Below are 1,085,096 nucleotides of genomic sequence, written 5' to 3'. Positions count from 1 at the left end.
AATAGGGTTTAACACTTAAAGCTCTGGTGACATCAATGAGCTACAGTTGGTTTATTTACAAGCCTGGCACCTTACACCAAGAAGAATGGGGCCGAAACAGTTCTTTTTGTAAGCATGTGCCATAATAGTCACTTAAATATATGATTTATTCAACTGCTAGCACTCGGGGAGCTGGAACCTATTCTGGCACCAACATGTTCAAGGCAGGCACAAACCCTGGACAGAATGACAGCCCATCACAGATGACACTCACTCCTACCTGGATGACAGAGAATCTTGCAGTTTGTGTGAAGATACACACACACAGTGTGAGAACATGCAAACTCAACACAGACAGTGACCTTACTGACCAGAAAATGACATTATAACAGAATCTCTGGGCTTAAAAATACCACCATTCAAATATAGTCCACTCCTGTACATGTATAAAGTTGTACAAGTTGAATGTTTATTCTTACACACTTCTAAACCTTCTGCCGATGAAATAATTTCAAATGCCATCAGGAAGAAAGGTGTCATGACACTGAAATCTGGATACAGAAAGCTTTATGAAATGATGGAAACACCCACCCCAATGGCAGCCACCTTTACTTTCACTGACTCACCAGGATAAAGGTGGTAGTCCTTGTGTAAAACAATAATATTTTAAATAGGTGTTTCTTAGTGTAACAAGACAGGAGACCCACAGAGTGTTTCTCCACCCAAATATTGCCCAGGGCGCCATACACATAAAAATGATTAATTGTTTTAATATTTAGACACACAAGAGTTGGACAATTCAATGAAATACAAAACTCCTTTGCCTCATTTACCTTACCTACATGTTATTAAACCCCTACACAGCCAAGGATGGCTCACTCGCTTGCCAAATCCTCAAGTACCCCCATTGCTTTTTCTCATCTTCCAGGTGTTCTAAAAGGGAGACAAGAATACAGTAAAACAAGGTATAAGGCCTACTAACAGTACCAAAAAAAAAAACAGGCCAGGACTGACACAGACCTGCCCAGATATGACCTTACACTAGGCACCCAGACTACACCTACCCTAACAACAACCTCTAGGCTTCGGCCTACACACGCACAAAGATGAATCATCCTGGAAATATACAAAATGTCCTACATGGGAGAAGGGCTTGTGGAGACAACTCAAAACACACCATTTTTATTAATTTAGAAAAAAAAAGTCAAAATGGTTTGCTTAAAAAGCAACTGAAACCTAACAAATCACAATGCAAACTTAATAGTAATTCCAAGAACAAATGCAAGAAATAAAACGAACAATACACACAATAACCACCCACGACACTCAATGTTAATCTACAGGAAACCGTCTCATCAACTAGAATCTGAAAGTAAGTCGCATCCTGTCATGGCATGGCAAGAAGATATTACCTGCTGTCTGATCAGCTTGCAACGATACGGGTACCATAATTATACATCCTTTTCTCTTCTCGGACACTTTTTGTTTATGTTTTAATTACAATTATAGGCGTATGTGTGGAAGAAATTAAAGTATCTTTTTTTTTTTTTTTACTATTCCAAAGGAGACTGTTTAACATCATACTCTTGGTTTATTGTTATTGTTATTATTACATTAGGGTTTACCATGTTATCCAGGGCCACTCTTTAATACCATTCCCTGGGTTTACTGTCTTAATATTTCAAGACTGTTGAAGATTATATTTTATGCTTATAGTATTTAGACTTTATCGGCAATAGATATCTGTACTTTTTAATCCTCAAATGCCGCTGCTGGGAGGCTTGTCTTGTTTTGGATGTGCTCTGTCTCTAGGTATGTCAGAGGACTGGGACTTTGTGAAATGGGGTCCAGCCTAAAGTGGGGATGCAAAATGGGGGGGGGGGGGGGGGGGGTTGGGGGGATAAGGAAGGGATAGAAAGAGAGCAAGCTATATCTAATCTATCCTTTAAATCCTTATAACTACCAATGTAACAATAGGCTGCATGGCAATAACTCATGGGAAAATTGGAAATTAAAGTTAAAGCTGTCTCATTTCCAGTTAAGACTACAAAATGACATAAAAAATTCAGAATCAATGTCTCCATGATGGGAGAGTTAACTTCGTGAGCTGGAATGTTAAAGGCCTGAATCATGAATTAAAGAAAAAGAAAGTATTCTCTCACCTAACAGGTCTAAACGCTAAAATAGTATTTTTACAGGAGACCCACTTACTAAGCAAAGATCAGTTCCGGCTGCAAAAAGACTGGACTGGCCAAATGTTCCATTCCAGCTTTACAAAGAAAACTAGAGGTGTGGGAATTATCATACATAGAACAGTATCATTTGTGGTATCAGATATACTGTAGTATCTGATCCTGAAGGGAGATATGTGATTGTCATGGGTAATTTATTTAACTGTAAAGTGATTTTGATAAATGTTTATGCACCCAATGTTGATGATAGGGAATTCATGCAATGTATTTGCATCCATTCCCAATGTGAACACTCATAAAATTATAATGGCTGGTGACTTTAATTTTGTTTTAAATCCACTCTTAGATAGGTCTCCTGTCACAGGGGGGGATGACATTTAACACTGCAAAGACAATTATACATTTTTTAACTGACCACAACTTATCAGGCCCCTGGAGGTTTCTAAACCCAAACTCAAGAACATATTCCTTCTACTCACCAGTGCATCATTGCTACTCAAGAATTGATTAGTTCTTTATAGATAATAATTTCTTGCCTGCGATTAAATCTTGCAAGTATGACGCTATTGTTATTTCCGACCATGCTTCTCTGATCTTGGAGCTAAAATCATTATGCCCCACACACTCATCTCGCAGATGGCGTCTTAACCCACTTCTATTAGCAGACGAGAACTGTACAGAATTTATATCAAAACACATCAGTTTCTTCCTAGTGACAAATACATCCTCAGAGGTCACTGCAGGAACACTCTGGGAAACTCTAAAAGCCTTCTTAAGAGGACAGATTATTTCATATCTTTCCCACAGAAATAAATTAGAAACCAAGAAGGTATTAGAGCTAACCAGCAAAATTACTAGAATAGTTCAAGAACATGCCAGGTGTCCAAGTGAGGCTCTTCATAGGAAAAGGCAGGCTCTGCATTCAGAACTCAACCTCTTAACAACCAAAGAAACTGAACAACTCATTTTTAAATCAAGACATCATTACTATGAACACGGAGAGAAAGCTAATAAGCTCTTAGCTCAACAAATCCACAAGCAAGAAGTTCGCAATGCAATCCCAGCAATCACCAACACGAACGGAGATAAAATCATTGACCATAAAAATATAATGCACACATTTAGAAACTACTATAAATCCTTATATTCTTGTGGGTTCGCATCCTGGTTCCTCCCTGTGTGGATAGCGCTTTGAGTACTGAGAAAAGCACTATACAAATGTAATGAATTATTATTATTTTTATTACTGAGTTTTAAGAAGACAACACACAATCTAATGCATTTCTGGATACATTACAGATACCACAAATAGATACTTTTAGTGCAGAGGAACTGGATAAACCTCTGGCGCTATCAGAATTACTAGATGCTATAAAGTCACTTCAAAGTGGGAAAGCAGCAGGCCCTGATGGCTACCCTGTAGAATTTTATAAGAAATTCTCCACTCAGCTAGCTCCCCTCTTATTAGCAATGTTTACAGTAGCTAGAGACAATCAAATTCTACCTCAAACTTTTCGCCAAGCATTAATCACCATCTTTCCTAAACAAAATAAGGACTTATTACAATGTGCATCATACAGACCAATTTCACTTCTGAATAATGATGTTAAGATACTCTCCAAAGTCCTAGCTAGAAGGATGGAGAAAGTGCTTCCTTTGGTAATATCACAAGATCAAACTGGATTTATTAAAGGCCGACACTTAGCTTCCAATCTTCAATGCCTGTTTAATGTAATATATTCACTTGCAAAGTCAAAGGCCCAAACATTTGTGTATGGATCAAACTACTGTATACCAATCCAGAAGTTTCAGTTTATATTAACAACATTTGCTCAGACTACTTTAAACTAGAACGTGGTACCAGACAAGGATGCCTCTTGTCACCACAGCTATTTGCAATCGCCATTGAACCTCTGGCAGTTCACTGTTGAAATGCTTATCAGATAAAGGGGATTATCAGAGAAGGACTGGAACAGAAAATTTCTCTATATGCAGATGATATGGTACTGTATACAGTATATCAGACCCACAAAATTCTGTGCCTGCAGTCTTAACAGCACTTAGAGAATTTCAAAAGAGGTCTGGTCTCAGAATTAATTTAAATAAAAGTGTGCTCTTTCCAGTGAATTTTTAAGCATACAATATTAGATTGGATACCTTCCCTTTTATTATTGCAGATCAGTTTAAATACTTAGGGGTAAATATCACAAGTAAACATAAAGCTCTTTATCAACAAAATTTCACCGTCTGTATGGAAAAAATTAAGGAAGACTTGCATAGATGGTCAACCCTTCATCTCACTCTAGCTGGAAGAATTAACATTGTTAAGATGAATATCCTTCCTAAGCTTCTCTTTTTATTTCAAAACATTCCAATATACATCAATAAATATTTTTTAAGCAATTACAGTCGATTCCGATTAATTGGACCACCGGTTAATCGGACCAGCTGCTTATTCGGACCGAATCCTAAAGAACCGAACCAGATCATATTACATAAGCTTAATATTGTTCGCTTATTTGGACCAAAATTCCGTTTACTCGGACCAAAGAACGTGACAGAGAATAAGAAAAAGAAGCCACAAGTCGCCCGCGGAAAGCAGATGTAAAGCGTGTCAGCGACATCGGGAGGATCCCTGGGCTCCCCAGGAGAATTTATGCTTTTATCAAAGGTCAGGAAGTTGGAAAATTTGTACTAAGTGCAAACCAGTGAGGGTGAACATGCCTACCCTTTCTTTCCTAAAACAGACTGCCCAGTAGCCGGCGACATGAAGTCAAGTGTAAACAAGAGTGTCCGTGCAAGGAATTCCCTCCTGTCAATCAGGATTAAAGTTTACACGAGAAAGTTTTTGCTTCAAGAAAGTCAAACTGGACACTTTTAGTGCCGAAGCTTTGAATGGCGAGCATTTTGTGGCTCTCCTGACCTCTACATCTTGACCCGGAAAACACCAAGATTTCATCAGAACTCTTTTAGTCTGTGAACTGTGCGTGTCTTGTCTCCCCTGCCAAAATGTCACGGCGGGACTTGACGTTAGCTGAAAAAATTGATTTCCTGGATCAGATCAGGCAACAACCACCAAACACTAGTCAGCGTCGGTTGGTTGAAATTACCGGCTTGGCAAAGACTACAATTTCGCACTTGTTAAAACAAGAGAATGAGCTGCGAGAAGAATGGGCACAATGTGAAAGACGACGAGGAACTTCTCAAAAACGGAAGCGTGAAGGCAAGGATCCAGACGTCGATGAGGCCCTTAATGAATGGTTTGCCATTGTTACTGGACGAGGTGTGCGAGTAAGCGGCCCAATGTTAAAGTGCAAAGCAGAAGAACTCGCTAAAAAGCTGGGCCACAATGATTTCAAAGCTACGGATGGTTGGTTGTCTCGATGGAAATCTAGACATGACATAAAATTCAAGAAAGCACATGGCGAGAAAGAAAGTGCTGATGGTGCAGGTGCTGAAAAATGGAAATCAACAAAACTTCCCGAGATTCATGAAAAATTCCAAGCAGATAACATCTACAATGCAGATGAAACCGGGCTGTATTATCGTGCCACACCGGACGGCTCCTTAAGTTACAATCATGTTGCACTCTCTGGCTCCAAAAAAGTGATGGATCGCGTTACTGTCTTGTGCTGCTCAAACATGTCAGGAACGGACAAGAGGAAGCTGTTGGTTATAGGAAAAAGTGCCAAGCCTCGCTGCTTTAAGGGACTTAAAATGGACAGTTTACCAGTTGTGTATCGTGCGAGTAGAAATGCGTGGATGACCTCTGAACTTTTTAAAGAATGGCTGAAGGATTGGGACAGAGAGCTACAATGCCAGTCGAGAAAAGTGTTGCTCCTTCTTGACAATTGTGCAGCACATCCTCGTTTACATTGCTTGAAGAACATCCAACTGGAATTTCTACCTCCCAGGACCACAGCTTTGGTGCAGCCAATGGACATGGGCATCATCAAAAATTTGAAGATCTTTTATCGTGCAAGGTTGGTTAATTATGTCCTTGAAGCAACTGAAGAAAATTTGCTGACCTCATCGTCAACAGCAACAGAAGTCAGTGCGAAGGTCAACGTCTTACAAGCAGTTACATTTGTGGCCGATAGCTGGCGAAAAATCAGCAGTGAGACAATTCAGAACTGTTTTTCTCACAGTGGCTTTAGGCATTTGATCTTGCAGATGGATGTGGACATGCCGATTGAGAGTGAAAAGAATGATGAAAATGTGGAACTTCAACAGGTCGAAAATTACGAAGAATTTTTATCTATCGACAACGAGCTTCACTGCTACGATAAAAATGAAGATTACGATGCTTCAATTGTTGCTCGAATTGTAGCGAAACACATGACAGCATCGGAAGACCAGGAAAGTAATGATGATGACCCTAATGAGTTAGTGCAAGTGACAACACAGGATGCTAGGAAATGCATCGAAATTTTGTGCCGCTATTTCATGCAGGAGGGAAATGAAGGCAGTCCCATTGATACGTTAGATGTTTGTGGTGATTTTGTTCAAGTGCAGTGCGTCAACAGAATGCGTCAGATCACACTAGACAAGTTCTTCAAACATTGACTGGAATTTGGTAATGTAACCTTTTTTATTGTGCGTCGCATGCTGAGTGTCGTGTAGATCGTTTCGAAGAATTTGTAGATTTCTTTTTCAGTAAACAAAGTTGTAAGCAACCGTACGTGTACATGTACGTAGTTCTTGTTTGTACGTTCGCCATACACGTGTGCAGCACAATAAAAGTCATAATGACATTTTAATATGTTACTTATAGCACGTCCCATCTTGGTTGCACATGTATAGGGCATGTTTGTGTAATCAGACCAACCGGTTATTAGGACCAAAACGATCGCGTCCCGATGTGGTCCGATTAACCGGAATCGACTGTACATTCAACCATAATTTCATTTATTTGGAACTTAAAACATCCACGTATTAAAAGAGCGACCCTACAAAGACCTAAGGCAGAAGGTGGCATGGCACTACCTAACTTTCAGTTTTATTACTGGGCAGCAAACATACAAGCTATAAAAACCTGGACACAAATAGATGAACATACACAGGCTTGGTCCGCAATAGAAATAAAATCCTGCAGTACTTCTTTATATTCCCTACTTTATGCCCCAACAAATGCAAGTTATCACCAATATATTAATAACCCAATTGTGCTTCACTCACTCAGAATATAGAACCAATGTAGAAAGCATTTTAAGATGGAGAATCTTTTATCTGTGGCACCTCTGCATGAGAACCACCTTTTTCAACCCTCGCAAACATATGCAGTTTTTAATATCTGGAAAACATTTGGGATTAAATTGCTTAGAGATCTTTATATAGACAACATCTTTGCATTCCATGAACAATTACATTCCAAATTTAACTTTCCAACAACACATTTCTTTCACTATTTTCAAATTAGAAACTTTGTTAAACAGAACCTGCCCAATTTCCCTCACCTCCCACCTCCCTCTATGCTGGAAAAAATATTGCTCAGTTTCGAGGAGTCAGACAGCATTTCTGCAATATATAAAACTAGGGGGCTCCGCCCCCTGCTCGCTTCGCTCGCCAACCCCTGGTGTTGGGAATGACAAAGAGCGTGATGTATGAATGAGATATAGAATAGTGTGAAGGTGTAGATGATGCAAATAGAAAGCAAACAATAAAGTGTGTGGCACAGTGTAAAGGTTTATTTGAAAATTTCTTTGTACACGCCGTTTAAGTGTAAAAGGTAATTCCAGCTCAGAACTTGTAAGGTCATTTAAGATGGTTATTGTTGTGATCAGAGTCAAGTTTGTCAGAGCTTAGAAAGAGTTGTGTCTCTCCAGGAAGTAATGGAATGACTTGGGTATTAATGTTTTCCACATTAATATTTTTTGGACATAATATAGTGCGTTGTGTTAAAAGGGGCATTTGGTCTAATGAGATTGCTGTTCCAAATCTCTCTGTAACTAAGTCGTCGCAGATTAAGGCTTGAGGAATTGTAATAATATGTGGCTGAAGTCCATCTGTATTGGTGAGTGTACCATCTCTCAGTTGTAATAAGCAATTGTTATGATCTGGTTCTGGACATTGCATCTTTTTTACTAACTGTATCTTTTGAAAGCAATGCCAATTGTCTGCGTATTTTAAGGTGCACTGAACAATAGCTGAGTGGATGGCATCTGGAAGAATAGCTAATCACTGTCTAAAATCTCCTCCTCATAAAAGTACCTTTCCTCCAAATGGAATATTATTATTCATAAACGTTTGTAGAAGTTTATGAATGGTGTTGAGTAAGTGACTTCATGCCATTGAACATTCATCAATAAACAACATTTTTTCAAGACGGATGTCACGTGCAGTGCCACCGTTAATGTTCATAGTGGATACCGATTTGTAGGATCTAATGCAGTTGTTAAAGATTTCACTTTCAGGTACATCGTTAGTTAGAAGCTTTTGTAGATATTCAGTATATGAATGTAAAGGAGGCAGTCTAATTTGACCCTTTTGACAACAACGTGTAAATGTATAACTTGTATTGCCAGTTGTTTCTTCAGGGAAGTGAACTGAATGACAATGATTGCAAATGACATTCATTAATCCGAATGAATTTTCCTGGTGTATGTTTTCCTTGTGTAGTTTGAGAGGCGCGTTGTTGCATGTGTAGTATTTGGGACGTGTTGTTTTGGAGCTGTAATCGATTTGCCTGTGCTGTGTGAGAAGCCCGTTGTAGCCTTCGCTGCCATTAACGTATGTCTGAGACGGGAGGTGTTTCGTTTTGAATCCGTGCCTGTTGTGATGCAGCACTTTGATTGATAGTTTGCGTAATGTGGATCTAGGATGTAGATTTGTGCATATTTGCGTTGTTGATTTGTTTCAGGGTGCACTGTTCCAATGCGATGCAGTATTTGTGCACATATGCGAAAGCAGTATGGGCCATTGCCTTTTGGTGGCCTGATATTTACTCCGGTATATGCAAAAGCAAATGAACTATTGTAGGATCTAATGCAGTTCATAAAGTTTTTACTTTTAGGTACATCGTTAGTTAGAAGCTTTAGTTGAGCTTTGCGTTTTTGGAGTCGAGACATTTTTTCTTTTAGAAATATGGATAAGTAATAAGGAGTATTGCACTCACTGTTAATATGGAGCCTTTTCTGCGGTTGAACGGTTAATAGTGCCTTATTGTAATGAGATCCACCTATGCTGCATAGCCGTCTATTTTGTTGTTTCTTTCGTGTTCGTGTGTTTGTTCCTGTTATCATTTCCTTTTCGTTTTGTACCCGTGACCGTGTATTCATGACTTGTTTCTTTCTCAGCATGCGAAATATGGATAAGTAATAAGGAGGATCGCAGTCACCGTTAATATGTTTCCTTTTCTGCAGTTGAACGGTTAATAGTGCTTTATTGTAAGGAGATCCACCAATGCTGACACCTATGCTGTCTAGTGTGAAGGTGTTGATGTTCACTTTAGAATATGTGGCTTTGGGTGTCACTTCTTATGGATGTGTGTGTGTGTGTGTGTGTGGGGGGGGGGGGGTGAGGATTGTTGTTGCGCGAGCGTCTTCTTTCTTTTTGTGTTCCTGTGTCTGGTTGAATCCCCCTCTTTGTGTGTGTCCCGTCCCTTGCTTGTAGGGTCTGTGGGGTGGTTTTGTGTTCTTTTTTTTGTGTTCCATGGGCTTGTTGAATCCCCCTCTTGGTGTGTGTCCCGTCTGGTGCCTGTAGGGGGGGGGGGGGGTGCCTTGCTGTTGTGCGCGAGCCTCTTTTTTTTTTTTTTTTTTTTTTTTTTGGGTCTAGTTTCGTGTGCAATGTGTTTTGTGCTTTACTTGCGTTTGAATACTTTGTTATGTGCCTTTTCCTTTTTTCGGTGCTCTTTGCGCCTCATTTCTCCATTTTTCCTGTGCTCACTCCTTTTTTCTGTGGTCTTGTCCGCCTCTCGCGGCCCCTCATCCGCCTCTCTCGCCCTCTTTTGTCTGCCTTTCTCGGCTCCTCAGCCGACTCTCGCGGACTCTTTTTGCGCCTGCGCAGTACGTCTTTTTGCAGCTACGGCCCATTGCCGGATGTGCCTGCGTCCATCATCCGGTTTAGCATTCTCGGTTAGTAATATGGATTATTTTACAGTCCCTCCCTTTCAAAGATCCAAGAGGACAATGGGAAAAGGATCTGTCACTCAACATATCAGAAAAGGAGTAGAAGGTAGCAATGCAGAGAATTCATTCGAGCTCCATATGCACAAAGCATACAATTATTCAACTCAAAATCATATATCAAGCACATCTGTCTCACTTAAAACTGTCCAAAATGTTTCCAGGGCAAGATCCAACCTGCGAACGCTGCCATCAAGTTCCAGTCTCACTGGGTCACATGTTCTGGACCTGCACCAAATTAACATCATTCTGGACAAAAATTTTTAAGTGCCTTTCAGACAGCCTTGGGGTCACAATCATCCTAAACCGTTAACAGCTGTGTTTGGTTTTCTTCCAGATGGGCTTAAAATGGAGAAGGACAAACAAACTGTGATTGGCTTCACTACACTATTGGCACACAGACGTGTTTTGCTAAACTGGAAGAATCCTAACTCTCCTCTTTTAAGTCAGTGGGTAACTGATGTTTTATACTATTTGAAATTGGAAAAAATCAAATTCTCAGTTAGAGGATCTGTGCAAAACTTTTTCAAAACCGGTCAGGATCTAATCAATAATATTTTAGAATAAGCTTTTAAAGCACCGAGGAAGCAGATTCTCATCCCATTCCTTTTTCTTCTCCATTTATCTTTATCCGCCTATTAATCTCATCAATTTAGTTATTTTTATAAGCTCTAAGTTTTACTCCGTTGGCCATGCTCTCTTTCTCAGAGGTAGGGGTTGATTTGTTTTCAGTCCTATTTTTTGTAAAAATTGACTATTTGTATGGAATGATTACAATAAAATTTAAAAAAAATAAAAAATCTGAAGGTGGAGGGTGGTCCCTTGAATGTGATATCATCGTGGCCTTTGAACACTTAAACGAGAAAACAGGTGTAACACTCTTCTAGGTAGCAATGTCTAGGTGATCATTTTGGAAGAAATGTATGAGTGTAGTGTTTTGTTTCTACAATGCATATCACAGTGGTTTGTTTTGCTGATTTTACAGCCCCAGAATACTGGGTTCATATCCCAGCCTAGCCACTATCTGAGTGAAGTTTTCACATTCTCCATCTTGGCTGTATGTTCTTTATTTTTCTAAGGATAGTTGTTGACGTATTCTGAGTGTGTAAGTGAAGTGTCTTGGGTGCACTTGCACCTCATTAAAGGCTGTTTCACAACTGCATGCTCCATGTATAGGCCATAGTCCCCAGGGTCCTGAATTAGGTTTAGCAGTTTTAAAAATAAAGGATGGATGAATAGGACATGCATGCTGATGTGGTGGTTCACAGACAAGACAATTGGTGTTTCCATGTTTTTCATGGCTCCACTGCAAGGATTTGAAATGGTACACAGGGAGCATGGGAATGGGGAAAACATGGAAATATTTCATAATCTGCACAAATACCTCATCTTGGAATCCATTCTTTCTTCACCTTTACTGCCACAAAAATGATACATGACTTAGACGTGGTGGGTTACATAATGTGTCTGCTTCTGGCCTTACCTCAGCTGACTTAATTAGCACAAAAAATCTGTCAGGTGAGTCAGTCAGTCAGTGAGTTACACTTCTTATTGATGCGCTCTGCTAATCTGGTCCTGTGCTTCTCAAGGCAACACAATCATTACTGCGAAAATCAAAATCTGATTCAGCATGGAGCCTCATGTCCTGCACCTGCTGCTGTACCTACGCCAACGGTACACAGTTTATAGTGACGCGCTCCTATTGTGTCTGTAGGTTGTTCTTCTGGTTCATATCACTGCATACCTTCGAAAGTTAGGTGTCAATAAACCTAGGACTGTGCAGATTCTGTGAGGCTGGTGCTGTAAACTCAGTCCTACACAAAGCTCTGACTGTGTTTACTTTAGAAATCAGCAACAGACTCTTCTGTTTTTCTCAATATTAGTGACATGGTTTAAAAGACAGCCATTCGCCCACCACACACTGGGCTTCGGACAGTAGTCTCAAACTAGGGATTCATTATTGCTCATTTCCACTAATTTTTTTCCCAGGCAGAGCTGCAAGCAAAGGAAACTTAAAAGTGGAAATGAGCTCCCCGCCTGACACCAATTATCCCCGTTGTGCTGCAAGCAGCAGGAAGAAGCTTGTAAACTTCTAGTCCTTTTGCGATTACAGGCAGTTCTAAAATCATTTGCCTGCGATATTCGCTGGTATATATCATAGGCACATGGGCTGTTCACCAAGGACATACAGCTCATAATCAAAAAGATGACTGGATGCCAACAGCCTGTTAAAGCGTCAAACCAACCGGACCCCACACAAATAACTGCATAACTGAAAAATGACCCCAGCTCAAGCAACAGGCTCCACTGACTGTGGAGAAATTCAAATATGTCATCCACTTAAAATTTGGTTAACAACCGGACCCCACACAAATAACTGCATAACTGAAAAATGACCCCAGCTCAAGCAACAGGCTCCACTGACTGTGGAGAAATTCAAATACAGATGCTGGTCATAAAATTAGAATATCATGACAAAGTTGATTTATTTCAGTAATTCCATTCAAAAAGTGAAACTTGTATATTAGATTCATTCATTACACACAGACTGACGTATTTCAAATGTTTATTTCTTTTAATGTTGATGATTATAACTGACAACTAATGAAAGTCCCAAATTCAGTATCTCGGAAAATTAGAATATTGCGAAAAGGTTCAATATTGAAGACACCTGGTGCCACACTCTAATTAGCTAATTAACTCAAAACACCTGCAAAAGCCTTTAAATGGTCTCTCAGTCTAGTTCTGTAAGCTACACAATCATGGGGAAGACTGCTGACTTGACAGTTGTCCAAAAGACGACCATTGACACCTTGCACAAGGAGGGCAAGACACAAAAGGTCATTGCTAAAGAGGCTGGCTGTTCACAGAGCTCTGTGTCCAAGCACATTAATACAGAGGCGAAGGGAAGGACAAGATGTGGTAGAAAAAAAGTGTACAAGCAATAGGGATAACCGCACCCTGGACAGGATTGTGAAACAAAGAGTGGACTGCAGCTGGAGTCAGTGCTTCAAGAACCACCACGCACAGACGTATGCAAGACATGGGTTTCAGCTGTCGCATTCCTTGTGTCAAGCCACTCTTGAACAAGAGACAGCGTCAGAAGCGTCTCGCCTGGGCTAAAGACAAAAAGGACTGGACTGCTGCTGAGTGGTCCAAAGTTATGTTCTCCGATGAAAGTAAATTTTGCATTTCCTTTGGAAATCAAGGTCCCAGAGTCTGGAGGAAGAGAGGAGAGGCACAGAATCCACGTTGCGTGAGGTCCAGTGTAAAGTTTCCACAGTCAGTGATGGTTTGGGGTGCCATGTCATCTGCTGGTGTTGGTCCATTGTGTTTTCTGAGGTCCAAGGTCAACGCAGCCGTCTACCAGGAAGTTTTAGAGCACTTCATGCTTCCTGCTGCTGACGAACTTTATGGAGATGCAGATTTCATTTTCCAACAGGACCTGGCACCTGCACACAGTGCCAAAGCTACCAGTACCTGGTTTAAGGACCATGGTATCCCTGTTCTTGATTGGCCAGCAAACTCGCCTGACCTTAACCCCATAGAAAATCTATGGGGTATTGTGAAGAGGAAGATGCAATACGCCAGACCCAACAATTCAGAAGAGCTGAAGGCCACTATCAGAGCAACATGGGCTCTCATAACACCTGAGCAGTGCCACAGACTGATCGACTCCATGCCACGCCGCATTGCTGCAGTAATCCAGGCCAAAGGAGCCCCAACTAAATATTGACTGCTACACATGCTCATACTTTTCATGTTCATACCTTTCAGTTGGCCAATATTTCTAAAAATCCTTTTTTTGGATTGGTCTTAATTGATATTCTAATTTTCCGAGATACTGAATTTGGGACTTTCATTAGTTGTCAGTTATAATCATCAACATTAAAAGAAATAAACATTTGAAATACATCAGTCTGTGTGTAATGAATGAATCTAATATACAAGTTTCACTTTTTGAATGGAATTACTGAAATAAATCAACTTTGTCATGATATTCTAATTATATGACCAGCACCTGTATGTCATCCACTTAAAATTTGGTTGACACAATGGTCAGAATTGCTGCCTCGCAGCAGCAGTCTTGGGTGCCCAGCCTAGCCCTAGCACCATCTGTGTCGTGTTTGGGTGTTCCCCTCATGTCTTTAGGGGATTTTCCTTGTTCTTCTCCTGTATCCCAAAGACATATAAGTACAGTAAGATCAACAGTTGACGCTAAACAAGTGAGCATGCATTGGTGAGCTCCATGATGGAGTGACACCTCCTCTGGAGCTGGTATCTACCTTGCACTCAAGTGCGGCCAGCAGAGTCTTCAGATCCCACAATCATGATCTGAACCATGTTTGAGAATGAATGAACAGTTTATCTGTGTCTTATAAAAACACAGAATGTGAGGCTCAAATATAGGCAGCGGGTTTAATTCAAAGTAAGTGATACAAAATGTGAAGACAAAACCTAAGAAGTAAAATATGAAATAAAATTAGCCATTGAGTAATCATTCTAAGAAGATTATTCAGCAGTGGCCACCATTGTGGCCTACTGGCTGAGCTGCTGCACTGTCAACAACAGTTTCCACCACAATTCCCACCACTGACTCTCTGTGAAGTCCTGAATGAGTTGCTTGACCAGTTAGGACCGGTTCTAAAAAATAAATGACTGTCTCACAGTGCATGGTGGTGAAGTGGGTAGCGCTGCTCAGTTAAGCCTGGAAGCATTCCTTTCCATCCTATATGAAGAGGTCAGTACCTCCATTTGTGTTCTTTACAGACTGAGAGGGCATCTGTTATATTTTATTGTTGCTGTCCTTTAGGTTTTGATAACTTGGGATATCTGAAATATGTTGCTACTTGAAAAGTAAATGAGCATTTTAGGCTTAAATTTGTTTTACCAAAATGTAATATGAATGTTACATGCATGCTATCAGAACACTGCACAGTATTGTCGCTGTAATAATGACATAAAAAGTAGTCCAATTGTTCCCCGAGAACTTCATTCAGTTCAATTCAGTTTAGTTTTTAATAGTGCCCTTCACTAAGTGCAGGTACAGAATGCTGTGACAAATTCTAAGGTGAAATACAAATTTGAGTGCATAAAGACACAAAACTAGTCAGAAATGGGCTGACATAAATGGAGCCCAACACTCCCTGTCCATGAATTAATTGTTGAGCTATGGAAAAGAAAACAGAAACTACAGTCAGCAGCATCAACATGGAAAATAAACCTCAGGGAGGTCCACAGTCATTTATAACAGACAAAGTCAGACACATAGTCAAAGCCCTGGAGACCTAGCACACGACTTTAAATTACACACTTTTTAAATGACAGATCATTCATCATTTTTTACTTTCTTGCAATCAAAGTATAGGGAAAGTATTACAATCGTCCAGAAATTCGATCTTGAGATTTGATGAATCTCGATGTTTTAAACCTCCATGAGTCCGTAAATACCATCTTTGGAATTATGTCTGTGTGTCTGTCTTTCTGTCTGTGTGTGTGTATGCAAACACGATAACTTGAGTATGCTTTCACTTAGGCCAAGCATACTTGCATGCAAGTATTATGGTACAAAACGTTGATTTCTATTAACTTTTGAGCTATTTCCATTAACCGGAAGTGGTACTTTTTTTATTCATGCTGCTGCAGAGTCTAATTTATTCAACTTTACTTTTATAATAATTGTTTAATATATTATTAATTTGATTTGATTTGTTGTTGATGGTTCTTTAATGTACATAATATAAAAATATTATGTTTACTCCTTAAATATCCATCCCCATATCCGAGTATATGAGAAAGTCTACGAGAGACCACTCCCGATTTTTTAAACTTTGCTAATGTTATTATTTTTCACCTGGTTATTTATCACTATCAAGTTGGCTAGCTTGGGTCTCCTCCATAATTCCTAAAATTAAAATATTCTGAGTGTCTGCGTACTGCACAGGTTGGTACAGCGTTACAGCACCAAGCACTGTTGCCTCATTGATCCAGGGTTTAAGGTCTGAACCTCACACACATTCTTTGTATGGAGTTTGAATGTTCTCCCTGTGACTGTGTCATTTTTTTTTCTCTTAAAGTCCAAAGACAGACATGATAGCTTAACTAAAAAAATCTAAATCATCCCTTTGTGAGTGTGACATGTGTGTGTGTGATTGGCCTCTGAAAGGTCCATGGACCCCAGCAACAGTAAACTGCATGATGCTGGCATCAAGTTCTAAAATGGCACCCCACCCTCTGTCCCACAAACCATTTTCAATAACAAAAGACTCACTTTTGCACGGCTCTGACCACTATTGACTATTAGCGCTTTGACGGCATTTAGTATTATTTTTAAATGTATGGCTCTGGTGACCACACTTTTTCTATAGTAAGGTGAAATTTTTAAAGTCCTAAAATTATGCCAATTCATTTTCTTAATAGAACCAGTCCTGAACCAATTGCCTACATTCTTAAAAATACTGGTTCTTTAATGGCACTTAATGGTTCTTTACTGGGTAGTGTGATTCCTTGCAAAACCATTGCTTGGCAAAGCGCCACTTCATTCTGGGAAGAGTTCTTTGAATATGAAGCTGGTTCTTTGTGCTTTAAAAACGTTCTAATATGTAGAAAAAACTGAAATTGTTTATGTATTGTAGGCTATTAAGAAAACCTGGACTTGGCCTGTGTTACTGAATGCTGGAAGAGTCCCTTTAAAATCATGACCCACTTGCATTTCACAAATCTGTTACCATCAACTCATGGTCATTTACATTATGTTTCCAACCTTCATGTGGAGAGTTCTTTTCAGAACCAAAAATGGTTCCCCTATGGCATCTCTCTGAAGAACAACTCTGGCACCTTAATTTTTAGGAGTGTATTTATTACATGTCGCCCAGATAAGCTTAACAGAAATGCAAGATGAAATGGTAAAACTACAAACGCCGTTTCCTGGAGCCGGGCTCTTCTCGTGCTCCCTCGAGAGGCTTGCTGGACAACGAAGACATTTGACTGTCTGAGGAAAGTCGGTTTGCACTGCGCTCTTCGTTGAAAGAAAACGCACCGCTTACTGGGTAAAGATCGCGCTCCGATTCGTTGTTGTCATGTTGTAAATTCACGCGCGTCTCTGTCACTAATTGCGCAAATGAATGGGCCGTCTTAGATACCGGTGCATGGCAGCTTATTGACCTTTGGAAAATAAAAATGAAAGACTAGTTACCAGTGAGTTTTACACGCGAAACCGTGACTGTACAAGCATATACTCACCGTCGTATATGGCACGTATGCGTTCACAATGCACATAGTGGCGCAGGCGCTTTACTGAGACAACGTCTTGGATATGAATAACGCGCCTGAGGATTGTCTGTGTTCTTCCCGTGAGTTTTCCTCCGGATTGCACGAGTTTCTTTCCACGTCCTCAAGGATGTAACCGGGATAACGTTACCTTGACGTTCGACTTTACAGATTCAGCTAATTTCTTATTTTATATTGGTTTGCTGTGTGTGATAGTGAGTGGGCCCCGCTATTGACCGTAGCTGCCATTCCTTGTTTAGCGCCCAGTACTGCCGGGGATGGGTTGGCGAACTAACGGACCGCTGCAGGCACGCGCGAATAAACACACACACAGTACATCAGTATCATGGGTTAAAAGCACACAATATTCCCTCCTGCATGTATTTCATCCCACCATAGTGACACACTTAGCATCTCCTAATACAAACGATAAAAAATTACCTTAGCACACACTCGCTCCTGCACACCGTTACTTTATACCACCACAGGGGTACACCAACGTATGCAAAAGCACATCCACAATGTCTGCCCCACACACCTTACTTGACTGCACAGTCACCAGCTCACTTCCAGTGAATCATGCGAACCACACGTGTCACATGACATTATACACTTCAATCTATTGCTTAAACCCGCTTGAGCAGGATCGCAGAGACGCTGGGACCTACACCAGCAAGCATCGAGTTCAAGGCAGGAGCAATGCCAGGACAGCCGGTTAACACACACACACACACCAGTGGCCAATTAAGCATCACTACTCAATTTAACCAGTATGTTGTTGGACTGTGGGAGGAAGCCTGAGTACGCAGACCAACGCAAAGCACACACGGAGAGAACATGCACGGAACATCCACTGCGCCACGGTGCCGTCCCGGCGTTACATGCATGACGCACCATTGTTATTGTGATGTATAGAGGCTTTGTGGCTCGAGGCCTCGTTTATCTTGATAGAAATAAAAGAATGTACGCAAACGTGGAAGATTTAACAAACAGGAAACGACAAAAAATAACAATGAAAGTGGCTTAGCGGTTTACTCTTCCTAAAAGAAGGCGAGGTGAAAAGTTCGAGTTCCTTCGGGGGGCGGGGCCTGCGAGCAGTTTTTTGTGACGTGTCAATGTAGCCTCCCTTTAAAGTATGAATTGGGAGCAAAGGAAAAGCGTCTTGGAAAGCATTTTATAGCTGCTGTAGCAAAGTAACAGCGAATTGTGCTGCGAAAGTCTAATAATAATACAAACAATAATAATAGCGACAGAGCCAGCCTCTGAGCGCCGAGGACAGTGACAGTCTGTTAATAGGATAATGTAGTCTCTTACTTATGACAACCGGTGTGTTTTTTCTCGGAACTTTTGTCGGGAACTATTGAAACTACAGTATTCACGAGAGAACATCAGAAACTGAAGTTGACTGATCTTATTTCGCGGAAAATGCGACTGCAAGAAGAGTCAGCTTTAAGCCATGCAGGATCTATTTAGTCTACAAAGCGGTACGTTGTTTTTTGCATATACCCACGTGTAATATTCTTATTAGATGGATAGACATGGGGAAACACAAAAGTTCTCTCCCTTTTGTTGTGTGTATATATATATATATATATATATATATATATATATATATATATATATATATATATATATATATATATATATATATATGAAATATCAAATGTGCGGTTCATCACCGGTGTGTATCCCTTTTACAATTCTGCCAATTGTTTTTCTTTGTGAAGTTAGAATGTGCTTCTGGAGTTTTCGCGAGTTTCACTTCAGGACTTAAAAAAAAAGCATTATCTTGGACTGACCAGGAATGCGTATACCCTGTGAAACGCTGTGAAGTATTTTACTTTCCGTCCAGGTATGGTTCCCGTTTCCCGCCGGTATAAACTCAGTTTTTCCGCGACCCAAACATGAATAACTCGGATTTACAAAATCGAGGTTCACATGAACTTGCGTTTTCTAGTTAACAATCCTTGTGGTTGAAGATGGCTTATGAAAAGACGCATGCATTACATTCTCGAACAATAACCCGTTGATACGTTAAGATTCCACGCACTGTTCCAAAATGGGAGTGGCATGACCGTGAGCTTAATCCGCACACTCTTATGCTTCTGATTTGTATTTGTTTAAGTATGTATGTATGTATGTATTTATGTGTGTATATATGTTTGATCAAGGATCTTCGGACCTCGTTGATTAAGGATTCTCAGACCTCGCTTTCTCTGCCTGTAGTATGGTCTGCTTTCATATGTGACACAACTGATCCACGTTTTCTCCTTCGTGGATGCTGCGCTGCGTTTGTCGCGTCTGAAACTCACTCGGCTGTCACTGAAAGGCACATACAGTGAACGAACGACGGGGGGCAGTCACCGCGGCACTCGTCCCATTGGGACGCACGGTGCATCAGATACAAATATTAGGTTATAGTTCTGCTGCTGTGACTGCTAATAAAACTGTGATGGAATGGCGCCCCATCCATGTGTGGTTGCTGCCCTTTTTCTGATCCCAAAATTGGGCGGCATGGATTCAGAAAATGAATGGATGGACGCATAATGATCCACAGGATGGAGCTGAATCTTTCCAGTTCATCACTGCAGTTTTATATTGTCAGGTTGTTGTTTGTCTTAATTTCCCATTTTTCTTACTATTTACAACCTTGGTTGTAACTGTAACTTTATTTTTAGCGCGCACGTTTGCCATTCTTTATTTTGCATAACAGTCATAAACCAGCTTAGTGTTATTTAGGGTCTCAGGGATTGAAGTCTAGCCAGGTGTGCCCTGAACCGGGCGCTAGTCAAAGGAAGTCTCGTATTTGGACTCTTTATTTCATACTGTAATAATTTTATCCTGTTTTATGTTTTTGATTATGTTTTAATGATCAGTATTATTGAGGTCTTATCCTTTTCCAGATTTTAGGTTTCAAAGAACTCGGTTTAATACTATTTGCAAGTGAATTTAGTGTATTTTTTGCATGATGTGATTTTAACTGCTTTTTATTATCAGTAGTGCTGCAATGTTCTGATTCTCAAAATCAAACAGAAAAAAAACAAGCGTGACATTGTTATAGTAAGTAATTTGGGGATGCTTCATTTTGCAATTGCCATTCAAGAGAAATGTTTTTCTTAAAAGAGTCAGACATATCCTGTAAACTGGTTTAGACTGAAAAGGACCCCCACTATTGGGAAATGCACAGTTGTAGTGAGGCTGCCTCTGAGTGGGGTCATTTGATGGCTTCTAACACATGATTTGTTTTTGAAAACCTCCAAGTTTTAGCCGTAAAATCCAAGTACATTTGTTTAATTAAATATGCATTGTGCTCCTTATTTATTGCAACAGAAACACAACAACTGGCAATCCCCAACACCGTGATCAAGGCAAATCTCATTTGCTTTGCTGCTGCCTTATCACACATGGACAAAGTTACGTTTTTTTCAGACTCTTCTCATATCTGCAGCTGTTCTCTTTCCCCGTTTCCCTTCTACTCAGATATGATTTCACTTTAATGCTGCAGAGCACAGTGATGAGTTTCTGCAGCATCTGTTTCAATACTCCTACAGACTTCTTTAGAATCCCAAGGACAAATCTGCATGAAATATTGCTCTGGTTTTCCCATTAAAGGTACATCAGTTTCTGGTTAAAAGTATATCATAAGAAAGTGAACGATGTGCACTGTAGAATAAAATAGCTAATTTATAACTGGTAGTGCATACAAACACATACAGAGACACTTATTCATCTCCCACATGCCGAACATATTTCCATTAGACTGGTTGGTCACTCTAAATTGTCTTTCACTGGACTGACATCTCATCCATTTGCAGCCACTGGTGCTGGGACACGTTTTGGCTCCACTCGACTCTATAATCATACATTTTTATTCAGAAAATGAACAGTTGGATACCATATAGTGCATGAAATGTTAATGCCATGTACCAACATGACCCTGAATCAGTACATATGGAGAATTTCTCCACCATTTTAAAATTAAGTCTTTTGTTTCCATATAATATTTCTCAAAGCACAATGCTAAACCCTCACATTATTGCCACCAATGCTCCAGTGCTGTTTTGTTCTGAGTGCTTATATTACTAATAAATTGAAAAGCCAATTACACATGCTGCCTCATTAAATCACCTGGCAAGCTTCAGCATTAAGGTGCCACAGATTACAAATCCACAAGGTTCATACATTTAAAAAAGCTTAATGTTTCACTGTGTGTCTATGCAGCCATTATTATAACCTTGAATTGCACAAAACTAGATTGATTTGCCGCTGTCTTTCGCAATCGGCTCTGCTGTGTTTGCTGGAGCTCTGCCGCCCTGACAACAGAGGGTCATATTTTAAAGCTAGAGCCATCTTTATTAGTTACAAGCCCTTGAATTAATTAAAAAAAAAAAAAAACACTAGCTAGAAATCGAAACTCCAATGTAGATTTTTCCACTACAGTGTGAGCCTTTGTGCCTTTTCTCATGGTACAATCATTGGACACAGTCCTTGGGTGGAGAAAGCAAGAAGTTTGTAGTAGGAGATTTTTTCGGTATTAAAAATATAGTTCCCAGAAATGTTCTTCAGAGCAATGTCATTTTTTGTTCCCAAAATGCCCATGCAAATGAAGATTCCAGAAACAACCTTTATTCATTTAGATCTATAACCAGCTCCTTCCAGTAATAAACATGAATACCGTAGATAGATAGATAGATAGATAGATAGATAGATAGATAGATAGATAGATAGATAGATAGATAGATAGATAGATAGATAGATAGATAGATAGATAGATAGATAGATACTTTATTAATCCCAAGGGGAAATTCACATACTCCAGCAGCAGCATACTGATAAGAAACAATATTAAATTAAAGAGTGGTAAAAATGCAGGTAAAACAGACAATAACTTTGTATAATGTTAATGTTTACCCCCTGGGTTGAATTGAAGAGTCGCATAGTGTGGGGGAGGAACGATCTCCTCAGTCTGTCAGTGGAGCGGGACAGTGACAGCAGTCTGTCGCTGAAGTTGCTCCTCTGTCTGGAGATGATACTGTTCAGTGGATGCAGTGGATTCTCCATGATTGACAAGAGCTTGCTGAGCGCCTGTTGCTCTGCCACAGATGTCAAACTGTCCAGCTCCGTGCCTACAATAGAACCTGCCTTCCTCACCAGTTTGTCCAGGCGTGAATGGTTTGAGTATTTGTCACATACCAATAGATTATGATTCTAAAGGGTCTCTTGTTGCATATGTACAATAACACATGCTAAGTCAGGGTTTTCATAATCTTTTGGTGTCCTGCTAGGTAGCCTACCATACATTAAAGATTTCAGGTGTCTTCAGCATATTAGGAAGTTTTTCGAAGCACAAAGAATGAACTTCATAGACAAAGAATTCTTTCCAGAACGAGATGGTTCTTTGTCAAGCAGTGATTCTATAAGGAACCACACAATCCAGTAAGGAACCATATAGTGCCGTTGGAGAACCGTCATTTTATTTAAGAGTGAGAGATGTTAGAAATGAGTTCCTGCAGAGCTTAGTTTAGAGGCCACTGCCACTCTTTAAAATTTATAAAAAAGATTTAAACCAGGATATAAAAATCAGGTAGGCTAAAACTGCAGATTAATCTAAATTAGGTGGTTTAGCAGAAAGAGTCCCTGATCTTAACAGAATCCTGACTTGGGCTGATGTGTGACAAATGACGTTTAATGTAAATGAATGCAAAGTTCTTCATGTTTTAAATGATAATAGTAAAGATGATTACACATGGAGGTTCTAAAGCTTAATGTAATGTAATGGAGTAAAATGCAGAGGACAGGAAGATATGGAAAAAGTTAAGCCTCTGAGGTGACCACTTATAGGAGCAACTGAAAGAAGAAGATGAAGAAGAATAGAATAGAATAGAATAGAATAGAATAGAATAGAATAGAATAGAACAAGGGGAGGCATGGTGGCGCAGTGGTAGCGCTGCTGCCTTTCAGTAAGGAGACCTGAATTTGCCTCCCGGGTCCTCCCTGCGTGGAGTTTGCATGTTCTCCCCGTGTCTGCGTGGGTTTCCTCCCAGTGCTCCAGTTTTCTCCCACAAAAAGACATGCAGGTTAGGTGCATTGGCAATCCTAAATTGTCCCTAGTGTGTGTGTGTGTGTAATAGATGGATGGGATGGATAATATAACAACATGTTCCCGGTGTTTGTCTCTGCCTTCCATGCAAATACATAAGCGTCTCAAGGATGCCATTTGCGGGGCTTGTGTTTGTCTTTTGATGCAAGTCAAGCCAACACAATACATACAGTAATTGCAGCACAGGGGCTTAAGATCAGATTAGATAGAAAATATTCTATCATGACTAGCAATGTGACATTCAAAAGAGGAGTCATGATGGAAAATCCTCTACCTTCATCCACATGCCTCGTCTCGTTCATATTGTAATTAGGCTGACATCGAGCAAGTCAAACCTGGTATGTCCCAGTGTGATGAACCACTCAAGAACTTTATTCTTAAGATTGTTTACCTCACTCAAGAGGACACACCTGGGATATTGTGTGCAGTTTTGGTCTCCTTATAGATTGTTTACCTCACTCAAGAGGACACACCTGGGATATTGTGTGCAGTTTTGGTCTCCTTATTACTAGAAAGACATCACAGAAGTTTAATCTTTGAAGTCTGAAGAGACAGATTAAATGGTGACTTGACTGGAGTGTGCAGGCATGTCTGTGCAATGGTTAGAGACCAGTATTCAGATCTCTGGTCCGGCTACTGCCAACCTTGGATTTTATCCCCATACTTCAGTTTATTTCTGCATTCTAAATATATATGTGCATAGTTAACTGGTGATGTAAAATAGCCTATGTGTGTGTATGTGTATGTGAGACTGTGTCCTATGATGGATTGTGGCCTCATCCACTGTGGAGTGCTATCATACGCCCACTGCTTTGAAGTACACTCGACCTCTTTGCAACCCCATTAAGTTCAGAAAAATGAACGATTGGCATGAATATTAAAATAGTTTTAAAGAATGTTTAAAATGACTGTCAGCTGTTACTTTGAATTAATTTCTTTTGCAAGAACAAATGGGCACAGAAGGGAGTTGGGTTGAGGTAAGTTTCACACAAATCTCTGAAATCTCTTTTTCACACCAACAACTGTAAATACATACTGCAGAACCAGTTACCTTAGTGATGTAATTAAAAGTAGCACCAAGTGTCAATTCAGTAGCCAATTTTGGAAAGAGTGACAGACAAAGAATAAGGCTTGTATTAAGTTCTATAGACTTAAATTTAGCATAAGTTAAGCTGACCAGGATTTAAACTGACAGGGCATTTCACATTGCGGTTAATGTATGAAATTAGATGTATCTGTATATTTAATATACATGTTGTGTAGGGTGGCATGTTGGCACAGTGGTTAGAGATTACTGCTGCTTCCCACACACACCAGTAGCTGGTGTTGGAATCTCGGGCCTGGTCACTGTCTGTGTAGTGTGCACATGTTCCATGTTTCTCCTTAATTCCAAAGGTATGTGTGAGGACGATTGGCCTTGTCGATGTACTCTGCAAGTGAATGGTGGGCTGTGCTAGTTTAGTTTCTGCCTAGCAGTAGATGTTCATGGGCTAGATCAATAACAAACTGTATTTAACACTCACTGTTGATCCTCTATATGAAGTGTACATGTTCTCACCATGTCCACACGAGTTTTCTCCAGGCATTACATTCTCACCACACCAGGGGCAATCGATGGCTATATTTTCCCAGTGTGAGGATATAGGGTTACACATGAATATGTCATATGATGGACTTCACCCTCATCCACACTTTGTAATGTTTTTGGACCTGATGCTGCCTAAACCGTTTTTTCTTCTCGTTAAACACCAAAGCTCTATTCATGGGTTGTAGTTTGATTATTAACTTTCAAAAATACTTACTGTCAGAATTCAAAATGGCAGCCTTTCTGTCAGTCACTACTGAAGGGTAGCAGGCTGGTCTAAGGGGCCACACCTTCGGTATTCTAAACCAATGAAACAGTGTATTCATTTTTGGTTCTAGGGGACTTGCACTTAAGTTTCAGTCTTAAAAAAGTGCAATGAATTTCTGACCTCCTCCAATTGTCCTGTGCTATGAAGAAAGAATTTCCTGCAGACCTCAGAACCCATCGCATGTCCAGAACTTCACTGTAAATAAACCTTTTAATTAACATGTTTGATCTTTTAAAAGTGCTGCGAACCACTGGAGGGACAGAAAATATTTCTTTCCATAATTACACCGCAACATTGACAGGAAATCCTGAACAAATGAAAAGTACAGTAGGAGCTAAAGCAGCATTTGAGGGCTGGAGTTTGCAGCTGGCAAACAAGAATTTGTTTTTGAGGTTTGGCCTTTAACTTTAATATGGCAAAAAATGAATAAATAACTGGAATAGTTTCTGTGCTTCATACGTCTTACATTATCGTGTTAGTAACTCCCAGGATTGCATTTTATTTCTGCATATCTTTTCATAAGGAACAAGCAGGTCCTTTGAGAGTGAGAACAAAGCTCTGTGCTAGCTAGAGAACAGGCTTCTCTATTTCATATGAAATTGTACAAAAGAATCCCAGCAAACGTGAGTTCCAGTCTTCTTCCAGTTCCTTCTCATAGATGTTTCATAGGTGTGGACGTGTGGTTATAGGTACATTTAGAAGTGTTTTTTTATATGCAGTTTTGTCAAAGCTTTAAAATAAATCCTTCAAATTAAGTAAGGTGTATGAACAAATGACTGAAGACTAGGGGCCATCTTAATTATAATTAAAATAAATACAAATTACAAAATATAATGAGTAATACATAAATCTTTAGTTTTAGTTAAGAGTAAAGTTCTAAACTGGGATGAACTTTGAGTAAGAATGAGATGACATTATGTGGTTAAAATAATTATGGATAGACCTATCCTTTTGTATCGTTTATACTGCTAAGAAACTCCACAGTGAGGAAGACATGCTATGTTGTAACTGTCTTATTATTATTGTACCTGCCTCATTATGGGATAGATGCATAGATTGAAAGTATATTGCATAGGTAGACAGGGACAGATGAACTCACTAAACAAATTATAAGGGACACATCTACACCTGCTTATCAGTGCAATCAGCCAATCATGTGGCAGCAGTGCAATGCATTAAATCAGGCAGATGCAGGTCAGAAACTTCACTTAATGTTCTCACCAGACACCAGAATGGAGAAAAACTGATCGCATCCTCGTGGCATGATTGTTGGTGCCAGTTGGTTTGGTTTGACTATTTCTGTAACTGCTGATCTCCTGCCATTTACTCAGACTGTTGCGAAAAAAACATTAAGTGAGTTCTGTGCTTCTGGTTGATAAGAGAGGTCAGAGGAGAATGGCCAGACTGGTTTGAGCTGACACAAAGGCTACGGTAACTCAACCAGTCAGTACAACTGTGATGAGCAGAAAAACACAGTGAATCAAACCTTGAGGCATATGGGCCACAACAGCAGGAAACCATGTTGGGTTCCACTCCTGTCAGCCAAGAACAGAAATCTGAGGCTATAGTGGGAACAGGTTCACCAAAAGTGAGCAGCTGAAGACTGAAAAACCATAGCCTGGTCAGATGAATATTTATTTCTGTTGAGGCACACAGATGGTATGGTTAGAATTTGGCATCAACAGCATGGATCCACATACCCACCAAATCTGCTTTGTGTCAACAGTCCAGGCTGGTGGTAGAGGTGCAATGGTGTGGGGAATGCTTTCTTGCCACACTTTGGGGCCATTAATACCAATTGATCATTGTCTGAATGCTGCAGCCTATTTGAGTACTGTTGCTGACCATGCATAACCCTTCATGGCTACTCTTTACCCATCTTCTTCTGACTACTTTCAGCAGGACAATACATCATGTCACAAAGCAGAGTTATCTCAAAGTGGTTACATGAAGATGACAGTGAGTTCATTGTATTTCAGTGGCCTCTCCAGTCACTGGATCTGAATCCAGTAGAGCACCTTTGGGTTGTGGTAGAACAGGAGATTCACAGCATGAATTTGCAGCTGTCAAATCTGCAGAAACTGTGTGATGCAATCATGCCAACATGGACCAGAATCTCAAAGGAGTGTTGTGAAATCCATGCCATGAAGAGCTGAGGCTGATCTGAGAGCAAAAGAAGACCCAATCCAGTACTGGTATAGTGTTCCTAAGAATTTGCTCAGCGAGTGTATAAAAGAAACTGTATTAGTAGTGAGAGTATTGTCAGGGGTACAGAGTATGTCTGCATATCTTCAAGGGGAGATCCTGTGCTTTCCTTCTCCCATTGTGCTCCTCTGTCTCAAATGGCTTTCCTATTTTGCTCTGAAGGCTTTGCGGTTAGGCCTGGGTTTGCTGGATAAACTAGATGGATAAGAGAACCTATATCTGTTTTATACACATAGTGCACATACATTATTTAAATAATTTTAAAACATTATAGTCCAGGCAACACTAAAAAAAATGTGTCAGAAAAACAATGCAATTTTTTCTGTCTTTGCACTCTGAGCACTGTCCTTTGGCCGCCATTCTTGACAACCTGGGGTCATCTGTACTGCACCGGTAATCCTCCTGACAGTGCAATGGCTAGGATTCAGAGGGAGGCACGACATGTCATCGATTTCTGAGTGTTCAGCGTTCTTCCCGGAACCCGAGTACCTCTTAATTATTCACTAAGCAGAAAGCTGAATGGGTTTAAGGAAACAGAAAGTGCAACAGTAAACCACAAACAAATGACAGAAGTGTAGAACTCTTTGGAAAGTCATGTAAATCTTCTAAGTGCAAGGAAAACTGGTAAACAATAGTAGGTGCAAAACTTGTCAAAAATCATTCTTGGGGTGTGTTACCGTTACAGTTGAGCCTTTGTTGTAACATGGCAGCTACTATGGGCTGAGGAATGTTTTGTAAAATGCTAAACATTCCGTCTCTATGTGTTAGTTGGACTGTTAATATTTTGTTATTTTAATAAAGTATCTGGGTTCTATATGTATGACACTGGAGATTTTAGCTTTGGTTAAAGCTTGCATCTCTTACCATTTGTCAATAAAACAAGAAAAAAAATTGTAAAGTTAAAAAAATGACTCTGTTAGGTTATTAAGTTCATTGTTGCTTTATGCATTAGGCATGAGCTCAAATTATTGATATTCTTCATTGATGGTATTTGCTTCTCAATTCTAAATAGTAAATTGAAAAAAAAAAGTGCTTCTATTCTGCTCAATTCCAGGCAGTTATTTACCTTTTGAAACATGCTGGCTATGCACTTGACATCAGCACACTCTCTTTTAACAATTTTTTTTGTAGGGGTTTATGACGAATTGTCATAGTGATAGTGGGTCGGTAGTGTGTCTCATAACCGAGTCCACCTTCTTAATCGGCTAGCTGGTACAGTTGGCCACTCTTGAAGTGATGTTACCAGCCCAATGCACCACAGTGTAGAAAATCCTAAGAGAAAAGGAAAAAGGATGTTCTAACAGAAAAGAGCCTGCACTGCCCTATCTTGTATAGTTCCGTTGCCTTACAAGACCAATCCGGCCTATCATTGATGTGAGCCTCCAAGAACAGAGCAACGCACCACCTTCACATCCACTCCCTGAATAGTGACCAGGCATGGAGGCTGTTTGGTGCATGTCAATAAGCAGTTCCTTGGTTTTGCTGATGTTAAGATGGAGTTTTTCTCAATCAACAGACAAAATTTCCTTCCTGACTCCATCTCACCCCCCTATACCAATACACCCCAAAAGTTTACAATCATCAGAGAATTTAAAATAAAAAATCAGCTCAGATATTAGCTTTGGTTAAAGCTTGCATCTCTTACCATTTGTCAATAAAACAAGAAAAAAAATTGTAAAGTTAAAAAAATGACTCTCTTAGGTTATTAAGTTCATTGTTGCTTTATGCATTAGGCATGAGCTCAAATTATTGATATTCTTCATTGATGGTATTTGCTTCTCAATTGTAAATAGTAAATTGAAAAAAAAAAGTGCTTCTATTCTGCTCAATTCCAGGCAGTTATTTACCTTTTGAAACATGCTGGCTATGCACTTGACATCAGCACACTCTCTTTTAACAATTTTTTTTGTAGGGGTTTATGATGAATTGTCTGATTAAATATCACCCATCCGTTGTGTCCTTTGAAACATGCCTTTCAGCTCACGGCCAAAACGTTTTTTAAAAACACACTGGACACTTCCATCACTCTTGTTTCTTGCAGTCTGCTGAATTTTCTTTTTCTTCATTGTACAAGCTGGATTTCTGTAATGCTTTCCCCACATACTCTAATTAATCTTAATGCATACTGTATATTAGCTTTGCTTCTTCTTATGAAATGAGGAAATGCCATCACATACTGGTTCCAACTTCTATTGGTTGCATTATTTTCACTACTAGGTGAAAGGAGACCACGGTCCTGCATGCAGTGCGCATGTTCTCCCTGTGTCCGTGTTGGTTTCCTTTGGGGGCTTCGGTATCCTCCCACAGTCTAAAGATATCTAGATTAGGTGGTTGGTGTGTGTCTGTGTGTTTGCCCTGTGATGGACTGGCACCCTGTTCTGGGTTTGTTCCTGCCTTGTGCCCTGTGCTATATGGGATAGGTTTTAGCATCTCCCACAACCCTGTTCAGGACTAAGTGGGATAGAAAATGTCTGACTGACTCTTAGATCAGTTACTTCTTACTAATTTCATGGTTGGGTCTGGTGGGGCTGCACTAGCTATATTCTGTCTCGAGTCTTTTACACATTTCTTAACAATATTAATAAAGGAACATAAACCCAGGAGAAAGAATTGCAAGCCCTCTATACCCAAGAGAACATTTAGTCCTTTTAGGCAACTTCTGTATATCACAGCAATTATGGTCTATTACATTTTTCCGGAATCTTGTGTTCTGTTTTTCCCTCCTTACTGTATTCACAGAGTATCTCAGTATCTTATGCCCTTTCACTGCAGTTTCTGCCTGTTTTGTGTAATGTGAAAAGACTTTGATTGTAAAATATTGAATTTAATGTTCACAGTTGGGCAATCACTTTAAAGGTGCACATTGCAGGTCATTTGTTAGTGGCTAGCAATCAAATTTTATGTCCAAGTAGTTTTACTTTACATACAGTACTCATTAACCATGTGGAGGGTACTACATGTGCTGCTATTCCGTAACATTACAAAAGCAGCTACTCACCTCCTGCAATTACAGCGTGAATTGAGCTTTTGTCCTTCCAGAGCCTGATTCACTTATCAGTGGGTAATCAGATTTATTACACAACAAAAGGCACTGGAGGGTCCAAAACTTCAACTGATTTCTTCTTTCTGCGTAGTCTGCAACTCTGAAATGCTAGCTTTATATTTGTGCTGCCATGCGGTATGATAAAATGCATCTTTTCACAGTGTAGCAGTGAACATTTGTCTCCTTTGCCCCTGATGTTTCATTAAACTTTAAAAATTTAGTTAAGCCTTTTTCTGCTTGAAGGTCTTGTACAGCAGCCCTTGGTAGGTAGCCCCTCATTAGTAGTTAGCGTGTAACTGAAAATCACTGTTCCCTTTGGCAGCTACTTCAGGAATAAAAAGAAAAGAAAAAGTGAAAAGGACTTTCTTTATGAGCTCCTCTGTCAGACCAGATCTAAGTGTACGTACAGTAACAAGTGGATGACGTTTTCTGAGTTTTACTTACATACTGATCTTTTGCAGATCTTGAGTGCTGTGTTCCTTTCTTTGTTTTTTTTACGTTGTTTCCAGTTTAGCCATGCTTGCCCCCTTGTTGACTGGTAGGGGTGGTGGAAGACTTTTCACACTAGGACATTTTCAGTCTTCTCCCAGTGTAGTGACAGTGATAGTGGGTCGGTAGTGTGTCTCATAACCGAGTCCACCTTCTTAATCGGCTAGCTGGTACAGTTGGCCACTCTTGAAGTGATGTTACCAGCCCAATGCACCACAGTGTAGAAAATCCTAAGAGAAAAGGAAAAAGGATGTTCTAAGAGAAAAGAGCCTGCACTGCCCTATCTTGTATAGTTCCGTTGCCTTACAAGACCAATCCGGCCTATCATTGATGTGAGCCTCCAAGAACAGAGCAACGCACCACCTTCACATCCACTCCCTGAATAGTGACCAGGCATGGAGGCTGTTTGGTGCATGTCAATAAGCAGTTCCTTGGTTTTGCTGATGTTAAGATGGAGTCTTTCTCAATCAACAGACAAAATTTCCTTCCTGACTCCATCTCACCCCCCTATACCAATACACCCCAAAAGTTTACAATCATCAGAGAATTGTGACCTGGTATTATATTTATAGCATGAATGATTGAAATTAAACCAGAATGTCCCATGGCATCCTGGGCTTGTTTGAATAAAAACAGCAAAGAAGCAATGTAACATCATGCCTGAGGGAATGTGCAATATATGGGGCTACCAATTATTTGATGTTTTTCCTTGACTTAACTCATAGTTAAGCTCATTCTCTGTAGATATGTTATTTTGAAAAGGCCTTGTTAGCTAATTATTTTTGTGATGCCTGGAAAGTGAAGTATCTGTCACAGTGAATGGCACTATATGTAAACTGTATCTGTATACAAGGCTTTTCCAATTACCCACTCCCTTGGCTCCTCCAAAGCCTTTACCTCACTTGGCCCGCTGTCTTATGCATTGGTGGGAGGTCCTCACAAAGCTCTCACTAGATCAATGGTTCCTAGACTCGGTCCTGTGGACCCCTGGGCCTGCAGGTTTTAGTTCCAACCAGCTTCTGTTTTTAATTGGACTCCTAGCCTAATTAAGTGAGCCATTATTTCACAGCGTTTGGCTTCAGTGAAGAAATTACAAAAATAAGTGTATTAATACATTTTAATAAAAATTAAACAGTTACATGTTGATTATTATTTATTTACTAGGGGGCTTCGTCCCCTGCTCCTCTCCGAAACCCCTCTTAAACGGTGATACAATGGGAAACAAATAATTTTTTTTTAACTCCTCTTTGCTCAAGCAATTGCTGGCACGGTGTTGCTGCCCTCACTCGTGATCTGCATTTCGCTCGCCTACCCCCCCCCCCAGTGGTAGGCGCCGTTGTGAAGAGGGTGGCTGAGCGCACCCCAAGGAGACGCGGCCACTCCTCCGAACCCCCCACTTAAATGGTGATACATTGGGGAACAAGTAACAGGTGTTTTTTTTTCACCTCTTTGTTCGAGAAGCTGTTGACTTGCTGCTACTGCATGCCGTGTGATCAGCATTTTGTGTGGAGCTGCGATCGTTTAAAAGCCTGTACAGCACCTGAATATTCAATCTCTTTTCGCTGTTCCGTTATTTCCCCGAGTAATATTTTCAGATTGTTTGCGCTAATACGATCTTTACTCTCATTTTTTTAGACTTTGAATTTTCATACTTCCATTATCTCTAACCTGCTCTGCATGTGTATCATGGGACTTGCGTCTGAAGGTTGTAAGTATGACATGACTTGTCCGTCTCGTGGGAAGTGAAAGTGTCTCTGTCTCTCTGTCTCTCTTCAAAAGATCACGTCTAGTCTCCGGGAAAAGTTCTTGTCTCGTCGCAAGTTTTTTTTTTTTTTACAATAGAGAGATTACTTTTTATTTATGTTTATCCTTATTCCCATTCAGTCTTTCCATTATTGACTAATCAGAGAGGCAGACGCTGAAGCAGTTGCAGCCTTTCATCATTTCGTGTTGTTTGCCCGGGTGTCTGCTTTCCTTGTTTTTAATTGTCACTATTAGGATACAATGAAGGGGGCAGACTCCACAGAATAGGGGAAAAATAATAGGAAAACATCAAAAAGAGTTCAGGATTTAAAGCTCTTGCAAAAAACAAATATTTCTAAATGTCTTATAATGTAAAAATCACACTGCTGTACTTTTCTGAATGCAGAATAAGAGAAAAGACAAAAAAGACCAGCTAACTAAGTGAGCTCAGTTATTATTAATTATAATCACTTACTGTGAATCTGGTTAGAACAAAAACCTGCAGCCACAGGGGGTCCACAGGACTGCGTTTGGGAACCACTGCACTAAATGATGTTGATACTATTATAAGAACCAGTGAGCTCCAAAATCAAGTTTTACATGGCGTGACTCAGAGTAAGTGTGTGTGTGGTGGTTACCATGACAGTTTGTCCGTGACTTTTTTAACATGTTCTAATGTATTGTACGAGTGGTTGAGAGTGTGTGTCTATAATGTATTTCTACAGAGAGGTAGTATAAAAGTTACCAAGATAGCATCTGCATCAGTCTGTTATTGTTCATGTGCTGAAGAGGATCTCTGTCTGTTTCAGGCATGGGGTTTGGGCAGGTGGTCCTCTCACGCTTGGCACTGGTGATTTATTGTGCATCTGTCTGTTTTTGAACATGTGTGTGTTACTCTGTCACCGGTAAACACAAGCACATGTGCTAGTGTGTCTTTTTAAATGTCTGTTTGGCCAGTGTCACAAGAAGCTGGTGAATTTTGCTGAAATTCTTCCTTGAACAGTAAAACAGAAAATGGTTATTTGCATATTCATTACCTGAAATGAAGTGCTCAGAACATAGTGTTCTCAGAGGAACAGCCAGTAAAGTTGGGAGGAGGTGCGGCCTGGAATGGCACTGAAGAACGAAGCTGTTTGTGAGCTGAGGGTACTGAAGAAAGCCAGAAGTAGCTGTGTGGCTATGGGGGAGAGGTGAAACGTTTCCAAGAGTGTGCATTGAGGCAGAGCCTGTGGCTGAAGATGTGGAGCCTTAAAGAAGATGGCACTGCTCGCATACATACCCACCTAGGACTGACTGTGTGCTCTCCAGGGGCCAAGAGCTCTTGCAGCCTTATGCTTTCACTCCATAGCCTCACATTCTTTTTAAAGAGAGGGTCAAGTGCCTCTGGCATTTGCTGGATTGCCTGTCTTCCTACATTAAAGAATAACACATGCTTTACACCCAGGCTGCAGTGCTCTGAAGTTCCACTGTGTCGCTCAACTGGGGCAGCCAGCACATATAAAGGACATCACTCCATATTTTGTAAAATAGCTTATGAGATGGTCATGCCATTAATGGTATCATGTTGACTGGACAGATATTGAGTGCCACTGCTTTTCCTATTCTGACCCCTACCAATGTTTAACTAAAGAAAAGTGTGGGCAATGTGCTGTTGAAGACACTATAAGACCACATCCAATAGCTGGTATATGTGGCAGAAGTGCATCTGCATCTGAATATGTTCAACCATGAATGTCCAAATCCAAATCTTCTTTATACATTACAGCAGGGGTCCCCAACTCCAGTCCTAGAGGGCCACAGTGGCTGCAGGTTTTCATTCTAAGCCTTTTATTAATTGGTGACCTGTTTTTGCTGCTGATTAACATCTTTTGAATTATTTTTAATTGAGTTGCTCTTGAAGACTCAGGCCCCTTAATTGTTTTTGTTCCTTAATAAGCAGTCAAACAATAATGAGATACAAAATGAGCCAAAATGGGACCAGCAAACTGTGAACATCATACAGTATATGGAAATAAAGAAAGATGAAGGTCTCAGGAATGTTGATCTACTCAGATCCCCAAAACATTTTAAGTTTGCTCTTAGAAAAGAGAAGATCAACAATTTCAGAAATGTCTGCTATTGCACAATGAGACCAGCAACAAGCCATGGAATTAAAGATTTAATTAATGACAAGACTCGGTGCCTCACTAAGCAGCTGGTTGGAGTTTGAGGCCCTGACTTAGTTGGTCTTCTGTTGGCTCACTCATTTCACATTTCATTTCTGTTTGGGTGCCATATGAGGAAATAAATAAAGCAATTTAGAGGAATGATGAAGAAATTCAGGGGAGCAAATTTTAAAAAACAAGTCAATTAAATTGAATGGAAAAAGAGTTAATTAGCAACAAAAACTGGTCACCAATTAAGAAAAGGGTTAGAATCAAAACCTTCAGCCACTGCGGCCATCCAGGACTGGAGTTGCATTAAAGGGTCATCTGGATGACAGAGTCTGTCCTGCAAGCTTTAGATGTCTCTGGATAAGACACACAACCTTTGCCTGGCACATTTTTACACGCACACACACATACTGCACTCACTTGCCCCATGTTGCAGATTAGGTAACATGATATTTTAGATTTTATTTGCCCTTTGAGCAAAACTTACAAGTCTGTAGAAATGTGAGTCCTTATTTAAAATGACCCCAAAGTGTACATAAATGTATAAAGGATAAATGGGGAAAATCCTTTTTTTTTAAATGAACCCCTGTTGACAAAACTAAATAGTTTATTAAATGGTAATGTAAATGGCTAGAAACCATGTTGAGTGACTTTTCTTTGTGTAAAAAAAATTGTACTAATTTAAATGCTGAATATTGTTTAGCACAGAAATGTTAATGTCAAAAACGTTAATTGTAGAGTATGTTCATCCTGTAATGTATGGGTTGAATTTGACTATGTTGGGAATAGGGCTAGAACTTCCAGCTGCTTTCCAATTTAACATTAATAAACAGACTCACGCAATGTGTGTGTGAACGTAATTTATTAACATATAGGTTAGGAAAGAGAGAATGAAAACCCATGGACACTCAGAGTGTGGTGTAATTGCAGAAAGGAGAGACAGGTGGCAGTACTGTGTCACAGAATGTGTGTTTCAGTTGCTGTCAGTTGATGTGCAGATTCCGCCTCCATAGGACATGCTGTTCCCTGCCCTGCTTTAACCCAACTGTGATCTCCCTGTAGAGTAAACTTACTGGAAGAGATGCACTAAATCTAAAACCCTAGCTTTACTGAGACATCATTTGTCTAGTGTCTGCTACCATGCAAAGCATTTTACAAGTAGCATGTGTACACTGGCAGATTAAATGACTTACACAGGGAACACATCGTGTCAGCAGTGGGACTGACATGCTTTTTGTTTTACAGTGAATTCCTGTTGCCACTATGGAACAACTGAGCCGGTATAACCTTTAAGATGATTTGATCACATTCAGTGTGCAGGTAAACAACAGCTCCAGTACAGCCCTTCATCTGCACAGTAATGTCATAAACAATGCATTCATTTAGAGTGGGGATGTGGGCTTAATTTATGATTTATATACTAGTGCAGGGGTCCCCAGCTCCCGTCCTGGAGGGCCCCAGCCTAACCCTTTTCTTAATTAGTGACCTGTTTTTGCTGCTAATTGACTTCTTTGGAATTAATTTAAATTGACTTGTTTTTTTAAGATTTGTTCCCCTGAATTTCTTCATTTCTTTCCTTAAATGGCACTCAAACAGAAATGAAATGTGAAGTGAGTGAGCCAATAGAAGACCAACTAATTCAGGGCCTCAAACTCCAACCAATTTCACTCAAACCAGCTGCTCAATGAGGTGCCAATTCTTATTGTTAATTAAACCCGTTCTTTAATTCCGTGGCTTGTTACAGCTCTCATTGTGCTATAGCAGACATTTCTGAAATTTTAGATTTTCTCTTTTAAGAGCTCTGTTAAAATGTTTTGGGGACCAGAACAGATTGACATTCCTGAGACCTTCATATGTCTTTATTTTCAGATATTGTATGATGGTCAGAGTTCGCTGATCATGTTTTGGTTCATTTTGTATCTCATTATTCTTTGGCTGCTGATTAAGGGAAAAGAAGCAATTCAGGGGTCTCTGTCTTCAGGAGCAAATCAAATAAAATTAACTCAAAAGAATTTAATTAGCAGCAAAAACAGGTCATCAATTAAGAAAAGGATTACAATGAAAAGCTGCAGCCACTGGGGCCCTCCAGGACCGGAGTTGAGGACCTCTGTATGAATGCACCTGAAGTCATTATCTATAATCAATTATCTGTGCATGCATTGAGAGCCTGCTTTATAATGTATGCCTGCCCAGTAGCAGCCAAAGTTTGTAAGCAAAGACCTCGCGGGCTGTGTCAACTCCAGTGTGACCCCTCAATATTACAGAGCAGCTACTAGTGGATCTCAACTCCAAAGACAAGTAGCCGGTTCCATTAGTGGTGGGGAAGAGCCTCACTTCCCTGAGAGGAACTCACTGACGTGTTCTTGGATTCAGTCCATATCTTTCACATTTTTGTGGTATCAACATTACCATCTGTAGATGTGTACTTCTATACCAAAGCCAGATATGGATGCACCTGATTGGCAATAATTTGGCTGCAGATTTTTTGAAGCATTGAGTATTTTCTCAGACTAGGACAAGATTTTTTTCAGTCCTCCCCTTATTGCACTATCTGTGCACTGAATGGAACTTGGTTAGGTCATTGATTTATATCTGCCCTCTTTCACCAGATACGTTGTAGTAGCAGTGTATTATTGTTACATATACAGTGTAACCACCAGGGGGCACCTCCACAGACACAGTATATGCCAATATTTTTCTGGGATAAAATAAAAGGCATTTATTTTTATTTATTTTTGTTTTAAGAATTGGAGTATATTGACTAGTGTATATTGTGTCAGTAAACTGGACCGGCCTGCAAACGATGACAGACCCTCACACAGTTCTAATATTCCTGATATAATCAGGTAGCCTCTCGCCACACTGTTATATCTGTCAGCAATAGCAACTTGCAGTGTACAAGTTAACTCTACTACCAAGCTGTCAGTTGTAAGGCTCGCTGGAACATTTTGTGTCTGTACTGTATTGCCACTGGTTTCTATGTTGTGGCACGTTTGCTGGTATAATTCCTGGTTGTTACAGCAGTCCGAAAGTCATCTGAAGTGCAGGATTATTAGCTGCGGCTAGCCAACTTCAGCTCTTGTGCCTTTTTTCTGAAATGTAAGCATGCTGTAGAAGAAATGTGGTATCCTGGGTCAAGATGATTAATAACCTGCTGAAAGGTCAGTTTAAATACCATACAACCACAGTCCACTGCAGCACCATTTTACTCTGCATGATGTATTTATTTTATGTTACTGTCCAACTGTTATATTGAAATTCACAGACAATATTAGTTAATAAAGCCTTGAATAACTTGACTGTTTAACAGCAGTATACTCAAGTCAATACATACATCGCTGGGCAAAAAAATATGAGTAAGAGTTCTGGTTATGAAGTATGAGTACATAGTATTCCATAGTTAAGTTAAAAATAGAAAATGCAACACTGCATTCAAATTTCTACTTCTGGTGGGCCCATGTATTTCTGTATCCCAGAGGTTTTGAGCCTGTGTCACACTACATGACCTCAGCACACGTCCGTTGTCATCCACTGCGTAGTGTGACACCTCCAGGAACTTGATGATAAGGCTGCAACTCTTGCCGACTATTTTTTGATATTCTTGTAGTGAACTGAAGATCATAAGGGTGAGCTCTTGTGTCTGTAAGAGTTAACCTCCAGTGAGCTCAACTAGAAGTACAATACATACTGTGCCAAGAAACATTGGAGAAGAGAAGCAAAAGTTGTGGACTGTGCAAGCAGACAAAAGGCTTGTTGAAATTTAGAGCTAGAATGGTTGTGTGGTTGATGTTTTGTGTTTGTTGAACAGACTACAGCAAAGGTAGTGACTACCTACACCTGCTCCATGTTGTTTGTTTATTTTTATGCAGAGCTCCTCAACTTATTCTGGTGTGCATCATCTTGAGTGGCTTTCAAACTGAGGCAAGTCTCTGGTACTTTCTTGGTGCAGTCGAAGATCTGGAACAATGATGAACCGTAGTTGGATCTGCCCCATGGGTGAGCACTCACCTGAAATCTGTCAGTCTGGGAATATTCTCACATCATTGCGTTATTTCCTGACAACCTCACATTCACTTTGGAAGCTTTGACAGTAACTACTTAGGTCATACGGCCCCTTACAACCCCCTCATGTACGTACAATGATTTGTCAAAGAACTGTCCAGTTACCGGTGCAGGTACTTTGCTTAGAGTAAGGACCTTGTCAGGCCTGTCCTCTGTCATGTATGCTTTTTGGTTCCACTCTTTCCAGCAATTTATTGTAGGTCAGCATCTGCTTACATTATATCTACATTTCTGTATAAAAAAATACACAGTCATAGGCAAAGTATTCTGAAGCCCATACTTTCGTTTAAAATAAATCAGAACATTATTCTCCTCTTAAGTGAGTTTTAAAATTCCAAAGAAATATCCTACTGGTAGATTTAAGTGCTTTCATTTTCAAAAATACAGAAGCACAAATTCTAAAAACTGAAAGTAGTGGCAACAACAAAGTCGTTGTAGACTACAGTTTATTTACTTTAGAAATGAAAAAAAAAGTTAAATGCATTTTTTCTTTATTGACATCATCAGCTGTGTTTTTTTATGATTTAATGTTCTCTTAAGAAATTCAATAACAGTCATAAAAAGACAGCAGGAGCTCAAACTATTCCATGTTTTGGAAAAAACATCTGACAGTACGAGCACAGTGATGATGGAGTCGTCTGAGACGGTTTGATACTATGTGCTCATCTTGTGATTTCAAACTATGCTTCTAAAAAACGAATCATGCAGTGTATGGAGGATGAAATGTGACATAGAAGTAAGTAAATTAATAAATAAATATATATACATTTATGGCAGAAACAAAGACGTAAATTGTTTCAAAAATAAATACATCCTTACCATTAATAAATCTGTAAAATAAATAAATTAATTAATTCATAAATAAACCTATTTTTTTATTTCCAGATTAAATGATTTCCAGATTGATTGATTGATTTAATGATTGATTTCCAGATTTATTTATTCCTGGATTTCTTCATCTCAATGAGGTGGACAGCCCTAACCTTTTTCTAAATCACTGTTGGTTGAGTCGGGCAAACCAGGCAGATGCAACAGTAACTGATTGGCTAGTTCTTCTCACTTGTCTCTAGTTGCACAATGGTGTCCACAAGGAAACTGCTGGTGAAGGTGTTGGGCACTCTATTGAAGTTTGTCCAGCACTGCTGAATCTACATCTGTATCTAACTCTGCATTTAGCTGTGACAGATTATCCATGAATTCCTCCAAGCAAAATTGAACATAATGCTGTGGCGCTCCATTTTCAACTTCAGTAGCTAAGGACCTCAGGTCAGGAGTGAGAATTTATAAGGCATTGTTTCAGTAATTGTTTTTTTTGTCATTAGCCAACAAAAAAGACAGCTGGAATTTCTTCTCATCTGATCAAGGCCAAGCTAATGGAGCACAGATCAGTACAATCCACCTGGCCAGTAGTGCATTAGAAAAGGATTAGGGGTGCCCACCTCATTAACATAGAGATGAAGAAATCTGTAAATTGTTTATGCCAAAGTTGTAAATATTTATGCATTTGCTTTTAAGTCCTGTTCTGTCCTCCATTACAGTGTTTTGCTCCAGGGTTTTCTTTCTGGAGGCTAATATGCCACCATTAGAGGGCTGTTTCTCGTATTGAGGCAGTAAACAGAAGTGCAACGAAAATGCACCCATTCTTTCAAACGTACATTTTACATGTTTTACACATCTTAAAATCCTAATTTTTTCATTTCGCTTTTGCTGATGCATTTGCAAAAGAAAACAAAAAAGTCACAATGCGTATTGCATCCATGTTTACTTTAATTTAAGGGTCAAATTCTCTTTAACAGTAGCAAGGCTGTCAATAAGCCAAGGTTCAAAAGAAGGCCTTGGACTGAGTTTCTCCAAGCTCATTCATCGTTTGGTTCAAGTAGATGTAAACAAGAGAACAAAACAATTATAAAGATTTGGGGAGTCCATCCCGTACGTTGTCACTACTAGCTCACAACGGCAGAGTAATCACAAAAGACTGAGTCATGTATTGACTGATCTGTTGAGTGGTGGGTTTGTTCTTATACTTTCTTGGCAGTGTAAGGCTTCTAAACTGTTTTGGGACTACCCCCAAAGGGATGACACACCAAAGAGCGTCCTGAAGTGCAATTGCCGCGTCTGTGGAAGACAGCTTATCAGTTGCTAGGGCAACCACAGGCTCCCAACGCTGCAGCGGCTTGCTGCGAAAGCAAATCTGAAAAGATCGCAGTCGCATTATGAGCACCTGTCGTCGACGGGTGATGCAAGGAACATTATAAATGCAGGGAACACCAGGCGACGACCCTGCCTGACTGCTGTGTTTGGGAGAATGGTAGATCCCGTTACAATAAATAATTGTGCTGTTCCTGTTTCAAGCTGAATAAAACTGGTTTTGCAAAAGTACTGAGACTGAGACTCGTGTTTTGAGGTGCAAGACAGGGACTCACACATCACAGCAGGAAGAGGCAGGATAGGATGGGAAGTGAGGTCAGCAGAAAGGCTTGGTCTGAAACCCAAAGTAGGTGGGGTTTTAAATGAACTTCCTTTCTGAAGATCTAGGAAAGAGGGAGAAACGTGCCATTCATCAACCCCAGTCTCTGTTGCTTATCCTCAGCTAAGCCCTTAGACTGCCTGCCATGCGGATGTGTGTGACATAGTAAATGTTTTATGTTCCAATTCTCTACTCCACTGCCACTTTGTTCTCTAGTGTTTGTGTATGAAAGTAATTCAGCTGTGTGAAAATTAAGAAAGCAAACTTTATCTCCACAAATTAGAACTGCATATAGCCTGTGCTGAACATGAAGCAAAAATGGTGAAAGGTGCAAGCAATAAGGAATTTAAAAGCCTACAAATCATTTGAATTATTTTTAAGATTTCAGCTCTTTTAAAGTTGGAAAGTTTTAGAGACAGCAATAGAATCTTTAAGCAAGAGGAAATCAGCACTTTGTGAATGTCACCTGTTAAGTACAAACTTGATTCGGACATTTATCAGTTAACAATATTAAACATTTTATCTGAAAGTTGATTACTCTGTGGTTTACTCAATCAATACTGGATGTGTATTACAGTGTACTCGCATAAGCGTTATATAAGAAATGACTGGTGGTTCAAACACATGTATAGCAGAAGGCTTCTGTAAAAGCTGCCCAAACAACTGCATTGGCATATTAGTACGAGGGATGTTCAAAAAGTTTCCACACTTTTTTTTAACTGTTTATTAAGAATTTCAAAAACAGAAATTTTAAAATGCTGAAAACAGCACAGAGGAGTGAGCATCTGTTCCCAGAGTGCACCAGAGATGCAAAGAGGAGAGGCAACGTCGCGACGACAATAAAGACAAGACTCTCGGGAATTTTGATTCTGTCAAGTACAACATGAGAGCAATGGCACCATTCTGAATGAGTGACAGGACTCCTGACATAAACGCATTCCTCTAAAATCTTCAAATCATAAAAAAAAGAACCTGTAAAGAATTTCAAAAACAAAGTACATCACCTCTCTGAAGGGGAAGGAGCCTGAGCTAGTGCGCAAGGTCGAGAGGTTTCGGCTAGATATAGTCGGACTCACCTCGACGCACAGCTTGGACTCTGGAACCAATCTCCTTGAAAGGGGCTGGACTCTCTACCACTCTGGAATTGCCCCCGGTGAGAGGCGCCGAGCGGGTGTGGGCATACTTATTGCTCCCCAACTTGGAGCCTGTTCATTGGGGTTTACCCCAGTGGACGAGAGGGTAGCCTCCCTCTGCCTTCAGGTGGGGGGATGGGTCCTAACTGTTGTTTGTGCATATACGCCGAACAGCAGTTTGGAGTACCCACCCTTTTTGGAGTCCCTGGAGGGGGTGCTAGAGGGCATACCTTCTGGGGACTCCCTCATTCTGCTGGGAGACTTCAATGCTCACGTGGGCAATGACAGTGAGACCTAGAAGTGTGTGATTGGGAGGAATGGCCCCCCCGATCTGAACCCAAGTGGTGTTTTGTTATTGGACTTCTGTGCTCATCACGGATTGTCCATAACGAACACTATGTTCAAGCATAGGGGTGTTCATATGTGCACTTGGCACCAGGACACCCTAGGCCTCAGTTCGATGATCGACTTTGTGGTCATGTCGTCGGACTTGCGGCCACATGTCTTGGACACTCGGGTGAAGAGAGAGGCGGAGCTGTCAACTGATCACCACCTGGGGAGTGAGTTGGCTTCGATGTTGGGGGAGGATGCCGGTCAGGCCTGGTAGGCCCAAACGTGTTGTGAGGGTCTGCTGGGAACATCTGGCAGAGCCCCCTGTTAGAAATAGCTTCAACTCCCACCTCCGGCAGAACTTCGACTTCGTCCCGAGGGAGGTGGGGGACATTGAGTCCGAATGGGCCATGTTCCATGCCTCTATTGTTGAGGTGGCTGACCAGAGCTGTGGTCGGTGCCTGTCATGGCGGCAATCCCCGAACTTGAACCTGTTGGTGGACACCGGCAGTGAGGGATGCTGTCAAGCTGAAGGAGGAGTCCTACAGAACCCTTTTGTCCTGTGGGACTCTGGAGCCAGCTGAAAGGTACCGGCAGGCCAAGCGGAATACGGCTTTGGTGGTCGCTGAGGCAAAAACTTGGGCGTGGGAGGAGTTTGGGGAGGCCATGGAGAACGACTTTTGGACGGCTTCAAGGAGATTTTGGGGGAAGCAGTGCAGTGTCAACACTGTATATAGTGGGGATGGTGCGCTGCTGACCTCGACTCGGGACATTGTGGGTTGGTGGGGGGAGTACTTCGAAGACCTCCTCAATCCCATTAACATGCCTTCCAATGAGGAAGCAGAGCCTGGGGACTTGGAGGTGGGCTTCCCCCATCTCTAGGACTGAGGTCACCGAGGTGGTCAAAAAACTCCTTGGTGGCAGGACCCCGGGGGGTGGATGAGATACGCCCAGAGTTCCTCAAGGCTCTGGATGTTGTAGGACTGTCTTGGTTGACACACCTCTGCAACATCGCATGGACATCGGGGACAGTGTGTCTGGATTGACAGACCGGGGTGGCGGTCCCCCTCTTTAAGAAGGGAGACCGGAGGGTGTGTTCCAACTACAGAGGGATTACACTCCTCAGCCTCCCTGGAAAAGTCTATTCAGGGGTCCTGGAGAGAAAGGTCCATCAGATAGTCGAACCTCGGATTCCGGAGGAACAGTGTGGTTTTCGTCCTGGTTGCGGAACAGTGGACCAGCTCTACACTCTTAGTAGTATCCTTGAGGGTCCATGGGAGTTTGCCCAACCAGTCTACATGTGTTTTGTGGACTTGGAAAAGGCGTTCGACCGTGTCCCTCAGGAAATCCTGTGAGGGGTGCTCCGGGAATATGGGGACCCCCTGATAAGGGCTGTTCGGTCCCTGTACAACCAGTGTCAGAGCTTGGTCCGCATTGCTGACAGTAAGTCAAACCCGTTTCCAGTGAGAGTTGGATTCTGCCAGGGCTGCCCTTTGTCACCCGATTCTGTTCATAACTTTTATGGACAGAATTTCTAGGCGCAGCCAGGGTGTTGAGGGGGTCCAGTTTGGTGGGCTCAGGATTGGGTGACTGCTTTTTGCAGATGGTGCTGTCCTGTTTGCTTCATCAGGCCGTGATTTTCAGCTCTCTCTGGATCGGTTCGCAGCTGAGTGTGAAGTGGCTGGGATGGGAATCAGCACCTCCAAATCCGAGGCCATGGTCTTCAGCCGGAAAAGGGTGGAGTGCCCTCTCAGGGTTGGGAGTGAGATCCTGTCCCAAGTGGAGGAGTTCAAGTATCTTTGGGTCTTATTCACGAGTGAGGGAAGAATGGAGTGTGAGATCGACAGGCAGATCGGTGCGGCTTCCGCAATAATGCAGGCTCTGCATCGGTCTGTCCTGGTGAGAAAGGAGCTGAGCCATAAGGCAAAGCTCTCAATTTACCAGTCGACCTATGTTCCTACCCTCACCTATGGTCATGAGCTATGGGTAGTGACCGAAAGAACGAGATCGCGAATACAAGTGGCTGAAATGAGTTTCCTCCGCAGGGTGTCTGGGCTTTCCCTTAAAGATAGGGTGAGAAGCTCAGTCATCCGGGAGGGGCTCAGAGTAGAGCCGCTGCTCCTCCGCATCGAGAGGAGTCAGATGAGGTGGCTCGGGCATCTGATCAGGATGCCTCCTGGATGCCTCCCTGGTGAGGTGTTCCGGCACGTCCAACCGGGAGGAGGCCCCGGGGAAGACCCAGGACACGCTGGAGGGACTATGTCTCTCGGCTGGCCTGGGAACGCCATGGGATTCCCCCGGAAGAGCTAGAAGAAGTGGCCGGGGTGAGGAAGTCTGGGCATCTCTGCTGAAGCTGCTGCCCCCGTGACCTGATCTCGGATAAGCGGAAGAGGATGGATGGATGGATGGAAAGTACATCACTTTTCTACATAGTCAATTTTGTTTGTGATGCAATTTTCCCAGCGATGCAATTTTCCCAGCGTCATACCAACTTTTTAATGCCCAATTACTACTCCTCCCACCTTCACCATTTCCAGCGAAAATACAAAAGTGCGGAAACTTTTTGAACATCTCTCATACATTTCTGGGGAAAAATTTTAATTCTTTGCATCACGGCACCCCTTTTTTGAGATGATGTCTGTATTTTTGATGACTGACAAAAACCACAGCGAGGGACATCACTTGTTTTAGAACTTATTAGGGGCTTAGCCTCATAATCTGGTTGGGGATGGGTAGGCAGGGAGCATGGTCCCTTATGGAGTTTTTGCACAGTCATCTCTGCATGTCAGATTGCAGAATGGAAGGAAGAGTAGCTGGGCTCTCGAAGATCAGGGGCTGGAAGCCTAAGTTTGTTGGACGAGGGCATGGGGGGCCTCACAGAGATCAGGGGCTAGATGCTGACAACGTCACTGCTCACAACTGAATTCTGTGTATATACGGTGTGTGACTTCAGCAAACTCCTCTTGGTTGCACATGTCACTGCAGTTAGTTTGGTTTAGGCCCACTATGCTTTCATATACTCTGCAACCGTAATCCTTAATCCTGGACTAAAGACAATCTTCCAGTAGTTCATGTAACTGAAAGAGAGTTATTTGTCACTGAAAGCAAATTTATTTCTTAATAGTGTTCTATTACTGTAAAAAAGAGACACTGAATTCAATCTTTTATATTCTCCTTACACCTGAAGCTTTTTGTCAGTTGTCTTTTGACTTCCTGCTTTAATGTTATCATTTCATTAATCCAATTGTATTAGGTATGAAGCACTTGTTTTGTTATTAAGAATTATAAATGCTTTCCTGCAATTCTGGCCTATACAGCAAGAGTATAAAATGGCACCATGAGAGATGAAAAATAAAGAATTAGCAGCACATGGCTTGTAAGCTACTGAACATGCAGCACAGACTGGTAATGTCCATTAATGCTTTTTACATTAAATCTGCTAAGCACTTCAAACTGTTCATTTCCGCAGGAGCTCATTCTCCAAACCTCACTTTCTACAAAGGGACAATTCAGCGTGTACTTTTAATAACCTGAAGTGCAATGTTAAATTTGCTTATAGGCATGAAGGATGAGAACAGCAGAGCAATGCTAAACATGGTTTGGTAATTTTCTGATCAAGTGCTGCTGGCTGAATATTTTGCATCTTGCTAACCCCTTCAGCACAGATAACAAAGTCGAGTTTAAAAGTAACACTTTTGGGGTCACTCTCTGGACTTTTTCTAGCACTGCTGTGTTCTTTTTGAAGCTTGGAAGCCAAAACTGCACACAGTACTCCAGACGAGGCCCCACCAGTGTGTCTTGAGCAGAACCTCCTTGGACCTGTACTGTACACATCAGGGCGCTATATAACCTCACATTCTCTTAGCCTTCTTAATAGCTTCTCAACACTGTCTAGCAGTTGATAGTGTTAAGTCCAGTATGACTCCTAAACCCTTCTCATAAGGTTTTGATTTTCAAACCTGGCATTGTGTATTCAAACCTAAAATTTTTACTTCCTATGTGTAATACTTTACATTTACTAACATTAAATTTTATCTGCCACAAATCTGCCCAAGCCTGTATGCTGTCCAAGTACTGTTGTAATAATTCAATGGATTTGAGATTATCTGTCTGTCCAACTAGCTTGGTGTCATCTGCAAACTTAACCATCTTGTTATTTATACCAGCAACCCTAGCACTGATGCCTGTGGAACACCACTCTCAACATCAGCCAATTCTGATAGGGACCCTCACATCATAAACCTGTGCTTCTTGTGTTTGAGCCAATTCTGCACCCATCTACACACAACACCCTAAACTCCCACTTCTTTTAGTTTGATGCCCAACCTCTCCTGTGGCACCTTATCAAATGCTTTCTGAAAGTCCAGATAAATAATATCATAAGCTCCACTTTGATCAAATCCTTTTGTTGCTTCCTCAAAGAATTCCAGCATGTTAGTAAAACACGTCGTCCCGCTTCCAAACCCATTGCTCGCTGTTCAGAAAAACTCCTACTCTTGCCATGTGTTCCTCAGTCATTTCCTTAATAATTCCTTCCATTGAATTACCTGTGATGCTAGTTAAGCATACTGGCCTTTTAGTTGCTTGGATCTGCCTTAGTCACCCTTTTTATATATTTATGTATAATATTTGACATTTTCCAGGCCTTTAGAATTTCCCCAGAGTGCAGTGACTTCCTAAAATATGAGTCAAAGGTTTATATATGCTTTCACTAACCTCCTTAAGCGCTCAAAGATAAATATTATCTGGTCCTGGAGATTTGTTTGATTTCAACCTGTTTAATCGGAGCAGCGCTTCTCCCTCTAAAATTTCTAAATCACTCAGTACCTCCTTAATAGTCTCATTTACCACTGAGAGGTTATCCACTTCCTCACATGTGAAGACCTCAGAAAAATGCAAGTTTAGAACATCTGCTTATGTCACTGTCTTTTTTAAAATTCCTTTTTACTATTCCTGGTGCACTTCACCTCCTCCTTGACTGTTCTTTTACTACTAAAATACTGAATGAATCACTTAGGGTCATCTTTTGCCTTATCTGCTATATTCGTCTCTAACCTCCTTTAAGCCTCCCTTATATCCTTCTTAATGGTTGCCCTCATGTTCTCATACACTGTTCAATTCACATTGGAGTTAACAGACTGATATGCCTTTTACAGCTGTTTTTCCTTTCTTTATTAACCTACTGTGGAGATTTAGTGTATGGTAGGCTACCTATCAGGACACTAACAGGTTAAGTTAATCTGGATTTAGCCTGTGTTATTGTATGCAACAAGAGACCTATTAAAATTACAACCCACTGGTATTTCACAAATCTGTTACCATTTGTTCATGGTTATTTACTGTACAGAGCCTGTTGTAGATTATAGATCAAAATAAACAAAGATGTTTTCTGGAACCTTCATGTGGATGGGTCTATTGGGAACAAAAAATGGTTCCCCTCTGGCATCGCTCTGAAGAACCACTCTGGCACCTTTATTTAAAAGAGTGTGTCTTGCTTCTGTTGTGGCCTGTTTGAATAGCATGAAATAGCAAGAAATCCAAACAGTGAATGTCACTTTAAAGCCAGAGCCACTATGCTGTGCTCTGACCACTTTCTCATTTTATGATGCCTAACAAGTAGCAAAAATAATGATACAATTGTACTGTGTATTTAGAATTTGTATTTTTTAATAAAAGCTCTGAATGAAGTAATTGTTAATAAACAGTCATACGAAAAAGTTTGGGAACCCCTCTTAATTCTTTGGATTTTTGTTTATCATTGGCTGAGCTTTTAAAGTAGCAACTTCCTTTTAATTTATGACATGCCTTATGGAAACAGTAGTATTTCAGCAGTGACCTTAAATTTATGGAATTAACAGAAAATATGCAATATGCATCATAACAAAATTAGACAGGTGCATAAATTTGGGCACCCCAACAGAGATATTACATCAATACTTAGTTGAGCCTTCTTTTGCAAATATAACAGCCTCTAGACGCTGTCCTCCTATAGCCTTTGATGAGTGTCTGGATTCTGGATGGAGGTATTTTTGACCATTCTTCTATACAAAATCTCTCCAGTTCAGTTCAATTTGATGACTGCCGAGCATGGACAACCTGCTTCAAATCATCCAATAGATTTTCGATGATATTCAAGTCAGGGGACTATGACAGCCATTCCAGAACATTGTACTTCTCCCTCTGCATGCGCCTTTGTAAATTTTGAAGCTGTGTTTTGGGTCATTCTCTTGTTGGAATATCCAACCCCTGCGTAACTTCATCTTTGTGACTGATGCTTGAACATTATCCTGAAGAATTTGTTGATATTAAGTTGAATTCATCTGACCCTCAACTTTAACAAGGGCCCCAGTCCCTGAACTAGCCATACAGCCCCACAGCATGATGGAACCTCCACCAAATTTGACAGTAGGTAGCAGGTACAGTTAGGTCCATAAATATTTGGACAGAGACAACTTTTTTCTAATTTTGGTTCTGTACATTACCACAATGAATTTTAAATGAAACAACTCAGATGCAGTTGAAGTGCAGGCTTTCAGCTTTATTTCAGTGGGGTGAACAAAACGATTGCATAAAAAGGTGAGGCAACTAAAGCATTTTTTGAACACAATCCCTTCATTTCAGGGGCTCAAAAGTAATTGGACAATTGACTCAAAGGCTATTTCATGGGCAGGTGTGGGCAAGTCCGTCGTTATGTCATTATCAATTAAGCAGATAAAAGGCCTGGAGTTGATTTGAGGTGTGGTGCTTTCATGTGGAAGATTTTGCTGTGAATAGACAACATGCGGTCAAAGGAGCTCTCCATGCAGGTAAAAGAAGCCATCCTTAAGCTGCGAAAACAGAAAAAACCCATCCGAGAAATTGCTACAATATTACGAGTGGAAAAATCTACAGTTTGGTACATCCTGAGATAGAAAGCAAGCACTGGTGAACTCAGCAACGTAAAAAGACCTGGACGTCCACAAAGACAACAGTGGTGGATGATCACAGAATCATTTCCATGGTGAAGAGACTCCCCTTCACAACAGCCAACCAAGTGAACAACACTCTCCAGGAGGTAGACGTATCGATATCCAAGTCTACCATAAAGAGAAGACTGCATGAAAGTAAATACAGAGGGTGCATTGCAAGATGCAAGCAACTCATAAGCCTCAAGAATAGAAAGGCTAGATTGGACTTTGCTAAAGAACATCTAAAAAAGCCAGCACAGTTCTGGAAAAACATTCTTTGGACAGATGAAACCAAGATCAACCTCTACCAGAATGATGGCAAGAAAAATCTATGGAGAAGGCGTGGAACAGCTCATTATCCAAAGCATACCACATCATCTGTGAAACACAGTGGAGGCAGTGTGATGGCTTGGGCATGCATGGCTGCCAGTGGCACTGGGACACTAGTGTTTATTGATGATGTGACACAGGACAGAGGCAGCCGAATGAATTCTGAGATGTTCAGAGACATACTGTCTGCTGCAGTCAAATTGATTGGGCGGCGTTTCATGATACAGATGGACAATGACCAGAAACATATAGCCAAAGCAACCCAGGAGTTTATTAAAGCAAAGAAGTGGAAAATTCTTGAATGGCCAAGTCAGTCACCTGATCTTAATCCAATTGAGCATGCATTTGACTTGTTGAAGACTAAACTTCAGACAGAAAGGCCCACAAACAAACAGCAACTGAAAGCCGCTGCAGTTAAGGCCTGGCAGAGCATTAAAAAGGAGGAAACCCAGCATTTGGTGATGTCCATGAATTCAAGACTTCAGGCTGTCATTGCCAGCAAAGGGTTTTCAACCAAGTATTAGAAATGAACATTTTATTTCCAGTTATTTAATTTGTCCAATTACTTTTGAGCCCCTGAAATGAAGGGATTGTGTTAAAAAATGCTTTAGTTGCCTCACATTTTTATGCAATCATTTTGTTCACCCCACTGAATTAAAGCTGAAACTCTGCACTTCAACTGCATCTGAGTTGTTTCATTTAAAATTCATTGTGGTAATGTACAGAACCAAAATTAGAAAAAAGTTGTCTCTGTCCAAATATTTATGGCCCTAACTGTATTTCTCTTGGAATGCGGTGTTCTTCTTCCACCATGCAAAGCACTTTTTGTTATGACCAAATAACTCAATTTTTGTCTCATCAATCCAAAGTACTTTGTTCCAAAATGAATGTGGCTTGTCTAAATGAGCATTTGCATACAACAAGCGACTCTGTTTGTGGCATGAGTGCAGAAAGGGCTTCTTTCTCATCACCCTGCCATACAGATGTTTTTTGTGCAAATTGCGCTGAATTGTAGAACGATGTACAGATACACCATCTGTAGCAAGATGTTCTTGCAGGTCTTTGGAGGTGATCTGTGGGTTGTCTGTAACCATTCTCACAATCCAGTACATATGCCGCTCTTGTATTTTTCTTGGCCTGCCAGACCAGAGTTTAACAGCAACTGTGCCTGTGGCCTTCCATTTCCTGATTACATTCCTTACACTTGAAACTGACAGTTTAAACCTCTGAGATAGCTTTTTGTAGCCTTCCCCTAAACCATGATACTGAACAATCTTTGTTTTCAGATCTTTTGTGATTTGCTTTGAGGATCCCATGCTGTCACTCTTCAGAGGAGAGTCAAAGGGAAGCACAACTTGCAATTGACCAACTTAAATACCTTTTCTCATGATTGGACACAACTGTCTATGAAGATCAAGGCTTAACGAACTAATCCAACCAATTTGGTGTAATCAGTATTGAACTGTTACATGCATTCAAATCAGCAAAATTACAAGGGGACCCAAATTTTTGCACAGCCAGTTTTTCACATTTGATTTAATTTCCTACAATTAAATACTGCTTCACTAAAAATCTTTGTTCGGAAAACACACCGGTACTCAGATGTTCCTAGGAAATAAAAGACATACCACTGTTATTATTTTTGTTGAAAGCAGAGTAAATTATTATGCAGGCTGAGAGGGGTTCCCAAACTTTTTCATATGACTGTATTAATATAACCATGCTGACTTATTTACTCAGAAAAGAAAAAACAATGTAAAGCTTTCAGTGCTTTCTATGTGTTATGACCGGCAGACTTACACAAACTAAAAGTAGAAATACTGATCTGCACAAACCCAAGTATTGACTTGCCTGGGAATTCAGTAGTGGCAGGCAAAAAAACAAAACTGTCAGAGTTATAAAGGCTCCGAGAGAGTCCATCACAAGCCTACAAATTAGCCGACTGCAAAGGCCTTCTGGGTAAACCTACAAAGGTTTACATCACGGCTATAGAACATTACCTTGCTCCTAAAAAGCAAAGAAAAACAAAGCTGGAAAAGGAAGTATAATCTCATTGGAGAAAAAATATATAAATAGGAGCACCAAAAAGTTCAAGAAATGTACATTTGTGACAGGTTACTCTACAAAAGAGCTTCAAAATTGAACCTGTAGATGGTGTCACAGACGGCCGGGGTCCTTGTCCAGCTGGAACGCCTCTTCACTGAGAGGACCAGGGAAGCAAGTATAGCCAAAGTCAGGAGGAGGAAGACGAAGCTTGCCGAAGGAAGAGTGGAGGAGCATGAAAGAGAAAAGAAGGAAGACTTATTTTATTGTATTGTATTGTGCTGTGCTTGTGCTGGACTCTGTTCAGCTTGTGGGAACGGGGAAGGTGTTGCTCACAAGATGTAAAAGAAAAGAAAAGCCCCGTGTGCTTTGAACATGTGTCCTACATCTGTCTGTGTCAGGGCTGGCCTTTACAATGGTCAAAAAGACAAAACCTGTCAAATCTAAAAAAAAGATAAAACCTGATAATCAAGCCATTGTGCAAAGCTACATTTGTAGTTTTAGTCTGAGTGGTGACTAGGACGCAACGCACAGACTGCAGGCCTCAGTTTGGTGATTTTTGAGATCTTTTAGGTAACACTCTGGGACAGAATGCATTTGTCTTGGGTTCATATAACATACATGTTATTAAAAATAGAACTTTTAATTAGGGAAGTTTCATTTGGAAAACCTTTAGTATAAGAAATATAAGACAAAAAGTCACAAATAATGTCATTATCTGAATTTTCCAATTGTAATGTTTAATACATTTCCTTTCCTCTTTGTTCCCACATATAAAGTCTTATTAGTTTTGCTAATACCTTTTGAATATTTCAAGAAATGATAAAGTACAGTAGGTTTTTCTTAGACACTGTGGTGGACGGCCAGAATGGACCACCCTGTTTCCTCACTTGGCCAGTAAGCCAGAGCAGTGAATATTCAGAGGCATGACATATGCTATCTTAGCCTGGGCTCACCTTGCCAACATGGATGGACTGGCATTCCAGTGGGATTCAAACGAAGATTCTTGCCTGGCTGGGAGGCCAGAATAGTGGATGGACTTGGGGAGGTAGCATACCAAGGCTGCGTGGACCTCCAATCCACAATTTTCAAACTCGTCTTTATCTATTCTTTTTCCAATTGAAAATGTAAGCTGCTGCATTTTAAACAAGCTCGCTGTCCAAACCCATGCGGTGTCCATTGTAAAGGACAAAATAAAAAGGTCTGAATTCATTAACGTAGCTTTTCTTGCCGTTTGTCTAGCTGCACAGGACGACTTCTCCAATTACTTTTTTCAGTTTATTACTCTACTTTCTTTAATGTAAAGACTAATATAGCAACCGCCTCTAGTTCACTGATAAAACAAGACTCCACTCGCTGCTCTTTGTTTACACTGCAGGAAGTTTGCTGCAAAAGGAAACAAAAAAAAATAAAGATGTACGCTGTCTTAACTGACGTTAATACCTTGTGTAAAGGAGCACTAACTAAATTACCGTAAATCCTAGAAAAGCAGTTTTTGTGATCAGCCATTTTACAGATCGAGTCTTGTCTTAGTGAATATCAGTGGCTGATCGATCAGAGCATCCCTAGCAAGCATATTACAGACCTGTCAAAATTAGTTTCAGATATCTTGTATGTCCTCACATATGTGTCTTGGCCATACCTAGCATTTCTTTTTTACTGGGGAGTCCAGCATCTCAGTGCTTTTATTGGGTTTTTTGAAGACAGTAGTGGTACTGGCAAATATTTTTTATGTATTTTGGTGGTGGAGGCACTGGTCTCTAATATACCGTATATACTCGCGTATAAGTCGGGTCTTGAAACCCGAAAAATCGATCATAAAATCAGACCCCGACTTATGCGTCCATTTAGAAATGCAATGCTTACATTTTTTTTTTTTTTACATCTTCTTGCCTCCTCCAGTCTTGCATCAGTTTCTCAGGTGCATCAAAGTTTGTTGCAGCAGCACAGTTGCCAATTTCTTGCACTGCTCCAACGACATTTAATTTAAAACCAGCTTCATATTTTCTTCTGATCGAATGCTCCATCGTAGATAAGGGATGCTCTTACAATAAAGGTGTATGAGGATGTGAGATACAAAAAACACAAATCAGTGCAAACATTGCTTCGGAATAGTTTGGGTATTACCATGTGGTCATGTAGGCACAATACATAGGAAAAAAAAATGCTGTGTGCTCCATGGTTACTCTCTCAGGTGGGCGTTAGCATATCATACTCTCTTGGACCAATAGTGTGAGTTTTCCACATTCGAGTTATACGACGACATTATAAAATACCAGAAATTATACGTTAAAATCAAGTACCGATTCATCCGCGGGAGAATTTATCCGTGAGTATATACGGTAAGCAGCTTTTTGTATTCTTCATCCTCTGAGTACTCTGAGTGTGGATTGGGTTACACACCATTACTGATAAGCTGAAGAATCCAGCAGCTTGAGCACTGGCACTTCTGGTGTCATTTTACTCTCATGAGAGACAAGCCAGTCTGAGCCCGCTGCTCTTTCTAGAGAGTTTGGCAGATTACATCCTGTGATGTTTGGTATTTTACTGTTGTTGTTTTACATATGAAAACAGGTATAAGTTTAAAGAATGTTATACAAGAGTAAACTAAAGTGAACTGAATTCAGTTACTTTTACAGGGGCCATTTGCAGATTTCTGCATTTTCACACACTACACCCATAACGTTTAATAAAGAACCTTATGACTCGGATCCAGTGTTTTTACAGGAAAGTCTGCTGAAAGGCAGTTTAGCACCCTTACTGGTGAGTGTGACTACTCGGGCAGAGGGCTTGGGGTCTGCTGGCTTCTTCATCTTAGCACTTGCTATTGGATAGAGCTTTAATCCTGTGCTGTTGCCAGAGACTCTGAGGGTTTGTGTCTCTTTTTGGCACAAGTATAGGAGTCTGATACCAGACCAGACAGGATGCATTCTGGGGTCATGTTCTTCCAGTCTAATGTTGGTTTCTCTGTGTTTCTTTGAGAATATCTCACCTCTTGTGGTTGACTCTGTATTTTTTAGAGCACCACTCATCTCACTACGAAGCATGTTCCCTGGCTGCCTTGTACAGTACGTGCATGTAGCACTCCTTGACACTTTTGTTATGTTGAGACCCTGAAGTACTCTGGCTAGGTTTGATGGTTCCAGCACTGATGTTAGTGACAGTCTACCTGTACCTTGCTTTTGCCTGTAGGGAACTCTTTATTTTCCTTAACAATTTTTTTCTTCTTAGTGTGACTCTTTAGCACAGCACCTTTTAACCCAGGCAGAAGCAGCAAGCTATACATAGGAACATTTAAAAATAGTAACAAGCTTGTGATGAGAGTAAAAATATCTATTGTCAGGTGGACTAAGGCTGCAGGCCATGTCATAAAAAGGCTCAGCGAAATATATGCGAGTCAAAGTTTAAAAATAGGTAAGTTGTATAATGCAAGTGAGAACCAATGCGTTTTTAAGAATGTCAATGAGACTTGGCACTGGAGCAATTCAAGCCAGCAGTGGGAGGCCTTAAGTGGGTAGGCCAGACGAGTCATCAAAAGCAAGATGTCTCATTTGTTCATTAGTTTGTTCATTTATTTACTTACTTTGGCTGCTTCTCAATGAGCAGTGGCCAGTGAAGTTTCAAAAGCCGTGCACGTGTTACCAGCGTTCAAAGGACACTCCAGTGAAGCAGTGCCCTCCTGTGTACTAGATAGAAGGGGAGCAGCTGTAGAGTGAAAGCCTGGGCCTGTCTGTATGGAGAGGAGGTGAGTACGAAGCCCCCAGTGTCACCTGCAAGCTATGCCTGCTAGGAGTACGCAATGCTACTGTGTGTTGAGTGCAGCAAATACGGCACCTCTGGTGTGCAGAGCGCTTGGCTTCATTTTAATTTATCTGTGTCTGTCCTTGCTGGCCGAATGTGTATGATGGAGTTTTGGAAACGTGGCATGCATCCCATAGTGGATTGAGTTAAGGAAGTATCAGCAAATAGTGTTGCTGCCCACTACAGTAAACAGGCAGGACTTCTAAGGGTCTTCTGTTATAGTTCCAGGAACAGTTGTTTAACGCTCAACTGACGGAGATGAGTAACACCTGACAGAGGGGCTTTCTGCTATCTCTGCATAGTCCAGATCAAGCTTGATAAGCAGCAATACTTGAGAACAAAGACCTTTGACCAGTCTGCTGAAGGTATAATTTACCGAACTTGTATTACTTAGAGGGACTGAGCATCCATGTGCTCTCTGCTTCTCATCTGGCAGGTTCTGCTTCATTCGTCCAGAATACCAACAGCCTCTTTGTTATTCCAAAAACAGTTTTGTGAATTCCAGCCGGAGCTGCACACTACACAGATATCCAGCTTACTGAATGCAAGAGGTACATGAGAAGGAAGAGCAGCCACCCTCACTGTCTGCTGTACGGCAACTTTAATGGTTTCCTTTGCGGTTTATCAGCATCAACAGACTGCTGCAGGGAAGCGAAGTGAGAAAAGTAAGTGGTTGTTTGTGTGGCGGAATGAGGGGCCACTAGGTTACCAGGGCAAAGGCAGTCAAGAGGTCAAGGCAGAGTGTGACAGGATTCTGAGTCAGTGAGAGACAGAAAAAAAAAGAACAAAGATGCTTGGTTTCGGAAGCTAACCTTCATTGTTAGTCATCAAGTGTATATTTACCAGGTAAACAGGTAGAGAGAAAATGTGCAGAACTAAAGAATAAATAGTAAGGAGAAAAATGCGATGAATGGAGAAGAAGAACGAAAGAGCAAAATGGTAGTGAGAAGGGGGAAAAGGAGTACAAAACAAGCTGCAAATGAAAAGCAACAGGAAGAGTAGCAGAGAGACATGTAAAAAGGAAAAAATAAAGATGAAAAAATGCTTTGGTAAAACATGATGAGTAGAGAGAGCAAATTCTAGAAACCAGATGTCAAGAGGAAAGAAGGAATAAAGAGAGAGCGTAGGAAATAAGGTAGTGGGCAGTGCAAAACACTATATGGAGAATCCTAAATAAGGGCAAGCAAGGATAAAGAGGACTGGAGAAGGTGAATCGAGGTGGAGGGTATCTACAAAGAAAGTGTGAGGAGTATCGACAAGACGAAACAAAAGAGGAAAGAGTGAGTATTAAAAGAGAGAAGGTAGTATGAAGGAGTGGAGAGGGAAACATGAGAATGAGAGAGGAAGGTAAAACAACATTTTGAAACGTGCTTATTCCAATCAAGGGTCACAAAGGTCTGGAGCCTATCCTAGCAGCACTGCTGAAAATGCTGGAAACAGGCACCAGTCCTTCACAGGGCAGATTCATGCTTGCTCTGGAGTCAGTTTGTATTTGCCGGTTAATGTAATCAGCTTGAGTTTGATGATATGGAAACCCATGCAGACACAGAGATCATGCAGGAGCAGCAACTAGACATGGCATTCAAAAGCAGAACACTGAATTCATAAATCTGAAATTCATAAATCTAAAATTCATAATTCATAAATCTAAAACTGAGAGAAGAAGGTGAGCTATTGGAAACCGGAATGAAGAAGAAAGACAGTTGAAGAAAGGTGTGCAGGGAGAGCTGGAGGAAATGTGTGGAATGAAATGAGGGATGGCTATATTTTGTTAAAAATATACAGTACTCTGTATATAAAATGCTAAGGGTTGTGGTTGTCTGTCTGTCATGCAACAACTTGTGAACCACTGGGCCTTAAACCTTGATCTCAATCTTTTTTTTTATTGTTAATTTTATTTGAAGAAAATAACATTGCATACAATCAAGTTGAACTTATACAACAAATATCTTCATAGTCAAACTAGAAATGTCAAGAAGCAAGACCCACAAACTGGGGTGTGGGCTGTCTCAGCCACATCATTGTATTCTGCTTTGTGTGTTGTATTCACCCTATTTTTTGACACCCATTGCACACCCAACCTACCTTGGATTGGCCTTCCCAAGATTTCTTCCATTTTTCCTGCAAGATTTTAGGGAGTTTTTCTTGCCTTCTTAAACAGTCAAGTCAATTAAACAAGGGCTGTTAAAGCCCATTGAGGCTAATTTGATGCTAAATTGATGTTGAAGTTAGGCTTTGGGTCCTTCTCATGGCAAGCTGCAGTTCAGCCCTATGTAATGGCTGACAGTGGTGACATCAGCTGACAGTAAAGCAACTTGTAGAAGCAGATAACGTGATAGGATGAAGAAGAATGACCGTCCTGCCTTCAGCAGCAAGCATCCTGCTGGTACTGACAAACTACTAGAGCTGGATCTGCTGAGCATGAGGCAAATTGCAGAAGCCATTTACCTGATAGGAAGAAGAGGGATGACAGTTCCAACATCTTTTTCTTAGATCAAGCTGAATAAGCAAAATGATCACGAAGATGACATGGCTGCTGAGCATGAAGCAAATTGCAGAAGCTGATTACGTGATAGGAAGAAGAATGACAGTTCCAGCATCCTCTGCACGTCAAGCACATGTGCGCATGTCAACCTGCTGGTACTCGCACACTACTGGGGCCGGAACCTCAGTCTTGGGAGGACCAGACTTTGAGGTGCTTTCTACTGCTCGTTATTCTCCTTCCCTAATTCTTGAAAACTGCAAAGTTATCCATGTGCAGCAAAATCTGTAAATGTTGAGTAGAATCGTTTTAAAAGTGGTCAAGATGTGCTTAGAGATGATTTAAACATATACATTGTTAAAAACTGGAAGTTGAAATGTTGACCCAGTCACAACTAATTTCTTATCTAATATATTATTATAATGAAGGGTAGTAGCAGTGAGGGGGGAATAACTGTACATAGGAATGAGGCTTAAGAGAAATGAGAGAAGAAAAGTGGTGAAAGGGTGAGGAGCAGCTGGAGGGCAGACACTGAGAGGTAAGAGGAAAATATCAGGCACAGAGAGGAAAAAAAAACATGAGCATGAGAAGAATTGTGGGAAAAAAAGAATCGTGACAAAGAGTACAAGAGAAGCATAGAAGCAGATTAAAATGAGGAGAGCAGATGGAACACATCTTGAAAGAAAAAGAAATAGTGAAGTATATAACAAAAATATAAAAAGGCAGGAGTGGAGGGGAGGAAGTCCAAAAAGATGAAAGGCTAATTTGTAAGGAAAAATAACCTCAGACCGAGGCTCATAGAAGAAATTAAAAGAAAAAAGGAGATGCAGTTAGGAGTAAATGAGAGAACAGATATGAGGAAAAAGGATTTCAGGTAAGAGGTGGGAAAATCAGGAAATTGAGGTGAGTGCCGCTACCTTTTCTGTGCTGGGCTATTTTAAGCATGTTTAGAGTATATTCAAGTTTATGATGATCCCTAGTATGTGACGGTGCCCAGGGGTGTGTGTTAGTTTACAATGCATGATAGTTTGTTTTACCTCCTGGTTTATTCCTTTTTACTACATTTGGTGCTTAAGCCAGCTTATCACTTCATCACAGAAATGTTGTGGCCTACTACGTTAAGGCTTTGTGATGAGACTGAGTGATTGCCCATCTTCTCTGGTGTTACAGTTAGGTCCATAAATATTTGGACAGAGACAACTTTTTTCTAATTTTGGTTCTGTACATTACCACAATGAATTTTAAATGAAACAACTCAGATGCAGTTGAAGTGCAGGCTTTCAGCTTTATTTCAGTGGGGTGAACAAAACGATTGCATAAAAATGTGAGGCAACTAAAGCATTTCTTTTAACACAATCCCTTCATTTCAGGGGCTCAAAAGTAATTGGACAATTGACTCAAAGGCTATTTCATGGGCAGGTGTGGGCAAGTCCGTCGTTATGTCATCATCAATTAAGCAGATAAAAGGCCTGGAGTTGATTTGAGGTGTGGTGCTTGTATGTGGAAGATTTTGCTGTGAACAGACAACATGCGGTCAAAGGAGCTCTCCATGCAGGTGAAAGAAGCCATCCTTAAGCTGCGAAAACAGAAAAAACCCATCTGAGAAATTGCTACAATATTACGAGTGGCAAAATGTACAGTTTGGTACATCCTGAAAAAGAAAGCAAGCACTGGTGAACTCAGCAATGCAAAAAGACCTGGACGTCCATGGAAGACAACAGTGGTGGATGATCGCAGAATCATTTCCATGGTGAAGAGAAACCCCTTCACAACAGCCAACCAAGTGAACAACACTCTCCAGGGGGGTAGGCATATCGATATCCAAGTCTACCATAAAGAGAAGACTGCATAAAAGTAAATACAGAGGGTGCACTGCAAGGTGCAAGCCACTCATAAGCCTCAAGAATAGAAAGGCTAGATTGGACTTTGCTAAAGAACATCTAAAAAAGCCAGCACAGTTCTGGAAAAACATTCTTTGGACAGATGAAACCAAGATCAACCTCTACCAGAATGATGGCAAGAAAAAAGTATGGAGAAGGCGTGGAACAGCTCATTATGCAAAGCATACCACATCATCTGTAAAACACGGTGGAGGCAGTGTGATGGCTTGGGCGTGCATGGCTGCCAGTGGCACTGGGACACTAGTGTTTATTGATGATGTGACACAGGACAGAAGCAGCTGAATGAATTCTGAGGTGTTCAGAATGCTCAAATCCAGCTAAATGCAGTCAAATTGATTAGGCGGCGTTTCATGATACAGATGGACAATGACCCAAAACATACAGCCAAAGCAACCCAGGAGTTTATTAAAGCAAAGAAGTCGAAAATTCTTGAATGGCCAAGTCAGTCACCTGATTAACCCAATAGAGCATGCATTTCACTTGTTGAAGACTAAACTTCAGACAAAGGCCCACAAACAAACAGCAACTGAAAGCCGCTGCAGTAAAGGCTTGGCAGAGCATTAAAAAGGAGGAAACCCAGCATCTGGTGATGTCCATGAGTTCCAGACTTCAGGCTGTCATTGCCAGCAAAGGGTTTTCAACCAAGTATTAGAAATGAACATTTTATTTCCAGTTATTTAATTTGTCCAATTACATTTGAGCCCCTGAAATGAAGGAATTGTGTTAAAAAAATTCTTTAGTTGCCTCACATTTTTATGCAATCGTTTTGTTCACTCCACTGAATTAAAGCTGAAAGTCTGCAATTCAACTGCATCTGAGTTGTTTCATTTAAAATTCATTGTGGTAATGTACAAAACCAAAATTAGAAAAAAGTTGTCTCTGTCCAAATATTTATGGACCTAACTGTAAGTGAGAGGGTTGATCAGATGCCAGCTAAGCTAATCATTTTTAAACCTGAGTGTTGACGAGCTTTGTCCTTTGCCCAACCCAGCTAGTTTAAGGAAGGCAGACTGCCATGAACCTCAAGCATTTTCATTGTAATTTTAGATTTTAAAATATTATAGCTACAGTATGTTTATATATTTGTTCCTTGAGATGTAAAAAGTTTCTGAAAGCCATTCACCTGAAAATGCTGTAAGCGTCTCATGTCATTAAATGTTTGTGTAGGTATGGCACAGATCGGGTAGCGCCACAAAATAGTTTACTGTAGCAAAGTGGTGTGCGTGTGCAGTGCAAATCGGGCAGAGGACACAGATTGGGTATTCACATAGTTTAGTAACAGACATGAAATTGCTGAGTGTGAGCATCTTTAATATTACAGAGTCCTGCACCAAGCCCCCACTAAGTGCCAAACAGGGGCCCTGAACATGAAGCCAGGTCTGGTTTAATGTCTATGCTGGAGGACTGAAGATGAGAATGAGAAGTGCAGCAGTGTGTGGGGAGAGAAGGGAGAGAGGGGGAAGGAGGGGATAACATAAGACAAAGATCACCAGATATTTGGAGGAAGAGCATAACATAAAGAAACTTGGGGCAGTCGGATTCATGGTGGGAGTAGTCTGAATAAAGTTAAGGGGCAGAGTCTTTCCTGGTTTATTCCTATTTGCTACATTCGATGCCTAAGCCACCTTTCTACATCTTTGTAGGTATGTTGTGTCTACTGTGTTAAGATGTTTGTCTTTGAGATAAGACTGAATGTTTAAATTCGTAATTTGCCTGTCTTCTCAGGTGGTAGGTGAGAGGGTTTATCAGATGCCAGATAAGTTGATTATTTCAAAGCCGAGTCTTGAAAGGCTTTGTCTTATGATTGGTTGCCCAACCCAGCTAACTAACCAACTTTGTGAAAAGGACATCTCTCAGAACTTGAAATCTGTCTGTTTTGGCCATTGGGTTTGTAACTTTTAGCCGGGTACTACTTTTATGAAATGTGTATATTTGATGTTAACAGCACAGCATTGTTAGTTTAGTTTTGACAGATCCTGCTAAACCAAGCACTGTCAAGACTGTGCTACTGTCTGGCTCTTCGTTTGACTGAAAGAGTTACATTATTTTAGCATGCATTTCCAAACTCAGAGGCTCTGAAAATGGAGGTAAAGTCCAATTCAACACTCCTTTTGTCCATTCGCAACACTTCAGTCACTCAGTCATGACTTTTATATTGTACTTTTAAACATCAATACTGTTTTAAATTAAAGATCATGTGAAAAGATGGCATTCATTTGCCCTACTTCTTTTAGTGTTATGTCACACGTTGTAATGATTAAAGAAACACCAACTGGATAGCAGTAAATCAAGGTGCACTCTAGACTTTGAATCAGTACAAGATAAACATTTATGGTGTCTGAGCAGTGCACTATTTAGAACGCTTGGAAGAATATTTCAACTCTCATGTTATCCTGTTCAAATGTCAAATTGAAAGAGCTGGGAAGTAGTACTGCTAGGTGCACTTTCAGTAACTAAGTGAGGAACTAAAAAAAATTTGGATGGAAGCGTCAGTAGGCTTTGCATCGTAGGAACCAAGTTACCTGAATTATTATATAGCATTTCAGTAATTATTTTTCACTGTGAAGCTAATCTTTCTGATCATAAAAATAGGTCAGTACGATAACAATTGACAAGAAGTATTCATAATTAATTGCAGAATTACAGTATTTGAGGGTTCCTCTAGGTGGATATGAGTACTATCTGCCTGGGGACTTCAGCAGTGTATACTCATGCTGTTAGTCAGAAGTGAGTGTGAAGTGTACTGGATGGCCATCTCATCTAGGACCATGTTGATGTACATCTGCTTCTATAGAGACAGCCTTGGCCTACTTCTACCATCATTTGTTTAAAACAAAATTCTAATTCTAACAAGTTCTAACTTAACTTTCATACCATTGTAACTAAAGAAAGTGATATAAAGTGATGCAAAGATATTCTAAAATGGCCTGGACACATTTGTTGGTACCCCTAAGAAAGATCATAAATAACTGGATTTGAGTAATTTTTCAAACTAGCTATTTTCTTTAATTAGTATCATATGTCTTCAATCGTACAGTCAGTCATTCAGCCTATTTAAATGGAGAAAAGTAGGCACTCTGCTCTTTGGTATCATTGTGTGTCCCACAGTGAACATGGACCAGAGGAAGTAAAGGAGAGAGCTGTCAGAGGAGATTAGACTGAAAATTATAAACAAGCATGTTAAAGGCAACGGTTAGAAGACCATCTCCATGCAGCTTGATGTTCCTGTGCCAACAGGTACAAATATTGTTAAGATATTTATGGTCCATGGGACTGTAGCCATTGTCTCTGCAAGAGGCAAAATCAATCTCAGAATGGAAAGAAGGAAAATGAGAATGTCAGACAAAAAGCCAAGGATAACTTCCAAAGAGATACAAGCTGAACTCCAAGGTCAGGGTCCATCAGTGTCTGATCTGATCTGTCGATTTTTGAGTGACAGTGGGCTCAATGGAAGAAGACACAGAGGGACTCCACTGTCAAAAGAAAAAAATAAAAAAGTCAGACTGGAATTTGGTAAAGAGCATATTGACAATCCACAATGCTTATGGGAGAATGACCTTTGGACAGACGAGACCAAACTGGAGTTTTTTTTTTGGCAAGTCACATCAGCTGTATGTCAACAGATAAAAAAAATGAAGTTTTAAATGAAAAGAACGTCTCCTGTGAAACATGGAGGAGGCTCTGTTATGTTTTGATTCTGCTTTGCTGTGTCTGGCACAAGGTGCCTTGAGTCTGTGCAGGAACAATGAAATCTCAAGACTATCGAGACATTCTGCAGCCAAACGTAATGTCCAGTGTCAGAAAGCTTTGTCTCAGTCACAGGTCATGGAACCTCCAACAGGACAGTAACCCATAACACACAGCTGCATTCATCCAAGAGTGGTTAAGAATAAAAACATTGAACTGTCTTCAGGTGACCATCAATTTGAATCTTATCAAACATCTATGAAAAGAACTGAAATGTGCAGTCTGGAGAAGACCCCTTCAAACCTGACACAGCTGGAGAAGTGTGCTGGGGAAGAGTGGGCCTAACTCCCTGTAGAGAGGTGCAGAAATCTCTTTGAAAGCTTTGGGAATTGCTTGTTTGCAGTGATTGCCTGCAAAGGTTGTGAAATAAAAAAATTAAGTTAAGGGTCCTATCATTTTTGTCCATGCCATTTTCATTTATGTTATTATTTGAAATATTCTCTTGAATCGAAATTCTAAAGCAAAGTCTGATTTTTGTTAAATATGGCAAAAACAATGATGGGTGCCGATTTCTTTTGTCAATTTTAAGTTCTTCAGAGACAAATGTTGGGTTCATCTTTTTTTGTGGAAGAGTACCAACAAATTTGTCCACATGCGCAGATAGAAACATACCTGGATACACTCATAGAACTTTATTTTTCCCGGTGGGGGATGGTGGGGGGGGGGGGGGGATGTGGATCGGGTGGGTATTTGATATTTTACTGATAGATAGATAGATAGATAGATAGATAGATAGATAGATAGATAGATAGATAGATAGATAGATAGACATGTACACAGGTACACACACTACACACACTGTGGTCTAAACACACCAGAATGACTAAAAAGGAAAAAATTTAAAAGTAAACTTCTGACTTGACAGTCACAGTGAGGCACTAATACTATATTTTAGAAATACAAATAAATAGCATCTGCATCTTTCAAAAGTAGCAGTTTCATGAAATTGTTTTTTATGCAGTATTGTACTCAGAAGTCAGGCCTTGAAAACCGTATTTTAAAATAGTAAAACGCTAACAAATTTTCAAAGACAGTAAGTCATTTGTCCCAATCTCTGAATGTGCTTACCATTTTTCCACTGGCTTACTTTTTAATTCAAGCCAGTACACCCTCACATGCGGAGCAAATTGAGAGTCATTGACTCAGCTAACATGTGAGGGAAAATCGGGAGTATCCTGGAAAAAGCAATGCAGACAAGGGCAGTAGGTTGAAATTTCATTTGTAAATTTAAATTGTATTGTTGACCATGGAAGCTGGTGACTCAGAAATTAGACAGTACAGATGAACAAGGTTACTGTTTTAGTCCCCATTATTACGACCCTGAAGGACCTTTAGAACTTGTCAAGCATGTGGAAGGACACTTACAGAAAGGTGTTATGTAGAACGGAGCCTGACTGGACACCACCTCATACCTGTTTTCTTATGAAAAGTAGCACAAAATGCTGAAGTTTTGCTGGTGGCCAGGCTGAAACTAGCAGGCACATGGAGTATTTAGATGTGTATGATTTAACAGCTCCCTGTGCAAGAGTAGCCCAGCTTGTTTTTGGTGAAGTCTTCAGCCTCGGCCGTCTTGAGTCACAGTCAAAAATGTCTCCTGCATGTGTAAATTTCATGTGAGTTCAACTGAGTGTCCTTCAGACATTTTGGTTTAATCTCCGAGAACAACATATTGTTTGGTTGACTGAAGTTGCTAAACTGGCTTCGCTTAGATGTTGCATGTGAATGTGATGACCTGACATGTTCTTTTGCTGTTGCTTGTAATGATCATGAGAATGTAATAAATACTAATGTCATTAAGTTCATAATCAAAGGAGGCACCATTTGTAATTGTTCTGTGACCAAAGCCATTTTGAATGCAGCTTGAAAGAGTACAACAACGGTGTGTCATTTAGGAAGACTTTCATTTTCAATCCCTTCCTATCTGGTGTAGTGATACTGTCCTGTCTTCATAACAGATTTTTAATGTTTTCCAGAATCCTGCTGCAATGGTTAAATACCTTTGTATGAGCATATTTAGTTGTACCGTGGAGCTAAAAAGTGTAAAATATGGAAATATTTACTTACATTAAGAAGCCACGATAAGCATTGCAATCCTGAGCAGGCATTGACAAAAAAGTTTTCATGTTTCAACTTCTTTCTCTATTGTGAAATTTCCCTCTGAAAACGGATATAAAAATAGTTAATTCCTAAGACACGTTCAACACATATACAATAATTGTTATTTAAAAGTCATGCGAGCCACGCTGGAATCAGATGTCTACAGAATATAGTCGAGCATCATGGGTTCAAATTTACAGATTTTCAAACCAAATGTGTGAAGTGAGTTTGAAGACGATGACTTTGGCGTACGCACAACTGCCAAAGCTGACACGTCTCCATAATAGGTGTGCAGTGTACCTGAGGTGTTACCACAGAAGGAAAGCGACAAAAGGGAGAAAAAAGTAAAGAAGCCTGAAGACGAATTTGAAAATATCTCAAGGCTACTTCCAGATATGGCTTTTATGTTTTTTAAAGTTTTCAAGTTACAAAGAGACTGAAAGTTTGAGATGAAATCCAAGTGAACGAAGAGAGAGAAACAAAGATGCGAGGTATTGCAGGCTAATAGGGGGAGAGGGAAAATGACTGAAATGACGTTAAAGGAAACCAGGAGTCTAGGAGAAATCAGAGAGGGCAAGTACCTTTGATCACCCTTGGAGAGAATGCTAGATCATCACACATACTGCCATGTCCACTCATAGAAGCTGTCAAACAACAAGTTCTGATAATAGTTTTACCCTTTCACATGTGCATTCATAATTATGTGCTGCTCAGAGAGCGACAACTATAGCCATGTTAATAAAGAGACTTTAAGTGTTTATTTTAGAGGAGCAAATGAGCTTATTAAGTATGTGTCAGTAAAATCATTGGAAAAAAAGTAAAATGTAAATTTACTAAGGAACAGACAGTAGGGGTATTCACAGAATCTGATGATCACAAGTAGGCCATAAAGATATCAGGCCTTCCTTCGTTTGTGAAATCAGTAAAAGTTGGGTTTTCAGAAACTGGAGATCTTGCCAGTTATTCTTAGTATGTTCATGTTTCAACTTTTTTCTCTATTGTGAAATTTCCTTCTGAAAACGGATATAGAAATAGTTACCATATTTTTTGAACCATAAGACGCACCTGACCATTAGATGCACCTAGGTTTAGAGGAGGAAAACAAGAAAAAAAATATTCTGAACCAAATGGTGCACTAATATGTTTAATAAAATATAGCAGAATAATATTTCAACCATGTAAATTCAACAGCGGTATTAAGAAACATCATCACTGTCATTAACAAATAAGGAGAGACTTTAAGGTTCAAGCACTCTTCTAGTTTTATGGAAACCCCAAGAACTCCTCATCGCTAGTGTCAGAATTTATTAAGCTCAGTTGCTCACAATCACTTTGCAGGAGCACGTTCCTATCATCACGCGGCATAACCTGTCCAAAGCCACCAGGGGACAAAGCACGTTTGGACCAATGCTCCCTGAAGTTACATCGCCAGTCTAGTCCCATCTATATTTGTAATGCCACAAAGCCCTTCATCTCGTGTTTTGTTGTGGGTTTCCAGTTTGAAAAACGAGAATGCGGTGCAAGCACAGCCCTCGATTCAAAAAATTGCTCTGCATACCTGTTTGTCTCTTCTGACAGTAGCTGAAAGGCAGCTTCAGGAAAGAACAGCCTGAAGTAGTCCAGCGGCTGGTAATCTGTCGAGTCCAACAGCAAGCCATACTGTCTTGTGAAGTCCGGTAGCCAGTTTGGCTCCCACGGATCAGTGTCTAGGTATTCCTCCCACACGAACCTTGCCATAGGTGCATCGGCTGCACAAATATGCTCAGCTGGGGTGGCATCGGCTGGTGTCCCGATCAGCTGATGCCAGTTCCTCACTCTCTTGTTCAATCTCCTGATCACTCTCAACAAAATCAGATTCTGAAAAATCAGAGTCCGACTCAGCGAGAATGCGCAAAACATTGTCTGCTGAGTATTTTGTTTTCTGCACTCGCTTCGCTCCCTCATGAGATGTAGATGCCATCTTGCCTTTGGTTATATTTGTTTACATTTCTCAACTCACGCACACGCAAGGATTAGATGTCGAGTCAATGAGTCTAACATTCCTCCAAGCACAGAGGGAATGCCTGTAACGTAACAGTGAGTTTTGTCGCCTTCTACCCCTGGATGTCGACTTTTGTCAGGTAATACACATCATGGTCTGTGACGCAATATTCGCTCCATAAGACGCACAGACATTTCCAGCCTTCTTTTGGGGAAATAAAAGTGCGTCTTATGGTGCGAAAAATACGGTAATTCCTAAGACACGTTCAACACATATACAATAATTGTTATATAAAAGTCATGTGAGCCACGCTGGAATCAGATGTCTACAGAATATAGTCGAGCATCATGGGTTCAAATTTGCAGATTTTCAAACCAAATGTGTGAAGTGAGTTTGAAGACGATGACTTTGGCGTACGTGTTGTTAAGGCTATTCCACATCTTGTCCTGCCAGGGATTTAAATGGTTGCCATTTCATGAAGAAAGACTGTAGCGGCACTACTGGTGTACCGTATACAGTAATGCAAGTCATAGCCAGGCAAGAGTGAGGTAACCAATGAATGGGGGCAAATGCTGTAGATCAGTGACACTCAGATGTGGTCTAATGCTATGGCCAGGGAGTCACTTGTAAAGGAGCAACAGGGTAAGAAGACTGAGATCTGTCATGACAGTCTTTTTAATGCTATGGTGAAGAAATCTGTCTTGCTGAAGTCTTCCTAAAGTTATGTCATGGACAGAGATAAAAAATTACGCGGTAATTACTACAACAGAGAGTAGCTGACACAATGCAATATGTTCACAGTTGCTTATATGTTGTTCGAACACACACAGTATAGCACTGTGCCATTAGTCTAGTTGAAGCCAAGGTCAAATGAACATGGGTCCTCCATTGTTGACCAATGTGCCATAGTGAGATTTCTTTCGGTAGAGAAAGTGAAACCTGTTGAAATTCACCGAAGGATGTTGGTTTATGCTGATCAGTAAGCCGTTTGGGTACCCAATGTTTGATACCCCAAATTATCGTGCACTATGGCACGTGCAAATCTATAGCTGATATCCAAATGTGTAGCAACAGTACTCAGTATGAAAGTGAAAAGAACATGACTCAACAAGAAGGTTATGAATGGGTATAAAGGTTTAAAGCATGAAGGACAAGTTTAACCAATGAAGCCCAATCTGCTCGACTATCAACATTCTGCACGTAAGCCCACATTGACATGGCGAATGCCTTCATAAGAGAAGGCCGATGGAATACATTGTCCGCTGTTGCTACACATTAGGATATTAACTGTGAATCTACACACACCATAGTGCATGAAGAATTGGGGTGCCGTAAAGTTTGACACCAGTTGTTGCTATGTGTGCTTTAGAATCTAAAATCTTCTACAATCACCTCCCCAGATCTGCTGCTTCACCAATAACATCTGTTAACCAAGGTCATTGAAATACATGCAAATAGGCAACAGTTGTGCTGTCTGGATATACTGAACACCTGTTTAAAAATAATCCAGCAGGCCAAGTAAACATTTGAATATTTTATGCTTTGCTACTTGTAGTCTGTGTCACGTAAGGTGACTGTAATTTAAGATGGGGATTTTTCGTCTAGTCATTAGAACTGTCAAAACATGCAGCAGCCTGTCTGGTTTACAAACTTACATCATGTTCTTATTAAACTCCTCCTAATCAGTTCTTATTGTCTGTCAGAAATTCAAAACTTACCAGTTCTGGGTACTTCCTGACCAGTAAAGAACCAGATGTGTAGTACTGGGTAGCCTCCAAGGAGGAGCAGCCATCAAGCTATGTCCCAATTCTTAGTTATAACACCACAGATTAGAACTATTGAATCCAATTACAGTTTTCCAAAAGTCAGTAAACCCTCCCATTAAGACTTTGTATATCCACTTACCTAACATAATATGGATCTTCTTGTTCTTTGGCCCTATTGCAGAATCTATGAATCACCATTGTAAATTTAACATGTTTTAACCTTCTCTGTGATGTTGACTTAAGTTGTGGTCAGCCTTATAGAGTACAATTAAAGCAACAGATAGATGGATCTTAACTCTAGTCCCTGGGACCTACTGAGGCTGCTGGCTTTAAGTTATTTTTTTTTTTTTAATCAATTATCGAAACATTGGTTAAGAAACACTAAGCCATGACCTGCTGCAAAAGGAGAAAGGCAGGAGTCAAGCATTCGATGGAATACTTGTTCACTGCTGGAGGCCCATACATACACACACTTGCACGTTATGGGACACATTAGCATTGCCGATTAGCTTAAACTGATAAATATGAGATATAAGAGGTAATCTCTCAGTAAAACTGTTATGGACATGGTGGGAATATGTGTCCTCCATATTGACAGTGACTGAGCTGAGGTTTGAACTTAGGCTTCTGAAACTGTGAGCCAGCAACACCAACCATGGTGATGCCCAAATTACATTAATTTAATGTTAAACTTTAGATATGATAATAACCATGCTTCTGATACAAAATGTGTATTTATTTAGAAATTATTAGAATAACAAATATTATTAATTCATTTTAAATCTGATAGAGAATGCAGGAAACTTGAAAATTTCCAAAACTTCTTTATATTAAAAAGACACAGTTAAATTAAAAAGTAATATCCTCTATTTGAATAAAAAAAAATTTAAATAGAAAAATACACATTCCTAAAAATATATGAAATTTATCTTCTGCTTATAATTTCATTTACATTAAATAAATTTCCAGATCTAACCATGAAATTCTCTGCGGCTTAGCATAATTACACATTTTGATAATATGAACATCTGAAGAGTTCAGTGAAATGGTTTACTTTGTGGAATAAAGATCTATCTATCTATCTATCTATCTATCTATCTATCTATCTATCTATCTATCTATCTGTCTGTCTGTCTGTCTGTCTGTCTGTCTGTCTGTCTGTCTGTCTGTCTGTCTGTCTGTCTGTCTGTCTGTCTGTACGAGTCACCCTCTCATCCTCGGTTTCTTATATAGCCAGCATCAGGCACAAGACAGGAACTAGCGCTAGTCAGAGTACAAGCCAATCACCTGGTCAACTCACTCAAAAGAATTGCCAGGTATCCTAAAACATCCATCTCTGATGATCTAAAATCTAAAAATCTAAATTATATTTTTGTTACTTATACTTTTGTTATTGATTGTTACTCATAGCTTTGAAGCGTCTATGCAGAATCAATATAAATGTTAAAAAATACACTTGAAAGAAGGAAAAAAAAAATTACATTTTATACAGTGGTTATCAAACCTATTTAACCCAGTTGTTGATTGGCACGGGCAGAAACCAGTCCTGAATGGTGTGGCAGACCATATCCATCTACACTGACATTTGGCCAAATTCAAATTACTGGTTAATTTAACAGGCATTGATGCAAATGGACGATACATCAAAAAATTTAATTTTGCTCTGAAGACACACACAGTGTAATCCCAAAAGATATGTCAAAGATAAAGTAGATCATAAAGACTGGAGAACGCTTCCAGCACCACAGTTGCATTACTAGATTGTTTTATACGAGGGGTTGCTTTATTTTATTTTATTTTTTTAACTGTGTCATTTGTATCAAATGTGAGTGTTCACTTATTGAGGGTGATGGTGAAAGGCACCTGACTGAGATCACCCAGAACGACTGCTGCTGCTTCTTGTCCTTATTTCTGTTCTAGCTTTGTTTGTATTTCTATTCTTCAAAATATTCCTTTTATATTTTATGGAGGCTGGTGAGCTGTAATAATTATTATTTGTTTTATTAATTTTGAATAATTTTTTATTGAATAGAATAAGTGCAATACAGAAAGAAACAATGTATGAAATTATGAGGTGATGAGATCAAACACCACCACCCCCAAATGACCTCTATCACCAGTGAACACCCCAAACACCAAACCTGAGAAGAACAAAATAAACAAAAAATGAAAAACTGCCTAAAGTGGAGCTGGTGTGGCTGATTCGAAAGGACAGCAGTCCACAGCCAGTCTGAACAAGAAAGGCAGCAAAGAAGATAAATTCCCATCACCATTAGCCATGAGATATTCTTTCCCCCACAAGCTTGGTGACTAAAAGCCACTTGCTGATGTTAAAGCCAGATGCTCCACTAATCTTCATTGACGAGAGTTCTAGAAGAGTTAGATTATAGAAAGAAGACTAGGGGGCTCCACCCCCTGCTCGCTTCGCTCGCCAACCCCTGGTCTTGGGTAACCCTAAATAGATTTGAAAGAGATTATTGTCTGTCCTGGTAATTGTTACATATGTATCATGTTCACCGTTACGACATCTGTAGGTCCATGTAATATATGTAAATGACAATAGCAGTTTAATTGTTATGTTATGTAAGTATAGAATGGCTTTGAGTTTGCGCAGATCTATGTATGAGATATATTGGAGTGTAAAGGTGTAGATGACGTACAAAGGATATCTTCACACACCACATTTGTAGTAAAGACGGCGTGTTGTCCTTGAATGAGTTTTCCTTGGTATGGAGTTATTAAAATCTTGACGTTAACGTCACATACATGCAGAACTCCTGAGAAGGCTACATACAGTTGTCCATGTCTAAATACAGGCTCAGAGAGGTAAAGGCCGACTCTGTCCATGGTCTGTCCTTGGGATTTGTTGATTAGGTATACGTTGTTTACTGTTAGTAATATGGATAATTGCACTCACTGTTAAAATTACCTATTTCCGTTAGTTGAACTCTTTCGTTTCTGAGCCGTGGCTCCTTCGCTTGCGGTGCATAGGCGCATGCACCATCCGTACTATCTCGTGTTTGACTATGCTGTGTTTTGTGGACGTTTGGGGACTCCGTACCTTCTCTGGTTTGACTGTGGGGTGGGACGCAGAAGCCTCTTCTGTTTGTGTTTTCTGTGAGTACTTATAGTGTTGTATTACTGTAATGTGATTCACATACGTTGTGGATTCCAGATCTTCGTGGCTTCTGTACTATCTCGAGTTTTTGCCTGAAATACATTGATGAATGTATGCAATATGTGCCTGCTTTGCTTGCGGCATTTCAGACGCGCGCTGTAGGCGTCTATGTACATTGTATTTGTTCATGCGGAGCTGTTTGGTTTTGGAACCGTTAGTAATTTAGCTATGGGCGCGTTGTTGCTTCATGTCCTATTCAGAAGCGCGTTGTAGGCGCCTGCACCTTTCGTACTTTCCTGCGCCTTCCGTACTATCTTTGTGGACCTTTGGGGCCTCCGCAGCCTCTTCCGTTTCATTCTGGGGTGCAGCACAGAATCCTCTTTTTGTGTGGCTGTGTCGTTAGTCGTTAGCTATGGGCGCGTTGTTGCTTCATTTCTCATTCACGTTAGTTGAGCTCTTTCGTTTTTGGGCCGTGACTCCTTCATTCGCGGTGGATAAGACTTCACTTGCGGTTTATGAGACGCGCGCTGTAGGCGCCTGCGCAGTATGTCTCATGGTCCCATCGCCGTGTACCTGCGTCCATCTCCGGTTTATTCTCAGTTAGTAATATGGATCTTCATGAATCTATACAGGCAGAACAGGGGGATTTCCATCGAGAGGCCAGTGGAAATATGGTAGTGATGGTACATAGAACAACTTCTGCTGGATTGCCTCTCAGAGAGAGTTTAAATGGTCCAGGAGAAGGAAAATCCAAACTGAGAGCATTAAAGAGTGGGAATTCAAAATGGCAAACCTATAGAGAGCAACACTGGGACAGTTCCAAAATATATGGAGGACCTTTATGGGGACATTTAAGGAGCAGAAGTGGAAAACGGGTCAGTTGATAAACCTTTTAACAAATCAGATAGGTGGGGTATGATACAAGCAATGGACAATATTAAACTGAGTAGGCTGATGATTGGGGATCCTGGAAGACAAATTGATATTCTTTCAAACAGTGTTCCATGACAAGGAAATGGAGTGGTGGCAGATCACATGGCCACATAAAATACCAGGGTAAGGGCTTCTAGGAGGGTTTACACAGTGCAGCAAAATAAAGTGGCAACTGGCCTCATCCAGTATTCCCTGCAATTTCCATTTTGTTTTATTTAACTCAATCCAAAATGCCAAATTGAAGATGTGCATTTTTTAACCAGTAATGCTTTACATGATCGCATGGGCCAAGTCAGACCAAGTTTTAGATCATCTATGCCATCTTCATTTTTGATCAAAGTCAGTAATGCTTTCCACTCATTTTGTCTGCAAGCAATAATCTGTTTTTGCTTATGCCTAACTTTGGTATTTACTGCAGCGCTTAAGTTTATTTTTTGGGGGTTTCACCTGCTTTAATGAAATGATTGAGTGCCTTCAAAGACCTACTGAACTTGCAATATGAAATGCCCTGATGTCTCTAATTAAAATGTCGTGTTCATTTAATGTGAGGTTTATTTCCTGGTATTTACTCACTAATCTAGTTCAGTTAGTCAGCAGCTTTTAACTTTTGAAACCAGTAATCTCAGTGGGGACATTCTGTGCCGGAGTGACAGAGTGACAACATGCCTCTTCATTCACGTCTGTAATTTAAATCTTAGTTTATCTGTTAAGCATCAAGCAGAGTATGCCCAATTTATCTTATCTAGGATATACCAGAGGAAATTAAAATATTTCCCATTATTGCACACCATAGAATTTTGACACCTATTTCTATTTCAAGAGTGAAGTTGGTAAGACGTCTGTTTGAATGACAGTGGACTTTTAATACCTAATGATTTTCATCTGTAGCTAGCAAGCAGGCACTAACCACTTTCTAAAGTTCAAAACAAGTAATTAGAAAGCAAATAGATCACAACATCAGGAAAACATGGGCACCGTAATTCAACCAGATGCACACTGCTGAATGAACACTAAAACATACCAACCAAGAAAGCTGTTAAAGTGTAGTCACTGACTACTTTGATGGAAGGACTTGTTGCAAAGCCATCCTACATTTGCTCCTTGCTGCCTAAAACAATATTGCAGGCTTTATCCCAAATTGTATTTGGAGTAAAATTTCACTGTGTACAAAAGATTTAATGCTTTCAAAGAACCCTAGCTTTCGTTAAAGTTATCACACTGAATGAGATACCCAACAACAGTCAAGTATCATCTTGTGTCTCTTGTATACTTTATATTATTCATATTGATATAAAAATTGGAAAGATTTCAATTCTTGTTAAGAAAATTAAACATCCATCTATCCATACATTTTCCAACCCGCTGAATCCAAACACAGGGTCACAGGGGTCTGCTGGAGCCAATCCCAGCCAACACAGGGCACAAGGCAGGAACCAATCCCAGGCAGGGTGCCAACCCACCGCAGGAAAATTAAACAAGTGATGTATAATATTGCATCATAAGTCACAATTTTCTCATGGCAGCGAGGAACCACAAAAACATACATTTTTAAACTTTGCTTGACAAAGTTTGGTTTGGCGGCCACAGTATTGTCTCATGCATAGTTTAGTGGCTTAAACTGGAGACAGGGAGCATTATGTTTTCATCACTCATCACAGGCTTCGTCAGATGTGAATCCATGTAGCTAGCTGCACAGCACCACTATTGGCATACATCACCACCCCACTTGGAGTTGAACTTGGAACCAACCAATTGCCGAAACATACCTTATGAGCAGTCAAAGTCAAGCCTTCATTGCCAGAACCTTTTTAACGTGAGTGACTATTAAGTAACTGGTGTACTTAGTCACTTGAGCCCTCCCACTTATGGAGCTCCTTAATAATGGCTCTTTATGTAAGATCCTGACACCTATGAGGAAGGTACAATGCCATGATGGTTTTGTAACCCATTAGGAAAAGGAATTGGATTGACTATGTAGTTAATCCTTTTCATTTGTTCCAAGCTTTGCAAATTCGTAGAAGTCTGGTAGTATGCACACCATCAAAGTCAGTCCTGACTTCAGTTTCTTCATTTGCATAAATATTTCCACAGAAATTGTAGATTCAAAAAACCATGCAAGACTGCAGTGTCGACATGTAAGCACTGAAAATACTAGTGTCCTCTTGTGGATTTTGAACTACAATAGAAGGCAGAAATTTGAAAAATACAGATTTCAACACAGGCTGTACAACAGACATCTCTAACCATTTCTGACCAAGGTCTATATGCTAATGATCATTATGCTGTACTTTCATTGGGAAGGACAGTTCTGTAGTTGTTAATGACCTGTAATGTGTCACACTTAGGGACTGTGAGGACCTGAATGTGCTTGGGTGGGTGAGTGTCGTAAATGGTATGTGGAAGTTGAGACCCTCTTTTGGACACCCCAGAAACCAGGCAGAAGGAAACTTCATCACAGAAATCTGTAATACTCTTTGAAGAGGGAGCCCTTTGTACAGCAGCTTGCACCAAAAGACTCTTGTCTCACTTTGTTTCCTTACAATTTATAGAAGTTCCTCTTTACATAGCAAAGCATTGGCATTTAATATGATTGGTTCTGTAATATAGCAGTGTACGTGACTATCAGCACACTCACCATCAGACAACACAGCTTCCAGCATAACTGGGTGTTATTCCTTAACAGTCAGCCTGTTATCTGTCAACAAGCTTTGTGCAACACTGTACTAAAGAGTAGCTGCAGTTATCAGGAAGTTACCAAGCAGCCTAAAAACCTTAATGGTTTATACTCGCAATTCAGACTCTACAGGCGCCAGTGGACAACAAAAGCTGTAGAAGGAAGTAAAGTATTCTTTTGAGAGGTAATACAGACTCTTTCCTTGTTTGATTTTTTCTGTGAAAAGTAATCATCTAACCCCAATTTTTATATAAATAGGGTTTTTTTAACTATATAGTCAACTGACAGAGGGGCAGAACTTGTTAGGCAAAAGTAACAAGTAAGAGAAAAAAAGTAAGACAAAAGAAAACCAATAGTAAAAGAAACTTAACTTTTCATTAACACTAGAATTACCAAAGCCTACCAAAACACTTGTAATCCCGGCCCACCTTAAATCCTTTTACACCTCTCCGGCAGTGTCTTTTGTGTTACAAATGTGTCAATCAACACAAGCAGCCTGCTATACCATCCCCCCCAGCGCCACAGAATGGCCAGAAAGTTCTCTCAGCTAAAAGTCTGTTTACCTGCATGTGAGTTGCCTAGAGTTGTATACGGTAAATAATAGATCGTTATTTGTAATACATGCATTTCATGTGTCTTCCGTGTCTACAACAATCTCTGTGAACATAACGTTAAAACAGAAACGTTTATCATGATTTTGGTAATAATTGGCAAAATGTAGACATGAAGTGCATAATGTGTGAAGCCTGAAGTCCAAATATCAAATAAACACTTTGACAAAAGGTACAAGTATAACAAAACAAGAATATAACTGCAGAAAAAGAACTCACGTTAGGGTGCGACATTGACACGTATTTAATACGACCGCTTTGGTGGTGCAGCGGTAAGAACTGCTGACTCCTAATCATGTTAGGATGTTCATGGTTCGATCCCGGATGCCTCTGTTTTGAGTAACCTTTAACCTTTGATCAACAGACTGGTACAAACAGATACGCATAAGGAATGTATATTTTAGACACTGTTGATGAATGACGATGCAGCTCGGAAATATTTCTGTTAGTAAGATTCATGCATTTGATGTGATCACTTGGGGTTTGAAATGGATTGTGGGAACTGTAGAGTTGTTGCAGCTGTTTCTTGAACATAGAAAGACTGAGTTCATTAAGATGACTTGCCATTGTCTGTGCTACACTTAAGATTTTCTAGCTTCACCTCTCACTGCACATGTAGAATGTTTTCCTACTTGTTTTTACTGTCTTCTAGTCACTAACCACATGTTTTGTTTTTGTTTTGTTTTTTTTTACCTCTAGAAAGAAGTTTACAAGATGGTATAGTGAGTGTATCTCCACAGAGTTCAAGAATGACTTCCTTACCCAAGAAAGAGGCTCAGGTTCGGCAGCTTGAAGTCATGAAGCCCCATTCCCCAGGCATGGACATGCAACTTACTGGTTGTGGGACACTGACTGCTCCCACCATGGAGTCCAAAGCTGTCTGTATTCCTTCACCTTACATGGACAGCACCCATGACTACAATGCACTGGCTTTCTATAGCCCAGCCATGCTTGGGTACAACAGTAACTCAAGCGGTCTCCCCAACAGTCCAGCAGTGCGCCAGACACTTAGCCCTTCAGTATTTTGGACCCAGCCAAATCACATTTCGTCCTTAGCTATTCACTGCCAACAAGCTTTGATGTATCCGGACTCCGAAAGGAGCCACTGGGGCGAGAGCCGGTCACGAGAGCTGATTCTTGCTGTGAACAGGTAGGACATCTGCCAAGAACTGAGAGTCATTCATAATAATATTATATATTTTATTTACAAACTTTGATACACATAGTATTTTTTATAAGTGATCACCTTCACAACCTTAACAAGAATATAATACAAAGCATTATTTAAATCACTCAAAAAATATTCTACCAGAACAAAATAATTGTAAATTGCACTTCTAGAGGTCATAATAGTGACTATGTTCCCTGTTCTCATGATGAACAACGATCAGGTGTGATCAGACACTTGTCTGGGATCTCTGAAATGCAAGCGACCTTCTGCACTTCCATGGGCCCCTTTTGTTGGCAGAGGGATGACTCCAAATTATTTACTTTACCACCTCTCATTTAGAAAGCTGGCATCAGCTTGGTAAGTGAAATGTGATGTCATTTCTCTTCCTTAGTTCTCTCTATAGCAGTCAATATAGGGCATTTTATGACATATTCATATTTTGTTCATACATGTACAAAAATGATAGTGTATTTGTCTAAGATCTTCGCCAAGTGCTTTCCCCCTACATTCCAAAAATGTATTACGGTTGGTTAATTTGACGACTATTTGGCGCAAGTGTGTTTCTGCCTAGCACCTTATGCTGCTGGGTTTTTGACTCTGGTTTTTGAAGACCTTGTGAAAAAAAATAGAAAATAAGATGTTTTTGTTCAGGCTTCTTCTCAAAAGTTTTCTTTATAAACCTCTGTCATTTCAGCAAAGAGAATAAGCAAAGGGAAGAAGATCCAGGTTTGCTGAAGAGCTTCCATGATTCCAAGCAGGACATGCATTACTGTGCAGTCTGCCATGACTTTGCTTCTGGCTATCACTATGGAGTCTGGTCATGTGAAGGTTGTAAGGCCTTCTTCAAACGCAGCATTCAAGGTACATCTTCCTCATTTCTATAGCATTTTTAACATAGGTATAATTATTTGCTTATTTGCAAAAGTTTGGCTCATTACTGTCATAACTTTGAGTTTCTACATTTAAAACACTGGTTGTCTGATGTATTTTGGGTTCAGTTTCTCAATGTGGAACATTATCCATTGAACTAATTTTAGCCTCTGCCAACAAGCATGTAGAAGTGTGTGTTCCTGTCATTTTCAGCCCTGATCTATCACCATCAGTAACACTCAATCTGCAAATAGCTCTGTAATTCATTTCTTCACAAATTAATAATATCTTAAACTTTTGGGGGAATAGTGTCTTTAAATACACTATGGTAATCAGGTGTAAAGTAGGTGATAAGAGTGGTGCTACTCCAAAAAAATTGCTGAACAAAGTGCCATCTGTTAGTAAAAATTTTAACATAAGTGTACCATATGTTAAAAATGGAAAATAAGGTGAAGTTACCATTAGCGCTATGTGTTAACAGATGTACAGAACAGCTTTCTAGTCCAAGGGCGGCCCTGGGTTCACATGTGAAAAAGGCTGACAGAACACAGTCTTTCCATTCTTAAAAAAGATATCATCTTGCAATAACAGCATAGCATTTATTATGTAGATCTACAGTTTCCATCGTGCCATTACTGTGATAGTGTTTGTGTCAGGATACTTAATGTGGACCTTTTTAAAATTCTTTTAAGACTCAGCATTTTAAATTTGTGGGGTAACTGGTAAAGATGATATTTCTAAGTGTGCCTGTGTGCTGGATGAGGAACCTTGTGAGTAGTCTTGACTTACATCAGCTTCTTTCTTAAGTGTTCAGTAGCACCTGAACACAAAATGGATTCTACTGCATTTATGTATGATCCACTTTGCACAGTTAGGTCATAAGTGTAAACTTAGTATACAGTACCACCATTAAGAGAATGAGCCATCACAAAAGGTGTTAGAAAGCTAACAAATACAGTATATGTAATTAATTCAAACACTCCTTCACTTTCTGTACACTTTTTTTGTTGTACATTTAATCTTAAGTGAATGCATTTTCCATTTTTGGCGATCAGTCCATTCTCAATAACCCATAAAGTGAAAACGTGTTTTCAGAAAGGTTTGCCAATTTATTAAAAATCAAACACTTTATTTATAAAAGTATTCAGATCCTTTGCTCTGGCACTCCAGATTGTCAAGTGCATCCTGCTGGCTTTAATTCTCCTTGAGATGTGCCTTGACCTTCATAGGAGTGGCAAATTGAATTTATTGGAATACATCATTTAGAAGGGCATGCACCTGTGTATATAAAGTCCCACAATTCACATTGCTTGTCAGGACAAAAAACCAAGCCATGAGTCCTAGAAGCTTTCTGTAGACCTCTGTGATAAAACTGTAGTAGGACATAGATCAGGGCAAGGGGATAAAACCATCTTGAAAGCGTTGAGTGTTCCCAGGAACACAGTGGCCTCATTAATTCTGAAATGGAAGAAGTTTGCAATCAGTAGGACTCTTCCTAGAGTCTTAGAAATCAAACTGAATAACTGAGCAAGAAGGGTCTTGGTCAGAGAGGTGACCTAGAATGCAATGGTCACTCTAAAAGAGTTGTAGAAGTTCTCTGCTGAGATGAAGAACCCTGACCCTGTCGGAAATACAGCCATCTCAGCAGCACTCCATCAATCAGACAGAAGCCACTCTTGAGTAAAAGGCAAATGACAGTCCACTGGATGTTTGTTAAATGGCATTTAAGGACTTTAATAGCCCAAGGAAAAGGATTCTTTGATCTCTTGATTCAAAAATTTAACTCTTTTGGGACAACTCCATGCTGTATATCTGGTGAAAGCCAGGCACTACTTATTACCTGCCAGGCACTACTTATTACCTGCCATCCATACAGTGAAGCGTGGTGGTGGCTGCATCATGCTATGGGGGTACTTCTCATCAGCAGGGACAGGGAGCCTGGTCGTAATTGAGAGAAAGATGAAAGCAACTCAATACAGAGAGGTCGTTGAAGAAAAACTGCTCAAGAGTGTATGCAACCTCAGACTAGAGCAACAGATCAACTTTCAGCACGACAATGACCTGAAGCATAAAACCATTACAGGGTGAACAAATGAGTAGTCTGGATGCCCAGGAATACCAATTTTTAATTCTTGACAACCAAAAAACAGACTTGCAAATCTCAGTAGACTATCAGATGTTTTTGGATCAATGGTCCATGCAATATTTCTTAATTACAAAACAATTTAATAAAAATAAAACACCAAATTCTTTCTGTATGATCTTACCATTGGTGTCACTTTTCAGGACAGCTGCATTTAGTGTTCCTGATTGCTGTAACCCCCATCTAATGCCTGTGAGGGCAACACAGCAAAAATCAAATCAAATGTGGTGTCATGGCCTAAGATTTTGCTGCACACTGTGCCTGGAATTTTTTCTAACTACATAGTAGTATGGGCACCTTTTTTGGTCTTGTTTGTTTCAGGAGATGGACATCTGAGACGGAATTTCGTTAGCAGCGGTGCTATTTTACTTTTTTTTTTTTTTACCATCATCCTGAAGTATCCTGTATTTACTGAACCTGAGGGGCTTTAATTAAAGTAGATGCAAGTACTGTATATACAAGCATGTTTTAATTACAATTATAATTATATATTTTTTTCTTCCCAATGGGGACTGTTTAACATCATACCCTTGGTTTATTGTATTAGGAGTCTTTCAGGACTGTTTGAAATAATATTCTAGGTTTATAGTATTTATAGAATTGATGGTATTTGGACTGTATTGCCAATAGATAGCTCTACTTTAATCCTTCTGCAGCACTGCTAGGGTGCTTGTTTTGTTTTGGACGTGCTCTGTCTGTAGTGTTAGAGGACTAGGACTTAGTGAGGTGTGTGTGGTCTAGCATCACAACGTGGGGAGGCAAAATATGAGGGGCTGGGGAGAGAGAGAAAAAGAGCAAGATATTTCTAATCTAGTAAGTGCCAACCCAGCAATAGGCTTCATAGCAATAACTCCTGACAAAATTGGAAATTAAGGTTAAAGCTATCTTATGTAATAATGTACTACCTTAATTTAAGACTACAAAATGTCAACAAAAGTTCAGAAGCAATGCCTCTATGACCAAACAGTGAATGTTGTGAGCTGGAATGTCAAAGGTCTCAATCACAAAATAAAGAGAAAGAAAGTATTCTCTCACCTAACAGTTCTAAACACCAAGATAGTATTTTTACAGGAGACTCACTTATTAAGCAAGGATCACTTTTGGTTGCAAAGAGATTGGACTGGCAAATATTCCACTCCAGCTATACAAAGAAAACTAGAGATGTGGGAATCTTAATTCATTATTTCATTTGTAGTATCTGATTCTGAAGGGCGACGTATGGTTGTTATGGGTCATTTATTTCATTGTGAAGTGATTTTTATAAGTATCTACACACCCAATGTAGATGATAGAGACTTCATCCAAAACATATTTCCATCCATTCCTAATGCAAACACTCATAAAATTATAATGGCTGGAGACTTTGTGTTTTTTCTTCTTCGGTACCATTTACAAGTGAAAGGAATTGTAATTACAAGCAGCATTATAATAAAAATAAATAGAAGAGGACATCAAATACCGTGAAATCTTTTTTAGCAAATTAAATAAGGAGGCTATTCCACAAAGTAGCAGTGACTGCAGGGAGGTAACAGCATCACAACAAGTCAGAGAATGTACTGTACTGTATGCAGAGAACATCGAGAACCCACATATAAAAGAGGATCTTTGTTTTCAAGTAAAACTAATTTTAAGATTGAAAAGGTGAGAAAGCACAGTAACTTTAGGCTGTTTACTATACTGATCAGTCTGCAATATCAAACAAATGCTGATGTAGTGCTTTGTCATTTCATGAAATTTACAACTTGGAAATAAAATGCACGATATAATACAATACAACTGAGTACAACTATAGATTATGCTAATTACTAAATACTGAACAGGTACACATATAAATGCAAATTTGTTAAAACACATGAAAAACAATTTAGAAACTGATGAAACATAAACCAACAATATCAGTCCGTTAATTAATTGACGAACAATGCCCAGTTGACAATGGTGGACATTAAAATCATACAAGAGAGAATCAAAAACAAAGTCACATTCCTGGAGACATCAGCAAACTGGTCGCCTGCTCCAGAGTCATCTGTAGTGGAGTCTGTGCTGACTGTCCAATCTGATAAGAAAGTCTTTCCATCTGATGATACTAACACCCCTTTATCGGAGGTGACTTTTCCATATGCAGGAGAGCAGCTAAGCAGTTAAGTTGTGGCACCAAGTGCCGTATATATGGCTAATCAGCAGCTCTAGTCAGGGTATGCTAGAATAAAGTTGTGAGTCTTCAGCCAGGAGTTAAAACCTGAGACTGAAGGGGCATCTCTTACATTAGCAGGCAGATCATTCCATAGCTTCGGGGGTGCTGTATCTAAAAACTGATACAGCAGGAAACTTTTTTTAATTGAAGGGACTTGTGACTGCTGAGAAATTGTCCCGAAATATTCAGCAGCCTTTTGATCACATGTGATGGCTTGAGTGTTCTAACAATGCTCTTGTCACTAATTTTTAAGTGCTCAGCCTTAGGAAATGGACAATAGCATTTTGTAATCAAAGGGCAATGCTCCATTACAAACAGATCTTGCCTTATGCAGTCAGAGAGAGGAGTCTTATGAAAAAAACAGGATGTTCACCATTAACCAATATGTACTCTGGGCTCCTAACAAATATAATGGACTGTACTGTTAACTCAAACACTGCAGAACATGAACATGTTTTTTCAGGCCTAAACCTCATCTCTACTAACATGAGGACCTCCTTAAAGGTCAAAGCATGAAAAATTTAGCGCAACCTTATACATAGATCACTGGCTATAGTCAACTAAAGGTATACGACACTGTAAAGGATACACTGATGATGTTTTTGACAAAGTAATTGGTGGGGTCTAAATCAGGTCTGTAAACAAAATCTGAGGATACAATATTATGCAGTATTTCAGTTAATTTCTGATAAAATAATTTTGTGTACATTGGAAAATGACCACGCAGCTACATGACACAGTCCCTTAAATATCCTCTGTTTACTTGACTATTGTCTATTGTCCACAATGTTGATTGTGTTTATGTTGTGGTATAAGAGTGGTAGGCACTTGTGTACAACAAAACTTTACAAATAAACATTGCTATAAAAACTTGCAGGTCACCCTCCATCTCGTATGTAACGCGGGGCTAGCAGAAAGCATACCAGGACTGCAAGGTTAGCAAAGCTGGTAGCTCAGCAGACTCCCATATGCATTTATAATTTGTCCTCCTCTGCAAAACAACACTGGAGTGGCTTTGGGACACGTCTTTGGGTTGTCCAGCCAAAGCCCAGTACTAAACCATATAGAACATTGAGGAGAGACCTGAAGTTAGCAGTTTACAGACACTTTCCATCCAATCTAATGGAACCTGTGTGGATCTGCCAGGAAGAGTGGAATAAACTGGCCAAATCCAGGTATGCTAAGCTTGTAGGGACTTACCCAGGAAGACTCAAAGCTGGAATTGGTGCCAAAGAGGCTTCTACAAAGTAATTAATTAAGGGAATGAATACTGATGTTAAGGATAGATTTCAGTTGTTGAGTTTTAATAAGTTTGCAAACTTTTCTGAAAATATATTTGTCATTTTGGGTTCTTAAATGTAGATTGATGAGCAACAAATGGCATACTTATCTGTTTAAAATTAAAACTCCATTAAAATAAAGTGTGCAGAAAGTGAAGGGTTCTGAATACTTTCTGAATCCACAATATATATTTGTTTTTAAATATGCAAAATATTGGGATATATTTTATAAATATAGAGTGTATAAACATCCATTCGTTCATTTTTAACCCACTTGAAGTCAAGGGAAAAGGAGTCCAAGTGGTTTTATCACTTTGGAAAAGTGGGCTTAGAAAATGGATGGAGGAGTTGATACTGTATATTGAACTGGATTTGTAGTGGTAAAACTCCTTGTACTCTATAAATAAAATGTATTATTATTATTATTATTATTATTTGCCAGATGTGAAAATGTCAACAGCATATGCATTTAACACATTGAAGCAGAAGGTGATTCTTTAAAACATTTAATACTTTATTTTAATATGAAAGGCTACAATGTAATCGATCGTGCGTACTTTACTGAATTTACTGAATAACATGCAAAGAAGAGAAAAGTAGATCTGTCAGCTTTGTTAGTAATGTAAATAATAAAGAGCGGAAACATTACAAAGTATGGTACAGTATCTGATTTAAATGATATAACACCTGTCCCCTTTAGGCACCACACCACAGCTGACACAATGCCATTTTGAATGAAATTAAGATTCACTTGAGGGGGTTAATTAAACCTCCTGTGCATTTTAAAATAGGAAAAGTAAAGAACAAGTATAGGATGCAAGCTGCCAATTTAAAAAATAATGCACACAGTGGGAAACAGAGTTAGAATGTTTTGTAGTTAATTAAAGCTCTGCACATTCCCTTCATAATATGAAATGTTACAGCATGTTCTCCATTAGGCCCCCATCCCTCTTTTGTGATCCAGCATTATTATGGTGGCATACTCTGTCTGGCTAATACTAAAGGGGGCACATCAGTAGTTAATTTAAATAGCAAGTACTCAGTAAAGAAACCTTTCACCCATTCAGCTACATTATTTATTTTAAGCAGGGTTGCTGAAGCCTTTCACCCATGAATCCAAATTATGAGTGCACTTTTTATTATTCTAGAGTTGTGGATTGCAGGAGCTTTTTCACTGACATCAGGTACAAAGCAGGAACCAAACCTGGACTAAACTCCAGTCCATCACAGCAAACCCTCCTGGCAGACTTAGCCAATTGGCAGCCACCAGTAAACCTAACATCAGGTCCTTCAGATGTGGAGAAAAAAATTTGAATCCCCAGAGCCCATTCAAACTAAGAGCAAGTGACCTGGCTACTGTGTCACTGTGAGGCAACATCCCTACCCACTGTGCCACCCAATATCAGACCTTAGCGATGAAATTTACAGTGCATAGTTACAGTTTCACATATGTTTAAGTATAATAATAATATCACCATAAGAGAATCCTAATGTATAATCAGGCACAAATTTTCCTTAAATCCTGCTTTGTAAATTATAGCAGTCACTAACTGTGCTGAATGGTTTTCAAATTGTTTAGTTTGTGCTTAGTGGTTTGTGTACTTTAAGGATTTCCACTTTATTTTTTACTGTTATTGTTGCGTTGATGTGTGTAATGTGGTGACTGCAGTGTAGTAATAACGGTCATAGCCTTCAGGACTGGTGTGGTCAAATACAGTACCACCTCTTATTTCAGTGGAGAAGCTGCATACAGTATGTGAGCAGTGTAAGCACAGGCAAAAGAAAAGGCTAGGAATGCTAGTGCTGGCTTTATGAAAAGTGTTGTATAGAGAATTAAAAAAAACTAGGGGGCTTCACCCCCTCCCACCAGAGCTACGCGCCAACCAGTTTGTGTCTCTGGCGCTCGCATTGTGAAGAAAGGGGCTGAACACATCCCAAGGAGATGCAGTTGCTCCTCTGAGAACCCCTCTTAAACCGTGATACAATGAGAAACACACAGTTTTTTTTTACCTTCTCTTTGCTCAATCAGCTGCTGGCTTACTGCTACTGCCGTGCTGCGTGATCTGCATTTCGCACGGCGCACTTCTGTCATATCACCTATGTCCATATATTTGATCTCTTTTCGCTTTTACCTTTTCATCAATATCACATTGAATTTTGATTCCGTGTTTGGAATTCCATTGTGACGATGCAACGTTCGCGAGTGAATATTGTTCCTTTCTCTCTACAAGGAATGTGTCTTGACATACCCACGCAGGACTTTTCCAAATCTCTTTGCATAAGCTCTTGTTGTCTCGTGGGACATGAAAGTGTCTCTGAGACAATCGCGCCTCGTCTTCTTCCAAGATTTTTTTTATAATAGAGAGATATGAAAACAGTGTCCAAGCCCTTATTAGTTTCAGGAGAATGTGGTCACCCTGCTTATATAAATAAGGCTGACTGGTTTACAGCTCTGCTTACTGCTCCAGAGGTTTCACAGAAACCGGTCCAAGTTAGGCAACAAATGTATGGCATTCTACCAAAAGGGCTTACAGAACTTGTTTGTGCTGTACCACCACTCCTTCCTTTGTATTGAGGCTTGGATAGTATGTATCATTTTAATACTTACTAAATATTTCTATATACTGTATATAGGCACACACACGCATATTTCTCAAATTGTCATTTTTAGTTAAATACAGTACTTAAAATATTAGCAAATAAAGGGTTCAGTTCCATTCTGTTGAATGCATTTGCAGTGATACTGTTAATCATTTAGGAATTGCTTTATTTAACTATGTGTTTAAACCAATCCATTTCTTTATGTGTATGCAATTTAGTATTAAAAATTGGTAAAGCGTGTTATTGTATTTTAACTGTGAAATTAAACTGAAGTAGCTTGACTGCCAGACGCCAGACTTGATTGCTGATAATGACTAGATAAGTTCCTGATTCCAAAGTCTACTGTGTCTGTGTACTGACGGTGCCAGGGGCTTACATAGCAGGGCTAAAAATCAAAGGTGCTTAACAAGGTCAAGGTGTTGTAATAAATAAATAAAGAAATAACTACTGCTAGGTGCTATACAGTAGAGCGAGACATTCACAAAGTTTGGGAGATTGAAACTGAGCGGATAGTTTACTTTTTAATTTTGAAAATGAAGGGAAGGGTTGAAAATCAGAATAATACGCATCTATAATATAAGCTAAAAGTTTTCTCCTTCAACTTTGTGAATTTTTCTCAATTCCCTATGTAACACGTTGAGCATAAAATCATCAGATAAAAGTAATTAAAAAGCACATCGCTGAGTGTTTTTAGGACAATGCCTTGCACACTTGTGTTCTTTCTGACAAATGTTTAAAATGTAACAGTAATGCATTAACTTGTGGGCTTTATCTTTGTGTTCCTTTACTTCAGTTAAGTTGTTCTTTTCTGTTATTTAACTGACCACTAAAGGCTTGTCCTTCTTGTGGAACAGAAATTCAACTGTTGCTCCTGATGTGCATGTTTATGAGTGTACAATAGAGCTGCAAATGTTTTTGAAGTAGTTTTAATCTGGCATCCCTAACATTCAGTGCTCTTCATATGCTGTGATGATAATGTTGTTTAACGCTCTTGTTTTGAGAGTTGCCTTTGCTATGCAATGGCAGTTGTCCATCTGGATCAAGCCTAGGGCTCCTCAAATTGTGAGGAGTACTGTAGCACTTCCAAAACTGGGACTATTCCAAAAACTAAATGTGAACAGTACATAGCGACAAAAACATAAATACTTGCTGATAGACTGTATATCTTTCAAACTGGCTCCCTCAAAATGTTTTTTTTTTTGTTACTGCTGAAAGTCTTACTTGTGCTTTAATTTTAAATATAAACTTGTGTCCATCTTATGCTGAGCTCTGAACTTTTCACTGAAATATAGTTTAAGAAGAAATGCAAACTCTTGATAAACAGAATATTTTTTAATCTGCATTTTCACTAAAAGAAACCTGTCTAGGCGGCACGGTGGCACAGTGGGTAGTGCTGCTGCCTCGCAGTTGGGACACCTGGGGACCTGGGTTCACTTCCTGGGTCCTCCCTGCGTGGAGTTTGCATGTTCTCCCCGTGTCTGCGTGGGTTTCCTCCGGGCGCTCCGGTTTCCTCCCACAGTCCAAAGACATGCAGGTTAGGTGGATTGGCGATTCTAAATTGGCCCTAGTGTGTGCTTGGTGTGTGGGTGTGTTTGTGTGTGTCCTGTGGTGGGTTGGCACCCTGCCCGGGATTGGTTCCTGCCTTGTGCCCTGTGTTGGCTGGGATTGGCTCCAGCAGACCCCCGTAACCCTGTGTTCGGATTCAGCGGGTTGGATAATGGATGGATGGAAACCTGTCTATTTTAAACATTACATAATGATAAGGCAGCACACACACGCAAATGTCTTTCTAGATGCCAGTCCACCACAAGATTGTCGGCTAGCTGTAGTCTTGGCCATTACTGTGTATGGGTTCTTTCCCAGAAGGGGAGGGGTTTCTTGTGGAAGTGGGCGGGTCTTCATATACCACCAAGCCTTAGGGCCACTCTTCTGTGCATAAAAGTGGAGAGGATGTGAATGACAGTGGCCTCTCACGGCTTGAGTGGTATTGCAATCTTTACACAAATCCTGAGACTATTCCCTTACGCGTGTGTATCAACGTGAATGAAAATGCACATTTTTTTGAATGGATGGGCTACAGAGTCAACACAAAAAACCCACTACCTTCATTTAGTACCCAACCAACTGCAGGTAGGAAATATGCCTGTTTTATTTATGCTTGTTTTAAGTAACATTCTTTTTTTCTTCCAATTTAGGACACAATGACTACATTTGCCCTGCCACCAACCAGTGCACAATAGACAAGAATAGAAGGAAGAGCTGCCAGGCTTGCCGTCTGCGGAAGTGCTATGAAGTTGGAATGATGAAATGTGGTAAAGTGTGCTCTTTACAATTGTACGGGTGCATGTTAAAAACTTGAAGGACCTGGTGAAGGGGTCTCATGTACATCTGTCCCTCCTTTTACTAGCTAGTGGGGTTGTGTTTTCAAACGCTGATTACAGTGCAACACTGCATTTGTCAAATATCCATTCCATCCATATTAATAATTGCTTGTTTGTTCTTTTCCTTTGATCAACTCTCTTATGTCCTTCAGTATTGAGACAGAGTCAGTAATGTAGGATTTACTCGAAGAAACTTGCAAATATTCATTTTTAATTGCTTTTAATGATTTGTTCTTCTCAGTCTTTTTAACAGTTCTATGTTAATTTTATCCAAATAATGATAATGAACAAAATGTGGGGCATTTTAAAGAGTACCTACCACCTACTTGATAGTTATACCCACTTATGTGCTTATGATTAAGCAAGTGCTCAAATAGCTAAAACATTTCAAAATAAACAGAGCGAAATCTTGACAGTTAAGACAATGAATAGTAATACATCAGTGTGCAAAACAAATTCCTAAAAGAAACGCAAAGAGACTGTTGGGAATTTCTGGACTGACATGATAAGAAATATCATGGAAATGGAAATATCATGGAAATTACTTGATTTGCTTCCCTCTGTCCACACCATTTCTCTTTCTCATCCTGTCTCTTTCTCTTTGTCACTACTTTCCAGCTTCCTTCTATTAAGGCCAGGTCCATCCATTTGATTCTTCTAAAAAAAACACCAAGTCAAGTTTTGAAAGTCCCTAAAGTCTTACCATGCTACTTGGTAACTTATTCCAAGTGTCTGTGGTTCTCTGTGTAAAGAAAAATTTACCCTTAACAAGTTTCCAGCTGTGTCCCTGTGTTCTTAATGAACTCACCTTAAAGCTCCGTACTAATTCTTTTTTTTTAATAATTTTATTGATTTTTCCTATTTTATTGAAAATCTATGCATAATCTTCTTTTGCTTAAATTAAAATCTTAAATTAAAATTTAATCTTTCCTCCAAATTCCCTGTAGCCCTGGAATCAGCCTAGTTGCTCTTCTCTGGATCTTTTCTAGTGCTGCAATGTCCTTTTGTAGCCTGGAGACCAAAACTGCACACAGTACTCCAGATGAGGCCTCACCAGTGTGTTATAAAGCTCCAGCATAACCTCCTTGGACTTGTACTCTACACATCAGGGCGCTATATAACCTCACATTCTGTTAGCCTTCTTAATGGCTTCTGAACACTGTCTGACAGTTGGTAATGTACTTTCAAGTTTCAGACTTCCCATTGTGTATTCAAACTTAACATTTTTACTTCCTACATGTAATACTTTACATTTACTGACATTAAATTTCATCTGCCACAAATCTGTCCAAGCCTGTATGCTGTCCAAGTCCTTCTGTAAAGATTCAACAGATTCGAGATTATCTACCAATCCTCCTTGCTTGGCATCATCTGCAAACTTAACCAGCTTGTTACTTTTATTCCTATCCAGATCATTTATGTATATTAAAAGCAGCACAGCAGCCCTACAACTGAATGTATCGCAGTGTTTTTTCTTGGCCCCTAGTGGTGCCCATTTAGCTGCATATGGCTTGACTTGTGTCCTTTCTCTGTGTGATGCTAAACATTTGCCAAGTAACTTTTCCATTTCTGCATATAATTGGGCATGGTAAAATCAAATGACTACAAAGTTTCCCAAAAATGAGGTGTTTATCAAGAAAATTAAAATCTGGGCATAGAGCATAATTCAAAGTACCAAAAGATACCAATTTGTTCATCTCCAAAGTCAATCAGACAAATGCAGTCTCTTCACAGGTCTATCGTTCTCTTTGCCGAGGCTATAGCATCCATTCTCCAGTCTTGCCATAAGTTGTGTGGTTCAGTTGGTTCTTACACAACCTTCATGGTTAAAGCATTACTGTGTGCTGGCTGCCCTAGAATCCTTCTGAGAGCAAATGTGGCTTTCCATGTCTTCCTCACTTTCTGTCTTTGGCATCACCATATACAGAGATCCAAAAAGAATTGAACACTTCCAAAATTGTATTATTCAGTAACTTCATCATATGAACATTTAGTCTAAACCAATTTGTAAAGGAACTCTAACACTTTTTAAACACATGTACCCCACTTATGACACATGGCACAAATTATCCCACAGCATTTCACCATCAGTGGTCAACAACATTGCATTCCCTCATTTATTCAAGCACCAAAATATGTACAAAACTATAGGATAACTACAATTTGATTCAAATTGTATATGTATATATTATATGTAGTTACTGATCAATCAATTTTTGAAAATGTTTCGTTCTTTTTACATATAAAAATGTTTACATTTTTATATAAATAAAATTGGGAATTATTAGTTAGTGGTGAGTAAGCCTTTCATTAAATATAAAGCTTGTTATTCATGTGAAACAGGTGCTTGGCTGCCTTTTGGTTATATCTGCAGAGAAGCTGTCACTTACTGGCGGCTGGTGATACTAAGATCACATAGTTGGACCTGTCATATGAGTGATTTACTTTACTGCCATCTTTGTTTTTGAGATAGTAGGAGAGGGTTTGTTAGTGACTGGATGGTATTGATGCAATTCATGCTGGGTGTAACATTATATTTAGCAGCACTAAGCAGCTGTTTGCAGTAATTAAATTGTGCTGATTAAAGGTCTCCAGAAATGGAGTAGAGTGAATTGATGAAAATAATTTCTCTTTACTCATATTTCTTTGCTGCTTTAAATGCTTGGAGTCCATTTACTCATTTGTTCAAATACTGTACTGTTTATTCTTTTAATAGGTACAAGGAGAGAGCGCTGCAACTATCGCATTCTACGACACAAACGACTTTCACATGGGCAAGTACATCTTGAAAATAAAGCCTGCCGAATCAGAGAGACCTGCCCAACGTTTTTTAAAATGGCACACTTCACCTGTCAAGGCCCAGAGCAGCTTCTGATGTCAATAAAAGATGCAGAGCCTCCCAGTATCCATATAATAGACTACACAACAAAGCCATTCACTGAAGCAACCATGATGATGTCATTAACACACCTTGCAGACAAGGAACTTGTGCACATGATCAACTGGGCCAAAAAGATCCCAGGTAAGTGATTTGTCTATTTTATGGGCTGGCATCACATCGCATCTCATCATTAGTTATCTGTGAGTGTGTGTCTTTGTCTTGGACAAGGCAGATCATGCACAATGGTGAGAGCCTGCTGTTGTGAACATTTTTGTCCATGTCATTAAGGTGGTAATCTCCCAGTAGTTTACGTAGGCCGCTATCATTTTTGCCCGTGTTGTGATGATGTAAGTAAAGGTACATTTGTTAAATTTCCAAGATGCAATGTGTCTCAAGTGAACTGTAAGGCTTGTTAAATAACTTTCTGAACCAACTTTTTCCATTGTTAGGCCCAGACTTGGCAGAATGTAGCACAAGCAAAGAAATAGTCATCCACACAGACAAGGACTGGATGAAAATAAATTAAAACCCAGGTCCTTGAAAACGGCGACGACCCCTTCATGTACTACTTTCAGACCTATCATCAAAAAATGTTTCCTAGCTTCTTGTCCCAGTATCTGGGGATGTCTCCTTTATAGCTGCACACCTTTATGAACCTTCTAGTATTGCTCTCTATTCAAAAACTACGATTGCTCCCTTGGCATTTGTTTTAAAATTTGTTCTGCCCTGCACAGACAGTCACCTAATGTTGTATTCTTGGCTGATTTAACATGTCTTTGTTAAAACTAATATACTTTTCATAAATTCCCTGTTCCTCATATACAGCCATGACTCACTCTGCATGCATGCATCGTCTGCCACAGAGAAGCATTTTAGGCCAATACCCAAAGTCATAAATCATCTACAGTATCATCTTCCAGTAGGGCCCCTATCTCTTTACGTTGGTTGCTCTTATTGTTTCACAAAGGATGAAGTTTTGAGCTGACACTTGTTAAAAGAGGTAAGGACACTGTTGATTTTCTTGGGTACACTCTCTTAAATAACCTAACAAAATTTTTTCTATGGTGACCAGTGTGCAAGTGCTCTATAGAATAAAGTACACATTCTTAAGCAAAATTTTTATAATTGAAGAGCGGAATGTTGAGGTGACAAGTTCAGGGTCACACAATGAGTTGTATGTAACATTTTAGTACAATGTGAATCATCATACCTACAGTGCTACACTGCCTAACTAACTACTGGGGAAACCATCTTAAAATATAACTTTGCATTGGTTAACAATTTGAAGATCAGCCAATAAATGATGGAAAACCAATAATGCCCATACAGCAGTCCCGATGGTACAAAAAGGATGAGTTACAGAAGGACAGAGTCATGTACCACAGGGCACATCCTTTTCTAAGTTGTGTATATTTGAGCTAACTTTGAATGTACAGCCAGATCAGACTAAAAATACCTTCTTTAAATGAAGCAACTTCCACTATGAATGGGCAATATATTGGTTGATTTAGTATACTATATGGAATTCATGATTTTATAAAACCTCCTTTACCAGTATGCCAAAAATTATTGGAAAACATGCAAACACAATTAAACATACAACACAAAATGTCCAAACTTGTATATGCCAAAGGAAATGGGATTTTCCTCTTGGTGTACAAGTATCTTAAATGTAATGTCTTTGTGTATAGCAGTTATAACTCAGCCAGACTTCAACCCCGACTGGGACTCAATTACAGTTTTTATGTTGTGTTCATTTTTAATGTTAATAGTGCTGATTATTTTGTTTCTTTACGTCCTTGTGTATTCTGTTATGTTCCATGTGTGTTGTGGGTGGTTCTCGAAGAAGCGGGGCCAACCATCCATCACTGCAAGGGGCTGCTGAGGGAATCCCACAGACCCTTGCAGTTCTTTCTAATTCATTTGGGCTTTGATGAGCGCTACTTGTGGTTTTTCTTTGCTTTAGTGATTTATTGGATTTTTTTGACTTCATGCTTTGTTTTTGACTTCACTCTCTGGGTTCTGTTTTGGTTTTTTGTTGCCTTTTTCGTGAGATGGTTTCCCTCTCTTGTGGGCATTTTGGAGTATTTTGGGAACTCTGTATTTCACGACAATAGCCTTGTATGTTAGCCGTGGACAATAAGTGAGCCTTCCCCATTAAGTATATTACCCAGAGTGCTTTGATTGATGAGTTTGTGCAGACAGGAATTTAGGAGAGGAAGAAACTCCCATCTTGTTCTGTGTTTGTTTGGCAGTGGCAGTGTGAGCCCACAAACAAAATCTTTTATTGATTTGGAGAAACCTGTACTTTTATCAGTTCATGACAGACAAGCTCCTTTTTTGAATCTTTTTGAGTAGCAGAGCGTTAACAAGTACTTCAAAGGATAAGACGTGCACCAGTGTGCAAAATGAATTAAAAGTACTTTTGTTATTTATTAAAAAAATAGTCTGTAAAGTATATACAAAAACATTATACTGACTACTTTTAAAATGTTCAATTATACCCTGATTTGAATTTTTGAGCATGTCGCCCACTCCTAGATTCCACCAGTGTTTTTTGAATGAATGTGATAGCTGTGGTTTAAGTGATGGTTACTGCCATGTCCTGCGCTGCTTTTCATTGTGAGTTGCCAGTATTCCTGGGCCTCCCTTCCTTTTGTAAGTTTATTGCAGCACACTTAAGGCTTCTATTGTGTATCTTCTAACAACTGTGTTGCATAGCTGAGATGAACTGAAAAAACAACAGGTGAAAAGTATAGCAAAAGTTATCTTATTTTTTAATCTGATTGCTTGATTAGCCTTGAATTTTTTTAGCATTTTATGGTTATCAATAGCATTATCACCTCATACACCTATAGGCCGTATGAATCTAAACAACAATCATTGCCAGAAATTACAAGGTAATAGGCAGTTTTTTTTATTATTAAAAACTAGTTGATAACTTCACTCAGTGTATATATAAAATGCTGGAGCTGAACTAGTAACAATAACACTGTCTCTAAAGTGAGACGTAGAAAAGATCATGAACAAAAAAGTGACTTTTGGCCTAAGCAATACAAGCAAATCAAGAACATGCCAATGACTAGTTAATTATTAAAAGATTGCTGCAATTTACCTGTGTCAGCATCTGCCTTCTGCCTTGTGTTTAAAGGCGTTCGTGTGGGGATGTACTGAGTGCCCTTTACTTTCACTGGTCATGTGAACTATTTGCTGTTTTGAAGCATATTTCAGTATTCTGAATTTATTTATTTCATGCAGTTTTAAGTTTAAGGAAATGTACTGCAGCTGAAGAAAATTATTTGAAAAGTATAGACAGAAATGTTATTTTTTATCTGGAAACACATTACATGATGACCCAAAATTATTCCCTGAAATATGTTTTATTTTAGAAAAATACCACCTTAATCTAGCAGCGATCTTTGCAGCAGGCCATTCCATCCCCTTATTGCCTTTTACAAATGAAAGAGACTTCTTTGCTTCCCTGAGTGCCACTCATTTCCAGACCCCGCCAAGCTATTTCTCAGTGATTCCACATTATGCTCTTGAAAGTTTCAGTCACCTATTGGTGACAGTCTGAGATAAGATACCTCATTTTCGCTTGGCAATCTCCTTAGCATCAGGTTGTTTTGCCAAAAAAAAAAAAAAATCAGAGATGGAAGAAATTGATTCTGCCTCCCTAATCTTTTTTGGTTAGGAGAGCGGTAATTGGGCTCCTGCCTTGTCTATTGTAACTGGCAGATTGGCTATCTTCACTTTGTCCAGTGCAGCATTGTTCGGTTAATTATCATCTTCCTGAGAGTGCCTTTCACTCTGTCAGGTTTGGGAAGAATATTCACCTATTAAGAGATCTAACAAAAAAAAAGCAATGTTGACAGATTTCAGAAAAAAAAGGAAACAAAAAAGTGAAAAATGTGAGTCCTGTGCAATTCCAGATACTGTAAGTGTATTAAACATCCACAAATGTGCAAAATAGTTTTCATAATGGCATAGGAATGACTAAATATAGTGACATTTTAGCACTTACCCAGCACTCAAGAATACTTTCAAAAGCAGTTGCTAGTGAAGTTGTAATCACTGTCAGTCCTCGCTATATTTGATTGATGGAGCACTCAATAAGAAGAAACCACCCAGTGCACCAAAAGGAGTTTTGAATGCAAGAAACGGCAGCCTGAAACTGAGCCTTTCCCCTCACCCCAATGAACTCCACAATGAATGAAGCAGACTAAATTGAATAAAACTCTTTTTGGTTTTAATATGTTGGTTAGTTCTAACACATAAACAATAAGTAACAATAAAAAAAAGTTGGGAGCATCTGCTGATAGTGCGTTACCACACCCACCACAAGACGAACCATCTGGATTGGGTTCCGAGGGCAGCAGGTGACACCTCAGCACCACACTGCAACAGTGTGAGGTTTTTGGTGGTGGCTGGAGTGTCAATCCTGCCAGCAATCCCCAAATTTTCCCTATAAGTTGGAGGACCAGCAGGACAAAGCAATTGCAGGTTAAGGGCCTTGCTCAAGGGCCCAATGGAGTAGTCAGTTCTGGCGTTTATTGGATTCAAACCGGCAACCTTCCCCTTGCTGGCACAGGTTCCTAGCTTCAGAGCCACCACTCCTCCCTAACAATAAAAACACAACACATATTAAGTTGTGAATGTAAGAAATAATCACAGGAAGTGCCTTTGCTTGTAAAAAAAGATTCTAAAGATTTTAATTGCTATATTGGGTAAACCAGCAGCAGACTCATATCCTACACCCACTTCAGAAAAACAATTATGCTGTATACAGTAATGCACAAGTAAAACCAAATAGAAAGTCCAATGTGAGGAAACCCGATCAGAATGTGAAATATGAATAATGAGCACTGGTATATAAACATTTTTAATAAGCAGAAATAGTTCATTTTTAGAACGTCTTGCCCCCCACTTCCAAATTAGTTAAATATGAACGATCTCACCAAGTCTGAGGCATATCCCTCCAAAAATGGCATTGCCAGGTCAGCTCAGTACACAAAGACAGGATGCTAATCTTGTAGAGCAGAACTTTACTTCAGTCTGCCCCAGAAAGGAACCCACCAGCACAGTGTGCACCTGGCACTTCTGTTTCATCCTGTTATCAAAACATCAAATTACATGTGCATGTGAAATGGATTTCTCATTGGCCACAGCCAGACAGTGTCCAGAAGCAATCAAACATGTCAACGGGAGGTTGTATCTTTTATGCTGTGTGGAGTACAAGACTTGTTAAGCAAAGATCGAGTTCCTATGCTAGTTTAAACTTTGTTCATTAAAAGTATTCTGAAATATATTTATTTGAATAAGACAATAGTCAGCTTTTTCAATGGGCTTGGTTTAAATTAAAGCTCATGAATGCCTTTTATTTAAATTTTTATTGAATTTATTTTAAAATCATGGAATGTTCCATACAATCAAGTCAAACTTAACAAAACTCCATTCAATTCAACCTTCACCCATGAGAGAGAGGAAGGCCAACAGCCAAAGTAAAACTTTGAGAGAAGTAAAGAGGGAAAGAAGTCTTTATCCCCAATAGAAATATGTACTCCAAAATGTTATTGATTAGATCCTGCCTTGTTTTAAATAAGTTTTGCACAGATCCTCTAAGTGGGAATTAGATTTTTTCCAATTTCAAATAGTATATAACAATTTCAAGTAGTATATAACATCAGTTCCCCACTGACTTAAAAGAGGTGAGCTAAGATTCTTCCAGCGAGTGCTTTTTACAGATCTTTTTCATTCATCTTCATTACAAGAACTGATAATTCTTTATTTACTTGTGGCTACATGGTAAAGGTGGCCAAATCAGTGCTGAACTGGGTGGTAAAAAATTATTGACTGTCTTTTGCAGATCCTTTAAATGAGTCAAAGGGAATCACTGTGCTCAGCGAAAGAAGCTGTGCTAATCCTAGATTCCAGCTGTGAAGTTCTCAGCTAAAGTGTTACAGAAAGAGGTCTGTTATGGTGGTACTGATCAGCTGAGCCACAGAATAAGAAATTGTGCCGATTGCCTTTGCTAATCATGTCTTCTGATTACTTATGCAGGATTTCTGGAGCTAAGCCTATATGATCAGGTGCGCCTACTAGAATGCAGCTGGCTAGAGGTCCTCATGGTGGGTTTGATATGGAGGTCAATCGATCATCCTGGAAGGCTGAACTTTTCACCAAATTTGATTTTAGACAGGTAATGGAAAATCTCTCTTCTAAAATGTATGGCTTTCAAGGAAAGGGTTTACCTAATGATAACAGTAAACTTTCTTTCCTTAGAGGTGACGAGCCGCACCAGCATGTCCTGCCATCTGTGCCAAGGCGGGTGTAATACTGGATGGGTACATACCTCTTATATTGTAGCTGTTAAGAACAAAGAAAGATGAGAACATGGATAAATGACTTCTGTTTTTACATCAGGAGTGTCCAATTCCGATCCTGGATGCTGCCATGGCTGCAGGTTTTCATTTTAACCATTTTCTTAAATATTGACCAGTTTTTTCTGCTAATTAACTCTTTGCTAACTTGTTTTTTAAGGCTCATGTCCCATTGTTTCTTTTTTTTCCTTAACCAAAACAATAGTGAGATACAAAATGAGTCAATATATAACAAGCTAACAGGTGTGGGCCTCAGTAATGTTGATTTGCTCCGGTCCACAAAATATTTTGATGGTGCTCTTAGAAAAAAGAAAATTAACAGTTTTGGAAATGTCTGCTCTGTCAGAATGAGAGCATTAACAAGCCATGGAATTAAGTAATGGGCTTAATTAGCAACAAGAATTTTCTTGTAATTAAGAAACTGGTTGGATTTTAAGGCCTCAACTTGGCTGGTTATCTGTTGGCTCACCTCACATCTCATTTTTGCTTGGCAACCATTAAGGTAAAAAGAATCAACTCAGAGGACTGAGTCTTAATTAAAATGAAGAGAAAAGAAGTCAATTAACTGCATAAATTGGTCACAAATAAAGAAGGTGGCAGGATGGAAAACTTCTAACCACGGTGGAAAAAGGATTGAATTTACTGTACTTCACTGAATTGTGGTCCACATAAATTCATAAATATTAAAGTACTTAAGTGTAATTTACTCAAGTAAAAATTACGTTCATTTTGATAAGTACTCCTAAATTAAATTGTTATGTTTTGAAATATTGTATAGCATCAAGATGCAAACATGGTGGATTGTACACCAGTCTTTTGCAGGGCACAGTCAAACAGCCAATCAGTAAAGAGTGTGCTGCATGCAGTCCAGTAACAGAAATCTATAAGTAAAGTGCTGTTTAGTTTTCATCTAGTGAGGCTCGAATACAATCACTCTGCCCTAGCCTGTTTAAAATTAAATTAAATAAATACCTATAACTTTTGTTCAGATCTTGTCACTTGATTGCAAGTTATTTGTGTCCTTAATCTTTCCTGTAATAGCTGTCATTAAACAACCAAAGAGCTCTCGTGCACAACATTCCTGGCAGCAACAGGCACTATCTTTGCTAAATAATGTGGAAATAAGCTGCTGTATGTTGGACCTTTTATTGTATTCATGTTTTTTTTTCTTCTATTATGAAAATATGTGCTTAATTTAGTGTATTATTATGGAAATATATCTATTTTTTATTGATTTTTTTTTTCTGATGAAATCAAAAGCTGATTATACTTTTTCATCTGTTTAATTTATAAATACATATTTTTTATAAGTGCACATCAGATATTTAAATATTAAAATATTCTGTGAAAAAGTGCCCAGTTAGCAAGAGGCTAGGTACGAGGGTACAAACAAGTTGGTAAAGGGCAATGGAAAATTCTACATGAATTATCCACTAGGGAGAAAAAGACACATTGGCAGGAACACCACTGTATATGCCATCCCCGAATGGCAAGGGCCACTAGCAGTTAGTAGTCCTCATATACATGATGCCATGTAAGAATGGCAGCTTCATGCTTTGTTCATCCAAATATAAGTGGACAGACAGCATAGCTGCTGTCAAGTATGCCTGACACTTTACTGATTATTGTGGATTTCATTAATGTCTTTTTCCAAAACAACTTACAAAGTTAGGATATTGTATAATCATGTGCATGTGTGTTTGTGTGTATATTTAGTCATGCACATGCGTGTGGGAAACAGCTTTTGGTCTCTGGTATTGGTAATTGCCATTCAAACCAAGGGTTGGCACTTTGGTCAAATGCTGTCTCTCTTCCTCCCTCTGCAGAATAGAATTAAAAATATTTAGATAAAATAGCAGTATACATTCACACACAATAAATCACAAGAAAATAAAACTGAAAATATACTGAGCTTGAGTTAACAAAACAGCAAAATCAGATTTAGCAAAGATACTGTTAAGTATAAGGTATGGAAAATGATTTTAGGATTAATTTTTTAAAATGCAAGAACAGTATTGTTGAAGAATGACTTTAATGTCACCAATGACGGAGCTTCACGAACAGACCTTACGGAGCAAGTTTCAGAGAGCAGAGGAAAGAAAGCTAAATGAGTACTAGCCTAGAATATTCTGTATTATTGAATAGAGAAAATGTCCAAAGCAAGGTGACTGCAGGTATCCGGTAGGCTGATATGAATCAATCAGTGATGAAAATAATGCAAAGCTACCTTTACAGCAGCTGTCATCTTCGATCTGGGACTCATCTGGGATCCCACTCCCAAAGGAAGAGCTAGTGGACTTTAGTTGCAGTGTAATTTACTGAACTTAGACACAGTTTTAGGCATATTTATACAAGGAAATTGAGATAACTGCAATATATTGGGGAACATAAGCAATTATTTCATTAGAGCTCTCAGTTGATGCCTATTTGGTGTCCCAGGCTGGTTTGACAGATGTTGTCCCTCTTTGCCCATAGCAGGTAGTCAGTATTATTAGACTTCGACAAAATGCAGTTCCCCATTGGTGTCCAGGGCGCGTGCCCCTTCAATAGCACTGGCACGTGCCCCTTAGTGAATGGAGCATGCTCGCTTTTACTTTCATAAATGGCACCTGGCAGGTAACTGCACCCACTCAGTATCATTAGAGTTTGACTCTACAGACACCTAGGTGTCCTCCTCACTGTCTGTAGCACACACGCCTTCAGCAACACAAACTGAGCCATTTTGTATGTATATACTGCAGACATTATTATTATATTTCTACGATCCTTTCCCCTTGGTGTCTAGATCGCATGCATGGTAACTTTCATAAATGGCGCCCCTCAGATGATGGCACCCTAAGTGGCCGCCTTTGTCACCTAATGGATTGACATGCTCTGGGGCTCTGGTTAATTGTGAAAAGCACTGGTATATTTTTGCTTGGAGTCTACATTTCTGAATATAGGAAGCTCCGCTATGGAATTGTGTCAGGCTATGCTTTTGTGAGTGGTTATGCTTCATTTTGTGAGCTAGCCCTAAAGTCTCAATTATTACTTACAACCAGATTTAGCAAATGACAATAAAATCTGAAAAGATAAATGAAAATTAAGAACGGACAGCAGAGTAAATTTAGATGTCATCAAATGGATACTGAAAGTGCCTAATAAAATGTAATGTTTCTCATTTTTTATGGACTGTGAAATTGCCAAGCTTAAAACACAAAACATGCATCTCTTCAGCTCCAATCAGCAGGTCTCAATTGAGACCCAATTCGGAGTTGGCAAGAGAAGTGTGTTTTTCAGCCAGAAATCTGCTTCTCAAGTAAAAGACAGTAGGGAAAAGTAGGGAAAGGGAAGTAAGGGTTTAAAGAGGACAGAAAAGCATGGATATGTAATGGAATATTGTAAAGATCTGTTAAATTCTTTTATGGAGATTGTAACACAAGAGTGCACAGTTAGCAAGTTTAACTAAAACCTAGCACAATTTAAAATTTGGCATCTCATCCCAAGGTAAAGCAATGAACCTGCTGTGGACAAGAGGCTGTCCTCAAACCTAAAATATAGTCCAGGAAGCCAAAGTCTAACAATACAGAGATCTTCATCGAAAATAAATACACAGGAGACTTGAACATTCCAAGTAGATAATATTATAAAACAAAGACAAAAAAGACAACAAACCTTAAATACTTATGCCACCAGTAGCACTCATTTTCTGGCCTGACTCGCCTCCTGATTGCAGGCTCACTGAACTTCACCCATGGCGCCCACAGCAAGCAGACAAGTGAACAAGCAGCGTATCCTTACCTTGAGAAAATAGTACCAAGAACCTGTGATAAAATGCACATTGTTATTATTTCAAGTTTACTTTTGTTGTAACAAGCATGATTCAGAAACTTGGAATTTACGTCTTCTTAAATCTAATCCTTTGTTATTTCCATCCATGAGTTTTATCATGAAGTGTAAGAGGAGACTATTAATTTTTTTAAATTTATAATATATGCTTCACTTTAGAAGGCAGTTTTACTGTATGTGGCAAATTAGTACACACCTTGACTGTGAAGAAATAATTTAGATTTGAAAAATACCAAACTTATCCTTTAAGCCCTACATATCTTCTAGACTTAGAGTCACCCTTGGAAAATCTTGGGACCTTGTCCTATTTGTCCCCTGACTCTTCCTACGTGTCCTTACAGTCTTGAGCCCCATGACAAACTGGAATAGGCTGAGCAACACCTGTTGACTTATTAAATATTTCCCACTGCCCTATTTTAGATCTATTCAAAGACACTCTCTATAGCCTGTGTTCTACTTTCCTCATCTTTCTAGCACTCTATTGCCTGAAACGTTAGTCCCTTCCTGGCACATCTATAAACTGGATTTTTTTGAAGTCCAGATAAGTACATCTGATTCAGATTTCACTCAGTAGAAAAGTGGAGTGGAGTAGGATGTATCCTTGCTATCAAACAGTTTTACACAGGTACACAGTCTTTTGTCTTTCATTCTGATATCAGTATTTCCCAAAGCCATGCTGCTCATACATTCTTATGTTTTTTTTTTGTGTGTGTTTATCTAGCAGAGTATAAAATTGTTTTGTAAGCAAATTAAAAGCTTACTTCAAAACTTTAAACATCTCAATTTCATCTAAGACACAGTAAGCAAACTCCATTTTCTGTGTACAGCATTCCAAGAGGAATATGTGATCTTTTAAATTCACAATATGTGATCTTTTAAATTCACATAGTGTTAGCTACATAGCATATTCATCATAAAATACCAGAAATCACCTGACCCTAGCATCCCAACACCAGACACTGTCCTCAATTACATTTTTTTCCATCCTTACCAGTTCTAGCTTTAACAGCTTTAGCTCTATGACTGTATTGATAAGGGCAAGAACAAGTCAGATGTAATTAAGTGTGATTAATAAATATTTTATTTGTAACAGTAATTAGATCTTAATGTGTGATTGTGAGCATGATGTGGACCTTCAACAATTTAGCAAAATGTTACGTGATTGTGAGCATAATGTGGACCTTCAACAATTTAGCAAAATGTTACCAAGGTCAGTAGGTGTGTAAAATATTTGCTAAAGGTGTCTATCCACATCTATGTGTGTATTAAGATTGAACAGTGGCAGAAGAGAAGGAAAATAGAGGAGACTAATACTTATCCAAGTGCACTTGGGCCTTTGACTTTTTTCAGTTTTTGCCTCATATACCCTGTCGAACGCAATTTCTTCGCTCGGTTTTGCAGACTGGCGGCACCCAGCGTCAAAGCAGTGCTACTGTTCCTGTGTGGTTACCCTTTCTTAGATCCACATCCACGATGGCGGCTTTATCAAATACACTGAAATTAACCGCATATCGTTCATAAATTTAATGCATCTGATTGTAATTAACCTGTAACAATATAATGGTCCACAGAATGGTCAAACTATTCTAAATACCATAACTGCTTTAGCATTGTTACTCTCACTGCACCTTCTTCTTCTTCTGTCAGCTGCTCCCGTTAGGGGTTGCCACAGCGGATCATCTTTTTCCATATTACTCGCACTGCACTACTCGGAGTATTTATATCACTGTATCTGAGTGTGAATCACAGATCTACAGTGATTGGAAAGAGAATTATCGGTATACAGCATCAAGCACTCGCTGTCTCAGCCATTCGCTATTTGAACTGCTCTCATCCGACCAACGCTTCACAGCCTTTCCTGTTCGGACCTCGCGGTTCACAAACAGTTTCACCCAAGAACTATACAAGCACTCAATCAGTCCATCAAGTGCTCCTTGTAGAACTGTTTGTACTTGCAAGTTACCGTGAGGTAATTGTATTTATGATACAGTTATAATATTGCACAACATGAGCCACTTTATAAAGCGCGTATTTACATATGATGACAATATCATTTTTAAGATGAAATGCAGCAAAATATGTTGATTATATTATACAGATAAAACTTTAACTACATGGTGCCGCAGCGCTAGCGAGCTTGAGCTTCGTTCACGGTTTGTTCCTGCAGCGCTGTATTCATGCTGTGGCTGGTGCGACACTGGAAGGATAGATGGATAGAATAATTAAACATTACGAAGATATTTCGATGTTCCTTAAAAGTTTTGAAGAATCAGCGTTTTAAGCTTACAGCTGGCTTTACGTCTATTACAGAGCTGATTGTATGGCAATTGGGTATTTGGAGAAAGAAAAGTAAGGACAGGAATTGGGGGTTAGTACGTTTGAAAAAGACAATACTTCTGTAATAAAGCATTTCATTGAAGGTTGCGCATGGCGCAGCAAGCATGTTACTGTAAGACATGAACAGTCACTGTGCCACCGTGTTCCCATGTTTAATAACATACTTTAACTCATATTATCATGAAAATGATATCACGTATACTTCTCAGTATTTTAATTACTCAGAGAGCTGTAGTATTACGAACGTAATGGATTCTGTGTCCTGTCGGAGGAAGAGCACGTAGTGATTCAGGCACATAGAGCACATAGAAGATCAAATACACAACAAAGCATTTACCGTGCTACTTTAGTTACGATGGGATTTGAGAAACTAGTAAATTAAACGATTTTAAGATGAAGTTTATGATGTTCTACTTTAATGACAAAATAAACTACGTGATTAAAGTGGAAATTTCGAGATTAAAGTTCACATTTCATGCTTTTTTCACACTGTGTGCCTTTTTTTTCACTGTACCCTAATAAGCTTTCATATGACACTCAGACGTTGGGCTACGAGTCGCCTTTTCATGCCAACTTTGATATGTGACAGCTTTTTTATTTTGGGCACTGTGCAACTTTGTGAACTTGAGCTTTCGAGTTTCTCCGACATGCTATGTCACTCGATCAACTTCCTTTTGTTGCTTATATAACTGTTTTAACCAACAAATAATACGTTTTTCTTTGCCTCCATTTGGTATTCGCTGAAATTCTTCTGTTTTTCCTTGTACTTTTGCCATTGTCTTTTAACAGAACGCTGGGCTTAAGGGCTATTTCTATTGATTTGAATATTCAAAGAGGCGTAATTCTGGGAGGAGTTGTGGCGGGACAGCAAGCGCATGCACGTGCGTTTATTTCCACGCTGAGCGGGATTTATGTAGCGGAAGAACGCGGAAGTTGGCGAACGCACAGATTCCTGCATCTGGAATTTTCTGTGCGTAAGCACATTTCGGCTTTTGTGCTTACGTCATGTTATAGTGCGAATTTTACGCACAGCATTATGCATGAGGCCCCAGGTCTCTAACTAGCATGGGAAGAAACACAACCTACTCTAAGCTGCATCCACTCTAGACGGATACAATTAAATTCTGACATTATTTCTTAGTTTGATGCAAAGTTCCTCTTCAATACCTCAGAATGCTTGGCAACTGGGAGGCTTTTCTTTTACGTTCTTCATAGTACCTCACTGACTGCCACCGTAAGCAGCTGAAGAATGCAGGTTATTTTGTTTTTGTTTATTGTTTTATTGGGGTTTTTTTGTTTGTAAATTATACATCATGAAATACTGTGCGTTTCTGGGGCAAATGAAAGACATGATGTTGACAAAAGAGTTCTTACTTCAAAAATTACAAATTTACCCTTTAACTATTTGACTATTCATGTCAGACACTTAAACTGTTTTATTTCTGGGGGATAAAGCTAAGATAAACATATTCTATGACAAGAAACATGAAAATATGCCATAAACAGGCAGACATTTAAAATCAAGTCTATCCTAATCAGACTTACTGTAGCTTAAGGAGGCTGTGTTGTCTTAATGCTGTATGTGGTAAGTAAGCATAATTGATTGGACATTACTGCTGCATGATCCACCCAAGCCAGCTGTCCATTCAGCTCTGCCATCACTGCTGATCAACTCTCAGCTTAAATCACCTCCGTGTACATGTAATCAATAGCTTGTAAGGGTCTGTCGTGGCTCATACTCCATCTTTCAGCAAGGTTTTAATAATGAGTCTTTGTAGTTCTTCCAGTCTTATTGTAAACCCACTATATCAGTAGACACTCCCTCTGGCAGTGTTTGTGCTCTGTACTTTCTTAACATTGTAGTGTTTTATTAAATGGCATATCATTCATTCTTTCTGGTGCTTTTCCAGGGATGATGGAAGCTGTGTAGAAGGAATCCTTGAGATATTTGACATGATCCTTGCCGTTACATCACGCTTTCGACAGCTGAAGCTCCAGCGTGAAGAATATCTGTGTTTGAAAGCCATGATCCTGCTCAATTCAAGTAAGCTTAATGAAATATTGACAAAATGTCCTGAATACAATCTTTGTATCCTAGGTGCTTTATAAAGAAAATTAACAAAAGTAGCATGCAGAGTAAACTTAAAGGTTAAAAGCAACAAGGAATCCACACGGTTTATGAAATCAGTAGGATAGCGAAACACCCATCTATTGAAATGTTCTTAATGGTACTGTGGTAAGTCCGTCTCTTTTGATTGCACCACGCATTTACAAACCTAACTTCACCAGAAATGCCTGACATTCCTTTTTCTTTGCGAACCCTTTTTAATCAGACATTCCAACCCTTACATTTCTCTTTCTTTGTGCTTCTTGTTGCTTTTCTTCGTTGGACATTTCAGTCCTTTTGTGGACACCAGATAACATGACACATGGACACACACGGAATGGTTTACTATTTTACACCGGAAAATTGCCTTTGTCCATCAGAAGTTCCCGCCTTGTTGTGGCCACTGGACATGGTTGTCAGGTCTTTATAAAATGTATAGCCCAAAGACAGCTTAAAAATAGTGAATTTGCCCACATAAATAGCCCAATACCTGAAGTAGGGAAAATGACACACCAGAAAGCAGAGGGCTGTGTCAGAGTGAGAGAGTTAGGTACATACCATCATAGCTTTCTTCTCCAAAATATTTCAGAGGTGATAGAATGGGTATAGACGTACTACCATCATACAATGGTGTGGGAGTCCCCCTTAGAGATTTTGCAACAGTAAAGGACATATACAAATGCAAATAGGGAAATGTGTACCAGATGAATGAAAAACATGATAAAAATGCAGTGGACGGGGTGCTGAAAAATAGCCCAAAATTGTTTCTAACAAATAGCACAAAAATCTGCAAACTGCAACGCCCATTTTTTTCCCCCACAGATGAAAATTAAAAATAACCCAACTGGGCAGAAGAACCACAGATCTGGCAACACTGGTGCTGAATATCATTACACCTGAACAAGGGCCTGGACGCCGAATACATAGACGCCTTATCACTTTATATATTGAGAGATTACTAAGCTGCTATTATTTTAACTACAGGAATATTAAAACAGATATAAAGCTAAATTAAAACCTTGATCTCAGTGTGAATTAAATTGTATGATATTCTATCAGGATGATATATAAACAAAATTCATGACTGCAAACACAAAACTATGAGCAGACTATCACAACTGGATAATCACAAAAGCAAATTAAAAATTAATATAATGTGAATCTATTAAGATTCTGTGTTGTTTAATAGTCCAGGCATGTTATACAGTACATGACTGTTATTCAATATGAGGATCTTTACAGCAAAGCATGAAAATTGAAAAAGTAAGGTTTCACTTAAATAATTCATCTAGATGGGTTGGTTTGTTTGGGATTATTGGGGCATGAAGAATGGGCACTTCAGTGGCCTTACTAGTTGTGTCTCAACTTAAAGATAAAACCAGGAGATGAACGTGACAACACAAGTGAGTGAGCAAGGCAGAGTTTTTTAAATGCCTAACACACAATGGAAGTGTTCATTTTTTCTGTGATATGCTTATGGTGGGTTTGCTTGTTTTAAACAAGTCTTAGCTAACCTATAGAATATAACTGGGTATTGATGAAGTTGGGCAGATCAACAGTCACAGAAGACACTGGAAGAGGAAAATGGTTTACTCCCCTTACTCTAAATACTGATGTTTTAATTTGCAATTCCAACTTTGTTTTTACATTGCTAGGTTTTCCATCCATCCATCCATTTTCCAACCCGCTGAATCCAAACACAGGGTCACGGGGGTCTGCTGGAGCCAATCCCAGCCAACACAGGGCACAAGGCAGGAAACAATCCTGGGCAGGGTGCCAACCCACCGCAGGACACACACAAACACACCCACACACCAAGCACACACTAGGGCCAATTTAGAATCGCCAATCCACCTAACCTGCATGTCTTTGGACTGTGGGAGGAAACCGGAGCGCCCGGAGGAAACCCACGCAGACACGGTTGCTAGGTTTTTTTGTTCTTAATTTAGATGACCACCTGATGGTCAGAACTTCAGCTTGTATAGTACAGTACATTGTATTTATACCAATATATTGTAAGAAGAAGAAGAGTGGCATGGTGGCCCAGTGGTAGTGCTGCTGCATTCTCACAGTAAGGAGACCACCGTACGTGTCCGAGGTCCTCTCTGCGTGGGTTTGCTCTTCTTTCTTCCCACTGCCTAAAGACATGCAGGTTGGGTAAATTGGCCTGTGTGTGTATCCTCTTTGATGGATTGGTGCCTTATGCTAGCTGGGATAGGCTCCAGTACCCCCATGACCCTGCTCTGGATTAAGCAGGTTCAAAAATGACATGACATTTTGGAAGAATTAGCAGATATTTATTTTAGTTGCATTTCTTTTCTTTTTTTTTTCTTTTTTTTTTTACTCGTTGGATTTATTATGTCTTAGCTTCTTGAGCTTTGCCCTTAAAACACAAGTCAGAATGGCCAAATTCTTATTCCAACTCCCACAATTCAAAGCTTTCAACCATGTATTATTGATTCACTCTTTTTAGCTTAATGCCCACCCTTTTACTTCTCTCAGAAGACTGGTACCCGAGGTGTGACACTTTGTAAATTCCAGACTTTCTTTAAGTGTGACATTTTTGAAGAATCTGTCATTTATTTATATTTACTCGGTCTTGTATTAAAGCATTGTTTCTCGAGTTTATTTGGCATATATAACACTTTGTATGTCACAGAGATATTTGCACATACAGACCAGTAAGCTTCCTAATTAGCACAAACTGTTTTGCAAACGGGGAATTTAAGTGTTTTGACAATTGAAAAGTGTGTGCATGCAATTGTAAATTTCAGGTTTGAATTATAATCTCTCATCTACACATGCAATTCTTTTTTTTAATTGTAATCAAACATTGCACTTAAAGAACTTAGTTGGCCTTACACTCTTCAGTTAAGCCCTCCTTTATTGAAGTCCACATTTCTACAGACACTAGATTTGACAAAATATCTTCTTATGACCAATAAAAAATGTTTATAAATTTTAAAGATTCCAGTGAAGGCTCTGCCAGAACAGCACAAGTGTGTTTTCTGGTATTAGCTGTTGTGAACAAGCCGCTGTGCAAATACAGAAGGAACGTGGAACTTGAGACAGCATTTGACCATAATATGACAGCCACTGGTCAGAGTTGATCAACATGAAGATATGCTTATTGAAACATGGATGGAAATGAGTGTGTGTCTGCATCTCTCAGTCTAGAGGTTTACAGTGCTGTATCATGTGAGGTGTTAAAGGACAACTGTTAAATCATAAACCATAAAGACGTCTGCTTAGCACATGATAGTTACATCCATTTAGAATTTTGGACTCTTCTTTAGCGGCTGATTTCTAAGTTAAGACAGCAGTTAAGCTAAATTCTGAAGAAGCCAATTTAATCCAAATCACGTTTGTGCCCCAAACACTGTATGCAGTACTAGGGGTCATTCAAAATCACAGGCTTAGTTATTTGGCAGAATGGAGAAATTTTCTCATGTAACTAGCTGTCTTTTTGAAGAAATTAAGCACTTGACTGAGAGCACATTAGCCCTATTAGCACATATTTTGAAAGGAAGGACACATTTAAAAACAAGCAGCGCCTCAGCATGTTTAGGCCTTTGTTGCCGTGGTAACCCGGTGTCTTAAAATTTAAAGGGAACAGTTGGCAAAGCGTTTTAACTCCGTATCATGGACTCACACATATTGTAAACTATGCTCTGTAATGTGATGATTAAGAGCTATCCCACCTCACCACTCATCAAATGCATTTTCTTATGTTATCGAACCATCCATTCATCCATCCATCCATATTTTAGCCTGCTTACCCTGTTCAGAGTCACAGGGAGTTGATGCTTCTCCCACCAGCACTTGTGAGTGCACCAGACCATCACAGAACACAATCACGCATGCACACACATACACAGACTCACTCGTACAGGAGCAATTTAGAGATATTGCTTAACCCAAAACGCACGTCATTGGCATGAGGTTTACGTATGAGAGCAAAACCCACGGATGTATGAAGAAAAGACAGTGCCCAGGCCTACTGTATATGTGAGCGCATGAAACATGGCTGCCTTTATTGTAATTTCAGTTATCAAAAATATTCGTCCTGGATGGACAGGTCTGCAACTGAGCATCCCACTTTGAGGGGTCTATGAATTGTATACTTTTGTGTTTTGTAAAACACCTTTCAAGGGTGTGCTATATGAAAGGTACTACATAACAAGGAATGATTATGAACAACAGGGCTTTGAATGAGTCAGGACAACGAGCAGGGGTCCACGTGGAGTTATGAGGCATCTGAAAGATTTGAGTGGCACTACTGGCTTACCTTTTAAAACTGAACTAGTCATGAAAGATAAGAAAACTATTCCAAACCATGACCTAATTCATTCAGATTCAGCTCATCAGTTCCTATTCGTTTTTATGACATTCCATTCCTTTATATGGTTGCATTCTCCTAACTACACATTTTATCTTAATCAATTATGATTAGTGTGCTTGTAGTTAATTGTAGTGGTAAAAGACTGCGCCATGTTTCAATGATGACTTAAACAGAGACATGGACACTACAGGTTATAAAAAATGAATTACTCACACAAAGGGGGAAACACAGACACATATCACAAATTAAGGCTATTTACACAGAAGTTTAGCAGGTTTCTTGTAGCATATATTAGTAAGAACAATTTCAAAGGCATTGTTGTTTTACAGAAATCCTAAATCCAGTGATCATGATGCTTTATCTTCATAGTTGGCATTAAAAAACACGCATTTGCCATGTTCACGTTTCATGTGACTTTGTGTGATTTATTGCAGTAGGTAGATTAAATACTTAGCCTGTAGACGATTTCAGATGTTTCTTTAGTCAGTCTACTCCATTTACGTTGTCTGCTGGCTTTTTCTGCACAGCATGAAAAGTCTTCTGCTTTGCATTTGTGTACTTCCTATACAGTGGTGCCTTGGTTTGCGAGCATAATTTGTTCCAGAAACGTGCTTGTAATCGAAAGCACTCGTATATCAAAGTGTATTTCCCCATAAGAAATAATGGAAATTCAGATGATTCGTTCTACAAACCAAAAATATTCATAGAAAAATGATTAATACAAAATATAAAGTACAAATACATAAAACAAATTAACCTGCACTTTACCTTTGAAAAGAATCGTGGCTGGTGTGAGGGAGACGAGAGAGGAGAGGAGAGGAGGAGGGTTATTGTATAGGACACTATAACTAATGGAATCTCTGCTATCTGTTGGCTCACTGGAATCTTTTTCGTTTTTGCAACTTTAACAAGGAACCTATCCAATGACAGTTGCTTTTGCCTGAAGAGTCACTACACTTGGACACAAAATTAAAAAATGCTTTACGAACTGTAAGATTTCTAAACTCTTTTGGGATTCCACCCAATGGAACGACACACGGAAGAGCATCCCAAAGCAACTGCATACTCCCAGCGATGTAGCAGTTCGCCGCAAAAGCGAATCTGAAAAGATCGTGGTCGCTCTATAAGCGATTATTACTTGGCCACTAACCTTGCCTGATTGCTGTGTCTGTGTATAGGAGAATGGCAGATCCCGCTACAATAAATAACCGGGCTGTCCCTGTTTCAAGCTCAATAAAAGCTGATTTTGTTGAAGTACTGAGACTCAGCTTTGTTTTGGGGTGCAAGACAGGGACTCACACATCACAGCACACACACATGGTCACAATGCTATAGTAAACAGTATACGCTCGTACGGATGTTGACTATATGAGTGAGGTACGCTAACTGACACAGCATGGGAGATGATTACCCACAATCCCGCAGTGAGAGAGAGAGAGAAGAACCATCGGCTCAGTTGTGATCACATGACGCTCAACAGTCAAAGAATATACAGTGGTGTGAAAAACTATTTGCCCCCTTCCTGATTTCTTATTCTTTTGCATGTTTGTCACACAAAATGTTTCTGATCATCAAACACATTTAACCATTAGTCAAATATAACACAAGTAAACACAAAATGCAGTTTGTAAATGGTGGTTTTTATTATTTAGGGAGAAAAAAAAAATCCAAACCTACATGGCCCTGTGTGAAAAAGTAATTGCCCCCTGAACCTAATAACTGGTTGGGCCACCCTTAGCAGCAATAACTGCAATCAAGTGTTTGCGATAACTTGCAATGAGTCTTTTACAGCGCTCTGGAGGAATTTTGGCCCACTCATCGTTGCAAAATTGTTGTAATTCAGCTTTATTTGAGGGTTTTCTAGCATGAACCGCCTTTTTAAGGTCATGCCATAGCATCTCAATTGGATTCAGGTCAGGACTTTGACTAGGCCACTCCAAAGTCTTCATTTTGTTTTTCTTCAGCCATTCAGAGGTGGATTTGCTGGTGTGTTTTGGGTCATTGTCCTGTTGCAGCACCCAAGATCGCTTCAGCTTGATTTGACGAACAGATGGCCGGACATTCTCCTTCAGGATTTTTTGGTAGACAGTAGAATTCATAGTTCCATCTATCACAGCAAGCCTTCCAGGTCCTGAAGCAGCAAAACAACCCCAGACCATCACACTACCACCACCATATTTTACTGTTGGTATGATGTTCTTTTTCTGAAATGCTGTGTTCCTTTTACGCCAGATGTAACGGGACATTTGCCTTCCAAAAAGTTCAACTTTTGTCTCATCAGTCCACAAGGTATTTTCCCAAAAGTCTTGGCAATCATTGAGATGTTTCTTAGCAAAATTGAGATGAGCCCTAATGTTCTTTTTGCTTAACAGTGGTTTGCGTCTTGGACATCTGCCATGCAGGCCGTTTTTGCCCAGTCTCTTTCTTATGGTGGAGTCGTGAACACTGACCTTAATTGAGGCAAGTGAGGCCTGCAGTTCTTTAGACGTTGTCCTGGGGTCTTTTGTGACCTCTCGGATGAGTCGTCTCTGCGCTCTTGGGGTAATTTTGGTCGGCCGGCCACTCCTGGGAAGGTTCACCACTGTTCCATGTTTTTGCCATTTGTGGATAATGGCTCTCACTGTGGTTCACTGGAGTCCGAAAGCTTTAGAAATGGCTTTATAACCTTTACCAGACTGATAGATCTCAATTACTTCTGTTCTCATTTGTTCCTGAATTTCTTTGGATCTTGGCATGATGTCTAGCTTTTGAGGTGCTTTTGGTCTACTTCTCTGTGTCAGGCAGCTCCTTTTTAAGTGATTTCTTGATTGAAACAGGTGTGGCAGTAATCAGGCCTGGGGGTGGCTACGGAAATTGAACTCAGGTGTGATACACCACAGTTAGGTTATTTTTTAACAAGGGGGCAATTACTTTTTCACACAGGGCCATGTAGGTTTGGATTTTTTTTCTCCCTAAATAATAAAAACCATCATTTAAAAACTGCATTTTGTGTTTACTTGTGTTATATTTGACTAATGGTTAAATGTGTTTGATGATCAGAAACATTTTGTGTGACAAACATGCAAAAGAATAAGAAATCAGGAAGGGGGCAAATAGTTTTTCACACCACTGTACATACTACTCGTATTGCAAGACCTCGCTTGTTTATCAAGTTAACATTTATTGAAAATTTTAGCAAATCTTGCAAAACACTTGCAGACTAAGTTACTCGCAATCCAAGGTTTTACTGTATATTCAGCTATCTATTGTGATAACACTGAAATGAATAACATGATACGCTGAATGTTTCAGATGAGACCACAGCAACTTCTGTTTTTTGTGACTGCTGTTAACCTTACCATCTCCCTCACTGTTTGGGCCACCCAAATGATAAACCAGTAGGATTCCTGAAATCTCCTCTAACTCTTGGGACACTCTCAATCACTATTTTTCTCTGACTATACATCCATCTTTCTCTGTTGTTCTGATCCCTCCCTAATCCTACTTACTTACTGGATCTATGGCAATCCTCTCAAGTCTGGATCTGCACATGAAAACAGCTTCTTTTATTTGTGGACACTGAAATACGGCTGTCAAGTGTAATACTGTCTGAATCCATGCTTGGTCACTGACTTTATGAATTGTACATGTTCTCCCTGTTTTCAGCATGAGTTGTGATCTTATTTTCTTTCCAAATCCAAAAATTATGCAGATAAACTGGCAGTATAAATGATTGTAGGTATGGAAGTGTGATCACAAGGGTGATCTTTCATTGCTTCTGAAACAGCCCAGAGTGTGTGTGATTGTGTGTGTGTGTGTGTGTTTAGGTGGCACTGGTGTAGTAAAACGTTCTTCAAAATCATTGTATTACTTAAGTCTATGTCATACCTTTGCTATCCAATGGTAACTGCACACACTTATTTACATATTTTTATTCCCATTGTCTTTCAAACTCTAAATGAGGCTTAGGCCTTAAAATCTAACCTCAGGATTAACTGAGGCTGAGAAAACAAAATTATTTTTTCCTCAAAATCCAAAAGCAACTGGCTTTGGCCTACATAGACTACGAAAGGGACAAAGCCAAAAAACAAATAAAAATTTTCAAAAAATATCAGAAAGCAAATTGAAACCGAAAAACCTTTGGCCCACAATAACAAAACAAAGATTCTATATGTTTAAAGAATGTATTTAACTAAAGCAAACAGTATCTATAGAAAAAGGAAAATCAAAAGGGAGGTTGTGCATAAAAGGGAAACATCTGAGCTAATCTGTCAGGAAAGTGGCAGATAAACATTTTGGGCACGACTGGAAAATGCATGTAGAAAAGCAAAACATTGTCGAGAACAAAAGGAAACTGAAGATCAACATCTCAGAAAAAGAGTGGAAGGCAGCCATACACAGAATTCACTGTAGCTCTATATGCACAAAGCATACAATTATTCAACTTAAAATCTTCTATCGAGTACATTTGTCTCTTTTAAAATTGTCCAAAATGTTTCCAGGACAAGATCCAACCTGCGAACATTGCGATCGAGCTCGAGCCTCACTGGGCCAAATGTTTTGGGCAAATGCCAAATTAACACCAAAACTCTACAGGCCTATCAGACAGCCTTTGGTGTCACAATCCTTCCTAATCCATTAACAGCTGTGTTTGGTGTACTCCCAGATCAGCATAAGGTGGAGAAGGACAAACAAACTGTATTTGCCTTTACTTCATTATTAGCACGTAGATTTGTCTTGCTCAACTGAAAGAATCCTAAATCACTTCTTTTAAGTCAGTGGGTAACTGATGTTATATACTATTTGCAATTGGAAAAAATCAAATTCTCACTTAGAGGATCTGTTCAAAACTTTCTTAAAACCTAGCAGGATCTAATCAATAACATTTTAGAATAAGCATTCATATTTTATCCTGCATTTTCACCTTTGTGCACAATTAACACGCTGCTTTCCTCACATGCCCTGATTTACCCCACGTGATCTGTCAACCTGCCAGATCGTAGTTTTCCCTTGCCGCAGGTTATACTCATTTATCATTTGCTCCCTCTCTTAGCTACAGTGTGATAGAAATCTGTCATCTTGGGCAGTGTGGACCAGCACTACGAAATGAAAGTACAGGTATATCAATAAATTTAATATGGCACTTTATGGAAACATAATTCATCTTTTGGCTTCAACTAGTGCGTTTTGTGCCGTTCTGAATATATTGTTATAATTGTGCATGAATTTTGACTTTTTTAAGCATAGATTTGAATGTCTTCATTAAAAGCTCACTCATACAGACTTGTGTTTTTTATCCTCTCTATTAATAAGTCAAAATGATGTGACAAACATGTTTTATTTAATGTTAGTAGTATGTTATAGACTTTGCTATATTTTTGCTGAAAGTATTTTTGATAAAATCTCTGCAACTACTTGAACACATTGTACTGGAAAGATTTTCAGATTTCAACGTCTACTCATGCAAAAATATTCAGTCCACTTGAAAGTCATCATAATTTTCTGCATGATAAAATATGTGTACACATATTAATCCATTCAGTATTTTTAATGTGAACTCTTATGCTCTAACAGTACATTTCCAAAGTCAAAATAAACCGTTTTCTGAATATATTTAACTTCTTGGCAGAATTTACAGAGATCTCCAAGTTTGGTGGGATGGCATCTGTGGACAGCAGTTTTCAAATAGTGCCACAGATTCTCAAAATGGGTTAAGATCAGGACTTTGAATTGGCCATTCTAAAACATTCACCTTTCTGTTTCTGAGCCATTCCAATGTCACTTTGGTCTTATGCTTAGTGTCATTGTCATGTTGAAAGATGAATCTTGTCCCGAGCCATAGATTCTTAGCAGAGTGGAACAAGTTCTCCTGGTATATTGTGTGGTATTTGTGTTCATCCATTGCCCCTTCAACTCTGACAAGATTCTCAGTCCCAGCACATGAAAAGCATTCCCCATAGCATGAATCTGCCACCACTATATTTTACCATAGGTATGTTGTTTCTTGAGGCACAAGCAGTGTTAGTTTTATGCCTCACATATCTCTTTGAAGTCTGGCCAAAAAGTTCTATTTTGGTCTCATCTGACCGAGAAAACATCTCCCACTTCTTAACTGCACCTTTCTCATGCTTTGTAGCTTTTATATGGACCATCTTAAGGAATGGCTACTTTCTTGTTACACTCCCATAGAGGCCTGTTTTATGGAGAGCTCTTGAAATTTTGGACCCTTGCACCTTCACTCCAATTTCAGCCAAAGAGCATTGCAGACTTCTGAGAGTCACAGCTGGATTTTTAGTAGCCCGTCTCATCAGTCGATGTCTTACTCTGATATTTAGTTTTGAAGGATGGTCTGCTCTCGTAAGTCTGGGCACTGTGATGAACCTTCCACTTTCTGATGATGGATCCAACAGTGCTTATTGGGACTTTCAAACTTTGATATTTTTTTGTAATCATTTCCTGCTACCTTGTACATTTCAATGATTTTGTTTCTTACGTCAGCAGAATGTTCCTTTGTCTTCATTTTTCCAGTGATTTTCCAACAAAGACCATGGCTTTTGCTAAGGCTGCTTTTTATATCCAGAATGTTAGGTTATATTGTGCCCTGATGTGTGGAGTACAAGTCCAAGGGTGTTCTGCTCAAGCTTTATAACACACTAGTAAGGCCTCATCTGGAGTACTCTGTGCAGTTTTGGTCTCCGTATCATAAAAAAGGACATAGCAGTGCTAGAAAAGGCCCAGAGAAGAGCAACTAGGCTGATTCCAGGGCTACAGGGGATGAATTCTGAAGAGGCAGTGTGGTAGACAGTAAGACTTTAGGGACTTTCAAAACTAGAAATAAGTGTATTGGCTCTGGCAAGCTTTGTTGGGCTGAATGGCCTGTTCTCATTGAGATTGTTCTAATGTTAAAACACTTATACAAACACTAACTTCTGAGTTTTTACTCTTCAGTTAAATATCTATAGAAAATGCTTTATTTGGAAATGCATTGTTACATGATAACAGTTCACATTAAAAATGCTGAATGGATAAATATGTGTCTTTTGTCCTGTAGGAAATTATGATGACTTTCAAGAGATTGAATACTTTTTGCATGCCACTGATGCCACTGTATCTGTATAATGAGTGTACCTGCATGGTCTTACTCTAACTGTATGTCTGAGTGTCTCCCAGTGAAAGATCAGGAACAAACAGCCTTAATTAAATAACTAGTCTGAGTTTAGAAATGCTGCAAGTGTGGTAGATATGCCAGGTAAGGTTGCTCAGCACCTGGGCTATCTGAGCTACCACCAAAGGATAGTGTGTGCCCTGTTGCTGTGAGAGGTGCCCTTAGTAGTCAAAAGGGAGCAGATGGGTGCAGTGGCTTTCTGTAGACAACAAAGGGGCAGTATCCCAGTACACAATGGCAGGAGCCAGTATACAGCTCCTTGCTGCCTTGGAGAAGAGAGAGTATATTTAAATCTGTCCAGAAAATATCAGCCTTTTAAAGGGTACCCTGACCCCATAACTGATTCCATGACCTCACCTGATAAGGACCTCCAGTGTGGGGTTTAAAAGTCACAATAGACAACATGAATTTGGAGTAGGAGCCAGAAAACAAAGTTCTCCAGTGACTGAAAGGCACTAATGAACGAAAGAACTGCATGTGACAGGGAGCACGTGGTCAAAAATTGACAAAGAGAAATTCCAATATCTATTATGGTAGGTTGAAGTGGGTCAGATGGTATTCACTGCGTTATTGTGTTTTTACTGTTTCCATCTGTACACACATCCATAGTTTATTAGTGAAAGGGTATTGGTTTTTGTGGTCTGGCATTGTTTTAGGATATCACAAACATTGATACTGTGGATTCAAAAATATTCAGACTATTTAACTGACTATGCTTGTCACGGGCAACTGTATATGTATTACAGTTTATCAGAGACAACACCACACACCTAATTGACAATATATGATTGTTAGAGCTTTCTACTTTATGCTTCTGACTTTTAAATCATTTATTCTTAAATAAAAAATACAGACAGGAACAAGATTTGCAATATTGTCTGTTATCTAGCATTTAGCTTTTAAAAATTATAGGAGTACTTTTACAAGGCACAGTATTCAGTGCATCCTATCTTGCACCAGGTACCATGACAGATGACGTCCTATTTGCCATTGATGCCGTTTTCTTTTTAAATTCTTTTTACATGCTCTCTAAAATACTTGATAATTATGCATACTATCTAAAAATAGTTTGAAAATACTGGGATAGCCCTGACAACAGATGTCTGTGAATGCGATCAAATGACCCATATTCTAAATGTAAAGTGAAACAACCATAGAATGCTTTGTGAGAAAAATGTCTTCCTTTGCTCACTTCTTCTCATCAGCATGTCATCATAGCCCGAAGAACCATTGACCATTTTCCATTCAATGGTCACAGTGTTTATTTTTTTAATATGTTTTGTGTCCCTTCCCTTAGATATCTTTCCTGACACCTCAGAGAAGTCAGAAGAGAATGAAAGCAGAAGTAAACTCTTTAAACTACTGGATTCTGTGACTGACACACTGATTTGGGTAATTGCCAGAAAAGGTTTGACTTTTCAACAGCAATCAAACCGTCTGGCAAACCTCTTGACGTTGCTCTCCCATATCCGACACGCTAGGTAAGTGGATATAAAATGAACTTTCGGTGTTGTGCGTGTTGTGCAGGATGTACAACCTTGCTGAGTAACAGTTTCTTCTATCTCACAACCTTTGCCACTCGGCTACTCTTCCAACAGAACACACCCCAGCTCAAGAGGACAAAACATTTGAACATTAGGAGAAACTTGCACTTAGGTTGACTTTTAATACTAATTTACTACTGAAAACACAATCTCCTCAACACAGAGAAAGACAGGGCATTACCAGAACAAAAGTATCTGGACCTACAAGGGAACAGGCCTATGAGCAACTTTATCTATTGCCGTGTTCTTGACTCCTTAGAGTTAAGGCTGTGAATTCTTTAGTAAATTTACTTCTGACTTTCTTTTCTTGTTTAACTGTGGGGATAGCCTTTTTTACCCTTTTTGTTTTTATAAAAATTAGTTCAATAAACGATTCAGTTACCCAGCATTAACTCTTCACCGTATTTCTTTGCATTCAGAACATTCCACCAAGTTGTTGGTTATATAAAAACCTCTCACTTGATCTCTATCTTTATCTTGTATTATAGTTTGTCGCTGAACGTTTACATTTGAAATGGCCTGGTCTTAATGCCTAATAGTGATTTTATACTGGGTGCTTCTAAACGTATTGTGGCCGGGTGCAGGAATGACAGGTCTCCAAAGAAAATTTGGGGCACCAAAAGTGTCATCTCATTTAATCAAGAAGAGAAGGAGAAGACAACATCAGTGTTGGTGCCTCCTGTTGTCCCAGCAGGTTATTACATACTTCAGCAGAGTACGTAAGAAGATCCGCTGACACGCATGTGTGACGGTATACACATAGCATAATTGACATACAGTAATATGTGCCTAATCATTTAAAGCATAAACAACTACAACATCCGAATTCATAATTACATGTACAGCACATACATTTTATTTTTCTTGTTCACTTTTTGCCCTCATGTTCTGTTTTTCCAGCTGCTCACATATTCCACTTGTTCAGGTATTGCCTGTGTTCATGAGTCGCATCATTTTATTTCATGTCTCTCTATTATAAAAAAAAATCCTGGGAGAGAAAGACAAGGGAGACGAGACATGATCTTCACGTGAAGATTACGGAAGACACTTAAAAGACCCACGAGACGAAAGAGATTGGCCACGGAGCGTCTCGCGGCGACCTTAAACATGAGACTTTGTGCCAAGAGATTGACCCAGGACCGTCTCGTGGGGACGTAGAACATGAGATTCTTGCAAGACATGCCCTACTTGCAACCAATATCAAATAAGACCACGGGCAGCAAAACATTCAGTCATGTCAAGGCTTTGAGCACACACAGATCCAGGGCTCTCAGCGCATATAAATTATATAAGGACAATACGTTATAGATGAAACGTCGACGACTAAGCAAAGAAGAAAGAGCAGCGTGGAGAAAAGAGACTCAAAAGCGTTGGAGAGAAAAAAAAGCAAAAGAATAATCTAGGTGCAAATTCAGAAAATAAGGAAAGTAATAATCAGCCTGGAACAAGTGGAATTGAAAAAAAAGCACGTCCAATCGGGCTCAGAATTAAAAGACAAAGTAGAACTTCATAAAGACGTTCAAAAACATTGGTGTTATACACATGCAGAGCAGGTTAGAGATTATGAAAGCAGTGGAATTCGAAAGGCTCAAAAAGCGATGGTGCAATACACATGCAGAGAAAGGTAAAGAATATGAAAGCAGTAAAATTCGTCCCAGCCAGGTTGAAGCCTTTTTTTATTTTTGAGTGACTGTTAGGTTCGATTGAGGGAGGGCGCAGTACAGCACGGAAGACTGACAGCGGGGTATTGATTAATGTGGTAAGGTGGGGGTGTCCCAGGACGGGATGAGGAGCTGGAGAGGGTGCTCAAAGGTTGTGTTTGGGGTTATGAAGTCAGTGTTCTTTTTCTTAATTGTTCAAGTAAAACTTTTGTGAGACTTTACTACATCTGTCTGTTTTTTTTTTTTACTTCTTCTCTTTTCGAGCCGGACGTGGAGGTCACTACAGCATCAAAAAAAGATAGTAAAGATCACTTTATCACAAACAAAAGGAAATTATTTTCGAAAAAAGGGAAAATAATCCTCACGGACCAGGTGTAAGTGAAAAAATAGCAGGACAAAGCGAGGTCAAAAATAAAAGACAAAGAGTAGCAAACAAAGTAAAACGTCATAAAGCGGTTAAAAACAAGGGGTCAAACACATGCAGAGCAGGTTAGAGATAATGAAAACAGTGGAATTCAAAAGATTAAAAAAAAACGTAGGCTCAAAACACATGCAGAGCAAGATACAGAATATGAAAGCAGAAAAAAATGACAGTGTCAAAACAAAGAAAGTAAACATCGCATTAGTGCAAACAAAGAGAAATTATTACTCGGAGAAAACCAAAAGGCGAATAGAGATCGAATATATGGACATAGGTGATATGTTTGAAGTATGTAAATATTGTAAAGCTTTGAAGTTTAAGTCAGAAAATTTCAAAAACGTACTTTACCTCACATGCATTTATTGGTTACTTTGCAAAAAAATTTATTAACTGCTGATGATGTAGATCGCTTTGTCTGTGCTGAAATTCCAAACAAAGGAACCCATCCTGAATTATGGTACAAAGTCATTAAACACATGTCTCGCTGACCTCATTTAAAAGATTCAGCATGTTGGGACTCTAAAGATTCCAAATATTGTTTTTAAAGAAGTTCTGAAATAAAAGTGAAACTAATGAAATAGCAACAATTCAAAGAAAAAAAATCTTAAAAGTGTGTATCTGGAAAACCAAACATTGGGGTTGGCAAACGAACCGAGCAGGGGGCAAAGCCCCATAGTGTTTTAATATTCTACTTGTTATCATTTGTCAGTTTGATCATGTATCATTTATTCATTTCCTTCTATTTTTTTTACTTGTGTACCTCAAGTTCTTATATTCTGGTTGCCTTTGTAGTCCCACACTCCCCGTATTGTACTTCACATTTACGACTCGAGGTTGTTCTCATCCCATACCAGATTACTTTATGCACAAGTTTGCTCAGGTTCCTGTTTACGTGTCATTTTTCCTCATGTTGCTTATGATTCTTTTCTTTTTCATTCATATCAGCTATCCTTATGTTCTTGTAATTTTACAGCTGTTATCATATTATAGTTTTTCTCTTATTCTTGTATATTTCAGTTGTTTTTGTAGGCCCATTTTTTGATGTGACAGGTATCCTTATATTCTAGTTGTCTTTGGTTGTATAAATCCCTTCAGTTTACGCTGTCCTTGTTTCCTCCTCAAGTGGCATTTTTTTTAGTTACCCTTATCTTAAATTCCACTTCTCATACTCTAGGAGGCTCTCTGTTGCACATGATCTAATTTTCCACTTGTGCTCATGTACCACTAGTCTGTCTTTGTTTTGTAGTTTCTCTTGTGTAGCAAGCTGCCTTGTGTTCCTTTTGTTGTCACATTACAGTTCTCATCATGCAGCAGTTCTCAGCACGGTACCATTTCCCTTGTTTTCTATATTTTTAATTTTTATAGTCCTAATGTTGCAAATGATCTCATTTTTGATGTCAGTCAGTCATCTTCCAACCCGTTATATCCTAACACAGGGTCACGGGGGACTGCTAGAGCCAATCCCAGCCAGCACAGGGCGCAAGGCAGGAACAAACCCCGGGCAGGGTGCCAGCCCACCGCAGGGCACACACACACACACACCAGGCACACACTAGGGACAATTGAGGATTGCCTGTGCACCTAACCTGCATGTCTTTGGATTGTGGGAGGAAACCGGATGTAATGCTTTATAATTTGTCTTGCATACCTGCTTTTTACATGTCATGGTGGCCACTTTGGCTGTTTCTTTCTGTATTATCGTGAATTTTGTGAGAATTAACAGGTATGTTTATCAGGTTTATCTACTCCTGCCATTGAAGATTAACATGCACATAGATATAAACACATAAACGTAGTGATCCTGGTCAGGCAAAGTCTCGAGTGAAGCAATTGGAGCAGTTGCCAGTCATTCTGAAATATTCCACATGGATTCTCTTCACACACACACACATATATATATCGAGAGATCCTAGACAAACAAAGTCCCAAGTGGAGCCAATTGCAAGCCACTCCAGAATATTCCATTAAGGGATTCTCTTAGGAATTCACAATTCATCGGCACTAACAAACATGCAGGTGTCATCGCAACACAACTGTTTAGGTTATATGCCACTTACCAACCAAAACAATATCTTACTTTTACTGCGGTTGTTCTAATAAATACAGAGTGACCTCAATAGCCTTGATAAACCCTGCTGACAAGAAAGTAGTAACTTCTCACACTGGGTGACCTCTTATTATTTCAATCACTCTAGATAAAATACAAAGTAATAATTATAATTATTATTATTTACATTTATATAGTGCTTTTCTCACTACTGCACATAGTGATTGAAGAGCCACTTCAACCTCCACTAATGTACAGCATCCATGATAGCAGACATTTTGCAACAGTACACTCACCACACATTAGCTGTTAGGTGGTGAAGGGGTGAGAAAAAATATAAAAGCAACATATTTTTTTAATGCACAGCAATACCAAAGTGAAGAAAATAAAATATAAAATGAAATAGACAGAAAAGTCTCGATAAAAACAGTCTTTGAAAAGCTTACTGAAAATCAGAAATGTCAAGGAGTGGATGTTGTCCGGGGCTGCTTTTGATTTAGCGATCAGTGTTATTCATAGGTTACGTTTTCAACATCCAAATGAGATGATCTCATGTCTCCTAATCTCCGATGTTGTTGCCTATGTCTTTGCCCTTCTGTCATCATCTCTTTGATTCCTTGGATGAGCCATCCATCCATCCATTTTCCAACCCGCTGAATCCGAACACAGGGTCACGGGGGTCTGCTGGAGCCAATCCCAGCCAACACAGGGCACAAGGCAGGAAACAATCCTGGGCAGGGTGCCAACCCACCGCAGGACACACACAAACACACCAAGCACACACTAGGGCCAATTTAGAATCGCCAATCCACCTAACCTGCATGTCTTTGGACTGTGGGAGGAAACCGGAGCGCCCGGAGGAAACCCACGCAGACACGGGGAGAACATGCAAACTCCACGCAGGGAGGACCCGGGAATCGAACCCAGGTCCCCAGATCTCCCAACTGCGAGGCAGCAGCGCTACCCACTGCGCCACCGTGCCGCCCCTGGATGAGCCATATTTATGTTAAAATGCACATGTGGGATTCCAGGACTTGTGACATTGCACACACTTGATTGGCTCTCTTGTCCTGATGATGAAAAACTGATGAAAGTGTTTGATCTTTTAAGCAACTCCAGACTTCTTCTTTTCTCAAGCTGTAAACTAATTGTGTAATTTCTAGTCCTATGGCGTCTATCTGTTCCCAGGTTATAACCTAATTAAAACATTGTCTTTGGCATCTGTGCTTATTTCCCATTCCCAGGTCATAAACTAATTGAAAAAGAAACTGACTCAAACAGATGCATAAATTACTTGTGCAATACAAAAGGATTCTTGCAATGCTTGTAATGAAAGTCCTAAAAATTCAGTTCATCCTGGTTTGAACAAAATAGGTAAAACTGAATATAAACAGTCTGCAGTTCAAAAACTTGAATATTTTCCACTCCAGGACACTTTCCTAATTGCCATCTGACCTCATGCTCCAGATTCTCTTGAATTCTTGTTCCTGTGGATGGGCCTGTTGTTTAAATTTGTCAAATGTCCTTAACTACTAAATCTGTATGTTCATAACCCATACAAGAATCTTGCTTATGTATTTTTCTTTAATAAAATCAGTGCAAGTAAAGGCATTAAACTTGATCATGTAGTGTGCAAAATCCAACATTGAATTTAGCAGAAGTTAAAATGGAGACATATTCTTCCCCTTTAGTAACAAAGGCATGGAGCACCTGTACAATATGAAGTGCCGGAATATCGTGCCACTGTATGATTTGCTGCTTGAGATGCTGGACGCACATACACTGAGCTTCCCAAACTCATCGAAAGCTACCCGAAGCCTTCAGGAGGATCCCAAGGAGCCAGTGACCTGTTGTAGCCGGCCAAACATCCTTTACCATGAAGAAGCTCTCTAAAATGGCTTGGTGTTCTAGAAATGGATGTAAGTAACTTCTGGCAGAAACTTGTTTAATTGGTCAAATCCTATCATGTGAAGCATGAAAACTCAGAGGTTTGATTTCAGAACATTTATGTTAGGTAGAATGCCTGGGGGTTACTGGGTGGTCTTTTGGCCTTGGAACCCCTGCAGATTTTGTTTTTTTTTTTTCTCCAGCCTAACTGGAGTTTTTTTTTTGTCTTCCCGGCCATCTAAGCTCACCTTATTTTATTGTTATTTATTCTTTAGTGTATATTGCCTACTCTTAATTTTTTCCTCTTCTTGTAACTTTCTTTTGTCATCTTGTAAAGCACTTTGAGCTACATTGTTGTACGAAAATGTGTTATTAATAAATGTTGTTGTTGGTCAACAGCTAGTAAATTGCAAGTATCTTCTGCTTCTGCTCATCTTTTTCAAATTATCAGATTTCTTTCAGTTTGATAATATGGCAAATTGTGTACTGTATTTAGCAAGGTGGCCAAGTAGGCAAGTGGCTGGGAAAATGGAAAGCAATAAGTACTTTAATAACCAAATAAATAAATACAACTTACTTTGATGGAACAATAGATAAAACAAGATCCCTAACCCACCCCCCATTGACTACACAGTCATACAAGAGTGTAGCAGCTCAAAAGTAAATGGTTAAAAGATAGGGACAACCAAGAACACAAGTTCTTCATCACCTGCCACTAGGCATCTCTTATTACAGCTAGGTCACTTATTAATCCACAATGTCAATAGTTTGAGAAGCTCAGAGTAAAATCGCAAATTCATTCAATTCAGTTCAGGGTCTTTGTGACCACAGGGCATCTCAACAGCATTAGGCAGAAGACAGGTGCCATCCCGAAACTGGGTGTTTGTGGATTGAGAGGCCCACACCTAAACTCATTTACATTTATATGTATTTGTTTGGCAGACGCTTTTATCCAAAGCAACTTACAAAAGAGGTAAACATAATCGAGTAACATTAGGCTAGGGCCTGTTTGTTCAGCAAGTTCATTAGAACAGGTAACAAAAGTTAATTGGAACAGGTAACAAAAGTTAATTGCCACAAGTGAAAAGTTGTTATAACTAATAATTTACAATCATAGATTACAATCGATAACCAACAACATAAAAGATCACGAAGCATAGTTTTTTATTTCTTCTTCAATCCATTAGACAGATATTCATTAGAGAGATGGGTCTTTAGTCGCTGCTTAAATACACTGAGGGTGTCAGCAGTACAGATGGAGGTGGGCAGCTCGTTCCACCAACTAGGAACTACACAGGAAAAGAGTCTGGATTGAGACATATTACCACACAGAGAAAATGCATCACCAGATGCTGTTCACTGCCAGACCGGAGTGGGTGAGAAGGAGCATAACACCTCACCAGTCTCTTCATATACTCATATGCTGACCCATTGACTACTCTGTGGGCAAACATCAGGGATTTGAACTTGAAAGTGTGCTGGTACAGGGAGCCAGTGTAGCGACGCAAAGAGAGGAGTGACATGGGCCCGTCTCGGCTGGTTAAATACAAGTTGGACTGCTGCATTCTGGATCATCTGCAGAGGCTTGATAGCACACTCACAAAGACTGATGTGGCATCCCAAACAGACCGGTCTCTCATGGTGTGGGGTAAAAAAACTAGAGTATACAAAATCCACACAGACATCAACTGGGCAAAGCCTAGAATAGCAAAGAATCATCAACAATAACTACACCACAGTGCTAACAGGTTTTTAAAAAAAATTCCTTGCAATGAAACTGAGAGAAACTCTTAAAGAGAGGCAAGTGCTAACATAGCAGCGAAGGTGCACGTAAAAAAAGGTTCATGGCTGTATAACACTAAAAACAAGAGACATATGTAGTGACAGGAGTATCCATGAAGAGGACCAAGAAAAAAAAGTATTACAAACAAAGAAGTCAGTCCAAAACAAGTTGAAGAATGAGCCAATTGTATTTAAAGAGCAATGGTATACATACTGTAAGATGTACCACAAACTTTGTGTTGTGTAGTAAACCGCACAAAGCTCTGCTGAGGCCAAGTGATTTCCTGTTAAGCAGATGAGTAATGGCACTAGTTGAAGTCTGTCGTGCAGGTGTTACGTTTTCTCCACTTGTCAGTTCATTGATACCTTGTTTTTTTGTCTCCCTCCTCCCTTTAGACGTTTCACCCACGGCCTGGCAAGTAGGCCAAAGAGCCGGTGTACTCTTGCTTGGCCAACATAGCATTCCTTGTTTTGCTGTAATCGACAAGGGTCAAGCTGCTTACTGGGACTGAATGCTACACCTACCACCTCCCAAGCCAGTTATGAACAGTTCTGGTAAAGGAAGTCTTTCCTTGAGGTTTACCAAAGCAGCTACTTCAGCATGGAGAAACCAACAGAAAAATTACCTTAATTGGGAGCTTCAGACAGCTGTGTTGTTAACAGCGACTGCTTTTTTTTTATAATATTAAAACGTATTAAAACCTATTTTTATTTTCTGCAAGTCAATGAACATATAACAAAAAACAAATTTATTGTGATCTGTTCGACTAATTAATGTTTGCCTCTTTGATTATCTGTGTGGTGGGAATGGGAAATAATGGTACCTGACTTGGGGTCATGCTTGTATTCCACAGCAGTGTTTCTCAAAGTCACAGCTGTAAATAAAATAAAAATGATCTCTCTCGGTTAAACTGTATTTAATATAGTGCCTTTTATAATTGTTTTTATATTGAAGTGTCGTCATGCAAGCAGTTTGTCAAAACAACAACACAACAGCTAAAATCTAATAACCGACCTGCCTTTACATTACAGTGCCTTTCATAATTGACAGAGACACTAAATGAATGGCATCTCTCATCAGTGGTTTTGAAGATCAGAGATCGTCTATCTGATCAAGTTATGGTCAACAGGCATTATGGGTAGTAAATTACTGCTACTTACCTCACACTTTTTTGAGATGTTCTGAAATTATAATTAAATGAATTTAAGAAGTCAAATCTCACTGTACTTTAGTATAAGGTTTAGCTTTAAGGGTCTCATACTTAAAAATTTCCCAACATTGAAATTTAAAGTATGATGACCAAGACACAAAGAATAGCATATTTTCTCAGCATATTTATGGCATGTCAGCTGTAGCCTATTCATTCATACTTAACCATCATGATCAATAAGCATTGTGAGCTGCACATTTCTACTGCAGTTGTACCCACAAAAAATAGATATCAGCGCATACTAGAGCACGTTTCATAATGATGACTATTTAAAAGTCAGGAACAGTATTATAATTCAAGAGAAATGAACTGTTGTGCTAAAAGAGTACACCCTGCCTGAGTATCCAATCATACACCCTGCCTGAGTATCCAATCATCCATCCATTATCCAACCCACTATATCTTAACTACAGGGTCACGGGGGTCTACTGGAGCCAAATCCCAGCCAACATGGGGCGCAAGGCAGGAAACAAACCCTGGGCAGGGCGCCAGCTCACCGCAGCTGCCTGAGTATTTCTGTTGTAGTCATGATGTGTTTACTTCTTTCAGATCAACGCTGCACCATCTTTAGTAACCATCAGGGTCAATAAGAGTAGATAGCAGTAAATTACTCCAATGCTTCCCATGTGCTTTTCAAAATGATCTCATTCAAATCTCAACTAAATGCATTGAAAATGTTTGTGTGTGCTACTGAGAAGGTCCGAGTCAACAATGCAAACAAAACAGTAACATGACAGCCAATGCAAACTGAAAAACTTTCCTTTAAATTGATCTCTTCTGTTGTTAGGCAGCTTAACACAGCTTCAGTATTGTTTTAAATGGACTAATTTATACATTTTTAGTGCTGTCTGTTCCTAGCCTATACATTTCCCCTCAATTTATAAGTGATGGCTGCTGAAAGAATTACAATTCTATTCAAAAACTACTCTTTCTCTGTTATGGCACTGGCTCTTGGTTAATAAATTGTTAATCAGCTTCTTTTTTTTACCTCATGCCCTGTCTGATCCACCTTAAAGCATCTGTAATTAAAATTAGAGCAAGTTTACATTTTGACTCAAGTTTTATCAGAAACAGTATAGTAAAATATAGAAAACTATTTTTCTTAGGAATCAAAATAATTTTAACCCCGATTAACATTAAATACAATTCTCTAACATTCTATTACAGCTTGTCATTGGTTTCATGCCCTGTGGGATATCCTGAGGGTTCGCGGGATCCCCTCGAGGTTGCTGGATATCATGGCCGGCCTGTACACTGGTACTGTGAGTGCTGTGCAGAGTGGAGGCAGGACCTCTGCGTTTTTTCCAGTTGATTCTGGGGTTCGTCAGGGGTGTGTTCTTTGCTCCTACTCTGTTCAATGCTTGTATGGACTGGGTGTTGGGCAAGGTCGTGGGGTCCAGCAGCTGTGGGGCATCTGTTGGTGAAGAAAGATTCACGGATCTTGACTTTGCTGACGATGCTGTGATCTTTGCATAGTCAATGGAAGTTCTGATTGGGACTCTTGAGAAACTGAGTGAGGAGTCTGAGTGTCTGGGCTTGCGAGTGTCCTGGATAAAAAACAACAAGATCCAGGCCTTTAATGACCTCTTGGGCACAACCATGAGGAGTTTGTCTGTTTGCGGAGAGAGTGTCGAGAGGTTTACTTACCTTGGCAGTGACGATGAAGAAGTCTTAATAGAGTCCTGGTGCTTCCTGTCTTGCTATATGATTGCGAAACATGGACGCTATCCAGTGACCTGAGATGAAGACTGGACTCCTTTGGTACTGTGTCTCTCCGAAAAATCCCTGGGTAACGCGTGTCTGCCTGGAGGGTTGCCAACCGGGATCCCGAGCTGTTTCGTCGTGTGGTAGGTGCAGCAACACAATGTACCAGTGCATGCTCCCCAATTTGACTTGACTTCATTGGTTTCATGGATTTAAACCATACCATGAAAAACAATACCATGAAATATACGTTACGCTTTATTCTTTTAAGAACCAAAACATTAATCATTCTTTTAGTTGGCGAGCAATAACAAAGTTGAGTTCAAATATAATTAAAATATTTGCACAAGAGGCGCTGAGAACAGTCCGAGTTCAACTTTGGATTATCTCAAGCAAGTTAATGCTATCAACAAACTGAGATTGATGTAAATGCTCCTGTGGTGCGTGGTGCTCACAAGTGGCCCATATCTCATTTTTAACAAAAGTAGAGCTTGCTTTGCTACAGCCTAAAGGATTCACACACATTCTGTTGTTTTCTGAATCTACTTCTTGAGCACAGGGAGCTGGAGCCAATTCCAATGTCAGCAGTTTCAAAACAAGAACCTTTACATGTTCAGGAAGGCATCCAAAGCAGACTACATTTACAGGTACGGATCAGACTGAGGGATTTCTTATTAAGTTCCTCAGACTGGCAATTTCTAAATGATACCATATCACCTGGGGCAAGGCTTCATGTTTCATACCATAGTTAACTTGGAAGTGTCCTCCACTGTGCATGTTACTCCATTCTATTCACAATTTCAAACCAGCCTGTACTTAAATGACAGGTTGGCCATCAAACTAAAAGAAGTGGGACTTCAGGGTGTTGAACGTTAATGGGTTCAAAATTGGCTCAGACACAGCAAGTGGAGGGTTGTAGTGCCAGGAACCCGGTCAGAATTAGCTGATGTTAAGTGTTGTGTCCCATAGACGTCAGTGCTGTTTTAAATATATTTAAATGATTTGGATAGGAATATACTGTAAGTAAGCTGGCTAAGTTTACAGATGATGCCAAAATAGGTAGATTGGCAGATAATCTTGAATCTGTTGAATCTTTACAGAGGGTCTTGGGCAGATTTGTGGCAGATGAAATTCAATGACAGTAAATGTAAAGTATGCAGAGGAAGTAATTTAGGTTTGAATACACAATGGGAGATCTGAAAATTGAAAGTAAACCTTATGAGAAGAATCATTGAATCATAGTGGACTCTAAGCTATCAACTGCCAGACAGTGTTGAGAAGCCATGAAGAAGGCTAACAGAATAGAATGTTAGGTTATATAGCGCCCTGATGTGTGCAGTACAAGTCCAAGGAGGTTCTGCTCAAGCTTTATAACACACTGGTGAGGCCTCATCTTGAGTGCTGTGTGCAGTTCTGGTCTCCAGGCCACAAAAAGGACATAGCAGTACTAGAAAAGGTCCAGAGAAGAGCGACTAGGCTGATTCCAGGGCTACAGGATTTTAAATATGACAAAAGATTTAAAGAGCTGAGCCTTTACAGTTTAAGCAAAAGAAGATTAAGAGTTGACATGAATGATGTGTTTAAAATTATGAAGGGAATTAGTACAGTGGATCGAGACTGTTATTTTAAAATGAGTTCATCAAGAACATGGGAACACAGTTGGAAACTTGTTAAGGGTAAATTTCGCACAAATATTAGGAAGTTTTTCTTTATACAAAGAATGACAGACGCTTGGAATAAGCTGCCAAGTGGTGTGGTTGACAGTAAGACGTTAGGGACTTTCAAAACACGACTTGATGTTTTTTTGGAAAAAATAAGTGGATAGGACTGGCGAGCTTTGTTGGCAGAGCTCTTGAAATACAAACCAAGGATCAAGTTAAGGCAGAAAATAAAGAACTGAATCCTACAAGGAAACCTGAAACAAATCCTTTTGGCTGTCATCTGCTGTAATGATAAGTGTGGAGTGCACAGTACAGTAAGCATATACAGTAAGCTCTGAGATGAACGGGAAAACCTAACATGCAGCAAGGTAGACACTGTGCCCAGGAGTGAATGGGTGCTTATAACAAAACTGCTGGAAGACCCCACATTACTGCCGAGAGCTATAATATGCACTTCTGATTTTTAATGAAGGTGTTTGCTAAATAATTGTAAACATGTCTTCCATTGCTTACTGCCAGTTGAGAGCTTTGCAGGCAAGAAATAATTTCACCCATCAGGCCAAATTCCTTCTGCTTTATGTAGAGAACTCAATTTGATCAAGTCACTGCCAGATTTTTTTGTACAGCAATGATGGTTTACTGTTTTTTGAAGTATTGTGATATTTTGGATCAGGGGGTGTCATGTTCAGATCTTAGAGAACTGCAATGTTTCCATTCTAGTGTCACTTTTGACAAATGTTACAAGAAACTTTAAAACAAGTCATTTTTTGGTCTGCTTGAGTTCATTTTCTTGCCATGGCAACTAATGGATTTGGGAAGCTCTTATTAAAAAAATGTACACAAACTTCTACTATCTCAGCTATCTTCATGTCCATGTTAAATCTGCCTTGCAACATATATGATTTGTTAAAGATGTGGCTTTCAGAAATAAGATAAAAACGAGCCTCCTCAGGTCTGTGGCACTGGTAAAAAAGAGGTGCCCTGAAGACCCTGAGAGAAATGGAGACACAAGGAGAGGACCTTAATTTGACATGGGAAGTTGTGTTCTTAACCAAAGCATTTTTGAAGAAAGTTAATAAAACCAGAATGCCTGCTCTGGCATTTGAAAATGGGGTCTTACAGGGAATCTGAGCTAACATGAAAACATCCATCCATCCATCCATCGTCCAACCCGCTGAATCCGAACACAGGGTCACGGGGGTCTGCTGGAGCCAATCCCAGCCAACACAGGGCACAAGGCAGGGAACCAATCCTGGGCAGGGTGCCAACCCACCGCAGGAAACACACAAACACACCCACACACCAAGCACACACTAGGGCCAATTTAGAATTGCCAATCCACCTAACCGGCATGTCTTTGGACTGTGGGAGGAAACCGGAGCGCCCGGAGGAAACCCACGCAGACACGGGGAGAACATGCAAACTCCACGCAGGGCGGACCCGGGAAGCGAACCCGGGTCCCCAGATCTTCCAACTGCGAGGCAGCAGCGCTACCCACTGCGCCACCGTGCCGCCCTAACATGAAAACAATAACCACCAAACACATCCACTTTTCAAGCCAAGAATTTTCTCAGTATCAATTCCTTGTCTCAAGATTGTACACATTTATTTTTCACAAAAGAATATATATTTTTGTGAGACTGTGACTTTTTAAAAGGAGGCTGGCTGTGCTCTTCTCCTTATTGCTGGTCTCCGTACACGACGGGTTTTCTCACCTGAAAGCTGCAGTTGTCGCATGACAATGGGCGCAGGGCTCACCGGATGTACGGAAACCCCAAAGGTCCATGCTGTGACAACGCGCGTGCCTACAACGCGCTTGCGAAAGGAGTCACGGCACACACCAACTGTGACAATGCGCGCGCCTACAACGCGCTTGCAAAAGGAGTCACGACTCAAACCAAAGGTCCATGCTGTGACAACGCGCGCGCCTACAACGCGCTTGCGAAAGGAGTCGTGGCTCAAACCAAAGAAAACACAGAAACGAGACTACGACCTGTGAACTACACCTGAGGTTAAGCGTGCACGCCAGGTTGTACGGCTACCCGGACGCGACCGCCCACACCACCGCATATACCCTCCATGATATGTCTTCACGCAGCGGCTTCCCACCTAGGCACATATTCAGCTGTGGCGCTCGCCCCACAGTCAGACGCAGCGGCCTCCCAGAGTCAGTAGGTGGCCCCCAAACAACACAACCCGTTCAAGCGGTCAGTGTCAGCGAAGGCAACAGACTCACATCTCCACAAAACGAAACCGCTTTAGTACAGATATGCCTATTGGATTAAATGGCACTTCCCCAGACACACCCGCCCTCCATGATATGTCATCCATCCACATATCGGACGGAACAGAAACTGATTGCCATTCTAGGATTTCCGATTCGCTAGCGAATCGTGGGGTTTACTTGTTACTTCAGAATAATACGTGAGTAAAAACTACATGCAAAAATGGCCTCCAGGGGTGATGATACAGTACCTTATATATATACTGTATATACTAGCTGTACCCTGTGGCTTCGTCCACACAGTAATGAAACAAGACAAACTTTAAAAATCAATAGACTTTGACACTGTATCTGATCGTGTTCAACTCTGATGGGAAAGTGTTCCCCGCGTGGGGAGAAAACCACACGGCCGTGATATCTCTGGCAATCAGCAGCTACCCTCTAACACACATGTAGCTCTGATCTCTCTCTCAAAAACATCAAACGTTACTCCTTAACAATCTGTAGATGATAATGTCTGTTGAACAAACAGGTATTCCTAGCTAAGTGGATGCAAGGTGCACTCTAACACGTGGTGAGACGTAGACTAACTCAAACAGAGGCTGGCGAGTGAATGAGGAAGGCCCCGCCCCCTACACTCGGCCCACAGCCACTCTGTTGGATTTGCATAAATACATTGGTACCGCAAGCAAACTATGGTACTTAATGCAATGAGAGAAGTCACAAAATCAACAGGAAAGTTCAAGGAAATTATACAAAACAAACAGATCTAAATCCGTTAAGTAAATCTATTGTGAAAAGCGGACAGACATACAGACAGAATGTGCTTGGACCACGAAATTTTTAAAACCATTTCTTAGCAAGCACCTATGGGCCAAGGGTAACCTACATTCCAAATTTCAAGTCCCAAGTCCTCATGGTTCAGGAGACTTCATGATGATTCAGTCAGTGGTATTTGGCTTTTATATATAGACTGTCACACACTTACACATGGGATGCAGCTAAGGGCTTGAATGAGGGTAATTCTGAGGCCAGACCGGATGTAGTAGAGTGCACAGACTCTTTTCTCAGTTTTTTCAAATCAAAGAAGCCACAGAAAGGTTTGGGGCAGCCACCCGTATATTATTCCCTGGCTGCACAAATGGTTTAAAGGTTTGTACTGATGTGTACAGATTGGAGTCCAGAATAAAACCGAGGGGATAGGGGGAAAGGTGGTGGCTTTTAAAGACCAATATAGGAAATGATATTACAGGGGCCAGAACCAGAAGGGTCTTCATCCATAGGCTCGGACTCGGAAGTGACGTCAAAGGGGTCAGAACTAGAGTTGACGTCATCAGGGCCAGGTGGAATTTCCCATGAAGGGTCAAAGAAAAAGAGTTTGTGCACTCTACTACATCCCGGTCTGGCTCGGAATTACCCCCATTCAAGCCCTTTAGCTCCCTCCCATGCACACGTGTGTGACTATATATATTACCGTATATGCTCCAATAGAGGCCCCCGGCGTTTATTTGCAAAACTAGCCTCGGCTCCCGGTGCTTAATAGAGACTAGCTGCTATTAGCGACCAGCCATTATTTACAAAAACCTTCAGAATGCAATATTTTTTCACACCTGTCGGTATAGGTAAGTACACAAAAATATCGGCTAATATTACAAACAGCTACTTTATTTGAATTTTCCATGCTGCATAAGACTGTTAAAGATAAATGACAATGTCTTTCTGTATCTTTTGCTGCTATTCGTCGTCCAAATCTGCAATGACGGCTTCGTTGTTGTCCAGTTCACTATCATCTTCCTCTTCTTCCAGGTTTGTCACGACGCTTTGAATTCTTGCCGCTGACAATTTCTCTCTTCCTTCAAAACATGGCTGATTTTCTTTGAGGCAATGAATTAATGAATCCTCACTGCCGTCAGTAGAATTGGTGATGCCACAATTTTTGAAAGATTCCCGAATCATTTCATTTGAAAATGAAGCAGTTTTAGAAACCAGTATATCCGTATTTCTTATATATGCAACGTGCTGACATGCACATGTATTACACACGTCTATAAAGATACAGACGCTTACAATGTACGCTGGTAAGTTAATATCAAAGACCCGGTTACTGTTAGAGACCGGCTACTATTTGGCCGCGTCCCCTCTGAAGCCCGGCGCTTATTAGAGACCGGCGACAATAACAGACTCGGCATTTATTGGAGCATATACGGTATATATATATATATATATATATATATATATATATATATATATATATATATACACACACTAGGGGGTTCGCCCCCTGCTCACTTCGCTTGCCAACTCCCCCGGCCTGTACTACATGCCAGCCACTTTGCGTCTTTACTGCTCACGTTGTGAAGAGGGAGGCTGAACGCACTCCAAGGAGACGCAGTCGCTCCTCCAAAACCCCCTCTTAAACGATGATACAATGGGAAACAAATAATTTTTTTTACTTCCTCTTTGCTCAATCAGCTGCTGGCTTGCTGCTGCTGTCGTGCCGCGTGATTTGCATCTCACACAGCGCTTCGAACATTTAAAAGCCTGTACAGCAGTTGTCCTACTCTTTGCCTTTTATTTACGGTGGTTAAATCTCTTGCCACACAGTCTTGTCTCGCAGGACGTGAGTTCTTGATATTTTTTAGTTTATAATTTAAAAATGGAATAAGAATCTGAAAATCTAACAACATCAGATTAAAGTTCGATAAATTCTGAAAAGAATGATACTAAACATATATATGTAGGTTTTTAAATAAGCCCAATTTAAAGCGTGACAAAAAACGTCACATAAAAACATCACAGAAAATTGTTCTACAAAATCGTTACACTTTTAGGCTTAGGATTTTATATATAGAGAGTAGATAGATTATAAAGTTTTCAGCTTCATTTTCCTTCCTTCATTCACTTAAATAAATTATTTATACTGTACTTCCTCTTCTTTATATTATTTTTCATCCATCCATCCATTTTCCAACCCGCTGAATCCAAACACAGGGTCACAGGGGTCTGCTGGAGCCAATCCCAGCCAACACAGGGCACAAGGCAGGAACCAATCCCAGGCAGGGTGCCAACCCACCGCAGTATATTATTTTTTTTTTTCTGTAAATAGGGAGGCCCCTTACAGACAGTTTTTGCAAGTGCACTATCCCTCTCTTTACTGCTTCATATTCCATTCTTTTAACAGTATTATAAAGAACAGTAAATGTCAACAGACCGCTCCATAACTGTAGCTCCGTTAATCCACATTATCATATGTCGAAAAGAACCAAAGAGCCTAAGTCATGCCAGGTGTGAAAATGCTTTATGTTTGACGTAGTAGAATTTCAGCATGCCATTGCAGGAATTGTATTTATTATTTATAAAAACAAAAAAAGGCCAAATGCATAAACATTGGCTTTTATTATTGTCACTTTTGTTTGAAGCTCATTCAGAAATAGATGTGTGCGCGTTTTGACAGCGCAATGATGTGACCAATTAGAGTTGTAATTTGTAATTATTTAATTGGTAGTATCACAAATTTGTAAAAGGAAATGAAATAATGGAGAGATGAATCACATTTTTAATACACTGCCCCCCCTACACAGTCCTGATTGTAATGAGCACATCTTCAGATGTCCGTCCAAACATCCATTCATTTTCTAAAAAGCATATGCAGCTCAGGGTGATGGGGGAAAACTCGAAACGCCTCCACAATTCCCCCTAGAGGACTGTGGGATTTGGAGGTAAACTGCACATTGGCAGTGCCAATCACAGTAATAGCAAATAAAACCTGAGGCAGGCTTTAAACTTAGAGGCTCCTTGGCTGATCTACACCAGAGATGACTAAATGAGCTGCACATGAGATGCTGCATTTGTTAGTACACCATATAAAATGACATTTCAGTACTTCAAGGTAAAATAAAAATTCAGTGCTTTGACATAAAAGGCACATCTCCCTATAAATATGACGTATACTGAGTAAACAGGAATGCATACGCAGTTAGCAGAATGGGCCAAACAGCACACTTCCTTTACATTTTCTTATTTTGGCTGACGCCTTTATCTAAGGTGACTTTCCAATTGGAGCCCCAGCAGGTCATGTGACTTGCTCATCAATCAATCAGTCTATCAATCAACTTTATTTAAAGTGTAGACTCACCAGGTAGCACGGTCCCAATACACTGCAGAAATTAGAGGAATACTCGATATAGAATAAGCAGATAAAAACAGAAATTAAAATAAAACAGCATCAATGTTGAAGGAATAATAACTAATAAAGTTGAAATAAAATGACATTTAAACATTAAAAGTTATGGTAGGTCAACACAGGAATAATATAATAAGGAATATTTCAAGGATGAAAGACCTGCCAGAATTGTAATGAAGGGAGTAAAGGTGCTTGATTTAAAAGTAAGAATTGAGTGTGCTTCTCTTAAACATAATGGCAGTGCCTTTCCAAAGATGAGGTGCACGGCAGGCAAATGCTCTTTGACCAACTCATTTTCTTAATTGAGAGAATGACCAAAAGACCAGCGTTAAGAGAGCAAAGAGGACGTACCAGTGTATGGTGTAATTAGCTCAGCTAAGTAAAGAGGTGCAACTCAACACAAGGCTTTATAAGTTAAAAGAAAAACTTTAAAATCAATTCTTGCCTGTACTGGTAACCACTGAAAAGAAGCTAGAATGGGTATTATGTACTCAATTTTTTAATTTTTGTCAAGAGTCTAGCTGCAGCATTCTGAACAACCTGAAGACTTCTAGTAGCATAACTAGAAAGACTGGAGAAAAGGGCATTACAATAATCAAGTCTAGAAAAAACAAATGCATGTATTAATGTTTCAGCATCACTCAGAGATAGAATAGATTGGATTCTTGCAATATTGCTAAGATGAAAAAACACTCTCTTGGTAACAGCCTTGATATGAGAACCAAGATTGAGACAATTATCGAAAATTACTCCCAAGGTTTTTACCGGTTGAACTTTCACAGAACAGCTATCAATATTAACACTCAACCATATTGGATGGTCTAACAACCAATAATTCGGCTTTATCAGCATTTAAAAGCAGAAAGTTCATATACTCATCCATTTTTTAATTTCTGACAGACATGGCTCTAAATTTAGCAGTTGTGAACGGTCATTTGGCTTTACAGGTATATAGCTGCATATCGTCAACATAACAGGGAAATTAACACCATATTGATAAATGATGTCACCAAGGGGAAGTATATAAATGGAAAAAAGCATACGACCAAGTATTGATTTCTGGGGTAAACCAAACTTTACTTCAGAAAATTCCGAGATTGTATTGTTGTAACTTACGTGTTGAGTTCTGTTTGATAAATAAGAATGAAACAGTGTCAGTAGCAGGATCTGAACCCACAACCTCAGGGATTGAAATACAAACCCTTAACTGCTACACCACACTGCCACATGTGAATATTCAATCACTACATTTGTGTCATTTGTTTTTTCTGAAGGCAGAAATTTTCATTAAGCATAAACTCTAAAATGTGACAAACTACTTTACCCACATATGTCATATATTTGAATGACCAAGTTTAACTGGCGACAGGTGACCTCAGTCCAGTTAATGTTCTAATTCTGGATTTCTGTCACAGGGCAAGCAATAACAAAGTCTGATCACTCATGTGTTGTTTTAAAGTAGCGTAAAACAAAGGCTGCTTGTACAAGAGTTCTAAAATAATAAAATATTTCAAGATTGATTTCACATAGGAAGCCTAAAATTTTGGACAAGATGTAAAAGAAGCAAGGATATATTTGGACAATTAAAGCGCCAGGAGTTTGTGACATTTGAAATCTTAAAGAATTTGATTCCTCCATTAGATATTACTCTTTATTTTGTTTTTAACCAGCTAATGATGGAAGTATAAATTTTACAATACTAAATAATAGAAACTTAACCTTAATTATCTTGCAGTTCACTAACTCCAACAGGACAGGTAAAATAATGTTTGAATTTTTATTGATTTTAAGCAGTAGTTTTCAAGTTGCTGGAAGGAAAATGTCAGAGAGTAAATTTAAAATGTTTTCAAGGTGAGATAAATCATGTAGTCTAGGATGATGCCCAGTGCTGGTTGAAGCCCATTTGGGGTCTCTGGGTAGATGGTGCCTCTTAGTATCCATAACAAGCAGTCTATACCAGGGGTCCCCAACCACCGGTCCGCGACCCACTACCGGGCCGCAGCCGTCTGACAGCCGGGCTGCGAGAGAACTGCCGGCAACGGAGACTCACTCAGACTTTTCAGAACGCTAGGAGGGCGGGGCTTTGCAGCGGTGCAGAGAGAGGTGAGAGACTATTACAACAAAGTATTGTTATGGTCCCGACAGTTTCCCCATATGACACGAGTCTATAGAAATTGCGTTACTACGAAGTACATTCAACAGATGCTTTCATTACAACGAAGTGACCTTGAAATGCCTGAATGAATCATTCACAGAGCAGTTAGATCTGTGGTCGCAGCTCAGATGTGCACGTTTGCACAACGATCCCCAAACAGAAACATTGTAAAAAAATTCTTTCTTCGAACTTTCCTCGTACTGTTTTTTTTTTTTTGCTGTTTTTATTTTCTGTGGTTTTCAGTGTGGTCTTTTGGCTTTGGGAGCCCTGCAGATTTTGTTTTTTCCTCCAGCTTAACTGGAATTTCTTTTTTTGTTTTTGTCCTTATTATTTTACTCATCTGTTGAGACTTATAGTACAATATTGAATATAACGAAGCCATCCTTCTACTAATTATATATGGATGGTTTATAAGGTCCATGGATGGTTACTTTTTCATTATTATTCTTGCCTAATCTTTTCTTTCAACCCTTGTATAGCATTTTGAGCTACACTCTATGTATGAAAATTATCTGGAGGTATGAAGTTTGAAATACAGTATATGAAGATGATCCAGAAGGCAGCAGCAGCCCATCTTGTATTTAACCAGCTGAGACGGACACATGTCACTCCTCTCTTCAGATCACTCCATTGGCTCCCTGTAGCAATACACATTAACTGATGCTTGCCTACATAGTAGTCAGTGGGTCAGCACTTGAGTATATGGAGACACTGATGAGGTACTCTACTCCTTCTCGCCCACTCAGGTCTACTTCTGGTGATGTCACCACTGCATGGTATCAAGTCACACACCTGACTCTTTTTCTTTATAGTTCCTAGTTGGTGGAATGGGCTCCCCACTCCCATCCACACTGCTGACTCCCTCAACACATTCATAAAGCAATTGAAAACCCATTTGTTCTGTGGATATCTGTAGAACTGATTGAAGAAGAAGAAGAAGAAGAAGAAGAAGAAGAAGAAGAAGAAGAAGAAGAAGAAGAAGAAGAAAACAACTTTGTGATATTTTATTTTGTTGGTTAATTTGTTGTTAGATGAAGCCTAATTGCTTTATCAATTATAAGCTACGATTGTAAACTTATTAGTTGTCACATCTTTTCACTTGTGGCAATCAACTTTTTGTTACCTGTCCTGTTATACTTGCTGAACAAACAGGCCCTAACCTAATGTTACTCAATTATGTTTACCTCTTTTGTTAGCTGCTTTGGATAAAAACATCTGCCAAGCAAATAAATGTACAGTACATCCAGAAAGTATTCTCAGCGCATCACTTTTTCCACATTTTGTTATGTTACAGCCTTATTCCAAAATGGATTAAATTCATTTTTTCCTCAGAATTCTACACACAACACCCCATAATCCATCCATCCATCCATTTTCCAACCCGCTGAATCCGAACACAGGGTCACGGGGGTCCGCTGGAGCCAATCCCAGCCAACACAGGGCACAAGGCAGGAAACAATCCTGGGCAGGGTGCCAACCCACCGCAGGACACACACAAACACACCCATACACCAAGCACACACTAGGGCCAATTTAGAATCGCCAATCCACCTAACCTGCATGTCTTTGGACTGTGGGAGGAAACCGGAGCGCCCGGAGGAAACCCACGCAGACACGGGGAGAACATGCAAACTCCACGCAGGGAGGACCCGGGAAGCGAACCCAGGTCCCCAGATCACCCAACTGCGAGGCAGCAGCGCTACCCACTGCGCCACCGTGCCGCCCCACCCCATAATGACAATGTGAAAAAAGTTTACTTGAGGTTTTTGCAATTTTATTAAAAATAAAAAAACTGAGAAATCCCATGTACATAAGTATTCACAGCCTTTGCTCAATACTTTGTCGATGCACCTTTGGCAGCAATTACAGTCTCAAGTCTTTTTGAATATGATGCCACAAGCTTGGCACACCTATCCTTGGCCAGTTTCACCCATTCCTCTTTGCAGCACCTCTCAAGCTCCATCAGGTTGGATGGGAAGCGTCGGTGCACAGCCATTTTAAGATCTCGCCAGAGATGTTCAATAGGATTCAAGTCTGGGCTCTGGCTGGGCCACTCAAGGACATTCACAGAGTTGTCCTGAAGCCACTCCTTTGATATCTTGGCTGTGTGCTTAGGGTTGTTGTCCTGCTGAAAGATGAACCGTCGCCCCAGTCTGAGGTCAAGAGCGCTCTGGAGCAGGTTTTCATCCAGGATGTCTCAGTACATTGCTGCAGTCATCTTTCCCTTTATCCTGACTAGTCTCCCAGTCCCTGCCGCTGAAAAACATCCCCACAGCATGATGCTGCCACCACCATGCTTCACTGTTGGGATGGTATTGGCCTGGTGATGAGCGGTGCCTGGTTTCCTCCAAATGTGACGCCTGGCATTCACACCAAAGAGTTCAATCTTTGTCTCATCAGACCAGAGAATTTTCTTTCTCATGGTCTGAGAGTCCTTCAGGTGCCTTTTGGCAAACTCCAGGTGGGCTACCATGTGCCTTTTACTATGGAGTGGCTTCTGTCTGGCCACTCTACAATACAGGCCTGATTGGTGGATTGCTGAAGAGATGGTTGTCCTTCTGGAAGGTTCTACTCTCTCCACAGAGGACATCTGGAGCTCTGACAGAGTGACCATTGAGTTCTTGGTCCCCTCCCTGACTAAGGCCCTTCTCCCCTGATCGCTTAGTTTAGATGGCTCTAGGAAGAGTCCTGGTGGTTTCGAACTTCTTCCACTTACGGATGATGGAGGCCACTGTGCTCATTGGGACCTTCAAAGCAGCAGAAATTTTTCTGTAACCTTCCCCAGATTTGTGTCTCGAGACAATCCTGTCTCAGAGGTCTACAGACAATTCTTTTGACTTCATGCTTGGTTTGTGCTCTGACATGAACTGTCAACTGTGGGACCTTATATAGACAGGTGTGTGCCTTTCCAAATCAGGTCCAACCAACTGAATTTACCACAGGTGGACTCCAATTAAGCTGCAGAAACATCTCAAGGATGATCAGGGGAAACCGGATGCACCTGAGCTCAATTTTGAGCTTCACGGCAAAGGCTGTGAATACTTATGTACATGTGCTCTCTCAATTTTTTAATTTTTAATAAATTTTCAAAAATCTCAAGTAAACTTTTTTCACGTTGTCATTATGGGGTGTTGTGTGTAGAATTCTGAGGAAAAAAATGAATTTTATCCATTTTGGAATAAGGCTGTAACATAACAAAATGTGGAAAAAGTGATGTGCTGTGAATACTTTCCGGATGCACTGTAAATGTAAATGTGAAAATGTGCTTTAAACCAGCAAGAAGAGTGATGTTAAACATGTATACATGGTGTTCCCTAAATGGATATTAAGATATCATAGCGCAGCAAACAAGTAACTTCAACAATAAATGCACAAATGACAGCTGAGGTGAAAAACCTTTCAAAAATGTTGTTCTTAATAATACACGCTTTAGTGTTACATTGTGGAAATCAACAAGGCTTCACACAGCTAGTGAGGATTACTTTTGATTTTGTTCAGTATTTCTTCCCTAGTTTATAAAGTTGACTTTACTCTCACTGTAACATTAATAGATCAGTTCATTAAGTGTTAATAATGATTTAAATAACAGCAATGTTAAGAAGCACAAATGTTATTGCCTATAAACTGTCAATCCACAGATTAAGTGTCCATACAAAGAGGAAAAATTAAATGCCCCCCTCCTCTAAACCCCCCCCCCCCCCCCCCGAACTTGCTACCCAAACAATGTGCCATTTTCAAACATCCTACTAAAAGCAACTTGACTCCTCATTCATGACTTGGCCCTGCCTTGCCCCTAATGTGGCTCCTTACGACTCTATAAAAGAAGACAGGTTCAGAAACGTTTGGAGCAGAGGTGTAAACTGGGAATGGTCATTATCGTCACGTGTACAGAGCACAGTGAAATTCTTATTTGCACATGCTAATCGACTCTTTGGCGACATGAACCATAGGAGAACTTGCTCAAAGGTTGATCTTTGATGGCTCACAAGACTTGATAGAGATTCTCATTTATGTTTCATTTAAAAAACAACTGTTTCTCCTAAAATTCCTTATGAGAAGTAGCCTCAGACAAAAACAAGACATGAAATACAACTGAGGCAGAAGGAGTCAAAATTGAGAATTTGGTCGGAAAAGAATGTTATATTTTTATTTATTATACGACTGGTGACTATATCCAAGGTGACTTACAAAAACAGATATCATTTCTTATGTTATGCTAATTGGAGCAGAGGCAGGTAAAGTGACTTTCTCAGAGTCACATGGTGTCAGTAGTGGGATTTGATCCCACAGCCAGTGGGTTTGAAGGCCAAAGTGTTAGCCACTATGCCCCACTGCCTGCCTTCTCTTACCAACTGAGTAGGATCTATTTGGAGCACAGCAATATTGAGGACTACAGCTTTGTAATCAGAGTAAAGTGTGTCATTACCACAAACAGCTGTCCTGTCCATACCTTTCACCGTATCTTATGGGTACACAATGCAGATACTTTCAAACCGCAATAATAAAACGTTAAGACACTACTTGGAAGATCTGAGCCCATCATGTGACTTTGATCTCTGCTGGAACTCAAGAGGAGACCCTTGTGAGAATACCGGGGCATTTTCTCTGAGGAGAAACATCTGAGAAGCAGGAGACAAATAAAACTCCATTGTGTTTCTTTGTGATCTCATTGTTGTCTAGGACAAACTAAAAAGATATTAAGGAGATCTCTTTTGAGATTTTTAATGTTTATGGGTAGTAAGTACAACTTACCTGGAAACTTCTGTCTCCCTCACCTCCAATCGTCAACAAATGTGATTGTCTGTCCATTACCTTTACAATCTGAGGATAGAAAGATATTTATCATCCGGTCCAGGGTTAATTTTAATTTTGGGTCATGGGTTGCCATTGTTGGGTGGTGAGTTACTGTTGTATTTAAACTTAATGGGTCTTGGATGGATCACAAAGTCGGTCGCCATGGGTTGATTAAGCAATTGATATTGCTCTGAGACTCACCCTCAATTAATCCCCCCAACGATTGTTCATGATTCTCTAAGGGGGGCTTTCCCAGGCATTTAAAAGGGAAAGAGTCCCAAAGATGCTAAAAAGAGCAAGATTGGGTCACAACCAAAGACAGATTAAGAAACACTTATCCAATTTTTTAAACCCACTTAAATTTCTCTGACACCACTCCCTCAACAGAACAATATAAATCATTAAAATAATTTAGGAAAAACTCATCTTCTTAAAGAAAACACATAAAGGTTTTCATTTAGTGCCCTTCAGTGGTTTGAGAAGTGATTATGGCGACTTTGAGAGTGGGCTAATTCTTGGGGTGCATTTCACTGGAGCGGCTTCAGTGGTGAAGGATAGCAATTTCCTGCTCCATTTCATTAAATGAGTGTAGAAGACTTACTCATTTGTCTGCTTGTGAAACATTTATTATTTCTCCTTTGACATTTTTATTAATTTTGGCTTTTTCCCGAACCGCATTCCATACTCTCTTTTTCATTTCCATTTGTAATGTTTTAATTTTTTTTTTTTAACTTTAATTTCTTTTCTTATTCATCATTCTTTTCCTGCCATAGGTTTGCAGTTCGCAAATGATGAAAGATGTGCCTTTCGACTCAAAACTCAGTGTGCATGCAGCGGCCACTTCATCAGTACACATTTCTCAGAAACAAATGATCCAGATGTCCTTGTCTCCTTTTCATAGCAGAGATAGAAGCCTGCCAAGTGGTTTTCTTTTTCTTTTTTTTTTCCCTTCATGCTTGTGGTTTTCCTCTTAGTGATTTTAATATGTTACCAAACTGAATGCAGTTTTGCTTAACAAACCTTTTCAAATATTAAGCCCATTATCCCATTTAGTATGAGACATTTTGGACTTTCTGTAATGGTAGACCTTACACTTGCAATATTTTACAATAATACACTAATATATAACAAATGTGCTTACAGAAAGTAGGAGTTTAACAAATGCACAAGACACAGGTTTGTTAACTTGAAACATGAACAGTGGTAGCAATGGAGACTCAATTAGATTTTCAGTTTTTAGCATCATTAGTCCAGTTCATGTTTACTTTGTATAACTTTTCTTATTTTAAGTTGTATTGTAAGAAAAGCACACACAAACATAAAGGGTTGGGGCATCCCTGTTTAATTGTTGGCAAAAAATCCGAAAAGCAAATTGACAGAGAAACGATAATGTCTTTGCAGGCGAGAGTTTAAAGTTTGAGTGTCCGACGAGGGCAGTGGAGCCAGTTATCCAGTTATGGTGAAGCAGGTGAAGCAGAACAGGTGGTCTTGGGTTACCAGAAACTGGAAGACCCACCAGTTGTCATCCCACCATCAATCATTGGATCTATAGATAGAATAAGAGGAGCAGCACTCAGTGATAGTGCCAACTCTCGATTCGGGGTGGAATTACCTTTTGGCAGACTCTGAAGTTGTCTCCCCAAGCGCATGTGTGCGACAGCATACACAACTTACACGGCTGATGTTAACTTATAATGTTCTAAACCTAAGAAAGTACACTGCAAAACATATTATGGTTACTTTGGGGTCAGGCAGTCTTTGTTCTACATAAAATTGTACAAAATAAATTTGACCACAAAGACTTTTACAAAGAAAACAATACTGCCAATAATGTTTAGGTGAACTTGGAGATGTCTCCACCATCTATCTTCTGAAGTCTCTTATTCCGTCACTCCATGAAGGAACCAGAACCTAACTGAATATCAGGCACAAGAGTGGAACTAACCCTGGACTGGACACCATTCCGCCACTCACACCAGGCTACTTTAGGGTTACCAGACAACCTCACTTGAGCATCTTTGGGTATGGGAGAAAACAGGAGTGCCCAGAGAATATCCAAGCAGAAGCCATTTAAAATCCACACAAACAATTAACATTGTGAACAGACAAGCGTTACAAGTAGAACCTGGTTTCCTGCAGCTGTGAGGCTATACTACCATTAACCACTGAGCCACCTTCCTCCCCCATATAATATAATCTTTAATTATAGCACATTTCAATTTACTGAGGAACAGAAGCCTGCTTTGATAGCAAAGAGTGCAGGGCAGGAGGCTCACTTGAAGTTTCTACTTAGACTTTACCAGTGGCTTTGTGTTGCTCCAGATACAACATGCAGAGTAAGTTGGCTTTACATTATATATATATTGTCACAAACTCCACAAAGAGCCATAGCAAGGTTTGGGGCAGCCACCCGTATAATTGGTTTCCTGGCTGCAAATCGACGTTTTAAATGGTTGCACTGCTGTGCACAAAACCAAGTCCAAAACAGAACTGAGGGAATAGGGAAAAGGTGGAGGCTTTTAAATGGGAAGACAGGAAGTGAGGTCAAAGGGGTCAGGCTCAGGAAGGTCTTCAGCCATAGGTTTGAGCCCGGACATGACATCACAGGGGCTGGAGCCGGCAAGGTCTTCTTCCATAGGCTCGGTCCCGGAAGTGACGTCAAGAGGGCCAGGTGGAAATTCCTGTGAATGGTCTGCAGTCAAGAGAGAAAAAGAGTCGGTACAATCTGCCACATGTTGGTATGATTCGGAACTGCCCTTACTCAAGCCCTTTAGCTGCATCCCATACGCACGTGTGTGACAATGTATATATATTGTCGCAGGTGGCCAGTATTATTACCTGGCCGGGACGCCAGAAAGGACCGGAAGGTGGCAAGAATAGCTTCCGGCCATGAGGGCACAACCGCCATGGAACAGGAGAGGACCACGGGAAAGGAGAATGAACTGTCAGACTTGTTGGAACCCGTGGCCACCGCCTGGGGGTGCTTTACACCTCGTGGGACCCGGATGTTGTTACTTCCGCCACACTCTGCAAGATGGCGGAGGAATCTGCCAGGAAAGTCCGGAGTGTTTCCCGGGCAAAGGGCAGCACTTCCGCCACACCAGGAAGTGCTGCCAGATGGACGTCATTAGCCACCTGGAGCACATCCGGGCGGGAATAAAAAGGGCAGCCTCCTTACAGTCATTGAGCCAGAGTCGGGAGTGGGAGAAGGACAAAGCTCCCTGGAGGAGGATAGAGGCGGCAAAGGACTGAGACAGAGTTTAAATAGTGGTGATTATTGCCGAGTGCATTGTGTGTTGTGGTGGAATTGTGTTTATTTAATGGAAAATAAACGTGCGTGTTTTATAAAGATGTGGTCTCCGACTGGTGGTGTCCGGGCAACTATCACAATATATATACATATATTGTGACAATGATAGAGATCGTAGCAACCACTCAACCCAACACAGACAGACACAAAAGGCACTCTGATAAAACTCACGCTTTGTATTTTCTTTCTTCTCTACACACACAGTGCACCAACCTCCACAATAAACTCAGTCCTTTCACTTCTTCTCTCTCTATTGCCACCTCTACTACACTCCTCGCAAGCTCTGTCCTCTTCCACCCGATTCCGTCTTTTGGAATACTGCTCACCGGCCCCTAATATAGGTCACCCAGAAGTGCTCCTGGTGCTCATTGACCCCGGCAGCACTTCTGGGTGTAGTGGAAGAGCTGATCTCTAAGGATCAGTACCTCCTATCTCAGCTGCAGCACTCCCTGGCGACACCTATGGATCCCAACAGGGCAGCACCAAACTCCCACTCCCATGAAGCCCTGCGATATCTGAGGCACCACTGCAACCCAGGGGGGCTGCCATCTAGGATTCCAGGGGAGGTCACATTCTGGTCACGCTAGTCATTGTGAAGCCCAGGAACATACAGCCACCCTAACCTGACACACTTTTATTTTAAGTGGGGAAGTGCTTTCTTCACTCCCCAGAGCACAGCACAGCACAGTACAGTACAGAGCACAATTCACAATCCTTTCTTTCAAATCCACAATCCTTCTGCCTCCACTCCACCCTTTGCAAGCTTTGTCCTTCTTCTTCTGGACTCTGGCTCCTCGAATGGAGTGAGGCAAATCTTTTTGTTCAGCTCGTGAGAGTGCTTCAGGTGGCTCAAGTTACCTGGAATCACTACTAGGTGTGGTGGAAGTCACTATAGGTTTCTGTAGCTCACCCCTGGCAGCCCCCAAAGAACCCAACAGACCTGTGCCAAACTCCCAGCGTGCTCTGCGGGAATCTGTGGTGCCACAGCCGCCCAGGAGGGCTGTCCTCTAGCGCCCCAGGGGAGGTAGTGCCTTGGAGATTCTCTTTCCCCTGGTCCTTCCATCCTGCTGGCGTTCCGTCTGGGTAATGGCCGAGGCCTCCCATTACTATATATATATATATATATATATATATTGTGATAGGTGACCGGCCATTTAGGATTTTTTTCTGACCCGGAAGTGTTCCCAATCACATGGACAGAGATGGTGAAACACTTCCGGGTCAAGGACTATAAAAGACTCAGGGAACACCAGAGCATTGAGCTGAGCTGGGTGGAAGGGAGGCAACGCATCTGGGAGTGTGGAGGAATTGATTAGTGTAGTGATTATTGATTTATTTATGAGTATTGTGGAGTGGAGGGTGCTTGGTACACATTATTATTATAAAATAAAGTCATATTGGACTTTTATCTGGTGTCTGATGTCTGGTCTGAGGGTTCAAGGGGACGACAGTGCCTCTATCTTCACAATATATGTATGTATATAATGGCGTCTGAGGTTCAATTCCCAAGAGGGGGTGCAGTGAGTGTGTACTCCTGATGAGCCCAGAATTAGGGTGAAACACATGTCGCATACTCTTTACATTATTTGACAGTAAAACTATTTTCAACCATTCTATGATCTGCTTCTCGAAACTGAAAGAGGGCACCGTGGCGGATGTTAGCCGACTTGCTGACCAACCACAAGCGTTACCTGGTAGGTAACCACCCATACAATCAGATTGTGATTCAGACTACGAATGCCATGAATAAGTAATAAGGAGAACAAAGAGGAAAAGGTTTGGGTATCCACCACGTATATTGTAACAGACAAATGCACCAAAAACAGAAAGAAATAAATCCGACTACAACTAAAGTGGGGAGGAGAGGTGTTTGGCTTTTATAGGTGGTGTGCAAGAAGAGGAAGGTCTGTGAGGGAGGTGATGGGAGTGAGGTCAGTAGGAGGTTGTGGTCTGGACAGGGATGTGGAAGTTTATCTGGGTTTAGCTGCCTCAGTCTCTCGCAGGGCTTCATGGGAGATGGAGTTCTCCACAGCCCTGTTGGGGTCTTGGGTGGCCGCCAGGGGGCGCGGCATGGGTCCCTGAGCCCAGCTGGACTAATCTTCAGCCCCACCTGGGAGTGCAACCATAAACAGGTGATCAAGTACCTGGAGCACTTCCGGGTGGGCCATAAAAGGAGCCAGCAACCACCTCTCAACAGCCAGAGTCAAGTGGAAAGAGGACAAAGCTTGTGGAGGAGTGGTGGTGGAAGAGAGAAAGAGAAAAGGAGTATTGTGTGTCTTGTGCTTGGGACTGTGTTGTGGCTGGGTGTTCACAGGGAAGATGTGCCCTCCAGCTGAAGAAAATAAAAGTTTGGTATATTTTTTATACGTGCTTCCCGTGTCAAATCTGTGTCGGGTCAGGTGCTATATAGCATCCTCTTACTATATATTTTTCCCTACAAGGTTTTTTTGGGAGTTTTTCCTTGTCTTCTTAGAGAGTCAAGGCTGTGGGGCTGTCAAGAGACAGGGCCTGTTAAAGCCCATTGCGGCACTTCCTGTGTGATTTTGGGCTATACAAAAACAAACTGTATTGTATTGTATTGTATTGTATTGTATATATACTGTATATAAGTTGCACTATTAGCTAAAAAGAAAAAGGGCTTCAAACTATATGTTTCAAGCTACATGCACATTTATGAAGGTAAGATCCAGACTTATTAAAAACTTGTGTCGACTATGAACGTACATGGGACAAATGTGTGATTACATTAGGATTCTTTAAGAAGACAGAATTTCAGTAATGAGTCATTAAACTTTATTCAGGGACAGGTGAATATGTATGTAAACTTACTACTACAACAGCCCTGGACAATATATATCAGCCAGGGATGAGTCACCAAAAGGATGAACTTGGCGCCAGTGCTGCAATACATCATAACATGAGGCTGCTGGACATCTTACCTTGTAAAAAAAGCGAATGTCTCCGTCTGAGCCAGAAAAACCGTCAATGCCAAACTGCTGCTTCATTGTAAGGGTCTTAATATGTTTCCTCAGCTGGAGGATCTCTGCTCTGAGAGAGACATGTTTTCATTAAGTGCTAGGTCGACAATTAGATTCGAAGCATAGTCACGGTCCTTGAGGATTTTATCATCCTCCTCCTCCTCGCCTGGTGTGTTATCATCCATCGGTCGCTTCCTCCTCTCCAAAACCCCCAGCCTTTAAAGTGTAATGGAACAATTGTTCCACTCAAACAACGTAGGAGCCGCTCCCTTCTTCAACAGTCTCCACACTGTCTCAGACCCTGGCTGGTGAAAATCCTCTTTTTTAAAACGCCGGGTACAAACTTGGGCATGGAGATTAACCGTAAAAGTCTCTCTCTGGATAGAGACGATCCATTTAGATCAGGTTTCTGCATCAGTGAGAAATGTATGAAAACTAAGTACCTTGTTGTACTTACTGGAAGCTTGACATAAAGGAACACAACAATGTTCAGCTGTACAGTTATCTGTATGCTGAAACTTAAACTTCTTTTTGTCTGACATTTTCGCCACTAAACAAAAATCACAACTTCAGTATGGACAACGGCAGTGACTGAGCTGGCTGAGATTTCACCAGAAGTGTGTCAGCACTGCCTTGTGCATATCAGAAAATAGATCTCCTTGTTTAATTATCTATCCTTTTTATTTCTTGTCTTATTTTGCATTTAAAAAAGTGCATTAATGTTAGATTTACATTTGTCCATTCATCCATCCATCCAGTTCAGGGTCACAGGGAAGCAAGAATTGGATGCTACGTAGAAACGATATCTGTACAGTGTGCTGTGTTAGATTTATATTTGTATACTTTTCCAAATCTTCAGATGCTCAACACTGTCAATTTTCTTTTTAATTGCTCTCTTAATTATATCCAAACTTGCCAATGACAAGCACAGCAGGCACCATGTCAAGTAACACTGCCTGCTAAAGAGTAGCTATTTTATTGCCTCCCATTTGTGTGCTAATAACCAGAAAATTAAAAAGAACATAATGCTAAAAATAATTTTAAAAATCTTATGCATTTAAATTCCTACTCCACTGAGCATAACGTAGCATAGCCAGTTTGTAATTTCTGAACGTAACTTAAGAACCGCTGCCTTAGAGAACTGGCCCTTTAAGGACCACCCTGGGCCACTAGAGGGAGCTCCAGTGGATTCACTCAGTCATCCTGGAAGTCAGAGCAGGATGGAGTTTCAAAGGCCACCCATTCCTGAGACAGTTAAGGTTTACAATCAGAAGGAGGTTTGGAAACAAAGACCTAAAAGGCAGACCTGTGAGAGAGTTGAGATGAGGTGGAACTCAGGAAGTGGGCAAAGGGGGGCAAACAACCACAAACAACACCCTTAGAACAAAAGCTGTGAAGGAAGAACTTAAAGGAGAACTTTGCTTCCTTTAAAATTTCTTTTGATGAGTTGTGCTCTTTCTTTCTTGCATAATTTATTTAAAAATAAGCACACTTTTTTAAAATACTATTTTGCATTTATTTTGGATGTGGACAGGCACCAGCTGTGTGCACTGGAATTATTCAGCAGTGTATTCTGCACTTTTTTCTCTAAACAGCTAACCGACGTTTAGCACTAAACATTTTGAAGGGGTCACTTGATCTCCCATGCACATACTGCTGCTGCTAATGCCACACACTACGACACCCAAGGGAAGGGAGCGTTGGTACATGCAGGGGCATCTGTGCTCAGTTTAACATGGTGCTTATTAAAGCATAGCAAAGCAACTGTGGTAGGATGGAAGGTAACATGCAGTTTATGGTAATGACTGATTGAAAAGCATACCAGTTCATCAAAAGTTTTTAAAGTTATATAACACAATACCGAGAGGCTAAAGGAGCCACATGATTTAACATCAAATCCCCAAAATGAAATTTTTTTTTTATTTTATTGATATTATTGTCATCATTCCATACAAATAGATCAATTTTTACAAAAAAATAGGATTGAAAACAAATCAACCCCCACACCTGAGAAAGAGAGCATGGCCAATGGAATAAAACTTATAAATAGTAAAAAATAAATAAATTGATGAGTTTAATAGGGAGAGACAGATAAATGGAGAAGAAAAAGAAATGGGAAGAGAATCTGCTTCCTCAGTGCCTTAAGAGCTTATTCTAAAATATTATTGATTAGATCCTGAAAGGTTTTGAAAACGTTCTGCACAGATCCTCTAAGTGAGAATTAGATTTTTTCCAATTTCAAATAATATATAACATCAGTTACCCACTGACTTAAAAGAGGAGAGTTAGGATTCTTCCAGTTTAGCAAAATAAGTCTACGTGTCAGTAGTGTAGTAAAGGCAATCAAAGTTTGTTTGTCCTTCTCCACTTTAAGCCCATCTGGAAGAACACCAAACACAGCTGTTAGGAGGGATTGTGACACCAAGGCTGTCTGAAAGGCATTTAAAACTTTTTGGTCCAGAATGATGTTAATTTGGTGCAGACCCAAAACATGTGACCCAGTGAGGCTGGAACTTGATTGCAGCGTTCACAGGTTGGATCTTGCCCTGGAAACATTTTGGACAATTTCAAGTGAGACAGATGTGTTTGATATATAATTTTGAGTTGAATAATTGTATGCTTTGTGCATATGGAGCTCGAGTGAATTCTCTGCATTGCTACCTTCCACTCCTTTTCTGATATGTTGAGTGACAGATCCTTTTCCCATTGTCCTCTTGGATCTTTGAAAGGGAGGGACTGTAAAATATTTTAATATATTGCAGAAATGCTGTCTGAACCCTCGAGACTTAGCAATATTTTTTCCAGCATAGAGGAAGGTGGGAGATGAGGAAAATCGTGCAGGTTCTGTTTAACAAAGTTTCTAATTTGAAGATAGTGAAAGAAATGTGTTGCTGGAAAATTACATTTGGAATGTAATTGTTCATAAGATGCAAAGATGTTGTCTATATAAAGATCTCTAAACAATTTAATCCCAAATGTTTTCTAGATATTAAAAACTGTATATGTTTGCAAGGGATGAAAAAGGTGGTTCTCATGCAGAGGTGCTACAGATAAAAGATTCTCCATCTTAAAATGCTTTCTACATTGGTTCCATATTCTGAGTGAGTGAAGCACAATTGGGGTATTAGTATATTGGCGATAACTTGCATTTATTGGGGCACAAAGCAGGGAATATAGAGAAGTAATGCAGAATGTTATTTCTATTGCGGATCAAGTAGTGTATGTTCATCTATTTGTGTCAATGTCCAGGTTTTTATAGCTTGTATGTTTGCTGCCCAGTAGTAAAACTGAAAGTTTGGGAATACAGCCACGCCACCTTCTGCCTTAGGTCTTTGTAGGGTTGCTTTTTGGATATATGGATGTTTTAGGTTCCAAATAAATGAGGTTATGGTTGAATCTAATTGCTTAAAGAATAATTAATTGATGTATACTGTGTCACGCACGCGCGCTTAGGGGGCCGCGGAAAGACCCGATGAGCAGCGTACAGCCTGCCAGGGGGTGGAGACGGGGCACTAACCTTTCCTTTTCTTGTTCCCACAGAAAACCAGATGCAACAAGCCCGTAAACGTTCTCAAGATGCCATTAATCCACCTGTAATCACTTCCGTGTTTCCATCCCGTCATTACCCACAACGCTCCTCGGTTCCTCCCAGCATTCCAGTCACCAGTTTCCGGTCCCACCTTATTTAAGTTCCCCTCTGCGAAGGGATGAATGTCTTTTGGTTGGACGCATGTTTTTGACAGTGCATTTACGTTACAGTTTTGACAGTATATGGGGCCGGAAACCCCAAACCTTTATGCGAGTCTTGTACTTCTTTACAACTGGCGTAGTCGGCAGGAGACAGAAGTCTTAAAAATGAATGAAGGACAGGACCTGAATACTGTGCTAACCAACCTGGCGACCCAGCTGCACACCCTGCAGCAGAAACAAGCCGCCACCGAGCAGGAGCTGGCGGAAGCCCAATCTCGGCTCACAGCAGCCGAAGCAGCTAGACCGGAGCCCGCGCGGCCTCCTCCTCCTCCTATTGTGCCTCTGACAGATGCCGATGACATCGAGGCATACCTTTCTACGTTCGAGAGGACTGCCTCTCGCAACCAGTGGCCGCGCGCGGAATGGGCGTCCATACTGGCGCCATATCTGAAGGGGATCACGCAGAAGGCCTATCATGACCTACCTGTTGAGGAAGCCGCCCAGTATGACCTCCTGAAAGCCGAGATACTAAGCCGATACGGCATTACGTCGGACCAGCAGGCGAGTTAGTGGAGGCAGTGGAGGTATGACCCCGATTGCCCCGGCCGTGCCCAGGGCTTTGAGTTCTGGAGCAAAATGGGATGCTGGCTACGGCCAGACGTCAATCAAGCCCGACACATAGTCGAGCAAGTAGCCTGTGAGGGCTTTATTAATGGCATGCCAGAATATCTCGCCCAGCAGGTCCAGCGACACCCGTTTACAGACATGAAAAGTCTCCTGGATGTCTTGGAGCGTCAGCTGGCGGTAAACCGAGGCGGGGCGGCTGAAAGGCCTGCTCGTGGTACCCGACAGGGACGCGTCGCCAACCCTGAGCCCTTCCGATGCAATGCGGAACTTCCAGGTAAGCTCAAAGAGAGAACCCCGGCTTTGCCCCGCTGTTTCAAGTGTGGTGAAGTCGGGCATACCCTGCCTGCCTGTCCTCAAAATGTGGAGCCGATGGATTGCAACTGGGTTAAAGGAGAAAGGTACTGTGCTCTGTCTAATCCCTTGGCTGTTCCTAACACGGGAGTGGTGTTAATTAATGGACACTCGGTGGTGGCACTATTCGATTCCGGGAGTAACATTACTATTGTTGCTCGCCGTTTTGTCTTACCACGACAGTGGATGACCCGGTGGGTGAAAGTTACGTGTGTGCATGGCAAGACTAAGTCATATAGGTCCGCCAACTGCTGTATAACCTGGAAGGGCGAACCAAGACGGCTCCTGGTTGCTGTGCTCCCCGATCCCCCCTTTCCAGTTATATTAGGACAAGACTGGTCTGATAGCAATGCGGTAAGAACGTCGTCACTCCCACCGCCGGATTGGGTCTTATTATGGATGGGCAGGCTGCCGTCCCCGCGGCTCTCACGCCGTGCTCTGCGGCAATCACTGATGACGTAGGTTCCAGGGGGGGAAATATTTTGGTGACGGACCCTGAACCGGAAGTTCAGGCACAGCCGGTCAGCGTCAGTCCCCTGGATCCATTGTGCTGGGTGGATAGTCAGTTTAAATCCACCCCAGCCTCATTCAAACGAGAGCAGTGGAATGATGACTCTCTAAAGTGTGCCCGAAATGATATTGTGTCAGTTAACGGCAACACGCCGCGTGTTCCCATACCTTCGGGGCCCTACTTTGTTTTGGAAAATGATCTGTTGTATCGAGTGACGGATCATGAAGGCGAGGTACGGAAGCTGTTGCTAGTGCCACGAACCTACCGGCGGGAGGTTTGTGAGCTAGCACACGCCCACCTCCTTGGCGGCCATCTCGGCGCCGAGAAAACACTGGAGAGAATTAAGCTCCGGTTTTATTGGCCCGGAATCAATGTGGAGGTTCGCCATTTCTGTCAGTCTTACCCCGAGTGTCAGCTACGGCAGATACCCCGAAGGGACCGTGCTCCACTCATTCCGATTCCCCTTATCGATGTCCCGTTTGAAAGGATCGGAATCGATCTTTTTGGCCCCCTGCTGCCTTCAAGCCGTGGCTTTAAATACATATTAGTCATGGTAGATTACGCAACCCGATACCCGGAGGCAGTTCCATTGCGCTCTGCTACTACGAAAAATGTTGCACGGGAACTAGTTATCCTTTTTTCCCAAGTAGGTATACCCAAAGAAGTCCTTACGGACCAGGGTACAACGTTCACTTCGGATACGTTCAGGGAGGTTGCTAAGTTACTCCGTATTAAGCATCTGAAAACGTCTGTGTATCACCCTCAGACGGATGGGTTAGTGGAACGTTTCAACCAGACCCTGAAACAGATGCTCCGCAAGGTAGTCGACGCGGACGGTAGGAACTGGGATCAACTTTTACCACTGGTTCTGTTTGCTTACCGGGAGGTGCCACAAGCCTCCACAGGGTTTTCCCCTTTTGAATTATTATATGGCCGCCAACCCCGGGGTTTATTGGATTTACTCAAAGAAGGTTGGGAAGGAGAGGCACTTCCCTCCCCCAATATTTTGGAACACGTCGTGCAAATGCGCGAACGTTTAGCGAAAGTTCGGCCACTGTTAAAAGAAAACGTGTCAAAGGCTCAGGCAGCGCAGGCGCGTCTGTATAACCGAAACACCACCCTCCGGGAATTCCAGCCGGGGGATCGTGTAATGGTGCTCGTGCCCACTTCCCACTCTAAATTGTTGGCTCATTGGCTAGGCCCGTACAAGGTGAAAGAGAGAAAAGGGCTCGTCGACTATCTGGTGAAACAACCAAATCGTCGACCGAGCGAGAGGGTATACCATGTCAACTTGTTGAAACCCTGGAGAGACAGGGAGGACAATTCCCCCCCAGGGAACGCCCTCTCCCTTTTCTCGCAAAAGATAGACCTCAACCTCGGACCCAATTTGACTGCCCCCCAAAGACGGGAACTGGAATCAGTCATCCTGTCCATCCCGGAAGTGGTCAGTGAGACGCCAGGACGCACCTTGCTGATTGAGCACGACATCGTGACTGACCCGGGAAAGGTAGTGCGGGAACGCCCCTATAGACTCCCGGAAGCAAAACGAGCTGAGGTGGAGCTGGAAATTAAAAAAATGCTTGCATTGGATGTGATTGAGGAAAGTCACAGCCCTTGGTCCAGTCCCATCGTCCTCGTTTCTAAGCCTGACGGCTCCTGGAGGTTCTGCAACGACTTTAGACGTCTGAATCAGGTCTCCAAGTTTGATGCCTACCCCATGCCTCGGGTAGATGAGCTCATCGAGCGCCTGGGTATGGCTCAATATCTGACTACCCTTGACATGACAAAAGGGTACTGGCAGATTCCCTTAACAGCATCCGCCAAGGAAAAGACAGCCTTCAGTACCCCTAGTGGGCATTGGCAGTATAAGGTTCTCCCATTTGGGCTGCATGGTGCGCCAGCGACCTTCCAACGTCTGGTGGACAGACTGCTAAGAGTCCATCAGCCTTATTGTGCTGCCTACCTGGATGACATTGTAATTTATTCCGGCACCTGGGAGGACCATATCCTGCAGGTTTATGCCGTCCTCTTAACGCTAGCGAAGGCCGGCCTCCATATTAATCCGCGCAAATGTTACTTCGGGTTAACTGAGGCCAAATATTTGGGCTACCTGGTGGGCGGGGGACTGGTAAAACCGCAATGCTCCAAAATTAAGACCATCCTCGAATGGCCCCGTCCGACTATCAAGAAGCAGGTGCAAGCTTTCCTGGGGTTAGCGAGCTACTACCGCCGGTTTGTACCTCGTTTCTCCGAGAGGGCCGCACCCTTGATTAATTTGACAAAGAAGAGGGCCCCTTTGCATGTGGTATGGGACCACCTAGCTGACCAAGCATTTAGTGACCTAAAGTTGGCCCTAACCTCGGCACCAATATTGCGAACTCCTGACTTTTCTCTCCCTTTTGTCCTCCAGGCCGATGCTTCGGACACAGGTCTTGGCGCCGTGCTGAGCCAAAGCATCGACTGTGTCGAGCACCCTATTGTTTACCTGAGCCGGAAACTGCTGGACTGGGAGATGAGATATGCTGCGGTGGAACGGGAAGCCCTGGCGATCAAGTGGGCGGTAACGCACCTGAGGTATTACCTGTTGGGTCGGGAGTTCACCCTTGTGACGGACCATGCCGCCCTCCAGTGGATGGCTGTTCACAGGGAGATGAACCCCCGGGTCACCAGGTGGATTTTGGACCTACAGCCGTACAAGTTTGCCGTCACCTATCGTCGGGGTAACCTGCAGGCCAATGCTGATGCTCTCTCCCGGGTCCACGACCTCTCGGTTCGGGCCGCCCGACCCAGCGGGTCTGGGCTGGAGGGGGGGTCGTGTCACGCACGCGCGCTTAGGGGGCCGCGGAAAGACCCGATGAGCAGCGTACAGCCTGCCAGGGGGTGGAGACGGGGCACTAACCTTTCCTTTTCTTGTTCCCACAGAAAACCAGATGCAACAAGCCCGTAAACGTTCTCAAGATGCCATTAATCCACCCGTAACCACTTCCGTGTTTCCATCCCGTCCTCTGGCCTGATCTGATGACGTCATTACCCACAACGCTCCTCGGTTCCTCCCAGCATTCCAGTCACCAGTTTCCGGTCCCACCTTATTTAAGTTCCCCTCTACGAAGGGATGAATGTCTTTTGGTTGGACGCATGTTTTTGACAGTGCATTTACGTTACAGTTTTGACAGTATACGGGGCCGGAAACCCCAAACCTTTATGCGAGTCTTGTACTTCTTTACAACTGCAATGTTTTGAAATAAAAAGAGAAGCTTTAACAATGTTAATACTTCCAGCTAGAGTGAGATGGAGGGTTGACCATCTATGCAAGTCTTGCTTAATTTTTTCCATACAGACGGCGAAATTTTGTTGATAAAGAGCTTTATGTTTACTTGTGATGTTTGTCCCTAGGTATTTAAACTGATCTGCAATAATAAAAGGGAAGGTGTCCAATCTAATATTGTATGCTTGAGAATTCACTGGAAAGAGCACACTTCTATTCAAATTAATTCTGAGACCAGAGATCTTTTGAAATTCTGTAAGTGCTGTTAAGACTCCAGGCACAGTATTTTGTGGGTCTGATATATACAGTACCATATCATCTGCATATAGAGAAATTTTCTGTTCCAGTCCTTCTCTGATAATCCCCTTTATCTGATAAGCATTTCGACAGTGAACTGCCAGTGGCTCAATGGCGATTGCAAATAGCAGAGGTGACAAGGGGCATCCTTGTCTGGTACCACATTCTAGTTTAAAGTAGTCTGAGCAAATGTTGTTAATACAAACTGAAGCTTCTGGATTGATATACAGTAGTTTGATCCATACACAAATATTTGAGCCAAACCCAAATTTCTCTAATGTAGTGAAAAGGTAGTTCCATTCAATCATATCCAATGCTTTTTTTGCATCCAACGATAACATCATCTCTGGGGTGTTTGACTTTGCAGGTGAATATGTTACATTACTGCGGTGGGTTGGCACCCTGCCCGGGATTGGTTCCTGCCTTGTGCCCTGTGTTGGCTGGGATTGGCTCCAGCAGACCCCCGTGACCCTGTGTTCGGATTCAGCGGGTTGGAAAATGGATGGATGGATATGTTACATTGAACAGGCGTCGGACATTGGAAGCTAAGTGTCAGCCTTTAATAAATCCAGTTTGATCTTGTGATATTACCGAAGGCAGCATTTTCTCCATTCTTCAAGCTAGGACTTTGGAGAGTATCTTAACATCATTATTCAGAAGTGAAATTGGTCTGTAAGATGCACATTGTAATAAGTCCTTGTTTTGTTTGGGAAAGACGGTGATTAATGGTTGGTGAAAAGTTTGAGATAGAATTTGATTGTCTCTAGCTTCTGTAAATGTTGCTAATAAGAGGGGAGCTAGCTGAGTGGAGAATTTCTTATAAAAATCGACAGAGTAGCCATCAGGGCCTGCTGCTTTCCTGCTCTGAAGTGACTTTATAGCATCTAGTAATTCTGACAGCGCCAGAGGTTTATCCAATTCATCTGCAATAAAAATATCTATTTGTGGTATCTGTAATGTATCCAGAAATGCATTAAATTGTGTGTTGTCTTCTTAAAACTTATAGTAGTGCATTATATTTTTATGGTCAATGATTTCATCTCCGTTTGTGTTGGTGATTGCTGGGATTGCATTGCGAACTTCTTGCTTGTGGATTTGTTGAGCTAAGAGCTTATTAGCTTTCTCTCTGTGTTCATAGTAATGATGTCTTGATTTAAAAATGAGTTGTTCAGTTTCGTTGGTTGTTAAGAGTTTGAGTTCTGAATGCAGAGCCTGCCTTTTCCTATGAAGAGCATCACTTGGACACCTGGCATGTTCTTGATCTATTCTAGTAATTTCGCTGGTTAGCTCTGATACCTTCTTGGTTTCTAATTTATTTCTGTGGAAAAGATATGAAATAATCTGTCCTCTTAAGAAGGCCTTTAGAGTTTCCCAGAGTATTCCTGCAGAGACCTCGGAGGATGTATTTGTCACTAGGAAGAAACTGATTTGTTTTGATATATATTCTGTACAGTTCTCATCTGCTAATAGAAGTGGGTTAAGACGCCATCTGCGAGATGAGTATGTGGGGCATAATGATTTTAGCTCCAAGATCAGAGGGGCATGGTCGGTAATAACAATAGCGTTGTACTTGCAAAATTTAATCGGAGGCAAGAAATTATTATCTATAAAGAACTAATCAATTCTTGAGTAGCAATGATGCACTGGTGAGTAGAAGGAATATGTTCTTGAGTTTGAGTTTAGAAACCTCCAGGGGTCTGATAAGTTGTGGTCAGTTAAAAACTGTGTAATTGTCTTTGCAGTGTGAGATGTTATCCCCCCTGTGACAGGAGACCTATCTAAGAGTGGATTTTAAACACAATTAAAGTCCACAGCCATTATAATTTTATGAATGTTCACATTGGGAAAAGAGGCAAATGCGTTTTGTATGAATTCCCTATCATCGACATTGGGTGCATAAACATTTATCAAAATCACTTTACAGTTAAATAAATTGCCCATGACAATCACGTATCTCCCTTCAGGATCAGATACTACATCTAGTGCTACAAATGATACTGTTCTATGTATGAGAATTCCCACACCTCTAGTTTTCTTTGTAAAGCTGGAATGGAACATTTGGCCAGTCCAGTCTTTTCGTAGCCGCAACTGATCTTTGCTTAATAAGTGGGTCTCCTGTAAAAATACTATTTTAGCGTTTAGACCTGTTATGTGAGAGAATTCGTTCTTTCTCTTTAATTTGTGATTCAGGCCTTTAACATTCCAGCTCACAAAGTTAACTGTCCCATCATGGAGCCACTGATTCTAAATTTTTGATGTCATTTTGTAGTCTTAACTGGAAGTGAGACAGCTTTAACCTTAATTTCCAATTTTCCCACAAATTATTGCCATGCAGCCTATTGTTACGTTGGAAGTTATAATTTTAAGAATTTAAAGGATAGATTAGATATAGCTTGCTCTCTTTCTCTCTCTTCCTTATCCCCCCCCCCCCCCCCATTTTGCCTCCCCACTTGAGACTGGACCCCACTTCACAAAGTCCCAGTCCTCTGACATACCTAGAGACAGAGCACATCCAAAACAAAAACAGCCTCCCAGCAGCGGCATTTGAGGATTAAAAAGTACAGATATCTTTTGCCGATAAAGTCTAAATACTATAAGCATAAAATATAATCTTCAACAGTCTTGAAATATTAAGAAAGTAAAAACAAGGGAATGGTGTTAAAGAGTGGCTCTGGATAAGCATAGTAAACCCTAATGGAATAATAACAATTACAATAAACCAAGGGTATGATGTCAAACAGTCTCCTTTGGAATAGTAAAAAAAAAAAAAAAAGAAAAGAACTACTTTAATTTCTTCCACACATAAGCATGTAATTGCAATTAAAACATAAACAAAAAATGGCTGAAAAGAAAAAAGAATGTATAATTATAGTACCCGTATCATTGCAAGCAGATCAGACAGCCATACCATTACAGGATGCGACTCACTATCGTATTTGAAAAAAGCGGTAGCTTTTTAAATTTCTTTTCTGCTTCTTCCGTTCAGGAGAAGATGTGATATCTGTCTTGAATATCCACTTTCAGTTTGGCAGGATACAAGAGGCTGTATCTGATATCAGCTTTTCGCAACCACTGTTTAATTTTGTAAAAAGCTGCACATTTAGCAGCTGTTGAGGGTGAGAAATCAGGGAAAATCCAAAATTTGAAGAATAGGCGTTCTAAGCTTACAGATGGCTTCACGTCTATTACAGAGCTGATTGTGTCGTGATTGGGTATTTGGAGAAAGAAAAAAAAGAACAGGAACTGGAGGTTAGTACATTTGAAAGAGACAGTAATTCTGTAATAAATTATTTCATCGAAGGTCACACATGGCGCAGCAAGCCTTTTGCGTGATACATGAACAAGCACTGTGCCACCGTGTTCCCATGTTTAATAACATGCTTTCATTCCTATCATCATGAAAAAGATATCACGTATACATCTCAGTATTTTAATTATTCAGAGAGCTGTAATATCACGAATGTAATGGATTATGTGTCCTGTCGGAGAAAGAGAAAGAATGGAAGCACGTAGTGATTCACACACATAGAGCACATAGAAGATCAAATACAGAACAAAGCATTTAACGTGCTACTTTAGTTACAACAGGATTTGAGAAACTAGTAAATGAAACGATTTTAAGATGAAGTTTATGATGTTCTACTTTAATGGCAAAATAAACTACGTGATTAAAGTGGAAATTTCGAGATCAAAGTTGACATTTCGTGCTTTTTTTTCCCCACTGTGTGCCTATTTTTTTTGTCTGTACCCTAATAAGCTTTCATATGACACTCAGACGATGGGCTATGACTCGCCTTTTTACGGCGACTTTGATATGTGATTTCTTTTTTATTTCGGGCACTGTGCGACTTTGTGAACTTGAGCTTTCAAGTTTCTCCGACACTCTGTCACTCGATCAACTTCCTTTTATTGATTATACCACTGTTTAAACCAACAAATAGTATGTTTTTCCTTTGCCTCCACTTGGTATTCGCTGAAATTCTTATATTTTCCCCCGTGCTTTTCCCATTGTCTTTTCACAGAAGGCTATTTATATTGATTTGCATATTCAAAGAGGCGTAATTCTGGGAGGAGTTGGGGTGGGACAGAAGGCGCGTGCACGTGCGTTACTTTTCACGCTGATCGTGATTTATGTAGCAGAAGAACGTGGAAGTTTGCGTACGTACAGATTCCTGCATCTGGATTTTTCTGTGCGTACGCACATTCCCGCTTTTGTGCTTACGCCATGTTATAGTGTGAGTTCTACGTACGTCGTTATACATGAGGACCCTGGTAACTAAAAGCCCAACCTCCCACTTGTTATTTGATTAATCCTTGGAATCATACGCAGACCGGCATTCTGAGATCTTAATGTACATTCTGGTTTATAAGTCATGATAAGTTCAGATAAGTAAGCCGGACCTTGGCCATTTAAGGCTATATATTTTAAAAGGAGGATTATGAAATCTGCTCTAAACTTAACTGGGAGCCAGTGTAAGGATTTAAGAACTGAAGTTATGTGTTTGTATTTTCTTGTTGTTGTAATAAATTGTGAGTTTGTGGTTGTGGTTTTCGTCCTGGTCGCAGGACAAGGGACCAGCTCTACACCCTTAGCAGAGTCCTGGAGGGTGCATGGGAGTTCGCCCAACCAGTCTACATGTGTTTTGTGGACTTGGAAAAGGCGTTCGACCGTGTCCCTCGGGGGATCCTGTGGGGGGTGCTCCGGGAGTATGGAGTACCGGACCCCCTGATAAGGGCGGTTCGGTCCCTGTACAACCGGTGTCAGAGCTTGGTCCGCATTGCCGGCAGTAAGTCGAACCCGTTTCCAGTGAGAGTTGGACTCCGCCAGGGCTGCCCTTTGTCACCGATTCTGTTCATAACTTTTATGGACAGAATTTCTAGGCACAGCCAGGGTGTTGAGGGGGTCCGATTTGGTGGACTCAGGATTGGGTCACTGCTTTTTGCAGATGATGTTGTCCTGTTTGCTTCATCAGGCCGTGATCTTCAGCTCTCTCTGGATCGGTTCGCAGCTGAGTGTGAAGCGGCTGGGATGAGAATCAGCACCTCCAAATCCGAGACCATGGTCCTCAGTCGGAGAAGGGTGGAGTGCCCTCTTAGGGTTGGTAGTGAGATCCTGCCTCAAGTGGAGGAGTTCAAGTATCTCGGGGTCTTGTTCACGAGTGAGGGAAGAATGGAGCGTGAGATCGACAGGCGGATCGGTGCGGTGTCCGCAGTGATGCGGGCTCTGCATCGGTCTGTCGTGGTGAAAAAGGAGCTGAGCCATAAGGCAAAGCTCTCAATTTACCGGTCGATCTATGTTCCTACCCTCACCTATGGTCATGAGCTATGGGTAGTGACCAAAAGAACGAGATCGCGAATACAAGCGGCTGAAATGAGTTTCCTCCGCAGGGTGTCTGGGCTCTCCCTTAAAGATAGGGTGAGAAGCTCAGTCATCCGGGAGGGGCTCAGAGTAGAGCCGCTGCTCCTCCGCATCGAGAGGAGTCAGATGAGGTGGCTCGGGCATCTGATCAGGATGCCTCCTGGACGCCTCCCTGGTGAGGTGTTCCGGGCACGTCCAACCGGGAGGAGGCCCCGGGGAAGACCCAGGACACGCTGGAGGGACTATGTCTCCCGGCTGGCCTGGGAACGCCTCGGGATTCTCCCGGAAGAGCTAGAAGAAGTGGCCGGGGAGAGGGAAGTCTGGGCATCTCTGCTCAAGCTGCTGCCCCCGCGACCCGACCTCGGCTAAGCGGAAGAGAATGGATGGATGTAATAAATTGTTCTTGTACTCCAAAAGTGGGCTTGCACATGTAAACGGGGTGTTTTAAGAAACTGTAACCCAGTTCCATACCTTATCTCATTTTGTGTGTGCATGTAAACTCAGTGACTGACATGGAAACGGGACCCACAGGGGCTGCTGTAGAAGAATTTATGTACAAGATATAATACCCTCAGCCTTGAGTCAGAACATCACACATCTGTAAGATTTTTTTTTTGGTTTATTAACAAGTAAAAACGTTTACACTGTACATCCCATAAATAGTGTTTGTAAAATATAATCAAATACTGTACAATCCAATTTGTTCTATATGTACCCATGTATTGCATACATTGCAGTCATATGCGATTTAGAATTAATCTAGAATATTAAAATAATTTAAAGAGAAACATCCCCTCCCTGTGCCGGGCAGTGCACTTTTTACACATATTTTACAATTAAATGGAGGCCAGAAGTCAAATGCAGCACATGGCTTATGTGAGTGCAGTGCCGCTTGGGCTTTACAGACAATGGCGTCTCACACCCAGACCCTCAAAGAGTGCGACAGAAATGACCACTCAGTAGGACTGGGCATGTATGCCCACACACAATTATCTCTTCTTATTATAATATAAAAAGAAGCCAATGATTAGAAAGAATTACAAACCCTGAAAATTATGTATCCCACTTGATCAAGAAGTTTTTAAATATCCTGAGACTAGAGAGTCTTTTTATTCCAAACGGTACAACATTTAACATATTTAAACTCTTTTGTTCTTTAAAAAAGCAATTCTCGACATACGCTTTGTCTGATTTTCTATATTTTCTACTGAAATAATGGTATATGAAAATAAAACTTTTTTTCTTTGATGTAGCTTAAATGAAGAAATCAGCAGCTGCTCCCACTCCTCCCCTACCCTCAGCATGAAAGCTATGAAATACCCTCCTCGCTGCGGATCGCACACACCCGCTCTTAAATCACAATATGTACAATGCTGGGTAGCACCCACAACATGAGGTGCCAGTTCCCAGTTGCCAGTGATGGTCCGTTCATGGCCTTTGTTCTTTATCTAGTTGCACAATCCCTAGTTATAGCGTATCAAGGCGTCTCCACTGGATCTGCTTTCTGTAGCCCATGCCATGTTGTTCACGTGGGTGGGGGTCCATTGGTGTATCGGAGCATGGGGTAGAAAGACCGTGCAAAGTTATTAGACATGGTGCAGCTAAAGTCCTCTTCTGAAAGTGGCACCAGGCAGGTGAGTATCAGCAGCAGCAAAAAGAGGAGCTGAAGAGGGAAGGCGGCACGGAAGACGCGGTAGAAGAAGGAGCGCCTGGGTGGAGAATCGTGCATCTCGGCCCTGCAGAAAAGAAACGGCAAGTAACTGAAGAGTCCGAGGAGTCACCAGTAGAAAAGAGAAACAGAAGGCATCTATGAGCCTGACCTTTAACATTTAGTCATGGTTACAGTTTGTGCCAGCCAACTGGCATCTTAATGAAAGTTAACAAATCTAACACAATTAGAAGAGGTCAACAGAGTGGGGGTTCTTCACTAAAGGCCATGGTATCTCATCAACAGCATCCAAATCAATTAGTTACACTTCTGCAAGTATGAGGCTGGCACACTCAAAATGAAAAGATCTCTTTTATGCTCACACTCTGTATGTAGGGTAGGGCTTTTTCAATCTTTCTCCATGACAACACCATAACTCCTTTTCTATCCCAGAATGCATTTTACACTCCTCTGACAGTCTTTAGGTCTTTGTTAACATCTAAGGATGAGCATTTCAAATGTGCCGTGTGTTTTTGGCAAAGTCATGAAACTTCATCCTGCACATCCGTTCTCAAGCTAAAAATGTAACAATACATTGTGCAAAAAAAAAATTATAATTTTCTATTGTCTACTTTTAATTAATAGACATGTTTGCCTATCTGTTTTTTTAATCTGATTTTTCCATTTGTGTGGGAAGCTAGCAGTTGCACAGATTAATGAACCTGGTCAGTCACTGGCTGCCCTTACTTATACTGGACCAATTAACCTAAAATGATACCCACTGAACACAAGTCGTGTGGCACAGTGGCACTGGGTCAAGCTGTCACCGTCTACCTGTGTGTTCTCAAGTCGTTTGACTTCATATCTAAAGACTATCATTACTAAATCGAGCGAGTAAATTAATGGATGTCTGTTAAACACGGCACAGTCAGTGTTCAAAAATCAACGGCCGTGCCGCAGATTTCACTATTGAAAGGCACAACTTTTGGCAAAATGCAGTCACAGTTATGAAGCCTTTTACTGTTTATAAAACAGAAGCAATGTTGTGTAAAAAATCCAGTGAGTGAAATCGCCATAAAGACACAAAAGTTAAGAAATTCCATTCAATCCCATTCTTTTTTTGACTTTAAGTCACAGCTATTGTTCATTTTCTTTTTTTTTTTTTCCTATTATACCTGATCCCAGTTGCAGTTTTGGCAGGATGGCTTGATTCCACACTGGCCTCCTAAATAGAAAAAGAAAGGAAAAGTTCAAGTCAATATAACTTCAGATATACAGAGCTTCAGCTATGATAAAAAATTGGGTTTTTGGAAAGAAGACTACCGTGTATACAACTTGTCAGTTAACTAATAATGAATTTAAATAATCGATCGATGGCTTCTGCTTTGAGTGCCACATACACTTTTACTGCAAAATGTTAAAGATAAAGAAAGCACCCCCAAGTTCCCCTTACCAAATATTGCTTCCTTTAAAATATAAAGCTTGTTACCCTCACCCTCAGTCCTCTGAACAACAATGTCCTCCCCAATCCGATGCCAGACAGTCTTTGAAACAGTGCCGGTTATGTGCCCTGCACCCAGCTAAATAACTTTATCGATGGACATTTTGTTTCAATTCACTTCACTGATTCGATTCTTTCAACTACCCATTTAGGTGAATCGATTCATTTGATTCATCAATATGTTTGGGGGGCAAGCAGCAAAAAAACAAAATACCAAACACTCGGAGAACATTTAAACTCCACATGGACAATTACTTGGTGCTGGGCTCACACCACCGGGGACACAGGATTTGGCAGGCTACACCGTGTCATTTTTCACACAAATGTCCCACAGTAAAACATAATGTTTAATTTATCAAATTACTGCATGCCACCAAACTGATAACTAAGAATTTGTATTATACTCTTTCTTACAGTAAAGATCCATTTTTGAAACACCAACCTTGGCTTGAGATACACCACCGTAGTCTGCTTCATCAAGACATGCAGAAGAAGAGCATTTATCCTGGAAAAAAATGAATTGATAAAACACATCACGATCATTTTAATAAAATCAGCATCTCATCTACAATGAAGTCTAAACTACTTGGGTTGTGGAAATCATGAAAATATGGAACTTTCATCATGTCTGGTCTTACAGTCCAAAGAAACTGAACCAAACAGGCTAAATAGGACAGGATATATATTTCTGGGCAAAACAGGGCTAAAAGTTATAAAAGGAAATTAAAATATTTACATCAGGTCCAGCTCCCCAGCTATAACGATCGTAATGAAAGACCAAGCCTACACTACAGATCGAAATGGATTCAAACATAGGCCAAGACTTGTAGATCACATTCTATTCTTATTACTGCCAAGACAATAGACCTTTGACAGTAACAAAATCATGGCAGATGCCTACCAGTTTCTCCTGAACAGTCTCGAGATCCTGGGAAACCTCCCGCAGCAGCAGTTTCAGCTTGGTGGCAATGACGTGGACCTTCTCCTTGGCTTCGGTGTAGTCCTCCTCGTTGGCTTTCTCTAGGAGGTGGCTGGAGATGTCCTGTAGAGAGTTCACGTGCAACTGCTTCTCCAGAAGTTCACTTTCCAGTTGCTGCAAGAAAGCAACTGATGAGCCAACAGATTTAAGGGCACCTTACATGGACCGAGAGGGGATGACCGGAAGGGTAGTACATGTCCAGTACTCTCTGGCCTCTGATACACAGGTAATAAGGAAGGCATGCATTTATAACACTACAACATTTGATGAGATATTTAAATGCACCAAAATTCCAAAATATACCTAGATTATTAAAGAAAAAAGTCAAACCTGTTAAAAAATAAAGTAACTGGATTCATTGAGCACTTTAGAAGCAGATTGGAAGGGCAATAAAGTCAGAGGGACCAATCATTTCTTCAATGGCTCCCAGTGTCTTCTTGTGTTTAATACATAATCCCATGGCTGACTTGTACAGCTTTACCTGACCTGCCGTTGGACTACATAAAGAATATCCTGCATTGCCACACTCCGTTCCTCACATACTGTTCATCTTGCAATGCTTCCTGAGTAATGAAGCCTTCAGCTCTACTGCATCCAGACCTTGGGGTGGCTTCTCTAAATTTACTGCGTCTCCCAAGTTTATTAATTCCTTTAATAGAACCACTGGAGTAAGAAGACCCTTAGCACACATAGACATTTTTACTTTCTCTATCAGCTGAATCCCTCCAATCAAGCCCTGATGATGTAACTCTGTATTTGGGTCGTGTTAATTTTTTCTATAATTGTGTCTTTTATTCCTGTTAATAGCTTCCTTGTGCTAATGATAACGTTAATGGACAGCGATTGTTAGGTTCCATTTACATTAATCACTTTGGAACTGCTTTGTGTTACGGTGTGTTTAAACAAACTCGTATCTTTATGCGTACGTGTCAATTAGTAATTTGTAAAATTTGTAATTGCATTTTACCTGTGAACTTGTTAGAGCGCTCTGAGCCTGCAGTCAGCGAAGAGCAACGTACAAAAATAAACTGGCGTTTAATGTTTCGGTTATTCGTCCCTATCTATTGCTATTTATTTGGCTTCTATTCTTTTTGTGCCTTTTTGAGTATAAGTGAAGGACTCTGTGCATGAGAAAGACACTGTATAAATAAACAGTACGAGCTGTATATACCCGGCGTTGCCCGGGGCAGAAGTAACCTAATCGGTCAAACACTTACATATATACCAAAGTAAACCTAATCGGTTAAACAGCTTCATATATACAGAAGCGAACCTAATTGGTCAAACAGTTATGAATGTGCAGAATGATTTTACAAACATTATGCGTGTTAACAATCATTAAAAAGAAAAGATTGAGGAACTGTTCTTCTATATGTGATGAAGCCACTAATAAGACAGATTTTTTTCAGGACCCAGCTGTTTCATAACTAAACTACTGCCACCCCAAAGTAATGCCTAATACTGGTTTTTGGGGTAGCTGTGGAATAAAAAGGGTGTTTTTTAGTCAGTAACAATCTGACAGTACCCTTCAGTACGGGCTGAAGGGTGCCTATGTAAGGTTTTACATCCTTCCCGTATGGAAAAAAAAACATACTAAACTTTTTTTTCATCATTACAGATAATCTCAGTCAAATCGAAGTACGCATTCTCAATTTATTTTTATCTAATTTTTACTTTTTCACAAAGCCATCCCATGCCAATTTGTATGAATAAACTTTTGCTAGAGAGTTACCAAAAGTTTATTCATGCACATATTTTAATACGGATAATCTATCTCTAATCAAGGTTCTCATTTTCATTGTAATTTAAAATAATAATAGATACTCATTTTTTTCTTCTGTTTTAGAAAAACCAATCTATGCCACCTGCGTCTTCGTCAAGTCAGCTTCATCCAGCTTCATCACATATAGAAGAAGACTTCCTGAATCTTTTCTTTTTAATGATTGTTAACACGCATAATCTTTGTAAAATTATTCTGCACATGCATAACTGTTTGACCAATTAGGTTCGCTTCTGTATATATGAAGCTGTTTCATCGATTAGGTTTGCTTTTGTATTTATGTAACTGTTTGACCAATTAGGTTTGCTTATGTATATAGATTAGCTGTTTGTCCGATTAGGTTCGCTTCTGTATATATGAAGCTGTTTAACCAATTAGGTTTATTTTGGTATATATGTAACTGTTTGACCGATTAGGTTACTTCTGCCCCGGGCAACGCCGGGTATATACAGCTCGTATATATATATATATACATATACACACATACATGCAGTTTTAATAACACAGAAATCAATATAAACATTAACATCATTATCATATGAGAATATGAAGTAATATATAAGAAGCACATTTCATATAAATATAAATTATTAAACAGTAAAATCTTCTTCTGTAATTTGCTACCGTGGCAATTTGTGTGTCTGTCCAGGATTTTAAATGACCTGTAGCTCGCAAACCGTTGCACCTATACACTTGAAATGTGGTACACATATAGTACGTCACGTCTACTATCCGCTTTATGGGTGATGATTGTTTTAGTCTTTTTATCTTTATTTTATTTTATTGTACAATAAAGTCCTATCTGCGCACAGCAGGGCAGCCGTGGGCGGATGCGTATGGTGTATTCACTCGATGTTATCGTGCATTGCGCTGTCAGTGGTATTTTGATAAAAGAATTTGAACAACATATAAGAAGCGTATAAATTATTAAACAGTAAAACATTAACATTTAAGAAGTAAAGTTACATTAAGTACTACTGCTGTGCCTTCGGGTATACGTCATTTTTTGTTTGCCCATTACATGCTTAAATGTATACATTTTTTGGTGCACCTACCCGAGAACACGCGACATATAACCGAGCGTGGGAGAAGCATGGATTTTAAACACGCGTTGAGTTGATGTGCTGGTCTCCCTCGTGAAATAACTGGTAATGTTTGACTAAAATCTACAGCGAGTAAAACGACATTAGCTCCTATTTTTTTTTTACGATCTCTGAGATGTTGCTTTTTTCGGTTCAAGGCTTCATAAGCTCTTTTATATTGTATGGTGTACTTATCCCAAACCATCATCTTTGAATGTTGCAAGACTTTCGCCTTGTATGTAGATCGGGGTAATTACATTCATTGCATTCCTAGTCTGAATCACAATGTGATTGTATGGGTGGTTACCTGGCACTGTAGGGTTGCCACCCGTCCTTTAAAATACGGAATCGTGCCGCGTTTGAGAATGAAATTGCGCGTCCCGTTTTGAATCAATACTGGACGGGATTTATCCCGTATTTTTTTTATAATTTTTTTTTTAAAGCAGCGTCTCATGCAAATCATCCCACACGCATTTTATGAAGATGCCTCCTTTCCTACTTTTGATTGGGTAATACTTGATGTCATCGTTAGTTTGATTGGTGTTTTTAACTGTCCAGTGAGTAGGGCGTGTCTTTCAACCGTAAGCAGATTTTTTGCACTGGTATCACTGACCTCGACGACGGCGACGTTATACGTCAAAAATAAATTACGATAAATGACGATTTTAGCGATACTTTATTACGACGGCGGCTACATAGACATGATCAAATAAAAACAAAAAAATCAAATAATCATTCTACATTTTCAAAACGTCGAAAAAACGACGGAATGAAAAAAAGGCCCACCCGACAACCCACCCATTCCATTTTTATATATATAGATTAACATTACGAGTTTAAATATTAGCTTCTGCACTTTATGCTTTTTGAAGAGCCCCACGTAATAGAAACAGCCATTGTTACCTTCAGTGTTGTCTGATGTTTCAGGAGGATGGAGGATTCAATGTTAGGCTCACTGAGGTCCACAGTGAACCTTCTACTCTCAGCATGAGCAAGCCAGAGTAGCAGGTTGTGTGTCGTTTCATGGAAATCCTGAAACATGAAGGACACTGTTAGACGCTACCAACTCTTTAAACCAGTGGTCCCAACAACTTCTGTTATTATTTTTCCACCTTGCCTAGTCTTACCATTATACATATGCACATAACCTTTGGAACAGATGCTCACAATGATTTAATATTAACCAAGGTCTGATTTTCTTGAACTTCTCCACTGACTGCCACTGTGGACTTCTCTTTCTTTGTCTGCAGAGTTTGACTTCCTTATCTCTCTGCATCTCATTGGAAACAATGTCTTGCGCCACAGTGGTATGCATTTTATAAATCATGCATCTGGATATATTAAACATTGTGATGGACAGCTGGGGTCCTTTCCTGGCCAGGAGGCAGTCATAAAGAAAGGACCAGGGGAGCAGATATGCATGGGGTTCTGCCTCCCCCAGTGCACTAGATGGCATCCCCCCTAGGTTGCAGCCACGCCTTAGATTCCATGGGAGTTGGAGTTTGACCCTGTGAGGGCATCCAGGGGGAGCTGCAGGGCCCTACTTTGTTGGGAGAACATTCCAGACCTCGCTAACGAGCCACCTGAAGAACTCACAGGTGCAGCATAAAAGGAACCACCTGCCTTCATTCGTGGAGTCAGGAGGAAGAGGATGAAGCTTGCCGGAGGAGGAGTGGAGGTGGAAGGACTGAGACAAAGAGAAAGAAGGCAAAGAAAGTGCTGTTTTATTGTGCTGTGCTTATTGTTATGATGTGCTTGGTGCAGCTGTGGGGATCGAAAGGAAAGCACTTCCCCATGAAAAAAACATATGCTGGTCTTGAACTTGTGCTTGGTGTCTGTCTGTGTCGGGTTTGGGGAGCAGGTGCACCCCCTGGTGGCCTCAGCATTCTTCCGCTCTCCACCAGCCTCTAAACTCTTTGTTATACTGAATCAGCGATCTTGGGTGTTACGTGTGGATTTAGCTTTGAAGATGGACTTACCTGGCACTGCATGAGCGCCACCTGCAGTCCGTCCTTCCAGTTCTCCAGCTTTTGAGTCACCTGTTTCCAAGTCTGGTTTACAGATTTCAGCTGCTCTTGCACCCTGGCACTGTTGTCCTTGTTCAGGTTAATGGAGATAAGAAATGCCTTATAGTTGTCGTAGGCCTTCTGAATGTCCTGTGTTAGACAGTAGATAGAGTTAATGGTCTCGAGCAGAATGTCGGCACTAGAACCTATCTGACAAATAACGGGGACTTCAGATTTTGATGGCATGCGTCCACTTTTATGTCAGCCTGGGAGTGATCAACTGAAACAGACTATAGCTCTAAGGGAGGAAATTAGAAAAACTAAATTGATGTTGGGAGACAAGCACATTCCACTTAGATAAAGTAAAATGTCATAAATTAGTTAGAAGGTTTTTTGGTTTTAATTTTTGACAGTTCTTTTCAAAGAATAACTAAATTAAAAGTCCTTGTAGCAATAGTATCTTATCATGGCAATTTGACTTTCAAGTTCAGATAATCCTTGGTAAATCAGGATTAAAGTGTCTAGCCAAGTTCTAATAAAGTCGGATGAAAGCATTTTTGAAACAGCGTATGATTTATAACTGCTTATGCACTACAATTCTACTTAATTGAGAGCCGATTCATATTCGGAGACCCCTAGGTTGCTCAGTTCTTGTCGGCCTGGCTTCTCGCTGTATTGAATAAATATCAGTGACCCACCTTGAGTTTTTTGACATTGACCTCAGTGTCTTCAATGCTTCTGAGTGAATCTAGCTTTTGCAGCTGGTCCAGCTCTGGACCGATCTGGGAGAGCCAAGAAGAGATTTCTTCCAGGTCACAATTCACTTGCTGCTCCTGCTGAAGATCTTGCTTCATTCTTAGCTCATTGTTGAGCTGTTGGGCTTGAATCAGTTCCCAGCGTTCTATGACTCCTGTAGTGGGATGAAGTGGAGAGATCAGCAAGGCAGTTAAATGAACAACAGCATCTAGCTATGTGAAGAATACTGGGCTAGATTATTGTTGAAAGGTTTCAATGGTCACGACAAAACATTTTGGCAGTTGTCAGTCAAGACACGACCCATGGGACTCCGTAACAACGCACTTCCTATCCCCATGTACCGTGCTACGACTGGCAGTGTGCCAGCTGTGTATTCTAAAGTTTAACAGCCTTTAAGTTTTTATGCATTAATTATTGCAAATGTTTGATCTTTTTTTCAGAATGCCAAGTCATTGAAATGACTGCACACGTGTGCATGGGAGGCAGCTAAACGGCTTGAAAGAGGGTTAATTCCATGCTGGACCAGGCAGTGGCAGAGTGCACTGACTCTTTCTTTCTTCTGCAGACCAACTACGGGAAATTCTGCCTGGGCCCGATGACGTCACTTCTGGTTCCGGGCCCAATGATGTCACTTCCTCTATCTGGCTTTAAAAGCGCAATTTTGTCTGTTACAAATCAGTTCAGTTGAGGACTCAGCTCTGTAAAGAGATACTGCTGAATTTTTTCTTTGCTTATGGACAGATCTTCTAAGTATACAGGGTGGCTACCCCAAAGATTTTTGTTGTGTCCTTCGCATTATTTCACACTACACAATTACTATAGAAGTACTGATGCACAAAATCTTCTAAACCTTCAAAATACGCTATCAGTCAAATCATATTTCGAGCAGGCATTGGGACCAGGATGAATGAATGCCACCAGCCAAAATATGCCAGTAATGCCAAAGGGTAAGCAGAAGGCAAGCATGGTGGGCTCATTGCTGCTAGGAGAAGCTTTGGGTTTGGCAGTTAATACAGCCTAAGAAGACTAGGATAGCATAGGTGACCTGGGAGGACCAAATGAGCATGTGATGCTGCTCTCAGCACATAGTGACATCGAGACGAGTGGCATACTCAGACATGAGTAAACCTGTGATGGGCTCCTAAATAAATAATCCAAAAGGGATATTCTGTTTACAACAAATAGTCATTTTTTAAGTTGCTTTGTCCTGAACTGGATCACAGGGGTCTGCTGGAGCCTATCCCTAAGGCAGGGAACAAACTCTGGACGGGGTGCCAGTCCATCACAGGGCACACACATACACCACACACTAGGGCCAATTTAGAATCGCCAATTTACCAAACCTGCAAGTCTTTGGATTGTGGGAGGAAACTGGAGCACACTGAGGAAACTCACACAGACATGAGGAGAACATGGAAACTCCACGCAGGGAGGCCCTGGGACATGAACCCTGGTCTCCTTACTGCGAGGCAGCAGTGCTACCACTGTGTCACGCTACAATAAACAGTCCTTAACCAAATTTTATTTAGCAAGTGTTGTAGTGGCTAGTCTTACTACCTCTCAGCTCCAGAATCTATGGTTGACATATTGGCCTAGCTGCTGCCTACATGGAGTTCTGCATGTTCTTCTATTTTTTTTTTTTACCATATACCAAAAACATATGGATTAAATGGATTCTGGGGTCTAATTTTGTTCAGTGTGTGTGAGTGAGCACTGCAGTGGACTCGTGTCCTGTCCAACGGTGGTTCCCATCTTGCACATTATGCTGCCAAGATAAACACCATCATCCAGTAATACTAAACTGGATAAATAGGTTTGGAGTTACATTATGAATGACAATAAATGACAGATGGATGTGCCTAATAATGCATATATTTGTACTCATATAACATTCTCAAATGCAATTATTTCAATACAGGTTCACAGGGCCCAAAGCCAATCATTCCAACAAGTTGGCAAAACATACTTTACCAGGGTGCCAAGTCATACATACTGGGGTCAGTCACAAACTGCCAATCCCTACCTTTTGGGGATGTGGAAGGAAAATCTGATTATTCAGGGGGGAAAACACACACAGACACTTGGAGAAGGTGCAGACTTCACATGGAAGATTTGATGCAGGATTCAAACATAAGATGCTGGATCAGCGAGTGATCCAGTAACCCTAAATACTACACTGCGCTACTCAAAATATACGGAAGTCTAAAAATTGAATTGAAACTCACTCAACATTTTGGCAGATTAACCTTGCGGTAGGAGGCAGGAACCAGAGAGCCATAATGATCTGCAGACAAATGCATTAATCTCAAACCCAGTGAAGAATCCTGCCACAGTAACTGACAAAGTCAGCTTAATGCTGATCTTGGCAATTTAAACAAGGAACCTGTATCTCCAAATGCACAAGAAATCTGATCAGCGCTCACCCAAAATAAAAAGTGTACGCCATTACATATGGTGCACAAATTGGGTCTTCAAGTGAAAGATTAGGTCACAGGTGTCGAACGCCGGTCCTCGAGGGCCGCAGTGGCTGCAGGTTTTCATTCTAACCATCTTCTTCATTAGTGAGCCGTTTTTACTGCTAATTAACTTCTTTTGCTTTAGTTTTAATTAACTTGTCTCAGGCCCCCTAATTGTCTCTTTTTCCTTAATTAGTAGCCAAACAATAATGAGACATCAAACAAGCCACCATATGACTAGCTCACTTGTTCCCATCACATAATATCTGAAAATAAATAAAGGTGAAGGTCTCAGTAAGGTTGATCTCTCCGGTCACCAAAACATTTTGACGGTGTCCTTAGAAAAAACAGAATAATCAACAGATTTGGAAATGTCTGCTGTGGCAGAATGAGAGCAGCAACAAGCCATTGAATTAAATAACAGGCTTAATTAACAGCAAGAATCAGCTTCTCATTAAGAAACTGTTTGGAGTGAAATTGGTTGGAGTTTGAAATCCCAGTTTAGCTGGTCATCTGTTGGCTCGTTTCACGTCTCATTTCTGTTTGGCTGCCATTTAATGAAGAAAAGAATCAATTCAAAGGACTGAATCCTTAAAAACAGGGCAATTAAAAAGAAGGGAAAAGGAGTTAATTAGCAGTGAAAACTGGTCACTGATTAGGAAAAGGGTCAGAATGAAAACCTGTAGCCACTGCGGCCATCCAAGCCTGGAGTTCGACACCCCTGGATTAGGTGAACAATAGACGGTCACTAACATTTAAGTAGTCCTGGGAATCAGTTTGAAATTCTCCACACCTGACAGCACAAGACTAGTGACCAGTTACTAGTTACCTGTTTGTTTGTCAGCAGCTCGGAGTCCAACAAGGCCCTGTTCGTCTGTCTGGGGCTCATCGTTGAGGATTAGCTTAACTCTTTTGACGGTGTCGATGGTGTCACTGCATTCAGACATCAACTTGGCCTGAAAATGCAATAGAAAATTGTATTTTCTCCTTTCCATCAAAGCAGGCTCACCACATTTATACAGCTGCAGGTGCTGCAGCCCTTAAGTAAAATTGCCACAAAAGTAATCGCTAGAAAAACTTCTACACCAGGACATAAAGCTCACAAAGAATCCAAACACACATGTATTGTGGAGTATGTGTGGAGTACAAGTCCAAGGAGGTTCTGCTCGAGCTTTATAATGCACTGGTGAGGCCTCATCTGGAGTACTGTGTGTAGTTTTGGTCTCCAGGCAATGAAAAGGACATAGCAGCACTAGAAAAGGTCCAGAGAAGAGCAGCTAGGCTGATCACAGGGCTACAGGGGATGAATTATAAAGAAAGATTAAAAGAGATGAGCCTTTTCAGTTTAAGCAAAAGAAGATTAAGAGGTGACATGATTGAAGTGTTTAAAATTATGAAGAGAATCCGTACAGTGGATCAAGACTGTCATTTTAAAATGAGTTCATCAAGAACACAGAGACACAGTTGGAAACTTGTTAAGGATAAATTTTGCACAAACATTAAGAAGTTTTTCTTTACACAAAGAATGATAGACACTTGGAATAAGCTACCAAGTAGTGTGGTAGACAGTAAGACATCGGGGACTTTCAAAACTCGACTTGATGTTTTTTTGGAAGAAATAAGTGGATAGGACTGGCGATCTTTGTTGGACTGAATGGCCTGTTCTTGTCTAGATTGTTCTAATGTTTTAATGTATTCATCCATGTTTCAAGTTGATAGTTGTACTACAGGGATGCCGACAGCTCACCAGCAGCCTTCAGCTCTAGATGGAGGAGCCAATCTCCCACAACAGCTTGTCGTCAGATCAGTGAAACCACAAAAACAGCAATAAACAACATGCTGTACGAAAACGTGTCTGCCCTAGAGATCACAATGAATCAGGTCATCAAATCTTTACGTCTCCCTAGCAGAACACCCTCGCAGAGGAATGCCAATGGTGTCCCTACTGGAAGTGAAGCTGGGGGCTATGTTTCTGCAGAGACAGCATCAAGTGACATGTCAAACTTCAAACTATTTTTTGCTTAGCATTTATTTTGTCAATTTGTCGATCATGAAAACTTTTCCTGTACAAAAATGGCTGCCACTCATTCGGAGAGAGGAATAGGAATGACCCTTAGGCATGGGAACTGAGGTGTACATGAAGAGGCCTCCTTCATATGTGCCGTCAAGTTGTTTTGTCAGTTTACAGTTCTACTCTTGATTAATATTTTGAACTGCCAAGAGGGCATCCCCCCCAACTGCCACCAGCAAGACTAGAACAGTGTAATAAAGTGAAGTGATACCCTCACTCCCAATCTTCAAAGGCAGCCATCAAGAGAACCCCAAGAGCATCTTTTCACACAACTGGACCATTCAGCCCACACTTCTAGTTTTAGAGTAACTAATAATTATAGAGTATAAAGCACAGAACATGGCGCCTTGTGAGACAGAGTAGGCTAAAACACAAAGAGCTTTTCACAGACTAATCACTCCACTTGTCACAAGATGGCAGAAGAAACAAGGAGTTATGGGACTCACATAGCCAGGTTTGAATGGTGTGCTTGTGTCCGGAAGGCTGGAGGGGAGGCCTTCAAACTCTTGGTGCAGCGGACGTTTCCGACCATTCTGATGCTGCGGAGAATGCCAACTGGGAGGTTCTGATCCTGAATTTCAATGAAAATTGGAAACACAAAAGCTTATTAACAAATCTGCAGGTGCAGGAAGACAAATTATTAGCTTATAATAATAACAATAGGTGCAGACATATTATTAGGTTAAGCACACTTTTAATACGGTCTAGGCTGTATTCTGAGAGCCACTCCATTTGTGGCTGCATTCTTCCACCATTTCATGGCTTAGTAGCATTCTACAGAGCATTATGTTTTATTAAACTCATGAATTTTCATTTAAAATTAAATGATAGTTCAGAAAGAACCTGTCTCTGGGTTGGTGTCTGTAAATGTACAAGCGTAGTCTGAGTAGCTCAAATTGTTATATCACTGTCTGGCTGAATCTAAAAGCACTGTTGTTATCGATACAAGTCACTTTAAATAAAAGCATCAGCTAAATCAATAAACAGACAATGTGATGTAAATGCATGAAAGAGATGTGTTGTTACAAGGTGAGAGGGACTTACAGTATGAACAGGGCATACAATACATGAGGGAATAGAATTTTACTGCAACCCAACCGCCTGGTGATCAATTCCTTAGCTCAACACCTACTGCGTATTTAAAGTTCATTAATTACAGAGACTTTATGTCCTTGGTTTATCAGTTATTAGCTTTGGTCTGTGTTAAGCCACCTGATTAGTTAGAACTAACCAGGTCCTACCATAATGACCATAGTTCGGCTTTGTGCTAAACCTCTGTGTGTATCTTAATCTTTCTCTCTTTAGTTTATATCAGAAAACTGTTGAATATATCAAAAGACGTTATGTTTAGAGTATATAATGCACTAGTGGGACTGCCTCTGGAGTATTGGGTGCAGTTCTGATCATCACGTTAAAAGAAAGACATAGCAGCACTTGAAGATGTGCAAAGGAGAACAACCAGGTGCATCCCAGGAGTTAAGGACATGTCCTACTGTGACAGACTCCAAGAATTAAACCTGTTTAGTCTCAAGCAGAGGAGACTGTGTGTGGACCTCATCCAGGTTTTCATATCCTCAAAGGCATTGATAAGGTAAATCTGCCAACATTCTTTTAACTTAATGATGAATCACAAACTTGGACAGCAATGGAAATTAAAAGGTGCATGTAGGACTGAAGCCAGGTGGTGCTTCTTTACGCAAAGAATTTTTGAGATCTGGAACAAACAACCGAGACACAGAGTTGAAGATAAAACTTTAACAACCTTTAAGAAGTTTCTGGAGGAGATATTGGGACAGCTTGGCTATCAGCTAAACAAACAACCCTGATGGACTGAATGTTCTCCTCTCATTTGTCAAACATCTTATATTCTCTTCAACATGACTGCAAAAATATGAAACACACATTTGGATTTTATTCTGACAGAATTGCTTCTTTCCCGGAGTAGTCAATGTATATGAATAAAGTGAACAGTTGTGTGTTAGTTTTGAGCAGCCATAATCCAGGAGTTCTGTAGTTTCTCTGGGTTTTCATTCCAGCTAACACCTTAACCACACATCTCCTGCACTTGCTTCAATTAATTCCTTTTTTCCATACTTTTAATGAGTCTATCATATGAAATACAGAAAACAAAGTGGTGTTTTGGTAATGGGTTCACATTTGTTTACTTGATATTTAATATTTTCATATTTTACAATGCTCACAAGATTTCTTTGTAAATTAATTTTATAAAGCTCCTACTCTTGGTATAATTTAAGAGCGCTAACATAATATTCTGAATCTCTCTTAATCCAGGAGGGGATTCACAGGGAACCAGAGCTGATCCCAGCAACTTTGGGTAGGGAACAAAATCAAGTCTAGGAGGGGTGCCAATCCACCGCAGGCTCCACTCACATGAGGCCAATTTAGAATATGTAATTTACCAAATACATACAGTGCATCTTCGGGAATATGACAAGAAAACCAGAATACTGGAGTAAATTCCACACAGGTAAAAAAAACCATGCTGACAACAACGAGGAACAGGAGTCAAAAACTGGGCATGCAGTCTGTGAAGCAGTAGTGCTTACAACCGCCACCACTGGACCACTGGTTTGACTGGCTGCTTACAATGAGCAGGCACAGATCTGAATAGAACTCATTAATATGCTCTTTAACGCCGCAAGTCAAGACAAAAGCACAGGCTGATGAACTAAAAATTGCACTTTACCAATTTGATTTCAAAGGAAATGCAGGAGGGCATGAATGAAAATCCAAAGGAAAACTATTCTGCTTTAGGCAATCTAGCTGAAGGAAAAAAATACACAAAGACACCACAGGTGTCAAAGAGCAAGGCTACCCATTACTTCGGAGGGTAATGAGAATGTACACTAGGGGGGAATGCGCTGCACAGTGAAAAAGCTGCTGCATGATGGGACATGGGCCGATTAAAATGTGTATATGGATATAGCCCAATGAAAATGATGATTGGAAATATATCTACGTACTATATTATTATATTATATTATATTATATTATATTATATTATATTATATTATATTATATTATATTATATTATATTATATACCAGTAACGGCACACTGCAGGATAACGTGCAGTGAATACACTCGACTTCAGCATTCCTAGTTTTCATCCTCTTTCTCTGTACGTTTAGCATTTGTTTGCTCAGAAGTTGATGCTCTTGCTGCTTCCTGAGCTGCTCTTCTTTTCTCCACCCTAGCGGCTCGCTTCTGCTCTTCTTTCGTTGGCATCTTTTCACATTAAAACTGATTAAGTCAGTGTTTGTGTTGTAATTACTTAGTACATTTTCTTTAATTTTTCACTTAAGTTGGCACTTAGGTCCTCAATCTGCCTCAAGAATGATTTAAGATATGAAGAGGTAGGGGTAGTGACGCCGAAGAGGGTAGGGAATGAGAACGGCACTCGTATGCATGCACCGCACAGCCACCCTGCTGCCCACTGCCAATAGTTGATTCTACAATAAAATATAATAAAAATAAAAAGAGGAATAACCTTGGAGGTCAATCATTACCCCGAAATTGTATAGTAGATGTCACGTAGTATATGTGAACCAAATTTCAGGTCACTAGGTCAAACGGTTTGCGAGCTACAAGTGATTTAAAATCCTGGACAGACAAACAGACAGCCACGGTAGCATATTAAATATAAAGATATTATATTATATTATAATTCCCTAGGGAGAGCCGAGGACATAAAAGTGTGGGCTGATCTGCTTGGCCTGCTGCCACAGCAACCTTTACCGGCAAAAGTGAAAAGAGATGTGCTGTAATTTAACAGTGGACACTGACTAATTATAAATGTGAATAGGAAATGCGGGAAAATAAAGAGCCATATTACAAATATAAACTGGAAATAGGTTGTAGAAAATGTACACGTTGGACACCAATGACTGAACATATAGTACACCGTGCAGATGTACTGATAAATAAACAGTACTTGCATGGGGTACCATTTTGTTTAAAAGCATCACAAGCATCAAAAAAAAAATAATCATGTTATAATGGTAGAAATTTATTATTCAATTCATTTGATGTGAAAAGCCAATATGGATATACAGTAACAAATGTGTAAAACACCAATGGCCACAATGTTTAGTATATGAATGGATATGTACCTAAAGTAGGTGTCAAAGGCACACGTTTTAAAGTGAATTTCATACAGCAATTTGTATTAAAAATAAAAATAAACTAAAACAGACAAATAAAAGGGAAAAAAGCAAGTGACACACTTTCATTGGCTAAGCATTCACATGTTCACAAAGATGTACACAAAATAAATGAGAGTCTCCTTCCATCTGCCCATCCTTTTTCTAAGCCCCTTATCCTTTTCTGAGTCGTGGTGACACAGTGTGTATCCTGGCACCATTTGGCACAAGGTGGCAATCACCCCGGATGGTTTAGTCAGTTAAATGTGCCAGGTAACAGTATTATAAATCCTACGTGGACAACCCTCTGCTAATAACTGAGCAAAATATGACATGCAAGTGGCAACCTTCATCCCTAGAAAGCCACAGCAGCTTTTTATTTTAGCACTAATAATAATAATAATAATTATACTGTAAGTCCGACATCCACTTTGACTAGATGTGTAATGTGACATCAGCTTTACAAAGAACCAAAAGTCTTTTCTGGCCACGGATAGAAGGTGAAAGCAAGTCCTAGATGGGATATTACTCCACTCCATTATTTCAGGATAATTAAGGAGCAGTCAAGGATTCATGGAACATGGGATATAAAGCCCACATGTGGAAGCATCAGTGAGTTAAAGACATATTCAGGGAGAGACTACAATGCTGCCATGTAGTTCAGTACACACTGACATGGAAACAGAGGAGAACAATATAAACTATGAAAGGAACCCTTGTTAAAGTGTATCCTAAATGAAATCCAGTAGATAATCAAATTCTATAAGAAGTACAGGAGTAAACTTGGCCTCTTAATATAAGCTTGGCTGTAGCCACTCTGGCCACCAAGAAATCATACAGCTGTATTACCCGGTTTGTGGAATTAAAATAATTTGTTGAATTAAAATAAAACCATTCAATTGTTGAAATGTTTTTTCTCAAAAGTAAAATAAAAATGTTGTGAACGCCAGCTTGAAAGATATAAAAACCCACAGTGAAACTGAAATTGGGGTTGACGTCTTTAGGTGTTATGAAGATAAATCGGGTCATCCCTCCAGACCCACTCTTGTTACTGATGCTACCACCACCTTGATATCACACATGTTTCTAATGCACGGACATTTTGGTTCCATTCCCATACAGCCCCACATCAAGATGCAGGCAACACTTTTAACATCTGCAGACCAGGGGAGAGTGCGTGTTAAAATCTGTTATCTATAAAGGCATTAGTAAGAAAAACAGCCAGTAAAGGTCTTGCATAGAAAGCACACCTTGGCCCCCACATTGCAGCGAGAATATTCATTCCAGGGCATGCATTATAAACTGAAAAATATACACTATGGTGAAACAAAAAAATGCAAGGGATGTGTGAGAGGAGGGGAAACACGGCCATGACTAGGTGACAACATGATGACACATGCAGAGGCAAGTGCCTACCAGAGGTGGCGCTCAGAGTTTGGGCAGTCACTTTAACAAAGGACTCAGGGCTTTCTGTGATTTGTACATCTGAAAGAAAAAAGTTTTAGGTGCTCCTTAAATCAGACACTACACACTTTGAAATTCATGTATCTGGGGAGGAACCCATGTTAGCATACAGGAATGTTGTCAGTTCCTCCATACTTGAAACTGCAAGAAGATAGAGTAACAAGAAATGGAGAGCGGTGACTTTGCTTTAGAAATGTTGTCCTATACCCTCCAATCAATGATGTCATATTTTAACAATAAAATTACCACTTGTGAAAACAAATTAATATTTAAATATAATGCATTAGCACCAACAGGATTCCTGGAAAGAGGCAACGCCTTAACTATTGTTTGCCTTTATGGCAGCTGAATGATACTTTAATTGGAAATCAGACTGACCAAAAACGTTTAAGCAGGGAAAAGGAAGCATCAGTGTGATTCTAATTTGGCATAAAACATGATATAAGTCGAGATGAACAAGATCGATTGAGAGAGGTTCAAGGAACTGGCTATCCGAAATAAAAAAAAAATCAACCAAAAACAATTGAACTACCTGTCCCGACAAATACTACAATGGAACAAACTCACACCTCTCGATCAGGCAAAAGGCCACCAAAAATCAGATGTTGATTGGATGGGACTTCTGTCTGTTAAATCTCACATTTGACAGTCTTAGCCTTATAGGCAGGTTGCGCTAAAAAGCACAAAAACCTTTGAAAAAATTAGAATTTCCAGGCAACCCAGTGATTGGGGCACTTGATAATTTCTTGTCAGTAGACCCAATATCCAAGCAAGCTGAGAAAGGAATGGTGAGCCACCTGGCACACATTCAAATGTCTGGACAAATCCTAACCAGTGAGAAAGCAGATGACGAGGCACCCAATAGACTGAGAAAACCAATCAAGCCAGTTTCTCACCTGACAACGCACTATAGTATGGTGCATCTTCCTCATCTTCATGAGACGAGGACCCGCCCACATCTACAGTGTGGTCCCATTCCAATGGGATGGAATCTATGCTGACAGGTGTCTCTCGGCCTGACCTCTCATGACCCATAGGTGGAGGCATCAGGTGGCACAATGACTGCCTGCCCGGTGACACTTCAGCGTCCATCTTCTCCTGCCATCCCAGAGCGGCCATGTCCCCTGAATCCTCCAGGTCTGTTTCTCTGTCAGATAGCTCTTTGTCCTCCATGACCTGCAAGAACAGAGAGGCGATCAGAAAAAGTTCTTTCCTTTGAAATGTAAAGAAAAATTAAACAATGACTAATCAGTAAATATAGAAATGGAATAAAATAACATGCAAAGCTTAAAGAAGAAAAACACAACAGGATTATTAGTAAGCTGCTGCCTTGGAGACAGTGGTAGAAGGACTGCCAAGGACATGCCAAAGCTCAGTCCAAGGAGAAGGGCATATTAGATCAGATTACAGGTAAACATGAGGACTTACAGAACCCTTGTTGATGAGTCTATGATGGAAACGAGCCACCCTCCCAAACACTTCCTGGCAATAGCTGTGAAGCTCCTCAAGCTCATCTTCAATGAGGACAGCATCCAGGGGCTCGCACTTTTGAATCAAGTTCTCCCCAAAGACAATCAGCTGGTCGATCTTGTTTGTGTTCAGTGTGATCTCCTGCTGGAAACCCTGCAGAGAAGCCTTACACTTAATATTCATCTCAGGAGCCACCATTCTATTCCAATTCAAACCGAGTCACCTTTGCATCACTACTATTTGTCAGGTCTGCAATTCACTTAACCTTGCCCAAACATATACTGTAACACCAGCACCTCATCATATTGTTTCATGGATGCTCAAAGCCTCCCTGTAACGTGCTGAGAGGTTTGATCTTGTATGTTCAAATGTCTTTCCAAAGCAGTGGAATCAAAACACATGCATGCTCACTGTCTTCCAAGGGTAGAAGAAACAATTCCATGAGCACTGCCAAGAAGCTGGTGAGCCAATAAATGGAAAAAGAGGCATCTGGATACACAGTAACACTGTCTGCTGCTTGATTGCACTGTCTCATGGAAAGAACCTCAAAAACAAAGGTGGGATGGTGAATAAGTTAAGACTTGAGTGGATTTCGCTACCTGTGTGACGCATTTACAATAACCACTATATCACCAACTCATTCCATCTGAACTTTGAGATTAAACATAAACATTAAAAAAGACAATTAAAATGATCTTTTCCTTAATGTATAGTGCATAAAGTGTAACAGAAATTGCAGCCTGGTGGAAAAAAAAAACCGTTCACCTATAAACTTCAGGGCTAAGCATCATGAACCTGACAATAATCAAAAAATATAGACGAAGCTGAAACATGCCTTGATCTTGTAAACTGTTATTTATCTGCGCCATGCCCAACAACAACAGTTACAACATTCAGATTCCGCACCATTTGATACCCCAAGATCACCAACCAATATGACCCCAAATACTCACACAGGGGTAATTCTGAGTCAGTACTCAACCTAACCTGCACATCTTTGGGATGTGGTGGTAAATGGAAACATCTAGAAAACAACACACTCGGATATAAGAACAATGGGCAAACATGGCTGAGACAGGTCAATAATTAAAGCCCATGGAGATGATGGGCAGCCCAGTAGTAACACTAATGAAATTAAGATTACTGGTTGCTTTAGGAAAACAGTGTGGATCTCTCTCCTAGACAGCATATGCCAGGTCAGAGAGACGACATTTCCTTCTCTCTTCCAGCACTCGCCTACAACCCTCAACAAGACTTCCATGTGTCTGCAAGCCAATATTCAGTTCAATCCTTCCAGCAGGCCCTACCCAGGTCTTCCTCATTAGTTTGTACTTTGTAAACTTCAAATAGGAGACACACAGGAGACACCCTCACTAAAGTCCAAAAACATCTGTTTGTGGAGAAGTAGCACATCCACTAAGAGGACCTTATCCAGGCTCACAGTAGTAACAGATGACGCCTATTACTATTATAATCTTAAAACAAATAATAATATGGGTAGAAAGAATCTATCACTCTTTTGACTCTACAGATGGATTAAGTGGGCTCTGATGAAGGATGGATGGAGTAGTATGTGTATTAGATGTCTCAGATGTTATCATTACTGATTATTACATGGACTTTTATTGGTTAGCATTACAATTTACAGAATTTCCTATTTTTTTGTGCTATTACTCTTTATAGTTATTATGTAGTACTAATAGGCTATGATGGGTCTCCCATAATATGCTCCATCTGGGCACATAATAAATAAAGAATGAGGCCCTTATTATTATGAGCATTAACAATTATGATGAAAGCCATAATTCCTTGCATGCTTCCATTTTATAAAGTCAATGTTACTTGCAGCAACAATAACATAAAAAACCTTATTATTATTATTATTATTATTATTATTATTAGTAGTAGTAGTAGTAGTAGTATACAAAACAAGCGTTGCATGTGTTGGAATCCGAAGAGCTATTTTATACCCTCATCCATTTTCCCCAGTGTGTACACTCCATTACAGAATTCAGAATTCCTGTAGCATTTGGCAAAGGGCACAAACCCATCCTGTGGGGCATGATCATTGATCACACATGCGCACACACACACACACATATATTCACTTGTAAAAGGTCAATTTGGAGTAACACATACTCTACCAGTCAAAAGTCTGGACTCTACTCTTTTGTCAAGATACCATTAAAAGGATAAAAAAACAGGCAAGACATTACTAGTGTTTCTAATGGCTATTATTGCTCGAAATGTCTGGCTTGTGATTTATTACTCAAATATGACTGCAAAGCCCCGCTTCAACAGCTACTCCTTCAGTGTCTTAACGGCCATTTCCCTTAGCTTATCCTAATTAGCCATGTGTAAATGCTGATTGGTTATTAAAGAAGCCTTGTAATGGCATGAGCACAGCTGAAATCTCTTATTTTGTTCACTTGGGTTGCAAGGTATTGGCATTCCTAAAGTTCAGTTCTTTGTTCAAAAATGGCCAAAATGAAACAGCTCCTTCAAGAAATGTCTCAGTCTATTGCTTTTCTTCTTGAGAATGAAGTTTATTCCATGTGACAGATTATCAAGGCACTGAAGATTTCATACAAAGTTGTCTATTATTGTCTTGAGAGAAGAGGGCGAACTGGAACTGACCAGGATAGAAAAAGAAGGAGAAGGCTCAGACATCACAGTGTGAGGTCTGAGAAACAAAAGCCTTACTGGTCCCCAGCGGGCTTCTTCCTTAAATGTATGTTACATACCAGTGTCATCTCCAACAGTTACACCAGTAATGTCTTCTCTGTACTTTTAAATCAATTTAACGGTATCTTGTTGAAACTTCTATCAAAAACATGAACATCTCCGGGAGATTCCATACTTTTGACAGGTACTATAGACATCATTGGAAGGTTGCAGAAAGCACACAGACATGGAGAGAACATGCAATCCTAACACAGAGAGTGACCGAGTCAAGAAGTGACCCCAAGTCCATTCAGCTCAAAAGCAGCAACTGCTAATTACTGCACTACTTTGATGCCGAGCTATTTTAAAAATAAACGCATCGTGAATTCTGAGAGATTGCTGATTCAGTTAAAGACTAATTAGGAGTAATAATGATATTAAAAATTCAATAATACAGAACAACTATATAGTTGAATATGAAACTGTCAGGGGGAGCAGTTTTTCTTTAATTTTCTACAAATTCTGAAGGTTTCTGTATGTATTCTGTAAATTTCCTAACCGTCTTATCCAGTTTTGCTTTAAGTTTTTTATCCCCCTATAAGGAGGATTGAAAAGTACAACATGTAAACTGATTTGTGCTTTCTGTAAATGAAAATGAATTTCCGAATTTAAATATTCCTCGTTTAGCTGAGAGTGACATGTTGCATTCTGGTTGCATGTACAAGTAAGAATTTCACTGTCCTGTGTACACATGACAATGCTAGTACTACTAACACAACTACTGCAAGCAGATTTCCACATTTGCTTTGTAGTGGGTAGGCTGACAACTAACTGGTGGACATACGTACATTAAGTTGCCGCATCTTATCTTCAATGTCGCTCTCAGAGAAGTGTTCCACATTGGTCAGCTGCAGGTCCATCTCTGTGAGCCACACTAGGATGTTATCTCTTGTGCCTTCAAATTCTTCCCGTTGAGACGTGAAATGCTGCCAAAGAGATGAGAAGGCATAGTCTGAGGGAATGACCTTACAGTACATGTCCTCACTGGGAGACGATCTCTAAGGAGCCGAGAGCTCACCTTCAGCCTTCGCAGGATGGCGGCCACTCTTTTCTGCAAGTTATCCCACCTTTGATTTCCTTCATGCACCATCAGTCTCAGCTTGCTGGCTGAGTCGGTGCGGTTCTCGCGGGCAAGCCTGCGGTACTGCTTATTGACCAATTCCAACTGGGTCAACCTCTCATGAACCTGTCTCTGGAACGCCTGTGTGACAAAGACAACTTTATTCAGACCCAGAGGATGACACACAGAATGACAGGAGCATCTCTGAGAAGAACAGCAGTCTAATTAGAGTGTGGGACTTAGCATAACACAGCGCACAATATCTTAGAAAAGTCTGTAACCTACATCTACAGGCATCTACATCCACTTTCTGCTTTTATTCGCACCATTCTTAGCTATACAGAGAAACACATCTGCTGTGATGGACCCTCATTAGGGAAAGGCTGGGCCTAGCAGCTTAGACTTCAAGTCAATGTTGACAGTTCAAGGAATGCATGGTCATTTAACCAACAAATATCAAATGTTTGAAAACAACTGTACTACAGTCAGGTGCACAAGATCATGGCAACCATAGAAAGATGCTATATGAATTAAAGATTAACTGTTTGAATATCTTACATCTCAATACTGAATCTCAACTAACCAGGAGGTGCAAATTAGAATCCCCACAGTAAATGTTCTTCCCACCTTGAATAAACGAGCCCCTACAGTAAGATTGGGGAGCTTGCAATGGAAAAGACCCACCTCTTCCCAAACCAAAAAAAAGCACACAGACAATGAGGTCTCCTTACTTAAGTCAGGGGCTCCTGATATTTTATATTAATACCATAAACAAGCAGTACCTCAAATTTCTTCAGCTCTTCTTTGGCATTAGTATACAAGACCTCCGATGAATTGGGAGCAGCAGCTGTGCGCTCAGCAGTCTTCAGCCAGTCCTCGAAGCGAGAGTAGTCTTCCAAGAACTTACACCAAAGTCGCCAGGTTTCCTCAATCCTGAAAGACAGCAGGACCACAAAAAAAAATGGGAATTTTGAAAACCACAAAATTATCAGCTGGTACACTGGGACAGTTGCAGGGTCGTCTGATCTAATGTTAAACACTAGTGTGGTAGGTTTACTTACAGATATGGTGAGGTTGCAGGCCGTTGGACTAACATTTATTGAACCCCAGGGACACTTGAAGCTTGTGAGAGTTTGCACATGAACTAAACCATCTTAAATCCAGGTAGGAATGTTCTTATCTATATGTGCCATGGAATAAACACCTAGCACTGTTTGAGATGAGAACTCCAGCAAGGCTCCTTCTGCTGGGGCCAAGACAAAATCTTCTGGACCAAATTGGAGCCCCTGCAGAATCTTGGGATGTAAGAGACACAGCAGGGCCTTGCTCCCTTGGTGCCATCCCAGTTCTACTTGACATCCATCCAAGCAACTTTTTAACTTGCACAACCAGGAGTCAAAATGGTGATTTTCTGAGGGATAATCGTGCTCCTTCCCAAACAACCCGCTGTTATGGTGTGTTGTAGCTCCTATCCTACAGTTTTGTTTTTTGATGCTTTTCACTTTCTCGTATATGAAGTATTGTTATCATCCAAAAATTCGATTTCGAGATTTTGATGAATCTCGACGTTTTAGACCTCCCCGAGTTCAAAAATACTAGTTTTTGGAATTATGTCTGTGTGTCTGTCCGAGTGTGTATGTAAACACGATAACTTGAGTATGCTTTCACTTAGGCCAACCACATTTTACATACAAGTATTAGGTACAAAATGTAGATTTCTATCAACTTTTGGGCTATTTCCGCTAAATGGAAGTGGTACTTTTTTAATCATGCAGCTGCAGAGTTTGATTTATTCAACTTTACTTTTATAATAATTGTTCAATATATTATTAATTTGATTTGATTTGTTGTTGATGGTTCTTTAATGTGTATAATATAAAAATATAATTGTTGTCTTGCGGTTTACTCCATCCCCATATCTGAGTATACGAGAAAGTCTAGGGGAGACTACTGCTGATTTTTTTTTATTTTGTGTTTTGCCTTGCTGCTTGTTTTATTTAGGTTGATTTTGTAAATTGTTTTGAAATTTAAATGATCTTCCTTTGGTTAGTTTAATTTATCCCTTGTCTTGTGCTCATTTTCTTGCTTATTGTATTATTACATTTGATGCTGAATGGCTGAGACCCCTCAACAAGTAATGGGTGCCACCTGCTTTAAAATATCTCTTCTGCACCAGGAGGACTACATAAGTTTCTTTCACTCAATGCATCTTTGAATTTTTAAGATTCATTTATTATTTTTTTCATTTTTCATATTTTGACCTTTACATTTTTCATGTCTTTGTCATTTTAACTCATTTGGTTTCTTTTTGAATTGCTTTACTTGTTTAATAAAAATTATCTAATCGTTATCATTTTTATTATGGCTGACATTTTTCATGATTTATCTTCCCTTATACAATACAATACAACATTTATTTACATAGCACATTTTCATACAAAAGGTAGCTCAAAGTGCTTCATATAATTATCTTCTTATCATAATTTATTTTGGATGATATTCACTACAACAGCATTTTGAATTATGGGTATGTGTTCACACAAAACTTGAATATACAGTCGAGTAAAGATACAGTGAGATTCATTCACCACATACTTGAGCCTTCTCTCCATGGACAAGGCGCAGATGTTCCTCCATCGGCGATCCAGGCTCCTCGTTGTCTGCTGGATGGAGTCGCACTCTGTTTCAGTGGTACAAGCATCGGAGTCGTGCAGGATGACATCACAGAGATTTAGCACCGAGGCTACACCATCACTGTGTTGCTCGATGTCTCGCTGAAGATCCTAGAAGAGAAAACAAACAAACATACAAAAAGGTTTGAATAGGAGATCAATACTGAAAGCAGTAACTTCATTATATCTGACCCAGAAGTATGCTGACCAGAGGAGAGATACCACCAGTGCCTGAATTTGCCCCAACAAAGAGGATGCAAAAATGAGCCAAAGTAGCTAGCACCAGATGGAAGGATGGAAAAACAAAAAACCATAGTAGAGAGATTTCAAAAGCTTAAGTAATATCTCAGATCCCCAGCTTTCAAATAAATAAGTGGATGAAGCCAAATTTACCATGAAAGATTTGCATGACACTTTATAAAAGCCCTTGTCCATTATTCTTTTTGGTTTTTTTTTTAACAACAAAAACATTAGACTATGAAAAACTATGAAATCAGACTACTTCTCTCTTAATAAAATCCAAAGGCATTCTCAGGGTTGTCCAATTTCATCCACCTTACTGTGCCTAAAACTTTACAGTTTACTTGGCCAAGTCTGAAAATATCTCAACGAGAAAGTGCATCACACATGCAGTCACAGGAAGCTGCTGTTTTGACACATTCAAGTGAGCAGATAACAGCAGAGCTGCATGTAATGGGTTTCATTCTCCCCATGTAAAGTGACACCGTCATTGGCTAATAAGTGGGCTGGTCTAACAGAGATCACCTGGCAACAGCAGGCTCCTCTTTGACCGGGTTCGTGGATGGACGAAGGAGGAGCTTGCAGAACCAAATTCATGGGCTTTCTTCTCATAAATGAGAGTGTGACTGAGTAGCACTTGCTTTGGGAGTTTCCTAGCTTGAAGAGTCGCTGAGTGTAAAATTAATATTTCATTATAAAGCTTCTTTCGCAGTGAACACCATCCTAATATGCTTTATGAGCACATAGATGCATATAAATAGGCTACTTATTCAATCCGTGCCTGCAAACAGTGTCAACTAAAATGACAGATCATAAACACAGCACCAAGTTACCAATGCAGTTGCATTACAGAATCAGTGGTGACAACTTAAAATTTGAGTATAAAAATATGGACATGACTGTGTGCAAAGAGCTTAAGAAATCATATGGATGAGGAGACCATTTAGTCCATCAAGTCAGTTTGGTTAGCTAATGGCTAAATAGACCCATTATCTTAAAAGCCATCTGGATCCTGGCTTCACATGCATGACTAGTTTGTTGCAGGGTGCCAGGGCTTTGTAGGTTGTATGTGAATAAGGGCTTCCTTTGCCTACCAACTTTTCATTTTAACCTATGTATCTGATTGAGAATGTAAATCACAAAATGTAACCTTGTGCATGAATCTCTCCTAGATACTTTCAAAGCCCTTGACTAGTTCACCATATTGCCATTTCTCATTCAATATTAAAGAGTTTAAAAGCACTCAGTCTGTCACAACAGGCCATGTCCTTAACTTAGGGGTGTAATTTGTGGGTTTTCTCCAGCCTAATGCAAAAGTTACGATGTCTGTTACTGTATGCATTAGAGTAACCAGGACTTCACTGGAGGCTAGAAGCAATTTCACTAGAACAGTAAAAAAAGAGCTTGGAGTGCAATTTGCTACAACAGTACATGAAATAAAAGCCATTTGTGTTATGCACTAGTAACAAAAGCTGCCAACGCTAGTGAGGTTTTAAGTATCATATATTAAAAAACAAACCGCATTTCATAAGTGTGAACACTGGACTCCCACAAGTAGCCAACTTTGAAACTCAGCAGCATTAATGACAGACCCTGGCAGAGGCTTTGGTTAAATGGCTTGGCTGTCCCTGATCATTCAACACAGTAACAGAAAGTCATGCCTGTGATCATCCCTTTCTGACTATATTAGGTTTCATTCTCACATTTGCTCATCTGAAATTTGAAGGGTTTTGAAACACAAACCTCCAACTGATGAGATGATCAGTGGCTGGATTGTCAAAGGCTAATATAACCATCTTTGATACCCCTGGTAAGGCACGCTTAGCCAGAGTCAGTCATGTGTCTCTGTATTTATCTGCACTGAACCCCATTTGGGATTACAGCAGGACATTAAACAACATGCTACCCTCTGCGGAAGCCATTGGTGAATAAAGAAACATGAACTTTCTCGATTGGGAGATGGGTAACTCTAGACATACCAAGGAGGAAGACTGAATAAAAGGATAGAGCAGGGATAGTAGATTAGAATGGAACAAGGCAACAGGGAATGTCACAGCTTAGGTCAACGAAAACTAAGCAAGAAGAAACTGGGACAAGTCAAGGCGTGGTAGAACAGAAAACATGAGATTACGATAACAGATGGAATGGCGGTATTATGATAGACATGAGCAGTTCAGGAAAGGACATGGACAATCAGCACAGAGAAAAAGGACAAGGAGAGACTAGGACAAAACAAGAGAACATGTTGGGTCAGACTATAACAGGACAAGATCAGATCATAAATGCCAGATTAAGGCAGTTCAAAACAGAAACAGACTAGGCTGGGACAGATCATCTCTGATTTGCACAAAGAAGAACAGAGTTGGACATAAGAGTTGCAGATAAGTGAAAGAGAGAGGAGGACAACACAAAACAGGCAAGAACAATTCAACATGTCAGGTTGGGGAGAATGCACTGGTACAGCACGTTGCCACACCCACCACACAACAAAACAGTTCAGGATCCTGGTTGATCCTCCAGGCAGACATGTGGTCCAGTCCCACCCCGTGGAAATGACCATCTCTGTGCCGCAGCCAGGTTGTCATGTGGGCGCCCCCTTGGCCTGAGGATCCTCTTAGCCGGATCACCTTCAGGGAATTGCACCACATGGCTATAGTGCCATAACTGACGCTCCATCACAATGCAGGTAATGTGCCTCATTTGGGACTCCGTAAGTAACCACTCATTCAACACAAAGTCAAACCAGTGGTACCCAAGGATTCTCCAAAAAGACACAGTACTGAAGGAGTCTCTAAATACTTGGACCTTCATCCTTTTGCAGAGATGTCGAGAGTGCCACACTCCCGTTTCCAGTGACCTCATGACCCCCCATGCTCTCCCAATCCATCTACTGATATCATAGGAAGATTCACCAGAGACAGGAATGTTGCTACTGAGGTAAGTGAACCTCTCAAGTGACACACTGCTGACGGCTATGCCCAAGAGGTCATTAAAAGCCTGGATCTTGGTTTTTATCCAGGACACTCGTAAGCCCAGATACTCAGACTCATCTTGAGAGCCCCGATCAGAGCCTCTATTGACTCTGCAAAGATCACAATATCGTAGGCAAAGTCAAGATCAGTGAATCTTTCTTCGTCAGCAGATGCCCCACAGTTGCTGGACTCCACTACCCTTCCAAACAACAAGCAAGCATGCAAGCATTGAACAGAGTAGGAGCAAAAACACACCCCTAACAAACCCCAGAATCAACTGGGATAAGCACAAAGGTTCTGCCTCCACTCTGCACAGCACTCACAGTACCAGTGTACAGTTTTGGGGGATCCGGTGAAGTGTCAGGATATGCCACAGGACAGCTCGCTCAACTGAGTTGAACTCTTTATGAAAATCAACAAAGGCTGCAAAGAAACTCAGCTGATATTTGTGTTTGCGCTCCTTGAGAACCCTCAGTGCCAGGATGCAGTCGATGGACCCCAGAAAGGACCTTACCCGGCACCGAGAGCTGTGTTAGCAGAGCAGTTCAACATTACAATATACCGATTAGTGCAGCGTGAAGAAATATCAGGGCACATGAGGACATTTTTATGACTGAGCACAGTAGATAAGCTAAAGGCAGGACAGACCACGGCACATAAGCCTACCAGAAGAAAGGATCAGGACATGACACAACACAACAAAGCCAAAGAAAACATGGCTCATCAGGACAAGATTTGAAAGACTAGATCAGGACAGTACAGGAAATGGAAGATTAGTACACAGAGGAGAGCAGAGCAAGACAGTCACAGAAAAACATCACAACAAGGCATGAACAAACAAGCCATGACAAGACAGAACATGCCTGGGCAGCACAGGACGGGGTGGATTAGCACACAGAGGAGAGTGGAGCAGAGCAGAGCAGATCACAACAGATCAAGGCATGAAAGAACAGGCCAAGGCAAGACAGAGCATGCCTAGACAGGACAGGACATGGCAGGTTAGCAGAAATGTGGAGCAGTGACCAGCAGAATACAAGAGAAGACAATGCAACACTAGCCAGTGCATGTTAGTACAAGGAAAGGGAGACTAGGAGATGAACAATTAGAACAACACAGACAAAGTCACCATATATCACGACACTTCTAGACTATAGTTCAACAGTTAATTAAGGGACAGATATTGCTGGGTTCGACTTATGTTAATCAGTTTCAAACTACAGTCATGTGCTGATTTACAGTAGACAGTGGAGGCAAGTCGCACTTATGGCCAAAGGAAGACAATAGGATAGTAATGTTCCAGAAATTACTAAAACAAGATGCAGTCACATATGTTTTCTGACTCTTGGTAGGCATTGTAAGCTTTGTCTTGATTGGCATCGCTTCATGTGGCTAATTCTTATTCATTCGGCCCACACTGACTTCCTTACACCAGTGTTTCTCAAATTTTATGGTCATGCAATCCATTTTTGCCTTTTTAAATTCATTGACGGCTCTCTAGCAGCAATTCTCACGTGCAATGGAAAAACCAAGAACCTGCCATTTTTTTTTCAAAATTGAATTTTTTTTAGTTTTTGGAGTTACTAGGTCTTTCCTGATGTGATAAGGTAGTGGTGATGGCCCAATAGGTCTTTACTGCATGATGGAAGAAGCTAGTATGTACACAGTATTTAACATACTGCAGGACAAAAACCTAGCAACTCCACTGACCAATGAGGAAAGATAGCCTACTAATGAACACATCGGATTATGATCACGAGATTTAAATGCTGTGACTGTGTAAATGGCAGGTGTTGTTGATTCGTGAAAAACACAATATTGTGTACGTGAAGCTCAGGAAAAATGGAATCTAGAGATTGTTAATTATAGGAGAGACATCATTTTCTCAATTTGCCAAAAACTTGAAAGATGTGACATACTAGGTTTTTCCATAGTCAGTGAGAATTGCAAACCATCCCCTTGGTGAAACAAGCTTATTTAGAAAATGTGAAACAAATTTGGCAGTGCTGTCAATCATTTTGGTGACAAACCCATGACACACCAAGAACCAATGACGGCAACTCATCGAGCAACCGCCGGCAATCCTGACTTGTGAGCCAGTTGTTGGGAAACACTGCCTTACACAAACCGGGTGTGTGCGGATGCCAAGACTCGAAGTTTGTGCTACTCTGCACTGCGTACCGGTGACCCACACCAGAGCCTCAGAGCCTCAGTTGCAATGATCTGTACACTGTGGGACTGACATTCGGCCAACTTGACTCAAGGACAAATGGAGCCAAAAGACAATGCATGATTGTACTTTGTTTTCCTGCCTGCCTGTGTCGTTATTTAATTAGTACTAGGAGGCTCTGCCGCCTGCTCGTTTCGCTCGCCAACCACTGTGCGGGCCCTACGTGCTAGTCATTTCCCAGATCGGCTGCTTGTGAAGAATCGTGCTGTGCTTTTGGATAAACACGAATATCAACTCTGTTTTTGATATCTTCGTCTTTCGAAACTATTATCACTGACAGTTTGTCACATGTTGGTTTATTACATATGTGAGCGTGATCTTTCGGATTCATATAGAAATCCAATAAAACTTTGTTGTCCGTGTTTTACAGATACATTTTGTGTAAAATGTGATACTTTTGGACGTGTGATTTTTGTATCCATTATTGGCTGTAGAATTTCTAATATGTCCGATCGTTTAACTCTTTCGATTCTATGTTGCGTATGTGCCCTGCGGTGTGCTGGCTCCCTGTGTGTTTCCTGCCTTGCGCCCTGTGTTGGCTGGGATTGGCTCCAGCAGACCCCTGTGACCCTGTAGTTAGGATATAGCGGGTTGAATAATGGATGGATTCTATGTTGCATTGTTTCTCTGTGATCATAAATATAAATCTGACCGAATTGTGGTTAAATATAGTAGCTCCGTCATATCACCTATGTCCATATATTCAATCTCTTTTCGCTGTTCCGTTATTTCACTGAGTAATAATTTCCGTTTGTTAGTGTCAATGCCATCTTTACTATCAGTTTTTTGAGACTTTCAAATTTGAATCTCTAACCTGTTCTGTTAGGTTTTCAATCTCTTGGCACAAAGTCTCATCTCACGGGACGTGCAATTATCTCTCTGAAAATGTCTTGTCTCGTCCCAAGATTTTTTTATATAAGAGAGAGATTTGTAAAAACTATACTTGCATTTCACCTGAGAGCTTGTCACAGCATGCATTGAACAACGTATACAAAAAATAAAGTGAATTTCAGGATAAGGAATTGTAGATTAGCTCAGTTAAAGATAATGCAGAGCAAATTAGCTCAGAGAAGAGGAAAGCAGCACAGATCAGGGCAAGAGAGACCATGATAAGACATGGAAGAACAGGCCCGGCCAGCCTAGGAGAGTGAAGGGCGGAGAACAGAGTAGCCACAGCAGTACAGACAGGATAAAACTGACTCATGGGGAAAACAAGTAGCACATCATAACGGACAGTATTATAAATGGTAAGCAGCTTATGCCAGGGCAAGGCACATTAAAAACATCAATGTGATAGACAACAAACACAGACAGAACCGACTTGGTCAGGCCAAAGACAGTGTAGGGCATAGGCAGGACAAGAAAAGACATTAGAAAGAGGAGTAGAGCAATACATGATAAGACAAGGCACAGTAATGAAGGACAAATGGAAGAACAGGATAAGGCATGGTAAACGGATTAGAGCAGAGCAGAGAAGATTATGGCTGACAAGTGAGAGAGACATAAGAGTAGGAGCACATAAGGCAGCACAGATCAAGACAGAACACAACTAGTCAAGCAATTTCAGAACAAGGCATGTCCAACCAGGCTTGGTCCTCTCAGGGCAGATCAACTCAGGACTGGGGAAGACAAGATAGGACATGGCAGGTGTCACACATGTGCGATTGGGAGGCAGCTAAAGGGCCTGAACAATAGCAGTACCACACCAGACCAGGGGGTGGTGAGCTGCACTGACTTTCTCTCTCAATTCCCTTCAGACCATCCACGGGAAATCCCACTAAATCCCATGGCCATTGATGACATCTATGTTCCGGCACTGGCGCTAATGATGATGTTGCTTCTGGCATAGACGCGATGATGATGTCATTTCCGGTTCCGGAACTATTAATGAAGTCACCTCCAGTCACGAAGACATCACTTCCGGTTCCGGGGCCAATGATTTCAGTTCCTGTACCAGCCTTTAAAGCTGCCATATTTTCACCATCAAATCAGTTCCGTTTTGGACTCAAACCTGTGAATATTCAGCAAAATTACCCGTTTGCAGCCAGGGCATATTATACAGGTGGCTGCCCCAAACCTTTTTGATGTCTGGTGATTGCTTTTGTGACACAGGTTAAAACAGAAGAGAAAAGACCTACTCAGGGCAGGACAGGAACAATCAGTAAATTAGGAGAGATCTCTGGTTTCCTCCCACAGTCCATAGACATGCAGGTTAGGTGGATTGGTGATTCTAAATTGGCCCTAGTGTGTGCTTGGTGTGTGGGTGTGTTTGTGTGTGTCCTGAGGTGGGTTGGCACCCTGTCCAGAATTGGTTCCTGCCTTGTGCCCTGTGTTGGCTGGGATTGGCTCCAGCAGACCCCCGTGACCCTGTGTTCAGATTCAGCGGGTTGGAAAATGGATGGATGGATGTTAAAGATCAGAGTAGAAATGACCTGAACATGACCACAGATATTAATGAGGAGGAAAATAACAAATGGCAAAGATAAGACAGGTTGAACAAATCAGAATGAAGATGGATGAAATATGTGCCAGGACAAGCAAGACTAAGAAGTCCGATTAGACAGTGCAGGGCAGTACACAACAGTCCCAAGATGGCAGACCAGGACGGTACTGGGCTGGTTAATGAGGACCTTGCTGTGGACTTCAACATGTCTTTACTTCACTATAACACAAAAGATTTGTCTATGATGATTTAGGGACCATCCCCATCTGCACAGACACAAACAGTCCACAAACCTGCTGCTCGGCCAGCTTCCTCTGGATTTCGTCATTGTCACAGATGTTATAGATGACGGGCTTGGAAAGCTCTGACTCTATGCGGGATAGCCAGGTCCGCAGGTTGCTCATGTTTTTATCTAGCTGTTGAACTGTCTGCAGTGTCTCCTTCAGCTTCTTCACCCTGATGGGGAGAGAAAACAGATCAGGTTAGAGTTTGCGGAGGGTGTTTGTCCAGGCTTGAGGTTTAAATTGGTGGATAAGTGCAATGGCTGTTGTTTCTAGTGTAGTCAAGAGAAAGCCAAGTGACAACATTGACTGTGATGTGCAACAAGTCTAAATATTCTGCTGAGAACAAATCATGGCTAAGAACTCCAGCCATGTGATATATCCTGAAGCCTATCCTTACCATTATTAAACACTGCCAAACAATGCCCATATAAAAAGCTCAGCACTATGATATCCATCCTTAGTCTAACGCCATATAAGCAGGCAAGTGGCAAAGGGGTTCTAACCTCTGGATGAAGCACACATTCTCCCCTTAACATGTCCTTGAACTTGCCAAGGCTAACTAGAGAGACTACATGAGCACTGCCTTGTGTCCACTGTCTGGTCCAGTTGTGTGTGGTGTTATTTAGGATCTGAAATACAGAACTGAATAGAAATGCGATGAATAGCCTTTCAAGTCGGCACACCCCCCTACCCCCAAGTAAGACATTATAAACAGAGGCTGAATGCGGATAGTAAGAAAGCCAAAGCATCTCCAACCAGAGTGGCCCCTTCCGCCAACCCTTTTAAGCCTGCGAGCTGCTTTGCTATCAAGGGCAGACAGTCCTCTAGATCAGCGGCGGCATCCTGCGTGTTTCTCGCTTGTGGCCTGATTCACCACAAAAAACAGCCCACCTCGCTCGCTACCCCAGCACAGGCACTAGCCGGCAATCGTCAGCAAAGGGTTACTCTGTTTTGTCCTGATTTGGCCAGGATATTGTAATGTCTTGATCCCGGTAGCCATTGCACGCACACAATGGGAATCTAAGCCTGTGTCTGCAAAGGCTTTTAGCTAAATGAGGATGAAATTCACCTTCATGCATTACTCAAAATGGTGGATGAAAAAAGGAAAGAATAAATATAATAAGACTGAGAAGAAGAGCATCCCTTACATCTTGCCTCTTCACACAGCGTACATTTCTCTCCATCCTCGTCTGGGCACATGCTGACAAGGCGAATCCCTCCTACCCCCCCTCGGATGACCCTTATCTCACGCACTCCCTTTCTGTCTGTCACATGTTAGCTGCTTCATATGCCTTTATTGAGCACAAACTCACACACACACACAAATGGACAACGCAGGCCATACTCACCTAACGCCAAGCCAGATTCACCCATGCCACACGGAAGAGAAATCTCGTCCCTGACACATGGCTCCTCTAGTCAGCAGCAAAATCCCTCCCAGCAGCGAAGCATCCCCCCCCCCCCCCCATCCCCAACCCTCCCCCTTGTCCCACTCGCACGTCTGCCTATCACAATAGAAAGAGGCCTCCTTTACACACATCACAGAAGGAGGAAAAAAAAAAAAAAATGGAGGGAAAACATGAGGGTGCCCAAGTTTGAACTGCACAGCTAATTACCTAGCCGAGTGGGTTGTCATGACAACCCCAAAAACCTGCTAGCGAAAATGAGGACAAATCCTAAATGACGGCTGGCCAATGGGGGCTTCAGAACCACTCCACTTTCAAAATTGATTCTTGTAAGAATTAAAAGCTTTTCTGCCACATATAAGGAGAAGCAGGGGGTTTTGTTTATAGTGCCTTTCAAAAATAGGCTTTTTTTTGTTCATTATTATGAAAATGTAACATGCAACAAAAATGAGTTACAAGAGTGTGGAGTTCGCCCGTTCTCCCGTTGTTTCGTATGCAATTTTTGCTAAAGTGTGAATAAAAGCATTTGTAACCCACCTGAGCTTGAACCTGTTTTGAGTCTTTTGAACCATAGTAGTTATGAAAAACAGGCGAAACTGTCATAATCAGCTATTGAAATATGCATATGTAGTATATGCAGTGGATTCCAAAAGTAACCAGACCCCTTCATTTTCTGCACACTTTATTGTGTTGTAGATTTAATTTTAAAATGAGGGGGGAGTCGGGAAAAGCATCTCAATCTGGACAAAGTGAGGACATGTGTCCAGAAAGGTTTGAAAATTTATTAAAACTCAAAAACTGAAATCTCTCATTTATACGAGTATTCAGACCCTTTGCTTTGGCACTCCAAACCATGAAGGTGCCTCCCGCTTGCTTAAGTTGCATCTAGAAATTGAGTGGAGTCAACCTGTGGTAAACTGAATTGACTGAGCATCGTCTAATGATAATGATAATAATAATAATAATACATTTTATTTATATAGCGCCTTTCCCATGCTCAAGGCACTTACAGAATATAATAAAGAACGGTAGGGTATACAGTATATAGCATTGTACAAACCGGATAAATAAATAAAGAAGATTAAGACAGTGAATTCTGAAAAAAACAGACAACATAATTGATGGCCTAGCACACACATACAGGTTACATGAGCATCTTGACAGAGAAGTAAACTGAGAGAAGGGTAATCAAGTCAAGTAGAGCTAAAAGCCTTCCTGAACAGATGAGTTTTGAGTTGTTTTTTAAAAGAATTCATGGAGTCAGCCGATCTAATTCATTTTGGTAGGTCATTCCAGAGTCTGGGCGCTATACAGCTGAAGGCCCTGTCACCCATGGAGTGTAGATTAGTGTGGGGTACAACAAGATTGCCAGAATCAGAGGACCTTAATGGGCAGGCAGGCACATAGTGATGGAGAAGGTCACTGATGTAGTTTGGCGGAAGGTTATTTAAGGCTTTGTAAGTTATTAGTAGGATTTTATATTTGATTCTGTAAGCCAGTGAAGATGGAGCAGGATCGCTGCTGCTGGTTCGAGTAAGGATTCTTGCAGCTGAGTTTTGAATGAGCTGGAGCTGTGATATAAGATTAGAAGGCACACACCTGTGTACCGAATGTCTCATAATTCATACTGCACGTCAGGACAAAAACCAAACCATGACATCCAAGGAGGTCTCTGCAATCAAATTGTGGTATAGCACAGATCAGGGCAAAGGGATACAATTATTTCTAAAGCTTTTGGTGCTCCCAGGAGCACAGTGGCCTCAGTAATTGTGAAATGGAAGACTTTTGGAACCACCAGAACCAGACTGAACCAGGAAGGAAAGGCCTTGGTCAGGGAGGTGACCAGGAACACAATGGTTACCCTAACAAAGCTTCATAAGTCTACTGCTGAGATGGGGAGGACTTGCTTGTTGGGATGACCAGCTCAGCCATACTCTATCAGTCAGGCACATATGACAGCCCACTTGGAGTTGGCCAAAACAGTATTTAAAGGACTCTGAGAGGAGGAGGAGATTGGATGCATGCACTAATACAACATGTTGCTGAACTCACCACACAATGAACCACTTCAGGATTCCAAACCAGGACCCAAGTGTAGCTGTGCAATGGGTGACAACTCAGCACCACACTAGTTCGAATGGAATGGAACAGTGTAAGGGTTTTTTTTTACAGTGGCCGGAGTGCCAATCCTGCCACCAATCTCTGAGTTCTCCGTGCAAGTTAGAGGACCTACTTGAGGACTCTGAGAACATGAAAGAGAAAGATTCTCTGGTCTGATGGGCCAAAAATTAAACTCTAAACACTATGTCTGGTGAAGACGAGGCACTGCTCATCATGATGAAGCATGGTGATGACAGCATCATGCTATGTGGATGCTGGGCAGGACTGGGCAGAATTAAGGGAGGGATCAATGCAGCAAAATACAGAGAAGCCCTTGAGAAAAATATGGTCCAGAAAGCATCCAACCCCTGACAGGGCATGGTTCACCTTTCAGCACAACAATGATCCAAGTTATACAGCTAAGACAACACTGGAGAGGCTTTGGGACAAGTCTCCAACTGTCCTTGAGAGGCCCAGCCAAAGCCCAGACTTAACCCTCATACGACATCCGTGGAGAGACCTGAAGATGGAAGTTTACTGACGCTTCCCATCCACTCCAATTGAGCTTGAGACGATTTGCCAGGAAGAACAGAATAAACTGCCCAAATTCAGGTGTGCAAAGCTTAGTAGTAAGTAGGGACTTGCCCAGGAAGAGTCAAATGTGTATTTGATGCTAAAGGGTCTTCTGCAAAGTACTGAAGTAAGGGCCCAAACACTTACAAGAATGAGAGATTTCAGTTTTTGAGTTTTAATAAATTTGACAACCTTTCTGAAAACAAATTTTCACTTTGTTACTATGGGTTATTGAATGTAGACTGATGAGCAATCTAGTTCAGATTAGATAAACTTTATTAATCCAAGAGAGAAATTCAGAAAAATTAAACCCACAACAAGGAAAAGTGTGCAGAAAGTGAAGGGAGCTGAATGATTTCTAAACCCACATGAGCATAGGGAGTCTTTTGGGGTAGTCACTTTTAAGGGACACTGGGGGCGTTGGGTGGTGGGGAGAAGGGGGTCAAGTAATTGCACAGTAATTAACACAATCTTTGCTTCCCTTCTCAGCCCTGATGTAATTTCCTGGGCAAATGCAGATCTGCCCTTATGGTCTAAGATATAAAAAGACAGCAACATAGCAAGAAAGAAGGGGGGCATCCTTTGGGCCGATGGTGCGCAGACAGCAGCACAGAAATTCACGAGCAATCCAAGTTTCACTTGCTTTACTAACAAAGCAATTACATAATTCTAGCTCAAACTCCTGCCTCTGTCACATTTTTATTTGGTAATTTTTACAGGATACAACATATTTATGTGAATATTAAAAAATACACAGCACTGCTGCCTTGCATCCCAGGGAACCTTGATTAATAAAATTCAAACCTCTTTTTCTGAATTTTCACCCTGTACTCTGGAATAGTTTACAATGCAAACGCATACATGACAGTTTCACTTAATGAGAGCTCTGTGTGTATGTGCCCTGGTGATGGACTGGCATTTCACTCAGGGTCATTTTTCCATCTAGAGTCCACTCGACTGACAGTCAGAAATGAACCGAAGAGGGTACAATCTATTACGGCTTTTGTCAAAATGGTTCACCAGCACCTCTACGTCCTCAGATACCGAGGACAGCTCACATTTCTTAATTTGTCCTCACAAACATCTGCAGGTATACAGTGGAGTCCATCGTCACTGGCTACATGACATTCTGGTATAGCATCTGCTCGCCTCAAGACCATAAAGGGTGGTGAATATGGCACATAATATTACAGGTACCCAGCTGACTTCTGTTCACTACCTTAGAAAGTCAAACAGGATAATTAAAACGTCAGCCATCCTGCACAGTTGTTTCTTATTTGTCCCTTCTGGCAAATGGTACAGGACCATGGACACTTGCATCAGTAGATTCAGAGGCAGTTGCTTAACAGTCAATTGTAAGAACTAATATTGTAACATAACACACAGGGTATATATATATATATATATATATATATATATATATCTATTATAAAAAGAAATCCTGTCCCCTGTCCTGATAGTCTACGATATGTGATTTTTCTCGGAAGATAATTTAAAGACCCGCGAGACGAAAGAGACCTGCCACGGTGCGTCTCACGGGAACATAGAACGAGAGTCTTGCAAGACACACCCTACTTACAAGCAATATCAAAAAAAACAAAACAAATCAGTAGTGTAAAGGCAGTCATGCAGCACACACAGCTCCAGGGCTCTCAGTGCATATAAAGTGTATAAAGTCAATACGGTAGAAATGAAATGAATAGGGTAGAAATGAAACAACGACGATTAAACGAAGAAGAAAGAAAAGCGCTGAGAAAAGAGACTCAAATGCGTTGGACAGAAAAAAGAGCAAAAAAGAATAATCGAGGTGCAAATTCAGAAAATGAGGAAAGTAAATTATCAGCCTAGAACAAGTGGAATTGAAAAAAAAGCACATCCAATCCAGCTCTTAAATAAATGACAGTGAGTAAAATGACAAAGTAGAACTTCATAAAGACGTTTACAAACGTTGACGCTAAACACATGCAGAGCAGGTTAGAGACTATAAAACCAGTGAAATTAGAAAGGCTCAAAAAAAATATACACATGTGGAGAAAGTTAAAGGATATGAAAGTAGGAAAATTAGAAAATATAAAAAAGTAAAGATGACAGTAGCGCAAACAAACAAACTGCCTCATTTAACTATGCACCAGTCTAACTTTGGTTTTACACAATAATTACTACACTATTGCACCTTAACACTTAATTCTACTTTATTCACATAATTTTACTAATTTATTATGTTTTACTATACTGTTATCTTTCGATCTATGACTTTTTGTTAATCTAACTGATATTCTTCTAACTTTGCACAGTTTTTGATAAGTAGATCAGGATGCATTTCACTGCGTGTTGTCCTTTATAACTATGCATGTGACAAATAAAGAATCTTGAGAATTTCAAAAACAGAGTTTACCACACATGCATTTATTGGTTACTTTGTTCATGTATATATATATTTATCTGTCTGCTTATTTAAAAACCTAAATTTACCCCAGGAGTGAAAAACGTTCTGTCTAGCCCTTGTACAAAAACCTAGACAAAAGCTGGGGTATCACCTTGGTAAACCCATGTACTTTTGGAACTGTAAGAGGAAAATAGCACGACTTTACAGACAGGAGGCCAATGCAGAACTCTACTTACTTTGTTACTTTGTAAAAAAAAATTATTAAATGCTGATGATGTAGATTGTTTTGTCTATGCTGAAATTTCAAACAGAGAAACCTATCCTGACCTCATTAAAAAGATTCAGCATATTGGGACTCGCAAGATTACAAATATTGTTTTTACAGAAGTTCTGAAATAAAAGTGAAACTAATGAAATAGCAACAATACAAAGAAGAAACAATCTTATAAGTGTGCATCCGGAAAACCAAATCCGGGGGTTGGCGAGCGAAGCCCCCTAGTGTATATATATATATATATATATATATATATATATATATATATATATATGTATATATATAAGCACAAAGTCTTTATTTGTGGCAAACTCTTCCCTATCAGTGTTTCCCACCAAAATCACAGCCACAAGTACAATAAAGCACAACAGAATAATAAAAATCACTCTTTTGTCTTCTATCTCTCAGTCACTCACTGCCTCCTCTACTCCTCCTCACAACCTTCGTCCATCTCCACCAGACTCTGGCTCTTCAATGTGAGGCAGGCAGCTCCTTTGATCTAATCCCCCGGGAATGCTTCAGGTGATATGATACTACAGCTCTGAAGCACTTCCGGGTGAAGTTGGAGCCACATGGAATAGGGATTTCCCAAATCCCACAAATTCCCCATGCAGGGATCCAAGCCTGGGCTCGCTACCATCTAGCACTCCAGGGAAGATAATGCCCCACGCACATTCTCTCCCCTGGTCCCCGTCCCACCCATTCCAAGGATGTACAGGGTGGGTAAGGTTCCTCACAACATGCATACACTGGTTACTCTTCTCTGTACAGCTTCTAGTGTTTCCATAACCTTTCTGTGGCATGGTGTCAAGAGATGCACACAGTGTTCCATATGCCATCTCACTGGCACATCTTTTGATTTATATTTAGCAGTTTTTATGATATATTCTAACATTTTTCCATTTCTACTGCTTCTGCACACTGCCCACACAACGAGAATGTTCCAACAATATAAACCTCTAAATGTTCTTCAGAGGTTTCTCTCTGTAGGTAACACTATGTGAAATGACAGAATAAATGAGCCATGGGGGTAAGCAGGACACTTGAGTATCTTACATACCCAACAAAAATGAGATCCATTACCTGTACCATTTCTTGTCGGGGTGCAACTCACTGATGCAAATGTTACTATCAGGTTCAAACTCAAAGCAGATCTCAAATAACATTTCATCACACATCATTTATGGCTAGTGCAAATCACAAGGTATTCATTAATGTGAAAACAGGGAAGCCAGACTTCTCTTCTGACAGGTTTCAGCTTGTAGATCTTTACTACCTACCCCATAAACGTTGCCAAGCAGAAGATAAACACAAAGCAGCCTGTTGGGTGACCACAGGGACAAATGGCAGCTATAGCACTACTCACTGTCTCGCCACTTACAATTAAGTAAACAATACCTGGGGGAACAAAAAAACAACAAACAAAGAAACTCCTACAGCATTTCTAAAAGTTCAACCATTTCTGTTTGTCAGTAACATTGTGTTCATCTACAATGCTGCAGAACTGCATTCCTACAGCAGTCGCCAAGAGCCTGCTGCTGCTCAGATTACAGAGCTTGGAGTATAAGCCATAACATGAGTGGCTGGGAGTCTAGGAAGCGTTCTTCATCTGCCATGTTTTCCAAGATTCAAGGCTGCCACCATGATTGACTACCATCATGGGCGTCTCCAACGCTTTCCTGTTCTGGTTCTCCGATGAGAGTGCTCTCCACATATATGAAACTATAGGCTGATTCACCTCATAAAATAGCATTAAGAAAAAAAAACATCAAAATGCTTGGTGGGTCAAACTGTTTTCCTTCAGGCAACACACAAAAAATAGGAACCCGACTATGCTTCATATACTTCATCACCATCCCAAGTAGTGCTGGTCTGGAACAGGTAACATGATTTCAACACCTTTTAGTCTTTGATCATACATATCACAGATAAAAGCAGTTCATCCCTTAAATGTCGCAGTGATCTCTCTACTGGGGCAACGTCAATCATTATACATGAAATAATGCCCCTTCAGACAGATTATATTTTGGATAAGCTGCTTACCTGCAAGTCTTTCGGTATTCTAACGGGTGGAGCACAGAACCTGTCGCTTCTGACAGGCCTTGGTGAGATATGTACATATAAAATATTGGTAGAACTTGTATGTGTACCACTGGGCCGAACTTCTTCACTTCCCATGATACAACATAAAGCTAGTTGCATGGGTGAAACGATACTAAGAAAAACTACAGGTTAGGAAAAGTTGCTCTACTACGTGTGTATGTGGAGACCCAGCATAACTCTAAATATAAGTAGTGAGTTGCACCCTGCTAATTAACATACTTGGAGAAAAGGAAGTAACTTTATATACGGTAATGCCCTAAAGCAATTACCACATTGATATACAAAACTGAGTGTTATTAAAAACAAAAGTCTGCATGAAGCGTATTTCTTTACAAGGACGCTTTATGTTATTGCATACATTGATTTCCAGTTTTTGGCATAATGACCAGAATCCTTGTAACAGTTAAGTTTCTCAAAGCACCCACATGACCATTGCAAAGGTTCATAGCACAGCTGTAAGTAGCAGTGAAAAACTCAGAATACTGTATGAAATATGGCGTCTTGTACAGTGGTAAATAATAACAAAACAATCTGTCTAATAAAATTAACTTCCACCGTTCATTTTAATTGCTACATCCAAAGCAGACACTGAAGGTAGAATGAGATTGAACCCACATGATCCCAAATTGGATTTGCATTGACAGTTTCAGCAAAACTCAATGCACCAGCTATGCCATCCTGTGCCCATTCCAAAGTAGAATAGCAAGATAAGCAAGATTGATGGGGTGAAGTGGGACGTACAAGGATGGGAGGTGAGATCTGCATGAGTTCACTTGCTGAACTGCCCAGTCTGATAACCGCATCTTCAATTGCAGGAGTGAAACTCACAGATAAACAGAGGGTTGAAGGCTCTTCGAAAACAAGCTTGAGCTTCACTGCTATCAATGTTTTTAAGTGGACTTTGGGGAAAACAAGGGTGCATTATCTGGGGTGCAGAACACAAGACGAAGGGTCATCAAGAATCCTGCAGTAGGGTGGCCCTCAAGCAAGCTCTCAATGTCTAAATCTTCAGATTGCAGCCCCCATCTATATGAGGGTGAGCTGAAAGTCACATATCAAAATAAATGAATAAATCACCCAGCACTACTATCTCACCATCTCTTCCTTTCCTCATAGGTCACCAAACACGGACAATGAGATCTAAGAGCGTAGGTGCTAGAGGGTTACATTTGATTTCCATAATTTGATACAGTTTGTGGCTCATGAAGAAGCTGTCAAGGCTGTTACACTACATTTAACACATGAAGTCTGCTTAGCCATTCTAGGAAGTGTGAGGACATCTGCCAACCACTAAATCCTCAGGGTAGTATTCCATGAAGCACGTTTAAGAACATGAGACTTAGCTCAGTAAACCTAGCTTGAATAAGTCGTGTTTCCAATCAAGGCTTAGTTACTTCAATGAACACAAAATGTTTCTCGTTAACTCAAGAAGGGCTTGGGCAACCCATGATTACATGCACACTTGTGTGTGAGATTTAAGCAGCCCCAACAACAGATCACCGTTACCATCTATCATAGTTTGGAAAGAACAGAGGAGAGTGTAAGATTTGAAAATTGAGTACCGGTGACCTTAAGCGTGAAACTAATGGGATGCATGATGTATTATAGGACAGCTTGGAAAAGTCTATAGAGTTTTAATTGTCATAATATAGAAGACCATGTAACAGAGACAGTGTTGGTCAAGAAATAAAACTTGATCTATAATAACACAAAAATGAAATGTGCCCGCTGCAAAGAATGCAAAAGGGGCTGCATGGCAATCCACAGAAGAGCGAAGTCAGTACATTATGGTTCTGAATTTGTACCTTGCACCACTAAATATTAATGGCATTATTTCATTTCCTTTAAATTGCCTCATTTGATTGTAAATGTACTGGTTAATGAATAACATACTTCAAACACTTCAAAGTACCCAATAGCAATATAGAGCGCATTTGGCAGCAACTGAAAATTACATACAAGAACATAACTTACTTCACAATTATTACAACAGTTAATTTAGCATATGCAAATGTATATTGCATATTTAGCAACCAAAAAGAAAGCCGCAGCTTCTGCCACTGGTGAGATGCTCCAAAGTCACTCCTGCTGTAGGAGGTCAACTTCATCAGAATGTCTGATTGCACAACATGACTGGTCGGTGCCATTTAAAAGGACACACCTGTGCTCTGATGCTATGAATAATTTGTATTTTACATATTCAGTCTCTAAATAGCTTGGCGCTGCCATTTATTTGCATAAGAAACATAAAACAATTTGACAAACAAGAGTTTCCCATAATAGCTAAGCTGTCCCAACACCTCACTCAGATCCTTCTTAAAGGTTGACAAGGTTTCTGTTTCAGCTCCATGTCTCGGTAGTTTGTTCCAGATTCCCACAACTCTTTGCGTAAAGAAGTGCTTCCAGGCTTCAGTCCTAAATGCACTCCCACTTAATTTCCACTCATGTCCTCAAGTACATTTTGCACACGTGTGCAGCCTATTGCACCTTTGACATTAGGGAAGTCTAATTAAGATTATTTAGTGACACTGATGCGATTTTGAAAACATACATTTTACAGAGATTCGCTTACCACACCTCACACTTTATGCATGGAATGCACCCACAAAAATCACCGTCATGAGTGCCAGATCAGGCTTGGCTATTTGTATATTGAGCATTTCTATTTTACTGGCATACCCTTGATTACAAAACATTTAGTATTTTTAATATGTCACTATGAAAAAAATATAGACTATTATAAAAATAACAAAAAGGTAAAGTTAATTTAATTATTGAAGTGTGCAATTAAATCTATTTAATACGTTACTCTTTATTATTTTGCAATGTACATACACATACTGTGATGACCTCCGCCGAGGCCCTTTCTCTCTATTTATTATTTGGCGGGTGCTTCATAACATCTGCGTGGTACGTGCGGTCCGGAGCACACCACAGCTGAAAGTCTTCAAGTGCAAGTTTCTTCTTGTGCATTTTATTACTAGAAATGTATTTGCACTACTTTAGTGTTAGAGATTTACTGACTTAGAAATAGTACAATTATATTCGATGATTTTAACACTACAGAACAACGCCTTTTCAACCTTTTTTTATTACTGTATTCTTTCCTTATGTCTCTATCTTAAAAAAAGAAGAAATGCGGATGACTGTAACAGTAAGTTAAATGTGATATCATCTGTGGTGGGATGGCGCCCTGCCCAGGGTTTGTTTCCTGCCTTGCGCCCTGTGTTGGCTGGGACTGGCTCCAGCAGACCCCCATGACTCTGTAGTTAGGATATAGCGGGTTAGGTAATGGATGGATGGATGTGATCTCATTCATTTTTGCTGTTTTTCAGTAAACAGTGTAACTTTCTTGCTAGTTTTCAATGAGTATCAGATTCACTTAAATGATAGTGTAACTAAGAATGCAGTAACATTAAATAGATTACAAAATCTATCCAGTCACTGACAAAAAAAAAAAATATCAAGAGTAGTCTCCCCTAGACTTTCTCGTATACTCGGATATGGGGATGGATATTTGAGGAGTAAACCGCAAGACAATTATTATATTTTTATATTATGTACATTAAAGAACCATTATTAATATATATATATATATATATATATATATATATATATATATATAATTTTAATATCATCACATTAATAATATATTGAACAATTATTATATAAGTAACGTTGAATGCAGCTGCATGAATAAAAGGTAAAGTACAACTTCCAGTTAGTGAAAATAACCCAGGGAAATAATCTACGTTTTGTACCTAATACTTGTATGCAAAATTTGGTTGACCTAAATGAAAGTGTACTCAAGTTATCATGTTTACACACACAGACACATAGACATAATTAAAAATTGTATTTTCGGACTCAGGGAGGTCTAAAACGTTAAGATTCAGCAAAATCTTGAAATTGAATTTTTGGAGGATTACAATACTTTCCTTATACTTCGTATATGAGAAAGTCAGGGAGGTCTAAAACGTCGAGATTCATCAAAATCTCGACATCGAATTTTTGGACAATTACAATACTTTCCTTATACTTTGTACACAAGAAAGTAAAAAGACAGTAACTAATAACATCATGTCAATGTTATTTATTATCAATGGATAGTTTAGGTTATCAGACTTTACCATTTTGTAATAAACATGTAAGATTAATTGAAATGAGAATTCAGCAGCATTAGATATGTTAAAATAATCCCTAGAAGCTCTCCGTGAGATTTTGTTTCTCGAGTGAGAATTTTCATGAACTCTCAATCCATAACACTCAGCTAAGCTTCATCTTTAGCCTGGTGCGGAGCAGGCTAAGACATGACGTTTAATTGCCTTGGTTTCCAATCGTGGCTTGCCTTAACCTTCTTTACTAGAACTGAAAAACAGCTCAGATAAGCCTGGTGGTCTTGATTTAAGCAAGGCTTACTCACTAAATGTGCTCCATGGAATACCCCCACAGGTTTCAAACCTACAAAAACACACCGTAATGGCTAAGCACGTTATTGAACTGGCAGCTGCACCCTTAAACCATTCCTGAACTTGGTGACACCAGTCAAGGGTTTTTACCTGGCTCATGAATCTCTCTTATCACCCACAGCTGTGGAACATTATACCAGTGTTACTTAAGAAAATTACAACTTGATGTTTGCAGCCACAATGAAGGTCATGAAGCTAATGTTCGCCAACAAAACTCACCCACGCAGTTCCCGCTTTCCAACCCTTATGCTTTTCAGCAGACACACCTGATGCACATCAAGCCCTGAAATGTCAAAACTGCAGCCTTCAAACAAAACCTCTCGAGACACTCCAAGCAGTAAAGTGGGAGGGTCAGCTATGCCCCCTGCTGGCAAAACTGAGCCTTTACAAAATTGGCTCTTTCAGCAGCAGGTCTTTTGGTATACAGTACCATTCACATTGAAGACATCTGCAGAATTATCATGTAAAATACAAGAGGGGCTCCACTGCTGGCAACAAAAAATTTGTACTTCGCTTCGCAGCAGTTAATCACACCAAATGTGAACACCTGTGTGTAAATGTCTCCTTTATTCTTGCACTTTCTGCAATAATGGAGTTAAATTAGATCAAAATTGGGGGTCAGGATGGCATAGCAGAGTGGTTTTCAATTCAGGTCCTGGGGACCCCCTGCAGATGCAGGTTTTTGTTCCACCCAGTTTCACCATCAGTCAGTCATTTTCTCACTAATTAATCTCATTGTTTAATGAATTGTCCTTTTTTATTCTCCTATTCTGCATTTAGAAAAGAACAGTCTCGTGTGATTTAGTAATATTTGTATTTTCCAGTTGTAACTCCATTTTTTAGTAATATTTATATTTTTGCTTTTTTTTTTTGTTGTTATTTTCCAAATAACTCAACTTTATCTCTGTTGTCTGCTCCCTAATAATGATAATGCATGTAGCTGTCACAAGGCAAATGAATCTAAATGATGAAGGGCTACAGCTGCTTCAGTATCGGGCCCACTAGCACGAGAACTAAGAAATAAAGGCTTAAAAAAATAAAATCAGAGCACATAGAAAGCGGAGCAAAAATTATAATGATGTCAATGATGATGAAAACTCTAAACCACTAAATTATCTCCATGTAACATGCATAAATGTTAAAATAAAATTTTAAATTATCTGCTGTGTAGACTTTCATCATTCAGTGTCATTTGCCACCATGTCTGCTTCACTTATTGTCACATAATTAGGATATAATTAAGGGTGAAAGCTCCACAGAAAAAAAGGCAATTTAATAAATAAAAAAAAACCAATAAAATAATAATAATAATAACACAGTATAAAAAGGTATTTTCTATGTGTATTAAAATATAAAACACACAAAAACATGAAGTTATAATGTGAATAAAGAATCAACAGATAACCATAATAAATCATGAAAGGCGCACTGAACAAGACAAATCCTCAGCTCCCATCTAACACTCTCAATGATGGTGAGGCCCATACAGACTCTGGTAGTTTGTTCCATAGATGCAGACCAGCAGAGCACAAGGCTCGTCACCCATTGTAGACAGCTTTGTCTGTGGGACAACCAGAGAATTAGGGCATGCAGACCGGAGAGAGACAGCAGAAGTGCATGAAGATATGTGGGTGCAGCAGCAGTAAGGTCCTTGTATACGATGAGCAGAGTCAAAGCTGGCAGTGCTATGAGGATTATGCTTTTTGATTTATCCAGTGCTTTCAGTACCATCCAGCCATCCTTGTTAAAGAGTAAACTCGGAGATATGCAGGTAGATGAACCTGTGGTGTCCTGGATAATGGACTCCCTGTCCAGCTGACCACAGTTTGTGAGACTCAAGGACTATGTCTCTGATGTCGATGTGAGCAACACTGGAACACCACGAGGAGCAGTCCTGTCTCCTTCTCTCTTTAATCTGTACACCTCCGACTACAATTTTAACACCAGGTCATGCCACCTGCAGAAATTGTCAGATGGTTCTTATGGGGTGTGTTGATAAAGGGAAGAGACTGACTATAGGAGTCAGGTGGAGAACTTTGATTCTTGGTGAAAAGAGAATTGTTTGCATCTTAACATCAGCAAAAACAAGGAACTGCTTATTGACTTTTGCCGCACGAAAGGGTCTCTATGTTCGGTCACTTTTCAAGGAGTGGATATACAGGTGGTCCATTCCTACAAATACTTGGGACCCACATTAATGATGGGTTGGACTGGTCTCAGAACACAAAGGAACTATATAGGAAAGGGCAGAACAGGCTCATTTTCCTTAAGAGACTGCGTTCCTTTAAAGTGCAACGTGACATCCTTCCCATCTTCTACAACTCTGTGATGGTCGGTGCGATTTTTCTATGCTGTGGTGTGCTAGGCAGGTAAGCAGGTAACATCACTTCAAGAGAGGCCCACTGAATTAACAAGCTAATTAAAAGGGCAGGCTCAGTTATAGGACACACCATGGACCCCCTGGAGGTCGTAGCAAAGGAGAGAATTAAAAGAAAACTGAGTGCCATTATGAGCAATGCAGCACATCCTCTCTCTGACACACTAACACTGAGGACTTTCAACCAAAGAAACATTCAGCAGAAGGGTGTAAAGAAACACTACGGGGACTCCTTTATACCAACAGCAATATGTCTGCACAATGCCTCACTGGGACTGGGACTGCAAAGTCAGGCGTTTTCTTTCATTTTAATTTTCTTGCTTTATAGTCATTCTGGAATGTGTTCAGACCAAACTGTATGGGTATAGTTATTTATTTACTTACTTATTGACCTACCTATTTATAAATTGTTTATTTAAAGAGCTTCTGTAAAAAGCCAAATTTCCCCTTGGGGACAAATAAAGTTCTATCTATCAATCTATCTATTTAAAGAAGAAAAAGCACAGATATAAATATATATGGAATACTTTAGTGTATTAGTAATTGTACATGCAGCGCTATTTTAGAATGGCCTTTTGGGGTCTCCAACAAACAGAGTTGCAGTGTTCCATATGGGATGATATGACAGCATGGACCAGCTTCTCAGCATCTTGCATTGATAGTGATGACCTACGCTTGGCTTTGGTGGACTGGCACCCTGCCCGGGGTTTGTTTCCTGCCTTGTGCCCTGTGTTGGCTGGGTTTGGCTCCAGCAGACTCCTGTGACCCTGTAGTTAGGATATAGCGGGTTGGATAATGAATGGATGGACGGATGGACCTACGCTTGGAGGTGATAGAAAGATGTCTTACACACTGAGGCCCTATGGCTATGGGAAGGAAGAGTGGGCACAAAAAATAGGTAAGAACATTAAACAATGGAAAAATATGAATATTTCTTATGAATATCAATCTCACACTACTGCTCTTTTGTAAGAATAGGAAAAAAAAAAAAAAAAAAGACCGGCTAATTAAGGAATAAGATCAATGAAGGTAAAATGACTCACTGATCACAAAACAGGCTCGAGCAGGGGTCCTCCAGAACTGAACTTTGAAACCTGAGCTTTAGCAGGTTTGCACTCTTCATGTGTTCCTCCTTTAGGCCCAATAGCCACCAGGCAATTCTATTATTATTTTTTGTGGCATTTGCTTTTCTCCCCTGTTCTTCTGTTGCCTCCCCGTGATCTTCCCCAACCAGGGTGTTTAAGTGCATTAATACCAACAACAATGCAGTTTGCTAGTATGACACTCACATAATCCATGACTTCTGCACATGCGATGCCACCCGATGACAACATTCACCGTGTAAGGTGCTATATAGCAAAAGTAGCGAGCAGCTTGCCTCATTGTCCTTTCTGAGGTGAGCTTTTCTTCTCCGTTGACAATGTAGGTTAAAATTCTCTGGCGAGGCTGACAGCTCTCAGCGCAGCTTTAATTAAAACATTACCCCTTCTTGCTTCTCCTCGGCCCCCAGAAGTCAAATTTAATTGGCTATGTCCCATAGCTCCCTTTTCAGAAGTTCAACTCACATGCGGAGGCTAAGAAGGACAGACAGCGCGCAAACATCTGCTCATTTGCAGCTACAAGCCGCACGCAGACTGAGGAAACTTTGCATTAGAATGGAGAAGCTTTGACCCGGCAGCTGCGGCGCCCAGGGCCAGACTACTGGTGCTCCAAGACAAAGAAGTGTGCTCAACAACCCGAGACACAGTGAGGCAGGCGTTTCAGAAGCTCCTCTTTCAGCCGCAGACTGCTATGGCACGCTTCACGCAGGGGCACAAAAAAAGAATTACATAAATAAACATAAGAGAAGCACTCTGTGGGTTTCAGAAGAGTGTGCAGTTCTCTGGATCACATTCATCCCAACAAAAAAAAGGTAACAAAAGCTGGAGGGTCCAGGAGGGGCCAGCTGTCAGCAGGTGAAGTCTCCTGAGCACTCTGCATCTTTATAACGCTTGAACACTCGTAGTGCGTATGGCCCATAGAGGCCAAATATAAGAAAATCAAATTAAGTGTTGGGGCTGGCTCAGTCAGCGAGGGGTAGGCAGGTGTGAGGAGTCTGTGTTAAATTGCTTTGGGGGGGTCGCATCATACCGATCGCAGCACTTCTGCAGTTAGCAATGAGGTGATGGTGAGGAGCAAAGTCTCTTTGTTAATGCAGAGCCCCACTGAGGCATAGGGGTGCTGATCAATAAAGAGTGGGAAATGCAAAGATGGCACCTATATACATGCTGCATTTGAGATGACATGACATGACACGCCAGGTGGTTGTGTCTGAATGTTTTCATTAATGTTGGATCTTCTGAGGAATGAAAAGGAACTTGATGCTTTATTGCTTTAAAATACAAATTTGGAAAGAGGTGTGGGTGAGGGAAGGTGCATCATCTACTAAGGAGACTGGAAACCAGCAGGCAGTGAGGTCAGATCCCTGAAGTGTTAAGACTCTAAAACACCATGTCCTACCATTAATTCACTCCGTCACCCCAAGCCAGCCACTTATACTGCCAGTGCCTCAAATATGGAAGCAACGGTACTTTACTATACCTCTGAAGTGACTGGAATGGTATCTTCCATTAAAGGCACTATATACCGTCCAATGAAAATTTGATTTTTTTGCAGACAGTGTGGTTCACATTGTCTCTCAATGCTGGCGTTCCGAAGCCACAAGGTTTAAACAATCGTACCATCAATGAAAGCACACGGAGATGACGTTGCTGCTACAGAACAATCCTCCCTTGCTTGGACATTGGCCCTGTGAAGAACACTCAGAATTGTTTAAACATCCCAACCCACACCCTTTTATTAATATCCTAAATATTTTGCTTGTTTCACATTCCTGCATTGCAGAGTCGTGTTTGGGGCTCCCCCACGACACACTGAGTGTGTGAGCAGGGCCCACACGTGCCAGCACCCATGACCTAATGTGCATTATCTGGTCTGAAAATGCCTCAAGCTTTTAAAGTGCAAAATGTAATGTAAGCTTAGCGTCGGAATACAAATTTCAGAGAGGAAGACGGGTTCCAACACATGAAACTCCACCCTCCGCAACACCCAAACACAGCCTCAGCTTGAACTTGAATTTTTAGTTAGGGGGGCTTGATGATTTCAAGTATGCTTAGTCCTGCCTAAGGGTGAAAGGTCAAGGCACAATTTATTTGAAGTTCACATCCAGATGGTTTTCGTTTCCAAGTCCCTTCCCCCGGCTCACAGTGTGCCAAGGCCGCCCATTCTGGTGACTTTCCAGTCATTCCCGGGCACCCCACCCCCACCCCAACTCCCCTTTCAAAACAAAAAAAAAAGGTCCACTTTTTCTACCTCTTCACAGCAGCTGTGACTGAAGACAACAACAAGAGCCGAGTGCTTGCCTGCGATGTTTGGGGTCAGTATGAGCGCTGGCTGGCTGTCTAAGGGCCAGCATTTCCAGATGGAAAACCTCCAGATGGCTTTAATCCCTCAAACAAACAGCAACGACAAAACTGGAACAACTAGCCTGTGTCTGAGAACAGCCGATGGGCTAAAGATGTAGGGCAAGTTAAAAATGGAAAATAAACACTGCATTTGTGCATAGAAGCAGCACAATATCAGACGACTGAAATGCCAAGTGACGTGTGGGAGAAAGGAAACCAACCCACGTGCCTGCATAAATCCTGTTTCCACGCCCCAAAAACCTGTGATGACCCACTTACCAAAGGATCCAAATAGTGGTCGAAAAACAAGGGTAGCAAAACGACTGTTCCCCTCAGATATCCCAAAACAAAGCACCACAGAAAAAATACATTGCACCGCTCCAATTAATACCCACACTTCCAAAATGGCTACCTCTCTTATTCAACACCTTAACAGTTCTGCTGCACCTTTAATCTCCTGATGATCTCTCCTCCCGGGACTCTGGGTCCCACCGACTACGCCATCGTAACTACACAGCCCTGAACAACTGGAGAGTATCAGTGAAGATGAAGGGATAATAGAAATAACGACTCCTGCTGGCATCATACAGCCAGGCGAATTGGGTTCTTTAACTCTTTGAGGGCTGAATATTTTTTCCAAAAAACTCAGTTTTCTGAAAAGCACACATAGCAATGGTTTCACACATAAGTCAACATAAAACATCTGTTGCTATGTGCTGTGGCTGCTGTTGGCATATGTTCGGCATCTCTGGTGGCAGTGACTGCGTGGGGGCATGTCGATGGTCAGCAGGAATGCACAGTGGGCCAGCTGCCTGGCTGTCTTCACACAGCAGGTGGATGGTGGCGGCAGTCGCAGTGTGACGCAATCTGGTTTGTACCTCTTGACATCATTAAGTGGTGGTCCTACCAGGCAAACGCTTCTGCAGGTGCATCAGCTACACAAAAATGTTCAGCACCACAATCAGCTGAGGACCGATCAGATAATGCTGGTACCTCACTTTCGCTTTTGATATCCATCTCCAGATCACTTGCATCATACTCGGAGTCCAACAAGTCAGAGTCCTACTCAACGAAATTACGTAAAACGTCCATGGAGTATTTTGCTTTGGTCTCTCGCCAGATGTCAGTACCATTTTAGAGGTTGTTTGCTCTTCGCTACTCATGCATGCTTAGGGAATCGAGGTTAAATCAACAAACCTATGTAACTTTCCTTCTAGCAAAGAGTCAAACTAAAACGTAAGGGTGAGTTTTGTTGCAGTTTACAGCTGATTACCGTCCTCTACTCCTGAATTTTGACAAAAGTCGACATCAGCCATGAAAGAGTTAAAGCAGCCCGCCCACTTCATCAATATTCAAAACACGTTATATATGGCCCACAATGACTATTAGTTTTCTCAATGACCTACTTAAATAAGTGTTTCATATATATATTGTATCTGTAAACCATTTAATCATTACATATAATTATGTTTAATCTAATTACATTTAATCTTGCGTCTCCATGTTTGCTCACATTTATAATTCTTATGAAAAGAATATGACATGTAACGCGGCCACAAGGATGTTTAGTGTTTTAGAATGATCCCAAATATGAGGTACTCAAATGAAGGAAATGGCAGCATGACTTCACACACACCACTACTGCCACTCCACTTACTTTTCAAAGCTGTCCAGGTCTCTGCGTGTGCATGAACTGACAACCCATGAACACTCACCCGGAAGAACATTACATAGAGTGCGGCTAAGAGGAATTAGGAATGCAGGTGTTCTGAACCTGACAAACCCAGGAAAGTCTCGTCTGTCTGATGTCCTGTGTTCAAAAAAGGAATGGAAAAAAAGGCTTGGGGTTGCAGCTGAACTTGCCATGTCTGAACAGCCTTCTGGTGGGCACTGGCCCTGTCATATTATTGAAAGAAAGAGGCAAGCCTCGTTATACTTAGGAAACGTGAACCTGTGGTGGAAAGTCATCATGCAGTCATCTAATCTGACATACACTGCAATTTCTAGCCATGTAATCTGACATGCTGTAGATGATGAGAGCAGCTGCAGTCATCAAGCTTGACATCCCGTCTGACAAGAAATCGTGTAATATGACATTGGTTTAGCTAAGCTCATCTGCTGTGGTGGGTTGGCACCCTGCCCGGGGATTTGTTCCTGCCTTGCGCCCTGTGTTGGCTGGGATTGGCTCCAGCAGACCCCCGTGACCCTGTGTTAGGATATAGCGGGTTGGATAATGACTGACTGACTGACTGACTATGTATATATGTTATGTTTATGTATTTAATACCCACAGTTTTGACTTTATATCAGTGGTTCCCAAAGTTGACTGGGCTCCGACCCACCTAACAAAAACTGCCTAATTCGGGACCCATCTCTTAGCCGTCTTAAAAAGGGGGCATAAAATATTGGTAACGCTCAGATTCCCTAGTAGCGAGTCGCGGAACTACTTAATGGTGTCTTATTTGTTCGGGCTGTTTATTTTGTTTAAAGTATTTTTTTCATTTGACATTAATTTGTTATCATCACAGACAACATATATTGTACTTTAGCTCACAAACAGTCACTATGGAAATTTAAGCGTCACCAATATGAATGAAGGACTTTTCAAATAAGAAAAAAAACAACTTTAAGTTACAATTTTTTATTACTTAAATACCTACAAGGACTGTTATTTCAATGAGAAGGGTGTATTTGTTTCCTATTTTTTGTCATTACAGCTTTAGCATCAACTTCAATTTTAGTTACTTTTAATCGCAGTGAGTTTGATAGGTCCAATTTATTTCGGTATTTAGTTTTAATGCTGATCATAGCCGAAAATCCAGCCTCACATAGATATGAGGTACTGAAGGGGAGGAGGACTTTTATAGCTTCATCAAACAGGCAAGGATAGTTCCCAGCAACTGAGAGCCAGAATTTCGTTAACTGCTTGCGATTGAAACTATTTTTCAGTGACGTATCTTCTGATAAATCAATGAGTTCTTCACTTGCTTTTGTTGACATACTACTTGGTAGGCGGTCTTGAAATGGGTTACAAATCCAATTCAACGAGTCGAGCTTTTTCATCTCTTCCCCGAAATAGGCATCAAAGTTATTTTTTAACAATGATAAATGAGTGGAAATTGCAGACAGTATGTTCGTCTTTGGCTGCAGTTGGTTTTCTATAATAAAAGTTTCAAGAGTTTCAAAACAATCATACTTGCCATCCTCAATACAACTTTTCCACAACATAAGCTTTTTCATAAACGCTCGAATTCTATCGTGAACTGCAAAAATGTCTGATTCGTTTGAACCTTGCAAATACAAATTGAGTTCGTTTAATTTCGAAAAAATATCCGCCAAGTATGTGAGCTTGAGAATGAATTCTTTGTCCAGTAGAGATTCAATATATTCAGTTTTTCCTTCCAAGTAAATTGTAACTTCATTGCGTAATTCCACTAATCGTGTCAGTACTTTCCCCCTGGATAACCAACGTACCTCCGTATGCAGAAGAAGAGATGTATGAAGACTACCCATTTCTTCACACAGCTTTTGAAATAAACGTGCTTGTAAGGGTTTCGTTTTAATATAATTTACAATTTTCACAGCTGTATTTAGTACTGTTTTGAAATCAGTAGGTAATGCTTTTGAAACCAGTGCTTCTCTGTGAAGGCTACAGTGTGTCCACAAAGCACAGGGGCTTTGTTTAAGAACTCTTGTAACGACACTGCTATTTTTCCCGCACATAGCCCGCGCACCGTCAGTGCATATACCGAAACAGTTCTTCCACTGTAAACCTTTCTCTTTTATATAGGAATCAATTTCATTGAAAATTTCCTCGGCCGTTCCACGACTAATTGGCTTGCAGAACAAGATATCTTCATGCACGTCGTTTTGCCATATATAACGCACAAAAACAAGTAGTTGAGATAGGCCTTGCACGTCAGTAGACTCATCTAGTTGTAGCGTATAATATTTACTACAAACTACCCTCCGGATTAATTCGTCCTCTGCCCATTCAGCCATTTCGTCGATTCGTCGTGCAACAGTATTATTGGACAGTGGTATGCGCTCGATTTCCTTTACTTCTTTTTCCCCAAACATCGCTCCAACAGCATCTTTAATCGATGGTAACACTAAATCTTCGCCAATGGTATGAGGCTTTCCTGCTCTGGCGATCCTTAAGCTAATGAGGTACGAGGCATATACAGCATTTTCATTAATATTAATGAAATGTGAAACAATATTTTTTGAAGATTTCATATCCAACAATTTTCTTTGAAAAAAATCTACTGGCTTATTCGTAAAATGGGAATGCTTCGTTTCTATATGACGCGTCAACTTACTTGGGCGCATACTTTCGTTCGCTAATATTTCGTAGCAAATCACGCATTGAGGACGCGGATCAATCGTATCATGATTCCAAGTGAATCCTAGCTTTAGATATTCAGGGTCATATTTTCTTACAACTTTCCGTCGTTTCGATTCATGCGAACTCGTTGAGGGAGCTTGGAAGTCAGCCTCAGTGCCACTTTTGTCATTTATAAGAACATCTTCTGTCTTTTCATCACAATCAACCGGCGGCGGCGACGTAGTTTTTGCTATCCGTTTCAACCACTTTTCCATTATTATATTCAAACGTTAATAATTGTTTTTAAAAAGATTATAAGGGCGTACGCTAACGAACACAACACAACGCGATAAAGAATGTCACAAAAACAAAAGACGTCCGGCTGTTAGCCCGATCGGTCGGAATATAGTCTTATGTTTCAGGGCCCACTCAATATTCGCTCGCGACCCACCAGTTTGGGAAATGCTGCTTTATATCATTTATTGATATTAAGAAGAAGATTGTTAAAGTAAACTTAACTTAAGGGCTACCAGAGATGAAGTGAAGATTGCATGTTGTGACTGATTAGCAAAGTCAGGTGCACTACAGTACGTATAGTAACGTAAGCCATGACAGTTGACTTGCTGCATAAAAGAAGGGATACACTTTGAAAGATTCAATAAAACAAAATTCAAAAGTACAAAAAGTACATGGAATGCTGGGTAAATTGTTGGAAATAGGCCAAGACAGTAGCAAAATATGAAAAGGCAGGCAAATGTTTTAAATTCAGAGAGTGATAATCAGTGGTTATAATTTTTTTGTTGGTTTCTTTGCATGAACAGTAATAAGGTATTTCATACATTTATGGGTTTTGGAAACCAAGGACGATGGAAATGACATTTGTTTTTTTTGTTTCAAGGCATTTTGAAAACTTGAAAATGTGTATCGTTATGCCATGACACTATCTTCATTTTGTTATGGGTGCCACTATTTCAGAGCAAATAGGATGGGAGTTTCCTTGACAACAGTACCCAGAATTCCCATGAAATGTGCAACACATCGGACGTCATCAGGGCAATTGTATAAAGATTAAGGATAAACCCCTGTGTTACAAGCAAAAAAAAAACTCTTGATCATCTCCTTCCTGGTTTAGAATTTAGCCCAGCTTATAGGCACTTCAATTTTAGATTAGCAACTTAAACCGCATCATTCAAATAGTATACTGTCTCACTCCAAGTCAGCATACAGAAGGTATATGAAATTCTAAAGACCAAAGGTTGTGATAAAGCACAATGCTCGAGCACAGCCTGGCGGGTGTGCTCTGCTTTGGTTCTCCACCCTCCCATCACATGATTGCCACACAATTAGTGCTGCCCGGCAATACAACTAGAGGGGCGGAGTCAGAACATGTGAAAGGCAGAGGTCCTGTCAATAAGGCCATATTTCTCTAGTCCAATCTGCAGTAATGCCAACGTCTATCGATGGTACAACTGAAGCCATGTTCATGGTTAAAGTTACAGCATTCTGACTAAGATGGAGTGCCAGCAGCAAGGCACAGATTTTATCTGAATTGTAACAACGTACTCAGTGTACTTTTGTGCCATACCCTTTCACTTTTTACGGATTCTGTATCTGATAGTGTTTTTTGCATTTTGTTTTACTCGGTTTAGATTATCTTAAAATTCTTGGTGGTAACTCCACCAGTTTAAATTTTTAATAATGATTTAGTTTGTCAAATGAACCTAAATCAATTTTGCAGTCAATTAGGTTCATTAGTTGTTGCAGCCCTGATCATAAAAAGGCATAATTCAGTACAATAATTGCTGGGTTAGACTCCAGCCCCCTGTGACCCTGCTCAGGATGAAGCGGACTTAGAAAATAATATGGTATGGTATAATAACCACTCCGATTATGGCAATTATTGGGAATTGTATAATGCTCAAATTTAAGGTCAGTCCGAAAGAACAGAATGTTAATTAAAATTCTTTTAAAGCCATCCTGTTATTCTGTAAGCTAACTTACCTTCCTGCAACAAGGGTGACAATTTACGACTTCCCGATTTGTACGTAAAAGTTCAGACTTGACGTTAACATTGTTACAAGGGTAACACAGGGGTGTAGTCTTTAGCACTGCTGACTCACAGCTCCTGGTGAGTGGGTTCAAATCGCAACTTTGGCACTCTGTGTGGAGTTTGCAGGTTCTTTCTGGTCCATTTTGTCCAGGGGTTTTTTCCTGTCTTGTGCCTGATCTAGTCGAGATGTAGCCACTTCTGCCAAAGACTGAATTTTTTCAAAATCATAGAGATCACAAAATGGACAAATGGCCTTGGATGACATGTCAGTCTGACACACCCATATCCACTCAAACAGGACAAACTTAGAGTTTCCAGTTAACCCAATGTGCATACTTGAGATATGAGGAAAAAAAAAACACACACACACAGAGACCGGGAGAACATGCAAACTCTACAAGGGCAGAGACTGGAATGGGACTCAAACCCTGGACTCTGGTGCAGCTGCCTCAAAGCTCCAACGTGAGCAGAGATATGGACAGACAGACCAATGAAATCCTTCAGAGCTGGGAGCTGGAGTGGCCATTGCACACACATAATGTCTGATGTTTAATTAAAGATGACAGGAAGGAATGGTCTGTACAAACCAATATTGGCAATTGCCCATAAATTACCATAAAAGCAGCACCGGGTAGCTCAAATTTGTAATGCTCATTAAAAACACACTTCAAAAGCCATAAAAATACAAACAACAAAGCCTCCGTCCCAAGAATGAAAGGGCCCTTATTTAATGGTCGTCAGTACTGGATAATTTGTGAAATGCAACACAATTACTAATTGGCTTTCACTTCCTTCAATAAATCATTGTGGACGCAGTGGTGAGCTGCCCATTTGACCCTGAGCCCTCCGGAGAGAGCTAAGAAAGACAATTCTCAGTACCCAAGGTGGATAGCAGGACAGTTTCTTGAAGTATGTCTGAATAGTGCTAAGTAAAACAAATTTTAGAGTTTCTTGAAAATTAAACCAGAATACCTAAGACCAAAGGGCTTTTATTCCAGAATCTCTCATGTACAGCAACTACATTTAGAGAAGCCCACCAGATGATGAGCGCAGATGGGAAGGTTGGTCATGGACGGGGCAGTGGTGCCATCTACATTTACTTTGCCACCTTTAGAACAGCAAAGAAGGTTTAGGGCGGAGTGGTGGCTCTGAGGCTACGGATCCGTGCTGGTATCCAGAAGGTTGCCGGTTCAAATCCCCGTCACTGCCAAAAGAGATCCTACTCTGCTGGGCCCTTGAGCAAGACCCTCAACCTGTAATTGCTCCAGGGGCGCTGTACAATGGCTGACCCTGTGCTTTAACCCCAAGGGGTATGTGAAAACTAACAAATTTCTAATACAAGAAATTGTATAAGGCAAAATAAAGAACACAAACAAACAAAAGGTTAACCTGTAAAATAATAATGCTAACTTGTTATTCAGTGTAACTTTGGAATTTCACTTTTTGTTTTATAGCACACCAATATAAATCAGATTGACTGATTTGAAATGCACTTGTTAAATATTGTCTACTGTCTTTTGACATCAGGCTCAAACAAGAAATGTGTCCACCAATCATAAAATTTAACTGTGACTGTCAACCTCACGTACTCCGCTGGGCCAAGCCGTGCTGGTACGCATCACCAGTAAGCTGTAGAGGTGCGCCCGAGTGCATATTTACGCATTGCATAGTAGTTAGTAATTTATTGAAAGCCTCAGCAGTGTTTTCTACGATGCAGTAGAACCCCCATATCCGTGGATTGAGTTTCTGTATTTTCGGTAATTTATGATTTAGCGTGGCATGGAAATATTGCATGGAAAATTCTAGAAATAAGCAATTCTTCAGTTTCAAACTGCACAAAATACTGAGCATATGTTTTCATGACTTTGGATACATGATGTCACATCTATATTGCCACATTCCATATGCAGCACGTTTGGAAAAACCAGTGCATGGCAGAAGTGTGCGGGGAGCGCCTTTGTGTCTGATGTCATTTTGCTGCACTGACACACTCATCTGAGAGAGAGAGAGAGAGAGAGAGAGAGTACAGAAGTATAATGTATTTTATTATTATTTAATCTTGGTAATGTCTCATTGTATGTAATTTATCAATTAAGATTTATCACAGGAATGAATATAAACGAGAAATGACCTATATATAAGGTCCACTACTATCCGTAGTTTCTGACATCTGCGATAGATCTTAGAACATATCATCCTCGGATACGGGGGGACTAGTGTATGCAGTATAGTAACAGAAAACGGGCATGACACTCTCTCTGTGTCAGCATGGCTTTTCTCTGGGTACTCTGGTTTAAATCTAACATCCCTTTTTGTATGAAAATGTGCTATATAAATAAATGTTGTTGTTGTTGTTGTAAATACAAGCAGGACAGGTTTATCACTAGGCCACTTTCTGAAATTACCCAATTTAGCCAGTTACCTCCAGATCTTTTTTCCTCCACTCCCTATATGGTCCAGGACATCATCTTGGGCGAGTCCTATTCTATCCATATGACCTGAAGGTTAGGTGGGTCTGTGATTTTAAACTTGGAGAGTTTGCATGAGTGGACCATGTGAAGAACTGATGTCCCATCCAAGGCTGATTCCTGCCTTGAACCTGTACTGCCAGGATGGGCTAATCAACCCTAATTTGGATTAAGCAGGTCTGAGAATATATGTGCAAGTGCCGCAGGAGATAGACTGGGGTCCCAGAGGGTGATTCCTTGCCTGGACAAGACACCATGATAAAAGTAAATGGCAGGACAGGCTCTCTGACTGGGTAGGACCAAGAATTTTTACCCGGCAGGGAGGCCAGTGTGTTGGGAGAACCAGGAGAGACACCAGAATCTGGGTACTATGTTCCCTGATGCACTCGAGGGTGCAGTGTCCCTTGGATTTGGGTCTTCTTCAGATACCTACAAGGCATCATGGGAGCTGGAGTTTCAGAATGCCAGCCCTGTTGGGTTTAAGGGGTACCACCAAGGGGATACAGTCAATACTTTGTGGGAGTCCCATCTGAGCCAGAAGAGCTTCCCAAGGACCATGTCCTGGCCCTGGAAGTATTGCAAGGTCAAAGACAAAAGGAAGTCCATGTTATCTTGACCAGGCAGAGATGGTGAATGGAGCTTGACGGGAGGACTGTAAAGAAACAGGATTGTTTTCTGGGCTGTTTACTTTGGTTGTCTTTATTATAACTGTGACGATAATGTTTATTAACCAAAGGGACTATATTTGAACTTGTGACTAGTTTGGGTGTGACTACGTCTGGGGCTCTGTGGTGTTTACAATGTATATATGTTTGCAAAATCTCCATGCAAACTAGACTCTTTTCTCCAATCAAAGTAAATAAAAAAAAGGAAAATTAGTTGACCAGATTTATAGGAATGGTATGGTCAGACAACTCGACATGACAATAGGTTTATAGTTTTATAGTGTCATTATTAACATAAAGCCTTATTTTAGTAAAATACTCTACACTACACTAATTGCATTAAAGTAATCCCAACTGTTATTCTGGTCTGGTAAGGTGCAACAGGCGGCAGACACATGAAGAGCCGCTACTAATAAAGTCTCAAAGAGTAAGGCCGAGATAATTAGCATTACTGACGGGATCACAGATGGGACGAGCGAATTCCTTCTCACTAAATCGTGCCCCCCCCCCCCGCCCCCCATGTTTGCACATCTCATTACTCCAGCCCATCCCCTAAATGCATTTTGACAACAAGCAGCACAGCGGCTCCCACCTTCACAGCCCTGACCAGATGGCAGAGCTGAGGCAAGCATCCCCACAAAATCCGCCGCTGATCTCGCCACCCATCTGTCTCTCGGCTCTTGGGATGCTGTGGACGCTGCTTAAACTGCATTTTATCTTTAACAAGTCAAGCTCTACGCTGCTTCCTGTGAAGAGGCCTCTGATTAACCCTGATTACCCCTACGCAAGGAATAAGGGCCCCCTCCATTCATCAACCAACAACAGGCGTCACTCTGCAGGCCTATTTGAAAGGGGCAGGCATCTCCTCTGTCCTGTCCATGGCTCATTTCCAGTTCATTTTACGAGCAGGACGGGTTCATTCCTTCCATTGTCAGCCTGCACACCGTAAATTACTTATCAGAGTCTAACAGTCTTTTTGGAGTCCCATTCCCACACAAGCGAACATCAAAACCATAGATTCGCTATCCCAGAATTCCGCTTTCTTCCAACAAGCCGGGTAAGCCTCTTCAACAGCAGAGACTCCCCAAAAAACTGTCAGGTCTGCAAATTGACCAGTTTGTGCTTCTCACAAGTTCTCTCAGCTTTCTAGGTCAATTCTCGCTGCAGCACTAAGTTTGACACCAATCACCACATGAACATAAAAAAGCAAACAGATATTTCACAAAAAAAGGAGGTTTCTAAGAGGGCTGCATAATGGGAGAAACGACAAAGTGAAACAGACAAGAAGAGTGAAGGCTACAGGCTAGCAGAAAAACAGAAAACTGGAAGAGTTAATGGGAGCCTGACATACTGGGAGAGATGCGGAGAAAGGAAGACAGAGAGAAGACCACAGATTGGGAAAGACAGGAGGATATCTGGGACAGAGGGTGAGAGAGACAGAGAAGAGCGGTCTGTGAGGGCCACACGCTGGCAAAAAGCACCAAAGACTGAAAGGAGAGAAGGGACACTCTGATCAGGTTTTCTTTGAGTTGATGCTGGTCACCAATTTCATGTTATAGCTAAATGAAGACTCACACGCATACTGATACACATCATGGAGCCATTATAATATTGTGCATTGATGTGACAAATATATTACACCTAAAAAGTGACATACAGACTGTGTTTTACTTCCCTTTAAGATGGCCAATGCTGCGTATTTGTACTGAAGAACTGCTTTGGTTTCTCGTCAGTTTATATCGGCTACCTAGTGGGCACTCCTCAGGGAACAGGCCGACAGATCAATGGTATCAGGCCTGCTGCGCTGGAAGTCACTAACCAACCAGTGAGGTGCTACGTCCAGTTTTTGCACAACGTGGTTGTACATACAAAAAAATGAATGAAAAAATAATTTGCAGCAGTGTCCATTTTCTCACTTTACTGCACTCATATTTCAATAAGGGCACCTAGTGAGAATGAAGCTGCCTTTGTTAACTGCAAGCTGTTTCATTATATTAACATATAAGTCACCTATGATGCCAAGATGTGACTGGCAAACATTGCGTCTCAATGGCCTGTGTTAGCCATTGATTTCTTTATTTCGAGTCAAAATAGCTTTCACAGACAATAAGGTGCCATACGTGATGGCTGCCCTATTGATAAAGTAAAGTAAGCTGACCCCTCCGTTTTCATATGGCCTTTACTATTCATCATAACAGCAACCACGTCATTACATCTGCTAGGTAACAGCGGCCACCCACTGAAACACTGGCACTTTGCACCTTTCCCTCACCCCCAGAACGCAGAGGAGAGGCGCTATAATGCAAAGCATGATCTTGCGCTATTAGTTGCAGAGCACAGCCAGATAATCTTAAATGCTGGGGTCTCATTACAGCTGGTGGGAAGCTGCTCTGCCAGCCAATGGAGTTCTGCAGAACATGCATGAGGTTGATTAGCATGCTTCACATATGGATGTTTCAGAGGTGCGTTCACGTACGCACATTTACAAGGTGATTGTGACTTATTAAAGGTAAATTGTGTAGAAATATGAGTTTGCCAGGTTTTATATATAGGATTTTTTTTCCCCCATACACATTTTCCTGCTTTTTTGGTGTGCGCATATTTTTACGCTGGAATCCAAAGTTTAACAAATGAGGCCCCAGGTCTGACAAAGAAGTATCTCTCTGTTGCAGGAGCTCCATTTCCTTCCGCTCCAAATTCAGCTGGTTGGCAAATACATCTGTCTTCCCACTCCATGCTCCTACGATTCCCTTTTTTCAGTTTACTACTCCACTTTCCTTAATGTAAAAAGACAATATTCCGGTCTAATGTCTCCCCTAAAGTCAGCGTGGCTACTCTCGGTTTACAGGAAGTTCTGACAGCAAAACTACACGTGTGTTTCATCAAGCACAGATAATACGCTGCATAAAGGAGCAATACAGCTAAATTACCATAAAGCTTTGAAAAGCAGAAGCTAATAAAAATGTCATTTGTGATCAGCCAATTTACCAATCACAGATTAAATAATTTAGAATAAAAACCGGGAGATTTAGATCAATAGCCATTTGATCAGAGTATCACTATGGGACAGCATTTGGCAAGGAAGGGTGGAAGCGAGAACAGCAACAGACTGGGTGTCCAATATAATGGGAAAGAGAGGCAGAGACTGGGAGAAGAGTGTGAAAGAAGGTGAAACCCAGTTGAGAGGGTAGAAGGCTACCAGGATTGGTAATGCAAAAACACTAGAAGAATATGAAGTGGGGTGACTAGGACAGAGTGAGAAAGACCAGGAGGACATCTGTGGACATGGAGACACCGTGGCATACTGAAAAAGGGGCACAAGACATACGGTGAATGGCAGGAACAGCTGCCAGCTAAAATATGCCAGTGGACACTATGACTGGTAAAGAGGACTGTAAACTCTACATGTAAAAAGTCAAAAAACAGCACCTTACTCCTCACTAGAGCCTCAAAATGAAAGCAAAAACCAGACTGGGAATAAATGACAACTTAACAGAAAGCCCAAGATGCTCTTACCTTGCATCAATGTGGTCAAACAGATGCTGCCAGCGGTCATTGAGATCCTTCAGTTTCTCGTTGATCTCTGCCTCCTTTGTCTTATCGCTGGCCTTGATCAACTGCTCGCCGAGCTGCTTTAGGTGGGTCTTGTTCTCACTGAAAAGATTGATTTCCTCCATGCAGTCCTGCAAATAAAAAGAAAGAGTCCTGAGTGCCTGAGCCTATCTCATGTGCACCTTGATAGACGCATTGCAAGTCGACACCTGCTCATCTCGCTGTCCCCCACACAGGCAGAACTGGGCCTGGGGCACCATAGGCCTAAATCCTCTCCACACTCACAGCCGTCTTCTTGAATACTAAATTGTTTGCTCAATGAGCAATGCTTAAATGTTGGATGATCAAAGTTAATTTATAGTGCAATAAAATGGCAGGAAGAGCAGTGGTAGCTGTGTCAGGGACAACCTGTACTAGATAGCGATTGGAAAGAGAGAAGTACAGTAGGATTAGGAGCAGCAGCAACAACAAGAGGGCTAGGATGCTGCGGATCACATTATACATAACTGAAGTGACCTTTTAATCCATCCATCCATCCATTTCCTAACCCGCTGAATCCGAACACAGGGTCACGGGGGTCTGCTGGAGCCAATCCCAGCCAACACAGGGCACAAGGCAGGAAACAATCCTGGGCAGGGTGCCAACCCACCGCAGGACACACACAAACACACCCACACACCAAGCACACACTAGGGCCAATGTAGAATCGCCAATCTGACCTTTTAATGATTAACTTTATGAAATATTGTGTGCACTGCAACCATGATCATAAAGAAACCAAAACTAGAACAGATAAGGTATAACACAGTTAATGAGCACATGCCAAGGACGGGCAAGTCTCAGAGGCTGCAGATTTCTAAGGCTTACCAAGCCTTGTGCAGTAGTAACTGAAGCCTGGCATTGAGCACTTTTTGTTACACCACTCAATAGACTACCACACAGGTTACAAAGTTGTCAAATTCAAAAAGTGCCAAAATTCCAGAATGAATGAAAAATAAATATATACATATAAACAATAATCACATCTGATGAAACTCAGTGGCAGAAAAGCTACACCCTGGCTTGAATGCTGCCTGGGCAGCACATTCTCCTTGTGCCCATGTGAATTTCCTGTGACATCCTAAACACAAGAATGACAAAGCAGCGCAGTTGGCAAATGTTGGCAATGGTTGTGTGTGTGTGTGTGTGTGTGTGTAGCCATGCCCTGTGATGGACTAGCATTTCATGAGGTTTTGGTAGGTCATCAGGACAGGTTCATAAAGTCGATGGATGAATAGTACGAGTTCACAGTGTCACATACGTGCACTTGGGAGGCAGTCAAATGGGTCAAATCAGGGTGTTGATACGCCAGACGGGGGTTGGCGTGGAGCACTAATGCCTTTCCTTCTTCTCCTGCAGACCATCAGAAATACAAAACAACTAAACATCACACTTCCACTTGTTCCTGACCCCACTTCCGGCCCTTTCTGATGACTCACAAGTCTTCCTGCACTTCGAACCCACCCTTCCTGATCCTTATTATAAAAGCAAACATCCACTCTTCCAAACTGTCCAGTATTGACCTAAGATCAGTCACTTCTCAATATCTATGGGGTGGTTCCCCAAATCTTTATCTTGTGCTGTGATTTATTTTACAACAGTGTTACACATTATACGAAGATTAAGAGTACACACAATACAAAAATACTGGACTGATCAGAAGACACAACCCAACATGGATTTATTAGTAACTCTGTCTGAAATCCTTTCTTGCAGCATAAATCTGTCTAGTGTTGTGGCTGCAGCAGCGAGATACTAGTACTCCTCCATCATGCCTCATAGCACAGCACATACAGCATCCATTCAGCTGAAGTAACCCTTTAAGAAAAGGTTGGAAACCTTGTATATAATTTTACATTTTTCAAAAATGTGTTGTTATTTTAGGCTCTTAAAATAGATGAGTAAGTGCTTTCTAAATGCTTCTAAACATACAGTAAATCTGTTGGAAATGGAAGGAACAGAACACAACCATATAATCAAAAATGGTGGAAAAATGGAAAAACTATTTGCAGACAATTTCCAGAACAGCAGATTTTATACCATCACAGTCATTTTTAATACAAAAGCCGAAAACAGGAAAAAAATCAGCCAAGGTAGTAATTCAACACTAGCTAGAAATTAAAAGTCTGTTTAAACCAAAAAACTGAAGCCACAAGTAAAGAACCAACCACAAAAAGGACGTGTTACTTGGATGGAGAAAAATGTTACTTTTAGATATTTGGCAGTACTGCTACTATCCATCCATCCATCTTCTGCCACTTATTTGGGTCTGGGTCACAGGGGCAGCAGTCTAAGCAAAGATGCCCAAACACCCCTTTTCCTCGCCACTTCCTCCAACTCCTTTTGGGTGGGTGGTCCGATATCGAGGCATTCCCACACCAGCCAAGATGTCATAATCTCTTCAACCTGTCCTTAGTCTGCCCCGTGGTCTCATCCCGGTTGGACATGCCCAAAACACTTCTTCAGGGTAGTGTCCAGTTGGCATCCTAATCAGATGCTCAAACCACCTCAACTGGCACCTTTCAATGTGGAGGTGCAGTCGCCCTATTTTGAGCTCCTCCTGAATGTTTTGGCTCCTCACCCTATCCCTAAGGCTGAGCCCTAACACCCTGCAAAGGAAACTCATTTCTGCCTCTTGTACCTTTGATTTAGTTCTTTAGGTCACTACTCACAGCTCGTGACCCTAGGTGACTGTAGAAATGTAGGCCAATAAATCGAGGGCTTTGCCTGTTGGCTCAGCTCTGTCTTCACCATGACTGATCGATACAACACCTGCATGACTGTCGACGCCACTCTGATCTGCCTGTCGATCTCCTGTTACTTTTTAACCCTACTCATAAACAAGATCCCGAGACACTGTACATAAACTCCTCAGCCTGAAGCACCCCATCCCCAACCCAGAAAGGGCCCTTCACCTTTTTCTGGCTGAGAACCAAGATCTCAGGCTTGGAGGTGTGGATTGTCACCCTAGCAAACCTCCCAGTGTGTGTCTAAAGTCACAGTCCGATGAAGCCAGAAGGAACACATCATCTGTAAAAAGCAGAGATGAGATTCTGAGGCCACTGAACTGGACACCCTCCACTCCACTCCTAACACGGCTACTAATATATTTGAATTTTAAGTGAATTTATGTTGGTTTGTATGATGATGGTCTCCCTGCTACAACTGAGCAGCACTGAGCTTTCATCAGAGATGGAAACACCTAATCAAACTGAAAATAATAGTCTCAAACTTGTGTAATTGTTTTTTGGGCTACAATAGGCCTGAACCTCTCTGGACAGTAGGGGGCACAAGGCAGCGCACAGTTCGACCACTGTTAAGCTGTTCTTGAAGATGTCCTGTTTAAGCGCCCACCAGGCAAGCTGGTGACCCTCAGAAACTTGGGTTGTGACTTTGGGTCTGCCAGGTCTCTTTCCATCAGAGTTTCTTCCAGTTTCCCATTGCCTTTGGATTGTGTAGGACACCACCAGAATCACTGACACTTCGAATGAAAGGCCTACACTTCTAAGTGTAATAATGCTCTGTCTCGTTTTATTTGTTAATTCTTGCTATTATCACTGGAATTTACAACTTTCTACAGTGTAATAATGTCCAAGTAATACTTCAGAGGGTGTAGTAACACAGTCTGTGCCATCTTAGAGACGCAGAGTCTCTCTAAAGTAAAGATGGGCAGAGATGCACCAATCTGCAAAAAACAGTGTGTAGAAACTGTGGAACAATTTCAGAATAATGTTCCTCAACGTAAAATTGTGACTTTTAATATTTCATCATCTACAGTACATACAATCATCAAAAGATTACGAAAATCTGGAGAAATCTCTGTGCACAACGGACAAGGCCGAAAAGTAATATTGGATGCCCATGATCTTCAGGCCCTCAGGACCACTGCTTTAAAAACAGACCTGATTCTGACATGGAAATCACTGCATGGACTCAGGAACACTTCCAGAAATCATTGTCTGTGAACAAAGTTCACCATGCCATCCACAAATGCAGGTTAAAGCTGTATCATGCAAAGAAGAAGCCATATGTGAACATGACCCAGAAACACTCTGGACAAAAGCTCATTTAAAATGGACTGAGGAAGAGTGGAAAACTGTTCTGTGGTCAGATGAATTGAAATTCCTTTTGGAAATCATGGGTGCCGCATCCTCCAGACTAAAGAGGAGAGGGACCATCCAGGTTGTTATTAGCACTCAGTTTAGAAGCCTGCATCTCTGATGGTACAGGGGTACATTAATGCCTATGGAATTGGCAGCTTGCACATCTGGAAAGGCACCATCAATGCTGAAGTTACATAAAGGATTTAGAGCAAAGTATGCTCCCATCCAGGCGACATCATTTTCAGGGAATGTCTTGCATATTTCAGCAACACAATGCTAAACCGCATACTGCATCAATTACAACAACATTGCTTCGTAGTAATAGAGTCTGGGTGCTGAACTGGACTGTCTGCAGTCTAGACCTTTTACCAAATGAAAACATTTGGCACATCATGAAACAAAAAAATACGACAAAGACGACCCAGGACTGTCGAGCAGCTAGAATCTTATATCAGACAAGAATTAGGCAACATTCCTCTCATAAACGTCCAGCAACTGGTCTCCTCAGTTCCTAGACTGCCATTGAAAGAAGAAGGGATGTTACACAGTGGTAAACATGGCCCCATCCCAATTCTTTTGAGATATGTTGCCGCCATCAATTTCAAAATGATCTTATTCTTTTCTTAAAATGGTACATTTTCTCAGTGTAAACATTTGATATTTTTTCTGTGTTCTATTGTGAATAAAACAGGGGTTTATGAAATTTGCAATTCATTGCATTTCATTTTTATTTACATTTTACACAGCAACCCAACGTTTTTGGAACTGGGGTTGTACATACATGCTGTACACATCGGCAAAACTAAACTCTCCGTACTTTAGCGCCAATGTAAGGGATTGTCTAGGGACAGTTTTTGTTTTTTTGTTCTTTATTTCATCTTATACGATTTCTCGTATTAGAAATTTGTTAGTTTTCGCATACCCCTTGGGGTTAGAGCGCAGGGTCAGCCATTGTACAGCGCCCCTGGAGCAATTACAGGTTAAGGGTCTTGCTCAAGGGCCCAGCAGAGTAGGATCTCTTTTGGCAGTGACGGGGATTCGAACCGGCAACCTTCTGGATACCAGCACAGATCCTTAGCCTCAGAGCCACCACTCCACCCCAAAGTTCACCATCTAGTACGTGATTATCAGCTATACGCAATGCATATGAATGTATCCCTCATGCAAGAATAAGTTCTTCTGTATTGTTAATTCTTTCTATGATTCTTTAATAATAATAATTGTCTAAGAAAGACTCTAAACATTCATTCATTTATTTTTAGAATCAACTTATCCCATTAAAGGTTCACAAGAAGGTCTGAGCCAATTCCAGCAGAATTAAACTCAAGGGGAGAAACCAACCCAGGTAGAGACACAGCTCTACCATAGCATATACAATAAACTGATGTTAATTATAGAAAGAAGAAGTCACTCATTCTGTTATATAGCAAACTTTGTGTCTATAGAATGCTGAATTCATAATGCATGCCCTCAGTCAAAAATGCTCTCCAAGGTTATTGCCATCTGTCACCCATCACAGACATTGCCCTAAATTTGGTACGGATGTATACACCAGTCTTTTAATTAGGAAACCAAGGGAATGTAATGGCAATGAACTGCTCTACAGAAAGCACCTCCGGAGAGTTTTGATTAAATCTGCAGCCTACTCAGGTGGACTACCAAGAAGAGTGAAATATATATAAATATATGGGCGGAGTGGTGGCTCTGAGGCTAAGGATCTGCGCTGGTATCCCGAAGGTTGCCGGTTCGAATCCCCGTCACTGCCAAAAGAGATCCTACTCTGCTGGGCCCTTGAGCAAGACCCTTAACCTGTAATTGCTCCAGGGGCGCTGTACAATGGCTGACCCTGCGCTCTGACCCCAAGGGGTATGCGAAAACTAACAAAACACTGTTGTAAGTCGCTCTGGATAAGAGCGTCTGCTAAATGATGTAAATGTAAATGTAAATGTATAAAACAAGTTGAACTCCACAAATAGAAGAGGCAGAAGCAGAGATCTGGGCTGAAGAAAACTCAAAAGGCAAAGGGGAGGCTGTGTGCTCTCAGGCTGGTTCAGACCTGGTTCAGGCCGCGTTCCTAGCAGCGAGATCCTTTTCTCCATTGTGCCCACAGCCACCTCTGTAGCATTTCTAATGCTCATCATTGAGTTTCAAGCCCTGCCATTAATAGCAGTAGCTAAATTGGGTCTCCTCAGAGCTCTACTGGCACATTTCCAGATGTCTTGCAGGCACACACTTCATTGAGTATTTACCGCTAGGAGCCCCCTGGTCCCTGTCCTACAGAAAAGCCGGGGGCCGTGTGGAGGGCAGAATTATGCAGTGATCTGATGCTGCACTCACTGGCTCTTTGTGTCTTCTGGTTGCCTTTCTGTAAATGACAGGCGCACATTTTGCTCACAGTGTACCTCAAGATGGCACAATCCTCTCCAGTGAGATTATCAAATCTTTAAAGCAATTAAACAATTACAACAGCTTCGTATTCTGGCAAGCCTGCACTTTGTCACCCGTGACTAGGGCTGGATGGATTAGCAGCTCCCTGAGCTCACTTTACCTTCTTCAGCTTTTCGACCATCTCCTCAATGCTGAGCTCGGAATTCTGTGAAACTTTGTTCTCCATCTGTGCCATCCAATCACAAAGCTCCTTACTCTTCTCATTGAAAATGATCCAGGCATTCAGTCTGTCTGTAATTTCCTGCTTCCGTAAGGATACCTGAGGGGTGAGGAAGAGCAGAGTCAGCACTTGGCACGGCCTTACACATAGACCAGGTAAGATATTCAAACAGAGGCCACACAAGAAAATGATCATCATTTATAAATTACTAATTTAGCTGTAGCTTTCACCCAACTTCCAAATCTCACACACAGACACACTTAATACAGTTGTATGTCCAATCAGTTTTTGAAGCAACATCATTGTGGCACCACAGACTTTCTGTTAGCGTACCAACGATGCCAGCATGAGAGACATTACACCAGCGAGCTGCCAACATGGGCATAAATTCAGGTCTTTTAATCGTACCGTTATTAAAGGCTAACAGATATAAATATAGGGCACAAAAATGTAATCACCAAAAGCCTGAGACCTGGCACCACATTCACCCAAGTACTGGCAAGGGGCACAAGCAAAGGTTTAAAATCAAAACTATTCAGCCATAAGAGATGATCAGTAGTGCCATCTTCATAACAGTGAATACAAGATGTACATATAACAAGCAGTAATTAGTCTTTGTATTAATTACAGCACAACATCTGCCTAAATTTAATAAACATTATACAGATTATTGAAATGTGTAACTTTAGTTACCAGTCCACAATTTTAACTTTTTTTTTAATTTAATTTGTCATTTAAATGAAAAAAAAATACTTTTAGCAAAAAGAGCATAACAATAGTGCTGAACCCCTTTATGACCAAAATAATTTGGTTACAAAAAATTGCAAAATCGGACTATCGTGAGGTAATTTGTAATGCAGTGTAGTTGGCATATGTGTAGGAATGCCTGTCAATGTTGACCAGTGGGATAAAAAACGCTGCCAGTGAGTACGTCTTTGGCTTCTACCACCGCCACAGCCAAAATAATCAGTGCAAGGTGCTATTCAGAATATACATAGGTGAGGTTTTGGGGTTAAGGGCCAATATCTTCCCCGGGGCACAAGAGGGCAGCCCCTCTGGATTACATCAGGGCCATGGATCGGGAGCTTAGAAGCTCAACCCTATTGGGGTCCTGGATGATCCCGGAGCCTTGGATGGCAGCACTTCCGCCACACCAGGAGCCCACACCAGGCCGCATCTGGAGCACATCCGGGTGCAACATAAAAGGAGTCGCCTCGCTCCATTCAGGGAGCCGGAGTCGGGTGGGAGAGGATGGAGCTTGCGAGTGGAGGAGTGAGGGCGGCAGAGAAGAAGGAAAGAAAAGACTATGAGCAATAGTGCTGGTGGGTTGTGCACTGTGTGTGAGGTGCAAAGGACTGTGTAGTGAGAAAATGAAATAAATTGAGTGTGCTTTTTGGACATCTGGCTGTCTCAGTGTCTGTCTGTGTCCGGGCTTCTTTTACACTGAGACAGCCAGATGTCCAAAAAGCACACTCAATTTGTTTCATTTTCTCAATACATAGTCCTTGTACATATTTGAAGAGACTGATGCCAGCATGTGTAAACTCTAGAAAAAAATAGAAGTTAAACCTAAAAAATGAACAATCAGTCCTTGGTTTGTTTGTCACAATGGGGTTTGTGTATGTGTTCCGTCAGCGTGGACAGGACCTGCTATGAACCGGCATCCAGTCCAAAGCTGAGTCATGAATTGCACTTCAGTCCTTATAGTGCAACAGACAGGCTCAGATTCACTCATGGAAAACGGTTCATATGCTTCCCATCTGAGTTGTTTCATCTTGACAGAGTGATCGGAATTATCTCAGACCTGCAAATCCAGTTCAGGGTCATGTGGGGCCTGCGACTATCCTAACAGGCATGGGAGACTCGTGCACACAGCCACGGGGACAATTTGTAATCATCAGTTCACCCCCAATGGATACAGAAAGTCTTCATATCACTTCACTTTTGCCACATTTTACTATGTTGCAGCCTTGGTGGTACAATTGTTTAAATTCAATCCTTTCCCACATCAAAGGACACTCAATACCCCAGAATAACAAAGCGGAAATGGGATTTTAGAAATGTTCGCAAATGTATTAAAAAATAAAAAAACGGAACCATCACATGGACACAAGTATTCAGACCCTTTGCTATGACACTTAATATATGGGTCATGTACATCCCATTCTATTAATCGTCATTGAAATGTTTGCAGACCACCTGTGGTCAACTCAATTGACTGGATATGATTAAGAGAGACGCACACCTCTCTATAGAAGGTCCCACAGCTGATGTGTATCTGAGAAAAATTCAAGCCATGAGGTCAAAAGAATTCCTGCAGAGTTCAGAAACAGGACTATGACTACACAAAGACCTGGAGAAGATTACAAAAAACAAATTCTGCAGCATTGAAGGTTCCCAAGAGCACAGTGGCCTCTATAATTCTTAAATGGAAGACATTTGGAACAACCATGAGGCTTCCTAGAGTTGACCACCTGGCTAAACTGAGCAATCAGGGAAAACAGAGATGACCAAGAACCCGATGGTCAATCTGGCTGATTTGCTGAGAGCCTCTGTAAAGATGGAGGAAACTTCCAGGAGGATAACCATCACTGCAGCACTCCAACAAACTGGGCTTTATGGCAAAGTGGCTAGATAGAAGACTCTTCTCAGTAAAAGAAACATGGAAGCCCACTTGGAGTTTGCAAAAAGGTACCTAAAGGACTCTTCAACTAGGAGAAACAAGATTCTCTGGTCTGACTAAACCAAGATTAGTGTCATGTCTGGAGGAAACCAGACACAGCTCATCAGTTGTGCAATACCATTCCATCAGTGGGAACATCATGCTATGGGGTTGAGACTGAGAGACTAGACAGGGCTGACAGAAAGCTGAATGGAGCAAAGTACAGAGATATCCTCAGTGAAAACCTTCTCCAGAACGCCACTCTGGACCAAACATTCACCCTCCAACAGGACACTGACCCTAAGCACAAAGCAAAGATACAGGAATGGCTTAGGGACAACTTGGCTGAAGCTGGGCAACTCAAGGACATTCCACAAGACTTTAACCCAACTGAAAACCTCTATAGAAACCTGATAATAGCTGTCCACTGATGGTCTCCATCCAACCAGACCAAGCTTGAGAAGATCTGCAAAGAAGAATGGCAGAAAATAACCAATTCATGCTCTGAGAAGCCTGTTGCATCAGACCCAAGAAGATTCCAGGGCTGTAACTGTTGCCAAAGGGGCTTCAACTAAGGACTGAGCAAAGAATCTCGATATTTGCTTCAATGTGATATTTCTGTATTTTTTTTAAATAAATTTGCAGAAATTTCAAAAGTTCTTTTTGCTTTATCATTCTGAGGTATTCAGTGTTGCTTGATGTTTGGGAAAACAAATTAGATTATTTAGCACATGACTACAGCATAACAAAATGTGAAAAAGTGAAGGGGACTGAACACTTTATGGAATGAAAAGCAGGGGTAATAGGTGGGGGGCACTCACACTAACACATGGGGCAAACAAAATTGCCAAATTCTTGGATTACAGAGACAGCAGAGCAAAACACTGCCTATTTACATTTACCACACTTTTGGTATTTTATACATTTGATAGGATAATTGTAACAATAATCAGGCTTTGTCCAATTGTTTTCAACTATCGACAATCCAACCCCAAGTTCAATTTACACCACAGTTCTTTTAGTAAAACACTGCCTGGAACGCTGATCCCAATTTTCTGTTTTGCAGGATTTATCATTTTTGTGTGTAGAGAAGTTAATTCTTTGTTTAAAACATCAGCTTTGTGGAAGCATTGTACCGATATTGTGCACTTGCAGGCTTCTTGCGCTATATAAACCTCGGCTTGTTATTATTTCAAATCCAGATTTTAAGATAAACCGCTTTTATAAAAACACAGACAATGAAAATCTCCAATCCCAATTTGGCGAATGAGGGAGCGTGTCATATACTGTACAATGGCAACTTAGCGCAGCTATGGCAGACACCGTGGAGCTTTAAACGAGGGGAGTCGCGGGACTTTTAAAATTGTGCACTCTGATGGCGATGACACGCCGTGGGATCAATGATCTTCCTTAAAGTACATACGATTACACATTCATAATACGCCAAATTGATCTTATTTGAACTTTTTGGGGGGAGATAAGCGACCCCTTTGCACGTTTGCCTCATTTTGTAGTGCTGTGGTCGATCTCCTTAGCACAAAAAGATTACAGCGGGCGTTTTTCCCCATGTCTTATTTGCATACTGCCACGCCCCCTTTAAAAGGTTCCTGCACGTTGTTCTTGTTTTTTTTTTGTACTTTCCTTCCGCAGAATAAGTAGCCAGCCAAACAAGTAGCTGCGAGTAAGTGACTATAACTTCGGCCTCGTGTGGATTTACTCTTTCGGAAAGCTAAATCGAATCGATGTACGAATGCACTCTATGCTGGACCATGAGAGAGAGGTGCACTTATGCCTTACGATCGGATAACTATTTAGAAGATGAATAAAAAATGTAAACACCGTATCACGGAAATCCAAATAAATTCAATGGCGGTTTCAGCAGACTTAGTCTGTCGGGATCAGCTCTTATAGTTTTGTGCGGATTTTGTAAAGCTATCACTGCCACGGCAAACCTGGCAGGTCAGCCGGCTGCTTTGCCTACATTCTACCAGGACCATCAGTTTCGAATTCCGACCCCCGCCACTGCGGTACCGAAATCCGCATCCCTCCGCCTTGCGGCGAGGTGCCCAAACACACACCCCGTTCACATTCCCACAAGCCGCAACGACCACTCATCTCACTGCCTCTGCAGCCCGGCTTGCCCGTATTCACAGCCCAAAGAACCGTCCTCGACACCCACAACACCCGCAGCGGCCATACTTCTAGGAGTGATCCTGCCGATCGCACATGAACTGCCTGTGAAGCAGATTTGAGATGCGCAGCCGTCCAAAACCTCACAAGCCTCTCATCAGATCCCAGGACTTACTTTGTAACACAGGTCCTCCCACAGCGCGTGCAGCCCCTCGATCTGCTCGTCCAGTACCAGCGTGTCCTCCGCGATGATGAAGCGGGGCAGCATGCTCTTCATCGCGTCCAGCTCCCAGGCCTCCTGCATGGCAAAAAGAAGCAGCCCCCCCAAAATTAGTTCGTGCTCTATCAAATCCAGGGGATTACACGCGGCCTGTCCCTGGCTTGGGGGAGGAGGGGCCGAGGGAATAATGCGCAGGGCAGAGCCACATGGACTGAGTAAAAACCCCGGGGGGGGGGGGGGGGGGGGGGGGGGGTAACAGAGTGAGTGAGAGAGAGAGAAAAAAAACAACAATTACTTAATCCCCGTCTAACAAACACATCAGCCATCTAGACCGGCACCCTGGCAACTTTACCCCATGCTGCCTCGTTTTGTAATGAGTTACTGCCAGGTTTGCCTTTCACCTTTTGAAGATTTCAATTACAATTTTTACCCCCATAAATATTTCTGTACTCTGGACAGCAGCTCGTCTTATGTGTGTCTGTTTTACCTCAAGGAAATGTTCCATTTTCTGAAGATCTGTCTGGACTTCACGGGACTGACCCATCATTTCCATCTTGGCATTCTGGAGTTGACAACCACTTTCAGTTATTTTATTTTCACATCTCTTCCAGCTCTGCAAATAACAATAAACATTTGAGTTAAAATATGATGGCATCTCACAATGTGCTAACATTACAATGTAAGACATCTAAGAAGCTATAAGTGGTCAATATGTACTTCTATTTAACAAAATATGAGTATGAATTGGCACAAAATCTGTTCTAAAAAAAGGTCACAAATTATATTTATATTAACTCTCACATTTAGATTCAATTGTAGAACTCTAAATTGAGACATGGGGAATGCTGATAAAGAATAAGTTACCCTGAGTTGCTCTTCTGTTTTTAAACAAAATGTTTTGACAAGTCTGACTCCGCATTCTTGTATTTAATTCTTATCTAAAGGGACTTAGAAATCACAAGTACAGAGTGCAACTGTTTATACAATCCTAGAACCTGCAGGATAAACGACTCACCAATGTGTCAGTGGCAAGGTCTCGATTGGCGCCTTGCAGTTTCAATACCATAACTGGAATGTCAGCTACGTGATGTTATGTTACAGCCAGGGGCTCGTCTCTTGGCTGGGGTTCAAATGCCATTTTTGTGTCTATTTTATTCATTTTTGATGTTTCTTGCATCTTTTCTTATGTTCTTTGTTTTGTGGATGGACCCCCGAGAGGCCGGGCCATGTACCCAACACCACAAGGGACTGCCCTCAGCCCAATGCTGGTAGAGACAACCAACAGACCCTTGCAGTTCATTCGTATGTGCTTTGGAGTCGGTGAGTGTTTGTGACTTATTGGATTTTCTGACCTTTCTGCTCTTGACCACTCTTTGAATTTCAGATTGGGACTTTGTTCCAGAGTGCTGCTAGCCTACTGCACTTATAGGGGTGTAGGGGCATAGCCCCAGCTCCCTGATGTCCATTCCACTTGGGAGTTTTCAAGCTGTCGGTAGCGATCATCAAAAAGGTGAATGGGAGAAAGCAGGGTTAGGCCACAGGAGGATCAGGTGGCTACAGGTATGCGTTGGGAGCACTCTCAGAAATCGCGTCATTACTCGAACCCCATCTATTCATCATATCTATCTATCTATCTATCTATCTATCTATCTATCTATCTATCTATCTATCTATCTATCTATCTATCTATCTATCTATCTATCTATTACTCCGGTCTTGCAGCAGCTTCACTTACTCCCGATTAAGTTTCGAATTGATTTTAAAATTCTGCTGTTAACATTTAAGGCCATTCATAACCTCACCCCTCCATATCTGTTCAGCCTTCTTCATGTTGCCATTCCCTCCCGTAACCTTAGATCCTCTTCCTCCATCCATCTGACCGTTCCTCTCGCCCATCTAACCACCATGGGGAGCAGAGCATTCAGCCGTTCTGCTCCCAAGCTCTGGAACTCACTACCTACTGAGCTTAGAAATATCAAATTATTTTCAACCTTCAAATTCAAACTTCAAACCCATCTGTATAAAATGGCTTTTTCTCTATGATTACAGTGGCTTTGTTTGGTTTTAATTTTTAGATTTTCTGTATTTTCTGATGTTTTAAGTTTTGTTTATAATGTGTTTTTTTATTTATTGTTTGTTCGGTGTCCTTGAGTGCTTAGAAAGGCTCCTTGTATAAATAAAATGTATTATTATTATTATTGTAAAGCCTCAGAAAGGCCCCTCCAACGACACCACCGCTTTCTTCACCTTGGATCACCTTTGCCGGCAACTCCTTCATGCCTTTTGTGTTCCACAGAGCTTGTTTTTTTGTTCACAGCATTTGAGCTACCATGAATGGTGTTTTTCTTGTGTATTTTAGCATAAGTGGGACCATTACTTTTCACTGTATTGTAACACAAAATGACAAATAATCGAACCAACATTTCATATTTTGAATGCTTTAGATTGGAGAGCACTTGTTATCATTCTGGTGCAAATTAGGTACTGAAATTATAACAATTAGGAGAATTTCCAACGTATGATTGGTGGATTCAGATATTGTGTATTAAAATAAAAGACACCACCATAATGTGTGACCAGATGACATTACCATACAAAAATGTATTGAAAAAAAGAAAACTAAAACAATGAATTGTTAGTTTATTTTCAGTATACCATAAAGCTGTTGCTTTACTCAGTTCGAAAAGCAAAAACAGGCAGAGCTGGGGGTGCCAGTCTGGAAATTCCTCCCATCCAACACACACATTCCTACCAGTCTTTCCTTTGATTACAAATGAAGTCACTTCCTGTTTGCTTGTGATAAATACCCCAAGCTGGGAGGTTCACAACACACTGAATGAACTCTCTGCACAAGGCGCAGTCCTGTTTGTTTTGTCTACAATGAAGTCATTTGGTTTTCTCAGGCCCCAATGACGCTTGTCACTGTGCAAATTCTGTTCCAGTCCAATGCCCGCCATCAATGCAGTGCAAGGCAACAGGGCAGTAAAGAGCCATAGCTGGCAGTCCAAGAACATGAGGACACCACAAGAGACTAAATGAATAAAGGTTCTTTCTGGAACCTTCATGTCGAAGTGGTGCTGCTCTGAAGAATCACTCTGGCACTTTTATTTTTAAGAGTGTACATAAGTTACTTTTGATTACGTCTTGCCTGAAGAAGGGGCCTGAGTTGCCTCGAAAGCTTGCATATTGTAATCTTTTTAGTTAGCCAATAAAAGGTGTCATTTTGCTTGGCTTTTCTCTAAGCTACGTTTGAAACATTATTCTTTCATATACTGTGGATTCAGATCCCTTCACTTTTTGCATGTTTTGTTATGTTGTGCTAAAATCATTTAAATGCTCATCAGGCCACATGCAATTCCCCAGAAGGACAAAGCAAACACAGGATTTTAGGCATTTTTGCAAATTTATTAAAAATAAAAACATACTGCAATGTCACTCTGACACAAGTGTTCAGACCCTTTATTTACTCAGTGCTTTGTTGAAGCTCCTATGGCAGCGATTACAGCCTGAAGACTTCTTAGGGATGTCATGGCAAGCTTCACACACCTGAATTGGGAGATTTTCTGCCCTTCTTCTCTGCTGATCTCTGCCAGGTTGAATGGAGACGATCAGTGTTGTCAGCTATGTTCAGGTTTCTCCAGAGATCTTCAATTGGCTTCAATTCCGTGCTCTGGATTGGCAACTCAAGGATATTTCCAGAGATGAGCCTAAGTCACTCCTGTGTTGTCTTTGCTTTATGCTTCGGGTCATTGCCCTGTTGGAAGGTAAACCTTTGGCCAAGTCTGAGGTCCCCAGCACTCTAGAGCAGGTTTTCATTCCTGACATCTCTGTACTTTGCCCTGATCGGCTGTCCCTTGACCCCCTGTCTAGTCTGCCAGTCCATGCCACTGAATAACAACCCCTCAGCTTGATGCTGCCACTACCACGCTTTGAGCAGTTTTGCGCAGGTGATGAGTCATGCCTGGTTTCTTCTAGACATGAAGCTAATCTTGGTTCCATCCATCCAGAGAATCTTGTTTATCACTGTCTGAGAGTGCTTTAGGTGTCTTCTTGCAAACTCTGTGTTTCTTTTACTGAGGAGAGGCTTCTGTTTGATCATAAAGCTTAGATCAGTGGAGAGTTCCAGTGATGTTGACTTCCTCCCATACTCATACAACTTCTCTGGAGTTCAGCCAGAGTGACCATCTGGTTCTCGGTCATCTCCCTTACTATTGGCCTCTCCCACAATTGCTCAGTTTGGCTGAATTGTTTCCACTTAACAATTATGGAGGCCACTGTGCTCTTGGGGACCTTGAGGACTTCACAAATTTTTTATAGTCTTCCCTAGATCTGTGCTTTGACACAATCCTTTCACTGAGCTCTGAGGGCAATTCCTTTGACCTAATGCATTTTTGTTTTGCTCTGATACACACGTGAGCTATGGAATCCTCTAGAGACTGGTTTTGTGTGCCTTTCCAAATGCTGTCCAATCAATTGAACTGACTGCAGGTCGACTCCAAAGAGGACAATTCAATGATGAACAGTAGAATGGGATGCACCCGAACCACATTTCAGGTGTCACAGCCTAAACACTTGTGTCAATGTGATGATATTTCAGCTTTTACTTTTTTAACACATTTGGTCAAATTTCTAAAATCCTGCTTTCACTTTCTCCTTCTGAGGTATTGAGTGTTGCTTGATGAGAGAAAAATGAATTTGAATCAGTTTAGCAAAACACTGCATTATAACAAAATGTGAATAAAGTCAAGGGGTCTGAATACTTTCTGAATCCACTGTATTATATATGGTACATACACATACACACACAGTGTTATTTCCACTTATTACAATTATGGCACATTGCTTGCCAATCCTTTTTAAATGTTATTTTCTGTACATCTAATTATCGTTGTCATTATTGTGGGTTATTAGTCTGTCAGAATGTGTTTCTTGGGCTCTGCCAGGGGAAACACTGAAAATGTTCTTTGTTCCCAGAGAATTCTAGCAAAGAGGGACAGACACTGGTGAGTTTATTGTACAGAAACAATACTTTCTTAAAGTTACAGAGCATGACAGTATAGCCTGGCATTTGAGATTATGCGACTGCTGACCTGCTCAGCCTCGAGACTTATGAATTGCAGCCCACCATAACCCTCCAAAGTTCTGCACTTCAACTAACAGAGAAGGAGGGAGTGACCCAGTGCGGTTTTCACAGCAGCGACCGGCATGGATTGTAAGCTGATTGATTATTTAATACAAGCTAAGTGAAAACTTCTCATTTGTACAGTGATTGTTTTTTGTTTCTATTTTGTCAATGTAGGGGATATCAGGTGGTCCTGTAAGAATTTCCCAACAGTCAACCTGGTTCATTTATGGAACTCCCTGCTGGAAAATTTTGATGACACCATGGTGGCAGGGGAAGGTCTCTTATGTCTAAAAGGTAGATATGAGACAAATAATGATGGCAGGAAATGCTGGAAATTTTAGTTTTGTCAGTGAGTAGCAAAGACTTGAAAATTAAGCAATATCAGGTGTGAAGCCAGTGTAGTCAAGCCAGCCATGGTGTAATGTGAATGCAAGCCAGGACTTTGGTGGCCACTTGTTGTTCTGCTCTATTAATACAATTCTCCAAGAAGATACTGAAAAGAAAATAGCAGAAATCCCACCAAGAAGTGACAAAGCACTTTCACGTCACAGAAACAGTAAAAGAGTTAGGATTTAGCAAAGGCTTTATAAGTAACAGAAAGACACTTAGAGAGCAGCCAAGGTACCAACAGAGCTTTCTGAGAATAAAAACTAGACTGGTGACTGAGGACAAGAGAGTACGTCCACTCGAGCCGCCAACCAGCAAGGACTCCCCTGGACAAATGTCACCAAATCAGGCAAATGAGCTGGCCTGTGGTCGAGTACAGACCTCTTTGACATCTACGGCTGTTCATAGAAGACTTGACAAGACTGTGCTATCCTTACTCAGTGAGAAAACGTTTAGTAGTACTGGAACCCAGCATGAAAAAGCACGATATATCCAATCCCCTGACCTTACCAGCAAAACTCATGACACAATAAATAATATGGGGGCTTCTGTGAAATGACAACATAAAAATCAGAGATGGCAGGCTTAAACAATTTCACACAATCATACACAAAGGATGTAATTCAGCGGGCATTTGACAGAATAATAAGCCGACACATAGCAGCATCCAGCTGAGAGGGTGGGAAGCGATGGGTTATCAGAATTTTCAGAGATGAGACTCCAAGCAGCTAAAGCCGTAAGAAACTGCCATCTTTCAGAGTTCAGCCTCAAGCTCAGAAATCGGTGTGGCAAGACCACAGAAGATACAGGTTTCCATTCCAGCCAGCCCCTTTATCCATAACTAAAGTCCTTCCTTAACTGGAGTGACAAGAAAACAGCATTCTGTAAATTCTGATTTAATATTAAGTGTAAAATCATGAATTACACTTTTTACTACTATATGAAGTAGGTTATAAACCACAACAGCAATCATTTCTGTATTTCTGAGAAGTGGACACTGGCAGATTAAAGAGATAAGTGGTGGGCACTGAACCATCATCTGAGTCCATCATCTGAGCCACTAGGCGCACTAGTCATCAGTGCTAATGGCTTTGGTCAGCTAGACTGCAGCACAAGTTAGGTGTGAACACAACTCTTTTGAATCCATGAATGGTACCAGTGAAAAGCAGGTGACCAAGCAATCTGACAGAAGAAGCCATTGAGCAGGAGGTAGAGGTGTATGTGTGATGTCTAAGAAATTGCTTGTGATGAAAAACTCCAGCCATTGCATAATTCTAAGACTGCAGGCCAGAGTATTTCAGCTATAATTAGGCCCCAAGATAGGAAAGGTAAAGGGTCATAATACCTGAATGAGATAAAGCTGGATGTGGACACGTACCAGACACAGCAGAAATCTCTAGGCCTGATTCATTTAGCAAAGCTGATTAGTCGTGAGGGGCCTGAGGTAATCCTGGCAATACCAAGACATCTACCCTGTGTTATGTGTTAGCCAGCATTTTCCATCTGAATTATGTTTGTTTTTGTCATCTATGATAATTTTTAATTATTATGTTTCATGTATTTTTGGTTTTTAAGTAACTTATCTTAATTTTGTTTTATTTAAATATTATTTAGCAGTTATGTTTTGCATATTGGTGTTTTTAAGCTACAGTGCTTGTATTTTGTGGGTGTTACCCAATGGGTGTGGCCTCTGTGACATCACTACTTTTAGGACCGCCTACATATTCAGGTGAAGAAGTTGGTCCCACAAAGGTTCATTGAGAAGCTGTGGACTGTTTTCCATTGTGTAAGTGCGGTTTGAATTTTTTGGGGTTTTGATTATTTTTTACTTTATCTTTGGACTTGTTTTTTTTGTTCTTTATTTCGCCTTATACAATTGCTTGTATTAGGAATTTGTTAGTTTTCGCATACCTCTTGGGGTCAGAGCACAGGGTCAGCCATTGTACAGCGCCCCTGGAGCAATTGAAGGTTAAGGGTCTTGCTCAAGGGCCCAGCAGAGTAGCATCTCTTTTGGCAGTGACGGGGATTCGAACCGGCAACCTTCGGGAAACCAGCACAGATCCTTAGCCTCAGAGCCTCCACTCTGCCCAAATACCCTTGGATTTCCTTTTAAGAAACCCTTTTGGATAATGTTTCCCTTTTCCTGTTTACTTTATTTTTTGTGTTTCGTTGTTATTTAATTAAATTACTTATTTTATAAAGAGTCTCCGTTTACTTTGTCTCTCGACGCCAGAGGTTTGGCAGTTTTCCTCCCTCTTGAGATTTATTTTTGTGAATTTTGAACATTTAAAGCACATTTTTGAACTTTAGAAGCATATGCCCATATTTATGAAGAGTCTTAGAGTACGAAGACAGTCCTAACTTGCTCACACATTTCAGAGTGATGCAAATTTGGTCCTACTCTTAGGTGTAGAAGTAAAAACATTTTATCAGTTTTTTTAAATTTGCAAAACTACTGCAAAGTCCATCAGGATTTAGGGGAGCTTGTGAGCTGTCCTAACTCACTAGGAGCTGCTGGCAGATGAGGCTCAGGCAGAGATCGGCATGCATTGTGGGAAAGGCATAATGTTTTGGAAATGCCGGACAACAATGAACTCATAAAAAAGATATTTATCTGACAGAGATGGAATCATTTTCGCAACAAATCTTGTATATCATGTGGTCACACCATCTACATGAAGAAGCCATGCGCTGTCAGCCGAATTAGGATACATGTAAAATTCAGTTTTGCCATAGCGATGATCTGGGTATGTCACAACAAACCACTTCTGGAATTTTTCACCAAACTTTGAATGCCCTAACAATGCAGATTTTATAGATTTATAAATTTTCCCAACACTCCACATAGGGTGCCTTCTGTCTGGAGTTTGAATGGCTTCCACCTGGATTTTTTTGGACACTCCTGTTTCTCTATATGGTCCAAAGAGATGAAGTGACTCTAAATTGCCTGGGTTTGAGAAAGTGTGCCCCATGTCGACTTCCGATTTCGCGATGGATTCTTTTATCCACTGCTGTTGATTACATTTAAGCTCCTCACAAACCAAACCTGCCCCTCCCCATGTCTGCGTGGGTTTCCACCAGGTGCTCCGGTTTCCTCCCACAGTCCAAAGACATGCAGGTTAGGTGCATTGGCGAGTCTAAGTTGTCCGTAGTGTGTGCTTGGTGTGTGAGTGTGTGTGCCCTGTGGTGAGCTGGCGCGGGGATTTGTTCCTGCCTTGCGCCCTGTGTGGGCTGGGATTGGCTCCAGCAGACCCCTATGACCCTGTGTTAGGATATAGCGGGTTGGATAATGACTGACTGACTGACTGACTGACTGACTGACTGACTGACTGACTGACTGACAAACCTGCCCTGAACTAACGAGTTCATGGATGGATTTGTATAAATAATATAGCAACCAACACAAATAATCATTAATTTTCTCTTCTCATCCTGTAACTTCAACTGTTTATCACAGAAGTACGCGTGATGTCCCCTAGCTGGCCCAGACAGTAAGTGCACATGTCACAGCTTTTATTGGCAGTTTGTACTCAAAAGAGGTAACAAGCTTTTTGCAATAAACAGCCACCAGCTGCCTGCAGGCAGGCCACTACTATAGCTGAACTGCCTTTAAATGAATTACCCTGTAAACAACACATTTCTTTTTCCGTCTGCTCTTGCTGTGACGTCAAAGCAAATTGGCTGCAGGAAGGCACTCATTTGCCTTTGTGCCGTGCTGCTGCGCCTCCTTTAAGCGCCCCTAATCCTCTCTTCACAACGCAGCACAACTGCCTTTCTTCATTTTCTATGACAGAGGCAAGCTTAAGCTGACATGCTTACATTCAGCAGAGCCAAAGAGTACAACCTCACACGTGCAACTCATGGCTTTCCTCTGCTGGCGTGGCTAGAATTTGATTCATTCAGGCCGCCCCTTTTGCAGGGTTTAAAATCCTTTCAGCCAGAGATATTCATTAGTTAGTTTTAAAAGAAGAAGCACAAACTGAAGGCTTCCAAATAGTACGGGGTCCTCTTTGCATAAGATGACCAGGATCAACATTCTGGCTACATGACACTCTGGAATTTCAGTAGATGTTTTATTTAATGCTTTTTATAATGCAATTATAATAATACAAATATAACACCAGGTCAGGTCACTTGAAGAAATTCTCAGATGAGTCTGCACTTATGAGGTATAATGATAAAGGGAATGAACCAGAGTATAGGAGTCAGGTGGAGAACTGTGTTGGTGCAAAGACAATCGTCTGTAACTTAACATCAGCAAAACCAAGAAACTGCTTATTGACTTTCTCCGCACCAAAGAGCCCCTCTGTCCAGTCACTACTCAAGGAGTTGATGTAGAGGTGGTCCACATTAATGAAAGGTTGGACTGGTCTCATAACACAGAGGAGCTATATAAGAAAGGGTAGAGCAGGCCCTTTACTGTGGGAGGTGACATCCTTCACATCTTCTATTACTCTGTGATGATGAGTGTGATTTTCTATGCTGTGATGTGCTGAGCTGGTAACATCACTTCAAGAGAGGCCCACTGAATCAACAAGCTAATTAAAAAGGCAAGCTCAGTTATGGGACAAGCAAAGGAGGGAATGAACACAAAACTGCATGCCATTATGAACAATGCTACACATCCTCTCTCTGACACACTAACACTGAAGACTTTCAGCCAACGAATTATTCAGCTGAAGTGTGTCAAGAAATGCGACTGGAGCTCCTTTATACCAACAGCAATACATCTGCACAATGACTCAATGGGACTGGGTCTGCCAAGTCAGAAGTTTTCTTTCTTTTTAATTTTGCTGCTGTATATTCATTCTGGGGTGGCATGGTGGTGCAGTGGGTAGTGCTGCTGCCTCGCAGTTGGGAGATCTGGGGACCTGGGTTCGATTCCCGGGTCCTCCCTGCGTGGAGTTTGCATGTTCTCCCCGTGTCTGCGTGGGTTTCCTCCGGGCGCTCCGGTTTCCTCCCACAGTCCAAAGACATGCAGGTTAGGTGGATTGGCGATTCTAAATTGGCCCTACTGTGTGCTTGGTGTGTGGGTGTGTTTGTGTGTGTCCTGCGGTGGGTTGGCACCCTGCCCAGGATTGTTTCCTGCCTTGTGCCCTGTGTTGGCTGGGATTGGCTCCAGTAGACCCCCGTGACCCTGTGTTCGGATTCAGCGGGTTGGCAAATGGATGGATGGATGGATATTCATTCTGGTGTGTGTTAAGAAAGAAAGAAAGAAAGAAAGAAAGAAAGAAAGAAAGAAAGAAAGAAAGATATAATTAAAATGTTTTTCACAAAACTGATTAAAATGGGGCTGAGTGGAATTTTGATCATCAGTCACTTCTGAGGAGGACAACCTTAAGGAGGCCAAAGCCTTTCACATGCTCCTTCCACTTTGTGGTTAAAGAAGCCAGCAGTACAGTGCCCCTGTTTCAAAGAGGAGCCCAGTCCTGGTGCTTTGCGTTGGATAGAAAACACCTGACGGCTCAGTGGTTAGCACACCTACTGGACAAAAATCACGTAGTCTTATTGTAGGATCTCAGATTTTTTTACAAGTCTCCCTCTCCAACTATACATCTTCCTAGTATGAATATGCAGATACATCTGTGAGTGTGTCCTGAAATCGACAGACTCATAAATCAGATTTAATAATGACTGACGGAGAACATTGGTGAGATAATACTCTAATAAGAAGACCAATAACACTTCTCATTCTAAAGCTCAATGAACTCAGTCAGACACTTTTGGATAAATATGATATTAATTCAAATCGAGTGCTCATTTGGTAAGTCTACTACAATACGTTTCAACTCGCTACTGTGATGCGTGTTAAGCCACGTCACTCTTTTGAACGCTCATCATGTATGCAGTATTCACTTCTACTGATTATCATTCAGCACAGCATTCTCATGAACACCTTTATTTCTAGCCTACATTATTCCCTTATTTAACTTTAAATGGCCATGACTCTCAGACTGAATATATGTCTTCAGTTACCATCGTCTACAAAAAAGGTCAAATACATTTTATTTTTATTGCTTTTTTTGCACGCTACACATGCAGTAGTCTGCCTGTGCTGTATTTATTCCTACTTAAACTTGAAATGCTGGACTGAACTGTTAACTTCATAATAACATTTTGTTACATCTTTAAACGCATCTTCATTTTGGTATAAATCACTTTCCTCTGCTTCTTTTAATTCCCACCACTTAGGTGTTCTTAGTCTGGAACTGGTGTGAGGAGCATTTGCAGGATAAGATCATACTAAAATGGATCCATTTTAAATTTGGAAGTTATCAATTGTCCCTCCTTTACACTTCCACTAGACAATACATGCTGCTCACAAAAAATGAGTACTATTAGGTGAAAATCACCAATGAACACACACACAATCTCCAAACATGTCCAAGAAGGTCTTCAATAGGTCCTTGAACCCTGGTGTATTACAACTGTCTTTCTCCAAACAGAAGGACATATTTCTAAGGAAAACATTGGTTCTAGATTAAGCCAATACATTTCTTTTTTGATGGTATGACAGTGCAGTGGTTAGCATAACTGCCACACAGCTCCAGAGTAATGGGTTCAAATCTTGGCCTTGTCCATAGAGTATGTCTGCAGAGCTTCTCTGTTATTGCTATACTTGTTTGACAGTTTCTTCTGGTACTCCAGTTTTTCCTCATGCATCCTCTAAACATGAGCATCAGGTTGAGCGAGTTTGGGTACGTGGGTACGTGAGTGCCCAGTGCACAGGCTCCCTGTTAGAATTTGGTGTCTGCCTTGTTTGTGATGCTGTCAGGACAGGCTACAGCACTCTAAACTGGATTTTCAAAATGGAGGGAGTTGTTTTGTTCTTGATCCTCACATACAGTATATTCCTCTCTGGTAGTTTAGAGTTTACTTTTTTGATTCTCAATCACTGTAAGCTGTTAAGTCACTATTAATAAATCCCGAGTGTGAACCCCCTGTTTCTACCTTGGGCAGCCTGCAATTAGGGAGCTGAAATCTCTGCAAGCCACAAATCAGGCAAACCTCACATCGCAGCAGCTCCAGTAGAACTTGTGTAAAAGACAAAAAGACAGAAATACAGTCCTAGATTTGCCATCACAAGACCCATTAGGACACAAGATTAATGAGTTTGAGAGTGAGGATGAGTGACCATGGGAAATGGCAGCATTCCTGAAGGTAGCGTTTCTCAGATGGGACTCTCACATTTGCCTGTTTTCTACTGAATTAGTTAATGGAACCAGAGTTAAAGATGCTGAGATTTGAATTGGATGGGTCGAGGATGGATAGGATTAGGAACGACTACATTGGAGGGTCAGCTCAGGTTGGACAGTTGGGAGACAAAGTCAGAGAGGCGAGATTGCATTGGTTTGGACATGTGCAGAGTAGAGATGCTGGGTATATTGGGAGAAGGATGCTAAGGATAGAGCTGCCAGGCAAGAGAAAAAGAGGAAGGCCTAAGAGAAGGTTTATGGATGTGGTGAGAGAGGACATGCAGGTGATGGGTGTAACAGAACAAGATGCAGAGGACAGATATATGGAAGAAGATGATCCACTGTGGCAACCCCTAACGGGAGCAGCCAAAAGAAGAAGAAGAAGCAGCACTTTTTAGGTAAAGAGGTGAGTGTGACTGTGTGTCGGAGCAGGTCCAGCAGATAAGCTTCTGAAAGACAGGTCCGTGTCACCACTGTAAACTGCACCACCATGTTCATGTGAGGTGTTTGGGCTGACATTATTGTCGAAGAACAAAGCATATGATTAAGCCCGCTTCCCTTACAGACTCCCGTCTGTGCTCACATCTTCTGCCCTTCCTTCAGACACATACCTCAACTGCGGACAGAATACGTCTCTTCTGGTCTGCTGTCAGTGACTCTGTTTGTTCCCAGCTGTCCTGTAGCTCACAGAGCTCCTCTTGTAGCAATCTTTCTGTGGAGATGTCTGCCATGGAAAACAGGTGCCTTCCCGTCTCCATAGCCATTTGGTAATCACTACTCCAGCGGTGAAACAGAACTTGTGTGTGCTGCAGAACAGAAGAGTAACGGTAGACATGAGGCTGACAGGTAAGCAACAGACCTTCTGATGGCCGCCGTCTCTGTGTGTGTGCGTGTGTTTGTGTGTCACACACACACACATACACACACAGACAAACACATACAGTACAAACCACTGTGTGCTTTTATGTATTCATACTGCACATATTTTTATACTGGCGCCCTCTCCTGGACTCGTAACAAAACAACAGAGATAACTTCAGACAACAGAAATTAGATGGGCAACAAATATTAAAGCAGGAAAGTGCTCCTTGTTAATAATCGTCTGCATTCAAAAACACAAAATCAATTACTATATACACATACAAACCACAAATCTTTCTTTCAGCAGTATAAAAAAAAAAATCATCAAAAGACAATATTTGGCACATATCCATATACTAAATTTCAATCAGGCAGTTTCACATGCATTGTACACACATCTGTCCTCATACATTCTAGTCAATAAAAGTCCATTAAAATTATGACAGCAAAATGGCCCATGGGCAGCAAAGGAGAAGGCAAAAAATTCTCCACTTGTGAAAATAAATGCTGACACACACATCACACGCAACAATTTTCAAAGCATACACTTGCACGTACACATACCTGCTCTATATGCACCTGTACTTTACAGAGTCTTTTTATGTAACAATTTGCACTTAACACATATCCCTGTGCTAATGCCTGGCATTGTGCTCACCATCACTATATACATTCTGTCTTCACTTATGCCTGATTTATACACAGTACTTGCTGTCTCAGACTGATGCACTAGAACTATACACACAAATATATACAAATATACCCGCACTACACATCACCTCCATTATAAACATGCCGTAGCAGTTCTCACACAGCCATCATCTGTCCATTTTCTAACACACCTATCCAGTTCAGTGTTGCAGAGATCCACTGTCTCTGACAACTGCATGGGTCACAAAGTGGGATCCAGTCTTAGACGTGACTCTAGTTAATCGCGCCATCACAGGGGACACCGACTCTAGGCCTATGTGGAAGAACCAGCTAACCTGATCTGGAAATCCTGGGAATGAAACAGGAAAATGGAGTACTTATGGAAAATACCACACAAATTCAGGGAGAGTGCGAACTCGGTGAGTGTCTGAACCCAGGAATCGAACCTAGAAGTCTCAAAGTTTGACACACACATTACACACCTGATCTCATACATATCTGCTCAATGTGTGTAGTATACCTGTTTTTCCACAGAAATCAATCATACACACAGTTGCGCTAATGCACACCAAGTATGCATGTACTAGTGAGGAAGGCAGGCTCTATTGTAGGCATGGAGCTGGACAGTTTGACATCTGTGGTAGAGCGACGGGCGCTCAGCAGGCTCCTGTCAATCATAGAGAATCCACTGCATTCACTGAACAGTATCATCTCCAAACAGAGGAGCAGCTTCAGAGACAGACTGCTGTCACTGTCCTGCTCCACTGACAGACTGAGGAGATCGTTCCTCCCCCACACTATGCAGCTCTTCAATTCCACCTGGGGGGGGGGGGGGGTAAACGTTAACATTATACAAGTTATTGTCTGTTATACCTGCATTTTCATCACACTTTAATTTAATATTATTTATTGTATCAGTATGCTGCTGCTGGAGTATGTGAATTTCCCCTTGGGATTAATAAAGTATCTATCTATCTATCTATCTATCTATCTATCTATCTATCTATCTATCTATCTATCTATCTATCTATCTATCTATCTATCTATCTATCTATGTTCACACTGTATACACCTACATTATGCACACACTTGCATTAACAATACTTCTGTTTAAATACACTCCAGCTGTCATGCACATCTGCACTATGCACAAACCAGTTCTCAGTTTTTTTTACCAGCTCACATCTGTACTATAAGCACACAGCGGATTCAGAAAGCAGTCACATGACTTAACGTTGTACTGTGTTGCACAATTAATTTTAAAATGGATTTATTTGCCATTTTTGCTCTCCACTCAATAAACTATAATGACAAAGTGAAAATATTTTTTCAGAAGTGTTTGCAAATTTATTAAAAATCAAAAACTGAAATCTGTCATTCATTTATTTAGACCTTTAATTCAGTACTTTGTACTTACAGTACAGCAATTCCAGCTTTGAATCTTCTAGGTACATGTCTACAAGCTTTGCACACCTGGATTTGGTCAGCTTATCTCATTCTTACTAGCAGATCCTTTCAAGCTCTGTTAGAATGTGTTAAGAAACTTGAGAGTTCCAAAGCACAAAGTCCCAAAATATCCCAAAAATGGCCACTAGTGGGGGATACCGCCAAATCCCGGCTAGTAACAAGGGGCAAAAATGCAGAATCTTTATAAATAAAACCATTTATTTTCACAAAAAAGCTCTGAATAAAAAGGAATCTCCATGGAGCACAAAAAGCAAACAGGAGTTTCCTGAAACACATGACAATCCAAGCAAACAAAGTCCCAATACAGAACCCGGAAAGCAAAGTCAAAAGCGGAGCATGAAGTCAAAAAACCAATACACTACAAAAAGCACCGTAGAAACAAGATGGACTCACTAGCTCCAAAGCACATTCAAAGTGAACCGCAGGCCCTTGTGGTGATGGGTAGCTGACCGCACTTCTAGGGGAACCACCCATAAAATGCATGGCACATAACTCAAGATACATAAACACATCAAAAACTAAACGGTTGACAATATTAACATACACAAAAGACTCAGAAATAAACAAAAAGACATTAAACACAAGTTTGAACCCCAGCCATGGGAGGAACCCTGGCTGAAACATAGCAGATTGAACAGGAAGCGTCTGTAAACTGCTATCTTCAGATATCTCCACAGATGTAAAATAGCATTTAAGAGACTTAAAGATTTAAGAGTCAGAGACTTGCCCTGAAGGTCCTCCAGTATTGTCTTGGTCACATGCTTCGGGTCACTGCCGTGCTTAAAACTGAACTGTCGCTCCAGTTTGAGATAGCATTTACTCTGGAGCAGGTTTTATTCAAGGACCTCTCTGCATTTGGCTGCTTTTTCCCTTCCCTCAATTCTGACCCATCTTCCAGCTGCCAGGAAGCACCTACCTGTACACAGCACGATGCGGCCACCGCCAAGCTTCACCATAGGAATGGTATTAAGCAGGTGACATTTACATTTATTTGCTTGACAAACACTTTTATCCAAAGCGGCTAACAAAAGAGGTAAATATAATCGAGTAACATTAGGCTTGGGCCTGTTTGTTCCGCAAGTGTAATAGGACAGGTAGTGATGAGCAGTTCCCAATCTTTGCTAGGCCCAGTGCTTGCCGTTCTGCCCAAAGAGTTAATTTTTGTCTCATCAGACGAGTGAATCTTCTTCCTCATGCTTTCAGAGTCTTTTAAATGCTGTTTGGCCAACTCCAAGCAGGCTGTCATATGCCTTTTACTCAGAAGTGGCTCCTGCCTAGCAAGTCTACCGTAAACGCCTAACTGATGGAATGCTACTAAAATAGCCATCCATCTGACAAGTTCTCCGATTTCAACAAAGGATTCTGAAAGCTCTGTTAAAGCGACCATTGGCTTCTTGCTCACCTCCCTGACCAAGATCTTTCTTGCCTGGTAACTCAGTCTGGATGGACAGCTAACTCTAGGAAGACATTATACAATTATTTAGGCCATTATGCTCCTTGGAACACCCCCAACTTTTACAAATGGTTTTATCCCCTTGTGCTGATCTATTCTGCAACTCAATTTGATGGCGGAGGTCTACGCAGAGTTCTAGGGACTTCAAGGCTGGGGTTTTGGTCCTGATATGCAGTGTGAATTGTGGGACCTTGGGGGCCTTTCTCAATCATGTCCAATCAATTCACTTTGCCACAGGAAAACTCCGATCAAGTTCTAGAAACATCTCAAGTGAGAATTAAAGCAAGCAGGATGTCTCTGTGCACAATAAGGAGTATCACAGCAAAAGGGTCTGAATACTTAAATAAATAAATGAGAGATTTCAATTTTTGATTTTTAATAAATTCATGAAAACCTGTTTTCTCTTTGGAATTATGGGTTATTGAGTGTGGCAAAAATGGCCAATTTATCTATTTAAAATTAAAACTACAACAGAATAAAGAGTGCAGAAAAGTGAAGGGGGTCTGAATACTTTCTGAATCCCCCATACGTGGACCCTAACACCCTCACATAATACTCATTCCTGTCCTCACACACATGCACCATGTGCAGTATTTGCCTTCTCACTTCCTACACCGCTATGTTGTACGTGTAGCTGTACTCCCACATACCTCACACTCCTGCAGTGCCCACACACACACATTTATACACACCTATTAGACCTCAGACACCCTCACACAATCCTACAAGCTGTCCTAACACCTCCTCCTCCTCCTGCCCTGTACTACCCAAAACTGCATTTTCTGCCATTTCAACCTACTTGCACAATGCCCACTCCTACTGACACACAAGAAGAGAGGATGCACGCTTACCTTTATATCTTCCAAAGCCTGAAGTGCCTCTTTCAGAGCCCAGGCCTCTGTCCCACTAGACGTAGCTGCAATCAGTTCTCTCGTGTCAGTGAGGAAGTTCTTGAGCCGTTTCACCGTGTCCTGGTAGTGGTGCCACTGTCTGACCAAACCATCCACAATGCCCTTCCTTTGGTGAACTCTAAGAATCACCCCACGCCAGCGATCCTTCAGCATGGACAGCTTGAGAAGAAATTCATTGCTATGGCAAGGGAAACACATATTTCTTTTTAGCATCTTGTTTCAGAGGAGGTGGCAGCTCTGAACAGGTCATTTTATTTTAAAAATCTTTTACTCTGCTTAGTGTCTCCAGTAATGTTATAATAGCTTTTTGTGTAAAAATCCCTCTGTATAATAATAAACAGTGGGGAGTTCTCAAATGTCTTCCTTCTGCTTCAGCTAAACAGTTAACTTTCTTTGCTTCCAGGATGAATTTGATATTTCACACAGCTATGAAACAAAGATGTTTTTCCCCAAAAGTAAAGAACTGTTAAGTCTTTCATGCATTATAGGAATTTTAATTTTATTGCACCAGTAAAAAGGATTATGCCTGAACACTTGTATAATCCTGGGGCTGCCCAGCTGATAGTCTGCAGACAGACCGTGATCATATCTGACTTTCTGTCCGCTGGCAGATGGAAGTATGAACCAGGATCATTCATATTCCCGTTTATACAGTTCTCTTCTATTTTATGATGGCTTGGTAGAAATAAACTCAAATTCCTGTTAACTGTCCTCCTCAGAGTGCTGCTCTCTGATGGGGACCCAACTAGTCGTAACTAGTAGTAGACCCCAGCCGTTACTTCTTTTCAGCTTACTGGAATCACGTTCACAGGTTTCATTACACTGTGGACTAGCAAGTCTGCTTCACGAGTGAAGAGGTGTTCTTTCTTCTAACATATTGTGTGAGCTCTGCTAGCACGCAGCTTTCACAGGACTCTAATTTTCTGTGCTGTTGCTAATTGAGACACCTCAGGTTATCACTCTGAGATCAGTCACAGCAGGTCTTTATCACTACAACAAAGCGACAACTAGTATTTCATGAGTAGCAAGGTCCTGTGGGAGTTCTGGTTTCATCTGCTAGGAGACCAGCCTAACCTTTAATTCCTCTTTAAAGTAAAATGTCCCTTCCAGTCAATCTGATATTCAATTCTACATATATGCGACAGACTTCTATTTAAGATTTATTTAAGATTTATCTATTTCTGATGACACTGCTATCGTGGGCTGCATCAGGAATGGGCTGGAGGATGAGTATAGGGACCTAATCAATGACTTTGTTAAATGGTGCGACTCAAACCACCTACAACTGAACACCAGCAAAACCAAGGAGTTGGTGGTGGATTTTAGGAGGCCCAGACCCCTCATAGACCCAGTGATCATCAAAGGTGACTGTGTGCAGATGGTGCAGACCTATAAATATCTGGGAGTGCAGCTGGATGATAAATTAGACTGGAGTGCCAATACTGATGCGCTGTGCAAGAAAGGACAGAGCCAACTATACTCCCTTAGAAGGCTGGCGTCCTTCAACATCTGCAATAAGATGCTGCAGATGTTCTATCAGACAGTTGTGGCGAGCGCCCTCTTCTACGCGGTGGTGTGCTGGGGAGGCAGCATTAAGAGGAAAGACGCCTCATGCCTGGACAAACTGGCGAGGAAGGCAGGCTCTATTGTAGGCATGGAACTGGACAGTTTAACATCTGTGGCAGAGCGAAGGGCGCTCAGCAGGCTCCTACCAATTATGGAGAATCCACTGCATCCATTAAATAGTATCATCTCCAGACAGAAGAGCAACTTCAGCGACAGACTGCTGTCAATGTCCTGCTCCACAGACAGACTGAGGAGATCGTTCCTCCCCTAAACTATGCGACTCTTCAATTCCACCCGGGGGGGTAAACGTTAACATTTAACATTATACAAAGTTATTGTCTGTTTTTCACCTGCATTATTATCATTCTTTAAATTAATATTATTTATTGTATCATTATGCTGCTGCTGGAGAATGTGAATTTCCCATTGGGATTAATAAAGTATCTATCTATCTATCTATCTATCTATCTATCTATCTATCTATCTATCTATCTATCTATCTATCTATCTATCTATCTAAGAGTAATACAATGTTAGGCAAAAATATGATGTAATAGGTAATAGAAATACATTCTGCACGTGTATCTGTCCATACCACATCAAAGCCACTTAATTCAGCTCAAGATCATTAGGAATGAAACCTCAGAATGTCAGTAGCACTGGGTGCAAACCAGGATCCATCCCTGTGCCAGTTCCTACTCATGCACGTCTACTTTCACACCGTGGCCAGTTAGCCAGATATGCACGTATTTGGGATGTGGGAAGAAAATATAAACGATCAATTCATCTCTTAGTAATATGAGCACAGTTAGTCTGTCAGTGTATAAGCCCGTCATTGCCTATCGCTATGGTGGTCTCTTGGGTCATACGTTGTTTGTCTCTGGAATCAACCTTCTGACTTAGCAACACTATGCAGTAGTCACGTGATGAGTGGGTCAGTGGAAATAAAAAGGGAGCGTCGCATCTAGCAGTCAAGGTCAAAAGCCAAAGTCGTCAAGTCCTGCGCCTGCATTAGTTTGAGGTTTACCCTTTATTGATGAAATAATTGATTTACCTCTTGCTTGCTATTTGAATTCTGATTTTGTCTTCTGGTTTTGATTAATTTGTTGGTGTTTGCCAAGGTTTATTTAGACCTCCTCTACGTTACTGCTTATGATTCCAAGGATTAATACAATAACAATGGGAGGTTGAGCTTTTAGTTACAGTGCCCCTAAACTGTGGAATGGTCTGCCTGCTAGTATAAGAGACGCCCCTTCAGTCTCAGCTTTCAAATCCCGGCTGAAGACTCACTACTTCAGTTTAGCATATCCTGGCTAGAGCTGCTGATTAACCGTACAGACTGCATCTCTGTTGTTAGTCATTAGCACTTAAACATAAGTAATATGATAGTTATAATTTGTTACTAACCTTCACCTATTCTGTTTCTTTTCTTGGTACTCAAATGTGGCACTTGGTGCCACTGCCCTACTGCCAAGTTGTTTTGCCTGCCTAAGGAAAAGTCATCTCTGATGGAGGATGGCAGGAATCGTCGGGCAGAGGGGTCCTGTCATTGGATTGGCTGGCCCAGCACTCACTCAGATGGGGAATGGCCAAATGGGGGGGGGGGTGGGGTGTGTGGCAGCTTGATGGCCGAGGTCTCCAGGACTCTGAACAAATCCAAATCCTATTATGTGATACCATCTAGTGTTGGATTCTGCTCTGTACTTGTAAGATTTCTATTGCACTATTGTATTGTTTTGAGGATTACTCGAGTTCTGTTCTGTGTATTGTATTGACCCCCTTCTTTTTGACACTCACTGCATGCCCAACCTACCTAGAAAGGGGTCAATCTTTGTACTGCCTTTTCCAAGGTTTCTTCCAGTTTTTCCCTGCAAGGTTTTTTTTGGGAGTTTTTCCTTGTCTTCTTAGAAAGTCAAGGCTAGGGGGCTGTCAAAAGGCAGGGCCTGTTAAAGTCCATTGCAGCACTTCTTGTGTGATTTTCGGCTATATAAAAATAAATTGTATTGTATTGTATTGCATTGTAATTGTAAAATATGATAACATTTACAAGCAGGGGGTAAGTACAGGGCCATGACAAACAAGGCAATACCACTCCAGAGAGTGGGAGGGCGCTGTCGATAACGCCTTCTCTTCTTTTGCCTCCAAGACAGACCAGACTCCACAATTCTGACGTCACATCCACCACAATCAGACTGGAAGTCCCGCCCCTTTGTCCTCAGACAGGATATAAGGAAAAACCACACCAGAAGTTGAAGTTCAGTTTAGAACTCACCACTAAGTGTGGAAGATTTCTCAACCTGTAGCGACTCAACAAAGATTAATTTGTTTTGTGACAACCTGCATGGTCACCATTGGCTTTGTATCTGCATTCTTTGTTTCTTTTTTTTTCCCTTTTCATTACATGGAGATTACCTTTGTGATATCCCAATCCTTTTCCTATGTTTATACTCTTTCTTATAGGGTTTACCTTGTTTAGCTATGGCTCCATTAGAGATGTTTGCTCATCCCAATCTGAACCCCCTTTGACTACTGCAGTATTATCCAGTTCTCCACAATTCAACCTGTGCACCACAGAAGTAGGGTTTGGAGGATCACCTCCCAGTCTGGTTATCTGGCATGAACCTGACTCAGATCTCTACAGCTGATGTCACATTACACAAATGCTAGTCCTTGGATATGTGAGACTTGCCAGCTGTGGTTGCTGATCTTGCTGCCGGATCATGTCCATATACACTAATGAACATTGCTAGGCATGTCACCTCGGACAGGATATAGGGAAGTTGGAGTTCAGTTTGGAAGTCACCACTGAGTGGGGCAGACTAATGCAACAACTCTACAAAGAATAATTTGTTTGTGTCAACCTGCATGGTCACCATTGGCTTTGTATCTGCATTCCGACAGTCTGAAAAGTCTGACAACTTTCCAGCACAGCCATTCTCACCCCAATAGCGCGTGCTGCCTGATGGAGCCGGTGCTGTACAAAGGGTTAACAGGTATGGTGAGTTCAGCCACAACCTCTGCTCTTTTTTTTTCATTATGTGAAGGTACGTAAAACACAAGACACCAGACAGATGAGTTTCCCTTCTGTTTACCCACATTTCTTAATTCTTGCTGCTGCATTCTGTTCATTCTGTAATTCAGGATAGGCGTTCATTGGTTGTCGGCTGTCATGCACACACAGCCCACCCCTATGACTTAAATCTCTTTAGTGTTGTGAGAGCGAGTTGTGGACTACTTGGAGTGAGTCACTGGGTGTGTCACGGAGGTGGCTGGTATTGCTGCCTCCGACTCATTTCAATTACGTAGACAAAGGCTATGACTGAAAATTGCTGGACAAGTCGTCTAATGTGACATAGCTTTTAGAGGGACTGGGGAAGCTTTACTTAAATAGCGCTAAACTGACTGTAGGGTGAAATGACACCTTTTATTGGCTAACTAAATAGATTACAAATGCAAGCTTTCAAGGCAGCTAAGGCCCCTTCATCAGGCAAGGTGTACGGCCTATCAATCTATGGCTAACACAGTACAACACTCTGCTGCTATAAACTAACTGTGGAAGGCTAACAGGAACATTGCGGAGTCTAAATGTCATTAAATTCAGCCGAAGAATGAAGTACCACTTCTCCCACTTCTGATGGCTGTGAGTTAACCTCCTCCAATTAAACTGCAACCTTTTTTTAAATGGCTCTCCCTGATTACAATGACTATTTACCTGCAATGGAAGAAGGTGATGGAGAGGTGTGCAATAATGAGAGCCAACGTTACCTCTTGCCTCCACGGAAAAACTCTGAGCCAACACAAAGCGGAGCTCATAAGAACACAGGGTTCTCTAAAATGAAAGCATAATTGTGCTGCTGTCTCCCTGATGGCAAGCAGATTCATATTTTTAATACTCTGCACTAATTATAGTACAAATGGAAAGGACAACGTTAAGAGCATAATTACACGTAACATCTGCACAAATAAAAAAAAAAAAAAAAAGCTCAGCGTGATAAACAATTACGAGTCGAACATAGAGATTTTATCATCTTTATGAAGCAATTTGTGTTTATTTTCAGTACAGGACCAATGCTTGGCATTGTCTCAAAGTAAAATAAATCTGGGTAAAAAGCCCAGATCAGATCCTGGCAGGTCAAAAGACAGACAAAGGTAGGAAGAAACATTAGCAATCAAAAGACAATTTACAAAGTAAATCTTAAGGAACGCTGGGACATAAATGTGGCAGAAATAAATGAATTTCTTTCAAACATGAAACTGTTTAAAATAGAAGAGAGTACTGCAATTAAAAAAATAAATAAATAAATAAAACCAAAGACATCATCATAGCACCTGCCACTTGTAAATGTAAAACTGGGTTAAAAAAATGAAAATGAAGGGAAGTGGTCTACTTTGGCATCGTAGAGTCATTTCTCAGAGTTGAATAGAGAAGAAGAAAACATCTTTTGACGCACAAACTTACAGGTATAGGTTTACTGAGGTATGGTTTAAAACGTACAGTAAAATTCTTATTTGCAAGTGCTGAACAACATGCAGCTCTTATAAGGTATGATCAGAAATACTGAGCACTTATTTTGGATCTCCAGTGTGCAGCCTTATAACAAAGGTATTGCACTACAGTCCGACATAGTAACGTATGAATCACCGGCCTGCAGGCAGACGGAATTAGCCATGTGATGAACAGAAATGTCTAATTCATTATATTATACAGGGTGATTCAAAGCGATTCATCCGATTTCAAAGTGCTATATCTTTACAACCGTGAGGCGCCTAGGAACTAATCACATACCAATAGAAAGAGGGGGATCAAAGAGTTTCTCACTGTCACCGGAGGATGGAGAGCCACCTCATTGGCACCAGGAAGTTCAAACATCTCTCAACAACGAGCTCCCTCATCACTGGATTGGCCGTAAAGGAGCCCATGATTTGGCCCTCCGCTTCTGGCCCTAAAGATCACCAGATCTCATGCCGTGTGACTTTTATTTTTTTGTGGGGGTACATTAAGGGTTCTGTTTATGTGCCACCACTCCCAACGACACTGGATGATCTCCAAAATGGCATTGAAAGAGCTGTGAGTACAGTGACACCCGACATGCTCAATCGAGTGTGGGATGAATTTGACTATCGCGTTGATGTTATCCATACAGCTGGAGGAGGTCATATTGAGCACTAAAATTACATAATAAACTTTATGCTCAACTAAATCATTTACAATTTACTGCATTGTACTGTAATGATTTGTAAGTGAAATAAATCATTTTGAAATCCGATGAATCTTTTTGAATCCCCCTGCATTATTGAGTGTCACAGAATTAGCACATGAATCACAAGAAGATCCCTGCAAAGTGCTTTGTTTCAGTTCATAGCAAATGAAGCAAAAAGAGACATTTGTGAGTTTTGCTTCACAAGCTTAATAACTTTTACAAAAAACACTCAAAATATTATCATATCCTAGAACAGAGGTGGGCAATGTCGGTCCTGGAGAGCCGAGGTGGCTACAGGTTTTCATTCCAACCCAACTGTTTAATTAGAAAGCAATCCTCACCCATCTCAGACCTTATTTAATTTTATGACTTGTTAGGTAGCAATGTAAGGTTCTTATATCGTAGATTTTTTCCTCTCCAAGGATATCATCCAAATGATTTGAAGCCTAAAACAGATCATTTTCAGTCTGTCACATTTTCTATTACATGTTTTATTAAATCAAACAGTGCATGATGAGCACACACGGATGTAAATGAAAACAAACTGGATGGAGAACTGCTGGCTGCTTTGTCATTTACATTTTATTGCTAATAAGGTGCCATTAAAACAGTGTAAGATTGAAATAAGCAATCGAGGGTGGGGAACCTTAACAAGTGAGACCACTAAAATGAAGCATCAAAATGTCACTTGAGCAATAAGTGCTTCATCAGCAATAATTGACCTCTCATTGAGAAACAGGGTTGGAACAAAAGCCTGCAGCCACTGCGGCCCTCAACGACTGATGTTGCTTACCCCTGTCCTAGAATAAAGGCACAGCAGTTTGCTTAGATGATGATTCCCTAATGAGACAGAATTTCAACTGACCTGTTGTCCACCTCTCCATGTTCCAGCAGTCGTGAGGCTTCAGTAATAACTGAGTGCAGAATTTGTTGACCTAAAGAGGCCTCTGCTTGAAAACACTAAAAAACAAGGTAAAGAACATTTCACGAAATGAAGCACAAGTATCGTCATCATCAAATATTTACAGTTTACCACAGTCTCACATTATCTTCTTCATAGCTTGAGTTCTAAAGATCCTGCTTTATCGTCTTTGACTGCCTGTCCAGCTTTCAACTATCATCACTCCTTTCTGTTGCATCAGCCTCTGTCCACATGTTCTCATCTCCACAAGTTCATCCACTCTGTTCAAAGTCTCTTAGAGGGGAGGATCATTTTGCTTCCCAGTTGCTTTTGAGGACACACACCTTCATAAAGCTGACTGCCTCTCTGCACTCCTCCAGCATATACCATATATGTACATTGTGGAACACGGCCCGGACACAGACAGGCAGACATCGTATAATCACCCACCACATGTTTATTATACATTACCAATATTTACACAAGTGCACACAACCCCCAAAACTCCCCCAAAGTCCAGGCCTCACAATGCCTTTCTCTTCTCTTCAGAGCCGCCTCCACTCCTCTTCTCCAAGACTTTGTCTACTGCGCTCCCGACTCCAGCCACTGAACGAAGGGAGACGGCCCCTTTTATAATCACCTGGATGTGCTCCAGGTGCCTCCCGATAATCTTCTGCTGGCACTCCCTAGTGTGGCGGAAGTACCGGCTGCGCACCCGGAAGCACTCCGGGTGTCCCTGGTTGTCTTCCCCCCAACACTTCCAGGTGTGGTGGAAGTGCTGAGGACCTGGGCTCTTCCGGCATCGGGGCACACCCTGGCGGTGACCATGGGCCCCTATAGGGTTGAGCTTCCAAGCTCAGTTTCCTTGGTCCCCAAAGCCACCAGGGCAGTCGCCCCCTCATGGTCTGGAGGAGGTGTAATACCTCCTCCAGTCCTTCTGGGCATTCCGGCTGGGTGCCACCCCCAGCTGCTTGCTACAACATGTATATTCAGAATCCATTTGCCTGTCATTTTGTTTCCCAAATACATTTCTCAAATAAAAGAAAAAAATGAATGGAGTAATTTCCCATCCAGTGCAAACATATCGTTGAGCGATGTGATTTGTGGTCTTGTACTACGATGCCCGCTTTGCCAACTATCCGTCAATCATGGTGACTGCAATCCTAAAGATGTGTCAGAGACACATTGGCGATTTTGGGTACATACATTAGTAGAGGATGTGCAGAGTAAGGTGACCACATTTGGTCATATAAGAGTACACAACATTGCATTGTTGGTTTATGAAAGTTCACTCCCTTGCTTGCTCGTTCAACGGGGGAACTCAATGGAGAGAACCGTATTCTCAGCAGACAGCGCAGGACTTTCTTCTTGATTAGCACTTTTGCATGTGTGCTTTTATTACATTGGTGCACTACATTACATTTTTGGATGCTGTCCGATTTGTACCCTGGATGTGTTTAATTTGTGATGGCAAGCAATATTTCTTCTTAGTTCAGGATCGTACAGAGTTTGGGTTTGTATTTATTGAAAAATAAATCTGTCACATGTTACTTTGGAAACTGAGAACTTTTACAATGCATTGAAAGAGATGCATGGGGAGAATTTGACACCAGTTTAAGTATTAAGAGGAGCAAAGCAAACCACACCATGTGTCTATGAAGTTTACAATCAAATGCATAGCTAGGCTAACATTCTGTGGCTCATATTAGGAAGCCCCTTATATGATGAAGTGCACACCAGCGGTTACGAGGGAACGGCAATTAACAGGCTTTATGTTTGGAGAGTTTTCCTCCTGAAAAAATACACAAATCTCCTGGACAGGTGCATTTTCACATGTCGTCTTTAATTTCATTGAAGCATTTTAAACGTAGCCGCATTGCAGAACGTCCCTATTTAAAAAAAAAATGCACTGTTCTCCTCTACAGTGATTTGAATGGAATAAAACGCACTGTGCTTGCCTGCTTAACTAAGTCATTATGGAATATTTGTACCCAACACATCACTATGGAAATGAGATCACATGACCTGTTCACTTTGATTTTGTTCTCTAAAAATAATTCACATATTAGAAGTTCTATTCAATAAACCAGATATTCACCAGAGACTTATAATCTGTTTAACTATTTTGACACTTTTAAATAGTATGAAAACTTACATGTGGTAGAAGGACATACCATCTTATCTGAACGCTGAGTGGTGTAAACTGAAAAGCTTTTTGGACTGTTATATAAACGAATTTACCTCATTTGGTTTGTTAGATTAGACAGTCCTGCCATAGAGCACACGGAAGGCTCCGTCAGGCTGATGTCATAAAGGACATCCATCTTGGATTCAATTACTAATGGTGATTCTTTATTTACAGAGAATTTTATTCCTCAAAGGCCTATAAAATTGAACTGCTTTTATAGGTGGTCTGCAAATTCCCAGAATTATGAGAATAATGCAGAGATACACAGGAGTGTGAGTGTAACCTAACACTTCATATCAACAAATTAATATGATCTGTGCAGTACTTTGGCACGGTGCTTAGTTTTGTTGTCTAATTTTTCCAGAAGGCAGGTTTCAGATTCCATCCTGTTCTTCCCAAGAGCGGGGTTTGGGGGTGGCAAGGGGGGCGACCACCCCAGGCCCCTGCTTTTGAGGTCTGTGTCTCCTGTTCGAGTGGATTTGTCAAGTTATATTCTTCAATTATATTTTGATAAAGTCTGTGTGTTATCTTGCAAAAATGTAGCTGAATACTGTAATGAGAAAATCCAGTGTATGTTAAAATTATTTTTATTAAAGTTTATACAGTCCACGCATACTGGTAACAGTATTTGACGTAACCGGTCCTGCGTGGGGTTGGTCAGCCCTAGGCCCCGCACAACCCTTAAGGCAGCGTTTCTCGACCTTTAAGTATTTGCGACCCGAGTTTTCATAACGGTTTTAATCGTGCCCCCCCCCCACTAACGTTTTTTTGAAAGGGGCCCACTAATACCAATTTGTTCTTTTTTAATTAATGATATATCATAGATGCATATTTTATTATACCTACTTAACTTTTATCAACATTTATCTAACTCTATATTTATTTTTCTAGTATCAGAATGTAGTTTAAGTTAATTTGTTTTGGTTTCAATAGATGTATTTTTCATATTTTCGATTTTTGTTTTCGTTTTTTCACATCTTCACGCCCCCCTTTTTGTTACTTCACGCCCTCTTAGGGGGGCCCGCCCCACAGTTTGAGAACCACTGCCTTAAGGCCACCTCTGGTTTGTCCAGAAGGTAGGGTTTAAAAATCAATCAAATTTTTTAATAAAAATAAAAAAAACTATTATATATTATCCAAAAGAACAAAAAATGGAGTATTTGAGAAATAACAGTAAATAGCAGAATCATGAACTGTGGAGTTTGCATGTTCTCAGCATCACTGCTTGGGTTTTTGTCCAGGAATTCCAGTTTTCTTCCCATATCCCAGAGTCATGAGTGTGTATGTGTGCGTGTGTGTGTGTGTGTGTGTGTGTGTGTGTGTGTGTGTGTATGTGTATGTGTGGGTGTGTGTGTGTGCGCGTGATAAACAGATCTCTCTTTCAGGGCTTCTTCCCTCCTTATATGCAATGGAGCCAGGATAGAGTCCATTCCACTCTAACTCTAAATTAGATCATTTTTGTTTGAAAATGGATGATTTTCTTTATTAATACAGAATGCATAAAGAATTACATTACAGATCTCATGTTGAGAAGCTTATTATAATTAATAAGCTGTTGTTATTTGAAATCAGTGGGCATCTGCAAAAGTGAAGCCAATTCCACTACACCGGCGTTTCTGTCTTTTCCTTTTCCGAATTCATTTTCACCTGCTTTTTCCACCCAGCTGACTCACCGCATGATCAGCTGTCTCTTTCTCCCTCCTTTAAAGTGAGGTGTTGCAATAAAGCCGTTGTTGGCCTCACAAAATCATGGATTTTCACCTGTTTAATTTTCCAAGTTCATTTAAAAAAGTTGTAAAGCTGTTGCGTTCTTTAATTTACTTTCTTCAAAGCTGCTACAACAATGGTGGAGGGGGTTCCCCCCTGACATTAACGCTTATTGTAAGTGGGGTGTTACTTTCAAACCTGCATTGTCTTTGTAAATTGATGGTGCAAAAATGAAGCAGCCCACTGACAGGCAAAATAAAAGATGCTGGAGGGCCAAGGTGGTCTCCGAGTAAGTAGCCTTGTCACAGTGAACACTGCCAGCACCCCTTATGCACTCTGTGTGATCTTTAGTTATTATTATCATTTATTTTGTGTGGTACACTGTATTAATCACCAAGGGGAAATGATCTTTTCGAAAGACATTTGGACGTTAGAGCACAGGGTCAGCCACTGTATAACGTCTCTGGATTCATTTTCAGGTTAAGGGCCCAACAAAGTAGAATCCCCTCTGGCAGTAACAGATTTTAACCAGCAACCTTCCAGATACCCGCACAGATCAATAGCCTCAGAGCCACCATTCTGCCTTAAAAGTCATTTTACTGAAAATTTAAAATGCAGAACAAAATAGTGAATGTATCCCATTTTTAGCTTTCACTGTTACAATTTTCATAGCATTACATTTCTAGTTATCAGCATATTTTAGTTATCAGCACTTCTTCTATTTTGATTGAAAATGAATAAACATCTATCGGTCACCCTCAGTGTTTCCTTTCTATTATGCCAATTGTGCTAGTCTGGTCGATTCCAGACTCTACTCTGACACTAATCTTTGCTAACTAACATCAACCTGAGAGGAAGCAGGCTGGCACTCACCTCATGAATCTTCTGCTGATCCCTTAGACCCTCATAGCTACCGGCCACATCCACTGCTAAACAGTCCTCCGTCATTTTCAAGAACTTCATCCAGTCTTCACATTTCTGCACGAATGTCTGTTTCTGGAGCTCGTTCTCTTGTAACTCACTGAAAAATAAGGAGGCATGATGGGCATTGTTGTCCTCAGTAATAATAATGTGCAATGATTGAGCACTTTAGGATTACTATCAACAGTCTTGGTGATCCCCATATCAAAAAAGTGGCAAGTTTCTCATGATGGCACCTTACCTTAATATAATATTTTATCCACATCTACAGCATCAGCTGTGATAAGCTTTATGAAAGCTGGCATCCTTCAGATACTGGGGATGATGACACAAGGAGAATGATGCTGTTGTGTGAAGGGTGTTAAATAGGGATCTATTGCAGAGGGTGCTATCATAGGAATGGGGGCTACTCATATAGCTCTACAGAAAGCAACAGGAAGACACAGAGTGGGTACTGTGTGGGGAAAATGTCGGGAGAGCATAAGGGGTGCTAATGTGGATGTGGATGCTGTGTGTAGGACACTAGACTCGGTAAGGGTGTGTTATAAGGACATTGTATAGGGCCAAAGGTCAGGAGTGAGGACACTTTGAATGGAGGACTAGGTATGGAAAAAGAGCACTAAAAGGATCTGGCACAGCAGACAAGGACTAGAACAGTGCAAATGAAAATGAACAAAAGGGGGAACTCTCGAAGTATACAGGGTAACGGAAAGCATGGTTAATGTATTGTTGTGGTTTTGTTTCTGCATTTAGTGTGTAATTCTAGTCTATTTTTATGGCATTTAGAATAATTTTACTATTGTAACAATAACATTACTGTAGTATTATTTTGGATGATCGTTTTCCATGGTTGCTACTGTTTTGCTTGTAGTAGCAATGACGTTCATAGCTAATCACGTGTTCAAATGTTGTCACAGCGTTCAACATCATAAAAATATCCCTATTTAAGAGGAAGGCGCAGCAAAGTGCATATCCATGTAGTAGATCAAATACAATTACAGGGAACAGGGAATGTCATGTCAGACCATGGACTAAGCAGTTTTGACCCTAACTTTTAGATTTTGTATTGTGGTTTTTCAGCTCATTTTTCTAGTACTTCTGCCTGTCTAGTGACTATTCTTTGTCTCTAGCTTGTTTAAAAAAGTTGTTCCATTTCTTGTGAGAGTAAAGAACAGAGTAAAGATGGGGAAGCTAGGAGACAATATGTGGCATTGAAATTATAAATAGATGTAACCTTTAGTGATCCTCTGACTCAAAAATGTCCAAAATGCAAAATAAGGCTTAAATCTCTGAAACAGTTCCTCGAGCCTTCCCACCTGCACTCTCCAATGCCAAAATGAGGCCTTGCCTCCAAAATATAACATAATCTCACTTTATAGGAGTTGTGTATCCACATGTCTCATTTTATGTTTATTATGTTCATCTTATGTTTACATTGTTGTTCATTTAGTTTCTTATTGTCAAAGCGTCTTCTGCTATGTTCCTTGTGTTTTGTGGATGGTCCCCAAGAGGAGTGGCCACCTGCTCATCACTGTCAAGGGACTGCCCCTCAGCCCTATAAAGGCTGAGGAAAACCCATAGTCCTTTGCAGTTCATTGAAAGCAATGGCGTTGGTCAGTTTTGTTGGATTTGTAATATGTGTTGAGCTTTTATGATTCCTGGATTTTTGACTCCTTTGAGTCTGTTTTTTCAACCATTCTTTGAATTGTGGCCTGTTTGCCTCTAGATCGCCTTTATAGGCAACTTGTGCTCCTTGGAGCTTAATTTTTGATACAAAGAATATTTTTGTACAAACAAATCTTTGTATTTATAAAGATTCTTCACTGCCTTCTTTGTGAATAGCTGGGGTTTGACAGTCCAACCAGCCTAAAAGGGAGGAAAGATTACCTAATTGAGAAGGCAGATGACTCAAAGGCAAAAGGTTCACAATGCAGAGGTCACACGGTAAGGGAATAAACGGTATCGATAAGGCACTATAAAAAGGAGGGAATAAGCATTATACGGAGTGTACGATACTACCATGGATGAAATGAGCACTGCATAGTGTGAACACTGCATGAGGAGCACCAGAGAGAGAATGGATACCATGTAGGGACACTAAAATAGGGACATGGACATCACATAGGTGCAGTGCCAGTGCCAGGTTATTTTGTACCCTAGGCCAAGCTTATTGGTGTGCCAACCAACTGTTCGGTAGTTAACCCGTGCGACTGGGGTTTCCCACCTTATGATCTGTGCCCCAGATGAATGCCTAATTTATCTTAATAGTGGTGCTGGCCCTGCATAGTACCACTGCATAGTAAGTATCAAGAGGAGGTTGGGGCAACAGAAAAGGTACGGAGACTGCATCAGGGGTATGGACAGCAGCTCATTACCTGCAGCTTTGCACTGCCTGAGAGCAGATCTGTAGCCACTGCCTGTTCAATGTCTGCACGGCCTTGATCTGTGCATCTTTCACAGGAGTCTTGTAAATGAGCTCATTTAGACTCTCCAGTTCAGGGGACAAAGAGTTCAGTCTCCGCAAGTGAGCCTGCCAAGAAAATCCAATTAAAATGTTACTGAAAAAAATAAAAATGAAGAATGAAGAATGATGACTCCCACACTGCTCTTCATCAACTTCCTTTAAGAACTGGCAAACTAAAGCAATGCTTTAAATAAATTTCAATTACATTATCAAAAGAAAGCTGAATATTTACAGCACCACAAAGAAGCCAGAAAAAACAATACTGCTGTTAGCCAGAAAAGTTTCTGAAAGACTAAGCTTTAATGAGAAACTTTTAAAATTACACTTCTTGGGAATTAACATTAGCACAAAATCAAGTGATAGCTAACAGCAGGTAGAGTGCAGTACTGACATTAATATAGTGTCTTGCTGATGACATTACAGGTGACTGTACTACACCCTGAGAAGTCTGTTAATGACTTTGTTAAGCTGATTTTAAGTCTGTTTAGGAATCAAAGAGACATCAAGTTTAGACACTGCTGACCTTGGCTTCATCCAGACTGCATGGTCCTTCGGCACTCTTCATCATGTCTTCGGTGTCTTTCAAGCGATTCTCCAAAGAAGCTAAGAAAGTGCCAAACTGTTCAATCTGGTCAGTCTCTCCCTGTGTTAGAATCCAGTATGGATGTTAGATAATTGGTAATACAATTCACTTTCTTGCATGTTGTAACAGCCTCCTTTTCCTTCCTTTCTTCCATCCTATTTATCTAGTCCAGAGCTTAGTGTGGGCAAACTGTAATATTATGATTTTTATTGATATTGTGCTATTTATTCATTTTATTATTATGTTTTATGTTAAGTATATAGTTAGTGTTTCTTGTTTTTGGCCCTGCCTTTTGTATGTGAAGCTGAAGGAGGCAGTGCCACCTATTTAGGCAGCTGGAACACTGGCATTACTTAAGCCAAAGCTGGAGATGGATGAATACCTTCAGTATTGTGTTTTGTGACTTTTGATTACCATTTTTGATTTTGTTCTTCATGTTTAGATTCTCTGGATTTTCATCCCTGTCTTCGTCATAAGGTACTGTTTATTGGTTTCTGACTTGGATTTTGTTTGCTTTGAGTTTTTGCCTTTTCAGTAAATTCTGTTTTTACCCTTTAAGATGACTTAGCTTTTTGTTATTCCTTTTCTGAAAATACTATAAAGGCACTTTGTTTTGCTGTCCTTGGGATCAGAGCACCCTACTCATCCTTCCTGGACATTTTGAACTTTTGAAAGCCCCATTTTTGTGCCTGTGCAGGCAGGTAAGCTTGCCATTTGAGATTGGGGCTAGGCTGCCAAGGTATGAGCAGGGCTGTCTTAACAGCATTATAGGCCCGTGGGCAAAGCAGTGCAGTGGGATCTCTACCTACACAACCACTCAACAAGTCACAACATACACAGATTAGCATGGGGCCCCTATGCTCGTGGGGCCCCCAGGCAACTGCCCAGCATGCCCATGTGTTAAGACGGCCCTGGGTGTGTGGCCTATTTAGTTTAATCAGATCTGGCTAAATGGGAGTAAAAATACACGGGAGGATGTTTTGTGAATATTTTGCCTGAGTATAAAATTTTCTGCATACTTTCACTTTTACTTCACTACATTTTCAAACACAAATGGTTACTTTTACTCTGAAATATTTCATTACACATGTTTGTTACTGCAATATTAAACAAGAAAACAATTGGGCTATGTAAATGCACACAAAGCTTTACTCAGTCAATTATTTAAAATATAGGCTTTCCCTGCTTTAGGCACACCCTCTTTTTATGAAAATTTGCATAAGAGAAAAATCAAATCTGATGATCTATGCAGCCATTGCAGCCTCCAGAATGGGGAGGGTCTACAGGTGTGGGGCGGGGCTGGACGTTGGTGATGCGTAATCCCAATCTCAGTTAATTCCACATCTGAGGCTGCAACGTTCAAACACAGCTGCCAAACGGGTAGGGGCTGATCTGCAGACTACAATGAACACTTTTGCATCCCTCTGCTGGGGTTCACTCACGTTGTCACATGTGTTGCTTACATGACTTTCTGCATTACCAGGGCGTTATGTCTCCAAAAAAAGATCATGGACTCGATGGAAGTAAAACTGAAAGGAAATTCTGTTAAATGTGAAATTAGAAATGATAAAGTCCAGGTAAAGCACATTATTAAATATTTTATAATGAAGGGCAATGCCTTATTAGGGTTTGTATTGATGACCAATGTTGTTATTATACTAATTCTGCCCATTTTCAAATAGTTTGGTGTTATTTGAATAAAAATGGGGGGTCATTCTTGGGACCAAACTAATGTGTCAAAATGAATTCCATTTAAATTAATTGTACTTGGGTTATGAAAATTCACTTTATGAGGGATTTTCAGAAATAGATTAGCTCCTTCTTAAAGTAGGGGAAGCCTGCAAGCCTCTCTTATTAGTGGCCTCCTCACACAATCATTAAGATGTCTCCTCATGTTGTAGTTACTTGTATTTGGTGATTGTAATACAACTCACACACAAAGAGATGGCAGTCTGAATTATTTTACGTCTGTAAGAATTTTTTGACTATATATAAAACAGTGAGAGAGAGAGAGCTCACATTTACATGCACTTTTAATAGTTAAGTACAGTTAATATCATCAGAGTAAAACTTGTACTTGAGTAGTTTGCTCATGGACAACTTTTACTTTTACTCGAGTCATTTTTCCTCTGCTTTTACAGAGTTATGGCTATCGGGTCCTTCATATAACACTGCTGGTTCACTTTATCCCCCTCCTGTTTAGACCATCTCAGCCATTTCTGTTCGCTCTTTGCTCTGTACTCCTTATGCATTTTTTCACTCTTTGTACTATTATGCTTTCTGCTTACATTTTTCCAATCTTTTACACTAGTTATTCTCACTCTCTTGATTTGCACTACTACATCCTTTAATTCCCTTCCTACTTGCACTATCGTCACTGGTGTGACTTTGCCACCCGTCCCTTTTTCACCATGTCCTTACTTGTCCTTCTACTTTGCTCTTTTATAACCCTTGCCGATTATTTTTCACAAACTTATTTATTTTTTTGGATTCTCACATCACCTTCTGATCTCAATGTCATTGTCATGTTACCTGCAGCTCAGACAGCTTCTTTTGTAGGGACTTGTGCAGCAGCATGACACGCTTAGAGAGATTTTCACTCTCAGATTTAATAAAGGTGTCAGCTTCAGAAGATTCTCTTTGTCTTGTAACATCTTGCGACAGCTTTAGCTTGCCAGCTATATTGTTCTTCGTATCTTCTGTTTGGCTGAGGAGGTCCTAGAATTGAAAAAAGGCTTTAGGGCTGATGGTCTCCATAATGTCAAGGGCAATTTATAGCACTTTTAAAAATATACTCCTTGAAGAGAGTCAAACCCACCCGATGCCCCATTCATGCCATTTGTCAACTGGAATAGGGTGAGTAGGTGAGCTCGTGCAAAACCCTCCGCTGAGGCTCACTGAACTTATGCATGGCCTCACTGCTAATGGAGGTCCATTGTCTGTGAAGCTCCAAAGTCCACCCAGCCATGTCTAGACACATGACCTTATCAAAAGTGGCAGGAAGGACATGTTAGGGAGAAAGCTTGGCGCTTACAACTTCTCTTGCCATATATTTCTAGAGTTATGTGACCATATCTTTATCCAGAGAAGAGAAATACTGCGACCATATAACTACTAAATGGTGATGCCCACCAGGTTTGCTCTAGAAAATTTGCAATGAATTCTTTTTTTTTTGAGTAATTGGTAAAACTCCTGAACTATTTGGCTCCATTTTTAGCACTGGAATGGTTACGGTGATGCGTCTAGTTGGTCAATCCTGGCTCACTTAACTTTCTTATGGGGGTCTTATTACATGTTTAATCATGATCAGTGATAAAATGAGCCTGAGGAGTGTGGTGGCATGGTGGTAACATTAGTGCCTCAGAACTCCTGGGGAATTCTGGCCCAGTCACTGTCTGTACAGAGTCAGCAAGTACTTCCCATGTCTGTGTGGGAATTCAGATCAAAAAATGAAACAGATGAAACACCATAATTACCGTATATACTCAAGTTTAAGTTCTCCCACGGATAAGTCGGGGCTTGATTTTACCATATAATTTGCGGTATTTTATAATGTCGGTTATATAAGTCGAATGCACTATTGGTCCAAGAGATTATGATATGCTAACACCCACCTGAGAGAGTAACCATGGAGCACACTGCCTTTTTTTTTTATGTATTGTGCCTACATGACCACACGGTAATACCCAAACTATTCCAAAGTGATGTTTGCACTGATTTGTGTTTTTTGTAAATCACACCCTCATACACCTTTATTGTAAGAGCATCCCTTATACGATGGAGTATTCGATCAGAAGAAAATATGAAGCTGGTTTTAAATTAAAAGTCATTGAAGTGCAACAAAATTCGATGTGTCTGAGAAACTGGTGTGAGATTGGAGGAAGCAAGAAGATGAATAATAAAAAAATAAGTGTTGCATTGTTGAACGGGTGTATAAGTTGGGGTCTGATTTTATAATCGATTTTTCGTGTTTCAAGACATCAATTTATACACGAGTATATATGGTAAATGGAAAAGATAGATTAGTGTTATAATTGTTAATATAGTTAAAGAAACACTGTCATTCCTCTGAAGTACCTTTCCAATTCACTTCAGTTCTCTGTTGGGTTTTCAATTTTTGTTGTATTATGCAAGGGATATTTAAAGTGAGTATATAACTAGTTTGTGATAATGTTTTGTTTTTACATATGTTTATTGAATTGTGTTTACTACTTTTATTGTAATCCTATGCAAGTGATTTTGAGACGTTATTTGCCTTATATACTGTGACAGGCGGCCGGGTCCCATGCCCGGCCAGGACGCCCCTTCTATATATGTTCCGGGGGAGCAGCTATGGACATCTCACTACCTCCCCCGGGACGCATGGTGGCAGCCTCCCTGGCTGACTATGGTGCCTCAGTTTCCCGCAGGGTTTCCTGGGGGATGGAGTTCTCCACAACCCTGTGGGGAGCTGGGGTGGCCGTCAGGGGGTGCTGCTTGGAGCCAGGAACCCACCTGGACATCTCTGCAGCCCCACCCGGAAGTGCAATTAGCCGCAGGTGATCAAGCACCTGGGGCACTTCTGGGTGGGCTATAAAAAGGGACAGTATCCACCACTCAGGAGCCAGAATTGGGAGGAAGAGGACGAGGTTGCCTGGGAGGAGTGGTGGTGCCAAGGTGGAGAGAAAAGAGTATTGTTTGTGCTGTATAAGTGCTTATGGGACTGTGTTATGGCTGGGGGGATTACGGGGAAGAATTGCCCTCCAGTTGAAGAAAAATAAAAAGACTTTATTTTACACATGCCTCTGCGTAAGTCTGTGCTGGGCCGGGCACTATATAGCGCCTTTTCTACAATACAATACTTTTTTTCTATAAAAATTGCTTTTGCTTTATTAAAAAAAATCATAGAGTGGAATTATATACTTTGACAATTTTTTCTTGTATATTGATTATTTTGTAAATACACAGTATCTTGTTTTGGTTCCTGCTTACTCTATTTTTCGGTTCCTTTCCCAGTAACCAGGTTTGATTACACCTTTCATTTTTCTGGTAATAATTCTGTGTGACGGTTTCTCCAACAAGTCCAATACACACCCCCCCCAACAAACAGCATTCCCCCCCAGCTTTGCAACAAGCTACCAGTTAATGGGGATTAACTGGGGACTTAGAATTAGCCAATGTGAGCAAGTGTGGGTATGTGAGTGAGTATGCCCAGTGATGGACAGGCACCCCACCCAGGACTGGTTCCTTGCCTTCTCAGTGACGCTGTCAGTGAAGGCTCCATCAATCAGGGCTGTCTTAACAGCATCATAGGTGCCCAGGCAAAGTAGTGTAGTGAGGCCACAGTTTTGACAGCAAAACAGAAACATACACAAGCATCAGAAACTATGCTCCTGGCCCCTCCAGGCAGTGCCCATTGGACCTATACATTAAGACGGCCCTGCCATCAACTCTCAACTTCAATAAGACGGTTCAAAAATGGATGATTTTATTTTTCTTTGAATGAAAGGCACTATAAGCTATAATTTTCATTTAATTTAGATCACCTTAACACTTTCCTGGCAATCAACACTGAGCAACAAAACCTCTTTGGAAACACAAGGCAAAGAAAGCATGCATCATTCACCTTTACGGCCTCTACTTTGCCTTGAAGGTCCAACATGGCGCTGTCCTGGCTAGCCTCAAAAGTCAGCACCTTCTGGCACTCGTCCTCAAGCCTGCTGAGTTGGGCCTTGTACTCTGCACACAATTCCTCGCACTTCTGCCTGAGCCGCAGCGACTCCTGAGTTCTGAACATCTGGTCCGCGAGGTTTTCATTGACTGCTGCCCATCTGGCAAAGGAATGAGAGACAAAGGAAGTTGCCAGTGTACCTGCCCAAAGAGCCCATTCATGTCATTTTAATAATAATAAGTTACATTTATTTAGTGCCTTTCACAAACCCAAGCTTGCTTTATATACAGAGTAAAAAAAAAAAATACACAGATGACAAAAGTTCGTAGAAGAGGAAAGTTTTCAGTTGCGATTTAAAAGTGCAGAAACAGGAGCAATCTCGTAGAGACTGAGGAAGAGAGTTCCAGAGTTGAGGGGCTATAGCACTGAAGGACCTGCCTCCCAAGGTGGAGAGTCTGGTGCGTGGGACTGTAAGGAGATTACTGCTGGAGGACCTGAGAGAGTGAAAAGGAGTGTATGGAGCTAGGAGCTGAGTGAGGTAGAGGAGGGCAAGGTTATGTAGGGCTTTGAAGATGAGAAGCAGAATCTTGAATTTAATCCTTGATGGAACCAGTAACCAGTGAAGTTGGGAGAGAACAGTAGCTTCTGTATAGATTTTGCAGGGAGGCAAAATGAAACATTAGGAAACAATGAACTAGAGTTTGAGCATCATTAAAGAACAGAAAAGGACGGAGGTGGGCAATGTTACAGAGATAATAGAATGAAATTTTGGAAAGAGTCCTAATGTGTAGCTCAAAGTTAAGTGACGAATCAAACAAAACACCAAGATTTCTGACAACAGGAGCAGGTTTGACAAGTGTACCATCAACAGAAACAGAGAAAGTTGGGATTTTGGACCTACCAGTAACACTTCAGTTTTATTGCCATTAAGTTTGAGAAAGTTATTTTCCATCCATAGCTTAAGATCAGTGATGCAGTCAGAGAGTGTCCTGGGAGGTAAATCTGTAGTGAATCTGTATAAGTGTATATCGTGTGCATAACAGTGGAAGTTAAGGCCATGTCTGTGAATAATCTGACCCAAAGGAAGGATATAAAGTAGAAAAAGTAATGGCCCAAGGACTGAACCCTGAGGGACACCACGTGACACAGGTAAGGTGGAGGATTTATATCAGTCGAGTGTGACAAACTGTTATCTATTAGAGAGATATGATGTGAACCATTGACGGGCTAAGCCAGAGATGCCTACAGCAGAGAGATGTGACAGGAGGATTTTAGAATGAGAATTCATCAAAATGGCACATGTTTTGGAAATTATCATCTATGGTTGCAGGCTGTGTCTCAGACAGATTGAGAAAAAGGTGAACAAAAGAACCATTTTGACAAGAACGGACTATTCAGCCTAACGTAGTTCATCAAGTTTCTGTTCATCTAACTTTAGCAAAATAACAACCAGTCAAGTTTCAGATTATAAGGAAACCGATTTTAAAGTATTCAGACTTGTCACACCAGTAGTGCTGGAGGGAAATTAGGGAAGAAATATCTCCTTGTCACTAAGAGACTGGAAACAATGTCTCCCATTCATGCTCTTTCAGGATCTTGTACAGTTAGGTCCATAAATATTTGGACAGAGACAACTTTTTTCTAATTTTGGTTCTGTACATTACCACAATGAATTTTAAATGAAACAACTCAGATGCAGTTGAAGTGCAGACTTTCAGCTTTAATTCAGTGGGGTGAACAAAACGATTGCATAAAAATTTGAGGCAACTAAAGCATTTTTTGAACACAATCCCTTCATTTCAGGGGCTCAAAAGTAATTGGACAATTGACTCAAAGGCTATTTCATGGGCAGGTGTGGGCAAGTCCGTCGTTATGTCATTATCAATTAATCAGATAAATGGCCTGGAGTTGATTTGAGGTGTGGTGCTTGCATGTGGAAGATTTTGCTGTGAGCAGACAACATGCGGTCAGAGGAGCTCTCCATGCAGGTGAAAGAAGCCATCCTTAAGCTGCGAAAACAGAAAAAACCCATCCGAGAAATTGCTACAATATTACGAGTGGCAAAATGTACAGTTTGGTACATCCTGAGAAAGAAAGCAAGCACTGGTGAACTCAGCAACGCAAAAAGACCTGGACGTCCACGGAAGACAACAGTGGTGGATGATCGCAGAATCATTTCCATGGTGAAGAGAAACCCCTTCACAACAGCCAATCAAGTGAACAACACTCTCCAGGGGGTAGGCGTATCGATATCCAAGTCTACCATAAAGAGAAGACTGCATGAAAGTAAATACAGAGGGTGCACTGCAAGGTGCAAGCTACTCATAAGCCTCAAGAATAGAAAGGCTAGATTGGACTTTGCTAAAGAACATCTAAAAAAGCCAGCACAGTTCTGGAAAAACATTCTTTGGACAGATGAAACCAAGATCAACCTCTACCAGGACGATGGCAAGAAGAAAGTATGGAGAAGGCGTGGAACAGTTCATTATCCAAAGCATACCACATCATCTGTAAAACACGGTGGAGGCAGTGTGATGGCTTGGGCGTGCATGGCTGCCAGTGGCACTGGGACACTAGTGTTTATTGATGATGTGACACAGGACAGAAGCAGCCAAATGAATTCTGAGGTGTTCAGAGACATACTGTCTGCTCAAATCCAGCTAAATGCAGTCAAATGGATTGGGCGGCGTTTCATGATACAGATGGACAATGACCCAAAACATACAGCCAAAGCAACCCAGGAGTTTATTAAAGCAAAGAAGTGGGAAATTCTTGAATGGCCAAGTCAGTCACCTGATCTTAACCCAATTGAGCAGGCATTTCACTTGTTGAAGACTAAACTTCAGACAGAAAGGCCCACAAACAAACAGCAACTGAAAGCCGCTGCAGTAAAGGCCTGGCAGAGCATTAAAAAGGAGGAAACCCAGCATCTGGTGATGTCCATGAGTTCAAGACTTCAGGCTGTCATTGCAAGCAAAGGGTTTTCAACCAAGTATTAGAAATGAACATTTTATTTCCAGTTATTTCATTTGTCCAATTACTTTTGAGCCCCTGAAATGAAGGGATTGTGTTCAAAAAATGCTTTAGTTGCCTCACATTTTTATGTAATCGTTTTGTTCACCCCACTGAATTAAAGCTGAAAGTCTGCACTTCAACTGCATCTGAGTTGTTTCATTTAAAATTCATTGTGGTAATGTACAGAACCAAAATTAGAAAAAAGTTCTCTTTGTCCAAATATTTATGGACCTAACTGTAATTCAAACATAAAGAGAAACCAGGAGGAAATGATTCCTAGTTATACGCCATTCAAATCTGCCACGTCAGATTTATTAAAATACTGGAAAGAATGTCTCCAAGTAATACCCTGAATGGATTGGTAAGTTCATATACAGTATTCTATTCTATTCACTTTTACTCCAGGCAAATTGGCCCTCGTTGATATGGTGGGAGACCGCAGAAGGTGCATTCACCATTTATACCCCCAGCCAAACTGGACAAGGAAAACTAAAGGGTAAGAAAGTCGCACCCCCACTTCTGTCAAGCTGATCACCTGAGGTACACTGCGAAAATGAAGACAAAACATTTGCTATTCAAACTTCAGCCACAGTGGTGAGATAAACACAGAATAATACAAAATGGGCAGAGGAACCTCTTACTAAGGGGTTGGGCTGATCTACCGAAATGTAACGTGAAAGCATAGAAGAAACATTGGCCACTCATCTTAAATACATTGAGATCATGCTTTATTCAAACTTCCTTTCACGTTTGTCAGTTGATAATAACTGGAATGTCAGAGAAACAAAAAAAGTTCCAAATGTACCACAACTAACTTGGCTAAGTCAGTGGAACAAAGAAGACAACTAAAAGCCATACACCATCAAACCAGTCACCTCACATGTACTGGCAAACTGAAATCAAGTAAGGGATTGACCCTAAGGTGCTCAAGGAGGTCAGTGAGTGCTTAAATAAAACCTTGACACGTATTTTTCAAAAATCACTGAGCACTGGGATCTTTGAAAAACTGGCCAATTCAAGTAACAATGGAGTTTTCCATGCATCGGGGAAAATGGCAATGGAAGGACTTGAGTGCTCCCATTTTACAAGCTAGGATGAATGCTCTGCTTGCTCTGATGGGTCCTCAGTTTACAGTCTAAGCAGATACTCCAAAATGGCCCAATAAAGGAGACTGGCGGCAGACCTATGAGTAACTGCTGTCCCATCTAGAGATGTTTCTTGACAGTGCCCATTAATTCCAGAGTAGTCTCCAGGGCTGGGTGAACCCTGGGAAGTGGAAGGAATTATGAAGAAAAAGATTGAGCAGCACATGTCAATAACGGGGATATCAGTGAGCAGTCAGCAGGGGTTTAGATGGGAGGTCTCGCGTTTCACTAATAGGCTGAAAGTCATGAGTAAGCAACAAAAGCAGATATTAGAGAGACATACTGTATATGAAATTATTTCACTTGATTTTCAGAAAGCGTTTGTAATTGTCCCATATGGGAGGCCACTGATCAAACTAAAACAAGTAGGAGTTCAAGTCACATTGTGCAGAAGAATGCCAAGAGCAACGGGTTATGGAAAGTGGAACTTTAGGTGACAGGTAAAGTGGTGTTCTTCAAGGATCAATGCCAGGACTTTCTAATCTACACTATATATATATAAAATCCTAAGCCTAAAAGTGCATCGTTTTTTATGTGACATTTTTTGTCACGCTTTAAATCGAGCTTATTTTCAAACCTACATATATATGTTTAGTATCATTCTTTCCAGAATTTATTGAACTTTAATGTAGAGAAAAGCCAAGCAAAATGACACCTTTTATTGGCTAACTAGAAAGATTACAATATGCAAGCTTTCGAGGCAACTCAGGCCCCTTCTTCAGGCAAGATCACCTTGCCTGAAGAAGGGGCCTGAGTTGCCATGAAAGCTTGCATATTGTAATCTTTCTAGTTAGCCAATAAAAGGTGTCATTTTGCTTGGCTTTTCTCTACATTCATAATGGCTAACACGGTACAACACCCTAGTACTATCCATCCATCCATCCATCCATTTTCCAACCCGCTGAATCCGAATACAGGGTCACGGGGGTCTGCTGGAGCCAATACCAGCCAACACAGGGCACAAGGCAGGGAACCAATCCCGGGCAGGGTGCCAACCCACCGCAGACCCTAGTACTACTTGAACTTTAATGTAATGTTATTAGATTTTCAGATTCTTATTCCCTTTTTAAATTGTAAACTAAAAAATATCAAGAACTCACGTCTCGAGAGACGGGACTTTGTGCCAAAAGATTTAGCCACGCTCGGGGCCGGAAATAAAACACAAAGAGTAGGACAGCTGCTGTACAGGCTTTTAAATGTTCGAAGCACTGCACAAGATGCAGATCATGTGGCACGGCAGCAGCAGCAGCAAGCCAGCAGCTGATTGAGCAAAGAGGAGGTAAAAAAAACTATTTGCTTCCCATTGTATCACCATTTAAGAGGGGGTTTCAGAGGAGCGACCGCATCTCCTTGGGGTGCGTTCAGCCACCTTCTTCACAACATGAGCAGCAGAGACACGAAGCGGCTGGCGAGCGAAGCGAGTCGGGGGGAACCCCCTAGTATATATAAATTAATTTAATAACATAGACATACAAAACTGGTTAAGCTGATGCTAAACTAGGTGGAATGGCAGATAATCTAAAATCAGATTAATCATTATGGAAGGACCTGGACAAATTTGTCAATAAAAGGAGTTAACAATAAGAAGAATAATAAGAATATACAACAGGGGTGTCTTAAACTTGAAAGTACAACTTATGAGAAGAATCAAGGAATCATCATGGACTCACTGCTATCTACAACTAGATATTGTACCAAAAGCAATGAAGAAGGCTAATAGGATGGGGGGTTATGCTTAACTTATACATCACACTGGTGAGGCCTCATCTGGAGTACTTTGTATAGTTTTGGTCTTTGGGTTACAAAAAAAAAAACATAGCAGCAATAGAGAAAGTTCAGAGAAGAGTGACTAGAGATTGAGAGGTTTGAGCTATTAGGAAAGAGTGAAAGAACTGAACCTTTCAGTATAAGTAAACAGAAATGAACAGGTGACATGACTGAAGTGTTCAAAATTATGAAGGAAATTAGTACAGTGGATCCCAGTTGTCAGTTTAAATGAGCTCTTCACAAGATCATGGAGGCAAAGATGGAAACCCATCAAGGGTAGTTTTCACACAAAAATTGGAAAGTTTTTGTTCAAATATTAAAACCATATTATGGACACATAAAGTACGTTACCAAGTTTTGTGGCAGACTGTAGTATTTTAGGGGCCTTCAAAACTTGACTCAATGTTCTTCTGGAGAAACAGATACAGTATATACAGCATTGACAAGACCTGATGTGAGGAACAGCCTGTTCTCATTAAAATGTTCTAATCATTCACATTCTACCTAAATTGGTGAGCTTAGATTTAATAAGAAACTGCAGAGAACATGTCACCCATTCATACCCCAGACAGTTCATATACGCAAAAAGAGGAAAAAGTGCCTAACCGTATGCTGATTGGATCAGTCACGTGACACACTCTAGAAAACAGAAGATGAAATATTCACCATTCCTAGTCCATGCGCGCTAGTTAGCAAGAAGCTGGACAGGCAATGTCTCCTTGATATGAGACTCATCCTAAGTGAATGTTGACCTCCATATCACGCACAATTTACGAGGATGCTTTCTTCATCACTGTTGTTGATTCACAAAGACACAAATCTATTTTTATATTAATTGTAAAAAGTTTATTGGGAACCCATTCTAGCTTTGGGGGTGGATGTCTACATCTTCTGCAAATTAAATTCAATTCAGTTTATTTTTGTATAGCACTCTTCACTGAGTGCAGGGACAGAGTGCTGTGACAATTTCACAGGTAGGTACAAGTATAAAATTTACAAATTACTGATTACATAATGAGTACTCATAAAGACACAGATGTGTTTTAACAGTGTCATGGGCACCAAACATGGGTTTGATGTCCTGGCCAGGATGGTTCACGATTCCTTACCTGGCCGGGAGGTCAGTATACTGGAGGGACAAGGAGAAGCAACCTGTATCATCTATTTGCCCTGTCAACACAATAGGTGGCAGCCTCCCTAGGCTAAGTTATCTGCAGGGAAGCCTGGGAATTGAAGTTCCATGGGTCAATCCTTCTGGGTGCCACCAAGGAGAACTACAGGAGAATGCTGCCCCTACTTCAAGGGGCTTCTGTCTGATGTGGAAGTGCTTCCGTCAGGCAGTGCTCTGGCACTGGGAACACTTCTGGGTCTAAGATAAAGGAAGATGCCCCACTTGCCTCTCGGAGTCAGAGTTGGGAGGAAGGGGGTAACACTCGATAAGGAGGAGTGGAAGGCATCCAGGTTCTATTATTCTGTGCAGGACTGGCTTAAAGTATCAGTTAAGGTTGTATTATGGAATAAAATAACTTTATTTTAACAAGGAACTGTGTCTGTGGGACTTGTGTCAGGTGTTCAGTGCCCCCTGGTGGTCATAACACGCAGGAAAACAAAGTGTTGGTGTTTTGCACCTGATTAACATAAATCGAGCTCAGCAAAATCTGTCCATTAAATAACTGATGAATTTTTATAAATTTCTGCCCCATTTTATTTCTTTAATAATGAAACTTTAACCTTCATGTCATGTTTTGCATCGAAGGGTGCTTCCTTGTTGCCTGAGATCACTTTGTACGCATCACCTGATAGCATATTGGAAGAAGCACACTTAAGGTTGAGGGCTTTCAGTATAGATTAGTCTCTTAAAAAATAATTACTAATGAAATTATTTTTTTGTTCAGAACTGAAGGATTCAAACTAAGAATTCCAGAAGTATGTTTTTTGCCTTGATTTCCATTAAAGTTTGCTTGATTGAGTCACCCTCTTCTGCTCGTAAGACTACAGTTTCTGTTTAGTGTTTTCGAATGTCTGCCTCCTGAGAGACACGTAACCAGCCATTCGCTCTTTTCTACTTTTTTAACGACACTCATGCTGGTCACACGAGGATGTGATGAGCTTCTAAAGGTTATGCTAAAACCTAGTGGATTAAGACTAAGTTTACAATATTGAAATGACTTTTTTTGTTAAGTCTTTAATTAAGCTCAATATACACTGTTTTACCTCTATTGAGTATTTCTGAATTTTTTATTACTTTTCTTTGATAATCTTTGTCTCTAGTTGAAGAATGTTATTACTTAAATCTATCTTTATTTTTAGCACAAAACAAAAAAAAAGTAAATGTCATCCAAAGAATGATTCAAAAGGTAAAAGAAACACTAAAATCCAGCAAAGCTTCTGAAATGACAGGCCCTCTGAATTGTTCGAGCAGCAATTGCTCTATTTCTGCCTTGACAGTTACACGACTCTCGTTTAAGATGTCAGAAGCAGAGATCGACAACATAATGGAACCCAAAAACTTCAAAACGGGGGAAAAAGTCCAGAAAGTTCTTTTGAGTATTGTAATCAACATGGAAGAAGCAGAAGAAGGGCTTTTTACAGCCCCCTGGGTGTGTATTTGGTGTAATGAACAACATGAAGAGAGTGGCATCCCAACTGGGACTGAACAAGAACCCTAACCCCGCTGGGAGGCCAGTGCAATGGAAGGAATGGGGGAGATGAGTACTGATAAATATTTTCTCCACCAATACACTAGGTGGTAGCCTCCCTGGATTTGGATTTCCACACGGATGCCCTCAGGGCATGCTGGGAATTGTAGTCCCTTGGCACAGCCCTGTTGGGTTCCACAGAGTCTGCCAGGGGGAGCTGATGGGGTTCACAACCCATACTTTTTGGGACTTCCAAATGACCTGGAAGTACTTTCTATGCCCTAACACGGGAAGCACTCCCAGATCCAAGATAAAAGAGACCACTTGACCTCCTCTAGGCGAGTGGTAGAAGGAAAAAGCTCGTCTGGAGGAGTAGAAAAAGAGTGAGGAAAAAAGAAGGAAAATAATTATGTTGGTTAATGAACAGCCTTTGAACAAGGTACTGTACTTGGTGTGAATAAACATTTCACTTATGCTGGAACTGGTGTTAATGACGTTGTGTCTGAGATTCGCGGTGCTGCAACACCCTCTAGTGGTCACAGTGGGTACATAGCCTGCCCACACCCTCATAATTTAGGTGATTGGGGGACAAGTGACACTAATGGAAACAGAATGGCGAGCCAGTTATGCTGCTTTTTAGTCAACAGTCCTGCTCCTGGAGTGTGGGGAACCAAGGAGCAGAGAGTGTAAATACCACAGAATGGCTAAAACTGGGAATGGAACCCTAAAAAGTGGGAGAAAAATGAAGCTTGTAGTGGCAGTGAAGAGCATATGAGCTTTTACCGTCTGCGTGCCACCTGGAGGTTTTCACTGAGAAGGGCAACTGCTGAAGGCCTGCAGTGGATGCTCAAGTGGGTAAACTGCTCGCTCAGATGGCTCCAGGATTCCTCGCTCTTCTCGGCCTTGGCCTGCAGGGCCTGCAAAGAAGAAGGCATTTAGTGTCAGCAAATCATGGACTGCAAGCAAATCCTGTACTGATCAGGTGAACCAGTTGTCTGTTTCCAGTGTGGTTCCTCTTTGATTTTGGTGATTTATCCAGACCTGGTGTTAGAGATCCGCTCAAGTATGACATACAGTATGAGAAAAGTAAAGCACATGGGAGACATTGTCATCATAAAGTACCTGTAAAAAGAATCTTGGAGGTTGGATGTTTTCACATTTTATTGTTATACAACATGGAATCCCTGCAAATTTATTTTGGTTTTAATGGCACTAATCAACAGATTGACTTGTTAATATCAAAATGAAAAGAGATCTCTGCAAACTGGTCCAAATTAATATAAATATAAAACACAAAATAAGAGATCACATAAGTATTCACCCCATCGTGTCAAGTATTCAGTGGCCATGACACCCTTGTGTCTGTGTGCTCAGGTCTCTCTCTATCAGCTTTGTAAATCTGGACCCTGTTCCCCGTTCTTCTTTGCAAAGCTGCTCAAGCTCTGTCATGTTGCATGGGGATTGTGCGTCAACCAGCAGTTATAAAGTCCATCCACAGATCTTCAGTTGGATTGAGATCCAGGACATTAATGTCACTGTTTTGAAGCTATACCTGTGTAGCTTCATCTTTCTGCTTGGGGTTCTCATCTTGCTGGAAGACAAGTCTCCACCCAAGGCACAGGTTTCTTGCAGACCTCATCAGGTTCTCTTCCAGGATTTCCCCATATTTTTCTGCTTTAATTTTCCCCCTCTACCATCACAAGCCTCTCAGAGCCTGCTGCAGAGAAGCATCCTCACAGCCTGATGCTGCCACTGCCATTCTTTATGGTGGGGATGGTGTGTTTTTGATAAACTGTAGTGTAATGCAGCATTCAGTCTGATGGCTAAAAAGTTCAATTTTGGTCTCATCAGACCATCAAACCTTCTTCCATTTGACTTCAGAGTCTCTCATGTGCCTTCTACCAAATTCAATCTGAGTTGTCATGTCTGTTTTTTCTCCTTGCAATCCTCCCATAAAGCTGTGGCTGAAGAAGCACCAAGACAACAGTTGCTGTCTATACAATCTCTTCAGTCTCTTCCACTGTAGCTTGTAGCTCCTATGGAGTTGTCAGAGGACTCCTGGTGACCTCTCTTGCTGGTCTTTTTTTTCCTGGACAGTCACTTGATATTGGTGAATGGCCTGCTCAAGCAGAATCATAGTTGTGCCACACTCTTTCCATTTTTCATGACTGATTTAACTGAACTCCAAGGGATATTCAGTGACTTGGAGGTTTGTTTGTGTCCATCCCCTGACTTGTGCTTTTCACGGAGTTGCTTGGAGTGTTCTTTTGTCTTCATTGCATAGGTTAGGCCACCATACTGACTGATCACAAGTCGGACCTCCCAGATCAGGTGTATTTATACTTCAATCAATGGAAACCCCAGACCGGTGGTCTTCCACTGAACTAATTCTGTGACTTCTAAAGCCAATTCACCACACCACTGATGATTTAGGGGTTTCATGTTTTATATTTGTAGTTAATTCAGATCACTTTGCAGAGATTTGTTTTCACTTTCACATTAGAAAGTATTTTTCTGTTCATTAGTTTGAAAAAAAATCCAAGTGATTCAATGTTGCATAACAATAAAGTGTGAAAACTTCCAAGAGGGTGAACCCTTTTTATAGGCACTGTAAACCCCATGGCATTCAACATCTTAGGTGCCTAAGACTCACACAGCCCTGTTGGCATTTCAGACCCCAGTGAACGTGTAGAAGGAGACTGATTAACAATGTTGAGCTCACTAGGGGTGTCTTATTCAGACAGAAATATAAGGAAATCTGGGGGTCATCCTTGATTAGTACTTTATCTTTTCAGTCCCACATCAATAACATCTCCCGGTCTGCATATTTCCACCTACATAACATTAATCGTATTCGCCCCTCCCTCACTCCCCACACCACTGCTATCCTTGTTCATAGCCTTGTCACTGCCCGCATCTTTACTAGAACCCCCTCAACTCACTATATCACTCCTGTCTTGCAGCAGCTTCACTGGCTTCCAGTTAAGTTCCACATTGACTTCAAAATTCTCCTGTTAACTTTTAAGGCTATCCACAACCTCGCCCCTCCATATCTGTCCGACCTCCTCCATGTTGCCATTCCCTCCTGCACCCTCAGATCCTCTTCCTCCATCCACTTGACTGTCCTCTTTGCCCGTCTTACCACCATGGGGAGCAGAGCAACTGAATGCTTTGTATCTCACTACCATCTGAGCTTAGAAATTTGGATTCATTCTCATTTTTCAAGTCTAAACTTAAAACTCATCTGTTTAAGACTGCTTTTTCTCTTTGATTATAATTTCTCTGTCTGATTTTAATTTTTGTATTTTTAGTTTTGTTTATAATGTGAGTTTTATCTATTGTTTGGTGTCCTTGAGTGTTTATAAAGGCGCCTATGAATAAATAAAAAACATATTATTAACTCTATAATTTAGGACAAATACAACCATTAGAAGGCCAGCATGAGAATCAGACCAGCTGGCCAGCTTGGCATCTATGCCAACATGTAAGGCTAAGTTATGGGGCATTCACAGAGTAAAGGTTAGTGGGGCTACTTTCCATCTGTTGATCCATGGGTAGCCTCTTGGTTGGATTTTCTCTTAAAAGACACTTGTTTGCATTGATGTGAGACCTGATTTACCACCCAGAGGATTTAAAACTTCAGGATCAACTTTAATTTCCAGGCCCTTGCTAGCCATGGAGACACACAGACTTACAGACCCAGTGAGAGTCCAGCTTACCTTTAACTTCTCTGCAGTTTGTTGCAAAGCTGTTCCAGAGACAAGGTCAGATGGAATGTAATCTAGAATGTAGCGCACCCGAATGATGTCCTGCTCGACAGTGTCATACATCTTGTCAAATGCATCCCACATCTTTGCAGCTGACTGCAGTGAAGTCTTAATCTGGAGAATCTGTCAAAAGCATTGAAACATCTGGTCAGAAAGCAACTACTACTCTAGTGGCAGTCATGAGACCCACAAGGGAGTTGAACTTGCTGCTATGTGAATGCTCAGCACAGAGGAGACACAGTGCTACTAAACCTTGGGCAGTCACTCAGCGAATTCTTGAAGAAGGAAACATTGTAACTAGTGAGAGTGGCCATGGGTGTACAATAGTGGGGGAACAGTCTCAGCAATCGGCCATTCTGCTTCTCTAAAGACCATGTCATAGTAGACTCATTTTTCATTGATCATCTGCTAACATTTACATAATCTTAGCCAGTAAGAGACAGTTGTGTCATGCGCCCATAATAGCAAGTTGTCTAATCTAACATACTCATCAAGTCACTCCAACTAGTCTGTGACTCACCCTGAAGAACTCTGTTTGCATGAGAGCTGACAACCAATGAAAACCCATCCAGAAGAACAATGCATATAATGCAATGTCAAGGAAAGGAATGCGGCTGTGTTATAGTTCAGACAAGGCTTCAAATTCCTCTTTTATGTCTGTGTGGTTCATTTTGCATTCTTTTGTTAATGTTATTATTGTTGATCATTTAGTTTCTATGTATCTTTTACTATATGTAATGTGTTTGAGGGGTGGTTTCTCAAAAGACATTGCCACCTGCCCATCACCATCAAGGGACAGCCCTACAATGGCTGAGAAAACCAGCAGTCCCTTGCGGTTCATTGACTGTGCTGGGGCTGATGGATGTCATTGTCAATTCTCTTTGGGCTTGTGTGAATTACTACATTTTTTCACCTCTGTGCTTCATTTTTGACTATTCTTTGGATGCGTGTATTGGAATGTGTTCTCCTCATTCCTCTTCTTTGCCTTTGTGCTCCTCTGATCTTATTTTGTGACACAGAGCATTTTCATAAAAAGGAATCTTCTTATTTATGAAGGTTTGATGTTAGACCTTTTTGTGACCAGTTGAGATTTGATGGTTGCATCCCCTCTGGTGGGCATTTTAAGACATTATTGGGACTAATAGTGTTCAGGAACCCCCGTTTCCTACAAGCTGTTTTGGACCTCATAAAGCAGAAGAGAAGCTTGCTTGTCTGATGTTACATATTTTAAATAACACAACAAAGTGGAAAAAAGAAAACAAAATTCTGAGACTGCTGATGAACTTGTTGTATCTGTTTGCAGTTCTGTTTCCTGACACTAATCATTACTTTTGTGTGTTTTCTGTTTTTTCTAGCACTCTGTGGTGGTGCTATGCGCCACTTCCCCCTGGTCTAAGTATACTTCAGCCACCTGAAATGCTGGGCTTGAAGAGGACTCCACAAGAGTATCCTGTTAATGTTGACATATTCATGGACTATGTAATGCCCAGGGGGGTCTTGGTGGTCTGTTGACCTTTGGAACCGCACAGGTTCATTTTCTCTAACATCCTCAACCCCAACTGGAGGTTTTATTTTCCTGTCCTCCCTGGCAATCTAACCATAGTTTGTAATTCATCTGGATAGTAAGATTCTCCACTCTTATAAAGAACTACTTTACTTCTTTACTTTATTTTTGTGACTACACTTAGCTATTAATATTCTAAAGCACTCTGAGCTACTTCCATGTATGAAAATATAGTATATAAATAAATGTGTTTGTTGTTGCACCTGCAAACCCTTCATACAGCACCAGCTCCATCAGGCAGCACACTATGAGAGTTGTGAAATGGGCTGAGCAGAAAGGCTGGTACTCAGTTGCTAAATTTGACTTGGCCAGCGATTTTCAATCATGTAATCAGACATGGTCAGTGATGAAATCAGCAGCAGCGGTCAGTAAGTGTGGCATACCTAATGACTAGAAGTTGCATAATGTGACATCAGCTTCAGGAACCCTCGAGGTCAGTTCACTTAGCGGTATATATGGGTCACACTAAGACTGACCAGGCCATGCTGCCTGCTGAGTCTCACTGCTGGTCAGCTAACATGTACGCTCATGCTATTGGAACATATTCTGGACATTTTTACCATCTTCTAGGTCTCTTATTATTAGTCTAAAATGCAACTTTTATTTAAATTATCTGATGCTTTTGTGTTATTTTGCTTTGTATTCTTATGTGTTTTGAAGGTAACTTGCTATGAAAGGCACTATGTAAAATAAAGCTTGAATAAATGGTTTTAATTTTTGTAATTGTGCATGCATAGGTCACCTTTGACCCATATGCATTGAAGCCAAATTAATATATGTATATTTATATATTTATAAGACAGTGGCAGTTCTGCTGCCTCGCAGTAAGGAGACCAGTGTTCCCATCCTGGGTCCTATGTGTGTGGAATATGCATGTTCTCCCTGTGTCTGCGTTTGTTCCCTCCAGGTGCTCTGATTTCCTCGTATGGTCCAAAGACATCCAGGTTAGGTTTAGGTTAGGTTAGGTTAGGTTTCTTTATTTAGTCATGTTTACACAGGTTAGGTGAACTGGTGATGCTAAATTGGCCCTAGTGTGTGATTGGTGTGTGTGTGTGTGTTCACCCTGCAATGGACTGATGCCTTGTCCAGGGTTTGCTCCTGTCTTGAACCCTGGGTTAGGCTCCAGTGACCCTGGTCTGGATTACGTGGGTGAGAAAATGACATGACATTTAGAGCACGCTAGTAAAGTCTGACCTCTAGTACAGTATGCAGTTTTGGTCTCCATATTACAAAAAATGACATAGCAGCATTACAGAGAGTCCATAAGACAGCAACTAGGCTGATGTTTGGATTAAGAAGTATTAGCTATGAAGGAGCTGAACCTTTTCAGTTTAACCAAATTGAGATTAAGAGGTGACATGACTGAAGTGTTTAAAATTATGGAGGGAATTAGTACAGTTCTGGCTCTGAGGCTAGGGATCCACGCCAGCAATCAGAAGGTTGCCGGTTCAAATCCTGTAAACGCCAGACGTGACTCCACTCTTTTGAGTCCTTGTGTAAGGCCCTTAACCTACAGGTGCTTCATCCTGAGTATGACGTTAATCTGCTTCCAGCCCTGCAAGCAGGTCCTCCAATTTACAGGGAAAACTTGGGGGCTGGTGGCAGGATTGGCACTCCAGACACCATTAAAAGTCTCACAATGTTGCAGTGTGGTGCTGAGGTGTCACCTGCTGCACTCGGGTCCCAATCTGGGTGGTTCGTCGTGCGGTGGGTGCGGCAATGTACTGTAATCCACGCATGCTCCCAACCTCTCTCCTCTAAGTCCAGTGGATCAAGACTGACTTTAAAATGAGTCCAACAAGAACACGGGGACACAGCTGGAAACTTGTTAAGGGTTAATTTCACACAAACTTCAGGAAGTTTTTCTTTACACAAAGAACCAAAGACACATGGAATAATCTACCAAGTAGTGTGGTAGGCAGTAGGATTTTAGGGACTTTCAAAACTCGACTTGATATTGTTTCAGAAAAATTAAGTGGATAGGACTGGAGGGCGTTGTTGGGCTGAGTGGCCTGTTCTCCTCTAGACTGTTCTAATGTAGCAATTTTAACCATGATAAGAATCAAGAGTACAAGATAAGCAAACTCATCGGTATGATTTATGAAGAATAACAATTATAATAACCTGTTATTGAGGTGAGCAGCTAAATATTAACATTTTCATAGAGTGGCTTTGTACCCAACTATGTCAGAGATTTACTAAAAGTAAAAAAATATGTACAGTACAAGTATGCACAGAAATGTTTATGTTTTTGTTAGAAATGAATACCTTTTTGTCAAGATACCAAGACATTACTAGTGTTGCTAATGGCTCTTACAGCTTGAAATGCCTGATTTTTAATTTATTATTCACAGATGAGTGCCATTTTCAGCAGTTATTCCTTCAGTGTCCTAATGGTCATCTTTCTTAGCTTACACATAATTAGTCATGTATAAATGTAGATTGATTATTAGAGAAACCTTATTTAGCACCACTGAATTCTGTTATTCTATTCACTTGGGTTGCAAGGTACTGGCATTTCTAATGTTTAGTTCTGGGTTCAAAAATGGCCAAAATGAAGCAAGAATTCCACAAGAATCACGTTAGTCTATTGTCTTATGTGCAGAATGAAGATTATTCTATGCGACTGATTGCCAAGACACTGAAGATTTCATCTGAAGGTGTTTATTACTGCCTTGAGAGAAAAAGCCAAACTGAATCTAACTATGACAAAAAAAGATGAGGAAGGCTCAGATGGACAACTGCTTAAGAGGATAAGGACATCAGAGTGTGTGGTCTGAGAAACAATCGCCTTACAGGTCCTCAGTTGGTTTCTTCCTTAAGTTCACACCCAACACAGTGTTACGTGCAACAGAGAAAAGACAACACTAGGATGGAGGCCTAAGAAGGAGATATTTTAAAAAGCCATATGTGAAAAGGGCAAATAAAAAGAAATGGTTAAAATTGGGCAAAAGAACAAAGACACTGGATAGAACGCGTATCGTGGTCAGCCTCCTGGAGTCATCTTTTCTCTGTTGCAGTTACAGTTTGTGGTTCCAGTAGATGGATAGTTAAACAGAAATTTGCCTTACATAGTAATGGGATGCAAGAATTTGCACAAATAACATACCACATAGAAGGTTTTCAAATTGTTAAAGACAAAATATTAGTCATAATCAGGAGGAAGTAAGCTAAAAAATAAGGTACATTTTTTATTTTTTTTTTTGGAAATTCGGGTTTCCATAAAAAAAAAAAACAGAATCAACTTCATACAACATAATTCTGTATTTTTTGTCAATTTCAATGAATAAAAGATTTTGAGTCTTTAGCATCCGATTTCTAGCTGGCTGGTTTCTATGGCGACCTTTGTTACAATGATTATCGGAAGCAGGATCTGAACATTTCAACGCAGCACTAACCTCAGACACTGCAGGACAGAAACGCACCACTGAGGGCTGTTCATGCTGGGCACCCGTACACGCAGTTTCTGAATGTGTTTAGGGTGCTACGGCCTATACCTGCAGTGTGGGGGGTAAAAGCAGGAACCGACCCTGGATGGGATGGCAGTCTACTGTAGAACATACGCAAACCCACACTCACTCATCTCTGGAACCCACTCAGAGAGAAACGGCCAACTCCACAGAGGTAGTGATCAGGCTCACCAGGAGTCAAATGTTGGTCCTGGAGAACTTTAAGTTGTAGTGCTGACCACTGCAGCAGCATATCACCATCACTGACGTCTATAAATCATTTCTGTTTAAGAGGTGAGCAGAAAGTAGCAATAGAAGAAGGGACATTAAGGTGGCATAGGACAGATGACATGGCATTATCTGAAATAATGTACCCTGTAGCTAATATGGCTGAGCGGGGACCATCAGGAAGAGCGATAAAGATAAACCAGACCCAATTAAGAGAGCTGCCAGAGAGGAGTGTAGATCACCAGCTTTATTCGGCCAAATGACTAAAGCAGTTCAAGAAAACATGGAGATTTTGCTTATAATAGACACCACTGAATTTAGATATGTAACAGCAAAGCAAAACAGACTCTCTTTATGTGGTACTTATTGTTTCTCGCTGTGATCATCCTTTCCTAATGTTTTCCAGTTTTTGGATTATCTGGCCATTTTGTTTCAGATCAGGGTGGCACACAGCTTACAATCTGGAGCTCCATTCTTCCTTTCTGTTGCATCTGCTCCCAGGCCCCCATCCATTTTCTGTAGTCGTGCTGACCCCATAGTGTTAGAAGAGGACACAGTCCCACCCTCACAGATGAAAGTTTTAGTAGCAACTGAAATTGTGTGAATTTATGGAGCACCCCATTTGAGAAAGGAAATTACTAGCAGATTTCTAAATAGTTAGAAATTTTTGTGAAGAAAAAAGAAAATTGAATTAAGGCTGACTGGGGGGCACAGATGTAATTTGTAGTAGTTTCACATAACATATGTCTAACATCTGCTTTTCTCAGAATGTGCCAGTGACTATCCTGTGCATCACCCTGACAACTCAAAGAAAATTCTCTCTGTCAGAGTGAGGTGAAATAAAGACATTTCAAACCTGTTTTACCAGAATGGCTGCAGTGCCACCAACCGTCCTGTCAGCTAAGCGTTTGTCACATCCAGCCTAGAAAAGTAACCAACAGTAAATGTAAGATGAAAGACTAATGGGGGGAAAAAAGGAAAATGTCTGTCTGTGTCAGTTTACTTAGATCCAAAGTGGGTAACTCATCCATTTATCTCACTGGTTTTTGACTCGGTTCACCAGTTCAGGAGCAAATCAGACCAGACCTGGACAGGGTTAGGATTAGATTAGACTGGGCCATTTTAAATACCCCAGTTAAAACCAGAAGTGCACACCCAATGCCAATTTGTGTTGTGTTTTTAAATCTTTTATTATTTTGTCAGAGTGTGTGTCACACTCCTGTCCCTCTTTAAATTTTCATAATTTGTGGTACTGTGAACATCCATTTTATTGTAACTCGGAAATTCTAGAAATTTGATTCTGTTCATCTGGACAAAGTTTTTAAGTGGGAGAAATATTTCGAGACTTATCCAAGTCTCTTCCTCAGTCTCAATTGACTGCAGGTTTCCCCAACCTTATAAACAGTACCTTTGCTTAATCACAGAAACTAGCACCATTGACAAAGGGCCAGTTGATCAGTGATTCCTCAACCCTCTATGAATGGTTCACACATCTACTAATCAGTGGACAATTTGCATATCACTGATCAACTGGCCCTTTGTCAATGGTGCTAGTCTCTGTGATTAAGCAAAGGTACTGTTTATAAGGTTGGGGAAACCTGCAGTCAATTGAGACTGAGGAAGAGACTTGGATAAGTCTCGAAATATTTCTCCCACTTAAAAACTTTGTCCAGATGAACAGAATCAAATTTCTAGGATTTCCTTACCTGGATTATTGAGCATGCATCGAGATAACTCGGAAATTCTGTTCAGAAAAGATTTGTTGATATTTTTCTTTAACACAAAAGCCCCCCAACAATCCCACCCCCCCACACCCGTTTGGTACCCAGATGTGAAATGCTGTCTCTCTCCTCACTACTGCATTTGCATGACTTTTTCCCCTAAACTTAACTTAGCCAACTTTATAAAGGTTACTGGATGTTGCTACCAAAATGTGAATTTCCGTCTCTCTCTCTTCTCTAGACATCAATACAAAAAACAAGAAAGAAAAAATATTCCTTATATAATCACACCTACTTTTTCAGTACTTGTACTAAAAAAGAGAATTGACTAAACTGAAAACTATTCATGCGCCAATTATTTCAGTTTGTTTAAAGAAAAAAGAATTTAAAAAGGATATAAACTCACCTGAAATTACATTGCAATGTTTGCACAGAACGTGGAATACAAAGTGCAGTCTCAGAATCAGTTTGACACAGGGAGAGATGAACACATTGAGGATGTAGTGAGCTGCAAGTGAAGTGGCTTGCTTTCGGTGTGTCCATCGACACGGCAGACCGTGCGATTATGTACAGTTGTATTCAGAATAATAGCTAAGTGTATTCAAAAAAGTGATGTGATGGATGGCCAGCCATATATTCCGGCCCACACCTCCAAACCGCCAGGTGGAGCCCTCCCAGCAGTATGGAGTCTCCCCAAATTCCAGCAGGGCCTCATGGACCTTGTAGTTTTTACAAACAGCCCTGCTGGATACCATGGGGAGCACCAGGAGCTGCTGTAGGGAGGCTTGGGGAGTGCTACATGCCCTATAACCCGGAAGTACGTCCTGGTCACATGAACAGAAGGAACGACGTGCTTCTGGGATGAAGAAAAGGACTTTTTATCTGACCCGGAAGTGATAAGGAATCACATGGACTGTAGGGTGGATTCACTTCCGGGTCAGGAGATATAAAAGGACCACTGAAAATCCCAGACACTGAGCTGAGCTGGGAGGAAGGGTGGCTAAGTGTCTGGGAGAGGAGGAGTGAGAATTGTATTATTGTTGATTAATTAGAGTATTGTATATTGTTTATGAGTAGTGTGGAGTGGAGGGTGCTTGGTGCACATTATTATAATAAAAAGAACAAGTCTTGGACTTTTACCTGGTGTTTGGCGTGGTACCTGAGGGTTCAAGAGGACAATAGCACCCTCTACTGTTACAGTGAATAAAGCTCAAAATCCTTATCATAGCTTTTATTTCCATACATGCAAATGCATTGAAAACACTGCACATTCTATTCCAAATCAAAACATAAAAAAAAATTTATCAAATTTGTGCTATTCCTTTACAGAAAGTGAAGAAAAGGGAATATTAGGGTGTTCAAAAAAATTGAAGTGTCTGCATTCTTCTTTACAAACCCAAACATTCACTGTATAAACTGAAAAATGTTTCAAGATTTTGCTTTCCTCTGAATCACTAAACTAATATTTAGTTGTATAACCATTGTTTCTGAGCACTGCTGCACATCTGTGTTGCATGGAGCTGACCAACTTCTGGCACCAGGTATTCCAGCCCAGGACGATTGGACTTCATTCGACAGTTCTTCTGCATTTCTTGGTTTTGCCTCAGAAACAGCATTTTTGATGTCACCCCACAAGTTTTCTATCAGATTACGGTCTGGGGATTGGGCTGGCCACTCCATAACGTTAATCTTGTTGGTCTGGAACCAAGATGTTGTTCATTTACTGGTGAGTTAGGGGTCGTTGTCTTGTTGACACACCCATTTCAAGGGCACTTCCTCTTCGGTATAAGGCAACGTGACCTCTTCAACTGTTTTGAGGTATTCAAACTGATCCATGATCTCTGGTAGGTGATAAATAGACCCGACGCCATAATACGAGAAACATCCCCATATCATGATGCTTGCTTCACTGTCTTCACAGTGCATAGCATAGACATAAAAGAGAACAATCTTGCTTTCATCAGTCCATAAGATGTTGCGCTATTTCTCTTTAGGCCAGTCAAAGTGTTCTTTGGCAAACTGTAACCTCTTCAACATGTGTCTTTTTTTTTAACAATGGGACTTTGCGGGGGCCTCTTGCTGATAGCTTGGCTTCACATAGGTCTCTTCTAATTATAACAGGTACTCACAGGTAACTTTAGACCTTCTTTGATCTTTCTGGAGCTGATCATTGAATGAGTCTGCCATTTTGGCTATTCTTTGATCCATTCAAATGGTATTTTCCCGTTTTCTTTCACATCTTCCAGGTTTTGGTTGCCATTTTAAAGCATTTGCGATCATCTTAGCTGAGCAGCCTACCATTTTCTGCACTTCTTTATACGTTTTCCCCTCTCCACTCAGCTTTTTAATCAAAGTATGCTGTTCTTCTGGAGAATGTCTGGAACCACCCATTTTACTCAGATTTTCAGAGAGAAACGCACTATAACCAGCATGTACAACATTTGCTGCCTTCCTTCCTTAAATAAGGGATTCAATTGACACCTGTTTTTTCACAGAATGAATGACCTCACTAATTGAACTCCACACTGCTATCATTTTGAACAGCCTAATATTCCCTTTTTGCCTTTCTGTAAAGGAATAACACAAATTTGATACATTTTTTTCACGTTTTGATTTGGAATAGAATGTGCAGTGTTCCCATTTGCATGCATGAAAATAAAAGCTATTCTAAGCATTTTGAGCTTTATTCACTTTTTTGAAACACACTGCTATTATTCTGAACACAACTGTATGCATGTGATTCAATACATGTGCCATCATTTCAACATAATGGTACTGAAATCTTATTTTTGTTTTCTAAAAGACGCCTCTCATTCATGGCCGAGTACCATAATAATAATAATAATAATACATTTTATTTATATAGCACCTTTCCCATGCTCAAGGTACTTACCATATTGCATCGGTCCTTTTCTCTTCACAACAAAAGCCTGCTGATTATTCTCGCATGTGCATACATCGCGGGGTCTGCCGTGTCTGTGAAAACTCTGAATACAAGCCGCTTCACCCACAGCTCACTGCATGCTCTCCTTCCCACACATCAAATCGAAGCAGATGGTGCACTTTGAATTCCTAGTCTGCTAAAACATTGCAATGCAATTGCAATCGAGTTTCTATATGTTTTTGAGCAACACACAGGCTGTGGACAGTTTTATAATTAGTTTCTCTGTCAAAGTCTTCTGTCAAACTTCATGAGTGTAGGGACTTAGAAGAGAAGGGGAAGTAGCAGTAGGGACTGAAGTTGCTGATCTCACCATTTTAGCCTTTCAATTTACACGACTAGCAACCCCAGGGTATGTTAAACTGGATGACTGTGTAATGACTTTGCAGCACAGGTTTACATTTCCAAAGTATTCCAAGCTCATCCCTCTTTTCCTGATAGTCAATAATGTGCTGTCTGACAAAGCTGGTGCATATCTCAAGGCTTTACAGGCAAGGCGACTTCAGCCTCAATCTCTGACCCTTTTTTCCCCATTCAATTATGGAACACAAAACACACAACAAGAGAAAGATGAGCTTCTCTTCTGCTTATGAGGTTTAAAACAACCTCATTGCTGCATTGCTGGCACTCAATGTTGTCAGGTCTCATGCACACAGAGCTCATCCCTACGACTAAAGACAAACTAAAACCTGATAATTGGTGCTGTAACTTTTTTCATTTTTGTGTAAAGTATATTGAACTGCAATCGAGGAGTAAACGGTGCTTTATTATTATTATTATTATTATTATTATTATTACTGCTGCTACTAATGCTGTGTGTGTAGTTTGTTTTCTCTTATTTCCGAACATTAACTTTTCATTTCTTTTTTAAAAATGTTATTATTCTCCACATGTTTCAGTTCAGTTTTTTTCAGTGAGAATCATTACACCAGTCCAGCATGTGGTGTTGTCCCATTTGCACTTAAAAAGGCAGCAGTGAACAAAACGAAGCATCTGAACGTTACGTTCACAGTATTGGCCATACTGAAATCAATCAGTGATCAAATGGTGGCACAAGAGTAATAGCTTTGTTACGTCTGAGCTATCTGGACAGTGTGCTGCATAATCCCTAAGCCCCAAATACTCGCACTGATTCCTGACGATTCCTATGACAGATGCAGCGTCCCTCAAGTCCTACCTGGTGGCTCAAAGCACTCAAGATGAGAGCTGTGTCCTCCGCTTGAGCTCTGAAGTCTGCATACATGTGGGCACTGTCCTGATCAGCCTGGCATTTCTGCCGGTCCTCTTCAAATTTTGCAGAGCGGATCTTCAGCTTTTCTTCGATGCCCTGTTATATGAGATATTAGAACGTGTTAGATTTAGAAGTGGCCGATTCCTATGCACTGCTCCCTTTGTTGAATTTATGGCTGCCTTAGCTTATTTGCAATGCGTCATGGCACTCATTACAGGTGCACTATTTGGAGGTGACCAGTGCCAAATCCTGAATAGCACCAAGCACACACATGCATTCTGAAGCAGGACTTTACCTGGCACTCCTTCAATGCATTTGCTACAGCATGCTGACTAGACAGCTTCTCAAGCTGGGCCAGCCTGGTCTTCTGTGACTCACACCAGCTGCTAAGGATCTGGGTCTTCCGTTCATTTTCTGTGCACATCTCCAGCATGTCTTCCAGGCAGCGAATCTGTGGGAAACAGATAGTGCTTTAGAATGGCAGACGTGGAGAAATACAATCATACCACTCCTGCTCTTAGGCCTCCTCATCCCCAAAGTCCAGAATTGATTTCAAAATTTTCATTCATCTAAGTTTGGGTCCCTTTTTCACATATCATCATAAGACAAGGCCAGCTGTCAGATGTAGCAATCTAAAGGCTCCCAGACCTGTGTTCTCCTAGTACAGCACTTCCCGATTCATTTTACCCTCGCACCCCCTGTGACGGACGAAGCCGATTTCGCACCCCCTTGGTTTGAGAAGAAGTATGAAAAAATATGAGGTTAATGCAGAAAAACAGATCACCAATTGAAGCTTTATGAATAATGGATACTTTATTCACAACTAACAAGAGGGTGGAAATAGCAGCCTTCCACACCTCAACCACACAAAATACAAGTATGAAACGATGTTCTTTATAAAGAAATTTATAGAAGGAATAAATAGTTTGAGAATTTTATGTTGTTTAGGGTCTTTGACTTTTCTCCTGCCTCTTCTTTGTAATTATCTCTTCGAAACGTGGTTCTTTATGTGTTAATGAAATGCGTAGGTCATTTTTGGGGTTCAGTGCGTTACGATATTTATTCTATTTGGATATAAGTAGGTTCTATTTAGTCGACAGATATATCTTTGGTAGGAATGTAAGTTGAATTTAGTCTTAAATTTCTATGGTGAAGAAAAATTTATGCAATGACTAAATTTAACTTACATTCCTACCAAAGATATTTCTGTCAACTAACTTGAACAGATACGATAGTTCATAATACCCCCGTAGCACTAAGTGCGTGTAAGAGCGGAAGTCATCCGTTTGAACAAGCAGCATATTGCACTTATACGAAATGGCCTGCCCATTTAATTATTTAGGAATGGATAGATAAATTAAGATTTTGTACAAATAATGTTTTTCATTTTTCTTCCTCGATGGATTCTGGCACCCCCAGCAACAGTTGCTCGTACCAGAACCCCCAATCGGGAAGCGCTGTCCTAGTAACACTGCAATGTCCAGCATACCTTCTTCTCACTCTCCACCTGTATCCTATGAAGGCTCTGCTCCTCACGCTCCAAATGTCTTTACCATCAAGAGGCCTTCAACAATGCACTCACCTGAGTGTTCAAAGTCCCTTGAAGAGTCTGCCACCGCAAGTTTGTGGCTCCCAGAAGTTCCGCAAAGTCTGTTCTCTCATAGCGACGATTGCAGATGTCAGGGCTGCTGATCTGGAGCACCGACTGGTTGACAAAATCTACTGTCAGCTGGAGGCAGTTCATGTCCACCTTGTATTCCTAAAACCAAAAGGAGTGATGTGTTAAGAGTGCTTGGTAGGAAGCTGGTAGCAGCACTCCCAATTCATATTGAATATTTACAGTGCATTAATTGATTGCGGTGATGCTTTTATCCATGATGGGTTACAAACCCACTAATTTACATCTGTTTCCATCTTTCTACAAAGGATGCACTGGCCAGTGAAGTGGTCAGTTCAGGGTCCCACAAGGAGTGCAAGCTTATGCTTTACAGGCTGAACCACACTGCCAGCAATACAATTTGAGGAGGCATCTTGGATTTCTCCCAGGTAAACAACGTGCCCTGCCCAGCCCTGAACTTGTACCACAAGCACACTTATTCCCAGTGAATGGTTTGTAACATTGGCTTAATAAAAGAAGACCATCCAGGTTTTTGGTAGGAGAGCAGCAGACCTGCCTCCATAAGTCCCTAAAATTTATTATGCCATCCATCACCTTGTATTTGTGCAGACGCTCCTTTATAGCAGCAGCTCCAGACAGCGATGTCAATGTCCGCTTATCTTCTGCCAGACACTCACTAATGTGGTCTATCCAGGTGTCCAGCTCACCAATGGCTTGACAGGACGAAATGTTTTCTATTTGCTGCTGCAAAAGGAAACACAACATGGGAGTAATAAAGAGATTTATTTAAGATACCCAACATGTTCATGTGTCATACATACAGATGCATTCATTCAGGTACTCCCATCATTTAGTGTTTTAATGCTGAGCGTTGGTGATCAGAAGATAACATTCAGGTTTTGACATTTGCTATTATTATGGCTGTGAGTTTGATGACCAATTAGGTACCTTCATTGTTGACCACTCACCGCAAGAAACTCACCAATCTTCCATTTGTTTATCATGGCTTATATCAACTAAGCTTCACCAAGTGGTGACCCAGCTCCTTGGATATTCCACAGGTACACCAATTGGCATATACCAGGGATGGCCAACTCCAATCCTAGGGAGCCACAGTGGGTACAGGTATTCATACTAACCATTTTCTTAATTAGTGACTAGTTTTTGCTACTAATTAACTTCACTTAATTTATCATCTATTTAAGACTCAAACATTTTAAATTAGGGCTCAGCAACGTCGGTCCGGGAGGGCCTCAGCGGCTTTAGGTTTTTGATCCTACTCAGTTGCTTCATCAAAAATGATTAATTGATGAAGAACTGCTTATTGCTCAAGTGACATTTTTCTGCTTTATTTTAGTTGTCTCACTTGTTAAGATTTTGAACCCGTAATTGCTTGTTTATGTCTTAAACAGCTGTATTTATTGTTTTAACTGCTCCTTATTAGCAATAAGATGCAATGACAAAGGAACCAGAAGTTCGACATTTAGTTTGTCTCCATTTCTACCTGTGTGTATTCATTGTTCACTATTTGGTTTCATTTAGCACTCAGAAGGAAACTGAAGAGAAAGCAAAGAACTGAAAATTACTCATCTGTTTTAGGCTTCAAATCACATGGATGATACATGTATCATGTATAAAGAAACAAAATGTATAATTTAAGAATGAACTGACGTGGTAGAGTTCAAACACTCATAAGCCATTAAATTAAACAAGTTCTGTTATTGGTGAGGATTGGCTTCTAATGAAGCAACTGGATTAGAACAAAAACCTGCAGGCACCGCGGCTCTCCAGGATCAGAGTTAGCCACCCCTGGCATATGCTGTTCAATAACTTTTTACAAATACACACAAACACTGAATTCCCTTCGACTTTATACTTTACCCAAGTCAGCATACCATCCAGTGCCACCTGACAGCCAGTAGCAGACACCACATGGTGACACTCTTGTTAGTTTTCATTTCTTTACATACCAAGGGTGAACATGTGGAAAGACGTTGACCACCCAGTAAAAGTGGCACTACTAGGATTATGAATATATTACAGAGAGAGTGGCAAATCTGCCTTTCTTAGGTACACAGGCCTGTGCCCTCCTGTGCTCAAAGTATGCTTCATTCTAATGAACAATCACCTTACTTTTGAGTAGGGCAATAGCTCTGGAGCCTATAAAATGCCAATTCAATCATGCCATAGTTTTCCTTTTACTTTATCTTTTCCCAGCTTTGCTGTTTGCAGCTTCAAACCCCAGAACTCCTGTTTCTTGTGCTAACACAGCTCTCCATAACAACTGACGAGAAGACTATTCCTTAGATGAGGGCTCCAACTTTATTCATTATTCCTTTTGTTACAGGCTCCCAACATGCTTCGAAACAGCTGCTAACCAGATCATGAAGCATTTATTGGCAGAGCTCTAGTACCTTAATATCAGTGTAGTTTTAGGGCAGAACTGTGTATATGTAGGACAGAACCTGTTCACATATGGATAGAAAAGAAAACCTCAAACAGTGACTGCTTACTAAACCCTAACCATATCAACCCCTAACTTTAATGTCTGTCCTAAAATTGTACTGACATTTTGTCTCTGTAGTTTTTTTGAGACTCCCACTACTCTTTGTGTAAAGAAATGCTTCCTGGCTTCAGCCCTAAATGCACTTGTCTTTAATATCTATGGTGTCCTTGAATATGTGATTCACCGTTTAGTCGGAAGAATTCTGTTGGATCTACTTTATCAATGTCTTTGAGAATTTTGAAGACCTACATTATATTCCCCCAGGGTTTCCTCTGCTCGAGACAAAGCAGGTTAAATTTTCTAAACCTGTCAGAGTGGGACATGTCCTTAAGGCCTGGAATGTTCCTGGGTGATCTCCTCTTTACAACTTCAAGTGCTGCTAGGTCTTTCTTATAGCGTAGTCACCAGAATTCCACATAGTACTCCAGATGTGGTCTCGCTACTGGCATTACAGTGTATAGTCTGAGAATAATGTTCTAAAACTGAAGATCACAGCACTGCTCACACTAAACTCGACGTAGTCCAACCCGTAACCTTACATTTCATTTTAAAACTGTATTGAGCTCATGGCCTGCGGTGGGTTGGCACCCTGCCCAGGATTGGTTCCTGCCTTGTGCCCTGTGTTGGCTGGGATTGGCTACAGCATACCCCCGTGACCCTGTGTTCGGATTCAGTGGGTTGGAAAATGGATGGATGGATGGATGGATTGAGCTCATGGCGCTGTTCACACTAAACACTAACCACACCAATCCCTGAATTTAGTGTCCGTCCTAAAAGCACAGAAACTGCACTCGTTAAAGTAGTAAATGACTTGCGGGTAAATGCAGACAGAGGCCATTTATCTGTTCTCATCCTCTTAGATCTGAGTGCCGCATTTGACACCATTGATCATAATATTCTTAAGAATCGCCTTAGTCAATGGGTGGGCCTCTCTGGCAGTGTCTTAAATTGGTTTGAATCCTACCTGGCAGGGAGAAAATTCTTTGTTAGTTGTGGTAATTATAACTCAAAGACACATGATATCCTATATGGTGTTCCACAAGGCTCTATCCTGGGTCCACTGCTCTTCTCAATCTACATGCTTCCATTAGGTCAGATTATCTCAGGGCACAACGTGAGCTACCACAGCTATGCTGATGACACACAGCTGTATTTATCAATAGCACCTGATGACCCCAAATCTCTTGATTCGCTAACACAATGTCTAACTTGTATCTCAGAATGGATGAATAGTAACTTTCTCAAATTAAATAAAGAAAAAAACCGAAATCTTAGTGATTGGCAATAATGGATACAATGAGGCTATTAGAAATAAACTGGATGCATTAGGATTAAAAGTCAAATCGGAGGTAAAAAGCTTAGGGGTAACCGTTGATTGTAATCTGAATTTTAAATCGCATATTAATCAGATCACTAGGACAGCATTTTTTCACCTAAGAAACATAGCAAAAGTTAGACCTCTTATATCATCGAAAGATGCAGAGAAATTAGTTCATGCGTTTGTTTTCAGTCGGCTAGATTACTGTAACGCACTCCTCTCAGGTCTACCCAAAAAAGATATCAATCGTTTGCAACTAGTGCAGAATGCAGCTGCTAGAATCCTTACCAGGAAAAGAAAATCCGAACACATTTCTCCAGTTTTGATGTCACTACACTGGTTACCTGTGTCATTCAGAATTGACTTTAAAATTCTGCTTATGGTTTATAACAGGGGTAGGCAACGTCGGTCCTGGAGTGCCACAGTATGTACAGGTTTTTGTTCCAACCCAGTTCCTTAACGAGAACTCAATTATTGCTGATGAAGCACATATTGCTTAAGTGACATTTTAATGCTTCATTTTAGTGGTCTCGCTTGTTAAGGTTCTCCAACCTTAATTGCTTATTTCAATCTTAAACTGCTGCATTCAGTGTTTTAATTGCTCCTTATTAGCAATAAGATGTAAAACAGGGGTAGGCAATGTCGGTCCTGGTGAGCCGCAGTGGCTACAGGTTTTCATTCCAACCCAATTGCTTAATTAGAAACCAATCATTGCCAATCTCAGACCTTATTTAATTTTATGGCTTGTTAGTCTGTGCAATGTAAAGCTTTTATATCGTAGATTTTTTTCCTTTCCAAGGATATCATCCAAATGATTTGAAGCCTAAAACAGATCATTTTCAGTCTGTCACACTTTTCTATTAAGTGTTTTATTAAATCAAACAGTGCATGATGAACACACACAGATGTAATTGGAAAAAAGCTAGCTGGGGAACTGCTGGTTGCTTTGTCTTTTACATCTTATTGCTAATAAGGAGCAATTAAAACACTGAATGCAGCAGTTTAAGATTGAAATAAGCAATTAAGGTTGAAGAACCTTAACAAGCGAGACCACTAAAATGAAGCATTAAAATGTCACTTAAGCAATATGTGCTTCATCAGCAATAATTGAGTTCTCGTTAAGGAACTGGGTTGGAACAAAAACCTGCACATACTGTGGCACTCCAGGACCGACGTTGCCTACCCCTGGTTTATAAAGCTTTAAATAATCTCGCCTCGGCTTATATATCGGAATGTCTGACACCTTATATTCCAAATTGTAACCTCAGATCCTCAACTGAGTGTCTCCTTAGAATTCCAAGAGCAAAACTTAAAAGAAGTGGTGAGGCGGCCTTCTGCTGTTATGCACCTAAAATCTGGAATAGCCTGCCAGTAGGAATTCGCCAGGCTAATACAGTGGAGCACTTTAAAAAACTACTGAAAACACATTATTTTAACATGGCCTTCTCATAACTTCACTGTAATTTAATCCTGATACTCTGTATATCCAATTCATTATAATAACTATTCATTCAAAATCTGTACTAACCCCTACTCTCTCTTCTGTTTCCTTTTCCGGTGTCCTGTTGGTGGTGGCGTGCGCCACCACCATCTACCCAAAGCACCATGATGTTCCAACAATGATGGATGGATTAAAAGCCAGAAGTCTGTACGACCATCAGCATCAAGTGACTCCGTGAAAAACCCGAACTACAAAGAGGACTATTTCATTTATGTTAGGTAGAATGCCCAGAGGGGACTGGGCGGTCTCGTGGCCTGGAACCCCTACAGATTTTATTTTTTTCTCCAGCCTTCTGGAATTTTTTTTTGTTTTTTCTGTCCACCCTGGCCATCAGACCTTACTCCTTTCTATGTTAACTAATGTTGTCTTATTTTAATTTCTTATTTTGTCTTTTATTTTTCTTCTCTTCATTATGTAAAGCACTTTGAGCTACTTTTTGTATGAAAATGTGCTATATAAATAAATGTTGTTGTTGTTGTTGTAAAAGTGTACTGACGCTATGTCTCCATAGTTTGTTCCAGACATCTACAACTCTCTGCGTAAAAAAAGTGCACATTGGCTTCAATTCTAAATGCACTTCCGCTTAATTTCACTGTTAAGCTGAAAGAATTCTGCTGGATTTACGTTATGGATGCCTTTGAGAATTTTAAAGACCCGGATGAGGTCCCCACAAAGCCTCCTCAGCTCAAGACTAAACAGATTTATTAATACGAGTCTGCTGAACATGAACATGTCCTGAAGCCCTGGCATGTGCCTTACTGTCCTCCTCTGCACAGCTTCAAGTGCTGCTATTTCTTTCTTGTAGTGTGGTGAGCAGAACTGCATGCAGTATTACAGACGTGGTCTCCTTAGTGCATTATATAGTCTGAGCATAACATTCTAAAGTCCTCATGGCACCGCTCACACTAAACCCTAACCAATATAACCTGAAATCTCGCCCTCCATCCTAAAAACTATACTGAACTCAAGGTGTTGTTCACACTAAACGCTAACCACACCAACCCCTAACCATACGGACATCAGATGCACTGAGCTCTTGGGTTCACACTCAGCCCTATCCAAACCAACCCCTAACCTTACCTTCTGTCCAAAAACTTTACTGACATTTGGTCCTACCTAAATCTGCACTGGTGTCATGGTGCTGCAGCACTGCAAATATAAGATACTGGCCAACTGCTCTGATGAGATCATGCCGAGGAGTAGATCAGATCTAAAAAAAGAAGTAGATTGAGAGACCTGGTGCAGCTTATCCTGGATTTCAGGAAGATGAGACAGCAGTTCCGCCCAAGCCTGTTCAAACTGGGCCAGCTGGGTCTGGAGGCTGGCCGAGTCGGTGTCTTTTAACTGCAGCAGGAGGCTTCCTGAGCAGATCACGGAAGTTTTCAGGGCTGACTGGGCATCCGTCTCCTTCATAAACTCCTGTTGTAATGGGAGGAAAAATAAAAACAAAAAACAGGTCATATCTGTGAGTGAGAGCAGATGAGCTCACAGTGAATACAAGTTCAAGAAGAAAAAAGGAGTTCAAAAAGACCACCTCAATGGCCTCAGGATGAAACCCACTACACTCTAGCATAGGATTAGGCAACAGAGAAGCAGACAAAGGGGAGTAGAGGAGAACAGGAAGGAAAGAAATGGGCTGTTAGATAGACAGGGGGAGAAAGAGGAGGAGGAGGAGAAGATAAAAGACTGATAAAGAGAGAGAGATGGGCGAGCAGAAAGGGTGCCATATTTTTATCTTCCATCAGCTGTAATTTATGATGCAATTGCTTGGGCAAAATTACAGGCAGTTAGTCACGTCAATGATGCGCATTCTGAATTTGAAAAAAAAGACAACAAGAGGCATGGAGGCAGACAGACACAATTCATATGTTTACAGTCTTTTGTACATTCGGCCCATAAAATGTCAGCGATATAATGTTTCATTTCAGCCCAATAAAAAATAACCCAGTTTTACAAACAGTTTGGAGACAAGCAAACTGAGGGAAAACATTCAAACGTGTGTGACGCAGAGCAGGTAAACGGAAAGTATGAAACTTATGGGATTGGAGGTCATTTCAGTCCACGTCTGACAGATCAACTTTAATTTCACTCTGTCTGTGAACTGAAGCTGTTATTCTTCTTCTCACCATATCCTTCTTAATAGTTTTACTTTCCAGTTTCCTTCATAAACCTTTCATTTTCTTGACTGTACTAGTCAAATGACAGGAAGCAATGACTCAGGGTAAATATTCTCCTCCCAGCCTCTGCTTGCAGCACTTTACGACTTTACTGCAGTTGCCTTGCCTCTCATGTTGCGCTCCCCTAGAGTCTTTCTTTGTGCTCCTGGATTTGGTGACGGCGGTGGGATCCTACGATATACAGTACAAGCAAACATATATATATGTGACTGATAGAAAGTTTCCAATGGCACCAGTCAGGACACACACACTGGGTCTATCAGATCAGATGTCACTATATACTGTAAATTTAATTTGATTTGTGTAATTTGAAGACAAAAACTGACATTCTAATGTACATGAGTGATTGTTTGTTTTACCTTGCACTGATTTTGGTAATGTTTACTATAGACACGCTATACAAAATTGAAATTTTTTTGCACATCACTTCAGTTATGCCTGGACGAAACAGGCATGAAAGATTTAGGGCTTTTTAATAAGACAACAATAAGCAAAAGAAAGGGAGAAATAAATATATATGTAAATAAGAGATGGAGAAGGGAATTAAATGCGGTAATAGTTATTTCTCTTATTCTAAAATAATATTGATCAGATCCTGCCAGGTTTTGAAAAAGGCATGAAAGATTTTGATAAAAGTCTGAATTAGCGTAAGCTGTCCTAACTCAGGGTGTTTTTAAGAAATGTAATGGTTTACTTCATGATTTTAAAAGTTTAAATATTCTCAGTTCATATAGAAGCTTGTCATTTTAACCCTAATGCCTAGATCCCTAGTAAAGGATCAAAAATAACATCATTTTCATAATCACTGACCTTGAAATAGTCTAAAATGATACCCCACATGCTAATGTTTGAAACTTGTCATTTTGAACCTTCTGCGAGTGTCTCTTAGAGGACTAGGACCACCAGTAAAGAATCAAAAATATTATCATATTCATCATCAGGATGGCGCAGTGGTAGCGCTGCTGCCTCGCAGTAAGAAGACCTGGGTTCGCTTCCCGGGTTCTCACTGCGTTGAGTTTGCATGTTCTCCCCGTGTCTGCGTGGGTTTCCTTTGGGTGCTCCGGTTTCCTCCCACAGTCCAAAGACATGCAGGTTAGGTGTATTGGCGATTCTAAATTGTCCCTAGTGTGTGCTTGGTGTATGTGTGCCCTGTGGTGGGCTAGCGCCCTGCCTGGGGTTTGTTTCCTGCCTTGTGCCCTGTGTTGACTGGGATTGGCTCCAGCAGACCCCCGTGGCCCTGTAGTTGGGATATAGCGGATTGGATAATGGATGGATGGATATTCATCATCAGCAAGCCTAAAATAGCATAAAACAACACTCCACATACTTACATTACCAAGCTCCATTTTTTCAACGTTTTGTACAAAAAGAGTCACTTTGACCCCACGTATCAAATTGGGGCTGAACTCCTGGGGCCAAGTGTTGTAGAACGCACAACTTCAAACCCCTCTTGATAATTTTAAAGACACCTATTGGTTTTTTTTTTATCATAATGATATAGTTACAGTTAAAAAATGTTCTAAAATTAGTTTTTTTTTTACTCCAGAGGGCCAACAGTAGGAGTAACCTCAACAATCTCAATGTCTAGCATAACTTGACATCAAGATGAGCTGAATGGTATATCATATGTAGGGGTTTTTCTTGTACTGGTGAGTCAGAAGGAGCTGAACAAAAACAAAATTAAGACATTTCTAATGAACACAAGACATCTAACCATAAACCAGAAATGGTCTGAAAGTCAAAAGGATTAAGATGTGAAACCAGTTCAGTAAATAAGAATCTCAGTCAAAACCCTACAAACAGGAAATGTGGAAACTAAAAAGAGCAAAAACAATAGTGTGACAACCTCTTTATTCACAAAGTTGGATGAAATGGCTGTTGAACTTCCCATAAAGGCTCACATGTGTCACATCACAGTTCATGACCTCTGAAAACACACCCCCAACAACTGACTTGTGTATATCTAGCAACAGAAACACAAAATGGCGGCAACCCACAAACAAAATGGAGCAGTGATATAAATAAATGAAAACACTGAAAAAAATAAGAAGTACAAAATAAGAAGTATTCTTAGAGTATGTATAATAAAATGTACAGTATATTAAACAAAACAAAACAAAAAAAGTAAAATCACCCATGCCATAATGATTCCCAGCAGCTCTGTGTTTGTTTGCTGTTGTTTTTTATGGATAACATGGAAAACTGAGAATGTGAGGAAGGACTCACACTCACTTACTGTACATGCAATATCAATTGCTGGATGTGCACACTTTGTCTACTAGAACATCAGATCCAATCACCAGGCGGCCATCAGTGCTACTGTGTAGACACTGAGGAAAGAGAGGAGGAGCGCGACTCCGCAATAGGAGAAGCAGGCACAGACCATATTGGCCTTCAATTATCATGGGCAATGTAAGATTGCTGATGAAAAAAATGGATGAGCTCTCAATGCTGATCAGGAGCCAAAGGTAATGCAAAATAAGCAGTGTGCTTCACTGAGATGAAACACCAGACTCTGTGGTTGCATTGGATGGATTTAAAACTCATACTGGATCACAGGGAGAAATTTGGACATGCTGGAAACTGTTGTGGAAAAGAGGATGATGGTAAAATTGGATATCGACTTGAAAAATTCCCTCCAGGAGGTGATCTCTTGGAGCAGTTATAGCCACAGGCTCATTCTACCATGGTGTGCTAACAAGGTGGTCTTTTCTGTCCACTGCTATCAGGCAATTCAATCATAAATGAAATTATATAAGCATACTGTGCTGTTGGCCCCTATTTGCGATTTTAGAAGCATGAGCTAATGCAACTGGTTTTGGAAACATGAATTTAGTTTTAACAATTTTGGATAAAGGCAAACAGCTTTAGATAGATAGATAGATAGATAGATAGATAGATAGATAGATAGATAGATAGATAGATAGATAGATAGATAGATAGATAGATAGATAGATAGATAGATAGATAGATAGATAGATAGATAGATAGATAGATAGATAGATAGATAGATAGATAGATAGATAGATAGATAGATAGATAGATAGATAGATTTTATAAGATCAGTAAAAGAGTTGATCATCGTAAAAAGAAGAGATGAGAGGATGAGGAGAGAGAAAGGAAAGGAGAAGAAGGGGGAAGTGAATCTAAGAAAGCTCTGACTTACTAACACTTCAGCCAACACCAGAAATGAGAGGTCTGGAAATGCTAAACATCTGACAGTACCAGGTTGTATGGTGTTCACACTTTATTTTGCTTTTGTTTATGGTACTATCTATTTGGATTATGCTTAATGATTAAAATTTATTAAAGCCTGCTTTCCTTGTGGCATTTTTTCTCTATTTAAACCACCAGGAGCTGAGAACCAAGTTCCTTACTCAGCTAGATCAGTTGGGGTGGGAGAGAAAGCCCACTACAAATATGGAAAACTAAAGTGACAGTCCTACTTGACAGAAGGTAGCCCAGGGTGCAGTGGCATTGAAACCAAGAACCATATACATCTCTAAAGGTTGGTAAGTGTTAAGAACAGGCGAACTAAAGTAGTGACAAATTAAAAAGAACCTGTGCATTTGATAAAGTGGATTTAGGTTTTAAGGACAGCTCTTCCCAAAATCTTTTCCATGATAAAACGCCATGGAACTAACCATAGTATTCAGTTCTTGTTCTTTGCTTAACATTTTTGTTTTTTTAACTTAGTAGTTTCCTAATAAGAAATTCAAAGTCAATTTATAGACATTTATGTACATGGCTTTGAATAAAGACGCTGGTAAATAAATAATGATAATCCAAAAATACAATATAACATTTTGTCTATTTAATTTAATTTGTAAAGCAGGTAAAAGGCTACAGTGCCTCAGCTTATATATAAAGAGAGGACATCTTCTAAGCCCCTAGGAGCAAATAGACATAGTTGGGAAAAAAGATGAATAACTTCATTTTAATGTGTTTGACCAATCACAAGTGGGTTTGTCTCCATACACCGCAGACAGAAAGAGACAGGATGCTCGGCTCCACTTCCTCTTCATTTACATTGGACTCCATATTTTGCGAAGGGATGCTGTATTTTCAAGTGATGCATTCTTTATGGCTGCAAATTTCACCTGCATGTTTTATGAGTCATATATACTGCACTTTACAAACACACTGAAAGCCAAAAATCAAAAATATTGGTAAGTAGCAAAATACCCGCGCTTCGCAGCGGCTAAGTACTGCTTTAAAATTTTTATTAAGAAGAAAAGTAAACCTTTTTAAACTGAGGGAAAATATACCAATAATTATTTGTTAAGGATCTCTTTGTATACCACGTTGTCAGTTCGGCCCTCCGGTTGTAATATGACCAAGCTGTGCGCTGAGCTTACTCTTGAGCATGCATTGTATAGTTGGCCATGTGAAAATCAATCTTGTCTCAAATCAATGCCAACCTTTTGTAGGGTCTGTCCCTGAGACTTATTAATTGTCATTGCGAAGCAGAGCCTTACTGGAAATTGGAGGCATTTGAATTGAAATGGGTTTCATCGATAACTTCGTATCCAGCTTTTGAGAGTTTAAACATTCATAAACATCAAAGTGTCCACTACTCAAATCGTCACCTGTGAATCTAAGATGTTTAAGAGGCATTGGCGGTTGTCCAAAGGTGTAAAATATTTGACCATTTCGGTACACTTGAAAGCGACAACCGAACAATTCAGCTGCAGCCATCAACTCACATGCAGAACCATTAAGCATTTTACTCTTATAGTGCTCCTGTGTAGTATAATTATCTCCTGTACTGTCATCAGTCCACACCTTGAACCTGTCCCAGTTATTCAATACATAAGACACAATGTTCCTCCAGATATCAAGAGTGAGCCTGATATGGCCGTGCAATATGTAACACAGAGAATGAAAAAGGCAGTCGCCATCTCCGGGCATGGAAACCACTCGGTAAGTGACAGTTCTTTGATCGATGGTGATCACCTCGATAGACATGTTAATGGGGGTACGGTTGGAACGATAAAGGAATTGGGTACCTGAACAATGTAAACTAAGTCTAAAATACCTACACAATAACTATAATCGTAATAAACAAACAATAAAACAGCAGAGAAGCCATGGATTAAATAAAAAGACTGCAGTTATCAGCAGGGAGACGTGAATACCCTGGCGAAGCAAGGAAGGGAATGAAGAGACCGGAGCGACGGACGGCCTTATATAGGCAGGCAGCCAACTACGTGGGAGGCGTGGGGATGGGGGACCCAACGCCGCCTCACACGGCGACCGAGCTGCAGGCTATGGACGTATATATGTACGTAAGTAGGATTCAGTTAGCGTTGGGAACCCACAAACCAAATTTCTTGAAGATGGGCCCATAACTAACAAAGACCGTTGGAAAGTTCAATATGGCGGCCAACAGTGGCGTCATACCACCGAAATAAGTACGTACATCGGTTTCGGTTAGCGCACGGAAGCCGCCTACCAAATTTTGTGAAGATGGGGCCATAAATAAGAAAGTTTAACATGGCGGACTGTAATATAAAGGTTTTCTCTGTAACAGGAGAAGGGATGAAATAAAGGAGTAAGAGGGGGTTGGTCGCTTCAGTGCAAAACCAGCTACAAAGATTGGAATGTTTGGGATGATAGCGAAAGAATGTGCAAAAGCCTGTTTCTCATAGAGGGTTTCAGAATGTTTTAGGGAAAGGTTAATTAATGCAAGATGTTTTTCTGTAAGTTGTTTTGATGTCTCTAAGAAGAATTGTTTTAGGCTTAGTAGAGATAACACATAAGATGTCCCGTGGGAAGAAGGTGTGCAGAAACTGATCACTTCTGTATACACTGCTTACACGTAAGCCATTTTGGGCAAGGACACTCAATTAGTATATAAGGGAAGGTTCCGCCCTCAGTTTCTTTGGAAGCTCAAGCGTGGGGAACGTGCACACCGTCCGGTATTGGACCAGGCTCACGAGTTGATCCTCTGACGAGACTGACACGCGGGCTCCCTCAGTCTACTGGTCTAGGATGATGGCTCTGGGTCTTTTGATATTACTGTAAGTATAGTATAATTCATATATCTGTATTACTGTAAGTATAGTATAATTCATATATCTGTATTACTGTAAGTCAATAGTATAATTTATATATATATATATATATATATTACTGTAAGTCAATAGTACAATTCCTATATCTGCATGTATATTGCTATTATATTGTATGTAACTGATATTATATTTGAACAAGTAAACACAATTGAAGTATTGGACCTTTCCTCTCTGATTCCTGCCTGCTTATTTTCTCTTAAAACCTTGGAACCATTTTCCCAAACTAAAACACGGACGTTGTCAACCGTTATGACCGTTACGCGTAGAATTTCGAAATGAAACCTGCTTAACTTTTGTAAGTAAGCTGTAAGGAATGAGCCTGCCAAATTTCAGCCTTCCACCTACACGGGAAGTTGGAGAATTAGTGATGAGTGAGTCAGTAAGGGCTTTGCCTTTTATTAGTATAGATACAATAGCCAAAAACAGTAAAAATGTATGTATGGCATGCAGAATTTTTATCTCCAATTTGTTCTGTTTAAAAGACAGTTAGGGATTTTTTTTTTTGTAAAGGGTCAAGGAAAAGCCATAACCCAGAGATGTGAAAACCAGGAATTAAGGAGATGTGTTCATCTGAACAAGGGTGAAACAGAATGGTAATCGAGAATTCAGAAAAATAAGTCTTAAACCAGAAAAACACTAACAAAACAATCTAAAGTATTTGAACTATCTTTTTTATATGGTCACGTCAATGACATCACAAGTAGAGCAACCTGGAGCTCATCACCATGGTAACCACCTATGCCATTGTCAGAATAAGACGACGCCTGCAAGAAAAACCAAACGTTGTCATGGAATAAGAGTAACAATAAATAACCTTCTTAGAAGACTTCGATCATAAAACAAATGTCCAAAATGAATTCCCTGGAGGTATTGAAACCCCCTCACTGATATATAAATTGGCCCAAACATTTCAAGGAGGCACTAGAAAAATTTAATAGAGAAACCAATCACTACACATTTGAGTAGATGCTTATTTTTAATGTGACTAATCTGGCTAATTTCACAGCCCACCCCTTCTGCAGCCTATCAGAGCCCCCCAGGCCAGCTACAAGTGAAAACACAGGCCTCAGCGGCAGATCGTGACATGCTACTCTACCTTGGCACACTTGTATTTTCATGCTTGCCTAACAAGAGGTATTCAGTTGTTAAGACAGCAAGTCCATTAATAAAAAGATCTCACGAGAAAAGAGCCGCACACTCAGAACAGTTGCAGCTGGTGGGTGTGTGTGAATAATTTCCAGTCTGTAATTACCTTTAATTAGTTTTTGTTTCCTATAGCACCTTTCATGATTAACACCATCACAATGGGCTCACAAGACTAATAAGCATTAGAGGCACACCATTTTCTAAAAAGCATTTGGTATACTTGAGCCTATAAACCAGTGGCACAAGCCTTTACTCCCCATATAGAAAATTTAATTAAGCAGTTCATTTGGCCAGGTAAGCAGCTCAGAAACCAAAAAGCAGCAATAAAAGTGAGCTTTAACACAACTTTAAGCAAAATCAATAAAAACACATTTACAGATGACATTTCAACATGAAAGAAAGTGCATAGTGCCCCCTCTCTCCTGCACCATGACAGTTCAGTTACTGTACGTACAAGAAACTGGGTGAGGTGTTCCCTGGCTGCATGTAGCTCCTGAGGGACACTCAGAGATTGCTGTTTCCAGCTCCGGATTCGCTCCATCGAAGACATCATCCAGTGGTTCAGCAGGACAGAATCTGCACGGAAGCTGCAGGAAAGAGCAAAACCACAACTGTGACCTTAAAAGAAGTGGAGGACTTGAGTGTTGAGGGGTGGCTTCATTTTTATGGTTTATCATCAAGTAATGAGTAATGTATCCTCTTTTTGCCTTGTACTTAGCTGTAAATTGAATATCATGTGGTCTTCAGCTTCATCTTTTCCCACTTCCATGTGGGATGATGTGCCTGATCAACTTTCTCCATACAGCTCAGTCCTGTACCACCTTGCCAGTTAAGCATTTTTCCTTCACATCTTTTTTTACTTTATCCATGCACCTCTGCTTTAGTCTCCCCCACTTTCTCTTTCCCAATACTTCAATTCCCATCACTCTTTTGCCCGCATTTTCATTGCCTCTCCTCATCACTTGTACATATCACTTTCTTAGATATCTCTCACTTTTGTTGTGTCTCTGATTTTCTCATTTTTAATTCTTCTTTGTAGCTCCACACATTCATCTCAATGTTCTCAGTTCTACCACAACCAACTTCATCTCCTGCACTCCTTTTACTGTCTATGTGCCAGCTTTATACATCATTGATGTTCTTAACACCGTCTTAAAAACCTCATCTTTAACTTTCATCTTAATTCTTCAATCACAAAAATACTCCTGATACCTTCTTCCTTATACCTTCTTCCATACTGTACTTTGATGGGTTTTCTCTTCATCTAGTATTCCATCTTGGACTACCACTGATCCTAGATATTTAAATGTACAGTCATATGAAAAAGTTTGGGAACCCCTCTCAGCCTGCATAATAATTTACTTTCAACAAAAAAGATAACAGTGGTATGTCTTTCATTTCCTAGGAAGTACTGGGGTGTTTTTCCAAAAAAAGATTTTTAGTGAAGCAGTATTTAGTTGTATGAAATTAAATCAAATGTGAAAAACTGGCTGTGCAAAAATGTGGGTCCCCTTGTAATTTTCTTATTTGAATGCATGTAACTGCTCAGTACTGATTACCTGCAACACCAAATTGGTTGGATTAGCTCATTAAGCCTTGAACTTCATAGACAGGAGTGTCCAATCATAAGAAAAGGTATTTAAGGAGGTCAATTGCAAGTTGTGCTTCCCTTTGACTCTCCTCTGAAGAGTGACAGCATGGGATCCTCAAAGCAACCCTCAAAAGATCTGAAACAAAGATTGTTCAGACTCATGGTTTAGAGGAAGACTACAAAAAGCTATCTCAGAGGTTTAAACTGTCAGTTTCAACTGTAAGGAATGTAATCAGGAAATGGAAGGCCACAGGCACAGTTGCTGTTAAACCCAGCAGGTCTGACAGGCCAAGAAAAATATAGGAGCGGCATATGCGCAGGATTGTGAGAACGGTTACAGACAACCCACAGATCACCTTCAAAGACCTGCAAGAACATCTTGCTGCAGATGGTGTATCTGTACATCGTTCTACAATTCAGCACAATTTGCACAAAGAACATCTGTATGGTAGGGTGATGAGAAAGAAGCCCTTTCTGCACTCACGCCACAAACAGAGTCGCTTGTTGTATGCAAATGCTCATTTAGACAAGCCAGATTCATTTTGGAACAAAGTGCTATGGACTGATGAGACAAAAATTGAGTCATTTGGTCAGAACAAAAAGCGCTTTGCATGGCGGAAGAAGAACACCGCATTCCAAGAAAAACACCTGCTACCTACTGTCAAATGTGGTGGAGGTTCCATCATGCTGTGGGGCTGTGTGGCTAGTTCAGGGACTGGGACCCTTGTTAAGGTCCAGGGTCGGATGAATTCAACCCAATATCAACAAATTCTTCAGCATAATGTTCAAGCATCAGTCACAAAGTTGAAGCTCCGCAGGGGTTGGATATTCCAACAAGACAATGACCCAAAACACACTTCAAAATCTACAAAGGCATTCATGCAGAGGGAGAAGTACAATGTTCTGGAATGGCCATCACAGTCCCCTGGCATGAATATCATTGAAAATCTATGGGATGATTTGAAGCAGTCTGTCCATGCTCGGCAGCCATCCAATTTAACTTAACTGGAGAGATTTTGAATGGAAGAATGGTCAAAAATACCTCCATCCAGAATCCAGACACTCATCAAAGACTATAGGAGACGTCTAGAGGCTGTTATATTTGCAAAAGGAGGCTCAGCTAAGTGTTGATGTAATATCTCTGTTGAGGTGCCCAAATGTATGCACCTGTCTAATTTTGTTATGATGTATATTGCATATTTTCTGTTAATCCAATAAACTTAATGTCACTGCTAAAATACTACTGTTTCCATAAGGCATGTCATATATTAAAAGGAAGTTGCTACTTTGAAAGATCAGCCAATGAGAAACAAAAATCCAAAGAATTAAGAGGGGTTCCCAAATCTTTTCATATGACTGTATCCACTCTTTTCAGTATCTCTCCCTGCAGGCTAACTTCTGATTCCTGTTCATCATTAAACCTCAAATATTCTGTATCTTTCAAATTTATCTTCAGTTCTCTATCCTCCAAAGCCTTTCTCCATTCTTCCAACTTCTTGTCCACTTCCTCCTCTCTTGTGTTACACAACACGAAATTATCAACAAAAAGCATTCACCAATGGGGATCAGTCATTAATCCCATGAGTTAACACATCAATAATCAGATCAAAGAGGTAAGGACCAGAAGTAGGGTGGTCCCTTACATAGACAGGAGGCCATAAGTGAAGGGTATGGATGGACAGGCATCCCAGCCAGGTTAGTTTAGTTAAATACCTTTCCTGGTCAGGATGATATAACAAAAGAGAACAGGGAAGGACTGCCTTTTGGAGACATGTAGTCCCCCAGTACAGCAGATGGTAGCATCCCTCAGGTAGAGCTCACATTTTTACATTCGCAAGGCACCTTGGGATTTGTAGTCCTGATGGACAGCCCTGTCAGGATACGTGGGTGCTGCCAGAGGGAGCTTTTTAGGAAAGGATTCACAAATGGTAAGGAGCTTCAGGCTAACCTGGAGGTGCTTCCAGGGTGTAATCATGTGGTACCGGAAGTACTGCCAGGTCTGCCATAAAAGAAGCCACTCATCCTCATCCAGGTGAGTTGGAGTTGAAGGACAAGGTTTGTCTGGGGGAGATTAGAGGAGTATTTATATTTGAATTGTACATGTGAGTACTTTTGGAAGAAAGGACCTGAAAAAGGTATTTGTGAATAATAACATTAACTTTATTTTGAACCCTTGGCTGTGTACATGCCCTGTGTCTTGAGTCTGGGGTTCAGTAGCACCCTTTACCCGTCACGACTTGAAGAAGATCCCTAGTGTAGACCTACTCTAACTAGGATCTCGCCTGCTACACTGACGCTGCTGTTACCCGAGTCCTCACTCCTTCATGCATATCCTGGACAGTCCTCACACACTTTTCTGGTATTCCTTTCTCTTTTATGCACCGCCAGTCCTCTTGACATGGCACGCTATCATAAGATTTCCCTAAATTAATAAACACCAAATCCAAATAAACACCATATGCAAACCTTGTTTTCTCTATGCTAAGACTGTATTAGTTGTTCCTCTCACTGGAATAAAACCAAACTGTTCCTCCCCTGTGGTGGTCCCTTTCCAAAGCATGGAAGTTAAATTCCACGCAATGCAGATTTTAAAAACCCCTCACTTTTCTGGGTCATCTACAAGTTTTACTGGATGCTTCAATACTGGCTCTTTTAACTGACTTCTGCTAGGTTGATGTGGAATGATATTGTCAAGCCTTCCATTTATATTATGAAATGTCTATACTGCTTGATATAAAGATGTGGTTTTATCCATTAGCTGCTTAAAGATATCTTAAACATATTGATACAGTTCTCTTACAGTATATTGCTAAACACATGTCTGATTTTGGGGTTGCTCATTTTAGCGATTTGAGTTTCTGTACTGCCTCAGAAGAAAAAGAGACAACTTTTTAGCATAAGACCAGAAAATAAGACATAGTCGAAATACATATAAGGATTGTAACCAGGAAATCAAGCTGCATTTTCAACAGAACAAAAAATCGTTAGCAAAAATCAAAATCAAAAAGGTACCAGCAAAAGTCATTAACAAAAAGGGGATCAGAAGTTTACTAAATAATAATAATAATAATAAATAGGCTTGGAGGATATATCTGCAAACTCAAACAGAAAACGGCACAAAAAGCGACCCTTCATAATCGCCATCGAGGTCATGACCTGCATGACCACACCCATAGCAACTGGCCAGCATCATAACAACATAGTAACAAAATGGCATGAAAACAAACAACAAATATGCATACTATGAAATGAATTTCAAACTGTTAAACAGAAGCCCAAACAATAACATAACTACTGAAAAAATACTCCTGGAGATCTTAAAACTCCTAAATGTGTTTGAGAAATGAAAAATGTTAATTAACAAGATGAAGAAAAATTAAAGAATGAAGCCACCTCACAACCTTGGCTTGCAGTTTAAAAAGACAATGATAGCCCTTAATGTGAAAGCAGACAGGAAACCTTTATGGGTGATTCCACTGAACTGACATTTCCATAAGCTTTCTCCACTAACTCACTTACTGACCCCCTCTCACGCCATCTTTTCTTTCCTCCATAACTCTGGAGATACTTTAAAAATCCCATGTGAAGTGTAGCTATGGATCATTCTGTGTCGGCTCCTAATGAGTCACTTCAGGCGGCAGGGACAATTTATGAGCATTACTTGAGGCAGCATCCATTTTTCCACCCCACGTACCCTGCACCTCTGCCCTCCATTAAAATGCTCACCTCGCCCAGAGCTTCATAAGCATTTCTAAGCGCCGCTGTTCATCGCTCGTCCTGCTTGCCACCACCACCCATCTGTCCTCCAGCTCCTTGATTTGGGCCTCCAGGTCAAAGCAGTCCACAGCAGACAGTAACTTCCTCCCTTTTTCCAGAGTCTGCTGAAATCCACAGGAATTCTCCTCCAGGTCGGTTTCAATTTGCTGCCAGATGAAAAATGATAATTAGATTTGAGATGAACAGCTCAACCATTCCTGCAGGAACAAGGAGAACACCATAGTAACATCGTCTTAATAACTAAACTTTTCAGTTCACCTTGAAAGCCCTGTTGAATGAGCAGTCTAATAAAACTAGAAATAGTTGTGCACTGTCCACAGATAAACATTACCCCGACTGCTCTGTCCTTAATCTCGTAAAAATCATGGGCTTTCATATTGGTTTCTTATAAGGCTATACAGGGACATCCACAAGGCCTCAGTTATCAAGGATCTGGTACCATCCAGATGGGTGACTGGGCAGCATAAAGAATAAGTGACTGGCAACTTGGAAAGGGAGACCACATCTTTGAAGAAATGGGGGTGGGCTATGAATACTCAAACACACCCATACGGTGAGCATTATCCAGAATGGCAGCTACGTAGTTATGACTTCACCTGAGCTTGATGTCATCAATGGCAATAGCCAAACCGGCATGAAGGACGAAGATGATCTGAGCGATGATGAGTGTACATGTTCACTGACCCGTGTGGGGTGAGACTGATGTCCCAAAACCGTTAGTGGCTCAGCCCATCCTGCCACCCTGTCTCAGCTCCAGCTGGTGCAAAATGCTGCTGCACGCCTTTTAACTGGCACGCGAAAAAATGAGCACATTACACCTGTGTTATCCTCACTGCACTGGCTGCCTGTTCAGTTTAGAGTTCATTTTAAGATTCTTTTATTTGTTTTTAAGTCCTTAAATGGGCTTGCTCCACCCTACCTCACTGAGCTGCTGCATATGCACTCTCCTTCCCGCTCACTCAGATCAGTTGGTCAGCTGCTTCTGGATGTGCCTAGGACTCCGCGAAAGCTCAGGGGGGATAGGGCTTTTTCCATTGTGGCTCCAAGGCTCTGGAATTCACTGCCGATCCACATTAGACAGGCCTCCTCACTGCCCATTTTTAAGTCTGCTCTTAAGACTCACCTCTTTGGTTTGGCGTTTGATCCTGTGTGAGCAGTTGATTTTACTCTGTTTTAACTCTGTTTAGTTGTGTTTACTATGTTTTAATTAGTTTCATTTATTGTATTTTATTTTACTTATTTATTATTTTGTTTTTGTTTAAAATTTATTTTAGCCTATGTTCAGCACTTTGGTCAGCGGCTGTTGTACGTATGTAAAGTGCTTTATAAATAAAGTTGACTTGACTTATGACTTGTGCCAATTACATTTTTTGTTATCCCATTTAAAATCACCACTGATACTGATCCCTTTATTTGTGTAATGCATTCACTCGAAGTGACTTACTCACAATACAACTGCAATAATTGGGTTAGCTTCCACTTTGCACCCAGTGCTGCCAGGGAAAGCACTAACCCAAAGTTACCCTAAACTACATAGAGGGACGGGTGGACAATAAAATTCAGTCTACATTTATAAACTGAAGACATAAGCAGGTTAAATGATTTGCTGAGGGCCACAGCGCAACTCAGTATTTGAGGTGGACCACCAGTGTTGTGGTGTTCAGCTCAACACCTCAGTCACATTGCCTGTGATAGTCGAATCTTACTTTAGATGTGTACGGCACTTCTCTGTAGTGCTCAGGAGGCAAGGCGCTTTATATTTATTTAAAATGGGATGGCAACGGACTAAGTGCAGTTTGCCTATGTGTGGTGAAGCAAGTTCAATGAAGGGTGCTTTATTGTTAAATTTATCTAATAGTTTTATTGATTCTAGCCTAACCTGTCTCAAGCCGGAGTGAGGCACACAAGTGAAAGCATGAGCTGGTCTAATGAGATGAGAACCAATAAAGCAGGTCCACATCAATCAACAGGCGCTGGCTGGAGATGACTAAGTAATATAAAAGGGAGAGGGTCAGCACAAGAAATGAGGAGAAATGTGAAGCAATCCAATTAGATATCTGCATGTCCTTAAAGGAAGAAACTAACTATAATAATGGACCACTTTACAGTTACAGTTTACAGCATAGAGCCAAGTGCTTATTTACCATTTTATTAGATTTATTTTTGTTAGACATGACTGCAATGTGAACTCAAGTAAAAACAGAGTTCATTTGAGTGAAGGTGTGAGAGGGCAGCGTGCTGGGAACACTTTGGCACCTGCTTACTTGTTCTGCAAAGAATTCCTGTACAGACAGCTCATAAGAGTTTATCTATGCAGTGGTCACATACATGAGTGTGACACAAGTACTAAATACCTCGAGGATGACCTGTACTTGGAATCTTTTCAGAAGTAGCTGATAATTTAAAATGCCCTAGTTACAGTTAAAAAAAGGACTGAGGTCTTATGTAACTACATGGTTGTAATGCTACTAATAATATGCCAGCAATTAATCACTAACAACAAATTATGGAAACAAAGTCAATACAATAAGCATTTTAACGTCTGTTTTCCCCTCCTTTCAGTCTGTCTGTCTAATACCTTTCTTTATTTTCACTTAACTCAGTATAACTGCTTGGGGTTCAAAACTTTAATTAGATTCTATTTAACGCCGCTGCATGTATCAAAATAACAAAAGCCAAAAGCGCAGCAAGTTTTTAAACTTTAATGGTGTCAGCAGTGGGATGAGATACTGTATTTTGTATAGTCTCTTGGGAATTCCTACATTCTGCCATGATTGTCTACAGCCCCAAACCTGATAAATGGCGAGTCTCTCCTTTAGTTTCTCATCTGATTCTTCCACCAGGCCTACAGATGGGATCCTGACCTCCAGATCTAGCAGATGCTTCAGGATCACTCCATAATTTTTGTCAAAGTGCTTCCAGGCCTGCAGAGGAAAAATACGAAATAGATGTCTGTCAGCCACCTGAACCCATCTCTGTGGCCAGAATGCTTAATTAGGGAACCTTAAGACGTCAGGACAATTTGAACATAAACACAAGAGGAGATGGTGGGATGAGAAATTTTAAAATGATAAAAAGAAATCATGATTAAGAAACTAAAAAGTGCCAAGTAAATTGTATTTTGGCAGCGTATGGATTCTGCATTCAGTACAAGATTTGGGATTTTCTGTTTCAAACAATTAACTGATCGTTATCGTTGTGTGACAAAGCCATTCATATTAGCTGCACACTGTGACTTGACAGCTTATCGCTGACTCACGTAATGTGTGGTCACAAGCTCACCTCCATCTGCCTAGTGTAGATGAACGCCCTGTCCAAATCTCCACCTCACTTTTGCCCCTTTGACTAATGTCTATTGCTTTTATATCACATTTACTCACTGTTAGATCAATTTAATGTCCATTCCCTTTGGCTTCCTTAGACCCTCACATACACTTTGGTCATGGTACATGTATAAACTTCATACTGAAGTATATGTGGGCATCTCTAGCTCATTTGTTTGGAAGGATGAAAGACATTCTGTAAATGTATTTATGACCAGTGAATTCCATTAAGAAATTGTAATTTCAGCTGACACTCAGTTCCACTCTTCTAACAATTGTCAACATTTCAGAGGTGTTTTACTTGTAGTGCGCCTTGCAGTTGGATCCCATGCTGATGTGACTGCTCCAGGAGATTGGCAGCATTCTTTGCCAGATCCGTCCAGGACTCTCCATACTTCATGGCCAAGCGTGGAGGCACTTTGTGCGTGAAGTTTTCCAGGGTAATAAGGCGGTGACTGAGACTACAGAAGAAGCTCTATGGCAGAAAGAGAGACAGAAGGGGTGTCAGATGCAGCAATGGAAAACGGTCATATTTAGGACAGGAGATTCCATTAATTCTCAGACAATTCCAGGGAAGTTGTTTACCAATTCAATGTCTGCTTTTCGCCCCTTCAGATGATTTTTTATGAAAGAACGAAGGGCAAAAAGCTGGTAATAAAACTGAAAGATATGGAGATGGGAGGGGGGATAGAACTGGGGTCCCAGGCTTTCTACTTCAACCAGTTTCCTTAGCAGAAGCCACCCCTAATGAGTGTTTTACGTTTGTCTTGAAAACTTTAAAGGTAATGCATAGAAAGGAATTGTAGAGAAAGGTAAGGACTTTAAGAAGATAAGTAGGTAGGAGAGGAATAACAAAACAAACTCCACCCATTTTCCAAGCTAGTTTAATGCAATTCCATCATAGCCTAGAGTTGTTGGAAATGAACTGGGACTCCACTCCTAGTTTTTGGTTTATTTTATGTCTTTCTCCACACTTTTTGGCTGCCATTTTCCCTTGGCCCCTCCTGTCTTTGGCTGTTGGTAGACAACATCTATTGTGTAGCAATCACACGACTGGGGGCAAACAATGAGCCTTAGAAGTTGAGAGGAGGAGGACTTCTGACATTTTTCTGCTTCCCTATCATAACTGGGTTGCTAAAAGCAAGAGAAGCAAAATGTGACAGTCATGGCAGACAGATCACACTTCCATTTCGATTTTGCTGCCCCAAATAGTAATGGAAAAATCTGTGGGGCTATAAAACAGATTAGAAAAATAAAGAAAAACTATTTCAAACATTGGTTTGAAATGTATATTAGTAAAAGACAATTATAAAATGACACATTGGAAATGTGATGAAAATGATTCCTCTTTAAAGTATTGGGTGTCAGATGTGGCCATTTTTGGCTCATTGTTCTACTCAGTGTTTCCAAGTCTAGGATAACAATTATGTTAACTAAACAGTGATTTTCAGAGTCATCTAAAATAATTGTTTTGATTTTTACAGTTTTCTAGATCAGTAAAATAAATTGGCAGGCTTTGTGCATCCTTATTTCCAACCGTAACAAAATGTGCTTACTGCCAAAAGGTAAGAACTGACAGAAATCCAGACTAATGTAAAATAACTGTTTTTGCACATTCTAATGTCTTAAAATAAAAGTGACACATTTTGGTACCCTTCAAATTTTTCTACTTTAAACTTTTTAAGTTGTCTATTAGAAAAGTTAAAAAGATTTTCTACATGCAAAAGAACCACAGACACATGAAATAAATTACCAAGAAGTGTGGTAGATAGTAGCATTAATCAATGAAATTCGCACAGTAAGTTTGCTGTGTTCATGGTGATCTTGTTTGTCGAATATTTTCCTGGAAATTTGCCGCCTGGCTGGTTTAGATGAATGTTTTTTTAGAAGCATCATATGATACTTTGCGAGGTCAGAGTGACATCACCAAGCTGTAGCAGCCAACATTGAATGGGACAGCCCCCCCCCCCCCCCCCCCCCCCGAGTATATAATGCTGATCCTAGTAGTGGGCTAAAAATGAGTAGAAGTCTTGTGAAAACAACACAAAATGAGCGTAAAGAAGGAAACTGGAAATGTGTTGGTGCGTTCACATCTTAAAGGTAATGTCTTTTTGTATGGGCTTGTATGTTATGGACGCTGAAGTCGAAAACAACGGGAGTCAAAGAGACTGCAGCCAACCAATGCTCAGTCCCACTGACTGGTTAGAACAGACAGCCTGCCTAAAAGAAAGAAATCCTGTCTTTATATTACGCAGCTTATTCATTAACCAAAGGGAGAAAAAAACATGGCAGTTCATTTTGAGGTCATACATAGATTGCTGTAAATTACAGTTGCATCCTAATTTAATATCTCTCTCCTACTTGGACAGAGGCAGTAGTGCTGTAAGATTTATGTTTCTGGACTTCTCTAGCACCTTCAACAACATCCAATCTCTGCTCCTTAGGGTCAAGCTAACAGAGGTGGGAGTAGATTCATACCTCGTGGCATGGATCTTGGACTATCTTAAAGACAGACCTCAGTATGTGCGTCTCAGAAACTGCAGGTCTGACATTGTGGTCAGCAACACAGGAGCGCCGCAGGGGACTGTACTTTCTCCAGTCCTGTTCAGCTTATATACATCGGACTTCAAATACAACTCGGAGTCCTGCCACATGCAAAAGTTCGCTGATGACACTGCTATCGTGGGCTGCATCAGGAGTGGGCAGGAGGAGGAGTACAGTAACCTAATCAAGGACTTTGTTAAATGGTGCGACTCAAACCACCTACAACTGAACACCAGCAAAACCAAGGAGCTGGTGGTGGATGTTAGGAGGCCCAGACCCCTCATGGACCCTGTGATCATCAGAGGTGACTCTGTGCAGATGGTGCAGACCTATAAATACCTGGGATTGCAGCTGGATGATAAATTGGACTGGACTGCCAATACTGATGCTCTGTGTAAGAAAGGACAGAGCCAATTATACTTCCTTAGAAGGCTGGCGTCCTTCAACATCTGCAATAAGATGCTGCAGATGTTCTATCAGACGGTTGTGGCGAGCACCCTCTTCTTCGCCGTGGTGTGCTGGGGAGGCAGCATAAAGAAAAGAGACGCCTCACGCCTGGATAAACTGGTGAGGAAGGCATGCTCTATTGTAGGCATGGAGCTGGACAGTTTGACATCTGTGGCAGAGCGACAGGCGCTCAGCAGGCTCCTGTCAATCATGGAGAATCCACTGCATCCACTAAACAGTGTCATCTCCAGACAGAGGAGTAGCTTCAGCGACAGACTGCTGTCACTGTCCTGCTCCAATGACAGACTGAGGAGATCGTTCCTCCCCCACACTATGCGACTCTTCAGTTCCACCCAGGGGTGTAAACGTTAACATTATACAAAGTTATTGTCTGTCTGTATACCTGCATTGTTATCACTCTTTAATTTAATATTGTTTTTTATCAGTATGCTGCTGCTGGAGTATGTGAATTTCCCCTTGGGATTAATAAAGTATCAATCAATCTATCTATCTATCTATCTATCTATCTATCTATCTATCTATCTATCTATCTATCTATCTATCTATCTATCTATCTATCTATCTATCTATCTATCTATCTATCTATCTATCTATCTATCTATCTATCTATCTATCTATCTATCTAATTTATTGCATGCAAGAGTGTACAGAGTTTATTACCAACTTAAAGAGTCATCAGGGCACTTTATCAGCACACACACACAAGACCAGTTTAAAGCAGTTTCTTATAGTTCAGTACATTAGTTATAAAGAAATTACATTCTTATAGCTTTAATATCTTCATTAGATTTTGTTTGGTTAGATTAATAAATCCTTATTTATTAATCCATAAGGGACATATTTCTTATAGTTTTAAGCAAAAATTCAGAAATTATCACATTGATTTATAATATCACAGGGTGTTCTGTTAGTATCAAGAGGTCAGCATTTTCTCATAACAGAATGCAAGTTACTCTCATAATTCTGTGCCCCAGCTTAATTCTTTTTCTACCTAAATGAAGAACAAATCATATAGAAGTAAAAATCATATCGCTCTCTGCAGCATGATTAATACAAAATACAGTCCTTGGTATTTGTGAGTTGAATACTTATAATCATTACAGTTAATAGTGTTTCTCAATGTTAACTGTATGTACTACATGAGCCTGCCCCTTTAATAGTAAACACATTACCCAGAGTGCTATGTAGTTGATGCCAACATGAAGGACTGAAGAATCCACAAACGTTATTGCTGGACTGCTGTTAGCCATGGCAGTGAGTGAGCAAAAGCATCAGAAAAAAAAAGAAATTAATAAACTGTACTTTCAGTTCAAGAGAGGTGAGTACCTGCTGTCAAGTCTGTGAGGGGCAAGCCTTAGAGAATTCATACTCCTGTCTGTCACTGTCTGCAAGAAATATTGCTGATATTTAGTTCTGTTAGTTTTATCTCATGGTGGCAAGGTGGTAGCAACTGCTGCCTCACAGCTCAAGTCACATTTTTGGCCACAATAATCAGTCCAGTATGGTTGTCAGATGTTTCCCTAGCCCTAAGGAACACTTAAAAGACTATTGCACCATTAGAAATCATTCAAAACTAGTTCAGTTACTCCTTCCCCATTGATTTTAACTCATTTTGGCAAGTTCACTGAGGATCCCGAAAATTTTTTGAACTTGAGGTAAAGCAAATTTATTAGAAAGAAGGACTCTAGGGACCTGTAAAATGCAACTTGATGTTATTTTAATGAAATTAGATAGAAAGGATTGGAGAACTTGTTGAGCTGAATGGCCTGTTTGTTTCAATTTTTTTTTCTAAGGTTCTAATATTTTAATCTTGAAAAGCTCATTTAGAGGAATTGGAAGGCCCAGATTCAAATCAAGGATCCCAGCTGGTGGCAAAAAGCTTTTAACATGAAAGTTTTGGTATAGCCCTTACAGTTCAAATGTGTTCCAAAACGGGGCCGGTGTCTTGTACTAATGAGAGTGTCAGAGGGGGACATTTTTTGTACATTGGGTGGTTCCATTTCTCTCTTAGGCAAAGGAACATGTAAATATTACATTTAAAACACAGCAGATGAAGAGGCAATAGGCACCCACTGTTGGGACTGGGGTGAGAAGTTAAAAGATAAATTTCCTGGGTAATCCCGTTACTGATTATTGTCATGGCTGTCTACAGGATATTGGTATTTGCTGTCTTACAAAAGACATTTAGATGTGCCATTGTTTAAACCGATTGTCCAGGACTGACCATGGCAGGGGCTGAAGGAGATTTAAACTTCTGGGCAGGAGAAGGCAGAGTGAGGGACAGTCCACTGAAAACGCTGCCAAGACACTCGGACGGAGCACAGGGGCTCGTAGGCAGACGAGGGTACGTGGCTGGCACAACGTGAGGCACAAGGACGGCAACACTTACTTCCGGGGAGGAAGAGACAGCTCCACAAGGAGACGCCGGTTGTGGGTCCAGCGAGAGAGGGAAGCCGCATAAAAGGACCAAACAAAGCTGGCGGACGGGAAATGAGGCGTGCCTAGGTCACAGCAACACAAGGAGCCCAGAATGGAAGAGAAAGGAACAACGAAGAGACGCTGACAGGGATTCAACGATTTGACACAACTTCTGTTAGGAAACGAGTGTCTGGTGAACAGACTGCATCCGTGGACAGTTGGACGATTAATTGTTGGGGTAACACAGTGTGCAAACTGGACTCTGCACCACTAAAGGTTGTATCCTCCACTTCATGTTTTTAATGGAGTTTTAGAGTATGGACTGTGTGCTTTCCTTTTTAAAAAAAGGAATTTCTTTCCTGATATTGTTAGATTTTGTTTATGTTCATTTATCTTTTTAATGTACTTTATATTGTCTTGTATAATAGACGTTACTGTTGCTTTTCCTGAAAGTACTGTTGTGTCTTTCATTGTGTGTTTACTCTCCGCCCAATGTAAAGAAACCTGTGTGCTATTATCGGTAAATTTCAAGAGTTCCCAGTCTCTTAATAAAACTGGGTGGCGTAGTCGGATATTTTAATGGCGTCTTAAGCGAGTTTACCTGTAAGTGTAACCAGACACCTGTCACAAGTGCACTACTGACATCTTCCTGAGGTAGGATTGACACCTACTGTTCAGCAAAGATACTGCCTTCTTTTATTGAGAGCCAAGCACAAACAATGGCTGGAAATAAACCAGCAGGGCAACTATGTGAGTGTGGTTACTTGCACGAGGAATCTGCCCTGGCATGGCCATTCTTATAGGGAAATCTGACTGGACTTGTGAAATTTTTTAAGGAATACAACTGCCTGTGTTGCAGCAAATAGCTTAAAGTGGGTAGCAGTGGAATGTATTGGGGATAAAAATGTAGTGTTTTTCAGTTTAATAGATAATATTTAACTTGTTTTATTTTAGGATAATTTAGATAAAATGTAGCCTTTTTGGCATAATGATGAGAGAGATGAAGGATATTGGCATCCCAATGGCCCTTGCTAAGGTATTCAAGCTGACATCTATTAAGTGAAATATCTAATACAAAAAGAATAATATTCTGCACAAGAAAACATTATTAATGGATTATTAAAGAAAAGTAGGAAATCGCTGATAGTAATTGCAACATCTAGTCTACAACCATTTTCGTCAAGGCACCTACACAAAAACAAACAGTTTACACTGAAATACACAAATAAAGTGTCAGGACAGTATGGAAATGAACAAGCCAAGTAGCACCAAGCTGTTTTACAACAGGGTAAGACTGCAGCAAGCATGGCATGTTATTCATAACATAAAGGCCGAACAATTTAGGAAAATTATATTTATAAGAGAATAAGAAGATGGCCATGAGTTTGAAGAGGTCTAGATACACTCTACGTTAAGTGAATGTGATTGCTACGAATCGCACGGATTTCACACATCCAATCTAAATCGGACTCAAGAGCCTCAAGTGAATTGCCCCAACTGCACTGCATTTGATGTGTCCAGTAGCACCCCATTGACATTAAAATGAATAAAAACCAACTACTTAAAAGTCAGATGTAATTGTAATAACATAAAAGTTGCAAAACCTGACTGTTAGAGGAGATGCAAACTAAAATGATAAAATATGCAAAACCTCCAGATAACAACACTCTACACTATACATACAAAGAGTGATAACCACCACATTAAATACTGCTGTCATCTTGTTAATTAAATTGAGAAACTGCAACAAACAATAAAGAAAAACATTAAACATATAAATCACAATGAGAAAATGTACTAAATTTACTTTTTTACCCTCATGTAATTCTGCTTCATGCATTATTCAGGTATTATGAGAATCTTATACAAGAGAAAAAGCTACAAATGCATCCACAAACATGTAAACCACAATAGTTGAAGTACAATTTAATAACGTATGAGTGCTATGTTGGATGGACTGGAAGCCTGACAAGGACAGTGGCAGGTTCCTTGCCACGGCGGGAGGCCATAATGGAAGGAAAAGAATGGTCCAGCGTCCCACCCAGGATGGCTGCCAGTTCCTTGCCAGGACAGGGGGGCCTGCTTGGCAGGACAGAATGTGGCTGCTCCCAGAAGTTACATCTTCCCCCCTGTGCACACAATGGTAGCCTCCCACTGGTGGTACTCCCATATTGATACCCGCAGTGCAGGCTGGGATTTGCAGTCCCATGAAACAAGCCTGTTGGAGATCTTGGGTGCCGCCAGGGGGAGCTGCAAGGAATAGTTATACCCTCTTTGAAGGGCTTCCGCCTGACCCAGAAATGCTTCCAGCGAGCAATGTACTCCCAGGTCTAACATAACAGAAGCAGAGTTTCCTGCATGAGCAGTAAGAGTCGGGAGGAGAGTGGATGAGACTACGTGGGAGGGGTGGAAGTAGACAAAAGAACATATTGTATTATACTGTTGAGAAGAAGGATTTGTGAAGGTATTGTAAAATAAAAATATCTTCTGTTTGAAACCAGGACGGTGTCGTGTAGTGTGTCTTAGCGTTTAAGGACTCAGTGGTGCCCCTGCTGGTCATAAACATCATAGTGCTTGACAGAAATAGCATTAATATAGAAGTCAAAATTGAAAAATCCAGCAAAGCTAGAAACTACTGGAAATACAAAAGAATAGGCAGCAATCAGCAAAAAAAAAGTTACAAACCCAAGCAATATTTAGTGATCGTGAAATTGCCTAACTAATAAATATGACTTGAACTTCATATAGGTAGGCTGAGAAAGATACATTGGTTTGTTGAGCAAAAAAAAAAACAACTTGATCTCTAGTATACTTCTGTAATTTATTATCTTTGTAATAAAACTGTTTTTGTCCACTTGGCCTCCAAGAAAAGATTTGGTTTTGACGTCTGCTCTGCTTCTGTCCTGCAGTGTAAGTTGTGAAACAACAGCCAAAGCTTATTTTCTATTTTTCAACATGGACTGAACTTAACTTTTTTGCTTTTCTTTTTTGCAGATGTGTGCTGATGCTGCCTTTTGCTGACTCCCATTAGGTCAGATACTGTATAAAGTGTCATAAATAATGCAGTCTGTCTTCACCAGAGGTTCTGTTTTAATGCTGTATTCGTTGATAACATTAAACATTAAATATGGGTGGTATACAACAATAATCAGACACTGCAAATGAAGATGATTACAATGAGGAATGATTTCTTCATCTGCACACACACCATACACACACACACATTTTTACTTGCTGTTTTTATCGTGTGACTCTGTTATTTTATTATTTTCTGATATGATATGCATTTTGCTGATGCGCGTACTAAATCTTAACAGGCTAATAAAACTCTTTTCAGGGTTCTGGATGGGCAAAATGAACAAGAGAATAAAAATGTACAGAGAAAGAAGAAAGTACAAAAATGAAAGACAAAAAGAAAAAAAAACAATAAAGAGAAGGTGAAAAGTGAACAAAATATGTAAATGGGTGAGCAACACTAATGAAAGAAGGGAGGAGAAAGTGATAACAGAAAGAAGAGAAGAAAGAAGGAGAGGACCAGAGCCTACCAGGAGACCACTTTAAGCTTCAGCTTGCACACTAGGGGGGGTCACTTCTCACCTTGTGTTTTTTCAAATGGGTTTTCAATGCAGCTTGACTTGGCACTGTTAGCGGTTGACTGGGCACCAGCTTGGCACGACCCACTTCTACTAAGTCAGCCAGACCGTTTAACAGCCTCTCATACTGGTTCTCCACAGCAAGGCTCTCTTTTAGTTCTCCCTTCTTCGCTCTCAAAGTGATACACGTGTTGTCCAATGCATCCTAAAGAGGTAAAGTAGAGAGAAAGGGTCAATAGTCAAAAAAAATGATGGAGGTGTGCTCCACAGCAGTCTGATTAATGCTAGTTCGGCCAGAAGACATGGCAAATTTTTTTGAGCAAGTATCCTGTATGAGAAAGGCTGAAACACAGTTGTGGACAACAAGTGAGGAAATATGAGTTTGCATTAAAATATATTTGACACCATCACTAGTGCAGTAATGGTGGGAGTACAGAGATTCGATAGCAGGAGTAGCAGGCTATAATGGTACCCCCAGCACCACGCTATCTAGGTATAATGATAACCGGAGCTAAAGCAGATGATCAAAGATGTTCTTTTTTTATTGTGAGCACTGCATAAACACTGAGATGGTAAGGCGCATAACAGAACTAACAAAACATGACCAGAGAGCTAGCTAAAGTCATCATCAAAACCATTATCATGGTAAAAAGAAACACAGCAAAAACTAAGTTGGATCATTGAATCTAACTCACACTGATATTTGTCTTTTGCTGTTTTGTCTTCAATTCAGTACTCGATAACAGACTGGTGAAGGGCACCATTTTAAAAAGGCAGAGAGTGGCGACCTCTGTGTCATACGACCAGCAAAAAAGAACAGCAACAGTACACATTATTACTGTGGCAATGCAGTGAATGACACAGATAGCAGTGACCATACCAAATAACATGGTGTTGTCAGAATAATAAAAAACAAAAACAAATGTATAGAAATTCCAACAATGGCACATATCGACTCACAGATGTAGAAAACATGGATTCATAACAATAGTCCGCCATATTGTTGTACCCTGTTTAGACCACACAGCGATGGAGTGCACACCTCACCAACTGGCTCTTCCTCATGAATGGAGTGCCATTTAGTGGGTCATACACTGAAAACAGACAATCTCTGAACCATATGGCGGAGGCCAATGTGAGACTTAAAGAGCATAAGTACATTATCAGGAACCTTGGATGTACTTCCTGCGGAGAGACAACCACCAAGTGGCCCCAGTGACCCATGAAGGATGTTGAACCTCACACTCCTGGTTCTTTACTGCGACAGGAAAGTCTCATAATATTCATCACATTAAGTACAAAGCATTAAAGCCTTACTATTCATGGAGGCCGGAAGAGCCTTCTAATGGTGTATAATTAAAAGTTAAGGTAATTTTAGATTTCTACCACTTCAGTATTCCAGAATAGAAATCTAGTGTTCCCAGCACTGTTGGATTCCAGGTTTGCACCCCTAATTAGTGCTTTAGGGTTTTATCTTTTGGCAGCTGTTTAGCAATTCCCTTGTTGAAATGCAATTTTCAGATTTAGCCCTGTTGACCTCACGCCAAGACTAAATGGTGCAGAGGCACTTCCCTTGGGTGGTTGGTGAGAGAAGTCCGGGAGAAGTTGCCATGAACCAACTTAGTCTAGGAGAAAAGAAAACTGTAATCCCCAATTCATACCAAGTGTGTTAGGCCTACATCAGTGGGGTGATCAGTCTAGGAGAATAGAAAACTCACATTTCAAGCCCAGCATTCATAATCTTGGGCTGGTAGTCCATCTAGGAGAAAGACAACCCTGATTTCAAATCCATGACGGGCAGAAGGTCCCAAGACCAATAACCCAGTTTCCAGTCTCCAACAGTGAAGCAAGCGGAAGAGTAAAATGTTTCTCCCAACAACTTTAAAGGCGGAAGAGAGTACTCCCTATGGATAACTAGCCAGCTAAAATTGAGTCAATAGCTCAATAGATTATTTTTGAGAAGGAGGTGACCCTGACTAAAAATCTCAAAAGCCAAAGATGGCAGACAACAGCCAATGTGGAATGGGCTGAAAATTAGCTGTCTAAACTTCCGGCCACCACAACATTGAATTGGATTAACAAGGCTCACTTATGTTAACTCTTTCAGGGCTGATGTTGACTTTTGTCAAAATTCAGGGGTAGAGGACGGTAATCAGCTGTAATCTGTGACGAATCTCGCCATTTCATTTTAGTTCAACTCTCTTTGCTAGAAGAAAAGTTAGCTTCGTTGATTTGACCTCAGTTCATTCCATGTGCATGAATAGCAAAGAGCAAAGAACCTTTAAAATGGCGTCGACATCTGGCGAGTGACCAAAGTGAACGTGCAAAACAAAATATTCTGTGGACGACGTTTCGCATGTTATTGCTGAATCAGACTCTGACTTGCTGGACTCCAATTTTGATGCAAGTGATCTGGAGATGGAAATCGAGAACGAAAGTGAGGTACCAGCATCAGCTGATCATGATGCTGAACACATATGACTAGCTGATGTCCCACAGCAACGTTTGTCTGGGCGGACCACCACTTACAATGACAAGAGGTACAAATCAGATTGCATCACACTGCAACTGCCACCTCTGCCCACCTGCCATACAAAGACAGCCAGGCAGCCGGCCCGCCACGCATTTCTGCTGGCCATCGAGCCGTCCACCACCCTCCCGCTGTTGCCAGGGATGCAGAACAGGTGACAACAGCAGCCACAGCACACAGCAGTAGACGTTTTATGTTGATTTATGGGTGACACCATTGGTTTGTGTGCTTTAAAGAAAACTTGAGTTTTTTGGAAAAAAATATTTAGCCCTCAAAGAGTTAAGTTATGTTACCTTGCATCACTGGCTGATCACCATAGAATGAGAGTCACTTACTGGCCCAGGCACAAAGCACAGGCATTTTCAGCTTTTCACCAATGAGACACATATAGTGGTATTCATAATTAAGACAGTGGATCTTAAATTCTCAGTGCTAGTCCCACCTTATGAGTGGAGTGTCATCAGGGGCTTGGAGCCAAGTGGAACACAACAAAGTACTGTCACGAACTTACTAAGGACCGCCAAACTAGAGAAGAAAAAATTGAACCCTAGAAAACTTGCATACCCTGTTTAATAAATTTCAAATGATAAATGAACATTTATTAACATCAAATTAGATAACTAGAAACACAATAATAAAAAGGAAATTAAGTAATGTGTTAACAATAAACCCCAAAATATTATTAAAAAAAAATAAGAAATAAAAAAAAAAAAATTGGACGTTAGTGTCAGTAAGCTTTGCACACTGCAAACCAACTATTCTATAATATTTCAGTAATTATTTTCCACTCTGATGCTGATCTTTCTGGTCATTAAATAGGTCATTATGATAGCAATTGACAAGAAGAATTAATAATTAATTGCGGAATTATGGTATTTAAGGGTCCCTCTAGTGTGCCTCTTTCTCTTGCACGATTTGGCTCAAAAACTATTCAGCACATTGTCATCTCATAACAGGCTTAAGTTTTGAGTTTGGTATTTTTCCGTCCAGCATTTTAGCTCTAGATTGTCTTCAAGAAACGGTGACACACAGATAGATACACATCCATCATCGAGATATCAATGTTTTTGGTATCAGGGGACCCTAATACATCGAGATCCGTTGAAAACCAAAGATTGAAATTTTTAACGAATCTAAAGTTTTCTCCACCTACCTAGACGATAGGTTATGGTAAGGGTGGGCGCAAAACAAAAAATGACCAAAGTGGAGCAAAGAAATTCTAAATGAAGAACCTGCAGGAAACATAAGAGAAAGAAAAATCCACAACTTATCAGAAGGTAAAGCAAAAAGTCTAAAAATCCTGACACATGAAAAGAACGACATTATTATTATTCACCGTAACATTATCTTGGATCCCGATGATCATTGCTATTTTGAGTTATTTGTGTTTTCCGTATCAATGGGAACATCCCAGAATTTAGTGGGAGACACGGCAAATTAGTGATGAGTTTAAAGGTCATTCAAATGAATGCTGTGGCATCTGAATTTAGGATCCGAAAACTCTTTCTGTGCTATTTTCCTTGTGTTTTGTATTTATCTTTAATCTCATGGTATTTGACTTTGTGCTTTCGTTTCTTGATTTCAAATTCCTATCTTCTGTTCTGTATTTTGATGACTTGGTTGGCTTGATCTCCCAGTTTTGACCTCTACCTGTTTCTGACTACGTGTTTGTCCCAGTCATTTTCTTTCTTTGTGTCCTCACTGATGGAACAAGAAGACAGCATCTCAGCAAGGGAGTGATACTGCAGTTTATTGTTCATTTGTGTCAATTGACTGTGCTAAATCAGTAGCAACATGTGAGAATACATCAAAAGTAGAGTACTGACTTCCCTTAATAGAAAATGGGGAAAACATTAACAACTAAAGAGGCATAACTGCAAAATTAATGTTCTGACTCGCTAAAATGGAAAACCATAGTCATTGAATGGGATAGGAGTCAAAACTGGGGGTCAACACAATTAAGCGTTAAAAATGTCACAAGATCCAAACTTTGGCATCAAAAAATATCAAGAGCTGCAAAGATTCAAAACTATATATATACACAATACTGTGCAAAAGTTTTAGGCAGGTGTGAAAAAATTCTGTAAACAAAGAATGCTTTCAAAAATGGAAGTGTTAATCATTTATTTTCATCAATCAACAAAATGCAGTGAATGAACAAAAGAGAAATCTAAATCAAATCAATAATTGGTGTGACCACCCTTTGCCTTCAAAACAGCATCAATTCTTCACGGTATACTTGCACACAGTTTTTGAAGGAACTCGGCTGGTTGGTTGTTCCAAACATCTTGGAGAACTAACCACAGATCTTCTGTGGATGTAGGCTTCCTCACATCCTTTTGTCTCTTCATGTAATCCCAGACACACTCGATAATGTTGAGATCAGGGCTCTGTACCATACCATCACTTCCAGGACTTCTTGTTCTTCTTTACGCTGAAGGTAGTTCTTAATGACTTTGGCTGTATGTTTGGGGTCGTTGTCCTGCTGCAGAAAAAATTTGGAGCCAATCATACGCCTCCCTGATAGTATTGCATGATGTATAAGTATCTGCCTGTATTTCTCAGCATTGAGAACACCATGAATCCTGACCAAATCTCCAACTCCATTTGCAGAAATGCAGCTCCAAACGTTCAACGAACCTCCACCATGCTTCACTGTTGCCTGCAGACACTCATTATTGTACTGCTCTCCAGTCCTTTGATGAACAAACTGCCTTCTGCTACAGCCAAATATTTCAAATTTTGACTCATCAATCCAGAGCACCTGCTGCCATTTTTCTGCACCCCAGTTCCTATGTTTTCGTGCATACTTGAGTCGCTTGGCCTTGTTTCCACGTCGGAGGTATGGCTTTTTGGCTTCAACTCTTCCATGAAGACCACTTCTGGCCAGACTTCTCCAGACAGTAGATGGGTGTGCCTGGGTCCCACTGGTTTCTGCCAGTTCTGAGCTGATGGCACTGCTGGACATCTTCCGATTTCGAAGGGTAATAAGCTTGATGTGTCTTTCATCTGCTGCACTAAGTTTCCTTGGCCGACCACTGCGTCTACGATCCTCAACGTTGCCCATTTCTTTGTGCTTCTTCAAATGAGCTTGAACAGCACATCTTGAAACCCCAGTCTGCTTTGAAATCTTTGTCTGGGAGAGACCTTGCTGATGCAGTATAACTACCTTGTGTCTTGTTGCTGTGCTCAATCTTGCCATGACATGAAACTGTCTTCCACAACCTCACCTTGGTAGCAGAGTTTGGCTGTTCCTCACCCAGTTTTAAGCCTCCTACACAGCTGTTTCTGTTTCAGTTAATGACTGTGTTTCAACCTACGTGTGACATTGATGATCATTAGCACCCGTTTGGTAGAATTGGTTGATCATACACCTGACTATAATCTTACAAAACCCCTGACTTTGTGCAAGTGTACCTATAAGTATTGATGCTGGTTTGAAGGCAAAAGGTAGTAACACCAAATATTGATTTGATTTAGATTTTTCTTTTGTTCGCTCACTTTGCATTTTGTAAATTGATAACAATGAACAATCATTATTTATATTTCTGAAAGCATTCTTTGTTTACAGCTTTTTTTCACTCCTGCCTAAAACTTTTGCACAGTACTGCATATATATATGATCACAGTGAAACAAGGATTTATCTATTAAATCCCCAAACCACTAAGGTTGATCTTTAAACAGACACTCTAATGATTTTACTAACGAGTGCACCATGGTGTATTCTGGGAACCGTTGACAGATAAATGACAGCTACAAAGTCTCTAAAATGGCAGTGCATATCAAGGAAACAAAACGGTGTCACAGCAAGATGTAAACAAAATATGTCCTTTTAAAATTTTCCAGATATACCACATCTGACCAAATATTCAAAGTCCTTGCATGTCAAAATCACAGATTTCATATATAGATTGCCAGTGATTTAATAGAAAGACATAAATAATTACTAAAAAACAGAGACAATAACAATTAAAAGGGAAAAAAAGAAGAAAAAGTGAAGAAAAGCAGTGCTCAAGCTAAACCTTGACTTTTTTGGGGGTTCTCAACTCTTTACCGGTAAAGGTGTTTCACTTATATTCCTGTTAGCTCCACTGTGACTTGCCACCATGGCACAAAGCTATGCCTGTTCTTCAGAGTTGTGATATTCCATGGCTTCCACAATTTACAATAAACAAAATGAAGCCAAAACCATGGGTAGAAGACCAATGTACACACACACACACACACAGATTTTAAAGGAGTATGCTCTGCTACCTCCAAAAGTTAAATTTTGGGGATTCAAAAAGTCGAAGAGGAAGATGGCCACCACAGGGTGAACCCATGACTGCTTCATTACCTCCAGTTTGTAGATCTCATGCATGGCAGACACAGGCAGAAGTTGACTCTCTCCATTCTCTAGCAAGGCCATCACTTGACTCTCCTGCTGTGCTAGTGCAGACTGCAAGTGCTCAACCGCCTGAGGAGAAAGGGATACAAGAGAATGAGACCCTAAACGAAATAACTTCACACATAGGGTTGAGGGTTGCCGCTGTCCCCCAACACACACACACCACTTCCAAGGGGGTCATGTTAATTACCTCGAGTTGTTCAACAAGGCCTTGCTCACAGACTTCATTTAGTTTGTGTTGTACAAGCGACTTGCAATCAAACAAGGAAGCATGCACTTGGCTTATCTCACTCTGTGGATGTAAAGCACAAAGCTGAAATTAGATTTCTGACCTTACAGAACGTGCAGCAGGCATTTCAAGTTGAGTATTCTATGTAAACACAAGCAAATACAGAGCCTGAAGATGGCCGGTGCTGGTGCGGACATTGTGTCCAATTATGAGCGGCAGGGTGATTTATAAACACAGAATATACAACATAACAAGATATGCTAGTGTTGAGCACAAAGTGAACGGCACAACCATGTGTTACTGTGGATGAGGAGTGTGTGTATCTGGATAACAAACAATTAGACTTATACAAAGATTGATGTTTATATAATATAAGGAACTAAGTGTAATGCTGAAACTGAATACTGTATACACTCGCGTTTAAGTTCTCCTGCGGATAAGTCGGGGCTTGATTTTACCGTATAATTTCAATGTCGGTCGTATAAGTCAAATGCTGGAAAACTCATGCTATTGGTCCAAGAGATTATGATACGCTAACACCCACCTGAGAAAGTAACCAAGGAGCATACTGTCTTTTATTTCTATGTATTGTGCCTACGTGACCACACGGTAATACCTGAACTATTCTGAAGCGACGTTTGCACTGATTTGTGTTTTTTGTATCTCACACCCTCATACACCTTTATCGTAAGAGCATCCCTTATCTACGATGGAGCGTTCGATCAGAAGAAAATATGAAGCTGGTTTTCAATTAAAAGTCATTGAAGTGGGGAAAGAAATTTGTAACTGTGCTGCTGCAACAAAATTTGATGCGTCTGAGAAACTGATGTGAGATTGGAGGAGGCAAGAAGATGTAAAAAAAAAATGTAAGGGTCGCATTTTTGAACAGTCGTATTATTCGAGGTCTGATTTTATGATTGATTTTCTCGGGTTTCAAGACCCGACTTATACGTGAGTATATACGGTATGTGTTGTGAGAAGCAGCCCGGACACAGACAGACGGACATCGTTATGTCACCCAACACACGTTTATTATACAATATTTACAGTTATTGAAGTTGCAAAAACCCAGTGCCTCAAGCACCAATCCCCCAAAGTCCAGGCCTCTCTCTCCAGTGCCTGCCTTCTTCAGGCCGCCTCCACTTCTCTCCTACGCGACTCTTGTCTACCTCCGCCCGACTCCAGTCACTGCCTGAAGTGAGGCGGCCCCTTTTATGCGCACCCGGATGGGCTCCAGGTGCTTCCAGACACTCTTCTGCCAATACTCCCCTGTGTGGCGGAAGTGCCGGCTGCGCACCCAGAAGGACTCCGGGTGTCCCCGTTCTTCTTCCCCCCAGCACTTCCGGGTGTGGCGGAAGTGCTGAGATCCTGGGCTCTCCAGGCACTGGGGCGCCCCCTGGCGGTGACCACAGGCCCCTACAGGGTGGGGCTTCCAAGCCCTGCACCGGTGGTCCCCAACGCAACCAGGGCGGTCACCCCCTCGTGGTCTGGAGGAGGTGCAAGCCTTCCTCCGGTCCTCTCGGGCATCCCGGCTGGGTACCACCCCCAGCGGCCTGCCACAGTGTCTGTGATCAATGTGAATTAAGGTTATGTCCTCACTGCTACGCTTTCATTTAAAAACTGTTTTTAAACTAAAACAGCCTTTGTCCACACCATCACATCATTTTACAATGGTATCTCCATCCACACTAATGTGACTTAAAATACATTGGGTGTAGACTTTTGTCTTCAATGGGCAAACATGCATTAAAAGGGGCCGCCGCTGTCCACTGGGTGGTCAGAGATGGGAGGAGATAATTGAGACAATGTGGGAGGTGTAGAAAGTGAAACTTATTGCTTGTTGTGTGGTCTAGAAGAAAGGAAACTGAAACCTTTGGAGGTATTCTTGGAAATAAATGCCTTTTAATTTAACCCTGGACTGTGTTGTGAAGTTGTGTCTGGGTATTTGGGGTGCTGCAAAGCCCCCTTCAAGTCATAATGTGTACGTCAGTGCTAGAAACAGAATGCCACATGCATTGCTGTTTTACTGTGAATGTTAAAATAAAATACATCACCATATCAATATAAGATTTATAATAATGTGTCAGTGGGGATGATGAACTTAACATACTGTACATAGTTAGAAAGGAAAAGATGGAGGAATGAAAACACAATGTCTAAAATAAAAAAAAAAACTTCTAATATACCTGAGAGGCAGTGGTGATAGCAGAATAGAACATATACTTAAATATAAGTGTGGATAAAAACCTCAAATATATTTATCTAAATCATTGTACACTAAATGATGAGGTACATAAAAGTCACTGTGTTTAAGCCACACTCATCCATCCAATTTTTGATGTCGATTATCCAGAGCAAGTTCACGAGGGAGCTGAAGCCCATTAAGTACAAGGCAGGAACGATCCCTGGACAGAAAGCCAGAACATCACAGTCATGTGGGTAACTTATTGTGTGACATACTGATAAAATGAAATCTAAAAATGGATTGTAAAATACTGTATATATAATCTTGTGAAAGTATGTGACACAAGAAACATGTGCAATGTGTGACTGTGGACAACAGACTGAAGTGCCCCTTCATGTCAGTTTGTTACGTTTAAAATACTGCAGACACTAATTTGTCAGTTTGGATTACACAATGAGATGCACAGTTGTGTGTCAGCATAGGGAACAGAATTAAATATATTTAAGAAATGCACCCCACTGTGTTAGTGCCCACACCATACACTAAAGCGGCAAGTAAAAGTGTGCAATTGTGTTAAATAAATTGCCAGTGCTGACAACAGAAGACAAAATTCCACTTTGTTAGTGCAGAGTGTAAACTCAAACACTTGCAGCCCAGCTGTGGCCTCCGCACATTCACACACACAAGCAGACACAATTCACCTGGTGTTCTGACATCTGCTGGAGACGTTCCTGCAGCAGCATATTTCTGGAGGACACGGCAGAACGCAGCAGGCTGGTGCACATCTGCAAGGAAGCCACACAGTCCGAGATGAGGGGGCCCAGTTCCTTCATGGGCCCCTCACACTTTACAACAGGATTCCTCAAGTTGCAGAGTTCCTGGTGCATCTCACTTAGATCTGAAGAGAACTTCTACAAAAATTACAAAATTGGATCAGTCAGAGCTTTTGAATGTTCCTCACCCACTGATGCTTTTAGTTAAGGGCCTATGGAATTAGATGAAGAAACCTCAACATTGTCCATCACATCCCCGATTCCTCTACTTTACAAGTCTATGTAAGTTGAGATTTTGAGGTCATGAGATGTTACTCTTACTACAGAGAGTGAATTGGGAGAATCAGTCATCAATCACCTCCCTGTTGTCTTGTTAGGTGCAGCTACATGGAACAAATGCCTTTAAATCAGAAAAGCCCCCTTACACTACAACGTAATCTGCATTCTCCTGGGTCAACCTGGTAGCTTTGCACTCACATTCATTACAATACATTGACATTTGTGACAGTGGTAAGACAACATGCAGGCCAAAAAAATTAAACCCCACCCTGGTTAGCATGTCCAGAACATTATCAGACTTGCACCAGGACAAAATATGGGGTCTGAATGTAAGCTGTCATTTCAGAAAGCAAGTTGACTCAATTCTTTTCTGTTTATGATTCTATTCAGGCTATTAATACCAAGCATACATTTGTCAGAGCCACACATGATTAACTGTACAAAAAAAGAGTAAAATTTTAAGAGGAGGTCAAGTCCTTATGTAAGTTCATGGACTAATGTTATAGTATATTTGATACCCTGTCAATACATGGACATAACAATCTGCAGGGTGTACAGGGAGTTGATTCAGTAGAGCATTTATCCAATCACACAACCCAGATCTACAGTACATTGCTTGGTAAGAAGGCTCATTTGGATCTTCATCATGAACATTTCCATGATGGCTCAGTTGACTTCAGTAATGTTACACTTCAGATCCACTGTTCCCATTGTCAGTATGAGGTGAGGATCTACTTGATCTGGATATCTCTTCACTAGTCTGTTTTATCAGCATTTTGACCGATTGATCAGCCTGCTTTGGGTCACATGTCTTCACTTTCACACTGTATATGCACTGACCCTCCTGTTCTGTTCATCATTTCTCCCTGAAGCCCACACTACCACCATGAAGGGTTAGCTTCAGCTCTCCTGTCTCCCTGCTCCTTTGACATACCTCTAGTTCCCTCAAATGTTGCTCTGCAGCCCCTCTAGACAACTCTGATGTCCACCATAGCATGTCTTCAGGGCGGCCTAGGCTCAGATGGACCCCTCCTAAGACATGATGCAGCTTCTGTTCCAGTCTGGTGATGTCTTCTGTCGGAGGGCTCGCCTAAATCAGGACAATGACAAACAGGAGCCATTAGTAAATACAGCATAGAGCAAAAACTTTAAAACAGGAGTAGTCCAGAAGTTTGACAGATGTAAAAGTACAGAACATGGTGGTCCCAGACAGGCAGGCAGAAGGCAAGAAAAGGCTGGTAAAGGCGTCATTTCAAAGTGAAAACCATAAGACTATAAGAGCTCTAAGGAACCTTCTAGACATGGAGAAGGTAAGAAGATGTCCTGAAAACTAGAAGGTGCATTGTGGGACATTGCACAGCAGGGACACTATGCAATTAAAAACTGGGGAGTATTTTTAGACCCTTTTGTGCTCTGATCTTAGCAGGTCACTTGTATTATGTTATTCAGTAGGTGTGTCCATAGTGGGGCTGACACAAAGTCCACAATGAAACTCGATGCTCTAGCACAGAGGCAGTGCAGCCCGAGTTTTATGACAAGAACAGGAGATAACAGATTTGATAAACCAGAGTATGTGCTGTAACCCATCATGGTGATAGCTGGGGTCAGATGGGACAGATGTGCTCTCACTGGTTTTTGTGTGATTTCTGCTATTCTTTATAGCATTTTGGCAACAATTATAGGCAGCCTCAAAGCTTCAGTGACCAGAGTTCTAATTCTAGTTTGGGCACCGGCTGGGTGAAGTCTCCATGTATCTGTATATTATTCTCCGTGCCTTTCCCACATTCCAAAAGCATGCAGGTTAAGCCGATAGGAGGCTGTACGTTTCCCTTTGATCTAAATTTTAAATCACATATTATTCAAATTACTACGACAGTATTTTTTTCACTTAAGAAATATAGTAAAAGTTAGATCTCTTATAACTTTGCACGATGCTGAGAAATTAGTTCACGCTTTTGTTTTTAGTCGGCTAGATTACTTTAACGCACTCCTCTCAGGACCACCCAAAAGAGACATCAATCGATTGCAACAAGTGCAGAATGCAGCTGCTAGAATCTTAACTCGGAAACGAAAATCCAAGCACATCTCTCCAATTTTGATGTCACTACATTGGTTACCTGTGCCATTTAGAATTGACTTTAAAATACTGCTAATGGTTTACAAAGCCTTAAATAATCTTAACCTTTGATCTTCAAATGAGTGTCTACTTAGAATTCCAAGAGGTAAACTTAAAAGAAGTGGTGAGGCGGCCTTCTGCTGTTACGCACCTAAAGTCTGGAATAGCTAACCGATATAAATTTGCCAGGCTAATATGGTGGAGCTCATTAAAAAACAGCAAAAAACTCATTATTTTAACATGGCTTTCTCATAGCTTCATTTTAGTTTAAACCTGATGTTCTGTATATGCATTTAATTATCATTATCATTCATGGTGGCTCCACAATCCGTACTAACCCCTACTTTCTCTGCTGTTCTATTTCTGGTTTTCTGTGGTGGCCATCTGCAACACCACCACCTAATCAAAGCACCATGATGTCCATACATTGATGGATTGAAGGCCAGAAGTCCACCTGACCATCATCATCAAATTCTTCCATGAGAACCCTGAATACCATGAGGACAGATTAATATAATTTATGTTAGGTAGAATGCCTAGAGGGGTCTGGGTGGTCTCGTGACCTGGAACCCCTGCAGATTTTGTTTTTTTTTTGTCCAGCGGTCTGGAGTTTTATTTGTTTTTTCTGTCCTCCCTGGCCATCGGACCTTACTTATATTCTATGTTAATTAGTATTGCCTAATTTTATTCTTATATTTTGTCTTGTTTTTCTCTTTCTTCATCCTGTAAAGCACTTTGAGCTACATCACTTGTATGAAAATGTGCTATATAAATAAATATTGTTGTTGTTGTTTGTGAATGCCCATGAGGTGTGTGCATGAGTGCGCCCTGCACTATAATGCAGTCCAGCCCAGGCCTTGTTCCTTCCTTGTAGGGAATGCTGCTGGAGTAAGTTCTCTCTGATAAAAATCCTATAGTGAAATTAGAAACTAAAGAAAATAGACCTAGACATAAGGATGGATGGTCTAGGATCATTTTGAGATACCAGAGCGTGTAACTCTCACAAAATATACAAGGCATAAAGACGCAGTCAAACTGTAAGGCAGCTGCTAGTAAAATCCAGGCAAGGAGAAGCACAGAAAAGCTGTTTGAATCATCTCAGATATAAAAGAAACACATGTTACAATGATGCCTGCTTCTGTAAGTGCACAACCTCACCTGCGAGAGGATGGACGCAACATCCTGACCAGCGCCTCTCAGCTCAGAGACGTGTGTCTGTAAATCAAAGCTGCATGGGCCACTGCTGCAGATGGAAAACCGGTCAGAAATGGGGGAGCTGCTAACTGTGATCAGCACCTGGAAAAGAGGAGAAGTATTTGAGAAAGAGAAACAATCAATGTGTACAGTCCATGGTGGTGGGCATTACACTAAACCCAACTCCAGGCCTACCACACCATTACAATCCATAGATCTCTTTTCTGAAGCTGTGCATGCCAACATCAAGAGACTATCATGGTAAGACTGGGCACAAGACCACTGCCAACCACTGATTGGGTGCCAGCCCATTGCAGAGCACGCTGGACCATTTATTAGGTCAGGTGGGCATATCCTTGGGATTTGGGAGGAAAACTGGAGTACCAGAAGGAAAATATGGGGAGAACACCTAAACTTCAAACAGACAGTGATTGGGCCTGGTCAGGCAGTAGTGCCACTGTGCTGTTCTGATTGCAGACAAACCCCATTAAATCCACAAAGATTCAGTATTGAACCACAATAAACTGTGAAAATGTCCAAGGCATACTGAATACATTTAAAGTGACTATACACTAAACACTTCTGACTTGCTGAGGCATATGTGTTAGCCTCACAGATCTAACATCCTGGGATCAGACCCTGTGCCTGGCCAATTGTTTGGTTAATGTTCTTCCCATGTTTGTATGATTTTCCCGAACATCTCCAAACATGTGCAGGTTATGTTAATTCATGACTGATTTTTAATTTGTATTTATTCATCTTGAGCATTTATCCAAAGTAATTTAAAATAAAAAGTGCATGGGACAGTAGTTTTCATATATTAGCAACAGAAGCACAGGCAGCTTGTTTGACTCACTCAGAGTTACATAGTGTGGGGGAATTAAATGAGCCAACTGTGGTCCATCACCTTTATAATTATTATTTTTCTTAAACATTATCATCATCATCATGGTGGTGCACTGATTGTTACTGTTGCCACATAACTCCTGGGTCATGGGATTGAATCAAGCACACAGCCACAGTATAAGTGCTGCTTGAATGTCCTTCCCATGTCTATCTGGATTTCTCTTGGGGTACCCAGGTTGTCCTCCATAGGTAAACTGGTGATTCTAAATTGGTCCGGTGTGAGTGTTTATGGATTTTTGAATGTGAGTATGCACTATGACAGAGGGGCACCACTTCCAATGTGGTTTCCCTTCTTGAATCCAGTGCTGCTGGGATGTTGTCCTATCTCCTATGACCTTAAACTAGATTAGGCAGATTAGAAAATACTAAGACATGACATAGAATAGCATTCTCCAAAACATTTAATCCAGTTAGAGTAATGGGGGCTGGAGCTTATCCTAGCACCCTCAAATATAATGTTGGAATCAGCTTGAGATATGGTGTCAGCCCATCTGAGAGGCCTTGAAAATGTTCCATTATAATAATACTAGACAAAGAGCCCGTTTCAACAACGTAAGATGAAACGGGCACGAGTTTGTGTCAGCAGTGTATGAAGAACAAATGATAAGTAACGAAGAAGTTGTTTTGTAATGATTGTAGTCTGCTTTAGTCATTACTGTACAGGCTTGTACTGTTAGTTGATGAATTTTCCAGGCCTATCCATATTACTAACCGAGAATGGTAAACTGGATGGCATGGACGCAGGTACATCCATATTACTAACCGAGAATGGTAAACCGTATGGCATGGACGCAGGTACACGGCGATGGGACCATGAGACGTACTGCGCAGGCGCGTACAGCGCACGTCTCATACCCGCAAGCGAAGTCGTATCCACTGCGCACGAAGGAGTCACGGCCCAAAAATGAAAGAGCTCAACTGACGTGAATGAGAAATGAAGCAACAACGCGCCCATAACTAACTACTACCGACACGGCCACACAAAAAAGAGGATTCTGCGCTGCAGCCCAGATTCAAACGGAAGAGGCTACGGAGGCCCCACAGGTCCACAAAGATAGTACAGAAGGCGCGGGAAAGTACGAAAGGCAAAGGCGCCTACACAGCATAGTGAAACCCGACATAGTACTGAAGGTGCAAGCGTCACCACCATATTGTGAGTGGCACTACTGCGGAGTGAAGGCGCAGGCGTCACCGCCATATTGTGAGTGGCACTACTGCGGAGTGAAGTTAGGAATGATGTGCTGCTTGGGATTGTACAAACCGCTGAATGCTTTACACCAAATTCAAACACAATACAGCTCAACGATTCAAACACGAGCCCACCTGGATAAGATCAATGTACGCAGGCGCCTACAACGCGCGTCTGAGACTGCGGAAGCAAAGCAGACATGGGTTCAAAATGAACGCGGAAGCAAAGCAGGCACGGGTTCAAAACGAATGAACTCGACTGACGGATATACAAACACGAGCCCGCCTGGATAAAATCAATGAACGCAGACGCCTACAAAGCGCATCTGAAATGCCGCGGGCAAAGCGGGCACGGCTCCAAACGAACAAGCTCGACTAATGTATTTCGGGATACCCAATGTCGGGGGTAGGCGAGCGAAGCGAGCAGGGGGCAGAGCCCCCTTGTAGTATAATATTGAATGATGAATGTTCCAGTACAATATGGAATAGTAATAAGTATAAGCACCACAAACCTGATATAGGTGTATTGAATGAATGTGTAATTGAATCAGAATGCGTAATTAGGCCTCGAGCTGTAGTCGAAATCGCCTTTCAGGCCTCTAGAGCTTTAATCGAAGTTGCCTTTCTCTTTGAATTTTTGCGGCCGTAAATCCACCGCCTGCCACGATGTTAGGGTTGGATGTCGGTCTCGTAAGGTTTTTCGGGCAGCTGCGCAGAAGGCGACTGCGCATTCAGCTTCAGACGGACGTGAGTGAGTGAGGAGGCAGGCGAATTATGTATTAAGATTAATAACAATGCTTGGATAAAGAGGTTCTTAAAAAGGATGGATGTTAATAGCAACAAAAATAAACACAGTAAATGGCGCATGATGGTAACACGACACTTAATAGTGATAGAAGTGGGACAATTCAGAAGGGTGGTGGCTGTCAAGAGATAATCCCATATGGCTAGGGAGAAGGGAATGGAGAAAAGCAGGTGGTATACATAATCCCTATAATACGGTTTCCTGAACAAGGTGCCAAAGTCGTACCATCAAGTACCCACAAGCCTAGGAACTTCATTCTGCCGGCTGACTGCTGCATGAGAAGCAGATTTACGGAAACCTATCCAGTCATTTTCTGCACCCACTTATTTCAGCACACGTTCATGAGGGGCCAAAGTCTATCCCAGCAGCATTAGATACAATGAAGGCTGCACTGGCCTTGCCATCTAGTGTTGCCAGGGTAGCCACTGGATGCTTTGGGCTCCAAAGTGAAAATAGAAAGTTTGTTATATGGATGGACAAAGCAAATTAAGATTGCTGTGACAAGGGTCTGCTTTGGTGAAAATCCCCTTTGGCATAAAGGATAGCCAGCCAATCAAAGGTAAAGGCTACCAGGCCAACCAAGGGACCAGGGCTGATGAAATAATGATGGGGCAGGAGAAGCATTAGGTCAGCGATGTTACACATTTAAGAAATATAAAGCTTCATTATTGTCTTTCAAGATCCCAGAAAATCAGAAAAAATAATTAAATGATTACTTAAAGAAACACTTAAAGTAAAATCTCTGAAAAAGTTTTACTTTTATCAGAGCTAAACTCTGACCTGTGACATCAGATCTGCTTGCAAGGTCTCCTCCAGTGTCTTGAGCTTTGAGGACAGCTTACTCTGCAGAAGCTTCCATTTGGCCGAGGTCTGTTCCTGAGTGGTGAGCGCTGCTTCCTGTTCCACTCTGGGAGATTCTGACAGTTCAGCAAAGATGTGCTCAGCACCTCTAAACGGTAAATAAAAATATTAACATTAATCAAATCATCTGGGAATGTAGCATCTGGGTCTTGTATGTTGAACGTTAATCTGATTGATGACCCCATGAAAGAGGTAGTGAAAGATGGGACAGGACCACATCCCACCTGCCCTAAGTTGTCCACAGATACACACGGTCTAGTACCATTCTCTTTTGTGATGAGCACCCTGTGCAGGTGGGGCTATCTTTCTTAATGAAATATGGTATTGGAGAGTGGGTAATGATTTCAAGCAATCAACAGAGGCCTGAAAGGCCCAGTGAAGTGAAGTCGCTCCATATGGGCGTAGGATAGGGCAGTGTGCACTACGGGCTTCTTTAGAGGTGTTTGGTTATTAGCTTTCCAAACTTAAGCAGACTGACAGCACAATGAAATGACTGATACCTCGATGGAAGTCTTGGCCTAGCTGGGTCCTCCAGTTGAGTGCTTTGCAGGCTCGCCTTCTCCCCTTGTTCAGCCAGGTATTTTGTCAGGCTCTTTTGTTCGGTCAGCTCCATCTCCAGCTCCTGTAAAGCAGACCTTCCTTTAATAGTTGTCATTAGTGCTCAGGCAGTAGCATTCTATCCATTTTGGGTGTCAGTTCTACACAAAAGTATCCCTAAAACACATTCAGTCAGCATTCTTAGCTTCCATCACATAACCCTTCTTAGATAGTAGACTTTTGGATTCATTCAAAATTGGCCAGCTACATGGCCCAGGTTTATAAATACACAGGACAAGCTGGTGGTACTGTCTACCAGAGAGCAGCAGTGTAATTCAAAGACCCCATTCTAGCATTTAATAAACAATCTCAAGTTTTGGTTGAGATTTAAATGCTACCCAGCAGTCTGAGACACCTGGGATCTCTTGCTTAGATTTCGTACTCACATTTTGGTCAGCTCCCCATAAACAACTTACCATACCAGACATATGTTCTCCTCCTTACTTTGGAGTAATTAAGTAACATTTTAATTCCCAGGAGCACACAGATCACCCTTTGGCTAATTTATAATTATGGGTAAGTCATTAATCAAGACCTCCATTGTCATGTCCTCAATCCCAACAGGATCTTCCAATGCATTCACAATGCTGTAACCATGTCACTCTGTACCTTTTGTTGTTGAAGACTATCCTGTCGCCTCAGAGTGGTCTTGGCTGAAGCCAGCATCTCCTGCACACTTGGCTGGCGCTGTAACGTGTCGTCTGATGGGACCCGAGTGCTGGAATGCTTGCAATCCTGTAAACAAGACAATGAATTGGGGACTGATCTGAGGCAGGCTGGGGCTTCATGACTATATGCAGCCAGGAATAAAGGGAATCATAGACCAGGAAGAAACCTCATGGGTCTCCATGTACAAAAGTATGCATCTGCCTTCAGCAAATAAATGTAGAGCAACTCTAAGTAAGGAATTTAAATAAGGAGACTAATAACAAGAAGTCTGAAACATCAGGATTGGACTCAAAAACACTCAAATCTCTTGATAACTGAAATAAAATTCAGACATTAGACTTGCAGAACAGAAACAATTAACAGAGCAAGATTCCGAGAAGGTAAACGTTGGAGTAATGCTGCAGGATAATAAGATCTGATGAGATTAGTCTATAGGGAGCAACTATGCAGGATACTGTAGTTTGATAAGAAAGATTCCTTGGAAAGTAAAGCTGTGAGAAATGGACATGTGACAGGATCAAACTCAAAGTTCTCAAACTCTGAGATCTAACAGAGTTAAACTACAAAAAGGAAGATGCATGTTACTGAGGTCTATAAGGAACACTCATCTACAAGAAATGGAAATATGACAGGATTTGACTTAAGGAATGTAAGGCTGTTGAGATCTGACAGGACCAGTCACCAGACTATGGGAAAGGAATGCTGAATGATGGTGGAGTAAAACAAGATGAAACCAAATGAAGTAAAGCCACAAGAGATGGACACTTGACAGATGGTAAAGCTGCAGGATCCTGAAAACTTTAAAGATTAAACTACAGGAAGATGATGCTTCACAATGCTACGCTCTAACCAGAAGAAGGAAGTGTGGAGGTTACAGAGGTCTATCAATCTGTGGCTCCCGTGAATATTAAAGCTACAACAAATGGAATTGCAACTCTTGGAGGACTCCTTGGGATGCCAAGACCTAAAAAGATCACACAATAGAGAAGATAATGCCAGATGATGCTCAGCTCGATCAAGATTCAACCACAGGAAGCAAATATGCACATGATAGTGGGCTGGCATCAACCCTCTGTAAAAAGGAGGGCTTTTTTATCCTTGGGGTGGTAGCTCAGGTATCACTGCATCTACTAGAAATAATAACAATAGGCCACTGGGATGTGACAGGGACAGATTCCAGGGGGTAAGATTAAAGGATACGCGTATGTGACATTGAGAGGAATTGACTACAGGAAGCAAAGTGAAGGGATACTTGGACAGCAGTGGATCAGACGACTAGAAGGTAATTCTGAGGTGTGACTCCAAAGAATCTACTGGGCTAAAGGCAACAGCAATAATAATACAAATATTTTTAAACTTTTGACAATGTCGCACACAGCACATTATTTCACAGAACTGAATGAGAGTACAAAATCTCCTTCAATTGAAGCAAGGTAAGCTGTTCTCAGGTTGTAAAAATTTCTTCACTAAAGTAACATGGATCTCCCAGGGTCAATGGTAGAAGCCACTACACTGTAGAATACAAAGTTATGACCAAAATAAATAAAGCTGTAATATTTTGAGACGTGATAGATGCATAGCATGAAGCTTAACCTAATAGGATCAGGGCCCTGAAATCTTATATCAGGGGGCTACAGATTATCCTTCTAACATCCTACTTAGACTCAAAGGTGTACCTGGTCTTCAACTCGCTGGTCCTGCAACAGCACCTGGAAACTGAGTAGACTGGACCTGAGCAGCTCCAGCTTGGTAGACAATGCCTCTGCCTCCTCATGGGCGCCATGTGTCTGCTCATCCCGTTGGCTCACATCAGACAGAGACACAACCTTTCGCTCGATCTCCTGGAACATCTTCTGCAAAGACAACAGACAGCAGTCTCACAATAATGCTGCCACGCTTGCTTTCATGCTTGGCCGGTTCACACCTAATTTGACTGAATGGAGTTCTACCAGTGAGTGGTGCACCATGAGTTCATTGCTTTTTAACTCTTTCTGGAAAGTCCAACAAGTGTCTCCAATCATAAATTACATTATGAAAGTAAAAAAAAAAGTTTTGAGATCAATGAAAAATAAAGTTATGGAAAAGCATCAATCAAGGGAAGAGTAGAAGAAAATTCTCAAAGCAAATACAACTGAATTCTAATTATAACAAACGGGGAAAATATCACTACACTGTGAATCTGTGAAGAGCAGAGTCTCCTCCAATCCTAAGTATCCTGGAAATTACAAAGGCCACCAAAAGGGCACTGGAAGCCTAAAAGGAATTGTAGGCTTCCATAGTTGAGAAATGGTGTATACTTCCTGGTAGGGTGGGAAAATGAAACCTTTGGTGTAACAGGGTCATGGGACCCTCTATGGAAGGCATACAGGAGACTATGAAACCAGGCAGAAGAAGATTCAATGTTACTTACTCCATGTAATTTGCAGTGATGGCCAAGAGGAAATTCTAATCATGTTTTAATGCAGAATGAAGATAACAAGGTGTTTTGATGTAATTTGGGTCTACAGTGAACAACACTAGACAACAGCAAATAACAGAAAAACTGCCCATCAAAAATTTAACCTTAGCCTGGTCACATACTTCATATGTTAAGAGATCCAGTCATATGCTCACAATGTCACAAACACATATATCTACCTTAATAAGAGGATAAGCGTCTGTGTGTCTATGTATCTGAGTGACGTTCTGATTGTTTTGTCTCTGTCATTCCAAAAGATGGTGCATCACAAACATTAATACTGCATTTACAAATCTGGTACCAGACGGAATAAACCAGACACATATGTGTTGCATTTGATATTCTGACAGATGACACATCACATACATTTGTAGTAATGCATTTTATTATTGAAATGTTTGTGATGCACCATCTGTTGGAATGACAAATGCAAATGCATTTTTTAGGTTAGATTACTACATGCAATTCAAAATATATTCCAATAGATGGTAAACTGCAAACATTAACTCTGAGGTCTATGTTGAATACTTATATTTCAACCCATCTTAGATAGGTAGCACAGCTAGATTTTACTAAAATATTGTTATAAGCCACTTGCAAAAAATGCTTTCATGAATGTAAATGAAACACGCTCAGTTATGCTCGAGCATTTGAATTGAAGACCCACCTCTCCCTCGTTCATTGGTCCAGCTCAGATGCAGCTTATTCATTGGCTAACACTGCGGGTCATGTGATATCAGCATTGAAAATTGCAATGAGAGATGAGTACAACCAGATTAAAAGTTAAAGAAAAGCATGTGGAGACACTCATACGTGATCTTATCTGAAACGTTTCAGCAAGCAGAAAGTCAAATTGCCCGTGCAGTTTCACAGAATGCCACTAAATAATCCAGAAATATTCAAGTCATGGGTATGAATATAAAAGTAACAACAGGAGGCCGGTCTCCAATTCAACTCTTCACTCACATCTGAGCGGATACCATTTTTGTTCACTAGGGTGTTTTCTGGAGGTAATTTACTTAATAATGTTTTAGTAAAAATACAGGTGTTTAGCAGCATACAGCTGAACAGTTTGACAAGTGGATTATGTGACATGAGTAACGTGAGATTTTCTTTCACTGACTTGTCAATATTGTTTGCTGTTGTCCAGTGTTGAGACATGATCACAGTTAAAGTTTTGGTAGTAAGATATGTACGCTTGCCCTTCTTGATGACAGCCAGTATTATTGGTAATGGACCTAGCCTTTGGCCACAAGGCAGCGTGTTGTGCGAGTTCACTTCTCTTCATATTGTGCTAGAGGCCCTGATGAAACACGTCAGAATGGGTTTACCGTGGGAACTCCTCTATGCAGATGACCTGACGCTAGATGCGAAGAGTGAAGCAAAATTAAAGGAGAAGCTAACCCAGTGGATGCGCTGCCTTGAAGAAAGAGTCCTCAAAAGTAGCAAAGTTAAGACCAAAATAACGTGCAACAAGGTTGCCAAAAGGCAGGGTACTGCAAGTATCCCAGTGGAGTGTGTCGAGGAGGTGTTGGGGTAAACTCTATTTTATGCACTGGTTGTGACTTGCTTATCCATAGGTGATGTGGTGGTGACAGAGGCTCTTTTGGACAGCTGAATGCACCATTTGTATGCAAGAGATGCTGAGGAGAGTTAAGTGACAATACAGCTTTCATTTTTCTTGAGGTCGAAGGTCATATGTTTGAAACATGTGACAGTGTGAATTTCCCTTTGGGATTAATAATGTTTATCTAATCTAATCTAATTTCTGCTGTCTTGGAGATTAGATGAGCGCTGAAGGAGGTTTCTCCAGTGCAGTTGCCGCCAGATTAAGAAGTGGGTGGAATAAGTGTAGGGATCTTTCTGGCAAAGGTGTTTCGTTGCGCATGATGGGTATAGTGTACAAGTGCTGTGTTAGACCTGCTTTAGTGTATGCGAGTGAAACATGGGCTATGAAAGTTGGAGAAATGAGCAGAATTCACTATACTGAGATACGAATGCTGAGATGGATAACTGGAGTGTCTTTACGAGAACGTAGAATTAACAAGGATATTCGCAACATGTTACTGTATGTGTTGAAGATGTTGCAGAAGTTATGCGATTGTGAAGACTCATAGTTTGAGCATGATCAGAGAAGAGAAAATGATGCATGGATTAAAGAAAATTCAAATTTTCAATATAGATGGAAAGCATCCCAAGAACCAAGAAAACATGGGGTGAAGTTGTGCTCGGCGATATGAAGGTGAAAGGTATGAAAATCGAGGATGTTCAAGACAGAGCCAAGTGGAGGCAACTGATCCATAGTTAAGGCCCACCCCAGTTGACCAGGGAAACAGCCTTTAAATGTGATGAAGATGATGATGTCCAGTGTTGAGACACCACAGACTACTGTTATATCATAAAGCTTTTTCTCTCCATTCTGCATGAAAAAATGTGATTCATTTTTTTTGTCAGCCACCCATCACTACAAACTACATGGGGTAAGTAATAAATAAAAAAATGGTTGGAATATTCCTGTCAGCACCTTGGGGTGCAAGGACACCAGGGGCAACTAGAAGGAGCTTCTCTCATCCTGGCTGGGAAACAGGAAAGGCCGGAGCATAGACAGAGAGCAATAGGAAGTGAGATAAAAGAGATGTGTGCAGTACAGGGGTCGGAAAGAGGACCACCCAATCCACTTGGTAGACCGGGACATCCAGCAAGGTGGTTGGGTATGTGTGCCCACCTGTTTGTTTTGCATTTCTATTATTCCTTTTCTTTTTTCATCTCCAAGTATGATAAAGACAACCCTTTTCATTCATTTTTTTGACCTACCTGAACTTGGGTTTAAGGGGTGTTAGGACAGTGCCCCCGATCATTCATCCATTATATGATCTTTTAAGTGTTTACACTAACATGTATGGGTGCATCTTAAGGATTTTGGCCTGCAGGTCACAAAAATCACCTTTAAATTTTCCTATCACATTAAGTTTTATCCCAACCATCTATTTTTATTTTAATGCAATCACCTATTTTTCTCATTTCCATTAGTCAGCCATGCAGGGACCATCTCAGAGCACAGTGAACTGGTGACATCAGCTGAATTCTCTTTGTGGTGGACCCCACCTTTTCTGCACAGCATTACCTGTGCTCGCACCACAAAGCATCTCAATTCAAAGATTTGCACTGGAGTGAACTGCCGGTGGTCAGCCGGGAACCTGCAGCGTCTGGCTCAGAAGCGATCTTGTTGGCAGCAGGAGCTAAAATGGAGAGCCAGCCATACAGAGACGACTTCTGGGCACTGGGAGCTTCCTGGTGACACCAGCTGGTCTCTCTCTGTTTTAGCTCCCACCTTTTTTGTGAAACATCCCCACCACAGTCCCACATTTTTACCAATAAGCAAATAAGGGTATTACCCCTTGTGTTCATCTACTGTGCCTTTCTTTATGCCGCCCAGAGACATGAATGGGAAGCTGGGACAACAGCTAGTGCTGCTGCTCTGGATTCTCAGACCTTGAACTGGAAAGTGTGGTCAAACTGTGCTCTCTATGTAAAACTTGACAATGTACGTCTTATTAAAAACTGCTCTATAAAACAAAGGATGGATGTTTAATCAGGTTTAATTATAAGTGGATGCCATAATGGGTCCTGGGATTGACAAGGAGCAGCCTGGTAACCAAACTGTCCAGGACATCTTCTGGAAACTGCCCTCTGCTTTGTAATGTATTTTCATTCTCCATTTTCTGTATGTCTTTATGTCTCTCTCTTTTAATAATCCATAAAATTATAACATTACTTTTTGCTTAAAGTGAGAATGGTTGGCACGGCTCTCTATATGTAAAGTTCTGGCCCCTTTGCTGACTCAACAGGGTGATGTGAGGACATGTCTGCTTATACCATACCAGTTTGATTTCCTGTAACTAAAACCTGTCTGGCCTGCTGGCTGATCAGATCTCAGTTCACCCGCAGGAATAAAATCAACTAAATCGTTGGCTTCCAATGCACTCCTGCATTCTCCCAGAGGCAATCTTGTCACCCCACCAAGGTAGGCAGGATGACAACCTGGGAGTCAAGAGCTTAGCTTAAAAAGCACAAATCAAAATGATGGCTCCCTAACTAAACGGCAAATAAGTCTCTTCATGTTAAAGAAAGTCACTTGTTATCAGGCCCTCTTTACATGCAAATCTACAGGTTTATATAAAATAAATTCCTAATACAAGAAATAGTATAAGGCGAAATAAAGAACAAACAAAAAAAAAAGTTGGAAGGGGGAGTGGTGGCTCTGAGGCTAAGGATCTGCAGTGGTATCCAGAAGGTTGCCGGTTTGAATCCTCGTCACTGCCAAAAGAGATCCTACTCTGCTGGGCCCTTGAGCAAGACCCTTAACCCTCAATTGCTCCGGGGCACTGTATAATGGCTGACCCTGCGCTCTGACCCCAAGGGGTAAGTGAAAACTAACAAATTCCTAATACAAGAAATTGTATAAGGCGAAATAAAGAACAAAAAAATAAAAATTAAAAGTCATTTCAAACATAATGGTCATGCCAAGCACTCCAGACAGGGTGCGAGATGCACAGTTCCAGATCACCCAACAGACCCCCTGGTCATTTCCCTACAGCCTCACAAGTGACGGCAGATTCTTGTGGTCAGCGCAGGAAGCCCTGGATGTGTCACCCTTCCTGTTAGATTTTAACTGGAGTTGTGTCTCGGACCACAGGACCTCATGACAAAGTGAGTGTGAGGAAGGAGGCATGGCGTCCTCATCAACTAGTGCTGCTGAAGGCTTAATGTTACTCTGCTGCTACAGTTGTTTTTGCTTCTGGCAACAAATTTGCATTACTGAGGATCATTTGCAAAGAAGTCCTGACCTACACCTCAACTTGGCAACTAAAACATCAAAGAGAGGAATTCAGTAGCCCCAGATGTCCTGCACTGTGGTCTGGCCTTTTACTAACAAATCAAGTTCTGGAAGGCCCAAATGTTAAAACCTTGACCGGAGGGAGCTCACCAGGAGCTGGTGACATATTAACTGCCAGCAAACATCTCAATGGGGATCTGCTTAAAAATTAAACAGGAGCCTTTAAATAATGCAGACACCCAGTAAAGGCTGGCCAGCATGGCTATTCCTGCTCAGCAACTGCACTAATTGTAACTTATGTCCTCATACTTGACAATCTGATCAGACATATAGCCGACACACCATTCTGCAAAGAGGTAAACACACACACAAACACACACACACAAGTGTCTAGCTGGGTGGCCAGATGACCTCTGCATTAACTTCAGTCTTCCACTCAGGTCTGTCCTCACCCAGACGGCAGCTTCTGTCTTTCTGTGTCACTGATTACCTTTGTGTTTTTTTGTATCTGTGTAACACGCACTACCCAAGTGATTGTGTTACACTTAAATAAAACTTCTAAACAAAGCAAAGCAAAACCAGTAAAGACAAGGTGGCAAAAAGCCAACGGGCACATCGTGTGGGACGGCAACCTTTATGCATGCAAACCTAGAGACATCTGCAAACATTCACACACACCTAGGACCACACAGAGGAGCACGCAAATGTAAGCACCTAATGCAACACACACATATTTACGCATACACATATACTTGATCACACTTTGTCAGACATTCCTGTTCACAGAACTAAGCACATAAATGCACACTCACACACAAAGCCCTGTACAGGTAGTCATACTCACAAGCTCACTTTCTTCAACACTCCTGTTCACACACACATAAGCCACATACATGCAGTCTCTGTCACACAAATACACACACACTCATGTACTCCCACCACACACACACACACACACACACCATCTCTCTCTCACTTATTGTACCTGCACAAACCTGAACAAAAATACACACACAAAATCACAGACATATTCATGTATACACTCATGAGCTCAATTTCTTAAACCCTCCTGTTCACACACATAAGCACATAAATAATAATAATAATAATAATAATTCAATACATTTATATAACGCTTTTCTCAGTACTCAAAGCGCTATCCACACAGGGACGAACCGTGAAGCGAACTCACAATCTTCCACAGTCTCCTTACTGCAAAGCAGCAGCACTACCACTGCGCCAATGAACACCCTGTCAGACACAATCACTTGCATGAGCCTGATACATAAATGCGCACACACACACACACGCGCGCGCAAACACCTCTGAACACACACATCCATGAGCTCAGTTTCTTTAACACTCCTGTTCACACAGATTAACACAGAAATGCACTCACTCCCTGTCAGACACACTCACGTGCACTAGCCTGGCACATAAATGCACACTCGCACACACACACACTTGCAAACATACTTAATCACACTTTCTTCAGACACACCTGTTTACACACGTATGCACATAAATGAACTCCCTGTCAGACACACTCACTTGCATGAGCCTGGCACATAAATGCACACACGCAAACACACAGACATTCATGCATATACACACACATGAGCACACTTTCTCCAACACATCAGCACATAATTTCACACTCTCTCACTGTGCACACTTTCTCCACGTGTTCACAATGCACTCCCAAAGACACATCCAGTCCCTCTGACCCCTGATCCAGGCCCCCCATTTCTGCAGAGAGTTGGATATTCATAAGCTGATAAGCACGTCTGCCATACGTGTGCTGAGGTCCATCTGTTATTTACTTTCTTTATCGCTGGATAGTAAACTTTCCATTCACTTTATCTTTATTTCCAGCTCCACCCCAGGACTCCACTAACATGAAAAAACCATTTTGGTTCTTTGGTTAAGAAGATGGAACACCATAACCTGAGCCTGGGACACTTGCCACATTCCTATCCTGATATCTTTGTGTAGACATTTCAGTTCAAACCCCTCCCACCCCTTCAAAGTCAGCAGGCACCCACCCGTTTCCGACTCAAGGCCCACGGGGCTTGACCTTTGACCCCTCCCAAAGCTCACCTGACATGTGAGGAGCTGCTGTTCCACGCTCTGCTGCATGGCTGGGTTGTGCATAGTTGCCTGCAGAGTCCGGGCTGCGCTCTCCAGCCAAATTTCGAGCTGTTCTGCCTGCTCCCAGCAGGCATGGAGGATGTGTTGGGGCTTCGGCCCATCTGCTAAAGGTGCTTGGTTTTGGGCCTCTGCCTGCTAGATACAGCAAAGAAAAGTAAACAGACGGGCGGGTCCTATTGCCGCACACTGAAAACTCGGTAATCCACCTCGGTGGAACCACCCCCAAAGCCACTTAAAGTGACAATACCTGTAGCTGAGCACATTCCCCGCCTCTCTGAGCTGAGCGGCTGTCTGCTGGCACTCTTGCCACTGAAACTCAAACTTGCATATCAAGTGCTCTGGAATTGACTGAAATACTTACGAGTTCTTCAGGGCCGAGCTTCACCTGCCTCGGAACAGCCTGTACCTCGAAGACCTCATCAGACTGGGCTTGCCATGGCATAGCTCGCTCCTCAGCCATCTCCTCACCTTCCTGCAGCAAAAAGAAACTGGCAGTGACACGGTGGCAGCGGCTGCACATGACACTTTCTAGTGGCCTCGGCTGTCACAAACAGCCATGTAGGAAAGGGAGATCTGAACAGCAGTGGGCATCCCGCTGAGACCAGTGAGGTGGGCACACTCTCCACGTACAAGAGGCAGAGAGACTGGCTAACTGATCACCATGCCAGAGACCACACAGGGATAGCTCACCATAGAGGGCCTACTGCCTCTACATCCGGGACCCTCAAAGGTAGTCAAGGGAGAATGACCCTGCACACCCTCCACTGAAGGTGTGCACACTCTGGACACACACTGCGTAATCTTCAGTAAGCCATTTGATCAGTGTTATTCCAGCAGTAGAAATCCATAAGCCAAAGCTGGACCAAAGTGCTCTTCAATGGAGAGATGTTTAAAAAAACAGTTTTTACCTTGCTATTTGTAGGAACTTTCCCTGTCATGTGGCAGGGAATTGTGGGAGTTTACTGGCCTCTAGGGAGAGCATTTCTTAGGAGGATTTGGGTATTTGTCCTGCCCTGTGACATACAAGTCCATGTCCAGAGAAGATTCTCCGGGCTTCTCAAAAAAAAGTTATCTGCGGCTGGATGTGTGACCTTAGAACTTTACTGGACAGCACAAGCAAGTTGCCCGCTGTTGACCTTCTAATTGAATGTGCTTTGGTTTATACTGTGCTGGAAATCACTGTGAGATGGTGCCTTTTGTTATTTTAAAATATAACAGTGGTGGAGACTGAGCAAGCAGCTTGATGTATGTCTGGGGACCAATGGCTTAGCCACTAGACCATGACTTGATATTTAAAAACCTGAGATTAACCTGGTCTTCTTTACCTGCTCAACTCCAGAAGTACCACCTTATCAGCTGGCTCCTGGTTCTCTGCCAACAACTCAAAATTCCATTAACTAAAAAGTCACAGGATGGGCCAGAGGCTGCAAGTAACTCCATTAGCTGGCACCTCCTAGGAGAACCACTGGCCCATTCAGGTAACACTGCCAGGTGAACAAGGTGTCAGCACCGGGGCAACATCACCCACCATGTTGAGCCTGTGTACAGGTGCAGGGCAGAGGCACTCTTACCTTGACCCCAAATCCTGCACCTTATATTCAAGTCTTTCATCCCACCAAGATTTCCTTGAATTAATGGGACCCTCACCACCCTGCCTTCAGCCCTGGTATGAGGAGCTAATCGTCGGCCGTCAGCACAGATGCTTCTGAATGACTTCATGATATCTGGAGGGACAGAAGTTTCTGTAAACCTCATTATTTAGCCAATGGAAGAGCAGAGGGGTTTAACTATATCAACAGTTGAGGAATGGGGGTCTCACCTACTGAGTGTCCCATGAACATGGAGTATAGATAACAGTCGACAAGCTTGTGGTAAGTGACACCTCATCCACTTAAAGGTATTCACATGTGAAAATGCGGGTGCCACGAGTGATGCTTAGCTCAGAAAACTAGGAACTGAATATGGGTTACAAGATTGGAATGCAAATACAGGATTTTAAAGTCATATACAACTGTCACTGCTGCATGGGTGCAGGTCAAACTGTTCGACGTGTTTTAAATGTGGATTTATAGGTAGAGTAACCTCTACTGCACCATTATAGTGTAACAACCATCAAAAACAATTCTCCAAAATGTACTTGTTTCCTGTCCAAAATATCACCAACCTATCACCCCGACTTCCCAGTACCCTCCACCAGCCGTACCTCCTGGATGCTGCCAGTCAGAGTTTCAGATGAAGAGGACTTGCTGCTGCCTCCATCGTCGGGCTCATCTTCAGAGTCACCTTTCACTTGGAACTGTTTCAGAGGGGCCGTAACATTTTCTAATTAATGGAACTTAGTGAACATTTCCAAATTTGGACTGCTAAAATGCACCCATTACTAAAGCCAGATGCCCGCTCTTGCAGCATTTACCTCAGACAATATTTAGTGCCATAAACTGCCAGCCTGAAAGCCACCAGATATTTAGTTTAAGCATCGCTTAAACAATAATTTCAGGCCATGGTGCAAGTGTGCAGGGAAGCTTACAAGAAAAGCAGAAAACCAAATGCCCTCTAAACCCAGTGCCCATTTTGAAAATATACCAGACTGAAGCACTAACCTGGTAATATTGACCCTTGCTTAATCCGACTGCTGGTTCTTTGTCTTCTTGTGACCCACCCTCCAGTTGGCCAGGTATGTTGTGAGTTTGTGCCACCAAAGCCACCAGAGACTCCCCTAGGTTTGTGAGGAAGTCATCTTCATTGTTATCGAGGCCTCCCATGGATATCTCAAGACAACCACTACCCTGAAATGAGGCAGAGGCACAATTTATGAAAACGGTCAAACTGCAAACCGGGACCTGAATGAAGCCAACCAGCAAGTGAGTTCAGAATTGAAAGAACAAGTTCCATTAGGATCAGGTTTAACAAATGTCTCTACCACCACTAGTAGGCCAGACCTAGACACTTTCCATAAGGTTATTAAAAAAAACAAGTCACTTATCCTATTTTCAAAAGCTCAGATCCTTCCCTACACATTAAGACAAAAACATCCAAAGCCAAGATCATTTTCTTGTACTGGATTAATTGGGCTCTGGAAACTGATGGATGGAAGAAGCAACCCCTCTTTGAGTAAGTTTTCTGACACCAACCTTCATTCATTTATTCATTCGTTTCCCATATATAATTATGGGGCAGCATCTAGAGAACACAAGGTCAGCCATGAGCCAGTTCACCACAGGACACACTACTGTAAATGACACAACTGCCCTCGGCCATAGCCAACTAATTTACATGCAGAATACTGATTGTTAGAAGGAGAAAGATGATACGGGCATCCTCAGATAGCTTTTTACTTTCTTGTATACACACTATAGAGAAAATTTGACCTCGAGATTTTTATGAATCTTGACGTTTTAGACCTTCCTGAATCTGAAAATACCATTTTTGAAATTATGTCTGTCTGTGTGTCTCTGTTTAAATATGATAACTCGAAAGCACTTTGACCTCGGTCAGTGAGATTTTGTACACCTGCTTTATATCAAAAATAAGGAATCCTGTCAACTTTTGGGCCACTTACGGCAACAGGAAGTGCTACTTTAACTGAATACTTTCGCAAATTTTTAAGTAAGCTATGGTTATAATAATAGATAGATGATTCAAATTTTGATAAAATGATAAAAAGTAAACAGATATGAAATTTGAGAAACATTACTCAACCGGAAGTAGTATTTTATTTAAACAACCATGTACACGATATTAAAATATGTACACAATATTAAAAACTGTATTCAATATAACACATATTCTTTCAACAACTACTATTAATTTTATTTCAATTTATACGTCATCAGTTTATCAATAACATGTAAACATTGAACATGCCATGTAAATATAATGTTGTAATGGGAACAATAAGCTGCTACATCCCCATTGTATACCGGGTAATACATTTAATTTTATGATATTTTTGTTTATTTCTGCCATCATTATCATAATTAAATGTAGCTAAATGCAGTTTTACCTATAGCAATTTATTGCAACAAACATTATATAATACTAACACTTTTCTATGTTTTTAGGTGACTATAACTCATCTAGGCGATGCATATGTAATCATGAAAAAAATCCACCATTGTTTTAGAACTCCCTAAGGGCGAAAATATCATTTTAATATATAGTTTCATTATAAATAGAGATAAATGATTGTGTATCAATATTATCAATTAGTTATGATGAGAAACAAAGAGATATGATATTTGAGAAATATTGCACAACTGGAAGTGGTTCTAATGACCTTTTCCTCTGTTTAAGGTATATGAGAAAATTGAGGGGAGCGCACTCCCGATTTTTTGCTTATATCTTCTGCTGTGCAGTCCTGGTACAAATGTCCATTGCAGGACATCCAGTGAGTATGGGGGGCTTGACTTAAGTAGACAGTAGGCATTTTTAGTAATAATCTGAACTGAACTGTACTGAACTCTAATAAGATGACACCAATCAAGACTTGGAAACCAACAAGAAAAAGGACCAAGGAAACCATCAAAAGTGAACACTGACTACAACTGCAGGTGGCAGTAGTGAGCTGATCTTTCCTTCACCCTACAGCTCTTTCATGGATGCCCACCTCTTGGGTGTGAAGTCCATCACTGGAGTCTCCCGACATGTGTTGGCCTGCCCCATCCTTCTGCTGTTTCTGCTGTAATGCCTGTAACGCAGTCTGAAATAAATAAACCATTAATTAAGATTCCATTTGCGACACATTGCAGAAGTGTGCTGTTGCTCAACTGGAATAACGGACCTGGTGAAACTGCTCCCATTCAAATTTTTCCCCTTTCCCTCCAACCCAAGTCCCTTTTTCCAGACCTCTTATTAGCCCACTACATGTCTGGTGTCCCACCATTTGTATCTTCTGATAATCCCCACTTAAATAACTTCCCACTTTCTCTGTTTTTCCTGTAGCACAGACAACTTGCATCTTTTCAGTCTTTTATTTCTAAGACTACTTTAGGAATTTCTGATGAGAATGCATGACATTTCTTGGTCCTAAAATTCTAACATGCAAATATGATGGCAACATTTCTTTGGTAGTGCAATTTCCTCTTTCTCAAAGACAGGATGCAGGGACGAAATATTAAAATGACGCTACTGCATACATGATGGTCAAGGACAGTGATCACAAACCTCAAGCAGTGCATTCTGCTGAAAAGTGACCTGCTCCAGGTCCTCCAAGGGCTGCAGGAGCTGCTCAGCCTTCTCAACAAGGTGCAGGGAAGAGACCATGTCTTCAAGCAAAGGCAAACTGGGCTGGAAGCTCTGAATGGCCGCTATGGTTCCTCTCATAGACTGGATATTCTCTAGAATGACCTGAAAGAACATTTCACATAAAACAAGGGATATGTTATCCATATTTTAATTGGATCATTGAAAGCAGAAGAGATCCCATCTAACTTCTCAATCTATCTCATGAATCCAGTTGTCTAATGCCTCTTCCATAATACTCACAAACACATTTCTACATGTACCTAAATCTTTGAGTCCCATTCCCGTGCACCATTCCATTTCAAAAAACCATCTCAGCCCCCCAGTCTATGCAATTCTATGCCTTATAAGTGCACCTCACTCCAGATATCAGTTTTCCTCTTCCTCCTGCAATCAAACTGCCTGAGGGCCAGTCAGCCTAGCCCTACACCTTTAATGCATGGGTACATCTAACTCCAGAATCCTGTTTGCCATTCTATTCCTTCAAACTGGTGTGTCCTTCTATCCAATTCCATATTTCTGCAGACACATAACCAATTTAGTTTTACTGTATATAAAAGTATCCCACTTCTGATCTCTGTTTGCTCTACTCTCATCTACCAAACTCTATCCTGGGAGGTCAAACTATAACTAGCATCTAATTTCATGATAACTTTGCCATTCTGACTCCATATCCCGCTATCCACACCATCTTCTAAACCTATGACAGCATACTGCTGCATCGCTTCCAATTCCATATGGATGCATCCCTTGTCTAAGTCCTATTTCCTTACCAACTCTATCCTAGCAAATTAGCTAATTCCTGGATCTTAATTAAGCTCCATCTAATTCTATATATCTTTAACATACTCTATTCTGGCCTGTCCTTGCAGCCAATTCTACATCCATGTAGACCGTTCCAAATCATTGCAGTGAAGCCCAAGACTTTACCAACATCTAAAGTATCCTGACAAGATCCTATATCCAACTCTCCTCTATTCCAGAATATCATTCCATCTATTTCCATAATCCAGAAGTCAAACCCATCGGTATGCTGCCTTGCACTCTTACCCCATTCCTTCTCTGTCTCATTAACAAACTGCCTGAGCATGTCACTCTATTCCACTCTGTAGTCCTACACTCCATTTTCTCCTTTTAAAAATTTGTGTCTTAGCATGTGCCTGCAGGTGCCTTTATCACCTAATTCTGCTTCACCCTTTCATTTGCCAATATCTTTGTAACCCCATCTATCTTCAGGGTAGCTTTAACGCCACTACCCCCGATGCCCACAGTTTCTGTGGTCTGTCCTTATTGTTATTCTTTCAGTTCCATACTTCACACTCAGTTCTTGTAGGACGTTTCCATATTCTACTTCATGTTTACTCCACACCCTGTTTCTCCCTCACCTTTTGAAGACCAGCAGCTCACTTTTTGTGGATTATCTGACTTGATGCAGTAACACCAATTTCCACTTACTGCTGGCAGGGTGTTACTTTTTTCTTTCTTTTGCTTTGCATTATTTCATCAACAAATACTGACACCCATGTGATTAATATCTACTACATATAAATAACTGTAAGATTTGTTTAGAATTAGACATCTAGTGCCCTAAATTCAACCATGATGATGGCAAAGAAGAAAGATGAAGAACTGTTGCACTGCTCCATCAATCCGAGAGACAGATGTTACCTGCCGGTTCCTCAAGTGCTCCTCTGGGAAGGTCTCACGCATGTTGCCTGATGATAAGATAATGCGAATCTTTTCAATGTTGCATTCTATCCGACTCAGTTCAGTCTCAACACTTTGCACTTCCTAAACACAATAGAAAGAAAAATATTGTGTATATTATAAGAGGTTACCTGGATAGCAAGGGTTTGCCAGTGGCGAAAGAAACAGGGGCAGGTGATGGCAGCTGCCAGCCATGAGAGTGACAGAACTGCACCATGACTGGCTGTTGCCAGGGTGTCTCAGTTGCTAAAGTGAAGTCAAGTGTTTGGAGGTGCAGCCCGTGTAGCCCATGGTGAACATGGGATTAGTAGACCCAGCACTTAATTTGTGTCAGAGTGGCCATCCCCAGTACCTCGGTTTTGAGCTCTCTGTGCCCTGGCACCTCCAAACACACTCCAGGGAACCCAATATCTACATAAGATATTTGTTTTAAATTTTTTATAATGTTTAAATAAACAAGCTTTATTACGCAGTTTATTTAAATTTCATAAAGGTTGCTTAATTGACATTATACATATCTGTTTTTTGATTGTGAAAAAGTAAAAAGTGTGGCAAAAACATTGAAAGGCTCAAAAATCGACAAAAAAATACTGTTAAGTCAGGAAAGTGGCTCTGGCACAGTGGGAATATCTGCTGACATAGAACCTGAGAAATTAAAGGAAAAAGAGCAAAGCAGTGTGGATGAAAATGCATGAGACAAGGTTGAGGAGAGTGAAATCTCCAAAAAACACTTGACAGCATACCAATTTAAGATTGCAAGATATTCAAGTGAAACACTATTTAGGCATGTAAATATATAAGTAAATAGCACTGACTTCACATATTTATTTAGCAGATGATGCAATTGCTTTAACAGGGCTGTGCTCCAATGCCCAAATTGTTATCGACACCCCTGCATTCCACCCTCAAGCAGTCACCATGAGCTCCAGCACCTCCTCATTTACAAATGAATCACTGTGTAGGCCTCACCATACACACACAATACCTCTCCCCCATCTCTGACACCCTACAAGAGAAATTCATAAGAAGATGATAAATAGGTATCATGTAGCTAGTCCATGGACCAAGGTGTTGACCCGGGAGCACAGGGTGAGGGAGCTGTAGTTACTGTATGTCAAGGTGAGATGGAGATGGGTGACCTCCACCTCTCACATTAAAGTGGAAAAACTAGGCCTGTAGTCATTTCTGTCACGCAACAGCTAAAAACAAGTTTCTCCATATTTTCATCAGTTTTATAATACATTCTGGCGCCCTACCAACAGTTTGGTTTCCGTGTTGTGTGGCTGGGAGAGACACTGAACTACAGTTAGGTCCATAAATATTTGGACAGAGACAACTTTTTTCTAATTGTGGTTCTGTACATTACCACAATGAATTTTAAATGAAACAACTCAGATGCAGCTGAAGTGTAGACTTTCAGCTTTAATTCAGTGGGGTGAACAAAACGATTGCATAAAAATGTGAGGCAACTAAAGCGTTTTTTGAACACAATCCCTTCATTTCAGGGGCTCAAAAGTAATTGGACAAATTAAATAACTGGAAATAAAATGTTCATTTCTAATACTTGTTTGAAAACCCTTTGCTGGCAATGACAGCCTGAAGTCTTGAACTCATGGACATCACCAGATGCTGGGTTTCCCCCTTTTTAATGCTCTGCCAGGCCTTTACTGCAGTGGCTTTCAGTTGCTGTTTGTTTGTGGGCCTTTCTGTCTGAAGTTTAGTCTTCAACAAGTGAAATGCCTGCTCAGTTGGGTTAAGATCAGGTGACTGACTTGGCCATTCCAGAATTTTCCACTTCTTTGCTTTAATAAACTCCTGGGTTGCTTTGGCTGTATGTTTTAGGTCATTGTCCATCTGTATCATGAATCAATTTGACTGCATTTAGCTGGATTTGAGCAGACAGTATGTCTCTGAACACCTCAGAATTCATTCGGCTGCTTCTGTCCTGTGTCACATCATCAATAAACACTAGTGTCCCAGTGCCACTGGCATCCATGCACGCCCAAGCCATCACACTGCCTCCACCATGTTTTACAGATGATGTGGTATGCTTTGGATAATGAGCTGTTCCACGCCGTCTCCATAGATTTTTTTTGTCATCATTCTGGTAGAGGTTGATCTTGGTTTCATCTGTCCAAAGAATGTTTTTCCAGAACTGTGCTGGCTTTTTTAGATGTTCTTTAGCAAAGTCCAATCTAGCCTTTCTATTTTTGAGGCTTATGAGTGGCTTGCACCTTGCAGTGCACCCTCTGTATTTACTTTCATGCAGTCTTCTCTTTATGGTAGACTTGGATATCGATACGCCTACCCCCTGGAGAGTGTTCACTTGGTTGGCTGTTGTGAAGGGGTTTCTCTTCACCATGGGAATGATTCTATGATCATCCACCACTGTTGTCTTCCGTGGACGTCCAGGTCTTTTTGCGTTGCTGAGTTCACCAGTGCTTGCTTTCTTCCTCAGGATGTACCAAACTGTAGATTTTGCCACTCGTAATATTGAAGCAATTTCTCAGATGGGTTTTTTCTGTTTTCGCAGCTTAAGGATGGCTTCTTTCACCTGCATGGAGAGCTCCTTTGACCGCATGTTGTCTGTTCACAGCAAAATCTTCCACATGCAAGTACCACACCTCAAATCAACTCCAGGCCTTTTATCTGCTTAATTGATAATGACATAATGACGGACTTGCCCACACCTGCCCATGAAATAGCCTTTAAGTCAATTGTCCAATTACTTTTGAGCCCCTGAAATGAAGGGATTGTGTTCAAAAAATGCTTTAGTTGCCTCACATTTTTATGCAATCGTTTTGTTCACCCCACTGAATTAAAGCTGAAAGTCTGCACTTCAACTGCATCTGAGTTTTTTCATTTAAAATTCATTGTGGTAATGTACAGAACCAAAATTAGAAAAAAGTTGTCTCTATCCAAATATTTATGGACCTAACTGTAGATAAGCTGGAAGGGTCAGTGCATAGATGGGTGTAAACACATTTATAGAGAACATGGTAGTACAATTCATGTTTTGTGGCCACCATAACTATACACTATTATAAAAAAAACTGAAGGATTAATGCCACTTCACTCTTGTCAGCTTCAGGTAGTAAGTAATAGAACCATAAACCTCCCAGCTGAGGTAACTGTCAAAAAAAACATCCATCATTTCGGTGAAGATGCTTAATCCACTTAAGAGTTGACCAACAACACTACTCACTGCGGCCAGTTGCTGTAACTGGTTGAGATTGTCCATGAGTGCCTGCTGTTGAGCCGATATGCTCTGTTCAGTTCTCCCCAGCTGCTTCTCAATATCTGTAGTGTCAAAGACCAGTGAAATTTCTCGAAGAAAGGGTGAAAAGCCACGCACTGCCTTCTGTCTCTGAACCGAATCATCCAACTTGACCTGAAGAAGGAAGCACAGCACTGAGACACGAGAGTTGGTGGTGGGCTGTGTGGTTAGCATTAGGAACGCACACCAGAATGGCTTTACACAACTGTCCCACCCACCTGAAACATATGAAGAACTTTATTCAGGGATTTCACAGAGTCAATTGTGATAGCAGCAGACAGCCACCCTAACGTTTCGGCAAGCCATGCATTGTTGCTGTTGATCATTTCAGTGTAATCTTGGAGCAGGACTGTGATCTGTGAGGGTAAAGAAGTAGGCAGGTTAGGTACCAGTCTAGTCAACTAATGGCCCAAATCTTAAATCCACAAGGTGTTTTCACCAAAGAAGACCAGGATTACAGGTAACCTTAATTCCATTAAATCCAGGCAGCTTTTTGGGAGTTTACATCCTGAAGGGTGAAGGAATAGGAAGCAGGCCATATGGACAATATGAGGAGCAATCCTCACACACACACATAGGTCAGGTCAGGTTGGGGAGCTTGCACTGGTACAGCGTGTTGCCACACCCACCAAACAACAATAGAGCTCGGCATCCTGGTTGGCAACCCATTAGGCAGACACACCATCCAGTCCCACCATCTGGAAATTACCCTCTATCTGCTGCAGCCAGGTGTTACTTGGGCCCTCAACAATGAGGATCCTACAAGATGGATCACCCTCGGGGAATTGCGCCACAGGGCCATACTGACCGGGACCGTAACTGACACTCTCACACAATGCAGGTAATGTGTCTCATTCGGGACTCCATGAGCAACCGCTCATTCAACACAAAGTCAAACCAGCGGTACCCAAGGATTCTCCCAAGAAATAAAGTACTGAAGGAGTCCAGTCTTCGTCTCAAGTCACTGGATAGCATCCATGTCTTGCAACCATATAGCAAAACAGGAAGCACTTGCGTCCTTTTTCATAGATATCGGGAGAATCACATACCCCTTTCCAGCAACCTACTGATTTCATAGGAAGAGTCACCAGAGACATGAATGTCTCTGCAAAGGTAAGTAAACCTCTCAACAAGGTTGACACTCTCTCCGCAGACAGACACACTGCTGATGTTTGTGCCCAAGAGGTCATTAAAGGCCAGGATCTTGGTTTTTATGCAGGACACTCACAAGCCCAGATACTCAGACTCCCTGCTCAGCCTCTGAAGAGCCTCCGTTGACTCCGCGAAGATCACTGTATCGTCAGCGTAGTCAAGATCAGTGAATCTTTGTTCGCCCCACAGCTGCTGGACCCCACAACCTTTTCCAACACCCAGTCCATGCAAACATTGAACAGAGTAGGAGCAGAACACAGCCCTGATGAAGCCCAGAATCAACTAGGAAAAACGCAGCGCTTATGCCTCCACTCTGCACAGCACTCACAGTGCCAGTGTACAGGCTGGCAATGATATTCAGCAACTTTGAGGGGATCCTGTGAAGTCTCAGGATGTTCCACAGGGCAGCTCAAGCAACTGGGTTGAATGCTTTATTAAAATCAACCAAGGCTGCAAAGAAATTATGTTGATATTCGCGTTTGTGCTCCATAAGAACCCTCAGTGCCAGGATGCAGTCAATGGTAGACTTCTTAGGTGTAAAACCAGACTGCTCTGGTCACTGGTAGGTGAGCAAGTTATCACAGATCCTATTGAGGATGACTATAGAAAGGACCTTACCCGGCACTGAGACTAGTGTTATCCCCATGTAGTTGCTACAATCCAGGCGATCACCCTTCTCTTTCCAGATAGGGACGACAAGTCCTGTTTTCCAGTCAGTTGGGATGACACCAGTCTTCCACATGGAAGCAAAGATTGCTGGCAATGCCAGGAGGACAGTCTTACCACCAGCCTGGAGAAGTTCACCCTGGATACCACAGATCCCTGCAGCCTTCACTACCCTCAGCTGGTTCACCAATGGTGCAATCTCAATGAGAGTTAGTGGTTCACAACTAATTGGAGGATCAGCCTCAAGAACCTTTGACTTAATACAAGATAGTCCTTTAACTGCGACACTGAGATGGCATCCTTCTTACCTTGGTTAAGACAGATGTTTTTTGCTCAGACTGCTTGGCCAACTCCTGATACAGCTTCAACGGCTCCATTAAACTGTCCATTAATGGCTGTGCCTGGTCTGGACTCTCTTCAGCCAAATCCTGTAGCTCAGCCTCTATAGTAGTCAGCTTGGAGTGCCACATGTCCATGTCATCCCACAAATGCTGGAGGATGAAGGAGATGATCAACACAGATAATTAAAAACTGTTGATCTCAATGGCAGCCAGTCAGGTCACTCTTGAAACACTGGTCTGCATCACTAGGTGGGTAGATAAGAAGCTAGATGAGGAAACTTGGGTGAATGTGCAAGACAGGAACATCACAACAAACAAGGCTAAGTCAAGCCTAAGAGAATCAGTCTGTATGATTACACCCTACCAGAAGTGAGAAGGGCGGCATGGCGCACTTGGTTTAGTGCTGAAGGAGCTTGTTTTTGTGTGATGGCTTGCCCCGTGTCAGGCATGGAGTTGGCACATTGTCTGTATGGCTCCCAGAAACATGTGGATTTATTTAAATGGCTGCCTGGCTGGATGTGGATGTGTTGTGTTGGGGACTGAGATGTTGTCCGGGATTTACATTCTTCATCCTCTCATGATATTCTAATGAAAATGGATTTAGAAAATGGATGAAAAGAATAATGGGTATATGAATGTTCTAACAAAAGCTGATACTAGATATGTTATTAGAGACCATGGGATGAATATTTAAAATACTTTTTCATGGCTTGATGTTACAGGGTAGCGAGCTGAGAGTAGATGTAAAGTATAATCTGCAAATTTGTACCATAACTTTGAAGAGGGTAACAAAATTAGAAATTTAGGTTTGACATACATTAGGTTTGTATCCAGTGACTGTGACAAAGGATCAAGTGCAGTAATTAAAGGTGTATGTTTGTACCCAAGGCCTGGTTTGAGATGATTTTTGCTTGGTTGCTCTGGTTTTGACTCCTGCATTTGTACAGGGTGTGCACAAAGTCCCTATACCCCTATCTTTAGGAGCATTTACAGGAATAACCATGACAATTTGGTTCCTGTGGACATCAGCCCAAGTCTTCCCGGTATTTCAAGTGTGTTTCCGACATCCCGTCTGGTGCTGCCACCTGCTGCCGCTCAAGAAATCACAACAATGTGGTGGTTGTTCCAAGACGAAGCGATTTGTGACACAAGTGTTTTCACGATCGAGGAGCATTTGGTGGCCACTGTGTGGGTTCATGAGCGGCCTGTTACTGGGAAATCAATCAAAAATGTCATGGATTACTTTGTTGTGCATTTTGGGAAGGCATCGCCGACAAAGAGGACGTTGTTGCAGTGGGAGAAGGCGGCTTTTGCAACGGGCAGCGTCCGAGATGCGCCGCGAAGTGGAAGACCATCCACAAGGCATGAAATGTGTGCAGATGTGGCAGAGTCTGTCCAACAATCCCCAATGAAATCTATTCGTAAACGTGCTGCTGAGTTGGGAATAGCGGAATCGACAATTTGAAAACACATCAAACAGGACCTGCAAATGAAATGTTGGCATCCATTGCCCATTAACGAGTTATCAGATGCCGACTTGGACAGACGTCAAGAACCTTGTGATCTGATGCTGCACCAATTTCCAACAAATGCTGAGAAGGAAAAGGTTATGTTCTCTGACGAGTGCCGCAATCAAAACGTGTTTTTCTGGGGAAACGAAAGTTCCAGAAAGTCACCCCGCAATTGTTGCAGAACATGAGCAGGAGAACCTGGCGGTGCATTCAGCTATGCAAAGATCATGGAGGGACCCATACAGATGTTTTGGATTACTAAGAGGTAACCTTTATCTTTCAAAATCCTCCCAAAGATAGGGGTATATGGACTTTGTGCGCACCCTGTATTAAGATACTGTCTTTTAAACAAAATTAATTTTTTGCTCATTTTATTGCTGCCTTGTTTATTCTTTCTACTGTTTTAATTAGAAAAAGGTGAAGATAAGAAACTTGCTTTGTTTTGTGTTGGATTAGACGTTTTACTGTTTCCGTCTTCTCTATTTTTATGGACATTTTTGAGATTTTAATTATTTTAAAGCCTGAAAACCCCATTCTGGACCTGTGCAGGCAGAATCCTGCCTTGTGAGTAGGGGTTAGCCAGCCTAAGATGAGGCCTAATCACTGAGCCCAGACCTGAAATAAGCGTAGTTTAAATTTATACTTATTCGTTTACCAGTCATTGTTACCCTAACTGACTTAAAAAAGAGGTAAACATAACTGAGTAAACATCAGTCTGGGGGACTGTTTAGGAGCAAGTGTTACTGGACAAGGTTACAAAATCGATCATCACAAGTGAACAGCTCAGAACAAAACACAAAAAGTTACAATTCTTAAATTACAAAACCTAACAGATAATATCAGTTAGATATAAATTCTCCAAACAAGAGAGTCTTCAAACACTTCTTAAAACACATGGAAGGAGTCAGCATTTTGAAAGCAAGTGGGCAGCTTGTTCCCCCAGCTTGGTGCTACAGATAAAATGAAGCAAGGTCAATATTTGATACCATGAGAGCTGGTATCAGAAGATTTCGCTAACTAGCTGACCTGAGAGGTCGAGAAGGAGAATAGGGCCTTAAAGTAACTCCATGCAGTACATTTAGTTGCTGTCCCATAGAGTACCCTCTGGGCAACTATGAAGGATTTGAACTTAATACATACCACTACAGAAAGTGATCTGAAAAGAGGAGTGACATGTGCTCGCCTCGGCTTGTTGAACACCAGACATGCCACTGTTTTTTGAATCATCTGTAGTGGTTTGGTAACACATGCTGGTACTCCTTCCATGAAGATTTGCAGTAGTCCAGATGTGACAAGACTAAAGCTTGGCCCAGAGGTTGTGCTGGCCTGTATGGGAGACCTGCTCCCCTTTTTTGTGCTCCATTGTGGCAGATTTCACAACAGTTATACTCCATGAAGGTGACAGGGCAGCAAGTCAAGGAAACATATTTAAGTTTTATAATTACACCAGATTTACCTAACATAACAAGTTGACAAGATGGATGGATGTTACCTACCATTTGGGACAGGAAAGTGAGTCAAGTTCAGAGAGTCTAGATGTACCTGGTGGAATGTGAGCAGGCAGTAAATGAATCTCAGACTTTCAGGCTTTATGTTTAAGATCAACTAAATGTGGCAGGACCACAATAACTATGCTTGTTTGATTAAGTGGGGTTGAGAATACATGGAAAGATGGATCTTTCTGCATAGCAACAGTGCTGGTGTCATGTTTTATACATTCTAAACCCTTAGGAATTTACTTTCACTTGTGATTTTTTGATTTAAACTTTCATTTTGATGTTGTGAAAATTATTTTTCATTTAGTTTAGGCTTTTTTAGCTTTTGCTTTAGGTCACACTTGGCATCTTTTTGTATTCTATTCTACTAGCGATGGTGGATTTTTTTATTCTCTTTTTTGTGACAATGACATATCATTACGGTCACATGTTCATTTCAGATTTTGAACATTATGCTACTGACTGCCTGACTCCATCCTCAGCCTGAACAATAACTGTTCTGTTTTTTTGTGCCCCTTTTGGTTACCTCATTTCCCAGTTCATGATTTTTCAGTTCTCTGGGGTAAGCACTCGCCTTCTCATAACAGCAAAGTGTGTCACATTCAGAGAGGACAGATGTATTTATTAAATTCCATTTAAAACGAGCAGGCAGTGAATTAAGTGCAGGGCTTCAAGCAGTATTATTAAATCTAATTGAATGAAACAGGACAGCAAGTCAACTTGCAATGTTCCACTTATATGTTTTTGCTCCACTGACTGCGGTGTCGTTATGTTTCAATAAGGGTTTATTCCCAGGCTTGGGTGTATTTCCTATTTTATCTTTATTTTGGAATTATTTCTCATGTTCATATGTAATTTCTATTACATGACATCACACCCAAGGGACCATTCTTCATCGTTATATTCAGGTGGATGACACAGCTTCCCTAAGGTTGTCACTGAGTGATATTGGGAGTTTTATGTGCATTTTCTTTGATATTCAGTTTTTGTGAATTTAAAAATTTTGTTTCTGGACTGTTTATTGGGACCAGTTAGATATGTATTGCATATTGTACCAGTTGTTTCGATTATTGCCTTTTGGCTATTTTTTTGTCAATAAAATCTTAATTCATAAAGATACTCTATTTAGGTTGTTTCAACAAGCCAGAGGTATATGGTTACCTTCTACCTTGTAAAGCATTTTGATATATTTTTTGAACATTTGAGCCTGGGAAGGACAAAACCAGCATGTATGTAGTAGTTGGGGGCTAGCAGTCTGTTGTGTAATGGAGTACATACATGGCAAAAAGATGTGCCAGGCCTCCAAAAAACCTGCACGAGGGCCAGAATCTCTACTGCCCTGCCTAGAAAAGGCTCAACCAAACATAGCCAGGACTCAAATGCCACCTGCTGGCTTCAGCAAACATAGGCCCCAGAAAAGGTTTTAAAAGTGCAAAATATAAGGAATGTTCACAATATGAAAAACTATAAAGAAAAACTATGAAACTCTGGCTTATATAAAGACAGGTTTCAGATAAATCGTTATAAATAAAAATTTATTAACAAAACAGAAGATAAAGCAAAAATTCTCAGCAGCACGAAAAAGGCAAAAGTATTTGCCGATAAAAGGCAAACCACAGCACGCAAGCCCCAATACGTGATCTAGCAACAGTAATCCCAAATCAGAAGCAAAAATCCAGAAACCAGAAGAAAAATGACAAGAAATGCAACAATCCCACAAAACTACAACTGAAACTTAATGTTCTGCTGCTGAGCCTCTCTTTCCTGGCTGAATATAAAACTCAGTAGCACTGATGTCAGGGTGGCTCTGCCTCCTAGGGCTTCACACACAAAATACATGGAATGGACATCCATCCATCCATCCATTATCCAACCCGCTGAATCCGAATACAGGGTCACGGGGGTCTGCTGGAGCCAATCCCAGCCAACACAGGGCACAAGGCAGGGAACCAATCCTGGGCAGGGTGCCAACCCACTGCAGGACACACACAAACACACCCACACACCAAGCACACACTAGGGCCAATTTAGAATCGCCAAACCACCTAACCTGCATGTCTTTGGACTGTGGGAGGAAACCGGAGCGCCCGGAGGAAACCCACGCAGACACGGGGAGAACATGCAAACTCCACGCAGGGAGGACCCGGGAAGCGAACCCAGGTCCCCAGGTCTCCCAACTGCGAGGCAGCAGCGCTACCCACTGCGCCACCGTGCCGCCCTGGAATGGACATGTATTAATTAAATGACAAACAAATCCAACTCTGACTGTAAAATAACAATGACCACTTCTGGACAGGCCTGTGAAGGTCTGTGCCTGCTTTGTGGATCTTCTTAGAGGCTTCATACCCCTTTTGCTGTGCTTGTGCCAACGATTGACAATGTAGGGCACCAGATATATCATTAGAGTGTGCAGAATGTGATATCACATGAATTTTTACATTCATTCACTTCATGTGTCTGTGCCTTATTGAATGTTAAAAGCTAGCAAACTGATGACAGATTTTAATGTATTTTTTACACACCAGTAAATATTAGGAGGAAGTAAGTAAAGCTCAGAGTTAGATGAATATTACGCCACAGCATTTGAGCAGATGACAAATGAATTTCACAAATTCAGAGAGCGTGACTTTACTCCACTGAAAATGACAGAGCAGCGGCTCAGCTTTAGAAATTCAGTTTGTGTGTCTGAAATACTGAATATAAGGGCTAAAGAGTGGCACATAAAGGAAATTATTATTAGCCTTTGGAGTGGTACACAGCAGGAAATTGAGAACTGAATGGAGAAGATTTTAATCTCTTAGTTTGTAGTCGAGTAAATGTGTTAAAGTATTGAGTCAAGTTCCGGTTGGAAGAAGCTCTTCAAAGTCGGGCATCCCGGCTGTATGATTATACCTAAACGAATGTGACAGAACAGCAAGCTGATTTTAGTGATATTAGACAAACTAAAAGAAGTGGGAGTTCAGGGTGTTGTGGTGTAACATAAGTTTAATATGTTGCTGTCCTCTGTACAAAAATATTTTATAAACCTACTTTTCTTTCTACTCACATGCACAGTGGACACAGATTTAGCACAGGGGCTCATCATTTAGAGCTGCTAAGCAAACATTAGAAAACAAGACAGGGACAACTGCGAAATGGGCATTGTATACTGACAAAGTCAGCATGAAACTGTATCCCCTGTTCCTTGTTTGGAATGGCATGATTCACCGAAGTGGGGGCCTGTACATGAAGAAAGAGTATAAAGCCTGGCACACCTTTGAAGCAGACTCTATACATCGGGCCCTCACTCCCGAAGGTCTTGTCGTGGCTTCCTTCGCCTGTTGTGCCACGTAAACCATCATTAAAGAAAGCTAAGTTATTACTCCTATGTGATTTCTTACCGCTGTATCACTAAGGGAGGGGTATCGCCTTTTAATATCATATCTATATAGTTTCGGTTATGTAACATGTTACAATTACAAAAGAACTTATTCCAACAAGGGAACTAGTGACCCTGCTGGTTACATGTGGGTAGATGGGTGCAAAATTGGATCAGACACAGGAAGCAGAGGATGATGGTGCGAGGAATCTTATCAGAATTGGCTGATGTTAAGAGTGGTGTTCCACGGGTCAGTGCTGGGGCTGCTGCTGTTTTTAATGTATATATAGTATGTGACTTGGATAGGAATATAAATAACAAGATGGTTACGTTTGCAGAAGATACCAAGACAGGTGGATTAGCAGATAATCTGAAATCCATTAAATCTTTAGAGAGGGACTTGGACAGCATACAGGCTTGGGCAGATTTGTGGCAGATAAAGTTTAATGTCAGTAAATGTAAAGTATTACACATAGGAAATAAAAATGTTAAGGTTTGAAAACACAACGAGAGATCGGAAAATCAAAAGTACACTTTATGAGAAGGATTTAGGAGTCAGAGTGGACTCTACTTCAATGGCCTAACAGTGTTCAGAAGCCATTAAGAAGGCTAACAGAATGTGAGGTTATATAGCGCCCTGATGTGTGGAATACAACTCATAGGAGGTTCTGCTTAACCTGTATAACGCACTGGTGAGGCCTCATCTGGAGTTCTGTGTGCAGTTTTGGTCCCCAGGCTACAAAAAGGACATAGAAGCACTAGAAAAGGTCCAGAGAAGAACGACTAGGCTGATTCCGGGGCAACAGGGGATGAATTATGAAGAAAGATGACAAGAGCTGAGCCTTTTTAGTTTAAACAAAAGACGATTAAGAGGTGACATGACTGAAGTGTTTAAAATTATGAAAGGAATTATTATGGTGGATCGAGACTGTTATTTTAAAATGAGCTCATCAAGAATAAGGGGATACAGCTGGAAACTTGTTTAGGATAAATTTTACACAAACATTTCAATGATTTTCTTCACATAGAGAACCTGAGACACAAGGAATAAGCTGACAAGCAGTGTGATAAACAGTAGGACTTTAGGAACTTTCAGAACTTGACCTGATGTCATTTTAGAAGAAATAAGTGGATAGGACTGCTGAGCTTTGTTGGGGTGAATGGCCTGTTCTCATCAAGATTATTCTAATATTCTAACATTTTAAACAATATAGAAAGTGAGCAAGTGACAAGACAGCACTTCAAGCATCAACATTGAGTTTAAATGTTTATGCCCACTTGATCATGGGGGCCAGCAAGCTGGGATCAGACATAGTAAACCTCTTGGAGTGAGCTGTCACCAAATCAAACTCAGAGTGCTAAAGGAATGCGACAGAATAGGAAATCAATTTGTGATATTTATTTTAGATGTTTTCCATCTCATTGAACATCCTGGCCAGAGGGTGAGTTCACTAATGCCAGACATGTTTTTTATAGGCCACATATGTTTAATACATTTAGACTTGGACTCAAGATCCATTAAAGGACTACACTTTTGTAATAAATGCTTTTGACTGAGACATCATGGATCAACATACCTTCTGTGCATCCTTGGCCTCATCAATGGTTTTGCTCTTCTGCCCCAGTGCCTCCTGTACTCTCTGAAGGCCGCTTGATATTTCGTCAATCTTGCCTTGCAGTACATGAGTGGGGCTGCTTTGCTCTGCTGCTCTGTCCACCTTTAAGAGTTAAAAAGAAAAGTGTAGCAAGCTGGCACTGACAGTGTAAACAGCTGGACCTGAAACAGGCATGTTAACACTAAATAAGACAGAAGATAGGGTTGGCATCGTGCATTGTATGTAACACATTGGTCTCCTTCTTGTTTATTCTAAGTGGAGATATGATAGCTCTGCTTGGCAAACGGCTTCCTTAATTTCACAATTCGCTGCTAGTTTAGCAATCAATTATGCCAGTCATCTTCAAAAACAATGCAGTCCTTTAGAACTGCACAATCAGCTGGATATTACCAAGAGAGTGCCAGCTGCCACTTTCATGTCTTCATCTTTCTATGGCTGTTATAAGAGGGTGCCAGCTACCAACCATATGCCAATAAAGTGAGTTCTGACATCAAATCATTAAATTTCCTCCATTGCAATGCCAGCTGCTATGCACTATTAGGCATGCTTTTATTCAATGCCAACTGCCATTTGCTGGGCATCAAACCAGCGGGTTGTCCCAGAACAGGCTTCATGGCTATCTCTTCCTGTTAAAACTGCTTTAGTACACTGCCATCTGGTATTCACAAATAGGAATGGATCAATGTGGTGCCAGCTGAGATTTATTTAACATTAGATCACTCAGCATTCAATTTGGTACAAGTAAGTACAGACTGGCACAGTTTTGTATCCAAATTATTTGGATCGATTTAGTATTCTTCAAGTTGGAATTCACATTAAGAAACTATGAGTATAGTGCCAGCTATGATTTACCAGATATCATGCCATTAAGCTGACATTCTTCAACAAAACCACTAGATTTAGGTTTGTTATGGCTTTGCAAGCTGGTGTTCCCAATGTATAAAGCATGTAAAAAGTTCTTTATTAATGCCAGTGTATTGCCAAATGTGCAGTACCAACTGTCATTTTCCTGCCACTGAGCTTGTTGAAATCCAGTGCCAGTCTGAAGGTATCCATCCTTCAGGTTTGTCCCCATTTAATGCTAGCTTGTACAGCATGTGCCACACACATTAACCAGTACATGTCACTAAACTAGTAAATATGTTAGATGTCCATTACAGTACTGTACCTATCAGCAGCATCCTATAAGAAAACCGCTTGGCTGGCACTGGTGTAATGCCTCACTTCCCCAATGGAGTCAGCTTACACACTTCAAATAATGAAATCTGAGCAAGTGAAAAGTATTTATATCATGACATTAAAATCTTGTTTTACTTATTGTAAGAATTATTGACTTATCAAAAAATTTGTACTTACAATTATTTAGCTTTCTTTAAGAAATCTTGTCAAGTAAATTTTGCTTACCCCTTTGGCAGATTTGTTTTGCTAAATAACAGCAAAGAAAGTTTTTTGTCTAGTTTTTGCATATGCATTTTATGCAATGCCTTCACCAGTAGGACTACCTTGTGCCAATGGGCATTTGTGAATAATTAAACCCTTAAACTAGCTGAACTGCAGTGCCAGCTAGTGGTCTGCACCCACTAAACCACAAGTTCTGTAAAAGTACAATGCTAGAACTGTATCACCCGGGTAGTGCCAATGAACATTTCTCAGACTATTATGTTACGCGGTGCAGGGACAGTTGGCAACTGCCACTAAAAGTGCAGTAACACCTTGGGCTCACCAGTTTTCAGATAATTAAGATTTGATCATCCTATAGTGCCAAAGGTGATTTGTTAGGTTCAGACTACTAAGCTGTCCCCAGTGCAGTGCCATCTGGAAGTCTGTGCCCACTAAGCCATCAGTATGGTAAAAGTGCACCTCAGCACTAAACCTTTACCTTTGCTCTAGTGGACTGGCAGCTGGCAGACTCACAACAAAGCAGCAGGGTGCAACAGTGCAGTGATAGCTTATGTTCACCGTTAAGGCTGCACTGTTCTGTGCAAGTGCAAATGGACCATTAGGCTATCTACAGGGCAGTGCCCACTGAACCACTAATCCAGGAACAGTGCTAAATTTTGCACTGATGCAATACCAGCCTGATGTCTAAGACCACTGCACATCAGGCAGTGCACATTTGGTATCAAAGCAATATTGTATAATGCCAGCTAGCAAGGTCCTGCCACTCACTGTTAGGCTTGCTTGAATGAAGTGGCACAAAATTGACAGGAAATAAGTAAAGGTTATTAAAAAATAAGTTCAGGCTTAGTTAATGAACATCGTTAGGACAAGGCACCTTGCTGAGTAACAGACACAAAGGATCATGACATTATTTAACTTTACAAAAGATGGCACAGTCAGAGTAAATGGCAGCAAGAAGTTATAGCACCCCAGCAGTCACAGCTTCCTAACGGTCTTTGAATAAAGTAGTCTGAATACACACACACACTCCTAATGCACTCTGTAGCCTGGCCATTGAGAGGTCAAGCTGCCTTAAGAATGGCACCAGTTACCCGCACTTAGTTACCTCTTTTTGTGCTTCCTGCAGGGTCCTACTGACGTCCTGGATCTGTGTCTCTATCTCAACAGGAACAATGGTGTACATGTCCGAGTACTTGATCCGGAGCTGCTCCATGAGCTTCTTAATAAGTGCCTTCTGGTTGTCCACCTCTTCTTGGATCTCCTGAAGCGAGAGTGCAAATCCGATCATCCACTGCTCTCCATTAAGACTGGGATTCCAATGAAAGACAAGCATGTACTTCCTCCCAGCAACATAGAAATTTCAGCTCTCCACCTGTGGGTACCACTTGACCAAACAGTGCGGCCGTTACGTGTGAAGTGCCTGAGCCACAATTTGCTGCTCTGATCTCAAGAGGCTGGGAAGGTAAACTGGCAGAGGGGAATCTGCAACACCACTGTGAAAACAGCTCTTGTTGGCACAGCTTGGGAATGATACCTATTGCTGAGCCTCCCCCGGCGGCACAAAAACAAGAGGCCGGCACCTGGAGTATCCACTTACAGCACATTGTGCACAACAAAGTGGCACAGAGAGATCTGGCTGAGAATGCCTCAGAAAACACACTGGACAAGGCACTCGGGCAACAGGAGACAATGGCCCTGAAAGGAATCTGGGAGGCCAAATTTAAATAAGAGCAGCATTCTGCTCACCCGCCATGTTTCTATAAACGACAGTACTTGGTACACATCCAAAAGAAGAAGAAAAAATAAAACAAAATCAAGGAACCTGCACGTGAAGTACTGTGGTCGGCCCTGCCTATGACGGTATGTGCTGCTACTGGACAAGCGGAGCATTGTCTTCAAGGCAAACGGAGCGACTTCAGCGCTCATTAATTCGGTATTACTCATGGATCAGCTGCTCCTCTCCGCAGAGCAGGACCATGTTACAGCCTAATTGGAATGAGCTAAAGGAGGGTCTGTGTCACAAATTCACATTTGACAAAATATAATAAGAGGCTTAATTTTCCTTCACTATTATTTACTACTTTTTGTAACTTTCTCAGCTGAGCTCTACGCACCTCTTCATATTTCTGTTAATTGTGGCCTTGTTTGCTCCATAAAGTGCCCTGTGATGGCAAAACACTGTTGTTAGGGCTACTTAATCATTCATTCTCTGGTGTCATCTGTTCAAAAACAGGAAGCAATAATCTGTTCTGGGAAACTTGGGCACAAAACAAGACCCAACCCTGGAGAGGACGACGATCCATTCTCAATACACTCACAAACACAGAGCAGACCAATTTAGAATTGACAATTAACCTAATATACTGTGTTCTTCTATGGGATGGGGGAAGAAATGGGGGAAATGAAAGAAAATTCCAAGAGATCCAGGAAGCATAGTCCTCACACACAAGGTGAGGCTGAGAATTGAAACGAGAAACCTGAAGTTCTGAGATGTTAAGACCCTATGCTGAGCTCCACTCTTCCTGTACCTTCTTCACAGTCTGCAGTGAAGTTCAGCTGATATTCAACACGTCACCTGAGTATTTTACAGGATTTAAACTCATATAAATAACATGCTTATGGATTATTATCATTATTATTATTATTATATTATTATTAGGAGGAGTATAGGAACCTAATCAAGGACTTTGTTAAATGGTGCGACTCAAACCACCTACACCTGAACACCAGCAAAACCAAGGAGCTGGTGGTGGATTTTAGGAGACCCAGGCCCCTCCTGGACACCGTGATTATCAGAGGTGACTGTGTGCAGAGGGTGCAAACATATAAATACCTGGGAGTGCAGCTGGATGATAAATTGGACTGGACTGCCAATACTGATGCTCTGTGCAAGAGAGCCGACTATACTTCTTTAGAAGGCTGGCGTCCTTCAACATCTGCAATAAGATGCTGCAGATGTTCTATCAGACAATTGTGGTGAGTGCCCTCTTCTACGCAGTGGTGTGCTGGGGAGGCAGCATAAAGAAGAGGTACGCCTCATGCCTGGACAAACTGGTGAGGAAGGCAGGCTCTATTGTAGGCATGGAGCTGGACAGTTTGACATCCGTGGCAGAGCGACGGGCGCTCAGCAGGCTCCTGTCAATTATGGAGAATCCACTGCATCCACTAAACAGCATCATTTCCAGACAGAGGAGCAGCTTCAGCGACAGACTGCTGTCAATGTCCTGCTCCACTGACAGACTGAGAAGATCGTTCCTCCTCCACACTATGCAACTCTTCAATTCCACCCAGGCGGGGGTGGGGGAATAAACATTAACATTATTCAAAGTTATTGTTAGTTTAACCTGCATTTTTATCACTATTTAAGTTAATATTGTTTTTTATCAGTATGCTGCTGCTGGAGTATGTGAATTTCCCCTTTGGATTAATAAAGTATCTATCTATCTATCTATCTATCTATCTATCTATCTATCTATCTATCTATCTATCTATCTATCTATCTATCTATCTATCTATCTATCTATCTATCTATCTATCTATCTATCTATCTATCTATCTATCTATCTATCTATCTATCTATCTATCTATCTATCTATCTATCTATCTATCTATCTATCTATCTTTGATATATTATGCCATATGTGTTGTTGCATGTAGAGGGCATAGCAGAGCCCCAAACCCCAGACACAACTAAACCAAAGAAAGTTATGGTTTCAAAAGACTTGTTCATTTTTAATAAAATGCCTTAGTACAGGTTATGATTAACCACAAGCACAAATTCTCCTCTCCTTCCTTCCTTCCTTCCAACCTCCACTCCTTGCTGGGTAAGTGTTATTCTTCTACTCTTCCAACTCTAACTCACCTGAGTAATACGGAGTGGCAGCTTTTATACTGGACCCAGGAGTCCTTCATTTAGGAAGCACTTCTGTGTCAGATGGAATTACACTACAACAAGGCAGTCGTCACCTGGTAGTGCCCCCTGACTGCCACTGAGGGACCTAACAAGGCTGCCCTGAAAAACTACAGGTCACTTGCAGCCCTGCGAGTATGCAAAGCAGAGCCACACGAGGGGCACACTGCCACCTATCAGTCAAGAGGAACATCTACCCTTGGAAGGCCAGCTCCCAGCATTTATGTCCTCTAACTGAGGAGCGTTGTAGCTCCTACCCTGAACAGGGCACCTATCCATCCCCGGTGGCTTGCTTTAACATGGCAACTTGACCGGGCAAGGGAGAATAATATAATCTGGATGGGATATCTGCACATCCATCCATTACTTTTTACTTCCATACAAGGCTCCTGGCTGTGAGGAAGAACACTGGACCCCTGTGTCAGGACCTATTTTCTGCTGTCATTCCTCACATTTATGTATTTGATACATTTTCTCACAATCTATTTTATAGATTTTTACTATTAATTTTCCTAAACTACTTTTTCTCAAACATTTTTTTTATTTCTAACTTCCCCAAATTTTTCAGTTTCAGTTCAGCTTTCACTGCTCTATCTTCACTATTTTTAGTTCTTTATTATTTTTTTAACATAAAATTAATCTCCAATCGATTCTCAGGCCAGAGCCACAGAGCCTATCCTGAAAGCACAGAGTGCAAGGCAGGAACAACCCTGGACAGAGCACCAGTCTACCAAAAGGCCCACTCACAGACACCAACACTCATACCAGGCCCCTTTAGAACTGCCAATAAATTACCCTACATGTCTGGAGACATGTCGGAAGAAAACCGAAGTATCTGTAAGAAAATGTTGCTTTCTTGTGTTAATTTTCTTTTAAAATGCATTTTCATTTCATCAGCTCCCCTTGTTATTTTTCTGTTACTATTTATTGTAGTTCTTCTATCACTTCTAGTCAGAACCATGTAATTTTTAATTCAATTGATTCATTTTCTGAGCCTACTTAATCCAGTGCAGTGTCCAGGGGAACCACAACCTCTCCCAGGAACATCAGGCACAAGCCAGGTCCTACCAGGCCTCATTGGTCACATGTTCTTACATGGTGGCCCTGAAACAAGGCAGGTCCTACCAGGCCTCATTGGTCGCATGTTCTTACATGGTGGCCCTGGAAAAAAGGAAGTCCTACCAGGCATCATTGGTCACACATTCTTATATGGTGGACCTGGAATAAGGCAGGTCCTACTGGGCCTCATTGGTCATACGTTTTTATATGGTGGCCCTGGAATAAGGTGGGTCTTACCAGGCCTCATTGGTTGCATGTTCTTACATGGTGGCCCTGGAACAAAGGAAGTCTTACCAGGCTTCATTTGCCACACATTCTTATATGGTGGACCTGGAACAAGGAAGGTCCTACTGGGCCTTATTGGTCATATGTTTTCACATAGTGGCCCTGGAACAAGATGGGTCTTACCAGGCCCCATTAGACACACGTTCTTATGGTGGCCACATGCAGTTAATAACATATGACCAATGATGCCCAGGTGGCCCTGGAACAAAGTGGGTCCTAGCAGGTCCTACTGGGCATCATTGGTCATATGTTATTAACTGTATGTGGTAGCCCTAACACAAGAGCAGTGAAGAGCACTGATGTGCTTGGCACTTGAAGTGGATTGGAGCTGATCGCTCAAATAAAACAACAACCTAATATAATGAACAAGCTAACTGTTAGTATAGTGCTTTTCATGATAATCACTTTCATAAAGCAACTTAGAATAAAATAATCAGTTTGACCACAAAAACTAATTCAAAACAATATTTCTGTGTCAATAGCAATACAGAATTCTCATTTACAGAGAATCCATATTTCACTTTGGAGAGCCAGTAGTAAGGACATGCTCCACACAGCTCACAACCCCCTTTTAGAGTCCCCACAATAGCTTACCCTCAACTGAGTGGCTCTTGGCGTAGGCTTCATCTTCGACAGCAGGGACGAGCGTGTCACAAGCCACTCTCGGACTCCCTCTATCTTGGCTTTCACAGCATCCCGCTCCTGCATGTCTGTCTGCAGCACCTGCTGGGCATTTGCCACTTTCTGCTTCAAGCTTCCAAGGAATTTAGAGAATCAGACAATTAAAATTGTGAACAGAACCATGAAGTTTCAAAAACACAAATATATAGTCCAGCAACTTACACAGTAGTGCGGAGCTGCTACTCTGTGCAAGACCCCTCAGGAACGCAGCATGCTGTCAACTACCAGCACGTCTGCCAAAACTGGCAAAATAATTGGAGTAAAAGACTCACCTCTCTGACTGGGCCATGCAAGAAGGGCAGCCAGAGTTCACAGAAAATACCCAAACAACAGTCTGTTATAGCCCAGGACAAGTGTATAATGGGCACTAAAGTGAGGTTATAAGCGGGCACTGAGAATGACTGGCACTAATCTGAGTTAAGGACAATTCACACTAACAGTTACAAATGAAAACTTTCAATGGCATGAACTTTGTCTTCTAAAAGTAAGCAACATGCTAAAAGCGAAAAAGTGATGGATTGATTTTAAACCTTTAGGTTAGTAGAGCTGACACCAAAATAAAACCCCCAAAGTGTGCATTCACTCTTCCTAGTTCTAAACATTGGTAATATGAGAAAGTCTAAAAAATCAGGCATGAATGGCACTACTCTAAGATCATCAGAATGGACGTGACTTTGTGCAGCTTTAATACCATAAAAGTGGATATAAACTGCAAAAGCTGACATGTCTGACACTCCTTAAATTCACAAGAGTGGATAAAAGTGGCACAAGTTTAAAAGTGAAAGATGGTTAAAGATAAAAACACAACAAGCCATAAACGCTTTCATGGCTGGCTCTTCTTTATATTCTAAATTTAGATATGATGACTTCAAATTGCACTTGTGCGTATGGGCAATCAAAATCCCTAAAGTGTATATTATCGTAAATTGAAGACTAAAAATATTAACCTCCCTGCGTGGAGTTTGCATGTTCTCCCCGTGTCTGCATGGGTTTCCTCCCACAGTCCAAAGACATGCAGGTTAGGTGCATTGGTGATTCTAAATTGTCCCTAGTGTGTGCTTGGTATGTGGGGGTGTGTGTGTGCCCTGTGGTGGGCTGGCACCCTGCCCGGGGTTTGTTTCCTGCCTTGCGCCCTGTGTTGGCTGGGATTGGCTCCAGCAGACCCCCATGACCCTGTAGTTAGGATATAGTGGGTTGGATAATGGATGGATGGATGGATGGATGGATGGATGGATGGATGGATGGATGGATTATTGTAGACAGGAGAAGGAAGAATGTGATCACCCAAACATTTACCACTGGAAAAGTGTTTTATGGATGTTTCTACGTGTGGCTGCTGGAAGCGTGTGTGAAGTAAATACAGGCGCAGGCTGACAGAGTGCAACGGGTACACGCAGACTACAAAATACTTAAAAGTCACCTGATGAAGGAGTTGCATGGCCACATAAATGGAGAATTCATGGAGAAATCAAAGTCTGTTTACCAGGTTTTTCAGAGGCCAATAACCCAAATTCTCTTTTACATGGCATTTTAAAAATCAGATATCTGTGAATACTCAGGTTATTGAAGAGGATTTAAGTGCACTAATTGAAAGCAACAGTACTACATAAGTGGATGGTACGTGTGTGCTGTGAAGATTAAGGGTGAAGACCCTACAAACCTTAAAGTTCACCTAAATAGCCATTACAAATTAGTCCATGATATCTGGGTAGAGAAACAGAAAAGCTAAAAAGTGTGAACAAACTGAGCACACATGGAAGTTCAAGTCCGCACAATGCAAGACAGCAAACCTTAATGCCATGCTTGTAGAGAGCAGCAGGTCAGGAAGTAAACTCAGTAAAACACCAAAAACGTGGAGAGGCCCAAGTAAACCTGCAGATTGAAACTGGAATTTCACATGCAGTTTGCCGCACAAATAAATACACACATCACATATAAATTGGATACAGCAATGCAGCATATTAAACAAACTACCAAACAAGGTTAGACGAATGGAATAAAAAGGGTCCAACGTTTTTGTTTTTGGGAATTCTCTGTGTGCACCATGCTTTGTTACATTTGTGTCAAAATGTCATCTGCATACAGGAGACGATTTAGCAAAGGCCATTGATTGAAATTTGGATGAATGGGACATTCCAGAGGTCAAGGTAATGATAATAGTGACAGAATATGAAGCAAACATGGTACAAGCTGTATACATGTCAGAAAGTACAGAAGTGAGTAGACTATTGTAATTGACAAATGAGATAAATATGTTAAATTGAGATTTAGAAATAGGATTGAGAAATGCAGACATCCAGGAGGAGCTCAGAGTAGAGCCGATGACCCTCCACTTGTAAAGGAGCCAGTTAAGGTGGTTTGGGTATGCTGCCTGGACGTCTCCCTGTAGGTGTTTTATAAGCACGACCAGCTTGGAGGAGACCCCGGGGAAGACCCATGGCTTACTGAGAGGATTATATCTTCTAGATGACCTGGAAACGCCTTGGGATCCCACAGAGTTGGCAAGTGTGGCTGGGGAAAAGGACCTATGGGCCACTCTGCTAAGACTGTTGTCCCTGTGACCTGGCATCAGATAAGTAGTGGAAAATAAATGAATGAATGAATGTTATATTGACTACTTTATAGGTCAATCCTTTATGTCACAAAATATGTGTGCATTTTTAATGTAAAATAAAAATAACCTCTGTGTATAAAAGAGTCGATCCTAATAAATTCCTTTCAAAATTCACATAGATGTTTGGTTAGATCAGGGGTGTTGAACTCCAGGCCTGGAGGGCTGCAGTGGCTGCAGGTTTTCATTCTAACCCTTTTCCTAATCAATGGCCAGTTTTCACTTCTGATTAATTTCTTTTCCCTTTAATTTAATAGCCCAGATTTTAAGGATTCAGTCCTCTGAATTGATTCCTTTCTTCCTTAAATGACAGCCAAACAGAAATGAGACGACAGATGACCAGCTAAACTGGGGCTTCCAATTTCAACCAATTTCACTCCAACCAGTTTCTTAATGAGAAACCAGTTATTCTTGCTGTTAATTAAACTCTTTATTCAATTCCATGGCTTGTTGCTGCTCTCGTTCTGCCACAGCAGACATTTCCAAACCTGTTGATTTTATGTTTTTCCTAAGAACACCATCAAAATGTTTTGGTGACCTGAGAGATCAGCCTTACTGAGACCATCACTTTTCTTTATTTTCAGATATTGTGGGATGGGCACTGGTGAGCTGCTCATATGGTGGCTCGTTTTGTGTCTCGTTATTGTTTGGCTTCTAATTTAGGAAAAAACAACAACAACTAAGGAGCCTGAGTCAAATTAATTAAAACAAAGGCAAAAGAAGTTGATCAGAAGATGATTAGAATGAAAAACTGCAGCCACTGCGGCCCTCCAGGACCAGATTTCGACGCCCATTGGTTAGATAGAAGAAGAATAGAATGTTCATTTTTCATAATCTATATGGGTAACGGAAGGTTTTATTTTTATTCTCTATAAACTGGCATGCTAATAAAATATTTTGCACACTGTTAAAAATTCTGATGTGTAAGGTACCAATGTACAGATTACTGAAATAAGTTAAGGGACTTTATGAAGGAAGAGATAAAAACAGAGTGTTTTGCATGAATTACTTGTTAGCCTGAGATATATCGCAGTTACTGTCATTTTGCAAATAATATAAATCCTGAGATTAAACAGAAAAGGAAGAAATGTACACATACCTGAGCAAATATTTTGTATAAGAAAACTGAAAATTGGAACATGGAGACTAGGTGTTTTTGCTAATTTGACTAAATAGGAATTTACTGGGTCCCCTTAGATTACCTGTGGCCACTCTTCATTTTTAAAGAAGAGTAAATATAGAGGAGAGATTTGTATCGACTGAAGAGGCACAGCCCAATCACACCATAAGAGCTCCACAGATTATAGCAGCTTCAGCAAACGCCACAGATGTTCACAAATACAACTTCTTAGCAAATAAAATAATTAAGCTAAACCAGCCTTGGCCATTTCAAAGTGCTCCAGGTCATTAGACACGGTGTACAGTTTCAGAAACTGAAACACTTTAGCCTGGCTTTAATAAAGACAAACAATGGGCTGAACTAGCAGCAGGAGGAAGAACATAGTCACAGGGAGAACTTCAAACCATGAGACGTCTAAGCTTCAGCATTCCATGAGCACAATGGATGAGAAGATGATACTGTTACACATTGGGTGCTTTGGCCAGCATGGTTCTTGACAGCTGCTAAACATTTAGGTTGTATAGAGTAATTGTCATACTCATTTGCTTTGCTTCTACTTTTGGCATATTAAGTAACATTAAGGTTTATAATGACTGAATAAATTACCTAAACCTGGTTCCCTACTTGTTTTGTTGATCGATAAAAGAGGTGCCTCCTTGAGTAAACAACTCAGAGTAGCAGTTGGACCAAAGTCCCAGGTCAAAGTGCATTGCAACTGTAGGCTGTGACTACAGATAAAATAGAGGGGGCAATACTTCCTAGTATCGATCCCTCTCCCACTTGGACAGAGGCAGTGGTGCTGTAAGAATTATGTTTCTGGACTTCTTTAGCACCTTCAACACCATCCAACCTCTGCTCCTTAGGGACAAGCTGACAGAGATGGGAGTAGATTCATACCTGGTGGCATGGATCGTGGACTATCTTACAAACAGACCTCAGTATGTGCATCTCGGGAACTGCAGTTCTGACATTGTGGTCAGCAACACAGGAGCACCGCAGGGGACTGTACTTTCTCCGGTCCTGTTCAGCCTATATACATCGGACTTCCAATACAACTCGGAGTCCTGCCATGTGCAAAAGTTCACTGACGACACTGCTATCATGGGCTGCATCAGGAGTGGACAGGAGGAGGAGTATAGGAACCTCATCAAGGACTTTGTTGAATGGTGCGACTCAAACTACCTACACCTGAACACCAGCAAAACCAAGGAGCTGGTGGTGGATTTTAGGAGGTCCAGACCCCTCATGGACCCCGTGATCATCAGAGGTGACTGTGTGCAGATGGTGCAGACCTATAAATACCTGGGAGTGCAGCTGGATGATAAATTGGACTGGACTGCCAATACTGATTCTCTGTGTAAGAAAGGACAGAGCCGGCTATACTTCCTTAGAAGACTGGAGTCCTTTAACATCTGCAATAAGATGCTGCAGATGTTCTATCAGACGGTTGTGGCGAACGCCCTCTTCTACGCCGTGGTGTACTGGGGAGGCAGCATTAAGAAGGACGCCTCACGCCTGGACAAACTGTTGAGGAAGGCAGGCTCTATTGTAGGCATGGATCTGGACAGTTTGACATCCGTGGCAGAGCGACGGGCGCTCAGCAGGCTCCTATCAATTATGGAGAATCCACTGCATCCACTAAATAGTGGCATCTCCAGACAGAAGAGCAGCTTCAGCGACAGACTGCTGTCACTGTCCTGCTCCACTGACAGACTGAGTAGATCGTTCCTCCCCCAAACTATGCAACTCTTCAATTCCACCTGGTGAGGTAAACGTTAACATTATTCAAAGTTATTGTCTGTTATACCTGCATTTTTCTTAATCTTTAATTTAATATTGTTTTTGTATCAGTATACTGCTGCTGGAGTATGTGAATTTCCCCTTGGGATTAATAAAGTATCTATCTATCTATCTATCTATCTATCTATCTATCTATCTATCTATCTATCTATCTATCTATCTATCTATCTATCTATCTATCTATCTATCTATCTATCTATCTATCTATCTATCTATCTATCTATCTATCTATCTATCTATCTATCTAGTGAAAGAAGAGTCAGAGTAGCAGTTAACTCTGGGTGAACTCTGACCATAGTCCCAGATGCAGGAGCATTCTGGCTGCAGGCTGTGTCTTCTTTTAAACTGGCAAGTGCAGGGATTGAGCACAGAGGGTGAAGAAGAACAACATAGAACTGTGGGCCTACTTAACTGAGACAAGGAATTTTACAGTTTCCACAACAAAACACACTGACACTATAGATACATGCCTAGCGCAAACAGCCTTACTTGGTATAGCGATCCTGCATTTCTTGCAGCTCCTGGAAGAGGCGACTAGATGGCAACTCTGGGCAGTTCTCAGTGATTCCAACAATCCCCTTCACCTCCCATATAAGTGTAGACAGGGCAGCCTGTTCGCTGCTGACCCGGCTGTTATACTCATTCACGCATGTGAGTAGGTCTAAGAGCTCGGCCGTTGTGGTTTCTCCTGTCGGAGTCCCCGGAAGGTCATGTTGCAATGTGTCCAACAGCACAGAGGCTTTTTCAACCTGCAGAGTGAAAGGTATGCTATTGAACGCCGTCTTGTAGACATGCAGACATATACTGTTCTAACAGTTTGCTTTTTGTTGTATGCTCATGCAAGTCATTTGATCAGAACACACTGCTTGCTTCTGCTGACAGTTACATTCAATGCATTGCCTCACTTCTGTTATGCTACACGGTGAACTCATTTATGCATTTTACAAAGGGACTTCAAAATTACTTTAAAATATTTCTATATTTCTATACTTGGAATCCTTTCAGGTCATGCAACTCATTTAGTGATCATTACGTAAGGCACTATAAAAAATAAAATTGACTGACATTTTGTTACTCTGAAGAATGGCAATGCAAATCAAAATGGAGCACAAGACAAATACTACTACATCTCTGATTAAAAAAACTTCCCCCATAAAAACCCTAATGAGTCCTGACAGCTCCCAGTGAGCTCTTTTGTCGCAGCCTCCTTACTGACCTTCTCGTTCACGGCTTTCCAGGCTTCAGTTTGCTCTTCGCAGAGGGCCAGCTGCTCCCTCACAGTCTGACTCAGTTGGATGTGCAAGCATGAAAGAGTGGCCAACCCCTGTGCACATTCAGAGACACCCCATTCCTGGGCCAACTCTTTCAGGCACACCAGACCATCTCCAGCTTGGTCCACGCTGTCTGCCAAAGACTTTGAAAACAAAAGGAGAATGTGGTGAGAAGGGGAAGCCTATCTGGGACTCATCCGAGGTTTCCAGCTCTCCACCCTCACATTTCCTACTTGAAGGTTTTCATGTTATCCCTCCCTGCTTCTCTTAATAATTTAAATCTGAGTCTCTGGTGTTCAAGTTCAAGTCATTACATTGGCTGCACCATGTAAGGGAAATTTCATTACCTTTAAATCTGATGTCTTGCATGATTATAATTACTGCATAGCTTAATCTGTGATGCCAATGTACTGTGTGGGCATGGACAGCTGACCTTTTTAGTGTCACCTATCGGGTTTCAGTTATATGTATTTTGAGTTTTATTGTTGTTTTTGTTAATTTTGAACAATTAGTTCTTATGTCTTTATTTTATATGTGATGTTATGATTATATTCCATTTCTGTATATATACAGACATTCCATGTTCTTTGTGGGTGGAGTCCCAGGAGGCGGGGCCAACCTGACATCACCACTCCAGGGCCCTCCCTCAGGCTATTTATACTAAGTGCAAAGGCCTGGAGGTTGCAACCACTGGCATAGTTTAAGGAGTTTGTAAGTATTGTGTTTAATATCTTTGATTTGATACTTTAGTGAAATGAAGCCAAACGTTGATAGTTACCCTTGCTAGTTCTTCACTTTTGGGCCTGTTCTAGCCATCACCAGGTTGCATTGGGGCCTGAGTGAAGTTGACGTTGCCTCTACTAGGCAGATCAGGTAGGTTTCTGGCTTGCTTACCATCTTACTTTAAAAGCCTAGCACTTATTTTGCTCTGTAGAAAACTTAATTCATAACATTTAGAAGGATTCAATTTTTTAATACAGGGATTCTCAAACTCAGCCCTGGGGACCTACTGTAGCTGCAGGTTTTTGTTCTAACCAACTTCTGTTTCTAATTGGACTCCTGGGCTAATTAAGTGAACTGTCATTTCCCAGATTCTGTGTTTTATAAAATTACAAAACTAAGTATGGTAAATATATATATATATATATATATATATATATATATATATATATATATATATATATATATATATATATATATATATATATATATATATATATGGTCAACCACAAGCGTTACCTGGTAGGTAACCACCCATACAATCAGATTGTGACACAGACTTCGAATGCCGTGAAATATATATATATATATATATATATATATATATATATATATATATATATATATATATATATATATATATATATATATATATTAAAATGTACTGAGCATTTATATGGGATTACTGTATTTTTTTTTTCTTTTTAACAATATTTTCATCTTGATTTTCATTCTACTTCTCCAGGTGCTCTAATTGTTTAATTAATTCATTATTTACTAATTAGTGGGTCTGTCGCTAAAGTAGTTGCAGCCTTTCGTGATTCAGTGCTGTTTGCCTGTAAATGTTTCCTGCAGTGAGGTGGCACCACCATGATGATTGTTTGGTTCCTCTAGATGTCCTGATGTCCTACTAGGATACCCTTTTTTATCATTAGCATGTGAACTCTAGTGTTGCCATTGTTTCATTCTCTGCATTGTGTACTAACTCTGCCTGTCAAATCGGCTTTTAAAACAAGCAAGTTTGATCATGGGAAGCAGCACACTGACTCCCAGACAAGCTCCGAATTTCAGTACCTTTAATTTATCCAGGCGTTGGAGGCACTCCTGATAGGACTCTGCTTGTACAGGCAAGGCGTCAGCCAGAAGGCTCTGTGCTTCATGAAGCTGGGCAGACAGCTTGTCCTCTCCATGTTTGTACTGCTTGTATTTTTCTGCACACCTTTCCAAAAGCACAAAACAGAATATTAAACTTAAGTCTGTTCTACTTTTTGTCCTTTTTCATCATTTTTATACATTGATACAAAAATACAGCAGACTTTACAACAAAAAAGTGCAGCAGACATAAAGCTATACCAATACACATCGCAATAAATATGAATAAATATGAAACACTCTCAAAAATTCTACCTACGAAAGGTCATGTGATCAGTCTCTTAGCCAATTATCAATACCAGTGGTATTCTAATCAGTAATAAAAGATGGAAGGTGGAAAGGTGGTGTGAGCACTGCACAGATCTGCTTAATTGACCTAGTGATCCTGTCTCTGAAGAACTAATAGCAGCTGCATGATTGGCCACCATTAATCCAAACAAGTCAACGGTCCAGGAGGTCACCAAATGCTTAAACAAACTGAAAAGTGGCAAAGCTCCAGACATTTACAATACCATTACTGATGATAATAAAAGCTGACAGCTGCTCAGCTAACTAAAATTTTTAAAAAAAGGCTAGAAATCGGGAAACATTCTATCAGACATCTACAAGGGACAAGAAAACAGGCAGATGTGCAGGGACTACTGAGTCATCACAATTACCCTGCCCAGGTAAACTGCTGACACGAGTACTACAGCCAGGACATGAGTACAACCATTCATTGACCTCAAGGCAGCACTTCATGCAGTGGACTATGACACTTTACTATGGCTTTTGCTGAAAAGACTTGGGTTTCCAAAGAAAATTATTGATCTAATGAAAGTTTTGTACCCTGGCATAAATCTGTATATTCATAGATGCCCAGATATTGAACTGGTTTGAGGTCAAAAGCTACAATCAAAATGGCTGCACAATTGTCCTAAACCTAATACAATTATGAATTCACTTCTTGAATGCACAGCTTACCCTGGGTGGCCAGGCTTGAAACTAAGAAATTAAATCTTTAAAACCCTAGACTATGGAGGAATTTGTGGTCAATATGGTGGAAGAGCTTCTGTTTTTGCTGGATGTTATGTAGCATAAACCCGATCCATTGAGCTTAGAAATGAACTGTTCAAAGTGAAAATCCAGGCCACAGAAACTAGCATATTCCATATTGTGATCAGAATGTGGAGCAGGTGGACCTGTGTGCCTATCTCGGTTGTGTGATACATAATAATGGCAGTAGCAAGTTGGAACTGGAACTACTTGAAGCTCTATGGAAATGTTAGGTATGGCCCTTTGGTTTTCCAGTGCATCACCGGAGACTAGAACACCATATGGCATGTCAGTAACTGGGGTCTCAGAAGAATCATTCAAATATCATGCGCATGACTCATAATGAATAAAGAAGTATGCAAAGGCAATGGACAACCAGAAGTCAGCACCATCATTAGAAACAGATGGCTGTGAACATTAAGGGACAATCCATTAGCTGATCACATGTATTTAAAGACAGCCACAAGAATAAGAGCATTCACGCAGAAGACCACGACACCAAATGCCACCTCAACATCAATGACTGCCTACGTCAACTTAAATTCAGACTCTTCATCACCTGGAAAAAAGGTCCAGGACAGAAACACTTGGCACAACTGTTATGTTATAGCCGGGGTGTGTTCCATGGCTTATGCTAATTTTCCTCTTTGGTGTCTTCTTTATTTATTTTAAAGTATTAATTTTATGTGTTTATTGCAATCATGTCATTTTTGTTTGTATTGTTCTGTTTATTTATTATTTACTATATATGCATTATGTGTTCTTCATTGTTCCTTTTGTTTTGTGAGTGGAATCCCAGGAGGCAGAGCCACGTTGATATCACAGCTGAAGGTCCACTCTCACCCAATATATGTGGAGCAGGTCTTTCAGTGGTTCACTGTGCTTTATTATGAGTATCTGGAGAAGGGCATTATCTCATCATTATCGTCTTTTTCTGGCTTCTGTGTTGGGTTTACTATTATTGGATTTCAGATAAAGATTTGATTGTTGTGGTTTGCATTTTTCTGGCTTTTGACATTTTTATGTTATTTTTTTCATTAATTTCAAATAAATTTTGCTTCTAATAAGCTTTATTTCTGGACTGGTTCCTCAAGCCACATGCTTTATAGTTGTCCTTTCTCTTAAGAGGTATTTTTGTATATTTTGGGACATTTCAAGTATTTTGAACTTCATATGCCTGTTCTCCATCTTTTGGGCCTGGATAGGCTGAAGCCTGCCATTAAAGTTTGGGATCAGGGTGCCTGTGGTGAGGCCTATCTTAAGCAGGCCTGGTTCCATCCTTTTGCTATCCTGAGTGATCTCAATCCTAATAACAGTTTTGTGATATAAACATATAGGAGGGGCTGCTATAGATGAAATAAGTACCATGTTAAAAAATAATTACAGTGTCAAACATGCAGACATGGGGACTGTTTTACAGGATCTTGTCAAAGGGATGATTGAGGATTTTACACAGTCTGTAACTCCTCTTTTGTTACGGCCTTTAGACTGGAAGGGAACATCTTCAAGGATTTAGGACATCGCTTTCACCCTGCCTCAACAAGATCTACATCAAAATTGATATCATGCTGTCACTTGAAGTCAACTTTCATTGTCGGACCATCTTCCCAGAAGGACGGAACTTCCTTGAAAGACGTTCTTTTTTCAATGCGAAGCTCAGTGCTTGATAACAATATGGTGATTGAACAATATTTCTTTCTTCCTTTTCTAACCTTTTCTTTGATCCCTCTGGGATCCCAAAACTTCATTTATTTTTCATCTATTTTTCAAGTATAAAAATACAAATTTACCAGCATGACGCCAGCAAAGGACAGACCTGTAGTACTTTTACAAGTATGGATGAATAGTATGTGTCCTTTTCTTTTTTTCCATTCACTCTTAACAACCCAGTTCTATAGAAGCAACAGTGCTCACAGACATAAGGAGACACCTCAGAACTGCAGTCATACATCTCTATGCTGGTTCTATTCCAAGTTATACCCATTTAATACCAGATTTTTGACAATGATTCACCAAAACCACTGAGAGTCTCATTTCTTTTACGTATGATTATCAGTGAGACACGTGAAGATCTGCATGGTCAAGATGCTTGAGGTATGTGGAGAAAGAGGAATAATGAAGCATTGGATGCTCAGAGGTGACACAGTATCCACTCAGCAAGTAGCAAACAGACCCAGGTTACCTTTGAAGAAGCTGCCGTTGGATCTCGAGTTGCCCTCCTAACACCACTTTTCTTGTTAACAGGTCACTGAGCACTTTGGCATGCTGCACCTTTAGGTCTGCGTTTGGCAAGGACTGTAGCCAAGAGGAGAAGTTCTGGATGTCAGCAATACGGTGCTCAAACTCATCTTCACTTGCCACAAGATTTTCCTCGATTTGTCGGAGGAGCTGCTCACAGCTGCTGGGATGGACAGGGGAAGACAGCAGTTTGGCTTCAGTCTCATCCAGCAAGACAGATACTTCCTTGACAGCAGCATCATAACGCTTGACCATTTCCTGGGCTTTCATGAGCATTTCCTGAAGGAGAGAAACATAGAAAGAGAAAGGTGAAATGGAAATGCACTGCACGGCTGTGCTTGTGGTGGTCTTTCAAAAGAGGCTATGGAAGAGTCTGGCATTCAGGATTTAACACCAGTCAGGCTTTCAGCCCTGATCAGCAAGTGGACAAATGGTAAAGGGTCAAAGGTGAAATTCAAATAGAAGATCAAGAGGTGTCTATCTTTGGGTCACTACTATACTATTTAGCTGCCTCCTCAAGATGGTACAACAGTTTGGAAGTCTCAACGCTTTATAGGTTTATTAAATGAAATGAATACATCATTTTGCTTATGTGGTTCAAAGCTGTTTGTGCTCCCTATCTCACTTATAATGATTTTGTAAGCTTCTTGACTTTTTGAGAATGTTAACCTTAGGATTACTTTGTAGTTTCCAGGCATTATTTTTTTTTTTGAAGGCCAAAATTCATAACACTCAAGAGCTCTATTAAGGTTCCTATGACATATAAATGATGCTCAAAATTAGCTTTGCACAGCATGAAAAAATACCTTAAATGCACCTCAAAAGTCTTCACGTATGAAAGTCTGTTATATCAACATTCTTCATTCTAATATGGAAGTCAACCGTTTCAGTTTTTGCAAGTCTACCTGACCAAAACACAGTAAGTTATAATAACTGGATATTAATGGCTCAGCCATTCTTGCTTTGGCCTCTCTGTTTGATGACCTGCCTTTGAATCAGAAGTTAACCGTAGCTTCTTGAGTTTTTTTTGTCTAGGTCTGCAACATTGCTTAATTAAGGACCTACCATGCGTAAGAGGCAGTCTTCCCTAATTTCTTCTTCTAGTTCTTCCAGCTCAGAGACATTTTCATCTGGGGACAAGTTAACTTCAGGCCTGTGTTTCTGGATGCTCTGGGCTCTGGCGACGTGCCCCAGACTGTCAAGTTGACTCTGTAGAGCTTCGCACTTGTGAAGTTCCTGTTCAATCACACAGGGGTCCAGTGATACACACAAAGGCTGCTGCATTTCCAATTGCTTTTGCCTCAAGAATTCCTGTGCCGCTTCCTGCACTTTTGGCACCTCGAGTGGGGTAGATAGCTGTTCTTCAAGCTCGGCAGACTCCTCCTGAAGGACTTGTACGCATCTATTACAGTTGTTCATCAAAGTCTCAAGTTTCATTTCAGTGGTCTTCTTTAAGGATATGTCCAGCATTGAAGAGATCATCTTGAAATTCTCATTGGCTTGCTCACAGAGAGCCCTGCAGCGAGTGCTGTCTTGGAGGACACGCTGGAACTCGGTCAGCCTGCTTACTGGATCACAGCCTTCTTCTTTCAGAAGCAACATCTGCTCTTCCACACTACCCTGAAGAACTAATACATTCTGCAGGGAGGCTTCAAAATTTTCATACTTTGTCACCTGCCCAAGTAACTTCTCCAGTTTTGCCTCCAAGTCTTCCAGCTTAGACTGGACTTGGCTGACCTTTTCAGGCTGCTCAAAATGGCTCAATTTTAACTGTTCAAGCTGGGATCTCAGCTCTGATACCTTCAGTGGCCAAGATCGACTGAGTGAGAGAGTCTGTTGAGTAAAGGTTGTTCCCTCTTCTTCTAGAATATGCTGAGTCTTGCTAATGTCATCTTCTAAGCCTTTGAGCTGTGTGCTAATTCTCTGGTGTGCCTGCATTAGCTGCTGAATTTTCTGAAGTCTTCTTTTCTGGCCTTGTGTTACACTTCCAATGCCTTTCTGGAGGCTCTTTAATCTTTCACTGAGGTAGTCATTCTCGGTTACACTCAACTTGCAAGAGATCTCCAGGCTCTCACTTAGAAGAGAAGCCATGACCTTCTGTTTTTCATCTGCCTCTTGCAAGATACAGGTAGCCTCATTGACCTGGCCCACAAAATCATTAGACATGCTTTTGCTACTAAATTCTTCAACAGGTAGACTCTTTTCACCATGCAAACGCAACCATAAGGCAAGAGACTCGATTCTTTCAAAGAGATCCTCCCGGGCCTTTAAGTCAGCCTGCTGCTTCTGCAACTTCTCTGATGTCTTCATTTCAACTGTCTTTATCAAAGTGACAATGGTTTGCAGCAAGGAAAGCAAACTGCTAACTTCTGCCTCTCCCATGGTAGCTGTCATCTCGTTTATCCTTAAGGTCACAGTGTCCATGTCAAGATGCATAGCAACAACCTCTGACAGTGTGGTAGACAGCTGCTTTATGGAGCCACTGAGATCTTCAGGAAACAGAGCAATTTTGCTTTCACATGTGAGGTTGCTGTCCAGTGTCTTCAGCCTTTCAAAGTCTCTCTTCAACTTCTCAACAATTTCAGCAGTGGCAGGGCCTTCTGCTCTGCCAGTGCTCACAGGAACCTTCTCCTGCAGGAGCTCTAACTTTTGCAGTAAATCCATCAAGGAATTCTGCAAGAGCTGACCATCTTCCTCTCTCAGTGCGCTGTTCAGCAGCTCCTCAGAATGCCTCTTCAAGTGATCAAGTCTCTGAATGGTGGCTGAGACATCAGTGTGCAGCGTCGTTCCACTCTCCAACTTATCTGGGGAGCTGCTTGCAAGGCTGCAGGAGTTCTGTAGGCTCTCTTGAAGGCTCTGCAGGTCCTGGAGTTCCTCCAAAACACAACAAAGCTCCTGAGATCCCAGGGATATCTGCTTATTGGTGTCCTCCACAATGGCCTCAAGCTGCTCCCACCTCTGCTCCAGCTCTTCAAACCGAACATGTGCTGTCTGTCTATCAGTCTTGGGAAGCTCCTGCAACATATTTTGTAACTCTCTTAGGAGAAACTTCTCATTTTTGATGGTCCTAAGAAAATCTTGGATGTTTTCTGCGTGACCTTTACTGCTCCTGAAGGAACTCCTGGTGGCATAAAATAAATAAAAGGTCATGAATCAACATACAACTATAAAAATGAACCTTCATTTTTACCCAAGAGATTTTTCAAAGCTGTCAGTCATCACTTGTAAGAGTGATGGGCGCCAAAATCCTGGCAGTATTTCATCCCATCACAATGCTTATGATTGCATGGCACCGATCATCTGGGAAACAAGCCATCATTCCATGATTAATACTCCCATTCAGGGTGATGGGTCTGCCAAGCCTTTGTACTCTTAATCAAGAAGTGGCACAACTGGGGAGAGTCAGGCAGCTAGCTAGAAAAGTCATAGTGTCTGATCCCCTTTGTCAAGTGCAGCAAGACTAATACTGACAATTAAGTGACATAAAGGCTTACGTCTTTAAGGTCTTCCACTCCTCTGACAGCTTGGCCAGGACTCGCTGGACTGGTTTTTCTTTCTCTTCATACTCTTCAGCTATGACTGAGTCACTGGGTGTCTGCATTAGATCACCATCATCCAGTGAAATAATGCAGGGGTCAGTAAAATTCTTTGACTCGAGCAATAGGCTAGTGCCCTGAAAGCAAAATTGAGACAAAGGACTTTAGGAACTGCAATAAAAACCTTCAGCTCCATCAGAGAACTGAAGCCAAGCAAGTTCATTTAGTCTGCCTTCAGATGTACTTACAAGGGGAAGAAAATAAAAACAAGTAAGTAAAAAGGGACAGTATGTGTTTATCACATGACAACAAAAGGCATAATTGCATCTTTGGCATGCAAATCTAAAAGAAAAGCAGACCATTAAGGCAGGCATTGAAAACGCAATGATGTCAGAGGCATATTTTCCAGACAAAAACATTTCCTCCCTTCAAGAACAAAGAACAGATTTTTTTTAGTAACAAAACACTCAGTCAGGTGAGAAAGAAATGGATGTGGTCTCTTTGGACTCTTATTCCTGAAATGTGACTTGAGGGACAAATTAAGAAGTGGTTATCCAGTAGCAACTTGTGGCTTATTGGACTGTACGGCCCTACATTTATTTATTTATTTACTTAGCAGATTTTTTTTTCTAAAGTGACTTACAAAAGAAGTTGACATAATCAAATGAACATTAGTCTGAAGAACTGTTTAGGAATAAGTGTTACAGGACAAGGGTACAAAACTGCTCATCACAAGTGGAGAGCTCAGAATAAAAAACAAGAGAGTTACAATTCCTAAGTTACAAAACCTAACAGCTAATATCAGTTGGACAGAAATTCACCAAATGAGAGTCTTTAAATGCTTCTTAAACACAATGAGGGTGTCAGGTGTTCGAAGTGGGGGTGGGTGGGATAGCTCATTCCATCAACCAGGAGCTACATATGGCATCTGGATTGAGATTTGATACCATGTAGAGGCAACATCACCAGACACCATTCATCAGCAGACCTGAATAGTTGAGAAGTAGTATTGGACCTCCACATACATAGGTGCTGACTCAATGATCTTAATTTGTGCTGCTACAGGAGGCCAATATAGTAATCTGAAAATAGTAGAGACATGTTACCCCCTCAGCTTGTTGAACACCAGTCATGTCACTGCATTTTGAATCATCTGCAGAGGCTTGGTAACACACGCTGGTACCACTGCTATCAGACAGTTCCAGCGGTCCATACGTGACAAGACCAAAGCCTGGATCAGAAGGTGTGCTGCATACTCTGTCATGTACATTCTGATCTTGCAGAAGCTATATAGAGTAAATCTGTAAGATCGAGAGACCATTGCAGTGAAGGAGAGCTGGTCATCGATCACAACCCTAGGGTTGCAACAGACTTGGTGTTTGTTTGTGATAATGAGCCAAGCTAAACCAAGATGGTGTGCTGAATACACAGATGAACTAATATAACAAGAAGGTCCTACTTTTTCAGTTTGAGCTGGAGATGGTGCTCCTTCATCCAGGTTGCAATATCAGTGAGACATGCAGAGATTCTAGCGGATACTGGGTGGTCATTGGCATAACAATGATAAGAGAAAGCATGGGAAAGAATGATAGGGCCGAGTGAGGAGATGTATACAGAGAAGAAGACATGACCAAGCACTGATCCTTGGGGCACCCAGTAGGGTCTGCCAAAGAGGTAAGACTCAAACCACCGGAGCACAGTCTCAGTGATGCCAAGGTTAACAAGGTGGATCTGGTTGTCTCTGTGGAATGGCCCCTCTTAAAGCCTGACTGATTTAGATCAAGCAGTCTATTCTTAACGTTGACTATAGGTTGCTTGCTCAGGTGCCACCATTGTGTGAGATGGCAGCACTCTTGCTTAATGCAGCATTGTAAAGCTCCATAAATTGTATTCTCTACAAAAAGTACAACCAATATCATTCATTACCTGAACAGTGATCTTGTAGTTAGTAGAGATTTGGAAACCTGAATTTGGGGTCAATCAGGGCTTATACTGCAAATAGGAACACTAAAGAGAAATTATCAAACATGCCATATACTTTAAGCCATGCATTGTAACATTGGCCAAAGCTGTGAAGTTGGGACCTCCAAGACTACCAGCTCTTCTTTATCCTGATGGTTCCCTTTAGCTCAGCTATGTAAGGAAGTGCTTTCTGACTCAGAGGCCCCGACTTCATGGCCAGCCTCTCCATGTGAAGACATGAAATAAAGTGGGACAGCGACTGGGCACTAGGGTGAGATTTCTTTCTAGTGATATCTGGTATCCCCTCAAGTCAAGTATTGCACATACAGTATGCAGCCTTGGAGCACATCCACAGTTAACTTCCCCCACTGCTTCCCTTTTTTCAATTTTACACCTTCTAAGGCTGTTAATTACTCTTCTTTTACCCTAATATCATAATAGAGGCTGCTGCCTCTATGACTGTGTAGCAAAGCATGAAGTCAGCTGCATCATCAGGTTTATGGACAATACCACCATGCTTAGCCTCATCAGTGATGATAATGAGGCTGCTTACAGGAAGAAGGTAAAAGACATGACTGTACAGTAACATGAGAACAAACTCTCCCAGAACATTGACACAACAAAGGAGGTCATTGCTAACTTTAGGAAGAGCAAAGGCAGTCATGCTCCACTCCACATTAACGGCTCCCCTGCACATACAGTTAGCAGCCTCGAGTTCCTGGGTGTCCAGATCACTGAATGTGTGTCATGGTCTGTCAACACCACCTGTGTCCTCAAAAAGGCTCAGCAAAAGAGGCTAAAGAGATTTTGGGTGGAAACCATAATCCTGATGAACTTCTACTGCTGCAATATTGAATGTATCTGGAGGGGATACATCATGGTGTAGTTTGGTAACGTGACTGCCCTACCTCTTCTAAAAGCATTATGGCTGACCTTCTACAGCTTCATACCATGTACTCCACCCGATGTCTGATGAGGGCTCAATCCATCATCTCTGATGATAGCCATCCAGCATATCTGCAGTTTTACTTCTGCCTTCTGCTAAAGGCTACTGGATCCTCACAACACATTCCACCTGCTTCAGGGACAGTTTCATCCCCCAGGCCAGAAAGTTGCTGAACTCCTGGTACGTAATCTTACATGCTCTGTGTTGTACCCACCTGCTGATTTATGTGTAATTATGCTGTATGTTACATACAGTATGTACAGTACTGCCTTTTTTCAAAAACTATAAGTCTGCATATTTTTGTTTTCAATCAGGTACATTAGACCATACTTTTATTTATTATACTTATTTATTTATATATAATCTTATTGCCTGTATATATTTCCCTTAACTCCCCATCCCACTACCTCCCTGCAACTGTGGCACAAGAATGTCTCTGTACTTTTTCAGTGTATGTGACAATAAATGTCTAATCTAATTCAATAGTCACTGTGCTTGTCTTTTCTGCACGAGGGTTCATTGGGTGTCCTAAGTCCCAGGCTGCACATGAATAAGTTTTTTATACATTCACACCCCACAGAAACCCTCAGAATGTTTTGCTTCAGGCCCCCAACATCAGAAGACCCAAGGCTCAGTTAAGCCTATGCAGACTTGTTAAAGCCATAAACCATCTCCTTCAGGGCAGCTGCAGTACCATGCATGTCACCCTGTAAAGTGACTGTAGTCTGAGCCCTGTCACCACCTCTTCTCCAATTAAAAATGGGCATCCCTCAGCAGTATAATGGGCTTTGGGAGGCCACCACCAAATACAGTTCACTCATGTGGGTAGTTACTCACCTCGGCCTCCAGCTCCTCTTCGGATTTCCACTCTAGCATCTCCAGTTGGGAGTTTCTGCTGGCCTCAAACAGCTCTTTAGAGTCCTCAGGCTGCTCAACATGTTGGAGGTTCCTCTTTTCAAATGCCGGGTCAGGTTTCGGCACAGGAAGCCATGGAGATGAAGCATTGACAAGTTCCTGTTAAAATAACAGTGGACTTGTTTGTCTCTCACTGGTTTCGGAACTCCCCCTCCCTCCATAAATAGCTGTTTATCTTTTTTTACTACACAATCTCGAAATCTGTCTGAAATGAAAGGCTACTTTAATTTAATTTCTCGTCGTTCACACTGCTTTTTTAGCTCTTCCGGACGCTGATTATGAATCCCTGATTGGTCACTGTGAGAAACATGCATGTTCTCCCCATGTCTGCAATGGCTTTACACAGGGCACTCTGGTTTACCTCCCATTTCCCAACGACACCCACAAGGCACGATGGTGAGGGTTGGTACAGGAGTGACTGAGCCTTGTATCCAATGCTCCTGGGAGAAGTCATTCCATTACTGTGACCCTGAATTGGCAGGATACTCACTGAAGAAATTAAGTATTTCTTTACAAAATTAACATCTGTACACCTGCTTTCTCATGCAATTATCTAATCAGCCATTCATGTGGAAGCAGTGGAACCTTAAAACAATGCAGATACAGGTGAGGAGCTTCAGCTAATGTTGACATCAGATACAGAGTGGGGAAAAATATGAGCACAGTGATTTCACCCATGGCATGATTGTTGGTTCCAAATGGGCTGCTCTGTGTATTTTTATATCTGCTGATCTACTGGGATTTTCACACACAACAGTCTCCAGAGTTTAGTCAAAATGGTGCAAAAAAACAAAAAACGTCCAGTTAGTGACACTTCTGTGGATGGAATCACTTTGTTGATGGCAGTGGTCAGGGGAGAATGGTCTGACTGGTTTAAGCTGACAGAAAGGCTATGATAACTTAGATATTCACTCAGCACAACTTTGGGGAGCATAAAAGTACCCCAAAATGCAGAACATGTGAAACCTTGAGGAGGATGGGCTACAACAGCAGAAGACCACGTCAGGTCCCACTTCTGTCAGCCAAGATCTGAAAGCTGAGGCTGCACTGGACACAAGTTCACCAAAACTGGACAGTTGAAGACTGGAAAAATGTAACCTGGTCTGATTAATCTTGATTTGTGCTGAGGCACACAGATGGCAGGGTCACAATTTGACATGAAAAACATGAATCCATGCACCCAACCTGCCTTGTGTAAACAGACCAGGATGCTAGTGGTGGTGTAATGGTATGGGGAGTGTTTTCTTGTCACACGTTGGGCCCATTAATACTAATCAACAATCACTTGAATGCCACAGCCTATTTGAGTATTGTTGCTGACCATGTACATCCATTCATGGCCACAATTTATTCATCAAATTTACCCCTGGGGACAAATAAAGTTCATTTGTTCATTCATTTGTTCGTTTGTTCGATAGATACACAGACAGATATACAGATCAAACTATCTATCTGTCTTCTAATGACTACTTCCAGCTTGATAATGCGCCATGTCACAAAGCAAAAGCTGTCTCAGACTGGTGTCATGAACATGACAGTGAGTTCAGTGTTCTTCAGTGGTCTTCTCAGTAACCCAATCTAAATCTGATAGGGCACCTTTAGGATGTGACAGAACGGGGTATGACAAATCTGCAAGAATTGTGTGATGCAATCATGTCTACATGGACCAGAATCTCAAAGGAGTGTTTCCAACATCTTGTGGAATCCATGCTATGAAGAACTGGGACAGTTTTGAGAGCAAAAGGAGGTCCTTCCCATTATTAGTATAGTGGTCCTAAGGATTTGCTCAGCAATTGGGATGTGAATTCAGTTTTTTAGGACTGTGAGGCATCATCGCTAATCACTGCAACATATTTCCTGCCATTTTGGGTTATTACTAAGGTGTGAAATATTGAGATCCCTGGAAAGGCTGGGACACCGTGAATTAACATGCCAAGTTTTGTTAAAATCTGTGATGATGAGGTCAAAAAGTGTAATGATTTGACATGGAATTACCCAAATAAAAATAGTTTTTAAAAATATGTTAGTGTGTTTGTGTTAGTGGCCATTATTGAATATGCAAGAAAATACTGTGGCAGTTGGCACAGACTGGAAAGGGCGATGGACTGAGTGGCAGCTGCCCATCTGGCCAGGAAGGGGAGGGCATCCTTTAAGTCAGGAGGGTTCAAGAAAGAGGATGAAGAATTCATAGGAAACAAATCGGTGTCCCATACATCAGTGATGATTAAGAGAGTGACAGCACTTGCTGATGCCATGACACCTACAGGAACAGCATGAGGTGAGTGCCATCTTGTTCCCAATGTTTTGGTCACACAGGGAGATGATAAAGCCGCAAAATGCCAAGGTTAAAACAAGCAAGGATCAGATTACTAGGAGAGAGAACTAAAGCCTAGCAACCAGGACTTGGAAGGGGAAAATGAAAATGAAAGTCAAATTCAGAGAAAGGTCGTAACCAGAACACAAATCCTACCACTAGGGGTATTTGGTTTATGGCTAACTACCACTAAGAAGATCAAAGTTTTTATATCTCTGAGGGATAAGGCAGTATGTGTTTGCCACCATATTTATACTATCACTTCTGGTAACATCATCAGCATGACATTGAACATCTAGCTCATTTATTTCACATAAATAAAGAAATATAAGGTGGTATATGAATTCAACTTTGTGAATTCACTGGAGAACATGAAAGAACCTTAGAAATCAAACCCTTACTTGTAAAAAACCCAAACAGACCAACTTACAGATAAGGAATTGACAAAACACCACATAAACCCCCTACAAAGGACAAGAACTCCAGATATGAACATCTGAATTGTTCGGAAGGCGAGGAGCATGTACTGTACATCACAGATCATTATCCACAAGTGGTCCTCAGGAGCATATAACCCCTCAAATGAACTAGCTTGTCCACTTTGGAACTCCTCCCAAGAAAACAAAATTATTTGTATCTTAAACTCCGGTGCCCTTCCACTACAATTGGCAGGGAGGACACAAGAGGAATGCAGAGACTTCAGCTGAGATACCTGAAATGAGGGGTATACTATGAAATGAGCCGGAAAAGCCAGAGGACATGTAACCGGCCTATAAGACTGATAGGGACAATGTCCTGTGGACTGAGTTTATAGGAGAGCACTCTCAGGCAAGGGTCTCAACTCAGGAACCATGCAAAATAATATAAACAGTTACTTCTATGGTATTTTTAATCAATAGAAAATTAAACTATAGGGTATTATCAATTACTATTAACTAACATTTACACAGTAATATGTAAAATACAGCTCTTTTATGAAAATAATAATGAAAAAGATGGCTTGAAGGCTAAACTTGCCTCACATGCAGCAGCCTGTCTCTGCTTTTTACTTACTTTCTTAAACAATAATACGCTCAAAAGAAATGTCAAGGATGGCGTTTTGTAAAAAAAAAAAAAAAAAACACATGCAGGCTATTATTTCAGAAATGCAGCTGCTTGAGATGTTTGTACATCATGTAACTTTCATTTCAGCGGCCTAGTATCCCATATATGGGTCTTCCTGCCTTCGGCTTGAATTGTGTAATTGACTGATGAATATGTTTTGGTAAAACGATGGGGACCGGGACAGGGTATGAAGTAATGATGGCCAGTTTCGGTCAAGTGATGGGCATTTGATAATAGTGGGAAGAACTAGAAGGAGGAGCGTATTTTGCATAGATGATAAGTAATGTAATATAAATGATGCACTTCCTAGTTTAAGCACTTGCACCACATATGTCAAGTCTCTTTGTTACATTGCCGTGTCTTTCAAAAGAAAGACCTTTTCTCCATGACAGTTCCTAAAAGCTACAGATTAAATGTCAACAAGGAAGTTGTCATTCCCACAATGACGTGCATTTCAATTGAAGATCTGCCTCTCTGTCTCGATCTGCCTGTCTGTCATCCAAATGCAAAAACTGCACATATTTATTTTGCATGATTTGACCATACAAATGGATATCAGACATGTGGATTATGCAACACGAGTTACGAATGGATTTTTTTTCTTTTTACGTGGGTGTTTTCACTTTGTTTGATACTATCCAGTGTTGATCCCCTATAGATGCTGCTGGGATATTTAATATTTCATTTCTCCACAAAAACATGAGATTAAGAATTTTTCTTACCCACCACTACAAGCAACATGGGGTAAGTAAGACATAAAAAATACAATTTTTGGGTGGAGTACTCCTTTAAGTAGACAGAATACCAGGTGAGACAAATTAAACCAAGTAACCAGAGAAGGAAAGGGCAAGATGAACGCAAATTGTCAAATTCAGAAAAAGTTCATAACCAGATCACAGGTGCTAATGCTAATCACTGCTAAGAAGACCAAAGATCAGTATACAATCAGCGCCATATTGATTCTATTATTTAAAACATCACATGATTGAGAAGATCACATCCTTGTCATTGATTCAAAGGCATTGCATAAACAAAAAACAAATAAGACGAGACTTGAAATCAACTTTGTGGATTCATTTTAATCCTTAAATCAAACTTTAGAATTTGAATCCCAAAATTACACAGAAACTGTATTAATAAATGATAATAAAGTATCTATCTATCTATCTATCTATCTATCTATCTATCTATCTATCTATCTATCTATCTATCTATCTATCTATCTATCTATCTATCTATCTATCTATCTATCATTGACTACACTCAGGTGTTCCTTCTGGCCCATAAAAAAGGGAAAGTGAAGTCATAGGCCTGGTTAGGTCCTTAAACCATGAAATTGCTCTGTACTGTTCTTCATTAAGCAAGCCAAACCAACTTCTTCCTGAAAAATGAAGCCTATAGTAGCAACACTGGCTGCAGGGCAGGAACCATCTTTGGACTGAGTGCCATGACTTTAGAAGGCACACTCATGAACACACCTATAATACTCCCTAATATCAGCCCAATTTAAACTCATCGGTTAATGTAACCTACACAAAATAGAAAGAGTGAGGAAAACCTGAGGACCCAGAGAAAACCCACAAACTCCACGCACACCGTGTCTGGGTTAGGATTTGACATCGCCACTCGCTTCCATTCTAGTGTTAGGAACAACGCATGCATTTTAGGTTGGAAACTAGCTGACATTCAGCATTTTAGTTAAACACGCATTCTGTTTTTTGTGGTCCTAGCCTTGCACTCAATGCTGCCAATCCATGACTTATTTCTGAATAATTAAATTTAGAAAATTAATTAGTGAATTTTTGTGTTTTCCATTTATGATCTGACAAAAGTACAGGGAGAGAAACTTCCATATGAAGCTGTATCCATTTCTTCCTTACCTGCTCCTGTGTGTCTGGCAGCTTATCCCTGGATAATGCTTCTGTCAGTGGCTTGGCTGGATGGAATTCACTTACTTCTTCAAGAGGCTAATGGTGGAAAAGAGAAGGAGGATGATGTGAAAACACCTTGGCTACAAATGCACTTGGGCAAGCAAATCTCTGTGGGAAAGCGAACCTCCATGACAGGAATGCTGCAGAGTGCCTGTGTATTCACAGTGGAAAACTGCCCACCCAATCGTCAAGCACAGGACGAAGTAACCTGCACACTGCATAGTGGGACAATCCAGACAGACAGACAGACAGACATGGCTGTCACACAAGCTAGCCTATCATCACATATGTGAAGGAGAACTTATACAAGACACATGCCTTCTCCCATCATGCACCTTCTCAATCAGAATACATCATAATGTCTTGAAGAAGATGCAATCTTTGTAAAAGACAAAACAAATGCCATTTTACCTGTGAGATGTGGTCAGTAGGCTGAGGTGCCACAAAACTGAAGTCCTCTGAGCCAGGCACGGGTGGAGAGAGGCTCATTTCCCAGGTCAATTCACTATTTTGAGGCTCAACAAGATCATCTGTAAATGAACTATAAGGAAAAATTAAGAGATGTTAACCACACCTTGGGAAGGATCTTCAAAAACTGGAGAATGGACAAGCACTGGAGAACTTCAAAAACAGCAGAAGGAAAAGTCCTAATAAAGGATCAAAAGCAGTCAGCTAAAAAGGAAGAGGAGTTTGATTGTTCACTTCCTCGACTTTAAGAATAATTTAGCTTACCAGTTACTGGAGATGTATTCTCATCTACCTGTAGCCTGCTATGATTGTTTGTACTCACAGAACTCAAAAGGCAGGCCTCAATTCTAAAGACTAGGCTTGTATTCCCACACAGTTCACTAAGTAGGACTCACCAGCACTAAGTAAGCCTGACCCCCAAAACTCAAGAAACAGGCTTGTGGCCTGCACAGACAAAAGAGAGGTAAAGCTTATAAATCTCAACATGGAGAGGGAAACCATATAAAACTCCCGGCTCAAAAACAATATAAACATTCACTTAAAAAATAAAAATGGCTAACTGTTAAGAAAATGTTGTTTAAAAGCAAATAGAATCAAGACAAATGTTCAAAAAGAAATACCCAAAGACAAAAGCAAAATTTAAAAAAAAAACAGATGATCCGAAGGAAGGAAATCCAAAGTTGGGAAAGCTAAACAACAAAAGCTTGAAAGTACTGCTTAAGGGTCGTAGTGGACTCCTCATTGTCAACCTGCAGACAGTGTTCAGAAGCCAATAAGAAGGCTAACGTGTTTGGTTATATAGCACCCTGATGTGTGGATAACAAGTCCAAGGAGGTTACGCTCAAGATTTATAACACACTGGTGAGGCCTCATCTGGAGTACTGTGTGCAGTTTTGGTCTCCAGACTACGAAAACGACATAGCAGTCTCAGAAAAAGTCCAGAGAAGAGAGGTCACGCTGATTCGAAGTCTACAGGGGATGAGTTATGAGGAAAGATTAAAAGAGCTGAGCCTTTTCAAGTTTAAGCAAAAGAAGATGAAGAGGAGATATGATTAAAGTGTTTAAAATTATAAAGGGAATTAGTACAGTGGATCGAGACTGTTAATTTAAAATGAGTTCATCAAGAACACAGGGACACAGTTGGAAACTGTTCACACAAACATCAGGAAGTTTTTCCTCACCAAGAGAACTATGGACATATGGAATAAGATACCAAGTAGTATGGCAGACAGTAGGACCGTAACTCGACTTGATGTTATTTTGGAGGAAATAAGCAGATAGCCTGTTCTCATCAACATTTTTTTATGTTCTAATATACTGGGCTGAGGACACTGAGACTTTTATAAAGGCTGAGGATGGACCCCTACATACAAAAAACAGGACTAAGAACCACTTACTGTAAATAAAAAATACAAAAGGACAAAGAGAAAAAAATCACAAGATAGTTGACAAGTTAAACAAAAAATTAGAAAAAACAGTTTCATTACAAAATACATGTAAACAATACACAAACAAGAGCAAAAGGAACAAAAAAAAGTACTTAAAAGACTAAAGCCAGGGATGAAATCATGACAGTCATATTGGTCCAAACCCAAGGAGCCCAAGCTTAGCCAAGAATCAACATGAGAGCCTGGATGGGAGACCAGGCCATGGCAGAGATCCCCTCACACAAAGGCCAATTTGGTGTTCCCAATCAACTTGGCATCTCTTTGGACTTTAGGAGAAAGCTTATCTGAACACAGAAAGAACAAGCAAACACCTTATAAATACGAAACATGACCAAGACTGCACTCTTGGAAACTGCTCTGCATTCTGAGGTGCTAATGCAACAAAGAATTGTGTAAGTTACAGTTTTATGATATTCTAAGTTGCTGCCCAGATTACTGCCTTCTGCTCAGTGCTACTGGGGCAGACACAGTCTGTTTCTCCATGGATTGGGTTGGTTGGATTAAGCAGGTTCAGAAATGGATGGATATTCAGTAATTGAAAAGCCAGAGTTGGGTGAGGCACCGCTGAATATAATGCAGTTCAGAAAGAGAGAGACAGAGATAGACAGAAAGAGCTTACTATTTAAAAGTAAAGAATGGCACTCAGTGAGCCTCATCCACCAACTAGGCAGCACTGATCAAATCCTGTTATCGGCCATAATGAGGAGCTGTCCACAGCAGTCTGACAAGAGCACATGGCTTTACCTATTCACATCACATGACTATCTGAGGAGAGGGAACAAAGAATATAGAGAGGAGGAGAATGTTCATCAGTGGTGCTCCTCTTAGGGGTCTGTGTGACGGCTGTTACACTTCCTCCTTTCGGTTCACAATGTGAACTAATGATGCACAGTAATGAGTAACCTTGTGAAAATGTAGGTGACATAAAATCCAATAGAGTGAGCAAACATGCTACTCAGAAGTGCAATATGGCATAGAGAAAGTGAGCCAGAGAAACATAAGAATTTAAAACTTCAAGTAAAAGTGCAGAAACAACTAAGAGGTTGAAGGAAAATGTAAAGTGTGCCCTACAAAGAACAACAAATGTCTACAAAGGAGCACAGTAGTCGCACTTCCTTAGCTTCCAGTGAGCCGGGTGTATTGCAGCGCAATGATGAAAAATTACCTGTGGTGCCTCTGGGTGTCTTCTTGAATGTCCAAATTCAGCGCAGAAGATTTTTGATGAGTGCCGCTGGCATCCGATGTTGACTGAAGATTTTCCACTTGTACGTTTAGATTTTCCAAAGTTTCTCCTTTGTCCTGAAGTCAAACATAAAAACAAAAAAACAGAAAACAATAAGTTTGCTTTACTGATACGGTATGTGCAAATACACCAGCTTGAATTTGTCCATCTAAGAGTCTGCCATCACTGTTATGGGTCATGACGACTGCAAAGCTAGCCGTTTAGCTGCTCAGACACTATAAACGAAAGGCGCCCACTAACATCAGATAAGCCCTCAATAGTGTCCTTAAAGGGATACTCCACTCAAAAATGGTATTTTTTATATATGTTACTTATCCTATGCAGTTTGCAGTGGCAGTTGAGAAAAAGTTTTCATCTCATATTTTCATGGAAAATGGACCTTACAAAGTTTCTGACACTGCAGAACCCAATGGCAACAAACGCGGAATAAAATCAAATAATGTCACAAATGTCCATGTGAAAATGTCACATTACTCGTGTTGCATATTCCGTATGACAACAAGACTCTTGACCAATGAATGCAGGGGAGAGGCGGGTCTTCAATTCAAAAGTTCAATCCAATGGGAAGGAACTTCCTATTTGCTGACTACTTTCCTTTTCCGAGATTATTCAATTTAACGATATTTTAGCAAAAAAGACACGCATTTTGCATGTTGTTAGCGTACAAGTGGATGACTTGACATGTGGATTTTGCGACACAAGTAACAAGATTTTTGTTATGGTAAGCTGCTTTCTCTGCATTGGTCACCATTATACAATCAGAAATGTTGTTATGTCCATTTACATAAAAACATGAGATTAATTTTTTTCTGCCATCTCTGCAAACTACACGGGTTAAGTAACATATAAAAAAAATCATATCATTTTTGGGAAGAGTATTCCTTTACTGATTGATGGTTTATTCCATTTTACACATACTTGAGCTTAACAACAATATACAGTGGAACCTCGAGATACGATCACCTCTGTATACGAGAAATTCAAAATACGAGGAAAGTATGAGCGAAAAATTCAGATCTAAATACGAGCATTGGCTCACGTAACAAGCCACGAGCCAGGCTGTGGGTATAGCTCGCGGCTTAGCGAGGGGGCGTGGTAGCTGTAGCGAGCCGCAGGGCGATCTGCGGTGTCTGCGTTTCTCACCTAAGTGCACAGGTGGGAAACTGCCCACATCCATGATTTGTCCTGTGGCTGATGGGCTGGGCAGGGTTGCCACCCGTCCTTTAAAATACGGAATCGTCCAGTATTTGAGAATGAAATTGCGCGTCCCATTTTGAATCAATACGTATGCGTCCCTTATTTTTTTGTATTAAAAGTGGTAACCCTAGCAGCTGCCATGTCTTCCCCGCATATATAGAGAAGCGCGAGCCGGTTAAGGGGGAGAAGAAGTAAAAGAAAAGAGAGGAGAGGAGAGGAGAGAGAACGGAGGTTGCAGGAGGAGGCAGGAATCCGCAGCAGTAGGAAGTCGGTGCGAGAGAGCGAGCGAGTACAGGCTCGCGTGTAGCTGAACAGGCGAGCCAAACAGCTGAAGCAGGACGGTGTAGAGAAGGTCAGCTGCATTAAGTGTCTCGCCTGTTGCAGAGCCCGCATGGGAGAAGCAGGTGAGACGCTAACAGAGAAGAAGCACCGGGGATTGTCATCTGTTTTTTGAAGACTGCTTCCTGTTGATGTTTTAACCTCATGTTAAAGGATTGTTATTCTTATGTACTTTAAACCTCCACTTCACAACTGTTTTAAGGATTAAAGATTTATTGAATGCTCTACTGCACTTTGGACACCTGTTTTGATTCTTTTAATAATCAGTTATATTATTTACCAGTGTTATTTATTAAAGGTAGACTACAGTATATATAATTTATCAGTGTTATTTGTTAGGAAAATTGATTTTTATGTTAATATATTTGGGATGCGGAACGGATTAACTGGATTTCCATTATTTTCAATGGGGACGTTTGTTCTAGATACGAGAAATTCGCTATACAAGCTCAGTGCTGAAACGAATTAAACTCGTATCTAGAGGTTCCACTGTATAGATTTAGGTGTTTGGCTGACACTTTTTTAAATCAAAATCATCTTAAAATTCCATAATTTGGGTTCATTTTAAATTAGTTTCATTACATTTAGTTATATTTCAGCTTCAAAATATAGGTTTTTCAGATCATAGAAACCTATCTTTAGCATAAGCTTCCTGACTGAAAATCTTTTTCTAATAGTTATATATTTTTTTCATTATTTTTCCAATGTCCTCTTTGTTTTTTCAAGCGTCTCTATTTTAAATATCTGTTACTACTAGGGGGCTCCACGCCCTGCTCGCTTCGCTCGCCAACCCCTGGTCTTGGGTAACCCGAAATACATCCGATAGAGATTATTGTCTGTCTTGGTAACTGTTACATATGCAATATGTTCAGTGCCACGATATTTGCAGGTCTATGTAAGATATGTAAATGACAATAACAGTGTAATTGTTATGTTATGTAGGTATAAATGTGCAGATCTATGCATGAGATGTATTGGAGTGGTTATTATAATCTTAACGTTAACGTTACATGAATGCCGAACTCTTGAGATGGCAACATAAAGTTGTCCATGTCTAAATACAGGCACAGAGAGGTAAAGGCTGACTCTGTCCGTGGTCTGTCTTTGAGATTTGTTGATTGTCATGGCAAATGCAGCTGTAATGGGAGATTGGCGTCGTTTAAGTGAACAGTATTGTTAGCAACCATTAATAATGTATCACTGTAATGAGCTTAACATATGCTGTGTAGTTTGGACATTTGGGGATTCCGTCCATATAATACGGAGCGTTCGTTTATTCATATTATACCTGTGGTGTCGTGTGTGTGTTTTCTGTGGTTGTCATTGTAGGCGCATGCGCCCTCCGTATTATGTCGGGTTTGATGTTTGTGGACGTTTGAGGCCTCCATACTTTCTCTGGTTTGACTGTGGGGCGGGACGCCGAGGCCTCTTGTGTGTGTTACTTCCGTGAGTACTTATAATATTGTATTACTGTAATGTGATTCACATATGCTGTGGAGTCCAGATCTTTGGGGCGTCTATACTATCCTGGGTTTTTGCTTGCGGTGTTTTAGAAGTGTGTTGTAGGCGCCTGCACCTTCCATACTATGTCGGGTCTGACTATGCTGTGTAGTGTGGACGTGTACGGTTCCGTATTCCTCCATCAGGTCTCGTGTCTGTGTGTTCTGTGGTTGTACTGTTAGTAATGTATCACTGTAATGTGCTTCACATATGCTGTGTACTCTGGACGTTTGGGGATTCTGTCCGTGTAATACGGAGCGCTCGTTTATTAATATTATACCTCCGGTGCCGTGTGTGTGTTTTATGTGGTTGTCGTTGTAGGCGCATGCGCCCTCCGTACTATCTCGGTTTTGACTATGCTGTGTTTTGTGGACGTTTGGGGACTCCGTACTCTCTCCGGTTTGATTGTGGGGCGGGACGCCTAAGCCTCTTGTGTTTGTTTTGTCTGTGAGTACTCATATTATTGTATTACTGTAATGTGATTCACATATGTTGTGGAGTCCATATCTCTGGGGCTTCTGTACCATCTTGGGGTTTTGCCTGCGGTGTGATAGACGCGCGTTGTAGGCGCCCGCCCCTTCCGTACTATGTCGGGTTTGACTATGCTGTGTAGTGTGGACGGTTAGGGTTCCGTATTGTCTGTGGTCATTGCTTTATTCCTTATTTCCGTTAGTTGAGCTCTTTCGGTTTTGGTGGTGTATCAGAATTCGCTTGCGGTGGTTAGCTATGGTTCAGAAGCGCGTTGTAGGCACCTGCGCTTTCCGTACTATCTCGGGTTTGATTATGCTGTGTGTTGTGGACCTTTGTGCACTCCGTAGTATTTCCCGTTTCACTCTGGGGTAGTGCACTGAATCCTCTTTATTGTGTGGCTGTGTCGTTACCTATGGGCGCGTTGCATCATTTCTTATTTAAGTTAGTTCAGCTCCTTCGTTTTTGAGCTGTGACTCCTTCGTTCTCGGTGGATCAGACTTCACTCGCTGTCAGCACCTGCGCACTATGTCTCCTGCGTCCATGGGCATGCCATGTACCTGCGTCCATAACCGGTTTACAGTTCTCGGTTACTAATATGGATGGCATTGCTATGCAAAAACCCTCAGAATTACGCAGTGCTGACGCATCACTGTGATGAGGTAAACGGTCAACCCAGTGCACTTCCGGTCATCCAAGTTTGATTCTCGGTGACGACCTTGTGGCTTGTATTTTTGAGGCCTCTTCTCTCGGTCACCTCAATTATTTCAGAAAACTGCCCTTTCTTTTGGCAGACATACCAACAGATCATGCGGGTGTAATTTAAGAGTACAGTATATGCACCTTGACAGAACATTAGACGACTCTCTTGGAGTGACCAGTGAGTCAGTGTTGAACTCATCCTGTAGCCACGCGATTTACAGTTGAGAGAATAAACTTGCTACGCCTAACTTTTTATTCTCCTAGTAAGATGATAGGATTCCTAGTAAGTTGGCATTCTTTTTAAATTTCAAGAACAAGAGTCACAAAGTCTTCAGGGGCCTCAAATGGTCAGAAAAAATTGACATGCTGCTCCTAACTTTCAATAGAATAATTTAAAGGAGAGAAAAAAGAAAAACTTGCACTCAGAAAAAAGTGTTGTGTCTAATCTCAGTCTCTGCTTTAATACTATTATTCTCTATCCTTGAAGTTGTTGTTCTGCTGGCACCAAACAGTGGTCCGACAATACCAAATGTCTCAGGTCCTACCCCATTCTCACCACAGGAAAGCACTGAAGTTCATAGTCCAGGATGCACCACGGCAGGGTGGCTTGGAACTTCAGTGGCCTTGTTATTAAGCAGGAAGGAAGGCATTGGAATTGGGGAGTCATGGTCTGCCCCAGGAACTAAAGTTCTGAGAAACCAGCAGGGCCCAGGAAAGTTCCAGGGTGGATTGAGGGAGTGCCTCTTCCAGTGACACCCCTCACTGAGGTACATGAAGACAACAGGTCATGAAATATGGTGGTCCACCTGACCTTTAACTAAGGTTAGAACTCTGCTTAAAAATATGCCCCACGTACCCCTGTAATGAATAAAAAAAAATCTTGTCAGACAAAAGCAAGAAGTGTGACTGTGGTAACATGAGGTCCGCGGCCGTTTGGCATTTTAAATAGATAATCACTGCATTCTCGTCTTTGTGAGGGGGGTTGTGGTAGCGTGGTGAGCGGTTCCCGGGCCCTGCACTTAATGCACAGGTAGAATAGTCTGTGGCCCTAATTGACGCTGGGAGCTGCTAATCAACATAACTGTGGCATGTCCCCACTTTAAAAGGGAGGATCAAGAACCAAGAAAAGACGGAAGTTAAAAGAAGAAAGAAAGAAGGATGGAGGCGGAAGGAGCCAGTGCTGGAGTGAGAGAACTGAAGAGAGCAGGCTTGAGGGAGAGAACGCAGGCAGCTGGGAAGTGAGCCCCGAAGAGGAATGTGTGGCCCAATTGGGGTGGGGGTGGTTGGAATGGTTCAGTCTGGCTGAGCTGCAATGAGGAGTGACCGAAGATTAGACGCGCAGAAGATGGGGAAGGAAGCGGGGGTTGAGGAGGCTTGGGAGTAGAGCCCCAATGTGAGCACCCTGACCATTGGGGAACCAAGCTGAGTTCTGGAGAGGAAGCCTTTCCATAGCCATGGGACAGCAGGGACCCGGAACCTGAGGTTCTGTCTGCTGTTAGGACAACACCTCTGCTGCAAGGCCAGCATGGAATAAGCAGAGGAGCTGCCAGAGAGAGAAAGAAAGAACTTGGATTTGTAGTAAAGACAGCTTCCTGCCAGATGAGTTTAACCTCGTTTTTAATGGATTTATTGATTGTGATTTTAACCTCCATTGAAACACCTATTTATGGAGTATTTATTTATTATGGATATGGGAGCAATGCACATTGAACACTTTTGGAATGTTTTTAATAATAGCATTGTACACTTCTGTACCTTCCCTTTCCTTTATGTGGTGTCCTCATTTGTACGGCTCATCCCAGTCACAACTATCAATGGTGTTGGGTTCAGCAGGCTCTCAAATGAGAAGAAGGAGAATGGAGTCGGACCTGCACCGTCACAGTGACACATACAGCTATTCCTTAGATTGATAAATAAGAATGAAGAACCTGCTACTAAAAATTGTCTAAGAACCCCTTGTCGTTGGTTTTTCAGTGCCTTCACAAGTCATCCCCTCCCTGTGTGCACACGACACCATGGACCAAGCCTCACCATATGATCATGATCTCTGGCTTCCTCTCTCATTGAGCTGGACCATTGCTCCTCTTCCTGGTTCATTTGACCAGGGCTTTCAGAAGTGGGCAGCTGGATGCACAAATCATCATAACGCTCCCTCAACTCCATGAGACTGTTTTGGGTGTCTTGGCTCTGAGTGTGCAGACTTTCAGGTTCCTGGGTAAGAGCCACACGGCCGGAGGACGTCAAGTGAAGTGTCAGTGAATCCCCAAGGGCGCTTAGCTCAGTGAGTGTTTCAACTTCATGGGGGGCCGACTCCAGGATACCCTGTGGACACAGCAGGTCTCCGCTTAACAAAACTCAGAGCAGGAGCACAGTTATTATTAGATTACATTTTAATAAAGGCTGAGCATTTGTGTGATTGTGGCTCAACAGCTGTGTGAATACAAAGTTAAGTACAATTATTACAGTGTGTACTGTTAGACAGCTTGTTCACTTAACATTTTAAGTATTAACTATATTACTGGAAGCAATCAATCAACCAGTTTTTGTTTTATACAGCACCCTTCATCATGACACAGAGGTTATTATTAAGCAAACAAGAACAAAATTGAAATGAACATGAAAAACACGAGACTATCAAATACACAGAAGACAAAGGTATGGGAGGTCTCTGAAGGAAATATGAACGACATGAAGCGCAAATGACTTTCCTCTTACGTTATATACAGCAGTCATTATGTTTCTGTTGTTATCCATTCATCTTCTATGGCTGCTTTGTGTTGATATTGTTTATTGTGATTAAGTTTTTTGTTTTATTTGTTTATGTTGCTGTTTTTCAAATATATTTTTTTATATATTTTGTTTTAATTTTGTCTCATTTGGGGCTGTTTGTCTCTTGTTGTATCTATGTAATATTATTATTGACATTTTGTTATACAGAGGAACCTCGGTTCACGAATGTCTTGGAACACGTAGAAATCGGTTTATGACCAAAAAGTTCGCCAAACTTTTGCATCTGTTCAGGACTACACACTCGGTATACGAAAAAGCACAGTTTCCCTTTCGGTTTGTGCGTGCCGATGATTTCCGCACATGTTCAGTCTCTCCCTGTACATTCCCTGTGCAGCAAGCGAGAGACACACACACAGACGCATGGGAGAGAGAGAGACACACACACACGCACACGGCGAGAGAGACACACACACACGCGCACGGCGAGAGAGACACACACACAGACGCACGGCGAGAGTGACACACATGCGCATGGCGAGAGAGACACACACGCGCACGGCGAGAGAGACACACACACAGACGCACGGCGAGAGTGATACACATGCGCATGGCGAGAGAGACACACACGCGCACGGCGAGAGAGACACACAAACACACTGTGAGAGAGACACACACACACACTGTGAGAGAGACACACACACACGCGCGCACGCGCGAGAGAGAGATAGACAGCAAGCGAGAGAGACACACACACTGTGAGAGAGACACACACACACTGTGAGAGAGACACACACACACTGTGAGAGAGACACACACACACACGCGCGAGAGAGAGAGATAGACAGCAAGCGAGAGAGAGAGGGCTGGCCGTATAAGGGCTTGTTATTAAAGAGACAGATTCCAGCATTGTTTTAACCTCGTTGTATTTAATGAAGACTTTTTTCTGTTGGATTTTAACCTCCACTTCACTTCTGTTTACGGCGATCGCTTTGTAGCGTGCATTGTTGCAATGTTACTTTTCTTGGTGGTTTATTAAATTACAGATTTTTCAAATGATCATTTTTTCCCTGTGCTTAAAACTCATTAAAAAAAGTGTTTTTAGCGAGCGGTTCGTAGCGCTATAGCGCAAACTCTTGCAGTGTTAAGTTTTCTCTGTTGTTCAAGGTTTCCTCAGTGTTATTCAATGTTTTTACATTTAGTTCACTATTACGCTGTACATTCTATGGTATAATTAACTAGATTTGTGCTTAAAAATCTTTAAAAAAATATATTTACATACAGTTTGTACGGTCTGGAAAGGATTAATTGTATTTACATACAATCCTATGGGAGAAAATTACTTCGGATCACGACCAAATTGGGTTCCAACTAGAGATTTGAAACGAATTATGGTTGTGAACCGAGGTTCCACTGTATATTGCTTTCTTTGCTCTTAATAGTATATGTAGTCTCTTTGTGGAGCCCAAGGAGGCAGGGCCACCTGATGACTCAGATGCTTTACTAACTGCAGTTTTTCAGCATTATATGTTGCAGTCCTTGATTATATTTTCTTGTTTTTGATTATTGGATTTCCTGGATCTTGACCCTTGTATTTCACTAAGGTGCTGTTTTTTGATTTTGTGATCAAAAGATTTTGTTGTTGGGTGTGGCGCACAATGTCATCTCACTGCCACTATGAAGTGACAATGCACATCACCACATCCAAATCTTTATATTTATAATAAAATGTCATTCCTGGTGCACAGTTAAGTCAGGGAAAGGACTATAGACCAGGCTTACAACTTTGTTTTACTACTTTCATTTTTTTTTTTTTTAATTTTTGGGCTTCTCATTTTGACACTTGTTTTTTTTACTCCTGCCTGGTATTAAATACCAATCATCTGAAACACCTTTTTTCATTTTAATTTTTAAAGAGTTGTGTCAGAGTCAGCACATGTCAAAACCCCAAAAACAAAAAAGAAATTCCAACAAAGTTGTATAATAACCCAGTAAAAAACTTAAAAGGAAACTGAATCATAACATAAAGGAGCAGCCAAGATTTGAACCTAGTTCCCAGTGCTGGAACATAATATGTGTATGTGGATTATTGAGAGAATGATAAAAAAAAAGATAGAAACCTCATCAAAAACAAAGCAACAGGTCAAAACTGTGTGAGATTTAAAACTGGAAATGAAAACCAAGTGGCAAGACAAGAATCAAAAGTCAGTAGCAAAATGACGTTGTAATGATAAGCACAAACGAGCATGACGGCCTGTTTGAAAATGAAACTAACAATCACTAAAGAGACGTGTATCCACTGAGGGATAAGGCATAATGGGGCCATCGCGGGAAAAAAAAAGCAAGACGTGAGCAAAAAACAAACTTTTGTCAAATCAATTCAAAATAAGAAATAAACCACAGAAACAGAATCCTCTGGTTAGAAATGATAAAATACACAAAATATGCATATAGAAACACACAGACAGACAGACAGACAGACAGACAGACAGACAGACAGACAGACAGACAGACAGACAGACAGACAGACAGACAGACAGACAGACAGACAGATAGATAGATAGATAGATAGATAGATAGATAGATAGATAGATAGATAGATAGATAGATAGATAGATAGGAAATACACTATATAACAGATAAATAGCTAAATAGACAGAGAATGCTATGATGAAAAAATAAATCATCAGGCTTGATAACCATGCCAAAATGGGAAGGTTTCTTCTCTAATACTGTCATACACACCTATTGATTATTCTGGGTTTTGGGAAGTTTTAGGTGTGGTGGTGGTTGTTGCAGATACAAGCTGGGATCAAGGCTCATTATAATATGTCCAAATATATAGATAGCATAGGTACCCAGGCTACCTACAGACATGGCTGTCACACAAGATTGCCTATCATCACATACGTGAAGGAGAACTTATACAAAACACATGCGTTCTCCAATCATGTACCTTCTCAATTAGAATGCATCACAATGTCTTGAAGAAGATGTAATCTTTGTAAAAAACAAAACAAATGCCATTTTACCTGTGAGATGTGGTCAGTAGGCTGAGGTGCCACAAAACTAAAGTCCTCTGAGCCAGGTACTGGTGGAGAGAGGCTCATTTCCCAGGTCAATTCACTATTTAGAGGCTCAACAAGATCATCTGCAAATGAACTATAAGGAAAAATTAAGATATGTTAACCACACCTTGGGAAGGATATTCAAAAACTGGAGAATGGACAAGCACTGGAGAACTTCAAAAACAGCAGAAGGAAAAGTCCTAATAAAGGATCAAAAGTAATCAGCTAAAAAGGAAGAGGAGTTTGATTGTTCACTTCCTCGACTTTAAGAATAACTTAGCTTACCAGTTACTGGAGATGTATTCTCATCTACCTGTAGCCTGCTATGATTGTTTGTACTCACAAAACTTAAAAGGCAGGCCTCAATTCTAAAGACTAAGCTTGTATTCCCACACAGTTCACTAAGTAGGCCTCACCAGCACTAAGTAAGCCTGACCCTCAAAACTCAAGAAACAGGCTTGTGGCCTGCACAGACAAAAGAGAGGTAAAGCTTATAAATCTCAGCATGGAGAGGGAAACCATATTAAACTCCCGGCTCAAAAACAATAAAAACATTCACTTAAAAAATAAAAATGGATAACTATTAAGAAAATGTTGTTTAAAAGTAAATAGAATCAAGACAGATATTCAAAAAGAAATACCCAAAGACAAAAGCAAAATTTCAAAAAAACAGATGATCAAAAGGAAGGAAATCCAAAGTTGGGAAAGCTAAACAACAAAAGCTTGAAAGTACTGCTTAAGGGTCGTAGTGGACTCCTCATTGTCAACCTGCAGACAGTGTTCAGAAGCCAATAAGAAGGCTAACGTGTTTGGTTATATAGCACCCTGATGTGTGGATAACAAGTCCAAGGAGGTTATGCTCAAGATTTATAACACACTGGTGAGGCCTCATCTGGAGTACTGTGTGCAGTTTTGGTCTCCAGACTACAAAAACGACATAGCAGCTTCAGAAAAAGTCCAGAGAAGAGAGACCACGCTGATTCGAAGTCTACAGGGGATGAGTTATGAGGAAAGACTAAAAGAGCTGAGCCTTTTCAGGTTTAAGAAAAAGAAGATAAAGAGGAGATATGATTAAAGTGTTTAAAATTATGAAGGGAATTAGTACAGTGGATCGAGACTGTTAATTTAAATTGAGTTCATCAAGAACACAGGGACACAGTTGGAAACTGTTCACACAAACATCAGGAAGTTTTTCTTCAGCAACAGAACTATGGACACATGGAATAAGATACCAAGTAGTATGGCAGATAGTAGGACCGTAACTCGACTTGATGTTATTTTGGAGGAATTAAGCAGACAGCCTGTTCTCATCAAAATTTTTTTATGTTCTAATATACTGGGCTGAGGACACTGAGACTTTTATAAAGGCTGAGGATGGACCCCTACATACAAAAAACAGGACTAAGAACCACTTACTGTAAATAAAAAATACAAAAGGACAAAGAGAAAAAAATCACAAGATAGTTGACAAGTTAAACAAAAAATGAGAAAAAACAGTTTCATTACAAAATACGTGTAAACAATACACAAACAAGAGCAAAAGGTACAAAAAAAAGTATTTAAAAGACTAAAGCTGGGGATGAAATCATGACAGTCATATTGGTCCAAACCCAAGGAGCCCAAACTTAGCCAAGAATCAACATGAGAGCCTGGATGGGAGACCAGGCCATGGCAGAGATCCCCTCACACAAAGGCCAGTTTGGTGTTCCCAATCAACTTGGCATCTCTTTGGACTTTAGGAGAAAGCTTATGTGAACACAGAAAGAACAAGCAAACACCTTATAAATACGAAACATGACCAAGACTGCCCTCTTGGAAACTGCTCTGCAGTTCTGAGGTGCTAATGCAACAAAGAATTGTGTAAATTACAGTTTTATGATATTCTAAGTTCTGCTGCCCAGATTACTGCCTTCTGCTCAGTGCTACTGGGGCAGGCTCAGTCTGTTTCTCCATGGATTGGGTTGGTTCGATTAAGCAGGTTCAGAAATGGATGGATACTCAGTAATTGAAAAGCCAGAGTTGGGTGAGGCACTACTGAATATAATGCACTTCAGAAAGAGGGAGACAGAGATAGAAAGAGCTTACTATTTAAAAGTAAAGAATGGCGCTCAGTGAGCCTCATCCACCAACTAGGCAGCACTGATCAAATCCTGTTATCGGCCATAATGAGGAGCTGTCCACAGCAGTCTGACAAGAGCACATGGCTTTACCTATTCACATCACATGACTATCTGAGGAGAGGGAACAAAGAATATAGAGAGGAGGAGAATGTTCATCAGCGGTGCTCCTCTTAGGGGTCTGTGTGACGGCTGTTACACTTCCTCCTTTCGGTTCACATTTTGAACTAATGATGCACAGTAATGAGTAACCTTGTGAAAATGTAGGTGACATAAAATCCAATAGAGTGAGCAAACATGCTACTCAGAAGTGCAATTTGGCATAGAGAAAGTGAGCCAGAGAAACATAAGAATTTGAAACTTCAAGTAAAAGTGCAGAAACAACTAAGAGGTTGAAGGAAAATGTAAAGTGTGCCCTACAAAGAACAACAAATGTCTACAAAGGAGCACAGTAGTCGCACTTCCTTAGCTTCCAGTGAGCCGGGCGTATTGCAGCGCAATGATGAAAAATTACCTGTGGTGCCTTTGGGGGTCTCCTTGAATGTCCAAATTCAACGCAGAACATTTTTGATGAGTGCCGCTGGCATCCGATGTTGACTGAAGATTTTCCACTTGTACGTTTAGATTTTCCAAAGTTCTTCCTTTGTCCTGAAGTCAAATATAAAAACAAAAAAACAGAAAACAAGAAATTCGCTTTACTGATACGGTATGTGCAAATACATCAGCTTGAATTTGTCCTTCTAGGAGTCTGCCATCACTGTTATGGGCCATGACGACTGCAAAGCTAGCCGTTTAGCTGCTCAGACACTATAAACGAAAGGTGTCCACTAACATCAGATAAGTCCTCAATAGTGTCCTTAAAGGGATACTCCACTCAAAAATGGTATTTTTTATATATGTTACTTATCCTATGCAGTTTGCAGTGGCAGTTGAGAAAAAGTTTTCATCTCATATTTTCATGGAAAATGGACCTAACAAAGTTTCTGACACTACAGAACCCAATGACAACAAACGCGGAACAAAATCAAATAATGTCACAAATGTCCATGTGAAAATGTCACATTACTCGTGTTGCATATTCCGTATGACAACAAGACTCTTGACCAATGAATGGAGGGGAGAGGCGGTTCTTCAATTCAAAAGTTCAATCCAATGTGAAGGGACTTCCTATTTGCTGACTACTTTCCTTTTCCGAGATTATTCAATTTAACGATATTTTAGCAAAAAAGACACGCATTTTGCACGTTGTTAGCATACAAGTGGATGAGTTGACATATGGATTTTGCAACACAAGTAACAAGATTTTTGTTATGGTAAGCTGTTTTCTCTGCGTTGGTCACCATTATACGATCAGAAATGTTGTTATGTCCATTTACATAAAAACATGAGACTAATTTTTTTCTGCCATCTCTGCAAACTACATGGGTTAAGTAACATATAAAAAAAATCATATCATTTTTGGGAAGAGTATTCCTTTACTGATTGATGGTTTATTCCATTTTACACATACTTGAGCTTAACAACAATATATAGATTTAGGTGTTTGGCTGACACTTTTTTTAATCAAAATCATCTTAAAATTCCATAATTTGGGTTCATTTTAAATTAGTTTCATTACATTTAGTTATATTTCAGCTTCAAAATATAGGTTTTTCAGATCATATAAACCTATCTTTAGCATAAGCTTCCTGACTGAAAATCTTTTTCTAATAGTTATATATTTTTTTCATTCTTTTTCCAATGTCTCTTTGTTTTTTCAAGCGTCTCTATTTCAAGTATCTGTTACTACTAGGGGGCTCCGCCCCCTGCTCGCTTCGCTCGCCAACCCCTGGTCTTGGGTAACCCGAAATACATCCGATAGAGATTATTGTCTGTCTTGGTAATTGTTACATATGCATTATGTTCAGTGCCACGATATTTGTAGGTCTATGTAAGATATGTAAATGACAATAGCAGTGTAATTGTTATGTTATATAGGTATAGATGTGCAGATCTATGCATGAGATGTATTGGAGTGGTTATTATAATCTTAACGTTAACGTTACATGAATGCCGAACTCTTGAGATGGCAACATAAAGTTGTCCATGTCTAAATACAGGCACAGAGAGGTAAAGGCTGACTCTGTCCATGGTCTGTCTTTGAGATTTGTTGATTGTCATGGCAAATGCAGCTGTAATGGGAGATTGGCGTCATTTAAGTGAACAGTATTGTTAGCAACCATTAATAATGTATCACTGTAATGAGCTTATCATATGTTGTGTAGTTTGGACGTTTGGGGATTCCATCCATATAATACGGAGCGTTCGTTTATTCATATTATACCTGTGGTGTCATGTGTGTGTTTTCTGTGGTTGTCGTTGTAGGCGCATGTGCCCTCCGTATTATGTCGGGTTTGATGTTTGTGGACGTTTGAGGCCTCCGTACTTTCTCTGGTTTGACTGTGGGGCGGGACGCCGAGGCCTCTTGTGTGTGTTACTTCCGTGAGTACTTATAATATTGTATTACTGTAATGTGATTCACATATGCTGTGGAGTCCGGATCTTTGGGGCATCTGTACTATCCTGGGTTTTTGCTTGCGGTGTTTTAGAAGCGCGTTGTAGGTGCCTGCACCTTCCATACTATGTCGGGTCTGACTATGCTGTGTAGTGTGGACGTGTACGGTTCCGTATTCCTCCATCAGGTCTCGTGTCTGTGTGTTCTGTGGTTGTACTGTTAGTAATGTATCACTGTAATGTGCTTCACATATGCTGTGTACTCTGGACGTTTGGGGATTCTGTCCGTGTAATACGGAGCGTTCGTTTATTAATATTATACCTCCGGTGCCGTGTGTGTGTTTTATGTGGTTGTCGTTGTAGGCGCATGCGCCCTCCGTACTATCTCGGTTTTGACTATGCTGTGTTTTGTGGACGTTTGGGGACTCCGTACTCTCTCCGGTTTGATTGTGGGGCGGGACGCCTAAGCCTCTTGTGTTTGTTTTGTCTGTGAGTACTCATATTATTGTATTACTGTAATGTGATTCACATATGCTGTGGAGTCCGTATCTCTGGGGCTTCTGTACCATCTCGGGGTTTTGCCTGAGGTGTGTTAGACGCGCGTTGTAGGTGCCCGCCCCTTCCGTACTTTGTCGGGTTTGACTATGCTGTGTAGTGTGGACGGTTAGGGTTCCGTATTATCTGTGGTCGTTGCTTTATTCCTTATTTCCATTAGTTGAGCTCTTTCGGTTTTGGTGGTGTATCAGAATTCGCTTGCGGTGGTTAGCTATGGTTCAGAAGGCACCTGCGCTTTCCGTACTATCTCGGGTTTGATTATGCTGTGTGTTGTGGACCTTTGTGAATTTGTGATTTTAACCTCGTTTTTAATGGATTTATTGATTGTGATTTTAACCTCCGTAGAAACACCTTTTTATGGAGTATTTATTTATTATGGATATGGGAGCACTGCACATTGAACACTTTTGGAATGTTTTTAATAATAGCACTGTACACTTCTGTACCTTCCCCTTCCTTTATGTGGTGTCCTCATTTGTATGGCTCATCCCAGTCACAACTATCAATGGTGTTGGGTTCAGCAGGCTCTCAAATGAGAAGAAGGAGAATGGAGATGGACCTGCACCGTCACAGTGACACATACAGCTATTCCTTAGATTGATAAATAAGAATGAAGAACCTGCTACTATAAATTGTCTAAGAACCCCTTGTCGTTGGTTTTTTCAGTGCCTTCACAAGTCATCCCCTCCCTTTGTGCACACGACACCATGGACCAAGCCTCACCATATTATCATGATCTCTGGCTTCCTCTCTCATTGAGCTGGACCATTGCTCCTCTTCCTGGTTCATTTGACCAGGGCTTTCAGAAATGGGCAGCTGGATGCACAAATCTTCATAACGCTCCCTCAACTCCATGAGACTGTTTTGGGTGTATTGGCTCTGAGTGTGCAGACTTTCAGGTTCCTGGGAAAGAGCCACACGTCCGGAGGATGTCAAGTGAAGCTTCAGTGAATCCCCAAGGGCACTTAGCTCAGTGAGTGTTTCAACTTCATGGGGGGCCGACTCCAGAACACCCTGTGGACACAGCAGTTCTCCGCTTAACAAAACTCAGAGTAGGAGCAGAGTTATTATTAGATTACATTTTAATAAAGGCTGAGCATTCGTGTGATTGTGGCTCAACAGCTGTGTGAATACAAAGTTAAGTACAATTATTACAGTGTGTACTGTTAGACAGCTTGTTCACTTAACATTTTAAGTGTTAATTATATTCCTGGAAGCAATCATTCAACCAGTTTTTGTTTTATACAGCACCCTTCATCATGACACAGCGGTTATTATTAAGCAAACAAGAACAAAATTGAAATGAACATGAAAAACACGAGACTACCAAATACACAGAAGACAAAGGTATGGGAGCTCTCTGAAGGAAATATGAACGACATGAAGCGCAAATGACTTTCCTCTTACGTTATATACAGCAGTCATTATGTTTCTGTTGTTATCCATCCATCATCTATCGCTGCTTTGTGTTGATATTGTTTATTGTGATTAAGTTTTTTGTTTTATTTGTTTATGTTGCTGTTTTTCAAATATATTTTTTTATATATGTTGTTTTCATTTTGTCTCATTTGGGGCTGTTTGTCTCTTGTTGTATCTATGTAATATTATTATTGATATTTTGTTATACAGAGGAACCTCGGTTCACGAACGTCTTGGAACACGTAGAAATCGGTTTATGACCAAAAAGTTCGCCAAACTTTTGTATCTGTTCACGACCACACACTCGGTATACGAAAAAGCACAGTTTCCCTTTCGGTTTTTGTGCGTGCCGATGATTTCCGCACGTGTTCAGTCTCTCCCTGTACATTCCCTGTGCAGCAAATGAGAGACACACAGACACAGACGCACGGGGGAGAGAGAGACACACACACACGCACGGTGAGAGAGACACACACACATGCGCACGGTGAGAGAGACACACACACGCACGGAGAGAGTGACACACACACGCACGCGAGAAAGACACACACACTGTGAGAGAGACACACACACACGCGCGTGAGAGAGAGATAGACAGCAAGCGAGAGAGAGGGCTGGCCGCATAAGGGCTTGTAATTAAAGAGACAGATTCCAGCATTGTTTTAACCTCGTTGTATTTAATGAAGACTTTTATCTGTTGGATTTTAACCTCCACTTCACTTCTGTTCACGGCGATCGCTTTGTAGCGTGCATTGTTGCAATGTTACTTTTCTTGGTAGTTTATTAAATTACAGATTTTTCAAATGATCATTTTTTCCCTGTGCTTAAAACTCATTAAAAAAAGTGTTTTTAGCGAGCGGTTCGTAGCGCTATAGCACGAACTCTTGCAGTGTTAGTTTTCTCTATTGTTCAAGGTTTCCTCAGTGTTATTCAATGTTTTTACATTTAGTTTACTATTACGCTGTACATTCTATGGTATCATTAACTATATTTGTGCTTAAAAATCTTTAAAAAAATATATTTACATACAGTTTGTACGGTCTGGAACGGATTAATTGTATTTACATACAATCCTATGGGGGAAAAATACTTCAGATCACGACCAAATCGGGTTCCGACCAGAGTTTTGAAACGAATTATGGTTGTGAACTGAGGTTCCACTGTATATTGATTTCTTTGCTCTTAATAGTATATGTAGTCTCTTTGTGGAGCCCAAGGAGGCAGGGCCACCTGATGACTCAGATGCTTTACTAACTGTAGTTTTTCAGCATTATATGTTGCAGTCCTTGACTATATTTTCTTGTTTTTGATTATTGGATTTCCTGGCTCTTGACCCTTGTATTTCACTAAGGTGCTGTTTTTTGATTTTGTGATCAAAAGATTTTGTTGCTTTCAGCTTTGTCTTCTTATTTTGTAGTCCATTTTACTGCCTTGCCATTTTTGTGCTCTTTTTAAATTAGATTTTCATTCTTTATAATTAAAAAAAACTTTTGTTTTGTTTGTTCTTTGAACAAGAGGTTAATATTTCCCTATCCTCCATCTTGGACATTTACTGAACATTTAATTTTTAAAATCCTTTTAAAGCCCCATTTTTGAGCCTGAATCGTTGCGATATGCTTGGTGAATTTGGTCGCCTGTAGGTTTAATGTGGTGTGAGTAGGTGCACTAGTAAAAGGTGAATTGACTGCAATCAAGTAGAAATTCAAGAAAGACATTAGCCTCTAAGCACTGTTCATAATGCGGCAACTATCAGTGTTCGTGGCAGGGGAAATATAAAAGTCACTACCCTTGTGCTATGGTGGTCTTCATAAACACAAGGGGTATGTTCATCATACGGATCAGATACTGACATTCTACCCTCTCATGTACAAACAACAAAAAAGATATGATAAGAAAAGTGCAGAAAGAAACACACTTCTACTGATCCGGCTGCGTCATTGGACTGTCTGTTAATGGCTGTTTCAAATCATGTCACACGAAGGACAATACTATATCTGCATCAGTACAGCAGTGGACACCACACATATCTTTCCTACTGTATTTTTGTTGTTGTTTTGGTATTTACATATTACTGTAATACGTAATGATACATATGTGTAATAATATTTTTCCTTGCAAATCAAAATCCAAACTTTTTAAGCCATTTTTCTGGTGGTAAATATAACACTAAAGAGGCTACATGAGCACCAGATATATGAAATCAACACTAAATGAATCCATAAGAAATAATAGAATCTTAGCAAAATGAAACATAGTTCATACCACCATTATGTTAGTTTGTTTTATTATTGCCAACACCATTACAGATATTCTTAATGTGGATGCTGCCCTGTTGCTTATAGTTACGACGCCTGTTGTTGGGTGTGGCGCACAATGTCATCTCACTGCCACTATGAAGTGACAATGCACATCACCACATCCAAATCTTTATATTTATAATAAAATGTCATTCCTGGTGCACAGTTAAGTCAGGGAAAGGACTATAGACCAGGCTTACAACTTTGTTTTACTACTTTAATTTTTGTTTTTTTTTTTAATTTTTGGGCTTCTCATTTTGAGACTTGTTTTTTTTACTCCTGCCTGGTATTAAATACCAATCATCTGAAACACCTTTCTTCATTTTAATTTTTAAAGAGTCGTGTCAGAGTCAGCACATGTCAAAACCCCAAAAACAAAACAGAAATTCCAACAAAGGTGTATAATAACCCAGGAAAAAAATTAAAAGGAAACCGAATCATAACATAAAGGAGCAGCCAAGATATGAACCTAGTTCCCAGTGCTGGAACATAATATGTGTATGTGGATTATTGAGAGAATGATAAAAAAAAAGATAGAAACCTCATCAAAAACAAAGCAACGGGTCAAAACTGTGTGAGATTTAAAACTGGAAATGAAAACCAAGTGGCAAGACAAGAATCAAAAGTCAGTGGCAAAATGACGTTGTAATGATAAGCACAAAGGAGCATGATGGCCTGTTTGAAAATGAAACTAACAATCACTAAAGAGACGTGTATCCAATGAGGGATAATGCATAATGCGGCCATCGCTGAAAAAAACGTGACGTGAGCAAAAAACACACTTTTGTCAAATCAATTCAAAATAAGAAATAAACCACAGAAACAGAATCCTCTGGCTAGAAATGATAAAATACACAAATATGCATATAGCAAAACATGAACAGACAGACAGACAGACAGACAGACAGACAGACAGACAGACAGACAGACAGACAGACAGACAGACAGACAGACAGACAGACAGATAGATAGATAGATAGATAGATAGATAGATAGATAGATAGATAGATAGATAGATAGATAGATAGATAGATAGATAGATAGATAGATAGATAGGAAATGCACTATATAACAGATAAATAGCTAAATACACAGAGAATGCTATGATGAAAAAATAAACCATCATGTTTGATAACCAAGCCAAAATGGGAAGGTTTCTTCTCTAATACTATCATACACACCTATTGATTATTCTGGGTTTTGTGAAGTTTTAGGTGTGGTGGTGGTTGTTGCAGATACAAGCTGGGATCAAGGCTCATTATAACATGTCCAAATATATAGATAGCATAGGTACCCAGGCCCGGTCTTAGGTATTATGGGGCCCTAGGCGAAAGGGGGTCCAGGGGCCCCCTGAGGGGGGCGGAGCCCCCCTGGAAGCTCTGTGAAATGCGTGAAAATTAGACCAAGGAGTCGATCCGGGGGCCCCCGGACGCCAGGGCCCTAGGCGGTCGCCTACTTCGCCTATGCCTAAGGCCGGGCCTGATTGGGACAAATAATGCTGCAGTATATTTAAGTATATATGACAATTGCTCACTCGGACAATTTGTTTTGGGGGCCCCCAAGAAGGCGGGGGCCCTAAGCTGTAGCTTGTGTAGCTTATACGTAAATTCTGCACTGTAGGTACCTAGGCTACCTACAGACATGGCTGTCACACAAGGTAGCCTATCATCACATACATGAAGGAGAACTTATACAAAACACATGCCTTCTCCCATCATGCACCTTCTCAATTAGAATACATCACAATGTCTTGAAGAAGATGTAATCTTTGTAAAAGACAAAACAAATGCCATTTTACCTGTGAGATGTAGTCAGTAGGCTGAGGTGCCACAAAACTGAAGTCCTCTGAGCCAGGCACAGGTGGAGAGAGGCTCATTTCCCAGGTCAATTCACTATTTTGAGGCTCAACAAGATCATCTGCAAATGAACTATAAAGAAAAATTAAGAGATGTTAACCACACCTTGGGAAGGATCTTCAAAAACTGGAGAATGGGCAAGCACTGGAGAACGTCAAAAACAGCACAAGGAAAAGTCCTAATAAAGGATCAAATTCAGTCAGCTAAAAAGGAAGAGGAGTTTGATTGTTCACTTCCTCGACTTTAGGAATAACTTAGCTTACCTGTTTCTGGAGATGTATTCTCATCTACCTGTAGCCTGCTATGATTGTTTGTACTCACAGAACTCAAAAGGCACGCCTCAATTCTAAAGACTAAGCTTGTATTCCCGCACAGTTCACTAAGTAAGCCTCACCAGCACTAAGTACGCCTGACCCCCAAAACTCAAGAAACAGGCTTATGACCTGCACAGACAAAAGAGAGATAAAGCTTATAAATCTCAGCATGGAGAGGGAAACCATATTAAACTCCCGGCTCAAAAACAATAGAAACATTCACTTAAAAAATAAAAATGGATAACTGTTAAGAAAATGTTGTTTAAAAGTAAATAGAATCAAGACAGATATTCAAAAACAAATACCCAAAGACAAAAGCAAAATTTAAAAAAAACAGATGATCAAAAGGAAGGAAATCCAAAGTTGGGAAAGCTAAACAAAATAAGCTTGAAAGTACTGCTTAAGGGTCGTAGTGGACTCCTCATTGTCAACCTGCAGACAGTGTTCAGAAGCCAATAAGAAGGCTAACGTGTTTGGTTATATAGCACCCTGATGTGTGGATAACAAGTCCAAGGAGGTTACGCTCAAGCTTTATAACACACTGGTGAGGCCTCATCTGGAGTACTGTGTACAGTTTTGGTCTCCAGGCTTCAAAAAGGACATAGCAGCCTCAGAAAAAGTCCAGAGAAGAGAGGCCACGCTGATTCGAAGTCTACAGGGGATGAGTTATGAGGAAAGACTAAAAGAGCTGAGCCTTTTCAGGTTTAAGAAAAAGAAGATAAAGAGGAGATATGATTAAAGTGTTTAAAATTATGAAGGGAATTAGTACAGTGGATCGAGACTGTTAATTTACACTTCACCAAGAGAACTATGGACATATGGAATAAGATACCAAGTAGTATGGCAGATAGTAGGACCGTAACTCGACTTGATGTTATTTTGGAGGAAATAAGCAGATAGCCTGTTCTCATCAACATTTTTTTATGTTCTAATATACTGGGCTGAGGACACTGAGACTTTTATAAAGGCTGAGGATGGACCCCTACATACAAAAAACAGGACTAAGAACCACTTACTGTAAATAAAAAAATACAAAAGGACAAAGAGAAAAAAATCACAAGATAGTTGACAAGTTAAACAAAAAATTAGAAAAAACAGTTTCATTACAAAATACATGTAAACAATACACAAACAAGAGCAAAAGGAACAAAAAAAGTATTTAAAAGACTAAAGCCAGGGATGAAATCATGACAGTCATATTGGTCCAAACCCAAGGAGCCCAAGCTTAGCCAAGAATCAACATGAGAGCCTGGATGGAAGACCAGACCATGGCAGAGATCCCCTCACACAAAGGCCAATTTGGTGTTCCCAATCAACTTGGCATATCTTTGGACTTTAGGAGAAAGCTTATCTGAACACAGAAAGAACAAGCAAACACCTTATAAATATGAAACATGACCAAGACTGCACTCTTGGAAACTGCTCTGCATTCTGAGGTGCTAATGCAACAAAGAATTGTGTAAGTTACAGTTTTATGATATTCTAAGTTCTGCTGCCCAGATTACTGCCTTCTGCTCAGTGCTACTGGGGCAGACTCAGTCTGTTTCTCCATAGATTGGGTTGGTTGGATTAAGCAGGTTCAGAAATGGATGGATATTCAGTAATTGAAAAGCCAGAGTTGGGTGAGGCACCACTGAATATAATGCAGTTCAGAAAGAGAGAGACAGAGATAAACAGAAAGAGCTTACTATTTAAAAGTAAAGAATGGCGCTCAGTGAGCCTCATCCACCAACTAGGCAGCACTGATCAAATCCTGTTATCAGCCATAATGAGGAGCTGTCCACAGCAGTCTGACAAGAGCACATGTCTTTACCTATTCACATCACATGACTATCTGAGGAGAGGGAACAAAGAATATAGAGAGGAGGAGAATGTTCATCAGCGGTGCTCCTCTTAGGGGTCTGTGTGACGGCTGTTACACTTCCTCCTTTCGGTTCACAATTTGAACTAGTGATGCACAGTAATGAGTAACCTTGTGAAAATGTAGGTGACATAAAATCCAATAGAGTGAGCAAACATGCTACTCAGAAGTGCAATTTGGTATAGAGAAAGTGAGCCAGAGAAACATAAGAATTTTAAATTTCAAGTAAAAGCGCAGAAACAACTAAGAGGTTGAAGGAAAATGTAAAGTGTGCCCTACAAAGAACAACAAATGTCTACAAAGGAGCACAGTAGTCGCACTTCCTTAGCTTCCAGTGAGCCGGGCGTATTGCAGCGCAATGATGAAAAATTACCTGTGGTGCCTTTGGGGGTCTCCTTGAATGTCCAAATTGAACGCAGAAGATTTTTGATGAGTGCCGCTGGCATCCGATGTTGACTGAAGATTTTCCACTTGTACGTTTAGATTTTCCAAAGTTCTTCCTATGTCCTGAAGTCAAATATAAAAACAAAAAAACAGAAAACAAGAAATTCGCTTTACTGATACGGTATGTGAAAATACATCAGCTTGAATTTGTCCATCTAAGAGTCTGCCATCACTGTTATGGGCCATGACGACTGCAAAGCTAGCCGTTTAGCTGCTCAGACACTATAAATGAAAGGCGTCCACTAACATCATGTAAGCCCTCAATAGTGTCCTTAAAGGGATACTCCACTTAAAAATGGTATTTTTTATATATGTTACTTATCCTATGCAGTTTGCAGTGGCAGTTGAGAAAAAGTTTTCATCTCATATTTTCATGGAAAATGGACCTTACAAAGTTTCTGACACTACAGAACCCAATGGCAACAAACGCGGAACAAAATCAAATAATATCACAAATGTCCATGTGAAAATGTCACATTACTCATGGTGCATATTCCGTATGACAACAAGACTCTTGACCAATGAATGAAGGGGAGAGGCGGGTCTTCAATTCAAAAGTTCAATCCAATGTGAAGGGACTTCCTATTTGCTGACTACTTTCCTTTTCCGAGATTATTCAATTTAATGATATTTTAGCAAAAAAGACACGCATTTTGCACGTTGTTAGCGTACAAGTGGATGACTTGACATGTGGATTTTGCCATACAAGTAACAAGATTTTTGTTATGGTAAGCTGTTTTCTCTGCGTTGGTCACCATTATCCATCCATCCATCCATTTTCCAACCCGCTGAATCCAAACACAGGGTCACGGGGGTCTGCTGGAGCCAATCCCAGCCAACACAGGGCACAAGGCAGGAACCAATCCCGGGCAGGGTGCCAACCCACCGCAGGGTCACCATTATACGATCAGAAATGTTGTTATGTCCATTTACATAAAAACATGAGACTAATTTTTTTCTGCCATCTCTGCAAACTACAAGGGGTAAGTAACATATAAAAAAAATCATATCATTTTTGGGAAGAGTATTCCTTTACTGATTGATGGTTTATTCCATTTTACACATACTTGAGCTTAACAACAATATATAGATTTAGGTGTTTGGCTGATGCTTTTTTTAATCAAAATCATCTTAAAATTCCATAATTTGGGTTCATTTTAAATTAGTTTCATTACATTTAGTTATATTTCAGCTTCAAAATATAGGTTTTTCAGATCATATAAACCTATCTTTAGCATAAGCTTCCTGACTGAAAATCTTTTTCTAATAGTTATATATTTTTTTCATTCTTTTTCCAATGTCTCTTTGTTTTTTCAAGCGTCTCTATTTCAAGTATCTGTTACTACTAGGGGGCTCCGCCCCCTGCTCGCTTCGCTCGCCAACCCCTGGTCTTGGGTAACCCGAAATACATCCGATAGAGATTATTGTTTGTCTTGGTAATTGTTACATATGCATTATGTTCAGTGCCACGATATTTTTGTAGGTCTATGTAAGATATGTAAATGACAATAACAGTGTAATTGTTATGTTATGTAGGTATAGATGTGCAGATCTCTGCATGAGATGTATTGGAGTGGTTATTATAATCTAAACGTTAACGTTACATGAATGCCGAACTCTTGAGATGGCAACATAAAGTTGTCCATGTCTAAATACAGGCACAGAGAGGTAAAGGCTGACTCTGTCCATGGTCTGTCTTTGGGATTTGTTGATTGTCATGGCAAATGCAGCTGTAATGGGAGATTGGCGTCGTTTAAGTGAACAGTATTGTTAGCAACCATCAATAATGTATCACTGTAATGAGCTTAACATATGTTGTGTAGTTTGGACGTTTGGGGATTCCGTCCGTATATTCCGTTCGTTTATTCATATTATACCTGTGGTGTCGGGTGTGTGTTTTCTGTGGTTGTCATTGTAGGCGCATGCGCCCTCCGTATTATGTCGGGTTTGATGTTTGTGGATGTTTGAGGCCTCCGTACTTTCTCTGGTTTGACTGTGGGGCGGGACGCCGAGGCCTCTTGTGTGTGTTACTTCCGTGAGTACTTATAATATTGTATTACTGTAATGTGATTCACATATGCTGTGGAGTCCGGATCTTTGGGGCGTCTGTACTATCCTGGGTTTTTGCTTGCGGTGTTTTAGAAGTGCGTTGTAGGCGCCTGCACCTTCCATACTATGTCGGGTCTGACTATGCTGTGTAGTGTGGACGTGTACGGTTCCGTATTCCTCCATCAGGTCTCGTGTCTGTGTGTTCTGTGGTTGTACTGTTAGTAATGTATCACTGTAATGTGCTTCACATATGCTGTATACTCTGGACGTTTGGGGATTCTGTCCGTGTAATACGGAGCGTTCGTTTATTAATATTATACCTCCGGTGCCGTGTGTGTGTTTTATGTGGTTGTCGTTGTAGGCGCGTGCGCCCTCCGTACTATCTCGGTTTTGACTATTCTGTGTTTTGTGGACGTTTGGGGACTCCGTACTTTCTCCGGTTTGATTGTGGGGTGGGACGCCTAAGCCTCTTGTGTTTGTTTTGTCTGTGAGTACTCATATTATTGTATTACTGTAATGTGATTCACATATGCTGTGGAGTCCGTATCTCTGGGGCTTCTGTACCATCTTGAGGTTTTGCCTGCGGTGTGTTAGACGCGTGTTGTAGGCGCCCGCACCTTTCGTACTATGTTGGGTTTGACTATGCTGTGTAGTGTGGACGGTTAGGGTTCCGTATTGTCTGTGGTCGTTGCTTTATTTCTTATTTCCGTTAGTTGAGCTCTTTCGGTTTTGGTGGTGTATCAGAATTCGCTTGCGGTGGTTAGCTATGGTTCAGAAGCGCGTTGTAGGCGCCTGCGCTTTCCGTACTATCTCGGGTTTGATTATGCTGTGTGTTGTGGACCTTTGTGGACTCCGTAGTATTTCCCGTTTCACTCTGGGGCAGTGCACTGAATCCTCTTTATTGTGTGGCTCTGTCGTTACCTATGGGCGCGTTGCCTCATTTCTTATTTACGTTAGTTCAGCTCCTTCGTTTTTGAGCTGTGACTCCTTCGTTCTCGGTGGATCAGACTTCGCTCGCTGTCGGCGCCTGCGCACTATGTCTCCTGCGTCCATGGGCATGCCATGTACCTGCGTCCATAACCGGTTTACAATTCTCGGTTAGTAATATGGATGGCATTGCTTTGCAACAACCCTCACAATTACGCAGTGCTGACGCATCACTGTGATGGGGTAAACGGTCAACCCAGTGCACTTCCGGGTCATCCAAATTTGATTCTCGGTGACGACCTTGTGGCTTGTATTTTTGAGGCATCTTCTCTCGGTCACCTCAATTATTTCAGAAAACTGCCCTTTCTTTTGGCAGACATACAAACAGATCATGCGGGTGTAATTTAAGAGTACAGTATATGCACCTTGACAAAGAGTCACAAAGTCTTCAGGGGCCTCAAATGGTCAGAAAAAATTGTCATGCTGTTCCTAACCTTCAATAGAATAATTTAAAGGAGAGAAAAAAGAAAAACTTGCACTCAGATAAAAGTGTTGTGTCTAATCTCAGTCTCTGCTTTAATACTATTATTCTCTATCCTTGAAGTTGTTGTTCTGCTGGCACCAAACAGTGGTCCGACAATACCAAATGTCTCAGGTCCTACCCCGTTCTCACCACAGGAAAGCACTGAAGTTCATAGTCCAGGATGCACCACGGCAGGGTGGCTTGGAACTTCAGTGGCCTTGTTATTAAGCAGGAAGGAAGGCATTGGAATTGGGGAGTCATGGTCTGCCCCAGGAACTAAAGTTCTGAGAAACCAGCAGGGCCCAGGAAAGTTCCAGGGTGGATTGAGGGAGTGCCTCTTCCAGTGACACCCCTCACTGAGGTACATGAAGACAACAGGTCATGAAATATGGTGGTCCACCTGACCTTTAACTAAGGTTAGAACTCTGCTTAAAAATATGCCCCACGTACCCCTGTAATGAATAAAAAAAATCTTGTCAGACAAAAGCAAGAAGTGTGACTGTGGTAACATGAGGTCCGCGGCCGTTTGGCATTTTAAATAGATAATCACTGCATTCTCGTCTTTGTGAGGGGGGTTGTGGTAGTGTGGTGAGCGGTTCCCGGGCCCTGCACTTAATGCACAGGTAGAATAGTCTGTGGCCCTAATTGACGCTGGGAGCTGCTAATCAACATATCTGTGGCATGTCCCCACTTTAAAAGGGAGGATCAAGAACCAAGAAAAGATGGAAGTTAAAAGAAGAAAGAAAGAAGGATGGAGGCGGAAGGAGCCAGTGCTGGAGTGAGAGAACTGAAGAGAGCAGGCTTGAGGGAGAGAACGCAGGCAGCTGGGAAGTGAGCCCCGAAGAGGAATGTGTGGCCCAATTGGGGTGGGGGTGGTTGGAATGGTTCAGTCTGGTTGAGCTGCAATGAGGAGTGACCGAAGATTAGACGCGCAGAAGATGGGGAAGGAAGCGGGGGTTGAGGAGGCTTGGGAGTAGAGCCCCAATGTGAGCACCCTGACCATTGGGGAACCAAGCCGAGTTCTGGAGAGGAAGCCTTTCCATAGCCATGGGACAGCAGGGACCCGGAACCTGAGGTTCCGTCTGCTGTTAGGACAACACCTCTGCTGCAAGGCCAGCATGGAATAAGCAGAGGAGCTGCCAGAGAGAGAAAGAAAGAACTTGGATTTGTAGTAAAGATAGCTTCCTGCCAGATGAGTTTAACCTCGTTTTTAATGGATTTATTGATTGTGATTTTAACCTCCATTGAAACACCTATTTATGGAGTATTTATTTATTATGGATATGGGAGCAATGCACATTGAACACTTTTGGAATGTTTTTAATAATAGCATTGTACACTTCTGTACCTTCCCCTTCCTTTATGTGGTGTCCTCATTTGTACGGCTCATCCCAGTCACAACTATCAATGGTGTTGGGTTCAGCAGGCTCTCAAATGAGAAGAAGGAGAATGGAGTCGGACCTGCACCGTCACAGTGACACATACAGCTATTCCTTAGATTGATAAATAAGAATGAAGAACCTGCTACTAAAAATTGTCTAAGAACCCCTTGTCGTTGGTTTTTCAGTGCCTTCACAAGTCATCCCCTCCCTGTGTGCACACGACACCATGGACCAAGCCTCACCATATGATCATGATCTCTGGCTTCCTCTCTCATTGAGCTGGACCATTGCTCCTCTTCCTGGTTCATTTGACCAGGGCTTTCAGAAGTGGGCAGCTGGATGCACAAATCATCATAACGCTCCCTCAACTCCATGAGACTGTTTTGGGTGTCTTGGCTCTGAGTGTGCAGACTTTCAGGTTCCTGGGTAAGAGCCACACGGCCGGAGGACGTCAAGTGAAGTGTCAGTGAATCCCCAAGGGCGCTTAGCTCAGTGAGTGTTTCAACTTCATGGGGGGGCCGACTCCAGGATACCCTGTGGACACAGCAGGTCTCCGCTTAACAAAACTCAGAGCAGGAGCACAGTTATTATTAGATTACATTTTAATAAAGGCTGAGCATTCGTGTGATTGTGGCTCAACAGCTGTGTGAATACAAAGTTAAGTACAATTATTACAGTGTGTACTGTTAGACAGCTTGTTCACTTAACATTTTAAGTATTAACTATATTACTGGAAGCAATCAATCAACCAGTTTTTGTTTTATACAGCACCCTTCATCATGACACAGAGGTTATTATTAAGCAAACAAGAACAAAATTGAAATGAACATGAAAAACACGAGACTACCAAATACACAGAAGACAAAGGTATGGGAGGTCTCTGAAGGAAATATGAACGACATGAAGCGCAAATGACTTTCCTCTTACGTTATATACAGCAGTCATTATGTTTCTGTTGTTATCCATCCATCTTCTATGGCTGCTTTGTGTTGATATTGTTTATTGTGATTAAGTTTTTTGTTTTATTTGTTTATGTTGCTGTTTTTCAAATATATTTTTTTATATATTTTGTTTTAATTTTGTCTCATTTGGGGCTGTTTGTCTCTTGTTGTATCTATGTAATATTATTATTGACATTTTGTTATACAGAGGAACCTCGGTTCACGAATGTCTTGGAACACGTAGAAATCGGTTTATGACCAAAAAGTTCGCCAAACTTTTGCATCTGTTCAGGACTACACACTCGGTATACGAAAAAGCACAGTTTCCCTTTCGGTTTGTGCGTGCCGATGATTTCCGCACATGTTCAGTCTCTCCCTGTACATTCCCTGTGCAGCAAACGAGAGACACACACACAGACGCACGGGGGAGAGAGAGACACACACACACGCACACGGCGAGAGAGACACACACACACGTGCACGGCGAGAGAGACACACACACAGACGCACGGCGAGAGTGACACACATGCGCATGGCGAGAGAGACACACACGCGCACGGCGAGAGAGACACACACACGCATGTGAAAGAGACACACACGCGCACGGCGAGAGAGAGACACACACACACTGTGAGAGAGACACACACACACGCGCGAGAGAGAGATAGACAGCAAGCGAGAGAGAGGGCTGGCCGCATAAGGGCTTGTTATTAAAGAGACAGATTCCAGCATTGTTTTAACCTCGTTGTATTTAATGAAGACTTTTTTCTGTTGGATTTTAACCTCCACTTCACTTCTGTTTACGACGATCGCTTTGTAGCGTGCATTGTTGCAATGTTACTTTTCTTGGTGGTTTATTAAATTACAGATTTTTCAAATGATCATTTTTTCCCTGTGCTTAAAACTCATTAAAAAAAGTGTTTTTAGCGAGCGGTTCGTAGCACTATAGCGCAAACTCTTGCAGTGTTAAGTTTTCTCTGTTGTTCAAGGTTTCCTCAGTGTTATTCAATGTTTTTACATTTAGTTTACTATTACGCTGTACATTCTATGGTATAATTAACTATATTTGTGCTTAAAAATCTTTAAAAAAATATATTTACATACAGTTTGTACAGTCTGGAAAGGATTAATTGTATTTACATACAATCCTATAGGAGAAAATTACTTCGGATCACGACCAAATTGGGTTCCAACTAGAGATTTGAAACGAATTATGGTTGTGAACCGAGGTTCCACTGTATATTGCTTTCTTTGCTCTTAATAGTATATGTAGTCTCTTTGTGGAGCCCAAGGAGGCAGGGTCACCTGATGACTCAGATGCTTTACTAACTGCAGTTTTTCAGCATTATATGTTGCAGTCCTTGATTATATTTTCTTGTTTTTGATTATTGGATTTCCTGGATCTTGACCCTTGTATTTCACTAAGGTGCTGTTTTTTGATTTTGTGATCAAAAGATTTTGTTGCTTTCAGCTTTGTCTTCTTATTTTGTAGTCCATTTTACTGCCTTGCCATTTTTGTGCTCTTTTTAAATTAGATTTTCATTCTTTATAATTAAAAAAAACTTTTGTTTTGTTTGTTCTTTGAACAAGAGGTTAATATTTCCCTATCCTCCATCTTGGACATTTACTGAACAATTAATTTTTAAAATCCTTTTAAAGCCCCATTTTTGAGCCTGAATCGTTGCGATATGCTTGGTGAATTTGTTCACCTGTAGGTTTAATGTGGTGTGAGTAGGTGAACTAGTAAAAGGTGAATTGACTGCAATCAAGTAGAAATTCAAGAAAGACATTAGCCTCTAAGCACTGTTCATAATGCAGCAACTATCAGTGTTTGTGGCAGGGGAAATATAAAAGTCACTACCCTTGTGCTATGGTGGTCTTCAAAAACACAAGGGGTATGTTCATCATGCGGGTCAGATACTGACATTCTACCCTCACATGTACAATCAACAAAAAAGATATGATAAGAAAAGTGCAGAAAGAAACACACTTCTACTGACCCGCTTGCGTCATTGGACTGTCTGTTAATGGCTGTTTCAAATCATGTCACACGAAGGACAATACTATATCTGCATCAGTACAGCAGTGGACACCACACATATCTTTCCTACTGTATTTTTGTTGTTGTTTTGGTATTTACATATTACTGTAATATGCAATAATATATATGTATAATAATATTATTCCTTGCAAATAAAAATTCAAACTTTTTAACTAATTTTTCTGGGGGTAAATATAACACTAAAGAGGCTACACGAGCACCAGATATATGAAATCAACACTAAATTAATCCATAAGAAATAATAGAATCTTAGCAAAATGAAACACAGTTCATACCACCATTATGTTAGTTTGTTTTATAATTGTCAACACCATTACAGATATTCTTAATGTGGATGCTGCCCTGTTGCTTATAGTTGCGACGCCTGTTGTTGGGTGTGGCGCACAATGTCATCTCACTGCCACTATGAAGTGACAATGCACATCACCACATCCAAATCTTTACATTTATAATAAAATGTCATTCCTGGTGCACAGTTAAGTCAGGGAAAGGACTATAGACCAGGCTTACAACTTTGTTTTACTACTTTCATTTTTTTTTTTTTTTAATTTTTGGGCTTCTCATTTTGACACTTGTTTTTTTTAATCCTACCTGGTATTAAATACCAATCATCTGAAACACCTTTTTTCATTTTAATTTTTAAAGAGTTGTGTCAGAGTCAGCACATGTCAAAACCCCAAAAACAAAAAAGAAATTCCAACAAAGGTGTATAATAACCCAGGAAAAAACTTAAAAGGAAACTGAATCATAACATAAAGGAGCAGCCAAGATTTGAACCTAGTTCCCAGTGCTGGAACATAATATGTGTATGTGGATTATTAAGAGAATGATAAAAAAAAAGATAGAAACCTCATCAAAAACAAAGCAACAGGTCAAAACTGTGTGAGATTTAAAACTGGAAATGAAAACCAAGTGGCAAGACAAGAATCAAAAGTCAGTGGCAAAATGACGTTGTAATGATAAGCACAAACGAGCATGACGGCCTGTTTGAAAATGAAACTAACAATCACTAAAGAGACGTGTATCCACTGAGGGATAAGGCATAATGGGGCCATCGCGGGAAAAAAAAAGCAAGACGTGAGCAAAAAACAAACTTTTGTCAAATCAATTCAAAATAAGAAATAAACCACAGAAACAGAATCCTCTGTTTAGAAATGATAAAATACACAAAATATGCATATAGAAACACACAGACAGACAGCCAGACAGACAGACACACAGACAGACAGACAGACAGATAGACTGACTGACAGACAGACAGCCAGACAGACAGACACACAGCCAGACAGACAGACAGATAGACTGACAGACAGACAGACAGACAGACAGACAGACAGACAGACAGACAGACAGACAGACAGACAGATAGATAGATAGATAGATAGATAGATAGATAGATAGATAGATAGATAGATAGATAGATAGATAGATAGATAGATAGATAGATAGATAGATAGGAAATACACTATATAACAGATAAATAGCTAAATAGACAGAGAATGCTATGATGAAAAAATAAACCATCAGGCTTGATAAACAAGCCAAAATGGGAAGGTTTCTTCTCTAATACTGTCATACACACCTATTGATTATTCTGGGTTTTGGGAAGTTTTAGGTGTGGTGGTGGTTGTTGCAGATACAAGCTGGGATCAAGGCTCATTATAACATGTCCAAATATATAGATAGCATAGGTACCCAGGCTACCTACAGACATGGCTGTCACACAAGATAGCCTATCATCACATACGTGAAGGAGAACTTATACAAAACACATGCGTTCTCCAATCATGTACCTTCTCAATTAGAATGCATCACAATGTCTTGAAGAAGATGTAATCTTTGTAAAAAACAAAACAAATGCCATTTTACCTGTGAGATGTGGTCAGTAGGCTGAGGTGCCACAAAACTAAAGTCCTCTGAGCCAGGTACTGGTGGAGAGAGGCTCATTTCCCAGGTCAATTCACTATTTAGAGGCTCAACAAGATCATCTGCAAATGAACTATAAGGAAAAATTAAGATATGTTAACCACACCTTGGGAAGGATCTTCAAAAACTGGAGAATGGACAAGCACTGGAGAACTTCAAAAACAGCACAAGGAAAAGTCCTAATAAAGGATCAAAAGCAGTCAGCTAAAAAGGAAGAGGAATTTGATTGTTCACTTCCTAGACTTTAGGAATAACTTAGCTTACCAGTTACTGGAGATGTATTCTCATCTACCTGTAGCCTGCTATGATTGTTTGTACTCACAGAACTCAAAAGGCAGGTCTCAATTCTAAAGACTAGTCTTGTATTCCCACACAGTTCACTAAGTAGGCCTCACCAGCACTAAGTAAGCCTGACCTCAAAACTCAAGAAACAGGCTTGTGGCCTGCACAAACAAAAGAGAGGTAAAGCTTATAAATCTCAGCATGGAGAGGGAAACCATATTAAACTCCCGGCTCAAAAACAATAAAAACATTCACTTAAAAAATAAAAATGGATAACTATTAAGAAAATGTTGTTTAAAAGTAAATAAAATCAAGACAGATATTCAAAAAGAAATACCCAAAGACAAAAGCAAAATTTCAAAAAAACAGATGATCAAAAGGAAGGAAATCCAAAGTTGGGAAAGCTAAACAACAAAAGCTTGAAAGTACTGCTTAAGGGTCGTAGTGGACTCCTCATTGTCAACCTGCAGACAGTGTTCAGAAGCCAATAAGAAGGCTAACGTGTTTGGTTATATAGCACCCTGATGTGTGGATAACAAGTCCAAGGAGGTTACACTCAAGCTTTATAACACACTGGTGAGGCCTCATCTGGAGTACTGTGTGCAGTTTTGGTCTCCAGACTACAAAAACTACATAGCAGCTTCAGAAAAAGTCCAGAGAAGAGAGACCACGCTGATTCGAAGTCTACAGGGGATGAGTTATGAGGAAAGACTAAAAGAGCTGAGCCTTTTCAGGTTTAAGAAAAAGAAGATAAAGAGGAGATATGATTAAAGTGTTTAAAATTATGAAGGGAATTAGTACAGTGGATCGAGACTGTTAATTTAAATTGAGTTCATTAAGAACACAGGGACACAGTTGGAAACTGTTCACACAAACATCAGGAAGTTTTTCTTCAGCAAGAGAACTATGGACACATGGAATAAGATACCAAGTAGTATGGCAGATAGTAGGACCGTAACTCGACTTGATGTTATTTTGGAGGAATTAAGCAGATAGCCTGTTCTCATCAACATTTTTTTATGTTCTAATATACTGGGCTGAGGACACTGAGACTTTTATAAAGGCTGAGGATAGACCCCTACATACAAAAAACAGGACTAAGAACCACTTACTGTAAATAAAAAATACAAAAGGACAAAGAGAAAAAAATCACAAGATAGTTGACAAGTTAAACAAAAAATGAGAAAAAACAGTTTCATTACAAAATACATGTAAACAATACACAAACAAGAGCAAAAGGTACAAAAAAAAGTATTTAAAAGACTAAAGCTGGGGATGAAATCATGACAGTCATATTGGTCCAAACCCAAGGAGCCCAAGCTTAGCCAAGAATCAACATGAGAGCCTGGATGGGAGACCAGGCCATGGCAGAGATCCCCTCACACAAAGGCCAATTTGGTGTTCCCAATCAACTTGGCATCTCTTTGGACTTTATGAGAAAGCTTATCTGAACACAGAAAGAACAAGCAAACACCTTATAAATATGAAACATGACCAAGACTGCCCTCTTGGAAACTGCTCTGCAGTTCTGAGGTGCTAATGCAACAAAGAATTGTGTAAGTTACAGTTTTATGATATTCTAAGTTCTGCTGCCCAGATTACTGCCTTCTGCTCAGTGCTACTGGGGCAGGCTCAGTCTGTTTCTCCATGGATTGGGTTGGTTGGATTAAGCAGGTTCAGAAATGGATGGATACTCAGTAATTGAAAAGCCAGAGTTGGGTGAGGCACCACTGAATATAATGCACTTCAGAAAGAGGGAGACAGAGATAGACAGAAAGAGCTTACTATTTAAAAGTAAAGAATGGCACTCAGTGAGCCTCATCCACCAACTAGGCAGCACTGATCAAATCCTGTTATCGGCCATAATGAGGAGCTGTCCACAGCAGTCTGACAAGAGCACATGGCTTTATCTATTCACATCACATGACTATCTGAGGAGAGGGAACAAAGAATATAGAGAGGAGGAGAATGTTCATCAGCGGTGCTCCTCTTAGGGGTCTGTGTGACGGCTGTTACACTTCCTCCTTTCGGTTCACATTTTGAACTAATGATGCACAGTAATGAGTAACCTTGTGAAAATGTAGGTGACATAAAATCCAATAGAGTGAGCAAACATGCTACTCAGAAGTGCAATTTGGCATAGAGAAAGTGAGCCAGAGAAACATAAGAATTTGAAACTTCAAGTAAAAGTGCAGAAACAACTAAGAGGTTGAAGGAAAATGTAAAGTGTGCCCTACAAAGAACAACAAATGTCTACAAAGGAGCACAGTAGTCGCACTTCCTTAGCTTCCAGTGAGCCGGGCGTATTGCAGCGTAATGATGAAAAATTACCTGTGGTGCCTTTGGGGGTCTCCTTGAATGTCCAAATTCAATGCAGAACATTTTTGATGAGTGCCGCTGGCATCCGATGTTGACTGAAGATTTTCCACTTGTACGTTTAGATTTTCCAAAGTTCTTCCTTTGTCCTGAAGTCAAATATAAAAACAAAAAAACAGAAAACAAGAAATTCGCTTTACTGATACGGTATGTGCAAATACATCAGCTTGAATTTGTCCTTCTAGGAGTCTGCCATCACTGTTATGGGCCATGACGACTGCAAAGCTAGCCGTTTAGCTGCTCAGACACTATAAACGAAAGGTGTCCACTAACATCAGATAAGTCCTCAATAGTGTCCTTAAAGGGATACTCCACTCAAAAATGGTATTTTTTATATATGTTACTTATCCTATGCAGTTTTGCAGTGGCAGTTGAGAAAAAGTTTTCATCTCATATTTTCATGGAAAATGGACCTCACAAAGTTTCTGACACTACAGAACCCAATGACAACAAACGCGGAATAAAATCAAATAATGTCACAAATGTCCATGTGAAAATGTCACATTACTCGTGTTGCATATTCCGTATGACAACAAGACTCTTGACCAATGAATGAAGGGGAGAGGCGGTTCTTCAATTCAAAAGTTCAATCCAATGTGAAGGGGCTTCCTATTTGCTGACTACTTTCCTTTTCCGAGATTATTCAATTTAACGATATTTTAGCAAAAAAGACACGCATTTTGCACGTTGTTAGCATACAAGTGGATGAGTTGACATGTGGATTTTGCAACACAAGTAACAAGATTTTTGTTATGGTAAGCTGTTTTCTCTGCGTTGGTCACCATTATACGATCAGAAATGTTGTTATGTCCATTTACATAAAAACATGAGACTAATTTTTTTCTGCCATCTCTGCAAACTACACGGGTTAAGTAACATATAAAAAAACTCATATCATTTTTGGGAAGAGTATTCCTTTACTGATTGATGGTTTATTCCATTTTACACATACTTGAGCTTAACAACAATATATTGATTTAGGTGTTTGGCTGACACTTTTTTTAATCAAAATCATCTTAAAATTCCATAATTTGGGTTCATTTTAAATTAGTTTCATTACATTTAGTTATATTTCAGCTTCAAAATATAGGTTTTTCAGATCATAGAAACCTATCTTTAGCATAAGCTTCCTGACTGAAAATCTTTTTCTAATAGTTATATATTTTTTTCATTCTTTTTCCAATGTCTCTTTGTTTTTTCAAGCGTCTCTATTTTAAGTATCTGTTACTACTAGGGGGCTCCGCCCTCTGCTCGCTTCGCTCGCCAACCCCTGGTCTTGGGTAACCCGAAATACATCCGATAGAGATTATTGTCTGTCTTGGTAATTGTTACATATGCATTATGTTCAGTGCCACGATATTTGTAGGTCTATGTAAGATATGTAAATGACAATAGCAGTGTAATTGTTATGTTATGTAGGTATAGATGTGCAGATCTATGCATGAGATGTATTGGAGTGGTTATTATAATCTTAACGTTAACGTTACATGAATGCCGAACTCTTGAGATGGCAACATAAAGTTGTCCATGTCTAAATACAGGCACAGAGAGGTAAAGGCTGACTCTGTCCATGGTCTGTCTTTGGGATTTGTTGATTGTCATGGCAAATGCAGCTGTAATGGGAGATTGGCGTCATTTAAGTGAACAGTATTGTTAGCAACCATTAATAATGTATCACTGTAATGAGCTTAACATATGTTGTGTAGTTTGGACGTTTGGGGATTCCATCCATATAATACGGAGCGTTCGTTTATTCATATTATACCTGTGGTGTCGTGTGTGTGTTTTCTGTGGTTGTCGTTGTAGGCGCATGTGCCCTCCGTATTATGTCGGGTTTGATGTTTGTGGACGTTTGAGGCCTCCGTACTTTCTCTGGTTTGACTGTGGGGCGGGACGCCGAGGCCTCTTGTGTGTGTTACTTCCGTGAGTACTTATAATATTGTATTACTGTAATGTGATTCACATATGCTGTGGAGTCCGGATCTTTGGGGCATCTGTACTATCCTGGGTTTTTGCTTGCGGTGTTTTAGAAGCGCGTTGTAGGCGCCTGCACCTTCCATACTATGTCGGGTCTGACTATGCTGTGTAGTGTGGACGTGTACGGTTCCGTATTCCTCCATCAGGTCTCGTGTCTGTGTGTTCTGTGGTTGTACTGTTAGTAATGTATCACTGTAATGTGCTTCACATATGCTGTGTACTCTGGACGTTTGGGGATTCTGTCCGTGTAATACGGAGCGTTCGTTTATTAATATTATACCTCCGGTGCCGTGTGTGTGTTTTATGTGGTTGTTGTTGTAGGCGCATGCGCCCTCCGTACTATCTCGGTTTTGACTATGCTGTGTTTTGTGGACGTTTGGGGACTCCGTACTCTCTCCGGTTTGATTGTGGGGCGGGACGCCTAAGCCTCTTGTGTTTGTTTTGTCTGTGAGTACTCATATTATTGTATTACTGTAATGTGATTCACATATGCTGTGGAGTCCGTATCTCTGGGGCTTCTGTACCATCTCGGGGTTTTGCCTGAGGTGTGTTAGACGCGCGTTGTAGGTGCCCGCCCCTTCCGTACTATGTCGGGTTTGACTATGCTGTGTAGTGTGGACGGTTAGGGTTCCGTATTATCTGTGGTCGTTGCTTTATTCCTTATTTCCGTTAGTTGAGCTCTTTCGGTTTTGGTGGTGTATCAGAATTCGCTTGCGGTGGTTAGCTATGGTTCAGAAGGCACCTGCGCTTTCCGTACTATCTCGGGTTTGATTATGCTGTGTGTTGTGGACCTTTGTGAATTTGTGATTTTAACCTCGTTTTTAATGGATTTATTGATTGTGATTTTAACCTCCGTAGAAACACCTTTTTATGGAGTATTTATTTATTATGGATATGGGAGCACTGCACATTGAACACTTTTGGAATGTTTTTAATAATAGCACTGTACACTTCTGTACCTTCCCCTTCCTTTATGTGGTGTCCTCATTTGTATGGCTCATCCCAGTCACAACTATCAATGGTGTTGGGTTCAGCAGGCTCTCAAATGAGAAGAAGGAGAATGGAGATGGACCTGCACCGTCACAGTGACACATACAGCTATTCCTTAGATTGATAAATAAGAATGAAGAACCTGCTACTATAAATTGTCTAAGAACCCCTTGTCGTTGGTTTTTTCAGTGCCTTCACAAGTCATCCCCTCCCTTTGTGCACACGACACCATGGACCAAGCCTCACCATATTATCATGATCTCTGGCTTCCTCTCTCATTGAGCTGGACCATTGCTCCTCTTCCTGGTTCATTTGACCAGGGCTTTCAGAAATGGGCAGCTGGATGCACAAATCTTCATAACGCTCCCTCAACTCCATGAGACTGTTTTGGGTGTCTTGGCTCTGAGTGTGCAGACTTTCAGGTTCCTGGGAAAGAGCCACACGGCCGGAGGATGTCAAGTGAAGCTTCAGTGAATCCCCAAGGGCACTTAGCTCAGTGAGTGTTTCAACTTCATGGGGGGCCGACTCCAGAACACCCTGTGGACACAGCAGTTCTCCGCTTAACAAAACTCATAGCAGGAGCAGAGTTATTATTAGATTACATTTTAATAAAGGCTGAGCATTCGTGTGATTGTGGCTCAACAGCTGTGTGAATACAAAGTTAAGTACAATTATTACAGTGTGTACTGTTAGACAGCTTGTTCACTTAACATTTTAAGTGTTAATTATATTCCTGGAAGCAATCAATCAACCAGTTTTTGTTTTATACAGCACCCTTCATCATGACACAGCGGTTATTATTAAGCAAACAAGAACAAAATTGAAATGAACATGAAAAACACGAGACTACCAAATACACAGAAGACAAAGGTATGGGAGCTCTCTGAAGGAAATATGAACGACATGAAGCGCAAATGACTTTCATCTTACGTTATATACAGCAGTCATTATGTTTCTGTTGTTATCCATCCATCATCTATCGCTGCTTTGTGTTGATATTGTTTATTGTGATTAAGTTTTTTGTTTTATTTGTTTATGTTGCTGTTTTTCAAATATATTTTTTTATATATGTTGTTTTCATTTTGTCTCATTTGGGGCTGTTTGTCTCTTGTTGTATCTATGTAATATTATTATTGATATTTTGTTATACAGAGGAACCTCGGTTCACGAACGTCTTGGAACACGTAGAAATCGGTTTATGACCAAAAAGTTCGGCAAACTTTTGTATCTGTTCACGACCACACACTCGGTATACGAAAAAGCACAGTTTCCCTTTCGGTTTTTGTGCGTGCCGATGATTTCCGCACGTGTTCAGTCTCTCCCTGTACATTCCCTGTGCAGCAAGCGAGAGACACACAGACACAGACGCACGGGGGAGAGAGAGACACACACACACGCACGGTGAGAGAGACACACACACATGCGCACGGTGAGAGAGACACACACACGCACGGAGAGAGTGACACACACACGCACGCGAGAAAGACACACACACTGTGAGAGAGACACACACACACGCGCGGGAGAGAGAGATAGACAGCAAGCGAGAGAGAGGGCTGGCCGCATAAGGGCTTGTAATTAAAGAGACAGATTCCAGCATTGTTTTAACCTCGTTGTATTTAATGAAGACTTTTATCTGTTGGATTTTAACCTCCACTTCACTTCTGTTCACGGCGATCGCTTTGTAGCGTGCATTGTTGCAATGTTACTTTTCTTGGTAGTTTATTAAATTACAGATTTTTCAAATGATCATTTTTTTCCTGTGCTTAAAACTCATTAAAAAAAGTGTTTTTAGCGAGCGGTTCGTAGCGCTATAGTGCAAACTCTTGCAGTGTTAAGTTTTCTCTGTTGTTCAAGGTTTCCTCAGTGTTATTCAATGTTTTTACATTTAGTTTACTATTACGCTGTACATTCTATGGTATCATTAACTATATTTGTGCTTAAAAATCTTTAAAAAAATATATTTACATACAGTTTGTACGGTCTGGAATGGATTAATTGTATTTACATACAATCCTATGGGGGGAAAATTACTTCAGATCACGACCAAATCGGGTTCCGACCAGAGTTTTAATACGAATTATGGTTGTGAACTGAGGTTCCACTGTATATTGATTTCTTTGCTCTTAATAGTATATGTAGTCTCTTTGTGGAGCCCAAGGAGGCAGGGCCACCTGATGACTCAGATGCTTTACTAACTGTAGTTTTTCAGCATTATATGTTGCAGTCCTTGATTATATTTTCTTGTTTTTGATTATTGGATTTCCTGGCTCTTGACCCTTGTATTTCACTAAGGTGCTGTTTTTTGATTTTGTGATCAAAAGATTTTGTTGCTTTCAGCTTTGTCTTCTTATTTTGTAGTCCATTTTACTGCCTTGCCATTTTTGTGCTCTTTTTAAATTAGATTTTCATTCTTTATAATTAAAAAAAACTTTTGTTTTGTTTGTTCTTTGAACAAGAGGTTAATATTTCCCTATCCTCCATCTTGGACATTTACTGAACATTTAATTTTTAAAATCCTTTTAAAGCCCCATTTTTGAGCCTGAATCGTTGCGATATGCTTGGTGAATTTGGTCGCCTGTAGGTTTAATGTGGTGTGAGTAGGTGCACTAGTAAAAGGCGAATTGACTTCAATCAAGTAGAAATTCAAGAAAGACATTAGCCTCTAAGCACTGTTCATAATGCGGCAACTATCAGTGTTCGTGGCAGGGGAAATATAAAAGTCACTACCCTTGTGCTATGGTGGTCTTCATAAACACAAGGGGTATGTTCATCATGCGGATCAGATACTGACATTCTACCCTGTCATATACAAACAACAAAAAAGATATGATAAGAAAAGTGCAGAAAGAAACACACTTCTACTGATCCGGCTGCGTCATTGGACTGTCTGTTAATGGCTGTTTCAAATCATGTCACACGAAGGACAATACTATATCTGCATCAGTACAGCAGTGGACACCACACATATCTTTCCTACTGTATTTTTGTTGTTGTTTTGGTATTTACATATTACTGTAATACGTAATGATACATATGTGTAATAATATTTTTCCTTGCAAATCAAAATCCAAACTTTTTAAGCCATTTTTCTGGTGGTAAATATAACACTAAAGAGGCTACATGAGCACCAGATATATGAAATCAACACTAAATGAATCCATAAGAAATAATAGAATCTTAGCAAAATGAAACACAGTTCATACCACCATTATGTTAGTTTGTTTTATTATTGCCAACACCATTACAGATATTCTTAATGTGGATGCTGCCCTGTTGCTTATAGTTACGACGCCTGTTGTTGGGTGTGGCGCACAATGTCATCTCACTGCCACTATGAAGTGACAATGCACATCACCACATCCAAATCTTTATATTTATAATAAAATGTCATTCCTGGTGCACAGTTAAGTCAGGGAAAGGACTATAGACCAGGCTTACAACTTTGTTTTACTACTTTAATTTTTGTTTTTTTTTTTAATTTTTGGGCTTCTCATTTTGACACTTGTTTTTTTTACTCCTGCCTGGTATTAAATACCAATCATCTGAAACACCTTTCTTCATTTTAATTTTTAAAGAGTTGTGTCAGAGTCAGCACACGTCAAAACCCCAAAAACAAAAAAGAAATTCCAACAAAGGTGTATAATAACCCAGGAAAAAAATAAAAAGGAAACCGAATCATAACATAAAGGAGCAGCCAAGATTTGAACCTAGTTCCCAGTGCTGAAACATAATATGTGTATGTGGATTATTGAGAGAATAATAAAAAAAGACAGAAACCTCATCAAAAACAAAGCAACGGGTCAAAACTGTGTGAGATTTAAAACTGGAAATGAAAACGAAGTGGCAAGACAAGAATCAAAAGTCAGGGCAAAATGACGTTGTAATGATAAGCACAAATGAGCATTACGGCCTGTTTGAAAATGAAACTAACAATCACTAAAGAGACGTGTATCCACTGAGGGATAAGGCATAATGGGGCCATCGCGGGGAAAAAAACAAGCAAGACGTGAGCAAAAAACAAACTTTTGTCAAATCAATTCAAAATAAGAAATTAACCACAGAAACAGAATCCTCTGGTTAGAAATGACAAAATACACAAAATATGCATATAGCAACAGACAGACAGACAGACAGACAGACAGACAGACAGACAGACAGACAGACAGACAGACAGACAGACAGACAGACAGACAGACAGACAGATAGATAGATAGATAGATAGATAGATAGATAGATAGATAGATAGATAGATAGATAGATAGATAGATAGATAGATAGATAGGAAATACACTATATAACAGTATAACAGATAAATAGCTAAATAGACAGAGAATGCTATGATGAAAAAATAAACCATCAGGCTTGATAACCAAGCCAAAATGGGAAGGTTTCCTCTCTAATACTGTCATACACACCTATTCATTATTCTGGGTTTTGGGAAGTTTTAGATGTGGTGGTGGTTGTTGCAGATACAAGCTGGGATCAAGGCTCATTATAACATGTCCAAATATATAGATAGCATAGGTACCTAGGCTACCTACAGACATGGCTGTCACACAAGCTAGCCTATCATCATATGTGAAGGAGAACTTATACAAGACACATGCCTTCTCCAATCATGCACCTTCTCAATTAGAATACATCACAATGTCTTGAAGAAGATGTAATCTTTGTAAAAGACAAAACAAATGCCATTTTACCTGTGAGATGTAGTCAGTAGGCTGAGGTGCCACAAAACTGAAGTCCTCTGAGCCAGACACAGGTGGAGAGAGGCTCATTTCCCAGGTCAATTCACTATTTTGAGGCTCAACAAGATCATCTGCAAATGAACTATAAGGAAAAATTAAGAGATGTTAACCACACCTTGGGAAGGATCTTCAAAAACTGGAGAATGGACAAGCACTGGAGAACTTCAAAAACAGCACAAGGAAAAGTCCTAATAAAGGATCAAAAACAGTCAACTAAAAAGGACGAGGAGTTTGATTGTTCACTTCGATGTCTCGATGCATGCTCAATAATCCAGGTAAGGAAATCCTAGAAATTTGATTCTGTTCATCTGGACAAAGTTTTTAAGTGGGAGAAATATTTCGAGTGTCTTGTGTCCCAGTGACTGAAGCAGTGGAGGTAGTACGTAAGAGATTACAGAATGACCCCACTCTCAGTAAAAGAACCTCGCTCAACGCAGACCAAGTGTGCCTGCTTTTGGAACTGTGTCTTCAATCCACATATTTCATATACAAAAGCCAGTACTATAGGCAGAAGCACGGGTGTGCTATGGGTTCCCCGGTTTCACCTATAGTAGCCAATCTATATATGGAAGAAGTGGAAAAGAGGGCTCTGTCATCCTATCCTGGAACACCACCGAGCCATTGGTTCAGATATGTGGATGACACCTGGGTGAAAATCAGATCTCAGGAGGTACCACAGTTCACAGACCACATCAACGGGGTGGACAAACACATCAAGTTCACCAGAGAGGATATGGAAAATAACAAGCTAGCCTTCTTAGGAATTGAAATTTCCATCATCAACGGGGGACATTTGAAAGTGGATGGGTATCGTAAACCCACACATATGGACCAGTATCTAAGGTTTGACTCTCACCATCCACTAGAGCACAAACTAGGTGTCATTAGGACTCTACAACACAGAGCTAACACCATTCCCACAGACTCAGAGGCCAGGGAAGCAGAAGAACACCACGTTAAAAAGGCCCTGAGTAAATGTGGATATCCCAGCTGGTCCTTTGTCAAAGCAGGGAAGACACCTAAAGAACGCTCCAAGCGATTCATGACAGAGGAAGGACATCCACTGCCTAAGCGAAAACCCTTAGTGATCCCGTATGTGTCAGGAGTATTGGAACAGCTGAGGCGCATTTTCTCGAAACACCGGGTCTCAGTGGCTTTCAAACCCCAATACACGCTACGCCAAAGATTGGTCCATCCCAAGGATCGGGTCCCACGGCACAAACAGAGTAACATAGTTTACGCAGTAACGTGCCAGGAGGAGTGCCGTGAATTGTACATCGGGGAAACCAAGCAGCCACTGGCTAAGCGCATGTCACAACACAGAAGAGCGTCCTCGTCAGGCTAGGACTCCGCAGTCTATTTACATCTACAGGATAGTGGTCACTCCTTTAAAGATGAAGAGGTGCACATCCTGGACAGGGAGGAGCGCTGGTTTGAGAGAGGAATCAAGGAGGCCATTTATGTGAAAAAGGAACGACCATCTCTGAACAGAGGAGGGGGCCTAAGGGTACATCTGTCGCCATCTTACAATGCTGTGATTGCAGCCATTCCTCAACCCTCTATGAATGGTTCACACGTCTACTAATCAGTGGACAATTTGCATATCACTGATCAACTGGCCCTTTGTCAATGGTGCTAGTCTCTGTGATTAAGCAAAGGAACTGTTTATAAGGTTGGGGAAACCTGCAGTCAATTCAGACTGAGGAAGAGACTTGGATAAGTCTCGAAATATGTCTCCCACTTAAAAACTTTGTCCAGATGAACAGAATCAAATTTCTAGGATTGTTCACTTCCTCGACTTTAAGAATAACTTAGCTTACCTGTTACTGGAGATGTATTCTCATCTACCTGTAGCCTGCTATGATTGTTTGTACTCACAGAACTCAAAAGGCAGGTCTCAATTCTAAAGACTAGTCTTGTATTCCCACACAGTTCACTAAGTAGGCCTCACCAGCACTAAGTAAGCCTGACCCCCAAAACTCAAGAAACAGGCTTGTGGCCAGCACAGATAAAAGAGAGGTAAAGCTTATAAATCTCAGCATGGAGAAGGAAACCATATAAAACTCCCGGCTCAAAAACAATAAAAACATTCACTTAAAAAATAAAAATGGATAACTGTTAAGAAAATGTCGTTTAAAAGTAAATAGAATCAAGACAGATATTCAAATACTGCCAATACTGATTCTCTGTGCAAGAAAGGACAGAGCCGCCTGTACTTCCTTAGAAGACTGGCATCCTTCAACATCTGCAGCATCTTACTGCAGATGTTCTATCAGATGGTTGTGGCGAGTGCCCTCTTCTACGCAGTGGTGTGCTGGGGAGGCAGCATTAAGAAGAAGGATGCCTCACGCCTGGACAAACTGGTGAGGAAGGCAGGCTCTATTGTTGGCATAGAGCTGGACAGTTTAACATCTGTGGCAGAGCGAAGGGCGCTCAGCAGGCTCCTATCAATTATGGAGAATCCACTACATCCATTAAACAGTGTCATCTCCAGACAGAGGAGCAGTTTCAGCGACAGACTGCTGTCACTGTCCTGCTCCACTGACAGACTGAGAAGATCATTCCTCCCCCAAACTATGCGACTCTTCAATTCCACCAGAGGGGGTAAACGTTGAACATTATTCAAGTTATTGTCTGTTTTTTTTACCTGCATTTTTTATTACTCTTTAATTTAAATATTTTTTGCTGCTGGAATATGTGAATTTCCCCCTGGGATTAATAAAGTATCTATCTATCTATCTATCTATCTATCTATCTATCTATCTATCTATCTATCTATCTATCTATCTATCTATCTATCTATCTATCTATCTATCTATCTATCTATCTATCTATCTATCTATCTATCTATCTATCTATCTATCAAAAACAAATACCAAAAGACAAAAGCAAAATTAAAAAAAAAACAGATGATCAAAAGGAAGAAAATCCAAAGTTGGGAAAGCTAAACAACAAAAGCTTGAAAGTACTGCTTAAGGGTCGTAGTGGACTCCTCATTGTCAACCTGCAGACAGTGTTCAGAAGCCAATAAGAAGGCTAACGTGTTTGGTTATATAGCACCCTGATGTGTGGATAACAAGTCCAAGGAGGTTACGCTCAAGCTTTATAACACACTGGTGAGGCCTCATCTGGAGTACTGTGTGCAGTTTTGGTCTCCAGACTACAAAAAGGACATAGCAGCATCAGAAAAAGTCCAGAGAAGAGAGGCCACACTGATTTGAAGTCTACAGGGGATGAGTTATGACGAAAGACTAAAAGAGCTGAGCCTTTTCAGGTTTAAGCAAAAGAAGATGAAGAGGAGATATGATTAAAGTGTTTAAAATTATGAAGGGTATTAGTACAGTGGATCGAGACTGTTAATTTAAAATGAGTTCATCAAGAACACAGGGACACAGTTGGAAACTGTTCACACAAACATCAGGAAGTTTTTCTTCACCAAGAGAACTATGGACATATGGAATAAGATACCAAGTAGTATGGCAGACAGTACGACCTTAACTCGACATGATGTTATTTTGGAGGAATTAAGCAGATAGCCTGTTCTCATCAACATTTTTTTATGTTCTAATATACTGGGCTGAGGACACTGAGACTTTTATAAAGGCTGAGGATGGACCCCTACATACAAAAAACAGGACTAAGAACCACTTACTGTAAATAAAAAATACAAAAGGACAAAGAGAAAAAAATCACAAGATAGTTGACAAGTTAAACAAAAAATGAGAAAAAACAGTTTCATTACAAAATACATGTAAACAATACACAAACAAGAGCAAAAGGTACAAAAAAAAGTATTTAAAAGACTAAAGCTGGGGATGAAATCATGACAGTCATATTGGTCCAAACCCAAGGAGCCCAAGCTTAGCCAAGAATCAACATGAGAGCCTGGATGGGAGACCAGGCCATGGCAGAGATCCCCTCACACAAAGGTCAATTTGGTGTTCCCAATCAACTTGGCATCTCTTTGGACTTTAGGAGAAAGCTTATCTGAACACAGAAAGAACAAGCAAACACCTTATAAATACGAAACATGACCAAGACTGCCCTCTTGGAAACTGCTCTGCAGTTCTGAGGTGCTAATGCAACAAAGAATTGTGTAAGTTACAGTTTTATGATATTCTAAGTTCTGCTGCCCAGATTACTGCCTTCTGCTCAGTGCTACTGGGGCAGGCTCAGTCTGTTTCTCCATGGATTGGGTTGGTTGGATTAAGCAGGTTCAGAAATGGATGGATACTCAGTAATTGAAAAGCCAGAGTTGGGTGAGGCACCACTGAATATAATGCACTTCAGAAAGAGGGAGACAGAGATAGACAGAAAGAGCTTACTATTTAAAAGTAAAGAATGGCGCTCAGTGAGCCTCATCCACCAACTAGGCAGCACTGATCAAATCCTGTTATCGGCCATAATGAGGAGCTGTCCACAGCAGTCTGACAAGAGCACATGGCTTTACCTATTCACATCACATGACTATCTGAGGAGAGGGAACAAAGAATATAGAGAGGAGGAGAATGTTCATCAGCGGTGCTCCTCTTAGGGGTCTGTGTGACGGCTGTTACACTTCCTCCTTTCGGTTCACATTTTGAACTAATGATGCACAGTAATGAGTAACCTTGTGAAAATGTAGGTGACATAAAATCCAATAGAGTGAGCAAACATGCTACTCAGAAGTGCAATTTGGCATAGAGAAAGTGAGCCAGAGAAACATAAGAATTTAAAACTTCAAGTAAAAGTGCAGAAACAACTAAGAGGTTGAAGGAAAATGTAAAGTGTGCCCTACAAAGAACAACAAATGTCTACAAAGGAGCACAGTAGTCACACTTCCTTAGCTTCCAGTGAGCCGGGCGTATTGCAGCGCAATGATGAAAAATTACCTGTGGTGCCTTTGGGGGTCTCCTTGAATGTCCAAATTCAATGCAGAACATTTTTGATGAGTGCCGCTGGCATCCGATGTTGACTGAAGATTTTCCACTTGTACGTTTAGATTTTCCAAAGTTCTTCCTTTGTCCTGAAGTCAAATATAAAAACAAAAAAACAGAAAACAAGAAATTCGCTTTACTGATACGGTATGTGCAAATACATCAGCTTGAATTTGTCCTTCTAGGAGTCTGCCATCACTGTTATGGGCCATGACGACTGCAAAGCTAGCCGTTTAGCTGCTCAGACACTATAAACGAAAGGTGTCCACTAACATCAGATAAGTCCTCAATAGTGTCCTTAAAGGGATACTCCACTTAAAAATGGTATTTTTTATATATGTTACTTATCCTATGCAGTTTTGCAGTGGCAGTTGAGAAAAAGTTTTCATCTCATATTTTCATGGAAAATGGACCTAACAAAGTTTCTGACACTACAGAACCCAATGACAACAAACGCGGAATAAAATCAAATAATGTCACAAATGTCCATGTGAAAATGTCACATTACTCGTGTTGCATATTCCGTATGACAACAAGACTCTTGACCAATGAATGAAGGGGAGAGGCGGTTCTTCAATTCAAAAGTTCAATCCAATGTGAAGGGGCTTCCTATTTGCTGACTACTTTCCGTTTCCGAGATTATTCAATTTAACGATATTTTAGCAAAAAAGACACGCATTTTGCACGTTGTTAGCATACAAGTGGATGAGTTGACATGTGGATTTTGCAACACAAGTAACAAGATTTTTGTTATGGTAAGCTGTTTTCTCTGCGTTGGTCACCATTATACGATCAGAAATGTTGTTATGTCCATTTACATAAAAACATGAGACTAATTTTTTTCTGCCATCTCTGCAAACTACACGGGTTAAGTAACATATAAAAAAAATCATATCATTTTTGGGAAGAGTATTCCTTTACTGATTGATGGTTTATTCCATTTTACACATACTTGAGCTTAACAAAAATATATAGATTTAGGTGTTTGGCTGACACTTTTTTTAATCAAAATCATCTTAAAATTCCATAATTTGGGTTCATTTTAAATTAGTTTCATTACATTTAGTTATATTTCAGCTTCAAAATATAGGTTTTTCAGATCATAGAAACCTATCTTTAGCATAAGCTTCCTGACTGAAAATCTTTTTCTAATAGTTATATATTTTTTCATTATTTTTCCAATGTCCTCTTTGTTTTTTCAAGCGTCTCTATTTCAAGTATCTGTTACTACTAGGGGGCTCCGCCCCCTGCTCGCTTCGCTCGCCAACCCCTGGTCTTGGGTAACCCGAAATACATCCGATAGAGATTATTGTCTGTCTTGGTAATTGTTACATATGCATTATGTTCAGTGCCACGATATTTGTAGGTCTATGTAAGATATGTAAATGACAATAGCAGTGTAATTGTTATGTTATGTAGGTATAGATGTGCAGATCTATGCATGAGATGTATTGGAGTGGTTATTATAATCTTAACGTTAACGTTACATGAATGCCGAACTCTTGAGATGGCAACATAAAGTTGTCCATGTCTAAATACAGGCACAGAGAGGTAAAGGCTGACTCTGTCCATGGTCTGTCTTTGAGATTTGTTGATTGTCATGGCAAATGCAGCTGTAATGGGAGATTGGCGTCATTTAAGTGAACAGTATTGTTAGCAACCATTAATAATGTATCACTGTAATGAGCCTAACATATGTTGTGTAGTTTGGACGTTTGGGGATTCCATCCATATAATACGGAGCGTTCGTTTATTCATATTATACCTGTGGTGTCGTGTGTGTGTTTTCTGTGGTTGTCGTTGTAGGCGCATGTGCCCTCCGTATTATGTCGGTTTGATGTTTGTGGACGTTTGAGGCCTCCGTACTTTCTCTGGTTTGACTGTGGGGCGGGACGCCGAGGCCTCTTGTGTGTGTTACTTCCGTGAGTACTTATAATATTGTATTACTGTAATGTGATTCACATATGCTGTGGAGTCCGGATCTTTGGGGCATCTGTACTATCCTGGGTTTTTTGCTTGCGGTGTTTTAGAAGCGCGTTGTAGGCGCCTGCACCTTCCATACTATGTCGGGTCTGACTATGCTGTGTAGTGTGGACGTGTACGGTTCCGTATTCCTCCATCAGGTCTCGTGTCTGTGTGTTCTGTGGTTGTACTGTTAGTAATGTATCACTGTAATGTGCTTCACATATGCTGTGTACTCTGGACGTTTGGGGATTCTGTCCGTGTAATACGGAGCGTTCGTTTATTAATATTATACCTCCGGTGCCGTGTGTGTGTTTTATGTGGTTGTTGTTGTAGGCGCATGCGCCCTCCGTACTATCTCGGTTTTGACTATGCTGTGTTTTGTGGACGTTTGGGGACTCCGTACTCTCTCCGGTTTGATTGTGGGGCGGGACGCCTAAGCCTCTTGTGTTTGTTTTGTCTGTGAGTACTCATATTATTGTATTACTGTAATGTGATTCACATATGCTGTGGAGTCCGTATCTCTGGGGCTTCTGTACCATCTCTGGGTTTTGCCTGCGGTGTGTTAGACACGCGTTGTAGGTGCCCGCCCCTTCCGTACTATGTCGGGTTTGACTATGCTGTGTAGTGTGGACGGTTAGGGTTCCGTATTATCTGTGGTCGTTGCTTTATTCCTTATTTCCGTTAGTTGAACTCTTTCGGTTTTGGTGGTGTATCAGAATTCGCTTGCGGTGGTTAGCTATGGTTCAGAAGGCACCTGCGCTTTCCGTACTATCTTGGGTTTGATTATGCTGTGTGTTGTGGACCTTTGTGAATTTGTGATTTTAACCTCGTTTTTAATGGATTTATTGATTGTGATTTTAACCTCCGTAGAAACACCTTTTTATGGAGTATTTATTTATTATGGATATGGGAGCACTGCACATTGAACACTTTTGGAATGTTTTTAATAATAGCACTGTACACTTCTGTACCTTCCCCTTCCTTTATGTGGTGTCCTCATTTGTATGGCTCATCCCAGTCACAACTATCAATGGTGTTGGGTTCAGCAGGCTCTCAAATGAGAAGAAGGAGAATGGAGATGGACCTGCACCGTCACAGTGACACATACAGCTATTCTTTAGATTGATAAATAAGAATGAAGAACCTGCTACTATAAATTGTCTAAGAACCCCTTGTCATTGGTTTTTTCAGTGCCTTCACAAGTCATCCCCTCCCTTTGTGCACACGACACCATGGACCAAGCCTCACCATATTATCATGATCTCTGGCTTCCTCTCTCATTGAGCTGGACCATTGCTCCTCTTCATGGTTCATTTGACCAGGGCTTTCAGAAATGGGCAGCTGGATGCACAAATCTTCATAACGCTCCCTCAACTCCATGAGACTGTTTTGGGTGTCTTGGCTCTGAGTGTGCAGACTTTCAGGTTCCTGGGAAAGAGCCACACGGCCAGAGGATGTCAAGTGAAGCTTCAGTGAATCCCCAAGGGCACTTAGCTCAGTGAGTGTTTCAACTTCATGGGGGGCCGACTCCAGAACACCCTGTGGACACAGCAGGTCTCCGCTTAACAAAACTCAGAGTAGGAGCAGAGTTATTATTAGATTACATTTTAATAAAGGCTGAGCATTCGTGTGATTGTGGCTCAACAGCTGTGTGAATACAAAGTTAAGTACAATTATTACAGTGTGTACTGTTAGACAGCTTGTTCACTTAACATTTTAAGTGTTAATTATATTCCTGGAAGCAAACAATCAACCAGTTTTTGTTTTATACAGCACCCTTCATCATGACACAGCGGTTATTATTAAGCAAACAAGAACAAATTTGAAATGAACATGAAAAACACGAGACTACCAAATACACAGAAGACAAAGGTATGGGAGCTCTCTGAAGGAAATATGAACGACATGAAGCGCAAATGACTTTCATCTTACGTTATATACAGCAGTCATTATGTTTCTGTTGTTATCCATCCATCATCTATCGCTGCTTTGTGTTGATATTGTTTATTGTGATTAAGTTTTTTGTTTTATTTGTTTATGTTGCTGTTTTTCAAATATATTTTTTTATATATGTTGTTTTCATTTTGTCTCATTTGGGGCTGTTTGTCTCTTGTTGTATCTATGTAATATTATTATTGATATTTTGTTATACAGAGGAACCTCGGTTCACGAACGTCTTGGAACACGTAGAAATCGGTTTATGACCAAAAAGTTCGGCAAACTTTTGTATCTGTTCACGACCACACACTCGGTATACGAAAAAGCACAGTTTCCCTTTCGGTTTTTGTGCGTGCCGATGATTTCCGCACGTGTTCAGTCTCTCCCTGTACATTCCCTGTGCAGCAAGCGAGAGACACACAGACACAGACGCACGGGGGAGAGAGAGACACACACACACGCACGGTGAGAGAGACACACACACATGCGCACGGTGAGAGAGACACACACACGCACGGAGAGAGTGACACACACACGCACGCGAGAAAGACACACACACTGTGAGAGAGACACACACACGCGCGCGTGAGAGAGAGATAGACAGCAAGCGAGAGAGAGGGCTGGCCGCATAAGGGCTTGTAATTAAAGAGACAGATTCCAGCATTGTTTTAACCTCGTTGTATTTAATGAAGACTTTTATCTGTTGGATTTTAACCTCCACTTCACTTCTGTTCACGGCGATCGCTTTGTAGCGTGCATTGTTGCAATGTTACTTTTCTTGGTAGTTTATTAAATTACAGATTTTTCAAATGATCATTTTTTCCCTGTGCTTAAAACTCATTAAAAAAAGTGTTTTTAGCGAGCGGTTCGTAGCGCTATAGTGCAAACTCTTGCAGTGTTAAGTTTTCTCTGTTGTTCAAGGTTTCCTCAGTGTTATTCAATGTTTTTACATTTAGTTTACTATTACGCTGTACAATCTATGGTATCATTAACTATATTTGTGCTTAAAAATCTTTAAAAAAATATATTTACATACAGTTTGTACGGTCTGGAATGGATTAATTGTATTTACATACAATCCTATGGGGGGAAATTACTTTAGTTCACGACCAAATCGGGTTCCGACCAGAGTTTTGAAACGAATTATGGTTGTGAACTGAGGTTCCACTGTATATTGATTTCTTTGCTCTTAATAGTATATGTAGTCTCTTTGTGGAGCCCAAGGAGGCAGGGCCACCTGATGACTCAGATGCTTTACTAACTGTAGTTTTTCAGCATTATATGTTGCAGTCCTTGATTATATTTTCTTGTTTTTGATTATTGGATTTCCTGGCTCTTGACCCTTGTATTTCACTAAGGTGCTGTTTTTTGATTTTGTGATCAAAAGATTTTGTTGCTTTCAGCTTTGTCTTCTTATTTTGTAGTCCATTTTACTGCCTTGCCATTTTTGTGCTCTTTTTAAATTAGACTTTCATTCTTTATAATTAAAAAAAACTTTTGTTTTGTTTGTTCTTTAAACAAGAGGTTAATATTTCCCTATCCTCCATCTTGGACATTTACTGAACATTTAATTTTTAAAATCCTTTTAAAGCCCCATTTTTGAGCCTGAATCGTTGCGATATGCTTGGTGAATTTGGTCGCCTGTAGGTTTAATGTGGTGTGAGTAGGTGCACTAGTAAAAGGTGAATTGACTGCAATCAAGTAGAAATTCAAGAAAGACATTAGCCACTAAGCACTGTTCATAATGCGGCAACTATCAGTGTTCGTGGCAGGGGAAATATGAAAATCACTACCCTAGTGCTATGGTGGTCTTCAAAAACACAAGGGGTATGTTCATCATGCGGATCACATACTGACATTCTACCCTCTCATGTACAAACAACAAAAAAGATATGATAAGAAAAGTGCAGAAAGAAATACACTTCTACTGATCCGGCTGCGTCATTGGACTGTCTGTTAATGGCTGTTTCAAATCATGTCACACGAAGGACAATACTATATCTGCATCAGTACAGCAGTGGACACCACACATATCTTTCCTACTGTATTTTTGTTGTTGTTTTGGTATTTACATATTACTGTAATACGTAATGATACATATGTGTAATAATATTTTTCCTTGCAAATCAAAATCCAAACTTTTTAAGCCATTTTTCTGGTGGTAAATATAACACTAACGAGGCTACACAAGCACCAGATATATGAAATCAACACTAAATGAATCCATAAGAAATAATAGAATCTTAGCAAAATGAAACACAGTTCATACCACCATTATGTTAGTTTGTTTAATTATTGCCAACACCATTACAGATATTCTTAATGTGGATGCTGCCCTGTTGCTTATAGTTACGACGCCTGTTGTTGGGTGTGGCGCACAATGTCATCTCACTGCTACTATGAAGTGACAATGCACATCACCACATCCAAATCTTTATATTTATAATAAAATGTCATTCCTGGTGCACAGTTAAGTCAGGGAAAGGACTAAAGACCAGGCTTACAACTTTATTTTACCACTTAAATTTTTTTTTTTTTTTAATTTTTGGGCTTCTCATTTTGACACTTGTTTTTTTTACTCCTGCCTGGTATTAAATACCAATCATCTGAAACACCTTTTTTCATTTTAATTTTTAAAGAGTTGTGTCAGAGTCAGCACATGTCAAAACCCCAAAAACAAAAAAGAAATTCCAACAAAGGTGTATAATAACCCAGGAAAAAAATTAAAAGGAAACCGAATCATAACATAAAGGAGCAGCCAAGATTTGAACCTAGTTCCCAGTGCTGGAACATAATATGTGTATGTGGATTATTGAGAGAATGATAAAGAAAAAAGATAGAAACCTCATAAAAAACAAAGCAACAATCAGTAAAGAGACGTGTATCCAGTGAGGGATAATGCATAATGCGGCCATCGCGGGGAAAAAAAAGCAAGACGTGAGCAAAAAACAAACTTTTGTCAAATCAATTCAAAATAAGAAATAAACCACAGAAACAGAATCCTCTGGTTAGAAATGAAAAAATACACAAAATATGCATATAGCAACACACACACACACACACACACACACACGCACACACACACACACACACACACACACACACACACACAGACAGACAGACAGACAGACAGACAGACAGACAGACAGACAGACAGACAGACAGACAGACAGACAGACAGACAGACAGACAGATAGATAGATAGATAGATAGATAGATAGATAGATAGATAGATAGATAGATAGATAGATAGATAGATAGATAGATAGATAGATAGATAGATAGGAAATACACTATATAATAGATAAATAGCTAAATAGACAGAGAATGCTATGATGAAAAAATAAACCATCAGGCTTGATAAACAAGCCAAAATGGGAAGGTTTCTTTTCTAATACTGTCATACACACCTATTGATTATTCTGGGTTTTGGGAAGTTTTAGGTGTGGTGGTGGTTTTTGCAGATACAAGCTGGGATCAAGGCTCATTATAACATGTCCAAATATATAGATAGCATAGGTACCGAGGCTACCTACAGACATGGCTGTCACACAAGCTAGCCTATCATCACATACATGAAGGAGAACTTATACAAGACACATGCCTTCTCCAATCATGTACCTTCTCAATTAGAATACATCACAATGTCTTGAAGAAGATGTAATCTTTGTGAAAGACAAAACAAATGCCATTTTACCTGTGAGATGTAGTCAGTAGGCTGAGGTGCCACAAAACTGAAGTCCTCTGAGCCAGGCACAGGTGGAGAGAGGCTCATTTCCCTGGTCAATTCACTATTTAGAGGCTCAACAAGATCATCTGCAAATGAACTATAAGGAAAAATTAAGATATGTTAACCACACCTTGGGAAGGATCTTCAAAAACTGGAGAATGGACAAGCACTGGAGAACTTCAAAAACAGCACAAGGAAAAGTCCTAATAAAGGATCAAAAGCAGTCAGCTAAAAAGGAAGAGGAGTTTGATTGTTCACTTCCTCGACTTTAAGAATAACTTAGCTTACCAGTTACTGGAGATGTATTCTCATCTACCTGTAGCCTGCTATGATTGTTTGTACTCACAGAACTCAAAAGGCAGGTCTCAATTCTAAAGACTAGGCTTGTATTCCCACACAGTTCACTAAGTAGGCCTCACCAGCACTAAGTAAGCCTGACCACCAAAACTCAAGAAACAGGCTTGTGGCCTGCACAGACAAAAGAGAGGTAAAGCTTATAAATCTCAGCATGGAGAAGGAAACCATATTAAACTCCCAGCTCAAAAACAATAAAAACATTCACTTAAAAAATAAAAATGGATAACTGTTAAGAAAATGTTGTTTAAAAGTAAATAGAATCAAGACAGATATTCAAAAACAAATACCAAAAGACAAAAGCAAAATTAAAAAAAAACAGATGATCAAAAGGAAGGAAATCCAAAGTTGGGAAAGCTAAACAACAAAAGCTTGAAAGTACTGCTTAAGGGTCGTAGTGGACTCCTCATTGTCAACCTGCAGACAGTGTTCAGAAGCCAATAAGAAGGCTAACGTGTTTGGTTATATAGCACCCTGATGTGTGGATAACAAGTCCAAGGAGGTTACGCTCAAGCTTTATAACACACTGGTGAGGCCTCATCTGGAGTACTGTGTGCAGTTTTGGTCTCCAGGCTTCAAAAAGGACATAGCAGCCTCAGAAAAAGTCCAGAGAAGAGAGGTCACGCTGATTTGAAGTCTACAGGGGATGAGTTATGAGGAAAGACTAAAAGAGCTGAGCCTTTTCAGGTTTAAGAAAAAGAAGATAAAGAGGAGATATGATTAAAGTGTTTAAAATTATGAAGGGAATTAGTACAGTGGATCGAGACTGTTAATTTAAATTGAGTTCATCAAGAACACAGGGACACAGTTGGAAACTGTTCACACAAACATCAGGAAGTTTTTCTTCACCAAGAGAACTATGGACATATGGAATAAGATACCAAGTAGTATGGCAGACAGTAGGACCGTAACTCGACTTGATGTTATTTTGGAGGAAATAAGCAGATAGCCTGTTCTCATCAACATTTTTTTATGTTCTAATATACTGGGCTGAGGACACTGAGACTTTTATAAAGGCTGAGGATGGACCCCTACATACAAAAAACAGGACTAAGAACCACTTACTGTAAATAAAAAATACAAAAGGACAAAGAGAAAAAAATCACAAGATAGTTGACAAGTTAAACAACAAATTAGAAAAAACAGTTTCATTACAAAATACATGTAAACAATACACAAACAAGAGCAAAAGGAACAAAAAAAAGTATTTAAAAGTCGAAAGCTGGGGATGAAATCATGACAGTCATATTGGTCCAAACCCAAGGAGCCCAAGCTTAGCCAAGAATCAACATGAGAGCCTGGATGGGAGACCAGGCCATGGCAGAGATCCCCTCACACAAAGGCCAATTTGGTGTTCCCAATCAACTTGGAATATCTTTGGACTTTAGGAGAAAGCTTATCTGAACACAGAAAGAACAAGGAAACACCTTATAAATACGAAACATGACCAAGACTGCACTCTTGGAAATTGCTCTGCAGTTCTGAGGTGCTAATGCAACAAAGAATTGTGTAAGTTACAGTTTTATGATATTCTAAGTTCTGCTGCCCAGATTACTGCCTTCTGCTCAGTGCTACTGGGGCAGGCTCAGTCTGTTTCTCCATGGATTGGGTTGGTTGGATTAAGCAGGTTCAGAAATGGATGGATATTCAGTAATTGAAAAGCCAGAGTTGGGTGAGGCACCGCTGAATATAATGCAGTTCAGAAAGAGAGAGACAGAGATAGACAGAAAGAGCTTACTATTTAAAAGTAAAGAATGGCACTCAGTGAGCCTCATCCACCAACTAGGCAGCACTGATCAAATCCTGTTATCGGCCATAATGAGGAGCTGTCCACAGCAGTCTGACAAGAGCACATGGCTTTACCTATTCACATCACATGACTATCTGAGGAGAGGGAACAAAGAATATAGAGAGGAGGAGAATGTTCATCAGCGGTGCTCCTCTTAGGGGTCTGTGTGACGGCTGTTACACTTCCTCCTTTCGGTTCACAATGTGAACTAATGATGCACAGTAATGAGTAACCTTGTGAAAATGTAGGTGACATAAAATCCAATAGAGTGAGTAAAAATGCTACTCAGAAGTGCAATTTGGCATACAGAAAGTGAGCCAGAGAAACATAAGAATTTAAAACTTCAAGTAAAAGTGCAGAAACAACTAAGAGGTTGAAGGAAAATGTAAAGTGTGCCCTACAAAGAACAACAAATGTCTACAAAGGAGCACAGTAGTCGCACTTCCTTAGCTTCCAGTGAGCCGGGCGTATTGCAGCGCAATGATGAAAAATTACCTGTGGTGCCTCTGGGGTTCTTCTTGAATGTCCAAATTCAACGCAGAACATTCTTGAGGAGTGCCGCTGGCATCAGATGTTGACTGAAGATTTTCCACTTGTTCGTTTAAATTTTCCAAAGTTCTTCCTTTGTCCTGAAGTTAAATATAAAAAAAAAATAGAAAACAAGAAGTTCGCTTTACTGATACGGCATGTACAAATACACCAGCTTGAATTTGTCCTTCTAAGAGTCTGCCATCACTGTTATGGGCCATGACGACTGCAAAACTAGCCATTTAGCTGCTCAGACACTATAAATGAAAGGTGTCCACTAACATCAGATAAGCCCTCAATAGTGTCCTTAAAGGGATACTCCACTCAAAAATGGTATTTTTTATATATGTTTCTTATCCTATGCAGTTTGCAGTGGCAGTTGAGAAAGAGTTTTCATCTCATATTTTCATGGAAAATGGACCTTACAAAGTTTCTGACACTACAGAACCCAATGGCAACAAACGCGGAACAAAATCAAATAATATCACAAATGTCCATGTGAAAATGTCACATTACTCGTGTTGCATATTCCGTATGACAACAAGACTCTTGACCAATGAATGAAAGGGAGAGGCGGGTCTTGAAATCAAAAGCTCAATCCAATGTGAAGGGACTACTTTCCTTTTCCGAGATGATTTAATTTAAGATGATAGTATTTCAAGTAAGTTTGCATTCTTCTTTAATTAGAAGAACAAGAGTCAGAAAGTCTTCAGGGGCCTCAAATGGTCAGAAAAAAATTGACTTTCTGCTCCTAACCTTCACTAGAAGAATTTAAAGGAGAGAAAAAAGAAAAACTTGCACTCAGATAAAAGTGTTGTGTCTAATCTCAGTCTCTGCTTTAATACTATTATTCTCTATCCTTGAAGTTGCTCTGCTGGCACCAAACAGTGGTCCGACAATACCAAATGTCTCAGGTCCTACCCCATTCTCACCACAGGAAAACACTGAAGTTCATAGTCCAGGATGCACCACGGCAGGGTGGCTGGAACTCCAGTGGCCTTGTTATTAAGCAGGAAGGAAGGCATTGGAATTGGGGAGTCATGGTCTGCCCCAGGAACTGAAGTTCTGAGAAACCAGCAGGGCCCAGGAAAGTTCCATGGTGGATTGAGGGAGTGCCTCTTCCAATGACACCCCTCACTGAAGTACATGAAGACAACAGGTCATGAAAAATGGTATTCCACCTGAACTTGTAACTAAGGTTAGAACTCTGCTTAAAAGTATGCCCCACATACCCCCATAATGAATAAAAAAAAGTCTTGTCAGACAAAAAGCAAGAAGTGTGACTGTGGTAACATGAGGTCCGTGGCCGTTTGGTATTTTAAATAGATAATCACTGCATTCGTGTCTTTGTGAGGGGGGCTGTGGTAGCGTGGTGAGCGGTTCCCGGGACCTGCACTTAATGCACAGGTAGGATCGTCTGTGGCCCTAATTGACGCCGTGAGCTGCTAATAAACGTAACTGTGGCATGTCCCCATTTTAAAAGGGAGGATCAAGAATCAAGAAAAGATGGAAGTTAAAAGAAGAAAGAAAGAAAGCAGGAGGCGGAAGGAGCCAGTGCGGGAGTGAGTGAACTGAGGAGAGCAGGCTCGAGGGAGAGAAAGCAGGCAGCTGGGGAGTGAGCCCCGAAGAGGAGTGTGTGGTACACACTCGGGTGGGGGTGGTTGGAATGGTTCAGTCTGGCTGAGCTGCAATGAGGAGTGACCGAAGATTAGATGTGCGGAAGATTGGGAAGGCAGCGGGGGTCGAGGAGGCTTGGGAGTAGAGCCCCAGTGTGAGCACCCTGACCATTTGGCACCCAAGCCGAGGTCTGGAGAGGGAGCCTTTCCATAGCCATGGGACAGCAAGTACCCAGAACCAGAGGAAGGTCAGCTGTGTCTGATGTTAGGACAACACCTCTGCTGCAAGGCCAGCATGGAATAAACAGAGGAGCTGCCAGAGAGAGAAAGAAAGAACTTGGCTTTTTAGTAAAGACAGCTTTCTGCCAGCTGATTTTAACCTCATTTTTAATGGATTTATTGATTGTGATTTTAACCTCTATAGAAACACCTTTTTATGGAGTATTTATTTATTATGGATATGGGAGCACTGCACTTTTGAACACTTTTGGATTGTTTTTAATAATAGCACTGTACACTTCTGTACCTTCCCCTTGCTTTATGTGGTATCCTCATTTGTACGGCTCATCCCAGTCACAACTATCAATGGTGTTGGGTTCAGCAGGCTCTCAAAGGAGAAGAAGAAGAATGGAGCTGGACCTGCACCGTCACAGTGACACATACAGCTATTCCTTAGATTGATAAACGAGAATGGAGGACCTGCTACCAAAAATTATCTAAGAACCCCTTGTCGTTGGTTTTTCAGTGCCTTCACAAGTCATCCCCTCCCTGTGTGCACACAACACCATGGACCAAGCCTCACCATATGATCATGATCTCTGGCTTCCTCTCTCATTGAGCTGGACCATTGCTCCTCTTCCTGGATCATCTGACCAGGGCTTTCAGAAGAGGGCAGATGGAAGCACAAATCTTCATAACGCTCCCTCATCTCCATGAGACTGTTTTGGGTGTCTTGGCTCTGAGTGTGGAGACTTTCAAGTTCCTGGGTAAGAGCCACACAGCTGGAGGACGTCAAGTGAAGCTTCAGTGAATCCCCAAGGGCGCTTAGCTCAGTGAGTGTTTCAACTTCATGGGGGGCCGACTCCAGGATACCCTGTGGACACAGCAGCTCTCCGCTTAACAAAACTCAGAGCAGGAGCACAGTTATTATTAGATTACATTTTAATAAAGGCTGAGCATTCGTGTGATTGTGGCTCAACAGCTGTGTGAATACAAAGTTAAGTACAATTATTACAGTGTGTACTGTTAGACAGCTTGTTCACTTAACATTTTAAGTGTTAATTATATTCCTGAAAGCAATCAATCAACCAGTTTTTGTTTTATACAGCACCCTTTATCATGACAGAGCAGTTATTATTAAGCAAACAAGAACAAAATTGAAATGAACATGAAAAACACGAGACTACCAAATACACAGAAGACAAAGGTATGGGAGCTCTCTGAAGGAAACATGAACGACATGAAGCGCAAATGACTTTCCTCTTACGTTATATACAGAAGTCATTATGTTTCTGTTGTTATCCATCCATCTTCTTTGGCTGCTTTGTGTTGATATTGTTTATTGTGATTAAGTTTTTTGTTTTATTTATTTATGTTGCTGTTTTTCAAATATATTTTTTTTATATATTTTGTTTTCATTTTGTCTCATTTGGGGCTGTCTCTTGTTGTATCTATGTAATATTATTATTGATATTTTGTTATACAGAGGAACCTCGGTTCACGAACATCTTGAAACACGTACAAATCAGTTTACAACCAAAAAGTTCGCCAAACTTTTGCATCTGTTCACGACCACACACTTGGGATACAAACAAGCCAGTTTCCCTTTCGGTTTGTGCGCGCCGATGATTTCTGCACGTGTTCAGTCTCTCCTTGTGCATTCCATGTGTAGCAAGCGAGAGACACACACACAGACGCACTAGGGAGAGAGAGACACACACGCGCGAGCGCGAGACAGAGAGAGAGAGACACACACGCGCACGTGTGATGTCTCTCTCTCGCGCGCGCGTGTGTGAGTCTCTCTCGCGTGCGTGTGTGTCTCTCTCTCTCTTGCGCACGTGCGTGTGTGTCTCTCTCTTGTTACACAGGGAACGCACAAGGAAAGACTGAACACATGCGGAAATCATCGGCGCGCGAGAGAGAGACACACACACATGCGCGAGAGAGACAGACGCGCACGTTAGAGAGGTATTTACATATTACTGTAATACGTAATAATACATATGTGTAATAATATTTTTCCATGCAAATAAAAATTCAAACTTTTTAACTCATTTTTCTGGGGGTAAATATAACACTAAAGAGGCTACACAAGCACCAGATATATAAAATAAACACTAAATGAATCCATAAGAAATAATAGAATCTTAGCAAAATGAAACACAGTTCATACTACCATTATGTTAGTTTGTTCTATTATTGCCAACACCATTACAGATATTTTTAATGTGGATGAGAGACACACGCGCACATGAGAGAGACACACACACACGCGAGAGAGACACACACACGCACGAGCGAGAGAGAGAGGGCTGGCCGCATAAGGGCTTGTTATTAAAGAGACAGATTCCAGCATTGTTTTAACCTCGTTGTATTTAATGAAGACTTTTTTCTGTTGGATTTTAACCTCCACTTCACTTCTGTTTACAGCGATTGGTTTGTAGCCTGAATTGTTGCAATGTTTCTTTTCTTGATGGTTTATTAAATTACAGATTTTTCAAATGTTCATTTATTCCCTGTGCTTAAAACTCATTAAAAAAAGTGTTTTTAGCGAGCGGTTCGTAGCGCTATATCACGAACTCTTGCAGTGTTAGTTTTCTCTGTTGTTCAAGGTTTTCTCAGTGTTATTCAAAGTTTTTACATTTAGTTTACTATTATGCTGTACATTCTATGGTATAATTAACTATATTTGTGCTTAAAAATCTTTAAAAAAATATATTTACATACAGTTTGTATGGTCTGGAACGGATTAATTGTATTTACATACAATCCTATGGGGGAAATTACTTCGGTTCACGACCAAATCGGGTTACAGCCAGAGTTTTGGAACGAATTATGGTCACCAACCATGGTTCCACTGTATATTGCTTTCTTTGCTCTTAATACTATATGTAGTCTCTTTGTGGAGCCCAAGGAGGCAGGGCCACCTGATGACTCAGATGCTTTACTAACTGTAGTTTTTCAGCATTATATGTTGCAGTCCTTGATTATATTTTCTTGTATTTGATTATTGGATTTCCTGGCTCTTGACCCTTGTATTTCACTAAGGTGCTGTTTTTTGATTTTGTGATCAAAGGATTTTGTTGCTTTCAGCTTTGTCTTCTTATTTTGTAGTCCATTTTACTGCCTTGCCATTTTTGTGCTCTTTTTAAATTAGACTTTCATTCTTTATAATTAAAAAAAACTTTTGTTTTGTTTGTTATTTGAACAAGAGGTTAATTTTTCCCTATCCTCCATCTTGGACATTTACTGAACATTTAATTTTTAAAATCCTTTTAAAGCCCCATTTTTGAGCCTGAATCGTTGTGATATGCTTGGTGAATTTGGTCGCCTGTAGGTTTAATGTGGTGTGAGTAGGTGCACTAGTAAAAGGCGAATTGACTGCAATCAAGTAGAAATTCAAGAAAGACATTAGCCTCTAAGCACTGTTCATAATGCGGCAACTATCAGTGTTCGTGGCAGGTGAAACATGAAAGTCACTACCCTTGTGCTATGGTGGTCTTCAAAAACACAAGGGGTATGTTCATCATGCGGATCAGATACTGACATTCTACCCTCTCATGTACAAACAACAAAAAAGATATGATAAGAAAAGTGCAGAAAGAAACACACTTCTACTGACCCGCCTGCGTCATTGGACTGTCTGTTAATGGCTGTTTCAAATCATGTCACACGAAGGACAATACTATATCTGCATCAGTACAGCAGTGGACACCACACATATCTTTCCTACTGTATTTTTGTTGTTTTGTTATTTACATATTACTGTAATATTCAATAATATATATGTGTATAAATATTTTTCCTTTCAAATAAAAATTCCAACTTTTTAACTCATTTTTCTGGGGGTAAATATAACACTAAAGAGGCTACACGAGCACCAGATATATGAAATAAACACTAAATGAATCCATAAGAAATAATAGAATCTTAGCAAAATGAAACACAGTTCATACTACCATTATGTTAGTTTGTTTTATTATTCTCAACACCATTCCAGATATTCTTAATGTGGATGCTGCCCTGTTGCTTATAGTTACGACGTCTGTTGTTGGGTGTGGCGCACAATGTCATCTCACTGCCACTATGAAGTGACAATGCACATCACCACATCCAAATCTTTACATTTATAATAAAATGTCATTCCTGGTGCACAGTTAAGTCAGGGAAAGGACTATAGACCAGGCTTACAACTTTATTTTACTACTTAAATTTTTTTTTTTTTTTAATTTTTGGGCTTCTCATTTTGACACTTGTTTTTTTTACTCCTGCCTGGTATTAAATACCAATCATCTGAAACACCTTTTTTCATTTTAATTTTTAAAGAGTTGTGTCAGAGTCAGCACACGTCAAAACCCCAAAAACAAAAAAGAAATTCCAACAAAGGTGTATAATAACCCAGGAAAAAAATTAAAAGGAAACTGAATCATAACATAAAGGAGCAGCCAAGATTTGAACCTAGTTCCCAGTGCTGGAACATAATATGTGTATGTGGATTATTGAGAGAATGATAAAAAAAAAAGACAGAAACCTCATAAAAAACAAAGCAACAATCAGTAAAGAGACGTGTATCCAGTGAGGGATAATGCATAATGCGGCCATCGCGGGGAAAAAAAAGCAAGACGTGAGCAAAAAACAAACTTTTGTCAAATCAATTCAAAATAAGAAATAAACCACAGAAACAGAATCCTCTGGTTAGAAATGATAAAATACACAAAATATGCATATAGCAACACACACACACACACACACACACACACACACACACGCACACACACACACACATACACACACACACATACACACAGACAGACAGACAGACAGACAGACAGACAGACAGACAGACAGACAGACAGACAGACAGACAGATAGATAGATAGATAGATAGATAGATAGATAGATAGATAGATAGATAGATAGATAGATAGATAGATAGGAAATACACTATATAATAGATAAATAGCTAAATAGACAGAGAATGCTATGATGAAAAAATAAACCATCATGTTTGATAAACAAGCCAAAATGGGAAGGTTTCTTTTCTAATACTGTCATACACACCTATTGATTATTCTGGGTTTTGGGAAGTTTTAGGTGTGGTGGTGGTTTTTGCAGATACAAGCAGGAGAACTTATACAAGACACATGCCTTCTCCAATCATGTACCTTCTCAATTAGAATACATCACAATGTCTTGAAGAAGATGTAATCTTTGTAAAAGACAAAACAAATGCCATTTTACCTGTGAGATGTAGTCATTAGGTTGAGGTGCCACAAAACTGAAGTCCTCTGAGCCAGGCACGGGTGGAGAGAGGCTCATTTCCCAGGTCAATTCACTATTTTGAGGCTCAACAAGATCATCTGCAAATGAACTATAAGGAAAAATTAAGAGATGTTAACCACACCTTGGGAAGGATCTTCAAAAACTGGAGAATGGACAAGCACTGGAGAACTTCAAAAACAGCAGAAGGAAAAGTCCTAATAAAGGAATAAAAGCAGTCAGCTAAAAAGGAAGAGGAGTTTGATTGTTCACTTCCTCGACTTTAAGAATAACTTAGCTTACCAGTTACTGGAGATGTATTCTCATCTACATGTAGCCTGCTATGATTGTTTGTACTCACAGAACTCAAAAGGCACGCCTCAATTCTAAAGACTAGGCTTGTATTCCCACACAGTTCACTAAGTAGGCCTCACCAGCACTAAGTAAGCCTGACCCCCAAAACTCAAGAAACAGGCTTGTGGCCTGCACAAACAAAAGAGAGGTAAAGCTTATAAATCTCAGCATGGAGAGGGAAACCATATTAAACTCCCGGCTCAAAAACAATAAAACATTCACTTAAAAAATAAAAATGGATAACTGTTAAGAAAATGTTTAAAAGTAAATAAAATCAAGACAGATATTCAAAAAGAAATACCCAAAGACAAAAGCAAAATTTCAAAAAAACAGATGATCAAAAGGAAGGAAATCCAAAGTTGGGAAAGCTAAACAACAAAAGCTTGAAAGTACTGCTTAAGGGTCGTAGTGGACTCCTCATTGTCAACCTGCAGACAGTGTTCAGAAGCCAATAAGAAGGCTAACGTGTTTGGTTATATAGCACCCTGATGTGTGGATAACAAGTCCAAGGAGGTTACGCTCAAGCTTTATAACACACTGGTGAGGCCTCATCTGGAGTACTGTGTGCAGTTTTGGTCTCCAGGCTACAAAAAGGACATAGCAGCCTCAGAAAAAGTCCAGAGAAGAGAGACCACGCTGATTCGAAGTCTACAGGGGATGAGTTATGAGGAAAGACCTAAAAGAGCTGAGCCTTTTCAGGTTTAAGAAAAAGAAGATAAAGAGGAGATATGATTAAAGTGTTTAAAATTATGGAGGGAATTAGTACAGTGGATCGAGACTGTTAATTTAAATTGAGTTCATTAAGAACACAGGGACACAGTTGGAAACTGTTCACACAAACATCAGGAAGTTTTTCTTCACCAAGAGAACTATGGGCATATGGAATAAGATACCAAGTAGTATGGCAGACAGTAGGACCATAACTCGACTTGATGTTATTTTGGAGGAAATAAGCAGATAGCCTGTTCTCATAACATTTTTTTATGTTCTAATATACTGGGCTGAGGACACTGAGACTTTTATAAAGGCTGAGGATGGACCCCTACATGCAAAGAACAGGACTGAGAACCACTTACTGTAAATAAAAAATACAAAAGGACAAAGAGAAAAAAATCACAAGATAGTTGACAAGTTAAACAAAAAATTAGAAAAAACAGTTTCATTAGAAAATACATGTAAACAATACACAAACAAGAGCAAAAGGAACAAAAAAAAGTATTTAAAAGACTAAAGCTGGGGATGAAATCATGACAGTCATATTGGTCCAAACCCAAGGAGCCCAAGCTTAGCCAAGAATCAACATGAGAGCCTGGATGGGAGACCAGGCCATGGCAGAGATCCCCTCACACAAAGGCCAATTTGGTGTTCCCAATCAACTTGGAATATCTTTGGACTTTAGGAGAAAGCTTATCTGAACACAGAAAGAACAAGCAAACACCTTATAAATACGAAACATGACCAAGACTGCACTCTTGGAAACTGCTCTGTAGTTCTGAGGTGCTAATGCAACAAAGAATTGTGTAAGTTACAGTTTTATGATATTCTAAGTTCTGCTGCCCATATTACTGCCTTCTGCTCAGTGCTACTGGGGCAGGCTCAGTCTGTTTCTCCATGGATTGGGTTGGTTGGATTAAGCAGGTTCAGAAATGGATGGATATTCAGTAATTGAAAAGCCAGAGTTGGGTGAGGCACCGCTGAATATAATGCAGTTCAGAAAGAGAGAGACAGAGATAGACAGAAAGAGCTTACTATTTAAAAGTAAAGAATGGCGCTCAGTGAGCCTCATACACCAACTAGGCAGCACTGATCAAATCCCCTTATCGGCCATAATGAGGAGCTGTCCACAGCAGTATGACAAGAGCACATGGCTTTACCTATTCACATCACATGACTATCTGAGGAGAGGGAACAAAGAATATAGAGAGGAGGAGAATGTTCATCAGCGGTGCTCCTCTTAGGGGTCTTTGTGACGGCTGTTACACTTCCTCCTTTCGGTTCACAATGTGAACTAATGATGCACAGTAATGAGTAACCTTGTGAAAATGTAGGTGACATAAAATCCAATAGAGTGAGCAAACATGCTACTCAGAAGTGCAATTTGGCATAGAGAAAGTGAGCCAGAGAAACATAAGAATTTAAAACTTCAAGTAAAAGCGCAGAAACAACTAAGAGGTTGAAGGAAAATGTAAAGTGTGCCCTACAAAGAACAACAAATGTCTACAAAGGAGCACAGTAGTCGCACTTCCTTAGCTTCCAGTGAGCCGGGTGTATTGCAGCGCAATGATGAAAAATTACCTGTGGTGCCTTTGGGGGTCTTCTTGAATGTCCAAATTCAATGCAGAAGATGTTTGATGAGTGCCGCTGGCATCCGATGTTGACTGAAGATTTTCCACTTGTACGTTTAGATTTTCCAATGTTCCTCCTTTGTCCTGAAGTCAAACATAAAAACAAAAAAACAGAAAACAAGAATTTCGCTTTACTGATACGGTATGTGCAAATACACCAGCTTGAATTTGTCCTTCTAAGAGTCTGCCATCACTGTTATGGGCCATGACGACTGCAAAGCTAGCCATTTAGCTGCTCAGACACTATAAATGAAAGGCGTCCACTAACATCAGATAAGCCCTCAATAGTGTCCTTAAAGGGATACTCCACTTAAAAATGGTATTTTTTATGGTATCCGTCAATATGGGCGCGCACATAAAGGCGACCTTCAAAAGGGCGACCTCAATTGGGCGCGGCGAATAAAACCGCACATACATAAAAGCGGTCTTCAAAAGGGCGACCTCAATTGAGCACCGAATAAAGACGTGCGCAAATAAAGGCGTGCTTCAAAAGGGTGACGTCAATTGGGCGCAGCGAATAAAGGCAAACGCAACAAAATTACAGAAAATTTATTAGATAAAGGCAATGATTGAACATATAAAAAGGTGAAAGCAAGAATATTAAAACATCCAATTAATTAATGCATGAACTTCTAACGAACTACTTCTAACGAACTATTTCTAAAGCTCTCTATATTTCCTTGTTTTCAAAATTACAGAAAATTAGATTAAGGCAATGACTGAATGTATAAAAAGGTGAAAGCAAGTTACACTTGAAGCTGCAGATTATGTGCAATGCCACGTAGATATTCGAGATGCAGTCTATTAGCATAATCAAGGACAATTAATTTAATTTGCTCCGAAGGTCATCCTTTTGAAGCTCGCCTTTATTTACACGCGCCTTTATTTGGCGCTCAATTGAGGTCGCCCTTTTGAAGATCGCTTTTATTTATGTGCGCTTTTATTCTCCGCGCCCAATTGAGGTCGCCCTTTTGAAGGTCGCCTTTTTGTGCGCGCCCTTATTGAATAGAACCATTTTTTATATATGTTACTTATCCTATGCAGTTTGCAGTGGCAGTTGAGAAAAAGTTTTCATCTCATAGTTTCATGGAAAATGGACCTAACAATGTTTCTGACACTACAGAACCCAAAGGCAACAAACGCGGAACAAAATCAAATAATATCACAAATGTCCATGTGAAAATGTCACATTACTCGTGTTGCATATTCCATATGACAACAAGACTCTTGACCAATGAATGAAGGGGAGAGGTGGGTCTTCAATTCAAAAGCTCAATCCAATGTGAAGGGACTTCCTATTTGCTGACTACTTTCCTTTTCCGAGATTATTCAATTTAACGATATTTTAGCAAAAAAGACACGCATTTTGCACGTTGTTAGCGTACAAGTGGATGACTTGACATGTGGATTTTGCGACACAAGTAACAAGATTTTTGTTATCGTAAGCTGTTTTCTCTGCGTTGGTCGCCATTATCCATCCATCCATCCATCCATCCCATTTTCCAACCCGCTGAATCCAAACACAGGGTCACGGGGGTCTGCTGGTAGCCAATCCCAGCCAACACAGGGCACAAGGCAGGAACCAATCCCAGGCAGGGGTGCCAACCCACCGCAGGGTCACCATTATACGATCAGAAACGTTGTTATGTCCATTTACATAAAAACATGAGACTAATTTTTTTCTGCCATCTCTGCAAACTACATGGGTTAAGTAACATATAAAAAAAATCATATCATTTTTGGGAAGAGTATTCCTTTACTGATTGATGGTTTATTCCATTTTACACATACTTGAGCTTAACAACAATATATAGATTTAGGTGTTTGGCTGACACTTTTTTTAATCAAAATCATCTTAAAATTCCATAATTTGGGTTCATTTTAAATTAGTTTCATTACATTTAGTTATATTTCAGCTTCAAAATATAGGTTTTTCAGATCACAGAAACCTATCTTTAGCATAAGCTTCCTGACTGAAAATCTTTTTCTAATAGTTATATATTTTTTTCATTCTTTTTCCAATGTCTCTTTGTTTTTTCAAGCGTCTCTATTTTAAGTATCTGTTACTACTAGGGGGCTCCGCCCCCTGCTCGCTTCACTCGCCAACCCCTGGTCTTGGGTAACCCGAAATACATCCGATAGAGATTATTGTCTGTCTTGGTAATTGTGACATATGCATTATGTTCAGTGCCACGATATTTGTAGGTCTATGTAAGATATGTAAGTGACAATAGCAGTGTAATTGTTATGTTATGTAGGTATAGATGTGCAGATCTATGCATGAGATGTATTGGAGTGGTTATTATAATCTAAACGTTAACGTTACATGAATGCCGAACTCTTGAGATGGCAACATAAAGTTGTCCATGTCTAAATACAGGCACAGAGTGGTAAAGGCTGACTCTGTCCATGGTCTGTCTTTGGGATTTGTTGATTGTCATGGCAAATGCAGCTGTAATGGGAGATTGGCGTCGTTTAAGTGAACAGTATTGTTAGCTACCACTAATAATGTATCACTGTAATGAGCTTAACATATGTTGTGTAGTTTGGACGTTTCGGGATTCCGTCCGTATAATACGGAGCGTTCGTTTATTCATATTATACCTGTGGTGTCGTGTGTGTGTTTTCTGTGGTTGTCGTTGTAGGCGCATGCGCCCTCCGTATTATGTCGGGTTTGATGTTTGTAGACGTTTGAGGCCTCCGTACTTTCTCTGGTTTGACTGTGGGGTGGGACGCCGAGGCCTCTTGTGTGTGTTACTTCCGTGAGTACTTATAATATTGTATTACTGTAATGTGATTCACATATGCTGTGGAGTCCGGATCTTTGGGGCGTCTGTACTATCCTGGGTTTTTGCTTGCGGTGTTTTAGAAGTGCGTTGTAGGCGCCTGCACCTTCCATACTATGTCGGGTCTGACTATGCTGTGTAGTGTGGACGTGTACGGTTCCGTATTCCTCCATCAGGTCTCGTGTCTGTGTGTTCTGTGGTTGTACTGTTAGTAATGTATCACTGTAATGTGCTTCACATATGCTGTGTACTCTGGACGTTTGGGGATTCTGTCCGTGTAATACGGAGCGTTCGTTTATTAATATTATACCTCCGGTGCCGTGTGTGTGTTTTATGTGGTTGTTGTTGTAGGCGCATGCGCCCTCCGTACTATCTCGGTTTTGACTATGCTGTGTTTTGTGGACGTTTGGGGACTCCGTACTCTCTCCGGTTTGATTGTGGGGCGGGACGCCTAAGCCTCTTGTGTTTGTTTTGTCTGTGAGTACTCATATTATTGTATTACTGTAATGTGATTCACATATGCTGTGGCGTCCGTATCTCTGGGGCTTCTGTACCATCTCGGGGTTTTGCCTGCGGTGTGTTAGACGCGCGTTGTAGGCGCCCGCCCCTTCCGTACTATGTCGGGTTTGACTATGCTGTGTAGTGTGGACGGTTAGGGTTCCGTATTGTCTGTGGTCGTTGCTTTATTCCTTATTTCCGTTAGTTGAGCTCTTTCGGTTTTGGTGGTGTATCAGAATTCGCTTGCGGTGGTTAGCTATGGTTCAGAAGGCACCTGCGCTTTCTGTACTATCTCGGGTTTGATTATGCTGTGTGTTGTGGACCTTTGTGAATTTGAGATTTTAACCTCGTTTTTAATGGATTTATTGATTGTGATTTTAACCTCCGTAGAAACACCTTTTTATGGAGTATTTATTTATTATGGATATGGGAGCACTGCACATTGAACACTTTTGGAATGTTTTTAATAATAGCACTGTACACTTCTGTACCTTCCCCTTCCTTTATGTGGTGTCCTCATTTGTATGGCTCATCCCAGTCACAACTATCAATGGTGTTGGGTTCAGCAGGCTCTCAAATGAGAAGAAGGAGAATGGAGATGGACCTGCACCATCACAGTGACACATACAGCTATTCCTTAGATTGATAAACGAGAATGGAGGACCTGCTACCAAAAATTATCTAAGAACCCCTTGTCGTTGGTTTTTTCAGTGCCTTCACAAGTCATCCCCTCCCTGTGTGCGCACGACACCATGGACCAAGCCTCACCATATGATCATGATCTCTGGCTTCCTCTCTCATTGAGCTGGACCATTGCTCCTCTTCCTGGTTCATTTGACCAGGGCTTTCAGAAATGGGCAGCTGGATGCACAAATCTTCATAACGCTCCCTCAAATCCATGAGACTGTTTTGGGTGTCTTGGCTCTGAGTGTGCAGACTTTCCGGTTCCTGGGTAAGAGCCACACGGCCGGAGGACGTCAAGTGAAGCTTCAGTGAATCCCCAAGGGCGCTTAGCTCAGTGAGTGTTTCAACTTCATGGGGGGCCGACTCCAGAATACCCTGTGGACACAGCAGGTCTCCGCTTAACAAAACTCAGAGTAGGAGCAGAGTTATTATTAGATTACATTTTAATAAAGGCTGAGCATTCCTGTGATTGTGGCTCAACAGCTGTGTGAATACAAAGTTAAGTACAATTATTACAGTGTGTACTGTTAGACAGCTTGTTCACTTAACATTTTAAGTGTTAATTATATTCCTGGAAGCAATCAGTCAACCAGTTTTTGTTTTATACAGCACCCTTCATCATGACACAGCGGTTATTATTAAGCAAACAAGAACAAAATTGAAATGAACATGAAAAACACGAGACTACGAAATACACAGAAGACAAAGGTATGGGAGCTCTCTGAAGGAAATATGAACGACATGAAGCGCAAATGACTTTCATCTTACGTTATATACAGCAGTCATTATGTTTCTGTTGTTATCCATCCATCATCTATGGCTGCTTTGTGTTGATATTGTTTATTGTGATTAAGTTTTTTGTTTTAATTGTTTATGTTGCTGTTTTTCAAATATATTTTTTTATATGTGTTGTTTTCATTTTGTCTCATTTGGGGCTGTTTGTCTCTTGTTGTATCTATGTAATATTATTATTGATATTTTGTTATACAGAGGAACCTCGGTTCACGAACGTCTTGGAACACGTAGAAATTGGTTTATGACCAAAAAGTTCGCCAAACTTTTGTATCTGTTCACGACCACACACTTGGTATACGAAAAAGCACAGTTTCCCTTTCGGTTTGTGCGTGCCGATGATTTCCGCACGTTTTCAGTCTCTCCCTGTACATTCCCTGTGCAGCAAATGAGAGACACACAGACACAGACGCACGGGGGAGAGAGACACACACACACACACGCACGGCGATAGAGACACACACACGCACGGCGAGAGTGACACACACACACTGTGAGAGAGACACACGCACGCAAGGAGAGACTGACAAACACACACTGTGAGAGAGACACACACGCACGCGCGCGCGAGAGATAGATAGACAGCAAGCGAGAGAGAGGGCTGGCCGCATAAGGGCTTGTTATTAAAGAGACAGATTCCAGCATTGTTTTAACCTCGTTGTATTTAATGAAGACTTTTACCTGTTGGATTTTAACCTCCACTTCACTTCTGTTCACGGCGATCGCTTTGTAGCGTGCATTGTTGCAATGTTACTTTTCTTGTTGGTTTATTAAATTACACATTATTCAAATTATCATTTTTTCCCTGTGCTTAAAACTCATTAAAAAAAGTGTTTTTAGCAAGTGGTTCGTAGCACTATAGTGCAAACTCTTGCAGTGTTAAGTTTTCTCTGTTGTTCAAGGTTTCCTCAGTGTTATTCAAAGTTTTTACATTTAGTTTACTATTACGCTGTACATTCTATGGTATCATTAACTATATTTGTGCTTAAAAATCTTTATAAAAATATATTTACATACAGTTTGTATTGTCTGGAATGGATTAATTGTATTTACATACAATCCTATGGGGGAAAATTAATTCGGATCACGACCAAATTGGGTTCCAACCAGAGATTTGAAACGAATTATTGTTGTGAACCGAGGTTCCACTGTATATTGCTTTCTTTGCTCTTAATACTATATGTAGTCTCTTTGTGGAGCCCAAGGAGGCAGGGCCACCTGATGACTCAGATGCTTTACTAACTGCAGTTTTTCAGCATTATATGTTGCAGTCCTTGATTATATTTTCTTGTTTTTGATTATTGGATTTCCTGGCTCTTGACCCTTGTATTTCACTAAGGTGCTGTTTTTTGATTTTGTGATCAAAAGATTTTGTTGCTTTCAGCTTTGTCTTCTTATTTTGTAGTCCATTTTACTGCCTTGCCATTTTTGTGCTCTTTTTAAATTAGATTTTCATTCTTTATAATTAAAAAAAAGTTTTGTTTTGTTTGTTCTTTGAACAAGAGGTTAATATTTCCCTATCCTCCATCTTGGACATTTACTGAACATTTAATATTTAAAATCCTTTTAAAGCCCCATTTTTGAGCCTGAATCGTTGCGATATGCTTGGTGAATTTGGTCGCCTGTAGGTTTAATGTGGTGTGAGTAGGTGCACTAGTAAAAGGCGAATTGACTGCAATCAAGTAGAAATTCAAGAAAGACATTAGCCTCTAAGCACTGTTCATAATGCAGCAACTATCAGTGTCCGTGGCAGGGGAAATAGAAATGTCACTACCCTTGTGCTATGGTGGTCTTCAAAAACACAAGGGGTATGTTCATCATGCGGGTCAGATACTGACATTCTACCCTCTCATGTACAAACAACAAAAAAGATATGATAAGAAAAGTGCAGAAAGAAACACACTTCTACTGATCCGCCTACGTCATTGGACTGTCTGTTAATGGCTGCTTCAAATCATGTCACACAACGGACAATACTATATCTGCATCAGTACAGCAGTGGACACCACACATATCTTTCCTACTGTATTTTTGTTGTTGTTTTGGTATTTACATATTACTGTAATACATAATAATACATATGTGTAATAATATTTTTCCTTGCAAATAAAAATTCAAACTTTTTAACTCATTTTTCTGGGGGTAAATATAACACTAAAGAGGCTACACGAGCACCAGATATATGAAATTAACACTAAATGAATCCATAAGAAATAATAGAATCTTAGCAAAATGAAACACAGTTCATACTACCATTATGTTAGTTTGTTTTATTATTGTCAACACCATTACAGATATTCTTAATGTGGATGCTGCCCTGTTGCTTATAATTACGACGTCTGTTGTTGAGTGTGGCACACAATGTCATCTTCCAACAAAGGTGTATAATAACCAGAAAAAAAATTAAAAGGAAACCGAATCATAACATAAAGGAGCAGCCAAGATTTGAACCTAGTTCCCAGTGCTGGAACATAATATGTGTATGTGGATTATTGAGAGAATGATAAAAAAAGACAGAAACCTCATCAAAAACAAAGCAATAGGTGAAAACTGTGTAAGATTTAAAACTGAAAATGAAAACCAAGTGGCAAGACAAGAATCAAAAGTCAGTGGCAAAATGACGTTGTAATGATAAGCACAAAGGAGCATGATGGCCTGTTTGAAAATGAAACTAACAATCACTAAAGAGACGTGTATCCAGTGAGGGATAATGCATAATGCGGCCATCGCGGGAAAAAAAAAAAAGCAAGACGTGAGCAAAAAACACACTTTTGTCAAATCAATTCAAAATAAGAAATAAACCACAGAAACAGAATCCTCTGGTTAGAAATGATAAAATACACAAAATATGCATATAGCAACACACACACACACACACACACACACACACACACACACACACACACACAGACAGACAGACAGACAGACAGACAGACAGACAGACAGACAGACAGACAGACAGACAGACAGATAGATAGATAGATAGATAGATAGATAGATAGATAGATAGATAGATAGATAGATAGATAGATAGATAGATAGGAAATACACTATATAATAGATAAATAGCTAAATAGACAGAGAATGCTATGATGAAAAAATAAACCTTCATGTTTGATAAACAAGCCAAAATGGACAGGTTTCCTCTCTAATACTGTCATACACACCTATTGATTATTCTGGGTTTTGGGAAGTTTTAGGTGTGGTGGTGGTTGTTGCAGATACAAGCTGGGATCAAGGCTCATTATAACATGTCCAAATACATAGATAGCATAGGTACCCAGGCCCGGTCTTAGGTATTATGGGGCCCTAGGCGAAAGGGGGGTCCAGGGGCCCCCTGAAGGGGGCAGAGCCCCCCTGGAAGCTCTGTGAAATGCGTGAAAATTAGACCAAGGAGTCGATCCGGGGGCCCCCGGACGGCAGGGCCCTAGGCGGTCGCCTACTTCGCCTATGCCTAAGGCCGGGTCTGATTGGGACAAATAATGCTGCAGTATATTTAAGTATATATGACAGTTGCTCACTTGGACAATTTGTTTTGGGGGCCCCCAAGAAGGCGGGGGCCCTAAGCTATATTTTGTGTAGCTTATACGTAAATCCTGCACTGTAGGTACCTAGGCTACCTACAGACATGGCTGTCACACAAGCTAGCCTATCATCACATACATGAAGGAGAACTTATACAAAACACATGCCTTCTCCCATCATGCACCTTCTCAATTAGAATACATCACAATGTCTTGAAGAAGATGTAATCTTTGTAAAAGACAAAACAAATGCCATTTTACCTGTGAGATGTAGTCAGTAGGCTCAGGTGCCACAAAACTGAAGTCCTCTGAGCCAGGCACAGGTGGAGAGAGGCTCATTTCCCAGGTCAATTCACTATTTTGAGGCTCAACAAGATCATCTGCAAATGAACTATAAGGAAAAATTAAGAGATGTTAACCACACCTTGGGAAGGATCTTCAAAAACTGGAGAATGGACAAGCACTGGAGAACTTCAAAAACAGCACAAGGAAAAGTCCTAATAAAGGATCAAAAGCAGTCAGCTAAAAAGGAAGAGGAGTTTGATTGTTCACTTCCTCGACTTTAGGAATAACTTAGCTTACCAGTTACTGGAGATGTATTCTCATCTACCTGTAGCCTGCTATGATTGTTTGTACTCACAGAACTCAAAAGGCAGGTCTCAATTCTAAAGACTAGGCTTGTATTCCCACACAGTTCACTAAGTAGGCCTCACCAGCACTAAGTAAGCCTGACCCCCAAAACTCAAGAAACAGGCTTGTGGCCTGCACAGACAAAAGAGAGGTAAAGATTATAACTCTCAGCATGGAGAAGGAAATCATATTAAACTCCCAGCTCAAAAACAATAAAAACATTCAATTAAAAAATAAAAATGGATAACTGTTAAGAAAATGTTGTTTAAAAGTAAATAGAATCAAGACAGATATTCAAAAACAAATACCAAAAGACAAATGCAAAATTAAAAAAAAACAGATGATCAAAAGGAAGGAAATCCAAAGTTGGGAAAGCTAAACAACAAAAGCTTGAAATTACTGCTTAACGGTCGTAGTGGACTCCTCATTGTCAATCTGCAGACAGTGTTCAGAAGCCAATAAGAAGGCTAACGTGTTTGGTTATATAGCACCCTGATGTGTGGATAACAAGTCCAAGGAGGTTACGCTCAAGCTTTATAACACACTGGTGAGGCCTCATCTGGAGTACTGTGTGCAGTTTTGGTCTCCAGGCTTCAAAAAGGACATAGCAGCCTCAGAAAAAGTCCAGAGAAGAGAGACCACACTGATTCGAAGTCTACAGGGGATGAGTTATGAGGAAAGACTAAAAGAGCTGAGCCTTTTCAGGTTTAAGCAAAAGAAGATGAAGAGGAGATATGATTAAAGTGTTTAAAATTATGAAGGGAATAAGTACAGTGGATCGAGACTGTTAATTTAAAATGAGTTCATCAAGAACACAGGGACACAGTTGGAAACTGTTCACACAAACATCAGGAAGTTTTTCTTCACCAAGAGAACTATGGACATATGGAATCAGATACCAAGTAGTATGACAGACAGTAGGACCTTAACTCGACTTGATGTTATTTGGAGGAATTAAGCAGATAGCCTGTTCTCATCAACATTTTTTTATGTTCTAATATACTGGGCTGAGGACACTGAGACTTTTATAAAGGCTGAGGATGGACGCCTACATGCAAAGAACAGGACTGAGAACCACTTACTGTAAATAAAAAATACAAAAGGACAAAGAGAAAAAAATCACAAGATAGTTGACAAGTTAAAGAAAAAATTAGAAAAAACAGTTTCATTACAAAATACATGTAAACAATACACAAACAAGAGCAAAAGGAACAAAAAAAAGTATTTAAAAGTCTAAAGCTGGGGATGAAATCATGACAGTCATATTGGTCCAAACCCAAGGAGCCCAAGCTTAGCCAAGAATCAACATGAGAGCCTGGATGGGAGACCAGGCCATGGCAGAGATCCCCTCACACAAAGGTCAATTTGGTGTTCCCAATCAACTTGGCATCTCTTTGGACTTTAGGAGAAAGCTTATCTGAACACAGAAAGAACAAGCAAACACCTTATAAATATGAAACATGACCAAGACTGCCCTCTTGGAAACTGCTCTGCAGTTCTGAGGTGCTAATGCAACAAAGAATTGTGTAAGTTACAGTTTTATGATATTCTAAGTTCTGCTGCCCAGATTACTGCCTTCTGCTCAGTGCTACTGGGGCAGACTCAGTCTGTTTCTCCATGGATTGGGTTGGTTGGATTAAGCAGGTTCAGAAATGGATGGATATTCAGTAATTGAAAAGCCATAGTTGGGTGAGGCACCGCTGAATATAATGCAGTTCAGAAAGAGAGAGACAGAGATAGACAGAAAGAGCTTACTATTTAAAAGTAAAGAATGGCACTCAGTGAGCCTCATCCACCAACTAGGCAGCACTGATCAAATCCTGTTATCGGCCATAATGAGGAGCTGTCCACAGCAGTCTGACAAGAGCACATGGCTTTACCTATTCACATCACATGACTATCTGAGGAGAGGGAACAAAGAATATAGAGAGGAGGAGAATGTTCATCAGCGGTGCTCCTCTTAGGGGTCTGTGTGACGGCTGTTACACTTCCTCCTTTCGGTTCACAATTTTGAACTAATGATGCACAGTAATGAGTAACCTTGTGAAAATGTAGGTGACATAAAATTCAATAGAGTGAGCAAACATGCTACTCAGAAGTGCAATTTGGCATAGAGAAAGTGAGCCAGAGAAACATAAGAATTTTAAACTTCAAGTAAAAGCGCAGAAACAACTAAGAGGTTGAAGGAAAATGTAAAGTGTGCCCTACAAAGAACAACAAATGTCTACAAAGGAGCACAGTAGTCGCACTTCCTTAGCTTCCAGTGAGCCGGGTGTATTGCAGCGCAATGATGAAAAATTACCTGTGGTGCCTTTGGGGGTCTCCTTGAATGTCCAAATTCAACGCAGAACATTTTTGATGAGTGCTGCTGGCATCAGATGTTGACTGAAGATTTTCCACTTGTATATTTAGATTTTCCAAAGTTCTTCCTTTGTCCTGAAGTCAAATATAAAAACAAAAAAACAGAAAACAAGAAGTTTGCTTTACTGATACGGTATGTGCAAATACACCAGCTTGAATTTGTCCATCTAAGAGTCTGCCATCACTGTTATGGGCCATGACGACTGCAAAGCTAGCCATTTAGCTGCTCAGACACTATAAACGAAAGGCATCCACTAACATCAGATAAGCCCTCAATAGTGTCCTTAAAGGGATACTCCACTTAAAAATGGTATTTTTTATATATGTTACTTATCCTATGCAGTTTGCAGTGGCAGTTGAGAAAAAGTTTTCATCTCATATTTTCATCGAAAATGGACCTTACAAAGTTTCTGACACTACAGAACCCAATGACAACAAACGCGGAACAAAATCAAATAATGTCACAAACAAGACTCTTGACCAATGAATGAAGGGGAGAGGCGGGTCTTCAATTCAAAAGCTCAATCCTATGTGAAGGGACTTCCTATTTGCTGACTACTTTCCTTTTCCGAGATTATTCAATTTAACAATATTTTAGCAAAAAAGACACGCATTTTGCACATTGTTAGCGTACAAGTGGATGACTTGACATGTGGATTTTGTGACAAAAGTAACAAGATTTTTGTTATGGTAAGCTGTTTTCTCTGCGTTGATCACCATTATACCATCAGAAATGTTGTTATGTCTATTTACATAAAACCATGAGACTAATTTTTTTCTGCCATCTCTGCAAACTACACGGGTTAAGTAACATATAAAAAAAATCATATCATTTTTGGGAAGAGTATTCCTTTACTGATTGATGGTTTATTCCAGGGGTGGGCAAATTCATTCCTGGAGGGCCGCAGTGGCTGCAGGTTTTTGTTCCAACCCAGTTGCTTAATTAGAAAATAATCCTTGCCAATAATTACATTTCATGGCTTGTTAGTGCTTTAACTCTGCTATGTCAAGTCATTCTCATATCCTAGATTTTTTTTTTCCTTTCTAAGGATATCATCCAAATGATTTGAAGTCTAAAACAGATGGGTAATTCTCAGTGCTTCACTTTTTTCTCTTCACTTTCCTTCCAAGTATTTAATTAAACCAAATAGTGCACGATAAATACACACAGGTGTAAAGGGTAACAAGCAAAATGGATAACTGCTGGTTTCTTTTGTCATTTGCATATTACTGCTAATAAGGAGCAATTAAAAACCAAGAATGCAGCTGTTTAAGACTTAAATAAGCAATAAGGGTTCATAATCTTAATGAGGGAGACAACTAAAATGAAGCAGAAGTGTTTCTAGAGCAATAAGTGCTTCTTATTAAGCAATTGGGTTGGAACAAAAACCTGCAGCCACTGCGGCCCTCCAGGAATGAATTTGCCCACCCCTGGTTTATTCCATTTTATACATACTTGAGCTTAACAACAATATATAGATTTAGGTGTTTGGCTGACACTTTTCTAAATCAAAATCATCTTAAAATTCCATAATTTGGGTTAATTTTAAATTAGTTTCATTACATTTAGTTATATTTCTGCTTCGAAATATAGGTTTTCAGATCATAGAAACCTATCTTTAGCATTAGCTTCCTGACTGAAAATCTTTTTCTAATAGTTATATATTTTTTTCATTTTTTTTCCAATGTCCTCTTTGTTTTTTCAAGTGTCTCTATTTTAAGTATCTGTTACTATGATATTGCTATGCAACAACCCTCAGAGGTGCGCAGTGCTGACGCATCACTGTGATGGGGTAAACGGTCAACCCAGTGCACTTCCGGGTCATCCAAGTTTGATTCTCGGTGACGACCTTCTGGCTTGTATTTTTGAGGCCTCTTCTCTCGGTCACCTCAATTATTTAAGAAAACTGCCCTTTCTTTTGGCAGACATACCAACAGATCATGCGGGTGTAAGTTAAGAGTACAGTATATGCACCTTGACAGAACATTAGATGACTCTCTTGGAGTGACCAGTGAGTCAGTGTTGAACTTATCCTGTAGCCACGCGATTTACAGTTGAGAGAATAAACTTGCTACACCTAACTTTTTATTCTCCTAGTAAGATGATAGGATTTCTAGTAAGTTGGCATTCTTTTTTAATTTCAAGAACAAGAGTCATAAAGTCTTCAGGGGCCTCAAATGGTAAGAAAAATTTGACATGTTGCTCCTAACCTTCAATAGAAGAATTTAAAGGAGAGAAAAAAGAAAAACTTGCACTCAGATAAAAGTGTTGTGTCTAATCTCAGTCTCTGCTTTAATACTATTATTCTCTATCCTTGAAGTTGTTGTTCTGCTGGCACCAAACAGTGGTCCGACAATACCAAATGTCTCAGGTCCTACCCTGTTCTCACCACAGGAAAACACTGAAGTTCATAGTCCAGGATGCACCACGGCAGGGTGGCTGGAACTCCAGTGGCCTTGTTATTAAGCAGGAAGGATGGCATTGGAATTGGGGAGTCATGGTCTGCCCCGGGAACTGAGAAACTAGCAAGGCCCAGAAAAGTTCCAGGGTGGATTGAGGGAGTGCCTCTTCCAATGACACCCCTCACTGAGGTACATGAAGACAACAGGTCATGAAAGATGGTGGTCCACCTGACCTTGTAACTAAGGTTAGAACTCTGCTTAAAAATATGTCCCACGTACCTCTGTAATGAATAAAAAAAACTCTTGTCAGACAAAAATCAAGAAGTGTGACTGTGGTAACATGAGGTCCGCGGCCGTTTGGCATTTTAAATAGATAATCACTGCATTCTCGTCTTTGTGTGGGGGGCTGTGGTAGCGTGGTGAGCGGTTCCCGGGCCCTGCACTTAATGCACAGGTGTAGGATCGTCTGTGGCCCTAATTGACGCCGGGAGCTGCTAATCAACATAACTGTGGCATGTCCCCATTTTAATAGGGTGGATGAAGAATCAAGAAAAGACAGAAGTTAAAAGAAGAAAGAAAGAAGGCAGGAGGCGGAAGGAGCCAGTGCGGGAGTGAGTGAACTGAGGAGAGCAGGCTCGAGAGAGAGAAAGTAGGCAGCTGGGGAGTGAGCCCCGAAGACGAGTGTGTGGTCCACACTCGGGTGGGGGTGGTTGGAATGGTTCAGTCCGGCTGAGCTGCAATGAGGAGTGACCGAAGATTAGAAACGCAGAAGATGGGGACAACAGCGGGGGTTAAGGAGGCTTGGGAGTAGAGCCCCAATGTGAGCACCCTGACAGTTGGGGAACCAAGCCGAGGTCTGGAGGGGGAGCCTTTCCATAGCCATGGGACAGCAGGGACCCGGAACCTGAGGTTCCGTCTGCTGTTAGGACAACACCTCTGCTGCAAGGCCAGCATGGAATAAGCAGAGGAGCTGCCAGAGAGAGAAAGAAAGAACTTGGCTTTTTAGTAAAGACAGCTTCCTGCCAACCTCGTTTTTAATGGATTTATTGATTGTGATTTTAACCTCCATAGAAACACCTTTTTATGGAGTATTTATTTATTATGGATATGGGAGCACTGCACATTGAACACTTTTGGATTGTTTTTAATAATAGCACTGTACACTTCTGTACTTTCCCCTTGCTTTATGTGGTGTCCTCATTTGTATGGCTCATCCCATCATGACTATCGATGGTGTTGGGTTCAGCAGGCTCTCAAATGAGAAGAAGGAGAATGGAGTCGGACCTGCACCGTCACAGTGACACACACAGCTATTCCTTAGATTGATAAATGAGAATGGAGGACCTGCTACTAAAAATTATCTAAGAACCCCTTGTCGTTGGTTTTTCAGTGCCTTCACAAGTCATCCCCTCCCTGTGTGCACACGACACCATGGACCAAGCCTCACCATATGATCATGATCTCTGGCTTCTTCTCTCATTGAGCTGGACCATTGCTCCTCTTCCTGGTTCATCTGATCAGGGCTTTCAGAAGAGGGCAGCTGGAAGCACAAATCTTCATAACGCTCCCTCAAATCCATGAGACTGTTTTGGGTGTCCTGGCTCTGAGTGTGCAGACTTTCAGGTTCCTGGGTAAGAGCCACACGGCCGGAGGACGTCAAGTGAAGTGTCAGTGAATCCCCAAGGGCGCTTAGCTGAGTGAGTGTTTCAACTTCATGGGGGGCCGACTCCAGAATACCCTGTGGACACAGCAGGTCTCCTCTTAACAAAACTCATAGCAGGAGCAGAGTTATTATTAGATTACATTTTAATAAAGGCTGAGCATTCGTGTGATTGTGGCTCAACAGCTGTGTGAATACAAAGTTAAGTACAATTATTACAGTGTGTACTGTTAGACAGCTTGTTCACTTAACATTTTAAGTGTTAATTATATTACTGGAAGCAAACAATCAACCAGTTTTTGTTTTATACAGCACCCTTCATCATGACACAGCGGTTATTATTAAGCAAACAAGAACAAATTTGAAATGAACATGAAAAACACGAGACTACCAAATACACAGAAGACAAAGGTATGGGAGCTCTCTGAAGGAAATATGAACGACATGAAGCGCAAATGACTTTCCTCTTACGTTATATACAGCAGTCATTATGTTTCTGTTGTTATCCATCCATCTTTTATGGCTGCTATGTATTGATATCGTTTGTTTTGATTACGTTTTTTGTTTTATTTATTTATGTTGCTGTTTTTCAAATATATTTTTCTATATATTTTGTTTTCATTTTGTCTCATTTGGGGCTGGTTGTCACTTGTTGTATCTATGTAATATTATTATTGATATTTTGTTGTACATCGGAACCTTGGTTCACGAACGTCTTGGAACACGTAGAAATCGGTTTACGACCAAAAAGTTTGCCAAACTTTTGCATCTGTTCACGACTACACACTCGGTGTACAAACAAGCCAGTTTCCCTTTCGGTTTGTGGGCGCCGATGATTTCCGCACGTGTTCAGTCTCTCCTTGTGCATTCCCTGTGCAGCAAGCGAGAGACACACACACAGACGCACGGGGGAGAGAGAGACACACAAACACACACGCACGGTGAGAGAGACACACACACATGCGCGCGCGAGAGAGACACACACATACGTGCACGCGCGCGAGAGAGATAGTCAGCAAGCGAGAGAGAGAGGGCTGGCCGCATAAGGGCTTGTTATTAAAGAGACAGATTCCAGCATTGTTTTAACCTCGTTGTATTTAATGAAGACTTTTTTCTGTTGGATTTTAACCTCCACTTCACTTCTGTTTACAGCGATCGGTTTGTAGCCTGCATTGTTGCAATGTTTCTTTTCTTGGTGGTTTATTAAATTACAGATTTTTCAAATGTTCATTTTTTCCCTGTGCTTAAAACTCATTAAAAAAAGTGTTTTTAGCAAGCGGTTCTTAGCGCTATAGCGCAAACTCTTGCAGTGTTAGTTTTCTCTGTTGTTCAAGGTTTCCTCAGTGTTATTCAATGTTTTTACATTTAGTTTACTATTACGCTGCACATTCTATGGTATAATTAACTATATTTGTGCTTAATAATCTTTCAAAAAAATATATTTACATACAGTTTGTATGGTCTGGAATGGATTAATTGTATTTACATACAATCCTATGGGGGGAAATTAATTCGGATCACGACCAAATTGGGTTCCGACCAGAGTTTTGAAACGAATTATGGTTGTGAACCAAGGTTCCACTGTATATTGCTTTCTTTGCTCTTAATACTATATGTAGTCTCTTTGTGGAGCCCAAGGAGGCAGGGCCACCTGATGACTCAGATGCTTTACTAACTGTAGTTTTTCAGCATTATATGTTGCAGTCCTTGATTATATTTTCTTGTTTTTGATTATTGCATTTCCTGGCTCTTGACCCTTGCATTTGACTAAGGTGCTGTTTTTTGATTTTGTGATCAAAAGATTTTGTTGCTTTCAGCTTTGTCTTCTTATTTTGTAGTCCATTTTACTGCCTTGCCATTTTTGTGCTCTTTTTAAATTAGATTTTCATTCTTTATAATTAAAAAAATCTTTTGTTTTGTTTGTTCTTTGAACAAGAGGTTAATATTTCCCTATCCTCCATCTTGGACATTTACTGAACATTTAATATTTAAAATCTTTTTAAAGCCCCATTTTTGAGCCTGAATCATTGCGATATGCTTGATGAATTTGGTCGCCTGTAGGTTTAATGTGGTGTGAGTAGGTGCACTAGTAAAAGGAGAATTGACTGCAATCAAGTAGAAATTCAAGAAAGACATTAGCCTCTAAGCACTGTTCATAATGCAGCAACTATCAATGTTTGTGGCAGGGGAAAAATAAAAGTCACTACCCTTGTGCTATGGTGGTCTTCAAAAACACAAGGGGTATGTTCATCATGCGGATCAGATACTGACATTCTACCCTCTCATGTACAAACAACAAAAAAGATATGATAAGAAAAGTGCAGAAAGAAACACACTTCTACTGATCCAGCTGCGTCATTGGACTGTCTGTTAATGGCTGTTTCAAATCATGTCACACAAAAGACAATACTATATCTGTACAGCAGTGGACACCACACATATCATTCCTACTGTATATTTGTTGTTGTTTTGGTATTTACATATTACTGTAATACATAATAATACATATGTATAATAATATTTTTCCTTGCAAATAATAATTCAAACTTTTTAACTCATTTTTCTGGGGGTAAATATAACACTAAAGAGGCTACATGAGCACCAGATATATGAAATAAACACTAAATGAATCCATAAGAAATAATAGAATCTTAGCAAAATGAAACACAGTTCATACCACCATTATGTTAGTTTGTTTTATTATTGTCAACACCATTACAGATATTCTTAATGTGGATGCTGCCCTGTTGCTTATAGTTACGACGTCTGTTGTTGGGTGTGGCGCACAATGTCATCTCACTGCCACTATGAAGTGACAATGAACATCACCACATCCAAATCTTTACATTTATAATAAAATGTCATTCCTGGTGCACAGTTAAGTCAGGGAAAGGACTATAGACCAGGCTTACAACTTTGTTTTACTACTTTAATTTTTTTTTTTTTTTAATTTTTGGGTATCTCATTTTGAGACTTGTTTTTTTTACTCCTGCCTGGTATTAAATACCAATCATCTGAAACACCTTTTTTCATTTTAATTTTTAAAGAGTTGTGTCAGAGTCAGCACATGTCAAAACCCCAAAAACAAAAAAGAAATTCCAACAAAGGTAATAATAATAATAATACATTTTATTTATATAGCGCCTTTCCCATGCTCAAGGCACTTACAGAATATAATAAAGAACGGCAGAATATACAGTATATAGCATTGTACAAACCAGATAAATAAATAAAGAAGATTAAGACAGTAAATTCTGAAAAAAAACAGACAACATAATTGATGATCTAGCACACACATACAGGTTACATTGGCATCTTGACAGAGAAGTAAACTGAGAGAAAGGTAATAAAGTCAAGTAGAGCTAAAAGCCTTCCTAAACAGATGAGTTTTTGAGTTGTTTTTTAAAAGAATTCATGGAGTCAGCTGACCTGATTAATTTTGGTAGGTCATTCCAGAGTCTGGGCGCTATACAGCTGAAGGCCCTGTCACCCATGGAGTGTAGATTAGTGAGGGGCACAACAAGATTACCAGAATCAGAGGACCTTAGTGGGCGGGCAGGCACATAGTGATGGAGGAGGTCACTGATGTAGTTTGGTGCGAGGTTATTTAAAGCTTTGTAGGTTATTAGTAGGATTTTATATTCGATTCTGTAGGACACAGGGAGCCAGTGAAGACGGAGCAGGATGGGTGTGATGTGCTCGCTGCTGCTGGTTCGAGTAAGGACTCTTGCAGCTGAGTTTTGAATAAGCTGGAGCTGTGATATAAGATTAGAAGGGGCACCTGCCAGTAGGGAATTACAATAATCGATGCGGGATGTGATAAAAGCATGGACAAGTTTCTCAGCATTAGAGAAGGAAAGGAAGGAGCGAACACGGGATATGTTACGGAGGTGAAAGTAAGAAAGTTTCTTAATGTGATTTATGTGGGTGGAATAAGTGAGGGAGGAATCAAAAATGACACCAAGATTTTTTACAGTAGAGGCAGGTCTGATGAGATCACTGCCAAGATGGACTGGGAAGAATCTCATTTTATTAAGTTGCATTTTAGTCCCAATTTGCAGGAGTTCAGTTTTTATTGCAATTTAATTTTAAAGAGTTCTGCTCCATCCAGGTTTTAATTTCACTAAGGCAGGTTGTGAGCTGAGAAAGCTCTGATGAAGTTCCACTTTTAACATTGAAGTAGAGCTGGGTATCATCTGCATAAAAATGATAACCCAATCCATAACTACGGATAATATGGCCAAGGGGAAGCATATAAATACAGAAAAGCAGAGGATCAAGGACAGAGCCCTGAGGGACTCCTTGTGTGACTGGCACGGAGTTGGATCTGCTGTTGCCAAGACTAACAAACTCTTGCCTATCACTCAGATAGGACTTGAACCACTGGAGGGCAGTGCCAGAGATACCCAGCATGTTCTCCATTCTGGACAGTAGGATGTCATGTCTGACTGTGTCAAATGCTGCACTGAGGTCTAACAGAATTAATATGCTAGTTTGTCCAGAGTCTGCTGCCATAAGCAAATCATTGGTTACCCGTAGCAGAGCAGTTTCACAGCTGTGCCGCGCCCTGAATCCAGACTGAAAGGGTTCCATCAAATTATTAGAGGTTAGGTAATTGGTGAGTTGGGAAGCTACAACACGCTCAAGAACTTTTGACAGGAAAGGTAAATGGGAAATAGGCTGGAAATTGTTAAGATTGTCAGCATCAAGGCCAGACTTTTTTAACATTGGGGTTACAAGGTGTATAATAACCCAGGAAAAAAATTAAAAGGAAACTGAATCATAACATAAAGGAGCAGCCAAGATTTGAACCTAGTTCCCAGTGCTGAAACATAATATGTGTATGTGGATTATTGAGAGAATGATAAAAAAAAAGACAGAAACCTCATCAAAAACAAAGCAACGGGTCAAAACTGTGTGAGATTTAAAACTGGAAATGAAAACCAAGTGGCAAGACAAGAATCAAAAGTCAGTGGCAAAATGACGTTGTAATGATAAGCACAAAGGAGCATGATGGCCTGTTTGAAAATGAAACTAACAATCACTAAAGAGAAGTGTATCCACTGAGGGATAAGGCATAATGCGGCCATCGCTGAAAAAAAAAGCAAGACGTGAGCAAAAAACAAACTTTTGTCAAATCAATTTAAAATAAGAAATAAACCACAGAAACAGAATCCTCTGATTAGAAATGATAAAATACACAAAATATGCATATAACAACACATGAACAGACAGACAGACAGACAGACAGACAGAGAGTGAGAGAGATAGATAGATAGATAGATAGATAGATAGATAGATAGATAGATAGATAGATAGATAGATAGATAGATAGATAGATAGATAGATAGATAGATAGATAGATAGATAGATAGATAGATAGATAGATAGATAGATAGATAGGAAATACACTATATAATAGATAAATAGCTAAATAGACAGAGAATGCTATGATGAAAAAATAAACCATCAGGCTTGATAAACAAGCCAAAATGGGAAGGTTTCTTTTCTAATACTGTCATACACACCTATTGATTATTCTGGGTTTTGGGAAGTTTTAGGTGTGGTGGTGGTTGTTGCAGATACAAGCTGGGATCAAGGCTCATTATAACATGTCCAAATATATAGATAGCATAGGTACCTAGGCTACCTACAGACATGGCTGTCACACAAGCTAGCCTATCATCACATATGTGAAGGAGAACGTATACAAGACACAGGCCTTCTCCCATCATGAACCTTCTTAACTAGAATACATCACAATGTATTGAAGAAGATGTAATCTTTGTAAAAAACAAAACAAATGCCATTTTACCTGTGAGATGTAGTCAGTAAGCTGAGGTGCCACAGAACTGAAGTCCTCTGAGCCAGGCACAGGTGGAGAGAGGCTCATTTCCCTGGTCAATTCACTATTTTGAGGCTCAACAAGATCATCTGCAAATGAACTATAAGGAAAAATTAAGAGATGTTAACCACACCTTGGGAAGGATCTTCAAAAACTGGAGAATGGACAAGCACTGGAGAACTTCAAAAACAGCACAAGGAAAAGTCCTAATAAAGGATCAAAAGCAGTCAGCTAAAAAGGAAGAGGAGTTTGATTGTTCACTTCCTCGACTTTAAGAATAACTTAGCTTACCAGTTACTGGAGATGTATTCTCATCTACCTGTAGCCTGCTATGATTGTTTGTACTCACAAAACTCAAAAGGCACGCCTCAATTCTAAAGACTAGGCTTGTATTCCCACACAGTTCACTAAGTAGGCCTCACCAGCACTAAGTAAGCCTGACCCCCAAAACTCAAGAAACAGGCTTTTGGCCTGCACAGACAAAAGAGAGGTAAAGCTTATAAATCTCAGCATGGAGAGGGAAACCATATTAAACTCCCGGCTCAAAAACAATAAAAACATTCACTTAAAAAATAAAAATGGATAACTGTTAACAAAATGTTGTTTAAAAGTAAATAGAATCAAGACAGATATTCAAAAAGAAATACCCAAAGACAAAAGCAAAATTTCAAAAAAAAAGATGATCAAAAGGAAGGAAATCCAAAGTTGGGATAGCTAAACAACAAAAGCTTGAAAGTACTGCTTAAGGGTCGTAGTGGACTCCTCATTGTCAACCTGCAGACAGTGTTCAGAAGCCAATAAGAAGGCTAACGTGTTTGGTTATATAGCACCCTGATGTGTGGATAACAAGTCCAAGGAGGTTACGCTCAAGCTTTATAACACACTGGTGAGGCCTCATCTGGAGTACTGTGTGCAGTTTTGGTCTCCAGGCTACAAAAAGGACATAGCAGCATCAGAAAAGGTCCAGAGAAGAGAGACCACGCTGATTCGAAGTCTACAGGGGATGAGTTATGAGGAAAGACTAAAAGAGCTGAGCCTTTTCAGGTTTAAGCAAAAGAAGATGAAGAGAAGATATGATTAAAGTGTTTAAAATTATGAAGGAAATTAGTACAGTGGATCGAGACTGTTAATTTAAATTGAGTTCATCAAGAACACAGGGACACAGTTGGAAACTGTTCACACAAACATCAGGAAGTTTTTCTTCACCAAGAGAACTATGGACATATGGAATAAGATACCAAGTAGTATGGCAGACAGTAGGACCGTAACTCGACTTGATGTTATTTTGGAGGAAATAAGCAGATAGCCTGTTCTCATCAACATTTTTTTATGTTCTAATATACTGGGCTGAGGACACTGAGACTTTTATAAAGGCTGAGGATGGACCCCTACATACAAAAAACAGGACTGAGAACCACTTACTGTAAATAAAAAATACAAAAGGACAAAGAGAAAAAAATCACAAGATAGTTGACAAGTTAAACAAAAAATTAGAAAAAACAGTTTCATTACAAAATACATGTAAACAATACACAAACAAGAGCAAAAGGAACAAAAAAAAGTACTTAAAAGACTAAAGCTGGGGATGAAATCATGACAGTCATATTGGTCCAAACCCAAGGAGCCCAAGCTTAGCCAAGAATCAACATGAGAGCCTGGATGGGAGACCAGGCCATGGCAGAGATCCCCTCACACAAAGGCCAATTTGGTATTCCTAATGAACTTGACATCTCTTTGGACTTTAGGAGAAAGCTTATCTGAACACAGAAAGAACAGGCAAACACCTTATAAATATGAAACATGAACAAGACTGCACTCTTGGAAACTGCTCTGCAGTTCTGAGGTGCTAATGCAACAAAGAATTGTGTAAGTTACAGTTTTATGATATTCTAAGTTCTGCTGCCCAGATTACTGCCTTCTGCTCAGTGCTACTGGGGCAGGCTCAGTCTGTTTCTCCATGGATTGGGTTGGTTGGATTAAGCAGGTTCAGAAATGGATGGATATTCAGTAATTGAAAAGCCAGAGTTGGGTGAGGCACCGCTGAATATAATGCAGTTCAGAAAGAGAGAGACAGAGATAGACAGAAAGAGCTTACTATTTAAAAGTAAAGAATGGCACTCAGTGAGCCTCATCCACCAACTAGGCAGCACTGATCAAATCCTGTTATCGGCCATAATGAGGAGCTGTCCACAGCAGTCTGACAAGAGCACATGGCTTTACCTATTCACATCACATGACTATCTGAGGAGAGGGAACAAAGAATATAGAGAGGAGGAGAATGTTCATCAGCGGTGCTCCTCTTAGGGGTCTGTGTGACGGCTGTTACACTTCCTCCTTTCGGTTCACAATGTGAACTAATGATGCACAGTAATGAGTAACCTTGTGAAAATGTAGGTGACATAAAATCCAATAGAGTGAGCAAACATGCTACTCAGAAGTGCAATATGGCATAGAGAAAGTGAGCCAGAGAAACATAAGAATTTAAAACTTCAAGTAAAAGTGCAGAAACAACTAAGAGGTTGAAGGAAAATGTAAAGTGTGCCCTACAAAGAACAACAAATGTCTACAAAGGAGCACAGTAGTCACACTTCCTTAGCTTCCAGTGAGCCGGGTGTATTGCAGCGCAATGATGAAAAATTACCTGTGGTGCCTTTGGGCGTCTTCTTGAATGTCCAAATTCAACGCAGAACATTTTTGATGAGTGCCGCTGGCATCCGATGTTGACTGAAGATTTTCCACTTGTACGTTTAGATTTTCCAAAGTTCTTCCTATATCCTGAAGTCAAATATAAAAACAAAAAAACAGAAAACAAGAAGTTTGCTTTACTGATACGGTATGTGCAAATACACCAGCTTGAATTTGTCCATCTAAGAGTCTGCCATCACTGTTATGGGCCATGACGACTGCAAAGCTAGCCGTTTAGCTGCTCAGACACTATAAATGAAAGGCGTCCACTAACATCAGATAAGCCCTCAATAGTGTCCTTAAAGGGATACTCCACTCAAAAATGGTATTTTTTATATATGTTACTTATCCTATGCAGTTTGCAGTGGCAGTTGAGAAAAAGTTTTCATCTCATATTTTCATGGAAAATGGACCTTACAAAGTTTCTGACATTGCAGAACCCAATGGCAACAAACGCTGAACAAAATCAAAAAATATCACAAATGTCCATGTGAAAATGTCACATTACTCGTGTTGCATATTCCATACGTCAACAAGACTCTTGACCAATGAATAAAGGGGAGAGGCATGTCTTGAAATCAAAAGCTCAATCCAATGTGAAGGGGCTTCCTATTTGTTGACTACTTTCCTTTTCCGAGATTATTTAATCTAACAATATTTTAGCAAAAAAGACACGCATTTTGCACGTTGTTAGCGTACAAGTGGATGACTTGACATGTGGATTTTGCGACACAAGTAACAAGATTTTTGTTATGGTAAGCTGTTTTCTCTCTGCATTGGTCACCATCATACTATCAGAAACGTTGTTATGTCCATTTACATAAAAACATGAGACTATTTTTTTTCTGCCATCTCTGCAAAGTACAAGGGTTAAGTAACATATAAAAAAAATCATATCATTTTTGTGAAGAGTATTCCTTTACTGATTGGTTTATTCCATTTTATACATACTTCAGCTTAACAACAATATATAGATTTAGGTGTTTGGCTGACACTTTTTTTAATCCAAATCATCTTAAAATTCCATAATTTGGGTTAATTTTAAATTAGTTTCATTACATTTAGTTATATTTCAGCTTCGAAATATAGGTTTTTCAGATCATAGAAACCTATCTTTAGCATAAGCTTCCTGACTGAAAATCTTTTTCTAATAGTTATATATTTTTTTCATTCTTTTTCCAATGTCCTCTTTGTTTTTTCAAGCATCTCTATTTTAAGTATCTGTTACTATGATATTGCTATGCAACAACCCTCAGAGGTGCGCAGTGCTGACGCATCACTGTGATGGGGTAAACGGTCAACCCAGTGCACTTCCGGGTCATCCAAGTTTGATTCTCGGTGACGACCTTCTGACTTGTATTTTTGAGGCCTCTTCTCTCGGTCACCTCAATTATTTCAGAAAACTGCCCTTTCTTTTGGCAGACATACCAACAGATCATGCGGGTGTAAGTTAAGAGTATATGCACCTTGACAGAACATTAGATGACTCTCTTGGAGTGACCAGTGAGTCAGTGTTGAACTCATCCTGTAGCCACGCGATTTACAGTTGAGAGAATAAACTTGCTACGTCTAACTTTTTATTCTCCTAGTAAGATGATAGGAATTCTTGTAAGTTGGCATTCTTTTTTAATTTTAAGAACAAGAGTCACAAAGTCTTCAGGGGCCTCAAATGGTCAGAAAAATTTGACATGTTGCTCCTAACCTTCAATAGAAGAATTTAAAGGAGAGAAAAAAGAAAAACTTGCACTCAGATAAAAGTGTTGTGTCTAATCTCAGTCTCTGCTTTAATACTATTATTCTCTATCCTTGAAGTTGTTGTTCTGCTGGCACCAAACAGTGGTCCGACAATACCAAATGTCTCAGGTCCTACCCCGTTCTCACCACAGGAAAGCACTGAAGTTCATAGTCCAGGATGAACTACGGCAAGGGGGCTGGAACTCCAGTGGCCTTGTTATTATGCAGGAAGGAAGGCATTGGAATTGGGAAGTCATGGTCTGCCCCGGGAACTGAAGTTCTGAGAAACCAGCAGGACCCAGGAAAGTTCCAGGGTGGATTGAGGGAGTGCCTCTTCCAGTGACACCCCTCACTGAAGTACATGAAGACAACAGGTCATGAAAGATGGTGGTCCACCTGACCTTGTAACTAAGGTTAGAACTCTGCTTAAAAGTATGCCCCACATACCCCCATAATGAATAAAAAAAAGTCTTGTCAGACAAAAAGCAAGAAGTGTGACTGTGGTAACATGAGGTCCGCGGCCGTTTGGCATTTTAAATAGATAATCACTGCATTCACGTCTTTGTGAGAGGGGCTGTGGTAGCGTGGTGAGCAGTTCCCGGGCCCTGCACTTAATGCATAGGTGTAGGATCGTCTGTGGCCCTAATTGACGCCGTGAGCTGCTAATCAACGTAACTGTGGCATGTCCCCATTTTAAAAGGGTGGATCAAGAATAAAGAAAAGACAGAAGTTAAAAGAAGAAAGAAAGAAAGCAGGAGGCGGAAGGAGCCAGTGCTGGACTGAGTGAACTGAGGAGAGCAGGCTCGAGGGAGAGAAAGTAGGCAGCTGGGGAGTGAGCCCCGAAGAGGAGTGTGTGGTCCACACTCGGGTGGGGGTGGTTGGAATGGTTCAGTCCGGCTGAGCTGCAATGAGGAGTGACCGAAGATTAGAAACGCAGAAGATGGGGACAACAGCGGGGGTTAAGGAGGCTTGGGAGTAGAGCCCCAATGTGAGCACCCTGACAGTTGGGGAACCAAGCCGAGGTCTGGAGGGGGGAGCCTTTCCATAGCCATGGGACAGCAGGGACCCGGAACCTGAGGTTCCGTCTGCTGTTAGGACAACACCTCTGCTGCAAGGCCAGCATGGAATAAGCAGAGGAGCTGCCAGAGAGAGAAAGAAAGAACTTGGCTTTTTAGTAAAGACAGCTTCCTGCCAACCTCGTTTTTAATGGATTTATTGATTGTGATTTTTAACCTCCATAGAAACACCTTTTTATGGAGTATTTATTTATTATGGATATGGGAGCACTGCACATTGAACACTTTTGGATTGTTTTTAGTAATAGCACTGTACACTTCTGTACTTTCCCCTTGCTTTATGTGGTGTCCTCATTTGTATGGCTCATCCCATCATGACTATCGATGGTGTTGGGTTCAGCAGGCTCTCAAATGAGAAGAAGGAGAATGGAGTCGGACCTGCACCGTCACAGTGACACACACAGCTATTCCTTAGATTGATAAATGAGAATGGAGGACCTGCTACTAAAAATTATCTAAGAACCCCTTGTCGTTGGTTTTTCAGTGCCTTCACAAGTCATCCCCTCCCTGTGTGTACACGACACCATGGACCAAGCCTCACCATATGATCATGATCTCTGGCTTCCTCTCTCATTGAGCTGGACCATTGCTCCTCTTCCTGGTTCATCTGATCAGGGCTTTCAGAAGAGGGCAGCTGGAAGCACAAATCTTCATAACGCTCCCTCAAATCCATGAGACTGTTTTGGGTGTCCTGGCTCTGAGTGTGCAGACTTTCAGGTTCCTGGGTAAGAGCCACACGGCCGGAGGACGTCAAGTGAAGTGTCAGTGAATCCCCAAGGGCGCTTAGCTGAGTGAGTGTTTCAACTTCATGGGGGGGCCGACTCCAGAATACCCTGTGGACACAGCAGGTCTCCTCTTAACAAAACTCATAGCAGGAGCAGAGTTATTATTAGATTACATTTTTAATAAAGGCTGAGCATTCGTGTGATTGTGGCTCAACAGCTGTGTGAATACAAAGTTAAGTACAATTATTACAGTGTGTACTGTTAGACAGCTTCTTCACTTAACATTTTAAGTGTTAATTATATTACTGGAAGCAAACAATCAACCAGTTTTTGTTTTATACAGCACCCTTCATCATGACACAGCGGTTATTATTAAGCAAACAAGAACAAATTTGAAATGAACATGAAAAACACGAGACTACCAAATACACAGAAGACAATGGTATGGGAGCTCTCTGAAGGAAATATGAACGACATGAAGCGCAAATGACTTTCCTCTTACGTTATATACAGCAGTCATTATGTTTCTGTTGTTATCCATCCATCTTTTATGGCTGCTATGTATTGATATCGTTTGTTTTGATTACGTTTTTTGTTTTATTTATTTATGTTGCTGTTTTTCAAATATATTTTTTTATATATTTTGTTTTCATTTTGTCTCATTTGGGGCTGGTTGTCACTTGTTGTATCTATGTAATATTATTATTGATATTTTGTTGTACATTGGAACCTTGGTTCACAAACGTCTTGGAACATGTAGAAATCGGTTTACGACCAAAAAGTTTGCCAAACTTTTGCATCTGTTCACGACTACACACTCTGTGTACAAACAAGCCAGTTTCCATTTCGGTTTGTGCGCGCCGATGATTTCCGCACGTGTTCAGTCTCTCCTTGTGCATTCCCTGTGCAGCAAGCGAGAGACACACACACACACGCACGGGAGAGAGAGACACACACACATGCGCGCGAGAGAGAGACACACACACACACGCGCGCGCGCGAGAGAGATAGTCAGCAAGCGAGAGAGAGAGGGCTGGCCGCATAAGGGCTTGTTATTAAAGAGACAGATTCCAGCATTGTTTTAACCTCGTTGTATTTAATGAAGACTTTTTTCTGTTGGATTTTAACCTCCACTTCACTTCTGTTTACAGCGATCGGTTTGTAGCCTGCATTGTTGCAATGTTTCTTTTCTTGGTGGTTTATTAAATTACAGATTTTTCAAATGTTCATTTTTTCCCTGTGCTTAAAACTCATTAAAAAAAGTGTTTTTAGCAAGCGGTTCGTAGCGCTATAGCGCAAACTCTTGCAGTGTTAGTTTTCTCTGTTGTTCAAGGTTTCCTCAGTGTTATTCAATGTTTTTACATTTAGTTTACTATTACGCTGCACATTCTATGGTATAATTAACTATATTTGTGCTTAATAATCTTTCAAAAAAATATATTTACATACAGTTTGTATGGTCTGGAATGGATTAATTGTATTTACATACAATCCTATGGGGGGAAATTACTTTGGTTCACGACCAAATCGGGTTCCGACCAGAGTTTTGAAACGAATTATGGTTGTGAACTGAGGTTCCACTGTATATTGCTTTCTTTGCTCTTAATACTATATGTAGTCTCTTTGTGGAGCCCAAGGAGGCAGGGCCACCTGATGACTCAGATGCTTTACTAACTGTAGTTTTTCAGCATTATATGTTGCAGTCCTTGATTATATTTTCTTGTTTTTGATTATTGCATTTCCTGGCTCTTGACCCTTGCATTTCACTAAGGTGCTGTTTTTTGATTTTGTGATCAAAAGATTTTGTTGCTTTCAGCTTTGTCTTCTTATTTTGTAGTCCATTTTACTGCCTTGCCATTTTTGTGCTCTTTTTAAATTAGATTTTCATTCTTTATAATTAAAAAAATCTTTTGTTTTGTTTGTTCTTTGAACAAGAGGTTAATATTTCCCTATCCTCCATCTTGGACATTTACTGAACATTTAATATTTAAAATCTTTTTAAAGCCCCATTTTTGAGCCTGAATCGTTGCGATATGCTTGGTGAATTTGTTCGCCTGTAGGTTTAATGTGGTGTGAGTAGGTGCACTAGTAAAAGGAGAATTGACTGCAATCAAGTAGAAATTCAAGAAAGACATTAGCCTCTAAGCACTGTTCATAATGTGGCAACTATCAGTATTCATGGCAGGGGAAATATAAAAGTCACTACCCTTGTGCTATGGTGGTCTTCAAAAACACAAGGGGTATGTTCATCATGCGGATCACATACTGACATTCTACCCTCTCATGTACAAACAACAAAAAAGATATGATAAGAAAAGTGCAGAAAGAAACACACTTCTACTGACCCGCCTGCGTCATTGGACTGTCTGTTAATGGCTGTTTCAAATCATGTCACACAAAAGACAATACTATATCTGTACAGCAGTGGACACCACAAATATCATTCCTACTGTATATTTGTTGTTGTTTTGGTATTTACATATTACTGTAAAACATAATAATACATATGTATAATAATATTTTTCCTTGCAAATAATAATTCAAACTTTTTAACTCATTTTTCTGGGGGTAAATATAACACTAAAGAGGCTACATGAGCACCAGATATATGAAATCAACACTAAATGAATCCATAAGAAATAATAGAATCTTAGCAAAATGAAACACAGTTCATACTACCATTATGTTAGTTTGTTTTATTATTGTCAACACCATTACAGATATTCTTAATGTGGATGCTGCCCTGTTGCTTATAGTTACGACGCCTGTTTTTGGGTGTGGCGCACAATGTCATCTCACTGCCACTATGAAGTGACAATGAACATCACCACATCCAAATCTTTATATTTATAATAAAATGTCATTCCTGGTGCACAGTTAAGTCAGGGAAAGGACTATAGACCAGGCTTACAACTTTGTTTTACTACTTTAATTTTTTTTTTTTTTAATTTTTGGGTATCTCATTTTGAGACTTGTTTTTTTTACTCCTGCCTGGTATTAAATACCAATCATCTGAAACACCTTTTTTCATTTTAATTTTTAAAGAGTTGTGTCAGAGTCAGCACATGCCAAAACCCCAAAAACAAAAGATAGATAGATAGATAGATAGATAGATAGATAGATAGATAGATAGATAGATAGATAGATAGATAGATAGATAGATAGATAGATAGATAGATAGATAGATAGATAGATAGATAGATAGATAGATAGATAGATAGATAGATAGATAGATAGATAGATAGACAGATAGATAGATAGGAAATACACTATATAACAGATAAATAGCTAAATAGACAGAGAATGCTATGATGAAAAAATAAACCATCAGGCTTGATAACCAAGCCAAAATGGGAAGGTTTCTTCTCTAATACTGTCATACACACCTATTGATTATTCTGGGTTTTGGGAAGTTTTAGGTGTGGTGGTGGTTGTTGCAGATACAAGCTGGGATCAAGGCTCATTATAACATGTCCAAATATATAGATAGCATAGGTACCCAGGCTACCTACAGACATGGCTGTCACACAAGCTAGCCTATCATCACATATGTGAAGGAGAACTTATACAAGACATATGCCTTCTCCCATCATGCACCTTCTCAATTAGAATACATCACAATGTCTTGAAGAAGATGTAATCTTTGTAAAAGACAAAACAAATGCCATTTTACCTGTGAGATGTAGTCAGTAAGCTGAGGTGCCACAAAACTGAAGTCCTCTGAGCCAGGCACGGGTGGAGAGAGGCTCATTTCCCAGGACAATTCATTATTTTGAGGCTCAACAAGATCATCTGCAAATGAACTATAAGGAAAAATTAAGAGATGTTAACCACACCTTGGGAAGGATCTTCAAAAACTGGAGAATGGACAAACACTGGAGAACTTCAAAAACAGCACAAGGAAAAGTCCTAATAAAGGATCAAAAACAGTCAACTAAAAAGGAAGAGGAGTTTGATTGTTCACTTCCTCGACTTTAAGAATAACTTAGCTTACCTGTTACTGGAGATGTATTCTCATCTACCTGTAGCCTGCTATGATTGTTTGTACTCACAGAACTCAAAAGGCAGGTCTCAATTCTAAAGACTAGGCTTGTATTCCCACACAATTCACTAAGTAGGCCTCACCAGCACTAAGTAAGCCTGACCCCCAAAACTCAAGAAACAGGCTTGTGGCCTGCACAGACAAAAGAGAGGTAAAGCTTATAAATCTCAGCATGGAGAAGGAAACCATATAAAACTCCTGGCTCAAAAACAATAAAAACATTCACTTAAAAAATAAAAATGGATAACTGTTAAGACAATGTTGTTTAAAAGTAAATAGAATCAAGACAGATATTCAAAAACAAATACCCAAAGACAAAAGCAAAATTTAAAAAAAACAGATGATCCGAAGGAAGGAAATCCAAAGTTGGGAAAGCTAAACAACAAAAGCTTGAAAGTACTGCTTAAGGGTCGTAGTGGACTCCTCATTGTCAACCTGCAGACAGTGTTCAGAAGCCAATAAGAAGGCTAACGTGTTTGGTTATATAGCACCCTGATGTGTGGATAACAAGTCCAAGGAGGTTACGCTCAAGCTTTATAACACACTGGTGAGGCCTCATCTGGAGTACTGTGTGCGGTTTTGGTCTCCAGACTACAAAAAGGACATAGCAGCATCAGAAAAACTCCAGAGAAGAGAGGCCACACTGATTCGAAGTCTACAGGGGATGATGAGTTATGACGAAAGACTAAAAGAGCTGAGCCTTTTCAGATTTAAGCAAAAGAAGATGAAGAGGAGATATGATTAAAGTGTTTAAAATTATGAAGGGAATTAGTACAGTGGAACGAGACTGTTAATTTAAAATGAGTTCATCAAGAACACAGGGACACAGTTGGAAACTGTTCACACAAACATCAGGAAGTTTTTCTTCACCAAGAGAACTATGGACATATGGAATAAGATATCAAGTAGTATGGCAGATAGTAGGACCGTAACTCGACTTGATGTTATTTTGGAGGAATTAAGCAGATAGCCTGTTCTCATCAACATTTTTTTATGTTCTAATATACTGGGCTGAGGACACAGACTTTTATAAAGGCTGAGGATGGACCCCTACATGCAAAAAACAGGACTAAGAACCACTTACTGTAAATAAAAAATACAAAAGGACAAAGAGAAAAAAATCACAAGATAGTTGACAAGTTAAACAAAAAATTAGAAAAAACAGTTTCATTACAAAATACATGTAAACAATACACAAACAAGAGCAAAAGGAACAAAAAAAAGTATTTAAAAGTCTAAAGCTGGGGATGAAATCATGACAGTCATATTGGTCCAAACCCAAGGAGCCCAAACTTAGCCAAGAATCAACATGAGAGCCTGGATGGGAGACCATACCATGGCAGAGATCCCCTCACACAAAGGCCAATTTGGTGTTCCCAATCAACTTGGCATCTCTTTGGACTTTAGGAGAAAGCTTATCTGAACACAGAAAGAACAAGCAAACACCTTATAAATACGAAACATGACCAAGACTGCACTCTTGGAAATTGCTCTGCAGTTCTGAGGTGCTAATGCAACAAAGAATTGTGTATGTTACATTTTTATGATATTCTAAGTTGCTGCCCAGATTACTGCCTTCTGCTCAATGCAACTGGGGCAGACTCAGTCTGTTTCTCCATGGATTGGGTTGGTTGGATTAAGCAGGTTCAGAAACAGATGGATATTCAGTAATTGAAAAGCCAGAGTTGGGTGAGGCACCACTGAATATAATGCACTTCAGAAAGAGAGAGACAGAGATAGACAGAAAGAGCTTACTATTTAAAAGTAAAGAATGGCACTCAGTGAGCCTCATCCACCAACTAGGCAGCACTGATCAAATCCTGTTATCGGCCATAATGAGGAGCTGTCCACAGCAGTCTGACAAGAGCACATGGCTTTACCTATTCACATCACATGACTATCTGAGGAGAGGGAACAAAGAATATAGAGAGGAGGAGAATGTTCATCAGCGGTGCTCCTCTTAGGGGTCTGTGTGACGGCTGTTACACTTCCTCCTTTCGGTTCACAATGTGAACTAATGATGCACAGTAATGAGTAACCTTGTGAAAATGTAGGTGACATAAAATCCAATAGAGTGAGCAAAAATGCTACTCAGAAGTGCAATTTGGCATACAGAAAGTGAGCCAGAGAAACATAAGAATTTTAAACTTCAAGTAAAAGTGCAGAAACAAGTAAGAGGTTTAAGGAAAATGTAAAGTGTGCCCTACAAAGAACAACAAATGTCTACAAAGGAGCACAGTAGTCGCACTTCCTTAGCTTCCAGTGAGCCGGGTGTATTGCAGCGCAATGATGAAAAATTACCTGTGGTGCCTCTGGGGGTCTTCTTGAATGTCCAAATTCAACGCAGAACATTTTTGAGGAGTGCTGCTGGCATCCGATGTTGACTGAAGATTTTCCACTTGTACGTTTAAATTTTCCGAAGTTCTTCCTTTGTCCTGAAGTTAAATATATAAAAAAAATAGAAAACAAGAAGTTCGCTTTACTGATACGGTATGTGAAAATACACCAGCTTGTATTTGTCCTTCTAAGAGTCTGCCATCACTGTTATGGGCCATGACGACTGCAAAGCTAGCCGTTTAGCTGCTCAGACACTATAAATGAAAGGCGTCCACTAACATCAGATAAGCCCTCAATAGTGTCCTTAAAGGGATACTCCACTTAAAAATGGTATGTTTTATATATGTTACTTATCCTATGCAGTTTGCAGTGGCAGTTGAGAAAGAGTTTTCATCTCATATTTCCATGGAAAATGGACCTTACAAAGTTTCTGACACTACAGAACCCAATGACAACAAACGCGGAACAAAATCAAATAATATCACAAATGTCCATGTGAAAATGTCACATTACTCGTGTTCCATATTCCATATGTCAACAAGACTCTTGACCAATGAATGAAGGGGAGAGGCGGGTCTTGAAATCAAAAGCTCAATCCCATGTGAAGGGACTACTTTCCTTTTCCGAGATGAATTAATTTAAGATGATAGTATTTCAAGTAAGTTTGCATTCTTCTTTAATTTCAAGAACAAGAGTCAGAAAGTCTTCAGGGGCCTGAAATGGTCAGAAAAAAATTGGCATGCTCCTCCTAACCTTCACTAGAAGAATTTAAAGGAGAGAAAATGGAAAAACTTGCACTCAGATAAAAGTGTTGTGTCTAATCTCAGTCTCTGCTTTAATACTATTATTCTCTATACTTGAAGTTGTTCTGCTGGCACCAAACAGTGGTCCGACAATACCAAATGTCTCAGGTCCTACCCCGTTCTCACCACAGGAAAACACTAAAGTTCATAGTCCAGGATGCACTACGGCAGGGTGGCTGGAACTCCAGTGACCTTGTTATTAAGCAGGAAGGAAGGCATTGGAATTGGGGAGTCATGGTCTGCCCCAGGAACTGAAGTTCTGAGAAACCAGCAGTGCCCAGGAAAGTTCCAGGGTGGATTGAGGGAGTGCCTCTTCCAATGACACCCCTCACTGAAGTACTTGAAGACAACAGGTCATGAAAGATGGTGGTCCACCTGACCTTGTAACTAAGGTTAGAACAGGGGTGGGCAGATTCAGTCCTGGAGGGCCGCAGTGGTTGCAGGTTTTTGTTCCAACCCAGTTGCTTAATTAAAAAACAATCCTTGCCAATTATTTAATTGCATGGCTTGCTAGTGCTTTAACTCTGCCATGTCAGGTCATTCTCATATCCTATATTTATTTTCCTTTCTAAGGATATCATCCAAATGATTTGAAGTCTAAAACAGATGAGTAATTCTCAGTGCTTCACTTTTTTCTCTTCACTTTCCTTCCAAGTATTTAATTAAACCAAATAGTGCATGATAAATACACACAGGTGTAAATGAAAACAAGCTAAATGGAGAAATGCTGGTCTCTTTTGTTATTTGCATGGTATTGCTAATTAGGAGCAATTAAAAACCAAAAATACAGCTGTTTAAGACTAAAATCAGCAATAAGGGTTCAAAATCTTAACGAGCGAGACAACTAAAGTGAAGCTGAAGTGTTACTTGAGCAATAAGGGCTTCTTATTAAGCAATTGGGTTGGAGCAAAAACCTGTAGCCACTGCGGCCCTCCAGGACTGAATCTGCCCACCCCTGGGTTAGAACTCTGCTTAAAAGTATGCCCCACATACCCCCATAATTAATAAAAAAAAGTCTTGTCAGACAAAAAGCAAGAAGTGTGACTGTGGTTACATGACGTCTGTGGCCGTTTGGCATTTTAAATAGATAATCACTGCATTCTCGTCTTTGTGTGGGGGGCTGTGGTAGCGTGGTGAGCGGTTCCCGGGCCCTGCACTTAATGCACAGGTGTAGGATCATCTGTGGCCCTAATTGACGCCGGGAGCTGCTAATCAACATAACTGTGGCATGTCCCCATTTTAAAAGGGAGGATCAAGAATCAAGAAAAGATGGAAGTTAACAGAAGAAAGAAAGAAGGCAGGAGGCGGAAGGAGCCAGTGCTGGAGTGAGTGAACTGAGGAGAGCAGGCTCGAGGGAGAGAAAGCAGGCAGCTGGGGAGTGAACCCCGAAGAGGAGTGTGTGGTCCACACTCGGGTGGGGGTGGTTGGAATGGTTCAGTCCGGCTGAGCTGCAATGAGGAGTGACCGAAGATTAGATGTGCGGAAGATGGGGAAGGCTGCGGGGGTCGAGGAGGCTTGGGAGTAGAGCACAAGTGTGAGCGCCCTGACCATTAGGCACCCAAGCCGAAGTCTGGAGAGGGAGCCTTTCCATAGCCATGGGACAGCAGGGACCCAGAACCAGAGGAAGGTCAGCTGTGTCTGCTGTTAGGACAACACCTCTGCTGCAAGGCCAGCATGGAATAAGCAGAGGAGCTGCCAGAGAGAGAAAGAAAGAACTTGGCTTTTTAGTAAAGACAGCTTCCTGCCAGCTGATTTTAACCTCGTTTTTAATGGATTTATTGATTGTTATTTTAACCTCCATAGAAACACCTTTTTATGGAGTATTTATTTATTATGGATATGGGAGCACTGCACTTTTGAACACTTTTGGATTGTTTTTAGTAATAGCACTGTACACTTCTGTACCTAAGAACACTTCTGTATCTAAGAACCCCTTGTTGTTGGTTTTTCAGTGCCTTCACAAGTCATCCCCTCCCTGTCTGCACACGACACCATGGACCAAGCCTCACCATATGATCATGATCTCTGGCTTCCTCTCTCATTGAGCTGGACCATTGCTCCTCTTCCTGGATCATCTGACCAGGGCTTTCAGAAGAGGGCAGATGGAAGCACAAATCTTCATAACGCTCCCTCAACTCCATGAGACTGTTTTGGGTGTCTTGGCTCTGAGTGTGGAGACTTTCAAGTTCCTGGGTAAGAGCCACACAGCCGGAGGACGTCAAGTGAAGCTTCAGTGAATCCCCAAGAGCGCTTAGCTGAGTGAGTGTTTCAACTTCATGGGGGGCCGACTCCAGGATACCCTGTGGACACAGCAGGTCTCCGCTTAACAAAACTCAGAGCAGGAGCACAGTTATTATTAGATTACATTTTAATAAAGGCTGAGCATTCCTATGATTGTGGCTCAACAGCTGTGTGAATACAAAGTTAAGTACAATTATTACAGTGTGTACTGTTAGACAGCTTGTTCACTCAACATTTTAAGTGTTAATTATATTACTGGAAGCAATCAATCAACCAGTTTTTGTTTTATACAGCACCCTTCATCATGACACAGTGGTTATTATTAAGCAAACAAGAACAAAATTGAAATGAACATGAAAAACACGAGACTACCAAATACACAGAAGACAAAGATATGGGAGCTCTCTGAAGGAAATATGAACGACATGAAGCGCAAATGACTTTCCTCTTACGTTATATACAGCAGTCATTATGTTTCTGTTGTTATCCATCCGTCTTTTATGGCTGCTTTGTGTTGATATTGTTTATTGTGATTAAGTTTTTTGTTTTATTTATTTATGTTGCTGTTTTTCAAATATATTTTTTTATATATTTTGTTTTCATTTTGTCTCATTTGGGGCTGTTTGTCTCTTGTTGTATCTATGTAATATTATTATTGATATTTTGTTATACAGAGGAACCTCGGTTCACGAATGTCTCGAAACACGTACAAATCAGTTTACAACCAAAAAGTTCACCAAACTTTTGCATCTGTTCACGACTACACACTCGGTATACAAACAAGCCAGTTTCCCTTTCGGTTTGTGCGCGCCGATGATTTCTGCACGTGTTCAGTCTCTCCTTGTGCATTCCCTGTGTAGCAAGCGAGAGACACACACACAGACGCACGGGGGAGAGAGACACACGCGCAAGTGCGAGACAGAGAGAGAGAGAGACACACACACACGCACGTGCACAAGAGAGAGAGAGAGAGAGAGAGAGACACATGCGCACGGCGCGAGAGAGACACACACACGCGCAAGCGTGAGACAGAGAGAGAGAAACACACACACACACACGCGCGCGCGTGTGTGTCTCTCTCTCTCTCGCACGCGTGTGTGAGTCTCTCTCGCGTGCGCGTGTGTCTCTCTCTCTCTCTTGTGCACATGCGTGTTTGTGTGTCTCTCTCTTGCTACACAGGGAATGCACAAGGAAAGACTGAACACATGCGGAAATCATCGGGGCGAGAGAGAGAGACACACACACATGCATGAGCGAGAGAGAGAGGGCTGGCCGCATAAGGGCTTGTTATTAAAGAGACAGATTCCAGCATTGTTTTAACCTCATTGTATTTAATGAAGACTTTTTTTTGTTGGATTTTAACCTCCACTTTTTCCCTGTGCTTAAAACTCATTAAAAAAAGTGTTTTTAACGAGCAGTTCGTAGCGCTATAGCGCGAACTCTTGTAGTGTTAGTTTTCTCTGTTGTTCAAGGGTTCCTCAGTGTTATTCAATGTTTTTACATTTAGTTTACTACTATGCTGTACATTCTATGGTATAATTAACTATATTTGTGCTTAAAAATCTTTAAAAAAATATATTTACATACAGTTCGTATGGTCTGGAACGGATTAATTGTATTTACATACAATCCTATGGGGGAAATTACTTCGGTTCACGACCAAATCGGGTTACGGCCAGAGTTTTGGAACGAGTTATGGTTGTGAACTGAGGTTCCACTGTATATTGCTTTCTTTGCTCTTAATACTATATGTAGTCTCTTTGTGGAGCCCAAGGAGGCAGGGCCACCTGTTGACTCAGATGCTTTACTAACTGTAGTTTTTCAGCATTATATGTTGCAGTCCTTGATTATATTTTCTTGTTTTTGATTATTGGATTTCCTGGCTCTTGACCCTTGCATTTGACTAAGGTGCTGTTTTTTGATTTTGTGATCAAAGGATTTTGTTGCTTTCAGCTTTGTCTTCTTATTTTGTAGTCCATTTTACTGCCTTGCCATTTTTGTGCTCTTTTTAAATTAGACTTTCATTCTTTATAATTAAAAAAAAAACTTTTGTTTTGTTTGTTCTTTGAACAAGAGGTTAATTTTTCCCTATCCTCCATCTTGGACATTTACTGAACATTTAATATTTAAAATCTTTTTAAAGCCCCATTTTTGAGCCTGAATCGTTGCAATATGCTTGGTGAATTTGGTCGCCTGTAGGTTTAATGTGGTGTGAGAAGGTGAACTAGTAAAAGGTGAATTGACTGCAATCAAGTAGAAATTCAAGAAAGACATTAGCCTCTAAGCACTGTTCATAATGTGGCAACTATCAGTGTTCATGGTAGGGGAAATATAAAAGTCACTACCCTTGTGCTATGGTGGTCTTCAAAAACACAAGGGGTATGTTCATCATGCGGGTCAGATACTGACATTCTACCCTCTCATGTACAAACAACAAAAAAGATATGATAAGAAAAGTGCAGAAAGAAACACACTTCTACTGATCCGCCTGCGTCATTGGACTGTCTGTTAATGGCTGTTTCAAATCATGTCACACGAAGGACAATACTATATCTGCATCAGTACAGCAGTGGACACCACACATATCTTTCCTATTGTATTTTTGTTGTTTTGGTATTTACATATTACTGTAATATGCAATAATATATATGTGTAATAATATTTTTCCTTGCAAATAAAAATTCAAACTTTTTAACTCATTTTTCTGGGGGTAAATATAACACTAAAGAGGCTACACAAGCACCAGATATATGAAATCAACACTAAATGAATCCATAAGAAATAATAGAATCTTAGCAAAATGAAACACAGTTCATACCACCATTATGTTAGTTTGTTTTATTATTGTCAACACCATTACAGATATTCTTAATGTGGATGCTGCCCTGTTGCTTATAGTTACGACGTCTGTTGTTGGGTGTGGCGCACAATGTCATCTCACTGCCACTATGAAGTGACAATGCACATCACCACATCAATATCTTTACATTTATAATAAAATGTCATTCCTGGTGCACAGTTAAGTCAGGGAAAGGACTATAGACCAGGCTTACAACTTTATTTTACTACTTAAATTTTTTTTTTTTTTTTAATTTTTGGGCTTCTCATTTTGACACTTGTTTTTTTTACTCCTGCCTGGTATTAAATACCAATCATCTGAAACACCTTTTTTCATTTTAATTTTTAAAGAGTTGTGTCAGAGTCAGCACATGTCAAAACCCCAAAAACAAAAAAGAAATTCCAACAAAGGTGTATAATAACCCAGAAAAAAATTAAAAGGAAACCGAATCATAACATAAAGGAGCAGCCAAGATTTGAACCTAGTTCCCAGTGCTGAAACATAATATGTGTATGTGGATTATTGAGAGAATGATAAAAAAAGACAGAAACCTCAACAAAAACAAAGCAACGGGTCAAAACTGTGTGAGATTTAAAACTGGAAATGAAAACCAAGTGGCAAGACAAGTATCAAAAGTCAGGGCAAAATGACGTTGTAATGATAAGCACAAATGAGCATGATGGCCTGTTTGAAAATGAAATTAACAATCACTAAAGAGACGTGTACTGAGGGATAATGCATAATGCGGCCATCGCGGAAAAAAAAAAGCAAGATGTGAGCAAAAAACAAACTTTTGTCAAATCAATTCAAAATAAGAAATAAACCACAGAAATAGAATCCTCTGGTTAGAAATGATAAAATACACAAAATATGCATATAGCAACACACAGACAGACAGACAGACAGACAGACAGACAGACAGACAGACAGACAGACAGACAGACAGACAGACAGACAGATAGATAGATAGATAGATAGATAGATAGATAGATAGATAGATAGATAGATAGATAGATAGATAGATTTTTTTTAACAAGTAACAGTGCTAAGCACTTCTCATTAAGACGAGTAGGAGTAAAAGCAGTTTTTTTCACTATTACAAAGTAACTAAGCTGATTGATTGCCAATTCCTTTACTGTTTCTATCACAAATATTCAAAATTATAGAATAATGTATGCAGATAAAGACTTATGATGCATCATTTGTTTTTTTAAGGACACCCACATATAACAGAATAGAACAGGACATTTATGAATGTTAAAACTAGAAAATAACCTGAGCGTGTGCCAGAGTTAACTATCCATCTGTACCCTCTAATGTGCTCCCTGGTCACTGTCAGGTACGCAGCACTCTCGTTAGTAAAACTTGTCCTATTAATTCTTTCCTTTGCTGCTTTACCTTGAGCCTCTCCAGGGCCTCCTCCGCTGCTCTCTTGCTGCTCGGGGTGACTTGCAGTGATTGAATCTCTTCGTGGAGGGACAGCTGAGTGGCTTTAGACTCAGTCAGCAGCTCAAAGAAACCTTGGTGTTGACTAAGACTGCCCTCCAGATCCTCAGCTGTTGTCTGCAAGAAGATTCAAACTCAGTAAACCCTTGAATATTCACATAACAGGGGCAATCAAAAATAACATCTGCTTACTCCTAATATTTGAGATTTTATTTTTTTTGACCGTTAGGTTTATTTAGTAAAGCAAATAATGAAGCCACTTATCCATCACCCAATTTGGTGATAGAGCTACAGATGGCCAGAAAGAACCCATCACTCCATGGCACATTTGCTCACACTGGGCCCATTTAAAGTCACCAAATAATATAAGTTGCATGGTATTGGGACGTGGGAAGAATACAGGAGTACACAGAGGTAAAAAACACACACCAGCACAGGGAAAACATGCAAACTCCGCACAGATGACCAATGAACTAAGATGTGAATCCTGGTCCCTGAAAATGTAGGCAGTGTTAAGTCTCTACTCAAAAACAAAACCACTTTTTGATTTTTACTCAAACCCCATACAGTGTAAACCTTTGAGGAAACCAAACTGAAGCTGTCCAACAAATACTAACCTGTAAATGTCTAAGGAGATCCTCATACAAAATGTCCACATTTTTAGCAGAATCTTTGTCAGAGGCAGATTCGTCTTCTAGCTGTTGCTTTAGTGTATCCATTGACCCTGACAGGTTCTTGGCTTCCTCCGATAATGTCTGACACTTGTCCAGAGCAGCCTGCTTGTCTGCAGCCTCTGGCCACTGAAACTCCTGGGGGAGCTCAGCTTTCCGCTGTGAGATCTGCGTTAGTTTTGTGATGACCTGTTCTTTGACTTCTGGATGGCAGGGAAGGCCAGCTTTATCAGAGTGACTAGAAAGGGAAGAGGAAATGAGAGTAAAGCGGACCATAAAAGAGTGTGAAACTGCAGTTCCATGCAGTCTGATTTGCAAAGAATATGTGCAATCTGATTACCTGTAAAAAATAAGGGCAACCTGATTGTCCAAAAAATCAAAACAATGTGGTCTAACAGTATGAACAATCCCAATTTACTGATAGCAATGGATTCTATGAACTTTCACATTAGTAACGCAGTTCCTACAAACTGAGCAGCTCGTTTTTTCTGTTATCTGCCTATGATTTAGTGGTAGTTTAAATTTTCTGTATGTTTGTATGGAGGTCTGATTTAATCAGAGTGAAAAACTTTGTTCACCATAGGAACTGTGGGAGAAACAGCACAAGTATTTTATATTGTGACGTTATTTTTGAGTCTCTCTGTTCCTCTTACCTGCCTGGTTCTTCTTTGCTTCGTCTCAGTCCATCATTTTCACTCAGCTTCTCATGGGTTTGCTGCTGACTAATATCTTCACAGGGTTCTTCTTTCATTGCCTCTTCTGTTCTGCTTGCTGGGGTCTCCTTTATGGAAGACAAAAGGTTTAAGCAGACAGGAAGAAGTGCTTGTGGTTGTGATGAGTGCAGGTGTGTGGTGTAGTGCTGAAGTGCCCTGTTAGAGGTCTCTCAATGGTTGTTGGCAATTTCCCTACCTGGTTGCTCATATCTGCTTGCTCACATGTAGATGAAGCAGGTACAAGTCCTTCCAGTTCCTTGCTTGCTCTTTCCCATAAGGAGTGAAATCGTCTGATCAGCTCTAAGGACTCCTGCACAGCCAGCTCAGTGGTGAGACCCTGCATCTTCAAAGAGTCAACTTGGCCTGTCAGGTCATCAAAAGTCTTCCTGTGAAGCACATGAGAGAATGAATGAGAGCCAGGTGTTGGGCAACATTTGAACCATATGATGTCTGTCCAATTGATAGTTACCTTTTATTTTCAATTTCTAAGTGAAAGGCAGGGAGCTCCACCACCGGAGGCATCGTCTTCTCCACTGAATCAAGCCATCTACCCAGAAGACTGCTACACTCAACAAGCCTTTGAAGAGAGAGAAAGGAGAAAATAATCAAACCAAATAAATATTAAAAAGAGAATTTTAATAATGTGATATTCATGAGGGAATACACTTGTAACTCATCACCTCCTTAAATACTCGATGCACGATGACATTGAGCATTGCAACACTATGTGATGATTTCACTGTTACAGCAATAAAAATAACTAACAGAAAAGCAAAATACCACATATACTCGCATAAGTCAGGTCTTGAAACCCGAAAAATCAGTCATAAAATCAGACCCCAACTTATATGCCCATTCAAAAATACAACATTTATTTATTTATTTATTTGACATCTTCTTGCTTCTTTATATCTCACACCAGTTTATCAGACAGATCGAATTATGTTGGAGCAGCGCGGTTACCAATTTCTTTCGCCACTTCAACGACTTTTAATTTAAAACCAGCTTCATATTTTCTTTTGATAGAACACTCCATCGTAGATAAGGGATGCTCTTATGATAAAGGTGTATGAGGGTGTGAGATACACAAAACACAAAAGAGTGCAATCGTTGCTTCAGAATATTTCGGATATTACCGTGTGGTCACGTAGCACAATACACAGAAAAAAAAGGCCGTGTGCTCCGTGGTTACTCTCTCAGGTGGGCATTAGCATATTGTAATCTCTTGGACCAATAGTGTGAGTTTTCCACATTCGACTTATGTGACCGACATTCTAAAGTACCGGAAATTATACGGTAAAATTAAGCCCCGACTTCTCTGTGGGAGAACTTAAACACGAGTATATACGGTAGTTGTGCACATAAATAAGCAAAAATCTAGATAGACAAAAAAATAACAAGATTTACAACACTCGTAAGAAGCGAGTGAACATGAACAGGGAATGAACACTAGAGTTTTCAGGAGATGAAGGTCTCCTTGGAAGGAAACTGCAGATTAGGAGATCTCCGTCTGTCCGTCAGTTACTCTATTGGGGCATTTTCAGCGTTAACGTTTGTGGCGCATCGTCTGCTGGAGTGTATTGTGTAATGCACTGCATTTTTCATTCTGGACTCTGCTGTACCAAATGCTGCATAACCATGGGAAAAGACAAAATGAAACTATAACTTAACAATGGAAAATGTAAGCAGAAACAAATTTTTATATCTATATGCTGTGTGTATAAACCAATTTCTGTCATCTGGCAGTTACACTTTGTTGGGCCTATTCAGTGTTAGCATTTGAGATGAGTTATCTATTGGAATGTACTTTGTAAAGTATGTAGTAATAAAAAAATGTTGCATTCTTCTTTCCAACAGATGGCACATTGCAAATATTAACAGTTAGGTTGAGAGTCCTATAGCAAATGATATATAATTGAAGCAACAGACAAATTAACAATATAACTTATTAAATGAAAATTTAAATAGAAAAAATATCAGACATAAAGAGGGATAAAGAGAGCACTGATCTCATTTGAATCCGTTAAACATTCTGGAGATCTGCCCCCATTAATGTAGTAAAACGAGAGCAGGAATAAATTGTGTAAATAAATAACAAGTTCCACTAAGAGCTATTGAAAGGGCTTGCGGGCATCCCAGGACCAGAGTATGAGGCCCCCACCTTCAGACCAAGAGCTTCCCTCTGTGTGACAATCCATGTGTCATGATTGGCTTTATTATATATTTTTATTCACGCCTCCCAGAAGTGATTGGGACAATCCACAAATCATGTCTGGGGGTTTTGGCACCCAAGGACTTTGATTTTGACATTTGTTTTGCAATTCACATTGTCCTGAGAATGTTTATTACTTTTAACATTATGCTACAGTGAAGTTATTTTTTTCTTGTGAGCACCGTCATTTTCTGGCAATATTGTTGATGGATGTCATAATGATGTGTCCCAGAATTCCCAGGGGTTGTGCAGCATTTGACAACATCGACGTGACTATATAACAGTCAAAGCGAGTATTACATTGTTTCCAAGATTTAATAAAAACTGTTATTTCTACTGATTGTTTCTTTGTCGCATTTCTAAATTATTTTCTTGACTTCAATTCTTGTTTAGTCTCTTGGTCTGATGAAAGGCAGGCTTGATTCCTGGATATCAATCCTAGCATGGCTCTGGTTTATATCTTTCTCATGGTAATTTATGGAAAACAAAATCTTTACTGTCTGCTAAGACAGAACAAGATGGGCTCCAATGGGATTAGTGTTTCCTCTATTAGTCTTTTCTTTCTATTTAAACTCCTTTATTAGGTTCTACTGTTTGTAGTTCAGTATATGCCACCTACTGAGGTGAAAAATGCAACAAATATTATTAGTGCTTGTGACAAATGCCTTGGAATGGGCAGGTTGAAAATGCCACCCCTGAATTAACATGTAACAAATGACATTGTCGGAATTATGGACTTCAGTTTCATTAGATTTCAATTAGATGATGTTTCTGCACTTAGATTTAAGCATTAGACATACAGGACAGCCAGTGCACAAACATATGCATATACCTGATGTCCCCCATTGCACACATACGTACATCTATAGCTCCCCGTGTACATTCATGTGCATAGACATTTCATAATCCCTTAAACCTCAAACTTATGTACATATAGAGTTTACTCATCTATCTGTGCACAAATGTACGCACACACACCTACACCCCCATCCTCATCAGACTTACTCTGTGCACACACATATCATATCATATCTGTGCATACATACATCTATTCACCTGTACCCCCTCTCTGACACTCATATCCACACACACACACATGCATCTGAAGCCCATATTACACACACATGCAGACATAGAGGTCTTACTTTTCCACCGTCGTCAGACTCTCCTCTAGGCTGGCTTGCTTAAGTTGGCAGTGAGACTTAAAAGTGTTCAGTTCTGTGTTCTGGTCCTCCATCCAGCGACTGATGTGGTACACATATGACTCTGGCAGATATTCTCGAACCTTGTTAAAATGTGTTTCGAAGAGATGCATTTTCGTGGTAGCTTCTTCAGAAGCAAGGAACCCCTTTTGAATAAGAAGCAAAAGAATACTTATCATTTAGACGTACACAGAATTAACTTTTTCAAAATGACATACAATGTGAAGCACTAATTATGGTGCCGGAGAGTGGTGATGTGTTGCATGTGGATTAACGCATGCAAGTTACAATTTCCCTATACTCTGTAAACATGACAATTTTGACCTTATAAACCTACACTTGTGAACCCATGACATTAAAATGCCCAGCACAACAAAGTTCCAAAATGGGTTGATTTAAGGTAGTTTTAACTGACAGATATTCAAAGAATCTGCCAAACTGATTCAAATGAATCTGGGTGGCATTTCCACTCTACCAAAGTGGCTGCAATAGCTGATGAGATTTCTTCTATCTAAAAGCCAATGTCACGTTAGGAAGCTTCTTGTCATTGGGTATGTCAGATATGCCGAACACAGTTGATAAACTCATTGCTGGACCAAGTCAATTTTAAGAACTAACACTCACAGACTATATCACATTTACTAAGTGCCAAACTTCCAGTTCAGTCGTTCTAGCTCCTTTTTGTGACAGCCAGCAATGTGCAGCCCTACAGGACCACCACTGTACATAGGGGAAACAGGAATGGCAAGTTTAGCCACAATCTCAGCCTTTTTTTCTTCTTTTTACATTTTGTTGTAGTACATAAAACAGGAAACAGTAGACACAGGAACTGTTCATGAGATCTAAATAGCCAGTTTTCCTTGTTCCTCATTGTAGCATTCTATGCATTGTACTGCCAGGTGAGCATTCATTGGATGTCAGCTCTCATGCTCACAAAGCCTGTCCCAATGACTTAAGATGAAATCAAACTTCTTTGATTTTGTCGGAGGAGGTTGTAGACTAATTTGAGTGAGTCTTTGAGCATTTCACATCACGTGGCTGACTTCATTGGATTGCAACACCAACGCTCTCTGATTCAGTAATATTATGTAAATGAAGGCTACAACTGAAAATCAATGGAAAGGTTGTCTAGTGTGACATGGCCTTAAGACAGCCAGATAGGCTCATCGGCAAATGGGAGACTTCTTCTCTTCAGAATGACCTAGTCATTGAAGTGACCACACTGGTTAATTCTAACTGGGATGAGTTTGATTCTCTGTGCCCCAGTATAGATAAAACAATCTTATTGGCTGTTGTGTAACTGGGTGGCTTCTGTTCTTTGGATTAACATACCCTGCAATGTGCAGACTGTTAAAGTTCAAGTAGGAGCACCATGTTAACAATTCAAAACATACCATGCAGAGTGGAAATACTCCATATGTTAGAAGCAGTTAAACTGAGAGCGAACCATGTCATATATTCACATTACACATCTGTAAAAAAGGTTATCCATCCATCCATCCATCAGTCTATTGCTTGCACCTGGGTCTAGAAATTCAGGGTCAGCTCCATTAGCAATATGTATAAGGTGCCATGGACAGGAGGTCAGTATATCACAGTTTACAATCACACAGGACCATTTAACTTATTTTTCCACCCACCAAACCATTCCTTTATCGTAGAACTATTAGAGGTAAGCCACATAAACATCAGAATACCCTTCAAACTCCACACTCAACACACTAGCAACTGAGCTGAGATCAGTGGCTGAAGTGTAAAAAAAGAACTGCCTGTTGTTTCAGCATCATCATCATCCTCTTCTTGCATATACAGTATAATGTTGACATCTTTGGAGACTGGGGTGGAGTGAAGATCTCATTTAGAGGTCCAAAAGTGTGCTGATATACATATTTCGCAGAGTGGAGTTAGGGAGTAGAGGTCTACTTTAAAGGTCCAAACGCTTGTTGATAAGGTGACTCTTTGCCAAAATACATTAACTATCTGTGCTCCTGATGATAGAATGGGGACATGTTGGTACAGAGTATCGGTGAGTACCATCCTACTTTATGCATTGGTTGGGATTCATGGACCATGAGGCAACAACAATACCCACAAGGCCACTCGATGCAGTTTTTTGTGGAAGCCTACTGTTTGCTGCATTGGACCCCTCTTATCACATACTGCTAAAGCAGTAAAAGAATTCAAACAAAGAAGAAAAACTTGACCAAAAACAGTAGCAGAAAGGTCTACCTGTAACTTATGGAGATGGGCCTCAACGTCTGCTCTTCCTTCAGGAATTTCAAAGCACTCATTCACAGAGAGCTGCAAATCCTGCATCCAATCTTCATATCTTTTCATTTCATCTGTGGGAAGAAAGCAAATACTTAGCAAGTAGTGTGAGAAAATTGTGAGAGAAGAGGAAGGAGAAGAGAAGGACAAGAAGGAGGAATTGGACAGGTAGCTCACCATTTATCACCTCAAGGAAACTTTGCTCAGCAAGACGTCTCTTTTGAAGCACAATATTCTGGAGAACCTCAATGTGGTTCCTCTGATTCAGTACTTCCTGGCTTAGCTGGCTTAAGTTAACGCCGGCAATGCAGACGACTGAGTGAAGCTCTTCCAGAAGGCACTGATACTGAGAGTCCTGTTGCAAGAGGGTCTCGTCTACTCCCTGTTAAAGAAGTGAGATCAAAAGACTGGAAAAAAATTGACAACTCCATCCATTCTAAGTCTTGCACAGATTTGTGGAGTTCATAACCTTGTTGTCAAGACAATAGCATGCCTTTCTGTTACCTTAATGCCACACACCAAGTTCTCAGAGTGCTGATCAAAACTGACCCACCGTCCCATGATACATTATACCTTTTCTCATTCAGCAGCAGTCTGTGCCACTTTAGACAATCCCCGCACCCTCTGGTCACCTTGATTACCTTTAAGGCTTCAAATACTCCAAGATGGTCCAACACTGGGAGGTCAAATAGAGCTGCTTCCAAGTCACACAGGCTGGATTTCAGCTGACAGGCTTTGTCTTCAAGCGTGTCCCTCAGTGCTGTAGTTTGCTCAAACACCTCTTTGCTGTCCTTGAACAATTCCATTACCTCGGCCATCTTCTTCCTCAACTGAGTTTCAATCACCTGAGGAGCAGTGGAGATAGCCTCACATGCTGTTAGATACCCAGGTACAGCCTAAATGATCTCTCCCTGCTGCTATCCAGATTAATTCTGTGAGGTGTCACCTTTGAAATTCAGAGTTGTTTAAATTTCTGGCAACATTTTCCCAGCTGCCATAGTGGCAGGTCTGCACAACAGGGAAGAGCCTTTCTATTTATGCAGGGTTTGCCTCCTCCTCTGCTTCCTAGAATCATACTTATCAGCCATTCTTGCCTGTTCTGGATGTCTGTACCCTGCATCCTGGCATGGTATGTTGGGGTGGGCATGTGTACCCTATAATAGATAGGCTAGCGCCCAATCGGAGGTTGGTTTGCAAATTTGCCAGGATTGACTTCAGCCCCCAGTGGCCCTGCATAGTAATAAGCCAGCCAGAAAAATACACAAATAAACCTTGTTTTGTAAAGCACCTTATGATTGTCCCAAATTAAAGCCACCATATGAAAGAAAGTCTAACTAACAGAATTCAAAAGCGGGAAAGTCAAGAGTTGAAAAATATATAACTAAAAGTCAAAGTTCAAGGACAAGAGAAGCTGCTAATGAGGGTCTTCAATGGGACCTTTCCAAAGTTATATAGGATGTAACATTTTTAAACCCACGTCATCCAATCCCACATCATGGGGGGCCAAAACCTGTCCCAGCTGGATCAAGGCAGGGCTTACAAGATCTTCAGCAGGATGCCAGTTTATAGCATGGCCCACTCACGCATACAGGAAACAAATTTGGAATTGGCTGTTACTAAATCTTCTTGTCTTTGGGGATGTAGAAGGAGAAACAACGTTTATAAGGGAAGAACAAAAAAATTAACCACATACAATGACCAGACATGGAATTAAAACCCAGGATATGCTGGATCTGTGAGAGTAAGTATAATAAAAGGAATGTGGATAAGGAAGCAGTGCAAGAAAATAAATAGAAGGGCTTCATAGAATTGAGGAGGATACCTCAGGAAGCCTACATCTGATAAATGTTTGCAAAAGTGGATCCAGAGAAAAGAAGAAATAAAAGGGATGCTCAACACTGAGGACTTAAGATATGAGTTAAAGCTATAGGGTTCAGCAAGGTAGGGCAATGAGGGTCCACAACTGTATGAATAACATACTATATGAGGTGTGTGTGTGTTCTAACGAAGTTACTATAGGAGGACCAAACTGCTAGAAAGGTAGAGGAGGAGAGACAAAAGTAGCTGCACAGACAAAAGCAGGAGTGAATGGAACATGAGACTTAAGGGTCTTAAAGATCTAAAGATTCACATCAGAATAATGGTAAAAGGAAAAGGGTAGGCATCATGAAGTGATTTCCTAAGCCTCAAAACTCTGAAGCATCCAGATGGAGAGAAGCGCATGATTTGTAACATGCTCACATAGGGTAGTTAATCAAGGACCCCTGTTAAACACATACATACTGTATATCAAATATCGATAACCATGCACTTACATTTGCCCAGCCAATGCCCATTGATGTTTGTCATACCTGGAGCTCCAAGGAAGGCTCTGCACTTTGGAGTAGTTTTTGGATGTCTGTACTCTTTTGATGAAAGTGTTCTATGTTCTTCTCCTGAGTCTGTATTTCATCCTGAATAGGGACAACGCAAAATTCATTCATGGCGAAGGGGCCATCAGAAAATAAGAAAGAAGCTGCAATTTCATCTAAAGGGAAAGCATCCAGCTAAGGCCAGTAAACTCAACATGACAAGAGGCAATCATTCCATTGAGAGAAATAGTTACCTGCCATGCTGGTGTCTCTCCAGCATAATGACACAACAAAGATGCTAATGATCCTGATATGCATTATTCATTCATTTGCCAAACCTGTTTATTACAGTACAAATTTGTGAGAGGGCTGATATACTTTAGTGTAAATAGTAATTCCACAGTTGTGCCATCATCTCAGCCATACTTACTCAAAGTAAGTAGTCCTATCTGAACAAACTTCACAACACTTGAGTAAGGCCTTCCAGATCTTCGATATAAGGCTCTTTCACCTAATCGAACTTTTCCATACTTAAGAGCCTACAGCCAATCACAACATGACATATATGAGAACCGCCCACCAAACAGGTGGTGCTATACAAGGTACCATGCACTGCAAAAAATGCATATATAAAAACTAAACAAAAAAAAACTTTAAATGGGAGTTGTTTTGCTTTTATTTAGCAAATATATCTGTCAGTGGAGTAAGCAATATTCACTTAATGAGATCTCTTAAAGTTAAGCTTATCCCTTTCAGCTCTGAAATTCTATTACTAGTACGTACATATATATGCAGCTGTTTTTGTAAAGCACAGGTATATTTGCAGCCATTGGAACCGAGCTTCCTACTATTAGTGCAAAGGGAGAGACTGGTATTCAGTCCGCAAAACACAGAAGTGAAACAAGTAGCATTGAAGTATTTGGCAGCCACTGTGTAATAATAGTGAAAAAATGTTTGTTTTTTAATTTTTGACCTTCCTAGACACCCCAATGGTAGAATATCTCACAAAATACATTTTCCCATAAAAATGGAAAAAGGGTTAAAAATCACAAGTACAAATTTTTTGTTAAGTCAATAATTCTTACAATAAGGAAAACAAGATTTAATGTCATGATAAACATACTTTTCAGATGCTTAGATTTCATTAGTTTGCAGTGTGACTTTATCTAGCCAGTCCATATACTTCTTTACGAAGAAACACTCAGCAACACTCTCATATATGATCATGCCTCATCATATAAATACCTGCCTGACTATAACAAGAGACACTCATTTCTTATTAGCCACCATTCTGATGGGTGCCTTGTCATACAAGAGCTCTGGCCAACTACACCCTTATAGTCAACAACCAGACTGTGCCATCCTATGAAAGTCTCCTACTGTATTGCATCCTTCACACGAGACATCTACCTAATGTACTGTCATATGAAAGCAATCCAGTCTTATGATAGACACGTACTCCTCTATGACGCGTCTTATTGGAAAAACCCACCCAGCTGCACCTAGTTCTGCAAGAAACACACATGCTCTCTTTCAAGATAGGCCAAATCACTGATGTCAAATGAGACAGCCAGACTGTGCCCAGATATATGATAGTCACCAGTCTCACAAAGCCCTCTCAGATGAGACACTCAACTGACCACACAACCATATGATAGATACCCGCCTAGCTACAGCCTATCATGTGAAAAACACTTGCCATACTGGGAACTCTCAAATGGCCATATCCAGTGCTATCAGAGACAACCTCACCTTGTCTAATGAGTATCCTGTCCAAACAGAATCCCCTCTTATCCAAGCAGGAATAAAGTTGCCTATCCCACATAATGGACAGCCAGCCAGCTCTAATCTATCTCATGGATTACCTTAACCCAATGTTCATATTTCTTGGATATAAGACAATTTTACTTTTTATTTGAAGGACCTTCATCCTACCAAGCTCTTCAATACAGAGACCCTCCGCCCCGCCACACTTTGATATGTGAAAGCCATGCCCACCCAAAACACTTCCATTTACAAAATTCCCCAAAGTAACCAGAAGCACAGTCAGGGACTCCTTGTCTTTTTTACTCAACACTCCAATCTGGAGCCCTTGCTCCATCAGACTCGGGACCACCGCACTTCAACTCCACACATGCCTACGGCCACTAAGTTAGACTATTAAACAGCAGCATTCACCTACGTATGGATGAATGAGGGAGCAGCAGCAGCACACTTTTCCAATGCCCAAGTAACTTTCACCGATAAAAAAAGAAAAGAGCCAACGTGGCACTTCTTTTCTCTATCCTGGTAAAATGCAGCTGTAACTTTGGGATTCATGTAGAAAACATGTCAGTATTATTTTTTTTGCTTTTAGAGCCCGAGTAAAAGTTCAGAATTTCTGCTTCCTTTCTTAACGATGTTATTATTCAAAGAAAGAAGAAAATTATGGCTTTTAAACACTCTCTGTGGATTTACTGTATGTTGTTTCCATCAATAATGAGCTCCGTTTATAGCTCTTAATTATTTCTGAGTGTTATTCTCACACAATGTACAAAATCCAATACAAACCACAGGATCAGAGCTTGAGGGCTGCCCTCCCCAGCCTGAGGGAGCATCATGCAGTTCTAATTATCAGTGGACATGCGCTCCACACATGAAAGGGAGCTCAAAGAGACGGGCATCGATACACACCCACACAGAGTATTTAAGCGTAAACGCAAAAACACACTCATGAAAAAGCAATGGCTACACATATTCGGGAGGGTAACAGACAGAAGACACACAGAAATACAAGAGCAATTACATGAGTTCACCCACTGGAACACAAAAGAACAAACACAGTGGCACAAAGGAGAAAACCATAGAATCACACACAACCCCAAAATCACAGAAATATACAATGGCACACACATCAGGCAATAGAGCACACAATGACAACAATGCACATGTAAACAAAGGAGAATTTAATTAAACATAATTTCACTTTACACACAAGAAGATGTAAATAGAGGTACACAAACACATAAGAACATGCCCATAATCCAACTCAAACACATACAAGTACACAACCCTCACTTCACCCAAACCCATATGAGCTCCCACATGTGGTTCCCATTTTCTCAGTACTGCTGGCCCTGCTGAGATGTAAAGTAGGTGCATTGCCTCTATTAGGATGGCAGGACTGGCCAGTCTGTCTCTAGTGGCTGTTGGTACTGCTACCATTTTCTAGTTCAGTTGTGCAGCCAATTTGGCAGAAGTATTGCTTCCCCTGTTTCCATATTATAGTGATGCTGGCCAGTCTGGTTGAGCTGTTACCAGAAGACCCTAAACAATTGTGACGAGAACAGGCCATTCAGTCCAACAAGCTCATCTATCCTCTTCAACCAAGATTGTCTAAAGTAACATCAAGTCAAGATCTGAAAGTCCTTAAAGTTCTACACTCCATCCAAGGCCGAATTAAGACTCCCACTGACTCCCTAACAGAAAGCAAATCATAATTTTAACAATGCAGTGAGTGGATTCCAGGTTATTTAATGCAGCACGGTGATTTCAGCATGGGACTTGATCGCTTCACACCTCGAGGTGGGATTAGCCCTCTCTGACGTTTTGACTTGCAGATACTCAATTGTTTCAGCAAGCACACTTGATCATTTCAGCGCACGGATACTCCACTGTTTCATCAAACTGGATTGGCAAAAACACACTCTTGCCATCACAGGCCTCTGGGCTCGCACCCAGAACATCCTGATGGTAGATCCACCCCTGTACCCACCTCACTACTTCGTAATCTACCCTTAACAAGTATCCAACCGTGTCCCCATGTTCTTGTTGCAGAATTTACTTTAAAGTAACAGAGAGGATTCACTGTACTAATTCCTTTCAGAATTCTAAACACTTTAAAAGGTTATTGTCATCTTTTAATCTACATTTGCGTAAACTGAAAAGTTTCAACTCCTTCTTCTCCCCTTACAGGTGAACCTTCTCAGAATCAGGCCAGCTTCTCCCCTCTAGAGGTTTTCTAACACTCCTAAGTTTTTTTTGCAGCCCATAGACCGTAGCTGAACACCGTACTGCAGATGAGGCCTCACTAGTGCATTATGAAGCTAAAATCATTACCTCTCTTGACTTGTACTCCACCGATCAGGGAACTTTATAAACTAACCCCCCAATTAGCTTTCTTGATCGCTTCTGTATACTGTCTGGATGTAGACAGTGATGAGCCCAATGTGACTCCTAGGGCCTTCTCATTTGTAGACCTCCCATTGTGTATTCAAATCTAACTTCCTATTTGAAATACTTCACATTAAATTTCATTCTACACAAATCTATCCAAGTCCTCCTGTAACAACTTAGCTCATCAGTTATTTGGATTAATTTGCAAACTTAATCAGTTTCTTATTTTTACTCCTGTCAAGATCATTTATATATAGTAATGACTCCTGAAGAACCCTACACCTAACATTGTCCAACTCTAATAAAGTTCCTTGCCCCATAACCCTCTGCTTCCTGTGTTTTAGCAAAATTTTGCACCCATTAACACACCACACCCTGAACTCCCACTTCTCTTCGTTTGATGTCCAACTTCTTATATGAGACGTTACAAATTGTCTTCTGAAAATCAAGATAAATAATATTATCAAATCCTTTAGTTGCTTCCTCACAGAATTCCAGCACATTACAGAAACACAACCTCCCTCATCTGAACCCATGCTAACTGTTCACTAACACGCGTGCTCTAACCGTGTAAAACTGTACCGTGGTGCTCCTGTTATTCAGTATGGCTGTGTTGAGCATCGTGTCAGGGGTTCCCATTTTCCAGTATATCTGCAGTAGGTGAGTTGTATGGCAAGCCAAATTAACATTTAGAGATATCTCAAAATGAATTTTATGATATCTGGAAATGCATTTTAGATATCTCAAATTGAATTATAGATATCTAAAAATAACATCTATTTTAAGATATCTAAAAAGAATTGTATGATATCTCAAACAGATTTCAAGATATCTTGAAGTGATATACTGTACATTTTCAGATATCTGAAATGCATTTCAAGATATCTTAAATGCAATTTGAGATATCTTGAAATATGTTCATGTGCATTTTGAGATACAGTAATCCCTCGCTACTTCGCGGCTCACTTTTCGCGGAATCACGACTTTGCGGATTTTATATGTAAGCATATCTAAATACATAACGCGGATTTTTCGCTGCTTCGCGGGTTTCTGCGGACAATGGGTCTTTTTACTTGCTTCCTCAGTTAGTTTGCCCAGTTGATTTCATACAAGAGATGCTATTGGCGGATGGCTGGGAAGCTACCCAATCAGAGCACGCAGTTAAGTTCCTGTGTGCTGCTGATTGGCTCAGCGACGGAGTGTTGCATTAACCAGGAAGTCTCATCTCACTCATTCATCATTAACGTGCTAATGCTTCAGGGGCCATGTCCAAGCACCAACAGAAGATGCAAATGATTGCAGAAAAGGTAAAAGTTTTGGATATGTTGAAGGAAGGGAACAGCTACACCGCTGCAGGACATCGATTCTTTTTATTTAAAAAGGAGGAAAAGCATATAAGATCTACGGCCGCAGTGTCCTTTAACCAGGGTGCAAAACGAGTTGCAAGTGGACGTGATAAGGCAGTAGTATGGATGGAATCTGCTTTAGGAATCTTTGCAACAAGGTCGACGACGTCATGACCGCCTACAAGCTGCTACGTGTACTTCGCTATACAGTAAGTGTAAACTTATCTACCGATTTCATATTGCTTAGCAGTTGTCCCTGTTTTTAATAGAGTAAATGGTGGGTTGTAAACAATACAGGGAGGGTTTAAAAACATCCAAATACACGTTAAATAATTAAATAAATATAGTGTCCCTACTTCGCGGAAATTCAGTTATCGCGGTCGGCCTTGGAACCTATCTCCCGCGATAAGTGAGGGATTACTGTATCTCAAATACATTTCAAGATATCTTAAAATACATCTACAGGCATTTTGAGATATCTGAAATACATTTTCAGATATCGTAAAATAGCTTTCTGCACATTTCAAGATATCTCAAATACATTTTCAGATATCTTAAAATCACTTCCTGTAAAATTTCTTATACTTTCAATGGAACTTCCTGCCTATTTTAAGATATCTCGAAATGCATTTAAGATATCTCGAAATGCACAGGAAGCGATTTTGAGATCTCATGAAATGTATTTGAGATATCTTGAAATGTGCAGGAAGTTATTTTAAGATATCTTCAAATGTATTTGAGATATCTTGAAATGTGCAGGAAGTCATTTTAAGATACCTGAAAATGCATTTCAGATATCTCAAAATGAATTTGGGATATCTTAAAATGAGAAGGAAGTTATTTTAAGATATCTCAAAATATAATTTAGATATGTTAAAAAGCATTTAAGATATCTTGAAATTCATTGTTGTTTCTTGCCATATGAGTTGTCCTCAGATGGCAATTCCTCTCATGTTCACCAGTACATCTGGCCAGCCTAGCCCATTTCTTCTTCACAGATGCTGCTGCTCTCTTTGTTCACTACAGCTGTGCTGATTGTTGTAGCAAAGGGGTTGCCACACAGTATATTTTCAAGTAAAGCAGTGGCGGGCAGCCTGGCTGAGAGTTTCCAGGATTGTGCAGTATAGCTGTGCTGGCCAGTGCCTCCCAGGGGTTACTACTGATGGTTTGTAGTACAGCCGTGCCAACTATTACTGGGTGTGGCTCTCCCTGCAGGCCCAAAGCTGTTAATATAATGTGTGGCGGCTGTGGTCAGGTAAATGTGTTTTTCATTCCTTGCTCTCATGGAATGAGTCTTCATTTAAAGGCCTGCTGATTAATGTGTGGAGTATGAAGGGAAGAGTGGCAGCAAGCGTCAGTAAATCAAAGCTGTGGTCTGGGGTCATGCTGTTTGTGTTGTCCTCCATGGCTTTGAACAAATTCAAGTGTTGTCAGGAGCTCATTCATAGGGGCCATCACACAGTAGGAAACTGGGCCATGGCACATTCATCAGGCAGCAAAGCCAAAGTGCAGGAAGGTGGGGCAGGAGAGCTGAAATCTCAGTTCTGCTCCCGCTGCCATTGACTAGCAGCTCACTTGTGGCATCAGCTGCTTTCTCTGGTCTCTTTAAACTAGTTCACCCTGTAAAAACAAAATTGTGCACCTTTTTGCTGCTCTGTGAATGTCAGAATATACTTCCACCCTCTGCCATTTAGGCCAGGATAAAGTGTAGGCGGTATAAGATTCACAAGAGCAACATTGAGCCGCAATCAGGTTTTGAACCCATGAGGATGCAAGTTCAGTCCACACCAATAACTCACTCTGTGACCCAGAAGGAGCCAAGTTGCCCCCATACTATAGCCAAATCCAAATTCTTCATCTGAATCAGATCTCTGTCTATAAAGTTTAAAAGCGTGATAAGTTGAAGACACTAAAAGCTGAATAATATAAACACCACGGACCTTCCATGCATACAGCTTTGGCACTAACGTGTCTCATAACCAGAGGTAAAAGTGCCGGAGATTGGCAAGGTGTTCCATGTTGATTAGAACATGCAAGTAAGAATTCCATGTGACAGTAATGGCCCTATAAACCTAGTGGTCACTTCTGTGTATTCCAGGGCCATTAAGGGGACAGTTGAGGATAATCAGTCACATTATTGAGCTGAGGAAAGTCTCATGGCCCACATCTATTTACAACATGGCTATTTCAACAATCGCCATGAAAGGCACTATGTAAAGACCAGGGTCCGCACACTCCCAAAAAGCCTCCCCCTCTTTTTAGAGTACCCTTAAAAGTGACAGCTTTACCTGTAGGGCTGTAATGTCCTGTTCAGAATCAAAATAGGGATGTTCTGCAATCTGCGCCAACCTGGAGTCTGCCCAGCCCTCAATGTCCACAGACAGAGCCAGCAGTGCCTCCCACCAGCCCATGGCACGTTTCAGATTGTCCAAGTATGCGTCGACCTTCTCAGTCACCTAGCGCACAGAAAAGAGAAACCAGTCATGGTGTTGCATCATCAAGGTGCACTTTCCCTTGTAGCTGCAGAGCATCCAGACCTGACTTTAGCACTACAAATTCTGGATTTATAGGAACTGACTCTTCATTATAAATGGATTTTTTTTTAATTTTCTGTATATTTTTTGTCACCATTTTATGTGATTTTGCACTTGTTTGGGGGTGGGGGGGTTCTTCAGCTTAGAATGTGATTCTCACATTAGTTTTTTTTTTAAAATAGGGGTTACTTTTGATTCTGCTCATTTTTTGAACAGTTTTCATTGCCATTTTGGTTATTTATGGTTACTGCCATTTTTGTCATCCCATTGTTAGGGCAGCTCCCCTGTTGTAGGATGACCACACATTGGGTAAAACAGTCTGACCTCTTCTTCATCTAAGTTTTCTAAATCCAAAATCCCTTTTTGATGTTCATTCTTGTGCAAACACATATCTTTTACCTATGCTATTTTTTGCTTTTAACCAATGTTTGGAATTTTGGATTCTCATTTTGGTAAATTTTGGCATCTCTTACAGTTTGACCCCTTTTCTGACTTTGGCAGTGTCTTTTCTGCTGGTATCCTTTTAAAAACCTCCCTTGCTAGTATACTGGCAGGACACACATCCACTGGGCTCCAAAAAAGATGGAAGTGTGGGCAGCAGAGTGTCAAGTCAGAGTCTAAGATCTTTAGCGTCGTTGATATGTGTGGGTCAACCAGCCTAAAGGGTCACCTGTTTTTTGTAGCTGCTCTCATCTAAAATGATCAATTGGTGGGATATGTGCCACTGATAGACAGGTAAACACCCACATTTAACTGATCACACAAGACTTGTGTAATAATGAAGAGTTGTGAGCCATAATGGCATTGTTGGGATTTGGAATCAAAATTCTGGAACAGATAGTTAGAAAACACTGAGACATAGTCAACAGGGAAAGGCCAGGACAGAGCAAGAGTTGGAAGAGGATGTAATGAAGGACTTGTGAAGTTAAAGACAAGAATGGCAACATGTCAGGTCAAAAACAAGAGCACAACATAAATAAAGAGTTACCAATCAAGTGCCATTGCATTTGTATATGTGTGTGAAACCTGCTTATGAATATTTAAAATTAATACTTAAGAAAGCCCTGGTTAATGGTGGAGTAATTATCATTGTTAAGCAATAGCAAAAAGGTGCCATGGCTAAGAATGTGGTTGGATACGAGGCAGGAAGCAGTCATGCAAAAGCTCAGTAGTTTCAGCCAGGAGTTCGGAAGTCACTTGTGTCATTCTGCTCATGTGTTTTGTTCCTTGATCAATAAAAGTGACCTGCAGCGCAACAGAACGGTAGAACAGACAGTAATTCAGGCTGCTTGGTAGTGCATTGGGTAACACCATTATCCTTCACCTCTGGAAGAGTAAGTTGAAATCCTAGCCTTGTGTGGAGTTTGTGCATAATCTTCGCATCTCTGTGGGTTTTCCACTAGGTACTCTGGTTTTACTCCGATGGCTAAATCGCCTGCATATTAGGTCTGACTGAGTTTAGGTAAGCACAGGTGTACCTCACAGGTGGCGCATTGGTAGTGCTGCTTCTTTGCAGTAAGGAGACTGTTGGAAGATTGTGGGTTCGCTTCCCGGTTCCTCCCTGTGTGGATAGCGCTTTGAGTACTGAGAAAAGCGCTATATAAATGTAATGAATTATTATTACGTGTGAATGAAACACTAAAACATGGCTTCAAAAAGGACCATAAAAAAGGCCAGACCAACCCAGATTCAGATCTAAGTGCCAGGAATATGCCTAACCTAACCTAACCACTACCCAAATGGCAGGCATCGGCTGAGGATGATCTTTGAATCATTGCTCTAATGCAGACACTAACGAGTGTTTTGCAGAGCATTTTGGGAACGTTGCCAGGGAGACAGCAAATACAAAAACTCTAAATGAGCATTGCTCTTTGGGAAAACAAAATGGTGACACAGAAAAACGTAAATAAAATGTGAACTTTGCAAATATCCCAGAAACGCCATTTATGATCAAATATTCAGAATCCTTGAGTTTTTCACATTTCAGGACTAACAATGGATGCCATTTAGCTTGGTCTTGCTAAGATAACTGACCAGTCACAGCTCTAAATATTTGATATCAATCAGCAATATTTCTGCTACACTCTGCTGTTCATTGTTTGCAGCCATTGAAAGTTTAAAATAAATGTGGCTTATGTGAATTTCGGTTGTTTACTAGACATCTGTAAAGTGAAATGTCAACTGAAACAAATTCATTCTCCAAATCTGATTAAGGAAGATTGCAAAGTCAGTTGAAAGCATGAAGCCTGGAGTGCAATGCCAAGCAACTGATCCTAACAAGCTACGTGTCAGATTAGCCGCGCTGCGGACAGAGACATATCCTGGGAATTGCTGGACTGAGCACAGCTACTCCCTCTGGACTTACATCCAAACAGTTATCCACTGAAGCGTGCTCCTCGGCCTCAAAGCACAGCTCTTTGCAGTTGGGAATCTTTCTCAGCAGAGCCTGGATTTGTTTGGAGAGGCTCTGTATTTCAGATGTTGTCTCTAAGCAGCCTGCCAAGTCCACCTTGGAGTTCTCGACCTGAAAAACAAATGACACATAATGGAGAAGGGGCATAAGGATGGAAAAAAAAACATGAAGATACAAAGTCATAGAGAGATGAACACTTAGAGACACAGAATCGTATGGACTGGACAGAGTGGGGCAAATACACAGAACTCCAACTTAATCAGGAAAGTGAGATAAAATCAGAGTAATAAAAACAAAGAAACAGGAATAGAGAAAAGACACAAATAATCAAAAGCGCTGCAGGCTGATCTATCAAGGCTTTCATAGGCAGACACATAGATAAACAGACAGACAAAAATCAAAAAGATTTTAAAAAATAACATCATAGGGCAGACATGTATTTTCTCTGCCTTGTATTTAGTTTGCTCCTTCACTGATTGAACAAATAAAAGAGGTCATCAGGTCACGAAGGAAAACAACTTTAATTGCATGTTTCCTGCATTCAAAGAAGTTAAATCACCAAATGTACATTTCTGGGAATTTCTCATTCAAAATGTTATTACCATGTCATTAAAGAGCACATCAAAATCCTTCCCAGTGCCGCCGTTCTGCAACTGCAAGCCTGCTTTATTAGGAAGGGAAGGTGTGAGTGCCATCTAGTGGCGTACCGGAGTTATCTGTTTCAATTGTATGCTTTAAGACTTGGAGAAGAATAATAATAATGAACACACGCCATGCTTTACACACTCTAACTTGCAAGGAGGATCTCATGTGTGCTCATCCTCGTACTGCACAAAGGTGAACTGAATCACACAGAACCTTTGTCTAAGCAAACTACCGTGAGGTATTGTCTGACATTCTCAGGTTTGTTTGCCAGGTAGAAGGGGTGCAGGCAGTTGATCCTGCTCAGGAAGTGCCCAAAAAGTGTCATCAAACTTCATCTGTCCTATAGTGCTGCCCACCAGAGTCTGAGTACAATTCATTACAAGGTGACCATTCTGTTACCACAGTCATTTGGGCCATATAGTACATCCAGGTATGACACACTGGGAGCCCTTGATCTCCATGAACTGCTGCCTACGGCTTATGGGGTGCATTGGTCTAGAAATACAGCACTGGAATGAGTTCAAGTAGCCAATCCCAATTAAAGTTACACTTTATCCAGCAGGCTACGGTAAAAGTATGGAGAACACAAAGAGAAATCCAGGAGAGCAACCAGAGGAGTGAAGTAAGTGAGTGAGTGAGTGAGTGAGTGAGTGAGTGAGTGAGTGAGTGAGTGAGTGAGTGAGTGAGTGAGTGAGTGAGTGAGTGAGTGAGTGAGTGAGTGAGTGAGTGAGTGAGTGAGTGAAAATACTTCTTCTGATGAATGTATGTAAGTGAGCTACTGAGTTATGGTGAATGAATGTGAGTGAAATTCAGCGTGAATAAATTATGTGAATGAGTGAGTCAATTTGACTATATGTGAGGAAGTAAGAGAGAATAAAGCACCGTATATGAGTGACACAGTATAAACATGTATGTGTAAGCAAGTGAAAGTGTGTTGAGTGAATGAGTGTTAAGTGTGAATAAATTATGTAAGTGAGTGAAACAGAATAAATGTTAGGAAGTGAGAATAAAGCACTGTATATGAGTGACACAGTATACAATAAATGGGACTGAGTAAGCAAGGGAAAGTGAGTGTGTATGAGGGAATGGATGTTAGTGTAATTGAATGTGAGCAAATTATGTGAGTGAGTGAGTGTGCATAAATTCTTGTGTTTATGAATGTATGTGAGTGAGGTAGTGAGTGAAAGTGAATGAATGAGTGTGAAACATTGTATGTGAGTGAATGACTTTGAGTGAAATTGAGCGTGAATAAATGTGAGTGAGAATAAATGTATTGTATGTGAGTAGCATAAAATAAGTCTGATTGAGTGAGTAAAAGTGAAAGAATGTAAGTGTGAGTCAATGCATGTGAGTGAAACTGAGTGTGTTAGTGTAACAGTGAGTGAGTGTGAATGAATTTATGGAATGAGAAAAAGTGAATGAATGTGCGTGAGTAAATGGATGAAAATGAATGAGGTGCCCCTCACCTCACACCATAAGACGAATGCACAGTTTAGGATTGAATTAAAGGTGGGAGAAGGAGCTGAGAGAGCAGATTAGTGAGCAACACAAAGTGTAAATGTGTGTGAGAGCATGTGGGTAAGGGTCTCCTATCTGGGACAGGGTGCTGCTCACTCTACACCTAAACATTCATGCATTGTTAAGGGGTTTTACACACCCAGAAGGTGCCAATCGCTTTCATTTTCCTTGCACATCAGTTGTAAGGCCTACAGCAGTAAGTCCACCACTCTTGCCATTGTTCTGCATGACATTCCAGCCATATTAAAATAATGTATACCAAGTCTCACTGCTCACTCTCAGATCCCAGCTAGTATCCAAAACTGACTTCTTCCCCAGTGCGAAGTCCTCACCTTGTCTATCATTTTCTGCAGATTCTCCTTGCTCATGTAGGAAGCCCGCTCAGAAATGGAACTCTCTGCCCTCTGTAGATCACTGGACAGGCTGCCACAGAAGTTCTGGAATCTTTTCACCAGCGTCAGTAGCATGTCACATTGTTCCTGTCTGCAGTCAGAATGACAACACATTGGGGGTATCAAAGGTCAATAGCACAAAATGATGAGCTTTACATAACAATGATCAGGAGAGTAATGGATTGCCCATATTAAGAAGACTGACACATGGGTGTTCAGCCGTTGGCTAGGTGCCCAATTAATACCCAAGAGGTGGTGAAGAGTAGCTTCGGACTTTCATTGCCAGGAAGTGGAATTAGAACAATTTGATTGTTTGGTAAAAAAAAAATTGGTAATCCAAATTCCCACTGTTAGCTTAAATCTCTCTATATAAATGCCAAATACCACTGACTCACTCATCACAAAATCTCCCGAACCATGAGGATTTGGGAGTTGAAATTTGGAATGTAGGTTACCCTTGGCCCATAGGTGCTCGCTAAGAAACGGTTTTAAAAATTTCGTGGTCCTAGCATGTTCTGTCTGTTTGTCTGTCCACTTTATGTCTGTCCGCTTTTCACAAGAGAATTACTTAACAGATTTAGATCTGGTTGTTTTCTATAATTTGCTTGAACTTTCCGGATGATTTTACGACTTCTCTCATCCCGCTAAGTACCATAGTTTGCTTGCGGTACCGATGTACAATATTTATGCAAATCCAACAGAGTGGCTGTGGGCAGAGGGGCGGGGCCTTCCTCATTTACTCGCCAGCCTCTGTTTGAGATAGTCTACGTCTCACCACGTGTTGGAGTGCACCTTGCCTCCACTTAGCTAACGATACCTTTTTGTTCAACAAACATTATCATCTACAGATTGTTAAGGAGTAACGTTTGACATTTTTGAGAGAGAGATCAGAGCTACGTGTGTTTTAGAGGGTAGCTGCCGATTGCCAGAGATATCACGGCCACGTGCTTTTTTCCCCACGTGGGGAACACTTTCCCGTCAGAGCAGAACATGATCAGATACAGTGCCAACATCTGTTGATTTTTAAAGTTTGTCTTGTTTCATTAGTATGTAGGCGAAGCCACGGGGTACAGCTAGTTTATTGATAAAGAAGAGAAGCAAGCCCATCAGGTTTCTAATCTTTTCCTCACAGATTTCAAATTTGAGGGGCATCCCCACAAAATATTCACATCTTAAAAAACAAGGAGTTGCTCTTTTCAGTTATACTCACATCTTCAAGAGTGCTGCACTATAATGTCCCACATCAGTTGCCACCCTGCTTAACATTAAAATACCAATAACAGTCAACAAGCAGTGCTCTTTAGGGTCCTTTTAAGACACTGAGATGCTATCAGGCTCCCATGGTGGCCCAGTGATTAGAAATAATGGCTCATCTCTCCAGGTGCCTGGGTTTAACTCTTTGCCTGGTTACCACCTGGGTGAAATATAAAAAATCCTTACATGTCTGTGGCACTTGGATCTCCTCCATCTTGCATGTTAGATTAACTGGCAGCTCTAAATTGACCCTCTGTGAGTCAGTGTGGACATGTGAGGGTGAGCCCTGCAATTCTGGGCATCCCAATGGCGTTTATCCCCTGCCTTGTGCTGAGTGCTTCAATCACAGACCGACTCCCCTCGACGATGTTATAGAGATAAAGGAGGGTCACAAAAGTCACAAACATGTGGTCAAGCAAATGTAACATTGCAGAGGGACTGTTTTTTGTGTAATTTTTTTTTTCACAAATGGAAGGGTCAGGCTATTTTCCAACTACACCCCCATAACTTTTGGGGAAGTACAAGAAGACAACGCCATCTTAAGTTCTGTTCTAGTATATGGAGTTAATGAGTGAAGGGACTTCTGTGTACACTCTGGTCACGTTTACATGGGCTCTTTCATGGATGAATTACCACAGTCTTGATTTGTATTTCACAGAAAGAAGTAGCAGTAATGAGAAGTGGAAGAATGTGCCAGTGATCAACACCCTTATGAAACATGGCATAGAAATTGAACTCCCTTTATTCTTCCATTTTCTAGCCCACTTACCCAGTAGAAGGCTATGCGGGCAGCATTAGGCACAACTAACCATGGAAAGGGCGCCATATTGAATTGAGTATCTTCTGCGTGGACCCTGCTGCCTTTATCAATCATCCTAACTGGCTGAAAAATCTCAGAGCGACACAAATTTATTCCTATTCTTAGGAGTAAGAGAAATAGCTTTTGATCTGTTTTTCCAATTTACGAAACTTCTCCTAACTTCACCAGGATTTAGGAGAGACCATGTGCTGTCCTACATTATTAACTATTGCCAGAAGTTGGCGTTCAGGCAGAGATCGGCACGCATATTCCAGGAATGTTTTGGAAACGCTGGACAACACTGAACATGCAAAAAGATATCTCACAAAAACTAGTAGATACCTCATAAAAAGATTTAACAGAGAGAGATTAAAATACATAACAAATCTTGTAGGTCTCATGATCGCTCAATCTGTGCAAAAAGCCACATGCTGTCAGTGTTGAGAACACTATGTTTTATGGCAACAGGGAAAATGAAGTTTTGCAATAGCAATTATTTTGGGAATGTTACAACCAACCGTTTCTTGAATTTTGCACAAAACTTTGAGTGCCCTTACGACGTGTGAGATAATACACAGATTTATACATTTCCCTACCACACCACATTAGGTAATGTTAAAGCAAGCTGCCTTCATGCTTATTACTGGTTTTCCTGCTATTGTTGATATGACTGGCGACACTCACAAAAAGATCATTGAACCAAATGTGGATGAGCACACGTATATTAATCTGAAGTGTATCAACATATCGGTGGTCCCAGATGCAAACTGTATTACTCTTGATATTGTTGCAAAATGCAAACCATTACATGCAGATTAACACAATATCCTACCTTATTATGTTTTCCTTCTTCTTCTCCTCCTACTACTTTAAGTATTATTATTATCTTTGTGTTGAAGTCTCAAGATTAGTATAAGAAAACTACAAAACATGGTTACGATTTCCAAGGAAACTACAACACGTCTTCTTATTTTGCACCTCAGGGTGCAGTCAAATTGTGACATCATTCGTCCTCAAATGTTTGGAGTGTGTCTAGGATGCTTCATACTTCAAACTACTTTTCATGTCCCACTCTGTGGTAGGCCAAATCCTTATCCTAGTCAGACTTTTAGTGCAATTCCTTAGAGCTAAGGTTCTTAAACTATAGGTTGCTACCCATTATGTGTCACCTTTTGTATGAAAGTGGGTCATGCAGAGTCGTGATTCACAATAGTACTCAATGAGAAAGGGTCTTGTACGGTTTGCAGAGTATCTAGCAATGGGTCATCGCGAGCAGTTTAGGAGAACAGCATGGCTCATCAATGACTTGCGTAGGTCATTCTGACGGGTGGAAGTGATTATGGGTCTTGAAGACATAAAAAAGGCAAAATTAGCCTTATAGTAATTTGGAAACAATTGAAAAATTCAGACACGGGTGTCTCTCAGTAGTTAGAGAGGTTTCATCCACTCTTTCAAAAACATCCTGTCAGGGTGACTGACTGAGTGTGTGCACATGTGTGTGATGGTGTGGTAAAGTGAGGTCCGCAGCTGATTGCCTTTTTAAATAAATAATCGCCGCACTCACGGCTTTAAGGAGGGGGTGTGGTAGTGTGGCAGGAGCGGTTCCCATGCGCAATGCAGCGCGGGCGTTTCCACACTTCAGTGCAAGGGTGGGGAATTGCCTGTGTCCGTAACTGATGCCAGGAGCTACTAATCGCCACACCTGTGCCACGTCCCCGCATAAAATAGGAGAAGCGTGAGTGTGGAAGAGGGAAGAGGAAGAAAGAAAGAGAAAGAGAGCAGAGGTTAGAGGAGGAAGAAGATGAAGAAGAAGGCAGGAGGCACAGAGAACCGGTGCAGGAGAGAGCGAAAGAGGGCAGGCTCACCACAAAGAAGCAGGCTGCTGGGAGTAGAGCCCAGGAAGGAATGTGTGACTGACACTCGCGGAGGCAGTTGGAAGCAGTCACTCCAGATGAGCGATTTCAAGGAGCTGGAATGACCAAGAGGTTTGACGGCTCGTTGTGTAAGGCCACAGTAGGGAGGTTTGGAAGGTTGAGCCCCAGCGTGAGCACCCTGGCCGTTGGGGGAACCCGAGTCTCGATTCAACGAGGGAGATGTATGTAGCCAGGGGACGGAAGGCAACTGGACGAGGGGGAAGGTCAGCTGCAGCTGCGGCGACTTCCCTTTTGCAAAGTCCGCAGGGATAACCAGGGGAGCCGCCAGTTAAACAAAGAAGGCACTGGGTGTTGAAAAAGAAACCGCTTCCAGCCGGTCGGATTTTAACCTCGTTTTAAAGGATTATTTATTTATTTGTAACCTCTACTTATTGTACCTTATTGTTTTTATTGATTATTTATTTTTGGATTTCTTGAAGCACTGCACTTTGGACACTGTTTTGTTTGGGTATTTTTAATAAAAGCACTGAACACCTTTTACACCATTCCCTTGCTCAGTGTGATTTCTCCTCATCTGCGAACTCATCCGGTTACATTATTAACGATGTCGGGTTCAAGAGGCTCCCAAATGGGACCCGCACTGTCACAAATGAAAGATGCAGTATCCCAAAGCAGGATTCTGCCTAATGCCAGTTACTGCCATTATAGCCTATGGCACCCTGTAAGCCCAATCAAAAGATGGCTAGGAGGCAAGTTGCCTGCTCTCTGTATCTGGTAACACTGCAGTGCATTGAAATGCAAGTATCTATCCATGTCCTCACTTTCAGTGTGTGCGAGTATGTGCAAGTGTGAATAGTGAATGGCCACACATCTCTTAGATGTTTGAATACTGAGGAGGTGCAGGATGCCATTTCTGTGACACCTATAAAATACAGTAAATAGCGAATAAACACACCAAAAATGGAAGAATAAAGGAAGTTCAGTTTAAAGACATTTGAAGTAAACACTCTGGTTTCAGCAAGAACAACACATTTTAGAAATCAAATAAGTTAGTTTGTGCTATTACTTGATACGCTCCACAGATCTGGGTTCTGTTACCAGACTGGTCACTTGCCACATGGAGAGTTGTAGAGTTTCTGGTGTCCATCTGCATTTTGTCCGGGTCTTCAGGTTGGAAGAGTGGGTTAACATCTCATGTCTTATGTTTTTCAGGAAGGTTTTAGTTCTTCATCAGCCAAAAATTAGTTTAATTTTTAGCTGGAGTTTGATTGCTGGTCACTACCTACGGATAAATTATATGTTTGCCTGTGTCCTTATGGGATTTCACTGGGCAATGCCATTTCAAAGCTTGTTAGTGTTGAATGCACAGTTATTGAGACAATTGTGGAGCTCTCAGGAGGAAAGATTTGGCCATGTCCACATCTAAAAATCTTACACCATTCACCTCTAGTGGCCTGGTGTATGCACAGCATTTTTAACAATGTTATATACAATATGCGAAGTGTGCCAAGAATGAAAAAAAGGTTTGGAAAGCAGCTGAAGATGAATACAAATATAAACTGTTATATAAACTGTTAAATATAAATCAAGGGATGTTATGCTCAAACTATATAATGCACTATTGAGACCACATCTGGAGAACTGTGTGCAGTTCTGGGGCCTCATGTATAAACGGTGCGTACGCACAGAAATGTTGTGTACGAACGTTTCCACGCTCAAATCGTGATGTATAAAACCTAAACTTGGTGTAAAGCCACGCACATTTCTACGGTACCTCATACCCTGGCGTATGCAATTTCTCCTCTCGGTTTTGCAGACTGGTGGCACCCAGCGTCAAAGCAGTGCTACTGTTCCTATGTGGTCACCCTTTCTTTCTTAGATCCACATTCCTGATGCGGCTTTATAAATACACTGAAACTAACTGCATATTGTTTATTAGTGTAATGCATCTGATTGTAATTAACCTGCAGCAATATAATGGTCCAGGGAATAGCCATAGTATTCCAAATACCATAACTGCTTTAGCGTTGTTACTCTCACTGCATCTTCTTCTTCTTTCAGCTTCTCCCGTTAAGGGTTGCCACAGCAGATCATCTTTTTCCATATTACTCTCACTGCACCACTCGGAGTATTTATATCACTGTATCTGAGTGGGGAATCACAGCAGCAGCTGATTGGAAAGAGAATTATCGGTATACAGCATGAAGCAGACGCTTCCTCAGCCACAGCAAAACGCTTCAAAGGCTTTCCTGTATCAAGTCGCGGTTCAGAAAAAGTTTCATCCCAAGAACTATAAACGCACTCAGTCAGTCCATCAAGTGCTCCTTGTAGAACTGTTTACTTATAAGTACAATTACCTCACTGTAAACTTGCACTACAGTTATAATATTGCACAACCTGCGCCACTTTATAAAGCGCGTATTTACATATGATGACAATATCATTTTTAAGATGAAATGCAGCAAAATATGTTGATTATATTATACAGATAAAACTTTAACTTCATTTAAATAATCTGTATTGTTAATAATTAAACATGTGAGGACACAGTGCCACAGCGCTAGCTAGTTCAGGGATTGTTCCTGCATTGCGTTGTATTCTTGCTGGTGCTGACACGACACTGGAAGGATAGATGGATAGAATAATGAAACATGTACTATGAAGATATTTCAATGTTCCTTAAATGTTTTGAAGAATCGGCGTTCTAAGCTTACAGATGGCTTCACGTCTATTACAGAGCTGATTGTGTGGCGATTGGGTATTTGGAAAAAGAAAAGTAAGGACAGGAATTGGAGGTTAGTACGTTTGAAAGAGACAGTACTTCTGTAATAAATTATTTCATCGAAGGTCGCGCATGGCGCAGCAAGCCTCTTGCGTGAGACATGAACAATCACTGCGCCACCGTGTTCCCATGTTTAATAACATGCTTTCATTCCTATCATCATGAAAAAGATATCAGGTATACATCTCAGTATTTTAATTATTCAGAGAGCTGTAATATCACGAATGTAATGGATTATGTGTCCTGTCGGAGAAAGAGAAAGCCCGTTTAAGAAGCAGGTGATGATTTACACACAGAGCACAAAGAAGATCAAATACAGAACAAAGCATTTAACATGCTACTTTAGTTACGATGGGATTTGAGAAACTAGTAAATTAAACGATTTTAAGATGAACTTTACAATGTTCTACTTTAATGGCAAAATAAACTACGTGAATAAAGTGGAAATTTTGAGATTAAAGTTGACATTTCGTGCATTTTTCTCCTTGTGTGCCTATTTTTTTTTGTCTGTACCCTAATAAGTTTTCATATGACACTCAGACGGTGGGCTACGACTCGCCTTTTCACGGCGACTTTGATATGTGACTTCTTTTTTTATTTCGGGCACTGTGCGACTTTGTGAACTTGAGCTTTCGAGTTTCTCCGACACTGTATCACTTGATCATCTTCCTTTTGTTGATTATACCACTGTTTAAACCAACAAATAGTACGTTTTTCCTTTGCCTCCACTTGGTATTCGCTGAAATTCTTACATTTTCTCCCGTGCTTTTCCCATTGTCTTTTCAAAGAAGGCTGAGCTTAAGGGCTATTTATACTGATTTGCATATTCAAAGAGGCGTAATTCTGGGAGGAGTTGGGGCAGGATGGAAGGCGCGTGCACGTGCGTTACTTTTCACGCTGATCGGGATTTATGTAGTGGAAGAACGTGGAAGTTTGCGTACGTACAGATTCCTGCATCTGGATTTTTCTGTGCGTAAGCACATTTCCGCTTTTGTGCTTACGCCATGTTATAGTGTGAGTTCTATGCACGGCGTTATACATGAGGCCCCTGGGCACTACAATACAAGAAAGACATAGCAGCCCTTGAAGCCATGCTGAGCAAAGCAACCAAGTGAACCCTAGGACTTAAGGAGTATTCTGACCGACTCTGAGAATTAAATCTCTTTATCCTCAAACAGTAAAGCCTGCATGGGGACCTATTCCAGGTCTTGAATACTCTCAAAGGCAATCATAAAGTAGATCCAGCACAGTTCTTTCAGCTTAAGGGTAAATTACGTACTCGAGGACACCAATGGAAATTAAAGGGAAGTGCTTTTAGGAATGAAGCCAGGAAGCACTTCTTTACAAGAAGAGTTACAGGATTCTGAAATAAACTATCGAGACACACAGTTGAAGAAGAAACCTTGACAACCTTTCAAAAGTATCTGGATGAGACATTGGACAGTTCATCTATTAGCTAAACAAACAAACTTAATAGACTGAGTGGTCTCCTCTCACTTGTCAAATTTCTTAGGTTCAAGTGTTACAAGGCAGCTCCTATTTACTCTGTGTATCCCAAGTGGAGTTTGTTAAGTATTTAACAGGATGGTGTCACTGGGAGGGAAGCTCTCCCTCATCTCTTCTTACCGGTCACTCAGTGTTCTCTGCATTTCCTCCCATATAGCCTCCAGGTCCTCAAGTTGTCTGATTGGCTCTTTCTTCAGTGCAGCTGGGAGCTGATTTGCCAGCTGAATCAGGTGATCAATTTCTTTTCTGCATGGCCTCAGTCTTTCCTCAAGTTTCTTCAGGCACTTCAACCTTGAAAGGAATGAATGAACCGATGAGTGGTAGGTTGTGCAAGCACAAAACGTCAGATGGAAAATCTGCAGGTAAATATTTTAAGAGGCAGCTTGGTTTCACAATTTACCTTGCAATCAACAAAGGGTAAATATAATAGAGAATCTTCATGATTCCATTAATATAATAATAATGATAATAACAGGACAAAATAAATAATGATAAAATGTGCACAACCAGGGGCCAGAATGAGGTGGGGCACTGATGTGGCAGCGAAACAAACCTGAATTGAACTGCAAGTTGGGTGGCATCCTCCAGACCTGTACTGTCAACCTCTTCTTGTATCTCCTGGAGACTTGAAATGAGTTCCTCCTTCTTCAGCCAGAAGGATCTTATAGCTTTCTCCTCTTCCTCCTCCTCCGCCTGGTGGAGTACTTCCCTGTGCTGGATAAGTGATGTGTCTGTGTGCTCAAGTTTAGGCATAACTGAGTCAACCAATTCACTGAAATTAAAGTCCTGGCCAGAGCTCTCATCCTTCAAGCACAAACCGGCTGCCTTTACTAAACAATTGAGCTCCACTGCTTTGCTGCTGAGGACTTCCAGCTTCTGTTGAATCATCTTTAACTTTTCAAGACCCTCCAATGATGATGCAGTCTCTAACGCGGCCAGCTCACTTTCTGCACCTTGGACAGACAATAGAAAGTCTTGCAGCTTCTCCAGGGCCTCCTCACTGTGGTGCAGTTGACCACCCAGCTGCTCTAGCTTGAACTTATACTTCAAAGCAAAAGCCTGGATAAAGTCGATATCCTTAGGGTTTAGTGCCTCAAGATCAGGGTGTTGCTCATTGGTTAAAGATTCACAAGTGACAAGGTGCTGATTGATGACAGCATAAAAGTTCTACAAAAGTGTAAAAAGAGGAAAAGAACAATTAATCCAATGCTTATCTTAAGTCGTGCACACTAAGGCTAAATGCAAAGGACTTTAGCTCTAAACCAATCATAGACAGCACTGAAGCAGGCACTTCAATGATGTCACTGAGGCAGCATGTGAGAATGACCATGCAAAGAATCAGGTCTTGGTCCCCAGAGCAGTCAGCCATTGTGTCACAGTTCAGTAGCCAAAGGTTCCATTGATGTCATTGGGAAAAAGCGAACTGTGCCTGTACACCCTTGGGTGTGTGAAATGAGGCAAGCAAGCTACAACAGGGCTTACCAGTTCATACTAAGGTTGTGTGCCTTCTTTATATTTTGCACTTCTGCTTTAATTTTCAAATCAGGGTGATCTCTTCAGTTCCTTTCCTGAGATGCATACCATATCTGTACATTATATCCTGAGGCTTAAACCCTATCACTTAAACCCTGGGTCTATAAAAAATCCAGAGGCTTTAAATACTCTGGTCCAGCATGTTAGCAGCATCACTAAATGGATACGTAATAATTTCCTTAAACTTAACAAGGAAAAAAATAGAAATTTTAATTATTGGCAATAAACAAAAAAGTGAGGACCTTAGACATAAATTAGGTCATCTGGCTTTACAAATAAGGCCAGAAACAAAGAATCACAGCATCAATTTGGATTCAAATCACACATTGAAGGATGGGTTTGGTATTTTTCAAGCTGAAGTTCTTTCTTCACAAAGATGATATATATATATGCATTTGTCACGTGAAGTTGTGCTCCAAAGTCCAGCATTTTCTATATATTTTTAAAAAGATCTTGCCCTCACTGGCGTTTTACTTTGGAGTTAACGGAGCATGGGTATAGCCGGAAAAGAAAAACCTTAAACCTTATCAAATATGTCAATTTTTCAAGCCAACTCAGTTGTCTAGTATGGATCCATGTCTTGCGATTACACACACACACTGGAAAATAGCTTACACATGTCAGTTTTGAACAAATTAACACAAATATTATGAGATTCAGTCGTTTTAAAAGAAAAATAGCTGTGTGCATTTGTACATAACCTTTTTACATTCTCAGGTGTAGTATCCTCTGGAAAGATAAAATACAATACATCCATCCATCCATCCATTTTCCAACCTGCTGAATCCAAACACAGGGTCATGGGTGGCTGCTGGAGCCAATCCCAGCCAACACAGGGCACAAGGCAGGAACCAATCCCGGGCAGGCTGCCAACCCACCGCAGGACATAAAATACAATACAATACAATATAATTTATTTTTGTATAGGCCAAAATCACACAAGGAGTGCCGCAATGGGCTTTGACAGGCCTTGCCTTTTTATAGCCCCCCAGCCTTGACTCTCTAAGAAGACAAGAAATAACTCCCAAAAAATACCATGTAGGGAATTTGGTTCATCATATTGGAAAACCCCCAAATTATGATAGTCCTGACATTTCTGTATGTCTCTGGCACAGTACTGGGACTTTTACTGTTTTCACTTTACATGCTTCCATTGGGATCGATCATTAGAAAACATAACGTTAATTTTCACTCATACGCAGATGACACCCAGTTATACCTTTCTTTTAGACAAATTGAAGTTTCTCCGATTTTGTCTTTAATTAGTTGTGTTAGTGAATTAAAGGAGTGGAAGGACTTGCCTTTAGACAGAGATAAAACAGAGATGTTAATTACTGGGGGGAATGGGGTACCCCTTCAGTCTCAGCTTTCAAATCCCAGCTGAAGACTCACCACTTCAGTTTAACACACCCTGACTAGAGCTGCTGATTAACTGTGCATACTTCATCTCTGTTGTTAGTCATTAGCACTAAAACATAAGTAGTATGAGAGTTATAATTTGTTACTATCCCTCACCTATTCTGTTTCTCTTCTTGGTACTCAAATGTGGCACTTGTTGCCACTGCCCTACTGCCAAGTTGTTTGCCTGCCTAAAGGAAACATCATCTCTGATGGAGGAGCAAAATGACAGTAAGCGCTTTGTGCCACACAGCTGGTTTTATTTGGATTTACTTCCATATTAATTTAAGAACTCACACAAGCAAATTGAAAACCTAACCTTATCTTGAGAAAAATGGAACCAGGAATGTGCGATAAAATGCTTATTTCCACATCTCTTTTGTTCTCACATGTTACAAAAACGGAAACCATGTTTTCTTTTATCAAAACTCAAACAGGATGTATTCATAAGTTTTAGGCTTTTACTTTCTGGTGCTGCTCCACACCCCATTGTCTCCATTGTAAAGCACCAGTGCAGGCAAAATGTTTTTAAAAATTTACAGAAAACATGGTGTCTCAGATGCATAGATACCATATTTATGAAGAAATAACTTGAACTTGATAAAAACTGAACTTATCCTTCAAGCAGATTACTAAGACTGCATAATTTCAGTTAAGAAACATTGCACGAGTTAGACCTTTTATATCATTGCTGCACATCTTGCAGTGCTTTGGACTTTAGTCGTCTACCAAAAAATACATTAGATTTAGCTGCAATTATTCCAAAACACGGCAGCAAGAACTTTAACTAAATAGGGTAAACCTGAGCATACCAGTCATGGCATTATTGTACTGGCTGCCCGTGTCTTTCACGATTGATTTTAAAACACTTGTACTTGTATATAAGGCTCTGAATAATTTGGCTCCTTCTTATATTCTGGACTGCTTGTTCCTCTGCATTCCTAATTGTGAAGACTACAAAATAAAATTGGTGGGGGTTCCAATAAATACAGTATATTTTATGTTATGGTTGTATAAATCAATTGGTGTCCATTACTGGGTTTGCATAAGACAAATATTGTAGCACCCAGCAGAGAACTCTCCCTAGACTTTGTGTTGTTCATGTTAAAATTGAGGAGTGATAGGCTGTGTCAGGATTAAGCTTAGGGTGTAAGAGTAGGCCAACCCATACCGAACTTGGCAAGTCACACACAAACCCACCAATAGTACAGGGCTTTACTCCTGTCTCCATATTCACAATCGCATCGATCCCCAAGGTCACCTGCATAACACATGCAATAAACTACACAGCATCTGCTCAAAAATATTTATTGTGAGTGCTGCAAAAAATCTGTATAGTTCCCTTCTCCAAAGATGCTTTTATGAATATGTGCCACTTGTGACCAAACCACTTCTTAAGTATACCCTTGTATATCGTGACCATTGTTCACTCATAGTTCTGCCTCATTTTCGTCAATAACGTCTCTCCTAAATCAGTGCTTATTTATTCTTTCTTTTTTCTTGAAGGAGAGGGAATCACCTTAAGTATCCTTGGAAGCTCCTCTGCGTCCCTTATGGTAACACCATGGACAGTCCTCGGCATTGCTCGGAACTCTTCCACTGTTGTTGAGAGTATGGACACATCGTTGCCCAAAGGAGTGAGTATCCCCAAAGACAACTCAATAGATTTCATCCTGTAAAATAGCAAGTTCACTTTAAAAGTCATTGCAAAAATAAAAAATTACAACGACACAATTAGACAAGTAGCTAGTGAGTCTGTTATGAGTCAGTTACTATCCCATAATGACAACAAACAATGAGTACTAGAGTTTTGCTTTCATTTTTTTAGAACTTCTGAGGAGGCTCAGGCTTTCCATGTGAGACCCCACTCTTGTTCTACACCCCGTACCGCTCTTGTAGCTGCCCCTTCTGCTCCTTCCACTCTTCACTCAATCTTCCTACAATTCTCTTCATTCGTGATTTGTCCCTTTGTTTTGAAAATTTCATCACCCGGGAAGAGCAGACCACAAGTTTGGAGTGGACAGACTCAGTAACCTGCAGGGCAGCCTGGATGGATTAAAATAAAAGAAATGTGAGACATGAATGTTGGTAAATGGTGCCAATCAAAGCACCCTTGGCATCATAGGAATACGTTGGCACACCTCTAGCTCCAGATGACGTGACTGTAGAGAGAACCGGCCTTCTGCAATGTCTGGAAATCCGGTGCTGAGAAGTTGCTGGTTCTTGACGAACTGTGCTTTAAGATTGTTCTTTTCATAATCATACCTAAAAATAAAACAACCGACACATCCGCTACTCTTTATTTCATATAATAAACACCAGAGCAATATGACTGATAGAACATACCAAAATGCGATTCTGGTATTTGTTTCCTTTATCTTGGCCTTGTTATTGTAACATATTTTTTAAGCTAAAATATGATGCATATAAAGAAAGTAATTGCAGGAGATAATTTAAAACTCAATATTGGACACTTTTATCTGGCCTACCCAAATACCAGCCAGCAGATAAGCTGTGCCATCTCTAATCCCTTTACAAGATCACATCTGGACTCAGAGGTGGCCTTTTGGTGGCTTCAAGGATGCCAAGCAAGATCTCTCCATGGAGAGCCCCAGCAGTTTTCAGTAACCAATAAAGGACTCGATCCCTAAGTCAGCTCGCCATTTTCTTAATGAAGCAAACCAGTCCTACTCTGCATTGTGGGCCTCTTTGTGCTGCCCCCTAGTGACTGAGAAGGGTACTGTCTCCTGCTAGTCCTATTTTACTTTGCGCACACTTGGTGAACCTCACCCCAGACTCACTGGCTAGGCAATTTGTATTGAATACCGAAAGTTCTGGCAGACCTTTCGTGGGCTTTGTCTTTGTCTCTTTACCTAGGACAGGATCAGGCATCCTCCATCACTGCTGGCTCATCTACCATGAAAACAGCCCAAGACAGTCTTGTTTCGTTAATTCAGAAGAGGCAAGGAAAGGTCGATACACTTGAGCATTTCCATATTTTACATGTAATGCATCAGTGACAAACTGAGGGGAAGGGCTGGATTTTTTTAAAAATTTTTGCTTACTTTGTGCCATATCCTGTATATAAGGCCAAACGTATGTGGACACCCCTCCAAATTATCAAGTTCAGGTGTTTCAGCTATACTCATTGTTACCAGTTCAAGCATATAGCCATGCAATCTCCATTGACAAACATTGGCAGTAGAATAGGTCATACTGAGGAGCTCAGTGACTTTGAACATGGCACTATCATAGGATGCCACCTTTGTCACAAGGCAGTATGTGAAATTTCTGAACAGCTAGATCTGGCTCGGTCAACCATAAGGACAATTATTGTGAAGTGGAAATGTCTAGGAACAAAACCAGTTCAGTCACAAAGTGGTACACCACACAAACTCACACATCTCACACGTTGTGCGTGAAAATGGCCTATCTGCTCTTACATCACTCACAACAGAGTCCCAAACTGCCTCTGAAAGCAACAACTGCAAAAGAACTGTGTGTCAATATTGATTGATGAAATGCTTTTCCATGGCCGAGAAGCTGCATACAAGCTTAAGATCACTATGCGCCATTTCAAGCATTCATTACCTTTGGACGAGGTCCACCTCTGAAAGGTCCTCTTCTTCTTCTTCTTCTTCTTCTTGGCCACCTTCCTCAACATTTTCTTTCATGACTCTTTGTACAACTGGAAGGTTGTGTGCAGTCACAGTTACCTTGAAACACACATAAAAGTTTGCCAGGCCGTCAGCCACAATCGCCATCAGACTTAAACCGAGCTAGAGGTGAACGACTCTCTAAACTTTGAGGATAAGCTGTGATGTCAGGGTAGTATTTCCACAAAACTCACTGACTTGACACATCTCTAAAAGTCCTTACTTCATTGGAACCAATGGTGTCTCTTTATAGAGTTAGACAACTGTGCTTGCCACCTATTAGGATTTACCCATAGTCCCAATATAGAAAGGGCTGGCTTAACATAGTTGGGCAGACACCTTTAGCTTTGTGTCTTTTTATAGCAGTGAAAGGTGCCACTATATAAAATGTTTTAAATTGTCTTTGATGCCATAGCTAGTCTTGACAACAGCTGAAGTGACACAGTTCAGTGCCTAAAAAGCACAGATTTTTGTAGATCATATTACCTGCCGGCCTAGATCTGAGTATTGAGTAATAACACAAGTGATTGTTGCTCACATACATTTACTGTTTATTATTAGAACCTTTATTTACTTATCAGTAATAACGCGGTAAGCATCGTTTCAAATGGAGAGATTTTGAGGACTGTGAGCAGGTAGCCCTTGGTGGAGAATAACAGCAGGGTGCACCATTGCTGTGGATCACCTGGGCTTTCCCAAGGTGTACATCATACTCATTATTTTAGTATCTTAACATCGGTGCACTGTTGTGCGCCCTTGTGGCCACTAAGGTTCACCTCCTCCCATGTCAACTTTGAGAATGATAATAAGATAAGGAGTAAAAGCACAATACTCACCTGACCAGTTGAAATCATGATGGGCAGCTCAGGAAATAACACTTGGACACAGCTGTCCTGCTCCACTTCTCCCTCTCCTGGAGGCTGCCTGAAAGAGTTCAAACGTAGTCTATAGTAATATTTATTCCTGAGAGCGGCAACATGATCTTTCAGCTTCTTTTTATTAATTAATGTTCCCTTGACTATTGGAATACCAGGAAAAGGACAAAAGTATAGTACATAGAGGTAAACCGTCAAACAAATGGAGATGTGGGTGTCACGGTCTCCACCTGAAAGCTTAACCTGTGATGAAAAGGAAGGGAGACTTTCTCTGGCCACAGTTTGGCTCAGCACGTACCCATGTGACTTTTGTCTTGTTCAATACAATAACAACAAAGGTAAAATGAACACCAGAGAGGAGCTGGTACCCCAGGTTAGCTATTAGAGAGGTATGAAGAACAGAACATGCTATAGGGCAAGGCTGGGTTGATAGCCAACATGAGGATGGTGTGATTTGCTTTCTTATTTTACATATAATATTATGATAAACAATGTATTTAGAAAAATGGTTTAAATGATTCCAGGCTAGAACCAGTATTAGATCGTTAAAAAAAAACTTTTTCTACTCATTGAAAGTTAAGATCTTGTTGAACAACTCATACAACAGCAAAAAAGCAGGGCTGACGTAGTTCGAGGACTACAGTGAAAAATGGAGTTGGTAGAAGTTTCAAGGACAAAAGATTTGCCTAAACTGGACTGGTCAAACGGAATGAGGCCTGAACATGACTGGCCTTATGCTACGACATCCCATTAGCCCAAGAAGTAAATCAACGAAGCACAAGACCACCATAAGTTCAGGCTAATGAAGAAGCCCAGGAGTCTCTTTCTATTCAACCAGAGCCTTGTCCCTACACCCTAACGTCAAATGCCCATCAACCTTGACGGCGTGCCTCCCACCTCTCCACAGAAGATCGATGCAGGAGCTCCCAGACTCTTGCCGCTTGGTTTTGAATGTCAGCCTTCCTCTCCTCACACTTGGCGAGCTGTGCACTCATGAGACTGTTGGTTTTCTCACAGGTCAGCATGTCGCACGCCTCATTCATGCCTTTTAAGTGTTGCTCTGCACAGCCGAATTTCCCTTCTGGAGAAAACCAAGCCTGGAGAAGAGTGACAGAGAAGTAAAAAAAAGTCCATCAAAATACAAAATGGCATCATTTTAGGTAAACTAAGGGGGAAGAAACTTGATTGTGCCTTGAGAGTAGGACTGGCACCCTCCGCTGTTTATGACCCATATTATGGTCTATTACAAAAAAACTGCACTTCCACCCACTGCTTATTTGAATATTGGAAGTTTGGAGAAATGGGAAAAGCATCCAGTAAGGTCACGCCTGACAGCTTGATGTGACCAATCACATTATCCCTCCACTCTGTGGACCTCAGAAATGTGGACTGGTAGTGGATGTCAAATAGATGGGACTGGGGGCACATGAGACCTCCCTGTGGAATCACGGCTGGAAGACTGAAGACAATTAGCCTACCTGATAATATCTTGTTCATAACTGACCCATCCATTGTGACAGAGTACACAGCTGGCAAAGAGGAGATAGGTATAGGGCTGGCACATGGTGAGGATGGGCAGGCAACATTCATAAATCAACAGAGAAAATTTGGGGGTTGGTGACAGGATTGGCACTCCAGTCACCATCAAAAACCTCACACTGTTCCAGTGTGGTGCTGAGTTGTCACCCACTCACCTCGGGTCCCAATCCAGGTGTTTCATCATGTGGTGAGAGCAGAAATGTGCTTTTAGCGTTTGCTCCCAACCTCTCTCTCTCTCTGTGACTGTGGCCCACTTTATTCTGATGTAACCCCCCCTCACATACACAAATTTTTTAATAACCAGCATTTCTCAAAACACCTTGCAATTATCCTGACTCCTTCATGCCCTGCACTACCTGATGCTCCTCGATGAGTACTGCTGGGGTGACTGAGTCTATCTGTTCCAGCTCCTTTTTAAGCTGCAGCTCGCACTCTGTGGCGACATCTTGAAACTTCCGTCTCTGAGTCTCAAATTTCAGCTGTTTCAGGTAGAGTGGGATCTCTGAATGAGCAGCCTGTGGACAGAGAGAGACAAACAAAATGGCGAAAATGACTTCTAAATGAATCAGCCCTCACTTATAACAGCAAACTCGCTGGTCATCACAAAAAGCCTGCAGTCGCACTATATTACACATTCACTCCAGAGAAAAGACTTCAGAAGAACCAAACAACCATCCATCCACTACTAAACCTGTTTATTCACTTCCACTGGGTTACATTTTCCAGTAACTAAGAGCACAAGGCAGGGGTCAGTCCTGGAAAGGACTCTCACAAACACACCCATGCTGAATCACTTAAATTAAAAATTACCATCAATTACCAAACAAGTGCATTTTTGGGATGATATCAAAAACCATACCTTCCAAAAAACTCAGACAGACATGGAGAGAACATACATGCTCCATACTATAGCCTAGCAATGAATTGTGCAGATTGTGCAAAGTACAAGGGCCTACAAGCTTGGAGGACCCACTCTGGGCCGTATAGATTTTTTTTTTCAATTTAATAACTTATCTAAAACAGCGGTTTCACAGTCTCAAAGCAGTAGCTTCAACTGTTCAATGTCTTGTTATCATAAACTCTGACCTCAATGGCTGATGACGAATTGCATGCTGCTGCCAATCTTCTCGTTGAATGCTACAGCACCGACATTTCACCGGTATTTTCCGCTCAATTGTTGTCATTTCATGCATGTTTTCAATCCATCCTGTCAACCAAGTTTACTGCTTTCGAAGTAGCTGAACTGTTGCTGATAGATCACTGTGCATTGTCGTCTACTTTCAGCGATGTTTGCACGGCTTACACATTACCACTGACTATACCAGTTACTGTTACTGCATGTGAACGATCGTTCTCCAAGTTAAACTCATCAAAAATTACCTCAGAAGCTCTGTGTCGCAAGACAAACTTAGTGGCTTGGCTGTACTTTCAATTGAAAACGAGTGTGACGTCTCAAACATTGTTGAGACTTTTGCGCAATAGAAGGCACGCAAGCAAGTATTTTAAGGTACTAGTGATATTAGAAGTAATATAATTTGTGACTTTTCAATCAGTTCCATTTTTGTAAGCTTTAACAGTTTAACAAATCTGTAATCTGTTTGATTGTGTACTTTAGTATGGCGTACTGTGCATTAGTGTCACTACCATGAGGATTTGTGAGCATGACCACTTTATGATGTCCATTTTCTCAGAACTTGGGTAAATCGGGTCGATTGTGTAGTAGTATCCTGTCAGCCGGTCTTGTCGTTTTAATTTGTTACAAATTGAAATGGTTTCATTTTATAGCACAGAACAGTTTCTGCTTTCTAGCTTACATTACATTTTAATCATCTGCCGTATGTACTACTACTACTACTACCATGGGTGGCACGGTGGCGCAGTGGGTAGCGCTGCTGCCTCGCAGTTAGGAGACCCGGGATCACTTCCCGGGTCCTCCATGCATGGAGTTTGCATGTTCGCCTCGTGTCTGCGTGGGTTTCCTCCCACAGTTCAAAGACATGCAGGTTAGGTGTATTGGCGATTCTAAATTGTGTGTTTAGTGTGTGGGTGTGTGTGTGCGCGCCCTCCCCGGGGTTTGTTTCCTGCCTTGCGCCCTGTTGGCTGGGATTGGCTCCAGCAGACTCCCGTGACCCTGTGGGTTGGATAATGGATGGATGGACTACTACTACCCACACTTCCCACAATTTATTTTATTTTTGCTAACTTACAGCGGCTGTAATAAAGCAAGTAAAAAACTTATTACAAATTCCATTTAGAGAGGTGGATTCTTTGTCACCAGCATGTGATCTGATAGTGACACGGTCGCAGATGCCACTGCCCAGCCGGACCCTAGGATCTAGTTGCAAATAAATTACTAACAGTTATGCTTGACAGGAGGGGCCCACCGCAGCTGCACAGGGGCCTTCAGCAAGCTGGCTACACTACTGGCTTCATACGGTACTTAGAAGGACCCTCATGGCGTAAGTGAAATTTTACATGCTGCTCTACCTGCCACTTCACTCGAACATCATGGAAAGACTCTTCAATGGTGGTTTTCATCTGCTCTGCAGCTTCCAAAAACTCCTCCAATATTTCTGGGTCGCACTTCTGCAGGGTTTCCTAGGTTGGAAAACAACAGTTAGTTGGTGCACCCGTTTAGCCTTGTGCTTTTTGAGGAATGGTTTTATTAGAGGAGAGCAGCCCGTACCTCATATCTGCTCACACTCTCCTCTGAGCCCTGCTGCTCCTGCAGGAGGTCAAGCACTTTGCTCAGGTAGCTCTGCAGCTTCTCCTTGGAATTTTCAAACTGCCTTTTGATGCCCTCCTCTGATGCACAGTCTGGCGTCTTCTGATCAGCTGTACTTTCCTGGAAAGACAAGTTCCATAAACCACCTTGTGCACTTTATTCTCATCTAATAATTATAATAATAATTCATTACATTTATATAGCACTTTTTCTCAGTTCTCAAAATCTAGACTTGAACAATACCACCATCTCTTTCATAGATAACTGCAGCAAACATGGGAATTAAAACAGATCTATCCACCATCTATTCATTTTCTGAACCCACTTATTACATTAGTGAAGCGACCATAACCCAAGAATATTGGGTACAAAAGAGGAAACAACTGATTGCAAAACAAAAATCAATTCTGGAAAGGATGCCAGTTGATCACGGGGCACACTTGCACATGCCAGGTCACTTCACCTAATCTGCCCACATTTGGGTTGTGGGAAGAAGAGCTACAAGCAAAGTCATGCCAACATGGTGGGAATTTTCAAAATTCTTAACAAGCTGTGAGGCAGCAGGCACTATCTACTATGCCACCCAAATATTAAAAACAATAATATATGTGTAATAATAAATACGAATGTCACTGTAATTTGTGCACATGAAAATACTGATCTTATGAAACAACATGACAGTAATGAGCCATTTTGTGATACAGTATAGGAGTTAAAAATGTTCTGCTGCTCATTTTCATTTGCACAAAGCCTTTGATGCTTCTCCTTTCAGTGTCCTGCATGGATGGATTCCACTTACCCTCATACCACCTTTCCTCATTGCAATGTGCCACTGTTGTCACTGACTGCATCACAATTAGCAGGGAAGAAGTCCAAGTGTGAATGCAGACGGTGAATCTTGAGCGACATGTAGCACTTCATAGTTGTGTATGCTTGAAGGATGTTATCAACCAGTTAGATGCAATTCGGTGCTCTGTAGCTGCCAAGAAAATTCTCAACAACATTCTTAAATGGATTCACTGTGATTTCCTCTGGTCCCACTAGCAGATCTTCTTGTCATGGATGATACATCTGCTTTGTGGGCCAACTTGGCATCAGTCATTCATGAAAACATCTGCCTGAAATACCAAAATCCTTCACCTTTCCTGTTTGTCGGTTTTGCAAAATTTTTCATTACTCCAAGTGAGGAGGAGGCACAGATATCTTTGTTGGGTCGACAGATGGTTTATGTGCCTCTCTTTCCTGCCCCATACGGAGTGGCCAGTTCTTGTTAAGTGTAATGAGACTCATTAGCATATATCTCTTCACATATATTGTATGTATACTTAGAGTTTGAGAGGAAAACGCAAAAATAAGCATTTGCAGTACAACAGTACATGATCTGAAAATTTAAAGGTGATTTTTGTGATCAGTAGGCTAAAGACCATAAGATACACCGAAGAGTGTTCAGGAAGTAAAATATTTGTTGTCTGGTGTAACTACACAAGCTGTCAATGACATTTGGTGAAGGAATTTTTAAATTACCAATATTTCAACTTTTGTGTGCCAAATTCCTGAACGGCAGACTATTGGACCAGATTTTAAAATACTTGTAACTGAAATAAAAGTTTTCAAACATGCCAAAGATGATAGTGTCAATTAAGGCAGCTTGATTTTTACTCTCCTTAGGACCGGAGTCTCCATAGTAATATTTATTTAAAAAAAAAAAAAAGTCACATGTTAGCCATGTTTCAAAGGCGCTTACCTCTGGAGCTTCAATGCATGGCTGCACCTCACTTCCAGCTGCCCTCTTCCTGGTAGTTTCTTCCATGTCTCCCTGGCAAATATTAACTGTGTCTGAACACACAGCTCCAGCCTTGAAGACAGACAAGAACACCCTTCATTAAAACAATTCTCAACAAACACCTACCCACACTATGATCACTTTGTTAAAGGGGTGCCCCGAACATCTGGCAGATGACGCTCTACCCTGTTACAGATTTATTGAGTGTGCAGAACAGCATTTTGCTGTTAATCGTGCTGCACGTACGAGAAGGTTTTTATGGTGATATTCAGAACAAAATATTAGTTGGCACTGTTTTGGGCTTTCCGTGTCAGTGTCTGAAATGATAAAGGAGCAGCTCATCGTATCTCACACTGGCACACTGTTTTCAAAACTAGTTTCATCGATATCGTAGTCTAAAAAGGGACAACAAGATTGTAACTTCTCCTGATAAATTGTCAATTTTCTTTCTGAAATATGTTATAATTTCATCAGAATTCATTTCATCAGCAATAGTAAGCATTTTTCTAATTAATTCTTGTGCTGTCTTTTTACCTCCATCTTCTGTACTGAATTAGGCCTGAGCAATCTAAAGACAACAATTCACCAGTCAAAACACATTATGTGCTAGAGCCCACCCTCTCAACTTTGACAAGTGAAAGTCACAGTTTTATTTCAAGCTGTATTTCACGATGCGTTGGGAGGAATATTATGGACAAAATGAAATAATTAAATAAATAAATAAATAAGCACCAAAAAACATATTTTGTGACATATTATTTACTTTTGATCATATTTCTTGACGCATTTATTTATTTTACAGTACTTTCATTTAATTATGCATTTATTTATTAATTTATTTAATTTTGATTAAAATATTCCTCAATAGACATATGAAATATTTTAGCTGGTGTGGCAATCTTAGCACATTCAAAAGGCCTCCTGCCATAGATGAGTTTAATTCCTGCTAAACTCCATGCTTTTTGGTTATTTGTGCTCATTTGTCACCACAAATGCTATACTGACAGATCTTCTTCCCAAAAAAAAAAAGTCACATGTTAGCCATGCTTCAAAGGCGCTTACCTCTGGAGCTTCAATGCATGGCTGCACCTCACTTCCAGCTGCCCTCTTCCTGGTAGTTTCTTCCATGTCTCCCTGGCAAATATTAACTGTGTCTGAACACACAGCTCCAGCCTTGAAGACAGACAAGAACACCCTTCATTAAAACAATTCTCAACAAACACCTACCCACACTATGATCACTTTGTTAAAGGGGTGCTCCGAACATCTGGCAGATGACGCTCTACCCTGTTACAGATTTATTGAGTGTGCAGAACAGCATTTTGCTGTTAATCGTGCTGCACGTACGAGAAGGTTTTTATGGTGACAAATGATGTTAAGGGAGGAATTTGCAGCTTTTCTTGCCAACTACAATTCACATTCATGTATAAGGTAAGAATAAAAACCTGTTTTTAACACAAATGGTATTAAATGAAATGAGAATTGCACTATATAACTTGTCGCATCATTGATGTCATGTTTGTTTTCCATGCTCAGGCATGTTTAGTGATCACACTGTTCCTGAATGCTACTGAACTGTGATCAGGCCCATCTCTTCCAAGCGAACCAGGGCACGGTATGGTTGGCCCGTCACAGAGCAATCACACTAGTTAAATGAACTAGACTTTGTGGGGTTATATGTGGACAAATGTACAAATTACCAGTGTGAGTACCCCTTTAAACAACATCCATATTACTATATTTGCACTTAAAAAACACGGACATTTGTCTCCGTTTTCTCCTTTTGTCTATTCTACTACAGCATTTTTCAACGAACGAAAACAAATACTTTTGAAAACATTCTCCAGAGCTGGCATGGTGTTTTAGTGTGGACAGGCAAAAACAAAGATTTCTGAAAACATGGACTTCGTTGTACTCTGGCTGGTTCGTGCTTAGATAGATAGATAGATAGATAGATAGATAGATAGATAGATAGATAGATAGATAGATAGATAGATAGATAGATAGATAGATAGATAGATAGATAGATAGATAGATAGATAGATAGATAGATAGATAGATACTGTGAAATGTGAGCATAAATGAATAAATTTGTTACATAATGTTTTTTGTTGCACATTTATTTATTTTGTCCATAATATTCCTCCAAACACATCGATAAAACTGTCACTTTCACTTGCCAAAGTTCAGAGGGTTGGCTCTAGAGAAGTTGTGATCTAGCATATACTGTGTTTTGATTGGTGAGTTGTCTTCTGTAGATTGCGCATGCCTATCAGTATGTCAGTGCAGGAGATAGAGAAAATAGCACAAGAAAAATGCTTACTAAAACCGATGAATATGGACTCAGCAGAAGTTATCACGTATTTCATGGAGCAAATTGAAGATTCATCAGCAAAAATTACAATGTGGGCAGCCCTTTTAGAGTATGATATCGCTGAAACTATTTTTGAAACCATCGAAGACCTGGTGAAGCAGACTAGGCTACACGCCAGTTCAAGTGACGAAGTGACCTGCCCTGCATTCCCATCCTTTGACATTCCAGCTGAGTCAATAGAACACTTTCTTTTATATGGTTTAAAAGTTCGACAGATTGCAGATCTATCTGGTGTCTCAGAGAAGACGATCACAAGGCAAATGTGCCAGTATAAGATACAAATAAGAAAGCATCATGTTTGCCAATGATCAGAGCTGTAAAGCTGCTTGAAAAACTACCTGCGAAAATGCACCTGACTTTAGACTCGTAAAACAAGGATGAAATATTCAGTACAAAATATTAGTTGGCACTGTTTTGGGCTTTCCGTGTCAGTGTCTGAAATGATAAAGGAGCAGCTCATCGTATCTCACACTGGCACACTGTTTTCAAAACTAGTTTCATCGATATCGTAGTCTAAAAAGGGACAACAAGATTGTAACTTCTCCTGATAAATCGTCAATTTTCTTTCTGAAATATGTTATAATTTCATCGGAATTCATTTCATCAGCAATAGTAAGCATTTTTCTAATTAATTCTTGTTCTGTCTCATTTCCCTCCATCTTCTGTACTGATGTACTGAATTAGGCCTGAGCAATCTAAAGACAACAATTCACCAGTCAAAACACATTATGTGCTAGAGCCCACCCTCTCAACTTTGACGAGTGAAAGTGACAGTTTTATTTCAAGCTGTATTTCACGATGTGTTGGGAGGAATATTATGGACAAAATGAAATAATTAAATAAATAAATAAGCACCAAAAACATATTTTGTGACATATTATTTACTTTTGATCATATTTCTTGACACATTTATTTATTTCACAGTACTTTCATTTAATTATTCATTTATTTATTAATTTATTTAATTTTGATTAAAATATTCCTCAATAGACATATGAAATATTTTAGCTGGTGTGGCAATCTCAGCTCATTCAATAGGCCTCCTGCCATAGATGAGTTTAATTCCTGCTAAACTCCACGCTTTTTGGTTATTTGTGCTCATTTGTCACCACAAATGCTATACTGACAGATCATGTTCCCACATTAAAAAAAACACACTGGTGAAGCATCTATGGATAAAAAGTTCCCTGCTCTAAAACACTGGCCATTTTTCTCCTAAATCCTAACCACCCAGCTAAATGTCATTAACATGAATGACCTGAACAACGCTATCTGAAAGCGAAACTGAGGACTTTAATATCACACTCATATAATTCATAGTATTAAGAAAAAAACAATCTCAATAAAGGTCAGTTATTTCAAGTGTTTTGCATAGTATCCTTTTATAGAGATCAGCCCAAGGTGCTTTACAACTCTAGAGTTACTCTCAAGCTCCTCACTTGCAGTTTTTAGAGCTGGATCAGCTGGCATGTCAGAGCCACTATGATGCAGTGCTTGGGACCAAAGCCATAGGCTTGAGGTTTGAAGTCCATCATCCTTCCTCTTAAGCTACATTTCTACATGTGAACGTCTTAAGTAAAATGTCTACTCAATTCATATATGCAAGAGTTTTAAGGAACTCACCTGTGCTCCACCTGCAATGGCACTCTGATCACTGCTGGAGATATCTAAATCTTCCCAGAGGAGCGATGAAGACTCTTCCATTGTTTTTTGAGGCATGGTGATTTTTTCAGACATGGATGGACTTTGAGAGGGTGATGAAACATTTTCCTGTGGACAAATAAAAAACTTTCTGTCTCCTTTGAATAGTATAATGGAGATGTAACAGGACCTTTTATATGATCACAGCACCAAGAGAATATCTTCCAAATACACGTCTGTTAACAATAAGCATTGGCTTCTCATCTTGTCAGTGACAATGCAAAACTTAAGACATTAACACACCCCAAGAACGTTATCAGAGTTTTGCCCTAGTGGATCTGTCATCATACAGTATGCCTCTATGTTCCTCCAACTATTAACTTTCTTACCACCAGAAGTTCAGAACAGGTAATCCACCTGAAGCTAAACATGTTCGAGCCCGATGGGAGACCATCTACAAAAAGCAAAGCTTGGGTTGCTGTTGGAAGAGGTGTTCATGAGGCCAACAGGGGGGAGCTAACCCTGTGGTGGGTGTGTATCCCAATGCTCCAGTGCAATGACAGTAATACTGTGCTGCAAAAAATTATTCTGTTCTTTGGATATGTAAAACTAATGTCCTTGCTCTCTGTGGTCATAAAAGATTCCTGAGCATCTTTTGAAAAGAGTAGGATGTATCCCGATGATCTGGCTAAATTACACACCACAGCCTAGTCATTCTTGTCCCTAATAATCCTATGTCCCTAAATGTCTCTCTCTCTCTCTCTCACCTGTTCAACACCTAACAGCTAAAGTGTGGAGAGAGAGTACTTGAGCAAACATGGCTAGCATTGCATCATCGAGATGGATGCATATTGGTGCTAGCTGAAGTGCCTCCCCACACTTCATCTAAAGCACTTTGAGTAGTGAGAAAAGCACCATATTAATCTCATCTTCTTCTTCTTTCTGATCCTATACTGTATAACTGAGTTGAGAATTGTGAGAGAGCTGTGGACTATCCTGCCTATACTGGGTGCAATGCAGGAATCAAATTCAATGTACTTCAACGCATGGCCAAATCATTTCCATTTCCATTTCACTAAACTTTTCTGGATTTAGAAGACAATGAAAGTCCGGGGAAAATATGTCAGCTTCACAGGGTGAGTGACTGGAATTAAAGGCCAAATAAAGAAAGATATGGACTATTTAAAACATCAGACAACTTGCACTCCGCTGAAGTAAATCAATGATAAGTGGACATTAGCAGAGGTCCATCATTCTCTATTTTAGGTCAGTTCTATTCAGATTTCAATTCTGAATTACATTCATGAGATTAGCAGAAACCTCAGGACTATTGTGCTCCTCTGCATTTCCTAAATAGCAGTACATTCCACTCAGGATTAACCACTCCAATCTCCATGCTTAATTCCATTATCAACAAACTTTAACATCTGGCCATAAGTAGACAAACCATGATCAAGTACACAATTCTATTTTGATTCCTGGCCGTGAAGAACATCTTTCTTCAACAGAGCTAAATTTTCACTGTGTTAGAACAATACAGGCTCATTCATCTAATCGCATACTGTACAGTGATCCCTCGCTATATCGCGCTTCGCCTTTCGAGGCTTCACTCTATCGCAGATTTTATATGTAAGCATATTTAAATATATATCGCGGATTTTTTGCTGGTTCGCGGATTTCTGAGGACAATGGGTCTTTTAATTTCTGGTACATGCTTCCTCAGTTGGTTTGCCCAGTTGATTTCATACAAGGGACGCTATTGGCAGATGGCTGAGAAGCTACCCAGCTTACTTTTATCTCTCTCTCTTGCGCTGACTTTCTCTGATCCTGACGTAGGGGGTGTGAGCAGGGGGGCTGTTCGCACACCTAGACGATATGGACGCTCGTCTAAAAATGCTGAAAGATTATCTTCACGTTGCTACCTTCTGTGTGCAGCTGCTTCGTGAAGCGACATGCTGCACGGTGCTTCACATACTTAAAAGCTCAAAGGGCACGTATTGATTTTTCACTGTTTTGTTTCTCTCTCTCTCTCTCTCTCTCTCTCTCTCTCTCTCTCTCTCTCTCTCTCTCTCTCACCCTGCTCCTGACGGAGGGGGTGTGAGCTGCCGCCTTCAACAGCTTTGTACCGGCGGTGCTTCGCATACTTAAAAGCCAAACAGCCCTATTGATTTGTTTGCTTTCCTCTCTGTTTCTGACAGCCTGTGCTCCTGACGCGCACTCCTTTGAAGAGGAAGATATGTTTGCATTCTTTTAATTGTGAGACGGAACTGTCATCTCTGTCTTGTCATGGAGCACAGTTTAAACTTTTGAAAAAGAGACAAATGTTTGTTTGCAGTGTTTGAATAACGTTCCTGTCTCTCTACAACCTCCTGTGTTTCTGCGCAAATCTGTGACCCAAGCATGACAATATAAAAATAACCATATAAACATATGGTTTCTACTTCGCGGATTTTCTTATTTCACGGGTGGCTCTGGAACGCAACCCCCGCGATGGAGGAGGGATTACTGTATTTGCTTTTAACACCAGCTTGTAAAAAGATGGCAGCTGTGGGCTGGTGCCAGCACTGGGTGAGATGGAGTGCCATCCTGTACTTCTGGTATAAACTCAACAGGTTAAAAATTGTTGTTTGTAAGAAGGGTCCTGTAGGGGTCTGGAAATTGAATCTCATAAGTCAATCAAGCATTTCTGCTTTAATTTCCAAGTTGTACAATTAATTTTTGGCATCACATGTCAAAAATTTCAAGCTCCTCATTCAAAATCAAAACCACAGAGCCATGATAGAGTAGGTAAGATGTATTGCTATTGATGAGCCTGGAATTTTAAAAACCAGTCAAACAGGTTTTGGCCACCATAAAACACCATCTCATTTCTGGCTTGGTGACGAGGGTTGAAATTGACTGGCAGCTGAAGTATGTCAACAGGTTTGCCATATGCATAGAAGTAGCAGGTACCATCTGAATGGATGGCCCAGGAGTGATGTCCATGTTAGACTGGATCTTGTACTTCTTCCAGTTGGTTTGCAGGCCAAGACGTGAGTACAGCTCTGAAACTTAAGATTTTGAGTGCTAAAATCTGTACCTCAAGGATTTCTGACAAAAGACCACATGATAACGAAAATCTGAATCTATGAAGTGGGTCCCTCCAGGTCAAACCCACAGCACTCCAGGGTGGGCAGTAAATTCCAAGGACCTTACTGAAGATTTCGATAAAAAGGTTCAAGTGAGCCTTCCTTCTGGAACTAATTGGTATTGTCCTTATCCGATTCTATATATGTCCAAGGAGATTGTGGAAGCCTGCCTCACTCTGTTGTTCACCTGCACACAGGCTTAACCCCATTTACCCCTGAATGCTATTATGTAAGTCTGCTCGACTTCAGTGAGAATTTGGAGCCACTACTTGACAACTTGTACACAGCAATGGTGTTGGCATATACTGTAGTGTGTGTGTCATGTTGATGAGTGAGGCAGAAAGGTAGATATTAAGCAGAGACCATCACACATAGCCAAATTCGAGAATGGGAATGTACCCATGAGTCCTCATTCTCTGCTGTATCAATTATATCCATCCATCCATCCATCCATTTTCCAACCCGCTGAATCCGAACACAGGGTCACGGGGGTCTGCTGGAGGCAATCCCAGCCAACACAGGGCACAAGGCAGGGAACCAATCCTGGGCAAGGTGCCAACCCACCGCAGGACACACACAAACACACCCACACACCAAGCACACACTAGGGCCAATTTAGAATTGCCAATCCACCTAACCTACATGTCTTTGGACTGTGGGAGGAAACCGGAGCTCCCGGAGGAAACCCACGCAGACACGGGGAGAACATGCAAACTCCACGCAGGGAGGACCCGGGAAGCGAACCCAGGTCTCCAGATCTCCCAACTGCAAGGCAGCAGCGCTACCCACTGCACCACCGTGCCGCCCTCAATTATATCCAGTCAGGTGCAAATATAGAAACATTTCCTTTGGGAATAATGTTTGATAAGGAAGCCTTAACAGCTGGACAATTCTGTTGTTTACATTATTTTTATTTTTATTAGTAAAATTACATAAAAAAACATATAATAATTGTCTTAAATCTGCTTAATTCATTTCAGAATTGTAGGGGAACAAATTCAACCCCGCTATAAAAAGACACAAGGCAAGAACCAACTTTGGACAGGATGCCAGTCCTTTGTAGTGCATCTAATTAATGCAATAATACAATACAATTAATATTAACTATATCTGTGTTGGTTTTACAGATGCATTCTAATGCATTCTTACTCTAACATATTGCTACATGGTACAGCCAAATTACGAGACAAGAGGCTAATCTGGCACCTATCCCATAATGCAGCGCTAAACGGCTTTCACGAAGGTTGCAGACTCCTGACCTCTCATGCATCCAGATGTTAACCAAGCAGTCTGGCTAAGTCGGGGCACTGGTCAAGTACAAGTATGATATGTGCATTTTGATTTCCATCACAGGTCACATGAGAAGATACCAGACCACCATCATGCATTGCTCTTATTATGATGACAGGGAGGCTCCAGAATCTCAACATAAAGATTCCAACGGTCCAGCACATGCCCTTCTCCTTACAAACAATGAATGATCATGGCCGACTAAAGCTGGCAAAGCCCAGAACACAGCTACTTTATATTTTGTTTTAAAATTCCTGAAAAGGACTTGTCAACAGCTGTTATTCATCATTCACATCACAACAAATAATGGAGTGTAATAAACCTGCTAGGAACAAAGTAATTTCATTTTATGCTGTTTTCATGTTTATTTTCATACACTGGAGGGAAAATAGCTTCATTATTAAGATGCTTTACTTCATTTTTATTGTTACTTGTCATCGGAGTGACAGCCTCATTATTAACGTATACTGTTGGGAGGCTGTGTGAATGAGGCACACTTACAGCTCAAGCAGGGCCAGGGGCCATAAAGACAAACATTCTACCTAATGCACCCCTTGGCTTTGTCACTCTGGGAGGTGGACAAGTTCATTAATCCACCAGTCTCCTCCTTAGGGGTCTCAAGCTTTTCTTGGTAGATTCCCTGGATCGCTTCAAGGTTGGTTGACCACTGCACGTCCTTTTTATTCCCCTCACAGTAACACATGGATGAAGAAGTTAACTTCACGTATGGCGGGTGAATGATATGTCAGCTAGAAAGTGAACTGCTATGAGAGAAACCTTAACTGTAACAGCAAAAAAAGGAAAGAGCAAGAAAATACTTGTTTGTGTGTGTGTGTGTGTGTGTGGAAGGCAAGGACTTCAATTAGAAACCGCAGAAATTAATGTAGCCGTAGTCCTTCTTCAGTGATACATTGAAATGTAAAATAGCTGCAGGCCTGGACACATGAATGGTATGTGACCTATGGCTGACAATTTCATGACCACAGGCAATAAGCATTTCAAATTCCATCCTGTGAGTCCAGAAGGCTGCTGCAGAGGCGTTGTTTAGGGTGAAAGAGCAAACAGATAATGCAATGGAGGACTTTAAAAGAAGCCATACAGTTAGAGGGTCACCTTCATCTTGAACCAACTATAGATTTCTTACTGCTGCACTATACTATGGCTGCAGACAACCATAGAAGATCTAAACCTTTATCCTTCTATGAAGTATGAAACCCTCTCCAGGCTGTGCAGGCCAGTGCCTTTTCTGGTGGCATCACTCCTAGAAAGGCTCCTGGTTCATCACAATGCACACTTGCTAATAATTTGAAGAAAAACCCACCCTAATACAACTAGAAACTATGGATTTAAATTTAGAGGATGCCAGAGTAGCACATATCAGTGACATCCCAAAGAGTTAAGGCAACTTTAAACAGTTCCAAGAAAATCTTGGTGTGGGAGATGTTCATCTTTGACCAATTTAATTCAATCTTAGCAGGCCACGACTCCTAAACACCCATAGGTACCCAATGAATGGTGATGTGACCAGTACAAAGTCATTGAATAATGAATGGAAGATCACCGGACATAAATCTGCTGAGAAGATGTGTCATAGGTTTTGAAGCTACACTGACCACCAACAAGATAATAAGTATGAGGCTAGTGTTAGTAGAATAGAAAAAGACAGCCAAGAGCAAAATGGAGGCACTACAGAAGCCAAAATGCAAACACGATCAACAAGTAATCAGTACCAGGAGCAACTGAAATGTATTTAAGAGAGAAGTGGAAGTTAAATTTCAAGCCAACAAAGAAAAGATGCATTGTATGAAATTATCAGAAAACCTTAAACCAAGTGATGGAGGGCTTGGAGGTTTAAATAGGAATTGCCTAACTGGAGGTCTCGTCTTGCACTTGGATAAGTAAATGAGGATACAGGCAGGTGCTGTGTTCAAAAGAAGACACTCGTCCAAAAGGAACTGTTAAGAAGATGGACCAGGAAATGAAGGTGTCAGAAGAGAGCAAACACAAATACAGGATGCTCATTTAAGCAGGCCATGGCTGAAATCCAGGGAGTTAGAAGAATGAGCAAACATGTAACCAGCAATAAACACTGTTGCCATTAATGATGTGGCTGCCACCATGAAACAAATCTCAAACAATGAGAAGCTCTTCAGTTGGTCACATATATCAAACAACTGAACATGACTTCCTTTCCACACACATACACAATTTACGTGCAGCCATGACACACTGACTGCTGGACTTAGGATTCAATCATTTGGTCAAACAGAAGAAGATAATTGTTTAAGGAGAGTAAGGTCATCAGCCCACCCCAAACTCCAAAAACAGGTACCTGAGCGGTACTTACAAATCGAGTGTTCTTCATGACGTCACACCACTGCCTGTTTAATCTGCTCAGCTCCTTGGAGACGTGGGCCATTGTCTCCTCATCGCTGACTTCGATTAAAAAGTTACCAACCTCGTTGACCTGGGCATGCAGCGCTTCCCATTCTGCCAGGCTTCCTTCCAAAGTGGCCTAAGGATTGGAAAATGACAATTAAACTGAGGTAACACTTGGGCTTGAATACAAGAAGAGGAAAGGCTGATCCACTGTGTTTAATTTCCCCTCCATTTTTATTATGCATTCTGAAGGAGGGCATAGTGAGTGAGAGATAAGGGGAGAGTAGGACGCTTCTGCTGCAGTGGCACAGCAAACAAGCACCACTAAAAAGGCAACGGAATTCAGAATCTGGCAGTTGAAAATCATCAGGACTGAAACCTGCTACAGTAGATCCTAGTGCAGGGGCACAAGGGGCTGCAGCCTATCCTGGCAGGCTGTCTGCACCCACTCATGCTAACCTAACAAGAATGCCTTTGGGTGGAGTGTTTGTTTATTAAGCTGTGTCTTTATTTGTTTAGTTTTGTATATCACAAATCACTTTGTAAAGCCAGATTAGGTTTGCTTTGCATACACAGGCAGCTGATTGCATACTGAATCACTCACTGAATCATTCGTCTGCATATATTCTTGCGAGTGATCATAAATCAAAATAATTGCGCAATAAAAGTGAGATGTGACACCACCAGTATAAGGATACATACACAGACTAGAAAAATAAATTATAAGTTAGTAACGCAGTAAAAACAGAAAGTTCCTCATTCTCAATCACAGCTCACTGGCTATTTTAGACCAACACATACACTAGGATTTTAGCAAAATGAAACCGTAAGTGTGTTTTAAGTGTTGCAGTAGTCAAAGCCTGTACTGACAGCATTACTTGCAAGGCAAGAACCAACTTTGGACAGAATAACCAGTCCTCTGTGGGAATCACTCAGGCACATACAGTACACCCTCACTCACTCCTACCGAGCCAGTGCAGAGCTTCCCTCTGAATTGTGTATGGAATGTGGGAAGACCAAGACAAAGCCTCATGTGAAAATAAGGACAAATAATATACAGTAATATAACAAAATATTTTTTTTTGTTCTTTATTTCGCCTTATACAATTTCTTGTATTAGGAATTTGTTAGTTTTTGCATACCCCTTGGGGTCAGAGCGCAGGGTAAGCCATTGTACAGCGCCCCTGGAGCAATTACAGGTTAAGGGTCTTGCTCAAGGGCCCAGCAGAGTAGGATCTCTTTTTGGCAGTGATGGGGATTTGAACCAGCAACCTTCTGGATACCAGCATGGATCCTTAGCCTCAGAGCCACCACTCCGCCCCAATAAAATAAATAAAAGGGTAAGTGTCTGTCTGGGTGCCCATCTGGTTGCTATGTCTCTGTCATTCCTAATGATGGTACATCACAAACATTTGCTGTAATAAAATGCATTGCATTTGTCATTCCAACAGATGGTGCATAACAAATATTAACACTGCTTTTATGAATCCCATACTAAATGGCATAGAGAAATATGTATTGCATTTTTCATTCCAATAGGTGGCACATCAGAAACATTAACACTGTTATTATGAATCCCATACTAAATGGCATATAACAGAGACAAATACAAAGCATTTTTCATTCCAACAGATGATGCATCACAGTTGATTACTTGGATTTCAACCTGTCTTAGACAAGTAGCACAGCTAGCATTATAGTAAAAGGATAACTATCTGTGTCTGTCTCTGTGTCCGTCTGGTTGCTATGTCTCTGTTATTCAAAAGATGGCACATCACAAACATTTTTAGAAATAAAATGCATTGCATTTATCATTCAAACAGATGGTGCACCGCCAATGTTAACGGTGCTTTTACAAATCTCATACCAAATGGTATATAACAGCAGCATATTCATTGCATTTGTCACTTCAATACGTGTAGCATCCTAATTGATTACTTAGGTTTTAACCCATTTTATACAGGTAGCACAGCTAGTATAATATTATTCTAGATTTTATAATATAATACAGAATTCTCCAAGCCACTTAATTGAATTAAAGTAATCTATATAAGGTAAGGTTTTAAAGCTAGGTACTTCTATTCACTAATCAGGGTATTGGAGACTGGTGATGCAGTGCTTGTTAATTATAACATGTAAGAAAGAACTTCACTGTACTCTGTAAATGTGACAGTAATGACCCTATTAAACTATAATTTATCATTTCTAAGGCTACAGGGGGACAGAATGTATTCTGGAGGCATAATACACAAGGCTGAATCAACAATAAACAGGGTGCCAGTCTGTCGCAAGGCTAACTCTCACATACCCACACTCGTACTTATGCAGGCCTAGTTTGGAGATGCTATTTAACTTAACATGAACATTTTTAAGAGTGTGGGAGGATAACCCATGCAGAATACTTGCACGTCACACATGGGTTGGGTCAGGTCAGGTCTGGCAGCCCAGTGGTTAATGTTGCTGATGCACAGATCCAATGTTCAAATCCTGTAGCGGGCAATTGTCTGTGTTGTCTCCACGTGAGTGTGGATGTTCTTCAGGATACTCCGCTTTCCCTCCTCCATCCTCAAAGTTGTGCAGGTCAGGCTAATTGCCGATTCTAAATTAGGGCCTGCGTGGGTGTGGGAGTGGACCCCGTGATGGACGGGTATCCTGTCCAGGGCCATTTTTTGTTTGATGACTAGCACTGCCAGGACAGGCTCAAAACTCCCCACCAGCAACCCTGAATAGGATTAAGTGAGTCTGAGAATGAATAATATACTGTGCAGTATATTCATGATGTATTCAGAGCCCTTCACTTTCTGCACATTTTATTGTGATGTAGATTTAATTTGAAATGGATGAATTTACCATTTTTGGAGATTTCAGTTTTTGATTTTTAATAAATTTGGAAAACTTTCAAATTTTCTCTTTGTCATTATGGGTTATTGAGTGTATAGTAGATGGGCAAAAAGGTCAAATGTATCAATGTAAAATGAAATCCAAACACAATAAAGAGTGCAGAGAGTGAAGGAGTTCTGAGTTTCTGAATCCGCCATAATGTAACATAGGCAGGCAGCACAATGGCAAGGTGATTAGCTCTGCTGATCTTTGTGTGGGTTTCCTCCCACATCCTAAAGAGAGGCAAGTCAGACGAATGTGCAGCTCTAAATGTGTGTGGAAGAGTGTGTGTCTTGTGATTTAATAGTTGCTTCTTACTTTAGTACTTGCTAATTTAAAAAAATATTGAATTTTAAACTGTGCTAAATTCAGTTTATCAAAGGCATCAGCATGTGTTAGACCAGCATGGCTCTGCAAATTCTGAGACAAAAGACCCTGTCTATCATTCTTAGGCTGGTGATATGGGAACAAATGCCTTTTTTTCACCCTCGATCAGCACTCCTCAGGGAGGAGACAAATGCCTCACCAGTTAGGTTGGTGTGTCAGTAATGAAAAGAGCAATCCAGTGAAGCCTTCTTTGTTAATTGTAATGCGTCCGTTTCTAAATTAAATAAATATCATTCATTCCTTCCTTCCTTAATACAGTTTCTTTTAGTGCTTTTTCATTTACATCACAGAACAGGAGTTTCTATTCTGCTTTGTACCAGTGACATGAATCACTTGGGCAGCAGAGGGCGCCAAACTTCCACATTTGCCTAAGTTGTGTATTCAGGCGTTGCTCCATTTTAACCTTGCATTTGTCTTAATGGCTACATAACCAGTGACAGATGAGATCTTTATTTGTTTTATCACATCACACCGTCCCTCTGAACACCAGCGCTACTCTGCACAGATGAATGAAACACACTTAAGTTTTCCACTGAAATGTGGACATGACTCCATGTCTCGCTCCTTCTCCCCTCTAAGCACCCAGTCTCCAGCCTCTGTAGTGTAGTATGCAACACACCTCAGTTTGGCTCTGAGACCTCCCAACTCCTTCTGCTTCTCCTGCCTGAGTGACTATATTTCATAATGTAAAACACTGTTCCAGAAATCCTAAATATTAACAGATCCAGTTTGTACCCTACTCCCCGTAAGCACTATCCGATGGGTCTTGAACCAGACCCTCTTTTTCACTTTTGCACTTTGAGTGTCCCAGGCACTTTTCCTCTCAGGTCCTGGTTCTTCCCTCATGTTTTCTATCTCGTTCTGTCTATCTGTTGATACTCCACTATTGCCTTCTATTCCAATCCTTTCAGATCTGTCCTCCTTGCAGTTCACCTCTTACCATCAGAACCTTAGCAGTTTAGGCCTTCTTGCTGCTAAATTTCTTCTTGCTTCATGATAGAAATCCCCAGATATTGTCACTAATGATAATTGGGTGTGTACATTTTACAGTTCATTACACATTGAGTTATCTGCATCTCGTATTAATAAGGGCATCCATAAAAGTTATTGTGGGCCTGCCTACACATGGAAGCCCATTTAGAATTTGCAAAAACGCACCTAAAGAACTCTTAGACTATGTGAAACAAGATTCTCTGGTCTGATCAAACCAAGATTGAATTGTTTGGCCTTAATTCTACACATAATGTCTGGAGCGCATTAATGCTAATTAATTCTACAATTAATTAATTAGTTAATTAAATTGTACAGTGCATCTTCAACCTGAGCCTGGAACAGGGAAGAGTCCCGAGGCTTTGGAAAACATCTTGTATCACCCCAGTCCCAAAAGTATCACGTCCTAGTGAGCTGAATGACTTCCGGCCTGTCGCTCTTACGTCACATGTGATGAAGACCATGGAGTGGCTGCTGCTTCACCACCTAAGGCTACAGGTCTGCCACGCCCTCAATCCTCTGCAGTTCGCATACCAGGAGAAGGTGGGAGCGGAGGATGCCATCATCTACATGCTACACCGATCCCTCTCCCACTTGGACAGAGGCAGTGGTGCTATAAGAATTATGTTTCTAAACTTCTCTAGCACCTTCAACACCATCCAACCTATTCTTCTTAGGGACAAGCTGACAGAGATGGGAGCAGATTCATACCTGGTGGCATGGATTGTGGACTATCTTACAGACAGACCTCAGTATGTGCGTCTTGGGAAGTGCACGTCTGACATTGTGGTCAGCAACACAGGAGTGCTGCAGGGGACTGTACTTTCTCCGGTCCTGTTCAGCCTATATACATTGGACTTCGAATACAACTCGGAGTCCTGCCACGTGCAAAAAGTTCGCTGATGACACTGCTATTGTGGGCTGCATCAGGAATGGGCAAGAAGAGGAGTATAGGAACCTAATCAAGGACTTTGTTAAATGGTGTGACTCAAACCACCTACAACTGACCACCAGCAAAACCAAGGAGCTGGTGGTGGATTTTAGGAGGACCAGGCCCCTCATGAACCCCGTGATCATCAGAGGTGACTGTGTGCAGAGGGTACATACCTATAAATACCTGGGAGTGCAGCTGGATAAATTGGACTGGACTTCCAATACTGATGCTCTGTGTAAGAAAGGACAGAGCCGGTTATACTTCCTTAGAAGGCTGGCGTCCTTCAACATCTGTAATAAAATGCTGCAGATGTTCTATCAGACGGTTGTGGCGAGCACCCTCTTCTACGCAGTGGTGTACTGGGGAAGCAGCATAAAGAAGAGAGACGCCTCACGCCTGGACAAACTGGTGAGGAAGGCAGGCTCTATTGTAGGCATGGAGCTGGACAGTTTGACATCCGTGGCAGAGCAACGGGCACTGAGCAGGCTCCTGAAAATCATGGAGAATCCACTGAACAGTATCATCTCAAGACAGAGGAGCAGCTTCAGCGACAGACTGCTATCAATGTCCTGCTCCACTGACAGACTGAGGAGATCGTTCCTCCCCCACACTATGCGACTCTTCAATTCCACCCGGGGGGGGTAAACGTTAACATATACAAAGTTACTGTCTGTCTGCATACCTGCATTGTTGTCACTCTTTAATTTGGTATTGTTCTTTGTCGGTATGCTGCTGCTGGAGTATATGAATTTCCCCTTAGGATTAATAAAGTATCTATCTGGAGGAAAACAAGAACTGCTCATTACTTGTGGAGTAAGACGAGGCCGTGGAGGGTGGGGGATATTAATTGATTTTACTGGGTTTTTAGTACAACCCATTGATTTAACTTGAGCTGGTGTGAGATATACATTTAAAAGACATCATGACAATTAATGGCCACCAGTTGCTGACAGATTCAAGAGACAAAAGGGGCAGGTTAATGCAGGTGAGTGAGAGGTCCTGTGATGGGAGAAGTATGAAGTTTTGGTTTGAGAGAAGCAAATGCTTGTCAGAGAGGTACTTGAGATAGAGGGAGAGGGAGCAGACAGGGATAGGATGGGCAGCATCAGCCCTGTTCATTAATTAAAAGAGACCAAGACGGAGAGCCGTTGTCCAGGTTTTGTGACGTGGCCGCAATCAAGTCTTCTGAGCAGTGGAGCAGATGAGATGGAGAGATGCCAAAGGAGCTCGCTGGAGGTGGGAGAATCAAGGTGTGGCGGCATCCGAGCAAAGGGTAATTGGAAACCGGCTGAGGTAGCGGCTCTGGGAACTGCGGGTTACTGACTAAGGTAGCAGTTCGGGGCTGCTTGGTGGACCGGTATGTGGTGGGATGCATATTTGAGATTCCTGATGTCCGAACATGGAAGGAGAGATAGAGAAAATGTGCAGAGTTTACCTCTCAACCTTGGTGATTTTAAACATATTCAATGGAATTAATTTATTTACTTGTATCCAGTGATATTGTTTGATTATAATGGCACCATTTTAGGAATTTATGTATTGAATTATTTATTGAATGGACTTTTTGTTGGTACTTCTGGACACTTTGATTCTTTGTTTAAATAAAATCTGCACATATTCTGAAATAAAAATCTTGCTTGTCTCCTCACTCATGCTGTTTCATCTTCGTCATGACTATCCTGGAACTGAGGGCAGTGCCCAAGGCTAGTGGCACGAGACATCACAAATATCATTCCAACAGCAAAGCATAGTGGTGGCAGCATCATGCTGTGGTGTTGTTTTATAGCAGTAGGGATGGGGAGACTTGTCAGGGTTGAGAGAAAGCTAAGCAAAGCAAAGTACAGAGATCTCCTTAAACGGAAACCTGATCCAGAGTGTTCTGAATCTCATACTGGGCAAAAGGTTCAAATTCCATGATGGCACTGACCCTAAGCACAACGCAGGAGTAGCTTAGGGACAACTCTGGGAATGTCCTTGAGCTGCCCACCCAGAGCCCTAACTTGAACTCAAAAGAACATCTCTGGATTTGAAAATAGGTGTCCATCAACAGTCTCCATCCAACCTGACGGAGCCTGAGAGGATCTGCAGAAGAGTTGCATGCTACTTTAATTTTTATGTATTTTTGTACTTTCTCAACTGTTCTGAGGAGACACGCAAGTTAAGAATTTTGTTGTACTATGTACATTTGACAACAAACTTGACTTGACTTGATTACTGGTTGCCATACACTCAAGAAAACATCAAGAAAAAACAAAAGCATCGGCTTTATGGATTACATGCATCCAAATGAGGGTTTTTGATTTTCTGTTAATTATCACCATGTAGACAATTCTGTTTATTTTAATCGTATACATCTAATTCCACTACGCCACAGGTTCACCCTCCCAGCAGCCGTTTCATATGCTGCCTCAGCTCTCAAGAGTGAATGATGGGTGATGGGGTGAGCTCAGGAGTGGATTAACAATAATGAACGAGGTGAATGATGGAGTGCACATTGGTGTAGCGGTTTGATCTGCTGCAACACAGTTCTAGAATTCAGCGTTCAACCTTTGCTGTCTGTCTGAATTTTTGTTTTTTTGGTGGGTGTTCTGGTGTTTATCTCAAATCCCAAAGATGTGTTAAGTTAATTGGAGAGTCTAAAGAGGTCCTGTGAGTATGTGTGTTGGTGGGTTTGTTCATGCTTTGCACCTACTGCTACTGGCGAGTCGTCTGTAACTTCAATCTACAGTAGATTCAGCTGGTAAGGGGCCGTATAGTAAAAGGGGTGAATGACAGCCGAGATGGTGTGGGGCATATAACATTGTCTCGTAGTTCAGAATATTCACGTCACTGGCTCTCTGAACTCACTCTTTTCAGCCAAGCTGAGCAAATTAATTCTCTGTTCATTTTTTAACCATTCTCTAATCAGAGATCACCTGGATGGTCACCTCTCATACCTGTTCTGGGTGTTTCTCCAGCCATGACTGAAGTGACTGAAATGTTTCCATGTAAACGTCCCAGCTTCTGACGACTCGTTCCAACAAGCTTTTCACGCTTTGTGCTGACTCCACTGCTTCCAAGCACTCTGAATCCAGCTGTGCCAGGAACCTCTGGATATGTGCAGAGTCGTTAGCTTTAAAAAAAAAAAAAAATAACACAGGAGCAATGGAATGAGCAACGCTGTGAAGGAACGCATCCCAGGCTTGTCAGGCCCACCACACCCACGGCAAACACCCTTACCTAAAGCACTGCGATTTGTGTAACTGCTGCCAATTGACTTGAGCTGCTCGACAGCGGCATGCAGATGCATAATCAGGCCCTGCTCTTCTATCACACCCTTGGAGATAAAAGAAAGAAAAGAGTAAGTGGGGAGGCAAGCCAACACCTGCCCCACTGTTTCATATCTGGAATTCATACCAGGAATTAGTAAACAAAATGGCAAACACTGGCTCCTGAACATATAGTGGATATACATAGTAGGCTGCCTCCTCTGCATATTCTTGTATTCATTGCCTTTACTTCTGCTGTTGATATTGTATTAATGTCACCAGGCCTGAGGGCACCAGCAAGTAAGACCTTTATTGTATTATTATACACGTGACAAAAATGTGAACTTTTCCATTCAGTTAACACAGTCAGGATCTGTCTTGTCCTGCTATCAAAAAGCATTAGAAAAACAAAATGGCTCCCTGGTGTCTTCTTCGAGCTGTTATGACAGATTGGCTGCTTGTGGAGATTTCTATGGTTTAAATCACTTTTCTCCACTTTCTGATGTCATTTTTCTGAATCAATAATCTCTTAGATTTAGAATTTATTATTTTTTTGCACCCTTTAGTTATTCTGAGCATTTGAAAATTCTATTGACATTATGATGTGTTTATTTTTATGGTGCCATTTCAGTTTTGGTGTTCACCGCTATTCTGTGGTTCTGTCATCAGGGATGCATTGTTCAGTTGCAGGGGGTGTAGCCCCAGAGATTGTGACTGGTGATGTCACCCACATGACCCTTGAAGTTCAGTAGTCACGTCATCAAAGTTTGTGGATAAAAACACAAAACGTCTTTAGTGCCTTAGTTCTTGCTTTTCTTTTTTCTCATGTTTATTGCTTATGGTTTCTGACCTCTATTCTAGTTTAGTGATGTGGTTTGTTGTCTCGATTCATTGATCTCCTGGTTTTGACCTTAGCCTGTGAATTGCTGTGGAATCACACCACAATGCATATAAGTTTGAAGGTTTGCACTGTGGTAAACTGCTGGTGGTCAGTGAACCTGAAATGTCTGGCTCAAAAAAGGTCTACCTGCAGCATGAGCTAAAGAAGTAACTCCACTACACTCCACCCATCCACAATGTACATCCCATCTTCATTGCCAAATGAATTGCATTGAACCCACACCACAAAACATCTCAGATCAAAGATTTCAGTTGTGGTGAATTATCTGGCTCAGAAGTGTTTTCTTTATAGTGTGAGCTTGTGAAGAGAGAGGTTCATGGAACTGTGCATTTTTAAATTTAATAAGTAATTTGAAACGTGAAGGCTACAGGCAGGAGCAGATGAACATGAAAATGTGCATGCGCTGTTCAAAGGCAGATTGGAGTGTTTGGTTGACTGTGCATTCACATGCAGATGTACTGTAAGTGGGTCAGTCAAGTGCTTTGTTCGGGCCTTTGGAGTTGGTGATTGTGGCATCTGTACTCGGCCACAGTTCAAAAGGGAGAGACAAGGACAACAAAAAGAACAGAAAAGAGTAATGGGAAGTGAAGAGAGAAGAGAGAGGCAGGAATGGGAGAGACCATGCTGAAAACAGTGGTGCCAGGCGGTCAGGAGAGAGAGAGCCCCTGAGGGTCAATCATGGGACCAGAGCTCGTCATGGTTAAACAGGTCACTGCTATTGAGCGACACATAGGAGTGGCCCATTGTGCAGTGTATCCCATAAACACTGAAGGACTGGCGGCAGGAGACGTGTGTGTGTGTGGCTCAGTGTGGACTCCGAAGGACTGGCAATGTAGAAGCGAGTCAGGTTTAATGGCTGACTGCACCTGTTGGTGGGCATCTGCTCTTGCTGCAAGGGATAAGCAGAGGAGACCCCTGATTTAAGAAAGAAGAACTGGGGCTCACAGAGAATATCTACCTTTGATTTTAATCTTTGTTTAAGGATTACTTGTTATTTTTTCATTTGACTTTTTAACTTCCACATTTTCTCTTGCTTTCATTGAATTATTTATTTATTTATGGATTGAAGGAGCACTCCACTTTTAATTTGGAACACTTTGATGTGAATAAAGCACTTAACACTTTGCACCAACTCTGGCTGAGCCTTTGTATCTTCATTTGTATGGCTCATTCTTGGTTATGACTATCGGCCATTTTGGGTTCAACAGCTGCTGAAGAATATGGAGCCAACCAGGATCATCATAGAGCTAAAGAGGTACTATTAATCTGTCTCTGAATACTGAGAGCTGCACAATTCTTGGTGACGTCCACTGATCTTTATCTGTATCTGCTCACATTTTTTCAGCATGTCATCACCACTACTGTCAGTTTTTGGTTTTTAATTTCATCTTCTGATTTCACGCTTGTTCTCAGATGGGGATAACATTAGCATTTTTTAGTACCAAAAAGGAGTTGTAATGAGTGTGTTTATTCAAATCTGGGTGTGGTAAGGTAGTAAAGGCTTAAACAGATTAACTGATAGTGCTGGAGCTCCAATGAAGGTCGTCTTTAATCATTTAAAATGAGTGTTAAGTGAGGGTGGTCAAGGCTCCGGTGTTAGCGGGTTAAATGACAGTGCAGGTCAATTGGTAAAACAAAAGAGGGTTAACTGGCAATAATGGAGCTCTTTGTGGTGCCCATTCTGGATAGAGTGTCAAGCTGAAGGATGTGAGAAGGTAAACCAGAAATAATGGTGCTCTGTAGCCAGCTCTGGTTAAAGTATAGATTGGAGAAAAAAGGAAAAGGAGATGAATGGGTTAACTGGGAACAATGGAGATTCACTTTTGATTATGGCATGTGTGGGAATCAATGTCAAGTAAGGGAGAGGATACCTGAGAAGAACAGAGATCTGAGTTAGGCCAATTCTGGTAAGAACATATTGCTGTAAAGTTAACCATGGGAATTCTACCACTTTGCTAAAGATCATTTCTAGGTGCATTATTGGTCCTTGTCAGCAAGGGAGGGGAATGGGTTCATGGGAAATGAAGGAGTTCTCCAATACTTCCCTCTTTAGAAAACAATATAGAGTAGGAGGTAAGGTCACAGAGGCAAGTGGGTTAACTGACATGGCTAACTGAAGTATGAGAACAAGATGATTACTTGAGTCTACTGGAGCTCGGCACCGAACTTGAACTTTATTGCCACACAACAAAGTTGTTAGGAATATCTCTTGGTGTTACTTCCATATACATAGCAAGGTAAATACAATTAAACAGCACAATGTACAATACATGACACCATCACAACATTATATGCAGACTGTGGTATTCTGTCACATAACTAACGGTTAAACTGCAACTGCAAATTCCACACTTGGAATCAACTCCAGACCTGCTACCTGCTTAATAGTTAATGGAATCATGAGGCACCTGCTCCCACCTGGCTATGGAACAGCTTGTCAGTCAAATGTCCAAATACTTTTGAGCCCCTGAAAATGGGGAGGAATGTGTATAAAAATGGCTATCATTCCTAAACAGCTCACATGATATTTACATTAAACCCCTTGAATTAAAGCTGCAAGTCACACTTCAATCATCTAATGATTTCTTCATTTCATAGCCAAAATTATGAAAATTGTGTCACAGTCCAAAATACTAATAGACCTAACTGCATATCCACCACAAAGAAATGATTTAATGTACCTCTTTGAGGAAGAATTCCTTCTTCCTCCATCTTTCAGGTGAGATGTAAAACAGAGGCCTTGATTCTGTGTGGTCATTAGAGATCCCTGGGCATCTTTTGAAAAGTGTAGGGTTTATCCCCATGTCTTGCAATCATTTCTGGCCCTCTAATCATCCCCTGTCTCTAACTGGTTATCTATCTCTCTTACCCCTTCACCACCTAATAGCTAATGTGTGGTGAGCATACTGGTAGAAGAATGGCTGCCGTCGCATCATCCAGGTGGGTGCTACACATTGTGGTTCCCCTCAGTCTAAGCACTTTGCGTAGTGAGAACAGCACTATATAAATATAATTATTATTCTTTTTAAAGTGGATTATGGAGAAAAGCCAGGCAAAATGACACCTTTTATTGGCTAACTAGAAAGATTACAATATGCAAGCTTTCGAGGCAACTCAGGCCCCTTCTTCAGGCAAGATATAAGACATTACATCTTGCCTGAAGAAGGGGCCTGAGTTGCCTCGAAAGCTTGCATATTGTAATCTTTCTAGTTAGCCAATAAAAGGTGTCATTTTGCCTGGCTTTTCTCTACATTCATAATGGCTAACACGGTACAGCACCCTAGTACTAAAGTGGATTATTAAATTTCAATGTATTGACAGTGAGAAGGATGCATTTATTGGAGAATTGAGACCTCCAAGAACACAATTTGAGACAGACTGTAGACATTCAATACAATGTCAGTCGGTAGCATTAAACATTTCAAACTGGACTTTTCAATGAATTCTTTATCAATATTTATCACCCGTATACAATGCAACCAGCGCATAAATTATTTAAGAATAATTTAGTTATGCCACTCTACTTTTTTACTCAAGTTACTGAATTCTTAAATGAAAACCAGGATATTTGAACTGTTTGTGAACTCATTTAGAAAATTGTATTGTTTGGAGTTCATTTGAAAGATGTTATTTTTTAAAAATAATTGTATTTAAGATAAAATTAATTTCATTGATTCATTTTTTTTAACTACTTAAATAGTTAGCTGGTGCCACGAGTCAATGACTAAGGTAAGTGACTGTACTTTCAAAAATGACCCCATCCCGGCACTACGCTCATTTTAAAGAATTAATTTCTCTCAGCTTGACTAAAGCTTGCCTCTCCAATATGCACTTCCTCTGGCAGTGACTGATACGCCACAGGAATGATAATTGTTGTTTTATTAACAATATGTTTGCTTTAGTAATATTCATGTAAGAAATATGTTTGAATGGAAACAAAAACATTTATTGTTTTTTATTAAATGGCCGTTGTTATTTGTCTATGCATGGCTCTGCTGACATTATAGTAATGATCCTCTTCTTGGGTCCCAGTATGGTAACGATTTTCTTATTTGGGAACTCAGATCAAAAAGTGTAAGAACCCCTAATTTAGAGGGTAAGATAACAGTCACGGACGAGGAGGTGAGCGGGTTAACTTTTAATAATGCCGCTTTGTTTAAGGTCCATTCTGGTGTGAATGTAGTGCCGTGGTTAAGGCTGGCAAGGTGAGTGGGTTAACAGGGAATAATGGAGCTTTACAATGGGTGTGCAATGAAATCAAACATATAAATACCAGAGTTCTTCTACAACCTTGTTCAGCTTGCAACACAATGCTCTTGTTAAGGATGAGAAAATGATGGGATTAACCAGCCCTGGGAAAATACCCAGCTGGCAAAAAACTGATGGCAGAGAAAGGGAGAAGAACAAAAGAGAGGTGCCAGAAACCTCCATTGACAACTGCAGATCAGCACTAGAGTGTAGTGTGGGAGTCGGTGCTGAGGAGGTAAAACAGTTAGCCGGCAGTGCAAGTGAACACGTGAAGGATGGTGGGTTAAGACGAAAAACCGAAGCTCAGCTAACTTTGTCTTCTCGGTTAAGAGGTTGTGTTAAGACATTGAGAGGGGAATTAGAACACTGCTGAAGTAACTGGCATATTGGAGCTCTACTATAAGTCCCCCTTGGTGTGGCGCTCAGGCTTTGGAGAACAGTGGTCTTAGTGGAGGTGATGAGAGACTCCTAAAGTCCACAGGAGTACAATGTGGCCCCATTACTAAAGGCATTTATACAGACAAATGTCAGTGGTTGTGTTTTTACTTCATTTTTACTTCACACTCCCATAGCAAGATGTTCAGTTTTAAAGAGATGTTCCCTGTGCTAATAATTCTACAAGGTGGGGTACAGGCTGCAGTAGGGTCCTTTGCTAATAGCAGAGGCGTAACTATTGATTGTTACTGCTGAAATTTTGTTCCCTGCTGGTTCTGCCTCTGTCAGTTGTAAGACGCTTCCACTTGATTACCAAGATCTGTAGCAGGATTTGAGAAATATGCCTTAATCCGATTCCCCCAACATAGCCGGCCATCTGTGTTGCCACACTTAATCTGTGTTGTCCACTCCTCAGACTGCTGCTGCTGGTGTCCAGTAATAACATATGTCTATGTCTGAAAAGCTGTAGCCGGGGTAGACTTACGTGCCAGTCGTGGAGCAGCCGTCTGACTGATTCTTGGGAGCCGTATTTTTCCTTCCACTGCTGGACTTTGCAGTTCAGACGACGGAGCAGAGCCAGGGTGGAGTGTTTGCTTTGCAGATACTCTAACTTAATCCCCAGGTACTTGGCATTGATCCTGGCGTTCATCACCCTGCAGCACAAGACAAGCTTAAAACAAATCTTACATTCCTTACAGCGTGCGGGCGCTGTGGGTGAAGTGTGAAACGGTGGGTCAATGGTAAACTTTTCTAACCCAAAGCAAGTTAAGCATATTATCACCTAAGGTGCCACTAATAAAGAAGCAACTAATGAGGTTTAATATTATGTAGCACCTTTCTAAAAAGCATGCAGGAATACAATATAAATTTCATACATGGCAACAAAGAAGATTATAGTAGAAATTAAACAAATACATCAGTCTTAAGGTCACCAGACAATAAATTAGTCACCACTCATGTAGGAGGTAATAAAAGTTTCAGACACCAACAGAGGACATCCCAGTATGAATGCCATCTGACAAATAGCTGTGTTGTGTGCTAAGAGGACTTGTGGCGTGCTGCATGTGTTTGGTCTGAATGGATGAGTAGTAATTTTCTTAAACAAAATAAGTAGAAAACAGAGACTTTAATGATTGGCAAAAATGGATATAATAAGGGTGTTAGAAATAAACTTGATCCATTAAGATTAAAAGTCAAGACGGAGGTAAAGAATTTAGGGGTAATTATTGACTCTGACCTGAATTAAAAATCACATATTAATCAGATTATCAGGACAGCATTTTTTCACTTAAGAAATATAGCAAAAGTTAGACCTCTTTTAACATTGCAAGATGCTGAGAAATCAGTTCACGTTTTTGTTTTTGTCGACTAGATTACTGTAACGCACTCCTCTCAGGACTACCCAAAAAAGACTAGAATCTTAACTAGGAAAAGAAAATCTGAGCACATCTCTCCAGTTCTGATGTCACTACATCGGTTACCTGTGTCATTTAGAATTGACTTTAAAATACTGCTTATGGTTTACAAAGCCTTAAATAATGTCACTCCATCTTATATTATTGGAATGTCTTACACCTTACACTCCAAATCATAACCTTAGATCTTCAAATGAGTGTCTACTTAGAATTCTAAGAGCTAAACTTAAAAGAAGTGGTGAGGTGGCCTTCTGCTGTTATGCACCTAAAATCTGGAATAGTTTACCAATAGAAATTCGCAAGGCTAATATGGTGGAGCACTTTAAAAACCTGCTAAAAACTATTTTAGCATGGCTTTCTCATTGCTTCATTTTGGTGTAATATTCTGTATATGCATTTAATTATCATTATCAATCATGGTGGCTCCGAAATCCATACTAACCCCTACTTTCTCTGCTGTTGTTTTTCCATTTTTTCTGTGGTGGCCATCTGCGCCACCACTACCTGATCAAGACACCATGGAGTCCCTGCATTAATGGATTGAAGGCCAGAGGTCCACATGACCATCATCATCAAGTTGTTCCATGTGAACCCTGAAAACCATGAGGACTGATTGAGATAATTTCTGTTAGGTGGAATGCCTAGAGGGGGCTAGGTGGTCTTGTGGCCTGCAACCCCTGCAGATTTTTTTTTTTTTTTCTCCAGCCGTCTGGAGTTTTTTTTGTTTTTTCTGTCCTCCCTGGCCATTGGACCTTACAGTGGAACCTCGGTTCACGAACGTCTCAGTACACGTACAAATCGGTTTACGACCACACACTCGGTATACGAACAAGCCAGGTTCCCTTCCGGTTTGTACATGTTCAGTCTCTCCCTGTGCATTTCCTGTGCAGCAAGCAAGAGAGAGAGTGAGAGAGCGTGACACACACACACACACGCACATGCATACACACACACACACACACACACACAGGCAGTGCGAGAGAGAGACAGACGCGCACACACACACAGGCAGCGCGAGAGAGAGAGCCGCGCACACACACAGGCAACGCAAGAGAGAGACAAACGCACACACACACACACAGGAACGCGCGTGAGAGAGGCGTGCACACACACACAGGAGCGGGCTAGAGAGACACACAGGCGCTCCAGGCTCGCAAAAGAGAGACACACACAGACACACACAGGCAGCGCGAGAGAGAGATAGACGCGCACAAACACAGGCAGCACGAGAGAGAGACAGACGCGCACAAACACAGGAGCGTGCGGGAGAGAGAGGCGTGCACACACACAGGAGCGTGCTACAGAGACACACAGGCGCTCCAGGCTCGCAAAAGAGAGACACACGCACACACACACAGGCGCGCGTGCGAGAGAGAGAGCGAGCGAGCGAGGGAGGGACGAATAAGGTAGAGAAGGCTTGTTTTTGTTTTCAGTTCTGTTTACAGTGATCGGTTCGTAGCCTGAATTGTTGCAATGTTACTTTTCTTGGTGGTTTATTAAATTACGGATTTTTCAAATGTTCATTTTTTCCCCTGTGCTTAAAACTCATTAAAAAAAAAGTGTTTTTAGCGAGCGGTTCCTAGCACTATAGCACAAACTCTTGCAGTGTTAGTTTTCTCTGTTGTTCAAGGTTTTCTCAGTGTTATTCAATGTTTTTACATTTAGTTTACTATTACGCTGTGCATTCTATTGTTTAATTAGCTATTTTTGTGCTTAAAAATTAAAAAAAATATATATATTTTCATACAGTTTATACGGTCTGGAACGGATTAATTGTATTTACATAAAATCCTATGGGGGAAATTGCTTCGGTTCACGACCAAATCGGTTTACAACCAGAGTTTTGGAACGAATTATGGTCGTGAACCGAGGTTCCTCTGTACTTTTATTTTATGTTAATTAGTATTGCCTCATTTTATTTTTCAATATATTTTGTCTTTTTTCTCTTTCTTCATCATGTAAAGTACTTTGAGCTGCATCATTTGTATGAAAATGTGCTATATAAATAAATGTTGTTGTTGTTGTTGTTGTGGTTCTCATGACAGATGTGAATGACTGGCAGGAAGGCGTTATTGCATTGCCCTTGCCAAACGGCAAAGTGCACAGGAAGTTGTGGGTGTGTCAAAACGTACTGTGCAACTGGTGGTATGCATAGCAGTTGACCATTAATAGTCAGTAGAACCGCAGTTGAAAGACTGTGCTTACAGATAGTGACCATCGCTGTGTGTCACAAAATGTGACAGCAAACTGCTTTGCCGCCAGGCATAAACTGCTGCAGACAATCCATGCAGGCCCACAACAAGCCATTTCCGAATGAGTACTCAGAAGGCAACTGCATGCCATGGATACCTGGAGCCGAATACCATGGAAGAGCCCCTCGCTAACAGATATTCAAGAAGCTGAAAGGTTACAACGGGAGAGAAGCTGCAAGCACTGAACTGTTGACACAACCAAACATATTATCTGGTCTGATGAACCCGTTTGTAGTCGAACGATGAAAGGCAACGGGTACACCGTATACCACATGAAGCCTCCCATGGGGACTGCATAGAAATTAGTAAGAAATTACTAGAAATTAGTAAGAAATTGTAAGAAAGGACAGAGCCGACTATACTTTCTTAGAAGGCTGGCACCCTTCAACATCTGCAATAAGTTGCTGCAAATGTTCTATCAGACGGTTGTGGCGAGTGCCCTCTTTTACACGGTGTTGTGCTGGGGTGGCAGCATAAAGAAGAGAGATGCCTCACGCCTAGACAATCTGTTGAGGAAGGCAGGCTCTATTGTAGGCATGGAGCTGGACAGTTTGACATCCGTGGCAGAGCGACGGGCACTGAGCAGGCTCCTGTCAATCATGGAGAATCCACTGCATCCACTAAACAGTATCATCTCCAGACAGAGGAGCAGCTTCAGAGAGACTGCTGTCACTGTCCTGCTCCACTGACAGACTGAGGAGATCGTTCCTCCCCCAAACTATGCGACTCTTCAATTCCACTCGGGGAGGTAAACGTTAACATTATTCAAAGTTATTGACTGTCTGTATATCTGCATTGTTATCACTCTTTAATTTAATATTGTTCTTTATCAGTATGCTGCTGCTGGAGTATGTGAATTTCCCCTTGGGATTAATAAAGTATCTATCTATCTATGTTGAAGGTGCTTTTCAAGCAGGAGGTGACTCTCTGATGTTCTGGGGGGGTTTCATTTACGTGGAAATGAGTCCTTTGGTTGTGGTGATGACAAGCTTGAACCAGAAGTGCTACACCGGGCTTCAAGATAACCATGTGTTACCTTTTGTGATTCATCTCTAGAGTGAATACAGCCCAGTCTTCCAAGACACGAAGAACATTCTGAAGCATTCTGCAATTCGACTAGCCCACAAAACCAGCAGATTTAAATAAAATGGGAAATCTGTGAGACTATTTGGAGTAGCGAGTAAAATGGCCAGCAAAGCCATTCAACCAATCTGACCAAACTGCAGGGTTTGGTGCTGGAAGTGTGAATGAAAATGCATGTCATCTACATTCACAAACTGGTGACAAACATGCCAGTCTAAACTGCATCTGTTCTTTGGTCTCACAAGAACATTAGACTTATATGCTAGGTTTAGCCAGGGGTGACTAATTTTTTTGTCCGGTGAGCTTATATCAAATCTGATAAAACTGGCATCAATGGGCATAAGGCTTGGAACAGGTCTGCATGGGGCAGTGCAGAGCTAGCAAAACAGAAGAACATGAAAACTCCACACTGAAGGCACCCCAGCTTGACATCACTGTATATAAGCAGAATTTCACCCTCAAAGGATGCTTATCTAGCACATGGCTACTTTTGTAATCTATATCATCTCTCTGAATGCACAGATATGATCTAAAAGAACATGCATCATAACTTGCGCTGTACGTTTGGCCAAGGGGCACAATAAAAGGGCAGATAGGGCACTCCATGTTGTTTAAAAGAGGCCTTCAGGTAGTAAGAAATGTCAAAGCTCTACCACGTGTGGGAAATAACACACAAACCTTGAGTAACAATGACCCTGTGCGTGTCCTTGCCCTCTGTCCATATATCATGTAACTGAAAGTTGAAAAGGAGCCACTCACATACCTTTTCTTAATGTCTTCAATTTTCTGTGGGGGTACTTGATCAGCACCAGCTTTATCCACTTTTAAAAAATCGCGCAGAACTTCCATCTGGCTATCGGCCTCTTCCATTAATTGCTGGAGACAAAGTTAAAGAGAAGCCAAGTGTGAAAGTCAGCTCCCAGCATACTAAGAAACAATATAATCACTATTCTCTACACTTTGCTATTACATCATTACACAAAAACACTGTAAATGGAATCGGATGACTCACAGACAGAGCTATCACATACACTCTGTCCTTCATGAATTGCGGAATTCCCCAAACCCATGGAATGCAACTTTACTTCGTCATGAGGTCACTTGTGGAAATCAGCTTTATGTAGCACAGTTTCTCCCACTATCCTTAAGCTTGGATCCCACCTTCTTAGCCGTCCTCTTACTTTGCATACATTAATTACAAATCTGCTGAACAAAAACATCTGACAGCATGCCCCAGTAGCTCTTCAACCTACACCCCAAACAATCCCAGTATGCATCCATACAAGAAAATGCTTCCTAAAACACTGATTGGTGGAAAATGAAGGACATCCTCAAAGAAAATGCACACAGAAGTCCAGGTGGGCAAAACTATTGCCAATGTAGGGATGAAAACTGGATGGAAGACTCCTCCTAATCTCATCAGTCAGCACTTTGCCTACGTCTTCTATCTCTACAGTGCCATTACAAAATTTTCACCTCCCTTCAAGGTTTATTGTTATACAACATTGAATCAGTTAGATTTGTCTTTTTTGACACGGATCAGCAGAAACAGACACTTGAATATGAAAGTGAAAACAGCTCTTGGCAAAGTGGCCTAAATTAATTATGAATATAAAATACAAAACAACTGATTATGTTAAGTATTCATTCCCTTCAGTATGACACACCTGAAAAAATCTTGGGACAGCCAATTGATTTTAGAAGTAACAGAATTAGTTTGCTGGAGATCACCTGTCTGGATTCAAAGCGGTTCAATTGATGTTTTCACTTTGACATTAAAGAATTCACCACCCAGGAATTACTTACCCCTCATAGTTTGTAGTGATGGCTGAGAATAATTTTTAATCTCATGTTTTCATGCAGAATGGAGAGAAAAACTTTTATGATACATATGATATTATATATAATGTATAATATAATATAATATAAGCCAATAGTGACCAATTGCTGTACAACAGCAAACAATGTGAAAAAGTCCATTATAATGTTTTTTTTTAAATCTCACATTACTCGTGTTGCATAATCCACATGTCAATTATCCAGTCATGTGCTCAAAACATAGTGCAAAACATATGCATTATGGCTAAAATAATGTAAAATAGCTACTTCTAGAAAGATCAGTTTTCTTCTTCTTTCGGCTGCTCCCATTAGGGGTCGCCACAGCGGATCATCTTCTTCCATATCTTTCTGTCCTCTGCATCTTGTTCTGTTACACCCATCACCTGGATGTCCTCTCTCACCACATCCATAAACCTTCTCTTGGGCCTTCCTCTTTTTCTCTTGCCTGGCAGCTCTATCCTTAGCATCCTTCCCCCAATATACTCAGCATCTCTCCTCTGCACATGTCCAAACCAACGCAATCTCGCCTCTCTGACTTTGACTCCCAACCGTCCAACTTGAGCTGAACCTCTAATGTACTCATTTCTAATCCTGTCCATCCTCGTCACCCCCAATGCAAATCTTAGCATCTTTAACTCTGCCACCTCCAGCTCTGTCTCCTGCTTTCTAGTCAGTGCCACCGTCTCCAACCCATATAACATGGCTGGTCTCACTACCGTTCTGTAGACCTTCCCTTTCACTCTTGCTGATATCCGTCTGTCACAAATCACACCTGACACTCTTCTCCGCCCATTCTACCCTGCATGCACTCTCTTTTTCACCTCTCTTCCACAATCCTCATTACTCTGTACTGTTGATCCCAAGTATTTAAACTCATCCACCTTTGCCAACTCTACTCCCTGTATCCTCACCATTCCACTCACCTCCCTCTCATTTACGCATATGTATTCTGTCTTGTTCCTACTGACCTTCATTCCTCTCATCTCTAGAGCATATCTCCACCTCTCCAGGGTCTCCTCAACCTGCTCCCTACTCTCACTACAGATCACAATGTCATCAGCAAACATCATAGTCCACGGGGACTCCTGTCTAATCTTGTCTGTCAACCTGTCCATCACCATTGCAAATAAAAAAGGGCTCAGAGCCGATCCCTGATGTAATCCCACCTCCACCTTGAATGCATCCGTTGCTCCGACCACAGACCTCACCACAGTCACACTTCCCTCGTACGTATCCTGTACAACTGCTCAACACACTCTCCTTGCTTGTGAGTACATTTCCATCTTTATCCTTTCTCACCCTAACCTGCTGCACATCTTTCCCAGCTCGGTCCCTCTGTCTAGCCAATCGGTACAGGTCCTTTTCTCCCTCCTTAGTATCCAACCTCTCATACAACTCATCATACGCCTTTTCTTTAGCCTCTGCCACCTCTCTCTTCACCTTGCACCTTATCTCCTTGTACTCTTGTCTACTTTCTGCATCTCTCAGACTATCTCACTTCTTCTTTGCCATCCTCTTCCTTTGTATACTCCCCTGTATTTCCCCATTCCACCACCAGGTTTCCTTTTCCTCTTTCTTCTGTCCAGATGTCATGCCAAGCACCCTTCTTGCTGTCACCTTTACTACATCTGCTGTAGTTTCTCAACTGTCTGGTAATTCTTCACTACCACCCAGTGCCTGTCTCACCTCCTCCCTAAACTCAACCTTGCTGTGTTCCTTTTTTCAACTTCCGCCATTTGATCCTTGGCTCTGCCTTCACTCTCTTCCTCTTCTTGATCTCCAATGTCATCCTACAGACCACCAGCCTATGCTGCTTAACTACACTTTCCCCTGCCACTACCTTGCAGTCTTCAATCTCCTTCAGATTGACTCTTCTGCATAGGATGTAATCTACCTGTGTGTATTTTCCTCCACTCTTGTATGTCACCCTATGTTCCTCCCTCTTCTTAAAATACGTATTCACCACAGCCATGCCCATCCTTTTGGCAAAATCCACTATCCTCTGACCTTCTTCATTCCTCTCCTTGACACCATACCTACCCATCACCTTCTCGTCTCCATTGTTCCCTTCACCAACATGCCCATTGAAATCCGCTCCAATCACCACTTTCTGTCCCTTGGGTACACTGTTCATCACTTCATCCAACTCACTCCAAAAATCTTCTTTCCCATTCATTGCACACCCAACTTGCGGAGCATATTTACTAACAACATTCATCATCACACCTCCAATTTACAGCTTCATAATTATTACTCTGTCTGACACTCTTTTCACTTCCAAAACACTCTTGACATACTGTTCCTTCAGAAAAATCCCTACTCAATTTTTCCTCCTATCCACACCATGATAGAACAATTTGAATCCACCTCTGATCCACCTGTCCTTACTCCCCTTCCATTTAGTCTCTTGCACACACAATATATCAACCGTCCTTCTCTGCATCATATTGGCTAACTCTCTCCCCTTACCAGTCATACTGCCAACATTCAAAGTTCCTATCTTCAGTTCCACTCTCTTTACCTTCCTCCTCTCCTCCTGCCTCCAGACACGTCTCCCCACTCTATTTCTCCTTCAGCCAGCAGTATCCCAATTTCTGCCAGCACCCTTTTGGCTAACAGTACTGGTTGCGGTCACTCCGTTATGGAAATTTGTATTGTTGTCCGCATATTGATTTGGCAAAGTTTTACACTGGATGCCCTTCCTGACGTAACCCTCCCCATTTATCCGGGCTTGGGACCGGCACGAAGAAACACTTCTAGAAAGATCAGTGCACAGCCTAAATAGTAAACTTAAAGCCTCATGAGAATAACTTTTAGAAACTTAAGACCAAGCTTTCCTTCTCATTCATTGGTCAAGAGACTTGTCTTCAATTCAAAAATGTCAATCCCATGAGGCTTTAGGTTTCCTGTTTGCGATGTGTGCTGATGTATGCTGATTATTCCAGAAGTATCTAGATTTCTACAGGTGGTGGCATGTCCAGGTGCTCCGAACTATAGCAGAGGCAGTGCAATTAATAGCTGCCGGAAAGAGATCCCTGTAAAGAACATCATCTGTTTTATCAGAGAGGAAGTGGGACCAACAACACCAGGAACACAGAGAGTACCACGGTTGCTGCACACTGGCAAGAACTGGCAAATGAGGATACAGTAGATCTGGGAGAGGTTCTGGGAGTTCCGTATGCATATTTTTGAGACATCTCTTCAATCAGAATCTGCTCTAGTCAGATTTAACAAGGCTCATGGTCATAGTCGAGTTTACAGTACCATGGGAAGAATGGATGGAAGAGGCTTCAGACATGAAAAAGAAAAGTATGAAGGACCTCATCATCAACTGTTCTGCTAAAGGCTGTTAAGCAAGTTTTGATCTGTAGAGGTTAGGCGTTGGGTTTTTGCAGAAAAGTCTCTCTGCAAGGCCTTTGCTGTACTTGGCATTACAGGAGCAAAGAAGAGAAGAGCTATCAGTACCATCATGAAGACAACTGAGAAAGCTTCACAATGAAGACAGCATTGCTGCATGTTTCCAGTCCTGGAATAGATCACTCTTGGTTGGGTCACCTGGGACAGGATGTATGATGTTAGAAAGACCAAAAACCTCCAATAACCCCTAGGTAACATCAATGTTAAGGTACCCTGGTGAAGAATCAAGCAGTGATTCAAGAATAAAAATAATTTAATGTTATTTTAGCAAAAAAGCATGTGCTGAATGTTTGTGCCATTACTGACAATATTACTACCAGTCGGCCATTATCCTCTGCTATCCAGCACTATGCTTGACTTCCTTCCTCCAGTCTAAGGCTACACCTGCTCAGCTATAGCCTTCAATCACCTATCACTAAGCTTCTGCTACTTCCATCAGGCAGCCCTGTGCCAGCCATCACTAAAACTGTGCCATTCGGAATAATACCACCAGTTGGCTATTGCCCTCTGTCACCATCACTAAACTTGCTCCACCATCTCCACCTGGTCCTCTTCCATTGCCATACAAGGCCATAAGCACTCCACATTTCTAGAGTTCACTCTGGCATGTGGTGCAAGCACAGTAGGTGTTTTACTTGGACTGGAATAGCACCCACCAGCATGTGCTATATACCTTTTAGATGTGGTGGCTGTATTGCATCCAACAGATTCTTATCCACTCAAAACCTTTTAAACCTGTGGACTGACCCACTAATCAGACATTAAACATTACTTGGCCTGGCTCTTTCCTGAAGTGCAAACCTTAAGATGGTGCCGCTTCTCCCGCATTATCACTACTGCTGCTTCTGGATCCTCTGGGTCGGTGATCACCTCTTCTAGGATGGGCTCGATGTTCTGCAGCCAGGCGCCAACACCATCCAGTGGCGGGGGCAGGCCATGGTCCAACACGGCCTTGTATTCTCCGATCTGGCAGGAGACAGGACACGGTATTATAACATCTGGATTAAGAACATTTTACAAAGGGCCCCCAATCAGCCCCCAAAATAGAGAATGATGTTAAAATGACATTTAAGTTTTGAACTGAAGGCACACTTGAGATGGTGTGTTATAATGATTGTTATTATTAATTGCAAGTACTGTACTACATGTAGGGGTGCCCCACATGCCAGCTTTTCCGACATCAGATTCACAGAGAGTCCTTGACCAGTCACCATAACCTTTCCCGCTGCCCTCTTTACCTTGGACAGCAGCCGATTCCAGGCCAGCCTCAGCTCCACCTGATCAGGGGTCATCTGTGCGGCTCGTTTAAGTGCTGAAAGGAAAGGCATGACGGACCTTTTCTGGTCATGAAATGAAGTGACAATCGTCTGGAAGACCTGCAAGAGTGGGAGCTTGTCAACCCTAGCGTATCCTACAGTGCACAAGTAGCAAAGAAGTGCACACCAAAAAGGGCTGCAAAGCGGGAGAGGGACGTCACTCTCTCTTGCACTTGTATTTTTCGACACAGGCACGCTCAGATTGAGCATACACAGGACAATTTCCACATGGACACTGCAAGCCAAGCAAACAAATTCACATACATGCATGCTGTATACACATACTGTTGTGTAGCCAAGATCACAAAATGCTCAGTGAAGTCAGGTGGCTTACACGAAACTGATCAGCGTAGCTGTGGCTCTGGGCGGCCATGAAGGCGTCCGTCAGCTGTCTCTCAGCACACTGGACCCACGAGATGACGTCTTTAATGTTCTGAGCCAGACTGGCCTGTAGAAGCACGGAAACACAGTCACATGCATGCAATTCCTACACAGGCTTCCTGACACTTTGAGGTTGAGATTCAGGATGCTGCCAGTGGAGGGTGCCCTCAACGTACCACATCAGGCTTAAGAGTGTTTACTTAATAGGATTATGGTTGAGAAGTCAGCTGTCTGCAGCTTCTAAATAAACTTTACAAATAGATTAGGACTACAAGTGGTGAGGGGCACCTGCACCCACGTCTGATTAGATGCTGTACTTTGGAAGAAAAACAAGGGCACAGCTCTGGAATGCTTGGAAGACTAATATTCTATTCACAGAACTTGTGTCCATCAGTGTTTTGTGCCTGCCTCGGGCAGTACAATGGACTGGAGAGCTGTTGCCTATCCAGGTAGGAATGAGTGCAACGTAAGAAGGAACCCAAGACTGCAGCACGCAATCACTTGTACAGTATTATGTCGATTAACTTAACTGCACCATTCAAGTCTTACAAAAGAAGCACACTTGAACATGGGGAGAATTAGCAACAGCCACACAGAAGGCATCCAGCTATAAATCAAACCTGGGCCCAGGTACTATGAGGTGCCACCATGTTGGTCGAGCTTACTGTATTTACAGATGACTTGGAAGACAGCCATCTGTAAACATAACTAGAGAACAGGAACAGTAAGACTTTTACTGAATCAAGGCATGTTGACTCAGGAATCTCCCTGAAGACAAGCAAACGCTTCCGGCTAAATGTTACAGCTCCCATTGAGATAATGACACGAGCAGTAACTCGTTAAACTCAAAATTTTCATATTAGCTCTCATCAGCTATAAAAATCCACTGATATTAACAGCATGTCCAATGCTACTTAATTCTGCTCTTCAAAGGTTGGCAACGAACCAGAAGGGCCAATGAATTAATTTCAATGTATTGAGCTGTGCCTGGACTTTCCTCTTCATTGATTCCTTGAAAACATTCAGAGTTTGCCAACTCAGTGTTTTCATATTTCAAATCAGTCTAAATGTTAAGCGAAAGTGGAATTCTCCTCTTGACTGTTTTGAAACACTCAGAATGCCGGACAGTTATTGTTTCATTCTCTTCATGGTGTGCTTGAAGAATCACTGCACTTTTCCAGCCGTTTTAGCCATAGCACCACCACCACCACCACCACCATCTGGATTAATTTGACAGTGCATTGTAGAATGCCCCCAAGATGGGCAGATGTCCACCAGACCATGACATTTCTAGGAGGTCCACAGGCCCAGATCATTTTTTTAAATTTATAATACACTGGAGTCTCCTACATTGTCAATTAGCAGGTAATACATCAATATCTACAGTTTGTCAAAACTACAGCCCACTCACAAGGAGACCGTCACCACAACGCAACTGCTAAGGACATCTGATTGGATGGCGAGAAGTCCCACCTCAAAATAAAAGTCCAACTAAAAGTCAAAATGAACAATCTGATGGCTTAATAGACATAAATGAGAACTGAGGAGAAAAGAGAGAGAGTAAAGTACAGGAACCAGAAACAAAAAGGAAGATTCATGCATTTGAAACAGAAAACAAACACCTCTCCAGGACAGCGGGGTTACCATTCAAAGCTGACCCAGAAACCATAGCTAAAGTCCTGAAGAACACAAATGCATAAGTGAAGACTTGCCTAAAGTCCAAAGTCCTTAAACTGCAAAATTTTACACTGCATTCTTTTGATGAAAACTCAATTGACACATTAAATCCTGCACTTCCTAAAGTTAAAATCATTTTTGAGTTTTAAGATGTTTAACTCTTCTTTCATTGCACATATTCCAAATATAATTGTCCTGTAGAATGGCACTGTGGCACAGAGGTTAACACTGCAGTCATTCACCTTCAAGGATCAGGGTGTGACTCCCAATTTATTCTGTCTGTGTGTGTGTGTGTGTGTGTGTGTGGAATTTGTATGTTCTTAACATGTCTGAATGAAAACGCTCTCAGTATTTCCTCAGTTTCCCCGTTTCCTCCCACATCCCAAAGTATTTTGCCTCATGTAAATCTGACACACTAAACTGGCTTAGTGTTATGAAGAGTGTTCTGTGGTGGACTGGTGTCCCATCTAAGATTACAGGTTGTCTTGGTTCTCTCAGTGACCCTGAAATGGAAACTGAGAGTCTAGAGTGGGGTGGGCAAAGCCAGTCCTGCATGGCTGTAGTAGCTGCAGGTTTTTAATCCAACCTGATTGATTAATTAGAAGACCATTTCTGCCAATAATAGATCTTATTTAATTTTATGGCTGCTAGTGTTTTTATTTGGCCATGTCTGGACATTTGTAGATTTTTTTTCCATTTCCAAGTATATCACCCAAATGATTTCTAGCCTGATGCAGGTGAGTAATTCCCAGTCCTTCACTTTTCTTCTCTTCAGTTTCTTCCACATATTTTAGGGTAAATGGATATTTCAGGTGTAAATGGAAACAAGCTAGAAGGTGAACTGCTGCTCCCTTTGTCATTTCCATCATATTGCTAATAAGGAGAAATTAAAAGCATTGAATGACAGTTTAAGACTAGAATAAAAAATTAATGGTGGGGAATTTTCACAAGTGAGAATTTAGATAGATAGATAGATAGATAGATAGATAGATAGATAGATAGATAGATAGATAGATAGATAGATAGATAGATAGATAGATAGATAGATAGATAGATAGATAGATAGATAGATAGATAGATAGATAGATAGATGTGAAAGGAGCTATATGACAGATAGATAGATAGATAGATAGATAGATAGATAGATAGATAGATAGATAGATAGATAGATAGATAGATAGATAGATAGATAGATAGATAGATAGATAGATAGATAGATAGATAGACAAAACACTATACTAAACATATGTAGTATAGTGCCATCTATGCAGTATAGTGTCTTATCTACTGTATCTATCTATACAATATATTGCCTTTCATAATCTATCTATCTATCTATCTATCTATCTATCTATCTATCTATCTATCTATCTATCTATCTATCTATCTATCTATCTATCTATCTATCTATCTATCTATCTATGTCCCCAGGGGGAAATATGGCTTTGAAGCATAAAAATGAAGCCCTTGCAACTTTGCAGACCCCTGACCTAGAGAAAACAAATATGTATTCAATCATATCTTTATCCAAAAAAAAAAAATTGTGTTAGTCCATAAAATCCCCAGTATGCAGGTGTTTGGACTGCTGTAAGTACACTAAATCTTCTCTCTCCCTAGTTTTTCAACTCTGACTTTTCCCATTAGATTCACAGAGTCATGCAATCTTAGATCAGTAAGCAAATCAAATTCCCAAAACACTCATTTTACTGAGTCTGGGCAGAGTTACTGCTATGGAGGTTCTCAACTCAGTCTTCTCCTTCCTAATAATCCAAAACAGATTTCAACTGTTTCTCAAATTCTAAGCAGAATCCTCTTAATCTTGATCAAACAAAATGAATAATAACATTCCTGTTAAACTGAAATGGCTGAACAATTCAAATTACAATGATTAAATATAATCTAAATCCCAGTATTTTAAATAGAACTGTGCTATCCCCAATATCATAATTCTATATTCCAATATGTAGGAATTTAAACCTCTTTTCACTTTCTCATATACGAAGTATAGGGAAAGTATTGGAATTGTCCAAAAATTTGATTTCGAGATTTTGATGAATCTCGACGTTTTAGACCTCCCCGAGTCAAAAAATTGTTTAGGGTGGACTCAGGGAGGTCTAAAACATTTCTCCAAATATAATTTTTGGAATTATGTCTGTCTGTGTGTGTGTAAACATGATAACTTGAGTAGGCTTTCACGTAGGTCAACCAAATTTAGCATACAAGTATTAGATACAAAACGTAGATTTCTATCAATTTCCGCTAAATGGAAGTAGTACTTTTTTATTCATGCAGCGGCAGAGTCCAATTTATTCAACTTGACTTTTATAATAACTGTTCGATATATTATTAATTTGGTTTGTTGTTGATGGTTCTTTAATATACATTATATAAAAATATAATCATTGTCTTGCAGTTTACTCCTCAAATATCAATCCCCATATCTGAGTATACGAGAAAGTCTAGGGGAGACCACTACCGATTTTATTTGTAAGATTTCATGCCAACTTCTTTTTTTTCCCCAAAACTGTGAACAGAATCCTGTCAGCCTGCGGCGAACCCTGCAAACATTTTCCTCAAGAGCCTATCAGAAATGAATTCAGCAATTCTATAAAATCAGAATGGAATAATTTAAATGTACTCAAAGTGGAGAATTCGGCAGTACCTAGAGCAGAGAGGAAACAGAAAAACAGAGGAGCAGATGTCTGCAAATCTTTAGTGTGAAGAAGACAAGACAGTACCTTTGGCTGTTTATAAGGAGAAAGAGATCTCACAAGGCGAGAAGAAGCTGACAGAGAAGCAGATGGAGAAGGCGTAACATAAGTCTGTGCCCAGCAAAGAGAAGAGCAGAAGACACATTACTGAAGGTTAGCCTAAGTGCTGACAGAATTATGGAGGTGCCCATCTACACTCTATAACTGCATACCTGCATTTCTTCTTCTGACGGTGGTAGGTCTCTGGAGTACTGCAGGAACTGTGCCACATATGTCATGATAGATTTCTCATCAGGGTTATTAATATCAACATCTTAACGAAAAAAAAAATCCATCAGAACATCAGTGAAGTACAATAACTCGGGCACTTACTTCATGTCAGTAAATCAAAAGGCACAGGATACCTTCAGGTTCCAGAAGCCTTGGTATTCTCAGTTCATTGTCAGCGATTCTGAATGCCTCTTCTAAATTTTCCTGGTTTGTTCTGCTACTCATTTTTTGTAGGTCAATCAAGTCAGGCCTTAGAGAATGCAGAATGGCTAGAAATGCATGTCCACTCCTCCAGGAAGCCTTGAAATCTGTTACAGTAACATCTGAGTCCACCCTAAACAAGCACAAGTACACCCATAAGCAAAACCTATTATCACTTTCCAAATGTTAAACATTACAATGTCTATAACCAGCAAAATGAACCCTTGGTACATTTAGTCCTTGAGACATGTGAAATTGCACCTGACCTGGCACACTGCTCCTTTGCCCAATGTAACAGGGCCTTTTTGGCAGACATCTTGAATTTCTTGTGCATGGGAGCTCCTCTCTTGGAAGACGAACTGTCCATTGTAGAGCAGGACTCCACGCTGACCAGGGACTCCAGTGAAGACTGGTGGGAGCTAAAGGCCAAGGTGTTGGCAAGTTCCTCAATCTGCAAAGAGATTTTGCTTCCTTGAATTTGTTTACAGTTGAGATTTTAAAAACAACACATGCACAATCTGAATCTACACCGTCCATATCTCTAATCCTCCAATTCTCTACACATCAATTTGATTTGCGGTTTTCCTTGAATTCTCTTGTTTTCAATATTCTAAGAAGAATTAACTTCATCTTAGAATTCTAAATACTCCTCCATTTGAGTTTCAAACCTGCTCTATTAGCTGTGTTCATGTAAACGTGAGAAGCACAAAATGTCGTCAACATGTCCATCTGCCTGTCTGTCTGTCCACATGAAACAACTCAGCTTGCAGGAGACCAATTTTGTTGAAATTTGGCACACTTATTCTTCAAGGAAATAATACAGGAAAGCTCCATTTTTATAGAAATAACAACAAGAACGCAGTCCATGCATCCACAGACACGTAAAATGAACAGATACATTCCCATTTATCTGAGGCTAATCCATACATTCATGAAAATTACAAGGGAATATATTTAACACTACTTTAATGTGAATCAATAAATCCCAAAACAGATGACAAGAACAGTCATCTCTACAACCATCTGGCATTAATCCGCAGATTCCTGATAGTTTCAAGAGAACATATTTCATATTAATTTCAAGTTAATACGCAATTTCCTAAAAGTATGACATTAAGAGACACATATCCAAAAATCTGAAATTAATGAACAAATTCACAGTATTTTTATGTAAACACATCTCATGTTAATTTCAAGTGTCCTTAACTTACTGAAAGTATGATGTGAACGGACATATTTCTAATAATCTGATGATAGATAGATAGATAGATAGATAGATAGATAGATAGATAGATAGATAGATAGATAGATAGATAGATAGATAGATAGATAGATAGATAGATACTTTAATTGTCCTACACATTCACAATTATTTTAAGTGAGGATAGATTATATCATAATAATTTTAAGTAAAGCCATAATGTCATCAAAGTATTCTCCATATGGACAGAACTCAGCAACCAAAGGTGATCCAAATATTCCATTTAGTGAAGCAAATGATGTTCCCAAAAGTATGATATAAACAGACATATTCCCCTAAATGCAAGATAATCATTATATTTAAAAAAATGTAAAGACAATATCATAATGCTCTCTCGCTTCTCCTAACAACAGAGAGTGTCTAATGAGCACAATGAAGCAAGTGCAAACACCACTTTCTGTACTTACATGAAAATGCAAAATGATGGTCCATATCAGCCCCAAAACAATGCATGGCTTGCCCTCAATTATATCAGGAACATTTATGTTGACCAGTTTAATCTTAGAAATAAAGAAAATTCAGTTATTGAAAAAGCTGACCAAACCGTTCGCTGAGTAGATCATTTTAACACTCACTATTCTCCTTGTCCCTTTCATTATTTTTACAGAGTCACAGTGAACAGCTCAACATGTCATGGCATTTCACATTTTACTTACCGATTTCCTTTTCAAAAAATAGAGAGCAGTTTCAATGTTGCTTCTCCACTTAAAAATGCCCTGGCCTTTCTCGTGTTTCTGTGAGTGACAAAGAGAGAGGACATGTCAGACGGGAGACCATTCAGAAATGGCAAAGCAGAGGGTGCGGCAGGTAAGGCCCAGCCTGCTCTTATCTGGCTCACAGGGGTGACTAAGTTGTGGAAAAATCCTTACTGATGTTTATCAATATTTACTACAAAAATGGGGCAGGAAGCTTGGGAGCTCCTACTCGTAAGGCAAGAAGCTCTAGCATTAGATAAGGAAAATGATTACAATTATTATGTTGTGTAACTCGTGTCTCTGAGAGAACTCCCCTATTGGTTATCTGTGAACGCCTACCAAGTGGAGAGATGACCCTTCAAAAGACTATTTTACATTTACTATTTTTCGCGCCTACACTACCTGGGTGTAAGTGGATTGAGCCAGGTACGTGACGTGAAGCCAGTGTTTACACATTGAGGCGATCATGTGACATGTAAAGCTGCGCCATGCAAGTGCTTGACGTCCACACACATCATGGTGTTTGTTGAAATTTTATAGCACAGATTTACAGTATTTACAAAGATTCAAACCACTTCAGGCAATGCATGGGAATGAAGTCCAACCAAAAGTGTGGGGGAGAAAGATCTGGGGGAGATACAGTAATTTTGAACTCAGACTTCTGTTTATGAAGCAAGTCTTTCACACATTCTGTCCGCTTACAAGTTCTATACATGTGCATTTGATCAGCAGAGATTTATTACTATTACTATTAAAATGTGTTATATAGAATGTTGAAATCTTCAGCATAACCTGTTTCGATAATTTTCTCTCATTAAGTTTGTTTTGTGTTGTGTTCTTGTGTGTTCAATCATTATGGTGATTGTTTTGAAAAAACTATACAGAGTTAATTAGTTAATTGCATTTATATAGCACTTCCATCCATCCATTATCCAACCCGCTATATCCTAACTACAAGGTCACGGGGGTCTGCTGGAGCCAATCCCAGCCAACACAGGGCGCAAGGCAGGAAACAAACACCAGGCAGGGCGCCAGCCCACCACAGGGCACACACACACACCCACACACACACTAGGGACAATTTAGAATCGGCAATGCATCTAACCTGCATGTCTTTGGACTGTCGGAGGAAACCGGAGTACCCGGAGGAAACCCACGCAGACACGGGGAGAACATGCAAACTCCATGCAGGGAGGACCCGGGAAGCAAACCCGGGTCTCCTAACTGCGAGGCAGCAGCGCTACCCACTGTGCCACCATGCCGCCCTATATAGCACTTTTATAACCTAAACAAAGTGCTTTACGTAGGCAGTGGGGAACCACATCACCACCACCAATATGTAGGATCCACCTGAATGACATGGCAGCAACCAGTCTTGAGCCAGTATGCTCACCGCACATTAGCTCTTAGCTGTTGGAAGGGGAGAGAGACAGCTAACAAGGGACAGCGGACACTATGGGGTCAGAATAACCAGGTAATTTAGGTGGGCAATTTTGCCAGGACAGTGGGGTACACCCTACTCTTTATGAAAAATGCCCAGGGAACCTTTATACCCACAGAGAGTCAGGGTCTCATTTTTATACCTCATCCAAAGGACAACACCACTTTTTTCAGCACAGTGTCCCCTTCACTGCACTGGGGCATTGGGATCCACACACAGACCACAGGGTAAGCACACCCTAATGGCCTCACCACACCACTAACAGCAGTGACCTAAGCTTTTCTCCTAGACGGTCTCCAATCCAATTTGAGACAATCAGACATACGATAAAAGTGGGAGTATCTAAGAAAGTACAGGAAAGTAGGATGAAGTGGTTTGGACATGTGATGAGGAGAGTCAATGAATATGTGGGTAAAAGAGTGATGGGAATGGAAGTACAGGGGAAGAGAAAGTGATGGAGGCCAAAGCATTGGTGAAAGGAGAAAATACAAGAAGATCTGAAAGAAAAAAAGCTTCACTGGTGAGAAGGTACAGGCGAAGCTATTTGGAGAAGGTTGATTGGCATATTGACCCCACACTGAAGTAGGAAAATAGGAAAAGAAAGAGGAAGAATTGTACAATTAGGGTTCCTGGATGTAGATGACTCATCTAAACCTTATTTCATGTGATCTATCAGGATCTTTAAATTCATAGTTGAAAATGGTATTATGTTTGCCGTCAAGCATTCTGACAAATGAAGCAGAGTGAGTAATTAGACTTGAATTAATGGGTGCCATACAAAATACTACTGAATAAAAGCTAATCTAAAAATCTGTTTGTCTGTCTGTCTGTCTGCTTTTCATGAGAGAACTACTTAACATTTCATCACTAATTTGCTTGAACATTCTGGTTGATTTTGGGACCTTTCACATCGCACGAAGCATCATAGTTTGCTTGCAGTACCGATTCATTTGCGAGAATCTGACAGACCCGCAGTGGGCCGAGGGGCACTCCTCACTCACGAGTCAGCCTCGGGGCATATCTTACATCCACTTAGCTAGGGAACAAGGGAACTACTTAACATATTTAGATCGGGTTTTCATCACTAATTTGCGTAAACATTCCGGTTGATTTTGCGACTTCTCTCATCGCGCTATCATAGTTCGCTTGCAGGAGTGATATATTTGCACTAATACGAGACAGAGGCTGCGGGCTGAGGGGAGGGGGAAGCGTGACCTCAGGAGTAGGGAGCCTGGCGGGCCCCTCCTCACTCACGTGCCAGCCTCTGTTCGAATCGCTCTATCTCTCTCGCTATGTTTTGGAGAGGACCTTGCCACTTAGTTAGTGATACCTGTTTGTTTATTGATTTTTAAAGTTTGTTCTGTTTCACTACTACACGGGTGAAGCCACGGGGGATGGCTAGTCTTGAATAAGCCTGTCATGCACACTATTACACATTCTGTATGTTCTATAAAATGACAGCAGTGTCAAGTTACCTTTTTTTTACTTGTTATGGAGAAACACAACAACATAGCAAAAGAACAGCAAGTATGAGGCAATTGTACCCCAGAGATTTAAAAATAAAGGAGTGCTGGGAGCTTGTACAGTATACTGCAAAAAATTAAATCTAAGCAAGTGAATGGTATTTATATCATGAAAATAAATCTTGTTTTCCTTATTGTGAGAATTATTGACTTATCAAAAAGTGTGTATTTACGATTATTTAACTTACTTTAAGAAATCTTGTCAAGTACATTTGGCTTACCCCATTGACTGATTTTTTTTGCTAAATTACAAGGGAATATATTTAACTTTAATTTAATGTGAATCAATAAATCCCAAAACAGATGACAAGAACAGTCATATCTACAATGATCTGGCATTAATCCGCAGATTCCTGATAGTTTCAAGAGAACATATTTCATATTAATTTCAAGTTAATACGCAATTTCTTAAAACTATGACATTAAGAGACACATTTCCAAAAATCTGAAATTAATGAACATATTCACAGTATTATTATGTAAACACATCTTATGTTAATTTAAATAAAAACAACTCCCATTGAAAGTTCTTTTGTCTAGTTTTTGCATATGTATTTTTTGCAGTGTAGAGCTAGCTGGGACACAATTCAGCCAAGGGCTTCAATGAACTAATGTTGCCTTATCTGCCTGCTCCATGGGCCTAATCAAAGTCCATAAAATATTCAAAGGCATTGATAAAGTTGACTGATCAAAATGTGAATTTAAGACTGAAGCCAAGAGGAGTCATGGGAATCTGGAGCAAACTACAAATGCATATATTTGAAATGGAAACCCTGTCAACTTTTAAAATGTTGCAACAACTGAGCTATTAGCTAAGCATATGAGCTTATTGGACTGAATAGTCCCCTCCTGTTTGACAAACTTCTTATGTTCTTATGATTGGTTCACCTTAAAGAAGGAATATTTGATCTGGCTCAGAATTTTCAGTGTAAACATGACTAAGATACAGACAAGCCAGAATGACCCTTACCAGTGACTCTCCAGAAAGCACTTCCAACAGATCCAAAAGTCGGTTTCCATTTCTGATGTCACTGAACAGGTCTAACACCACCGTCGGAGTCTTGTGCTGTTAAAGAATCAGAAGACAGAAAGAAATGGAGTGAATTAGAATGTAAGAGCTTCTCTTTTCTCTCACCCCAAAAAAGTTCACCTCCTGCAAATATTGGCCTTTGTCAAGTGTTTTAGTCAGAAGCCCTTTAATCGGCCTTATGCTTCTTGGGCTTTGTTCCTGTTTCTTTACAGATTAATAATTTCCATTTCTGTTGTGCTTTCCATTGCCTACATGAACCACAAGCACTTCAAAATTATCACAGCAGCAAAGAGAGAATTTGCCACTAACACCGAATGATCCTTATGGGATGAAGTGGTAGGAGATGAGAAGTGACATGGGGTCAGTGACTACACTGGTAGATTAGGTGACTTGAGATGGGGTCAAGGGTCGAAATAGTGGTTGACATGGCTTGTCTGATAGACACACTGGGAGTCAGTGGCTGATCTGAGAGGCGAGACAGTTTGGGCACATGAGTGGTCAACAATGAAACCAGAAGGTGAGCTCATTTCTCTAATGGGCACAATGAAGGTAAGTGCTTAAACTTGAAGTTGAGGTCACATGTGCTAGTGACACACTTGGGGTTCAGTGGCTGAACTGGCAGAAAGAGAACTCTGAGAAATATTTGTCTGAAAGACGAGCTGGAGTTTTAAGTGGAAGGACTGGGAGATGAATTGACTTGTCTCCTGAATGCACTTGCAGTCAGTGGCTGAAGTGGAAGGAAAGATGGCTTGTTTCTTGGACAATACTGGGGATCAGTGATTGAACTGTGAGGTTAAGTGATTAAATTTATGGATGCAATGAGGTCCATTGGCAAAAATGCAAATTAAGGAATTTTTGGGAGGGATACACTGGGGGGTCAAGGGCTGACCTGGGAGGTTGAAGGACACGGTTCTATCACACAAGCTAACAATTTGTGCTGTGGCCTGATACCCAGCCTTTTGTACATGCTTAGATTATCATATTTGATGAGCTTGGGAGCCATTGTTTACAATAGTCACCCTAGATTGTTAATCTCTCTATTATAAAAAAAATCTTGGGACGAGATGTGACTTTTTTCCTGCGTTGAGACATGATCATTTGAAGAGAGACACTTTCACGTCCCACGAGACAGGCAAGTCACGTCATACTTACAACTTTTGGAAACAAGTCCCGTGAGACACATGCAGCGCAGGTTAGAGATAATGGAACTAGGAAAATTTGAAAGTCTCAAAAAAAATGATAGGAAAGATCACATTAGCACAAACAAACAGAAAATATTACTCGGTGAAATAACAGAACAGCGAAAAGAGACTGAATAGTGTTTGAGGATGTCTGAGGGAGAAGAGAGACAAGGCAGTGAGACAAAAGGACAGCTGCTGTACTGGCTTTTAAACATTCGAAACACCGCATGAAATGCAGATCACGCGGCACGGCAGCAGCAGCAAGCCAGCAGCTGATCGAGCAAAGAGGAGGTAAAAATAACAACTATTATTTGTTTCCCATTGTGTCACCGTTTAAGAGGGGTTTCAGAGGAGCGGCCACATCTCCTTGGGGTGCGTTTAGCCCCCCTCTTCACGACGACACATAGCGCTGGCGGGGGGAGGAGAAGGGGTTGGCGAGTGAAGCGAGCAGGGTGCGAAGCCACCAAGTAATAATAATAATAATAATGGTAATAATACATTTTATTTAATAGGCACCTTTCTTAACCCTCAAGGTCACCTTACAATGAAATTAAACAACATTAATAAAATATAAAAACAATGAGGATGATAAAATCAAATAGCATTAAGGTACAGAGGTAGTAGTAAACGTACAAAAATAACAGGCAGTAACAGTGTTAAATTCATAATTGTTCATTGACAAGCTGATGTCACCATCCTCCACTACACATTTATGTGCCTGAGAAGCTCACATCAACACATTTAACTAAATATTCATTCAAACTGATATTCCTTGTGCTAAGAAACAGTTGAACGATACACAAAACATCTGGATGTGAACAGACAAGGTAAGAGTCTAAAGAGATGACCACTCCAGATTTGCCAAACCTTAACATTAGTTCAGTCCTAACTAGGACATTGAGGATGCAGTGAGAAGCACTGCTGCATGACAGATCCATTGTTCTGCATGAAAGTCATGCACCAGGATGCAGCCTCTATGGAGTCTACACGTTCTCCCTGTCTATATATGGGATTTCCTCCCCATCTAATAGTTTGGAGAATAGATAATTCCAAAATGGCTCCGAGGGTGAGTGTGTATGTGAATGTGTGAATAAGTGGGCCCTAAAATGAGTTGGTGCACTGCACCTTACACCTAGTGCCGCTGGGATAATTTTTCTGAACTGGATTAGACATGTTTGAGAAATGTATGCTAATCTGACAGAACAATGAGTAGCTTGCAGCATTAATTAAAAAAAAAAGAACAAGCGCTTCAAAAATGTTTAAAGGTTGTGCCCTAGAATGCCGTCATGCCGCTGCTCCTTCAGCTTGTTTGTTCCTTCTTACACAAAAGCAATGGCCTGCATAAAAATGGCTGAAGGAGGAGACACAGAACTCAGTATTTTATTTAAGGCAATAATCCTTCTTATACAACAAATTGAAGCCCACCACCCCCAATATATTGCTCAAAATCCGTCTTCTTATCTTACTGCACTGAGGCTGTGTTCATGTGCAACGGGGGCTAGCTAACAAGGTTAGGGTGATGTCACAACTTGGCAGAATTGGTCAAAAGATTATTGCCAAACTCTTCTAATAGCAAATACCGCATGGAAGGGCACTGACGTGAGATTTTACCTCTCCAAGTTGCCAAGCGGTCTTATCAGTTACATTGTTAATGCTACATAAGCATACATCTCAAGACTCCTGGAAGTTTGTGGAGTCTCGTACTCTTAGTGTCTCTTCAATGACTTCCACAAGTGAGTCATAATCTGCCAGAAATTGTTGCCTGCACCCAGATATTTCTTTTGCAGATATCTCCGGTCCACTAATCATCAGTGAACTATTTAATTTAAATCTGAGCAGATCTCCAACACCTCAACGCCATATGCAAGTTTCTCACAAGGGGGGACAACACCCTTCTCTCCTCCCAGAAAATCAATTTTTCAAAGTTGGGATATTTGCATATACTTTCCTAGCGGGCCCCCTAACTCACTCAGGTGTGCTGCCTGCCTTGTGCCCATTGCTGCAGGGTTTGGCTCTTACGTCAGCCCAAAACTGGACTAAACAGGTTTGAGATTGTTATGTTAAGGTATACTGGTTGTTACTTTGTGAGCTGCACTACACATCCCAGAATACTCATGGCTATCTTACCACACTAGATATCCCAGAATACTCCCTGTGCTGCTCCACTGAAGTACTTACCTCACAGTCTTCCAAGCTCTTTGTGGTGTTACCACGTCACATACCCCATACTTATTCCAAACTTTCTGCTGCTTTACTGCATTACCTTTCCCAGAATTCATTACTTGAAGAAATCTTACACACCAGAAGACACCATTTGGTCTGTGAAAATCCTTAGTCGGGATTGTTTGAATCATCATAACCTCTTAGAAACTTACTTGCTGACCTTTTGATATAGACAGCCCAGAATCCTCCTGCCTCAGCTGCACCATTACATTAAACATCCTTCTTGACTCTTCTCCGAAATATCCTAAAATGCTCCTGTCCTTTTGTTGACTAACCTTACACAACCTAATCCCAAATAACCCAGAATCCCCCCAGTTCCTCACTGAACTACGCTTCTTATAATCTTTGCCACCATTGCATTTCTCATTGCATTACAATACTTCCCAACGGATGAACGCCTTCACCATTTTATTGGATCAGAAGCCTTGTTTCCTTGCATGTTGCTTTTCCACAGTCACAGCAACAAATGCAGAGTGAAGCTTTCATCACATTATGTATTTGCACCAGCTATCAGCCTGCATCTTGTGGATGTAAGAATTCAGTGGATGCAGAAAGTACAGAGTTAACTTCACTGCCCCTGCTGCTGCTACTGACCTTGGCAAGCTGTGCATTTATCCAGTTGGTGAAAGTCCTCTTCTGAACTTGCTCATGCTCCACTGTGTGAAAACAAAAGACATGCAGGAAGATGAGTTAGCATAATGAATTCCTGCCATGTAAACTCAACACCATGATATCTCAACCTGAATCAAAGAACACCATTTCCAGTGACGGAGGTTAACCCCACCAGTTCATCCATTCAAAATTCTATGTCTGTAAATGTTATTCCATCACTGCTAACACCTGCCAAGTCAATACACAACCTTGAGGAGATGATCGATGACCAGCATTCCTTCACTGACCACGTTGCAGCTGTATTCGTTCACTCTGTATAAGATCAGGCCATATCTGATAGAGTACACAGCACACCGTCAGGTCAGGTAACTACTGGAACTCCTTACTGGCAGGGGTACCAGCATGTGCTGCCAAGCCACTGCAAATGATTCAAAAGGCAGCGACAGTGGGTATTGTATTCAACCAGCCAAGATGGGCACATGCTGCTCCTCTTTTCAGGTCACTACACTGGCTTCTTGGTAGCAGCACATACTAAGATCTGCTAGTTATTTACCAACAAAGTAGTCAATGGCTCAGCAAAAAATGTATATGGAGGTGCCAATGAAGTTCTGTGCTCCATCTTAACCACTCAGGTCTGCTAGTGAACAGCGCCTGGTGATTCCATCTTCATGTGGTGGCATCAAATCTCAATCCAGACTCTTTTCACATGTAGCTCCTAGCTTGTGGAATGAGCATCCCACTTCCACTTGAACTCCCTCACTGTGTTTAGCAAGCATGTGAAGATGCTCTTGTGTGTGAATATCTTGGTTTTGAAACTATATTTGGAGTAGTTAATAAAAAGGTAAATTCTCTTGTGTCATTCTGTTTGCTTTAGTGCACTTCACTTGTGATGGTTAATTTTATAACCTTGTCCTAAACAGTCCCTTGACTAAATCATAAGAAATATAAGAAATTTGACAAATGGCTGGAGGCCATTCAGTCCATCAAGCCCATTTGTTTAGCTAATAACTAAGCTGTCCTAATAGATCATTCATTCAGACTCTTCTTTAAGGTTGTCAAGGTTTCTGCTTCAACTCCATGTCTCAGTAGTTTGTTCCAGACTGCCACGACTCTTTGCATAAAGAAGTGCTTCCTGGCTTCTGTCCAGACACTTCTTAAAGGTTGTCAAGGTTTCTGCTTCAACTCCATGTCTCAGTAGCTCTTCCAGAGTCCCAAAAACTCTTTAGGTATAGATGTGATGCCTGGCTTCAGTTCTAAATGCACTTCTCCTTAATTTCCACTGGTGTCCTCAAGTATGTGATTCAGCGTTAAGCCAAAAAAATTCTTCTAGATCTGCTTTATCAGCGCCTTTAAAGATTTTAAATACCTAGATTAAGTCCCCTTGCGGGCTCCTCTGCTTGAGACTAAACAGGTTTACTTCTCTGAGTTTGTCACAGTAGGACATGTCCTTAAGTCCTGGGATGCACTTGGTTGTTCTCCTCTGTACAGCTTCAAGTGCTGCTAGGTCTTTCTTGTACTGTGGTGACCAGAACTGCACCCAGTACTCCAGATGTGATCTTACAAATTTATATTCAACAGTTTTTATGATATAACCTAACATTTTATTTGCCTTTTTCATTGCTTCTGCACATTGCTTTGTCGATGAAAATGTTGTGTCACTATATACCCCTAAATCCTCTTCAGAGGTTGCTTCCTATATGATGGCGTTGCCCATCTTGTATTTATTATTGATGGTCTTTTTGCCCACATGTTGCACTTTGTACTTTGCTACATTAAACTGCATGTTCACTCAGTTCTGAAGCTTGCCCAGTTCTTTTTGAATTCTTTTTGAAAAGAAGAATGATATTTACTTGATTATGTTACCTTCTTTTGTAATTTGATTTGGATAAAACTGTCTGCTGAGAGAATAAAGTAAATGTAAATATAAATTTCATTGCAGCACCTCTACAGTCCCACACAGGCGAGCAGGCAGAGCCCCCCAAGGGTAGTGTAACTTCACAATCACAAGCATACAGACGGAGCCGCACGCATACATTCATGGCTGGAGCTTTGCCCGGCTACTTAGATTTTATTGATGTGAGGAAAAAATCATTGCTAATGTGCTCAATAAAAATCCATACATGAGGAAACTTGCTTGAAATGCTTGGGTTATGAGCCATTACCCCTGGTCCTCCTAGCATTTGATATTCAGCCTCCAGCTCTCTCATCATGCCAGTGCCGAGTCTAGTCTGTGATCTGCCCCTTTTTTAATTGAGCATTATTTTTACCACACATCTGCCTATATAATGTGGTACAGTAAATTGTTGTCCATTCATTTCCCATGCCCATTTAACCCAGCGCAGGATTCCAGCAGTATTAGGTGGACGGCAGTAGCTAACCCTGCATTTTGTGGTGCCCTGTTTTATGATGGGCTGAACTATTCTGCACCTCTTTAGGAGCTGGAAAGGAGGCTCAGTAAGACATACAGGCAGACCTCCTTCTGTCAACGAATACAGTAGTGAAGAACTCATCCTAGCTGGACTTACACTTATTAATCAAACAGTCAGAAAACTGCTCATATGTAGCTTAGCAGAGTGCAACATCAAATTTAACAATCCAACCAACTCCAGTATGAACGGTGCTATAAAAGACTGAACCGAATTGGGTCTTACATACATGCCCAAGAGTCTTTTTCTGAGCTGTGCTTTGGACTGTTGTTCAACTGCATGATCCCCTACTGGGAAGCCAGAAATTAAGCAAAGTTTACAAAGCAGCTTTCATATTGAGGATTAATACAGTGTACCAAATAACAAATATCGCATATATTAAAATAAGCACAACAGCACAAGTAAAGACAGCAACTTAAAGAACACCAATCCATTCCATTTCCAACACGCTGCTCTAGTTCAGGAAGATAGGGGACCAGTACCTATCCCAGCAGCACTTGGTACAAAGCAGGAAGCAGCATGCCAGTCCTTCTCAAGACATAAACAAAAGTACAGTCATATGAAAAAGTTTGGGAACCCCTCTTAATTCTTTGGATTTTTGTTTATCATTGGCTGAGCTTTCAAAGCAGCAACTTCCTTTTAATATATGACATGCCTTATGGAAATAGTAGTATTTCAGCATTGACATTAAGTTTATTGGATTAACAGAAAATATGCAATATGCATCATAACAAAATTAGACAGGTGCATAAATTTGGGCACCCCAACAGAAATATTACATCAATACTTAGTTGAGCCTCCTTTTGCAAATATAACAGCCTCTAGACACCTCCTATAGTCTTTGATGAGTGTCTGGATTCTGGATGGAGGTATTTTTGACCATTCTTCCATACAAAATCTCTCCAGTTCAGTTAAATTTGATGGCTGCCAAGCATGGACAGCCTGCTTCAAATCATCCCATAGATTTTCGATGATATTCAAGTCAGGGGACTGCGATGGCCATTCCAGAACATTGTACTTCTCCCTCTGCATGAATGCCTTTGTAGATGTCAAACTGTGTTTTGGGTCATTGTCTTGTTGGAATATCCAACCCCTGCGTAACTTCAACTTTGTGACTAATGCTTGAACATTATGCTGAAGAATTTGTTGATATTGGGTTGAATTCATCTGACCCTCGACTTTAACAAGGGCCCCAGTCCCTGAACTAGCCACACAGCCCTACAGCATGATGGAACCTCCACCAAATTTGACAGTAGGTAGCAGGTGTTTTTCTTGGAATGAGGTGTTCTTTTTCCGCTATGCAAAGCGTTTTTTGTTATGACCAAATAACTCCATTTTTGTCTCATCAGTCTAAAGCACTTTGTTCCAAAATTAATCTGGCTTGTCTAAATGAGCATTTGCATGCAAAAAGCGACTTTGTTTGTGGCGTGAGTGCAGAAAGGGCTTCTTTCTTATCACCCTGCCATACAGATGTTCTTTGTGCAAATTGCGTTGAATTGTAGAACGATGTACAGATACACCATCTACAGCAAGATGTTCTTGCTGGTCTTTGGAGATGATCTGTGGGTTGTCTGTAACCATTCTCACAATCCTGCACATATGCCGCTCCTGTACAGTGATCCCTCGCTATATCGCGCTTCGCCTTTCGCGCTTCACTCTATCGCGGATTTTATATGTAAGCATATTTAAATATATATCGCGGATTTTTTGCTGGTTCGCGGATTTCTGAGGACAATGGGTCTTTTAATTTGTTTGCATTCCTCTCTGTTTCCTTTGAAGAGGAACATATGTTTGCATTCTTTTAATTGTGAGACAGAACTGTCATCTCTGTCTTGTCATGGAGCACAGTTTAAACTTTTGAAAAAGAGACAAATGTTTGTTTGCAGTGTTTGAATAACGTTCCTGTCTCTCTACAACCTCCTGTGTTTCTGCGCAAATCTGTGACCCAAGCATGACAATATAAAAATAACCATATAAACATATGGTTTCTACTTCACGGATTTTCTTATTTCGCGGGTGGCTCTGGAACGCAACCCCCGCGATGGAGGAGGGATTACTGTATTTTTATTGGCATACACGACCTGGGTTTAACAGCAACTGTGCCTGTGACCTTCCATTTCCTGATTACACAAGGGGGCTCTGCCCCCTGCTCGCCTACCCCCGGCGTTTTGAACCCGTGCCCGCTGGGCAGCTACGTGTCCGGATGACGCACGTTTAATACGGAGCGTTTGCCCGTGTCATTGTGGAGTCCCCCACTGGTAATACAGAGCTTCGTCCGTACTATTACGCGGTGCATTTTGGACTACTGCGGACCCCGTAGTTTTTCTCGTTTCAGTTTGTATCTTTGGTCAGTTGAGCTCATGTTTTTCAAGCTTTTGAATTCCGGTCTTCATTATCTGTAACCTGCTGTCCATGTGCGTGGCCCCCTTGTTCAACCTGTTTATGACGTTTTACTTTGCTTTCTACTCTGTCTTTAATTTCTGACCTAGCTTTATTCCGGTTTTGTTTAAATGACACTGGGTCCGTGGTGATTATATGTAAAGGAGGCAGTCTAATTTTACCCTTTTGACAACTACGTGTAAATTCATTATTTGTATTGCCAGTTGTTTCTTCTGGGAAGTTAAGTGAATGACAATGATTGCAAATGACATTCATTAATCCCAATGAATTTTCCTCAATAGTGGACTCATTATTGAAGGCGTTGTCAGCCAACTGGCGTAAGCATTTAGCAGGTGTCTGGCGTTGATGTCCGCGACGGGCATGTTTTGCTTGTGGCGTTTGACTGACGCGTTGTTGCATGTACATTATTTGTGACGCGCTATTTTGTAGTTTTAATTGATTTGCCACCGCTTTGCGAAATAAGGAGGATCGCACTCACTGTTAATATGTATCCTTTTCTGCAGTTGAACGGTTAATAGTGCTTAATTGTAAGGAGATACACCTATGCTGCCTAGTGTGAAGGTGTTCAGATGACGTATGTTTAATATGGACGTTTCCTTTAGAAATGTGGTTTTGGGTGTCACTTCTTATTGGGGGGGGGGGGGGGGGGGGGTTGAGGATTGTTGTTGCGCGAGCGTCTTCTTTCTTTTTGTGTCCCATGGGCTTGACACCTACGCCGACACCCATGCTGCCTAGTGTGAAGGTGTCGACGTTCACTTTAGAATATGTGGCTTTGGGTGTCACTTCTTATGGATGTGTGGGGGGGATTGTTGTTGCGCGAGCGTCTTCTTTCTTTTTGTGTTCCTGTGTCTTGTTTGAATCCCTCTCTTTGTGTGTGTCCCGTCCCTTGCTTGTAGGGTCAGTGGGGTGGTTTTGTGTTCTTTTTTATTGTCTTCCATGGGCTTGTTGAATCCCCCTCTTGGTGTGTGTCCCGTCCTGTGCCTGTAGGGGGGGGTGGTCGTGCCTTGCCGTTGTGCGCTCGTCTGTTCTTTTTTTTTGTTGTGTTTAGTTTCGTGTGCAATGTGTTTTGTGCTTTGCCCGCGGTTGAGTACTTTTTTATGTGCCTTTTCCTTTTTTCGGTGCTTGTGTGACTCCTTTTTGTATGTGCTCACTCCTTTTTTCTGTGGTCTTGTCCGCCACTCGCGGCCCCTCATCCGCCTCTTCTCGCCCTCTTTTCTCCGCCTTTCTCGGCTCCTCAGCCGACTCTCGCGGACTCTTTTTCCGCCTGCGCAGTACGTCTTTTTGCAGCTACGGCCCATGGCCGGATGTGCCTGCGTCCATCATCCGGTTTAGCATTCTCGGTTAGTAATATAGATTCCTTACAGTTGAAACTGACAGTTTAAACCTCTGAGATAGCTTTTTGTAGTCGTCTCCTAAACCATCATACTGAACAATCTTTGTTTTCAGATCTTTTGAGAGTTGCTTTGAGGATCCCATGCTGTCACTCTTCAGAGGAGAGTCAAAGGGAAGCACAACTTGCAATTGACCTCCTTAAATACCTTTTCTCATGATTGGACACACCTGTCTATGAAGTTCAAGGCTTAACGAGCTAATCCAACCAATTTGGAGTTGCAAGTTATCAGTACTGAGCAGTTACATGCATTCAAATCAGCAAAATTACAAGGGGACCCAAATTTTTGCACAGCCAGTTTTTCACATTTGATTTAATTTCATACAACTAAATACTGCTTCACTAAAAATCTTTGTTCGGAAAACACCTCAGTACTCAGATGTTTTTAGGAAATGAAAGACATACCACTGTTATCTTTTTTGTTGACAGTAGAGTAAATTATTATTCAGGCTGAGAGGGGTTCCCAAACTTTTTCATATGACTGTATGTGATGAATCAGGATCAAAAGCATGGAACAACCACATTTTTAAAAAGAACTAGATCAGGTGAATATATTTAAGAGTAGTGAAATGGACATCACAGTAGAACCAGGCTCAGAACAAAAAATATGGGGAAGAAAGGGACAAGTGATCTAACATGCAAAAAAAGAAAAGGAGAGATGTTTCTGCATTTGCTCATCCGTTGCAGAAGCCTAATCCAGCAGCTTTGGGTAGAAGGTAGAAACCAGCTCTGGATGCGTCACCAAGCCATCACAGGACAAGTTCAACAAATACAAAGGTGAATTAGTCACTTAGACACATTTGGAATGTAAATAGTAAATGATCCTCATAGACTGACCTACTGTAAGATGAAGGATGTGGGTGGCAGGCACCATAAAGCTAAATTAGTTTTCATTGAACACCTAGTGAAAAGGTCATTACTCAGCAGAGGGCCCATGAACCACGTCACATCTGGCAGCTTCTCTAGATAGCATTGTCCTTATCGTATCTAACCATAAAGACACATATACACTCTGGGTGGTGCCATCCCCACATCTCTATATATACTGTATAAAATCGAACTTCTGTCTGTCTGTCTGTATGTCTGTCCGCTTTTCACAAACGAACTACTTAAAGGATTTACATCAGGTTTTTTTTCTATAATTTGCTTTAACATTCCAGTTGATTTTGCGACTTCTCTTACTGCGGAAAGTATCATAGTTCGCTTGCGGCAGTGATTAATAAGCGCAAGTCGAAGACAGAGGCAGGGGGAGGCGGGACCTCAGGAGTAGGAAGCCGGGCGGACCATCCTCACTCACGTGCCAGCCTCCATTCGAGTCGTGTCTGCATGTCTGTCCACTTTTCACGAAAGAACTACTTAACAGATTTAGATCGGCTTTTTTTCTATAATTTGCTTGAACATTCCAGTTGATTTTGCAACTTCTCTCATCTCTCATCATCAAGTTTCATAGTTTGCTTGCGGTAGCAATTTATAAGCGCAAAGCAAAGAGAGAGGCTGTAGGCCGAGGGGAGGGGGAGACATAAAATTAATCAATTGGTGCTCAAACTATTTGACACACTGTCTCGGACATACACTTCAATAAATACCATTTTAGTACACAACAATTCAGTTCATTATCCTACAGAATTTTTAAATTCCATTAATCCTTCTGGCATGCCGCCCCACAACTTAGCATTGAAAGTAGGAACACCGATTATCCTTTTGAGAAACCTGAGCCCACCTAAACTTTGCAATGGTATCCATCTCCAGGTCTGTCAGCTTCAGAACAACATCATAAAAGGTAATAATCATCACAGGATGTGGCATTGGCGAGAGGGTTTTAATCCCTCGCATTCCTCTAATTGAGACAGACATGCTCTTTCAATTCAAGAGATTAGAGTCCCCAGTGAAGATTTGCTTTGCAATGTCAATTAACAAGGCCCAGGGACAGACATAATATCGTATATAAAGAGGCCCTTGTTGATAGGAAACCTATCAATATAAATTGTTCTCAATACAAATTACATTTTTTTTTTAATTAATTTTTATATTTTGTCTTGTTTCACTACTACGCAGGAAGAGCCGCAGGGGACAGCTAGTTGTTGATATTTCTAGACAAAACATTAATCTCGCCACCAGCTTGCCACCCCACCACACACACACAATTTCAGAGAAAGTAAGTCACTCACTGGCATTATACTATATGAGCTCTGTGACCAGGAGAAGGCACTTTAGAGGACCAAAGCTTCCCATTTTCCAGCAGGTCACGAGAGCAGCCCAGCAGAAAGCATAGTGTTCTCCAAAGTTATCACGTCACACAGAAATAGGCAGCAGCCAAGAAGGCCCCTCCACAACACTACTGACCTTGTGATATCTCAGAGTCTCCTGCACTTTCCAACCTGACAAACCTGCATGTGACCTGCAGAGTGCATACTCTGAAGGGAGCATGGAGAGAAGAGTAAGCATGTCACACTGAGGCAGTCTAGGATCAGGGTAGTGTTGGGTGGAAATTAAAATGGTGATACACTGAGTGGGCAGTTCTGCATTCTGACATTCCCTGAAGAGCATGACAAGTTCCCATGCATACCTGAATACACAGAGACCCACAGGGATTTCCTCTGAAGCTACAACATTAGCAAGTAGTAATTGAAGTCATGCTCTAAGAATTATGTGACAATCTGAGTTAAAGCCTTTCCTAAATCCAAGCAGACTAGAGCCCCTTAAGTAATGACTGTCCCAGTGAAGCTACACTGCGTTTGTCTTCTGAAAGTGACACACAACTCATCCTTCAGTGAATGATAAATACTGGCAGGCAGCAGCATAACACTATATGACCTTTAAAGTGCAGCTTCATTGCTTTTTAGACAGGACAACAGCACGTTACGACCTTTAACACCCCTGCCTTCACATTGCAATGCTCACAATCAAACCAGGTGTAGTCACACTGTTCTGCCGCCACTACTCCAATCCACCAGAACGGCTAAATTAAGCAGCACTCACTATGTGCCCATCAGTTCACACAAAAAATGCAGTATGTGACCTTCACGTGTCAAGCTTGACAGGAATCCTGTCCCTGAAAATCACGTGCCCCCAGCTTAAAGCAGGAGCGACCCTTGTGGTGTGGCTCTTGGCCCATGGCTGGCTTTCTCCACGATGTGACATGTCAAGTGCTTTTTATGTGAGGTAGATTTCCTGTTGGCTGACTGCCAAAGATAAAATTCAAGGCCTTTCACCATGCTTTGCACACCCCACTGAGGTCTCCTATTGTTTCACCAATTACTGTACACTTAGATGCGTAACCTGTTGAAAATAGGTAATAGAATTCATTTAAAAAAATTTTGATATACCTCATATGTACCTTCACCATTCATCCTACATCTTTCTTTGATATCTTTGTGCATCTCAACACGTCTTGTTTGGCGCTTCCTTTCTAAATCATGTTCTGGTAAAGCCTGCTTCTCAGACTTTGTCATTTTGAGGCACCTTATTCACTCCCTGTCCGTTTTTTGACTGTTCCCAATGGTAGACGTCCCCCATTACCTGTTGTGAAAGCATCATTCATATTCTTGTAAACACTTTCCATCTTTGAAGGAGACTCTCAGCATTCCTCCTATTTCTTTCCTCTGTATCCTCCTGTGCTTCAACCCATTTTGCCCAGCACTTCCTTCTTTGGTCAAGTTTGACTAAGCAACCAAAGCCAAACTGACCAATCAGACTGTTTGAAGGGACCACACATACATACACACACATACACATATACATTATTGCATTTTATTATACAATAGATAGTAGATTTCCACACTATAGATAGTAGAATTCCCCTATCCCTACATTTTGTAATAATTCCTGCAAAGGCTACTTGCCACTTTAAGATTTTTAGTATCTACTTTTGACAAAAAAAAAATGTATTCTGTTGTTCAGTATTTTCATTTCATCAATCTTGATTGTGCTTATCCAAGTAACTATAGGTTGGCAGGTTATAATGCATCATGAGCAAATTAATGGAAGCAATTATTAAGGAACGACTGTGCAACACATGTCTAGAATAGATATTTTATTGAGCTATTGTCATGGAAAAAAAAAAACTTTCCTCTATGTTCAAAGAAGGCCATCACAAAGCCCAGATAAGAATGCAGAACATTTCTTTATTTTATACTCAGTCCATTGAGTGAGTATTCATCTGTTTTTACACTTTTTCTAATTTCCATTACCTTATCTAATACAACGCATCCGATGCAGAACTTTATTACCTCCTCCAATCAACTAAAGCCACCAGTAATCTCTGACTCATGTCAGTTCTTCCATTATTCTGAACACTGCTTCATTAAGAGGGGTGTTTTGCAGATTGTCCTACTGATCTTAGCACCACTACATAGGAGGGGAGTATGGGGTTTCCCATCAGTTTATCCCCGCTTTCTGGGGATGGGGGGGTCTGTTGGGGGGGGGGGGGTGATTGTTACCCATTGACCTCATTCTGACCTTGGAAAATTATATTGGTAGCTTCTCTAAGATGAGGCAGAAACTTCATGTACTTAAGGTTTAAGTTACATTTAGTTAATCCATGAGTTACACCCAATCCTTTATCTTGCGTTTAAAGGTTTTCTGTTGTGGCTTCATATTATATATATATGTATATACATTTGTAATAAATTGTAAAACAATATTATATATTAACTAAAAATTACATACTATCAGCATTGGTTAAAATGGAGAAAATTTTGTTTCACTAATATGCTACAATTTTATGAAAAAGGAACAAAGGCATATGATGAGAGAGGTGTATATATAATATTATTTAACTGGATTTTTAGGAAGCTTTAGGTGAGGTCCAACAAAAGTGTGCAGCTAGTAAAGGGTCACTCTACTGTGTAATTTGTAGTGCTGTGAAAAAATCTACAAAACAAAACACAAAATGCAAGGAGAAACACCATGCACAAAATCATACCAACTAAAGAAAAACCCAGAGGAATGTGTAGCGCCATATTACGTACGATAGATAAGTTTGTAGATGACAGTGCCATATTAGATGGAATGGCAGACAACCCAGAATCATATCATATAGGTAGATCTGTGCAGAATTCACACTTGAGCAAATTTGTGATAATCAAATGTAATTTATTACACATAGGAAGTAAAAATGTTAGATCTTAATACACAATAACATGAAAGTATGTACATCTTATGGGTAGGAGCTCAGTGTCACTTTCTATACTCAGACAGGAGGTTAGGTTGTATAGCACAAGGTGTGTAGAGTAAAAGCCAAAAGAAGTTATGCTCAGGCTTCATAACGCACTGGTGGGGCTTCATCTGGAGTACTGTGTGCAGGTTTTGGTCGCCATATTCCAAAGAAAAGACAGAGAAGTGCTAGCAAAAGTGTAGAGAAGGGTGACTAGGCTGAATAGGACTGAAAGTATGAGCTATGTGGAGACACTGAAGGATCTGAAACTTTTTAGTTTAAGTAAATGGAGGTTAAGAAGTGACCTGATTGAAACATTTAAAGTTATGAAGGGACTTAGTACAGTGGATCCCAGCTTTTCCACAATACAGTTTAAGGGTGAAATTTCCACAAATGTTAGACAGTTTTTCTTTACACAGAGAACTATAGACACAAAGAATACATTACTATGAAGTGTTCTGAGTAGTATGACTCTGGGGAATTTCAAAAACTCAGCCTAATGTTATCTTGGAAAAAATCAGGTGAACAGGACTGACAAGCTTTGTTGGGCTGAATGGCCTGTTCTTGTCAAAAAATGTTCAAATATTTTAAAATAAAAGCCTTTATACTCAACAGAACATGTCGGTGGATTATCTTACAAATAACACATCCATTTACACTAACACACCGCCTTTAACAGGATCAGATTCCACACAGCACACAGTTGTATACCGAAATCTGACAGGATCACACTATGGGAGGTGCATCTGTCTCAGTGAGGACCTGAGATATGGAAGGATCCCATTTACAGGTCTTAAATCTCCATGAAGCTAACAGAAGATGAAAGACATTAGTGGAAAATACACCAGATAATGTGGTCCTATAGTAATAAAACTCTATGTGGCAAAACTTTGGGATATTGAGATCTGTCTGGATACATTTTACAGCCACTAATGTCACAGAGATAAGAGAAGGAACATGGAGGAATAATATCGTGCTGTGATAAATTCAGCCTGCCAAGAAATACAAATCCATATCATAGATCAAACCCTCAGGCAATAATGCTAGAATTTATTTAGTGGCAGATTTTGGTATGAGTAACATGGGTAGCTGCCTTGCAGGGTGGCTGCATGAGGTGCCCAAATCAAAATTAAATTTACAAAAGTTAAAAGGCAAGTACACAGACGTGCGTCGTTTATGTTTTTGAACCGCAGTATGCTCAAGACACTAAGGAGGATTCCACACCCCCCACCTCCCATTCACCTAAGTCCAATAGTACAGACTGTCCACTATGGACACCAATGGGTGCTGTCCTCCCTAATCCCGCCACTGAGGGCTCCAAATAGGCTTCAACCAGCACTGAATATACTGGTAGGATCAAACAAAGGACAGTAAAGCTGTAAGAAAATGTGATCAAACTACTAGGAGGAAAATTGCAAGATATTGAGACAAGAAATTAACAAACAACAAAGCATAAATTTTCAGTTTATTGAGGTCTGTCAGGATCAGACCACAAATAGCAACAGCAAGGTAATGGCATATTAACATCTGAGGGGGTCAGACTCCTAGGAAGTACTGGTATGAACCATAAACCACAAGACCACTGAGCTAGTCACCATCATTACCATGCCGTGTAACCCTGAGCATTTCCCTAAACCTGCTTGGACTCCATCCATACACAGAAACACATGGAACCAAGGTCTCTGTATTAGATTGCATCTGAACTCTAGTTAACTGCCATTATAATTGAGTTTTTTTTTTTTTTTATAAGATGCAGAATTCCTGAGATAAAGCACAATCAAGCTACCCATAGTTAACATATGCAGTAGGCCAAGCACATCAAGATCACATAGCCTGAAGGTAAAGATGCTTCAAATACAGAGTGCTGACAGAATCCAATTCACATTTGGTAGATCTGCAAGACAGCACAAGTTAAAAGGGTCCGACTATATCAAGTAAAGCAGCAGGACACCTTAATCTGACAAGATCAGAGCTCAAATTTATTAAGCGTCTCCAACGAATTGCACTAAAAGTTAGACCAGAGCAGGATATGAGAAGTAATTATGAAGCATCTTACATTTGCTCCCAGTTAGGAGTAGGAGTTCACATCTGAGAAAGAACCACATCATAAATTTATGGCACCCCGAGCCACAGAGTGGTATTCTTCTTCCTCTTTCTCTTCATCTTTTCCCACTTCTTCATGATGAGTTTTTTTTTTTTTTGTAGTTTTCTTGGAAATCATGATGACGCTTTGTAGTTTTCTGATACAGATGTTGAGACTTCAGCACAAAGACAGTAATTGTTATTTTTATAATAATATTCATAAAATGAGAATGAAAATATAATATGATTGGATATTGCGCTAAGCTGCATGTAATTCTTGACAGCATCAGGAATAATACAATAACCGAGATAGAACGATTGAGACACACACACACTGAATGAGAGTAGAGGCCCATAATAGGCACATTCAGATAACAAAGAATGCTCCAAATCCTTACTTTCAGAAGTATCACCTTCCCACTGTTATGACCACCAGAAATGCCTTGAAAAGCCACAGTTACAGAACATAGCCACGACATTTCGTTCTTCCAGCATTCCCAATCATCTTTCACGGTGGCGTGCTGTGCCTCTGTCCGTAACCCCTCCTTATCTTCTGTGAGGCTCTATTTATACAATGCCCTGAGAGTCTGCGTCTGCCTTCTTGAACCTTCCCAGCCTTGTAAAGTGTAACAGGAATGTCTGAGGGGTTTGTGAAAAGCAGAGTTCAAGCGCACCCATGTGACATTTCACTGTCAGTCACCCATCCTGCCCTGCCAATATTGAGGGTAACATGCTGGCTACTACAAAACACTTTGCATTCATGATTTACATATGCGTGCTCATCCATTCTCAGGGCAATGATCTTTATGTGCAAGCCCATTTTCATGTATGCAGCTCTTTTTACCTTGCCTTATGTGGAGTGGTGAGAAAAACTAGGAATCTTCCGCGTACTACCTCACATATTCAAAGTTTCGTGCAATGTTCTTGAAATGGTTGGTTCGGACATACCCAAGCCATTGCTATTGCAAAGCTGTATTTTACATGTAACGTTACCAACACTTTGATTTGGGTTTTCCACATAGATGGAGCAATTATGTAACTTACAAGATTTGTTACGAATATTATTCCATCTCTGTCAAATCGATCTCTTTATGATTTCATTGTTGTTCAGAATTTCCAAAACATTCTGCTCTTCACAGGATGTGTGTGCCAATCTCTGTCTGAACGCTATCTTCTGCTAGAGCCTAGCAAGTTTAGGACAACTGACAAGCTCGCATAAATTCTGGTAAAGTTAAAAGTTGTATCCTAAATTAGAAAAAATGATAAAATGCTTTACTCCTACTTCTAAAAGTAGGACCAATCTTGTATCACTTTGAGATGTTTTATCCAGTTAGGACTGTTTTCTACCCTGAGATGCTTTATAAATATGGTCACCCGATTCTCAAGTGATAAAACAATATGGAATGCAATGATCTCACAGTATAAACTTCACAAACACTGAGGAGACAATAGTCATAGATAGTGTCATACATGTGCGCTTAGGAGGCAATCAAAAAGCCCTGAGGTGAGTGAAATATTGCGAGACAAGGGGTTGATTTGCGGTACTGACACCTCTGTCTCTTTATCGTTAGACCAAAAGAAGAACAGTAATGTACCTTCCATACTTCTGGGTTCTCAAGATGGTCACCAGACATCACTTCCTCATCTGGCTCCCTTTGATGACGTCACTTCTGGCTCCATTGCAATGACGTCAAGTCTGGTCTCATAAAGATGACGTCACTTCCACCATTACATCACTTCCAGTTCCTTCTGATAACGTCACACCCGTTTGCCAGTCACGACATCATCTCCTGCCACATCATTTACGCCCACCATTTTGTTACAGTATAAAAACACCATCTTTGTAATTCACATTGGTCAACTGCTGTAAAAAAAGTATTTGATCCAAGATTTTTGCCTTTTTGCATTCTTTTGTCAATTGGACGTTATACGGGGACGGTCCCCAATTCTTTTCTGTTGTGGAAGCTTTGTTATTTCATCACAATAGATATAAAAGAATAACAGACTGCCGAGTTTAAACATACAAGATATGGCACAGACAGATTTAGAAATTCTGAGTTTGGTAAAGATTACACATTCAGGCAAAAGCTGCAAGGTAGCAGCATCTGACACAATCATACAATGGGAAGGAAAGCTATGGTGAAAACTAAAATAGACTGAATTAGAGGTAAAGCTATACAATACTGAGATAATATTATTTTGAGAATAAATCTTAAGGACATGGAGGTCAGGTCATGATCAGGTTACTAAGAAGTAATGCAACGGATTTTAAAATCTGACAGAAGTTGACTCTCAGGACATTGACTTAAATTAAATGGAGAGTTGATTTGATCATAAAGAGATAAAGCTACATTATACTGAGAACAAAATGGATCAGAATCCTAGAAGTAAACAGGCAGTGTGGTCTCGTGGTTTAAAGCATTGGACTGTAAACCCAATCATTTGAACTCCCACCATTGATAAACTCTATAATCCTTTACACCAATAGAAAAACTGTAAATGTCCTGAGGTGACATTTACTATACAAAAGTACATTAAGTGTCTAGTTACTGAGATAAGGCAGGACTCACAATGATGTGCAGTAAAGATCCAATAAGATCAGATTCCTGGGAGGTAAACATGCAGGATACAGAGGGCTGAGACAATCATATTCACTGGGGGGTAAATATACAAGACCTTGAAATGCCGCAATGTGAAATCCCCAGGATTCTGCAATCTGACAGGACAAGATTGTGTTGGTTTGAGCAGTGGGATTCAAAGATCTGACGATATCATCTTCTTAGGGGATAAGATCATTGAATTATATGGCGGGAGAAAGAGAAAAAGAGAGAGATGGATGAGCCATGGATCCAATACGTACGGCCTTCCAGGGGTTAATGATGCAGAATACAAAATCTCAGGTGGTAAAGCTGAAAAAAATCAGGTCAGACCTACACAATTAAAACTACAGGATACAAATATTTGTCAGGCTCGGTCACCTTTCAGAGAGCAACACGATCAGTTTCCAAGAAGATAAGGTAACGATACTGAGATCTGATAGGATAAAGTCCTCAGGAGCTGAATTCATTGGGGAAAATTCAGTGGGGCACTGAGATGGGATCATAATATGTGAGGGAAAGACACAGGAAACATGGCCCATTCCTAAAAACTAATGATGCAGAGTACAAAGGTTTGATGTGGTCTCATTCAGGTGAACTGCAGCATGCTGCAACCACGAGTTAAAGTTGTAGGATACTCATATCTAACTTGTTCAGATTCCCAAGAAATAAGGCTATAGGACGGCTAGCTTAATAGGAGCAGGCTTGTAGTTTTAAGATACTGGGGAAGGGTACACCAATATCCACAAGGTAGGCAATTATGAATGATCTAACATCATTTCATCCATTTATTTTCAGAACCTGTAATGCCACAATGGAATGCCATCAGTCAATGAACGTACACATTCAGAACTCCTCATTTGCTGAGGGCCACAGTCTTCATACTTTAAAAAAAATAATTAATATAAAGACATCACTAAACATCACTTGCAAGTTTTTCATTGCTAATCCATTCAGTCAGAAAGTACACTTCACAAATTTTAGTCCAGCTACAAAAAAGAGTGGGCACACCATCCAGACGTCTCCTTCTCTTGGAGGACTTAGAGTTTTCATAACAAACAGTGTTGTTAAGCAACCATTCATGATACCGGATAATGTAGGCATCAGATGGCCGTCATTAATCTGATAACCAGGTCAGAGTGGCAACGCACAGGTGACCACTCTAAATATAGTGTGCCAGAGTCTCCCGTGATGCAGGCCTTTGTATGACAACTGGCAGGCAGTAGTAATCTTCACTGAAAACCGGCAAAACAAGATCAGCCTGATTTGTTAAATTTCATTAGGTCTAATAGGTATACACTTATATGGTACCTTTTAAGATGAGTCTCACGCTGAGTTACCCCTTTTAAAGGATAAACAACCTGCTTTCTGAAAGACCTAATGCTTCTTCAAGAGAAAATAAGAACATAACAAATTTGAACAACAGAAGATCATTCCTTCCAACACAGGTCATCGTCATCCTGGCCTCCATCCAGTGGGACAAGCCTTAGTGAACTTTAGTCCAGCTTGTACTTAACAAAACAAGAAAATTAACAGCAAAAACAAAATGCAGACATTGGCGTTCCTATCTTATTACATGAGCATACTGTTTTTATCCAAAGCGACTGGTAGATGAAAAATAAAGTTAAATTGTTTCAGGATTCATGAGAAATGCTCAAGGTCACTGGTGGTGGCAATCAAAAATACAACTTTGTATTTTGGTGTTTAATGCTTTAGTCAAAAAGAAGGCCACACAGCCTGTCATCTTTAACTGAAAAAAAAACGATAAAATGACATCCAGTTTAGGCACTGTCACATAATGGTTCGAGGAACCTTATCAGAATTGGGTGATATTAACAGTGTTGTTTTTAACATATATATTGTGACCACTAGTAGGCATTGAAGCGCTTCAAACCCCAGACACTAAAAAAAAGGTTTATTCATACTAAATACCTTCAAAAATGGCATAAACCAACTATAACCAAATACAACACAATTCTTTGTCCTTCACTCCTTCTATTTCTCCTGGCAAGCCCACCTCTGACTTGCCCAGCTGAGATCGAGCGGTTTCTTTTACCTATGACTCGGCAGTACTTCTAGTGCCGGGGTATGGCCAGTTGGAAGCACTTCCGGGTCACCCGGAAGTCACTGAAATTAGGCACTACGAATCTCCCCAACAAATCCCATTAAGGCCAAAATACGTGTCAGGTACTCATTGTATTGTTTGGCTCGCTTTGTTTGCCAGCCACTTCACATCTCTGCCGCTCACGTTGTGAAGAGGGGGGATGAACACAGTCCGCTCCTCTGAAACCCCCTCTTAAATGGTGATACAATGGGAAACAAATGCAGTTTTTTTTTTTTACATCCTCTTTGCTTGATGAGCTGCTGCTGTCGCCGCTGTGCCACCATGCCGCCATGCTGTGTGATCTGCATCTCGCACAGCACTTCAAACATTTAAAAGCCTGTACAGCAGCTGTCCTACTCTTTGTCTTTTATTTCCGGCCCCGGGTGTGGTTAAATCTCTTGGCACAAAGTCTTGTCTCGCAGGTCATGAGTTCTTGATATTTTTTAGTTTATAATTTAAAAACAGAATAAGAATATGAAAATCTAACAACATCAAATTAAAGTTCGATAAATTCTGAAAAGAATCATACCAAACATATATATGTAGGTTTTAAAATAAGCCCGATTTAAAGCGCGACAAAAAAGTAACATAAAATCATTGCACAAAATTGTTGCAGTTTTAGGCTTAAGATTTTATATATATATAGAATATATATATATATATATATATACTGTATATATATATATATATATATAAACACATATACACACAGATCATTGGCATGATATATGGTACCTGCCAAATAATACAAAGAGTACACAACACATGTTTCACCCTAACTGGGGCTCATCGGGTGTACGCACTTTTAATTCCCCTTATGGAGATCGAACCTCAGACATGCCACAGTGGCTGGTTCACTTCCTTGACTCACTTGGCCGACCAACCACAACCTGATAGGTGACCACCCAAATATGAGATTGTATTCAGATCTATGTACAGTATGTAATACTCCGATCTACACCCTGTCAAATAAGTGAACCAGCTGCCGTGACGCAACGTCTAAGTTACAGAAAAAGACTGAAGAAGTTCCAAGGAAGAGAGACTAGGCTGATTCCAGGACTAAGACATGTGAGCTGGAGTTGGACAGGCACTAAACTTTTGACTTTAGTATTGACACCAGCTTTTGGACCTCAGTACAAGTACCAAAACAGTTCAGAAGCAAACAACACAACCCTTCCAGTTTTTTCTTAATCCACACACCCTGGACAATTGCATTTCTCCCTTTGTGCGCATTACTAGGCACATTCTAGAAAGTTGATTCTGTTCATCTGGACATAGTTTTTTCCGCAGGAGATACGTTACATCACTCATTTTTCCACAGGAGATACAGTATGTTACATCACTCATCCAAGTGACTTCCGCGGAAAAAACTATGTCCAGATGAACAGAATCAACTTTCTAGAATTTCCTTACCAGGATTATTGAGCATGCATCGAGACATTACTAGGCACACTTTATACTTCCAAATTCATAGCAAAAATTACGTCATAACAATCTGGGGGTGGAGGGGAGCGTTCGGCATAAAATCTCAATTGCACCAGAGCATCTACAGAGGTGTGGGTCCCCAGTAAAGTCTCAATTGTGTCCAAGAAACAAGAGGGATGGGAGTCCCCCCTGAAGGATCAATCACGTCAAAGCCTGTGGTTTCAGGAAGTCTTCCATGTCCAAGCACATTTTCTCACTCTTCTCCACAGAGTGTAGAACTGGGAGCTGGTGGGTTGAGTGAAAAGCTGACGTTTGGGAGCTGGTGGGTTGAGTGAAAAGCTGACGTTTACTTCTGGTCCTGAAAATCCCAAATATCTGGTACTGTACTATTTTAAAATTAGTTTTTTCTTTTTATCTGCTGTACTTTTCCAGTACTGTAAAACCTTTTAACTCTAGTAAGCAATGAGGAGAGATTGAAGGAGATGAACCTTTTTGATTTAAGCATACAGAGATGAAGAGATGACATGACTAAAGTTTTTAAAATTATGAAAGGGATTAGTAGAGTGGATCTAGACTGTTATTTTAAAATTAGTTCAAAAAGAACACAAAGACACAGTGGGAAAAGGGAAAATTTCACACAAATGTTAGAAAGTTTTTCTTCACACGGAGAACCATAGACACATGGAATAATATACCAAGTAGTGAGGTATACAGTTGGACATTATAAACCTTCAGAACTCAACTTGATGTTATTTGAGGGGATTTAAGTGGATAGGACTGGCTATGATGGTAAGGGTTGGCTTCACACTCCAATTTGGGGGCCTTTTTAACCTACCCCTTCAGATCTCTTATCACAATGGCAAGGTTTGATGGGCTGAATGACCAGATTACATTGAACTTTTTCTAATGTTTTAACATTTTTTTACAGATTATTTACAATCTGTACATGCATACAGACCGACTTAAATCAAATTCAGGGTCACGTGGAGTCAAAGCCTAAGTGGGCAACACTGGGTGCAAGGCAGGAAAACCCTTTCAGAGGGTGGTAAGGCCCACATTTGGGCAAATCTTGAGTCACCAGCTAGTCTAATTGGCAGGTCTATGGGGATGTGAGAGGAATACAGATTACATGCAAGGATTTCTACACTGGCATGAACAGAAAGAATATGGCAATTTCAGGCAGACAACAACCAGGTTTGAGATTTGAAACCAGGAACAGGGAGGCAATAGCACTTAACTACTGCACCTCAACTTCAATGGCTGATGCAAATTTAATACCTGTATGAATAATTGTACTTCATTTATTCTAATATTGTATATCACTTCACATAGAGGTGTCAGTCAAATATTAAATAATATTAATAATAAAAATAATAGAGTGGGCCATGATGTGATAGTCCAGAATATCCCACACGGCCCATTTCACCGATGAATGGTGGTAACATCTGATTAGCTATGCAGTTAACTTAATACAGGGTGGCCTACAAAAACATGGCCCGCCTCCACTGAGACAACTGCATTACATGGTGAAGAGGAAAATGATCAAATCTGGTACTCACATTTACTAAAGATGCTGAAAGTAATCTCCTAGATGAGTTTAAAAACTTGGGATCAACAATTCAGAGTAACAGGGATTGTGGAAGAGAGGTGAAAAAGAGAGTGCAGGCAGGGTGGAATAGGTGGAGAAGCGTGTCAGGAGTAATTTGTGACAGATGGGTATCAGCAAGAGTGAAATGGAAGGTCTACAGGACAGTTGTGAGACCAGCTATGTTATATGGGTTAGAGACGGTGGCACTGACCAGAAAGCAGGAGACAGAGCTGGAGGTGGCAGAGTTCAACATGTTCAGATTTGCATTGGGTGTGACGAAGACGGACAGGATTAGAAACGAGTACATTAGAGGGTCTGCTCAAGTTGGACAATTGGGAGACAAAGTCAGAGAGGTGAGATTGCATTGGTTTGGACATGTGCAGAGGAGAGATGCTGGGTATATTAACGATAGAGCTACCAGGCAAGAGGAAAAGAGGAAGGCCTAAGAGAAGGTTTATGGATGTGGTGAAAGGAGACATGCAGGTGGTGGGTGCAACAGAGCAAAATGCAGAAGACAGAAACATATGGAAGAAGATGATCTGCTATGACAACCCCTAACTGAGGCAGCCAAAAGAAGAAGAAGAAGCTGAAAGTGATCTCCTTGTGCATCAATACATCTCTGTTCCAGCATGTTCATGCACACTCTCTGCAACGTCATGGGATCGATTCTCTTTTTCGTGGGCCACCCTGTATTACATACACTGGTATAACATGCAACTTATTTCAAAAGGCTTTCTTTTCAACTCCCTTACCTCAAACCTTTCTGCATTCTTCCTAAAATGTTGATCCTGCAATTTGTTTAAAAAAAATAAAAAAGTGGAGTGAACTTTCAATGGAGTTATACAATAGTGCCTACTGTAATGGGCATATGTGATATTTATAATATGGGTCTGCAGTCCCTTTAATGGTATAAACAAAAGTAGTGTCTCATTAGGATGACATACCATAAACAATTCTGAGGAAAGATTTTCTCAGCACTTGCACAACAGGTGTTCAATGGAAATTTGAATCCATCCACCCATTCATTTTTCAAACTTATCTCTTTCACGGTCAGGATTATGGAAAGCTGGAGTTTATCCAGACAGTATTAGGCACAAGGTAGGAGCCAGCAGGGCCCACTCATGCAGACACTCACACCTAACAAAACAGGACCAGTATGGTGTCAGCAATCAGTGGCCACACGCAATTCAACTGAAAAAGCACATGTGAACACAAGGAGACCATGAAACATCCACATTGAAGGTGTTTCAGGAATCAAAGTGAAGTCCAAATACAGAGAAGTGACAAATCATCCTCAACGATAACTTGATTTTTCCTTTGAGTTGCCAGACTAATAGAGATGGCCTCCCATTTCTTAATGGCGTACCTGTAAAGGAATAATGCTAGTCGCAGCACTGTAGCAGACATCTCAGAGCATTTTCAGAAAAGGAGCTATAATGCTTGGTTAATGGTTCACTCTATGAGTTTCTTGTCTACTCTTTAAGTCTGCAGTCACATGTTTCCAGGGGCCCCTCGATGGGGATTAAGTTAAATGTTAGACAGCTTTCTTTTTTTTATTTTAGTCAGCCTTGGGAAAACAAAAAGGGAACGTCTTGCCAACTTCCACAGTGTTCCAAATTTATTGTGCTGGATACCAAAAAGCTGGCAAATAACTTGGCAGATGGGGTAATTGTGAAATAAAAAAAAAACAACGAAGGAATGAAAAACAAATCACGCTTTTGGAGGTCATGGGGATAATTAGAGTAATTATTGACAGTGCAGCAGCAGCAGCAAGGTAAATCATAGCAAAGGAGCCTCCATTTTCATGTGGGATGAAGGGTCACTCTAGAGATCGAGCATAATTACTTTTTAACTAAGAGGGAAGTTACCTTCAAACTATGCAGGAAATTCATTTCTGCTTTATACAATGAGCCCAGAAAAAGACATTTATTGCGAATTAAGGACAAGGGGCATGCTTATGTAGAGATGAGCTCTAGGATCAGAGTTTAATAAATGGCTTGGTCAGCATCTATGCGGAGTTTGCATGCTCCCCTTTGTTCTAGTAGGTTTTCTCCTGGTACAGCTCACATCTCAGAGGTGTACAGCTAGGTTTAGAAATAATTCTAAATTGGCAATGAGTGAATTTGATGGGATGGGCTGGAGTCCTGAGCATGGTTGGTACTGTCACGTTCATGGTGTTGTGAAAACTGGCTATGCCTCTCCAAGACTTTGAGATGGAAAGATCATATTGAGAAAATGGATGTATGGGACTTACCTTTGACACCAATGGTGCTTTCTACTGAAAATAAAGGAAATTTCTATGAATCTTCAAAATGCACTTTCTATAGAGTCCACCACCGTAGGAAATTCTAAAGGTTTCCAAAGGGTTTCCCAGAAATTCCTAAATATTTGGTCAGTCTAGACCACATCCTGAGGACACCAGATAAAATGTCCATGATGAAACAGAACCAGAGCTAAGGAGTACCTCGGGTAAGATGGTATGTGTTATTTTCTAAATAAAAGGAATTTATGTTTTTACATACATTGCACTAAAGAGTGGCGACATGTTGTATTTTGGTCAGACACGCAGGTACTGTCTGAGTTTTTGCTGTACTCTGTACACATGACAATATTAGTACCACTGCTACTACTACATTAGAACATGGAATTGAACTCCAATACTACTTGCTACTTTTCTCTAGCATTGCTCCAAGACTACGGTGGGGTGCTGTCCCTATTACCCCAGAAATGTTGCCTATGCTGTCACCAAGTGAACTTTCTAACTATGGGCAGCATAACAGAGGCCAGAGTTTGATATGAACAATAAAGTTTCTTCTTTACCTCCCTTTCAGGACAAATTGACCAGAAGCAGCACAGACCAATGGACCCATGCCAGAACTGAGAAATCAAAATGAAATACAGAAGAGACTAAAATACCCTGTCACACACGTGCGCATGGGAGGCAGCTAAAGGGCTTGAGTAAGGGCAGTTTCGAGGCATACCGGGATGTGGCAGAGTGCACTGACTCTTTTTCTCCCTTTCCTGTAGACCATTCACGGGAGATTCCACCTGGCTCTCTTGACGTCACTTCCGGGACTGAGCCTATGGAAGAAGACCTTGCCGGCTCCGGCCCCTGTGATGTCACGTCCGGGCTCAAACCAATGATTGAAGACCTTCATGAGCCCGACCCCTATGATCTCACTTCCTGTCTTCCCCTTTAAAAGCCTGCACCTTTTCCCTATTCCCTCAGTGCTGTTTTGGACTCGGTTGTGTGCACATCAGTGCCGTATTCATTTAAACGACTTTTGCAGCCAGGAAACCAATTATACGGGTGGCTGCCCCAAACCTTTCTATGACTCTGTGTCGAGTTTGTGACAACCCAAAATACCTAAGGCCTTAATCAGTACTTAATGAAACAATTCTTTAATCAGTGTTTAATAACCAAGATGGAACAAATTGCAGGCAGCACAGATAGTTGAGGGAATTTATTCCTCTGCATGTTCCAAAGATTCGTGTGGTCAGGGATTCTAGTACTAGGTGAGTGTACCCATCATTAAGTGCTTATACATTTTTACTTCCCTCAAACTAAAACCTATACAAATCAAACACAGGTCATAAGCAGGTGTGCCCTCAAGCACAAAGCTGATCTCATGTCTAACTTTCTGATCATCTCGCAAACCACATGCACACCACTCCCAACTCAGAGCATTGCCCAAGGGCCCTTGGACACAATGACACCTGAAGCTTGTTTGTTATCTGCATGTGGTGGACGCCAGTATTCCTATAGGAAACGTATGCACGATTCTGCTGGTCAGTTCCCCCTTTGCCTGTTTAGTGTTACATCTAACAGGAGGATGAAGAGTCACTCTCTTAGCCGTTTTGCACTCAAAGGTAAGGTGTCCACTTTGCTTCTTATAATACTTGGACATGGTTAAGTGCTAAACGGCCACTAATGCTGCTAATACCTGCTGCCCTATAAAAGGCACGGCATAAAACACTGCACACACTGTAGCACCCAGGAACTATAAAAGACCTTCGCCATTCATGTTTTCAACTCATACTGTACAATATATATATATATATATATATATATATATATATATATATATATTCACGGCATTCGTAGTCTGTGTCACAATCTGATTGTATGGGTGGTTACCTACCAGGTAACGCTTGTGGTTGGCCAGCAATCTGCTAACATCCGCCACGGTGCCCTCAGTTTGTGAGGAGCAGATCATAGAATGGTTGAAATAGTTTACTGTCAAATAAATGCAAAGAGTACATGACACGTGTTTCGCCCTCATTCTGGGCTCATCAGGTATATATTACTTTACATCTCCTTCAGGTTGCAGTGATCTAGCTCATTGATTTTATTTCCTTAAAAGTTTTTGTCTCTACGGTCCCCATCTTGACACATGTCTTGTACATGTTACAAAGCTCTGGACTTCGCTATACAGATGCTGTGCTGTGCACAGACCTCATTACTACCAGATCCACAACGCTATCACCCTCGCTCCACATGCCTGTTCAAGTCAATACATCTCATGGTCTTGAGTTCACGTGGTGTGATGGACAGCAGGGGTTCTTACCCGACTGGGACACCTTACTGAAGAAAGGACTGGGGGAAGAGCGTGTACGAGACATAGCACAGGGCAGCCCCATTGGCTTTCTAAAGTTCCACAGCCTTGGAGCATGGAAGCTTAGTCCTTTTAGGGTCCATGGTCACCACCAGGGGACAGATGGAGAAGTGCAGAGCCCTTTATTGCAGCACCTCCACCACATCCGCAAGGGCTGCCAGAAGGAGTTCATGGGTCACCTTGAGCACTTCCGGGTGCTCTATAAAAGAAGCCGTCTCACTCTATTTGGGAAGCTGGAGTCAGGAGGAGGACGAAGCTTGCCAGGAGAAGTAGATGTGGAAGAACAGAGAGAAGAAGTGGTGTGCGCTTTAAATTTGACTGTGCTTGGCTGGGGAACGAGTGAAAAGTGATTCCAAATTTAAAATAAACATTTGTTGGGCAGAAACTTGTGCCAAGGTGTTTGTGTCGGGTGTTTGGGGAGCTGGTGCACCCCCTGCTGGTCACAATGGTTTTCTGAATTATCACAAATAAGTGTTTTTAATTGGTAACACCCATCTGAATGACAGTAAGAGGTACAATTTCAAACTAAAAATGTGGTGTTTGTCACCAAGTTGTGAAATATCACCAGTGTCCTTTAGCTTTACTTCAGTTATGCATATGGCTACCATTGGCACAAGCTTTGGCACACCCACAAAATCAGTACCCTTTGACATGGCCGATCACATTAAACCCTTTTTGTCAATTATTCATGTCTGTTGTGAATCTCTTTTTTCACAGACCAAACCAAACACACGTGGCACATTACTACTCCTCAACACCCTATGAATCCCACAGCACACAACACAGCTATTTGTAGGATGATATTTATATGGGAGTATCCTCTAAAAGTCTCTAAAGTATGCATCACCTCTAACGAGTATGAAGACTGATTTTTTTATCTAGTCTGCTACCTCAGTCTTCCAAGATGGCAATTGTCAAAGAACATCATGAAGCATTTTCACATCCTGACAGGCCCGCAAAATCTACTGATTTCAATTCCATAGAAAATCTGTGGGATTATTTGAAGCAACAAGTGAAATGGACATACTGCGGATTTGGTGCTGGAAGAGTGCATGAAAATTAATGTCGTCTACATTCGTAAACTGGTGGCATCCATACCAGACAGAACTGCAGCTGTTCCTCTACCTCATGGAGGAGCTACGCACTATTAGATAAGATTTAGCTAGGGCTGGCTAATTTTTTGTCCATTGATCTAAGATAACATTACAGAGAGTTATGTCTGCAAACACTTATTATGTTTCCTTTCCTTTTTTTCCCCCAAACAAAAACTGATTGAAGCTAAAAGAAACAGCAGATGCTGACTTGCACGTTTAATGTTAGTTTGCTAAAAAAAATCACTTCCAGCCTTGCTATTAGAAAATACAAAAACAGCAGCCATACATGTCTAGTGCAGGAGTTAAACCTTGAAACCACGCTAGCGATGGACATTGCAACTCGCTTTACCGATTCATCCATCCAACTAATGTCTTAACCCACTTATCCAGGGCAAGGTTGTGGGGAAAATGGAGCCTATCCCACTCAGCATCAGGCACAGGTAATCAATAAACACTGGAATTTTTCAAACTTCCCCTTTTAATTTAATTGATTTGCTTGATTTTGTAATCTTTTGGAATTTGGGGGATTCCCCATAACTTAGTGTTACACCACAGTGAATGATTTTTTTATATAATGCACATGTAATGGGGCAATCTATTTACAAGAGATCAAAAATGAAGGGCCAACAACCTTCAGTTGAGTTGAATCCAGTGAAAAGGTCATGATTCTTCCAAAACTCAAATGAATCAATGAGCAGTACCTGCCAGGTGCAGTCAGTGCACCTCAAAAAAGTCTGCATGTGACAGATGTAAAGGTGAAAACTACCAAGAACAGTTCAAAGTTAGAAGGTTCAGTTTTGAATATGTTGAGTGCACAAACGGACATTAAATACAATCATATTTACTATTTTGTTTATGTGTAGAAGCCTCTGCAAAATGAATTGTACCAAAACCCAATTTCTGAAACACACTGAAACAAAAATCTTCTTAGAGGATCATGGGAATTGGAAACCAGACGGACAGTACTCGCACCCAAACTTCACACATTACTGCCAGCTAAGCAACAGAATTCCACATGCCTACAGAACTCCAAGTTGTGATGGTTCACCTTCTCACTTCAGTGAATTTTCAATCGAACAATTTAGAGAAACACAAGGTCACTGTACATTTGTTACTTGGTCACTTAAAAAATTAATTAAAGATGAACTGTATATCTCTCTATTATAAAAAAAAAAATCTTGGGAGGGAGACAAGACGTGATCTTCTCGGAAGACACTTTGAAGTCCCGCTAGACTACTTGCACGATACGCCCTACTTACAAACAATTCTCGGAGACCCTTTAACATCCCACGAGACAAAGAAGTGAGATAAAAGGACAGCTGCTGTATAGGCTTTTAAATGATTGTCACGCAGCGCAAACATGCAGATCACGCAGCACGTCAGAAGCAGCAGTAGCTGCTGTACAGGCTTTTAAATGAATGACACGCACTACGACATGCAGATCACACAGCACCGAACAAGCAGTCCCGGGGAAGGTGGGGGGGTGGGAAATAACTCATTCACTACAGTTTTATTACTGGCAAAGTTCAAGAAATAAAAAATGAATTAAATGAAAATAACAATCTCTTTAAATTGTATATCCGGTGTGATGGATAGCCGGCTAAATAACACCTCCAGGCCGCCAGGTGGAGCTCTCCCAACAGCATGGAGGTTCCCCGAATTCCAGCAGGACCTTATGGACCTTGCAGTTTGTATGCGCAGCCCTGCTGGATACCATGGGGGCCACCGGGAGCCGCTGTAGGGAGGCTTTCAGACTGCTATGTGCCCTATAACCTGGAAGTACATCCTAGTCACATGAACAGGAGAAACGGCGTGCTTCCAGGTTGAAGAAAAGGACTTTTACTCTGACCCGGAAGTAATGAGGACTTGTGGATTGTTGGACAGGAACCACTTCCGGGTCAGGGGGTATAAAAGGACTGTGGGAAAGCCCAGACACTGAGCTGAGCTGGGAGGAAGGGTGGCTAAGTGTCTGGGAGAGGAGGATTGGTTGTTATAGTGATTATTGTAGTGTATTGTATGAGTAGTGTGGAGTGGAGGGTGCTTAGTGCATAGTATTATTATAAAATAAATAATAATTGTACATTTACCTGGTGTTTGGAGTGGTACCTGAGGGTTCGAGAGGTCGATAACTACCTCTACTGCTACACTGGATAACCAAACCTGGTGGTTGGCAAGCAAAGAGAGCAGGGGGCAGAGAACCCTAGTTTTTCATGAAAATACAGAGCAAACTAAACATATTGAATGCATATCATTTCACTCCAAATGCAATTCGACCACAAAAACTGCATTTCTGGCCAACCAGGATATATTTTTATTTTATACAGTTTACTAAGGTATAAGGCAGGGGTCCTGAACGCGTCACTCGCGAGCCTTTCCAAATAGCTCGCCAAAGGGTTAACAAATCCTAAATAAATTTGAAATCTTGATTAGTCCGATTAGGGGTGGGCGATCTTTCCAAAAAATCATATCACGATCCTTTTAACACAAAATCACGATCCACAATCTCAATTGCAATCTATCTTTTCAATGTGGCATACACTTAAGAGAATATCCAGACTCAAATTCATCAAGACCTAAGTAACTCTTTATTTTAAATATAAAACAAAGTTGAATTCAATTGTTCTCTCATTCGCTAGTTAAGTGGAGTTAAGGAACATGTCCCGAAGCTGGCGAGTCAGTGAGGAAGGCCCCTCCCCTCGGCCCACTGCATGTTTCTTGGATTCGCGCAAATAAATCTGTACCGCAAGTGAACTATGATACATAGCGAAATGAGAGAAGTCGCAAAATCAACCGGAATGTTCAAGCAAATTATAGAAAAAAAATCGATCTAAATCCATTAAGTAGTTCTCTCATGAAAAGTGGACAGACATACAGACAGACATTGGATTTTATATATTATATATTAGTAAACCTTCAAAGTAATGTGCAGTTAAAGTCTCAACAGCATTCTCAGCATTTCTAGAGCTTAGTAGAGCCAGAAAACTATTAAGAATCTTCACCAAGCAGCTCTGAAAATGCTTTGTTTGGGTCTACATACCTCTGTGAGTCTGCCTTTTCTGACATGAACATCATGAAATCAAAGTTCAGAACAAGACTGACAGATGAACATTTAAATGACTCCAGAAGAGTGACCCTAAGTGGTTGCACTCCACCATACACCTCTCTTGTTGAATCCATGCAGTGCCAGTCATTTGACTAACTAAAAAACACATCACACATGCAACTGGACATGTGAATAAAGTGAAACTGTGACATGTAACAAAATGACAAATGAATAAGTAATATCTGTGTATTTGTAATTGCATTGTTTTGTTTTGACAGCATTCATGTTTTAATTCAATAGTGTGAGATACGCTAGAAAATGCATACAGACATACAAAATGCACTTGCAGGTGAACTAAATATTTTTTGTGATGTTTAAATGCAAAATGTGAGTTGTGGACACCAACATTTTGTAAATGTTCAGGCAAAACAAACTTATTCAGTTTGTTTGGTTTGAAATAAGCTATGAGAATAAATGTTAGAAAACATGAGTAGCGCTCAGCCATTTTCATTTTGTAAAAGTAGCTCTCAAAGGAAAAAAGGTTGGAGACCCTGGTATAACGTTAGTGTTACCTTACTTGGAGCTCTAAGGTCACAGGGTGTTCATGTGGAATTTCTGACTTGGAAACTCATATTTACAGTCTGTCTAATAACACGTGAGCACACCATCAGCACTGCAGATGTCATCATGTTTGGGGCTTCTCTCTCACCTAGTCCCATCATGCCCTGCTCCTGCCCTTGATCTAGAACACACCTTGACTCTTCACACAGTCAGTGTTCAGTCTCTCACAATTTGACATTCCACCATGACTCCTCCCACTTTTGTACACCAGCCCACAGAAGATAACACATACTGTGCAAGCAACGTCACTTTGTAAACCATACCCTCACAAAGGCACCACCACCTCCTAATCCTGGACTGGGTTGGCATCTGAGGCAGCCTAACTAGAAGGGCCACTATTGTCCAATTGTTCTTGAATCTCTAACTTCCTTCTCAATTGTTCTTCACTCTCACCTAAATTAGATCTTTTGTTTTATTTCTCTGTTGTGTTGTTTAATATAAAAACACATCAAGAACCATAAGGGCCCACAGCAGACTTGTATGCGCCATGTATTTCCTAAAAAAAGTGTTGCAGCACAACTAACTCTCCCTGTCTAGTCATTCAAAACCTACGTAGTCACACTGCCTCAAGGCATTCTGGGTGGAGACTCCCTCATAATCACAGCAGCAATTAGCCCCCCTCCCCCCAACCCTTCTCTCACAGCTACTGCAGTTTTCCTGTCTGTCTTACCTTGAAGAAGCAGATGTATGTTGTCAATATCCACTGGGATCTGCCCTTCTTCCACCACAAAGTCACCAGGAACACCTTCATTAGCCATCACGGCCAAGACTGGTCAGAACATCCAGCAACACCTGCAAGACAAAAAAAGAGAAAGGCGGGAATGAGAAAAACTTTAAAAGAAATACAACCTCCCTCAGGTTACAGCTCTGCTTTCCAAACAGGCCCTGTGATCCTCTCCCCACCCTGAGTGAGCACACACCCTTCTAAGTGGAGAGCAGCTTTTAAAAGAGCGGGAGAGTGAAAACAGATAAGTTCATCTCCAAGCTGAAGCTGCCAGCACTCACAGTCTAGCAGAAATAATCTGTGTCCGACCTCTTAACATGGCCGGCACTTTCAGTATCACTTTCATCTGTCCTGGCTTCTGCATAACTGGAATTTCACACACTCTCTCTAGACAAAGAGAAACTATGGATAAGTAAAGAAGAAGGGACTTTCCTTTTCACAAATTGTCCTAATAAATACCCCACCACAGCCACAGTCTCATCTCAGTCCATCTAATGACCCTAACTTTGTCCCAAAGTGTCCTACCAGCTCAGGCACAGCCACTCATTGTGACCCAGAGTCACATATTAGACTAGACACTAAGTACTCTTGAGGGACTTCTGAGCTGATTACCAATGTAAATATAAGAAATAAGAAATTAAAAAAAAGAAAGATGACTATTCAGTCCATCAAGCTTGTTGTTTAGCTAATAGCTATGCTGTCCCAATATCTCACTCATACACCTTTTAAAGGTTATCAAAGTTTCTGCTTCAACTCCATGTCTCAGTAATTCTTCCAGAGTCAGACAACTGTTTGTGTAAAGAGGCAATGCCTGGCTTCAGTCCTAAATGCACATCTCCTTAATGTCCACTGGTGTCCTCAAGTACATGATTCACCATTAAGGTAGGATGAAATTACATTTTTATTGGCTAACTAAATAGATTACAAATGCAAGCTTTCGAGGCAGCCAAGGCCCCTTCATCAGGCAATGTGTAACAAAGAAACTGAAAAATACTTTAGATTATATATTGGGACACACAGTACAACACTCCACTGCTATCACCATTAAGGTGGAAGAATTCTGCTGGATCTGCTTTATTAATGCCTTTGAGGATTTTAAAGGCCTGGATGAGGTCCTCATACAAAATTAAACAGGTTAAATTCTCGGAGTCTGTCAGCAGAACATGTCCTTAAGTTCTGGGATGCACTTGGTTACTCTACTCTGCATGGCTTCAAGTGCTGCTAGGTCTTTCTTGTAGCATGGTGACGGGAATTACACGTAAGACTCCAGATGTGGCCCACTACTGCATTATATGATCTGAGCATAACGTCACTTAAACTCCTCCCAGTTCGTCCAATAATTACCAGTGTTGATGACTCCCATTATGTTTCCTACTCAATTACTAATTCAGTTACCTCTCAAATAAAATTGTGGCTCTTAGTTTGTCAATGACTTACCTTTTGGTTCGGCCAAAAACTCCCAGTATATTAGAGATCCTCCTCTTATTTAACTAACATAACTCTTGGTTAGGCTCTCTGCCTTTTCACAGTCCTACGGTTAGGTCCATAAGTATCTGGACAGTGACACAATTTTCAAAATTTTGGCTCTACATACCACCACAATGGATTTGAAATGAAGAAATAATTACATGACTGAAGTGTAGGCTTTCAGTATTAATTCAAAGGGTTTAACAGAAGTATCATATGAGCCATTTAGAAAAGACAGCCATTTTTTATACATGACCCCACATTTTCGGGAGCTCAAACGTTTTTGGACAGACTAACATAATCATAATTATAATGATCATTTTCAATACTTGGTTAAATTCACTTTGCGGGCAATGACTGCCTGAAGTCTGGAACCCATGGCCTTCTCTAAGTGCTGAGCTTCCATCCTACTGATGCTTTACCATGCCTTAACTGCAGCTGTCTTCAGGTTCTGCTTGTTTGTTGGACTTTCTGCCTCCAATTGTGTCTTCAGCAAGTGAAATTCTTGTCCGATTGAGTTGAGGTCAGTTGATTGACTTGGTCTTTGAAGAAGATTCCACTTTTTTGCCTTGAAAAGCACTTGTTTTGCTTTTGCAGTATGTTTTGGACCATTGTCTGTCTGCACTATGAAGTGTCATCCTATCAGTTTTGCAGCATTTGTCTAAATCTGAGCAGACAGTATAGCCCCGTACACTTCAGAAATCATCCTGCAACCTTTGTCAGCAGTTATTTCATCAATAAATACCAGTTACCCACATCTATTAGCAGTCATGCATGCTCATGCCATAACACTGCTGCCACCATTTTTCACAAATGACGTGGTATGCTACAAATTTTGAGCTGTCCCTTCTCTTCTCCATACTCTTCTCTGTCCATCATTCTGGTACATATTGATCTTAATTTCATTTGTCCAAAGAAAACTTTTCTAAAACTGGACCTTTTTTAAATATTTTCTGGCAAAGTCTAATCTGTCCTTCCTATGATTGATGATTACCAGTGGTTTGCACCTTGTGGTATACCCTATGTCTTTACTTTCATGAAGTCTTCTCTTGATTGTAGACTTTGGCAATGATAGGCCTACCTCCCAGAGAGTGTTCTTAGTTTGGCTAAATGTTGTGAAGGGAATAATTCTGTGATCATCAGGCATAGTTGTCTTCCATGGTTGTCCAGGCCTTCTGGTGCTGCTGAGCTCATCAGTGTGTTCCTGCTTTTCCTGCTTTTGACCACTTCTGGTGTTTCTGCCATCTCTTAGATGGGCTTGGTTTGTTTTCTCAGCCTCATGGCCTGTTTTTACTTGCATGGACAGCTCTTTAGACCTCATATTGAGAGTTCACACTAGCCAGGTTTCCATCCAAGAAGTTTTTGCGAAAAATATTTAGTGCTTCAAATTTTTTTACCGATATAGCTGATGGAAATGCTAATTATCGATAAAATGTTGTACATGTCAACATAATATTTTTCCTTTTAACTTTAGCGCATAAATTCCATATCGATACTTCAGATGTCGCAAAAACTACATTGGAAACACTTTTTTTCGGAAAAAAGGGCTTTAACGCAAATAAATGTGTCACATTTTCATCACGTGCAATCAAAACGAGAATGGCGGAGCGGTTCGCATGGTCTAATGAAGAGAGTTTTTTTTGATTAAACGTCGTTATTTTGTATTAATTCAAATTTCAGTTTTAATTAAAAACCTTAAGGGAAGCAGGTTAATTCAGTTGTTATCGCACTGAGAAGGGATGTTGAAAGGTAGGCTCACCTGTACAGATCCGATGCTGCAAACACAGCTGCATCATGGGCACTTCCAGGAGTGCCAACGCAAATGTCTCGTATCATGCACCTGTCATCAACAAGGGCCTGGAGAACAATAGATGGCCACCCTTTGTGATTAATGTAATCGCGGTAGCCTTCCGTCGGGGGAAGAATAGGCACATGCGTGCCATCCAGCGCACCGTAAATCTGTGGCACAAGATGCACCAAGCAATTGCGGTATGCAATTTCATTGGCCTCCGCTACAGTCGGAAGTCTGATATAACGCCGCATTAATTTTTCTTTAATAGCGGTGCACACAGCATATACACATCGATGGACGGTAGTTTTACTAACCCCGAAAGTTTCTCCAACTACTCTATACTCGGCGCAGGTTACCAGCTTGTAAAGGGCGATGGCAATCCGCTTTTGGGTTGGAACCGGTGGTCGGTGGCAACCTGTGATGGGCGCAACATCAGGACTGATGAATCCACACAACATCTCAAACGTCGGCCGTGTCATTATAAAATGTTGCAGCCAGAGATTTTCTGTTAAGTGTCTCTCCACCACCTCCTCCCAGAAGGTCTTATTCCGTCGTCTCTCCCATACCCGTGGGTTTCGTCGCACTGGGGTACTTTCTTCGAGCTCTAGGGCTATCAGACAAGCAACTGCTTCATTCTGCTGTCGTGTTCGGATATTATGTACAATTCCAATTATTTGTGAAACTGAAATAACAGTAAGCTGGCAAATTTCAAAAAACTGTCTGAATAATCTCTCCATTTCTTTGTTTCTTTGTTTAGTGGAGGGGGTGTAACGTGGAAAACAAAAGGTAGATAATTTGCGACATACACAAAATTATGTATGGAAACGGCTCAAGGGCAGATTTTTTTCGCGATACAATAAAAGTTATGCGACAGTTCGTTTTGGGGGGGGGGGGGTGACGTCATCACGCACACCATTTTATCGATAAAAAGCCAGTTTGATGGAAACAGGCTGGAGACAGCAAATTTCGCACATTTTTTTAATGTATTTTCTGTTTGTCGATAACAAAACGTCGCAAAAAACTGGATGGAAACTTAGCTATTGACAGCTTTCAAATGCAAATTCTACACTCGGAATCAACTCTAGACCTTCTATCTGCTTACCAGTTATTGGAATAATGAGGGAACTGCTCCCACCTTGCTATGTTGGTCAAATGTCCAAATACTTTTGAGCCCCTGAAAATGGGAGGACCAGGTGAAAAAACGGCTGTCATTCCTAAATGGCTCATACAATGTTTTTGGTCAACCCTTTGAATTAAAGCTAAGTCTACACTTCAATTACATGATGATTGCTTTATTTCACTTTTCTCAATGTTTTTCCATGCAACTGTTTCCAGTTCATTTGATGATTCTAATAATGTTTCTGACACATTTCCCAATTCAAACAATTCTCACTGTTCTTCCACAAGCCTATTCCCAGTTTGCTCAGTAATTCGGGTCATTTTCCTGACCCTAGTTATCCAGTTCAGCCACCTTCCAACTAAAACATTGACTCCCACAGTGTCAAAGAGCAACTTTACAATTCAACAGTGATTCCCAGTATATCCCAAACTCTCCTTCTATTACATCTACTGGTTTCCAGTATGCTACCAAATACTCTCCAGGTCCAATAATAGATTCTTAATGCATTCTTGAAACTCTTTCCAGTTTAGCTCCTCACTCCCAGCCTGCCCTTTCAGTCACCTCCCAAGGTAAGCCACCGATTCCAGTGTCCTCCAGAAACTCTTCCTAGTTCAGACAACAGTTCCCAGTATGCCAGAGAGTCACTCGCCCTCACCGCTCATACACTTTACTCCTAAATCTGTCCCCTCCTCACCGACTGACTCACAAAGTATTTATAACACTCTTCTCTGATCATAACTTTATCTGACTGGCTCCACTCATGAAGTGTGTCTGCCATGCAAGGTGTCTGATGACATTCTGTTTCTCCAAGACCCCCTTAAAATCCAAAGTCCTGTGAGGGATTTTGAGAGGGTGGTAGGTCTGCTCACTGGCCTCTCATTGTCATCCTTCCTGTCGATTGCCACCTGGACATCTCAAGACTAACACTTCTGTGTTGACCTTAATGGTGACAGCTAAGAGGTGATAGTGTGCAGGAATAGGGCACTGCAGTGTGATAAGAACAACAGAGTAAAAGCATGTCATCCACCATTTAGGCAGCTGGGATTGCTGAATGAGTAAAAGGAAAGCCCACTTCTGGATGGCTGGAGACCTTTCAACTCATGTGTGCCTAGCCTGCTAGTCTATACAACTGCATAGTTGCTGTGAAGAGGATGAATCGAAGAAAACTGGACTGTAGTGAACCTGGTGGCAGAAAGAGGGCACTGTGCACATCATCAGTAAAACAAGAAGTGACCACAGTGAATATTACCTCTCTCTGTCTCTCTCTCTTTCTCTCACTCTCTGCCTGAGCCTTTGACCTTCCAGTTAGTATGTTATCTAAGTCATCCATTCCCCCCTCCCACAACTACTCCAATCAGCTGCTTCATAAACTATGGACACAGAGATGACCTCTGCAACTTTCCCAAAGTCAATTTCATAATGGCAATACAATACTCTGTTGAGAAGAAGATAAAGCAAATGCAAACATACACTTTATTTAATCTGCATCATTTACTATCTGTTACCATCAACATTAAAGTTGCTAGATTTGGGGGTGCACACTGTGAAGAAGAGAAGGACCTCCACAGAGTATATGACTGACTTCCACTCAGACACGTGAGCTTTCAAGATGTGAGGTCTCCTCCTGTGAAAGTCTAACATTCTCCGCTTGAGTGATCTCCTAGGGCAGCAGTTCTCAAACTGTGGGGCGCGAATGTTGCCATATGTGGCGTAATTTCGCTATTTGAAGGGAAATTTTAAACTTGTAGCGGTGTATCGGCAGCAAAAAATATAGGAATACATTTTATTAGGGTTTCAAAAAAACATTAGGGGGGCGCGATTAAAACTCTTATGAAAACTCGGGTCGCAAATACTTAAAGGTTGAGAAATGCTGTCCTAGGGCAGGGCACATGGGGGCATCCAGCTAGGGGTTTACTGCTGCGTGTGTCACCTCTCCTGGAAATGATGCGATTTCCTCAATGAATCCAACATTCTAAGCCAAAATGAATTTCTAAGAACTAGAGGAACTGCCAAACTTCCAAAGAGCACTGAATTCCACTTGGGACATATTAGCGTTCAAGGTGATGTGTGGCTTCCAGTGTGAACCAAACAAGCTTCTGGGGCACATGGTGTCCTCTAACATAACCTTCACTGGTATATGAATGTGCAAGGTAAATCTCAGTGGTGTGTGGGTGTGGTTCAACTCATGAACACATGAACTTGTAAAACATGAGGTGGTCTCCTGTGTGAGTCTACAATTCTGTGCACACTCAGACTCCATTAATGTATGTGGCACTCTCCAGCATGTATGAGCTTCCAGGGCATGAGGGGACTTCCTGGGTGAATCTAACATGCTAAACCCATTTAAGCTTTTGTGGCAAATGTGGGCATCATTGGTGCATGAATATATGGGAGCATGGGGGCCATCCAAAGTACATCTCCACACACACACATGTGACCTTCCATGAGCGTCTAACATTCTGAGTGCACTTCCTACTGGAGTGATACTACTGTGTGTGCCACCTCTCCAGAGCATGAGGTGACTTCTTGAATAAGTCTAACATTCTAAGCCAAAGCCAACATTCTTGAACCCAAAGGGATCTAAAATGCAGATAGCATTAATAAATCAACAACCTCCAGGGCATAAGGTGACTCCCTATATGAATATAATATTTTGAGTGCAAATATGATTCTTGAGAATAATGAGGGCCCCCTAGGGCGAATGTCACAGGTGTGCACAATGCAACTAAGGCACGCATGAGCTTCTAGTTCATGATGTGAATCCTTTTGAATGAACCTAACATACAGCACTAAGACAGGGGACCACCAAAGTGAACAGAATTATTTAACAAGATAAAGGTCATCTGCTAGGGAAGGCAATAATCTAACCCCCTTACACCTTAGGGTCATAAAGTGACCATGATGCTTTAAGCACAGCTGTCAGTCTCAAAGATACGTGTGTGTGATGTGACTTTCTTAGGGTCCACATTACTATATGGAGCATTCTAATGGCATATATTATGTTACTTACACAGAAAGAAGCTTTTCCAGACACAAAGATGATATTCTGTGTGAGTGTAACATTCCGAACTCTTAAGGGTTTGTAACACACAAGCGGACCTTCAAGTAAAAGCTGAGTGACTTACGTGGGGCATCATTCTGATACTCTGGAGGGTCTCAGAGAAATGAGAAAGCTGTCTGACTGGTTGGACCACCTGAGTATTTGAAGTACTGAGGTCCACCAAAAAATGTCTAGGATGCATTGAATACAAACTCACTAAAGAGAATTCTACAACTCGGGGATCTGTGACTTTCTGACTTGGCGTGACAGTCTAAGGCAAATAGGACTTCTAGGTTGACCAGACAACCTTACCTGTCTGATGATTTAAACTCAAAGAGGAGCCCCACTGGTGTGAGTGGTAACACTGCAGTGTGAGATGACCCCCGGGGTGAATGTAACATTCTAGTTTATATGAATTTCTGAAGCACAGGGGAAGTCATAGATCCCAGATTGACTTGACCTGCGAAATATTCTAGTGGGTTTAGATTGTTATTATGATGAAACTGGATGTAGTGCCTTTAAAAAGTATTCACCCCCTTGGAAATGCAATTACAGTATATATGACATTAAACCACAGTGGATTTCATTTGGCACTTCTGACACTGATCAACAGAAAAATACTCTTTAATGTCAAAGTGAATATAGAACTCTGCAAAGTGGTCTAAATTGATTACAACCATAAAACACAAAATTACTGATCACATAAGTTTGGAATCCTTCAAGTTAGCATTTAGTAGAGGCACCTTTGGCAGCCATGACAGCCTTGTATCTGTGTGCACAGCTTTGAACATCTGGACACTGCAGTTTTCCCCATTCTTCTGTTCAAAACTTCTCAAGCTCTCCCATATTGCATGGGGATCACGAGTGAGCAACCTTTTTCAAGTCCAGCCACAAATGCTCAGTCATACCATTCCATTTTCGGACTCCTCCACTCCAGGACATTTATATTGTTGTTTTGAAGCCATTCCTGAGTAGCTTTGGCTTGTTGTCTTACTGGAAGGTAAATCTTCTCCCAAGGTGCACGTTTCTTACAAACAGGACTAGGAGTTCCCTGCATTTTGCTGCATTAATTTTACCCTCACAGGCCTTTCAGAGACTGCTGCAGAGAAGCATCCCCACAGCCTGATGCTGCCACCACTATACTTCATGATTGGGATGGTAATGTGCACAGTGTTTGGCTCGTGTTTAGTCTCATGACCACAAAGCTCAATTTTGGTTTTATCACACCATAGAAAGGCCTTCTTGCTAACTCTGGAGTCTCTCATGTGCCTTCTGGCAAACTCAAGCCAAGATGTTTCTTGCACTTTTTTTTAGCAGTGGCTTTCTCTTTGCCACTCTCCTATAAAGCTGCAACTGGTAAAGTACTAATGCAGAGAAACTGTCTGCACATTCTCAATAATCTCATCACACCATAACTTGTGACTCCATCTGAGTTCTAATAGGTCTATTGGTGGTCCCTTCACTCATCGTCTTCTTGCACATTTAGTTTTTTGTATTTGCATTGCCATTCCATTTCTTCATGATTGATTTAACTGGACTCCAGTGGATATTCAGTGAATATTTTCTTGTCTCCATTCCCTGATTTATGTTTTTCATGGAGTTTCTTTTGTCTTCACTGTGTAGGCCAGCCCACCATACTGACTCAACACAAGCTGAACCTTCCAGATTAGATGCATTTATACTTCCATCAACAGAAAGCCTGGAGGTGAACTAATTCTGTCACTTCTAAAACCAACTGGCTGTACCACTGTTGATCTAGGGGTGTCATATTAAAAGTGGTTAAAATTTATGTGATTTATGTGAATTGTTTTATGTTTTATATTTGTAATGAATTTAGGCCACTTTGCAGAGATTTGCTTTCACTTTGACTATAAAGAGCCTTTATCTGTTAATCAGTGTCATAAAAGGGCAAATTAAATTCCCATTGATTTAATATTGTATAACAATAAAATGTGAAAACTTTCAAGGGGGAAGTGAATACTTTTTTATGGGCAAGCTATGAATCTCTAAATAATAAAAGAAAAGAAAGAGCAACATGACCCAAGTTAACTTGGAATTATAAATTGCAGAACAGAGTAACAGTAGAAACTCAGGATGATCAGCGTTGGCTGCCTGACCCTCCACGGCAGACGATCAGATGATTATCACAAGTTCCTCAAACCACTGTGTATGCAGTTAGAAACTAAGGACTAACTTCACAGATAAACCAAAGAGCCTGAATTGAAGGGCAAATCTATGCATAAAATGAAATCTCAAAACAGAAAACTCTAAAGGTCCATCTTCTAAGGTCACGAGCACTGGGGTCTGTCCGGGGAGTATGTGAAGGAAAGGAGAGTTTGTGCGCCAGTTCACTGCAGAACACACACACTACCCAGGTATACATTGAAAAACTTTGGAATTTGTCATGTGGTCAGAATATAGCTGGCATTGAGCATGGTGATAAGTCATAGCAGTGGGTAGAAGCATGTGAAGCCGTTGGAAGTCCACGCTTCCTCTGTGAGTGGGACAACAAAGCCAAGAGCTGACATTGGGTTCAGAAGGAATGGCAAGCTAGGAAAAAAGCTACAGCTTGGTGCCAGAAACATCAGACCAACCTTAGGGGTTCCAGATAAAGTGCTGCTACCATCGCTTCATATTAGGCTTGGTTTAATGAAGCAGACTGTCAAAGCCCTATGAAAAGATGGAGCCTGTCTGATGTGTTTGTGCCAAAGGTTTTCAGGTTTATCTGAATCTAAATCAACAGAGGGCATTTTTGAGGGTCCTGATATTAGAAAAATGATTTTGAAAGCATAGTTTGATGCTGTGATGAACGCCATTTATACTTTTTAAGTAACAATTGTAACGAGGCAAGTGATAAGGCAGTGTGAGTCCCAAAATAGTTGGGGTGCCATCCTGGTCAACCCCCTTTTAATTTGAACAAAAAAAGAAAAAACAACTTAACATGCGCATGATGGTGCTACAATAAACGCTCAGCCAAAAGACTCTTATTGCCCTCTAGTGGCATTCCTAGGTAGGGCTGGTCTGGAGTCGTTCCTGACAATCTGGCTGTCACATCCAAATTAGATGCCACCTTCTGGGAACATGTCACTTTTATATTGGTCAGACCAGAAGGGCTTCAATGGCGCCGTTAACCTCAATAAATGGTTTCCCAGTGTTGTGAGGGAAACAGGAAACAAGACTGTTAGTGACGGCGCCCCCTCTCATCCTGGGGTGGTACCACATATCTTAGGTGAACCAGGAAAGCAACCCTCTGACACACATACGGGACACAGCAATGATCCACACTATAAAGAAATTCGGAGTTAGGTTTAGAGAATTGGGTTGCAGCATAAGTCTCAAAGTTCACTTTTTGGATTCACATTTGGAATTTTTCTCTGAAAATCTCAAAGTGATGAATGAATAGCAGGGTCAAAGATTCCATCAGGATATCAAGAACATGGAACAAAGGTACCAGGGACGCTGGGATGTCAGTGTGATGGTGGAATACTGCTGTATGACTCATAGGGGACACACCAGGAAAAGTGTACACACGATGGTCCACCCAATGAAGTCTTGGATTAGAAATACTAAGAAGTGACAAAAATTAGAGAAGTTATATGTAAGTCAATGAATATGTATTGTTGTGATCTTCACCTATAAGTTTAAAAACATTACACTAAATATTTTAATGTTAAATTGTCTTTGACCAATATTGTATACATGAATAAATTGTGTAATTTGTTCAATTTTAGTTAAATTTCTTTTCAATTTTTTACTTAAATTTGACATGACGGAAACATTCTAATTATATTGTTTTAATGTGTTAATGACTGCAAATAATAATAACTATACACAATTAAAACCATTCTTTAGGAGTTTAATTTTGCAGACCAGTGTAATGGACCGATTTAGAGTCTCCAAGTCACATAGCCCAACGATGTTTGTGATGTGGTAGGGAAAACTGGATTAAATGTCAGAAAAACTACATAAAGACAAGGAGACAATGCAGACTCAACACAGACCAAGCTAGAGGATCAAAGTCAGACAGACCCATGACAGCTGTGCGGCCATAAGGCTAATTGTTGGGTCACCATGTCCAAGGTGCAGTCTAAAATGTGTAAAAGTAGTTTCGTTGTGTTACATAATGACAATAAAGTGCTTGACTTTGAACTTGGTTTTATATTCCACATGCCACCTAGAAGATGCAATCATCAGCACATACACCCATCCCCGTTTGCGGCCAGCTGTTTATGGCTAAAGTCTTTCTGAAACCTGCAAGATGGAAGGGTTAAGATCCCTCAGAAACTACAGCTTGTCTCTGTACCCATTCCTGTTCTAACATTTCCTTCCAGGAGCTAATTTCATTATCTGAAGGGTCAGCAGAGGGCAACCTAAATGGTTCACATTGTTGTTACACCAAACAAAAAAAATAATAATAATAAAAGAAACAAATCCAGGTACTCAATGTGAAGCTGATGGCATCAAGCCAGCGGGATTCATTAAAAGATTAGCTTGCTTCTGCTTTGCCGTGTTACAGACTTTATTATCCCGGAGTATTAATTAACCTGCCTGCTGAGGTACAGCACCACTTATTTCAGAGTTAATTGTTGCCTGCAATTTATCTCTGACAGCCCTCAATTACATCGTGATTGATTGGGAGCACCAGCACATCACCACCCCTCATGACTTTACCAATTTCTGACAGAAGTAACAACAATCATGCCGACCTTCCTCCTTTTGTGAGATGATAATGATTGTGACGTGATATTGTAAATGTGACAATTTCCATGAGCACTTCTTCATAGATATCTCTCTCTTGGTGCTATTCCAAATCGCAAACTCTGGGTCCTTAACACAACCCAAAGAAAGAACTCTGCCTCCTTGGCCGGCAACAGAAGTATGCCCAGTTTGGGACATTAAGGTCAGGTTGGGGAGCGCGTTATGTGCCACCACATGATGGAACAGCTCAGTATCCTGGTTGGTAACCTGCCAGGCAGACATGCGATCTAGTCCCACCCTCCGGAAATGACCCTCTATCTGCCGCAGCCAGGTGTTATGTGGGCACCCCTTTAGCCTGGTCCAGCCACTCGGATCCCCAACAATGAGGATCTTACGAGCCAGATCACCCTCAGGGAATTGCACCACATGTCCGTAGTGCCATAACTGATGCTCCCTCACAATGTAAGTAACGTGCCTCATTTGGGACTCCATGAGCAAACGCTCATTCGACACAAAGTCAAACCAACGGTACCCATGAATGTCACTGCCAAGTTAAGTAAACCTCTCGACAAGGCTATGCCCAAGAGGTCATTAAAGGCCTGGATGTTGTTTTTTTTATCCAGGACACTCACAAGCCCAGACACTCAGACTCCTCGCTCAGTCTCTCAAGAGCCCTGATCAAAGCCTCCACTAACTCCGTGAAGATTACAGCATCCTCAGCAAAGTCAAGATCAGTGAGTCTTTCTCCACCAACAGATGCCCCACAGTCACTGGACTCCACGACCTTGCCCAACACCCAGTCTACGCAAGCACTGAAAAGAGTAAGAGCAAGAAAACACTCCTGATGAAGCCCAAAATCAACTGGAAAAAATGCATAGGTTTAGGCTGCAATTAAACTGGGGGGTGGGGTGGGGTGGGTGTGATGTGACACTGGTCAGTCATTTGGGTTCCACTACTGAAGCTTTAAATGCAAGGGATTGGGCTTTGAGTAGCCAAGAGTCTGAATCTGGCACAATGTCGTCCTGGATGTGTGCAAGACCAGGAAGCTTTGGAATTGCACCAGTTTCTAATTTCATAATTTATATTGGTGAAACTTGTGAGCCTTCTGGTGAAGTAATATCTAGTATTATATTCCTTTGTGCTTTATAAAATGACTTTTGGTCAGGTCTAGAGTTGCACCAGACTGGCAGATGACAGGAAAAAGGTTCAGAAATCCATACTGCAAATGATAGTACAGTTACAAAAATGCTGCCGGACTGGCACACCCTGTATTGGCTGCAGGTGTCCTGCATGTGAATTCCTCAAGGGAACAAGAATTAAGAAATAAACTGTGGGGGACTGGCAAGGGGCCAGTGCATGGCCTCTGGGCTCACATGTGGTAACTTTGGAACAGGTGAGGCCTAACCGTCTAAACAGAGGAGAAGTCAGCCCTGAAGTTGTTTGCGGGCCTCCAGGAATAGCTACTGTATGTGCCATAAGCAAGATGGCCACACAGGAGATGTATACAACAGTGCTTCTGGCTTGGAGTTCAAATTTTGTTAACGGTGAAGTAAACTTTTTGAGTCATAAAGTGAGATGGTTAAAAGCTGACTAATGAGAGAAGCAGAGGTCTTAGTTTGTAGACAGAGCAATGGGAGACAAGAAGGCAGAAAGCTTGTGGTGGCATTGGGAGCATGGAACACGGAACAGCCAACCCAACAAGGTATTTAGGACAACAGCCTCCATTTGAAAGCATTATTTTTTAAAGTTTGTACTGTCTCTGTAATCTTTTCATTTAGAATTTTTGAATTTCGGAAAGGAGCAAGGGGTGTTTCCTTGTTTCAACACTAAACAAAAAGGGTTGGTCGCATACAACAGCAACATTTATTTATATAGCACATTTTCATACAAACAATGCAGTTTAAAGTAGCTCAAAGTGCTTCACAAGATGAAATAAAAGGGAAGTTAATATATATAACATAAACAAGATTACATATACAGTATGCAACAAAGAAAAAGATAAGGTCAGATGACCAGGAGGACAGAAGAAAGAAACAAAAAAATCTACAGGGATTCCAAGGCCCAAAGACCACCCAGCCCCCACTGGACATGAAGACTTGAATTAAGACAAAAGCTGTAATAATCTGGGATCAATCCCCAGGTAGCATTTTGTGAGGAAGAACATGAAGGAAAATGGCCTGGATATCCATCCATCCATTTTCCAACCCGCTATATTCCTAACTACAGGGTCATGGGGGTCTGCTGGAGCCAATCCCAGCCAACACAGGGCACAAGGCAGGAACCAACCCCGGGCAGGGTGCCAAACCACCGCAGGGCCTGGATATGGATTATGGAATTTCACTTGTTGCAGTTGGATGGGGCAGGGTGGCATTGTGGTTAGAACTGCTGCTTTGCATCCCTGGGACACTGGGTTCAACTGCAGACCAGGCCTGGTGAAAGCGACTTTGTATATTGTCCCTGTGTCAGGATGAGATTTCGTCCCACTTTAGGCATATGGATTGACTGACGTGAGTGTGTGCAGGAGTCTCCCCTGTGATGGACTAGCATTCTGTTCCAAGTTGCTCCTTGCCTTTCATCTTCTGCTGCTGGGACAGGCTCTGGCTTCAGGACCCGAAAGTTGGATTAAACATATTTAATAAAATGGATTGGTGAATGTCATACCAGGAGTCAGAATGAAAAGAATCGTCACTTTTGAAAAAGAAAACTCCAGGTAGTTTTAAAATGAGTGTTTCATTGTGTTCATTTATACTTTAACATCTTGTAAAGCATTTTGAGCTACATTGTTTGTATGAAAATGATCTATATCAATAAATGATGTTGTTGTAGTGTGTTGTCTGTCAGGTTGGTGAATCCAGCCACAAGGCAGAAAAGATTCAGCCAATCATAAACATCTCCAACAAAAACAAAGCAGTGAGCCACAACATCTATAACAGACCAATAAGACAAGACAGGGGGCAGGCTTAAGCATAGCTGTGTTATGTGATTGGCCAGAAGTATGGCAACACAGCTAAGTGGGCAGTCTTGAGATTCATAAAGCAATGAGAAGAGTCTTCTGGCACAGAAATATAAATACATATCCACATATGAGAATACACCAAACAGAATCATCAAAATCAGTGGATTGCATGAAGGAAAACACAACCAGACTGCAGGACAAAGGAACATGGTAACAGCAGGAAAATGTAAAAGAATACAAATTGGAAAAATGCAAAATCTATATGAAAAACTTAGAAACGCCAGATAGAAACAGCTGTTAAAACTTATCAAAGTGTGCAACTCGATTTAGAAAGCAAATGTCAAAGTAGAATGCTCCATTGCAAAATGTGAATATTGTTGACCAGTAATTAGAAAAATGTTTACGAGGATTAACTCCCAACTCCAGAACACAATGAAGTTAAAACTTATTAAAAAAGTATACATATTACAAGGTAAAATGTTATAATTTATTTATAGGAAAACTGAAAACCTCACAATTAATTTCCTTTACAAACTTAAAATCTTATCCCACCAAAATAAAAGTGACCCTCTGTAAAGTATTAACAACAAATAACAAAAAATGTTTCAACTTTAAAAAGAGAATCCTCTTCAAGTCAAAGAAATGGCATACAGGCATACAGGACTGACTCCCTCACTCCTGGAAAAGTGCAGAACAAAGGAATTCAACCCACCATGACCACCTGCATGCAAACTGATAATCCGCTCTGCAAAATAACAACACCCTTAAAAAAACTCTGACAAAGAATTGCCTAAATCCTTCCACAAGAAAAATAAAATAAAATTCTTTCATGAGTGCAAGGAATCTGGGCACATTCATACACAGATCTGCAGTCAGACATCCAGGGCCAAGTTAATCCAATATATTTTGGTTCATGATGGAGGAAGACAAATAAAAAAAACACTAATGTGCATATGAGAGAACTGGGATTTGAACCCAAGTCCCTGGAGCTAGAGGCACAATGCCATTATTCTGTCTGTTTAGGGGTCATGGGTTTACTGGGCCATTATTATCAGATACACGGAGTACATTGAAATTCTTACTTGCATGAGTTAATCGTGTACTCTAGCACCATGATTAGTGAGGAGTCCTGCCTTACCTCAAAACCTCTGTTCATCTTACCTGCAAAATCCTAGAGAATTATTTTTCTGTCTAACACACTTAATCCAAATTGGGGTCACATGGGAGGAAAACAGGAATACCCACATCAATAGCAGTAAGCATATGAATATATTTATGGGTATTTATTTGTATTTTTGCTGAGTTTCATATTAAACACCAGTAACAGCGCACTGCACGTTATACACTTGACTTGAGCATTCCTAGTTTTCATCCTCTTTCTTTCTCTGTATGTTTAGCATTCGTTTGCTCAGAGGTTGATGCGCTTGCTGCTTCCTGAGCAGCTCTTCTTTTCTCCACCCTAGCAGCCCACTTCTTCTCTTCTTCCATCGGCATCTTTTTGCATTAAAACTGATTAAGTCAGTGTTTGTGTTGTAATTACTTAGTATGTTTTCTTTAATTTGTTACTTAAGCTGGCACTTAAGTCTTCAATCTGCCTCAAGAATGATTTAAGATATGAAGAGGTAGGGGAAGTGACGGCAAAGGTGGTAGGGATGAGAACCCACTGCTGAGAGTTGATTCTACAATAAATAAAATAAAAAGAGGAATAACCTTGGAGGTCAATCATCACCCTGAAAGCGGATAGTAGACATCACGTAGTATATGTGTACCAAATTTCAGGTCAATAGGTCAAACAGTTTGCGAGCTACAGGAGATTTAAAATCCTGGACAGACAAACAAACAGCCACGGTAGCGTATTATACATAAAGATATTATATAGTAGGCATTGACTGTACTCTGAATGCATTTCCAGTGAAATGCAATATTCATTCATTCATTTCTTGAACCACCTCATCCAATTCCAGATCATGGGACACTGCAGCCTAAACCCTGTAGCACTGCGCTCAAGGCAGGAACCAAATAACAGAGCGCCAGTCCATCGCAGGGCTACAGACACTCAAGTCACATGGAGACAATTTACAGTGACCTGTTGGCTTAGCATGTGTAATCCACATATACATTATCAGCAGCAGTTATCTCCAATTACAGGGTGGGTGTTCAGAAGTAAACCCTAAAAGGGGTATTAGTTCTGCAGTTAGTCCTGTTAGTCCTGGTGTCTTACAGGATTGAGTATAAAATTCTAGTATAAAATTCTATGACTAACCTATAAAGCTTTAAATGGCCTGGCACCGGACTACATCAGTACCCTGCTCCATCGCTATGCTCCTGTCCTCCCATTAAAGTTCATCGACTATGGCAATCTTGTTGTGACCCAAACTAACCTGCGCTCTGTGGGTGACAGACCCTTCAGACTCCACTGCACCCAGACTTTGGAACAACCTCCCTGCATGAATGAGACCAGTCCACTCCATTCTTTCAAAAAAACTTAAAACTCTTTAGACCAAGAAGGCATTTAACTTACCGTGACGTCCTGACCCTTATTTCAGTTTACCCTGTCTGTCCTGGTGCTCAAGATGATTAGCATTTGTATCACAAATTATGTTATTTCTTCAGGGTTTTCTTGTAGCATTGTTGTATTTTATTCTCTTATTCCACTTCAATGTTTTGTATACCTGGCATTTATCTTTATTTAGTGTTTCATGCAGATATTATTTGTATCCAATGCTGTTTATGCCCTGTGGTTCTTTCTGAATTTCTATGAAGCACTTTGAGCATGGGAAAGACGCTATAAAAATAAAATATATTACTATTAAGACACACTAACCCATTAGCTTAATATGCACAGCTTTGGAGACCCACATAAACACAGCAAACACGCATACTCGACGGCGACAGTCTCCTGGATCTTACTGTGCTAATAGGCTGCGTCATAAATTAATACTATAAGAATACATTGAATTGAACAAATGAAAACAATAAACAATAGACCTCAGCAGTACAATGCAGGAACCATTTTTATTGCATGCTTTAATAGGATTGAATCTAAAAGCCTGAGCAATTGTTTTGCAAGTGTTACCTCACCTCTGAAAGCCAGTGCTATAATTAGCTTTAAATATGACACTAAGGCGGGAACAGAAATTACATTGTTACCAGAAGGCTCGGTGATAGAGTGAAGCGCAGCACACAAACGCACATGCCAACCAGCACTTCTTGTTTGTTGAGGTAAACAATGAAAGACGAGGCTGGTGGAATGCAAGCACAAAAGACATACATGCTGGGAATCCTTAGTTAGTTTAGTCTGCACAGGAGAGGTGTCTTGGCTGCAAGGGCATCCAAAATTTCCTGTGTGTTCCTGGCTTTTTATTGATTATTTTTTAAAATTTTACCTTAAAAGTAGTACAGTCTGCATGAGCTATGTTATTCAAGTGTCCAAAACAACTTGCATCATCGAGTGACAGGAAACCCAAGCAAAATGACCCCTGGACAGCTCTGCTTCAAAGGAGCCTATCAACTTGTGTTTATGAAGAGACCCTCCTTTAGCAAGGGCAGATCAGGCTGTTCCCCCAGTTCAAACCTGCAGGAGCAGTTCTGATAATGATTGGGTGGATAGTCAGATTTATCTATTTTCACCCCAGAGTGACGCATGCAGCTTTTTAAGAAAACAAAAATGAACCGCACCCTACCACCTGAGGAAAATTCAGCTGAAGCTTCTTGAATAAAAACGTTAAAGAGATTTACTGTTTTAAGGTGCATTAACCAGCTTTAGTTACCTGCCAAGATCTGTTATTACCACAGAGGCACTTGTAGATTTTTAAAGAGACACACACACTGGTGTTTGTCTCATCTTTATTTTATTAAAACAAGCAAACTGTATGATGGACTTTACCTGCTCAAATTCTACATGTCAATACCAGAAGGTCAATGCAGCTGCCACCCCAGCCATTCCGTATAATCAGTTCTGGTATAACACTACAGCAAGTGCACACTTTAGGCCAGCGTGGCATTTCTAATGGCCACAATGCCCTCCGATGTTGGCATAGGTTTGTTATATTATGGAACTGGCTCTCATCAAAACAGCCATCCCTGACATGACAGGGCAAGGGATCAGTCCACCAGTGGCAACCAATCTGCAAAATAATGGTCTACAACTCAGCAACTGTCATTTCAGTCTGTCCCAGACCCTGCAAGCTATTTGGGCCTTCCCCACCTTCCCTCTTATTTACCAAGATGGCAACACCAGGAATGCAGAAGAGTGTGAGACTGAGCAGTCGAGCATATCCAGAAATGGTCCAGCCTTGGAGGCACAATGGAAGGAGTGTCTGTCAAAATTGTCAGGTGTGGTGGGATCCACACATTGCTGATTTCATTATGTTGACATTAGTGAGAGTAAGCAACTAAACCAACCCCAAGGGCCATCATGGCTGCCACATTTCATTCCAAGCATAAAATTATCTGCCTAAATATCCTGATGTGTTAAACATTTTCTAAGAGCTAATTTGAAAATCCATCCATCCATCCATCCACCTTCTCGTCTGCTTATCCACAGCAAGATCGCTGGACGGATGGACCCTATCCCAGTAAGCCCAGGGTGCAAGACAGGGACAATCCTTGGTACCAGTTAATTTAAAAATCACCAGTATTAATAAAAAAAATAATGTGGAGCCTAAAGGAATACAACATACAGTATATATCCAATTATTCAAACTACATGGATCTATTCATCATTTAGAATGTAAAGATAATCAGGAAGATTAATAGACCTCAGACCCTATACTCCTTATTTACATTTTTAATAGTATAATGTAATAATATATCATAATATTCTCTAACCTGATTAATCTAATTTAAGGCCACAGATAATGCAATATAACATTTAATATATAAAGCTACACATCCTTGACTGATGCAGTTAGTAACTGACAAGAAATTCTCAAGTCGTTTGCTGACAATTGAAAGAAAAACAGTTTTCACTAATGGATTGATGTCATAGCCTTAAGGCCTCAAAAATTCCAACCTCACTAGAAAGGTAATTTAATCAGAAAAAAAAAAAACACACTAATGTTTTGCATTTAATTGTTAGAAAGGCTGATCTTAGTGCCAGGCTATGGCCATTGCAGAATAGCGCTGATGGTAGCATGTCCAAATGCTAGCCAGTAGCCTGTATCCTTTTTTATGTTCTATCCTGCATTGTTATTTATTAGTTATCATGTCTAACTGACTTCTGCAAAATTATTTAGCTGGCAGTTTAAAATTATTACTGTGATTCATACACGGCATTAGCATTCTACAAATTTCTCACTTCCAATAATTCTGTTATTACAATTCTGTCATCCATTCCTTGGGAAAAATGAACTAACTTGAGGAGTGGAATCTTAATTATATAAATAAATATATATACCCAAGCACATTCTCTGAGCAAATTATTAGGAATTCTTGTATACCTGCTTTTCCATATAACTATCTAATCAGCCGATCATGAGGGTGCACCACAGTTCATTAAGACATTGAGATACAGGTTTGGAGCTTCAGTTAATATTCATATTAAACACCAGAATGGGTAAAAATGGGATCGTGGTGATTATGAACATAACATTATTGTTGGTCCCAGACGGGCTAGTTGGAGTATTTCTGTGACTGCTGATCACCTGGGATTTTCATGCACAACAGTCTCTTGAGTTCACTCAGAATGGTGTGAAAAAAATCCAGTGAGCGGCAATTCTACGGTCAGAAACGCCTTGTTCATGACAGTGGTCAGAGGAGAATGGCCAGAGTGGAAGGCTATGGTCACTCAGATAACTATACTGTTCCACTGTTGTGAGCAGAAAAGCATCTCAGATTGCATAACACATTAAACCTTGAGGCAGATTGGCCACAACAGCAGAAGACCATGTTGGGTTCCATGTTGGGTTCCACTCTTGTCATCCAAGGCTGCAGTAGGTGTAGACTCACCAAAAATTAACACTTGGAGACTGGACAAATTTAATTGAGTCTGATGAATATCGATTTCGGCTGAGGCACACAGATGATAAGGCCAATATTAGGCACCAACTGCATGAATCCACAAAGCCAACCTGCCATATCTCATCAGTCCAGGCTGGTGATGGTGGTGTTATGGTGTGCAGAATGTTTTTCGGTACACTTTGAGCCTATTAATACCAATCAACCGTCACTTCAATGCTGAGGCCTATTTGAGTACAGTCACTAAACAGCAGCATCTCTTCTTAGCCACAGTTTACCCATCTTCTAATTGCTATTTCTGACATGATAATGCACCATACCACAAAACGAAAGTAATCTCAAACTACTTTTATAAACATGACAATGAGTTCAGTGTTCTTCAGTGGCATTCATAGTCCCTGGATCTTGTTCCAAATCTCTCTATCATAATAAAAAAATTCTGGGACGAGACGAGTCTTTTTAGTCTGGGACAACACGTGACTTTTTCAGAGAGATACTTTCACATCCCACGAGACGAGACATTGTGCCAAGAGATTTAACCACACCCAGGGCCAGAAATAAAAGACAAAGAGTAGATGACAAATTAGAACGTTGTAAAGAATTCAAAAATGTTGGTGCGATACACATGCAGAGCAGGCTAGAGATAATGAAAGTGCTAAAATTCGAAAGTCTCAAAAAAATGATAGTAAAGATCGCATTAGTGCAAATTATTACTCGGTGAAATAACGGAACAGCGAAAATAGATCAGATATATTGTTCAGACTTAAACTTTAAGTCGGAGACTTGTAGATCGTCTAATTCGTGTTGCCATCAAGGAAAAGTAGTGTTTCTTCCCAATGAAGAGGCACATCCACAAGAATTAAAAGATTTGTTGTTTGGTGAAAATGAAATCCATATACTCGAGAAGCAGAGACATGAAGTGGCTGGCGCTTAGCGCTGGCCGGGAGGTTTAGCGAGCAAAGTGAGCAGGGGGCAAAGCCCCCTAGTAATTTATAACTTAAATCCAGATACTTGTTTTCTTCCCACCTTCCAAAGATGTGCTGGTTTTAGTAAGTTACAAATCTGAGTTCTGAGAGTGTGTTAGGGTGTGAGTGAATGCACCCTGTGATGGCCAGCGGTTCCTTCCTGGACTGATTAAGACCCTGAGTTTGACATTGTCAGGATGAACTAAGGCCGCATCAATACTGAGCTACAGTAGATTCAACACAGTTTGAAAAAGAACAAATGGATGTGGTAAAACCCTTCACAATGCAAGCCTGCTAACTGGATTGGCCAGTTTTCAGGTCAGGAAGACAAGACAAAGGCTGACCAACATAAGCCAAGGATAAACCGCATCTCAGTAACATTGGTGTTAGCAGTGGGATTCTCCTCCTCAACTACAGCAATTTTATGAATTAACAGCATTTGACAGGCAAGCCTGTGGTGCAGTGACAGGTGACAACAAAGCCAACTGCCCAAACTGCAGAAGTGTATATCTGGATCAGATGATCAGGGGGCATATGCATCTGATGAGCAGTGAGGCCTTAAGCATGAAGGCCTATGCCAGGAAAGGGTAAGTGTTCACCTTAATCAGAGTATGTATAACCTCAGCTACATTAAATAACTTATACACAAATTAATATGTCATATTTCCAGGACAAACAATAATAAATCAGTTAATGTCAAACATAAAACTGAAACAAAACTCACTAAGCAGAGCAGATATAACCAACTGAAAGTGCCCGCCTGACAGACATCAGGATTAACCCTTTGGTGTCTGTAAATAGAGTGCCAGCTGCAGAAGCTCAACCATTCCCTGGTTCTGATCCAGCCTGAAATGAAAGTGCCATTTCTGTGCTCAAAACCAACACCTTGTGAAAATAAGGTGAGGCAGATAATCACTGCCAGAATGTACGGGTTAACGCCTTGATTCTCTCAATCTTTGTTTTTCTTTTATAGCTCCATTCTTAGTGGCAGGGTTAACGGTAGTAGTAGCGGTAGTGTCACGTGTGCAGAGTATAGAAGAGCACATTTAGGCTTTCTGCTGATAGTAAATGTGCAGACTTTATTTTTAAAGTAAAAGAAAGAAGTAGCAACTTTGAGATTTGAAATGGAGCCGTAGCATGATTATTACAAACTTGCTTCTTGTCATAGAGAAAAGGTAGACAAACGAGACAGCCACTGCTTTTCAATTCATTGAAAGCTGCCGTTAGGCCAAGATGCCACATTTTATGAGAGCACAAAGGGACAAAGAACAGTAGACATGTGTTTATTTAAAAATCAGAGGGTTGTTTTTTTATGAAACATATTCTGAGCACTTCATTCCAACCGAAGCATCTTGACAAGACTTTGCCATTGTACTTATTACCTAATCAAGAGAACCAATCAGTTTAAAGAAATAATAATAAAGTAGCATAAATGTATTGAGAACACTTCTGAATGCTAATGCAAAAGCAGTATTAGAAGCTGACCAGAGTCAAAGTTCAAACGGGGATTTTTCAGTGACAATACTCTAAATTGTATTGTATTTAGTGTCCTTCTTAATATTGCAGATGCACACCATTACACAAAAATTAAAACTGACTACTTATTTCAAAAGTTCTGGCGGAGACAGGTCAAAGGAATTGGTCAGAATCAAAAATTGGGAGAACAACTTCAGAATCCAAACCCATAGCCACTCAGCCAGCCATCTTGCCTGCCTATTAGTATTGATGGGTGGGATTTGTTTTTTTTTTTTTGTTTGTTTGTTTGTTTGTTTTTGCAGCATTAATGGTAGCAGTAGTAATAGTATAATGCTTTTTAAACAAATATAAGCTTTCACACTTTACTTTTAAAGTAAACACAGGGGTACCTTCTTTTATTCTGAATTGATTCCTGAGTGTTAAACAGTGAAAATACTGAAACTTAAGTATTTAAGGCTTAAATTATATATGTTGTTTAAGAAAAACTCAGGGGATGCCATTGTAATCTCCTTGATTGCTATCCTCTGTGATACAATGACAACAAAGTCTTCTTATCTTATCTCATCTTATGAGAGTCTTTCATGGTGCTACTTAGAATATCTTAAATGGACTCATGCTGCTTATATGAGGTTGCGTGCCAATCAGTACCCATCTGTGTCTTTGTAGTGGACCTCACTTTAAAATAACAGCTGGCATTCACCTACTGCTTACCTTTATAATTTGAACATGTATGCCATGTCCAAACATAAGATCGAACACAGTCCAAATAGCTGTGGAAATATCTGCCTGCTAATATAAGAGATGCCCCTTCAGTCTCAGGTTTTAGTCTCTAGGCTGAAGACTTACTACTTTAGTCTAGCATACCCTGACTAGAGCTGCTAATTTGCTGTATATACTGCATTTCTATTTGTTAGTCATTTGTGCAGAAATATCATATTTATAAACCATTAATAACTCTAATCTATTCTATTGTCAATATTTTGATGATGGCACTTGGTGCCATTGCTCTACTGCCAAGCCGCTCTCTTATGTATGGAAAAGTCATCTCAGATAAAGGAGCATTGAAATCATCGGACAGAAAGATTCTCTCACTGGATTGGATGGCCAGCACAGACTCCACTATAGAAAACCCAAGGTGGGGATGGATGGCTAGTTTGCCAAGGTCTACAGTACTGTAACTGTGTCTAACTTTGTCTTTGTCTTTCCCTTTAACAATTTTAAACTCCTCCATTGTCAACTGGTCAAAGTTATTTTATTAGTTAATGAACAGATATCATTGGTTTCCATTTATGTTTAATCAAGTTTCTACTTTATTCTCCATATGTTATTACCAATCTGTATTTTTATGTGTACTAGTTTTGTATTTAGTAATTAGTATAATCGATATATGTACTTTAACTGAGAATTGTTCAGTGTTCTGCACCTGCACTCAGTGAAGAATGATATACAAAAAATAAGTAATAGATAGATAGAGGGTGGCACGGTGGCGCAGTGGGTAGTGCTGCTGCCTCGCAGTTGGGAGACCTGGGGACCTGGGTTCGCTTCCCGGGTCCTCCCTGCGTGGAGTTTGCATGTTTTCCCCGTGTCTGCATGGGTTTCCTCCGGGCACTCCGGGTCCTCCCACAGTCCAAAGACATCCAGGTTAGGTGGATTGGCGATTCTAAATTGGCCCTAGTGTGTGCTGGGTGTGTTTGTGTGTGTCCTGCGGTGGGTTGGCACCCTGCCCGGGATTGGTTCCTGCCTTGTGCCCTGTGTTGGCTGGGATTGGCTCCAGCAGACCCCCGTGACCCTGTGTTTGGATTCAGCGGGTTGGAAAATGGATGGATGGATAGATAGATACTTTATTGATCCCAAGAGAAATGTAATTACCAGTAGCCAAGAGTTATATCAAGTTAAGCGCACTGGATTTGTAATCTTACATGAAGTACAGGTAATGTAGATGGAGCATACAATAATGCCAGTCCAATGGGAATTGTTCAAATAATATTACTACCAAAGTGACAGGTGGCACATAATAATAAAGTCCTCGAAGGTGGAGCAGTGGTGGTGCTGCTGCTTTGCAGTAAGGAGACTGTGGAAGATTGTGGGTTCGCTTCCCGGGTTCCTCCTTGTGTGGATAGCGCTTTGAGTACTGAGAAAAGCGCTATATAAATGTAATGAATTATTATTATTATTATTAAAGTAACAGATACTAAAGTGACATAAGATTAAAGTAAAGATAATAAATAAAGTGACATGGCTTATTCGGATAGGATAACATGTTTAAAGTGACACATTATGAAAAAAAAAGTAGTGATCAAGTAGTAAGATACCAGATGTAGTGCGTACCTAAAATAGCTAATATAGCTTATGAGGAGTTATAATTGTCCCTTATTAATCAGATTATTTAATTCAAGGATGGGCAGCGTCAGTCCTGGAGGGCAGCAGTGGCTACAGGTTTTTATTCTAACCCAGGTTTTTTAAAGAGAAGTCGATTGTTGCTGACGAAGCACTAAAGTGACTCAAGTGACCTTTTGATGCTTCACTTTAGTGGTCTCGCTTGTTAAGGTTCTACACCCTTAATTGATTATTTCAATCTTAAACAACTGCATTCACTTTTTTTAATGCCTCCTTATTGGCAATAAAATGCAAATAACAAAGAAGCCAGTAGTTCTCCTTCTAACTTGTTTCCATTTATACCTGTGTGGATTCATCATGCACTATTTGGTTTAATAAAACACTTAAGAGAAAAATAAATTGACACTGAAAATTATCTGTTTTAGGCTTCAAATTGTTTGGAGGAAATCCCAGAAAAGGACACAAATTGGTGATATAAGAACCTAACATTGCAGACTAACAAGCCATAACATTAAATAAGGCCAGAGATTAACAAGGATTGGAGTCTAATTAAACAATTGGGTTGGAATGAAAACCTGCAGTAACGGTGACCTTCCAGGATGGAATTGCCCACCCCTGATTTAATCCAACAAATTAAATTAATTTGTCTTCATATCCAGAAGTCTGCAGTTGAGGTCCAGTGGCCACTCTCTGGGCTTTCTCTAGCACCGTTATTTACTTTGAGTCTCTTAAAGCCAAAACTGCACACAATATAGAGTTAAAAAGTGGCCTCACTAGAGCGTTATGCATTTTAAGAATAACCCATTCATGCCTTGTCAGCTACACAGGGACTACACAGCCTGACCTGCTACTGCATTAGCCATTTTATATTTATAATAAGACATGTATGTTTGTTTCAATTTAGGCTATGAACTGTCCCGAAGCAAATGAGTGTGGCAATGCACTCAAGTGTGCCCTGCAATGGGCTGGCGTTCTGTCCAGGTATGGTTCCTTCATTACATCCTTTCCTGTCAGGCTTTGGCATAGCCTGCTCATCCAGATTAAGTAGGTTTGATAATGGATGGATAGATTTTCATTGTAAGACACTTGCAGATGAATTAAGAATACAATGTGTTCATTGATTTCACTTAGGATATATTCATTTTACAACAGCATTTGAGATTTGTGTCACCATTGGTACACGGAGAGGTACTGCATATGCCAGAAGAGTGCGCACACGCACCTATTCTTTACAAACTGTGTACCAGGTTACGTATCGAAGCGAACCCCGCTGGTATGATAAGTGTCGGTGTCAGCGAGGTCCGGGTTTGCACGTGCTCTTTTCCAAAAAAGTCACTTTCTCACGGCGGAATGTGAAGGTCGTCCTCGGTGTACCTCTGGCTTAACGCTAAAGCCGAGCCGATGCGGTCACCCTGTCATCTCTGAAAATAGACCCCTTTAGAAATAGGTGGCACGTGGATAGGGCAGCAGTCACCGTGCGGTTTCCCATTGGAACAGTACAAAGAATTGTTAATTATAGAAATGCCAGCAGCGGCAGTCCCGCGCCGACTTGCCCGCTCCCAACTGCGCTCTTCTGCACGATCGCCTCTTCTATGCTACTGGAATCTTTGCACAGGTATTACTGAGCAACAGGAGCAACACGTTTATTTCCAAAAAAGAAATCCCCAATTTAACTTCTTAACCCACTTTGTTGAATTAAAACGAGACGTACTGTTAATAAAACATGATAAGAGAACACCATTTTACCCAAGCTCTTGTCCGGAGGGATACAGGGAAATCGGGATTGTTTTACAAGAATCCATCAAGTTTCATGGTCACGTTTTTTCGCGTCGTTAACTCAGCTGAACTCCACGGCCACTGGGACGTGCGAGACAGGGGGAGTATGCAGCTGATTTTACGAGGCAACCAGCCGTCTCGCCATCGCACCCGCTGGAAAGATTACGAAAGAAGGTTATCCCCAGTGCGCACGGCCCACTGACTTACTTACTCGCTTTCTGGGCGCTCCGCCGGCTGCCCGCTTCTTTGCCGACCGATCGTGATGCCCCAAGACACAATCACACACACCCACGATCGTGCTACCGATCGGGGCCAGAGACTGACGGGTGTCTGATCAGTTCGTAGGAGGAAGGGTGCTTGTGTCTCCACCCACAGAGACCTTCAAAACTGCCGTGCTGCACTCCTCTCTTCTCACCTCGGAGGCCAAGCCTCACCAGACATTTCACTCCGTGGGTCAGTGCTCGCCCTGGAAACACACGCACGGACACACACACACACACAATTAGGGGCAGAGTTGAAAGGGAAAAACAGACGCGAGTCTCAGAAGCAGCGCCGCAGCATTTGTACACATAATAATAAATGACAGATCTCTATGGATATGGATAGAGGAAGTCACTGGGAAAGGCGGGTGGAGTTAAGAAATCGGAGGGAGGGGAGCAAAGCTGCCTAGGGCTTCCCGATCTGATCCTTTTTCCAGTTTTGTGGGTGTTTTAAACTAGAACTTAACAATATGAAGCATGAGCGCACATCTGATTTTTTAAAAAACGAATATTGTGTATGGGAATGTCTGTGTGAACTGCGTTTAAGAATAAAGACTAAGCTTCTGCATTTTTTATTAAGTGCATGGATTTTTGTGGTAGGTCCTAAATAGGCAGAGCAAAGGTTGAGAGAAGTTAAATAAGCTTGTTCATGTCCTTGATACAGATACACTCACTGGATAAATTCTTAGGAGCGCTATACTAATACTGGGTAGGACCTCCTCTTGCTCTCAGAACGGCCCCGATTCCTCATAGCATGGATTCCACAATTCTTTGAGATTGTCGTCCATGTTGACATGATTGCATCACGCTCATTTGTGTGGATTTGCCAGCTGCACATCTATGCTGTGAATCCCCCGTTCCACCACATCCAAAAGGTGTTCTGTTGAGTTCGGGTCCAGTGAATGGAAAGGACACTGAGCGTATTGTCATGTTCTTAAAACCATTTTGGCAACAAAACTCAGATAGGCCATGGCATTCAAGTAACAATTCATTGGTATTAATGGCAACAAACAGTGCCAAGAAAGCATTCCCCACACCATTACACCACCGCCACCAGACTGGAATCTTAACACAAAGCAGGTCAGGTGCATGGATTTATGCTATTGGCACCAAATTCTGGCCCAATCATCTGTTTGCCTCAGCAGAAACTGAGATTCATCAGACCAGGCTAAATTTTTCCAGATTTCAACTGTCCAGTTTTTTGACGCCTGTGCCCAATGCAGCCTCTGCTTTCTGTTCTTGACTGGCAATTTGGTCTTCTTCTGTTTGTAGGCCATCTGCCTCAAGGTTTAACTTGTTATGTATTCTGAGATGCTTTTCTGTTCACCACAGTTATACTAAGTGATTATCTGAGTTACTGTAACCTTTCTGTCATCTCAAACCAGGCTGTTCATTCTCCTGTTACCACACTCATGAACTCTGCAGAAGTGTCACTCACTGGATGCTTTTTGTTTTTCACATTCTGAGTAAACTCTTGAGGCTGTTGTGTGTGAAAATCAAAAAGATCAGCAGTTACTGAAATACTCAAACCATCTCAACTGGCACCAGCATCTATGCCACAGTCAAAATAATTGAGATCACATTTTTCCTCCATTCTGGCGTTTGATGTGAACATCAACTGAAGCTCCTGACCTGTATCTGCATGGCTTTATGTATTGCACTGCAGCCACATGATTGGCTGATTATATAACTGCATGGATAAACAGGTGTACTGGAGTCCCAAATAATTTGCTCAGTGAGTGTATGCCTGGTGTGTTCCCTGAAACAACTTACAAATGATCAGTCTATTACTCAGTATTTTATATAGCACCTTCAATCATAAGGTTATCCAATAATGCAAGCTGTCTACCTTCTTCGCTTACATGAAGTTCAGGTCAATTTACACAATTAATACACTTTTAAATGTTTTTTAATAACCAAGACTCCCTGTGTGGTCGTGATAAAACATAAAGAGAAGGACATTGTATTTAATGATCTGGAGTAGACACAGAATGGACAGGGAGTGTAAGGTTTGATTACAGAAAACATTGGAGGGTTTGCTTCTGTCTTGGCTGAGGATTCCGTCAACAAGGATATCCTTTGTTGATCAAAAACGTTGTATCCTGAGTGCATCAGAATGGAAGTTAGCTTCATCACTGTAGGGGCTGCATAGTCCAAGGGACTATGAAAACGGAAGACTCATTGTGTTTGCAAGAAGTAGAAATTGTTTTTTTTTTTTTTTTTTGAATATTAGAAGAGGAGGCTTATGTTGAGAAGAGACAGGGCGACAGGAGCTTCATGGACAGTGAATTTATGAGATTGACAGAAACTGACAAAGCTGTTCATAAACACCACAACCTGACTTTTGGAGCAGGGATGGCACCCACATATTCATAGATTTTTCTCTTGTGCAGGTTAGGTACTATTTGTATGCAAGAGGACAGAAATCATCTGCCCAACCTTGATAAATGTCAGCATAGCTGGTTATAGACAACATGTGTCTTTTCACCTATTAAGACAAATTTAGCAGACCTTCACAAGTTAATATGCAGAGAAAGTGAGCATGCACTGTATGTGCACTTGGTGATTCAAAAATCTGATTACTGAGGGAATATTTAATATAGCATTGTGAAATGGGATTAAATTCTTGCAGTTTCTCACCTTTATACTTAGACAGTTGAATACTGGTGCACATATCCACCATTTTTTGGCTTCATTTGTGTAGTACAAGTATTCTCACAGAATTGTAACTGTTTAGATATATACATATATCCATAAATCAGCAGTGGTTTGATTTCAAAATATTTGCTGGCTTCACTTCATTCAGTATGTGTTGTAATGACCAGTTTTTTGAGTTACTAAATGCCTTTTGGCTAAATCAAGGCTAGAAGTCCAGCCGAGCACAATAGAGTACAACAGCGCCATCTTCAGGCGGTGTAATCTTATGAATTTTGAAAATCCTGAAGAGACTCGACCGCCCTCTTTAGTGCATGGAGCTGGCCGCGGGGCGCGTCCACTTAGATATTCCATTCCAGCGCAAAGACGTGCTGTTCATTTCATTGGCAACTCTACATTTGTCAGATGTGATTGTACAGCAGATTCAGTTGGGATGCCGACCCTTTCGCTTTCTGCATATTTTATTATGTTTTTGATTTCATTTTAAATAGATAAATTTGTCATTTTTGCCAATCAATCTACACTCAATACAGAACCCTATATTGACAAACACGATTAAAGAAAGGTTTAAAAATTTATTAAAAATCAAAAACTGAAATGCCTCATTCTTTTAAGTATTTGGATGCTTAATTCAGTACCTCGTGGAATCACCATTTTCAGCAATTACAGTTTCCAGTCTTCTTGGATAAGTCTCTACAAGCTTTGCATACCTGGATTGGGGCAGTTTATCCTATTCATCCTGACAGGTCCTCTCAAGCTTCATTAGATTGAATGGGAAGTGTCCATAAACTGTCATATTTAGGTTTCTTCACTGATGTTTCACGGGTTTAGGTCTGGTCTTTGGCCTCTAGCGTTGTCTTGGATGTATGATTCAGGTCATTGTCCTGCTGAAAGGTTAGCTAGCCACCACCCCAGTTTAAAGTTGCATGCACTTTGGAGCAGGACTCCTTCAAGGGCCTCTCTGTATTTGGCTGCATTCGTCCTTTCTTCAATTCTGACCAGTCTGCCTGTTCCTATCATAGAAATGCACCACCGTTAGGCAGATGATGAGCAGTAGTGCTTTTTAAATATTTTTTCCTCCCTTTCAACTTCTGTGTCTTTTGAAATAGATTGTTTAGAAGGATCAGACTCCCTTTGTTTTTAATATTTGACCTTTTGTTTTCTCTCACACTACTTGCTGTTCTCATGTAGTGCTTATTCAAGTTTTTGAGATGGCTAAATACTGCACTTATTGAAGTGGCTATTGGGGTTTTTATTTTTTCAGAATCCCTTTTATTATTAAAAATAAAAAGAACTTTATATTTAAAAAAAAAAAGTATATACTAATTCAGTATTTCTCTGACACTAAAATGTATCAGCAAAACCAGACCCGCTCTCCATCCTGGTGTGAAGCAGTTGACAATTTTTCCTTCTTCTTTAAAATATGTTATATTTAAGAAATTTGAACAACAGACACAGAGCTTTCCCAACTAACACATCAACTGAAGACATTTTTTCCTTCACTTGAATTGGACTCTGATGTCTTTGAAGGCTATCAAGTCTCCACAAGCATACTTGGGCTACTTTAAATTGCTCGATACTGTCAAGTACTGTTAAAAAGCATCAACTTAATGCAGACTTATTCATGAAACTACATATATGAATATGACTTGTTGCGGAAATATATAATAAATAAAAGGTGATAAGTATAGTTTAATGCAGAATGCACCAAGTTAACTACAGTGCATCCAGAAAGTATTCACAGCACATCACTTTTTGCACATTTTGTTATGTTACAGCCTTATTCCAAAATGGATTAAATTCATTTTTTTCCTCAGAATTCTACACACAACACCCCATAATAACAACTTGAAAAAAGTTTACTTGAGGTTTTTGCAAATTTATTAAAAATAAAAAAATTGAGAAAGCACATGTACATAAGTATTCACAGCCTTTGCCGTGAAGCTCGAAATTGAGCTCTGGTGCATCCTGTTTCCCCTGATCATCCTTGAGATGTTTCTGCAGCTTAATTGGAGTCCACCTGTGGTAAATTCAGTTGACTGGACATGATTTGGAAAGGCACACACCTGTCTATATAAGGTCCCACAGTTGACACTTCATGTCAGAGCACAAACCAAGCATGAAGTCAAAGGAATTGTCTGTAGACCTCCGAGACAGGATTGTCTCAAGGCACAAATCTGGGGAGGGTTACAGAAATATTTCTGCTGCTTTGAAGGTCCCAATGAGCACAGTGGCCTCCATCATCCATAAGTGGAAGAAGTTTGAAACCACCAGGACTCTTCCTAGAGCTGGCCGGCCATCTAAACTGAGTGATCGGGGGAGAAGGGCCTTAATCAGGGTGGTGTCCAAGAACCCGATGGTTACTCTGTCAGAGCTCCAGAGGTCCTCTGTGGAGAGAGGAGAAACTTACAGAAGGACAACCATCTCTGCAACAATCCACCAATCAGGCCTGTATGGTAGAGTGGCCAGACGGACGCCACTCCTTAGTAAAAGGCACATGGCAGCCCGCCTGGAGTTTGCCAAAAGGCACCTGAAGGACTCTCAGACCACGAGAAAGAAAATTCTCTGGTCTGATGCGACAAAGATTGAACTCTTTGGTGTGAATGCCGGGCGTCACGTTTGGAGGAAACCAGGCACCGCTCATCACCAGGCCAATACCATCCCTACAGTGAAGCATGGTGGTGGCAGCATCATGCTGTGGGGATGTTTTTCAGCGGCAGGAACTGGGAGACTAGTCAGGATAAAGGGAAAGATGACTGCAGCAATGTACAGAGACATCCTGGATGAAAACCTGCTCCAGAGCGCTCTTGACCTCAGACTGGGGCGACGGTTCATCTTTCAGCAGGACAACGACCCTAAGCACACAGCTAAGATATCAAAGGAGTGGCTTCAGGACAACTCTGTGAATGTCCTTGAGTGGCCCAGCCAGAGCCCAGACTTGAATCCGATTAAACATCTCTGGAGAGATCTTAAAATGGCTGTGCACCGACGCTTCACATCCAACCTGATGGAGCTTGAGAGGTGCTGCAAAGAGGAATGGGCGAAACTGGCCAAGGATAAGTGTGCCAAGCTTGTGGCATCATATTCAACAAGACTTGAGGCTGTAATTGCTGCCAAAGGTGCATCGACAAAGTATTGAGCAAAGGCTGTGAATACTTATGGACATGAGATTTCTCAGTTTTTTTATTTTTAATAAATTTGCAAAAACCTCAAGTAAACTTTTTTCACATTGTCATTATGGGGTGTTGTGTGTAGAATTCTGAGGGAAAAAAATGAATTTAATCCATTTTGGAATAAGGCTGTAACATAACAAAATGTGGAAAAAATGATGAGCTGTGAATACGTTCTGGATGCACTGTAAGTCCTTGAACGCACCTGAATAATTCTTATACAGTAATCCCTCCTCCATCGCGGGGGTTGCGTTCCAGAGCCACCCGCGAAATAGGAAAATCCGCGAAGTAGAAACCATATGTTTATATGGTTATTTTTAGAATGTCATGCTTGGGTCACAGATTTGCGCAGAAACACAGGAGGTTGTAGAGAGACAGGAACGTTATTCAAACACTGCAAACAAACATTTGTCTCTTTTTCAAAAGTTTAAACTGTGCTCCATGACAAGACAGAGATGACAGTTCTGTCTCACAATTAAAAGAATGCAAACATATCTTCCTTTTCAAAGGAGTGCAAAGCAAGCAGTCAAAAAAAAAATCAATACGGCTTTTTGGCTTTTAAGTATGCGAAGCACCGCCGGTACAAAGCTGTTGAAGGCGGCAGTTCACACCCCCTCTGTCAGGAGCAGGAAGACAGAGAGAGAGAGAGAGATAGCGAGAGACAGATAAAAAAAATCAATACGTGCCCTTTGAGCTTTTAAGTATGCGAAGCTCCGTGCAGCATGTCCTTCAGGAAGCAGCTGCACACAGCCCCCCTGCTCACACCCCCCTACGTCAGCGCAAGAGAGAGAGAGACAGAGAGAAAGTAAGTTGGGTAGCTTCTCAGCCATCTGCCAATAACGTCCCTTGTATGAAATCAACTGGGCAAACCAACTGAGGAAGCATGTACCAGAAATTAAAAGACCCATTGTCCGCAGAAACCCGCGAAGCAGCGAAAAATCCGCGATATATATTTAAATATGCTTACATATAAAATCCGCGATGGAGTGAAGCCGCGAAAGGCGAAGCACGATATAGCGAGGGATCACTGTATATTCTAACCTGTTAACTTCGCTCACTCTCAGGGCTGATTTCTGCTTTGCGCCTAGATTTTGTCGATAGGCGTAAAATAAAATCCTCCAACCCCGGTCACACAAAAATAAGTTTAGTACAATCCCAGATTAAGACACCCCCAGGCCCACGGGTGTCTTCACCGTAACACAGAGGTGATCATGCCTTTAATAACGCAGCGCGGAGACACCCGGTGGTTTAATGCAGCACGTCATTGGCACCTGGGCGCGCACCAAAAGAGCGCTGATATGGATCCGCCCCTGATAACGTGTGCTCGATACCGGACAAACGAATGAATGGCAAGTTGCGGTCTTTATGGTCAGGTTGGAGTGAGTCTCGGTTGGTTGAAAATGTTATACCTTTTATTTAATTCTTGCCAAAACATAGCCTCATCTTTGGAACTGGAATTTCCTTTTTGTTTCGTAAACGCAGAGTCAGTTTATAGTCTGCTAAAATGGGACCCTTCTACTAAAATTCGGTTATAGATGAAATAACAGTAAGTTAGTTTGCGTCTAAAAGACAAAAAAAGGGTATTTAGTGAGGAGACATGGGTTTTGATATAGAAACTTAATAATAAATCGACTATAGCAGTTTTGTGCAAAGATGGATGGCTGGAAAAACTGGAAAGGCGCAATGTGCGTCCTTCACCATAAAGTGCTTCTTTCTGTAAAGTTCTGACTTTCCCAACGTGAATGAACACGCAGTGCCTTATTGGAGGTGTCTATTAGTCAGCGTTATGGGTAATGCAACGCTTAATTTAATATCTGATGTACACTGAAAGTAATGTTTCCGATAATGTATGGTCAAGCAAATGTTATTTTAGATTCTTTATAAGTTGCCCCTGTTGTATGTTTTAAGTGAAAAGCAAATGCCAATTGTTTTTAGTAATATGCATCAACAACTGCAGAATAGGAAAACTTCATATGGACAGAGGGCAGCTAATGTCGCTTCTCATTTGATATACTGTATTTTCATGTAATGAAATATGAGTCTGTGGTGGGCTGGCACCCTGCCTGGCGTTTGTTTCCTGCCTTGCGCCCTGTGTTGGCTGGGATTGGCTCCAGCAGACCCCTGTGACCCTGTAGTTGGGATATAGCGGGTTGGATATTGGATGGATGAAATATGAGTCATTCATGAGAGTGCTTACTTGCGAATGGTTTTAAAATACAATAGTAAAGAAAGTTAGAAGTTGGGAGGTTAAAATTTCACTGCTGTTTTATCACGTCAATGCAAGAACGTAACGTAATATGGCCGAGTTCCAAATGTTATTTTAAAAAGTGTATTTGTTATACTAGTCACGAAAACATTTGTTGAAATCATACATTGAAGTATTTAAAGTGCAAAATTTACATTTAGGATCAGCAGTACAGAGTAATGGGGATTGTGGAAGAGAAGTGAAAAACAGAGTGCAGGCAGGGTGGAATGGGTGGTTGTGACAGACAGGTATCAGCAAGAGTGAAAGGGAAGGTCTACAGGATGGTAGTGAGACCATCTATGTTATATGGGTTGGAGACGGTGGCACTGACCAGAAAGCAGGAGACAGAGATGGAGGTAGCAGAGTTAAAAATGCTGAGATTTGCAATGGCTGTGACAAGGATGGACAGGATTAGAAATGAGTACATTAGAGAGTCAGCTCAGGTGGGACAGTTGGGAGACAAAGTCAGAGAGGTAAGATTGTGTTGGTTTGGACATGTGTAGATGAGAAAGGCTGAGTATATTGAGAGAAGGATGTTAAGGATTGAGCTGCCAGGAAAAAGGAAAAGAGGAAGGCCTAAGAGAATGTTTAGGGATGTGGTGAGAGAGGACATGCAGGTGATGGGTGTAACAGAGCAAGATGTTGAGGACAGGAAGATATGGAAGATGATGATCCACTCCTAATGGTAGCAGCCGAAAGAAGAAGAATTTGCAATAGAATTTTTTCTGCCTTTTCACTTTCTGTCTCTAACTCCAGGTGAGGTTCTTCATTGGAGATCCCGATACGGAATGGACAGAACGGACTTCTCCAATTATCAGCTGAAGATCTGATCTTCTGCTGGGGAGTTTTGCAGGTGTTCGCTAGCAATCTGAGGAATGTTAAGCGTCCAGTGTGTCCTGGGGTGGTCATTGCGTCAGCTGGCTGGTCTAGATCAGGAGGGCTGCGGCTCTTCTGTGTGGACGGCTGGTTGGTATAGACAGACGCACACACTGTGGAGAAAAAAGTACGCTACATTAAACTTATAATTTTCGCTGTAAAAACTGTAATACAATTAAAAAGGTTTTAATTATTTGGAATAAATACTGTATGTGTAACTTTACATTTAAGAAGCGTTGTACCTGTCATTATCAATTATTTATTTCAGTGGGTAAAACTATTTAATGAATAATTGTATTATGGTACAGAATTCTAAATTTGCATAAAGATAGAATGTTTACATAAAGGAAAGTCCCCTTTGAAGGAAAGATGCAAATTCTTCCTTATAACCCTAATATATTTGCAGTGCCAAAAACCAAAACAATTACTGTAGTGCTGGTTATCAATATAAAGGTTCAGCATGTTCTGAATGTTTTTTGTGTTGATTGAAGTGGATTTATGCTGAGCTATTTTCCATTTGCTTGCAAAATTGTACCACACCATATATCAGAAAAGCAACGTTTCCTTCTTTACTGGAGAACCTAAATATCATTTGATAAACAATGGATCACATCTGATTGCATAAGGGAGAAAAATGCTCCAAGATTGGCTAATTTTCCCTTTGTTGTTCATAATGTATATAGAACTGGTGGAAGATGGAATTAGGAAATAGGAGGATATTGAGGGCCTAGTCTTACATAGGAGTGGAGGAGTCAGACTTGGGAAAGGCCATATTAGTGAAAATGTAGATACTGTCTTCATGTATGTATTTAGAGACAGCTTTTCCTTTGCCTCATTGTTTGCTAGTAAAGGTTAAAGTAATGGTGTCTCATTTTGAGTGGGGATGCAGGTATGAGAGGGTAAGAAGATATGATAATGAATTGATGTGTGGAAAATGGAGGTGGAGATACCATAGGCATTCAATTGAAGATGGACTGTACTTTTATGCATCTTTGTGCAAGGCTTTGCATTCAGCCTTTGCACATAAATTTCAATATCTTGTGGCTCAGTGGTTTACATTAGTGATGAGGCCTCTGACAATGTGCGTGAGTTTGATACTAAAGGCAGAGGGGAGACCAGGAGGCTATGAATATGCAGCAAAACTGAAAGGAGAATGTGCAGATATTGGCTTTGTGCTTCAAGCAGAAGGACTTGAATAAGGCTGTTAGGTGTACAATAGAGGAGGGGCAGAGTTTGAAAATAAAATTTGAAGTGGAGATAAAGACAGTGGTACAGCCAAAAAAGACTTGAACTGGGTGATGGTATGGGGGGCATTATGTGTTAGGGAGAAGATGTTTAGACAAGACTTGTCACAGACAAGGAGGCAGCCAAGACCAGACTGTGCTCAGGTGGAGACAATTGCACACGTTTTGGGAGTGCTGCTGGACACATGTGCTGAAGTGGAAGGATTACTGCAAAAAGTAGAAGGTCCAGTTGTTTTGTCTTATGACTTAATTTTGAGAGGTGAGGGTCCAGCAGAATGGTAAACGTTCAAGGAAAGCCTTCTGGATATGGCTTATTATTAGTCTGGCAAAGAAAAGGATGTGGGACGCCAGGTGAATTCTAATAAAACTAAGTGTGACCAGAGATGTGCAGTCGGTACCAAAGAGTTTGGAAAACGAGCTAGAAGGGCTTTAAAGTGAAGAGAGAAATTAAGAAGTGGGGATTCACTGCTGCTAAGGAGAGATGGAAGTTGGTTGGTTGTTTGGTTGGCAGCTTACGGTTGGCAGCTTGCACTGATACTGCTTGTTGCCACACACACCACATGACAGGGTTTGTAGATACTGATAAATTCAAAATGTGGCATTTACTAGGAATTGCACTTTAATTTCTTCTTTAAAGATAAATGTATGAAAAATAGGGCGGCACGGTGGTGCAGTGGTAGCGCTGCTGCCTCGCAGTTAGGAGACCCGGGATCACTTCCTGGGTCCACCCTGCGTGGAGTTTGCATGTTCTCCCCGTGTCTGCGTGGGTTTCCTCCGGGCGCTCTGGTTTCCTCCCACAGTCCAAAGACATGCAGGTTAGGTGGATTGGCAATTCTAAATTGGCCCGTGGGTGTGTGCTTGGTGTGTGGGTGTGTTTGTGTGTGTCCTGCGGTGGGTTGGCACCCTGCCCAGGATTGTTTCCTGCCTTGTGCCCTGTGTTGGCTGGGATTGACCCTGTGTTCGGATTCAGCGGGTTAGAAAATGGATGGATTGATGGATGTATGAAAAATGCACATTGGTCCAATATTTTGGAAAGATGATGTTTTATATTATGAAAACAAAATATAAGAATATGACTGTTTTTGGGCAGCACAGTGATGCAGTGGTAGCGCTGCCGCCTCACTGTAAGGAGACCTGGGTTCACTTCCCGTGTCCTCCCTGTGTGGAGTTTGCATGCTCTCCCCGTGTCTGTGTGGGTTTTCTCCGGGTGCTCTGGTTTGCTCCTACTGTCCAAAGACATGCAGGTTAGGTGGATTGGCGATCCTAAATTGTTCCTAGTGTGTGCTTGGTGTGTGCTTGTGTGCCCTGCAGTTGGCTGCCGCCCTGCCTGGGATTTATTCCTGCCTTGCGCCCTGTGCTGGCTGGGATTGGTTCCAGCAGACTGCCGTGACCCTGTGTTAGGACATAGCGGGTTGGAGAATGACTGACTGAATGTTTTTTCAGCAGTAATGTTTTTGTTATACTGTGTAATGGTTTCACAGAATATCTGCTTTCAGAACATAGGGATCCTCTGCAGTTTGCCTATCAGACACATATAGATGTGGGGGATTCTCTGTCCTACATGCTCCACAGAGCTTACTTCCACTTGGACAAAGCTAGAACCACAATCAGGATAATGCTGTTTGACTTTTTCAGCGCATTTAACACCATTCTGCCTCATCAACTGGCTGAAAAGCTCAAGGCTTTGCATCTTGATGCCTCCACAATCTAGTGGATCATAGACTACCTAACCAACAGACAAACGTTTGTGAGGCCGAGAGACTGTGTATCAGAAATGGTGGTGTGTAATACTGGAGCACCTCAGGGAACTGTCCCATCTCCCTTCCTGCTCACCCTCTACAGAACAGATTTCCAGAACAATACGAGCACTTGCCACCTACACAAATTTTCAGATGACTCATCCATCATAGGCTGCATTAATAATGGAGACAAGTCAGAGTATATAGGAAGATTGTGGAGGACTTTGTCTTGTGGTGCAGGGACAACAACTTGTAAATCAACATCAGCAAGACAAAAGAGCTGGTCATGGACGTTAGGCATGCCAAGGAGCCTCTGAGACCTGTCACCATCCAGGGGGAGGAAGTGGAATTGGGGTAGAGCTACAGGTATCTGTTTGTCCATAGAAACAACAAGCTGGACTGGTCTGACAACACAGCGGAGCTGTAAAAAAATGGACAGAGCCGACTGCACTTGTTAAGGAGACTCTGGTCTTCTGATGTGTGCAGCAAGCTACTGGAAATGTTCAGTCAGTCCATAGTAGCAAGTGTGGTGTTCTATGCTGTAGGGAAGCAACTTCAGCTCAAAAGAAATAGAATTCCTGAATAATCTTATCAGGAAAGCCTGCTCCATCACTGGGTGAACGTTGGACACATTAGAAGCTGTTGTAGAAAAGAGGATGGTGGCAAACTTGGATGTCATCATGAAAGGTCCCCTCCATCCCATCCAGGAGGCACACTCTTAGTGCACTTTTAGCCACAGATGCATTGTACCACGGTGTGGTAAGAAGCGCATGTGGGGGTCTTTTCTGCTCACTGCCATCAGGCATCTCAATACTTCCTCTTGGAGCACTTGTTAAATTTATTTTGAAATACTATTTTGACATATCTGAACAACATGCATTTATGTATTTATTTACTTACATATTGACCAATTGATTGATTATACAGTATTACATGTCCTGTGAGTCTGTATCCTTGTTTTTATGTTTCTGCTGCAATATGCATGTAAATTCCCCATTGGGATTATTAAAGTTTAATTAACCTAATTTTATCTAATCTAATCTGATCTGATCTAATATAATAGAAATACATAATGTACTGTAAGGCTCTTTACAGAATACTAACAGATCAAGAAAATCTGATTTTAGTTTGTGTGGTTGTATGTAGTGAGAGTCCTTGTAAAATCAGAGACCCTTTGGTATGTCACAAATCTGTTATCTATTAATGGTATTTATATATTGTGGCACGCGGCTGGGGGTGGCACCCAGCCGGGCCACACAGGAGGAGGGCTCATGCCTCCTCCGGACCACGAGGGGGCGACCGCCCTGGTTATATTGGGGGCCACGGGTACAGGGCTTGGAAGCTCAACCCTGTAGGGGCCCGTGGTCACCGCCAGGGTGCGTCCCCATGCTTGGAGGACTCGAGACCCCAGCACTTCCGCCACACAGGGGCATGTTGGTGGAAGATTGCCGGGAGCCACCTGGAGCACATCCGGGTGACTATAAAAGGGGCCGCCTCCCTTCATTCGAGGCTGGAGTCGGGTGGAAGAGGACAAGGTCTGAGAGAAAAGAGAAGGAGGCGGCCTGAAGGCATTGTGGACAGTGGCCTGGACTATTGGGGTGATTGGTGCTGCGGCACTGGGGTTGTGCATTTAAGGACTGTGTATATAGTGTAAATAAACGTGTGGTGGACTTTAACATGGTGTCCGTCTGTCTGTGTCTGGGCTGCTTCTCACAATATACACTGTTAAGGGTCTAAATAAATTAATGTTCTTTCCAGATTGTTCTTTAGGGAAACAAAACTGTTTCACTATGGCATTGCTCTAAAGAAACATTTTGGCACCTTTACTTTTAAGAGTGATGGAGGACTTTGAAGTCAGTCCTAAGTTTAACTGGAAGCCAGTGTAATGACATAAGCACTGGCGTTATGCTGTTGTACATCCTGTTTTTGTAATGATTCTTACAGCAGCATTTTGAATTAACTGAAAGCTGTACATAAAATGGTTTGAAAAGCCAGTAAACAACATTCTGCAGCAAGTCAGTCTAGAAGTTGTAATCACAAGGGGGCACCAGAGAACCCCAAACCACAGACACAGTAAAGCACTACGTATTATATGAATAAAATAAAGGGTTTTTATTCAATACCAGCACCTTTCCAATGATCATGTCTCCATATATAAGCCATAAAATACAATAATAATGCATTTTATTTATAGGGGCACTTTACATTAGCAGTAAATCTCAAAAGTGCAACATAAAAAGATTAAACAAAGGCAAGGCAAGATAAAAACAGAGATAAAACAACAAGAATTATAGCATTCTTGTTAATAAGCTCTCCTAAATAGAAAAGTCTTTAGCTGTTTTTTAAAACAGCCCACAATCTGCTGTGTTTAGGCTCTCTGGTAGGGCATTCCAGAGCCGTGGAGCAGTGGCTGCAAAGGCTTGGTCTCTCATTGTATGAAGTTTGGTCACAGGGGGGCGAAGGTGGTAGGTATTTGTGAAACGGAGGTTTCTTGTAGTGGATTATAATATAAGGAGTTCTTTAAGATATTGTGGAGCATTTCCATGGATACACTGGTGAGTAAACAAACAGAGTTTGTATTCGATACGGAGGTGAATAGGGAGCCAATGAAGTGACCGAAGGATTGGTGAGATATGTTCATATTTCCGCACCCTCATCAGGATTCTTGCAGCACTATTTTGAATCTGTTGGAGCTTTTGAAGGCTCTTGTTGGGTATCCCGATGAGGAGTGCATTACAATAGTAATACAATAAACAATGCTGCTGGCCGAACAGGGCCATCTTAATTACTGGGCATGCTGGGCAGTTGCCCGGGGACTCCACAAGCATAGGGGACCCATGCTAATCTATGTATGTTGTGACTTGCTGAGTGGTTCTGTAGGTAGAGGCCCCAGTGCACTGCTTTGCCCCAGGGCCTATAATGCTGTTAAGGCAATCCTGCTCCCAACTAGGAGGAAGTAGGGAGGTCCTCCCCTGACAGTGCCCTCTAACAAAACCCAGGGATCCCGACAGGGCTGCACTTCTGGGCTCCCCAAGCATCCCTGTGGCTGTTCCAACTGGGGTGCCATATAAGGGCCACTGCCACCTGGCAGTATGGGGAATGAAAGCGTTCCAGAATCTCAGCATCTGCTGGTCCGTCCATTATTTCCTGTCGGCCAGACACAAAGTTATTTCTCTGATCCACTAGCCAATTTGCTTTCGTCGTCGCGCTGGCCTCCCGTCTGGGATGCCCGTTCTCCACGTACAAAATAAATACATTAATTAATTTCTCACATTTAGGAATTGTCTTAATTTCCCAATATTTCTAAGCATAAAAAAATTAATAAAACAAGTTTTAAATAGTTTTGTAATGTGAGTTATAAGAAGATAAAGCTTACGTTGCGTGCTGATTCAGTAAAATTAATCTTTAGATAAGCTAAGTTAAAAAGGGTCTTCCTCGCTAAATAAATAAAATGTCTGTATTCAAAAACAAGCAGTTATCATCTATCCACTCAAGTAACGACGCCACCGGAGAATCATCACTTGGTGTAAAAGAAAGGCATAGCTTAGTATTGTCTGCATATTAATTACAAAGATGTCTTCTGTCTCCTAATAATAGTTTCCGATGAACTTATACAAAAATGAAATCGGATAGGTTTCTTGAAGTAACGGTCACAGAGGAGGAAACACGGTAGGATCCACTTTATTGTAGGTGGAGAGCCACAAAAGTGAAGAGTCGAGTTAATGAATTGTTGCCAACAGAGATCACTGCATGCGTTTGCGCTGCGGCAGAAAATAAAGCCATGTCAGCTCCAGAGAAAAGCCCAATACTGCGGGAGGTTTTGACGATCTTTTTAAAAAATGCCCATCCCATTTTGAGATTCTCGTTTTCCACGTCACGTTCCACCGAAAACAACTCATCCCAAATGCCACGTTCGTAAAGTGTGAATTAACCACAGGCGAGATAAAAGACTGCCACAGGAAAATTCCTCTTATACTCGTATAGCCGCAGTTTTCCATGTCCATTTGATCTGAACATCATAACGTCTTCTGCATTTGGATGCTGTTACCTCACAACACTAATGACGAGGGTTGGATTGTGACGCCAGTCTCTGACTCGTTATGGCACCGTTTGAGTGTGTTCTGTGATGCTCGATTCTCGAATGCCTTCAACTCTTGAATAGTGTATATTGTAATTGTAATCCTTATGTGACCAGATGCCTGTGGAAGTTGAATTTAACATTCTGGCTAACACAGTTACTTACTCTGTCCATAAGGAGGCAGACTTGCGCTGTAAATATTCTACGCGGAAGGACACAGATTGATTCAAACAAACACGTGTTGCTATTATTTCCGTAGGACTGTGGTGGCATTATGGTGGTGCAGTGGGTACAGTTCTAGCATCCAGTGTTTGAATGTCACATTTTCCTGTTTCTTGCCTTGCTGTCGGTGCTACAGGGTTAAGGCTCCGGCTCTCAGCAGTCCAAAATTGTTGAATGTAGGTTGGGTGATGTTATCTTGACAATAGGTACCTGTAAATGTGAAGTGTCAGCTTTGGTCAGTAATATTGTCTGTAAAGGTGTGGACTCCATACAATCTTGCAGTGGTACTAGTGAACTATAAAATACATACAAGAGTAGATTCATAGCCACGCAGAATGTAGCCATAACATCGCACAGTCTTTAGAACTTGGTGTAATGTAATCTCTGGAGTTTTTTTTCTGTCCTCCTGGCCATCGGACCTTACTTTATCCTTTGTTAGGCTACTCAGTATTGCCTAATTTTAATTTTATATTTTTCATCTTGTAAAGCACTTTGAGCTACATAATTTGTATGAAAACGTGCTAAAAAAATAAATGTTATTAGGGTGTCTACTGTGTTTCACGTGGTTTGAACTCGGGACTTTACACTCTTTAAAATGCAAGTTCTAAAATGTCTCTTTTAATGGGTTGTGTGGTTTCTTGTAGAACTAGTGCTTGACAAAATACCATACGTTCTGGGAAAGGTTCTTTGTAAAATGAATGGGTTCTCGGGTCCTGAAAAGGTTACGCAGAAAAACATATATCTTTAATGTACTGAAGGGCTTCTAGCTAGAATACAGACAGATCAAGAAAACCTGAACTTAGCCTGTTTGATTGTGTGCAGCAAGAGTCCTTTTAAAACCACGAACCCATTGGTATTTCACAAATCTGCAATCATCTCGTTATTTATGGAGACTTACAAATTATAAATAAAAGTTATTTTTGGGACCTTTGTGTGGATGGTTCTTTTGGAACCAAAAATAGTTCCCCTATCGCATCAGTCCAAAGAACGGGCACTTTGGCATCTTGATTTTAATTTCTTCCCGATTACCTGAACTGACTGCTGGCTCATATTCTCCTTAATCCTGTTCTGAAAATGTATGAACACAACTAGTGCATTTTAGTTCCATTTATCAATATTCCTTCTTCATTAGGCTTTAAAGCACTTTGTGGCAGAGATGCAGAATGAACGACTGTTAAAAAAGTACTCCGCTACACCAACTACTATAATATAAAAATAATTTTAATATTACGACCGATGAAAGGCCCGCTATTAACAAAACACCGGATTTTGACTAATTACAAAAATTAGAATTGTTTATTATTTCTTTCACCCCATGAAGACTTCCAAAAGAGTTATGCACATATAATAAGAAATACCAGTATTATCATTCACTGAACCACTTTGTCGATTAATAAAGTATCTATCTATCTATTGGAGTATCAAGAAAAAAAAAAGATCTCGGACGGAACACCACCAGGCAATTACAGAGTACAGACACGCACAGTAGAAAATAAAATTGAGCAGACATAAAATTTAACATTATATAGGTATTTGTACTAAGAGGGCATTGGAAAAATTCAACGTGGACATCAAGAGAAAGTAAAAAGGCACCCCACACACTCTTAAAAATAAAGGTGCCAGATGGGTTCTTGAACCACGTCATACGAGAACCATTATGTGTTGCCGAAAGAACCATCTACATGAAGAATTCAGAAAGAACCTTATTTTTTTTTAGATCTGTAGCACGTTCCATTGATAGCGATGGTAACAGATTTGTGAAACACCATTAGATTCCTGATTTTTAAAAGTACTTCTGCCGCATACGGTAACAAAGGCCTTAAAGTTCAGGTTTTCTTGAACTGTTTGCTATCAAGAAAGTTTAGTTTCGTCCACATATTTAGAAATCTTTCCAATACCCAAAGAACCAATTTCATACAAAGCACCTTTCCGAGAATGAAATTGTATTTTGTCAAACAAGGTTTCTACGAGGAACCATACAGTCCAGTAAAGTGCATTGCAGCCGTATGTTGAATTTTTTTTTAAACTTATTTAGCGTCTTTCAATAAGGGGTGACCAGTATTTAAAAAACACATACCCAATTACGCATTGAAAATCAGAGAAGCGAGACGTTTTATGGTGGGGTTACCACTGACATGAAGTAAATTCGTGGGTTAATTTCATGACCTTATTAATAGTGGGCACTTTTCCCACTTTTTAATTAGGTGCGTAGCATCGCGAACACAATGGATGTATCTGTTTTATATTTTTATGTTTTATAAGCACTTATCAGAGGCAAAAAATAACTAAAAAGGCATATCAAAGTTATATAAAACTATAATATCATATAAAAAGAAACCAGATGGAATCTAAAAAGAATCATCCATTGAATCTTATATTATTTCAGATTTTCACACCAATAAATGACCTCCGAAACAAATGTGTTACAGCCGCCTAGATCTGTTGGCTTCAACTGTATCAGCATCTCAAAAAACGCAGTATTATTGAAAAGTATAGTGGACAACTTCTAAAACTAAACTGTCGTCTGAATTCAAACGGCCGCAGATATGACAGCTTCCTGCACCTTCACAAAATTACACAACAAAGCTGATGCGCTGCGTCACTGCCGTCTGTAAAGTCGACTAACCGCTTTTTATTTGGTGATTTTTTGCTTTTTACGTCCTCTTTTCGGACCAAACATTATTTGCACCCGGGGTAGAGTCTCACCTTGTCGCCACGTCCGATCCAGAAGCGGACTAAGAGGTTTCCATGATCCGTCTAGGAAATGAGAAATCATGATTAACTGTTTTTAAACTTACATATTTCGGCATATTAGCCTCTCGCCAATACAAAACTCAGTTTTGCAGTATGTCACATCTGAATTAGTTCTAATCATCTTTATACTATTGCCCAATTTTCGTTTGCAGTAGTCTCCAGTAGGGGTCTACAGCCCCCTAAAACAGATACTTCCCGCACCTGTATGTTTGAAGACGTTCTTTAAAGCTTTTAAAAAATAATTTAAAAAAAACAATAGATAATAAAAAATGGCAAACAAAATACTCAAAATAAAATTTCACAAGAATGTTTAAACTAATACTAATTAGGTGTCGTGATTTCCTGTTTCTATCAATTTTGTTTCTAGATGCCATAATGTATAATTTTTTAATCTTTATTGCTTATTTTGCCTGATATGAAACTTATTCTCACTACTCAAAAATAAAAAAATGAAAATAAAAAAAAACACATTGCTTTATTTCACAAAGATATTGTCTGCTGCCGCCAGCGTATATACCCCTGCCTGCTCCTGTCTTCTAGTGACAGTTATGGATGGAGAGACGCATTTATAGCTTACAATCTAATGAAAATAATTGAACAAAAGCTATTAGTACACATTTAGTAAGTTTAGTACAGATGTTTTAACATATAGTGATAGCCCTATGCTATAGCATTCCTGCCTCACAGCGCCAGGATGTTGCTTAGCATTTGTAGGTTCTTCCTGGGATTGATTTGTATCGATAAGTATGCCTAACTGCGGGTGGTTACCCGTTTTATTTATTTTGGTATTTGGATCACTGTATTCATCCAGGGGAATTTCAACAGTGAACATTTGACATTTGTCAATAACACTTCTTGATTAACAAAATAAGTTTCGTCCTTCATGTGCAGGGAAGTAAATTTTATCCATCACCTTGTTCTGTCCTCAACCCGGGCCCTAAAACATTCACGGTATGAACGCTATTTTAAGCTGTTTCCCAATATATATATATATATATATATATATATATATATATATATATATATATATATATATATATATATATATATATATATATATATATCAAATAAAAAGATTAAAATTAAACATACGCTTTATTCATTGGTTTCTGTTACAGAACAGTCTTCCGATCGGCAATAGTGCCCTAGAAAGTACCTGTCTACCATCCACCACGTTTGGTTCTTTCCTTTCGCCCAGTGCTGCTGCGATAATCACTAGATCCCTGTGACTCCAAACTGGGCCGATTAAATTTACCCCTAAGCACATGCAAGATTAAATCCACAGTATGTGTTCCTAACCTAACCTTTATGCCTATAATCTTGATTCCACGTTACGCACGCGCTTAACGTTTGCCTCATTAGCGGTCACTAAATAACGCTATACTTTTTCTAAATAAAATAATTATTTTGCGAAAAAACGCAATATATTTTGGAGTGACGGGAATGACCTTCCATATAATAATAATAATAGTAAAAAGAAGAATCCATACCCTCCATACTGTTATACTATCTGAAGAAAACATAAGTAATGTACATTATACGATAAAACTATCAATTTTAGCCTGGCTTGTTAGATTGATTTCCTTTAACCCGTTAACTATCCTTGGGTTGGTTACGAAAATAGGTGCACGCCAATCTAAAACAAATGCCATATCACGCCAGGATATTAGTCACGTTAAACAGTCAAACGTTGATATCCTGAAGTGAAGCCGAGGGTTTTTTTTTTGTTTTTTTTATAACCTCATTCAATATCTCCTTCCATGTATCGAAAGCGGCGACTGAGCATGCTGGGATATTTCCACGCTTCAGATTTGTAGAAGCGCGGCTAAGTCACGCAGGGTTCTAGTTAATGGCGAGTACTGTAGCTTTCCTGAACACCACTGAGAATCCCGTTTCAAACGTTATTTTCGAGCTGGTTTCGTTAATGGACTTAGTCATTGTTCAAAGGTTTAATGAGTTTCATCATTCTTCTGGCTCAGCTTCCTTTTGCTGCTGGAAGGTAGGTCGTTCCGAAACTCGCGCCGTAGCGCGCACGCGCTCGCTAGAAGGCATGCGGGCACGCAACATCCCGTGACACCGCCCACCAGGCGCCAGGCGGCTGAGTGAGCCACTGAAATGAGCGACGAAATGAGATAGCTGGAAACCGCGGTCGAAGAGCATAGGTAGGGGAAAGGAAGGCATTTTGTAGTGCTACCTTTTTGCCAAAACAGTCAGTTTAAGTCCCGGAAGAGAAGCCGCGTTGTCTCCGCCCCGCTGCCGTCTCCTGCTCCTCCTCCTCCTCGTCGGTACCCTGAGCTCAGTCCGAGAGTGTCATCTGTCAAAGAGAGATTTGAAACGAGGAGAAAGTGAGCCGGCGCGGAGAGGGACAGCGGACCGGCTTCTTAGGCTGCAACTCCTCTTCCTTCTGTTAATGCCACAATGGAGTTGGTTTCCCAGCTGGTCCGGCTGCTCCGGGATTTAAAAGACCCACACAAAGTGGCCCGCTTCCAGCAGCTTTGCGGAGTGAGAGGATCATTCGCAGGGCAGCCTAGCCTTTCTAATGGGAGCTGCCCCCGCCAGCCCCACCATGAGCGAACAGACGAAGCCGACGGGCTCCGCGGCAGGATAGTCGAAAGCCACTCGCCCCAGGTGAATGGGACGGATCGAGAAACGTCCGCGATTAGGCAAGAGGACAGCAGCGATGTTGCGAAGCAGAAGCCCCAACGCCGAAACTCGCTGACCGGTGAAGGTGGCCAGGAGTTTGTCATCGACAATGCTTTTCTGTACTATCTGTTCACCTTCGGGACAGAGCTGGGCAATGAGCTCTTCTACATCACTTTCTTTCCGTTCTTCATGTGGAACATCGACGCCTACGTGAGCCGGCGCCTCATTGTCATCTGGGTGTGGGTCATGTACCTGGGACAGTGTACCAAGGACATCATCCGCTGGTCTCGACCGCCGTCTCCGCCAGTGGTCAAGGTGGAAATGTTCTACAACTCTGAATACAGCATGCCATCCACTCACGCCATGTCAGGCACTGCCATTCCATTTTCACTCTTCCTCCTCACGTACGGGAGGTGGCAGGTAATCTAATTTATTCATTCGTTTATTTTATTTAACGGGAATGGGGATGTGGTGGACATGGTTAAACCCCGTTGACTTTACTCAGGTTGATTGCCTGCCATCGATATGTATCTGGTTAGAGGAAACACACTTTCACTTCTCTGTCACAAAGTGAAAGATTAAAAGCAGGAACCAGCACTAGACATAATACCAGTCTAATACAAACCACAGTTAGGCAATCCTCTGTTTAAATCTCTTCAAGTCAATTTAGGGGTTCATAATTGTTAGTGTAAACAAGTGCAAGACTTCTACCTTGACATGGCCTACACCAGTACATTCTCCCCTTATTGTTATTTCTCCTGCATGGTTGCAGCATGGTTTTGTAAGTCATCATTGGCACCACATTGGTGCACCAATAAGATGTCACTTGATTAGGTATAGCCTTCATCCTACAACATCCTCCACTTTTCATAGCTAGTTAATGTGCGCCTGTTTCTCAAAACCTCCTTCTAATATCTAAAAGGAGTTCATTCATTTGGGGCACTGGAATGTGTATTGGCTGCAACAAATTTCACTTGCTTCCTAGGTTCTCTGTTTTGGAAGCTGGTAGTTCATCAAAGAGTGTTCATGTTTTACTTTGCATGGTATTCTTTATGTACATTTCTCTTCTTTACCATTATATGAAGCCACATGTATTGTTAGAGACCTTGTTTATTGTTATTATAATTGGGTACACTAGCACAACAGATACTTTTGCCTCTCACAGCACTTGGACCCAAATGGGCTGCCTCTCTTGTGTAGTTTACATGCTCTTTTGGTGTGTATAAGGGCTCCCTCAGTAGACTCTTCTTTCTTTTTTTTTTAAATTAAAGGCATGCTTGCCAATTGATTGTGGATTTCAAATTGGCAGTTTGTGAGAAACTGTAGGTGAGCAGATATGGGCAGTGATAGATTAGCATTACTGTAAATTCAGTGTTTGTTTTCTGTATTGGTTGATACTACTTGGATAGGTTTCAGCTTCCCATATCCCTCCACAGAAAAATCAGAATTCTATTAATGAATGTATGGATATGTTTCTAATATAATTTATTGATTTCAAGGATTGCATTACAACGAGTAAATAGCACATCATTAAGTTATTCAATGCTACATTTTATTCAAAAGAGATCACCGACAGCCCAAAAATATTTTAATTGTTTGATGGTGGGCATTAAGAAAAAATATTGTGCTCATTTAAAATATATGTTGCCTGTCAATGTATCACTGTAGCACAGTTTACATTACTTTGCCCTTTCCAATCTTCTAAGTGGTTTGTGAATTATTAATAGAGGTAGATAAACTTAAGAAGAAGGTACCAATAAATTGCCTGGGATGTCATAACACAGTCCTCAAAGGCCATATGGCTTTGTAGTTTCTGGAAGTTGTTTTCCTATGTTTATCCCCAGTGCTTTGTCATTACCTTTGAGAATTTTACAGGGTACACATCAATTATGTAATTTTGGGCATCTGCAGTTTTTTTTAGAATTCAAGCAGTTAGAAATTGGAAGAAGCAAGGAGTTTGTGTGTCAGTGTGACACAGCATTGCCATAAGACAGCATACCTCACAGTAAAAAATAAACTGCAACACTCTGCCTAAAACAGCCAACAGCAGTTCCAGATATTCATATCAATTGTAAAAGCAGTAAAAATGCATTTGCATTTTTCAGTACACCTCCAAATAGTTTGCCAGGTTGATGCGTCATAGTGCTGTTTGTCCCAGCTTCATGTTTAAATGTTTCCCTTAGCCAGAATATAAATATTACTTATAAATAGGATTTGTTTTGCCAGTACACATGGGCATAAGCCCCACCACACCACTCATTTCAGGTTATCTCTAGGGTTCCATTCAGCCACTTTTAGGTAAACAAATACATAAACCACACGAGTGACTATCAAGTCCCAGCAGAGAAGCCAGAGAGTGGAGTTGTGAATCTCCCGTGTGGAAAATGTTATGCCATTAGGGAAGAGATCTAGGAATTTCTCATCATTATGTTGTTAGACATGTTTTTTCATTAACAAGCTTAGAATGGAAATTATTAATGAAGTCAATCTTCATAGAAACATGAGAGTTAGCTGAGTAATGCAGTTCAAGTCCTGTCTGTATGGAAATTCAGAATAGACTATTAAAACATTCATAAAGTAACATTAGCAAATCTGTCATTTGTTGGTTATTTAATATAGCGCTTTTCAATGCTTTAAAAAGGATAATGACTATCCTGGAACTAATATTACTGGGAGAAGCTGAAGCTTCACGTGACCCTGTAACGAAAAGAAAATAGTTTCATAAAATAAAATGGGAGAGTAAAGCAAAAAAGAAGGGAGCAATATTTTGTTTTCAATATATGGATTATTGTAATGATGCAACTCAGACTACTGTATATGTAAGGGCAAAATGAATGAAAGAAGCTTAAGGAAAGAATCTTCTTTATCTGTTTAATAGTAAGCTGTCCCTTTGCCATTTTATTATTTGCCTGCAATATGTGAGCAGAGGTTTTTTATTTTAGGCAGCCGTTCTTCATCATAGCATTGGTCATTTTATAGAGAAACTGTCTCTCTAATTAGTCATACCTGCAGTTTTCAGAGCCTGAGTAAATCTTATCTTTGGGGTTAGTATCTGCAGTCCTTTTGACTGGCTTATCTGTTAAGAATTTTCAAGTTTTGGTGATATATAACTTGCCAGCATCCCCTAAATGTCAGCTCATTTATCTGTAAAGTAATTACATTGGGGATTAGTATGCCTGGTGCTTTCCCAGAATGAGTGGTTTCTTTTCTACAGACAATGGGTAAAAAGCTACCACAAGCCACAGTATTCAGGTACTTCAGGTCTGGTTCATAAGTGAGATTATATGTGTTCATGAGGTTGACAAATGCATTGGTACAGTAGCAGCAGTTTTACAGATGTTAAACTGAACTATGATGGTGAAGCTGGATCCAAGTTCTTAGACAAACTTTTTGATTGACTATATAATGGGCAAAATGATGAAATGGCAACTGCAAACAGCTGAAATGAGGTTATTACACAGGGCTCAATTTTGTGACAGGGTGAGGAGTTTAGCAATTCAGGAGGATGTTGGCATAGAACCATTGCCTCTTTGGGTTGGGTATGTAGTTAGGGTGCTCCCTTTCTATCTGAAATGAGAGATGTACTAAGCCTCGCTTATTGGAGAAAAGACACAGAAGCAGACCCAGGATATGCTAGAGGGTCGACTATTTTTACCAGTGAACTCGATCAGCACACTTCCTGGCTGTGCACCCTCATTCAGAATTGGATTCAGAGTGCAAAGTACAGCCATCTTAGCAAGTTACAGTAAATGAAAGAAGAATGCTTTCTGGTGAGCAAACCAAACTTTTGACTCTGAGGACATCTTCTTTTTGCAGCAGGCTCTCTCCATTTCAGCTGTTCTATAGATGGCTTGGGAGTATGAGGGAATTCTTCAAGATAAAGCTGTAAGAAGTTGCTATGGATGTAGCAGCCCAGTCATTCTAGGCCAGTATGTTGTTACTGTGACCCTCATCAGGAAAAATGGAATAAAACTGATGTTTGATAATAAAATTGTTTTTCCTTGGTTTTTCTCCCATACCCTAAAGACGTGTAGGCTAGATCAACTGGCAATACTAAATAGGTCCTGGATGTGTTAGAGTGGCCAGCTTGTGTTAGTTACTGCTTCTTGCTATTTGATGCCAAGATAGGTTTAAGTCTTTAACAAGCTTATCATTTAATTAATCTGAAAGTGAATAAACCGTTAATACATTTGGATGCTTTATTTAATTATAAAGTTTAGTTTGGTGAAGCAGCATACAAAATGAATCACAGTGGCTCAGTGAGAAACAACACTTGGACCCTATTTTTATTTTGTGCTGGGGTACCCTTTGATAGTAATTTCCTTGTTATTTTGATTTTCCTGCAGGAACTCTTATTTCTTCCTGTTGTCCAAAGATGTGCAGGATGGTTGATTGACACTTCTTTGTATCTGTGCACAGCAGTGTGGCTAGTGTTGAATTAACACATTGTATTAATTTAAGGGTTATTGTATCACTATAAGAGTTCACTTAACAAGGTTATTTTTTGCTGTGTACCTTTAACAATCAAAAAGTAGGTAAAGTCAAAAAATGCTTAGATAGTCTTGCCAAACTATTATGCTGATGTTAAGAAAAGTGAATACATGTATTTTTTGAAATAATAATAAGGTGTCTATTTAATATTAGCTGTTTTGTAATTTTCATTCGGTACTGAAGATAGTCATAAGTCAAAGTACCTTTAGCTGTTGGGAAAACATCCTATTAAAAATGTGTAACACAAACTTTGGATTATGAATTGCCTTTGTAAGTTAATTGTGTCTCCAAAATGAAATAATAGTTTTAAAAGTGCACACAAATAGACCTACATACACTGGTGAATCTGTACTTTACTGAAGCAATAGCTAAAGTGAACATAAGTGAGTTGGCTGTATCTGAGTGATAAACCAGTCTGTCATAGGAAACATTTCATTCTTATCCACACACATACTCTCTCACACTGTGCTAATTCAGTTTCACCAGTCAACTGAAAATCACCATTTTCCGGACAGTGACATGAAACTGCACTGTCAATTCTATGCCTTTCATGTTTCAGTTCTCCACCCTGTGCCCACCACTTTTGTGCTTTCCACTCCTTACCCCATGTATTAAGTATGACCTGCACAGCATGCTGTGCTGCTTTGCTATATTGGCTATGCATTTTCATTATCCACAGTCATTCTTACTTTGGATACTTTCTGTTGATGTTTTTTTTTGTCATAAGGAGCCCCATATCACACTTGTTGATGCTGAGAGAGCATAAAAGATAAAGTTCAAAGCAGTAAGCAAATATATGAAAATTAACCGACCCACCCTGACTGAGCTGGTGTTAGAAGTTCAGCCATAGAAGGGCAACTATTAGACTATAAATAGCAATACACAGAAAAAAAAAATACCATTACATTAAAGTGTAAAATGAATCAAATAGTCGTTATTCATATTGAAGAGAATTTCACAGAAAATGAAAAAGTCAAAAATAAACTAAAGGGGAAAGGTAACTTTGTAGAATATCGGCTGTGTAATTTGTGGTTAATTGCCCCATTGAAGGATTTATGAGTGACCACCAAAAATGCTCTTATTTACTCAAACATGTTATAACTATATTTTATTGAATGTATTACGTGAGTCAGCCATTCACTATTTAATATTTTCATGTTTGTTCTGCTGTTATTGTTCCTGGACTGGTCACTGTCTGAGTGATGAAGTATATCCCCTTTTTCCTCAAATGTACTCATACTCTTTTGTTTTCTCTGTTAGTTGATTTACTGGCCTAGGCCACAGAGAAATTCTATTATTATGCTTAACCTTAATGCAACAAGCAATCCTATTAGTAAAATAACCATCAAGAAATGATAGGCCAAAACAAAATGCATAAAACAGTAACTTAATTGAATTCTTAGTTTGACAAATTTTAATGATGTGGCACTGAAAGTTGTCAACTCTGAATTGACCCTCTACCAGTGAGTGAGTGTGTACAGGAAAATTTCCTCCATTAGAAATGGCATTACAGCCATGGTTACTTCTCGACTTGCTCCTAGTGTTGCTGGGATGCACTCTTGCTCACTTTAGCTCTGTTATGGGCAAAAGGGAAATGGAAGAATAGTTAGTTAACATATGTAGTGTAAACATCCATCCATCCATCCATTTTCCAACCCGCTGAATCCGAACACAGGGTCACGGGGGTCTGCTGGAGCCAAACCCAGCCAACACAGGGCACAAGGCAGGAAACAATCCTGGGCAGGGTGCCAACCCACCGTAGGACACACACAAACACACCCACACACCAAGCACACACTAGGGTCAATTTAGAATCGCCAATCCACCTATCCTGCATGTCTTTGGACTGTGGGAGGAAACCGGAGCGCCCGGAGGAAACCCACGCAGACACGGGGAGAACATGCAAACTCCACACAGGGAGGACCCGGGAAGCGAACCCAGGTCCCCAGATCCCCCAACTGCGAGGCAGCAGCGCTACCCACTGCGCCACCGTGCCGCCCAGTGTAAACATTATTACTAAATTAACTTATAATTTTATAAATAATAATTAATTAATGTTTAGTACATATTAATGAGGATGCATCACTGTGGTTGTCGCTGCTGCTTCAATGCATCCCGCATCCTTGATTTGAAGCCCACTACCACTGCTATCTTTTAGAGTCTGCATACTCTGACGCTTCAAGAGGTTATGCCGGAATACTATATTTTATCAGATGATATGAAACAAAAATACTGAATTTATTTAATGTCTTGCATATTAGTGCTAATTAAAAATGCCATAAATGGTAACTGTTGTCACCAAACACATGTACAGAAATGTCTAATGGTGTAGTTCTTTTTGTAAAGTATTGGCAAACCATGAAATGTTGCAGGCTGAGTATAAGAATGCCATAAATAAGAGAATGATCTGTTATGGACATTGAATATTTGACATTGTGGTGCTTGATGATAGCTGCTAGTATATCTTGGTCAAGTGGTATTATAACCAGGTGAATGGTGTAGGCTTCTCATGAATGCAGTGATGTGAGGCTGTAAAGGTTTGGATTTTCACAGACCAGTCTGGACTTTAACTCATTATTATGTGGTGCTTTGATATTGCTTTCTGTGTGTTTAGCTTGGTTGGTCTCAGTATAGACAGCCTTTTTCTGACAGCTTGTGCTTTAATACCCTTATGCCAAGAGATGGTCTCCTTTTGAGGTGATTGGTTAGCACTGTCATTCTAGTAGAGAAGTGCCTATACCACTAAGAGCAGGCAAGTATGACGCTGCACCTCTGACAGTTCATCGTTCATTAGTCATTATGATGTGCGTCATTTGTGTATTCCTGAAAATAAGGTGCTGCTGGGTAGCTCCTTAAGATGGAAAAAATGGAGGGATGTGTTCTGTTGTTCTTTACAAAGAATTAAAGCTTTATGATAGGTGATCAGTTTGTGCAGTTTTTCTCCAGATTATGGGTTACATGTTTTAGTGAGAAATGGTGCACTTTTACTGGTTTAAAAATAACCTATCAAGTATGTTTTGACTTAGCTTTTGCACACTCCCAGCATTTATTAGGTGCAGTGAAAACTTGTTCACCTACACATTTCTCTGGCATTGATGTGACAAGGACGCTCAACTAGCAGTATTGCCATTTCATTGCCATCATATTTCTAACTTATTAGGAAGAAAGGGGCTATAGTACACCCATAAGTCACAAGAAGGCTGTTTTTCTGCCCTTGCAAGCTTTGAGAAAGGTTAAAGCCCTGCAGTTTTGTGAGACATGATAAGATGCCAGTAAGCCCAGGAGTACTATTTTCTCTAGATTCACTGTTAGTCTTGATTTTTCCATTATAGTGTAATGGTCTGTAGAGAAATAATGTGTGGGAGTTGACCTGTAATACTGCTTCATTTCAAAGTCTTGTATACACAAAGTAGTAAGCTGCGTGCTAACAGGGCCAATGGATGCTGACTCGACTGAAAATGTGTTACTTGATCTTTTTAGTCTTGATTTAAATAATTTATTTCTAATCTTATAGATGCATTGTTTCTTGGCTTTGTTTACTGGACCTGTTGAACAGTAATGAAGGGGAATGAAAAATTAAATGAAAACTTAGCATGAATGCAGGGTGAGTAGGGCTGTGTGGGTGCTTATCTGGGGTTGAATATTAATCGGATCACTCTTCTCTTTTTTCATTTCAGCAGTTCAAGAGATAATCATGCTGATCTAGGATAACATGGCAAGTTATTAACAGTTGCTATTGCTGGTTCTGTAATTAAAGTCGGCAAATCTTGATTCCCAGCTCTTATTAAAAGAGTGAATTAGGAGTGTGCTTCCACCTTCATTCCATTTGTTTGAATTTTTTGTGCATTAGTATATCATTTAAAAAACAGGATAAGGGAACAGCAAAGGTACACAAATGGTCAGAGTAAGATTTTCACAGTACCAGGAATCTGAGCTTAATTCTCAGCGCGGGTGCTGTCTGTGTATGGTTTGTACCATCTCATAACGATCGCTTTGTTTTCTCCATTTTGCAATCATATGCCAACATGTGTATAATAGATAATAAATGATGTATAAGTGCGAGTGTAGTATAAGTGTCTCATGCAAGAGAATGTCATCCCGTCTATAGCCTGTCCAGAACTAAACCTAGATGATATGTCAGTCCAGCAGGACATATGCACCATTTAAATTAACACTCACATTTTGGGTATCTTGTAGAAAAACAATAGCAATGTATTTGGGCAAAAAGTTCCACCAGACACAGGGAGAATACATATACCAACTCTAAGCAGAAAGTGACCTGGCTTAGATTAGAATCCAATGTCTTCGAGTTGTGAAGCAACTAACCACTATGCCACTGTGCTCCCCTAAAAATGATTTCAATTTTTTTTTTCTTTTAATTTCTAATTTGACATTTGGTCAGGGCAATCATTATGCAATATAGTCTATAAACATCTCCTCATGAAACCTTTTCACATGCATATTCTGTGTATATCATGTTGCATCTGGCATTTTCATTTTCTAGTTACTGTGGGCCTTATGCAGCATAGAGGCTCTTTGTAGGCTTTGCCCAGATTCTGCCTCTAAGAAAAGATCCATAGACTTGTTCTCCACACAGCAGCTAAAACCAGATGTTTTACATTTGGCTCTTAGGTCATTGATGAGGAGATTAGCTCAGGAATTCCCTCTCTGATTTTCATAAAGTTCCATCAGTCCGAGAAGGCAGTTGGCCTTTATTTGGTGTGGCCTTTTTCTTTACTGTATTCATGACTAAGAGCAAAATTCAAACCCTTCAGTGAAAATTTGAGCGTATTTATGCTTATGGAATTTCCACCACCTCACCCCCCTTAATGTAACAATCTGATCCCTATTCTTTAATGTGAGTTATTCACTAGTATGTGACAGAAAACATTACTGAAAAGGCTTATGTAATAGAATTTAAATTACTACAATTGGAGCAGCAAATTAAAAATGAATTACTAAAGCTAGTATGGGTGTGTGTTTGAGTGGGCCCTGTGGTGGGCTGGCTCCCTATCCAGGGTTGATTCCCAATGCAGCCAGGCCTGGCACCTTCTCCTTGTGACCCTGAAATGGATAAATGGAGTACAAAATGGATGAATGGATTGATTAATTTTTTTAAGTATGCTTATTCTGATGAAGAGCCAAGCATATCTTACCAGCATTGGATCTTGTCAGAGTTGTGCTTTAACCATTGGTCTCATAAGGACATTCACTCTTTAGTATAACATATATTGTGGATAATATATTTATATAGTATATAGTATAGTATATTTTGGTATAATTTTTTAAAAATAACCTGATGACTTTCAGTGAAGGCAAACTCAGTGGCTTAAATCTGTTCAGTTTTTCTTTGCATACATATTCGGATCAAAAGGACAACATTAGGAATTCCATTCATTCATCTAAATCTGCTTTTTAAATACAACATAACAGAGAGCTGGTAGCATTGTGTGTAAGTAAGAAAAGAACTGATTAGATTGCAAGGTGGGAACCTGCCCTGGACAGGACACAAGTCCAACATAGTGCACACACACATTCACTCATAATAGGCTGATTTAGAAGGGCATATTAAGAGAACTTACATGTCATTGGGATGTAGGGGGGAAATTAGGCTGCAGGAGAGAAAACCACACATAGGCATTGGAAGAATGTACACATTTAACAAAGTAAGTGGACCAGAATTTGAATCCAGACTTCTGGAGCTGTGTGGCATCAGTACTGACAACTGTGTCACAACAGTGCCTATGAATAAAATGAAAAAACAAATCTGATTGTGTTCATCTCTCCTTTCACTGTCTGAACCTACATTTTTAATACTTTTTCTGAATCAGTTTTAATTATTTGCCATTGCACAGTAGTAGTTGGCATGGTGCCTTACAGAATAGATCCTGTGCTCCCTTCAGTCACATAACTTTCCTCTCACAGTCCAAAGATGCACTGTTTTGTCCACTGGAAAACTGAAACCACATTATGTTGTTCAGAAGTGGAATGTGGCTGTTTTCTGTGTGCTTATTCTGTGTCGATGTTGTATCTAAACCAAGACACCTCACTGTCATTGCACCATTAGTGTGATCTTGAAAAGCAAGTTTTGAATAATGGATGTTTTTTTACTTATTCTTTCATCTTCTTCATTCTTTTAAAAATTACCTATCTTTTTTCCTTTTCTTTTCTAGTTTAGTTTATTTATCCATTTGTACTGTATTATGCAAGCATTTCATTGCTTCATCTTGTTCTGAGGCAGTAGGCAGTTTCAGTTCTGGTATGTCTCAACAGCATCAGAGTTCCTGAATGGTGGTTTATTGAGCTAGTTGCCTAATTAGGTTTCCTGTTTAGCTATTTTTTCTTTTGGCTAGCTTCTGGCTAGCTTCCCTCTTTGAAGATTTATTGCGTTTAGCTTTCTAATATTTCTGATCAATAGTTTCTCTCTCTCTAATATTCAATAACAGTTGCTACTGAATACTATCATTCTGTCCATTATCACACCCAGTTCATCCATTTCATGCTGTAGAAGTATTTGGGGCAAACCAGGAGCCACTCCTGGAAAGGAGACCAGTCATCCTCAGTATACAAACATCAAAGTTAAAGTTCCTAACCTAGCATGCATATGTTTGGGGACAATGGGGTTTAAACTCGAGTATCAGGAGCAAACAGCCAAAAGTGAGAGGTTAATTCTGTCTAAAAAGATACAAACAAGTGAGCAGTACCAGTGAGAAGAAACAACAATGATCTATACTTATATTTACTACAGTGATACTTGTCACATTGGCTTCCAAAGCAGAAGTAAACTTTTAACCAATTAAGGAAAGTGCTAAAAGTTGCCTAATCCAGTTCATTGCCACAGCACTGTTATAAGACAGGAATCAACCCTGATAGTGACTGGTGTATTACAGGGATTACACTCTCACACACATCTACACCCACATTGAGCAAAATTACAATTGCAAATTAGCCTAGCCTTCTTGTCTTGGAACATGGAGAAAAAATCTCTGTAGAAACATGGAGAACATTCAAATTCCACAGAGATCATAATCGGGCCAGGATTCAATCCCAGAAATGAAACTATAAGGCAGTGATACTAGTAACTGTGCCTCTGCTCTGCCGTAACTAGACATTTATTTAATTCCAAAGCCTCTAGGGGCTTCCTAGACTAAGGCGTTGCACACTTATTGTATAATATAAAGTGCTTTGTGCCATCTAACTGCAAGTCAAAACAAGAATCCAGTACTGGCAGGCACTAGGACAAGCTTGGAAAGTACCTCACATCACAGATGATAACAATGTGTTATGAAAACAGAGGGATTACATGAACATTCAAAAGCTGCCTCCCAGTAAAGAAATGTTAGTTATGGAGAAACAGATCCAGAAAGCAAGGAGCGAGTCTGCAATCTCAGGTTTAATTTTAAAAATGATTGCCCATTGCAAACAGAACTATGGCGGGGGTTTTAGAGAGGATGGACTGCAAAAGTGGAAAGATTTTCACAGAGTGTTCTGGAGTGACACTTTGGTATGGCACAAAGTCTAATGTAAGACAACTTAGGTTTCCTTCTAGTTTGTGATGAGGTTAGTACAGGGTAGGAGATCTAGGGTGTTAATCTTACCAGCCTTGCAAGCAGGTAGAAGTGTCTAAAGAAAACCAGCTGATGTGAAATGTGATCATTGCATTAGGTCAGTGTCAGGATTTGTTATAGTCAGGTGATATTTTGTGAAGAAAGACCTTAGAGAAAAGAGATTAGCATAATCAGAAAAAGAGGTGATAAAAGCATGACTCAGGATTTTGACGCATGACAAGGAAAATTAGAGGCTGAGCCTCCCTAAAATGACCAAGTCTTGTATAGGCAACAGTTGGATGACATGGCAGGATCTTGGTTTTTGTGAAAACGAGTCAGATATCTTGAGTTGTGCTCAGAATTCCATTAATTAACACCAATCTGAAGGAAGCTTCCATTCATACAAGCATTGATATTTTTGGTAGGCAATGCACTTATCTACAGCCCCTGTAACAACCTCTCAGAGCAAAATGTAATCATTGCGTAAGTGGAACGTGTGGCCATTTTGGTGAATAAGAGGATTGATTTCATCAGAGGAACATGTCTCAGTTTGGAGTCAAACATGGAAAGACTGGATTTGGTTCAAGAGGTCAGGCTCCTCCATATGCACCAGCTTCCAGTTAGTCCCCCATACAATAGCTCACTAGGAGATTCAAAACATTATGGTCAACCATCCTTGTAGCAGCCGTGAACTCATGGAGAATGAACATCAGAAGAAGACAAATCACAATGTAAGCAAATATAATTTCTGTACTGTTCTATGATCAGAATCCAGACTTAAAATGATCAGTTAATTGAAATTAAATTGGAAATTCAGGTGAATGATTTTAAAAATTCAGAGCAATTTTCCTGGAAAAGGATGTTAAAAGTTAGTCTTTTTTATGATTTCCAAGCTGTCTATGTTAAAGTAAGTTACTAGACTTACTTATAGTTCATTTGTTTTAAATATACAGGGCAAAGACAGGAAATGAAAAATGCATTATTTATTTATGACACATCACAGTATATGCATGCTATTTTGTCTGTGCTAAAGGCACATTACTTTAGACTAAATGATAAAGAAGTGTGGAATTTGAACTAAGTTCAATTCGTGCTGTGAGTATGGATGTTAATCTGTTGTATTTTACCTACCATTACAGGGCTCACATTGATATCTTTTAACATTTTATAATCCATGAATTTCATTTTAAGAATTTGTATTTTCCTAGGTAACAAATGATTTGGTTGGTAGAGGTATTGCCTCACAAATTCAGCATCATGGGTATAAGTCCCATGCCCACTTGTTGTCTGTGTGGAGTTTATGCATACTACCTGTGACTGTGAGAGGTTTTCCTCCAGGTTCTTTGGTTTTAATCCTACATCTCTGTGAGGGTTCTTTTAGTTTTGTAAAGCCTATAACATGTCCATGTCTCAAATTAATATATTGTTAATTTGAGTATTTCAATAACAAATTAATTTTACATAATATACAATGTAACATCCTCAAATTCATTTAATCCAGTTCATGGTTGTTGGGCCAGAACATATCTCGACAAAATGGTGGTCAAGAAGGAGTCTACCCTGAAAAAGGGTAACCAGTCTGTTAAACAACTGAAATAATTTGAGAATTAATTGTGTTGATACTCGGTGTGCATTGAGTATTACAGTCATTGGAAGACACAGGATGTGTGTCTATAAAGGATTTAAGATGAGAGGAATGGGGGATAAAAAAAAATATTAAAACGTCTAATCATGAGTTCAAATATTGAAATATTTAATAACATGTGAATTTGGATCCAGTGTCTTCACTCTTGGTCAGTTTTATTTACAGTCGGCATTTAGGTTAGAGTAATTGTTATTTTACTTTGGTTCTGAAGATTTTCAAACGATATTCATGTTTAGTCTTCTCTGACATCTTTCTAGGCCTGTCTGTAAGAATCCTCCAGTTTTGCACACTTGCCTCTTCTTTTTTGCTTGCTTGGTTGTGTGTGATGTTCTTGCTGCTTAGAATCTCTGAAGTGTGCAAATGTTCACATTATTCCATTACATCAACTCTGTCTTTGATTTACTTTGTCCTTGAGATCTAGACTTTTTCTGCCATACAGTATAAGCCTCTGCTACAATTGTATCATATTAATAACCTTTTGTTAGAACAGTTAGGATGAGAAAGGGCCATTTTGCCCATCACACGTGTTCATTTTTTATTGTGCACAGTAATTTTATTTTTAAAATATTAATATTATATTGCTAACTGTACTGTATATGTGAATGAGGTGTGGTTTAATCAGTTAGTGTGCCTTGTGTCTGATGCCTTTTCGATAGGCATTATTGGGCGGAAAGCAGTCCCCATAACTCTGAACCTGATCAACAGGCTCCTAGAATGAAAGGACAGATGTTTCCTCCAGAATACTAATGATGGGGGGACCTGGCAACTCTAAATTGGCTCTTTGTGTGCATGAGTGGATCCTGTCATCAGCAGGGTTATTTTCTGCCTTGTGCCTGTTACTGTTAGGATAGGCTCCGGCCTTCCTGATTTGGATTTAGATTAAACAGCATTCAGAACTTTGTCTTAATGGAATAAAGCAGGGTTTGGATGAAAACCATAAAACAAAAGCATCTTAAGGTATGGTTTCTCACATTCACAAGCAGAGTGAGTCTAAATTATCAAAGAAGTATTCACCACTTTAAATTCTAAATATCTAAACAAAGAATTGGGTATATGTACTTGCCTTAGAAACACATCACTGTTATGCTTGCTCACAACCAGTTAGCACCATAACAGGTGTTGGATGGTTGTGTATTCACAGGTTTGTTTTGCCTGTTTTCAAAGTCAGTTCACCCATCAGTTATATACACGCTAGCATTTGATTTATTGATTTTCTGCCTCTGTGTAGTGTCAGTAAAAACAAACCTTCAGCTCACCCCAATTTTATAAAGCATTTGAAAACCTATTTGAATGTGTATAACTAGTCTGTAACTATATTGCTCCTTCTTCAGAGCTTGCATGTTCTGGACAGAGTCTTTGAGGGCCACAGCCTATTCTAGCTACAGTAGACACAAGGCAAGATACCTGCTCTGCATTGAATTCAGGTCCTTAATTGCAGCACTCTCACCAGCCCGTTTAGTTAAGCCGTTTGATCAGGTAGCATGCCTTTAGATGTCAGGTGAGGAAAAACCACACTGACACAGAGATAATATGTATAATAGGCCTGTTGTTGAGCGTAAAGGCAGTGTATTTGAACCGGTACTATTACCACCTCATTGTTGAAGTATTTGAAATTCGCCAACCAAACTTCATGCTGTGCCACTGCGTTACCCTTATTATCTCATCTTTATATATAATCTTCATTTGGATCTTGATCTTTGTTTGTCCATGAATTCACTGCCTTGTGTGGTGTTCCTGCTGTGTTCAGTAGAGGGCAGTAGTGATGGAGGAGGAGAGGAAGTGAGGGGGAGGATCGTTGGATGAGGTTGGAGTGTGGTGATTAAAGAGGATTGAACTAAAGGAGACTACGTGCTGTTTATACTGGCTGAATACACAACACCTTGGTTGTTACTTTTATTTACAAACACTGTCGATACCACTCTTTGTGTTTAGATCTGGCGTCGACACCTGCTTCGTTGTCGAGACTGTGGTTTTTTGTTTCTATCGACCGTCGTTGGCAGCACTTCATCCAAATTGAATGTTCACCCACTTCTTGGAGTCAGCAGTCAGAGTATATAAGTCGAGCACACTTCTGTGATTTTCCATCAGTCGGCGTTTGGTGTTCAAGAAAGAAGCATTGGTTCTTCCTTACTCTTTGGATTGCCACAAAGCAACCTGCGAGATTGGAGAAAGGTTGAGAAGAGATCGTGAGAGGAAACGACACCGTCATGAAAACGAGATGGACTGTGAGCGGAGAGAAGCAGAAATGCTCCTCCACCACCACATAATTACTATTCGGACAGTGATTCCGAGTAGGCCGTTCCTATCGAATCAATGTCCAAGGGTTTTGTTTTGTAATTTTGTTTCCCTTATAAAAAATCATAATGCTGTGCGACGAAGGGCCCAGTTCACGACTGGCAGCCTCATTTAAACAGGGAGCCCTTCACAGACAACTTTAACACGCGCAACGTAGTTGGGCGCACATGGCTAGTTGTAATATAATTTATAGTATGGGTTGCACACTTCTGCAAACTTGATTTTAGAGAGTCTTGGTGTTGTACACACAAGGAAGGAAAGAATTTGAACTGTACTGTTATATGACTATTGTAACTAGCTTTAATACAGTATTCATTATTCCTGTTGCACACTTATGAAAGTTTCTTGGATATTTAAATCTATTTAATATGCATTGTTATCATTCGAGAATAAAGTCAGAGATTATTTATTCATTCATTATGTGATACTTCCTTGTTCAGTTTAGAAATGTTGGGGTCAGAGCATATTCTGGCAGCACTGTGTGCAAGGCAAGAACCAACTGTGGATGGCATGGAACTTTGGTATAATTATTTATCCTAACATGCTAATTCAACTTCTACTGATTCTGTTTTTAATGGTCTCATGTTTTTTTATTTGCCTTGTTGCCTTGACTAAGTATGTAATTATTTCAAGAACCCCTGCTCGATCTAAAGTAGAGTTTACATCATAATACAGGCAGTGTCTTAATGGCTCTTGCACACTGCACAGTACAGATTTGTCTTCTTTTGCTACCAGACACATTTTTCTTTGTGGCAAATACATTTCTTCAGAATTTGCTGAAGTTAGCACCTTGTGTAATATGTGATAGTGTGCTTCAAGCTGCTTTCAGTTGGGCTGGCTGTTCTGCAGTAAAGTGCTGCGACTGAAAGCTTATATTTTCAGTTTTTTTTCCACTGAAGTAACAATAATTGAAAAGGATCAAGGGAAGCTGCAACAAATGGCATGATTAGCATGGGGAAAGGGGAATTGGCCATCTTCTGGTTCACAACATTGAGTATAGCAATTCCTCTCTGTCATCATCCATCTGATAGTACTGGCATCTTTGGATCCACCCATCCACCCAATCCATTTTTAAGTCACTTATCCAGTTCAGAGTTTGGTGACTGTTCTGTCAGCATTAGGCACAAGTTAACAGCAATCTCTGGACAGGACTGCAGTCTATTACAAAGCACATTCATACATAACATCCATACTCACTTACAGTGGTGTGAAAAACTATTTGCCCCCTTCCTGATTTCTTATTCTTTTGCATGTTTGTCACACAAAATGTTTCTGATCATCAAACACATTTAACCATTAGTCAAATATAACACAAGTAAACACAAAATGCAGTTTTTAAATGATGGTTTTTATAATTTAGGGAGAAAAAAAATCCAAACCTACATGGCCCTGTGTGAAAAAGTAATTGCCCCCCTTGTTAAAAAATAACCTAACTGTGGTGTATCACACCTGAGTTCGATTTCCGTAGCCACCCCCAGGCCTGATTACTGCCACACCTGTTTCAATCAAGAAATCACTTAAATAGGAGCTGCCTGACACAGAGAAGTAGACCAAAAGCACCTCAAAAGCTAGACATCATGCCAAGATCCAAAGAAATTCAGGAACAAATGAGAACAGAAGTAATTGAGATCTATCAGTCTGGTAAAGGTTATAAAGCCATTTCTAAAGCTTTGGGACTCCAGCGAACCACAGTGAGAGCCATTATCCACAAATGGCAAAAACATGGAACAGTGGTGAACCTTCCCAGGAGTGGCCGGCCGACCAAAATTACCCCAAGAGTGCAGAGACGACTCATCCAAGAGGTCACAAAAGACCCCAGGACAACGTCTAAAGAACTGCAGACCTCACTTGCCTCAATTAAGGTCAGTGTTCACGACTCCACCATAAGAAAGAGACTGGGCAAAAAACGGCCTGCATGGCAGATTTCCAAGACGCAAACCACTGTTAAGCAAAAAGAACATTAGGGCTCGTCTCAATTTTGCTAAGAAACATCTCAATGATTGCCAAGACTTTTGGGAAAATACCTTGTGGACTGATGAGTCAAAAGTTGAACTTTTTGGAAGGCAAATGTCCCGTTACATCTGGCGTAAAAGGAACACAGCATTTCAGAAAAAGAACATCATACCAACAGTAAAATATGGTGGTGGTAGTGTGATGGTCTGGGGTTGTTTTGCTGCTTCAGGACCTGGAAGGCTTGCTATGATAGATGGAACCATGAATTCTACTGTCTACCAAAAAATCCTGAAGGAGAATGTCCGGCCATCTGTTCGTCAACTCAAGCTGAAGCGATCTTGGGTGCTGCAACAGGACAATGACCCAAAACACACCAGCAAATCCACCTCTGAATGGCTGAAGAAAAACAAAATGAGGACTTTGGAGTGGCCTAGTCAATGTCCTGACCTGAATCCGAATGAGATGCTATGGCATGACCTTAAAAAGGCGGTTCATGCTAGAAAACCCTCAAATAAAGCTGAATTACAACAATTTTGCAAAGATGAGTGGGCCAAAATTCCTCCAGAGCGCTGTAAAAGACTCATTGCAAGTTATCGCAAACGCTTGATTGCAGTTATTGCTGCTAAGGGTGGCCCAACCAGTTATTAGGTTCAGGGGGCAATTACTTTTTCACACAGGGCCATGTAGGTTTGGATTTTTTTTTCTCCCTAAATAATAAAAACCACCATTTACAAACTGCATTTTGTGTTTACTTGTGTTATATTTGACTAATGGTTAAATGTGTTTGATGATCAGAAACATTTTGTGTGACAAACATGCAAAAGAATAAGAAATCAGGAAGGGGGCAAATAGTTTTTCACACCACTGTATACTGAACCAATTTAAATTTGCCAAATGGGCTAATATGAGCAAGTATGGCTTTGTCTTATATTTATCTAAGTAAAACTTTAAAGTATGTTAGAATTTGGCTGCAGATAGGAGATTTCCAATAGATCGACTGTAGCTCAGATCCATCTATCCATTTTCTCACCTGATTATCCAGTTCAGGGTCACATGATGTTGGAGCCTATCCTAGCAGCTCTGGGTATAAGGTGGGAGCAAATCCTCTGCATTACATAGTCTGTCTTAATGCATCCTCACATATACTAGGCCAATTTAGAGTTGCCAGTTAATGTAACATGACCGTCTTTGGGAGTATAAGGTAGGTATCACATAAACACTGCACAGATAGTTCTTAGCCGTGATTTGAAACTTTTCTCCTGGATCTTTGTGGAATCATTAAGTGTCTGTGTCACTTTTCAGATATTTGTACTTTGTCTAAACAAACCATTCTGTATTTTACTCTTTGAGGTCAAACATGACGTTTCTAACAATTCAACTTAACATACAGTACTTCAGTGTTGAGATGCACAGTCACCTTGAAGTAGCAGGAAGTATAAGTGGTCTCCTCTGATGAAATTTGTGGATATATTTGAGGTGCGTTGGGGGTGGTTTTCCAGCCTGTATGTTTTATGTGTAGGTGTATCTGTACTTACTGTCCGATGTTTCTGTGATTGCATTTTATATGTCCTAAAGACAAGCAAAAGAGAACTTAATTATCCAAAGTATTAAGACCATTGGGTGTACAGTATTGAATAATTTGTGAAACATTATCTCTGTTCTTACATACTGTATACAAATTTTTTTCAAATGAGACTGAATTGCACACATTATTCTTTGTGCAAAGTTTATTTCCATCAGGACAATATCATTTGCATATTATGACCTATGGAGATGAGTCAGATAATGTAGTGAGTCTAAAATTCTTGTCTCTGTGGCATTTTTGTGGAAAAGAAAACTTATCGCACTTTGTTCTTATCCCTAACAAGCACTCAAAACACAGGAGATGCTTGGTGTTACCTGCATTGGTGTGTTTAAACACTTCTAGATAGTGGTAGTTTTTTTAACACTTGATGTACATGTCATTAGAATGGATCTTTATGAATTACACAATCTGCAGCAGCAATGTTCCCACTACCAAGAAAATATTTGCCTTTTTCCAATGTCACCTAAATGTTTTTGGTCCTTTGTAATGGGGCATTTGCCCAGTGGGAGCTGGGCGGTCTTGTGGCCTCGGAACCCCTGCAGATTTTGTTTTTTTCTTTTCTCCAGTCCTCTGGAGTTTTTTTTTTTTTTTTTTCTGTCCTCCTGGCCATTGGACCTTGCTTTATTCCTTGTTACTTAGTATTGCCTAATCTTATTTTTTATATTTTTCTTTTGTCTTTCTTCATCTTGTAAAGCACTTTGAGCTACATAATTTGTATGAAAACGTGCTATGTAAATAAATGTTGTTGTTGTTGTTCTTATTTGCAGTTGCAGTCTTGTATGTGCGACAAACACATAGAGTGACTATTAGTGTTGACTATTTAAGGTTAGCATTCTTTTCACACTGATATCCATCCATACATTTTTAGAAGCTTTTCTATAATCACAGGGTTGCAGTGACACAGTGCCTACCTGCCAAAATCAGGGGAAAACAGGAATATAAGCTGAGTGGGATCTCTGTCCATTGCATGGTACACTTGCAGTGGGTAAATGTAGACTTGCCAGTCAAACAGAACACAGGTTCTGGGGATGTGAGTGGAAACTGACATGGACACAGGGTGGAATTTGAACTCAGGACTCTTGATTTGTGAGACATTTGTAGAGATCATTGGCGCTTTTAAAATGTGTTGTAAAGTAAGATTTTCTATTTAGGTAGAGGCTTAATGTGATATTTTTTCTGGTTTATGTGAGGGTATGAATGTAAAATATTATATATGTATTTTTTGAACACCTTTACCTATTACATATTCTGTATTTTATATACAGTAGTAATTGACACTGCCTTAAAGTATGATATACAGTTAGGTCCATAAATATTTGGACAGAGACAACTTTTTTCTAATTTTGGTTCTGTACATTACCTCAATGAATTTTAAATGAAACAACTCAGATGCAGTTGAAGTGCAGACTTTCAACTTTAATTCAGTGGGGTGAAAAAAACGATTGCATAAAAAATGTGAGGCAACTGAAGCATTTTTTTAACACAATCCCTTCATTTCAGGGGCTCAAAAGTAATTGGACAAATTAAATAACTGGAAATAAAATGTTCATTTCTAATACTTTGTTGAAAACCCTTTGCTGGCAAAGACAGCCTGAAGTCTTGAACTCATGGACATCACCAGATGCTGGGTTTCCCCCTTTTTAATGCTCTGCCAGGCCTTTACTGCAGCGGCTTTCAGTTGCTGTTTGTTTGTGGGCCTTTCTGTCTGAAGTTTAGTCTTCAACAAGTGAAATGTATGCTCAATTGGGTTGGCCATTCAAGAATTTTCCACTTCTTTACGTTAATAAACTCCTGGGTTGCTTTGGCTGTATGTTTTGGGTCATTGTCCATCTGTATCATGAAACACTGCACAATCAATTTGACTGCATTTAGCTGGATTTGAGCAGACAGTATGTCTCTGAACACCTCAGAATTCATTCGGCTGCTTCTGTCCTGTGTCACATCATCAATAAACACTAGTGTACCAGTGCCACTGGCAGCCATGCACGCCCAAACCATCACACTGCCTCCACCATGTTTTACAGATGATGTGGTATGCTTTGGATAATGAGCTGTTCCACGCCTTCTCCATACTTTTTTCTTGCCATCATTCTGGTAGAGGTTGATCTTGGTTTCATCTGTCCAAAGAATGTTCTTTCAGAACAGTGCTGGCTTTTTTAGATGTTCTTTAGCAAAGTCCAATCTAGCCTTTCTATTCTTGAGGCTTATGAGTGGCTTGCTCCTTGCAGTGCACCCTCTGTATTTACTTTCATGCAGTCTTCTCTTTATGGTAGACTTGGATATTGATATGCCTACCCCCTGGAGAGTGTTGTTCACTTGGTTGGCTGTTGTGAAGGGGTTTCTCTTCACCATGGAAATGATTCTGTGATCATCCACCACTGTTGTCTTCCATGGACGTCCAGGTCTTTTTGCGTCGCTGAGTTCACCAGTGCTTGCTTTCTTTCTCAGGATGCACCAAACTGTAGATTTTTCCACTCGTAATATTGTAGCAATTTCTCAGATGGTTTTTTTCTGTTTTCGCAGCTTAAGGATGGCTTCTTTCACCTGCATGGAGCGCTCCTTTGACCGCATGTAGTCTGTTCACCGCAAAATCTTCCACATGCAAGCACCACACCTCAAATCAACTCCAGGCCTTTTATCTGCTTAATTGATAATGACATAATGACAGACTTGCCCACACCTGCCCATGAAATAACCTTTGAGTCAATTGTCCAATTACTTTTGAGCCCCTGAAATGAAGGGATTGTGTTAAAAAAAATGCTTCAGTTGCCTCACATTTTTATGCAATCGTTTTGTTCTTCCCACTGAATTAAATCTGAAAGTCTGCACTTCAACTGCATCTGAGTTGTTTCATTTAAAATTCATTGTGGTGATGTACAGAACCAAAATTAGAAAAAAGTTGTCCCTGTCCAAATATTTATGGACCTAACTGTATAACCCCTACTTATAATTTATTGCAAGTTTCTGAGTCATAATTTTTTTTCCATTGAGTCAAGGAAATAGCATTAATATAAGATGGCAAGAAAGAACAGTATGATGTATGACATGGTCGTGACAGATGTTATCTCTACTGACTCACAACTTCAGGGACCTGGGTTCACTTCCAAACTGGGTCACAGTTTATGTGGATAAGGGGTTATTTGTTCTCCCTAAGTCTTTGTCAATTTTATTCTAGAAGGTCCAGCTTCCTTGTACTGTACATCTCTGCTATGTGTAGATTAGTTTAGTTAGTGGCCTGCTGTGAAGGAGTGTGCCCTTCAGTGAACTGGCATTCCATCTGTCTGTTTTTTTGCTGCCAATAGATTTTGTCACTTTGTTACCTTGTAATACAAATTCTGTATAGAAAATTCGGTTTGTTGAGAGGTAGATTACCTTGAGTAAAGTCTTTTACAGACTCAGGGAAAATGTTTAGACAGTGCTAACCACTATGCCATGATACTGTAAAACTGTAAATTCCACACACTGGCAAAAGTTGAACTCAGGCGTTCAGGATATTGATATAGCAGCTCTGACCACTGCACTATCGTGCCTCACCTATGTATGTGTTATGTGAAAGTAAATTAAAATATATTGTTAATAGGAAAACTATGGTGACAACACTAAAACGCAAACCCTTATGTTTGTTAAAATATTCTTAATGGCATACTGTAGATGCAACAATTCTAAACTATAAAGTATTTTTGTCTTCCACAATAATAAGCAGCCACTTGGAAGATGCTTCACAGAGTCTAAGATGCACACTTTGGATTAGGATACCTACTAAGATGACTGCAACATTGCATTTGACCCTGTACATGCACATTACCTATTTGGAATACACCTTTAGTCACAATACATTCAAATGTATTGATGGGACATAAACCTACCCTCATTGGTAAGACGTGGTGGTATGATCAGGCTCTGTGTATAGAAGGTATTGTGTGCACACCCTGTTAAAGACTAGTTCCCCATCCAAGGAGTATTCCTGCCAGGATAAGTGGTGCCCTCAGGATGTCTTACGGTCCTGTTCAAATGTTAACAATGTTTGGATGGAAATCTTTCCTCTAACTTTTTATTAGCACCATTTTTCTTTTCTCTTCTTTCCAACAAGATTTAAATGTCTCCTACTTAATAATTTAACACTGACAAGACGATTCTTGACAATAAGCCTCAGGTGATAATGCTGTTAAAGTCTAAATGTTGCAGTGGTAGTCCAATTCAATTTTCGCTCTGAGTGGCAGGAGTCTATTCTTTTTTTCTATACTTTTGATAAAATATTGCTTCATTTTTAATTTTCTAAGTTTAATCTTATCTTAAATGTTGCTCATTTATGTTTATTGTTACTCAGTGTTTGTAAGCCATCAAAACATTGCTGCAGTCTTTAAATCTGAAATTCCCCAGGTTAGAGTGCTAGAAAGTAGCCTGATGAGTCACGCTGGCAGTGATGAAATGCTTTGCATCTTCAATGCCATGTGCTTTCAATCAACATTGTAAATATATTAGTCAAATTATGAACATAGACGTCAGAGTCCGAGATAGTAGTATCAGAACTTGAGGAGTTGGTGGTACCCTTAATTGAGGAATCAGAGCTGAAGTTGGAGGTGAAAGGTTTTGTGTACCGACTCCACAACCCTGGCTGTGATGATAATAAGATGTGTGAAATGGAGTCTTCTAGGAGTAGAGTATACTGTCATATATAAGAATGTTGCCTTGCAGTATTATTCTCTTTTTTCATTTGCCTAGCTGTTTAACAGCATATTTCAATCTGCTTATAGATGATACAAACCTGCGTGAGGTTGGCAGCACCTCGCGGTTGTGAGGTCATGGTCTGGACTCTGCCCTACCCCTATTTTATTGGCTTGTTGATCCTGGCTCCACCGTCTTGTAGCACACATGATGGTGGGAAGGGGTCTGTAATAAAGGAAGCACTAGCTATTATTAAAGCTTGAGCATTGTGCCTCATTGCCTCTGTGAAAACACCTTTTTTTTTGTTCAGATGTTTTTTTGGTATTTTTGCCTGTTTTTTGATGGTACCTTGTTCTTTAATAGCTTATGCTTGTCTGTTGGTATTTTTAACTCCTGTCCGTTGTGCACATAGAAAAAACATTTTTTAATGCATTTTGTACCTGCCTTTATCATAGTTCCTATCCTTACATGGGCCCGATTATGCTGTCAAATTTCACTTGTACGCCAATTTGCCTTCCTCGTCTCTGCCCAATACAGGTCACATTGTTTGCCATTGTTCTCTCATACAGTTTTGACAGTGGTAACTGATAACACTCCCCTATTTAATGTGTTATCATTTTTACCCAGTGCCCTGAGCCACTGCCACACCATGCATCTGATCAGTGTGTTTTGGGAAAGCCATGGCAAAGAGGGGCGAGGCTGGGAGTATGCAGCCATGCTGACTTTTTCTTGTTTCCATTTAATTACTTTCTGTACATCCTCTGATCAGCAGTGGTGTGATGTAAATGCTCAGGGGTGCACACATATAAGCTTTTATATATATATTTCTTGAAGAACTAATGACTTTTTTATCCTTTGAAACTACACCCCAAGGATTATGATACCAGAATCTTATTCATTATTTCTTGTTTAAAGCTGTCGTCTTCATTACTGTTGCGGTTACCAGCAGCAGTATCCTGGATTAATATTCACTGTGGTGTTTGAAAAAAATAATACTAGTGCACTGGTGGGCTTGTGAAAAGTTTATTAAGGAGTCACTCACCCTGCACGATCTATCTGTCTGTCCATTTTCATACCTTCTTAAACTGATTCAGGGCCATGCGGGCTAGAGGATATCCCTACATTTTTAAAACAAATTCCACCACATACCAGTGTTAAAAAATATTCATGGCTGTGGCAAGACTGCTGGCATTTTCCTGCACTCAGAATAAGAATCTAACGTATTCAGACTTATTATCAAAAAGGGGTGTTTGTATTGAACAAAACGCACAAGACAGAAATAATCAAGTCTAGAACTAAAAGCAGTAAAGAAACCATATAAAAACTGTTCTGCACTACCTTGCCTTTGTAAACATGTTATTTCCCTTTTGTATCAGGTTGGATGGCTTACACATTATCCTAACATCCAGGTATCACAAAGCATACTTCCTTAACCTTCCTGTCTCTCTATTTCTCTGTAGACTTTGAACATCGTCCAACCAGTGATTGTTCACTCCACCTCCCTTACCCACTCCACTTTCATTTTCTTCCTTTAATTTCACTTGCATAGGAAGATATCGCTATAGCTATAAGGCGCTATAAGGGCCTTGTGTTGGTGCCAAGCACCTGTGCGCTGCTGAGAAATCCTCAAAGATCATGTTTCTAAGACCACTCTTGGACAACATGCTTTATAATCTGTTAGTGTGGAAAATGTATACAGTATTGTCCGTTTTGGTATGGAGGAAGTGGACTGGCCTAATGCCTTATATGTATTACCTTACCTTAGGTTTTCTTCTGGGAGAACTTCCTGGTTGACATGTTTAATGCCTCCTACCAGGGTGTGTATGTCCCTAGTAGCATACGGTGCTGTATTCTCACTGGCAGTGTGGGTTTCCCTTTCTCTGGGAGATGCCATTTGAGATGGTCCCATGCTCTATGTCATTTGGGTGGCATTCTTAATCGTTAACCACTTTTTAACCTTTCAAAACAATACCACTTGTCAAGTCTAATGGAGACATGGCAGATAGTGTGACTTAGTGCTCAATTTACTAGAGTTTAAAAAAGGCTGCTGATTTGATTCTTATACTGTATTCCACTAACTGAGTCAATTACCATTTGAATGAGGAGGAAGAATATGGTATAGATGTAATTTGCATGTTACCTGGGATAAAAGTGCCTGTTAAATAAATTAAATTAAAATGTATGTTCTTCCTAATTGCCTATTAAGTATTTATCCTCTTAAATATGTACATCATCTGAGATTGTGAGTTTATCATGTGAGTGTACACACACACATACCAGAGCAGTTCAACATTGTCAGTTAAAATGACATCTTTAGGATGTGGAAGGTAAACCAGAGAAGAACCCACACAGACACTGGGAGAATACACAAACTCCATGTTCAAAATCATCCCCTGGTGTTATAAGACAGCAGTTCTAATCAGTGTGCAGTAAGGGTTTGTTTTGTAAATCTAAAAATTTAAAAAATTAAATTAAATTTATGGGATTGTCCTCTAAACTCAGGTTTTCTCAATAAAAATAAATGGGGTGTCCTAACTTACATTTTCTTTATTTTTTATTTTTATAATATTTCTGGTTCAATTACTATGAGAAGCAGCATGATGTTATGGCCATGTGTTTACTAAACAGTCACTTGAGGAGCTGAGCTTGACTTATCAAGTAACAGGTGGTGCAAGTGGCTTCAGCAGCTTGGAAAGTGTTGTGCAGCTTGTAATGTCCACCCATCTAACCAGTTTCAATCCTGCTTAATCCAATACACGGTCATAGGTCTGGAGCCTGTCCTGGCATAAGCCTGGATGGAGCCTTTGTCCATCATACAACACACTTTCACCCACATTCACTCATGGAAGTCTAAATTAGAGTTCCCAATTAGCCTAATGTATATATTGGATGTTGGGGAAAACCAAAACATATAATGGCAGAAGCTGCAGCCTCCACACAGGCAGCACTATATCAGTTTGTGCTGCTGCCTCACACCTCCAGGGTTTAAATCTGAGCCTGGTCACAATAAGTGAACATTTTACTTATTTTAGTATACAGTTGAATGATCTGGCTGATTTTTACCTTGCCTAGTAACTTGGTTATTCTTGATAATGATTAACAGGCATCAGGTTAAGTTAACTATAACCAATGTGCCATAATAGTTTGTTTTGTGAATATAATGTAAAATCTGAAAAATAAATATAAAAGTGCTGAATTGTCCTTTCATTTTTCAATAGCTGTTCTCTTAATGTACATTTTTTTCACTTTTTTATTTTTATTATTTTCTGCCCCCGTGCCTTTGAGAAGCAGAATGTTTTCACATTTAAAGATGAGCTTTTTTAAAAGATTACCTCAGCTTCTTAGTGCTGTGTGTTTACTAAACAGGCACTTAAAAAGCTGAGCCTGACTTATCAAAGAATTGAATCTTGTCCTTGTCAGCAGTGAATCCTGCCCTAGTCAACTAATCCACCCTTGTCACTAGGAACCAAGGTCAAAGCTTCCGTCACTTCCTAGGCTTTTTGTAGGTACATAGGCGTCTGCCTGTCATCTTCCGGTGGATACAGTCACGCTATATAGCAAGTCATTAAGACAACAGTCTGGTCTCCTGTATTTTCCCTCTTCCCCTTCATTCTTGACTTTTCCCTTTGACGCAAGCAAATAATCCAGCATTTGAACGTTCTTACGTTTTGCTAGCTTGACTCAAGCTGCGAACATCCGGCACTATAGCAAGGGGAAGCAGGATTGGTATCCTGTTAGCTGCTCCTGCCTTAAATAACACATAATTGATGATGCTCTGATGGGCTGAATTCATGGTTCTGAATTGAAAGAAGGAGGGCAGAAATGAAGAATTAAACAAAGCCAAGTTTTTTTGTTAAAGAAATACAGTTTATGCTGCTTAGTGTGTAACGTTAATGTAAATGATGTCTGGCGATCATGCACACTCCATTAGCTATGCAAACAGTGCTGTAGTGCCTCATCACTAGAAAAGGCTGGAAATCACAAGTGGTACAAGTGGTTTATGCACTTTGGAAAGTATTGTGCAGCTTTGATGTGGCCTAACCACCGAACCATTTTCAATCCTGCTTAATCCAACACATGGTCACAGGTCTGGAGCTCGTCCTGGCACATGCTAGAATGGACCCTTTATCCATTACACAGCAAACTTTCACACACAGTCACTCATGCAGGTCCAGGCTAGAGCTGTCAGTCAACCTAATGTGTTTTTGGGATGTTGAGGAAAAGCAACACATATGATGGCAGAGGTTGCAGCACCCAAACAGACAACTAGATATCAGTTAATGCCTCTATCTTACAGCTCTAGGGTTCACAATTGAGCCTGGTCACAATAAAAGTATTTTTTACTCAATTCAGTATGCAGTTGAATGATCTGGTTCATCTTTACCTTGCGTGGTAACTTGGTAATACTTCATAATGATTAACAGGCATCTGGTAAATGCAGCCATGAAAATGTCAAGTCCATCATTGACCTATGTCATCACAGTGGCAACTTTCCCTGGCAAACTACAAACAAAAGAGAAAAGTGACATGCACTTATCAGTCCCCGGTGATATCCTTTATTTATTCAGGAATCTGCAGTCATTTGTTTGCTAGAACAGCATGGCTTCTTTATTTCCTGCTTCTTTAAAAAGCTTGCAGGAAATTCTTACGGGGACAGTGTGTGCTGTCGAACAAATTATTATGTTCAAATTGTTCAATTAAGAGTTTATCTTTTGACTTTGTGTGTGCCTATTTTACCCATTCAGCCATTGTTACAACATTTTAGGGGAAATCATTTGTTCTGAATGATTTTTTTGTGGATTTGTATATCATTTTTTAACATTGGTTGCTAGTTGATTTGTTTGCAACTTAATTCCCAGTCTACTAATTCTTGCCAAGCCCAGTGCAAAACTGACTCATAAAGTCATAAGCTACACAAATAAATGAACCTTTATTTATGTTGCAGCAATCACAGAGGTCATGCTGCAGTACAAAGTTACAAAATAAAAATTAACATAGGATAATTTTGTACAAGTTTTTTCAATTAAATATGTAAATATTTGTTTACACTGGTGGAAATCTAATGGAAGTGCATTTAAAATAGAAACCAAGAAGAAATTCTTCATACATGTAGTTGTGGGAATCTGATTAATCCATGTAGTTGAGGCAGCAACTTTGCAGACTTTCAGCAGGTATATGGATGGCATGTTGATGCAACATACTTGTAGCTATTTTGTAACCAGGACATGATGCACTGAATGGGCTCCTCTCATTTGTCAACATTGTTTTCTTATATTAAAATACATTCGGGGGTATGCTCTGACCCATTTGACCCTGAACTGTATTTGAAAATGTTCAGATAGGTCATAGGTAAATGCATTCTGGTGAGATCCTCTGAAAAGACAAATACACTATGTGTACAGTAATATCCACTGAGCAGTCAGTGTTTATTTTATGTAGCACATTTTACAGAGTATACCATCACCAGGCTATTTAAAAAAACAAACAAAAGTACAGTTCCACAAGATCATTCAACACATATAATCGAAACGGTCAGAAGTTTAGACAAAATCCAACAGCACAGCAGAACACAAGAAAGCTCACCAAATCCATAGCACATTCCACAGGGACTGTGGAAGAACCTCTGGATTTATAGGCCAGAGGGCATTTCTTCGTGGTGATTGGCAGATAGCCCTGCCTCTTGGGGGACCACCCACAAAACATAGGACAAAGCAAATGCAGCTTACATACATAGACAAACTCAAAAATAAAGAAAGACAAACATAATCAATATTATTGAAAGAATCAAGAGACATAAAACATGAATTAGAACTCCAGCCAGGAGAAGATTCCTGGCTGAGATATGTCATTGATAAGCAAATAAAATAAAGACTACCAGCTCTTCATAAAGCTGATATTAGAAAAGCTGTGATGAGAACAGGCCATTCAGGTCAATGAGAATATGAATAAGCAGGTGAGAAAATAGATGGGTTAAATAAACTAAGGGAGAGTTGATCTAAACTGGAAAAGAGCCAAGGCCAGCTTGCAGGTATGATTTGAATGTTAACACTTACATACAGACTTAAGGCAAGCATTCCAGAAAGTGTGAATCCCAAAACTTCAAGTGTGCTAATCCAAGTTACACAGTGAGACTTTGGATTGAATGTTAGTACTGAAAGATCATAATCATTCTAATATATGAGGTTGAGTATTGATGGTAGTTTATCTGAGGCAGGAATGTACTATTTCATAAGTTTTAGCCTTACCTTTTGACATTGATGATTCTTTGTAATGTGTTTGCTGCATTTGACCTGAGATGCATCCATGCTTCCCATTCATCCATTTTCAAGGTCATGGATTCTGGAGTCTTTTCTAGCAACACCAGACACATGCACATACTTACTGAAACATACAGTACATTTTGCAGTTTCCAGTTAACCTGGAATAAGCAAATGTGGGATGTAGTAAAAATACCAGAGTGCACAAATAAAAACCTACACAAATATGGAGAGAGAGTGCAAGCTCAACACAGAAAGCAACCAAGCGTTAGATATCAAGTTCATTAGACAGTAGTGTTGAACATGTCACCTTTCTACTGCTTAGAAATAATAGCATTCTTGGGGCAATTCTGTATTATGCGAGATATAGAAAAGCTATTTTTTGTCTGAATTGAGCTGAGTCGATTACCACAATGTTTCATTCCATTTCCACAATTTTATTTTTAAGAATTCAGCAGCAATTGTCTTATCTACACCTAGAAAGTATGTATAGTTTTTAAGGCTCTTCATTGGCTTTTATTTAAGTTCAGAGGTCAAATTCCTGAGTCATATTAAGTGATTATGAGAATGTTTTACATCTAAGCATAAGACATATACATACATGGATACATACATATATATGTTTAAGTACGGTGTGTCCTAATTTTATCTTTAAAAGTCTCTAATTGTCTGAATGTTCTCCACTCTTTGACAGATATTCTCATTTGACACAGTAGATGTGTTTGAATAAAAAAGACAGACAGTCAGACACTTTTATTTGATAAGTAAATTTAGTATTCCTTCTTGAAAGCGGGTTTCCATAAATATAAAAGTATAGCAGTCCTCTACTCAAAACTTCATTGTAAACCTCAGCCTGTGTTCATCCCGAGAAGTTGTAATGGTCAGTTAGGTTTGCTGTTTAGATTTGCTTGTAGTTCTGAACCCTGTTTCTTCTCGTATCTGCCTCTGTTTGTGATATGTCCTGTTCTGTCTTACCAGATTGTTGGTCAACTTTGTGGCTACTTGGTCTGAAGTACTGAAGATATCAGATAAACCTAAGGAGAAGTCATTGCTTCTTAATCTGAAGTCCAGCAGGGTCTGATGGTTATAAAAATGTATGTGTGAGTGTTCTGAACCCACATACTAAGATAAAAATCCATCTGTCCCATCAGTTTTCTAACCTGATCATCCAATTCAAATGAAGGGTATTTATACTGTCATCTCATAATAAGCATAAAAAATCAAATTATATAATCTAAGATGATCTTTGATGGACACTATGTCTACCTAAAAAGAGGAATAAGGAAATGCTGTCATCTGTTCAGTATCCAATTTGAGAAGAATTTGATAAGAACTAGGGATGCACCGATACCACTTTTTTGGAAAACGAGTACGAGTACTTGCATTTCAGTACTCGCCGATACCGAGTACTTAATAAAAACATGATTTAAATTTACAGGTAACAGCTTTAGTCATATAACTTAACAAAAAAAAACAAGAAACTCTCGTCTATCCACTGGGAGGTTAGGCTAATTAGCGACACGGGGCTAACACTGCTTGTCCAAATATCCGTGGTGAAACTAAATGCAGAGGAGGCTTGCAGTAGGCTGTGGATATGTTTTTTCACGGAGTCGTGTAGTTTAGGCAGCTCCGTGTCAGTCATGTAGCGGCGGCTTGGGACATCATATCTGGGCTCCAGAACATGGAGGAGACGCAGGAATCCCACATTTTCTACCTCCAAGAGTGGCTGGTCACTCAATGCAATGTACTCGATAATTGCCTGTGTTATTTTCACAGCACGTGGATTGTCTCTGGACATTTTCTCTCGTCTTGCAAGAGTTTGCTACAGCGTGGGTTGTGTTGGTTTAGAAGCGTGGGTAAACTCTTTGTACTCGTTGTCGTGTTGGGATTTTGGGTGCTTGATTAAATAACTTGTGTTAAATGCGCTACCTTTTGAGCCTCCTCTGGACAATTTCGCTGAGCACAATTTGCAGTCCGCCTTTGTTTTGTCGTCTTCATTCACTTTGAAATAGTTCCACACGGCTGACATCTCTCGCCTCGCCTTCTCCCCGCTCTGAGCTGCAGCCGGGGCCTGGGGGCGGGCACTCGGCGCCTGTGATTAACCCCTTACAAGCCGCTCAAACATAGACATTTCTCAGACCGTGGTATCGGTCCCCGGTATCGGGGGACTTTTAACGAGTACGAGTACTTTAGAAAATGTGGTATCGAGGCCGATACCAGATACCCGTTTCGGTATCGGTGCATCCCTAATAAGAACTGTATAAAATAACCAAAATAAAGATCTAAGAACAGTATACCTTGGGCAGTCTTGTCTAAATTTGTGCTAAACCCTAAACCATAATGATTCTAACATTTTCCACATCAGAGGGTTTTGAGACATTTTTAATAACTAGCCAACCCTACACCGCATAATTATGTATTGATGGGTGAACACTTCCTGAAAGACACAGTTGTCCAAATGGAGTGGGTTTGAGGATACGACTGTAGGTGAATGAAGAGATGGAACTCTGGAGAGGGCAACATACAATTGTCCTTGACTGAAAACTGGAGGACCGCCGTCGTGCCTCCACCTCCCAGAGCGAGGGACGGGCCTGGACAGCGCTTGGGCACGGAGGGCGGAACGGGGGGAGAGGGGAAGGACACCCATTCCACCCCGGCCCCCCCGCCATTTTAGTCTGCTGCTTTCTTAGTCGTCTCTTAGTCATCGTTCAGTATGTACTGCCTGCTCATGTGCCCACCCCCAACTCCTCACCTGAGTCGCTTTCGCCTGTGTACAGTCCACATGCACCTGTGACTCACGTTGACTTTTCATTTTCCAAACACCGCCTCAGTCGCTTTTGTCTCTGCTACAGTCCACCTGCACCTCTGAGCCACGTTGACTTTTCATTGTTCTTTGCGGTTCCGGCTACTTTTCTATATATAATCCACCAAGTTGGGTGACCATGGTAGTAGCGACGGGGGGTGTGTACAAAGGGCAGGGACTTAATCAGTGCGAGCGTATGACCCACACTCACTGGGAATTCCTCGTTCGTGGGGAACAATTGCAAGCCTCGGTCTCCATCACGAATGGGGTTCAAAGGCTTACCCACGCTTCTCGGCGCCGGGTAGACACACGTTGATCCATTCAGTCTAGCGCGCGTGCAGCGCCGGACATCTAAGGGCATCACAGACCTGTTATTGCTCAATCTCACGTGGCTGAAAGCTACTTGTCCCTCTAAGAAGTTGGACGCCGACCGCTCGGGGGTCGCGTAACTATTTAGCAGGTGGGAGTCTCTTTCGTTATCGGAATTAACCAGACAAATCGCTCCACCAACTAAGAACGGCCATGCACCACCACCCACAGAACCGAGAAAAAGCTATCAATCTGTCAATCCTCTCCGTGTCCGGGCCGGGTGAGGTTTCCCGTGTTGAGTCAAATTACGCGAAAGGCTCCACACCTGGTGGTGCCCTTCCATCAATTCCTTTAAGTTTCAGCTTTGCACCCTTACTCCCCCTGGAACCCAAAGACTTTGGTTACCCGGTTGGCTGCCCAGCGGGTCATGGGAATAACGCCGCCGGATCGCCAGTCGTCATTGTTTATGGTCTTAACTACGACAGTATGTGATCGTCTTCGAAACCTCCGACTTTCGTTCTTGATTAATGAAAACATTCTTGGCAAATGCTTTCACTCTCGCTCGAATTGTTGGTGGGCGGGGCTCTGTGAGTTGGCGGGTGTGGCTCTGTCTTGCTTGCGTCTTGCTTGCATACCTTAGTGAATTCTTAGAGTTGGTGGGCGTGGCTCTGTGAGTTGTCGGTGGGCGTGGCTCTATGAGTTGTCGTCGTATCCCATGGTCTTAGAGGTGGTGGGCGTGGCTATGTCGTGCGTATCCCATGGTTGTCTTGCGTGCCCTGTCGGCTTAGTGAATTATATATATAGATGTAAACTAAGGCAGTTTCTTGCTGACATCGGGAAGAAGGTATGATTGAAATGTTTTAATAGAATATTGGTTTTAAGGTAACAGTAGGAAGATGTAATTTCTGTATGACCTTAGAGCAAAAAGGCGTATTTCAAGTTTACATTCAATTAATCAAATAAAGATGTGACTTCAGCTTTTTTATCAGAACTAGTACCAATACCAGGTAACAAAAAATAATGTATTTATTATAAGTATGGCCACTTACAGGTAAAGTACATTTATGTTTCTTTTGCAAATACACATAGATGCAATCCTACTGCAACTCTAATGTAAAGTATAATTACACTAAGTCCCCTACATACAAACAAGTTCCTTTCCGAGAGCGCGTTCGCAAATCTACTTTGTTGTAAGTCTGGCAAAGTTAGCCTAGGCACCCAACAAACATAATTCAACCCCTAACCCTCAACTCCTATAGAAAACATGTACATGTACAGCTATTTGTTTGAGTGTGTCAAAATAAAACTCCTGATGGGATGCTCATATCTGAAGATCATAAATTAGTCGATTAGGACAAGTCAACAAGAACAAACTGTTAATGACATCCGACTGTAGGCCCCTGTTGTGCCTGCGCTCCACCACACTACTTGGTTTTGTATTGCATGTTAATGTGGTGGGCGGCACGGTGGCGCAGTGGGTAGCGCTGCTGCCTCGCAGTTGGGAGACCTGGGGACCCGGGTTCGCTTCCCGGGTCCTCCCTGCGTGGAGTTTGCATGTTCTCCCCGTGTCTGCGTGGGTTTCCTCCGGGCGCTCCGGTTTCCTCCCACAGTCCAAAAACATGCAGGTTAGGTGGATTGGCGATTCTAAATTGGCCCTAGTGTGTGCTTGGTGTGTGGGTGTGTTTGTGTGTGTCCTGCGGTGGGTTGGCACCCTGCCCAGGATTGGTTCCCTGCCTTGTGCCCTGTGTTGGCTGGGATTGGCTCCAGCAGACCCCCGTGACCCTGTGTTCGGATTCAGCGGGTTGGATAATGGATGGATGGATGGATGTTAATGTGGTTCTCTGAGTGAAAAAGAACTTACCCCTAATGAGTTTCTAACTGTGTGCTCCTGTTGTTGTTGAACATGCTTAATTCCTGAGATCTTGGGCTTGAAACAAAGTGTGTTAACTCAACATAAGCAGAGATAAAGCCATAAGTGCAACTGCTTGTAGAGGATTGAGTGACTGAGAATAGAAACAATAATAGCACTGGTTTTAGGCTCTGTTTAGCACCAGACACGCAAACTAACTTACACTCTGCTGCAAAATTTGAAGTTATGTGACAATTTTAAATTTTTCACTTATTTAAATAATTTTTAATTTATTGACTATGCAAGTTTGCATCTTTGAAGGTTCATATGTAGTGGACTGACTGTATTTTAATCAACAAACCATTTTGAAATGCTAAAAAAAACGATGCACTGAAGATATGCAAAATTACAATTAATATGAATGAAATTTACCATACAATCAGTCTGAAGAATTTTATATCTCTGTAACATGATTGTAAATTCAAAGAAATAACTCATATTTTTCATAATACTTTTAAGGCAGTGGTTGGGTTGCATTTTGTCATCATTGTAACATATCATGTGCTGCAATTTTAATATTATAAATAACTTTTATTGAACTAAGAGTGCATCTGAAAATTATCTTCAGTGTCTTTCCTTACCCTGCTTATGTAGAATTTAAAGGCAGGAATTTTTATTTGTAAATTTACTGTGTATATATTGGTCTAGGGTATTCTTTTTTTCTTGAGTGCTGTAATTGTTAATAATTAACCTAGTGGCTTAATAATTAAACTTATTAAAACATCTGACCTTTTTAACTCATGAAAAATAACCATTTTCTACTGTTAATAGTAGTATAATTTGGCTTGAGTGTGATATTAATGGATATGTGTTTTTAGTAATGAAAGCAATATTAGCACCTTACAATTCAAAAACTGACATCAACAGCCGAGGGCTGTTTATGGATAAACAAGGCCAAGAAGTAAATATTTTTAAAGAGGACTTGAGCATTAGTCTGTAACCAAACAAACAAACAACACTCACTCGTATGGGTTAATTTAAAGTTGCCAAACCACCTAGAGTAACTTGCATGTTTTTAGGCTGTCTGATTCAAAACAGAATACCCAGAGAAAAAACCCACCCAGACACAGAAAGAAAATGAATGCCCCACACAGAGACCGGACCAGGAATTGAGCTCAGTCTCGCATCACTGCTTACCACTGTGTCACATGTAATAGTTACTATGAATCAGTTTTTCTATTGATTTTTATAGTCAAAAAATTCTCCTGAGAAATAGGTACTAAGACTAAGTGATAGCTTTTTATGGGTGTGTGTGTGTGTGTCTGCTGCCCATTTTTAATGTAGATTATGTTGTTAATAGGTTGTAAATGCATAACTTGTAAATCATAAGATTAAGCATATTTTGTTTTTTTGTCATACAAAAGTATGACTGAGTTGAAATGTCACATTGCTGCATTTATGTAGTAATCCAGCATGCTTAAATATTTAAATATTTAACCAGCACCTAGATTATTAGAGAGTTGTGCCTTAAAAATGTCAATTAAATGGTATCTTTAGAAATATCTCACAATAAAATCAACTATCCACTATAAGAATTGTGAGCAAAAAAATAAGCCAAGTAGTTGACAGGCTTCTAACATGAACAGGAACGTGGCTTGAAGCATGGTAGAACTCAAATAATCATCTTTGTATTTTATTCAGTTTAGTGTGTACTTGGAGAGAAGCCGGGTTCACAACTTATGTGGTCAAGTTGTCAGGCATCATTGTGGTAAAACATGTTGGCATCCTGTGAATGTCACATAGTTATAACATGTCTCATTACATCTCCATCACATGAGAGGGGGATGCAGCTACAACTAACATAGTACTCATGTAAAGAATGCCTTATACTCAGATATTAATCCTATGATGTTTTCTGAATTATTATTGTGATCATATGAGAATAAAGGAACATTCCAACATTATTATAGCATATCCAGACATTAGAGATTGAACACTAAGCCTTTCAGTGGTTTCTGTAGTGAATGTGGTGAGATCATTCTTTTTCATCAATACCAAATTTATCCATTTATAGTTGATTATTAACATTTCAGACCTTTCTCATATTAACACTTCAAACTCTAAATAAAAGCTTGTGTTTCTTGATTGGTACTGTCAACTCAAATGCTTATATCGATTGATTAACTAATGAATCATTTGCATCCCTAATATCCTGCTGTACCAAATGTTGCCAACTGCACAGCAGTGAATAAATACTGTTTATTGCTGCACATAAATATTGCAAGTAATGTTCAGAAAAAGTTTACCCAGGAAGCTGGAAAGGTTAAATAACTGAAAAAAAAATCATACTATAGGTCACATTGCAATGATGGAAGTGTACACTGTATAGCAGACTACAGAGTGAGCTCCAGCAAAAGGAAGGTTTTATTTAGGCAGAATTGAGGACCATATACTAGTTCAAAAGGTAGACCAGGCAAGATTTAGGCTGCGTTTGTTTCAGGCAAAATAAGGTATGCATGCAACACCTTATTACAACATTAGAACAATCCAGACAAGAACAGGCCATTCAGCCCAACAAAGCTTGCCAGTCCTATTCACTTAATTCTCTCTATTAAAAAAATCCTGGGATGAGATGAGACTTTTTAGCCTGGGATGAGACATGACTTTTTCAGAGACATATTTTCAAGTCCCGCGAGACAAAACTTTGTACCAAGAGATTTAACCACACCCAGGGCTGGAAATAAAAGATAAAGAGTAGATGACAAAGTAGAACGTCGTAAAGAGGTTCAAAAACATTGGCGTGATACGCAAGCAGAGCAGGTTAGAGATAATGAAAGTACTAAAATTCAAAAGTCTCAAAAAAATGATAGTAAAGATCGCATTAACGGAAACAAATGGAAATTATTACTCGGTGAAATAACGGAACAGCAAAAAGAAATTGAATATATTGTTCAGATTTAAACTTTAAGTCAGAGAATTAAAGATCGTCTAATTCGTGTTGCCATCAGGGAAATGTAGTGTTTCTTTCCAATGAAGAGGCGTATCTGCGAGAATTAAAAGATATGTTGCTTGGTGAAAGTGAAATCCACATATGTGAGTGTCAGAGACGTGAAGTGGCTGGTGCATAGCGCAGGCCGGGGTGTTGGCGAGTGAAGCGAGCAGGGGGCAATGCCCCCTAGTCTTCTAAAAAAACATCAAGTCGAGTTTTGAAAGTCTCTAAAGTTTTACTGTCTACCTTGCTGCTTGGTAGCTTATTCCAGTTGTCTATGGTTCTCTGCGTAAAGAAAAACTTCCTAATGTTTGTGTGAAATTTACCCTTAACAAGATTCTAAATGTGTCTTTGTGTTCTTGATGAACTCATTTTAAAATAACAGTCTCGATTCACTGTATTAATTCCCTTCATAATTTTAAACACTTCAATCATGTCACCTCTCAGTCTTCTTTTGCTTAAACTGAAAAGGCTCATCTTTTTTAATCTTTCTTCATAATTCATCACCTGCAGCCCTGGAATCAGCCTAGTCTTTCTTCCCTGGACTTTGTATAGTCCAGTCTAGTGCTGCTATGTCCTTTTTGTAGCCTGGAGACCAAAACTGCACACAGTACTCCAGATGAGGCCTCATCAGTGCGTAATAAAGATTGAGCATAACCTCCTTGAACCTGTACCCTACACACCTTGCTATATAATCTGATATTCTGTTAGCCTTTTTAATGAATTCTGAACACTGAAGGTTGATAACATAGAGTCCACTACTAAGTCCTTCTCATAAGGTGTATTCTCATTTTTCAGTCCTCCCATTGTGTATTCAAACCAAACATTTTTACTTACTTCCCACATGTAATACTTTACCTTTACTGACATTAAACTTCATCTGCCACAAATCTGCCCAAGCTTATATGCTGTCCAAGTCCCTCTGCAATGATTTAATGGATTCCAGATTATCTGACAATCCACCTATCTTGGTATCATCTGCAAACTTAACCAGCTTGTTACTAATATTCCTATCCAAATCATTTATATATATATTAAAAATAGCAACGGCCCTAGCAGTGATCCCTGAAATGACTCCATTCTTAACTTTACCCAATTCTGATAAGAGTCCTCGCACCAATCACCCTTTGCTTTTCTGTATTTTAACCAGTTCTGCAGTCAGTTTGATGCCCAGCCTCTCATGTGGCACTTTATCAAATTATATCATATTAACTAACCATTTTATTGTTCATTTGTCACATAATCTACGTAACAACACTATTAATATCTGTTAATATCAAATTGTATTAATTTCTATTAATATCAAATGATGAGAACTCTTTCTAGGAGTGACTATGGTGGCACACTAATCAGCACTGCTACCTGATACCTCTGACTGTGTGTTTCTCTCTGTGTTTGTAGGGTTTTCCTCCAAGTTTTGTGGTTTCCTTCTCAGTTTCCATAATTGCTAATGTTAGATTGGTCTTTTATGATTGGGAGTGTGCATGAATGTGCACTTTGACATGTGGCTTCTCCATCGAGGATTGGTTTATGCCTTGCACCCAGTGTAGCCAGCATAGCCACTGGTTTATAATAACCTTAAAGAGTGCAAGCAGGCTAGAAAATGGATAGGTTGTTTAATACAAATTTGAGACAGGATGTTAAGACCTAACTATTGTTCTCGTAGGTTACATTAAGATTTTGACTGAAACAATTTCATTGATTTTACCATTGACTTAAACTTGGTTTACAAAATGTAAGTGCCTTGCTGCATTACAGTTCCTGATATAGACTTAGTCTGAAACATGCTGTTCATTTATTTAGACAGGTGAGGGCATATCTGATCATTTTAAACGAGAAAGAGGATAGGTGCCTTCAGTGAAAATGAAGTGCGATGAATTTACTTCAGATTCTGAACATTTTGTGCAACAAAGTTTGCTGAAACACTATGTCGACATACAAAACTAACACATTCTACTGTTTACAAACAAGGTTGGACTGAAGCAATCTACCATATCAGAAGCGCTAGATAGGAAAAAAATAATGACTTGCTGTCAGAGTTGATCTTATAGAGGGTGTGTATAAGGATAGAACAAGACATGCAACTAGTCAACATGGTTGACAGAAAAGGCTAGAGGCGAGAAGTCAATATATCTTGAGCCAGGTTACCACAAATTCTGTACAGAAACACTGTCACTAGCCATTTACCAAGATGAGAGAATAGCTGATATACTCAGCTAGACACAGCCAGTAATCTTGCTCTTATAAATGTCTTTTGGACTTTGCTGTCAAACAGGACATATGTCACTATTGGGTGCCTCTTCATAGATGAAGACTGACAGATTAAATTGTTGGTACTACAGAAAAAATTTTTTTCAGTGAGTCATATAGCTGATAGCCTGGTCTGAACGATTACTACTAAGATAGTTGCAGAGGTCCATGATAACACATAAAAAATTGTGACCTGCAAACTCTTGGTAATATATTTTGCTTATACACTATGCATTAAAGTTTGAACATTAGAGTAATTGTGACTAGAGCAGGCCATTCAGCCCAACAAACTTGTCATTTCTATTCGCCAAGATTCTCCAAAATAAGTCAAAATCTGAAGGTCCCTAAATTGCCACTCTCCAACACACTGCTTTGTAATTTATACTGTGTGTCAGTTATTCTTAGTGTGAAGAAAAACTTTCTAACATTTGTGCAAAATCTACCCTTAACGAGTTTCAAACTGTGTCTCTTTTCTTGTTGAAGGATTTATTTTACAGTAACAGCTTGGATCCAGTGTACTAATTTCCTTTACTCAAATCACCTCTTAATCTCTAGTTGCTCAAACTGAAAGGTTAATCTCCTTAAATCTTTCCTCATAGCTCATTTCTCCAAGTCCCAGAAACAGCCTAGTCGCTCTCCTCTGGATGTTCTATAGTGCTATTATGTCTTTTTAATAATGTGGAGACCAGTACTGTACACAGTAGTCCAGGTTTGGCCTCAGTAGTGTGTTATTTAACTTAAACATAACCTCCTGTGACTTGTAGTCCACACCTCGTGTTACAACTAGCACCCTATGTAGATAGTGATGAGTCTACTAAGACTCACTTATCCTTCTCATAAGGTGTACTTTGCAGTCTCAAACCTCATTGTGTGTTCAGATCAAAAATTTCTACTTCCTACGTGTGATACTTTACATTTATTTACATAAAATAACATCTGCCACAATTCTGCCCAAGCTGTGTGCTGTCCAAGTCCTTCCGTAACAGTTTAGCTAATTCTGCATTTTCTGTCGTTCTATCTATTTTGATATCGTCTACAGACTTAACCAGCTTGTTGTTTATAGTCGTGTACAGATCATTTTGCATATTAAAAAGAGTAGCAGTTTCAGCACTGATCCCAGAGAGACTCTGCTTTTAATATCACAGAATTCCGAAAAAGTTCCTCTCACCATAACCCTTTGCTTCCTATGCTTGAGCCAATACTTCCGGTGTTTGAGCCAACTGCTTCCTGTGTTTGAGCCAAGTCAGTGACAGATTTTACTATGTACATTATTTGTGCCAAGTGGATAACTGAGAATGCCTGGGACATGTGTCCTATAAGAGTGGCTATTCTTGGGTTGCCAGCCTAACTGCCTTGATAAGCTCCTATTTCCTAAACAAAAATGTATACAGTGTTTTTCAGTCATGTAAAGTGACAGTTGGAAACACATTTTCACTTAGCATTAAAACAAATTCTTACATGCAGGGAGCACTAATAAAAGCTTTTTTGGAAACTATGTGCTTTCATTATGTGACTTCTATTAAGCAGTGTGTCACTTTTTAACAATTAATGGTGTAAAAGAGGAGACACAACAAAGTTAAAGATTTGGGGAGCGCCACCTGGTGTAAGGTCCTGTTTTAAGTCATGAAATATTTTGTCTGTTTGTTCATCCCATACCACCATGTTGGGTGCCTGCTTTTTTGTCAGATTAGTCAAGGGAGCTGCTCTCTTGGAGAAACGGGGAACAAACTGGCGGTGTTACCCCACTAATCCCAGGAAAGCTTGGTCCTGCCTACTTGGTTTTCGGACAGGGGCCATTTCACGATGGCATCAACTTTGGAACACTGTGTTCAGACCATATCCCTGCCCACCAGGTAGCCCAAGTACTTAGCCTCTGTTAGTCCATAAAAAAACACTTCTTAGGGTTTATCCGGATTTCGGCATTACTTGGTAATAAAACCACGGCTCAAACTTGCTGGACGTGCTTCTTCCATGTGTCAGAATAGATGACAAAGTCATCCAAGTAAGCAACACTGCAGGCGTTGTAAGGTCATTGCACTCTGTCAACCAGACAATGGAAGGTGACAGGGGCCCCATGCAACCCAAATCGGAGGACACAATGTCCGACTGGTTGTTCGTTCACCACCTCATGGACAGACAAGATAGCTGTTTCTAGTTCTTGTCATTGCTTGGTCATCAAATTAGTGCCGAAATTAAAGGATGAGAAAAGAAAGAACAGGGCTGAGCAGAGTAGGGGTCGGATTCCCTTGCCTTCCATGGATTCAGCATGTTCACATGGTATATACCCTTTCAGCTGGAATGCGATTCGGCTGTTTCACCAAATAATTGACCAGCCCTTTTCTCTCCTTAACTTCATAAGGGCCTTGTCAATGTGCCAAACATTTTAAATGCTAGGTTCAAATGAGCACCATGTCCTAGTTCCTTTCCTTACTGTCTGACCACCTTGTAAAGCATTTGCTTGAATGTTTGGTTGAACCGCTCCACTAAACCATCAGTTTGAGAATGGTAGAGTGAGGTTTTTAGGTGCTTAATCCAGAGTAACTTGGCAACTTCCCTGAACGTCTCCAAGGTGAACAGTGTCCCTTGGTCTGTTAAGACTTCTTTAGGGGGTGCCGACGCACAAAGGCCCCTACCACTTCCAGTGTGATATTTTTGGAATTGGCTAGTCTCAAGGGAATAGCCTATGGATATTGAGTAGCGTAATCAACGAGGACTGAAATATATTTGTGTCTTGTACCTGAGGGTTCAGGGGAACCTACAATATCACCACTATGCACTCAAACTCAAATAAGTGGAACGGGGACAAGAGGAGTACAGTCCTTCCAAGGAATCTGCCATAATTGACATTCCAGACTGGAAGCATAAAGGTGCATACCTTGGTTGTAACAAGTTATTATTTGAGTTACTGTTCCCTTTCTGTCAGTTTGAACCAGTCTGGCCATTTTCCTTTGACCTCTAGCATCAACAAGGTATTTTCGCCCAGAGAACTACCACTCAATGGATATTTTCCCTTTTTCGGACCATTCTCTGTAAACCCTAGAAATGGTTGCTTGTGAAAATTTATTGACTCTCAATTTAGATTACATTGGAAGATATGAACAATGTGCCAACAGTGTTCTTTCATTCCACTTGAACCTGGAATACTTTTTATTGAATCACTGTGTTTCTAAAACCAGAAAGTGCACATATTGACTTTTATATATATATTTATTTGATTTTGCCTTTTATACAAAGAAACATTTAAACCTTACTAAGATTTTCTCCATATTTCTGTAGTTAGAGGTAGGTCAGGTTAAGTAACATTTTCAGGGTCTCCCTAGGGTGTTATCACAGCTACTTAAACCATAAAATAATGAAAATCTGAATAACAAGCAGCTACATATTAATAGTTTGTGCTTCTGTAAATTCAGGATTACCCACTAATTTATTAGTAATTTTTCAGGGCACTTTAATTTTGTGTGAGCTTTATTCTTAATTTAGGTGAGAGAATTTCAAACCTTTTTATAAGAAATAATAATAGTAAAAGAACAGCAGGGGGATTCACATGCTATGAACACATAAATCCCATTTTATGAATGTTGTTGGATGCTTTTCATAACACAGCCAATTTGGTTCAATATCACACTTTAATCAACTGAATTACAAAACATGTTCCATATCAATAAAGGTTAGTTTTTATACAAGCTTACAGGTGTGTATTTGAGGAGGATAGTGAAATAATCTGATTAATAAAATCTGATAATATCAGGACTTGCACAAGCAGCTAGATCAAGTAGTTTAGGAAGAGTCGCAAAACACAACCAGACTTGCTTCACAGTCTATAGACTTGTTACCTGCCTCATATCTGTTGTTTTTTTCACACTTTAAATAAGTCTCAACCTCTCCAGCGCATAAAACTAAACCGAGCCCCAAATAAACTGTAATGTTTGTCGCTCTTTATCTAAAGAATTTAAATTAATGGGTGTTTTCTTTAATAGCTATGCCACTATCCATCAAAAATAATCAGTATTGTTTTTGTTCTCCCATGCCTTAACCTTCTCAGCTCTGTTTTTGTTTCACTGTAACCAGTAGGTTTTAAATTCAGTTTTTTTCATTTTGTATTTGATTTATAGACCTATTTCTTCCTCATAATTATTGCAAGTTTTTGCACCATTAATCTTGTTTATATTTCATGTAACTGAGGAAGCAGATTTTTTTTCCTTTTACTTTGCCTCAGCAATATTGTTGATGTAATCACATCACAATATCCCAATGACTTGATTTTCAGATGTCCTAAAACATTAATACCAGCTATGTTCTAGCAGGATTGGTACAGTAATATGGCTGTTGCCTTGCAGCAACGAGACCAGGGTCTGTGTGTTGGAAGCTGCACTGCATGGAGTCTGCATGTGCTCCCCGTGTCTGTGTGGGTTACCTCCAAGTGCTCCAGTTTCCTCCCACTATCCAAACACATGCAGGTTAAGTGAATTGGCGATGCTAAATTGTCCCAAGTGTTTGGTTGTCTGGATTATGCAGACTGAAAAATGTCATGACATGTTCTAGCGGGCTAATTCATAAATTTTAAGGCAAGATACATTTGTACTAGCGCAGTGCAATGGATAGGTGCTAGTGCTGCTGCCTCACAACTAGGATATTAGAGTTCAAGTCCCAGGTTCTCCCTTGGTAGAGTTTGCATGTTCTCCTAATATCCACATGGGTTTCTTCTGAGTGCTCTGATTTCCTCCCACTGTTCAAAGACATGTAGGTTTAGTGTATTAGTGATGCTAAATTGGCCCCTGATGTTCAGTGCATCCGGAAAGTATTCACAGCGCATCACTTTTTCCACATTTTGTTATGTTACAGCTTTATTCCAAAATGGATTAAATTCATTTTTTTCCTCAGAATTCTACACACAACACCACATAATGACAACGTGAAAAAAGTTTACTTCAGGTTTTTGCAAGTTTATTAAAAATAAAAAAATTGAGAAAGCACATGTACTTAAGTATTCACAGCCTTTGCCATGAAGCTCAAAATTGAGCTCAAGTGCATCCGGTTTCCCCTGATCATCCTTGAGATGTTTCTGCAGCTTAATTGGAGTCCACCTGTGGTAAATTCAGTTGGTTGGACATGATTTGGAAAGGCACACACCTGTCTATATAAGGTTCCACAGTTGACAGTTCATGTCAGAGCACAAACCAAGCATGAAGTCAAAGGAAATGTCTGTAGACCTCAGAGACAGGATTGTCTCGAGGCATAAATCTGGGGAAGGTTACAGAAAAATTTCTGCTGCTTTGAAGGTCCCAATGAGCACAGTGGCCTCCATCATCCGTAAGTGGAAGAAGTTCGAAACCACCAGGACTCTTCCAAGAGCTGGCCAGCCATCTAAACTGAGCGATCTGGTGAGAAGGGCCTTAGTCAGGGAGGTGACCAAGAACCCAATAGTCACTCTGTCAGAGCTCCAGAGGTCCTCTGTGGAGAGAGGAGAACCTTCCAGAAGGACAACCATCTCTGCAGCAATCTACCAATCAGGCCTGTATGGTAGAGTGGCCAGACAGAAGCCACTCCTTAGTAAAAGGCACATGGCAGCCCACCTGGAGTTTGCCAAAAGGCACCTGAAGGACTGTCAGACCATGAGAAAGAAAATTCTCTGGTCTGATGAGACAAAGATTGAACTCTTTGGTGTGAATGCCAGGAGTCACGTTTGGAGGAAACCAGGCACCACTCATCACCAGGCCAATACCATCCCTACAGTGAAGCATGGTGGTGGCAGCATCATGCTGTGGGGATGTTTTTCAGTGGCAGGGACTGGGAGACTAGTCAGGATAAAGGGAAAGATGACTGCAGCAATGTACAGAGACATCCTGGATGAAAACCTGCTCCAGAGCGCTCTTGACCTCAGACTGGGGCGACGGTTCATCTTTCAGCAGGACAACAACTCTAAGCACACAGCCAAGATATCAAAGGAGTGGCTTCAGGACAACTCTGTGTATGTCCTTGAGTGGCCCAGCCAGAGCTCAGACTTGAATCCAATTGAACATCTCTGGAGAGATCTTAAAATGGCTGTGCACCGACGCTTCCCATTCAGCCTGATGGAGCTTGAGAGGTGCTGCAAAGAGGAATGGGCGAAACTGGCCAAGGATAGGTGTGCCAAGCTTGTGGCATCATATTCAAAAAGACTTGAGGCTGTAATTGCTGCCAAAGGTGCGTCGACAAAGTATTGAGCAAAGGCTGTGAATACTTATGTACATGTGATTTCTCGGTTTTTTTATTTTTAATAAATTTGCAAAAACCTCAAGTAAACTTTTTTCACATTGTCATTATGGGGTGTTGTGCGTAGAGTTCTGAGGAAAAAAATTAATTTAATCCATTTTGGAATAAGGCTGTAACATAACAAAATGTGGAAAAAGTGATGCGCTGTGAATACTTTCCGGATGCACTGTATGTACTGTATGTGTGCTTGTTTGTGTGTGTGTTTTCACCTTGTGACAGGCTTACTAGTTTGAAAAATGGATAGATGGATGGACATTAGTAGTATTTTAACAACAGCTATGTCTATTCAATTATTTTTGCAGCTGCAGAAACCAAAAGTATAGATATGTAACAAAACAAATATGAATGAAGAAGTGAGAGCAAAATATGCGGAACTACCATTTCACTTTACAGAACTGATTTCTTTCTACATTGGCTCAAAAAGCTCTCTTTCATGAATGTTGCAATCTGATAACCCTCTAAAGAATCTATTCATTTGTTGTATGATACAGGTGATGGAATTTTACTGACTACGAAAAAGAAAAATGTGCAGAAAATTGGTCTTAAAAAATGCAAGTCAGATACAATGTATGCACTCAAAACAAGGTAAATTTGGTTGAAAACCCACAATGGTCTGTCAGTGTATACAGCAAATGTTCAGGCCTGGCTGGCTGCTGTGGCTTAGTGGTTAGGGCAAGACTCCTCAGCGGCTGTTAAGTTTTTCTTTAAAAGTCTTGTTCTTAATTAGAACACATTCCTTGCAGTTACTTTTTTTTTATTTGATTCCACAGCTTGTTAGTATTCTCATTAAGCTAAAACTTTGTAATTCTCTATGTTTACCATTTCTGGGAACCTCATCCACATACAGAAAATTGATTCTCAGTCGGTCACGTTTTTCTTCCCAAATATTTTAATAAAACAGATACTTCACAATGAACACATATGCAAACATAAGTAAATCGTGAGCCTGAGGGCTGCCACTTCCTTTGTTATTTGCATTGCTTTGTCACCTTCTGACAAAACAGGAACACTGCTATTTAATAGAGTTAATGAAGCAAGAAATGGAGCTGAGATTTAACAAGAAACTTAATTAAAATTAGCCCAAAATTAGATTGATATTAAAGGCACTATATAAGATAGTAAGATGAGATGGGATAGGATCTTCATTTGTACCAGCAGCAGCAAAAAACATGAAGTGCACATAGACAAGTGCAAAACAATAAAATTAGGGTTAGGCTTAGGGTTATGTCCAAATGTATGACTCTGTACACAACATGCACTGTATGCATGTAATGTTAGTGCATTAACTGATTGTGTAGTGTCCTAATGGAAATATTATCTGTGCCAGTATGTCCGTTATAACTGGACAGGATGAAGATGGGTAAGATCTGTATAGGTAATATTTAGTCTTGAGGCTGTAGTTAAAAAAGCCCCTCTAAGCATCCCATGGTTTGATTCCCTCTGCTTTGTTTAGACATGTAGGTTATGGTGTAGTACAGCCTAAGAGTTAGTAGATCAAATGATTGGAGATGTGCACTGAGGATGCAGGGCGGACTACTCTGTCTTTGTGTCCTTCTTACTGTCTCACTTACAGTACTGCCCATAGAGAGAGTGGCCAACTGAGAATTGTCCTGATAGTCCCAGTGGCCATTCTATGCCTGAATTCAGCTTCAAGTTGAAAGACATGCCGAATTTTGCAGACTTACTTTATCAGCTCAGTAGAAGTTGTTATTGCCTATTACTTATTTGGATCCTGTGAAAAATAAAGGAAAATTACAGTCAGAATCAACCAAATGTCAACTTTTTCTACATCTGTAAAGTCAATGCAAACAGTGGACTTATTCATTAAAACCTGGTCTGGTTAAAGGTTCAGGCTGTTTTCCCTCTTCTCATTTTGGCGTTTGGACAATTCAGACCTTCCCTAACCCAGTGGTTCTCAAACTGAGGGGTGGGCCCCTCTAGGGGGGCACGAAGTAACAAAAAGGAGGGTGCGAAGATGTGAAAAAAGAAAAGAATCAAAAATATGAAAAATACATCTATTGAAACCAAAACAAATTAATTTAAACTACATTCTGATACTAGAAAAATAAATATAGAGTTAGATAAATGTCGATAAAAGTTAAGTAGGTATAATAAAATATGCATCTATGATATATCATTAATTAAAAAAGAAAAAATTGGTATTAGTGGGCTCCTTTCAAAAAAACGTTAGGGGGGGGTGCAATTAAAGCTATTATGAAAACTCGGGTCACATATACTTAAAGGTTGAGAAACGCTGCCCTAACCTATGCATCTATGAAGGAGGAGTGAACGCTTTAGATTTGTCAAAAATTTTGATCTCCTGTTTTCAACAGATCTTGACGTTTTAGGGTCCCCTGATACTGAAAACATCGATATTTCGATGAAGGGTGTGTGTCTGTTTGTCTGTCTGTCTGCCTGTCTGTGTGTGTGTCACAGTTTCTTGAGGATGGTTTAGAGGTAAAACAGCTGGATGGAAAAATACCAAACTTGAAACTTAAGCCTGTTATGAGATGACGGTATGCTGATTAGTTTTTGAGTCAAATCATGCAAGAGAAAGAGGCACTCTAGAGGAACCCTCAAATACTATAACTGCAATTAATTTTGAATTCTTCTCATCAATTGCTATCATAATGACCTATTTTATGATCAGAAAGATCAGCATCAGAATGGTAAATAATTACTGAAATGTTATAGAATAGTTTGGGTAACCTGGTTCCTAGGGCACAAAGTCTACTGACTGTCACATCCAATTTTTTGTTTTTCCTGACAAGAAGCTTGTACTCAGCAGCAGGCATTGTGTGATGGACAGCTATAAGAATGAAAAAGTTAATTGGAACCGAAAGATTATTGAAAATATAAAGCTGTTAGGCCACCTTGGCATCACCGAGACATGGGAAAGAGCAGTGAACCTCAAAAATAATTGGAAGTGAGAATTGCACAACTGCTGCTGTTAGATGCCTGACAACTAAGAGTTTATCACTTAGTGGTTATGATTTCAGCCGCTCAGTTTGAAAGTAGGAATCATATTGTTTTCTTCCCAAATTATTATGAACCCCTAGCCCTCTGGGATTTCCTCTATGCCAGAAAGCCTAATCAGCTTTGAAGAGAACAACCAAGACATCTTGACAATTAAGCCGACACCTATGGTGCCCTCAGCATACCTACATTAGGACATCATAGATGTATGATCCCAGGACAGCTGCATGTGTGTCTTGTCCTGTAAAGATTTCACAGCAGGTGTGGGCCTGGTTTAATCACAGAGATACTGACTGCTTCTACTTTGGTGGTAAGAAATTTACACTGAGTATACTCATTTATGTTTTAGCTCGTTTATTTTATTTACTGGGCAGCACAGTGATTAGCCCTGGTGCCTCATAACCACAGAGATCTGTAATGAACCCTATGCCCTGTCTATTTATAACTGGCATGTTCTCACAGCGTCTGCATGAATTGCTCCCAGCATCCCAGAGATTTGGTTGCTAGAGGATCGTTAGTAATTCCAAACTGGCAAAGTATGAGTTAAAATGAGAGTGTGAACATTTCCAGGTATGGGCCGATGTGCCATATGCTGCTCAGATAGGCTCCAGCTTATTGATTACAATAAAATATGAATGGCATCTGAGCACACTTGGTCAGTTCAGTGGGGACGGTTAACATTTTTTGTGAAATGAACTTTATATAGTGTGCAGACAGAACTCTGTCAAATATCTGGTAGCCATAGTATCTAGACATTTGCTGCATACAGATTTGCAGCAGCCCTTATGGTGGAGAAATTTATCATGCATCTGTGAGACTGTCAGTAACCTGCTTCCAAAGTTTTCTGTTCTCAGTATATTGATTTTGAATCCAAAAAGACACCCATGAGCCATATCCTGCTCTAAAAGGAATAGCTGCCTCAACAGATACAATACATCGTTCACAGGCATCAGTGCATGACTGACATATTTGTTTCACATACATTTTTTACTTGCCTATTAACATTTTTGCTATAGTATTTATAAACGTCACCTACATTTTGAGTATGCATAGGAACCCCTGTGTGCAGTAGACAACCAATTTTATATGCAATTTTTGTGCATATTTAGTGATTAATTTTTTTTTGCAAGCTATTTGGTTTCATAGGGAAGAAGCGGCAGAGTGTTTATTTTTTATTACTTTATGTTACTTTTCTCATTCACATAGGTTATACTATTCTGAAGCAGCTTGCTTTGTATTATTATTTTTTTTTTAGATTCAGGGACCTAATGATTTTGAATTGGCCTGATCACATAGCATATCAGGGAGGGTACAACTCATTTTTTAAATCATATGGGGCATAGAAGTAGACTTGAAAAAGCAAGTCCCTCCTGACTTGCCTTTGCAAATCTGCTTATTTATTTATTTGGAGCAAGCAAGTTTTGCTGCTGAAGTTCTGTGGTGGTGGTTGGGGTGCACCGATCTGGAACCTGTTGCTTTCTTGACGAAGTTCTTTTAAACAGGGAACGTGTGAGTACAGTGTTGCATTGTGACACAATTTTGGTTCACTACAAAAGCTACACTTGCGTTTAAACGCCATCCACTGCTATTAAGGACAAAAGAAAATTTAGAATAGAAATGATCACTCAGTCCTGCATAGTTCATTGCTTCCTATTGCAGCATACCATTAAGTTGAGATTTTAAAGTCCTCTATCCTTTACACCACCTGCTAACTCATTCCATGTATCTATATGTTTCCTTGCAAAAGAAAACTTTGTAATATCTATGTACAATTTTCTCTCAAGCAGTTTATATCATTGCAGCCTAGCTCTTGCTAAATAAATAATTTGTTGTTGACCCCTCTTCCTTCATAAGGAATGTAAAATATCAGATGTCAAATAACTTATTAACACTTGGTATTGTACTAACATTTTGATATAAATGGTATTCTAACCTTTGGCAGTGATTTTCTAATGCAGACTTAGGGCCGTTGTAGTTTATGTTTTTTGTCCCAGCCACCTTTGTAATACGTGCCAATCATTCCCTGTCATGGCAACCAGTGCTTTGAAAAAGTTTTCTCCCCTTTTCTGGTTTACTCATTTAATTATACATTAAATGGTTGACACTGAATATTTTCAGGTCATGAACCAAAATCTAATATTAGATAATGAGCACCTGAGTGAAGAATTTCATTTTCTGCTGCTTATTTGAGATATCTAATGAACAGAGTTATCTCATACTAACTGAAGTTGTGTGAAAAGGTTATTGTCCACTAGTTAAGTCAGCCCTATTAAATGGATAATTAGAGTAGGCTGACTGAAAACATCCAGGCATGAGTACAACTAGTCTTGCTCAAAATGTACCTGACTCACTATGACCATTACCACTAAAGTCAAGTTGCAGACACATAATGCAAGGATAAAAAGAGATTCCTGGAAAGAGTAGAGAGAACCTTGTTGATATGCATCAACCCAGCAAGGTCTATAAAGCAATTTCTGATTCTCTGAGACTCCACCAAACCACAACGAGAGCCATTATTTCCATATGGCAACAGTTAAAACAGAAATCATTCTGTCCCTGATTGACCAGTCTGTTCAAATTTCCCCAGGAAGTCACAAAGAATCCTGCAAAAGCACCCAAAGAACTTCATTAGCAATGCTTAGTATTTAAGACTCCACAATCAGAAAGACCCTGAGAAAACTATACTTCATTGGATATTAACAAGGTGGAAAGCACTGCTAACCAAAAACATCAATGCTTTTGTCTCATATTGATCTTCCACTCATTTGAATGAATGTTGGAGGAGACAAAAGTGGACCTTTCTGGGCAACATGGTTCAGTTATGTCTGGCATAGAGCAAACATAGCATTCCACAATAAGGATAGTCAAGCATAGTGATTGTTGTGTGATGTTGTGTGGCTGCTTTGCTATTTTAGGACCTGGATGACTTGCCATAGTTGAAGGAACCATAAATTCTGCTCTGTGTCATAAAATGCTTAAAATGAATATCTAGTCATTGGTCCTGGGGCTGAAGCTACAGTTTAATGGGGTCACGAAGCAAACCACAAGGGCAATTTCACATCAGAATGTCCAAAAAGAAGCACAATCAAAGTTTTTGAATAACCTAGTCAAAGTCCAGACCAAAACCTATTAACGATGCTAATGACAGGATGTGAAACAGTAACTTCATGCTGGAGAACCAGGCCAGTGTTTCTGAATTAAAGCAGTACAGCAAGGAAGAGTGTGATAAAATTCATCCACAGTGATGTAAAAGACTTATATTCAATTAATTACAGGATGCATTTGGTTGAGGACATTGCAGCTAAGGAAGTATTAACGAGGAAATTACTTTTATCACACATTGCCAATAGTTGTTGGATAAGTTTGTTCATTCAATAAATGATATAAAAGTGAAAAGTGCAGTATTTTCACTCAGTTGGTGTCCTTTCTCAAGTACTAGATTTTGCCAGGAAACCTGCAAAAACTTACAAAAATAGAGGAAATTAAAAAGGTGCAAATTCTTTTTCACAACAGTGTACAGTAGGTGACATCTTTCATCTGCCTGTCTCAGATATCCTCATAAATTAAATAATTAAATGTATTTCTTTTTTGATGCCTACACCCAGTTATCAGTGAACAAGTACAGGTACAAATGCAAATAAATTTGTATTAAACTTACAGCAGCATAAGTGAGAGGGGTGGAAGGTGCCCCAGGTGGCTAAGTCCAGATGACAGCATTATTAATCATGTATTTTTTATCAGCTGCAACATTTTCAAAGATCAACGGATAGAATAAATCAGGAGCTGAAATTACATAAAAGGCACTGTCTGTCTGTGCAGGGCTGACCCTTGGCATACTGTAGGTGACATATTTGTTGAGTAAGGATGCCTTATATTTTAGGCTAATGCCAAACAGATATATACTTATATAAAAACTTGAAAGATGTGGTGAGTAGATCTGTCAAAACCACACCCATTTTGACAAAAAGACCCTGTCCCTCCCCAGTCAGAGACAACATATTCTGAGATTGTGACTATTGACACCAGGGGGCAAAAGACCTCCACTATGCCCCAGTAGCCAACAGTTCATTCAGTCATGTTTGCTAATATGTGTGTTTATCCATTATCAAACTTGCTTAATTCATTTGACATTCTGTGGGATTGAAGGCGACCCGTCACTTGTGATATATGGCTGGCAGTTTATCCCACCCAATACCCCCACGCGGCTAGATGGAGTCCTCCCTGCAACATGGAGGTGCCCCAAATTCCAGCAGGGCATCATGAACAATGGAGTTTTACTGCACAGCCCTGCTGGATACCGTGGGGGCCGCCAGTGGACGCTGCAGGGAGGCACAATGGTTTTTATTATAGCCCGGAAGTACTCCCTAATCACGGAGATGGAAGTAATGAAGTACTTCCAGGCTGAAGATAAAGGAGTTTTCCACCTGACCTGGAAGTGCTATGAAATCACATGGACTGAGGGACAGAAGCACTTCCGGGTCAAGGAATATAAAAGGACTATGGGAAACCGCAGAAGACTGAGCCGGAGTTGGGAGGGTGTGTAACGGAGCTGCTGGGAGTGAAGGATTGTGATTATTGTTGAGTATTGATTTATTATTGAGTATTGTGGGATTGGAGGTGCTTTGCGCACATTATTATAATAAATTTAATATTGGGACATTTACCTGGTGTTTGGGCATGTTGTCTGCGGGTTCAGGGGTTGACAGGGACCCATATTCCCACACACTACAAAGCTCAAGGTTGGAACTAGTGATGAACAAAATCAGTAGAGTTTTGTTTCAAGTACAGTTTTGTGAATTTGACCCTAAAATTAGTTTATCATGTGATTTTACAACTGCATATTGCAAAACTTACTAAAATTAGATTTGTAGGGATTTTTAAAGGTTTTTGGTGTTGAAAGCAAAAATGCATAGCCCCCTAAGAATTATTCCTTAGTCAAAACCACATTTTCCTTCTTTGGTTGCCATCTACCTCTGCCATGATCTTCCATGATCTTTCCTGATCTTTCATATGGCTTCACATGCTTTCATGTGCCTCATTCCCTGCCTAGCTGCATGTTTACACTGCTGGTTCTGCCTCACACTGCTCATTTCAGGTCAGAGGTAGCACCAACTGTGCTCACTTTCCCCAACTCCTTAAAGCGATCTGAGCTAGGATCCTTGGAGATTTACCGGCAGCCTCAATCCATGGCCAATGGATTTTAGCAGTGGAGAAGCGCCTCCAAAGTGCTTGCAGATAACTTCTGTGTAGCTATGTCCACTTTCTGCGCACTGCATTACAATATGTTTTGTCATGAGTGTGTACATTTAAAGAAACAAAAGAAGGAAAAATGAAGGTATTGTAATCCACTTGTATCTTTAAAACAGACCCATCTTTACAAAACATTGCATGAAAAAATACACTGTTGAAAATTTCGTCATCTGCAGACCGAGAGCGGACTTGGTTTGTACAGCACCCTGGTGCATCATACTTTAGGAGGCCTTTTTCCATTACACCTGTCACTGTAACATCTAGTAAACTTTCCATTATACTTTTAGATGGACACATTTCTGTTCACATCAAAGCAGCTCCTATTTTTCCCTGGCCTTGTCTTCATTGGTTGGATAATTGCCCCAAATCACAGGAGCTATTTTAGTCTGTGAAAAATTAAATAAAGCTAAGAAGCACTACCTTTAAAAATTGATGTTCGAAATCACAGGGAAGTTTATTACAATATAAGCATAACATTTACTAAATGCAATTTAGGTTCGGGAAAAAGGTGAGAACAGACCTTATCCTGGCAGCAAAAGACACAAAGCAGAAACCAACTCTGGACATCGTACCTGGTTCTTTACTTAGTCTACTCAACCACACACCCACTTTACAATTGCCTACTTAACTGAAATAAATCACAAAATAGCACTCTTCACCAAGATAATCAATGACCCAAGTTCAACTGGCAGCATTATTTTATTATTTATGACAAACACGTAAGATAACAGTAAAGAATAGAAGTGAACTCTAGCTCACTGGCTATCTTGGTAATTAGTGCAAGACTCCAGGCTTGTTTTTTTTATGTTCAATAAGGTGAGGCCAAATCACCTACTGATAAAAAGTACTGCTAATCTTTTAAAAGGTGCAAGAGATAGAGCATGAAGATAAATCTGCTGACATGGGATTTAGACACTGAGCTATGTTTGACACCCTGAGATTGTCAGGTTAATATTACAAAGCAGCACATTGCCTGTGGACCTGTTTAAAATCATATTAAGGAAATAAAGGACTTCACAAGACCTGTGAAGGTGTTCTGTGGTGTCTGGAACCTGTTCTGAAGTGTGGTCGCCAGGAAATGAACTTGTTTATCCAACACATCCCACAGATGCTCGATTGGATTAAGATCTAGGGAATATGGAGACCACTGCCAATCAGGGAATACCATTGCCATGATGGGGTCTGTTCAACTGCTGCCTAATATATCCCACCCTTTGACAGGTGCCATTGTAATGAGATAATCAATGTTATGTTTGTTAATGTTGTGGCTGATCGGTGTACTTTATGTTACAACACCATAGTTGTCCTGAGTCTGGTTTCCATAAGACATGTACCAAAAATTGTACAGCTTGAACCCTGCAGAATCAGCCATGCTGACCCCAGCACTGATGATAGACACCTTGATAAGTTACACTTAGGACTGCACAATTTTATCAGCTGGCCTGAGTACAAAACATGTGTGAGTTTTTTTTTTTTTTTGTTAATATGTTTTAACTTATTTTCATATAGTCAAGGCTGTTCATTCATTCATTTTCTAAACTAGTACTTTGAATATCTGGTCATGGGCTGCTGTAGTCAATTCTGAAAGCATTGGGCACAAGGAAGAAATCTGTCTAGAAGTGGCAACAGTTAATCACAGATCATACTTACTCACTCACTCACTCGTATACTTATCATACAGGGCCACTTTAGAGTCACCAGTCAACCTAACCTACATATTTTTAGGATGTGGGACTAGAACGAAATACCAAGAGAACCTGCACACTTCTTACAGACCAGGAACAGGATTGAACCAGGGCCATGTAGTTAAGGCAGCAGTGCTAACAATTGTTACATTGTGTCGTCTTTTATATAATGTAATCAGGAAGTCAATATAGTGTGAAACAAGAAGTTTTGGCATGGGGCCGACATATTGCTGGCCCTCAGCACTGACTCAGCTTACTTTCTAGTAAACTGTATGACACACAGAAGACATGTACAGTGTACAATTATTCTGTTTACTTAGGTGAATCATTCCTTAAAGTAAACAATTGTTTCCTATCAGGTTCAGTTTACTGTGACTTAATTTTCATCGAATGGCTGTCAGACTAACAGACTTATATCCTACAACATTCCCATTGTGATACTATCCAACTTTTTATGTCCTTCAACTGTATGCACTCCTCACATTTTTAAAACCGACACATCAACTGGGACTGCCCTTTTTTTAGATCTGATGGCTGAGCAAACATATCCACTTTGAAAGAGTCATATCACAATAGAGAGGCAGGCTGTCAGTTCTTCTTTGTCAGAGGTTGCTTCAGTTTGCAATAAATTGTGTTGATGAATGTCTGGCAAGCAGGGCTGTACTTCAGAGTATTAGTGCTCTGACTTTTGCTGTCATCAAGTTAGTGCTGTTCCCAAGGGACAGCCGTAGACGCAAGGCAGGAGATCAGTTGAAAAAGTGAGATAACTTTAATTTTCTTTATTGTCCCTCAAAGTATGGAAGAGATTGCTGTGAAAAGTGACCTCAAATGACTCTTCTAAAATAAAACTGAGAACAGACCTCATACATTATTTTTGAAACCTAGTGCTTGTTATTTGGCAGTAATTGCAAAGTTCCCACCTTATCAAGAGAAACTAGGTGGCCCAGCAAGAACATTCTGAGATAAGACATCAGCTTAGGAATTATTGTCACCCAGACTGCAAGCATTTATTTGGCCTTCGTCAGATGATGAGGCCAGGCACACCTTGCTTTGCACTTCTTGTAAGGCACATGGAAGGGATTTTTTTTATTTCAGAATGAATTATTATCTACATGGATTAGCAAACTCTGTTGAGTAAAACCAGATTAACACTGAAAAGATGCAAACCACAGGAAGCCATTAAGCAATTGTGTTATCTGAAAGAGGGTGGGGGCTTACAGTCAGGTTGATTTACTGGAAAAGAAACTCAGTTTGGTAGCTGAATGACATTTTTGGGGTTTTGCCAAACTCCTAAGTGTGGTGATTTGTAAATACTAATTCTATGGAGATAAACCACTTTTCGCCTGCAATGTTGCAACCCACAGCACACATAGCTCACAAATGTAATCCAGGGAGTCCAGATGCTGAAAGATGAATCCAGTTTGATTAGTTTTCTCTGGTATGTCTTTTGTTTTCTTTCTGATACAGCATAATTTTATTTTTTACCAGTCTGTCCTTCACAAAAACCTATAGATGTTCATCTTTTTCTAATATCCATGTTCTTCAATGAGTAGCCTCTCATTGTAGGTCCATCCTTCCATCAGTTTTATGAACTAGCTTATTTCAGTTAAGTCAACTACACCAATGCCTGTTGTAGTCTTCTTCTTCTTCTTTCGGCAGCTCCCGTTAGGGGTTGCCACAGCGGATCATCTTCTTCCATATCTTTCTGTCCTCTGCATCTTGTTCTGTTACACCCATCACCTGCATGTCCTCTCTCACCACATCCATAAACCTTCGCTTAGGCCTTCTTCTTTTCCTCTTCCCTGGCAGCTCTATCCTTAGCATCCTTCTCCCAATATACCCAGCATCTCTCCTCTGCACATGTCCAAACCAACGCAATCTCACCTCTCTGACTTTGTCTCCCAACTGTCCAACTTGAGTTGACCCTCTAATGTCCTCATTTCTAATCCCATCCATCCTTGTCACACTCAATGCAAATCTTAGCATCTTTAACTCTGCTACCTCCAGCTCTGTCTCCTGCTTTCTGGTCAGTGCCACCGTCTCCAACCCATATAACATATCTGGTCTCACTACCATCCTGTAGACCTTCCCTTTCACTCTTGCTGATACCCGTCTGTCACAAATTACTCCTGACACTCTTCTCCACCCATTCCACCCTGCCTGCACTCTCTTTTTCACCTCTCTTCCACAATCCTCATTACTCTGTACTGTTGATCCCAAGTATTTAAACTCATCCACCTTCACCAACTCTACTCCTTGCATCCTCACCATTCCACTGACATCCCTTTCATTCACACACATGTATTCTCTCTTGTTCCTACTGACCTTCATTCCTCTCCTCTCTAGAGCATATCTCCACCTCTCCAGGGTCTCCTCAACCTGCTCCCTACTATCACTACAGATCACAAAGTCATCAGCAAATATCATAGTCCACGTTTGTTGTAGTATATAAATATCACACAAAAACAACAGAAACAATTTTTCACAAAATTTTACATGTGTGTTACCGTTGGTCCATCTTAAAATATAGGTTACATTGTGTATTGTCGTAGAGGTGTTGTAATGTAATGGGACAACTCAAAAGGTAGTGCTCACATGTAAACTACAGTTGCCATCATGCAGCCGAAGTGTGCTGCGGCTGATGGGAAGACACTGTTATTAAATTTATACTGGCCAAATTGGGATCTTGTCTAAGAGCTAACTCACATAATAATGTTATTGTCTTACTGGATTACAGTTTTTGTCTAAGAGAACATCAGTTTCTCTCATCATGGGTTGTGTTTAGCCATGCTGAATTTCCAAAAGACAGTTTTTTACCTATTTATTTTCATTTAGACCCTGTTCTGTGAGATATATGGGTCCGAAAGAGTTTGTATAATTTTGCCACTCCCCAAAGGAACAGTGTTCCTTTCTTTTAACCTTCCAAAAAACTTTCATAAATGCAAAACACCCTTTTTATTAAGTTTCATGTTTGTGATTTTGCATTCAGAGTTATTTGTGAAAGGCAACTTGACTGTTTCACTTACCACTTATTTTTTAATGTTATATTTTAAGCAGGTTTTGAAAATGACAATGACTGTGGCAGCATCTTCTGTGTTGGTCAAACGTGCAGATAGAAATTTTATTGCATTGTGCACACATAACAATAACACTGAAATAAACTAATAGCACTACATTTTTTACCCAGATAATACCTTACATTTTTGAAAAAGCCAATGCTATCATAGACCTGCATATTATTACTAAGTGCAATAGAGAAGATAAGCCATGATGAAACAGAACAAAACATATTTTTTAGTGCATGCCAAGTTGCTATTCAGAATATGTTTGAAGATAACGACTGAAGACAATATTAGTAACTTTTACTGTTTCTTGATGATAGATGTTTACTAAAGTCCATTTTATGATGAGGCAATATATATATATATATATATATATATATATATATATATATATATATTATATATTTTTTTTTTTAAAAAAAAAAGTCTTGGAAGGAGACAAGATGTGATTTTCTCAGAGAGACACTTTCACGTCCCGCGAGACAAGTCTTTGTGCCAAGAGATTTAACCACACCCGGGGCCGGAAATAAAACAAAGAGTAGATGACAAAGTAAAATGTCGTAAAGAATTCAAAAACTTTGGCGTAGTACACATGCAGAGCAGGTTAGAGACAATGGAAGTACGAAAATTTGAAAGTCTCAAAAAAGGATAGTGAAGATCGCGTTAGCGCAAACAAACTTAAATTATTACCCGGTGAAATAAGGGAACAGTGAAAAGAGATCGAATATATTGTTCAGATTTAAACTTTAGTGAGAGACTTGTAGATCATCTAATTTGTGTTGCCATCAGGGAAACTAAAAGTAGTGTTTCTTCCCAACCAAGAGGCATATCCGCAAGAATTAAAAGATTCCAAAAACGTTGGCACGGTACACATGCAGAGCAGGTTATAAATATTACGAAAATTCGAAAGTCTCAAAAAAAGGATAGTATAGATCGCATTAGCGCAAACAAACAGAAATTATTACTTGGTGAATTTACTTTAAACCGGAGACCTGTAGATCGTCTAATTCGTGTTGCCATCAGGGAACAGTAGTGTTTCTTCCCAATGAAGAGTTCTATCCGCAAGAATTAAAGATTTGTTGTTTGGTGAAAGTGAAATCCACATACGCAAGCAGCAGAGATGTGAAGTGGCTGGCACATAGCGCAGGCCAGGGGGTTGGCGAGTGAAGCAATCAGGGGGCGAAACCCCCTAGTGTGTGTATGTATGTATGTATATATTTAAGCTTTGATGCTAATATAGCTTTGTGGTGGCTCTAAGGCTAAGGATCTGCGCTGGTATCCCAAAGGTTGCCGGTTCGAATCCCCATCACTGCCAAAAGGCCACTGCTCTGCTGGGCCCTTAACCTGTAATTGCTCCAGGGGCGCTGTACAATGGCTGACCCTGCGCTCTGACCCCAAGGGGTATGCGAAAACTACCAAATTCCTAATACAAGAAATTGTATAAGGCGAAATAAAGAAAAAAAAAAAAAAAAAAAATCAGCTTTGAATCATTTTTACAGAGTTATCATATACCACCACTGTTGTCTCCTCTAATTATATGGAGACCTGCAGCAATATCTTAGAACCCCAAAACTCTCAAAGCCCCCTGTGATGTAGATGCATTCCATAATCCATGGACCTAACAAGTTCCCCAGTTTATTAATATAGCATTGAATATCAAATTGTGAAACTGCACTAAACCAGGAAATACAAGGAAGCAGTATTAATGGTTCCACTCTAGCAAAGAGTTATGTCAATTGTGGAATTCAACCATGCTATACAGAAATAGAACAAATTCTCTACACATGAGGGCAGAGAAATTGATAGAGAAACAATGTAGATAAAAGATGGGACAGTAAGATTTCAGACAGCAATGACAAAAGGGTTTATATAAAAAAACCACAAATCTTTTCTTTCTTACCTTAACCCTTATACAGATAAACCCAAGCAATGGTGGATACTTTGGCTAGCCTTTTTATATTTAAGAGGTTTAATCAACAGCTTGAGAAAAGTCCCTGGGAGCGATACTAGATATAGTCAAAAATAAATTGAACTGAGCATGCTACCCAGTAAAGATGGCACTTGTGACCATGACAGTTGTTATTAGGTATGGGGGCTATTGCCCACATTCTTAAATGTCAAGATAAGAAGTCATTATTGCATTTTGATTTTTCACCATTATATCAGTTATATCACAGATACTGCAAGTTTCTGTGATTTTGCATGCTGCTAGGTAGGTGAACCGCACTGCGTGTGACATGTGATGTCATAGCAGGTAGCTATGAGATTGTGTCATATGTTAAAGAATGCTTAAGAAATCACTTTATGAAAACATGCATTTTTTGTATGAATTAAGATATTCATCTGCCATTTATTTTATGAGTAGAAGTGTGTTTTGCTCCGAGTGCAAGAGCGGTACTTCTTGTCCATAGCTTTTTTTAGTTTGTCCTTAAATTTATGACACGTAGTTCCCATCACTGTGCTGATCTTTTATTTAAAATGATGGAAATAGTCCCAGCAATAAGTGTTTTCCTGACTTTTTGTGTAAAGATCTATATTTCTGTGGTGTGACACTTGGGGTAACCTGATTTCTGTCATTGTTTTTGCTCACAAATTTCCCCTTAAATTGGCTGAAAGTACTGTCCTGTAAACTGTGAACCCCAAGCTCAAGTCCTGGTAATGCCATTTCAGAGAGGCTTACCTACTGGTTTTCTTATGGCAAAAAGACACAAAGTGAGGTATCCTTTGTCTGATTAGTTAGGTTACGAGGACCTCAAACAGCTTTTCCTGGGAACTTCTCAATGCAGTTTTGTAATTTTCTTAAGATGGATAAAAAAAACTGCACACAGTACTCCATGTGAAGCCTCAGTAGTGCATTGTATACCTTAAGTATAATCTCCCTGCATTTGTATTTAACACAGTATACCATATGACCAAATAACCAATCAGCCTTTTCTGTCTGATTCTATACTCATTGTGAATGTGAACACACTGTAGGAGTCCACTACAACCTCTCAAGGACTTGCTGATAATGTTCATTAGCAGAATGAAACATACTCAGCTAGAAAATTCACCTAGTGTCTTATCAATGACTTTGGCCTCATTTCAAATGTGCACAGTCAAGACATTTTTAAGGGTGACAGAAGTAATTTCTTGTCAGTATGGCAACTACTGGAAGCAACCGTAAATGCTTAAAATCTGATCAGCTCTCCGCATGCACATAAGAAATAACCTGGTCATAACAGATGTGAGGTAGCCTGTGCTAAGATCTGAAGCACCTCCAGGGATCTTTTCCACTCGCTGCCATCAGGCAATTCAGTGCTTCCTTCCAGCATCCCAGACTAAAAATGCTTATACTCGTTAAATTCATTTTGCTATTTCTGCACAACATTTATTTGTTTATTTATCTATCTATCGATTTATAGTATTATTTGTGCTGTAAGTCTGTATCTCTGTTGTTTTTTTGTTTCTGCTGCTGTATGCATCTAAATTTCCCCTTGGGATTAATCAATTTATCTAATTTAATCTCTAATCTGATCTGTCTGGCTCGAAAGTCATTGAGGTGAAACTCAAAAAACCAACAGGCCTCGCCATGTAGATAACTACAGCACAATCATAACACACTGTTTTGGACTGCTGTTGTGTGATGTGTCTTTGAAAGAAGAGCTGACAGTTTAATTTTCAAAAGTCAGGTAACATCCTTTTTTAGCGAATAGTTTATAGCATGGCAGCTCATTTTACAGTACAGAAGCGTGTAGTGAATTACAACCAGGTAGAATGCATTTGCTCATTTCAGGTTATAGCATTATTATTCCAAGAAAAATCTGTTTTTCCCAGATAAAATGCTGTTGAATGTCAAACAGATTCTCATTCAAGAGAGCTCTCTCTTTATTCCTTAACCGTTTCTTTTTAATCTTTGTAGAGTGCCGTCTGGCATCTTTTTGCAGTAGACAGAAGCAAAGGTGCATGATTCCTTTGAGTTAGTGCCAGCATGCCCATGAGTAAATCTGTTTATGAGCAAGGAGAGTGCCAATGCCAGAATTAGCATACGATGATGCCAATGCCTGAAGGAGAACTTGTGTAAGAAACCCAGCTCAAATAAATGTGTTTTGTACTGAAAATGATTCAGTTTGGCGATTAGAAAACAGACAGACCTGCTGAAAGATGAGAAAATGTTAAAGCATCAGATGGTGCAATTAACAGATGCTTCTGCTAATGGTACAAAAAGGTAAAGGCAATGAGCACTGTAGCTGTTTTCATTTCTTAAGCTTAATTTGCAGCTTCGTCACAATAAGCTTTACCCATTTGATATGAATGAAACTCTTTAAAGCATTTATGCAATGGGAGGTAGGGCACAATGAACTTTCTATTAACAGTGAAGAAAAGATATCCTTTGGTCTTTTTTAAATTACAGCCTTGTATGCAATTGTCATAGGTGTTCATTTTGAATGTGGATTTAAATTATGCTACTTAAATAATTATTTAGTAAGCTGAGTTATGTTTAGGACATTCGTTTTCTTTTGTCACTTTATCTTACATCTATCCAACCATTGTCTAGACCTGCCTTTAACAATTAAGGGACCCAGCCTATCTCTGCAAAAAGAGTTCAAATGGTACTTCCCTAACTAAGCACTCTGTCCATATGACACCATTGTCTAATAGCCTAGTGACTAGCACCATAGACACAAGTTGAATTCATGCTCAGTTTACCTTAACTGTTCTCCATTAGTTTATTTTTTTCCATAAAAGAGAGTGATGATGTAACTGGTAAAAGATTTGAACATTAAAAATGTCATTTGTGCTATGCATTTTGTACTCTACAAATAAAATTAATTGAAGAAAAAAAGAAAGAAAGATCATCTTTATTTGTGCTGTGAATTGTTTAGTACCCTATCTAGGTTGTGTTCTTCACCTCACATGATTTCACTCGGCATCATACAAACACTTAAATAAGATGATTACTTCTATACTGGCTGCTTTGTAGAGCTACCTTAAATTTAAAATCAGATTTAATTAATCTTTAGGATATTTGTTTCAAGAAAAATTAGTTTGCACCTTCGCATTGTGACTAGGTTGAGGTAAAGCATTATGATGTCATTCCTGTGTTGTTTGTCCAATTTGGAGATTGGATCTTACATACTGTATATTAAAGTTAATCAATATTTAAGTCAGTTATGGAGTTTGTGTCTTGAAGTCAAAGCTTGGCTACTCTTGACAATTCTGAGTGAAGAACGATTGATGAGTGGCCTCGTCCAAAGATAAGAGTAGGAGGAAGGACGTTGTAGGGTGTGATAAGCGGCTGACGTTAAGAAGGAAGAACTTTGTTTTGATCTAATTTGGTCATTGTTGGGCTCCTCCTTAAAGCAAAGCAGCTTCTGTTTCCTCTGGGTGTTGGGATGTTTTGATTAACATCATCACTGGTTATGTTTAGAATATTGTAGTGTAAAAGAAAGCATTGGCTGTGACCTGGCCTGTCCTGCCCCAGTGAGTGGCCCTCCATTTCTGTTTCCATTACACTGCTGGATATTTGTTATAAGTGTTAAAAGCATTTTGTGCAGTTGTGCATCCGATTGTGTATGACTCTCCTGTTCAGGACTTTGTGGTCATATTGGTATTACATTTTACTCTGAATGTATCTGCAGTTTATACAGCAGTTTTTGTCTTCTACATTTTTTTTCCTTTATGTTTTTTATTGAAGGAATGCAATTTCATTTCAGGGTTCACAAAATTGACTTGACTAACAGTCCAAGTCAAAGTGCCACCATGGGTTACTATTGAAATAATTCCAATTCATTACATGACACACAAGATCCAGCTCTTAGACAGTGGCCATTTAGAGAAACAGTGCCTATTAAAATTATTCATCCCCCTTGGAGGTTTTCACATTTTGTTATTATGCAACATTGAATCACAGTGGATTTACTTTGGCATTTTTGATAATGATGAACAGAAAAGGTCTCTTTAATGTCAAACTGAACAGATCTCTAAAGAGTAGTCTAATTAATCCCATAAGTATTCAACCCCTTCAGGTCAGTATTCAGTAGATGCACCTACGCCTGCCAGTCCTGAGAGTCTGTGCTTACAGGTCTCTCTGTCTCTCTCTCTGCTAGTTTTGGACATCTGAATGCTGCAATTCTTTCCCTTCCTATTAGCAAAACTACTCAAGCTCTATCAGGGAGCATGGGGAGTGTGAACAGGCAACAATTTTTAATCCCAGCCAGAAATTGTCCAATGGGCTGAAATCTGTGCTTTAAATCCATTCCTGTGTAGTTTTCACTTTATGCCTAGGGATGCTGTCTTGCTTCAAAACAAATCTTCTCCTAAGATACAGTTGTTTTTCAGACTGCATCAATTGTCCCTCCATGATTTCCAGGTATTTGGCTGCATTCATTTTCCCCTCTTCCCTCAAAAGTCTACCATGCTGACAACAACATGCTTCATAGAGGTGATGGTGTGTTTTGTGATAATATACAGTGTTCAAATGTGGCACTTATTCTGATGGAAATAAGGCTAAATTTTAATCTCATCATAACATGGAACCTTCTTCCAACTGACCTCAGAGTCTCTCATGAGCATTCTGCCAAACTGTAACTTATCACATAAAGTTGCGATTGGTGAAGCACCCGGGCAGCTTTTGTTGTCTGCACAGTCTCTCCAAATCTTCACCACTGTAGCTTGTACCTCCTCCAGAGTTCTCACATTGGCTTCCCTCGCTCATCTTCTTCTTCACAATCATTCAGTTTTCATGGATGACCTGCTCTAGGATTGTCATATTAAAGGGTTGAATATTTTTGTGATCAGTTATTTTGTATTTTATATTTATAGTTAATTTAGACCATTTTGCAGATTGCCATTTTCACTTGGACATTAAAAAGACTGTTTTGGTAATCAGTGTCAAAAAGCCAAATTAAATTCACTGTGATATAATGTTGTATAACAATAAAATGTGAAAACTTTCAAAAAAGTGAATACTTTCTATAGGCACTGTATTACCATCCCAGGATCCCATATTTAAACATTTCTTCAATCCTGCCACCCTAATTTACAGAAACAGTGCAAGATGCACTTTTCATACCCTTTCTTCTGCCTGCACAAGTCTGTACAAACACATTTCAGTCTTCCCAACATACACACCAGGCGTCTGTAGGATAGTACAGGATTTCCTTTCTTGCTTTACTCATATCAGGAAGGTTTGTAGCTGTTGCCCTACTACTGTCTGGTTTTCTCTGCTAAACATTTCTTTCATACAGTTTAATTGACTGGCTGTCATCTAGGCTGGTGACCTGGCCATCATGCTAAAACAAACCTTTTTCTTATTTATGAAGCTGTAAGCAGCAGCCAAGTTATTCAGACCTGGTTTCCTGAGAAGCTGGCGCCCCAGGGATTAACTTTGTTTTCTGTAACACATTCCTATTGCTGGTTTTGCAAATCATTGTTTTTGTCATGGGAATCCCAAGCTGGCATGAAGCTCATCTTTGCCCCGCTCTTTATTCTTTCACAGAAGCAGATGTGATTTTCCCAAAGTACACATTGCAAAACAAAATGATAGGCATTGATTGAATGAGATGGATGGTACTGAGTCACACGGCATGACTGATCTTTACCAGTGTTCACTTACAAGTTGGGCAGTGAATAACATGAGATTCAAACTAGAGTTCATGTTCATCTTTTAATATCCCACCTTCTGAACATCTTTAAATCCTCTCATGACATTGCTTCAAAATACTCTTAGCTCATCCAGTTTGTTTTCCAGAGACTGCTCATTGGCTAGCAAGAGGCTGGGTAGCGGTGGTCGGCTAGCGCAGGCTTTCAACCTAGCGTGGAACCCTCCCCTCTTGCCTCGCTTGCGTCACCGTCTCCGGAGCACTCTGCTGGGGTCAGCTTGGTCTCTCGAGCTCGGTGCTACAGGGTCTTCCTGGGTGTGGTTGTGATGTTGGCTGCGGGAGCGAACAATGAACTGTAGCTCAGATGGTATAAAATCGGTAAATTCCAGGGGACTGTGTGATTTAGCAATGTCCAGCAGTGTCTGTCTGCTGTATGATAGCAGTGCAAGGCATTTGTGCACTGTAGAGAAGGCGAAAAACAAAAACACAAAACAAAACAAAAAGCAGCATGGAGTGGAGCGAGCAAACACGTCTGCCACGGAGGGTACCATGTTAGATGCAAAGCTAAACATCCATCCATTTACTGCACTTCCTGCATTTACTTCTTCCTTGTCAGGGACACATTGAGCCAGCACAAAAAAAGGACACACACACTCTCTCACTAACTAATGTTCAATTAGGAGACTTTGAACTTGGTTTGAGGGAGATATTTATCTAAATTATGCATCTGTGTATTTTCTGAACATACTTCTTATATTACAGGATCACAAGGAGCTGGAGAATATCCAATCAGCATTGGTCACAAGGTATAAATTATCCCATGATGGGAAACAATCCATTACTGGGCACATTTAGCCACACATGCTCATTCTTGTTCAGTTTAGAGTTGCAAGTTTTTATTAAAGGCATGTCTTACACATATGAGAAACATACAAACTCTACTATTGTGACAAGACCAATAATGGAATTCATATTTCTGGGTTTGTGAGGGAGAAGTCATGCTCTGTTGTATTTCACTAATATAAATCAGTAATCCACTAAATTCATCAGATGACTTATTTGAAGCAGCACAGCTATGCACTGGTTTGTGTTGGTGGCTCACAGCCAACGTGTGGGGCACTGCTTGTATCAAAGTTGAACTTTATTCTTGTGTTTGCTTTACTCTGGGTAATGTAGTTTTTCCACCTATTGCTGCCAGGACACACACCAACTCCCCAAACTGGCTAAGGTGCTGTAAAAAACAGATGGGTGGCATATTCAGAACTGAGACAAATACCTGATTTGCAGATATAAAGCAACTTCTTGTAGTATTATAGAGAGCTTCTGGTGAAATAAACCAAAAATAAAAGTGTGTAATGCAGTATTTAAGAAAAATGTTTCTGAAGTTTGTAGGCTTTATTGAATCAGCCGGCTCAAAGGTATCTGGAGCCTCTAACTTAACACCACAACACATGCTGTATCAGCCTGTGTGGCGACATGCTTTGATGAGTATTTTACAAAGTTGTCTCACCCAGCCAGAAGGCAAACAAATACAAGCCATTTGTGTCCTGTTTTTTCATCCTCCTCTAATGAAGTGTTTTCTGATGGAGCAGCTGAAGTGAACCTAGAACTCTGGAGCTGTTAGGCTGCATTGCTAACCACTGCTCTGCTCTTTATTTTATCATGACTCACTTGAGTATTTTGTATACAGATCACTAATGTGATTGGCTTTGTAGTGCTCATTATTTTGTCTTGAGTCATTTGAGTGTTTTGTACACAAAATAGTAATGATACTGGCTTAGAGTTTCCTAATGCAAAGAGAATACAGATGTGTTTTTATGTTAATTTATAAAGAATGCACAGGACATTACAGTGCCATTCATCCATCCATCATTTTAATCTGCTTATCCAAGGCGATTCAATCCATCGCAGGGTGAGCACATACACACTCACACACACACACATGCACGAGGGGCCAATTTGCTAGTAAATGGGATGACAAATTGCTTATTAAGAAGGCATCTATATTGGAAGATCACACACTATTCACACAAGAGATTGACAGTAGGACTGGGCAATGTGACATTTTGACACAAATGCCACCCTAATATGAACTTGTTTGTGTGTCAGATGTTTGTGTCCTGCAAACAAGACAAATGTATTTGGACAGTGTTACCCCCTGGCTGTCTTGGTGAAGCACAAGTGGAATCTGATTTTCTTGTTTGGTTCATAACAAGAATCCCATTGTGCTGTTAGTGACTATGAGTCATTTGAAAGAGTCAGAGGACCGCAGCTTTGTAGAAGTGCATTAAGGCAGATGCATGCATGTGCACACACTTTGTTAAAACAGGGTTTTATTTAGTGTGCTTGGCTAAACTTTATGTCCAAGTGTCATTATTATTGTTAAATGTTGTTCACTGGAAGGAAAATCCACATTTTAATGGGGAAGGTTCGACAGTATTTAGTCACAGTCAGGAATTCTGATTAGAATCACACTGCATATGCCAGTTATAAATACAGCAAATATGTACTTCACACATGCATAAAATGGCTTTTAGATAAAGATAAGAGTTTTGGGAAAGTGGAGTTGTGTTTGAGATTAGGAATGCTGCTGCCAATGCTTGGAAACCTGTTTGGTGAAAGAAGAAGGTTGTACATGTGGACAGACTTTGTCATCAGCTTTTTGGTAATTTATGAAGAAACTCTCCTAGCAATATTGACAATTTGTGGATATCTTTACTTTTTAAAAGACTTTTTAAAAATGGATTATAAAAATGTAATTGAAAGTGCTCCAGGGATTTAGTTAGTGGTCAGTGTTGATCTTTGCGGGCTTGTATTTGAGGTGGAGAGAAGAGTCAGAAATAAAAAAAATAAGTGAAAGTAAAGGAAGGTCTCAATATGTATGTGTGTGCGTGTGTTTTACATATTAAATCATATTAAATTCATTTATCAGACCTTTTGTCTTTAGAACTTAAACAATTGTGAAGGCTTTTTCAGATTAAAACCAGGCTTCATTAAACTTTTTCTGCTTAAACTTATCTTTTTTCCCCACCCAAAATCATGCAGCAGCAGTGGTTAGAACAGCTGCCGAATCCAACCACTGTTCTGGGTTCAAATCTCAATGTGTTCACTGTCTGTACAGTTTTTTGCATATGCTTATTTCCACATGAGTTTATTTAGGTATTCTTATCTCCTTCCACTTACCAGAGATATACATGTTAATAGATTGGAAATTGTAAATTCATCCAGTGTGGATTGAATGAGCATGCTCTGTGATGGAGTGGCATACTGTTAGGATAAGCTTTGCCTCCTATTTGGCGATAGATAGATAGATAGATAGATAGATAGATAGATAGATAGATAGATAGATAGATAGATAGATAGATAGATAGATAGATAGATAGATAGATAGATAGATAGATAGATAGATAGATAGATAGATAGATAGATAGATAGATAGATACGGGAAAGTCTCTTTTGCAATTGCTTAAGTACTATACTATACTGAACACTCTGAAGACTCTGATCTTGTCTTGTCTGAGCTTCACAACACAAAGCAGTAGGTTCAAATGCAGCTGCTTATATAATGTATGATCTTGGTCACACCAATGATTCCCTGGGATGTACACCACAGTATGATAGGTTAATATCCCACTGCTGGTTTATTGAACTTTAGGTGTCAATGTGGCTGGTTCAAATTCTGTGTCTGATTTTCTGTGTGATTCTCCTCCTGTTGCTGGTTCACTGAACTTCAGACCACAAAACTGGGGTTTCAAATCAAACTGCTAATTTTCTATGTGATTCTGATTGTAGTGCTGGTTCACTGAACTTCAGACCAAAAATTTGCTCTTTCATATCCAATGGCTGGTTCTCCAGATTTCTTAAATTAGGATAGCAGGCTTAAATCCCACTTCTATTTCACTGTGTGGTCCTAATCCCATTACCCGTTCACTGAACATTGCACCACAAAACAGCAGTTTCAGATTCCATTGCTGGTTCCTGTTCTATCCTATATGAGTCTCATTGGTTTATTTCATCTGCTCGTGCTTCAGTTTTACAATATGTGTCCCTTCATTATTTTTGTAATGCTGTTACAATATAAAAGCAGTTTAGTTCTGTAGTGTACATTCTAAAATATTGTGTTTATTTTGTTGCATGGTTACATAGTAACATTGCAAGTAAAACAATATTTAATAAATCTGAAAAGACATAAAACTGAATTTAAGTGCGCATCAAGAATATTGATAATGATGGTGTTGCCTTAAACTGTTTTTAATTTATCTTTAGGCTAGAATTATGCCTAAAATCTTCATTTTCATGAAACTCTTATATCAAGCCCAGCTGGATTTCCGAAGCCTAAAGCAGTCTGGGCTCTTTGCCAGACCTCCAGTATATGTCTAATTTCCTATTGTTTTCTTCACAGTATCCCTTCATTTTTGGACTACTTTTGGCATTGTGCTGGTGCTTCTTGGTCTGTACAAGCCGGATCTACATGGGAATGCACTCTATCCTGGTGAGTATCAGGATATAGTTTTTGAGCCAAGAAGTGGCTCATCTCCAGATTGTGAGTCACATTTCACTTGGTTTATGCTCACATCTCAGTAGCATTCATATGTTGACATTGCTTCCATTTAGTGCTACAAAATTAAAATATTTGGACTACCATTGTAGAATGCATCCTAAAAATCATATAATCACTTAAATATGTTAACTATGTGAACATCTGCTCACTTCTTGCTTGACTAACTTATGTACCTACTAAATATTTTTTCTGCCAATGGAATTGCTGCAATACTGTTTAGTTGACAATGTGACCACAGCAAGATAGGAACATTGCACTTTATGATACTGTTTACATTTTTTCATTATTCCTGTCTGACACTTCATTTTTTTTTTCTATTTTTCTGATTTTTTACTTGACGATGTGACTGAGATTCTGGGAACACAGCACTTTTAGATGTTCTTTTCATTTTTTGTTTATGCTTGTGTGACAACATCATTTTTTTCTATTCTCAAATCAAACATATTACACAGAGAAAACAAACAATTAATATTGTAATCTAATGTAATGAATGACAGTGGGAATGCAGGAAATACTTGTAAAGAATAGGGACAGAATCCAGCAAGGTACTGATGTAAAAACAGAGTAGCAGACACTGGCAGGGCAGATGTTTATTTACTTTACATTTATTTGCTTAGTGAATGCTTTTATCCGGAGCAGCTTACAAAAGAGGTCAACGTAACTGAATAAATATCAGCCTGGGGGATTGTTTGGGAATAAGTGCTACAGGACAAAGGTACAAAATAATCAGCAGAAGTGAAGAGCTCAGAACCAAATACAAGCTAGTTCCAGTTCCTAGGTTAGAAAACATAATCAGTTAGACAGAAATTCACTAAATAAGAGAATCTTCAAATGTTTGTTAATGACGCTGAGAGAGTCAGAGTTTCGAATGGAGTCGGGCAACTCATTCCACCAGCCAGAAGCTTCAAATGAAATGAATCTGGCCCAAGATTTGAGATCACGCAGAGGGGGCATCATCAGATGCCATTCAGCAGCAGACCTCAGTGATTGAAAAGGAGCAGAGGACCTCAGAAATGTCTTCTTATGCAGTATATAGGCATAGACCCACTGACTTGGATGGAAGTTTAAATGGACAAGTAACAGAGTTTCCTTGTTAGGTTGTGGAACGCACAGGGGTGCAGGGACATGGTGGATGTGAACTAATCACCCTGACCTTAGAAGTGATTCTGGGATTTGGCAGGAAGAGACCATGGGATGGAGTTTAAAACTATCATATAGGGTCAGTAGACTTTGAAGAAGGGTTTGAGGAAAGCACTTGACTGGAGGGAGGAGGGAGGTGAGGGCGAACAGATAGTGACAGATGTGAATGTTAATCTTAATTCATAGATGTTGATTCAATAGAAGTTGTTATTTTCTTTGCTAGCCTAGCCACCTAGGTGAGAACACCACTACATTCAAGCTGAACTTCAAATTTATTATCATGTGTACAGACTGTTCATGCTGGACATGATGTAGAATTGTATTTTCCAAAATGTACAGTAGATCACACTTTCATACCACATAGTTTTCTCTCACAGACTTACGCAAACTGTGAACTCAGAGCTGACCTTAATGAACTGCATTGTTTAAAATCCTTAGTACAGTGCCTTGAGCTATGGAGACATTGCAGGGAGATTAGTGTTAAGTCTGAGGGATGCTCTTGTAACTATAACTGATTGTAGAAGACTGCTAATTTCATTGCCACATCTCAGGCAGTCCCTTATTTTTTATTGGATTATGTTTCAGTTGAAGTGTTATGGCCCTTTTCCAACATCTGCCATGATTTATGAACTCAAACAGTTAAGCAACAGAATTCTGTACTTCAGATTCTTGCCTGTGCTAGCCCAGTAATTTGTTAGTCGCCAGACTTCACAATAACACAATCCAGCTGCATCATACTGGCCTGTTGTCACTGAGCTATAGTTTGGCTTTTCTCAGTAAAGCTTTTGCTAGCTAAAACGTAAGAAAGGAAAATAAGCGAAAGTCATTCCTTCAACTTGAAAAGCTAGGCAAAGGCAGAATTACACTAAAAAATGTCATTTACTTACAGTGTAACATGAACAAGTCTGATGTATTGATTTTTCCATTTAAAATTGTGTAAAGACTCTTTAGGGAAGACTGCTGGTGATATTCTGCTTTGCTTTCAGCTGTCCCGTGTTTTATGAACTTAATGGTTCAATAATTGCATTTATGTACTACAAATTATAGCTCATGAAATCCAGTTTTTAGTCAGTTATCTTACTTTATAATCAAGGTGACAAACAGAAGAAGATTGCTGGTTATGTTCTTACTCAGCAGGGGGTGAATGTGATGCATTCTTCCACATTTTTTGGCATCTGGTAGTAGGCACCAAAGCATCCTGGCTGCTGAGTGTAGTTGATCACTCAACAGCTGCTAAATGGCATACAAGCTTCCTTGCACTCCTCAGTTGCTTCTGGCATTGCATGACTGGAGTGAGAGCTGCCTGGACATTTGTCCACCTCAAACTACAGACATCAGACATCATACTTGCTTCAATTCAAAAAATATACTTTCCTGTAAAACTGTATTTTGCAGTGACCATTAACAAAGGCCAAGTCAACAGGAAAATCAGGAACTGATCTAATGCAGAAATAGTATTCTCCTCATGGACAATCGGAAGGTTGCCGGTTCGAATCCCGTAAAAATGCCAAAAAAGGGACTCTGCTCTGTTGGGCCCTTGAGCAAGGCCCTTAACCTGCAATTGCTAAGCGATTTGAGTAGTGAGAAAGAGCGCTATATAAATGCAAAGAATTATTATTAAAAGAATTAGAGCATCTGAATAAGTAACTCCAGTGAACTAATAACATAATCCTTATTACTTATTAGTTGACATTGGTTACATTTCTTTTGTTTTTCTAGTTGGAGTACAGGCAGATGAAGTGACATGCTCATGTCAGCCTTCAGCCTCTGGGTTTGAAAGCTAAATCCTTAACCACTGCAACACACTGCCTACCATTAATATTTCCCCATGGTTTTAAAAAGAAAACCATAAAAAAACCATCTTGCCTGAGTTGCCTCAAAAGCTTGCATATTGTAATCTTTTTAGTTAGCCAATAAAAGGTGTCATTTTGCATGGTTTTTCTCTACAAAAAAATGATATAGTATGCAAAAAAGGACTAATTTAGTTACCTATTACGTCTGATATGCCTGATTAATGGAAGACACTGTAACTGACACCCAATGTCTTACAAAATTTGCAACAAAGCTAGTGTGACAATAAATCTGAGATAAACTGATTTTACTACCTTTTTATCAGTGGGTATAATCTTGTGGTTTTTTTTTTTTTAAAAAAAAAGCCTACACTGTTCTCTACTTGCATATGTCATTAAGTTTGTAATACTAATCAACAATCAGCGAAGTGCTTTTTGAAGTTAAAAAAAAAAAAAAGCAAAGAGGATAAAAAGAAAAGGCACAATGTAAATTAACTAACCCCTCAATTGAACAGAACAAAGCTCATTTTTTTCTATAGCTGATGGAGATGCTGTTTTTTAGAAGTGAGGGGAAGAGAACAGGAAGGTGTTTTTGAGTGAGCAAAAGTAATTATTAACTTTTTATCTTTTTGGTAGACTTCAGACCCAGTGTATAATTAGTAGTGCCTTATTTTAAGTTTTGATGCTAATAGAGAGTCAAGTCAGTCTTTACCATCAACAAAATCAAGTCTGTAGGAAAAGCAGAAATGTTTTACTCATAGACAATTGCATATAGCATGTTTAACATTGTAAGTAGCTCAAGCGAACTAATAATATTAGTCCCTGGTAAAAAAAAAAAAAATATATTGTATATAGACAAGCACTTGGTTACTTACGTAGTACTTCTGATACATACAATTAACCATCCATCCATCCATTTTCCAACCTGCTGAATCCGAACACAGGGTCACGGGGGTCTGCTGGAGCCAATCCCAGCCAACACAGGGCACAAGGCAGGAACCAATCCCGGGCAGGGTGCCAACCCACCGCAGGACACACACAAACACACCCACACACCAAGCACACACTAGGGCCAATTTAGAATCGCCAATCCACCTAACCTGCATGTCTTAGGACTGTGGGAGGAAACCGGAGCGCCCGGAGGAAACCCACGCAGACACGGGGAGAACATGCAAACTCCACGCAGGGAGGACCTGGGAAGCGAACCCAGGTCTCCTAACTGCGAGGCAGCAGCGCTACCACTGCACCACCGTGCCGCCCTACAATTAACCAATGCACCTATAACTGAGGCCCATTGTCTTGGAAAATTTTCCAGGCGAAGCTGGGTAACACACCCAGGTAATATACAGTATAAAGTTTAAAAAGATCAGAGTTGATTTCTCTTGATTATAGCCTTTACTTTAACAAAAGCTGAAATTTCAATAAGGGGGTTTAGACAATTTGTATCTACTGTATGTTTTCTTGTAATGGTCTATGTTGTCAGGCCCAGTCTGAGAGCTTCAGTTTTATTTACTGTTGTGTTTATTTTTGTGCAGTCTTACTGAGGACATACTCTTGTGTGCAGTGTACTGTATAAATTAGTGGCAGGTAGGCCCATCCTTCCACCGTATGCCAGTGTTGAGGAGGCTGGGGCACCATGAGAGCTTGTACAAATCCCTTTGAAGGAGTAAAAAAAAGCAATAAGAAAGCAGAAAGAAAGATTAAATTAGGCAAGAGATCAAAGCAGACAGCTATAAAAAGATACCGGGCTTCAAAGCATTTGTCTGAATTTTAACTTAAAGTGTAATTAATCTAATTATTCCCTGGAAGTATGAAAACGCAGGCAGGAGGCACAAGAGATATTAAAAATATCTTCTGCCTACTCCCAACTGCGTAAACTGATACTCACATTGAATCACAATAATGCTATTGTATGTATCTCTGGACCACTGCAGTCGGCAGAAAGAGAGCAGGAGGTTCTTTTTTGATGTCTTTGTAAGAGGGCCATTAGAATTACCCACCCTCCATTGTACTTGCAGTGTACCTGCAGTGCTTGTTATGGACTAAAGAAACCACAATTAAAAGTATTTGTATAAGAAAATGAATATAGGAGATACATAAAGAAAAAATGAAGAAATGCTAAAATTAGTGGTTTTAGGTGCAATAGACAGGGCACAAATCTTGGCCCCATTGCCATCTTTGAGAAGTTTGCATGTTCTCAGAGTTTTTGCATAGGTTTCCTCCAATTTGTACTAAATCCCAAATATGTGTACAGTCATATGAAAAAGTTTGGGAACCCCTCACAGCCTGCATAATAATTTACTTTCAACAAAAAAAGATAACAGTGGTATGTCTTTCATTTCCTAGGAACATCTGAGTACTGGGATGTTTTTGGAACAAAGATTTTTAGTGAATCAGTATTTAGTTGTATGAAATTAAATAAATTGTGAAAAACTGGCTGTTCAAAAATTTGGGTCCCCTTGTAATTTTGCTGATTTGAATGCATGTAACTGCTCAATACTGATTACTTGCAACACCAAATTGGTTGGATTAGCTTGTTAAGTCTTGAACTTCATAGACAGGTGTGTCCAATCATGAGAAAAGGTATTTAAGGTGGTCAATTGCAAGTTGTGCTTCCCTTTGACTCTCTACTGAAGAGTGACAGCATGGGATCCTCAAAGCAACTCTCAAAAGATCTGAAAACAAAGATTGTTCAGTATGATGGTTTAGGGGAAGGCTATAAAAAGCTCTCTCAGAGGTTTAAACTGTCAGTTTCAACTGTAAGGAATGTAGTCAGGAAATGGAAGGCCACAGGCACAGTTGCTGTTAAACCCAGGAGGTCTGGCAGGCCAATAAAAATACAGGAGCGGCATATGCACAGGATTGTGAGAATGGTTACAGACAATTCACAGATCACCTCAAAGACCTGGAAGAACATCTTGCTGCAGATGGTGTATCTGTACATCGTTCTACAATTCAGCGTAATTTGCAGAAAGAACATCTGTATGGCAGGGTGATGAGAAAGAAGCCCTTTCTGCACTCATACCACAAATAGAGTTGCTTGTTGTATGCAAATGCTCATTTAGACAAGCCAGATTAATTTTGGAACAAAGTGCTTTGGACTGATGAGACAAAAATGGAGTTATTTGGTGATAACAAAAAGCGCTTTGCATGGCGGAAGAAGAACACCGCATTCCAAGAAAAACACCTGCTACCTACTGTCAAATTTGGTGGAGGTTCCATCATGCTGTGGGGCTAGTTCAGGGACTGAGGCCCTTGTTACAGTCGAGGGTCGGATGAATTCAACCCAGTATCAATAAATTCTTCAGGATAATGTTCAAGCATTAGTCACAAAGTTGAAGTTCCAACAAGACAATGACCCAAAACACAGTTCGAAATCTACAAAGGCATTCATGCAGTGGGAGAAGTACAATGTTCTGGAATGGCCGTCACAGTCCCCTGACTTGAATATCATCGAAAATCTCGGGGATGATTTGAAGCAGGCTGTCCATGTTCGGCAGCCACCAAATTTAACTAAACCAGAGAGATTTTGTATGGAAAAATGGTCAAAAATGCCTCCATCCAGAATCCAGACACTCATCACAGGCTATAGGGGGCGTCTAGAGGCTGTTATATTTGCAGAAGGAAGATTAACTAAGTACTGATGTAATATCTCTGTTGGGGTGCCCAAATTTATGCACCGGTCTAATTTTGTTATGATGCATATTGTATATTTTCTTTTAATCCAATAAACTTAGTGTCACTGCTGAAATACTACTATTTCCATAAGGCATGCCATATATTAAAAGGAAGTTGCTACTTTGAAAGCTCAGCCAATGAGAAACAAAAATCCAAAGAATTAAGAGGGGTTCCCAAACTTTTTCATATGACTGTATGCTAGGTTAATCAGAAATGCTGAATCAGATCTGAGTGAGTGAGTTTGTGCTAGTGTGTGTGTGTGTGTGTGTGTGTGTGTGTGTGTGTGCGCGTGTGTGTGTGTGTATGCGTGCGTGCGTGTGTGTGCGTGTGTCTTCTTCCATGTACCAAGTACCAAGTGCTGCTGAGATAGCTCTCTGGCTCCTATAATCTTAAACTGGATTAAATTAGTTTGATTATCAATGGGTATAGATAATGAATGGATGGAATTTCAGTACAAGAAAGATATAACAGAGAGAGACAGATACACACTGTGTATGCTACAGTCATGTGAAACAGTAAGTACACTCCATGAAACATTTTTTTGTTCTTCAACATATGCGGACATATAGTATGTCAGTTTTGCAGCAATTAATTCAGGCTTAATTAATGTAGTGCATTCCAGAAAGTCTTAAGTTATTAGAAACAGCTCAACTTTAAAACTCTGTATACAGAATTGTGATATGTTAATTTTTGGAGGTACTATAACAAGAGGTAGAGTGATTTTTGTTAATAGTACGTAGTGGAAGGCTGTCAGTGCAGTATTATAAAGCTGAAGAATCCAATCTGTGTTTAAAGAAACAATGCAGCTTTAGCCAAATCTGAAAGGGGTAGGGATAGAAACAATCATTAAACAGAAAGCATTGTACAATACTCGTTAAAAGAAATGATTTAAACACATAAAGGGAGTTTTGACAAAAATAGACTTTTCAGCTCCTAACTGTTGTTTCCAAAATATTGTCTCGTTTTTCAAAAATCTCAAGTACTGCTTTCAAATTCTTTAGTTCTTTCTTAAGTGTTTAATTTCATAAATGTCTATTTTTAAGTACATTATTGAATCAATGAGTGTGTGTACACTGTGTAAGAGTGGAGTCCCATACAGAGCAGAGTTCCTTCCTGCCAGAGTAGATTCATTGCCCCTGGCCCAGAACCGGACAAAGCAGGTGTAGGAAATGAATACGTTGATGAAAAATATGCCTCGCTTAATTTTGACTTTGATAAAAGCTACAGTCCAGAACATCAATCATGTTAGGAAAGTCTGAGTAAAGTTAAGTGGAATGATTCAGACATTTGTGAAGGAATACTTAAAAATGAATGGACCTACCCATCCATTTTCTGAATTTTCTTCCCCTTGTACAAAGCCACAACACAGCAAAAACTAATCCATAGCAACAACAGATATAATTATATACTGTATGAGCATAATACTCCATTAGCTTTTCTATGCAGCCTTTCTTTGATGGTGCCTATTCCTGCCATGCAGTTTAGAGTTGCTTCACAGAAACACGTGAAGATGTTTATGAAATTTGTTCTTTTAACTGAGTAATCCAGGGTTGTGAAATACTCCCACTCTATTAGTAATAGAATGGAGGAAATAAATGCAACAAGAGTTGTGACCTTGGGTAGTGCAGTGGTGAGCTGGGGATTTGGAAAACTTGATTTCCGGTCATTAGGGGTCAGAATGTTGCCCTTGTTTAATCTGGCCATATGGGCTTGGATGGGTTTGTTTATTTGGAACAGTGATATCAAAGAGGATCCTGGTGAGCCATGTGCTTTTATTTCAATTGCACTCTTTTAGGAGGAGGCTGTTTCCCACCATTAACTGAACTAAATTAATTTGGCTTCACGGTTTTCTTTTTGCATTAGAATACTGTATACAGTATTTTGTTTGCCTTTTCCAGAGAATTCTATAAAAATGTTCTCAGTAAGATGGACGCACATATTTGTGTATCACAATAGTCTAATGCAAAATGTCAGGGTAGAATGTCATTGGCAGAAGTCAAAAACCAGGAATTAAAAAATAAGGATATTATCAATGTGTCATCAAATTATTTTGGAAAAGTTCATAATTTTTTTTCAATTATCCATATTAGCTAAGAAGAATCCCGTATTAACACTTGTTTCTTCTCCGCAACAAGAGAAACTTTGATGTAGATTATGAGTGCTTAGATTAAAGCCAGATTTGGTGACAAACGTACTCTTGAATTGGATCACAGTTTTCGGAATAACTTTATTTGAAGTCTGTTGCCTGCCATGGTGAGGTTCAAAGTCAGTTGAATATGGTTTTTCACTATTTTGCACACTTCACTTTGTGTGTTTCTGCTTTTTTCTATTATTTTTAGCATCCACTGTAGCATTCTATGCTAAACCAACTAATACTTTCTTATACTTGATTGCTCCGGCGTGTGATATCACAAACATTTTTATGTAAATTAAACTTAAGGGACAGTGGTGAATTGTCAAGACTCCAGGCAATCACAAAAAGATAAGACTATGTCCTTGTAATAATACTAATAATAATAATACATTTTATTTATACAAGGTTACAGCTTTGCTCTCTTTACTTACTTTATTTTGCACATATATTTTAATTCCTGTTTTTTTAAACTCTTTTCTTGCTGCCATTTCTCTTGGTTGCAATTTGTGTGCCTTTGTATTTTTTTTAAGGGAGCCTCTCAGTACCAGTTATTCCAGCAATTTTATAGGGCTGGCTAAGTGACGTGTGACCTTTATTTTGTTTATTTTTATTTTCTAGCCATTTCTCTCGGATTGTCTTACACTAATCATATTGGCTACACCCCTCTTCTGAGTTATGAAAGCCACTTGTTTATGTTTATTTATTAAAACAGTGATCTAAAATTAAAGTAACAAATTTCTGTTCTGGAAGGCATGGTGGAGCAGTACATGTTGAGTCTGTGTGGTGTTTGCCAGCTTCTGTGTAGGATTTCCTCCAGATACTTCAGTTTTCCTCCCACATCCAAAAAGACATGCAAGTCAGGTTAACTGGCGATTCTAAGCTGGCACCCAATGTGAGCGTCAATATGGATATGTGCACAAATGGGCCCTGTGGCAGACTGGCACCCTGTCTTTCACATGTGCTGCCAGAATAATCCTGACCTATCTATCCCCTCGTGATGCTAAATCTGATTAAGTAGGTTAGAGAATGTTACATTATTTCTGTTCTGCCTATCTGTGTTTTTAGCATTTAAACTATAATCCAGTCTGAATTTCATCTGTCCCTCACTCAGAATGTTCAATGTAAATGTAACTATTGTGAGATTATAGTAATTTATTTGTTGATAGTTTTCAAAACAGAAGTGCTTTACAATTGATGATTGTCCTGTTTGCAGCTTGCAGCAGCCCACCTCTCCTTTAATATCCCACACTTGCATAAGTAGCTTTTTTAAGAAACAAACTTAAAGGTGAAAGAGGGCACCCGTGTCTCCTTTTATATCCAGAGTAATTTCTGTGGATAGTAACTTATTGTAAGTCACTTCACTGCACTTTCACATGAAAGGCAGCAGTTACACGGAAGACAAACAGTCCATGCACTTCTCTTCGACTTTTATAGTCTCTCTTACAAGTCAAATGTTTATGTCCAGTGGTGATGATAATGGATTGTCAGGGTGTTCCATATAGGAGTTGTCTTTTGAGGTTGTGTGTTCACAGAGGAGATAGTAGACATTCTATTAGTATTCCTGACAGGTGGCTCCTACTCCTACTCCTTTCATATCCCATTAGAAAGTTCGATACTTGTGTACTAAACAGACGGCTAGTACCCTTTTCTATTATCGTGATGCAAATCGGATTTTCGTTTTTAACATTAGGCACCCAAAGGGAAGATTAACATTAGGGACCTATAGGCAACTATGCTCCACCCCCACTAACTTTTAGGTTAGTATTTGTGGTTGGGATAGGTCAGTCTAATAATTTAAACTCCAAAAATTAAACAACTGGGACGCCTTCTCCACGGAGCCCAACACTACAATTAGTAGGAACTGCCGTCCATTTAGTACGCAAGCACCACTATTTGGAGGACCGACAGTGTCACAATGCTCTTTTGTACCTGCTGTCAGATCATATTTGTCATTTCAAAGATAGTTTGTCCCTTTCTGTTTTAATGACTGGATTGTTTCATCATCAATAAAAAGTGTAATAGCACATGCATGTAACCTTCTGGCCTAGAGCAAGCAGAGCATATCATGAATATTTCACTTGTTTCTCTCCATAGAGGGACATGTGAAACACACCATTGTTTTCAGTCCTGCACCAGGCCAGAAGAGAAAATGTGGTCTGTGTTAAAATTGCATTGACATGCTCTCAGCTGGCCTTAAGAAATGTGACATACGCAGCTTTAAATCTCAGCTCTGTCCCTCTTTTAAATTGCTAAGTGAAGGGGAAATTGACCTGCTGTGTATACTGAATGCCCAGCTCTCATGATCATACATCCTTATCTTCATTAACCAGACCCCCTTCAAGAGTGCCTTTGGTGCTTTTCTGCCCAGCAGTCAGAATAAATGCATCTTTTGAAAAACTTCACATTTTTTTGAAAATTCTAGCAGCAGACACACAAGGGTTTAATGACAAAAATAATTTAAATTCTTCCTGTTGCCACTAGTATGTGTTTGCTTTAACAAGCACAAAAAGGCACCAAAAATATGACCTGGGTTTTAAATATATATATAAAAACATTTTTAAGTGGAGACAGCTGCAGTCTCATTCAATTTCAGATTTTTAATAATGGCATGGACATTGAGAAAGTCGAATTTTTGCTAAAACAGTGATTCTGTGAGATGGCTAACCCCATGCTGTGAATGCCTAGAAGCTCTCATTTAGCATCAATGCTTTGGAGCAAAAACTCTTTTGTTTTAAATGTTTTATGTTGGCTGATGCTGTTTCTCTTGTGGTGCATTATTTTAGGCTTTTTAGTCAGTGATTGCTGATTATTAGGAATTCTATCCATACATTTATTAATATTGTTTCTCTAGTCCGAGGATATCCTTGTAGAATCAGATGCAAGGCAGAACTCTTTGCTGCATAAGACAGTAGCCCATAGCAGGGCCTACTCACACTGAACAGACCCAAACACCTTTAGGATGTGTGAGGAAAATAGTGAATCCAGAGAAAACCCACATGAGCACAAGGGAACATGCAGACTACCAACAGACACAATTGTTAATCAAACCAGCATGAATTAATACTACTACTGCTTTATGCTTATCACAATGTAACATAACACAAAATTCTCAGATGTGTTTAATTCAATTTAGAAACACTGTCCTGGCAGCATTGGGCGCAAGACAGGAACCAGCCTTGGATGAAGGGAGCCCCTGAGAGATTGGGTGTGTGCATTCCAGATAATACATTTTGAATATCATGCCCCATCCATCCAATCATTACTCAACCTGCTTAATCCCGTTAAAAGTCATGTATCCCAGTGCTACTAGCTAGCTAGTATATTTTTCCACAGTAAAGCAGCAGGAAGGGGATTTATCTGCAAGTCCTTGAAAAGTCATATGTTATCCTGAAGAAAATAAATAAAGAAGAAATGGACCTTTGACCTGCCCTACACCAGCATTTTTCTAGTGTAACGTTTCTCAATCAAGATAAATTATTCATGTGGCTACCTCAGCAACACTGTGTCCAGAGTACAGGAAACCTGAAGAGGCACAAAGTAATTGGACCTTGACTTAAAGCTCTGCTGCTCAAAGGTTACAGTTTTGCAATGTAATTATTGACACATTCACCAAGCTGAAGAGTTGGCTGTATTTGAGAAACTTGATGAATTTAACTAAGATGTTTTGGTTGGTGTCTGCGTGTGTGTGTGTGTGTGTTTGTGTGTGAGCGTGAATGTGCGTGTGTGTGTTTGTGTTAGTGTTAGTAAAATATAACACCACTTGGCAGAAATAAAGTTTGAGTGTTGCATTGTTAAACACATGTCTTCCACTTTTATACAGTACATCCGGAAAGTATTCACAGCGCATCACTTTTTCCACATTTTGTTATATTACAGCCTTATTCCAAAATGGATTAAATTCATTTTTTTCCTCACAATTCTACACACAACACCCCATAATGACAACGTGAAAAAAGTTTACTTGAGGTTTTTGCAAATGTATTAAAAATAAAAAAACTGAGAAATCACATGTACATAAGTATTCACAGCCTTTGCTCAATACTTTGTCGATGCACCTTTGGCAGCAATTACAGCCTCAAGTCTTTTTGAATATGATGCCACAAGCTTGGCACACCTATCCTTGGCCTGTTTCGCCCATTCCTCTTTGCAGCATCTCTCAAGCTCCATCAGGTTGGATGGGAAGTGTCGGTGCACAGCCATTTTAAGATCTCTCCAGAGATGTTCAATCGGATTCAAGTCTGAGCTCTGGCTGGGCCACTCAAGGACATTCACAGAGTTGTTCCTGAAGCCACTCCTTTGATATATTGGCTGTGTGCTTAGGGTCGTTGTCCTGCTGAAAGATGAACCGTCGCCCCAGTCTGAGGTCAAGAGCGCTCTGGAGCAGATTTTCATCCAGGATGTCTCTGTACATTGCTGCAATCATCTTTCCCTTTATCCTGACTAGTCTCCCAGTTCCTGCCGCTGAAAAACATCCCCACAGCATGATGCTGCCACCACCATGCTTCACTGTAGGGATGGCATTGGCCTGGTGATGAGCGGTGCCTGGTTTCCTCCAAACGTGACGCCTGGCATTCACACCAAAGAGTTCAATCATTGTCTCATCAGACCAGAGAATTTTCTTTCTCATGGTCTGAGAGTCCTTCAGGTGCCTTTTGGCAAACTCCAGGCGGGCTGCCATGTGCCTTTTACTAAGGAGTGGCTTCCGTCTGGCCACTCTACAATACAGGCCTGATTGGTGGATTGCTGCAGAGATGGTTGTCCTTCTGGAAGGTTCTCCTCTCTCCACAGAGGACCTCTGGAGCTCTGACAGAGTGACTACTGGGTTCTTGGTCACCTCCCTGACTAAGACCCTTCTCCCCCGATCGCTCAGTTTAGATGGCCGGCCAGCTTTAGGAAGAGTCCTGGTGGTTTTGAACTTCTTTCACTTACGGATGATGGAGGCCACTGTGCTCATTGGGACCTTCAAAGCAGCAGAAATTTTTCTGTAACCTTCCCCAGATTTGTGCCTCGAGACAATCCTGTCTCTGAGGTCTACAGACAATTCTTTTGACTTCATGCTTGGTTTGTGCTCTGACATGAACTGTCAACTGTGGGATCTTACATAGACAGGTGTGTGCCTTTCCAAACCATGTCCAGTCAACTGAATTTACCACAGGTGGACTCCAATTAAGCTGCAGAAACATCTCAAGGATGATCAGGGGAAACAGGATGCACCTGAGCTCAATTTTGAGCTTCATGGCAAAGGCTGTGAATAGTTATGTACATGTGCTTTCTCAATTTTTTTATTTTTAATAAATTTGCAAAAACCTCAAGTAAACTTTTTTCACATTGTCATTATGGGGTGTTGTGTGTAGAATCCTGAGGAAAAAAATGAATTTAATCCATTTTGGAATAAGGCTGTAACATAACAAAATGTGGATAAAGTGATGCGCTGTGAATACTTTCTGGATGCACTGTATATAAGCAACACTCTAAATAAAGAAACAATTTATAGGTCTTAAGACTGTGTTTTTATTTTACTGGTGGGCATTGTACAACTTGGTAGATTTTGTGTTTTGCCCTGCAGCACATCATCACATCATGGCAGAACAGATAAGCCTGGAATTCCATGAAGGCAATTCTGCTTAAGCTAGCCAGTGAGAAAGGCCCTCATATATATTGTTCCTAGCCTATTGTCTGTGCTTTTTGTGAGAGATGAAAATAAAAAAAATTAACTTTAATAGCATCCTAAACCAGATTAAACACCTGGGCACTGACTTTAGTATTGAGTTTGTTTGTTTTCATTGATACCTTGTTGGTATATTTTGGTTATGTGGTTTTCTTCCAAGGATGAAAATAATGTATTTTACTAGCAACCTCTTAATTGGCCTTACACGAGAAGCACAAATTTAGAGCTTCTTCTGGACAATAAGACAAAATGATCACAGAAGTGAAATTGGACTAGTGCTACCCTCTAAAAGACAGGACTGGTAGAATGGCAGTTGTGATCCTCCAGCTCATTAGGAAGAAACACCCAGTCCCTGAGTGGCAGAGCAAAATGAGTGGTCCTGTGTTGAACTTCTAAGTAAAACAGCCCAGAGGCTTCACACTCTTAAGCGTTACACAGGGCTCAGTGACATTGCAGCTTGAGAGATGAAGGTGTGTGAAATAGCAGCCCCATGTAGTGCACAGTAATCAACAGTCTTGTGTGTTGACCCAGATTGGATACAGTGTGTGCTTTTTTTTTGTACTTTTGTGTTTTCAATTTCTTATCCCTCCCTTCTTTGTTTAGTTGTGAATAAACAGCAAGGTTTTTGTACATTCTGGATTTCTTGGCCTTATTGTGGAGGGTAGTGAAGGAGATGGCAGGAAAGATTAGAAACATAATTTAGAATTCAGTTTTTATTTGCTCTACATATCCAGTCCATTAAAATTCCATTTTGTGATTGTTTTGCTTTTAAACACATAGGAGAGAATGAAAAGGGGAAAAAACACAAAGAGCAAAGGTAGCAGACAAATAGGCAAAGCTCTGGGTGCACTCTCACCCTGATTCCCTATCTCCCTGTTGGAATGGCCAACCCACTTGCAGTCCCCCATCCCCAGTCTCTTTCTCTCTCTCTCAATCATGGCCTCTTTCTCCTAGTAAGCCTTTGCCCCAACTCCTCACCCTACCCTCAAGTCCAGACATGGCATGATGATGCATCCAAGTGCTATTGTATAGACAATGAATGAGAGTTTTCCATCCATCCATCCATCTATTATCCAACCCGCTATATCCTAACTACAGGGTCACGGGGGTCTGCTGGAGCCAATTTCAGCCAACACAGGGCGCAAGGCAGGAAAGAAACACTGGGCAGGGTGCCAGCCCACCCCAGGGCGCACACACACCAAGCACACACTAGGGACAACTTAGAATCGCCAATGCACCTAACCTGCATGTCTTTGGACTGTGGGAGGAAACTGGAGCACCCGGAGGAAACCCACGCAAACATGGGGAGAACATGCAAACTCCACGCAGGGAGGACCCGGGAAGCGAACCCGGGTCTCCTAACTGCATGGCAGCAGCACTACCCACTGCGCCACCATGCCGCCCGAATGTGAGTTTTCCAGGGGCAACCACAGTGCTACCTGAATTAGCCGAGCAGTGACTTAGCGTTTATGTTTCAGTAAGGGAAGGTGAGACATCAAAAGTAGCAATTCCAAATTTAAATTGTACATGAACACTGCATAAGACTGCTTTAAACTGCATCTCAAGATTACTTCTGTGACATGCACTTACGCTACAGAACAGCAGGCAAGACCTTTCCTAACAGCCCCTGGTGTTACTGAACACCTGAAGAGTTGCTCTTAATGTCTTAAGTCCGCATGACACTCTTATTCATCTGGTTGTGGGAGTATGCCGGTATTCTGCCAGTCCAGCGTCCCCACCCCATAAATGGATAACATGGACCGGTTTGGCATGCCAGCTGTCACCTAAGGAGTCTTGTGGCTTATTTTCAGCCATCTGTGGCCCCTCTCTCTTTCTCTGTCTCATAACAAGTGCACGATCAGACTCTCTTTGCAGTTGTTTGCCCTCTACTGTCACAGGAGAATTCTCTTCTCGTTCCTCTTAGACTTACAATAACTTTAATTGCTGTGATGCCCCAGGGTTTTTGTTTTTTTTTCTTAATTTCTGAGGCACCATGCACAATAGGATTTACAACTCTCAGTGGCTGCCATCTTTTCACTATGTCACACAGAGATGTTCTTTTATTGATGGGCTGAGCCCTGTGGAACGTTTTTCTGATCTGTACCATCTTGGTATTGTCATTGGAAGGCATTCCCATTTGTGTTTATTTGCTTAGAAGATACTTTTATCCAAAGTGACTTACAAAAGAGGTCAATATAATTGAGCAATCAAGACTGACACCAAACCTCACCTCTTTTAAATACTGTATATCTTGATTGTATGAGTTCAGTGCAGGTGGTTAGATATCTTCATCCAGCAGAATCTAAAACAGCTAATAGTTTTCACTGTGAATCCATTAATGCTTTATCAAATTATGTCTGTCTCTGCATCTCAATAGTTCACTGTTTTGCTTTGCAATATTCAGGGCACCACTTTCTCATATGTAAAGGTATTAATAAATGATTCTAGGAACTGTCATTTCTGTTTTTAGATCCAACTTTGTCATGTTTGAGACATCCATTGTAACATCAGGCAACTTGTAAAAAAGAAGGCGAGAGATAGAAAAGAAACGTGTAGAATATAAACATTTAACAGCTTAAGTGAATATAATGTCATTTCAGTCCAGTTTCTTAGATGTCATGTTAATTCCCAATTCTGACCCATTATGTATGAATGCAGGTGTATGCTGCTTGTGCCATCCCATCTTCAACTGGTTTCAATGCCACCATTATACTCTGCAAGCTCCATGACTCTGTAATGGGAAAAGCTGGTTCAAAATGTGGATAAATGGATAGACTAGTTCTTTGACCAGATGTTCCTCTTGGAGATTGACATTGAGATTAAATTCTTCCACTGTTGAACCATTCACTGTGGTCACCCTCAAGTCTTTCCAGCTGGACATATTTTAAAAAATGTTGTCTCTTGAATGAATCATAGGAAATCATTGCATATACACCAAGATGGAAAATATGCGTGGGCCTGATGTGAAACTGACTTGTAAATGACTGAAACATTCATTGCTAGTGTTCTCGGTGTTATTGCAGATGTGCAAAAGCCGCTTGCTTCATGTGCAACTATAGGAAGGCAGATTCACTGTTCAGAAAGCAAAGTGCTGTCCACTCTTGAAGGAGCTATGAACAATGGGATAGACAACCCAAATATAAACAGAAATGTTATTGGTGTCGTATAGGAAATTTTCTGATGCAATGATGCCATGGAGTAACAAATAGAAATAAAAATATTTGATTTGACTTTACACTGCATTCACGTTTAATGATCTGAAAGTGTCCCCCTGTGTAAAACCTGTGTTTATGATGCAGTTTGTCTAATCTTTTTCCGTATGTAGCCAAGTGTTCTTGGGTAACCTTTTTGTTTATTGATATCATTGCCTTTCCTCAGAAAATGCAACATTCTGAAACCCAGTTAATCCATTTCAAGATCACAAGAGTGCTGGTGCCTATCTTGGTAGCATCGGGTTTAAATCCTAAAAACCAGCTCAGGATGAGACACTAATCCATTGTAGGGCTCAGTCTCTCACACATCCACGCAACAGTTTAAAATCATCTGTTAAACTAACCTGCTATGGCTTTAGAAAGTAGAGGAAAAACTGGAGTAACTGGAGAAAAATGTGCAGATGCCACACAGACCGTGACTGCACTTAGGATCCATACTCAGGAAGCTGGATTTGTGAGGCAGTCACTCTAACTAGAACTTAACAGAGGAATTATTATTAGCAGATATTTTCCCCTTTGGGATACTTGATCAGGACTGCTGCTTTAATGCCTATGTCAAACAACAGTGTACAAGGTAAGACTCCGTCTGCCGGCTCGGACCCCCTCAGGGTGCTTTGTAGCATCAGGTGTTTTATTTAATAACATAAAAGGCGCCTAAAATTGACGAGTCATTTGGGGTAGTAAAGCATCTGGCATCTTTCCACCATTGTGATGAATCTGAATAAAGCAAAAGCAATATATCTGAATGGACTAAGAAGAGGAGATTGCTCCCCATGCTTCAAGCCATACAATTTCACTGTAGTTTTGTTTTAAACACTATAAATAGTCACTTAAGTGTAAGTGCACTTCACTTTGGTAATGACCTCTTTATGCTTCTTATTCAATAGCCAAAAAAGAAGAATAAATGTCATTTGAGATTGTTTCTGAAAAGCTATGTAAATAATAGAAAGGAATGTACTAATAAAAGTGCAGAATACTGTGAGTGAAAGAGACTAATAATCAAGGAAAGATAAGCAGACTGAGAAATTATGAGGTGATTGAAAAGGTGAGACTTCATTTGATGGACAAGACAGGCTTTTAAGGGCATGGCATTTCAAAGTAATGAGATGGCATCCTACAGGCTGTCAGTTGGGACCAGGGCACTTTAAGAGACTGAGACATGAGAAGATGAGGTGAGACAAGATGGAGCTGTGCAGATGGGCATATGCAGAGTTAAGATTTCGCCTGACTCACAAGATGGTGGATTGGACGTGAAAGAGATTGATGGCTGAGGACAGGACGTCTGACCTGACCAAAGAGTGAGGAAACAGAACCTCAAAGTGTGGAATTTCTGGGACTTAGGAGTAACAAAATGGGGCTTCATTAAATAAAGGAGGACATTGGGTTTTGTTTTTCTGCTGTTGAGTCTAGTCCTTTTGGAAGTTGTTTGTCATCTCTTTGCAAGCAGAAGCTATGCTGTTTTGCTGTATGCATAAATGAGAGTGTTGATTTTCTTTTCTTTTTTTTCTGCAGGATGTTATTGCTGGGTTCCTGTATAGCATTCTTATAATGGTGATTTTTCAGCCAGCACTGGAAATCATTGATAACTTCAACTTGACCTGTACCTATGCTCCTCTTATCATTATCAGCCTGCACTTGGCTATGGGGCTTTTCTCATTCACACTGGACACTTGGAGCACATCAAGAGGGGACACTGCAGAAATTTTGGGTACAGGGGCTGGCATTGCTTGTGCTTCCAATCTAAACTACATGCTGGGACTGATGCCTGACCCTCCTGTGTCCCTGCTGCCGTTAGCAGTGCCAGCCATCACTACAGGTCTGGTTGTCAAATGTGTCACACGTTTTCTACTGGGAGTTGTCATACTTCTAGTCACCAGGGCGGTCATGAAAGCCATCACCATTCCACTGGCATGTCGAATCTTCCACATCCCCTGTGATGACATCCGGAAAGCTCGTCAGCGCATGGAAGTAGAACTGCCCTACCGGTATATTACTTATGGCACAGTGGGCTTCACTGCTCTTTTTGTGGTGCCCGTTTTCTTCAGTGTTGTAAATTTGTCTTGATGTCTGTGGAGACCCTTTTGTCCCTCATTTCACACTTGAAATGCAGCTGAGACAATTACCTGAGCACTCAGCTGGTGTTTAGTGAACTAAAGCCACTACTAAGGCCTGCAGAATTGATATTTGGTTTGCTCTTCCTTTTAAGGCAGTATAAGCACTAGCCTAATGAAATATACACAGCATATTGCTTAGAAAGCAGATCTTAAGTTTCCAGCCAGCCTGCTTGCTAACATTTAAAATTAAGTCTTCGGTCGACACCTGAGACAGGGAATCAATCTGCATCTTGATAAACAGAAGCTGCGTCCGTCAGCTGCTTAATTTTGTGCCTTTTCATTAGCAACTATTACTGAATTAAAGCCGCCGAGTGTGAGCAGACTATGCTGGGTTTCAGGCAGAAACCCAATTAGACAGCACATCATTTTTTCCTGTTGCAGCATACAGCACAGTCTGACAGGATCCAATGGTACGATTCAGGGTTCACCAAAGACTGATCAGTAAGTAGCCCTCCTCCCAACATCATATTTTTCCATTTTTGGAGGTTTCTGTGTTTTTAAACTGTGGTTATGACAAAAAAGGCCAAAGTCTTCTGATGTGTATAGAGCCATTTAAGCTCACAGTCTGAAAAGCTTTGGTTTTCCCTAAACTGTATATGAAAAAAATATAGGAAGGAAATCCTAGGAATCCAAGGAAATCCATGGTCTTTTTAACTTTATGGGGCTTATACCGGAATAAATAAAGCCATGGTGAGATGAACAATGGAAGCAATCAATGCAATTATAAATTTACACTTCGTGTTTTAGCCCTGCATGTAAAAAGCAGGTGAGTAAGACAACAAGCTTGATGACTTTCCTTAGTTTCATGGGGTTGTCTGCTGCAAATCCTAATGTCCATCAGGGTCGGCTTCCTGTCTGTATATGATGTGCATGGATATCCTGAAATTGAGTTGCCAAGCTCAATGATTCCTCCTGCATCTGGAAGTAAAGCAGGATCAGAAGCTGGAGCCCAAAATGGATTATATAAAAGCACACTTGCGATGAGATCACCTCTTCAATTATTTATGGAAATAAAAACATTGTACCCACTGCTGACAACCTTCCCTGCATTTTTTTCAGCCTTTTTCTGAAGATTAAATTATCTAAAGGAGGACCACATACCAGAGACATTTGTTTTGGGGGGTTGGGGAGGGGGTTTGGGGGTCTTGTTGAAGCTTTACTTGCTTATAAGAACTGTACTGTCAAGATTAACCATTAGCAATCCTGCATTGAAACGGTACATACAGTTTGTTTTCAACAGAAAAAAAAACAATTTTAATGTGTTCATCTAGGCACACTTCTTTGTTTTTCTACTTGGAATGTAATAAGTCTTTAACCACTAATGCCGTGGAGGCATCTTCATTTTTTTGTTTTAATGTATGTTCTATATATGTACTGTATATGTTGCCATGCACTTAATACTCAGTGCTAACTGATTTCATAAAGTGTGGAAAACCTGAAAGAAAAGAATAGAAGCCACAGAAGTGTACCAGACCTCTTACCAAGTGTGTCTTTTATGTGTTTGTGTTTCAGTGGTGATGCTGTTTGTGTGAACCAGTCTGGCACTGCTGTTCTGCCATACGCATGTCTCACAAATCATCACTCTTGCAATTCTGTTACTAAACTTTAGTGTGCATGTACATACCTAGCATTCTTTAAACTACCTTAGTCCAGTACAGACACACACAAACACACACTCACTCATTCATTACCCATTAATGTAATGTTCATTCTTTTATGCATAATGCCTTTAAGTAGTCAAAGACAGTAGAAAGGCAAAGTGTTGTAGTACAATAAATGACCTGTGTTTTTAATGACTGGACAAAAGGGTGGCTTAGGGAAACACAAGTGTGATTTTAGTTGAACTGGCAGCTTTGAGTCGTATCCATCCATCCATCCATCCATCCATCCACAGTACCTCTGGTCACGGCCATAATTCATTCCAAAACTCTGGATGTGAACCGATTTGGTTGCGACCCGAACATAATTTCCCCATAAGTTGTATGTAAATACAATTAATCCATTCCAGACCATACGAACTGTATGTAAATTTTTTTTTTTAAGATTTTTAAGCACAAAAATAGTTAATTACAATAGAATGTATAGTGTAATAGTAAACTAAATGTAAAAACATTGAATAAAACTGAGAAAACCTTGAACAACAGAGAAAACTAACATTGCAAGAGATCATGCTAGACCAAATTTGCGCTAAACCCTCACGAACTGCTCGATGTAAACACTTTGTTATGAGTTTAATTAAGCACAGGGAAAAAAATTAAAGGGAAAAAAAATTAAAGTTTGAAAAATCCTTAATTTATACAAAAACTAACCCTAAACAACCAAGAAAACTAACCTTGCATGAGCTGAGTTCTGGCAGAGAAAATGGGAAATCATTGGCGTGTACGAACCGGAAGGGAAACTGGCAGCCAGTGTTTTTGTTTGCTACCAGAGCGTGTGGTCATGAACAGATGTGAAATTTTGGCAAACTTTTTGATCATAACCCGATTTTTATGTGTTTGGAAACGTTCATGACCAGAGGTTCTACTGTATTTTCATAGCCCCCCTTATCCAGGTCAGAGTCACAGGGCAACTACAGAATATCCCAGCGTTCATCAGACGCAAGGCAGGAACAACACTCGGACAGGGCACTAACCCATCACAGGGTCACCTAACCTGCAAGTCTCTGAATTGTGAGAGGAAGAGTTCTGGGGAGAACTTGCAAGCTCCACACAGGGAGCAACCAGGATGTGATGTTCAGTCTCATGAGGCGACAAGGCAACAACTTCGCCATGGTGACTGACGCCTGCAGCTTTGTGGTTTAGAGCCCAATCCTTACCCATTTAGCCACACTGATGCAAATAAAGTGACCTTGTGTGTTTTACTGTAACTCTCATAATAATAGCCAGTAACTGTTATGCGTAGCATACAGAAGGTGTCATAGTATGATAGTGAAGGTACTGACTTTTTCAGTGAAGTTATTTTCAATCTGTTCAATTTCTGGACCTGCTTATTCCAATGTAAAGTCACAATGGACTAGAGCCTATGTCTGCAATTAGACAAACACCAACCCTAGATGGAGAATACGCCAGAGTACACAAGTACACCTTGGAACAGTCAACTTTTACATGATATGACAGGAAACCAGTCATTTGCAGACAAAACCCATTTCATCACTTGGAAAATGGACAAATGGTTGGGCAGGAAATTGAGCGTGGGTCCCTAGAGCTGTCAAGTAGAATTTCTAACCACTACTGCGTCACTCTTTGTCAAACCTTAGCAGTATACTTTCAACCTGCTTCAAAGACAAGCAGGCAGTGTGGCCCCCCTGGTGGCTACATTTTTGTAGTGGAAACCATATGATTCTGTCCACTTCAGCCAGTAACTATCTAGGAATTCACCTAAAAATGCAAGTTCTCCCAATGTTGAAAAAGACACAAATATAGCAATGTGATTTCTAAGTCAATTTGGATAGATGCAACAGCTAAATTAATTGTAAGTGATCACCATATTTAAATAGTATATTCAATAATTAAAGACACAGTTGGTAACTGTTAATTTAGGCAGATCTAATTGAGCTATTTTTCTACATAGTCTCCCTTGACATCAGTATGATGGTTATATTGCCTTACAATATTTTTATATTCTTGTGGCAAGAAGACTTATGTTTCACTCTAAAGTTGCACCACATTCTGTATTTCACACCATTGTTGCTTGGCGACATAATGTTCCTTCACTTGACGGTGCTTTTTGTTTTTTAACTGTGACACTCACTCTTAAAAATGCATTGTCTTGTTCTTCTTCCATTCTAGCAGAGTGGCAGTTGAGTTACTTAGATTAAAGGTATAAGAGATTTGTTACTTATTTGAAGGAACTTCTGGAGACACATATACAGGAGCAATGTGTTCAATAAAATGCAAAGACAAAACTAATTTGATCGGATTAAAACCGTTTATAATACGTCCTTTGTCGGTAAAGAGAATGGGCTGCTCTCCTTTTTGTTTAGGAGCATTGACAGGATTTCTGCATTTCATCAGAATGTATTTCTGCACACCATGACACAAAATGATAAATTCTGTGCAGCCCAGCTCACTCAGTAACACGTTCGTAAAATGTGACACAGGCTGGATCTCAAATCAGTTTCAACAGCTCCCTTCAGACCCAAATATCACTCCTTGACTGTGTCATTGTCGTCATCATCATCATGGACACAGACGTCAAAGTCACGAGAGCCCCTCAAGTGAAGTCATTGTGACGAACCGATCTTTCAAGGTGGTTAGTCACATCTGACATAAAGTCTCACCCCTTTTGTATTCTCACTCGTGCTAAAAATGTGTGCTCATGATTTTACCACGTAATCCACTTGGCCCACACATTACAATGTGCACTTTTAAGACTACTTGTTTTTCTTTGCTCCCATGTCCGCTTCCTTGCAGCCTTGTTGAATAAAATTAATTCATCTGTAAATGTTCAGTCACCTTTGCCCTGCAGTATCTTTTATCATGTTATATTTGTGCATAGGTGGCCTCAAAGTTTAAGGTCACCTATCATCAGCTACATGGCTTAACCTTTACACCACTAAACTCATCCACATTTTAAAATCTAGTGAATAAAACTAGTTATAATGTTAATATTTTACACTTAACAGATTTTTTAAATTATTATTTGGTGTACAAATTTTGACAGTTCTATCACAGATGCCTTCTAAGAGAAGCTAAATCACTCGTTTTTGCACAACACAACTGTGCCTGAAAGCATCAGGCCTTTACTAGTGCAAATGCATTTATTAGCAGGTTGTCATTGCCTTGGAGGCGACACACTCACAGCAGTTCTGTTGTAAATGTGTTTTTATATGAATTAACCATGTCTTATTCTGTCATGTGTGTTAGAATTAATTTAACAAAGTGGTTCTGGTTTTATGGGGCCTTGTACCACCTCCACTTCTAATATGTAAGCCTGCTGTGTTGAAACATCGTACTGCAATATGTAAGATATGTAAGTACAGTGTATAGTTAGTAAGCAAGTTCTTTAGAACTAAGGGGTTGACATTTCACCTCTACAAACCTGATCTCCCAGAAAAACTGAACATAGCTGTTTGCTTACAGGAATAGTGCTGCTATTTGCCCCAAGTAAAGTGCACTAAACCAAGATTAGGCAAACTTGGTCCTGTTAGACTACAATGGCTACAGGGTTTTATTTAAGGTACGCTAGAACTCGTGCCTTTCTTAAACTGGGTTCATGAGCTGGAAAAGCAACGCAATTGCTTTAAATCTTTATATATATATTTATCTTTATATCTCCAGGTTCAATTCCTGGCCAAGAAACTATCACAGTATGTACATATTCATGAAATGTGTGTGCCCTGCAATGGACTGGTAGCCCATCCTAGGCCTCCTCTGCCTGCTGTCCAGTTCTTCCAGATAGATGCAAACTTGCTGCATCTGGCACAAAAGTTTAGTTTTTGGTTTCGGTCTTCTATTAAATATTCGTGCAGTTTTATCTTATTGATAAGGCTACTGCTCTGAAGAGCAGTTGCTGGTGTAAATGCACGCAGTGGCTCCTGTCATTGCCACTGGCATCTGTTTATCACAAGTGCTTGGCCAAAACTGAGATCACTGAAAAAAAACACAGATGTGTGCTGAGATTCTGGAGAAAGCCAGAATCACCCACACCTGGTAATGGCTAAAGAGGAAGTCGGATGGCACAGCACTTGGTGTCAGGTTATTTCGTATAAACTGTTCAATATAAATCGAGGAAATGTTACCCGCAGACTATCAAACCGCATCTGGAGTACTGTGTTCAGTTCTGGTCACCATACTACAAGAAAGACATAGCAGCACTTCAAGCTGTGCAGAGGAGAGCAATCAGGTGCATCCTAAGGCACTTTGTGTTTGGTTATATCATAAATTGAGGAGTGTTACCCGTAGACTATGTAATGCACTAATGATGAGGCTGCACCTGGAGTATTGTATGCAGTTCTGATCACCACACTACAAGAAAGACCTAGCAGCACTTGAAGGCTCTGCAGAGGAGAACAACCAAGTGCATCCCAGGACTTCAGGACATGTCCTATTCTGACAGCCTCAGAAAATTAAACCTCAAGCAGAGGAGATTGTGTAGAGATATACCACACCTTAAATACCTTAAATGGTGAATCACTTATGTAAAAACAAGAGTGGAAATTAAGGGGAAGAGTATTTAGGGATGAAGCCAGGATATACCTCTTTACTCTAAGAACTTTGGGAAGCTGGAACTATCTACTGAACCATGGCATGGAATCAAAAACTTCAGACAACCTTTAAGAAGTATCTGGATGAAACATTGGGACAACTTAGTTATTAACTAAACAGATGAGCCTGATGGACTGAATGGTCTCCTCTTGTTGGTTATATTTCTTATGTTCATGGATCAAACATCCTAGGTTTGATTCCTGCAACTGCTCATTGACCATGTAGAGTGGTTCAGGTTGATTGCCCACTTTAAATTGGCCCCAGAAAGTCCAAGTGTGAATGGGTGTAAGCACTGGCCTTCTAATAGAATTAAACCGTTTTGAGTGCTGGTTCCTGCTGTGTACCCAATGTGGCCAGAACAGGCTGTGGTCCCCCACCAACCTGAATTGGATTAAGTGAGTATGAGAATGTTATTTTAAAGAAGGAGTAGAGTTAGGCCCCAGTGTCGGCAAGAGTCAGTGTCTCTAGCATTTATCAGACTGAATGTAGCACTTCAAATCTATCCAGATTTTGAGTTTACTAGCCCTAAACCATACTGGTGTCCTCACATTCCTGACCTCCCAACATTAGTAGAAGGGAAGTCCTGGCCAGAATAATGATATCATATCTTCCGTCACATAGATATGTCATTTCAGTTTCCTTTGCTAAGCTTTTTCCCTAGATGTAACATTGGCAGATGCAGGGGTCTGTTGATGACCAATCAGGTTTGTCTCGGTCTCCTGGGGACGTCAGCTCCTGGCCAACTTTGTAGGCACGAGCAGCATGCACAAGCATAACTAATCACTAGCTAATTAGCCCTTCTGGCAGAGATCCCCTTGGCTGTAATCACATTTTATACACTGAGGCACTGCAGTCATTTGCTGACAAGCATTAATGTTACATCAACTCTGTTTTCACAGAACTGAAGTCGTGGGACGCTTCACTGTGTTTTTCTGCAGTTCTGTTTTCAATCAACACACTTCCTCAGTTTTTTTTATCTGTTACAGTTATGACTGCTTCCTTTCACTATAGCAACACAAACTTCAGACCTCCTATGAGAACATAGTACAGTATAACCAAGCATTCTTTATTGTTTATACTGCCTTTTGTGGCTGTATAGGCAGAACACATTGCAGAGGCTTGCTTTTTATTAATTCAAGCTCAGTCCATCTTAGGTGGCTTGCTAAACATCACACTGTGATAGCAGGCTGTGTGTAATCACAAGGGGAGGGAGATTTGTTCTTATTAAAGCAGCAATGTGACTAAATTGAGATCATAAGGCCGCAACTGTTTTTGGTCTCTCGCAGCCTTTCTAATTGACTTCTTGTGACAGAAAGACATTCATGTGTGCTCAGTCCTGGCCTTGATCTCTACCATACGTGAAGAGTTTGCTGTGCAGTTGATTTGGGAAACTTAAATGTTTGCACGTATGCATGAACATTTGCAGTGACACCATCTTGTCCTGTGCTAGCTAAGGTGAGGGACAGATAATTGTTAACCGGCACCCTTGCTGGGGTGAAGGCTGGTACTGTAGTACACTGGTGGTCTAGTTAGGGTGAAGTCACAACTGCAACACAGATTATGCTAGATTTTAATTGAGAACGATGTCTGTGCAGGAATAACATCTAACTGGGCTTGTCTTTATCTCAGCCAGGATATCATTCTTCAGTATTAAAGGACTTCAGCTCAGTCAGTGCACCAATCCAGATAGACAGGGCTGCAATTACCTAAGATCCAAGCTACAGAAGAGGACTTCACCTTGGCCAGGGCAGCATTCTTTTAGCGATATGACTTCATTGTATTTTAGGTACCAGGCGGCAGTGAGACAGGACGTCATCAAGGCAAGCATAAAATTCAGGATCTTCATCCAGATCAGAACCCTAATCCACAATGGGCAGGCCTTCACATCAGCTGTGGTACCAGTCTGGCACCAGACAGGTCTTCATCCAGGACAGGATACCATTCTGAAATGGGGAGGACATCATATTATGCAAGGCACCACTCGACCCTGGAAACCTGACTTCATATTGGTCAAGGTATCAGTCTGCAACGGGCTAGGTCTTCATTCAGACCAGGAAATCAGTCTGCAACGGTGCAGGTCTTCATCCTGGACATGGAGCCCATCTGTAGTGAAGCAAAACTTCATATCAGCCAGCACACTGGTCTTTAATAGGATGGATTCCGGCCCCCTCCAAACTGGTGGTGTGCTGTGGGTGAAACTCTTACTATACAGAAAGATTGTGGGCATAGTTGTATAGAAGTGGCACTGACTTCACCTCACTTAGGATTTGCCTGCACACAAACTCTTTCAGAATATGTATACCAGTATATATACAGTCATATGAAAAAGTTTGGGAACCCCTCTCAGCCTGCATAATAATTTACTCTACGTCCAACAAAAAAGATAACAGTGGTATGTCTTTGATTTCCTAGGAACATCTGAGTACTGGGATGTTTACCGAATAAAGATTTTTAGTGAAGCAGTATTTAGTTGTATGAAATTAAATCACTGTGGTGGTCTGGCGCCCTGCCCAGGGTTTGTTTCCTGCCTTGCGCCCTGTGTTGGCTGGGATTGGCTCCAGCAGACCCCCGTGACCCTGTAGTTAGGATATAGTGGGTTGGATAATGGATGGATAGATGGATGAAATTAAATCAAATGTGAAAAACTGGCTGTGCAAAAATGTGGGTCCCCTTGTAATTTTGCTGATTTACATGAATGTAACTGCTCAATACTGATTACTTTCAACACCAAATTGGTTGGATTAGCTCGTTAAGCCTTGAACTTCATAGACAATCATGAGAAAAGGTATTTAAGGTGGTCAATTGCAAGTTCTGCTTCCCTTTGACTCTCCTTTGAAGAGTGACAGCATGGGATCCTCAAAGCAACTCTCAAAAGATCTGAAAACAAAGATTGTTCAGTCTCATGGTTTAGGGGAAGGCTACAAAAAGCTCTCTCAGAGGTTTAAACTGTCAGTTCCAACTGTAAGGAATGTAATCAGGAAATGGAAGGCCACAGACACAGATGCTGTTAAACCCAGGAGGTCTGGCAGGCCAAGAAAAATACAGGAGCATCATATGTGCAGGATTGTGAGAATGGTTACAGACAACCCACAGACACCTCCAAAGACCTGCAAGAACATCTTGCAGCAGATGGTGTATCTGTACATCGTTCTACAATTCAGTGCAATTTGCACAAAGAACATATGTATGGCAGGGTGATGAGAAAGAAGCCCTTTCTGCACTCACACCACAAACAGAGTCGCTTGTTGTATGCAAATGCTAATTTAGGCAAGCCAGATTCATTTTGGAACAAAGTGCTTTGGACTGATGAGACAAAAATGGAGTTATTTAGTCATAACAAAAAGTGCTTTGCATGGCGGAAGAAGAACACCGCATTCCAAGAAAAACACCTGCTACCTACTGTCAAATTTGGTGGAGGTTCCATCATGCTGTGGAGCTGTGTGGCTAGTTCAGATACTGGAGCCCTTGTTAAAGTCGAGGGTCGGATGAAATCAACCCAACATCAACAAATTCTTCAGGATAATGTTCAAGTATCAGTCACAAAGTTGAAGATAAGCAGGGGTTGGATATTCCAACAAGACAATGACCCAAAATACAATTCGAAATCTACAAAGGCATTCATGCAGAGGGAGACGTACAATGTTCTGGAATGGCCGTCACAGTCCCCTGACTTGAATATCATCAAAAATCTATGGGATGATTTGATGCAGGCTGTCCATGCTCGGCAGCCATCAAATTTAACTGAACTGGAGAGATTTTGTATGGAAGAATGGTCAAAAATACCTCCATCCAGAATCCTGACACTCATCAAAGGCTATAGGAGGACAGCGTCTAGAGTCTGTTATATGTGCAAAAGGAGACTCAACTAAGTATTGATGTAATATCTCTGTTGGGGTGCCCACATTTATTCACCGGTCTAATTTTGTTATGATGCATATTGCATATTTTCTGTTAATCCAATAAACTTAATGTCACTGCTCAAATACTACTGTTTCCATAAGGCATGCCATATATTAAAAGGAAGTTGCTACTTTGAAAGCTCAGCCAATGAGAAACAAAAATCCAAAGAATTAAGAGGGGTTCCCAAACTTTTTCATATGACTGTATATGCCAGTAACGGCGCACTGACACTTGACTTGATCATTCCTAGTTTTCAATCCTCTTTCTCTGTACATTTAGCATTCGTTTGCTCAGAGGTTGATGGCTTGCTGCTTCGTGAAGAGGCTCTCGTTTTCTCCACCCTAGCAGCTTGCTTCTGCTATTCCTTCGTCTGCATTTTTTCGCGTTAAAACTGATTAAGTCAGTGTTTGTGTTGCAATTACTTAGTACATTTTCTTTAATTTTTCACTTAAGTTGGCATTTAGGTCTTCAATCTGCCTCAAGAATGATTTAAGATAGGAAGAGGTAGGGGAAGTGACGGCGAAGGTGGTAGGGATGAGAACGGCGCTCGTACGCATGCACCGCACAGCCGCCCACTGCCGTAAAATAAAAAGAGGAATAACCTTGGAGGTCAATCATCACCCAGAAAGCGGATAGTAGACGTCACATAGTATATGTGTACCAAATTTCAGGTCAATAGTTGAAACAGTTTGCGAGCTACAGGTGATTTAAAATCTTGGACAGACAGACAGCCATGGTAGCGCATTATATATAAAGATATATATATATATATATATATATATATATGTAACATTTTTTTCATTTCCATGATGGTTCAGTGTCTACAGAGAAGCCAGGTATGAGCCTTTTAGCCTGCCAAGCTTTATAGACTCGAGCACAAGTGCCCAATGATGATACCAGTAGCCTGACGACTGGCACGAGTTTTGGCTAAAGCTTTTCAAGGAGCACTGGCAGTCTAATGGGTAACATTAAATAAAAAGTGATCTTGGCAATGCACTCCTTGTCTTATTCTCCTAACTTTCAAGATGTCGCAAATACTTCTTCTTAACTTCACAAACTGAAACTGTTGCCCTCATTCTTTCTTTTTAAAAATTCAGTCAGTGTGAAACTTGTGAGGCCTCCCTACTGTCTACACTGTTTGGTCAATACTAGTTTTAGCTGCTTCCTTAGCAATGGCCAATTACACTGAAGTTCCTGATTGTCCAGTTCTTCTGGTTTCATCCTGGTTCTGTAATCACCTTCAGTGTCAGTCAACTGCTGAATTTCTCAATAGGTAGCCTTTTTGAAATGTAAAAGGGGAATTCTCTCCCTGAGGCAATCACCATTACACAATGGGCTGACATCTTGTTAACAGGCTACATTTATGGTCATGCTTCAAAATCACCCTAATAAGAAAGCAAACAATTCTACATGATCTGTTTATTGAAACTGCTAATTTAAATTAATTTTAGATCTTTTTTTATTTTAAATCTGCCCTGCTCAGGTTTGATTCCTGGCTTGTACCCTATGCTGTCAGAATAAGCTGCAGTCCCCCACAGCCCTGAAGTGGATTAAGTGAGCCTGAGATTGCAATGGGATCAAATATTATTTTAGAAGCTTAAGTTGATCAGTTTTATTTTTTGTTGTTTATATTTTATTATATAATAATAGCAGGTAAGAACAAAAGACGCTGAACAGAGCTCACTAGGGCTCAAACTTGGTTGGCATGATGGAGCAGGGGTTAGCTCCCTACTTTATCTCTGCTTTCCCCCCACATCTCCGTTAATATGCAGGTAAGTGAGTAGAGCCATATGTGAAGATTCTCTGTGTGATGAATATCTCCATCCAGGGTTACGTCCTGCCTTGTGCCCAGTGCTGCCAAGATAAACGGCAACCCTAATGTTGAATTAACAGACAAAATGTAAAACTATCGCTAGCTTAACATATTAAAAATAGGCATTATGGTGGCTAAGGAAGCATTAAAGATTTACAGTGACATTATGTGTAACGATTCAAAGCTTTCATTATCTATTGAAATATGACTAGCAGTGACATTAAGTGTAGCGATTCTAAGGTATTCATTTTCTACTGCAACATGCCTCTCCACCTCTGGTCATACAAGTCCATCCATCCATCCATTTTCCAACTCGCTGAATCCGAACACAGGGTCACGGGGGTCTGCTGGAGCCAATCCCAGCCAACACAGGGCACAAGGCAGGAAACAATCCTGGGCAGGGTGCCAACCCACCGCAGGACACACACAAACACACCCACACACCAAGCACACACTAGGGCCAATTTAGAATCGCCAATCCACCTAACCTGCATGTCTTTGGACTGTGGGAGGAAACCGGAGCCCCCGGAGGAAACCCACGCAGACACGGGGAGAACATGCAAACTCCACGCAGGGAGGACCCGGGAATCGAACCCAGGTCCCCAGATCACAAGTCCATTCAATTGGTTTTTTTTTCTTTCAACACTTTTAACCACAACTTCCTCCATCAAACATGACAATATGAATACAAATTAATAAAGCAATAATATAAGGTGCAGAAATGCCTTGACAATTCAAAGATAATCACATCGGACTTGCTCTATGAAATAAAGTGTAAGAAAAAGCTTTGCTAGTTGCAGAATTACAGCTGGACCATAAGAAAAGCACTATTTGTTACACATGGAGGTGTTACAGTTAGGCCCATAAATATTTGGACAGAGACAACTTTTTTCTAATTTTGGTTCTGTACATTACCACAATAAATTTTAAATGAAACAACTCAGATGCAGTTGAAGTGCAGACTTTCAGCTTTAATTCAGTGGGGTGAACAAAACGATTGCATAAAAATGTGAGGCAACTAAAGCATTTTTTAACACAATCCCTTCATTTCAGGGGCTCACAAGTAATTGGACAGTTGACTCAAAGGCTATTTCATGGGCAGGTGTGGGCAAGTCCGTCGTTATGTCTTTATCAATTAAGCAGATAAAAGGCCTGGAGTTGATTTGAGGTGTGGTGCTTGCATGTGGAAGATTTTGCTGTGAACAGACAACATGCGGTCAAAGGAGTGCTCCATGCAGGTGAAAGAAGCCATCCTTAAGCTGTGAAAACAGAAAAATCCATCCGAGAAATTGCTACAATATCACAAGTGGCAAAATCTACAGTTTCGTACATCCTGAGAAAGAAAGCAAACACTGGTGAACTCAGCAATGCAAAAAGACCTGGACGCCCACAAAAGACAACAGTGGTGGATGATCACAGAATCATTTCCATGGTGAAGAGAAACCCCTTCACAACAGCCAACCAAGTTATCAACACTCTCCAGGGGGTAGGCATATCGATATCCAAGTCTACCATAAAGAGAAGACTGCATGAAAGTAAATACAGAGGGTGCACTGCAAGGTGCAAGCCACTCATAAGCCTCAAGAATAGAAAGGCTAGATTGCACTTTGCTATAGAACATCTAAAAAAGCCAGCACAGTTCTGGAAAAACATTCTTTGGACAGATGAAACCAAAATCAACCTCTACCAGAATGATGGCAAGAAAAAAGTATGGAGAAGGCGTGGAACAGCTCATTATCCAAAGCATACAACATCATCTGTAAAACACGGTGGAGGCAGTGTGATGGCTTGGGCGTGCATGGCTGCCAGTGGCACTGGGACACTAGTGTTTATTGATGATGTGACACAGGACAGAAGCAGCCGAATGAATTCTGAGGTGTTCAGAGACATACTGTCTGCTCAAATCCAGCTAAATGCAGTCAAATGGATTGGGAGGCATTTCATGATACAGATGGACAATGACCCAAAACATTCAGCCAAAGCAACCCAGGAGTTTATTAAAGTAAAGAAGTGGAAGATTCTTGAATGACAAAGTCAGTCACCTGATCTTAACCAAATTGAGCATACATTTCACTTGTTGAAGACTAAACCTCAAACAGAAAGGCCCACAAACAAACAGCAACTGAAAGCCACTGCAGTAAAAAGGAGGAAACCCAGCATCTGGTGATGTCCATGAGTTCAAGACTTCAGGCTGTCATTGTCAGCAAAGGGTTTTCAATCAAGTATTAGAAATGAACATTTTATTTCCAGTTATTAATTTGTCCAATTACGTTTGAGCCCCTGAAATGAAGGGATTGTGTTAAAAAAATGCTTTAGTTGCCTCACATTTTTATGCAATCGTTTTGTTCACCCCACTGAATTAAAGCTGAAAGTCTGCACTTCAACTGCATCGGAGTTCTTTCATTTAAAATTCATTGTGGTAATGTACAGAACCAAAATTAGAAAAAAGTTGTCTCTGTCCAAATATTTATGGACCTAACTGTATAATATTGCAGTCGGTTAATATTTATCACACACTTGCTGAAACACGTTTTTGTAATGAGTATATTTTAAAAAACAACATTATTCATGTTACATGTTGAGTGACAACTTTCAGTATATAGTGCCTAGAGTAGGGGTCAATCAGTGAGGCTCCTCATTAAGGCTATGTCACATTAGATGACTTTTCAGTCATAGCTTTCATTTCCATAACAAGTAGTCTGCTGTGAAGCCATTCACATCATGTGACATACCCTCTCCAACTACTCCACAACTTGCTCTGATTGGTTTGGTTTTCTTTTAAGGCTTTGTGTGCATGAGAGATGACAATCAATGAATGCTAATCTAGAAGTAATAATGCATAGAATGCAGCAAAGAGGAAAATGGAACATGGGTGTTTTGGACCTCACAAACAAGAGAAGCTGTTGAAGTCTCATGATTTACATTCTAAAATAGGATGGGAAAAATGAAAAAAAAGGCCAGAGACTATGGTTGAACTTGTCGCTCCTGTTAACCTGTTAACCCTTGTTGCAGTGCTGGCTCTGTCAGGCAGCACGTGGGCTTTGGACCTCACAAACGAAAGACAGCCACGTCTCCTGTTTTACAAACCATGGCAGAATGGAAAAAAAATAAAAGGAAGGTCGGGTTTGCTGCTGAACTCGTCAAACCGGTTAACCCTTTGTATAGAGTCAGTTCCGTCAGGAAGCATGCTACTGGCTGTCAGGAAAAGGGGTGAGCAAGATCAGCACTCAGTCGATAGAGTAGACATACTGTAGGCAGCAATTTTCAGTCTTTTAAATTGGCATGGTCCAGCAACAAGATTAGTAACTGCAGTCACCAAATCTGACCAAGCCCATGACTACAAGTTGCATAATCAAATCATTTAATAAGGAGATGGGCCACCATGTGTCACCATTCATTATAGAGACAACGGTAAATGCCTTGCCGAAGGAAGAAAGATAAATGCACAATTGAATTTAGATTTAAAAATGGAGATTTCCCCTAAAATCTGGCTGCATGAAATGAAGGTACAGCATTTAAATATGTAAACACACAAGTTGAGTTAAACACATAATGAAACGGAACTGAATCATTAAGAGGTAATTATCAATGACCTAGCATCTAGAGTGATAGCACATTTGTGCCATAGGGCCATTAAGGAGCTATGAAAAGGGCACACTTCAGCCTGCAGCTTTCTATTGGTTTGTAGGTCTGCAAGAGCACTCATACACCTCTCCACTGTACCTTGTGCCCTTGGCACCACTCTACACAGGGTGCGTGAGTCTCCCTGAATGTAGTGGAAGCTTTGTGGGTATTCTACTCTGGTTTGATGTTTTCTGTTTATATCCCAGATACAGTTAGGTCCATAAATATATGGACAGAGACAACTTTTTTCTAATTTTGGTTCTGTACATTACCACAATGAATTTTAAATGAAACAACTCAGATGCAGTTGAAGTGCAGACTTTCAACTTTAATTCAGTGGGGTGAACAAAACGATTGCATAAAAATGTGAGGCAAGTAAAGCGTTTTTTTTAACACAATCCTTTCATTTCAGGGGCTCAAAAGTAATTGGACAAATGAAATAACTGGAAATAAAATGTTCATTTCTAATACTTGGTTGAAAACCCTTTGCTGGCAATGACAGCCTAAAGTCTTGAACTCATGGACATCACCAGATGCTGGGTTTCCTCCTTTTTAATGTTCTGCCAAGCCTTTACTGCAGCGGCTTTCAGTTGCTGTTTGTTTGTGGGCCTTTCTGTCTGAAGTTTAGTCTTCAACAAGTGAAATGCATGCTCAATTGGGTTAAGATCAGGTGACTGACTTGGCCATTCAAGAATTTTCCACTTCTTTGCTTTAATAAATTCCTGGGTTGCTTTGGCTGTATGTTTTGGGTCATTGTCCATCTGTATCATGAAACGCCGCCCAATCAATTTGACTGCATTTAGCTGGATTTGAGCAGACAGTATGTCTCTGAACACCTCAGAATTAATTTGGCTGCTTCTGTCCTGTGTCACATCATCAATAAACACTAGTGTCCCAGTGCCACTGGCAGCCATGCACGCCCAAGCCATCACACTGCCTCCACCGTGTTTTACAGATGATGTTGTATGCTTTGGATAATGAACTGTTCCACGCCTTCTCCATACTTTTTTCTTGCCATCATTCTGGTAGAGGTTGATCTTGGTTTCATCTGTCCAAAGAATGTTTTTCCAGAACTGTGCTGGCTTTTTTAGATGTTCTTTAGCAAAGTCCAATCTAGCCTTTCTATTCTTGAGGCTTATGAGTGGCTTGCACCTTGCAGTGCACCCTCTGTATTTACTTTCATGCAGTCTTCTCTTTATGGTAGAATTGGATATCGATACGCCTACCCCCTGGAGAGTGTTGCTCACTTGGTTGGCTGTTGTGAAGGGGTTTCTCTTCACCATGGAAATGATTCTGCGATCATCCACCACTGTTGTCTTCCGTGGACGTCCAGGTCTTTTTGCGTTGCTGAGTTCACCAGTGCTTGCTTTCTTTCTCAGGATGTACCAAACTGTAGATTTTGCCACTCGTAATATTAAAGCAATTTCTCAGATGGGTTTTTTCCGGGCACGTCCAACCGGGAGGAGGCCCCGGGGAAGACCCAGGACACGCTGGAGGGACTATGTCTCTCGACTGGCCTGGGAACGCCTTGGGATTCTCCCAGAAGAGCTAGAAGAAGTGGCCGGGGACAGGGAAGTCTGGGCATCTCTGCTCAAGCTGCTGCCCCCGCGACCCGACCTCGGATAAGCGGGAGACAATGGATGGATGGATGGATGGGTTTTTTCTGTTTTCACAGCTTAAGGATGGCTTCTTTAACCTGCATGGAGAGCTCCTTTGACCGCATGTTGTCTGTTCACAGCAAAATCTTCCACATGCAAGCACCACACCTCAAATCAACTCCAGGGCTTTTATCTGCTTAATTGATAATGACATAACGACGGACTTGCCCACACCTGCCCATGAAATAGCCTTTGAGTCAATTGTCCAATTACTTTTGAGCCCCTGAAATGAAGGGATTGTGTTAAAAAAAATGCTTTAGTTGCCTCACATTTTTATGCAATCATTTTGTTCACCCCACTGAATTAAAGCTGAAAGTTTGCACTTCAACTGCATCGGAGTTCTTTCATTTAAAATTCATTGTGGTAATGTACAGAACCAAAATTAGAAAAAAGTTGTCTCTGTCCAAATATTTATGGACCTAACTGTATAATATTGCAGTCGGTTAATATTCATCACACACTTGCTTTGCCTTACACTCCACATTAGCACATGGACATCATTTTCATGAACTACTCACTTCAAAACACGGCAGCTCTTTCCTGATGATACACATTTATGCATTGCTGCTATTTTTCATTATAGGGTCATGGAGTGCTGGAGCCCACCCCAGCAGTTTTGGGCACACTGTAGAATGCAGATCAGGGCAAGACACCAATCCGTAACAGACAATGCTTACTCATTCTTAGTCAATTTAAATGTGGGAAGAAACACAAACACAATGAAAACATTTGTAAACTTAGCCAGCAGCTTCACTGTTAACTCCTGCTATCTGGGCAGATTTCTGTCACTTTATTCACAGCCAAGGAAGTAATTCCAGCAACACGGCGCTGACAAATGTCATCACAAAACATTGTGGGAAGTGATGGCAGGAAAGCCTAATTGATTCTATCAGAGGAGGAAACACTGAAGTGGATCATTTTCTGTTACTCACTATTTCCAGTCGCAGCAGTTTGGGAGTATGCAAGAAGAAATGTGGGAGAAAAAGAGTCAAAGGGCAATGGTCAAGTGTGAAAGTGGACAAATACAGGCGTATTTGGTACTATCAGTGTTTAAAAATACAAAATGTGTGTAATTCAAGCAGGGGCGGTGGTTATGTTAAAACAAAGTAAGAATAATGGATATCGGAGCAGGAGATAAGTAAGGATTCTAGCAAGGAAAATAACACAAAGGTTAAGGAAACAATGAATGACTAAAGGAAAGGGAAAATGTACAGGACAACTCTGAAAAACAGTAAAAATAAGATTACACACTTTTTTGTGAGGCAGCTAACTTTCTTTGTCACCTAAATCTGCTTGTTCTGTCTACTCTCTAAAAGTAAAATGTCTTCCTCATTCTCCAAATTCCTGGCTCGTTGGCCTCTGCTAGCATGACACATTTTTTAACCCATCTGAAAGTCCTTAAATCTAAATGAATGTTCTGTGCCCACTGCACAATAGTGCCTCCTGCAGATATGACTACTTAATTCTTAACTGTCTATAGAGACACATCTGGTCCTGCCATACAATTTAGATCCATGGAAAATAGCTGAAGGGATGGCCAAAGGTAGAAGTAGCATTTGAGATCTGGTACTTGTAAAGTGATAGATGTAAACAGAGTATGAGAAGATCTGAAAGAAGATGGGCAAAGCGAAGAATAAGTCCATAAAATACAAGTAAAAATCCTATAATAGTACAGATGATAAAACACTTGAAAACCAATAGGAGGAAGTCACAGCAGCAAATGGCAAAAGTTTGAGCACAACCAGAAGTGTGTACTTTGTTTTCTCCCATCATATGGATGTGGTCAAAAGCAAGTCTCTTGCTAGGCACAGTGTTTAGGACAATACCCGACAGACCATTTAAAGTAAACTAGAAGGGAGTTCTAGAACAGGTCACTTCTCAAGATAGTTGCCACCATGCATGAGGCCTTACTTAGGCCAAAGTCTGATGACTATGGACACAGCCAGCAGCTCCTCCATGATTTCTAGTTTTCTCCCACAGTCCCAAAGATGTGCTGTAAAGCTAACTGGTGTGAGTGAGTGTGTGCAGCTTGAACCCACAATGATCTAGCATCCTAATCAATACAGATTCCTGCCTTTCTGCTCTAAATTATGCCCTGGGCCAAAATGGTAGAGAAGACGGAATCCGATTTTATTTTGCAAATTTAATTTAACTAAACTTTACTTATTTCATATAGCACAATTAACAGCATGTGACATTACAAGGTGTTTTACAGAGCAGACAAGAGTGAAAATTAGTGTGGCGCAGTATTGCAACAGTTAGCTCTGGTCCCTCACAAGCTTCCCAGCCTGGTTACTGTTTCTGTGGAGTGTTCCTATTTTTTTCCCAGAACCTTGTGGAGTTTTCTTCCATATCTCCACTGACAAGTTTCATTGGTGACTCTATACTGATGTGAATGAAAGTTAAAGTATTTTTACAGCAGTTTGTGTGTCCTCTCTCTGATCTCCATCCTTGGTCAGCCCCTCTTAATTACCAGAAATGCTGGAACTTCATTAATAATATATTCCCATATATCACATGAATCCTGGACAGCTCAATTCACGCACATTGACCTTTGTTTGGTTCATATTACAGTATCCACTTTGTATCCTTCTCTACTAAATGAAGATACATGTACAGAGCTTTTGATTGTGGCTTGCAGACAGAGGGATATTTAGTCCTTGTAACCCTGAGGCTGAGCAGATGTTGTAAGCGTAAGACATAACACACAGTGTTAACCACTTCCATCAATTTAAATGTGTACATATGGTCAGTGGCACAGTGTGGCCTAAGAGCTTCTAGGAGACTAGCAAGTTATACACTTGTTACATTATTTTATACTAGTCATTTAGCCCGTTACAATAACGGGCGCTAGAACAGTAGTGCATAAACATTAGTAGGAACAGTCTACATCAAATGGCAAGGGACTTTGACCTCATTCTTTTTGTTGGTCGTATTTTTCTTTCTTTCAGCCTTTCTTTTGTTGATGTTTACTTGCTGAGCTGAGCGTTCTTCGAGGGCTGCTGCCGTGTATTGTGTGTCTTTAATTTTCTGTGACAGTAATACTGTCTTGTACGTCCGCTGGCTTGTACATCCGTAATACAGTAATCCTTCGCTATATCGCGCTTCGCCTTTCGCGGCTTCACTCCATCGCGGATTTTATATGTAAGCAAATTTAAATATATATCGCGGATTTTTTGCTGGTTCGCGGATTTCTGCGGACAATAGGTCTTTTAATTTCTGGTACATGCTTCCTCAGTTGGTTTGCCCAGTTGATTTCATACAAGGGACGCTATTGGCAGATGGCTGAGAAGCTACCCAACTTACTTTTCTCTATCTCTCTCTTGCGCTGACTTTCTCTGATCCTGACGTAGGGGGATTGAGCAGGGGGGCTGTTCGCACACCTAGACAATACGGATGCTCGTCTAAAAATGCTGAAAGATTATCTTCACGTTGCTACCTTCTGTGCAGCTGCTTCCTGAAGCGACATGCTGCACGGTGCTTCGCATACTTAAAAGCTCGAAGGGCACGTATTGATTTTTGATTGAAAAACAAACTCTGTCTCTCTCTATCTCTCTCTCTATCTCTTTCTCTGCTCCTGACGGAGGGGGTGTGAGCTGCCGCCTTCAACAGCTTTGTGCTGCGGTGCTTCGCATACTTAAAAGCCAAACAGCCCTATTGATTTGTTTGCTTGTCTCTCTCTCTCTCTCTGACATTCTCTGCTCCTGACGCACACTCCTTTGAAGAGGAAGATATGTTTGCATTCTTTTAATTGTGAGACTGAACTGTCATCTCTGTTTTGTCGTGGAGCACAGTTTAAACTTTTGAAAAAGAGACAAATGTTTGTTTGCAGTGTTTGAATAACGTTCCTGTCTCTCTACAACCTCCTGTGTTTCTGCGCAAATCTGTGACCCAAGCATGACAATATAAAAATAACCATTTAAACATATGGTTTCTACTTCGCGGATTTTCTTATTTCGTGGGTGGCTCTGGAACGCAACCCCCGCGATGGAGGAGGGATTACTGTATACCTTTAATTTTCTCTGGTGGTAATACAGGCGTGCGCGTCGGTAATATGCCTTTAATCTCCGCTGACAGTAATACTGGCTTGTATGTGGCTGTAATATGCGTCACTGTATTGTGTACCTTTAATTTCCTCTCGCAGTAATACTGGTTTGTATTTACGTAAAACGCCTCTAACTTTCTCTGACAGTAATATCGCGCATCGCACCGTGCCCCACGCATGCGCACTTCACCAGAAGCCCCGCGCATGCGCACTTCACTAGAAGACACACACACACGGACACCTGGACGCACAAAGGGATTTTATTAAAGAGGATAGCACATTTCATTTCTCCTGCATCCCAAAAATTAGAACATTAGAAAAATTTTGATGAGAACGGGCCATTTAGCTCAACAAAGCTCGGCAATCCTATCCACCTATTTTCTCCAAAATAACATCAAGTTCAATGTTGAAAGTCCCTAAGATCCTGAAGTCAGAACATCAAAAGGTGTGCATGCTGGGTGTATTGGTTATTCTATATTGGCCCTATGTTTGAGCTGTGTTTTGCTGCTGCAGATAGAGTAGTGTGTTCCTACCTTATGTCCTGTGTTGTCGCAGCGCATCTGGGATTAGTTTGGGTTCCTCCATTGTGACCTGTGCTGCTGGCCCTTGGTTAGAGGTTTAAGAATGTTATCTTAAGTAATGTTATGTTACTGTACGTTTCATTTTTTGAACTATACAAATCAATGTTACACAAAATGAATCAACTTTTTCTGTTTTCTTTTGCGCTATACTGTACTGTAAACTAATGACAGAAATCTGAAACCTTTCACAACATCCAAGCTAATATGCTAGATGTGCTCACACCTGAGCAGGTAGCAATGACGCCTGAATGCTCTGTTGGACAAACCAAGTTATATGATGGAGTCGCCAAAGCTCTAGGGTTTAAATCGCATGGTAGCTGGTTTGGTCTCTACCTCTATAACCCTGAGCACTTCACCTAAGCTTCCTTTGCAATAATTCTGAAGAAAAAAAAAAACAAAAGAAAAATTATTATGTATATTTTCTTGGAAAAAGACATCCAGAAAATGTACAATAACAAGTGTAAGAGAAAATACATCCCACCAGCACTACTAATGACCTGGTGATGGCACCCTTTTGGTTCAGGATTGATTTCCACTGGACCGAGGAGAAGAAAATGGAGAGATGGAACAAAGTTGAGAATTGCCAGCAGATAGATGGACATGAAAAGGGTTTATATAGGGGGGGTCCTTAAGTCCAGTATTGGGGAGCCACAATGGCTGCAGTTGTTCTGATCCAATATCTTAATTAGAAGCCAGTTATAGTTGCTGAAGCAGTTATTGCTCAAGTGCCATTTCTGTGCTTCATTTTAGCTAACTGGCTTGTTAAGACTGCCAATGGTTTGCTGCCTCTTTTCATCTAAGAAGCTGCATTCGCTGTTTTTAATTGCTTCATATTTTCTTAACCAGTGCCAATTCGTGAGATACAAACGACAAAGGAAATTGCAGCTCATCCTTTAACTCTGCTGTACATCTAAAGTATCTCATTGAATAAAATATTTGGAAAGAAATGGAAGACAAAAAAAAATGAAAGACTGAGAATTAATCTGAGCAACAAATCATTTGAAAGGTAACCATGGGAAAGAAAAAAGTCAACATTGCAAGAATGATCTGATGTAGCAGATTGAGAACGCTCTAAATCCATAAGATTAAATAATGATAATAATACATTTTATTTGATGGTGCCTTTCATGACACTCGAGATCATCTTAAAAAGCATTAAGTTAACTATAATATAAAATAGTACCATTAAGAATATAAATAAAACATAATAAAACAACATTGTAGTTTCAACAAGACAATTCAAAGTCCATGAAAAGTCCTTAAAGAAATGAGTTTTAGCAGCAGGTTTGAATTTGGTAAAACAAAATTGTGATCTAAACTGAGGAGGAAGTGAATAGTACCAATAGTGCTAAGGTTAGATAGAAAGTAAACCTGCTAATGAAGGTCAGGTGGGGCAGGGTATTAGTCAAAAGATCTGAAAGATACATTGAGCAAAATTATGAAGAGTTTTAAATTTTCTTTCGGCTGCTCCCATTAGGGGTTGCCACAGCAGATCATCTTCTTCCATATCTTTCTGTCCTTGGATCTTGTTCTGTTACACCCATCACCTGCATGTCCTCTATCACCACATCCATAAACCTTCGCTCAGGTCTTCCTCTTTTCCTCTTCCCTGGCAGCTCTATCCTTAGCATCCTTCTCCCAATATACCCAGCATCTCTCCTCTGCACATGTCCTAACCAACGCAATCTCACCTCTCTGATTTTGTCTCCCAGCTGTCCAACTTGAGCTGACCCTTTAATGTCCTCATTTCTAATCCTGTCCATCCTTGTCACACCCAGTGCAAATCTTTAACTCTGCCACCTCTAGCTCTTTCTCCTGTTTTCTGGTCAGTGCCACCATCTCCAACCAATATAACATAGCTGGTCTCACTACTGTCCTGTAGACCTTCCCTTTCACTCTTGCTGATACTCGTCTGTCACAAATCACTGACACTCTTCTCCACCCATTCCACCCTGCCTGCACTGTCTTTTCACCTCTCTTCCACAATCCCCATTACTCTGAATTGTTGATCCCAAGTATTTAAACTCATCCACCTTCACCAACTCTACTCACTGCATCCTCACCATTCCACTGACCTCCCTCTCATTTACACACGTATTCTGTTATGAAGAGTTTAAAATGTTAACGGTAAAATTTGAATTTGTATCTAATGGGAGACAGGAGGCCAGTGAAGCTGAAGGAGGAGAGGTGTGACACGTTCAATGAACTTAGGACATGTAACAAACCATACTTCAGAGTTCTGGATGAGCTGAAGTTGATGAAGAAGTTTACTGGGAATGCCACCTGCATTGCGGTAGTCAAGGCATTGACTAGAACTTCTGCACTGTGGTGTGGTAGAGCAGGGTGTAGCCTAGAGATGTTTCACAAATGGAAAAAGGCAATCCAGGAAGTATTATTTATGTGAGCAGTAAAACAAAGAGTATTTTTCAGAATAACACCCTGTGTAGAAGTGGGTATAGTGTATGGAGCCTTGAAAAGACTGAGGCTGCATATCTTTACCAGTGTTGATTTAGGCAAATAAGGAGTAGCTTAGTTTTACTGCTGTTAAGTTTGTGGGAGATGTTTATCATCCATGTATTAATCAAATCTTGGTGCAGGGTAGAAGGGTATAGGTTTATGGGGCATTGGGACTCCTTTTGGAACAGATAGGACCTGTTCCGCCGTGATGGGTTACATCTGAATTGGAGGAGCACCGATGTATTGGGGAGGCGTATGTGTAGGCTAGTCGAGGATTGTTCAGACTAGGGAATGGAGGAGCAGGGAGTTTAGGACAGGCCAGGTTTAGATCTATACATGGAAGAACATACAATGGTGTAGAAATAAAAATGCAGAGTAATGTAAATTCTAAGCAAACATTTAAATGTAGGAGTAACACATTAAAAATAGCTTGCCTTAATGCTAAAAGTATCAAAAATAAGGTAAGTGAGTTGGAGTTGTATGTAGCAGAGCATAATTATGATATTATAGCAATAACGGAAACCTGGCTAAATAACAAAGATGGGGATGAGTATAACATAGTGGGATACACATTTTTTAGGAAGGACAGACAGAACAGAAAAGGAGGTGGGGTTGCTGTTTATGCCAAACAGGATTTAAATGTAAGTCTTCTTCAGTTGGATGATGAGCCCCATCTTAGTGAGGACATGTGGCTTCGCCTGGAAAATATTAGGGAAAGAGGTCTTATTTTAGGAGTGTGTTATAGACCACCCAATTCAGACAGTCATTTCAACACAAATCTTTTTAGTAATATCAAAAAGGCAAGTTTACAGGGAGATATTATAGTCATGGGGGACTTTAATTATCCAAATATTACCGTAGATACTCGCATATTAGTCGATCTCGCAGATAAGTCGAGTGTATTTTTAAGCCGAAAATTACGAAATTTGTTATTACCCACGTATAAGTCGAGGGTAAAACTTGACAGGTATCAGAGATAGAGGGCGACAATCAGCTGTTAATGGCGACAAAACTCACTGTCACGTCACAGGCATTCCCTCTGTGCTTGGAGAAATGCTAGACTCGGTGACTCGGCAACTAATCCTTACCTGTGCGTGAGTTGCGAAATGTAAACAAATGTAAACAAAGGCAAGATGGCATCGACATGTCACAAGGGAGTGAAGCGAGTGCAGAAAAGAAAACACTCGGCAGACGATGCTTTGCACATTATCGCTGAGTCGGACTCTTGATTTTTCAGAATCGCTTTTTATTGACAGTGATCAGGAATCGAGCAAGAGATTGAGAACCTGGCATCAGCTGATCGGACACCAGCCAATGCCGCGCCAGCTGATCGGCTGCCAGCTGAACGCATTTGCGCAGCCGATGCTCCTACGGCAAGGTTCGCGTGGGAGGAATAACAACAACAACAACATTTATTTATATAGCACATTTTCATACAAAAAGTAGCTCAAAGTGCTTTACATAATGAAGAAAAGAAGAATAAAAGACAAATAAGAAATTAAAATAAGACAACATTAGTTAACATAGAAAGGAGTAAGGTCTGATGGCCAGGGTGGACAGAAAAAACAAAAAAAAACTCCAGAAGGCTGGAGAAAAAAATAAAATCTGTAGGGGTTCCAGGCCACGAGACCGCCCAGTCCCCTTTGGGCATTCTACCTAACATAAATGAAATAGTCCTCTTTGTAGTTAGGGTTCTCACGGAGTCACTTGATGCTGATGGTTATACAGACTTCTGGCTTTTAATCCATCCATCATTGTTGGAACATCATGGTGCTTTGGGTAGATGGTGGTGGCACAAGCCACCACCAATAGGACACCGGAAAAGAAAACAGAAGAGAGAGTAGGGGTTAGTACAAATTTTGAATGAATAGTTATTATAATGAATTGGATATACAGAGTGTCAGGATTAAATTACAGTGAAGTTATGAGAAGGCCATGTTAAAGTAATGTGTTTTCAGTAGTTTTTTAAAGTGCTCCACTGTATTAGCCTGGCGAATTCCTACTGGCAGGCTATTCCAGATTTTAGGTGCATAACAGCAGAAGGCCGCCTCACCACTTCTTTTAAGTTTTGCTCTTGGAATTCTAAGGAGACACTCAGTTGAGGATCTGAGGTTGCGATTTGGAATATAAGGTGTCAGACATTCCGATATATAAGACGGGGCAAGATTATTTAAAGCTTTATAAACCATAAGCAGAATTTTAAAGTCAATTCTGAATGACACAGGTAACCAGTGTAGTGACATCAAAACTGGAGAAATGTGTTCGGATTTTCTTTTCCTGGTAAGGATTCTAGCAGCTGCATTCTGCACTAACTGCAAACGATTGATGTCTTTTTTGGGTAGTCCTGAGAGGAGTGCATTACAGTAATCTAGCCGACTAAAGACAAACGCATGAACTAATTTCTCTGCATCTTTCGATGATATAAGAGGTCTAACTTTTGCTATGTTCCTTAGGTGAAAAAAATGCTGTCCTAGTGATTTTATTAATATGCGATTTAAAATTCAGATTACAATCAACGGTTACCCCTAAGCTTTTTACCTCCGATTTGACTTTTAATCCTAATGCATCCAGTTTATTTCTAATAGCCTCATTGTATCCATTATTGCCAATCACTAAGATTTCGGTTTTTTCTTTATTTAATTTGAGAAAGTTACTATTCATCCATTCTGAGATACAGGTTAGACATTGTGTTAGCGAATCAAGAGATTTGGGGTCATCAGGTGCTATTGATAAATACAGCTGTGTGTCATCAGCATAGCTGTGGTAGCTCACGTTATGTCCCGAGATAATCTGACCTAATGGAAGCATGGAATACCCTGACATTGATCCGTGGGAGCCAAACTGGCTACCAGACTTCACAAGACAGCATGGCTTGCTGTTGGACACGACAGATCACCCGCTGCTGGACTACTTCAGGCTGCTCTCTCCTGATGCTGCTTTTCAGCTACTGTCAGACGAGACAAACAGGTAGGCAGAGAAATTTTTTGAATCGTGGGCTGCGCTTGCATTGCATTGATAGCGTGTGTTGCCTTGGTTCTTTTGATTCCAAATCTGGTTGCACGTGGCAGCTAATGGTATGTTTGTTATCCAAAACCTGCAAAAGCTAATGCTCAAATTCAAGTATTTCACAGTTTAAAGAATTATTTAATGAAATTAGAAAAAAACTAGCTAATTAGCAATAGTATTGCTGGCTTATAATTATTTCAAAGACCATGGGAAACGGCAGATGACCGGTGACTTAACACCATGAAGCGTTGAGTGTACAATGTCATTACCCAATTTCTATTGACAATTGTGTTGCCCCGTGGATAAGTCGACCCTGTTTTTTTGAATGAACTTATACGCGAGTATAAACGGTAACTGGGATAACCTTGCAGATGGAAGAGCACAAGAGCAGGAGTTTTTAGAAGTAATCAGTGACTATTTTTTAACACAGCATATTAAAGCACCAACAGGGGGTGACGCCTGTCTGGATCTAGTATTTTGTAATAATCAGAATAGAACTGAGGGTGTAGAGGTGATTGAACCACTAGGGTCAAGTGACCACAATGTAATACAATTCTCAGTATTTTGTAAGAGTGCAGATGCAAAGACTAAAATTGTTAAGTTGAACTTTGGTAGTGTTAATTTTGAGCAGATGCGACAATGTCTAAGTAGGATACACTGGGATAAGTTTTTAAGTGTGGAGACAGTCGAGGAGCAGTGGAACAAGTTTAAAAATGTTTTACATGTAATGCAGGGCAGATACATACCTAAATTTGGAATTAATATCCATCCATCCATCCATCCATCCATCCATCCATTCATCCATTCATCCATCCATCCATCCTCTTCCGCTTATCTGAGATCGGGTCGCGGGGGCAGCAGCTTGAGCAGAGATGCCCAGACTTCCCTCTCCCCAGCCACGTCTTCTAGCTCTTCCGGGAAAATCCCAAGGTGTTCCCAGGCCAGCCGAGAGACATAGTCCCTCCAGCGTATCCTGGGTCTTCCCCAGGGCCTCCTCCCGGTTAGACGTGCCTGGAACACCTCACTAGGGAGGGGTTCAGGAGCCACCTCATCTGACTCCTCTCAATGCGGAGGAGCAGCGGCTCTACTCTGAGCCCCTCCCGGATGACTGAGCTTCTCACCCTATCTTTAAGGGAAAGCCCAGACACCCTACGGAGGAAACTCATTTCAGCTGCTTGTATTCGCGATCTCATTCTTTCGGTCACTACCCATAGCTCCTGACCATAGGTGAGGGTAGGAACGTAGATTGACTGGTAAATTGAGAGCTTTGCCTTGTGGGTCAGCTCCTTTTTCACCACGACAGACCGATGCAGCGCCCGCATCACTGCGGACGCCGCACCGATCCGCCTGTCGATCTCACGCTCCATTCTTCCCTCACTCGTGAACAAGATCCCGAGATACTTGAACTCCTCCACTTGGGGTAGGATCTCGCTCCCAATCCTGAGAGGGCATTCCACCCTTTTCGGCTGAGGACCATGGTCTCGGATTTGGAGGTGCTGATTCTCATCCCAGCCGCTTCACACCTAGCTGCGAACCGATCCAGAGAGAGCTGAAGATCATGGCCTGATGAAGCAAACAGGACAATATCATCTGAAAAAAGCAGTGACCCAATCCTGAGTCCACCAAACCGGACCCCCTCAACACCCTGGCTGCGCCTAGAAATTCTGTCGATAAAAGTTATGAACAGAATCGGTGACAAAGGGCAGCCCTGGTGGAGTCCAAATCTCACTGGAAATGGGTTCGACTTACTGCCGGCAATGCGGACCAAGCTCTGACACTGGTTGTACAGGGACCGAACAGCCCTTATCAGGGGGTCCGGTACCCCATACTCTCGGAGTACCCCCCACAGGATTCCCCAAGGGACACGGTCAAACACCTTTTCCAAGTCCACAAAACACATGTAGACTGATTGGGTGAACTCCCATGCACCTTCCAGGACCCTGCTAAGGGTGTAGAGCTGGTCCACTGTTCCATGACCAGGACGAAAACCACACTGTTCCTCCTGAATCCGAGGTTCGACTATCCGACGGACCCTCCTCTCCAGGACCCCCGAATAGGCTTTTCCAGGGAGGCTGAGGAGTGTGATCCCTCTGTAGTTGGAACACACCCTCCGGTCCCCCTTCTTAGAGGGGGCCACCACCCCCGTCTGCCAATCCAGAGGCACTGTTCCTGATGTCCATGTGATGTTGCAGAGGTGTGTCAACAAAGACAGCCCTACAACATCCAGAGCCTTGAGGAACTCCGGGCGTATCTCATCCACCCCCGGGGCCCTGCCACCAAGGAGTTTTTTGACCACCTTGGTGACCTCAGTCCCAGAGATGGGGGAATCCACCTCCGAGTCCCCAGGCTCTGCTTCCTCATTGGAAGGCATGTTATTGGGATTGAGGAGGTCGTCGAAGTACTCCCCCCACCAACCCACAAGGTCCCGAGTTGAGGTCAGCAGTGCACCATCCCCACCATATACAGTGTTGACACTGCACTGCTTCACCCTCCTGAGACGCCGGATGGTGGACCAGAATCTCCTCGAAGCCGTCCGAAAGTCGTTCTCCATGGCCTCCCCAAACTCCTCCCACGCCCGAGTTGTTGCCTCAGCAACCACCAAAGCCGCATTCCGCTTGGCCTGCCGGTACCTATCAGCTGCCTCCAGAGTCCCACAGGACAAAAGGGACTGGTAGGACTCCTTCTTCAGTTTGACAGCATCCCTCACCGCCAGGGTCCACCAACGGGTTCGGGGATTACCGCCACGACAGGCACCGACCACCTTACGGCCACAGCTCCGGTCTGCCGCCTCAACAATAGAGGCATGGAACATGGCAATTAATATTAATTATTAATATATAATTAATTGTTATATATTAATTAATATTAAAAACATGGAATTAATAGGAAACTAAAAAAACTCCACGGTGGATTAATAAAGATTTAAAAAAGAAGTTGCGAAGGTAAAAACTGCTTTATGAGGCATATAAGACTAATGACTGCAAAATGAATCATAGAGCATATGAGAACATGAAGGCAACAATTAAAAGGGATATCAGGGAGGCTAAAAGACAGTTGGAGAGGAATATAGCAGATAAGGCGAAAGACGACCCTAAGAGATTCTTTCAGTATTTTAGTAGTAAAAGAACAGTCAAGGAGGAGGTCAAGTGCATCAGGAATAGTAAATGGGAATTAAAAGATACAGACAGTGAAATAGCGGATGCCCTAAACTTACATTTTTCTGAGGTGTTTACAAGTGACCAAGTGGATAACCTCCCAGAGGTAAATGGGACTACTAAGGAGGTACTGAGGGATTTGGAAATTGTAGAGGGAGAAATGCTGCTCAGATTAAATAGGCTGAAATCAAACAAATCACCAGGACCAGATATTTACCCTCGAGTTCTTAAGGAGGCTAGTGAGTACATATATAAACCCTTGACACATATTTTTAGGAAGTCACTGCACACTGGAGAGATTCCTAAGGACTGGAAAATGGCAAATATCATCCCATTATATAAAAAGGGTGACAGGGCAGATCCAAGTATAACTATAGGTCAGTAAGCTTAACATGCATCACTGGAAAATTAATGGATGGAATTATTAAGGATAAGATTGAGCAACACCTGGCAAGGACAGGAGTTATTCTGAACAGTCAGCATGGGTTCAGAAGAGGGAGGTCGTGTTTTACTAACATGCTGGAATTCTATGAGGAGGCAACAAAAGGATACGATCAAAGTGGAGCACATGATGTTATTTATCTGGACTTTCAGAAAGCATTTGATAAGGTGCCACATGAGAGGTTGGGCATCCAATTAAAAGAAGTGGGAGTTCAGGGTGATGTTTTTAGATGGGTGCAGAATTGGCTCAGACACAGGAGGCAGAGGGTGATGGTGCGAGGAACCTCATCAGAACTGGCCGATGTTAAGAGTGGTGTTCCACAGGGGTCAGTGCTAGGGCCGCTGTTATTTTTAATATATATAAATGATTTAGATAGGAATATAAATAACAAGCTAGTTAAGTTTGCAGATGATACCAAGATAGGTGGATTAGCAGATAATTTGGAATCCGTTATATCATTACAGAAGGACTATTATGGGGCGCACAGCAGAGACAACACAGGCGGCGCTCACTGCCCGCGCTTTTAGAAGACTGACAGCTGTCTGTAGCAGCAGTGTGCAAATGCTGTCGAGAAAGTGTGGGCTAATTTAGGATACTATGTGTGACACTGGCGTAGAAATGGATTGTGCAGATTGTGCAAAGCACAAGGGCCCAAGAGCTTGGGGGGCCCACTCCAGGCCGTATAGATTTTTTTAAATTATTTTTAATAACTGAACTAAAACAGTGGTTTCACAGTCTCGATGCAGTGGCTTCAACATTCAATGTTGTGTTATCATTAACTCTGACATCGATGGCTGACGACGAATTGTATGCTGCTGCCGATCTTCTCGTTGAACGCTATAGCACCGACATTTTCACCTGTGTTTTCTGCTCGTTGTCATTTCGTGCTTGTTTTACATCGATCCTGTCAACCAAGTCGACTGTTTTCGAAGTAGATGAACTGTCGCTGATAGATCATTGTCGTCTACTTCCAGTGACGTTTGCGTGGCTTACACGTTTCCGTTGACTATACCAGTGACTGTCGCTGCATGTGAACGATCATTCTCCATGTTAAAACTCCTCAAAAATGACCGCAGAAGCACCACGTTGCAAGACAAACTTAGTGGCTTGGCTGTACTCTCAATTGAAAATGAGCATGCCAGACAACTTGACGTGTCAAACATTGTTGAGACTTTTGTTCAACAAAACGCACGCAACTGAGTATTTTAAGGTACCCTCTGTGGCATCCCCTAACGGGAGCATCGGAAAGAAGAAGAAGAAGAAGAAGAAGAAGAAGTGATATTATACGAGGTGTGATCACAAAGTAGCCTACGGTGAATGTTGACGCAGAGCACCATCCAAGAGCAGCGCAAAACAATTCAATGCAGGTTCTGACAGGTCCATCCTAGACCCTAGTTTGTGACAAGTTTCCACTTGTTTAATACCATCAGTCGTTTGTGAGCCACTGTTGAGGTCAAGTTTGTCGTTAATAATGGAACGCATTAACATGAAATTTTGTTTCAAATTGCAAAAAGCTCAGAAAACCCATCAAATGTTAAAATTGGTGTATGGTGACACTGCACCAACAATTACGACTGTTTACAAGTCGTTTGATCGATTTCATAAAGGATCTGACTCGGTTAAAGACGAGAAAAGATCAGGACGTCCTTCAACATCAATAACCAAGGAAAACGGTGAAACGGTTTCATTCTTCATCATGACAACACTCCTCGTCACACATCCCTTCTAGTACGACCATTTCTGTCGAATAAAAACATCACGCTGTGTCCGCATCCACCTTATTCACCGGATCTGGCACCGTGTGACTTCTGGCTGCTCCCTAAATTGAAATTGACCACGAAAGGCAAACCATTTCAATCCATTGAGGAGATCCAGGCAGCTATGACAGCCCAACTAAAGACACTCTCAAAAGAAAACTTCCAGAACTGCTTCGCAAAGTGGCAGGAACGTTGGGATAAGTGCACCCGAAGTGAAGGAGAGTATTTTGAGGGTGACTAATAGTTGCAAATCTTTTACTGCAATAAACGTTTCTTTTTTAAAACATTCACCGCATTTTTTTTATCACACCTCGTAAGTAATATAATTTGTGGATTGTCAGTCAGTTCCATTTTTGTAAGCTTTAACAGTTTAACAAATCTGTAATCTGTTTGTAATCTGTTTTATTGTGTACCTTAGTATGGCGTACTGTGCATTAATGTCACAACTCTGAGGATTTGTGAGCATCACCGCTTTATGATATCCATTTTCTCAGAACTAGGGTAAATTGGGTCCATTGTATAGTAGTATCCTGTCAGCCCGTCTTGTCGTTTTAATTTGTTATAATTTGAAATGGTTTCATTTTATAGCACAGAACAGTTTCTGCTTTCTATCTTACGTTACAGTTAATTACCTTTCACCACAAAGCTGTCTTGGGAAAGTAAGCGGGTCCACATTTTACATATATTTATGTACTACTACAACTACCCACACCTTCTACATCCCCTTCGCACAATTAATTTTTTTTTTATTACAGCAGCTGTATTGTATTAAATTTGTATTAAAAAGTTAATACAAATTTCATTTGGAAAGCTGGTATGTTTGTCACCAGCATGACAGCCACTACCCAGCCGGCCCCTAAGATCGAGTTGCGGATAAATTACAAAAAAACAGTTATGCTAGACAGGAGGAGCCCACCTCAGGGCGCTGCACAGGGGCCTTCAGCAAGCTGCTACGCCACTGGTATGTTAGTATGAATATGTAAGTGGTTGTTTATTTATACCTAATATTTTAAAACGTGATAACGGTCGGCATTAGCATGTTCAAAAGGAATAGTTACTATTATATCATTAAGTATTTAGCCTTAGTTGTACTGTATATAGCACAGGGCCTCAGAGAGAAAATCCGGGCCCCGGTGCAAATAAGGTGTGTGGGCCCTTATACAAAATTCTACACACATGTACTGTATGTGTGTATATTATTATTTATTTCTAACAATCGTAGATTACATTGATACACTTAGATACCCCCTCCTCCTCGCCACTTCCCACCGAGCGGGGAATACCCTTGTACACCACGTGACTTCTGTCCCAGGGCGGCCTTCATGAATGTCTCTTACGTCGTAAACTGTTGACCGCTACTAAGTACCCTGTGACCCACGTGCCTTTTTAATTTTGAAACTAAACAGACTTGCAAATTTTTAAAAAATACAATAAAAAGTAAATGAGCTAAATAAATAAATGTTTAAATTATCATAAAAATAATGGGACGTGTTGGGCTTCATGGGCCCACTTGGGCTTCACAGGCCCCAGAGCATTGTACCGGCTGTACCCCATTCTCTTCAGGCCTGATATTGCATTTATTTGCCATCTATGAATATTTGCCAGCTCCAAATAGTATATATTGTTAAGATCTTAAATGTTCAGTAAAAGGGCGGCACGGTGGTGCAGTGGTAGCGCTGCTGCCTCGCAGTTAGGAGACCCGGGTTCGCTTCCCGGGTCCTCCCTGCGTGGAGTTTGCATGTTCTCCCCGTGTCTGCGTGGGTTTCCTCCCACAGTCCAAAGACATGCAGGTTAGGTGGATTGGTGATTCTAAATTGGCCCTAGTGTGTGCTTGGTGTGTGTGTGGGTGGGTGTGTGTGTGTGTCCTGCGGTGGGTTGGCACCCTGCCCGGGATTGGTTCCCTGCCTTATGCCCTGTGTTGGCTGGGATTGGCTCCAGCAGACCCCCGTGACCCTGTGTTCGGATTCAGCGGGTTGGAAAATGGATGGATGGATGTTCAGTAAAAAGAAGACACAACAAATATCACGGTTGTTAAATGAATGTGCCTGCCTTCCCACCGCTTGTCCTGTCCGTTCGTGTTAAAGAGGGTCTTCTCCTTGGGAGTCCTCCTTGCAAGTCTCTCTATCCGCGGCAGTTACTGAGTTCCTTTTCTCCTCCCTTATCCCATTGACATGCAGGTGAGGATGATTCACCCTACTGGCCTTCCGTTAGCAGCTGAGCCCCAATTTCCATCCAGGTCTGGCAGAACTGACTCTGGTTCTCTGTGACCCAGAAAGGAAATACATCGGCATGGATAATAAATGAATGGATGACTGTCTGCCTGCTCCACAGTTAGTTCAAAGGAGCTCCCAGGAGTTACAGCAGGTGTGACTTCTGGCATATTGGATTCCTTAGTGATTTTCTTTTGGTTTGTTTTTATACTACAGACACAAGGCACTTATTAAAGCTGAAGGTGCCAGCTTCTTCATATGGTAGATGGTGGCACACTGTTAATGCCTGCCACACAAATCTTTCCAGACAGGTAAGCTAGTGACAACTGTGTCTGGGGTACTCATGGGTAACCCTGTAGTGGGGAGGAGTAGGTAAACCTTTGTGGTTTCTTAGAGCCTGACTGGGCCACATTAATCTTTACTGCACCATGCATGGACAAAATTCACAAAAAATGGTATCTTTAGGCTGCAGGGTGTTTCATCCAAAAGAAGATAATTAATCATTCAGCACATCTTAGCTGGTTTGAAATTCAGACTAGTGTTATGTTTAATTACTTGAGTCCATTGCTAAAATAAATTAGGTTGAAACAGACCAGTGGGCAGATACACTGCCTCTCTGCACATGAAGTCCTTCAAGGTGGGTATCATTTATGTCAAGCAAGAGTAACAGAGGGACGTAAGTCTGTTACAAGGTGAATAGTCGCTGAATTATATTTCTAAGAGGGGTTGCTTTTTTAATCTCTTCTATTGAGTTTGAATTCTGGATAGTGAATGACTTGTGTTGAGGTTACCAGGTAGACATAATTAGTTCTATTACACATTTTAGTGATTGTTTCCTCTGGCAGGCCCATGACATCTAATAGGTCTGAATGGTGATTTTAAATTGGGTCAGCCTATGTAAACCTTACACTCTGTAACTTGTTCCAACTCCTGCTGGCTATTTTATCCTCTGATTCTGAACAGGATTAACTGGAAAAGAAGATAAAAGAACAGAAAAAAGCAAATCTTACACTGAGAGTGAATGTAATCCCTCACAGTACTGTCTGCTGCTGCCATTTGCATTTTTTCACTGTTTGAGTACTGGTGCCGTAGATGCTGGCAGGACAAGTTTAAGCAAGAAAAAGGATGGATAGTTTATTATTTAGTGACCTATAACCTACATTTCCAACCATTCTTTAGATTATACAGATCATCTATCACATAATACTGTCACAAGACACTTTACAAAGTGGTATAATCCGGCTATATGGTGCTTTAATAACATTTTGCCACGTCAGTGGTACATACATGCTTGAATATGCTTATTCTAATTCTGGGTCAGAGCCTATCCTGGCCACACTTCACTGAAAAGGGTTTGCAAGTCCTTCACAGGGCCCACTCACACACTTCTACAAAGAGTTAACTGGAATTTAACACGTAGGGATATGGTAAGGAGAACGTGGAAGGAAGACATTCTGACATAGGGAGAACAAGTGAAAACAGCATGGACAATAACTAGGTATGAGATTGAAAACTGAGGACACTGGGTTTGTGTGGTAGCACGGATTACCAGAGGATCTTTATCGTACTCATTAAATAAAACACTGAAAACAGGTATTAAACTAATCCTTCAACCAGCCTCCGTTTTAATAACAAGAACGCTATTAACTGTGTATTGCCCAAGTCCTACGCGACTTCAAAATGGAAAAAAAAGTCTTATGGTGACCTCTTGTGGCCATTCTAAAATATTACAACTGCGATTCATATATTCATGTTCGGAACGCGTATAGATAGATAGATAGATAGATAGATAGATAGATAGATAGATAGATAGATAGATAGATAGATAGATAGATAGATAGATAGATAGTTTTTTAATCCCAAGGGGAAATTCACAAGTAGTAAAGAGTAGTAAAAAAGTGTAAAAAGTATCCAGGGAACTAGTCCACATAACAGAAAGTGGTAGGAGTTAACAGTGAAATAGAGAAAAATACAGAAAAAAAGTAAAAAAATAAAGTCATACACGGAGTTGCTGGAAAGGCTGCCACTCGCGGCGGCGCCTGAGTCATATATCCATATTTAGGCCATCAAAGAAATTCTAGAAAGCTCTCTGCATGAAACAAACCTAGATGGGTTCTCCAGTCCGATCCAGTATAGTCACTTGTGAACATCTGCTCAAATTAAGCCAATATACAATCAGTAATTCATTTTCTGGCGAAATGTAGGCCTGGTTTCTGCCTAAAGTTTGTGGTTGTCAGGAGAGGATTCTGCCTTCCTGTAATGCAAAAAAAAAAAAGAGTTAAAAAGAAAGTATGGACATTTTTGCAATGCTGAAAAAAGGCAGAAGTTTGGAAGAAAACCTGTCTGTGAGGTTGCTGTACTGAACATCGTGCTACCCATCTGCTAAAGAAACTATTCTATTTAAAATTACAATTAGAAAAAAAAATGCATTTTACCAGGCCCCAAAAAATCAGCACTAAATGTCATTATAATGGCATCAGAAGTCAGGCACTGACCAGAAATGCATGTTCAATAAAGCCTGTCCAAAGACGATGGACGATGGACTCCCAAATGTTGAATTCAGGTACTCATAGCCATGAAGGTTCATTTATGCTAGTGTCTCACAGAAAAGTTCCAAACAAGAAGCAGTAAGAATATTTAGGCCTATATCGTATCGTGGAATGGTACAATACCTTTTTTTTTTTTTTTATTTTGTTTTTTAAAAAATGCCACTAGAAACTAAAATCCCAGAATATTGTTCGTTTTGTGTTATCCACTTCAGAGCTGTCCTTGAACCCTAGACTATCTGAAGTAGGCTTTGCTTTGTGAATATTCAAAAACAAGCAAAACTCACCCAGGCTGTGAAGTTAGAGACACAGGTTGCATAAGGGAGGTTGAGAAACAAAATCAGAGAATGAAATAACAGTTATGTAAGAACTGTGGTAAAAAATAATGCCTGTGGTTGGAAATGTCAGTTAGAAAATGAAGTTTTGTCTTTGTTCCTTAATTGGACTTACCTCATAACAGGCCAGCATAGCTTTGGAGTCTTGGGATCAGACTCCAGCCTGGTCACTTTTTTGCTGCACTCTGCATGTTTTTCCCATGCCTGTATGGGTTTTCAATCTACATCTCTAAGATGCTGTGGTGGACTGGAGCCCTGCCCGGGGTTTGTTCCTGTCTTGCGCCCTGTGTTGGCTGGGATTGGCTCTTAGCTGACCCCCATGACCCTGTGTTAGGATATAGCGGGTTGGATAATGGATGGATCTCTAAGATGTGAAGGGTGAAGGCTAGCCTAACTGGATGGTTTTAATTGGCCTAGGCTTAGTATGCCGTGTAATGGAATGGCACCCTCTGCAGTACTGTATCCTATCTTGTACCCAGTGCTGCCAGCATAGATTCAGGTTCCTTTGGACACCTAATTGGAATAAGTAAGTCAGATAATAAAAGATGGATAAAAAGATAAATGTCAAACATGAAAATTGTTTTTACTTTCTCCATTTATCTTGGAATGAAAGAAGGCAGGCAAAATACAGATTTGATCTTTCAAGAGCCTCACAGAGCTGAAGGGTACAAGGCTGCTTGGTCCTACAGCCTTTTGTCCTTATGAGCAAAGCAAGGCTGACCTCACCCTTGGAGGGAGACTGGAGTCGCAGGCAAGACACTCCACCAGATTCAAGAGCGTATGTAGTTTGGTGCAGACAAAGCAACAGCTGGATTTGTTCAACTTTTGCCTTTGTACTTTATGTTCTTCCTTTATTGGGCCCTCCCCTTTGTTTTTAGTTCAACTAAATGCACACAGTTTGGACCCCTCTGTATTCACCTACAGTATAAAGAGATAATAGAAGCATGTTCTCTTTTCTCACAGCTTATTAGGCTATAAAACTGGAACTTTACGGAGTAATTATTTAGATAGGTAGATTTTGTTTCTTAACAGCAAGGCACTTTTGAATTTAAAGTTAAGTACTGCATTACCCACTAACAGCTGTGTTTGGTGTTCTTCCAGATGGATTTGAAGTGGAGAAGGACAAACGAACGGTGATTGCATTCACTACACTTTTGGCACGCAGACTTATTTTGTTAAATTGGAAGAATCCTAACTCTCCTCTTTTAAGTCAGTAGGAAACTGATGTTTTATATTATTTGAAATTGGAAAAAATCTAATTCTCAGTTAGAGGATCTGTACAGAACTTTTTCAAAACCTGGCAGGATCTAATCAATAATATTTTAGAATAAGAAGAAATAATCTTCTCCCCATTTCTTTTTCTTCTCCATTGATCTTTATTGCTCTATTAAACTCAACAATTTAGGCATGTTTACAAGCTTTAAGTATTACTCCTTTGGTCATGCTCTCCTTCTCAGGGGTGGGGTTTGATTTGTTTTCAATCCTATTTTTTTTTTTTATTTGTACAGAATGATTACAATAAAATTAATAAAATATATATATATAAAAAAAGTATTGCATTACTACATTTGCATAATCCTAGAACTGTTATATCTGGTATGATACTTTTTTACTTTCTCGTAATACGAGAATCCAAAGATTTGATGTCGCGATTTTGATGAATCTCGATGTTTTAGACCTCCCTGACTTTCTCATATTCGAAGTATAAGGAAAGTATTGGAATCTTCCAAAAATTCTATTTTGAGATTTTGATGAATCTCGACATTTTAGACATCCCAAGTCTGAAAATACCATTTTTGGAATTATGTCTCTGTGTGTGGGTAAACACGATAACTTGAGTAATAATAATCCTCTTTAATAAAATCCCTTTGTGCGTCCAGGTGTCTGTGTGTGTGTGTCTTCTGGTGAAGTGCGCATGTGCTGGGCACGGTGCGATGCGCGATATTACTGTCAGAGAAAGTTAGAGGCGTTTTACGGAAATACAAACCAGTATTACTGCGAGAGGAAATTAAAGGTACACAATACAGTGACGCATATTACAGCCACATACAAGCCAGTATTACTGTCAGAGGAGATTAAAGGCATATTACCGACGTGCATATCTGTATTACCGCCAGAGAAAATTAAAGGTATATTACGGACGTACAAGCCAGCGTACGTACAAGACAGTATTACTGTCACAGAACATTAAAGACACACAATACACGGCGGCAGCCCACGAAGAACAGTCAGCTCAGCAAGTAAACATCAACAAAAGAAAGGCTGAAAGAAAGAAAAATACAACCAACAAAAAGAATGAGGTCAAAGTCCCTTGCCATTTAATATAGACTGTTCCTACTAATGTTTATGCACTACTGTTCTAGCGCCCGTTATTGTAACGGGCTAAATGACTAATAATAATAATAATACATTTGATTTATATAGCGCCTTTCCCATGCTCAAGACACTTTCATTTAGGTCAACCAAATTTTGCATACAAGTATTAGGTAAAAAACAGATTTGTATCAACTTTTGTGCTATTTCCGTTCACAGGAAGTTTTACTTTACCTTTTATTTACTGTATATAAAGGGGCCCAATAGTGGTAACCTAAGAAGAATTATAATGTGAATACTGATTAATACTGAATAAACATTTGACTTGTTTTCCAAATAATAATCATTTTAAGAAAACTCATAAGCATGGATATAGCTTTGCTAGTTCCTAAAGTAATTAAAAGTTTCCTTTTCAAACAGCACTTAAAATGTAACATGGTCCCTTGTTTAATTGTGTTCAGTTTATTTCATGATAAAGTGTGGCTTAGCACAGGCATGTGTGTGAATGCATTCAGTGACAGTCATTCCTTTCATGGTATCTTCTTGTCTTGTACCCAATATTGCTGAACGAGGCACTGCTACTGCCAATGATCCTGCACTTGGAAAAAGTGGCAATCGAACGTGAAAAGATCAAAAAAGTACAAGATACTGCTTATCTCGTTTAAATGGTTTTATAACTGTGAATAGAACATCACAGACAGATAGCAGTTTTGTTTTTAGCTTTTGCTGCATATTTTCATTATACTGTATATTGTATCACTCTAAATACAATTTGAACAAAAAATGTAATTTCTGACTAATCTTCTTTTTATTCTATATTATATAAAGAGATGAGAGGTCAATGATACACCACAGCTTGGCTAATTCAGGTGGCACTGTTTTTACAAATCATCCGACTTGGAGTTATCATTTTGTAGGGAGCTCACATGAAATTGTATTTCCAATCTGACTCATAGTATTAAACACCAAAAGAGGAGGGCAAAACTGGAGTTAGCAAGTAAATACTGAAAAAGAGCCTGTAACATGGAGGCCACCACTCTTTAGACACATGGCCTATATTTTAATGTGCGTTGGAGTCACTCTTTCTTCACATTATCTAAAAGAAATGTTCCACATCTCTTCTGCACTCAAAATTATTCGCTTTTAGAGTGGAGACATTCACAAACATAATGGACGTGGCTATGCATTAAAGGGACAGACAACATGCAGTGGAATTAAGGAGATGCAAACAAAACAGAAAATATTCACAACCAAAAGGTAAAACGACACAGATACATCAAGCAGGCAGAGGAGTATTAAAATCACAAACACACACGAAGAACAAAATCCAAATACAAAAAATATAATTAGGGTGTACATACAAGGAGCTATATATACACAGCGCTCCATTTTAAAAAAAAACACTCAGTCGAAACCAGGGTCACAGCCTATCCTATGAGAAGTAGGCACCCAGCAGGGCATAGTTCATCAGACAGCAGGCGCACACACCTCCTGATCAATATGACCTGCACATGAACACATGTGTGAAAAACCAGAAAATCCAAAGAAAAGACTAGAGGAGAAGGTGCAAATATAATACAGACAGTGACTGGTCCAGGATCCAAAGACAGCAAACCTATTAGTTGAAAAGAATCTAATCATAATGAGTAAAAAAGCTCAGAAATACAGACAATTCAATGTCTATTTATGCTAGATGACTCCATCAGGCTCTCATGTAAACTGTGTGGGCAGACTTCATCACAAGCACTTCAAAAGGGGAGCTATGGCTATTGATAAAATGTATTTAATGAAAGCACAATATTCTTCAAAGAAAAACAACTCAAACGTTCTCAGTCTGGGGGAATGAGAAATTCAAACACACAAGGAAAAAGTGATACACCAGTGATAAACATTACATTTCCTTTGTCTTACTCATCTTGTGATGACAGGCATGCACGGATCACAACTCACAAACTGTGCAGGCGATTTATAATGTTCATATTAAGCAACGAACAAAACTGGTGAGGACAAACGTAAAACACTTTAATAATGAAATAACACAAAATAGAAGAAATGACAAAAAGCATGTGATGGGTCACAATGCCAATATCTTAACTGCTTACAAATAATTCTTACAAATGTTTTTTCCTAATAAATTACCAAATAAACATAACTCATCCATTCTTCGATTTTCTAATCGGCTTACTCATTCTCAAAATCGGTAAAGCAAGCTAAAGTTTAATAATTATCTTCATTTAATGATGATTACTCAATTACAAATACGTATTATTTTGATTCTTCTTTGAATAAATCTGACGTAAAAGGATTGAATATTATGCCACACTGGAAAGACTGTCCACCCAAGCATTCATTACATCGGAATTTGCTTAATAGAGGAAAGCGCACGACTCAATTACAGAGTGTTAAAATAAGTTCAGTAATGTCATAAAAAAAGATTACATGGAAGTTTCAAAGACAACTCATAAAATGAAAAGTATTCCGGCAAACTAAACAACGATTTTAAAACGCGTCTTTTCCTTTTATTGACTACATATCAAAGCTATTAAACAAGTAAGAATAAGGATCAAATCGCAGTTTGTCCACTTTTATGTCGCGAGAGTGTGTACCACGTGACTTCTTACTCTGTGCATCTGCTACATTCACCCGTCCGGATACATAGTTGTGAACAAAGTTATTAAACTAGAAATAAGCAAATTAAACACTAGCATAATGCTACTTAATCACGTTATTTTTTAACATTAATAAGCAATATAGGAAAATCTCGATAACACAATTTAACTGACGACTCAAAATGTTTTGAGTCAGTTAGGAACGCTTAGAGTATTGGTTCGGTTTCTTGACGGGCAATTGATTCGTGATGCTTAGAGGAGGGTTTATGCAGCCCAGAGTGCCCCCCGTGCACGTTTTGGAGGTCTGGTAGGTAAATAAGATTGTCAAGTTATCGTTTGTTTCATTAAGCAGTTGGTTGCTGTACATATTCGAATAATAAAAAAAAAAAGTTTGTAATTTTTACAAAGTGAAAGCATAATTTTATATTAATAACATCAGATATTTATTTTGAAAATCTGTTTTGGTTGACTTAACAGTTTCAGATTGTTTTAGTTTTTTCGCGCTTCATTTCTGTCTTTTACTTTATAGCTGAAATTTAAAAAGGCTAAAGAGCTACCACCTCATCCTTCGATTGAAATCTTTTTATAAACGATGCAATAATAGCTCCATAGCTCTGTGTCTAGCACTGATGTCACGGGACTTGAAAGGATCTGGGTTCAGCACCTCACCTCACCTCACCTCACCTGACCTGTCCTGTCTACGTGGAATTTCGTGTACAGATGTTGTCACTCTGGGTATTCAGCGTTTCCTCCCACATCTCCAAAACAGACATATTAGACTGTTTGCAATCTATACCTGACCACTTTGTGATTATAAAAAGAAACCTGAGTGGGTGGCCAGTCAATTCAATTGGATGGATTGATTAAGCGAAATGTATCGCATGCTAGTGATAATAAAATCCTAATAGAAGTCCAGTGTTGTAGCCAAATGACAAAATAAATCACGACCTTCAATTCAGTACACGTAATCCACCGGAAGCCAAGCATGTTTGGACCCAGACAGTACTTAGACTTGGGCTGCTGTTAGAATAGGCGTTGGTAAGTCCAGCAGTGGGTTTTAGATCTCAATGCCCCGGTACAGTGACTGGGGACATTTTGCCGTACAGCTGAGGTCCGACTCTCTGTGGTACTAAAGGAATCCTGGGCGTCTTTCAAAAAGAGTAGGGTGTACCCCAGTGTCCCGGTTAAGTTTTAAATACGGCCTGGTCATTCTGGCTACTAATCATTCCCTGTCTTTATTTGCCTGTCTTTCTTTTTCACCTTCACCGCCTAATAGCTAAGAGAATGGCTGCCGTCGAGTCATCCAGATGATGCTACTACACATTGATGGTGACAGAAGTGGTTCCCCTCTCCCAGTGTAAAGTGATTTGATTAGTTTAGAAAAGCTCTATATAAATGTAATTATTTGTGTTGCTGTAATTCATTAAACTAACCTTTTCGTGCATAACGCGGTTTTCACAAAGTTTGGACAAGCATAGATAGACATTTTTTGTGGTTGAAATACACTTTGCATTATAACTTTTTTTTTTTTTCTTCTTGGATGCTATAACAATCAGTGTTTTGTATTGTTTCAGTGTTAACTCCAGTATATAAGAGTAGTACTGATTTTAGTATTGTAAATACTGTAAACATATTTCATTTTGTGCTTTAGGTTTATGTGTACATTGCTCAAATCCTTCATTTTGTATAATATGGTGTACACGTGTATGGGTGGTGTTTGCAATATTTTCATTTTTTTCATATTTTTCATTTAAGTTGGCGCCCTGCCCGGGGTTTGTTTCCTGCCTTGTGCCCTGTGTTGGCTGGGATTGGCTCCAACAGACCCACTTGACCCTGCAGTTAGGATATAGCGGATTGGATAATGGGTGGATGGATAATTATTTTGTACAGTTGGGTACTTTTTCCATGTACTTAGTATTTTCATTTGGCTGTGAGCAGTCTATATTTGTGATCTACAGCAGGCATGTCAAACTCACTACCATCGGTGGGTCGCTTCGACTGCCATACGTGCGTCAGCTGGCCATACTGTAACAAATACTAATATACAAAGTTACTGTAGCTTTCTTTCCAATACTGAAAACTTTAAAAAATGTAACACTTAAAGTTTAAAGAAAAGCAATTTATTTCCGTGCAGTCTCCATACAACAGTGTAGAATTAGAGTCTTAACTTCTTAGCTAGGTCCTTATTATATTACTAGGCTCACCCTCCTTTTAAGGTGACCGACTTTTATCCTCAATTTGTGTGCGCTCCATGTGTACATCAGGCATGTAAGTGTAGGGAATAAGAACATCAAAGTGCCCATTCATAACATCTCCCGAAAACCTACGTTTTTTTATCCCCTCGAGTGCCTTCCAAACTTGGAGTGTAGGACTCCATAATAATATACTTGAAACTCATAGGGGAACAACTCTCCCGCTGCCATTAGCTCAGAAATGGTACCATAAGTTTGAGACTTTGACATTTCAGTGAGATACTGAAGCTCATTTGTATAAGAGATTCCTGACGGCATCATTGTAATTGGCTGAAACCTTGACCAATTACTTAAAACATGTCGTACAATGTCAGCCCGAATCTGTACCGCTAAAGACGGAGTTTCATGCACTAAATAAGCTATAGATGTGAATAAGCAAGCACCATCTCCCCTGATATTTACTACGTGGTGAGGCATTTGTACTCCATCAACATTAATTATTTCCAGAGACATAATTTTGTCTATTTTTCCAGCGCATCGCGCACAAAAGCAAGGGAACGATGGGATCACCAGAAACATCGCTTCGCTTCGCACCGCAAGTAGTAAGTCTGTGATAAGCGGAATACCGCTACGCTTTGCACTCACGGGATGGAAGGACAATCCCGACCGCTTTTATATAGTGTCTTGATGATTGATATTCATTATATTATATTCATTGCTTATATAGGACCCTTACAGTGTGTGAGATTTATTTCTTTTGTCCCGACACTTGGCATCTCTTATTAGTAACCAGTTCGTCAATATCAGGCTTGAAATCTTGTGCAGCTGCATCTTTTATGAGGGATGAAAGGTGCTCGACGGTAAGTCTTGAGCGATGTGGGGATTTGGTAGCTTTCATTAACAAAAACAATTGCTCACAAAGGTAAGTGCTTCCAAAAATAGACAGTACTCTCGATGCCAACTTACGGATCTGCACATACGAGGGTGGCAGGTAAGCATACAAGCCTGGCACACCAACTTCGTTGTATTTTGCCTTCAGAATCCATATTACTAAACGAGAATGGTAAACCGGATATGGACGCAGGGACCTGCCCGTGGACGCAAAAGACATAGTGCGCAGGTGCCACACAAAGCAACCCCAAACCCCCCCCCCAAGCACCAAAGCAAAACGGGAGAGACTACGAACCGTCAGAGTAGGAAACAAAGTAAAACGTCATAAAGAGGTTAATGAACAGGGACAAACACATGGAGAGCAGGTTACAGAACAAAGCCCCCCTCCCCAGAGTAAAACGAGAAAGACTACGAACCGTCTGACATGCCGCAAGCAGGATAAAGCGAGGTCAGAAATAACCTACACAGCATGGTAAAAACCGACATAATACGGAAGGCGCAGACGTCGCCGCCATATTGTGAGTGGCACTAATGCATGGTCAAGGCGCAGGAGGAGACATAGTAAAACAAGAGGAGTCAACGCCCCGCCCCAGAGTGAAACGGGACACACTACGGAGTCCACAAAGGTTCATACATCAAACCCGAGATGATACGGACACGCGTCTGAAACCGCGGAAGCAAAACTGTCCCGGCTCCAAAACCAAACAGCTCAACAACTAACACAGCTTCGACACCGAGCCCGCATGGACAGATCTAATGAACGTGGACGCCTACAACGCATGTCTCAAACTGCGTACGCAAAGCAGGCATGGATTCAACACGACACAGCTCGAGTGAGCGAGATACAAACACGCGCCTGCCTGGATATAATTAATGAACGCAGGCGCCTACAACGTGCGTCTGAAATGCCGCAAACCAGGCAGGCACTGCTCCAAAAAGAAAGAGCTCGACTAAACGAGATACGAAGTGAAACGGGAAACACTACAGAGTCCGCAGTGCTCCACAATGCACCGCATAATAGTTCGGAAAGAGCTTCGTAGTAACAGTGGGGAGACCCAGAGTGACACGGGCGAACGCTCCGTATTAAACATACGTCATCCTCACACGTCCAAACTATACAGCATAGGTAAATCACATTACAGTGATGCATTATTAACAGTATGATAAACATCACAGTGTCGCAAACAAATGAAAATTATTACTCGAAAAAGGGAAAATATATTCACCACGGACCAGGTGTCATTGAAACAAAAGCAGAATAAAGCGAGATCAGAAATGAAAGACAGAGTAGAAAGCAAAGTAAAACATCATAAACAGGTTAAACGAGGGTGCCAAACACATGGACAGCAGGTTACAGATAATCCATCCATCCATTTTCCAACCCGCTGAATCCGAACACAGGGTCACGGGGGTCTGCTGGAGCCAATCCCAGCCAACACAGAGCACAAGGCAGGGAACCAGTCCTGGGCAGGGTGCCAACCCACCGCAGGACAGGTTACAGATAATGAAGACCGGAATTCAAAAGCTTCAAAAACAAAACCTCGACTGACCGAAATACAAACTGAAACGGGAAACACTACGGGGTCCGCAGTAGTCCACAATGCACCGCATAATAGTACGGACGGAGCTCCGTATTAACAGTGGGGGGGCCCCAGAGTGGCATGGGCGAACGCTCCGTGTTAAACGTGCGTCATCCTCACACGTGGCTGCCCAGCGGGCACGGGTTCAAAACACCGGGGGTAGGCGAGCGAAGCGAGCAGGGGGCGGAGCCCCCTTGTAGAATCTGACTGCACTTCAATCAATTCCATTTGGATATTCTCAGGCGATTTCTCAACGTTGTAAGAGAACAGCGCAATGCCCTGTTTGTGTGAACTGAAATTACGAAAATGCTCACTGAGTTCATTGCTCAGTAATTCAAGTTGGAAAACAAATCCTCCAAAAATCTAATTTAACTTTACTAAGTTTACTTCAAAGTTTATATTGTAAAATAAGCCGGTATGCAAAAAGCCACCTAACCTACAATAATTTTACAAACTCAAAATCACAAAAATATGTTAATAAACAACTCACCAACTTCTCGCGTCCACTTCAGATCTTCAGCTGTAGTCTGCACTAACTGTTCGTTACAATACTAGCACAAAATTACATGAAACTAGAGCAAAAAAAACGTGAAAATATGCGAGCTATTACTACTCATGATGGTCAGTTCTGCCCAGTGGCCAGTCTCAGCAACCCAGTCAGTAGTGTAGCCTTAGCAGGGGCAGCTCTAGGCTCGTGGCGGCCCTGGGCAGAGAAAGAATCGGTGGCCCCTTCGCCTGGCAATGTCAATACAGTATCTTATGCACACGTTGCGGACACTGCATAGCCGCCGTGCTCATGACAAGCTTCTATATACTCATGTCCGTAACTTGAAAACCAAGTGGCGACCCATGATGTTCTCATTACGGCAAAACATTATAATACTACATATAGCTTACTGCTCCGACACTAGCGACGTTTGTAAATACAGCGTACTAATTAACAAGAAACACAATGTTTTTCGGCCACATTGCCGTCAACTGTGTCGTTATTTTCTCTTTCTGTTTTATATTCAATATATATTGGCGTGGCGGCCCCTGGGATTTGGCGGCACTGTGCAGGTGCACAGTTTGCACATGCCTAAGGCCACCCCTGCTGCAGCCTAGCACTTCAGTTGTGACGCTGCGGCTCATTTACTTGTCAAGGCTCATGGCTATACTAGCTGATGACGTTTCCGGTACCGTAATGCCATGGGAAAACGCGCTTTTGTCAGAAGGTAGAAGTAAAAAGTCAATAAGTAACACCGAAGATGCAGAATACTATCGTTTGTGATTGAATCAATCATTTTGTACAAGTTCAGTGCTAACTAGCATCTGTCATGCGGGCCGCATAGGTTTCTGTTGCGGGCCGCATGTTTGACATGCCTGGTCTACAGAGTATAATAGCCATTGTATGTATTTCTTAAGCTTTGTCTAGTATAGTAAATCCTGTATTTGAAATGTACAGTGCATCCGGAAAGTATTCAGAGCGCATCACTTTTTCCACATTTTGTTATGTTACAGCCTTATTCCAAAATGGATTAAATTCATTTTTTTCCTCAGAATTCTACACACAACAACCCATAATGACAACGTGAAAAAAGTTTACTTGAGGTTTTTGCAAATTTAATAAAAAAATTGAGAAAGCACATGTACATAAGTATTCACAGCCTTTGCCATGAAGCTCGAAATTGAGCTCAGGTGCATCCTGTTTCCCCTGATCATCCTTGAGATGTTTCTGCAGCTTCATTGGAGTCCACCTGTGGTAAATTCAGTTGCTTGGACATGATTTGGAAAGGTACACACCTGTCTATATAAGGTCCCACAATTGACAGTTCATGTCAGAGCACAAACCAAGCATGAAGACAAAGGAATTGTCTGTAGACCTCCGAGACAGGATTGTCTCGAGGCATAAATCTGGGGAAGGTTACAGAAAAATTTCTGCTGCTTTGAAGGTCCCAATGAGCACAGTGGCCTCCATCATCCGTAAGTGGAAGAAGTTTGAAACCACCAGGACTCTTCCTAGAGCTGGCCGGCCATCTTAACTGAGCGATCGGGTGAGAAGGGCCTTAGTCAGGGAGGTGTCCAAGAACCCGATGGTCACTCTGTCAGAGCTCCAGAGGTCCTCTGTGGAGAGAGGAGAACCTTCTAGAAGGACAACCATTTGTGCAGCGATCCACCAATCAGGCCTGTATGGTAGAGTGGCCAGACGGAAGCCACTCCTTAGTAAAAGGCACATGGCAGCCGCCTGGAGTTTGCCAAAAGGCACCTGAAGGACTCTCAGACCACGAGAAAGAAAATTCTCTGGTCTGATGAGACAAAGATTGAACTCTTTGGTGTGAATGCCAGGCGTCACGTTTGGAGGAACCCAGGCACCGCTCATCACCAGGCCAATACCACCCCTACAGTGAAGCATGGTGGTGGCAGCATCATGCTGTGGGGATGCTTTTCAGCAGCAGGAACTGGGAGACTAGTCAGGATAAAGGAAAAGATGACTGCAGCAATGTACAGAGACATCCTGGATGAAAACCTGCTCCAGAGAGCTCTTGACCTCAGACTGGGGTGACGGTTCATCTTTCAGCAGGACAACGACCCTAAGCACACAGCCAATATATCAAAGGAGTGGCTTCAGGACAACTCTGTGAATGTCCTTGAGTGGCCCAGCCAGAGCCCAGACTTGAATCCGATTGAACATCTCTGGAGAGATCTTAAAATGGCTGTGCACCGACGCTTCCCATCCAACCTGATGGAGCTTGAGAGATGCTGCAAAGAGGAATGGGCGAAACTGGCCAAGGATAGGTGTGCCAAGTTTGTGGCATCATATTCAAAAAGACTTGAGGCTGTAATTGCTGCCAAAGGTGCATCGACAAAGTATTGAGCAAAGGCTGTGAATACTTATGTACATGTGATTTCTCAGTTTTTTTATTTTGAATAAATTTGCAAAAACCTCAAGTAAACTTTTTTCACGTTGTCATTATGGGGTGTTGTGTGTAGAATTCTGAGGAAAAAAATGAATTTAATCCATTTTCGAATAAGGCTGTAACATAACAAAATGTGGAAAAAGTGATGCGCTGTGAATACTTTCCGGATGCACTGTATGTTTATGTGTCGCAGTGGGAGGCAGATCAGCTCAGTTAATTTTATGCTTCGATAGCACTTTTCACTGAGGATACCCTTATGATGTGTTGATAGATTAACCAATATAACACACAAGCTAAATAGACAGTAATATGATAAAGTCATAAATCCATCCATTCTTTAATCCCAATTGTAGGTTTGCAGCATTAGGCGCAAGATCCATAAATTGATTAAATATAATCAGAATAAAGCTAGATAGATAGATTCAGCTGACAAAAGGAATGATCAGTTGACAATATCGGAGATGAAAACAAAACTCTAGTTCAGGATTTTGGGAGAAAACAAACCTCTGAAGGATCTGTGGTCCTTTTTTGGGGTGAGGTGGGGGGTGTGTTTGAAAATCATATTACATTATTTTCAAAGCATTTAAATCTTGTTTTTTGTTTTTTATCGGTACACCCTTTTTTGTGTATTTTGGGTGAAATTGCTTGTGCTTAGCAGTGTTTCTGTTGAACAAACACTGTTTCGACTAGTGGTTCAAGTTCAGTCCTTGGTTAGCACTGTGTCTGCACAGCCTTACTTTGGACTGATGTAATTGTGTAATTAGCTACCCACTGCCTTTTATTCTGCAATCAGAAAAACATGGCACTCTTGATATTTATATTTAGAAGAAATTCAGAAATGTGTGTTTTTGTCATTGCTAAAATTCTTAACTTTCATTTACTGGATCCTTGCAGACAGTTTTCTCCCTTGATTGTATCCAAATGCTGATAATAAGTGACAAGCAGTGCAAACACAGATGCACATCTAACGGTGCAGAGAATCAGCTATATATGCGCTGTAGGTATACTTTATACTATAATATTATGACGGTTTCACTTTTCAAACACATTTATTCTTGATATACCTTAAATATGTTGTTAAAATGTAAAACATATCCCCATTTCAGAAATCATTCTGTAACCCTTAGTGCTTATCTCTCCTCATCCTTTAAATGAGCTCACATTCATGGAATTGTGTTTTTAGTGTCTTTGCACATTGACCAAATTAATGACCTAACTAGCTGAGCTAAAGAAGTTCTGCTTTCTCTGTTAAGTCATAGATGTAAACGGATTTGAACATTTAATACTGTTACAGTATTGGAGTCATTCAACATATAATTTGGATGATTTAGCACATCAATATGTTTAGCATGCTTGTTCAACTGCAGTGTCTTGTAAAGACAGACCTGTATTTTTGAGCAGTGAATTACTATTTCATGGACTGCTTCATGGTAAAAGAATATTTGAGTTTTAATTATTATCAGGGTTTAAATGTTAGCATGCAGGGAGAGACATTGAAAAGAAGGGATGAGTTTAAATACCTAGGATCTGTGGTAGCCCAAGTTGGACCACTGGATGCAGAGATAACCCACAGAGTGCAATGAGGATGGAACAATTGGAAGAAGGCATCAGGAGTGTTATACTATCAAAGAATCAAGATGAAGGTTTAAGGTATGGTTTCTAGGATGGTAGTTAGGCCAACAGTGATGTATGGAGCTGAGCATGGGCAGTAAAGGGAGGACAGGAGAATACATTGGATGCAGCATAAATGAGAATGTTGAGATAGAGGTGTGGAGTTACAGTCAAGAACAGAATAAAAAGTGAGAGAGTCACAGGTATAACAATTGTAGGAGAGATAGATCTGAAAAGTACAGCAAAGAAGGTTAAAGTTGTATGAACATGTGAGGAAGAGAGACTACATATTTGGATAAAAGAATCATGGTAATGGAAGCATAGGAGAAGAGAAAGCAGAAGTGGATGAATAGAGTAAAAGAAGACTTGAAGTCCCAAAAGCACGTTCAAAAATGTCCACTAGAGGGGATTTACCATTAAACCCCGACTAGATATAAGATCAAACACAGGGTCTTTATAAAATAAAATACTTGTACCTTCAAAATGCTCTATAACAAAAGGAAACTCTGTAGAGCACAAAAGGCAAAATTGGCATCTGTAACAAAGGCAATCCAATAGTAAACAAAGTCTCAATAGACTAATTCAATGGAGAAATTAAAAAACGGAGCACAAGGTTAAAAATGCAGAAAGATCATAAAAAGCACAAAGCACAGCAAAAGAGACAAGAACTCCCCAACTCCAGAGCACATTCGCAGAGAACTGCAAGGCACCATGAAATACACTCTGCCTTTATAGTGCTGACGGCAGTACCTTGCTTTGATGGGCAGGTGGCCATACCTCTTATAAAACCACCCACAAAACACAGGGAATGAAACACAGACACGTATACATACAAAATCAATAACAAAGAATACTGCACGTAATAAACATTAATACTAACACAAAGAAAATAATCACTAATGAATAAAGATGACACAATAAAGCAGTTGAACCCCAGTTAGTGGGGGACTGAAGAGAAGGAGGTGCAGGATGTTGCAAAACACATTTTGTAATAAATATGAGTGTCATTCTGACCCACAGTATCCAGAAAAGAGATTTTGATGATAAGCTTGTAGTCTGTAAAATAAAATAATTACTTTAGTCAGGAATAGAAAGAACTGTGGCAATTTTTATTTATTTCTTTAGTAGCCAATCAGTGGCTTCCTGATGAATTCTGAATGTGATACATTTAAGAATTTAACCTTTAAAAGATTGTAGATGCAAGAAATTTAACAATTATGCAAATATTAACAAAAGTTAACAGGCTGACTGCTCCTTTGGTTGTTTTTATTTCATATGTCATCTGTTTTGTTTTTTATAAGGTAACTGCTTTTGGAGGGACCATCGGCCAGAATCATGGAGGACTTTGAAAAACAATTTGCAACTTTATCAATTGCTAAAAGGTCGAAAAGTGCCGAAGACCCTACATACATGTTGCACGTTGACTGCCAGACAACAGCAGTGGAACCTGGGAGTCAGGCAGTTGCTGTTGCATGCTCTAATCTTTCTGTATGTCTATATAACAAGCAGACATTAAGACAAACTGGACAGTACTTGGGACACTCTGGCCCAATTTGTGGAGTCAGGTTTTCACAAACCTCTGGTAATCTCCTGTACTCGGCCTCTTCAGATGGTACGATAAGGTGCTGGGATGTACGCACTCCTGGAGCTTCAGCAGTGCACATCTTTAAGAGCCATCCTTCTCATGTGTTCACTAGCTTTGACATAAATTGTGAAGATCAAATAATCTGTGCAGGCACTGATAAAGTGCTTGAGGACAGTTATATGGTATTCTGGGATGTGCGGGCCTCTAGGAAAGAGTGCGCCCCAGGTGGTTCATTGTTAGGTGTTTATTCGGAGTCACATAATGATGATATCACACAGATTTGTTTTCACCCCAGCAATAAAAATTTTCTACTCTCTGGATCCGTTGATGGACTTGTTAATGTGTTTGATGTTGCAAAAGACACGGAGGACAGTGCTTTGCTGGCTACGTGCAACTTGGACTCCTCAGTAAGCTTCACCAACTGGGCCGGAGAGACATATCAGATCTATTGCCTGTCTCATGATGAAGCATTTGCTTTGTGGGACCTCGCCCAGCTAGACACAGAAGAAACCATAACACTATTGAAAATTGAGGATGCCAGAGAGTCTACCAAAATTCCTGGTAGTCATTTAGATTATTTAATTGGGGGTCTGTACCACGAACAAGCCAAGAAGTTAGTCATTGTGGGTGGAACAAATACAGGGAAGATTCATCTTCTGGAGTGCTGCAAAGATGGCTTAAAACACATGTGCTCTTTGGAAAATGCACACTCTTCTGTTGTACGCTGCCTTCACTGGGATACACAAGATCATTCTCTCCTGACGGGAGGAGAAGATGCACAGCTGTTTCTCTGGAGGCCAGGAGCTGTGGAGCTTTCAGTATCAAAGAAAGAATCTCTAAAGAGTCCCTCTTCAGTCCAACAGCAAACAAGAGTGCACAACAAAATGTTTAGCAAGAAACGGATATGAAAGAAGCTGAATTATGATTAACAACACATTTAAATAAAACAAAATGTCCTTTTTGTAAACCTGAAATGTTTATTTTTCAGTATCAAGCAATAAATATAACTTGAATAAGGGCTTTTGCTATTGGAGATCTGGCAGAGGACTTCAACTTTAAAATATGGCATTTGCTACTTACAGATTATTGACATGAAATTAGAAAACTATGTACTTGCCAATGTAATACTTTGCTTATTTAAAAGCCATACTGCGTTTTGTGTACTGTTTAAGTATGTTTAAAATCATGTAGTAACTGGAACCTAAGCTTTTGGTGGTGGTGGTGGTGGTGATGATGCTTGCAACAGGCTGTGTTACATAGCTCATTTAAAAAGGATGTCCTTTCAGTTTGTTTAGGTTCCACTTATTTTGTTTGAGTAAATTAGTTAGGCTTTCCTAGAGTGCCTGACTCCAGACAAAGCTGATTGCATCTTTCTAATGTCCCTTGAGATAATACACATCTCATTTGTTTCATATAAGCTGAAATTAGTGACTGCATGGCTATGTTTTATAGTCCTTGTGTATGCATTTTAGTGACTTTCTTTGTTTATATAAATTGAAGTTTATACCTAAGTAGCAGAAATCATAAAGTATATGCACACTGATCACTGTGTTAGAATATGCAGTTTACAACCTGATTTTGGATTTGTATGTACTCTATAGGGGTGGCACAGTGGCGCAGTGGTAGTGCAGCTGCCTCGCAGTGAGGAGACCCAGGTTCGCTTCTCGGGTCCTCCCTGCATGGGTTTCCTCCGGGTACTCTGGTTTCCTCCAGCAGTCCAAAGACATGCAGGTTAGGTGGATTGGCGATTCTAAATTGGCCCTAGTGAGTGTGCTTTGTGTGTGGGTGTGTGTGTGTGTGCCCTGCGGTGGGTTGGTGCCCCCGTGACCCTGTGTTAGGATTCAGCGGGTTGGAAAATGGATGGATGGATGTGCTTTATAATAGTAATATGATGAAGCTTGCTTATTGGAAAAATTAAAATTATTTTAAAGTAGTCCAATAAAGTATAGGTCACCTACTCATAAATACATGATAATTTTTATCATTTGTAACTTTAAAAAAAAAACTTTCCTCAAAACTTGAAGCCACTTACAATTTTATCCAAATGTTGTCTATAAAATAATTTAAATCCATATATATATTTAACTTGTCTAGGTTGTGCAATAAGAGACAAGCAGTCATTCAAAGCAATATGAACTCTGTAATAGACACGGTTTATTCTAGATGTTGCAGGAGTGTTTAGAATAAAAGTAACATTTTTTTTGTTACATTGATAACGGATACAGTAGCTGCACCCTATTTATGTATTAAATATTTGATCCAAATTGGACTGAATACTGAAGACTTTGTTGGAAATATGTTAAAAATAGAGACAGATAGTGCTGAAAAGAAGAACCACTGAAGGTAAAGGGAAACAAGTTTTGTGAAAGTGCTCCTAAAAAGTATTCACCTCCTCTGGAAGATTTCCCATTTCAGGGCCTGCTGCAGAGAAGTATGTGCTTTTGAAAATGTGCTGTAATCTAACATGGCATTTAGTCTTCATGGCCAAAAAAGCTCAATTTTGATCTCATCAGGCCACAGAACCCATGTGCCATTTGGAAACTTTTAGCTGAGATATTGTACGTATTTTTTTAATATTAGAGCTCTCCTTGCCACTTTCCAATAAAGCTGCAACTGATGAAGCACCTGAGCAACAGTTGTTGCCTGCACAGTCTCGCCAGACTAAGTCACTGCAGTTTCCACTCCTTTAGAGTTCTCAAGGGTCTTTAGGTGGCCTCCATCACAAGTCTTCTAACATAATCATTCTGTTTTTGTGGATGGTCTTCCTTAAGCAGATTTACAGCTGTGCCATACTCCTGTTTCTTCATGACTGATTTAACTAGACTCCAAAGGATATTAAGTCACTTGGAAATTTTCTTATGTCCGTCCCGTATTTTGTCTTCATAGTGGATGTTAGGCCATCACACTGACTTGTCATAAATTGGTCCTTTCAGATTAGTGGAATCCCCAGACAACCCCATTATTCTTCTCAAAACAATTGGTTGCACTGATGATTATTGAGGAGTGTCACATTAAAGTGGGTGAATACTTATGTAATAATTATTTTGTGTTTTATATTTGTATTTAATTTAGACAACTCTGAACAGATCTGTTTTCATATTGACATTAAATAGTCATTTTCTGTTGATTAATGTCAAAAAACCCAAATTAATTCCACAGTGATTCATTGTATAACAATAAACCTTTTCTAAGCACTGTGAATGACAGACAGATAAAGTCAACCTACCTGACAGAAAGGGGTAAGAGCTGCGCAAACCAGTTTGAATGCACAGAGCCTATTTATAGGTGTTCTTTTGTATTCCATTGTGTGTAGGGAGCAAGCTTGAAAATAAAAATGGAGTATATGAATGTGCCTACTGACTATGTGTTGTTAATACCAATGTGGACATATTTCCATGTCACTATATAGTTCCATACAAAAGTTTGGAGAATGGCTAAATCACATTTTTGTTGACATTTAAAGTAAAAATACAGTCATATGAAAAAGTTTGGGAACCCCTCTCAGCCTGCATAATAATTGACTCTACTTTCAACAAAAAAGATAACAGTGATATGTCTTTCATTTCCTAGGAACATCTGAGTACTGGGGTGCTTTCCGAACAAAGATTTTTAGTGAAGCAGTATTTAGTTGTATGAAATTAAATCAAATGTGAAAAACTGGCTGTGCAAAAATGTTGGTCCCCATGTAATTTTGCTGATTTGAATGAATGTAACTGCTCAGTACTGATTGCTTGCAACACCAAATTGGTTGGATTAGCTCGTTAAGCCTTGAACATCATAGACAGTTGTGTCCAATCATGAGAAAAGGTATTTAAGGTGCTCAATTGCAAGTTGTGCTTCCCTTTGACTCTCCTCTGAAGAGTGACATCATGGGATCCTCAAAGCAACTCTCAAAAGATCTGAAAACAAAGATTGTTCAGTATGATGGTTTAGGGGAAGGCTACCAAAGCTATCTCAGAGGTTTAAACTGTCAGTTTCAACTGTAAGGAATGTAATCAGGAAATGGAAGGCCACAGGCACAGTTGCTGTTAAACCCAGCAGGTCTGGCAGGACCAAGAAAAATATAGGAGTGGCATGTGCGCAGGATTGTGAGAATGGTTACAGACAACCCACAGATCTTCTCCAAAGACCTGCAAGAACATCTTGCTGCAGATGGTGTATCTGTACATCGTTCTACAATTCAGCACAATTTGCACAAAGAACATCTGTATGGCTGGGTGAAGAGAAAGAAGCCCTTTCTGCACTTGCACCACAAACAAAGTCACTTGTTGTATACAAATGCTCATTTAGACAAGCCAGATTCATTTCGGAACAAAGTGCTTTTGACTGATGAGACAAAAATTGAGTTATTTGGACGTAACTAAAAGTCGCTTTGCATGGCGGAAGAAGAACACCGCATTCCAAGAAAAACACCTGCTACCTACTGTCAAATTTGGTGGAGGTTCCATCATGCTGTGTGGCTAGTTCAGGGACTGGGGCCCTTGTTAAAGTCGAGGGTCGGATGAAATCAACCCAACATCAACAAATTCTTCAGGATAATGTTCAAGCATCAGTCACAAAGCTGAAGTTATGCAGGGGTTGGATAGTCCAACAAGACAATGACCCAAAACACAGTTGGAAATCTACAAAGGCATTCATGCAGAGGGAGAAGTACAGTGTTCTAGAATGGCCGTCACAGTCCCCTGACTTGAATATCATTGAAAATGGGATGATTTGAAGCAGGCTGTCCATGCTCGGCAGCCATCAAATTTAACTGAACTGGAGAGATTTTGTATGGACGAATGGTCAAAAATACCTCCATCCAGAATCCAGACACTCATCAAAGGCTATAGGAGGTGGCTAGAGGATGTTATATTTGCAGAAGGAGGTACAGCTAAGTATCAATGTAATATCTCTGTTGGGGTGCCCAAATGTATGCACCGGTCTAATTTTGTTATGATGCATATTGCATATTTTCTGTTAATCCAATAAACTTAATGTCACTGCTGAAATACTACTGTTTCCATAAGGCATGTCATATATTAAAAGGAAGTTGCTACTTTGAAAGCTCAGCCAATGAGACACAAAAATCCAAAGAATTAAGAGGGGTTCCCACACTTTTTCATATGACTATAAATAGTACATACACATTTGACAGAAAACAAACTAAAATGATGACAATGTTAACATTATTGTTTATGTGTTAAATGTGTCTTTGTGATTTCAGTATATTTTATTTGTATGGTCATGGGGCGAGTGGAGCTCATCAAGTTAGTTATGATTGGCCTGCTTTAGCTTAATACTCTTGCTAAAAAAACAAAAAACAAAGCATGCACACACCCTGTCCACCTAAACACTGATTTTGACTCCTCAACAACACCTAACACAGAGCTAGTTGAGCTTGTTCACTAAAAAGAGCGCCTTAAGTTTGCCAAAATGCACCTGGTTATTCACAGGAGTTCTGGAACAGTAATGTGTAAGCAGATAACTCAACAGTAGAACTAGGTGACCAACACACAGAGCATGTTCTAGTTGTACTGCTTTGCAAGGTTCAAGCACGGCGTGCTACTGTCATGGTCTGGGAATGTTTTTCTAAAATAATCCCTAAATGACATACCACTACAACTGGCACTGTACATTGTAATCACTAGCAGGAGATTCTTCGGTCAAGCCAGTGTATTTATCAAGAGAAAAACTGATGTAAATGTTTGGTTCCCTACTTGATCATTGTCAGTGCTTATTTTTGCTTATATTAAATGCATTTCAGTTTAGTCTGTAATGATATAAAAACGTGTCAAAATAAATGCTGTCCATCCATTTTGTCAATGTGCTTTATTCCCGTACAGAATGGCAGAGTGAAAGGTGGGATCATATCCTTGCAGCAATGAGAACAACAGAGGAGCCAGTCCTGGAAGAGGTACCAACCCATGGCACACTAAAGTAACGTGGCAGCAATCCTATTTACTGTGCCATTGTGCTGAATGGGAGGATAAATTATTTTCGATTGCAATTATTTTGTTCTTCATATGCATATTAAGTATAATTTGCTTTTCTTGTATTGATTTTTTCTTTTTTTCTCATTTGTATGCAATATATAGCATTTATAAGCTCCAGGTGAAACATATTTGTAAGTGCCTAATTAAAAATATAAATATTATTTCTTAATTTCTCCAGTTAATTTTTCCCTGAATGTGACAAAGTGCATTGTTTTATTAAGTTACTATATTGCTCATATTCTAAGTTCACATGGAATGATTTTATGATGACAGATAGCAGGGGTGGACTTGAGAACTGTTACGGTCTGGAATCTTCTACTGCCCTCTGTCCTCAACTAGGCTGCTGTTCCTCTTTTTGTGTTGAGTAACAGGAACCTCAGTTATGTCTGTCCTCATGTGTGTTTCCTTTGATTTCTGGGAGGCAACTCCTATTAGGCATCTTCATTGGACTGAACGATTTTGAATCACACACAAATTTTAAAATATGTCATTCCAGAGTTTTGGGTACAGAATATTTTGCAGCAGCCTTGGTTCTTGATTAAGTAAACTGCTTATAATGGATAATTGTGTTTTAAGAAATCATAGTAAATAATCCTTTGAGGACTTTGGTAACAGAAATAAACTTTAATTCTTGATCTCTTTTTGAATGCACCATTAAAAGATCATGGTGTTCTTTCGCAGTTTCTTTTCCAGATAACACTGAATATAATTTCTTAAAAAGAAATCCCTGCAAGAATCAGATGGTCAGGCAGAGGTAAGTGCAACACCATTCCAGGTTTTCTTCATGATGCTTCTCTATGTCTTTGTTGTCCAGATGGACCTCTTGCTCTGCTGAAGTCTAATGCTTTTCTCACTATTCAAAGTACTGTCCATGCAGGGAGGACACGGGACGTGAACCCATGATCTCCTTACTGTGAGGCAGCAGAAGTACCACTTGCACCACCTGTATAGATTTTATTATTATATAATATTTTTCTAAGTATGAACTTAAAGTGATGCCATAAAAATCTTTTTCTCCTTTTGGCTGCTCCCATTTAGGGGTCACCACAGCGGATCATCTGTCTCCTTTTATCCCTGTCTTTTACATTGTTTTGTGCCACACCAACTGCCCTCATGTCCGCCCCCACCACAGCCATAAACCTCCTCTTTGGCCTTCCTCTTTTCATCTTGACTGACTGTTCCATAATATAAAATGCTGTACCATAAAAATAAAGAGCTATAAAAAGATGTCAATATGGCAAAAAGAGACACTCATCTGTCAAAACTGTAAGAACGTTTCCATTTCTTCCACACAAATATAAATTAAAACTTTCCAAGACTTTTAACAGTGTTCTTTATTAGGCAAACTTGTCATTGAAGAAATCTCCTGTGTTCAAGTTAGAAATAAAACAGCTCAGCACACCCTGTTGGTTAAACACACTCCATGATCTCATGTCAACAATAGTTAACTCGATGGTTTACCCAGCATGCAGACTGTTAAGTACAAATAAAAAGGAATTGCAGGTGAACATGTTGCATTGGTAAAAATAGCAAGGAACATTGCTGCACAAGGCTGAGGAAGACTGGCAGTTAGGATAAGAGGAGGGCAAAAAGAAAGAGGTAAGCCAAGAAGGCAGAATCTTGTAGTGGACCATGTCATAACCCAACCTAAGAGGAGAGGAAAAAAAAAAAAAAGAACGAACAATCTTATTGTGTACTTTTCAAAAGTACTGTATCTCTGAATGAGAAACAGGCAGCAATTACAGCTTCGAGTCGTCTAAGATAAGCCTCTACAAGTTTTGCAAACCTGAATTTGGGCAGTTTATCCCATTCTTCCTAGCGGATCCTCTCAGCTTCTGTTAGGCTGGATTGGAAGTATCTGTAAACTGACATCTTCAGGTCTCTTCACAAATGTTCTGTGGCATTCAAGTCTTTGCTTTGGATGGGCTGCTCAAAAATGGTCAAAAATTTGTCCAGAAGCCACTCCATGCTCTTATGTTTTGTCATGCTGAAAGGTGAGCTATTGCCTCACTCTGAAATTGTGTACACTCTGGAGCACTTCAGGAATCTCTCTCTCCATCCTTCCCTTAATTTGGACCAGTCTCCCTATCCCTGCCACTGATGCGCATCACCGTAGCATGATGCTCCCTCCACCATGCTTCACCATAGGGATGGTATTAGGCAGGTGATGAGCAGTTCTACCCAGAGAGTCCAGTTTTTGTTTCATCAAACCAGAGAATCTTTTTCCTCATCCTCTCGGAGTTAAAGCAGGCCGGCACAGGCGTTTTACTGAAGAGTGGCTTTTGTCTACCCACTCTACCATTAATGCCAGATTAGAGAGCTACTGAGATGGTTGTCCTTATCGACACATTCATCTATCTCAGCAAAAGACTACTCAAGCTCTGGGAGCATGACCATTGGATTTTTATTCATAATCCCTGACCAAGGCCCTTCTTGCCCATGTACTTAGTTTGACCAGTTTGCTAAGAGGGCCAACTCTAGAAAGAGTACTGGTTGTTCCAAGCGTATTCCATTTTACAATTACTGAGGCCACTTTGCTCCTGGGTACACTCAAAGCTTCAGAAATGGTTTTATCCCCTTGCACTAAATCTAGGTCTCACCACAGTTTGATCATGGAGGTCTAAAGAGAGTTTCTTGGACTTCATCAGTTGGTTTTTCACCTGACCTTATATACAAAGGTTGTGTGCCTTTCTAAGTGATGTCCAATCAATTTAGTTTGCCACAGATAAACTCCAGTCAAGTTCTAGACACATCTCAAGAAGAAATAAAGCAAACAGAATGCTACTGATCACAATTTAGAGGGCCATAGCAAAGGGTCTGAATACTTGTATGGATAAGAGATTTCAGTTTCTGTTTTTTTAATTACTTTGCAAGCCTTTCTAATAGCATGTTTTCACTTTGTCATTATGGGTTAGTGAATGTAGATTGATGGGCAAAAATGGCAAGTGTATCCATGTAAAATGAAATCTGCAGTATAATACAGTGTGCAGAAAGTGAAGGGGTCTGAATATTTAATATATATATATATATATATATATATATATATATATATATATATATATATATACGCCTTTTGCGGCTTCACTCCATCGCAGATTTTATATGTAAGCATATTTAAATATATTTTGCGGATTTTTTGCTGGTTCGCGGATTTCTGCGGACAATGGGTCTTTTAATTTCTGGTACATGCTTCCTCAGTTGGTTTGCCCAGTTGATTTCATACAAGGGACGCTATTGGCAGATGGCTGAGAAGCTAGATTGCTTACTTTTCTCTCTGTCTTGCGCTGACTTTCTCTGATCCTGACGTATGGGGATTGAGCAGGGGGGCTGTTCGCACACCTAGACGATACGGACGCTCGTCTAAAAATGCTGAAAGATTATCTTCACGTTGCTATCTTTTGTGCAGCTGCTTCCTGAAACGACATGCTGCACGGTGCTTCGCATACTTAAAAGCTCGAAGGGCACGTATTGATTTTTGACTGAAAAACAAACTCTGTCTCTCTCTATCTCTCTCTCTCTCTCTCTCTTTGTCTGCTCCTGACGGAGGGGGTGTGAGCTGCCGCCTTCAACAGCTTTCGGCCGCGGTGCTTCGCATACTTAAAAGCCAAACAGCACCATTGATTTGTTTGCTAGAGATTGTTTTCTCTATCTATGTGACATTCTGTGCTCCTGACACGCACTCCTTTGAAGAGGAAGATATGTTTGCATTCTTTTAATTGTGAGACAGAACTGTCATCTCTGTCTTGTCATGGAGCACAGTTTAAACTTTTGAAAAAGAGACAAATGTTTGTTTGCAGTGTTTGAATAACGTTCCTGTCTCTCTACAACCTCCTGTGTTTCTGTGCAAATCTGTGACCCAAGCATGACAATATAAAAATAACCATATAAACATATGGTTCCTACTTCGCGGATTTTCTTATTTCGCGGGTGGCTCTGGAACGCAACCCCCGCGATGGAGGAGGGATTACTGTATATATTTATATATATGTTGTCACACATGTGCGCATGGGAGGCAGCTAAAGGGCTCGAGGGAAGACGGTTCTGAGGCATGCCGGGATGTGGCAGAGTGCACTGATTCTTTTTTTCCCTTGCCTGCAGACCATTCCCGGGAGAACTCACCTGGCTCTCATGACGTCACTTCCGGGACCGAGCCAATGGAAGAAGACCTTACTGGCTCCGGCCCCTGTGATGTTACCTCCGGGCTTGAACCAGTGGCAGATGATCCTGAGCCAGACCCATATGACCTCACTTCCTGTTTTCCCCTTTAAAAGTCTAACTGTTTCCCCTATGTGTCAGTCTTGTTGTGGACTCTGTTGTAAGCACATCAGTGCTCTATATTTTGCATTTATGACTTTGCAGCCAGGATACCTCATTATACGGGTGGCTGCCCCAAACCTTTATCTGTGTGATGTCTCGTTATTGCGACATTGGCGTAGTCGGCAGGATGGAGAAGTCCCGGGAGAGAAGGGGACAGGACTTGCAACATACCCAGGTGGGAGCGTACCGGGGCCGAGTTTTCAGGCGGGGAGGGTGTTCGACGTTTCGGAGTGACCCGGTACAAGCTCTGCCCGCAGCATGCTCCGCTAGGCAACCTAGGCAGGCTGGCGGGTGTGCGCGAGGGGCTCACAGACGTGGGCTGCTTCAGGAGGGGGAGGCCAGGAGCACTGTTTATGCTCTTTCAGAGGAGAGTGCCCAACTCCCTGTGAAGCCAGAACCCCATTTCCTACCTAGGGGTGTCCCAGACTGGCAGGTGAGTTACCTGAACAACTGGAGGTTCGACCCTGAGCGGCCGACCTGACAACAAGCCTGGTCCCTTTGGACAAAGGTAGGGCAGTGGCTACAGCCACAGGAACTGAAGCCTTTTCAGGTGATAGAGCAGGTGGCCTGCTTCATACTGTTACAAACACTACCCCAGGGTTTCACCCAGCCGGTCTGGGATAGACAATTTAAAAATATGGCAGAGCTCATAGAGCTCATAGAAAGACATAGGAGGGCCTCACAATCTGGGGGAGCTGAACCGTCCCTAGGTTAAACTCAACCGGAGTGTGTCCCAAGACCTAGCCCCAATACATACAACCCAGAGCTTGTGCTGACGTCCTCGGAGCTGCGGGCACGCAAACCACCTGGGAACGAGGTGAAATGCAGGTGGAGGGGGAAGAGGGCTTGGTGTGCTCTGACAAACCCGTTGACGGTCCCACACACTGGCGTTGTGATCGTTAACGGCTTTAAAACGTCAGCTCTGTTCGATTCCGGCAGCAACATTTCCATTGTCGCTCGCCACTTTGTGCTACCGCAACAGGGGTTGAAAGCTAAGGCCGGTATAACCTGTGTCCACGGGGAAACCCGCTGGTACAGGACCGCCGCTTGTATCATCAGCTACGGAGGATCAGTACAGAAAGTGACCGTGGCAATCCTTCCCGATCCTCCGTTCCCGGTGGTACTCGGACGGGACTGGCCTAACAGTAAAAGCGGTGAGACACATACCACTCCCGGGGATCGCTTGGGCCTAGTTGTGGACGGAGATGAGCCGTCTCAAGCTGCCTCCACGCCGTGTACTCAGCCGGCAGAGAGAGAGACGAAGCGGCCGGCCTGAGTGACGTGGCAACTCCTGGGCCGTCGCGTGCTGACACGTCAACCACACGCGCCGCGGCGGAGCGGGAGGAGACCACGCCCCTTGAGGTTGACTCAGACCCTCTCTCCATGATACGGTTTCAATTCAGAGAGATGCCGGCCTCTTTTAAAAGAGAGCAGTGGAATGACGATTCCCAGAAGTTTGCAAAAAATGCAGTGGTGCTAGTCAATGGCCAGCGCACTAATCAGTCCATGCCACAGGGTCCTTACTTTGTCTTAGAAAACGACCTTCTTTATCGGGTAGCGATGCATGATGGGCGGGAGAAAAGGCTACTGCTAATCCCGCGAACCTTTCGGCGGCAGGTCTGTGAGTTAGCACACGCCCACCTCCTAGGTGGCCACTTGGGCACCGAAAAAACCCTGGAGCGGATTAAGCTCCGTTTCTACTGGCCGGGAATCAATGAGGAGGTTCGTCGCTTTTGCACTTCCTGCCTGGTGTGTCAATTGCGACAAATTCCAAGAAGGGACCGTGCTCCTCTCGTTCCTATTCCCCTGATTGATGTTCCCTTCCACCGAATTGGGGTCGATATAGTCGGATCCTTGGAGCCCTCAGCCCGAGGACACAAATACATCCTGGTCTTCGTGGATTACGCTACCAAATACCCCGAAGCTGTTCCGTTGCGCTCAGCTACCTCTAAAGCCATCGCACGGGAATTACTAGGGGTCTTTTCGCGCATGGGTATCCCCAAGGAAGTCTTGACGGACCAGGGAACACCTTTCACCTCGGAGACGTTCAGGGAGACTGCCAAGTTACTGAAAATAAAGCATTTAAAGACCGCGGTGTATCATCCTCAAACTGACGGTCTAGTGGAGAGATTTAATCAGACTCTCAAACAGATGCTACGTAAGGTGGTCAGCGAGGATGGAAGGAACTGGGATCAGCTCCTCCCCCTCGTCCTTTTTGCCTATCGGGAAGTCCCACAAGCCTCCACGGGGTTCTCCCCTTTTGAATTACTGTATGGGCGACAACCCTGGGGCATATTAGATATTCTAAAAGAAGGGTGGGAAGAAGAGGCTCTTCCCACTACAAATATATTGGAATATATCGCGCAATTACGCGATAGATTTGGAAAGATTAGGCCCCTCCTTAAAAGTCACATGGAAGAGGCCCAAGCAGCACAGGTCCGTTGTTACAACCGCGGCACGTCTCTCTGGGAGTTCCAACCGGGAGATCGGGTCATGGTTCTAGTGCCTACTTCCCACTCTAAGTTGCTTGCCCATTGGCAAGGCCCCTACAAAGTTAAGGAGAGGAAGGGCCTCGTCGACTATTTAGTGAGTCAACCCAATCGTCGGCCGAGGGAGCGGGTTTATCATATTAACCTGCTGAAACCGTGGAAGGACAGGGAGCCCGATCCCTCCTCCGGTCAGCACCGCTCACTCTTCGCTCACACTACTAACCTTAACTTTGGCACGGATTTAAGTCCTAGACAACGGTAGGAGCTGGAAACAGTTATCCGGGCTGTTCGGGAGGTAGTGAGTGAAAACCCTGGAAGGACCTCTCTGATTGAGCACAACATAGTGACAGAGCCCGGGGTTATTGTCCGAGAATGCCTGTATCGTCTTCCTGAGGCAAAAAGGGCTGAAGTGGAGCTTGAGATCAAGCGCATGCTGGATCTAGGTGTGATTGAGGAAAGATATAGTCCCTGGTCCAGTCCCATTGTGCTAGTCGGGAAGCCTGACGGGAGTTGGAGGTTTTGCAATGACTTCCGTCGGCTTAATCAAGTCTCCCAATTTGATGCCTATCCAATGCCGTGAGTGGATGACCTCCTCGAGAGGCTTGGGCAGGCTTGATACTTGACCACTCTTGACATGACTAAGGGGTACTGGCAGGTTCCTTTAACGGACTCTGCGAAGGAAAAAAAACGCGTTTAGCACCCCTAGCGGACACTGGCAGTATCGTGTCCTTCCATTTGGGTTACACGGGGCTCCAGCAACCTTCCAGCATCTGGTGGACAAAGTGCTCCGACCTCACAACTCATACAGTGCTGCCTACCTCGATGACGTGGTCGTCTTTTCCAGCACATGGAAGGAGCACATACAGCAGGTATGAGCGGTATTGTGGACACTTGGTGAGGCCAGCTCCAGATTAAACCCAAGATATGTTTCTTTGGATTAAGCGAGGCCAAATATTTAGGCTACCTGGTGGGTCGGGGTACTGTAAGGCCACAGTGCTCAAAAGTAGATGCCATTTTGAAATGGCCCCGTCCATGAACCAAGCGGCAAGTCCAAGCCTTTCTCGGGTTAGCGGGGTACTACCGCTGGTTCGTACCCCGATTCTCGGAGAGAGCGGCGCCCTTGACTGATTTAACAAAGAGGGCCGCGAACATAGTGGTATGGACTGAAAAGACTGGCACTGCATTTAGTGACTTGAAGCAGGCTCTTACGTCTGCACCCATTATGAAAGCACCTAACTTTGCTCTGCCTTTCATCCTCCAGACGGACGCTTCGGACACAGGCCTGGGGGCCGTGCTGAGCCAAAGTGTCGATGGTGTGGAACACCCCGTCATGTTCCTGAGCCGGAAACTGTTGGACCGGGAAACCAGGTATGCAGCGGTGGAAAGGGAAGCTTTGGCGATTAAGTGGGTGATTACTCAGCTTAGGTACTACCTATTGGGCCGGGAATTCACCCTTGTCACGGACCATGCACCCCTACAGTGGCCCTGCACAAGGAGTCGAATCCGCGGGTCACCAGGTGGTTTCTTGACCTACAGCCGTACAAGTTTTCGCTCATCCATCGTCGGGGCCATCTCCATGCCAACGCTGATGCTCTTTCTCGGGTTCACGACCTCTCGGTTGGGTCCGCCCGACCCGACGGGTCTGGGCTAAGGGGGGGCCTTGTCACACACATGCGCATGAGAGGCAGCTAAAGGGCTCGAGGGAAGACGGTTCTGAGGCATGCCGGGATGTGGCAGAGTGCACTGATTCTTTTTTTCCCTTGCCTGTAGACCATTCCCGGGAGAACTCACCTGGCTCTCATGACGTCACTTCCGGGACCGAGCCAATAGAAGAAGACCTTACCGGCTCCGGCCCCTGTGAAGTCACCTCCGGGCTTGAACCAATGGCAGATGATCCTGAGCCAGACCCATATGACCTCACTTCCTGTCTTCCCCTTTAAAAGTCTAACCGTTTCCCCTATGTGTCAGTCTTGTTGTGGACTCTGTTGTAAGCACATCAGTACTCTATATTTTGCATTTACAACTTTGCAGCCAGGATACCTCATTATACGGGTGGCTGCCCCAAACCTTTATCTGTATGATGTCTCGTTATTGCGACAATGTGTATAGATATAAATATATATTGTAACAAAGGCCCTATATTGCGCCCGACCTGACATAAACTGACACCAAGGCACGTGTAAAAATAAAACAAATATTTATTTTTCTTCACCTGGCACAACACAGTTCCAAAAACATAATCCACCCACACAACACTCCCTTCTGGCACCACCACTCCTCCCATAAAGCTTCATCCTCCTCCTCCCGACTCTGGCCATTGAGTGGTGGTTGCTGGCCCTTTTAATAGCCCAACCGGAAGTGCTCCAGGTGCTTGATCACCTGTTTCCGGTTGCACTTCTGGGTGGGGCTGAAGACTCGTCCGGCCGAGCTCAGGAACTCATGCAGCACCCCCTGGTGGCCACCCCAGATCCCAAAAGGACTGTGGAGAACTCCATCTCCCATGGAGTCCTGCGGGAAGCTGAGGCACCACTGTCAGCCAGGAAGGCTGCCACCAAGCATCCTGGGGGAGGTATTGAGGGGTGTCCCGGCCAGTCATGGGACCCCGCCGTCCGCCACTATATATATATATATATATATATATATATATATATATATATATACAGTATATATATATATAGGTCAGCTAAGGACTACCTTTATTCATTTGCAAATACAAATAACATTTACATTTTTTTATTTTTTATAAAAAAGTTCATAATTTCAATTTTTGCAGTAAAAAATATTCCAATGGATACTCATGTTTACAATGTTTTAATAATTCAATCTTTACACATTTACAAGAGGAAAAAAATAACCTCCTACACTTTCAACTACAAAAAATCTTGGGCCTAATGAATAAACGGTGTGTATGCGCAAAAATGTTGCGTACACCCATTTCCATGCTCACTCAGAGATGTATAAAAACTAAACTTGGTGTAAAGCCACGCTCATTTTCTTGGCAACCTCAGACCACTCATACGCAAATTTCTGCTAGGTTTGCAAACTGGCAGCACCCAGCATCAAAGCAGTGCTACTGTTTCTGTGTGTGGTGTCCCTTTCTTTTTTAGATTCGCTTCCATGATGCGGGATTTATCAAATACACCGAAATTGCATATTGTTTACAAATAGAATTCACTTGATTGTAATCATTCTGTAACCATATTATGGTGCACGGAATGGCCAAACTATTCCAACTACTATAGCTGCATTAGTGTTGTTAGAAGACATGGGAAATGGAAGAATTAGAAAAAAGTGTATATTTATAGGTGATGATGACTGACTTCTAAGTTGATTTTGATTTCTAAGAGTTATCCTGTTGGAGTTGTGTGCTGAACTGGCACAGGATTTACAAAGGCCGACTTTGAGGACTTGTGCTCTACCTGCTCCTTTACAAATTCTGTCCACCCTCGGGTTTTTAGCCGCAGGAACTTTTCAATGTGAACTTGCTGATTGATCATGTATTTCACAAACATCACTGAGTCGTGTCATGCCAGCTGTATAGGATGGCATTATCTGCTTGTCATCCAGATATATATTTCCTTACACTGTGGTTGAACTGGCAAATATCAAAGCGCAATTTACATCAATGTCTGGTTTTCCAAATGTAATCGGAGCAGTCAACTGCACGCATGTTTCTATTGCAATAGTGCTGGACAAATTACATCAGCCAGGAATGAATCACCAAAAGAATAAGCTGGCATTGCAGCATCTATAACAGGAGAGCCTATAAAATTGGCAGCTCCGCACAGTCACAGGTGCTTTTTCCAATTAGTGTGGCAAAAGGTAAGCAGTACTTTTAAGGATAGCGAGTCACCTCAAAGAGCCATATAAAGAGTAGACAATCTATTGATTGTGGCGCTCGGCACAGACGCTACACTACAAAGGCACCTTCAGAGAATGAATTTGTTTATGTAAATAGAATGCATTTCCACTCAATGAATGTGCTGCTCCATAGTCCACAGAAGGTATGTGCAAGCATGTAGGGTGCTGCGTAATGTGGCACACAATCCATAGCTTGGCTGTACCTGAATAGATGTGTTATGATGAACCTTACCCACTAAATGATCAGCCAAATCAGACAGCATTACAACTTCATTTGAATGTAATTAGCAGAATGTAAAAACAGGTAATCAGATGCAGCATTTACTTTTTAACCAACTCATTTAATTTGTGGTCAGTATCACATAGTACAGCCCTTATATTCCTTAGTTTTTGGGCCACATCTCTTACAGCATTCACTATTTAATTTTGTGACCCCAAGAACTGCATCCATCAGCACACAGCTAGATGGTTGCCCAGCGGTTTCTGAGGCAGAGGTGTGTGTGCAGCCAGAGCCCAAAGATCTGCTGGGCACAGCAGTGCCATCACCGCGTGGATTCATGTTCTCGGCACAGTGGTCAGCTTTTGTAATATTGTCTAAAACATAATAAATAGATGGTGGGCTGCAACTCTCCTTTTAATTTCGACTGTGATATCTGACTGCTTTTTACTTATTTCAGGCACTCTGTGACTTTCTGAACTTGAACTTTCGAGTGTCTCTGCCACGCTTTATCATTCCATCAATTTCCTTTTGTTGCTTATGCCACTGCTTAAGCCAGTGAATACTACGTTTTTCTTTGCCTCCACTTTGCATTCACTGAAATTCTTCTTTTTACAACATGCTTTTGCCACTGTCTTTTAAGAAAACATTGAATGGAAGGGGCTTTTTATACTGATTTGCATATTCAAATATGTGAAATTCGAAGAGGAGTCAGGGTGGGGCTCTAGGCGCATGCACGTGCATTAAAATTCATGTTGATTGGGATTTATAAAGGGAAAGTGCATGGAACTTTGCTTATGTACAGTTTTATGCATCTGAGTTTTTTTTATGCGTACGCACATTTCCAGTTTTGTCCATACTCCATGTTTTAGTGTGAATTCTACACCTGGTATTATATATTAGGCCCCTTGACACTAATAAGTGTTTCTAAAGCCTTTAATTCTCATTCTCTGTAATTAATATGTTTCAAAAAATCCTTCTGGAAAGAACCATTCTAAAGAAGTGGCTAAGGAACTTTCCGCAAACGGAAACATGATAGAAGACGAGGCATTATGAAAGGGAACACTCTCTCCCTTTTTCAGTAACTTTAATTGAACTAGTCTAGTGGAAAGCCACTCGACAAGATGACATACACCCAGAATTCTTAAAACAGGACAGGCCCAATCCAATAAAGTGACTAGCAAACTGTTTCACCAATATTTTGGATGACAGTTATATCCCAAATGACTTTAGGATAACCAAAATAATTGATCTTCTGAAGCCAGATAAACTTGTGAATTGCCTAGACAACTTCCCTGTTGCCCAGCCCAGTTGCTGTTTGAAGCTATTAGAAAAGTAAAATACAACTGGATAGCTAAAACAGTGTTGTCCCTTTCTTCCTATAGAGCAGGCCGGCTTTAGACTGGGCGTGAGCTGTGAAGACCAGGTCCTTGCTTTGACCGTGTTCGTGGAGACTGATTTTCAAAATAAACTCAAAGCATCAACAGTATTTACTCTTATACATCTTGTAGCAGCATGCGATAACATTTGGTGAAAGGGCTTAAGTAATTAAAAGTCATTCCTTGTAAGAAAACCACAAATGTATTCAATTCCTTTCTTAGCTATTGATTATTTACGGTTCATTTGAATGGTTGGAAGAGCAAACAGTTTAAATTAAACAGTGACTTAGCACAATGATATGTATTAGCACTCCTGCAATTTAATTGGTATACAAGTGATTTACCTCCTACCAGCAGCAGGAAATCTGGATATGCCAAACACTGGAGCAGAGTGTCTCAGTAACAGAGGGTCATTTAGAGAAAGACTTGGTAATTTTAGGTGATTATTTAAATAAAAATGGAGATTGTGTCTCATTCTTACACATTGCTTTCATTCAGTAACATACGAGTTGTTAGGAAGAACACAATATATTTGATGATAGATAGATAGATAGATAGATAGATAGATAGATAGATAGATAGATAGATAGATAGATAGATAGATAGATAGATAGATAGATCATTAATCCCAAGGGGATCACTTGCATGCCAAAATCCACCCCCTACACAACAACAACATTTATTTATATAGCACATTTTCATACAAAAAATGTAGCTCAAAGTGCTTTACATAATGAAGAAAAAAAAAAAAGACAAAGTAAGAAATTAAAATAAGACATTACTTAACACAGAATAAGAGTAAGGTCCGATGGCCAGGGAGGACAGAAAAAAAAAAAAAAAATCCAGACGGCTAGAGAAAAAAATAATATCTGCAGGGGTTCCAGGCCACAAGACTGCCCAGTCCCCTCTGGGCATTCTACCTAACATAAATGAAATAGTCCTCTTTGTATTTACGGTTCTCACGGAAGGACTTGATGAAGATGGTCATGCAGACTTCTGGCTTTTAATCCATCAATGTTGGAACATCACAGTGCTTTGAGTACCACCACAAAGAAACCGGAAAAAGAAACAGAAGAGAGAGTAGGAGTTAGTACCCCTAGTACCTTCACTGAGTAACATCACTCCTCTCCATCTTGGAAGGCAAAATGCTTTGATAACAGTACCTAATAAAATAACAGATAATGAGCATCTGCCAATTCACACAGATATTAAGAATTCCAAAATCCAACAGCCAAGACTGCTTTCAGGACAACCATCAACATCCAGAAAGCCGATAGAGATGGAACCAAACTTTAATCTTAATCCACGTTGAATGGATAACAAAAGCCATACACCAACCCATGAGATGGTACTTAATAAAACAGGAGATCAATCTGCCTGGATGTCTCTAGTATAATTTAAATTGCATTAGAACAAATCACAGGTGATGTGCAAATTCTGGGGTGAAATGGGGTAGCAGAGTATTGACTCAATGAAACAGTGGAGCAGACCCAAAAACCATCCACCACATACAGTAGCCTCTGAATGCCCTATCAGACCCTATTATAGAAACAAGAATGTTTTTTTTTGTTAACAAGAATTAAATCCTTTGAAATCACTTCAGTTTTTTTTTTATTTTTTTTTTGTACAGCACCTCCTGACTCACTGGTATGACAAAGTACTCAATATATAATACACTGTTTGACTCATCTTTATGTCTATTTATGCAAGACATCACACACACACCCCCTCCCCATTTTGGGCATTCTAAACATGAAAAACCCTCTTTTTAGACCATTTTTGGGTCATATTTTTTGCAGGAAATAACACTGTTATGAGAAAGAATAAACCGATGTATATCTTCAGCAAAAATAGTCCGAATGACTTGAAGTTGTGTGTGCTACATCAGCTGACCCCATGGGATCACCCCCTAATGGGATATGATGGGTTAAAGTTACTCCTTTTTACAAGATTTCAAAAAGGTAATATAGGCATGTGGAGGTCACTTTATGCTATTTTGAGGTTGCTGATTTTTGATATTTGATTCTTTACCGGTGGACCTCGCCTTCTAAGAACCACACCCAGAAGGTTCAAAATGACCAATTTCAAACATAAGTGTGTGGGCTATAGTTTTAGACTATTTTAAAGTAACTGTTTATGGATAGGGCGGCATGGTGGCGCCATGGTAGCGCTGCTGCCTCGCAGTTAGGAGACCTGGGTTTGCTTCCCGGGTCCTCCCTGCGTGGAGTTTGCATGTTCTCCCCGTGTCTGCGTGGGTTTCCTCCCACAGTCCAAAGACATGCATATTAGGTGGATTGGCGATTCTAAATTGGCCCTAGTGTGTGCTTGGTGTTTGTGTGTGTCCTGCGGTGGGTTGGCACCCTGCCTGGGATTGGTTCGTGCCTTGTGCCGTGTGTTGGCTGGGATTGGCTCCAGCAGACCCCCGTGACCCTGTGTTCGGATTCAGCGGGTTGGAAAATGGATGGATGGATGGATGTTTATGGATATGATGTTATTTTTAAATCTTTTTTAAGTATCTCGCCATCTATGCGTCTCTGTGAATATAAAATGACAAATTCCTATTAAAATCAAGATATTTTGGCATTGAGCATTTAAATTGAAGCACACATTTTAATATTTCAAATATTTGATGCAACTATTCTCGTTTACTATGTACTTCAACATCATGAAGTAAATCATTAATCGCTTATGCCAATTCAGACTTGTCGGTCGAAATCCTGAACTAATCAAATGGTTGATACTCCTGGATGTGCAACTTTGGTGGATTAACTGACATATACAGATAGATCTTTATTTGTCCCCAAGGTCAAATGTGTCTTTTTACAGATGCTCATACATACTGTACGCCCACCAGAATGACATACAAAGAAAATATCTGATGTGGCAGCCACAGTCCCTGTGACGCATTATGCATGCGTACTGCTGTCTGTATAAAGGAACCCATTACACCCCCCCCCCCCCCCCCCAAGTGTTTATTGACACACTTCTGCTGAATAATTTGTTGATTGAAAGTTCCCAGTTTTGGTGTATCACAGAGATGAAGTTCAGTATTTTCAGAATGGCACTCATTTTTGTCTCCTCCATTACTACCACCAGGGGGTCAAAAAATGCATCCCATAACTGAGTCTACTTTTTTAAAATTACCTTGTTGATTTGGTGGGCCTCTCTTGGAGTGATGTTGCCAGCTCAGCACAGCAAAGTGTACAGAGGTGCAATGACCAACACAGAGTTGTAGAAAATTCATTACCCACGTTAAAGGAATGCAGTCTTCTAAGAAAAAAGAGCCCGCTCTGCCCATTGTTATATAGTTCCCCAGTGTTACAAGGACAGTCCTGCCTGTCACTGATGTGGACCACCAAGTAGCTGTGACAATGCACCACCTACACATCCACTCCCTGAATTGTGCCTGAGCATTGAGGCTCTTTGGTGCAGCAAATGTCAATAACCAGTTTCTTGATTTTACTGATGCTACATTGCAGACAATTCTTCTCTGCACCACGAAACAAAGTTATCCACCTGGCTCTTACACTTGTCTCATCTCCCTTATTTCCTTTCTGCAAGTGACACACAAGTTAAACTTTATATATTACATTATATATTTTTATACTCATTTTATTGTATTGAAAACTCCATTGGCTAAATAAATAACTAAACAAGGATAATATTATGGGTGGAGCCTTCATTTAGCTCTCCATATTCGCACAAAATGGGTCGTTACGTTACTTACGGATTTTTCATCTGAAAACACATCGAAAAAATACAAATAAGTATTCCAAAAAAGATGCAATCCGTCCAACCCACTTTACCGAGTCAGCGTTTTAAATGTTCAATATTAATCCAGAACGTCACCCAGCCGTCAGCGTCCTGCTGGGCGGATGAACTCTTATATAGTGGCTCAGGTTTGACTGGGTTGGGTCGGTTTTGGGCGGGGCCAATTACGAGTCCCTGCGCAAGTTGGTGAGAGGAGCCGGTTTAACCTCATTCCATACGGGTAATTTTCCACCTTAGTCTACTATCCAATCCCGTCCCTTGCGATTCAACGCAACTTACTTATCCATCACGGCAAGAGCGTCTCTAGCTCAGTTGCAAAGAGTCCCTCCTCCCTTAAATGATATGATAGACGGGCGAATTTCACCAATGAAAGGTCGTTATACCTTCAAACTAGCCAATAGAACCCTACAAGGGCGGTGCGACCCTCGGAGCCACTTAGGCTGCGCGTGTGTTATGTGTGCTATGGACTCAGCCCAGTAATATTGACAATAGGGTTGAAGGGAAATTACACCCCCAAAAACCAACAAGACTAACGAAAAACCACCACAAAATAACCACGAGGAGCTGCTCACATTATCAATGCAGGGAATGTGAAACATTTGGAATATATTTCTTTTGGTTTTTAATGGGACTCAGAGGATTATTTCGTTAGAAGGTAAAAGAGACAGCGAAAGGGGGTGCTGCTGGGTTTGGCTTTTTGAAAAAGACCAGCGTTTTTTATTTTTTATTATTTTATTTTATTTTTTTTTTAAATTTTCATTTAACAAGTCTTTGCTGCTGCCAGCTTTGGGGAGCGTCTTACAAACTTAAAGGATTCACACACAGCGACAAAAAAGCAGCTAGCCCTCACCATAGTACTTGCCGGGGAGCGCGATCCACCATCTCTGCTTCTCCAAAGAAGAGGATCAAGGTAAAAAAAAAAAAAAAAAAGTCCGGCGCGTTTCATCAACGTCGGCCTTAGCATGGCACGAAGCTCATTTAGACGGCCTTGTACTCGGTCTCGGGCTGGCGTCTCTTCCGCTGCCCCAGCCTCGGGCTATCGCGCGGGTTTCTGTTCTCCACGGCCGCGGGGTGGCGATCGGGCTGCTGCTAACTATGGCATCGGACTAGTTTTTGCTTCTTTAGTCAGCTGAGGGTTTGCTTCTCCTGTGCACGAGAAAGTCCAACTAGTGGTTTATTCCTCGGCCCCGTACTAGCGAGTAGGCTGCACACCGTTGCACTATTCCGCAGCCTGGGGCCTCGGACAGGCTAATGTGGCTTCTCCTGTTGGGGGGTATTGGGCTGATGAGTCGTGCTGCTTCTCCACTGTCCAGGCCTCAGACGGACGATTCGAAAACGCTAGTCCTCCCGACCCTCGGTTGAGACTAACGCCGATAGCCGCAGAGAAGACCCTTGGTTCGCGTCAATCTCGTCCTTCTCTCGCGAAGTAACAAGGAGAGGGTGGCAGAGGCGTGTGTGTATACGGGAGACGCTGGATCAGCGTTTGATACCCAACTCTTTGTAACATTGCCGGGATCAGAAACTCCACCACTGCAATAGAGTTGGCACTAGAACTTTGTAAAGATTGGGTGTTAAGAAGCCTGCAGAAATAAATCGGCCATGTCTGTGACATGTTACACTACAGCATTACAATTATAGACATGAAGCTGTGTGTTAGAAAGCAGAAAGGTACTTTGAATTTAAAAATCAGCAGAATACTGTAAATGTGAAGTTGCTGTGTGAGGTTGTATATTTTGATTTTTAAGAAGGCCTGAGCTTTATAGTAATCGTAATAGAATTCTGCTCATGGGCGTAATCAAATATTTGAAAGGATCTGCAGAATAAAATGTTATTTGGTAAAAACTGCTTTTTCCAGATGGGCTTAAAATCACATTACTTTATTACCCGTAAAATTGCTAACTAATGGAGAGGTTAACGAGTAACCCACTTTAGTAGTTAAAGCCTAAGGGTCTCTTTTAAAGCATAGTAGAAACCTTTAATTACTTCAAGTAATTTGTGTGCTTTATCCAACTTTTAGAAGATATTTTCTTTGATGCAGAAATTAATATTTTCAAATATCCTGTAAATGCTAGGGTGCTTTTTGCATGGGAAAAGTGCTGTAGTTTTGTTTACTAGGTAGGAAGAATTTTTTGTCCAGTGGGAAATTAGTTTACAATAGCAGAAATACTAAACAGAGTGTGGTATAGTGGTTAAGGATTTGGATTTAATATGCTGAGGTTGAGGGTTCAGATCCCACTGCTGACACTGAGTGACTATGAACAAGTCACTTTGTCTTCACCAGCTGGGAGAAAAAGGAAAAAAATCAAACAATTGTGTCTCTCAAATGGTATAAGTCACCTCAGATAATGCCACCTGTCAAATAATAAGTAATGGTAATAATAATAATAGAACGTTATAACATAGATTCAAGAAGTAAGCCAAGAGACAGCATAATACAACCATTGTTGTGGTCTGTACACACACTAGTAAGACATCAACAAATAAGAATATTGAACTCTGATAGTTCACAGTAATTCAGCAGGGCGCCTAAATCTACTGGAATTCAAAATGCTTATAGCTCCTGGGATTAGAGTTTTTAAAATTGTGCGCTCTTGATCTTTGGCAGCCTAAATCTGCAACCCAAAGGTAACTAATGAAACCTGGGAAACAGAGGAAGGTTACTGTAACAGAATCGTGTTGGCTGCTTTTCAAACTTTGTGATACCATGCAATGAGGAGGACTGCTGCAAACCAATAATTTTACTACTCATTTTGACTGTGTTGTTTAGACAGTTTGCCCTTAATAGTAAGGTTTCAAACACATTGTAGTAAAGCAGATGCAATAATAGTCGATAAAAGATTTATGTAAAAAAAACAAGTGACAATGTTGTAGTTTAAAATAATTGATTTTCCATTGAAAGATCTCAGTTTTTGTTTCTCCTTAACGATTTGTTCTGTGTTAAGATCAAAGGTTAGTCTATTATCACTAATTGTTCCTGGATATTTGTTGTGCTGTTTTATTACTGTGGAGAGGAGAAGAGAGACTTTTAAAATGTACAGTCATATCAAAATGCATTTCAGTAATGTTAATACAAACTAATATTTTGTGCCCAGTGCTACCAGAATAGGCACTGACTTCCCGTAATCCTGATCTGGAAGTAAGTTTGAAAATGGAGGGAGCATTTAAGCAAACATCGCTGTCTGGTTTTTATGACAAGTAAATCCATTTCTAGGCTGCTGAAAGCCACATCCCTGGAACCCGATGTGCACGGAAACCAAACTATTGCAGAACACGCAAGAATTCTCATCAAAATTTAGTTGACCTGACAGCATTTCATTTAGTGGAGGAAACCTAATCAAACTTAGGGACATCAAGCACCATCACAACTGGTGTCGAAGCGCCATATAATAGAAACACAATCCACTCAACAGCAGTAGAAATACTTCTGAATTTAAATATAAGCAGTTGAAAAAAACAAACTGAAGAGTGGAAAGGCATTACTTGGCTTTGGTTAGAGGATTTATTGTAGTGCATTCTTTACAAGAGACTGCATCAGGCTGGGCTTCTAATGGCATTTGAACTTCTGTTTAGTTTCTGCCTGGACTTCCTTCAGTGCGGATTTTGTTGTTTCCTTTAAAAGTTCAAAAGCATGCTCTTAGATTGATTGGGCACATCACATTCAGCTGGTGCAACTGGGTGTGTCCTTCAAAAGAAAGGAATCCTTTCCAAATTTGTTTTTTTTGCTGCCCATCTTTGGTTTCAAGCCAATAGTTTTACAAGGCACAAAGCTAATATTAAAAGTGTTTAAACCTTAGTTTTTTGTAAAATTTATTAGTAATCTTTTTTTTTTTTTACTCTTTCTCCAAACTACTGTTCAATGTAAAATGCAGTGTAACATGTTTACATACAGTATGTGGAGTGCAATTTATTATTAATGATGATAAATATGCAATTAAATATTTATCAAGGCTCACGTTTTCACTATATAATGACTGTCCAGTGTGTCGCACATAAGCTGTTAGGCACCATGTCACGCATTTGGAGTCGCTTTCATTTAATTTTCTTTCTTAGATAGAAACATATACATTTTAAACAAAAATCTTAATTAAGATGTTTTCTGTGCCTGTTCTTATCTGATTCCATATTGTTCATCATAAAACTTGTGCTGTTGATTAACTGTGTATGTTATTAATGGCACTGAATAGAGGAGAGGCTACTGTTTAAATTACTTTCAGGTTGAAACTGGCCACATTCAAAAAATATGAAAACAGTTTCTTTATTTCTAAAGTTGCTTTCTATTTGACAAACTTTTAAGTTAATAGACCTGTCATTAATGAGATGTGTAACCTGGTCAGGAACCTTGGAATACTGTCAGTTTGCTTTTGGTCTCTAAGTAATTGGTAATAAATTTTGGAAGTTGAAATGGGGCTATGTCTGCCAACTTGAGACAGTGTGAAACTGTTTCTTTGGTAGTTGTGACAAAAGAATGGTATGGTAGTACAACAGTTTTCTTTGCTACTTCCAACGTCCTATCTCTGGGATTCTTGGTTTCAGTGTTTTCCTTGTGCCTGCATGGATTTTTCTCTGTGTAGTTTGGTTTTCTCCAATTTTCTAACTATATACACATTTGATTATGGCACCTCTGCATTGACCTAGTAGAGCATTTGCCCAAGATGGCTCTAGAGTTGTACCTGACGGTTTTAGGATAGGCCCTACATCCCTATGAAGCCCAGACCAAGTTAACAGTTTCTGAAAATGGTTGAATGATGGGTGTTCAACATATGGTCATTGTGCAGTGATCCGTAACTCGCTTCTGTTGAGCTGTCATGGGCTTAACATGCAGAGAAAAGTGCATTGCATGGTATCCCCTTTTGCTATGCTCGTGTCAGAATCAAGGCTACAATCTTAATTTTGTGAGGACCAAGTGAGGTAGTAAGAAGTTTTAAAAACATGTGCTGCCGTGTCATGGAATCAGTGGTCTGTTACTGTCTTCATGATGGGGGTATGTTCTCCGCCGTGTCTGTGTGGGTTTTCTACCCACATTCAAAAATTTTGTGTCTAGATTAATTGCCACTTGTATTTTGGTGAAACCCAATGCTAGGTTTGCAATCCTGCAATGTGTTGTAACAGTTTTGAGAATGTTGTTGTTACATATTTTATATGTCAAATATTGTGTGTTGTATTTTAATAAAAATTATCATGCTTTCCCAGGCTACATGAGATAACTTACAAGTGAAGCATTTTCTTTTTGGAAGCTCACAATATCCTTGAGTACTCTTTTTTTTTTTTTTTTTTTTTTTTTTTCTTTTCTTCCCTGATGTTGTTGGCTTAAGGTCTGCCATCCACATGCCACTACCGAGTTGAATTAAGAGGATTTGGAATTGTTATGTATGCATGTTTCAGTGGAACATTTGCTGATTTGCTTAAGGGTCTTGTCAGTGAAGTGTCATTTGTTTTTTGCCAAGTCATGGAGAAATAGAGAATTAACATTTGTGGAAACAACTGCAATAGCAGTACATTTTATTGGCTGAATTAAAGACTGCTGGATTGAGATCTTCTTGATCCAAGGTTGCATTCTGCTCAGTGTGGCCCAGACAATGTGTAATCTGTTAAAGTGACTGGTCTTATTTTCTGTAGTTGGGAGTATTATGAATTTGACTTGCTTACATCAGTTTAAATTACATTATCATTGCTGTATTATATTTATTCTTTTTTTGACAACTGGTTCTTGGATGTGGGAATGAGAGAAGTGTTGGGGTATTGGTAATATTTTGAATGTACATTTTTATCGTCCATTAATTTATCATTTTTAATTCTGAATTGTCAACTGCCTTTTCCCCCAGCTCTCATGTGATTTAATTATTGGAAGACATGTAAACCAACAGAGTTTTACCAGTTTTTAAATAAAATCTTAAAAATGGTATATTGTATCATTGAAACTTTGATTGCTGGAAAAAAGGAAGGTTGGGTTGCAGATAACTAACCCAAAATATGTTAAATGTTATATAAATGACCCATAAGAAAAATATTTTTCAACAGTAATCCTTATGCAAACCACATATACTGTATATCTGAGTGCTAATTGAATGGGGTAGATTTAGCTTTTTATGTTCTAAAATGCTTTGAAAATGGTATAGTAGCAAATGTCAAAAAATCTGAACGAAAATGCAACTGTTTAATTTTCCTCCACATATATACACTCATAAGTATGTTCCAATTTAGACACTTCATTGTGTTAGAAGTAACACTTTCTATAAGAAACTAATGCATATTGAAGTTAAAGTAACCTCTAGATTAAACGACCAACATTAAGAGTGAAGGATTTTAAATTGTTCATTGGAAATGTGATAAACTTACGCTGGTATTTTTGAGTTATTATTGGAGAGCATCAGCCAAATTGGGCGTGTTGCAGACGCTCCACTTCCGTATTCTGTTTACCATCAGATAAAGCAGCCACAAGAAAATAGTACATTCCAGGTGGATTGTCATTCAGCCATCTTATTTCACACCTTTGGAATTTGAGACGCTTGTCTCGAAACAGGAATGCATGGCCTCACCTTGCCTCGCCTCCTTGTCTGCCATTCAGTGTGTACAGACTTCAGGACTAGCAAATTGCAGCAAGAGGACGATTCATCAGTAATCCAATAATGATTGATTATAAAGTGATGAAGCCAACAAGTGCACACCTTTTTTGGAACTCTTGTGAGGCAATGCCTTATAAATTTAAATTTACAGCCTAATTTCAAGTAATTCCTCATGACAATCTGTTTACACAGGGCGCCGGGAACATTGTCTGTAAAGTATTCCAATTTTGCCGTGAATGAAACTGAAGTATCCAAGAAAACACTGAGAAACTGGTTGTTTGAAAAAAAATAGTATGACGTTCATTGCCATATAATTTTGTCTTTCTTGTTTAAACCTGAAAATGTGAATTGCTGTTAAATATTTCCCAAACCACTCTGTCAATGTCAGTATTCATTGGCAAAAATTGTAAGATGCCTTTTACTAGAAAACTTGCTGAATTTTTTTTTTTTTTGTATCAGGTGGCCCTCTTTTTATCATTGCTGGATTTTTTTTTTCTTTCTTTCTCTTTCTCCTTCTGTCCTTCTTTCCTTGACTAATGGGTCCTGGCTGTGGCAACATGAGTTGTTTTTATTTCGCCAGCCAAAATTGGGCATTCCTGCAATAGTCTAAACTTAGGATAACGGACTTTGTATAACAGAGGTGTTTTGTCCTTGCATCCTGTAATGAAAACTGGGGGAGAGGGAATTCACAACTTAAAAATAGCTTGTATTTTGAGACCTTTTCTCAGATATGTTTTAATACAGGCATTTTTACCAGTAAATTATCTGGCTAAGGGAATGTTTGGACAAAGCCAGGCATGATTCTCTGGGAATCCAGAGCTGGCAGTTTCCTAGGTCAAGACCTGGCATGTTTGCTGGGAATTTACTGCCTCTTCTTTTTTGATAAAAGCCATCAGGTTGTCTGGTAAAGTAAGCAAAATGTCACAGTAAGTGAACCAATCATAATATGATGACATTTCTAAGATCATGAATAACTTTGATGTTCACAATGAAGCGTGGACATTTTGTTTTATGAAGTTCATTTTTTGGAAAATGATGGATTATTGTACTGACTTTCAAATAAAGAAGTCATGTTCCATCTAAAAAGACAGGGAATAAAAACTGCTAGCCTTTTTTGTGTGTTCACTTCCCGGTTCCTGTGTGGATAGCGCTTTGAGTACTGAGAAAAGCGCTATATAAATGTAATGAATTATTATTATTTAGAACACCTGTGCATCATTCTCTTCATGACCATTTTCATCTTAAACAGCAAAACATTTAGCAGTGGGAAAGAGAGCAGGGCACTCTGGTTATCATTAAGGCCCTAGTGAAGTGGAAGGTCTGCTGTGTGATAGAAATAAAAACTTAACCCACTTAAGATTTGGGCATATTGATAATTTGTATCCAACCTCTACTGTTTTTCATTTTCTCGTTCAAAATAGTTTATGCATTGTGCATCTTTAAGATTTGAGTATGTTGTGCAAAGTATTTCTTTGAAATATATTAGTTTTCAATAAAATGAAGCCCTTAACCATGGCTAATGACCAGCTTTTTCTTGTAGAGAAAATTAACTGACATCGGGGTTATTAGACATTTTGTATGTGTCCAATCCACCCAGCCTAGATTGTCATTTTAAGACAGTATCAATGCAATAAAAATTCCAGGTCACCCTAATATATATGAACAGAAAATCCACCTAAACTATGTAGGAGTTTCCCAGGATATTTGTGTAAGAGAAGCAAGTGACTATCTTATATATAATTTGCCAGCCTACTCACTCACTCACTCACTCACTCACGTCCATCCGAAGCCAAATGCGCAGTCGCCTTCTGCGCACGTCCGAAGCTGAATACACAGTCGCCTTCTGCGCAGCTGCGCGAAAAACCGACATCACGGCAGGCGGCGGATTTACAGCCGCGAAAATTCAAAGAGAAAGGTGACTTCGACCGACATCCAACCCCAACATCTTGGCAGGTGGCGGATTTACAGCTGCAAAAATTCAAAGAGAAAGGCGACTTCGATTAAAGCTCTAGAGGCCTGAAAGGCGATTTCGACTACAGCTCGAGGCCTAATTACGCATTCATTCAATACACCTATATCAGGTTTGTGGTGCGTATACTTATTACTATTCCACTCGTGCCCGTTTCATCTTACGTTGTCGAAACGGGCTCTTTGTCTAGTCAGTAATATTTTGAATGTACATTTTTATCATCCACGGATTTCTCTTTTTAACCCTGAATTGTCAGCTGGGTTTTATTACATCTCTCATATAAATTTAATAATTTGGAGACATGTAAGCTTAATGTGTTGTGCCACTGCTTTTAAATAAAACCTCAAAGATTCTTAAAAATATATTGTACCCTTGAGCCTTACATTACTGGGGGGACGGGAGAAAGGAAGCTAGTGTGGCTATTGAGTCCTCCTCTTTCACTTTAGGTAGTTTGTGGTAAATACAGTAGTATAGAAACTGTTTTTCTTTTGTAATCAAGTAGAAGTAGTGTGTTTTCATGTCGCTTTTATTCTGTGTTATGAATAAAATAGAGAAGCTACAAGATTCTCATTTTGATCCCATGGTAACAAGATGTAAAAGGCAGTATTGTAATAGAAATTATACTGTGGAAATGTGAATATCGGGCAAGGAGGTGTTAGTTAAAAATTGCAACTTCAGCTTTTTAGACCTAGAATCCCGTTCATAGTTACACATTTGCTATGCCCTCTATCAGACCCTTGTTTCAGTAGGGCATCTGTTTCTCAATCTGTTGACTGTAACAAAATTTTTGATTTTAAAGTACGTTTTCACATTCTGACTGTCTGAAAATTCACTGTAAAATTATTTAATGTCAATCTGATTTAGCCCTTAAATACTGCAATTAATTAAGAATATAAAATCTTGCCAAAGCTGGATGGCTCACTCTTAATATGTGGTTTGTTGATCTCATCCAAATTGTTGGCTATTACTGGTTTTATGAGAAGATGAGGTTTGTGTTAATGCTTAACACTCTGCTGTATTATTTTCAATTTCCCAGTCACCTGAGCAATTTAGAGTTTATCTTTAAACCATATTCCATCAGCTGTCTACTTCACCAGTGCTGTTAATATTAAAAAATGGAACCAGCTTTCAGGGATGTTCATGTAGTGCACATAGTGCTGGATTTATGAAGAGGCATGCATTTTGTAACACAGGAGAGTGAGTGAAATGGACAGTTATTGAGAGGCCAAAATACTGCTCTTTTTATCTTAATACAGAAATGTTTGCAAAACAAGATGGCATGCTGTAATCAATGATGAAATGAAGCATGCAGGATGTTACATTTGTTGAGGCTGCCATTTATTTTTTATTTAGGGGAATGTAAGTGGAACTGTTTGGTGGTGACTGACTGACTGGACTTTGTCTGGTGGTAGCGGAGCCTTAGTCAAGTTTCATTTAGCCAGATGTTTATTTTCATTTGTTTTTGGGGCTTCTTGAAAGATCGATCTAAACAACTTTAGATATTTTTCCTAGGTTGATAGATGATTTCTGTTATTTTACAGGCTGATGTATTTCTACAAATGCATACAAATACAAATTATATGAATTTTAGACCAAACTGAATAAAGGAAAAGAAGTAAGCTTCCCTGTTCGTATTTGATGTAAATTTGAATGGGGTGAAGGCACACTCTTTTAATTCACGAAAGGTACAAGGACGCTGGGTGACTTTCAAGGAAACAATGTAGCCAACAGCAACATGATATTAGTGTTTTGCAAAGTATAGCATGCACCGTTTGCAGTTGAATTATTAATGAAGGAGTGCTGAAAGCTTTTGATGTCTGTTTTGATCATTGCTTCAAATATTCAATTTTATATTCTTGTTTAATAACAAGTCTATGTGACACTTTCAGTGGTGGAGTGCCCTGAAATTGGCAAACCTGTTGGTTGACTATAAAAGAAACTGAAAATCGAACTGGCCATGAAAATCCAGATCTGCGAACTTCTTGTTGCGAGTAATCTTGTTTGAGTTGCTCCCTCCACCCAGGAAATTTATTTTCATCTGCATTCCAGAGAGATGTGTGTTAGGTTAATTGCTGCTTCTAATTTGGCATGATTTGTGTGCATGCATTAGTGTGCCAGACGTTGTCCATTCTGGTTTGGACAACTTTTTTTGCTTTTGGAGTGCCAGGGATAGTCTCCCGACACTTTGTAACCTTGAATTAGGACAAGAAAATGAATAGATGAACACGCAAGGAGAGTTGCATTTAAAAAATAATTAAATCAATATTCATTCACAGTAGTTAGTCAGATATTCCTAAATACTTGTCTCAGATGATGGACTCTGCTTATAAAGACTTAAATAAAATGATGTAACAGTTGCCAAAGTATTACTTTTACTCTCAGACACCGGAGAGACATTTTATAAGTAGTTAACAAGGTCATTATAATGTATTTTGTTGTTTTGTATTTGTTAATGGTCCAGATGCTTTTCATATTTATTTAGCCTTGTTATACTATCTATCTATCTATCTATACTACATATCACAATAGCTGAAGTTAATGGGATTTTATTGTTGCAGCTTTTTATCAAATTGCTACCATGATTATAAGTTGCCCTTTTCTGTTTACTTATTTTGTGTGAATGTAATATTTGTAGTTTTTTATTTTCGTATTTACTTATTTTTCTTCCATTCCAGTAGGGATATGTCCTCAGCAGCCACCTCTCCGCCATCAGTTGACAAAGTGGACGGATTTTCCCGGAAGTCCGTCAGAAAGGCGAAGCAGAAGAGGTCACAGAGTTCCTCTCAATTCCGATCTCAGGGAAAACCAATAGAGTTAACCCCTCTGCCTCTTCTGAAAGGTACCTTTCCTACTCTTAGCAGCAATGCCTTTTTTGTAAATCATGAGTCAAGTGAATCAATTTGCAGATATTCAAATTTAACAAAGTCTAGAATTGTAATTCCTAAATGATCCATCATTGAGCATAATTTTGCCTGTTGCTCCACATGTATCTCTTCATACTATTGAATTCTTTTTTTCCACAAGGTATAAATTGCTGTTCAGTTCTTTAAGTTGGACAAATAATAAAAGAGTTGACCCTTGTTCTAAACATTGTAAACGAAACTTTCAGCTGTAAAAGTGACTTGTTAAAAGATGGAATAGAATATCTGAAAAAGGCTGAGGTGGTCAAACTCAAGGGGAAACTGACATGCTGTTTTTTTGCATTTGGATGTGTCGTTTGTTTTTCCTTTTGGTGTTGTGACAGTTGATTGCTGACTCTTTGTGTGACCGCGAGCAAATTGGCTATCCTGTTGCTTCTCTGTTTGCCATCAGCACCACACTGTTTGGTTTTTATTTTTTTAAATAAGGGAGAATTTTAATGTAGTTAAAATGTTTAGTTGAAGCTTAAATTAGTGTTTTATTGTGTTTATAGTTTTCCATCCATCATCCAACCCGCTATATCCTAACTACAGGGTCACGGGGGGTCTGCTTGAGCCAATCCCAGCCAACACAGGGCGCAAGGCGGGATACAACCCCCGGGACAGGGCGCCAGCCCACAGCAGGGCATGCACACACACACACACACACACACACACACACACACCAAGCACACACTAGGGACAATTTAGAATCGCCAATGCACCTAACCTGCATGTCTATGGACTGTGGGGAGGAAACCAGAGAAAACCTACGCAGACACGGGGAGAACATGTAAACTCCACGCAGGGAGGACCCGGGAAGTGAACCCGGATCTCCTAACTGCGAGGCAGAAGCGCTACCCACTGTGCCATCGTGCCGCCCATATATAGTTTTGTTCACTGGAATTTAACTTCTCCAGGTTTTTGTCTGTATGTTTGAACAATTGAGTGTAACTTATTGGGGGGGGGGGGGGGGGGGGGGAAGTCTTAACACTTCCCTATGTGAATTTAGAAATGTTAAAAGTCTTAATCAGTTTCTGCATGGTTCTTCATTTGCTGTTAATATCTTTTGTCCAAGTCTTTCTCTGTTCTCAAAATAAGCCATGCTGAAGCTGCATTCGTTTTTAAATGCTTCCTTGTGTACCTTTTGTACTTCAAGTATTCTTTGCCTTGCTTGATTTTATTTTGGTATTGAAATTGGCAGAACTGCAGTCTTGGTTACTAGCTGTGCTTGTGGATTTGTTTTTATTTTCAATTTGCTCCCAATATGAGCATTGATTAACAGATCTGAAAAGAACAAGATGATAGAAATCTAAAAGCATGATCAATGAATGCTATTTTCGTATAATCTACAAGTCTTTTAAGAAATTTTAAAATACTGGATAGTACAATAGACCAAGTCAAAGCTATTGTTTTAGAAGAATGGCCATGATCAGAACAAATGACATATAAAATTCATTCTGTGACAAAAAACAATTTGTTCTTTGATCTGCATTATCATAATGGCCTGTCTCAAATAATGAATGTCTGTTGTTTTTAATGAGCAGTTCATTATGTTTGTTTTATTTAAATTTAATGTTCACTGTAATTTTTTTTTGCATATTCAATGCTTGTCTTCATCAGAATTCAAACATTTAGAAGTGTCTCGCTTTTTGCAAAATGCCTATCCACATTTTTGTTCTGGTGTGCTTTTATATAGACCCCCAAAGCAGGGATACTAGGCAGGATCTGGGTGATCTGTGGGGCCATTGCAAGAGAACAGTTGTGTACACACAGCTACCCTCACATTAGCCAAATCAATTTAGCATCTTTGTTTAATATCACGTTTTCAACATGAATGACAAAACCCATGTGAATACATGGGGAGTCAGCAAAAACCTCAGTCATATCATGATCCAGGTACCCTGATATGATTTAAATGTGCCCTTTACAGAAGTGAACTTTTTTCAAAGATGCAGTTTTAACTAATTGTCTTAAATACTCAATCTTTGTTTTCCCCTTTTTTATGTACTTAGACGTAAAAGGTTTAATACTTTCTTTAAAGCTCATACCCTTCACTCTTCAAATTTAAAATTTTAGATTTATCTCTAGATGCTGTGATGGCTTCGTTTTAACATTCTGACCAAAGCTACACATTATAACATGTGGTATTAATACTGTATATTTTTAAGCATAGCCTTTACTGTATTTTGCAGACTGGGAAATGCAGCTCACTATTCAGTTTGCAGCCTTTACTCCAGTAACCTTTTTATATTTCCACCTTTTTCCTCTCCATATTAGGTGTCAATTGGCCTGATTGTTGTTGAATAAAGATTTTGAAAAGACTAGGACAACTCAACACATCCACCCATTCACCTGTTTTCTAACCTAAGCCAAGTTCATGAGAATTGAGCCTTTCCTGGTAATACTGGAGACAACACTGGAAACAGTCCTGTATGAGACTGTAGTCCATTGCTGAGAACATGCACACTGGTCCACTTTGGATGCACATTTTTAAATTGTGTGAGGGAAACGAGAGTGCCTAGGTAAAGATGCTGGGTAGTCACTAAGACAGTGTGCAAAGTCCAGGCAAACTAATGTGCTAGGATCTTAACACACTGTACTGGATCTTTTGAGACTTAAATGACTGTTTCTTAGATTTTCTCTTCATTGTGTATGGTAAAATAAGTTAGATTTAAAGGTGCCCAAGATACTACTTGTAAGGTAAGGTTGTTATATGTATCTACAGTATTGTAGTGAAGAAATATTTTCTCACACATTTGAAAATTTTCCTTTTACCCAGCTTCATTGTCATATTTCAAAATTGATTTCGAAGTAATTGTTAGTACCTTCTTATATATTTCATTTATAATTATAAATTCTGTCTTGTCTTCTCTTAATTTTTGTTTGCTCAGCTGAAAAAAAGTTAAGCCACTTGAATATTTCATTGTACTTCATAATATGAAGTGGCGAGTTAAGTTTAGTAGCTGTTCCACTGACTTCTAGGGTCTTGCAGAAGGGGCATCAAGTTTGCGTGGTTATAGGTAACGGGTGAACATAGGAACACCTTTTGCTTTCAGTGATGAAACCAGACTCCAAAATTTTGGTATTAGGGTACACTTAATGAGTAATAAGTATCCTAAGGTATTTATGTGCATACTATGGTTAGTTATGCTATTGCAGTATGACTGTGTCTTAAATCGGTAACAGATAATTGCCTGATAATTTACAAATACTGTGTAAGCACAAGATGAACTTGAAAAGGATATAGACAGTGATGTTCTTTTTTGATTTTTATGGTGCTGTATTTGAATTCCAGCACATTATATGCCACTGCCCTTGTGTCATTTATATAATGAATCACTGTCTAAATACTTCTTGATCTTGCTATTTATTGTTATATTTAATGCTTTTGCATATCTGTTAGTAGGGTACGATATGCATCGTCTGTGATATCTTAATTGTTGTGCAAGCTGAAATGATCAATTATGTCATTCACTTTGCAAAAAAAACAATCAAACACATGCCTTGAGTGTCCATGCATTCACTGTCTCTTCTAACTTAACAGGATAGACTACTGCGCATGCACAAAGTAAGCACTTAGGTGTGCATGTTGAGTGCATCACAAGTTAAACCTAAAAATGAGTGAGCAAACAGTGTCGGGGGGTAAAACAGCCTTGCAATCTACGTTGTTAAATTTAGTTGCAAAACATGGATCCTCCTCACTCACATGGAGGTGGTTTGGCTCTGAAAAGACTGATGTTAATTAAAAGACGGCAATCTGCAAACTATCTTAAAAAATCGTTTGAATGGATTTTTTTTATTTCTGTATGAAGCATATACCTATCGGGTACGTTTTATTTTGCAGGTCATTTTGGTTGGGGGTCCTCGATTCCAAAGCACATTATTTAAAACATTCATTATTTAAAACACTCGCACAGATCCCTGACCTCCTTGTCCTTTCCCCACTCCACCCCAACCCTCATTGCCGCAGAAGTTGGAGCAGGAGATGACGCAAGGGGGGGGAGCAAAAAAAAAGAAAAAAAAAGGTCTTTTAGCAGCTATTTAAAAATAAACAAATAAATAATAATTCTGTACACTGTCGTTGAAAAAGAGATCAAGTGCTACTTTGTGATACCTGAGGTGGACAGTGATGTAAATCTGAGTGGTAGAAAACACATGAACATTTCTCCAAAAAATGGGAAAACTTGCAAAAAGTACCTGTGCATCCCTTCCTCAAGCAGCTCTTCTGAGAGGGCTTTCAGCACTAGAGGAAACATTCTGCTCTGAAGCCAGATGCTGAGGAGAGACTGTTGCTTCTGTCACATAACTTGAAGTTTCCTCAACAGAATTTAACAATTTTTATTTTTTTCTGATATCGTTGTGCAATATTCTACAGAACTTGGAAGTTACTAATTTGTTTAAAAATGTTAGGTTTGTTTTTTGTGTCTTTCTGCTATGTATGACAGAACTTGTTTACAAATTCTACATTTTGTATTCTAATGTGAGGTATTTGAAAGAAGTTTGGATTTTTACACTATAGTACAGTATGTTAGACTTTTGTTCTTGGTTGTTTGCTGCACAATTTACCTTACAGCAGAACAATGTGTTTATCTAGACTGTAATATTCATACCCTGTGTGATTAGTATTTTATTCCCTTTCGATTGATATCTTGTTTACATTAAGGGTAAACGTCTGTTTCAAACACTCTCATTGTAATAGTTTTGTTGGTTGTAGTGGAATGTTTTGTGTAAATCCTATAGGCCACTTTGAAATGGTTTACTCATACTTGCACTGTTTGATCTTAGTAATACTTTGGCTGGTGATTTTAATGTTTTTGTGTTATGTTTTACTTCAGTTTTAAATAAATATATAAATCATGATTTCCTTAACTGTTGTTTTATCTAATAATGTTAATCTCATTATTGAGCTACAATTAATATCCTATTAACAAGACCAAGCTGTAAGACTTTTACAAACACATTTTTACGAACACAGTCCCAGAAAATAATGAGGTATAATTTTTATGTAATATATGTACAATAAAACTATCTGGTTTTATTTACAACTTTTTTAAGGTGCATACTAATTCAGTGTGAGCAGGAACACTCAGTAAAACTGAATAAAAAAAAAAAAATGAAGTGACGGTGAGATACGAATAAGGCAGATTTACCAGCATTTGTGTGTCAGCTTTTATCTCTCCAGATCAGAGAATGTCCTGTTCCATTGCCTCAAAACACCACTCACATCTACAGTTATTCCCAGTTTCAAATAAAAACTAACAGTGTCAGATCCCTAGGGTGGTAGTATGTATCGTGATCATGACTGAGAGAATAAAAGTGAAAGAAAAAAAAAAGGTAACTTTTACAAGTACTATAAATGTACACTGTCTGTTACAGACGCAAACCAAATGTACGTGTTTTTTGTGTATTATTAACAAGAGCAGCTCACTGCTGAAAACGGCAGATATAGGAGTCAGTCGGGATTGAACCAGGGACTCTTGATTACAAGTCAGCAAATCTTACCGCCATGTCACGGAAGCTGTTGTCTTATCCTTGAACCTTTTGGGAAGTGTTTATTTGATCTTTGGACTTCAGGCTTCACACATTATATAGTTTATACCAACATTTTGTCATTTACTATTAAAATATGAAAAACGTTTGTTTTAACAATGTGTTTACACAGATGATTGTAGAAACGGAACACACATGAAATGCATGTGTTCCACATAACGATCTGTTGTTTCCACTCTAAAACTACAGCACTTCACCCCCAGATAATCAAGGCATGAGCTGGGATAACTTTGTGCACGTTCTGCTCCGGTGGGGGGATGGAATAGCAGGCTGCTTGCTGCTTGTCTTTATCGGCACATTTACAGGACAAAAGACGCTGACGGAGAAGTGAGATGGGATTTAAGGTGGGCAGGATCTACAAGTTTTTTCGTAGGCTCTGGTAATTCTAAAACTGTAGCCCTTAAATGAATGTGATACTTGAAAATATAACCTTTGACCAAAAAAAAAAAAAAAAAAAATTTCTGTGCACACAATTTGATGTGATCTAATAGTAATTGTAGAAATTAATGAGGAATGGATATTGTTGGCTGAATTCATTTTCTTTTCTGAAACTCTAGTTAAAGGGTTCTGTTCCCAACACTGATTTTAGCTATTTAGGGGAGAACTGTTTGAAACCAGTTGGGTCTGAGATTGGCGTCTACTGTATATCTTATTAATTTCAACTAAATACAGTTTAAACCATAGGTTTTGCTGGGCGGTATACCTGTTCATACTGAAAACCGTTTTTTATTTTTGTTATGATATAGATTTTTCTTATACCGCAACATCGGTTTAAATTAAACAGCGTTCGGAACGTGGCGCAGCGGGAAACTGTTCAAGTGGGGACCTTTTTCACTTCTACACCGCTAATCAGAGGTGTTGCGCAGGGGCTCTTTTTCACTGCTACACCACTAAATAGGTAGTGGTAGTGTAGGTATTGCGTGGTGAAAATGGACAGAGAACTTTCCGAAACTGAAGCTGTAGCAGACGATAAAGTTAAACATAATCACACAGAAGAACTTTTGCCGAAAAAAAGGAGTCATGGCTGTTGCCTGGAGATACTTTGGTTTTAAAAGGTCGGATGTGGACCATTATGTTCAAATGTGTAAATACTGTTTCTATACTACTGGATAATACTGCAAGCCAAGTTGTACTTGTTTTATTTTTTTCAATACAGTGTAATGTACCTGGGTACTGTGTAATAATGTGACATGTTGACTTTATTCTCGACATTTCTGCTTTATTCCCGCCGTTTATGTCAAGATTAAAGTCGACATGTTGACTTTATTCTCATAATTTGTCATTAAAGTAGAACATCATAAACTAAACTTCATCGTAAAATGAATATTTAATTTACTAGATTTTCTCAAACGCCGTCATAAGTTATGTAGCACATTTAATGCTTTGTGTTAAGTGTTCCCCAAGCCATGTTAAATTGGTACGTGTTACTTAAACTGACTTCCTCTTGTGCTGAGGTGGCGATCGCCGCACAGAATACATTCACTCCATGATATTCCTGCTCTCTGAACATTTAGAATGCTAAGATAAATACTTGATATCATTTTAATGATGAAATGCATTAAAGCATGTATTATTCATGTGGGGACACGGCGGCGAGGAGGTTGCACTGCTGCCTCGCAGCAAGGGTGTCTCGGGTGTACCCTGCCTTGAATTTGCATGTTTTTCTAGTGGGTTTGCTCGGCGTGCTTCAGTTTCCTTTCAAAGTCATGTAGGATGTGGTGTTTTATTATGCTGGGTTGGGCGCAACCCTGAATGGATGGCATAATTAAACACGTATAACGAAGATATTTCTAAAGTTCTGAACACTCCGTGGGCTAAGTTTATAACTAGTTTTAATTTCACAAAGACGTTTATCATGTAGTGATTGGTTATGTGGAGAAAGAAAAAAGAAGGATAGGAGGAACTGGGGTTTTGTACTGGGGTTTTGTTACGTCGGACAGACAGCACACGTGCAATAAAGAAAGCCCGCTCAGAAGAACATCCATTGAATTCTGTGTTCGTGTCTCCGACCACCAGATCACAAACCCAACATTTACACAATATTTAAATTAAACCTGTGTGATACCCATTCATACATCCAGTTTTTTGGAGCCTCATCACACCTGCCATAAAGTTCTCTACACTGAACATACACCTGGGGACCCCTTACTGCAAGGGAGCAGCACTACCGCCTCACTACCATGCATGTTTAATACCCGCTTTAATGCATTTCATCATGAAAATGATATTAAGTATTTATCTTAGCATTCTAAATTTTCAGAGAGCAGGAATATCATGAAGTGAATGGATTCTGTGTGGTGATCACTGCCAGCGCCTCCTCTTAGTGCGGAGGAAGTCAGTTTAAGAAGCGTAGTGATTAACAACTGGGTCGGGGAACACTTAGCACAAAGCATTTAATGTGCTGCATTAACTTATGACGGGGTTTGAAAAAATCTAGTAAATTAAACATTGATTTTAGGATGAAGTTTTGTTTACGACATTCTACTTTAATTATAAAGTAAACTATGAGAATAAAGTGGAAATGTCGACTTTAATCTCGACATAAGCATCAAAATTAAAGTGGAAATGTCGAGAATAAAGTCCACATGTGGACTTTATTCTCGACATATAGTTTGTTGTTTTTCTTCTCTGTGTCCATATTTTTTTTTTCTTCACCGTGGCCCTAAAACAATTCCATAGAGCTATACCACAAATAGCATTATAAATGCAAGTTGCAGTTTTATTATTTACTAGCCAACCCGCGGCGTAGCATACGCTGCATAATCACGCTGCTCTTTTAATGAGTTTTAAGTACAGGGAAAAAAAATGAACATTTGAAAAATCCAGAATTTAATAAACCACCAAGAAAAGTAACATTGCAACAATGCACGCTACGAACCAACATACAATTAATTGTCCGTGACTGAAAACTGGAGGACCGCCGTCGCACCTCCACCTCCCAGAGCGAGGGACAAGGCAGGACGGCAGAACGGGGGGAGAGGGGAAGGACGCCCATTCCGCCCCCTATGTCCCGGCCCCCCCACCATTCATTGTTCTTTGCGGTTCTGGCTGCTTTTCTATATATAATCCACCAAGTCACCCGACCATGGTAGTAGCGAGGGGGAGTGTGTACAAAGGGCAAGGACGTAATCAGTGTGAGTGTATGACCAGCACTTATTGGGAATTCCTCGTTCATGGGGAACAATTGCAAGCCCCGGTCCCCATCATGAATGGGGTTCAGCGGCTTACCGACGCCTGTTGGCGCCGGGTAGACACGCGTTGATTCATTCAGTGTAGCACGTGTGCAGTACCGGACATCCAAGGGCATCACAGACCTGTTAATGCTCAATCTCACGTGGCTGAAAGCCACTTGTCCCTCTAAGAAGTTGGACGCCGACCACTTGGCGGTCGCGTAACTATTTAGCAGTAGGGAGTCTCATTCGTTTTCGGAATTAACCAGACAAATTGCTCCACCAACTAAGAACGGCCATGCACCACCACCCACAGAATCAAGAAAGAGCTATCAATCTGTCAATCCTCTCCGTGTCTGGGCCGGGTGAGGTTTCCCGTGTTGAGTCAAATTAAGCAAAATTTGTGTGTGGTGAGTTGTTGCGTCCGGGCACATGAGCAGGCACTGTGAATGCCTTGAGAGCGTGGGTGGACGCGTGCCGGGGAATAATGAGTATCTATATATCTTCTTAGATATAGAATGCGTCTGATGCGGTGTTTGGTGAATTGTTGCAGTTTGTGAGTTAGCAGTTGTGATGGTTTTACACTCCAGTACATTGAGGTGAACGCTGGTAACAGTCAGGCGGGTAGGCGTTCTCGTCCCATGCTGTTGGAGTTGGTGGGCGTGTCTCTGTATCTGTTCGAGTTGTTGGGCGGTGCCCTGTCGTTTGTATCCCATGGTCGGACGACTTGGTAGATTATATATAGAAATGCAGCCGAAACTGAAAAGAATAATGAAAAGTCAACGTGGCTCAGTGGTGCATGTGTACTGAAGCAGAGACGAAAGAGAGTTGGTGAGTTGTTGCGTCCGGGCATATGAGCAGGCACTGTGAATGCCTTGAGAGCGTGGGTGGACGCGTGCCGGGGAATAATGAGTATCTATATATCTTTTTAGATATAGAAAGCGACTGAGGTGGTGTTTGGTGAATTGTTGCAGTTTGTGAGTTAGCACTTGTGATGGTTTAACACTCCAGTACATTGCAGTGAACGCTGGTAACAGTCGGGCAGGCGGGCAGGCAGACATTCTCGTCCCATGCTCTTAGAGTTGGTGGGCGTGTCTCTGAGTTGTCGTCATATCCTATGGTGTTAGAGTTGGTGGGCGGGGCTTTGCGAGTTGATGGATGTGGCTATTTCTTGCATATTCCATGGTTGTCTTCTGGCAGTGTGAATGCTTAGAGAGACAAGGTGGCGGTGTTTGGTGAGTTGTTGCAGTTTGTGAGTTAAAAGCTGCGATGGTTTTACACTCCAGTACATTCCGGTGAATGCATTGCGGGGAATGCTGGTAAGTCAGGTGGTGGGCGGGCGTGCAGGCGGTCTCGTCTCATTAGAGTTGGTGGGCGGGTCTCTGTGAGTTGGTGGGCGTGGCTATGCCGTGCATATCCCATGGTTGTCTTGCTTGTTCTGTCTCATTAGAGTTGGTGGGCGGGACTGCGGGTGTGGCTATGCCGTGCGTATCCCATGGTTGTCTTGCTTGTTCTTTTGGCTTGCCGTGCGTATCCCATGGTTGTCTGTCTTGTTCTTTCGGCTTAGTGAATTATATATAGATATATATATAGATATATATATAGATATATATATATAGATATATATATAGATATATATAGATGTATATAGATGTATATAGCTTAGCTTGAAGCAAGGTCCATATTAATGCAATTTGCCTAAATGATGGTTCAGTTGGTAAAGATGTCATCACCAAGTTGCACTTGTTTTATTTTATTTTAATTTAGTGAATACTGTGTAATGCACCTGGGCTTGAAGTAATAGTGCAACTATGAGTAATACTATTATTTATTTTGTTATTATTTATTAGTTTAAATATTATGCAGTTTAAAGATGGTAAAGCTGTTTAAAAAGTCACATTAACGTGTCAGTGGACAGAGATGGTTAACATTAACAGAAAGTGTAGTTGGTTTACAAAAGATATTTACTATTTATTCCTTTTTCTAAGACATGTTCAGTGCAGTACAACTTTTGATAAGCACCTCTGGATATTTTACGAAGTCTAAATGCCTCTTTGGATGGTTGAAAATATGTTGTCAAAATTATAGTTTTAAGTTTTTGCAAAATTTGTTCAATAAAAAGGATCTGTTTTTTGACTGCATCTATCATGCAACTTGATTCCTTCTCTTCATTAGTGCCACCCCCTTGAAAACTATCACTTTATGGGGCCATGCAAACCTGTATCAATACTTGTGTGCACACTGAAATTTTTTTTTTTTTTTTTTGTACAATGCTCATGACAGTGGAATAGGTTATTCTTAGCCAGTCGACCACATTTTCCACTGTAATTACTGCAGTAAACATCCATATTACTAACCGAGAATGGTAAACCGGATGGCATGGACGCAGGTACACGGCGATGGGACCATGAGATGTACTGCGCAGGCGCGTACAGCGCACGTCTCATAAACCGCAATCGAAGTCGTATCCACCGCGAACGAACGACTCACCGCCCAAAAACGAAACGGCTCAACTGACGTGAATGAGAAATGAAGCAACAAGGCGCCCATAGCTAACGACTACCGACACAGCCACGCCAAAAAGAGGATTCTGCGCTGCAGCCCGGATTCAAACGGAAGAGGCTACAGAGGCCCCACGGGTCCACAAAGTGTGCGAAGGGCGCAGGCGTCACCGCCATAGTGTGAGTGGCACTACTACGGAGGGCGCAGGCGTCACCACCATATTGTGTGTGGCACTACTGCGGAGTGAAGTTAGGAATAATGTGCTGCTTGGGATAGAACAAACCGCTGAACTCTTTACACCGAATTCAAACACAATACAGCTCAACGATACAAACACAAGCCCACCTGGATAAGATCAATGAACACAGGCACCTACACTGCGCGTCTGAAACTGCAGAAGCAAAGCAGGCACGGGTTCAAAACGAACGAGCTCGACTGACGGATATACAAACACGAGCCCACCTGGACAAGATCAATAAACGCAGGCGCCTACACCGCGCGTCTGAAACTGCGGAAGCAAAGCGGGCACGGCCCCAAGACAAACAAGCTCATCATATAAGAGCTCACCCATCAAAAATCACTCAATCATGTAGTACACACAGATCATGTGCTCTCAGCACATATAAAGCGCATAAGGACAATACGGAGAATAGGGACCCAAAGGCGTTGCAGAGAAAAAAAGGCGGATAAGATATTATGAAAGCAGTGGGATTCGAAAGGCTCCAACAAACGATGGCGCGATACACATGCAGAAAAGGGTACAGAATATGAAAGCAGTAAAATCCAAAAGTATTGTGGCGTCCCAGCCAGGTTGAGGGCTTTTTGGTTTTAAGTGACTGTTAGGTCCGATTGAGGGAGGGCGGAGTTCAGCACGGAGGACTGATAGCGGGGTGTTGATTGATGCGGTAAGGGGGTGCGTTGGATAGGGTGCTAGAAAGTTGTGTTTGGGGTTAGGAAGTCGGCGATTGTTCAAGTAAAACTTTTGTGACATTTTATCATGTCAGTCGCTACAGTATCAAAGAAAAGATAGAAAAGAATAAAAGGCAAAGAGTAAACAACAAAGTCCTTTCGCATTTGCATCATTCAATGCACAAAACGTGCATTTACACAATAATGAACCATATGCTATGAGAATCTGTGGTCCCGGAACAGTTAAAGCAACAAGTTAAATTTCAAAGAATACACAATTCGGTCAGGTGTATATTGATGATCACAGAGAAGCGATGCAAATTTTAACAGGCAAAAAAGAAAGGTAATATATATATATTCCGCAAATAACATTACACACCAAAGGAGATCGTCACATGCCATTCATATTAAAATGTTTACAGTTTACCGTCAGAATAGCATTTGCTATGACAATCGATAAGTCACTGAGACAAACATTACAAAAGGTCAGATTATTTATTAGAGAAACAGAAACAATATTCACTTACGGACATTGTCACAATGTGTCTCCAAAAAAAATTGTTTTTAATGAAGCTTTAAAGTAAAAGTGCAAATAATAAAATTGAAACAATTCCAAAGAAAAAAAAAAACCTGGATAAGATCAATGGCCGCATGCGCCTACAACGCGCGTCTGAAACTACGGAAACAAAGCAGGCACGGGTTCAAAACGAACAAGCTGACTGGCGGATCTACAAACACGAGCCTGCCTGGATAAAATCAATGAACGCAGGCACCTACAACGCGCGTCTGAAATGCCGCACGCAAAGCGGGCACGGCTCCAAAACGAGCGAGCTCGACTAATGTATTTCAGGATACCCAACGCCGGGGGTAGGCGAGTGAAGCGAGCAGGGGGCGGAGCCCCCTTGTTCACTCATGCATGGGGAAAAAAATACCATCGAATACCGTAAAACCGGGATAATTTAGAAAAATACCATGATACAGAATTTTGGTCATACCGCTCACCCCTAACCATAGGTAATAACAAAATATTGGGAAAACGTGTTTCATAATTTAGTGAAAGATTACTAGGTATCCAGTGATTCCCGAGTCCTTAACAAATATTTTAGACAGATACAGACTATGTATACAACTATTTTTATTACAAAAAACAGAACAGTTTTGTATTTTTTCAATAAAATACATGGTGTTTGATCTTGAATGAGTTTTGAGGGGTAATTTTGGCCCACTTTAGCATTTTTAAAGTGTCGGTTTTTACTCCCTATATATGACCTTCTACTTAGCTGGCTACATCAACCCATAGCGTGTGACAACTGCTCACACGCAGTCACTACATCATTTTATTAAATGTTGCTCATTTGTCAGACATTGCCATTAAAAGCCAAGGAAAAATATAGGCGTGATTGTTCCTGTATACAGTCTCTTTCTCTAGCACAGTGTAATATGGTTTCTTTTTGCTGAATTTGCGAAACTTAATGATGGAGGCTTGTGGAAGAGGTTTACTAGGTAAGAGATGCAGTCTTTTTGTGTTCAGGTGTTTCATAATGTTGTCTACTAGGATTACCCTCTCCAGAATTTAAAGAATTCAATATTTATTTATTTTATTCTTTTTACCCTGTCCTTTTCTGCCCAATAATTCCTGAAGAGCTTCACATTCATTTTTTGGAAGTGCAATTCTCGTCTCTTACAGCTGCCATCTGCACCAGCTGTTTATTGTGGGATGTGTTAATAAGTATTTCACAAAATTAAGCTAGACATTAACCATACTAATTTTCCTCAGGTTTTTCCAAGTTTTGTTTGCTTAGTTTACTTAAGTATTTTACTTGCTCCTTTTTTATTAACCCCACCTCCACCCCAGGTTAAAAAACATGTTTTTCAGTGCTTTCTGTTCAGAACTAGTGTTTCTATAGTCTACAATATTACAATGGTACAATATTCTGTTAAAGTCTTGTAATCAATGTTCGTGTTTTTGTACTGAATGAAATGAATGCGAGGAATCTTCACTTGTGACTGATATCGTCATTGTCAGATGTAGCTCACAATGTTTGTGTATCTTATATGAATACACAGGACCAGGCAGTTCATGTCCTGTTTTCCTTCTTTTCATCCGTATTAGTTTAACTTTGATCTGTTTGGGAAGTTGCTGTTTAGGAGTTTGTCATTTTAGAACTGGTGTGTGCTATGAGGCATTGGAAAATGTATCAGGATTATTGGAATACCGAGCATCTTGAATAATTAACGGATACAATAATTTAAAATGTTTTTGTTGGTAGTTTTCTTTATTTAAGCCAATTCCTTTTACATAGGCACACCGTCTCATTAATCTTGACCATTTGTAGCTTGTAGGTATTGTAATTCTCATTCCTGATACCTCACTGTCTCTGTAGAGCTTACCTGTTGGTTTTGTGATATGGCAACTTTTTAGCTACATCCCAGAAACATAGAGCTACCTATTAACTTAAATATTCCCAGTATTCTTATTGAGAACTGGAGTGTATATTTGAAATGAGCTAGTGCACCATTCAGGTTGGGCTCAGGGTCCTTGCCCTGCCATATTTTTCAGTCTTTTAAACCTAATTATTATTTTTGTCCCCTTTTTTCCCCAGGGCTGAATATTTTTCCAAAAAATTCAGTTTTCTGAAAAGCACACAAAGGAATGGTTTCACACACAAATCAACATAAAATACTTATTTATGGCAAATGTCACTCTGTTTTATGTTCCATGAATCCCTGTAGTATGTAAATTAAAATACTTACCTGTTTGTCTCATCACTCATAAGCCAAAATGCACTTTCTGGGAAGGGAAAGAGCTTGAATTAGTCATGTGACTGGTAATCCGTAGTGTTCACTAGTGTGATGCCATTGTTTGAAGTCCAGTTGTCAGCTTGCCATGGATCTATGTCTTTGTAGTCCTCCCAGGACGAACGTTGCCGTGGGCACATCAGCTACACAAGCCTGTTCAGCACTATTATCAGCTGGGGACTGATCAGCTGATGCAGGTACCAGTCTTTCATTTTTGATTTCCAAATCATTTGCATCAAAATCGGAGTTTGATAAGGGTCTGTGTAGTCCTCTCAGACGAATGTTGCCATAGGCTGTTCACTGACCAGTCGGCTGATGCAGGTACCTGACTTTTGTTTTTGATCTCCAAATTCCTTGCATCAAAATTGGAGTTCGATAAGTTAGATTTGGATTCAGCAGTAATACACAAAAATAAATAAATAAATAATATGCACTGAATATTATGCTTTGTTTATTTGCTTTGCTCTTTTGCTTGATGTCGATGCCATTTTAGACATTGTTTTCTCTATGCTACTCATGCACACACAGAGATTCGAGTCTAACAGTCCTCCTAGCAAAGAGGGTCTACCTTTAATGTAATGGTGACTTTTATCCAATTTAGCAAAAGTGCTTCAACAAATTTAGAGGGTTCAATAACTGTGCAAAGTACAGCATAAGGGTGATTTTCCAAAAATAACCTACTGGAGCAATAATCTTGACCTGCTAGAGGGAATATATCTATTGACTGGCCTTGGTGTGTCTATGAATTTCCCAAAAGGAACTGGAAAAGTTGCTAGGCATAGGTGGCCTGATCAATTCAGTACTGCATGTTAGCATCACAGCTCTCACAAAGAAAAGCAGAATGAACATTAAGGCTTACACAGAACATATAAAGACATAGAAAATAAATCAAAAAGTGTGCAGAATAGCATACACAATAGGTAAACACCCATTATAAAAAATAACTTGCTCAGACATCATTCGTACCCTGCCCCACTGTATTTCCTTCTTACTCTGTATTTGTGATTTTTATACAGTAGGTTATAATGATGTATCACAGTGAACTTTTATTTTTTCTATGTACATATTTTAAAACATTTAGAGCTTGGTGAACTAAACAAATGTAAATTGACAGTCATGTTGTGAAAAATTCTGTTGAATAAGTAATTGACCCCTTCACATGACATAGTCAATATTTGGTAGTAGCACCCTTTGCTGCAATAACTGCTTGCCATCATTTTGGATAGCCATGTACAAGCTTAGCACATCTGGATGGAGGCAATTTTTCCCATTCTTTCTTGCAGAACTGCTCCAACTGGGCCAGGTTTGAAGGCTTTTGTTTGTGAACTGCAATTTTGAGATGACGCCACAAATTTTCAGTCAGATTCAGATCCGGACTCTGGCTAGGCCACTGTAAAACCTGGATCTTCTTTTTGTCAAACCATGCTTTGGTTACTTTTGCGCAGTGTTTCGGGTCATTGTCCTGCTGAAAGTGGTAACATCGTCAGAGTCCCAATTTCATGGCTGACTTTTGAAGGTTTTCTTCCAAAATCTGGATATACTTCTTACTATCCATTCTTCCTTCAATGCAGACCAGGGACCTAGTGTCCGCCCTAGAGAAGCAGCCCCAAAGCATGATGCTCCCCCCGCCATGCTTGATGGTAGGTATGGTATTTGCCGGATCATTGGCAGTCCTTTCCATCTGCCAGACAAATGCTTTTGTGTTGAGACCATAAAATTCACTTTTGGTCTCATCAGACCAAAGTATATAACTCTAGAATGCAGGACTCTTGTCAAGATGTCTACAGTATTAGCGAATTCTAATCGAGCTTTCAGATGACATTTTTTAGTAGTGGCTTTTTTCTGGCAACTCTGCCATACAGCCCCTCTCTGTGCAAAACCTTCGATATTGCAGTCTTGTGCACATCCACTCCAGCTGCAGATATTGAGCGTTGCAGGTCACTGAGAGCCTCCTTAGGATTTGCTCTTTATTACTCTGACTAGTTTTCTTGACATTTTCTTTGTTATTTTAACAGGGCTCTCTGACCTAGGCCGGTTTCACTGTGCTTCCAGTTGTCTTCCACTTCGCTATGATGGCCTTCACAGTGGACACACTGAAGCTAAGGAGCTTGGCAATCTTCTTGGCACCATTGCTGTCTTTAAACTTCTTAATCACAGTGGTTCTCAAGTCATTAGAAAGTTCCCTTGATTTTATTTTTGTCAGTTTTTGAGGTTTCACCAAATAAGCCACTTGTACTGATTTCTCAGTTGTATTTCCTAAAAACTGGCCTAAATAATCACTTATAGACCAGTCAACAAGCTAGAGGATTGATTGCTTGATTATTTACCCCTGTTTTCATTATCCTTATTGCATTGTTAACAATCCTACAGTCTCCAAGCTATTTAGGGGTCGAATACTTACTCAGCAACAGATTTCACTGATATGTTCTTTATCGTTACAGCATAATTTGATTTTCAGGATTTTTAGTGAAAATTTATTGTCCAAGAGGCTCTCATTTATATGTAACAGTATGAAACTAAAGATGCATTTTCAAAGAAAAATATTACAGGAAATTTAAACTTTTTCTAGGGGGTTGAATACTTTTTCAACCCACTGTAATTGATTCAAAATGTGCTAGGAGAGATTTTCCTTCAATATTTTACTGACTTCTTTGAAATGGTCAAGTTTTAGGAAGACCAGAATACATTACTCTAACGAAAGTGGAGTAATGAACTGAGAAAAGGGAATCTTAGGAGTCATTCTTTATGTAAAGCGTTAATGGCAGATACTGTATATATGTTGCCCAGATGTACTTGGAGTGGAAGAGAAGAGAGATTTGTCTGAGGTCGGGAATAAAATAGAAGCTCATTTAACATGTTATTATCTTTTCATTTTGTCCTTTCATTTAAACTAATTGTCTAAGTGTAAATAGTAAGAGAGCTTGTGTTTAGTACAGCGGCTTATATTTTTCATTAGAAAAAGAATAGATAAAGAAGAATTTGCTCAAACCTGCAAACAATAGGCTTGTTAGCTTAAAAGCCAAATGTGTACATTTTACATGTAAAGTATTAATCAAGTTGAACGTTTCTCCTATTAAGAACATTTTATTAAAATTATAGCTTGTGATTGTGACATGCATTTTATTTTCTTTATTGCCCTATCTATGAAGGATAATAGTTTGTGTACATGCTTTATTAGTTAAAGTACATATTTTACAGAGATCTTATTTATTTTAGTATTTTTATGGTCCCTGAAAAATAAGTATACAGATTATCAGGTACCACTTGTAGTCTGCAATTTAATTATAGAAATACTATTTTAATATAGAACACTAGCCAACCCACAGAGTAGCATACGCCGCATTTTTATGTATTGATGGGTGAACACTTCCTGAACGACACAGTTGTCCAAATGGCGTGGGTTTGAGGATACGACTGTGAGTGACTGAAAAGATAGACCTCAGGAGAAAGCAACATATACAGTAATTGTCCGTGACTGAAAGCGGGATTGTCTGTGATAAAGAAGGCCACGCTGGTGAAAGTTTCTTCGTCGGTAGGGATAAGTGTCAGTACTTGTAGATTAAGGTGTAGCGAGTCTTCGTTGTTGACGCTTAATATAGCTTGCGTACTGAGTTGTTCCGGAGTCACAGCTGAGAAACACTTTTTTTAATGTCTTTTAAGCACAGGGGAAAAAATGAACATGTGAAACATCCGTAATGTAATAAGCCACCAAGAAAAGTAACATTGTAATAATGCTATCTACAACCCGATCGCTGTAAACAGAAGTGAAAACAAAATCGAGCCCGATGCATTCTTTAACTGCCTTGTGGCGCTGTAGTAGTGCTGCTGCTTTGCAGTAAGGAGACTGTGGAAGATTGTCGGTTCACTTCCCGGTTCCTACCTGTGTGGATAGCGTTTTGAATACTGAGAACACTGCTATATCAATGTAACGAAGTATTATTATTCTTATGCGTCCAGCGCTCTCTCTCTAGCGCGCGCCTGTATGAGTGTGTGTGCCGCTCGCTCTCGCTCTCTCGCTGCACGTGTTCCTGCAGGCATACCAGTAAGTGAATGAAAAGATCGAACTCTGGAGAGAGCAACATACAACTGTCTGTGACTGAAAACTGGTTTTGGCAGATACATGCATATCTTTTTGAAAGTTTGGCCCAGTGCCTTGTTAATTGTAATCGCAAAGGCCAATCTAACAGGAAATTGTCTTCGTGTGATAGTAAAAGGCAGATTATCCGCGACAAACAAACTGTTTTACACGCTGTATACTATGCCGCTTTTTAAATGTTTTTTAAGCAGAGGGAAAACAATGAACATTTGCAAAATCCGTAACGCTGCTTTCAGTAAGTACAATGCACATGCGTATAATTTGTCGGCCACTTTTTGCCAGCCGTCTTTTCTGGTTTGGGCTGCTTATACAGTGTTACCGCTTGTGCATATTAAATCTTGAAATCCTTCGAGTAACTAATTAACTAACACCCTCCCACACACACAGCTTGTGTGAAAACAATGCGCCCGTTCTTTCATCATTTTGTTGCAGCCTATCAAAGACTTGCTGATCATGTTTTCTAGACTCAATATACATTGGCTTTTCACTCAGCGCGGGGGCGCGCATTCATTTCGGATTATTACATCTGCTACACGGCTGCGTTTGAAAAACCGACTTATCCCGGATGAGTTTCACTGGCATTAATGATTAGGAATCCGGTTGGAACAAAACCCTGCAGCTACAGGGGTTCACCAGGACCGAGTTTGGGAAACACTGCTGAACACAGATGAAACCGACTCAGGTGAGGAGTTGGGGCGGGCATTCAGCGATTCACATCCGCGACAAACATGCCTCTTCTTACATGGTCCTGCCACGTCCACCCTCATTCTTAAAGCATACACACCGCCTGGTCATGTGCCCGCTCGCAAGAGCAACTCACGGAGACCCGCTCAACATCTCTAAGACCATGGCGTGTAAAACAGTTTGCGACGGTGGTGCGTGCGCCATAACCAAAAAGAATAATGAAAAGTCAACGTGGCTCAGAGGTGCATGTGGAGTCTAGCAGAGACGAACGTGAATGACGTCCTGTGTTGTGAGTTGCTGCGTCCGAGTTGGTGGGTGTGGCTCGGCAAGTTGTCGTCGTATCCAGTGACGTCGTGTTTTGTGAGTTGCTGCGTCCGAGTTGGTGGGCGTGTCTCTGCAAGTTTTCGTTGTATCCAATGGTCTTAGAGTTGGTGGGCGTGGCTCCTTCCTGTGTGCTTTCATGGGTGTCTTGCTTGCTCTGCGTGCTTTCATGGGTGTCTGTCTTGCTCTGGTGGCGGCTTAGTGAATTATACAGTGGTGTGAAAAACTATTTGCCCCCTTCCTGATTTCTTATTCTTTTGCATGTTTGTCACACAAAATGTTTCTGATCATCAAACACATTTAACCATTAGTCAAATATAACACAAGTAAACACAAAATGCAGTTTTTAAATGATGGTTTTTATTATTTATTGAGAAAAAAAATCCAAACCTACATGGCCCTGTGTGAAAAAGTAATTGCCCCCTTGTTAAAAAATAACCTAACTGTGGTGTATCACACCTGAGTTCAACTTCCGTAGCCACCCCCAGGCCTGATTACTGCCACACCTGTTTCAATCAAGAAATCACTTAAATAGGAGCTGCCTGACACAGAGAAGTAGACCATAAGCACCTCAAAAGCTAGACATCATGCCAAGATCCAAAGAAATTCAGGAACAAATGAGAACAGAAGTAATTGAGATCTATCAGTCTGGTAAAGGTTATAAAGCCATTTCTAAAGCTTTGGGACTCCAGTGAACCACAGTGAGAGACATTATCCACAAATGGCAAAAACATGGAACAGTGGTGAACCTTCCCAGGAGTGGCCGGCCGACCAAAATTACCCCAAGAGCGCAGAGACGACTCATCCGAGAGGTCACAAAAGACCCCAGGACAACGTCTAAAGAACTGCAGGCCTCACTTGCCTCAATTAAGGTCAGTGTTCACGACTCCACCATAAGAAAGAGACTGGGCAAAAACGGCCTGCATGGCAGATTTCCAAGACGCAAACCACTGTTAAGCAAAAAGAACATTAGGGCTTGTCTCAATTTTGCTAAGAAACATCTCAATGATTGCCAAGACTTTTGGGAAAATACCTTGTGGACTGATGAGTCAAAAGTTGAACTTTTTGGAAGGCAAATGTCCCGTTACATCTGGCGTAAAAGGAACACAGCATTTCAGAAAAAGAACATCATACCAACAGTAAAATATGGTGGTGGTAGTGTGATGGTCTGGGGTTGTTTTGCTGCTTCAGGACCTGGAAGGCTTGCTGTGATAGATGGAACCATGAATTCTACTGTCTACCAAAAAATCCTGAAGGAGAATGTCCGGCCATCTGTTCGTCAACTCAAGCTGAAGCGATCTTGGGTGCTGCAACAGGACAATGACCCAAAACACACCAGCAAATCCACCTCGGAATGGCTGAAGAAAAACAAAATGAAGACTTTGGAGTGGCCTAGTCAAAGTCCTGACCTGAATCCAATTGAGATGCTATGGCATGACCTTAAAAAGGCGGTTCATGCTAGAAAACCCTCAAATAAAGCTGAATTACAACAATTTTGCAAAGATGAGTGGGCCAAAATTCCTCCAGAGCGCTGTAAAAGACTCATTGCAAGTTATCGCAAACGCTTGATTGCAGTTATTGCTGCTAAGGGTGGCCCAACCAGTTATTAGGTTCAGGGGGCAATTACTTTTTCACACAGGGCCATGTAGGTTTGGATTTTTTTTTCTCCCTAAATAATAAAAACCACCATTTACAAACTGCATTTTGTGTTTACTTGTGTTATATTTGACTAATGGTTAAATGTGTTTGATGATCAGAAACATTTTGTGTGACAAACATGCAAAAGAATAAGAAATCAGGAAGGGGGCAAATAGTTTTTCACACCACTGTGTATATATAGATAAGGCTTTGCACAAAAGTGTTAAAAGAATTTTACTAAGATAACAGAAAGTCTATCAGAATTGTCTAATTCTTGTAACACAGAAATGGAGATTAGTATCAACTGTTAAAAAAAAAAAAAAAAAGCATCTCTGTTTTGATTAACAATTTATACAGAATCTTTTCATTATTTATTATTTTATTATTATACCCTGCCTAATTTTACATACGATCATTTGCAAAAACAGATCTTTTAGTCTTTAAAGATTTATGCATTATATAGAAGAAAATAATTAAGCAGTATTGGTTTGTTGTGGACCTTTGCAAATCATTAAAACAAGTGTCTACTGCATTTGCTTTTTTAATCTTCTAAAATACCATATAGTTGATTATAAACTTTGCCCAAAATATTTAGCAAATTTTGTACAGAAAGCGCATCACTTTTGCAACTTCATATGTCGTAATGCTGTTCAGCATAGATTTTAAGAATGAGGTAGATGGATAGTGCTCTTTTTAAAGTCAGTAGAGTCCTGAGAAAAGAATTTCACTGTCAAAAGTTAAGTTTGTATTTTTGCATTGCATTTTCATGTTACTACAATGAGATACTACTATGTCCTATCTTTTACAAGCTCCCCACCATTGTTAGCCTTGTAAAAGTTGCATTTTCCAGTTGCAAGCTGCATGCACTTCAATAAAATATGCACATAGTTTGAGATTTTCTCTGTCCTAAGCACCTTTATTGTACTACATTTCTGATTGATTGCCCCCCCCCCCAAAGGAAAATTCCCATGAAGAGACTGCATTAATAATAGTGCAGGCATTTTTACAGAATTTTCATAAGAAGTCGTTAAAAAAAATTTTAGCCGCCAATTGGCCTATATCAAAAAACACTAGTCCAACAAGAACTATCAGAGCACAAGACAAGTGGACTTCACATACCCCATTGTTCAACCCCCACCCGATGCCTACTGTTTAAACACGTATATTTATATGAACATGCTGGACAGTGGCAGAATATGGAGGTGCGGGCTGGGGGAAAGAAAGGTGAATGGTAGTTTTCAAGCACCTTTTGCTCAGTCATGTATAAGTGCAATCAGAATTCCAGTATGTATGTGTGTATGTATATGTATGAGTATATATATGTGCATATATAGTACACATTGCAATTTTATTTTCTCCATGAACTTAAATCAATTTCATAATTAACTAAAATGAGTCCCTTTCCAAAAGTTATGTCCAGTCAGTGTATATGGATTGAAATATATGCACGTAATAGAACATGAAATGGGTAAAATTAATTAACATGTAAAAAGTTATTTATTCATGAGTTTTGTTAGTTCAGTCACTGTCATGCTTTTTAAAAAAATTTTTTACTTTGTGTTGATAGAGGGTATGTTAATTGAATAAATTTGGTAAAGTTTTGTTTCTCCTTATTCAGATAACACTGTTTTAACCAATCAAACCTAACATATAAGAACAGTGCAAGTTTTTTTCCCATTTTATAGTTCTTCGGCATCCCAGGTTTATTGTTAAACTGTAGGCTAAACCCAGTGCTCCCTGACGGACTGTTAATAATACAAGTCAAGTGAGATAGTTTTACTGTTTAAAGTTTTTCTTTATATTTGTTGGTGTTCTTATAATTTATATTGGATATTGTTTATATAGCTATATATTAATTTAAATCTGTGTTTTCTTTTCTTTTTTGTTTATCGGTGTTAAAATTTATTTAAACCCTCCCATTTTCTGTCTCTTTCTCAAGGTAATACCATTGAGAAGAGAAAGCCATAGGTTTCTAGAAAGGCTGACATTTGATTATTAATAGTCTTAATTTTTTCCCTTTTTTGGTCTACATTTGAGTAAATAAAACATTTTTCTTTTAAATTCATTCCCTTTTTGTCCAGTCTCACCCCTCTGCTTCTGCTGTCATGTCACACACTGTTTATTGATTAAAATGGTTTATTTACAGCTTCACTTGCGCCATTTCATATGAAAATACAGTGATCCCTCGCTATATCGCGCTTCGCCTTTTGCGGCTTCACTCTATCGCAGATTTTATATGTAAGCATATTTAAATATATATCGCGGATTTTTTGCTGGTTCGCGGATTTCTGAGGACAATGGGTCTTTTAATTTCTGGTACATGCTTCCTCAGTTGGTTTGCCCAGTTGATTTCATACAAGGGACGCTATTGGCAGATGGCTGAGAAGCTACCCAACTTACTTTTCTCTGTGTCTCTTGCGCTAACTTTCTCTGATCTTGACGTAGGGGGTGTGAGCAGGGGGGCTGTTCGCACACCTAGACAATACTGACGCTCGTCTAAAAATGCTGAAAGATTATCTTCACGTTGCTACGTTCTGTGTGCAGCTGCTTAGTGAAGCGACATGCTGCACGGTGCTTCACATACTTAAAAGCTCAAAGGGCACGTATTGATTTTTCACTCTTTGTTTTTATCTCTCTCTCTCTCTCTCTCTCTCTCTCTCTCTCTCTCTCTCTCTCTCTCTCTCCCTGCTCCTGACGGAGGGGGTGTGAGCTGCCGCCTTCAACAGCTTTGTGCGGTGCTTCGCATACTTAAGCCAAACAGCCGTATTGATTTGTTTGCTTTGCTCTCTGTTTCTGACAGCCTGTGCTCCTGACACGTACTCCTTTGAAGAGGAAGATATGTTTGCATTCTTTTAATTGTGAGACAGAACTGTCATCTCTGTCTTGTCATGGAGCACAGTTTAAACTTTTGAAAAAGAGACAAATGTTTGTTTGCAGTGTTTTGAATAACATTCCTGTCTCTCTACAACCTCCTGTGTTTCTGCGCAAATCTGTGACCCAAGCAGGACAATATAAAAATAACCATATAAACATACGGTTTCTACTTCGCGGATTTTCTTATTTCGCGGGTGGCTCTGGAACGCAACCCCCGCGATGGAGGAGGGATTACTGTATAGAAACTTCATGTGGATACACATCATATCATGTAGAAAGTAAGCCTTCATTAAAACAAGGGTTTTATTATTAATATTTAAAAAAATCTGTTTAGAAACTAAAAATCAGTGTAATATACAGTGTAACTGTGTGTGTGTGTTTGCATAGATACAGTTAGTATAATAATTGTAACAGTGTGTCCCACCTCTGGGTTTTTGCTGAAAACACAAGTATGAGTTTCTGTTTTAAAACCATCCAGATCAGCTTTAAGGACTAGACTAGATACAGACACGTCTTTGGTCATTGATAGAACTTGTGCTGCAGCTAACAATTGGTCATTTGATCATTTACTACATTGGTTAACCAGTTAATCATGGGTTTTCAGACAATGCTACATTTATCACTAGAATCTCCTGAAGCCTATGAAAAAACTTCCAGGGCCACCTTAATTTCCTTTGCACCTTTCCATCAGCATCTTTTGTTTTACAAATGTGTCAATCAGCGCAAGCAGCAAGCTGCCTTCTATCCCATCCCCCACTGACAGAGCTGAGTCCGTTGCAAAATTCTAAGAGCTCAAGTCTCTTTATCTGGCAGTGTGGTGCCTGGAGTTGTATTGGGTAAATAATATATCGTTATTTGGAATACATACATTTCATGTGTATTCCGTGTCTACAATGATCTGTGTAAGTGTAGGATGACAGGAACTACTGAACACAGCTAAAACAGAATTTTTTTCCATGTTATACTAATAATGATGTGAAGTGTATAATGTGTGAAGACTTTTGTTCAAATAAATGTGCACTTTTATTCAAGAATATAACCAAAGAAAAAAAAAATTATTTTCATTTTGCTGTCAATGAGTTAAAAACCCAAGCTCAAATGTCAATTGACAGGAAGTTGATACATATTCTTTAATGTTGCAGAGGAAAGAATTGCTGCCTTATAACCCAAAGGTTCTGGGTTGGAGGTTGGGTGATCTGCGTTTTGAGTAGTGAGCTGATATTATTAGTATTATATAATTAAAACATACATTTGATTTAAGTCTGTAACACCCGGTGTAATGTTTGGCTACTTGTAAAAGTTAGCGCTTGCTTTTTTTTTTATTATTTAGTTTTATTCTCTCAATGACGTTCACGTGGTACAATGAACTTGCCTCTCCCTCTCTGAGTTAATGGCATTTATCTCCATTCTTTTCACAAGAGCAGCGATTGACCACAGTTGGTGCTGTGCTTGATGACTGCTCACAACTATTTGTTATACCGGCAATCAAACATATGGTGTCCCGTGGCTGCTATCAAACTACCATGCAACACCTGTGCAGAACGTGTGAAAACGACAGATTTGCTGTGATCTCGGACATCTGACAACGTTTTGTTGAGTACTGTGTTTTTAAGTTACAACTCTGGGCAAAGACTTTCAGAGTGTGTGGTCATAAAGCTTATGGAGCCGTTCTGGACAAACAACAACAACATTTATTTATGTAGCACATTTTCATACAAAAAGTAGCTCAAAGTGCTTTACATATAGTTAACAAAGGCAGAACCGTAACAGACAGCTTCTTCACAGCGCTTTTGCTGGCTAATAGACTGCTGCCCTGCGACACAGCAGATTTAGTACAGTGGGTAATGTTACAAAATGTACTCTTCACACTTCAGGCAGGCTATTACAGACATGAAAAAGCCCTAATATGGCATTAAAATATGGAAACCTTATTTTATGTTTATATTTGGACTGAAGTTAGTGTGACACTGATTCAGATATATTTATCTCAGTGTTATAGAAAAATAAGGATCCATATACATTATTTTCTGTTAGAAGTTGAACATGACAAATATACTTTAGGACATTATACAACTGTATTTCAAATAAATAAAATAGGTATACAGGTATATCCATCCATCCATCCATTTTCCAACCCGTTGAATCCGAACACAGGGTCACGGGGGGTCTGCTGGAGCCAATCCCAGCCAACACAGGGCACAAGGCAGGAACCAATCCTGGGCAGGGTGCCAACCCACCACAGGACACACACACACACACCAAGCACACACTAGGGCCAATTTGTATATAATAAGCTAAAACCTTAATTCACACCAGTCAAAAGCTTCATGTATTGTAGGGGAACACAAACAAAATGCTCAACTAAATTCTTCTGTCAATTCCCAGTAAATAAAATAGATAACAGTGGTAGCGCTGCTGCCTCGCAGTTAGGAGATCCGGGTTCGCTTCCCGGGTCCTCCCTGCGTGGAGTTTGCATGTTCTCCCCGTGTCTGCGTAGGTTTCCTCCGGGCGCTCCGGTTTCCTCCCACAGTCCAAAGACATGCAGGTTAGGTGGATTGGAAATTCTAAATTGGCCCTAGTGTGTGCTTGGTGTGTGGGTTTGTTTGTGTGTGTCCTGCGGTGGGTTGGCACCCTGCCCGGGATTGGTTCCTGCCTTGTGCCCTGTGTTGGCTGGGATTGGCTCCAGAAGACCCCCGTGACCCTTTTGTTCGGATTCAGCGGGTTGGAAAATGGATGGATGGATGGAAATAAAAGTATCAATTCTGACTAGTCAGAAGAACACATTACATTTGTTGCTCAACTCCAAATAAATAAAATCTAAAAGTAAAATCTTAAAGCTTTCAAATTTTACAGGTGAACCCAAAAATAGATGATAAAAAATTGTGTGTATCCTCAGTACAAATTCATGCAGCTTTCAAATGTAAATGGAGGAGAACATAATCAAATTGACAGATTTACTTAATTGTTTTCAGCCTATGCTCCAAGGCACAAGAAATACCCATCAGTGCAGTAAAGTCTGCATTGTGTATGCTCTAAAGGCTGGCACTGCTTCAGATGATACAAAAGATTAGTGTCATTACCTGTCTTTGTGGGAACATGCTTTAGACACAATTTGTAGTGCACACTACTCTGTTTCTTGTCAGACTTTAAATAGCCAAAATATCTCCACCTACTGAATTCCTCAGACCCTTCTTTTCAACAATGTACTTGTCCATTGAGCCTTGAGCGGTCTCCGTTGGGGTGTTTTCTTCAGTAGCAATGATATTGTTCAAGAATATTTTCTGCTGTCATTTTCTCTTTTTATCTCGTTCCCACTCTTGATGTACTGGTGTGCACGGCTGCAATAGCCCAAACATTAGCATGTGTGCTGTTGGCAGCAGCTACTTTTACGCTCAGTGCTGTGTGCGTCAACCTAACCTAACATGGCTGTAACTCTGTTTTAGCCACATGATTGGTTCTGCACAGTGCTATTTTCATTATCATTGGCTTTTCGTGTTGTCTGTCAAAACAGGGATGGAATGAGCTCTTTTGAAGTTGTATCGACTATGTCTTATATTTCTATTGAGGAAAAGTTATTGCGCGCTAATTATCTTTGTTGTTTTATCACACAGATCTATACATATATTTAACCATTAATCTTTACCAGTGTCTGAAATGGAAACAGAAAAGTGCCGTTACTCTGTTTTTGTCTGCTTCATGGTTCTTCTCCCAATACGTTACAAATTTTACATAATTTCTTAATCAAGTGCTTGGCCTTCCCTCTGAGTTTTGATCAATATGATATGTGAAAGCTTGGTGGTCTAAGCAGGAGAAGCTGGCACGCAGTGGTGAAAAATAAAATATGGTCATTGCTTACTGTATAGGGATTTCAGGGCCTTTTCATACACTCAAAGTGAATTATTAAAATAAAAAAAAAGATTTGAGCTCTGATCCACGGGGAAAAAAAAAAAAAAATTTCATTGACCAGTAACTTACAAAGATCTTTAGAAAAATTCTGTTTTCAAAGTTTTGAATGGGTATGTGAATTATTACTAGTCTGAAATGTTACTGTTTTTCTATTTGTGGTGTCTAGATGTATAATAATGTCTTGAAATTAAACTGCTACTTAACCTGTGATCATCTCTGAGGAGTAATCTATGTAGCAAATGTTTATTTTCAATCACGCTGGTTATTTTTGTACTTGCCTTCTTTAAAATAATGTTTCAGGCGGTTTACTGTTAGGGTGCTTTACACTCAGAAGTGGAACCTCATCCTTAACTCTTGAGTGCTGTAAAGATGGGTCTTCTCTTAGAAATTATCATTCTGCTTTCCTCCAAATTCAGAAAACATTTGCACTAGATGGATTTTGTAACTCTTTATGCATAGAAAAAAATCTGAACTTAAATAAAAGGTGTTTCACCTTGCTGTTTGTGATACTTATTCCAGTGGGTCTGGTGCAAAGAATTCTCATGCTAATGTTAGAAGAAGGAATTTACTTGTTCTAACTGTATATACTGGAAACAGTGCACTTAAGTAGTGGTTAAATGTTATAAGTTAATCATAGAATACTTTAAAAATCTCAAACACTGATGTGAAGTGGAGAGAAACATTTCTAAAATATACTAAGTGTTTTGCACTTATTATTGAGTGACGCAAGTATAATTCTGTAAACCTAAGATGTGTTTATGTGGTAGTTTTTAAAAAAATTGTATGGTATTTGTTTTGTAGTGCCCTATATTTGAATTTGCTTTTTCCGTACCCCTGATTGTAACAATAAAACACAGATTGTGGTAAAAATGTTTTGGTTGCTGTCCTACTTATTATTAATCAATGTGCACTTGAGGAATGCCAGACAGCAGGGGATTTCCTAGACAGCAAGAAATCTTTCCTATACTAAATCTACTATTTGCAAATCTACTTTTCAGACTAGTGCAAAATGACAGTGAAAAGCACATCCATGACCACTGAGATATAACTATTTAGTGATTTTCATTTGTGGATTTGATTACACCTGCTGAACTCTGTAAGTGAAATATGCTTTCATGTATTTGTATGCTTTTTTTTCTTTCAAACAGTGATCTACAAACAGGAATTTAACTACTTGTATACACTTTCCTATAATTAGTACATACATACCCACTTAAATAACTAATGTTAATACGTTTGCTTATGAGTTATCTTTAGGTCATCATAACAAATTCACAGAAAATAAAGCATATTAAAAATAGTGTACATTTTGCAATATTATATTTTGTATTGTGTATTTAAAAAAACAACTTTAGGAAATCTTAAAAATAAATAAAGTTGTTCAACATGTTGTTTCTTGATGGCTTTTTTTGTTGGCAGTGCATGTAAAGAGGTTAGTGAAGGACTCTGTATAATACAGAAGACAACACAATCGGTATTCTGTAATGCTGTAAAAATAATTAAAATTTATTCTAAGCTCCATTAAAATTAATGTGAATCAAAGCTCCGTAGAGTCATCAGAACCTAAAAGCAGAATTGCCGCATCATAGATTTGAATAAAAGCCTACTGACAAACAGTAAGAGTTAATATCTACTTTTATTCTCTCAAACACGCTGTCCTCAATCGATCTTCCTGTCTACCATATTCTCAACAAGAGTGATTCAGTATGCACAAAAAATAAAACTGGTAATTGGCTTATGCAGCTTCATTCTGTTAACTGTTGCTTAGATATTACACATATTTTGTTCTTTTTTCAGCTGAGAGTTTTTCTGTTATTGCATGAACACGTCACCCATAATGGTAAATGTTGATTACGCAGTTAGTGGCCACATGCTTGTTGTTGTCAAAATAAAATATCTAAAGTTTTGATTTACAAATAATGGAACATTGTATAATCAGTTATTTTAGATTTATTGTCACATGTACTAGGTCACTCAAATCAAACGTTATTTCAATGTAATTTGAAGCTTTATGAAAAAAATGTCTACACGAAAGCAACGCTGACATTGATTGTAGAAAGGCGTTCCTTTATTTTACCGTGGACTAATTTCTGCATTGTGTTACTCCAGACATGCTGAGCTGCAGTACTTACGTGTTTTGGAAATCACTTCCACGATCATCCATCCATCCATTATCCAACCCGCTATACCCTAACTACAGGGTCACGGGGGTCTGCTGGAGCCAATCCCAGCCAACACAGGGTGCAAGGCATGAAACAAACCCGGGCAGGGCGCCAGCCCACCGCAGCACTTCCACGATCAGTGTTTTAGTAACTTTAAATTGATACTTTGTATCATGATTTATAAAATAAATAGATTTTCTACCATGCCGCCTCTGGGTTTTGGTTAAGAGGTGTACTAACAATAGATTTTAAACCCTTTAAATGTGCCCTAAAGGTATTGCTCCTAATACTCTTTTATTTGACTCTTGAATCTGATACTGTTCGGTTTCACTGTTGAATCTAACATCCCCGGTTTAACTGTTAAGCATTCATCATTGCAGGCAAAAGTTAAACATCATATGAAACAAATGCTGTATTTCTGATTTTCTTTTTATTATATCATAACTTAAAAATTTTCATTATAAAGGGCGTTTTTAGTGTCAAGAAAGCAACCTCAAACTAGTTAAGGATACATAAGTTGATGTTTGCTTATCAGATTTAAATGCTTTTGAAGATGTGAGGGTTTAATTTCAAAAAGCACTGAACTCTTGGTAGGTATCTTGATCTTCAGTTTTGGGAGTTCTCTGAAAAAAGAGAGACTGGGCTGTATTTTAGTCCTGCAGCATGAAGTGTTATCTTGCGTAGGTGACACGATATGCCACTAAAAATGAGTACATATTGATTAATTGTATTAAAATGGGAAGCAATTGGTAAATTTAAAGCCCCACCATAAACAATTTATTAAGTCATTTTATGGTAGGCTGCTTAACAGGCCAATTGCTCTGTCTCCCATCCTAACTTAACTCCAGGATTAGAGGTTTCTACCAATATATTGTTTCTTTCACCTGTAATGTGAACCTGAATAAAGCTTTAATTTTGATAAATCTCGAGAGTTACTTCTTTACGAAAGATATCACCAGAGTCAGTATGTTTACCATTTTGTATTCTACTTCCTTAATACTGATTGCCAGTTTACACAAGATTCACAACCAAACCGAGAAAAGTATTAATTTTTTGGGAAATAAAATTCTGAATTGAATCCTGGTATTCTGCATAGCAGGTTCTTCTGTATTGGTTATCTAGTTTGAATTACTGTTATTTTGAGGTTTCACTGAAATATCTATTAGTTCAAAAAGTGCAGTGTTTTGAAATTGTTTCCTCTGCCTTTCTTATGAGGAAAAATGACCTGCCAACAATCAAACACACCTGAAGTCCATCTTAGTGCAACATTGTAAACAGCAAAAATGCAACAACACAAGCTAAAGGTTTTGAATCAATTTGTCCATGACCTCTGTATGCATGTCTGCAAACTTAGAACCAGACCGTTTCACAATATATTTTTTTTTAATTTTTTTTATTTCAGTACTCTGATGTACTGTATAAGTGTACTTGGAGTGTTTTTTTTAACACTTCTCTGTCCTAAAAGTAATGTTTTGCACCCGATTCTGTCTCCTTCACTCTCAAACCTGAGGTTCCTGACCATATGTTAATGCTAAGACTGTCTCATTAAAGCAAATGGAAAATAACTTTATAAAATAACTAGTTCTGATTTTGCTTTTATTACAAAGCTTTATAATCCCAACTTTAAGGAACCTCATCACCCTATACACATTGTCCCACAATTCAGCTTTGTCTTATGTGGTTTCTGGTTTGACACATAATACCTAAGACAATGAGATATAATTGAAAATATTCAGGCCACCTTTATTAAAATATTACTGCATCTGTAAATAATTAAAAGCAGACCAATTGTGCAGACTCTGACTTGATACTATAACCATCCCGTTTTTCTGGGTGAGTCCCAAGGTGTTGACTGTCTTTTTAATCTGAATGCTGCAATGTAAATGGTACCATGCCACTGCCATTGGACTCTTCCAAAATAATAAACAAGTCTGCTTATATATATATATATATATATATATATATTACTCTGCTTGCAATTCTCACCTTGTTACTGATCTGAAACTGCCCTGCTTGTGTCTGTTTAGCAGCTAGACACATCACAATAGAATTGCATTCTGGGATTTCATACAACAGTGTCATAAGTGCTTCATGATTTGCTGATGTAAGAGTTTAAAAAAAAAAATAATAATAATAATATAGTGTTGTGCCAGCACGTGTGGATTTTATAGATTTCAGCTCCTTTTCGTTCCTGTTTATGGCTCTGTATCTTGAGAAGGACTTTTGCATTCAGCTGTAGTATTAGACTTAAAAATACAATGATGTTACAGAAGCTTGGAATTTTGATGGCTCTTGTATTTAAATAACAGTTGCTAGAGTATCATGAAGATTATTATTTATTTATTTATTTTTGCTGTTTGTGTTTATTATTATTATTATGGTAATAACTGCACAGACGGTCATAGCAAGAATAAAGCATTAAAAAAGCATGTACAAGCAAACATGTAGTGTCCAGAGTTAAACAACGTTTGAATATATTAAAATATTTACTTATGTTTAATTTGAATATTTAAACATTATTTTTTAGCTAAATTGGCAGTGTGCAATAGTTTCCACGTAAAGTAGACCCACCAATGTATAGAAATGAAAAAATAATTTTTCTTTTATGATTTGAGTACATTTGTGTGGCTGGAGTTTCTGCATGTTTTTAGTCCTTGTCAGTCACATTGGTTTAATGGCCGGTGCGTATTCAAATCAGATGATTTCATGACATACCGATCACTTTTTCCACTATAACGGGCACTTGGCACGACTTTGTACAGAGCATCATTTGTTGCGGGGAATGGCAGAACAGAACTGTTGGTGAAACAACTGTATAGACAAAAAGACAAGAGTATGTAGCGTGAAGCTACAGCAAGGCATAGATCAAGTGCTAATTAATGATGGACCTGTGGAAAATGTCCACACTCCACCCATGACGGCCGCAGTGAGCAGACAAGCAAATAGCATATCCTTACCTCAATAAAATACTGAATTTTAATTTCAGTTTACTTTTATTGCCACAAGCATGCCTCAGAAGACATATTTTTTCAATTAAATCCCTTGCCGCTTCAAAGTGGATGTATTGGGCAAGTTTCAAGGCTTTGTTCTTACATTTGGACTTGTACAAATTCAGCTCCACAGAAAATAGGCTGTGGTATAGTGGGTCTGCAGCTTAGAAAGAATGGCTGGATTTTAATAAATAAATAATTGGATGTGCTTTTTCTGGGGAGTGGAGCAGCTGCTAAGGCAGCTTGTCCCCAGGTTGTTGTGAGATGTTCAGCCGCCCATGCGTTGATTTTCCAGCACATGTGGATGGTCTGATTGTCTCATTATTGGCCCAGAGCGGCTATCAGGTGATCGCACCTGCAACCACTCCCCAGCATATAAAAGGAGATGACACATTCAAGAAAGGCGAGAGAATCAATCGGAAAAGAACAAGAAACCAAAGAAAAGGGAAGGAGGTTAAAAGATGGAGAGAGAAGGCTGGAGCGAGCGAGCTCAAGAGAGAAGGTAGGCAGCCCGGATGAGAGCCCCAGGAGTTCAGCATATGGCCATTGTTCAAGGTTGGTGAATTGGGTCACTCTGTCTGAGTGATTTAGTGGAGCCGGAGGGCCATCAGTAGTAGTGCCTCTCCGTGAGGCAACGGTAGTCGAAGGTTCAAATGGGGAGTCTCTCTGGATCAATGGTCTAAGTAGGGTCTGAGCCCGAGTCTAGATCAGGAGCCCTACTGTGGAGCCATGGACCAGTAGGGTCCCGGATTTGTAGTGGATGATCGGCTGCACTTGCCAGTAGGACATCTCTTCTGTTGCAAGATCCCTTCCAGGGTAAACAGAGGAGGCATTGGTTTATGAAGACGCATCGGGCATTTAACAGACGAATGTATCCTGCCAGTTGTTTTAACCTTGTTTTATAGGATTCTTTATTTATTTGATCATTTTAACCTCCACATCTCACCTGTTTTTATGGGTTATTTATTAATTATGAACTTTGGACTGCACTTTTTGGACACTTGTTTGTTGGTGTTTTTTTTTTTTTTCTTTAAACTGAGCACTTTGCACCTCCCCCTTGCTTTGTGTGGTGTCCTTATTTGCTGGCTCAACACTCGGAAATGTTATCAGTGGTGGCGTGTTGAAAAGGCTCCTGGTGGGATCCGGTAGTGTGGAGCCGACTGGCACGAAGGCTAGGTACTTCATAAAAAATTATTTATTAAAAAATGCTTTACTACAAAACACAATTTCATGTGGCAAATAATATATACCATGATTATGAAGAAATAACTTGGAATATACCAGACTTAAAGGATAAACTTTATCTTGAGAACTTCTTGAGTTACACTCATAATAGTTAGATGAAAGTGCATTATTTTCCTAGTGGTTTCAGTATATATTCTGTATACACCAAAAGAAAAAGTGGGTTTGGAATATGGGTATATGGATGAATGGTCCCTGGTCATTTTTCTAGACATAAGTCATCTCCAATATACTGTATATCCTGAGGAAGATGGAAGAATATACCATAGAAATAAACTCAGTGGCCAGTCCATTAGGTTCATCTGTTCATTAATATAAATAATTGTCCCCTTCAATGGAGTATAGAATGCAGACGTGTTTAACAGGTTTAGTTCTTGGTTTTTGTCAGGGATTAAAACAGACACATTGTAGTCTGTAGAGTGTTCAAAGAATGGTGCAGTAAAATTAAAGAAAAAAAATACACAGAGGCAGGTCTGTGAACAAAATCCTTGTTAATGGTAAAGGTCAGAGAAGAATGGACAGATCTGCTCAAGTTAACAAATACCAGAAATACTCAAAATCTTTCAATGCAAACACTGAGTCTGCTAGGAACAAGAAGGTGAAGCTACAGTATGCATAAATCCATTTGTTCTGCCTTGCATGAGCAACACTGGCTTATAATGATAGCTTAATAGTTTGGGAAATGTTTCCTTGGTACACTCAAACCTTGTAATAATACCAGCTGACTTTGTAGCAACGTTGTACTATTTTTCAAATGGATGCTTCCATGGATATGACAATGACTTGTATTTTCCTGTGGTTTGCTTAGTTCCCAGCAAACCCAGATCTCACTCTAGTTAGACAACTTTTAGGATGAAAGTGTGGCTGAAAAACATCTGTATAAACTACAGGATGCTTTTGAGTCCGCATGGGCCAAAACCCCAAAGAAATATTTATCCATCTTGTTCTTACGTTGAAGAATTCTGGGTGATATGGTGGAAAAGGGCGTCCTGCCTGCTACAAGGGTACTGCTACTACAGTAATACAGTTACTAAGTTTACATGCTTAGATATACTTTGTCAGTAATTTATTTACATTTGAGCCCTGAAAGGCTTTAAATAGCAAAATTATAAATCTTTTCAGTAAACATTTCTAACAAGAAATAAAATGTGAAAGCACAAAGTAGGGTTGTTTAATATATATATTTGGTGCTTCAAGTTGTATACATTCTGTATTTGCTATGTCACTGTAATGATTGCCATTTGTGTTCTATTTTATAATAAAGCTAAAGTTTCCTCATGTAAATATATATTTTTGAAAACATTACTTCACAATGAGCAAAAACGTTTACCTTGGCATTACAGTATATGCAGCTGACTGTTTAATGGTGTTGATGCTGCTTGTGTCTTTTTAATTCGTTAATAATTTGCTAGTTTGAAAAAAAAAATAAAGCTAAGTCTCTCAATACTAGAAAGTTTGTTGACTAAGGTGAAGCACAAACTGTAAATCACTTGTCAGATTTGTGCACCAAAAGTTATTTAATCAGTAAGCATCTTTCTGAATTTTCTAAACCTGTGAAGCCAACATCATTACTACTTTCTGAGACAGAAGACAGATTTGTGGCATACTTCCAAATCAAACATGAATTTCAGATAACGGCAGAGGCCAGCCTTACATTAAGAAATTGGTTGGAGGTAAAACCAAATGAGCAATGTAGTTATTTTCCTCCAGAATAGTCATCTCCTGACAAAAAATAAAAATAAGTGTAGGAGTTAAAAAATATTTTTTCTCTTATGTTTCATCTTTATTTTATTACTCCTTTTATTTCTGGACATTGGCTGTTATAACTAAAAGGTCATGCAATTTTCAGTACAAAGGTGAAATCAAACTTGATAAATATGTGTATTTTAAAAGGACATTAGTCATTAGTCTATCTGTAAAATGCTGTGTCATACAGATGCTGAATTTCATCTCCCTTCTGCCACTTTAGCATATTTTCCATTTTGAACATAAACTAATTTGTTCTTTGAGACGCATACAGTAACATTATCTATTTGCCTGTTTTACTAAAAGTTAACAAAGAACTATCTGTATGCTTATCTTTCTTTTCCACCTGAGAATATTCTGACAAGTATTAATATATTTATATCTTAATTTTTTTCACTTTTCAAGCACTGCAGCTCGTAAGAAATAACAAATCTGTGTGTAAACTAAACACGGCTTTAGTTACACTTGGCATTACCTGGTGGGACTAATGGCACTCTGCTCTGTTTTCTATTTGGGAAAAGTTTGCCCTTTGGTATTAACATTTTCCTTCCAAATGTCCCCGATTAATTGCATAGAGTCTTGGTGGTGGTTTCGATGAAAGAAGTGGCTAAATCTAGCTTGGGTGTTTGCTTGGGTTACTGCTTGTGAATTGGGTTTACTATTTTATTGTTGGTTTAAATTAGATTCAAGTATTTCTGAGTTTCTTTATTAGTTTTATCAAGCTTTCTTAATGGTTAAAGCTTAATGAAAAGCCAGACATTTTGACTAGTTATCTGCTTCTTTGGAGTTTTCTGTCTGTTATGATGGATATAATTATTACAGGAATTACAAATTTATGTTAAATAGGACAAATCTAGTGTACAGTATGCATATAATGTTTTGTAGAGTCAATGAGGCCTGCAGTTTGAAATGTTTGCATGCCATTTCTATTGCAGATATGCATATTAATAAGATAGGGTGCACTGTTGCTGTTATGTGCAAAAGACTAGACCTTGTTGTAGCTGCGTTTTCCCAAAGTTTCCAAAGTTCAGCAGCTCTAACTCAAAAAAATGGGATTCAACAAAAGCCTGACGCGCAGAAATGATTCCACAGACCAATATCTTCGTTTTTAAAAGTTAAGTTTAAAGTAAAACAGTTCACACAAAAATAAGACAATTAAAATAGAAAAAAAAATAGAAAAATTAAAATAAGAAAAGTTTAGTTCTAAGCTTAATTTTGTTATATCTTAAATCGTTACTAATCACTTATAATTTCTGTACCATTTCGAAACGGTCAGAAAACTGTATGCTTATCCCATTTCTAACTTGAAAATGGGTCTTTCAAGTCCCTGTTTACTGGGACCTGCTCTAAACACAACTAAACCTAATATCACACTGTTTCTCAGTTATAGCAAGAAGATTCTATCTCTTACTAACTTATAGGGAGAAAAAGACTTTACCATTGTCTATGACTATAGAAGAAATGATATTCTATTCAAATAAAGCAAACATTAATATGAGTTTAACTCAAAACTTTAACTTTCTAAAATTGGCTCTTACACTTGTACTAGATAGATTATGACACACTTGTGTGGCTCACACTCCATTTCACAACAATTTGAACTCCACTAACTGCAGGTCAGCAAAATGAGTGGGGCACTCTAGCCTACATTAAAAACTGAAACCCAAGCCCTCTGAGGCAGCAAAGCAAAAGTATGCACTCCTTGCACTCAAAACTTTTCATTTAGTAAAGAATAAATTACCTTGGTAGGAAGACTGCTGAATTATTTCCTTAGTCAGTCACCCTAAGATACAGTTAGTTGGATGGGATGGACAAACTGTTAATGCATAAATGAGCCTGCCGGGCTGCTAGCTTTGCAATCCTTGTAGTCTAGGTTTGCATTCTTGTAGCTCAGCTTTATGTACGGGGTGGAGGGTTAACTGCAACTTTTTACAGCAATGCTTGTTTGTAAAGTTTTGTTGTAGACAAGTGCATACTGCTCTTCTACCAAAATAACCCGCATTATGGCCGCTAATACTTCTTAAAGAATGTACATGCTCTTCCTATATTGATCACTTGGCTAATGCCTGAACAAGGATCAAAACGTTACTGTGGGTGCCGCTGGGCCACCGTAATCACCACCTTTGTTTTCCAATCTTGGGACACTCCTGCACATCCATTTTTGGTTCTTTAAATCATACTCTGTTTGCTTTACCCAGATGTTTTCTTTGCTGCTATTTGCTGCACCTTCCATTGTGTGTGGATTGTCACCTTCATATATCCATCCATCCATCCATTTTCCAACCCGCTGAATCCGAACACAGGGTCACGGGGGTCTGCTGGAGCCAAACCTAGCCAACACAGGGCACAAGGCAGGAACCAATCCTGGGCAGGGTGCCAACCCACCGCAGGACACACATGGGAGCCTATATTCTGCAAGCATCCAAAGAGCATCGCAGTCTGTGCTTGTGTATTTCCTTCTTGACCATGCATTGCTTTTTACATCTCATTCTGATGATTTAATTTATAAAGCAGTTGCACAGAGTAGCTCTCTATATTTGTTAGAGATCCCATCAAAAGACTTAAAGTTGGTTTAAATCTGACGTGAGCATTTGACGTTTCCAATCATTAAAGCAATACTGATGGGATTAACGTATGAATGATGTGCATCAATGTTTTCAATGATGTGTTAATTTTTCTCTACAATAATTACTAAAGCCGATGCTAAAGATTTATCTTTGCCCACTAGGGAAATCCAGTCAGGATATAGCGGGTTGGAGAAAGACTGACTAACACAGGGCGCAAGGCAAGAACAAATCCCAGGCAGGGTGCCACCCCACCACAGTAGGGACATCCAGTTAGTCAATAATTGAGATTAAAAGCTTCTTATTAAAATAATTTAATTATCTTCAAATATAGGTTAAAAATTAGTTACATGATCATTCCTATATAATGCACTAGGGAGTATACCATTAACATCACGATTTGTCATTTTTTTAAGATTTTTTTCTTCAGACAAATTGTTCATGTTCAGTATGGAGGAGTGTTCCATATTAAACATTGGAGGCGAGGTTGAGGAGAATCCTGTGATGTACATCCCCATATTGTAGTGTTACCTTTTTCATTTGCATGGAGTCCTAGTAAAGTGTTTGATTCTTGCACTTATACTTCAAAAATACAGTAAATGTAAAAAAATTATGTCTGTAAATGGTAATATTGCCTCCTCCTCTTTATGAATGTAATGAGTTCCTGAAATCTTTCTATAAGGTGAAGTTGTGTAATTTAAAAATGCATTCACCCTTTATTTCAATGGGGAAAAATATGTGTTCCTAAATCCCAAAATTTGTGCACTTTTTCTGTTAAATAACACCAAATCCCAAAAAATGAGTGCAGTCACTTCAGTAGTAAATAGTGGGTATTAGAAGTTGAACACATTTTAAAGATGCATTTTGTTATTTTGTTTTTAGTCTGACTCCCAATAAACTTTGTAAACCTATAATATTTAAAAAAAGGAACAACAAAACAGTAAATGTTCAGTGAAGGCAAGAAAGTAAAAAGTGCCATGAATATGTAGACTGTTTGGAGATTACAGCAGTGAGTGAGAGGGATGAAGGTGATTGGAAAGAGGTTATACTGTAAGTTCATCAGAATGCTTTTTTGGATCATCTGCTTCTTTTGTCCCTTTATGTGCATTTCCAATATGAGAATAATGCTATGTGATGTCTGTGCCTTAAGAACAGAATGCTGTACTGTACACCAAATAAGAATGGTGCCATGTAGTATCCAAAACAATATGACACCACGTGATAATCCTGCACTGATTTTTGTAAATGTAAAGACGATGCCTTTAACTTTAAAAAAAAAAAAAAAAAAATGTATTAAAAGAAACCTCTCCTATTGCATAAACCCATAATTCACACTGTTTCTCAGTTGGATGAAGTGGGGAATTGGTAATCATTTATTTCTTACAAGTATTAAAGGCATGTTTAATCTTTTTACAAATATGTTTTCATTTACAGACAAGTTCTACAGTCGTCTTTTGGCCTAGTGCATACATCATCCATTTCTTGTGTCAACGTTTACTGCATAAAATCTGCAGTCATAAATGGTGATTTACTAATTCCAATGTTTATAACAATTGCACAAAAAAAATTGTATTTTTCTTTTGCTTTTAATAATCTCCACCAACTAAGAAATAACAAATAATTATTTAATGCATGAGAAGTTTTCCACTGTATTGGAGACCATTCAGTCCATCAAGCTATGTTTGGGTAGCTGAGTTGTACTAATATCTCATCTGGGTACTTCTCATCAGTTGTCAAGGTTTCTGCTTCATTTGCATGGGTCAATAGTTGTTTTCTGAATCCTGTATGTGTTTTTTTGTAAGATATGTATTCTAGATTCTTCCTTAAACACATTTTCCCCAAATGTTCATCTTTGGCCTCATGTTTGTGATTACTATTTAACTTAAAACATTCCTTGAGGATTCACTAAAGGAATTCTGCTGAAAACCTAAAGTTTCAGAATTCATAAAGAATTTATTTTATGTCATTTGTGCACTTTGATAAGTCAGCTTCTTGATAGTGTTTAGCTCTTAGAACACCTTCTCAAAAAAACTCGTAGCCATTTATTATAGTCAGAATTTTTTCATCTTGACATAACACTGAATTTCAGCAGCCTCTAATTTGATGAGACATTTATTCATTTTTGTCTTAAGATTGCTTTGTGGTGATTCGGTAATGCAGTGACATTACTAACACACTTCCCATATTATGAAGTAAATACTATTATGTTAGCTCTTGGCATTTTTAAACATTGATGGCTCAGAAATGGTAGTACTTAAAGACATTATTAGTGTTAGTCATTCAAGTCCTGCAGAACTGTATGTTGTAAATTTCTACAGCGTATATCCATAAACAATTCTAAACAAAGTGTTTCCCATCAAGCTTCTCTCTTCTCACCACTGCTTAATAAACATGACCAATTAGATTCATATTCTGTTGCTGTGTTATAATGACTATATCTAGACCCATGGAAGTATTTTTTTTTTTTTTTTGCAAATAGCTTTAGATGTACTGTACAGTAGATGAGATCAACAAATCTTCCAAAATTACTTCCTGCTCATTTTCGTTGTTTTCCCACAAACACTTTTAATATTTCTTTTAAATCTTTATTATTATTCACCTGGTCCTTGTGCTTCATTATGGGTAATGCTAAATCTAATAACCTTTTTCTTTTCCATGTTCAGTTTGGAAGTGCCTAGATAATAAATAGGATGTTTTTAAGGTCTTTTAATCCATGGTCTTCGAGTATTAGACCAATACAGTAAGAATCTATGTAGCAGTGGTTATTTTTGTGATGCATCATGTTTTAGAGTTAAACAACACTGCATTTATGCAGTTTAACATATGCCAAAATGTAAGCTACCACTGCTGCAGACATTTACAATGTCAGTTTAGGTTGAATTTGGATTCATTTTGGCCTTCACAATTTTGCATAAATAAAGAATGTAGTATGAAGCTTGCAAGTCTTGTTGTATTAAAAATCAAGCGTCTTTGCACATCAGGACAATTTCTTTAACTCCAGCAGACAGGACTGCTTGACGGTTTATTCATACTTAATTGAGAATCCTAGAGCTACAAAGAAGCTCAGTAAGCAACAGAAAAAAGGCAAGTGTTCTTAAAAATAAGGAAACTAAGTGATGCAAATAGTACAGTAATTTTTTCTGTGATAAATGAATGCTGGTCTTTTATTATTACTTAAGAGTTGAATTGTGTTGGGCTAATTTAACATGTCTATGATAGTTTAATAACCTGAGAAATTAGATAAATGGTCTACATGAACTTTATAGAAACGTACTTATGCTCAATAATTTTAAATTCACAGTTTTGTGTATTTAAACAGTATTTTAAACATGAGATATTTTAATGTCCGCTATTGATTGACAATCTTACTAGAAAGGGCTCATCTCATAACAACTAGCCCAAGGCTCAGTTTATACAGTTTTACCAAATTGTGTGTGTGTGATGTTTTGTAACTAAATATTCCTTGTCCTACTCTGACGAATGTGGAGATACTTGAAAACCATTTTCACTATTAGAATCATTAAGTGGGGTGGGTTGGGTCAAGGATTCTCTGATTAGGTACAACAGATTGACATGTTTGCCTGTAAGAATACAATTTCAACTTGAGTCAAATAAGGTAACACATTGCATGTATCACAGAATTAAAACATATGTTGCAAAACCTAAAAAAATAGTTGTGTCACACTATTACAATACTGCTATCACAGTAATATTGTATAATGAATTATTTTGCTTTTTCAGCCCTTAGTAATCACTCCCTGTTTCTCTTACCAACCTGTTTATAGATTAAATTATATTTCCATATTTACTTTTAGCCTTAAGGTCAGTCAGAAACATCATAGCTTCATTATTTTGCAGTATTTGTGTAGTATGTATCTTTTGACACATATTCCAGTGAACTGGAGGCCCATATAGATAATTTTATTATTCTGTTCATCTCATGCATTATATTCCACTGTGCTTAACAAATAACTGAAGCTTTTATTCCTAAATTGGTTAATACAAAGGTCATTCTGGATTGTGTTACTGGTGAAACTTTTTTTTTCTTAGTAAATGCATTGAAACTTTGTTTAATGTTCTAATTTAAGTGCAGGTAACACACTATTTTTTTTTTTTTTTTACTGCTGTTTGATAATGACTTGCACCTTTGGTGCCAGCTTTTTGCCTATAAAAAGGCTTGATCATTTCTTTAATCTACAAGGCATTTATATATTGAGTTAAAAGCTGCCCTTAAAGATGATGATCAATTTTTCCATGTGTTCTGTTTTATTTTGATTCTTTCTGTTCAGGATAATTCATTTTCATAATGAAATTGACAAATAAGTGAAAACTGGATATTAAAAAATATTCATAGTTCTTTTGTGTAGTATCAGTACTGCCCAGAGGTGCCTTTATGCTCTCTTGTGCATTGTGATTCATGTTTTACGCATTAAAAGATATACTCAGCATGACGAAGGTGTGTTCCGTTTCCTTCTCATGACTTTTCCTTCTAGGCATTTTGAAGTGTGGAGGCGTGTTTTTTTTGTGCTTAATGTGCTTAACCCCTTGCATACTAAGTTGTTTTGAATTGCACTTGTGGCATTGTTAGGTTTTCTCAGTTTCATGTGTAGGCTTTTATTGAGAAAAATCAATGTCTGCCGATTATTGCCTATTGGCATTTACTGTATCTTCTCTGTTAGTATGTGCTGGCTTTCCCTAGCCTGAGGATATTTAAAATAATGAGTAATATTTATAAACAGAGCTTAAATATATATTAAAAATCTGTTATCCTATCGTAATGAAAAATGTCTTTCTCTCCTGTTCCCCTAAGGCAGAGATCACCTTGTACTTTTGGATGTGGACAGCAAAAATTAAACCAGTTTTCATTATTTGTTTCAGTATTTGTTTTTAGGTTTTAGTCCTGTAGATAGTATGTGCCTTATTCATCAGCATCTCCCTTGAAGTCGAATCTACCAAAGGAAGATAGTATCATCAAAATACCATCTTTTGAAAAACTATCTTTAATGAAATTTGCACATTACCTATGTGTCATTTTATCTCTTTCAAATCACACTAGTTAACAACTGTAAATTCTTCATACCCCACAGTGGATTGGCAACAGTTTTTGGGAAAACACCTTCCTTGCTGCAGTTGCATCTTAGCACAAGTTCATCTTTCAGGTGATCTTAAACATTGGGTGTAGCAGCTCATGACAATAGGCTGACCCTGTGCCCTGACCTCCAAAGGTCACACGAAAAGACAAATTCCCCTCAGAGATTAATAAAGCTTACCAAGTAGAAAGATTGAAAGGAGCCACTGGATGTTTTTAACACTGTGTACTGTATATGTGTTCCTTCATGGCTTTTAAGTTTTCTTTCCTCTCTGGAAATTAGTGAATTAGGGTTCACATTGCAAGATAGAAGGGTAGCTTGGCTGTGCTGGAGAAGAGATATTGCTTTCCCCTCACTGAGAGCTAATTCAGGTAGTTTGGAAGTGAAGGTGCCCTCTTGTTGTTTGACATGAATTTTTAACAGGCATAACCCAATGAAAGAAATTCCAGGTGTAGATGAACACATGACTGATGCATTACATCTCTTTTTTTGGAGGCTGTTGCGGAGGTTCAGAAAGTCCAGTATAGTATGACTTTGTCACCCTATTTACATCATAGGCTTTATCAGGAAAAGTAGTAGAGAATATGTCATGACAACAACTTCACATCTTTCCATACTATCAACAAATAAAAGGACATTAATTATATAGTATTTTCTTTTTTAATATCTTTTATTTACACATGACACATATCACATAGACAGTACAGTAATCTGCTTCAAATATGCTTTTCCTGCTTCCAAGGTTTCTGTTTCAGATCAGAATGATGTTTATACCTACAGAACCCAATTGCATTTCTCATAATCACCAGTTTTGTTTATTCTTATATGGCACTTACAGTATTGTAAGATGCATGCTACATCCATAACTCAGATACTGCAAAAGAAAATTATAGTAATCCGTCATCATTGATCATGGATGTTTCCAATTATTGTGGCGTCTTATTTTTGGTGCAGAAATATTAGGGCTGGGCGATTTGGCCTAAAATCAAAATCTCGATTAATTGAACATTTTAACTCGATTACGATTAATAAACGATTATTTTATTTATTTATTTATTTTATTTTTTTGCCCTCATAGTTCATTGACAAGTTTTGTACAGTAAATATGCTCACATATTACAAGTGAGAGATTTTTGAATGAAGGGTGCATTACTTGATTTTAAAATAATTGAAGGAAACACACTATCTACTATCTGATTAATTATTGAACATCAATGTTGAACAACTGAAATTAAAGCACATATTGCCTAAAACGAACAGTCACTTTGTTCTTATAAAAAAGTAAAAATAAATAACTTGCACTTTTGGAAACAAAATAAATTATTTTCAATGTTTTTCTTATTAAAAGTAGAAAATAAGCAGTATCTCTTCTAAATAAAATAACTCATATATCCTGTAAATAATATTTTAAACAGTGCATTTCTTGCATCATCTGTAAACAAATATTTTAATGTGCAATGTATCAATGTAAACAACAGATTGTTGTAATGAAAATAGAACTCTCTAAACACTGTTGCATGAGGTGATCTTAGCGATCTTGTCATGTCACTATATGAACATGAATTTACTCTAAGCTCTTACTAAGAAACATGAGCATGTTAACCTTTTCAGGTTTCAGGCAGGACCTGAGGCATGTAACAATGTTTCCGCCTGAACTGAAAACCCGCTCTGATGGGGAGCTAGTAGCTGGTATGCAGAGATACTTTTTTGCCACCTTACTTAGAGTGGGAAAGTGTACATGATGCTTCCTCCACCAGTCCAGTGGATTTGCCTCACTATCCAGCATGGGGGACACCAAATAGCTGCTCATCTCTGCTTCTAGCGATTGCTGAAGTGACAGAGTGGGTGTAGCTGAACTTGCTGAAGGTGTTGCCTCACTCCCTTTAAAAAAGCTTCCTAATGACCTCTTTTGCTTTTTTGCTACTGCTGATGAAGTTGTTGGTTCTTCAGTCACTGTAATCTGACTTTGTCTGCAGACTTCAGCTTCTGACATCTTCTCCATCTCTGTTTTCACTTTCTCCTGAATGGTGGGGACATTGTGAGCAGAAATGTAGGTAGCTTTAAATCTGGGATCAACAAAACTGGCTGTGTCCAGTAGCTCTTCTGTGATAGGATCTGAGTACTTCTCCTTAAGGTACCTGAGGATGCTGGTTTTGATAGTTTTAGTCAGCTCCACATCATCTTCCTCCTCAGCAAGCAGTCGTGAATTGAGGATGTGCAGTACAGGCTTTACAAATGAAATGGTCACATACTCTTCCCCTGATAGGGCGTCTGTGAACTCCATCAAGGGGGAAAGAGCCTTGCTGACAGCCTCTAAGACATCCAGGTCAGCCCACGATGGAACAAGGTGCCTGGATTTTTTGTCTTCAGAAAGGACCTGTGTAATAGCTTTCCTTTGTTCGAGGACTCTTGCAATCATCATTTGCATCGATCCCCATCTGGTAACGCATGCTGTTTTTAGCTTGTGTTGTGGCAGGTTCAGTTCTTGTTGCACCTTCATTAATGCCTTCTTTTTTTTCCAGCTATAGGAAAAAGCACTGACTATGTTTTTGCACACCCTCACTGCACGTGTCACACGTTGATCTTTCAATCCATTTTCTGAAACACACAAAATTAATAATTTTTTTTATTGTTATTGACAATATTTTATTTATACCTGAAGCTTTAACAGTACCAAAATTAATGAGCCTCTTGTATTTCTTAAATAATATCAGATTAACAACACATTTTTACAACACAATGATTTTTACTTTAATGATGTAGTGTTCTGTTACATTGTAATGTGAACTTAACATTGTAACACTGTAATATCAAGCATATTGTAACATTTATAAAGGTGCTTTATGAACAAATTTAGCGTAGCCAGAATATAGTAAACGCCAGATATGCCCAATTTGATAACATCCCAATGCTATTATATTTAATTAAGCTGACGTGTACTTACCAATTGCAAGGTGTAGTCGGTGTCCAAAACACTGCTGCCGTAACCATCCATTAAGCGCAGCAGCTTTGACAACATTAGCACCGTTGTCTGTCGTAATGGCTGAAAGTTTTTCTTCCGCGAAGTCCCATTCAGAAAGCATATCTTTCAGACCTTGCGCAATCATATCTGCTGTGTGATCGGCTGGAAAATATACCGTCTCAAGGCATCTCTGGCGCAGCTTCCAATCGTCGTCAATGTAGTGCAAAGTAAGGCTCAAGAATGGGTCCATCGTCCTACTTGACCAGAGATCAGATGTGGCTGCAAAGTGTTGAACATTTTTCAGTTCAGCAGCTACATTTTTACAACATGTCTTGTACATGTCTGGCAGCGCAGTTTTAGAAAAATGTGATCGCGATGGCACAGTGTATCTTCTTCCATCCATCCATCCATTGTCTCCCGCTTATCCGAGGTCAGGTCGCGGGGGCAGCAGCTTGAGCAGAGATGCCCAGACTTCCCTCTCCCCGGCCACTTCTTCTAGCTCTTCCGGGAGAATCCCAAGGCGTTCCCAGGCCAGTCGAGAGACATAGTCCCTCCAGCGTGTCCTGGGTCTTCCCCGGGGCCTCCTCCCGGTTGGACGTGCCCGGAACACCTCACCAGGGAGGCGTCCAGGAGGCATCCTGATCAGATGCCCGAGCCACCTCATCTGACTCCTCTCGATGCGGAGGAGCAGCGGCTCTACTCTGAGCCCCTCCCGGATGACTGAGCTTCTCACCCTATCTTTAAGGGAAAGCCCAGACACCCTGCGGAGGAAACTCATTTCAGCCGCTTGTATTCGCGATCTCGTTCTTTCGGTCACTACCCATAGCTCATGACCATAGGTGAGGGTAGGAACATAGATCGACTGGTAAATTGAGAGCTTCGCCTTGCGGCTCAGCTCCTTTTTCACCACGACAGACCGATGCAATGCCCGCATTACTGCGGATGCCGCACCGATCCGCCTGTCGATCTCACGCTCCATTCTTCCCTCACTCGTCAACAAGACCCCGAGATACTTGAACTCCTCCACTTGGGGCAGGATCTCGCTACCAACCCTGAGAGGGCACTCCACCCTTTTCCGGCTGAGGACCATGGTCTCGGATTTGGAGGTGCTGATTCTCATCCCAGCCGCTTCACACTCGGCTGCGAACCGATCCAGAGAGAGCTGAAGATCACGGCCTGATGAAGCAAACAGGACAACATCATCTGCAAAAAGCAGTGACCCAATCCTGAGCCCACCAAACCGGACCCCCTCAACACCCTGGCTGCGCCTAGAAATTCTGTCCATAAAAGTTATGAACAGAATCGGTGACAAAGGGCAGCCCTGGCGGAGTCCAACTCTCACTGGAAACGGGTTCGACTTACTGCCGGCAATGCGGACCAAGCTCTGGCACCGATCGTACAGGGACTGAACAGCCCTTATCAGGGGGGCCGGTACCCCATACTCTCGGAGTACCCCCCACAGGATTCCCCGAGGGACACGGTCGAATGCCTTTTCTAAGTCCACAAAACACATGTAGACTGGTTGGGCAAACTCCCATGCACCCTCCAGGACCCTGCTAAGGGTATAGAGCTGGTCCACTGTTCCGCGACCAGGACGAAAACCACACTGTTCCTCCTGAATCCGAGGCTCGACTATCCGACGGACCCTCCTCTCCAGGACCCCTGAATAGACTTTTCCAGGGAGGCTGAGGAGTGTGATCCCTCTGTAGTTGGAACACACCCTCCGATCCCCCTTCTTAAAGAGGGGGACCACCACCCCGGTCTGCCAATCCAGAGGCACTGTCCCTGATGTCCATGCGATGTTGCAGAGGCGTGTCAGCCAAGACAGTCCTACAACATCCAGAGCCTTGAGGAACTCCGGGCGTATCTCATCCACCCCCGGGGCCCTGCCACCAAGGAGTTTTTTGACCACCTCGGTGACCTCAGTCCCAGAGATGGGGGAGCCCACCTCTGAGTCCCCAGGCTCTGCTTCCTCATTGGAAGGCATGTTAATGGGATTGAGGAGGTCTTCGAAGTATTCCCCCCACCGACCCACAACGTCCCGAGTCGAGGTCAGCAGCGCACCATCCCCACCATATACAGTGTTGACACTGCACTGCTTCCCCTTCCTGAGACGCCGGATGGTGGACCAGAATCTCCTCGAAGCCGTCCGAAAGTCATTCTCCATGGCCTCCCCAAACTCCTCCCACGCCCGAGTTTTTGCCTCAGCAACCACCAAAGCCGCATTCCGCTTGGCCTGCCGGTACCTATCAGCTGCCTCCGGGGTCCCACAGGACAAAAGGGTCCTGTAGGACTCCTTCTTCAGCTTGACGGCATCCTTCACCGCCGGTGTCCACCAGCGGGTTCGGGGATTGCCGCCACGACAGGCACCGACCACCTTACGGCCACAGCTCCGGTCAGCTGCCTCAACAATAGAGGCACGGAACATGGCCCATTCGGACTCAATGTCCCCCACCTCCCTCGGGATGTGGTCGAAGTTCTGCCGGAGGTGGGAGTTGAAGCTACTTCTGACAGGGGGCTCTGCCAGACGTTCCCAGCAGACCCTCACAACACGTTTGGGCCTACCACGCCTGACCGGCATCCTCCCCCACCATCGAAGCCAACTCACCACCAGGTGGTGATCAGTTGACAGCTCCGCCCCTCTCTTCACCCGAGTGTCCAAGACATGTGGCCGCAAGTCCGACGACACGACCACAAAGTCGATCATCGAACTGAGGCCTAGGGTGTCCTGGTGCCAAGTGCACATATGAACACCCCTATGCTTGAACATGGTGTTCGTTATGGACAATCCGTGACGAGCACAGAAGTCCAATAACAAAACACCGCTCGGGTTCAGATCAGGGGGGCCATTCCTCCCAATCACGCCCTTCCAGGTCTCACTGTCATTGCCCACGTGAGCATTGAAGTCTCCCAGCAGAACGAGGGAGTCCCCAGAAGGTATGCCCTCTAGCACCCCCTCCAGGGACTCCAAAAAGGGTGGGTACTCCGAACTGCTGTTCGGTGCATACGCACAAACAACAGTTAGGACCCGTCCCCCCACCCGAAGGCGAAGGGAGGCTACCCTCTCGTCCACCGGGGTAAACCCCAATGTACAGGCTCCAAGTTGGGGGGCAATAAGTATACCCACACCTGCTCGGCGCCTCTCACCGGGGGCAACTCCAGAGTGGTAGAGAGTCCAGCCCCTCTCAAGGAGATTGGTTCCAGAGTCCAAGCTGTGCGTCGAGGTGAGTCCGACTATATCTAGCCGGAACCTCTCAACTTCGCGCACTAGCTCAGGCTCCTTCCCCTTCAGAGAGGTGACATTCCACGTCCCAAGAGCCAGTTTCTGTAGCCGAGGATCGGACCGCCAAGGTCCCCGCCTTCGGCCACCACCCAACTCACACTGCACCCGACCTCCTTGGCCCCTCCCATAGGTGGTGAGCCCATGGGAAGGGGGACCCACGTTGCCTCTTCGGGCTGTGCCCGGCCGAGCCCCATGGGTGCAGGCCCGGCCACCAGGCGCTCGCCATCGAGCCCCACCTCCAGGCCTGGCTCCAGAGTGGGGCCCCGGTGACCCGCGTCCGGGCAAGGGAAAACGCCGTCCAAAATTGTTTTTCTTCATAGGAGGTTTGTATCTTCTGTCGAGAGTTTTAACGAGGTGTTTAAACCCACTTTGCTCCACTGTAGCCAAGGGAGTCCTATCCTTTGCGATGTAATAACAAATAGCGTCAGTTATTTCTTTCCATCTTCTTGAACTCTTCTCATACTGTGTGGTATTTGTGAACGCTTGTGTTATCGACATCTGCTTTGCGGAGGCACTTGTTGCTGGGCGCTTGTCAGTCTCTTTTTGTTTTTTTTGAGCCATGCACTGTTCATATTCAGTAACGTGATTGTGCTTCAAGTGTTGAAACAAATTGGTGTTACCTTTGGGCATCGAAACTGTTTTTCTACAGTGTCTACATCTGACTTCATTTTGTTCGATGTCATCCTTACTGAAGCCAATATGTGTCCAAATGACGGAGACTGCGTTTTTCTTTGGTACAAGCTGCTCTTGTTGCTCAGTTGTGTCAGTGTTTAAGCTCTCCATGCTCGACATATCGGCGGAATAACGTAACAGAGCGGGGTCACGTGACTCCACACGCGGTAGTGTTTTTAAAGGGAAAGTAATCGAAATAATCGACCTGGAAAAATTTGATCGATTATAGGTTCTGATTGTCGATTTCGATTACTTTTCGATTAAACGCCCAGCCCTAAGAAATATTAATAACTGTCAGTTACAATTGCCACAAGAATAGTTTAGACAGATAACTCCCATATGTTTATTTTTGTCAGGATCAGCTGTACAGTCATCTCAAACATGGATTCTCTTTGATCAAGTTATGGTTCTTTGGCCTTGACTTAAAAGCTGAGACTGATGCGATATCTCTTAGAGAAGCAAGCAAGTAATACTACTTTTTGGCAGCCTGTGAGCTTTTTTGAAGTTCGGTGTCTGGTAATTGCAATACATTTTCCTTGAATACATAATACTAATTAATCAGTCCTGTTAAATAAAGGAGGAGAAAAGCCACTTACAACATTATATGTTCAAAAAAGGTTTTGAAATAAACCCAAAAATAAGTGGAAGCAAATGTTGTGGTAAGTTATGAACAGACAATATATGTACTCATATTTCTTGCATAAGTTTTAGTACCAATCCTCACAGCATTATTTTGATTTAACTATGCATTTTAAATAGAATGATTAAAATAGATGTTAACGGTAGCATATTGAAAGTATGAGTTAGTGGTTTTTTTTACCTTGCATAGTGCAAAAAAGTCTGTTTTTTCTTAGCTGGAAAAAGCAGGATTTGGTGCGGTAACACGACAACTAAAAACCAGTTAGTATCAAAATTTAAAGCTAAAATGTGTACATGTTGAGTAATCCTTTATTGAAGATCTTCAATTTGAAATGTGTCCAAAGACTGGCTTCTGAATTTCCACTTAGTAATATAACATTTTTTTAATATTTTAAGTCACTGAAGAAATTAAACAAACATTAGACTAGAAAGTTAAAAATATCTCAGTGCCATCTCTGTAATATGTAGTGGTGGTTATTATGGTTTTGAAAACATTTTTTGCTATATTAACCTTAGTACATCAACAGTTGTGGTTCCTGCACTAAACCTACCTACCCACAGACAATAATACTGCAGGGCTATCATCACATTCCTATGAATATGAAATCCTTCTCATAGTGCTGGGCGGTATACCGGTTCATACCGAAAACCGTTTATTTTTTTTATGATATGGATTTTTCTTATACCGCAACACCGGTTTAAATTGCCTAAATGACGTTCGGAACGTGGCGCAGCGGGAAACTGTTCAAGTGGGGACCTTTTTCACTGCTACACCGTTAAACACAGATTTGTTGCACTAGGGCTCTTTTTCACTGCTACACCACCAAATAGCGGGCGGTAGCATAGGTATGCCGCGCGGTGAAAATGGACAGAGAGCAAAACTGATCTAAAAGTAAAGTAGAACATGATGAACAGAAGAACTTTTGCCGAAAAAAAGGAGTCACGTTCGTCGCCTGGAGATGCTTTAGTTTTAAAAGGTCAGATGTGTAAATACTGTTTCTATACTACTGAATAATACTGCAAGCCAAGTTGTATTTGTTTTTGTACTTGCTAGTGTATGTTTTGCTTGTATTCATCCTGCGATGTATAACGAAGATATTTTTAAAGTTCTGAACACTCCGTCAGCTAAGTTAATAACTAGTTTTAATTTCACAAAGACGTTTATCGTGTGATGATTGGTAATGTGGAGAAAGAAAAAGCGTAATGATTAACGACTGGGTCGGGGAACACTTAACACAAAGTATTTGATGTGCTGCATTAACTTGTGACGGGGTTTGAGAAAATCTAGTAAATTAAACATTGATTTTAGGATGAAGTTTAGTTTACGACATTCTACTTTAATTATGAAGTAAACTATGAGAATAAAGTGGAAATGTCGACTTTAATCTCGACATAAACGGCGAGAATAAAGTGGAAATGTTGACTTTGTTCTCGACATATAGTTTGTTTTTTTCTTCCCAGTATAGCTTAGCTTGAAGCAAGGTCCATATTAATGCAGTTTGCCTAAATGATGGTTCAGTTGGTAAAGATGTCATCACCAAGTTGCACTTGTTTTATTTTATTTTAATTTGGTGAATACTGTGCAATGCACCTGGGCTTGAAGTCTTGAAGTAATAGTGCAACTATCAGTAATAATACTATTATTTATTTTATTGTTATTATTTATTAGTTTAAATATTATGCAGTTTAATGATGATAAAGTTGTTTAAAAAGTCACTTTAACGTGTCAGTGGACAGAGATTGTTAACATTAACAAAGTGTAGTTGGTTTACAAAAAATATTTACTATTTATTCCTTTTCTAAGACACATTCGGTGCAATACAATTTTTGACAAGCACTTCTGGATACTTTACTAAGTCTAAATGCCTCTTTGTATGGTTGAAAATATGTTGTCAAAATTATAGTTTGTTTTTGCAAAGTTTGTTCAATAAAAAGGTTCTATATTTTGACTGCATCTGTCATGCAATGTGATACCTTCTCCATTAGTGCCACCCCCTTGAAAACTATCACTTTATGTGGCAATGCAAAACTGTATTAATACTTGTGTGCACATTAAAATGTTTTTTTTGTACAGTCTACAATACTCTTGACAATTTAGAAAAATACCGTGATATAGAATTTTGGTCATACAGTAATCCCTCCTCCATTGCGGGGGTTGCGTTCCAGAGCCACCCGCGAAATAAGAAAATCCGCGAAGTAGAAACCATATGTTTATATGGTTATTTTTATATTGTCATGCTTGGGTCACAGATTTGCGCAGAAACACAGGAGGTTGTAGAGAAACAGGAACGTTATTCAAACACTGCAAACAAACATTTGTCTCTTTTTCAAAAGTTTAAACTGTGCTCCATGACAAGACAGAGATGACAGTTCCGTCTCACAATTAAAAGAATGCAAACATATCTTCCTCTTCAAAGGAGTGCCCATCAGGAGCAGTGACTGTCACAGAGATAGAGAAAAGCAAACAAATCAATAGGGCTGTTTGGCTTAAGTATGCGAAGCACCACCGGCACAAAGCTGTTGAAGGCGGCAGCTCACACCCCCTCCGTCAGGAGCAGACAAAGAGAGAGAGAGAAATAGAGAGAGACAGTTTGTTTTTCAAGCACAAATCAATACGTGCCCTTCGAGCTTTTAAGTATGCGAAGCAATGTGCAGCATGTCGTTTCAGGAAGCAGCTGCACAAAAGATAGCAACGTGAGGATAATCTTTCAGCATTTTTAGACAAGCGTCTGTATCGTCTAGGTGTGCGAACAGCCCCCCTGCTCAATCCCCCTACGTCAGGATCAGAGAAAGTCACCTCAAGAGAAAGAGAAAAGTAAGCTGGGTAGCTTCTCAGCCATCTGCCAATAGCGTCCCTTGTATGAAATCAACTGGGCAAACCAACTGAGGAAGCATGTGCTAGAAATTAAAAGACCCATTGTCCGCAGAAACCCGCGAAGCAGCGAAAAATCCGCGATATATATTTAAATATGCTTACATATAAAATCCGCGATGGAGTGAAGCCGCGAAACGCGATATAGCGAGGGATTACTGTACCGCCCACCCCTACCTTCTCAGTGAGAACTAAACCACATAAGTAGCATGTCCCATAGCCATTATAGGTCACAGGCCCATAAATAGAATAATCATATTTAATTTTTTTGTCTGTTAATTATATACACACTCCTCTAAGTATTTTCCAAATATGTTTTAATACTCTTAAAATTCAGGATTTTAAAAAAAAGGCATGTGAAAACATTAGCAACCATCAGATAGTCTAATACTCCTATATTCAAGTCTGCTTAAAACCTGGGAGATTGACCTGTGAAAATTGTAATTTTTCTTGTCTTCCTGTCTGTTAGTAGAACATAGGTGAGAAATGAACAGCCCCAAATCATTTTATTTTCTCAGGCATATAAAAGAGGTCTAGTCTTCCACCATAAACTAGACAATGTCGATGTTCTGTTTCTAAATGCAGAGGTACAACCTAGTGAGTCTCTTAAAATTTAATGGCATTGTTCTGGCATTTTGGAAACCATATGCTCTTCCTTTGTTTCAGATTCAGAAGAGTTATGTATTCATTTTGGAAGGTAATACCACAGTTGTTTTTGTTTTATTGCAAAATATATTTTTGTAGATAGCTACACTACTGTATACTTTTTGCCAGGCATGCATAGCTACTTTGAAAAGGCATTCCATCTAGTTTCTGACTCATGTGGAATTATGGCAATCACTCATACTAGGTGCTTTTAACACTATACCTTGGCCGGAGTAAATAATATAAACTCGCTATTGCAATAAAGCAAACTTAATAAAACATAGTAAAATGAGCAATAGTAAAAAGTAGGAAATTTATTAAAGAGTGTGTTTTAAAGATACTTTCTGTAAAACTATGGATGATAAGGGATAAGTCCTTTCAAGCCTAAATGTATGGGTTGTTAATGTTTCTTCACCTTCTCTGAGTGATACTGAAAATTTTCTTCCCTTTGTCTTCTGTTTTTTTTCTGTGCAGCATACATCCCAAACTTAAAGGCATCTCTTCACTTGGAGTTAACAATGATTACACAACTATTTAATAATTTTAAAGCCACTGTCATGCAGTCTCATTACATTACAAAACTGTGTTCTATTTTCGGGCTAATGCCCATGTTAATCTGAATTAATTTTTTTTAAAACATTGCCAGCAAGTCTTTCAAATCAATAAAGATGCAGAGTTTAAATCAATACTTAGTTGTCTGCACTATTATCACTGAAAATATGCAAGGTATCAAAGATTTCAACAGGTAAAATTATGCATTGCTTGACCAGTTATCTACGACTTGTTTGGGAAGTTCAGTGGTAATTAATCAGTCTTGGTTTTTATTGTGGATTGTTTTGAACATTTGCAATATAACATGTTATTAATCAGTCTTTTTAGTATTGCTGAAGTGATTTATTTCATATAATTATACATTTACAGTTCATTATAGTGAGTTAGAACATTTTATTAAACAATATTAAGTATGGCTTATTTCCATCACCATCTGTACATTGTCCAATTCAACTTAAAATAGTACCTTGCACTTTTTTAAACTCGGGCCATCCAAAAATTTGTCCCATTCAAGACTCTTAATTGTAACTGATGATGTCAGTCACACACTTCAGTGGGTCACTTTTTGGGAATGTGCTGCGCTCCAACCTTTTTGGAAAAACAATCTTTACATATTAATCAGGTTTACATTTCAGAATTATCCTTACTTTTAATGCAGCAAATTACTGCTAATGGTAAATGAATGTTGTTTACAGTCCACTGCTAGCACGCCATCTTACCTTACTGATCTAGAAGAGTAAAGTCCTAGCCAGTCTACATAAACACAAGGGGAAAATGTCAGCATGTTTAACATAAAATTAAAAGGAAAAGTAAATTTACCTTACGAGGATTAGTTAAGTAATCATGCAGAACAATTACTAACCTTTTTCAGTATATCAGTATCTTTGAGAGAATATTTCATATAAAATGTTTCTCTGCTCTTTAGATGTACTGTATATGAATTTAAACTGTACTATGTTTTTTTCTGATTTGATTTGTGATTTGTGTTGTAATGCAACCTTTAAAATCAATAAAATATAAAAAGGTCCAACTTCTAAATATCACACCCAAGCATTCTTCTTAGATTATTGATTTGCTATACTAAAAAAAGTGTTCTATTTAAGGCCATGTCACATTAGGCAATGTTTCTAGCAATTTTCTATTGTAACTATCATAACCATAATCTAAGCAAGTTGGAGGCAGTTAGTGTGTGTGCTCCTCTGAATCCAGAGTTGTAATGTCACATGCTCAGAGACTTGCTATGTTAAAATTAAAAAGGCTTTGATTTTTGTCTTTAGTTGTAGGAGCGGGCTGTGTCTGCATGAAGCTGACAAAAAATGAATACCAATCTGGAAGTACAGTGCATATAATGCAGCAATTAGGAATAAGGAAGAAGAAAGAGTGTTTTGGATCTCACAAACAGTAGTAAAGCTTGTTTGTCGTGATGTTGTGTGTTTTACAGATCACGGCAGAATGGAAAAAAGAATAAAGGGCTGTGATTATGACTGAACTTGCATACCTGTTAACCCTTCGCAACTTGTTACTGGTTATCAAAAAAGGGGGTGAGCACAGCTGTGCTGGAAGGTCAGCATGTAGTATCAAATTTGACGTAGTAAGCGATTTTCAGTCATGTAAATTGACATGACCCAGCACTGAGTTCAGTGACTGCATTTGTCAAGTCAAACATACCCTCCAACTAGATGCCACATATTGTGACATTGCATTTAGTTGTAGTGTTGGTAGAGGCTGTTGTGTATGTCAGATTACCTATAATTCTTGTGAATATCATTGTAAAATTTGAAATGTATTCATAAATATACTGTAGTGCTGGTATACTTCATTCACATCATTGCAATAGCATTTGGTACTTAAAATTAGTGAGATAATGTCAGTTTATTCCAGTCTGACTTTCTGCTATGTGTAATTGTGAAGTGAAGCTTCTTGATGATATTTATTTTTGAGTGCCTTCAATGGGCTGTGTTTGCTTTATACAATCACCTTTGTATTTAGGCTCAACATGGAATTTATCAAACTATAACGTGCCCTGCCACTTTCTTTGTTATATACTGACCCACCCAATGTGAACCTGAGAGGCAATTTCCTATTCATTTATTGTGTTCTCTATACCATATTTTATTTAAGATGTGGCAAATACAATTTCTAACAAAGTGTTTGTTTTCCTTTTAAAGACGTTCCAGCTGCAGAACAGGCAGAACTGTTCCTTAAGAAATTACAGCAGTGCTGCATAGTGTTTGACTTCATGGACACATTGTCAGATCTCAAGATGAAAGAGTATAAGCGCTCCACTCTCAATGAGCTTGTTGACTATGTCACAGTGAGCAGAGGCTATTTAACAGAGCAAGCATATCCTGAAGTAGTGAGAACGGTAAGTGACAAACTTGTAAACTTATTTTGATATTTCTTTTATTCGTCCCTCTTTTTGCTGACTCATCAGAACATCTGCAGAATTGTTTGTGAAACTGCACAAGAATGTAAATGTAGTGTATTAATCAATTTATTCACTAGGACTAGGGGGCTTTGCCCCCTCTATGCTCGATCAGCTGGCTTGCTACTGCTGCTGCTTGTACCGTTCTGCGTGATCTGCATGTTGCGCTGTGCTTCGAACACTTAAAAGCCTGTACAGCAGCTGTCCTCCTTGTCTTGCAGGATGTTAAGAGTCTCCGAAAAAATCACTTCTCTACCCAAGATTTTTTTTATATAATAGAGAGATATGAAAAAGTACCAAAACTGCTCATTTCTGTAGTTTACAGAATTATTTGTATCAGGACATGGGTAAAAACCTTTTTCATCATATCTTATTGTGATATTGTGATTTCTGATTTGGAATATGCTATCATCTTTTCAAGCAAAGTTGCTCAAGATGTATTATTCAGAAAAGTATTTTAGGGCTTAAATACAATATTTTCATTAGTTTTCTCATTCTGTCCAACCTCCTTTTAATTGAATCCGAATAAGTGCGAGAGAGAATGAGTCATCACAAGTTACGCTCATAAGACCAACATCAACTAAAGAGCCATTTGTAACAATCAGTACATGCCGAAGTATGCAGTGTCCATGTTAATAATTCATATGGTGACAAAGGATAACCAGAATGCACATAACTTATAAATGATGCTTTCATTGATAAGCAGATGGCTTACATAGCACACCAAATATGCATAAAATGTATTTTTACATTTTGCATATATAAATGTATAAGATTGAGAAGAGAAAATTGATATAATTTTATTGTGCTGCACAATATTTGCATAATCAAAAAGGTGCTAATGGACAAGTCCAGGCTATTTTATTTTTTGCCAGTGTAGATAATGTCAAAATTCCAATGTGAACAATACGAGAGTAAAGAAAGTTTTGTATTTTTACTCTTGGAGCAATATTTCCATTATGTATAAATTGTGCCCTTTACCTTCTGATTTATTACAAAATGTAAAATACTCCACATGAAAGTGTAGTAAATATGTTGCATTATTAATATGTACTTACAGAAACTGAAGCTTTCAAAAATTATCTTTTAAGACATTACTTTCTGTATAATTCCTAGTGTAAGATCATTACACACTTATGTCTAATAATAGGCTTTGAACTACTATTGCATTGCATTTAGTGCAAGTTCAATGTTACCAGTTGAATTTTCTAATGGGATACATTCAGGAAACATTTTAGTAATTGTGAAGCTTCTCTGTCACAAACTTTCATTACTGTATTAACATTTAAGGCTGAATATGGCAAAAACAATTACAGCTCCTCTTCTTGCCTTTTACCCCTGGACATTTGCTCACCTGGTAGCTAGTTGTAGTCATAGTAATTATAAATAAAAAACAAATAAATAAAGCTGTGGGGAACAGCCCGGACATAGACGGGTAGACATCGTTGGTTCAACCCACACACGTTTATTTACAAACTATTTACACAATAAGTGAGCACACCCCAGTGCCGCAGTACCAATCACCCCAAAGTCCAGGCCTCTTCACAATACCTTTCTCTGTCTTCGGACCACCTCCACTCCTCTCCTCCGAGCTCTGTCCACTTCCACCTGACTCCAGCCATCGAATGGAGGGAGGCGGCCCCTTTTATACACACCCGGGTGTGCTCCAGGTGCTTCCTGATGAGCTTCCGCCACCCCTTCCTGGTGTGGCAGAAGTACAGACTGCGCACCCAGAAGCTTCCGGGTGTCCCTGGTCATCTCCGGGTGTGGCAGAAGTGCTGAGAGCCAAGGCTCCACAGGCACTGGGGTGCCCCCTGGCGGTGACCACGGCCCCCTATAGGGTTGAGCTTCTAAGCTCTGTTCCCGTAGTCCCCAAAGCCACCAGGGCGGTTGCCTCCTCATGGTCTGGAGGAGGCGTAAGTCCTCCTCCGTTCCTCCTGGGCGTCCCGACTGGGTACCCCCCCCCAGCCACTCGCCACAAGCAATTAATAAATATGTTCAAGCATTAAAACCAGCTAGTTTCACTTAATGTGCATATTGTGAATATTAACTGCAAGCGGAGCTTCTCATGTGGTACATATGCTTCTCTGTCTGAAAATTTCCCATCTGTTCAAATGTTTAAAAGCCGCCTCATGAATAGTGATCCTATTTTGTGCTTATCTGCCAGATATCTTCAGGTTTCTGAAGACATCTCTTTCACAAGTAAATTGTTTCTGTAAAGTTAATGAACTTCCTGCTAAAGTGACAAAGACCCACGTTGTGGTATGATGCCAGCAAGCATGCAAAGATACAGTGTGTCTCTGCTGTTTTAGACTAACTTTGTTCCTGTGCTTTGCAACAACTTGCACACTACAGAAGGAGTTGTCTTGCTGTAGCTTAGGATAAGAGTTTTACTGATGAGATGGTGATTTGCAGTTTTTTCATTGGAAACAATATAAGGAAGTCTGAATGCAAGGTTTCCACATTACTTTGGTAAGAGCCCTTTGGGCACTTTCTGTGTATTGTTAATTCAACTGAAATAAAAGTCAGTGCCCAAAGAGAGAAACAAATCCATTACAACAATTTCTTAAGCTAAGCATTCAAGGAAACCTGCAACGTGTATTCCAAACTTTGAAGTAAACCAATAAAATGTAATGCAAACGATGGCACAGAGACTGACTTCACGTATTTTAATATGGAAATGTTTATTTAAACCTTATGTTATTTTTCAAATTATGTATTCTTAAAAAAATAAATAAATAAACCTTTGCATAAATATAAAACAGAGCCCCAAAAAAACGAAGTGAAGGCCATATTGTTTTGATGGAATTTATAGTTCTTTATGATTTGTGTATTGAGTTCCATGCTCAGCTTTTTCTGCATTTAAAATTCCGTAAATATGATGAGACAGAAAGAGAGAGCTAGTGCACACTGGAGCACAATGTGAAACGGGACCCCACATGCCCAATAAAGTAATCTGGTATAGGGGGAGAAATTTTTGGGCTTAGTATGTTGACCTCAGTCTAGTCTGTCATTCTTCAAGTGAAATAAACACATTACATTTTAGTGAGGTTACAGACTCCTTTACTTTTAACTGCCAGTGCAGAGAGACTTGCATTTAGATTAATTCAGCACTGTAACTAGCAAGAAACATAAAGTGGAAAGCAGGGAGTTTCAAGTTACATGTGTGGTCAAATATCATGGCACCTGCAAGAGGCAAACAAAGGAAAAAGAAAACATGTTAGATGTTTGAGAGCAAGAGTTAGGTCATAAATACACTATTTAAGCTAGGCACTTGTATCCAAATTTTATATGAATAGGCCATAAACACATTTTACACAGTGGCAATGCCTTTAACACTAGAATTACCAAAGCCTGCAAAAAAACTCATAAATCCGGCCCACCTTAAATCCCTTCGCACCTCTCCGTCAGCGTCTTTTATCCTGTAAATGTGCCAATAAAGACAAGCAGCCTGCTATTCCATACCCCCAACACCGCAGAACATGTACAAAGTTCTCCCAGCTCATGCCTTGATTATCTGGGAGTGAAGTGCTGGAGTTTTAGAGTGGAAATAATAGATCATTATTTGGAACACATGCATTTCATGTGTGTTCCATTTCTACAATAATCTATGTAAACACATTGTTCAAACAGAAACAATTTTCATATTTTAGTAATAAATGACAAAATGTAGGCATAAACTATATAATGTGTGAAGTCTGAAATCCAAAGATCAAATAAACACTTTTACAAAAGGTTCAAGAATGATACAGCAGCTTCCATGGCATAGTGGTAAGAATTGTTGACTTGTAATCAACAGTCCCCGGTTCGATCCTGACTGCATCCTATATTTACCTTATATTTACTATATTTTCAGTAGTGAGCTGCTCTTATTGTTAATATTATACAATAAACACATACATTTGGTTTGCATCTGTAACAGCCGGTGCACATTTATAATACTTTTAAAAGTTAGGGTTTATTTTTTCCACTTTTATTCTCTCAGTCACGATCACAATACATACTGCCACACCCCAGCCCCACCGCCAAGGGAACTGACGCTGTTACTTTTTATCTGAAACTGGGAATAACTGTTGATGTGAGTGGTATTTTGAGGCAATGGAACTGGACATTCTCTGATCTGGATGAATAAAAGCTGACACACAAACGCTGGTGAATCTGCCTTCTTTATATCTCACCGTCACTTGATTTTTTTTTTTTTTTTAAATTCAGTTTTATTGAGTATTCCTGCTCACGCTGAATTAGTATGTACCTTAGAGACATAGGTATATATGATATTTGGAATTATTCATTTTATGACCTGTATAGTACATTTCGGAAAACATTGTGGCACGGATGCAACATTATTCATATTCACTTGCATAACATCTTCGCATGTTTTTTTTTTTTTTCCCCGATCTTGCCAGTCCCCACATGTTGCTGTATGGTGCTGTTTCTTTTGTACTCCAGAACATGCAGAGGAAAGAATAGTACAGAGTAGTGCTGGGCGGTATACTGGTTCATACCGAAAACTGTTTTTTATTTTTTTTATGATATGGATTTTTCTTATACCGCAACACCGATTTAAATTGCCTAAACGACGTTCGGAACGTGGCGCAGCGGGAAACTGTTCAAGTGGGGACCTTTTTCACTGCTACACCGCTAAACACAGATTTGTTGCACTAGGGCTCTTTTTCACTGCTACACCACCAAATAGTGGGCGGTAGCATAGGTATGCCATGCGGTGAAAATGGACAGAGAGCCGAAAAAAAGGAGTCACATCTGTCGCCTGGAGATGCTTTAGTTTTAAAAGGTCAGGTGTGTAAATACTGTTTCTATACTACTGGATAATACTGCAAGCCAAGTTGTACTTGTTTTATTTGTTTTCAATACAGTATAACGTACCTGGGTACTGTGTAATATTGTGACGACATGTTGACTTTATTCTCGTACTTTGTCATTAAAGTAGAACATTGTAAACTAAACTTCATCGTAAAATGAATATTTAATTTATTAGATTTTCTCAAACCCCGTCATAAGTTATATAGCACATTAAATGCTTTGTGTTGTGTTCCCCGACCCAGTTGTTAATCACTACGCTTCTTAAACTGACTTCCTCCGCACTAAGAGGAGACAGTGATCACCATACAGAATCCATTCACTGTAAGATATTCCTGCTCTCTGAAAATTTAGAATGCTAAGATAAATACTTGATATCATTTTCATGATGAAATGCATTAAAGTAGGTATTAAACATGCACGGTAGTGTGGCGGTAGTGCTGCTCCTGTTCAGTGTAGAGAACTTTATGGCAGGTGTGAGGAGGCTCCGAAAAACTGGATGTATGAATGGGTATCGCACGGGTTTAACTTAAATATTGTTTAAATGTTGGGTTTGTGATCTGGTGGTCGGAGAGAGGAACACAGAATTCAGTTTGGTGAATACTGTGTAATGCACCTGGGCTTTTGAAGCCTTGAAGTAATAGTGCAACTATCAGTAAAAATACAGTTATTTTATTGTTATTATTTATTAGTTTAAATATTATGCAGTTTAATGATGGTAAAGTTGTTTAAAAAGTCACTTTAACGTGTCAGTAGAAGGAGATTGTTAACATTAACAGAAAGTGTAGTTGTTTTACAAAAAATATTTATTCCTTTTCTAAGACATGTTCAGTGCAATACAACTTTTGACAAGCACTTCTGGATATTTTCCTAAGTCTAAATACCTCTTTGGATGGTTGAAAATATGTTGTCAAAATTATAATTTAAGTTTTTGCAAAATTTGTTAAAAAAAAAGGTTCTATATTTTGACTGCATCTGTCATGCAATGTGATTTCCTTCTCTTCATTAGTGCCACCCCCTTGAAAAGTATCACTTTATGGGGCAATGCAAACCTGTATTAATACTTGTGTGCACATTAAAATGTTTTTTTTGTACAATGCTCTTGACAGTGGAATAGGTTATTCTTAGCCAGTAATTGCAGTAGAAAATGTGTTTAACATCCACTCATGCATGGGAAAAAAATACCTTGAAACCGGGATAATTTAGAAAAATACCGTGATATAGAATTTTGGTCATACCGCCCACCCCTAGCACAGAGAGGTCAGTTCAGCACTATATGCAATTATCAAATTCAAATCTTAACAGTTCACATACATGCAAGGACCGTCGCTCCTTCATTTATGACATGTGTACCTGTTGCAATATACACACTTCTCTCTGCTTTGGTTCCTATTTTTTTTTAGGTAGCACGTATTGTGATTGTGACTGAGAGAATAAAAGTGAAAAAAAAAAACGCTAACATTTACAAGTATAAATGTCATTGTTCTCCCCAGAAATTTTTTCCAGCCGGGTGGCATGAAAAAGTAGCAAGGTGGGGCGGGACGGGGAAATTTTGTGGTGGGAAAAATTAAATATGCACTATTTTTATTAATTATTTTACAAAACTCAATATGACTTCCTTTTTTTAAGGTTTGACACTTGTGCCAGAATATTTTTATTAAATTTAAGAAGTATCCAATTCAGGATCCTGCAACCCTAACAAAGTTTTTAAATAGCAATTGTTATGACATAAACCAACAGGCACAAGTATTGTTGCTGTCTGGAAGTGAAAACAATGAAAAAAGTATGGGAAGCGTAATGAAGAAAAAATTAAAAATATTCTTCAAAGCCAACTTGCATATGCAGAAGGTGTCTTCAGTTAAATATTCTTCTTTTCTCCCTAGAGGTCCGTTTGTCTGCAGTTTTCCCATAATCAAAGTCCCCAGGATCTGGGCCCTCCAAGGAGATCACTCATCATACACTGTCGTAGTGACTGTACTGCAAAGTCATGAGACAGCCATCAAGTGTCACTGGCCATTTTCAGCTCAATCTGGGGAATGTTCAGAATATTTTGAATTTCCGGTAAACCAGCCATCCTAAATGAAGAATTTTGGAAGAAATAGAATAGCTGCCTTAAGATGTCATTCAGTTTTGTTAAATAAGGTACAGCAGCTGCTTCTTGGGCACTTGCAAGGACCAATCGGCAGTTTAAAGTTTAAGAGTCCAGATGTTTTATCTTTAAGCAGTTTTGCCACACCTTTCTGTTTTCCAATCATAACAGCAGCTCCATTTGTCCCTAGTCCAACCAGATTAGCAGTTTTCAAGCCTAGAGTGTCCATAGTCTCACGCAGTGTGTTGGTTATAGTCTCCGCTTTGCCATCAATCATATTGCAGGTTGATACAAAACTAATTCTGACCTCTTTAGTGACCATGCAAACATATTTAATGTAAATAATTGTTTTACATCTGAGATGTCTGTGGTTTCATCACACAGAATACTGAAAACATTTTCTGCGTGTATGTTTTTCAGTATGTTAGATTTTATTTCTGATGCAGAAAGACATCCAGCAGCTCTTGCATTATTCTTTCCGAGATTTAATGTGCGTTTTTACCAACATTGATATGTTGTAAAAAGGAACAACCCATTTCTTTGCAGTGTTCCAACAGCTTTTCAAACAACGTATGTGGCAACTCATTTTTTGCCATTCAATGCATGGATCTTAAAGCTCCCACAGGGCATCTCTCTGTAAGTTACCGTATTTAACACAGAGATCTTTCAATTTGACCGATTCCAGTTTGCTCTAGTACACACTTTCCTAATAGGTCAGCAGAAGACTTGATGTGTGTTTTGCTTTTTTCATGGTCCAGCAAGCTTTCTTTTCGAATTCTTGTGCATGGCACATTGTGGGGGGGGGGGGGGGGGGTTTGTTTGAATATTTCATGCCACAATGAACACATTGCCACATCAGGAGTTGACGCCGCACCTTCATTAGTTTGTGATGTCTCTTTTCTGAAATAACTGAGCATTGTTGTTTTCTGAACACTTTTTTTGCTCATGTTGGTAAAAGTTTGAAAAAAATTAAAAGTACCTATGAATAAGACTTTTGAGTGGGAAAGTGAGAGCCTGTTGGATATTCAGTTCACACTTGCACTACGGCGGGTAAGCATTCTCAACATTTTCTCGCTTATGTCGAGAATAAAGTCGACATTTCCACTTTATTCTCGACATTTCTACTTTATTCTCGCTGTTTATCTCGAGATTAAAGTCGACATGTTGATTTTATTCTCGTAGTTTGTCATTAAAGTAGAACATCGTAAACTAAACTTCATCTTAAAATGAATATTTAATTTACTAGATTTTCTCAAACCCCGTCATAAGTTATGTAGCAACATGTCGACTTTATTCTCAATACTTTTTTTTTTTTCTTCACTTTGTCCGTATTTTTTTTCTTCGCCGTGGCCGTAATATGCTTCCGTACAAAACCCTCAGCAATTCAGTGACAAAACTTTTGCTCAGGACACAGTGGGTGCTGCAAGGGTTTCTGCACACTTTTTACAATATGGATGCAGGTCCAAATATAAGCAAATATAAGAACGGCAGATGGCGTTACTTTAAATAGGAACTGTTAAACTGAAATAAACACGACGTTTAATTTGTTGATAGCATTTATTAGAGGCGCTCAGCAGCTCCCTCACACCGTCTTGCCCCTCAATACACACACACAAAAAAAAAAACTCCCACACGCCCCTCGCATAACCTCCGCCTCCCCTTCTCCCGGAAGCACATACGCTGGGTTAAATAGTGCAGGTGAGATGTGATATATTAACAGGAACCACAGTGAGTGCTACAAGGATTTTTGAACAAAACACACCTAATGCTTAAATAACTGTGTGCATATATAATGTGTATGTGTGTGTGTGTGTATGTATGTGTATGTGTATATATATATATATATATAATATTAAAATATATTGGTTTGCTATGTACTGAACAAGAAGAGAGCTGCTGTACTCTTAGCAGCACTATACAGACTGCACTGACTCTGAGAACAGAGACCTCACTTCCTTACGCCCTTTCTCTGATATCTGACAGGCTGGTTCCACTAGACTTTTTTTTATTTTATCAGTCCTCCTCTTGCCCGCCCACCTCCACATCTTCTTTGCTTGTGAACTGCCGCTCTGCTCCCGCTATTAGCATGTACAGCCCCCTCTCGCCCACCCACCTCTCCATACTCCTTGCTACTGTATTAAGCTGCTCCGCCCCCACTATTACCATGTACACCCCTCTCAAAACCCCACCTCCCCATACTCTGCTTGTGAACTCCGCTCCGCCTCGTCCTCCGCTATTAGCTTTAGCAATATTTGCCCACCCACCCGCTCATCCCTTGCCATCTCTGCAGATCATTAGATCTGCTTGTGCCTGTAAATCTGCGGCTGTCATCTCACAATGTCATGCGAGATGACAGCTGGGCGCACAACTAAATTAGCCAGGCGGAGCGCCCCGCTGAAAGACGCTATGGAGAACACTGAATGTACACTGGTTGTTATAGACACAAACCAAATGTATGTGTTTATTGTATAATATTAACAATAAGAGCACCTCACTACTGAAAACGGTAAATATAGGAGGCAGTCAGGATCGAACTGGGTACTTTTGATTACAAGTCAGCAATTCTTACCGCTACGCCACAGAAGCTGTTGTATTGTCCTTGAAACTTTTGTGAAAATGTTTATTTGATCTTTCGTCTTCAGGCTTCACACATTATATAGTTTATGCCTACATTTTGTCATTTATTACTAAAATATGAAAAACGTTTGTTTGAACAATGTGTTTATACAGATTATTGTAGAAACTGAACACACATGAAATGCATGTGTTCCAAATAACAATCTATTATTTCCACTCTAAAACTCCAGCACTTCACTCCCAGATAATCAAGGCGTGAGCTAGAAGAACTTTGTGCACGTTGTGCTCCGGTGGGGGGATGGAATAGCAGGCTGCTTGTCTTTATCGGCACATTTACAGGACAAAAGACGCTGACGGAGAGGTGCGAAGGGATTTAAGGTGGGCCGGATTTACGAGTTTTTTCGTAGGCTTTGGTAATTCTAGTGTTAAAATCTGATTTACATTTACCCTTACAAAATACAAATAAGCAACCCGACGGCTTCATCTGTTGTGGGGTTCAACATGGTAGGTAGGTCCTGGTTTTGTTCACTGATTTTGGTTTACTGATAATGGAAGGCCTTCTCAATAAGCTGTCCCACAACCTTAGACTTTTAGGTTTCATGCCTATACCACACATTGCCTGCGATTATTAAAGGACAGAGGTTGTTTTATAATTTTGCAGTTGCTGCAGCTCTCATCAAAGCCACAAGAGTGCTCAATCTGTCAATCTGGCTGTGTAAACAAATTTATTCTGTGTTGGTGTCTGGCTATACACTCTACATATGCATCACCTCAAAATTTCTGTATTTGTGCAAAAATGAAGCTTTGGCTCAGAAAACATCAGATTTTGAAAATGCATACCTGAAAAAAGCATTTTATATTACAATTATGGTATCTTACCATGGGTGCTGACTTTGACATCTTATCCAGCCTTTTTAGAATAAGAAAATTACGAGTATGCATGCCAGTGTACATGGGAAGTGTAAGGTGCCCTCTAATTAGCTTTGTAGGAGACATTCTCCGGTCTCCCAAGATGGAGGTAACTACATGAATTTATAAATGGCTTTGAAAGGAGATAGCGGTTTCTATGTTGTGATGGCAGTGTTGATGGGTCTCATATCCTCATCACTTACCCAAAATTTGACACTAACTGTTGCAACCAAAAGGATACCACTTAATTTTACTCCAGGCTATAAATGTTGTCGTCCTTCTGTATAGGTAATTTTGAGGTTTGGGCAAAGTTGAACAGTAATTTAAGCAGCTTAGCAAGAAAAATACTCATTCTTTAAAGTGACACTTCAGAGAGGACTTATAAAGCAAAAATACTTTTAATATTTAATATTTATTCACATAAATAAAATGACACAGCTGTGGTACATTTCTGCCCATTTTCCGTTGGCCTGCTTATATTTTGTGCTTTTTCCTAATCCAAAAGCACCCATAATTAACTTTCTGCATATCATGCCTATAACACTTTTACTAGCAACATTACCTAAACTTGTGTAGTCGACTTAATGAATATGAAAGTTTGTCATTTGTGAATTTCGCTGTATAGTCGAGAAATAGCTCAAGTCTTATGGCTCACCACACTCATTTGCAATTTGTTAAATTGGCAGAACTGGTTTATTTGTAGCCACCTCTTTGTCCATCTGTACTTTTCTGTATTAATCCAGGTACTTTACCTTGTTACGGTGCATGGCTTTTAACAATGTGGACACCTTGTGGCCAAAATGAAAATTAAAGAACTACATCACAGTAGTGTGTGTGTGCTTGCTCAGAGCCACACCCCCAGCAAAACATTGGCAATTGGTGATGTTCAAGTGGACAATTGATCAACCTGACCCACATTCCCCAACCCTAATCATACACCATTGAAAACAAAAAGGCTTTTCACTTTTTAAATATTTTTTTACTTTAGCAAGATCTACAAAGTTCCATTTTCTGAGATTAATGTGATCTAAATATATGAATTGTTGCTTTGAGTATAATTTAAATGTAATCTGCAAATGAAATGGTGAATGTCAAATATTAAGCTTGTATATAAAGCTGGCTTGGATTTGCAGTAAGAAAAAAAAACATGAAACCTGTCCTCGCTTATAGAATTTTTAATTTTTTTTAAATTAAAACGGCTCAGCACATCATATTTTCTTTGTAAAGTAGTAGGTGGATTAGTTTTAAGATAAGATGGCATACTAGTTGTGATCAAGGCATTATAAGAGTAGTCTAATGTATCTACCTTAAGTATGCCAATAACTGCCTTTTTTTATTAAAGAAATACTTTGTAAGAAGAAAACTTTAGTTTTTATCCCCTTTTTGTTGACACTTTTGTGTTCAACTTGTGCAAAGAATGATTTAGTGTTTCTAATTAAGATGATGTTTTCAGTAGTTTGCTTATAGTAAAATACAGGTGGAATCCTGTTATAATTAAACTCACGGGACCATAAAAATATTTCAGTATAATGGAAATTTCGTTATAATGAATAAGGAGAAAATACGTGCAGTATTGTGACCGGGGCTGCTGGTCTGCTGTTTCTAACGGCACAAGGACAGTTCCATAGCTGCTCTGCTGCATCTGGTAAACAGTAAACCAAGGGCAAAGCAATTGGTTATCCACTGCAGGATCAGGGTGACCTCAAACTGTGCTTGTCGCCCACTGTTTAACATTTCACACTGGAGTTTGATCTGCTCTTCCTTATACTCTCCAGATCTGTCTCCTCCACACCACGTCTACCACAGTCGTGGTTTTGAGCCACTGGTGTTCTTCTAATCTGGACATGGGAGCTAAAACAGGACGATCGCCTGTGCCACGGCTCCTAACAGCTCCTATTTCGAATGAAGTTTTGAGACTGTACCTGCCTTCTCTATACAGTAATAAAGTACTTGAGTTTTCCTTCGAAAACCTGGACTTATTTTCCTGTCACTTCATGCAACTCTGTGATCCAAGCTTGATAATGACAATACCTTTTAAAAAAAAAAAAAAAAAAAAAAAAAAAAAGCGCTCCTTAAACTGCATTTTATTTGAAAATGAGATGTTGGGTGTAACTTTTTTTTTTAAATAGAAATGCAGGTATGAAAATACAGAATGAACACGAGTCGTTAGATGAAGAGGAAGGTGTGATTCCAGAATGCTTTTGCCACAACATTTTTCTTCATTGTGGAATCAAACTGTTTCCAGTATTGTTAATTTTTCTTTCTTCGTAAACTGATACCATTTCTCAATTATTTTTTTTCACCTCAAAGAAAACTTTGAGGAGCGCTATGAAACTTGAACAGTAGGTATCCGCACGCAACACAACTACACACCCGAACGCTCGGTGGAGTGTTGACTCAGAATTTGGCTGTGTGTATAATGTTGTGCTGAAACTGAAAATTTCGCTACAGACTCTCTCTCTCTCTCTCTCTCTCTCTCTCTCTCTCTCTCTCTCTCTCTCTCTCTCTCTCTCTCTCTCTCTCTCTCTCTATCTGTCATATTGAGACAACCTGTTGCAGGGTTTCCGAGACCTGACGTGATTAACTATTTTTTGCATATTCGATGGCCATTTTTGGTTGAAAAAAACGTTTGTTATACTGAGATTTAAATTTTGCTTAAATGAGATTTGTTTAACATGATATTCTATGAATGTTTGTCCGGAACCACAAAAGGTATTTATTATTCTGAAAATTACATTACTTCGGTATTTACTAAAACGGGATATAACCTGTGTAAGTTTTGTGATTGCATGTTTTTTTTAACTGTAAGCATTTCTTTTAATGTCTATTTATGTAAATGGCTGAGAAATATCTTTTATTTTTTGAAGCACAGTATACGAGCCATTGCCACTTGAATAAGAGAAGTACCAAATGTGTTTTCTGGGTAGCATCAAAAATGCAATCCACAAGCAAATTTTTCTTAAATAATGATTGACTTGTACAGTATTTTATGGCTTTCCTTTTGTTTTCTCCAAGGTAATATGGACTTAGAGGTTACTTTTCATATTTAGAATATTTTTAGCTAATGCTGTCTTCTCGTGCTTATTTTTTTCTGTCGTCTTTTGTAATTGTTTTTTTTTTTTTCTTTTTTTTTTTTTTTTGTAGTATATATTTTAGAAATAAGTGTTTTATGTTCACATTTTATCCATTCCAGATGATGTTTCAGAAATGTTCAGAATATATAGTTGTTTGTTCAGTAGTTTATTTGGAAGTGTAGGGCTATATTGACAGTAAAATACTAAAACAATCTTAGATATCTAAACAATATATCTGTCCTCGTATTTATGGAAGCAATTTTTACTAAGACTTTTACTAATTTTTTTTTTTGTTAGGTCTCCTGCAATATTTTCAGGACTCTTCCCCCCAGTGACAGTAATGAGTTTGACCCTGAGGAGGACGAGCCGACCCTTGAAGCATCCTGGCCACATTTACAAGTAGGCATGTTGATATGTTGTCCATGTGTTCTTTGAAGAAGTCATTTTCTTTTTAATATAATAGGCATCATCACCAAGGGAGCATTGTGGTTGGATTTATTTGGACATGAAAACCGTTCTGTTGCTCGCAAGTTTAAGTATGTGGCTATTCCTGCAAGAAGATTGGTTTCTTCTGTCTAAATACAGCCTTAGAAATGTAATACTGCCTCTTATTACACAGAATCATGCCATCGTTTTTTTTTAAATAAAGCTTTATTTTCCCAAAGGAAAGCTAAAGAGGACAATTTCAAAGAAGTCTGTTTAGTTTATACATGAAGGATTGTGCAATATAGCCACTATAATAGTGCATATGCTTGTTTGCATCTCCTAACATGTTAAGAAAGCATCTATAGAAAAACAAAATGAAAGAGAAATGAATGCTTCTTACTGAGAACTGGCAAGTAAGATTTCAAATCGGTTTACTGCTGTGCCTTTCAGTATAATGAAGTCAAGCGTGTAGTGACAAATCTGCATTCTACAATAAAGTACAGGTGACACAAGTCAACTGTAATGGTAAAATTATTAATATAAATATTACAAATGGCATATTAAATAGTAATGTAAATACAGTGTTGTGTATAATAAATGTACAGTACATGCCACACTATCAGATTAAAAATTAAAAAGTGCAAGTATCTGGTATAAATGTATATTTAGCAAAAAGTATACTAAACTGACCACGTAAGTACATGAGTTGCACAAGTTTCAGTAACAGCAAATCAGCAGTGTAGGTCACAGAATAGCTGAAACAGGTGCTTATATGTGAATTAGCAGCTTAATAATCTCATGGTAAAATGTACTTGTGAGTGTTCTGAATTTATTTGTTTGGGTGCAGGGGAGCAAGTATATTGATGGTTTAATGTATGGGATCTGAAATGTTGTAGAGTGTATTTTTCCAGCATCTTTAGTCATAAATGTCTTGTGTGGATGGAATTAGTCCCTGGTTTTGATGTAAACTTAATGCAAAGTTTTCTTCTTAAGTATTAGTGAAATTGTAGGAGAACTGATGTAAGATGTTCATTTTAAACTTTCTTGCTATGGATGCTCTAACCCCAGGCCACAATTTTAGTGTTTTCTCCCCAGCAGTGTGTTGAATTTAGATGTGTTAATTAAAAATACAGTGAAATTTTTAGGCATAATGATGGGGCCAGTATTTTGTTATTAAAGATTCCATATTAGGTGAGCAACAGCTTGCAGTGATTGCTGAGTTTGAATACCACACCCTGTAGACAGATGTATATACTTAGCATGTGCTTTTAAAATGCACAGTAATCCTGGTTTCAAACAAAAACTAAAGAAGCCATCTGGTTATATAAAAGAATTCTATAATTTTCTGTGAAGACATTTTTCCATAAATACAAAAATGTACACCCGCATTTTAATTATTGATGTTTAAGTAGCCTAAGACTGAACTAAGGCCTAATATTTTCTACAGATCACGTTTTGGCAAGAAGCATGCTGAGAAGCATATTTCTTTTGATTTGCCATTTAGTTTTGCTGTAACCCTGGCCACTTACCGTCATTCAGCTTGTGTTGCGTCTGCTCCGGCTTGACAGGCCTGGTACCTTTTGTGTTTTTCTGGTCTGGCTGGCTGAAGGCCCCTCTGCTAATGAAGTTCTTGATAGATTACCTAAAGGATAACTCATTCCTTTGGATTCTGATGTCCCATAGCTTCTGTAATGAGAAATGTGTACTTGAGCATTCTAAAACTGCTGAGTAAGAATAACAAAAAATAAACTGCATCATTGTGTGAGAGCTGGAAGAACTGTTTTTTTGTTAATGTGCTACCACCTTGTTAATTGTATTTTACTTCATACAGAATATTTACCCCTCTCTGCGTAGGGTACATTCTACTCCAGGGGTGTCGATCTCCAGTCCTGGAGTGCTGCAGTGGCTGCAGATTTTCATTCTAACCCTTTTCCTAATCAGTGACCAGTTTTCACTGCTAATTAACTCATTTGCCCTTTATTTTAATAGCCCTGTTTTTAAGGATTCAGTACTCTGAATTGATTAATTTCTTCATTAAATGACAGCCAAACAGAAATGAGATGTGAAACGAGTTCTTCAAACTCCAACCAATTTCACTCCAACCAGTTTCTTAATGAGAAGCTGATTCTTCCTGTTAATTAAACTGTTTCTTTAATTCCATGGCTTGTTGCTGCTCTCATTCTGCCACAGCAGACATTTCCAAAATTGTTAATTTTCGTTTTTTTCTAAGAACACCGTCAAAATGTTTTAGTGATCTGAGAGATCAGCCTTACTGAGACCTTCACCTTTCTTTATTTTCAGATATTGTGGATAGCTGGTCGTGTGGGCAGCTCATTTTGTGTCTCATTTTTGTTTTGCTGCTAATTAAGGAAAAAGAAACAATAATGGGGCCTGAGTCAAGTTAATTAGCAACAAAAAACTGGTCACTAATGAAGAAGATGGTTAGAATGAAAACCAGCAGCCACTGCGGCCCTCAAGGACTGGAGTTCGACACCTGTATTCTTCTCCTTTTAGATTACAATATACTTCTTGCACATAGCTGCACAATCTTATGGCTGAAACAGAAATCCAAAATCATTGTCAAATCGGACCTTTCTTTGTATAGCAATGCTGTGTTGTTTACTATAAGTCACCCTTTGTCTAGATTTATAATCATTTGACCAAAAATCACTTGAGATATTAAACAGTACATGTAATATTATCATAGTCCTTCTCAAGACAAATTTTGCTTATTAGTTTTTGCTGTCTTTACATATAGTATAGGAAAAGGTTTTGCTGTCGTTGGCTTTTTCATTGGATTTTTACATTGTGGGAGTAACTCATCATGATTTAATTATTTCTAAAATGATCTATGTCTGTGTGCACATGTATATAACACTTGCATTCATAGTATTTAAACAAATATACCAATCCTCATCTTATTTGACACACTTATTACAATCCTGAAAATCTATAATGTTAGATTTTAACCAGAGTTGGAATAAATTACCATGTTTCCAGCAAAATGAAAGTATAAAGTTTTACACCCGTCAAAAAATACATGGTCTGGATATGTAAGAGGAAAATCTGGTTAATTAATTTAGAACAGATTAAAGGAAAGAAGACAAGCAAGAAACGTGTAAAGAGATATCAAAGGGACAGAGTCAAATGGCGCACGTCCTTTGGGGTGCTTTCGACTGACAGAACTAGTGTAAGTTTTATGTTTACAGCCTTCTTCATGCAGAAGTATTAAGAAAAATAACCTTGGCATTAATGCTGGTTTGTAGCATATTTATCGTGTTCATTCTGCAGGCTAAACTCTTTCATATAAGTATCTTATTACTGTCAGCACATACTTATTTTAACTGTTTTCATTTTATTTTTACGTGCAGCTTGTATATGAATTTTTCATAAGGTTTTTGGAGAGTCAAGAGTTCCAGCCCAGTATTGCCAAAAAATATATAGACCAGAAATTTGTATTACAGGTAAGAACCTTTATTTGGCTTTTGGTTAATTACTCAAAATATTTAGAAGAATGTATAAAGTAGCTGTAGGATTATACTAGAAACTGTATACTTTTTCTAGTTTTTTGTTATATTACATTGTTTAAAAGTGGAATTAATGCTGGAACTTCTAGTTAAGCGTATTGTTAATTAAATTAGGTTTTCCAAAGGGTTTAATTATTTCTTTTCAGATGCCACTACCTTGATTTGAAATTAGGAATGCTGACAGATAACTTATGTTAAAACATTAAATCAAATCTCATAAATTATACAATTAATTTAAAGTTGTACTGGATATTTTTATTTGTTTTGCTTCTGATAGGTTTTTTTCCAGATATGTTGCTCATTTAAGCTATATATTAGATTATTTTACATATGCAAGCAGAATAGAACTCAACAAAAAAAAATACATTTGCTCAACATAGCTTGGTTTTTAGAACATTTTTTGCAGAATGGTGATGAAGTTCACTAAGAATGCTAATGTGCTGGAATACAAAAACGCCAAAACATGCATTACTGCATATAAAACAATTATACCACTTGCAAGGTTTGTCTGCAGCAACCTACCTCGTTTGCAGAACTAAAAAGGAAAAACACATAATAATGGGAAGTCAGACAAAAGGATGTGTATGTTGATATAAAAAGACATATCCCAGCCGACTTGGTCAATGAGAAAGGCTTTAAGCACATACTCCAGTATTTTCAGCCAAAGTACCAGACTCAGCCTAGAGGTATAGTTACTAAGCATACAGACATATTTTACCAAGAAGACACAATTGGTGAAAACCCAACTAGCCACAGTCAGTAAGATCATATTCAAATGACTTGTAGACTGTGCTAACATCCGAGTAATACATCAGAATAATGTGTCACTATTTGGATGACAAATGACAGATTAAATCAGTGGCACTGGAACATTTTGTGTCTATAGTAAGATATACAGTAGTCGGCTGTACCAAAAAGTAACTGCTGCTCTGTGGAGATGGGGGTCCTGGGCAAAGTGGATATAGGTGTTCCTGGTAATCTGTTAAACATTGTGGCCACCAGTTCATCCACATCTTGAACATGCCTTCGGTATCAATTTTTCCTCGTATAGTTGCAGTCAGTGACTGATTTAATAAGTATCTTAACTATGGCAAGAGGCAGTCTAACCATGCCTGGAAACTTGGTTGCTATCAGAAAAGCTGTGATTATTGGCTGCCAGCAGGAAGGCCATTTAGCACTCATGGGAATAGACATTTGTGCATACAGACAAAATGATGTCAACTGTACTTGTCTTTAGAGCTGTCTACATACTTCTTTTTATTGCTCATGTTGACTGCACATGTGATGCAAATAACACTATAGATGCTTTTGAGGAAGAGTAAAAATACATGTGTAAACTCTGTGGCAACTGCTTAAGTATGAAAATAGTGATCTGATTTATGCATATGTGCTTGTACACTTCATGTCTACTGAAGTGTGTGAAAGTCCTAATAGTTAAGAGCCTGCACATGTGACCGACTCAGGATCACTTTATTGCTAGCATGTCAAACATAACAGAACTGACTTGGTTATGTGGCAAAACAAGGAATACAGGAAATTACCATTTCAAGACAACACAACTTTAGCTCACCATTAATGTCTCATTGTGCAATCAACTACACAAATACAACAGTTTCTTGAACAAAAACATTTACAAACTTCAAAAATTCCTACAAATAGAAACGCTATACAAAATAATACAGGTATCAAATAGTATAAGTTGAACAGGTGTGAAGTATTTACAAATAGACAAACAGCACAGTTACCAGTTATATGTTGTAAAAAAACGGTTAAGAGTACAGTGATCCCTCGCTATATCGCGCTTCGCCTTTCGCGGCTTCACTCTATCGCGGATTTTATATGTAAGCATATTTAAATATATATCGCGGATTTTTTGCTGGTTCGCGGATTTCTGAGGACAATGGGTCTTTTAATTTCTGGTACATGCTTCCTCAGTTGGTTTGCCCAGTTGATTTCATACAAGGGACGCTATTGGCAGATGGCTGAGAAGCTACCCAACTTACTTTTCTCTTTCTCTCTCTTGCGCTTTCTCTGATCCTGACGTAGGGGGTGTGAGCAGGGGGGCTGTTCGCACACCTAGACGATACGGACGCTCGTCTAAAAATGCTGAAAGATTCTCTTCACGTTGCTACCTTCTGTGCAGCTGCTTAGTGAAGCGACATGCTGCACGGTGCTTCGCATACTTAAAAGCTCGAAGGGCATATATTGGTTTTTGCATGTTTGTTTTTCTCTGTCTCTTTGTATCTCTCCCTGCTCCTGACGGAGGGGGTGTGAGCTGCCGCCTTCAACAGCTTTGTGCCACGGTGCTTCGCATACTTAAAAGCCAAACATCCCTATTGATTTGTTTGCTTTCTCTGTCTTTATGACAGTCTCTGCTCCTGATGCACACTCCTTTGAAGAGGAAGATATGTTTGCATTCTTTTAATTGTGAGACAGAACTGTCATCTCTGTCTTGTCATGGAGCACAGTTTAAACTTTTGAAAAAGAGACAAATGTTTGTTTGCAGTGTTTGAATAACATTCCTGTCTCTCTACAACCTCCTGTGTTTCTGCGCAAATCTGTGACCCAAGCATGACAATATAAAAATAACCATATAAACATATGGTTTCTACTTCGCGGATTTTCTTATTTCGCGGGTGGCTCTGGAACGCAACCCCCGCGATGGAGGAGGGATTACTGTAATCCTATGTAAGTTTATTTAGGGTTTGAATACTTTGAGGAAAGAAGTTGTGGAGATCTGTACTTATTCTGTGATGGCAATTTAATGAACAGATGGCTGCTGGGGTTGGTGGAGTCAGCTGCAGTCTTTCCTGCTTTCTTTTTTGCTCTGGCAATGAACTGATCTTTTAATGCTGGGAGGTATCAGCCAATGATTTCCTCAGCTGAACAAATCACCCGCTGCAACAGACTCTTAGAGAGAGAGAGGAGACAGAAGGAAACCAAATGGTGATGGAGGTGGTCACAATACTTTCAATGATGGCTGAGTAAAAATGTAACAATATATGCCTTGATAAGGAAAGCTTCTTAAGCAGGAGAAAGAAGAACAGTCTCTGCTTGGCTTTACTGATGATGGAGATGGTGTGCTTGTCCCATTTTAATATATTAGTGAAAGTAGTCCCCTGGAATTTAAACAACTGAATCACAGACAGAGTCTGGCCATTAAATTGCAGAGGTGGACAGTTAGTGACTTGTCGGCAGAAGTCAATCCTCGTTTCCTTAATAGAATTAAGCTCCAAGTTGTTATAAGTACACCATTCTACAAGACGACCTGCCTCTCATTGATAGGAAGACACGTCATTATTAGAAATGAGACTCACTGCGGTTGTGTCATCTGTAAACTTTAGGATTTGTACAGATTTTTCCATGGATCTACAGTCATTTGTACAAAATGAAAACTGGAGGGGTGAAAGAACACAGCCTTGGAGGGAGCCTATGTTAATTGACATTGGAATCAACAGATGGGAGCCCAGTCTCACATACTGCTTCGTACCTGTCAATCATCATCCACTGGCAGACACCATAGGGTACACCTAACTCTATTAGTTTACTCTGAAGCAACTCCGGAACAATGGTACTGAAGGCTGAGCAGAATTCCACAAACAAGACCCTCAAATAGGTATTATGCAAGTCCAGGTACTGAAGAATGTTGTGGAGGCATAAATTAACTGCATCCTCCTTTGAGCGATTTGCCCTTTATACTGAAGTGGATCAAGGAGAGGGTCAGTGATGGACTTTATGTAGGAAAGCATGAAACGTTGGAATACTTTCATAACGACTGAGGTCAAAGAAATTTGCCTATAGTCATTAAGTTCAGAGATTTTATCCTTCTTGGATACTTTAAAGCAGTCTGGAACTTTACCCAACTCCAGAGAAGTATTACATATGTCAGTGAAGACAGTTGCAAACTGATCTGCACAATGTCTAAGAGTACCAGGTTGAGTCTCTGTCAGGGCCAGCTGCTTTCCTGATATTCTGTTTCCTGAAAAGTTTTTTTTTTTTTTTTTTTAAACCTCATCTTGCTTCATAGAAAGTACAGGGTGGGGTGGAGAGGAATGACTGGGGGAAGATGAAGAAGGTGAATCGGACTTCAATGAAGTGCGGATGGTGACACTGAAATGGTTGTGGGGTGGGGGTGGGGGGGCTGTTGATATAGAAGGCAAAGGGTCAGAGTTCAAGCAGGGTCTCATGTTCTTATCAAACCAGCAATAAAGCTCAATTAGCTGATTAGCCAAAATGGGTGAGGATGAGGCTTGGAAAACACTTCTGCCTGTAATTTGTAAGTTTTTTTCAGAGAACCGCACACTGCCTGGCAGTTAATGCTAAAGCCTTTTTCCAGTTGATCTTTATAAGTTGCTTTTGCAGCTTTCAAAATGCCGCCTTGCAGATCGGTATTCATTCCTATTCCCCAATGTGTATGTCTGGTCCTTAGCAAATCTGAGAACCCTCAGCTTCTTGGTGAACCAATGGCGTGTCATTGTTGTATCTCACAATGGCCTATTTAGGGAGACGCACATCTTCACAGACGGAGATGTGAGATGTCACAATATCAGTGTATTCATCTATGCTGCTACACCAGCCTTCCATGGCTTTTCAATCCGTAGAGCCTAAACAGTCACTCAGACTTCCAACCTCTTTAGTAGTCCAGCTGGGACTAATTGTCCCGGTAGGCTTTGACTGTTCCAGTTTCTGTTTTTATAACTGGGGACAAGCATAATCATGGGATGGTCAAAGTTGCCAAGAGGAACACGGGAGAAATGGCGAAATGCCCCTGTAATGTTAGTGTAAAAGTGTTCCAGTGTTCGTCCCTCATGTGTGGGGCAGTTGATCAGTTGGTGGTATCTAGGCAGATCATCTTTCATGTTACTGTGGTTAAAATCCCCCATAATGAAAAAGACAAAAATAGGAAGTTTATTTTCCAAATTATGAACGTTATCAGCTTGCAATTGTTGTGCCAATTGAGCATTCACATCACGTAGAATGTAAATACCAACCAGTAGAACAGAATGAAATATAATATACACATTATATAAATATACACATGCTGCCACCTCGTGATTTGCCCAAAAGACCTCTGTTACGGTCCGCTCTGAATAACTGAGATCCTGCCTTTTGAACAACATTGTCCAGTAGATCAGTGTTAGGCCACGTTTCTGTAAAACAGAAGGCACAGTTACATGCAAAATCTTTGTTAGTGTTAATCAGTAACACCAGCTCGTCCATTATGTTAACAAGAGAGTGAACATTTGAAATGCACATTGCCAGGAGTGAAGTACAAAAACTATCTCCATCGCACCAGAGCGCCATCCTGCTTATAGATGGGGAAAACTTCTGTGGTAAATTTCCCTCATCGCAAACAAACAGAAAATAAATCTGATGGAACTAAGTCCTGTATATTAAAGATTTTCACTAGTAAAAGTAATTCTTGAAGTCCACAAAAAAACACACATTAACCTCTCAAAAATACATACAGAACGAGAGCACCTGAGAACTGTGGCAGTCTGGTTGGCACCAGAAACTACAAAAATACTGTTTTTCAGTAATGTAAAGAGCCAATTTGTGACACATTTTCCTTAACATTAAAATGAATTATTGCGCACACAGTGCATAAATCGGAGGGCAGAGTGGTGGGTCTGAGGCTGAGAATCTGGAGGGTTGCCAGTTTGAATCCCCGCTACTGCCAAAAGAGATCCTACTCTGCTGGACCCTTGAGCACGGTCCTTAACCTGCACTTGCTCGAAGGGCGCTGTACAATGGCTGACCCTGTGCTCAGATCCCAAGAGGTATGCGATAACTAACAAATTATTAATACAAGAAATTGTATAAGATGAAATAATTTAATGATAATTAAATAAATAAAACTTTTCCTGTGGGGGGAAAAAGTGCTTGAAGTATTTTCTCTGATATTAAGGATGATGTCCATTTTTAACAATTAACAGTTAATAATTGATTAAATAAGGATGATTATTGCTTATAATATTTGATCAAAATTTGCATCTCCTGTTGAAATTCAGTTGCTGTGATCTAAAGTCTGACTAGGGGTGCCAGGGTAGTTTGTACAGTCTATTTTAGATTTTTATCATAATTGTATTTTTTTTTTATTTTGAGTGTTTATTAAGAGAAGAGTGCATAGGGTCATTGTGCTTGAAATTGAGGTAATGTGAACCATAGCTTTATAGTATGCTTTAATGATGGTCCTATTTTAAAATCAAGACAATCGCTCAGTTACATTTGTTTGTAGAACTTATGCTGTGAAAGTGTATATTGAATTAATAACACTTGAACTATAACCATTGTTACATTACATGACTTCTACAGTGATCCCTCGCTATATCGCGCTTCACCTTTCGCGGCTTCACTCCATCGCGGATTTTATATGTAAGCATATTTAAATATATATCGCGGATTTTTTGCTGGTTCGCGGATTTCTGCGGACAATGGGTCTTTTAATTTCTGGTACATGCTTCCTCAGTTGGTTTGCCCAGTTGATTTCATACAAGGGACGCTATTGGCAGATGGCTGAGAAGCTACCCAACTTACTTTTCTCTCTCTCTTGCGCTGACTATCTGTGATCCTGATGTAGGGGGTGTGAGCAGGGGTGCTGTTCGCACACCTAGACGATACGGACGCTTGTCTAAAAATGCTGAAAGATTATCTTCATGTTGCTATCTTTTGTGCAGCTGCTTCCTGAATCGACATGCCGCAAGGTGCTTCGCATACTTAAAAGCTCGAAGGGCACGTATTGATTTTTGATTGAAAAACAAACTCTGTCTCTCTCTCTCTTTGTCTGCTCCTGACGGAGGGGGTGTGAGCTGCCGCCTTCAACAGCTTTGTGCCGCAGTGCTTCGCATACTTAAAAGCAAACAGCCCTATTGATTTGTTTGCTTTTCTCTATCTATGTGACATTCTGTGCTCCTGACAAGCACTCCTTTGAAGAGGAAGATATGTTTGCATTCTTTTAATTGTGAGATGGAACTATCATCTCTGTCTTGTCATGGAGCACAGTTTAAACTTTTGAAAAAGAGACAAATGTTTGTTTGCAGTGTTTGAATAACGTTCCTGTCTCTCTACAACCTCCTGTGTTTCTGCACAAATCTGTGACCCAAGCATGACAATATAAAAATAACCATATAAACATATGGTTTCTACTTCGCGGATTTTCTTATTTCGCGGGTGGCTCTGGAACGCAACCCCCGCGATGGAGGAGGGATTACTGTAGTTGGAGGGTGTGCCAACCTTGATGACTGCAGTTTCTGATCTTGTCACTTGAATATGTCAGTTTACATGACTAGAAATTGCCAGGCATATCAGTTTACCTGATTGCATAATGACTTTACAGTAATTTCACATTTTTTAAAAACAATTGTGTGCTTGCCCCTTTTTCTGACACAGCCAGTGCTGTACAAAGGGCTCACAGGTAAGGCAAGTTCAGCTGCAACCTCTACCCTTCCCTCCTTTTTATCATGGAATATAAAGTACAAGACATCAGACAGACAATTCTCTCTTCTGTTTGTTAGGTCTAAAACTCCCTTTTACTGCATTTCTCATTGCTGCATTATATGCATTGTACTTCCAGGTTGGCAGCTGTCATGCACACAGAGCCCACCCTTGCATTTTACGACAAAAACAAACCTTTGTCAGGGCAAGTCACTAGTAAATGAAGTCTACGACTGAAAATTGCTGAAAATGTTGTGTATTGTGACCTTAATAGTTCTTTTGGTTTTTACTTATTTTTCTTTCCTTAGCTATTGGAACTTTTTGACAGTGAAGATCCACGAGAACGAGATTATCTGAAAACGGTCTTGCACAGAATTTATGGAAAGTTCCTTGGTCTTAGAGCTTTTATACGAAAACAGATTAATAATATTTTTCTACGGTAAGCAAATATTTGATTGTTTTAAGCATTGGTGTTCCTCGCACTCTCACTTTGATTAACTAAATTGTTTCTCCCTTTTTGTGTGTCTGTAGATTTGTTTATGAAACAGAGCACTTCAATGGTGTAGCAGAACTTTTGGAGATCCTTGGCAGGTACATTGTCTCTTTATTTACTTTAGACAAAAGAGCCAATACCAAGACCATAAATAGTCACCCTATGGCTCTTATTTTCTTGAAGTTACTCTGGCAGTTTATTATGTGTTTTACTTGGCACCTTGTCACAGTTATGTGTTATGGCTGTTCGTATAAATCAAAATCACAATTAAGAGTACTGCTGCTTTGCATTAAAGCCACTGCTCAGTTTAGGGGCTAAGATGTGAGTGCAAGGGTAGCATGCTGTTTTTCACTCTACAGATGAGCCTTTGTCAGCATTCTTCCCATCTCCTCTTTGTAATTTGACAAATTTTAATTTTGTAGGTTGCTCTTTGATGAGAAAAATGTTAAATTTTTGAGCACTGCTATGTGCAGAATCTTTTTTTCTCAATTCAGTTATATTAGTATTTAAACCAGCAGCTTGTCGATTGACCATTTCTTTTTAATGCAGTGGTATTACACATTCCAATACATTTGTAGGTTACCTTGAACATGTGTTAAATTTAATACTTTTTTGGTTAATATCCATCCATCCATTAACCAACCCGCTATATCCTAACTACAGGGTCACGGGGGTCTGCTGGAGCCAATCCCAGCCAACACAGGGCGCAAGGCAGGAAACAAACCCCGGGCAGGGCACCAGCCCACCGCAGTTAATATTTATTACTTTCCATATTGTATTGGTGTAAATTATTGTATTATGGTTACCTGAGAGTTTTTGCAGAAGACTTAACTATACATAAAGAATCACTTCCCTGGTAAAGTCTGTATCTTGTGCTTTTTTTTTTTTCGCTTCATAAAGATTACTTTTTATGCTGGCAGTTCAGGTTTTGTATGCTGTTTGTTAATGGCGAAGTTTGGCCATTTTTAATTTAAGGGTTTTTTTTTTTTTTCCCACAAATGTGGCATGCCAGTCATTTGCCTCAGACACTTGCTTTGTTACGTGACGCTATATTTATTTAAAAAAAAAAAAAAAAAAACTCTCCTAGGGTAACTTGGAATTTCGGCCACTAGAACAGAAATACAAATGTAAAACAATAGTCTTAAATCTTGTTAACTCTTTTAGGGCGGATGTCGACTTTTGTCGACAGGAGGGGTTGAAGGCGAATGTCGATAGAGGGCAACAATCAGCTGTTAATGGTGACAAATCTCACTGTCACGTCACAGGCATTCCCTCTGTGGTTGGAGGAATGCTAGACTCGTTGACTCGGCAACTAAACCTTGCGTGTGCGTGAGTTGCGAAATGTAAACAATGGCAAGATGGCATCGACATGAGAAAAGGGAGCGAAGGAAGTGCAGAAACGAAAACACTCGGCAGACGATGTTTTGCGCATTATTGCGGAGTCGGATTTTTCAGAATCGGATTTTATTGGCAGTGATCAGGAGATCGAGCAAGAGAGTGAGAAGCCGGCATCAGCTGATCAGACACCAGCCGATGCTGCGCCAGCGGATCTGCTGCCAGTTGAGTGCCTTTGCACAGCCGATGCATCTACGGCAAGGTTCGCATGAGATGAATACACAGACATTGATCCGTTGAGAGCCGATCTGGCTACCAGAGTTTACAAGACGGCATGGCTTGCTGTTGGACACGACAGATCACCAGCTGCTGTACTTCAGGCTGCTCTCTCCTGATGCTGCTTTTCAGCTACTGTCAGACGAGACAAACAGGTAGGCAGAGAATTTTTTTGAATCGCGGGCTGCGTTTGCATCGCATTCTCGTTTTTCAAAGTGGAAACGCACAACAAAAGACGAGATGAAGCGCACTGTGGCATTACAGATAGAGATGGGACAGAACTGGTGATATAACTTCAGGGAGCATTGGTCCAAACGTGTTTTGTCCCCTGGTGGCTTTGGACAGGTTATGCAGCATGGTGATAGGTACATGCTGCTGCAAAGTTTTATTCACTTCTGTAATAAACAGAAGCAAATCCCATGGGGTGAACCAGGCTATAATGTCATACATAAAGTTCATGAAGATGAAAAGAGGTGACAATACGGTTTTCATGCAGGCAGAAAACTTGGTGGCAGTGGCATGGCACGATGGCAAATGGGTGACTTGTCTCTCTACAGTACACACTAACAATATATGTGAGAAAGTGCAGTAACAGACAATTGAAAAATAGGCACCAAAGCAACACATATTGTAAGGAGTGCAATGTGGCAATGACTGAAATTGGCTGTTTTGAGCGAGATCAGACTTTGCAGGACTTTGCTGTGTAAAATGTATGTGAAATCATAGAGTATGCAGGCTCATACAACATGCAAGACAGTAACATTTGTCAAAAGTAAATATTTTTTGTTGATTTGATATGTTAAACAATTGCTTTGTGTTCTTTTTTAAAAAATGTTAGTTTTTGGAAAAATATTCAGCCCTGGGAGAAAAGAAACAAAAAAAAAAATTAGCCCTAAAAGAGTTAAATATGTCAGACTCAATGTGCCCTAGCATCTCTTTTATATTAATAATAAAAAAAATCCTTTTATGCTTAAGTGGAATTTTTATAACAGTCAAGTAATCTTAGAAATAGTTTTACTGCAGTTTTTTTTTTTTCTTTCAACTTTTATTTTTTGAAGGATGGATGTTTACTATAAACAACAGCAACAGTGTAAATTATTTGTGCAGCTGAACCCAAAGGAAATATTCCATGGTAGGCAACTCTAGGTTTCCAGAGTTTTGAACTGGAAGATGGTTAATAACGCAGGAGACAGTAACAAGTCCCATTCTGTATGGCATAGGCATTTGCTCTTAGTGGGTGTTATTGGATGTCTCACATATGTGCAACAATACACTACATCTATTTAATTGCCAGTCTCTTCTGTTTTGCCTGTTGTAGCTCCTCTTTGTCATTGTATTCTGACTCAAGAAAGGCTTGGCAACAAAACCATAAAAAGATCATCAGAAGGGAAAGAACTGCTGTTAAAGTGTGTAACTTTACTTCTCAGGAAGTTGGTTACCATTACCCCACACCCCTGAGGGAGAAAAGTGCATTGCACAATTGCAGTGATGATAGATAGATAGATAGATAGATAGATAGATAGATAGATAGATAGATAGATAGATAGATAGATAGATAGATAGATAGATAGATAGATAGATAGATAGATAGATACTTTATTAATCCCAATGGGAAATTCACATACTCCAGCAGCAGCATCCTGATACAAAAAACAATATTAAATTAAAGATTGATAATAATGCAGGTAAAAACAGACAATAACTATGTATAATGTTAATGTTTACCCCCCCGGGTGGAATTGAAGAGTCGCATAGTTTGGGGGAGGAACCATCTTCTCAGTCTGTCAGTGGAGCAGGACAGTGACAGCAGTCTGTCGCTGAAGCTGCTCTCCTGTCTGGAGATGACACTGTTTAGTGGATGCATTGGATTCTCCATAATTGATTGGAGCCTGCTTAGCGCCCGTCGCTGTGCCACAGATGTCAAACTGTCCAGCTCCATGCCAACAATAGAGCCTGCCTTCCTCACCATTTTGCCAGGCGTGAGGCGTCTTTCTTCTTAATGCTGCCTCCCCAGCACACCACCGCATAGAAGAGGGCGCTCACCACAACCGTCTGATAGAACATCTGCAGCATCTTATTGCAGATGTTGAAGGACACCAGCCTTCTAAGGAAGTATAACCGGCTCTGTCCTTTCTTACACAGAGCATCAGTATGAATATATACCCTATAACATTCTCCACTTCCAAATGGATGCTTTCTGCCTGCTTCATTGTAACAATTGATCTGCTGCTATTCAGTTTTTATGTTTAAATAAATATAGATATTAAATTATTAGCTGCATAAGCCAAAGCACGTGTCTGGGGCAAATGATAGCATGCCGTGATTGTGAAGAAATAGCCTTAACTTCAGAGCACCAGACTTCTCTTTTAATATACTTGTAGATGTTCCACATTGTTATTGCATCACTGTCACCTCTCCGATTTGGAATAGTATGGTACAGTGCATCCGGAAAGTATTCACAGCGCACAGTATTCACTTTTTCCACCTTTTGTTATGTTACAGCCTTATTCCAAAATGGATTAAATTAATTTTTTTCCTCAGAATTCTACACACAACACCCCATAATGACAACATGAAAAAAAGTTTACTTGAGATGTATGCAAATTTATTAAAAATAAAGAAGTTGTGAAAGCACATGTACATAAGTATTCACAGCCTTTGCCATGAAGCTCAAAATTGAGCTCAGGTGCATCCTGTTTCCCCTGATCATCCTTGAGATGTTTCTGCAGCTTAACTGGAGTCCACCTGTGGTAAATGCACTTTTGCCAGCAATTACAGCCTCAAGTCTTTTTGAATATGATGCCACAAGCTTGGCACACCTATCCTTGGCCAGTTTCGCCCATTCCTCTTTGCAGCACCTCTCAAGCTCCATCAGGTTGGATGGGAAGCGTCAGTGCACAGCCATTTTAAGATCTCTCCAGAGATATTCAATCGGATTCAAGTCTGGGCTCTGGCTGGGCCACTCAAGGACATTCACAGAGTTGTCCTGAAGCCACTCCTTTGATATCTTGGCTGTGTGCTTAGGGTCGTTGTCCTGCTGAAAGATGAACCGTTGCCCCAGTCTGAGGTCAAGAGCGCTCTGGAGCAGGTTTTCATCCAGGATGCCTCTGTACATTGCTGCAGTCATCTTTCCCTTAGTCCTGAGTAGTCTCCCGGTTCCTGCCGCTGAAAAACATCCCCACAGCATGATGCTGCCACCACCATGCTTCACTGTAGGGATGGTATTGGCCTGGTGATGAGCGGTGCCTGGTTTCCTCCAAACGTGATGCCTGGCATTCACACCAAAGAGTTCAATCTTTGTCTCATCAGACCAGAGAATTTTCTTTCTCATGGTCTGAGAGTCCTTCAGGTGCCTTTTGGCAAACTCCAGGCGGGCTGCCATGTACCTTTTACTAAGGAGTGGCTTCCGTCTGGCCACTCTACCATATAGGCCTGATTGGTGGATTGCTGTAGAGATGGCTGTCCTTCTGGAAGGTTCTCCTCTCTCCACAGAGGACCTCTGGAGCTCTGACAGAGTGACCATCGGGTTCTTGGTCACCTCCCTGACTAAGGCCCTTCTCACCCGATCGCTCAGTTTAGATGGCCAGCCAGCTCTAGGAAGAGTCCTGATGGTTTCGAACTTCTTCCACTTAAGGATGATGGAGGCCACTGTGCTCATTGGGACCTTCAAAGCAGCAGAAATTTTTCTGTAACCTTTCCCAGAATTGTGCCTCGAGACAATCCTGTCTCGGAGGTCTACAAACAATTCCTTTGACTTCATGTTTGGTTTGTGCTCTGACATGAACTGTCAACTGTGGGGCCTTATATAGACAGTGTGTGCCTTTCCAAATCCTGTCCAACCAACTGAATTCACCACAGGTGGACTCCAGTTAAGCTGCAGAAACATCTCAAGGATGATCAGGGGAATCAGGATGCACCGGAGCTCAATTTTGAGCTTCATGGTAAAGGCTGTGAATACTTATATACATGTGCTTTCTCAATTTTTTTATTTTTAATAAATTTGCAAAAATCCCAAGTAAACTTTTTTCACATTGTCATGATGGGGTGTTGTGTGTAGAATTCTGAGGAAAAAAATGAATTTAATCCATTTTGGATGTAGAGAAAAGCCAAGCAAAATGACACCTTTTATTGGCTAACTAGAAAGATTACAATATGCAAGCTTTCGAGGCAACTCAGGCCCCTTCTTCAGGCAAGATGTAATACAGAAACTGAAGTTTCCTATGTTTATATACACACTCTAGGACAAGAAACAACATTGGTAAATATTTAAATGAGAGATTTTGAATGTAAAAAATTAATAGATTCATTCAGGCTAGGGTTAATTTAACAAGAGAGAAAAGAACGATGTATTGTCATGATCTCTGGATAAGATAACTGTCCAACAAAGTCTTTTGAAGTTTGTAATGAGTTTTTTCAAAACAATGTGGGTCTGTAGACAGGTGTCTGTCATTCTGAGAGATGTAAACAATCCTCATATCTGGCCATAAAACTCTTGTCTTTATTCAATCCATGTTGTAAAGTATTAAATTTTAGCATGAGTTTAACTTACCATTCTTTTCTCTCTTGCTGTGTTTTGAAGTTGCCCATAAGCACTGTGACCTTAAAGTCCTTCTCACAGTGTCCATGGCTGTTGAAGTGGGCCGCCACAGGAACATCTGTGTTGCCATGTTTAATGTGGAACCTGTGTAAGTTCATTCTCTGGCGGAGTGTTTGTCCAGTTTCTCCCACATAGAGTGCAGTGTCAGGACATTTCATGCAGAAAATTAGGTAGACTACATTAGATGATCTGCAGGAAAATGATCCCTTGATGTGATGTTCAAGTCGGCAGTGTGGTATAACTATACGGTCTGTATCATAGATGTGGGCACATGTTTTGCATCTTTTCTGTAGGCATGGAGATGTGCCATTTTCTGTTGGTTCACTTAGGGAGCCTCGGACAATTAATTGTTGGAAGGTTTGGTGGTTGTCTGTATGCCAGGAGGGGAGGTTCAGGAAATACATTTTTCAGTGTTTGGTCATTGTTTAGTATTGGCTGAAGTTCTTTTATAATTTTTCGAAGTGTTTCAAGATGTGGGTTGTAGGTGACAACAAGGGGGATGCGATCCTTGTTGTCTTTGTTTTTATATTCCAGAAGGTTGTCTCTGGGTATGGCAGTAGCTCTTCTTATTTGAGTGTCTGTTGTTTTCGGGGTGTAACCTTGTTTGATGAAATCTTGTCTGAGCTCCTGCAGTTGTTGATCCCGGTCTGTTGGGTCTGAGCAAATACGATTGTACCGTATTGCTTGGCCGAAAATAATGGAGCGCCTTATATGCTTGGGGTGGAAGCTATCATTTTTCAGGTAGGTCCGTCTGTCTGTCGGTTTGTGAAAAATAGAAGTTACAAGGGTGTTGTCTTTCAGTTGATCGGTGGTGTCAAGGAAGCTGACTTCTGTTTTTGAGTAATTCAGCTTATGTTGGGGTGAAAACAATTATATTCATTATGAAAATGGAGGAGGTCCTTTTCACTGGCAGTCCAGATTATGAAGATGTCATCTATGTAACGGAGATACAACATTGGTTTTTACAATGCACATTGACATGAAATCTTCTCCAATTTTGCCATAAAAAGATTTGCATAGTGAGGTGCAAACCGACATCCCATTGCAGTCCCCATTTGTTGTAAGTAGCAATCCTGTCCAAAAGAGAATAGATTATGTGTCAGAGTGAATTTTATCATTTCTATTACTGACTTTGTGGGTAAATCATGTTATTCCATTTTGGAATAAGGCTGTAACATAACGAAATGTGGAAAAAGTGATGCGCTGTGAATACTTTCCGGATGCACTGTATATGTACAGCTGTTCTTTATTGGCTGGCAATGAAGTTCATAGTTAAATTTATTGATTCTAAATACATACAAACAATCAGGTCAGGGAAATGCAAAAGTAATAAATGGAATGGAGAAATTAGGAAACTTGCAAGAGATTCCCTGTAATGGAATGCTATGGGTTTGAGGTCTTCTTTTGTGATCAGCACTTTAAATGAAGACTTGATTGTATGCAAAAGTCATTGCATAATATTGTCCATCCCTTCATTTTGCTTGTAATATTTGCTATAAAAGGTATTTGCAGCATTGAGAATGCATGTGTTTTCATTGTTTCAACTTATAATTGTTACTCTCTGTGCTTATAGCTTAAGGTATGCAAATCCAAGGCTGTTAATTGTATTTTTAGTCAATGTTCTCTACATTCTTATTTGATTGAATTTTTGAATGCTTCTATTTATATTTAAAAGGATAATAAATTACTCTGCCTCATTTTATCATATCTTTTAGGTTTTTCCATCTTAATTAACAGATGTAGGCTAGTCATGAATCTCTCATTTTCTATTTTTCTCTCTTTGTAGCATAATCAATGGCTTTGCTTTGCCACTTAAGGCAGAACACAAACAGTTTCTGGTGAAAGTGTTGATTCCTTTGCACACAGTCAGGAGTTTGTCTCTCTTCCATGCACAGGTTGGTTTCTAGATATTTTTGTATTGATGTAATAACCTATTTATTAAAATGAATAATTTTTGAAGTTTCTTCAGTGTAGCTTTATTTTAGAATGTTAAATATTTGATAGGTCACATAAATATTCTGTGAATGTCCAACATATAAACAGTTTTGGGGAAAACAAAATGTTATATGCTTCTCTGATATCTTTGGTTTTAAAATAAATCCTAATGCCTTAACAGCAATGTAAGAAGTAATACCAGTGAATTAAGTGTGCCATGAAATGTAATTTGTAATATTCTACACCATATTACTTGCATGAAAAATTCTTTTGCTCAACTGAATGCACTCCAATACTGTCTCTGTTACTAATTGGGAAATTGATATTCTATACTATTGTCTAATCTTTGCAGGGATCTGCTCAGAACTCCTCACTGTAATCCTAAAATAAATGTTTTGGGCCTATGCCGAGTCTTTATTTTTGTTCTTGTTTTATCTTAGACCAAAAAAACAACAACATTTTAGACAGGGTTCTATAGTCACAAAACTGTCTTGATGTGGTGGTTGAATGCTAAATTTCTTGGGTTTCTTTTATTGCATACTTTTCTAGTTGTTTGTTTGAGTTGTATTCTATTGTGACGTTTTGTTTAAATTTTTTTAAAAATACAGCCTTAGATGAAATAGTAAAATATTTGTTTCTAATCCAGTATTGTCATTGTTGTTGAGTTGTCATTTTTATTGTTAATACAAGTTATTGACATAAAGTAGTCAGTTGGTTTTTAAATATTAATATGGAGTTAATTAGAAGTGTTTTTTTATAGGTTTTTCAATAAAAGCCAAAATCTCTTGTAATTTTATGTATTTTTCTGTTTAGTTGGCGTATTGTATTGTACAGTTTCTAGAAAAAGATCCAGCATTGACAGAACCGGTAGGGGATGCTGTTGTTTCCTTCTTTGTCTGATTGTTTCACTTTGCAAATGTTTTACTGTAAATTAATTTTCTCTTTGTTTGTTCTGTAGGTTATCAGGGGCTTGTTAAAGTTCTGGCCGAAAACTTGTAGTCAAAAGGAGGTATGGTGTGATCGTGGTGTTACAGGGGTAGTCCTGATAAATCTGTCATGATCTCAGTAATGCCTGTCATATTAGCACTAATATTTTGCCAGTAATAAAGAAAAATAAAAAATTCAGTCATGAGTAAATGTAACTCAATCTAAATTATAAAAACACTCGGTATAAACTAGTTATAAATGTAGAAGTGTTACCTTAACTAATAATGACACTTCAGGGGTTCATATTTTTCACATAGTAATGTCAACGATTGCCTGTTGTTCAGTTAAATTATGTGAAGATTTTAAAATGAACAGTCCTAACAGTTACAGTAGGTTACATTTGGGTTGAGAAATTTAATTCCTTTCCGTATTAGAGTGCCTGATGTAGACTGACTTTGACACTTGATGTTCATTTATACAGAAACATGAGGGCACCTTTAAACTATCAGATTGTTTTTCAATCTGGAAACAGATTTGAAGCCTTCAGTGAAAATAAAGTGTACATAATGGAACTTGGTTTGGGAGTATTTTGGGCAAAGGCTGACTGAGTTTGTAGATTGTGTGATACCTCACTAAAAGTACAAAATCAGCACATCTCAAATATATTTCCACATACACTACATGTGATTGACTTTACCAACCACTAGGTCTAGGTGTATGTATACTGTCATCTTTATTACTTCTGCTGTACTTTTTCAGCCTTAAAATATTATGAGTAATGTACATGAAACTAGATGAATTTAAAAAGTTGTGGTTCAGAGTAAGCATGCTGTATTTTAGTCATGTTTTCTGTTTCAGATAACGTTAGGTTCATATATTTGTGCCTCTGGTGTATGTGTGAGTGTGAAGTGGATATTTCTGTTACAGTCCTGGACTGGTTCTCATTTTGTACTTGACACAATCCCGTTTTAGGTAGTGGATGGATGAATGAAGTAGTAAACAGTTCATAAGCAGGTTACTGATGTTAACTTCCCAGTCTAGCTCTTGAGGGATTGAACTTCAAAGCAAAATCTGTTTCTCTATTCTCATACTGTGAATGCACTTTAACAGGTTATGTTTCTTGGGGAACTAGAGGAGATCCTTGATGTCATTGAACCATCCCAGTTTGTCAAAATTCAAGAACCACTCTTCAAACAGATTTCTAGATGTGTATCCAGTCCACATTTCCAGGTTAGTTATCATTGTAACTCTAAATTTGCTGGAGGATTTTTCATTAACAACTTTAACTAAAGTTGCATTGCATTTTTTTGTTTAGCAAACTTTATTACCATAATTTTTATTTAATGATTGTATAAATATTTTTAAACAAAATCACTGATTTATTCAAAACTTGCAGTTTCAAAGTTTTAAGGCCAGAGGGAGGATACATCAGCTGAAATATGTATAATAAAAACCAGTGCTCTTCAGAGTAATCGTTTTTTAAGTAGTAAGGCTATAATTTTCATCTTTTCTCTCCTCTAGCAGTGCTGGTTATGATAGATCCTGTATTAAAATGTACCTGGATTTATGATTTATAGCTTTGTATTGAGTTAGGTCATAAAATATTGTATTTTAATTGTGTGTTATATATGTGTGTGTATATACACACATGCTGCATCTCTCTCTCTGTCACTCTCAGCTCATCTTCCTTTGAGAGTTACTGTCCTGTCCTCCTCCTGCCATTCCACAAACAACCAAACAACTCTTTTTATTTTTCTCTGAGGACAATCTACTAGATCCACTTCAATCTGGAGTCTGCAAGGATCGTTATACTTAGATTGTCAATAATGCTCCTAGATCTGCTCTAGCTGCTTCTCACTACTCTGTCCTTATCCTCTATCGACTGTAAATACCTACTCACTGCTTATCTCTTCCTTTGTAAAAACTTGGAATTAGTGGTTCTGCTTTAAATTGGTTTAAGTCCTACCTCCCGGACTGATTCTTTCATGTCTTCTAGTCTAACTTCAGTTCTTCTCCATAGAAACCTTCTACTGGTGTTCCTCAAGAATCAGTGTTGGGTCCACATCTTTTCTCACTCTGTTCTTTTAAGTCAAGTCAATTTTATTTATAAAGCACATTTAAAAATAACAGAAGTCTGCCAAAGTGCTGTACACCTTCCATAAATACAGATTAGATAGATAGATAGATAGATAGATAGATAGATAGATAGATAGATAGATAGATAGATAGATAGATAGATAGATAGATAGATAGATAGATACTTTATTAATCCCCAAGGGGAAATTCACATACTCCAGCAGCAGCATACTGATAAAAACAATATTAATTAAACAACAATAAAAACGCAGTTTAAGTTTAAAAAAAATACAAGGTAGAGAGTGCGAGGCAGGTATAACAGACAATAATCTTATATAATGTTAACGTTTATCCCGCGCCCCCTGGGTGGAATTAAAGAGTCGCATAGTGTGGGGAAGGAACGATCTCCTCAGTCTGTCAGTGGAGCAGGAAAGTGACAGCAGTCTGTCGCTGAAGCTGCTCCTCTGTCTAGAGATGATACTGTTTAGTGGATGTAGTGGATTCTCCTTTATTGACAGGAGCCTGCTCAGTGCCCGTCGCTCTGCCACAGATGTCAAACTGTCCAGCTTCATGCCTACAGTAGAGCCTGCCTTCCTCACTAGTTTGTCCAGGCGTGTGGCGTCCCTCTTCTTTATGCTGCCTCCCCAGCACACCACTGCGTAGAAGAGGGCGCTTGCCACAACCGTCTGATAGAACCATCTGCAGCATCTTATTGCAGATGTTGAAGGATGCCAGCCTTCTAAGAAAGTATAGTAGGCTTTGTCCTTTCTTACACAGGGCATCAGTATTGGCAGTCTAGTCCAATTTATCATCCAGCTGCACACTCAGGTATTTATAGGTCTGTACCCTCTGCACACAGTCACCTCTGATGATCACGGGGTCCATGAGGGGCCTGGGCCTCCTAAAATCCACCACCAGCTCCTTGGTTTTGCTGGTGTTCAGTTGTAGGCAGTTTGAGTTGCAGCATTTAACAAAGTCCTTGATTAGGTTCCTGTACTCCTCCTCCTGCCCACTCCTGATGCAGCCCACGATTGCAGTGTCATCAGCGAACTTTTGCACGTGGCAGGACTCCGAGTTGTATTGGAAGTCCGATGTATATAGGCTGAACAGGACCGGAGAAAGTACAGTCCCCTGCGGCGCTCCTGTGTTGCTAACCACAATGTCAGACCTGCAGTTCCCGAGACGCACATACTGAGGTGTGTCTTTAAGATAGTCCACAATCCATGACTCCAGGTATGAATCTACTCCTATCTCTGTCAGCTTGTCATTAAGGAGCCGAGGTTGGATGGTGTTGAAGGCGCTAGAGAAGTCCAGAAACATAATTCTTACAGCACCACTGCCTCTGTCCAAGTGGGAGAGGGATCGGTGTAGCATATAGGTGATGGCATCCTCCGCTCCCACCTTCTCCTGGTATGCGAACTGCAGAGGGTCGAGGGTGTTGCAGACCTGTGGCCTCAGGTGGTGAAGCAGCAGCCTCTCCATGGTCTTCATCACATGTGACTTCAGAGCGACAGGCCGGAAGTAATTCAGCTCACCAGGACGCGATACCTTTGGGGCTGGGGTGATGCAAGATGTTTTCCAAAGCCTCGGGACTCTCCCCTGTTCAAGGCTCAGGTTGAAGATGCGCTGTAGAGGACCCCCCAGCTCCAATGCACATACCTTCAACAGTCGTGGCGATACTCCATCTGGACCCGCTGCTTTGCTGGTACGAAGTCTCCTCAGCTCTCTGCTCACCTGCGCTGTTGTAATTGTGGGTGGGGATGTCTCTCCTATGCTGGTATCAGCAGAAGGATGTGTGGAGGATGCAGTACACCGAGGTGAGAGTGGGAAGTTGTTCATTTGGTTTGCTCTCTTCACGTCTCTCTCGATGGTGACACGCAGCTTCGAGCTGCAGCCAGTGATGATCTTCATCCCATCCCACACTTCCTTCATGCTGTTATTCTGCAACTTCTGCTCCAGCTTTCTCCTGTACTGCTCCTTTGCCGCCCTGAGCTGGACTCGGAGATCCTTCTGCACGCGCTTGAGCTAATGCTGATCACCGCCTTTAAAAGCCCTTTTCTTCTGGTTCAAAAGGCCCTTGATGTCACTTGTAATCCATGGCTGCTTGTTAGCATAGCAGCGTACAGTTCTTACTGTCACTACAATGTCCATACAGAAGTTGATGTAGTCAGTAGTGCAGTCAACAACCTCCTCAATGTTCTCACTATGTGATCCCTGTAGGATATCCCAGTCTGTAGTTCCAAAGCATTCTCTCCGAGCCTTCTCTGCCTCAGGGGACCACTTCCTGAATGAGTGTGTGGTTGTAGGTAGGACCCTCACTCTTGGTTTGTAGTGAGGCTGAAGCAGAACCAGGTTATGATCTGCTTTCCCAAGCACAGGCAGCGGGGTGGCGCTGTATGCGTCTTTTAACGTTTGCATACAGTAAATCAATAGTCTTATTTCCCCGGGTGTTCCAGTCCACATACTGGGAGAAGGCAGGTAATGTTTTGTCCAGCGTCACATGGTTAAAGTCTCCAGCGATTAGCACAAGCGCCTCAGGGTGCTGCGTTTGTAACTTAGCAACAGCAGAATTGATGATGTCACTCTCTGTCTCCACGTCCGCCCGAGGAGGGATGTAAACAATAACAACAATGACATGTCCAAACTCTGGGCAAGTAATAGGGACGCAAACTTACGGCCAACAGTTCGATGTCCCTTCAGCAAGTGTAGACTTTGACGTTAACATGTCCAGAGTTACACCACCGTTTATTAACATAGAGAGCGAGTCCTCCTCCTTTGTGCTTCCCGCAGGTACTTGCATCTCTGTCCGCTCTAACTGTGCTAAACCCAGGTAGCTCCACGTTAGTATCTGGGATGGTGGTAGTTAGCCACGTTTCGCAAAAGCAGTTGTTCAGTTTCTTTAGTTGTCAAGAGGTTGAGTTCTGAATGCAGAACCTCGCTTGGTTGCCTGGTATGTTCTTCTTCTATTCTAGTAATTTTGCTTTTTAGTTCTGATACTTTCTTGGTTTCTGATTTATTCCTGTGGGAAAGATATGAAATAATCTGTCCTCTTAAGAAGGCCTTTAGAGTTTCCCAGAGTATTCCTGCAGAAACCTCTGAGGATGTATTTGTCTCTAGGAAGAAACTGATTTGTTTGGATATAAATTCTGTACAGTTCTCGTGTGCTAATAGAAGCAGGTTAAGACGCCATCTACGTGGTGAGTGTGTGGGGCATAGTGACTTTAGCTCCAAGATCAGAGGTGCATGGTCGGAAATAACAATAGCATCATACTTGCAAGATTTAATCGTAGGCAAGAAATTATTATCTATAAAGAAATAATCTATTCTTGAGTAGCAATGATGTACTGGTGAGTAGAAAGAATATGTTCTTGAGTTTTGGTTTAGAAACCTCCAAGGGTCTGATAAGTTGTGGTCAGTTACAAACTGTGTAATTATCTTTGCAGTGTTAGATGTCATCCCCCCTGTGACAGGAGTCCTATCTAAGAGCGGATTTAAAACACAATTAAAGTCCCCAGCCATTATAATTTTATGAGTGTTCACATTGGGGATGGATGCAAATACGTTTTGTATGAATTCCTTATCATCGACATTAGGTGCATAAACATTTATCAAAATCATTTTTCAGTTAATTAAGTTGCCCATGACCATCACATATCTCCCTTGCGGATCAGATACTACATCTAGTGCTACAAATGAGACTGTTCTTTGTATGAGAATTCCCACACCTCTAGTTTTCTTTGTAAAGCTAAAATGGAACATTTGGCTAGCCCAGTCCTTTTGCAGACGGAACTGATCCTTGCTTAGTAAGTGGGTCTCCTGTAAAAAATACTATTTTAGCGTTTAAACCTGTTAGGTGAGAGAGTACTTTCTTTCTCTTTAATTCGTGTTTCAGGCCTTTAACATTCCAGCTCACAAAGTTAACTGTCCCATCATGGAGATATTGATTCTGAGTTTTTGATGTCATTTTATAGTCTTAACTGGAAGTGAGACAGCTTTAACCTTAATTTCTTATTTCCCCATGAGTTATTGCCATGCAGCCTATTGTTACGTTGGTAGTTATAATTATAAGGATTAAAAGGATAGATTAGATATAGCTTGCTCTCTTTCTCTCTCCCCCCACCCCCCCATTTTGCCTCCCCACGTGAGGCTGGACCCCACTTCACAAAGTCTCAGACCTCTGACATACCTAGAGACAGAGCACATCCAAAGCAAAACAAGCCCCCACATAGCGACATTTTAGATAGATAGATACTTTATTAATCCCAAGGGGAAATTCACAAGAGGACCACACCGGCTCGGGCATTTGTTCTCAGTGCTTGAAGTTGACTACTTGAATAGATGAGTCTTGGTGTGTAAAAATCCATTTCCAAGTAGTAAAGAGTAGTAAAAAAGTGTAAAAAGTGTCCAGGGAGCTAGTCCACATAAAAGAAAGTGGTAGGAGTTGACAGTGAAATAGAGAAAAATACAGTAAAAAGGTAAAAAGATAAAGTCATACACGGAGCTGCTGGAAAGGCTGCCACTCGCGGCGGTGCCTGAGTCATAATCTTAAAGGATTTTTAGGATTAAAAAGTAGAGATATCTATTGCCAATATAGTCTAAATAATATATGCCTAAAATATAATCATTAACAAACTATAAGCATAAAATATATAATATAGTCTTCAGCAATCTTAAAGTAATAAGATAATAAACCCAGGGGATGGTGTTAGAAAGTGGTCCAGGATAAGCATAGTAAGTCCTAATGCAGTAATAACAATAAACCAAGGGTATGATGTTAAACAGTCTCCTTTAGATAGATAGATAGATAGATAGATAGATAGATAGATAGATAGATAGATAGATAGATAGATAGATAGATAGATAGATAGATAGATAGATAGATACATAGATAGATACATACATACATACATACATACATACATACATACATACATACATACATACATACATACATACATTCATTATTAATCCCAAGGGGAAATTCACTTTAGGGTAGTAAGAAAAAAAAAAGTACAATTTCTTCCACACAGACATCTATAACTGTAATTACAACATAAACTGAAAGCGTCCGAGTAATGAAAAGGATGTAAAATTATAATACCCATGTCATTACAAGTGGATCAGACAGCAGGTGATATCTCCTTGCCATGCCATGACTGGATGCGACTCACTATTGTTTCAGAATGGTGTCGGGATCAGCTTTCTTAATTCCTTTTCTGCTTCCTCCTTGCTGGAAAAGACGTAGTATTGGCCTTGCACATCCACTTTCAATTTGGCAGGGTACAAGAGGCTGTATTTGATATCGGCTTGCCGTAACCGCTGTTTAATGTTGTAGAAGGCTGCATGTTTAGCAGCTGTTGAGGGAGGGAAATCAGGGAAAATACGAATGTGGTTATTTTCAAATATAATCTCTTGCTTGCGTCTGAGGAGTGCCATCACATCTAGTTTACATAATAATCTCTCGAAGCGGATAATAAAAGACCTAGGTCTAAAGGTATTTGATTCGCGTATGCGATAAGCTGCTGCTATCTTGGTATCTGATTGAAAGTCCTCTCCAATTATTTTAGAGAATAGTTAAGCTGCGAATTTCACTGGGTTTGGACTTTCATGATTCTCAGGTAGACTTTCGATTCTAATATTATTCCTTCTGCTTCCATCTTCCACAGCAGCAAGTCTGTCTCCGAGTTTTTTGCAGTCGGAACTGGCAGCTGTTGCTTTTCCATCAGCGGTGGATGCTAGATTTTCGGCTATTTCAATTCGAGTCGTGAATGCCTGCTTAGCATCCTCCAGGCTGACTGGCAAATGTGCTCAGTTTAGACGCGTTTTCCTAAATGTGCTCCTCAATTTTATCCAGCATACCATTAAAGGCCGTCTCAAAGCGGATATATATGCGTTTCTCCGAGTCTTTGTTATCCTGCCGCAGTTCTTGCAGCTCCTGCTGCGGCTTCTCACTTGTCTTTTCGCTTATCCTCTCATTTGTCTTGAGCATACTATTTATTTCTTTCTTTATATCATTGTTTATCTCTTGCTTAAGCTCAGCGATCATAACCTTCAGTTCGGACAGATCATTTCTGCTTTCGAGCACCGTACGTGAAGCAGCGGACTCTATTACAGCCGATGTTCACGGCTCGTGTGGAGTAGGTGAAAGCGCGGACTGCAAGGCCTTTTCCAGTTTCAAATGATCTTCTCCAGTCGGCAAGCTATTGTGACCTGTGTCACTCGCACATTCGCTCCCCATTTCGCTCTCAACTGGAGACAATGCTGTGGACAGTGGTCCCAAGGAGTTTGGGCTTTCGCTCATCTGTTCCAGGTCAGTCTCTGAAAGGCCTACCTTGAGCTTGAACTTGGACTTGTCTGTCTGGGCTTGGATGCAGCTTTAGTTTTCCATTTCTTTCTGAGCCCCTTTCTTGCCAACCATGTTTATATATGCTGTAGTAGAACCCTCGGGTTGGATAACTACAGGATATCTCAGGATAATAAGGAAATAATATAAAAAATCACACCGCTGCTAACGGAGCTCCGCTTCAGACGTCCATCTCTCGCAACAGACGAGACCAACAATAGTCATTTTGTTTATCAGACTTGAGGACATTATCAAAAATTACACCAAGGTTTTTTTGTGAAGGGTTTACATTAGGTTGTCAAAATGCCAAGGTTAATTTGTGGAGATCAACCTGTCCAAAATACACAATTTTTTTCACCCCCATTGTGATTAAGAAAATTTAGTGACATCCATGTTTTAATGTCTTCCAGACATTCCAATAAAGGTTTAAGATAATTTTGATCAGTTTCAGTGAAAAATATTTGTGTATCATCTACATAGCAATTGAAAGAAATGTGCGTTTTAAAATGGATCTTAGGGGCAACATGTTCAGTGAAAAAATAGACCCCAGAATAGATCCTTGAGGGACCCCATAGGTGATATGGGCCAAGGATGAGGAGAAATTTCCCAGGCTGACTGAAAAGCTTCTACCTTTGAGGTATAACGTGAAGCAGTTTCTTGTATACCAACTTACTGTTCAAGATGGGCGATGATGTCATGGTCAACTGTAGAAAATGTTAGATCTAAAAGCAACAAGACCGCAGTAACCCCAGCGTTGCTTATTAATAACAGATCATTTAGAATCCTTAAAAGCGCAGAGTCTGTGCTATGTTGTGTCTTAAAACCAGACTGAAATACTTCACAAATGCCACCTTTTAATGCAATGTAATTTCTTCTTATGGTATTTTCAACCACCTGCTGATAAATGAATCTTTCTCTGATTTCCTTTTTACAACTCGCAGGCTTCAGCCCAGATCTCCAGCTGTCTCACTGCCATCATATCATGTATGAAGGATCACCACCTTAAATTTAACCTTTCAAAGTCAGATATCTTGTAGTTGAGCTATGATTCTCCTTCCTCATTTTTGTCGCCAAGCATCACCCTGGAAGATGTCACCATTTAACCATCAGTCACTGTCAGAAACCTTGGTGTCATTGCTTTCATTCTTTCACTCCTACTCCAGTCACTCCATTGGCTTCCTGTTGCTGCAAGGATTCAGTTCAAAACTGAAGTCTTGGCCTACAGTTCTCAGTTTGGTTCTGTTCCTCAACATCTCTAATCCTTGGTCCTTTCCTTGTGTCCCTTCAGTAAGCCTTCACTCTGCCTTTGCCTGACCAACCCTCCTCTTGCCAGATCTGCCAAGACTGCACAGTGTTTCTCTGATCATGCTCCTAAACAGTGGAATGAACTCCCATTATCTGTTTGAACTTTATGCTCAATTTACTCATGTTTAGGTGTCTATTGAAAACATACTCTTTCATTTAATATTTTGGATCTGCTTAGATTCTCTCACAGGATAACAGCTGTTTTACTGACAAAGAGTTTAATGTACCAATTTTTGTCTCTTTGTTTTAGTCTAGTTGTAGGTAAAATCATGTAATAGTTCTACTCCCTTGTGATTTTTTTTTTTTTTTTTTTTTGGAATCTTATTGTCTGTTGCTGTGATGCCTGCACATTTGTTTCTTGTATGTATTACAACTTGCTTTGAAAGTTGCCTTGGATAAAGATGTCTGTTAAATATTAAATAATTAATGAAATCAGCAGTCTCTTATAATGATTCTTCTGTAGCAATATACAATGTATTTGCTTGCAATTATTTATAACATGCAAATTCTAAGTTAAAATTACTGTTAGATGCAGGTGTTTTTGTTTTTTGAGAGAAAATATATTTGAATGTAAAACATCTTATTTTAACTTTTCTTATGTTTTTTTAGGTGGCAGAAAGAGCACTGTATTACTGGAACAATGAGTACATTATGAGCTTGATAGAAGAGAATTCCAATGTCATCTTACCCATCATGTTTGCTAGCCTTTACAGAATCTCTAAGGAGCACTGGAATCCGTAAGTGTCTCATTTAAATGCCTGTCTGACCTTTTGCTGTGGTACTTTGTAAAACCAGGATGTAAAATGTTGTAAAGTATTAAATAAATTGTCAGTTTTATTTAGTTTTTAATTAATATGTTGGAATTCTTACTTGTACATGGTCAGTTAAAAAAGATAAACAGAAATAGTTGAAGTATATGTTCCGTTTAGCATGCTGTGTAGAAGACGATACAGTATTCAGTGATGCTTAATGAAGAAAAGTTTTAACATTTTAAATAAAGGTGTACATAATTGTGTCATGCGCAGAACTGGAAACCTGACCGGGGCTAATATGCTGTTTTGTGCCCATTGGTAATAGTTATAGTCCGTCTCCAAATGATGACAATCAGGCCTAATAAAGCATAGTAAATATGTTTGTGAATCATTAGTATTATTGGATATTGTATACATTTTTGTATGTATTCATATAAAGGCACACATTTATTAATTGTTTCCTTATTTGGCAGACACATTTATCCAAGACTGCTTACAAAATGAATACACAGTGCATGCAAAATATGAGAATGATTACAAGGTGCAAAGTTCACATAAAATACTGCACAATTTTAAATTAGCTCAGAAGAAGCATAAAAGTGCAAATGATCAGTCTAAGTAATTCACATATGTTTGAGCCCACAACTTGAAACAGTAAGCAGTTTTAAAGAGATGAGTATGTGATCAAGTGTGTTTTCAAGAGACACATAAACATCGGCAGAATGGGAGACATTGGGGTTATATTGGAAAGATTATTCCACATCTTAAGAACTGCCAAATGCTGTCCATTTTTTTCATGTCTGGCAAGAGAAGGCACAAATGACAGATAGGCCAAAACAAAACAGAGACTTGTTTGAGTTGGGAGTGGTTTGGAGAAACCAGTGGCAGTAGGCATTGAGGAGCAGAGCTGGGCAGAGACCTATACAGTAGGTTAAGACAACCATTTTAAAGTGGATTGTAGCAAAAATGGTCACAGGAGACAGTAAAGAAAAGATGTTGAGTTTGGAACCATCCAGTAACAACATTTTCAATCTGTTGGGGAGGTTCCAAGGAGTTCTGCTAGTAGAGTTGTAGTAGTCCTGCAGTACAATACTTGATGTTTAAATGATCTGTTCAAGCAAGTTTGGCCCTGCGTGGATGAAGAAGTTCAAAATAGAACAAGATGCTTTTGAATACTTTGCCATCTTTAGAAACAATTTACTACTGAGGAATGTTTTATAGAACTATTTCCAAGGTCATTACAGAGCACTAGATTCAAAGTAGATTTGCAGGACTTAGATAGAGCCTGTCCCATCAGGATCAGATGGAGAAGAGCAGAAATTAACTGAGCATTGAACACCAGTCCTTTACAGAGCATAATTGTATCTCAAATTGGGTGAATTTAAAGTCGCCTATTAAATGTCAATGACATTTGTAAAACCAAATTTGAAGTACAGTGATCCCTCCTCGATTGCTTGGGTTGCGTTCCAGAACCCCCCGCGAAAGGTGAAAATCCGCGAAGTAGAAACCACATGTTTATATGGTTATTTTTATATTGTCATGCTTGGGTCACAGATTTGCACAGAAACACAGGAGGTTGTAGAGAGACAGGAACTTTATTCAAACACTGCAAACAAACATTTGTTTCTTTTTCAAAAGTTTAAACGTGCTCCATGACAAGACAGAGATGACAGTTCCATCTCACAATTAAAAGAATGCAAACATATCTTCCTCTTCAAAGGACTGCACGTCAGGAGCAGAGAATGTCAGAGAGAGAGAGAGAGAGAGAAAAGCAAACAATCAGAAATCAATAGGTGCTTTTTGGGCTTTTAAGTATGCGAATGACCGTGCGGGAAGCATGTCGCTTGACAAAGCAGCTGCAAGGAAGGGAGCAATATGAAGGTAGTCTTTCAGCATTTTTTTGATGAACATCCATATCCTCTATGGGTGCGAACAGACCCCCTGCTCACACCCCCTCCGTCAGGAGCAGAGAATGTCAGAGCGAGAGAGAGAAAAGCAAACAATCAAAAATCAATAGGGCTGTTTGAGCTTTTAAGTATGTGAAGCACCATGCGGGAAGCATATCGCTTGACAAAGTAACCACAAGTAAGCCCAGCAAGGAAGGGAGCAATGTGAAGGTAGTCTTTCAGCGTTTTTTGAGGAGCGGCTATATCCTCTAGGGGTGCGAACAGCCCCCGTGCTCACAATATATTTGAGGAGTTTTATTTAATACGTAATACGTGCTCTGATTGGGTAGCTTCTCGGCCATCTGCTAATAGCGTCCCTTATATGAAATCAGCTGGGCAAACCAACTGAGGAAGCATGTACCAGAAATTAAAAGACCCATTGTCCACTGAAACCCACGAACCAGCGAAACATCCATGATATATATTTAAATATGCTTACATATAAAATCCGTGAGAGTCGAAGCGCGATATAGTGAGAGATTACTGTACTCCATCCCTACCATTAGTCTGTTTAAGGTAGATGATGTTACAATGCAGAATATAAACTGAAATCGACAAAGTCGTGAGTAACTTTGATCGGTGGTCATGAACTGCAGAAGTAGCCCATACACTGACTGACCACTTACCTCTTTCAGCTTCCTGTTAGCATGGTGGTTATTCATTTGTTGTAATGGTATGAAGTTGACAGTATTACAGCTGTAGCACCAAGATGCTGGATGATGTTGACTTCAGTTTGTTTCCCTAGATGCTGCACATTAGCTGATGATAGACAACCACAGATTTCCAGTAGATGACACTGGATGATTGGGGATTTTAATGTGTTAAACTGAATTCACTATCATGTTCCTAGAACCTTTCCAGTACTTCTCTTACCTTGTGGCATGGAGCAGTATCCAATTGAAAAAGACTGTTTGCTGCTGAGATACACAACTGCAATGATGGAACAATCATGACCAGCAACCATAATCTGACATCCTCTGACATTCAAATGGTACTTTTGTCATATCAAATGAATTGGTGTGTGCCGTAAACCCATATTGCAAGCTATTACACTGCCACCATCATCCTGCTTTTTTTGACACAAGGCAGGTTGGAGTCATGGACTTGTGGATTTTTCTCCACATACCTTTCCAACAACATAATCGATAGAAACTACGCTTCATTAGATCAAGCATTTCCTTTTCAGTCATCCAGTGTTTGTCTATTAGCTCACTGACTGTATCATCTTTGATTTTTCACAGACAGGAATGAAGTTATGTTGGATTGTCTGCAGTATACTAATTTTAAGACGTTTTTTGAGAGTGATGATTTTAACTTTTTAATAACTAAATTTAACCTCTCTGGCGCTCTGTACAACTTGTATCAGCCTGTATTGTTTACTTTGACCACGGGTTTTTATGTGACCACAATAGTGCTGGTAACTGGGTGTTCTTTTAGGAGGTGGCCCATTCTCTGTGCCTCAGACACTGTCTTACAGAAAAACATTAACAGAGATATTTATAACATGTCCGGCACCCACGCTTCTTTTTAATTTCATGCTTGTTTCAAAACTTTTGAGGTTATCACAGATTGAACGTATGTATACCATACACGTGACAGTATCACTACTGCATGGGTGGGGCACTTGGTGTTTAACACAATTCATATGCTATGTAATACATGTAAATTAATTAAAGTTTTTATTATTAATTTTCTGCTCTACGCCCACAAGACACTTAACTCAAAATCCAATAATTTTAATTTTTTAAATCTTAAATATTGTAAACAGAACATGTCTTGTGAAATGGTTTTCTTATTTGTATTTTGTAAGAGCATAAAAGCATCACAGAATTCCTCAGACATTTGTAAACTACATTCACAGTTCATTTGAGCCTCTGTCATTATCTCCCATAACAATGTAAAGAAAAAATTAACTGAAAAATATTAGGGAGCCATATTTTGAAGTAAAATCAAACACAAAATAATCCATCAGTAACATTAGCAATAGGGATTATGTGCTGTCTTTTGGAGTAAACAAAGTCGTATTTTGATCCAACATGCTAACCTCCCGACCCTAAATCTAGTGTGATGTTTTGGTGTTATGGCTGCTGTCTTTTAATGCTAAAGGTTCTCAACCATTCTGAGGTCAGGGTGGCTTTAGTACAAAGTACCAGAGCGAAAGGTCCAGGGGAAAAAAAGGAGGAAAGGGTCACTAATAAATGGTAATGATAGCTGACACCATTTTAAAGGAAATCCAACTACAAGAGTGTTTTTTGCAGTTTGAGCAGCCTGATCCAGCAGCTCCTATAATTGTAGACCAGCAGTGGCCAACTCTGATCCCGGGGAGCCGTGGTTTTTGTTCCAACTCAGTTGCTTAATTAGAAGCCAATCTTCACCAATAACAGATTTTATTTCATGGCTTAGTAGTTTTGTAACTCTACCATGTCAGTTCATTCTTAAATCATAGATTTTTTTTTTTCCCTTTCTAGTGATACATGCATCATCCACGTGATTTGAAACCTAAAATGGATGAGTAGTTTTCAGTTCTTCTCTTTCTCTTCAGTTTCCTTCTGAGTGCTTAATTAAACCAAATAGTGATGATGAATACACACAGGTGGAAATGGAGACAAGTTAGATGTAGAACTGCTGGTTTCTTTGTCTTTTGCATCTTATTTCTAATAAAGAGCAGTTAAAACAATAAATACAGCTGTTTAAGACTGAAATAAGCAATTAAGTGTTCAAAGTCTTAAACATTTGGACGTGAGCTTCAGAAAGCCTTGCACCCTAGGCACCACATTACCCAAACTATTCTATAACATTTTATAATAATAGTTTATTGCTCTGATACTGATCTTTGAGATCATAAAGTAGGTTATTATGATAGCAATTGACGAGAAGAATTAATAATTAATTGCGGAATTACGGTATTTAAGGGTTCCTCTAGAGTGCCTCCTTCCCTTGCACGATTTGGCTCAAAAAACTAAGCAGCACGTTGTCCTTTCTTAACAGGCTTAAGTTTTGAGTTTGGTATTTTTCCGTCCAGCCATTTTAGCTCTAGACCAGGGGTGTCAAACTCAGGTCCTGAAGGGCTGCAGTAGATGCAGGTTTTCATTCTAGCCATCTCCTCAATTACTGATGAATTTTTGCTACTAATTAACCTCTTTTGCCTTTGTTTTAATTGACGTGACTCAGACCCCTTTAGTTGTTCCTTTTTCCTTAATTAGCAGCCAAACAATAATGAGACACAAAACAAGCCACCACATGACCAGCTAACCTGTGCCCATCGCACAATATGTGGAAATAAAGAAAGATGAAGGTCTCAGTAAAACAGAAAATCAACAGTTTTGGAAATGTCTGCTGTGGCAGAATGAAAGCAGCAACAAGCCATGGAATTAAATGATGGGTTTAATTAACAGCAAGAATGAGCTTCTCATTCAGAAACTGCTTGGACTGAAATTGGTTGGAGTTTGAATCCCCAGTTTAATTGGTCGTCTGTCGGCTCGTTTCACATCTCATTTCTGTTTGGCTATCATTTAATGAAGAAAAGAATCAATCCAGGAGACGGAATCCTTAAAGACAGGGCTAAAGAAAAGAAGTGAATTAGCAGTGAAAACTGGTCACTTAATACGAAAAGGGTTAGAATGAAAACCTGCAGCCACTGCGGCCCTCCAGGCCTGGAGTTCGACACCCCTGCTCTAGACCGTCCTTAAGAAACTGACACACAGACACACACACCCATCATTGAGATACCCATGTTTTCAGTATCAGGAGACCCTAAAAGGTCGAGATCCATAGAAAACCGGAGATCAAAATTGTTGATTAATTTAAAGCGTTTCCCCAATCCATAGACAATAGGTTATGGTGGGGGAGGGCGCAAAGCAACAAACAAGACAACTACAATGAAGCAGAAAAATGTCACTTGAGCAATAAGTACTTCATCAGCAATGAATGTTTTCTCATGAAGCAATTGGATGGGAACAAAGGCCTGAAGTCACTGTGGCCATCCTGGACCGACGCTGCTGAGCCCTGATTTGAAGGTTCTGAGTATTAAATAGCAAATAAATTCATTGAAGTTAATTAGTAGAAAAAACTAGTCAGTAATTAAGAAAATGGTTAGAATGAAAACCTGTAGAAACTGTGGCTCGCCAGGATGGGAGTTTGCCGCCCCTGGTGGTAAATGCTGCCACTAATAGTGCATACCTCACACTAGTTGTGTCTCCCGCCTCCTAGATGAGTCTTATTTGTGGTCAGAATTTGTATAAAACCTGCATTTTGTGTTTGCATTCTATGTTTTGGAATGTATGCATTAACAAATTTTGCTAAGTGAAAGGGACCAAAGCCATTTGCAGCTTTATATGTTTTTGTACACTAACTTTGAAATTGTTTTCTGTTGTTAAGATGAGTTCATTTTTGGTCTCTTGTTAGAAGTTTCATTGCCTTGTAAGTATCAGGGGGGGGCAGGGGGGGGTATGCGTGGTATTTGTTTGCATGTTTAAGATTAAACTGATTCAGACAGTTAGCAATTTTATGTATCATACCATTCTAAGCAGTGTATTTTCTTTTTAGGGCAATTGTCGCATTAGTCTATAATGTTCTCAAAGCATTTATGGAAATGAACAGTACGTTATTTGATGAGCTGACAGCAACCTACAAGTCTGATCGACAGCGGTAAGAAACATACAGTTAATAATCCAGTTATTTGAAAATATGTCTCCTAAAGTTCTATTTATATTTTTGGTACCTGCTTGATCAAAATAGAATGCTAAATAAATTAACACATAACCCAAAGAGCATAAGTGAAATTCAAACATTTGCTCTTCAGTGACTTCACCTGCCTTAATGTTTTATGTTCTGCTTTATCCTTTACTCCCTTTTTAACCTCCATGAAAGAGGCATTGGTATCTTGTTTAATCCAGTAGGTTTGAACTCTTCTTTGAAACCTGTGTGAACTTAGTCTTTTGTGTGTACTTTGATGTAGCTTCTGATATGGATAAGTGTGACCCACACTGAACACAGAGCTGCATTCCTGCAATAGCATGAAAATCGAAATTTGTATTTGCTGTACTCTAACTAGTATAGCTCTTAATAAACACCTCGTAAAATAACTCCAACTTATGAAATATGAATGCCTACATACAGACAAATATAGTAACTAATCTTATAATAAAAGAACACAAAGAATTGAAATTAAAATTAAGAAGCAAATTTGACAAGTTAGAAAATGTATGACTGGCATACCCATTCAGGCACTCTCAATGACTTACTTAACTGAGGTGCAATTTGGAGCATTTTCATTTTTTTATATAGTTCAAAGGGTCAGTTATCACTTTTTTTTTTTTTTTTTTTTTTTTTTTTTTGTAACAGTGAGTCATATTCCAAAATAGCAGTGATAATAGAAATTGTGGTAGTAGACTACATTTTTTTAACAACAGTGTACAATATTGTGAAATTAAAATGTACCCCAAATATACTTCTGGTGGCTCAATAGATTTCATAGATAGCAGAGTCCAAAAATGGAATCAAATGATGTCCTGTTGTTGGTTGTGAAGGTTCTGTGATTAACTGTGGTTCAGATTTCGTAAATATACCATTTTAAAAGGTGTACTCAAGTAGTACTTCCATTCTGAAGTCTTAAGGTAAAATTATTGTCTGTTTCAGACCATGATAGAGAGCAGGTCTGGTCTGGAGCTTTGGAGACAAATTATGGTGTTGGAAATATTGAATCACTACAATGTGGAGATAATGCTGTAGCAATGGTTGTTTTTGGTATAAATATTGTTTACATTTGTGTTCACTCTGTGCTTACAAAGTACTGCTTATGTAATTTATTTCCTCTAACATTAATTTCTAAACAAGAAACTTTTTTTCCAAACCCCAATCCAAACAGGAGCGGAAGTGATGTGGTGTCCAAGCAGCTTGTGCAAGCCTCTCCCAGTGTTTGACTGATTTGTGTTTTGTGTGTATATAAAAAAAAAAAAAAAAATCAGCACAATATAAACATTTACATGGAAATGTAAACCCAGTGTCAAATTACAAGCACTCCAAATTGTCAAATCTAATATTTGCCTTGTTTTTGGTGTATTCGGCTAAGCACTGGAAGGTCGTGTGGACCACATTGTGCCTCTAAGATGTTTGCTAGCATGATAGAAAGCCTCAGGAATTCTTTCCATGTTTTATGCTTATGTAGGTGGCAGGTGCTTAAACACTGGGAGGTGGATTTTCAAATGTGTACCTTGTGTTCCCTGGTTTGCTATTAGCATGACCTTCTCTTTTTCTCATTCTTATTCCCTTGCATTTTTGCGTTGTGTTACAGCAGATGCAAAGTGGGTTATAAAGTAGCTGAATGTGTCTGTTTGTGTCATTTAGCCTGTTTGTTTAACATATGGTAAAAGGAAATAAAGTTAAAGAGAAATTTGAGCATTGAAGAGGGTAAACTATATTTAACTTGATCAGACTTATTTACACAGTGCAGGGTACAACAGTTAATTAGTTAACATGCATGTGCACTTACCTCCCATAAGCAAATGGCAAAAAGTAAGTAAGTCGCACAAGGAAGAACTACACTTATACAAATTTGCCTTTCTTTGTCAAGGAATTTTACATATCCATAAATGGAGGGCAAATCTGCACACCACTAGATACATTCCAAAAAGTAGTGACTGCTGTCTCATTGAGTCACTAAAATATGAAAGTGTGGATTCAAATATTTATAAATAAATAAAAACACTAAAGTACCAGAACAACACAACAAATTCTGTTGGGCTCCTGAATGTTTATATTTGGAAAGCCATGCGCAATGAACAGAGAGAATATTTGAAGAGTACAAACTCAGTTAGTTTTTAAAAAATTGCATTTATAACCAAACTTTCTTTTCGAAAAACCACAATGTTGAACAGCATAACGCTCTGTGTACCTGTAAGCTATAAAAGCAGCCCAGCTGCAAGTATCACCATCGATGCTTATAATGGTTAAAGCAGCAAGAGCTCACTGTCATCGACAGCTGTGTTGTATGATGAAAGCCACTGCTTATTGTAGTTGCCATATTATTTCCAAATCCAAAAATGTTTTGTCACTTCCTCGTGTGTCTATCCTACACACTCTAACATTTTAGTCTCACTACAATATGCATTCTCTCTGCTTTATCTGCTGGGTGCTTAACTGTACTCTCATTTTTGCTTCCATACCTGTGTTATAAAAGATGCAACTGCCAGTATAGGAACACTTACTACATTTATTAGTTCTAATCATACATGAATGAGGACTAACAAGGAAGGGTTCTAAAACCTGTCACATTATTATTACGTATTATTATTATTATTTATTATTATTACACTTGATTTGATTAGAGAATGAACCTGCATTTTGTCAAGGAGGCTATGTTAAAATTTCTCTATATAGTGCACACCGTATTGAGATTGGGGGCAGAGGGAGGAAAGGGTTGGATTTAGTTGCTGTGTTTTAAAATTTCTTAAATGTTTTTCAGCCTCAAACATTTCAACAGTTCTGTTCACATCTCTAATTTCCACAGTTGCTTTTCATCAGCCACAATGGCTCATAGTCTCTAGATTGCTCTTTAAAAGAACCCATTTTTATGAGTTACTTAATCTGTTTTAGTTTTTTTTTTTATTATTAACAAGTATAAAAATGACAGTTGCTTTAAAATTTTTCATTGCTACCAGAGTTTGTCTTTTTTGGCATTTAAAAACATTGTTTGTTCACTTAAATATTCCATTCACTCACCCTCGTATTTCTTTGTGCCTTAAGCCATGTCTAGTTTAGAGAGATGAAAACTGTTGTGTATTTGGCTTGACCGGCTCTGATTTTTCTGCTTTGTGTAATGACGTGTGTGATGGTGGCCATTCCTCCTATATTTTATTTATATTTATTTATTTATACAGCTTAGCAATATTGGTAGTATTTTCACGTGTACAGTGAAATTTTTACTTGAATGCCCAACTAGTAGTGCCATGATCAATAAAGATGTATAGAAATACTGTACAGAACTTCATTGTATTTAATAGAAAGCACATATCCACTTACCAGATGTACTCTTTTCTAGGTTATTGGGAATCCTAAACACTTACCATTCTAAATCGGCCTCCACCAGCGGTTTACGTGCTAACTCTTGGGTAGAATGGCAGCTCCACACTTTTATTCTAATACATCTCATCTTACTCATTCCTTCCACCTTTTTCTATCAGTTCTCCCACCAGTTAAAACCTTGCTAATACTAATCCCCCAAACAGTGGTCTCTCTAAGGAGACAGCTGTTTAAAGAGGGTCTCCATCCAATGTTTAATTTGGGGGTTTGTCTGACATGCTGTAGCATTTACCAGCAGATTCCACTATTACACTGTGGGCCCTTTCATGCTTAAGCAAATCAATAAAATTAATGGAGTACTGACCATTCGTATACTTCTGTATATCCATTCACAGTCCAAAACTAATATCAAATATCAAGGGAAAAACAAAATTGTCCAAGTGTTGTTTTTCAGTTTAGTATGTGATCGGCATGGCCATCAGGGTGAAGTCAAGTGTGGAGGAAAACATTTCTTGATGAAAAATAATAATACTTGCCTATCTCTCTTATTGAATGTGCAGTGAGAAGAAAAAGGAAAAGGAACGGGAAGAGCTGTGGAAAAAACTGGAGGATCTGGAGCTGAAGAGAGGCTTAAGAAGTGACGGGATAATTCCAACTTAACAGAAGAAAGCTGCGCTGTTAGCCTATGGATACACATTTATGTAGTATGAGATGGAGCAACAGTTTTCTGTGTTGTGCAACTTACTTTACAGTAGATTCTCACGTCTGTTTCATTATTTCAGCAGCACTGTAAATAACTTTACTTTTCCCTTAAATATAATGCCGAAAGGAAAAAATTAAAGAGAAAACTAAGAACTTAGTCCAATGATGGGATGGTAGACAAACTTTAAACAAAGAAAAATAAACTGCTCTGTAAATTTAAAAATTGTTTTAACCCCCCACCCTCCTTCTTCAGCAAACAGTTTTCCCTCCTCCTCCTCCTTCTTGTTTGGGTGCTGCATTAAATGTGTGAAGAAGACTTGCAACCACAGTGATCCATTGTATAGAAAAAGAAGTTCCATATTTATCCTTTGGCAAATAAAGAGAGGAAGCATCTCCAGGAACAGAGGACTGTGCTCAAATTACCCCTCTGAGGAAACTGCTGCAGATAATGTTTGAAGAAAGAAAAAAAAGAGAGAAATTTATTTCTTACATTTTTTTTTTGGAAAAAGTTATATTGCTAGTGAAATTTTAAGGGTTGTTTGTAGATGATTTTGGAAAAAAAAGGTAAAAAAAACAAACCGTTGCACATTTTTTTTAACAAGATATTGGTGTTCATGAACCTCAAATTGATTGGATCAATAATATTAGAGTCTGATTCGCTGTTTTAAGCAATGCCTGTTGGTATCAGTCAGGTACTGATACCTGGAATCAGCCATTCCTAATAGGAAAAAAACAAAAAATCAAAGTAATCCCCACCATACAGCCCTAGAGTTTCTCAGATCAACAACGTACAGTAAGTAACTTGTGCAGCTCCTGTATTGTGAAAAGGAACACTACCTGTGTCAGTACTTCACAGTATTACGAATCTGTATAACATTGTTATTAAATACAGTGCATTGATATCTTGTAACATGTAGTTCTTAGCTTCTATTTTCTTAGGGACATTTTGAGTATCAAAAAGAAAGGTTGTATAATGGAGCAAATCTTCCTGGTATTTATGAAGCCACTAAGTATATAAAGAAACAAAAGGTAATCAAGAGTTTCCTGAATGTGTATTAGGAGTTTGGAGGGGTATAAAGGAAATCCTTGAATACTACATATAATTCTGCATTGCCCTTTTGAACATTCAGTGTGCATTAGCAGGACCCAAATGTGGGGGGAAATGGTTGGATTGATCTAAATTGTCTAATTATTTAAAAAAATAAAGAAATGTTAAATGAACCCTGTTTTGTGATAGAAGAGGAAAGGGCTGTGTATTTTGTGCATTTTAGTGCTTTCAAATGGATGCTGCTGTTGGTATGAAACTTTACCCTTATTTCATTCGGTGAGAAGGAAATTAATGTTTTGTGAATATGTCAGGTTCTTCCTTCTGTTATATTTCATTCATCCCCTCTAAGGTGAACTGACACCTCTGTTTTTTGTTACTGTTGTTTGGGTGATTTGGAGCAATCTGTCCCTCTTCAGGGGTGGCATCTATAAACACTTGGGCTACTACAGGACTCAATAAAGAGAGCAGTGGTATGTCTGTTGAAAACAGCTATGTTGGTCCTGAATATGCACATAGACTTCTTCATGACAGACTAACAATTATTTCAAAGCAAAGTTGATCAAAGAAACTTGTTACGCTTGTACAGTGTCGCTCTAGTAACCCTCTTCTTAACCAAACCAAGTCTCATGTTCGCCATTATTTGCTAGCATCTTATACATATTGAATGTTTTACTAAGACTCACTGTGGTTATATGGATTATCCATACTAGAAGTAACTTGTAACGTATAGTGTGTTAGGTTTATATTTACTTGACTGCCTTATAATCTTAACACTTTTCCATTCCCTTTTTAACATTCAAGTTGTAGTAGAGTTGGTTGAGGTTGCGCCTTGCAAATCTGCACCATTGTGAGCCGCTCTCCCATTTGTCATTGGTTACAGTGTTACTGTATAAATCTGAATGTGATGTTGTTCAGATGAAGCTTGATACCTGTATTTTGTTCTCCTGTTCAGTCCTTTGGCTTTTAGGTCTTTTGGACTTAATTTCTCCGGATTGTGTTACATTCTCTTGTCCACTGGAGGGCACCTCAGACTAATGGATGCTTGAAGGCTTTCTCTAGAAGCAGTGAAGCAACGGGGAAGCCCTGTGAGAGTAAGAAGGTTCAGCTTTCTGAAGAAGGTCAAGTTCAGACCTGTGTAGAAGTGTGATGCACAGTTTATTTAAACTGCTTTTATTCCTTTTTACAATTTTAACTTTGTTTTTGTGAGTTTTGCTCTGACAAAATGCAATTACTAATGAAAAGCATCTTTAAAAGCCATCAAACATGTAATCTAGTAATCCCAGTTATAGTTATTCACTACTTAGATTTTTTTTTTCAAAAGTCTTTTAAATAATGATGGCTTCTCTCAGTCATTGAAGAACTGCATTTATGAAAGGATTTGAAGATTAACTGCAAATTGCTTGTCTTTTTGAAATAGTAAGTCATAGTTTGAATGGTTTCTTATATAGTACATTAGTCCTTGCCCTGTTTGTCATCTTGGTCTAATTTTCTGGTCCATGTGTAATGTTAAAACTATTCTTTAACTTTTATCCTGCATGCATGGAGAAAGTTTAACCCGCAAACGCCCCAGCTCTCAGGACAAGTTGGTTATGGCTGCCACAGTTCATGCTAGCCTTTGTCCTGTTCAGGTCTGTCTTGCTTAGGCCGATCGTTATTTTATCAATAATGTGGGCCCATTGTTTTATTCAAATGAATTTGTGTAAAAAATTAGAAATGTCTAATTTGAATTGAATGTTTAACCTGAATAGGTTTCGATTAGTTCCTCTGTTCACCTTCATGCTTATCCAAAATGTTGCTTTTTTGTAACATTAATGTGCCCATTTTTGTGATACTCAACATTAACTGACCCCGCACTGCCGAGAGCATCTAAAGAAAACCTGTGAGGACACAGGAAACATGCAAACGCCACAGCCAGGGGTGGCTGGGAAGGATACGCACCTAAAACCACGTTAGTGGACTGTGTGGGGAGTTCTTTGTGAACAGGACAGTGGGCAAACTTTTGACTTGATTGAGTAACAGGCCCAGCCCATTAATTTCTTGATTCTTCTGATCTGTTTCAGGGTCACAGTGTTTGACCTTATTTTTGGCAGTGTTGGGAATGAAAAGGCAGCATCCAGTGCTAGTTCACAGCATTACATTCTCACTCCTACTAGGCCAAGTTTGACTTTCTGATAAGCCTGTGCCATGGCTGTAGGACGTAGAAGAGGGCAAATGTGAACCTGGGTGGTATTTGCAGCAAACCACTGTGCCATTCGGGTCTCAAACCTGCTCAATCCAATGAGATTTGATACAGAGCGCAGCTACAAAGTGGGCACTGCTGAAAGATCGAGGCCCAGATGAGCAGCAGCTTTTAGATGGAGTGACTAGTCATACTCAATGAAAATGTGAGGTTACTTCAGAGGAGAAGTGTGATGCAGCATCTTGAGCCGAGTTGCCTTACTGCCCCAGAGGGCTTGTGTTGGAATTCTGGCCCAGGTGGTGGTCCTGGTATCCTGACCAAGGTTGGTCTTCAGCAGTTAGCCTGTAAAGGCAATAAACACACACATGCTAATGGCACTGTCATGATGACCAATTATCAAAGTAGAAACTGGGTTAAAAAATTTGAAGAATGGAATAGGATTTTCTACAATTAATGTGTCTAAATATGTCTATGTATAGATTTATAAATATTTGATATTTTAAATGTATATTTGTGTGTGAACATACTGGAATGGAGAGATTCTTCAAGTTGAATTTTCTGTAGTGATTTAGGACAATTCAGAATGCAGTATAAGCACCAGTGAATGGTATCATAGTGGGGAACGAATCATAAATAAAAAATAACAAAGCTATCAGCATTACGTTCACAAGGGAATATTCGGAGTACAGTAAACTAGTAGGGTAACCTTCTCATGTGGGGGTGGTTTAAAAACCGTGAGGCAGAATTTAAGAGTACTTACTAAAAATGCAGGGGATACCTCAAATGTGAAAAGCTTGTGTATAATGGATCCCCTTGGTAGATGAGCAAGACCATGAGAAAAACAGAGGGAAAAAAATAATCTATTATTTATAAGCTACGCCGCATAATTATGTATTGATGGGTGAACACTTCCTGAAAGACACAGTTGTCCAAATGGGGTGGGTTTGAGGATATGACTGTAAGTGAATGAAAAGATGGAACTCTGGAGTGAGCAACATACAATTGTCAGTGACTGAAAACTGGAGGACCACCGCCCTGCCCCCATCTCCCAGAGCAAGGGAGAGGGGAAGGACGCCCTTTCTGCCCCCTCTGCCTCTCCGGAGAGAGGGCGGGGAAGTGGGCCCGAGAGGTTTCGGGTCCTAACTGTCCAATGACAGGTTGGCACAACCGGTAATGATCCTTCCGCAGGTTCACCTACGGAATTATGACTTTTACTTCCTCTAGATAGTCCAGTTTGGTCGTCTTCTCGGCGCTCCGCCAGAGGCCACGAGTGACCGCGGCAAGGCCGATCCAAGGACCTCACTAAACCATCCAATCAGTAGTAGCGCCGGGCAGTGTGTACAAAGGGCAGGGACTTAATCAGTGCGAGCTTATGTCCCGCACTTACTGGGAATTCCTCGTTCGTGGGGAACAATTTCAAGCCCCGGTCCCCATCATGAATGGGGTTCAACGGCTTACCCACGCCTCTCGGCGCCGGGTAAACACACGTTGATCCATTCAGTGTAGCGCACGTGCAACCCTGGACTTCTAAGGGCATCACAGACCTGTTATTGCTCAATCTCACGTGGCTGAAAGCTTAGCAGCTGCATAGTTTTACACTCCAGTACATTGCGGTGAATGCTGGTAACAGTCAGGTGGGTGGGTCAGCAGGCGTTCTTGTCCCATGGTCTTAGAGTTGGTGGGCGGGGCTCTGTGAGTTGGCGTGCGTATCCCATGGTTGTCTTGCATGCCCTGTCGGCTGCTTAGTGAATTATATATATAGATGCATGTAAGATGCAAGTTGGAATAGAAGCTTAGGTGTATGATGCTGTGTAAGAAAGCAAAAGTCAACAATAAAAGGCTCTTCAACTATTTTAGAGGTAAGAGAGCTGCCAGGGAGAAAGAACACAATAAGAGCAGCCAAAGTGAGGAAAACGTACACTAGCAGCGAATTAATACTGGGGGGGACAGTCGTCCTCATTTTACAACTCACACATTGCTAGGAGGGCTCCGGGTGAACATGGTCTGTTTTGAATTGAACTTCATTGCAAGATAGTGTAGTTGTTAAGAACTCCATACATACACGTAACAAAATTACAACAACTAAGCACAAAATGTAACAGATTTAGTAGTGAAGAAGAATAATATATTGAACAAAACACAAACATTTAGTCAGTTTAACAATGTGGGATTGCTCTTATGCCAACAAATATATTATATTAAAGCTTACATTATATACTTTTGAGACCAGGAAGTAAGGGACGTGAATCAAACTCAGTTTTTAACTCTTGACGACTGCAATAGTAAAGTGAGCCTCCATATTTCCAGTAGTCTGTACTTTTAGTAGCTGCTAACCTCCCCTTGATCTTCATGCATTTTAAGAGGTAGATACCCGGCACAGTGCCGTCTTCCTTGCATGTGTCCAGGTCCTCAGTTGAGTCCAGTTTCAGGCCTACAGTCCTTTCTACTCTCTGGGTGACGCATTGCAGTTTGTTCCAAGTGAGCAGATGCATGGCCATACAAGATAGTTATGGAGAAAGGGAGGACGCTTTCAGTGACAGCTCTATGAAACTGAACCAGCACTGATTGGGACAGGTTCCATTATTTACGTTGGTGGGGGAAAAAATCGTAAACTGCAATTGATTGCTTTTTAGTATAAGTAGCCTTTTGTATAATCTGCATTGTGAGCCGAATATTCCTGCCCCGAAGTAGTTACATTTTAATACGAATGGTTTGTCTCATATTGAAGAGACAAATATAAATGATAGAAAGATGAACGAAATAATAGTGAATGTGTACACGGCCAGGGCTGGCGACATACTGACAATAGCCGAGGGGCAAGTGAGTCGTCACTAGCTGCTCACCTGGCCCACTCAAAATTAAAAGTGTATTGTTTATGTGCTTGGTACAATATTCATGGCAAAGCTTTAACTATAACACAATTAGTGAGTTGCACATGTAGGTTGGCCTCAGTTAATCTGTGTTCAATTGTACCGTGGTTTTGAAGAAGTAACTGACTTGAAATGAGCTGCACTTCTCCTTTAATATTGAAAAATGTTTATCTAGTCGAGAGATTTCAGCAGACTATGCACAAAGGTGGGGATTTGAAGCCAAGTCCCTGGTGCTGTTGTCTCTAGAAGATTGATGGCAGTTGCAGCTTTTACGATGAAATATTTGCCTTTTGAGAACAGTCAATAGAATATACAGTAAGGTCGAGGTTTGATTTATTTTCTTTGTTTTGGCTTTTTCACAAAGAGTTCCCAAGGCGTGTTTACTGTAGGTGTGTTGTGCTGGAAGAGCTGGACTTGATGCAGTATTGTTAGCCTTTGCCATTTAACAACTGTCCTTGCCAAAACGAATGAAGTAATCGACTTCTTTTTATCCTGCCTTTCCATTTACAGACACTTCCTCTCTCCCGATGGCAGGATGTTATAAAGTAATGAGGGATAATCCGGTTGTAGTCATTGGGATTTTGTTTCTCAAAATGGAAAATCTGTGTCTGTCATTATTGCAGTGGAAGACACTCCCTTGAGTTCAATTCATGTGTAAAGCCTGGCTGAACACTTTAAAGGTTTTACTTGAAAGATGGCATTAAAGGGCTCTTCTGGACGTGGAGTAAATGAAGAAGGGCGATATGTCTGCATCATGTCAGTTTGGTAGCTGTCTGGTGAGCGCCTCCATCTTTTAGTCATTTCATCATACAAACGTCAGAAAGGAGAGCAACAGGGAAGGAGCATGGAGAAAGGAATGGAAAGTCTTAGGGTCAAAGTGGACATTTTGCTTCGTAGACACTTTTGAGTGTGTGTTCTGAAATTTGGACTGCTGATCACAAAATTCACCTTTAATTGTTCTTATTTATTGTTTGTATTTTTGTGATTTCCTCTCAATTATAAGTATGCATTCACAGCGCAACAACTACAACAGGAACATCTATGGTGGTCTAAAAGTAGTGACACTGCAGCCCAGGACTACCAAGTGCTGAGGAGTCTCGTCACGTTAAAAGAAGTGGCTGCTCCATAAGCATTCGTTTCCAACACAGAAAACTGCATCTACCCAACAACAATCTTAGACTGAGGAAAGATTTCATGAAAGAGTTGAGCAAGGAAGGCGAAGGAGTTTTATATCTGAGGGTATCAGAGGAAGATGTTTCCACAATTAATCAATGCAGAGATTAAGGAAGACCTTTTGTTTGTTCACAAATCTGAAGCATCACCAAGGACAAAAAGATATGCTAGTTGTGTGGAGAAAATCGCATAGCAGGCATTCTGGGATGATGTTGAGGATTCCGTTGGCAATTACAGGGCACCCTACATCTAGTTGGTTGGCAACATGCTGTAGGCATTAAATAAAAAATATGAAATGCAATACATTGCTAAAGATTAATTTTCTGCAATCACACTTGGATTTCTTCCCTGCCCCTCTTGGTGCAGTCAGTGACAGCCATGAAAGGTTTCACCACGATATTGCAAAGTTGGAAAAGCAGTATCGGGGCAGGTGCTGACTGACTATTGTGGGACACTGAAATGAGAAGCATCGGCAGCAAAACATTTTTAGCTCAATTGGGCTAATGCAATGTGTTGGCATCATTAAGTGAGTAAACACACTAAATTCCATAAAAATTAATTTCATGTTTCTACAGATTTCTACATCATACAATTAATCTGAAATTTGATTTCTGTTCAGCTCAAAGATGAAAAATATGTTGTCCAGTGTAATCTAAATCTGGAGAAAAACTGCACAAGGCAGCATACAGGATCAGAAAACAGTACAAGCCACATAAATAGCTAGAATGTTAAGAGTCATTCAGAAAGGTGTAATGGAAGAGGCCAAGCTATTAAAGGAGAACATGGGGGTTTAGTTTGGACGGGAACTGGAGAAAAAGAGAGCAAAAGATTAGTTAGGGTCAAGGACCAGAGAAGCAAGAATTAGTAAAAATGTGAAGCCAAACTATTAAAGAGATCATTGAGAAGTTCAAACAAAGAATTAGGTGGAATTGGGGAGATTGCAAAACAGATGATTAGTTAGAAACTTTTAAAAAGAATGAAGCCAAGCAAGTAAATAAAGATGTGAAAGAAGTAAAAGCAGCCTGGTGAACAGTTTAGAATATGAATCGGGACGAGTGCAGCAGATGGTGGGAATTCGGAAGGAAATAGGGAGTTAAGCAAGTAGCTAAGAACTGAAATAGTTGATGAAGCCAAATAAATAGTTGGATCTGGAGTAGAAGTGGAGCAAATAGTTATGTTCTGGACTGAAGGATGCCCAGTGGATAATTGGGATTTGAACTAGGAGAAGCCAAGTCAGGTAGGTTAGGTCAAAAGTGAATGCTTGTGTGTTAGATGCAGTGTGTAGTTTGAGTGATCATAAGAAGCAGGCCAGAGAGTTGTGCATGCTGAAGGTAACCAAAGTCTTGGCTTCAGTGATCTCCACTACTCAAGTGCTCATGCCGATGCAAACATGAAAACAAGCAAATTAAACCTGGCAAGGACTTCACTGACAATGAAAAGGACAACACATTCTTCTTGTCCTTTTTGCTGTTCTCCATGTGTCCAGTGCTTCTTGGTTCTTCTCTTAGTCCTTTTCTTCACAGGGGACTTGTTGGCTTTCTTTCATGTTTGCCTATGCATGTGGGCAGATGTTCTAAGCTGCTGCCATTTCTTCCATTTTCTACTATATGATGTAATTAAGACTTTGCTTTCCAGCTGAAGATGGGGTTACACCATTGGCACAGACATAAAGTGGACATGCATGTTTGCTTTAGACTATCAGTCTTTGTCTTTTATTCTGCTGTCTGTTCCTTCCTGGTGACCACCTCAAGTAGTTCTTCAGACTGGTGCTCAGATCAGAAGGTTTACAAGTGCCAAGTGTGTGAGAGCGAGTGGCACTGGTGCAGGGCACAGCATGGCTCACACAGCACTGGTCTCACGGCTGATCTGATTACTCTGCTGCCCCTATCCAAGGACATGGAAGAGAAGTCAATAAACCTCAACAGGCAAACAGAAGGTTGTGTCCATGTCTTTTTGTGCATGGCATACATTTTATAATGCCCTGTGTGGGTTTTATTTGGTTACACCCTACAATCCACAAGCATGCCTGTTAAAATAGTGGCCAGTGAGTGACGTCTGTGGCAAGGAACTGCTCAGTGTTTCGCCCCATCCGTACCATGTCATGACACGGAGAGGCTGGTCGTGAACCCAGGACGTATGAGAGAACCTGCTGCTGTGCCAGCCAGACACTCGACTGTGTGTTGGACCAACAGGAAATTCCCTTTAGCAAAGCCAGAAAAGCATCTGCTCTGAAGTTGGAGGGCCAGGGGTTTATAGCTGACCTCTCCCTGTAAGGATGTGAAATGGAGAGGAACGAGACTCTTGACTAACCTCCAATGCTGCCCACTCACCACAATCCACACGGGGGTTTAGAAAACGGATGGATGGAAGTGAATTATATTGTGATGGAATATCACATGAATGGCACTACTAAAGGATTGACCAGCTTATACTGTAATCGCCATTCAGCATTTTTGCCACTTCCAGCAAGATACCACCCTGGGGTGGCTGCCCATGTCATCCATACCTAATCGACCACTGCATTCCTGTCTATCTTTAAATAACTGGCCTTCTGGAGCTCATTGGGTGATGGGTCCAGCCTTTAAAAAGCATCAGTGCCTAACCTTACTTAGTCTGACGTCTTCATCTGTCTGGTGAGCCAAGGGTGCTGGTTGATGGTTTAGTGGGCAGTTGTGCCAGGCAGGAGCTGGATCTCAGGTAGGGACCCCGGCTGCTGCTGCCACCACCATTAAAACAGGAGAAGCAGTTTGAATGTTTCTGTTGTCCAACTCTCACAAAGGTCCTTACAAAGCGTAACAGGCTCACTTTTGTGATAGAAGCCTCATCCATGAGCATGGGGTCAGCTTAGAAGATGGAAATCAATTGTGGAAAAACAGATGACAAACCTCCGCTTCAGTACTTTCAGGGAAAACCAGTCCTGGAGAAAAAGGAGGACCGCAGAGTCAGGTAAGCGTCGAGGAGGTGGTGCACCAACATGGGGCGACTGAGTGGTGAGACACTCATTGTATTTTCTCAGCTTTTAAAAACCAAGCAAACGGCCCGCGTGTAGACGATACCTTATTTCACCCTCTCTTTACTTATCTGAGGCGTGAGAGATGGCACTTATGGCACTGAGTGAGGTGATGCCTATCTCTGTTCTATAACTAAGTGGTGTGGAATGGGGTTGACAAGCAGCTCTTTTTTTTTTTTTTTTTATTGTCCTTTAATGAACTAGTCCGATAATTAAAGTGAACGTTCGTCCCTTTTCACATCATGGATCTCTTCTGTGTCAGTCCCACAAATTGTTTTATTTTGGCTTCTTTAAGGTTATTCAAAAATCTTTTAAAGTACAAATGCCTTACTTAAGCATACCCAACTCTAGTCTATGCCTGCCATTCATGTAATGTTGGTGTTGGCACTTTTTTTTTTTTTCTCATCAGTTATTTCGGCACTTTAAAGTTAAATGGCGTACTCTTTTAATTGTGAATTCTAGGAGGTGACTGTCCGTCGATGGTGGGCTGCTGTGTGAGCGTCACTGGGCTGAGGTTTCCATGTTTGACATCTCGTGTCCTGACCTGAGGGCTGATGGTAAAGGAGTGAACTACAAACGAAAATCACCAACTCTGGCAGGTGGGTTTTCACCTTTGACAGCAGGCTTCTATTACAACTGTAATGGCAACATGCCATATGATGTTAAGTAGACAGTAATTGAGACTTTTTAGAGCACCTTTTAGGTTATTTGGAAAATGAGATTTCCAAATTATTAAAAAAATATCCAAACAGATTAGGTTTTTAAAGGAGACGCGGTGGTCACAAGAATGCTGGGCAGATGCACTTCAAAATAGATTTAGCTACTAAGAAAAGGGTAAGAATGAAAACCTGCAGCCACTGCGGCCCTCCAGGACTGGAGTTGGGGACCCCTGATATAAATTAATGACAAATTTAAAACACTAAATAGCGTGTCACACAAGTGTTTACCTTCATCAATATGATCCATGAACCTAAACCCCCGCTCGTCAGTGGAGACCACCAGTCCAGGGTTTCCAGTGATTGAATTATAAATGCACCAAATCTGGAAAGTCCAACTGATGGGGAGTCATTATGATGGACTTGCCTACACAACGAAGACAAAAGAACACTTCAAGCAACTCCGTGAAATGCACAAGTCTGGGGATGGAGACAAGAAAATCTCCAAGCCACTGAATGTCCCTTAGAGTTCAGGTAAATCCAGCATGAAGGAATGGAAGGAGTGTGGCACAGCTGTGAATCTGCTTGAGCAGGCCTTCCACAAAAACTGAGATCAGCAAGAAGACGACGAGTGAGGAGGTCACCAGCAGACCTCTGAGAACCCTGAAGAAGTCATAAGCTACAGTCGCTGGGACTGAAGAGACACAACTGCTTCCCGAATGCATCACCAGTCACAGCTTTGTGAGAGAGTGGAAGCAGGCACATGGAAGACTCCTAAAGTCAGCCAGAATAGGAGGTTTGATGGTCTGATAAGACCAAAATTGAGGTTTTTGAACCATCAGACTAAGTGCCTTGTCTGTACACTATAACTAATCAAAAACACCCCATCCCCGCTGTGGAGATGCTTCTCAGCAGCAGGCCTTGGAAGGCTCGTGGTGGTAAAATGAACGCAGAAAAATACGGAGAAATCTTGGAGGAAAACCTGATGCAGTTTGTAGTATAGCTGTGCCTTGGGAGAAGATTTGTTTTCCGACAAAGCATAAAGCCAAAGCTACACAGGAATGGCTTCAAAGCAACAATGTGAATGTCATGAGGTGGCCAAGGCACAGTCCAGATCTCAGTCCCATGGAGATGTTGTGGCTGGACTTGACTGAAGCTGTTCGCTGATGATCTCCATGACACCTGATAGAGCTGAGCAGGTTGGCAAAGAAGAAGAATGGAGAAGATGGCAGCATGCAGATGCACAAAGCTGCCAGAGAGAGACCTGCGCAAACAGACTTGAGGCTATCATGGCTGCCGGAGGTGCACCTACTGAATCCTGACTGGATGGGGGAATACGTCTGCGATCGATTACTTTGTGTTTTATACTTGTCGTTCATTAAGACCACTTTGCATAGACCTGTTTCGACTTTGACATTAAAAAGTCTTTTTCTGTTGATCAGTGTCAAAAAACTCGGATTGAATCCAATGTGACTCAATGTTGTTAAGATATTAAAACGAGAAAACTCCCAAGGTGGAGCATCCTTTTTATAGGCGCTGTAAAACGTAACAGACAAACGGTGCAGTGCCATTTTGAATTCTCAGTGAGAAATGGGATTTCGCCGTAGCCTTCAGCACACATCGGCAGCGCAAGCTCCTTAGACTCTTCGGGGAAGGTTCTATTTTTCCATTATCACCAGGGCAATCAGCAAAATAGAACTCTGCATAGGATTGTGACGCAGGCCAGAAAAAATGTTTCTTTTTTCCACAGGAATGGCCCCGAACAAAAGGCAGATCTCTTCCCAATTAAGCTAATGTACCATCCCGAGCGGCTAATTGGGCGCCAGTCCCTGAGCCGTCCTGCCCCAGGCAGCTGGGGGATTATTTTCCTGTCGATCAACTGTCACAAAGGGTGCCTGTCCTGATCGGGGCTAAAAAAAAACGGTTTCGACAGATTTAATAAAAACATCTTCATCAGCTGCCAATAAGAGGAACAAAGTGCAGGACGGAAATCCAAAGACGAGAATTACTGAGAAAATGGAAAAAGAAAAGAAAGAGCTGATAAGCGGCATGGCGTAAGAACCTGTGATTGGCCACAGGTAGAAACAATGAAGACTGTTTTTAAACCAAATGCCTTCCCTTTGAAGAAGAAATAACAGTACACTCGATCACACCTAAACTACAAATATATAGCACCTTCCAGGTGAGCAGCACTTGAGACCACCCTAACTGAACCAGGACCATATTTTTGAAGCCCATGCACGTTGGCTTACTGCTTACAGGGCATTGCTGGTGTTCACTCCCAGGCAGGCAAGGGGCGTAAGTGCAAGGTGAGGACTGGCGACTGCTGGCCAGTCTAGTCGGCCCACCTGGGCACTCATCTGATTGATCCAGGCTGGTTGTTCAAGTGCAGGCACAGTGACCTATGGAATTAGATCCATATGGCTGCTTATCCAGTTTATGGCTATGGGAGCATCAGGCACGGCGTGGGGCACCAGTTCATCTTGGGGAGTCGCTCATTTAACCCTAAAGGACCCTTGTCACAGGTGAACTTCAGCATCTAAGGTTCAAAAGTCTATCGGCTGGCTCACCGTTGAGACCACAAGAAGCCACTGACCCTTGTGCAGTGTGTGGAGGCTTTGGAGCCAACTCTTTGGACATTTTTGTTTTCCTATTTAGCTGAAATCTTTACTCAGGTTGACTTCTGAGATACAGTCGGATCCATTTCTTTTGCTTTTCCAAATGGAGCACAGACTGGTGACAAGTGACTTGCTTGTGGTCATACAATGTCAACAGCGGGATTTTAAGTCCAAAGCCCTTACCATTATGCCACACATTCTACCTTTGTGTCAGAATTAGTTTCAACTGGAAAGGTGCTATATAAGAGAAAAAGGTGGATAAATGAAAACCCAGTAGGCTTTCTAAAAGAAGACTGGCTATTGAAGATAACAAACCTTTTTTCCCAATTTTGATCACATACGAAACCAATGACACACCGAATCTAAAGACTGAGTTTACTCATATAATGTGCACTTACACAGTAAATGGGAGGGGGCACTCTCATGGTGACCCCAAGGAGGCCAAACTCTGCAAATTAAAAATAAATAAATTAATAATGTGAAAGGGGAGGGGGGTGAATACAGAGAATATGCAAAGTACAGAAATAAACGGAACTAAGTAGCAAACCATCTAGCCCCTTTTATCCTTCCATGGGTCCAAAGTCCTTCTCTGGTAAATGAGGTAGTTTATCTTCTCAAAGTTTCTGAAACACCACCCTGGTTTATGTTCTCCTGCCAGCTGAAGCCTGACTCTCCTCCCAACTCTTTAGGCTCCAGGGGGCTTCAAAGTGTCCTCATGACTAGAGCTGCCTCAGGCAGCATCCCCCAACCCCCCTCCCCCTCCTCCTCCTTTAAATAGGCCAAGTCTCCAAGGCAGTTTCCTGCTTCTTGATCTCCTTAATAGCACAGCCTTGGCTGTCTTACCCCTATTGGCCTGGTGGTCTTTGATCCATTAGTTTTGGTGCTGATAGTCTACTGTATGTTTTCATACACCATGAAGACGTGTGTCATGTATGGCCAAAGGACATTGGGGACTTCTGTTTAAAGTGCTTTTGAAAGGCACTATGATACATGTCTCAGTAAAAAAGTGTGGAACTGCAGCTGGTGGTGTTTCAGGCTAACGTCCAAAAGGGTGACATTCCTTTATGCAAATATAACAGGAAAGGCTTGTCCATGTATGCCAAGGTTACTTCTAAAATAGCTACAAAAAAAAACACACAGAACAAACCTTGGAAGTTATTTGTCTGTAGTGCAAGGAATACGAAATAAGTCCCCCACAAGCAGCACTTTAGTTCTGAAGTGGCTTCAAGCAATTAGGTAGCCATGCTTTCTTCATGGAAGGCCAGGGCACAACAGAAAGTACTGGGCTACCGAGACACTAAAACTGTGGTTGTATGAGGACATGATAACATCTCCCCGAGTCTGCATGTTAGATCGATCGATCGGTATCTATCTATCTATCTATCTATCTATCTATCTATCTATCTATCTATCTATCTATCTATCTATCTATCTATCCATCCATCCTGTGTTTTGTTTTTCTACTCCAGTTCCATAGTGAACACTTTTTCCATCATACTGTCATACAAATGCCACCCCTCGTTGAGCTGCCTTAATGCAGGGGCTCGTGTTTTATCATTTTCTTATAAGAAGCCTCAAAAAAGGCCTCTGATCTGACGAGATTTGATTTGTCACTCCAAATTCATGGCCACATACCATTCAGTGTGCTATTTTTAATTGTGAAAAGTTCAACCCTGACACTCGAATGAAACTGAAGAGGAGGAAAAAAATGGGGTCTGGGCAGTCTGACTCATTTTTCGCTACTTTTGCAAACACGTTTGCATTGTTTGGGTTATTCCTATGAAAAAATGTGGAATTTATATAGAACAGGGTGTTCAAACAGTCCTTGAGTGCCACCATTTCCACTCCAAACATTGTTCCTCTTTAGCAATGTTTATATAATCCTGTGGCTTGCTGGTGCTCTTATTCTGCTATTTTTCTCTTTTCTGAGATCAGCATCCAAATGTTTTCTGGACCAGAGCAGATCAATATTTCTCAGACCTCCATTTGTTTTCTTTTCAGATATTTTATTGAGATTTTCTTTGCCTGCTTACTGAAGATGAACTGAAACAATTAAAATGTAAGTCAATTAAAATCAAAGCAACCCGAGAAGTTCCATCAGCATTAGTAACTGGCTATTAATAGAGAAAGCAACTGGAATGAAAACCTGGTGCCACTGCAGCCCTCCAGGAACGGAGTTGGTCACCTCTGACATAGAAACATGTCTTATTTAATGTAAAACGCCTCTTCACCTGCTTGAAGAGCACATCCTCTACAGAACCTTATGTTTGAGTGGCCCCCCATTCCATAATGTGTCCTCCCCTATCACCTCCAGCTTGGAGCCTGAAGATATGGGTTTTGAGGATGGAAAATGTGACCTATGAAGAGTGGCATCTATGTCAGTGTATGGTGTGAACCGAGGTCTACTCTCAGTTCTTGAGCAGCTTGTGTGACCACCACTGATGGAGAACCCAGGATCCTCAGGTCATTTGGGGATATACCGGAATCGTTAGTGGAAATGAGATGATAAGCTCTAATGGGGAGGTCAGTAGAAAAATGTGGAGGAAACACAAAGACTCAAAGTTGAGACTTGAAGACCTCCTGGGTTCAGTGCACTTCAAAATTGGGTGAATAGGCTCACCAGTGACGCAAGGAGAGCTACCGCTGGGGTACACTGAGGTGATGATTAAGAAGGTGGACAGCCATCTGCCTCTATGAATCTTTGTCTGTCCGTCCATTTTATGATTCGGCTTTCTTCAGCACAGCATTGCAGGACCACTTTACAAATGCCAAATATCCCACCCTTTACATCTTTGTGATGTTTTTGGGTGGGAGGGGGAACAAAAAACCCCAGCGTGTACCTTAACCCTGGTGTGTACTGTTCAAGAAGCCGCACTAACCACTATACCACCAACCTGCACAGTTTTATTTTTTAACTCTTGAAGAAATTAGGCAGAAAACTTTAAAGAAAAAAACTAAATCCAGTTGTCTGTACTGTGGATGAAGGAGTAATTAGTTTAATGGGAGGCAGCCCAGCGCAGAGGGTCCTCAGATTTCACGCGGCTGAATCACGTGCCCATGGCAGGATCAGCCCCTTTAGGGCGCTGATTGACACTGGAGCTCCTTTAAATATTGAAGCCTAGAGCCACATGACAGCCTCTGACAGAAATTTGCTCCAGCGACCCGCGGCGACGACGACGGCACCCCTGGGAGCTCCGTGAAGTCAGGAGACAGCCTCCATATCGGTGAGTCCTGACTTTAAGATCGGGCTGATGGGTGTAGCGTACCGGAGCTTGCAGCCAAGGTCTGCGTGTGTGCCATTGAAATGAGGAGCTCTGGGGCGAGACCTCTGACAGGCGAATTCTGCTCGTCTTCAGTTCGTATTGGAGACCCTAAACTTTTTGAGCTAAGGTGGACAGTGGTCATTTTGATGCTTTGTATGCTGATAAAGATAAGTACTTCTCTGGTGTGCCAGTTCAGCTTATACTGTAAATGGCAGAGGAGATCCAGGCTAGAGCTGTAAGTCCTGGGCCGGGCACACCCTGTGCCACCACTTTGGTCACCTGAAATTCAAAAATTAAGGACATTAGTTGTTAGCATTATTTAAATGTGAGGTGACCACAATACCAAAGGGTGCTTTGATGTGCACAGTTTCCATTAAAACAAAAGTAAACCAGACATCCCCATTCGAAAGCCCGTCAGACTGACCTGCCGATATGCAAGTCACTTTTGGTGCAAAACGAGGAGAAGGCTGTCTTCAGAAGATCTGACTTGTATGCGAGTGGCAGTGGAGCCTGCTGGAGTCGAGCAGCAATATTGTGAGTTGGTGAGAAATAATTAGGGGGACTGTAGTAGGATCAGGTCATCTGTGATGGTCAAAGTGGTCAAATCTGCAAAGGGACACGGTAGACCTTAGCCAAGAGAACTGGTGTCTCAGGCAGGGCTGGTTCCTGACGTGTACCTGATGCTCCTTAGGCAGACTCTGACTCCCCAATAAGCAGATGCTTGAGCTGGTCACTATCTGAGTAACGTTTGCATGTCCTCCCCCAGACTTGTTTCTTCTTATTTCTCTGGGTACTCCTGTCACCTTCCCTATCCCCTAAATGTACATGTTAGGGTGATTAGCGATGACTGAGGATGTGGATATCGCCTGAAATGGGCAGATGTCCTGTCCCAGGCTGGTTCCTATCTTGGGGCCATTGCTGCTAGTATGGGGGCAGCTCACTTAACTTGTCCCCACCCCAAAAACCATGATCTGGATTAAGATGGTCTCTTTATGATGGATGGGCTGACTAGATGACAGGATGGCCACATCACTGAAGATGGCTGAAGAACTCAGCCATTTCAATGAGAAAGTCTTGTGTTTCAGGAATTTGGCCTGAGAAGTAAAAAGACTCATTTCTGTTTTCCTGATATCAGACATCCAGGCAAAAATGCAAAGTTATCATGAATTTGGATGCATTCATTATATGGCAGTGAAATCCTTAGTGTTCATGACGCTCACAAGATATAAGTCGGTCAATCTGTGACCCCTGAAGCTGCATGTAGCCACTGAAAAGACCACAGGTTAAACTCCAGAACTTGTCCAGTGTCATTCCAGAGACCCCTTAGTTCGATGTTACGACTGACAGCGTGATCAGGCAGGAGCAGCACCCAAGGACACCAGCATTAGCCGTCAAGAGGACAGATGTTTAAGTAGTGCGATGAAGTGGAAAAGCAGATTAAATATGAACAAGGTGTCAAGGTGATAGGAAGAGCTTAGGGCTAATTAACAGGGAAAAAAAAGATTTGAAAAGAGGACAAATAAAATCAGCAAAGCAGGGCAACTCCTAGGAAGAGCAGAGTGAGACCGAAGGGACAGGTGGAGAGTATGCAGTGAAAGGAAGAATGCAGGTTCTGCAGAGAAACCTCATTAGCCTTACCTGGACAGAATCTGACTAATCAGGCCAGCATGTTAATCACATCTATTAAGTATGCCCCCTTGGGCTTTGCCTCTATAGTGTCAGACGTCAACTGACCATCTCTCACTCCAGACAGTAAGATGTGACCCGTCTGATCTCTGGCTAGTCGGTTTGGGATGCTGATCCCTTTGCAGTACAGGGTGTATATTGTGCTTCCTCTGCCTTTCCAGAAACATGCAGTCAATTGTGTCCCATATATTCTTATATGGTGCACATCCAGTAACAAGCCCAGTATATTCAAAAACAATACTCATAGAAATGACAAATCTAGAGAGAGTTTTTAAAATAAACCTGCACCCCTGAAACCATCTGGTGCGGGCATGAGGGTGAGACCCTGTGATGACCTGAAGCATTCACCTGAAAGGATTGGAAGAAGGCGAGCAAGAGATGAGGATACCGTTAGGACTGTGGCACTGAATCTGGTGGTCCTCCTTACAGCCTTCATGCACAGACCAGACTCCCACCAAGCACTGCTCCAGCATTGTCTGAGTATAATGGCGGCTCAGGTGGGCACAAGTGAAAAAGCACGGAGCAGGATAGTGTCAAGTGGAGGTCATCTGGCTTCAAGGGCTTGGGGGCTTCTCCACATCAAGCTCTCTATTACACTGATTAGCGCAATGGGACTCCATTCTTCTAACATCCATTAGAATTGTCACCAAGTCAAAAATTAATGCAAGGCCAGGCCATCACGTGGCCCATTCATTTAGGCTTTGGGTACATAATGACACTAACAATTATGTCTTAGGGATTTTGAACATAATTGGAGTAACTTAAAAAAAACAAAACAAACAATTGGACACTGGGAGAACTTGCACTCCCAACAAAGGAACTGACAGGGCTGTGCTTCTACCCCTGGCCATCCGGCCGGACTCTGCTAACACCTTCTTCTTTATCTTGCTCTTTCCTAGTGACATGGGTCTCTTTGTAGTCGTGCTGTGCGGCCTCAGCCTTCAAGTGATGATGGGGTGCACTGGAGCCGCCAAGTCCTCTCGCGTTAACCTACGCACTTTCACTGGCTGCGCAGTGCGGGAGTTCACCTTCCTGGCAAAGAAACCAGGCTGCCGAGGGATGCGCATTACCACTGATGCTTGCTGGGGTCGCTGTGAGACATGGGAGGTAAGAGATCCTGCTCTGTGCTGCCACTTTGGTCAGATTGCTGCTTTGATGCTGTTGCTTCTGTTTAAGGACGTGTCAATCAGCACTCTTTTCAAGGGGGTGCTGTTCATATGTGATTTATTCTAACTGAGGGCTGCCCCACACAGTAAGGAAGTCTTGCAAGGCCTAACTGGATGGACTGCCTGTCAATTGGCTTTATCCATCCAGAGAGCTGGTAACATGTGAATGATTTTACACAGTTTTTTTTTTTTTTTTTTTAAATTGCTTTACTCCAAAGTAACCTCCAAGTTAACTGACGGACTCTTTTAAGTGAATTGTGAGGACTGAAACAGGAGCCTTTGTGGTATCAAGTCCAGTACCACTGCCATTAGGCCACATCATGGTTATATCCTATCTGAGACTTGAACGTCTTTTAATATTTATGCCATAATAGACTCAGTGATGGTGCTGAAATGACTCCGATTTTTAATTACATATTTAAGTGTTTGTGTTCTAATGAGAAAGCAAGAAGCAGTGGAATGAATGGAGCCCTAAATGATCTGCAAGGACCGCAGAGTCTTTCCTACTTAAACATTTTTAATTACAGACTGGCGACAGTCCAGGCCTGGTCCGGGCGCAGCCTCAGTGTTGACCAGGATAAGCTCTCTCTGTCCCTGAATTGGCATAAATGGACCACAAAACAGATGGATGGGTTAATTGTGTTAGCCTATGTAGATCTTATTGAAAATGGCAAGACATCCATCTGCATTTTATAAATATGAGGCAGAGTTGGGCACCAAGGTACACTAAAATTCCTGTTGTTTTGGTCTGTGGGGCTCAGCTTTGCTTTCGGGAAATTTCCTGGAGATGCTGCTTTGTGTTCCATGCAGTTGCTTATTTAATAGATACTTTATTAATCCCAAGGGGAAAGTCACAAATTTAGCTTGCAGAGACTCACAGTTATTAGATAGCATTACAGAATTCAAATAAGAGTGTCACTTTAGAAAGAATCTTATTTTTCATTAGGTATAAAAGCCAGCTTGAATTTACTGACCAGGACTTGGGCGTTTGTCTATCTAGCAGCTTACAACTGTGTGACCAAATGTGGGCTCGTGTGGCAGTCAGTGCGCCTTTGTGAAGGTAGGCTGGTATGGTCATCGGTGCAAACTGGTTAAGGCCTGTTTATACTTGGGTGCAGACAAGATTGGGCATAGTTGATGGGCACACTGGTGTGTTTCTAGTCCAAGCATTCAGCGCGCTACACTGTATGGTAGCCGATTCCAACAACCTTGCTGATATTTCTATTTCTCTGCCTGCATAAACTTTCATTTTTGCCCAGGGTCTGGTCAATATCTCGCCATGAAATTGTGCACATTTGGCCATCGCTGTGTGCTTTTAATGTTGGATTATATAGGTGCAAGTAGCAACAAATCACACAACTGTTCTTTGACTGAGCCGATGTTTCCAGGTGTAGGGCACACGCAGCAGATGTGCACAGGACCACGTGGCCACTGACACGAGGGTTTGCACGCCGTGACTGCTGACGAATTTTTCATCACAAACACCCTAGCGGACCCTCACGAGGACACAGACACGCAGACTCCAAACAGGTCTTGAGTGTTTCATGCAGAGCTGCTTCCCACCTCACACCCAATGCTATTGTTTTAGGCTCTCAAAATCCTCCAAATACAAAAAGTCATTTCATAAATTAGATGGGTAAATGGAGAGTAGGAAGTATTAATGTCATTTCACATTCCCGGGGTGTGAACATTATATAAAGTGGCAACACTAAACAGGGGCATTATGAGTGAGTGTGGCACCCAGGGTGAACTCCTCCTTTGCTGATGAGGTAGTGGGTTTGTTTCAGGCATTCCCATATAAAGCTATAAGTGGGCCCACTAATTCATTCTCATCACATTTCCCAACTACAGAACATGCTTCCATTTATTTGATATAGCACATTTCTGTAGTGACCACCACAACATGATGCAATAAAATAATGGGCTGTAGTACAGTTTCGTCTTCCCTAATTTCTATAAAATAAGCATATTCCAGGTCACTGACCTGTGGGCATAGTGCATCTCACAGATGAGGACTGAACTGGCATCCGTGTGATTTACAGTTCTTCACCTTGGCCAACAGGCCACACTACAAATAAACTTTAATTTCCTGTCAGATTACGGGTTTACTGAAGAGCTGCTCATTTCTAATAATAGCCCCTTGATTTCACCAAGTAAGCAGACGTCTGACAGTTCAAATGAACCAAAGGTTTACTTGCAGGCATGAAAAGCCATATTGTGGCCTGCTGGCTCAAACATTTCATTGCATCCAGAAGTTTCTCCAGGGCAAAATGGACATCGTGTCTCCTTTAGCTTCTTGTAGCAACTTAATGCTTTTCTCATTTCACAGAAGCCAGTGCTTGACCCGCCCTACATTGACGCCCACCACCAAGTCTGTACCTACAACGAGACGACGCTGGTGACTGTGAAGCTGCCTCACTGTGTCCCAGATGCGGACCCTTACTACACGTACCCGGTGGCACTTCGCTGCGACTGTGGTGTGTGCTCCACAAGCAGCACCGAGTGTGAGACTTTATAAAACTCCATGTGTGGGTGCCAGAATTTCATGGAGGTCTGGCATGCCTTACTGAAATGTCAAGGAAGAAACTTCCTGTTTTTTCATATGTAATGTGTTAATGTGGATTGTGAAAGGGGTAGTATAAAACCCAAGTGACAGCAGATGTTTCCTTTTCATTGCCATCTTTGGAGGGTCGGTAGGGGGACAGGGACATTTTTTGTGGACCCAATGCAACAGTTTATTTTATCAAAGAGGAATTTGTGTAGTCACATTAGGGATTTTAAAACTGTTTACCTACTAAGAATGAAAGCAGATGGCAGCTTCTTACAAATATATCTAGCAGTGGGCTTCCTCACTGTTTCTGTCTGACCTGGGTAGGGATGAGTTAGTCTGGTGATTAGCCCTTACTGTCCAATGCTACTGGCCGAGCATCACCTCTGGTATCACCTGTCCACCATTCGGCTGTGCGTGAAGGTAACACTCTAAAACTCTCTACATGATGGCAAATCAACTCAGTCCATGGAGAGCCACAGGTGAATTCATGGCTCAAACGGACTTCTGAGTTTGCTGTTTCACTTGGCTTGAATATGAAAATTATTATTTGCCTCCAAGTACACAAAAGATCGTTAAAAGAATCTGGGCAAACTCCAAACTGTGTGGATTGTTAATTGAATTAAATCTCCATCACATAAAGTAAAAATCAGTAGCTCTGTTGCTGAACTTTTCCAACTACTTGTGAAATCTCCACTATTGCCCTATTTTAGAGGATGGCCTCATCTGTCAATGTCTTCCTTGAGCTACAGCAGCAAAACATCAAAATCCTGTAAAAATGTCTAAGAGCTCAGAGTTCAGTATTCCCCTCCATTAAATTTAATGTACTCTGCTAGTGTAGTCTTTTGAGAGGACCTAGGAAAACATTAATACAGATCTACAAATAATGAAACTAATGGCTGGAGTAGAGGAGGGGATTTAGTTCTGAGGAAGTGATGACAATACAAGTTAACAATAACATCACCCGAGGGGGCAGCGTTTCTGTATGTTCGCCAACCCAGTCTGGGATCAAAGCTGTGGGGGTCTCACAGCCCACCTCACAAGACAGGTGGTTTGTAACCTGGTACCTGTTGTGACTCTCGAAAGGTTGGAGCACTTGGGGGTGTTGGGTTTCTCGCAAAGATGGAATTTAAACAAAAAGGAACAGAAAAGAAATATAAAACAGACTAACCAAAGAACTAACCTAACCAAAAATGAGAACATTAAACCAGTCAAAACAATTCAAAGCAAAGGTCCCAAAACTATCTTGTACTACTTTCTCTTACTGCTTACTTAGTTTCTTTTGTCACTGCTTCACACTTAGATCAGTGTTATCATCATAAATAACACAGCTACGAACATCAGAAAACCCTACAAAACTGCACTCAAATGACATCTTCATCATAATAGTGAATAAACAATAAGAAAAACACATACAAAAATAAATCGGATACAGTATCAGCATTCTAAGACAAGGGACTGGTTCTTTACAGTACACAAATTTAATTCAGTCAGCCGTGCTAAAACTGGAGTGTAAAGGCTAACAGTCCTTCAGCTTGGCAGGTTCAAGGGAGGTAGAATCCACATTTACAGCTAGATTATGGTCAGTTCTGGAAAGTGAGGGGAGGAAAAGAACCTGAGTAAATGGATCTATTAAACTTTAGCTAACTAAACCATTAGGCAGAAACAGGTAAGGTACAAGTGAACCAAAAATGCAAACGTAGCAAGAATATGGACACCTGATATTAACTGTTATCAGGCTGGGAATCCAGGGAATTTATGATAGCAATACCATGCCACCATTGCCTTAAAAATAATACTTGCTACAGTGGATAATTAGTGACAAGATTTGTCAGCCCGGTTTCCATTGTAGAACGTGAGGAATGTGCTGCAGTTTTAATCGAACTTCCAATATTGATGCTGTAGCCCAAGCTCTGTGACCAATAAGCAGTCCCATAAACCACTATCGCCCATCTTTTATGTTTGATACAGCCCAATGTGAGTGCTTCGTACCATTTGAATATTTTTAAAAAATATTTCATAGGCAGGTGGTTAATCCAATGTCTAAGCAATCAAAACTGTGAACGACAATGTTTGCCGCTCAATCTCCAGTTCTAAGTAACTGTGCAGGCAGAACTGAAATACTTAACCTGACAATGCCCCAGTGCAGATGCCAGTGACAAAAAGCTCTTTATGATGGGGTGCTCTATGGAGTAGCTATACTGTGCATAAAAGTTGTCTGCTCAATCCATGCCACTGACATGCCGATCCCTGTAGTCCAGTTGTAAAAATTATATAATGAGTATACTGTGTGTGTAGACTTATATATATATAAAATATAGTGCATCTGGAAAGTATTCTCAGCGCATCACTTTTTCCACATTTTGTTATGTTACAGCCTTATTCCAAAATGGATTAAATTCATTTTTTTCCTCAGAATTCTACACACAACACCCCATAATGACAACGTGAAAAAAGTTTACTTGAGGTTTTTGCAAATTTATTCAAAATAAAAAAACTGAGAAATCCCATGTACATAAGTATTCACAGCCTTTGCTCAATACTTTATCGATGCACCTTTGGCAGCAATTACAGCCTCAAGTCTTTTTGAATATGATGCCACAAGCTTGGCACACCTATCCTTGGCCAGTTTCACCCATTCCTCTTTGCAGCACCTCTCAAGCTCCATCAGGTTGGATGGGAAGCGTCGGTGCACAGCCATTGTAAGATCTCTCCAGAGATGTTCAATCGGATTCAAGTCTGGGCTCTGGCTGGGCCACTCAAGGACATTCACAGAGTTGTCCTGAAGCCACTCCTTTGATATCTTGGCTGTGTGCTTAGGGTCGTTGTCCTGCTGAAAGATGAACCGTCGCCCCAGTCTGAGGTCAAGAGCGCTCTGGAGCAGGTTTTCATCCAGGATGTCTCTGTACATTGCTGCAGTCATCTTTCCCTTTATCCTGACTAGTCTCCCAGTCCCTGCTGCTGAAAAACATCCCCACAGCATGATGCTGCCACCACCATGCTTCACTGTAGGGATGGTATTAGCCTGGTGATGAGCGGTGCCTGGTTTCCTCCAAACGTGACGCCTGGCATTCACACCAAAGAGTTCAATTTTTGTCTCATCAGACCAGAGAATTTTCTTTCTCATGGTCTGAGAGTCCTTCAGGTGCCTTTTGGCAAACTCCAGGCGGGCTGCCATGTACCTTTTACTAAGGAGTGGCTTCCGTCTGGCCACTCTACCATACAGGCCTGATTGTTGGATTGCTGCAGAGATGGTTCTCCTTCTGGAAGGTTCTCCTCTCTCCACAGAGGACCTCTGAAGCTCTGACAGAGTGACCATCGGGTTCTTGGTCACCTCCCTGACTAAGGCCCTTCTCACCCGATCGCTCAGTTTAGATGGCCAGCCAGCTTTAGGAAGAGTCCTGGTGGTTTCGAACTTCTTCCACTTACGGATGATGGAGGCCACTGTGCTCATTGGGACCTTCAAAGCAGCAGAAATATTTCTGTAACCTTCCCCATATTTGTGCCTCGAGACAATCCTGTCTCGGAGGTCTACAGACAATTCCTTTGACTTCATGCTTGGTTTGTGCTCTGACATGAACTGTCAACTGTGGGACCTTATACAGACAGGTGTGTGCCTTTCCAAATCATGTCCAATCAACTGAATTTACCACAGGTGGACTCCAATTAAGCTGCAGAAACATCTCAAGGATGATCAGGGGAAACAGGATGCACCTGAGCTCTTTTGAGCTTCATGGCAAAGACTGTGAATACTTATGTACATGTGCTTTCTCAATTTTATTTTTAATAAATTTGCAAAAGCCTCAAGTAAACTTTTTTTCACATTGTCATTATGGGGTGTTGTGTGTAGAATTCTGAGGGAAAAAAATGAATTTAATCCATTTTGGAATAAGGCTGTAACATAACAAAATGTGGAAAAAGTGATGCGCTGTGAATACTTTCCGGATGCACTGTATATACACACACACATTATATATATATATATTATACACACACAGACACACAAATATACCTACTGTATATACACGTATTCTGTACATACATATTCACACCTCTACTTGAATAACTGTACCAGAGGTCTGATCTGATTGAGTACTGAAGGATGGATAAAATAAGTCATTTTTCCAGCTCACACTTGTTGTCTTCCCCAAGGCTCAAACAACACAAACATGAAGTGGTCCGTGAGCATCCCACGTGGCATTAACTCGAATTCTACAAAGCCACATACAGTATAGATGACATAATTAGTTCAGTAATGCACTGTATGACATTGGCAACTAATCTTGCATTTAATCATTTTTTTTGTATCAGAATTCAGTTTGTTATAGTTTTAAATTTCATATTTTTTCATATTTAATTTTGTTCTAATTTAAATTTGGTAGCCATATTTAGAAATCGGATATTCTACAGAGCCTTACTTTGGGACCATACCTTTATTTTAAATTTGAATACAAAAAAGGGACTGAATGGTAAATTGGCTTGCCATAATTGAGAAGCACTTGTCTTCCTAAGTGGGCAACCAAGTGTCCAGATGAAGCAATTGATTAAGGTAAGCAGCATATTGCTGACAGAATTCAGTCCAATTCTGTTTGCTTTTGTATAGAGCTCTTCATTGAGCGAAAGCTTGGAGCAATTCAACAAGTTTACAAGCAAAATTCAATTACAACATTTACAAATGATTAATTACTTAAAGATACAGATTTGTTTAAACACACAATAAGACAAAGCAGTTCTAAACTTACACAAATGGAACCCAACAATATCTGTCCATTTAAGCACTGCTCTCTGAATCCATAAGACAAAAAGTAGCAGACACAAATCAAATTATTATTATTATAATAACAACTCAAGGAAATAAGTTAGGCTCATTTTAAAAACTGCTAATCTGGCTACAGGAGTGTAACAGAGATATGGGCTTTGCTTCTTTTTACAAAAAGCATTTGATATTATTCCTTACAAGAAGACAGTAAACGATTGGACCTGAACATTATAGTGAAAAAAGCCAGTCAAAGTTCAAGAAAGGTTTTGCACAACACAAATTAACTCTGCACTGAAGGTTAATAATTTTGCACATCCTAAATAGTGAACAGAAATGGACTAATATTACAGATAATGATCGTCCTAACGGCCTCTCTCCTCACTTAAAATGGGATGACCAATAGTAAAAGCATCTCTGAAAAGTGCTTGCCACCACATTCAGTATGGAAAGGTGCCATTTAATAATAAACGGAGGTGATGTGGTCCCCTAGTGGCAAAAGTGGCTTGTACTTTTACAAGCTGCCAGTTCATTCCTCACCTTCACTTTGAAGTGTGACCTGGAACAAGAGCTCACATTGCACTAAAATAGTAACAACTATAAAACAATGTACAAGCAAACAGCCTTGGAATTACATTCGCTCCACCAGGCTCACAATGGCACCATGCTAAGCTGAACTGACCTGGCTGCCATATAAAATATTCCCCAAGTCTTGGGACTGCCAAAATAAAGTTTGCATTACAAAGTGGTTACACCTCTGTCACCACCTAGCCTGCCAGTGTTCCAACTCTAAAAAATGTAAATATGGATGTCCCCTGTACCTGCAAGGATAACTGTAATCTACTAAACTGCCAGTTCAAGCCCACCCACCTGCCAGCATTCCCAATGTAGAAATATGAAAACGGCTGTAAAACATCACACTTGTGGGGGTCCCAAGAATGACTGTCATTTTGAGAAGGTGCTACAACCTATCCTTTACTATACAACATAAACATGGACCTGAGTAGGGATAGAAATAAAGAAAACAGGTGCTAAGGTCAAGTCAGTGTTGCTAATTTTCTACTACTCCTTTTCAATTACAAAATTAAAGTTAACATAGTGCAATGAGCCAGTAAATTAGTATATTAAAAATGAAACTTACTAAAATATTTCTTACCTTATGGAGATGAACAGTCTTACTTGTGGCAGGAGTCTTAGAGGTGCAGCTCTGTCAAAGCTAACTGGAACAGGACTACAGTGTGTGACGCCTTACAAAAGTACAGTGTTGCATGTGTGCAAAGTTTGTTTTTTTAAATTGTCTTGATAAATTGTACTACTGAAAGGTACATTATTCCCTTTTCATCTTGTGCATTCCATCCTCATATTGATACTTTTGCTTAAATGATGTACAAAATACTCTAATGATCAGCAATATGTTTGCTTGTCTGGATTCTTCTCTTTCATTAGTTGAGGCAACAAAAGTAATTTTCTCATGGATAGCTAAGCACATGTCTACTGCATTCTACCATTTATTTAACATTCAAATTTTCCAAAACAATCTAAGCTACCAAAACACAAAGTAATTTAATTTTAACATCCATCCATCCTCTTCCGCTTATCCGAGGTCGGGTCGCGGGGGCAGCAGCTTGAGCAGAGATACCCAGACTTCTCTCTCCCCGGCCACTTCTTCTAGCTCTTCCGGGAGAATCCCGAGGCGTTCCCAGGCCAGCCGGGAGACATAGTCCCTCCAGCGTGTCCTGGGTCCTTCCTGGGACCTCCTCCCGGTTGGATGTGCCCGGAACACTTCACCAGGGAGGCGTCCAGGAGGCATCCTGATCAGATGCCCGAGCCACCTCATCTGACTCCTCTTGATGCGGAGGAGCAGCGGCTCTACTCTGAGCCCCTCCCGGATGACTGAGCTTCTCACCCTATCTTTAAGGGAAAGCCCAGACACCTTGCGGAATAAACTCATTTCAGCCGCTTGTATTCGCGATCTCGTTCTTTCGGTCACTACCCATAGCTCATGACCATAGGTGAGGGTAGGAACATAGATCGACTGGTAAATTGAGAGCTTTGCCTTATGGCTCAGCTCCTTTTTCACCACGACAGACCGATGCAGCGCCCACATTACTGCGGATGCCGTACCGATCCGCCTGTCGATCTCACGCTCCATTCTTCCCTCACTCGTGAACAAGACCCCGAGATACTTGAACTCCTCCACTTGAGGCAGGATCTCGCTCCCAACCCTAAGAGAGTACTCCACCCTTTTCTGGCTGAGGACCATGGTCTCAGATTTGGAGGTGCTGATTCCCATCCCAGCCGCTTCACACTCAGCTGCGAACCGATCCAGAGAGAGCTGAAGATCACGGCCTGATGAAGCAAACAGGACATCATCATCTGCAAAAAGCAGTGACCCAATACTGAGTCCACCAAACCGGACCCCCTCAACGCCCTGGCTGCGCCTAGAAATTCTGTCAATAAAAGTTATGAACAGAATCGGTGACAAAGGGCAGCCCTGGAGGAGTCCAACTCTCGCTGGAAACGGGTTCGACTTACTGCCGGCAATGCGGACCAAGCTCTGACACTGGTTGTACAGGGACTGAACAGCCCTTATCAGGGGGTCCGGTACCCCATACTCCCGGAGCACCCCCCACAGGATTCACCGAGGGACACGGTCGAACGCCTTTTCCAAGTCCACAAAACACATGTAGACTGGTTGGGCAAACTCCCATGCACCCTCCAGGACTCTGCTAAGGGTGTAGAGCTGGTCCACTGTTCCGCAACCAGGACGAAAACCACACTGTTCCTCCTGAATCCGAGGTTCAACTATCCGATGGACCCTCCTCTCCAAAAACTTTTCCAGGGAGTCTGAGGAGTGTGATCCCTCTGTAGTTGGAACACACCCTCCGATCCCCTTTCTTAAAGAGGGGGACCACCACCCCGGTCTGCCAATCCAGAGGCACTGTCCCTGATGTCCATGCGATGTTGCAGAGACGTGTCAACCAAGACAGCCCTACAACATCCAGAGCCTTGAGGAACTCCAGGCGTATCTCATCCACCCCCGGGGCCCTGCCACCAAGAAGTTTTTTGACCACCTCGGTGACCTCAGTCTCAGAGATGGGGGAGCCCACCTCCAAGTCCCCAGGCTCTGCTTCCTCATTGGAAGGCATGTTAGTGGGTTTGAGGAGGTCTTCGAAGTACTCCCCCCACCGACCCACAACGTCCCGAGTCGAGGTCAGCAGCGCACCATCCCCACCATATACAGTGTTGACACTGCACTGCTTCCCCCTCCTGAGACGCCGGACGGTGGACCAGAATCTCCTCGAAGCCGTCCGAAAGTCATTCTCCATGGCCTCCCCAAACTCCTCCCATTTTAACATTAATTTTAACATTGTTTGCTGAAAAAAAAAAAAGAAAGATCACTTTTCATGTCAGAAATGTTATATTCAAAAGAATTTTGTTGTTTTTATACATTTCGGTCAATTTGTAAAGTCAAAATTAAGTGGAAAAAAGCAAGACATTTTACCAAGTAATCAATGCTGTACTTACAGAAAGCACACAGTGGTCAGCTGTATTACCACACGGTAGGACACTAAGCGGGCCGCGTGATAACTGGAGCATTGACAGGTTAACAATGAAGTACTTGTAAAAGTCTTAACCACAGAAAGGCACAATATAAAGTGATTTTTGCTTTACAATGTTTGTTTTTGTCCTTTCCACACGTATGTCACCACAAAACTTGATTTACCTTTCACTATTGTATAAACCTGAATGAGTCACAAGCAATGTTTTTTAAAAAATATTTATTGATGCATTACCACTAAAAGGCAGAATGGACTTCTTGGCATTACATAAATCCAAGCACAGAATAAGTAAGCAATGTATTTTATTATTAGTGAGAAGGAAAATTTAACCCCAAAAAAAAAAAAATCCGTCATCTCCTTCAAAGTAATTCATCTCTTTTTTTCTTTTGAAGTCCTGTGTCATAACACTTCAGTGTCATAGAACTGGCTCGAACACGGACGGAGTGTGCACTGTGGACGCCGATAAGACCTTGTCAAGAGCAGTATTTAAGGTACACTGGTTTGGTGGAGCTGGCCGTGTTTAATCAGTCATGAAGAGACCTTCAGTGCTGTGTGCATCTGTACCTACTGCCCTAAATTAGAAAGTGGTGGGGTATTAAATGATGGTCAACAGGACAGACGGGGAATTGAGGGGTAATATTATATCCTGCTCCCTATGAAGGCACACAAGCATTAGACTCTGCATTATTAATGCGTCACCGGCAAAATATACAGGGCAGGTAATTTAGGCGACTCTTTGTGTAGAATTAGGAGATATTTTTTTTTTGTGCAAAAAATAAATTCACCAAAAGTGTAATTCTTTTCATAGTGATGTTAAAAAATTGTATAAAAATAGATACATGTGGTTCTGAAGTTTTTTTGTTTTAAATTGTCATATATAAAATATTGTACTGCTCACTGATTAATATATCAAATATTAAAAAAAAAACACTTTCAGAAGTGGCACTTTCTACCAACCAAAAATACTGACATACTGTATATGCCAGGACTTCAACTGGCGTACTAAAACATAAAAGGACAAACCAACCAAACAATAGTCAGAGAAGCTCTTCTTTAACAGCTAAGCTGCTGTCTGACAACCTAAACCGTACACCAAGATAAGCACAGGCAACTTTCAACCATGCCTTTCGTAAAGGAGGGCCCATACTATACCTGCGAAACACCAATGTTTTAAATACCAACTTTTAAAATTTCAAGAACAATAAAAATATAAAAAATAAGCTTTAAAGTATTGCTGCAGTTGCCCTGTACAGAAAATGAGAATCAAGTTTTTAGCCTCATGGATATTCAAAGTTTTCATATTAAACAGAAGCCTATTTCCACTGAGACGCTATCCATTACATCAGAGAAACACACACTTACGCCTCAGGCCTGCACAAACTCCTCTATTCCCCGACTATGTGGTATATGGCCTCGTTAATACAGAATTTAGTGCTGGAATTTGAAAAAGTGGAATGTCCAACCTTTAAGCAAGAGGTTTTTGGAAGAAAAAATTCTGAAAAAGGTAGCTGTCCCGAATAGAGTTCACTTTGAAGACTGGTGGATCTGTCAAATTATATCTGTAGAATAGGCTCACTTCAGCTTGAACTTTACTCCAAGGAGGATTTTTCCTTATTTCATTTGGATAGCACTAAATGCAATATGAACATCTTATGATGCAAACCAAAGGTGTTTCACTGTGAATTCTCCATTTAGGAAATTTTAATTGATCCCTAAAAGCTTTAAGGGACTCAAAAGGAACGCTCAGGAAATGCCAGACTGTCCACTCTGTGTCAATGAAGCCCATAGACTGTGCTACTCAGAAGAATACAATAAAATGTCTTAAACTGATTCCTTCATTTTATCCACAGGCTGCTTCACACATACAACAAGGCCACAAATATTAGAAGCAAGAAGGCCGATGGTTGAGCCATAATCTCTTTTAGGCTTCATTGGTGGGGCACCAGGGGTTCGTGTGCATGCAAAAATCTCATCTCTCACCAGAAGGAGCATTAAAGAATCAAAGGAGGATTCCTGTGATTTGATTGATTTTGGGAAGTTCTGCTTCCCAGTCCTCAGTTATACTTCCATTGTCCCCTTCCAGCACAGCAGTACTCGTACTGTAAAATGATGCAAAATCTAAGGCAACACAAGTATTCATACTAGGGTACAATATCTATGGCAACACAAACAGCGCTGCTTCTTTTTCTTAGGGCTAAAAATAGTCAAGATGGCTTCATCAAACACAGTCTTAAGGCCTTTCTGGGTGAGAGCTGAGCACTCCAAATAGCACTGGGCTCCAATCTGAAAAGGAGAGACAGAAAATAAGAGTCATCAGTCGCCAGTCTTTGCAGACATACCGTATTGGAAGAGTACATGCAGGGGTGGACTGAAGGGTTACCAAGTATCGGATATGCTTTCTTCAAATCAAACATCCATCTCCCACTTCCCACTCCCTCCCAGCCCAATTAAGAGGTGGGATAACAAAGCTGCATGGCTCATGCTCAGTTATAGCCAGCAATAAAAAGGGAGAGAAAAATCACTAATGGAGGGAATCCCAAAAGAAACTTGACAGAAGATATTTCTGGATATGGAAATTACTTCATGTTGGACCAATAAAAGGTTCAAAAGTCTTCAAACAGAGTCATCCTCTTCACGACCAGGACAGCAGGTAGAGAGAGAGAAAGAGAAAGAATCAAATACATTGTTGGCATTCCAGTTCATTATTATGTCTACTTATCAGAAGGAAGCCATGCCTGTGGAAGCTGCACCGTTCGGCTTTGGCATTCCCCTAATCAGGTAATGCAAATGAATTGCAAAAACATGTTGTTTAAGAATACAAATGATAAAAAAATACCTGAACTGTCCAGAATGTTTTGAAATTTGTGAGAGGAATAATGCCACCAAATGTCAGGACAGTTTGGAAAAGATAACATTGGTTAGTAGCATCACACAAGATGGAAGAGTTGGAGTGCATTAAATTCTGATGATTCACATCTTTTTCCAATTAAATCTGCTCATCCTCAAATAACATACCCCTTGACTCTTGCAGCTAGAATCACTTAAGATGTATGTACCAAAACATACATGAGAAATGTCTGAAGAAACCTGCTGTAGGTGGGAGTTTACCAACAATTCAAGTGCATCTCTTCAGATGTTGCTCGACGGCCTTTACGCATTTCACCACAGCAGCCAGCAAACATTTGGATTTCCAACCATGACATGGCAGCATATCTACGTACAAGGGGAAGCTGTGATTCCTGCATTAACTGAGAAGGTTGTTTTTTTTGCTAGTAGGATATTCTATACATTTTAAGTCTTTTTTGTTTCAGGGATTGTGGGTATTGTACTATATAGGACACTGACTGCACCCTAACTGAAATGCTGGGCAACTAAAATTAAAAATGAAAGCTCCATGTGGCAGTTTGAAGCAGATTCAATACAAGTCAATTTGGAACCACTTCCTCATATGAATGTGGAAAAGGTTATTGAGTCATGTCTCAAAACCTGTCAAGACCACCTGAAGACACCTACAGGGTACTTAACCCTCTTTTTGACATACACACTTAATATATGAGGGCTAACTGAAAATAGCTGAGACTAAATGTCATTCTGCACCTTCGGGATTGAGGACCCATCTTCATGGTCTATAAACTCTTAATATTGCTCCAAAAACTTTTGAAACCTGTGCCACAGTGAACTTTATGACAAGATCTTCATGGCAGTTTTTTTTTAATTCTTCATCAGATGAACATTTCCTTTCTTGCAAAATTCTGAGTCTGAAAAATGCCACCACCTGAATGATGTCCTCACAATGATTGTCACATAGTTGAAGACACGTTATTCACAGTTGCCACGGCAGTTCCAGAACCAAACAGAATCTGGTCCCACTGTCTGCCTGCCTTACAGGAATAAGCCCCTGACCTTGACTCCCTCACCACTGTGCACCCACCAAAGTGTAGTTTGTATCAAAACTTAGTAAGTTCATACTGCCACCCAAGCAATATCTATGAGTCTGCACATTCTTCCCATGTCTGTGTAAAAAAGTGTCTGTTGGGTGAACTTGTGAATCTAATCAATCCAGTGACACTGAATTTAGACGGGTGAATTAATGTACCTGGTGAGAGGAAGGTCTACTACCTCAGATCAGTCTTTGCCTTGCAGCAATTCTTCACAACCCTGAACTAAAAAATGGATGGATGAATTTTTCTCCCACCATGATAATTATATAAGTGACCCTATTTGCATAATGAAAAACTCAAACTTAATTATCTGCAGCCAATAAAAGAGAAAAATCGATTTTTTACAAAACTGTTTTGTTCATTTTATAAGTTTAGAGGTTCTGAAGCCTAAACCAACACTGAGCAAAAAAAAAAAAAAAAGACTACTTCCGATCTCAAATCTATCTAGTTAAGTCTAAACCTACTGGTCTTCATGATGGCAAAGAAGACACAGAGCACTAGTGTATAAAATGTTCATCACTGTCAGATAAAACCTCCATACTAGACCACACACTGCAAAAGATATTCAGCATATCTATTATATATTAAACTAAACATTTCTGAATAGTCCTATGTACTCTCTGCACTAATGTTTGTGTTTTAACTATATTAAATCTGTTACATAAAAATGATATTGAAGCATATGTAGTATTATTTTACTTAATACATTTCTAAATGTAAAAAACAAAAACATCAAACTAGAGTTACTAAAACAGTTTGTTCTGGCATTTTATTTCCAAAGACTGCTGCAGCCACAGGACAGCTCAGGGTGTGTTCCAGGCTGACATGAGTTTCGGTGGAAAGCAGCTTGAGGGGAAACTGTTTATACTGTGTGCATCAAAGTTTATCTCATTGTACAAGCAACAGATCTAACAATGGCTTGGGCACTGACAGCAGCTCTGGTAAGTTTAACAAAACGGTGAACTTTCCTTTTAACTGCCTCTGCCTGACATGCTGGCACAGGGACAATTGTCAAACAAACTGGTGCTTGTAATCCCTGGCCCAGAAACGTTTTAAGATTAAGATGTTCTTTTTTTTTTCCCAGAATTGGAGTAGGCTGCTCCAGCTTTTCCTTAAGTTACAATGCCCTCTTGTGGCAATCCATGAATATCAATCTGCAATCATTAAGTTTGCATTTTTAAATTATGACCTGTGTACATAAAATTACAACATCTTGCTTTCCATCAGATAAATGTGAAATGAAATTTACACCAAACCAAACTATGCTGCCTAGTCAGTGTAAAGTTTGCCAGCTATATCAGAACGTGAAAAGAAAAATAAAACAGAAAACGACCTGCTACATGGTGTGTAGTTGCTGCTTAATTTCATTCTGAGATCCAAAGTCATTTGCCTCTACATATCACCTTCTACATTTTTTTGTTTTATAGTTCTTAATACAATAGAATAATACTATGGAATATAGTTCTTTTTAGTGCATAATCCAGCAAATACGAATTACAGTGCACCGCTCAGGTTTTATTACAGAGGGAGAACTCCTGAAAAAGAGCTTTGCTGAAAATCTCTGTGATTATACGGGGCTCTTGTAATTGTGGCACTCTCCTAATAACTAACAACATTTTTGTTGAATCACACTAAGAAAACACACTTTGATATGATTTGTTACGACTTAGATTTCCATTCACAAAGGATCACTTGCTAAAGGAGGGCCCAAGCTGAGGATACAATCAAACAGATCACCCACCTCTTTGGCTAGTTTGATTCCCTGCTCAAATGTCAAGGGCTTTTCCTTCATATAAAGCAGCCGAGTTAAAGTCTTCGGATCATCTCGTAGATCAATCTATGCACAGAAAAATAAAAACATCATTTTATTTGATGAATGAGACCTCTGGTTACCCAGTATTTATTTTACAATGAGAACAAGTTAATCATAAAATATTACTGGTTACACTTTAGATTGCATTGGTCATATGCTAAAAAAAAAACCCTCTGATCTAACTTTTTATTATGCCCTAATTGTTGCTGAAATATGCCATATTAAATCAAAATGTTTATTCATCATTACTTCTTGCATTTTATTCCCAAAAGAATTAAATTTATGCCTGCTTTCAGAGTGATAAATATTAATTCAACAGTAATGCATGGTAGTAAAAAACTAAGCACTATCCATCTATCTGCTATTGAAGTTGGTTACTCCCGGCTAGGCTTATAGGGACCATAGCCTAAATGCAGGAGGCAGCCCTGGACAGGGCACCCAACCGACCACTGCATGGCACACTGGCACATTCTTGGCCAATTGACTTAACATGTATGCTTTTGGGATGTGGGAGGAAAACCCACGTAGAGAATTTTCAAACTTCCCACAAACTGTGGCTGAGCCAGGACTCAAAATCAAGACTCTGGAGCGGTGAGACCACTGTGCCACCATACAAGCTCCTAAAGACCAGTCAATACAAACTTGAACAGTCTTAACATTTCATCAGGTCTGTCATCCTGCTAAAAAGGATGCTGGGCACGAGCAACCAGAAGTTGAATGAGAGGATATCTAGCTGGCACAATACCTGAGTTCCAATCAGAATGTAAGGCACATGCGGCATACAGGCCCGCAGCTCAGGGACCCACTCCTCCTGGACATTGTGGTAGGAGGCAGGATTTACCACAGAAAAGCAGATGAGGAACACATCTGTGTTGGGGTAGGAAAGAGGCCTCAGTTGGTTATAGTCTTCCTGTATTAGAAAAAGGATAAAAAAAGAATTAGGGTTGAAGGAAAGGATGCAATGGAATAGAAGTGAGGAGTGAAGTGGGGTAAAATCAGGTGGGATACTCATGTGCCACATGTTACCGGAAAGGGATGTTACAGGTTATTTCCTGAAGGAAACTCCAGTGTGGCTCTGTGAGCTTATTTTTTCTTGTTCCTCCTATTGTCTAATAGTGTTTCTGAAAATGTGTTCACATAATATTGCTATACAAGTTTTAAGGTCAATTAGGACCTTTATAACGCAAAAAAAAAAAAACCTTGTGTGGTGAATATGCCTAACAACTTCATACTCTTGCTTAAAGTTTGTATTTTGGTTTTAATTTAGTTGTATTACCTAGTTAAATTTCATGTAACTGGCATTAAAATAAGGTTTTTTAGAACAATCGACCCACAGTTCTACACACAGCATGTTTAGATAAGGCATGAATGGTACACAAAGTGATAACGAGTTTCTCTGATACACAGTTCCTTGTGTGACAACATCATAAAATGTGACAGTAATGCTACATTTATTGTTGCTAAAAATGTCTGAGTAGTTAAATATGAGAGGTACGCACGCAGTTGGCAAACTAAGTGGGCTTTCACTGTATAACGATTACCATTTTATGTGATCTTATGTACACTGTTGATTTCATGTATTAATTTGCAGGTTACTTATTTGTATAGCCTGTTACCCAATGGTTGCAGCCTACCCTGGAGGGCCCGGCACTAGACACAAAACCAGCATTCATTACTACTATACACACCCCCACTAAACCTGACAGAGATGTATTCGAGTTACCTGGACAACTTGCAAACTCTATAGTCAACACACCAGGCTTTCAGCTCAGGATTTTTGAACACAATACTGCCTTGCCGCCTTATTTCACAATTATTTTTAAAAAGAATAATAAGCAACTACATTGCATCACAGCTCCCACGGGTTATAGCTTTTCACTAAATATTGTACAGGTCCATTATTAAAAAGGTATTGACTTTCTCAATATAGCAATGTCTCTGCTTTTAAAATCTCCGGTTCTCGCCTCCCCGTTGCGGATTCACTTTTACTTTTGCAGACAGACATGTAAAACCATTAAGATTTTATTTGAACCACTGCGCCACACTGACTAGTCTGTACACTCTCAAGGCTAAGTCTTGGACAACCTTGTTTTATAAAACTCCATATCCACAAGCAGTGAGATGCATGAACTTCTTGACCTTAAGAGGTATCTACACTAATCTGATACATACAGTATGTCAGTTTGTTTGTGTTGGGTGGCTAGTTTGGGGACCATTGCAGAATATGAATTACTGTTACCCTTTTGTTATGTATTTGTATCATTCACTCTAGTATTTCTATGAGCTTCCAAGCAATAGAAACTTAAGGAAATTCTGTTTACACAGAAATCTACTCTTAGAAGATATACTGTATTGTTACTTGATTCATTTTACCCTAACAAAAACATACACTTTTAGTTTTTTTCACTTTCTTTTTTTATGCAAAGTGTCATTAACAATGTGCACAACTAAGAAGTATAGCTCCCAGTCACTAGCATTGGACATACTATTCTACTTAATGGGATTGATGGTCATTGGTATTTCATTAATATGTGAAGGAACTAATAGTTTCATAAAATTTTTAAAGTTGTCTTTCAACATTCCTAATTTAGGCTATTAGCTGCTGTTCTGTGCCACCCCTCTGGTTAAAATGAAAATTCACTTTATTTTTATGTAGCACACTTCCCATTGACAAGGTCTGGGCACTTTACACATTTGCTGATAAAGTACAGTTAGAACTTTGTGAAAATGTATGCCATCCACTTTCTAAATCCTTTTTCATTACAAAGCTGTAGAGTGCCACGCCTGATCCTGACGGTAATATGTGTAAGCACCAGTCCATGGCAGAGCTTACTCACAGATGCATGGACAGCCTGATGTCCCTTGAGAAAACCGTACGTGAACAAAGAGTGAAAACAAAAGCTCCACAAAGACGGCCACTGGGCCTGAACGTGGGTCCTGGGAAGTGTAAAACGGAAATCAGTGCATAGCACTGTGCTACCATGCTGCTCCTCTGCGTACAGAAATCCTCACATCCATATTTTTTTTTAATTATTATTTATTTACAGTACTTCCTAACTTCCTAATACAGTATGCTGTGTGATGGGAGTTATTTGTACTGCAACAGTTATGAAAACAGAAATACATTTGACTTATAAATGCCTCCCATAATGCTCAAGAAAAGCAGAAATAAATTCAAAATTGTGACATACAAGAATAAAACAAACACATTAGTTAAAACAATTGCAAGATACAATCAACACACATTAAAAAAAATTATGCTTAAAAATGATACCACAACAAGCAAAGCACAATTGAAACAATTGTACAATGTGTAAAACTAGAAAATGAAGATCTCATTTACAAAACAACAAAATAAAACAAAAACAGGATTAAAACCATAGTTAACACCCCATCCATACTTAGTTCAGAGAGCCGTAAGGACCAAAATACCATTTTGAGATACTGTAATTCCCCTTGCACAGCATGTTAAGACATCAAAAGATAACAGAACAAAGGCAAAAGATGAGGCCTGGCAGCTTATTTTAGAACAGAATTAATGCATGTTTGACAAATTCAAGTTCACGTTTATTGTTATCCGTACATAATACAATGGAATTCTGACTCAGAATAGTGTCAGTAATACAATATTAACAAAAAGACGCACACAAAAGAACATACATGGAATGAACCACACACACACGCATATATTATTTATATATATAATATACACACACACACAATATATAAAAAGAGAACAGGTACAGACAGTAGTGTTATGACTAGCTGTTCAGTAACCTTGCATGCAGAAACATGTACAGGACTTGTTATTATGACTTGGTGTTAAGTAATCTTATGACCTGTGGATAGAAACTGTTCCTGAATCTACTCGTGTGAGTGCTAATGTCCCTGTACTGTTTTCCAGAGGCGAGGAGTGAGAAATATGACTGTGCTCTCTGCCATTGCTTGTAAGTTAAGTTTGTGTTATTTAAACTAGGAAAAAAATCAACACAATTTTCCTGTTGACTTAAAGAGGGTTGGTTACGATTCTTCCAACAAGATAACTTGATGCGTGAGCAATGTAGTATTTGAGATTCCAGTGGATTTACAGTGTCTTAAGATTAACGCAGCAACTGTGCAAAAATATTAAATGAAAAGAATTTGGAAGTGTTAGAACTTTGGAGCAGCTGTGCTAAAGGCTATGACCCAAAAGTTTCTATAAATTATTTAAATTCTATAAATTAATTTAATGAGTAATAAAACAGGTACAAAAAGTGAAAAACTTAGTAATGCGTAAAAATAATCAGCTAAGGAATGAAAAAAAGTATTGAGACCAGTCAGGAAATCATGAGCTCCTGGTCCTTTAGAAAAAGGCACATTCAAGTCTGTCTGACTGAAGCCAACGTAAACAAAAATGAAATAAAAAGCATTGTTTACATTCACTATTTATTAACTACGGCTAAGCTACTTATTTTTTTTTATCAGTAAATTAAATGAATGCAACTATGGAAGTAAACTATCCATGAAATTTAAAATAATATGTCAGCTGCTTTTCAACTTTCAGGTTGTATCTGCATCCAAACAGGTGCCCAAAGCTGCTGGAACAGGACGTTTGTATTTTGGAAAAAAACATGTTTTGGGGACTTTTTATAGATAGGCAGATTTTGTTTTAAATATATTTTCACATGTGACTGTCTTTGATTAGCAATCCAACTATAAAATCACAGGCATTATTTCTCAAATTTGAAGAAAAAAAAAAAACACATTCACAATATTCTCAAAGTACTGGTGAGCAATAACAATCTTTAATACTGTTTATTATAAAGTGGTGTGAGGGAGTTTGGTCCAAATATCATTCACTCTTTTGCACAATTTTAAAGGTGTGGTAAACAATAGCAGTACATAAATATTTTTCCATACTGTTTGGAAAATGACTATTATGCTGATGATGATTGTTCATCACCTAGTGTAGTTCTAAAAGATTCACTTGAACAATGACATAACAGCAGCAAACATTCAACTCCCTATTTGAATACATACTGTATAGCCAACCTATCAGAACATAAACGTACACATTTCTAGAAGCAGGCATATATTTGGGTGAATGGCACAGAGAGGCTCTTAATTCCATTTCAAAAATCCTTCAATCAATCAAGTTAACCCCCCACTTCTTCCTCAGTGTGTTGTTAATCTGCTTCTTTTCTATTGCAGAGGCTCAAGGGGCCAGAGCTTATTGAGCAATTCTTGGCTGTGAGGTCAGTACTAACCATGGATGGAACAGCAGTCCATTGCAATGCACACTCACTCTCAGTGGTACAGAGACAACTCAGAGCCACCCAGTAACCCAACCTGCACATCTTTGGGACATGGGAATAAAACTGGAGTACACGAAGAAGAATTCATCAGGTCAAGGGCAGAGTCACATGGCTGGGATTTACACCCACCTCCCCAGAGCTGTATGGCGCCACCTAGAATTTTCCAATAAATCAGTTGGGTAGTTTCTGCCACTGCTAATTTGTTTATGGAACGCATTTAAAAAATATGCCCCCCCCAAACCCAACTAAGACAGTAGTACACATCCACTGGCACAGAACGGCCAAGAATGAAAAAATAATACACAAAAAGGATATTACAGTAGATGGAAACAAACATAAACAGAGGACACACAAGATATTACATTTACATTTACTTATTTGGCTGATGCCTTTATTCAAGGCTACTTACAACATTTATGATACAATTGGTTACATTTCTTTTGGTTTTCCAATTGGAGTACAGACAGGTGAAGGTAACTTGCTCATAGTCACACAATATATCAGGATTTGAACCCACAAACTCAGGATTTGAAGTACAAAGCCTCACACCACACTGCCTTCCTATTACATTATAGCAGTGAGAAACCAACATAACAGAAGTAACAAATAAAATAGAGAAATCCGTGAATATTTACTTGCATGCACGTATTTCAATATGCATGCCAACGTGAAGCTATGAGAGAACATAAAACAATAGCATTGTGTATATGTGCTTCAAAAAAAGTACTTGACACACCAACTGCAGTTTTTCATAAACATCTCAGAAATGCAAAGCAAAGCAAAAGTTTGACCCGTATAAAGGCACAGAGGGTTCATCTCTCCTTTTGCATCTTTTGGCTTTGGTCCCAGAAGCACCACATATCTTGCCATCTCCTCTCCACAGGAAGACACGAACATTCCTAAGCGAATCCTAATCCCGCCCGGTTCCTCAACTTTGTAGCCTCGCAGATGGAGCAGACCGATTTACTGCAAGAGTGATGCGTGTGGGTTCCTGTTCTTTCTTCCTCTCCCATGGGCCCGAGATCACATGCAGATGCCATGTTCTTTACCCAGGGGGTCTTAGTTATGCAAATGAAATCTCTTTCTAGGCTGACATCATTAGTGACATTCAGGAGGCACACTCGGGTCGTTCTGTAAAGGCGATCGTGTTGATTACAAAGCCCCTGAAGCACCATTTGCACGTATCGGGTGGGTGGCTGCTCACACCACTGCCTATACCCTCTTGACTCAATTCATTACATGATAATCCCCCCCTCTGTTAAATAATGCCCGATATTGTTCTTGGGCTTCAACAGCCACAATACACATGCCTACATCAGTGCTTTCACTGCGCAGTTTGAAGGCAGCAACCAAGAACTGCGTTTTGTGTAGGAAACGTGATTCTGCGCTTGATGAGGCTTAATTTAAAGGAAAACATTCATCCATTGATTTTCCAATCCGCGTAATCCCACTACAAGGTCGCGGGGTGGGAGGTAGGAGTCAAGCCCGGCAGTACTGACGAGGCTTAAATGAGTTACTGTTTCTTATTCGACCGGACTGGGCATGAATGACTAGTGTGCCCAGTTTATATGTATATAATAGAGATGGTCATCCTTTTGCAAATAAAAGTCCTTTAAGAATCAAAAGACGTAAGATATTTGTGAAGCAGCATATCAAGACTGAACACTTGAGCCCCCGTCGCTCATACCTCACAGTCACACCCATGGGGTCTTAAATGTTTTAATCAGGACCAAATAAGAAAACCGGTAACATACTAGGACCCAAGAAGGGGATTACTGCCATAATTACAGCTGAGCCATGCAACTAACAATTGCCATATATTAAAAATTACAAAAAGTTTTTCCTTCTATCCAAACATATTTCTGACACGAATAAATGAGAAAATTGGAAATCAAACACTGTTAATAAAACAATAATTATCACTTTAAACAGGGAGATTTCTGGGGTATATTACTCCCTGTGTAAATGGTTAGGGTAAGGCTTATTTAGGCTGAGAGAAGTTCCGATGATTTTTCAAAGAGCAGTATGAATGGTCACTTAATGTAGGTCACTTTACTCGTTTCGATGATTATGGAGTAAAGTAGCGAGATAATAAATAATCAACGTCGTTTAATTACCTTGTCGTAAACATCACTTTCATTTTTAAGTGGGAGCTGCCTTTAATACAGGGGTGTCAAACTCCGGTCCTGGAGGTTTTCATTCTAACCACCTTCTTAATTAGTGACCTGTTTTTGCTGCTAATTAGCTTCTTTTGCCTCAGTTTTAATTAACTCGACTCAGACCCCTTAGTTCCTTCTATTTCCTTAATTAGCAGCCAAACAATAATGAGACACAAAACGAGCAAACAGGTGACCAGCTAACCACATTATCTGAACATAAAGAAAGGTGAGGGTCTCAGTAAGGTTGATCTCTCAGGTCAATAATCAGAAACAGAAAATCAACAGTTTGGGAAATGTCTGCTATAACAGACAGAGAGCAGCAGCAAGCCGAGGAATTAAGTAACGGCTTTAATTCACAGCAAGAATCATTAAGAAACTGGTTGGAATGAAGTTGGTTGGAGTTTGAAACCCCAGTTTAACTGGTCATCTGTTGGCTCGTTTCACGTCACATTTCTGTTTAGCTGCCATTTAATGAAGAAGAGAATTAATTGAGAGGACTGAATCCTTAAAAACAGGGCTATTAAAATGAAGGGAAAAGGAGTTAATTAGCAGTGAAAACTAACCACTGATTAGGAAAAGGGTGAGAATGAAAACCTGCAGTCACTGTGGCCCTCCAGGCCTGGAGTTCGACACCTGTGCTTTAATACATTCTTCTGAACGAGTTCACAAATTATTGCGTATATCACAGTTTTCATTTAACAATTCAATAAAGTGAATACAAAATGTTGGTTCGTGCAGCTAAATTATTCCTGAAAAAATGTATGCACTATTTGTACTTTATACTGGTGACAAGATAAACCCTGATGAAAAAGTCCGCTAACACTCAGTATTAAATGTTAACGACTGATATAACAAATTCCTGCTTGTCTCACAGGTTTGATATTTCCTGACATTCTTACTGCTCTCGATCGTCCAAACAAACGTCCTTCAGACTAACGGGAGATTGAAATTTATCAAATCACTTTCAAATAATGTTAACAGACGGAATTCGTCCTTGTGCGTTAAATCTTCTTTGCTCCAATCAATTTTACGTGACCACTGAAACTGCATTTAGCATACAACAGTGACGCAGCACTAAATATACTTTGACCATACTGTTCAACCCGCCCCATTCTTGTGCTCCAGGAGTTCTTTTCGTTTGGACATTTCACTACACCATCTCATCTATCATTCCCTCCTCCCCCTTTCTTTCTATTGTCTTTAATTGTGAGTCATCTCATTTTGACTGTGTTATAGGTTGGTGTCACAAGAAGTTTTAATTCTATTTTCGAAACTTGCAAACGAAAGCTCTCCTTGAGGCTTTAACAGCGTTGTTTGGAAGATGCGTCTCTGATCGCATACTACCGCAATAAATAGTAGGCTAAAGAAGCGGCGGTGTATCACTCGCCATAGATTTAGCACTTAGCTAATTTTACTGCACAATCATGTGGTGGCCCATCTCAAACATGTTCGTAACCCATGCTGGAGATTTTATTTTTTTCTCCAGCCGTCTGGAGTTTTTTTGTTTTTTTCTGTCCTCCCTGGCCATTGGAACTTACTTTCAGTCTATGTTAATTAGTGTTCCCTTATTTTAATTCTTATTTATTTTGTCTTTTTTCTCTTTCTTCATCATGTAAAGAACCTGCGGTGGGCTGACGCCCTGCCCGGGGTTTGTTTCCTGCCTTGCGCCCTGTGTTGGCTGGAATTAGCTCCAGCAGACCCCCGTGACCCTGTAGTTAGGATATAGCAGGTTGGATAATGGATGGATGGATGTAAAGCACTTTGAGCTACATTGTTTGTATGAAAATGTGCCATATAAATAAATGTTGTTGTTGTTCTCCAGCGAATTGAGGTCCAACAACATCTTTCAGTAATCAATCTATTCAAAGGTACTAAATCGGTACCTTCTGTAAAACGCATTTCTGGCCCAAGTGTGGGATGTACATGCTCCACTATTCCATTAGCACCAGCGTAATAGTTTTATTATTATTAATATTAATAGTATTACAAACTTGAGGTTCGAGATACCAAATGTAAAGTTTCATACCTTGTTTGTTTCTTGCTCTGTACGCCATTGTTGTGACGTCGCGGTCACTGATTGGTTGCAGCCCATGGCCTCGGGCAGGTAACAAGAAAAATCTGCGCGCCTTTTTTTAAACACACGTTTCTGCCTGCAAAGTGCAATTAGTCGCTTTTATACAAAATGTAGTAACGCGCATATCGTCGTATAGGAACACATGCCATTGACAGCATCCAACCGGACTTGCCAACTCTAATCCAGAATACAGACAAGTAGCAGGAAGAAGCTTAACTTTGGAAAAACAGCGACCAGAAACAAGAGCAGGAACATAAATTGGCACAGCAGGAAATTCACCCTTATCTACGATATAGGTATGTATTCAGATGTTTGCCACGATACTGTATGTTTGATGTAATCAATGTACATGTACAGCCTTCATTAAGACGGGCACATGCTGTGCAGTTTTGGCACGATTTTCAGATGGCTTTGCATTTGCTGATTGATTTTTTGAATCAGCCTGAATTTCAGCAACATCTGCCATAGTTTCACCTGCATTATTAGGGAATTTGCGATGCCCGATTGCATCTTTCCACTGTGCTATCGTATCATTTGAAAAATTTCTATCATGTCAGAAATTTCATTCAGCTAGTTGAACGTTTGTTCTAATTTTTTTTAATTAAGCCTTGTCATGTTTTTAAAAATTGGCGATTCTAAATTGGCCCTAGTGTGTGCTTGGTGTGTGGGTGTGTTTGTGTGTGTCCTGCGGTGGGTTGGCACCCTGCCCGGGATTGGTTCCTGCCTTGTGCCCCGTGTTGGCTGGGATTGGCTCCAGCAGACCCCCGTGACCCTGTGTTCGGATTCAGCAGGTTGGAATATGGATGGGTGGATGGATGTTTTTAAAAAGTATTGTATACACTTTCTAAGTAAGAATTAGATTTTTTCCAACTTCAAATAATATATAATATATGTTACCCACTGTGTAATAAAAACAAACTAGTTTTCTAATGTGGCCATCTAATTTCCCACAATTCCTTGTGCAGAATCCCAGGTGTGTGTGCACTTGGTAACAATAATCACAGTAGACATGGCAAAGAGAGAACAGTATAGTAGCCGGACATTGCACATTGGATATTACCGTTGCCATGCTCATTCTCTCCCTTTTGATTTCAAAAAGCTAACTACAGTACAGCAACACACATACAGCTAGATGGCCAATGACAAAAGTATCTTAGGAAACATTAGACCCAAAATAAACACAGACAACAGTAAATCACATAGATTATGCCTCCAATTATTTCTGTAAAATAGACAGACCACATTGTCTACGCCTTCTCAATCATCCACATATCCAGTTACGCCTTTTTTCTATTCTTTGTAGTTTCGCAGCACAATTCAGCAAGATTCAGCAACTCCGCTGTTTTCTTTGTTGACATTTTGAGAAGTCTGTTGCAATGTTGTTTTCTGAATGTGTAAAGCTTAATTGTGAAATGTCAATGGGTAAACCTGTCCATAAGGGCCATGTACACGTATGGTCTGAGCACCCACATCTTGGCAAGCCAATTGGGCAGTGCTTGTACAGTTTCAGCACATGTATGACCAGCACCTCTATTGTGCAATGGGAGTAAGTTGCTTGACTACGATTTTTAAAAATTGCAAAGTATATGCCATTGTCTTAGAGTTCTTACCTTATCCTAGTGTTAGTGAAAAAGTAGCAATACTGTTTTATTTTGCAAATGACTATATATGAGATCTCATTAAGGATCAAAGTTATGTTGAAGCTTATCACTAGGCCAAACTGAAAAAAGCAGTGGTGCTTCCAATGCTTCATTGTTAAAAAAAAAAGAGATTGGATTTGGTGTTTGTATTAAATAAATGCTTTAAATAGACTGACAGTCTGTTCAGAGGAGGTTGTACTTGATGCTGCCAGCATAGGCACTGAGTCACCGTGACTCTAAATTGTATTATACACATTTAGAATGCAAGTACACGTACCAGAAAGTAGACTTCTTCACAGAGTGGCCAGGCTGACACTCCATGATAGCATAAGAAGCCCAGAAGAGCCTCAAAGTAAAGTTGCTGCTCCTCCAGATCGATTAGAGCAAGTTTTGGTGCTTTCGACATTTTGTAAGGATGTCTCACCCTAGAGCTGCTCTGTGAGCATCCCAATGGACAGAGAACCTGCAGCAGACCCAGGACATAGTGAAAGGAAGACATCACTTCACTGATTGGGAATGTCTGGGAATTCCCCATGAAGAGCAAAAATGCGTAGCTGGGGACAGGAAAGTCTGGGGTGACCTGCTGCCAACACAACCCTCATGAGGATAAGTGGATAAGAAATGAGATGAGATTAACGAATGGATGGACTTTGTCAGGAATTCATACAAGTCTCATATTTATCAGATTCAATTCTTTTGATTTTGTGCAAACTTCTCACACACATGTTGAAAAATAAAACCTAGACCTACAGTGCTGGCACTATTCTTTGGTTTTGCCAACAACAAATTTAAATTTATACTGATAAGGATTCCAAATAAGGAACAAGCTCCAAGCCGACAAAATATGAAAGGTGGTTTCAGTAAACTGGGGGTGAAGGGGGAGAGTTTTTGGGGGTCATGTGGATCAAAATGGAAAGACAACTGTCACTTTCAAGAAACCATTCAGGGCTCTATCCCTCTCCAGTTCATGGTCTCACATAAAAAGGCCAACATGAACCTTGGGCTTCTCAGTCAGGAGCAGCTGCTTACCGTGCTGAGCTAAAGGGAATTCCCCTTTCCCAAACAAGTAAGCAGGGCTTCTGACTCCTACTGAAACTGCGAGGGTATCTTACTTCACAGTGGCAGGCACTTTTTCTCCCTCCCAGCCTCAGTCTTGATGTTCCCTACTACATTTGCCCATTCCTGTGTTATTCTGGACAAGCTTCCATTTGTGACCGTCAAAAAATGAGTAAGGTCACAACAATCACTGTTTCACCTCCTCACACAGCAAAGTTGAATGTGAACCCAGAGCCAGTAAGCAAACAACCAAAAGTCCCCACAGGCAGCCAGTTTTTCAGTTTTCAAAGAGAAAGAACAATCAAATCACTTTTTCAAGATTCAAACTAGCTATTGGCTCCACTTAGTCCATTGACTTCACTACAAAGTCACCTTGCCCCAGGCCTGCTCAGCACATCCCCATTAAACAGACGCTTGCTTTTACCCTTGTACTTTCTGAAAGACTTCCTGTGGTGTCACTTTTGACTGCTGAGGAGCTCACCTCACAATTAGGGTTACCAGTGCAGTTTTCCTACCTGTCCTGCTGTGTCGTAGAGTCCAAGTAAGTGCTGCTTCCCTGAGACTGTCACATTAACTGAAAGGCAAAAAAAAAACAACAAAGTTTTAATGTAGCACAATGTACTGGGAGGATATAAAGCTGAAGCTTAGTGGCAGAGCAAATTTGGAATGTTGGAAGATTGGAAATGGCAGAAAGAAAAAGATAATGAGTAAATGATCAGAAGACATAAGGCAACTCATGGCCAGAATTACAGAAAAGGTTAAGATCCAAGGGATCAAAAAGAACTGAGAAACCAAAATCAAAAGACAAAAAGGCATAGTTAAACATTGTGCAACGTTCTGACTCCCTAGTTCTAGGTAACTCCATGAAGAGTTTTGTTTAAATTTGAAAGTTTTGGATTCTAGCTACAGCATGCCACCATTTTAAATACTCTCCTTAAGAAGACATTACATGATATATCTTCAGAGGGTCAAGTGGTGGCAACAGAGCCAGAGTTTTTAACAACAGAGGAGACAAATCGCGGTGACTGCAATAAATGACAAAATAGTAAGGAAAATAAAAATTACCATTTAAAAATGAAACACATTATGTCCAAACTTCAAATATAAGAACTTTTACAACAGAACTCTGAAAACCATAACACCAGGAGCTTTGTGTCTGGAATGTACACTTAGTTCCCATTTTGACCCAGTTCTTCTCCACAGACACCAAATGAGAATAATGACAGTTCTTATCCTCCTCAGGGTGTTATCGTCTAAATACAGGACTGCTGTAAGCAGTAGCCATCTATTACCTACATCCCGGCCTGGGAAGAAACACCCATGGAAAAGCTGGACTGACAAGGCCGCAGGTTTTGTTTCCATCCAGGGTTGAAAGATTCAGAAGTGAACATTCTCCTTGGATGTTTCTAAATGTGCACTGATGGTATAGCATGACATTAGTATTGAGACATCCTGATTGATGGAAGGATATATTGATGGTTAAAAAAAAGAGCTTAAGATTAGTGACACAGTGGTTAGTGCTGCTGTCTCTCATAGATCTAAGTAGTAGTATTCAAATCCCAGCTCAGTCATTGCCTGCGTTGAGGATGAATATTCTCCTCAAATCTTGTTTTGTCTAGTTACTTTCCTAAAATCTGTGTGATACTCTAAATTAACATACCCTGTGCTGGACTGCTGTCCCATCAAGGATGGAAACCGCATATTCAAAAATGAATGAAAAGGGGATACATGGGATATTTTCTTTTTAGCCACAAGTAACTCTAGTTACAATGCCAAGTCAACAAAACTGGACAAACGTGTTGTATTGCTGGGTCACAAAGTAGAGATGGGATGCAGGTTCAAGTTGTGGTATTCCTCCCTTTGAGACTCTTATGATCCTGCTGTGCTCAGGATGACAGCGCCCAAAAGTTTCCAAATATACACCAGGAACTGGATTTTTAAATCTGTCTAGTTTTCATTTAAATCAGGAAACACCTTTATGTCTATTTCCTGCTGGACTGCACACAGGCTCCTGTTTGTCATGTATGGAGAGGAGTATCAATAGCAGATCCAACTTACACACACATTCTGTCACAATCTGTCCAATTCAAGGTCCAATGACCTTGCCTATTCAGAAAAATAAAAATGAAAGACCTACTTCATTCACACTCACTGATGACTCCCCTAACCACAACTGTCACTCCTGCTCCGTGGGGTTTGGACATCCCAACTAAGCTGTATGTCTGTGGCTTTCCGTGCCTGCTGGAACTGTGAGTCACACTCCTATATTACAAGGTGCCCAGTGTGACTGTGCTGGGCACAACACTGCATGTAAACAACCCATATTTTGCCTAGTGATTACCTGAAGTATCTAACTGACACATTATCTACTGAGAAACATGTCAGCATCATGGAGATGGAAGCAAAGTAGTGCCTTGGGGAGCTTGGCGTGAGTAACCACTGCACTTGTTTGGTGATCGACAGAGATTACAATAAATCCACTGCCCACCATGATATACAGGTGGGGGTCTTCTAAGAAAAACATAATCTATCATTGTGATTCATGCCACCAGAATCAGTGTAGGTGCACACAAGTTTCTCCCAAGTTATCAGAGGGTATTACCTAAGCTCATCCAGAGACCAGTAGCTATGTGCTGATGGCAGACAACCCCTCACATGTCAACCGTAACAAATCCCCCAACAGAGTAAACTCATGGTGAGGGAAATTTGGAGGGCAGTAAGAAGTAACCCATCTATATTAAGTGTAGCTCTGCTGTCCTAGAGGCTACCTAGCATATCAGCACAAAATGTTCTAATGTTCGAAAGGACCACTGGAGGGCACTCTTAACTAGGGGCTTAATGACTCTTCAGCTAGGTGAATGCTAAATAGCAGGCAAGAAAGTAGACCAGAGTTAGAGAAAGAGACACCTGATTTGTTGCAAGGAAAATGAGGTTATGAACTTACTGGATAACAGGGCAAAAGTCATTCTAGTGAGGCTCACAGAGGTTTCATTAGCTTCCTGTTTATGTAGATAGTTATTGTTTACCTTTTGTTCATCCCTCCTTTATGAATGATATTACTCAATTAAACACACACACATTGGTCTAAAGTATACATTAGTTCAGATGAAATGGAGCACCTAAATGGTGCTCTGCTATGACAAACAGTGAACAAAGAATAAAACATGGGCAAGGAGAAGACCCAGCCCTGATTATGCAATCTAAAACAGCACAATTGGACACACATGAAGAGTTCTGAGAAAAATCCTTACCCTTCATTTGTAAAATCATGAGAGTTCAAATCGACTATGAGAAGAGTGAAGGTGGCCGTGCATTTTTTAGGTTAAGCTGTGCAATACTGTCTTATGACACAGTAAGGAGATTGCCTCTAATATACAGCGCATCCAGAAAGTATTCACAGCGCATCACTTTTTCCACATTTTGTTATGTTACAGCTTTATTCCAAAATGGATTAAATTCATTTTTTTCCTCAGAATTCTACACACAACACCCCATAACGACAACGTGAAAAAAGTTTACTTGAGGTTTTTGCAAATTTATTAAAAATAAAAAAACTGAGAAATCCCATGTACATAAGTATTCACAGCCATTGCTCAATACTTTGTCGATGCACCTTTGGCAGCAATTACAGCCTCAAGTCTTTTTGAATATGATGCCACAAGCTTGGCACACTTATCCTTGGCCAGTTTCGCCCATTCCTCTTTGCAGCACCTCTCAAGCTCCATCAGGTTGGATGGAAAGCGTCGGTGCACAGCCATTTTAAGATCTCTCAGAGATGTTTAATCGGATTCAAGTCTGGGCTCTGGCTGGGCCACTCAAGGACATTCACAGAGTTGTCCTGAAGCCACTCCTTTGATGTCTTGGCTGTGTGCTTAGGGTCGTTGTCCTGCTGAAAGATGAACCATCGCCGCAGTCTGAGGTCAAGTGCGCTCTGGAGCAGGTTTTCATCCAGGATGTCTCTGTACATTGCCGCAGACATCTTTCTGCCACCACCATGCTTCACTGTAGGGATGGTATCGGCCTGGTGATGAGCGGTGCAGGTTTCCTCCAAACATGACGCCTGGCATTCACACCAAAGAGTTCATTCTTTGTCTCATCAGACCAGAAAATTTTCTTTCTCATGGTCTGAGAGTCCTTCAGGGTGCCTTTTGGCAAACTCCAGGCGGGCTGCCATGTGCCTTTTACTAAGGAGTGGCTTCCGTCTGGCCACTCTACCATACACGCCTGATTGGTGAATTGCTGCAGAGATGGTTGTTCTTCTGGAAGGTTCTCCTCTCTCCACAGAGGACCTCTGACAGAGTGACCATCGGGTTCTTGGTCACCTCCCTGACTAAGGCCCTTCCTCCCCGATCGCTCAGTTTAGATGGCCGGCCAGCTCTAGAAGAGTCCTGGTGGTTTCAAACTCTTCCACTTACGGATGATGGAGGCCACTGTGCTCATTGGGACCTTCAAAGCAGCAGAAATTTTTTCTGTACCTTCCCCAGATTTGTGCCTCGAGACAATCCTGTCTCTGAGGTCTACAGACAATTCCTTTGACTTCATGCTTGGTTTGTGCTCTGACATGAACTGTCAACTGTGGCACCTTATATAGACAGGTGTGTGCCTTTTCAAATCATGTCCAATCAACTGAATTTACCACAGTGGACTCCAATTAAGCTGCAGAAACATCTCAAGGATGATCAGGGGAAACCGGATGCACCTGAGCTCAATTTCGAGCTTCATGGCAAAGCTGTGAATACTTATGTACATGTGCTTTCTCATTTTTTTATTTTTAATAAATTTGCAAAAATCTCAAGTAAACTTTTTTCACGTTGTCATTATGGGTGTTGTGTGTAGAATTCTGAGGAAAAAAATGAATTTAATCCATTGTGGAATAAGGCTGTACATAACAAAATGTGGAACAAGTGATGCGCTGTGAATACTTTCCAGACGCACTGTAAGAAAAGAGGAATGCTGTCTTCAGTACATGACATCATGATCTAGTGGTTAAGGTGTTTAATTCAAACACCCAATAATTTGTGGTTTCAATTCTCACATTGGCTTTATTGAAGAAACCTGAACCTGTCACTAAAAATATGTATGTCATTGTACCATCAGTTCAAGGGATCTTGTGGGGCAGAAATGGGAGCAAACCTAAGTGCTACAGAACAAGAGTAAGCCTTTCAGGATCAGAAAGAGAGAGGGACAGAGATGATAAACACCACACAGACAATGAGTCTGGAGAAATAGAGAAGAAGGTGGTGTGGATGGTGAAAAAGTAGAGAATCCACCCCACCACACAACCAGGGACAAAGCCTGTCCTGTAAGGCTGTAGGTGATTATGTGTTTGTAATTGTTAGTTACTATGCTTTGTTATTCTGCGATTTTGCTATAATCTGCATGTGAAAAAGAAAGTACACCTTCCTACAGTTCTATGGTTTTACGTATCAGGTCATAAAAAGCATCTGGCCCTTACCAGGTTCTAAAATTATTCAAATTTAACCTCATGTGTTAAACAACACACAACAGATTCCACTGTGTCATTATTTATTTTACAAAAATGAAGCCAAAATGGAGAAGCCGTTTGTGAAAAACTAAGTACACCCCATGATTCAATAGCTTGCAGAACCACCTTTAGCAACAAATAACCTAGAGTAATTATTTTCTGTATGACAGTATCAGTCTCACACATCATTGTGGAGGAATTTTGGCCCACTCTTATTTACAACGAGCTGTATATACCCGGCGTTGCCCGGGGCAGAAGTAACCTAATCGGTCAAACACTTACATATATACCAAAGTAAGCGTAATCGGTCAAACAGTTACATATATAAAAAAACCGAACCTAATCGGACAAACAGTTTCATATATACAGAAGCGAACCTAATCGGACAAACAGCTAATCTATATACATAAGCAAACCTAATTGGTCAAACAGTTACATAAATACAAAAGCAAACCTAATCGATCAAACAGCTTCATATATACAGAAGCGAACCTAATTGGTCAAACAGTTATGCATGTGCACAATGATTTTACAAAGATTATGCGTGTTAACAATCATTAAAAAGAAAAGATTGAGGAACTCTTCTTCTATATGTGATGAAGCCACTAATAACACAGATTTTTTTTCAGGACCCAGCTGTTTCATAACTAAACTACTGCCACCCCAAAGTAATGCCTAATAGTGGTTTTTGGGGGTAGCTGTGGAATAAAAAGGGTGTTTTTTAGTCAGTAAGAATCTGACACTACCCTTCAGTACGGGCTGAAGGGTGCCTATCTAAGGTTTTACATCCTTTCCGTATGGAAAAAAAAAACATAGTAAACTTTTTTTTGATCATTATAGATAATCTCAGTCAAATCGAAGTACGCATTGTCAATTTATTTTTATGTAATTTTTACTTTTTCACAAAGCCATCCCATGCCAATTTGTATGAATAAACTTTTGCTAGAGAGTTAGCAAAAGTTTATTCATGCACATATTTTAATACGGATAATCTATCTCTAATCAAGGTTCTCATTTTCATTCTAATTAAAAATAATAATAGATACTCATTTTTTTCTTCTGTTTTAGAAAAAAACCAATCTATGCCACCTACGTCTTCGTCAAGTCAGCTTCATCCAGCTTTATCACATATAGAAGAAGAGTTCCTCAATCTTTTCTTTTTAATGATTGTTAACACGCATAATCTTTGTAAAATCATTCTGCACATGCATAACTGTTTGACCAATTAGGTTCGATTCTGTATATATAAAGCTGTTTCATCGATTAGGTTTGCTTTTGTATTTATGTAACTGTTTGACCAATTAGGTTTGCTTATGTATATAGATTAGCTGTTTGTCCGATTAGGTTCGCTTCTGTATATATGAAGCTGTTTATCCGATTAGGTTCGCTTTTTTTATATATGTAACTGTTTGACCGATTAGTTTACTTTGGTATATATGTAAGTGTTTGACCGATTAGGTTACTTCTGCCCCGGGCAACGCCGGGTATATACAGCTCGTATACATATACACACATACATGCAGTTTTAATAACACAGAAATCAATATAAACATTAACTCATTATCATATGAGAATATGAAGTAATATATAAGAAGCACATTTCATATAAATATAAATTATTAAACAGTAAAATCTTCTTCTGTAATTGCTACCGTGGCAATTTGTGTGTCTGTCAGGATTTTAAATGACCTGTAGCTCGCAAAACCGTTGCACCTATACACTTGAAATGTGGTACACATATAGTACGTCACGTCTACTATCCGCTTTATGGGTGATGATTGTTTTAGTCTTTTTATCTTTATTTTATTTTATTGTACAATCAAGTCGTATCTGCGCACAGCAGGGCAGCCGTGGGCGGATGCGTATGGTGTATTCACTCGATGTTATCGTGCATTGCGCTGTCAGTGGTATTTTGATAAAAGAATTTGAACAACATATAAGAAGCGTATAAATTATGAAACAGTAAAACATTAACATTTAAGAAGTAAAGTTACATTAAGTACTACTGCAGTGCCTTCGGTATACCTCATTTTTTCTTTGCCCATTACATGCTTAAATGTATACATTTTTTGGTGCACCTACCCGAGAACACGCGACATATAACCGACCGTGGGAGAAGCATGGATTTTAAACACGCGTTGAGTTCATCTGCTGGTCTCCCTCGTGAAATAACTGGTAATGTTTGACTAAAATCTACAGCGAGTAAAACGACATTAGCTCCTATTTTTTTTTTTTACGATCTCTGAGATGTTGCTTTTTTCGGTTCAAGGCTTCATAAGCTCTTTTATGTTGTATGGTGTACTTATCCCAAACCATCATCTTTGAATGTTGCAAGACTTTCGCCTTGTATGTAGATCGGGGTAATTACATTCATTGCATTCCAGTCTGAATCACAATGTGATTGTATGGGTGGTTACCTGGCACTGTAGGGTTGCCACCCGTCCTTTAAAATACGGAATCGTGCCGCGTTGAGAATGAAATTGCGCGTCCCCGTTTTGAATCAATACTGGACGGATTTATCCCGTATTTTTTTTATCATTTTTTTTTTAAAGCAGCGTCTCATGCAAAATCATCCCACACGCATTTTATGAAGATGCCTCCTTTCCTACTTTTGATTGGGTAATACTTGATGTCATCGTTAGTTTGATTGGTGTTTTAACTGTCCAGTGAGTAGGGCGTGTCTTTCAACCGTAAGCAGATTTTTTGCACTGGTATCACTGACCTCGACGACGGCGACGTTATACGTCAAAAATAAATTACGATAAATGACGATTTTAGCGATACTTTATTACGACGGCGGCTACATAGACACGATCAAATATAAACAAAAAAAATCAAATAATCATTCTACATTTTCAAAACGTCGAAAAAACGACGGAATGAAAAAAAGGCCCACCCGATGACCCACCCATTCCATTTTTATATATATAGATGTTGCTTCAGTTCATTGAGGTTTGCAAACATTCATTTATGCACAGCTCTCTTAAGATCCTGACACTGCATTTCAATCGGGTTGAGGTCTGGACTTTGACTGGGCCATTGCAACACCTTGATTCTTTTCTTTTTCAGCCATTCTGCTGAAGATTTGCTGGTGTGATTGGCATCACTGCCCTACTGTATGCCTAATTTAGTTTAAACTTTAGCTGTTGGACAGATAGCCTCACATTTAACTCTAGAATACTTTAGTATACAGAGGAGTTCATGGTCGAGTCAATGACTGCAAGGTGCCCAGGTCCTGTGGCTATAAAACAAGCCCAAATCACCCCTCCACCACTGTGGCTGACAATTGGTATGAAGTGTTTGTGCTGATTACTCAGTTTGGTTTTCACCAAATGCAGTGCTGTGTAATTACGGTCAGACATCTCCACTTTGGTCTCATCTGTCCAAAGGACACTGTTTCAAAAATCTTGTGGTTGGTTCAGATGCAACTTTGCAAACCTAAGCCGTGCTGCCATGCTCTTTTTAGAGAGAAGAGGCTTTCTTCCGGCAACCATTTCAAACAAGCCATACTTATTTCGTCTTCTTCTAATTGTACTGTCATGGAACTTTAACATTTTACATGCTGAGGCCTGTAGAGTCTGAAAAGTTGTTTTTTTTTTTTTACAATTTCTCTGAGCACTGAACGGTCTGACCTTGCAGTGAATTTCTTGTGCCATCCACTCCTGGAAAGATTATGAACTGTCCTGAATGTTTTCCACTTGTGAATAGATGATCTTTCTCACTGTAGAATGATGGCCTTATAACCCTTCCCAGATTGATCATTGCTGAGGTCTTTCCTCCTTGTCATTGTGTTAACACACACATGAATGCTCCAGACCAGCCAACTGTCAAAACATCTGCTTTTATAGAGGTGGTCATACTTGCTGATGATCAGGACATTTGATTACCAGCACCTGGTTGTTAACTTCTTAATTCCTATGGTAGCAGTAAGAGTGTACTTATCTTTTCACAAACTGCTTCTGCATCTTTTGACATTGCGGCAGCTGATTTGCCTATTTGACAGGGTGTAGACTGGAGTACAGTATTACATTTTTAGAAATTGCAATCTAATAATTTTAAGTGGTTACCTATCAGGTAATGCTTGTCGTTGGTAGGCCAGTCGTCAAACATCCGCCACGTCCTCATAGATAAGTGATACAATATCGGCCAAACAATACAAAACACATGTTTCGCTCTTGTGTTTTTTGGGGCTTGTCAGGTGTACACACTTTCTGCATTCCCTTATAGGGATCAAACCTCATTAAATGTTCTGTCCATCTGCCATGCAGTTACTCACGAACCACTGTGGCTAGAACCTTGATCTTGGTCTTAGCCAAAGGCTTGTGATGTGATATGCACCCGTGAAGCAAAAAAATCTGGGCAGCAGAAACCTCTACGAAGTTATTGGGGTTCACGCCTTTCTTACAGCTTCTGTTTAAGTGGTATTTTTTTATTTTAATACTGAAAACAAAAGAATGTATGGATAAAATAGAACTGTTCAGTGTACTCTATATGAACCACCTTTATTTCAGCACCAGAGGTTTGCATATTTCCTAGTACTAATAATAAAATTATTATTATATATTTGACCAAAGTTGTTATCTAGGACAATCTACCATATCAGGATAGATTACACTTACACATATCTGTAGATTCTATATATTTTATAGATGGAGCATAGGGCATGTTAAGTGACTTGCTTAAAATCATAAAGTGAAACAGAGGTGTATAATGAACTAACAAAATTTAGATTTAAAGTTAAAATGTCTAAGACATTACATCACGTTGCCTGCCAATCATCCCTCCCTTGGATATTTTAATAGCAAATTCATCATTTTGGATATATTTGGGCTCATTTTGAATTATTCTGAGTATGCAGTCAGGGGTTGATCCTCTAGGTCAGTGGTCCCCAACCTTTTTGACAGCAAGGACCACTTTATTAGATGCAAATTTTTCCACGGACCGGTCGGGGGCCTGGGGGACATGGGGGGGGGGGGGGGGGCAGTTTTATACACAATTTACATTACATTTCTATTATTATTAAAGTTATTAAGCAGTTCGCATACGTTTGCAATCTGAGATTTTTCTTCTTTTTTTGCATATAACAAAGACATATGCTTTACATTTGCCAATCCAACAGATTGCACATCACAAACATTAACGCTGCTATCTTTTTTTCGTGTCTGCCGTTTCTATAGGAGGGTGACAATGAGTTAAATTCCAATGGATGTTTTTCAAATGTTGACAAGCAATAAGCAAAAGGAATCACTGAAAACCACAGAAAACAAAAACAGCAAAAAAAAAAAAAAAACAGTACGAGGAAAGTTCGAAGAAAGAGATTTTTTTTTACAATGTTTCTGTTTGGGGATCGTTGTGCAAACGTGCACAACTGAGCTGCGATCACAGATCTAACTGCCCTGTGGATGATTCGTTCAAGCATTTCAAGGTCACTTCGTTGTAATGAAAGTATCTGCTGAATGTACTTCATAGTAACGTGATTTCTACAGACTCGTGTCATATGGGGAAACTGTCGGGACCATAAAAATAACTTTGTTGTAATACTCTCTCCCCTCGGTCTCTCTCCTCTCTCTGCGCCGCTGCAAAGCCCCGCCTGCCAAGCGTTCTGAAAAAGTTTGAGTGAGTCGCCATTGCCGGCAGTTCTCTCGCGGCCCGGCTGTCAGATGGCTGCGGCCCGGTAGTGGGTCGCGGACCGGTGGTTGGGGACCCCTGCTCTAGGAGACACTACCTGTAGTTTTGTATAGAAATTCAAATTATACTCATAGTGTGCTATGGAAATATTATGTATGTCTATATAACTCCTTCAAAATTACTTTTCAAAATGTAACGTCTCTTTCACTAGCATGTCTAATGCCATCCTCATTCTCTAGGACAAGACTTCAACACAGACACCCAATAAATTACCCAACAGTTTGTACCTTGCATGGCTGCTTGGCTTCTTTATACCTGGAAAGCAAATGTCATCTCCTTCATACCTGCCAAAATGTAACAGGATCACACTCTAGCACTCTGATCCCAGGGCACTACATAGTGTCTAAGATCTGAGCAACTGCCAGTTCATGTGACAAACCCACAATCACAGGACCCAAGATACACATGACCACTCATCACCTTCAAAGTGAAAACTTTTAGTGCCGAAGTACAGAAAGCCTGAGGCTCTGCTCCACAACTAGTGACCCAAATGTAACTCTTTTCAGTCTTGTCAAGCTCAATTTACACATTTACCCAGTCCTTTGCAAATAGTCTTTGAATATCTGTGGCAATCTAAACAAAACCAGTAAATGAAATCTACCACCGCGGAAATAGGCCTCTTGGGAGGCAGAGAATGGGGTGTTTGCAGCTTCCTTCAGTTTTACAATTTTCACTGTCTGGAATATAAACTAAACACACAGGCAGGTACATTGTGCTAACTGGAAACTCTAAATTGGCCCTGTAGGAGTATGGCCTATGACAGACTGCCGTGTCCACTCTGTGACCCTGCAACTGGATTAGACAGGTTCAGTAAATAGGAGGATAGATAGATGGATGGATAGGATATGGTGAAAAAGATTCAAAATACACTGAGTGATGAGTTTTCTCGGGGCAACGTGCATCATTTCTCCTACTGATGTGGAATAAAACACATACTGTACTTCTGGTGTCACCTTTATTAGACAGTAAATGCACAGCATGAACGGCCACATGGCAAATTACTTCTCCTAAACTGAAGCCTGAAGGGCTAGCATTGCCATTTCTGCTCACAAACATCCATCAATGAAGACTATAATGGGCAGAGTGGGTCACTGAGTAGTTTGCATAACATTGCATAACATAACTGGCAAGTCTGAATGGTACAATGCAACATTAGATAGGCATTAAACTGCAATGACATTATTTAGTGGAGATGCTGTCCCACAGTTGTAAGAGCGTATTACTGAGAAATTGTCTTAACAACAGTTTCATTCACAAACACAAGAATAACTGGCAGCTATGAGCGGCAAAGCTACTAAAAGCCATCATCCAATAGATTGCCCTGCCAACTTGAGATGCCTGCTGTGGGCGTATCACTGAGTAATTGTCTTAACAACAATTTCATTAATAGACATAGTTTAACATAACTGGCAAGTCTGAAAGACAAAACACAAAAAAATACAGCAGCTGTAGATACTAAGTAGTTCTTAAACTAGAATGCCACAAATTGGTACAAGGGTATGTCATCCTGAGATTCCCCCTCTATAAAAACATCAGAGGAACATTGGCTTGGATGGCTGTAATGCTGTACAATGCTATGCCAACTTTAGTTGCCTTCAGTAAGCAGAACGAAGCTCTGAGCAATTTTCCTTCAACAGTTTCATTAGTATAATTACCAAGCCCTAATGGTAGAGCTTTAAACCAACTGCAGATACCCAAATTACATGGCATAGAGCACCAAGTAATTGCCTTTGTACAACATGGCATAGCATAACTGTCAAGTCAGAATAACACTGCACCAAGATAAAGCAGACACTAAACAGATACTAACATGCAACGTCATAATGTGTAGAATGCTATGCCAACTGGCAATATATACAGTGCACAGAATGCACGGTTGAGCAATTTTCTTTCATTAACACACATGACTTAACATAACAGGCAAGTCTAAATTGGCACAGCTCAAGATTCAGCACAGATTGGATACACATTAAATTGGAATGCCAATTGCAGGAGAATTCTATGCCAGCTTAAAATGCCTGCAACTAATATCACCAAGCAGCTTTCCTTCACCAATATTTACACAGTCCCCAAGGCATGTTTTAATGCCAAAGGTCAACTGACTTGGATTCATTAATCCATCCATCCATTTTCAAAGTCTGTTTAATTTAATTGTATGGTCATGGGGAACCGGAGCCAATTCTGTCATCATCCGGCGCAATGCAGGAGTTGAAGCTAGACATTTGGTCTTTTCGTAGTCACTAATTAGCTTAGGTCCAGCAAAAATGTTCAGAGACAGATTGCTGTATGTGTCTTGTGCCCGATTCTCTGAACTTGGTGTTCATAACAAGTTCAAGAAAACTCCCTTTTGAAAAAGACAAAATGAAACAGATATTCAGCAGCACAAACTCTAAATGCTTTTCATCTTAAGTAACTAACCTTTCTGTATATTGCACTGGCCTAAAGTTAAGGCAAGCACCACCATTAGTAAACCCAGCTGCTTTTGCATTAAGAATGGATGCCTAAGGCCTGGTTACAAGCAGGTCACCACAGGTATAATTCCAGGCCAGGATGGTTTAAAACAGTGCAAATCCTGTTATCTTCATGGAGGTAAGAAAAGACACTTGCCTAGAATGGAAGGTTTGGGTTGGCACTAAACAATGACAGGTTGCCCCACTGAAAAGGCTCATGCGGACTCATGCTCTGAAATATCTTCATCTCAGGAGTGACACACTCACATACACACACACATTGTGGACAAGTGTTTAACGGAAAGGAAAGTAAAAAAGACGATTTTGAGGATGGATTCTTAGTTAATTTCCACTTGTGGTCTGTGACAGCTAAATTTGTTTTTCTCTTTAAGTGACGATATACCTGTTGCCTTGCATGGTGTCACAGGCAAGCATGCCAGTTGTAGACACTAAACGTTTCATTGAATTGCAATGGTGGTACCTGCGTACATAAATAAAGCCTGATGCAGAAAGCATCACAAAGGGTGAATACATCTCTTTAATACTGGACATTTCAAAAATGAAAGTCACAGAAAGAAAAGAGCAACTAGCAGAGACTGACAGGGGTGCCGTCCCACCGCATAGTCCCACTGTAGGCCATTCAGATGACTCACCACTTCGAAATGTTGACGTCAGTGAGGCGCTCTTACTTTGCAGCTGCTTACTCGCTTCTGGTCCATTTGCTGAAGTGAACTGTGACTCAGGAACAAACACTTGCCCAATCAATTTGAGAAACACACATGCCGTGTTGAATTCCTACATGGCACTTCTACCAGCCTGCCCAGCTGTATTTACACCAGGAATATTGGAGGAATGCGGCCGTGTGTGCACTGCATACTTTCACTCTGTATTTGCACAAGGCTTGCATTCTTATAAACCTTCCAAACATTCAACACTCCCCATCAACACATACAGTATGTAGAACTAAAAAAGTCATTGACACTTAAGTGTGTCTCTTAGAAAACAGAGTTCAAGGAAGATAGAAATCAAAACAGGATTTCCCAGATTGCTTCCACTATTCACACGCCATCCATCAACTTTCCATTTCTGCTTAATCAATATGGGGGACGGATGTACAGCAGTCAAAATCATAAGCATTCCTGGATGGGATGCCAGTCCACTCAAACAAGGATAAAGTTGCCAACCTAAATGGCACATCTGTGAAAAATGGGAGGAAAATCCACGCCAACTTTCACTAGGCTGTGATTCAAACCCAGTCTTTTGGGGCAGTGAGGTACGAGCCTCCACAACTAGCGCACCAATTAAAATACTCAAAATGAAAGAAGTGCAGCAGAGATAGCTACCTACATAGGCAAACATGACAGATAGCTAGCCCTTGTCACACATAAGCAAGTACACATGTGAAGATGATTGTATGACTAGTCTTGTGGGGCACTGGATCAACTCACACTTTATTTGAGATACCCTACCTCGTCAAATTATAAATAAATAAACTGAGAAAAAAAATGTAAATGCACAGCTTCTTTTTGGTAGAAACAAAAGCAGCAGAAGCAGGACAGCAGAAGGGTAGACAACCAGTTGGCCGAGATCTCCAAGACTGTGTCTTTATTTTTGACTTTCTCTTGTATGATTTTAATCTCCACTATTGTCAACTGGCTATAGTTCACTGATAAATTAATAGACAGATATTATTGGTTTCCATTTATGTTTAATTAGTTCCACGTTGCTCTCCGAGTGTTTTAACAGATCTGCCTTTATATGTGTACCAGTTCTATATTTAGAAATTTGTATAATCTATACTTGAACTTTAACTGAGAATTGTTCAGAGCACTCCGCATCTGCACTCAGTGTAAGAGTGCTATACAAAAAATAAGTTGCATTGTATTATAAGTCCCACTGACAAAGACAAACCTAGGAGGGTTGAATCTAAACGGTTTTTACTCGGAACATTCATTTAGGCTTGTACTGCGAATTTCACCTTCTGTCAGTGCATCCATTTTCTGAATCCACAAAGCCAGCATTGGGTTGTTGAAATTCAAAGCCTAACCTTGTAGCACTGTGGAACAAATGGCCCAAGATGAAGCACCAATGTGAGGTTTTATTAGTTTAGTATTATTGATAAGAAAAGAGGTGAGGAGTGTAACAGTGGTTACTGCTACTGTATCATGGACCCATCATCATGGAGTGAAATCCTGTGCTAGATAGTTGTCTTTGTGGAGTCTGCACACTCAACCTGTGTTCATGTGAACTTTTCTCCAGATGTATCCTCCTGCAACCCAAACACTTGCATGTACACAGTTCCACGTGAGTGAGACTGGGTGCGAGGTTTGCCCTGTGATGAACTGGTGCCCTTTGCTGGGTTGCTTCGTATTTTTTAATCAATGCTACCAGGAAAGATTTAGCTTCCATGACCCAGACTATCTGTATCTGAGAACACATGTTATGTTCCAGGGAAGAGCTACAGAAAGAACATCACAAAGGAAAAACATCAATAAAGCACCAAAAGCATGACAATTTTAAATATTTTACTAGAAGAAATGTATTAACTGCATTACACTTATGGTAATAAACTTGTCACCTCTTTCTGTGTGTGACCCACCTGTTCTGTTGCTCTCTTAACTCTTGTGCACCAGGGTGTACAATAAAGAGACAAGGTGCAAGTGAGGAAACCCTCTCTGTCTTGACTATTCATGCTTTCCTTTACTGAACTTCCATCCATTCATCCATTTTCCAACCCGCTGAATCCGAACACAGGGTCATGGGGGTCTGCTGGAGCCAATCCCAGCCAACACAGGGCGCGAGGCAGGAACCAATCCCAGGCAGGGCGCCAGCCCACCGCAGGACACTCACACACCAAGCATACACTAGGGCCAATTTAGAATCGGCAATGCACCTAACCTGCATGTCTTTGGACTGTGGGAGGAAACCCACACACACACGCGGAGAACATGCAAACTCCACGCAAGGACGACCCAGGAAGCGAACCTGGGCCCCCTTACTGCGAGGCAGCAGCGCTACCACTGCGCCACCGTGCCGCCCCATTTACTGAACTTTCTTAATGAAATTTTAGGATCACATGGAGCCAAAATATATATTTGCCAATCAAATGTTCAGTTTCCTCTATACTGTATACAAAGGTGGACATGGTCACCTACACTCTACTATGTTAATCAGTAAGGGTCTTGGTCTTGTGCAGCATCAGTAGGAGCAACCAAGACTTTAGGACAACTTAATGCTCATGAAAAGCAGCAAAACATTCAAAGGAGTTTAAGATGAATGTGGTAGCACTTACTGTACATGTGTCAGTCTCACACACTGCCATTTTTTTTAATCCCTAAATCTATCATAAATTCTCTTTTACACAAAAAAGAAAAAAGCTGGCATTTGATAGATAATTGTTTGTCTCATCTTACACTGTGGCAAACAGAAAGGTTCAACATCAGAAGTGCTTTAGGAAATATAACATTAGCAATAAACCCACTTAATCAAATTCAGGGTTTTTGTGGTGGATGACAAAACTAATCCTAGCAGCAATGGGCATAAGGCAGGAACCTTGATGGATGAGCGGTCAGTTCAGCACAGGACCCACTCGTGCGCACACACATACACACACTCCCTCACTCCCCAATGCAGAACTGCCAATAACCCTTATCTCTGTGGATGTTAGAGGAGAACTAGTGTACCCAGAGGAAACCCCACAGACACTGAGAGAACATGCAGACACCACATGGACAGTAACCATGTGCAGGAGTTTGACTGAGGATACTTAATCGGAGAGGCAATGGTACTAACCTCTGTATTACCATGTTGGTCTGCCCCAGAAAACACTCACAGAAAAAGTCTTAAGTTTTAATAAATATCTTTTAGGCTCAACACTGCCAGTGCAGGTCTCAGTGATCATTCTGTCACAATATGAACATAAGGAGGTCCATACCCACAAGCACCTAAACAACAGAACCCTCACTTTAAAAAAAAGACACCAATAATATACCTCTCGATAAAGCTTCAGGCACATGAATGACGGAGCAAACAGGCAGACTGAAATCACTTTCTTTTCTCTCAATATCAAAATATAGCAGCTCTGGTCCTGACTCCGATCAAGAGCTATGATCATATGACACCTCAGCTGCAATGGCTAGTATCATTTACAGAATCATCTAGAAAGATCCACTATTAACTTAATATGCTGACAGCACCAATACTTGTTTACACTGCACAGCATCCCAGAGTATAACAGGCGCCAGTTTTCCCACTCTCATATTACATAACTCTTGGTGACCATTGATTTAGTTTTGTGGCGCCTACCCTCTGGATGTTTCCTCCTAGATCTATTTGTAAAGCTCCATTTAACTTGAAGCTGGAAACACTTACCATCACAACCTCTTTGACATGGACTCTATGGTGCTTTACTAGGTTAGGGATCCTCTTGTTTAAGTCCACTTTTGTGTGTTTCCCCTATTGGAGCAGTCAAATCTTTCCCAGGCTTCTTTTACTGAATTCTTGTTTTCCTTGTACTTGTGTCTCTAACTCAGGATTGTCAGTTTGATACTGTGTTGTACTCTTGTATGCTACAAAGTGCCCATCCTGATAGTATATGATAGTAAAGGTGCTATGAAGATTGATTGCATGTTTAAGAAATGCCTTAGTTCAGGGGTGTGCAAAGCCATTCCTGGAGGGCCGCAGTGGCCGCGGGTTTTTATTCCAACCCAGTTGTTTAATTAGAAAACAATCCTTGCCAATAATTACATTTCATGGCTTTTTAGTGCTTTAACTCTGCTATGTCAAGTCATTCTCAAATCCTAGATTTTTTTTTCCATTCTAAAGATATCCAAATATTTTGAAGTGTAAAACGGATGGGTAATTCTCAATCTTTGACTTTTTTGTCTTCTCTTTCCTTCCAAGTATTTAATTAAACCAAATAGTGCATGATAAATACACACAGGTGTAAAGGGTAACAAGCAAAATGGATAACTGCTGGTTTCTTTTGTCATTTGCATCTTATTGCTAATAAGGAGCAATTAAAAACCAAGAATGCAGCTGTTTAAGACTTAAATAAGCAATAAGGGTTCAAAATCTTAACGAGGGAGATAACTAAAATGAAGCAGAAGTGTTTCTAGAGCAATTAGTGCTTCTTATTAAGCAATTGGGTTGGAACAAAAACCTGCAGCCACTGCGGCCCTCCAGGAATGACTTTGCACATCCCTGCTAGTTGCACCTTCTCTTTTATTTCTCTCTCTGTTTTGCTTACCTTTGCATTGTTCTTGACAGTCAATGAGATATTTATTCATTTTGTGAAAGGAAACGCAAGAAGGTCGGACAATACTTTTGTCTTCTGCATTACTACTCTGTATGTTTTTATTATTGTGCGACTCCATCACCAAAGACATCTTTCTCTCAAAGTTTTTTGACAAATATCTACTAAAGTGACAAGAGGGAGGTAAGGATTGTACAGCCCCTGACAACAATTTTTACAAATCACCTACTTAGCTCCATGAATTACTTACAGTCAGACTTTTAGATGAAAGCAACTGTGCCTGCCAAAACAAAGGAACAGCTGCTACAGGTCTGTGTGAGGGAAAGGTGAAACAATCATTTACAAGGCAGGAAAGTAAGACCAAAATTGAGTAAGTTGTTATAACTACACTTCTAATAAGGAATGACAAAACGCATGTGGACATCATCAGACTGGGCGTTGCAACTAAACTGATAAACTAGAGCAGAGCCATATGGAAATGTGGCAAGTGGCTGCAATCCAGCTTACATTACATAATGAGAATATCAACCTACAGGCAAACTTATCTTTAATTTGCCAAGGTACCACTAGTTATTAACACTATATTGTCAAAAATTACATTTTATTTTGCAGAAGCCTCAATTGCCAATATTGCCTTTTCAATAATGTGTAAAAAAAATAGAAAAATTAAACATGTTTCAAAGATGTTCATTAAAACAAAGAATCTAAGCGAGGCAAAGCTATTTCAGTGTGAAGTATCAGTGACTCCTGTCACTGTAATGTGCCTTACACAACCTTTCTGAGCTCTGCTGTTAGCACTGAAGATTGCTTACAGTGAGTGTTAACAAAACAAACTGTGATGCCTTCCTTCCACAATTTTTCCAGCAGTCCTCTTCCTCTCTTGCCTGTTTGTTACAGTACCTTCAGCAATGTCTCAACATAATTTTTCCTTACAGTTTCATCAAGAGCAAGAGACAATCCTGGATGCAATACCAGTTCATCCATGTTATCCAATTACGACATACCCAAATGCAACAAATTTGTATGGTATCAATGAATACATTCAATCACCAAAAACAGAGTAAAATGGACATCATCACAAATATTAGGTCAATTTTAAGGCAATTGTCTTTGGGATTTGAAAGGAAATCCCAGAGGTCTCAGGCAGAGCGTGTAGTGCACTCTCCAGACAGATAATGGGGGCCCAGAAACTGAACTCTGGTCTGTTTAGGTTACAACTTTAATCACTTTAACTGTTTATAAAACAGTATGGTGGCAATGTCTTATAATTCTCAATACATTTTTTAATTTGCACAATGAACAGCCTAAATCATTTCTTGCACAGTACAAATATAGACACTGTCCATCCATCTGCACGTTTTCTGGGTCTGCATCTTCAAGCAGAGTGGCAAAAAAGTCTCTTAATTAAACATCTAAAAGAAGCCCTAAAAAATACAGTAGCATTAGAAACTTGTCATATATGCTCTATCTTGGCTTTAATTATATTTGTTCTGTGTACTCAGTCAAAGCTGCAAATGTGAATAATCTGGCGTGAGAACGGATAATTTATTTGACAGAACAGTATGGTGTAAACTTCCGCACTGCCTGGACATCACATTTTCTGAAATATGAGAAAACTCTGCAATTGTTATTGTATTCTGTATTTCACGTTAGAGTCCACATTACATTTTTTCCATATAAGGCTGGCCTTGACTGAAATGCTCATTAAAAGAGTAGATTGTTTATTGTATATAAGGGAGGCCAGCACACACAAACTAAAAAAATAAAACACAATAAAATTCAGTTTCTGAAAAGTCATTTGTGCCACAATACTTCCTATACCTGCCCCCATGACCCTCAATTTGACTTTTAAGACTGAAAATGGATGGACACCTCATCTACAATTCCACTCACATAAAATGCTGACATCTTCCTGTCTTTACACTCGGTGTTTCTCCACAGCCATCACTCTAGCTGGTCAATTCTTTACTACTGAGCGATTCCCTAATGGCTCCGATTTTACAAAGAAATATTAGGACTGATAGTTTAGATTGCCTTCTCAGTTCAGTGATTAGCTCGAACCTAGACTCTGGGGGTACTTGCACCCCAATCTCTCTGCAACAAGGACACAATGTGGGATGGAGTCCCACGTATTATCAGAGTGTACAGTATAGCCCCGTGTCTCCGTGCTCCCAACCTAATATACACTGTGCCTTCGGGTCACCCACACACGCAAATGCCTCGTCTTCCTGTAGGCACGCAAACCCAGGACACCCCACCTTGACATCCACTCATTCACATCAGCGACTTCCCCCAGCTAAGGAAGCGGTACCTGCGTAGTGGTCAAACACCGTGGGCACATACTCCTCCGGGAAGGCGTCGTTAGCGTAGCTCATGAGCAGACAAGTTTTGCCCACCGCACCGTCTCCGACCACCACGCACTTGAGCATTCTCTTGTCCCGAAGTTCCGGAGCGCCGCCGCCGCTGCCACTGCCGCCGTCCTCCCTCCCGCGGCTCATTGTTCGGCCTCTCGGAGTTCAGCCGCTCCTCTCCCGGAGTTTCAGCTCCTCTAGCGCCGCATCCCGCCCTCCGATCGGCTGCGGTCCTGTCTTCCCTCGTCCTGTGTGCTAGGAAGTCATGGGTTTCCTGCCCAGTCCCATCGGGGGAGGGGGGGCTAACAATGGGCGCTCTGTGTGTCCGACACAGGAACTACATGCGATTTGAGAGGGGCTGCAGCCTCGAATCGGCGAGGGGACGGCTTCCTTAGGAACGGGGAGTGGGGGTTGGTCAGTCCGCAACTCACAGCTGGGGGGGGTTGGACTGACCGGGCACTACGAGAACAGCACAACACAGAAAAAAGTAATTCACTAAGCTATTCCGAGTCTGGCACCCACTGCCTCATTTCAAAGGGGCGGGACGAGTATTCCAAGGTTCTGCCGAGTGCAGCGGACATGGACTCGCGTGAGACAGCCAGTCTTTCCCGAGACGTGCGCTGCACCAGCGCCCTCTGCTCTTCATCTTGATCATTTTGACCGGGAGTTGCACATTCAAACCACTAAAAGCCTAATTGCCCGATGCATATATTTTAACACACTCATTTTTTTGCCCCTTCTTCCGATCGTAGTTTGAACTCCATCCATCCATTTTCCAACCCGCTGAATCCGAACACAGGGTCACGGGGGTCTGCTGGAGCCAATCCCAGCCAACACAGGGCACAAGGCAGGAACCAATCCCGGGCAGGGTGCCAACCCACCGCAGGACACACACAAACACACCCACACACCAAGCACACACTAGGGCCAAGTTAGAATCGCCAATCCATCATGTCTTCGGACTGTGGGAGGAAACCGGGGAGCCTGGAGGAAACCCAGGGAAAACATGCAAAGAACATGCAAACTCCACGCAGAGAGGAACCGGGAAGCAAACCCGGGTCTCCTAACTGCGGGGCAGCAGCGCTACCACTGCACCACCGTGCCGCCCCCTATCAATTATACATACATTTAATTTTACTATATTTGATAAATGACAGGTAAATGGTGTAATGGTGTGAGAATTTCATTACTGTGAGTTTGTTTTTGACTGTTTCTTTGTAAATGAGATGCAAAGTTGTATTCTGCTGTACTTTTGAACATATACAATACAGTTTATTTTTGTATAGCCCAAAATCACACAGGAAGTGCCGCAATGGGCTTTAACAGGCCCTGCCTCTTGACAGCCCCCCCAGCCTTGACTCTCTAAGAAGACAAGGAAAAACTCCCAAAAAACCTTGTAGGGAAAAAATGGAAGAAACCTTGGGAAAGGTAGTTCAAAAAGAGACCCCTTTCCAGGTAGGTTATGCGTGCAGTGGGTGTCAAAAGAAGGGGGTCAATACAATACAATGCAGTTCACAGAACAGAACAATTCCTCAATATACTAAAAAATAAAAAATATAAATTTTGACGGGCGGCACGGTGGCGCAGTGGGTAGCGCTGCTGCCTCGCAGTTGGGAGATCTGGGGACCTGGGTTCGCTTCCCGGGTCCTCCCTGCGTGGAGTTTGCATGTTCTCCCCGTGTCTGCGTGGGTTTCCTCCAGGCGCTCTGGTTTCCTCCCACAGTCGAAAGACATGCAGGTTAGGGGGATTGGCGATTCTAAATTGGCCCTAGTGTGTGCTTGGTGTGTGGGTGTGTTTGTGTGTGTCCTGCGGTGGGTTGGCACCCTGCCCGGGATTGGTTCCCTGCCTTGTGCCCTGTGTTGGCTGGGATTGGCTCCAGCAGACCCCCGTGACCCTGTATTCGGATTCAGCGGGTTGGACGATGGATGGATGGATAAATTTTGACAATATGCTATGCTATAGTGTACTATATGAGACCTGATCCCCTGCCTCTGCTTAAAGAGGCAAAATGAAAATCACTATACTATACTATACTATACACCAGATCTACATATATTGTACATATGATAATATAACTTGTTATTCTATACAAGTTCGGTGTAAGGTAAATAGGACCAGGTATTACTATACTATACTCTACTATTATACTATGGTTATTATACTCTGCTATACTATACTATGGTATGTTGTGCTGTACTGTACTGTGAATAAATTTCATTTGACATTCCAAAGACATGTACACTCTTTGTGTCGTTTAATGGCACTTTACTGGGTTGTATGGTTCCTCAAAATACCATTTCACTCTGGAAAGGGCTCTTTGCATATTCATTTGGTTCTTTGCACTTTGAAAAGGTTCCTAATATGTGGACAAAACAAATCATTAATGTGCAGTATAGGCTACCTAACAGAATACAGACAGATCAAGAAAATCTGAACTGAGCCTGTGTTACTGTATGTTGTAAGGGTCCTTTTAAAATCATGAATCCAAAGGTCTTTCACAAATCTCTTATCATCAATTCGTGGTTATTTATGGAACCTGTTATGGACCAGAATGAGGGGTTCTTTCTGAAACCTTCATGTGGATGGTTCTTTTGGGAACAATGTGTCATCGCTCTGAAGAACCTCTCTGGCACCTCAGTTTTTAAGAGTGTAGTTAGGCTGATTATAAGTGGCTGGTAAGAGTCAATTTGGTTGTATGATGGCATCTTGATTAGGGCTGCCTCCCGTCCTGATCCCAATGGCTTCAGTTCCCTGTAGTTCTGTACTGGATAAATAGGTTCAGGTAGTGAATGGATGGACTGAAGGATAGGTGGATCCTCAGAGAAATTTCAGTCACTGAATAGTGCAATGAAATCACAGAGAATAGACAGTAAAACTATAAGAAATAAAGGAATGCAAGATTAATGTATAAATATTTTTGTTGGGAAATTGAAACTTAAGACCACAGAATACTATTTTCTTTTTATTATTTGTTAAAATAGAACAGACAAAAGAAAATATGCAATTTTCAAAGGCACATGTTTAGTTTTCTAAAATCATACAATGGATTCTGTTGCGTAAAAGTCCTAGACTTGTTTAACGGTTGGAATCTGTAAAAACTGTGACCATCCATACTTTATTCAAAGCCTCCAGCTGTGTCTTCTGTTATTGTTATAGCTTGACTGTTATTAATACAGTTTCATCTGGGTGAGAATTGCTAAGTTGAAGGAGTGGTAGGTATGTAAAGTATAATGAACGATTTGTCAAACCAATGACTTGACAAATAAAGATCTCCTTTAAGACCGAATGGCAGGTCAAAACTCTGCTGTCTTTCAGGAAGTGATGGTAGAAGATTTGGCAGAAAACTCTGGTGCCAATGTTCATCTATGAAGTTTGTAAAGGTCACCTCCAAAATCAGATGTTTCAAAAAAGAGAAAAAAAAATAGATTAAAACTAAACATTAGCAACTGGAGAAGCAGAACAATGGCCAAAGAAGCCTTATGTGTATCTTGGATGGTAATCTATTAGGTGGGCGTGGTGTTTTGCTCCACAAACAGTGTGCTAGTCATGACAGTGGGAGTGCAGGCGGGGTATGTGTCTCACTCTAAAATGGCTGAGCTCAATGACAGCACATCATTATAACACAGGAGAGAAGGAGGCATGGCTTGGAGAGTTATGGTTGCTTACCCTGCAGCCTCCACTTTATGTGCCAGTAACAGAGTTTCTGTTCCTGTCTCTGCAGCTGCTCCTTACTTTCAAAACTATGTTGTCCCCTGATTTAAAGTATTTTACAGTAAAGGTTTCTTGCATATACCAGAAGAGTGTTAGAAAAAAGCTTTGCTCTTTCCTGCTAAAACATTGGTGAACCCACTGTCTGCAGCTCATTCCCCAGTGTCTTCTCTCCCCACAACTCTTTCATCATCCTCCTCCTCTGTAAAGGGGTGCATCACTCTCAGCCCCACCCTTCCTATGCTTCTGCCAAAATACACAGCTGGAGTAATTGCAATTATCTGCAAAAGAAGGAAAAATGTAATGGTGTGGGATGGCCACCTTCAGCACTGCTTGATAAAGAATGCAACAGAACAGTCAGCAGAAACCTAAATAAGCAGTGTGTCTAGGAAAACAGACTCAGCCATTATATGACCTGATCACACCGTGACCTGAATGTCCTTTAGTGCAATTTTAATATTTTAAGCATATTTGGTAATACATGCTATTAATAAGACTATGGCTCCTCGCTATCTTGATTTGGAATATGTAGCATCAAGAAATGGGTCGACTAACTATTTCCCTTGTACAGTGGAACCTTGGTTTGCGAGCATAATTCGTTCCGGAAATGTGCTTGCAGTCCAAAGCACTCGTATATCAAAGAAGAAATAATGGAAACTCAGATGATTCATTCCACAACCCAAAACTATTCATATAAAAATGATTAATACAAAATATAAAGTAAAAATACATAAAACAAATTAACTTGCACTTTTTCTTTGAAAAGAATCATGGCTGGTGTGAGTGAGTTTCTAAACTCTTGTGGGATTCCACCCAACGTGACGACACGTGGAAAAGCGTCCCAAAGCAATCGCAGTCTCCCAGCGCTGTAGCAGTTCGCCGTAAAAGCGAATCCGAAAAGATTGCGGACATACTATAAGCGCCTGCCGTCGATGGGTGATACAAGGAACAAGGAACATTATAAATGTGCAGGGCACAGTACTACTCGGCCACGACCCTGCCTGACTGCTGTGTCTGTGTATAGTAGAGTGGCAGACCCCGCTACAATAAATAACAGTGCTGTTGCTGTTTCAAGCTGAATAAAGCTGGTGTTGCTAAAGTACTGAGACTCAGCTTCGTGTTTTGGGGTGCAAGACGGGGACTCGCACGTCATAGCACACACACACACACACACAGTCACAATGCTGTAGTAAGCAGTATACGCTCATACGGATGTTGACTATATGAGTGAGGTACACCGACTCAGATGGAGAATAGGAGACGATTGCCCACAATCCCGCAGAGAGAGAGAGAGAAGAACCATCAGCTCAGTTGTGATCACATGACATTCAGCAGACAAAGCATATACATACTACTCGTACTGCAAGACCTCGCTCGTTTAACAAGTCAAAATTTATTAAAAATTTTAGCTCGTCTTGCAAAACACTCATAAACCAAGTTACTCGCAAACCGAGGTTCCACTGTATATGAAATTACAGTGTGTTTAATAGAATTATACTAATTTAATAGGATGCATTTTTTTTTTTACAAAGGTACAGTTTTCAAAGCAGCCATGACAAATCTAAATTGGCCTTGTGTGAATAGACGCTGCGATGGGTATGACTCCCTCTTCAGTGCTAGTTACCACCTTGTACCCAGAGCTACAGGAATGCAAAGTTACTTCTACCCCTCAACTGCTTAAGAAGGTTACAAAATGGATGGACAAGTTTCAGTTTTAGGCTTTTTGCATGACATCCTTCAGGGATTATTAGCTTGTGCCAGATGACCGCTATGTTAAGGCATTAGGTGGTATTAGAAAATTACAAAATTTTGATGAGAACAGGCCATTCAGCCCAACAAAGCTCACCAATCCTATCCACTTAATTCTTCAAAGTGATTGCACTTTGTTAAACACAAGACACAAACCTGCATCTAAAACCTTTGCCTTTTCTGATAGTTGTGTGAATCATCTGTTTCCGGGAACCTTGGTTTCGTTCCAGATATGCCAATTCATGGGAGTCTTTCTGTGGACAGACGAATGGAAGGTCTGCGTAAAGTTAATGCTTCTTGTTTATTGGGGCACCAGGAATACCTCTGGTCACTTTCTATGGATGTCGTGGCCTTTATAGTCGTTGACAAAGGCTATTGATCTAGCTATTGATAGGCCTCATAAAGCCTATGATCTAGGCTATTAAAAAAAAACAAAAAAAAAACATTTTTACTTTATTCTCGAAAAGCAGAACACTACAATGACATGCTGCTCGATCAAACAAATATCAACATAACAAGTGTAGTTATTTACTTCAAAATCAAAACACAGAAAACAAAAGAAAAATAGAAGCACGAAGGAAAACAAAAAGCGAAACAAGATTCAAGGTCTATAATCTAGGGTATTTTCTTATAAATATATTTTATAGTATGACTAACTTCTTAATTTATATGTCTTTGCAACAGATTTACAATTGTATGCCTTTCATCTTACTTCTCGATGGAGGGGAATGGTTGTAACAACATTAGAGGTTCAAAAGACCACTAGAAATAATAAAGACCTTGGCTTATCCCAATAGTCATTATGTCAGCTTCTTTCCATCTTGTATTTGAATCATTTGAAGAAAGCAAACATTTACCTTTTTTTGAAGTGCCGAGCAGATCCACTGTGTGTCCTGGGTGGGGATGGATTTGGGCATTGCATGGGTTTTACTTGCTTCTTTGTTTTTATTATTTTGTCACATGCCTAAACTGTAATAAATATTCAGATGTTGGTACAGTGATAATTACCAAGATGAGTATTTTTACAGAAGGTCAAATGGCTTTATTTAAGTATGTCTCTAATTAGTTACTTGCCACATTAGAAATAATTAGATGCAAGACTATGCTGAGACATTCCTTCATCCATTTCTCACATGAACACTCACCTTATGTTGTTTGGGTGCTCAGTTTGGTTTAGTTTATGTGTAATTAGATCCTTTTGTGGTTATATACCCAAATGATACATATTTTTTAATTATTAGTGTTTTGTTTATTTCTTTACAGGAAGTGGTCCAATTTGCAAGATTAGCAGTGTGGGAGATGTACATAGACAGCTAAGCAAATGATTAGGTGTGCTTGCCTGTTACTTTCATGGACTATATTACAGGCTAATGTGGCAAAAACATCAGATAGGATTAGTTCATTATGACCTCAGGATGCTCATACTGCTGCTATGGCACATTAAGAATGCCTCAGTGTTGCATTCATCTTTTTGTGCAAGGAGTTATATTAGATTTATAAATCAAAATTAGTCTTTGTGAGGCTAGATCAGGGGTAGGCAATGTCGGTCCTGGTGAGCCGCAGTGGCTACAGGTTTTCATTCCAACCCAATTGCTTAATTAGAAACCAATCATTGCCAATCTCAGACCTTATTTAATTTTATGGCTTGTTAGTCTGTGTAATATAAGGCTCTTATATCGTAGATTTTTTTCCTTTCCAAGGATATCATCCAAATGATTTGAAGCCTAAAACAGATAATTTTCAGTCTGTCACATTTTTCTATTAAGTGTTTTATTAAATCAAACCGTGCATGATGAACACACACAGATGTAATTGGAAAAAAGCTAGCTGGAGAACTGCTGGCTGCTTTGTCTTTTACATCTTATTGCTAATAAGGAGCAATTAAAACACTGAATGCAGCAGTTTAAGATTGAAATAAGCAATTAAGGTTGGAGAACCTTAACAAGCGAGACCACTAAAATGAAGCATCAAAATGTCACTTAAGCAATATGTGCTTCATCAGCAATAATTGAGTTCTCGTTAAGGAACTGGGTTGGAACAAAAACCTGCACATACTGCGCCTCTCCAGGACCGACATTGCCCACCCCTGGTTTAGATGTTGTGTTTTTTGCTCCTGAACATCTTGGATGCCATTTTAGGTCCCTAATTACCACCATCTTGATATCTCAACATTAAATCTGCTTCTCTGTGCTTCTAGTGTCGTGACCTCTGTGGTCGTGACACAACGGGATGCAAGTTCGGCTAGGACAGGGGTGGGCATGCTACATACTCTATGCATTGTGAGCTAACATCTCAATCCATCTCAGTTAAGGTGGGATTTCACTCATACCCTGTATTATGATGTCTGCCACTGGCTACTCACCATCAGAGATTATTTCTTGACAGGTACTGAGCTCAAATGTTCTGAGATGCCATTGATCTAAATCAGAGCATCTTCACCAAAGACTCCAAACTTGGACATGACAATCATGACAGCCTTCTCAAATGGCACACTGACAAGGTTATTGGTGGTGGGGTGTGGAGCTGTCTCGGTCTTTGTAGCCAGTGACCACAGTTACTTGTTAAAGCAGAAGTTTTGGTTGTGTTGTAATATTTTGGTAAAGTCCAATGATCAGGTGGGATGGTCATATTGTAGTTCCACAAAATGAGGTCACAAGTTAGTGAGTAGGAGACAAATTTCTCTGTTTTTGAAATAGTATGTTTACAACAGTAGAGTGTCATGACTACCTCTCAATACCCACCCACAGAGAAAAGCCATAAATCTTAAAACACAACATAAATCTTAGGTTAATTCAAGGAATTGAGACTGAGGTAATGCAATATTAAGATTAGTAAAACACATTAATAATAATATCAGTCCATCCATCCATCTTTCTAATCTGCTCATCCAGGATACTGTTGAGGAATAGCTGTAGCCTATCCAGGAATCACCAGGGGTAATCTCTGGACAGGGTGCCCAGTCCATCGCAGTGTGAACATGCTCAAGCACACACTCACTCCCAAGAGTCAGTTTAGCATTAGCAGTCCACCTAACCTGCATGTCTTTGGACTATGGGAGGAAATTGGAGTATATGGAGGAAATCCATGTGGACACTGAAAACCATGCAAAGTCCACAGAGCAAGCAACTAGGATGAGAAACCTGGTCTCTTTGTTGTAACGCAGCAGTGCTACCACTGGGCCACCATGCCAATCAAATTTTATTTTATTGCTCGCTTTGCCATCACCTGTGCCCCCACCCGGCCCGCAGCTCGCGTTGTGAAGAGGGGGGCTGAACGCACCCCAAGGAGACGCGGCCGCTCCTTCCGAAATCCGTCTAAACTGTGATACAATAGGAAACAAATGCAGTTTTTTTTACCTCCTCTTTGCTTGATCAGCTGCTGGCTTGCTGCTGCTGCGGCTGTGCCGTGTAATCTACATCTCATGTGGTGCACTTCTGTCATATCACCTATGTCCATATATTCAATCTCTTTTCACTTTTACCTTTTTATCAATATCGTATTGAATTTTGATTCCGTGTTTGGAATTACATCGTGACAACACAACATATAACTGCCCGTGAGTGAATATCATTTCTTTCTCTCAACAAGAAATGTGTCTGACAATAGCATTCACACAAATGAGAATTAATTTCTCTTGCGGGATTTCACTTTCACCAAACAACAAATGTTTGAATGCTTGCGGATACGGCTCTTCACTGGGCAGAAACACTACTTTTTTTTTTCCCTGATGGCAACACGAATTACAGTATATGATCTACAAGTCTCTGACTTAAAGTTTAAATCAATAGTTAAAACAATATATTCAATCTCTTTTCACTGTTCCGTTATTTCACCAAGTAATATTTTCCATTTGTTTGTGCTAATGCGATCTTTACTATCATTTTTTTGAGACTTTCGAATTTTAGTACTTCCATTATCTCTAACTTGTTCTGCATGTGTACTGCGTCAACATTTTTGAATTCTTTACGATGTTCTACTTTGTCATCTAGTCTTGTTTTATTCCCTCCCCCGGGCACGGTTAAATCTCTTGGCACAAAGACTTGTCTCGCGGGACGTGAAAATGCCTCTCTAAGAAAATCACGTCTCGTCTCCTTACAACCTTCCAAAATTTTTTTTATAATAGAGAGAAATCCTTAAAGAAAAAGAGGAATATTTTTATAATGGTCTCTGATTTTTGTAAATAAAATCATTTTGTCAAGTAAATGTCACTATTTCAATTGTAGTTTCTTTACATTCAACATACAACATCCAAACAT

General features: G+C 40.4%; 8 protein-coding genes and 1 long non-coding RNA gene across 18 annotated transcripts; 7 read left to right on the top strand and 2 right to left on the bottom strand.

Moving 5' to 3' along the window:
* Positions 1-5,153: 5,153 nt before the first annotated feature.
* LOC114666500 (tigger transposable element-derived protein 4-like) lies at positions 5,154-7,000 on the top strand. The gene has a single exon (XM_028821396.2). It carries the CDS (start codon positions 5,181-5,183, stop codon positions 6,735-6,737), a length of 1,557 nt encoding a protein of 518 aa, XP_028677229.1. The 5' UTR covers positions 5,154-5,180; the 3' UTR covers positions 6,738-7,000.
* An 11,707-nt stretch (positions 7,001-18,707) lies between these two features.
* Positions 18,708-129,484, top strand: LOC114667020 (estrogen receptor beta-like). 6 transcript variants are annotated; one of them, XM_028822091.2, is made up of 12 exons: positions 55,963-56,206; positions 56,485-56,627; positions 56,753-56,927; positions 78,272-78,722; positions 79,438-79,604; positions 90,027-90,143; positions 92,929-93,234; positions 99,154-99,292; positions 107,549-107,682; positions 120,529-120,712; positions 126,596-126,823; positions 128,970-129,484. In XM_028822091.2, the coding sequence occupies exons 3-11, from the start codon at positions 56,867-56,869 to the stop codon at positions 126,795-126,797; spliced, it is 1,761 nt and encodes a 586-aa protein (XP_028677924.1). In that variant the 5' UTR covers positions 55,963-56,206; positions 56,485-56,627; positions 56,753-56,866; the 3' UTR covers positions 126,798-126,823; positions 128,970-129,484. The 6 variants fall into 6 exon arrangements, with proteins under 6 accessions (XP_028677926.1, XP_028677927.1, XP_051775924.1 ...); XM_028822093.2 differs by lacking the exons at positions 55,963-56,206; positions 56,485-56,627 and adding an exon at positions 18,708-19,047 and having other exon boundaries at positions 56,699-56,927; XM_051919964.1 differs by lacking the exon at positions 56,485-56,627 and having other exon boundaries at positions 55,962-56,206; positions 56,699-56,918.
* Positions 129,485-167,494: 38,010 nt separating this feature from the next.
* On the bottom strand, positions 167,495-691,831 carry syne2b (spectrin repeat containing, nuclear envelope 2b). 2 transcript variants are annotated; one of them, XM_051919949.1, is made up of 139 exons: positions 691,518-691,831; positions 663,668-663,789; positions 632,439-632,500; positions 628,381-628,476; positions 624,408-624,485; positions 624,159-624,251; positions 622,757-622,941; positions 622,424-622,623; positions 622,232-622,332; positions 622,047-622,130; positions 617,585-617,698; positions 617,173-617,310; positions 616,736-616,900; positions 611,442-611,554; positions 606,413-606,581; positions 600,316-600,412; positions 600,033-600,208; positions 591,874-592,041; positions 585,091-585,237; positions 581,055-581,165; positions 579,272-579,430; positions 579,073-579,183; positions 576,942-577,100; positions 575,944-576,143; positions 575,008-575,095; positions 574,107-574,231; positions 572,657-572,780; positions 572,404-572,561; positions 572,035-572,188; positions 568,138-568,751; positions 567,705-567,875; positions 559,310-559,460; positions 556,767-556,925; positions 554,156-554,323; positions 546,367-546,468; positions 544,657-544,860; positions 544,193-544,397; positions 543,977-544,089; positions 541,691-541,893; positions 538,803-538,910; positions 538,530-538,719; positions 538,274-538,401; positions 537,567-537,858; positions 536,902-537,066; positions 532,433-532,723; positions 519,663-519,796; positions 516,992-517,121; positions 510,964-511,254; positions 507,055-507,188; positions 504,384-504,513; positions 499,891-500,181; positions 495,789-495,922; positions 493,122-493,251; positions 488,464-488,754; positions 486,013-486,146; positions 483,342-483,471; positions 478,955-479,245; positions 475,697-475,830; positions 470,778-470,907; positions 466,321-466,611; positions 463,063-463,196; positions 447,963-448,092; positions 443,172-443,462; positions 439,915-440,048; positions 437,248-437,377; positions 433,520-433,810; positions 427,205-427,338; positions 424,535-424,664; positions 424,073-424,159; positions 418,697-418,873; positions 414,910-415,088; positions 412,481-414,536; positions 411,360-411,694; positions 408,065-408,209; positions 406,216-406,413; positions 405,489-405,748; positions 399,382-399,541; positions 394,639-394,794; positions 392,094-392,234; positions 384,119-384,301; positions 382,211-382,348; positions 381,921-382,106; positions 378,677-378,799; positions 376,931-377,113; positions 376,374-376,466; positions 374,368-374,553; positions 373,971-374,063; positions 372,129-372,239; positions 371,717-371,902; positions 363,998-364,174; positions 362,262-362,387; positions 361,556-361,677; positions 360,975-361,143; positions 357,260-357,397; positions 354,920-355,075; positions 353,635-353,844; positions 350,710-350,811; positions 350,469-350,588; positions 343,606-343,806; positions 334,880-335,053; positions 334,048-334,179; positions 331,205-331,401; positions 326,342-326,474; positions 317,724-317,906; positions 311,757-311,906; positions 311,127-311,303; positions 309,840-309,995; positions 309,491-309,640; positions 298,363-298,533; positions 295,427-295,560; positions 286,033-286,237; positions 282,960-283,145; positions 280,368-280,487; positions 279,756-279,910; positions 277,333-277,480; positions 272,529-272,623; positions 264,837-265,074; positions 260,165-260,359; positions 247,333-247,458; positions 246,801-246,923; positions 241,774-241,932; positions 235,048-235,214; positions 202,900-203,062; positions 194,648-194,835; positions 192,835-192,985; positions 192,011-192,193; positions 191,781-191,918; positions 188,227-188,421; positions 187,695-187,974; positions 186,751-186,819; positions 181,619-181,743; positions 179,931-180,057; positions 176,588-176,799; positions 175,863-176,039; positions 174,787-174,915; positions 170,944-171,135; positions 170,485-170,547; positions 169,717-169,766; positions 167,495-168,629 (listed from the first exon to the last, which is right to left on the bottom strand). In XM_051919949.1, the coding sequence occupies exons 2-139, from the start codon at positions 663,753-663,755 to the stop codon at positions 168,419-168,421; spliced, it is 24,300 nt and encodes an 8,099-aa protein (XP_051775909.1). In that variant the 5' UTR covers positions 663,756-663,789; positions 691,518-691,831; the 3' UTR covers positions 167,495-168,418. The 2 variants fall into 2 exon arrangements, with proteins under 2 accessions (XP_051775909.1, XP_051775910.1); XM_051919950.1 differs by lacking the exons at positions 424,535-424,664; positions 427,205-427,338; positions 433,520-433,810; ... (17 more) ...; positions 516,992-517,121; positions 519,663-519,796 and adding an exon at positions 529,585-529,718 and having other exon boundaries at positions 691,518-691,821.
* A 20,820-nt stretch (positions 691,832-712,651) lies between these two features.
* Positions 712,652-806,408, top strand: sgpp1b (sphingosine-1-phosphate phosphatase 1b). Its single transcript, XM_028821285.2, has 3 exons — positions 712,652-713,612; positions 785,041-785,130; positions 804,334-806,408. Exons 1-3 carry the CDS (start codon positions 712,968-712,970, stop codon positions 804,883-804,885), a joined length of 1,287 nt encoding a protein of 428 aa, XP_028677118.2. The 5' UTR covers positions 712,652-712,967; the 3' UTR covers positions 804,886-806,408.
* A 41,267-nt stretch (positions 806,409-847,675) lies between these two features.
* wdr89 (WD repeat domain 89) lies at positions 847,676-862,017 on the top strand. The gene is made up of 2 exons (XM_028821870.2): positions 847,676-847,899; positions 858,065-862,017. The coding sequence occupies exon 2, from the start codon at positions 858,099-858,101 to the stop codon at positions 859,254-859,256; it is 1,158 nt and encodes a 385-aa protein (XP_028677703.1). The 5' UTR covers positions 847,676-847,899; positions 858,065-858,098; the 3' UTR covers positions 859,257-862,017.
* Positions 862,018-863,508: 1,491 nt separating this feature from the next.
* Positions 863,509-865,815, top strand: LOC127526038 (uncharacterized). Its single transcript, XR_007933670.1, has 3 exons — positions 863,509-864,244; positions 865,138-865,268; positions 865,362-865,815. It is a non-coding gene; the product is annotated as an uncharacterized LOC127526038 (long non-coding RNA).
* A 14,970-nt stretch (positions 865,816-880,785) lies between these two features.
* On the top strand, positions 880,786-1,006,552 carry ppp2r5eb (protein phosphatase 2, regulatory subunit B', epsilon isoform b). Of its 4 annotated transcripts, none has more exons than XM_051919966.1 (14): positions 880,786-881,267; positions 891,568-891,728; positions 949,826-950,022; positions 963,847-963,948; positions 967,347-967,439; positions 975,245-975,375; positions 975,468-975,527; positions 983,424-983,532; positions 984,386-984,439; positions 984,531-984,581; positions 985,610-985,729; positions 994,833-994,960; positions 1,001,467-1,001,568; positions 1,005,501-1,006,552. In XM_051919966.1, the coding sequence occupies exons 2-14, from the start codon at positions 891,572-891,574 to the stop codon at positions 1,005,598-1,005,600; spliced, it is 1,404 nt and encodes a 467-aa protein (XP_051775926.1). In that variant the 5' UTR covers positions 880,786-881,267; positions 891,568-891,571; the 3' UTR covers positions 1,005,601-1,006,552. The 4 variants fall into 4 exon arrangements, with proteins under 4 accessions (XP_051775926.1, XP_028676976.1, XP_028676975.1 ...); XM_028821142.2 differs by having other exon boundaries at positions 880,787-881,012; positions 891,565-891,728; XM_028821140.2 differs by having other exon boundaries at positions 880,787-881,267; positions 891,565-891,728.
* A 15,737-nt stretch (positions 1,006,553-1,022,289) lies between these two features.
* On the top strand, positions 1,022,290-1,028,086 carry gphb5 (glycoprotein hormone subunit beta 5). The gene is made up of 3 exons (XM_028821742.2): positions 1,022,290-1,022,420; positions 1,025,045-1,025,252; positions 1,027,641-1,028,086. The coding sequence occupies exons 2-3, from the start codon at positions 1,025,049-1,025,051 to the stop codon at positions 1,027,827-1,027,829; spliced, it is 393 nt and encodes a 130-aa protein (XP_028677575.1). The 5' UTR covers positions 1,022,290-1,022,420; positions 1,025,045-1,025,048; the 3' UTR covers positions 1,027,830-1,028,086.
* An 8,294-nt stretch (positions 1,028,087-1,036,380) lies between these two features.
* rhoj (ras homolog family member J) lies at positions 1,036,381-1,075,955 on the bottom strand. The gene is made up of 5 exons (XM_028821178.2): positions 1,075,344-1,075,955; positions 1,054,671-1,054,729; positions 1,042,678-1,042,842; positions 1,041,861-1,041,956; positions 1,036,381-1,038,461 (listed from the first exon to the last, which is right to left on the bottom strand). Exons 1-5 carry the CDS (start codon positions 1,075,528-1,075,530, stop codon positions 1,038,315-1,038,317), a joined length of 654 nt encoding a protein of 217 aa, XP_028677011.1. The 5' UTR covers positions 1,075,531-1,075,955; the 3' UTR covers positions 1,036,381-1,038,314.
* Positions 1,075,956-1,085,096: the final 9,141 nt, after the last annotated feature.

This window comes from Erpetoichthys calabaricus, chromosome 16 (assembly GCF_900747795.2).
Source record: "Erpetoichthys calabaricus chromosome 16, fErpCal1.3, whole genome shotgun sequence".
In the NCBI taxonomy this organism is placed as follows: domain Eukaryota; kingdom Metazoa; phylum Chordata; class Cladistia; order Polypteriformes; family Polypteridae; genus Erpetoichthys; species Erpetoichthys calabaricus.
Note: the sequence above shows the minus strand (reverse complement) of the source record. Positions and strands in the feature narration are given on the sequence as shown.

What these genes read in the sequence shown, in the direction of transcription:
- LOC114666500 (XM_028821396.2), top strand. Translation starts at nt 5,181, where the DNA reads ATGTCACGGCGGGACTTGACGTTAGCTGAAAAAATTGATTTCCTGGAT.
- LOC114667020 (XM_028822093.2), top strand. Translation starts at nt 56,867, where the DNA reads ATGGTTTCCTTTGCGGTTTATCAGCATCAACAGACTGCTGCAGGGAAG. An exon ending in AGGGAAGCGAAGTGAGAAAA is followed by an intron (nt 56,928 to 78,271) that starts GTAAGTGGTTGT and finishes TTTTACCTCTAG; the next exon opens with AAAGAAGTTTACAAGATGGT. An exon ending in CTTCAAACGCAGCATTCAAG is followed by an intron (nt 79,605 to 90,026) that starts GTACATCTTCCT and finishes CTTCCAATTTAG; the next exon opens with GACACAATGACTACATTTGC.
- syne2b (XM_051919949.1), bottom strand. Translation starts at nt 663,755, where the DNA reads ATGGCTAATGAAGGTGTTCCTGGTGACTTTGTGGTGGAAGAAGGGCAG. An exon ending in AGGCCAAGGATGCACAGAAG is followed by an intron (nt 384,302 to 392,093) that starts GTATGTTGATCC and finishes TTCATCCTCCAG; the next exon opens with CATTTGTGGGATGACATGGA. An exon ending in GGGAGGACCTGTGTTACAAA is followed by an intron (nt 241,933 to 246,800) that starts GTAAGTCCTGGG and finishes CTCACCCCTCAG; the next exon opens with GTATCCTTACGGAAGCAGGA.
- sgpp1b (XM_028821285.2), top strand. Translation starts at nt 712,968, where the DNA reads ATGGAGTTGGTTTCCCAGCTGGTCCGGCTGCTCCGGGATTTAAAAGAC. An exon ending in TCACGTACGGGAGGTGGCAG is followed by an intron (nt 713,613 to 785,040) that starts GTAATCTAATTT and finishes TTTTCTTCACAG; the next exon opens with TATCCCTTCATTTTTGGACT. An exon ending in TGGGAATGCACTCTATCCTG is followed by an intron (nt 785,131 to 804,333) that starts GTGAGTATCAGG and finishes TTTTTTCTGCAG; the next exon opens with GATGTTATTGCTGGGTTCCT.
- wdr89 (XM_028821870.2), top strand. Translation starts at nt 858,099, where the DNA reads ATGGAGGACTTTGAAAAACAATTTGCAACTTTATCAATTGCTAAAAGG.
- ppp2r5eb (XM_051919966.1), top strand. Translation starts at nt 891,572, where the DNA reads ATGTCCTCAGCAGCCACCTCTCCGCCATCAGTTGACAAAGTGGACGGA. An exon ending in CCCTCTGCCTCTTCTGAAAG is followed by an intron (nt 891,729 to 949,825) that starts GTACCTTTCCTA and finishes TTCCTTTTAAAG; the next exon opens with ACGTTCCAGCTGCAGAACAG. An exon ending in ATCCTGAAGTAGTGAGAACG is followed by an intron (nt 950,023 to 963,846) that starts GTAAGTGACAAA and finishes TTTTTTTGTTAG; the next exon opens with GTCTCCTGCAATATTTTCAG.
- gphb5 (XM_028821742.2), top strand. Translation starts at nt 1,025,049, where the DNA reads ATGGGTCTCTTTGTAGTCGTGCTGTGCGGCCTCAGCCTTCAAGTGATG. An exon ending in GTCGCTGTGAGACATGGGAG is followed by an intron (nt 1,025,253 to 1,027,640) that starts GTAAGAGATCCT and finishes CTCATTTCACAG; the next exon opens with AAGCCAGTGCTTGACCCGCC.
- rhoj (XM_028821178.2), bottom strand. Translation starts at nt 1,075,530, where the DNA reads ATGAGCCGCGGGAGGGAGGACGGCGGCAGTGGCAGCGGCGGCGGCGCT. An exon ending in GGTGTTTGACCACTACGCAG is followed by an intron (nt 1,054,730 to 1,075,343) that starts GTACCGCTTCCT and finishes TTTGCCTTTCAG; the next exon opens with TTAATGTGACAGTCTCAGGG. An exon ending in GAATCAAACTAGCCAAAGAG is followed by an intron (nt 1,038,462 to 1,041,860) that starts GTGGGTGATCTG and finishes TCTCCTTTTCAG; the next exon opens with ATTGGAGCCCAGTGCTATTT.